This window comes from Pyrenophora tritici-repentis, chromosome 5, assembly GCF_003171515.1.
Source record: "Pyrenophora tritici-repentis strain M4 chromosome 5, whole genome shotgun sequence".
Classification (NCBI taxonomy): Eukaryota; Fungi; Ascomycota; class Dothideomycetes; order Pleosporales; family Pleosporaceae; genus Pyrenophora; species Pyrenophora tritici-repentis.
Window position 1 is genome coordinate 1309931 of NC_089394.1, and position 983583 is coordinate 2293513.

The 983583-nt window shown below is 50.4% G+C and overlaps 393 protein-coding genes across 393 annotated transcripts; 201 read left to right on the top strand and 192 right to left on the bottom strand.

Annotated features, from left to right (window-relative positions):
• Positions 1-2097: 2097 nt before the first annotated feature.
• PtrM4_104700 (TufB, GTPase) lies at positions 2098-3544 on the bottom strand (the record flags this gene model as incomplete). Its single annotated transcript, XM_001936161.2, has 3 exons — positions 2098-3231; positions 3291-3319; positions 3376-3544. 3 exons carry the CDS (start codon positions 3542-3544, stop codon positions 2098-2100), a joined length of 1332 nt encoding a protein of 443 aa, XP_001936196.1.
• Positions 3545-3946: 402 nt separating this feature from the next.
• On the top strand, positions 3947-5465 carry PtrM4_104710 (mitochondrial 37S ribosomal protein mS47; the record flags this gene model as incomplete). The annotated part of the gene is made up of 2 exons (XM_001936160.2): positions 3947-4066; positions 4122-5465. The coding sequence occupies 2 exons, from the start codon at positions 3947-3949 to the stop codon at positions 5463-5465; spliced, it is 1464 nt and encodes a 487-aa protein (XP_001936195.1).
• A 3789-nt stretch (positions 5466-9254) lies between these two features.
• On the top strand, positions 9255-10136 carry PtrM4_104720 (uncharacterized protein; the record flags this gene model as incomplete). Its single annotated transcript, XM_066107578.1, has 1 exon — positions 9255-10136. One exon carries the CDS (start codon positions 9255-9257, stop codon positions 10134-10136), a length of 882 nt encoding a protein of 293 aa, XP_065962027.1.
• Positions 10137-10165: 29 nt separating this feature from the next.
• Positions 10166-14383, top strand: PtrM4_104730 (uncharacterized protein; the record flags this gene model as incomplete). Its single annotated transcript, XM_066107579.1, has 1 exon — positions 10166-14383. The coding sequence occupies one exon, from the start codon at positions 10166-10168 to the stop codon at positions 14381-14383; it is 4218 nt and encodes a 1405-aa protein (XP_065962028.1).
• A 1819-nt stretch (positions 14384-16202) lies between these two features.
• PtrM4_104740 (Trichoplein multi-domain protein) lies at positions 16203-18225 on the bottom strand (the record flags this gene model as incomplete). Its single annotated transcript, XM_066107580.1, has 4 exons — positions 16203-16208; positions 16370-16450; positions 16514-16837; positions 16885-18225. The coding sequence occupies 4 exons, from the start codon at positions 18223-18225 to the stop codon at positions 16203-16205; spliced, it is 1752 nt and encodes a 583-aa protein (XP_065962029.1).
• Positions 18226-19006: 781 nt separating this feature from the next.
• PtrM4_104750 (uncharacterized protein) lies at positions 19007-20038 on the bottom strand (the record flags this gene model as incomplete). Its single annotated transcript, XM_066107581.1, has 1 exon — positions 19007-20038. One exon carries the CDS (start codon positions 20036-20038, stop codon positions 19007-19009), a length of 1032 nt encoding a protein of 343 aa, XP_065962030.1.
• A 350-nt stretch (positions 20039-20388) lies between these two features.
• Positions 20389-22686, top strand: PtrM4_104760 (uncharacterized protein; the record flags this gene model as incomplete). Its single annotated transcript, XM_066107582.1, has 1 exon — positions 20389-22686. One exon carries the CDS (start codon positions 20389-20391, stop codon positions 22684-22686), a length of 2298 nt encoding a protein of 765 aa, XP_065962031.1.
• A 136-nt stretch (positions 22687-22822) lies between these two features.
• PtrM4_104770 (uncharacterized protein) lies at positions 22823-23183 on the bottom strand (the record flags this gene model as incomplete). Its single annotated transcript, XM_066107583.1, has 2 exons — positions 22823-22957; positions 23013-23183. 2 exons carry the CDS (start codon positions 23181-23183, stop codon positions 22823-22825), a joined length of 306 nt encoding a protein of 101 aa, XP_065962032.1.
• A 56-nt stretch (positions 23184-23239) lies between these two features.
• On the bottom strand, positions 23240-26342 carry PtrM4_104780 (uncharacterized protein; the record flags this gene model as incomplete). Its single annotated transcript, XM_066107584.1, has 3 exons — positions 23240-25793; positions 25982-26185; positions 26236-26342. 3 exons carry the CDS (start codon positions 26340-26342, stop codon positions 23240-23242), a joined length of 2865 nt encoding a protein of 954 aa, XP_065962033.1.
• A 2369-nt stretch (positions 26343-28711) lies between these two features.
• On the bottom strand, positions 28712-29281 carry PtrM4_104790 (Dimer-Tnp-hAT domain containing protein; the record flags this gene model as incomplete). The annotated part of the gene is made up of 1 exon (XM_066107585.1): positions 28712-29281. One exon carries the CDS (start codon positions 29279-29281, stop codon positions 28712-28714), a length of 570 nt encoding a protein of 189 aa, XP_065962034.1.
• Positions 29282-29351: 70 nt separating this feature from the next.
• Positions 29352-31208, bottom strand: PtrM4_104800 (uncharacterized protein; the record flags this gene model as incomplete). The annotated part of the gene is made up of 5 exons (XM_066107586.1): positions 29352-29576; positions 29630-29887; positions 29947-30300; positions 30372-31029; positions 31066-31208. The coding sequence occupies 5 exons, from the start codon at positions 31206-31208 to the stop codon at positions 29352-29354; spliced, it is 1638 nt and encodes a 545-aa protein (XP_065962035.1).
• A 387-nt stretch (positions 31209-31595) lies between these two features.
• PtrM4_104810 (uncharacterized protein) lies at positions 31596-32369 on the top strand (the record flags this gene model as incomplete). Its single annotated transcript, XM_066107587.1, has 1 exon — positions 31596-32369. One exon carries the CDS (start codon positions 31596-31598, stop codon positions 32367-32369), a length of 774 nt encoding a protein of 257 aa, XP_065962036.1.
• Positions 32370-33337: 968 nt separating this feature from the next.
• On the top strand, positions 33338-35335 carry PtrM4_104820 (ProP, Permease major facilitator superfamily; the record flags this gene model as incomplete). Its single annotated transcript, XM_066107588.1, has 8 exons — positions 33338-33505; positions 33582-33596; positions 33650-33845; positions 33913-34132; positions 34188-34535; positions 34588-34606; positions 34649-34961; positions 35019-35335. 8 exons carry the CDS (start codon positions 33338-33340, stop codon positions 35333-35335), a joined length of 1596 nt encoding a protein of 531 aa, XP_065962037.1.
• Positions 35336-35726: 391 nt separating this feature from the next.
• On the bottom strand, positions 35727-36650 carry PtrM4_104830 (uncharacterized protein; the record flags this gene model as incomplete). The annotated part of the gene is made up of 2 exons (XM_066107589.1): positions 35727-36103; positions 36410-36650. 2 exons carry the CDS (start codon positions 36648-36650, stop codon positions 35727-35729), a joined length of 618 nt encoding a protein of 205 aa, XP_065962038.1.
• Positions 36651-37086: 436 nt separating this feature from the next.
• Positions 37087-37770, bottom strand: PtrM4_104840 (uncharacterized protein; the record flags this gene model as incomplete). The annotated part of the gene is made up of 2 exons (XM_066107590.1): positions 37087-37452; positions 37681-37770. The coding sequence occupies 2 exons, from the start codon at positions 37768-37770 to the stop codon at positions 37087-37089; spliced, it is 456 nt and encodes a 151-aa protein (XP_065962039.1).
• Positions 37771-38310: 540 nt separating this feature from the next.
• Positions 38311-40428, top strand: PtrM4_104850 (putative fungal specific transcription factor; the record flags this gene model as incomplete). The annotated part of the gene is made up of 4 exons (XM_001936151.1): positions 38311-39109; positions 39164-39492; positions 39539-39627; positions 39681-40428. The coding sequence occupies 4 exons, from the start codon at positions 38311-38313 to the stop codon at positions 40426-40428; spliced, it is 1965 nt and encodes a 654-aa protein (XP_001936186.1).
• Positions 40429-40742: 314 nt separating this feature from the next.
• PtrM4_104860 (uncharacterized protein) lies at positions 40743-41483 on the bottom strand (the record flags this gene model as incomplete). Its single annotated transcript, XM_001936152.2, has 1 exon — positions 40743-41483. The coding sequence occupies one exon, from the start codon at positions 41481-41483 to the stop codon at positions 40743-40745; it is 741 nt and encodes a 246-aa protein (XP_001936187.2).
• A 984-nt stretch (positions 41484-42467) lies between these two features.
• Positions 42468-44486, bottom strand: PtrM4_104870 (GlcD, FAD/FMN-containing dehydrogenase; the record flags this gene model as incomplete). Its single annotated transcript, XM_066107591.1, has 2 exons — positions 42468-42516; positions 42565-44486. The coding sequence occupies 2 exons, from the start codon at positions 44484-44486 to the stop codon at positions 42468-42470; spliced, it is 1971 nt and encodes a 656-aa protein (XP_065962040.1).
• Positions 44487-46095: 1609 nt separating this feature from the next.
• Positions 46096-46884, top strand: PtrM4_104880 (uncharacterized protein; the record flags this gene model as incomplete). Its single annotated transcript, XM_001936154.1, has 2 exons — positions 46096-46734; positions 46795-46884. 2 exons carry the CDS (start codon positions 46096-46098, stop codon positions 46882-46884), a joined length of 729 nt encoding a protein of 242 aa, XP_001936189.1.
• Positions 46885-47193: 309 nt separating this feature from the next.
• On the bottom strand, positions 47194-48001 carry PtrM4_104890 (putative zinc finger c2h2-type protein; the record flags this gene model as incomplete). The annotated part of the gene is made up of 4 exons (XM_066107592.1): positions 47194-47484; positions 47532-47606; positions 47655-47946; positions 47994-48001. The coding sequence occupies 4 exons, from the start codon at positions 47999-48001 to the stop codon at positions 47194-47196; spliced, it is 666 nt and encodes a 221-aa protein (XP_065962041.1).
• Positions 48002-51780: 3779 nt separating this feature from the next.
• Positions 51781-53176, top strand: PtrM4_104900 (uncharacterized protein; the record flags this gene model as incomplete). The annotated part of the gene is made up of 2 exons (XM_066107593.1): positions 51781-51792; positions 51839-53176. The coding sequence occupies 2 exons, from the start codon at positions 51781-51783 to the stop codon at positions 53174-53176; spliced, it is 1350 nt and encodes a 449-aa protein (XP_065962042.1).
• Positions 53177-54218: 1042 nt separating this feature from the next.
• On the top strand, positions 54219-55619 carry PtrM4_104910 (uncharacterized protein; the record flags this gene model as incomplete). Its single annotated transcript, XM_066107594.1, has 1 exon — positions 54219-55619. The coding sequence occupies one exon, from the start codon at positions 54219-54221 to the stop codon at positions 55617-55619; it is 1401 nt and encodes a 466-aa protein (XP_065962043.1).
• Positions 55620-55954: 335 nt separating this feature from the next.
• On the top strand, positions 55955-57151 carry PtrM4_104920 (uncharacterized protein; the record flags this gene model as incomplete). Its single annotated transcript, XM_066107595.1, has 1 exon — positions 55955-57151. The coding sequence occupies one exon, from the start codon at positions 55955-55957 to the stop codon at positions 57149-57151; it is 1197 nt and encodes a 398-aa protein (XP_065962044.1).
• An 879-nt stretch (positions 57152-58030) lies between these two features.
• PtrM4_104930 (uncharacterized protein) lies at positions 58031-61606 on the bottom strand (the record flags this gene model as incomplete). The annotated part of the gene is made up of 1 exon (XM_066107596.1): positions 58031-61606. One exon carries the CDS (start codon positions 61604-61606, stop codon positions 58031-58033), a length of 3576 nt encoding a protein of 1191 aa, XP_065962045.1.
• A 385-nt stretch (positions 61607-61991) lies between these two features.
• Positions 61992-63278, top strand: PtrM4_104940 (uncharacterized protein; the record flags this gene model as incomplete). Its single annotated transcript, XM_066107597.1, has 1 exon — positions 61992-63278. One exon carries the CDS (start codon positions 61992-61994, stop codon positions 63276-63278), a length of 1287 nt encoding a protein of 428 aa, XP_065962046.1.
• Positions 63279-63799: 521 nt separating this feature from the next.
• On the top strand, positions 63800-64342 carry PtrM4_104950 (uncharacterized protein; the record flags this gene model as incomplete). Its single annotated transcript, XM_066107598.1, has 1 exon — positions 63800-64342. The coding sequence occupies one exon, from the start codon at positions 63800-63802 to the stop codon at positions 64340-64342; it is 543 nt and encodes a 180-aa protein (XP_065962047.1).
• Positions 64343-64544: 202 nt separating this feature from the next.
• On the top strand, positions 64545-66782 carry PtrM4_104960 (uncharacterized protein; the record flags this gene model as incomplete). The annotated part of the gene is made up of 1 exon (XM_066107599.1): positions 64545-66782. The coding sequence occupies one exon, from the start codon at positions 64545-64547 to the stop codon at positions 66780-66782; it is 2238 nt and encodes a 745-aa protein (XP_065962048.1).
• Positions 66783-67786: 1004 nt separating this feature from the next.
• Positions 67787-68663, bottom strand: PtrM4_104970 (uncharacterized protein; the record flags this gene model as incomplete). Its single annotated transcript, XM_066107600.1, has 2 exons — positions 67787-67798; positions 67854-68663. 2 exons carry the CDS (start codon positions 68661-68663, stop codon positions 67787-67789), a joined length of 822 nt encoding a protein of 273 aa, XP_065962049.1.
• Positions 68664-70082: 1419 nt separating this feature from the next.
• PtrM4_104980 (uncharacterized protein) lies at positions 70083-71435 on the top strand (the record flags this gene model as incomplete). The annotated part of the gene is made up of 1 exon (XM_066107601.1): positions 70083-71435. The coding sequence occupies one exon, from the start codon at positions 70083-70085 to the stop codon at positions 71433-71435; it is 1353 nt and encodes a 450-aa protein (XP_065962050.1).
• Positions 71436-71474: 39 nt separating this feature from the next.
• Positions 71475-73517, top strand: PtrM4_104990 (uncharacterized protein; the record flags this gene model as incomplete). The annotated part of the gene is made up of 1 exon (XM_066107602.1): positions 71475-73517. One exon carries the CDS (start codon positions 71475-71477, stop codon positions 73515-73517), a length of 2043 nt encoding a protein of 680 aa, XP_065962051.1.
• A 259-nt stretch (positions 73518-73776) lies between these two features.
• PtrM4_105000 (uncharacterized protein) lies at positions 73777-75084 on the top strand (the record flags this gene model as incomplete). The annotated part of the gene is made up of 1 exon (XM_066107603.1): positions 73777-75084. One exon carries the CDS (start codon positions 73777-73779, stop codon positions 75082-75084), a length of 1308 nt encoding a protein of 435 aa, XP_065962052.1.
• A 640-nt stretch (positions 75085-75724) lies between these two features.
• On the bottom strand, positions 75725-79405 carry PtrM4_105010 (uncharacterized protein; the record flags this gene model as incomplete). Its single annotated transcript, XM_066107604.1, has 3 exons — positions 75725-76787; positions 76846-77784; positions 77892-79405. The coding sequence occupies 3 exons, from the start codon at positions 79403-79405 to the stop codon at positions 75725-75727; spliced, it is 3516 nt and encodes a 1171-aa protein (XP_065962053.1).
• Positions 79406-79501: 96 nt separating this feature from the next.
• Positions 79502-80701, bottom strand: PtrM4_105020 (uncharacterized protein; the record flags this gene model as incomplete). The annotated part of the gene is made up of 1 exon (XM_066107605.1): positions 79502-80701. The coding sequence occupies one exon, from the start codon at positions 80699-80701 to the stop codon at positions 79502-79504; it is 1200 nt and encodes a 399-aa protein (XP_065962054.1).
• A 656-nt stretch (positions 80702-81357) lies between these two features.
• PtrM4_105030 (uncharacterized protein) lies at positions 81358-81906 on the bottom strand (the record flags this gene model as incomplete). Its single annotated transcript, XM_066107606.1, has 1 exon — positions 81358-81906. One exon carries the CDS (start codon positions 81904-81906, stop codon positions 81358-81360), a length of 549 nt encoding a protein of 182 aa, XP_065962055.1.
• Positions 81907-82772: 866 nt separating this feature from the next.
• On the top strand, positions 82773-83864 carry PtrM4_105040 (CAMK family protein kinase; the record flags this gene model as incomplete). The annotated part of the gene is made up of 4 exons (XM_066107607.1): positions 82773-83336; positions 83384-83483; positions 83534-83733; positions 83781-83864. The coding sequence occupies 4 exons, from the start codon at positions 82773-82775 to the stop codon at positions 83862-83864; spliced, it is 948 nt and encodes a 315-aa protein (XP_065962056.1).
• Positions 83865-84267: 403 nt separating this feature from the next.
• PtrM4_105050 (rve domain containing protein) lies at positions 84268-88836 on the bottom strand (the record flags this gene model as incomplete). The annotated part of the gene is made up of 1 exon (XM_066107608.1): positions 84268-88836. One exon carries the CDS (start codon positions 88834-88836, stop codon positions 84268-84270), a length of 4569 nt encoding a protein of 1522 aa, XP_065962057.1.
• A 2743-nt stretch (positions 88837-91579) lies between these two features.
• On the top strand, positions 91580-93115 carry PtrM4_105060 (uncharacterized protein; the record flags this gene model as incomplete). The annotated part of the gene is made up of 1 exon (XM_066107609.1): positions 91580-93115. The coding sequence occupies one exon, from the start codon at positions 91580-91582 to the stop codon at positions 93113-93115; it is 1536 nt and encodes a 511-aa protein (XP_065962058.1).
• Positions 93116-95017: 1902 nt separating this feature from the next.
• Positions 95018-100072, top strand: PtrM4_105070 (uncharacterized protein; the record flags this gene model as incomplete). Its single annotated transcript, XM_066107610.1, has 1 exon — positions 95018-100072. The coding sequence occupies one exon, from the start codon at positions 95018-95020 to the stop codon at positions 100070-100072; it is 5055 nt and encodes a 1684-aa protein (XP_065962059.1).
• A 621-nt stretch (positions 100073-100693) lies between these two features.
• Positions 100694-102006, bottom strand: PtrM4_105080 (uncharacterized protein; the record flags this gene model as incomplete). The annotated part of the gene is made up of 5 exons (XM_066107611.1): positions 100694-100716; positions 100820-100982; positions 101039-101486; positions 101534-101931; positions 101977-102006. 5 exons carry the CDS (start codon positions 102004-102006, stop codon positions 100694-100696), a joined length of 1062 nt encoding a protein of 353 aa, XP_065962060.1.
• A 1309-nt stretch (positions 102007-103315) lies between these two features.
• On the top strand, positions 103316-104564 carry PtrM4_105090 (uncharacterized protein; the record flags this gene model as incomplete). Its single annotated transcript, XM_066107612.1, has 2 exons — positions 103316-103680; positions 103727-104564. 2 exons carry the CDS (start codon positions 103316-103318, stop codon positions 104562-104564), a joined length of 1203 nt encoding a protein of 400 aa, XP_065962061.1.
• Positions 104565-104624: 60 nt separating this feature from the next.
• On the bottom strand, positions 104625-105303 carry PtrM4_105100 (uncharacterized protein; the record flags this gene model as incomplete). Its single annotated transcript, XM_066107613.1, has 2 exons — positions 104625-105029; positions 105079-105303. 2 exons carry the CDS (start codon positions 105301-105303, stop codon positions 104625-104627), a joined length of 630 nt encoding a protein of 209 aa, XP_065962062.1.
• Positions 105304-108404: 3101 nt separating this feature from the next.
• Positions 108405-109111, bottom strand: PtrM4_105110 (uncharacterized protein; the record flags this gene model as incomplete). The annotated part of the gene is made up of 2 exons (XM_066107614.1): positions 108405-108604; positions 108658-109111. 2 exons carry the CDS (start codon positions 109109-109111, stop codon positions 108405-108407), a joined length of 654 nt encoding a protein of 217 aa, XP_065962063.1.
• Positions 109112-109890: 779 nt separating this feature from the next.
• Positions 109891-110462, top strand: PtrM4_105120 (uncharacterized protein; the record flags this gene model as incomplete). The annotated part of the gene is made up of 2 exons (XM_066107615.1): positions 109891-109973; positions 110024-110462. 2 exons carry the CDS (start codon positions 109891-109893, stop codon positions 110460-110462), a joined length of 522 nt encoding a protein of 173 aa, XP_065962064.1.
• A 177-nt stretch (positions 110463-110639) lies between these two features.
• On the bottom strand, positions 110640-112223 carry PtrM4_105130 (uncharacterized protein; the record flags this gene model as incomplete). Its single annotated transcript, XM_066107616.1, has 3 exons — positions 110640-110783; positions 110832-111203; positions 111249-112223. 3 exons carry the CDS (start codon positions 112221-112223, stop codon positions 110640-110642), a joined length of 1491 nt encoding a protein of 496 aa, XP_065962065.1.
• A 660-nt stretch (positions 112224-112883) lies between these two features.
• On the top strand, positions 112884-114578 carry PtrM4_105140 (uncharacterized protein; the record flags this gene model as incomplete). Its single annotated transcript, XM_066107617.1, has 1 exon — positions 112884-114578. One exon carries the CDS (start codon positions 112884-112886, stop codon positions 114576-114578), a length of 1695 nt encoding a protein of 564 aa, XP_065962066.1.
• Positions 114579-114882: 304 nt separating this feature from the next.
• On the bottom strand, positions 114883-115857 carry PtrM4_105150 (DDE-3 multi-domain protein; the record flags this gene model as incomplete). The annotated part of the gene is made up of 1 exon (XM_066107618.1): positions 114883-115857. The coding sequence occupies one exon, from the start codon at positions 115855-115857 to the stop codon at positions 114883-114885; it is 975 nt and encodes a 324-aa protein (XP_065962067.1).
• Positions 115858-118181: 2324 nt separating this feature from the next.
• On the bottom strand, positions 118182-119315 carry PtrM4_105160 (uncharacterized protein; the record flags this gene model as incomplete). The annotated part of the gene is made up of 3 exons (XM_066107619.1): positions 118182-118441; positions 118495-119096; positions 119149-119315. The coding sequence occupies 3 exons, from the start codon at positions 119313-119315 to the stop codon at positions 118182-118184; spliced, it is 1029 nt and encodes a 342-aa protein (XP_065962068.1).
• Positions 119316-122642: 3327 nt separating this feature from the next.
• Positions 122643-122998, top strand: PtrM4_105170 (uncharacterized protein; the record flags this gene model as incomplete). The annotated part of the gene is made up of 2 exons (XM_066107620.1): positions 122643-122885; positions 122942-122998. The coding sequence occupies 2 exons, from the start codon at positions 122643-122645 to the stop codon at positions 122996-122998; spliced, it is 300 nt and encodes a 99-aa protein (XP_065962069.1).
• A 122-nt stretch (positions 122999-123120) lies between these two features.
• On the bottom strand, positions 123121-125775 carry PtrM4_105180 (Cwf-Cwc-15 multi-domain protein; the record flags this gene model as incomplete). The annotated part of the gene is made up of 1 exon (XM_001942347.2): positions 123121-125775. One exon carries the CDS (start codon positions 125773-125775, stop codon positions 123121-123123), a length of 2655 nt encoding a protein of 884 aa, XP_001942382.2.
• Positions 125776-126864: 1089 nt separating this feature from the next.
• PtrM4_105190 (uncharacterized protein) lies at positions 126865-127993 on the bottom strand (the record flags this gene model as incomplete). The annotated part of the gene is made up of 3 exons (XM_066107621.1): positions 126865-127481; positions 127529-127678; positions 127789-127993. The coding sequence occupies 3 exons, from the start codon at positions 127991-127993 to the stop codon at positions 126865-126867; spliced, it is 972 nt and encodes a 323-aa protein (XP_065962070.1).
• Positions 127994-129046: 1053 nt separating this feature from the next.
• Positions 129047-129879, bottom strand: PtrM4_105200 (uncharacterized protein; the record flags this gene model as incomplete). Its single annotated transcript, XM_066107622.1, has 3 exons — positions 129047-129355; positions 129407-129568; positions 129724-129879. 3 exons carry the CDS (start codon positions 129877-129879, stop codon positions 129047-129049), a joined length of 627 nt encoding a protein of 208 aa, XP_065962071.1.
• A 1416-nt stretch (positions 129880-131295) lies between these two features.
• Positions 131296-131671, bottom strand: PtrM4_105210 (uncharacterized protein; the record flags this gene model as incomplete). The annotated part of the gene is made up of 3 exons (XM_066107623.1): positions 131296-131346; positions 131404-131595; positions 131642-131671. The coding sequence occupies 3 exons, from the start codon at positions 131669-131671 to the stop codon at positions 131296-131298; spliced, it is 273 nt and encodes a 90-aa protein (XP_065962072.1).
• Positions 131672-133162: 1491 nt separating this feature from the next.
• On the top strand, positions 133163-133426 carry PtrM4_105220 (uncharacterized protein; the record flags this gene model as incomplete). Its single annotated transcript, XM_066107624.1, has 1 exon — positions 133163-133426. One exon carries the CDS (start codon positions 133163-133165, stop codon positions 133424-133426), a length of 264 nt encoding a protein of 87 aa, XP_065962073.1.
• Positions 133427-134523: 1097 nt separating this feature from the next.
• Positions 134524-138264, top strand: PtrM4_105230 (WD40 repeat protein; the record flags this gene model as incomplete). The annotated part of the gene is made up of 4 exons (XM_066107625.1): positions 134524-134942; positions 135001-136582; positions 136634-138196; positions 138256-138264. The coding sequence occupies 4 exons, from the start codon at positions 134524-134526 to the stop codon at positions 138262-138264; spliced, it is 3573 nt and encodes a 1190-aa protein (XP_065962074.1).
• Positions 138265-141295: 3031 nt separating this feature from the next.
• On the bottom strand, positions 141296-142972 carry PtrM4_105240 (EST1-DNA-bind domain containing protein; the record flags this gene model as incomplete). The annotated part of the gene is made up of 2 exons (XM_066107626.1): positions 141296-141299; positions 141495-142972. 2 exons carry the CDS (start codon positions 142970-142972, stop codon positions 141296-141298), a joined length of 1482 nt encoding a protein of 493 aa, XP_065962075.1.
• A 2720-nt stretch (positions 142973-145692) lies between these two features.
• Positions 145693-146632, bottom strand: PtrM4_105250 (uncharacterized protein; the record flags this gene model as incomplete). The annotated part of the gene is made up of 2 exons (XM_066107627.1): positions 145693-146220; positions 146429-146632. 2 exons carry the CDS (start codon positions 146630-146632, stop codon positions 145693-145695), a joined length of 732 nt encoding a protein of 243 aa, XP_065962076.1.
• A 572-nt stretch (positions 146633-147204) lies between these two features.
• Positions 147205-148013, bottom strand: PtrM4_105260 (uncharacterized protein; the record flags this gene model as incomplete). The annotated part of the gene is made up of 3 exons (XM_066107628.1): positions 147205-147211; positions 147584-147904; positions 147952-148013. The coding sequence occupies 3 exons, from the start codon at positions 148011-148013 to the stop codon at positions 147205-147207; spliced, it is 390 nt and encodes a 129-aa protein (XP_065962077.1).
• A 1613-nt stretch (positions 148014-149626) lies between these two features.
• On the bottom strand, positions 149627-151022 carry PtrM4_105270 (uncharacterized protein; the record flags this gene model as incomplete). Its single annotated transcript, XM_066107629.1, has 3 exons — positions 149627-150810; positions 150873-150927; positions 150993-151022. The coding sequence occupies 3 exons, from the start codon at positions 151020-151022 to the stop codon at positions 149627-149629; spliced, it is 1269 nt and encodes a 422-aa protein (XP_065962078.1).
• Positions 151023-152316: 1294 nt separating this feature from the next.
• Positions 152317-153614, bottom strand: PtrM4_105280 (uncharacterized protein; the record flags this gene model as incomplete). The annotated part of the gene is made up of 4 exons (XM_001942212.2): positions 152317-152985; positions 153042-153087; positions 153135-153532; positions 153579-153614. 4 exons carry the CDS (start codon positions 153612-153614, stop codon positions 152317-152319), a joined length of 1149 nt encoding a protein of 382 aa, XP_001942247.2.
• A 1518-nt stretch (positions 153615-155132) lies between these two features.
• On the top strand, positions 155133-157430 carry PtrM4_105290 (uncharacterized protein; the record flags this gene model as incomplete). The annotated part of the gene is made up of 1 exon (XM_066107630.1): positions 155133-157430. One exon carries the CDS (start codon positions 155133-155135, stop codon positions 157428-157430), a length of 2298 nt encoding a protein of 765 aa, XP_065962079.1.
• A 738-nt stretch (positions 157431-158168) lies between these two features.
• On the top strand, positions 158169-159038 carry PtrM4_105300 (uncharacterized protein; the record flags this gene model as incomplete). The annotated part of the gene is made up of 2 exons (XM_066107631.1): positions 158169-158184; positions 158236-159038. The coding sequence occupies 2 exons, from the start codon at positions 158169-158171 to the stop codon at positions 159036-159038; spliced, it is 819 nt and encodes a 272-aa protein (XP_065962080.1).
• Positions 159039-159094: 56 nt separating this feature from the next.
• Positions 159095-159602, bottom strand: PtrM4_105310 (uncharacterized protein; the record flags this gene model as incomplete). The annotated part of the gene is made up of 2 exons (XM_001942355.2): positions 159095-159391; positions 159438-159602. The coding sequence occupies 2 exons, from the start codon at positions 159600-159602 to the stop codon at positions 159095-159097; spliced, it is 462 nt and encodes a 153-aa protein (XP_001942390.2).
• Positions 159603-159794: 192 nt separating this feature from the next.
• Positions 159795-160049, bottom strand: PtrM4_105320 (uncharacterized protein; the record flags this gene model as incomplete). The annotated part of the gene is made up of 1 exon (XM_066107632.1): positions 159795-160049. One exon carries the CDS (start codon positions 160047-160049, stop codon positions 159795-159797), a length of 255 nt encoding a protein of 84 aa, XP_065962081.1.
• A 2705-nt stretch (positions 160050-162754) lies between these two features.
• On the bottom strand, positions 162755-162979 carry PtrM4_105330 (uncharacterized protein; the record flags this gene model as incomplete). The annotated part of the gene is made up of 1 exon (XM_066107633.1): positions 162755-162979. The coding sequence occupies one exon, from the start codon at positions 162977-162979 to the stop codon at positions 162755-162757; it is 225 nt and encodes a 74-aa protein (XP_065962082.1).
• Positions 162980-164244: 1265 nt separating this feature from the next.
• Positions 164245-164847, top strand: PtrM4_105340 (uncharacterized protein; the record flags this gene model as incomplete). The annotated part of the gene is made up of 1 exon (XM_066107634.1): positions 164245-164847. The coding sequence occupies one exon, from the start codon at positions 164245-164247 to the stop codon at positions 164845-164847; it is 603 nt and encodes a 200-aa protein (XP_065962083.1).
• A 1123-nt stretch (positions 164848-165970) lies between these two features.
• PtrM4_105350 (uncharacterized protein) lies at positions 165971-166870 on the bottom strand (the record flags this gene model as incomplete). Its single annotated transcript, XM_066107635.1, has 2 exons — positions 165971-166348; positions 166397-166870. The coding sequence occupies 2 exons, from the start codon at positions 166868-166870 to the stop codon at positions 165971-165973; spliced, it is 852 nt and encodes a 283-aa protein (XP_065962084.1).
• A 1025-nt stretch (positions 166871-167895) lies between these two features.
• On the top strand, positions 167896-169401 carry PtrM4_105360 (uncharacterized protein; the record flags this gene model as incomplete). The annotated part of the gene is made up of 3 exons (XM_066107636.1): positions 167896-168402; positions 168455-168702; positions 168759-169401. 3 exons carry the CDS (start codon positions 167896-167898, stop codon positions 169399-169401), a joined length of 1398 nt encoding a protein of 465 aa, XP_065962085.1.
• A 1858-nt stretch (positions 169402-171259) lies between these two features.
• On the top strand, positions 171260-171445 carry PtrM4_105370 (Protamine-P1 domain containing protein; the record flags this gene model as incomplete). The annotated part of the gene is made up of 1 exon (XM_066107637.1): positions 171260-171445. One exon carries the CDS (start codon positions 171260-171262, stop codon positions 171443-171445), a length of 186 nt encoding a protein of 61 aa, XP_065962086.1.
• A 195-nt stretch (positions 171446-171640) lies between these two features.
• PtrM4_105380 (uncharacterized protein) lies at positions 171641-172087 on the top strand (the record flags this gene model as incomplete). Its single annotated transcript, XM_066107638.1, has 1 exon — positions 171641-172087. The coding sequence occupies one exon, from the start codon at positions 171641-171643 to the stop codon at positions 172085-172087; it is 447 nt and encodes a 148-aa protein (XP_065962087.1).
• Positions 172088-173043: 956 nt separating this feature from the next.
• PtrM4_105390 (CorA, Mg2+ and Co2+ transporter) lies at positions 173044-174814 on the bottom strand (the record flags this gene model as incomplete). The annotated part of the gene is made up of 5 exons (XM_066107639.1): positions 173044-173352; positions 173421-173552; positions 173607-174274; positions 174329-174655; positions 174715-174814. 5 exons carry the CDS (start codon positions 174812-174814, stop codon positions 173044-173046), a joined length of 1536 nt encoding a protein of 511 aa, XP_065962088.1.
• A 1357-nt stretch (positions 174815-176171) lies between these two features.
• On the bottom strand, positions 176172-177302 carry PtrM4_105400 (Methyltransf-18 multi-domain protein; the record flags this gene model as incomplete). The annotated part of the gene is made up of 1 exon (XM_001942349.2): positions 176172-177302. The coding sequence occupies one exon, from the start codon at positions 177300-177302 to the stop codon at positions 176172-176174; it is 1131 nt and encodes a 376-aa protein (XP_001942384.2).
• A 956-nt stretch (positions 177303-178258) lies between these two features.
• On the bottom strand, positions 178259-180476 carry PtrM4_105410 (uncharacterized protein; the record flags this gene model as incomplete). The annotated part of the gene is made up of 6 exons (XM_066107640.1): positions 178259-178266; positions 178326-179065; positions 179112-179166; positions 179213-179539; positions 179585-180145; positions 180191-180476. The coding sequence occupies 6 exons, from the start codon at positions 180474-180476 to the stop codon at positions 178259-178261; spliced, it is 1977 nt and encodes a 658-aa protein (XP_065962089.1).
• A 214-nt stretch (positions 180477-180690) lies between these two features.
• Positions 180691-180891, top strand: PtrM4_105420 (uncharacterized protein; the record flags this gene model as incomplete). The annotated part of the gene is made up of 1 exon (XM_066107641.1): positions 180691-180891. One exon carries the CDS (start codon positions 180691-180693, stop codon positions 180889-180891), a length of 201 nt encoding a protein of 66 aa, XP_065962090.1.
• Positions 180892-182609: 1718 nt separating this feature from the next.
• Positions 182610-184535, top strand: PtrM4_105430 (DUF3723 multi-domain protein; the record flags this gene model as incomplete). Its single annotated transcript, XM_001942203.2, has 2 exons — positions 182610-183224; positions 183270-184535. 2 exons carry the CDS (start codon positions 182610-182612, stop codon positions 184533-184535), a joined length of 1881 nt encoding a protein of 626 aa, XP_001942238.2.
• Positions 184536-184631: 96 nt separating this feature from the next.
• Positions 184632-185198, bottom strand: PtrM4_105440 (uncharacterized protein; the record flags this gene model as incomplete). The annotated part of the gene is made up of 2 exons (XM_001942202.2): positions 184632-184952; positions 185001-185198. The coding sequence occupies 2 exons, from the start codon at positions 185196-185198 to the stop codon at positions 184632-184634; spliced, it is 519 nt and encodes a 172-aa protein (XP_001942237.2).
• A 3303-nt stretch (positions 185199-188501) lies between these two features.
• On the top strand, positions 188502-189992 carry PtrM4_105450 (uncharacterized protein; the record flags this gene model as incomplete). The annotated part of the gene is made up of 1 exon (XM_066107642.1): positions 188502-189992. The coding sequence occupies one exon, from the start codon at positions 188502-188504 to the stop codon at positions 189990-189992; it is 1491 nt and encodes a 496-aa protein (XP_065962091.1).
• A 3610-nt stretch (positions 189993-193602) lies between these two features.
• Positions 193603-194484, top strand: PtrM4_105460 (uncharacterized protein; the record flags this gene model as incomplete). Its single annotated transcript, XM_066107643.1, has 1 exon — positions 193603-194484. The coding sequence occupies one exon, from the start codon at positions 193603-193605 to the stop codon at positions 194482-194484; it is 882 nt and encodes a 293-aa protein (XP_065962092.1).
• Positions 194485-195060: 576 nt separating this feature from the next.
• On the top strand, positions 195061-196738 carry PtrM4_105470 (uncharacterized protein; the record flags this gene model as incomplete). Its single annotated transcript, XM_066107644.1, has 3 exons — positions 195061-196116; positions 196188-196301; positions 196352-196738. 3 exons carry the CDS (start codon positions 195061-195063, stop codon positions 196736-196738), a joined length of 1557 nt encoding a protein of 518 aa, XP_065962093.1.
• A 2260-nt stretch (positions 196739-198998) lies between these two features.
• PtrM4_105480 (uncharacterized protein) lies at positions 198999-199649 on the top strand (the record flags this gene model as incomplete). The annotated part of the gene is made up of 2 exons (XM_066107645.1): positions 198999-199035; positions 199108-199649. The coding sequence occupies 2 exons, from the start codon at positions 198999-199001 to the stop codon at positions 199647-199649; spliced, it is 579 nt and encodes a 192-aa protein (XP_065962094.1).
• Positions 199650-201036: 1387 nt separating this feature from the next.
• PtrM4_105490 (uncharacterized protein) lies at positions 201037-201653 on the bottom strand (the record flags this gene model as incomplete). Its single annotated transcript, XM_066107646.1, has 2 exons — positions 201037-201220; positions 201268-201653. The coding sequence occupies 2 exons, from the start codon at positions 201651-201653 to the stop codon at positions 201037-201039; spliced, it is 570 nt and encodes a 189-aa protein (XP_065962095.1).
• A 198-nt stretch (positions 201654-201851) lies between these two features.
• On the bottom strand, positions 201852-202909 carry PtrM4_105500 (SPS1, Serine/threonine protein kinase; the record flags this gene model as incomplete). Its single annotated transcript, XM_066107647.1, has 4 exons — positions 201852-201959; positions 202007-202272; positions 202327-202426; positions 202478-202909. 4 exons carry the CDS (start codon positions 202907-202909, stop codon positions 201852-201854), a joined length of 906 nt encoding a protein of 301 aa, XP_065962096.1.
• A 479-nt stretch (positions 202910-203388) lies between these two features.
• Positions 203389-204078, top strand: PtrM4_105510 (uncharacterized protein; the record flags this gene model as incomplete). Its single annotated transcript, XM_066107648.1, has 2 exons — positions 203389-203850; positions 203902-204078. The coding sequence occupies 2 exons, from the start codon at positions 203389-203391 to the stop codon at positions 204076-204078; spliced, it is 639 nt and encodes a 212-aa protein (XP_065962097.1).
• A 204-nt stretch (positions 204079-204282) lies between these two features.
• On the bottom strand, positions 204283-204546 carry PtrM4_105520 (uncharacterized protein; the record flags this gene model as incomplete). The annotated part of the gene is made up of 1 exon (XM_066107649.1): positions 204283-204546. The coding sequence occupies one exon, from the start codon at positions 204544-204546 to the stop codon at positions 204283-204285; it is 264 nt and encodes an 87-aa protein (XP_065962098.1).
• A 465-nt stretch (positions 204547-205011) lies between these two features.
• PtrM4_105530 (uncharacterized protein) lies at positions 205012-205725 on the bottom strand (the record flags this gene model as incomplete). Its single annotated transcript, XM_066107650.1, has 1 exon — positions 205012-205725. One exon carries the CDS (start codon positions 205723-205725, stop codon positions 205012-205014), a length of 714 nt encoding a protein of 237 aa, XP_065962099.1.
• Positions 205726-206018: 293 nt separating this feature from the next.
• Positions 206019-206775, bottom strand: PtrM4_105540 (uncharacterized protein; the record flags this gene model as incomplete). Its single annotated transcript, XM_066107651.1, has 3 exons — positions 206019-206486; positions 206545-206667; positions 206752-206775. The coding sequence occupies 3 exons, from the start codon at positions 206773-206775 to the stop codon at positions 206019-206021; spliced, it is 615 nt and encodes a 204-aa protein (XP_065962100.1).
• Positions 206776-210280: 3505 nt separating this feature from the next.
• PtrM4_105550 (uncharacterized protein) lies at positions 210281-215083 on the top strand (the record flags this gene model as incomplete). Its single annotated transcript, XM_066107652.1, has 1 exon — positions 210281-215083. The coding sequence occupies one exon, from the start codon at positions 210281-210283 to the stop codon at positions 215081-215083; it is 4803 nt and encodes a 1600-aa protein (XP_065962101.1).
• A 1148-nt stretch (positions 215084-216231) lies between these two features.
• Positions 216232-217194, bottom strand: PtrM4_105560 (uncharacterized protein; the record flags this gene model as incomplete). The annotated part of the gene is made up of 1 exon (XM_001942415.2): positions 216232-217194. The coding sequence occupies one exon, from the start codon at positions 217192-217194 to the stop codon at positions 216232-216234; it is 963 nt and encodes a 320-aa protein (XP_001942450.2).
• Positions 217195-217492: 298 nt separating this feature from the next.
• PtrM4_105570 (uncharacterized protein) lies at positions 217493-218658 on the top strand (the record flags this gene model as incomplete). The annotated part of the gene is made up of 6 exons (XM_066107653.1): positions 217493-217495; positions 217543-217619; positions 217671-217914; positions 217962-218024; positions 218075-218401; positions 218452-218658. 6 exons carry the CDS (start codon positions 217493-217495, stop codon positions 218656-218658), a joined length of 921 nt encoding a protein of 306 aa, XP_065962102.1.
• A 115-nt stretch (positions 218659-218773) lies between these two features.
• Positions 218774-221629, top strand: PtrM4_105580 (TadD, Flp pilus assembly protein TadD; the record flags this gene model as incomplete). The annotated part of the gene is made up of 4 exons (XM_066107654.1): positions 218774-219326; positions 219382-220040; positions 220125-221178; positions 221604-221629. The coding sequence occupies 4 exons, from the start codon at positions 218774-218776 to the stop codon at positions 221627-221629; spliced, it is 2292 nt and encodes a 763-aa protein (XP_065962103.1).
• A 1251-nt stretch (positions 221630-222880) lies between these two features.
• PtrM4_105590 (CDC6, Cdc6-related protein, AAA superfamily ATPase) lies at positions 222881-226645 on the bottom strand (the record flags this gene model as incomplete). Its single annotated transcript, XM_066107655.1, has 1 exon — positions 222881-226645. One exon carries the CDS (start codon positions 226643-226645, stop codon positions 222881-222883), a length of 3765 nt encoding a protein of 1254 aa, XP_065962104.1.
• Positions 226646-227500: 855 nt separating this feature from the next.
• Positions 227501-228498, bottom strand: PtrM4_105600 (uncharacterized protein; the record flags this gene model as incomplete). Its single annotated transcript, XM_066107656.1, has 3 exons — positions 227501-227677; positions 227723-228166; positions 228220-228498. The coding sequence occupies 3 exons, from the start codon at positions 228496-228498 to the stop codon at positions 227501-227503; spliced, it is 900 nt and encodes a 299-aa protein (XP_065962105.1).
• Positions 228499-229593: 1095 nt separating this feature from the next.
• Positions 229594-230361, bottom strand: PtrM4_105610 (uncharacterized protein; the record flags this gene model as incomplete). Its single annotated transcript, XM_066107657.1, has 4 exons — positions 229594-229599; positions 229656-229817; positions 229866-230216; positions 230269-230361. 4 exons carry the CDS (start codon positions 230359-230361, stop codon positions 229594-229596), a joined length of 612 nt encoding a protein of 203 aa, XP_065962106.1.
• Positions 230362-230598: 237 nt separating this feature from the next.
• On the bottom strand, positions 230599-231066 carry PtrM4_105620 (uncharacterized protein; the record flags this gene model as incomplete). Its single annotated transcript, XM_066107658.1, has 1 exon — positions 230599-231066. One exon carries the CDS (start codon positions 231064-231066, stop codon positions 230599-230601), a length of 468 nt encoding a protein of 155 aa, XP_065962107.1.
• A 1162-nt stretch (positions 231067-232228) lies between these two features.
• Positions 232229-233138, bottom strand: PtrM4_105630 (uncharacterized protein; the record flags this gene model as incomplete). The annotated part of the gene is made up of 3 exons (XM_066107659.1): positions 232229-232280; positions 232335-232931; positions 232978-233138. The coding sequence occupies 3 exons, from the start codon at positions 233136-233138 to the stop codon at positions 232229-232231; spliced, it is 810 nt and encodes a 269-aa protein (XP_065962108.1).
• A 686-nt stretch (positions 233139-233824) lies between these two features.
• PtrM4_105640 (Atrophin-1 multi-domain protein) lies at positions 233825-236395 on the top strand (the record flags this gene model as incomplete). The annotated part of the gene is made up of 7 exons (XM_066107660.1): positions 233825-234029; positions 234101-234360; positions 234407-234418; positions 234615-234908; positions 234976-235311; positions 235413-236242; positions 236293-236395. 7 exons carry the CDS (start codon positions 233825-233827, stop codon positions 236393-236395), a joined length of 2040 nt encoding a protein of 679 aa, XP_065962109.1.
• Positions 236396-237301: 906 nt separating this feature from the next.
• PtrM4_105650 (WD40 repeat protein) lies at positions 237302-238829 on the bottom strand (the record flags this gene model as incomplete). The annotated part of the gene is made up of 2 exons (XM_001936145.1): positions 237302-238584; positions 238634-238829. The coding sequence occupies 2 exons, from the start codon at positions 238827-238829 to the stop codon at positions 237302-237304; spliced, it is 1479 nt and encodes a 492-aa protein (XP_001936180.1).
• Positions 238830-239038: 209 nt separating this feature from the next.
• PtrM4_105660 (GTPase SAR1 and related small G protein) lies at positions 239039-240261 on the top strand (the record flags this gene model as incomplete). The annotated part of the gene is made up of 4 exons (XM_001936144.2): positions 239039-239645; positions 239695-239987; positions 240039-240113; positions 240163-240261. The coding sequence occupies 4 exons, from the start codon at positions 239039-239041 to the stop codon at positions 240259-240261; spliced, it is 1074 nt and encodes a 357-aa protein (XP_001936179.1).
• A 508-nt stretch (positions 240262-240769) lies between these two features.
• Positions 240770-241457, top strand: PtrM4_105670 (exosome component 1; the record flags this gene model as incomplete). Its single annotated transcript, XM_001936143.1, has 2 exons — positions 240770-240797; positions 240850-241457. 2 exons carry the CDS (start codon positions 240770-240772, stop codon positions 241455-241457), a joined length of 636 nt encoding a protein of 211 aa, XP_001936178.1.
• A 1736-nt stretch (positions 241458-243193) lies between these two features.
• PtrM4_105680 (uncharacterized protein) lies at positions 243194-243768 on the top strand (the record flags this gene model as incomplete). The annotated part of the gene is made up of 3 exons (XM_001936142.2): positions 243194-243536; positions 243589-243674; positions 243727-243768. The coding sequence occupies 3 exons, from the start codon at positions 243194-243196 to the stop codon at positions 243766-243768; spliced, it is 471 nt and encodes a 156-aa protein (XP_001936177.2).
• A 775-nt stretch (positions 243769-244543) lies between these two features.
• PtrM4_105690 (uncharacterized protein) lies at positions 244544-244900 on the top strand (the record flags this gene model as incomplete). Its single annotated transcript, XM_066107661.1, has 1 exon — positions 244544-244900. The coding sequence occupies one exon, from the start codon at positions 244544-244546 to the stop codon at positions 244898-244900; it is 357 nt and encodes a 118-aa protein (XP_065962110.1).
• Positions 244901-245325: 425 nt separating this feature from the next.
• On the bottom strand, positions 245326-245599 carry PtrM4_105700 (uncharacterized protein; the record flags this gene model as incomplete). The annotated part of the gene is made up of 2 exons (XM_066107662.1): positions 245326-245329; positions 245385-245599. The coding sequence occupies 2 exons, from the start codon at positions 245597-245599 to the stop codon at positions 245326-245328; spliced, it is 219 nt and encodes a 72-aa protein (XP_065962111.1).
• A 2130-nt stretch (positions 245600-247729) lies between these two features.
• On the top strand, positions 247730-252549 carry PtrM4_105710 (uncharacterized protein; the record flags this gene model as incomplete). The annotated part of the gene is made up of 2 exons (XM_066107663.1): positions 247730-249381; positions 249450-252549. The coding sequence occupies 2 exons, from the start codon at positions 247730-247732 to the stop codon at positions 252547-252549; spliced, it is 4752 nt and encodes a 1583-aa protein (XP_065962112.1).
• Positions 252550-254413: 1864 nt separating this feature from the next.
• Positions 254414-254875, top strand: PtrM4_105720 (uncharacterized protein; the record flags this gene model as incomplete). The annotated part of the gene is made up of 2 exons (XM_001936140.2): positions 254414-254446; positions 254501-254875. 2 exons carry the CDS (start codon positions 254414-254416, stop codon positions 254873-254875), a joined length of 408 nt encoding a protein of 135 aa, XP_001936175.1.
• Positions 254876-256117: 1242 nt separating this feature from the next.
• PtrM4_105730 (uncharacterized protein) lies at positions 256118-256628 on the top strand (the record flags this gene model as incomplete). Its single annotated transcript, XM_001936139.1, has 2 exons — positions 256118-256137; positions 256208-256628. 2 exons carry the CDS (start codon positions 256118-256120, stop codon positions 256626-256628), a joined length of 441 nt encoding a protein of 146 aa, XP_001936174.1.
• A 219-nt stretch (positions 256629-256847) lies between these two features.
• PtrM4_105740 (aminoglycoside phosphotransferase) lies at positions 256848-257741 on the bottom strand (the record flags this gene model as incomplete). The annotated part of the gene is made up of 1 exon (XM_001936138.2): positions 256848-257741. The coding sequence occupies one exon, from the start codon at positions 257739-257741 to the stop codon at positions 256848-256850; it is 894 nt and encodes a 297-aa protein (XP_001936173.2).
• A 3641-nt stretch (positions 257742-261382) lies between these two features.
• PtrM4_105750 (RA multi-domain protein) lies at positions 261383-263087 on the bottom strand (the record flags this gene model as incomplete). Its single annotated transcript, XM_001936137.1, has 3 exons — positions 261383-262524; positions 262602-262763; positions 262820-263087. The coding sequence occupies 3 exons, from the start codon at positions 263085-263087 to the stop codon at positions 261383-261385; spliced, it is 1572 nt and encodes a 523-aa protein (XP_001936172.1).
• A 1432-nt stretch (positions 263088-264519) lies between these two features.
• On the top strand, positions 264520-264942 carry PtrM4_105760 (uncharacterized protein; the record flags this gene model as incomplete). Its single annotated transcript, XM_001936136.1, has 1 exon — positions 264520-264942. One exon carries the CDS (start codon positions 264520-264522, stop codon positions 264940-264942), a length of 423 nt encoding a protein of 140 aa, XP_001936171.1.
• Positions 264943-265665: 723 nt separating this feature from the next.
• On the bottom strand, positions 265666-268333 carry PtrM4_105770 (SpoVK, ATPase AAA+ class; the record flags this gene model as incomplete). The annotated part of the gene is made up of 5 exons (XM_066107664.1): positions 265666-267744; positions 267800-268049; positions 268100-268155; positions 268207-268234; positions 268287-268333. 5 exons carry the CDS (start codon positions 268331-268333, stop codon positions 265666-265668), a joined length of 2460 nt encoding a protein of 819 aa, XP_065962113.1.
• Positions 268334-269940: 1607 nt separating this feature from the next.
• On the bottom strand, positions 269941-272392 carry PtrM4_105780 (Protein involved in propagation M2 dsRNA satellite of L-A virus; the record flags this gene model as incomplete). Its single annotated transcript, XM_066107665.1, has 6 exons — positions 269941-270238; positions 270287-270515; positions 270564-270900; positions 270951-271826; positions 271873-271970; positions 272017-272392. 6 exons carry the CDS (start codon positions 272390-272392, stop codon positions 269941-269943), a joined length of 2214 nt encoding a protein of 737 aa, XP_065962114.1.
• A 420-nt stretch (positions 272393-272812) lies between these two features.
• Positions 272813-274039, top strand: PtrM4_105790 (DIOX-N multi-domain protein; the record flags this gene model as incomplete). Its single annotated transcript, XM_066107666.1, has 3 exons — positions 272813-272983; positions 273077-273205; positions 273278-274039. The coding sequence occupies 3 exons, from the start codon at positions 272813-272815 to the stop codon at positions 274037-274039; spliced, it is 1062 nt and encodes a 353-aa protein (XP_065962115.1).
• A 189-nt stretch (positions 274040-274228) lies between these two features.
• PtrM4_105800 (Lig, NAD-dependent DNA ligase (contains BRCT domain type II)) lies at positions 274229-277051 on the bottom strand (the record flags this gene model as incomplete). Its single annotated transcript, XM_066107667.1, has 7 exons — positions 274229-275349; positions 275399-275479; positions 275526-275796; positions 275847-276520; positions 276567-276846; positions 276901-276965; positions 277027-277051. 7 exons carry the CDS (start codon positions 277049-277051, stop codon positions 274229-274231), a joined length of 2517 nt encoding a protein of 838 aa, XP_065962116.1.
• A 1907-nt stretch (positions 277052-278958) lies between these two features.
• Positions 278959-281460, top strand: PtrM4_105810 (arrestin domain containing protein; the record flags this gene model as incomplete). Its single annotated transcript, XM_001936131.2, has 3 exons — positions 278959-279718; positions 279765-280777; positions 280828-281460. The coding sequence occupies 3 exons, from the start codon at positions 278959-278961 to the stop codon at positions 281458-281460; spliced, it is 2406 nt and encodes an 801-aa protein (XP_001936166.2).
• Positions 281461-284229: 2769 nt separating this feature from the next.
• Positions 284230-287454, top strand: PtrM4_105820 (NhaP, NhaP-type Na+/H+ and K+/H+ antiporter; the record flags this gene model as incomplete). Its single annotated transcript, XM_001936130.1, has 1 exon — positions 284230-287454. The coding sequence occupies one exon, from the start codon at positions 284230-284232 to the stop codon at positions 287452-287454; it is 3225 nt and encodes a 1074-aa protein (XP_001936165.1).
• Positions 287455-288772: 1318 nt separating this feature from the next.
• Positions 288773-290169, top strand: PtrM4_105830 (O-methyltransferase; the record flags this gene model as incomplete). The annotated part of the gene is made up of 2 exons (XM_001936129.2): positions 288773-289597; positions 289651-290169. 2 exons carry the CDS (start codon positions 288773-288775, stop codon positions 290167-290169), a joined length of 1344 nt encoding a protein of 447 aa, XP_001936164.1.
• Positions 290170-290965: 796 nt separating this feature from the next.
• PtrM4_105840 (TehA, Tellurite resistance protein and related permease) lies at positions 290966-291870 on the top strand (the record flags this gene model as incomplete). The annotated part of the gene is made up of 2 exons (XM_001936128.2): positions 290966-291330; positions 291384-291870. 2 exons carry the CDS (start codon positions 290966-290968, stop codon positions 291868-291870), a joined length of 852 nt encoding a protein of 283 aa, XP_001936163.2.
• Positions 291871-293735: 1865 nt separating this feature from the next.
• PtrM4_105850 (putative thioesterase superfamily protein) lies at positions 293736-294365 on the top strand (the record flags this gene model as incomplete). Its single annotated transcript, XM_001936127.1, has 1 exon — positions 293736-294365. One exon carries the CDS (start codon positions 293736-293738, stop codon positions 294363-294365), a length of 630 nt encoding a protein of 209 aa, XP_001936162.1.
• A 501-nt stretch (positions 294366-294866) lies between these two features.
• PtrM4_105860 (Jacalin domain containing protein) lies at positions 294867-296249 on the top strand (the record flags this gene model as incomplete). The annotated part of the gene is made up of 2 exons (XM_001936126.1): positions 294867-295240; positions 295298-296249. 2 exons carry the CDS (start codon positions 294867-294869, stop codon positions 296247-296249), a joined length of 1326 nt encoding a protein of 441 aa, XP_001936161.1.
• A 246-nt stretch (positions 296250-296495) lies between these two features.
• Positions 296496-300572, bottom strand: PtrM4_105870 (Arp, Ankyrin repeat protein; the record flags this gene model as incomplete). Its single annotated transcript, XM_001936125.2, has 1 exon — positions 296496-300572. The coding sequence occupies one exon, from the start codon at positions 300570-300572 to the stop codon at positions 296496-296498; it is 4077 nt and encodes a 1358-aa protein (XP_001936160.2).
• Positions 300573-302109: 1537 nt separating this feature from the next.
• Positions 302110-302973, top strand: PtrM4_105880 (Periplasmic protein TonB; the record flags this gene model as incomplete). Its single annotated transcript, XM_001936124.1, has 1 exon — positions 302110-302973. The coding sequence occupies one exon, from the start codon at positions 302110-302112 to the stop codon at positions 302971-302973; it is 864 nt and encodes a 287-aa protein (XP_001936159.1).
• Positions 302974-303803: 830 nt separating this feature from the next.
• PtrM4_105890 (dynactin) lies at positions 303804-307325 on the bottom strand (the record flags this gene model as incomplete). The annotated part of the gene is made up of 1 exon (XM_001936123.2): positions 303804-307325. One exon carries the CDS (start codon positions 307323-307325, stop codon positions 303804-303806), a length of 3522 nt encoding a protein of 1173 aa, XP_001936158.2.
• A 685-nt stretch (positions 307326-308010) lies between these two features.
• PtrM4_105900 (ABC-type uncharacterized transport system, permease and ATPase component) lies at positions 308011-310373 on the bottom strand (the record flags this gene model as incomplete). Its single annotated transcript, XM_001936122.1, has 4 exons — positions 308011-308092; positions 308152-309049; positions 309132-309768; positions 309858-310373. The coding sequence occupies 4 exons, from the start codon at positions 310371-310373 to the stop codon at positions 308011-308013; spliced, it is 2133 nt and encodes a 710-aa protein (XP_001936157.1).
• A 597-nt stretch (positions 310374-310970) lies between these two features.
• PtrM4_105910 (uncharacterized protein) lies at positions 310971-311646 on the bottom strand (the record flags this gene model as incomplete). Its single annotated transcript, XM_001936121.2, has 4 exons — positions 310971-310975; positions 311021-311154; positions 311228-311373; positions 311461-311646. 4 exons carry the CDS (start codon positions 311644-311646, stop codon positions 310971-310973), a joined length of 471 nt encoding a protein of 156 aa, XP_001936156.2.
• An 813-nt stretch (positions 311647-312459) lies between these two features.
• Positions 312460-313613, bottom strand: PtrM4_105920 (GlpG, membrane protein; the record flags this gene model as incomplete). The annotated part of the gene is made up of 2 exons (XM_001936120.1): positions 312460-313165; positions 313213-313613. 2 exons carry the CDS (start codon positions 313611-313613, stop codon positions 312460-312462), a joined length of 1107 nt encoding a protein of 368 aa, XP_001936155.1.
• A 287-nt stretch (positions 313614-313900) lies between these two features.
• On the top strand, positions 313901-315827 carry PtrM4_105930 (WD40 repeat protein; the record flags this gene model as incomplete). Its single annotated transcript, XM_066107668.1, has 4 exons — positions 313901-313940; positions 313999-314171; positions 314219-315751; positions 315801-315827. The coding sequence occupies 4 exons, from the start codon at positions 313901-313903 to the stop codon at positions 315825-315827; spliced, it is 1773 nt and encodes a 590-aa protein (XP_065962117.1).
• A 572-nt stretch (positions 315828-316399) lies between these two features.
• On the top strand, positions 316400-316737 carry PtrM4_105940 (putative flavin-binding monooxygenase protein; the record flags this gene model as incomplete). The annotated part of the gene is made up of 2 exons (XM_001936118.2): positions 316400-316641; positions 316704-316737. The coding sequence occupies 2 exons, from the start codon at positions 316400-316402 to the stop codon at positions 316735-316737; spliced, it is 276 nt and encodes a 91-aa protein (XP_001936153.2).
• Positions 316738-316882: 145 nt separating this feature from the next.
• Positions 316883-318387, top strand: PtrM4_105950 (Pyr-redox-3 multi-domain protein; the record flags this gene model as incomplete). Its single annotated transcript, XM_066107669.1, has 2 exons — positions 316883-317121; positions 317172-318387. The coding sequence occupies 2 exons, from the start codon at positions 316883-316885 to the stop codon at positions 318385-318387; spliced, it is 1455 nt and encodes a 484-aa protein (XP_065962118.1).
• A 741-nt stretch (positions 318388-319128) lies between these two features.
• On the top strand, positions 319129-320045 carry PtrM4_105960 (endoglucanase E precursor; the record flags this gene model as incomplete). Its single annotated transcript, XM_066107670.1, has 2 exons — positions 319129-319915; positions 319993-320045. The coding sequence occupies 2 exons, from the start codon at positions 319129-319131 to the stop codon at positions 320043-320045; spliced, it is 840 nt and encodes a 279-aa protein (XP_065962119.1).
• Positions 320046-325882: 5837 nt separating this feature from the next.
• Positions 325883-327342, bottom strand: PtrM4_105970 (ribose-phosphate pyrophosphokinase 4; the record flags this gene model as incomplete). Its single annotated transcript, XM_001936116.2, has 5 exons — positions 325883-325957; positions 326004-326358; positions 326513-326885; positions 326951-327042; positions 327272-327342. 5 exons carry the CDS (start codon positions 327340-327342, stop codon positions 325883-325885), a joined length of 966 nt encoding a protein of 321 aa, XP_001936151.1.
• Positions 327343-328757: 1415 nt separating this feature from the next.
• On the bottom strand, positions 328758-330631 carry PtrM4_105980 (Atrophin-1 multi-domain protein; the record flags this gene model as incomplete). Its single annotated transcript, XM_001936115.1, has 3 exons — positions 328758-329219; positions 329270-330102; positions 330160-330631. The coding sequence occupies 3 exons, from the start codon at positions 330629-330631 to the stop codon at positions 328758-328760; spliced, it is 1767 nt and encodes a 588-aa protein (XP_001936150.1).
• Positions 330632-336904: 6273 nt separating this feature from the next.
• On the bottom strand, positions 336905-339761 carry PtrM4_105990 (PheS, Phenylalanyl-tRNA synthetase alpha subunit; the record flags this gene model as incomplete). Its single annotated transcript, XM_066107671.1, has 4 exons — positions 336905-338304; positions 338500-338612; positions 338849-339695; positions 339758-339761. The coding sequence occupies 4 exons, from the start codon at positions 339759-339761 to the stop codon at positions 336905-336907; spliced, it is 2364 nt and encodes a 787-aa protein (XP_065962120.1).
• Positions 339762-340187: 426 nt separating this feature from the next.
• PtrM4_106000 (Dimer-Tnp-hAT domain containing protein) lies at positions 340188-342719 on the top strand (the record flags this gene model as incomplete). Its single annotated transcript, XM_066107672.1, has 1 exon — positions 340188-342719. One exon carries the CDS (start codon positions 340188-340190, stop codon positions 342717-342719), a length of 2532 nt encoding a protein of 843 aa, XP_065962121.1.
• A 165-nt stretch (positions 342720-342884) lies between these two features.
• PtrM4_106010 (uncharacterized protein) lies at positions 342885-343853 on the bottom strand (the record flags this gene model as incomplete). The annotated part of the gene is made up of 1 exon (XM_066107673.1): positions 342885-343853. One exon carries the CDS (start codon positions 343851-343853, stop codon positions 342885-342887), a length of 969 nt encoding a protein of 322 aa, XP_065962122.1.
• Positions 343854-344113: 260 nt separating this feature from the next.
• On the top strand, positions 344114-344385 carry PtrM4_106020 (mitochondrial dicarboxylate transporter; the record flags this gene model as incomplete). The annotated part of the gene is made up of 2 exons (XM_066107674.1): positions 344114-344264; positions 344333-344385. 2 exons carry the CDS (start codon positions 344114-344116, stop codon positions 344383-344385), a joined length of 204 nt encoding a protein of 67 aa, XP_065962123.1.
• Positions 344386-344433: 48 nt separating this feature from the next.
• Positions 344434-345219, top strand: PtrM4_106030 (mitochondrial dicarboxylate transporter; the record flags this gene model as incomplete). Its single annotated transcript, XM_066107675.1, has 2 exons — positions 344434-344493; positions 344545-345219. The coding sequence occupies 2 exons, from the start codon at positions 344434-344436 to the stop codon at positions 345217-345219; spliced, it is 735 nt and encodes a 244-aa protein (XP_065962124.1).
• A 602-nt stretch (positions 345220-345821) lies between these two features.
• PtrM4_106040 (PrpF multi-domain protein) lies at positions 345822-347849 on the bottom strand (the record flags this gene model as incomplete). The annotated part of the gene is made up of 1 exon (XM_066107676.1): positions 345822-347849. The coding sequence occupies one exon, from the start codon at positions 347847-347849 to the stop codon at positions 345822-345824; it is 2028 nt and encodes a 675-aa protein (XP_065962125.1).
• Positions 347850-348108: 259 nt separating this feature from the next.
• Positions 348109-348850, top strand: PtrM4_106050 (GrpE, Molecular chaperone GrpE (heat shock protein); the record flags this gene model as incomplete). The annotated part of the gene is made up of 2 exons (XM_001936110.2): positions 348109-348348; positions 348416-348850. The coding sequence occupies 2 exons, from the start codon at positions 348109-348111 to the stop codon at positions 348848-348850; spliced, it is 675 nt and encodes a 224-aa protein (XP_001936145.2).
• Positions 348851-349558: 708 nt separating this feature from the next.
• On the top strand, positions 349559-351402 carry PtrM4_106060 (uncharacterized protein; the record flags this gene model as incomplete). The annotated part of the gene is made up of 4 exons (XM_066107677.1): positions 349559-350263; positions 350294-350695; positions 350821-350878; positions 350936-351402. 4 exons carry the CDS (start codon positions 349559-349561, stop codon positions 351400-351402), a joined length of 1632 nt encoding a protein of 543 aa, XP_065962126.1.
• A 935-nt stretch (positions 351403-352337) lies between these two features.
• On the top strand, positions 352338-354340 carry PtrM4_106070 (PurF, Glutamine phosphoribosylpyrophosphate amidotransferase; the record flags this gene model as incomplete). The annotated part of the gene is made up of 4 exons (XM_001936109.1): positions 352338-352878; positions 352968-353661; positions 353756-354101; positions 354164-354340. The coding sequence occupies 4 exons, from the start codon at positions 352338-352340 to the stop codon at positions 354338-354340; spliced, it is 1758 nt and encodes a 585-aa protein (XP_001936144.1).
• A 1589-nt stretch (positions 354341-355929) lies between these two features.
• Positions 355930-356420, top strand: PtrM4_106080 (uncharacterized protein; the record flags this gene model as incomplete). Its single annotated transcript, XM_066107678.1, has 3 exons — positions 355930-356017; positions 356101-356230; positions 356324-356420. 3 exons carry the CDS (start codon positions 355930-355932, stop codon positions 356418-356420), a joined length of 315 nt encoding a protein of 104 aa, XP_065962127.1.
• Positions 356421-357217: 797 nt separating this feature from the next.
• Positions 357218-357988, bottom strand: PtrM4_106090 (60S ribosomal protein eL24; the record flags this gene model as incomplete). Its single annotated transcript, XM_001936107.2, has 3 exons — positions 357218-357502; positions 357654-357797; positions 357938-357988. The coding sequence occupies 3 exons, from the start codon at positions 357986-357988 to the stop codon at positions 357218-357220; spliced, it is 480 nt and encodes a 159-aa protein (XP_001936142.1).
• A 452-nt stretch (positions 357989-358440) lies between these two features.
• On the bottom strand, positions 358441-359331 carry PtrM4_106100 (uncharacterized protein; the record flags this gene model as incomplete). The annotated part of the gene is made up of 1 exon (XM_001936106.1): positions 358441-359331. The coding sequence occupies one exon, from the start codon at positions 359329-359331 to the stop codon at positions 358441-358443; it is 891 nt and encodes a 296-aa protein (XP_001936141.1).
• A 790-nt stretch (positions 359332-360121) lies between these two features.
• PtrM4_106110 (uncharacterized protein) lies at positions 360122-361303 on the top strand (the record flags this gene model as incomplete). Its single annotated transcript, XM_066107679.1, has 1 exon — positions 360122-361303. The coding sequence occupies one exon, from the start codon at positions 360122-360124 to the stop codon at positions 361301-361303; it is 1182 nt and encodes a 393-aa protein (XP_065962128.1).
• A 469-nt stretch (positions 361304-361772) lies between these two features.
• On the bottom strand, positions 361773-362878 carry PtrM4_106120 (glycosyl hydrolase; the record flags this gene model as incomplete). The annotated part of the gene is made up of 2 exons (XM_001936104.1): positions 361773-362697; positions 362748-362878. The coding sequence occupies 2 exons, from the start codon at positions 362876-362878 to the stop codon at positions 361773-361775; spliced, it is 1056 nt and encodes a 351-aa protein (XP_001936139.1).
• A 2457-nt stretch (positions 362879-365335) lies between these two features.
• Positions 365336-365723, top strand: PtrM4_106130 (chaperone/heat shock protein Hsp12; the record flags this gene model as incomplete). The annotated part of the gene is made up of 3 exons (XM_001936103.2): positions 365336-365372; positions 365426-365515; positions 365569-365723. 3 exons carry the CDS (start codon positions 365336-365338, stop codon positions 365721-365723), a joined length of 282 nt encoding a protein of 93 aa, XP_001936138.2.
• A 309-nt stretch (positions 365724-366032) lies between these two features.
• Positions 366033-366971, bottom strand: PtrM4_106140 (Wbp11 multi-domain protein; the record flags this gene model as incomplete). The annotated part of the gene is made up of 1 exon (XM_001936102.2): positions 366033-366971. One exon carries the CDS (start codon positions 366969-366971, stop codon positions 366033-366035), a length of 939 nt encoding a protein of 312 aa, XP_001936137.2.
• A 213-nt stretch (positions 366972-367184) lies between these two features.
• Positions 367185-368321, top strand: PtrM4_106150 (uncharacterized protein; the record flags this gene model as incomplete). The annotated part of the gene is made up of 2 exons (XM_001936101.1): positions 367185-367536; positions 367585-368321. The coding sequence occupies 2 exons, from the start codon at positions 367185-367187 to the stop codon at positions 368319-368321; spliced, it is 1089 nt and encodes a 362-aa protein (XP_001936136.1).
• Positions 368322-369361: 1040 nt separating this feature from the next.
• On the top strand, positions 369362-370337 carry PtrM4_106160 (FabG, Dehydrogenase with different specificities (related to short-chain alcohol dehydrogenase); the record flags this gene model as incomplete). The annotated part of the gene is made up of 3 exons (XM_001936100.1): positions 369362-369615; positions 369667-369716; positions 369766-370337. 3 exons carry the CDS (start codon positions 369362-369364, stop codon positions 370335-370337), a joined length of 876 nt encoding a protein of 291 aa, XP_001936135.1.
• A 432-nt stretch (positions 370338-370769) lies between these two features.
• On the top strand, positions 370770-372302 carry PtrM4_106170 (uncharacterized protein; the record flags this gene model as incomplete). The annotated part of the gene is made up of 3 exons (XM_066107680.1): positions 370770-371089; positions 371465-371964; positions 372019-372302. The coding sequence occupies 3 exons, from the start codon at positions 370770-370772 to the stop codon at positions 372300-372302; spliced, it is 1104 nt and encodes a 367-aa protein (XP_065962129.1).
• Positions 372303-373062: 760 nt separating this feature from the next.
• On the top strand, positions 373063-373533 carry PtrM4_106180 (FAP multi-domain protein; the record flags this gene model as incomplete). The annotated part of the gene is made up of 1 exon (XM_001936098.1): positions 373063-373533. One exon carries the CDS (start codon positions 373063-373065, stop codon positions 373531-373533), a length of 471 nt encoding a protein of 156 aa, XP_001936133.1.
• Positions 373534-373814: 281 nt separating this feature from the next.
• On the bottom strand, positions 373815-375273 carry PtrM4_106190 (ArgH, Argininosuccinate lyase; the record flags this gene model as incomplete). The annotated part of the gene is made up of 2 exons (XM_001936097.2): positions 373815-375154; positions 375219-375273. 2 exons carry the CDS (start codon positions 375271-375273, stop codon positions 373815-373817), a joined length of 1395 nt encoding a protein of 464 aa, XP_001936132.1.
• A 1123-nt stretch (positions 375274-376396) lies between these two features.
• On the bottom strand, positions 376397-379382 carry PtrM4_106200 (GTPase SAR1 and related small G protein; the record flags this gene model as incomplete). The annotated part of the gene is made up of 5 exons (XM_066107681.1): positions 376397-376480; positions 376529-378288; positions 378384-378596; positions 378647-378983; positions 379047-379382. 5 exons carry the CDS (start codon positions 379380-379382, stop codon positions 376397-376399), a joined length of 2730 nt encoding a protein of 909 aa, XP_065962130.1.
• A 1605-nt stretch (positions 379383-380987) lies between these two features.
• Positions 380988-382202, top strand: PtrM4_106210 (metal-dependent hydrolase TIM-barrel protein; the record flags this gene model as incomplete). The annotated part of the gene is made up of 2 exons (XM_001936095.2): positions 380988-381182; positions 381234-382202. 2 exons carry the CDS (start codon positions 380988-380990, stop codon positions 382200-382202), a joined length of 1164 nt encoding a protein of 387 aa, XP_001936130.1.
• Positions 382203-385543: 3341 nt separating this feature from the next.
• On the bottom strand, positions 385544-387015 carry PtrM4_106220 (uncharacterized protein; the record flags this gene model as incomplete). Its single annotated transcript, XM_066107682.1, has 3 exons — positions 385544-385551; positions 385604-386944; positions 386997-387015. The coding sequence occupies 3 exons, from the start codon at positions 387013-387015 to the stop codon at positions 385544-385546; spliced, it is 1368 nt and encodes a 455-aa protein (XP_065962131.1).
• Positions 387016-387818: 803 nt separating this feature from the next.
• On the bottom strand, positions 387819-388587 carry PtrM4_106230 (uncharacterized protein; the record flags this gene model as incomplete). The annotated part of the gene is made up of 2 exons (XM_066107683.1): positions 387819-387825; positions 388088-388587. The coding sequence occupies 2 exons, from the start codon at positions 388585-388587 to the stop codon at positions 387819-387821; spliced, it is 507 nt and encodes a 168-aa protein (XP_065962132.1).
• Positions 388588-389655: 1068 nt separating this feature from the next.
• Positions 389656-390422, bottom strand: PtrM4_106240 (Atrophin-1 multi-domain protein; the record flags this gene model as incomplete). The annotated part of the gene is made up of 2 exons (XM_001936092.2): positions 389656-389662; positions 389716-390422. The coding sequence occupies 2 exons, from the start codon at positions 390420-390422 to the stop codon at positions 389656-389658; spliced, it is 714 nt and encodes a 237-aa protein (XP_001936127.1).
• A 929-nt stretch (positions 390423-391351) lies between these two features.
• PtrM4_106250 (HugZ, putative heme iron utilization protein) lies at positions 391352-392095 on the top strand (the record flags this gene model as incomplete). Its single annotated transcript, XM_001936091.2, has 2 exons — positions 391352-391429; positions 391496-392095. The coding sequence occupies 2 exons, from the start codon at positions 391352-391354 to the stop codon at positions 392093-392095; spliced, it is 678 nt and encodes a 225-aa protein (XP_001936126.2).
• A 1785-nt stretch (positions 392096-393880) lies between these two features.
• On the bottom strand, positions 393881-395290 carry PtrM4_106260 (uncharacterized protein; the record flags this gene model as incomplete). The annotated part of the gene is made up of 4 exons (XM_066107684.1): positions 393881-394770; positions 394822-395003; positions 395050-395083; positions 395137-395290. 4 exons carry the CDS (start codon positions 395288-395290, stop codon positions 393881-393883), a joined length of 1260 nt encoding a protein of 419 aa, XP_065962133.1.
• A 2236-nt stretch (positions 395291-397526) lies between these two features.
• Positions 397527-402095, top strand: PtrM4_106270 (rve domain containing protein; the record flags this gene model as incomplete). The annotated part of the gene is made up of 1 exon (XM_066107685.1): positions 397527-402095. The coding sequence occupies one exon, from the start codon at positions 397527-397529 to the stop codon at positions 402093-402095; it is 4569 nt and encodes a 1522-aa protein (XP_065962134.1).
• Positions 402096-403260: 1165 nt separating this feature from the next.
• On the top strand, positions 403261-405838 carry PtrM4_106280 (uncharacterized protein; the record flags this gene model as incomplete). The annotated part of the gene is made up of 5 exons (XM_066107686.1): positions 403261-403441; positions 403489-404070; positions 404117-404237; positions 404625-405649; positions 405702-405838. The coding sequence occupies 5 exons, from the start codon at positions 403261-403263 to the stop codon at positions 405836-405838; spliced, it is 2046 nt and encodes a 681-aa protein (XP_065962135.1).
• Positions 405839-406712: 874 nt separating this feature from the next.
• On the bottom strand, positions 406713-406958 carry PtrM4_106290 (uncharacterized protein; the record flags this gene model as incomplete). The annotated part of the gene is made up of 2 exons (XM_066107687.1): positions 406713-406716; positions 406777-406958. 2 exons carry the CDS (start codon positions 406956-406958, stop codon positions 406713-406715), a joined length of 186 nt encoding a protein of 61 aa, XP_065962136.1.
• A 1112-nt stretch (positions 406959-408070) lies between these two features.
• PtrM4_106300 (uncharacterized protein) lies at positions 408071-410017 on the top strand (the record flags this gene model as incomplete). The annotated part of the gene is made up of 1 exon (XM_066107688.1): positions 408071-410017. The coding sequence occupies one exon, from the start codon at positions 408071-408073 to the stop codon at positions 410015-410017; it is 1947 nt and encodes a 648-aa protein (XP_065962137.1).
• Positions 410018-410236: 219 nt separating this feature from the next.
• PtrM4_106310 (uncharacterized protein) lies at positions 410237-410627 on the bottom strand (the record flags this gene model as incomplete). The annotated part of the gene is made up of 2 exons (XM_066107689.1): positions 410237-410240; positions 410287-410627. 2 exons carry the CDS (start codon positions 410625-410627, stop codon positions 410237-410239), a joined length of 345 nt encoding a protein of 114 aa, XP_065962138.1.
• An 848-nt stretch (positions 410628-411475) lies between these two features.
• On the bottom strand, positions 411476-412401 carry PtrM4_106320 (Herpes-BLLF1 domain containing protein; the record flags this gene model as incomplete). Its single annotated transcript, XM_066107690.1, has 2 exons — positions 411476-412046; positions 412097-412401. The coding sequence occupies 2 exons, from the start codon at positions 412399-412401 to the stop codon at positions 411476-411478; spliced, it is 876 nt and encodes a 291-aa protein (XP_065962139.1).
• A 2754-nt stretch (positions 412402-415155) lies between these two features.
• Positions 415156-416678, bottom strand: PtrM4_106330 (Med15 multi-domain protein; the record flags this gene model as incomplete). The annotated part of the gene is made up of 2 exons (XM_066107691.1): positions 415156-416524; positions 416572-416678. 2 exons carry the CDS (start codon positions 416676-416678, stop codon positions 415156-415158), a joined length of 1476 nt encoding a protein of 491 aa, XP_065962140.1.
• An 802-nt stretch (positions 416679-417480) lies between these two features.
• PtrM4_106340 (uncharacterized protein) lies at positions 417481-418097 on the top strand (the record flags this gene model as incomplete). The annotated part of the gene is made up of 3 exons (XM_001936088.2): positions 417481-417790; positions 417845-417914; positions 417965-418097. 3 exons carry the CDS (start codon positions 417481-417483, stop codon positions 418095-418097), a joined length of 513 nt encoding a protein of 170 aa, XP_001936123.2.
• Positions 418098-418343: 246 nt separating this feature from the next.
• On the top strand, positions 418344-418634 carry PtrM4_106350 (uncharacterized protein; the record flags this gene model as incomplete). Its single annotated transcript, XM_066107692.1, has 1 exon — positions 418344-418634. One exon carries the CDS (start codon positions 418344-418346, stop codon positions 418632-418634), a length of 291 nt encoding a protein of 96 aa, XP_065962141.1.
• A 188-nt stretch (positions 418635-418822) lies between these two features.
• Positions 418823-418977, top strand: PtrM4_106360 (uncharacterized protein; the record flags this gene model as incomplete). Its single annotated transcript, XM_001936087.2, has 2 exons — positions 418823-418843; positions 418897-418977. The coding sequence occupies 2 exons, from the start codon at positions 418823-418825 to the stop codon at positions 418975-418977; spliced, it is 102 nt and encodes a 33-aa protein (XP_001936122.2).
• A 641-nt stretch (positions 418978-419618) lies between these two features.
• PtrM4_106370 (Herpes-BLLF1 multi-domain protein) lies at positions 419619-420860 on the top strand (the record flags this gene model as incomplete). The annotated part of the gene is made up of 2 exons (XM_066107693.1): positions 419619-419709; positions 419758-420860. The coding sequence occupies 2 exons, from the start codon at positions 419619-419621 to the stop codon at positions 420858-420860; spliced, it is 1194 nt and encodes a 397-aa protein (XP_065962142.1).
• Positions 420861-421758: 898 nt separating this feature from the next.
• PtrM4_106380 (BglX, Beta-glucosidase-related glycosidase) lies at positions 421759-424125 on the top strand (the record flags this gene model as incomplete). Its single annotated transcript, XM_001936085.2, has 1 exon — positions 421759-424125. One exon carries the CDS (start codon positions 421759-421761, stop codon positions 424123-424125), a length of 2367 nt encoding a protein of 788 aa, XP_001936120.2.
• A 166-nt stretch (positions 424126-424291) lies between these two features.
• Positions 424292-425043, bottom strand: PtrM4_106390 (uncharacterized protein; the record flags this gene model as incomplete). The annotated part of the gene is made up of 2 exons (XM_066107694.1): positions 424292-424459; positions 424513-425043. The coding sequence occupies 2 exons, from the start codon at positions 425041-425043 to the stop codon at positions 424292-424294; spliced, it is 699 nt and encodes a 232-aa protein (XP_065962143.1).
• A 258-nt stretch (positions 425044-425301) lies between these two features.
• PtrM4_106400 (uncharacterized protein) lies at positions 425302-425892 on the top strand (the record flags this gene model as incomplete). The annotated part of the gene is made up of 1 exon (XM_066107695.1): positions 425302-425892. The coding sequence occupies one exon, from the start codon at positions 425302-425304 to the stop codon at positions 425890-425892; it is 591 nt and encodes a 196-aa protein (XP_065962144.1).
• Positions 425893-425903: 11 nt separating this feature from the next.
• On the top strand, positions 425904-426323 carry PtrM4_106410 (uncharacterized protein; the record flags this gene model as incomplete). The annotated part of the gene is made up of 1 exon (XM_066107696.1): positions 425904-426323. One exon carries the CDS (start codon positions 425904-425906, stop codon positions 426321-426323), a length of 420 nt encoding a protein of 139 aa, XP_065962145.1.
• A 288-nt stretch (positions 426324-426611) lies between these two features.
• Positions 426612-427413, top strand: PtrM4_106420 (Herpes-capsid multi-domain protein; the record flags this gene model as incomplete). The annotated part of the gene is made up of 3 exons (XM_066107697.1): positions 426612-426718; positions 426803-427081; positions 427194-427413. The coding sequence occupies 3 exons, from the start codon at positions 426612-426614 to the stop codon at positions 427411-427413; spliced, it is 606 nt and encodes a 201-aa protein (XP_065962146.1).
• A 680-nt stretch (positions 427414-428093) lies between these two features.
• Positions 428094-428732, top strand: PtrM4_106430 (uncharacterized protein; the record flags this gene model as incomplete). The annotated part of the gene is made up of 1 exon (XM_001936082.2): positions 428094-428732. One exon carries the CDS (start codon positions 428094-428096, stop codon positions 428730-428732), a length of 639 nt encoding a protein of 212 aa, XP_001936117.2.
• Positions 428733-430228: 1496 nt separating this feature from the next.
• PtrM4_106440 (AAA-11 multi-domain protein) lies at positions 430229-431886 on the top strand (the record flags this gene model as incomplete). Its single annotated transcript, XM_066107698.1, has 3 exons — positions 430229-430743; positions 430777-431188; positions 431278-431886. The coding sequence occupies 3 exons, from the start codon at positions 430229-430231 to the stop codon at positions 431884-431886; spliced, it is 1536 nt and encodes a 511-aa protein (XP_065962147.1).
• Positions 431887-431986: 100 nt separating this feature from the next.
• PtrM4_106450 (uncharacterized protein) lies at positions 431987-432106 on the bottom strand (the record flags this gene model as incomplete). Its single annotated transcript, XM_066107699.1, has 1 exon — positions 431987-432106. One exon carries the CDS (start codon positions 432104-432106, stop codon positions 431987-431989), a length of 120 nt encoding a protein of 39 aa, XP_065962148.1.
• A 1052-nt stretch (positions 432107-433158) lies between these two features.
• Positions 433159-435145, top strand: PtrM4_106460 (KAP multi-domain protein; the record flags this gene model as incomplete). Its single annotated transcript, XM_066107700.1, has 7 exons — positions 433159-433201; positions 433255-433340; positions 433393-433513; positions 433566-433679; positions 433727-433972; positions 434022-434771; positions 434817-435145. 7 exons carry the CDS (start codon positions 433159-433161, stop codon positions 435143-435145), a joined length of 1689 nt encoding a protein of 562 aa, XP_065962149.1.
• Positions 435146-435694: 549 nt separating this feature from the next.
• On the top strand, positions 435695-436338 carry PtrM4_106470 (DUF2756 domain containing protein; the record flags this gene model as incomplete). The annotated part of the gene is made up of 2 exons (XM_001936079.2): positions 435695-435906; positions 435960-436338. The coding sequence occupies 2 exons, from the start codon at positions 435695-435697 to the stop codon at positions 436336-436338; spliced, it is 591 nt and encodes a 196-aa protein (XP_001936114.2).
• Positions 436339-436581: 243 nt separating this feature from the next.
• PtrM4_106480 (RNA-pol-Rpc4 domain containing protein) lies at positions 436582-437478 on the top strand (the record flags this gene model as incomplete). Its single annotated transcript, XM_066107701.1, has 1 exon — positions 436582-437478. The coding sequence occupies one exon, from the start codon at positions 436582-436584 to the stop codon at positions 437476-437478; it is 897 nt and encodes a 298-aa protein (XP_065962150.1).
• A 337-nt stretch (positions 437479-437815) lies between these two features.
• PtrM4_106490 (uncharacterized protein) lies at positions 437816-438493 on the top strand (the record flags this gene model as incomplete). Its single annotated transcript, XM_066107702.1, has 1 exon — positions 437816-438493. One exon carries the CDS (start codon positions 437816-437818, stop codon positions 438491-438493), a length of 678 nt encoding a protein of 225 aa, XP_065962151.1.
• Positions 438494-438534: 41 nt separating this feature from the next.
• On the top strand, positions 438535-441078 carry PtrM4_106500 (uncharacterized protein; the record flags this gene model as incomplete). Its single annotated transcript, XM_066107703.1, has 4 exons — positions 438535-438704; positions 438751-439516; positions 439564-440343; positions 440395-441078. 4 exons carry the CDS (start codon positions 438535-438537, stop codon positions 441076-441078), a joined length of 2400 nt encoding a protein of 799 aa, XP_065962152.1.
• A 1983-nt stretch (positions 441079-443061) lies between these two features.
• PtrM4_106510 (uncharacterized protein) lies at positions 443062-445384 on the bottom strand (the record flags this gene model as incomplete). The annotated part of the gene is made up of 5 exons (XM_066107704.1): positions 443062-443111; positions 443132-444116; positions 444165-444729; positions 444857-445023; positions 445082-445384. The coding sequence occupies 5 exons, from the start codon at positions 445382-445384 to the stop codon at positions 443062-443064; spliced, it is 2070 nt and encodes a 689-aa protein (XP_065962153.1).
• A 690-nt stretch (positions 445385-446074) lies between these two features.
• On the bottom strand, positions 446075-447451 carry PtrM4_106520 (NrdF, Ribonucleotide reductase, beta subunit; the record flags this gene model as incomplete). The annotated part of the gene is made up of 3 exons (XM_001936076.2): positions 446075-447034; positions 447120-447359; positions 447419-447451. The coding sequence occupies 3 exons, from the start codon at positions 447449-447451 to the stop codon at positions 446075-446077; spliced, it is 1233 nt and encodes a 410-aa protein (XP_001936111.1).
• Positions 447452-449305: 1854 nt separating this feature from the next.
• On the bottom strand, positions 449306-449720 carry PtrM4_106530 (uncharacterized protein; the record flags this gene model as incomplete). Its single annotated transcript, XM_066107705.1, has 3 exons — positions 449306-449440; positions 449499-449585; positions 449649-449720. The coding sequence occupies 3 exons, from the start codon at positions 449718-449720 to the stop codon at positions 449306-449308; spliced, it is 294 nt and encodes a 97-aa protein (XP_065962154.1).
• Positions 449721-451564: 1844 nt separating this feature from the next.
• On the top strand, positions 451565-452484 carry PtrM4_106540 (GTPase SAR1 and related small G protein; the record flags this gene model as incomplete). The annotated part of the gene is made up of 7 exons (XM_001936074.2): positions 451565-451594; positions 451643-451696; positions 451759-451854; positions 451900-452079; positions 452128-452172; positions 452221-452323; positions 452375-452484. The coding sequence occupies 7 exons, from the start codon at positions 451565-451567 to the stop codon at positions 452482-452484; spliced, it is 618 nt and encodes a 205-aa protein (XP_001936109.1).
• A 568-nt stretch (positions 452485-453052) lies between these two features.
• PtrM4_106550 (RhaT, Permease drug/metabolite transporter (DMT) superfamily) lies at positions 453053-454594 on the top strand (the record flags this gene model as incomplete). Its single annotated transcript, XM_001936073.2, has 2 exons — positions 453053-453301; positions 453380-454594. 2 exons carry the CDS (start codon positions 453053-453055, stop codon positions 454592-454594), a joined length of 1464 nt encoding a protein of 487 aa, XP_001936108.1.
• A 261-nt stretch (positions 454595-454855) lies between these two features.
• Positions 454856-456243, bottom strand: PtrM4_106560 (TruB, Pseudouridine synthase; the record flags this gene model as incomplete). The annotated part of the gene is made up of 2 exons (XM_001936072.2): positions 454856-454858; positions 455080-456243. 2 exons carry the CDS (start codon positions 456241-456243, stop codon positions 454856-454858), a joined length of 1167 nt encoding a protein of 388 aa, XP_001936107.2.
• Positions 456244-457563: 1320 nt separating this feature from the next.
• On the bottom strand, positions 457564-458052 carry PtrM4_106570 (uncharacterized protein; the record flags this gene model as incomplete). The annotated part of the gene is made up of 1 exon (XM_066107706.1): positions 457564-458052. The coding sequence occupies one exon, from the start codon at positions 458050-458052 to the stop codon at positions 457564-457566; it is 489 nt and encodes a 162-aa protein (XP_065962155.1).
• Positions 458053-458414: 362 nt separating this feature from the next.
• PtrM4_106580 (sugar kinase) lies at positions 458415-460095 on the bottom strand (the record flags this gene model as incomplete). The annotated part of the gene is made up of 5 exons (XM_066107707.1): positions 458415-458421; positions 458454-459232; positions 459288-459866; positions 459916-459984; positions 460042-460095. 5 exons carry the CDS (start codon positions 460093-460095, stop codon positions 458415-458417), a joined length of 1488 nt encoding a protein of 495 aa, XP_065962156.1.
• Positions 460096-460349: 254 nt separating this feature from the next.
• PtrM4_106590 (uncharacterized protein) lies at positions 460350-461731 on the bottom strand (the record flags this gene model as incomplete). Its single annotated transcript, XM_066107708.1, has 7 exons — positions 460350-460569; positions 460614-460768; positions 460817-460993; positions 461040-461150; positions 461197-461343; positions 461392-461535; positions 461582-461731. 7 exons carry the CDS (start codon positions 461729-461731, stop codon positions 460350-460352), a joined length of 1104 nt encoding a protein of 367 aa, XP_065962157.1.
• A 278-nt stretch (positions 461732-462009) lies between these two features.
• Positions 462010-465934, bottom strand: PtrM4_106600 (GAS multi-domain protein; the record flags this gene model as incomplete). Its single annotated transcript, XM_066107709.1, has 3 exons — positions 462010-462013; positions 462078-462243; positions 463966-465934. The coding sequence occupies 3 exons, from the start codon at positions 465932-465934 to the stop codon at positions 462010-462012; spliced, it is 2139 nt and encodes a 712-aa protein (XP_065962158.1).
• Positions 465935-466407: 473 nt separating this feature from the next.
• On the top strand, positions 466408-466911 carry PtrM4_106610 (DegS domain containing protein; the record flags this gene model as incomplete). The annotated part of the gene is made up of 1 exon (XM_001936068.2): positions 466408-466911. One exon carries the CDS (start codon positions 466408-466410, stop codon positions 466909-466911), a length of 504 nt encoding a protein of 167 aa, XP_001936103.2.
• Positions 466912-467665: 754 nt separating this feature from the next.
• Positions 467666-469951, bottom strand: PtrM4_106620 (Med15 multi-domain protein; the record flags this gene model as incomplete). Its single annotated transcript, XM_066107710.1, has 2 exons — positions 467666-468954; positions 469216-469951. 2 exons carry the CDS (start codon positions 469949-469951, stop codon positions 467666-467668), a joined length of 2025 nt encoding a protein of 674 aa, XP_065962159.1.
• A 2601-nt stretch (positions 469952-472552) lies between these two features.
• Positions 472553-473462, bottom strand: PtrM4_106630 (Peroxidase-2 domain containing protein; the record flags this gene model as incomplete). Its single annotated transcript, XM_001936066.1, has 3 exons — positions 472553-472728; positions 472786-473298; positions 473348-473462. The coding sequence occupies 3 exons, from the start codon at positions 473460-473462 to the stop codon at positions 472553-472555; spliced, it is 804 nt and encodes a 267-aa protein (XP_001936101.1).
• Positions 473463-475588: 2126 nt separating this feature from the next.
• Positions 475589-476020, top strand: PtrM4_106640 (uncharacterized protein; the record flags this gene model as incomplete). Its single annotated transcript, XM_001936065.1, has 1 exon — positions 475589-476020. The coding sequence occupies one exon, from the start codon at positions 475589-475591 to the stop codon at positions 476018-476020; it is 432 nt and encodes a 143-aa protein (XP_001936100.1).
• Positions 476021-476407: 387 nt separating this feature from the next.
• PtrM4_106650 (uncharacterized protein) lies at positions 476408-476998 on the bottom strand (the record flags this gene model as incomplete). The annotated part of the gene is made up of 1 exon (XM_066107711.1): positions 476408-476998. The coding sequence occupies one exon, from the start codon at positions 476996-476998 to the stop codon at positions 476408-476410; it is 591 nt and encodes a 196-aa protein (XP_065962160.1).
• A 179-nt stretch (positions 476999-477177) lies between these two features.
• Positions 477178-477532, bottom strand: PtrM4_106660 (uncharacterized protein; the record flags this gene model as incomplete). The annotated part of the gene is made up of 2 exons (XM_066107712.1): positions 477178-477184; positions 477261-477532. 2 exons carry the CDS (start codon positions 477530-477532, stop codon positions 477178-477180), a joined length of 279 nt encoding a protein of 92 aa, XP_065962161.1.
• Positions 477533-477874: 342 nt separating this feature from the next.
• PtrM4_106670 (uncharacterized protein) lies at positions 477875-478027 on the top strand (the record flags this gene model as incomplete). Its single annotated transcript, XM_001936063.2, has 1 exon — positions 477875-478027. One exon carries the CDS (start codon positions 477875-477877, stop codon positions 478025-478027), a length of 153 nt encoding a protein of 50 aa, XP_001936098.2.
• Positions 478028-478954: 927 nt separating this feature from the next.
• Positions 478955-479649, bottom strand: PtrM4_106680 (Ptpl, Protein tyrosine phosphatase protein (contains Pro instead catalytic Arg); the record flags this gene model as incomplete). The annotated part of the gene is made up of 3 exons (XM_066107713.1): positions 478955-478962; positions 479007-479270; positions 479325-479649. The coding sequence occupies 3 exons, from the start codon at positions 479647-479649 to the stop codon at positions 478955-478957; spliced, it is 597 nt and encodes a 198-aa protein (XP_065962162.1).
• A 614-nt stretch (positions 479650-480263) lies between these two features.
• PtrM4_106690 (uncharacterized protein) lies at positions 480264-481874 on the bottom strand (the record flags this gene model as incomplete). The annotated part of the gene is made up of 3 exons (XM_066107714.1): positions 480264-480419; positions 480471-481504; positions 481649-481874. 3 exons carry the CDS (start codon positions 481872-481874, stop codon positions 480264-480266), a joined length of 1416 nt encoding a protein of 471 aa, XP_065962163.1.
• A 638-nt stretch (positions 481875-482512) lies between these two features.
• PtrM4_106700 (Prp19 multi-domain protein) lies at positions 482513-484020 on the bottom strand (the record flags this gene model as incomplete). Its single annotated transcript, XM_001936060.2, has 2 exons — positions 482513-483437; positions 483530-484020. 2 exons carry the CDS (start codon positions 484018-484020, stop codon positions 482513-482515), a joined length of 1416 nt encoding a protein of 471 aa, XP_001936095.1.
• Positions 484021-485066: 1046 nt separating this feature from the next.
• PtrM4_106710 (Alpha-glucosidase, family 31 glycosyl hydrolase) lies at positions 485067-488060 on the top strand (the record flags this gene model as incomplete). The annotated part of the gene is made up of 5 exons (XM_066107715.1): positions 485067-485292; positions 485348-485670; positions 485722-486096; positions 486147-486555; positions 486607-488060. 5 exons carry the CDS (start codon positions 485067-485069, stop codon positions 488058-488060), a joined length of 2787 nt encoding a protein of 928 aa, XP_065962164.1.
• Positions 488061-489332: 1272 nt separating this feature from the next.
• Positions 489333-489941, bottom strand: PtrM4_106720 (uncharacterized protein; the record flags this gene model as incomplete). Its single annotated transcript, XM_001936058.2, has 1 exon — positions 489333-489941. The coding sequence occupies one exon, from the start codon at positions 489939-489941 to the stop codon at positions 489333-489335; it is 609 nt and encodes a 202-aa protein (XP_001936093.2).
• A 2022-nt stretch (positions 489942-491963) lies between these two features.
• On the top strand, positions 491964-492293 carry PtrM4_106730 (DUF641 domain containing protein; the record flags this gene model as incomplete). Its single annotated transcript, XM_001936057.1, has 1 exon — positions 491964-492293. One exon carries the CDS (start codon positions 491964-491966, stop codon positions 492291-492293), a length of 330 nt encoding a protein of 109 aa, XP_001936092.1.
• An 861-nt stretch (positions 492294-493154) lies between these two features.
• Positions 493155-493766, top strand: PtrM4_106740 (uncharacterized protein; the record flags this gene model as incomplete). The annotated part of the gene is made up of 1 exon (XM_001936056.1): positions 493155-493766. One exon carries the CDS (start codon positions 493155-493157, stop codon positions 493764-493766), a length of 612 nt encoding a protein of 203 aa, XP_001936091.1.
• A 508-nt stretch (positions 493767-494274) lies between these two features.
• On the bottom strand, positions 494275-494832 carry PtrM4_106750 (SRP9-21 domain containing protein; the record flags this gene model as incomplete). The annotated part of the gene is made up of 2 exons (XM_001936055.2): positions 494275-494706; positions 494761-494832. The coding sequence occupies 2 exons, from the start codon at positions 494830-494832 to the stop codon at positions 494275-494277; spliced, it is 504 nt and encodes a 167-aa protein (XP_001936090.2).
• A 572-nt stretch (positions 494833-495404) lies between these two features.
• On the top strand, positions 495405-497072 carry PtrM4_106760 (DUF1308 domain containing protein; the record flags this gene model as incomplete). Its single annotated transcript, XM_001936054.1, has 3 exons — positions 495405-496628; positions 496703-496839; positions 496892-497072. 3 exons carry the CDS (start codon positions 495405-495407, stop codon positions 497070-497072), a joined length of 1542 nt encoding a protein of 513 aa, XP_001936089.1.
• A 324-nt stretch (positions 497073-497396) lies between these two features.
• Positions 497397-497786, bottom strand: PtrM4_106770 (uncharacterized protein; the record flags this gene model as incomplete). The annotated part of the gene is made up of 1 exon (XM_066107716.1): positions 497397-497786. One exon carries the CDS (start codon positions 497784-497786, stop codon positions 497397-497399), a length of 390 nt encoding a protein of 129 aa, XP_065962165.1.
• Positions 497787-498382: 596 nt separating this feature from the next.
• On the top strand, positions 498383-499319 carry PtrM4_106780 (TpiA, Triosephosphate isomerase; the record flags this gene model as incomplete). Its single annotated transcript, XM_001936053.2, has 4 exons — positions 498383-498420; positions 498477-498547; positions 498634-499024; positions 499073-499319. 4 exons carry the CDS (start codon positions 498383-498385, stop codon positions 499317-499319), a joined length of 747 nt encoding a protein of 248 aa, XP_001936088.1.
• Positions 499320-499656: 337 nt separating this feature from the next.
• PtrM4_106790 (mitochondrial 54S ribosomal protein mL43) lies at positions 499657-500132 on the bottom strand (the record flags this gene model as incomplete). Its single annotated transcript, XM_001936052.2, has 2 exons — positions 499657-500034; positions 500094-500132. 2 exons carry the CDS (start codon positions 500130-500132, stop codon positions 499657-499659), a joined length of 417 nt encoding a protein of 138 aa, XP_001936087.1.
• Positions 500133-500379: 247 nt separating this feature from the next.
• On the top strand, positions 500380-501886 carry PtrM4_106800 (uncharacterized protein; the record flags this gene model as incomplete). Its single annotated transcript, XM_066107717.1, has 4 exons — positions 500380-500641; positions 500695-501219; positions 501281-501393; positions 501827-501886. The coding sequence occupies 4 exons, from the start codon at positions 500380-500382 to the stop codon at positions 501884-501886; spliced, it is 960 nt and encodes a 319-aa protein (XP_065962166.1).
• A 965-nt stretch (positions 501887-502851) lies between these two features.
• PtrM4_106810 (CrcB, Integral membrane protein involved in chromosome condensation) lies at positions 502852-504612 on the bottom strand (the record flags this gene model as incomplete). The annotated part of the gene is made up of 1 exon (XM_001936050.2): positions 502852-504612. The coding sequence occupies one exon, from the start codon at positions 504610-504612 to the stop codon at positions 502852-502854; it is 1761 nt and encodes a 586-aa protein (XP_001936085.2).
• A 596-nt stretch (positions 504613-505208) lies between these two features.
• PtrM4_106820 (Upp, Uracil phosphoribosyltransferase) lies at positions 505209-506044 on the top strand (the record flags this gene model as incomplete). The annotated part of the gene is made up of 2 exons (XM_001936049.1): positions 505209-505385; positions 505529-506044. The coding sequence occupies 2 exons, from the start codon at positions 505209-505211 to the stop codon at positions 506042-506044; spliced, it is 693 nt and encodes a 230-aa protein (XP_001936084.1).
• A 1201-nt stretch (positions 506045-507245) lies between these two features.
• Positions 507246-507635, bottom strand: PtrM4_106830 (uncharacterized protein; the record flags this gene model as incomplete). The annotated part of the gene is made up of 1 exon (XM_066107718.1): positions 507246-507635. The coding sequence occupies one exon, from the start codon at positions 507633-507635 to the stop codon at positions 507246-507248; it is 390 nt and encodes a 129-aa protein (XP_065962167.1).
• A 1192-nt stretch (positions 507636-508827) lies between these two features.
• PtrM4_106840 (uncharacterized protein) lies at positions 508828-509331 on the bottom strand (the record flags this gene model as incomplete). The annotated part of the gene is made up of 1 exon (XM_001936048.2): positions 508828-509331. The coding sequence occupies one exon, from the start codon at positions 509329-509331 to the stop codon at positions 508828-508830; it is 504 nt and encodes a 167-aa protein (XP_001936083.2).
• A 623-nt stretch (positions 509332-509954) lies between these two features.
• On the bottom strand, positions 509955-510665 carry PtrM4_106850 (uncharacterized protein; the record flags this gene model as incomplete). Its single annotated transcript, XM_066107719.1, has 3 exons — positions 509955-509959; positions 510022-510523; positions 510576-510665. 3 exons carry the CDS (start codon positions 510663-510665, stop codon positions 509955-509957), a joined length of 597 nt encoding a protein of 198 aa, XP_065962168.1.
• A 1375-nt stretch (positions 510666-512040) lies between these two features.
• On the bottom strand, positions 512041-512410 carry PtrM4_106860 (zf-Tim10-DDP domain containing protein; the record flags this gene model as incomplete). The annotated part of the gene is made up of 3 exons (XM_001936046.2): positions 512041-512235; positions 512284-512353; positions 512403-512410. The coding sequence occupies 3 exons, from the start codon at positions 512408-512410 to the stop codon at positions 512041-512043; spliced, it is 273 nt and encodes a 90-aa protein (XP_001936081.1).
• A 1077-nt stretch (positions 512411-513487) lies between these two features.
• PtrM4_106870 (DUF566 domain containing protein) lies at positions 513488-513957 on the top strand (the record flags this gene model as incomplete). Its single annotated transcript, XM_066107720.1, has 2 exons — positions 513488-513650; positions 513764-513957. The coding sequence occupies 2 exons, from the start codon at positions 513488-513490 to the stop codon at positions 513955-513957; spliced, it is 357 nt and encodes a 118-aa protein (XP_065962169.1).
• A 414-nt stretch (positions 513958-514371) lies between these two features.
• Positions 514372-516702, top strand: PtrM4_106880 (Rho-GTPase-activating protein 5; the record flags this gene model as incomplete). Its single annotated transcript, XM_066107721.1, has 1 exon — positions 514372-516702. The coding sequence occupies one exon, from the start codon at positions 514372-514374 to the stop codon at positions 516700-516702; it is 2331 nt and encodes a 776-aa protein (XP_065962170.1).
• Positions 516703-518355: 1653 nt separating this feature from the next.
• Positions 518356-519456, top strand: PtrM4_106890 (Tymo-45kd-70kd multi-domain protein; the record flags this gene model as incomplete). Its single annotated transcript, XM_001936043.2, has 1 exon — positions 518356-519456. The coding sequence occupies one exon, from the start codon at positions 518356-518358 to the stop codon at positions 519454-519456; it is 1101 nt and encodes a 366-aa protein (XP_001936078.1).
• A 1078-nt stretch (positions 519457-520534) lies between these two features.
• Positions 520535-520818, bottom strand: PtrM4_106900 (uncharacterized protein; the record flags this gene model as incomplete). Its single annotated transcript, XM_066107722.1, has 2 exons — positions 520535-520688; positions 520739-520818. The coding sequence occupies 2 exons, from the start codon at positions 520816-520818 to the stop codon at positions 520535-520537; spliced, it is 234 nt and encodes a 77-aa protein (XP_065962171.1).
• Positions 520819-521809: 991 nt separating this feature from the next.
• Positions 521810-523417, bottom strand: PtrM4_106910 (histone-lysine N-methyltransferase; the record flags this gene model as incomplete). Its single annotated transcript, XM_001936042.2, has 1 exon — positions 521810-523417. The coding sequence occupies one exon, from the start codon at positions 523415-523417 to the stop codon at positions 521810-521812; it is 1608 nt and encodes a 535-aa protein (XP_001936077.1).
• A 685-nt stretch (positions 523418-524102) lies between these two features.
• On the top strand, positions 524103-525117 carry PtrM4_106920 (uncharacterized protein; the record flags this gene model as incomplete). The annotated part of the gene is made up of 3 exons (XM_066107723.1): positions 524103-524279; positions 524327-524808; positions 524865-525117. 3 exons carry the CDS (start codon positions 524103-524105, stop codon positions 525115-525117), a joined length of 912 nt encoding a protein of 303 aa, XP_065962172.1.
• A 405-nt stretch (positions 525118-525522) lies between these two features.
• Positions 525523-527513, bottom strand: PtrM4_106930 (COMPASS-Shg1 multi-domain protein; the record flags this gene model as incomplete). The annotated part of the gene is made up of 5 exons (XM_066107724.1): positions 525523-525833; positions 526066-526449; positions 526552-526800; positions 526939-527269; positions 527322-527513. 5 exons carry the CDS (start codon positions 527511-527513, stop codon positions 525523-525525), a joined length of 1467 nt encoding a protein of 488 aa, XP_065962173.1.
• A 432-nt stretch (positions 527514-527945) lies between these two features.
• PtrM4_106940 (uncharacterized protein) lies at positions 527946-528261 on the top strand (the record flags this gene model as incomplete). The annotated part of the gene is made up of 2 exons (XM_001936039.1): positions 527946-527979; positions 528038-528261. The coding sequence occupies 2 exons, from the start codon at positions 527946-527948 to the stop codon at positions 528259-528261; spliced, it is 258 nt and encodes an 85-aa protein (XP_001936074.1).
• Positions 528262-528801: 540 nt separating this feature from the next.
• Positions 528802-530421, top strand: PtrM4_106950 (UPF0052 domain containing protein; the record flags this gene model as incomplete). Its single annotated transcript, XM_066107725.1, has 4 exons — positions 528802-529024; positions 529074-529091; positions 529144-529432; positions 529515-530421. 4 exons carry the CDS (start codon positions 528802-528804, stop codon positions 530419-530421), a joined length of 1437 nt encoding a protein of 478 aa, XP_065962174.1.
• Positions 530422-530930: 509 nt separating this feature from the next.
• PtrM4_106960 (uncharacterized protein) lies at positions 530931-531272 on the bottom strand (the record flags this gene model as incomplete). Its single annotated transcript, XM_001936037.1, has 1 exon — positions 530931-531272. The coding sequence occupies one exon, from the start codon at positions 531270-531272 to the stop codon at positions 530931-530933; it is 342 nt and encodes a 113-aa protein (XP_001936072.1).
• Positions 531273-533642: 2370 nt separating this feature from the next.
• On the top strand, positions 533643-535931 carry PtrM4_106970 (IspA, Geranylgeranyl pyrophosphate synthase; the record flags this gene model as incomplete). The annotated part of the gene is made up of 3 exons (XM_066107726.1): positions 533643-533916; positions 533997-534243; positions 534299-535931. The coding sequence occupies 3 exons, from the start codon at positions 533643-533645 to the stop codon at positions 535929-535931; spliced, it is 2154 nt and encodes a 717-aa protein (XP_065962175.1).
• Positions 535932-537449: 1518 nt separating this feature from the next.
• On the top strand, positions 537450-539144 carry PtrM4_106980 (uncharacterized protein; the record flags this gene model as incomplete). The annotated part of the gene is made up of 1 exon (XM_066107727.1): positions 537450-539144. The coding sequence occupies one exon, from the start codon at positions 537450-537452 to the stop codon at positions 539142-539144; it is 1695 nt and encodes a 564-aa protein (XP_065962176.1).
• Positions 539145-539573: 429 nt separating this feature from the next.
• On the bottom strand, positions 539574-540422 carry PtrM4_106990 (DDE-3 multi-domain protein; the record flags this gene model as incomplete). The annotated part of the gene is made up of 1 exon (XM_066107728.1): positions 539574-540422. One exon carries the CDS (start codon positions 540420-540422, stop codon positions 539574-539576), a length of 849 nt encoding a protein of 282 aa, XP_065962177.1.
• A 439-nt stretch (positions 540423-540861) lies between these two features.
• Positions 540862-545697, bottom strand: PtrM4_107000 (uncharacterized protein; the record flags this gene model as incomplete). The annotated part of the gene is made up of 2 exons (XM_066107729.1): positions 540862-544340; positions 544569-545697. 2 exons carry the CDS (start codon positions 545695-545697, stop codon positions 540862-540864), a joined length of 4608 nt encoding a protein of 1535 aa, XP_065962178.1.
• A 537-nt stretch (positions 545698-546234) lies between these two features.
• On the top strand, positions 546235-546420 carry PtrM4_107010 (uncharacterized protein; the record flags this gene model as incomplete). Its single annotated transcript, XM_066107730.1, has 1 exon — positions 546235-546420. One exon carries the CDS (start codon positions 546235-546237, stop codon positions 546418-546420), a length of 186 nt encoding a protein of 61 aa, XP_065962179.1.
• Positions 546421-546668: 248 nt separating this feature from the next.
• PtrM4_107020 (DUF3425 domain containing protein) lies at positions 546669-548478 on the bottom strand (the record flags this gene model as incomplete). The annotated part of the gene is made up of 4 exons (XM_001936035.2): positions 546669-547295; positions 547365-547852; positions 548061-548108; positions 548175-548478. 4 exons carry the CDS (start codon positions 548476-548478, stop codon positions 546669-546671), a joined length of 1467 nt encoding a protein of 488 aa, XP_001936070.2.
• A 1662-nt stretch (positions 548479-550140) lies between these two features.
• On the top strand, positions 550141-550704 carry PtrM4_107030 (Pyr-redox-3 multi-domain protein; the record flags this gene model as incomplete). Its single annotated transcript, XM_066107731.1, has 1 exon — positions 550141-550704. One exon carries the CDS (start codon positions 550141-550143, stop codon positions 550702-550704), a length of 564 nt encoding a protein of 187 aa, XP_065962180.1.
• A 45-nt stretch (positions 550705-550749) lies between these two features.
• Positions 550750-551726, top strand: PtrM4_107040 (uncharacterized protein; the record flags this gene model as incomplete). Its single annotated transcript, XM_001936034.2, has 2 exons — positions 550750-551110; positions 551203-551726. The coding sequence occupies 2 exons, from the start codon at positions 550750-550752 to the stop codon at positions 551724-551726; spliced, it is 885 nt and encodes a 294-aa protein (XP_001936069.2).
• A 534-nt stretch (positions 551727-552260) lies between these two features.
• On the bottom strand, positions 552261-553402 carry PtrM4_107050 (DltE, Short-chain dehydrogenase; the record flags this gene model as incomplete). Its single annotated transcript, XM_001936033.1, has 3 exons — positions 552261-552756; positions 552836-553001; positions 553078-553402. 3 exons carry the CDS (start codon positions 553400-553402, stop codon positions 552261-552263), a joined length of 987 nt encoding a protein of 328 aa, XP_001936068.1.
• Positions 553403-553777: 375 nt separating this feature from the next.
• On the top strand, positions 553778-555317 carry PtrM4_107060 (PutA, NAD-dependent aldehyde dehydrogenase; the record flags this gene model as incomplete). The annotated part of the gene is made up of 2 exons (XM_066107732.1): positions 553778-554173; positions 554301-555317. 2 exons carry the CDS (start codon positions 553778-553780, stop codon positions 555315-555317), a joined length of 1413 nt encoding a protein of 470 aa, XP_065962181.1.
• Positions 555318-555627: 310 nt separating this feature from the next.
• Positions 555628-556839, bottom strand: PtrM4_107070 (CaiB, acyl-CoA transferase/carnitine dehydratase; the record flags this gene model as incomplete). Its single annotated transcript, XM_066107733.1, has 1 exon — positions 555628-556839. One exon carries the CDS (start codon positions 556837-556839, stop codon positions 555628-555630), a length of 1212 nt encoding a protein of 403 aa, XP_065962182.1.
• A 15-nt stretch (positions 556840-556854) lies between these two features.
• On the bottom strand, positions 556855-557079 carry PtrM4_107080 (uncharacterized protein; the record flags this gene model as incomplete). The annotated part of the gene is made up of 1 exon (XM_066107734.1): positions 556855-557079. The coding sequence occupies one exon, from the start codon at positions 557077-557079 to the stop codon at positions 556855-556857; it is 225 nt and encodes a 74-aa protein (XP_065962183.1).
• A 277-nt stretch (positions 557080-557356) lies between these two features.
• PtrM4_107090 (DUF1446 domain containing protein) lies at positions 557357-557856 on the top strand (the record flags this gene model as incomplete). The annotated part of the gene is made up of 2 exons (XM_066107735.1): positions 557357-557495; positions 557546-557856. The coding sequence occupies 2 exons, from the start codon at positions 557357-557359 to the stop codon at positions 557854-557856; spliced, it is 450 nt and encodes a 149-aa protein (XP_065962184.1).
• Positions 557857-557886: 30 nt separating this feature from the next.
• On the top strand, positions 557887-559467 carry PtrM4_107100 (uncharacterized protein; the record flags this gene model as incomplete). The annotated part of the gene is made up of 5 exons (XM_066107736.1): positions 557887-557968; positions 558031-558102; positions 558182-558816; positions 558878-559355; positions 559415-559467. 5 exons carry the CDS (start codon positions 557887-557889, stop codon positions 559465-559467), a joined length of 1320 nt encoding a protein of 439 aa, XP_065962185.1.
• A 4091-nt stretch (positions 559468-563558) lies between these two features.
• On the top strand, positions 563559-564865 carry PtrM4_107110 (uncharacterized protein; the record flags this gene model as incomplete). Its single annotated transcript, XM_066107737.1, has 2 exons — positions 563559-563716; positions 564718-564865. The coding sequence occupies 2 exons, from the start codon at positions 563559-563561 to the stop codon at positions 564863-564865; spliced, it is 306 nt and encodes a 101-aa protein (XP_065962186.1).
• A 1796-nt stretch (positions 564866-566661) lies between these two features.
• Positions 566662-568314, bottom strand: PtrM4_107120 (uncharacterized protein; the record flags this gene model as incomplete). The annotated part of the gene is made up of 1 exon (XM_066107738.1): positions 566662-568314. The coding sequence occupies one exon, from the start codon at positions 568312-568314 to the stop codon at positions 566662-566664; it is 1653 nt and encodes a 550-aa protein (XP_065962187.1).
• A 15510-nt stretch (positions 568315-583824) lies between these two features.
• Positions 583825-585660, top strand: PtrM4_107130 (KfrA-N domain containing protein; the record flags this gene model as incomplete). The annotated part of the gene is made up of 2 exons (XM_066107739.1): positions 583825-585331; positions 585488-585660. 2 exons carry the CDS (start codon positions 583825-583827, stop codon positions 585658-585660), a joined length of 1680 nt encoding a protein of 559 aa, XP_065962188.1.
• Positions 585661-585916: 256 nt separating this feature from the next.
• PtrM4_107140 (uncharacterized protein) lies at positions 585917-590197 on the top strand (the record flags this gene model as incomplete). The annotated part of the gene is made up of 1 exon (XM_066107740.1): positions 585917-590197. One exon carries the CDS (start codon positions 585917-585919, stop codon positions 590195-590197), a length of 4281 nt encoding a protein of 1426 aa, XP_065962189.1.
• Positions 590198-592558: 2361 nt separating this feature from the next.
• On the top strand, positions 592559-592795 carry PtrM4_107150 (uncharacterized protein; the record flags this gene model as incomplete). Its single annotated transcript, XM_066107741.1, has 2 exons — positions 592559-592669; positions 592742-592795. 2 exons carry the CDS (start codon positions 592559-592561, stop codon positions 592793-592795), a joined length of 165 nt encoding a protein of 54 aa, XP_065962190.1.
• Positions 592796-614253: 21458 nt separating this feature from the next.
• Positions 614254-615831, top strand: PtrM4_107160 (Myosin-tail-1 multi-domain protein; the record flags this gene model as incomplete). The annotated part of the gene is made up of 1 exon (XM_066107742.1): positions 614254-615831. The coding sequence occupies one exon, from the start codon at positions 614254-614256 to the stop codon at positions 615829-615831; it is 1578 nt and encodes a 525-aa protein (XP_065962191.1).
• A 320-nt stretch (positions 615832-616151) lies between these two features.
• On the top strand, positions 616152-616412 carry PtrM4_107170 (uncharacterized protein; the record flags this gene model as incomplete). The annotated part of the gene is made up of 1 exon (XM_066107743.1): positions 616152-616412. One exon carries the CDS (start codon positions 616152-616154, stop codon positions 616410-616412), a length of 261 nt encoding a protein of 86 aa, XP_065962192.1.
• Positions 616413-617263: 851 nt separating this feature from the next.
• On the top strand, positions 617264-620406 carry PtrM4_107180 (uncharacterized protein; the record flags this gene model as incomplete). The annotated part of the gene is made up of 2 exons (XM_066107744.1): positions 617264-618254; positions 618320-620406. The coding sequence occupies 2 exons, from the start codon at positions 617264-617266 to the stop codon at positions 620404-620406; spliced, it is 3078 nt and encodes a 1025-aa protein (XP_065962193.1).
• A 62-nt stretch (positions 620407-620468) lies between these two features.
• On the top strand, positions 620469-620723 carry PtrM4_107190 (CHROMO domain containing protein; the record flags this gene model as incomplete). The annotated part of the gene is made up of 1 exon (XM_066107745.1): positions 620469-620723. One exon carries the CDS (start codon positions 620469-620471, stop codon positions 620721-620723), a length of 255 nt encoding a protein of 84 aa, XP_065962194.1.
• Positions 620724-621901: 1178 nt separating this feature from the next.
• PtrM4_107200 (transporter component) lies at positions 621902-622974 on the top strand (the record flags this gene model as incomplete). The annotated part of the gene is made up of 2 exons (XM_001936028.1): positions 621902-622189; positions 622240-622974. 2 exons carry the CDS (start codon positions 621902-621904, stop codon positions 622972-622974), a joined length of 1023 nt encoding a protein of 340 aa, XP_001936063.1.
• Positions 622975-623316: 342 nt separating this feature from the next.
• PtrM4_107210 (uncharacterized protein) lies at positions 623317-623587 on the top strand (the record flags this gene model as incomplete). The annotated part of the gene is made up of 2 exons (XM_066107746.1): positions 623317-623499; positions 623555-623587. 2 exons carry the CDS (start codon positions 623317-623319, stop codon positions 623585-623587), a joined length of 216 nt encoding a protein of 71 aa, XP_065962195.1.
• Positions 623588-623805: 218 nt separating this feature from the next.
• PtrM4_107220 (DPH2, Diphthamide synthase subunit DPH2) lies at positions 623806-624801 on the top strand (the record flags this gene model as incomplete). Its single annotated transcript, XM_066107747.1, has 1 exon — positions 623806-624801. The coding sequence occupies one exon, from the start codon at positions 623806-623808 to the stop codon at positions 624799-624801; it is 996 nt and encodes a 331-aa protein (XP_065962196.1).
• A 514-nt stretch (positions 624802-625315) lies between these two features.
• Positions 625316-626353, top strand: PtrM4_107230 (TNG2, Chromatin remodeling protein, contains PhD zinc finger; the record flags this gene model as incomplete). The annotated part of the gene is made up of 1 exon (XM_001936026.2): positions 625316-626353. One exon carries the CDS (start codon positions 625316-625318, stop codon positions 626351-626353), a length of 1038 nt encoding a protein of 345 aa, XP_001936061.2.
• A 556-nt stretch (positions 626354-626909) lies between these two features.
• On the bottom strand, positions 626910-628514 carry PtrM4_107240 (MGS1, ATPase related to the helicase subunit Holliday junction resolvase; the record flags this gene model as incomplete). The annotated part of the gene is made up of 1 exon (XM_001936025.1): positions 626910-628514. One exon carries the CDS (start codon positions 628512-628514, stop codon positions 626910-626912), a length of 1605 nt encoding a protein of 534 aa, XP_001936060.1.
• Positions 628515-628699: 185 nt separating this feature from the next.
• On the top strand, positions 628700-630201 carry PtrM4_107250 (Aspartate/tyrosine/aromatic aminotransferase; the record flags this gene model as incomplete). Its single annotated transcript, XM_001936024.2, has 2 exons — positions 628700-628911; positions 628986-630201. The coding sequence occupies 2 exons, from the start codon at positions 628700-628702 to the stop codon at positions 630199-630201; spliced, it is 1428 nt and encodes a 475-aa protein (XP_001936059.2).
• Positions 630202-630821: 620 nt separating this feature from the next.
• Positions 630822-631394, top strand: PtrM4_107260 (uncharacterized protein; the record flags this gene model as incomplete). Its single annotated transcript, XM_001936023.2, has 1 exon — positions 630822-631394. One exon carries the CDS (start codon positions 630822-630824, stop codon positions 631392-631394), a length of 573 nt encoding a protein of 190 aa, XP_001936058.1.
• Positions 631395-631578: 184 nt separating this feature from the next.
• PtrM4_107270 (MRS6, RAB proteingeranylgeranyltransferase component A (RAB escort protein)) lies at positions 631579-633391 on the bottom strand (the record flags this gene model as incomplete). Its single annotated transcript, XM_001936022.1, has 4 exons — positions 631579-631904; positions 632082-633089; positions 633139-633257; positions 633318-633391. The coding sequence occupies 4 exons, from the start codon at positions 633389-633391 to the stop codon at positions 631579-631581; spliced, it is 1527 nt and encodes a 508-aa protein (XP_001936057.1).
• Positions 633392-633897: 506 nt separating this feature from the next.
• Positions 633898-635242, bottom strand: PtrM4_107280 (NagA, N-acetylglucosamine-6-phosphate deacetylase; the record flags this gene model as incomplete). The annotated part of the gene is made up of 2 exons (XM_001936021.2): positions 633898-634806; positions 634910-635242. The coding sequence occupies 2 exons, from the start codon at positions 635240-635242 to the stop codon at positions 633898-633900; spliced, it is 1242 nt and encodes a 413-aa protein (XP_001936056.1).
• Positions 635243-636091: 849 nt separating this feature from the next.
• Positions 636092-639765, top strand: PtrM4_107290 (Ca2+-dependent lipid-binding protein, contains C2 domain protein; the record flags this gene model as incomplete). Its single annotated transcript, XM_066107748.1, has 5 exons — positions 636092-636154; positions 636202-636576; positions 636629-637289; positions 637356-639698; positions 639755-639765. 5 exons carry the CDS (start codon positions 636092-636094, stop codon positions 639763-639765), a joined length of 3453 nt encoding a protein of 1150 aa, XP_065962197.1.
• An 8906-nt stretch (positions 639766-648671) lies between these two features.
• Positions 648672-650586, bottom strand: PtrM4_107300 (uncharacterized protein; the record flags this gene model as incomplete). Its single annotated transcript, XM_001936018.2, has 5 exons — positions 648672-649770; positions 649815-649965; positions 650015-650279; positions 650330-650378; positions 650429-650586. The coding sequence occupies 5 exons, from the start codon at positions 650584-650586 to the stop codon at positions 648672-648674; spliced, it is 1722 nt and encodes a 573-aa protein (XP_001936053.2).
• Positions 650587-651187: 601 nt separating this feature from the next.
• Positions 651188-652213, bottom strand: PtrM4_107310 (PRE1, 20S proteasome; the record flags this gene model as incomplete). The annotated part of the gene is made up of 4 exons (XM_001936017.2): positions 651188-651912; positions 651969-652019; positions 652091-652110; positions 652170-652213. The coding sequence occupies 4 exons, from the start codon at positions 652211-652213 to the stop codon at positions 651188-651190; spliced, it is 840 nt and encodes a 279-aa protein (XP_001936052.1).
• Positions 652214-652698: 485 nt separating this feature from the next.
• On the top strand, positions 652699-653721 carry PtrM4_107320 (RING finger domain containing protein; the record flags this gene model as incomplete). The annotated part of the gene is made up of 3 exons (XM_066107749.1): positions 652699-653014; positions 653215-653570; positions 653620-653721. The coding sequence occupies 3 exons, from the start codon at positions 652699-652701 to the stop codon at positions 653719-653721; spliced, it is 774 nt and encodes a 257-aa protein (XP_065962198.1).
• Positions 653722-654344: 623 nt separating this feature from the next.
• PtrM4_107330 (GAS2 domain containing protein) lies at positions 654345-657173 on the bottom strand (the record flags this gene model as incomplete). Its single annotated transcript, XM_001936015.1, has 1 exon — positions 654345-657173. The coding sequence occupies one exon, from the start codon at positions 657171-657173 to the stop codon at positions 654345-654347; it is 2829 nt and encodes a 942-aa protein (XP_001936050.1).
• A 1846-nt stretch (positions 657174-659019) lies between these two features.
• On the top strand, positions 659020-660700 carry PtrM4_107340 (uncharacterized protein; the record flags this gene model as incomplete). The annotated part of the gene is made up of 4 exons (XM_001936014.2): positions 659020-659072; positions 659122-659709; positions 659759-659843; positions 659906-660700. The coding sequence occupies 4 exons, from the start codon at positions 659020-659022 to the stop codon at positions 660698-660700; spliced, it is 1521 nt and encodes a 506-aa protein (XP_001936049.2).
• A 614-nt stretch (positions 660701-661314) lies between these two features.
• PtrM4_107350 (HET domain containing protein) lies at positions 661315-662548 on the top strand (the record flags this gene model as incomplete). Its single annotated transcript, XM_001936013.2, has 2 exons — positions 661315-662474; positions 662539-662548. The coding sequence occupies 2 exons, from the start codon at positions 661315-661317 to the stop codon at positions 662546-662548; spliced, it is 1170 nt and encodes a 389-aa protein (XP_001936048.2).
• A 782-nt stretch (positions 662549-663330) lies between these two features.
• PtrM4_107360 (UBN2 multi-domain protein) lies at positions 663331-667883 on the top strand (the record flags this gene model as incomplete). The annotated part of the gene is made up of 2 exons (XM_066107750.1): positions 663331-667376; positions 667421-667883. The coding sequence occupies 2 exons, from the start codon at positions 663331-663333 to the stop codon at positions 667881-667883; spliced, it is 4509 nt and encodes a 1502-aa protein (XP_065962199.1).
• A 779-nt stretch (positions 667884-668662) lies between these two features.
• PtrM4_107370 (TPR repeat, SEL1 subfamily) lies at positions 668663-671806 on the bottom strand (the record flags this gene model as incomplete). The annotated part of the gene is made up of 3 exons (XM_066107751.1): positions 668663-668793; positions 668849-671461; positions 671521-671806. The coding sequence occupies 3 exons, from the start codon at positions 671804-671806 to the stop codon at positions 668663-668665; spliced, it is 3030 nt and encodes a 1009-aa protein (XP_065962200.1).
• Positions 671807-673148: 1342 nt separating this feature from the next.
• PtrM4_107380 (putative cbp4 domain-containing protein) lies at positions 673149-673664 on the top strand (the record flags this gene model as incomplete). Its single annotated transcript, XM_001936011.2, has 4 exons — positions 673149-673186; positions 673244-673316; positions 673371-673482; positions 673534-673664. 4 exons carry the CDS (start codon positions 673149-673151, stop codon positions 673662-673664), a joined length of 354 nt encoding a protein of 117 aa, XP_001936046.1.
• Positions 673665-674012: 348 nt separating this feature from the next.
• PtrM4_107390 (MUS81, ERCC4-type nuclease) lies at positions 674013-676908 on the top strand (the record flags this gene model as incomplete). The annotated part of the gene is made up of 2 exons (XM_001936010.1): positions 674013-674057; positions 674107-676908. 2 exons carry the CDS (start codon positions 674013-674015, stop codon positions 676906-676908), a joined length of 2847 nt encoding a protein of 948 aa, XP_001936045.1.
• A 218-nt stretch (positions 676909-677126) lies between these two features.
• Positions 677127-677850, bottom strand: PtrM4_107400 (InfA, Translation initiation factor 1 (IF-1); the record flags this gene model as incomplete). Its single annotated transcript, XM_001936009.2, has 3 exons — positions 677127-677314; positions 677387-677654; positions 677830-677850. The coding sequence occupies 3 exons, from the start codon at positions 677848-677850 to the stop codon at positions 677127-677129; spliced, it is 477 nt and encodes a 158-aa protein (XP_001936044.1).
• A 291-nt stretch (positions 677851-678141) lies between these two features.
• On the top strand, positions 678142-678765 carry PtrM4_107410 (uncharacterized protein; the record flags this gene model as incomplete). Its single annotated transcript, XM_066107752.1, has 1 exon — positions 678142-678765. One exon carries the CDS (start codon positions 678142-678144, stop codon positions 678763-678765), a length of 624 nt encoding a protein of 207 aa, XP_065962201.1.
• Positions 678766-680545: 1780 nt separating this feature from the next.
• On the bottom strand, positions 680546-683718 carry PtrM4_107420 (uncharacterized protein; the record flags this gene model as incomplete). The annotated part of the gene is made up of 4 exons (XM_066107753.1): positions 680546-681208; positions 681262-682322; positions 682371-682541; positions 682590-683718. The coding sequence occupies 4 exons, from the start codon at positions 683716-683718 to the stop codon at positions 680546-680548; spliced, it is 3024 nt and encodes a 1007-aa protein (XP_065962202.1).
• A 940-nt stretch (positions 683719-684658) lies between these two features.
• Positions 684659-685279, bottom strand: PtrM4_107430 (Endo-beta-mannanase; the record flags this gene model as incomplete). Its single annotated transcript, XM_066107754.1, has 1 exon — positions 684659-685279. The coding sequence occupies one exon, from the start codon at positions 685277-685279 to the stop codon at positions 684659-684661; it is 621 nt and encodes a 206-aa protein (XP_065962203.1).
• Positions 685280-685389: 110 nt separating this feature from the next.
• PtrM4_107440 (Endo-beta-mannanase) lies at positions 685390-685883 on the bottom strand (the record flags this gene model as incomplete). Its single annotated transcript, XM_001936006.2, has 2 exons — positions 685390-685703; positions 685754-685883. The coding sequence occupies 2 exons, from the start codon at positions 685881-685883 to the stop codon at positions 685390-685392; spliced, it is 444 nt and encodes a 147-aa protein (XP_001936041.2).
• A 3032-nt stretch (positions 685884-688915) lies between these two features.
• On the top strand, positions 688916-689522 carry PtrM4_107450 (uncharacterized protein; the record flags this gene model as incomplete). The annotated part of the gene is made up of 3 exons (XM_066107755.1): positions 688916-688996; positions 689043-689244; positions 689344-689522. 3 exons carry the CDS (start codon positions 688916-688918, stop codon positions 689520-689522), a joined length of 462 nt encoding a protein of 153 aa, XP_065962204.1.
• Positions 689523-692757: 3235 nt separating this feature from the next.
• Positions 692758-692964, bottom strand: PtrM4_107460 (uncharacterized protein; the record flags this gene model as incomplete). The annotated part of the gene is made up of 1 exon (XM_066107756.1): positions 692758-692964. The coding sequence occupies one exon, from the start codon at positions 692962-692964 to the stop codon at positions 692758-692760; it is 207 nt and encodes a 68-aa protein (XP_065962205.1).
• Positions 692965-693213: 249 nt separating this feature from the next.
• Positions 693214-693623, bottom strand: PtrM4_107470 (PAT1 multi-domain protein; the record flags this gene model as incomplete). The annotated part of the gene is made up of 2 exons (XM_001936003.2): positions 693214-693407; positions 693464-693623. 2 exons carry the CDS (start codon positions 693621-693623, stop codon positions 693214-693216), a joined length of 354 nt encoding a protein of 117 aa, XP_001936038.2.
• A 623-nt stretch (positions 693624-694246) lies between these two features.
• On the top strand, positions 694247-695275 carry PtrM4_107480 (FabG, Dehydrogenase with different specificities (related to short-chain alcohol dehydrogenase); the record flags this gene model as incomplete). Its single annotated transcript, XM_066107757.1, has 1 exon — positions 694247-695275. One exon carries the CDS (start codon positions 694247-694249, stop codon positions 695273-695275), a length of 1029 nt encoding a protein of 342 aa, XP_065962206.1.
• Positions 695276-695567: 292 nt separating this feature from the next.
• PtrM4_107490 (DUF2183 multi-domain protein) lies at positions 695568-700436 on the top strand (the record flags this gene model as incomplete). The annotated part of the gene is made up of 6 exons (XM_066107758.1): positions 695568-698762; positions 699239-699306; positions 699390-699504; positions 699574-699634; positions 699785-700035; positions 700434-700436. 6 exons carry the CDS (start codon positions 695568-695570, stop codon positions 700434-700436), a joined length of 3693 nt encoding a protein of 1230 aa, XP_065962207.1.
• Positions 700437-700750: 314 nt separating this feature from the next.
• On the bottom strand, positions 700751-701523 carry PtrM4_107500 (uncharacterized protein; the record flags this gene model as incomplete). Its single annotated transcript, XM_066107759.1, has 4 exons — positions 700751-700781; positions 700840-700979; positions 701035-701158; positions 701210-701523. The coding sequence occupies 4 exons, from the start codon at positions 701521-701523 to the stop codon at positions 700751-700753; spliced, it is 609 nt and encodes a 202-aa protein (XP_065962208.1).
• A 1551-nt stretch (positions 701524-703074) lies between these two features.
• On the top strand, positions 703075-703746 carry PtrM4_107510 (uncharacterized protein; the record flags this gene model as incomplete). Its single annotated transcript, XM_066107760.1, has 2 exons — positions 703075-703083; positions 703150-703746. 2 exons carry the CDS (start codon positions 703075-703077, stop codon positions 703744-703746), a joined length of 606 nt encoding a protein of 201 aa, XP_065962209.1.
• A 268-nt stretch (positions 703747-704014) lies between these two features.
• On the top strand, positions 704015-705148 carry PtrM4_107520 (uncharacterized protein; the record flags this gene model as incomplete). The annotated part of the gene is made up of 3 exons (XM_001935999.2): positions 704015-704713; positions 704778-705000; positions 705054-705148. The coding sequence occupies 3 exons, from the start codon at positions 704015-704017 to the stop codon at positions 705146-705148; spliced, it is 1017 nt and encodes a 338-aa protein (XP_001936034.2).
• A 435-nt stretch (positions 705149-705583) lies between these two features.
• PtrM4_107530 (taurine catabolism dioxygenase TauD) lies at positions 705584-706903 on the bottom strand (the record flags this gene model as incomplete). Its single annotated transcript, XM_001935998.2, has 3 exons — positions 705584-706040; positions 706113-706623; positions 706696-706903. The coding sequence occupies 3 exons, from the start codon at positions 706901-706903 to the stop codon at positions 705584-705586; spliced, it is 1176 nt and encodes a 391-aa protein (XP_001936033.1).
• Positions 706904-711523: 4620 nt separating this feature from the next.
• PtrM4_107540 (uncharacterized protein) lies at positions 711524-712397 on the top strand (the record flags this gene model as incomplete). The annotated part of the gene is made up of 2 exons (XM_066107761.1): positions 711524-712036; positions 712092-712397. 2 exons carry the CDS (start codon positions 711524-711526, stop codon positions 712395-712397), a joined length of 819 nt encoding a protein of 272 aa, XP_065962210.1.
• Positions 712398-712888: 491 nt separating this feature from the next.
• On the bottom strand, positions 712889-713638 carry PtrM4_107550 (uncharacterized protein; the record flags this gene model as incomplete). Its single annotated transcript, XM_066107762.1, has 5 exons — positions 712889-713057; positions 713107-713208; positions 713270-713339; positions 713399-713528; positions 713612-713638. The coding sequence occupies 5 exons, from the start codon at positions 713636-713638 to the stop codon at positions 712889-712891; spliced, it is 498 nt and encodes a 165-aa protein (XP_065962211.1).
• A 2203-nt stretch (positions 713639-715841) lies between these two features.
• On the bottom strand, positions 715842-716635 carry PtrM4_107560 (nascent polypeptide-associated complex subunit alpha; the record flags this gene model as incomplete). Its single annotated transcript, XM_066107763.1, has 4 exons — positions 715842-715958; positions 716028-716175; positions 716230-716288; positions 716399-716635. 4 exons carry the CDS (start codon positions 716633-716635, stop codon positions 715842-715844), a joined length of 561 nt encoding a protein of 186 aa, XP_065962212.1.
• A 498-nt stretch (positions 716636-717133) lies between these two features.
• Positions 717134-717690, bottom strand: PtrM4_107570 (60S ribosomal protein eL14; the record flags this gene model as incomplete). Its single annotated transcript, XM_001935994.2, has 3 exons — positions 717134-717190; positions 717256-717513; positions 717565-717690. The coding sequence occupies 3 exons, from the start codon at positions 717688-717690 to the stop codon at positions 717134-717136; spliced, it is 441 nt and encodes a 146-aa protein (XP_001936029.1).
• A 1199-nt stretch (positions 717691-718889) lies between these two features.
• PtrM4_107580 (uncharacterized protein) lies at positions 718890-719933 on the bottom strand (the record flags this gene model as incomplete). Its single annotated transcript, XM_001935993.2, has 1 exon — positions 718890-719933. The coding sequence occupies one exon, from the start codon at positions 719931-719933 to the stop codon at positions 718890-718892; it is 1044 nt and encodes a 347-aa protein (XP_001936028.2).
• A 504-nt stretch (positions 719934-720437) lies between these two features.
• On the top strand, positions 720438-721947 carry PtrM4_107590 (uncharacterized protein; the record flags this gene model as incomplete). The annotated part of the gene is made up of 2 exons (XM_001935992.2): positions 720438-720520; positions 720696-721947. 2 exons carry the CDS (start codon positions 720438-720440, stop codon positions 721945-721947), a joined length of 1335 nt encoding a protein of 444 aa, XP_001936027.2.
• A 418-nt stretch (positions 721948-722365) lies between these two features.
• On the bottom strand, positions 722366-723076 carry PtrM4_107600 (ATP synthase D chain, mitochondrial; the record flags this gene model as incomplete). Its single annotated transcript, XM_066107764.1, has 3 exons — positions 722366-722395; positions 722418-722933; positions 723065-723076. The coding sequence occupies 3 exons, from the start codon at positions 723074-723076 to the stop codon at positions 722366-722368; spliced, it is 558 nt and encodes a 185-aa protein (XP_065962213.1).
• A 440-nt stretch (positions 723077-723516) lies between these two features.
• Positions 723517-724302, top strand: PtrM4_107610 (GTPase SAR1 and related small G protein; the record flags this gene model as incomplete). The annotated part of the gene is made up of 6 exons (XM_066107765.1): positions 723517-723525; positions 723582-723607; positions 723663-723683; positions 723731-723769; positions 723821-723930; positions 723986-724302. The coding sequence occupies 6 exons, from the start codon at positions 723517-723519 to the stop codon at positions 724300-724302; spliced, it is 522 nt and encodes a 173-aa protein (XP_065962214.1).
• Positions 724303-726606: 2304 nt separating this feature from the next.
• On the bottom strand, positions 726607-726855 carry PtrM4_107620 (uncharacterized protein; the record flags this gene model as incomplete). The annotated part of the gene is made up of 1 exon (XM_001935989.2): positions 726607-726855. One exon carries the CDS (start codon positions 726853-726855, stop codon positions 726607-726609), a length of 249 nt encoding a protein of 82 aa, XP_001936024.2.
• Positions 726856-729104: 2249 nt separating this feature from the next.
• PtrM4_107630 (Herpes-BLLF1 multi-domain protein) lies at positions 729105-729428 on the bottom strand (the record flags this gene model as incomplete). Its single annotated transcript, XM_001935988.2, has 2 exons — positions 729105-729230; positions 729291-729428. 2 exons carry the CDS (start codon positions 729426-729428, stop codon positions 729105-729107), a joined length of 264 nt encoding a protein of 87 aa, XP_001936023.2.
• Positions 729429-730321: 893 nt separating this feature from the next.
• PtrM4_107640 (uncharacterized protein) lies at positions 730322-730426 on the top strand (the record flags this gene model as incomplete). Its single annotated transcript, XM_066107766.1, has 1 exon — positions 730322-730426. One exon carries the CDS (start codon positions 730322-730324, stop codon positions 730424-730426), a length of 105 nt encoding a protein of 34 aa, XP_065962215.1.
• Positions 730427-733390: 2964 nt separating this feature from the next.
• Positions 733391-734901, top strand: PtrM4_107650 (uncharacterized protein; the record flags this gene model as incomplete). The annotated part of the gene is made up of 6 exons (XM_001935987.2): positions 733391-733472; positions 733525-733587; positions 733644-733726; positions 733775-734172; positions 734224-734719; positions 734770-734901. The coding sequence occupies 6 exons, from the start codon at positions 733391-733393 to the stop codon at positions 734899-734901; spliced, it is 1254 nt and encodes a 417-aa protein (XP_001936022.2).
• Positions 734902-737784: 2883 nt separating this feature from the next.
• PtrM4_107660 (Glyco-hydro-45 domain containing protein) lies at positions 737785-738729 on the bottom strand (the record flags this gene model as incomplete). The annotated part of the gene is made up of 3 exons (XM_001935986.2): positions 737785-737968; positions 738022-738203; positions 738262-738729. The coding sequence occupies 3 exons, from the start codon at positions 738727-738729 to the stop codon at positions 737785-737787; spliced, it is 834 nt and encodes a 277-aa protein (XP_001936021.2).
• A 1838-nt stretch (positions 738730-740567) lies between these two features.
• PtrM4_107670 (uncharacterized protein) lies at positions 740568-741845 on the bottom strand (the record flags this gene model as incomplete). The annotated part of the gene is made up of 4 exons (XM_001935985.2): positions 740568-740946; positions 740989-741082; positions 741136-741299; positions 741823-741845. The coding sequence occupies 4 exons, from the start codon at positions 741843-741845 to the stop codon at positions 740568-740570; spliced, it is 660 nt and encodes a 219-aa protein (XP_001936020.1).
• Positions 741846-742398: 553 nt separating this feature from the next.
• Positions 742399-745542, bottom strand: PtrM4_107680 (Glyco-hydro-63 domain containing protein; the record flags this gene model as incomplete). Its single annotated transcript, XM_001935984.2, has 4 exons — positions 742399-742858; positions 742909-745238; positions 745289-745388; positions 745439-745542. The coding sequence occupies 4 exons, from the start codon at positions 745540-745542 to the stop codon at positions 742399-742401; spliced, it is 2994 nt and encodes a 997-aa protein (XP_001936019.2).
• Positions 745543-745677: 135 nt separating this feature from the next.
• On the bottom strand, positions 745678-745875 carry PtrM4_107690 (uncharacterized protein; the record flags this gene model as incomplete). The annotated part of the gene is made up of 2 exons (XM_066107767.1): positions 745678-745697; positions 745752-745875. The coding sequence occupies 2 exons, from the start codon at positions 745873-745875 to the stop codon at positions 745678-745680; spliced, it is 144 nt and encodes a 47-aa protein (XP_065962216.1).
• Positions 745876-746936: 1061 nt separating this feature from the next.
• PtrM4_107700 (FBOX domain containing protein) lies at positions 746937-748446 on the bottom strand (the record flags this gene model as incomplete). The annotated part of the gene is made up of 2 exons (XM_066107768.1): positions 746937-748295; positions 748348-748446. 2 exons carry the CDS (start codon positions 748444-748446, stop codon positions 746937-746939), a joined length of 1458 nt encoding a protein of 485 aa, XP_065962217.1.
• A 1175-nt stretch (positions 748447-749621) lies between these two features.
• Positions 749622-749963, top strand: PtrM4_107710 (uncharacterized protein; the record flags this gene model as incomplete). Its single annotated transcript, XM_066107769.1, has 1 exon — positions 749622-749963. One exon carries the CDS (start codon positions 749622-749624, stop codon positions 749961-749963), a length of 342 nt encoding a protein of 113 aa, XP_065962218.1.
• Positions 749964-750660: 697 nt separating this feature from the next.
• Positions 750661-751125, bottom strand: PtrM4_107720 (uncharacterized protein; the record flags this gene model as incomplete). Its single annotated transcript, XM_001935981.2, has 1 exon — positions 750661-751125. The coding sequence occupies one exon, from the start codon at positions 751123-751125 to the stop codon at positions 750661-750663; it is 465 nt and encodes a 154-aa protein (XP_001936016.2).
• Positions 751126-752207: 1082 nt separating this feature from the next.
• PtrM4_107730 (ProP, Permease major facilitator superfamily) lies at positions 752208-754541 on the top strand (the record flags this gene model as incomplete). The annotated part of the gene is made up of 3 exons (XM_001935980.2): positions 752208-753620; positions 753676-753814; positions 754519-754541. The coding sequence occupies 3 exons, from the start codon at positions 752208-752210 to the stop codon at positions 754539-754541; spliced, it is 1575 nt and encodes a 524-aa protein (XP_001936015.2).
• Positions 754542-755526: 985 nt separating this feature from the next.
• On the top strand, positions 755527-757715 carry PtrM4_107740 (putative low temperature requirement a protein; the record flags this gene model as incomplete). The annotated part of the gene is made up of 3 exons (XM_066107770.1): positions 755527-755952; positions 756002-756474; positions 756530-757715. 3 exons carry the CDS (start codon positions 755527-755529, stop codon positions 757713-757715), a joined length of 2085 nt encoding a protein of 694 aa, XP_065962219.1.
• Positions 757716-758257: 542 nt separating this feature from the next.
• Positions 758258-760252, top strand: PtrM4_107750 (DUF936 multi-domain protein; the record flags this gene model as incomplete). Its single annotated transcript, XM_066107771.1, has 1 exon — positions 758258-760252. One exon carries the CDS (start codon positions 758258-758260, stop codon positions 760250-760252), a length of 1995 nt encoding a protein of 664 aa, XP_065962220.1.
• A 132-nt stretch (positions 760253-760384) lies between these two features.
• On the bottom strand, positions 760385-763569 carry PtrM4_107760 (LacA, Beta-galactosidase; the record flags this gene model as incomplete). The annotated part of the gene is made up of 4 exons (XM_001935977.1): positions 760385-761598; positions 761648-762600; positions 762655-763252; positions 763305-763569. 4 exons carry the CDS (start codon positions 763567-763569, stop codon positions 760385-760387), a joined length of 3030 nt encoding a protein of 1009 aa, XP_001936012.1.
• Positions 763570-764438: 869 nt separating this feature from the next.
• On the bottom strand, positions 764439-766262 carry PtrM4_107770 (AraJ, Arabinose efflux permease; the record flags this gene model as incomplete). The annotated part of the gene is made up of 5 exons (XM_066107772.1): positions 764439-765019; positions 765068-765380; positions 765429-765677; positions 765727-765987; positions 766044-766262. 5 exons carry the CDS (start codon positions 766260-766262, stop codon positions 764439-764441), a joined length of 1623 nt encoding a protein of 540 aa, XP_065962221.1.
• A 4022-nt stretch (positions 766263-770284) lies between these two features.
• Positions 770285-771664, bottom strand: PtrM4_107780 (Dimer-Tnp-hAT domain containing protein; the record flags this gene model as incomplete). Its single annotated transcript, XM_066107773.1, has 1 exon — positions 770285-771664. The coding sequence occupies one exon, from the start codon at positions 771662-771664 to the stop codon at positions 770285-770287; it is 1380 nt and encodes a 459-aa protein (XP_065962222.1).
• A 40-nt stretch (positions 771665-771704) lies between these two features.
• PtrM4_107790 (Atrophin-1 domain containing protein) lies at positions 771705-772964 on the bottom strand (the record flags this gene model as incomplete). Its single annotated transcript, XM_066107774.1, has 1 exon — positions 771705-772964. One exon carries the CDS (start codon positions 772962-772964, stop codon positions 771705-771707), a length of 1260 nt encoding a protein of 419 aa, XP_065962223.1.
• Positions 772965-774624: 1660 nt separating this feature from the next.
• On the top strand, positions 774625-776307 carry PtrM4_107800 (uncharacterized protein; the record flags this gene model as incomplete). The annotated part of the gene is made up of 2 exons (XM_066107775.1): positions 774625-776016; positions 776074-776307. The coding sequence occupies 2 exons, from the start codon at positions 774625-774627 to the stop codon at positions 776305-776307; spliced, it is 1626 nt and encodes a 541-aa protein (XP_065962224.1).
• A 463-nt stretch (positions 776308-776770) lies between these two features.
• PtrM4_107810 (Lyase-1 multi-domain protein) lies at positions 776771-778464 on the bottom strand (the record flags this gene model as incomplete). The annotated part of the gene is made up of 3 exons (XM_001935974.2): positions 776771-776966; positions 777017-778034; positions 778083-778464. 3 exons carry the CDS (start codon positions 778462-778464, stop codon positions 776771-776773), a joined length of 1596 nt encoding a protein of 531 aa, XP_001936009.1.
• Positions 778465-780514: 2050 nt separating this feature from the next.
• PtrM4_107820 (uncharacterized protein) lies at positions 780515-781282 on the top strand (the record flags this gene model as incomplete). The annotated part of the gene is made up of 3 exons (XM_066107776.1): positions 780515-780662; positions 780707-781008; positions 781061-781282. 3 exons carry the CDS (start codon positions 780515-780517, stop codon positions 781280-781282), a joined length of 672 nt encoding a protein of 223 aa, XP_065962225.1.
• Positions 781283-781879: 597 nt separating this feature from the next.
• Positions 781880-784003, top strand: PtrM4_107830 (SPS1, Serine/threonine protein kinase; the record flags this gene model as incomplete). The annotated part of the gene is made up of 4 exons (XM_001935972.1): positions 781880-782441; positions 782491-782915; positions 782976-783855; positions 783903-784003. 4 exons carry the CDS (start codon positions 781880-781882, stop codon positions 784001-784003), a joined length of 1968 nt encoding a protein of 655 aa, XP_001936007.1.
• A 717-nt stretch (positions 784004-784720) lies between these two features.
• Positions 784721-787447, top strand: PtrM4_107840 (Smc, Chromosome segregation ATPase; the record flags this gene model as incomplete). The annotated part of the gene is made up of 1 exon (XM_001935971.2): positions 784721-787447. The coding sequence occupies one exon, from the start codon at positions 784721-784723 to the stop codon at positions 787445-787447; it is 2727 nt and encodes a 908-aa protein (XP_001936006.2).
• A 126-nt stretch (positions 787448-787573) lies between these two features.
• On the top strand, positions 787574-787876 carry PtrM4_107850 (uncharacterized protein; the record flags this gene model as incomplete). Its single annotated transcript, XM_066107777.1, has 1 exon — positions 787574-787876. The coding sequence occupies one exon, from the start codon at positions 787574-787576 to the stop codon at positions 787874-787876; it is 303 nt and encodes a 100-aa protein (XP_065962226.1).
• A 929-nt stretch (positions 787877-788805) lies between these two features.
• Positions 788806-789483, top strand: PtrM4_107860 (Tymo-45kd-70kd multi-domain protein; the record flags this gene model as incomplete). The annotated part of the gene is made up of 2 exons (XM_001935970.2): positions 788806-789248; positions 789321-789483. 2 exons carry the CDS (start codon positions 788806-788808, stop codon positions 789481-789483), a joined length of 606 nt encoding a protein of 201 aa, XP_001936005.1.
• Positions 789484-790208: 725 nt separating this feature from the next.
• PtrM4_107870 (uncharacterized protein) lies at positions 790209-790926 on the top strand (the record flags this gene model as incomplete). The annotated part of the gene is made up of 2 exons (XM_001935969.1): positions 790209-790289; positions 790342-790926. 2 exons carry the CDS (start codon positions 790209-790211, stop codon positions 790924-790926), a joined length of 666 nt encoding a protein of 221 aa, XP_001936004.1.
• A 1122-nt stretch (positions 790927-792048) lies between these two features.
• PtrM4_107880 (putative transient receptor potential ion channel protein) lies at positions 792049-794862 on the top strand (the record flags this gene model as incomplete). Its single annotated transcript, XM_066107778.1, has 2 exons — positions 792049-792431; positions 792477-794862. 2 exons carry the CDS (start codon positions 792049-792051, stop codon positions 794860-794862), a joined length of 2769 nt encoding a protein of 922 aa, XP_065962227.1.
• Positions 794863-796547: 1685 nt separating this feature from the next.
• PtrM4_107890 (Herpes-capsid multi-domain protein) lies at positions 796548-796797 on the top strand (the record flags this gene model as incomplete). The annotated part of the gene is made up of 2 exons (XM_001935967.2): positions 796548-796580; positions 796636-796797. 2 exons carry the CDS (start codon positions 796548-796550, stop codon positions 796795-796797), a joined length of 195 nt encoding a protein of 64 aa, XP_001936002.1.
• A 1017-nt stretch (positions 796798-797814) lies between these two features.
• Positions 797815-798840, bottom strand: PtrM4_107900 (uncharacterized protein; the record flags this gene model as incomplete). Its single annotated transcript, XM_001935966.1, has 2 exons — positions 797815-798116; positions 798177-798840. 2 exons carry the CDS (start codon positions 798838-798840, stop codon positions 797815-797817), a joined length of 966 nt encoding a protein of 321 aa, XP_001936001.1.
• Positions 798841-808181: 9341 nt separating this feature from the next.
• PtrM4_107910 (uncharacterized protein) lies at positions 808182-808358 on the top strand (the record flags this gene model as incomplete). The annotated part of the gene is made up of 1 exon (XM_066107779.1): positions 808182-808358. One exon carries the CDS (start codon positions 808182-808184, stop codon positions 808356-808358), a length of 177 nt encoding a protein of 58 aa, XP_065962228.1.
• A 3090-nt stretch (positions 808359-811448) lies between these two features.
• Positions 811449-811788, top strand: PtrM4_107920 (uncharacterized protein; the record flags this gene model as incomplete). Its single annotated transcript, XM_066107780.1, has 2 exons — positions 811449-811640; positions 811696-811788. 2 exons carry the CDS (start codon positions 811449-811451, stop codon positions 811786-811788), a joined length of 285 nt encoding a protein of 94 aa, XP_065962229.1.
• Positions 811789-813811: 2023 nt separating this feature from the next.
• Positions 813812-817895, top strand: PtrM4_107930 (SPS1, Serine/threonine protein kinase; the record flags this gene model as incomplete). The annotated part of the gene is made up of 5 exons (XM_066107781.1): positions 813812-814443; positions 814493-815239; positions 815294-817281; positions 817330-817611; positions 817678-817895. 5 exons carry the CDS (start codon positions 813812-813814, stop codon positions 817893-817895), a joined length of 3867 nt encoding a protein of 1288 aa, XP_065962230.1.
• Positions 817896-818032: 137 nt separating this feature from the next.
• PtrM4_107940 (uncharacterized protein) lies at positions 818033-818275 on the top strand (the record flags this gene model as incomplete). Its single annotated transcript, XM_066107782.1, has 1 exon — positions 818033-818275. One exon carries the CDS (start codon positions 818033-818035, stop codon positions 818273-818275), a length of 243 nt encoding a protein of 80 aa, XP_065962231.1.
• A 496-nt stretch (positions 818276-818771) lies between these two features.
• On the bottom strand, positions 818772-819939 carry PtrM4_107950 (Tdh, Threonine dehydrogenase and related Zn-dependent dehydrogenase; the record flags this gene model as incomplete). Its single annotated transcript, XM_001935960.1, has 3 exons — positions 818772-819703; positions 819753-819807; positions 819856-819939. The coding sequence occupies 3 exons, from the start codon at positions 819937-819939 to the stop codon at positions 818772-818774; spliced, it is 1071 nt and encodes a 356-aa protein (XP_001935995.1).
• A 1221-nt stretch (positions 819940-821160) lies between these two features.
• Positions 821161-822368, top strand: PtrM4_107960 (AdhP, Zn-dependent alcohol dehydrogenase; the record flags this gene model as incomplete). The annotated part of the gene is made up of 3 exons (XM_001935959.2): positions 821161-821235; positions 821289-821776; positions 821840-822368. 3 exons carry the CDS (start codon positions 821161-821163, stop codon positions 822366-822368), a joined length of 1092 nt encoding a protein of 363 aa, XP_001935994.2.
• Positions 822369-822617: 249 nt separating this feature from the next.
• Positions 822618-823103, top strand: PtrM4_107970 (uncharacterized protein; the record flags this gene model as incomplete). The annotated part of the gene is made up of 1 exon (XM_001935958.2): positions 822618-823103. The coding sequence occupies one exon, from the start codon at positions 822618-822620 to the stop codon at positions 823101-823103; it is 486 nt and encodes a 161-aa protein (XP_001935993.1).
• Positions 823104-823687: 584 nt separating this feature from the next.
• On the top strand, positions 823688-824540 carry PtrM4_107980 (uncharacterized protein; the record flags this gene model as incomplete). Its single annotated transcript, XM_066107783.1, has 3 exons — positions 823688-823763; positions 823813-823876; positions 824090-824540. The coding sequence occupies 3 exons, from the start codon at positions 823688-823690 to the stop codon at positions 824538-824540; spliced, it is 591 nt and encodes a 196-aa protein (XP_065962232.1).
• A 1373-nt stretch (positions 824541-825913) lies between these two features.
• Positions 825914-826320, bottom strand: PtrM4_107990 (uncharacterized protein; the record flags this gene model as incomplete). The annotated part of the gene is made up of 2 exons (XM_001935956.1): positions 825914-826017; positions 826095-826320. The coding sequence occupies 2 exons, from the start codon at positions 826318-826320 to the stop codon at positions 825914-825916; spliced, it is 330 nt and encodes a 109-aa protein (XP_001935991.1).
• Positions 826321-826416: 96 nt separating this feature from the next.
• PtrM4_108000 (uncharacterized protein) lies at positions 826417-827910 on the bottom strand (the record flags this gene model as incomplete). The annotated part of the gene is made up of 4 exons (XM_066107784.1): positions 826417-826424; positions 827234-827419; positions 827471-827830; positions 827883-827910. The coding sequence occupies 4 exons, from the start codon at positions 827908-827910 to the stop codon at positions 826417-826419; spliced, it is 582 nt and encodes a 193-aa protein (XP_065962233.1).
• Positions 827911-828493: 583 nt separating this feature from the next.
• PtrM4_108010 (NUDIX domain containing protein) lies at positions 828494-829099 on the bottom strand (the record flags this gene model as incomplete). Its single annotated transcript, XM_001935954.1, has 1 exon — positions 828494-829099. The coding sequence occupies one exon, from the start codon at positions 829097-829099 to the stop codon at positions 828494-828496; it is 606 nt and encodes a 201-aa protein (XP_001935989.1).
• Positions 829100-829485: 386 nt separating this feature from the next.
• On the bottom strand, positions 829486-831142 carry PtrM4_108020 (CypX, Cytochrome P450; the record flags this gene model as incomplete). Its single annotated transcript, XM_001935953.1, has 3 exons — positions 829486-830426; positions 830480-831035; positions 831086-831142. 3 exons carry the CDS (start codon positions 831140-831142, stop codon positions 829486-829488), a joined length of 1554 nt encoding a protein of 517 aa, XP_001935988.1.
• Positions 831143-831918: 776 nt separating this feature from the next.
• Positions 831919-832952, bottom strand: PtrM4_108030 (Lipase-GDSL multi-domain protein; the record flags this gene model as incomplete). The annotated part of the gene is made up of 3 exons (XM_001935952.2): positions 831919-832030; positions 832086-832692; positions 832877-832952. 3 exons carry the CDS (start codon positions 832950-832952, stop codon positions 831919-831921), a joined length of 795 nt encoding a protein of 264 aa, XP_001935987.1.
• A 317-nt stretch (positions 832953-833269) lies between these two features.
• On the bottom strand, positions 833270-834527 carry PtrM4_108040 (uncharacterized protein; the record flags this gene model as incomplete). Its single annotated transcript, XM_066107785.1, has 3 exons — positions 833270-833413; positions 833467-834219; positions 834273-834527. The coding sequence occupies 3 exons, from the start codon at positions 834525-834527 to the stop codon at positions 833270-833272; spliced, it is 1152 nt and encodes a 383-aa protein (XP_065962234.1).
• Positions 834528-835059: 532 nt separating this feature from the next.
• Positions 835060-837788, bottom strand: PtrM4_108050 (ArgC, Acetylglutamate semialdehyde dehydrogenase; the record flags this gene model as incomplete). Its single annotated transcript, XM_066107786.1, has 2 exons — positions 835060-835353; positions 835425-837788. 2 exons carry the CDS (start codon positions 837786-837788, stop codon positions 835060-835062), a joined length of 2658 nt encoding a protein of 885 aa, XP_065962235.1.
• Positions 837789-838981: 1193 nt separating this feature from the next.
• PtrM4_108060 (SNC1, Synaptobrevin/VAMP protein) lies at positions 838982-839689 on the bottom strand (the record flags this gene model as incomplete). Its single annotated transcript, XM_001935949.2, has 3 exons — positions 838982-839004; positions 839057-839288; positions 839576-839689. The coding sequence occupies 3 exons, from the start codon at positions 839687-839689 to the stop codon at positions 838982-838984; spliced, it is 369 nt and encodes a 122-aa protein (XP_001935984.1).
• Positions 839690-841044: 1355 nt separating this feature from the next.
• Positions 841045-842492, top strand: PtrM4_108070 (glycosyl hydrolase; the record flags this gene model as incomplete). The annotated part of the gene is made up of 3 exons (XM_001935948.2): positions 841045-841135; positions 841182-841885; positions 841938-842492. The coding sequence occupies 3 exons, from the start codon at positions 841045-841047 to the stop codon at positions 842490-842492; spliced, it is 1350 nt and encodes a 449-aa protein (XP_001935983.1).
• Positions 842493-842995: 503 nt separating this feature from the next.
• On the top strand, positions 842996-844258 carry PtrM4_108080 (Ank-2 domain containing protein; the record flags this gene model as incomplete). The annotated part of the gene is made up of 2 exons (XM_001935947.2): positions 842996-844042; positions 844100-844258. 2 exons carry the CDS (start codon positions 842996-842998, stop codon positions 844256-844258), a joined length of 1206 nt encoding a protein of 401 aa, XP_001935982.1.
• Positions 844259-844334: 76 nt separating this feature from the next.
• Positions 844335-845488, bottom strand: PtrM4_108090 (RING finger domain containing protein; the record flags this gene model as incomplete). Its single annotated transcript, XM_066107787.1, has 2 exons — positions 844335-844426; positions 844483-845488. 2 exons carry the CDS (start codon positions 845486-845488, stop codon positions 844335-844337), a joined length of 1098 nt encoding a protein of 365 aa, XP_065962236.1.
• Positions 845489-846860: 1372 nt separating this feature from the next.
• Positions 846861-847813, bottom strand: PtrM4_108100 (HypB, Ni2+-binding GTPase involved in regulation expression and maturation of urease and hydrogenase; the record flags this gene model as incomplete). The annotated part of the gene is made up of 3 exons (XM_001935945.2): positions 846861-847338; positions 847389-847529; positions 847641-847813. The coding sequence occupies 3 exons, from the start codon at positions 847811-847813 to the stop codon at positions 846861-846863; spliced, it is 792 nt and encodes a 263-aa protein (XP_001935980.1).
• Positions 847814-848646: 833 nt separating this feature from the next.
• On the top strand, positions 848647-849708 carry PtrM4_108110 (uncharacterized protein; the record flags this gene model as incomplete). The annotated part of the gene is made up of 2 exons (XM_001935944.2): positions 848647-848908; positions 848957-849708. 2 exons carry the CDS (start codon positions 848647-848649, stop codon positions 849706-849708), a joined length of 1014 nt encoding a protein of 337 aa, XP_001935979.1.
• A 2530-nt stretch (positions 849709-852238) lies between these two features.
• Positions 852239-853229, bottom strand: PtrM4_108120 (uncharacterized protein; the record flags this gene model as incomplete). The annotated part of the gene is made up of 2 exons (XM_001935942.1): positions 852239-852661; positions 852717-853229. The coding sequence occupies 2 exons, from the start codon at positions 853227-853229 to the stop codon at positions 852239-852241; spliced, it is 936 nt and encodes a 311-aa protein (XP_001935977.1).
• A 1540-nt stretch (positions 853230-854769) lies between these two features.
• On the bottom strand, positions 854770-858404 carry PtrM4_108130 (putative dehydrogenase domain multifunctional non-ribosomal peptide synthetase; the record flags this gene model as incomplete). Its single annotated transcript, XM_001935941.2, has 3 exons — positions 854770-856703; positions 856751-858021; positions 858070-858404. The coding sequence occupies 3 exons, from the start codon at positions 858402-858404 to the stop codon at positions 854770-854772; spliced, it is 3540 nt and encodes a 1179-aa protein (XP_001935976.1).
• A 629-nt stretch (positions 858405-859033) lies between these two features.
• On the top strand, positions 859034-860965 carry PtrM4_108140 (uncharacterized protein; the record flags this gene model as incomplete). Its single annotated transcript, XM_001935940.1, has 1 exon — positions 859034-860965. One exon carries the CDS (start codon positions 859034-859036, stop codon positions 860963-860965), a length of 1932 nt encoding a protein of 643 aa, XP_001935975.1.
• A 570-nt stretch (positions 860966-861535) lies between these two features.
• PtrM4_108150 (CaiC, Acyl-CoA synthetase (AMP-forming)/AMP-acid ligase II) lies at positions 861536-863705 on the top strand (the record flags this gene model as incomplete). The annotated part of the gene is made up of 4 exons (XM_066107788.1): positions 861536-861554; positions 861662-861793; positions 861845-862364; positions 862415-863705. The coding sequence occupies 4 exons, from the start codon at positions 861536-861538 to the stop codon at positions 863703-863705; spliced, it is 1962 nt and encodes a 653-aa protein (XP_065962237.1).
• Positions 863706-864323: 618 nt separating this feature from the next.
• PtrM4_108160 (GTP-binding protein) lies at positions 864324-866746 on the top strand (the record flags this gene model as incomplete). Its single annotated transcript, XM_001935938.1, has 3 exons — positions 864324-864671; positions 864721-864968; positions 865018-866746. The coding sequence occupies 3 exons, from the start codon at positions 864324-864326 to the stop codon at positions 866744-866746; spliced, it is 2325 nt and encodes a 774-aa protein (XP_001935973.1).
• A 1806-nt stretch (positions 866747-868552) lies between these two features.
• PtrM4_108170 (cyclin) lies at positions 868553-870124 on the bottom strand (the record flags this gene model as incomplete). The annotated part of the gene is made up of 1 exon (XM_066107789.1): positions 868553-870124. One exon carries the CDS (start codon positions 870122-870124, stop codon positions 868553-868555), a length of 1572 nt encoding a protein of 523 aa, XP_065962238.1.
• A 1047-nt stretch (positions 870125-871171) lies between these two features.
• On the bottom strand, positions 871172-871267 carry PtrM4_108180 (uncharacterized protein; the record flags this gene model as incomplete). The annotated part of the gene is made up of 1 exon (XM_066107790.1): positions 871172-871267. The coding sequence occupies one exon, from the start codon at positions 871265-871267 to the stop codon at positions 871172-871174; it is 96 nt and encodes a 31-aa protein (XP_065962239.1).
• A 3055-nt stretch (positions 871268-874322) lies between these two features.
• On the bottom strand, positions 874323-875348 carry PtrM4_108190 (TT-ORF1 domain containing protein; the record flags this gene model as incomplete). The annotated part of the gene is made up of 2 exons (XM_001935935.1): positions 874323-875137; positions 875189-875348. 2 exons carry the CDS (start codon positions 875346-875348, stop codon positions 874323-874325), a joined length of 975 nt encoding a protein of 324 aa, XP_001935970.1.
• A 1543-nt stretch (positions 875349-876891) lies between these two features.
• PtrM4_108200 (MSS4, Phosphatidylinositol-4-phosphate 5-kinase) lies at positions 876892-878079 on the top strand (the record flags this gene model as incomplete). Its single annotated transcript, XM_001935934.2, has 2 exons — positions 876892-877179; positions 877228-878079. The coding sequence occupies 2 exons, from the start codon at positions 876892-876894 to the stop codon at positions 878077-878079; spliced, it is 1140 nt and encodes a 379-aa protein (XP_001935969.2).
• A 1100-nt stretch (positions 878080-879179) lies between these two features.
• On the top strand, positions 879180-880952 carry PtrM4_108210 (PRP38-assoc multi-domain protein; the record flags this gene model as incomplete). The annotated part of the gene is made up of 4 exons (XM_066107791.1): positions 879180-879312; positions 879961-880476; positions 880540-880588; positions 880643-880952. 4 exons carry the CDS (start codon positions 879180-879182, stop codon positions 880950-880952), a joined length of 1008 nt encoding a protein of 335 aa, XP_065962240.1.
• A 3574-nt stretch (positions 880953-884526) lies between these two features.
• On the top strand, positions 884527-885390 carry PtrM4_108220 (uncharacterized protein; the record flags this gene model as incomplete). Its single annotated transcript, XM_001935932.1, has 1 exon — positions 884527-885390. One exon carries the CDS (start codon positions 884527-884529, stop codon positions 885388-885390), a length of 864 nt encoding a protein of 287 aa, XP_001935967.1.
• A 482-nt stretch (positions 885391-885872) lies between these two features.
• Positions 885873-888392, bottom strand: PtrM4_108230 (Dcm, Site-specific DNA methylase; the record flags this gene model as incomplete). Its single annotated transcript, XM_001935931.1, has 6 exons — positions 885873-886189; positions 886254-886729; positions 886779-887036; positions 887104-887866; positions 887916-888230; positions 888287-888392. The coding sequence occupies 6 exons, from the start codon at positions 888390-888392 to the stop codon at positions 885873-885875; spliced, it is 2235 nt and encodes a 744-aa protein (XP_001935966.1).
• Positions 888393-889005: 613 nt separating this feature from the next.
• PtrM4_108240 (DUF1690 domain-containing protein) lies at positions 889006-889705 on the bottom strand (the record flags this gene model as incomplete). The annotated part of the gene is made up of 3 exons (XM_001935930.2): positions 889006-889452; positions 889502-889559; positions 889650-889705. The coding sequence occupies 3 exons, from the start codon at positions 889703-889705 to the stop codon at positions 889006-889008; spliced, it is 561 nt and encodes a 186-aa protein (XP_001935965.1).
• Positions 889706-890010: 305 nt separating this feature from the next.
• PtrM4_108250 (Acetyltransf-1 multi-domain protein) lies at positions 890011-890913 on the top strand (the record flags this gene model as incomplete). Its single annotated transcript, XM_001935929.1, has 1 exon — positions 890011-890913. The coding sequence occupies one exon, from the start codon at positions 890011-890013 to the stop codon at positions 890911-890913; it is 903 nt and encodes a 300-aa protein (XP_001935964.1).
• A 929-nt stretch (positions 890914-891842) lies between these two features.
• On the top strand, positions 891843-892539 carry PtrM4_108260 (solute binding protein; the record flags this gene model as incomplete). Its single annotated transcript, XM_066107792.1, has 4 exons — positions 891843-891899; positions 891954-892187; positions 892244-892427; positions 892484-892539. The coding sequence occupies 4 exons, from the start codon at positions 891843-891845 to the stop codon at positions 892537-892539; spliced, it is 531 nt and encodes a 176-aa protein (XP_065962241.1).
• A 534-nt stretch (positions 892540-893073) lies between these two features.
• Positions 893074-893979, top strand: PtrM4_108270 (phosphoglycerate mutase family protein; the record flags this gene model as incomplete). Its single annotated transcript, XM_001935927.2, has 3 exons — positions 893074-893252; positions 893327-893821; positions 893880-893979. The coding sequence occupies 3 exons, from the start codon at positions 893074-893076 to the stop codon at positions 893977-893979; spliced, it is 774 nt and encodes a 257-aa protein (XP_001935962.1).
• A 174-nt stretch (positions 893980-894153) lies between these two features.
• PtrM4_108280 (RNA exonuclease) lies at positions 894154-896445 on the bottom strand (the record flags this gene model as incomplete). The annotated part of the gene is made up of 1 exon (XM_066107793.1): positions 894154-896445. The coding sequence occupies one exon, from the start codon at positions 896443-896445 to the stop codon at positions 894154-894156; it is 2292 nt and encodes a 763-aa protein (XP_065962242.1).
• Positions 896446-896923: 478 nt separating this feature from the next.
• PtrM4_108290 (uncharacterized protein) lies at positions 896924-897885 on the bottom strand (the record flags this gene model as incomplete). Its single annotated transcript, XM_066107794.1, has 2 exons — positions 896924-897795; positions 897852-897885. The coding sequence occupies 2 exons, from the start codon at positions 897883-897885 to the stop codon at positions 896924-896926; spliced, it is 906 nt and encodes a 301-aa protein (XP_065962243.1).
• A 406-nt stretch (positions 897886-898291) lies between these two features.
• On the bottom strand, positions 898292-899588 carry PtrM4_108300 (uncharacterized protein; the record flags this gene model as incomplete). Its single annotated transcript, XM_001935925.2, has 2 exons — positions 898292-899096; positions 899152-899588. The coding sequence occupies 2 exons, from the start codon at positions 899586-899588 to the stop codon at positions 898292-898294; spliced, it is 1242 nt and encodes a 413-aa protein (XP_001935960.2).
• A 3154-nt stretch (positions 899589-902742) lies between these two features.
• Positions 902743-904189, top strand: PtrM4_108310 (Rgp1 domain containing protein; the record flags this gene model as incomplete). Its single annotated transcript, XM_001935924.2, has 2 exons — positions 902743-903244; positions 903294-904189. 2 exons carry the CDS (start codon positions 902743-902745, stop codon positions 904187-904189), a joined length of 1398 nt encoding a protein of 465 aa, XP_001935959.2.
• A 546-nt stretch (positions 904190-904735) lies between these two features.
• Positions 904736-905354, top strand: PtrM4_108320 (uncharacterized protein; the record flags this gene model as incomplete). Its single annotated transcript, XM_066107795.1, has 2 exons — positions 904736-904818; positions 904886-905354. 2 exons carry the CDS (start codon positions 904736-904738, stop codon positions 905352-905354), a joined length of 552 nt encoding a protein of 183 aa, XP_065962244.1.
• A 558-nt stretch (positions 905355-905912) lies between these two features.
• Positions 905913-906426, bottom strand: PtrM4_108330 (uncharacterized protein; the record flags this gene model as incomplete). Its single annotated transcript, XM_001935923.2, has 2 exons — positions 905913-906196; positions 906336-906426. 2 exons carry the CDS (start codon positions 906424-906426, stop codon positions 905913-905915), a joined length of 375 nt encoding a protein of 124 aa, XP_001935958.1.
• A 1044-nt stretch (positions 906427-907470) lies between these two features.
• On the bottom strand, positions 907471-909314 carry PtrM4_108340 (Asp domain containing protein; the record flags this gene model as incomplete). The annotated part of the gene is made up of 3 exons (XM_066107796.1): positions 907471-907473; positions 907581-907894; positions 907943-909314. The coding sequence occupies 3 exons, from the start codon at positions 909312-909314 to the stop codon at positions 907471-907473; spliced, it is 1689 nt and encodes a 562-aa protein (XP_065962245.1).
• Positions 909315-910546: 1232 nt separating this feature from the next.
• On the top strand, positions 910547-913238 carry PtrM4_108350 (DUF605 domain containing protein; the record flags this gene model as incomplete). The annotated part of the gene is made up of 3 exons (XM_001935921.2): positions 910547-910570; positions 910625-910649; positions 910681-913238. 3 exons carry the CDS (start codon positions 910547-910549, stop codon positions 913236-913238), a joined length of 2607 nt encoding a protein of 868 aa, XP_001935956.1.
• A 448-nt stretch (positions 913239-913686) lies between these two features.
• Positions 913687-914895, bottom strand: PtrM4_108360 (APC-basic domain containing protein; the record flags this gene model as incomplete). The annotated part of the gene is made up of 2 exons (XM_066107797.1): positions 913687-914455; positions 914594-914895. The coding sequence occupies 2 exons, from the start codon at positions 914893-914895 to the stop codon at positions 913687-913689; spliced, it is 1071 nt and encodes a 356-aa protein (XP_065962246.1).
• An 813-nt stretch (positions 914896-915708) lies between these two features.
• Positions 915709-916604, top strand: PtrM4_108370 (AtpH, F0F1-type ATP synthase, delta subunit (mitochondrial oligomycin sensitivity protein); the record flags this gene model as incomplete). The annotated part of the gene is made up of 3 exons (XM_001935919.1): positions 915709-915882; positions 915985-916302; positions 916398-916604. The coding sequence occupies 3 exons, from the start codon at positions 915709-915711 to the stop codon at positions 916602-916604; spliced, it is 699 nt and encodes a 232-aa protein (XP_001935954.1).
• Positions 916605-917501: 897 nt separating this feature from the next.
• PtrM4_108380 (Golgi integral membrane protein (Cln3)) lies at positions 917502-918976 on the bottom strand (the record flags this gene model as incomplete). The annotated part of the gene is made up of 3 exons (XM_066107798.1): positions 917502-918009; positions 918058-918799; positions 918874-918976. The coding sequence occupies 3 exons, from the start codon at positions 918974-918976 to the stop codon at positions 917502-917504; spliced, it is 1353 nt and encodes a 450-aa protein (XP_065962247.1).
• A 1676-nt stretch (positions 918977-920652) lies between these two features.
• Positions 920653-922413, top strand: PtrM4_108390 (uncharacterized protein; the record flags this gene model as incomplete). Its single annotated transcript, XM_001935917.2, has 1 exon — positions 920653-922413. One exon carries the CDS (start codon positions 920653-920655, stop codon positions 922411-922413), a length of 1761 nt encoding a protein of 586 aa, XP_001935952.2.
• Positions 922414-923032: 619 nt separating this feature from the next.
• Positions 923033-923410, top strand: PtrM4_108400 (uncharacterized protein; the record flags this gene model as incomplete). The annotated part of the gene is made up of 1 exon (XM_066107799.1): positions 923033-923410. One exon carries the CDS (start codon positions 923033-923035, stop codon positions 923408-923410), a length of 378 nt encoding a protein of 125 aa, XP_065962248.1.
• A 1400-nt stretch (positions 923411-924810) lies between these two features.
• Positions 924811-926305, top strand: PtrM4_108410 (Fructose-2,6-bisphosphatase; the record flags this gene model as incomplete). The annotated part of the gene is made up of 3 exons (XM_001935915.2): positions 924811-924982; positions 925036-925622; positions 925670-926305. 3 exons carry the CDS (start codon positions 924811-924813, stop codon positions 926303-926305), a joined length of 1395 nt encoding a protein of 464 aa, XP_001935950.1.
• A 555-nt stretch (positions 926306-926860) lies between these two features.
• PtrM4_108420 (uncharacterized protein) lies at positions 926861-927647 on the top strand (the record flags this gene model as incomplete). Its single annotated transcript, XM_001935914.1, has 2 exons — positions 926861-927307; positions 927408-927647. 2 exons carry the CDS (start codon positions 926861-926863, stop codon positions 927645-927647), a joined length of 687 nt encoding a protein of 228 aa, XP_001935949.1.
• Positions 927648-928100: 453 nt separating this feature from the next.
• On the bottom strand, positions 928101-928352 carry PtrM4_108430 (uncharacterized protein; the record flags this gene model as incomplete). The annotated part of the gene is made up of 1 exon (XM_066107800.1): positions 928101-928352. The coding sequence occupies one exon, from the start codon at positions 928350-928352 to the stop codon at positions 928101-928103; it is 252 nt and encodes an 83-aa protein (XP_065962249.1).
• Positions 928353-928364: 12 nt separating this feature from the next.
• On the bottom strand, positions 928365-929894 carry PtrM4_108440 (BaeS, Signal transduction histidine kinase; the record flags this gene model as incomplete). The annotated part of the gene is made up of 5 exons (XM_066107801.1): positions 928365-928428; positions 928479-929476; positions 929526-929722; positions 929774-929798; positions 929853-929894. The coding sequence occupies 5 exons, from the start codon at positions 929892-929894 to the stop codon at positions 928365-928367; spliced, it is 1326 nt and encodes a 441-aa protein (XP_065962250.1).
• Positions 929895-930868: 974 nt separating this feature from the next.
• Positions 930869-931589, bottom strand: PtrM4_108450 (Cytochrome c2; the record flags this gene model as incomplete). The annotated part of the gene is made up of 4 exons (XM_001935912.2): positions 930869-930988; positions 931039-931197; positions 931278-931309; positions 931574-931589. 4 exons carry the CDS (start codon positions 931587-931589, stop codon positions 930869-930871), a joined length of 327 nt encoding a protein of 108 aa, XP_001935947.1.
• Positions 931590-932492: 903 nt separating this feature from the next.
• On the top strand, positions 932493-933537 carry PtrM4_108460 (FabG, Dehydrogenase with different specificities (related to short-chain alcohol dehydrogenase); the record flags this gene model as incomplete). The annotated part of the gene is made up of 5 exons (XM_066107802.1): positions 932493-932735; positions 932792-932875; positions 932924-932937; positions 933047-933461; positions 933523-933537. The coding sequence occupies 5 exons, from the start codon at positions 932493-932495 to the stop codon at positions 933535-933537; spliced, it is 771 nt and encodes a 256-aa protein (XP_065962251.1).
• Positions 933538-933797: 260 nt separating this feature from the next.
• Positions 933798-934232, bottom strand: PtrM4_108470 (MFS-2 domain containing protein; the record flags this gene model as incomplete). Its single annotated transcript, XM_001935910.1, has 1 exon — positions 933798-934232. The coding sequence occupies one exon, from the start codon at positions 934230-934232 to the stop codon at positions 933798-933800; it is 435 nt and encodes a 144-aa protein (XP_001935945.1).
• Positions 934233-934684: 452 nt separating this feature from the next.
• PtrM4_108480 (DUF2236 domain containing protein) lies at positions 934685-936180 on the bottom strand (the record flags this gene model as incomplete). Its single annotated transcript, XM_001935909.1, has 2 exons — positions 934685-936083; positions 936134-936180. The coding sequence occupies 2 exons, from the start codon at positions 936178-936180 to the stop codon at positions 934685-934687; spliced, it is 1446 nt and encodes a 481-aa protein (XP_001935944.1).
• Positions 936181-936603: 423 nt separating this feature from the next.
• Positions 936604-937356, top strand: PtrM4_108490 (Neugrin domain containing protein; the record flags this gene model as incomplete). Its single annotated transcript, XM_001935908.1, has 1 exon — positions 936604-937356. The coding sequence occupies one exon, from the start codon at positions 936604-936606 to the stop codon at positions 937354-937356; it is 753 nt and encodes a 250-aa protein (XP_001935943.1).
• A 306-nt stretch (positions 937357-937662) lies between these two features.
• PtrM4_108500 (AdhP, Zn-dependent alcohol dehydrogenase) lies at positions 937663-938865 on the bottom strand (the record flags this gene model as incomplete). The annotated part of the gene is made up of 2 exons (XM_066107803.1): positions 937663-938376; positions 938572-938865. The coding sequence occupies 2 exons, from the start codon at positions 938863-938865 to the stop codon at positions 937663-937665; spliced, it is 1008 nt and encodes a 335-aa protein (XP_065962252.1).
• A 1943-nt stretch (positions 938866-940808) lies between these two features.
• PtrM4_108510 (SPS1, Serine/threonine protein kinase) lies at positions 940809-943788 on the bottom strand (the record flags this gene model as incomplete). The annotated part of the gene is made up of 3 exons (XM_001935906.1): positions 940809-943417; positions 943469-943542; positions 943592-943788. 3 exons carry the CDS (start codon positions 943786-943788, stop codon positions 940809-940811), a joined length of 2880 nt encoding a protein of 959 aa, XP_001935941.1.
• Positions 943789-945890: 2102 nt separating this feature from the next.
• On the top strand, positions 945891-947807 carry PtrM4_108520 (uncharacterized protein; the record flags this gene model as incomplete). The annotated part of the gene is made up of 3 exons (XM_001935905.1): positions 945891-946619; positions 946670-946772; positions 946822-947807. 3 exons carry the CDS (start codon positions 945891-945893, stop codon positions 947805-947807), a joined length of 1818 nt encoding a protein of 605 aa, XP_001935940.1.
• A 482-nt stretch (positions 947808-948289) lies between these two features.
• PtrM4_108530 (uncharacterized protein) lies at positions 948290-948433 on the bottom strand (the record flags this gene model as incomplete). The annotated part of the gene is made up of 1 exon (XM_001935904.2): positions 948290-948433. The coding sequence occupies one exon, from the start codon at positions 948431-948433 to the stop codon at positions 948290-948292; it is 144 nt and encodes a 47-aa protein (XP_001935939.2).
• A 3873-nt stretch (positions 948434-952306) lies between these two features.
• On the top strand, positions 952307-955843 carry PtrM4_108540 (UBA domain containing protein; the record flags this gene model as incomplete). The annotated part of the gene is made up of 1 exon (XM_001935903.2): positions 952307-955843. One exon carries the CDS (start codon positions 952307-952309, stop codon positions 955841-955843), a length of 3537 nt encoding a protein of 1178 aa, XP_001935938.2.
• A 417-nt stretch (positions 955844-956260) lies between these two features.
• Positions 956261-956413, bottom strand: PtrM4_108550 (uncharacterized protein; the record flags this gene model as incomplete). Its single annotated transcript, XM_066107804.1, has 1 exon — positions 956261-956413. One exon carries the CDS (start codon positions 956411-956413, stop codon positions 956261-956263), a length of 153 nt encoding a protein of 50 aa, XP_065962253.1.
• A 195-nt stretch (positions 956414-956608) lies between these two features.
• PtrM4_108560 (uncharacterized protein) lies at positions 956609-957079 on the bottom strand (the record flags this gene model as incomplete). Its single annotated transcript, XM_001935902.2, has 1 exon — positions 956609-957079. The coding sequence occupies one exon, from the start codon at positions 957077-957079 to the stop codon at positions 956609-956611; it is 471 nt and encodes a 156-aa protein (XP_001935937.2).
• A 1166-nt stretch (positions 957080-958245) lies between these two features.
• On the top strand, positions 958246-961304 carry PtrM4_108570 (Tymo-45kd-70kd domain containing protein; the record flags this gene model as incomplete). Its single annotated transcript, XM_001935901.1, has 2 exons — positions 958246-958374; positions 958461-961304. 2 exons carry the CDS (start codon positions 958246-958248, stop codon positions 961302-961304), a joined length of 2973 nt encoding a protein of 990 aa, XP_001935936.1.
• A 2271-nt stretch (positions 961305-963575) lies between these two features.
• On the bottom strand, positions 963576-964201 carry PtrM4_108580 (UPF0041 domain containing protein; the record flags this gene model as incomplete). The annotated part of the gene is made up of 2 exons (XM_001935900.2): positions 963576-963900; positions 964041-964201. 2 exons carry the CDS (start codon positions 964199-964201, stop codon positions 963576-963578), a joined length of 486 nt encoding a protein of 161 aa, XP_001935935.1.
• A 294-nt stretch (positions 964202-964495) lies between these two features.
• PtrM4_108590 (L51-S25-CI-B8 domain containing protein) lies at positions 964496-964936 on the top strand (the record flags this gene model as incomplete). Its single annotated transcript, XM_001935899.2, has 3 exons — positions 964496-964578; positions 964682-964788; positions 964845-964936. The coding sequence occupies 3 exons, from the start codon at positions 964496-964498 to the stop codon at positions 964934-964936; spliced, it is 282 nt and encodes a 93-aa protein (XP_001935934.1).
• A 3239-nt stretch (positions 964937-968175) lies between these two features.
• Positions 968176-970627, bottom strand: PtrM4_108600 (putative c6 finger domain-containing protein; the record flags this gene model as incomplete). The annotated part of the gene is made up of 3 exons (XM_001935897.1): positions 968176-970142; positions 970194-970364; positions 970456-970627. The coding sequence occupies 3 exons, from the start codon at positions 970625-970627 to the stop codon at positions 968176-968178; spliced, it is 2310 nt and encodes a 769-aa protein (XP_001935932.1).
• Positions 970628-971720: 1093 nt separating this feature from the next.
• PtrM4_108610 (WD40 repeat protein) lies at positions 971721-976565 on the bottom strand (the record flags this gene model as incomplete). The annotated part of the gene is made up of 2 exons (XM_001935896.2): positions 971721-971723; positions 971826-976565. 2 exons carry the CDS (start codon positions 976563-976565, stop codon positions 971721-971723), a joined length of 4743 nt encoding a protein of 1580 aa, XP_001935931.2.
• A 384-nt stretch (positions 976566-976949) lies between these two features.
• On the top strand, positions 976950-977570 carry PtrM4_108620 (Ubiquitin-protein ligase; the record flags this gene model as incomplete). Its single annotated transcript, XM_001935895.2, has 4 exons — positions 976950-977002; positions 977068-977156; positions 977212-977343; positions 977395-977570. The coding sequence occupies 4 exons, from the start codon at positions 976950-976952 to the stop codon at positions 977568-977570; spliced, it is 450 nt and encodes a 149-aa protein (XP_001935930.1).
• Positions 977571-983583: the final 6013 nt, after the last annotated feature.

Below are 983583 nucleotides of genomic sequence, written 5' to 3' on the forward strand. Positions count from 1 at the left end.
CTTAATATCTTCCAACCCGACGGCCACACGTCGGTATGTCAAGGTGTACATCACGACTGCAGCTATCGTAGCTGCACCTGTCTTGTACTGTTATAATTGTGGGGCGTCAGTCAAGTTCAGCAGCAGAGCCCTTTCCGGCCAAATGTATATCATCGTGTTGAATCTTATCCTCGTGCCGAACAACCTAGTGCGGCTTCTGATATGTCCAAGCATTTCCTCAGCCCGTCCCTTGAGATTCTCGTTCGTCTATGTATGGGGAAATGGAAACATGCCGATAATTCATTGTTGTATGCGAGTGTATGCCGGCATATACTGTTTGATCTCAACGCGCAGACTTGGCTTTGCTCTAGAATATTTTTCTTCGTGCGTTTCTTAGCCTTGCTTCCCAGTCAAGCAATTTGTGGGGCAGATCAATTCCCATGAGCATGTTCTAGCGGGTCTTGATTTTTCTCCGGCTGCTTGACCGATATCCCTTCGGGGAGCTGGGGTAGATGGACGCGGATAATATCTCATTGAAACCCTGATGATATAGAAGACGGCTCCAGACCCGCACTCGGTTTGAGTCAGCCGAAATACGCGTACGTAAGCACGAAGTGCTCGATTGTTGCAGGTTTGGAAAGTATCGCGCAACATGTGCAGCAACTCGGCCCGTACAAGTTGTCGGCGGCAACCCCTCAATTTGCATCTATTGCCTCGGCGCCTTTTGACGCGCCTTTTGAGCATACCGTGTAGGCATGACTTTTGCGCACACCATAAAGGAGCATGATGAGATTGATGGTCGAGACCTAATGCAATGCCTTGGCAACCTCCGGGCAGGAGGATCAGGACCGAGGGTGCTAGAACATGTCGGGTTACGAAAGAAGCCTTCGATTCGTTACCGATGTCTTCCCACTGCGCATAGTAGGCTGATGCTCGCACCTTCGGCGATCCTAAACTTTTTAAGAGGGCCGAGTTTCGGCAACGCTCTTGCACCGATGCATTCGAAACGAGTAGACCATCTGATGGCTTATTATTGCGTAACTTTGTCCAAGTCGAATCAACGTAATGCCGGGTACAGGCCGATATAGATACATTTGTGGACGCCGAGTTGACGGAGGACGTTCAAACGGGCTATCGGATGGTGAACATGGATAACACAGCCGCCAGGGCCGCACCCGTCTGCACGGCTGCAGAAGCAAAGGCCTCAGGACCCTGAGGGGCTGCACGTTCCACGTTACCACATTCCGTCGCTGCCTCCCGTCGCTATTTGTTGAGACCTACGGCGGACACAGATTGTGGCTTTCATGATACGAGTTGGAGCCGGCGCCAAGGTTCGTTCTGAAGCGGGGCCCCAGGTGGCGGGAGTGGGGGCAGCGATGGGTCGGGTTTCCAGAAAGTACGTGATTCTGCGCAGAAGGTCCGGGACGGCAACAGGCATGCGTAGCGCGACATATCGTCCTTGTATTCGTGTTGTTGCAGTTGTGGAAGCCATAGCGGGGATGAGAAGGAGACTTACTGCGCTGTCTGCCTTAGTAATGGGCGTTGACATTGTACACGGCATGTGCAGCGACTGATGATGAGTAATAACCGACTCAGCAGGAAACCCCAAATTTTGCAGATTGCACAAGAGAAAGTAAGCCGCCTGTGTATCATGTAATCATTCCCTACATGATTGGCCATATTCTTTCGGCGCAAGCTATCCGGAATGAATGTCAAACAGATATCTCGTTTGTTGGACCACCGAATGGGACAAGGTGCAGCCACGAAGCATCAGTCTACATCCTATACCGCCGACCAGTTGCAACACGAGACCATGACAACTAACAAACTTTGATGCGTTTCGCCTATCACAGATGCGTATCAAGACAAGTCCCTTTGTGGATGATACAGTATCTCTTGGTAATTGCCATTATATCGTTCCGGCTTCATCATAGAACTCAACGCCTCACATCTAGATCCGGTTTGTTCGTGCTACTAAAGTACATGAGGAAGATCAAACGAGAAGCGGGGAGTGGGGGGTATGTCCAAAACAATATTGTACAAAGCCTTGCCTAGTTCGCACATCAGGTTATGCCGCTGTCATGTTACCAGGTCGTGTTTGCTGGCGGGAATTCTGCTCTACTCCAAAATACGGGTCACCAGGCCAGTGGCGACTGTCCTGCCACCCTCACGCATGTTGAACCGCTGGCCAGTCTCCATGACGTGTGGCTGATGGAGTTCGCAAACCATCTCAACGTTGTCACCGGGCATTACGAGCTTGTCGTGCGCATCCTCTGTACCCTCCGGGAAGTGTAGCGCACACGACTCGTCGGCAGTTCGGATGAACATTTGCGGCCTGTAGTTTTCACCAAAGCCAGTGTGGCGTCCACCTTCCTCCTTGCTCAATACGTACATGGAGACGAGGAATTTCTTGTGTGCCTTGACTTGTCCAGGGACCGAGACGACCATACCACGGCGAACATCCTCGCGCTTGACACCGCGGAGGAGAAGACCTGAGTTGTCACCTGCACGCGACTCCTCACATGACTTCTTGAAGGTCTCAATGTCAGTGACTTTTGTCTTGATGGGCGCAGTACCCTTGCCGACAAGCTCTACTTCAGAGTCACGCTTGAGGATACCACGCTCGACACGGCCAGAGACGACGGTACCACGACCAGCGATGGAGAAGACATCCTCGACGGCCATGAGGAAGGGCTTATCCGTCTCACGTTGGGGTGTAGGGATCCATGAATCGACCGCCTCGAGCAGCTCGTCAACCTTGGTCACACCAATCTCTGGTTGGCGGCCTTCGATGGCGCACAGAGCAGAGCCCATGATGATGGGTGTCTCATCACCCTCGAATCCGTAGCTGCTAAGCAATTCGCGCATCTCCATCTCGACCAGTTCCAACATCTCCTTGTCATCAACAGCGTCGACTTTGTTCACGAAGACGACAATCTTCTGGACACCGACCTGACGGGCAAGCAGCAGGTGCTCACGGGTCTGGGGCATTTGACCGTCTGATGCAGCGACGACGATGATGGCACCATCCATGTTGGCGGCTCCGGTAATCATGTTCTTGATATAATCGGCGTGACCGGGGCAGTCGACGTGGGCGTAGTGGCGGTTATCAGTTTGGTATTCGATATGGGCAGTCGAGATGGTGATACCGCGCTTGCGCTCTTCGGGGGCCTTGTCGATGGAGCCATACTCGAGATACTTTGCGTAGCCCTTCTCTGCTTGTCGCTTGGTGATGGCTGCTGTGAGAGTTGTCTAGGTGGGGTCAGTGATTTTGGCCTTGGAAGTTGATGTCAAGTCATGTGGCGCTGTACCTTTCCGTGGTCGACGTGGCCAATGGTGCCTACATGGATTCTATTAGCACATATATCGACACATTGCAGTTACGAGAAAGCATACCGATGTTGACGTGCGGCTTGTCTCGTGTGAAGGCGGCGTAGTTCCGTACCCCGTTCATCCACCTGCTCGTGCCCTGGGCACCCAGCGCATTTTGCACTGGCGAGACGCCACGCTGGTACTGCAACGCAGAGCGCGAAGTGCGCAGGAGTACTCTTGAAAAGCTCGACATGATTGACCCGATCACAGAACACAAAGGCAGCAGAGGCAGGCAATTGGCCGAGATGGCGATGTCGTCGTGAGGGTGGAGGCTCAAATCATTTTCTTAGCGCGCCGTGATTACGTTGGGTGCCGGCCAATCAGATGAGGGGGAGATCCGAGCTCCACCACGCAGAGAAGGCGCGGACGGGGCATGGGAAAGCGCCACCAGCTTTTAGGTTTGTTAAAGCCATTGAGTGTCGAATTGAACATCAAGCATTGAGCCTTGACGCCCTTGTAATTCTGCCTCTCACATCAGCTGAGGCGTGCCGGTGCTGACTTTTTTTTTCTGAGTCGCGAATACCCGAGGTCCCCTCCTCAACCGAGCTCTGCAAGTTGCATCATCGTCGCGCGTGCTGATCAGATTCACCACATCATGTCGCTCCGTACACTTACAAGGACATCGCTCAATTGCGTCCCACGGATACCAGCAGCCAGAAGTATGCCATTGCGCGCAAACATCACAAACCCTGCCTGGATGAGCGGGTCAAGAAAAGTAAAGCCCCTCCATAAGAAACGTACTTGTCTCCCAAGGCTAATCATATATGCAGTACGCCACACCGACCGCTGACCTATTAAAAGCTCAAGAGGACGATGACCCCGACGACGTCATTTTCACTAACAACTACGGCGTCCGCAGCATCGAGCTCAACCGGCCCAAGAAACTTAACTCGCTCAATGGCTCCATGGCCCGCAAGATCATCCCGCGATTGCAAGAGTGGGCCAAATCAGAACTAGCAGGCGTCGTAATAATCAAAGGCAATGGCCGCGCTTTCTGCGCAGGTGGTGATGTCGCGGCGCTGGCCAAATGGAATCAACAAGGTCCAAAGGGACAGCAAAGGAGTTCAGACTACTTTGGGCTGGAATACAAGCTGGATCATATGATTGCAACATACAAGAAGCCATACGTTGCCTTCATGGACGGCATCACCATGGGTGGAGGTGTTGGTCTGTCAATACACGCCCCTTTTCGAATCGCAACCGAAAACACCCTCTTCGCCATGCCCGAGACCACGATTGGCTTCTTTCCAGACGTCGGCGCATCCTTTTTTCTCCCACGTATGGAAGGCGCTCTCGGAACATACCTGGCACTCACATCGGAGCAACTCAAAGGCGTAGATGCTTTCTACCACGGCGTCGCTACTCACTATATTCATTCGTCCACTCTTCAACAACTGGAGGCCCGCCTCGCTGAACTTCAATTCCCAGACTACATGTCTCTCAATGAGCGCTTCAAAATCATCAACGCCACAATTGAAGAATTCAGCACCGGCCTCCCCGCAGAACGGCCCCAAATTTCTGGCGAGTTACGCCGCACGATTGATAGCGTCTTTCATGTTGATCAGCCAAACATAAAAACCATTATGGAATCTCTAAACCAAGTCCAGTGTGAGGCCACTAACCCCGAGATTCAAAAATGGGCGGATAAGACCTTCCAAACTATCAATAGCCGTTCGCCCATCTCTGTTGCAGTAACCCTTTTGCAGATGCGTGTTGGCCGTCAATGGTCCATCGCTCAAGCCTTCCAAAAAGAATACGCAATTGCCTCGCAGTTCATGGCACACCCCGATTTCGTCGAGGGCGTGACAGCACGACTCATCGAGCGAAAGAAGGAGCGCCCAAACTGGAAACCAAACACTATAGAAGAGGTCAAGCAGAAGGATGTTGATGCTTTCTTCGCTAACAGCCATAATGCACCACTGCCATTGATCACTCAGGACGATTACCAAGAATATCCACACGCGTGGATTGGACTGCCAAGAGAAGAGGAGATCCTTAGGGAGGCTGGAAGTAACAAAAGTGAAGAGGTTGTGGCCAGGTTGTTGGAAAAGTACGAGGGAAAACAGGGGGTTAGGGAGAAGATCGCCGAGGTATTGGAAAGACATCAGCGTTAGATGGACCAAGCGGGGTAATGGGCCTTGAGAAACCCACGCCCCTGGTATGCATGTAAGATACAAAAAGTCGGCCTTCGTTTACAAAACGTTGAGTCAGTATATCAAGTCTCCTCTGGCTTCCCGATTGTTACGCAAGACTCGCAATTTTTCGTTTTCTTTTCCATTATACGACCTTTCCACTCTCAGGTACAGCTCGACGTTGGCGATTCAAGTATTAATGGCCTCCGCCACGATGTAAAGATCACGCCGGGGATCAGATTTAATACAAAAGTACTTAGTTCCTCATCGAAGCGTCGTTACGACGAATCGAGACTGTGGCCACCTTTCACCCTTGTCGACTACACAAAAGGCTTCACCGTTTTACCGGAACGATATTCGGCAGGTTCCTTGTTCATGTTATGCACGGGGTCGTTTCTTTCTTGCTGCTCGATTTGCCGCAAATTAGTGCGGCCTTCTAGTCCCTCACAGAACGAGGATCCTGGACGGCCTTGTTGGTAGCTTGCATCATGCGCCCTACCTCTAGACACCACAAAGACGGCAGATAACAATATTGTCTAATAAAATCACAAAGTACGACAGGTCAGAGTTTAGTTCAATGTGGTCTTTGATCATCCCGAGCCCAAACATGCCTTCAAGGTCACCAACGTTGCAATTATCCACCGTGCCCGGATCCGAATGCGAATCGAAACACGGCACAAATGTAACATCCAGTTTCATTTCCAAGATTCAGAGCCGCTCCCCCATCCTTGAACAATTGGAAGAGCTATTGTGGTATAGTACAGAATTTAGGAGGCCGTGATGGCTACGGTCGCCTCCGCTAGCCAGCGAAGTAGCTTGGCAGATCCCATAACCAGGAAAGATAAAGTGGATTGTAGTTTTGGACTACTGCACGTATCATTGGTCAGCTGTTATGTTCTCCAAAACCCTGCCTCTTCACGTCGGATCTATCCATCCCGGTGCTCCAAGCCAGACCACGACATCTCGCCATCTTGCCATGCTTACATGACGTTCTCGATAGCGTCTAGCAGGTCTTGTCCATGCATATACATGTAAGACAACCCATCTCTCACTAACGCGTGTATCCGCCCGTTTCCTCCATGTCGGTACCTGGATCATCGGCATTCATAACCGCCCCTACCATAGACCTAGCAACTTACCCCATTTTTCGAAACAAGCCTTGTACTGGGGGCCCAAACACATGGCTTCGAGCAGTTCGCTTGCAATTTGAAAATCGGTCCGATATCTCCACATGGTACCTTTTCCCCATTCGCTGCTTGCGAAAATGGCATGTGCACGAAGCACGTGGGCTATTTGTCACCAAGGACGCTCTACCGCTACCTCCCCCACAAGAAGATCAAAAGCCACGGACGGTCGTCTCCACTAGAATATTTGGGGGTGTCGTAGACAGTGCACTGGAAAGCGGCCCGTTTCTACTATCGGGGACCATTTAACGGTATGTGCTGTCGTCCTGGAATGCAGGCTGCTGTAGCGGAGCCCGCCGTCTACGTATGTCAGCAAGCCGACATCCATGTACTCGTAGCCGTTTGGGGAGATGTTTAACAGGACAATTACGGAAACTACAGCGAAGACGCGCAAAGCATTGTAGCCCTCTCTGGCTGTCGCTTGTCCTTGATATGGCAGGTCGATAACCAACAAACGCGGCACGAGGCCAATACTCTCTATTTCTCTCATCCGACAAGCTTATCTTTGGCATAGTCATTTTACAAGTGTCCCACCCACACCACTCATTGCGCCCACGCTCCGCCAGCAAGCGAGGAGCAGGTAATCTGACATGTGGATGCTGTCCCGGGCGATCAAACCCCCGAACGGACGTGAAAAGGTCCGAAGACGCCTTGGAACTAAACACTTGTATGACCCACAAGTATTTACTCGTTCCAAGAAACCAGTTGCAAGGCCTCCAGCGGTTGCTGCGTAGCGAGGATTGGTCGGCGCTTTTAATTCCATCTCCTCGTCACGTCCCGTCCGTTGCTCCATCGCTTGCGCAATTGGGGGCCACCATGACACAAACGGTACATTTTAGCGAGTCAGGAGGGAGTGAAGCAAAACCGAGGCAGAACAGCGGATAGTTGACGTACCAATGTTGCGAATTGCATGGCTTGGATCACATGCCAAGTGTGTCAGCTGGAGCTTGTCTACTCGGGGCACGGGTAAGGGTCTGGTCGATGGCCTCCACAGTGGAAAGCTCGCGACTATCAGACGCGTGTCTCGGCTGTCCCACTGTAAGACGAAATCATGGTCGGCTTCCCCGGCTTGGTCCTGGGCGCTCTCCAGCCATTCCTTCGAATGCAAGGCTAGGGTCACGATTTCTTGAATCGCCATCGGGGATTATCCTGGGATCTAGATGGGACCCTTCTTTCAAATCGTATCACTTGGCAGGCAACCATAGTATAGTCGCTGGACCTGTACTTCCACCGCGTTCCGATGCTTGGTTTACCCGGGGCCTGGATGTCGGATGTTGTCGGAAGGTTCGTATCGGGTGTGTATCGGGCAATCCCCCGAAATACTCGGGACAAATGCTGGTACCCAAGTAGTCGTGTACAACCACCATGGTTATCGCATACGAGCTGTGACGTCTAGTAAAAGAGCAAACGGACAGAAGCTCGGAACCGGCGCGTTGACAAATCTTCTGGGCATGGGGTTTGATTCATTGCCATCATTTCCTCTATTAGAAAGCGCGCTTCGCCATCTATGACGAAGTTGCCAAGTCTTTTATACGCGTCGTAACGACATTTGTTGGGAAATGCTAGGGGGCAGTGGTTGAATTTCGGATGAACGTCATTTGAGCAACTAAAATTTTTAGCACTGGTGTTCATATGGTCTTTTACACAAATATTTTATGCATCAGACTGTCTCTTCTAAGCTTTACGTGGGTCATAATTACAATGTAGGTTACATTCGGACCCATAGTCTTCTACAACAGTGCAGTGACCACTATTCAACAAAGACTATCATCACTTGCAGCACCCACTACTTCACAACTCATTATTGCATGCATAATCAACTGTGAAATCAGATGTGCAAGTCGACAATTGTTTGCAGGCTGGCCACTATACCCTATGCCATAATGATCGTTACGCCCTTTATTTATGTCCTTTCCACCGACCATTATATTAGATATCTTCGTAATCTACCTATCGAGAGCTATATACCTTATAGTTAACTATTACTAGTATCTTCTAGACGTTAATGCGAGGGCAAGATTATTGACAATGCATTAAGCATATTGTCGGATCGTGAGTATCGGTAGAGACGTCGGCTGCTTGACACTTCGGCCCGACTTCGGCCCACCTTGCGCAGAGCTTAGGTGTACCTTCGTAGCAGCTATGTTCGTAGAAGATAAATACCAATACCAGTCACCAGAAGAACCTCGTTGTTGTTATTCACCCGTACGATCGTACAAGGCCTACCAACACTGATCAGTGATTGCATGGCAGTCACAGACAGTTAGGTTAGAAGAGACAGATCCTATAACCCCGCGCGTTCCCTAGATCGCCTATATCAGCGGCGGAGTTATCTGTGCTAAGTTCACTGTTAGCTGTATCAGGCGTCTCATCCGGCTTGAGACCGACCGTTCCAGCCGTATCAGAGCGTTCCCAGACGCAGTCCATACACGCACCGACCCCCACTTGGTCGCGCCATTGACCCGTGTACAACCCACGACTACCGACGAGTCCCTGGCGAACGCAGCCAGCAAGGCACACGTCAACAATCTACGACAACCGACGTATCCCTGGCGAACGCAGCCAGCACGGCACGCGTCAACAACAAATGGCGAGCGAAACAGCAAGCAGTAATGGAGGCTGTACACTCACACGAGAGGAGTTGCTAGGGACCACAAACCTAAAGGCAAGAGAGTGGCGTCACATTGATCCAAAGATCTGGGACGATGAGATCGAAGCCCCAGACGACGAGGTAGACGGAACTGCAGCAACAACGTACATTGCGCGTGCGATCGCAGACTACACAGACCGGCCAACAGCAGACGCAGAGCTCTTTGGTGAGTTCTGTCAGGACTTTGAAGGCTGGACTGAAGCTATGTTTATGCGCGCGCATGCAACGTATACTAAGGAACTAAAGCGGATCCTCCGCTTTAAGGGCGTGTACACTGGCCGTGTTAACATGCCGCCAAGCGAAGCTGTGGCCAAGCTACTGCACAAGGAGGATTGTCCGAAGTGGCCGGACGATCAGTTCCAATCTACTGCCTTCGACGAGCGGTCAGCGGCGTATATGCTGCAACAGCGGAGGCTACTAGGACGACAAACTACGGGATCGGTACAACCTACAAACGTAGGGACAGCGAGTCGAGCGCAGAGCCAAACCTCTGCAAGGGCAAGAGACCAAGACGCAGAGGATCAACAAACCGATGTCCAAGACGAGACCCGCACCCGTACCCAGGTCAGCCAACAACTAGCAGATCCGCTTGTAGAGACAATTGAACGGACACCACAGGCAGACGGGCGACACCAGGCGGACCAGCGACAGCAAAGTCATCAACCTCGCTTAACGTACAACAACTTTGACAGATTCCGCGAATACACGCCAGCATACCCACAACGCCCAAAGGGACCGAGCGTCCCTCCAATTATACCTTCAGGGGATACAGACCCATACAAGGCAGTTCCCCAATCGAGTTTAATAATGGGAAACTAGATCCGAAGACAATCAATGTCTTTACAAAGATGTGGGATCGTGAGAAGAAATACACAGGGAAGCCGTACGACCTCCTAGACGACAAATTGAAGATCTTCTACAGCATCTGCTATCACGCAGACATCCAGCCAGACCAATTCCATGCAGTCTTTCCACGGATCCTGGAAGGCCGTGCGCAAGACTACTACCTCCACTTCGTTGATCAGCGGACAGATACATTCTTGACTGTATACACGAAGCTCAAGAACCACTTCGACACGGACGTCAACCACAGTCACTACTATGCAGACTGGACGACGACATCCTTTGCTAAAGTCCATAGGGAGAATCCTGACAAGACACTCCATGAGGTCCTTGACATTATGCTAGATAAACTCCAGTTATGCCAGAGGGCGCTTGGGCAGCAGTATATGGGAGAATATGCGCTCCGGACCACAGTAATCACAGCATGTCGAGGCGTTAAAGAGTTCGCAATGGCGCTCTACAGGCCGTCTCTAGAATGTGAGGTCCTATTTGGAGATCTACGATCTTCGATTGAAAACTCACTCGCTATGACTACCTCTGTCAACTTCACAGAGGTAGACCAAGATAACCAGTACTACTTAGACCGCCGGTACAACAGCAATAGAAGAAACCGAGGTGGGTCCCGAGGCGGAACTAGAGGCGCATTTCAAAAAGGCGAACAAAGCTTTGACAGTAGCCGTGGATTTAAGCCACGCTGGAAGAAGAAGTGCTTTGTCTGCCAGAAGGAAGGATGCTGGTCCACAAACCACACAGACGAAGAGCGCAAGACTGCCCGTGCGCAATTCTTCTCTATGCTGTATTTTACAGGTGCGCCACCACCCAAGGACTTCTCAGTACACCTTGCAGAGTACGAAGGAATTGAGCACACCAGCCAGTATAACCAGAGAGGCTGGAAAGAGGAGGAAGACTGCGAGGATGACGACAATGACGACGGCACTGGCGACCAACAATACTTTGAGCAGCAGTTCTTCAAGGAGCAATGCCTTGCAGACCAGGCGTTCTTGCATCACATTTCTGGCGACGACATATACAGTCGAGGCGCGCCGTCAGCACCAGCGTCGCAGTTTCTGCTCGAGGACCGCTATACACGATCTCTGTACCAAGGTATCCTCCCGGATACAGGCGCTGCCAACGTATCTACAGTTGGCAAAGAGCAGTATCTTGCACTCACACGAGAAGATCCAACAGTCAAGATAGACACATCTACAGCTGGGAAAGCATCTATCAAATTCGGAAAAGGCGAGGCTACAGCGTCTATTGGAACAGTGCAGGTCTCTACAGAGATTGGGAAGATCAACTTCGAAGTGCTCGAGGCGCCTACACCGTTCTTGCTGTGCCTTGCAGATATGGACCGCTTAAAAGTCTACTTCAATAACACTACAGATGAGCTTGTTCAGGACAAGATACGCATCCCTGTTCTACGCAAATGGGGACACCCATGGTTCCATCTCAACAAGAGAGAGAGAGCAACGGTGTTTCTCACTGAGACAGAGCTGAGACGGCTCCATCGCCGGTTTGGACACCCAGCTGTCACGCGACTAGTTAAACTCTTAAAGGACGCTGGCCATAACGACTTTGAAGAGAGAACCCTAGAGGAGGTCACTAAATTCTGCCACCACTGCCAGCTCCACAGCTCCGCGCCGCGCCGATTCAAATTCACTCTGAAGGATGATCACCACTTCAACTATGAGATCCTAGTGGATGTGATGTATCTCAGCGGCAAGCCAGTATTACATGTGGTTGATTCTTCAACTGCTTTCCAAGGCGCAAAATTCCTCAGCGCTATCTCAGCTAAGGAGACATGGCAGGCACTGCGGATGCTATGGATCGACACGTATCAAGGACCACCAGACATTATCACACATGATGCAGGCACCAACTTTGCAAGCGCAGAGTTCCGTGCTGAGGCAAAGATCATGGGAGTTACATGCAAGCAGGTGCCTACAGAGGCTCACTGGTCGGTGGGCAAGACTGAGAGATACCACGCACCACTTCGCCGAGCATGGGATATACTCCATGACGAGCTCCAAGACGATATGTCCGATGAAGCGATCCTTCAAATGGCCGTGAAAGCTGTCAATGACACCGCTGGACCCGATGGTCTAGTCCCGACTCTACTAGTCTTTGGAGCATACCCACGAATGACTACAGAGTCGCCGCCGGCACCTTCAATGGTTAGGCGCAGCGAGGCTATTCAAAAGGCGACGAAAGCCCTGCGCAAGCTTACTGCAGAGCGCCAAGTTGCAGACGCATTGAACGCCCGCAATGGACCAGCCACTGCAGACATGCTAGCACTCCCACTCCAGAGTGAAGTCTTAGTATGGAGAGAGAGTGATGGCTGGAATGGCCCGTACAAGATCGCCAGTATAGACGGCCACAACGTTACTGTCGATATGGTCAATGGTCCAACAACATTCAGATCTACTGTCGTCAAGCCATACTACAGACCGGACCACCTTTGGAGCGACCCCGATGCGCCACACGCGCCGAATGAGCCGCATGAGCCGGTAGCAGTACCACCGGCAGTGCAACCACGCAAGAGAGGCCGCCCTCCAGGATCAAAGAACAAGCGGAAGGGGCACGCGTACATCACCAAGAAGGAGCAGGACGATCTTGAGCTAGCTATCAAGCTACGTAACGATGGAGTTATCACAACATCAGGCGCACCCTTTGAAGCATCTGATGACCAAGAGATCAGCGACCTCGTAGGTCGTGGAGTCTTCAAGTTTGAGCAATACGACGAGAGGCTACACAGCAAGATCCGGATCTTCAAGTCACGCCTGGTACGTGAGGTCAAGGGAAAGACAACCAAGCCCTATGAGAAATCCCGCCTGGTTATCCAAGGCTACCAGGACCACGGCAAAGAGGCTATCCTGACGCAATCTCCAACCATCCAGCGATGCAGCCAGCGCCTGATCATGTCGCTGGCGCCCGAGATGGTACAACGCGGAATGAACATAGAGCTCCGTGATATCACGCAGGCGTATCCCCAGGCGCAGACAACCCTGAAGAGGACGATACTCGCACATCTTCCTACTGAGCTGGTACCACGATATCCGAGGGGCACGCTACTCCATGTGATCAAGCCACTGTATGGAATCGCAGAGGCAGGAGTCCACTGGTGGACAACCTATCATGGGCACCATTGCAAGGAACTGGACATGGCAACATCTACGTACGACCCATGCCTGTTAATCACAAACAGCGACACCAGCATCTTCGGCATCGTTGGCATGCAAACAGATGACACTCTCATGCTTGGGACACCCGCGTTCTCGTTACTTGAAGAGAAAAAGATCCAGAAGGCAGAGTTTAGATCGAAACCAAAGTCTGTCCTTACACCAGAAATTCAATTGGATTTTAATGGATGTACACTCACGATCGACGCTAGCAAACCAATTCTGAACCTTAGGCAGAAAGGACAAGGAGGAAAGATCAAACTTGTGGACGTTAGGGCACCCGACCGCGCGCAACAGTACACAGAGCAGCGCGCCCGCGGAGCGTACATCGCATCAACATGCCAACCAGAGGCGTCATTCGATCTGTCCGTCGCCGCTCAGGCGCAGCAACCATCAGATGAGGACATCAAGGCACTCAACAAGCGCCTGAAGTGGCAGATAGAGAACCTCGATCGTGGCCTCCGTTACATCACTGTCAATCTCACGGAGGCTAAGTTGATGGTCTTCGTAGACGGCTCCTTTGCCAACAACAAGGACCTCAGCTCACAGCTCGGCTTTGTCCTCATGCTCGTCAACGAGTCTATTGACGCCAACACCTTCACAATCCAAGGCAACATAATCCACTACAGCTCTACAAAATGTAAGCGCGTCACAAGGAGCGTACTAGCCTCTGAGATTTATGGCATGGTCAACGGCTTTGACATAGGCATCGCTATTGCCACTACCTTAAGAATAGTCACAGAACGACTTAGAATACCTGAGGTTCCCTTGGTTGTCTGTACAGACTCGTACTCCTTGTACGAGTGCCTCGTTAAGCTTGGAACAACGAAGGAGAAGCGCCTTATGATCGACATCATGGCGCTGCGTCAATCATATGAGCGTCGCGAGATCACTGAGATCCGCTGGATCAATGGTGACGATAATCCTGCTGACGCCTTCACGAAGGCATCGCCAAACCGCGCTCTTGAACGCTTTATTGACGGCAACAAGCTGACAGTCCGAGTAGATGGATGGGTGCAGAGGCCGACAAGCTTTGATGTTTAATGCTACACACACTGTCACTACCGATACAAGCAGAGTTACTAGCTATCCAGAAAGAAAAGACTTCCAGTGTCGGATCGTGAGTATCGGTAGAGACGTCGGCTGCTTGACACTTCGGCCCGACTTCGGCCCACCTTGCGCAGAGCTTTGTCAGATAATAGCACTGTTGAAGATGAGAGCGTACAGACGCTGGGTTAGACTAGCGCGACCCGGCATCTGAGAGAGCCAATCGGATCACAGGAAGGCTTGGCACCCCCCAGGTGTGCCCACAACCGTAGACAGAACCAACAAACAATCAACAATCAATATCATCACCATTATTACCTATTTCATCAGTATTCCAGATGAGAGTGAATATCTGACAAGCTTAGGTGTACCTTCGTAGCAGCTATGTTCGTAGAAGATAAATACCAATACCAGTCACCAGAAGAACCTCGTTGTTGTTATTCACCCGTACGATCGTACAAGGCCTACCAACACATATGTTTATAAAAGATACTTGACTTTTCACTACCCCAGGAGCATTGAAACTCCACCTAGATAGATAATATTGCTTCCATCGGATGAAAATAATTGGATTAGGGAGTTTGAGTTCGTTATAGGATTCATAGTGAATGTGATTGCTATTGCGGTGGAAATCCCGCAGTGATATTGATAGAGGTGTCGTTTCTAAGGTTATTGCGAATACGGCAATGCCGAGCCCGAGGAGTGAGTATTAGTGAGAGACTCAAGGAATTCAATCAATATATATTGTGATCTTGATTAGCATTTTGTTCCGGAGTTTGGCGAGGCGGAGAGAATGGGGAAATAAGAGGACGGTGTTCAAAGGGTAGTCTTACGATACACATGATTGCAAGATCTAGCAACTTAATGGACTAAATGTTGAGTTGACGGTTAGACGCTTTATAATTGCAAATGCTAATACTAAGTATGTGAATTAGTTGGTTTACATTAAAAGAATCAGTGAGCACGCTGTAGGAAACTATCACTACATATTATTAACACTCCTATCTCTTGACATGGCAGTAATCCCAAAATCAACCATTTAGAACAAGATTAGTTGTAAATGTTTAACTTACACTCTTATAGTTTTTGGGGGAGTATTAATGCTCACTCTTCACAGCTCGTACCTCTAAATGGAAGCAGGACCGCAGCTCGTAGAGAGCCCTTAGCCGGCACATTATAAAGGTTCAAAGCAGAGATGAATAATTATCTATATTGTCTAGTGACACTCGATATTGGAGAAAATAAAGTGATCCAAATTGCCTATTAGGGTTAAAAACAGCATTGAAGGTGCCTTTATCATAGACTATTATGGAATCTCAGAATCAGTACTTCAAGAACATTAAAATCGGAGTTCTTAGGCTTTCTAAAGTATTTCTGGGCATGCCGTTACGTGATCTAGTAATGGAGAAGAGTACATATAAGTAAGACTAGAGCCATATGCCACATACGACCATAGGACACTGAAAGCTAGGCTTCCCGTCCGCTCAGCCATATATAAGCAGTGTACCGGCGGATTAGTAGTTAGGTGGGTGACCACTAGCGAATCCCCGCTGTTGTATGTTTTTGACTTTTCTTTTTGCTCCACCTTTTTACACACTACGAAGCCTTCTTGTAGCATCACACCTTATTATTATTGTAACTAACTCTAACATGTTTTATAAGCGAGTCGGTCATAACGTGTCTGTGCGCGTGATGCCCATAATCGCGTGCCGCACACCCCACCAATATCGCGACGACGGCAAAGTTGAGGCTGTGCAGCCACGTACAATAACTATTATCGCGAGATTTTCCGGTGTATTGATCTATAGACGTAGCTCTACAACTTTGTCTATCTATATTTTGCCGGAGTATTGACGGCCCGGCCGCGTCGGGTGGTTGTTGGTGGGGGAGCCGGTGCAGCCACCTCAGCCAGAGTGCCACCGCCAGCACCACCCACGCGTCGTTTTTTTGGCTGTTGCTTTGCAGCGGGCTTTGAAGCCTTACGCTTGCCCGATTGGGTTGTTGTATAGCCTTTGCAGCGTCGCGATCGCGTCGTTTGGCGTCAAGTTCGGCAGCCTTTACAGCCTTGCAGAGATGTCAACAAGCAAGTCAAGCTGGCTTGATTCTTATCGATTGCAGATCACAGACCATTCTCTGGGACGTGCACTGTGCACGAGCCTCTATATTGTCTGTGATCTGCAATCGATAAGAATCAAGCCAGCTTGACTTGCTTGTTGACATCTCTGCAGCCTTGGCTTCATCCCGCACCTTCTTTGCCTCCTCACGCGCCGCCCGCGCTGCCTCTTTGATCTTAAGTTGATAGATCCTGTTGTTCTCCTTTGCCTCTTTCAACTCTATCTTATCAAGTAGCTCTTTCTCCTTCTCCTTCTCCTTCACTAGCTGCCTGAAGCGGGCCTCTCGAAGCTTGCACGGCGACCACCAAACTGCCCCTGAATGGAACGCTTTTCGCTGCTGTAGATCTAGGGAGGTTCGTGCCGATTGCGGGGCTTCTGGTGAACGTGTAGCGCCGCGCGCAGTGCGTCCTTCTCGTACTCGGCGATCTCTTTGGCAGCCTGGAGGCGGAGGAGTATTTCTGAGAGGTTGTTGGCCGCAATAGAGCTCGGATCGTAGGCCTGATTAATGAGGTTCGTGATAGTAGCTCTACTCACGTTCACTAGTGGCGGCGGTGCTGTTAGTGTTGACTTTCGGAACTTTTTAAGTACTACTTCGGGATCTATAGGAGCTATCCCAGTGGCTTTAAATGCCTTCAACGCGTGCTTCTTAATGAAAGAGGAGTCCCAGGCAGGCTTGAAAAGACGGTAGAAGTCATCCTTCCTCACAGCTAAGAGACCGTGGCTCGCCTGGAGGTAGTGCTGCAAGCTGAGTGAGTACGCGGCTGCCAGAGGTTTGAACATTACCACATCGAGTGGCTGCAGCGTATGGGTACTATGGGGGGGTAGTATGAGTAACATAATATTGTGGGCGATCGCATAGTCAATAAACTCCATAGTAACGTGACTCCCATGGCCGTCAAGGATGAGTAAGCGTGTGTGATTGCCGGCCTTCTCCTTCGTATGGCGATCAAACACCTGTTCGAGCCATGCCAGGCCTACCTGATCATTGGTCCACCCTGAGGGACTTGAGGTAACGTAGACTGGATCGTCAATTGCGATATCATCAACCCATCTGGCGTACATGTTGCCCGAAGTAGCTTCGTATATAATCGCGGGCGGTAACGTACTCCCATCAGCACATATAGCAGCGATAACAGTGATCCAATCTCTGTTGCCGTCCTGTATCACTTTCTTAAAGCCCCCAGTCTCATATTTCTGCTTACTAAACACTCTCTTACTCCTCCCCGTCACTCCAATAAGGAATCCCTTCTCATCCATATTATATACATCCTGCGCCCGAATATGGTGCTGAGCCATTTTAGTAGATAGTAGATCAAAGTACGACTCGTACTTGTATACAGAATCAGCCCGGTGGCGATTGCGGTCCAAACCAGTTGACCAACGTGATATAATCGCGTCGGGATGACGGTGAAAGAAGCGCGTCACCCAGCTTTGGGAGGTAGCCCTTCCGGCTATAGCACTAGCAAAGTTCTGGATCATAGTCCTCGTCGGTGGTAAGCCAGCCTCAGTAAGCTCGTCAATGTGCTCTAGAAGCTGTAGCTCCTGGTGTGGGTGAAGGAGTTGCTGATTACGTGATTTGGCTTCATTTGAGCCCCGGATCTGTTGATGGCGTCGCGACAACGTAGAGCGATCAACACCAAAGCGGCGCGCAACCTCAGAGTATGTAAATTTATCTCCGGGATCACGCGATTCAATAGCTTCAATCGCAGCGTTGATACAACTCATGGTTGTGGAGTTATGGGTGGTTGAAGTGGTAAGGGTGGATTGGTGTTGATGTTGCGGGGTGTGCGGCACGCGATTATGGGCATCACGCGCACAGACACGTTAAAACACGTTACCTATATTTGTCTACTAGTAACTAATGACAATATTGAATTAGACTGCGTGCGGTGGTTGCTCATAATGAGAAGTTTCGCAGGTCCCGGATGTTGCCATCTAGGGTCATTGCCTATGTGTGTGTCGCTCAATACGGATGTCTGGTTGGAATTGTGGGATTCCCTCTCTTTTTGGTCTTTTCAGACTTGTATGTAAGTGATATCAATGCTTAGCAGCAGGTTTCTACAACGCAGTATTGTTGTAGTTAACAGCAATATAAAAAAGCAGTTAAAGCGTTATCCCAATACCTTATACTCAGTAAGTTACAGTTTTCACTCAGTGAATGTGCGTGGACAGGGCAGCTTTCAGACTTGTATATGATTTGCGCGCCCTGTTACCTTAGACCGCGAAAATTTAGACTAGTGAGACGCTAAATAATAGCCGATTGTATTGGAACAAGGTCTCCTCTGGTGGTATGACTACCATAGGGAACCGAGTAGAGGTATGTTAGGTCACCACGTATTGGATTGAACTACACTAAGAGCTGTTGTTCTGTCTTCTTATTATCATGATGATCTGGGGATTTACATGACAGATCATCATTCCGCGTCGGTCCTTCTGCTCGGGCTTACTTCCACGAGCCTCATCCCCGCCGACCTGGACTGAACCTTACATCTTCTCAACACTCCCCTCAGGGCAGGTCCGGTCTAAGGACAACTCCTAATTGGTTCTTGAATTTCTCGAATGCGACTCGCTGCAACGGCTTTGTCATTCCATCAGCCACCATATCTACAGTTGGCACGTAGGCCACGTCGAGTTTACCTTGTTCTGCTAGGTCTCTGATAAAATGATAACAGACGTCGATGTGCTTTGATCTTTCGTGAAGGTGAGGGTTCTTTGTAAGTGCAATGGCACCCTGGTTATCTCCTAGCATCTGGACCTTGTTGGTGTCTTTTCCAATGTACTTTGGGAACCCAAGATCTCTGAACATTTGAGCAATCCACTGGCCTTGCTTACAGCATGTTGATAGTGCGATGTATTCAGATTCGCAGCTTGACGTTGCAACAGACCGTTGCTTCTTGCTAGACCATGATATTGGACCTCCGTAGAACATTGCAGTGCTCCCTGAAACGCTCTTTCGGTCTACCATGTCGCTTGCCCAGTCAGCATCAGAGTAGATGACAAATTGCGAGTGTACTCCCCCTGGTCCGTAGCGTAGCTTCATTGTTACTGTCGACCTTAGATATCGTAGCAGGTTCTTCAACGCATGGCCATGATGTTCTGCTGGATCGCTCATGTATTGGCTTAGCTTTCCGAGGGTGAATGCAATGTCTGGGCGTGTAAGAACCATAGCAAACATAAGGCTCCCTATCACTTGCTGGTATTCAGTGATGTCGATTCGGGTGTCGTTGTTAGTGGCTGGCCTAAATGACGTGTAATCTGCGGATGGAATCTTCTTGTCTCTGTGTTGTTTGCTAGACATTCCAAACTTGTCAAGTACTGCGTGTATGTACTGTTCTTGATCGAGGTAGATTGTGCGGCGCTTTCTGTCTCGCGTAACTCGTACTCCAAGGATCTTATGAATCTCCCCTAGGTTCTTGGTGTTGAATCTTCCAGAAAGCTTCTTGTAGAACCAATCAATTTGAGCTCGATCTTTTGCGGCAACAGCAATGTCGTCAACGTAGACGAGGATACGGAGTTGTTTTTCTTCGTGGATAAACATGCACGGGTCGGCAAGGCTTTGCACGAATCCCCATGCCAGAAGTTCTTTCTTTATTAACAAGTTCCAGTCACGAGCAGCTTGTTTGAGTCAGTGATCGGAATGGTCTGGTCTGACTTGGTCTTGGTCTGGTCTAGACCGCCAAGACTTGGTCTGGTCTGGCGATTTTTTGAGACCGTGGTCGGACCGGTCTAGATGATCGGACCGGTCCGGCTATAAATAGGTCCACGTGACTAGATCTTAGACTAATCTAGCCAGAAAATTTAGCACAATATGAGTCATTAAGATCAAGGTAAGTCTTCTACTTACATAGAACAATCAAGTCCTTAACAACCTACTTATATACTATTGTTATGGAGCCTTCAACACCAACCTCACCGTCCCCATCGAATATTATAAGACTAGATTTAACGTCTCTTACTCCATCTCCTATCCCCACGTCATCACCCACCCCTATACTATCACCCACTCCTATTCAATATCACGAATCTCCAGATGAGTTCGTGCAGGGCGGTATCACGTACGTGAAACGTGCAATAATTGCAAGGAAGGATTTCCGTCAAGGTACATCACACATCTGGAAGTACGGACTCCAATACATTCGAGATAGCGATAAGAAAGAGGTGTATTACTGCCATGAGTGCAGGGTTGGGAAGAGCAAGCAAGAGTTGTTTGTCATCAATGGCACTTCTAGGATCCGGAATCACCTGGAACAGAAGCACCAGATTGATCCCCAGAGTGGCATCAAGCGAAAGGGTTCTGTACGGAAGTCTATAATCGACCAGCAAAAGGATGGGGCTGCTTCCAGCATCTTTTTCTGGAAGGAGTCAGTAGAGAAGTTTAAAGAGCTTCTAATTCGTTGGATTGTGTACTGCCATATCGCCTTCTTTCAATTAGAGAACCAGTACTTTCGTGAACTACTCCTCTTTTTAAATCCGGCACTACTCAACCACCTCCCGAAGGCTGCGAAGACTATCCGAAGCTGGGTAATGAATGCATTCATATCGAAGAAGCAACAGCTTAGGGAGGACCTACACCATTCACGGAGTAGGATCTCTATCTCCTTTGATCTCTGGACTTCACCAAACCCTTACGCTATCCTAGGCGTCGTCGCTATGTGGATTGATACTACCGGCATGCGACGTGTTACCGCTTTAGGTATGCGACGTATATACGGCGAACATACTGGAGAGAATCTTGGATCGGTGGTCCTTGAATTGCTGGAAGAATACGACATTAGCGGAGATCAGATTGGATACTTTATGCTGGATAATGCCTCGGCAAATGATACCGCTGTTGAGTTTATACTCAAGGATCTCTGCCCATGGATGAAGTCAAAACAACGTCGTCATCGCCGGCTGCGTTGCTTGGGCCATGTCATCAACCTCTGTTGCCAGGCGTTCCTTATGGGGCGAAACTGTGAGAAGTATCTTGCGAAGCTGGAGAAGCATCATCAACGTGGCGACTATACGAAGGTGGAAGAGCTCTGGAAGAAGTTCGGATGTTTGGGTCGTCTTCACAACCTGGTGCGATACATCAGGCTTACTCCACAACGGCGTGAGGAGTTTGCTACAATTATTATCGGCGGAGATCTTTCGCAATTCGACGGGCTTGAGCTTATCCAGAACAACTCGACCCGCTGGAACTCATGGTTTTATTCGATTACACGTGCATTAAATGTTCGAGAACGTTTAGAGCTCTTCTCGGCTCGTCATGTACCTGGAAAGGGCTCCGTAGGGATCGCGAACTTTAAGCTTGATGGACAGCACTGGTTTGAGCTTGAAAAGATTGAACTCGCTCTCAAAGACTTCTATGCTGCAACTTTGCTTTCTGAAGGTAAGAAGACGTCACTTGCGGACTGGTTTTCAACTTTGGACTGCCTTCTCCGGGAGATAAGCGAGACGAAGGATCACTACCACGACATCCACACTGAGGACGATAACAACTTTACATGGAAGTACCTTCAAGGCTGCGCTGATGCTGCTTGGTTAAAGTGCGTTGAGTACTATAACAATCAGCAGCTGAATTGGCAAAATCGATTCCCTGAAGATACTGACCTTCCACCGGCATATTATGCGGCTCAAATCCTTGATCCATATCGCAAGTGGGGATGGTTCAGGCAAGAGTGGGTTCTTCATGGCGACGAAGAGAAGAAGAGGTGGTTTGAAAACGCACAATTAGCGGTGAAGCATCTCTGGGAGACAGAGTATAAGGGAAGGTACCCTGTCGAGATGCTGCCACCACCAGCCAGGAAGGAGAGAGATCCTGACCCAGCATTTGATCGCCAGCGGGAACATAAGCGCATTCGAATAGACGCTCCAGTTTCTACAACTGATTTGTATGAACAATACATCTCTACTGACCGGCTTCATAACGAAGAGGCAGGTTGCAATGAGGCTATTGCGTACTGGCTATCTCGCTACGACTCCCAACGAGATCTCGCTCGCTTCGCTCTAGACATGTTTGCGATCTCGCCTATGTCGGATGAATGCGAACGTCTTTTTAGTAGCGCGAAGCTTACTATCGTCGATCGCCGTGGTAGGCTGAAGGCAGATATTATAGAAGCGTGCGAGTGTCTCCGGGCCTGGTATGGAAAGCCCCAAGCTGAGGGGAACAGCGATATCGAGGATAGTGAGAACGAAGACGACTAGATTGACAGTCAGTAGTAAAACACATTTCCTCGGCTTCCTTCTTTGCTTCAGCCTCATTCTTGGCGGTCTTGTTGGTCGGACCGGTCTGGTCGGACCGGTCCTTATGTAAGCACCTGGTCTGGTCTGGTCTGTACCCTCAGACCAGACCAGACCAGACCATTCCGATCACTGGTTTGAGTCCATATAGGCTGCGGAGAACTTTAAGGACGTATCCTTTCTTAACTTCTACTCCCTGGGGTTGCTTAAGAAAGATCTCTTCCTTCAAATGCGACTGTGAAAGCATTCTTGATGTCAAAGTGAAAACATTCTAGGTTTTCCGCTGCGACAGTGGCCATAAACAGACGTAAGGTGTCCATGCGAACTGTCGGGGCGAAAGTCTCGTTGTAGTCTGTTCCGTGTACTTGCGTAAAACCTCTTGCCACAAGGCGTGCCTTAAACCTCTCAACAGTCCCGTCGAGATTTGTTTTGACTGTAAAAACCCACTTTGAATCAACCATGTTCGCGTCTTTTGGCTTTGGAACTTCCTCCCAGGTTCGATTCTCCATTAACGCGATTATCTCTTCAAGTATTGCTGCTTTCCATTGCTTTCCATACTTTGGGTCGTTGATAGCTTGCTCGTGTGTCTGGGGATCTGGATTCCTGCGATCTCGGTTGCTGCAAAAGCCTTCTCAGATAGTCGTGTTTGCTCTTCTATAAGGCCAGCTTGGGCTAGCATAGCTTTAACGATCTTGCTAAATCTCTCGTCCTCAACAACCTCTTCGTTAGACCTCTTTCGTTTGGCTTGTCTGGTGAAGTATCGTGGAGCCTCCTCTTCTCGTACAGACTGGGTATACGGTTCTTCGGGTCCCTCTTCGTCCACAAGATTAGGAACCCGCTCATCAGATGGTGCAGTAGGGGGAATAGTCGTTAGCTTCCCTGGTCTTCCTCTGTGACGCTTAACTGGTTCGGGAGTTAGCTCTGCCGACGACAGTTCTATTGGGTTCTCGGGAACTGGCTCCACTATTTCTGCAGGAGATGGTTCCATTGATTCGACAGGAGATGGTTCCATTAGTTCGACAGGAGATGGTTCCATTAGTTCGACAGGAGATGGTTCTATTGGTTCTGCAGGAGATAGTTCCATTGATTTGGCAGGAGGTGGTTCCATTGGTTCTGCAGGAGATGATTCCAGATCCTTCCTAGGTCTTCCTCTTGGTTTTCGGTCTGGCATCGTATTCTGCGTCCCTTGTGGTCCAGCTGGTATGTTTCGCAGTCGTAGTTCAACTTTTCCTCCAGGGGTGTATTCGTCCACTGATAATCGGCTTGTCCTTGAGGTGTATCCAAGCTCTGGCGAATAGAACTTGAACTGCTTGTTTGTTGTCTCAGAATATCCCATGAATACTCCAACTCTGCCACGGTCCACGAGCTTGTCATGTCGTTGGTCTGCTGGAATCGTTTTGGGGTTGATGTAAGAATAGCATTTGCTCCCCCATACACGGATGTGGTCAATGGATGGTTTCGTTCCTGTGAATGCCTCTTCAGGACTGACTTGCTTTCCATTGATCGTGGGTCCTGTGTTTGTGCGGTTTCGCAGGTATGCGTCTGCTTCGACAGCTTCATCCCAAAACTCAATTGGTAAACCAGCGTCTTTCAGCATTGCTCTCATATCAGCTTCAGCGATTTGGATGTTTCGCTCAGCTGGTCCATTCTGGTGTGAGGAAGCAATTGTTGTAGGCTGAATTTCCACGCCCTGTGTAACTCTCCATTCCTCGGCTTGCTGTAGAAGTTCTGGTGCGTTGTCAGTTCCAGCAGCTTTAACCTTTTCGCCAGTTTGATGTTCTACAAAGGTCTTCCAGATTTGGAGTTCCCTTTGTGCGTCTCCCTTTTTCTTCAGCGGGATAACCCAGTTTTTTCGCGTGTAACTGTCAATAATAAGGAGGAACCACCTGTTTCCTCGCAGAGATGTTGGAAAGGGTCCTGCAATGTCAAACTGTACTAAGGCTAGCTTCGTGGCCTTATGCTCTCTCAGCTGCTTAGGGATGCTGTTCTTCATTTTCGTCAGAGAACACACTTCGCAGATTTCTATCTTCTCTGGAACTTGAATCTTCTTCTGGAGAGTTGTAACTTCGTGGAGTTTAGCAATCTTTGCAGGTCCTAGGTGTGCGAAGCGTCTGTGATACAGCAAGTATCTCTCCTTTTCATTAACCTTAAGCTCGCTCTTAACTGGTGCATGGAGTTCCGTGCCTAGAAATGCTGTTTCTTGGTATCCATCGGCAATGTGTGACACTACGTAGAGGCCGTCGTCCATAGTTGCTTCAATAATAACCTTCTTTCCTAGTTTGAAGTATAGTGCGTGTGAATTGAAACGACCCTTCAGGCTTGCTGCGCAAATTCTTCTTCCTGATAACAAATTGACTCCAAGGTTAGGTACAAGCAGTACTTCTGACAGCCATGTCGACGATCCATCCTTACACACCACTTGAGCTTCTCCTTTCCAGTCCGCATATAATTCTCCCCCTCCAACCCGAACGACTCTTCGTTTGATCTTAATCATTCGTCTAAATAATGAGGGTTGGTCAGACATGTGAGAGGATGCGCCAGTGTCGGCAGCCCAGGTAGATGGAGAGGCCTTACCGACGATGTCTTTTGAGAGACGGCATGTCTCAATTTCCTCGGGTTCGGAGTCTGAGGTCTCAGATAATTCATCTGACTCTGAATTGACTTCTTCGGCTCCATATGCTTTGCCAGTCCTTTTGTGGGAATTCCTTTGCTTAGGTGTCTTAACGAGCAGCTTAGATGATTTCTTAGCGTCGTATTCCTTAAGGAGCTTTCGAGCTCTCTCACGTCTTGGGCAGTCTCGTACGCCATGGGCTCCATCACAAAGGAAGCATTGGACCGTGAATTTGGCACCAGATTCGGAGTCAGACGATAGTGGCGAGTTCTTATGATTTCGACGCCTGTAAGGCGGAACATACTTCTCCGTCTTTCGGAATGCTGGAAGAGCTTTTTCGTTGGCGTCTTGCTGGTCTCGAACCTCCTTCTCTTCCAGAAACTTAAGTTTCTGTTCAACCGTGAGGTTAAGTTGGGCGTTTAAGGTGTCAATCGTAGTCTTGAATTCTTTCGGAAGTGATCTGATAAGAACGAGTAGTAGTGCAGAGTCCTTGTAAGCTCCGTTGGTGTCGGCGTCTGCTGCTACAAGTTTACGTCGGTAGTCCTTTAGCTTCTCCCATGATCCAACAATCGTGTTCCCGGATTAAATGTGAACGTTTGAATTCTAGTCATGTATATGTTGGCAGTTGTGGCGTCAGTTTGGGTGTACTTCTTTTGTAGGTAGGCCCAGAATTGGAAGGCAGTATCGTATTCGTCAATGAGGGCTTGGTCATCCTCGCTAAGCGACCGAAACAAGAGATCGATTGCAGTGGCTTCATCTTCTAGGTACTTGTCTCTTTTTTCAATGTTGACGCGGATCTTGGTATGCTTGTCTGTTTCAGCAATTTCCAACTCTTCCATAGCCTCCGTTAGTCTACTAGCTGTTGCTATTTGACAGTGCTGTACCAGATTTTTCTCGCAGACATAGAAGACTTTCTTCCCTTAAGCTTGACCTTGTTTCGGCGAAACCAAGTATCGTGGTTTTCGGCTGTGAGCTGGGGGATCTTCCATTCTTCCTTCTCTGCAGCCATCTTGTGCGGGTGATGCGGTTGATTCGGGCGATGCGGGCGATGCGGGCGATGCGGGCGATGCGGGCGATGCGGGCGATGTTCTGCGGGTGGTGCAGTCGTTATCGGTTCTCGAGCGTGGAGACGGTGTGTGTAAGTATGGTTGCGTGTCAACCGCGTTGTACACGACTTTTTCTCTTTTCCGATTCCTGCTTGAATCTAAGTCCTTCGTGACTTGGGTGAGTGTTTTTGATTCCTTCTCGAATCTAAGTCCTTCGTGACTTGGTTAGGTGTTTAAAACCAATAACGTTGGGTTAGGCAACCGGGCTCATAACCTATTGGAACAAGGTCTCCTCTGGTGGTATGACTACCATAGGGAACCGAGTAGAGGTATGTTAGGTCACCACGTATTGGATTGAACTACACTAAGAGCTGTTGTTCTGTCTTCTTATTATCATGATGATCTGGGGATTTACATGACAGATCATCATTCCGCGTCGGTCCTTCTGCTCGGGCTTACTTCCACGAGCCTCATCCCCGCCGACCTGGACTGAACCTTACATCTTCTCAACAGATTGCTTGTTTTATGTTCAGTTGCGGTGCGGTCGAGGATTTCGTATCATGCCACCACAGCCAGCCGCATCGGAACATCACAGTGAGTGATTTTGACATCCTCAGCCTCCACACCAGTCCAATCCTTTCCATGTGTGCATAAAATTCGCAAGTAGCTTACCCTGCTGGTTATATGATACGATCACACGTTTCAGCACATTCAGCTTAGTCCTTTTACATGTCGGTTGTCACTTCATACCGAGACTTCCAAAGTACCTAGGTATAGCTGGTGAGACTCTTGGAGATGGAGCTCACGGAGAGCGAAGCAGTGGCAGGAACGTACCGATGAGCCATACTGTTGGATCGCTATGTTAACGAAACGCAAGAGAATCGACATATTGTACATTGCATCCTCGGAATAGATTGCGATACCTCGAAGATGCCAACTCTACACAACTTGGGATTAATGGTACATTCTAGTCGGATCGACTTAATACCGGGCCAACGGGGTCCACGGGACCCTCGATAATGCACAGTATAACCTTGGTCTATATCCAGAATCACATATGTCTGCTTCTTTCATTTGGTTCAGCCTGAAATTGATACAACTATCAAACACCGTATATCTTGCAGCCTTGCCCATCCCCAATGATTCAGTTGTATCAGATATCGTCTCCGTTCTTGATAATATGTAGGGATGGTGCTGACTACAACAATTGCGCTTATGTGACTATGTTAAGCCGTGTAACCCTTGTCTTCACCCCTGTAGAGTTTGAGGTTCCCCCGCACTCCCGCCTTGGTCGTTGTTCTGCCGATCCAGGTGAGTCGGTTGGAAAGATTCCCCATAATGACTATATGCATGTATCTCGCCATTTGAGTTTTGAGATTGACTCCATGCGGTCAGATATGCCATCTCATACGATCAAGGTGGGACCGGCTCTCCTTCAGCATTCCCGTCGCCAGCGCATTCATGCGCAACATCGAGCTTGGGCGGACGTTGTGTGCCGTTATCCGATCTGCTATATTTCTCGATCGCTATTTGTATGAGGCCGAAACTTACAAGAGATATACATGTGAAATGACTGAGTTATGGAATTTCAGCTATACCGGGCCGGCGTTAATAGAAGTTGGGGCCTTCAATATATGCCGTGCTGACTTATTAATTTTTGGTGACCGCATCATGAAGACTTTGGGCCTGTGGTCTTTTCGTAGCAGGGACTTGATGACCAAATCCGATGTTGTTTGCATGTGAACGGCGTAAGCTCTGGCAGTTGTTCCGATTCGTCTGATGTATACGGACATCCGCAGTGGGACCGGAAAGTCACGCAGAGCCCATACATGGGCAAATCGTTTTTAAATCGTTTTGGCAAACCTTAAAACGTTAACGCGTTTAAGCAAAAATCCTTATAACGTTAAAGCGTTTAACGATATAAACTGTTGAGACAAAAAGTGAACACTCTTTGCCACTGCGTTGATTGGTATAGATACCTTTCTAACACACCCCCGCAATCAAGGCAGGGGGACAAAGTAATGCGAGCGGTTTGCGACTCTGGCTCTGGCGCTGGCCCTACTCGGCGCTGGCCCTCTTGCTCTGGCCCTCTTGCTCTAGCTCTGGCGCTGGCCCTGCTTGGCGCTGGCCCTCTTGCTCTGGCAAATCGGCTGTGGTCACTCACCCAACAAGCAGTCCATCACGAACCTGCTGATGCGCTGAAAGCGGCCCCGGGCTCATAACCTGTTGAGACAAAAAGTGAACACTCTTTGCCACTGCGTTGATTGGTATAGATACCTTTCTAACATAAACGATATAAAAACGATATAAGATACATCATGCCAAGACCGGGTTATGTCCATTCTAGAATCTCCTCTACCTCATCCCCTATCATCTCTGCTTCGTCATCTTGCTCTGGTTCCATTGGTAGACCCATTCCGTTGAGAGAACACGGTTTTATGTGGCCTTCCCTAAGCCAACTGCCAATGCACTCGATCTTCTCAATGTTGGCGCAAGTGAGCCTCGACCGATCCCATGAACAGGTTCTTCTTGCACCTGAGAATGTTCTCTCTGGCTCGGACGACTCTGCAGCGATAGAAAGAATAGAGATAGCCATGTTGCTTAGCCTAGGGTAGCGCTGCCGTTGCTCCGATCGGCACCACCATTCAAGAGGGCTACAGTCGATTTGTATTACTGGACTTTCTGCGAAAATTTTAAGATCGTCGCTGTTTGATTGATCTGCCGCCGCAACTGACATCTGTTGTAGAATCTGATCGAGAACGGCACCGCGTTGCTTTAAAGGAGGAGCCATTTGTTGAGAAGCTGTAGGGCTAGCTAAAGGCAAAGCGTCCTTAAACTCATTCACCCAAAAGTTTTGAGCAGCGTTAATAGCAGACTCCGCAACAATCAATCGGATCGGCATGATTGCTTCCTATCTAGGTTAAAGGCTGCCTAATGAAGTAATTCTTTAACCTATATAGGAATCAATCATGTCAATCGATTGATTGTTGCGGAGTCTGGTTAATAGCTGGTTCGTACCATTCGGCTGGCCAGTTCTTCTTGAGATATGCTGCTCTACTTGCGGGATTTAGAAGAATAGCGGAAGCGTACACCGGAACCTGATCAGTCATGTTGTAGTACTTCTCAAGTACGAACCAGCCCATCTCGATCGATCGAACCATGCGAAGGTCCTCATTTTCATCTTTAGAGTAATGTATCTATAAAGCTGTTAACCGAAGACTTAAAGTTCGGATAACACGTTAATGCTTACCTTTTGCTGCTCATAGTGGACTAAAAGAGAGTCCATAATCAAAAGAGATTGAGAGATAGACGATTTATCTCCCTCCGCGTATAGCGTTGCTGATGCAAATGGTTGTAAAAATGTATGTGCTTTTTGTAGTATATCCCAGTCGTCAGAAGTAAGACGGATCTCGTTAAGGTGTTTCTCGTTATCGTGCATAAAGACCTTAATTGCAGCCATCTTCTTAATAGCCCGATCCATAACTGAGTACCATGAAGACCACCGAGTCTGATTGTCAATCCCTAAGCGGAGGCCTACCTTGCGATCCCACTCTGCTGCATGTATACTTGAGTTGCGCAGCCAGACACATAGTTGATGTAATTTGCGTAGTGTAGAGATGTTCTCAATACCACAAAAGTCCTCATCAACAGACCCATGGCTATCAACGCTGCGTCTTCGGCGAGACAACCTTTGTCTCTGTGAGGTTTGTGGAACAGCTTGGGCTTGGGCTCTAGGGTTTCTCTGTCGAGAAGTAAGAACGCTTGAAAACTCTGCGAGAAGCTCTTCCCCATAACATCCGTTACGGCGTCGAGAGCAGCGGTAAGAGCCTCCTTAGAGGATGCAAGCAGGAATGCCTGCAAGGATAAATTGATAATATGACCGATACATCGGATACGGCGCTCTTTAGCAGTAAATTTAACCTTGTTAATATTAGCACCATCGCGTAACTTAAGCAGCGAAGGCCGATTTTTATATTAAAAGCCATGCTTACGTTGTGCTTAGTTCGAAGGAGGGTTTCAAGATGCTCCAAACAGGTATCGTTAGATGTTGCGTTATCACCCGTATGCCAGCCAACTCTAGACTGTATCCCATATTCCTCGAGGGTTTGAAGAAGTAAGTGCGCTTGCTGTTCTCCAGAGTGGCTGTAACGACATTCTGGCAGTCCTAAAAGAGCCTTCTGAAGCTTATATTCGTGATCGACCCACTGTGCGCATACAGCAAGGAGAGATGAACGGAACGGTGATGTCCAGAGATCGGTTGATATGTGGATAGGACTCACAGCCGTCGATAAGCTGCCTTTAATTACATGGCCTTTATAAAGCTGATAATTCGAGGCGATAAGACGTACGGCTGTACGTCGACTTGTGATAAGCTGGTCTTCAATAAATGGATTGCAAGCAAGCGCTAGATCCCTCATTTCAGACCATTCGATTGATGAAAAGGCTATTCGACGTCGAGTCAGAAGACCGACAAGCGCATCGCGATACCCTTGTTCATTGAAGGCGTTGCGGATAATTGTCTGATCAGAGACAGTCCTAAACACTGAAGTGATAGCTGGTTGCGACGACGAAGAAGAAGTTTGCGAGGGCTGAGAAGACTCTGACGTTGTATGATATGCTAGAACATGGTGGATAGAGTTTACTCGGTGACTGCTAAACCATGAGCGACAGCGTTTGCACACATACTGCTTTTTCAAACGCTGGCGCTTTGCATTGCTGGTGTTACAGACAGTTTCGGTTCGTATAACAGCGTCAAAGTGTGGCGGCGTTGCGGGTCTTCGCGACGGTGGCGTTGATATCGCACTTGCTGACAAGGTATTCGATGACATAACGATAATAGATGCTATAGATAATGGATTTGTTGAGATTTCAGGTTAGTGGGGAGTGGTTGCAGAGTTTTTGAGATGCAAAGGTGGGGTGCTTGGCGCCAAGCCTCTTATAGCGTTTTTAAATCGTTCACGCGTTTAAGGATTTTCTTAAACGCGTGAACAGTTTAAGCTGTTAAAGCGTTTTAAAACGTTTTAAGCTAAAACGTTTTACGCAAACGCGTTAAGCTGCCCATGTATGGCAGAGCCTCACCCACAGCGCGCGCCGTCGTGGCAAACGTTTCGATTCTCGGTGCATTGTTTTGCCGGTGTAGAATGCGTGTGTTCGTGCCGCGGATTCTAAGGAAGCCGCGACCATGAAGATATAGTTGCGACATAAGAGAAGCTGCGATGCCGTCGGCACAGGTGGCGCTGGAGGAGGCTAAGCTCCGCTTTGCGGTTCACCTACGCACGATAGACGACAAGCACCCACTTACTAATAGAACTACACTGCCACTAGTCATACGAGGACGCGCAGCGGGCAACCGACGGATACCAAGATCGAAGGTTCAGCGCGTAGCACAACTGCTACCCGCCACACCCCGAAACGTCCTAGCCAGCCCTCACTTTTCAGACGGGTCGAGGCAGGATCCAACGCAAGGGCAAGGAAAGGACATTGCTGCCCAGAATTTCACCATCTGGTGGGAGTCTCTTGGACAGGAGACAATCACTGTCTTCTCAGACGGGTCTGAACAACAAATCAACGGTACAAGGGTGGTCACTTACGGGTACGCTATATACCAGGGCCAGGCCGCCGTGGCGACTGGACAAGGTTCACTAAATGCCCTTAGCCACGTCTTCGATGCGGAGGCTATAGGCGCGTGCAGAGGACTCAAACACGCACTACAACTCTCACTGCCTAGCCAGAGGGAGATCGTACTTTGCATAGACAGCACTTCGGTAATATGGGGCATACGCGGAACCGCCCCTACCTCCTCCCAATGGGCGTTCCTCCAAATCCATGGAGCTATGGAGGCCTACAACGTGAAAACGCGGTGGGCGCCGGGACACATGAAGATTGTTGGAAACGAACTCGCCGACCAGCTGGCTGACAACGAGGCCAAAGACCCGCACCAGCCATACGGCATGGCCGCCTCCCCACAAGATCCGGTATACGAACAGTAGGCCGCCGCCTCCTCGAACATACAAGGGACACTTGGTGGAAGGATAAGAGCAGTAGGCTATCAGCATGGTACACGCAATGGCAGCTGCCATACGATACTAGGCGCACGCCCGCAGCGCTATGGCTACCCGAAGGATACTCGCGAAAGTCCTTATGATACGCTCAACGCATGGCGACTTTGAATGGTACCACCGAAAATTCAACCACGAGGATACCTCGAATTGCCTATGCGGCAGGCCCAAGACGCCAGAACACCTAGTGTTCTGCAAGAGAGCCACAACACACTTCAAGAAGTGGCCTCTACGCCCCATCGTGCCCCCTCGCACAAGACAGGAAGGCCTAGCGTACCTCGCGCAATTAATAGACCAGCCACAAGAGTTCGAGACCTTCGTGAAGGTAACGAACTCCTTCTATGACGAGTGATTTCTATTTTTGAATTTCACAAAGACCCGCTGAATTCCTTGGCATTATTCAGTGTAGGATTCGCGGCAAAACGCCGCATAGATGCCACAACCCACACGCTCTCTCTCAAACCTTTTATTATATCTCTAATTGCCTCTTGTTACTTTTTCGTTTCTCTCTCTAAAAAGCAGTTACTGTACTGCATCGATCAAAGGCGCAAGCCACGAAATACTAGAATATTGTAGGAAAACGGCTTCAAATGGCGGGAGTCCTTTTCACGAACATGTATATAGGCAGGACATCACTCCCCTTAGATACAAAACACCTAGGAATAGGTTCCACGAGGCAAGTGCGACAACACTATAAGACCACGGCGGGACCCGCCCGAATACCCTATGGGAGGTTACAGATAGGGCGTTAAACCACAATCAACATCAACATCAACAATATAGTTGCGACATGGAAACCACCATCCATAAGTCAGTGAGTTCTAACCTGAGATCAGGATCTTCGTCTTACTGCCAGTCCCACTTCTGTACTGCTCGGACTTGCAGATCACTTCCCCAATATGGAGAATTGGACCCCTACCCCGTCAGATTCGGTGAAGGAAAGCATTGCTACCGCAGTGGACTCGGAAAGAGACCTGCGACCCGCTGCAGAGGTGTTTGAGGTCCAGGAAGAGTCCTCTGCTATTAAATTAACAAAGGCCCGATTCCTGCTTGTACTAATGGGACTGGTGATGGCAATATTCCTTATAAGATGTGACGTCATCCCGAAACGGGGGTTCCGTATACTGACAGTGTTTCTTACAGGCTTCTCTGGACAATGTATGCATCTTACCGATCAAAACTTCTGATAAGCTTACTTACCGAACCACTAGACAATCATAACCACGGCTATTCCTGCCATCACTGATGAGTTCCACTCTCTGCAAGACATCGGATGGTATGGCTCTTCTTTTTTCGTCACTACCGCTGCGACTCAAGCTCTCTGGGGTCGACTTTACACGTTCTTCCCGTTGAAATGGACCTATTTGTTGTCAATTTTTCTCTTCGAGGTGGGTAGCACAATATGTGGTATGTTACCTTCACCCCCGGCGTTCGCACCACTGTTTAGGGAACGACATTAACGCATATCCCCTAGGTGCTGCTCCAACATCTAAAGCCCTGATTATTGGGCATGCAATTTGCGGCGTTGGAGCTGCAGGCCTTTTCGCAGGCTCATACACTATCATCGCTGCCTTGGTTACGCCTTCCGAACGTCCAAAGTACAGCGGCTTAATTGGCGGTGCATATGGCTTGGCAAGTGTCGTCGGACCGCTGATAGGTGGTGCTTTCACTAGCAACGTAACCTGGCGATGGTGGTGAGTATCCTCGGTTCTTATATCCGCCCATCGTGCACTTGCTAACAAAGCCAAGTTTCTACATTAACCTACCCGTCGGAGGTGTCGCCGCCGCATTTATTCTGTTTTTCTTTGGAAATGAACCACCTAAGACTCGTCCTAACTGGCGTGGCATGCTTCGTCGAATGGACCTTCTTGGTATGACTCTGATTGTCGGCGCTTGTGTCTGCTTTGTTCTCGCTATGCAATGGGGTGGTATCTCAAAAGCCTGGAACAGTGGCGCTGTAATCGGCACCCTGGTGGCTTTTGTTGTATGCCTGGCTTTGTTTATAGCCGTGCAGGTGTGGCAGAGAGAAAATGCCATGATAAACACTATCATCATCAAGAGAAGGACTATGTACGCTGGTTGTATCTTCGGGCTGCTGTAGGTCTCGAGTTCGTGTGATTGATGAAAGCCATTGCTAACCACCCGTCAGTATCAACGCTTCATTCTTAGTAGCGTTCTACTATGTTCCTATCTACTTCTAATCTGTCCAGGGCATCTCGGTTTCCCAGAGTGGCATTCGTACTGTGCCATTCATCATCGCCGTCACAGCCTGTGTAGTCCTAGTCGGGCAAGCCCTGGCTAAGACTGGCCTTGCATATCCATGGATGATCGCAGGTGGAGCGATGACGTGTGCAGGATGTGGCCTGCTCTATACTCTCGACGTTGACTCGTCCACTGGCATCTGGATCGGCTATCAGATTTTTACAGGTCTTGGGGTCGGTATAAGCTTCCAGGTTCCCACCATGCTCCTCCAATCTACGACTAAGGAAAGTGACGTAGCACTAGCGACCGCCACGCTCTTGTGTAAGTTTTGAATTTCTATGGCCATTACTATGTCCAGTTTACTGATGTTTGCGACAGTCTTTCAAACCACCGCTAGCGCATTCGGCATAGCTGGCGCACAAACGGCCTTCCAGAACATCCTTGCCAAGCAACTCCGTATCAACGCCCCTGATCTTAATCCTGAGATCGTTTTGAGGGCAGGAGCATCAGAGCTTAGAAGAGTCGTACCTGCGAGATTCCTACCAGTTGTGCTCAAGTCGTACATCGAGGGTTTCAGAGGCACCATGGTTGTGGCTATTGCGTTGGCTGGCGCAGCTTTCATTGTGTCCTTTGGCATTCGGATGGCCGATATGAAAAGGACTGCCGCTCTGGAAGGCCAAGATAAGCGAGCCTGATTTGTTATATTTCCACTAACTATATTAAGCGTTTGAATTAGGGGGATGGTAATTTTGGGTATCCTTTGACCGTTCCGCACTGGAGCTAGCCAGTAAGACACATGTTCAATTTGTATCGCTCATAGAAGATTGTATCATCAAATAGAATTGAGCGCCCAATACAAGTGGATGGCATGGTGATGAGAGTATGATGCGTCTGATGAAGTGACTGCATACCGAGGTAGATTTGTGGCAGGCTCCTTGTGGTTAGCGCATCCGCCTAACGTGTCTCACCACCACGCGCACGGCTCCGCCACGCGCACGTTCGGCAGCCATTTTTCAGCACAAAATTGAGGCTGTAGAGCCCCACATAAAAGCCCTCTACACGTAATTTCTTGGTAGATGCATTGCGCTACTTAAATTTGGCCGGAAGTTTGACGTTGCGGCCGCGGCGGGTGGTCACTATTGAAGTAGCAGATGCTATTGTAGAGGCTCTATTATCAACACCAACGACAGTATTAATCTTAGCTTTAGTTTGCGCTTTAATACTTTGCCGTTTCCATCGTCGCGATAGTTGTACGTCATTTTGGATTTGTTTCTGGGCTTGCTTAGCTATCTTTTGCTCCTCTCGTGCTGCAGCTTCTGCCGCCTTAAGCCTATCGCGCTGCTGCTTCGCCGTAAGCCGGAGATGGCGCCTCTCTTCGAGTGCAATTTGCTTAAGAAGCTTCTGCTCCTTGCGGAGCTTTACTGCCTCGCTTTTCTGGTGTTGTACTGCCGCTTTGTTAAGCTCTTTCTAGTGTTAGCGGTCGCGAGCTTGCTGTACTTTCTACGGCGAGTAGAAGACAGCGCCGTCGTGATACTCCTTAGGCGGCTCGAGTAGTAGTGCCTTGCCGCGCTGCCGGCGCTTCTTCTTATGCGAGAGCGCTTCTCTAAGCTGCTCGTTCTCGTGCTAGAGGAGCGATTTTTGTACAGCGAGCGTGTGTATCGTTTGGCTAAGCTTCTTCTTCTCCTTAGAGCATGTATCGGCCACTACCTCGCGCAGAAGGCGCTCAATCTTTCGTCAGTCCGACGCGCTGAGCACTGAGCTCGCGCTACCGCTTGAGCTTGGCCGTGAGTCCTTCTTGCTGGCAAAGCGCTGTAGTATAACTTGTGGATCGAGCGGCGCGATACCGGTGGCTTTGAAGGCAGCGAGTACGTTTTTCGCCGTGAACGAGGTGCTCCAGGCGGTAGAGAAGAGCGAGAAAAAGTCGCGCTTTGTGATAGACCAAATGCCTTGCGATCTAGTGAGGTGATCAGTGAGCGCAGCGGAGTAAGCTGCTGCTAGAGGGCTGAACATCCCTACATCGAGTAGCTGAAGCGTATAGGTCGCATGCGGCGGAAAGATCGCGAGTAGTATCTTGTTGGCGTCGCAAAATTCGATAAACTTTATTGTAATATGAGAGCCATGCCTATCTAGAATGTTGGATCGGAGGAGAGATGAGAGAGAAGGTTGTTTTATTGAGAGAGTTGCAGAGAGCGACTATATACATGAAGTAGAGTATCTGGAGCATTCCAGATCAGCAGTGTGTTACGTAGCTGTGACGATAGTAGAACATTCTAGTTGACACACCCCCTGAGGGCTGACATAGAATAAGTAGCCGGCGCGCAGAGCGAGCTTTCGCTTTTGTCTCCCGACTGAACACCTGTTCAAGCCACGCGAGGCCGATCTCGTTGCTCGTCCAGCCATTTAGCGATGAGGTGAAGAAGGCGCGATGCTTCTCGGGGTCGAAATCCTATAGCCAGGTGTCCTGGATGTTTCCAGAGGCGGCCTGGTAGATAAGCGATGGAGTAAGTGCAGTACCGTCGGCGCAAATGCAAGGTAGTACAGTAATCCACTCACGATTGCCATCCTGGAGTAGTGTACGACTCTCTTTTGACTGCCATCTTGGCTGTGTAAACACCCGCTTGCTCTTAGAAAGGATACCGATTAAGAAGCCCTTCTTATCTATATTAAAGATCTGCTGCGTGTCAATACTGTACTCCTCAATTTTTTTGCGTAGAAGCTTAAAGTATAAGGTGTAATTGAGGGCAGAGTCGGCTTGCTTACGACTGCGATTGAGATTGGTGGTGTAGTGGATAAGAAGCTCGCGCTGATGGCGCTGTAGAAATCAGTCAACCTAGTTCTTTCTAATGCTCTTTCTAGCGATTTCCGATGCAAAATTCCGTATTATTTGCCTTGTAGGAGGTAGTCCTCGCTTACAAAGCCCATTAATATAGCGTATAAGCTCGTCTTCTTGTGTTGTGTTGAGATTTCTGCATCTTTCCTTATACTCCGCACGCGTGCCTTGCAACCCTCGGTGTCTTCTACTCAACACAGAGCGATTAACACTAAACTTTTTAGCAGTCTCAGTATAGCCAGTTGTTTTTCTAAGTCGCAGCGACTCTAAAGCTGCAGAAATTTCATCAATAGCTGCCATAATGGTGGAGTTATAGCATTTGGAAAGATGGCAGTATTTGGGATACGTGTGCGCGTGGTGGGGTCGTGCGCATGGCGGTGAGACACGTTAACTTATCGATAACGCACTTAGTAAGGCCGCCCGCATCGCGTCCCTCCAGAGCATACTGTACAAGGCAAGATGCCAATCACACTGTTGCGGGCGCATGATGGTATGCATGCTAGATGTAGTCCGCCAAAAGTTCTCACATATATGAGTCACGTGTCTCCAAAATGTATATTTGACACCGAAGCCACGCATGAGCTGCGCTGACAACCAACCAGGGACGCGAACAGTAGTAGACGCAACGGCAAGCCAGCCTCTTGCGAGCCATGCAGACTGAACAAGACAAAGTGCGATCATGGCCACCCAAAATGCGACAGGTGTCGCCAACGTGGAATCGAAGAGCGTTGTTTCTACCATCCCGCGCCTTTGACTAGACCGCGTCCAACTACCGATGAGTCAGGTGCAGGTGAATCCCGTGCCCCTAAGAGAAAGTATGTGACATCTCGAACGCTGTTGATGGAAGAGAACCCTGATCTCTTTAGACGGCCATCGAGGCAAAATCGAGATCCAGGAGCTGTATTCCCACCTCCCTCCACGGAAGGCGAAAAGCTTGCAGATGCTGTCGCAGCCGATGTATACCATCCAGGCTTCCTCGGGCCTGGATCTTATGCCGTTCTGCTTCCTCAAGATGAAGAACCGGGCCAAATTCGCGAAAGAGAAGGGTCTGTTGCATCAGAGAGATCAGATCGCGAACTCACCCATCAGCATACCATATCCAAGTCAATGAGATATCAAATGGCGTACGATGTATTAAGCACCTTCCGTCATTACAATGCAATACGGGAACTCATACTCTGGTATAACGCATCCAACGAAGCAGGCGTAATACCTGCACAGATCCAAGTTGACACCGTCAACGCCCTAGAGGCTATTGTTGACAAGCATGATCTTCGACGCAAAGCACCAAGCCCGGAACTCATAGAGCAGGTCTTGGAGTCAACAGCGCGACCCTTCGTGATATCACAGTCATTGGAAGCTCGCGACTTTCACATACTCTGCTCGGGTGAGAACCTACGCTTTGAAGTTATTGGCTTCCTCCTTGCAACAGCTGGCCGATCGCTCACATTTGGTTTTGCTCCAGACCTCTTCAATGACCCCTCCAAGAAGGACATGAAGCTACGCTTTACCGACGAGTTACTTCGCGCAAGCACAACATGTCTTTTCCTTACGACGATGCTTGCTACAGTCAATGATATCACGGTATGGATGTACTACGAGAATTACGTGTTCACAATCATGATGTGCGGATATACTGGTAAGTAGGTCTGTGGGATGTCAAAGACATTAGAACTGATTGCTATATATGTAGGCCCGCCATCATGGAGGCGTGTCAACGAGTTGTCAACACAGGTTTACGCTCTTGGTCTTCACCAAGAAAAGAAATGCGCTCATGCCCCGACTTGGCTGGCAGATACTCGCAGAAGAGTCTTTTGCGCCGCATACAATCAAGACAAATCCATATCTACATTCCTAGGACGGCCAATACGGATCAGCAAACGATACACAGATATCAGTCTTCCATTTGACCTGGCAGATAATGTGGTTACTGGCGACAAAGACGCCCTTGAGACTGCTATCCAGGCCTTGGACTCTGATGGATGGAACACACAAAGGCAGTGGCTGCGCGCCTCATGGATTGTATGATCCTCGCTCGACTTCGCTTACACAAACTAATGCACTGCAGCGTCTCCGTCACATATCACTTCGATTCCGGGAAGAGATACTTGAATTTTCGCTCATCAAGATAGATGCAAATGCCGAAGCTCAACTAATGTATGCACTGATCCTTGTTTCTGTCCTTGGAACTTCTATTGACAAATTCACAGGGACATCTCCCAGCGCATACGCACATCTTGGGAGGCGCTACCAAAACACATGCGCTACTGGAAAACCTGCTGGGAAGATAACATCCCCACATCAATCTGCCTCATGTTATGCATCGTCCATCTAACACACTGGTACAATGAGTTCATGATCCAGAGGCTGCTAGACTACAGTCCCCTAACGCTCAACACAGCTCTGCTGCGCGTTTCTATTGATCTACTCTCCAACACCCTTACCTTGGGCACAATCCGTGATCGTTTGTATGACGTTCATCGTGACATGTTGAATGGAATGCTGCTCTTTGGGGTACCCGCTGCATCTGTCCTGGCTACTGCACTCCGCGAACAGCATCTTACTGGCCAACAGTTCCCTGCTGAGGTTTCGCGCGCAGAAATCATTCGCATGCTCAGCGTACTCATCTCGCATCTTGACGCTGCTGCGCATATGGAAAATTCCGGGGCGAGGCACGGCGAGGCAAACTACAATCTTTGCCGGAAGGCTAGTAAGATCTTCACGAAGGTTATCGATGCTGTATTGGACTCGAGACCTGCGGAGGAAGTTACGCCGGCGAGGGATACAATGGGACTGGATCTTGGCCTCGATCTCTTCTCAGGTGCTGGCTTAGATGGGTTCGAGGGTCTTGACTTTCCAGGTCTTGGGATGGGACTTGGTCCTAGTGGGAACGGGAATGACATCGGTGCGGATTGGGGGACAATGGGGCAGTGGAACACTTGGGGTGGGCCGGTTTGAAAGTCTGCAATGCCATTTTCAGTGTAGTACGCACGTAATTCAGACTACCTGGTTAACACCTAGCTATCTACATCGATGGTCTCAACCCCTTGAGCATATGCACTCCATGATGTTTGTAGCACACAGCCAGCTACCCATCCACCTGGTAACCAGCAACAACTATCATGTCGCTTTCAGAACAGACATAGGAAAGAAGAAAAGACGTCCGGAAGCCCAGCATCCTCCACAATCCGTATCCTCCAGAGCCTGGTAGTAGGTTGTTAGAAAAACATTGAACCAAACACATGCATGGAGAACAATACATACCTATTTCTCTAAGCCCTGTTCTCAGCACACAGCTCGAAAGCGACACCGCTGTTGACGTTGCAAGCGCCGACGGGAGCACCAGCTTGGTAACTAAACTCAGCGACGACATAGGCGTCCTTGGCGCACACCACGTTTCCGACGCACTTGTAGGTAGGGCAGTCGTCACCGGATTTGGCTTGGATACCAGTCTCGTAACCGACGCAACCAGTCATGTCCTTCTGTCCGTCTTTCTCGACCATGCAGTCCAGGTACGAGATGTCGTAGGACACAGTCTTCTTGTCATCCCACACGGTGTACTCGAACTGCATGGGCTTGGTCATGTCCTCAGTCTTCGAAACCTTGAGTGAGATGCCGCTCTTGTCGCAAACGCGGATAGCCTCTCGGTAAGTAGTGTTGGACGGGACGAGCTGGCAGTTGGTGCTCGGTCCACAGCTCCTGTCGCCGATGGAAGAAACGTAGATGTCATGGACACATGAGTTGACAATGATGGCCGAGTTAGCCTCAGGGAAGAGGGCGGGGTAGGTTGAGGCTTTGGTGCCGGATGATTCCGGCGAGACGGTAGACGAAGAGGTTGGGGTCGACACTGCAGTTGAAGCGCCCTTGTCCGGGAGCTCGACTGTCATGGAACCTTCCAACGAAGCGGAAGCAGACGACGTGCTAGAAGACTGGCCAACCGGGTCGACAGTGACAGTAGTGTATACAGTCTCAGTGACCTCGACGACGGTGGTCACAAGAGCGCGACGATGCATCTCTGCGTGAACATGGCCGTGTCCGTGATCGTGTCCGACGCGTGCGCCGACAGTGAGCAATGGAAGCGCAATGCTGATGGTTGCGACGTAATGCATGACTGTTATCCTATGTCATACGATGTAGATGATTACAAAAGCTAGCAGGAGCTGTTGCTGCAGAGAGTGTGCAGTTGGCTGGAAGCTGTTCAGTGTCGCAGGGGGACACAAAAGGAGTGTAGATGAAAAAGCCGCTGTTCAACTTGCTGTTGTTGTTACTAGAAAGCTCTAAACAGAGGTGAGCGCAAGCTACATACGGCTGCGGGGGATTGTTGTGCCGTCTCCACTTTAAATGTCAGTGGATGATGAATGAGCGGTCACCGGACAACGGAATGACCGCGAATGACAACCGCACAAATGAGTACAAAAAGCGATAATGCCACACACAGGAGGCGCAAAAGTCTTGAAACGACAGGTGAAGCACTTACCGACAGCCTCGCCAGTTGTGATGTGGTGCTAAGCTTGGGAAATTGCGCGCGTGCACTTCACTTCTGTAAGAGTGACACATGAACTCGTCAGAAGATTGGAATGCCCAGTGATCGGACGAAGATAGCGTACAAACAACATGGAGGATCTGAAGTACAAGTGGCAGGACTTGAGACAAGGAGAAGCGAAATACTAAGATTTATTGGAACAAGGTCCCTCTAGTAGTATGACTACTATGGATAACCGAGTGGGAGGAGGGACAAGGCGGGGTGGCTACAGCGTATTGTATTGACTATCGTGTTATATGTCAAGGTCTCACTCTATTGTGGTGGGTGCTATTGCCCACCGGGCAGTGCCTGCCACACCAGCACATCATGTGATCCCCAAGCACCTTCTACCTGGACTGAACCCAGATATTCTCAACAAGATTTGATATTGAAATCTACCTAGTAAATAGCAAAACTGCCATGACCAACGCTGCGGTGCAATCTGAGGTATTTATCGAACAAGACCGACTGACGCTCAAGGTTGCAAATCCTCGAGTGTCTGAGCATAGCAAGAATACTTCGGGCTATAGCTAGTTAGTTGTCATTCACGAAGACACAGTCTGATAACTTACTCATCATATCCCGTCCACCCTACACACTTCCAGCAGTTGAACAGACCCGTGGGGTCATATCGCTGCTTTATAGCCAGCAACTTGTTATATTGTGTCCCAAAGAAAGTTTCCTTCCAATTCTCCTCAGTCCAATCACCTTCGTTCAAATAGCATCCTCCACCTGGTGTCAAGGCCTTGAAAGGTTCGATTGTAGCGGAGACCGTCTTTTGGATCTGTGCTCGCATCTCCAGCGATGTTGCTGTCGTCCAGAACTGGCCCATGACCACTTCCCAGAGGGATTCCCTCCAGATAGGGTTGACGCTAGTTTTGCCGTTGTCGGGATTGTTATCTGGGCCAGTAGCGTAGAGCTGGGCACCACCTCCTCCGTGATTGCTATAGGAAAATTGCATTGCGGTGACGACGGCAGTGACGAGTTGCTCGATCTTGTTTGGTGTAGTGAAGAGATCTTTGGGGATGAATCGCCCCGCGCCGTTGAAACCCAGGCCGACTGGCCCGTTACGGGATACCGATGGCCTTTCCGTGAACTCGTGCCATTGTGAGAACTTCTTGAATGAATGGTATTCATTTTCGGTGATTTCGAGACCAGGTAGATGGGTGAGTAGGTCGTGAAATTTTGCAGTGACGTTCTTAATCGCGTCGGGGTCGGTAGAAGGCATGACCTGTAGGAACACTACATGATCTGGTAGTACGAAGTTGAACCCGGCAACGCCGTTCTCACCAAAGTGAGACTGGTTCGAAGCAAGTCCAGTAAGAATGGCGCGGTGTATGCTCGACTCAGTGATGTTTTCCGGCGCTTCGAAATGAGCCTGAAAGCTGTAGACGTTGATGGGTACGGCCGGGTGAAGTTGGAACTTGTAGGATGTAAGCACAGCGTAGCTGCCGCCACCTCCTCCACGCATCGCCCAGAAAAGGTCTGGATCACTGCATTCGTTGATAGTGCGTTGTTCACCATCAGCGGTGACGACATCAAACTCGACAGCCTGATCGACCATCAAGCCGTACTTTGGTCCCAGCGGTCCATGGCCGCCTGCTTGGCCGAAGCCTCCGGCGATACCGACCGAAGCCACAGCTCCTACAGTGACAAGCATATCATGTGGCTCGAAAGCTTCCCAGGCTTCTTGAGCTTGTATCCCGGCACCGATCTCGCCAATATTCTTATAACGGGTGTCGCATCCCTTCGGCTGAAACTTCTTATGGAACTTGGTGTCTTTCAGGTTGTGGGTCCAAATTGCCAGGGAGTTTGGAGCCGTCGATCGTCCAAAGTAGTCGTGTCCTGTATTTTTGATGGAAATTCCAATGCCATGCTTGCGAACAAAATCCAAAATTTTGCTGATGTCGTTGCTTGATCTGGCATCGACGTAATATGCGGAGAGTCTTCCCAGCGAACAGGCACCGGAGACAGGCTCTGGGGTGTTGGCCGAGTTCAAAGCGCACTGCGAGCGACCGCATCTCTCCCAGTCGAGAAACTCCATGGATCCGTATTGCTTAGTTCGCGAGACGCCGTCTCCGTAGTTCTTCGCGACCTCCTGACATTGCTTGCTGGACGGATCAGAGTAGCATGGCGCGGCCCAAGGGACTGTCAGCTTGAGATGGCCGTCAACGCTTTGGTTGAAAGCATTCCATTCGTATGTCGATGGCCAGCAAGACTGTCCGGGTGTGCATGTGTAGTTCAACGACGGTGAAATCTTGTGTAACATCATGGGCCATGCCGTCCGACCAGAGATAAATTGCTTACACAGAGTGTATGAGCTGTACAGAGCAATTGCGCCCAGCAGGGGCAACAATACAGCGTTGCAGAGGGGACCGCCCGAGTTTCGTGCTCTAGTCGTATCTGTGTGTCGTAACTCTCCGTCAGTCACCTCCAACCTGTCGACACTTGCTGCCTTTTCGTTCAACAGCGGCTGCCGCTCCACGGACGTCATTTTGCCGATTAATCAAAATCGTGCTTCGTTCAACGCAACACAAGACAATCGGTGAATGCCTTTACGGTTAATCTTTCCGGTTCAATATCGAGAGAATATGCTGTGTCGTCCAAAATGGAAATGAAGGCAAAAGTAGTAAGCAACGGAAAGCAACCCATTATAAGCAAAGGACCTTCTAGCCACAAGGCTATTGTAGGCATACCATACTTCACGTGAATCCGAACATGATGTGCGGCAGCCTGCATCCGGAAAAGGGCTGACTGGATCTCAGCCTCAGTGTACAATTCCTTCGGTACAAAGTAGCCAACCATATTATCGGACCAAATGGTGAACTACGTGTTCTAGCCAGTGTTGGAACAGGCACTGAACACTGCCCCTGGTTCGTAGCAGGCAGACGGGATGGGGCGCTCAAGGCTGACACGGGACGACCGGGCGTTGCGCATACGCGATGTGTGTATGGAGAGATGTTGCCCGTGTGGCCCCCACGCGTTGCCGAAATGGGTATCGAGCACAGTAGACGGACCACAGCTGATGCACAAGTAATCAGCCAGTCCAGCCGCCGAGATGTGTGGCTGAAAGCACGGGCTCCGTGTGAGTTTCCCTTGACTATTACCTGGGTAGCGATGTTGGGTGAGGGCGGCAAGAGGAGTCATATCGATGACGTCATCGCCAGAAAAGAAACTACTCCAAATCCGGGTCTCCACCACACAGGCATCTATCGCAGGCTAGGTACGATTATGTTGTAGCGTACCGGAAAAAGCTACGCGTTTGGACTTTCACAAGAATTCAAGTCCTACAGTCAGCTCGACCAGATCAACAGCATGGATGCTACCAGATCAAGCACGCATGTCGCATCCGGCTTGGAAATCCGTATCATCGCCCTTGAAGATTGTGCACATACCTATATCAGTGTCTGGTGCTGTGACTAGACTCCATCCGAGGTGTCGAAAAAGGGAGGACGGCATAGGTCATTTAAAGCTACCTTTCCCCGAACAAAATAAACGCCTCATGCCAGAGTAAGTATTAGTAACACATGATAATAAAGGTCTGCACCATGGACGTTTAAGAGAGAAATCGATAACTGACAGTCGTATCTGGAAGACCACTAACCTCTGTACTTCGGTACTGTCACTCATTATTGTTACTCTGTTTCGGTTACTCAATCTCCAGTCACCGGTCAGTCATCAGCACCTCAGTCGCAGTCTTGTTACCCTTCTTTTCATCTCAAAGTATCATCTACAAGTCATCGCCTCGAAATCATGCGTTAAAGCCCTCAGAGTCACATTCGCCGCCGTGACGCATAGCCAGACTCCGCAACAATCAATCGATTGACATGATTGATTCCTATATAGGTTAAAGAATTACTTCATTAGGCAGCCTTTAACCTAGATAGGAATCAATCATGCCGATCCGATTGATTGTTGCGGAGTCTGCGCATAGCACTCGTTACTTTTAAAATCACGCAACGGAACATTGTACCACAAACCCCAACACATTTTTGAGTTTCAGCACCATAGTACTGCCCATACAGGTTTCTGAAATGTTATTCTTGTTGTCTTTAGTTCTCTCGTCGACTTTGGTCGCCGCAGTGCCCCATCTCAATCGTATCATGCATCGACATGGCTTGTCGACTCGCAGCCTCATTACGCTGGACGCCAAGCCACTGGCCCAACGGGATACGCAACTCATCGTCTCCAATGTCGAGCGCATGACCGACGAACAAGTTGCGGCAGCAGTCACCGCTTCCAAAAGCTGCACTGTTGGGCGAGCCCAACTACCCCTTTACCCTGGCGTACCCAACCCGAGCTACGACACCGGATCCCAACAGCTCAATATCTTCCCAATACCAGAGAGCATTCCGAACAAATTGACACTCAGGAACTATTGCTCCTATGAGGTATTCTATGTCTACGAGATTCCCGGTGCATCTGCCGAGACAGGCTGTCTGTCTGCTGGGGGAACCGTCCCCGTAGATCTCGTCAGCACCGTAGATCCTATAGGTCCCGTATTCAAGATGAGCAAGGAGAGCAATCTTTCAAAGTCCGTCAACGTTGAATATAGCTCAGGCAGTTTCGGCATGTACAATCTCAGCCTAATATCTTGTCTGGGCGTGGTGGACGGCAAACCTGATGCGGATACCAGCGCTTGCGTAGGGTTTGAGGCAGGACTGCAGCTCAGCCAGCCTGGTGGAATGGCGTTTCAGTGTGCGGCCAATACTTGGTGTGACGATCAGGCATACTTCTATGGGGTGAGTTATCCTGAAATTTTGTGAATGGTTGAGTGGGGCTGACTAGAAACGTGCGTTCAGGAAAATCTTTGCAAAGGGCAAAATCCGTTGCACATGCTCGACCAGAGCAAGGGACTTACGATGGAATTATGTGTTGGCAACAAGACATGATGCAGACCTACCTTGTTCATCATGCTTCTTTAGTTGGCTTCGATAATTCTATTACACTCGTGTACGCTTATGTATTGTATACTATTGGTGTCGCAAGGCCAGCAAACACGTTCGCACGATGCTTCCTGTTCAACCTGCATCTACCTGACAATATATCTGAATCATTCTAGCTCGGAACCCTTTGCAATTGTCCATACATTACTAAGGTTCTTCAAAGCTACGACCTAGCCAGATCCCAAATTCACAGCCACTACTCCCTTCTATCACTGTGGAATATGTCGAGATCATCATCGCCATGCCTCCCTAGCCCTATAGTCCTTTGGCCAGAAGGTTGCGCAGATGCTTCATAGTAGGGCTGTCCAATGTCTCCTCGCACTTGGATGACTCGACGTGTTGGAACAGGCTAGACAACTTCGGTAACGGAGTATCGCAAGTCGGGCAATAGAATGGATCTTCATCATACAACGTGTCTCCCTCATACAGCAGTTCCTCGCGGCAGTCTTCGTAGATGAAGTGGCTCCACTTAAGGCATTGGGCAGCCAGCTTGTTGAGGTCGATATAGTCAGTGTTGTCGCAGGTGCCGCATTCGAGATGGATAATCTGGAAAGATAAGCAGCAGATTCGCGATACTTAACGACAACACATACCATGCCACCGTAGGTCTTGAACTTTTTTTCGCAGCACAGACACCTGTATGTCCGGTTGCGATGCGACAGTCGGTGCTAAATATCTTCAGAACATGCGCTCTCCAGGTAATCAAAGCGACATACCTGATATAGATGAGACAGAGAACTGAAGTGCCTCTCGCAATCAGTGCACACATTGAACTCGTCAACATGCTTCTGGTATCCACCATCTTCATTGTCCCAATGCATTCCTCTGCCATCGTCGCAATCTTGGCAAACAGTACGGCATCCATCGGCGCGACAGTGGTCGAGCAACTCATCCCAAGAATGGCCGTCGAACTCGCATTCATCGCACTCCCAATGGCTGGAGGAATCTTGGAGATGCTGCTGGATCGCGTTGTAGGTGTTGAAAGACCTGTCGCACCGATCGCAGTACCTATTGCATGTGAGTTACGAAATGACGTCTTCCCGGTTTCTACTTACTCGGCCATTTTTGCAAGAGAGCAGCTTTGGAGGCCGTACTGATACTGATGTAAATTGTTATTGTGGGATGTGAAGGAAAGACTTGGACCTTGTCGCGCAATCTACGGTTGGCTAGGCTGTAACGGGCTGAGCCCGAGGTCACATGACTAGGCTGGCAGCCTAGTCGCTTCCTTCCTTCTATTACTCCTGCCGCCAAGAGCATGTGGGACGTGCGCTAAGCCAAACAAAGCTAAATAGCTGCTACTACTCTCTCTTTCTCTTTATCTTGACTATAAATAGCATCTAGACTAGGTAGCTAGAATATAGTACCTATAAACTGTTTATATAATGTGGTGGAGCAAGTGGGAATGAACGGACCCGAAGGGCGCTCGGACAGTGGAAACCATATGGGATCGCGAAGGATCCCATCGGACATCACTCAGACACCGACACACACACACACACAACAATCTAATCTCTAATACTTGCATCGAGCACACGTTCCTGTGGGAAAATCCTCTACTACACTAGATTCCTCTCTGCCGTAGCAGTTAGAAGGACACTAGATTGCATACGATCTCTAGGCAGATTACTATATCTCGCAGCACTAGCTTTATTATCCTATACTAATGTTACAGCGTGATGTCTATAGTCCTGTATCCCCGTATCTAAATCTTTATACTACTAGCCTATATGTAGTCTCCCAATAATAACGGGTAGTAGTTGTATATCCGATCTAGATTATTTGTGATGTAGCACGTCGCTCCTAAATTAAGAATAAATGATCGTGCGAGAGGGTACGTGTGCTTAGCTGTCCCACTCCGTGCGATAGTAGTAAACCACAGTCCGCAACAATCAATTAAGTGGGTCCTAGAAGGTTCAGATTGGATTGATTGATTACCGCTTTAAGCCTAGTAGTTACCTATAGGAGTTTAAGCCCTACCTAGATAGGTAAGTGGGTCTAGGAGAGTGACCGGATTGAATTGATTGTTGCGGAGTCTATAGTAAACGCGGCGTGTCACGAGAGACTACGTCGCAGTCGAACACAGACAGAAGATAGTCTTTACAGTTCTTTATTGATCGTAGTGTCACGAGAGGCAACGAGCAGTAATCTCAGAACTTATGAAGAAGTTTGATTTGTGTGCTACGTACAGTACTCAAGTGTAAATACAAGACGTTGCGTGAAGAAAAGAAGTGGAGAGTTCCACCAGAGAAAGATATATAGCGGAAGGAAGCTTGTGTGACGTCATACAGATGTCGGGGCAGTAGCATACTGTCGAGGATAGTACATTACGCTGTTGCGATAGGAGCGTACGGGTTAAGAGCAGGAGCGCATAGGTTAGAGGCAGGAGTGTCAAAGGGACCACGGTGGTTACCGTGACAGTACCCCCCTCTTACTCTCGAGCTCTCAAGAGAGTGAGTAATAGCAGTATTATTCCTAATATTAGGTTAAGTTAATATTAATAGTTTTGGTTTTTCTAGGAACTTTTCGTAGAAGCGAACGACGGCGTCGTTCTCTTCTAGCTCTTTAGCAGGTTCCTAAGAAAGTTCTTTATAGCTAACCTATTTCACGAGGTACTCGTGTCGCTTTCGTCGTTTATTGTAGCGGAGGTTCTCGACGCTCTTAACAAAGTAATATAGCTCACCGTCTACGAATGCTAGCTTAGGTGGCAGTACGTGCTAGCTAGGCAGGAAATCTAATTTTGCTGCCGCAAGTCGGAGGAGGGATACATAAAAGACTAGATAAATCTTCATTATAGCGGGTAGGTCGAGTCATTATACGTAAGAGGAGATTTTCTTAACTACACGGTAAGGACCAAGGTTCTTCTAGTCGAGCTTTTTCAAGGCGCGTTGTGTTCTAATGTTGCGGGCGTCGAGCCAGACTTCGTCGCCGACCTCGTACGCTAGTGCTGGCAACCGTTTTTGGTTGGTATATTCTTGTTGCATAGCTTGTGCCTATGTTATTTCTTCGCGGATGAACTTAGTCACATCGCGCATCTTCTCGATTATCTAATTTACTTCTCGAGCCTGTAAGGCTTAGTACGCAGGTCTCTTTATGCTAGAGGGTAGTTTAAACTTTATTCGGGGGTTCTGGCTATAACAGGCCATTATTAGGGACACCCTAGTAGATTCGGATACGGTATTGTTGGCTTCAAACTGGGCGGTAGGTAACTAGCTTACCTAGTTATCCTGTCTGTAGTTCGTGTACGCGCGTAGGACTTGTTCTATAACGGCGTTTGCATTCTCGGTTTAACTATTAGTTTTAGGATAAAATCCTATTAAGAAGCGCGGGTCGATCTTTAGTTATTTGCACAATTCCTCGTAAAAGGCGGAGACGAACTGGCTGCCTCGGTTAGAAATAATCGTGTCTAGGAGGCCGTGGTTGCACCACACGTAGCGGAGGAACATTCGCGCGACGTCTACGGCTTCTATCTTAGTACAGGGGATTATATAACGGTATTTTGTTAATTAGTTAATAACTACTATAATGTTTTTGTATCCTTTAGATTTAGGGAGATTAACAACAAAGTTAATAGAGATGTCTTGCTATCTCCGTTCAGGTACAGGCAGCGGTTTCAGAAGGCCGTGGTACTTCTCGCGAGAAGCCTTCGAACGGCGACAGATATAGCAGCAGCTAATATATCGACGAATTGTGTCGAACATGCGGGGCTAGTAGTACTCGCGTTAGACGAGTTCGAGTGTTTTGCCACGGCCAGGATAGCCACCACACGCGGAGTCATGTGCTGCGCGGAGGATCTTAATCTTAAGCTCATCGTTGTCAGGTATAACGAGCCGGTCGCGATAGTATAAGCGTCCTCCTCTAGCTTCGCATTCGCTTAAGGTTAGGATCTTCGACTGTCGAGCACCATCTTTAAGCAGTTGCAAGGTTTCTTTAACTAGCGGGTCGAGTGGGTCGGCTTAGTACTTATCCTTAATAATTTAATAGATAGAGCGATCTGTTTCTGTAAGGCAGATTTCCACTAGCGCCTTAAACAGTTTAGGTCTTAGTAGCGTCTGCTTTTAGGCTTCTTAGGCTTCGTCTTAGGCGAGCTGGTCTTAAGAACGTTGGGTAAGGGCATTAGGCTTTTCGCCTTGCTTTCTAGGGCGGTATGTGATCGTAAAGTTGAATCGCGACAAGTATTTAGCCTAGCGTGCTTATTAGTGGCTAAGCTGCTTCGTCGTTGCAAAGTACTGCAGATTCTTGTAATCGCTCAACATAGTGATAGGAAACGTGGCTCCTTCTAGTTTAGGTCTCCACTGTTCGAAGTATTATACGATAGCGAGCAGCTCCTTGTCGTAAATTTCGTAATTATTCTTAGCTAGGTTTATCCTTTTTAAGTAATAAGCGACAGGCCTAAGTGTCCTATTAGTGTTACGCTGCGACAGCACTCCTGCGGTGACACCGAACACCAACTTTTAAGGAATTTGGGACCCTTATAAAATTATACGATTTTTACATCATTTTAACGGCACGGCGGCCTGTAACTACCTCAGCTAAATAACCGCTTTCTGCTCTCGCGGAGGTGGTTAGAATGGCTAATGTAGAAACTCCAGAGAGGGCGCCACGGAGTGCCCAACCCCCCCATACACGATCAGAGGAGCCTGAGAGCCCTATTAATACTGACCTGCGCGGCAACAAGAGGAGGCAGCGAGCACATACTCGTGCTGAACCTTCTATCGGTAGCACTGCGCCCACCTCCTACAATCAAGCTGTCTCTGAAGCGGTCCGCCAGCGGATTCAGGCAGCCCAAAAAGCTACAAACCTCCACCACTCCATCATAACGGATCTAGCGACAGCTGTCGACAGATGCCTTGGGAAGTACACCGACCCAGACGGAGCCCGTGTGGCTAAGGACCTTCAACAGAAGGTGCTAAGGGCTATTAACACCTCCCTAATCACGCCCCTAATCACGCCCCCAAACTCAGGGAGCGACTCTGACACTACGCACCGCTCCTGGGCGGACGTAGCTAGGACCCTGAAAAATCCAACCCCCCCAGCAAGGGGGGCCGCTACGACGAAAGCGGCCACGGCTGCCCCAAAGCAGCTAGCTCAAACTCCTAGGCGACCTCTAAACACTGACAACCGTATCCTTATAGCGGTTGGAGCGGAGGCTCGGCTCCAACGGGCATCACCATTTGCGGCCCGCATGGCTATTGTAAAGGCGATTAAGGAAATTACCCCCTCCGACATACCTACGGCAAAACATATCAAGACTGGCTGGGCGATTACGCCCCGCAACGACAAAATCAAGGCCCTGCTTATGGGGCAGGAGAATCGCGAACTCATGATCCGAGCGGTAGAGGGCGAGAGCGCAAGACTACCTGAACGATGGGTGAACTATGCAGTCCAGGGCGTAGAAAGCTCATACCGCACTATCACAGGGGAAAGTATACCCACCACAATAGACGATATAGTCAGCGAAGCTCTGTCCCAGACAGGGATCGAACCGGCGAGCTGCCGGCCCTTCAGACATGGACCCACGGAGGGAAGGACAACCTGGATTATATCTTTCACCAGACCCGTACGATCGTTTCGCCTATTTGGGACGGGCGACTACGCGCACGAGATAAAGAAGAACTCACCTGCAATGCTGCACGACCCAGGCTGCCTAGGGTACTGCAAAACCAGCCGCTGCACAAGGCCAGCCCGCTGCACGACATGCAGCAAAACAACGGCAACTCACCAGGGACCACACGGAGAACAATGCAAAGACACACCAAAGTGCGCCAACTGCCACGGCCCATTTCCAGCAACCCACGACAAGTGCCCAGCAGCCCCAACGAGGGCGAACGGCCGACTCATCCAACCCACAAAGGGGGAACTAAAAGTCATTAGGGAGGCGGGTGACCGTGCTTCTGAGGTAATGCAGCCAGCTAGAGGAAGACAGACAGGCAGCACGGTCGAAACCTCCATTGAAATCACGGACGGCGACATAGCTAATACTACTGAGCCTGTGGGAACACCTACGGACGCAAGTAAAAGAAGCCGACAAGACGTAAACAACCTAAACACAGCCACTGTTAGAGAGCCCGCAACCACCCTAGGGACTAGGAGGTCTAAGAGAACAGCTGCAACTACGCAAGACCTCAACCTAGCGCGAATGTCTGCTAGAAGCGTGCAGCCTAGCACCGCTGACCAAGACCCTAATACGTCATCGTCTGAGCACGCTGACACTGAAATGAGCCTCGGATCTAGTGCGTAATGAGGGCACAACCCGCAAATTCACCCGGCGAAACCACGCCACACCGACACAGACAAATGCAGGTATGCTGGGTGAATGTGGCCAGAAGCTCGCCTTGCCACATTACAGCCTTAGAACGTGCATGGGAAGCAGACATAGACATAGTATGCATCCAAGAACCCTTTACTCTCACTGGAACCCGGACCTCTACACACCCAGGATTCCATATGATATCGCCAGTGATAAGCTGGAACAACCCCACAACGTGGGGAACTGACCGACCACGGGTGCTCACCTATACCCGTAAGAGCCCAAATATAAGGGCTACTCTTATACACCCACGCATCAGCCGGGATGTGCTATGGATCGAGGCCAACGGCTACCGCATATTGAATGTTTATAGGCAGCCACAGAATGACTCGACATTTCAATACCTCACAGCTTTAACGCCACCCCGTAACTGCCTTATAGGGGGTGACTTAAACGCCCGCCATGAACTTTTTGAGCCCGGCTCCACGTCGGCCAATAGGGGGGCAGAGATCGCCCGCTGGGCCACTCAGAACGACATACCCTACATCGGCGAGGCAGGTAACCCAACACATCGGGCGGGACACGTGCTAGACGTATCCTTCTCAAATATACCCTTCGCTAGAACGACAGTCCGCGAAGATATGTATACAGGGTCAGACCATTTCACCCTAGTGACTAGACTCCGCAACAATCAATTCAATCCGGTCACTCTCCTAGACCCACTTACCTATCTAGGTAGGGCTTAAACTCCTATAGGTAACTACTAGGCTTAAAGCGGTAATCAATCAATCCAATCTGAACCTTCTAGGACCCACTTAATTGATTGTTGCGGACTGTGCTAGTGACTGTCCTTCCAAGCCGAGGGAGAGCGGTGCTAGAACAGCATCACTACCGGGTCCACGAGAGAAACATAGATAGGTTTGCCGGGCTAGTTCAACTCTACACAGTAGGCGTACAGCCAATTAGCAATAGCGCCCCAGCGGACGTAATCGACGCAAGCATAGCTAGAATCACCCAAGCTATAGGAGATGCAATGCACGCGGCGGGAACACCAAATAGAGAAAAAGGCCACTCCGCCCCATGGTGGACAGAGGACTGTAGAGTGGCGTATAAGCGGCATATCCAGGAAAAGTCGGACTATGGCCAATCCCCCTCAGAAGCCACCCGTGCGTTCCTAGCTACGGTACGAAAAGCCAAGAGAACGTACTGGCAGCAGCGCATAGACGGCTGTAATAACGACAAAGATCTATACAAGCTAGTAGGCTGGCATAAACTATCATTCGACCAACGGGACACCCCACTTGTAATCGAAGGTAGGACAATCACAGCACCACTCGAGAAAGCTGAGGCACTTAGAGAGGCAATCCTCGACCGTTTTTCGGCGGAGGACGACCTCCTAGAACCACCGCCTCTTGACAACGACCCGCAAACCACGCCACTACCATGGGACACATACATATCGATGGAGGAGACTGAACGCTACGTGATTGGAGTATCTAGCACCTCCCCAGGACCCGATCAGGTGACCGTCCGACTCCTAAAGGCATGCTGGGAACACATTAGACACCTAGTGCTAGGCATCTACCGGGCGTGCATGGAACAAGGCCACTACCCAGCCGCCTGGAAGACGGTAGAAGTGGCCATGATACCCAAAGTCGGGAAGAAGGATAAGTCCTCACCCAGATCAATGAGACCAATTGCCCTATCGTCCTGTCTAGGGAAGGGACTCGAGCGTATCATAGCAAGGCGCATAGCACACACAGCTATGGCTTTTGACATCCTAAGCCCACAGCACGGTGGAGCGCTGCCAAAACGCTCTGCGATGGACCTGGCGACCGCATTCACACACGACGTGGAGATGGCTTGGTCAAGACACGAGCATGTCTCTATGCTCACGTTAGACGTCCAAGGGGCGTTTGACGCGCTACTGAAAAACAGGCTACTACACCGAATGCGGCAACAAGGGTGGCCACCCCTACTCCGGAAATTTATCCAGAACTTCCTGTCGGAAAGGAGGGTGCGAGTACGCCTAGGCAATGTCACTACACCTGTACATCGAGTGGCCTGCGGCACCCCGCAGGGATCGCCGCTATCACCGGTCCTATACACCCTATACCTAGCTGAACTACTCAACCAGGACCGAAAACTCCGGTTCGGGTATGCCGACGACATCAACCTATACCGGGTCTCCCACTCTTTAGACGAGAACGTCGCACTGCTAGCAGAGGACCTCAAATCTATCAATGAATGGGGAGCTGCGAACAAGATCACGTTTGCACCAGAGAAACGGGAGCTGATCCACCTCACGCGCCAGAAAGGACTACATGCGCCGCCAATCCAATTGGAAGATCAAACAATTCACCCTATAGCCCCTGCGCAGGGGGAAGCCAGACAGCGCTGCGCTGGCTTGGGGTGTGGTTTGATAGGGGACTAACTTTCAAGAAGCACGTCGCAGAAAGGGCGGCGCAAGCTAGGAAAGTAGCGAACCATCTCCGGAGCCTCGCCAACACAGCCCACGGCCCTCCAGCAGGATCGCTACGCAAGGCAGCCATAACATGTATCCTGCCCATACTACTATACGGAGCCGAAACATGGTACGAGGGCAGGACGAAGAACCCACGAATTGCAAGGGTTTCCCGTAAACCCACGGTCAGCACTAGGGTAGGCTGGCACCTAACCACGATAGATCAGGCACTAATAGCAGCCACGAAGGCAATCCTCCCTGCGTGGAGGACAACACCAAACGCAGTACTGCTAAGAGAAGCTGCGATGCCGTCGGCACAGGTGGCGCTAGAGGAGGCCAAGCTCCGCTTTGCAGTTCACCTACGCACGATAGACGACAAGCACCCACTTACTAATAGAACTACACTGCCACTAGTCATACGAGGACGCGCAGCGGGCAACCGACGGATACCAAGATCGAAGGTTCAGCGCGTAGCACAACTGCTACCCGCCACACCCCGAAACGTCCTAGCCAGCCCTCACTTTTCAGACGGGTCGAGGCAGGATCCAACGCAAGGGCAAGGAAAGGACATTGCTGCCCAGAATTTCACCATCTGGTGGGAGTCTCTTGGACAAGAGACAATCACTGTCTTCTCAGACGGGTCTGAACAACAAATCAACGGTACAAGGGTGGTCACTTACGGGTACGCTATATACCAGGGCCAGGCCGCCGTGGCGACTGGACAAGGCTCACTAAATGCCCTTAGCCACGTCTTCGATGCGGAGGCTATAGGCGCGTGCAGAGGACTCAAACACGCACTACAACTCTCACTGCCTAGCCAGAGGGAGATCGTACTTTGCATAGACAGCACTGCGGTAATATGGGGCATACGCGGAACCGCCCCTACCTCCTCCCAATGGGCGTTCCTCCAAATCCATGGAGCTATGGAGGCCTACAACGTGAAAACGCGGTGGGCGCCGGGACACATGAAGATTGTTGGAAACGAGCTCGCCGACCAGCTGGCTGACAACGAGGCCAAAGACCCGCACCAGCCATACGGCATGGCCGCCTCCCCCACAAGATCCGGTATACGAACAGTAGGCCGCCGCCTCCTCGAACATACAAGGGACACTTGGTGGAAGGATAAGAGCAGTAGGCTATCAGCATGGTACACGCAATGGCAGCTGCCATACGATACTAGGCGCACGCCCGCAGCGCTATGGCTACCCCGAAGGATACTCGCGAAAGTCCTTATGATACGCTCAACGCACGGCGACTTTGAATGGTACCACCGAAAATTCAACCACGAGGATACCTCGAAATGCCTATGCGGCAGGCCCAAGATGCCAGAACACCTAGTGTTCTGCAAGAGAGCCACAACACACTTCAAGAAGTGGCCTCTACGCCCCATCGTGCCCCCTCGCACAAGACAGGAAGGCCTAGCGTACCTCGCGCAATTAATAGACCAGCCACAAGAGTTCGAGACCTTCGTGAAGGTAACGAACTCCTTCTATGACGAGTGATTTCTATTTTTGAATTTCACAAAGACCCGCTGAATTCCTTGGCATTATTCAGTGTAGGATTCGCGGCAAAACGCCGCATAGATGCCACAACCCACACGCTCTCTTTTAAAACTTTCATTGTATCTTAAATTGCCTCTTGTTACTTTTTCGTTTCTCTCTCTAAAAAGCAGTTATTGTACTGCATCGATCAAAGGCGCAAGCCACGAAATACTAGAATATTGTAGGAAAACGGCTTCAAATGGCGGGAGTCCTTTTCACGAACATGTATATAGGCAGGACATCACTCCCCTTAGATACAAAACACCTAGGAATAGGTTCCACGAGGCAAGTGCGACAGCACTATAAGACCACGGCGGGACCCGCCCGAATACCCTATGGGAGGTTACAGATAGGGCGTTAAACCATAATCAACATCAACATCAACTCCTGCGGTGACGTAGTTAGAGGCGTCAGCCTCTACGATAATTGGCAGATCAGGATCAAAATGTTGGAGGATTGGAGCTGTGGTAAAAGCGTGCTTAAGATCGTTAAAGGCCTTTTAGCAGGCGTCGTTAAAGGCGAATTTTACATCCTTCTTTGTTAGAGCTATAAGCGGAGTTGTTAGGCGGGAGAAGTCATCGATATTATTATTATTATTATTATTATATTTCCATTAGAGTCCTGTATCAGTCGGTGACTATGTAGGACTTTGGCTAAGCCGTTCTATGTATGATGGTCGTTGTGGAGTTTCTATGGGTCTTGTACAATTTGGGTGGTGTTTTGCGTACTCCAATTTCAGAGCTAGTCTTCCATTGGCGCGGGTGCTAAAGAGCAGTGTGGTGAATAGAAAGAGATGTAGCAGCGGGCTCTTTTAGATAAGGAAATATTGTTTTTGTAGTTTTATACAGTGTCTGTCTGTTCGGTGGTTTGCCCAAGGTGCCATTTTCTCGTGCCAATCCTAGTACTTGCAATAAAGGCTAGAGTAGCTTTGATGCCTGTCTTTGTTTGGAGGAGGAGTGGGAGGGTGATGGGTCTGTGTGGTATTGCTTCTTTGAGTGTATTTCGATGTGTTTTGTACTGTTTGCAATCTAGAAGTAGATGCTGTGGTGTTTGTGGTTTGTAGCATATACATAGATTGCAGTCTCTCTTGTTGAATCTCTTAAGGTAGGAGTTGAAGTATCCATGTCCTAGCTTGAGTGAGTAGAACGCGCTCGAGATTTCTCTTGGTGTTCCCTTCGGGACTTTGATTGTTGTATGTGTGTTGAGCTTGAAGATCCTTGAGTAGGAGCTTCTGTTTTTGGTGGGCCTGTCGGTATACCTCTTGTACTCCATCAGTTGTTCTGTTTTTTGTATTTTGTTGATTTCTGTGCCTAAGTAGGCTAGGCTCGCTGTGGTCGATGTTGTTGGTCTCTCTTTAGCTGCTTCCTTTGCTAGCGTGTCGGCTTTTTCGTTGCCCTTGACGTCGTTATGTCCTGGGGCCCACTGCAGGTGGATCGATGCTTTCTTTGTCGTTATTCTCTTTGCAGCTCTGATGCATCTTAGTAGCCACTGTTGTCCCGGGTTGTCCGATAGGTTGTTAAGCCTATGGATTGCTGCTTGGTTGTCTGCGTATACGTAGATCTCTTGGCCTTCTTGTGCCACTGTAGCCGCGTGTTCAAATGCCTGTGCTATCCCCTCTAGTTCACCGTTGTAGACTAGTTGGGAGCATCCAATGTTTGTCTTTTGAGAAAAGGTTTCTTCGTGGGTGGAGCTGTACGCTACTACACCTACGCCGATCCCTATTCCCTTGTCGTGTTGTGAGGCATCTGAGTAGATTGCGGTGAAGTTATCTCCGCTCCTTGATAGGATATAATCCGTGTGTGCAATTGCCTCTTCCTCTTTGCTCTTTTTTGATACAGTAACCTTGTAGTTAAGACTTTCCCATGGTCTGAACCTATATGGGATTATCTTTTCTACGCTATTGTTGTCTCTCTCTGGGATTGACTTAACAATAGTGTATAGTTGTCTATGCTGGTTTGGCTTTTTGTAGCTAGCTTTGTCTGTATTTGTGATCCTTGTAATTGCTTTCTGGATTGGGTGGTTGCTGGATAGCTGGTGTGCTCTAGACGCATACTTTCGGTTGTTGGTGTTGAGTCTAATTGCAGGTGACGTAAGTCCGGATTCAATGCTTGTTGGTAGGGATGGTGACGTTCTAAACACTCCAATTATCTTTCTACACGCCAGGTTGTGCAGTGATTGTAGGAGGCTAGTGGCGTAGCTTTGGTTCTTCCAGTATATTTGTGATCCGTAGTCTGCAACGCTTGTGACGCATGCTAGGTATAGTTGTCGTACTGCTTTTGGGGAGAGTCCTCTTTCGATGTTGGCTAGTCTCCCTAGTCTATAGAATGCTTTCCTTGCTTGGCTTACGCGTGTAGCAATATGTTCCTTGAAGGACAGTCTATTGTCTATGTGGATACCTAGCCATTTGATTGTGTCTTTCGGTTCTACAATGGTGTTGTCTGGAAGCTGTAGGCTTCTCTCTTTTCTCTCTTTCTTGGCGGTAAAGTGGATGAGCTCTGTCTTAGCTATATCGAACATAATCGCTAAGTTTTTCCCTCGGTGAGATAGTAGGCGGACTTGCTGTTCTAGTATTTTGACATTTTTCTTTAGCGATGTTGAGGATGTCGATAGAGATAGGTCGTCAATATAGGATAGGTTGAAGCTTTGTAGTCCTGGGAAGAGGTCTCTGGTGTAGATAAGAAAGAAGATTGGAGACACTGGGCTGCCTTGAGGTATCCCAGCTATTATCTCGGAGAATTCTTGTGTCTTATTGTCGAAGGAGAGTCTTAGCGATCTGTTTGAGAAGAAGGATTTTGTCCAAGCGATAAGACTAATTGGAAGGCCTAGCTTCTTAAGCGTTCGCAGGAATTGATTGTGTGAGACGTGGTCAAATGCTCCCTTTACGTCTAGGAAGATAGTTGATGTTATTTGGCCTTTCTGTTTCTGGTGCTGAATTTGGTCGATGAGTAGCATAGCTGCATCTATTGCAGATTTCTTGAGTCTACCCCCAATTTGGGTTGGGTGTAGTAGCTCTGTGATTTCTGCTAGATTGCTCAGCCTACTTGCGGTGATCCTCTCGTTAATCTTTCCTAAACAGCTTAATAGAGTGATAACTCTGTAGGCTTTTGGGATTGAATAGTCTGGTTTTGATGCCTTTTTAAGAACAGCTCCTGTAGCTTGTTTCCAGCATTTTGGGTGGTATCTATAGTTGAATAGGAGTGAGAAAGCTCTAAACATTGTTTGCGGTTGAGCTTTGTACGCGGCTGTGATTATGTCTTGTGTTATTGCATCTGGTCCTGGGGTGCTACTTTTGACTTGACTTGAGCATGCTCGTTCTAGTTCAGTCGTGGATAGTGCTGGCCAATCCCATCTCTTTTCCTGGTAGTTGGTGAATGTGGGCGCTTCGGTTATGGGCGGTGGTGGGAATAGCGTGTTGCGGAACGCTTGGCATTTCTTGTCGAATGATGTTTCTCCTTGTATAGGTGGAATTCTTTCGACTTTGTTATCCTTTGTATATGCCATGGCTTTGTAGATTGACTGCGGGTCTTCCTTCTCTAGGAATTCATTCCAGTGTTTCCTTTTAGCGTCTTTGATTGCCTTGTTGTAGGTGTTTCGTGCACGTAGGAAGTCTCTTTTCTCTAGGTAGGCGTCGTGTATCGCAGTAGTTTCGAGCTTTTCTTTAAAAATCCTTCTATAGTGGGAAGTGTCTTGTCGTAGCTTTGTCAGCTCTTTGTTCCACCAAGCTTTTGGTTTTGGACCAAGTCTAGTGATAGGGATAGCTTTGTTTGCTGCAGTTTGGATTGCTTGAGTTATTGCTTTACCAATCTCTTCTAGCTGTTGCTCTAGCTCTGTATTGTTGCCGAGGAGGAGGTCCATTAAGTCTGCCTTTCTTGGATCACTGATCTGGTCCATATCTTGCAAGGTTTGACTGTTTTGGATTGCCGTTTCTAGTTCTTTGTTGAAGGTGTCCCAGTTAGCCTTTGCAGTATTAAATCTGGGTTGGTTTGTCGGGTTTTCTACAAGGTCTGCGTTTGTTTGGATGGAGAATAGGAGGCCGTAGTGATCTGATCCAGTTTCAGGTATAGTCTGCCAGTCCGTAGCTTTGCTAGCCAAGTCTGGAGTGACAAGTGAGAGGTCTAGGACTGTTTCTCTAGATAGGTGTGGTCTGAAGAATGTGCCTACTCCTGGTGTGTTTAGGAGCTCTAGATCTTGTTCTTCAATCCAGTCAATAAATGGCTGTGCTCCTTGGCTCGTCGTTGGGCATAGCGGGTCCCACAATGGATGGTGCTCGTTGCTATCTAGTACTAAAATAGAACTTGGCGGAAGCTTAGTGTTAAGTATAGCTCTGGGCAGTGTTTTTTCCCCTTCGGCGTTTGTTTGGTTGTATACGTTAAATAGGTTAAATTGGAAATTAGAACCTTTTATTGTAATAGCCATTGCGTCTGGGTCTATTTTGAAGTCGTTTTGGGTGAATGTCTCTGCTTCTAGTGTTCTAGATATATAAAATAGAACCCTAGGGCGGACGGGTAGGTTTGTTACTGGTAAGATCTGGATAAACGCAGTGTGATTTTGTCAGATAATAGCACTGTTGAAGATGAGAGCGTACAGACGCTGGGTTAGACTAGCGCGACCCGGCATCTGAGAGAGCCAATCGGATCACAGGAAGGCTTGGCACCCCCCAGGTGTGCCCACAACCGTAGACAGAACCAAAAACACAATCAATAATCAATATCATCACGATCATTACCCATTTCATCAGTATTCCAGATAAGAGTGAATATCTGACAATTAAGAGTCTCACTACCTTTACCTACTTACCAAAATGACCACATTTACCACCCGCGACGCGACCGTGACTTTACGCGACCAGTCAGACTACACCGGATGGATGCTGCAACTACAAGCGCGTTGCGTAGCGCACAATATTTGGGATAAGATTAACCCAAAATCTACCACTCAGCCCCTACGGGAGCCAAAAGACATTAGAATCCCAGTATTCGCTAACTACCAAGCAGCTGCTGGCATTGGAGAACCAGAGCGCCTAAGCGAGCTGTCTAGCAGCGGGCAAAAGGCATTCAAAGAAGATCTTGAGTACTATCGTATGTCGATGGAGCAGTACAAGAGCGACCGACACCGGTACGAAAAGGAGCAATCGAGCTTCCAACATATCATGACCTTGATTCAATCAAGCGTGTCACCACACCTACTACGCACATGCTGTCTCCCAGACAAGACATTACGCGAGTGGATTGCCAACCTACAACTGACCGTTGGGGTTGATGACGAGACTGAGAAAGACCGAGCACGCGAGCGCTATCTTGCGGCCCTACGGCCCATGAGAAGCGCGGCGCAATGGGACACGTGGCTGGCTGAGTATGACCAAGCCGCAACCCACGCGGAGACGTACAATGTCCCCGAGCTATCCCAGCTTAGCACAACAACAAAAGACTTCCTGGCAGCCGTCAATAAAACTGCACCCATATGGGCCACCAATTTTCAGGATAATGGTCGTGGGGCAGTAGGCATGAGCCGGAAGGAGATGATGAAACGGTTCCGAGAGCATATGATGATAAACCATCCCCTTAGATCAGGGAAGCACAAAGCAGCTATGGCAGCTTACGATGGACCATATGGATCAACTCTTGCTGGCGGTGAATACGACCAGGAGCTATCAGGGACGCCTCATAGTTCGAAATCCGCGCCATCGACAAAAATGAAACCGGGGCAGACCCCGCTAACAACGTACCGGGGACGTCCTCGTAAACAACGCCGAACTGGGGCAGACCCCAATACCAACGTACAAGCTGGAAGCACAAAGTCCACGCTTAAGAGATCTTCAGAACAAGACTCTTTCACCACTGCTGGAGTACAATGCCAAGCATGTGGACAACATCATAGCATCAGAACATGCTTTTATCTCTACCCAGAGACTGCCCCAGAATGGTGGCAACCTAATGAGACAATAAGCGAGCTCATTAAGTTCAGACGCATACATGATTCATCGTTTCAAGGGCTAATCCGCGGACAAAGCAGACCCCGTACTCGCACACCAGTGCTGAAGCAATCACATACACCGACCCCAGATCTCTCTCAGTCACCAATCGAATGACTAGAAGGCCGAAAGATTACGGACGTAGACGCCGCGCTCACTACCATCGCACGGAGTGGGACAGCCGAGCACACGTACCCTCTCGCACGATCATTCATTCTCGATTCAGGAGCGACGTGCCACATCACAAACAATCCAGATCGGATATACAACTACCGCCCGTCATCATTAGGAGACTACATATGGGCTGGTAGTATAAAGATTTGGATACGGGGATACGGGACCACAGACATCACGCTGCAACATCAGCATGGGACAACAAAGCTAGTGCTGCGAGATGTGGCAATCTGCCCAGAGATCGTATGCAATCTAGTGTCCTTCCGACTGCTACGGCAGAGAGGAATCTGGTGGGATACCAAATCAAACCCAACTAACCTACGAGGACCAGACGATCAAGTTATTGGCAACCTCTCAGAAACCTTTGGCCAGTGGGTATTAGAGTACAGTCCTCTACCCAGGCATTTGTCCATACAAGAGCCATCACAACACGCACGCAGAGAGGACCAAAGAAGGCTTCAGCGATGCTATGGCACAAGAGACTCGGCCACCCAGGACCAGCAGCAATCGAGCATCTCGTGCAGCAGTCTGAGGGGGTGCGAGTTCAAGGGGTGACGACAGTACAATGCGACTCCTGCGGAAGAGCCAAGTCCAAGAGACAGATACGACGCCTACCACGAACAAACGACGAAGGCCCAGGAGAGCGACTTGCTATCGACTTCCATACATACGAAGTCCAGGCGATCACAAAAGAGAAGAGCCAAATGCTCATTACCGATCGTTTCTCAGGCCTCCAATGGGACCTATACTTTACCGACAACCGGACAGCCAAGTCCATTATCCGGCTGCTCACAACTTTCTTCTTATTTATGAAGAACCATTACAACATATCCGTTAAGACCATAGAGTCTGACAACGAGATCACAACTGTTAAGCCAGATGTCGAGCGATGGCTGGCAACACAGGGCATCAGAGTCGAGCCCTCAGCCCCAGACACACAGGCACAAAACGGTGGAGCCGAGCGCTCAGGGGGTAAACAAGGAGAAGGCACGCGCAATGCGACTTGACGCCAATCTCTCTTGGGAACTGTGGCCAGAAATCACTCGAGCCGCAGTCTATCTCTACAACAGAACCCCAAACTACAACAATCACTGGAAGACACCATACGAAGTCTTCTTCACACGAGTAGCTTTCAGCAACGGAATAGTCACATCTCTCCGAAAACCAAACCTCACTCACCTTAAGGCATATGGCTGCAAAGCTTTCGCCATGACAGACGACACCCACAGAGGGAAGTCGCGCCTACAACGCCTCGACCCAAAGGCATGGATCGGATACCTAGTCGGATACCGGTCATCAAACATCTACCGAATCTGGATACCGTCACTCGCCAAAGTGATGAGCACTAGAGACGTCGTCTTCGACGAACAGTCAATTTTCGATGGCAAAACCGAAGACCTAATGGACAACCTCATGCACAATACGCTAGAAGAAATCGCGACACACGTGAGGACCATTGAGCTGCCAACACCAGCGCAGCAACCAGAGACGGAGTCCTTCTATGAGGACAGTCCACCGGAGGAGTCACTCGCTCAGGACAGCGAGGGCGACCAGCCAGGATACTATCAAGGGAGAAAAATCCGGGACAGCTACCCGACACCTCCGGCGACACCGCCACCCGCAGCGTTGCTCGCGCGGCTAATGGCAGGAGCATCGCTAGATGAGAAGGATCGACAAGGAACCCCTAAGACTGCCCCATGGGCAGCAGCGTTCATGGCGGGTACCCAGGCCGGAAAGGTTGGAGAATACAGAGGAGTAGCTATGGACAAGGCTGCGATTGTGAGAATGCTCGCCAAAGGCTTGAAGCCCCATCGCAGCCAGCTACCACCTCTGCCAACATGCCGAACTAAGCTTGAGGACCACCCAATGGGAGAACTATTCAAAGAAGCAGAACAGTCCCATCTAGCAAGCCACTATCAAATGAACTCATGGACAGAGTTCCCCATAAAGAAAATCAAGCAAACAGGACAACAAATCCTGGGCTGCATGTGGGTATACACCTACAAACTTGACAAGCATCACCGACTACTCAAGTGCAAGGCACGACTAGTCGTCCGCGGTGATCAGCAGCGAAACATCACATCGCAAGACACCTACGCGGCAACACTCGCAAGCCGGTCGTTCCGAATGCTAACCGCAATTGCGGCAAAGTACGACCTAGAGCTCAAACAGTACGACGTGGCAAACGCCTTCGTGCATGCGACAATAGACCGAGAAGTATTCATGAGAATGCCACGCGGCCATCAGAAGCCAGGCACTATACTTAAGCTCAACAAGGCATTGTATGGACTGCGCATATCCCCGCTCCTCTGGCAGAAAGAGTTCACAGGCACTCTCAAAGAACTCGGGTTCCAGGAAGTACCGCACGAACCCTGCTGTCTCATCAAAGACGGCATCATTATCTTCTTCTACGTGGACGACATCATACTCGCATACCACAAAGACATGGAGCAATCCGCCCAGCAGGCAATTGCCCGCCTCCAGGACAGATACCTCTTTACTGGGGGAAACGACTTACAATGGTTCCTCGGCGTCGAGATTATCCGAGACCGAAAGGCGCGGACGATCCAGCTATCGCAGGCGGCCTACGCAGACAAGATCAGCAGACTGGCCGACCGTACCGACATTAGACACGACACGCCGATGGCGACTGCCGAACTACTACCAAGAGACGGCCTCGCCTCCCCATCAGAGATCAACAAATACCAGCGCAAGATAGGCTCGCTCCTCTTCGCAGCCGTGACCACTAGACCAGACATCGCCTTTGCGACGTCGCGGCTCGCCCGCTTTCTCTCCAACCCAGGACCGGAGCACCATGACGCTGCCGACCGAGTCCTCCAATATCTACTAGCGACAAAGCACCTCGCGCTACAACTCGGAGGAGGCGCTGGACTACAGATAGCCAGCGATGCTTCCTTTGCCGACAATACCCTAGACAGGAAGAGCTCACAGGGCTACGCGATCAAGCTCTTCAATGGACTCATCGCATGGAAAGCTAACAAACAAGACACTGTCACAACATCAACGACAGAAGCCGAGCTCCTCGCTCTATCTCAAGTAGCCAAGGAAGCTCTATTCCTGTCCCGTCTCCTCAAGGAGCTGAATATCCAGCTTGACACCCCTAGTATCACTATTCAATGCGACAACAAACAGACTATTCGCCTAGTCACCGAGGAGGTCTCAAAGCTTCAAACCAAACTCAGACATGTCGACATACACAATCACTGGATCAGACAGGAGGTGTCGACAGGCCGGATCTCCGTAGAGTACATACCTACCGCGGATATGATCGCCGACGGTCTCACCAAATCATTGCCACCAAACAAATGGCCAGAATTCCTAGAACAACTAGGACTAGTCCCCGCTAAGGAAATCCTGGCGAGAAACTCGGCACCGCTCGAAGAAATTCAAGAGAAACTTGAAAATCTCGTGGTAAGCCTTGAGTAGGACTAAGTGCCCAGCTTGCAAGCGTGAAGAGCGTCCAAGCTGAAGGGGTGTGTCAGATAATAGCACTGTTGAAGATGAGAGCGTACAGACGCTGGGTTAGACTAGCGCGACCCGGCATCTGAGAGAGCCAATCGGATCACAGGAAGGCTTGGCACCCCCCAGGTGTGCCCACAACCGTAGACAGAACCAAAAACACAATCAATAATCAATATCATCACGATCATTACCCATTTCATCAGTATTCCAGATAAGAGTGAATATCTGACAGATTTATGGATCTTGCTGTTGCGTAGTTGTCGTTGGTAGTTAGCCATGGCTCTTGAATTGCAATTATATCAGCTTTAAGTTCAACTGCAAGTTGCAGTGTAGACTCAGTCGCTGTAATGCTCTTGTTGAGATTGACTTGGAGGATCCTAATGTTGTTCAACATTAAAATCCTGCGGGGATGCTCTTTGTTACTGCTTGGTAGAGTTCGCACTCTTTGCTGTTTGCAAAGTGGGGCTCTTTGCAGTTACTACAGTGGGGGAGTGTATGGTTGCAGGGTTTTCCTTTTGTATTACACACTGAGCATTTGTGTGTTGTAGTTGCATGTTCTTCTCCGCACAAATTGCATGCTGGTTGGTTTCGGCATCTAGTGGCTGGGTGGCCAAATTGTTGGCAGTTTAGGCATTGGGTAGATGCTGCTATAGGCTTAAACTTTTCGGTGAAGAGAGTTTGTCCAAGGATTGTAATTCTACCACCAAGTCTGGCTGCGTCTTCGGCTGTTTTGAATGCTATTACAATAGAGCTGTTCTTCTTGTTTTGCCATTCTCTTGATATCCAGTATGGGTTGCCAGTAATTTGTAGTCCGTTGTTGTATGCTGGGATTTCTGTGTGGAGTATCTCTAGTGTCTCTGCTCCCTCCCATTCTGTTGGCACATTATGTACTACTACTTTCGTCCATGATTCTAGTAGTTGTACATTCTTTAGCTCAAACTTTTGATGCCATATATGCTTGTGTTGGACTAGGTATTCTCCTGAGTAGGTTGGAGTGGTTGTTAGAATAATATTGTTCTTTCTACTTGTTGTTACTTCCTTCACTACTGGGTCTTTGATGCCGCCCTTTGTGAACTCTTCGTTGATTAGGTCTCTAATCTGGAGTGGTGTGTGAGACGTAGGCTGGGTAAGCGTAAGGACTGCTTGGTAGTAGCTTGCTGGCTTTTTGTTTGTCTTCTTTTTTGTAGACACTGTAGTCCATGTGTTTCCGTTGTTCTGGGCGGCTACGCTAGCGTATGATGTCTTGTTTTGTTGGGTGTTTTGGGTGTTTTGGGTGTTTTGGATGTTCTGGGTGTTCTGGTTGTTTGGTTTTTCTTGGTTGTTTGGGTTTTGTGGTCCAGTTGCGGCATTAACAGCTTTCTTTAGTGTCTTTGTAGCTTGTTGGGAGGCGCTTGTAAGCGTTGCAGTCTGGTACGCAAGCTGTGCTGTAAACTTCTCAGTCATTTGCTGCGTAACCCTGCCTAGTTCCGTAAAGTCTCTAAAGACGTCCAGTAGTTGTAGTAGTTTGTTTTGGGATAGATGGGATTCGGCCATAGTAGATGCTTGTAGAATTAGGTCCCTTGCCCAGAAGATTGCTTGGGTTGAGTCCTTTGCTCTTGGTTTCTTTTCTTGGCTGTTCTGGAATGGGTTTCTCTCTCTTGTAGTTATCTCTGGGGAGAATGCCGCTGGTCTTTTATTTAGTGGTGGCTGAATAATTAACCTTGGTGTTTCTTGGGTGGTCTGCTCGATGGGTGTTGTTGGGTTGTCTTGGTGCCTTTCGTCGGTCTCCATTTCGTCGTCCAGTGTGCTTGAGGTCCGGAGGTCTTCTGGTAGCTGGACTACGATAGTGTCGCTATCTGGGGCCATTTTAGCCTCTCTGTTGTCTTGTTGTTGTTGTTTCTTGGCTTGGTCTGTGCGTTTGCTTCTGAAAGTTCGGACGCGTCGCGTTTGGGGTACTAGACTCCTTGTATCTCCACAACCACGCGGCTGCACGGCTTGGGAGTAGTCGGAATCTATTTCTTTCGATGGATATAGTTGGTTTCTGATGGAGTTTCACGTGTTCGGAAAAAACTCGAAGTTGTGTGTGGGATGAGAAGTCATCGATAAATCTTCGGTAGAAGTTCGCAAAGCCAAGGAAGGCTCGTACATCCTTAACGTTGTTTAGGTATTCCTAGTCCGTTATAGCTTGTACCTTCTTGAGATCCATTCGTACCCTGTTGGTGCTAATCACGTAGTAGTAGTAGTAGTAGTAGTATCCATTAACGTCCTTTTTCAGTCAGAGACTATGTAGGACGGTGGCCTAGGGCCGTTTGACTAGTTTTTTCCCTCTATACCCGTAGGATTTCGTTTCTTTGGTCGAGTTTGACTATGGGGGTTTGGGTTTTTTGCTTCTATACAGGAAAGAGAGAGAGACCTTGTAATAGACACCCGTTTATCTCCACCTTTGTGACCAATCCCTTTGCTATAATAACCCCGTGCTCCTAAGACTGAAAAAAACCTCGTAGGGGAAAAAGTCATGGGACCTTGAACGTTTGTTGTATATAGCGGCAGTTGCGGCATATTTTCGTCTCGGCGGTACTTTGTGGCTCGGTTGTACGGCGGCGGCTAGCGTTAAGCGTGCGGGGTATTGGTGAAAAACTTTCCAGGTTTCGAAAGGAGCCGTTCGATGTTTTTTGGTAAAGCTAGAATAATAGAATTATTATAGCGGTGAGGGGAGAAGGATTCGAACCTTCAACCTCTGCGAGCAAGCTAGCAGAAGCAACCAGGCGCACTACCACTGCGCCATCCCCCCTGCTAATCACGTAGCTAAGGTAGACGACTTCGTTCTTGTAAAACTCGCATTTGTCGATATTAAGCTGTAGTCTAGCCTCCTTTAAAGCGTTAAGGACTGATCGGACGTGTTCTTGGTGTTCGTGTAGGTTCTCGCTGTAGATTAGAATATCATCGAGATACGCTGTACAGAAGATGTCTAGGTACGGGCGCAGTACATCGTTCACAAAGTGCTAGAACGTGCTTAGGGCATTGGCTAGCCTAAATGGCATCACTAAGTATTCGAACAGGCCGTATCGGGTTTAGAAGTGTCAGATAGCAGGCGTGTCGAGCCGAAAGTGCCGACACCGCTAGCTAATAACGGGTTAGCGTCTTAACAGAACAAAACTCTCAGCGCGCACCTTAGAACAGACACGAAGAATCAATCATGAACATCCATCACTTTTGTGCAATATCTTATCTAATCTGACAATTAAGAGTCTCACTGCCTCTATAAAGAGCAACGAACACGCAATAATGACGATAAACCAGAACCAGAGGGACGCGACAGTTATCCTAACCGACTCGAGCAAATGGATCCCCTGGTACCGCCAAATCAAGATGCAATGCGAAGCCCTAGAGATCTGGGACATTGTAGATCCAGCGGGCAACACACAGCCTCGTACAAAGCCGACCGAACCTCTCCCTCCACTCGTATCCGACTATGAACCAGCCGCTGCTCTGAGAAATACATCATCAGCTCCATCCTCCTCTACACGAACCGCGAGAGCCAATGCCCGAGCGCCTACACAAGATACAGTTGACATAGTCAACCCTGCTGTTCAAACTCCAGCCATACCAGCTCGATACTCAGAACTCTCAGCGGAGGGGAAGGAGGCATACGATGGGGACTCAAGGGAATTCAAGATGGTTTTTGAATCATACAAAATACGCGAACGAAACTATCGAGACGAACGCACAAACATTGCGGCAATGATCAGACACCTGAATGCAACAGTTAGCCCACACCTCCAAGTGAGCTGCTTTGAGGAACATGGAACTCTCCGCACCTGGATCACAAACCTCCAGGTAGCAGTTGGAGTAGACCTCGACGATGAGATCAGAAGGGTACGAGAGAGGTACCACGATTCCTTGAGACCTATGAGAAGCCCGCAAAATTGGGAATCATGGCTCAGCGAATACGACCAAGCTGCAACTCGCGCCGAAGCCCTAAAGATAGGGGACGTGATACAAAGCAAGCTGGTTGTGGACGACTTCCTAAAAGCAGTCTCTAAGATTGCCCCAGCATGGATGGCAACATTCACTGGAGCGGGAAGCGACCGGAACAATATAGAAAGAAGGCAGATGATGAAACTCTTCCGCGAACATATGAGCCTAGCTCACCCAACACGAGGCAAATCAAGAAGTGCCTTTATGACGGGTGAAGCAGCCTACGCGGCGAGCGGTGAATCCGACTCGAACACACAGGGGGACGCCTCAAGTGTGCAAATTAGAGCGCCATCTACCAACCCTAGCCAGGGAAACCAAAGGCAAACAAACAAACGCAAAATGAATGCACCTGGCAACAAGTCCAAGCAATTCCAGAAAAGGAATACAGCAGAAGCTGGCGATATATGTCCTGCTTGTGAACAACGCCATGACATCAGTAGCTGCTACTATGTCAACCCAACTTTGGAGACCCCAGATTGGTTCAAACCGAACAAACACATCACAAAGCTGGTACAGTACAAACTTCAGCATGATGCAGACTTACAAAGAATAATACAGGAAACAAACCTGGAAACGAAGCGACCACGCCTAACTACGGCATCACGATCGATTACACCCTACATCAAGACATCACAAACACCGGACTCAGTCACTGATTGACTAGATGGACGCGAGATCTCGAGGCTGGACGAGGGCATGATGAAAGCGGCATTCAATGCGAGCAATCAAGGATACCCATTAAAGGATGCATTCATCCTGGATTCTGGCTCGACGACGCACATCTGCAACAACCTCTCAAGGCTCGAAGACGTACGCCCGCCTGCGATGGGAGATTACATTTGGGCTGGCAACTCAAGGGTTTGGATACAAGGATACGGAGCAGTCAAGGTGACGGCAGAGGGGGCTCAGGGCAAACAAATTCTACACCTAAGCAATGTTGCCTGGTGCCCAGACTTCCTCTGCAGCCTCGTATCATTCAGGCTGCTCCGAAGACAAGGTATATGGTGGGACAATCGAGGAGACCCGACAAGCCTACGACGATGGGATGGTTCAACCATTGCCACCTTATCGGAACACTATGGGCAATGGGTTATCGAGCCACCTACTACATCAACTTCAGCCTTTCATGTGCGTATGAATCGAGCCAAACGATCACCACAAAAGGCTACTGCCATACTATGGCACAAACGACTCGGACATCCCGGGCCATCCGCGATCGAGCACCTCGTGCAGCAATCTGAGGGGGTGAGGATCAAGGGCATCACCACCGTGGAGTGTGACGCCTGCGGCAGGTCAAAATCGAAACGACAAATACGCAGGACGCCTAGACTGAACGACGAAGGGCCAGGTGAAAGGGTAGCCATCGACTTCCATGAGTATGAGGACGGCAGTTTCACCAAGGAGAAGAGCCAAATGCTGATCACTTGCCGACGGTCCCGATACACATGGGACTTCTACTTCAAGGACAACAGACCGGCTCGCTCAATCATTCGCCTCCTAGGCCTCTTCGTCCAGTTCATGAAGAAACAATTCAACATCACAGTCAAAGTCATCGAGACTGACAACGAGATCGTTACCGTCAAACAAGAGGTCGAAAAATGGTGCACGTCCCTATCAATCAAACTCGAGCCCTCCGCTCCAGATACTCAAGCTCAAAACGGAGGAGCTGAGCGCTCAGGGGGTGTTATAAAAGAAAAGGCACGCGCAATTCGACTGGATGCAAACCTTCCATGGGAACTCTGGCCAGAAACTACCAGAGCGGCGGTATACCTATACAATCGAACGCCAAATTACCCAAACAATTGGAAGACACCATACGAAATATTCTATACACACGCAGCTGCCATGAACGGCATAGTCACCGGACCTCGAAAACCAAATCAAGCTCACCTAAAAGCATATGGGTGTAAGGCTTTCGCAATGACAGACGACACCCACAGAGGAAAGTCCAGGCTACAGAGACTAGATCCGAAGGCCTGGATTGGATACCTAGTGGGATACCAGTCGACGAACATTTACCGCATATGGATCCCATCTATGGCAAAGGTAATCAGCACTCGCGACGTAGTGTTTGACGAAGAAACAATCTTCAATGGCAAGACTGAGGACCTGATGGACAATCTCATGCACAACACCCTAGAGGAAATCGCAACGTGGGTGAGAACAGTCGAACTCCCAGGTACTCAGAGCCAACAAGCAGAAACCGAGACGTTCTACGAGGACGATACGACGCAGGAAGAGAGCCCGCGCACTCAGAAAACCAGATACCACCAAGGAAGGAAGGTGGTAGAGGCATATCTAACCCCGCCACCAACTCCTCCACCTGTGGCCTTGCTAGTTCAAGGAGAGGTGAACAACGAGGATATGACGAACATGTCCAACCAATCAACATCAATGACCAGTCCATGGGCAGCCGCATTCATGGCCGGCACCGAATCAGGACACATTGGTCAACACGAAGGAAAGTCAATCGACAAGGCTCAGGTGAAGAGACTACTATCCAAGGGAATCAAGCCCCATCGCAACCAGCTACCGCCACTCCCAACAGCATACTCAAAGCTAGAAGACCATCCACTATACGAAATGTTCAAGGAAGCAGAAAAGACACACCTTCAGAGTCACCAACAAATGAAGTCATGGACTGAGGTCCAAGCATCACCAGTCAAACGAGCAGGGCACCAGATTCTAGACTGTATGTGGGTATACACCAGAGATGTCAACAAGCAAGTCAAGCTGGCTTGATTCTTATCGATTGCAGATCACAGACAATATAGAGGCTCGTGCACAGTGGCACGTCCCAGAGAATGGTCTGTGATCTGCAATCGATAAGAATCAAGCCAGCTTGACTTGCTTGTTGACATCTCTGGTATACACCTACAAACTCGACAAGCATCACCGCCTCATCAAATGCAAGGCAAGATTGGTGGTAAGGGGAGATCAACAACGCAACATAACCTCCCAAGACACATATGCAGCAACATTGGCAGGACGCTCATTCAGAATGCTCATGGCAATCGCCGCCAAATACGATCTTGAGCTGAAGCAATACGACGTCACTAATGCTTTTGTGCATGCTGCAATCGACAGAGAAATATACATGAGGATGCCAAAAGGATATCAGAAGCCTGGCACTCTACTCAAAGTGCAAAAGGCACTCTACGGGCTCCGGATCTCACCATTACTGTGGCAGAAAGAATTCACCGCAACTCTTGCTTCGATAGGGTTTCAACAAATACCACAGGAGCCATGCTGCATGATCAAAGACGGAGTTATCATCTTCTTCTATGTGGACGACATCATCGTTGCGTACCGTTCAAAGCAAGAATCAGAGGCCATGAAGGCCATCAACTGGATCCAAGAAAAATACGCTTGTACGGGAGGAGACAACTTACAGTGGTTTCTCGGTGTAGAGGTTATGCGCAATCGCAAGCAGAAGACCATACAGCTATCTCAAGCTGCATACGTCGACAAAATCAGTCAACTCATCAACCACCAAAATGTAAGGCATGATACGCCAATGTCAGGCATCGAACTCCGACCACGAGAAGGACTCGCAGCACCAGCTGAAGTCAACAAGTACCAACGCAAGATTGGATCGCTTCTATTCGCTGCAGTCACAACAAGACCCGACATAGCCTTTGCAACATCACGACTTGCTCGCTTCCTAATCAATCCAAGTACAGAACACCAAGACGCTGCAGACCGTGTGCTCCTGTATCTCAAGAAAACAGAATCCCTAGCCCTCGAACTCGGTAGAGGCGATGGCCTCGAGGTAGCAAGTGACGCGTCGTTTGCAGACAACACACTGGACAGGAAAAGCTCGCAGGGATACGCAATCAAGCTGTTCGGAGGACTCATCGCCTGGAGAGCAAGCAAGCAAGATACTGTGACAACATCAACAACAGAAGCAGAGCTGCTTGCCCTATCACAAGTTGCTAAGGAGGCAATCTTAACGTCGCGGTTGTTAAAAGAGCTTCAGGTAAAGCTAAGCAATCCAATTATCACAATCAAGTGCGACAATACTCAGACGATCCGTCTAGTAAATGAAGACGTTGCCAAATTGCAAACAAAGCTTCGGCACGTTGACATACACAATCACTGGCTACGACAGGAGGTTACCCGAAAGGTGATCAAGGTAGAGTATGTGCCGTCTGACAACATGATCGCAGACGGGTTCACAAAGCCACTGCCAGCCAATAAATGGGCCAGGTTCCTTGATCAACTGGGACTCGTCGAGCGCGAAGAAGCCCCGCTCAGAGAGATTGAGCTCAAGGAGGTGCAAGAGCAACTGGAAGGCCTCATTATGTAGGATCGATCAACCAGTTTATGCAGCTTGCAATATGCCTTCCAAGCTGAGGGGGTGTGTCAGATAGCAGGCGTGTCGAGCCGAAAGTGCCGACACCGCTAGCTAATAACGGGTTAGCGTCTTAGCAGAACAAAACTCTCAGCGTGCACCTTAGAACAGACACAAGAACAAAGAAATCATAAACATCCATCACTTTTGTGCAATATCTTATCTGATCTGACAGATAGAAGGAAGGAAGCGACTAGGCCAGCGGCCTAGTCATGTGACCTAGGGCTCAGCCCGTTACAAAGTTAACTTGTCAGATTTTTATGGATCGGATCAAGTGTGTATTCTCTGTGTCTGTCTACGGCTCTGTCTGTGGGAGGTGGCCTCGCCTCGGGCTTGGCAGTGCTAAGTCCCGGCGCTAGCCCTGGTTTGGGGGTCTCATGTCCTTCCCCAACCACCATCGGCTCGATCATGGAGCAAAACCTCGCCTCAATCTGACACACCCCCTCAGCTCGGCGCTCCTCGGCAGCCTGAGGTGGAGTGGTCTTTGCGACATTCATACCGGACTATATAACAAGACTTTCCATCTTCTCCAGAATTTCCTCTGGATCTGCTTCCTCTACGTCTCGTTCCTTCACTTCAACCAGTCCGACCTGCGTCAAGAACTGGGCCAGTTGTTGGCAGGCAGGGTCTTCGTGAAACCATCGGCGAGCATTTCGCCAGACGGTACATACACGACTCTGATAGACTTTCGCTTTGCCTCTTGCCTCAGCCAGTGATTGTGGATGTCCACGTGACGGAGTTTCGTCGTCAGCTGAGAGATCTCCTCGTTGATCAGCCGGATCGTCTGCGTATTATCGCACTGTATCGTAATTGTCTTCTCCGTCAACTCTACCCGAAGCTCCTCTAGCAGCATCCGCACAAACATGGACTCCTTAGCCACTTGCGATAGCGCGAGGAGTTCTGCTTCGGTCGTAGATGTCGTGATGGTATCTTGTTTGTTCGCCCTCCATGCGATCAGTCCTCCAAATAGCTTGATAACGTACCCTTGGGAGCTCTTGCGATCCGCGGTGTTGTCCGCAAAGGATGCATCGCTAGCTACTACCAATTGGTCGTCTCCTCCGAATGATAAGGATAGAAGCTTGGTTGACTCCAGGTACAACAGCACTCGGTCAGCGGCTTCTTGATGTAGTGGACCAGGGTTTGTGAGGAACCGGGCGAGTCGTGATACTGGGAATGCGACATCGGGTCGGGTGTTGACGGCGGCGAAGAGTAACGATCCAATCTTGCGTTGATACAAGTTAATCTCTCCAGGAGTCGCCAAACCCTCACGTGCAACTAGTTCGACTCTAGCCATTGGTGTGTTGTGTCGTTGGTCCTTGTTCGTTGCCAGCCGTGCAATCTTCTCAACATAAGCTTTCTGTGACAGCCAGATCTTTCGCTTCTCTCGGTCCCGTATAACTTCTACTCCTAAAAACCACTGCAAATCCTTTCCTCCGGTCAGGTTGTATCGCTGTTTCAGTTCCTCTTCCACTTTCCGAGCTACTTCCGCGTGCCGTTTCGAAGAGGCAAGGATAATGTCATCAACATAAAAGAAGGTGAACACTCCGTCTCGGATCATGCAGCAAGGTTCGTGGGAACTGGCGAGAACCCGATTTCTAGAAGGAAGGCAGTGAAGTGTCTTTGCCAGAGCAATGGCGAGATCCGTAGGCCGTACAGCGCTTTGTTTAGTTGCAGTATTGTTCCCTGCTTCCTGTATCCTGGGGCATCCGCATGTACACTGTTCGATCAATATCTGCGTTGACGAAGGCGTTCGATACGTCGTATTGCTTCAGCTCTAGGTCAAACCGGGCCGCAATCGACACTAGCATCCGAAACGATCTTCCGGCCAGTGTAGCAGCGTAGGTTTCTTGTGCGGTGACATTTCGTTGCTGGTCTCCACGCACTACCAATCGCGCCTTACACTTCTGGAATCGATGGTGCTTGTCAAATTTGTAGGTGTATACCCACATTGAGTCCAGTACCTGCTGGTCGGTCTTCCGAGCCGTCTTCGCCGGGACCTCTGACCAGGATCTGGTTTCCTTGTGGCTATGGAGATGTGTAATCTCAGCCTCTTTGAAAAAATAGAACAACTCGTGATCCTCTCGCAGGCCGTTCGCTTGGGGAGGCGGTGGCAGCTGGCTGCGATGAGGCTTCTTGCCGTTTCGCATCATACGCTCAAGCTTTGCCTTGTCCAGTCGCTCTCCTGCCAAGTTTTGAACGTTTCCTGCCTTGGTGCCTGCCATAAAGGCGGCTGCCCATGGCTCCTTCAACATCCTGTGTTCCGGATGGAGGATACCACTCGCGAGACCTTGTTTGCCGTAGCTAGTGTCAAGACCTTGTTTCCCGTAGGCAGTCTCTTCGGATTGTAGGCCGTAGCCTCCGGCATCGCATTGTTCGCGTGGAACGCCTGCGGATAGACCATGTTCGCGCTGTGCGCCAGTCTGTACACCATGTTCGCCGTAGCTAGTGTCAAGACCTTGTTTCCCGTAGGCAGTCTCTTCGGATTGTAGGCCGTAGCCTCCGGCATCGCATTGTTCGCGTGGAACGCCTGCGGATAGACCATGTTCGCGCTGTGCGCCAGTCTGTACACCATGTTCGCCGTAGCTAGTGTCAAGACCTTGTTTCCCGTAGGCAGTCTCTTCGGATTGTAGGCCGTAGCCTCCGGTATCATCGTCCCTGAAGGGGTGTTCCACATTAGTTAGCATTTGAGCAAGCAGTGCTGCCGGTGGGGCGTATGTGGTGGCGTCGGATAAGGTACTACCTTCCTTCCCGCCTCATCATACTCGAGCCGCCCATTTTCCGGCGCTCTAGCAATGGTCTCATCTTCGTAGAAAGTTCCAAGTTCTTCCCGTGTGGGATTTGGTCCAGGGGGCAGTTCAATAGTTCGAATCCATGCTGCTATCTCCTCTGTAGTGCTATGCATAAGATTGTCCATAACCTCTTTATGCTCTCCACTATATACGACTTCCTCGTCGAATACAACGTCGCGAGTGCTAATGACCTTGCCTATAGATGGTACCCAAATTCGGAATATGTTCGTCGAACGGTAACCAACTAAGTACCCTATCCAGGCTTTCGGGTCAAATCTCTGTAGACGTCCTTTTCCTCGCTTCGTGTCATCCGTCATCGCAAATGCCTTACAGCCGTACGCTCGTAAATGCGACAGGTTGGGCTTGCGTGGTGATGTAACAACTCCATTCTGGAAAGCGATTGCCGTGAAGAACATCTCGTATGGAGATCTCCAGCGGTTCTGATATTTCGGCGTCCTGTTGTGTAGGTAGACGGCGGTCCGGGCGATTTCCGGCCATTGGTCCCACGGCAGATGTGCATCGAGTCGCATTGCTCGACCCTTTTCTTTTACCACACCCCCTGAGCGTTCGGCTCCTCCGTTTTGCGCTTGCGTATCGGGGGCGGAAGGCTCGAGTACTATACCTCTTGTTCTGCACCATCTGGCGACCTCTGGCTTCACGGAAAATATCTCGTTGTCCGTCTCAATAACCTTTACCGTTATACCAAATTGATTCATCATAAAGGTGACGAACATCTTAAGGCTTTTAAGGATGACTCTTGCCGTTCGGTTGTCACTAAGATAGAAATCCCATATGTATCCCGTAACGCGGCAGTTAATAAGCATCTGACTCTTCTCCTTGGTCGTACTTTCTGCTTCGTAGTCGTGAAAGTCGATCGCAACTCGCTCTCCCGGACCTTCTAAAATAGTCCGGGGCGTCCGTCGTATCATTCGCTTCGACTTTGATATCCCACAGGCATCGCATTTCACTGTGGGGACCCCGACGATCTTCACCCCCTCAGATTGGTTCACTAGGTGTTCTAGGGCGTCGGATCCAGGGTGGCCAAGTCTCTTGTGCCAGACTATAGCCTCAGCTCGTTTTCGTACGGCTGTCCTGCGCGTTGGCTGCTGCGTTGAAAACGCTGCTCGCGCCTCAGCGTCATTGAGTTCCAGTATCCATTGTCCGTACTTCTCGTGTAGTACTGCCAGTTCGCTATCGTCGGACCGTCGGAGGATTGTTGGGTCGGATTTGGTGTCCCACCAAAGACCTTGCCGGCGGAGTATCCGGAAGGAGACAAGACTGCAGTGTAGGTCAGGGCAGTAGGCGACGTTCTCGAGGTAGAGGAGACGGTGACCGTCTGCGCTATCTACTCTCAGAGTAACTGAACCGTATGCCTTAATCCACACCCTTGTATTGCCTGCCCAGAGGAAGTCTCCTGTCATAGGCGGTCGAATATTCGTGAATCGTCCGAGGTCGTTGCCGACGTGTATAGTGGTTCCGGAGTCCATTATGTAAGAGCGTTGAAGTGGGTACTTAGATTCCTTTGCCATAAATGATGAGGCACAGATTATAAGGTTGATCTGGCCTATGTTCCGGCCTTCTGGTCACTCGACAGTATCCTCTACCGGAGTGCTCTGTGACTTCTTAATCTGGGGTGTCCCTAATTTAGCTCTCTTGGCTCCCCTTATCTCTTGTTCGAGATCAGTGTCGCTATCAATTCGGTGCTGAGCCATCGTCTTCAGTGTTTCACGTGGCTTCCACCAAACAGGGGCGTTGTGCGGAAACGCGTACCAACAATCCTTTAGTTCGTGCTGTTGGTCGCATACCTTGCATTGTTTCCTATCCTTGCCCGGTCCGGGAGTCTTTCGGCTTTTGCCGCGACCTCGCTTTCCTGGGGCCTTCTCGGCGGCGTCATCTGCGTCTTCGCCGTTCAGTTGAGGTCCACTTGCTACAAAGGCGGCCTTCGGGACCTTGTGTTTGATCGGATGCAACAGTGAGGCGTACTCTCGGAACTGTTTAATCATCATCCGTACAGTGACACGTGGGTCTTTATTTCCACCGGCCATGAACGCGGTAGTCCATTCTGGTGATGGTTTGAGAACTGCTTTGACGAAATCCTCCTTGATAAACTCTTCGTCTTGGCATTCAGGTATGCCAAGGGCCTTGCCTTCCGTGATTGCATGGTCCATCTCAGTTAGCCAGGTCTCCCACTGTGCTAACAACCTCATCGGTTTTTGGGCCGCGAGGTAACGTTCTCTCGCACGTTTGAGTTCCTCCTTCGTGTCAATCCCAACATTTGCGGCTAAGTTTTCAATCCACTGCCGATGGGAAAGACCTGCCTTGCAGCAGTTGTAGAAGAGGTGTTGTGACACAGTCTTCCTTATGTGCTCGGTGAGCTTTCCAAGTCCGGTCCGCTCTTGTTGATATCTCTGGTTAAGTATTTTAAACTCTTCTAGTTGTATTCGGTAATAATCGATATCTTCTTTATAGGACGTCTTCGCGTTCGTCGCGAGGTCCGAGGGTCGTACCGGTACGTAGGCTGGCGCTTCGGCGCTATCGTCGCCGATCGCTTGGCGATATTGGGTAACGTGCAGATTCGTCGCTGCAGTTGATGGCTGATAGCTTCCGATAAGTGGAGCTAGTGGTGGTTGTGGTTCTATTAGAGGGATCCCACGTTGCTTTGGATCTACCTTTTCCCACACTTGGTATGCGGCGCATTCCGCTTGTAGTTGTTGGTACCATTTAGCCCAATTGGTATAATCCGTTAGGATCACTGTTGGATCTCTGTTTGATAGTACAGACATCTTGTCGATGAGTTTTGATGACTCTTCGGTTCGGCGCTTACGTGTTGTAGCGTGGGGATCGTCGTATTGACGGTATTTGTAGTATAAAGTAACTTTGATTGACTCTTCTGTACTCGGTACAGGCAGTGAGACTCTTAATTGTCAGATTTTTATGGATCGGATCAAGTGTGTATTCTCTGTGTCTGTCTACGGCTCTGTCTGTGGGAGGTGGCCTCGCCTCGGGCTTGGCAGTGCTAAGTCCCGGCGCTAGCCCTGGTTTGGGGGTCTCATGTCCTTCCCCAACCACCATCGGCTCGATCATGGAGCAAAACCTCGCCTCAATCTGACATAACTAATTAACTTAGTTAGTTATGTCACGATGGTTAAATTAAATTTAGTTTACTGCCAAGTAGATATACCGGCATGAAATGGAACGAATGGAAGCAGCAGTAATTACTAGCTTAAAGTTAAGTTATCCAAGAGACTTTAGTGAAAAACAGACCCAAGCGCCGAGTCTCAGGCGGCCTAGTCCCCATCATTGAAATGCAAAGAAAACAGAAGGTTTCACTCATGGTCGTGTATCGTATGATGACAGAAATAGATTGAGAACGAATGATCCTAAAATCATAGAACATATCGAAAAATGCGGACCTTGGTCACCTGCTAACTGATGACCTCTATGTCTTCCCGTGGTGCCTTGGACTTCTTCGCAGCCCAACAGGCTGCTTCTCTAAGCTTTTCTTGGGCAATCCTTCTCTTTTGGCCGGACCCATGAGCTCCGCAGACTGCAATCGCTGGATTTGTGCTACAGAACCGGCTATTCTACACGCCCTGGTATCTGCATAAGGATCATTCGTGTCACTAACTGTAGAATGCTGAGGCTCTGTGACATGTGCCGTGATCTCGTTGAGGTTGTTCGTGGAGGCTTTGTCCAGCTCGCTGGTGACGCCGTTGGTATCAGAGCTTTCAGCAAAGACTAGACTTTGCGCATGAGAACGGTCACAATTCAGCGTGTTGTCTGTATGAGCATGAAGGGTCTGATCGTTGCTTCGGTGCAAGTAAGCTCCAACATCAGCAGGGAGTGCGATTCGCATCTGATGCACAGCTTCACGTAAGGTCGCTAGATCATTCTGATACATCCACAGACGGCGATCGATTTCGTAAAGCCCGGATTCGAAAAATTCGAACCATTTGGCTTTCTGTATTTTGTCCTCGGACTGATCCATCTAATTGTATAAGTCGATGACACAGCTGGCACAACGACTGGCTTACCTTAATTTGCGTGATTTGCGCTGGTGTTATCGACTTCGACTAGGTTGTGCACTGTGACTAGCGGTCTGGAGCGTGTGCAGCTATCAGTTCCGGAAAGCAAAGGGTACCGAGAAGGATGAAGAGGCGGTTGTTTTCCCTCGAGGTTCCTATTTGTATCGCTTGATGGTGATTATAGACGACATGGTGTGCTCTTCTTAAAAGCCCATTCGGTCACTCCCTCTCGAGATTTTCAAGGCGGGTCTGATTGGTACTGTTGTGGAGCCTGGATAGGCCCAAGACTATTTATAGCCGATATTAATAGGTTTCTTAGTTTACTATAATGACACACTATGTTAGTAAGACGGGGGGGTTAGGTTAGCTTGGATGCTCCGCCATGCTAGAGTCATGCCACGCCCAAATTGAACCTGTTAACATAAGCTAGATGTTTCGAGCTTGTGGTATAGTGACTTTATACTTACTATTCAAGTCAGGCCTAATGTGGATGCTGACACAGTACTCTCTGTCCGTGTCTGCCGACGTTAGATGAGTCAGGTAGGACACGACTCAGAGTCCTGCATTCTGCATCAGCGATATAAGCCTTCCTAGGCGCAGACAGACCTTTGGCCAGCAGTACATGCCTCCGGCTCACCTCTGGTTTCTCAAGGGACGCTGAACATTGGCAGTTGCTTAAATTGCAGTTTTAGCACTGTTACTGAAACATTGACCTGGAAGTAACGAACGTGAGGGACCAACGCAATCGGACACTTTTGCGCCGAGCAGGATATTCAACAAAGTTGTTGGCAGTGAAACCCCAAGTCCTTCTAGTGCACCGTCCGCCCTAATGGCTTCCAGTAAGGCGAGACTGGACCGTTATACCCTCTTCGTCGACGACAATGACAACGACAGAAACCTTAAGCCACTACCGCTGGCCAACAACCACGAAAATTCTTGGTTTCCGCAGCCTGACGATACCACCGCAGATACCGAGCTAGTTAGGAGCCGCACAGTACAGGCAGGCCAAAAGACTGTTCAGACCCTTTCGCTTCTCGGGAGTTCGACCGTCGAGCCACAGGTGTGGCTTGACATTCCAATCACATCTGGATCACTGTGGAACAAGTACAAACGCATACACAAGCGTAATCTTGGTGGATTAGTCATCGCTGTCCTTGAGCTGCCCGCCGAAAAGGATGACTACCTGATCAGAAAACTGTCAGTCGCAGAAGACGAGGTCTTGTCGTTCCGCAAGCGTTGGCTATTCCACGAGAATCTCTGCAAGACGCACGAAGTCTTTGAAGACAGCGGAAAGTTCTACTGTGTGATGGAGCCCGCGGTCGTTACTCTTCGGCATGTTTGTCGCTGTCCCAAATACCCGAACGAAGAACAACTAGTTGCCATCACGAAGCAGGTGAGACTGCTCTACATGCAGCTCTCATTAGCCGCTGACTTGACTAGATGCTTACTGGGATCTCTTACCTGAGCTCACAGAACCTTTTCCACAGTCTCTTGAACATCGACAACGTCGTCATTAACTCTGATGCCATAGTCAAGATTAGTAAGCCAGACACCAGCACAAGGTCATGGGTGCCGTGCTGACGCCAACAGCAAAGCTTGAATACTGCAAATTCGATGAAAGCTGCTCGCCAAAGAATATGGAAGCTTTCGGATGTACTACCATGATGCTCATGAACAAATTCGCCCACGAGAAAGGAGAGATCGCTGTGCGACAGCCACACGAGTGGTCGGAAAAAGCAGTAGATTTCCTTTCTTCAACGACAACGTGGATGCCAGACGCACTTATGAGGGTATGAGCTCTGGGCTACCATATTGATACAAGCTGACATGCTTGTAGCACGACTTTATGCGGCAGGAGTGGAAGCTTGAGGAGCTGAGGCTACACGTGTTGTACGTTCAGGGAAGCGCGGACATGAATTGATGGCAATCGCTAGATGCACCTACTGCACAGACAAAGAAGCAGAAAGAGGGCGCTTGTTCAGCTGCTGTTGATTCCTAGCCCAGCTCGTGTGTTGAGGCTATGTGTCACGGTTTGGGGTCTTTCCTGCTCTGCTACTGCAGTCTGTCAAGCGTCAAGGTTGGGGAGAATCATCATGTCGTATTAGAGCTATCGGGAAGAGGTCTATATACGCAGTGGGAGGAGAGAAGGAGCTAGGCCGTAAAGGTACTAGCGGGTAAATAGGTGGCTGCCTGGTTGCCCAAAGAGGAGCCAAGGGATAAGCCCTATGGCCGACACACCCCCCGGAACCAGGTGGCAAGCCATCTGAGTGAATGAAATGTATAGGAAATCGTAAAGAGACGTTCGCTGGAGGTGCCTTGAGAGACTACATGCGGGGAACGTTCACCATATCGATGAGGCCAATGAACTTAGCGTGCTCTTGTTTGTCGAGAGGCTTCGTAAGGCCGTCGGCGGGCATCTCTACGCCGGGGAGATAGTCGAGCTTGAGGTTGCCGTCTTTGTACTGCTGCTTTGTATACTTGAAGTACGCGTCGATGTGCTTTGTACGCTCGTGATGGCCGTCCTTGCGGATCATATTAAGCGCTGGCTGATTATCGGTGTACAGCTTGAAGGGCTTGAGGTCGTTACCGACGTATCCAACCTGAGAGAGTAGGCGTTGAAGCCAATTGATCTCTTTGGCAGCATACGTCATGGCAATATATTCTGATTCTGTGGAGGAGAGAGTAACGAGGCGCTGGCGGTACGATTTGTATGAGACGACGCCTCCAGCCATCTTGATGACGTAGCCGGAGGACGACTTGCGCTCGTTGTTGTCGCCATGGGCGGAGTCACTGTAGGCCTTAAGGCCTATCATGTGATCTGGGTCGTCCATATTAGCGTCTTTAAGGTCACCTTGGTACTTGATGCCGAGAGTTGCCGTGCCGTTGTAGTAGCGGAGCATGTGCTTTAGCAGTGACAGTTGCTCTAACGTAGGGTTGTTTGCAAAGCGTGCCATGAAGTTCACGTGCCAAGCTAGGTCACAGCGAATAATGGAGGTAGGATAGAGTAGCTTCGCGACGAGCGATTGGTACTGCTGTATAAGGTTGTTGTCGGCGATGTCATCACGCTTGATGAGGGTGAGGGCCGACTTTGGGAGGGGGTTGTCTGCCTTTGGAGCGTTGGCGAGGTGATACTCATCGACAATGCGATCAACGTAGCTATCCATCGTCATAGAGAGAGAGCGGTTGGGACGATCGCGGAGGATTCGAATTCCCAAGTAGAAACCAATTGGGCCAAGGTCACGAGCCTTGTATCGATTGAGGAGTTGTGACTTAAGTGCCTTCATAGAGGTCACGTCACGTGTAATAAGGATAAGGTCGTCAACGTACACGACTATGATGGCCTTTGTTGTTGGGTTGACGAAGACGCAGGGATCTGCTTCGATGGGCTCGAAGCCGAGATCTTTGAGAGAGTCCTTGAGGTCGTTGTACCACAATAGGGCTGACTGACGGAGGCCGTACATGCCGCGGCGAAGGCGAACAATATTCCCAAAGCCAGTACAGCCTGCGGGCAGGCGAAGGAGGACAACGTCATCGTCGTCGAGGTGAGCGTTGAGGTAAGCAGTAATCATGTCGATCTGCTCACACTCTAGATCGAAGTAAGCCACAAGGGCGAGGAGGATGCGGAGCGTAGAAGTTCGGACGAGGTAGGAGTAAACCTCGCGGTACCAAATTGATTCTTGTTGCTTGTTGCCGCAAGCCACCATGCGAGCCTTGTCTTTCACGTGATAGCCTTGAGCGTTGCCTTTATACGTCCACACCCATTGACCTGGGATGATCTCATACTTGGCAATCTCCTCTGCCGTAGCAGGGCGCCAAGTACCGTTGGCGATAAGAGCGTTGTACTCATCGTCCATTGCGAGTTGTAGATCATCGCGGCGAGGATGTTTGAGAAACTGACGATAGTTGCGAGGCTCCGGTGGAAGTTCTGAAAGCTTTGAGCCGAGAGTGGGCTTGACGAGAGCCATGGCGAAGCAGCGATCAAAAGTAGATGAAGTGAAGAAAGCACGTGCCCGGCGATTGCGAGGGCCGTGTATGATATGAGCTGGGTTGAGGTCCGCGTTAATCTCATGTCGACGCGCTGCCTTGTTGTTACCACGGGTTGGAGGAGCTGGTGGAGCTTCATCATCATCCTCGAAACCATCAAAGCCATCTCCGCCATCAGCACGAGGTAGCTGATGATTGTCCAAATCGCCGCCATCACCATCTTGCGGAGGAGCGGGTGGAGTTGTAGCGGCGTCGGCGAGGCGGTTGATGAGAGGTTTAAATGGGAGCACCTTCGGTGATGGTGAAGGGCCGATGATGGGAGACAATGGAGGAGTGGAGGGTGAGTCGTAGCTATCAAACCGCACGGAGGCGGTGGTAACGATCTCATCAGTCTCTGGGATCCACATCTGGTAGATGTTCTCGCCGATCATACCGACGAGGTGGCCCTTGTGAGCACGAGGTGCAAATTTGTCACCTTTAACGCGCTTCTGGGCGGGTATATGGGCGTATCCAACATGGCCGAAAGCGTGCATCTTGGCGACGTTTGGGACTGGGTTTGGGTAGCCTATAGAGCGATTCCAGGCCTCTAAAGGAGTGATCTTTCCTGGGAGGTTGCTGTTGGAGACGAGGTTGTGAATGCGGGCCATATATTTGGCTGCGTAGGGCCACAGCTTTATAGGAAGCTTGGCTGCAATAAGAGCTCCGCGAGTTCGATCCTCTGTGATACCGTTGGCGCGCTCTGCAATACCATTGCGAGTGGCATCATAAGGTGGTGACGTAACTACCTCGATGCCCACGCTATCGAAGTACTGCTTGTTGCTGGCGTTAATAAACTCGCGAGCGTTGTCGGTATGGATAGTGATGGTAAAGCCTTTGGCCTTCATAGCTTTGCACCAATTAATAAGCTGTTGGCCTAGTACAGCGCGGCTGTCTGATGTGAATAGCCACTGTCGGCGTGACTTGCCATCCGTGATAGGCATGAAGTAACGCTCTCCATCTTTTCCAGGTATAGTGATGGGGCCGACGACATCGACATGGACCTTGCCAAGCGCTGTATTGGGTGGAGTTTGTTGAATTCGAGAGATATTTCGCTTTGATTTGGAGAGGCCGCAGGGCTCGCAGTTGGTGACGGTAGAAGTAGTGAGCTTCATCCCATGTACAACTTTTGCAGTGTCCTTAATAGCGTCTATTCCAGCGTGTCCCATGATATGATGCCAGTCGGTGGCTGGCCGTGAGGATGAGGGCTCATCGGCAGAGCTTCGATAGCAAACAAGAGAGGCGTATGAGAGAGCGGCCGGCGCCTTGGAGGATTCTGTAACTACGAGAAAGTTGGGTATACCGTCGATCTCTGGTAAGTAAGCTAGCTCCTCATCTGAGGCAGTGTACAATTTGTCCTTGCCCGAGTGATACCACACTCCCGCGCGCTTGAATGGAGCTTGGGAGATGACGTTGGTGGCGAAATCGGGGCAGTAGAGGACGTTTTGGAGTGAGATCTTCTCTGTTGTTCCGTCGGCTTTGACGACTTCAAGGCGTACAGTGCCAACGCCGGCGGCGGTGGTTGATCCGGTAGAGCCGTGTACGTCATTGTCGATTGGAGCGTATTCGTAAAATTTCGAGCGGTTATTGAAGACGTGCCGGTTAGCGGCAGTGTCGTAGCAGTACCGCTGTTGATAGTCGTGATTGGAGACTGCCTTCTTGAGGAGAGTCGGAGAGACGAAGGTGGCGACTGTCACGTATGAGTGAGCATCGTACTGATCAGCATCGTCGTCGTTGCTGTTCTTGGCCACTGTAACGTTTGTACGAGCTGCTGCAGCTGCGGCCTTCTTAGCGGCATTGTCTGCGGTGCGCTTCTTAACATTATCTGGGGTGAGAGAAGGGTGAAGTTTCCAGCAAAGCTCATTAGGTCCTGGGTGCTCTCGCTTGCAGTGATCGCACATTCCAACAGGCTGAGGAGTACGCTTCTGTTGGTTGTTATTGCGCGTCGGCAGAGACGAAGGAGTAGGAGTAGAGTTCTGGTTGCTGTTGTTGCCATTGCCGCGGCCATTTAGGCGTGTGAGAACGCGCTTCTCCTCCGCTTGTTTAGAGACGGAGAGGAAAGTCTTCACGGGCTCATCTGGGGCATGGCGTAGGTGATCCTCGAGTGACGCGACGAGCGTGTCGATAGACCATGTATGGCCTTGGCGGAGGTCGTTATTGCGAGCTTCTACCCACTGTGGGAGTACACGAGCTAAGCCGTGAAGGAAGTGGATGATGAGCAGGTCTTCGATGTCGCGGTCGGCGGATGTACCAGGTACTGCTGAAGGCTTCTTCCATCCAAGTGTGATGCCTTGTACCGTGATGTCATTAATTGTCTCGCGAAACTTTCCAATATAGCTGCGGACTGTGGGTTGGGTCTCAGCGCGGAGGTCGATGAAGGCAGTCCACGCGAGAGCAGCATTGGCGTAGTCACCGTTGCTGTTTAGGTCCTTGAGAGCCTTGTACATATCGTGGGCGGTGGGGCAAGTGCGCACCTGAGCTACGAGAGGCTTGTCAATGGATGAGAGTATGGTGTTTTGGAGTCGGGCATCTCGGGCGACCCATGAGTCAAGCGCAAGCTTGTCCTCTTTAAGTAGCTGTCGAGCCTCATTGTTGAACGGTCCTATAGTCTTGTTGAGTTTGCCGACACGGTCAAGCTCGGCTTGGATAACGTCTGTTGAGGTGCCTAATGGATGAGTGATCGGGCGCTGCATGGCGGTAATGCGATATTTGTCGTCTGTAGCGTCAAATTCTGGGCGCGGAGCGCCATCTAGGACGGCTACAGCGCCATCGGCGGCTGCGTAATTGATGAGTTGTTTAATCCAGTCCTTCCAGTTTTTGCCGTCGGCTGCAAGGCGCGCTGTGACAGCTGTGGAGGAGGTGTAAGTTGCCATCGCGGCGGACGTCGAAGACCGTTCGGCTAGCGATTTTTGGCGGTGAGCAGCGAGGAGCTCGTCGTCGTCCAAGCGATCGATGAGCTGCAAGTTGCGGGGTCGCGATTGCTAAAGTGGCGCGCGATTGCGACGTCACCGAGCTGTTTTGCGGGGAGGGTGATGATCGTGATGAGGCGCGCGGGTCGTCAAAATATCTAATAGAATTATCGTGAGCGACTACGGGAGCGGGTGAGGGCTCATAACCTGTCAAGCGTCAAGGTTGGGGAGAATCATCATGTCGTATTAGAGCTATCGGGAAGAGGTCTATATACGCAGTGGGAGGAGAGAAGGAGCTAGGCCGTAAAGGTACTAGCGGGTAAATAGGTGGCTGCCTGGTTGCCCAAAGAGGAGCCAAGGGATAAGCCCTATGGCCGACATCCTCCAGCAATCGCATCTTGTGGGGAAACGCAAGGATTTAGTGGGCGTCAAAAGTATCTCCAGTCAGCAGACAGATAAATAACTATACTGCTTGCGAGTCCACCATAGCGTACAGGCCTGCTGAATTCGAGGTGTCCGTGGTTGGTCTGCTTCCTCGCCAGGTGAATGTAGGCGGTCATATTGCGCGTTGGGATCAATTGTATGGTACATCTGTCAATGGATAGGTGATTATGATTGTGTCAAAGGATAAAGGCCCTAAAGGATAACCTTGTTAAGAACTTCAAGGAAAATTCTAAACAGTAGGCTGTTTAAGTGTACAGCAAAGGCTTAAGATACCAATGGCTCTGTCTAAAGAGTAGGTTGCAGCAGGGAGCGGAGGTTTGTCAGGATGACTGGAATCCTAAATTAGAGTAGACAAGGCTAATCGAGGTGTATGGGAACGCGGGCAGGAAGGTAGTACCGCATCACTAGCCAAGCCATTCACTAAAGCCCGCAGTTGGCGTGCAGTCACACAACCAGGAGTAATCCTCGTTATGCAGCAACCCTGTGTACGAATCACACAATGACGGTCACCTACCAAATGTAAATGTGGCTGATTTTGAATTTTTTGCTGTATATGCTAATGACTGTATGGCATCGCATGGCTGTTATTTCCACACACGTTCAGGGGTACCTTCAACTAATGTAGGCAAGACTCTAGGGAGGAAATATAGCGATGGGTAGGTGTAAAGAACATTGAATTCATATAACGATGGGAAAACAATAATGATGCCCAGTTAGACCATGTTGTCAGCTATTCGATAAGCCCCACCGAACCGTCTTGAGCCACATAGAACTTAACGTCTTTTCGCTCCTCCGCAAACACCTGAGACCCCTCGTTACCAATGATGAAATGAGTTGTCTCTATGATGTCATTGACCTATGTTTGTTAGCCTCGGCATTAGAAACGTGTAGGGACATTACTTGGTCGCATTTCGTCTGGCCCAATCCACAACTTGTTGTCAAGTTGGGAAAGTTCTTCAGCTCTTTGCATTAAATGTTTTGTCCCCTTCAGAAGTGTCCTCAGGGTATCGCAAATCAATCCTTTTCCGTCGAGCTAACTCTTCATATTCGTCCCATAATTTGGCCGTTGTTGCTGCTAATGATAGTCCCGGGGAAATCTCTGGCAGTGATCGGAATGGTCTGGTCTGACTTGGTCTTGGTCTGGTCTAGACCGCCAAGACTTGGTCTGGTCTGGCGATTTTTTGAGACCGTGGTCGGACCGGTCTAGATGATCGGACCGGTCCGGCTATAAATAGGTCCACGTGACTAGATCTTAGACTAATCTAGCCAGAAAATTTAGCACAATATGAGTCATTAAGATCAAGGTAAGTCTTCTACTTACATAGAACAATCAAGTCCTTAACAACCTACTTATATACTATTGTTATGGAGCCTTCAACACCAACCTCACCGTCCCCATCGAATATTATAAGACTAGATTTAACGTCTCTTACTCCATCTCCTATCCCCACGTCCAGACTCCGCAACAATCAATCGGATCGGCATGATTGATTCCTATCTAGGTTAAAGGCTGCCTAATGAAGTAATTCTTTAACCTATATAGGAATCAATCATGTCAATCGATTGATTGTTGCGGAGTCTGCCCACGTCATCACCCACCCCTATACTATCACCCACTCCTATTCAATATCACGAATCTCCAGATGAGTTCGTGCAGGGCGGTATCACGTACGTGAAACGTGCAATAATTGCAAGGAAGGATTTCCGTCAAGGTACATCACACATCTGGAAGTACGGACTCCAATACATTCGAGATAGCGATAAGAAAGAGGTGTATTACTGCCATGAGTGCAGGGTTGGGAAGAGCAAGCAAGAGTTGTTTGTCATCAATGGCACTTCTAGGATCCGGAATCACCTGGAACAGAAGCACCAGATTGATCCCCAGAGTGGCATCAAGCGAAAGGGTTCTGTACGGAAGTCTATAATCGACCAGCAAAAGGATGGGGCTGCTTCCAGCATCTTTTTCTGGAAGGAGTCAGTAGAGAAGTTTAAAGAGCTTCTAATTCGTTGGATTGTGTACTGCCATATCGCCTTCTTTCAATTAGAGAACCAGTACTTTCGTGAACTACTCCTCTTTTTAAATCCGGCACTACTCAACCACCTCCCGAAGGCTGCGAAGACTATCCGAAGCTGGGTAATGAATGCATTCATATCGAAGAAGCAACAGCTTAGGGAGGACCTACACCATTCACGGAGTAGGATCTCTATCTCCTTTGATCTCTGGACTTCACCAAACCCTTACGCTATCCTAGGCGTCGTCGCTATGTGGATTGATACTACCGGCATGCGACGTGTTACCGCTTTAGGTATGCGACGTATATACGGCGAACATACTGGAGAGAATCTTGGATCGGTGGTCCTTGAATTGCTGGAAGAATACGACATTAGCGGAGATCAGATTGGATACTTTATGCTGGATAATGCCTCGGCAAATGATACCGCTGTTGAGTTTATACTCAAGGATCTCTGCCCATGGATGAAGTCAAAACAACGTCGTCATCGCCGGCTGCGTTGCTTGGGCCATGTCATCAACCTCTGTTGCCAGGCGTTCCTTATGGGGCGAAACTGTGAGAAGTATCTTGCGAAGCTGGAGAAGCATCATCAACGTGGCGACTATACGAAGGTGGAAGAGCTCTGGAAGAAGTTCGGATGTTTGGGTCGTCTTCACAACCTGGTGCGATACATCAGGCTTACTCCACAACGGCGTGAGGAGTTTGCTACAATTATTATCGGCGGAGATCTTTCGCAATTCGACGGGCTTGAGCTTATCCAGAACAACTCGACCCGCTGGAACTCATGGTTTTATTCGATTACACGTGCATTAAATGTTCGAGAACGTTTAGAGCTCTTCTCGGCTCGTCATGTACCTGGAAAGGGCTCCGTAGGGATCGCGAACTTTAAGCTTGATGGACAGCACTGGTTTGAGCTTGAAAAGATTGAACTCGCTCTCAAAGACTTCTATGCTGCAACTTTGCTTTCTGAAGGTAAGAAGACGTCACTTGCGGACTGGTTTTCAACTTTGGACTGCCTTCTCCGGGAGATAAGCGAGACGAAGGATCACTACCACGACATCCACACTGAGGACGATAACAACTTTACATGGAAGTACCTTCAAGGCTGCGCTGATGCTGCTTGGTTAAAGTGCGTTGAGTACTATAACAATCAGCAGCTGAATTGGCAAAATCGATTCCCTGAAGATACTGACCTTCCACCGGCATATTATGCGGCTCAAATCCTTGATCCATATCGCAAGTGGGGATGGTTCAGGCAAGAGTGGGTTCTTCATGGCGACGAAGAGAAGAAGAGGTGGTTTGAAAACGCACAATTAGCGGTGAAGCATCTCTGGGAGACAGAGTATAAGGGAAGGTACCCTGTCGAGATGCTGCCACCACCAGCCAGGAAGGAGAGAGATCCTGACCCAGCATTTGATCGCCAGCGGGAACATAAGCGCATTCGAATAGACGCTCCAGTTTCTACAACTGATTTGTATGAACAATACATCTCTACTGACCGGCTTCATAACGAAGAGGCAGGTTGCAATGAGGCTATTGCGTACTGGCTATCTCGCTACGACTCCCAACGAGATCTCGCTCGCTTCGCTCTAGACATGTTTGCGATCTCGCCTATGTCGGATGAATGCGAACGTCTTTTTAGTAGCGCGAAGCTTACTATCGTCGATCGCCGTGGTAGGCTGAAGGCAGATATTATAGAAGCGTGCGAGTGTCTCCGGGCCTGGTATGGAAAGCCCCAAGCTGAGGGGAACAGCGATATCGAGGATAGTGAGAACGAAGACGACTAGATTGACAGTCAGTAGTAAAACACATTTCCTCGGCTTCCTTCTTTGCTTCAGCCTCATTCTTGGCGGTCTTGTTGGTCGGACCGGTCTGGTCGGACCGGTCCTTATGTAAGCACCTGGTCTGGTCTGGTCTGTACCCTCAGACCAGACCAGACCAGACCATTCCGATCACTGATCTCTGGTGTGGTTGAAATGCTAGAGCAGTCGTCTTTGATTTCTAGTTGGAGCGATGCAGGAGGTATTCGAGGTACTGTATCATCCAAGCTAGGGGAGCCAGCACATTCGAAGTCAAGATCTTCGGGGCTTGCCTCGGGTCTGATGATCATTTTTATGTACTCCCAGAGCAGTGTCCAACAATTACGCTTGTGTCTCCGTGGCTCAGCAGTCATGAAGGTAGAGGGCGGAGGTTGGGCCATTTGGAATAAGATGTCGTGCAGGAAGGCAACCGGTGAAGGACGTAAGAGCGGTGAGACGATGGACGCAGGACGTCTCAGCCTTGCAGGAAGGTGCATGATATATAAGTATCTTTCAACTGGTGCCAGGCCATCCTGTTAGTAAAGCGTTAGACACAAAGACGACCCTAGTGTCTAGGAGGTGGCCCGAGTCGGCAGACGACATGCACGCGAACGTAGGCACGAGGCAACCCTCACGGCATGCCTCCGTTATTCCGGATGGGCTTCGAGCGCCATCAGTCTAAGCCAGAGCGATCATACCCATGCACAAGTGAATCGCATTATGCGGACGTCCCGAGATTGGCACGGTATACCTAGTGAGAGTGGGCCTCCTGCCGTGAATGGGCCTGGATTTATTGGACACTACGTCAATCAAATCCACGTTGGGTGGTACCGCAGATCGGGTATAGTGACGAAGCGATCAGCACATGCGGGAAGGTCGTTCGGTTAGGCAGTTGATGCAGCAGAAGGGAGGTTACACGGCCCGAGCCTCCAGGAACAATGTTGTGAACACTCATGGGGTGGGTAGAGACCCTATGCATTTCATAAGGTCAAAGTCAAGTGCAAGTAGCAGCAGTCTATTGGACACCGCATAGACAGCAGACTCCGCAACAATCAATCGATTGACATGATTGATTCCTATATAGGTTAAAGAATTACTTCATTAGGCAGCCTTTAACCTAGATAGGAATCAATCATGCCGATCCGATTGATTGTTGCGGAGTCTGATAGACAGGACGCTACGTGAACTTGTCGCATAAAATAGAAGCAACGGGAACAGCATGTATTATCTTATGTGTCGGCATACACACGGTGTGTCGCCTAATAAGGCCCAATGTACCGCCTCGATCCTACTTCGGCCCAACTCGGACCCAACGCTATGTATACCTTCGTAGCCCCCACATTCGTAGAATCATCATACACCAGAATACCAATACACAAGATTACCTTAGCTACTGTTATTCACCGTACGATCGTACAAGGCCTTCCAACACTGATCAGTGATTGCACGGCAGTCACAGACAGTTAGGTTAAGAAGAGATAGATTCTTTACCCCGCGCGTTCCCTAGATTGCCTATATCAGCAAGGCGGAGTTATCTATGCTAAGCTCACTGTTAGCTATATCAGGCGTCGTTCGTGGCTAGCGACCGACCGTTACAGCCGTATCAGAAGCGTTCCAAGACGCCGTCTATACACGCGCCAACCGACCGGTTGAGATTTGACCCGTGTACAACCCACGACCACCGACGCATCTCTAGCGAACGCAGCTAGCGCAACAAGCGTCAACAAGAACACAATGGCAGGAGAGAGAACATCATCGGAAAGAGCACCGGTAGCCAGGACACCGGCAGTAGGAATGGCGAGCAGTAGTAGAAGAGTGGTACCCACACTAGAGGCGCTACTAGGGACCACAAACATAAAACCAAGAGAATGGCATCACATCGATCCAGAGATGTGGGAGGACAACGTTGAAGCTCCAGACGATGAGGTAGGGATTACTACAGCAACAACGTACATTGCGCGTGCGATTGCGGACTATACAGATCGACCAACAGCAGATGAAGAACTCTTTTGGGAGTTCCGTCAGGACTTTGAAGGATGGACAGAGGCAATGTTCCTACGTGCCCAGCCAATATACACAAAGGAACTAAAGCGGATCCTCCGCTTTAAGGGAGTGTATACTGGCCGTATTAATATGGCACCTAGTGAGTCTCTAGCTAGGTTATTACGCATGGAGGAGTACCTAGAATGGCCTCAGGACGTATTCCAGTCGGCTGTGTTTGACACACGATCAGCTGCGCACATGTTGCAAGAGCGGGCACTACGGCAACAACGCAGTGAAGGATCAGTACAGTCCACAGACAGGAGATTATCAAGCCAGGCCCAGAGCCGAACCCAAACGCCTGTAAGGACAAGAGGCCGAGACGTAGACAGTCGGCAAACCCGCGATCAAGACCAGACCCACGCCCGTGTGCAAGGACGACAGGAGACCGTTGAGGAAGAACAACAGATTCAGGACCAGCTAGCAAAAACGATTGAGAAAGCCCAAAACCAACCAATCCGAAGCCAGCCTGTAGAGACAACTGAATCCGCACCGCAGCCAGCCTATCAGCGCGTCCAAAGTCAGCAACCTCCCCTCACCTACAACAACTTCGACCGATTCCGCGAGTATACACCAGCATACCCGCAACGTCCGAAGGGACTGAGCGTTCCCCCAATTGTGCCCTCTGGTGAAACAGACCCGTACAAGGCAGTTCCACCAATCGAGTTTGGCAATGAGAAACTGGATCCTAAGACGATCAATGTCTTCGTGAAAATGTGGGACCGAGACAAAAAGTATACGGGAAAGCCGTACGACCTCCTAGACGATAAATTGAAGATCTTCTACAGCATCTGTTATCACGCAGACATCGAGCCAGGGCAGTTCCATGCAGTCTTTCCACGGATTCTCGACGGCCGCGCAGAGGAGTATTACCTCCACTTCGTCGATCAGCGGATGGATACGTTCTTGACTGCCTACACAAAGCTCAAGAACCACTTCGACACAGACGTCAACCACGGCCATTACTACGCGGACTGGACGACGACATCGTTTGTCAAAGTCCGCAGGGAGAACCCCGAAAAGAACCTCCACGAGGTCCTTGACATCATGCTGGACAAGCTCCAATTGTGTCAAAGAGCACTTGGACAGCAGTACATGGGAGAATACGCGCTCCGAACGACTGTAATCACAGCATGCCGAGGCGTGAAGGAGCTCGAGATGGCACTCTACAAGCCGTCTCTAGAATGCGAGGTTCTGTTTGGAGATCTGCGATCGTCAATCGAAAACTCACTCGCCATGACCGTCTCCGTCAACTTCACTGAGGCGGATACGGATAGCCAGTACTACTTGGATCGTCGGTACAACAACAACAGCTCTGGAAGATTGCGAGGGAATTACAACCCTCGCGGTGGACGCAGCGGATTCACCCGCGGACGCGGTGGGCTTCAGCACCGCTCTGGAGTCAACACACAAATCGACAAGAAATGTTACGTCTGCGGCAAGACAGGCTGTTGGTCCACAAACCACACGCTTGAAGAAAGAAAACGCTCAAAAGCGCAGTACATCACACACTGCGCGATTACGGGAGAGCAAATGGAGTTTAGCACATTTCTCGTCGCGTACGAGGGGGAAGAAGTCGACCAGTTCTTCCTAGAGGAGCAAGACGAAGATGATGAGGACCAAAGATTGGCAGTTAAGTACCTCACAGATCAGGCCTTTTTGCACCACGTGACTGGAGAAGACGTCTACAGGTGCAAGGAGCCTATTACGCCCGCAACGCAGTTCCTTATCGAGGATCGATACTCGCGAATCACGTACCAAGGCATTCTTCCTGACACTGGTGCCTCAAATGTATCGACAGCCGGAAAGGAGCAGTTCTGGGCGCTCCAAACTGAGGACCCCACCGTAACTCTAGATACGTCTACTGCTGGAAACGCATCTGTGCAATTTGGCAAAGGAAGCGTCACTACTTCGATTGGAACCGCACATGTATCGACACAGATTGGAAAGATCAAATTTGAGGTCTTGAACGCACCCACCCCGTTTCTCCTCTGTCTGAAAGACATGGACCGGCTCCACGTGTACTTCAACAATACTACGGACCAGCTGGTACAAGGAAAAGCTACCTTTCCAGTGATTCGCAAATGGGGACACCCGTGGTTCCACCTAAGCAAGGCAGAGCGCGCGCGCGTATTCCTTACGGAGACTGAGCTCCGACGCTTACACCGGAGGTTCGGGCATCCAGCCGTCGAACGGCTGATACGATTGCTCAAACGCGCAGGACACGAGGACGTGGATGAACGGCTGCTCCGAGAGATCCAAACGTTCTGCCATCACTGCCAAGCGCATGATCCAGCGCCGCGCCGATTCAAGTTTAGGCTGAAAGATGATCGGGAATTCAACTTCGAGATCCTCGTAGATGTGATGTATCTGAGTGGGAAACCAGTGCTTCACGTGATCGATTCGGCTACAACATTCAACGGCGCGCGATTTCTACCGTCTATGAGCGCGAAAGACACCTGGGAAGCACTCCGCCTGCTCTGGATTGATACATACCAAGGGCCGCCAGATATCGTCACCCACGACGCCGGCACCAACTTCGCGTCAGTCGAATTCAGATCAGAGGCGAAGATCATGGGAATCACATGTAAACAAGTGCCAACCGAGGCCCATTGGTCTATCGGCAAGGTAGAAAGATACCACGCACCGCTCAGACGCGCGTACGAGATCCTGAGGACAGAGCTTGACACTGGCACCAGCGACGCCGCAGTGTTGCAGATGGCAGTCAAGGCCGTCAACGACACCGCAGGCCCAGACGGGCTCGTACCCACGCTGCTCGTCTTCGGTGCATACCCCCGGATATCCATGGATTCACCACCATCTCCCTCGATAACCCATCGCGCGGAGGCAATCCAGAAAGCGATGAGGGCGCTGCGGAAGGCCTCAGCGGAACATGCGGTGAGCAACGCACTTGGTACCAGGAATGGGCCTACTACAGACGGGGTACTGTCACTGCCTCTTCAGAGTGAGGTGATGGTATGGCGCGAGAAGAATGGATGGCAAGGGCCGTATAGAGTCATCGATATGAAGGACCACGATGTTACTGTAGACATGATCAACGGCCCAACGACGTTCCGATCCACTGTCGTAAAACCGTACTATCGCGATCTGACTACAGCGATAGACGGCGCAGATCAAGGCACAGGTGGATCTCCGACCACAGACGAAGCGATTGCTGATGAACCGCCACTACCGGTACCACCGGCGGAAGCCACCCAAGCGGCTCAGCCGCGCAAGCGGGGCCGCCCACCTGGATCAAAGAACAAGCCCAAGGTGCAGTACCTGTCGAAGAAGGAGGAGGACGATTACGCCCTGGCCGTCAAGCTACGCAATGACGGCGTGATTAACGTCCCGGGCGCTCCATTCGAAGCATCCGATCAGAAGGAGATCGACGACCTCGTCGGCCGTGGAGTATTCAGTTTTGAGCTGTTTGATCCAACTCTACACGGCGGGTATCGTATCTTCAAATCGCGCATGGTCCGCGAAGTCAAAGGCAAGACCATGGTCCCGTACGAGAAATCACGCCTCGTTGTTCAAGGTTACAATGACGAGGGCAAACACGAGATCCTGACGCAGTCGCCAACCATCCAACGAGCCAGCCAGCGCCTGATTCTAGCCCTAGCGCCTGCATTACTCGATGAGGGCATGGTTGTGGAACTACGAGATATCACGCAAGCGTACCCACAGGCACAAACAGAGCTATTCCGCACGGTTTTAGCGCACCTCCCAAAGGAGCTTATAACAAAGTATCCCAAGGGAACAATTATTCGCGTAATCAAGCCACTCTATGGAATCGCGGAAGCAGGAGTCCACTGGTTTGCTACGTACCAAGGACACCACTGCAAGGAGCTCGACATGGCTACATCAACGTATGACCCGTGCCTCCTGATCACGAACGGGAGACGGGAAGCGTTTGGAATAGTGGGCCTGCAGACAGACGATACTCTCGCGATTGGGACGCCTGCATTCTCTGGTGCAGAAGACGCTGCGCTCCAGAAAGCCAATTTTCGAGCTAAGCCCAAGGAGAGACTGTCCAAAGAAGTATCACTCGAGTTCAACGGATGTACTCTAACGTTGCGCGGAGACACGATTCTACTTACGCAGAAGGGACAAGGTGCCAAGATCGAAATCATTGATCCGAAGGCAGCAAACCGAGCACAGAAGTACATGGAGCAGCGCGCGCGTGGCGCGTACATTGCGTCGATATGCCAACCTGAAGCATCGTTCGATCTTTCCGCGGCTGCGCAAATACAACAACCTAAGGACACAGAATACGTGAAGCTTAACCGCCGGCTGCAGTGGCAATCTGAGAGCATACAACGAGGCCTGCGATACGTCCCTCTCGACCTCGCTACAGCAAAGCTGGTAGTGTTCACAGACGGATCCTTCGCGAACAACCAAGACCTTAGCTCACAGCTAGGGTACCTACTTATCCTTGCGAATGAGTCGAGTCGACAAGACAGCACGTTTGATATTCGTGGTAACGTAATCCATTGGAGTTCGACCAAATGCAAACGCGTTACCCGGAGCGTTCTTGCCTCAGAAACGTACGGCATGGTTAGCGGTGTCGACATCGCTATCGCTATCCTAACAACCCTCAAGATAATTACAGGACGCCTAGGTCTACCACCGATCCCACTTATTGTGTGTACGGATTCATACTCCTTGTATGAATGCCTCGTCAAACTCGGAACAACTGCTGAGAAGCGACTGATGATCGACATCATGGCGCTTCGGCAGTCATACGAGCGTCGCGAGATCACTGAGATCCGCTGGATCAACGGAGAGGACAACCCCGCGGACGCATTCACGAAAGCAACACCAAATCGCGCGTTAGAACGTTTCATCGAAAGCAACAAGCTGTCAATCCGAGTAGAGGGATCTGTGCAGCGACCTACGGAGTAGGCACATATGCCTATTTGGAATCCCTCTCATTGTGCCCTTTTTAGAAGACCCGTTTTTCCTTACATCAGTCGTTACAATAAGAAAAGATTGCCAGTGTCGGCATACACACGGTGTGTCGCCTAATAAGGCCCAATGTACCGCCTCGATCCTACTTCGGCCCAACTCGGACCCAACGCTATGTATACCTTCGTAGCCCCCACATTCGTAGAATCATCATACACCAGAATACCAATACACAAGATTACCTTAGCTACTGTTATTCACCGTACGATCGTACAAGGCCTTCCAACATTATGCTCTAATAAGGATATCCAGAAAGACAATCATATTCCAAAACTCTATTCCAAAGCTCTAGTGACATAGGGTCAATCGAGTTCTGTTGAAACTCTGGAAATATGCTATTCCCGCACTGCATATCCACCGAAGACTCGAAACTCAAGCCGGGATTCATCCCTAGATCAGGTACAGAGGTTGGTATCGAGGAAGAGGTGATTGTCGGTCTGGACGGCGTTTGTATGTCCCGCCACTCCAAATTTCCTTTCCCCCTACCTTGAATGTCTTCGATTGAGGGTTTATAACCGCCTCTCACAGCGTCTTGAGTTAGAGTAGCTCTGGCTTTGTTTAATCTTGCTTGCCTGTTACTTCTATATATCATGTTAGCTCTATACAATAATCTTGTTAGTTGTACTCACTTGTATCGAAAGCACGAATAAAGGTACCACCACGCAACCCAATTTTCTTCTATACCGTTGTTACACCACCTGCCCTTTTCGTAGTAAGGTTTCGTCTCCTTGGATGCGTTCTTAACCATCTCTAAGGTTGCTTTTTGCCTAACTTCCACCGGAACATCTTTCCAAGATAGATGGCCTAGGGATTGATATATAAAGTCTCGCGCTTGGTAGGCCTCTTTCTATAATCGTATTATACGTCAGTAAACGACTGCTGAACGGCGATTCAGTCCCTTACAAGGAGTAGGCCATGTATTTTGTTGTCCAGCCCGAGGCAAACCATCATATCTGCTTTGGATGTGCTTGCAGGAAGCGGAGTGAGGTTTCCTATCTCGGCCGTTGGCGCATGAATGATGTCTCGGTCAGGCACAGTGGATGTGGACGAGGATGTCGGTTTTCTAAAAACGGACTCAGAGCTGAGTCTGAAGGTCGGCGCAGTGTACGCGCGCTTCGGCTCAGGAGCTTCAGCAGCACAATCATTACTATTCCGTCGCCGACGTCGCGTTATCACCCCGAGGTTGTCTTTCCTCGCTTCCGTTGTAGTTGTCAACGTCGATTGCGAACAGATGGCTGATGTAGTGCTGGGTGAGGGGTTTGAGGTGTCCTCGAGGCTCTCGAAGCACATATTGATGGCACGCACTTGACGATCATCGTGAACGAGATTGGTGTTCCGTCCCGGCCAGAGCCTACATCGATCAGTAAGAGTTTTCGAACGTATGCCGCCTTTACATACCTTTCCAAGAGCAATCCCAGGTTATTATCTAGATCTAAAGAGAGGTGCTTTGAGCGTTGGGCTAACTGCCGGCACTGGCCCAGGGACACCACACACACGCCTGCCACAATACGACCGCATTTCTCTACCAGAGATAAGGGACAAAATGCTGGGTAATTAAAGTCATCTCTTGAGACGGGGCAAAAGTTGATGTGTACACAGGGCTGGCCTTCAGTAGTCCACGCTGCGGTGTTGACTATCGTGTCTCTTTCCACTCCAGATACAGCATGCGCATCGATGGCTGAGACCTGGAGTTTCATAAGCAACTTTGAGTCTTTGGTCGAGAACTGCTTTGGCACAATGATCCTGTATCCTTTGCACCCCGAGTATTCAGTAAACGCTACAACAGCGTTCGCGGCCTGTCTTTGGGATCAGCGATGATAACAACGGGCTTGGTCACATACAGTCGCAGCAGGTGCTTCAGCTTGAGCCATCTGAAAGTGAGTGTCGTGCAGGAAGGCAACCGGTGAAAGACACAGAAACGGTGAGGCAAATAGGGGACGTCTCAGCCTTGTGGAAAGTAAATTATAACACGAACGTTGGCCGACCGGCCTGAGCTCAGCAGTAAACGCGTGAATACTTTAAAAAGGATATGCCTGTCGGGATGGCTGGTCTCTCGCGAAAGACACTATCCATGCCCATATTCGTCCATCTCAACTGTAACAGTGGTCTGTCTGACGCAGGGATTGGCCCGCGGTTTGCCATGTTGAGGCTTGTCACAAGCGGGGCGGCTGTTGAAGCAAAGGCCCGTGGGAATGTGGTACAAAGCCTTCATGGCGTTTAAGTCTAGGGGCCGATCCATTATGAATTAAGCGACAAGTGCGGAGGTGATGTGCTTAAACCAGGCCTAACCTCAATCGCTGCATGATGGGCGAGTCCCAAAGTAGTTTAGATCTGAACACCCGCGACGGGTATTCAAACCCAAACTACCAGACTCCGCAACAATCAATCGATTGACATGATTGATTCCTATATAGGTTAAAGAATTACTTCATTAGGCAGCCTTTAACCTAGATAGGAATCAATCATGCCGATCCGATTGATTGTTGCGGAGTCTGCAAACTACTCTCCGGATTCTCCTTGCCATTGAATTCGCGAACACCAACGCCCCCCTTCCGAGAGAATGACATCTCCTAGATATCAGAAGGACTTGATAAAAGCATTGAGCCAGTGCAAGCCATCCTATGTCATCGAAAACAAAGTGAGCCGGCCCTTTCGAGTCAGTAGACTCCGCAACAATCAATTCAATCCGGTCACTCTCCTAGACCCACTTACCTATCTAGGTAGGGCTTAAACTCCTATAGGTAACTACTAGGCTTAAAGCGGTAATCAATCAATCCAATCTGAACCTTCTAGGACCCACTTAATTGATTGTTGCGGACTGTGCGAGTCAGTGCTGGTGTATGACTTAACAGTATCTAGGCCTTGCTTGATTGTTTCCGTGACTTCATACAAAAAGGGACTATACTCGAGTGGTGTACGATTCTTCCAGAGAATTTTGGGGCTCGCGATGTATTTACATCCATCGAACGTCTTCGGATGCCGGTCCGAGCCGCCGATGTAGCCACACACCAGTCACACCAGCCACACCAGTCACACCAGCCACACCAGCCACATCAGCCACACCAGCCACACCAGCCACACCAACCACATGATGCTCTCAAACTACCACACGAAAAGTACTTTGAAAGCCTTTTTTCAGACAAAAAAAGGTTGAAAAGATTAAATCAAATCACTCAACGTATGACTGATGCTCAAATAACAACACAGTCACGTAAAGTCCATGAAAATCTCATCCAGGCGGATCCGATTGCACAGGCAAAGGCGATGTACCTGAGAATAGAGCAGCCCATGGATCAAAGTAACATACTGTATCGGCAACAAATTATTCTTTTTGGGGATGCAGTAGACCGATATGCAGCATTGCCGTTAGTGAAGCTCTCAAAGGGGCGAGACAGCAAAACCGCCGCTTTCGAAGAGATCGCTAGAGAATTTGATATAAAGAAGACGATTGTGGCCAAGAGATACACTCACTCTCGTCAATACCTGAAATTCGCGGAAATCGGAGGCCCCGGTTCTCTGCGTTCAATGGATGGCGCCAAGTGGGAGTAAGCACAAAAACAACCAAAGTTGGCATTCTCTGACGCGCCGCAGTATGGAAAACACCAATGAAGAGGATATACAGTTGCTCTGCAGCTACCGGAAACGAATGCTTTCGACATTGGAAGAGCAATCCCACGCTCTCGATTTCGTAGTGATGGAAGACCTTGTCCACAGTCTCCTAGCCCAAGGGTTAAAGGCAGCCGAGATTGCAAAAGGACGCACCCGTTTATCGAAGTTAATCTGCTGTCACGTGGAAATCGAAAGATTTATACAGGATGGCACGATTCTTCCAAAAGGCGTGAGCATAGGCAGCAACGAACAGTCCCGGCGTACATTTTCGCGATCTCTAGCAGGACCTGAATCTGGAATGGATGTCAGACCACCTTCCCACACTATGTCTCCTAATCCGCAAGGACCTATACCCTTCTATCATGCTCTACAAAGCCAGCAACCGTATGGTGCTGCGGAGACATACACGAACACCGCCAAACGACGGAGAGTCTCCGGAAATGAAGGCGTGCAGCCTCGGACGGTATGCCCAATCCTAATGTCAGAAGACAATGGGAGTACAACTCAAGCAGAGGGCCAGCACTTCTCAACGGACATGTCCATTCTTCCGGAGCAGCAGTACAACTCTGCACTACCTTTCGAAGAGGCAGGGAATATAGAGCACGGGAGAGTTAGCCGAACTTCTCATGTGGCGGTCCACGGAGGCCTCGTACCAATTTCAAAAGACATGGAGGTAAGTCAATGGCCCCCAACACAACGACCCACAACATCATCCGCTGATCGAGCTGACTACGACAAGGACACGAGTTTGCCTTCTTATGGGTTGTTGTCAGATCTGTTGAGATATGATCAAACAAGCTATTGTTTCAGTGAAATTTGAATTGAATTCAGCTATAGGTTCAAAAGTCTTCAGGCACGAGCTGTCTTTTACCACGCCCGGTTATGCTACTTCGACTTTGGATGTGAGACGGGGAACGAGGAGAAAAGGAACTAGTTGCGGTACTATCTCCAAACGGACGCTCTGTAGTACCAGGCAAAGCGAGTCTGACTGCAATGGTGCCTCGCCTTTCATCTTGGGAACTGCAAGACTCTGTGTAAAGAGCTTCGTATTCATGTCTGTAACGCTGGCAGTTTTCAACGTAGGATCCATCTCCAGAATGCGACGAATGATTGCTTCGTGTGTTTCCGTGTCTATAGGGAAGCGTTGAAGGAGAAATATTTCATTATCACTTGTGTGAAGTCTGGCTTTGTGAAGGAGTAGCACCGCGGCCCGGGGATATGCGTTTTCATTCGGCTTCGGCTCTCGAACCACTGCGCCTGTTTCCGCTACAGTGTCTCTATAGTCCTAAAACGTTGTCATTGTTTGCAGCAATATAACGTGACTGTCTGCTTACGCTGTTGAGAATATCGGTGCGAAGACACTCAAATTCTGGGATCCACCTATACGCAAAAACTCCATCTTTCAGCTTTGTTATGCCCTGTAGATGTAGTTGAGTTCCCAAAAGTGGTACGAATTCGTGAAGATGTTTTTGTAAAGCTGATGTTGTTGCAAGATTTGCAAGTAATGGTACTCTGACGTCCGCTTGAGTCGATTGTTCGCCGGTTTCATAAGAAGACATTTTTTCAGTACATCAAAGTGTAACTGGCGACATTTATGTTAAAGTGCAGCTGGCGATGTCTTGTACCAAGAAACATGACTGTATGTTAGGTGCAGTGCTATGTGGGAAATGACCGTGCACGTCGGGAGCCGACCTCGCTCCGGACACTTGGCACCAATGACCCCAGATAGTAGCGCAAACATCGTAGCGGGGAACCCTCAAGCCGCTATCACATGCATTTTTGATCCGCCACTCTTTCAGTTTTTCACCATCATGTGCACAGCCTATATTTGCTCAATTGACTAAGTAACCTTAAGATCCATTATTTCTATCACGGCTGCATAACCACTTAATACGCCTCAGTTGACGAGAGATAGCACTGTAAGCCTCGATAACACTATCCTGAACACAATGAATTGTGTACTTATACTATACGCCATTTGTTGCACGCTTGTCGCTACCTGTCGGGCGCGTCGGAGTGCCGTTGCTTCGTAATCCTAAATCTGCCGTTGTATAGGAAGGACGAATGCTGGGAGCTCCTTTTGCGGGTTGGTCGCGGCTGTTAAGAGCGGTGGATTGCTGTGAGGTTGCAGGCTGTCTTGCCGAAGGATTGGTGTTCTGTCGACCTGGCTCTTGAGGGTTGGACATAGTGGCTCAACCGAGACTGCTGTGGAAGTCAGTGTATGCTCAAAAAAAGTAATCACTGCCCCAACTCTACTGAATGTGCCTATCAAGGAAAAGTTGAGCTTGAGATCACCTTAGAAGCTATCTCGGTCCTAAAAGAAGTTTTACAGCATACAATGAAGGCCGCGGAAGTAATAAGTGGGGAGCGTAACAACGAGCCCTGTGCAGAAGAGAGACAAGAATGAACCGAGGGTTTCGAAGGTGTCGAAGGTGTCAAGAGTATTGAAGTATATAAGGTTTTCAAAGAGAAGGACTGAGCAAAGGGGATGTGCTAAGCAAGATGAAGGGTAATGGCTTTGAGAAATGGAAGAATTGAAGATTGACTGTGGTCCTTTGTACCAACACCTACAATCCTAGTCGCACTCTGTGCCGCTCTCATAACTCACAACCATGCCTCCTTTCCATGCTGCAAAAGATCGACCAATCTGCAGAAGTGGAAAGCTCTTAGGTCACATGAAGATGCACGCTCCATGCCGCCAGGTCTTCAATTGTACATATGCTTGCAGATATAGAGGGGCTTGTAGGCCACTTTGCTCTCGGTGTGGTTAGAGGCAGGGTCTAAAACATACGGTCTATTTGTACGCTAGCCCATGTTCCAACAGGCACAGCATCAATCGCTTCTGGTAAGCTATGTCGGGCATTGCCAAGATAAAAGCGCAATGTATAGCATCATGGAAAGCATGTAGGATAAGATCGGCAGGCGAGACGCTGTATAAGCTTCCGCTCTTCGATTCCAAATTGCATACCTCAAGGATGCAACAAAAGGATAAACAAAGGTGTCTTGCAATAATGTCTTCAAAATGTTCCAAAAAGTCGGCCACTTAATTCGGATGGCTTGCAGAACCTCTAGATCGTTTTAGTTCTTCAGGCTATAACCAATCGATATCGGTACCAATTAAGGCCACTTTGTAGGATGCGAGTTTTGAGATGCGGATCAATGTGAATCTAAGCGATGCGAATCAATGCAATGGGAATCAATGCGATGCGAATCGATGCGACACGAATCTTGATAACACAGATCTATGCGATAAGAGCTCAATACAGTTTTGCACGCGTTCAAGAAGGATATCATCCACACTGTCGTGTTTTGAAGGTATATAGCACAATATAGTCCTGACATTGTGGCATCGTGTGAAGGGGTGTCACGTCATTTGCTTGCTGCCTAGCGGGGCAGAGTCCTCTGCGCCCCGCCTTCTTCGCACCTGAACCTCCAGTTGGGCACCAACACAAACAGCAACTCTGCGCACTTCTAATAGCGCGATACGTATCTTCTACCTTCAACGTCTAAATTTTTCATATTATTTCGCCCGCATTAGCAAACTCTTAAGACGCTCGCAGCTGTCGCTCCACACTATCGACTCGTCTGTATTACTAATAAACGTCGCCAAAAGTACGTCATCCTCCGGCACCTTCAACCCAACTGAGAGCTTTTGGAGTTAGTGGAGTTTCTACGCACGAGACAAAATACGTGACTAAGAATCATGCTTTAGCGCGGCGCGCACGTGATGTCTATTTTCTGTCTATTAGAGTCACACGGAGTACGGCCCCTCATCTCCTCTCGGGCACCAACGCCTACAACAAACATGCCCAACTATCGGCGAAGCTACACATGTTTATTGCTCTGCTGTCTTTAAGGTAGACGCCTTGTCTTTTTAGATCGCTCGTAGCGCAGTTCTGTGAAACACCTCTTGCGCTCTTCCTACTCCATTTACGACACCCTTACAACGTATAATCGACACCTTTTATCCTAGGTGAATGCCGCCGAAGCCACACTATCCCTGGCTGGTATCTAACTGACCAGCTCTATAGATACCTCGAGAGCGTTCGAGCTCCATCTACCTCTACCTCCTAGAACTACGCGCAACATCGTCGACCATACGAACGGCCACAAACCTTTGCACGGTTCCTTCCATGCCTCAGTAGCGCCACCCCCCGGTGACGTATTCAATTCCTGCATAATATCTTACATCTACCGCGGCTTCCCAAGCGGTACCGGCACAAAGACCCCGTCAGATTTGTGTTTCTATTGTATGCCAAAGAAAGCCACAAGTAGTCGGAGATGGTAAGGGGCACATCAGAGAAAGAGGCTTTACGGGATGAAGCTAAAAAGCTGGTACAAATCTGGTTCCCTTTAATCTCTGAGTAGATGTTGACTCGGCTCTAGGTTTTGGGAAGGATAGGTGTCCAGCTCGCGACTGAGGAGACGACGGGACAGAATGACTTCAAGTACGAAAAATATCCAAGTGTGTGTGGGGTCGTAATTGACACGGGTAGTGAACGTGGGCTCGTTCAAGTATCAGGCGGAGACAAAAAAACAACGGTAGTTAGTACTGGTTTGGGAGAAACAGGTTTCATTTTTGTAGAGATATTGGAGGGTCAGACATGTATGCTCTACGGAGAGCCTACGGTACTATTCTGTTGTCAAACTTAAGAAAAGTTTATAGTCCATTTCTCTTTTGAGTACTCTCTATTACATGCTTAATAAGATCTTGACACATCTCGCGCGGTATCTCAATAGATGGGCGTTCATGCGCATCTGCTGGGATCAATATGTAATAGAGTCCATTTGCCCCGGGGTGATTTTGAAGGAAATCAAGCAGATCATCCCGTTCCAACGTCGAGCGAAACGGAGACGTGTCTGTATAGCCATTAGTAAGGCTCAAAGACTCAACTGTATGCTGCTGCACTGACTTAGGCGAGAGCTTTCCTTCCTAGGACTTTCCTTCCGAGAACTTTCCTTCCGAAGTCGTTCCTTCCGAGGGGGCAGAATATCCGAGAGATCGCTAACGATCTCTTTAAGTCCCTTCGGATGATCCACGCTGTTCCACCACCTAAGCAGCACTTGAAGGTACTTATCTGATTTCAAGGTTCCTAGCTTTGTTATATTAACAGACAAGGCAACCAAAATGAAGAGCTCAGGTCTGTGTGTCCAGAGTTCAGTCAGAATCGCCTTTGCCCGTCTCTTACTTGTGTTCCGTTGCGACGAGGCGGGGTTCTCTACGACAAGATCTGAGCATTTTTTAATGGCGGCAATTTGAATTTCTGTTAGAGGGATTTCATCCTCTTCGTCCTCCCCGAAGCATTTTCTCGCTGCATCGGCGAGATCGCATAGGCTTTCGTCCGTCAGATTCTGCTCGCGTGGCATCAGTTCGAAGAGGCAAAGCAGTTCAAGACAAAGTAGTTGAAGGTAAAGCGGTGCTAGGCAACGCGGTTCGAGGCAAAGCAGTGCGAGGTAAAGCAATTCGAGGCAAAACGGTGCGAGGCAAAGTAGTTGAAGGTAAAGTGGTGCTTGGCCAACGCGGTTCGAGGTAACGCGGTTTGAGGCAATACTGTTTGAGGCAATGCGATTCGAAGCAAAACGAGGCGAGGCAAAGCAAGTTAAAGCAAGATTAAAATGAATTGATGAAGAAGAGGTTAGTGTGTACCCCACTTTCGGGGCTTATAATTAGCGCCATCACCCATTTAGGTGCGCTTGGCTAGCTGCCATCGTGAGCTGCAAGATATCCATACCACATCCCAGCCTCCTTATAACCCTACCGAACAGAAGCGTACTGCAGGGTGAAAATCTTGTTGGATTAATCAATTATTCTTACCGTTCAGCGGCCTGCGAGTTTATCACACCAATTGATTCCTAGCCCTTCTCCGACGCATAACATCGCTAGGAAGAACTGCACATTAGCGCTACGCATAAGTGTTCACAGATTCCAACGAAAGACAGCTAAGGTATAGGTCTGTTGCCTAACCAATATCTACACCCCTGTTCACAAGCAATACATTCGCTGAAAATAACGCCAATGCACGGCCCGGACGAGGATTCGCTATGACTGCATCGAGTACGTAGCTCATGCATAGTGTGGTTACAGTTGTTCTGTACAGGCCAAATATGATGTATAAAGATGAGAGAATCGTACCTTGAGCTGAGGCATGCTTCTCGACAGCAGCCAGTCAATCCACTACAAAACCATCAACATCCTGTTTCTGACGGTTACGATGACGACCACTAGCCTGTATGTAATCCCAGTCGCTACCACTTGATATTTTACTCACTATTTTCCAGAACGACCTGGATGCCCTACATCTCTCGAGTGATCACAAATGCGAACGCCAGGTGTGTCGTCAATACCGAAACAAAAGAGGGATCCTCGAGAACCTGTCTCCTGCATGTCTGGAACTACCCCACGTCCGGCCAGCCCGCGAAAGTTGTCCTCCTTATCGGGTTCATCCGACAAACTGAACCACTGGACACTGCAGCCGATGTTACCGCCCAAGCTCTCGTCTCCGATTTCAACCCACCAAACGGTTGGAATGGGCGGATCATCTGGATTGTCGTTTTGGATCCGTTCAGCAACCAATGGGTTATATCTCAATGTTGGGAGCCCGTTGCGGGGCCGGACCCAGAAGTGAAGGAGTATGGTCGATATCCTACGGCACAGGAACCCTTTATTGTTGCAGCTTTGCAGACTGCTTTGTCACAAAACATTGACACATATGGTTAGGGCTACAAGGCTGGATCTTCACTTGACGCGAAAGGAATAACATACGCGTAACACTCTTTTGATGTTAGTTTCAGTAACAACACTCTTTGCATTAGCTATCATACCTACAAACTCACCCATATATTCACTCACTTTAATGCCAAAAGTAGCATTACTGATGGATCTCTTCCTCAAATTCTAAGAAATAACATTGAAGTAGAAATCGTTACTTGATGCTCCCCACCAAATCCCTTTAACCCCCGCATATTCCTGCTTATCCAGTATCTTATAGTCATTCATGTTTGGCAACAAAGGCAAGAAAGACCCATCGTCAGTTTGAATCTAGAATCTCGTTAACATGTAACTAGATCGGCTTTTATGTGTACTTACCTGAAGAAAAGCACCGTTACCACCCAGGGAAGAGAGTCTCTCAAGTCCAAACAATCTTAATGCTCTTAACTCTTTCATACTTCCTAGCGACACCTCCTCACGTCCCTCTCCGCTCTTGTCGAAGACACCGCCAATGCCCACAAATAAAGTACTCGGATCGACATTATGCTTCTGGGAAAGAAACACCGAATTGCAAGTAGAGAACTGAATATACGATGGTTTAAAGTACCCTTCGAATAGCAGGTATGGTGCACAAACGGTATAAACGGAATAGGGAACTCCTGTGCCAAGACAACGTGGTAACAGCGCTCGAGGGTGGGGGTTGTTAATGCGATCGGGAGTGGCTATGTCTACCATCCGGATTTTGATAGGCTTTTAACGTTAGCGTTGAAAATCAGGTAACGTAATTTCACTTACATCGGAGATGATACGCAAGCAGGAAAAGGTTCCAGCAGTAAGTCTGTCGACAAACATGTTCGCTAGCCGATTTTCATCTCTCAGCCACTTTGGTTGGTTGTCTCCACCTAACTCGAAGGCAATGTTGCGAATTCCAAGGTGGTCAACCTGAAGTGCAAGGACTTGGGGTCCTCCATTAAACGAGAAATCCACACAGTGTACTGATGGCTTTCGGTGTGAGTCCGTTGCCTCGATGTTTTGCAGATATGTTTCCCCGCCAAGTGACACGAAAATGGCCGTCATTCTAGACGAGAGCTTTATGTATCTCTCCGTATAGACCTCATTATGTGCTTGGTCTTGTAAGAGCCTTGCTGCCTGTATTCCAACTGCGATTCGTTGCCTAGCAAGATCATACCGGATGACTTTATTGAAATAAGTGTCCGCAAGGCCAACTGTGACCGCAAGAGCATACTGCGCTGGACATTTTGACAGAATAAGTAAAAGAATCTCAGCTGGAGTGCTGTAGAGCAAGTCTCTGAAGGCCGACGATAGTGAGGATAGACTGCCCTCTGGTTGAGTGTTGGGATTGAAGGTTGTAGCGAGGGTATCTCCATCCAGGTTCGAGAGCGGTTCGGATCTGGCATCCTCGAATGGGGTTGTTGGTGCCAGGATAGAAACAATAGTAAGGAGAGACACACTCGGTTCTCCGCAGCTAGCCGCGTGGCGTATGATTGCGTAGCAGCGGCGATGGAATAGGTAGAGTCCTGGGAAGGTTCTATACCGACGAACAAATGACGAGGTGAGTGTACCAACGCGAATGCGTCTTACGCGAATGTCTTCGAGAATAGGAGTCTCTTCTTCAAGGCAGTCCTGTTTTGGGAGCGTTCGAATAGCCCCATAGGATTCAACCTTGTCTTCTGCCACCTTCCCGCCGCAAAGCTTGCAGTCAGCAGCATGCCAGCTGCCTTGTTGTATTCGCGATACTTGCCGAGTCATGAATGAATAGGAAAACTGGTGTTAAGGCTCTAAAACGGCACCTGTGTCTTGCTTTTAAGAGTTCGTACACGAGGAGGAAGCAAACATTCTGTATTAGTAAACTTAAACAGTTATCGTTGTACGTCCAAGTTCGCCCAACCACAACGAATCCTAAGTCGCACTGCACTGATGTGGGTCTTGCATTCCGATGCGAGCACTAATGTGGGTCTAGCATTCTAATGCGAGCATCCACGAGAACGTTGTACCTATCGCTAAGCGGGTCGTAATGTCGATTATCCTTGTCGTGGCTGCGTCCGCCCCGCGATTCAGGTGATAACATAACATCTCGCGGCGAGCGTGATGCAAAATGAGATTAATCGCTCAAACAATCTTGATGGTCAGTGATGAATGCGGAGTTTCGACTGCAGATGGATCAGAGCAATGGAGCTGCGCAATGGCACGGGACACTTATTGTGGTTTTCGAAATACCTTGAGCCGCCTGGATCTGGTTAGCTTGGTGCCCAAGAACATCAACTCCCATAGTAATTTGTTAGTAAATTAATGCAGCAGCCGTTTCCCACCTCCAGAAGCCCATGAAGCTAGTCCTGTACTCTAAATCGTTCGTGTATAGCGTTTTGTTTGTGTGGAGCTTGTTGCGAGCTCAATCTAGCTGCTGTTGGGATGCCGCCCAAGCGCCAGCGTAAGCCGAAGCAGCCATTCGATCAAGGCGTTAACCCGTCCTCCCAGAAGCGTAGAGCGCCAGCAACTAGACAAAATCCTACCCATTTAACGCCTAAACGTGTCCGCCGTGAGGCGCTGCCGTCGCCTCCAGCGACTGCCCCGCCGCGCCGTCAAAGCCCGTTGTCCGAGCCTGAGCTGCAAGCCACCCAAACAGCTGCCTCCGCGCAAGCTGAAGATATCGTTGGCGAGGATGAGGATACTTTCGAGGATGGAGATGGCGATCCGCTGCCTGAGGATGAGGATGAGATCGCTGCTAAGGGCGCTGCCGGTAGTGTTGAGGATGAGGGAGAGCCAGCGTACCGACGTCAAGAAGGCACTCCATGGCTGCCTCGCTCATCGCAAGCGCTAGAGGATGAGGTTAATCCTGTACTGCGCGTTAGGTGGAGGGCTTGCCTTGGTGGTGATATGGAGAAACACTTTATTCCTGAAGCTGCCGATAGCGAGCACGGCGTACGGCTGTACTCGCTGCATTTCGACGACCTATGGCAGTGGGTAGATGACGTTGTTGCAGAATTACGGCCAAAAAGAGCGAAGATCTCATCTGTTTGCACTGTTGTTTACCCAGCTAAGCAGGCCAAACGCGAGCGCGCGATAAAGCGATTGCGGCGAGGTGTTGATGCAACGTGGAATAGCTTTCAGCGCCTTGTTGTAGAGGTTGATAACTATGTCAGCGAGCCAGTAAACGTCGATTTCGAGCTCATCTTGGCTGAAATTCCAGGGGAGCAGCAGCCGTTGCCAACGGTTGTCGACGGTCCTCGTCGACGCACCGCAACGGTGATTCAAGAGGAGGGGCTTGCTGGTGTAATAGCAGCTGAACAAGCAGGTAGCGGGCATGCTATTGCTATCCGGGATAGATGGCGCTGTACAGATACCCATTGCGAGAACTATCCTTATTGCTGCTGGATGGCGCCAACAGCGAGGCAGCCAGCGCGCTTCGAAGATCACCTCTTTGTCAACGGCAACATTATCTCCATGTGGGCAAGAGCAATTACAGCGAGAAGGGCAACGTACGATGAGCCATCTGATGATGTACGGCTTGCAATTTTGAGAGCAAAGGACCTGCGGGTGCATGAGAAAACGCGCAAGTTGCGGGCGGCTGGAGATGGCGACGATGATATCAAAAGCTTAACAAAACTGCTCATCGTTGGACAGCTTGAGCGGATGAACAGGCAACCTCAACAGGAGTCTAACTTGCAGGCAGCTGCACCAACGATAACAAGAGCTGAGGTATCTAGTGCATCTCAGTGGGCGCCTATCCGATATGATCATGAGCAGGAGATTAACGAGCATACTAGTAATTTCTTTAACTACCTTAAGTTAAAATTTCCTACAGTTGGAGAGGACATTAACGAGCTTTATAAGACTCTTGTTATTGACGGAGCTATGGATATCAACCTCTTGATGCAGCCATCTGGTGATATCTTGAAGTTGTGGACGCAGCATTTCAAGCAGCCTCCTGGCTGGTTTTTCACGCTACAAAACACTGCAAAAGAATGGCAAGCTGGGTACCAGGGTCTCACAGATCGTAACTGGAGACGAGTCGAACGTTGTAAGAAAAGAGAAGAGATTGCGCGCAAGAAATTGGTGGTTGAACCGTCTAGCAGTGTTGTGGAGGATGATGGCGAGAATGCTTGAAGCTTAGTGGCCTGAGCGTTTTTGGTGACAGCGGCCCGTGCCCGCTATAGTGTTGAGGTTTTTCAGGCGTTTCAAATGCGCTGCAACAATAGTCTATTTGGATAGCCCTATGTACAACACTACAACGTTATGCGATTATAACAGGTTAACTTCCTAAGATAGTTCTATATGTATAGAAATAGCTCTTATTTTTTTAGAATTATTAAATCGCTTTTGTGGGTTGCGCATTAAGGTGTAATCGTTCGCATTTGTATGGTATCATCTACCTATAGAAACGTACTGTGGCATCCATTTAAAAGCACAATTAATAGGGATAGCCACACCTATGGAACCAGCTTCTGCAGTTAATATTACAGCACACCAGCTGCGCTGCATACTCAAGAAAGACCCCAAAGTCAATGAAGTTCTCCGCTTGCGCTGAATTCCTTTTCATCCACCCCTTGAGCTGCTTAAAGCTCTTCTCGATGGGGTTGAAATCTGGTGAGTATGGCGGCAGATACTCAAGGAGTACTCCAGCACTTTGGCAAAGCACCCGTACACGCTCTGATCGATGGATGGAGGCGTTATCAAGCACGATTACTGAGGCTGGCCCTGGGTGAGGATTGCAGAACGGCAGCACTTGAAACTCTAAGAAGTCTTCTAGGATCTCAGATGTAATCGCGCCTTGAAAGATCTTATAGCTTATGTAGCCATCTATCGTCATGGCTGGCAGCAGCGACCACCGTTCTGATCGCCTGAAGCTGTGTGATAGCTCCACCGGCTCCCCGATTGGAGACCAGCCATACTTGCGGTCGCCCGTACGCTCATTGCAGGCGCTCTCGTCCAACGCAACGATCTGCTCCGCCTTATAGTGTTGCGCCATCCTGGCAAGATAGAGGCGGCGGAGTGGCTCACTCTGCTCCTTTGCCCGCTTTGTTGCAAGCTTGCGAGACCATCTCATCTTCTCTAGCTCTCGGTAAACGCTCGCAAGGCTTATCCTAACGTCGTACTCGTCGTACAAGAAGTCCCTCATCTCATCCATGTATGCGCCCGGTGAGCCATTGAGGTATGCCTGAAGGCCTTCGCGCTGAGCTTGCCGGAGTATAGATGGCCGCCCAAGTCGAACGCAGCGCGGCGGATAAGGCACGCCCCAAAACTCTAAGCTCAACCTCAGCTTTGCTACTGTGTTACGGCTCGCACCTGTAGCTCTAGAGATGGCTCGATCACTTTCGCAGGCAGCAATTCGGTCGAGGATAGCCTGGAGAACAGCGGGCTGCAAGCGGTGGCCGGTGCCTGGCATCGCGATGAGATGGGCTCGAGAAAATTGCAACACCAAAAACGCGAGTCAGTAGAGGCGATCGCAGCAAACAATGAACTTCAAATACGTTGTGGGTGTTAGAAAGCGTGGCTGCATCGATTTACTAACAAATTACTATAGGAGTTGATGTTCTTGGCCACCAAGCCAACCAGATCCAGGTGGCTCAAGGTATTTCGAGAAACACCCATAAGGTGTTTAAACGCTAGGTCGCTAGACGTGTTAGCTGGTAGCTCTCGCTTACGACTCGTCGCCTGTCTCGTCGCCTGTCTCGTCGCCTATCTCGTCATCATGCTTGCTTCACGCACAAGAACAAAACAAAGCAGAAAACCGAAAAGCACGGCGTTTAAAACCATAGCTGAGTATCCTTGTTCAAGTCGGCTTACTGAACCGAGTCGTTGAGCCCGCGGATCAATTGCTAAGACCCAAAGGTCGTGCTACGGGAGCGTGCTACAAGACCGCTGTCCATGGGCATCGCCCCATGGGCGACCCTCCTGTCGCAGACGTGACGCGCCAGGCCCACGCGCTACCCTCCTGTAGCAGAAGGAACGCAGGTCGACGGGTTAGCCTGTCTCCTCATAGGCTACCCTCTGTCGCAGACGGTCGACGTGCTGACCCACCGAATCCATGTCCCCTCCCCTCCCCTCCCCCCCCCTTCCCCTCCCTCATCTCCTATGGCAGCCGACACGCCATTATGCGGGTGCGAGGCTCAGCTGCGTTGGAGCATCACGCATTGCATGGTTCTCGATGTCGCGACTTGTACCAGGAAACCGTTCTTCGTCCCCAGTTTTAATCATCATGAACTATTTCCGCCCATGTGTCTCTACAATATACACAAGAGCTATGATGTGTTCATGTCGAGGTCCCGCTGTACAAGTCAGACCTGCACGAGCTGTTCACTTTTATCTGGGTCAGGGACCCACGTGACTCTTTATCTATATGCTTGATCATCCACCTTAGGTCACATCCGAAAGCCGCCCTGGATGAAGGGGTGTACTACGGAAACGCTAAGCTCCTGTCAACTAAATAAGACTATAAGCTTCGCATGTTACTCATGATATGATACAAAAGCTAGGATTATGTAGGACATTCGATCTCGTAGACGATCCTCATTTTCCCTTGCGCTTGTAATTGCTGGATGAAGCCGATAAGATGATACACGCGCAAGTGAGTAGCGCTGGATATAACGAGATGTATCGTTCATGACAATAGAAAAGCCGCTACTTCTACTTCTGAGGGAAGTCGCAATCCAATTGAGATACGACAAGATATCGTCTTTAGCTTTTCCTCCGGCGCAAGCGAACGCCAATATTCGGCGCATTCCCTGTGAACCATCATAAGAGCGTCTGCCGTTGAAACCTATGAGCCTTTCTATGCGGATAATTCTTCTAATATAACCGCAGAACGCCTTTTTCAACGGAAGGCCCTGCAATGCTAATAATGTAGTGACGTATATGGCAGACTTACATATACGTCTTGCGAAGAAATCCCAGCTGTAGACCGATGCTGCATGCTGAGAGCCATCTGCCAAGGAGCTATTTGGTACGGTAGGTTACAGCGCCTACATCCACAATGTGAGCGATGCGTGCATGATAAGAGAAGGCTGCAAATTCACTTGCCTATTCACCGCGGTAATCCTTTTGCGACGATAATAGCGGTGAAATACACGATCCTTTGTACACACACCGTTCACCGGTCTGTTGGAGGACCTCACTAACCCCTGCTCTACATGCACGTACCACACAAGAACGGACGTTCCCTAAGGTAACGCAGTTTCAAAAAGGAGGCTCTAATCAGCCAATCACCATCATGCCAAGCTACGTCACACGCGCTCCTCCGATCCGCACAGCTAACCTTGCCACGTCATTCTCGACATGCTATAATACCACCAACTTCAACACCCCATCGCATCCTGTCTGCAAGATGAAATCAAGTACTCGAATAGAATATTCCGATGAATTAGAGGCCCTAATTTCAAAATTGAGACAAGATGCGCCGCAGCAATCCTTCGGCAGTGTCGACATTCCTTCCGGCCGATCTCATGTAACCTTCAATATCCAGCAACACACGGACATTATAAATTTCATGAAGGAAACCCAAACAAAGGTAAATTCTACATAGCATATTATAATACAAAGCTTACGATGTTTGAAGTCGTACTCTCACGCCTTCGGCGCCGTCTTCGGTCCGGGTGCTACCATCCTCAGTGGTCCATTCTCCTACGCCATCGTCATCCTCGAATCAAGCGACGACCTTGAGTGCACAATTGGCGGCAAGGCTCCGGCTCGATGCAATCTGATACATGGCTATCAGGGTTGTCTTACAATCCAGGTCGAAGTAGGGCAACTTATAGGAATGGTGTTCGCCTGGAAAGCATCGAGTGAACCGTAGTCATACTGGTGTGGAACGTCTGTAATTATATCCGTCTGCCAAGTCGGGTTGATCATTCCGTTGCTCGATTCGCCGGTGATGTTGAGGGATGTATCGCATTGTAGGCTAGGGTTATACATGGATGTTTCGACGGACGTGTAAAAGGACTCAGGCGTTGATCGTGCTTTTTTCGATGTAGCTAACCAACGTGAGTTTCTCTTATACATTGGCGCGCATTTGTTTTGTACGTACGGCAGCTGTCATTACCGAGCTCCTCTAAACCTCGTTTCTTTGGGGACTTTTCCAAAGAAAGACGAGCCAAGCGGGGATCTTTGCGCAGATATCGGTCTATCGTCGCTCTGATCTTAGCGCCAGTGCCACGACCTTCGGAGCACTTGCTGTATAACACTGTGAAACGCTCAATGCTCATTGGCTCTATGCCGACATAGGACAACAGGAACAGAAAGTCCAGCTGATCTGTAGGCAAACTCAAAATGTCGAATGAAGTCGCTACGTGTTGCAATGCGCTTCTTGACTTCCTTGGAATCCGAACCTTTGTGGAGTCATTAGATCCCTCACGAGCTTGGAATGCCAACTCCCAGGTCACCAGCGTCCTTCGCACTGTCATCCAGACAGTGTAAGGCTGTATCTTATCGTATTGTATTGCGGTTGCATCTTTGACTCGTATCACTTCTTCCTCTGATTGGCGTGTAGCGACCACTAAGTCAACTTTTCTTTCCAGGGCGGAGCAATAATCGGCGGGGATATCGGTTGCAGCAAGCACAATTTGGATGGCCAAGGAGAGTATCGTCTCGTTACTCTTGGACAGGTCGAACGCCATCTCTGCTAGGGTACTGGGAAGCCACGTTAGCGGGAAGAATGAGTGAACACTGAGCTCGAATGTACCGGGCAGCGCAGTCGGGAGTTGGGATGCTGGTTGTAGTGAAGATGGCAGGAGTGTTGTGTGTATTCCAGAGGTAACAGACAGGTACAGCGCATCCCCAGGTATAGTGAACAGGAAGTGGAACTGTGCCGAACAGACTGTGTGAGAGATGTGCAAGTGTGGGCAACATGGTGCCTGACACATGGTTAGGGTGTGGCAGACAGTATGTCCCCACTCAGTGGGCTCAAGGCGAAAGCCAAGTTTTGATTCGCAGCATGATAGCAGCTAAGCCTAGTACGTTTGCGGGCTCATGCCTGTCGTCGCACCCCCTTGTGTAGGTGTTGTACTGCTATTCCTGGTCTATGCCAGACAAGTATCAAAGCGCTTCGTGTTGGGAGGCAGACACTCTGCGAAAGGTGAGCCATAGGGCAGCCACAAGCAACTCTGCGGCGACCTTCCACACACAGACACGTAAAGAAGACGGTCCCAACCCTATGCGAAGCTAGTTAAACCCGGAGGTTCGCCTGTGCCGCCTCAATGCAACACACTATGAATAGGCATATCTCAGACACTCTAATCAATAAAGTTGCGTGTCTCCCTCTTCGATGAGTGTCTAGTACATCATTCAATATGAATTTTGCTGCCGCTATTATTGTTTGCTCTACCATTGTTGGTGTTGTTCGAATTCCTCAAGCAACACAGCTAGCTTTCAAAATTTCTCAGCTAGCCTTTCTGCCTCCATCCCTGCCAATCTGCCTCGTATTAGTGGCGTACCTCCTGCCACTCATACCCTGTACACTCTCAGTCATACTGGCCGCGCGTGGTTTCACTGGATACGCGCTACAAGTGCATATATCCACTTTTGGCAGCCTTGTGTACCTCGACTGGGTAAGACTCCCTAGAAAGGCTGCGATTGCGATTGACTAACATAATTAGATGTTCATGCATGAATGGTTCACTCTTCAGAGCGGCAGTCATCGTGTTTCAGCTCAACGGTGGCTTTGCCGCGCTGTTATTGCTGTCATATGCACATGCAGTAGTTGTGTGGGGATAGCTATGCAAAGGTGCAGCAATCAATGAGGCTCAGCTGGGTGATGTCTATGAGCTAACCCTATCGCAGTCCCTACACCAACCCCGTATTTCTGCTCTTCTTTTCAGGAGTCTACATATACTTTTGTCTAGGATCTAGCATTCGGCCTGACGTATCACGCGTCAGGTCAGACCTCTCACGACGAGCGTACCTATATTACGTCGCTTTCACTGCACTACTTATCGCATCTCTTATCTTTGATGTCGTTGAAGCGGTTCTCAATGAATCCGAATTCTCACAGTATCTTTTACTTGTAAGTAATTTATCCTCTACCATTACATTATTGACGAATTTAAGATACTCTCTCTGCTACATCCACGTACCAAACAAAGCATCAGATGTATATACAATTTGCTTGATACACTTTTTGTGCACATCATTCGCACATGTCAGCGTAATTTTTTTCGCAGGTTTAGTTTTGGAGATAGGTGCTTCCGCAACCAGTACGGAGTCGAAGAGATAAAAGTGACGGTATGATGTGGACGGACCTTCTCAAGGCAGGGGGGTTCATAGATATCAAGCGAGATAACATGGTTAATTGGCTGAGGCTGTCAAGGGCTTCCGGTGTCAATATTTCGCTAAGGAGCTATGAGATCCTGGGACATGATCAGTGTTGGGAACAAGTACACCAGGCGGAAATGTAACATGTATCGCCGATCATTACGGTCTCTCATGCCGCTCATATCGGTGTGGCGCTAACTGCGTCCCCGAGACGAAGGTGGGCAGCCGGAAGGTGTGAATGAGTGACAATGGGAATGCTTGTTGCATTAGTTACGGGTAACTACAACAAGACCCGATTGGTTCCTAACTTCCTTCCTTCCGCCATATAGGGCTTTCAGTATGCTTCCTTTCTCTACAATGCACAATCGGCTTGCTCTGAGGTCCTTCTTACGTGTAACGGTTTAGGCCCTGCCAAAACCTATTCTGGTACAAGTTGGGTACTGCTCTCGCTACCACACTTGATCATCCCACATTCATATATATAGCTGCCCTCCTTCATAGTTATCCAGAAAATGCAGTTCCTCTTCTCCTCAAATACCGTTACAACATGCAAGCACCTTCTCCGGCACGTCCGATGGCTCTTGCGGTCCGCTAAGTGGGGGCGGTTTCCGCAATTCTACAATAGCTTTTCTTCTCCCCATCCTACTAGTTGCGGTGATGCTAGTAGGTACTTTCGATAGAGCGGAATTACAGGAAAGACATCATCAAGAAAAGTAGGAAGTGATCCGATAATTAGGTACGTGACGTTTGAACACGCGTAATACTTCCTGTGCATAAAACCGAGGCCACCTAAACGGAGGCCCACGATCTAACTAGGGGCTAGCGATGTTAGCCAAGACCACTACGAGGCGCTCAGGATATATTAAGAAGCCTTTTCTCCTCTGTCTTCTAAGTTACTTTTACTTGTCAGCCTCCTCCATTGTCATGATGAGCGCTTCCAACACTGTCTCTATATTAGGCCTCTCGCTTGTACTCTTTTTTCGACTCGTCAATCTAATAATTTACTTTTATCTCCGAGCAAGAGATCTATGCGAGCCTTTAGATCGAGCTGTTGTGACGCTGCAAGCCGTTGTGCCCGCTCTATGTGGAGTGGGTATACTCGAATGCTTGCTTCAGTCTACACTCAATTACACACTCGCTACGTTGCTCTTAGTACTATATCTCCTGGCATATATGGACTGGGTAAGTGGCCACGATTATTCCAGATGACATATGTTAATGAAAACAGATCGGGGTCTTTGACTGGCCAGCCCGCCGGTGGCAGAAGATTCTCCATATACTCACATATGGTATAGCTGTTTTTCTTGTGGTCGTAACTATCTGGAATACCAAGTATATATCTGCAATCCGTTATATGGACCTAGGACTGATGGCTATCCAGCTTGTTGCTTTCCCGATACCTTCAGATCGTCTCGATAACTATTATTTTTCTCGTCTATATATGTATAGCCATTGTCCGTGGTATCTGGAGCTATTGGGCTACAAGTTTTGGTTACTTCTTGGCTGTTTTAGCGATTTGCATTTACTTCTCGAAAGAGACAACCCCTTATCAGCTTCTTCTTGCGGTATGTATAACTGGACTACATAGATGTAAGCACTGCTAACTTTTACAAGGTATTATGCATCGTACACTCCCTCATCTCGTTAGAAGGGCTTCATCTGGCGTATGTATGGGCGCGAAGGACAGATGATAGCCCACGCGCTAGCCTACATGCTGGAACTCATATCGATCCGGTGCCCCGAGATATTGAGCATGGGACGACAACAAATGGTACAGAAAGCCCCATGCCCCTGGAAGGGCTTCGGACGGATAATAGCCCGCGCGCTAGCCTACATGCTGGAACTCATATCGATCTGGCGCCCCAAAATATTGAGCGTGGGACGACAACAAACGATACGGAAAGTGGATACAAAGCACTGTACACGATGTTTGTGTACAAAGATCACATACCTGATGCAATTAGTATGCAAAAGCTCGTTGAGGTCTTTTCCCGCAATGTCGATGAGTGGCAGGCTCTTTGCATACTGCAAGCTGTTACAACAGACAACGAACTCGTCAAGTTCATATTCGAAAACAATGCGCTAGAGATATCGAGGAGAGAAGCCATTACGGCGGAAATTGCTAGGCGAGGTGTCATATGGAATGCTGAGTTGCGATTCTCTCTTACGGTAAGTTTGACAATATCACAAAACTGTCGGCTTTTGCTAATCTTACTTAATTTTAGTTAAATTTCAACTGGGCTCTATATAGAAATGAAAGTCACTTCCTCGCAGTCAACTAAGAGGTAGCTTAGCCTTAACTAAGTACTTTAGATATTTGATTGTCCTACGAAATATATACTACCAATGTCACCTATAACTAACTCTTCTTGTCACTTTAAGGCCCTATACTTTCCGCCCATGACTACAACTCTTCATCAGTTTCCTTGTCCAAGTCATTTTTATGTGTATTATAACCGGGTAAGGGCTTTCTAGCCTTGCTAAATGCTTCAGAGATTGAAGCATTTCCAAAATTCGTAGCGAGAGGGCTGCTTACTGTTTCCTCTTCTTCGTCGACTTCTTCGTCGACTTCCCCGTAACTGTACGAAAGTCTGTCTTCTTCTGGGAATAGCCATGGAGAATTCTCCAGATCCTCGGCTGTCAGAGGCATCTTCGTCTTGGGATGCCGCTTCTGAGCTTTGCAGGCTGCAAAGTATTTCTCCCTTTGGTAGTAAGCTGGAACTAAACTGGCTAGCTTCCGCTCCGCATATCTTTTCCCAGCAAGCTGGATAAATTCAGTCTTGCTCAACCAATCTGCAGTATCAAGCCCCGTATAGGTCACTCTGATGTATGTGTCCGGTTGGTGTGGCTTGGTACGAGCACGGCAGACATATCCCTCCGCACGGGACATAACTACACAAGGGCCGACCTCACATAGAGGGTGAGCTTTGAGGTTTTTCTTCCTGTCTCTCAAATCAAACTTCATCTCTTTGTCTTCGGGCATGCTTTCAGCGCCTCCTGGGCCCAAATCGCTTCCCCTAATAACCTGGAAGAATTCCCATTTCTCTTCTCCTACGCCAGCGTTGACAATGAACCGATGGAAGCGTGGATTTTCTGATAGAGAAGCGCGAGTTGCTACCAGCGTACCAAACTCAGTCTCTCCATTATCGTAAGTAAAGGATTTAATACGGTCGTTATCTAGCGACATTGAATCGATATCCATATCAAGTAGGTCTTTCTCCATTAAATTCCTGCTAGGGGTAGGTGGTGTTGATACTGAGCGCGTAGAGTTACCCGATCCGACCATATCTGGTATTTTAGGAACACCAGAAGCGGTGGGAGTTTTAGGTAAAATAGCTTCAAGGCCCTTAGGATTGGCAGGAGCTTCAAGGCCCTTAGGATTGGCAGGAGCTTCAAGGCCCTTAGGATTGGCGGGAGCTTCGAGACGCGCAGAATTGGTGGGAGCGATACGAGTTTCTAAAGACTTCAAAACATCCTTAGCAGGCTCTTCAGTACGGAGTTGGTCCAGTAGCTTTTCCAGGTTGGCATCCACGGTATCCGAATTACCAGCTTGCCACTGATCCATCATGTCATTCAGTATGGAAACAGGCACCGAGTTCATGTCCGCATGGAATCCGCTCGCCTCGTTCATAAGCCGCAACTTATAATTGTGTGTCTTGACCAACCTCATCTGACCCTTCGCAGTCTTTATCTGCTCGTCCGTAATCATGCCATCCCGATTGCGCATTGTCTCCACGAGTTTGTATATTGGGTTAGCTACTAGTTCCCATGACTCCACTTGCTCAAGAGTCGGCTTTTCAAGCTCTTGAGATAGCTTCTGATAAAGCTCCTGATGTTGGTCTGAGGACTGAAGGAAGAGGTTGAATTCCCTCGTTGCTGTGCTCGATATAACTGATGTTGGGGTAATGCCTAGATCAGACAAGCTCTCCATGAACAACAGTACCCCGCGGAGGAATGCAGTGGTCTTCTTGTCGTTCTCTTCCCTTAATTTTCTCGTAGTCGCTAACTTCTTTTCGAGTCTCTGCACTTGCTTCGTAGAAGACGTGTTTCGTAACGCTTCCTCGAGGTCCTCTATCTTAGTCTTCAAGAATTTGTCCTTTGTGAGTTCTTTAACAGTTGTGAGTTCTTTACCCATAGCATGAATCTGACCATGGAGTAGTTCATATGGAAACCCGTATTTACGTTGAAGATCGGCCAAAGTGTCCTCGCCATCCTTGCTATAGTCCTTCATGCCGATTGTTCGCCGAAAATTCCTTTCTGCTTCCGTCAAGATAGGCTCAAGCTGCTCATCTGAAACTCCAACATTGGCAGACCGAATCTTCTTTGATTCAAGCGGCCACTCGCGGTGGTAACGGTGGGTAGCCTCAACTTGCTCAGGGGTATTGATCAGCGTTTCGCAGTACTTCTTAATCTTGGACTGCGCGGCGACGATGGAACGTATATGCGATTCGGGTATTTCCTTCCCGCCCTCCTTCCACCAAGTCTTCAATATCGGATACAGGCTGCGCCATATCTTTTCGACTTCTTGTGGACGTTCAGATGGTGGCTTTCTCTCCTTACGTGCTTCCATGTAGCCAACTATTCCTGCATTGGCGGTCTCCGCAACTTGGCGCTCATCCTGTAATTCCCGGCGTGCCTTGGTCGCCTGTCTTCGCGCATTTCGTTGTTCATCCGTCTCAGTCTTCTTCCGATCACGCTTTGCCTGTTTGCGAGCTGCAACAATTGCTTCATCTTCATCGGGAGGAGCTTCGGAATCAGAAGATCCAGAGGAAGCGAAGGGATCATCATCTTCTTCTTCCGTCTCTGTATCAAGTTCCTCGTCACTGCGCTGCACTTCCTCAATCTCGCCACCGCCGTCTTCTCCATTGGCGATGAGTTCCTTTTTGTTGCTACTGCTGCTCAATCCAGGGCCATTCTGCCCGTCGGAATCGTCTTCTGCTGTTGCATGTAGCTGTTTAGCCTTAGCCTTTTCTTTTCCTTTCCAAGCTGGCTGAGTGTTTTTCTGGAACCCAGCGTCTTGGCCGATAGGGAGAGAGGGTTGGGCAATTTGGGCGGCCATGATGGTGGTTATAGAATGGTGGTGTCTAAGTTTGTATGAGTGTAATGTACTGAGTTTAAAGATATTAAGTCCTGCTTAATTGTGTGGATGGATGATGCTTCTGCGAAAAAGATGACTGACAAGTAGATGCCTTTATAGAGCGCTACCAGAGTCTGTATCCCGTACCCAGTGGTACAACTATCGTTGTCTGAAATACGGCAGACCAGAACCCGGATTAGGCGCCTTGGCAATGCCATTACAGGAGCAGGAAACCGAATATCGTGTTCAAGTCCTAAGTGACCTACAGTATTCCGACATCTGCAGAGCTAATGCACTACTTAACAGTAAACCTAGACTGTGATTGCTGGGTGTAGAGACAATGGCTACCTTTCAACTCATTTGGTGGTACTGTGTCAGCACCGTTGTGCTGGCTTCTACTCCAGCATACCAAAGACCACAGATTTACCAAAGACCCCACAAGATATCCATGCGGGCATGGAGCAACAGTTCATCTTTGCATACATCCTTCAGCGCTTCGTTAACACACGCATCGCATACAACTGCCGAGATCGCCAATCCTACATCACATCTGCTATGGAATTCAACCTCACTATGGGGTTGGAATACCACACATACCTTACAGCCTACAGGAACCACAGCCATGTCTTATCCTACAGGAACCGCATCGGTGTCCTATCCTACGACCACTGTCACTGTTGGCGAAGCAGGAAAGCTTGTCTTTTCACCATCGTCCCTGAATGCTACCATTGGCTCTGTCATTGCTTTCAACTTCCTTGGGCTTAACCATACCTTAACCCAGAGTTCACTCTGGGATCCATGCCGAAGTAACCAATTATTTGACTCTGGGTTTCACCAGTTTAATCCAACAAACACGAGCGGGAAGTTTGTGGTGGAGTTCAAGGTTGTCGATCAAGATCCTAAGTGGTTCTTCTGCGCTCAGACGGTCAAGCGGTCTCATTGTCAAGCGGGCATGGTCTTTAGTCTGAACCCCCATGGATCGCATGCTCAATTTCTTCACAATGCTTTGGCAGGTATTGAAGCCCAGCCATCTAACGCATGCGAACTACCGAGTGTAGACCTCACCCCCAGTCACACAATTACACATGTCGCTACTGGTACGTTGTCCGCAAATTCCAGTACCAGTTCCGTAGCAGTCTCCCCGCCAATAGTCAATTCAGCGAGTGTAAAGGCAATGTGGCAGGTAGGATACTTGATAGCCCTTGCCCTTCTGTAGATAGCCATATAGTAGTCAAATAGCCAATGATATACCCTGCCAACACGTTTCACTGTGTCCATTTGTATAGCCTCTTGTAACGAGAATATCAAGGATAGTAGGGCATAGTGCACAAATATCGTGTTAATAATGTACGGGTGCGTCACATCGTAGTCGTTGGGGAAGGTGTGCTTGCGATGGACGAGCGTAGTCAGGAGGACATGCGCACTTACGGAAGACCGGCGCTGTAAACCGTTGTAGGTAGAGTCAGTGTGCTTGCTACAAGCGGGCGAATCTGCGGTAGACGGGCACTGTAAACGGTAGACAGGTACTGTAAACGGTAGACGGGCACTGTAAACGGTAGACGGGCACTGTAAACGGTAGACGGGCACTGTAAACGGTAGACGGGCACTGTAAACGGTAGACGGGCACTGTAAACGGTAGCAGAGGGCAGATGTGTGCGCGCGCACTTGAGGAGGACCGGCGTTGTAAACTGTCGTGAATGGTAAGTTAGCAGAGGGTGGAAGTGCACTCGCGCACTTGCGGTAGATAGGCGCCGTGGCAACCAGGGTGGGTGCGCGTGTGAGGCACAGACACAGATGTCAATGAGCAAGCTGAGCGAGCTCAGCCAATTGGCTTGCTCAGCCAATTGAGCGGAGGCCAGCAGCTCGCTCGGCTCGCTCGGATTGGCTGAAACAGGGCTGTCAGCTCGCTCGGCTTGATGGGCTCAGTCCCAATTAGGAAAGTTATATAGAAACCTTGGTGTTGAGTTTCTCAGCTAATATCCCACTTATGTACACCGTATTTCGCGTCCATCTCCTCATCGCTGATAGCCTCCTTTACAGGCACCTCACCAGTGCCAAATCCAGCTCTTATCCATCGTCGATCGCACTGTATTGCTGCTAGAAGTTGCGGAGAAATGCTGTGCCGACGGGGCTCGAGGAGGTCACCCAGCTCGCTGAATAAGCGCTCACACTCACAGCTTGAGCCTGGGATTGATAGCATGTCGATAGCAAATTTGCTAAGGCTGGGGTAGCGATCGCGGAGTCCTACCTAGTATTTTATAGGGTCAACGCCCTCGCTAGCGATCGGTTCGCTGCGTTTCCAAGCCTTATATTTATCCTCCTCGTTCTCCGTAAGCCCTACCAGCTTAATAAAGCTGTTAATAGCGTCGTCTATATTATTGTGCCGAACTTTAGGGCGTAAGCGCGGCTTCGGTAAGCTTTTGTACTCCGCCCACAAATGTTGAAACTTGCGGTTGCTGCTCTCTAGCTAATTAGGCTTATCCGCCCACGCTGCGTTAAGGTAGCTTTTGTAGCGAGGATAAAGGATTGTAGCAGCATAGTAAGCTAGCGAGAGGTCGAGCTTATTGTAGTACTCGCGGGCTTTAACTAGGGCAGCGCGAAGGTTGATAGCAAGGTGGTCTTTAGGTGACTCTGTATGCTCATTATGAATGACGTCTTTATAGCTTTACAAGCGGTCCTTATAGGCTCTAAGTAAGTATTTAAATACTAGAATAACCTCAGCGATTGCTCTAAAAGCACCGCTTTTGCCGCGGCCTTTAAGCCGTTTTGTAGCTTGTTTCAGTGGCCTAAGCACATCAATATACTCAGCAATCACCTACCAGTTATGGGCATTGATCCTATCAGACCTCATCCAATCCGGCGCTGCAGGTAGCTTGTTGTTACGACTTCGGGCGTACGCGTCTTCAGTTTCAATCTTCTAAATATAGTAGTTGGCGTACCTATTAACCGCTAATTGCAACTTAACAGCGCGCTTAAAACACGAAACGTAAGAGTTCTAGCGAGTAACAACTAGCTTAACAGGCTCCTTGATTTTGTGCTGTTCTGTTGGCGCGTTAACAGGCTAGTCCCTAATAGCGAGCTTCTAATACTTCTTAAAAAGAGCGTACTGTTGTGGTGTTTTAATGTAGTTAATAACCGCGAGAAGCACTCCTAATGGTCCATCGCCTCGCCAAGTAGCTATGTTCTCAGCTTCGTTCACGCGCTTAGTCTCCTCATTATCGTAGGACTCTTTCTCCTCACCCCAGAGTAGCATCTAGCTAATAAGATTAAGCGTATAAGGACCGCAGCGAAGGCGACGCTTAGTAGCGCTAAAGCCTATCTGCAAGGCGAGAGTGTTAATCGTAGTGTTGTTGTTATGTGCGTTATTGAGGACGAAGTAACCGAGCTTGCCCACAGTAATTTCGAACTGCTTAAATATTGCTATTACGACCTTAGCCATAGCCTCGCTAGTGTGGGCACCTGTTAGTTGTAGGAGCGCAATAGGCAAGTCCCTGAGCTCGCCAGAGCTATCAACGTAGTAGGCGACGATACCTAAGTAACCACGCTTGCCACCTTTTGTCGTCTATCCGTCAAAGCTTATATAGACTTTGCTCATTAATTCTAAAAGGCTTACGATAACCTTTGGTAACAGGTAGTTGTACAAGCGTATAACGTATCGTAAGACGCTGTTATAAGATGCCCACAAGGCTCGTTCTGCCTCTACGCTAGCTAATTGTATTATATTGCGAAAAGACGATAATTCGAATTGTGAGAGTGGGAGGTTATTTTCGACGAGCTAGGTGACGGCCGCAAGCCTAAACTCTTGTATATTAAAGTTAGTAAGCTCGTTGGTAACAGCCTAAGAGCAGCCCTTCTAAAGGGCGCGTTCGAGGAGAGTTTCTTTCTAAGGAGCGACGGTAGTGCGCTTACTTAGAGGCTTCAAGCTATAACCTTTCTTGTCTTCTCCGAGATAACGTGCTGGCGCTGATAGAGACTGCGAGACGTCATGTATGCCACGGCCAACAGTAGTGAACTTGTGCTTATAGCAATAGTGGCAGATCCACGTAACTTTTGCGACGTTGCTGCGCAAGGCGATGCGATAGCCATGGCTGTATACCTAGCTTGCTCGGTTCGAAAGTAATGTAGGCGGCTTGCAGTGCTTTAGGTAGCGACTCCAATTAAAGCCGTCGTATTTGTCCTCTACCTATACGAAACCCTCGTCGACAGCCTCGCTAGCTGCTCCTAAAGCTGCAACAGTGGCATGCTCGCTGCCCTTAGGTGGTGGGATAATCGTCTCTTCGGCGCGCGACTCTCGGAGGGTCGCTTCAAAATTTGGTGCTTGTGGCGCGGCGACGAGAGCTTGACGCGGCGACAGCGGTGGAGGAGGTGGAGATAGTGAGAATGGCTAAGTATCGACTAGCACAGGTTAGCTGGCAGTCCCGCGATAACGCGCTGCGACTCTAGGGCGCTTCGAAGTTGTCGCGATTTCTAGAGCATTAACGCGTGTTCTTTTTGCTAGCATTATAGCAACGGCGAGGTAGATAATAGCTGCAAATAGAGACGCGTTGGTGGAGTATAGGTGAGTGTGGTGGGTGATAAGTAGTAAGTGAAGTGTCGCAGAAGGAGAATATTGTTGCTAGGCCGTTAGCCGGAAATTTAGTAGCTTATTTGCTAGAAATATAGCAAAAAAGAGTGTATTTTAGGTTATAACTAGGTTTCGAACTTACGCACTACACCTAAAAATCATCGTGAGATTGCCTCTCCACCAAGTCCTTCAGCCCCAAGTTTCTAACCGCTCCATCCAACCAAGCTAAGCAAGCTGACTGAGCGAGCGCCTATCCCTAAGCTCGCTCGGCTTGCAAGCGCGCACTGCGCGCTCAGCTCATTCGGCTTGGTCAAAACGTCCAAGCCGAGCGAGCTGAGCGAGCCGGCTCGCTCGTTGACAAGTATGGGCACAGAGGCTGTAATTAAGCGCAGTAATTTAGCAGTGCGAGTGCGTGCTCGCCAGTAGAAATCAGCTTTCTGTCACGATCGATAGTGATAGTGTTCATGAAGATTATCATAGCTACAGTAGAGGCCTTACGGCGTTCGGCTATATGAAGGCTTGGCAAGATGGTTAAGCCCGCTGGAACTTTTTTTCGCGGTGATCTGGGGTATGTGTGCTCCATTTCCATCCCTGCCCTAACCACCAAACTTCGGAACGTTTGCTAGTATTGTAAGCAGTTGGGAGCAGGAGACAAAGTGTGATGTAATGTGTATTGTGAAGTGTTGTGTCCCGATGACCAAGGGGTCTGTGACGTAGGTTTATATACATGAAGTGGTGGGCTGATTGGCTAGTGGATAGTCCACGTGACCATGCAAGGTGCCCTAGGCTTACAAGTATCTATACACGGAGGGCAGCTAAAGATCACGGAGACCAGCAAGCAATCCAGATAAATGGAAAAGAGATCAAAATCAACAATGGCAGTTCAAGCTAGGTGCAGCAGCGAATACATGAAGGAACCTAGCAAGTCTTTGTCACCCTTAACTGCTGGCCGTGGTTTGATCCTCCTCTTGGTCTCTACCGTATCCACTCTATTATCATCGTTAGCAGATACAACCCAGAGTGCATGCGGATGAGATCTAGCTGACTTCATTATGGCTTGTACGAGTACGGCGGTTTAGGAGTGTCTCCATACGCCAATGGATGACCCCGTTTGGGACCTTAGGAATCTTCTCATACGCCAATGCCGCGTTCACACGTTCAATAATCTCACTCTGTATATTGTCTGGGGCTTGCATCCATTGCTGCGATACATGTACCGTTTGTTGTCGGGTGAACAGCTTCGATCGTTAAGTTAGTCTATGCCTTAAGAGCGATGAAACCTACGAACCAGAAATCGCTGCCATTGCCAACCATAATAGCGAGATGCTGTTTGAGCCTCAATCTCAGTTTTCATTCTCGCAGAGTAAGATAATGGATTGAATTTAATAACTATCTCAAGAAGAGCGCATGTACCTACTTATCTAGATGATGGAATTAATGTGGAACTTAGCCCTAGGACATGCGGTACGCGTGTGCTGCGCTTCCAGGCTCCAATTAAAGATTTGCCCTGCGCTAAATTGAGTACCAGGATGCTACGGGCAGCTGTCCCGCACCAATGTGTGAGACGCGCTTATTCGCAGGCGCTGGGGTTTTTACGCGATTGGTTGTTAGTGTGCGTCACATTGGCCCGACACTGCATTGCTACGCGCACAGCCTCGCTCTCCTCCACAAACCGGTCCCAGTCACTCGAACCCCCCGAAATAACTATGATGTCCGCTGCTATACCGTTTACCCCAGAACATTCCCTACGCGCATTAGTGGATATTCATCTAGTAACTTTACTCTACATACCACCCAAGCGCAGCTGGGCCATTCGGCACACTTGCGGGTATCCGGAGTACCGCCACCTGGTCGCCAGCACAGTTCTTCGGAATCGCGAATACAGATAACGGTAGGAAGGTGTCATTTTGGAAGCTCAATGTTGCCTGACAAGTTGAATTGCGAAAGTTGCTTAACCTTACATTTTGATAAGACTGTGTATGAACATTGTTACTAAAAGGCTTACTGATAGTGAAGTTCTTCTCCAGCTCTCGCTTGGACTACTGGACTCGTGAGAACAGGTAGCAATTGATCAAATGGGATAATCTGCGCTGAACACAGGCTCAAAAGCGGCCATGTATATTTGAGCATCCTAGGCATAACACAGCTTGGTAGTAGATGTTGATGCAAAAGGCGAGAGTGCACTGTGTTGACATTGCGATGCAGTGCTCCAAGCGCATTTTATATTACTTTCAGTCTTTATCGTTCAGGTTACCCGGAACCCGCTTCCCTCTTTACTTGCTTTGGTCACAACCTCACGAAACCGCAGAGATGTCAACAAGCAAGTCAAGCTGGCTTGATTCTTATCGATTGCAGATCACAGACAATATAGAGGCTCGTGCACAGTGGCACGTCCCAGAGAATGGTCTGTGATCTGCAATCGATAAGAATCAAGCCAGCTTGACTTGCTTGTTGACATCTCTGCGAAACCGGCTCCCGGTTTCTCGACTGTGGGACAGTAACCTGCTCAAGACCTGTTTCATGTACTCTGACAGGATACTCGCACTCACAACGACTCATAATGCGGACAATGGGTGACAATTCCCCTCACACGCTCCTATCATGATTCCAAGCTATCCCAATTACACGCGACATACCAAGCAATCCATTCAATTTGCAGTACCGAACAAAGCCGTTGTGAAGAAAATCCTCCAACACTCTGAAGATGACGAGAATCCGCGTCTTAGAGCAGCAGGTAACACTCTTTATCCGCGGGTCCGGAGTCTGGCGCGATTGATGTCTCAACATCGAATCCAGCTTGAGACAATGGGGACCAACGAACTAGGAATTACTCTCTTCTTGCCCCCGTCTCTGTATCCACCCCCTAGGTCAACTTTCGCGAAGCTATTCCCGAGCTTCAGAAGAGCTAAGGCATATAAGCCTAAGTTGTGGACCATCAGTGAGACACTAGAGGGTACTTTCAGCGACGGATGGGGTACCATGTATGCGGACCTTTGTGCGGGCTCGAAACGGCGAGCAATTTATGTAGCCTATGAGGATAACCATCGGTCAATGACATCACACGCGTGATTTGGGATGCGGGTAGTATTGATGTAGGGATTTGGGAAGGGTAAATGGTTCATAGCTTGAAGGGTATTGGACCATATAGAGTGGATTAATCTATATGCAGCGAGGGTCGAAGCTGGCCAGATGATCAGAGGTAGCAGCGCCCTCCCGTCAGCACTTATACACTGAACCGAGTTGGATCCCAAGTCATATGATATGGTCAAACATTGGTGTGACGGTATTGTACTTATACAGTGGTGCGACGGCACACATATATATAAATCTTCATCTCATAGATAGAAATGAGCATCACACTTGTATCCTTAGTCCAGAGCTTCAACTAACTGCAGTCACTATCGTCCGCTTAATCCCGGCACCTCTATAGTCTCGTCTATCGTCCTTACCTACTAACGTCCCTCCCTGGGTGCTGGGACACCCTCCGTGCTGGGACAAATGCGGGGTACTTTGACTTTGAATAGATCGCTTTCTTCGCACACGTTGATAGGGGCTATAAGTCTGTATCAGTTATATATTAGGGCTACTTATAAACACCTTGCATTCACTCTATCTAAAAATTACGCTGCTATTGCCGCTGCTTTGCGAAAGTTACAAGCAGTCTTCAATTTGTGCATAAAAGTGTTCCTTCGCTGCATTTCTGTTCAAGGAGTCTTGCTGCCTACTACAGTCATAGAGGGGTTGTATCTAGTATTAGTAGCACTACTGTCACGCAGTAAGCTATAACCAGCATTGTGTTGGCTGTAATACCCAGTTTCACGCAAGATTGCCACCCCACTCGAGACTTCGGCTAGCGAGAAGCGGCCCTGCATGTCTCACGTAATCATTTCTAGTGTAATTTACTGTGGCTCGCAGACCTGTAGCTAAGCGACGCTTTGCTAGCCCTGGGCACCCTGAGCTGCATAGCGCGACGACAGCGGATCGAAGCCTTAGCTTTACCGGTATCCACGGCCGTGATGCCGCAGCGCTTAGCTATGCCTGCCTTCTCAGCCTTGTGCAGCTGATGATAGATCGCAGCACTCCTACCAGCCTGAGCGGCCGCCGACCTGCGACGTTACGCTTTCCCGTCTGCCAGCATATGTTCTCCCTACCCCAGGTATCGCACCATGGACGGCCTTTCGGGTGCAGCAAGCGTCGTTGCAGTAATCGACATATCCGCCAAGATCACCTTGATCTGCTACCAGTATTCTATAGCTGTCAAGGACGCGAAGGATGACATCGAGCGCGTGCAGAGAAAATTTGATGACATCACGCACATTCTGGAGAAGCTCAAGCAACTCGTCGACAGCCAGGACAAGAAGCGCCTCTCTACCACTCATGGCCTGTCCGACTCGCTCAAACGATGCCTCCGGGAGCTGGAGGACATGAAGGTGAAGCTGGACCCAGGGAAGACTCGCAAGACTATAAGTCGGATCGGCTTGCGTGCGCTCAAATGGCCGTTCACAAGCAAGCAGGTGGACAAGATTGTTTCGACCTTAGAAGGATACGAGCACACATTCACTTTGGCGCTCCAAGTTGATCAAACGTAAGCCTCTTCAGCTAAGCCTGTCGTGCGCAGACGCAGCGTCTAACTGACCATATAGGTTTCTTGTGCTCAATATGGACCAGAAGCTGGATCTTGCTAAACTCCCTGTTGCAACAGGCGCAGCCTTCAACTCCCACAACGAAGAACATAACGCACGATGCCTGCCGAACACCCGCACCGAGCTGCTAGAGCAGATTACGCGATGGGCGAACGATGAGGGTGGCAAACCTATATTCTGGCTGAGTGGCATGGCTGGCACGGGAAAGTCTACTATTGCGCGGACTGTCGCTCAATCGTTTGCCAGCCGCGGTCAGCTAGGAGCAAGCTTCTTCTTCAAGAAAGGCGAAGGTGAGCGCGGCAATGCTTCACGGTTCTTTACTACCATGGCTACAGACTTAGTAGCGCATGAGCCCAGCATGCTACCTAGCATTAGGAAGGCGCTTAACAAGGACTCGGCTATCTCCCAAAGAGCTCTAAAAGACCAGTTTGAGAAGCTGGTCTTGCAGCCGCTCTTGGAGATAAAGCAGGCGCGCTCGCCAGTTTTGGCACGTGTTGTTATAATCGACGCGCTAGACGAATGTGAGCGGGAGCAAGACATTCGAACAGTCCTTCAGCTGCTTGCCCAGACAAAGGACGTCCGGCCAGTGCCGTTACGGATCGTTGTAACTAGCCGGCCCGAGCTCCACATCCGCCTTGGCTTCGAAGAGATGTCGAACGGCACATACCAAGACCTGATCCTCCACGAAGTCGCAAGGAGCACGATTGAACATGACATACGTCTCTTTCTAGAGCATGAGCTTAGTGCGATACGAAAAGAGCGTAGGTTGGCCTCAGACTGGCCGGCAACACAACAGATTCTAGCGCTGGTCGAGCTTGCTGTGCCGCTATTCATCTATGCTGCTACTGTATGTCGATATGTTGGCACAAAAGGAGGCGACCCTGAAGAGTATCTGAATAAGGTATTGCAGTATCCAAAAGCGGCTTTCTCACAACTCGATCGAACCTACCTTCCCGTCTTAAACCAATTGCTTGGCGAGCAGGAAGAGAGGGATAAAGAAGATTGGCTGCAGGTCTTCCGTGGACTCGTAGGTAGCATAGTCGTATTGGAGAGCCCACTCTCTATCGGCCCCCTTGCGCGTCTCCTTCAAGTCTCACAGAAGCAAGTCGAACGTCGGCTAGACGCCTTGCACTCTGTTCTTAGTATTCCCAACGACGAACTTGTTCCTATCAGGCTACTGCACTTGTCTTTTCGCGAGTTCCTTGTCGATCCACAGAAACAGGGGAAGAGCCCGTTCTGGGTGGACGAGAAAAGTACACACAACAAGCTCGCATCTCGCTGCCTTGAGCTCATGTCTGGACCAAGCGGCCTTCGTCAGGACATGTGCGGTCTTTCAGGCCCTGGGGTGCTTAGGAGCGAGATCGACGAGGGGACGGTGGCTAGCAGCCTGTTACCTGATCTGCAGTATGCGTGTCGCTACTGGATTGCTCATCTCGAGCAGAGTAAGCAAGCTATCGTCGACGGAGACACAACGCACCTCTTTCTCCAGAAGCATCTTCTCCATTGGCTCGAAGCCATGAGTCTGATGAGAGAGTCGAGCCGGTGCGCTCACTTACTTGACAGCCTTCAGGCACTTGCAGCGGTAGGATCTTCATAAAATACATTCTTAGTGCTTTGCTGACGTGTAACGCAGCCATCTGCAAGCTTTGTTTCAGCCTTCCTTCACGACGCTCAGCGATTCGTGCTGCGGTTCCAGTTTATACTAGTAGATGCTCCACTACAAGTCTATTACTCCGCACTTGTCTTCGCACCAGAGAGGAGTCTAGTATGGCGGACTTTCGCAGATCAAGTGCCACAAGAGGCTGAAATGCTGTCAATAAAGGAAGCAAATTGGGACGCATGTCGCAGCACGCTGGAGGGCCATTCCTCCTACGTCACGGCGGTGACCTTCTCGCCAGACGGGCATCTGGTCGCGTCGGCATCCTGGGACAAGACAGTACGGCTATGGGAGGCGGCGACAGGGACGTGTCGCATCACACTGGAGGGCCATTCTGACTATGTCAGAGCGGTGGCCTTCTCGCCAGACGGGGAGCTGGTCGCGTCGGCATCTAGGGACAAGACAGTAAGGCTGTGGGAGGTGGCGACAGGGACGTGTCGCAGCACACTGGAGGGCCATTTCGACGATGTCAGCGCGGTGGCCTTCTCGCTAGACGGGCAGCTGGTCGCGTCGGCATCTGACGACAACACAATACGGCTGTGGGAGGCGGTGACAGGGACGTGTCGCAGCACGCTGGAGGGCCATTCTAGGGAAGTTAGGGCGGTGGCCTTCTCGCCAGATGGGCAGCTAGTCGCGTCGGCATCTAGCGACAACACAGTACGGCTATGGGAGGCGGTGACAGGGACGTGTCGCAGCACGCTGGAAGGCCATTCCTCCTCGGTCACAGCCGTGGCCTTCTCGCCAGATGAGCAACTGGTTGCGTCGGCGTCTAGCGACAGCACAGTACGGCTATGGGAGGTGGCGACAGGGACGTGTCGCAGCACGCTAGAGGGCCATTCCAGGGTAGTTCGGGCGGTGGCCTTCTCGCCAGATGGGCAGCTAGTCGCGTCGGCATCTAGCGACAACACAGTACGGCTGTGGGAGGCGGCGACAGGGACGTGTTGCAGCACGCTGGAGGGCCATTCTAGGGAAGTTAGGGCGGTGGCCTTCTCGCCAGACGGGCAACTGGTCGCGTCGGTATCCTGGGACAAGACAGTACGGCTTTGGGAGGCGGCCGCAGGGACGTGTCGTAGCATTCTAGAGGGCCATTCTTACTATGTCAGAGCGGTAGCCTTCTCGCCAGATGGGCAGTTGGTCGCGTCGGCATCTGAAGACACGACAGTACGGCTGTGGGAGGCGGCGACAGGGACGCGTTGCAGCACGCTTAGGGGCCATTCCAAGTTTGTCACGGCGGTGGCTTTTTCGCCAGACGGGGAGCTGGTTGCGTCGGCATCTGGCGACAACACAGTACGGCTGTGGGAGGTGGCGACAGGGGCGTGTCGCAGCATGCTGGAGGGCCATTCCTCCCCAGTCGCAATGGTGGCCTTCTCGCCAGACGGGCATCTGGTCGCGTCGGCATCCGGCGACAACACAGTACGGCTGTGGGAGGCGGCGACAGGGACGTGTTGCAGCACACTGGAGGGCCACTCCTCCCCAGTCATGGCGGTAGCCTTCTCGCCAGACGGGCATCTGGTTGCGTCGGCATCCGGCGACGACACAGTACGTCTGTGGGAGGCGGCGACAGGGACGTGTCGCAGTACACTGAAGGGCCATTCCAGGGTAGTTAGGGCGGTGGCCTTCTCGCCAGACGGGCAGCTGGTCGCGTCGGCATCTAGCGACAGGACAGTACGGCTATGGGAGGCGGTGACAGGGACGTGTCGCAGCACGCTGGAGGGCCATTCTAGGGAAGTTAGGGCGGTGGCCTTCTCGTCAGATGGGCAGCTAGTCGCGTCGGCATCTAGCGACAACACAGTACGGCTATGGGAGGCGATGACAGGGACGTGTCGCAGCACGCTGGAAGGCCATTCCTCCTCGGTCACAGCCGTGGCCTTCTCGCCAGATGAGCAACTGGTTGCGTCGGCGTCTAGCGACAGCACAGTACGGCTATGGGAGGTGGCGACAGGGACGTGTCGCAGCACGCTAGAGGGCCATTCCAGGGTAGTTCGGGCGGTGGCCTTCTCGCCAGACGGGCAGGTCCTCCACACTAATATAGGCGAAATCCCTTTGTCGTCCCCCTTAATTGTACCGTTGCCTTCTTGGCAGCAAAAGCAGTCTTCCAACATCCTAGTGCAGGATCAGTGGATATTACGCAACCAGCAACGCTTCCTATGGCTTCCGCATGAGTATCGAATATTAGGGCCGACAGCAGTGCACGAGGATATAGCTTGTCTAGGGCTTATTTCTGGTCGTGTGGTTCTGATTAGAATTCTCTAGCAACGTACACTAATATTGTGGTTTAACGGTAAGCGTTAGGTAGACTTTACAGCATAACGTAGATAACTCACCGCGACACAGGACCTACTAAGGGTAATCTTTTTTGATAACATCCCTACCGTCAGAGTTCACATGTGTAGGCGGCCTGCTAGAGCTAAGCCACAGTCCTGGTTGCCGCTAGTAATAGATTACGCGGCGATGATTACATCAGACGTGCGAGGCCGCCAAGCGCAAGCCGAGGTACTAATTACCAGAGCAGTCTTGAATGAACATAGGCGTTGCGGCGGCGACAAGGCTTAATATAACTTACTGCGCCGTAATAAGGCTCCTAGAACATAATAGTACTATTTCGTAAGTATTATCGGCGCGAGGAGCTTCTAAGAAGCGCTGTAGCAAAGCGACACTGTTATACACAAAAAGAAGACTGCTTGTAACTTTTGCACGGAGGCGGTAATAGCAACGTAATTTTCAGATAGAAGGAGCAGGTGACGTCTGCGATTAGCCCTAGTACATAGTTAATACGCAATTATAGCCACTATTAACGTGTGCGGGGAAAGCGATCTGTTGAAAGTCAAAGTACCCCTCATTTGTCCCAGCACGGAGGGTGTCCCAGCACGGAGGGTGTGCCAGCACTCAGGGAGGGACGTTAATTAGGACTTTAATAGAGCCAAGCTTACTCAGCATAACCCCCGTCTCTTCCTCTAGGGTAAGGTATTGCTGGTGCTGGTACTCAAACAGTGATGCAGGCAAACAAACCCTGTTGCGGAGCAAAATATCAACCTTCTTCTCTCTTGAATAGAAGCTATTTTTGTCGAAGCCCGGCAAGGGCCTAGCGCCTTCACAGGTATCCAACAGATGACTCAGCCTCTCCCGTGCTCTGATTGGCCAGGCACTGATTAGTCAGCTGCTCTGTGCGCTCACATGTAGATATTGTCACTCCACAATGTAGCTACAATACAACAGCTTACACACATTTTCTCCACCTCCATCAATTTTAACCGTCCCAAGCCAAGTAGTGTGGTCTCGCGATGTGCTCCCTACTTTAAGCGCAACAAGATGAGCGGATCTCGGCAGAAGGTTCTTCCGAAGCCTTCTGGGCCCCGTGCCCGCGATGCTGCAGCGCTTAGCTGTGCCTGCCTTGTGCAGCTGAGGATGGATTGCAGCGCCTCTCCTAGCCTGAGAGCGGCCTCGTTGCTCGGTCAACCTACAACAGTACGAACCCCAATCTACCCGCATACTTAGATATCGAACATCCCTGCCGCCTCCAATGATACTCGAGACTCATGTGCACGAAGCGGCCCATTCCCGTCGCTACTGCAGCATCTTGAGAGGCTTACTGCCAGAGTCTGCAACAATCAACCGATGGGCAGATTGATTACCGGATTAGGCATCAAAAGATCACTTTCTGGTTCGTGACAGTCCTAATCTGGTAATCAATCTGCCTATCCATTGATTGTTGCAGACTCTGCTTACTGCCCTCACGCAAGCTTCATTGGCCCAGGAGAATGCTGGCAATTGATTAGTCCTGCTAATTTAACTTTTCGAGTTGCCGGAGAAGACGTTTGGCAGCCTCTATTAGCGCATCGATGGATTCGTCTTTGAAAGGACGTTGCGCTGCCATTGCAAAACAGGACACGTGAAGCTCAGTATCGGGTACTGCAGCATACGAAGACGTAAACGCGAACGCGACTTCAACGCACAGGCCCTAAGGGTTGACAAAGCCTTTGTGATCTGTGCGCGAGCTCGGCATTTGTTCTTGCCGATTTGCTCACGTGCCAAATTGAAAGATCAACGTCTACGGATGATATATCAAGTGCGCTGCGATAAGGCAGAAGGCATTTTTCTCTGGGTACTGCTTGTGTGAAAAGAGCTGCGGAGCGTTCTGCTACACCGCATGCGAGAGGTGATGCAGACACTGCCGCCTAGGCTACGGTAGACTCGGCTATGGAATATCTAGAGAGCCCATAGGAATCACCACGTGCAATCAGCTAGGTATACATAGCATCTCTGCTATTGTCAAAGTTTAAGTGGTTAATAGGGTAGGCTAGTGAGCTCAATATCACGCATCATAAGCTAACGAAAGCTAAGATACCTTTTATAACGTCTTGAAGACATATTTTCCTATTAATAGACTAGATAAATCTATAAATGTTCTCTATTGACAAAATTCGCAGTCGTAACCTACATTAGCAGGTTACAAGCGGGTTGCTTCAAAGCTTACTGCTGCCAAGCAAAAACGTAAGAACTCAAGCATCGAGTAAAGTATAGCGCAATGTCCCTCCGATGCTGCAATGCTACCACCTTCTACAAGACAGCTTCGCTCTTAGGCAGGCAGATGTTGCATGTTCCCCGAAAAAACGAAACAGTATAATTAGTGTGAGACTCCTATCTCCATAGAGACTGGGGTTAAGGTATTAAAACGGTGCTTAGCTTCGTCGTAGCTTATCCACCGATCGAACTAGACATATGTTAGACGAGCCAGCGTAGAAGAAATAAATAGGAAGGACTTGCCTTTGCAATTCGATATCCTAGTCTCAAAACCCTCTCGACGCGATTCGTTGCTGTACTTGCAAGTTCTAGATACCGCTCCTCTTCATCGTGCTTCCTCTCGAACCACTTCTCCGGGAAATGTTGTGCCCAGATCTGGCCTCGGATGTGGTAGTCCTCTGGCAGCGGCAACTTGTCGTCCCTCTTGCCCTCGCGGGAGAATAAGTCAGTAGCCAGCAACGTATTAATGTCTTGTTTTTCGTTTTTTGACTGACTAAGTCGTATCGTAGTCTTGATGAGCGCATTCAGGAAAGCAACGAGTTCGGTCCAGGGAGCGTCGGCAATGAGAGAAGAAATGTGTTTACTGGAAGCAACGTTGAAAAGGAATGCGAGCATGACATGTACGTGAGGAAGGACGTTCTCGCCGCGACGGCGGAAAACGAGGGCGGATGTCTCGTTGGTGAGGAGTTTGGCGTTCTTGTAATGGCAATTATCACTTTTCATCTTATCAATCTCTTTTTTCCAAGCTTCAGCCGTTTCTGGAATTTTGACTTCTTCTTTTTCCTTTGACTTTTCCTGTTCGTCCGAGGGAGCTTCCGCAATTACAGCGTTCTCACACGTAGGTTGCGGAGTTGGTGGGTACAGCTGTTGGAGAAAGGCGTGTCGAATGAGGTTTTTGTCCTCTCCATAATAGAACCATCCCGCTATGTTGGCCACGGCGACGTGGACCCCTAGGTCCTTCCACTCTGAAGTTATGTGACCGGAGTATATGTCCAACTTCTCAAAGAATTTTTCCTTAGGTGCTGAAAACTTGGCAGTGGGCTTGTTGATGCCAAATGAGTCTTCCTTGATGGAACTATGGTTAAACTGGGAGGCATGCGCCAAGACAAAGACCTCCTCTTTTGAAAGATCGTCTAGGGGAGTGTGCTGCGCCTTCTTAACGATTGGATCTAGTAGTTCCTTCATCGATTCACGGGCTCTCTGGAACGGCTTGACAGAAGCCAAAGACCGGGAGTGGTAGTACATCTGGAGTAACACACGTGGTCGTGCGAGAATAGCCAGATGATGGTACAACCGCCCTACAGTGGGGTTCTTGTCGGCAGCCTTGACGTACCAGGAGCGTGCTACTCCGATCCACATGTCGCGATCGGAGACATCTTTCTCGATAGTTATGCGGTAATACCCAATGTTCCCAAGGCATTCCATCCACATATCCTCAAATGCGGGAACCGTCTCGTATAAAAGCGCTACCATCTGGTACGCTAGATGGATGAAAGCCAGCATATAATCCATGCTCTCAGGCAGACGTCTTCGAAGTAGCTGTAAGAAAGTGTATATGCCATGGCACCACATACGCGCCGGCATCGAGTACTCACCCGCAAGACGACGTAACGCAGGCGACGAGGAAGGGTGCTGACTGGCTAAAAAGAAATCGTGGTGCTCGTGTAATAGAGTACGGTGAAGAGCAATCAAAGCGTTCCAATGATCGGAAGCAAGATTAGTCCTAGCTTCAACCTCCTGCGCGGCGGCAGCAGCTTGAGCATGGTCGACATTCCTACACTTTTCCTCAACCATCGTTAAGCCCCAGTAAATCGATTTTACCTCGGAATAAAGCTCTTCGTTTGAGATAGGTTTGCTGTCAGGCTGTAAAATCAAGTTGGGATACCGAGGATCACTATGTGGAGGAGGAATGACACCTGATTGGCGTTGGGACTGTTGAGGCTCAGAAGACTGAGGCTGCGGAGATGAAGGTTTCTTTTGCGAATCGAAAGTGGGACCTCCGATGTCAGACCCGGATCGATCTCCTGCCGTTGCAACGGACGAATGATTAGATATTCTAACGTCGTTAGAAACTGGACTAGCATGCACATGCATGCTGAAGTAGGTCTATCTCACCTAAACCTTTTCGACACTTCCCGAAGTTTAGCACGTGATTGCCGTGTGTTCAGACCTCCAAAGTCCGAGCGATGCTTGGTTTTTGCATGATTAAGTAACTGTTCTAATTTTTGAAATATCCATCCGCTATGGTCCGGGTACGGGCAGGAGTGTAGCTTTTGGTCTTTCTGCTTCTCCAGAGCCTTACCGAATGGCGATTGAAGCGGATTTCCAGTGGCCATGACTGAACACCTGAACGTAGCCTTCTGTTCCGTCTCTAGGTGCTTTTATATGTGTGACGTTCAAGAGATCTAAGAGAGAGGCGCATTAGCCGCCTGAATTACGTATGGTAGTCGTCTCATAGTAGGGCTTCTGGATGTTACGTGACGGCGACCTTTCAAACTGGCAACACTTACCGAAAATCGTTAATCCGCACTGTCTTAGAAAACGACACGTCTTTGTATCTAGAAATTATTTCTAGATTGTAGTTGGGTGATGTAGGTTCGGGATTCGCTCGACGTTGGCGTAGACTGAACTTTAGAGGCCACAAAAACAGCAGTGTACGATTGTATAGGCAAAGGATTCGAAATTAACAACACGGTCTGGAAAGATACATATCGGCCTAGCCTAGCTTTTATAAGCCCCCGTTGTTCGCAATCGTGCGGCAACGAAATTAGGCAACAAGGCAATCGTTGAGCGAAGTGCAAGGGCCGGCCCCACAGCGTATGCTTAAGCGCCGTGAAGGACTCTTGTGGAGCAACGATAATTTAGACAGGAGGTCCGGAATTCATGTTACTGTTTCCTGCTTACGATTGGCCATCCTAGCCGCACCTCTGCGTTTGTTCGCGAAACCTATCGGCTTTAGGTTCTATTACTTCCCATCTGTGACTAACAGTCACTGTCTTTGCTCTATCTATCGCATATCTTTACCCGTGCTTTCGTCATATTAATCACCACATGACTTGTAAAAAACCTTTGAACCATGTTGTATTGGCGTTTGCTTCTACGCGCTCAGTTTTGCACGGGCAGTCCTCCATCACCCTTGCAGGGTTCCAGCCTCGCTGAATCCTGGTGCCGTTTGGCCCGAGCACAGTGTAGGGGTAGGTGTTGTTACAGGCTCAGCTGAAGATGACATAACAGCACGGTTGCTGTTAAGCCTAGCCTCAGTATATCGATTCTTGCGCGTGGCACCGGCTCCATGCCGTCCCACAGAGGTGTCACTTCGCATTGTTAAGCCATGAGAGCCCATTGACTCCTTATCGACAGATACAGGTAGAAGACCCTGAAGCGAGCAGAGGCTACATGCTACCTTAACCTGTTCTGCGTTGGCATAGAGTATGCGCACTGTTTTACAGTAGTAGATTCACGTTCGCTACTACTACTCGGTGATAATCGAGCCTTTCCTCAAACGGAGTGTGCAGCATCCGTATTTGCACGCGTCATCATGCCAGAAGCTGAGACTCCTAATAAGCTATTGGCTGCGCCAGGCATCAGAAGTGGACAGTAAGACGAGCAGGCAAACAGGCAAGCGAACCTTTCGACGTAACGCTGATCCACATAACTTGCCTCTTCGTCGAATCTCAATAGGCGTTGCTGATACCTTCCCCGTTCTTTGATACGCGTGTCCAACACCCAGAAGTCAGTCCAGTTCGTGATCCCCCTTGCCCATGGCACACGGGCTGAAAGCGCCACAAGGCAGAATGTTGAGGAGGAATTCATAACATGCCTTGAGCTCCTGGACCAGAACGTCGTAGACGATGCACCAGCGTAGAACTCACCAGCAATGTGCACACCCCAATTATCAACTTGCTCTAGGCTAGCCAGGAACTAAATGAGGCCCTTCTTACTCATGGACTGAAATAGGACGAAGATGCGAAGAGGGCGGTCACAGAGGACGTCGTCGCCATAGCTGAGGTGAATGTGGGCACATCATCGCCATTCTCCGCCGTACTAATAAGCATCACGCTCTTGGTGTTGTAGGTAATAGGGAGAGTGCACGCTGGATTAGCGAAGAAGAATCTGCCGGTGATGTGCCTTTAATCGTCGTCGACGTCTACGTCGGGCAAGGCACCATATAGATGGCGCTGCATTATTTTAAGCCTACCTATGCTCAGCCTCGATTATTTCCTATAAACTCTTTGCAACTCCCCTCACCTGTCTTGTATTTCTTATCCATTCCTCACGCCAACGTAAAAGCTCAACGTGGTACAGTAGGAGAAATTCAGCGTGTATAGAAAGCGTCGCAATAGCGAGGTAATGCCACTCCATGTTTATAAACAACATAATGCTAACAAGACGTAGCTCTAAGGTCGAGTTGAAAAAGTAAAGCGCATCTATTTGACCACCTTCCCTGATCCTCTATCGCCCTCCGACGAGGGTTACACAGATGCGTGTGGTTACACACTTTCCAGTTCTACATGCTATTCCACAATGTACTTCCTGCCCTCTGTATCTTGTACCACGAACTCGTCTCCGCTCATGCCAATTAGCCTCATGTAGGCGCCTGAATTTAGCTTTACCTGCTTTCCAATTAAGCTGACCAAGAAAATCTGTCGTTGTGTGTTGCCAGCATCGAGGTGACCATGTATATTTGCAGCCCATTCTGAGATCTCGTGCAACGCAGCCTCCTCTTCAGTAGCGCCGTGGCCATTGTGACCGTCGATACGATCAGTCAACCAGCTAATAAGAGCCCACAATGTCATGGAAGACTCAGGTAGTTGAATCTTGCTCGACAACGGGACCCTGAGATATACCACAGCCGCCAATCCACCCCATTTAATCTCAGTAGCAAAGGAACGACCTGGTATTTGCCTCCTCGGCGTTACTTCTGGTGCACATTTCTGAGGTTTCGGGGCCCTTACTTTTGCGTGAAACACTGGGATGTCGTAGGGCCAGCATGTTGTCCCAGTGGATATGGTATCTGTCACGGTTTGGTGATGGGACGATGCCTATCTGAGACTAGCGCTGTTTATGGTCACTCACCTACATAAACTTTCCATAGCTTCTACAATAGAACCTGAGTCAATCCTCAACTTCTTCCCTATGCGTACGGTTCACTCACTCCAACAGTATCTTATCGTTGTTTCTCTAATTTCTAGTCAGGATCGCTAATAGAACTCACACGCGCTCTCTCTTCCCAACGCTGTCTTTACTGACTTGAGGTAGAATCTTCGGAACAGGCCCGCCACTTTTCATCGCTTGATAGCTTGTCGTTCCTGAGTTGTTCGATACTGAGGACTGGCTTGCTTGCATATCACTAAGATATTGACTGGCAATCTTATCCAGCTCAGAATTGTTGCGGAGATCTCGAACCTGTTTCCGGAGCTTTGCAAATAAGAAATTGGAATTATTGGGTAACATTGTAAGGAGGGTTGTGAGGACGGAGTATTGAGATTGTAGGCTGATCGATGCGTAGACCACGAGCGGAGTTTATGCCATCTATCAAGAAGCCGCTACAGAGATGGGTTATCGAATCGGGGAGTTGCAAGAGGCGAGGTCTAGCTCAGTATAGAAGGATAGCACAAGGATTAACAGAACTGCACACAACGTGCACGCATGTGGAGATGTTGAGGCGGCCTACATGTCTGCAGCATCGAACAAGGTATACCCTGACGCCACAAGCAGTAAGCAGGGATTTCAAGCCGTCATGATTAATGAATCGCTACTGAGTACTTGTTCGGTGACTGCAGTACAGGCCACTTGGAGCAGGGCGAAGAATTTGGGGTAACCCCGCTGCTCAAAAGTGCCTCGTGCCGACGGCATGCGCGTTGGTCCCACGGGAGAGGCCTACATACGCGATTTCTTGGATATGGACGAAGCGATCGAGTCTGTATGCTGGGCCAGCTTAGAGCCGGGTGCCTCAATGCATAAAACAGGTGCCCCTTGGCGGATTATACTGTTGTCTCTATCGATGATCCCGAGCTACTAGACCCCTAATCTCTTCATTAGAGCTGGACACGACTCACCACTCGAGAAGCAGCACATTGAGAGATAATTTCTCATGAAGATGTAATATAAACTAACATATGCACGAAAAAAATGTAGAGCCATAGTTTAAGTAACCATCTCTGGTGTTCGAAGGCTCTAATCCTACCCAAAAGCCATTCCAGGATGATGCCCTTCAGCAATCCCTCACCCTAGAGTGGGGAGAGGCTGTGTGGAAATTCACAGGGTAAGTTACATTGCCTTGAACGGTACCACTCTTCATAAGAGGCCAAATAGGACGACAGGATGGTAGGAGAATACAACGCGCTGTCAATAAGAGCTCGCTGATTTCTAGCAGTTTCTGACGCCTGCAGCAACTCGACATACACCATCATGTTGTCCAACACCATCTCTTCATCTCGGATAATTTCTTCTGGATCGTAAGACAGCTGTTTAAACCCATAAGCCTTGTTAAGGGCATCCACTTCTTCGAAAAGCTCTCGAGTGCCAAGATTCCGTGACACGTTCGTCTTCATGTCGATTGTAGCGAGCTGTTCGACCACCGCCTTCCAGGTATTGGGCATAAAATAGTGGAAGACGAAAAGCAGATTGTGATCTGCCTGTGTCCATTCCTCCGAAAGCTTAGAAGGGGGCTGAGAAGTGGGTTCGAGAGGGTTCTGTTGGTCTTCACGGCGAGCAGCAGCCTTGCTGTGATCTTGTTAGCACGGTTTATAACACTGTATAATTGTAGATACCTAGTTGTAGCTTTCTCATTCGGTCCATACATTCGCTGATAAATTTCAGGGGGATCGAACATGGCTTAAAGAATTTGTTTTCTTTGTAAGGGCTGGCGATTGTATTAGGAGCTTGAAGTTAAAGTATTAGGTATAAAGAGGGGTATGAAGGGACCGTTCCCGAAAGATACCTTACGGCACGAATACCCGCATTTGTGCGCATTTGAACCTTGCAAAGCTCACGGATTCCTGCATATGCATGCCATAATCGATCTTTATGGAGGGAGCGGAGGTTAGTCGGGATGACTGGAATCCTAAATCAGAGCAGACAAGGCTAATCAAGGCGTATGGGAACGCGGCCACAAAGGCAGTACCGCATCACTAGCCAAGCCATTCACTAAAGCCCGCAGTTGGCGTGCAGTCACATAACCAGGGGTAACCCTCCTTATGCAGCAACCTTGTACAACAATCACATAACGATAATCACCTGACAAATGCAAGCGCGGCTGAATTTGAGTTTATTACCGCTACTAGCAAGTCTACGTCATTGCTACTAGATACAGAGAGCTTATGGTCACGATGTGTTCTTGAAGAAAGAAGCTACTCGTTACATTAAAATTCGAGCCATTAGCTCAGGATGATCATACACCAGGAGAACTTGTGCTAGAGAGGAAGCTGCGACCATGTCTGTTCATAGGTCGTCACATTTTCATCTTCTTTCCTCGGATGCTGAAACTAGAACTTCTTCATCCCGACAACTATAAGCCCTATGGTGAAGAAACAAACAGCAAGGTACAATAGCCATCTTCCGTCAGGATATGAAAAAATTCCCCAAACCATCAAGATCGTACTGATAAGCAAAGCAAATCGGCAGGTGTTGTTCTTTGGGTTGCGGAAGTAGCAGAAAACCGTAGTGCTGAAGTAAAGACTTGATATCGCAGCGATTGAATCAGGGTCTATTACGGACGCTTGTTAGAAACATACTTGACATTCCAAGAGAGCTTACCCATCATGAATATCTTCATATCGTTGACTACCATGAGGTGTATGGTTCAGGCACAGGTGCGGTTGGAGGTTAAGAGAGAGGAGGGAGTTGGCGGAGACTCAGAAAGTGTCGAAACCTGTGATATGAGATAATTGGTGAAGATGGTTTGGCAGACATCAAGACATGCCATTCCTAACAGCGCTTTATAGTCTTGTTCCACCAATATCTACCTAGGAAGGAGCTGAAGTCCCGTAACCGATCACCAGTGCGAAAACCCAACAACGCAGTGATCGGCTACCTAGAATGAGCTCTTTCGAAGGATGGGCCAGCGTCTAAACAGGGATTGTACAGAGGGATCAGCTCGTCTGGTTGGTGTGAGATATCACTTGAACTAGTCTCTTCGTAAGCAATCATGTGTTTGGCAGCTTGAAAGAAAGAAGTAATGCCTTAGGCACTGAATGCATGCGTCATCGCAAAGTCTAGCCTCTGGATTGGCGGTGGTGTGAACCCACCAATCGCTGCTAGAGAGCATATTGTGCCCTTAGTCGGCTGGCATAGTGTGTTCACATAGTCAGGCCATGCTGTGGAAATCGGATGAATGCATCAGCAACTTTACGTGTGAACCATACTTGCATACGATAACATGGGCAGAACGCTGAAAAAAGGACACGCCGTGTTGAAGAGAATAGCTTGATGATATTGAAGTACAATCTAGAAGTTCAAAATCGAACGGACTTCCGCCTGAAGTATCGGAGGGCATTGGTTGAGCGGAAGCTCTTTGCCAACTCTGATTTGCAACGAGTCAGGCAGGATGCCATTGTAAACGGGGCCTCGAATAAGAGCGCGCTTCTCTTCAAAACGTAGCAGTCTATTGTAAGCAGGCTTACCGAGAATGTCTTGTAGTTGCCCCGCAATGCGCTCGTGATTGATAAGCGCGCTAAGACTTACTCTCTTCAGCAGAGTAATAGTATCTGAATGGGTCAGGACAAGCACTCCACAGCCGTGAACACCTTCGCAAGTCGAGTAAAAGCAGTTGACAGCTACAACTCCAGTAACACTTTCAAGAAGAAACGTGTCCGTAGCCTCTGCTGAGTTCAAAGATGGTCCGTATATTGCGGAGTGGTCTTGCGTGAACGTCTGAACGGAACCAATATACATGTGTGTAGGCATATCTGCTGTAGGTTTTCGATATCCCATGTCTCTGTTCGAGTCGCTCTTTTCGACCTTCAATCGATGGCCGTTATCTGCAATGATAGCCTCCGTCGATGGACACGAAGAATTTGGTCGCAAGTCTGGCGTGCTAGGACAGGTCGAAGTAGTCCAGCGATTAGACTTTCTATGTGTCGGAATACACGAGGAGAAATATGATTGCAGCCATTTCAGTACAATCTTGTAGCTGGACAGTATCGAATCGGTTCCTGCATTTGGCGATCGATGCTCCGGGGCCTTCGCTATGATAATATCCTGAACCGGTCTACAACATCTCTCATCGAACTTCTTAATCTTCTTAACTGTATCTTCGTATTCTTCTGTACGACTGAATTCCATTTGGAAAAAATCATCCACAGTAAAGGTCTTGACCTCATCCACTTGTCGTATCGTAGAGTCAAGCCCCATGGGTTGCGACACATCGACCTGTACATAGTGTGTACCGTTCCCGCACCAAACACCACGACAGTTCCTGACGTATGGTTTTGGGACAGCCTCATGCTTCAAGTCGTTATGAGTATTTTCCTTGGTGTCGCCTGACGCACAATTTTGATTTCCACTCGGTTCTTCGTGCAGAGTTGGAACAGCAGACGACGCATCGACATTACATCCTTGTTCGTGGAACATGCACGGTTCCGGGCAGAGGTGAGACCTGTTGCATTTTTTACATCGATAAAATCCATCCGCTTTGATACGTCAGTTTCCAGAACCGCTAGCACCGCGAAGCTAGGTTGAAAGAATGACTTACGGTCAGGGCTAAGGATCAATCTTTCTTTGTGTAGCTTCGTATGTGCAGGATCGGGCTGGAAGGTTAGTCTCTTTCTTGCTCTACAAAGCTTGGGTCGGAAAATCACGATAAGCCACATACCTGAGACCCAGCTGCAGAATTTTGGACCATTTTGCCAGCAGATCGGGTTCGAAAGAAGGCAACCGGTGAAGGACGCAAGGGCGGTGAGGCAACGAACTGAAGGACGTCCTAGCCTCGCAAGAAAGATGCATGATATATGAGTATCTCAGCCACCAGATCCTCTGCCTCTTTTCAAGCTATCCTTTTTGGAAATGCACGGTCATTTCAGAGACAGAAAGGGCCTTACTCCCGAGAAGTGGCTCCAGCTAGGGCCGCTCATGACGGACCATGTGAAGGCGAGTGGGGATACGACGCAACTTTCGCGGCAGAGTTCCCCTAGTATGGTAGGGCGTAGGACGCAACAAGTTCCATAGGTGCTACCCATGCACGAGTCTATCGTATCATAGAGGCACTGTCGGCGTGACTGCATCCCAGCATCTGCGAGACAAACTCAGTGGAAGTGGGGTATCACAGTGGATCCGAGGCGTTCAGATCGCACAATCAAGTTTTGTTGCCCACGCGGCTTCCAATGCGGATGGGTAGGAGAGGCCAGACGGTGGCTGCCCAAGGCCTTCGGGTGGATACTGCCATCCTTGTATCATGCAATCAATATGCTTTCACTGCACAAGCGACAAGCGAGAGGACACTGCGCTGTGCCAAGATGAATACGCGTGCAGTTAATGGGCCTGGATTCATTGGACACTACGTCGATCAAATCCACGTTGGGTAATACCGCAGATCGGGTATGGTGACGGAGCGATCAGCACATGCGGGAAGGTTGTTCAGTCTGGCAGTTGATGCAGCAGAAGGGAGGTTACGCGGCCCGAGCCTCTAGGAACAACGTTGTGAACACTCGTGGGGTGGGTAGAGGAGACTCTGTGCATTTCATATGATCGAAGTTTAGTGCAAGTAGGAGCAATATATTGAATTAGACTCCGCAACAATCAATTCAATCCGGTCACTCTCCTACACAGTCCGCAACAATCAATTAAGTGGGTCCTAGAAGGTTCAGATTGGATTGATTGATTACCGCTTTAAGCCTAGTAGTTACCTATAGGAGTTTAAGCCCTACCTAGATAGGTAAGTGGGTCTAGGAGAGTAGACTCCGCAACAATCAATTCAATCCGGTCACTCTCCTAGACCCACTTACCTATCTAGGTAGGGCTTAAACTCCTATAGGTAACTACTAGGCTTAAAGCGGTAATCAATCAATCCAATCTGAACCTTCTAGGACCCACTTAATTGATTGTTGCGGACTGTGTATTGAATACTGCACAGACAGGATGCTACGTGAACTTGTCGCATAAGATAGAAGCGACGGCAACAGCATATATTATCTTATGCTCTAATAAGGATATCCAGAAGGATACGCTTGTTCCAAAACTCCAATGCAAAACTCCACTGACATAGGGTTAATCCAGTCTTGTGGCACCTCTGAAAACATGCTATTCCCGCACTGCGCATCCGCCGAAGATTCGACCCCTAAGCCGAGATCCATCCATAGATTTGGTAGAGCGGTTGGTATCGAGGAAGAGGTGATTGTCGGTCTGAACGGTGATTGTGCGTCCTGCCACTTCAACTTTTCTTCCCACCCATTACACTCGAGATCCAATTCTCTACACGTCTGATGTGGGAAGCGGGTCTCGCACTTGATTTTGTTGTCCAGCTCGAGGTAATTCATCATATCTGCTTTGGATGTGCTTGCAGAAAGCGGAGTGAGGTTTGTTATCTCTGCCGTTGGCGCATGAATGATGTCTCCTCGGTCAGGCACAGTGGACGTGGACAAGAATGTCGGTTCTTTAAGGGTGGACTCAGAGCTGGGTCTGGAGGTCTGTGCAGTGTGTGCACGCTTCGGCTTAGGAGCTTCAGCTGCGTAATCATCCCACTCATTACTATTTCGTCGCCGACGTCGCGTTATCGCCTCGAGGCTCTCTTTCCTCGCTTCCGTTATAGTTGTCGACGTGTGAGGCAAATAAGTGGCTGATGTAGTGCTGGGTGAGCGATTTGAGGTGTCCTGGAAGGGTCAGTCAATATCTTGAGGCTCTTGACGCGCATATTGATGGCACGCACTTGACGATCATTGTGAACGAGATTGGTGTTCCGTATCGGCCAGAGCCTACATCGATCAGTAAGAGTTTTCGAACGTATGCCGCCTTTACATACCTTTCCAAGAGCAATTCCAGGCTATTATCTAGACCTAAAGGGAGGGACTTTGGGCGTTGGGCTAACTGGCAGCACTGGCCCAGGGACGTCACACACACGCCTGCCACAATACGACCGCATTTCTCTACCAGAGATAAGGGACGAAATGCTGAGTAATTAAAGGCATCTCTTGAGACGGGGCAAAAGTTGATGTGTACACAGGGCTGGCCTTCAGTAGTCCATGCTGCGGTGTTGACTATCGTATCTCTTTTCACTCCAGATACGGCATGTTCATCGATGGCTAAGACCTGCAGTCGCATAAGCAACTTTGAGTCGTCGGACGAGAACTTCTTTGGTACAATGATCTTGTATCCTTCGTACTCCGAGTATTCAATAAACGCTACAACAGCGTTCGCGGCCTGTCTTTGGGATCAGCGGTGATAACAACAGGGCTTGGTCACATACAATCGCGTTGGCCGCAGGCACCGCAGCTTGAGCCATCTGAAAGTGAATGTCGTGCAGGAAGGCAACCGGTGAAGGACGCAGAGACGATGAGGCAAGAATTGAAGGATGTCACAGCCTTGTTGGCTGTGTAGATATATTGGGATCCTCAAACCTCGGACCTTGCTCTCTCCTGGACTTTCAATCTTGGTGACACCAAACCCAGCATGGAATAGCTTTAACCATACCCCCCCTGGTGGAGGACGAGGAGAGGCGAACGTGGGTACGCGTCTAGAGTACCCGAGGCTGCAACACCAGGCACCTTCGGATAGCAATCAATAGCAAGGGCAAACGCACGGCACCCATCTCCCTTACCGATAGCGACGTTAGAGCCACTGTGATCTGAATCATGCAGGTGGCAGCGGCCTGAATATCTAACATCCGAGCGTGCTTTGTGATATACCATGACAAGGATCTGTGAGGACTGGGTGGTGGGCGCGCTAACACTAGCGTGTTGGTGGACGGCCAAGACAATCACGGACACGATGTCCACATTTTCCTTGGCACCAGCAGCGTGTGACAACTATACTACGACAAGTCCGATCCGTCTTCTTCGCATTGCTAACTCGAGATGAAGATTTCTAGCATACCAGCTGTTGTGGAAATTGAGTGTACGGTCAACGCTGGTCCGGGAATTCAGTGCACCGCATCTCGAAATGGTTTCATCACAATACAGACGAAGACCGAATCAATCACTATCTTGTTGCAACGAATCATCAACAAGAAGAGGGTTACGGTCAATCCTGTCGGCCAACAGCCTGTTCAATCAGTGGCATCTTCTTCTGGAAGTAGTACAAGTCAAGCAAAATTTTGGTTTGCAGGAAACAACGACCCAGAGGATACGCGACACGACAAGGGCAATGACGGACCAGAAGATCTTCTCAGCAGCAACGACAGGAGAGCACCAGAATTGACAGGTGAAATTGCAAGAAAAGCAGACAATTGCACAGAGAATGAATTCGGGGAGAAAAGTTATGCCTGTCTTGGTGAGGATGACAGCGATGGTTTCAACAACAGAAGATCCGTGCAAAAGAAGCCAGAAACCCCGATTCCAGACGAAGAATTGACGGCAATTTGTCATAAACTTGCGTCGAAGACCTCAAAGAAATGGAAGTTAAAGCAACAACAAGAGAAGAAGAGTTTAGAAGCATTGCTTTCCGATTGGACTACTTTTTTCGGCTACACCAGTCATGCATCCCTTGAACAATGGTCATACCGAGCTCTCGACACTTCAGAGAAATTTGGGGGCCTCCAGCCAGTGATCGGAATGGTCTGGTCTGACTTGGTCTTGGTCTGGTCTAGACCGCCAAGACTTGGTCTGGTCTGGCGATTTTTTGAGACCGTGGTCGGACCGGTCTAGATGATCGGACCGGTCCGGCTATAAATAGGTCCACGTGACTAGATCTTAGACTAATCTAGCCAGAAAATTTAGCACAATATGAGTCATTAAGATCAAGGTAAGTCTTCTACTTACATAGAACAATCAAGTCCTTAACAACCTACTTATATACTATTGTTATGGAGCCTTCAACACCAACCTCACCGTCCCCATCGAATATTATAAGACTAGATTTAACGTCTCTTACTCCATCTCCTATCCCCACGTCATCACCCACCCCTATACTATCACCCACTCCTATTCAATATCACGAATCTCCAGATGAGTTCGTGCAGGGCGGTATCACGTACGTGAAACGTGCAATAATTGCAAGGAAGGATTTCCGTCAAGGTACATCACACATCTGGAAGTACGGACTCCAATACATTCGAGATAGCGATAAGAAAGAGGTGTATTACTGCCATGAGTGCAGGGTTGGGAAGAGCAAGCAAGAGTTGTTTGTCATCAATGGCACTTCTAGGATCCGGAATCACCTGGAACAGAAGCACCAGATTGATCCCCAGAGTGGCATCAAGCGAAAGGGTTCTGTACGGAAGTCTATAATCGACCAGCAAAAGGATGGGGCTGCTTCCAGCATCTTTTTCTGGAAGGAGTCAGTAGAGAAGTTTAAAGAGCTTCTAATTCGTTGGATTGTGTACTGCCATATCGCCTTCTTTCAATTAGAGAACCAGTACTTTCGTGAACTACTCCTCTTTTTAAATCCGGCACTACTCAACCACCTCCCGAAGGCTGCGAAGACTATCCGAAGCTGGGTAATGAATGCATTCATATCGAAGAAGCAACAGCTTAGGGAGGACCTACACCATTCACGGAGTAGGATCTCTATCTCCTTTGATCTCTGGACTTCACCAAACCCTTACGCTATCCTAGGCGTCGTCGCTATGTGGATTGATACTACCGGCATGCGACGTGTTACCGCTTTAGGTATGCGACGTATATACGGCGAACATACTGGAGAGAATCTTGGATCGGTGGTCCTTGAATTGCTGGAAGAATACGACATTAGCGGAGATCAGATTGGATACTTTATGCTGGATAATGCCTCGGCAAATGATACCGCTGTTGAGTTTATACTCAAGGATCTCTGCCCATGGATGAAGTCAAAACAACGTCGTCATCGCCGGCTGCGTTGCTTGGGCCATGTCATCAACCTCTGTTGCCAGGCGTTCCTTATGGGGCGAAACTGTGAGAAGTATCTTGCGAAGCTGGAGAAGCATCATCAACGTGGCGACTATACGAAGGTGGAAGAGCTCTGGAAGAAGTTCGGATGTTTGGGTCGTCTTCACAACCTGGTGCGATACATCAGGCTTACTCCACAACGGCGTGAGGAGTTTGCTACAATTATTATCGGCGGAGATCTTTCGCAATTCGACGGGCTTGAGCTTATCCAGAACAACTCGACCCGCTGGAACTCATGGTTTTATTCGATTACACGTGCATTAAATGTTCGAGAACGTTTAGAGCTCTTCTCGGCTCGTCATGTACCTGGAAAGGGCTCCGTAGGGATCGCGAACTTTAAGCTTGATGGACAGCACTGGTTTGAGCTTGAAAAGATTGAACTCGCTCTCAAAGACTTCTATGCTGCAACTTTGCTTTCTGAAGGTAAGAAGACGTCACTTGCGGACTGGTTTTCAACTTTGGACTGCCTTCTCCGGGAGATAAGCGAGACGAAGGATCACTACCACGACATCCACACTGAGGACGATAACAACTTTACATGGAAGTACCTTCAAGGCTGCGCTGATGCTGCTTGGTTAAAGTGCGTTGAGTACTATAACAATCAGCAGCTGAATTGGCAAAATCGATTCCCTGAAGATACTGACCTTCCACCGGCATATTATGCGGCTCAAATCCTTGATCCATATCGCAAGTGGGGATGGTTCAGGCAAGAGTGGGTTCTTCATGGCGACGAAGAGAAGAAGAGGTGGTTTGAAAACGCACAATTAGCGGTGAAGCATCTCTGGGAGACAGAGTATAAGGGAAGGTACCCTGTCGAGATGCTGCCACCACCAGCCAGGAAGGAGAGAGATCCTGACCCAGCATTTGATCGCCAGCGGGAACATAAGCGCATTCGAATAGACGCTCCAGTTTCTACAACTGATTTGTATGAACAATACATCTCTACTGACCGGCTTCATAACGAAGAGGCAGGTTGCAATGAGGCTATTGCGTACTGGCTATCTCGCTACGACTCCCAACGAGATCTCGCTCGCTTCGCTCTAGACATGTTTGCAATCTCGCCTATGTCGGATGAATGCGAACGTCTTTTTAGTAGCGCGAAGCTTACTATCGTCGATCGCCGTGGTAGGCTGAAGGCAGATATTATAGAAGCGTGCGAGTGTCTCCGGGCCTGGTATGGAAAGCCCCAAGCTGAGGGGAACAGCGATATCGAGGATAGTGAGAACGAAGACGACTAGATTGACAGTCAGTAGTAAAACACATTTCCTCGGCTTCCTTCTTTGCTTCAGCCTCATTCTTGGCGGTCTTGTTGGTCGGACCGGTCTGGTCGGACCGGTCCTTATGTAAGCACCTGGTCTGGTCTGGTCTGTACCCTCAGACCAGACCAGACCAGACCATTCCGATCACTGCCTCCAGCAACCTTTCCACAAAGTGAACCTTGCTAACTGGTGGAATGGATGCTTAAAACGGAGAACTTCGGAAAACACCACCCGTGTTAAGGCACTGATGGTTTCAGCCTTAGAGCCAGGCTTTGAAAAGCTCGAATCGAAGGAGAAGAATACAAAGCGAAAACAGATCGACAGATATGTACTCCAGGGCGAGGTTATCTCCCTGATGTTCGCCCGAGCCCCTGGTTTAGTTATCACGGTCTCTGATCTTATTACAACATCCGAGTATGCGTCCTAGTCTTTAATTGTTCTTTAATACTAACGCTATCAGGTACTACACTTTGTGGAGGAATAGACACCGGTCCCCTATTTCTGGGCTCAATTGGATAAATGAGAAATTAATCCAAGATTCAGAGCTGTACTCAGAAACAGACTCCGCAACAATCAATCGATTGACATGATTGATTCCTATATAGGTTAAAGAATTACTTCATTAGGCAGCCTTTAACCTAGATAGGAATCAATCATGCCGATCCGATTGATTGTTGCGGAGTCTGCTCAGAAACAGTACAGAGCATCTTCAGCCTCATGCATGAGCATTTCAGTAAGTCAATCCTTGGCCTTTTAATGCTCGGGCTATCGCTTAGTTTTGTAGCATTCATCCAACAGCCGACCCGGAATCAAAAGGCTAGTTGTACTCTTTCACGGTCGCCAATAGAACCCGAATCTGGAACGAATATCGCATCATCCCACCATCAAGTGACGCCCGGCTCAAAAAAAATCGTATCCTCCTACCGAATCTCTCTATGCGATCAACGGTCGTTCATCAACTCTATCGAAGCAAGTGCAAACGCCACCAAACGAAGGAAGACAACACATGTCACATCCCAGGATCAAGCGCGACTACATAGGATTCAAGACAATAATCACCATACCTCTGCACCCAGTTTGAAGGGTTCCCTTACCAACGTTCATGGAGAAAACCAAGCCCTCGATGTTACAATTGCCGCAAACGTTCTACAGTCATTCCAATATGACAACCAAGGCAACACGGGGGTTGCTGCAGTCGAGTTGCCACTTGGGGATCAACCGCAACCCTCACCGCCCGTCTCAGGTATCTTAGAGCAATACAGTGTGGCAGAACACGGTGGCGCCCTTAGGCAAGCGAGCAATGCGTCGACAGAAGACCGCCAGGTTTCGTGTGATGGCAGCGCAGGATCTGTTATACGATCACACCACCTCTCAACGAGTGATATTGGTCACTCGGAGCCTGGTCAGCAGTACTTTTCTGGTCGTCTAGATGTGTTGCTAGATGGACAGCCAGACGGCTTTACTTCAGATGGGCTAGCTCTGGTCAACCGAATTTCGAGTCTTGATGAACTCGAATCTCAGCAATTGGCTGTCGCGGATGGATTATTTTTAAGCAACTTCATGCAAGAATATCAAGATATCATGTAATTAAAGACATCGATAATTATCAAATTTATGAGCTATATACACCGTGACTTCTTATCTTAATGCTCATACTTGAATGGTAGCACATAAAAATCAACAAATTCTGACACTGAGAAGGAGACGTTCGCAAGCACTAGGTGTATTCCCTTCTCTAGCTGCCTCTCTATCTTTTTCGTCTTGTTCTCCCAAATATAGATGGTGGGCTGCTGGAGGGCCTTGGGATCGGAAATAACAGGCACAATAGCGAATATCTCGTCCGGTTTGGTGGTGATGCAACCAGATATGTTACGCATGATCTCTGGTTGCATAGACGGACGGCTAAATTGCTTTCCTACGGCATTGCTGATGTCGTTCAACTATGTATCATTAGCAATGCCATTGAAGGTTTCCACTGATGCATACCCTTGACTGAAGAATCTCCTTAGTTACAGCTCCATGGGTTTCGTGTTCTTTGTAACGAAGGACAGCAAAGTTTGTAGTATTGAGCGCCGTGTGGTCCCCAAGAATCACCTCCGCAACCCGTTCGTCGAGTTTTGGGTGGGAAGGCAGGTAAATGTGTGATGGCATAAAGAGAAACAGGTGGTCTTAGATTTATTGATGCAAAGTTGATGTATTTATATGATACGTTGAAGCCTTGTTAACATTGGGCCGAGCACGCTGGCGGAGCGGACTGGACTTGATTCACTAGCGTCATGCCACGTGCCGACGCCACCGAATGCCAAGACTCAAGCCGAAAACTCCGTAAGACCGACGCGCCACCTAAGACTGTCGGCCGCTTCCGCCTGATCCTGAAGTGACACCGTTTGTGCTCCTCTGCTGCTCATCGTCGGTATTAGGTGACATGTAGTCGGTCAAGTAAGTTGAGCTGTTTGCGGCACGAGCACCATTGCTCTCAGTACGACCATCGCAGCCACGACTAGGCTCATTACCAGCCATACCACTCGCGGTCTGTTCGGCGTTGTGATTGGGAGGATTAGGAGCTGATGACTCCGTGTTGCTGTCAGAGTGAGGCATGGTGATTTAAGCGGTAACTCCTATCACCCAAAATAAGCAATGCTTTCCTGGCACGTCTGGGTAGTTCGGTGGGTCAGAGATCCTTTGGAGTGAAGGTAAGAACTAGTTATGTCAGCGGAGAAGGAAGTGTGAGTGAATCGGCCTACCTCCAGCAACGACGATTATCTTTGCACACTTGCAGATAGACTCCGCAACAATCAATTCAATCCGGTCACTCTCCTAGACCCACTTACCTATCTAGGTAGGGCTTAAACTCCTATAGGTAACTACTAGGCTTAAAGCGGTAATCAATCAATCCAATCTGAACCTTCTAGGACCCACTTAATTGATTGTTGCGGACTGTGCTTGCAGATGGCTATAGAATGAGCGGGCCGATCTTGGACTGCCAGGCTGGACAGAGTGGATGAGGATCAAAGATTGCTGCACTTGGATATCTCCTCCTTGGTAACGTGGGATGTCAGAGACGCTCCTAAGGATGAGAGGCTCGTTAGCACACACTTTTATTGACCCTTCCGAAATCGAGAATGTGCTTAGAGAAGGAGCCTGACCTATGACAGATACCACGAGAATACGAGGTACAGAAGGTATCAGCGGACGTTGTAGTACTGCCAAAAGAGACGGCAAAGCAGGGGACTTCGGAGGTATTGAGGGTTCTGAAGGAGAAACACGCTGAGCAAACGGAACGGGCTAAGCAAGATGAGGGATGATAGCTCTGAGACATTGAAGAAATAGAGAGTGAATGAGGTACTTTATACTAACATTTACAACTCCATACCCCTCTCATCGCCTGCAACTATGTCTCCCTCTATGCTGCTACGAATCAGCCAGCCTGCAGAAGCGGCAACCAAGCGCCGTAGATCGAGGCGGCAGATGTTCTAGCGTGCATATTGCACTAGTCCGTCCATTGATATGCATGTCCAGGAACTGTTCTTTACCTTGCTCTGTATGTTTTGATATGGCTGCGCAGCTTGAGCACAAACGGTACAGGAACAAGGATTGAAATTTACGCTCGATACTTCGCACCTACCATGATCCGAGAAGGGAGGAGAATGGTAGTCTTCCAATACTGAAGAGAACTCATCTTGTCTTACGTCCGTTTAATTCGGCGTCCTCGTATATCAACCCGTAACAAGGCGAGATGAGGATTATGCACACGAAAAGCGGTTCCTTGAAACTTGCGAAGTTCCTAGCACACATCTGAGAAACACACGAGACGGCATAACGATAAACAAATCCTACTGAGGCATCACATGAGTGCATCCTAGCTATGATAGCATGCCTGCCAAGGCTCAAAAACGAAAATTTCGATTCCAAAATTATTGTGCCAAGATGGCAATATGAGAATTAACGGTCTATATGCCCCTGCCACACGAACCGGTGCGTAAAGTAAATCGAGAATAGTATTTTCTTTGTAAAACAATCTGATATTTGAACGCGTCGCTCTATATGCCGTGCGCCCTCCAGATGGCACAAGTTGTTGGCAGATTCTTTAGAGATTTGTGTACGCATCGCTTTTGACAGAGACACGTGACTTCGATGCGGGGCTAAAGGCGGGGCACAAAATCTATTTGCGAAGCCGCCGCCTGACATGTCTAGATATCGGGCAGCAATGCTTGATGGTTATACTCTCCTTATTCCACCCAAAGAAATATACGTCGCATCGCTCCTCACGGTCTTCCTCGCATCGCTCCTAATACCGTCTCTTCACCTTCACGACTGAACGAACGCTGCAACCACCTCGATTTCCACGACGTCCCGCTTTAGTTATAACCGGCCAAACGCCTACACATTTACGATCTTCAAACAACTCCTTACCTGGTCCAATCATGGCAGTACGTTCTGTCAATTCTTTTGTCTGCATTCATTGCTGACTGGACTAGAGGGGCGACAAGGCTCTTGCAGGCGAAGAAGAAACGGATATCCCTGGACACCTGTTCCCTCCAGATTCTTCGAAAGATCGAACGATATATTTTCGAGGATTATATTTATTGATCGTCAATAAAGATACGAACGACAAAAAAACCCATATAGACAACAGCACCGCTACAACTCAGTATGAAGCCTATGAAGTTCCGGCTGGATACACATGTTATATCAGGGGTGCTAGCGTATATTTCAAGACTTAAGAGGAGAAGGCCAGTTGTAGGGAGAACATGTCTATCAGCCGGTAGCCATCATCATGACTACACCATATGGTAAGAGATACGTCTTGCGTATGATCTTTTGGGAACAACAAAGCGAAAGTTCCTGTACACTGTAATCCTTGGTTTCTTTCCCACTTCCATAGACGACTGTTCCGAATGATTGAGCTGAATAATTCAGGCAATGCTGAAATGTCGCTTGCCAATGCATCTGTGTACATATATTTCATTGCTAATGTAGGACTATCAGCGGTGTTTCGTACGTGTGCCAATCTGACTTACCCCTCTCTTCATGCAATAGCGCATTCGCTGGTACTACTGTGTCTCTCTCGCCTTCGTTCTGCTGCCCCACACCACTCCTTGTGTCCTGATTTGATTCTGGATCACAGCAACGTTAGCTGGCGACCAAATTCTGCAAGCTCGACGTACCAGTGCAAGAGCGTTTCGAAGGTCTAGCATGCTCTGAGTTCTGATACTCTAGGTCCTGATACTCTAGGTCCTGATACTCTAGGTCCTGATACTCTAGCACAGATATGAGTCGAGTTGGTACTCAGTAGAGTAGTATCACATACTTCTCTTGAAGGCACTTCCCGGTTTCGCATAACCTGCCACTGCAGTCTGCAATTCCGTACGATGCATCCAGCCGGAAGGTAGTGTAATCGTGTCTACGTATTTGGGAGCCACTTCAAGGAGGCAGTCAAACACGTCCTGAGCCATTTTTTTGATTTCCAAGACCGTGTAGGAAGCGCTGACAAACATGAATGCCTCCATTCCAAGAGACCGCAACATCGCGAACCTGGTACCGGGCCTTTCCTCAGTACCATGAACCATCGTAACCATTTTCTCGACCTTAGTTTTGTAACGATTATTAGAGCGATTCGTTCCATACAACCATTCCTTAGTGTCTGCAAGCGCTTCATGCACCTGGAGCTCACAATCCAACCGGTGTATTTTTTCTCTGATCGTCTTGAAGTCCATCTTTGGAACACTGACAGTCCATATGCGGCTTTGGATGGTATCCAGGTCCGCCAATAGCTGGGTGATATCCATGGCGTGAAATTTGAGAGCTAACAGCTACGATACAGAGGTGCCAGAAAAATAATTGATGATTTAGAAAAGGAAGATACAAACAGGTTGTGACTAGATATTTCACCGGTAAAGACGCTATGCATGTAGACTGAGAATGGAAATTTCGACGGAGTAGGTCGATGCGCCAAGATCCTGAAACTGAAAATTTCGATAGCGCAGGTTGACGGGCCAAGATTTTAGGTCGTACTGCAAAGTTCAGCTCATGACCGACAAGCTGTACAGTGGTTAAATGCAGTCTTGGGTGGCTTTTCGGATGAAATTTAGGGCGCTCCGCAGTCTTAGCTGAGCCAATGAAGTCAGGCTGTGTTATCAATTTACCGCCCTTCTTCGCGCATTACTTATCGACCAGTTGAAGTTTGCACATGGCACTTTCAGGGGTCCATCGTCGTGGCGGCATTGCGAAACCGCAATCTAAAGGATGCGGCACGGATAATAAGCGAAGCACAACATCATCATATCTCTAGCAACTTTTTGAAAGCTCCTTCTAGCTCGGTGATGGATGTTTTTGTTTTTGGGCATTGCGCCAAGCTAACTTCTCATGCACACAGAATACCTGTCGACCAGTCCTTTTCGCCTCGGTTGAAGATTCGCACATAGCGCTTTAAAGGTCCATGGTGGCATCGCGGAACGGCAATTTACGCCTTATGGATGCGGCACGGGAAATAAGCGAAGCGCAACATGATCGTATCACTATGTGGCGCTTTGAATCAGTCGCAGCACTCGTGCTGAATATCTGCCGTGTAGGATTGACGCTGTTTATTGCATGGGTGCGCTGGTGAAGGGATCGCCATACGTCCACAGGCCTGGACGGCTCGTAGGCGAACTGGATACTATCTTGTGACGCCTTTGACGTCCCTCGGTGCAAATTCGTGTTAGTAGAAGAAATATAAATATTCTGTGCCTCCTGTTTTAACTGCATTGTTCTCGTTGCAACTCTATTTTTGCAAGATAAGCAAAAAGACGCAATGACTCTTCTTACTACGCCTACTCTTATACAGTTGTATAACAATATACTACAACTAAACGCCCACGAACATCACTCCAAGACGTTCTGGACACACCTTTTGCGAACGCAATTTTTCCCGGAAGAGGACTTTGTTATTGCAACAGAGAGCCCACCCACTCCACTCCCCGACGATTCTCTCCGACGAGTCGATTTCCATATCTCCATCTTCAATCGAACTCAAAAGCTACAGATTATCGCCATCTGCGAGATCAAAAAGGCCACAGGCTCCATCGACGAGGTTGAAGCCCAGCTCCAACAAGCTTGTCAGGCGTGCGTCACATACACCAAAGCAGATGTTTGGGGGATTGCTGTTGTAGGGACGAAGGCCCAAATCCTCCATTACACCATGCAGAACAGTTTCTATCCGCTCACGAATGGCTATGTCGATGCCAACTCATCGGAAGCTAATACGCTACGCAATACACTCTTGTCAATTAAGACGGTAATCAAGAACCAAACCGCCAGCTCATCAGCCACCCCTGATGGCTGGTATGATGCGAACGATGGAACTGGGAGGAAGAGATACTATCAAAAGGGTGCTTGGACGAACAGTTATACATAGTTGTGAGGAAAGGAGGACTGCATTGCCTTTTATAGCTATGAAGGAGAGCAGCTATATATATTGTGGTGTAGCAGATAGTCACGTGCGTTCGGCATTAGGTAATTGGGACTAAGGACAGAGTACTTAGGGGGGGCAGGACAAGAAGGCTTGGACATCCACTCGTTCACTAGACAATTCATTTATTGTTCTCTACTCTACCGATTGCGGGTCGGCGGACTCTCTTCTAACTATTGAGCCATCCCTCTACCACAATATGTGTGACACACATTGTGTGCGGGATGATAAAGTATGGTAGCGATAGCCGTACCCAACTCTTACCAGAGTAGGTCTTGGCAAGGCCCAAACCGTTACAAACTACAACTGAAGACACCTGTGCCATTCGAATTCAAGATTTTACTTAGTGATGGTACCAAAATTCACCGCGTTTTTGTCATCAAACGTAGCACGTGCAACATCTATGATTTGTGTATTGCTTCGCTACGAACAACTCCGCGTGCTCTTAATTAGGAGGAAGAATATTAACGAAGGAAATATCCTTGCCATACCACCACACTATAATGCCGTGCATTAACCGCAAACTCGGGTCCCTGGTTTCACTCTGAGGTGATTCTTCATCGAGCAACCGGAGACAGATTCGAGGGTTTGATACATGTCTCTCCTGTATCAGTCCAATACAATGAGGTTCGTAAGCACTAGATATTTCCCTGTCGTATCTGTATTGGCCTACTGTTCTGCTGTGACTGCCATAGTCGAGTAAAATGCCCAGACAGTAAGTGCCATCCATGCACACTTGGACCTTAGCCAGTCCTTCTAGAGGTGCTTCTGAGTAATACATATTGTAATTATATGTAACAAAGCCAGGGAATGGTGTTCGATAAGTTGGGAATTTGGGGGGGACCAGAGGGTTCGGGGACGCAGGATAATATTGTGGCTGGGCGCCCACAATAGAACATGGAAACCGAGGGTCACTGCAGTAAAGTGCATTTACAGACTCATCTGCAATCTGCTCTAACTGTAATTCGGATTGCATTTCGGGTGAAATGTAGTGACCCATCGATATAGTCTTCATTTGGGTCTTCACCTGCTTTCTTCATGAATCTGATATTTCACCACAAAACATAGTCTAACTTACAATTAGTGATTGTACTCCCATATTAATCATCTTGTCCTTATGGCGGATGATCCAGATTGCTTCGATCTTCTCGTCATTTGACAACGGAAAATACATGCAAGGAGTATTGCTGTCGACTTCATCGTAGAAGCAAGTTTTATCTTCACTTTGATGGGACGTAATGGCAATGAGTCTTCCAGAAGCGAATGCGAGTGAAATGGCGGTCACGTTTTTCACAGTAACGTATCGAAGAAAGAGACCTCCGTATGGTGTTGCAAAAGGAGCTTTCTCCTGATAGTCTCGAGGAAGCTGCATTGATGATTTTGAGCAGTCCCAAAAGATTTGACACTTGCTAAGGAGTGAGGACCAAATCCTTTCGATGAAAATGCCCTACGATATAGTTAGAAGCGTGTACTATCTTGTGAAAGGGATAGGTACCTTAGATCTCAGATTCACACGAGCCTCGCTGATAGCCACAGTATATACCCACTCGCGTTTCGATCGTATAGTGAGAGGATGCTTTGCGTCCAAAAACGAACAGTTTCGGCATTTGATAGGTCTATGACAGATTGATGGCCGATTGTCGTTGACTTTCATGTGTTTGACTTCGTGCCCAGAAGTGGAGGCTTTGGAGTGCAAGAATTCAGCTTGAGTGACACCAATCTTGTCCGTCCATATGGCCAGATAATCGCATAATGTATCTCTTGACTTGATCTTTTCGGAATGAGGGACCTCGTGATCATAGAGCCCAGTAACATATGATTTGCCGCCGTACTTGATTGAAGTTTGGAAGACATCGCCTTGGCATGATATAGTGATATCGCGAGCCTGTCTGTTCTTGAGCTCTGAAAGGAGTTTCGATGTCTCGCCAAAGATCGTGAGCAACTTTGAAATGTTGCTTGGCTCGGCCATAAAAATGATCTCGGTAAACACTTCTGGCGGCAACTTAGATAGATGCCTGAACATGCATTTCAAGCATTCGCAGTTTTGTTGCCTATTGCAATGATTTTCAACTTTCGATGATAAGATTTGCGGCCAACAAGAATACTTGAGAATCTGAAGAGCATGTTCCGGGCCAGGGGGGTCATCTATTGGGAGGGCGGGCCTCAGACTTTGGCCGAGCTTAACTAGCGATCCATGTTTCAGAAAGGGTAAACAAATCTGCACGCAAAACTGATGATACTGGAATGATTGGGATCTTCCTGTACCAAGCGAGCGGGATTGTGATAGCACACCGTCGGTTGGTTCGTCTTCTAGAGACTTAGCAGGATGAATGACTAGACGCTACAAGTTAGAAATGTCCGACTTCGCAAAATAGTATGAGTACCTATTGGAATCTTTTCACCAGCCTGAATAGGAAAATGGCAAAGATTGCAGAATCGTGGGGTGCCGAGAAGAGACATTTTGGAATCGAAAGTGGAGTAGCGGATTGAGAATCAACCGAGGGGTGCTCGCCTTGTCAACTATTAATCGCGAAAACGTAACACAAGCAAGGGAGCCAATGATGTAATTATAGCTTTTGTGCAAGCGTGCATCAGCGCTAAGTCCCAGGCGCTGACTGGCGCAGCGCGTATGACCGCATTGAAGCTGTGCCATACTTCTGCTATCGTGTCTCTTATGTCTGCCTCAGATCGCTGTGGCGCTCTCAACTAAGGTTTGTCTCTAGGTGAAGAGACGCACGCCGTTATGAGACAGGTTCACGGTTTGGAGCTCCGGAGTGACGCTTTTGCAAGCTTGTCAAGCCGTACTTAACACAGAACGGTTCTCCAGCTGTTGTCCATCAAGTCAACTGGTCTCCGACAAGGATCGCTGTGGTGCGGCTCTCCAACCATTACCCCTGCGCTGTGGCTCAGATCGCGGCCCTACCAAGGCTCCCTGCCAAACGAGCCACCCACCAAAACAACACTACCACTTCAACATGCGATAACTCCACCACAATGGTCTCAGAAAGTTGTTGTATACCTCAGTACGATCTCATCAACGCGTGGGTTGCTTCTGCGTCTAAATCCTGCATCCCTCCCACTCCTCCACCCGACGACGACTCGAAGCCGCGTCCCGCTCCCTTGAAGCGGAAGCGCGCCATGTCCCTCCCCACCAACACGCCCGCCTCCAACTCATATCGTAGCAATAGCCCGAAGCGGCGAAGAGCTGATGATACTGATAATGTCCAGCCTGACCAAAGCGCGTCGCAGCTCGGAAGCGAAACTCCACTCACTTTGAACGAAATAAATACATTCAGCCCTCCTGCTAGTCGTGTTTCCTCGAGTCAGAAACGTTCATCAAGCCCGACACGAGAGACGCCGATTATACTGAGAAGTGCATATCCCCCGGTGTTAGTAGAGAGTCTTAATGGCCTAAAGGAGGCGCCCCCGGAGCACATTGAACGACTTGGTAATCGGCTTGCCGAGGGCATTGACTTTGGCTTCATTCCTCAGGGCTTGCTGGTACGTTCATACACTTAACGGAATGTTCCTAGATCTGATTCCATGTGTCTAGCATGTCATCAAGACCGATTCGGAGGTGGGCCACCAGACCACCAAACCAGCCGACTTCGACCGCAGTGATTCACGCTCTGCCGAGGAGCTGTCGACCATATGGAAGGAAGCCAAGAAGATCTTTCTTAATGCGCGCGATTGCAAGGATGGCGGCCGAGATGAGAATGCGTGGTGCGACGATGTGGTGCGACCTTTGGTTCATTTGGCAATGGAACTGGATGGTAGTGATAGATGGTGGTTCCAGAGTGTGTATGTGCACCTTTCTCTAATCCCTTCGAGACATAGCTAACTGACTATACATCTAGTCAAACGCAATCGATTAATCCTCGCTACCTCCCCACACTTCCTGCCTACTCTCTAGTCGACTCCGGCCGCCGCAAACACATGGACCGCAAAACCGACTACGTCCTCTCCTACTCGCATCGCCATCCCGATATCTCAGCCCTTTACAAAAGACTGGACGCTGTAAACAATAGGGAAATTGGACACACTCTTGATGCATTCACAAAGCGGACTGCCTTGTTTTCTGGCTTTGAGGTTAAACCCGCATCCGGAGACCATACAGAGGCGGAGCTTCAGATGAGTATATGGATCGCCGCATCCTTGCGCAAAAAGCAGGAGCTCGCACAAATTACGCAAACTCCATTCGAACCAATGAAAATGGTCGAGCCTGCGCTTACTATCGTCGGACATGAGCATTCCATCTACTATGCGTATCCGCGTGAAGATCTGGTATCTAGGAGAAGTGGTGTACATATTCTAGGCCCGGATCTGGATCGATTTGAGAGGCTAAGTACAGATTCCATACGTGGCGTTTTTCGGTTGCTTAAGTTATATGGGAATTTGCTCAAATATGGGACGGACGAGAGAGAAGACGGATATTGGGGAGGGTTCTTTAGACCTGTTCTAGATAAGCTAGCTGGCGGCTCGAAAGATCAGCACAAATGAATGTCCTTAGCAATCATCTACGCTAATATCCATCCACATGTAACGGAACAACACCCTCTTTGTCCGAGAGCAGTGGTTGGTCCACTGAGATCACCACGTGATCGCTCTAGCGCCTTGGCGCTCGCACATGAGTTTCCTGTCGATGGCTCCGTAGATACTATCCCTCCACGTGTGGCGGAAAACCCTGCGTGCCGGCATGCCGGCCATACTCTTCACCACAACAAACGCAGCCACAGTTGAGGAGCGTACAGAATCTCGGGATAGAGACCTGTATCCTCAAGTATCCCCTACGCTTCATCTCTTTGCAAGGAAGTTCTTGTGCGACTAGCAATACCACCGTTCGATGCTAGCATGTATGGCAGTCCTGGCTCGGTCAGCCTCGGATACGCTAGAGATCTAGTGCATATATCTAAGAGTCTCTCGAACTACACAAGTATATATGAAGAGTCTATCCCGAGCAGTACGCTACTATATACCATGTTAGGGCGTTGGAGCGTAGGTTTAAAGAGCAGTGCAACACCGAAGCGCGCTACCTGCGAGTCGTATGTAAATACTAGAAGCAGACTAGCGGTGTTCTATGAGCCTAACGCCAGTTTGTACCGTCCGCTAGGGCCAAGCATGACTCGCGACAGGCGGAATCTTGTGCTGTCGAGCTTAAGCTGACTTGTCTGGAAGTCTTTTTCAAATGTGCAGCCAAGCTGGACGAACTTGGAGCACTCGACTGTTGTTAAAGAGGCCAGCAAGGGCGACGACACGAACAACAAGACCAGCTGCCTCTGCCACGTGGGGCCGCTAGAGTAAGGGCGGTGATGATCGAGGAGACAGGGAAAAGAAGACGTGATAATGGAGTGATGGATTTCTTCGCGCTTGCTCACAGCTTTTGAGTAAAGAAGAAGCAGCAGCAGCGGGGACGATAGGTTGAGGTTCTCTTCTAGATATGCGCAGAACGAGCCAGCCGCTCAGCTGAAGCGCCAGCTCAGCCTCAACAGGCCAGCCCAGCCAGCCTTGACAAGCTATTCGTTACGCACCAGCCTCGCGCGTCAGAACCACTGTCTGCCTACACAAGACTTTCCCTCCTACACAAACTAGGTCACTGTTCTCTACGATGGCCTTCCCTAGCACTAGCATAACGTTTCCAGGTCACGGCTCATGGCAACCAGGGAGCGCAGGTGGGACACAACTCTGGCGCTATCGCGAACCACTTCTACGTTCCTGCTGGTAGGTACCCGCTCCCGCCTTGACAGCGCTGCGCTAACCATGCACTGTCTCTTCAGAGCGTCCCGAGACTCCCCCACAGCCTTCGTGCTCCATGCCCTTCCGCCGCGATCCTGACTTTGTCGACCGCGGCACGCTGCTCGACCAGATCCGCCAACGATGTGCTACGCCAGCATCTCGCGTCGCGCTGGTGGGCCTCGGCGGGGTGGGATAGGTTCGGTGGAAGAGCATCACCCTAGTGCTCGCATGTCGCATGTTGCATGTCGCATCTAACGTAGACACAGAAAGTCGCAGCTAGCTATCGAGCACTGCTACCGCACCGCCGAGCAGTCACCAGACACGTGGGTGTTCTGGGCGCACGCGAGCAACACGGCGCGACTCGAGCAGAGCTTCCGCGAGATCGCTGATCAGGTCAAGGTTCGCGGGCAGAAGGACCCGCAAGCGGATGTATTCAAGCTAGTGCACGACTGGCTGCGCGATGCGAAGAACGGACGGTGGCTGTTGGTGCTAGACAATGCGGACGATGCTGCTGTGCTCTCTCCGACAGATGGCGGCAGCGGTCTTTCGGCAGCATCTATCGAGGTATCTGCCTTCGAGCAGGCATGGCGCTGTCCTTGTAACGAGTCGGACAAAGCGCGCAGCGATGCAGGTTGCAGAGGATAGTGACGTTATACTCATTAAGCCAATGTACGATGCAGCTGCACACGCTCTGCTCCGCAAGAAGCTAGGAGACGTAGACGAAGAAGACGGCAGCATCGCTACACTAGCTATAACGCTCGATCACATGCCGCTTGCTCTCGTACAGGCGGCAGCATACATTCGAGAGTGAGCGCCGCGGTGCTCTGTGCGGCAGTACCTAGAGGAGTACCGGCAGAGCGATCGCAGAAAGACAAGTCTGCTAAACCAGAAGGCGGGTCACCTTCGTCGAGACGCAGCAGCCAGTAACTCAGTCCTGTTAACCTGGCAAATCTCGTTCGACCACATACGGAAGACTAGACAGTCAGCAGCAGGCCTGCTTTCGCTGATGAGCTTCTTTGACCGACAGGGGATCCAGGAAGCTCTACTCCACCGACAGAGCAGCGCAGCAGACGACGGGTTTGAAGAGGATGTGCTAGCCCTGCGAGACTACTCGTTCATCACGGTAACTAGAGATGCAGACACGTTTGAGATGCATAGCCTAGTGCAGCTAGCGACACGCACGTGGCTAGAAAACGAAGGGCAGCTAGACAAGTGGAGGGAGCAGTTTATCTCGAACCTGTGCGCAGAGCTGCCGACAGGAGAGCACGAAAACTGGAAAAAGTGCGAAGCGCTATTTCCACACGCACAGGCGGCATTAGCACAGCAGCCTAAAAGTAGAGTCACGAAAGAAGCGGGCGCTATTACTGTACAGGGCGGCATGGTACGCGTGGCAACGGGGAAGAGCAGGCGAGGCAGAGCAGATGGCAATGATATCGATGGAGGTCAGGATTGAAGAGCTTGGGGAAGACGATGCGGAGACGTTGAACAGTATGGACGCGGTAGGACTAGTTAGAAGGCTTGGGGGCAAGTACGAAGAGGCCGAGGCGATGCACCGCCAGACGCTGGCGCGAAAGGAGAAGGTGCTTGGGTATGAGCATCCACACACGCTGACGAGCGTATACTGTCTTGCCTATCTTCTTGCACATCAAGATCACTACAATGAAGCCCTTGCTCTATACAAGAGAGCATGCGCTGGGTACGAAGCTGTGCTTGGGAAGGATCATCCGACCACGCGTGCGTGTCACCAGCATTACGCTGACGCGCTTGCATCACACGAGCAGCACCAGCTTACTATCCTTCCTATAAGTACAGATAGCAGCGCACGTACACATGCAAGTAAACGATCGAGGCTAGTGTGAGGGCTAGCAAAGATAGGCATCAGAAGATTAAAGTCGTCTGCGAAGTAGAGATAACAAACAGATCCCGTAACAACATCTAACTATATTAATTACCCTAAGCTAATTCCAATACTACTGCGGGGCTATATATAGCTAAGCCTTGACCTCTATTAATTATTATTTGCACTAGAAACAGGCGCCCGTGAATGCTATAGTCGCGAGCAGAATCGGTTTCTGGTTTTGCGCTTCGACTTGTTCTCACCGCACGGTCTTTTTAACAAGGGTCATTCCTATGTTGTGTTAGCGTGCTAGAAGGGGGTATGTGGAGCCTCTATTAATGTGTGCCTGTCGAAATGCAATCGCTATGGCCCTCTACCTATGTATGACTACTTGCGGTACATTGCATCTGAAACGACTGATCTAGACATAGGTGCCCGTTAACTGTGGCTTCTGGGCCCGATATCGCTAAGAACTTTATGAAAATTACTAGAAAGCAGAAATTCTTTGGCAACTTATATATCGTGTCGAATCATCTTCGTGATGGAGAAATTGCAGGGACTAGTGCAATGTTCTAGTTTATTTCGATATCCTCCAGTTTTTCTCGTCGTCCCCAAATCATTTTGGTCAATCCATTGGAAAAATTCGAACCTGTATCTTGTACCATGCTATCCAGCTTGATATGAGGGTACTTGTTTTGATAACGATTCTTTTCCCGATGCCACCATGTACGCCAAACCAAAAGCACTGCAACGGTCAGAGGCACACTAACTACCCAATATATCCAAAAATGTTTTGAGAGAATTTCAGTTTCTTCATCTGGATTTGATGATTTTGCCTTGGTTTCAGCCTGCCAATCGAACATTGACGCACTGAACAGTGTCTTTTTGGTAAACAATCTGGTTAGTTACAGCTGTTCTTGTTGTTTTGACTAAGACGATTTATACGTACAGCTATGAAGGTTGGAGGCAAAAAGATAGTGGTAACAAAAGCAAGAGCTTTCATTGCAACACTATCAAGCCCTGTGGTCGCCGCGATTGTTGAATTGACGTTGCTGTCCATTTGGGCGACCATATTGTACAGCTAAAGCAGCTGGTCAAAACTTAAATTAATTGTTGAAAATATTGAATCTCTTACCACATTGAATTGTATATCCAGTCTGGCCTTTATCGCCTCCGTGTGTTCTAAAATTGAGGTAGCAAGAGTGGACAAGGTCTCAATAGTGTTCTCCAGCTTTGGCTCGCTATCTTGCGTCGAATCGGTGAACTCTTGGATATCTTTAGAGATATCTCGCAGGAATTGGCAGTATCTTTTACTCCATCTTAAGTTTCCAACCAAAGTGGCCGCATCAGTAGCAATAGTGTTGATCTCAGTGATGGTCCTGAGTCGTTTCTCAGGCGCCATGTTTAGACTCAAGGCTCCAAAATCCAATGGTATTAAAGCGTTGCCGTTTCTTCCGGCCACCGTAACTCCTTGTTGTTTTTCCATTTTTCCTGTTCTAGGAGAAAGATCCCATCCTTTGTACATATCCGCATGGTAGACGTAGTCTTCAAGTAGAATTACCGGTAACAGCAATGGATGTCTCCAATCAGAAATTGCTGATTCGATGAGCTTACTAACCCGGGGACCATGAGGTTCTAGATAGCTGGGACGCTCCATAGTACCCATGGACTCTTTCCATTGCTTGTCATTAAACATATTCCAGCCGAACATGAAGCCGAATGTGACGTGTGTTTTGAAAGAGTGTGTCAAGCAGAGGCCGTAATTTGCAACCTGGTACATCTGTGGAACCTTGATTGTGATAACTAACTTTTATGTCAGATTTCCCGAGTTTGTAAGTCGTGGTAATTTGGCCTTACCGAGCTTTTCGGGGTTTTGACCACGAGCCGAAGGACAAAAGTAGTAGGAGTGGCCACCTCCATTGAACTTGAATATTGGAAGCATTTCAATCGGAAGACCAAACTTATCTTCGATAGCCAACAAGGAAGCCTTGCTTAAGCCAAAGTGGAGAGGTTGAAACTTAACTCGCTCACAAATGAGTAGTCTTATGCTGCCTTCTTCCTTTCCAAGACGAGAATCAGTGGGTTGGAAGAAGCGGCCCCTTTGGTGTAGCCAATCATCTACATCCAGGTCGCTTAGATCTCCATCCCGATAAGTTTTGCTTGGAGGTGCATCTGCTGCAGTTTCTAAGGTTAATGTACTGATCGAAACAAAGTAATTCTGAGGCTATTTTCGTTTAGCCTACCTGTATTTGCAAAAGTCCGGGCTTCGATATACCGAAGCTGCCCTTCTCCAGGCTTCCACTTAGACTCATCCAGCACTTTCTGCCGTTGCAGATTGAACATTGCTTCTTCTGGGCTTCAATGGAAATGAACTGAAGAAGCTTAGTGATGAGCAGCGGACTTTGAGTCTGTCAGACAGTGCACAAGCCTTTTAACTTATCCGTCTGCGTGCGTTAATTTGCCGAGCGAGGGTTTAGGTCGAAAGCAGTTGACCGGTCAGCCTGCAAATGAGTGGCACAGACGACTCACCGGTTGGCCATGCAAGATAGCATTACCCTTGCAAGCCGCTGAGTTAGTCCTAGGCAACCATGTGCTGATCTGTCCATGCGGCAAGACCAAATCGAATTGCGAAATGGGAAATCAATTCTGCCCATGACTGTAACACTAAGTTGCTAAGAGCCCATTTTTTTTATATCTAAATGGTATTTGCGGATGAAGCACAGGGGCCAAGCCTGTTTTGCGGTAACGTTGATTGATTACCCCGCGGTCCTTTCAGAGAGCTGTGCGCTGAGGATAAATCGTGTGCAGGAACCGGAAGCCGATTTCGATCAGCACCGTAGTACGATGTCTGAGCATATATTTGAGCACGTTAGACCGCGCCAGATAACGAGCGAGTCATGCTCAGCCTTAGCCGCTAGCCGGGTGGCGTGCTAATAGAATACCACTAAGCCTCTTACAGAATTTCTGTACGGGTTGTAAGTAATGCGCCTTAGCGGTCAATCCTGCTCTGCATATCAACATACCTACACAACAGCGCCACGACTAAAGATGCCGTAGCACTTCGCTCGGGATATACTATTTGCATATTTTAAAATAGAACTATAGACTCTCAGCTATATGCATACAACCTCTAGCGCATCCGAGGCTGACCGAGCCAGGGCTGGCATACATACCCGTAGCGAATTATAGTATTGCTAGCCACACAAGAGCTTCGTTGCAAAGAGATGATATATAAGAGATACTTGAGAGTAAAGGTCTCTATCCCGGGATTCTGCACGTTTCTTATCGGTGGCTGCGTTTGTTGTGGTGAAGAGTATGGCTGGCATGCCGCCACGCAGGGTTTTCCGCCACACGTGGAGGGATAGTAGTAAGTATACAATCCATCAGATCACCACATTCCATTACTCTTCTTTAGTACCTAGAGTAAGCCAACGCGATTGCACAGGAGCATATACACAGTGCATTAATAGATTAGCTAGTCTTGTACATCCTATCGCATTCAAAGTCAAAAATTGCAGCGGTCTTCACCTTGTTGTCCAAGATTCTGTTCGCGACGATTATTTGAGCGAAGCACGCATCACAGTTTAGAAGACTAGCATTATCAGTACAGTATCTTGAAGTATAGCTAGTAGAGCTGCTGAAGCCATAGTATACAAGAACAGCAGAGTCAATGCCTAGTCTCACCTGCGGCCATGTGTCATCAGCCCTTGCGCAGGACCACCATAGTGCCAAGCTGCTCATGCTCTGCCAACTCCGCCAGCACGCCGTCTGGCAAATCCCTGTTGCCTTCCACAACCCTCGCTGCGAAGTGAGCAGCTCTCGCCTGCATATTCATTACCATGGAGTAGTCCTGCTGATGCGAAGACATGGACGACCAGTTAGGGATGATGCGCCTAAGCGCGGTCTCGTTGGCGCGGCCAATGCATGCGTACCCATGCTGCACGGCGTCCTGCAGTTGTGCGTAAATCTCCTCATTAGACATACGGTCAAGCGCAGCCTGCGGAAGCGACCGGCCGAGAACAGGTAGGCCAAAGCAATCGCCTTTGCCTATAGGGCGGGAAGTGTCGACCAGAAAGCCTGCAGCTATCGCGGCGTCGCGCGCTTGTTGAGCGGCCGTCACCCAGAATCGATTGGGAGCCATCTGCATAGCGAAGTGTACCTGCCTGAGCGGAAGAGAAGGATCTTGGGGGACAGGGACGCGAGGCGTATCGGTGATCTGTATGAGAAGGATGGAGCCGGGAGCTTCGGTGTGACCGGTGGACCTGAATTGCACAGGAACGGTTGTCTCAGCAGGCGTGGGCGCGATGTCCGTGAAGCGGGCGGACATGGTGATGATAAGGCGTCCAGTAGGCTTGAGCAGTTTGCGTAAGTTGCGAAGCAGTTGAAGACGTTGGTCGGCTGGAATCGTCTTGAGTAGGTGAAGGGCGAAGATACAATCGAACGTCTCGGGCGCCCCAGGCAGCGCGGCGATACGATTTTTTAGAGCACCATCAGTGACGTTTGCGCACAGAAGATGGACTTGCTGTTGGGGAGTTCCTTGAGGAGGCACAGTGAGGCCCGCGTGGTTGAGCTGCCAAGGGATATCGATGGTAAGAAAGCCCTGCACAGCATCCACGGCGACGCAGAACCCAGCGCCAACCGCCCGCTTCGCATCGGCGATCAATCGGCCACTACCGGCACCAATTTCGAGGACGCTCTGTCCAGGCTGTAGGGAGGCTAGCTCCAGAGCGCGCTGTCCGTCTGGGCGATGGGAAGGATCCAAGTAGTCGTGAAGGCCAACCATGCACTGGAAGGCGTTGTCAATCTCGGGAATTGTGCGATAGTACACCATGGCGACGGGGGGAATCGGGCCAAGTGTGGATGGTGAGGTTGAGCTGAGATAGGATCGGGAGGCTCGAATGTTGGGAGTATAAGAAGTTAGTGTCGCAGAAGTAGAGAGTATATATTGGTGAAACAATGTTAAGGTGGATGGTGAGAGAGTTGACGTTGAAGGGAGCAGGGACATAGATCCCGTCTTGATATTGAAGAGTGCGGTGACATGTGAGGTGATAGTTGACTTCACATTGGCTTGTGGTAGATGAAATCGTGTATGAGTGGTAAAGGTAAGATTAATCCTGAAGAACTTTCGGCAGCTAATTGAGCTTGAAGGTGATGTTGGAGTGGCAAAATTCTGAAGCTCCAATCTAACTACAACTGACTACAGTAAGTTACAGTATATTCCTTAGTTGCGCCTGTGCAACTGTTACGCAACCACCAAAGCGCGATTAGAATAACTAGCAAAACATGTCGCTGGGCTTGTGCTCTGCTCAATTGTCTCTACGATCTAAAAAGCTCTAGGCAAAAGATATAGTTAGATGTGTCACGAAATCCGAGCCTACCCGAGGCGAAGCTGGTATAGACTTACAGCGATTGTTAGAGTGTAACTTAGGAAGAAAGCGAAGTGTTAAAGGTCAAAGTACTCATTTGTCTCAGCACAGTGGGTGTCCCAGCACTTAGGGACGGACGTTAGTTTTGTCTCACTTGTAACTAATGTATCTCGACATAATTAGGCTAGAAACAGGAATATATACATTATTACTAATCTATCCATGCAGTATGAAATTCGATAGTACATCGCAAGCAGGATTTGACTAGTCATGAGAAGCTATTCAAATGAATTCTTGTTTCACCCGCATTCGCTTTGAGCTGTACTTACGCTCATAGGGCTCAGAAACGCTTGGACGTTTCAAAGGGATTGCAGGTAGTGGCTTTTCGCACGTCATGTGGTCTATAGTACCGAAGGGTCGCTCAAGATTCTGACCATTGATTAATTTCGCCAAGGTAGTTGGGAAACCACTTATTAGTCTTGGAGTACTCGTAATGCCTCGAATGGAGAACGCGATAACCTCGTCCATTGTCTCGGCACGGAATGTGATCCGTCTTTTGAATGGAGGGAGTCCTTTGGGAATAGTCTGAATACAGCGAACGGGGTTTCCCTGGACGAGAAACCATGAAGAGGTTTCGAGCAGTTGCTCATACAAATAGCGTAGACCTTCTCGAGGCAGGTCAAGGCGACAATATATGTACCCTAAGCACAGGTAACTACCTCCCTCTAGTTTAGGTAGTGCATCTAGTTCAAAGTAGAACATTGAAGCTAGCATCAAGTCAATTACCGCTGTTATAGTACCTCCATCGTTTTGGATCTTCCGTGTGGTAATAGCCTTAAGATTCGGTATCTGAAGTGCATCATCCAAGCTCGGCTCTGGGCCAGTAAACTGTACATTAAGTCGATGGTATTTATGCCGTATGTTGAGATCTAGGGAGTTGTAAAACCGTTTCCATGCATCTTCGCCGTTCAAGTTACGCATAAAGCTATTGAACAAGCGCACGTAAAATCGGGATCTCGTGATCCCGAGATCTACGGCATCCGCTGACGTTCCGGTCCCAAGCGATAAAGCAAAATCGGGGTATGGTTTCGCCGGCCATATGAAACGAGCTTCCCATTGAGCGATGCTCGCTGGATTATTGTGTTGAAGCCCTCCATCCTGAAACATCCCCAAGCTGCGGACCGCCTGAGGTTTGAAAAACCAAGGTGCGGCTGATGTACAGCATGCCCTGAAATCGTCAGACTATGCAAACCTTGCGATTGAAGGACACTTACGCATCACTGACAGAGATATCATCCTGCGCTTTTTCAGCGCGAACAACATCATATCCTAATAGTCGTAAGCTAAAGCTGTCACAGTGAAGATATCTACTGACCGATGTTATCAGGACGCTTCCCCCCGTTGTAGTTAGTGAACAACCACGGTAGCGAGTCATTAACAGCTGTTGTAGTGACAGCTACTTTAGTGTCGTTTCTCAACGGATTGAACATCTGCAGTGGGGAGTCGAATGTTTTCCTGAAAGCTTCTTGTACTGCTGCGAGACTATACTGGCCATCTTCGACATATGCCACGAGAAGTTGAAGCGCTCTTGAAATCAGTGCTTTTCGCTTGCCAAACGTTTTGGCTGCTACTTGCTCGAATCTTTGTATAGACTCAGCAGCGCTCCATTGCAGCAAGAACATACCAATGACAACAAGACCGCCTATCATTATTAGTTTGAGACTGAGTAATTTTTTAATATTCTTACCAGCCGATGTTCCACATACAAAGTCGAAGTTATCCTTCGCAGCGCATCCAAACGGGGCAAGTAAGCTGTCGAGATGTTGAAGGAAGGTCAGAGGTATCACTCCTCTGACACCACCCCCGTCGACACTCAGAATCCGTATACCCGCTGTCGGGGGGACGAATCGAAAAATTGAGTTTTTGTAATTCACGCCACATAGGACGCATTCTGGAAGCTCATATGTGTTTCTCTCGGAGTGGGAGCGACGTCCGAATATCCGAATACACGGGTCACATAGAGCGTGACTACATGGAAGAACCTTTTCTGGCATACGCGAGAAGCAACAGAAACACGATCGATGGCTTTTGAGGTCCGCTAAGTGGGTGTGATTCGCGTTCAATACCTCACGGTGCACATCGCTAGCAGATTGTGCGCCATCCTCGTACTTCGCAAAGATGACTCGAAACTCATGTAGTACAGCAGAGACGAACTTGCGCTGTATCTCCCTGTGCATCGTATACGAAGCAATAGCAGCTTTGCATGGATCAGCATAAAGTGAGCTAAATAGATACTCCGGTGAGAAACCTAAATATGTGAGCAGGACATCAACGAAAATGACATATAACGTACTATGCGCGTCTGGTGGATAGCTAGATAGAAGCAGGGCTGAAGCTATCAAAGGTGCAGCGAAATGCCAGAGCCAGGCTTGTGAAGGCATCTGGTTTAAGAAGTCCGTGAGGCAAGCTTCAAGGAGATTGGTCGTGAAACCTCGCGGGCGAGAAGCACTGGCGAAATGGAATCCTGTCGTGCTATCGCTACTCATGTGGCTAAGTGCTTGCTTTGTCAAAGCTTGAAAGTGAGTATAACTAAACTGCGTAAATTTGCTTGCGCGCTCATCCATGGATGCGTCAGACATGGCTAAAAGGCGTCTCTTCAAAGCCCGTGCTCGGGCTGTGGTTGATTTACATGATTGCAGGCCCAGAACTTCAATATCGCCTATTCCTAGGCGTTTAGGCTGTTTATCCTGCGACTCGCTATTATTTTGCATAGCTTCGACAAGTAGCAGGGTGGCTTTGTTGGCCGCGACTCTCTCGTCAAATGTGTCCGATGTGGTTTCCACGACTAACAAAATGCGGGGCACCGTCGGTAAATCAGGCGCAGCCGCCGCCGTCGCAAAATCAGCTAGCCACTTTGCAGCAGCCCTTGGCCCCCCAAGATCGCTAACAAAGCAGCAGATGACACTTGAGAAGGGCGAAAAGATTCGCCCACATAGCGTCGCATTGATGTTCTGGACTTTTGGCAAAGGCCATGAAGTTGCGGGTATTGAGTAGGTGAGAGCAGGATTTCGAGGTTGCAGGTGAGAGTTTTGCATACCACAATCGATGACGATAAGCGGCGCACACCCGCTGTATCTAGACAGCGACCACAAAAACACCTCCTTGTGTACAGGTACTGCGATATCGTCTCCTAAGAGTCCATTCAAGAGGATGGTCTTGGATCTTCGCCCTACAAAGGTTACAAAAGATGGCCGGCAGCTATTCCTAACAACACTAGAGCCTGTACCGGAGAGTGAGGTCAACCCAAGCTCATGGTACGTCAGCGTGTTCCCACTAGGAGCTGCGTCGAAAGTAATCCACGGTGAAGGTTTCATTTTTGGCGATGGTACATTTGCGCTGGGCAGTCAAAGGATTTTATGCCGTTGGGCATACAGCATTCAGTTTGCCGTTACCAGAATATGCGCAACATCCGGGTCATGAATCATGTAAACCGACCCAGTTGACGGTTACAGCCATCATGTCAGCCCTAATGCAGCTTTCTGGCTTCCCATAGCTCGGTATAGAGTCTATTTAATCCCAAGTTCGTCGGAGCGGGATGTTGACCAGATACCGCTATGGAGCTACCCGATATAGACTTTGCTGCGACAAGGTCGACGTGTTTCAGAGGAGTTGCACGAGTACCACTGCATGCCTTGAACTTTCGAAACAGGCTTGTCTTGGACAAACATCGGGAACTTTCTGAAGAAAATGTTAGACGGCTACAGAATATCTATAAGCAAGTTGGCTGCAACCGGCTAGAAGAAGAAAATGTTATCAACGCAGTCATTGCAGATGAAGATCTAGTTGTAGAGTTGTCCTCACAAGGCAAGTCAATAGAAGATTTTCGCAATCTTCAGTGGCCACAGGATGCGCTGGATCTACCTCTCGAGTATGTAGACTGTCTTTCGGGAATGCACCGTATCGAGGCGGCGCGACGATTCTTAGATGAGAACGACAAATGGTGGGTCGTGAGACTCTTCTCTCATAGTGAGTTGCTTACCCGTGTTGAAATTGTACCTAACATTAGACAAGACACGCCCAAACCAATATTAGTACAAATCATTGAGTCGTTTGCCAACGAACAGAAGCCTTCAGACGGAGAAGTTTTCCGAAAGATACGACTATATCATAGGGAAAATGACGAAGAAGCCCAAAAACGTTGGTGGTCTCGTCTAGAGAAATCCAAACCAAAAGATCTACGGCAGCTCCTGAGGAGACCAATGCTCATTGCTGGTTTTGACGCTCTAGTTGACATGCCAGGGCTATGGGCCAAGGTGCAACTTGGGGCGCTTCACAGACTCTTGGTACTAAAGTGTGACGAAGTATAACATGAAATCCCTTATCCGATATTACATCCTAACTGAGAATAGGAGATGGCGCTATATCTAGACCATATTGCCAAAGCCTGGACTAAGATTTTGCGTTGCGGTGAAAAGACGTTACCGTTCTCTATTGTAGACGCGGTCACTGTACAAAATCTCCAGCTTCTCGCCCCTGCATACTCGGACATGGACAAAAACTTGGTAATTGAGTTGATGGAACGTGGGGATATATTCTCTTCCCTGAAGAGCGGTACTATACGGAGGACGCTTACCGAGAACATATGCGCTTTCCCGGGGGTCATCCCATCGTTATGGGGTTTTTTTGAGATGCTCAAATACCTAGAGCCTCTTGCGGAAGCGCTTAGACATCTATTGGGCAAGCACATGAAACGTACAATACGGTCAAGCCTTATGGGGCTGTATTTCGCCCCTAGTAAGATCATGGTTCAGACTACCGAGACTCAGGACGTCGAGATAAAAGTCGCACTCAGTCGGAAGCAAGCAGGGATGGTTGCATATACCGAGCTTTGGGCATTCTGCGGTCGCTACTTCGATGGTTTAACTGCATTCACACCGAGGAAAGAGACTGGAGAGCCAAAACCTACTGTGAATGGCCCTAATCCGGTAGTCTGGCAGCATCTCGCTAGGTTCGCGGTCTCTCGAGGGTTCCAGATACCACATGCTCAAGCTCTGGTAGCGGATGAAGGGCGTTTACATTCACAACTCGCACTAGAGTACCTTCGTAAGGCAAGGCCAACGTGTCCTAGGTTTTCTGACAACGACATCCGAAAGGTACTTGATGCTGTCCCAGTAAACATGGATATTTCGCAACACCAATCCCCTCTACCGTTACCGCATCTTAGTATTGATAGGCGAATTGGTCGTCCGTTTGCACGTGACTTTGCCGAAGAGAAGAGATTACTCTTCTTTCCACACTTGTATGGGCCTGTGGTATTTGAAAATGCAAGTATCAGCCTAATGCGAAGGGATCTATTCTCGTGCATATTTGGTTCATTTACATTCGAGGTATGTGTGGCTCTAAAGTAGAAATTTAATACTAACGCGAGCCAGACCAGTGATTTTGAATTGGCCACGAATTCCGGTGAACCAGCGCAGGATATAATGGATATGGATACCCCCTCTGAAGTACTCGGATCAGACACCCGGCTTACTGATTTGGAGTCACGTTGCTCAAGGCTCCAACAAGAGTACCAGAGCCTTTTGTCACAGCATGACACTCTAGTAAGGAAATACGAAATCGAGCAGAGCAAGACCGAGGGGTTAGAGATCGAGAACTTGGAGCTCCAAGCCAAATGCAGGGATCTCACCCAGAAATATTCAGCGCAATGTGAAGCAAACGAACTTGAAACGAACATGGCTAGCGACGAAATTCGGAAAGATCTTGACAATCTACAAAATAGACACCATCACCTCGAGGATGCCTACAACCGTGTTGTACTAGAACATAAAGACTGCGACGCGACTAAGAAACAGCTCTCCTCTTTAGCGCGACAATGGAAGGCGCAGGGGGATAAGAACCTTGAGCTCAACTCTACTTGCGCAAGACTGAAAAGAGAGCTTGAAGAAGCGCTGGCAAACCGAAATTTCGAAGCAGCAACAGTCGACAAAGGCAAATTATCAATAGTAGTGCCCGAACCTATTGAAGCAACGACCATGTCAGCACTAGAGGACAGTGATACTACACCAACGACTGATCAACCACTATACTCTTGGGTACCGAGGACCGATCAAAGCTCCTACGAGATGTTCTTTGCCTATTGCACTGCCAACGGTGGTAGTGCGCTTCAAGGCTGGGGATCTTTGATCAGTATGCAAGCGGAGTCGGCGTTACCCAGGATCGAACAACTTCTACACCAGGCTGAAATGGAATTCGGCAGTGATCAGTATGGAGCAATGACAATCTTAGGCAAGATCATCATACCAACATCAGCCGAATATGTATTCCAATGCTTCGGGCCAACGCACCAAACCATCTTCATTGGACCAAACTCTGTATTATCAGCCTACGTCCCTGTCATTGAAAGACGAGCTTCTTCATCTCAAACAGGCTCATCAGTCATGACAATCATAGATGCTGCTGCACAAGCAACCAGCAAAGCGCTTGTGAAACGGCAGCGACAGGAAGACGATTCCGAAGACGACGAGATTATAAATGACCGAGGATTTGGGAAAGAGTTGACCAGGTATACCACAAAAAAGAGCATCCCAAAGCGAAGGATATTAAGATTGCAAGGGCCCGAGGTACCCAATATGAGCACTGAGAGTAGAGGGCATATAGATAGTGAACATGCTAGCGAGCAGCAAAAGCTAACGTAAGATTATCCAAGAAGGATTGAATTATCTATGGCAACTACTCTAAATACAGTGCAGCTAACAGTAAATTGGATATATCTATCCTGTTCCAGCTGTGACTCACGCCCCGTTGACCATCTTTGACGGGAGGACGACGTTGATTGGCAACGGACTAGAAGTTGAGATTCGATTTGGGGTAGGGCGAGGCGGGGTCGCGGGAAGATACCAAGACTCCCCAACATAGCTAGGTGGGCTTTCCTGGACAGCAGCCGCATTGGGCAGCTCTTGAGTCTGTTCCCTGCTATGTCTATTGCCAGGCATGTACGGCGGAGACGGTGATGGCGAAGACGTGCGAACGATTCTGACGTGACCTCTCGAGATGCCATCACTAACACTCTGATAGTGAGCTGGTCGCTTGATGTGGGGATTATTGCTCTTGACCTAATAAGTTCAATATAACGAGTTTACCGTGAACTAGTCCCCACCTACATAGTCTTGTACGAAAGGAGGCCAGTTATGTCCTCTCTCCTCCGTGCTAAAAACGAGAGGAGTAACGCCAGGTTTCTCGACAATAATGGAGATGCGGACTCTATCGTCGATTTGATGAAGCTCCGCAGCTTTCCGGAAGATACCAGTGTAGCGGGTGTTGAAGGATCGGGAAAGGTTCTGGGGTGGCGCTCGAGGCATCTTGAACGATGATAGGAGAAATCGAGTATGCACGGTGATGGTGTTGGTACGAACGTTTGGTGAGAGGGTTTTCTGGTTGCCGGTTACTGCTGCGCGTGTTCTGATGGCTGATAAGGCGATGCCGTATTATAGCACAATCCAGGAAACGGTTGTTCGCAGGGAGGCGCAGGCTGCACCTCGGCAGCGCGGAACACGCTAACAGCACTCCGGCGGCTAAGCATGTTGGAACCAACCGGAAATCTTGCCTCGCTTGTGCTACTAAATCAGTGCTTACATGGCGGCTAAAAGATAGCCTGTGCGCGATTGATGTGGGGTGTCAGAAACAGGGACCCGTATCGCATCAGTCATCCGCAGTTGCCGGACTCATGAGACAGGCCCCCAAGATGGTATCCAGAACGCCGCTTCCTGTCACCTGGTACGATAACTGACGCCATATATCTACCGTGGAGTGGCTATCTTCGCGAATTCCGGTCACCCGTGATACCTAGTTAAATAATTATGCAGATTATCGTTGTCTACGCCATTGCGTACAGCTCAGCGATAGGCCTTCTAGTTGGTTGGAGGCTCTCACAATGTCTCACCGCGCAGGCCCGTAAGCATATCTTCACCACTTTCACGAAATGGTTCATATATACCCTTGTAGCACCAAGGTTCAACGGAAGCTCAGATGTTACGATTATGACGGGGACCATCATCGTCCTTCTTATCATTGCTAATATCATTGGATGCTCTCTTTCCGTCCAAAGTCGACTTGAGTTGTCGCTTCGTCTAGCGAGGCTTAGCGTCACTAATCTCGTGATTCTCTATCTCGGTGGCAGGTCCAACATTGTCTTGGATAAAGTTTTTCGTCTTTCTCATCCAGAGCATCAACTATTGCACCGATGGATTGGGCGTGTCACAGTTACGGAAGGCTTAATCCACGGGACTCTTGGAATCCTTCAATTATCATCTACTGTCCAGCCGATTGAACTTTCGGTATGCTCTCACTGTTTTGCATCAACACCACGGATCTAACATGACATGCAGCTATTGATCGTTGTAGGGGTTATTGCATTAACTTCAGTTCTTTACGTGCGTCGCAGACTATATGAGATATTTCTCAAGACACACTCTCTCCTCTCGGTCGCTACATTAGTCCTACTGTGGCTTCACGTTGGAGTCCCGAACACCTACGTACTCACGTGTTTTGCCACTGCAGGTGCTATCTATCTGCTGCAAAAGCTGCTTTGGCTTATCCAGTTTCTATATCGAAATCTTGGTTCTGGTCCGTCGTCTCGAGTATCTATCTCGCGCTTCTTGCACGAGGGGGTAGGACAAGAGGTTTTACAGCTTCAAATCGACACAAAACGGCCATGGAATGCCAAGCCTGGCCAATTCGTCTACCTTTCTTTGCCTCATATTCGAAGCCTTGGGCTTGGACTATTAGAATCACATCCCTTCATGGTCGCGTGGGCTTCAAATAACCAAAAAGGAAAAACAGCCAGTGTTATTCTCCTTGTACAGTGCTGTACAGGTTTTACCCGTAGGCTGCAGAGTGCTGGCACCCTGAAATCTGCATTCATCGATGGGCCTTACGGTGGTGTCAAAGCAGACTCGTACAGAGGATACGATAAAGTCTTGCTTATGTCAAGCGGTATAGGGATCGCGGCACACTTGTATACCGCTCGATATCTACTTATATCACACAATCAACAAACTGCGCGTGTCAGAAGATTGACACTAATTTGGTTATTAGAGACGCAAGGTATTCTCAGATGCCAGTCAGATACTTCAAAAGGTCCCCGCTAAAGTACAACAGACCAGATGCGTTGGGCAGAAGAGTTCCTTTGTGCTTTGAACGATATGGATCAAAGACAGATTCTTACAATCTTCTGCTTTTATCCTAGTCACACTGAGGGTTCTTCCGAGGGCAGAGTAACCAGTTTCCAATCACCTAGATCTCGGATCCTACCTCTTTCTACCGCACTTGACATGTCTTGGTTTATCGAAAGCGAGTGGGGTGCTGAAGCAGGTAACATGCTAGTTGCAGGTAGGTTACTTCTGCCTTTCTCTTTGCATAACTGACCTTGAAAGTTTGTGGAAGCCCTCAGTTCGAGTCTCGAGCGAGAAAGGCTGTCAGGTCAAGTTCGCATGAAATAGATTTCCAGAATAGCGTTTTCCAGCCCAGCGAAACACAAGCAAGTAAACTGTCAGGATTTAGGTACTACCAAGGGAAAGAAGCTTAATATGTAGTAAGAGTTCACAAGCACATATGTAGAGGTACCTAGGTAGTCTATAAATCAGTGATCGGAATGGTCTGGTCTGACTTGGTCTTGGTCTGGTCTAGACCGCCAAGACTTGGTCTGGTCTGGCGATTTTTTGAGACCGTGGTCGGACCGGTCTAGATGATCGGACCGGTCCGGCTATAAATAGGTCCACGTGACTAGATCTTAGACTAATCTAGCCAGAAAATTTAGCACAATATGAGTCATTAAGATCAAGGTAAGTCTTCTACTTACATAGAACAATCAAGTCCTTAACAACCTACTTATATACTATTGTTATGGAGCCTTCAACACCAACCTCACCGTCCCCATCGAATATTATAAGACTAGATTTAACGTCTCTTACTCCATCTCCTATCCCCACGTCATCACCCACCCTATACTATCACCCACTCCTATTCAATATCACGAATCTCCAGATGAGTTCGTGCAGGGCGGTATCACGTACGTGAAACGTGCAATAATTGCAAGGAAGGATTTCCGTCAAGGTACATCACACATCTGGAAGTACGGACTCCAATACATTCGAGATAGCGATAAGAAAGAGGTGTATTACTGCCATGAGTGCAGGGTTGGGAAGAGCAAGCAAGAGTTGTTTGTCATCAATGGCACTTCTAGGATCCGGAATCACCTGGAACAGAAGCACCAGATTGATCCCCAGAGTGGCATCAAGCGAAAGGGTTCTGTACGGAAGTCTATAATCGACCAGCAAAAGGATGGGGCTGCTTCCAGCATCTTTTTCTGGAAGGAGTCAGTAGAGAAGTTTAAAGAGCTTCTAATTCGTTGGATTGTGTACTGCCATATCGCCTTCTTTCAATTAGAGAACCAGTACTTTCGTGAACTACTCCTCTTTTTAAATCCGGCACTACTCAACCACCTCCCGAAGGCTGCGAAGACTATCCGAAGCTGGGTAATGAATGCATTCATATCGAAGAAGCAACAGCTTAGGGAGGACCTACACCATTCACGGAGTAGGATCTCTATCTCCTTTGATCTCTGGACTTCACCAAACCCTTACGCTATCCTAGGCGTCGTCGCTATGTGGATTGATACTACCGGCATGCGACGTGTTACCGCTTTAGGTATGCGACGTATATACGGCGAACATACTGGAGAGAATCTTGGATCGGTGGTCCTTGAATTGCTGGAAGAATACGACATTAGCGGAGATCAGATTGGATACTTTATGCTGGATAATGCCTCGGCAAATGATACCGCTGTTGAGTTTATACTCAAGGATCTCTGCCCATGGATGAAGTCAAAACAACGTCGTCATCGCCGGCTGCGTTGCTTGGGCCATGTCATCAACCTCTGTTGCCAGGCGTTCCTTATGGGGCGAAACTGTGAGAAGTATCTTGCGAAGCTGGAGAAGCATCATCAACGTGGCGACTATACGAAGGTGGAAGAGCTCTGGAAGAAGTTCGGATGTTTGGGTCGTCTTCACAACCTGGTGCGATACATCAGGCTTACTCCACAACGGCGTGAGGAGTTTGCTACAATTATTATCGGCGGAGATCTTTCGCAATTCGACGGGCTTGAGCTTATCCAGAACAACTCGACCCGCTGGAACTCATGGTTTTATTCGATTACACGTGCATTAAATGTTCGAGAACGTTTAGAGCTCTTCTCGGCTCGTCATGTACCTGGAAAGGGCTCCGTAGGGATCGCGAACTTTAAGCTTGATGGACAGCACTGGTTTGAGCTTGAAAAGATTGAACTCGCTCTCAAAGACTTCTATGCTGCAACTTTGCTTTCTGAAGGTAAGAAGACGTCACTTGCGGACTGGTTTTCAACTTTGGACTGCCTTCTCCGGGAGATAAGCGAGACGAAGGATCACTACCACGACATCCACACTGAGGACGATAACAACTTTACATGGAAGTACCTTCAAGGCTGCGCTGATGCTGCTTGGTTAAAGTGCGTTGAGTACTATAACAATCAGCAGCTGAATTGGCAAAATCGATTCCCTGAAGATACTGACCTTCCACCGGCATATTATGCGGCTCAAATCCTTGATCCATATCGCAAGTGGGGATGGTTCAGGCAAGAGTGGGTTCTTCATGGCGACGAAGAGAAGAAGAGGTGGTTTGAAAACGCACAATTAGCGGTGAAGCATCTCTGGGAGACAGAGTATAAGGGAAGGTACCCTGTCGAGATGCTGCCACCACCAGCCAGGAAGGAGAGAGATCCTGACCCAGCATTTGATCGCCAGCGGGAACATAAGCGCATTCGAATAGACGCTCCAGTTTCTACAACTGATTTGTATGAACAATACATCTCTACTGACCGGCTTCATAACGAAGAGGCAGGTTGCAATGAGGCTATTGCGTACTGGCTATCTCGCTACGACTCCCAACGAGATCTCGCTCGCTTCGCTCTAGACATGTTTGCGATCTCGCCTATGTCGGATGAATGCGAACGTCTTTTTAGTAGCGCGAAGCTTACTATCGTCGATCGCCGTGGTAGGCTGAAGCACAGTCCGCAACAATCAATTAAGTGGGTCCTAGAAGGTTCAGATTGGATTGATTGATTACCGCTTTAAGCCTAGTAGTTACCTATAGGAGTTTAAGCCCTACCTAGATAGGTAAGTGGGTCTAGGAGAGTGACCGGATTGAATTGATTGTTGCGGAGTCTAGGCTGAAGGCAGATATTATAGAAGCGTGCGAGTGTCTCCGGGCCTGGTATGGAAAGCCCCAAGCTGAGGGGAACAGCGATATCGAGGATAGTGAGAACGAAGACGACTAGATTGACAGTCAGTAGTAAAACACATTTCCTCGGCTTCCTTCTTTGCTTCAGCCTCATTCTTGGCGGTCTTGTTGGTCGGACCGGTCTGGTCGGACCGGTCCTTATGTAAGCACCTGGTCTGGTCTGGTCTGTACCCTCAGACCAGACCAGACCAGACCATTCCGATCACTGCTATAAATAGATGATGAATCCATACCTAACTAGTCAGACCATCGAGCGCATAGATATAGTAAGTTAAGAGAGAACTAAACTTTTGAAAGACCCAAGACAGCAGCGTCTCTGCCAGCAGCTGTAGCCATGGAACTGCACCAGTGTTGTGATTCTGCGAGATCTCTTGAGCCTGGTCTGTGCATCAAGCATGGCGCTACGAGCTTATCCCCGAGTGGCCAGCTTGACGACAAGGCTATACAGAAATAGTAGACGTAACATAAGTGATCACTTTCAAACCCAGAGGTAGCTCTTACGCCGGTGAATTGGAGGTCAATCGCGGTACTCGGAGTGTTCACCGTAGACTCCGCAACAATCAATTCAATCCGGTCACTCTCCTAGACCCACTTACCTATCTAGGTAGGGCTTAAACTCCTATAGGTAACTACTAGGCTTAAAGCGGTAATCAATCAATCCAATCTGAACCTTCTAGGACCCACTTAATTGATTGTTGCGGACTGTGGTTCACCGACGACATTCGATAGCGGGATTCACTCACGTACCGGGACCTAGATCCAGAGGATGCTTCGCCACTCGTTAACTCCACCTCAGCGTGTTTACCGTACGTGACCCCAAATCCTGTCTCCGGACTCCCGTCTAAGCAAGCATCCCGTACGTGCTCCCAGATCCAGGAAACGCATCGCCCTCTAGCTTCTCCCGCATAAGCGCTTCTACCGTACGGGACCCCAAATCCTGTCTTTCAACCTCCATCTAAGCAAGCATCCCGCCTAAGCAAGAATCCCGTACGGGACCCCAAATCCTGTCTTTCAACCTCCGTCTAAGCAAGCATCCCGCCTAAGCAAGAATCCCGTACGGGACCCCAAATCCTGTCTTTCAACCACCGTCTAAGCAAGCATCCCGCCTAAGCAAGCATCCCGCCTAAGCAAGCATCCCGCCTAAGCAAGCATCCCGCCTAAGCAAGCATCCCGCCTAAGCAAGCATCCCGCCTAAGCAAGCATCCCGTACGGGACCCCCAAATCCTGTCTCCTAACCTCCGTCTAAGCAAGCATCCCGCCTAAGCAAGCATCCCGTACGGGACCCCAAATCCTGTCTTTCAACCTCCGTCTAAGCAAGCATCCCGCATAAATGCTTCTCCCACATAAGCGTTTCTACCGTACGGGACCCCAAATCCTGTCTCCTAACCTCCGTCTAAGCAGGCATCCCCCATAAGTGATTCTCCCATACGGGACCCCAAATTATGTCTCCCGGCCTCCGTCTAAGCAAGCATCCCACACACAACTTCGAGTTTTTTCCGAACACGTGAAACTCCATCAGAAACCAACTATATCCATCGAAAGAAATAGATTCCGACTACTCCCAAGCCGTGCAGCCGCGTGGTTGTGGAGATACAAGGAGTCTAGTACCCCAAACGCGACGCGTCCGAACTTTCAGAAGCAAACGCACAGACCAAGCCAAGAAACAACAACAACAAGACAACAGAGAGGCTAAAATGGCCCCAGATAGCGACACTATCGTAGTCCAGCTACCAGAAGACCTCCGGACCTCAAGCACACTGGACGACGAAATGGAGACCGACGAAAGGCACCAAGACAACCCAACAACACCCATCGAGCAGACCACCCAAGAAACACCAAGGTTAATTATTCAGCCACCACTAAATAAAAGACCAGCGGCATTCTCCCAGAGATAACTACAAGAGAGAGAAACCCATTCCAGAACAGCCAAGAAAAGAAACCAAGAGCAAAGGACTCAACCCAAGCAATCTTCTGGGCAAGGGACCTAATTCTACAAGCATCTACTATGGCCGAATCCCATCTATCCCAAAACAAACTACTACAACTACTGGACGTCTTTAGAGACTTTACGGAACTAGGCAGGGTTACGCAGCAAATGACTGAGAAGTTTACAGCACAGCTTGCGTACCAGACTGCAACGCTTACAAGCGCCTCCCAACAAGCTACAAAGACACTAAAGAAAGCTGTTAATGCCGCAACTGGACCACAAAACCCAACAACCAAGAAAACCAAACAACCAGAACACCCAGAACATCCAAAACACCCAAAACACCCAAAACACCCAACAAAACAAGACATCATACGCTAGCGTAGCCGCCCAGAACAACGGAAACACATGGACTACAGTGTCTACAAAAAAGAAGACAAACAAAAAGCCAGCAAGCTACTACCAAGCAGTCCTTACGCTTACCCAGCCTACGTCTCACACACCACTCCAGATTAGAGACCTAATCAACGAAGAGTTCACAAAGGGCGGCATCAAAGACCCAGTAGTGAAGGAAGTAACAACAAGTAGAAAGAACAATATTATTCTAACAACCACTCCAACCTACTCAGGAGAATACCTAGTCCAACACAAGCATATATGGCATCAAAAGTTTGAGCTAAAGAATGTACAACTACTAGAATCATGGACGAAAGTAGTAGTACATAATGTGCCAACAGAATGGGAGGGAGCAGAGACACTAGAGATACTCCACACAGAAATCCCAGCATACAACAACGGACTACAAATTACTGGCAACCCATACTGGATATCAAGAGAATGGCAAAACAAGAAGAACAGCTCTATTGTAATAGCATTCAAAACAGCCGAAGACGCAGCCAGACTTGGTGGTAGAATTACAATCCTTGGACAAACTCTCTTCACCGAAAAGTTTAAGCCTATAGCAGCATCTACCCAATGCCTAAACTGCCAACAATTTGGCCACCCAGCCACTAGATGCCGAAACCAACCAGCATGCAATTTGTGCGGAGAAGAACATGCAACTACAACACACAAATGCTCAGTGTGTAATACAAAAGGAAAACCCTGCAACCATACACTCCCCCACTGTAGTAACTGCAAAGAGCCCCACTTTGCAAACAGCAAAGAGTGCGAACTCTACCAAGCAGTAACAAAGAGCATCCCGCAGGATTTTAATGTTGAACAACATTAGGATCCTCCAAGTCAATCTCAACAAGAGCATTACAGCGACTGAGTCTACACTGCAACTTGCAGTTGAACTTAAAGCTGATATAATTGCAATTCAAGAGCCATGGCTAACTACCAACGACAACTACGCAACAGCAAGATCCATAAATCACACTGCGTTTATCCAGATCTTACCAGTAACAAACCTACCCGTCCGCCCTAGGGTTCTATTTTATATATCTAGAACACTAGAAGCAGAGACATTCACCCAAAACGACTTCAAAATAGACCCAGACGCAATGGCTATTACAATAAAAGGTTCTAATTTCCAATTTAACCTATTTAACGTATACAACCAAACAAACGCCGAAGGGGAAAAAACACTGCCCAGAGCTATACTTAACACTAAGCTTCCGCCAAGTTCTATTTTAGTACTAGATAGCAACGAGCACCATCCATTGTGGGACCCGCTATGCCCAACGACGAGCCAAGGAGCACAGCCATTTATTGACTGGATTGAAGAACAAGATCTAGAGCTCCTAAACACACCAGGAGTAGGCACATTCTTCAGACCACACCTATCTAGAGAAACAGTCCTAGACCTCTCACTTGTCACTCCAGACTTGGCTAGCAAAGCTACGGACTGGCAGACTATACCTGAAACTGGATCAGATCACTACGGCCTCCTATTCTCCATCCAAACAAACGCAGACCTTGTAGAAAACCCGACAAACCAACCCAGATTTAATACTGCAAAGGCTAACTGGGACACCTTCAACAAAGAACTAGAAACGGCAATCCAAAACAGTCAAACCTTGCAAGATATGGACCAGATCAGTGATCCAAGAAAGGCAGACTTAATGGACCTCCTCCTCGGCAACAATACAGAGCTAGAGCAACAGCTAGAAGAGATTGGTAAAGCAATAACTCAAGCAATCCAAACTGCAGCAAACAAAGCTATCCCTATCACTAGACTTGGTCCAAAACCAAAAGCTTGGTGGAACAAAGAGCTGACAAAGCTACGACAAGACACTTCCCACTATAGAAGGATTTTTAAAGAAAAGCTCGAAACTACTGCGATACACGACGCCTACCTAGAGAAAGAGACTTCCTACGTGCACGAAACACCTACAACAAGGCAATCAAAGACGCTAAAAGGAAACACTGGAATGAATTCCTAGAGAAGGAAGACCCGCAGTCAATCTACAAAGCCATGGCATATACAAAGGATAACAAAGTCGAAAGAATTCCACCTATACAAGGAGAAACATCATTCGACAAGAAATGCCAAGCGTTCCGCAACACGCTATTCCCACCACCGCCATAACCGAAGCGCCCACATTCACCAACTACCAGGAAAAGAGATGGGATTGGCCAGCACTATCCGACTGAACTAGAACGAGCATGCTCAAGTCAAGTCAAAAGTAGCACCCCAGGACCAGATGCAATAACACAAGACATAATCACAGCCGCGTACAAAGCTCAACCGCAAACAATGTTTAGAGCTTTCTCACTCCTATTCAACTATGGATACCACCAAAATGCTGGAAACAAGCTACAGGAGCTGTTCTTAAAAAGGCATCAAAACCAGACTATTCAATCCAAAAGCCTACAGAGTTATCACTCTATTAAGCTGTTTAGGAAAGATTAACGAGAGGATCACCGCAAGTAGGCTGAGCAATCTAGCAGAAATCACAGAGCTACTACACCCAACCCAAATTGGGGGTAGACTCAAGAAATCTGCAATAGATGCAGCTATGCTACTCATCGACCAAATTCAGCACCAGAAACAGAAAGGCCAAATAACATCAACTATCTTCCTAGACGTAAAGGGAGCATTTGACCACGTCTCACACAATCAATTCCTGCGAACGCTTAAGAAGCTAGGCCTTCCAATTAGTCTTATCGCTTGGACAAAATCCTTCTTCTCAAACAGATCGCTAAGACTCTCCTTCGACAATAAGACACAAGAATTCTCCGAGATAATAGCTGGGATACCTCAAGGCAGCCCAGTGTCTCCAATCTTCTTTCTTATCTACACCAGAGACCTCTTCCCAGGACTACAAAGCTTCAACCTATCCTATATTGACGACCTATCTCTATCGACATCCTCAACATCGCTAAAGAAAAATGTCAAAATACTAGAACAGCAAGTCCGCCTACTATCTCACCGAGGGAAAAACTTAGCGATTATGTTCGATATAGCTAAGACAGAGCTCATCCACTTTACCGCCAAGAAAGAGAGAAAAGAGAGAAGCCTACAGCTTCCAGACAACACCATTGTAGAACCGAAAGACACAATCAAATGGCTAGGTATCCACATAGACAATAGACTGTCCTTCAAGGAACATATTGCTACACGCGTAAGCCAAGCAAGGAAAGCATTCTATAGACTAGGGAGACTAGCCAACATCGAAAGAGGACTCTCCCCAAAAGCAGTACGACAACTATACCTAGCATGCGTCACAAGCGTTGCAGACTACGGATCACAAATATACTGGAAGAACCAAAGCTACGCCACTAGCCTCCTACAATCACTGCACAACCTGGCGTGTAGAAAGATAATTGGAGTGTTTAGAACGTCACCATCCCTACCAACAAGCATTGAATCCGGACTTACGTCACCTGCAATTAGACTCAACACCAACAACCGAAAGTATGCGTCTAGAGCACACCAGCTATCCAGCAACCACCCAATCCAGAAAGCAATTACAAGGATCACAAATACAGACAAAGCTAGCTACAAAAAGCCAAACCAGCATAGACAACTATACACTATTGTTAAGTCAATCCCAGAGAGAGACAACAATAGCGTAGAAAAGATAATCCCATATAGGTTCAGACCATGGGAAAGTCTTAACTACAAGGTTACTGTATCAAAAAGAGCAAAGAGGAAGAGGCAATTGCACACACGGATTATATCCTATCAAGGAGCGGAGATAACTTCACCGCAATCTACTCAGATGCCTCACAACACGACAAGGGAATAGGGATCGGCGTAGGTGTAGTAGCGTACAGCTCCACCACGAAGAAACCTTTTCTCAAAAGACAAACATTGGATGCTCCCAACTAGTCTACAACGGTGAACTAGAGGGGATAGCACAGGCATTTGAACACGCGGCTACAGTGGCACAAGAAGGCCAAGAGATCTACGTATACGCAGACAACCAAGCAGCAATCCATAGGCTTAACAACCTATCGGACAACCCGGGACAACAGTGGCTACTAAGATGCATCAGAGCTGCAAAGAGAATAACGACAAAGAAAGCATCGATCCACCTGCAGTGGGCCCCAGGACATAACGACGTCAAGGGCAACGAAAAAGCCGACACGCTAGCAAAGGAAGCAGCTAAAGAGAGACCAACAACATCGACCACAGCGAGCCTAGCCTACTTAGGCACAGAAATCAACAAATACAAAAAACAGAACAACTGATGGAGTACAAGAGGTATACCGACAGGCCACCAAAAACAGAAGCTCCTACTCAAGGATCTTCAAGCTCAACACACATACAACAATCAAAGTCCCGAAGGGAACACCAAGAGAAATCTCGAGCGCGTTCTACTCACTCAAGCTAGGACATGGATACTTCAACTCCTACCTTAAGAGATTCAACAAGAGAGACTGCAATCTATGTATATGCTACAAACCACAAACACCAAAGCATCTACTTCTAGATTGCAAACAGTACAAAATCGAAATACACTCAAGAAGCAATACCACAACTCAAGGATCTTCAAGCTCAACACACATACAACAATCAAAGTCCCGAAGGGAACACCAAGAGAAATCTCGAGCGCGTTCTACTCACTCAAGCTAGGACATGGATACTTCAACTCCTACCTTAAGAGATTCAACAAGAGAGACTGCAATCTATGTATATGCTACAAACCACAAACACCACAGCATCTACTTCTAGATTGCAAACAGTACAAAACACATCGAAATACACTCAAAGAAGCAATACCACACAGACCCATCACCCTCCCACTCTCCTCCAAACAAAGACAGGCATCAAAGCTACTCTAGCCTTTATTGCAAGTACTAGGATTGGCACGAGAAAATGGCACCTTGGGCAAACCACCGAACAGACAGACACTGTATAAAACTACAAAAACAATATTTCCTTATCTAAAAGAGCCCGCTGCTACATCTCTTTCTATTCACCACACTGCTCTTTAGCACCCGCGCCAATGGAAGACTAGCTCTGAAATTGGAGTACGCAAAACACCACCCAAATTGTACAAGACCCATAGAAACTCCACAACGACCATCATACATAGAACGGCTTAGCCAAAGTCCTACATAGTCACCGACTGATACAGGACTCTAATGGAAATATAATAATAATAATAATAATAATAAGCAAGCATCCCGTACGTGCTCCCAGATCCAGGAAATGCATCGCCCTCCTCTAGCTTCTCCCGTACGGGACCCCAAATACTGTCTTCCAACCTCCATCTAAACATCATCTGCGGTCTTGTATGCGATGAGCAACTACAGGCGGCGTTGAGCGAAGCGAATCAAGCCAAATGCACTCTTGAAACACTTAGGTAATGGACACTTCCTGGAACTTAAATATTTCGACTATCAGGATTTAGGTACTACTAAGGGAAAGAAGCTTTGATGTGTAGTACGACGTCACAAGCACATATGTTGAGATACCTAGGTAGTCTATAAATAGATGATGAATCCATACCTAACTAGTCAGACCAAACGACCGCTAAGTTTTGTCCTGGCGCTAAGGGCGGTAGATAAAGCCTGACCATGACCATACACTCGTCCATTGTCTGCTTGCCCGTCATCCTAAAATTCCCTTATTTCTTTCCCCTTCGCCGCAGGCCTCCGAGCTCTTACAATAGAGAGAATGAACCAGGTAAATTTTTATTCTGTTCTCACACGTGTATGAATCTAAAGCTATGCATAGAAAAACGACTGCGATACCTGCGACGCACTCGCAGTTTGCCTGCGAGACCTTTCAACTCAAGTTACGTACGAGAAACGTACAGCGATGGCAATAGAAACGAAACACACCCGGAGCCACATCAATTTTAATATCTATCGAGCAACTATGCATCGGGAGAGAAGGCAGTTGCTCCAAGCGCTCAGGAGATTGGAACGCCGCACTATTGAGATGAGCGAGATGATCAGTCTGCTGAGGTTGGAGAATCATCAGAAAGAGAAACAAATTGTGCATCTGTCAGCTGTCATCAAGGATAAAGAACAAATAGCCGATCATGTTCAATGTGCTTCTGTACTGGTTCAATGTGCTTCTGTACTGGTTCAACTGCATAGCTGTGTGCTGTAAATAATGATTTGTCAATAATAGTCACACGTTAGCTGGTTGTTATGTTATTGGCTCCATCCCGTTCGGTCTCCAGAGCTCTTTGCCGCATACCTAGCCCCCCTACGCGGCACGACCATCAACCGCTAAAAAATATCCTTGCACCATAAGCGCCGAGGCCATCCGCAATACAGAGCCGTTACCGGCTGAAGAGCCCTCCTGATTGCCTAGACAGTTAGGTGCTAGTTTAGTGGCTTACCGGTATCATGGATACGTAGGCGATACCGCAATTAACGCCGCGGGATGTTTCGGAGACATAAGCGCTTATTTGTGGTGAATTGCCCCTAGATAAGGGTAGAATTAACATAAATACAGTTAACACTGCCGAATATCCGATTATATGTGGCAGCCATGAGTCCACGACGTTCCGAAAGGAACGATACACCCGGTGAGAACCTTTGAATTCTGCCTACCCAGGTGGATAGCCTAATGATAGACAGGAGCTGATGAGCGAAATTAGCATTTACTGTACAGACAACACCCGAGCAATCAGAGAGCGAATCAGTCATCAAATTTGCTAGCGAGCGGGATGACGATACGCCGAAGGCCGCGGTTCCCTCACGATCGCTGTTTGGAGTCGTGATCTCGCCAGGCTCCGAGCCACTCCCATCACCATGGCTTAACTCTTCCGCTCGGGTCGATGCACTACAAAGTGCCTCAAATGTCCCCAAAGAAACCGATCGACAATCCCTCCCAAGCACCTTCGTGCTTCAGCCTGCACCCGCTAGTATGCATCGGTATCTCAATACCATGCAATCTGAGCTACACCGGCTTAGCGCACCGCCATCATCGTCCCATCGCCAAACGCTACGTAACCGCCGAGAGGTCTTATTCAAAGAAGCCCTAAAAGAAAGCATTGTTTCGACAAAGGCTAGCATAGCTTTACGTGCTACTATAGCCGAAGAAGTCAAAGCAAGCGTCGAAGGTCTCCTCACGAGCCAAGAGAAAGACTCAACTGGTATACTGCCTTCGTGGATCATGCGTTACGTAGAACATGTCTAGCTAAACTTAGATTATTTTATACAGCCTTAATGTATAAGTAGGTAATCTCTTGAGTTTCTTCTCTATACGTGCGTTGAATAGCTGCTCCAAGATGTTCGATGTTGTTGAGGAAGAAGCGCGCTTGGAGCGAAGGTTCCACAATAGTGTGCTGAGAAATATTGCCGACATTAGTTTGCCAAGACTACACTACTGACCAGCTACTACAAGGTTCTTGTCCGTGCCGCGAAAACGGAACCAACTCGTCACCCGAGGACAGCCGACATACCCACCTACACTACTACGCTTCTTACGAAATTATAACTATCTAAATTAGTATTATACAACATCGACCGCGCCGTAAAAGTCTCCTAACATCTTCGAGGAAGGTACTAACCCTTCTAGTATGTATTTCGTCTCGTTACGAGGTACTCTCGTTCATGCATGCAGTCTACCGGTATTAGACGCCCGTCGAACCCTGCAGCAGCTCGCAGTTCGCCTCGCTTCGCTTACTCTACCCCACCATAACACAGCCGATGCAGGTAGTTCTTTAGACGCCCGCCCAATCTACGGGATAGTTCCCAGTTCGCCTCGCTACTCTTACCTAGCTAAGCACGTTAAGCTTGCGCCGTACACGCGTTGCATATTGAGTTCCTTGGCTGCGCCGTACGCGCGTTGCAGATCGACGGCCTGAGCTCATGTTCCCTGCGGGATGCATCAACATGGCCTAACCCGCATTGTGAGGTACATGCGTTGCAGACCAAGACGCCAACTGGAAGGCGGAAAGCATGTTAGCCTCCAAGATGCACAATTTCACCGCGGCATTAGTTTCTTGAGGTGGTTCTGACGAATAATATTGATTTCCGTGGGAAAACAAATGCTACCGTCGCAATCTGCTCCCTAATGTTGCTTAGCGCGAGTTGACACGAATCCTCCGACCATCCACTTCCTCAAGCAGCGCCAGGACGGCCCAATATTTGTCAGATATCTCAACGCAAATGCGATGACCATGTTCCCTGTCTGTACTGTAAACCCGCCCATCTCCCCCTACCACAAAGTCGCGAATGACGAGGTCCTCTAGAAGGCAGCCGCGACGACAAAACGTCGGCTTACGCTTGAACAGCAGTGGCTCACATGCCGCGCATCCATCGACATGGCTTTCCAATATGTTCATACGCAAGTATTCTAGCCTCGTAGGCTTTCTTGACACTGATCTGACTACGGGCTTTGCCCATCGGATGTGTGGAGAGTAGGGAGGAGGCATCTCAAAGCGGGTGGAGAGCGGATGAGTACTCTAAACTGCTGCGCTTTTTATATGCATATATAGTCCTATGAAACTACAGAAGACAGAAATGCGAACTCAACCAAATACAAGATACAGAAACCCCTACACAGCTCCCAGTATCCTGGGTTACTCCATCTGGTCCTGATTTTCGACTTTGGGCTGTTTTGGGACTTCCCCCTCTTCTGGGCAAGCCAACTCGGACGGGGCGCTCGTATCGTTCAAAAAGCTGATCACTTGTTGTAACCAACCGCTGATAGCATCCACATCTTTACGTAGGCTCTGGGCTGCGTTCGCTGCTTGTACGACCTCTCTGATCTATGTTAGCATCCACATAGCAAAGCTCCCTAGATAACTAACTGGTCGAGCTTTTCGATTCTCATCTGATAATAATTCTGCAGCTGCCAGATAGAAATAAAGACCTTGTCAAGATCTTTGCGAATTGCATCAAAAGTAGCCTCTTGTGCAACACCGTTCAGATTATGGTAGATAGGAGTTTGTTCGTAGGGTAGCGCATCATGGAGCTGATCTTGCGGTATTGTTTGTTCGGGATAGTAATTTGGCTGTGGGAGATAGTTTGTAGGAAATAATAGAGGTTGTTCAGAGAAGATATCCAAGTTGAAATTGAAATCATTATGTTCGGTCGTGAGATGAGGTAAGAACGGGCTTGTCGTTGGGTCAAAGTTGAAAATTTCATACCAAGCCTGATCTTGAGCAATTGGTTCGGAGGATTGTGTGTTTTCCATGATATGATGCGTAATCTGGTGTTGAATTCGATTGAGTTTACTGTGAGCTAGGAACGATATTTGGTGCATGCACTCTTAGATATAGATTTTCATTAGAAGGCGGAGCAAGGATTTAAGCGCTGAAAGAGATTTAATTAGAACAAGGGTTAGCGAACTAGTGTTGCATATTTCCGAGCAGATACGAGGTACTGTGCCACCTTACGACTTAACCGCCGCGGCGTGCCAGAGGGCGAAGCACTCAAGCGACACTAACTCTAGAAACGGCAATAGGATGCCATAATTCGGCTCGCTCTCAATGAATCGATGCTATGATCATAAGCATGATAGACAAAGTATCAGAAGCAGATACTTACAGGCTTCTCAAGTTTAGCACTTGCGGGTACATTCGCGTTAAACATATTATCGAGAAAGTCGACAAGCAATTTATAGCCACTCCACTTCCCTCCGTTGTCTAGACCAAATGTCTTATTAGATTCTCGCAGACGACGTATCTCTACCACATCCCGTAGTTCTTTCTTTGGTGTACCATTCATACATTGGAGCACTACTATCCCTAGACACTCTAGGTCACGGTTAGGCGTGCTCTCAGTTGTCACCTGTATGCACTCTTCAAAGTTGGCTAATAAAGTCAGACGAGATGCTCTTGAGGGCAATAATAATTTAGCTTTCTCACATAGCAGTGGTCTTCCCGTAGAACAAAACCTTATCGTAGCTGTTGAGATGAGATTGTGTACGATTCCGACTTTAGCTATGTGCTTTATAGCAAGGAAGATCTATTCAACTTAGCTAAATGTTGCATAGCACATATATTTGGTCGTGTTTACCGAGCTTGCGATGACACGAATATGCGGCTCTTCGAGGCGTGTGTGAACGTTGAGAACTTCTTCAAGTGTGTATCGAGAATACTCTAACTGGAGGAACCACGAGGACTCGGTTTCGAAAGCCTGTCTGATAGTTGAAACATGGGGATGGTCTGACAGTTTCTTCATCTTCTCGAGCTCGTCTCGACCGGCCTGAAGGGTCATCTCCTTCACCAGAACCAACTGGCTCTTGTAAACGCAGATAGACCACACGTCCTTCCCTTGCACTAAGTTTCCTTGTCGTACTAACGTTTTCCATGGGCTGTCGCGAATTTCTCGGTGAGTTGTAGAGATTTGCTGACTCTTTTCGAGAGCTTTTTGCAGTAGTGCTGCTTTTGTTGGTACTTGGGGCCTTGGGTGCCGTTGAAACGCTTCTTCAATAGCCTTCGTTGCCATGCTTGTTGCTTCGTCCTTCAGCATCCATAGGCACTGTTATGCTACGGTGTGGCTCTGCTATACAAGAAAGCAGTTCCCCGTTAAACTGCAATATGTTCCGGAAAACGGGGACTGGGGACGGACTACCGAAAGTGCGTCTCCCGTCGTGGCTGTGTTCCCTAGTAACAGTTTTCGAGCAATACCTGCACTGGATTTTAGTAAAGCATGCAACAGATGCACATAAAAGCACTTGCCTGGCACCATCAATTGTCCATCAAACCTTTCATTCTAACCCCTACTACCACAGTCCGCAACAATCAATTAAGTGGGTCCTAGAAGGTTCAGATTGGATTGATTGATTACCGCTTTAAGCCTAGTAGTTACCTATAGGAGTTTAAGCCCTACCTAGATAGGTAAGTGGGTCTAGGAGAGTGACCGGATTGAATTGATTGTTGCGGAGTCTACCTACTACTATCGGTTCCACCAACCGAGCATACAACATGGACGCGGTAGAAGTTACTTGGCCTACACTACTTGCGGCTCGTCAGCAAAGTGATGCAGCTAATCAGCTTTCCAACAACGTGCACACACCTGCGCCACTTGAAGCACCAGTCGATTATGCCGCGCCACAGGATGCGGCGATCAATCAGGCCACGCCACTAGAAGCACCGGTCAATTACAACATGCCATTTGGACAGCCAAACCTCTATCTACAGCTATCGCAAATCTTGGAATGGGAGATATGGAATCACAATCAAACGCGTGCTGTGCTCTGCACAGAGCTTGCTCGTCGCGCAGAGATCGAAACTGAGATGCACGAGAAAAGGCACGAACTCGAAAAATGGAAAGAGTCTTGTCACATAGTATATGCTGCGCTGGATGAGCACAGAGCAGAAAATGCGAGCCTTAAGCTTGACGTTGAGGCTCTAACAGCTGAGTTGCGTCATCGTCGGGAATTACAGGTGCGACGCCCATTATATTAATTTCCGTTAGCTCAGCTGACTTGACTACAGGCTCAGCCGAAGGTGGAATGCTCAACGCCGCACCTTGCACCAGACTATGACGGCGGAAGAGATCTTGAAAAGCTACATGAGCCCCAATTGTCAGAAGACGAACACACAAGCTCCTGGCGACTCGGGTTCATTCGAGACATTGATGATCACTTCAATGGGTCTGCAGTGAGTAGCTAGACTTGCTAGTATGCTCGCTACATCTCATGTATCCAAGTAAACCTGGTCCTTTTTGTATATATAAGAATAAAAACGCGTGCCATATGTTTCATACTATTGATAAAAAAAATTGTAAATGAGTGCTTTGGCATACCCTTCCACATAGTACATCAAGGGGTCCAGTCCATGTCTCCTTCGTCATCGTCAGAGATGTCAACAAGCAAGTCAAGCTGGCTTGATTCTTATCGATTGCAGATCACAGACAATATAGAGGCTCGTGCACAGTGGCACGTCCCAGAGAATGGTCTGTGATCTGCAATCGATAAGAATCAAGCCAGCTTGACTTGCTTGTTGACATCTCTGGTCATCGTCCCCAACGTTGCTCATCATCATAGGGTCCTGGTCTCGCAGCCCTCGTGACCAGTTGTAAAGAAGATCTAGGCGCTTGCCAAATTTCTTTGCACGCTTTCCTACATCCTTCTTGTCCATTTGGCAACGGGCCATACGAAACACAAGTTGCCATGCACGGCGCAAATGGCGGACTTTTTCGCGAGAAATGCCATGTCCTTGGAAATGTGTTTCAGCGGTGCACATCTTCTTTTGGAAACTGCACATGCTCTTTGATGCCCTTATCTCTGGAACACTGTACAGCTCTATCCATAGAGCTTGCACGGTGCTCCACGTCTTCTCAACCTTTGGCAACGGCCATACGAAACACAAGTTGCCATGCACGGCGCAAATGGCGGACTTTTTCGCGAGAAATGCATGTCCTTGAAATGTGTTTCAGCGGTGCACATCTTCTTTTGGAAACTGCACATGCTCTTTGATGCCCTTATCTCTGGAACACTGTACAGCTCTATCCATAGAGCTTGCACGGTGCTCCACGTCTTCTCAACCTGGTCTATCCTCTTCTCAACAGCTTCTCGCCAATCAATCATGCCAAGACGTTGCGCTTTAGGAGGAGAGCGACGAAGTGAGAGAGCGACGAAGTGAGAGTCGACCGCCTCTCTCGGGTCCCGGAGAGTAACTTGCGCCTTCTGAATAGCTTCCTTCAGCACTCGTGTCTGTCGCGCGCGTTTGCTCTTGGCCATCTTCTTCTTCATCCTCTTCTTTCTCCTCTTTCTCCTCTTCCTCCTCTTCCGCTTCTTCCTCATCTTCTTCATCGTCCTCATCGTCCTCATCTTCCTCATCGTCCTCATCTTCTTCATCTTCTTCATCTTTCTCCTCTTCCTCATCGTCCTCATCGTCCTCATCGTCCTCATCGTCCTCACCGTCCTCATCGTCCTCATCTTCCTCATCGTCCTCATCTTCTTCATCTCCTTCATCTTTCTCCTTTTCCTCATCTTCTTCATCTTCCTCATCGTCCTCATCTTCCTCATCTTCATCCTGCTCAGTGTCACCGCCAAATGCATAGATCAACAAGTCAAATTCTCCATCTGCGTCATGTTGGTCTATATCTTCATCCATGACATCGTCGATCAGGATCGGTGCTTCGCGGGTGCCGACTTGAGCGAGAGACACTGCAGGAACACTCATACGGCTACCCTGATGTGTCGTCTGCTTGATCCTGATCTCTGAAAGATTTTCTTTCTCTCTATTGTTGGTAGCATTCTTTGTTGGCAGGGGACTGCCCGTAAAGTCATTCGTATGCGGTTGAGGGTGTTCCATATCTAGAACAGCTGACTGAATTGACTGAATCTTCTTTTCTTCTAAATATACAGCACCTGCTTGTTCGCTTAGGGGTTCGCTCAGCGGAACTTCCTCATCTGGTAAGGCAGTGTCGCATAGATCTTTGCTCAGCTCTGAAACCGATGCTCTGCCGGTAAGAGCATTGTCTGTTGCTACCGATAGTTGCCCGAGTGCACATTTGGGTGATTCAGAGGCATCTTGTCGTCCTATGGTGGTTTCAACATCGCTAGCTGTGACGTCCGCTGAAGCATGTCCACCAGAGTTGCCAACAATCAAATCAAGCCCTTATCGATAGTGGCAAAAGACTGCAGAAGCATCCGTGCCCGAGGACACGTGCCAGAAAATGGTCCGAAATCTTTATCGATAAGGGCTTGATTTGATTGTTGGCAACTCTGATGTCCACCTGGGGCCGAAGTAGCTGTAAGCTCAGAGGTGACCCGTGTCGTTGCTGAACAAGGAATACTGTCACTGATGGACTCTCCAATCATTGCAGAAGATGGTGCAATAACAGCTCCAGGGGCAGCTTGAAATGTCGTGAAAATATTGGACATGGCTAGTGTTGGTGGAGCAGATGCGGCTGAGATATCCAATAATTTTTGAGCTGCCTCTATGCCGCTTGAAGGATTTGTGGCCGGAGTGTATGGTGGGATGTCAAGGACTATAGATATCGTCGATAGGGCGATTACAGACTCGTTCGTCGAGTTCTCAACCTGCAAATTTCCATCGTGAGAATAAATCATCTACTTATTATTAGCACAGGCAAAATTTATTACAGGATACCCCAGAGTGCTTTCTCACCTCTACGTAGTTGTCGATGTCGGCAGTTACAGACGCGAGCCATGTCGGATCGCAGATATCGTCAGTATCAAAGCTTTGGAGTGCCTGGTCAATGAATCCGGTGTAGTCCTCCATAGTGTAGAACTATTTCAAGTAAGTGATGTTGGCAACTAAGTAAGACGGGTGTGCAGTATTTATACATATGATAAGTTCTTTTTATAGTCGTACATAGGCCGCAGCGTAAAATTTCATCTTACCATATCTGGAGAAAGGCCGAGTACCAAGTGGACTCCCTGGCATGTATTGGCTCTAAGAGGGTCTTGTGAGACAGAATTACTGCCACGTAAAAGACTTTTAGCCGCTATGGGGTTCGTGGGACTGCCAAGGAGGTGTGCTCTGGAGCTCAACGCTCCGATCCAATCTTCTCATCCATCACATGTCTCAGTCATCTCAAGGCATACATGTGTCTCCGCATGAATATCTTGCCGTTATGGTAGCTGTCAGAGTTGTCACTAGACTCCGCAACAATCAATTCAATCCGGTCACTCTCCTAGACCCACTTACCTATCTAGGTAGGGCTTAAACTCCTATAGGTAACTACTAGGCTTAAAGCGGTAATCAATCAATCCAATCTGAACCTTCTAGGACCCACTTAATTGATTGTTGCGGACTGTGGTTGTCACTCTGCATAAGCTCAAGGCTCTGCACGATGCCGCCGGCCTTCCTGGCCCACGTAGCACTATCTGACGATTCACAAGGCAGACACAGCACGTCTCTGCATGAATATCTTGCCGCTGTGGTAGCTGTCAGACTTTTCACTCTGCATAAGCTCAAGGCTCTGCACGATACCGCCGGCCTTCCTGGCCCACGTAGCACTATCTGAAGATTCACAAGGCGGACACAGCACTTATTCGCATGAACATCTTGCCGCTGTGATAACTCCCTAGGTATTAGAGTTGTCACTCTGCATATGCTCAAGGCTCTGCTCAATCTCACTGGCATGATTGGACGATGTAGCACGAAGTAAAGGTACCCAGGTAGCATCCTAGGAGCTATGAGACTGAAGTGGATCTCTGCATGATGGCTCTGCCGTAATGATGTCCCCATTATGTCGATCCGCCTTCCAACATGGATACTCTAGCCATAAATTTGTGCCTCAAGTGCCTTATCACGACCTTGGGACATCATCAAGGCGGACTCACACCTTGGTATGATCTATGATTGGCTCTGCTGCTGCAGTGTGACATCGTGATACCCATTTATGGGATGAATTTCAGGCAGTTCTAGAGGGCTAGTAATTTTGGGAACTCCGATGAGACTCTTCATACTATTGGATACCTAGATAAAGTGTCGAACATGGGGCAACCTCAGAGAGGGCGCTACATGCTGAGCTATGACGGTCTAAAGATAGATGAATCCACTCAAGAAGCTAATATTCGATCTTGCTCATCTATATAAAGTCGTGGCACCTACTTACATTACTGAGTCACCAAACGCAACGAAAGCAAAATTGAATGATGAGCATCGCCCCCTACGACAGGAATTCTAGTCCTGAGAGAGCTATGTAAGTGACAATCTTCCAAGATTAGCTTGCGTTGACAACGACTAGCTTGCGACTAGCGAGTGTGTTCCTGTGGACATATTCTTTAAGCCCAAATGGGATGCTCAAGAACGATCAGCTATTTTTGTTCCCGGTTTCCCTGTAGTAGCAAAGACCAAAAATCTTCAAGAACAAAAAGAAGGCCTTCCGGCACCAAGCTTATGTGGCAAGCTCGAGCGTTCGCACACTTCTCATAAGACGACCAGCCCTGTATCGGATCTTCGGAAAACACTGCTGTCAGCATCATCACCTGGCAGAGCACGATCGTTAATCCCAGCTGTTGAGGAATTGCTTTCTAAAGTTTCCGAACCACTTCCCCAAATTTCGCCAACTTCGTCGCCGGAGCATGTCACATATACAAACAACCAAAATGGCCAAGCGACAGAGACCGCCTTACGGTTAAGATTAGCACCACGTTCACTTGTATGGATGCAAGGCATTCATGATCCCAGTATCCGATCTATAACGACTGCATCCGTGGTTGCTGTAGCGCTTAGCCGGAAGCAGATATTCTGTCGTGTTCAATTTCAGCAACAGACTATACCAGCCCATAAGATACTATCTCTTGCAACCGAACTCGCTCAGCCTCTGGAATTCATCATCTTTTCTCTGGATACCACCACAGAAGACCTTCCTTATAAGGTCCATGGAAACTTCGAAGCAATACTGCGCCAAGCAAATGAGAGACAAGCTCTGATTTTGGTGCGTTGGAAAGATCAACGTTTAAGCTTAGATCAAATGCGAGCTCTAGGGGGGATTTCCCTTGTTTATTCATTTCTGTGGTCTCGTCTATATTCATCCACGCGGTTTCTCGCGTATACATGGTTCCAAAACACAGTAGTGTTGTTGAGGCAGCCAATCATGTCCGTTGTATCGTTTACTTTGTTTCTCATTCTTTCCACACTATACTACGCTTGACTTGGTAGCATATGATGGGCCTCCATAGCGCCATCACGAATCTGATTCGATTTTCGTACACCCTGACGTCTTTTCCACATGATGTAAATAATCAAGATTACACAAGCTAAAAGTATAGCTATAACTACACCAATAATAATTGCAGAGTTGAATCTTGGGCTTGAGTTTCTACTAGGTGTAGTCCCGGTCTTGGCTGGGGGAGTCATCTTGCTACCAATCCTTGACCGTTAGGTGATGTTAGCGCGATCTCCGCATTACGTCATTTCTACTCACCATGTGTCTTCAGTATTCTTAAATAAGCTGAGATAGCCCCCCTAAGGATCGTTTTTGTTTCGTGTGATTGTACTGAGGGAGCTGAATATTTTCACTATCTAAACAAATACTGCTTCTTACTGCTTCTTTATAGTTGCTCGTCAATGCTATTTTAAACTATTGTGTCTTTTTCACGTTAACGGGGTTATAGATACGGTGTTTCTGGATACAGTGTTCTGACCTACCTTGGATACCGGTAACTGCTTTCCCGCCTCTAATGTCCATCCTGTTGAGAATACAGTCCATAAGTGACTTGGTGGTATCAAGCGGAGGAGTAGTCACATGATTGGTGACACGTGCAGGTGGGTCCTAGCGGGGAGCTTGGACGCAGCTGCACGCAACACGGATCTACGAACGTGTGAATAGCTCCTTAGTCAATAATACGAATCTGTACCACCACTACCGTTGTGCCTTAGAGAGCGCTCTATTAGGTAGTCATACTACTACTAATAGTGCCAGCTTCTCAATAGGTTATGAGCCCGGTTGCTCGGTGCTCTACGATTCGGCGACCCACCAGATCAAGGTGATCTGAAGCCACGAAAGTCGAGACGAGCTTCTCGCACACGGAAGACGAGACGAGCTTCTCGCACGAGACGAGACGAGCTTCTCGCACACGGAAGACGAGACGAGCTTCTCGCATACGAAAGACGAGACGGGCTTCTCGCACACGGAAGACGAGACGAGCTTCTCGCACACGGAAGACGAGACGAGCTTCTCGCATACGAAAGACGAGACGGGCTTCTCGCATACGAAAGACGAGACGAGCTTCTCGCACACCGAAAACGAGCATACGGTTCCAGCTAGAGAAAGCTGAAGGGCGCAGACGCCAAAACGTTTACAAACCCACTAAGCACCCCCTACACCTCGAAACCACACACAACTACGGCATTTGACGCGTCACAGACAGTCAAAAGCACAACCGCGAAGATGGGCAGCGACGACAGATACGATAAGGAGCCTAAGATCCCAAAGCTGACGAAGGAGAATCACGAGAAATGGTTCCGCAATAACAAACTGAAGCTGAAGGGAAAGGGAATCTTCTACACTATCGAAGTCACGAAGCACGCGTACGCCTGGATTGCACGACATGGAGCTGGCACCTCCACATCAACTGCCAACACCTCTCAAGACCCGGCCGGCACTGTCAACCCTACAGAACAAGCAAGCGTCCTAGGCCTGACAAGCGACTTCGAACGACTGGGAGGTACATGGAACGCTGAAAAGGCAAAGGAATACGACAAGGATGAGGCTAAGGCACTGTTCTACATCACAAACAGTCTCCTTGATGATGACGACGCTCTCGCAGACGAGTACGAGACTGCATCTGCCCTCTGGACCGCACTGAAGGTCAAGTACTCAAAGACTGATCAGTTGACAGCCAACAACATCATGACCAAGCTTCAGAACTTCACCTGGAAAGACGAGAAGGATGTCGACTACACGTGGGCAAAGCTAAAAGAATACCGCCGCAAGATTATTGCAGCTAAGCCTGCTGCCAAGGGACTCTACAATGATGAGGCACTTCTCCAGATCATGCTACGCGCTCTTCCAGAAAGCTACGGATCAGTAATCGACTATCTCGATGTCCAGACCTCTCTCACGGTTGACGAAAAGATTGCTGCACTCCGCACGAAGGAGCTGCGACTGAACGACACGGCTGAGCATGCAAATGTAGCATTCCCGAAGTACCGTCACCCGAATGACCATAGAAGCTCGGACTCCTCGATGCGCGACCGCCCCCGTTCTACATCGCCTGAATTAGGCCCATCCACAGGATGCCTCCATTGTAAGGGAGAACACTGGGCCCGAGACTGCAAATACAAGGGTGAAATTCAGGAATTCGGAAGAAAACTTCGAGAGAAAGACGAAAGAGCTGAGAGACGCGCAGCCAAGTCGAAGAGACCTTCTAGAAATGAGAACAAGAAGCGATCTGACAAACCTGTCAAGCCTACAGTTAAGACAACCTCGAGGCGCAAGCATGGGTACGCAGCCAAGAATCAGGATTCTGACTCTGGAACGGACAATGGCTCCTCAGGCACGGACAGCGAGACCAGCCACGAGTCTACATCCGTGGAAACAGAATGTACGCAACACTGCCATATCTCTGCGGAACAAGCTAGTAAAAGCACACCGGCGAACTGGATTGCTGATACTGGTGCTTCATCACACATGACTGACAAGAGAAACCTGTTTAGAGGACCGCTAAAGCGCACGCCGCTCACCACTATCCAGGTTGGGGGAGGATTTCTTCATTCTACCCAACGTGGTACTGTTATGATGAAGGCACTGGATGGGACAACAGGATTACTCCGAAAGGTTCTCTACGTACCTAAGCTCGGCGTGAATCTAATCGCAGCAAGACGGTTGTGTAGGGAGGGACTTCAAGGCATTTTTGATGACAAGAACATGTATTTTAAGGACAAATCAAGAATCGCAGTACAAGCAGCACAGAAGGACGGTCTGTACATCGTAAGCCACATTGCAAGCAAGTACTCAGGAAAGGCGTTTATTGCAGGCAAGACTCGGACCGACAGCAACGATCAAAGCACTGCGGAGGAAAGTCAGGAGACACAACCCGAGACACAATCCGACCAGGACCCAGACGAATCCGAAGAAGACAAGTCCACGAAGAAAGATCGCCGGAACTACAGGCTAATGCACAGACGGTTTGCTCACTACGGCCCAGCAATGCTACGAAACCTGTATAAGGTAACGACAATTGAAAAGATTAAAGTACCCCCAGCCCACAGGCGCTTCTGTGACCCATGCCTTAAAGGCAAGATGAGGAATAAGATGAACAAAATCCTAGCAGAACACAAAAAGGAGGTACTAGCACTAGTATCTCTTGACTTAGCTGGACCGTTCCCTACATCACTCCGCGGAAATAACTACCTTATGCAAATAATCTGCAACCACTCCCGAAAGAACTGGTCGATACCACTGAAAACCAAGGACCAGGCTATCCTAGAGCTACGCAGATGGAAGGCAAAGGTAGAGCTCCAGACTGGGAAGAAGGTGAAGGCCTGCAGATCAGACAATGCGCCAGAACTAAAGCTTGTGATAAACCAGTGGGAAACTGAAGACGGGGTTCAGGCCGACTACACCGTAATTGCGAGCTCGAATCAAAATGGACCAGTGGAGCGAAGCATCCAGACTGCCGAACACGCAATGAGGGCAATGCTCGATGATGCACAACTTCCTATTGAGTTCTGGGACGAGGCCGCTGAGGCTGACGCCTACATCCGCAATAGACTGCCAACAGGACCGCTGGTCGAGGGAAAACCCACGTCTCCAGAGCAGGTATTCTCAGGGAAACGCCCAGGCGTAGACCACGTACGAGTCTGGGGGAGCAAGTGTTACACCTATCTCAATCCAAAGACGCTGCCAGCGAAAGGGAGATTAGACAAGTTAGTGCACCGTGGTCGAGCAGGCGTCTTTATGGGATATTCTGAAACTACAGACAAGCAGTTCAAAGTCTACTCTCCTGACCTTGGATATACGCATAGAGTTAGCGTCATCCAAACTAATGAGAAGGTGCCAGGGGGAAAGATAGACCTGAACTTGAGAGTCAAATCAGGTCCAATGGGCACATCTAATGAGCTCATCCCACGGAAAGCCAGAGGAAGACCAAAGAAGAACCTAAATCAACTAACTAAACCCGACGCCCTGGATGTTGATATTGAACTGCCGCCATCATCGCCGCCACCATCGCCGCCATCACCGCCGCCACCATCGCCGCCTACGCCAGCACCTGCGCACCCATCACCTACCATCACTCCACCCGCGCCAACAGTAGAGGATGAGAGCGAAGAAATGGAGGTAGACGAAGTTACCAACCCAGTAGCAGCCGAACCATCAGCTAGGTATCACTTCAGGACTCGGACCCAAAAGAGAAAGCGAGATACATTTGACGACATGGAGGATGAACATCGCCAAGCCAAAATTGTCAAAGCTATGCTAGCTGTCCTACGAGAGAGCCGAGCTGACGAAGACCCCACAACTGAAATACCGACATCTACGCACCACCATGAAGAGTCTGCACACGAGACGATTGTTAAAGCCTTCTATACGGTGATTGTAAGTGGAAACCTCGATGTCACGGGACGAGCAGAACTTAGCGGCAAAGCTTTCGCAGCAACAGAAGTTAAAGGCATTAGAATCCCTCAGACCTATAAACAAGCTATAAGCGACCCAGAGAACGCACTGAAGTGGAAAGAGGCAATTGAGGAAGAGATCAGGACTCTTGTGGGGAACGGAACTTGGGAAGAGCTTATTCCACCCCAGGGTGCAAACCTCGTCACCACAAAATGGGTGTTTACTGTCAAGCTTAAAGTTGATGGTACGATTGAGAGGTTCAAGGCCAGACTTGTTGCTCGAGGGTTCAGTCAACAACACGGGATTGACTACACCGAGACTTTCGCCCCGACAGTACGAATGGACACCTTAAGGTTATTCCTTGCTACTGTTGCCAAACAGGGCATGGAATGCTGGCAGTGGGACATCAAGAACGCATTCACTGAGTCATACTTAAAAGAAGACATCTACCTCACAACACCAGCTGGGGTAAAAGTTAAGAAAGGCAACGTTCTGAAGGTTTTGAGGAGTCTTTACGGACTTAAGCAAGCTGGACGAGATTGGAACCTGCTACTTAAGGGGTTCTTAACTGAGATCGGTTTTACACAGAGCCTTGCAGACCCCTGCCTATTCACGCATAAAGGCAGAGGTATTTCACTACTGGTTTATGTTGACGACATTGCTGCTGCCGCGAAACTCACTTCAGACCTAGCCTGGTTCGACGAAATGCTCCTTACGAGATTCAACTCCAAGAACCTGGGGGAGATTCGAAAGATCCTTGGAGTTAGAGTCACCCGCGATAGAGCTAACAAAGCTATTTACCTCGATCAACAGCAGTACCTAGAGACAGTCCTAGATAAGTACGGTATCACCTCAGCAAAGTACAAGTCAAAGAAGATCCCTGCTGCAGACTACGAACACCTAAAGCCTGCTACTCCTGAAGACGCCAGAATCGACTCCACACAATATTCACAGATTATTGGAAGCTTAATGTACGCAATGGTATTCACGAGACCAGACATTGCCTTTGTACTTGGACGACTAGCCCAGTACATGAGAGACCCTGTAGAGATGCACGGGACTGCGTTAAAGAATCTAATGAGATATCTACGGTCAACAGTAAAGCAGAAGATTCGCTTCGGTCCAGGAGGAGATCACCAAAACGAGTTTGGGATCTACACCGACGCTGACTGGGCAAGCGATAAGACAGACCGGAAGAGCATGTCTGGGGGAGTCGGAATGTTCTATGGAGGACCATTCTCTTGGGCAGCAAAGAAGCAGAAGTCAGTGGCAACCTCAAGTGCTGAGTCTGAGTACATCTCACAAGCCATGTACGCCAAGCAGGGACAGTGGGCAGCTCAAGTACTCAGAGATCTCGGCCTGCACCAATACGTCAATGAGAACGGTATCACAGTCCAGATGTACGGTGACAATCAGGGAGCGATTGCACTGGTGAAGAATCCGCATCTGCACGAACGTTCTAAGCACATTGACATCTGCTACCACTTCATTAGAGACCTAGCTGAGCAGAAGAAGCTCCAGATTTCTTATATTCCGACTGACGAGATGGTTGCCGACGGAATGACTAAGCCACTGCAGAGAGTTGCTTTCGAAAGGTTTAAGAAGATGCTGGGAGTTATTGATGAAGGGCACTAGAACAAGTCACGTAAGGCCTGTGGGGGAGTGTTGAGAATACAGTCCATAAGTGACTTGGTGGTATCAAGCGGAGGAGTAGTCACATGATTGGTGACACGTGCAGGTGGGTCCTAGCGGGGAGCTTGGACGCAGCTGCACGCAACACGGATCTACGAACGTGTGAATAGCTCCTTAGTCAATAATACGAATCTGTACCACCACTACCGTTGTGCCTTAGAGAGCGCTCTATTAGGTAGTCATACTACTACTAATAGTGCCAGCTTCTCAATACATCCCGCATTAACGAGAAACCCTCCTGACCGAGATGAGATTCAAACTTCAGCATTTCTTTTACTTCTACGCAGCCTTGTATAGATATAGAACGTGTGCTATCATGTATTAGAGCTTTCTCTACGAGCCACCAGCTTGCTACGGCAAAATTACACAACTTTGGTCGTGCTGTCGATTATTTTACGTGCGGCGTCTAAGGGCATTTTCGCTTCTCACCCCTGCTTTGCTACAGCGGCCTACACGTATGCTACTTTCGGTGCGCCTAGACAGTAGATTAATTAATTAAGCACACTCTTCTAAGCTTGCAAGGTAATACGACTTGTGTACATGCATTCCGGCAGTTACTCCGGATTGGCGTATTTCGCCAAGCGCATTGAGCTGTACCGGAGAACTTAGCGAGCTTACGTGGCGCTAAGGTAATCTAAGGTGGGGGTGTATCGTATGCTACGCTATGCCCAGTCGGCTGGGCGTGTGGCGCTCGCTGGGAACGCTCACCGCCACAACGCTGATGGCTACTTTAAGCCGCTAGCGCGCACGTGGGCCGGTGCCATAGAGGGCCCCAGTAGCGCAGATGATCCCAAAGAATTACAGGGGAGGAGCATGAGCAAACCAGTGAGGACTCACTTTACTACTATGACTATAAATGCTATTTAGACTGCAATCACATACCCGTGAGACAACATACGTGTCATCGTGTGCCTAAACCTCATCTAATACTAGCCTCCGCACAAGTGCCATTTCGCGTTGCTATGCAGTCCTAGCAGCGCCTGACTCAACTAAACTCTTCCAACATGCTGCCTCGATTGCCGTGTAGGCAAAAGACACTCACGTCAGTACCCTTTGCCGTAAGGTAGCCTTTTGACCACGATCGAGGTCTTTCAACATTTCGACATATCCAACAGAGCACTCCGCGCCTTCCATTTCTGTCTTAGGGTGTACACCCACTCGTCTAAGAACATCCACAGCCAAAGAACCGCAAAGCAAAGGGCGATAACAGCGGTCCCTACGATGCTAATCGCGCTGAACCAGCGAGATGCATGCCAAACAGAAACCCAGTGTACAGCCAGCGACTGATCAGCTGCAAGTGCGACCTGCATGGAGTTGAGGATGGTAGACACCACAGCAAACACGAACAGCACAGGCCCGTATAGTCGCGCAAAATAGTCGCCATACTGTCCATGCACCTGCTCAAAGTGAAACTTGCGCAGGAGGAACGGGGCGTAGAAGTTAAGTCGCGTCAGCCTCAGCTCTCCGAAGCAGTACCGCCTTGATACAGCTGAGTCCTGAATGCCGTTCAGGTCCGAGGTGAAATGGCAGAAGGATGCCCAGTCCACATCCTTAGGAATAAGGCGAAGGCTATCCTGCTGAGCAAGGTAAAAGTCTGATTCGTGCCTGATCAAGTAGCGGTACGTCCGCAAGAAGCCAGCCGCGGCCGCGTGAAGGTTCCTGCTACCATCGTCCGGCGATCCTAGCTTTTGATTAAGATACACCTCCCAGAAATCGTGCGACAGAAGATATCGTGGAATAGGTTTGATAAATATGCGGTCGTGTATCCACACAAGATGCAGACGGGCCTCTTCTGTTACGATGATCTCGCGACCTTTAACGCGCTGGCGGTGTAGAGGGTTGATATTCGCGCTCGACAAGGTCGTCATGATCCACAGACGCGGTGCCATTCTGTCGAGATCTTCTGACCACAGGTCGTCATAAAGGAACTTTTTCGTACGATCGAGGTCTTTGAGTAGAAGAGAAGGCTGGCCAGGCAAGGTTTCGCTCTGCGCTGCGCCGGGTCCCGGCACTAGATCGTGAACAAGCTGATTTGCTTTAGAAAAGGGTGGCATGACTGTTCGATGAAGATATGGAAAAGTCTGGTCTGTAGCTGTGAACTCTTTTAGGCGATGTCTAGATGGCAGCATTGGCCCATAGAGGACAGCCAGATGAACTCAGCCGCACCGCGCGCCAGCAAACGCAGGTGGCAGTCAGCCTGGCGCCGCAGCCTGGTCTCTCAGCCTTGTCACTTTAGCCTGAATACTACTTGCACCACTTCTCGTCTATTTCGCTCTTACTCTCCTATAATCTTCTGTTGCAACAATCTTATCTATTAACAGCTTAAGCAGACGCTGCTTCCTGACAGGCGTAATGGTGAGTAGGCCGCAGAACGAAGCGTGCCAAGGCTGACGCGGAACTAGGTCCGGCCCGTTACTAACGATGACATCGGCCTGAAGATACTCCGCGAGGCACCGGTAGAAGCAGAACAAAGCATCGAGTACGTTCACTTCCAACATTTGTCTAGTCAAACTTCTACTAACTTATCTAGCATCATCGCAGTCCACGGCCTCGGCGCCCATCCCGATGACAGCTGGTGCACGAATGCGGGCACTAAGGAAAGCCCCCAGTGGGTTAACTGGCTCGAGGAGGAAAGCATGCTGCCGGCGGTGGCGCCGAACGCGCGCATCATGCGATACGGATACCAGTCGCAGTGGTTCGGCAAGGAGATGATGCAGCAGAGCATTTCTACAGTGGCAGAGCGGTTACTGAGAGCCTTAAAGCGAACGAGAAAGGTACAAATTGTCTTTAGCAGGTGTTGAATGTCTGCTAAGTCGATCAGGATGTTCCGTTTCGCCCACTAATGTTTGTAGCGCACTGCTTTGGCGGACTAGTTGTGCTTAAGGTAAGGAAGTAAACTCGATAGTAAAGCGCTAGCAGCTGATGTCTTCCTAGACACTGTTGGAAGCCGAACAATACCAGAAGGACTGGCCTGGCGTGTTCTTATCGACGACCGGCCTGATCTTCTTCGGTACTCCGTTTCGAGGCGCGGAAGGGATGAACCAGATGGAGATGCTGGAGGCGGCGCGCCGCGAGTACCACGAGGATCAGGTACAGCCCACCGCTCTCGAGGTGCTGCAGCCGGGGAATATGTACCTGAGAGAGGTGGTCGACAGCTACTTGAAGAAGACGCGGGGCCAGACAAACAAGATACAGATTGCATGCTTCTTTGAGCTCAAGTCGAGCAACGTGGGAAGGATCGTGGGAAAGGAGGATCGGACGGTAGGTGCTCAAGAGTGGTGCATAACGTATCGAGCTAACTGCATGCACAGCGGTTTGTGGTCAGCGAGAGCTCTGGTTGCCTTGATCTATCGGACGCAACGAGCAAATACTCGCTCTCGCGCACCCACTTTGACATGAATAAGTTCGCAAAGGCTTCAGAGAAAGACTTTGAGACGGTAGCCGACGTAGTTAAGGATATGGCTGAAGGATCTCCCACACTTTTGTGGGCTCGCTCTCAATGTAATCACACGTCCTAGAGTAGATGAAAATAGACGAAGATTGACTGTTATGGCAGACCACGGCAAGCACAAGATCGAGTTCAGTCTCCGAGGCGTGCCCATTGTGAGCCAGTTCGTCGCCCGAGATGTCGAGATGCAAGCGCTCGAGAAGGTCCTTCTCGATGCCTTGCCCGCAACAAGGCGTCGGCGGAAGGTCGTCGTCGTCCACGGCCTTGGCGGCATCGGCAAGACGCAGCTGGCGGTGGAGTTTGCACGGAAGCACCACCACCAGTTTAGTGCCGTGTTCTGGCTCGATGGGTCGTCCGCGGCTAGTCTGAAGCAGTCGTTTGTCGACATAGTGCAAAAAATCCCGCGCGGCGAGCTGACGGCGGACGGTGCAGCGCAACTCAGCGATGCGACTGTAGAGGCTGATGTGGCGGTCCGCGAGTGTCAGCGGTGGCTGTCCATCCCGTCGAACCCACACTGGCTTTTGCTTATCGACAACGTAGATCGCGATCACCACGATCAAGAGGACCCACAGGCGTACCACGTGCAGGCGTTCTTCCCGCATGGCGATCATGGCTCGATTCTAATCACGAGCCGGCTGGCTAATCTTCAAAGACTGGGCTCGGGAGTCAATGTGGGAATAGTAGCGGCAGAGCAAGCACGTGCTATATTGGAGAACAACGCTGGCAGGGTAGTCGAGAGTAAGTGGGAGACTTTAGTGAAGAAGTGGAGAGGTTGCTGATGTAGGCTGAATAGACGCCGACATGGTGCTTGAGCTCCTCCGTGGACTCCCTCTCGCCCTCACGCAAGCTGGGTCGTACATGCGCGAGACTAACATGTCAGCATTAACGTACGCGAAGCACTACAGCCGAACATGGGAGCGGCTAATGAAGAGCGAAGAGAGCTTTCCGCTAGAGGAGTATAGCGACCGAAGCGTGTTAACGACGTGGACTATGTCGTATAAGCAGGTGCAGCGGAAGAGCGAAGAAGCTGCTTGCCTGCTGAAGCTGTGGGGGTTCCTCGACAGCGGGGAGGTGTGGTATGAGCTAATCGCGGCAGGCTCAGACCTAGCAGCAGAGGTGGACGCTCCGGCGTGGCTGCTTGCGGTCACAGAGGACGAGCTGGCGTTCGGCGAGGCCATGGGGCTGTTGTCGCGCTACTCACTCGCAGAGGGGAGAGAAGGCACAGATAGTCACTCGATGCACTCGGTGCTGCACAGATGGTGCGGATACGTGGCGGGAAAGCATGAGCGGCAGGAGCTAGGTTGCTTGGCGGCAGGGCTGGTGGCGTGGAGTGTGCCTCTAGAGTCAGACGCAGAATTCTTGAAGAAGCGAAAGCGGGTCATGGCGCATGGTCTGCGTGTTAGTGGATGGATTGAGGAGGACAGCGGATTAGGTAAGGAGAAGGTGGTTGAGGTATTGATAAGACCAGACCATTTTCACAACCTTGGGTACTTGCTCAATGACGAAGACAGGCAGTGAGCACTGCAGATGTACCAGCGGGCACTGAAAGGCAAAGAGAAGGCATGGGGACTAGAGCACACATCAACACTCTCCACAGTCAACAACTTAGGCCTTCTCTATGTAGACCTAGGCCGGCTTGACGAGGCGGAGAAGATGTACCAGCGGGCGCTGCAAGGCTACGAGAAGGCATGGGGACCAGAGCATACATCAACACTCAACACACTCAACATACTCAACAACTTGGGCAACCTCTATGCGGGCCTAGGCCGGCTTGATGAGGCAGAGAAGATGCTACAGCGGGCGCTGCAAGGCAAAGAGAAGGCATGGGGACTAGAGCACACATCAACACTCGACACAGTCAACGACTTGGGCAACCTCTATGCGGACCTAGGCCGGCTTGAAGAGGCGGAGAAGATGTACCAGCGGGCGCTGCAAGGCTTCGAGAAGGCATGGGGACCAGAGCACACATCAACACTCTCTACAGTCAACAACTTGGGCATCCTCTATGCGGACCTAGGCCGGCTTGATGAGGCGGAGAAGATGCTACAGCGGGCGCTGCAAGGCTACGAGAAGGCATGGGGACCAGAGCACACATCAACACTCGACACAGTCAACAACTTGGGCATCCTCTATGCGGACCTAGGCCGGCTTGACGAGGCGGAGAAGATGTACCAGCGGGCGCTGCAAGGCTTCGAGAAGGCATGGGGACTAGAGCACACATCAACACTCAACACAGTCAACAACTTGGGCATCCTCTATAAGAACCTAGGCCGGCTTGACGAGGCGGAGAAGATGTACCAGCGGGCGCTGCAAGGCTTCGAGAAGGCATGGGGACTAGAGCACACATCAACACTCTCTACAGTCAACAACTTGGGCAACCTCTATGCGGGCCTAGGCTGGCTTGACGAGGCGGAGAAGATGTACCAGCGGGCGCTGCAAGGCTACGAGAAGGCATGGGGACCAGAGCATACATCAACACTCAACACAGTCAACAACTTGGGCATCCTCTATAAGAACCTAGGCCGGCTTGACCAGGCGGAGAAGATGTACCAGCGGGCGCTAGCTGGATACGAGAAAACGTTTGGAGAGTGTAACGAAAAGTGTCAGGCCTTGCGTGACAATCTAGCAGCTCTAGCAAGCGAGAAAGAAGAAAGAAGAAGGAGAAGGAGAAGAAGAGGAAGAAAGAGAAGAACAGATTGACGCCTCTACTAAAATATCGTCGGTGCAGTGCCACACCTCTACGTATAGCGAAGTCGACGTTAGGTTGCCGGTCACTAGGCCACCTTCGAGACGCAACAGACTACTTAAGAAGCTAGGGTAGAAACAGAGGCAGGGTAAAGCATAGTACCGTAGTAGTAAACGTAGCATAAACACAGACCTAGCTACTGTGTATAAGCGATAATCAGATGCGCAGAGTGGGCACTACGTGCCGCCTGCTAGCCGCCTAGAACAGCTAGCCTGTTCTATTTCGGGACGCTCTAAAGCAGCGCTACAGCGTAGGCTAACTAGGCATAGCGCAGTGTACAATACACGCAGCTTAAGCTTTGCCTTTCTGTACGTAAGCGTACTAGATAACCACGCTACCTAACATTATCCTTGGCATTGTGTGTGCCTAACGCGGAGAAACTGCCGGAAGAGTGTTCCTGTAACTGCATGTACTTAACACATAGGAGGACGTGCCTGAGCTATCGATCTACCGTCTTATCGCTCCGAGATGAGAAAATGTTAAGGTAGCCGTAGCAATGCAGGGGTGCGAGGTAGGAGAGGCTGTAGATGCCGCGCAAGAAACAGTTGATAGCACAGCGAAGACGATCGTATTTTTTGTGCAAGACGTGGCCTAGCGGAAGAGAGACGTGTGAAGGGTAATCCTACGTTGAGTGCAGCTCGACAAGCTTATGGGCCTTGGAGATAGAAGCCTAGGTAGCAAAGGCATCTCGGTGAGCCGGGTTTCTCGGTCATACGGGATGGACGTTAAGTTATCAAGACACCCCTTTAGGGGGTTTGGCCACATGGACCGTTCGTGGCTGGCGTGCTACAGTAGACATGGTCAACTTTCATGATCGTCCACAGATGGTTGTGGCTCCACTACAAAGATTTGCACCGGTGCCTACCTGCCGGGACGCACGGTGTAACGGGACACATTTTCATCCGGACCCTCGGATTGTCTCTAGTGTTCTTGAATACAAACAAGTACGATGCGCATCTATTCTACAGCTCTCCTTCTCCTAGCACATCAGCCTCCGACGCCAAAATGCGTGTCGTTAGTCACGCTGTCGCCCGTTCTGTTAATGCTGTTAATTGACTCTCCTATAACGCCCTTTGTTCATTCGCGACAGTACATGTCTTCGAAAGGCTCTGTAGGCTAGAAAGAAAGCTAAGATAGCAAGGATTAAGACTAAAGGTTCAAAAGGTCAATTCAAAGCGGAGCATGTGCATCCCAACGTTTTCTCCGCACAAACAGCAAGATCGAAACGTTTCTACAGACGCGCTGTTGCGAAGAACTACAGCTTTGAGCACTCCGCCCTAGGCAGCTCTTATTTCCGACTTTGTAGGATGCTGTTGTTCTAGTAGTGCACGCGCGCGTTGCATATAGCCACACTTCATACCCGCGCCTAGCATAGATCCATTGTCGCTTTGCGTGGATTCGCTCTAGTGATTGAATTTAAGGTTCTTCGCGAAAATCCTCGTAATACACGCTATTGCTACATAGCTAGATACGTTTAGAAGACACACTTACCTTATAAGATCTAAAACATCTAGCTCTAAGATCTACATTACATTGAGTGGTAACATCACGGATTTCCGTCACTACATTCCGCTCGCCAGCTATTCAGCATGTAAAAAGACGACTGTGTGTAGGGATGTTGCTCGCCAAGGACCTGCTGGCGCGATTGGAAGCATTTTTCTATTAGTGCAAGAGCCTCCACGTGACGAGCTTGTGACTGTAGCATGAAGGCGAGATTGTGCATGCTGGTCAGCGTAGAGGGATGGCCCGCTCCCAGCTTCATCTTGCGAGTCTCCATCACTTGCACATTCAGCTTCTCGGCGTCATCCCATCGGCCTTGGTTCCAGTATGTCAACGCCAGATTGGCCATGCTGGTCAGCGTAGAGGGATGGCTCGCTCCCAGCTTCGTCTTGCGAGTCTCCATCACTTGCACATTCAGCTTCTCGGCGTCGTTCCATCGGCCTTGGTTCCAGTATGTCGATGCTAAGTTGGCCATGCTGTTCAGCGTGTCGGGATGGTCTGCTCTTAGCTTCGTCTTGCTCGTCTTCATCACTTGCACCTCCAGCTTCTCAGCGTCGTTCCATCGGCCTTGGCTCCCATATGTCGACGCCAGATTGGCCATGCTGGTCAGCGTAGAGGGATGGCTCGCTCCCAGCTTCGTCTTGCGAGTCTCCATCACTTGTACCTCCAGCTTCTCAGCGTCGTCCCATCGGCCTTGGTTCCTGTATGTCGACGCTAGGTTGGCCATGCTGGTCAGGGTGTCGGGGTGGTCCGCTCCTAGCTTCGTCTTGCGAGTTTCCATCACTTGCACATTCAGCTTCTCGGCGTCGTTCCATCGGCCTTGGTTCCAGTATGTCGATGCTAAGTTGGCCATGCTGTTCAGCGTGTCGGGATGGTCTGCTCCTAGCTTCGTCTTACTCGTCTTCATCACTTGCACCTCCAGCTTCTCGGCGTCGTTCCATCGGCCTTGGTTCCTGTATGTCGATGCTAGGTTGGCCATGCTGTTCAGCGTGTCGGGATGGCCGGCTCCTAGCTTCGTCTTGCTAGTCTTCATCACTTGCACCTCCAGCTTCTCGGCGTCGTCCCATCGGCCTTGGTTCCTGTATGTCGACGCTAGGTTGGCCATGCTGGTCAGGGTGTCGGGATGGTCCGCTCCTAGCTTCGTCTTGTTCGTCTTCATCACTTGCACCTCCAGCTTCTCGGCGTCGTTCCATCGGCCTTGGTTCCTGTATGTCGACGCTAGGTTGGCCATGCTGGTCAGCGTAGAGCGATGGTCCGCTCCCAGCTCCGTCTTTCGAGTTTCCATCACTTGCACAAACAGCTTCTCGGCGTCATCCCATCGGCCTTGGTTCCTGTATGTCGACGCTAGGTTGGCTATGCTGGTCAGGGTGTCGAGATGGTCCGCTCCTAGCTTCGTCTTGCGAGTCTCCATCACTTGCAAATTCAGCTTCTCGGCGTCGTTCCATCGGCCTTGGTTCCAGTATGTCGATGCTAGGTTGGCTATGCTGGTCAGCGTAGAGGGATGGTCCGCTCCCAGCTTCGTCTTGCGAGTCTCCATCACTTGCACATTCAGCTTCTCGGCGTCATCCCATCGGCCTTGGTTCCAGTATGTCAACGCCAGATTGGCCATGCTGTTCAGCGTGTCGGGATGGCTCGCTCCCAGCTTCGTCTTGCGAATCTCCATCACTTGCACCTCCAGCTTCTCGGCGTCGTTCCATCGGCCTTGGTTCCAGTATGTCGATGCTAAGTTGGCTATGCTGGTCAGCGTAGAGGGATGGTCCGCTCCTAGCTTCGTCTTGCGCGTCTCCATCACTTGCACGAATAGCTCTTCCGCCTCCTCATAACGTCCGTCACTATGTAGAGTCATAGCACATTTCCATGCGAGATGTAATCTTTCATTATCGTCTTCGTTCATCTGGCTGTGCGAGAGAGCGTATTGGGCATGTGGGAGGAGTCGTCTCCACTTGCTTCTGTTACTATGATTATCGTTCGGGAACACACGAAGTAGCTGTGTGATAGTGCGCTGAGTCCATTGTCTAAGTCCCTGCGCTTGTAGCTGCTTGCGTAGAGCTCGATGGACTAGTCGATGAACATCGAGTGCAGACTCAGCAGGTCGCCTGGTGACGAGCGCATACTTGTCTAGTACTCTAATAGCATCTTCTCTTGCTTGCGGCGAGGCTGCCTCTAGAAGATCGAGCGAGATATCCTTTCGTTCTACGCATGCAGCAAGAAACAGATAGTCTGCAGCAAGCGCATTATCATGCCTGATCTCATATATAGAGAGAAACAGCGTAGCTGCTACAGGGTCTTTCACGCCAACACCTTGTAGCTTACCCTCAGACAGGTCGCCGCTGTGTTCGATAGCAAGTTTTTTATGATTGTCCATTCGTGATCGATACTCCTGCACCGTCATACCGCTAGCCTTTATACAGGCCGCTGCTTGTATGACTGCTAGAGGAAGATACGATAGCGCTCTTAGCAAGTGCTCGGCTTCCTGCTGCTCAGTGTTCGCGAGTGGCCTCGCTAAGCGGACTTGCAGCATCTTCAGCGCCGCATCTAGTGTCAGCTCTCGCAGCGATATGATGTTCTGTGGATCGAGCGCTTGAGCTGTGTCGGTGTTGGTTGTTGTGAAAATGACAGAACATAGCTTAGACTGCGGGAGACAATTGGCTAAGTCTGCGGCTTCTGTCGTGGACGAGCCGCTAGATCGCCAATTGATGTGCTCTGTGTTGTCGAAGATTAGCAAGCAGTGCCGCGCACCAATCTCTACTACACAGCGTTTTACAAGCTGCTTTATGTCGGCCTGATCATCGTCCCAGCCTGCAATATTGAGCTTCTGCGCAACACTTGCATACGACTGGTAGAGACTGACTTTATCGCTCGCATCCATCCAGAGGACCGAACAGTTCTTGTTCTTCTGCCTTGTTCTGTGTGCAACCTCGAGCGCGAGCTGCGTCTTGCCAGTTCCGCCCGGCCCAACTATGGCTAGTGTAGTAGTGGTGTGTTCGTTGCTGAAGAGCTTAGCTTCTAGCTCGGCAAGCTGCGACTCTCGGCCTACGAAGCGGGGATTTTGTGAGAACTGGATGATCGATGGTGCGTTATTAGTTTCCTCTAGTTCAGCCTGCAGTCTGCTTCGTGCACTCTCCTGTCCTTCGCCATACGCGGTGGGCATAGAGACGCAAAGAATTCCAAGCAGACAGTACACAATGTCTTCTTCTTCTTTTGTTCTGCGATTTTCGACCCATCGCCTTCGCTCAGATGTATTAAACTCGTGCAAAGGACGGTTACGTAGTGCTGCGAGCGGAATGTTCGTGATGTCGTGTATAAGCTGGTCGAGCGATTTTTTGTCGCCTATGCGCCTTCTTTCACGCGAGAAGAACTCGACTGACACTGGCGCAATCAGCTCTTGGAGCGTCCACCCCCGAGTAAACCATGCACTTGCACGGAACGACGCCTCCCAGTCGCTGGGTTGGACTGGCTCTGTAGCAGTCGAGACCGAAACGTCTGACAAGAAGACGTAGCACCGTGCCGCGTTCTTGTACCACTGGAACATCGAGTTGATCGCCTTGGAGCGCTCGTTGTTATTCCACCTGTCGATGCAGCATGTGTCAATCCAGAAGTAATGCAGCCCATCCTGCACCGCTTGATTGGCACAGAACCTAAGCTTTCGATAGCCTTCTTCCTTCTCCTTGTAAGTTCCACTTGATATGTCTTCGATAAGGACCTCCGAGTCGCTCCATCTGTGCGACAGAATGGCGTAGCGCGGGGTTGTTTTGCCGCGGAAATCTGTCAAGACAAGCCTTCCTAGCGCGTTATAGTGGAGAAGCCGCATGGCGTTTGCAGTTTTAGCTTATTAATGGTGTTGAGAGTAGAAAGGCAAGGGAGCGACAGAGCGAAGTAGGCAGAGGAAGCTTACGCTGGGTTACTGTGAAGGCTGCCTGTTGAGGCAGTACATGCGACCAGGCTGAGCGGATGCTGGGAACATGGAGCATCCTGCGCCGCCACGCCTCACAACTTGCGCTGGACAGTGTTCGCTACGTGAACGCACGTCAGACTACTGCGCACGCAGGCAGAGTGCCAGCGGATAGAGCAGTCCTACTTAGATTGCCGTCGTAGCATCTCGCGAGACTCATGTTATCGAGGAAGGGTGCGCACCGATGTAGGTTGTGTAGGCGTAGGGATACTGTCTCGTGGTACACACTTTACGCACTATTTCGCAGACGTTCGACGAAAAGTCGATTACTCTCTTATAGCGAAAGTAGTACAGGCCTAAGCTAAGTGCCCTTAATACCAATTTCTACGAAAAATAAGCTGCTTTGCGAGGAAATTAGTGGAAGGAGTATGAAGCGCGGCTGTCTGCAACGCACGCGTGCACGTCTGGATCAACAGATGCCTGCAAAATCGGTAATAAGAGTTGTGTAGGGCGGACACAGATATCTTAGCACGCTACTGCAAGCTGCCGCGTACTAAGAGCTGCTAAAGACGCACAGCCGGTTGGACACGAACAGGCAGCAAGGAAATGTTAAGAACGAGGCGGACACCAAAGAGATGCCGTAGATTAATCTAAAATAGTTCTATAACAACTACATTCTATGTATCTCTAGCAACCAGAACAGTCTTCGTGATTATCGTGGGCGGCCGCCCATACCTATTGAGCTTGTTACGAGACATTTTTATAGGGGAAGAATTAACCTACTTCTTCGTGACTAAAGCAGCTATACGCAAGCGAATGTCCTTGCCGCTCAACAAGTATGTAAACCATAGTTTTAGACGGTAATATCTGGCATTCGAACGCTTGGAGTCCTTCGATATGGGGTCTAGAGTGAAATGCCTGATTATGGACGAAAAGGCCAGTATAGTAGAACTTGTAGATGTTAGATATTAGACTAACACTTTAGGTATGACTTACGTTTGGAGGTAGGATATCTAGGTGATGAACCACTTCTGGGAAACCAAAAGGCAACTCGAATGCCTCATCCTCACTATCATGTTCGACTCCATCATGATGACAACGATGCACACAGAAGCTCGGTGGTTGGAGCTTTTCCGGTAATTGGGCCCAGTCATGGATAGTGACTTCATGGTCATGTGGTTCACTACCACTATAGGCGGGAGGGTCCTCAGAGACCACTACTGCGTCGTCATTCTGAATACTCGATAGAAGAAGCATTTCGGGGAAGTTTATAATGACCGAGCATTCGGAAAATACAGTAGAGGGAGTTTGTGGTATAGGAACGTACAGGAACGGTTCTAGCTCTTGGGCTAGGGACGTGTCTTGTGGGGATAGTAAATTGAACTCTGCGTTAGTTATGCCAGATGCATGAGCAATATGCTCCCCTACTATCAGTACGTTCTTTCTAATTTTTAGCAATGATATAGGTAGTTATTCTATGATGCGCAGCTTACGGGTGGCTCAGTGATACTTGAGTCGTAAATTTGGACTTCTCCCGGCCTCTTGATTTCTATATATACGCTAGAACCAGAAGATTGAGAGTATCGCTTAAGAAGAAGGAAGAGGATATCTTCTTCATCAAGTGGTGGGGTACTCTGTAAGAACTCTTCGTACTCGCATATAAGCCGTTCAATGTTGCTGAAAGCTTGCTTGAATTGTATATCGACGACACCTGTATAGTCGAAGTTCGCTGTAGGCGAACCAGCTCTGCCACCACGAAATGATTCTTTCATTATATCGAAGTGTGCTCGGTAGTCTTGTGTATTGGGTGCACCATTCGTTGAAAAGGTAGACTGGTATCTAGCGTTTCGAATTTTCCAACGGAGGGCGTCTCGCTCGCTTTCTGTTGTACATGACTCAGTGTGGGATAGCACTTTGGACGTAACGTTAGCCAGGACAAGGAACATATGGTTGCCGAACAGCCGTCTATAATACAGCTTCTTGCAACAGCGTGCTATAATCATATAGATACATTCTCAAACCAACGCTGCTACAAAATTTTACATTCAAACTATCATGACTATTGTACTAGCCTATCGTCGAATCATTCGCGTGACCGCGTCGACTCAACGGAAGCTTTGCGATAAGCTTTTTCGGAGGAGTACAATGCGAAGATACAACACGCTGTCAAGCACTGATTCTTGGGATTATCGAGGTACAATGCCCGTGGATATTAAGGGATAAAACAGGCTAACAGAGATATAGATATAGGCATCTAGAGATGTACAATGTAGAAGACAAATGAAACCATCTACCATCATATATGCTCGCTTCAATACATCATGTCCTTCTTTCACTTTCCTGAAACATCTGAACCATTATATGCCGGCTCGCCGCTGGTAATTGCCACGTTTATGACTTTCTCGTGAGCCTAGGCCGGTCAGCTATGATCTTGCAGCGGTGCTAGAAGCATACACTAGGCTCGAATGCTAATCGAGAAGCCGGGTCGACCGAGTTGTACACATAGAATCGACCATCAATCCGAATCTTCATATACACTTCGGCTTCTGCTTTCTGGCAGAGTTGACTTGCTTTGCTCGACTCAACGGAAGCTTTGCGATAAGCTTTTTCGGAGGAGTACAATGCGAAGATACAACACGCTGTCAAGCACTGATTCTTGGGATTATCGAGGTACAATGCCCGTGGATATTAAGGGATAAAACAGGCTAACAGAGATATAGATATAGGCATCTAGAGATGTACAATGTAGAAGACAAATGAAACCATCTACCATCATATATGCTCGCTTCAATACATCATGTCCTTCTTTCACTTTCCTGAAACATCTGAACCATTATATGCCGGCTCGCCGCTGGTAATTGCCACGTTTATGACTTTCTCGTGAGCCTAGGGGTCAGCTATGATCTTGCAGCGTGTGCTAGAAGCATACACTAGGCTCGAATGCTAATCGAGAAGCCGGGTCGACCGAGTTGTACACATAGAATCGACCATCAATCCGAATCTTCATATACACTTCGGCTTCTGCTTTCTGGCAGAGTTGACTTGCTTTGCGGAGTAGTGGCAGGTATGCTTTGGGTACTTTCACGGGGATCTGTAAAAAAAATCAGCTTTGTCAAGAACTAGAGGAAGGTTCTAGTACAAAGTGCATGTCCTTGCTTTTATCCGCTCTGGCCTCGCCTAGGTCTTTGGCCGTATCTGGGTGTTGTGGACAAGTACATGGTTCAGGCGGAAGACCGTTTAGCAATCTAAGGATGTCGTGCGCTTGCGACTCAAGTCGTTGGCGAAGAGACAATGTTGTAGACGGAGTTTTGTCGAGCTCTGCGAGGATATCGTGGAGTTGTGATTCGAGGAAGCCTCGGTGGGCTTGTTTGTCTGGCTCGGGGAGTTGCTGGCTTAGGTCGGAAAATCGGGGGGGACTTAGAGGGGTCGTATTTAAGACGAGGTTGCGGATGCAATAGCTCGGGATGGGCGTCAGACTGTGCTTGTTGCTCTGTATGAAGCGGAGGTGGCAAGGCTAGTGGAGAAGGAGACCGCGATAGCACGGGTAAGGGGAATGGTGTTGGGGAACGGTTCATGCGCCTCCTAAGCTTGGCGAGGCGACGCTCAGACCACTCGGATTCCTTAGGCGAACCCATGCTACGAGTGTGTAGATGTTTTTAATTAACAAACTTAGGATATTCATGTTCGCGATACGATGCTATTTATGCATTGACTATAGCTACTGGATTGTGTTGCACGATCCTGTATTCTGTAAACCGTTGCCAGTATACATACCTACCGAAGTAGTGGTACCGCCAATCCCGCTCTAAGCGCCGAAGTCACACAAGCCCTACATTCCACGGTTACCGCGCCCCAGCGTCCCACATGGATCTTTATCCCTGCAACTCATTATCGCAGTCCTGCAACCCGCTGTTCATGTCACTCGTGCTATCCTCCATGTCATCTAGGTCCTCCGGCATTTTCCGCTTTCCCGTGGCTCTGCGAGGTCCGAAAGGTGGCATGCCGTGGACTTCTTCGGCATGGCTCCAAAACTCCGCTTCAGAGTCCAGGCTGCTCTGGCAGTGTGGATGTGGGCATTCAGATAAAGGTGGTAGTTGTGCCAGATGCTTCTTCATGTGTTTGTGCAGATCAAAAGCACTATCGAACTGCATGAAGCGGTCTGGCAATGGTGCGTTAATGTCGCCTAGGCACAGCAGGCAATGTGCAGCTACCACTACTACACTACCAAGGCGTATAAGCCCGCAGAAGTTTGTAAGCTCTGGGAAGTGCTCGAGTCTGATATGCTGTTCCCATTGCTGGTTGGAGGGGCACCACCTATCGTGCTCGAAGCAATAGTGCATCTTTGTACGTGTCGTCCATTCGTTCGGAACTCGATGTTTTTCTGAAACATGGTAGGCAAGCTCTTCGTGGCTCTTGAAGGTCTGACAGCAAGCGTTCCAGAGGCACTGGTGGGACCGCATATCCTTGAGGTGCCTTGTCATATGGAGAGAGTTCGAGCCGCAATGTTTGTTACGGAAGCTGTAGTTGCAGTCGTGCCAAGCACAACGGTTGACAGAGATGTCAACAAGCAAGTCAAGCTGGCTTGATTCTTATCGATTGCAGATCACAGACCATTCTCTGGGACGTGCCACTGTGCACGAGCCTCTATATTGTCTGTGATCTGCAATCGATAAGAATCAAGCCAGCTTGACTTGCTTGTTGACATCTCTGACGGTTGATGAAATTGAATTGTCTGGTCATATGTTCACGTGCGTCTTTAATGTGCTGCCTACGAGCACAATTAAGCAAATGTTCGTTCATACGGTCCGGTCTCGATCTACTGGAGTTAGTCCTGTTCCCTTCCCTCAAGGTAATGGTACGTACTTCTTAGTGAATTGATGTCCACACACACTGCAGCAATTATCCTCTGTCGGCTCAGCGGATTGGTATACGTATCGCTCTTTTTTTGGGTGAGCTAGTTTTATCATAGGCTGGAGAATATCGCTAAGTGGAATTTCTCTCCTGCTAATCGCTGTGCTGTTGTCTGGTGCAACGCTATTCCTGGAGTAGGAGTATATCAAATTTGCGATTCTCTCCCGTTCTGGCTCAAATTTCCACAGCGCCTTAAGATAACGCGATGGATAGCGTAGAGGATTCGAGCTTGTACTTTCAGAATCCGAAGCCGTTTGGTGAGATGCTGTGACTGCGTACTCAGGAGCCAATAGCTTCCCATCAAAGAAGTCTCCGCGCTGCTTACGGTATGCAGCCGTTCTTGATTGGCGGCGTAATGCATACTCTTGGCTTGGAGTACGTTCTGGAAGAGTAACGACCGGGCTATCAGTTAAATCCGCGTTCCTACTTGGGCGATCCGTAAGTTGAGATCCAGGTGGCATAGGTGCTAGTAGGTTTCGTTTTGACATCATAGAGGTGTTTTCGTCGATAAGTTCTGATTTTTGCTCTCTCCCATGGACCATGGATTGACTGTCCACCCCAACGATACCAGATATATAGTACATTACTGTATCATCGTTGGTATGGCCCATTAATAGTCTCCTCTGGGCAGGTGTAGCTGTCTCTGCAAAATAGTCAGCTAAGCTCAAGGCACCGTATTGTATAGGTTGCTTCTTACTTTCTACTGCTTTGCGAATGCTTTTTGTTGTTTCGATGGCCCTTGCGATTGCGTAACCGTAGGTGGAGAAGGTACCCTGTGTATGTGCCATTTTGGTATCGCACTAGATCGATATCCCCGTAAAGGAGTCCTTCGTTGCTGTGCTTCCATGCTCCTGACTCAATGAACTCACCAGGGCGGCTGCCTAATAGAGTCATAAGTACGACTGAGAACGCCAGCTGTAGGCGTGCTCGTGGATGTGGGTGTTGATATTCATCGCACATCCACATAAACTGGATCAGGTCTTCTGCTACGGGCAAAGGAGCAATTGGTTTTGTGTAAGCGCCAGTTGCAAGCTCATCTTTCTGCACGAGATCCTTTTGAATGAATATTTCGAGCTCCTTGTTCTGTAATGGACTATACTGGTAGCCAGTATAAAGCTTGATGGCTCGTTTGAGCGACGATAACCGATTTCGAATTGTTGTATCCGTGATGTTCTCTTCCAGCTGCCCTGTTCTTGTTGCTGCAAGCCAACGAAGGAAAAGCTGGATTCGAAACACTGTTGGCGCTGATTCAATTGTAGAACTTTTGGGCTCTTGTAAAACTGATTCAGTGAATCTATATTATGAGCGAAGGTAACTATATCACAGGTAAAAACACTTACTCTGCCCATAGAGACATTGTATACTCATGCGCCTTAAAGCTTGACGGGATCATCATGTTTTTGATATCATCAGCTGTAAGCGGAGCAGGTGCTTTTTCCTGATGAACAAGAGAGCGTAGATGCGAAAGATCGACCTTGGACTTTTTCTTAGGAGGAGCCATATTGATGCTAGGAGGGAAAGAAACTCGACGGTATGAGAGAGTGAAGATTGTGGAAAGGAGGCGGGTCATCGTCAGAAACTTAATCGCCGCCAGTATCAGAACAGCACACACTAAGATCCATGGCGCATACATTTCCTAGTGCTCAATGTCCGTTAATAGTCTGAAGTGGGCTGTGGTGGGCGCTGTGCCGTAAACTGACAACAGGATCGCGATGACCGAAAACGGTTACTATACCAGTCAATTGACCTGGAAACGGTACAACGAGAAGTGACGGATCGCGAGGGAGAACTAGTTCTCAGTGTCCTATGGTCGTATGGGGAAGATATGGTGCGCTTGGATATTATATTCATGACGAAGGTGATGTAAGGGGAAAGGATGTATTTGATCTCGGATTTTAACTGTAAATTTTCGTGCGTTTAGGAGTGGAAGTTTAGGGAGGACAATGAGAAGTAAGTTCTTGAATTGAAGTAAAAATGTAGTGGTAGTAGCGGGTTCCATGACGCAAGTGGGATCGGCTAGCTATCGATAACACACGTGCCGAGACGCGCATTGCAGACCAAACAGCCTCGTGCCCGCGTTGTGCATTCGCGACAGATCGCCCTTTACCTTTATCTTTGGATGTCGCCCCGCGAGAGACGTCTACTCTGGATTCCAGAAACTTGGATTACCTAGTATCACTCACCAATATGACTGTTCCAGAAGCCGAGATACTACGGCCGCTTGACGCCTCGAATACGAATTCTGATGATTGGGAGATCTTTGTACTGAGCGATGCGCGAGTCGTATATGAGAGCAATGGCAAGCCTGCGAGTCTGTTGGCTGCCTATGCAGATACACCACTCAAGGTTGAGGGTCGGCTGGAGACACCTGGGCGCAACCAGCTAAAATACCGTACGTGGAGGCGCGCGCATGTCTCTGAGGCGCGTTGTTTGATTAAACACAGTCGACTGACGCGATTGCAGTCCTCAAGAAGCCGTACAAGCCCACAGAAATCGAGATACGCAATGTGACACGCTTTTCCTATGGCGAAATGACCGACGGCGCATACGTGATGTGGGCACAAGGCAAAGCGGGTTGGTTTGAGATACGGCCGACGGCTGCATACAAGCCGATATATGATGATATGGTTCAGGCCGTGCAATTGCTATATTTTGTCACCGACGTCTATAGCGAATCGCGCAAGAAAGGCGGCGGACCTAGTGCTGAGCTTATCTTTCAAGAGGTATGATGCAGGCAACAGTCAATCATGAGAGGCTGACATGTCACAGTACGCAGAAGACGTACGGTTCCCTTGTAACGATGTAGCCATGGTAGAGCGACTCTTTGACCACCATCATTTATTCCTTATGATGTGCTTCCTGAACAAAGCACAGGGCTTGAGCTGGAGTAGCACCTCACTATATCAACGCTTTAGGCGAAGATTTCCTGCAAGTGACAATTAAGTTAAACTACCGTCACAATCTAACATACGGCTAGCAAGACTTTGACGATTGCAAAGCACGGATCGAGGGGCGTTATTCCCAGGTACATCCCGGAAGATCCGCGAAATCAGCGCCCGTGCTGGTCCCTGCCTCGACTCCAACACCAGCTCCTACACTGCAAAAAGCTCGATCCAAGACCCCTTTGTCGAAACCGACGGAAGCGCCAAAGAAGGACGATAACTGGTGGGAGGCTGCGGTACTCTTCGAATTTATACAAAAGGCCGTGAACCAAAAAGTGCTACGAGCAGGACGAAACCAGATAACGTTGGATCGTGTAGCTGAGCTCGTGGTCAGGCGAAGATTTCCTGCAAGTGACAATTAAGTTAAACTACCGTCACAATCTAACATACGGCTAGCAAGACTTTGACGATTGCAAAGCACGGATCGAGGGGCGTTATTCCCAGGTACATCCCGGAAGATCCGCGAAATCAGCGCCCGTGCTGGTCCCTGCCTCGACTCCAACACCAGCTCCTACACTGCAAAAAGCTCGATCCAAGACCCCTTTGTCGAAACCGACGGAAGCGCCAAAGAAGGACGATAACTGGTGGGAGGCTGCGGTACTCTTCGAATTTATACAAAAGGCCGTGAACCAAAAAGTGCTACGAGCAGGACGAAACCAGATAACGTTGGATCGTGTAGCTGAGCTCGTGGTCAGACGCTACGAGATTGAGGAATTGGAGACTGCTAAGAACGTACTATTAGTGCACGCTCAAAATCTATGCTACATGATGGATCATCCGCGGGCGGAAGACCATACAGTTCTTCTCTGCTGAGCCCATCTACCAAGAGCTAGCCGGGTGGACACAACTTGCCTGCAGCCGAGCAAAGAAGAGCAGAGGGTGTAGAGCTGAAACCACGAAAAGACCACGCAAGGCTCAGAGATGGCGAAAGTGACTCATCAGATACAACGGATGAAGATGAAGACGAAGAGGAGGAAGACACGATAACGACACCCATACGCAGGCCACCAGGCCGACGGAAGAAAGGCCGCCTATCCGTCCTCCGACCCAAGAGTAACAGGTTATCAGGCAAAAGCAAGGGAGTAAAAATCGCGCCCGGAAAGCAAAAAGGCGGCAAAGGCAAAGCACCCATAGCCACCAGCGACGACTCAGGCGCCGACCAAACCGAAGAGGCAACAAGCAGCGACGCAGACTCGAGCATACAAACCCCCACGCAAGCTCTCTCCCCCGCCCGCGAAAAGCGTAAACTAGACGAAACCGACGTCTCGCAAGACGACGAAAGCCGCTCAAAACGTGCAGCCAGCGCCTCTCTCGCCCCAGAGTCCCCGCCCACTACCTCTTCCTCCCCCGAAGACGACGAAGAAGCAAGCGCCGTACCCCCTCTCCCACTCCGCTACCGCCCCGAATCATCCTCAACCACCAGCGCTACCAAACCAACAGTCGCACCACGCCTCGTGTCCACGCCCTTGCCCACGTACGAAGCCAACGGTCCGCGTGACTCGTGGATCTGCAGTTTCGACGGGTGCACGCAGAAGATATATGGGTGTAGCAAGGATCTGGGTCGTCAGCTTATTACCGAACATTTGGAAGATCATAGTCGGGGCAGGGAGAAGGTTGTAGGAATCTTGTGGAGGGAACAGGATCGGTTACATTTGCCTGTTAGGTATGTATCTTGCCATCATGGGATGAGCATCAAGACTAACACGTGTACAGCAATTTGATCAAGAAGATCCGGGAAATGAGTGAAGCAGGAACACCATTATTTCTCGCTGAGGCAACGGCAACAGGGCCAAGGCCTATAAAGAGGCCTGTGTAGATGGCATATTCATGCACAGATATCTCCATTCCCATCATTAGCTTGCAGTCTTGGGTAAGATATGAAAAACACATAAGATTTAGAACATCCATCTCTCACATAACCAAATCAATCAATCTACATCATCATCATCATCATCATCGCAGTCCAATCAAACGGATCAACACATAAACTACACGGCCCCATATCCACGTCCACCCCCTCCTTCTCCCTCTGCTCCAGAATACGGTTGATCAACGCGTATTGCACACGATGGTCGCTTACGTCCTGCAGTATGTATTGGATGACTGGGTCGCTTCTTCTACCCTCCTTTGCGAACTGCGAGTGTATGGTCGCTTGGGAGAGCATCACTAGGTAGTGGTAGTGGTCGATGTGGTAAGATGGTTTGCTTGGGTCTATGAACATTTGGTATACTTGTTGTCAAAGGTGAGATGGGGTTTTGGTGGCTGCGGTGTGGGTTGTGTTGGGGGTGGACGGTTTAGGCGGCCTTTTGGCTGTAGAATCTTTCGGGGTGGTGGTTGAGAGGTGTTTTGTGTAGGTGTTGCGTCATCCATGATGTCGTCCATGGTGTATAGTTTTCGCGGTGAAACTTGGTATTTAGTTCAGAGAGAGGTTTAGTTTGGATAAGAGTTGATTGGAATAACACGAGTGAACATGAGAGAGAATTTGGTAGTCGTTTGGCAAGGGGACAATTCGGGTACATTTAACATGAGCACAATTACTTAGTGTCGATCTTTCCAGAGATGTTTTTGTTGTCTTTGTCTCTGTCAAGTTCCGGATCCGGCATGCATGCCTTTGAAGGGTGCGGGGAAATAGTACGGTAACGTGATCGCGCGTGCTATACAACCAGCCAAACAGTGCCTTGTCTTTTTTTTTTCTCATTTCTCATCATGTATGAATCTAAATCTATACACTAATCGTCTTGAAAACATTGAAACCTGAGCCACCTGTAGCCATGATGGTACCCGGAATCTGGGGGTGCCAGTGCGCCTCCTTGATTTGATCCATGTAGTGAACAAACAACAATTGCGGTGGCACATCTTGTACACCGGCTGTGTACTTGCTCTCTTCGTCGTCGAGCTCGACAGCCAAGTCCCATAGTGTGAGGGTGTTATCGCCGGCGCAAACAAGAACGATACTGTCATCTGTGGGATGCCACTCAACCGAAGTGATTTGCTCCTTGTGGAAGGTGTAGGATGCGACTGGTGAGGGCTTCTTGTCGTTGGACATGTCGGTGGAAGGCTTCCACTGTCGCAGGTCCCAGACTGCCCATTCACCGTCATCGGCACCGCTAGCGAGGAGATGTGCGGTCTGGTGCGACCAGCTGAGTACGTTGACGTCTGTTTTTGATGCTTGTACACTAAGTACTGGTTTCCGTGACTTTGAGCGCGCATCCCAGATCTTGACGGTACCGTCACTCGACGCTGACGAAAAGACATGTTTTTCGGTTGGCGACCACTGTAGCTCCTCGACTGAGCCTTTGTGGCCGGTATATGGAGTAGTGTCTGTTACAAAACCGCCTCCCTGTGTCCGTGTTGTCGCAAAGATGCTTCCAACACTGTCACCTGTCAAAAGCTTTCCCTCTGGTATCAGAGGCGACCAGTCTAGCGCGTAGCCCTCATTCGATCCGTGTGCGCGGATTGTGCAGACGGGCTTATTTTGCGAGGGTGAGATTGTGGTGCCGGGCGTGTCGAAGGCTGTGAGGTGTGGAGTGACGTCGTGGATGAGAACTTGGCCGGACTCGGTCATGGCAGCAGTGAGGGTAGTTGGAGGCTGGGCAGATGTGGCTTGTGGTGTTTGATGTGCTCGTATGCGGTTGGTGCAACTTGTCAAGGGTATTGACTTTGTTTCTAGTATGGGATCTGAGGCCTCGTCGTCGGAATCGTCCTCGTCATCTTCCTCGTCTTCCTTCTCCATACGCGACAGACTGCTCATCTTCATGACCATGATCTGATTCTCTTTGTCCCTCCCCCGCGCTGCCTGGGTACCGGCGACAGAGTATACGGTAGCGGGGTACGTTTTGCGATCTGAACCGAGACGGTCCGGTATGATATCGCAGGAGAGACAGGGCCACGGCGCTTCTAGTGCGTGCAACATCTCGTATGTGGACAGATCGGGGTTGAGGGTTTCGCCTGGTGATAGTTTGTGTCGGCCCGGTATGAAAGTATCTTGGTCGACATCCATGCCGTCTTGAACTGTCAGTACCTCTAGCGCACGCCTAGAACATGGACAACATACGTTCGCGCTCTTCAGCCTCACGCTCCTCATCCGGCCGTCCATCTACACCCGCCTCCAATATCTCGTCCTCGCTCTCAAACTCATCCTCAAATTCATCTTCGAATTCTCCCGCCTCGTTCTGGTCAATTTCCATGGGACGCTCGCCATTCTTAATAGCCTCCTGCTCCTGCTCCGAGTCTGCTGATCGCTTCGACATGATGGGTGGACAATCGGGGAGTGTGAGGATTTTTGTCTTTTTTTGCGAAGATGGGAAATCTCCAAAAGTTTTTGGCTGTGAAGGATTAGCGGGGCTTTCTGGGCGCTAGCGCCCGCGGGCATGATTGCAGGCCAACGCCCGACGCGTCGATGCTCAGCTCGCGGGGGCCGTTCGCTCACGTCCGACTAGATCCAAAACACATCCCGGATATGGCAGAATACTCGAGTCAAGACGCACAACCAGAACACGCTCCGCCCATGGACATTGCGCCCGAACACGTGCCCGCAGACTCTCAGGAGCCGCCCCAGAAGCACATGGACCAAACTATGGACGCCGTTGCCGTCGCCGAAGACAGCATGAACACAACAATCACCGCCTCGACCGTTGGCCCACCGCCCGACTTCAGTCATAACAACAGCCCAAATCCCCCCGCCCATGAGCTGCGACCGTCGACGTCGTACTCGGACACCGCCTATCAATATACTACACATAATGGTTCGCGCTTCAACACATCTTCAGATGCCGACACACCGCCGCGACATGGCTACTATGACGGCAGCAAAGAGACACACATGGGCCAGTCGCACTCACGGCCGAGCTCGCAGATGGGACGCTATCCAACCTCAGAGGGCGGCGCGCGCTCAAATTCATACCAGGAGCAACGGAGCGCGCAGCAACAACAGCAGCAAGAGGCCGCCAAGAATGCCAGTGTGGTCATCAAGGTCGGCATGGTGGGCGACGCACAGATTGGCAAGACCAGCCTGATGGTCAAGTACGTCGAGGGCAGCTGGGACGAGGACTACATCCAAACATTGGGTACGTTGCACAAACGCCCTTTACACGTTGCAGGCACTGACCCGCGCAGGTGTCAACTTTATGGAAAAAACAATCTCAATCCGCAACACGGAAATCACCTTCTCCATCTGGGACCTGGGCGGTCAACGTGAATTCGTAAACATGCTGCCGCTCGTCTGCAACGACGCCGTCGCTATACTCTTCATGTTCGATCTGACGCGAAAGAGCACACTCAACTCCATCAAGGAATGGTACCGCCAAGGGAGGGGGTTCAACAAGACTGCCATCCCGTTCTTGGTAGGCACAAAGTACGATCACTTTGTCAACTTCCCCCGGGAGGAGCAGGAAGAGATCTCCAACCAGGTGCGCGATATCGCTTATGATTGGCAAGGGTCCCAAGCTAACCATGGCCAGGCTAAGCGCTTTGCCAGGGCGATGAAGGCTAGTCTCATCTTCAGCTCAACCAGTCACAGCATCAATGTGCAAAAGGTAAACAACGCGTCCCGTATTGGCTTTAGTTTTGTTAACACCCGTCCAGATCTTCAAGATCGTGCTGTCCAAAGCCTTTGATCTAAAGTGCACCATTCCCGAGATAGAAAACATTGGTGAGCCACTGCTCCTCTACCAAGCCGTCTAGTCGCCGGACCGTAGAGTCAGACCCAGGACAGAAGGAACCAAGGCGAACCTATCTGAAGGGCAGATGGGACGCGTCTTTTATCGGAACGTTACCATGAGCGAATGACTTGAATGATTTATTTGCGTGGGATTGCATGGCTCGGCGATTGGAGCAAGGTCATCTATACATGGCGGGTTAAAACCGGCGTTCTTCTGCTTTGTATTTGCGGAAGGGCTTGTACGATTCAGAGCGATGAGAGCTCGGCTGGGTCGGAGGTTTCGCGCTTCCAAAAGCGCAAGAATTGCGGCTTCGCAGCAACTACCAATATCAACTATCCTAGTGTAATACATGTCTCCGGACTGCACACGTCTTTGTATGAGTGTTTGCTTTTTTGACTTTTGACAGGTGAGATGGCACGTCTTAACTAGCGGGCGCGGCATGACGCAACGAGCTAGTTAGCAACAACCAAAAAGTTCCACTTGGGTCCACAACATCAACACTCTCGCGTCTGTTTCAAACCACACCCACCATGACGCTCCCCCAAATAGCGCTACCAGGTATGCGATTAGAGTAGGTTCGTTTCCAGCGTCTTTAACTAACACAAACCAGGGCAATTCCTCGCCAAAACCAGCGACTACCTGCCTGGCCCAGGAACACATATTCACGAGTCGCAAATCTACGCTTCAATCGCCGGACTCGTCATATCTACACCTTCTTCTTCCACCGCAAATACAACCTCCAAATCCAGCAACCTCACACCCCTCCTTTCAATAACGCGCCCCCCAAGCTCGACCGACCCCGGCATCCTAGGCCCCAACTCAGGTGCCGGCATCCCACTCCTCCCCACCGTCTCCAGCACCGTCCTCGTGCGCATAACACGCCTCGGCTCGCGTTTTGCCTCCTGCGAGATCCTCGTCATCGACAACCTCGTATGCCGCGAAGCCTTCGTAGCGCAGATCCGGCGCGAAGACATCCGCGCCACGGAAAAAGACAAGATCAAGATTGAAGAGAGCTTCCGCGTGGGCGATCTCGTGCGCGGGACGGTGATTAGTTTGGGAGATAGTGGCAATTACTATGTCGCGACGGACTCAAATGAGTATGGTGTTGTGCTGGCGAGGAGCGAGGAGGGCAGGATCATGCATCCGGTTAGTTGGAAGGAGTTTAGGGATCCGGTTAGTGGGAAGGCTGAGTTGAGGAAGGCTGCGAAGCCGTTTTGAAGGTAGAGAGAGAAAGGGGCGGCATGAGATACCCAAACAGGTCCTGTGTAGGGCTATTTGCACAATTGCACAACGTACAGCGTCTTCAACGTTGCAAGCTGTGGCATTTCATTCTGTTCAGCATATTGAAGGTTCTAGACGTTGAAAAAAACATTAGATCCAATTGATCGTGCTGGATACTAGCTTCTTTGCCAAACTCGGGTATAAGTTTCGCCATTGTAACTACATACAGCCCATAGCTGTGCTACTCGAGGGTTTTTTTATAGGGTAATGCCTTTTAGCTCCATCCTCTTCGCGTGGGCTCCTCTGTACGAGGATATGTGTTCTTATAATTCTGGTTTTACGTTATTGGTCGATACCGGTTGAGGATCGTACCAGCTTTGTTTTGTCTTTTTTTGACACCCCACAGGTTCTTGGGTAGTTCTGTACGTTACAGTAAGTAGATCTATTCTCTTCATATGCTGATACTGCAGCCCGTTGCGTGCACATGCTCACGCTCATGTTCGCAGCTCGTGCCATGGACCGGAAATGTGCTCCGTGCGTCTAATCACCACTTACTAATATGACATCATAGATAAGTACACGGATGAGACCTCGATACCAGCTGCTAGTAGGATATGACAGAGCTTGGGAGGGAACTTTGTGGCGCTGACATTGGTTCCACGGGTATGGTCACTAGTGCGAAAATCAGCGAAGTCGGAGAGGCAAAAGTACGGGTAGCGGCGGGGGTGTGTCGGGCGGACGTGGTCTGAAGGTGTACCTGCGTAGGGCTAGGTAGACAGCGGCTGATGGGGCGATTGCATTGCATGTTGATCCTTTGGTAGGTATTCAGATGCTCAGCTTTGTACGTCCCAAACGGTCCTGACTGCTGGTACAAGAACCTCATTGAGTGGAGCTTCCTAGGGTCAGCGATTGGCCACATGCAGCTTGGCTCGTCAGGAACCTTTTGTGGTTTGCAACTCACAGCGGCTCCGCCTACCTGATTTCGTGGGCTACCCGTCCATTGTGTTGTTTTCCTCCGACACACCTTCTATCGAAACCTCGACAAAGCTCCCAGTGCACATGTGCAGTTTGCGCATTCACTGACTACATTGCCCCTGCTTATACATACGCAAATCATATAACATACACATATACGTACACGTCCAGTATCTACAATGCTGTAGTTTCTGGATACGCGTTCGAGCAGGCCGTTCCCGGTACCGCATCCCCAGCAGCGGCCATCCACGACACGACTGCTACATACCAGTATAACCGCCATACCAGCGAGCGCCTAAGGACTAAGTGAAGCTCCTTTACCACTCATCGCTATCTTTTTGAGGTGGCGCGGTGGTCGTACAACGCCTGCCCAACTCCAAGACAAGAACGCCCTACTGCAGCCTCCATAGTCATCCGCGCGCGTTTCGCATAGGCCAACCAGTAAGTTTTCTTGCTTATCCCGCTGCGCTGCAAATGCTCATGAATTTGGTTCTCTAGCTGCCGATGAAGCGATGACTACACATCCCGAGACCGTTGCGTGCGGTGCGACACCCGACGCTGCACAGCCCGTTACTTCACACCATATCCCTTCCGACTCTACTCCGGCCTCGATTGGTCCCTCGCTATTGAAAAAACTTTGGTCTTCCGTGATACAGAGTTTGAAGCCTTTACAGCCCGTTAGAGCTAAGGAAGGAGATATATGGATCCAGGAGGGGACAGTTGCCTTCGCAAAAGATGAAAATCAAAGTGATAGGACAATGTCGGCTATAATTCAACTCGATTCAGGATGCGAAAACGTCAACCTTATTTCCGCCGATTTCATGCGTACGCTTGGCTGGACTCAGGATCCTTCTTGTGAAGCTCAAGATGTTGGTGAGCTCCTCAACGGAGAGACGGTTCAGAGCCTGGGGACGGTAAAAGTACGCTGGTTTGCACCCGAGTTCCGTATGCGCCGCTATGCAGATGCCACTTGCCACATAATGGAAACGGAAAAATTCGACTTACTCATGGGCAAAGCCGACTTGGTCAGATTACGTCTGTACAAAATCAATCGGCCGCCTCGGATTTTTGCTTTGTACCCTAGATCCCCTACAGTAAGAGGTATGTTGAGAATCATAATCATCATCTATGGTCACTGATAGCTTGGACGTAGGTGAAAGTCGCCAGCAAAAGAACGATGAGGCCAAAGCTGCACGCGAAAAGGAAAAACAAGACAAGGCGGAACGTGAAAAACAAAAGGTATGCTACATCTTGCGTAACGCTTCTGATGCAACGCGCTAAGATCAACAAGGCCCAAGGAAACTCCACGTCAAATGCGCCGTCGACATCATGAGAATCGCACGGCCTTGCTCCTCACAACGACTCTGCAATGCTACATACATACATCGATACAGGGGTTTCCATTATTACGACTAATGATGCGTCTCTGACCTTTGCTGGTATACATAGAGACAGGCATATTCCTTTTTCTCTTCATCGAAGCCACAGTGATGGCGTAATGACCTTGATAATCTGGGTGGACGATTTTGAACAAAGAGGGCGGCGTCCCTTCATTACTCCCACAGGGATGGCGCAATGACCTTGATAAACTGGGTGGATGGTTTTAAATAAAGAAGGCGATGTTTCTTCATCTCCAATCCCCTTTTCACTTCTCAGTCATCTCTCCCGTCGTCACTGGGGACGAGTTATGAAGTTTGTTAAGATTTAAAATCTTTCTTCATCTTCATGTTTTTTCTTCACGCGCCAAAGTCTTCAAGGACTTCGGTCAGCTATTCATTCATACTTAGATGCCAACATTATAACTTCTTATAGAATAGTTATCACTTATTCATTTATACCTAGATGCTATAATTATTACTTCTCATAGCATATCAGGTAAATCTTTCTGCTTGGGATTGTAGTTCACGCAATGTTGGTAATTATCATGGTTGCTAATTTACCAAATGAAATTACTGTTACGGTGACCTGAATATCATCATATCGCCATCATGCGTCTTTGTGAGGGATCGATTGAGTAAGGAGAAAGATTGGATTTGACACTCAGTAAGCCCAAACTTAATGTTGTGGATGCCAAGGCGCTAGTGCCGATAAGATAAAGGGTTATCGATATGGGTCCACGGATCTGGATATCTGGATCCGTAACAGTCATCAACCTTTATCAAGTGCTCGAGGATGAGCTTTGGTCTGTTCCAACAAACACTACTTGCACAGCAGCGAAACTAATGACGTCAGCTCAAGGAGAAATAGCCATGGAGAGGCAGCTCTATACATACGCAGCCGAGATAGCAAACACTTCAGCGCGTTTTGCCCCCGCAAATGCCATGAGACAGATAGAGACCAAGACATTGAATCCGGCGATAGTCCCAAGCCTTGCAGGCATTGAACTCACAAAACAGAGTACAACTATTGAGGCTATCGGTATCAACGATGCCAGAATACTGTTCATGCAATATGTGATGGAATAGATGGTGGTATCCTCGTATCCCACAACTCCGTGCACGGGAGATGGTCTGAGAAAGCGGTCCAACCCGCATCTTTCAAGGCCAACTATGGTATTCCTTGCTGCCCAGGCGGAGAAGGGGTCTTCATTGACTCGTGGCTTCAGTGCCACAAGGTCAGGCTTGTACCCGTGTGGTTCTTCCATGGAGCCCCACACTTCTGCGTCTTCTCCGAGCAATGCAAGCTCCCCCATCTCCTTGGATTGTAGGTATTTTTGGAGCCAATGCAGATCCCACCTTGCTGGTTTGGGAAGATTGAGAATGATGGATTGTTGGATCAGAGCGTCATCTGCGTGTTTCAATATGAGTAAACTGTATATGCTTATTGAGGGGTACATGGGTGTGAAACTTGCTGTATTCTTTCAATTTCTCTCTCATCTTCATGACAAGATTCAGCTGCGTTTTGTCACCGTCCTCAGAGTCCTCGAGTCGAAACCAAGTTTTCGCATACTTGGTCTTCTGTCCTTTTCGGTCTTTGTCATCTCGTACTTGTTGCGCCCGCAGTTTTACTTCCAAGTCCACAAGCTCGGCTTGGTAGTATAGCAGATTCTGGGCGTTCATCGCTCCGAATCGACGGTAAATGGCGAGCTCAGGCTGTACTTCTGTTCGAGCTGCCAGCTTTGGATAGCCTATGGTGATGTCGTGGAAAGGATCGTATGGGGCCATGATCTTGCTTTGAATCTGTTTAGATAAGAATAGTGTGTTAGGCTCACTTGAGCGGTAAAATTGTGGAATGGGTTCTAACTGTCGAGGGGAGCTCATGAGTTATAACATACATACGAAAGGCTGAGCTTGCCTTGCTATCTGCAGATACGCTTAGCCCTTTCGACATCACTGCCACTATGTCTGTAGACGTCGATTCGCTGATCATTGATGTTGGCCTTCGCATGCAGTTTTGGCAAGCCACATGCACGAACACGTCGTCTTGGTCATTCTTATCTCCATCTGTCTGCACAGCCATGGTTCCAAATTTCCAGCCTAATCTCACACCAGCGAGGGAAATGGGTTCCTCGCACGCTACAATGTGTTGTGGACTAGGGAAAAGAACAGAACAAGAAGAAGCGGATTCCTATAGGTATTTGCGCATCGCAAAGTTAGATCAGGTATTCTGCATAACAACAATTTCTCTGGCTGATCTAGAGTTACGTAGAGCCTAGCTAGTGCGTAGGAGGACCAGCAGATCTAAACGGTGAGCGGTCCAGAATTTGCCTTCTCTTGCATCTCTGGGCGGGTACTGAACCTATGTCAGGTAGAACAAGAAGCCTCCAAACACTTAGCATTGATTCTAGGACTGGGGGGGAGCGGAATAATAACTGCAGTCAATGAATATGCTACAGGCTACGATGTGAAGCGTTGCCGACGTGCTGGCCATGCTCGCTGCGCGCGATGGATTGCGACCATAAGCCTATTGGAGTTAACGTGTTCCACCACCGAGTGCACGGCCCCACCGAATGCATCCAACACCGCTTTTCCCACATTTTTCAATCAATTATATCTCAACCACCATGACAGGTATTGAAGCTGCGCTTGCAGCAATTAAATCGCTAAGCCTTAGAGATAATTTTATATATGCAGATATTGCTGCGAAGTACGATTGTGACCGATCTACATTATCACGACGACACCGAGGGCTTACACGAGCGCGTGCAACAGCACTTGCAAATAGCCGATTGCTTAACACTACGCAGGAATCCGAGCTTATAAAATATATACACACACTTGTGAGCCGCGGGCTACCTCTATCTGAGCTAATAATACGCAATTTTGCGAGCTAGATAGCTTAAAAAGATATAGGAAAAAACTAGGCTAGTCGCTTCGTGCGCCGCCACTAGATCGATCTTATCTTACACTAGGCATCCGGCCTCGATCGCAACCGCTTTAAAGCTGACTCCGCCTTTAAGTATAGGCTATACTTTAAGCTTCTTAAGTGAAAAATTAAGTAATATAATATAGATTACTAGCATATATATAATATAGATAAGAAGGGCTTCCTAATTAGCGTGCTGTTAAAGATAAAGCGGGTATTCTCTAAGAGCGCTTTTAAGAAAGGAAAGCTACGGCACATTATATAGGATAGCAACTATAAGTAGATTGTGATGGATCAAACCTACGATCCCTCACGCGATCACGTGCCATACAATCACGTGCCACGCTGGCAGTTGGCCCGTGCGAGGAATAATAAAGTTCCCCTCGTACTTGTATATAGATCTGTACACACAATCTCACTTATTAGAGGCATCCTAACTATTGCAGTGTACTAGTGCCTTTACACTATTGTGTGTCAACCCCTACATACCTAGGATACTTCGCATCAGGCTCAGTTATCAGAAACACCGTCCGCGCCGAGCGCCGCCGCCGATTGAGCAACTGCGACTTGCTACATCGGGCAGAACAAGACGTTCTGCGACGGGTTAGGTCTTGACGACGAGGATCGCAAAGTATTGCGCTAGAAGCCCACGGGTGGAGACACCAGGCTCAACAAGCAAGTATTGCTCGTGAGGGTTGTCACCAACGCTGGTAGAGGACAGGTCCACCTACATCAACGGACAAGTAGGCAGAGGGCAAGGCATCGAGCTTCGAGAAGCGCGACCCTACGGTAAGCCCTGCGCAACACACGAAAAGACCAGAGACACCAGGCTCAACAGGCAAGTATTGCTCGTGGGGGTTGTCACCAACGCTGGTAAAGGACAGGTCCACCTACATCAACGGACAAGTAGGCAGAAGGCAAGGCATCGAGCTTCGAGAAGCGCGACCCTACGGTCAGCCCTGCGCAACACACACGAAAAGATCATCGCGATGGCAAACCCGGCCAATACCCAGAATACCCAAGGTACCTCAGCCACCGGTGCCACCTTCGGGCAAGCTTCCCAGGATCCTACTCAATCACAGATGGGCCCGCCTCTCGTACCAGTACGAGCTTGCCTCTCCAACCGCCGAGAGAGCATGCTTCTGGCAGCCCATCCGTCATCCCAGCCATCAGTATCAGCTAGCGGCGACCTAGAGCCCATGACTGCTACACGCGAGATTGTCGGCATCGAAATCAACGACGTCCTGCTCGAATACCTCAAAGATTCTAACTACGTTTACCTCCGTTATACCGTTGACACCGAGTGGTTCGAATTACAAGAGGATCCCGAACCTGACGAGCACAGCAATGCCTTTTACTCCCTTAGCACAGGCCGAATCCGCACTGATGGCAACATCACCCACAACATCAACGACTTCACTGTCACTAACTCTAGTAACCTCCAGAAGAACGTGAAGGATCGTCCCGACTTCTGGTGGCGATTTATTGTCTCTACGCTAGTCTCCCTACGCAACTGCACTGACGCCATCAATAGGCATCTGCAGACTGTGGACCGCAATGAAGGAGAGACTCAAGCTCTACGAGACCGACTAGCGAATGTTGAAGCAGCCCTTGATGAAACTTCGAACAGTAAACAACTACAAGTTGGCATGGTTAGCAGCAACCTGTACAAGGAGAAGCTGACAGAGATCCGACGCCTCACCTCGGACATCGGAAAGCTCAAAGCTGCGTCAGAACAACTCCCCAACGTTCGCGATGACCCCGCCTTCAAAGCCCTCGCCGCTGAGCGCGACCTTGCCGCCACCGAACGCAATGAACTCAAGCAGAAGGTTGAGGACCTATCCCGCCGAGCCGATGAACCGGAGAGCGGTCCTAACTACGCAGAGTTGGCACAGAAGCTCAAGGAGGAGTCTGACAGCGCCGACTGGTGGGCAGACCAAGCTAAGGCCAACGCTGAGCTCTGCGACAAGTTCAAAGGACAAGCTGATCGCTATTCTATCGAGCTTAACCAGTATGATGTCAAGTACTCTAACATGGAGGCGAACAAGAACGAAGCTCTCGCCCTTAAGGATAAGGCTTACGATGAGCTCAACCTCCAGCTCACCGAGGCTAGACGTGAGACAAAAACGGTCACCGACCGACTGCTGCAACATGAACCCAACTATCAGCCGTACACCCTCTGGCGGCGCGAGCGATCTTACGACCCAGTACGGCCTGTACAATCAAGCGTTTTGCTACAGCGACCTGTAGATGGTACCGCTGACCAACTCTCACAAGATCCTCGCCGAGCTGGGTACACCCCATGGGATAACCGTACTCCCGTGCGCGACGCCTCGCTACCTCCTCCATCATCGAACCCATACGCCCCCGCTCCTACAGTACCGCGACCGCCGCCCGTCGCGCCCTCTACCGCCGGTGGAGGATTCTCTTACAAACTCCCAGAACTTGAGACGTTCAAGGGCAAGGTCGACGACGACTACGAGCGGTGGCGCGAGATGGCAGTGGCCAAGTGTCGCACATACCCAGAGGACTGGCAAGCGGTTGACTACCTCAAGTTCCGCATTCAAGGCGAAGCTTACGAGCACATCCGAGATGTCAAAGCTCGCCATTTCCTAGATTTCCTAGAGACTCTCGACAGCCAGTATCTCACCTATGATCGGGAAGCTGACGCCGCAACCCTCATCTGGCTCATCAACTCCCCGAACGAAGACCAGGAGTCGACCACCCCATCGACCTGCTTCCTGACACTACGCCCCCTAAGCCTCATGTCTACGGACTCACTCGTACCGAGACTGAGGCTGTTAAGAAGTATATCGATGACATGCTGCAAAAGGGCTTAATCAAGGCCAGTAACTCCCCGTTTGCGTCACCTGTCTTGATCGTCAAGAAACCTGGAGGAGGTCTCCGCATATGTGTCGACTACCGAGCACTCAACAACGTCACTAAGAAGAATCGAAATGCGCCACCAGCCATCAAAGAAACTCTAGCGCGCATGGCCAAAGTTCAGATTATGTCTCTCGTCGATGTTGTAGCCGCTTTCAACACCGTTCGGATTAAAGAAGGTGACGAAGAGAAAACCGCCTTCCTCACCCGGTACGGACTCTATGAGTATATGGTCATGCCCTTTGGACTGTGCAATGCACCAGGGACGTTCCAAAACTTCATCAACGAAACGCTGCGCGAATACTTGGACGTTATATGTACCGCCTACCTAGACGACATACTTATATATAGCGACAACGAGAAAGACCACCGTTCGCATGTCCTAAAGGTTCTCCGCAAGATTCAAGGCGCAGGACTATCGTTGGATCCCACGAAGTGCAAGTTCGAAACCAAGCGAGTCAAGTACTTAGGCTTGATCCTCACCACCGACGGCATCGAAATGGATCCGGAGAAGGTCTCCACTGTCCTCGATTGGCAACTGCCGAGATCAGTGAAGGACATGCAGTCTTTCCTCGGCTTCTGCAACTTCTATCGCCGGTTTATTAAAGGGTTCTCATATATCGCTAAGCCACTCACGGAACTCACCAAGGAGGGTAGTCAACGACATTTCCCTCTCCAAGCTAATGGACAAGCTGCGAAAGCCTTTGAACAGCTAAAGCTTGCGTTTAAAACAGCGGGCGTACTGTCCCACTTTGACCCAGATTTGGAAACGTGGCTCGAGACTGACGCGTCGGACTTCGTTACCGCAGCTATCCTCTCGCAGATGCACAAAGGTGTTCTACGACCTGTAGCGTTCTTATCACATAAGATGACACCTGCCGAGTGCAACTACGAGATCTATGACAAGGAGCTCCTCGCGATTGTTCGAGCATTCGAGGAGTGGAGGTTTGAACTGTCAGGTACTGATGATCCCATCTTGGTATTGTCAGACCACCAGGCCCTCCAGACGTTCATGACAACCAAACGCCTCAACCGACGGCAAGCTCGATGGGCTGAGTTCCTAGCTGAGTTCAATTTTAGAGTCAAATACCGTCCTGGTAAACAAGGAACTAAGCCCGACGCACTCACTCGCCGACCGGGCGATCTTCCAGCTAACGCCGAGGATGAGCGACGTCAACACCAGGTACAAGTGATCCTCAAGCCTGACCAGGTGGATCCTGAGTGTCGAGTTGCCACCTTTAGCTTCCACTTCGACGGTGGCTCCCGACACGCTGTATATCTGGCCAACGCCCTCGGTGACGAGCTCCGGACGTCCCCAGTCTCCTTGGCCATGATGATGTACCAAGACAGTGAAACGGACGACTTTAGCGACGAATACCTCTTCGCTCTCGGAGACACAGCGGAGGTCGATGACACGTCCGCTGCACCGCTTACGGAGCCGGACACGTCGCTGGACGAAGCCAATATCCTCCAGACCGTTCGACAAGCTTACCCGGATGACGACATCGTTCAAGTTATCCTCAAAGCCAAAGCTGATGGCCAGCGCCGCATCCCGTACCACCTAATTCACGGTCCAAACAGGATACGCTTAGAGCTTGGTGATTGCTCAATACACGACGGAGTCTTCTATGTCAAGAAGAAGGTCTACATCCCCGAATCAGGCACCCTGCGCACCCGGATCATCGAACGCGTACACCGATCCTATTGCGGTGGCCATAGCGGCAAACACGGTAGCTACGACATGTTAAACCGCTGGTACTACTGGCCGAAGATGATAAATGATGTAGCACAGTACGTCAAGAACTGTTTGGCCTGTCGGAGATCGAAATCTTACCGCGATGGGAAACACGGGCTCCTACATCCACTCCCGATACCTGAGCGATATTGGAGTAGCATCAGCATGGACTATATCACGCACCTGCCTCCTTGCACCGATAACGGCCGCACATATACCAACGTCTTAGTGATTGTTGATCGGCTTAGCAAGAAGAAGAAGTTTATACCTGTGGTGGACCTAAAGGTTGATACCCTTGTGAAAGCCTTCGTCGATACTGGGACTACCGCTTTCCGCCTCACTAAGGGCTATGACCCGAAGTCTGGTCTTGAACCACCTAAGGTGAACACTGGTCTCACTGCCCCAGCTCGCAGAGATCAAGACAACGCCAACAAGTTTGCAGAAAAGCTAGACGCGCTACGCAAAGCCCTTCGGCTCGAACTACAATGGTCACAAGCTAAACAGGCGGAATACGCAAACGACGCCCGGCTCCCAGCGCCTGAGTTTAAGGTCGGCGATCAAGTTATGTTGGACGCCCGTAACTTCCGTACTACACGTCCTAGTCTATCACTTGACTTCAAGAACCGCGGTCCCTTCACTGTCACACGCGTCATTGACAATATGGCTTACGAACTACTCCTGCCTCCAGAGATGGGCAAGCTCCACAACGTCTTCCACCCGTGGTTACTACACTTACACGAGGAGGCTCCGCTGCCTGGTCAACTGCGCGATTCCGCACCAGCTGAGTTCGCCGATCCCGACGAGGAAGATGGTACAAGCTATGAAGTGGAAGCCGTCCTAGACTCCCGCGTCAACAAGAGACTTAAAGACCCCTACTCTCGCAGCGGTCTTCTCCAATACTTAGTGCGATGGACCAACTACCCCGCCGGCACCGACAACCCATCTTGGGAACCATACATGAACCTGGTGGACTCCGCAGACATTGTCCAACAGTACCATGAGTCCCGCCCTAAAGCTCCAGGACCACATCGAAAGTTTGCGACGCTCGCAGGCAAACAGGATTTACTTATGATTACAGTGATCGCATCCTCTAACAATCCTAAGCCTCCACCAGGAGCCCCGACGATACAGCAGACGGAGGAGACTATTGGCCCGCGTAGCTTTCGCAATACCGGCAACATTGCTGTTTAGGCTTACAGAAGCTTTTGCAAAGCAAGCTAGACAACTCTTTTTAATTACTTTAAGCGACGGAACCTGCTTTTTTTTGAAGGGGGGGTAGTGTGATGCACAGTCCGCAACAATCAATTAAGTGGGTCCTAGAAGGTTCAGATTGGATTGATTGATTACCGCTTTAAGCCTAGTAGTTACCTATAGGAGTTTAAGCCCTACCTAGATAGGTAAGTGGGTCTAGGAGAGTGACCGGATTGAATTGATTGTTGCGGAGTCTAGTGTGATGGATCAAACCTACGATCCCTCACGCGATCACGTGCCATACAATCACGTGCCACGCTGGCAGTTGGCCCGTGCGAGGAATAATAAAGTTCCCCTCGTACTTGTATATAGATCTGTACACACAATCTCACTTATTAGAGGCATCCTAACTATTGCAGTGTACTAGTGCCTTTACAAGATCACTACTATAGCTTGCATCTACGCTAATAGTACGTCGCTAACGCCCACCCTTATCTATTAGGTTTAATCTAGAGCTATTTAAGTGAAAGGGGCTGACCCTAAAGGCAATTGCCAGAAAGAATCAGATGAATTCGTTAACCTAAGATCTATGGAGGGCTATCCGGCTATATAGTTTCTTCGGATAGACATCCGGCTTCCGGATATCTTTACCGGTAACCGATGTGTCGGGCGGGTCCTTTGTCCGGTATCGGCAGGTTCTGATGTTCTGGTCTCCGAGGCTTCCAGCCGAGTCTCATCCGACTGGGCCTAGCCCATTACATAAGAATAGGAGTTGCAGCGGTAAAAAAGTAAGGCAATTTAGCTTCGTAAGTAGTAGAAGCTTACTAAAGCTTAAGTACTTAAAGAGCGTCGTTTAAAGCGAGTTGCAGCGAAGGAGGAGTGGAAGCGCTTAGCTGCTAAGAAAGCCCTTTAGCGCGAGGAAGATAAGATAGCGAAGTAGCTTTAGAAATAACTTTAAAATAATATTAAATTATACTAAAAGGGTAAGAGTTAAAGCCTTAAGCCTACTAACGCTGCTGCGACTGTTATAGCTAATAGGATTCCTCTTGTTATTAATAAAGCTGCATCGGCTGCTCCGCAGCTCACCCAACGCAGCCGGCCAATAAGACCACCTACAAAGCTGCTCATGTAATAAAAAACTCCTAATATACTCTGTAATGTGATAAAAACCTAACACTAAAAATTCCTGTGAAATTATCTATTGTGGGTGGCTGTATAGGCTGAAGTTTAAGGTGGGCAATTTGTGGTGTTCGTGCATTCGGTGGGGCCGTGCATTCGGTGGGGCCGTGCATTCGGTGGGGCCGTGCATTCGGTGGTGGAACACGTTAGAGCACCGGTCAACTTCGCTCCGCGCAAGCTGCTTGGCCACAAGTAGAATAGCCTACTTTTTGGCCAGATCGGGCTTGGCGTGTTGAGTTTTACTCGTCCCCCGGATGTGCTTGCAGGGCGGGATCGCGACAAAACCGGCTTAGTCGAATGCGCCACACTTACGGGGTCCTGGACTGGACTCATCCTGCAGCACGGACCCTTGGAGGACCAAACGATGGTCAGGCGTATAGCTAACTTTCTAGCAACTCAACGATTCTGTCAACGGCAAGAGGATATACATTATTCTTGTACTCGGTGTAATGATCAGTGTTATGTTTCCATGATAGTTTATGTGTAAGCAGTATGTATCGCACTCTATGTCTCCTCATGACAATGGAGACAGTAGAAGGGGTTTTTCCGCTCGTTTTAGTCAGGCTCCCAGGTGGAAGGGCTCGCGAAAGCGCGGCAAGCTGTTCTTGTTTTACAACCATAACCACACACCCCCATCCGCAATCCGAAAGCGACATCACTGGCGCTCATATGCGTCATACACACTATGGGCTGTAATCTCTTCACCTTTGCTAAACCTGTGCGTGCATTTCAGACCACTAATGGGATTGTTGACGTTACTTACGCGCAACAGCACAGCCTCCGCTCACCAACACAGATAAGGGTGTGCTGCGGAAAGCTTCAGGGCGAAAGAATATCGCGCGCTGCGATTCTTTCATACGACAAATCATCCAACGAGAACTACATATCTCATCGGCTCGTTTCAAACGTCCTTCGCGAGGACACCCAGCCATTCGATAAAGACGCAACGATACGTATACGGACACAGATGCATAGCGAAGAAGCGGAAGGGTATGTTGATCTCTACTGGTACTTGGAGCACGACCCAGAGCATCAGCATAACACACGGTTCCTCGTAACCAAGACAGACGACCCACCATATGATGCTGTGTTGGGCAAGGCAGACGCGAGACGATACGGTCTGGCGACCCGACAGGGCAGACGATGACGATAGAACAGACAGACTCTTGACTGTTTTATCTAATATTTTACAAGGGATTTTTTTCGGACACTGTGTCTTCAAAGAAGACTTATTCCAGTCATTACAGCCTTTTCTAGTGAGGTCGCAAATTTCCTACCCATAATGTACCATAATGTCACTCATTTTCGATAGTAGGTATCTAGAGTTATGTTCAGTTATTTAGTCTTGGTAATCTATCGCAAATTCGGTACAGGCATCTTTTCTACGTTATCACTTATACACTAGTGCCCGCATAGGACACGATCATCCAATATATAACGACCCTGGCAGCTGGTCTTCTCGGATTGGCACACTCGAGTTTGATGCATCGAACAATTCCGCCCCAGTAGGTTGTGTTGAATCACGAGAATACAGGCAAAGGTGCTGACGAGCTACCTGTAAATCTGGACTATACCTTTCGGGTTTCTTCTATCGCTCGACCCCTGACGCTAATCTGATCTGGGAATAGTGGGTGACACAGGTCCGGACAACGGTAACGTTCCCTGGGTAGGCAGCGTTGAACTCCGTCTAGTTTTTTTTACAGTGCCATCTCGAGGATTATATGCCTGGTTTATAAAATAAATGCTTTCTCAGCAACAACGAGGGAATGACATAGCGCCATGGTTGGTAGCTACTACTACGTAGGTATCTAGGTAGACTTGGATGCTTGACCACAATTGAAGTACGAACTAGCTTGACATGATTCCCCTGCATGTTCAAGCTTAAGATCAGTATGGTCTCGAACAGTAGGCAGGGAGCTTACTATGTGTGTGACGCAGCCAGAAAGCCAACACGGATTGGCAAGTGTTAGTACATCTGAAAAGACCATACAACTGAGCTCGCATTGAGATTGGGTTCGACAATAATGAGGCGTAGCTGTCGCAGGCAAAAATGCTCGGTGCTTATCCGGATCAAACCGGGGTGCACAAAGTTGGATAGGGACGGTTCCATTGGCACAGAGAAGGCGCCTAGATGTCAACGCGTCCTGAGACGATCTACTGCGCCGCGACTAGTCAACCGCGAACCGCGAACCGAGAATCGATAACCAACGGTTAACTTACATACACCATGATGTGTCGATAATCTATCGCAGATCCCTTTGAGGTTTATCAGATATCATAACCAGTTAATTTTGCGCACTCTCTGACCACAGGTCTTGACCTCCGCACGATACCATCCAACAAAGATCGTCTTTATGTTGCACTCTACGCTCGGGGCGGATCACCCACTATGCCCGGCAAAGAAGACACGTAAGTAACTACATAGAGTATAATGCATATTTTGCAGAGGAGTTCATTGATAAATCTAATAATAACACAGTTACCACTGGGCGCTTGTGGTTGGCCCTAAAAACGAGAAAGAGGAGAAACAGGGCGATCAAGGCAAAGGCACGCGTTATCATGCAAAACACGGCATTACAGCGGAAGGACAAATGGAATGGCTCTTCGAAGAGAAGAAAACTTCCATGTTACCCACATCGGCGTTGCTCGTGCGAGTATTGATAGCCAAGGTGGAGAACAAAGATCGACTTCAATCCATTCTTCGAAACACACCATTCAAACAAGGCGTAGTGGGATGGAATTGTGTTGCCTGGGTACAAGAAGCATTGCAGAGTTTAGAAGCAGACGGAAAAGCTCTGGGGACAGGTGTGACGGAATGGACGAAGGTCAAAACAAGTGCAATGGAATACTGTCAGCGAAAGAGGGAAGAGCATCGCTTTGATAGTTGGATCAAACTTTGATATGAAAAAGGTGCCTACATACGACTTGATCGAGGGGAAGGAGACAATAATATAACGGTTGAGACTGGGCAATTGTGCATATATCCAGACTCCGCAACAATCAATCGGATCGGCATGATTGATTCCTATCTAGGTTAAAGGCTGCCTAATGAAGTAATTCTTTAACCTATATAGGAATCAATCATGTCAATCGATTGATTGTTGCGGAGTCTGCATATATTAGTCAGTCACATCTCCAAAGTATTTGAGCCGTATCCTTTCCATCTTCAGTTCTTCCGGCAGAGGCTGCAGGAATTTGTCGACGGCTTCTCGCCAGATTAAATTTCGCGGGTTTACATTCCAGGCAGTAGTGTACTCCCAGTAAGCAGGGTACCATCCAGCCGTTTCCCAATCAACAATACCAACGACTTTATCCCCAGAAGCGAGAATATTCGCGCTGTGCAAGTCTCCATGAGTGAATACCGGTGGAGGGGACCCATATTTGTCTTGCTGAGAGATGAGTTCACTGATCTCCGGATAATGGTTTGGCTGTGCTTCCAGACCTCCTCGCAGGTACCTGTGAAAGTCGTGGATCGTCCTAAAAGGCCCGAAATGACCCGATGAACTAGGTAGCTTCATATCATACAAGGAGCCGCCATCTACGTTAGCGACACCGATGCCATCCGGAGGCGTGATGCGACACATCTCCTCAACCATGTTCTTGAGCTGGGCTAGTATTCTCGCCCTACTTTCCTCTGAACGTATACGCCAGCTGTCACAAACTGGTTCTCCGTGTATCCGCTCCATCACAATATATGTTCGGTTTTTGTGCGTGAAAGCGCAGTGAACGCGAGGGACTGGAATCGAGGTATGCTTTGCGACGAATTGCATAGTTGAAGCCTCGCTAAGATCAACTTGAGTACCGCACTTTACGCATAGCTTCTTGAAAAGAAATAGTATGGGGATATCAGGTTGTTTTCGGAAGCGCCTAGCAAGCTTAATGGCGATGAGCGTTAGGTAGCGATTGAACGCAGTGGCGTTGATTGGCTGTGATTGCGCTATGCTGACGTGGCTCTCTTTCTCTGGGGCTACAGTATTGGACATTCTGTATTTGAAGTCGTTGGAGCCGGACATACAAATAGTGACCTGGAACAGCTGAGGCTACCAAGAGAGTGTAGGTTTCAGCCAACTCCTGATCATGTTGTTCCGGAGCGCACGGCCTCCGCCGGGTCGGATGTACTTTCTACCGCGGACGCGATGCCAACTTAATCACCCCATCTTCAGGCGGACAAAAGACCAGGTGCAAGCAGCCATTGATATATCAAGTCCGCGACCTTGCTCCAATCCTCCACATTAGGTAGCCAGTGGTGCATGAAGAAGTACTCCACAATTTCCCGCCGTGATTGTACTATCGTCACATCCATGGAAGGTATAGAAACACCCTCTAGGTAAATCCCAGTGATGCTCGAATCAATGCGAAAAATACCGGCTTGAAGGCTTACTCGTGAGAAACTTCGGGTACCATCATCACTACCGCACTCGCGTAGAGGTACGAAAGCTGTCCCAAGTTGCCAAAGTCAAAGTCACAGATTGCAAGTTGGACGTCAAAGAAAACATATCAAGAACCTCACATTCAAAGCACCCTTACTCACACGGCCGAGCTGCAGAATGAAGGATCTAGCGGTTGTTGCGATACGCTTGAGCATACACAGATCGCCATCGCTTGACACTCCTTTCACAGCATCAAACCCGACAATGGGCGCCGTAAAGTTACTGCGACATCTTGTTTACAGCTCCTTCATAACTGCATCACCTGAAAGAGTTCCCTAGACATTGACTCAGAACTGCTATGATCAACACAAGGTATAATATGAATGATTTGTGAATATGCTGACACTGACGTTGAACAGAAACAGTTGTCTAATCAAGGAATGCACCGGCCGGTGATACAATCCAGCAATATATTCACTCAGAAACGACAGCTTCACACCAATGCGAAATATGGAAAGAGTGGCGATAAGACGTACACGAACAAAGCGGGAGAGCAGATCATATTCGATCTAGGCCACGCACCACCGAAAATCAAGTTTCTGCCTACTGGAAATACCTTCATCACTTGGAGAAGCCGCGAACTCGCGCAGAAGCTATACATCGTCTATAGTAACCCTAAAAGTCGGAAAAAGCGTGCAAGGCAAATTGGCATCTGTGTTCCATCAGATGTTCTCCCAAAGGCACGTTCTTAGTTTGCAGCAAAAAGAGCAGAACTCTTTGAAGATTTACGGCGGAGAATTAAGAAAAAGTATCCCGACATTCCGCCTACTGATTTGGAGAAGCTACGCAAGGATATTCTTTCTGGACATCCTACTGTTGTTGGACTAGAGGCCCTCACAAGTGTTGAAACCTCGGCTTATGAATATTTCCGTAGTCGATACACTAATTTCCGCGAGCAGGAGCGCTGTTTTAAGGGAAAAGATCCGAGCTCCAGAGAGATTGCTAGGGCACTTCAAAAGTCTCGGAGTATCCTAGCCTCCTGGCGTAAGAAACCTGATCCACATACTAGATTCTACGACCTTGAGCTCTGTTTTGACGAAAAGGATCCGAACTCCCACAAGATAATTGGGGCGCTTGAAACGACTCGGGGATTCTAGCCTCCTGGTGTGGCGAACCGTCTGTGGAGAAGTCGCTGAGCCAAATCATCAAAGATGAGGCGTTGGATGGAAAGGCACAAAAGTTACTAACGTGACTATCTGTACAGAGAGTTTTAACACGAGGCGAGGACGAACGGAGGCAGTGAACGAATGGTGTAGACTAGTTGATTTTGAGTATTCGTTGGAAAAACTCTGGTACCCTTGTACGATATTAAGGCGGAATATGTTTCATCGGTTGTCGTTCTTATCTCTAGAGAGAAGTACAATACGGATCAAGCACTACCTTTTCTAGCAACCAAAGTTTAAAAAACTCACAAACTATCGAAGTCTGTGCCAATATTCTGTACATCAGGAGTTTGATATTGCAGGATTTCAATGAGCTTGATCTTGCATGAAAAGAGAAATGACATGGTGAAAAAATACGCTGATATAAATATAGACACATCAACAAGACCACGCATAACGCACTCCCATCTACACCGCCCTCGCTCCCAACCACGCATGTTTTCGCTCCCTCATTCTCCCCTTCCATTTCAGACTCATTTCCCTCTCCCCTCCAAGCCCTACACCTCGTTTCTATCCTCCCCTCCTCCCTCATCTCCCAAAAATAGCCCAAACAGCCACATCCTTCCATACCCAGCACAACAAATCCACACCCCTCCCCACAAGCCCGCCATGTTCACAAGCCTGCCAAAAAAAGAACAACATCTAAAATAAAAACTTCTATATCAAGATCACAACACGCTAACGATGTAACACGTAACATGCATGTAACGCGTAACAAGTCCCCCATCTCCCATGACTCGCGCACACACCGCACTAAGCATCAGACAAAAGGCCGCGCTCAAAGCACAAAACACTCCATGTAACCCAGACGGCGGGAAATCAGGGACAAGAACCCTTGTCCAGTTCACTAAGTACACATTCGTCGCATACATGATGCGGAGATATGATACATCAAGGCGCTAGAATCTACTATAATCCACGGCAATCTGCGAGAAGAAGGCGTGGACAGGGAAGGCCTGGTTGGCGTTTTTGCCCTTTTTGTGACATGGGGAATGGAATTGGATAGAGAATATTTTTAAGAATAAAAACACATGTTGTTGAGAATATCTGGGTTCAGTCCAGGTAGAAGGTGCTTGGGGGTCACATGATGTGCTGGTGTGGCAGGCACTGCCCGGTGGGCAATGGCATCCACCATAACAGCCTGTGAGCTTGAAATATGACACGATAGTCAATACAATACGTTGCAGCCACCCCGCCTTGTCCCTCCTCCCACTCGGTTATCCATAGTAGTCATACTAATAGAGGGACCTTGTTCCAATACATGTCTTGATAATGATGATAATGATACTTTACGGACGAAACCGACTATATTCGCCATTCTTCGTTCTTTCTCTCTCCTGCCCTGTTCTGCTCGTTTGGCTTCCCGTCTCCCCCATTCTCCAGGACCTCTTCAGGCTCTTTTCAGTATCAGGACCAGGTTATGGGGGTCTCCTGAAAAACGTACCCTTCTACACAGAGCAAACACGACAGGGAAACGAATAGAACATCCCATCTTATAAAATTGCCTTCTCGCCTTCTCTCTTTTGAATTCTTCGTTTAAACCCCACTTAACCCAGCCAGTTATGCTCCACTCTGCTCCCACCCAGTATACATGTGAACCCCTTTCCCCGGCCCCTTTCTAAGCAAGTAAAATACACAGTTGTGCTGGTGATGATTCCCCCAAGTTCCCCGTTGCATTGCTGTTTGAAGAGAAAAAAAAAGTCACAAATGGAAGTAAAATGACAAAGGAGAGCCGTAACGATGCCAGCCAAAATGGAGAAAAGGTGTGGCGCCCGTCAAGTGAAAAAGGAAAAAGATTGCGCCCAAAACTCCAGCCATGCAGTGCTTTGTTGCATGTGATGACGCCACACACGTTGTTGTCGCCCATTTGCTCTTCAGAGATGTAGACTGTTTCTCTCTTCTCTCCCCCCTGGTGTCTTCATATGTCCACCGTATTGCACAACGTGCATAGCCATCAGGCAGCCGAGGCTTTTTCTCATGTATTCCCATGCTCTTACAATGTCGTCCTACCCCAGGACGACAAAATTGATCTCTTCTAGCACTGGCAGCGTGGTTGTTCCTTTACAACACACCACCGGGCAGTGGTGTGCCTCTGTTTTGATTCCCCCACCCAAAGCTCTCTGTCTGTGGGTTGACGGGCCGTACATCATTTCCACCCACGGTGCTCACATGGCCTTCTTGTGGTGCCGCATGCTTTCTAAGCATGAACATGGGTTTCCGGCCCTCCTTGTCAAGTTGCTTGAATAATATCAAGGGCCTCTCGTTCAATCCCAGACACCGCTCTTGATCACCGTGTACAATGTACAATGCATATTGCCGCCAGTCTGCCGTAATATTATACTTTTTGAGCGCAACGGGAAGCACCTTGTGGCACGGGTCGTCGATGGATACGCGGAAGGATTTGAATATCTCGACTTGTGGGTTCGTCGACGGAGTAGAAGCGGGATTGGAAGAAGCGGGGGTGTTGATTGCACTCGATCCACCAGAAAGAGGTGGGTCTCGATCGTCGGGGGTCGGCGTTGGTGCGGCATTGTTTCGCATCGGACGAGACGATAATGGTGCGGGAGTAGCGCGGGGATCGCGATTGCGGTCAGATACAGCTGTTGTATCCGAGTTCCATGTGTTGGTTTGGCTCCAGCTGTTGCTATCGTGGTCGTGTGCACTTCGCAAGTCGCGGGTGTACTGGCGGCTGCTTTGTGTGTAGGCGGGTGATGTGGGGGAGGGCTGGGCGATGGAGTTTGGCGACATTTGTGGGCGGCCATCATTGAGAGATGCTGTAAGGTGTGAGGAGGCTGCAATGGCTGCTGCTGAAGGATCCAAAGAAGAATGATCGACAAGAGCGCGATGTTCTTGAATGGTGGGAGAGGGGTTCTTTGGCGCAGATCCAAGGAAAAGCTTCTTGGTGGAGAACTTACGCGACAAACTACTTCCCACGGATCTCGACTCCTGCGTAGCTGGCGGTGATGTGAGGTTGTGCTCGTGGGGCGTGGGCAATGGCTGGCTGTCTTTGAGCATGCGCATCAGCGGCAGGATCTCTTCGCGCAGCCGCTTGTTCTCGTCTATTACTCTGCTCAGGTCTTCTCTGAGGTGGCGGAGCTCGGATTCGGCCGTGTGTATGCGCTCGTCACGCGCTTGGACGACGCGAATGACTTTGGCAAAGTCGTCTTGGGTGGGCGGGGCTTCCTGTGCAGCTGTGTCTGCGGCTATAGGGTGGGTTAGCATGGAGGTTGTAGAGGGGGGCCTAGAGGTGGGGGCTGGGTGGGAAGTGCTGTAAACTCACAAAGCGGCACATAGTCTTCGGGGTCAAGAGGCACATTCTGCCGTATCTTGATCTCGTAGACAGCCTTGAGGATAGTGAGGCGGTGGCCCACACTGCCTACACCTAGCTCTTTCAGCTCGGCGTGCTGCAGTGCGGCGAGCACGTCGCCTGTGATGCCCTCATCTGCAAAGACGTCATTAGCAAGACGGGCGGTTAAGTTGCATGATATAGCGACCTACTGGCAAAGTTGTCCGAGTACTGCTCTAGGCCTAGGTCGGCAATGAAGTCGGCCGTCTGGTCCTCATTCCAGTCCATGATGAGGCCCGTGGGGCTGCTCTTGCTGTCTCTGGAGTGGGTGAAGGTGGTGGGCGTGTGCTCGGTGCTCAGCGGGCCGGAGCTGGTGGGAGAGCTCTCGTACTCTGCGGGCAGTGTCGGGCTGGAGATGGCCTGGCGCTCGAACTCGTCATCGGCGTCCGAGTCGTCGTGGTACTTTGTCGTATAGGCCATGGTCGGGATCAGATGTGTTCAGGTGCCAAGCCCACGTCTCTTGTTGATGGAGGGGACGACGTCGGTGTTATCGATGGACGTGGGTTGCGCTAAGCGTCGAGGCTGGTCCTGGAGGCAGCTTGAGGCCGGTGTCGTCGACAGGCACCCTGTCTGAGACGAAGCGAGATGAAGACGGCGTGTTTCGTGCTTTGCGGGAGTAGGTCGGAATGCAGGCGCAGTCTCAGATACAGAGGCTAGTCGGCGGAGCAGGCCTCACACAAGGCGGGGGAGGGTGTCGATGCTGCCAGGCCGGGGGCGTTGTGGCGGTTAAGCGCTTTGTCGACGCCTGACGCTGGGGAGAGAGCGCGTATCGTCGTGGCTGCGATGGTCCTTGCAGGGGAGTCGAGTGCATTCACTGCATTCGACCCAAGCTCCAAGATTCAGGCAGCACGACGCAACAATGCACAAGCTGTAACAGGCGCCGTGGCGGAGAGGAAGACGAGGCAAGTCGAGGCAAGTCGAGGGTGGCGTAGACGAATCGATGCTTGACGGTGAATGGTGAATACTCCAGACGATAGACGATAGACGATAGACTCAATACTGCACTACACACTGCACCACGCTCGAGACTGACATCTGCTTCTGCTTCTGGATGGATTGCCAATACTCCCCAATACCCGATCACGGGCGCCTAGCAGGGCATCTGGGCGACCGGAGCCAGAGCGGGTAGCCGGGCCCGTGCCCATCTGCTATGAAGCGTGCAACCAATATTTGCGATAAAGAAGATGCAGGTACCGGCCGACGACGACCGTCCAGCCTGGCACCGCCCCGAACACCCCATTCGGCCCTCCCAGCACCCTACTAACGTCCGCCCGTCGACAATAGCCTCTCTTTCACTCGCACCAAACCACAGTCCACCATAGTTAATGACACCACACACTCCATGACACCTTCCCCGCCTCAAGACTAAACTGGCAGCTGCCGCCGTCGCTGCGTAACCACCAGCCCTCCCACAGCACCAGCCTGCACACGACCTGCACATCACCGGTAAACCACGCACATCGTTCCAGCGATCTTCACCGCCAACGCTGCCACAGCCAGCCCTGCAACCAGCCCTAAGGCCCGTATATCCCGCGCATCCGTGCGAATACGGCTTGCTGCACAAAGAGAAAAGCTGGCTAAAGCTGACTGCAGTCCTGTACCCGACATTACCCTCAAAGCCGCACACTCCCACGTGCGCCCACATCCCGCCGCCTACGCGAACAGGATCAGCAGCTACCGCGCCCATACGGCATCTGCCCCGATATTGATTCTTTTCTTTCCGACCCAAATCACGCTTAATCACCTGTGTTATTATCCAACCTCATACACATCACCTCCTTTTCTCTCCGCGAATCCACCCTCTTGGTCTCCACTCCATCGACTCCTAATACCCACCTTGCGCCAAACAAACATGGTCGACTCCATTTCCATCACTACGACTCAGGCCCAATCCGGCATCTCCCAGGAACTGCGCAACAACATCTACTCGGCCCTGCTTTCGGGCGACGGCATCCGCAACATTGAATCGACGCTCGACGAGTCGTTGCGCGCTTCCGGTTTCAAGGACCAGCTCCGCGCCTACATCACCCATCTGTTCCGCTCCGGCCAGGCCACTACATGCGAGGAGGCGCGCAACCTAGCCATGCAAAAGATCCGGGAGCAGACGCGCGGACTGGGCGGTCAGGCGGCGGCGGCGAGCGAAAACGGCACGAATGGCCATGCCGAGATGGCCGAGCAAATCGATCTGAAGATTCCCAGGGTGGCTATTGAGGCCGGTGCCAAGACGGTCATGAAGGAGTTGGAGAAGGTTTGCGAAATCACGTACGAGGAGTGATAGGCGCGCCCCGTGTTTCTTTCTCTCAAACCACCCCTGGATTTGCTTCACCCATAGTCGTATGATAAACATATCTCTCCCAAAGCGAACGAACCCCACACGGGAAACTGGACAAGAAGAGAATCGCAAAACAATACCAGCTCCGCGAGACCCGCACCTCAGCCGATTTAGCCCTGCAACCCGCTAATACCCGCATGCCCGAAATAGGTACAAGCGGGGCTAAGGTTCTCATCATCACCGTTTCAAATCATGTCTGATCGACCCTCAGTATCAAAGACGTGCTGCAGCAGAGGCTCGCCTGCATGCTCTAGACTAAGACGCATCGTTCTTTCTGAATAACATGGAGAACAAGAGCAATGGGGGCGACCAAAATAAAATCACCATCTTTACGGAAGACATGATGAGATCGGATCACCGTATGCAACATGACGATGACTCTGAAATGATCATGTCTTCCATAAAGATGGTCGTGGGTGTTTTGATCGCCCCCATCATGTTTGTTGTGTACATCACATCTTATATAGCAAACCACATCAAAAAATTATTAACATGCTTTCTCATTGAGGATCTGGCTCGTAGATATGCTACTACCGATCATCTCCATCAGCACCAACCAATAACTGCCTCCTTCTATCTAGAGGATTAGGCCTCTCATGCCATAAGGAAATTTCATCCATCATGAATCCATATCATCTTCTTGCGTGCACAATCCAAAACTGGCCCTTAGTTGTATAGATCCTCGTCTTCACCGCCTGCACCGAAGGTGTTCTGGTCCGCCCCAGCCGCCGCGTTCTCTGCATCGGGGAAGCGGAAGAAGCTTGACCCACCAGAGTTCTTCATCGATTGCGCAAACGCCTCGTATCGGCGAATCTCAACATCAGTCACCGAGCGACGAGCAGAGCGCATCGCCTCCTCAAAGTGAGCCTTGGTGAGCACAGGTACCGGGTCCTCCTCGTCAACCTCCATGTCGACATCCTCGCCAGCAGCTTCGCGAGCCTTGCGGCGCTCAATGTCAATCGCGATCGACTGCTTGATGGCGAGCTTGACAGCACGCTGTGTGACGAAACCAAGATCAGCACCGGAGAAGCCGTGTGTGTTCTGGGCGATGAAGTCAATGTCGACATCGTCAGCGACCGGAGTCTTGCGCAACTGCGCCTTGATGATGCTGGCACGTGACGCCAAATCGGGCAGAGGAACGTAGACAAGTGTGTCGAGACGACCAGGACGGCACAGTGCATTGTCCAGCTGCTCCGGTCGGTTGGTAGCACCAATAACGAAGACGTTCTTCTTTGATGTCATACCGTCCATTTCAGTCAGAAGCTGGTTGACGACACGGTCCGACGCGCCACCAGCGTCGCCTTGCGATCCACCACGAGACTTGGCGATGGAATCCAACTCATCCAAGAAAACGACACAGGGTGCAGCAGCACGAGCCTTGTCGAAAATGTCACGAATGTTGCTCTCAGACTCACCGAACCACATGGAGAGCAGCTCGGGACCCTTGATGGAGATGAAGTTGGCAGCGCACTCGTTGGCAACGGCCTTGGCAAGCAGCGTCTTACCAGTACCGGGAGGACCGTAGAATAGCACACCTCGCGATGGAGACATGCCAAACTTGAGGAACTTGTCGGGGTGATCGACGGGGTACTGTACGGACTCGATGAGCTCGCGCTTGACCTCCTCCAGACCACCAATGTCCTCCCATCGGACGTTGGGAACCTCGACAACGGCAACCTCGCGAAGTGCGGATGGGTTGGAGACACCAAGGGCGAAACGGAAGTTCTCCATTGTTACACCGAGCGAATCCAGCACTTCTGCGTCAATAGTATCCTCGTCCAGATCGATGAGGTCCATCTTCTCACGAATCTGCTGCATGGCAGCCTCTGAGCAAAGCGACGCCAAATCGGAACCGACGTAACCGTGAGTCTCCGCGGCGATGGTCTGTAGGTCGACATCGTCGCCGAGCTTCATGTTCTTTGTATGGATCTGCATAATCTCCAGACGGCCGGTAGGGTCGGGGATACCAATGTCGACCTCACGATCGAAACGGCCGAAACGACGAAGAGCGGGATCAATCGAGTTGGGGCGGTTGGTGGCGGCCATGACGACGACATTGGATCGAGCCTTCATACCGTCCATGAGGGTAAGCAGTTGCGAGACGACACGGCGTTCGACTTCACCGTTGGTCTTGTCACGCTTAGGCGCTATCGAATCGATCTCATCAATGAAGATGATGGCCGGAGAGTTCTTCTCGGCCTCCTCAAATGCCTTTCGCAGATTCGACTCGGACTCACCGGCCATTTTGGACATGATCTCGGGGCCGTTGATTAGGAAGAAGAACGCGCCAGTCTCGTTGGCGACAGCGCGAGCCATCAACGTCTTACCAGTACCGGGCGGTCCGTACATGAGAATACCACGCGGGGGCTTGATACCGATCGACTTGAAGAGTTGGGGATGTCTCAGTGGCAGCTCGACCAGCTCTCGGATTTGAGCCATCTGCTTCCGGCAGCCACCAATGTCATCGTATCCGACTTCGTTGAGGTTGCCCTCTTCGTCCTCACGCTGAATGGGCTCGCCCTCGCAGTGGATGACCGTATCTTGTGCCACAATACCGAACTCAGGCGGGTCAACCTCCACGACCTTGAACTCAACCTGTCGCATACCACCGCGTGCTGTGAAGGTGTCACCTTGACGAACTGGTCGGTAGGCTTCGCGGAAGTATGGGGCAAGGAAAACGTCAAATAGCGAGCCGGTGATACCCTCGACGGTATCGGCAATGGGAAGGACCGCAATGCGCTTGGCCTAGAAAATTAGTTAGCATGGTGCTCAAGATTCAGAAAAAATGTGTGATGCATACATATTTGATGTCCGGGCATGGATGGATGGTGATAACGTCGCCGTGCTTGACCCGCAAGTTGTGGCGAACAACACGGTTTATCCGCGCGGACCCATCATCGAGATCGTCATCAGCAAGAACGATGAGAACAGTGTCCTTCCGCTTCTTGCCCTTGACGAGAACTGTGTCGCCACGGAAGAGCTGGAGAGTCTCCATGGTGTTGTTTGAGAGCGCGATGATCGAGTTGTCATCGTTTACGGCATCGGTAACACTGGGATAGTCAGCATTGCACTTTTTGGTTGGTTTGTTCAATGCACTTACATGAGCGAGTTTGGCTTCTTCTTCTTCTTGAGGATAGCAGTTGCGGTCTCATCGTTCTGTGGCGGGTCAGTAAGGGCAATCCTGGACAGGTGTTTGGTAATGCCTACGTCTTTGGGCTCAGCGCCATCCGGGTTTCTGAAGACTTGTTAGCAATGTGGCAAAATAATAGCGATGAAAATGCACGTACTTTGAAAGGTCCACCTTCGGCTTCGAGTGATCTGGTTCAGCCGACATCTTGCTGATGTGTTTTTATGTGTCGCTGCGGGGTTTTGCGTCTCTGATGCAAAGAACGGAAATGGGGGTTGCAGCGCGGTGGAGTGGGTTGTGAGTGAGTGGGGGGCAAGATGGAGGTGGATGGTCTTGCGATGTTCGGGGTGTGGTGGTTTAAGTAAGTTGGAGCTTGAACAGCGGTGATCTCACTGCTGCTGGAGCTAGCTCAATGTTACCCTGGGTCCGTGCTCCTTCCGCCGCAGTGGAAGTGGAAGTTGCTGGAACCACTTAGACAAGCGACCCTCTTAAGCAACACTGTGTCCCCTTCACTGGTGCATTACTCCGCGACGCCTTCAGAAGGCGCCAATGTGGCCAATTGCCTTCACTTGTACCACAGTATGTGCTTTCCTAGGTGAGACTGGTGCTGCAACGCGTCCACCTGCTGCCTGCTGCAGCCTCATTTACGCCACCACAGACATTGCCAAGAAGCACTTCCAGATTTCGCCCGAGGGCTTTTGAATGGTGAATGATAAGCTTGGTAAGCATAGAGTGACAACACTGCAAGGTCTGTCTTATTATCAGAATTTCACCGACTAGTATGGAGGCGGAGCTATCGCGGTTCACCGCAAGACGTATGAATTCACCGCAAGCCCACTGGTTTCTATGAAAGAAGCAAATATGTTGGTTTCATACAAGTAGTCTGCATTAAAGCTACTGCAGAGTCTAATTTCATCTGTTCATTCACACAACAACTACAACACCTGGCCTTATCAAGGTGGTCACCCTTGCCCCCGCCTGTATCGATAAGGAATACGGTCCGTGATGCACCTGGGCCAGGGCCCTTGAACAAGAAAAGATGACCTAGACATGTGGATCAAAATCTACGCTGTCGTACTCTTGCAAATATTCCTGTGGAATGTCAAATTGTCACTTGGACTATTGTTTCATTCAATTTGATAAATTTGCGGTATGTAGAATGTGCTTTGATATATGCGGGTGTCATGAAACATATGCCATTAAACCATACTGTCATAAGAATCAGTCCCCGTGAAAATTATACTCTACTTCTGAAGACAGAAGCGAGCATATTCCACACGACCACAATATCCCGATGATTGAGTGAAGAAATGTCGCCACTACGCCACCGCTTTGTGTCAAAAGTTGGCAAAATATTGCCTAAGCCTCCTCCAAGACATCATTACTTGATGTTCACGCATTCTAGCCATAGATGCTCACTCAAGCCATAGATTCGAGCTCGACTTCATAATTTCTCATATGGAACTACTCAAAGACTGCATAAGCCGGGGCTGTACACTCCCCTCCCTGTAACCATCATCATCATTCAGCAGTCTTGGCCACCACCTTTTGAAGCCTCACTCGCTATCCAGAGTACTTTCGTCATGATCCCTTCCATGTAGCCAGCTAATTCAGACGCATGACATGACGAATTGCGTTTATCTTTTTCTGCCTTGTCTTCTTCTTACCATCTGTCAGTACGACAAACTCCACAACTCTGTCCTCTCAAGTTGCTCCTCGACTGCCCTCCCACAGGTCCGGCCAGTCGTCAATTTCTCTAGGACAGACCATAGCTTAGCCTTCACGACACTGTTCATATCCGGAGCTTCACGACTCTAGCGCCGCTCAGAGAGCCACTTGTCTGTTTCTGTCCATATCTGCTTGGTAGCCTCAGGGATTGTGGTATTATTTGCACTGTTGACTCCAGCATAAATGGCATCCCAGAGAGAGAAAGCCATTTTAAGATCAGTTTCGAACTGGAGAGATTGTGGGAAGTAGCGCATCGACGCAGTGTCCACCACTCTAGCTTTGGTCTCTGGAGAAGTGGGGTCGGCATCGTTGCTCAATAACTCGTCAAGGTACGATTTGACGGCGATACTGAGCGCACAGTTGTTGGGCAGGAGAAATGGTAGTCTGGGGTTGTTAATAGGATGCTTGGATGCGCCATCACGAGCAACTTACTGCATAGCAATCGCACTGATGTCTGCATGTCTATTACAGCATCCAGTTGCGAACATGTGTGTAGCTGCCACTTCTACGAGATCGCGTAGTGTCTGACGTACAACATTGATGATGGAGTTGTATCCGAGAAGATGCTGGCTAAGAGGACCTGTGAAGCCAATGGGTCGATGATGCAAAATGCCGAGACCAGCGACGCGAGACACAAGCATGTTGGCGTTTTTATCTTTTGCTGTCGAGTTGTCAGTCATGCGAGCCTGGGTTTGGCCGATATACTCACTGCTGCCACGCATCGGCGCGCCGTTGTATGTCGGGAACATGTTGATATCGGAAATGAGGAGACCCATACGGATCAGCTCTACAGCGAGCACTGCTGCTTCATGCTCTGCCTTTCCCTTGAGACCACTGATAACGGCAGCGAGTACCTTGCCCCACTGGGTTAAGCTATGGGTTTTGACGTCCACATACTCACGCAGAGCTAGGAAGCGCCATATCGAGTTGTAAAGGATTTCCGGGGCGGTCGAAAGAGGGTTCTTAGGATTCTTCTTCGCGATAGTCTTGGAGACGAAGTCGGCGTCCTGTAGTGATAAGATAGCTGCGCCGAGGCTTCCACAATCCTTCCAGTCGCGTTAGTATATCATGACACTGAAACTACGTCGCTACTAACCTTGTATTGTCCAATGGCGTCCTTGAAGACGGCTTCTTTCACATTCCATGTATCGACTATGGAAGGGGATTGGGCTTCTGATGGCCTCTCAACGTGAATAGTCGTGGACGCCGATTTCCTGGTCGGCTCAGTGATTGAGAACCAGTTGGTCTGCTCCAGAGGCTTATGCCGGTACCAGTTGTGTAACGAGCTACTGAGCAAGTTGATGGCTGCGGTACGTAGGGGAATGAGCTTGACGCTGACAAGATTCCTGTATTCTGGCGACTCTCCACCATCCATAGGAGGGACTTCGAACACTTCGCAAGTAGTACGCCACTGAAGAATGCGTGCATTGATCAGACCCCTGGACATGTAGTGGAGGATCTCGTCTGGTAAGCGTTGACCCAAGTATTGACCTGCGTCATTTGGCATAGAGGCCGAGTTTTGGGGCTCAACTTTGCCTTCTTCGGTATAGACAGGGTGATTCTTGACTGCCAGGCGTGCTTTTTGGTACCGGGTGACATATTCCTTGCCTGAGGGCGGGACATCGTTGTTGCTAACCACGACAGAGAATCCCGACTGCCCAGTTGTGTTCATGATCATCTTTATCGCACTATGTGGCTTCAGAAGATCTGCCCTGTTCGGCGCATCCAGTATGGGAAGTGTAGGGAGGAATGGGGTGCCGGCGAGGAGGCAGGTATCCAGAAAGATGTCATCCGTGACTGTGGACGCGCCAACAAACTTGGATAAATCGGCTACGCATTTCTCCCGCCGTATGAAGCTGAATTGTCGCGCCTCGAAATCCCACGATGTTATGACTTTGGCACACTCGAAGATGAGAAGGTCCGATGATCCGGCGACAGCGTGTACGTATTCGTTCTTCTCGCAGTATGCCAACTATGTCTTGTCAGCCAATGCCAGCGCAAGGTTATCGTTTCCTTACCTGAGCCCAGGCACTGTAGGGCGCAACCTGCCAGCGAACGTTTTGCTTGGTGAGGATTGACTGCAGCGCGCGAAAAAGGTCTTCTGGCGTGACATATGCTGCGAGTCATCAGTATAATTCTCAAGAGCTACTCGTCGGTCGTACTTGATTCCCCGAACTTGGCGACTGAAGCTTCGGCCTGGTGGCTGTCGTACAAATTCCATGCATCAGCATTTACCGTGGCCTCTGCTGTCTTTTGTCCGAAAGGGTTTCCTTGCTTTGTGAGGTCCAACCCGCTAAAGATAAAATACGGCTCAATCTCGTGGCTGCGAAATGTTGCCAGGTCTTCTTCAATGTGCTGTGTTAGGGCAAGTGGGAGGCCTCCGAGTGCGGGCACGAGTGGTTCCTTTGCGCGGGGGTGATTCAAGATGCGCTGGTTAAGATAGTCGGCGGCTTCAATGCCTACGCGACTGCTGCGCAGCTCGGTGAGATCGCCTTGCTCGACAATGGCGGCCGTCCATTGCACGAAGTCGCGAATCATGATGCCAGTCGCGTGTCGATTATGCTGGAGAGCCTAAAAATGTATTGCGGGCGAATAGCCAGTAATGCAGTTAATATGATATCGCAATGACCTCCGACGTCACTGTAAACACGGCTAGGTGCGATCTGGCGGTACCGGTTGCGGGGGTTTGTTGTCGTGAAATTGGAAGCTCAGACGCAGCTCCACACGCCGGAATATCCCTGATCATCAACCGCGCGCTAGCTCAGGTACGGTATCTGGCCAAATAACGGCCCATAGTAAAGTCGACCGACGGGTAGGGCTTAAGTGAGATTAACTGAAATAGTTCCCGTCCAGGTTATACACGAGATTGGAATCACCTTGCAAATCTTATCTACCTGCGCATGCCACCAGATCTTATCTGTACCCCTCACTTGTTTTCTACATCAACTCTCATCCAACATGTCTGATATGACGAAAATTCAAAATTCGATTCCAGTAATTGAAATTTCCAACCCATCCAAAGAGGTCGCCCAGCAAGTACTCGATGCAGCCTCAAAACATGGCTTCCTTTACATCAAGAACGACGGTGTAACCATCCCACCACAAGATATTGATGCCATGTTTGAACTCGTAAGGATCACCCATGAACATGCCTCAACACGCTTATGACCTTTTCCACCACCATGTTTGCCATTTTAGTGTCAAGATTTAACAATTCCCCAGTCCAAGTTCTTCTTCGCCACTCCTATAGACCAAAAATCCGCCTACGCGATCCACTCCCCCAAAGCTGGTGGTATAAACCGGGGCTGGGTATCAATGCAAGGCGAATCGCTCGACCCCTCAGGCCAAAAGGTTCGAACAAAAACACGCCTCCACCTCCTTTAATATCACCAAATCGCATGACTAACCCATCACCCCCGACAGCAAGGCGACCCAAAAGAAGCCTTCAACATCGCCCCACCAAACCCAACCCTCCAACCCCTCCCCTCCTCCCTCCAAGAATCCTCCTCTCTAATCTCCCGTTTCCAAAAAGACTGCCACACCCTCTGCACCACCATCCTCTCCCTGCTAGGAACCGCTCTCCAAATCTCAGACCCAGAGTACTTTTCCACCCGCCACGACCAGTCTCGCGGGCCCTCAGGCACCATATTCCGGATGCTGTATTATCCCAAGACACTCGCCTCAAAAGGTGAGGAAAATGGCGACGACGCCAGCAGTGAACCCAATACAATCACGAGTATCCGCGCAGGCGCACATTCAGATTACGGTAGTATAACCCTCCTATTCCGACTCCCAGGGCAGCCCGGACTGGAGCTATTAACAGAATCCGGCTGGGTCCCCGTACCTGTAAACCCCGACGAAGAAAACCTAGCACACCCCCCGATACTCGTCAATATTGGCGATTTGCTATGTTACTGGACAAACGGCATGCTGAAAAGTACGGTTCATCGGGTTGCGTTTGAGGGCGGGGAGGAGAGGTATAGTATGGCGTATTTCTGCCACCCGCTGGACGAGGCGAGGTTGGATGCTGTGCCGAGTAAGGTTATTGAGGCGTTTGGGACAAAGGGGGATGCGGAGTTGAGGAGTCAGAGGAAGAGGTTGGGGTTGAAGGAGGATGGTGGGGATGGTGTGATTACTGCAAAGGGGCATTTGGAGAGGAGGTTGAAGGTTACGTATGGGATATAATTCTTCTTCTTCTTTCGATGAAAGAAGAGGTTTGTGTATTATGGCGATGTGGTGTCTAAGAGGATAAATGTAACAGTAACGCCTAGCTATGCGTGTACCCAAAACACCTCGCTATGCAATCAGGCGTCCAATTTCTTTCGCCGTGGTAAACACAAAAACGAGACATAGTACAAAAACAAACCACTTCCATCATCCCCTCCTTTTCCTTCCTGTCCTAGTCGTCGTCACCTCACCCCCAGCGTCCTTGACAACTCCAATCCCTTCGACAGCTACACTGGTCTCCTTCACAGTTCCTCCCAGCTTCCTGATCATCTGCTCCCTCGCTTTGGCCGCACCAGGCGACTCCCAGGCTAATGTCTGACTAGCCTGATACTCCTCTACTAGCACAGTATTCTCCTCTTCGTCATCAACAAGCAGATTACCAGAACTATCACCCGCCGAAGCGTTTGACCTCGTCGATGCTGCGCGGCCTAGTTGACGCCGCTTACGCGTCTTCGAGGTGGCTGGGTCGGCGGGAGCGGGCGCGGCTTTGCGGTTCGCGCGCATTTGGGCTAGTATAGATGAATAATCTTTCTCGTCTACTGGTCCTTTTTCTTTAGGCGCTTCATGCGGGAGCATCGGATCTGCTGCCTCGGCATCTTCCGGGATGACGGAATCCGGGTCCACGTCTGGGATGACAGAATCTGGGGTAGGTACTCGGCTGGATTTGGATTTACGTGCAGGGGCAATTAATGATTCTGCGGATGAACTTCTAGCCCGGGAGACAGGCTTTGAGGTGTTGGATGATGTTGACAGTCGGCGCGGGGTGTTGGCGTTAGTTTCTCGGAGGGGCAACGATGCACTACCATCAATCCCGGGGACAATAAATCCGTCTTCATTGTAGCTAAGGTTGCTATCATCGGCCCCATGACGACTGACCGATGCCTTTGTTGATGTAGGCGTAGAGTCCGTGGGTAGTGCAAGATCAAGGGTACCAGGCCGTTGCTGTCGCGGTGGCTTCGTCACGGCCTTGGCAGAGTGCTGGTTTCCTTGACGAACCTTTGTGCTCTGCTCTTCTGAAATCGATAGTGTAGATGCCTTGTCTTGGGGTCGGGGTGCCTGCTTTAGCTTTTGCGGCGGCGGCGGCTTATTCAATTGATACTCCGCATACGACTGCAGCCGACCAGTACGTAGACATGCCCATAGCCATTTCGCATGCACAGCGGGGATCCGCTTGTCCGTAGCAAATTTGAGTTTCGGCGTGTTGATGGTCGGAGGGTTGCACACAACAACCGAGGTCTTCGCGGATAGTTGTTCATCGTACGTAGCGCCTGTCAAGATTGTCAGACCATTTCAGTGCAAGTGGAGCTATCACCGTACCCATCAATGTGACCACTTTGGTCACATGCAGTAATTCAATTCCGGAAAATCCGGTCGAGTTGATGGTTAGTCCAGAGAACCCTAACGACGTCAGTCACGAAAGAAGCAATGTGGGGCGCAAACCTACCACTGATGGTGCGACTTTCAAACGGCCGACTCAAAACATCCTCTGCGGGGTCTACTAGACGTTTGCCATAGAGACAGCGCTCAACCCACCAGTTTGTGACTAAGGGTATGTGCGATCCGGCACGATCCGGAAGTGTTGTCAAATCGACCTCCACGTCATGCGGTACAATGAAATAGCCTCGCTCTAGGTCTTCTATCGAGGAGCTGTCGAGGTCACTTGCGCTGAGGACGCGTGCACCATTGCTCTCCAGATGTTGGCGCAAAATCCTTGTCTGATGGGATGTCAGCAGGGTCTAGAACGTGGGGGTGGAGAAGACTGTACCTTTTCTGTATCGAAGCCATGGGGGCAGACAATCCGGCCTTGAAAGATGCCGTCATGTTGGGAAGGTGAATCAGCCTGTGGCGGTATGGACGCGTTAGGATCTTCGACAGGGTCCGCATTGTTGAAATCAGCAAGCACGTCATCTTGATGAACAGACGAAGGCCTCGGCGATGACGGTGTATGCGTGCCAGTGCTCGGTCGTGTGGTGTCTTGCTTGGCGAGTGTGTCCTCTGTCCAACCGTCCTCGTCTACCTGTTTTTCGAAACTTGGGGCTGTAATCCCCGCCCATAGAGCCTCACTTTGACTGCCCAATCTAGTACTAGCAGAACGGCGCAGTTTCCTCCGAAAGGGGTTCAGGGCTTGGCTTCCTTCCGTGTCTCGTGGACGCTTGCTTGGGGCAGGGGACGCGGGTTGCCTGCGTTCCCAGGCACCTTTGCCTCGCTCTTCGACTGGAAGCGTGGGGTTGTAGTAGGTCTCCTCGAGCACCATGCCCCTCTCTAGACTTTGTTCGAGCCATTCCAGCGCCACAATCTTCATCCCCCAGTTCAAGGCATGCTCGTACTTCTTGCCCGAGGGCGTCGCGGCGATGAGGTGGGTCACAGATTTGGTAAGGTCACCATGATACTCTCCCCCATTGGCGTCTACCTTGTCTTGTATGCTCTTTCGTTGGTCAGCTGTATCAGTCAGCATCGTGTCATGCATTGTGGGGTGGTGGCGTACGATTGTCGAAACCGGTGAGGCAGATCTTTAGTCCGGAGAAGGTGGGCATACGATAGTCCTTCTCGAGTGCAAGTACGTCTAGGTTGTCATCTCCTGTCATCCAGACCTCGCGCAACGCTTCTAGCCATTCCGGTGAAAGAACCTTGACATCGTCGCGGGACTTTGCGACATAGCGGTATTTGGGGCTGTCCGTGCTGCCGACAATGAGGTGGGTTACATCCGAAGTAAGGTCGAGTTTGATGGTCGCGCCCATCTGCGCGCCGATGGCGGCGAGCTGCGCCTGTCAAGCGGGTTAGAGGCATGGAGCGGTGTACTCGGACGGCATTGGACATACCCGTTGCTCGGGGGCAATTGAAGTGCAGCAGAGGATAGCCCCAGCCAGGGGCAGTTGGCTCGTTCCTGGAAGTGTGTAAGTGCATCTTCATCTTCATCTGCATACGAGAGCGGGTGCGGCGCATACCGTATCCTGCATGGTTCACGTCCATGACAGTGGTGATCAAAAGTCGCAGTCAAACGCCGAGAGAAGGCGCGTCTGAGCTAAGCCCTGCACTAAACACACGCACACATTCGCCTCGGACGCGTTGCGGGGAAGCCAAGCGATATCACGTGCAAAGTGCTGAGGACCAGTGGTTCACGTGGGAACGGGTCACGTGCCATCGCCTTGTTTTTGGCGGTGAATCGCCTCGTCGTTCGCCTCAGACCAGACCTCACACCTCACGTCTTGACCCCAGAGATGGCGACCCCCGCGCTAGTACCTAGGTAGTCTTCGCAGCGAGATCGACCTGGGGATGATGACGCCCGCCTCACTTGGGCATTGCAGATTGGGTTGATGACAACAATCGCGTGAACCAGAAATCAAGGCGCCGCCGATAGCGCACCATGTGCTTCCTGCAGATCTATTTCCTCCCGTCACCTGTATGCCCACATCGAGTGTCCCCGACCGACGATCACTACGCGATCGCGACTTTGAAATTCTTTTTTGTCGCACCTGGCATCTTGGGCGCATGCAAGCAAGCAGCTTACGTCCTGGACGCGCATTATTATCGCAGAACCGCAGGATTCTCGGGCATTTCTCTGCTGTCTACGTCACGTGGCTATGAACATTAGTGTTCAATCCATCAATACCTGCATTGGGCGTCAACCTCACTGTTGCAGCAACACCATGCATGAAGAACAGCATGTAGTCGATACGATGACATCATCCCGATAGTTTGCTGAAATGATCCTCATGCCCTGAGGAGATCATGTCTCAAGATTGCGCGTTGGCTGGAAACAGCCGTATGCCGGTTAGTGTGTGGCATTCATGGATAGGAATCCTGACAGCCACTTGCTTGCATACCTGCTATTCCCAGGCTTGTCATCAGCCGTCCCTGTCTGTGCAAGCCTGGCCTCGCAGGAAAGTGTGCCGTCGATCACGGTGCCTTGCCGGGCAAGCCGTGTCGGTCGCTAGACGCCAACCGGTCTAGAAGCAGATGTCTTTGAGATTTGCTTCCGGCATCGAGTGGGCAGAACTCTTCGAGGTAAAGATGATGTAATGCATCCGAGCCTCCGCCGCCCGACGTGCGCCTCTTTGCCTGACTGAGCATCTAGCACATCCTCCGTAGGCATATCCCCAAAGAGTTTTCACATGGTTGACGCACTCTTTACGGCTCTTTGACGAGTCCAGATCCGGGTATCCACCCCAGCATCGAGCTAATCTTGATGCCAAATACTCTACGACGTGCCAGTCGCTGCGAACCCCGCCGAACAGCACCACAGCACTACAGCGCCATCCGCCGCGTCATCCGTCTGTTCCCTGCTCTCGACACACCGGCACACTTTGGCCGTCCATGCCCTGCCTTAGTCTGACATTGACGCTCGTGAAGTGATTGCTTGCTAGTTCGGGCGCGCCTCAAAACACGGCTGCACCCTGCTATTCGCCCTTGTCGTCCTGGCAAAACACTCCTCGACGTCGCCAACGCAGACCATCACCTCCAGGGTAATCCCGCACGCTTCCGACGCACCGGCTACTTCACCGCTCCACATCGCTGTAGTGGCCTGTCTTGCTGATCGCATTTACACATCACTTTGCACACCGAAGCTTTTGATACCCTGTCGCTGCTGTGAGTCCCTGTTTCATTTCCCTTCAACACTCTCGGGCCCTTTGTCTTGCTAGTGCCCAATCTTGGAACTCGACAAGTCCCTTCCCAAACCATCGACATGGAATCTGGTTAGGTTACCTTGACCGAAAGGCCCTTTGTACCCCTCTCATGACTCTGTAGAGTTGCACAAGCCGTGCTATACTTGATCCTTAGATAGCCTCTTGTATAAGACGCTGTGCCTCGCGTGCTTTTGCAACACTCCACTACCGCCTCGACCACCTACTACCTAACCTTACTGACGCATCATCGACATGCCAGAGTACCACACTGTATATACCGAGCGTGGTCGTTTGCGATATATCCCCGACCATCTAGACACACCCTTGCGCTCCTACCGCGGCATCTTCGCAGGCCGCAATAGACGACCGCACCGCATTCACATCGCACACGTCGCTCCCGACCCATTGCTACGTATCAAAAGAAAGAGCACGACTAGCACTAGCAAGTCGTACGTTACCGAAAAGCTGGCGGTCCCACGTGCCAACGCAAAACGTTATCTACGTTCCTTTATCGACTCCCATTTCAACAGTAAACCCGAAACCTCAGACCCACCCGCAGATCAACCCTCGTCATCGTCGTCGAGCACCAACAGCAATCGCAACTCTATTGCTTCTTCCCGAGGCTCACAGACTGCCCAAATGAGGTCGCTCACCAGGAACTCGGGCGTAGGTGCTGTGGGCGCCATTGGAAGCACGTTAGCTGCCCCAGCTGTTCCCAGGCCGTCATTATCAGAGTCAACTTGGTCTTCAGGCCGCACCTCTGCCAAAAGCATCATCAGCAGTGTAAAGAGCATGCCAGAGGAGAAGCCAGTAGCTTCGGGCGGAGGCGTCAGCGTCAACGTACAACTCACAGAGCCTGTCTTATTCTTACGTGGTTTCGAACAATCCGAACATGCTGAGCGAAGCACGGCGATGCTCCGTGGCACACTGTGTTTAAAGGTCACAAAGCCTTCAAAGTTGAAGGCCATCACGCTAAAGTTTCGGGGCCGTGCAACGACAAAATGGCCAGAGGGTTTGTTGTTTCCTAACGTTGTTTCTCCAAAGCTAATTTGAATCAGGTATCCCCCCAAAGAAGACTGAGTTCGAAGAGGTGGATACTCTGATGAGCCACACATGGCCCTTCTTCAACTCCCAATTTCCGAACGCGGAAAATGGCACCGGTGCAGATCACGTGGAACTCTACAAAAGTTCAGGTGGTTTGAGTGGGTCGCCAAACAATTCTTCCCTGAACCTGACAACGAAAGAAGCAAGACGCCTGTCACTGCAAGTCAACCAATCGCGGAGTTTCGGGAAGGGTGACACGCCTGGAGGGGGTCCTTCAGTAGCACAAAAGGGCTACAGGATGTTCAACCCTGGCGAGTACATGTACAACTTCGAGCTACCACTGGACAGTCACCTTCCCGAAACCATCGACGTTGATCTTGGCTCCGTCAAGTACGAGTTGGAGGCGACGGTCGAGCGTGCTGGAGCCTTCCGCACAAATCTTGTTGGATCAAAAGAAGTTCAGCTTATCCGCGCACCGTCAGAGGGTTCATTGGAACAAGTGGAGCCTATCGCCATCAGCCGCAGCTGGGAAGATCAACTCCATTACGACATTGTCATTTCGGGAAAATCCTTCCCGCTCGGAGCGCAGGTCCCCATCGCCTTCAAGCTAACCCCATTGGCAAAAGTACAATGTCATCGCATCAAGGTGTTTGTTACTGAGAATGTTGAGTACTTCTGCAACAACAAGCGGGTACATCGCATGGAGCCCGTCCGCAAGGTCCAACTTTTCGAGAAACGTGCGGATGGTCCTGCTACAAGCACTTTTCCCGGTAGTACAATGAGGATAGTGTCCGGAGGTGGTGTTCCATACGACCAACGGGTGGCTGCTTCCCGGGGTGAGGACGTACAAGTAGAAGACCCCACCAATCTTTTGGGTGATCTTGGTGGAGATACAAACGTTGGCCCCACGGAGATGGAGTTCAACGTACAATTGCCAAGCTGTCATCACCTCAAAGAGAAGGACAAGGCTTCCAAGTTACATTTTGACACCACGTACCAGAACATACAGGTGCATCATTGGATCAAGGTACGCTAGCTTTCCAGGTTTCACTGTCATACACACTAACAATAGACTAGCTCGTCATGCGCCTTTCGAAACCGGACCTGGTCGACCCGTCGAAGAGACGACACTTTGAAATCTCGATTGATTCACCCTTCCACATTCTTTCGTGCCAGGCCACTCAAGCCAATACCGCACTGCCAGCGTACTCTTCGCCAGAGCCTGCGCTCAGCGGAGCGGGAATACCTGAATGCGGATGCCCCAACGCACCGCCTCGACGAAACTCCCCAACCAGCTTCGTGCCAACTCTGAGTTCGATAGGCCGCTCAAGAGGCAACTCGGATGCACCGATGCCAACACCGGCCCCACCCCTCACACGACCACAAGCTGCACACATTGGTGGACCCAACGACTCTACTGTACAAAGGCCAATCCACCTAATGCGCGTGCCCTCGTTCAACCCGCCAGCATTCTCTGAAATAGAACCGCCACCTCCCCCGCCTTCAGAAACACCGCCTCCTCTGTATGAGACCATCGCATCGCCCACGAATGGACTGGCGGACTACTTCTCTCGCCTTTCAGATGCATACGACTCTGACAGCGACCCTGAGCGCAACGACCGAATGCGCGTCGAGATACCTCTGACGCCAGGAGGTCGTGCGAATCGGAGTATGGACGAGAGGCGAACATGGCTGCCCGTAGGCCACTAAGCTACGAGGATTCCAATGATATCACGCATTACGGTTTCATATTCTTGCATATACATTTCTATTTCGACAACATCCATCGACATTCTACGTCGTGTTCGACGCGCTTCTCGTTTTAGAGCCTGGGTTCCTTTGATGGGTTATGGTGCACTAGGAAAATCAGCGTATTCCAGTTATCAACTTGCATAGCTCACCGGTTGGGTCTCTTTTGTTTAATCGGCGAGGTTGGGCGTCGAGGGCCTGGGATGTGCCCTCGTTACAAGGCGCATGGGTGTTTCATAGAGTAACGGTCGTATCCGAATGCTTGGTCCTTGATAAATTTAACTGTCTAGTTGACCACATATAGCTGTAAATAGCGCAAAATACAAATTTGCATAAATCATGTATCATCTTTCTCTCCAATCCATTGTGAAGCATCGTGAAGTGTCACGCTTCTGACGTGTTGCAAACAATGGCCATGGTCCACCTGGGTGACATGAAATACTTGACATATTAGTGTAAAAGGCCATCGTAGGCGCCAGACACGCCTATTAGGTGCTTATCCACACTTTCAATTAATTCATGTCGCCCAGTTGGTCAAGGGTATATGTCCCAAGTATTATGATTTCTCCTCCAACCCAAGGCTATATCCACCAATCCAGTTGACCGCGGAGTACAATTAAGTTGGCGCGTAATCATGAGTCGTCCATCACCAACAGATAGCAAAATCGAAAATTTATGCCTAGGATATCCCTACACCCACGTACAGGGCTCGCCTTGTCCATCTACCGTCTTGTCCGATGCGTGTACCGGCACGATGAAGGGGATTACCTTGGAAGATGGATGATTCTGAGAGGGTTCTAGCTGCCTCGCTGAAACGTCGGGATGTGGACGTGACGTATGTGGAGACGGAAGACGGGTGGAACATGTCGACAAGAAGGACAACATAGTAGGATAGGAAAACAAAGCTATATATAGAATACGTGGACTTGGGCAGCTTGTGATGACAAATGCCGAGAGACACAGGTTGTATGTCAGAATTAATATTTCATTGGAGAAATCAAAAGGAAGTATGAATGCGATAAGGCACGAAAGCGTGTTGTTGTGATAGTGACAGGTTCGTTGTGGTGGTGAATTTGGGCCGCGGAGGCGGTTTGGGTACCGTGACACGGTGACTCTAGGGGAGTACTACAGCCCACCCGCTGCCGATCACCAAACATCAACACCCTCTTGGTACCCAAGACAGCTCGCAGCGGGCTTCAGTTAATTTCGTATTACGAACCCTAAGCATCCAACACGGGACCAAGGCGCCGTCAGGGTGTGATTGTGGCGGCCAAATTTAGTATTTCTTATCGACCGTGCCTTTTGACATGGGTGCGTTGTGAGGGTAACGGAGTATTAAGAGGATAGTGTTCACATTTCGTTTTTCTAGAAATACGAGAGAAAGAAGAAAAACATTCCGACGATTGGATGTTGTTTGCATAGTTCGCGTCGCCACAGATGGGTGTGAAACAGTTCCCAAGCCAGAGGCGCAGGTGTGGCTTGGCTTGCTTCCTACGATGCACAGAGGATCGCCAAGCATCTTGACCCTCATTTCATAGCATGCTTGACGTGGCTTGGGTTTGCAGCCCGATGGCTCAGCAAAGGCTTGCATCAACCATTGCATTACCCGCGCTACTCGCACCCTGAGCTAAGTTAGCGAATGCACACCGGTGCTGTTTACTATTGCTGGGTAGCGTTGTGGGCTTCCTGCAGAGACAAAGCAGAGCACATGGCGTCAGGTCATCATGTGATGAACAGCGTGCAGATGGTTTATCGTCAGGTGTGCAGCACTGACGAGGATGTTCACTCTTGGAAACAAGTTCACACAACCGTTGGGACGGCTCGGAGTAGGACCTATCGGAGCGACTTGAGCTCCGCCCCCGGTCGTTTGCTGCAAACACGACGAGGTGTGGAAGACTGGAGCATCAGATTGCCATATCGCACCCGTTTTCCAGCAGCGGCACTTCTCTCGGCCTCACATCGGCATCTTGGATGGTAAAGACGTTGAGGCGTGCGTCCATGTGGCGTGGGTTTAGGCGATATGCCCTTCACCCCCGGGGCCTCCCAACGTCACCGCCAAGTACCAAGCGCTTTAGTTTTGCAGTTCGATAATCGTTGTACTAATCTCACCTTCCGCCGCTTCCTTTTGCAGGAGAACACTGCAGGACTTGACAAGCCTTCTGCAGCGTGCAATTGCAAGAGCTTGACCGGAAAAGCAACGCACCATTGTCTTGTCAAAGTTTGGTTGCTACCCGGCCCCAACGCGCACTAACTACCACCCAAGCTCTCGGAAGCAGCTGCCGAGCGCAACTTTGTTCTTGTAAGCATTTGGCTTAGGACTTTTCATTCACCCGTCCAGTACAACCTTGGAACTAACCAGCCATCTCTAGAGCTTTCTCTCGTCGTATAGAAGCGGAGCCGCTTTCAACACGGCCCCACAGGAGCAGATCCAACGTCATTTCGCCATCTAGGGCAGTGTAGGACTGGCGGCTGGGCGGACCTCTCATACATGCCTCCGGTGTCGCTACCATCTTTCTCTTCCTTTGGCCGACAACCTCGACATCGCGGCCCCGGTGCCTCAATCCTCCCTACCTAGCACTCGCTTGCTCACTCGCTCACTCGCCATTGTTCGCGTCGGACCACGGCCGCGCTGATTCGCCTTTGCGCCGTTCCATACTCGCCTTCGTTGAAGCACGAAGTCGCATCGCATCTAGAAAGACACGTACAGAACAATACCGTACGCGCATCGCCATGGCGTGGGACCACCTCTCCATCACCAAGCCGCATCTGGTCTACCTGATCCTCGGAGGCTTCACCAGCCTGTTCATGCTGTGCTCTTCAGTAATCAAAGAGCGCCTGTACATTGGTGAAGCTACCGTCGCGACCATATGTGGTATCATATTCGGCCCGCACGCGGCGAACCTCATAGACCCGTCGACATGGGGCAACGTTGACTTGATCACGCTAGAGTTTTCGCGCATCGTTCTGGTCGTGCAATGCTTCGCCGTCGGCGTCGAATTGCCGCGCGCATACATGGAGAAGCACTGGAGGTCGGTCGTCCTCCTCCTCTTACCAGTCATGACATTCGGCTGGTTGATAACCAGCCTGTTCATCTGGGGCTTGTTCCATGCCCATCTTAATTGGCTGGATAGTCTGTGCATCGCCGCTTGCGTTACCGCCACGGACCCTGTCCTAGCTTCGTCGGTTGTCGGTAAAGGAAAGTTCGCCAAGCGAGTGCCAAAGCATTTGCGAGATCTGCTATCCTGCGAATCCGGCTGCAACGATGGCATGGCCTTTCCCTTCGTTTACTTGGCCATCTACCTCATCGAGTACCGTCCCGACGCTAATCAGGTTGCTTATCACTGGTTCTGCTACACAGTCCTCTATGAATGCATCTTTGGCGCTTTCTATGGATTCGTCGTAGGATATATTGCACGTCGCGCAATTAGATGGGCTCACGAAAAGGACCTCATTGATCGTGAGAGTTTCCTCGTCTTCTACTTTGTGCTGGCGCTCTTTTGTGCCGGCTCAGGTTCCTTGCTTGGAATGGATGACTTGCTCGTAGGTTTCGCTTGCGGAGTCGGCTTCTCCAACGACGGATGGTTTCTCGAGAAAACCGAGGAGTCACACGTCTCCAACGTTATCGATTTGCTCATCAACTTGGCTTTCTTCGTTTACTTTGGCTCCATCATTCCCTGGGAGCAGTTCAATTCGGACATTATCGGTCTATCGCCATGGCGTCTAGTTGTCCTTGGTATTCTGGTGCTTTTCTTCCGCCGGATTCCCATCATGCTGATGCTCAAACCCGTCATACCCGACATCAAGACATGGCGCGAGGCTTCTTTTGCTGGTCACTTTGGGCCTATTGGTGTTGGTGGCTTGTTTGTCGCTATCCTTGCAAGAGCTGAACTCGAGACCGAAACGACAACCCCTCTAGCCGTACTACCGGAGCCAGGATTTGAACATCTGAACATTATTGAGATGATCTGGCCGATTACCTGTTTCTTGGTCATTGTCAGCATCATCGTCCATGGCAGTTCCATTGCAGTCTTTACCCTGGGCAAGCGCATCAACACGCTTACAATCTCCATGTCTTACACACAAGCGAACGAAAATGGGCCTGGCTGGATGGATCGTCTTCCTCGCATTCAGTCACGTTCCAGGTCTTCCATGGCTCGACGCCCCTCTGAATCTTCGTATGACGAAAAAGCGGAATTGGCAGCGGCAGGTTTCGGTGGCACGTTCCTCCGCCGCCAAAAGGAAGACAAAACCCAAAGCCGGAACCACAGCCGATCCAACTCAGCAGAGCCGCGAGGACGACGCTGGGATGCGGGTCGTGGACCAGGTGGGCCCATCTCGCAATCTGCCATCGCTCCAAACAGGCGCGACGATGCCCAGACAGCGACAGTGTCACCAGAGGAAGATACCGATACTTTTGCTGATGCGATGGCCATCTCTAGTGAGAGTTCGTCGAGTGGAGAGAAGATGAAGATGCGGGAGCCTGAAGAAGAAATCTACCAGGAAGGCCACAACACAGTCTTTGAAGATAAAGAAGGCAATGTTCTTGGAGTCAGGGACAGCCATGGGGAGCATGGCGCGGAACGACGGAGACATGATAGTGAGAGGGCAGAGGAACTACTGAAGAAAAAGGACGTCCAACATGGGGTGTCGCAAAAGGAGCACAATGGTACATTTGAAGAAGCATCTGGTAAGATTGGGGATGCGGTTGAGCATCCTCACAAGACATGGCGCAACCGAATGCAAAGTTACACAGGTCGCGCTCCCAAGGATGGAAAGGCAGCAGAGCCCTTGAAGGCTGAGAAGCCAGCACACAAGTCAGGCAAGCATGGTCCCGCCCTCGCATATCAATATGGTAATACCATTATTGTTGAAGATGAGGATGGTGAGGTCCTGAAGAAGTACGATATTCCAAAGGGGCCGAAGGAAGGTCGGCCTGCGAACACTCGTGGCCAGTCTATGGCGGAGACGTCGACGAGTCGTGCTGTGCAAAGTCTGAAGCGCATGGGAACCCACATGGGCGTGGCAGCTACTCAGCAGGCAGGCCCATCCGGCACTCAACCCACCAGTAACAAGAAGAAGAAAGCAGCAGAGTTAGCAGCGAAGGAGCAAGAGGACGACGACCTGCTTCGTTTCACCGTTACAGCTGGAGGGCGTCGGATGAGCAAGTTGGAATTCATCCAACAGATGTCGCAGATGAACCCGAAAGACCGGGCCAAGTTTGTGCAGAGCAGCGATGCTCCCGAGGCTGTCAAGGATGCCGCACATCAGGACGCAAAGGACCATACCGCCGAACAACGACGCCGCGCAGCCTCTGTGCAAGCGAACGTTCCTCCTGTCGTTGGTGAAGCGGGCGAGGCCGAGTTGCAAAAGATTCCATCGCCAGCAGCGGATGCGGAAGGGAAACCTCGTGGTCCGGAGGGGTTGACGCTTGTCGACAGCAACAACGAACATGTGCCATTCCACTCCGTACGCCAGGATCTCGAGGGTTACTCGAATGATCAGGGTCCCGAGACCGCTGCGCAGCGCCGACGTCGTCGAGCTGCCGAGCAATCTGCCGAGCAATCCCCAAGCCAAGGACCCCGAGCCCCTAACACCAGCGCTGAACCGCAACCCCAAGAAGACGAAGGCTTCGAAGGCGAAACCGCAGCAGAACGCAAGCGTCGTTTAGGCGCCCTTGGTGTAGGCAACGACGATACCCCCGAATCCGACTCTGAAAATGAGCTGGAGACTGGCGATCCGCTCGAAACTGGTCGCGGTACTCACTCCAATGCCGAGCACAGCGGCAAGGTGCTCTCACCTGCACGTCGCACCCCCGGCATTCGCTTCGCTGATCAGCCCCGCGTACCGACCAAAGATGAGCGTGCAGCCGAAGACGCACGGGAGAAGGAGGATTTGGATCGTGAAAAGGAGCAAAAGAGGAAGAGTGGGCTTGGTAGACTTGTTAGTCGCAAGTAGAGAGGCTGTGAGACTGATTTCATGTCAAGAATGACTCTGCTCTGTTATTTTCTTACGGATTTCACATCTATTTTCTAATGTTCGGAGGTTGGCTTTATGTCTGTCGTTGATGCCAATGTGTGTAGCTGCATAGCGTCGCGGCGTTCTTTTCTTGGCGGTTGGTGGTCGATGATCTAAAAAACCAGGACCTGAGACCTGGGTGTTGTTTTGGGTAATACGGTACTGGTAGTGTGTTTTACGATTATTCTCTCTCCCTCCCTGCTCTTAGGGTTGGGTAGACATGCATTGTGGTATGAAGAAAAAAAGAGAGAGGTATAGGAAAAGACTTTCTAGACCTATGATACTGCTTGTTAACAAAATGGTGTATGTGTGTTGTACATGTGTGATAGAGAGTTGAATGAGATTGTACTCGGGTCTTTGCATAAAGCCTATACACTTTACTGTGCCTTTGAAGGCGTAGGCGTAGGCGAATTTCACAGAAACTTGTATCATAACCATCTGGCTTACAACTTCCTGTTAAAGGATACCTTGGTTAGCATAGGTAGTGCCACAGTCCGCAACAATCAATTAAGTGGGTCCTAGAAGGTTCAGATTGGATTGATTGATTACCGCTTTAAGCCTAGTAGTTACCTATAGGAGTTTAAGCCCTACCTAGATAGGTAAGTGGGTCTAGGAGAGTGACCGGATTGAATTGATTGTTGCGGAGTCTAGGTAGTGCCACACACGTACCTAGGCTAACAAGCCCATACTCTTGAACAGCTCGTACGGAACTTGTTCTAAGACCTTCCACATCTCGTAAGTTTGGCCCACCTTACGTCACGCGCCATCAGGATAAATGCCCCAACGTGGCCGTGGCCGCATCTGGGCATGCACCATGATTTAGGCGCCCAGCATCCGGCATGGAAAAATCTTATCAGATTGATAAGATGATCTGATTAGCATCCACCATCTTCCAGTGGCGACGACATCATGCGTCGTTGGTAATTGTGTGTGGGTCTATCCGGAGGACGCTTACTCTTTAGGTCCGGTTTTGACGACGAGCTCTGATTCCCCACCAATTACAGACTCTTTCACATGCAGTACGTCCCTGGGCTAGTTGTAGGTCCCTTGCGGTCATCAGTGCACATGTCTGGTTGAAAAAGATGAACGTATGGTTTGGGAATGGTAATAAGCGTATGGCAATGACGCAAAGGGCTGATTTGAAGTTTTGTTGGGATGGGGACACATGAGCTGTATATATTCATAAATTTGGCTGCGTCTCTCTGGTTGATCCAAATCCCCAATTTCAATCTCTCTGCCCCAGCCAGATTTCTTCAAGATGGGTTCCATTCAAGAGAAGGAGATAGCCACGCTCAACAGCCTAGCGGCTCAAATCAGCGAACTCGCTGCAAAGATGACGAAACAGCTCGAAACAGAAAAGGTACCACCCGTCACTCTCGAGGCGGACAGCCCTGTCAAATACAAGAACGTCTCTGGGGAGGTCTTCATGTTAAGACAGAGTCTGGAAGATGCGTTGAAGGACATGTGGATATTGAGTCAGGGGCCGAGTGATAGCGTATTCAACTACGTACACATGGCCATTCCAGATGCGGCTTGCCTGAACATCCTGAACAGGTTCAACTTCTGGAACACAGTTCCTATATACGGCGAGGCGACGTTCGAAAATGTAGCGAAGCAAACTAAGCTTCCGTTGGAGGTGGTCAGTCGTGTTCTCGAACACGCTGTCACCATGCGCTTCTTCGTCAAGCCATCGCCTACAGCAACTTCAGTCAGGCATACCTCCCGATCTGCTGCCCTTGCAAAAGATGCCGGGTTGTCTGCTCTTGTGCATATGGTGTTGGATGAGGCTGGCCCACCCATGTTCATGCTTCCGGAAGCTCTACGTCGCTTCTCACAAGGGAAACCGGACATCTCCAAGGACGTAAAAGAGACCGCATTCAAGCTCTGTCGCTCCGGTGGTGCATGGGGCGATTATGAAAATAGCTGGGACTTTATCGAGAATGATGGCGAAGGCGAAGAGAAGGGATGGCGGCAAAGAAATTTCATCAAGTTCATGGCCTACATCAAGGACTTGTTCCAAACAGAAAGCCACGTACTCAGTGCAATCGACTGGAAGGCCGCTGGTAATGCCACCGTCGTCGACGTAAGTATATGAAAGCCTTGACCACATCATGCATCCAGCTAACACATACCCAGATCGCAGGCTCAGCCGGCCACGACGACGCCGTCCTCGCAAAAGCCTTCCCCAACCTCAAAATCGTCGTCGAAGACCTCGCAGAAGTCGCCGCCGTCTTTGAAAAGGAATTCCCCACCGACCTCAAATCCCGCGTCTCCTTCCGCACACATAACATGTTCGACCCGCAGCCCGTCCAAGCAGACATCTACATGCTCAAGTGGGTACTGCACGATTGGCCAGACGCCGAATCCATCAAGGTCTTGCAAGCTCTTCGTCCTGCGCTTAGACCCGGTGCGCGCGTTGTCTTTGTCGATTATGTTGGTAAGCAAGAGCCGAGCGAGGAAGACTTGCCGAGGAGTATCCATGGCTTTGGCACGGCAATGGATTTACGTATGATGGCGCTGTTCAATGCAAAGGAGAGGCCGGTGGAGGCTTGGAGGGAGATTTTTAGACAGGCGGATGAGAGGTTCGATATTGTGAAGGTTGAGGCTGATCCGTTGACTTTTATGTGTGTGTTGGAAGCTGTTTGGAGGGGATAGATAGGGAAGAGGTAGGGGGAAGCGGAATCAGGGAATTATTGAGGCAGTTTCCAGACAAAAAATTCTCAGGTTTTGAGAGGAAGATTGTGTCCGTGTCTTTGTCTGTGATTGTGCAGATTTTCTTGTTGCTGGTGACTCGATTCGGTTCGTCGCCGATAGCCCGATGATCTCAGCCACCCTAACCGTTTGACCTTGGGATACTTATATATTATGCGATTTGCTATTCTCTATGAAAGACACACATATAACTTCTGGTGATGTGATGACTACAACTGGAAGAAACCGCGCCTTAGTTCAGAAAACGGGTGAGCCCCTCGATCTAAGATACAGCCACAGAGTATACAGGAGTATCCATTGCACCAAGCCCAAGCTTACGAATCCACTAACACTACCTGAATCAATGCTCGTACGAAGAATCAGCTTTGATCATGGAATCGCACCGAACTTGATCACGCTAGGGTATTAATTGAAGTATAAGATCCCACCCAACTCCGGCATATGATACCACCATACCATTTCACCAAACCATTACCAACATGTCAAATCCTTGCCCTACTTCACAGAATATCTCCTTTTTACCCACAGGAACCATGATATCGACTTCTTGTTATACAGAAACCCCTCGCGTAATCAACCACCCTCTCCCAAAATGGTTGATTCCCGCAAACCAGCGAAACTGGCGCCGCGCCGTCCAAAACTTCACGCCATCATGGGTACGCAAACCTCGCCTCCACAAAAGCGGTGTCAAACGAAGTTTTGCTAACCAAACCATTTCGTTCCGCAGTTTGCAGTAACAATGGGCACAGGCATTGTCGCAATCCTTCTACACACGCTATCCTCACTGTACCCAAGTTATCACCGCCCACTACACATCCTTAGCATAATCATCTTTCTCTTAAACACCGTCATCTTCAGCGTCATACTTGTCATCTCTATCCTCAGATACACCTTGTATCCGGCAACCTGGACGCTAATGCTACGACACCGGATGCAATCGCTTTTCGTGGGCACATCACCAATGGGCTTCGCTACGCTCATCAACATGTTCGTCGCAACATGTGTGCCAGTATGGGGTGGCTCAACGCCATATGTGGCGTGGGGAATGTGGTGGATTGATGTTGGTGTGAGTGTAGCGTGTTGTCTATATCTGCCGTTCCAAATGTAAGTGTCACTACCCCAGCCACGTATCCTCGCAACACTGACACAGCTGGCAGGATGACCAAGCACCAAAACCAGCACGAGACAATGACTGCAGTATGGCTTCTGCCCATCGTTTCTTGTATCGTTGCCGCTGCATCTGGCGGCGTGGTGGCGTCCGTGCTACCAGATCCCAACCACGCCCTCATCACTATTGTGACTAGCTATGTGCTCTGGGGCATGGGCATTCCTCTTGCACTCGTGGTTCTAACGATATACTTCCACCGTCTTGCGATTCATAAACTTCCGCCGCAGGAAGTTATCGTCAGCGTGTTTCTTCCTCTGGGTCCTCTGGGTCAAGGCGGGTATGCGGCTATGCAGCTTGGGACCCAGGCTTTGAAGATCTTCCCACAGACGAAGACGCTGCATCCGGTGGCAGGGGAGGTACTATATGTACTGGGTCTCGTGACTGCCATGGTGCTGTGGGGCTTCGGGCTGGTGTGGTTGTTCTTCGCTGTTGCGTCGATTAGTCAGAGGAAGTTTCCTTTCAATATGGGGTGGTGAGGATTTACCTTTCCGATTGGCGTGTTTGCCATGTCCACGATTACTATGGGTCAGGAGCTTCCGTCGGCATTTTTTAGGATCCTGGGGATTGTGCTAGCAAGCGGTGTTATGGTGCTTTGGGCTGTGGTCGCTATGGGTACAGTGAGGAATATTCTCTACGGTAATCTGTTCGAGGCGCCCTGTTTGAGGGAGATGGAGAAGAGGGCGAGCGAGGAGGCGGCTGCGCGGCCGTATCGAGACGCATAATGTATGGATGGTAGTGAGGTCAAGGTGTATTGCGAGTATAGAATCTAATGGCCTAAGTAACCAGCTCTTTCGTCTGGCAATCCACTATCCGTGTCCTACTCTGTTTTGGCAAAGACAACGATAAAGAAGTTGGAAGAGAGTTGCGAAATGTCGCGAAGTATACAATACGACTGCGAGAAGCCGCGGTGTTCCTCTATCGCAATGTATGGTTGCTGCACCTTGACAACTTCGCCGCACGCTGGAAGCCGTCGAATATGCATGATAAGGTAAGGGCAGACAACAATGAGCAAGCATGCTTAGCCTCGAGGCCCAAGCTCTTCTTGGCTCTGGCATGCTCTGGCATTCATAACTTCTCGCCTTCCTTAAGACTGCAATCAACGGCCAACTTGTACTTGCCTAAAAGGGCATTCGCGATCTTTCGCTTTACGACAGGCTGATTAAGCTCACTTCTAGTTCGCAACTTTTCGCTTTACTCTCTGTAGCAATCAACGGCCAACCAGTACTTACACAAAAGGGTATTCGCGATTTTTCGTTTTTGCTTCACAAAAGTGAAAGGCTAAGTAAGCTGTACTTAGATAGGTCCAAGCTCACCGAGCAACGCGAAAAGTTGCGAATAGAAAGTGCCCAGGTGAGCTTAGACCACCTATCCAGACCTTACTCAGCTTGTCTTAGTGCTTTTGCACGTGTGCCGTGAGCGAATCGAATGAAACGTTCCTTTCCCTTTTTGATCGTCTTTGCTACCAATCAAATACTTTGCACGTGACTTTGAAAGATGGTGCAGCTCTCTACCGCAATCAACGGCCAATGTGAACCTGCCTAAAAGGGTGTTTTAAGAATCACGTGCGAACCCTCTCGGCGAAGTCTAAGCTTCGCTCTTGGCATTCGCGATTCTTCGCTTTCCTTGAGCTACTGCAATCAATGGCTGGGTGAAACTTGCCTCTTCTGGCATTCGCGATTTTTCGCTTTGCGCATGGATGAGTAAGACCTAAGCTGGTCTTGGGGTCTATGCTTCCCTCAGTTCGCGATTTTTCGCTCTCCTCTCTAACTGCGATCAACGGTCAGGTATTTGCATAATGTCATAGGCTGGTGGTATCAATCACTAATCTTTATTTTTATATCCAGATGATTAGTACAAGACATCAATGTGGAAAGGAGGTGACGTCGTGGTTTCAAGACCCACATGAATGATGGCTTCCATAGTGTGGCTGTAAAGCGCCCCGCTTAAACGTGTTAGGCAGGAGCTGGCCCCCTTCCTGCCAACCGAGATTTGTCGATGCTCACGACCATCTACTTTTGCATGGCACGCTGCTGATCATCATTTGCGCTCTTTGCGACATCTAAGTACACCACCATGCGCTGTACAGATGCCGATGCATGACTAAGAACGCCATGTCTCGGTTGTGTGCAACCTCTATCTGGAACGGGCAATACCAGGGAAACCGAAAGCCTCGCCAAGGCTTTATCACTCATCCAAAGCTGGCAACTTTCCGTCACCGACACATACTCTATAGGGAAAGAGTCTTTTCAGCCTCGTTCATTCTCTGCTGCGAACATGCATAAGTTGACTTCACAGGTACCATGTAGCTGCTGCTGCACAGAAACAAATCCCTTCATTCATCATGGCAACACCCGAACATCTTGAAGCATTTGCACCATTATCATGGGCAACACCATACCTGAAATCTTCAAACTGGATTGCTTGCGACCGCGAACGGGGTAGTGAACCTGGCGAAGATACGGACCGATTCTGTCGCGAAACCATGCGCGCGAACCACGGCGTTCGGCACTGGCTCGAACTGTACGAGAAGCCTGCTCCAGGTGAAAAGGTCACCAAGTCCATCTCTCTCATCAAATACGGGACTGGCCTGAATGGCTTCCCGGGCATCTGTCATGGCGGCGCCCTCTTCACGCTCATGGACGAAGCCATGCTGCATATCATGGTCGCCAACACAGTGCTTGAGCATGGTCTTGGCTTCATCAAAGTGGGGGAGGAATACTGGAGACTACAGCTCCACGAAGGACGGTCGGCACAAGAGGTGCTCAAGGGTCGGTTGGCTACCGCAGGCATGAACATGAAGTTCCTGGCACCAGTGCTATGCCCAGGCGTTGTCGGCATTGAAACGGATGTGCTAGAGGATAAAGCAAACAAGATGAGGATGAGAGCCATCATGAGGGATCGACAGGGCAGACCGGTAGTTCAGGCTGAGGCATTATGGGTCAGGGTAGGAGGAGATGCAGCCAAACTATAACCTCAGGTACATGATATGCACCAAGAATACCACAAGAATCGCACACACTTTCACGTTCAATCTTCCGTGTGCCTGAACAAACCTCAGGCATGAAGGTGTCGTCCACCATCAAGGCAGGTTTCCCACCACACGTGCGCAAGGATCCTGGTTAGTGTCGCATCGACTTCGGACACACTAACCCACATAAGACGGCGGACTATTGGTCCTTCCCGCAACGGTGTTCCTCCGCTCCCAACTCGAGAAGTCGAATGCCTGCATCAATTTGTATCGGCATAACATCGCAGACAGGCAATGGCACATGCCGCCCCTTCCACGTACTATTCGCGTACTATTCGCGTACTATTCGCTATGGTGCTTAGAACAGCTTGGCTTATCTAGGAATATATCCGCGAGTGACAACACAGGACGTCATGAGCTTTGTATAAGAAGAAGGGTGTTGCTTGCAAGGAAACCGCATCAGACTGCGAGGCAAAAAACGACAAGTCTTTACTATCGTTCACCATGCGTTCCACTCTTGCCTCTGCCTGTGTTCTCTCTTCGTTGCTTCCTCTGTCAATTGCCCAAACTACGGGAGCGTTCAACACCTTGACATTCAACGTTGCTGGTCTACCTGCGATTCTTAATGGCAACGACGTCCCTGGCGACAAGACGGCCAACACTGCTCGCATCGGGGAGTTGTTCACCAAGTACAACATCTCGTTGATCCACGTCCAAGAGGACTTCAACTATCATGCTACACTCTACGCCAACGACAAACACCCATTCAGGACGTCCACTAGCGGCGGAGTGCCTTTCGGTAGCGGCTTGAACTCTCTGAGCAACTTCGAATATACAGGTTTCCAGAGGATCAAATGGAACACATGCAGTAACACCGAGTAAGTTACCCTCTGAGTAGTCTTTATATTTAACCACACATACTAAAAGCCTCATAGCAGCGCCGACTGTCTTACACCCAAAGGCTTCACCTTCATGCGCGTCAAGTTTGCCGAAGGCGTCGTAATCGATGCCTACAACCTGCATGCCGATGCCGGCACAACTGCCGCCGACAATACAGCGCGCGCAGCGAACCTACGCCAAGTATCCGACTACATCAAAGCAAACTCCATCGGCAATGCCGTCATCGTCTTCGGCGACTCAAACTCGCGCTACACACGCACCGATGACATCCCCGCCATCTTCAGCGAGCAACACGGCATGAAGGACACCTGGCTGCAACTCGTCCGTAACGGTGTTGCTCCTGCAAAGGGCGCTGATGCTCTATTGTGCTCGAACCCGGCGACGACCAACACCTGCGAGATTGTGGACAAGACGTGGTACAGGGGCTCCCCTGCTGTGTCGCTAGAGGCAAAGAAGTTCGACTACGCTGGACATATGTTCTTGCAGGAGAACGGCGATTTGCTGTCTGATCACAACGGCGTGCTTGTTGACTTTACGTGGTCGCTTGTTGATCGCTTCCGCGTATCGGATGTTTTTGGCGGAGAGGAGGGCACTTGGTACAATGACCTCGATACCATTTCGGGCCTGACCGCTTCAAAGGTGGCTTCCATTACGCTGAGGGGCTCTGAACGCGTGGATAATATTGCTATTACTCTTGCGTCTGGTCAGAAGTTTGCGCATGGTGGTACCGGTGGCTCCGCTACGACCCTCACGCTCGCTAGCGGGGAGACGCTGACATCTGCTACGCTATGCCGGGGCCAAAAGAACAACAAGACAAGAATCTTTTACGCGCAGTTCACGACTAGCACGGGTAAGACGGTGCAGACGGGTGCTAAGACGAGCGACTGCGTGACCAGGAGTGCGGGTACTGGACGTGGTATCGTTGGGTTTTTGGGTCGCTCGGGTGATGAGGTGGATCAGTTGGGATTCATCTACTCCAAGGTTTGAGGACTTGTCTGAACCAATGAGGAGCTTGGTGAACCTCATCTTCTTGAACGTTATATATTGAATGATCTTTTTACGATACGAATTTGATGTATAGGCCGTGACATCGTGACATCCTGTGATTTTCCAACAACGCCGATCCAACTCCATCAACCATAACACCATAATACCACATAACCTCTAAATCATTCGCTAATCGGCATCATGAGAAACAAACTAACCGTCACTAACATGCCCCGCTATCTTCACCTAATCCACTGTCCCCCACTGCGGTACCCCCCCTTCAATCTGCCTAACCTCCTTCTGCCTCTTCACATTCCTCTCATAATGCTCCTCCTTCTCCTTGAGCAACTTCCTCTCTACATTAGCCCTGTGCTCCATCTCTTCCTTCCTCTGCTCAATCAAATGTTTCTCAGCTGCCATCGTAGCACTCAACTTGCGATCTTCCACACTCTGTCTACGTGCCGCAGCATCCTGCTCCTGCTGCATGATAAGATCGTGCCAAGCCTTCTTTTCACTGCGCTTCATACGCTCCGCCTCCATCATACGGTGGACTTCAAACTCATGTTTCTGCTGCTCGAGCGCAGTGTAGTGCTTTGTCGCTTGCGTCTGGAGTGCGAGGTCCGTCTCCAGTGACTCACGCTTGCGGCGTAGAACATCTTTGTGGTTTGTTTCTTCCATGGTACGCGACTGTTCGAACCTTTCCTTTTCGTGCCGAATGGTGAGTTCGTGGTGTTTTTGCTGGTCGACCAGTTTGGCTATGCGGGCAGGGATTCCGACAGCGCCAACGGGTTGAAGCGGCGATTGCGAATAGTATACTGGAAGACATGCCTTGTCGCGCAAGAGTTCGAGCAATGCGGATTTGACGGGTACTCGAGCAGGAGTGGCAATCAAATCAACATATGAATAAGGTGAATAGTGCAGGCCTGAGGCTGCATCGCAGTAGATGTGTGCCTCGTCATTGAGTTCTTGCCATACTTCCGTCTCAAGAAGGGCCTCTGTAATAGGTAATGCGCTATATGTGTTGTCCAGGGCAAGAATGACGGCCGATTTTTCGTTCCGAGCACGGAACTTGGGTTTTGCGCCATTGGCAAGGAGTAGATATAGGAGTTGGCGCAGCTTGGTGCGCGCAATCGGTGCCGTGACGATTGCATTAAGGCATAGCTCTCCTAGGGCATTTCTACCGCCATGCAGGCGAGACGGGTAGTTCGGATCATGACCATGATTGATCAAGGCCTTTACAGTCTCGACATTCAGTTCTCTTGCCGCCTCGTGCAAACTTCCATCATTCTTTAGCGCACGTGGGGCCAACGCTTTCACCATGGTTTCCCCAGATGCGCTACCACTAGCGTAGAATAAAGCGGATTTATTCCACTCATCTCGGGCATCCGCATCCGAACCCCGCTCCAGTAGTGCTGACACTAGATCACGACGGCCCTCGCGCGCGGCGAGCATAAGTGCCGTCATTTGCGAAGCTGTGGAGACGCGGGTTACGCATGCACCGGCATCGAGGAGCGCGGTGATAACGGCGTCCGAGATGCGCTTTTGGGGCTGGGCTAGTGCCCACAAAAGTGCGGGGATGGCCTCAGGGCCCTTCGATGGATAGAGTACCGTAGTTGTCGATACATCCGGGTCTAGCCCATTGTTGAGAAGTAGCTTGATGAGGTCGGTATTCCGCGGATACACGGCCATGGCGGTGATGAGAATCGGTGCCTTGGTATACCCGACGCCAAATTGGTCAGACGTGCATCCATGGTCGAAGCATGATTGTATAGCGGCAACGACTACTTCTTCTTGAAGCTTAGATCTGAGCAAAGCGGGAACGACAGTGCTGAACTTGGGATTGTGAAGCATGAGCCTCTTGAAGATGGTGTGACTGTGCTTTTGTGCTGCGAAAACGAAACAAGCCCCATCCACTGTGTTGACATCGGCGTTAAATCGAAGTAAAAGATCGACCAGCTTCTCCGTGTCATTCACATCATGGTCGTGGCAGAGAACCACTCGTAACGCAGCATCGATCGCAAGCTGCTCAACGCCACGAGCCAGCAGCTCTTGAGCGAGATTATGAACGTTTCCCATGTTTTCGTTCATGCCCAGAGTCTCATCCGTAAAAAGCGTGCGGAACGCTCTCGTGATGCTAGATCGCGATGCTTGGTGCTTCCCACTGAGTAACATTGCTGTTAGCGTGCTGTTTCCTGAAGCTACTGCAACGCTCAACGCCTCGCCATCGTTGTGACTCACAGAAGCTCCTCGTCGCAACAACAGCTTAGTACTCGTCGTATCGTTGGTAGAGACCGCGTGTCGTGTTTCGTCAGCAAGGGCTTGGTCCAAAGACTCTTGGGGAATTCCAAGTTTAAGTAAGGCATCGAGAATCGGTGCTTTCTTTTGTGGGTCCGAAAGCGTCGTAGTGTGTTTAAAGGCAGTACTCAGCAGTCTGGGACAAGCAGTGAGAAGGCGTTGAATGATATCGCAGTTATCCGGGCCCCCGTTGATAGCGATCTCCAAGGCTTTGCTAGCAGAGTCTTCTTCGACCCCGTAGCTAAGCAGCAAGTCGATGATCTCAAGTGTTTTCGAGTGTCTGCCACCTTGTGAGTCAAATGCTAGAGGTAGAGCTGCCGAAGTAGAAGAGGGGTTGGGTCTCGCGTTGCAAAGTAAACGCAAAAGGGACATGTCGACTTGCGTGGCTGCCAACGATAACACTCTCCCGATCTGATAATTCACGTCTGCTCCTTTCCTGACCAAGTCTGTTATCAAAGCTCCATCTCGCGTAGATGACACATCCTCAACAGCATCGATAAGAGCTTGGTCAACACCAGGACCACGGGCTCCATGCTCGAGGAGAAGTCGTGAAGCCTCACGTCGCTCAGATGGCGAATAGTCTTTACGAAGAAGTGGAAAAAGCTTCGCTAGGCCTTCTGGTGCGGGACGTGTGTTCAGCAGTGCTCGGAGACTTTGCATATCCCTGTTCACTACAGCTGCATAAAGGGCACCTCTGTCGCTCGAATCGACAGGTGTGCCCGCGCCCAGAAGAAGATCTAGCATTGCCGTATCTCTCTCCTTAGTAGCTTGGGTTAGCAATCGGCTCAGCGGCGGCCCCGTTGCACCCTTCTGTAGCAGAGCGCCGACGACGCGAAGTCTATCTGGCTGTGGAGCATTGAATGGCAAAACAGCTAGCGCGGCTGCTGCATGCTGTGGAGCCACCGGCGTCTCCAAGATAGCATCAACCAACGGCCAGTTCTTGTTCGCCAAAGCCTCTCTCAGACATTCCGCATCGTTTGTTGCAGTAGACACGCCGTAGCTAATCATCATCTTAGCACCAGCTGTGTTGTTGTTCCCAGCAACGCAGATGAGAAAGTCGGGAAGGCCACGACTGTCAGGACGCAGTCCACAGCAGAATAGAAGCTGCAAGAATTGAAGTGTTGCCTGACGTGTGGGCAGTCTCATTGTGGTGTCCAGTAAGCGCTCCAATGTCGCCTCAGTGAGGGTAATTGGACCTGCAACCATGGCGACTGCAAGTTTGTACTCTTGCCTTCCAATGGCCATGTTAAGAGCGCTTGCTGAGTCGAAGTTCGGATCCGCACCATGTGCTACCAATAGCGAAACGATGGCATCGGATGCCTGTTGGACTGCCGCGGGTAAGGCAGAGGATATGATATCGGGCCGAAGAGACTTTGGTGCTCGCAACAGCAGCCGAACAAAGTTCATGTCATTCGATCTGACGGCACTGGCCAAGGAATTTGGGAAGTTATTTGGATCTGCCCCGAACCGGAGGAGTTCCTGAATGCATGCTTGGTCGTTCGCAGTGAGGGCAGCCTTCAGACCCTCATCCAAAGTCTGCTGGTCGGCGCCAGAGCTGGCCAGCACACTGACACCATCCGCTTTTCTCAAACTCGCTGCTTGCTGCAGGACAGTGCTTCGACGCCGCAATGCGGTATTAGCCTGAACTCCCGACTTCCTCTTCTTCTCAGGGGTTTCGATGACATTCACTTTGGCACCGAGACCGAGAAAGGCCTGAATTAGGCCAGGGCCAGTAGTTGGACTGCGAATAACTGCGGACAAGGCCTGGTCGAGTTCATCCTGCGAAAACTGTCCAGAATCTTGCCCCTTCTCCTTCTCTTTTGAGCTCTTGAAGATACTCTTCAACACATTCTTGCTTTCGGGGTTCTTGGCTCTTCGCTCCAGTAAGATGCTACGGGCCTGGGCGTGGTCGTCTTCACTGGCAACAATGACAGGTTGCGTAGGCGCGGGGAGAACGGCTTGACGTTGATCGACTGGGGTGACACCCGCACTGTGAATGAGCTCCTTGAGGCTGACTCTTCGCTCCATGGCGACAACTAATTCATTGGAGATACCGTGACTATCGAATCGAACTGAGGAAATAGAAATCCAAAACTAGCCGCGGCCTGAGGACGTTGCGTAGTGCATACGCGTGTAGGTTGAGGCGGAGCTACGGAAGCAGCAAGACGCTAGCTTGATGCGACATGAAGAACAGCGGTCTAGGCCGACGGACAGCGTTGTCGAGTCGTCCTCGGATCCTTCACAACAAAACCTTCCGTAAGACTTACCATCACCGCCAGCTGTATGCAAATCTCTGAGCTCTTCGCATATGAAAATCATTGTGCACACGTAAGTCATGCGTGCGGAGCGGAGCGGAGATGAAGCACACGATATCGGCTACAGCAGCGGCCGTGCACAGACACGGAAGCATCACCACGCTGCCCAAATAGTCAGGAGCTAACATCCTGCTTACACTAATGCAAGCCGACTCCTCACACCCAAGGCTTCTTACATTCCATGTTTGGAATTACGGGTCGCGCATCCTTCTGTGGGCGGCGTGCAGGAAGTTGTGGCGACCAACACTGCGGCGAGAGAATTGACGTCTCCATCTACCACAGGCGGCGTGGTTGAGCGACCGACGCAACTGTTTCAGGAGATATACTGGCATAGTTACCGTACAATGTTTTCCCGCTATTTCGGCCCGCGGTCATCCCCCACGTTTCAGCACTTGTGGCAGGTTCTGCAAGGTACCCAGGTACCGTTTCAGCATTCCCATGTGCATCTGGAAAGTCTCGTTCAGCCATCAAATCTCCCTACAGAACACCGTCTGAATAAGGCTGTAATACGGCCGTATTGACTGCATGCCCGATCTATATTCGGCGTTTCCAAGCCGTGTTATTGCCGTACGCTCCTTTACTGAACATGTCCACACACAACATGCACCTGTCAACACCACTTCTCAAACCGCGACTCGTTCATCGCACGTAGGCTGCACTGGCAGATCACTGACATCTTGTCAACAACAAAAACATCTTCAGCGGCCCCACCAGTTGCCCCTCCGAAAACGTCTGTGAGCGCTGTTTATCCGCGACACAGGGATTTTTGTTTCAATCGTTCACATCCTCCTGACTCGGCCCTTAGCCTTTCCGAGAGATCTCGTATCCATCAGCTATCCCAGTAAGCAACCCGTTCACAACGGAGCCAGACGGAGCCAGAGTTTTCACAAACCTGTCGAAACACCAACATCTGCGCAAGGGGTTTTGAGACGTCTCGACATATACCCCCTCGTTCGTTAATACCCTTGTGAGAGGAAAAGACCAGAGTAGGACCGTTGGAGGCTGACCGAAGACCAGTATATATAGGACCACACATCTTCACCAATATCTAACCAGCACACTCAAGCATTCCAGCTAATAACCGCCTCTCTCTCTCTCTCTCTCATTCTTCATTCGTTTCTTTGAGCTCTGGTAGCTTTACCTTCGTTTCTATACACGGTCTTTGACAACCCACATATTCTCTCCTACCTGAAAGAGTAGATACCGCAAAGCCTCTCGTTTTTCAAACGCATTCTTTACCAATCGCCAAAATGCACGCCTCAATTATCCTCTCAGCGCTCGCGCTCTTCCCACTCGCAATGACCGCGCCTTCTCGACGTCTCCCACGCCAAGATGCTACCGATCCTACTCTCTTCGACGCCGACCAGAATTTCGATTCTCCAGCCACGCCTGCCGATTTTGGAAGCCTCTTCGGTGCTCCCGACTCACCTAATGGTGCTCCCCAATCCGAGCCCCGTCAAGAAGACTGTGAGAAGAAGCCCAAACAGCCCATCACCACCCCTCAAGCACCCAGTATACCTAGTGTACCCAGTGGTCCCAAACCACCCGCTGCCCCGAAACCACTTGCTGATCCCAAACCAGCAGCAGGAACTTGCGATCTCTCCAAGCTCCAACAGCCCGCCTCTGCGCTTCAACAGCCAACCCCCGACATGAAGCTCGCCCTCGTCGCCATCGGTCACGGAACCCAAAACTACACCTGTGCCAACGCATCCGCCGTTCCTGCCCCCATCGGCGCCGTCGCCCAGCTCTTCAACACCACCTGCGACACATCTTCCATCGCCAAACGCGACGCCGCCGAAGCCCTCGGCTCCATCCAAGAATCCACTTCTGACGCCGTTGGTGCCCACTTCTTCCTCGACAACACAACACCCGACTTTGACATCAAGGGCCTGGGCAACACCGAGGCGGCTAAGCTTCAGGATACCCCGGCCCCCAACCCAGCCAAGAATGTAAAGTGGCTCAGGCTTGGACCCAAGGCCGGTAGCACAAGCGCTGTCAAGGCTATTTACCGCTTGAACACTCAAGATGGTGTGGCCCCTGCGACTTGCGAGGGCAAGACGGCGGGTGAGGTGCTGGCTATCGAGTACACGGCTCAGTACTGGATTTACACCTAGGGCTTTCGCTATGCGCACACTGTGCTGTATATGCGGGCTCTAGGGTGAGTAATGAGTCCTCGATACCATGCATGGTCTTGAGATGAGCGACGACGGAGGCCAAGGAGTGCAGAGAGAGGGTGGTTTTCTTTTCATCATGTGTATCAAACTTCCTGTGTATCATTTTCCTTTTGGGGGCGGAGGCGGTGTCTAATAGTCGGCTTTTGTATACCTCATGTCTCATATATATATAACCAGCAGTTGGTCCAAAAAGAAACAAGCTTTGCTTGTACAGAAATACATATTACTACGGACCATCTCAAATCCCCCTCGTTCTTGTGCCTGACATACAGCAGAGTTTCTTTCTACTTGTTGCTTTCCTTTCCTTTACCATCAGGCGTAGTATCAGCGGTATGCACACAAATGTGAATTGAGCACTCCCCATATATATGTCCGGTCTTGTCCTTTGGTCATGATATCGGGACTGAAGTCGAATAAGCCATGATACTACAAATGACAACTACGACACGGCGTCAAGCAAGCATCAACGACACGCATAAGTTAACCTTCTCACACACATGTACAAGCTCAAGATGAACATCAACATAAAATCCAATTTAAATGCCTCGCCACGCTATGCATCGACTAAAACAGTTCAATCCAGAACTCTCTCCGCAGAAAAAAACCAGCGAATGCAAATGGGTATCGTGCGCGCGAGAACAACAAAAAACAACAACGACGAAGCAAAGATCCCCTCCTTTGCTGTCCGGTGAGCGAAAAAAAGTAACAACAAAATGCGCTCGCTACGATGCTAATGCAGCAACAACAAACCCCGCTTTCCTCTAAATCATCTACAAGTACCCATACAACGCCTCATCATCCTCTTCGGTGATAGTCGCCAAGTATAGAAATTCTTCCTCGGCTTGTTCGAGAGCCACTCTACGACTCATGGCGCGCTCCTCCCAGCCGAGACTGATACCCGAAAGTTGCACTGCTGACATCTTAGGTAGGCGGCCAGCACCAGAAGAAGCCTGCATATGGGGCGGAATGTGGTAGGTAAGGTCTGAGGGATCTTGTGTGATGGGACTGGACAGTCCTAGTGGTGTATCGGCGCCTCCATCGAAGGATTCTGTGTCGTCTGAGAGCCAAGCGAGTTCCAGAAGGTCGAGCCTGGCCATTGATTCGTGATGTGCGGCTTCGTAGCGGACGTGTTCCATCTTGTTGAACATGTCGCGTAAGTTGCGGTCGAATGACTCTTTGTTTTCGCGCGAGCGTAGCCAGTGGTTCTCGTTTTGTAGGGCATCGATGAATGTCTTGAGTCCACCAGGAACTGTACGCGGGTCTGCCGCTTGCTGAGGCTGCTCGACTGTGGCTGTGGTGTTGTCCGCGGGCATGTCGGAATCGTTGCGACCATGCTCATCGGCATTGGCCAGACGCTCCCTCAATGCCTCCATTTCTAGCATCTGAGCTCGGTTGGTTGCTTGAAGTTCCATGATCTTATCGTGGCGTTTGGTGAGCTCCTCCTGCAAGGCTTCGACGCCTTCCGTCTTGGTCGCAGCATCCCGGATCTTAGCCAGCAGATGCTCAATTTCAAGCTCCTTGGTAGCAATGACCTGCTCTCGTTCATGGATCTTGAGAACAGTGGCACGATGCTCAGCTGTGAGGACTTGTAGTTGGCGTACAGCCTCATCGTCCTTCTTCCGTGCCGACTCGACCTCCTTTGCTTTCTGTGCCCAGGGTGTAGGACCATGCTCAATCTCAACATTGTTTGAGAGTACGGAGGCATGATCGGTCCAGTGGCGTAGGCTGAATGTCAGGCCGTTCAGACCCGCAGTGAGGAAAATGGTACGTTGCTTTGTGTCAAGATCGTCAATATTGGCTTTGATAGAGGCAATCTCGCTCGCTGAGATGGCTTCGGGATCTGACAGGCTCGAGCACTTCGAAACCTCTTCGATCAGTGCACGAGTGAAGTTGGCGATTCCTTCAGCGGCAACCGCTAGCCCCTCATCGTATTGGACTGCGTCATCCATGCCGTCTAGGAAACGAGGATACATGTTGTCCTCAGCCAAGGCTTGTATAGTTCGTAGCAACTTGGTAGAGGCTGCAAGCGCACCTTGCGTAGTCTCTAGTGGCGTTTTGAAGTGTTCCAGGGTGTACTGGCACTCCTCAAGTATGCTTGTAGGGACCTTTTGCAGAGCGAAGGTGGCCAAGTCATACATGTAGGTGATGTAGTCGAGTCGAGCATGGATAGAGGTCATCCTGGACAACAGTTCGCCTTCTGGGCGTGCGGCCAAAGCATCTTGGTGACTTGATAGAATGGCGTCATGTGTCTTGGTAGAACGATGGAGAGATCCGGCAAATTCCTCAAAGTTGACCGTGTCTGCCTTCAAAGCATTGAGACCTTGGTCAAGCACTTGCTCAACCGAAAGTAACTCTTGATAGGTGGGCCCGATGTTGGCGAAGTCAGGGAGAGACAAGCCGCGAATGGCAGACCAGAGTCGGTTGTTGCCCTCTTTGAGGACCTCTAGGTAGCTGATTGACTTGACACAAATGAGTCGAGAGATTGCATCGTCCAAGCGGCCACCGTTGCTCATCTGGCGGTTGGTGCTTCGTAACACGTTGATAAGCAGATCGGACTTTCCAGCAATCCTTTCTGCAGCAAGGTAGGCCTGAAGCGATTCGCTGCGGGTGAATTCCTTAGACTCAGTCTCGTTCCAAATCTCCAGCTTCTCAGCGAGCTGGTCGGCCTTTAGCGATATAAGAGCAGCCTCAATCTCCCGCGTGGTGGACAGGACAGTGGCTGCACGGAGTTGTCTGTTGAGATCCATGACTTCGTTGAAACGTCCAGTAGTGTCCTTTACTTGGGCTTCTGTCATGTTCTTCGAAGACTCGGCATCAGCCATTCTAGTTTGTAGATCCATGACGAGGTCTCGGAACTTGGAGATGAGGGATTCGTTGTCGGTGATGATGGCAGTTTGATCGGCAATGAGTTTTGCCTGCTCTGCAAGTTCGTTGTTCTTAGCGTCAAGCTCCGCGAGCATGTCCTCTTCTTGCTCGAGGTGCTGAACCTCCAGCTCATCGTTGAGTTCTCGCAGGTTTTCGAGATCTTGCACGACCATTTCTTGTTCCGCGAGCCTATCTTGGAGATTTTGGTTTTGGTGTGTCAACTCTCCCACCATGTCTTCGTATTCATTGGCGGCATCTAATTGCTGTTTGAGATGTTCGACGAGGGATTCAGATTCAGCGAGACGTTCGTGAAGAGTGGCATTCTCCGATTCGTAGTGCTCAAGCTGTTGAAGGTCGGCTTCTAGGCTAAGGATTCGTGCCTTCTGGTCTTGTTCCCGTTCTTCGGTCATCTCCTTTAGCGTTATCAACGCGTGCCGTAGCCGGTCGTTCTCATGTTGAAGTCTGTAATAGCCGGCTTCTTGTTTTTGCTCCTCCGACATTTCTGTGGTGAACAATTCGGCCTCGTCTCGAAGGATGTCCAGTTCCAGGCTCTGCTCCTCCACTCGCTTGCGCAACGACTCCAGCTCAGCCTCCGCCTGATCAGCCCTCTCCTCTGCCATTTCTTTGTCAACCAAGGCATCCTCAAGGTCGACTTCGTGATCCTGCTGCGTCTTCTCAAGAGCCTCGTGTCCCTGTTGAAGGATTTTGACCTTTTCCCTCAACTCCTGTGCCTCGCTGTATTGATTTTGGCATTTAGCTTGTAGCTTCTGGATGATGCCGTTGAATCTATCCCGCTCGTCTCGTACTTGTGTCAACTCCCTGAGCCGATCTTGATCCTCCGAGTGTTGCTTTTCCAAATGACGTATTTTGGTTTGTAGAGTTTCTATGTTGTTATTGTCTCGGGATGTTTTGGCGGCATTACTGGTTTGTGACGAAGCAAGGCTGGGTCTTGAGGGTGGTGGTGCGGGCCGGGCGAATTCCGTGGCAGGATTGGAAGAGATGCTAGCGACGCTGGCTTTGCGGACAGGCTGGCGAGGGGGTGGCTGCGAAGGAGAAGCTACGACTGATTGCCGTTTTGTGGTCAATGTAGCAGATCTGGGTTTTGGAGCGATGACGCTGGCGGGCCGGGGTCTTGGTGTGGTTGCTGGAGGCTTAGCCTTTGGTGTTGGCGCTCGTTGTGGTGTAGAAGGTGGTGCTGGCTGTGAGATGATTTTGGTAATGCTTGAATCTCGTATGAACAAGCCGTGGCCCGGTGGGCAATTGAAGTAGCGCTCCCCACGTACGGAGCCATCGTTCTTTCCCGTGGGCGTGGGAAGCTCTATGCCAACAAAGGTGCCTTCCGAGACATGAATTGGCCCAACATACCGGACTACACCGTACTGTTCGCTCGTAGTTTCGACCGTCTGGCCGACCCTGATAGTAGTCATGATAGCGGGGTGCTAGCAAACTGAGGTGCGGGGAAGATTGAGAGGAAGGTGTAGACAGCGTTGGGTGTGACAGCTGTCCTTACACGTCGCGTCGCGAAATCGCTGCAGGTACTGGAAAGTGCAAACGCGGGCAGTTGAACCTGGAAAATGTTGGGAAAGTCCCAAGGAGAAGAAGCAGATACGCAAAATTGCACGGGTATCAGCTCAACGGTGGTGCATTGGCGGTATGGCTCATGGGCTGTTGCACATGTCTATGTTGTAGAAGAGAAGAGGATAGAAGACGAGACGACAGTACGTAGTACTGAGCCCGCCGGCATTTTCCGTCGCTCACGTGATCCCCTTTCGCCCTAACCCCGGCGCATAACAGCCGGCGCTAACCAGAATTAGCGCGTCTCGCCCTTTCCAAACTTTTGTCGCGTTAGTAATATACAAACGTCCTGAGGCACATCTGATACAAGCCTTCTTTTCGCATTGTGGGTGCCGCCTTACAAGGAGGCAAATACCTCCCATACGTCGCATTAAAAGTTCAGCACGTCAAAACGCCAAGGTGCACAAATGTTTCATTCAAACATCCATTCACCTTGTTTCTTAGTCGGGCATTATCAGGAATGATACATGTACAGTTCCAACCCCACATGCCCGCCTAAGCCGTGCTCTACAGAAGTCAAGCCATTCCTGTTCTCCCTCACATTGAAGCCTCCAATTCCTTGATCCTCTGCTCGATATCCGGAACTGCACGGAGCTGTAGGTCAATATCTTCCTTCTCACTAAACACATACCAAGTTAGCATCTGTTTCGTAAGAGCAAGGACAAGGAAATGACTTACTCTTCAAGCACCGCCCTCCTCTCTGCATCTAGGCCTCCAAAATAGAACCCTCCTTGTCCATCAAACTGCAGAATGCGACTGTGGTACTTCCATAGGCTGCGTCGATGACTCACGGTCATGAGTGTGATACCTAGTCTCTTCGCTTCTTCGTACATGACTCTCTCCACTTCCAATGTAACGCTACTCGTACATTCGTCAAGGATCGCATATCTGGGTTTGTGGTAGAAGAGTCTGGCCATAGCAACGCGCTGTTGAAGACCACCAGAGAGCACATCTTCCCACTGTGCTTCAGCATCAAAGTCACCAGGGCGGTCAATGAGCGTCTCTAGGTTCAACGTACTCAGAACAGAGAGAAGGTCGTTGTCAGTAATACCCTTCGAATGCATGTCGTGCAACGAGTCTGGATAGATGATTTGCTGACGCAGCGTACCGCGGGAAAGGTAAGGTCGCTGGGGAATATAGAAGATGTCTTCAAACGGCGGCTTGCGTACTTTGCCTCCGTAGACGGGCCATAAGCCGCCAAGAATGCGGAACAAACTACTCTTGCCACAACCATTCGGTCCTACGATAAGTAGGTGGTCACCTGGCTTTACGGCGAAAGATAGCTTACGAACTAGCACGTCGCCGTTTGGTGATACGATTGGTACGTCGATGAACTCAATGTCTGAACCCTCGGTCACAGTGCCGCGGCCCCGTAGGACTGACGCGTTTTCTTCGGTGTCGGCTGATGAAACAAGTTTCTTCTCAAAGTGGCCTGCTTGGATGTCGTCGATCACATCGAGCAGGGTGGCAACGCGGGATGTGTAGCCGGCAAGTTCGGTGATTTCCTTGTAGGAGAACATGACGCGGCCGAAGGCGTCGCTGGACATTAGCAGCATGCGGCGGTTCGTTACGAAACCTGCGATTTTTTGATTAGTAGGAGTTCCGATGGCCAAGAAAATTTGAGAAGCCCGAGGAGAGGTGGAGAAGGGAAAACTTACTCTCCGTCCGATCACCTGTACTCATGCCTCCGGTCCCTGGTAGCTTGAAGAATACTGGTACACTGCAAAGCATCAATCCCAACGCTCCCCAGAAGTACTTGATAACAAAATCCTCCATGATGCCGTGGTAGAACCTCCTCCTCAAAATGCGGTTGACATGCTTGATCAAGGTAAAATACCCTTTATCAAGCGTATCCTTTTCAGCTTCATGTCCGGCATAGAGCGCCACTTCCTCACTCCAATCAATCAACCTGCTATGCTGAAACCTAAACTCGCCCTCTAATCTCGCTTCATCCGCCACATATTTGCCGAATGGGGGCGTAAGTGCCCTCATGACGTTTGCGGAGATTTGTACGAGGAGGGACATGAAGAAGAGACCCTCGCCACCGACACTGCGCGAGAGAGAGTAGTTGTAGATTATGATGTCGAGAACAGGTTTGGCGAGATTGGAGTAGAGTTCTGCGAGGGAGTTTGAGAACTTGGCTACATCGACGGTGATGAGTTGATCGGCGTTTGCGATGCGGTCGTCGAGCGCAGAGAGGGTGTAGAAGGTCATTTGAGATAGATATTTCGAGTGAATGTGATTCGTGAGGCGGGTTCGGTATTGGAGGGAGAGTTTGCACTGGTGGTATGAGAGCTGTTGTTGTTAGCATATTGCCAGGTCTCGTAGTTCATCATTGAAGTCCAGTCTCCATCCCCGACCGTAGACGAAATGTTTCGACATACCATACTATTCGTGAACGTCGCCGGCACAGCAACAGACATCCACCATACCAATCCCGTAAGAAACTCTCTTCCCTTCCCCCTCACAAGCGCACTGACCAGCCTTCCATCCAACTCCGCCACATACAAACTAATCATCGTCCTCAACACCAAGAAAACACTATGCCCAATCAACAACCTAAACTCCTTGCTCTTCCAGCCCGGTATACATATCCTCAACAACCTCAGTAGGTTCTTGAAAAACTCCCTATTCAGCTCAACCTTCTTCCTGCCCGTCGCTTCACCCTCTCCCGCCGATGTCTTTTCAGCGCTCTTGTTGGCCCGTCGCAGGGAAGCAGCTTTTTGCTCGGCGATGGCATTGCGGATGCGATTTATGAGGGCGACAAAGAGGGTCAGGTACACAGCGCGCGATATGCGGGTTCGGTTTGAGAGGTACAGCCGCGTGAGGTCGTTTACTATGGCTTTTGCAGAGGCGCTGGTGAGGCGATGGGAAGAGAGAGGTTTGGAGAAGACGGCCATGGCTACCGTATGAGAGGCATTTGTGGTACGCAAGGGTCAGTCGCCGTTTGCGCAGGGCGACCGTTACGCGTTGGTGGACAGTCGGTGCTGAGGTCTTGGTGGTTGCAGTGATGGCTTTTTGGGAGATGTGTGAGATGCGGTTGCTTCGGTCGACCGGTAGCTTTGGGTACGACAGCGCGTTCGGCCCCGCGAGATTTGTAGCGTTGCTTTGCTGTGCAGAGGCGATGGTGTTGCTTGACGACATGTGAACCAATACCTCGGCTTCCCCACAAATCGTCTAGCCGCTTCGGGCGATAAGCTGGGGAAAGCTTTCACATGAACGACGAACGGATCCCCGTGCGGCTCTCCATGCACATCCTGTGTCCGTGTTCAAAGAAGCTATATGCCGACGTTTTCGCTTTTCGGTTCAAGTCTGCGGTCTTGTCAAATGCCAGTCACAAAAAATGAAGACACGATAGAAAACGACTACCGGAACATATTTATCGGTAGGCACCTGGAGTAGAACAGCAACTCCGTTGCATTACAACCTCGTACGTGTCCTCAAATTCTTCCACTAAGTAAATACACGCAGGACTATCATCTCTTTTTGAACCTTGTTTATTCTTTCCACTTCACCTCTCTCCTACCTCACCCATGCCTCTGCGTACCCTTGAAGCACGCATAACTAAACACCCTATCGTTGAAATCCCCCTTCGCCGTATACCTCAAATCCGCAATCCCAGGCCACGTCAACCCCAAAAAGTCGGATTCATCGCTAAGAAACTTGCGACAGTATGCGTTGCTACCAGGTTGATCAGTACCACGAGGGGTGAAGCGTAGAGAGAGATGGGAGAAGAAGAGAGGGAAGACCATACGTGTAGAACTCGCAGAAAAAACCTTTATCGGGTCCAATAGAAGAGTCCCGACCGGTGAGGACGGTGCAGTCGGAGTCGGAGCTGCCGAGGGGAGTGAATTTGTGCTCGCAAATACCACCCCAGTGGATGTCTGAGCAGACGTAAATCTGGCGTGAGATTAGTATTTCCAATTTTTTCTCGTTACGCTGTTCAGCGGGCATGAACGAGATGATGTAGACAGAGACATGACTTACACCAGCAGGTGTGTCACTTGGATCCGCAGCAGTCGTGCTTGATGGTGAAGCAGAGGAAACCAGGGTGATGAGGGTAGTCGCAGATGTTGCCGTCGAGGCAGCGTATTTTATGACAGTGTTGTTTGTGGATGCTGTGACGAGAGTAGTGCTAGCGAAAAGCATAGTGGCGAGGATGAAAAAGTACATGATGAGAGGCATAAAGAGTGTACTCTTCAAGCTGATGGAGATAGAGACACTGATTTCTAGCGTTCCAAACGCCCGCCTCTTTATACACGCCTCAGCCAGCAACACAGGCCCTACCGACACAAGGTGGACATCGTCATAGGCACTCTGGTGTATTGACTATGACGATAGTTGCGCAACGGTTGGGATATTCGGCTGTCGGCGTTGTGTGACGGAACCACAGGTTACACCTATGACCTGCAGCACACGACTTTCCTGCACGTAGGCTACGCGCTTCCCAGCAAATTTCATGTGTGATAACAAGGTCTTGGACCATGAGGGTAGTGTAAGTGTGATGACTGGGCGTTGCACCGTCATGTATGTCCGGCGAATACATTAATCAAATGGCATGCTGTATCAGGAATGCTCTGTTGTTTCTCGAGAAGGCGCCTGTGACGAAGCTACTGTTGTTGTTGTAGCACCAGTCAGTCGCGTGAGGGACGTTGTGGACAAAGGTACAACATGTTTGATGAGAAGGACAAAATGCGAGCGTTCCCTTACTTTGGGAAGCTAGGACTTGTTCTATTGAAAACAGTAATGGGTATAAACAATACACACGGCCGCAGCCCCCAGCGCGATGGTATCTTTCGCGCTTCCTACCAAACAAAGACTGTAGAATCAACAACACCAACCCAAGGGATTAACTAAGCGTTGTCCAAGCGCAGGTTGGTAATTTTTGTAAAGAAGCTCAAAGGAGCATTATGGCAAAGTGTTTCTCTACAATCAGAGGCGTATTGGGTGGTCCAAATGAGGATACGGCAAAACGGAGCGAGCGTACTAAGGTCTGGCTGGCGGCTCGGAACGTTCCGGCTCGTAATTCGTTTCCCCTAACGACTCGGAAGGTCCGGAGACGGAAGCCGTAGCTGGAGCAGATGCAGGTGCGCTTCGGGAAGCGGCTGCGTTCAAGCGCGCGTTCAGTGCTTCAAGGGCTAAAGCTCGTCGCCTCTCTGCCTCAGCGCGTGTTGCTCCGCCTCGACCGCCCCTGCTGTTGGGATTCATGATGCTTGGTAGGCCCCCCTCGGCACGAGCGGTGGCCTGCTCGTTACCCGCGTCTATGTCTCTGTCTGAAAATGGGGTACAAACGTTGAGTGATATCATGGCATTGTAGATGCCGTCAGCCAGCGCTCCCACAGGGGTCTGGATGGGCTCAGGGAAGAAGTGAGCAAAGCTGAAGGTGTCTGAAGCGTCTCCCCGAATATAAGAAGCGTCTCCAGTAGACGAAGATGATAGTGAGGGGCTAATGCGGTAGAATCGAAGGTAGATCCACGCAGTCATGAAGCCAAAGTATGCCAGGAACATGGCCGTCTCAGTGCCCAGGACTATGCCAGAAATTGTGTTTGTGAGTAAGAATATGGCGGGAAAGTGCTTGACGCGCATGCGGATGAGACCCTTCGCAATGGCCACAGTGTGTTCGGGAACGAGTTGCTTAAACGAGACGAGGAAGCCTGCCTGGATAGCAATGCCGCCAGAGATAGTGGTTTGCCTAGACTGGTCAGCACAGCGGTCTCACCGTGTCAGAGGGGTAATCACATCATGGAGCCTTTGCTCATGATTAAGTAGCCAGCCAGGTAGAGAATATATGTGAGGATGTTTGGTATCATGGCCACGAACAGCATGAACTTGGTGAACTCATGAGACCCCCACGCGCGTTCCAGGTAGCGTCCGCCATAGAAGACGGTTAGGCCGGTGGTGATGAGGCCGAGCAGGTTCTGCTCCACTACAGTCGCGAGAGCAAATACCCAGGGATACCACGGCACCGAGTGGCGAGGGACTATGGTGAGCCATGGAACACCGTTGCCGACGCCGATGATGGGCTTCTCGACCTTTTCCACCCAGTCAGCATGCGGTCGCAGGGCGAAGTTGATGAGGGTGAAGAAGACGACAGCGGCCAGAATGCCCCTGGTGAGCGGCGGGAGGTTTATCCGAGGCATGGCGAGTGAATGGTGGGTGGGTCTGTCGTGGTGGTGGTGAAAGCATCCGGCATTGTTGGCATTGGTGTTGGGTGGGCAGGGATGTGACAAAGGAACGGACGCTCGCGCTCGGACTGTGGGGACGGTGGACTAGCTGCCGCGAGTCTCTGTCAACTGCAGGTGCGATGTGTGTAAGGCACCTTCACCCTCCATGCCCCAGTCTGGACGAATCGCGTAGACACTCCCGCACACGAACCTCGGTATTCTCGCATCCTTTACGAGCGCATGCAGCGCGTCCATAATGCGCCATGGCGGAGACTCTGAGCAGCAACGCGATGAACTATCTCGGTACCTTTGCCCATAGCACCGCCGCTCCATTGGTCTGCAGATCTGACGTGTAGTGTAGTATGGCGATACCTACAGGAAGCCGGATTCGGCAATGCAGCGCTGCAACTCTCACGATGCTGGATTCGCGACCCCGACACGCTGCCCTTTGCTAGCAAGATTGAGCCGCACACGCTCATTAGGCTGGTCCAGGATGGCATGTGTTTCGACCGCCTCCAGGCCGAGGCCTGCAATGTGCGTCGCTGAAAGATATCAATGAGGCTTGCGCTGACTGCCTGCAGACGGAACCGCGCTACAAATTCGGCAGCGACCACGGTCGCCCTTACTCCCAGCGCAATGGCAACCTCTTGACACTCGACAAGGGCATTCCCGCCCACGAGCTGGCCGCCGAGGCCAACGGCGCCGTCCAGGAGCCGCCGCCCAAGAAGACGCTGAAGCGCAAGAAGACGAAGCCGCCAAATGGCATCGAAGCGCGCCCCGAGCCCCACGTCAACGGCGATGCCATGGATATTGAGCACAACGGCGCGACCACGCACCTTACCAACAGCGTCAGGGCCGAGTCGGAGCCCATGGTCTCAGAGGCCGAGTCGCTCACCGTCGCTGAGATTCCCATATCCACGCTTAGCATAGGGCACGACGAGGGCATACAGACTGACGTGATAGCTGTGGCTGACCTCACCCCAGAGACCGTCTTTGTGCCATGCGACCCGAATCCCGCAAAGGTCGTTGAGCACACGCTCTGGGGGCCCATCGAGTCGCCAGTACTACTCGCAGCAGGAAAATCGCTGCTCCAGGTCCACGTGGTCCGCAAAGCCTCTAGTTCGGACCAAACGCCATCTTTCCACACCCTCGACATGCCTCTGCCTGTCGCCAACTTTGATGTCACCGCGCTATGCTGGCACTCTGACGACGAGCTCACCGTCTCCGTACGAGAGCAGTGCTTCAACGAGGTCGGCGAGAAGATGATGATGGACAAGCTCATCAAGCTCACCGACGGCGGCCAGACGTCGCACATCATCTCCTCCACGGCCGGCCTCATCAACACTTTGCGCTGGAATTCGGACCGAAATCTACTACTGTCCATATCGACCGACGGCCAAAAGGGCTCAATCAAGGTCTGGAACAACGACAGCGACTCCATCCCCGCCTGGACCGAGTTTACAGACACTGCCATCTTCGACGCGCACTGGATCAGCGAGTCGGCCTTTGTCGTTTGCGGCATCAAGCTATTCAAGATCTACCAAGTCAATGAGTCTTTGACTACTCAGCGGATATTGGACACTCATATAACTTGGGAAGCAGTAAAATATGACGCTTCTTCCGGAATCATCGCCGTCCTGGGCATCGAAGACAAAAAGAACTACCTAGGTCTTTTCCATCCCAATGAATCAGCACAACTACAGACGCACGAGTACCCCGACGAATACTTTACCGACCTTGCTTTCCGCCCGAAGCCAACCACAAGTCATCTCACCAACGGCTCTTCTCTACCATCTGTACTCCTCGCAACAAGTTCCTTGTCTGGTCCGGCTCGGATATGGGATGCCAATGATCCATTCAACTGCATAAAGGATTTACCCACCACCGACAGTACACAGGCCTTTAAGATTGCCTTCTCGCCAGATGGAATGCTCTTAGCGGCAGCGGGTCCCGATGCCGTCACGGTATGGCATGTCGAAAAAAGGGATATTCCGCTAGCCTCGTGGCGCGCCAGTGCCTGGCCGGGAGAAAAATGGAACCCGGGTATAGACGGCGAGTTCAGTCTCGGTTGGGACCCAGACAGCACGAGACTGTCAATTGCTCTCGGAAACCAGGTTTGTCAAAAACAACCAACAGTCTCTGCGTTCACTAATTCTTCTGCAGATCGCAATCATCACGGTTCCACGGTAGCAAGGAGCATCTGCCCTCCGATGCAAAATGCGTTCTCATGACCATACAGAGATCGCGAAAAAAGCAGGACAAAGTCTCTTAAGATGCTATGATGCGTCCAGATAAGCAAGTGCCGAGCCGATTGCGCATCGGAGTCAATCGTCCGCGAACCCCAATGTCATGAGGAGCGCAAGGCGGGGCGCGGGTGGAGTCTGGGGCGGCGCCTCTTTCGGGTGCGGAGTTCAGTCCATGCTGATAGGCTGAAGGCACTAGTTAAGCCTGTCAACCGTGTGTCTGTACCGGTTGTGATGCAGGCCATGCGATCCACCTACCTAGCTCGCGGTGGATCCGTTGTTTCGGCAATTACACGATGCGATCTATTTTGACCTTGATGGGGCGTACTCGGCGAAGCGATGCTTATAACAGTTCGCTGTCGCCTCCCTTGCGACTGATATCCTAGGTCTCACTTCCGTTTCCATCATTGTACATCATACACGTCTTGAGCGTAAACCTTGAATAGTGCTTGAAATTCTAGAGTCAAGTCGCGCATCGCCTCTCGTTGCGCATAACACATTTCTACTTTCCAATCTACAATGTCAGCCATACCGAATCTCCCTACCGACGTATCGCGTTTGCATGCAAACGGTGCAGCCAAGCCGTCTTTCAAGCTCAACAATGCGCCGGTAGAGAACCTAAGACGTTTGAAAGTGATTGTTATTGGCGCAGGATATTCGGGTATCTACTGTGGCATCCGGATACCTGAGAGGTTGAGGAATGTGGACCTCGTCATCTACGAGAAGAATGCTGGTGTTGGGGGCACGTGGTATGAAAACAGGTACGCAGAATGCCTATTGGACGTGCCATCTTCGAATATGCCGACCACTGACACTGACGTAGATATCTCGGTTGTGCATGTGACGTGCCTTGTTAGTAAGCTCTAAACAACACCGTGGTGATCGTTGCTAAGACGAAAGCTAGCACACTCGTATCAGTATACCTTCCAGCCGAATCCCAACTGGTCTTCCCTATACGCCCCTGCTGCCGAAATCCAATCGTACCTCCAAGATGTATGCCAAATGTACTCTGCAGACAGGTTCATCAAACTACGCCATCAAGTCGAAGCGTGTCACTGGGATGACAAGACTGCCAAATGGAACATTACCGTTAAGAATCTGGCGACTGGTGAGACGATCCACGACCAGGCAGACGTCTTGATTCAAGGACGTGGCAACCTCAACAACCCTTCTTGGCCCGACATAGATGGGCTTGACACGTTCAAGGGCGAGGTGATGCATTCAGCAACCTGGAATCAGAGGTAGTAGACCCTTCTTACCATTCAGCCAAATCAACTAAACCTAAATACAGCTACGACTTCGAGAACAAGCGGGTAGGCGTTATCGGTTCCGGTTCCTCTTCTATTCAAATTGTACCTTCACTGCAGCGACTACCGGGAACGCATGTCAGCACATTTGTGCGTAGCAAGACATGGATCTCGCCTCCGTTTGGACAACAGCTCTGGGACAAGTACGGCTTCCAAGGATCGACAATCCCAAAGGAGATGCGCGATCGTTTCGCCAATGATCCAGAGTACTACCAAAAGTTCCGACTCTCGGTCGAAGAAGACGGAAACGGTATTCATGCGGTCACAATGAAGGGAACGGAGATGCAACTTGGGGCAAAAGAGATGTTTAACAAACACATGAAGGAGAGGTTGAAGAGCAAGCCAGAAATCTTCGAGGCCCTTTTACCTTCTTTCTCGCCTGGATGTCGTCGGTTGACACCCGGTCCTGGATATCTCGAGGCATTGACACAACCCAACGTCGCGTTTGTAACATCGCCCATAACACATATCTCGGAATCTGCCATCCACACGGCCGACGGCAAAGCGCATGAAATCGATGCCTTGGTATGCGCAACAGGCTTCAAATCATCGGCTCCTCCTCCATTTCCCTTGACTGGCAGCAACGGCCTCACCATTACAAAAAAATGGGAGAAGCGCGCTGTAAACTACCTCTCGCATTCCTTCGCCGGTTTCCCTAATCTCTTCACTATGCTTGGCCCCAATGCAGCAATCGGCTCCGGCAGCCTAACGACCATGATCGAAACGGTCGGAGACTACATCATCAAAGCGATCCGCAAGATCCAAAAAGAAAACATCGCTTCCATAGTCGTCAAAGAGGCGCGCGAAAGAGACTTTACAGAATACATCGACGCATACTTTGAGGGCACTGTCTTTGCTGAAGAGTGCAGCAGTTGGTACAAGAATAAGGTTACAGGCGAAGTCGTGGGTCTCTGGCCTGGAAGTACACTGCACTGCGTCGAGGCAATGCGGAGCCCGAGGTGGGAGGATTTCGACTATGTGTATGTGGATGAGCTGGAAGGCGCACAGGACTCTGATAACGAACTCAATGGAGTGGGCAAGACGGCGAATAGATTGTCTTGGCTAGGCAACGGATGGAGCACTTTGCAGCACGAAGATAGGGATTTGGCGTGGTATCTGTATCCAGAGTTTTTAGATGTGCCTGTCGCGCCGCTGCCGGAGAAGAAGGAGGTCTATCGCATACGGCCTTTCTCGCACTAGGTATGTGCGGGATGGTGAATTATCAATTATTTTCTTTCAATTATGGTGCAAGGTACGTAATATCCTCTTCTTGCAATATAGATAAACTTAGCTTCAGAGAGTCATATTGCGTATATTGGGTACTTTGTACTAAAACGTCTCTTTTGTGACTAGCCTCTCCACGGTCCTTTGACAGTTCCGGACATGTACGAATCTAATTGGCAAGATCTGCTGCCGAACTCAAGTCAGATCCGCGGACAAAAGGTTAAAGAGCAGCATTCTGTTCGTGGAAATTTGGCGTATTCTACCCCGCGCCAGCCCTAGCGCTCCACCACTTCATCCGAGATCGTCATCATCTTTGATTTTCCACGTCCTCTACAGCTGACCACAACACTCTTTCCATGCCTCCCTGCAAAGCTCATGAAATAAACTATCCATTGCGTGTTCCAATCTGCGGAAATCAAAATGAGATTAGATATTAACGTCAGGTTTGTTCGACTGTCACTGCAATAGAACACAGATCTTCCGGAAAGGCTACCCTAGCTTCCTCGATATACACATGCAATATATGCCGAATCCACCATCCAGGTCGCTCCGCGCATCCGCCGTATAACAGTGCGTGAGACTAGAAGTTGGTCTAGCTGTTCTAGACTGATATGTCAAGCCTCAAGCAAATGTCAGCCATATAAAAAGGTACTCCGAAGCAGCCGTTCTGGCACTGTTGTGTGCAATCCCCTTCATTCCACAGCATCACCACTCATCATGAAGTTCTCCGCCACCCCTATTTTCGTTTTAATCGCAAGTATCGAGCATGCCACCGCCGTTCGTTTCCTCGGCCGCGTGAACCCAGCCACCCGTGAACTCACGTGGCCCGGAACAGGAGTATCATTTTCCTTCAGCGGCACCACCGCTAGCATCGGGCTCGAAGGAATATCCGGCTCCAACAGTGCTGAGCTCGTCGTCGACGGCGTCTCAACCGTCATCCTAAACGTAAACGGAACCTCCATCAACACACCCTCTTCACTCCCCCGTAGCCAACACACTGTCACCCTCCGCAAACGCTCCGAAGCCCTCTTCGGCACCATAACCATCGGCAACATCACCACCCCCGGTGGCACCCTAACCGCCGACACATTACCCAAACGTAAAATTCAATTCATCGGTGACTCCATCACCGTCGGCTACGGCCTCGACGGCACCTTCCCCTGCACCAACGACGCCGCCGTAGAAAACAACCCACGCACCTACGCCGCCCTGGCCGCCACGGCCGTCAACGCAGACTACGACATCATCGCCTGGAGCGGCATCGGACTAACCAGAAACTACATCTCTTCCACCCCCGACCCCAGCGACACCATGCCCCAACGCTGGACCCGGTACGGCGCCCTCGACCCCCGCGGCAGCTACACCTTCCCCCCGTCTGCCACCCCCAACGCCGTCGTCATCAACCTCGGCACCAACGACTTTGGTTACCAAGCCGGAATCCGCGATCCCATTGTGCCGTCCAACTTCACAGCTGCAATGGTGAGCTTTGTGAAGACGATCCAAGGTCGTTATCCCAAGGCGACGTTTTTTCTGCTGACGAGTCCAATGCTGGGGGATGGGTATCCCGCTGATCAGATGCAGAAGACGGTGCAGAAGGGGGCGCTGGAGGAGGCGAAGAAGGTACTGAGTGGTAAGGCGAAGGTTGTTGTGGTAGATATTCCGACACAGGGGAGTGTGGTGGGATGTGATTACCACCCTAATGCGCAGACGCATAAGGAGGAGGCGGCAATTTTGGAGGCGGCGTTGAAGAAGGGGATGGGGTGGTAGGGTTGAGGTTGGAGGGTTGATGGGTGGATTGGAGATAGATAGGAGATAAAAAAAATGTAAAGTCATATGCTCTCTCTTCACCTTTTTCTGTATCTCGCCTGAATATATGGTCTTCACTTTTTCTCAGTCGGGAGATTAGAACTAGATTATAAATAATATCAAGACATGACATAACTATATTGAATACAGATGGTTTTTTCACCTTGTTTACCAATAGTATCTTGCTCCTTTCTTCTAAACTTCAGATATCAAAACAGTGCCGTACAGCTATAGGACATTGCTATCTTTTCACTAAATATGACACTTTTGTCGTATGCTCCGATGTTATCTTTATTCCCGCCTCTTTGATTTCACTGAGCGAAAAAATACACTGCAACGGTGCTCAGAGCTTTTCCAAAGGGTTGGAAGGGTTGATTTTGAAAGAAGGTTAGATGGTATTATCTCTTAATGGGCGGTGTGGGCGAGTAGTCCATGTAAAAGGGGTGGGTAGAAGAACAAGTCATATATTTAATAAGTGAGCAACGAATGAGAGTTTATTATTTTATGTTTCATCTTTCTCTCAGTGTCTGGTCTTGGGATATAGAACTGCTGGTACTAGCTCTATTTAATTCAACTGCAATACATGTACATAGAATGCTATTATCTGTGAGTTCTAGGTGACGCAAGCGCATAATGAGAATAGTGAAATACTAGAGAAGGTAAGAACGTAATACAAACTATGTTTTTGTGAGCATGAGAGATCAGTATGTTAGGGGTATAGGTCTTGATGTAAGCTTGCGCTAGGAGATATGAATTATCTACGATTTTTGTCACTGTGTAGTGGATCTAGATTTCATTGCGTGTACTATGCGAAGGCTAGGGATTCTTTCTAATTGCAAATCTGCTGCGTCATTTTCATCTTTTAAAAACCTTTAGATGATGTAGTTTTGGGTGCCTTGGGTCAACTGTACTATAGTACTAGAGTTGCTACTATATTTGGAGCGCACAGTGTAAGTCACCGGTACTATGGGAAGAAATTGGAGAACCTACACCTTGTTGAAAGTAACATTCAAACATATACTGTATTCCAATAATAAAAAGGCAATCATTTACTCCTTACGCGGTACATGAGTGAAAATCCCATAGAAAAAGAAATTGGTCTACCCATAATCTCTAGCTTAAAAGCAGTGAAAGCACACTCTTGGTATGTCCGGACAAATCTGTAACTTCTCCAAAGTAAAGGTGTTTTTAAGTTGAATATGGTACTCACTCTCCATACTTTTGAAGGTTTCAAAAGCTCACTCCTGGATAATAACTCACGGTCATCGGACGGAATTCAGACGTTCTTCTACAAACCCTGCTACCACTTCTCCCATATTATAGATACCTGATCATATTTGAGAACATCCCGGTGATTCTGAATGTCACTCATGACGTACAACGACAGCACCCTGGTGGTTTCGATTCTCAAGGCCACGAATATTTGCTTTTTGCCGTCTTGTCGTCATCATGACCCCTCTCTATAACTCCCCAATAGATACGCCTGTCATACCCCAAACACTGCACTATACACGATACACAACGCACACCAGCCGTGTGATACTCGCATTCACAATCTACGACCAGTCCTTATCACGCCACTGAGGTACAATACGTCTTAAGACACACCATACATACCATGGCTTACCACTTCCATCAGGCCATCTATACAGAAGCGCGGTAACCTGTAACTATGCCATCATACTGATACTACTTCAATGGTGCCCAATCTATTAGAAACCCACATACTATATCTAAAATCCACATCCTTACCACATCACAGAGCGCACACAACGAAGAGCGACCCCCACGCCCTATCCAACCTTGTCACATCGGCTGTCCGCTTCCCACGATGCTCGCCACCTCCGATCCCCATAACCTCCAACCCCTACCGCCGCTCGCACCTCTTACCACAAATTTGACCACCCCATCGCGACGACCCATGCCCACCAGCATCACGACATCCACATAAAAGGCCCCACCAAACCATCGGGCCGAATCCTGCGGCGCGCCAAAATACGGCTTCTTCCCGAACACCCCGTCTCAAAGTCTCCATCTTACAATACGAGAAGATTAGCCCTCCCCGGCTGCTTACTGAAGATGCTGTAAGCAAAAAGAAGCGCGGTATTTTTGTCTCGTCAGCAAAACGGCTGACGCGCCTGGATTATTGCAAGCGAAGATGACGCACTTTGTGTACCACGTGCGTCCGTACGTGCGTGCGTAAGACCAGAGAAGAAGAAAAGAAGCACAAGGGATCAAAACATGATCGCCCCGTTGGATACGAAGGGGAAGGTATATACGACGCACAGGTTGGTAGTACCGAGCTATTGCCGGATCGACCGCTCCGACCCTCATACGGGAAGCCGTTGGGTGGAAATCCTTGAGCCATTCATGGAGGTACAAAAAAGGAATGCTGGTTGTGACGATGCTTATGGTGATTATGATGAGGGGGGTAGAGGAGAGCGACAGCCCGAATACTACATACATGCCCTGTCAACGGCCCGAGTCGCGTGCGCGTCTTGGTCTGGATGCTTCTTTCCTTCTACCGCTCTTCGGGCTTCCCGGGCTTTCCGAAGTTCCTGCCGAACTGGGGACTAACATGTCGAATCTGCATGAATGTTTCTGAGCCTCATGTTTTGTGCTCGTCATGTGGTGACGTACCGGTACCTGTGCTTGTTGCAAATGTCACCTGGGCGCTTGTTGGACTCGTAGAGGGAGAGAGCATCGGAGGTACTTGATCTCGTGTGGAGTCCGAGATTTGATTAATCGCCGGGAAAATGGGTAGGCGATGGCTCTAGATCGATCGAGCCTTGCGGTCGCTGCACTGCACCACTGTACAACGCACTGCTCACTGCCCAAGGCCAAGGATCGTGAATAAGGTACCTGGTACCTTACCTATGTATCTGACCCACTGTTGGTAGACGGAGCGGGCCAGGGTCCAAGCCGGCTCTTTGCTTACTGCCCGTGTACAAGACTACGGTCGAGTACCGGCCACACGTGCATCCTTACATGGCGATCTTGCGCAGCAGGCATTTTGCATTTCGGTGAGACCGCCAAATTGACAACGGAAAACGGGGACATGGAACCTTCCAGCTCTTTTTCTTTCTTGGATACTCATCATCGCTTACCCTGGACCATTTTGCGTACTTCTGAATCTGGGTAAATCTCCGATGGGGTACAGAGTCGTGTTTTTGGTGGTGGTGTTGTTGTTGTTGGTTGCTTCTGTGCATTCGTACCGGGACTAACTTAGCATGGCGGTTTTGGTACCACGTACACTCGTCTTATCCAAAATCCAACTGTTTAACATTAACAATTAATGCAAAGAGCACAAACATTAATGTATCGAGATAAAAAAATAACTCACACCCAACTTCACACACTACTCCAACTAAAATTCAGGCTCCATTGGCCCCCTCCCCTCGTTCCACCTGGACCCCATGGGGCTAACTCCCCAATGCCCCAACTCTCCAAACTAGATATCAACACCCAACGACTCACCTCCCCTGCCTTGCCCCGCATCCAGCATCTCCGAAAACTCAACCTACAAGCCTCTCACACCTCACATGCTAGGTGTCGTGTAATAAAGCCGGTAGCGAGCTCGAAAAAGCCCAGGGTACTTACAAGGTAAACTATCTTTGCAGGATCAAACTAGAGCTGTTGCGGATACATGCGGAAGAAAGGGAGCTTAGCCTTAGCTTACTTTCCTCGCTTGGGTTTTTAACATTTCGACTCTGAGGCGCGGTCTTTCCAGCCGGGATGGACCCATGTTTGCAGCTAAAGTAGCACAGTGGGGTAGTTCTTTTGCTAGGAGAACAAGGGTGGAATTGCGAAACGGCGTAACAGAAACTCTACTTTGATGAGGAGCATGGATGGATGCGTGATTTCTTGACATTGGTGTCCGGTTGATGCGTTGCGCTGAGATGAGTCAAGATCGGTTCCGCGGCTGTGTACGTTTGGACTGGGGACAGGGGAGGGTTGGGGGAAAGATGTGGATCTAGTTCGGTAATAAGTGGTCATGTGAGGGATATGGCGCGGGGGAAGGAGAGCGATTGACTTTTGCCAGGATGGCTCGGTTCACGGTTGTATTATGTGATGGGTATGTTTTTTGAGGTTTGACGACCAGCATGGCGGCAAGATGATGGCATGTCACGACCAGCACATCACACGACGGTGTGAAATGTCACTCTGGCCAGAATTTCGGAAAGGAGGTGCGACAATCTGGACCAGTTTGGTCTTCTGCATACCTACCCAACCGGACAAAGGACCAGAATTGGACACTTCCCCATACTTGTGCTGATGCGACTTTTTGGTTTCCTCGACAGCATGAATCAGTGTCTGGGTCTCCTCAAACATGCCAACGCGGTAGCGAGTGACCTGTACAATCGTACTCGGCATGGCTTCCCGCACACAGGTGAATCACGCTCTGGAGGCCTAACACGTCTTTCATCACCGCATTCCTCATGCCCCACTATGCAGACCCCTCTTTCGCAAACTGGACCCTTCATCTCCTTCAAAGTTAACAGCACAAGCTCGCTGGACCCCTTCTCCCTGTCCAAGATGGACCTGCATTTGCGCATCTCCCGCCGCGCAGCTGCAGGGCGTCTTGACCCCTAAAGTTACACACGCCTCGTCGCGAGACTCATGCGAAGGCTTACCTAGTGTTCGCCTATTCACCAACCTAAGGTCACACTAATCTAGCCAAAAGCCATAGTGTGCATCGGGTATTGCTTAGACTTGGTGATGTACGCACATCGGATGATTATGCTCTAGCTTTCGCACTTGGACCTGCAATGCCGACACGGGAAGATCATTACGTATCACGGAGTCGATACCGAGACTACAAGCATGGACAATTGTGATTTCCCACCATGATGTAGCACGGCTCTGAAACCTACCGTGTTGAGTTGGACAACCACAGGAAATATTAATAGCGAATGGACCAAAGTTGACTCGGCATGATCGGTCGATCTGATCACTTGGCTCACCATGAGACTGGGAAGTGGATGGTGAGTGAGATGAATACATGGAGTTTACCGTGAACGGTTTGGGGATGCGGCACTAATACAGAGCACACCGATCTCAATTTGGCGGTTGCGCGGCTGCACTCACAGGCTGTATTCGTGTACGGCTGTACTGCGATATTACAAGGCTGATCCGGTCGAGTCCGCTCGGTGATCACATGGCGTTTCCCCATGACTTTCGTAAATGTCGACGCGTCGAAAACGATGCGCAAGCATGAGCGATCACATCAGTAAGATGCTGCAGTTGATCAAACTTTGTTTGGGCGGGTTTGACGATGATATAAAGTTCGCACCGCCCCGAACCAAGAGCTGACTAGCCTAATTAGCTCGCATTATGCAGCCATGAATGGCGTGGCTTGCCGCGAACATGTCAAAAGCGGTTTGACAGCGGATTTAGTTTAGACGCACCTGCCACATGTTTTGGCGGGACGAGGTGCGATTTAGCAATTGTAATCTCACTAATGCACAAGCAGTGCGACGTCACGTGCAATGGCTTCTCTACCACATGCACCATCGCGCAATGCGATCTACAGATCATCGTTAAGCTTGTGATATGCTTGTGATATGCTTGCTGTTGTTTGAAGAGCAACCAGCCCGTGATGCTGACCCCTACGCCTGTACCGCCTGTAACGCCTCATGCTCATGATCCAATGAAAGTTCCTATTTTAGTCCACAGGTGCGTGTTTGAAGAGGAAACTAACACTTTCGCCGTTGTGAGTACGTCTGCAGGCTTCGGCAAGCTGTCCAAGATTAGAACGCATCCCCGCATCCGGAGTGTGTACTTACAGTTGGGCTGATATCAATCGTCTCAATTCGATCGCAGAGCTCCTTCTTGTCCTCATGGGGTACTGTGTTGGTCACAACAATCTTCTTGAGCTTGCTGCCATTGAGCGCTTCGATAGCATTGCCGCTCAGAATTCCGTGGGTGACGATGGCTAGTGCATCCTTTGCACCTTCGGAGATGAGGACGTCAGCTGCTTTGACAAGGGTACCACAAGTGTCAGCCATGTCGTCGACCAAGATGGCTGTTTTGCCTCGAACGTCTCCGACTAGCACCATTCGAGAGACCTCGTTGGGGCGTGTTCGCTCCTTGTGAATAAGGGCAAAGCCCAGATTGAGGCCATCGGCGATCGAGGTTGCTCTGAGATGAGTTAGTTCAAGGATGTTTTCGAAGATAGGACGGAGAGCAGTCCGACGCTCCGTTATGCGGACGTCTTAAGAGGGCACTGTTGTTCGATGTGCCGCTCAGCGCTACAAGCGTAGTATGACAAGCGGACGTAATAGACATGTCTTACCTCTTTGCACCGCCCGCATCCGGACTAACGATAACACAATCCTTGACATCGAGGTTCTCGCGGATCCACCTCAGCGTGCTAGGTTCGGCGTAAAGATTGTCCACGGGCACATTGAAGAAACCTTGAATCTGGCTTGCGTGCAGATCCATGGTGATCACGTGGTTGCAGCCTGCTGTCTGCAACATGTTTGCCATGAGCTTAGCAGTGATGGGTGCTCGGGACTTGTCCTTCTTGTCCTGGCGAGCATAAGGGAAGTTTGGAATCACAGCAGTAATGCGGCGAGCTGATGCCGTCTTGCACGCGTTGATCATGATGAGTAATTCCATGAGCGCGTCGTTGATGTCGCCTGGTGGTGTAGATTGCAGGATGAATACTACGATACGGTCAGCTTGGAGCCAGCGTACGCAAAGCCACGCTCCTGCAGACGGGAGAGCATACCATCTTCATCTCTGACAGACTCTCCAATAGTTACTGAAGTCTCTTGGTTTGAGTATTGGAGCACGAGGATCTTCGTAAGTTCTATGCCGAGTCTGCCGCAGCATTAGTAATGCTGTGCAAAACATGTGCTTGACGGTATGCAGCGCTCGTCACTCCACATGACGAGGAGTAGCCACATGCAAAGACGCTACACATCAGCGCGAAGTGCATCGTATGGGCAAAGATGCCCCGATAGCAGGTGAGGTTTGTTACCCGCGGGCATGTGCATGCCAAGTCATAGCCATAGACAAAGGCAGCATAAGGCGTGCCGAAGTTACTTACCGATCCGCAACAAGCCGGGCAAGCTCAGGGTAGCTGTTGCCAGTTAGCAACTTGATGCTGTTTGTAGCCATGTCGATGAGGTTGAAGGAAGATTATGTCCCCCTCTGAAAATCATCAAGTAGTCGCCCAAAGACTGAACTTTTTGACGGGCACGGACCATGCGGAGAAAGGTGGCGCCGACGGAAAGAGCAGTCTAGCCGCGGTAGGGACCGGCGACGAACCCCCACCACTTTCACTTATCCTGTGCAATCTTAACGCAATCTCAGTCAAAGTCCAGATGCCTACTTTTGCTAAATCTTCGTTTTACTAACTATCATATACATGTGTAAGGAATATCTGGTTGCCCTTGTCCCATCTGTGCGAGGCGAGGCCCGGCGAGGCCCTAGTTCTCCTCTGAAACTTGACTGCGGCCGGGAACCGTAATCGGGCTTGTTGGCTTGCTACATCTCCGAAAAACTTATCGACATCGAGTGCTGTGGCCTCACTAGAGTCACGGCCATACATCATCCCCACTTCACTTGAACAAGGGTCGGCGCAAAGGAATGAACGTGGCCACTGCAAGAACGGGCAATCCTGAATCCTGCATGCGCGCGTGGCGTTCATAGACCCCCCGGTAATTTGTAGTAACGACTACTTGGGCTTCCCCTCTCATGTTCGTGCCCCACCAAATCCCGTTTCATCCGGTACATTTTAAGACGTCACGGTGCCGTTGAAACATGCTATCACGGCTGTACTACGGCCGACTCTTCAGCCTCACCGCGTATCTCGTTGAAACAACCTTGGGCCTCATTTCGTGCCGCCGGTGAAGGCGGCTGGGTAGATAGGATCTGAAGGTAGATCGTTCACTATTGTCGTTACAGTTGCCGTCGCAGGCGTACTTATACTGAACGTAATACCGGCCCGGGGTTAGTGCTGGTGGGACCAACGTGCTCGAGGCACCACAATGTTTCCAAGTTCGGCAGGGAGGATGCGGAGCGCCACAAGTGCGTATTGGAGATAATTCAAGTGGGTCAGAGAGTACTTGGCTCAAGATGGATGGTATTCTCTATTGTATCTACCCCTGCGCCTGCAGGTCGTATCTTAACACAAACTCGGTGCGCCACAATGCAATTCGTCAATGCTCCAGTCGTGAAACATCCCCTAGCTAAGTTGTCACCGATTTTGAACTGGTGATGTAAGAGAAAATATTGATGTGCAAAGAAGCTACCTAAATATACAAAGGGAACGCGGAAATAATCGGGTATAGATGCCAGTATAGACAGTGCAGCAGAAGTTGGTAAGGGATTCTATCCCGTGCTGTGACAAATGAACCAAACTCCAAGGAAATAAACAGGTATTGGTAGAAAGAGCATATGCAAAGGCCGTAAGGGTACAGAGATAGCAATCGTGATGAGCTGGGTGCCGTATTAAAGGTGTACCAAAGAAGGTAAGATGATGGGTATCGTCTAAATGGGAGTGTAGTCGAAGGAACGTTTGCCCGATGGTTCTAGCACGTCTGCTCGCACATCTTACCGATGGCTCTCTCAATGTCAGAGAAGAGGTTCAACACGTGGCCATCGGCGTAGATCTTGATAGACTCTGTCTCTTTACGTTCAGTACGGGCAGGGCTGTCGAGCTTGACAGGACTCCGCGGAGGCGTGGTCTCGGCAACGTGGTCGCGACTGCTAGGGTCTAGTACAATGGCAGCGGCAACGTGCTCGAGCAATTTTTGCCGGAGGCGTAAGCGGCGATTCTCGGCCTGCTCTAGTTTGAGGATAAATTCATCAATGGAAATGTCCAGTTCGGCAAGAGCTTCTTCCTGTTTGAGGAGTGATTCACGGGAGAAGATGACCGTCTCTCCACGCCTCAGGTAGGCGATCATACGGCCATGAAGCTTCTGGCGGCCCGCGCGCAGAGACTTGTAGGTCTTCCGGAGGTAGTCGCAGCGTTCGTCAAGTGCTCTGAGTTCCTGAAAAGAGATTAGTGATGATAGTTGAAGTAGGACTGTGAACAACTTACTCTTGACAATGATGCTACGTCCCGCTTGTTGAGAACTTCGAAGTTGCCGGCCTGATCATATGCTTGCTTGTGCAATAGCTTCTTGTCGCCGTCGCTCATGCGTCTTGAAGCTTCAGGCACTCGCATACCTTGAGGCAGCTTCCATGGATCCGGAGTAGGTTCGGGTCCGTCGGCTTCGGACACAGTCCGGCTTCGCTCCCTCTTACTGTTGCGTCGCTTGGGTCGGCCTCTTTCCATGATGGACGACTCCGACATGTTCCGGTTGTGAGATGACGATTGTGTAGCCATGGGGTCCTTCCTTTCCGTTCGCGGCGAGTTTCGGGTGGAGGCTGGTGATGTGGCATAGAAGGGGTTGGTAAAGGCTGAGGGTGGTGTAGGAAGAGGAACACTGCCATTTGGTGATCGTCGCAGGTCCGATGTATTGAAGGGAGTGGTCGATGCGGGAGTGGTGAACTGTGGCTTCATTGCTCTTGAGTGGAGAACGAGTGGAGCGGGCGATGCTTTGCGCTCAATGGCAGGTGACTTTGGAGGTACTTGGGGTGGTAGTTCAGGTTCTTCCTCGATGTTTTCAGTTTCAAGCTTCAGTAACGGTCTAGGCGTTGCACCAGGACTGAGGATCGGGGACAGCGGCCTTCCGGTTCCACTGATCATTTCTGATGAGGGAGGACCGTTGTTTGCATACGATGAGTTGGCAGAAGGGCCAGTAACACAAACCATCATAGCATCACCAAAAGGACCAGTCCTCCAGTTTGAGCCTGGAGCACTGGTCGACCGTTCATGGCCAAAAGCCTCATATGATTGCTTGCGTAGAGGGGGTCTTCCCGGAATAGTGGCTAAAGAGTGGTTAGGCATTGGTGGGAAACAGCAGCAGCTGGAAAGGTCAAACTTACGAGAATCGATTGACATCTCTTGAACTGTCGTCATGGTGTTTCCAAGTTCGGGGACACTGACTTTCCTTCTTCTTGACAGAGAGCCAGTACGTTGCCAGAAAGGTAGGCTGCTTTCGGGTAAGACGGCAGTGTCGCTGAGAGAAGTAGAAGAACGGCCAACTGCGAGAGCAGCGAGCTTGTCGGAAGAGTGGCTTGGCTTTGATAGTCCGACTGGGCTCTTTGCTGAAGGCCAAAGTTGATATTTTGAAGTAGTGGGTGGTTGAGTGAGGGCTGAGGGAGCAGCACCGGGCGAGTTTGAATCTCTGGAAGGCTGGAGGTCCTTGAGTGAGCACGAGCGTCGGGGTGGGTGGTGATTCATCGGGTCGAGGGGTCGAGCTGGGCGGCTTACCATGATCCTGGAGGAAGTTTCCAGACTTATATAAATGGTCGACTTGTCGGTGTCGGAACGCATGCAATTGGCAATGTGTGTCATGGCGGACGTTTGAGGTTGCCGTGGCTCACTGTCTGAAGTACAAGGTTGATGAGACTCGGGAGGCGGGTATGTCAAACATGAGGGCTTTCCCTGCATGTATGTGGTAAAAAAGACACGGCTGTGGGTCAAGTGTGGCTCGCAGGCACTAGTAGTGATAGCTGCAGCAACGAGGAGGGCCCCTGCTACCAATAGCAGAAAAAGTGTCTAGGCTGTCGGCGGCGCAGCCAGGAGCAGACTGGCGGGCGTTGGATGAAACACGGGCCTAACCTCGCATGTCTGGCGATTCGTGGGGTAGGCTATACGGTCGCGCAATTAAGGTCCAGGGTGATCTGCACGATGTGCTTCGCGGCACCACCCTTCCATGGAGCACAACGGATGGTGCCTCTTCGGTGCAAAAATGCTGATCTGCAGGACGGTGCGGAGGCGAGTATGTGCAAAGCAAAGTAGTGAAGCAGGATGCGAGCTGGTATCTACAGTACCTAGTGCGCCGACGATGGCGCACCTGACGCAGCTGAAATCAAGGCACCACTCCGACGACCATCAAACCACGACGCATGCAAGGCGGCCGTCGAAAGGGCATAGGGCATGCGGTTTACCATGCCGGTCGGTCACGCCCGAAAGGGTATGAAAGCCGATGCTGAAGGCTGCGAGCATGGCTCTGGGGGATGCATCCGTCAGGCAGAGCCATGTGGTGTTAATTAAGAAGGAAACATGTGCCCCGTGCAGGACTTGGGCCAGTGCAGAGACGTGTGCAGGCAATGTGCAGGTGAAGGTGAAGCGGAGCGGACAAGAGCATACGGTATACAGTACATACATGTACACGGTAGTACGAGGTGTAAGATTGTTACTCTGTACAGTACCCGGTGCATGGGGCGTATACGACAGCTGAGGTTGTGCCCGGTGCACCTGCCAGTGTCTGGTTGGCTGGAGCGTACGCGGAGGGAGGGAGGAAGGTGCGCGTCAGGAACGGGGGCAGGTGCGAAGCGAACGTTTAGGTGCAGCCGGGGCACCCATTGGCTGCGGAAGCGGCCTCGTGGCAGCCCTGGCTACTGGAAGCAGCTGGCAGGGTCATGACGGCACAGTAATAAGCAGGCACGACTCGCAAACACCAGGAATTTTCTAGACGATGCCGCTCAAAGCTTATCGTCGCCTGGTGAGACTTTGTGAGGATTGCTAGCGAACGGCAGCATGGCTAGCAGCGCTGAGCGCCTCAACCCTTATACGACGGCCAAATATCGACAAAATCCCACGGCATCTTCCACGCTGCAGGACCATGAGAGTTCCCCTGTCGCGTTTGGGCACCGTCGCACAAACTCCACACTGGACTGGATAGCTGCGCGAACCATGCCTTGACGTCGGCTAGGTAGGCTGGTGTGCAGCTTTCATCATCTAGCAGCCCTGATTTCACCTGTTTGAACTCACCGAACCCTCATCTCGTTCTCATTTCCGCGCCGTGACCATGATGAATCCATCCAATGTTGTCGACGAGCAACATGACTAGAGCTTTCATCTCCCGACTGCAGCACATATAGGCGAGGCCCCAGCCTTATAGAGTAGCCAGGCCTGAGCCGTCGCGGCCTGTCGCTTAGATGTAGGCGAAAGCGGTTCCGTGCCCAGAAAAGAGACGATCACTTGCTCTACACAGCACTCCAATGTAAGACGTACTATCAGCAAACTAGCACTGCTTCGTCACCAGCCTCAACAGCGCCCTGGCCGTCACTTGCCGATTCCGCTCAACGGTAGTGGTAGCGTGCTGCTCCAGAGGCAGCCAAGTGACCGGTGGGTCCCAGACACCGTCTTTCCCATCTCTTGCTCAGTAAACTTTGCGCCATAGCATTAGTGCCTGTGCCTAGCTAATCTCTGTCACACACCAGCAGACGACTGACTTGCTTCTCACCCACGCCAAAAGCCGGCACGCCAGCCGTCAGCGGCCAGCGGCTAGTTCCCAGGCGAGGGCAGATGCATCTCAGAAGAGACCCGCCCATCGGCCACAAGCCATGGCTGTCCGCCGTCGAGACAAGCCCGTCGCAGACGTCCACTGATCCTGCCACGCCTCGGTGCTGGGCGACGGGGAAACGGCCTCGTTTGCCGAGAGTTGCTTGCAACCCCCACGAAACATTACTACTTTCCATCATCGACTTCTGCGCTTCTGGCAATGCAAACTATTGGAAACCGTCGACGACGCTCTAGCATCGTCACCTTCATCCATATGCGCCCAACTATACATCTGCGCTTTGCGCTTTGCGCTTTGCAGCTTCCCGCTCCGCTCCCCTGCAAGGTTTTCCGACATCACGCCAAGCGAATGCCGTCATGACCAAGTCTTTGCAAGGGACTGCTGCACGCCATGTGCCAGCTGCGAGCGCAGAGTCAATATCATCCGATTCGCACCGCATACGGTTACTACCTTGCCTGTTCCTCATCAAAAATACATTGTTATGCGGGTCGACGTGCTGCACCTCATTCTCACTCGGGCCAGCTTCCCAGAAAAAGGACTTTGTGGCTTTACCCAGCTCCTCGCTGCCTCGTGACTGTCCTAGGTGGACCTGCGTCCCATCACTCCAACGTAGCTTCGGTAGGTTCGCAGGCGACGAACACTACCCAACGCGTAGCAACGTGCAGCAACCATTGCTCCACAACAGATGATCTCGCCCTGCTTCTCCACTGCAAGTGGCTGATTGCGGTATTTCTCTGCGAGCTCAACCATCAACTCCCTCACGCGCCACTCACCCAGCGCACTTCATCACACAGTTGCATGCTGCGAACCTTGGTTCTGCTTGTTTCAAACCATGTTATCTTCCTGCGGGTGTCGGCACGCTTCCCTTTGATCACCCGGAAACTACTCGTCGCCCATCTCCATACGAAGATCCTATTGAAACGGCAAAAGGGAATAATTTCAATTGTCGCGGCGAGTACGTGTGCTGGTCTATCAGTGTGATATCGCGACCTGCCCACTTCCATGTTACACCCAACCAAAGATCAGGCTTCCTGTGAATACATACAAGGGCCGCTATATGCCTGATTCCTGATGTTGCATTGCTGTCGTCGTCACAATCACCTCATCTCCGATGTCTGGATTGATGGATGCCGCAAGTTGATGTCAAAGGAACAGCCGTTGTATTGCATTGGCCATGTCTATCAATGCGCATACGGATACGCTGAGTCGTACGCGGTACATTGACAGCCGTGCCGCTGCGAGCAGACACGACTCGTGGAGATACCACTTTGGGTATGGGGTACGATATTCCGCTTATCACCACAAACGTCTCCAAGGCTGTCCCTTGTGATATATCCGGAATCCTGCGTTGCTTTGGTGATGAAAAACAATACTGACAAAATGACGTAAGCACGATTCCCTAGCTTGGTCTCAGTCTCCTTCCTTCCTTCTTCATCGCATTATTGTCGCGGCAAAGACACGGCTATTGCTACAAGAACTCCTCTTGTAGGGTATATCCTTACTCTTCCTTTTACTCTTTTGTCAATTTCAACTCCCGTGTTCAGGTACCGTACTCATTCTATGGCTAGATACAGCTTTGCCTCATAAATGCGGCTAGCTCGGCGTGTTCGATTTTGGCCCTGACACAGAAACCATGTGGCAAACTTGAATGCACCAGTCCTGCGGCATTTTCATCTTCTGACTCTTTCTGTAGGATCCAAGAGTAGGAAGGTCAAGCGGCCACAAGGGTGTTCCTTTGCACATGTCACGTTCTCATTATGATGCATCAGCGCTCCATCTGCAGCTGTTCGCACTCCAATCTCTCTACCTGCAGTTAGGTAAAGATAATTGTCACGTTTGCATTCCAACACAGGATGATCGAAAATGGACCTTCGATCCGAGGGTCATGCACAAGTTGCCGTTTCGATGTCACTACTCGTGGGTCCATTAGCCCACTACAGGTTTTACCCCAGATATGAGACGCAAGTTGAAATCTTAGGCCCTGTAAGAATACATGAGAACACACCTATACGGCACTCGGGAGGTCTGGACGCCGACTGGAGTCTTGTCGCCATCAGTCAGCAGACGAGAACTATCCAGCGATTTGAAATACTCCGAAGTGGCGGAAGCAACCATTAGAAAGCAGTCGAGTACCCACATGTAATCGGTTCGACCAGCAATTGACGTCGAGCCCCAAATTACTAAGCAGTCGTTCATGCGCAATATTTATTTAAACGCGGTCGATGTCTCCTGATAAGATCTCCTCATTATGCGCAACTCCTTGCGTTAGGCTGCTTTGGTGGTGGTGGGCTGATCCTTGTCGGTATGGATTCTCATCTATGCTACGATCATTAATGCGCATAATGTAAGAGACGAGTACCCCAGCGCTGTATGCGTGAACATGATCTACGGAGTGTCCGAAGTCGCCGTTCAGCCAGTTCACATATTGGAGCAATCAGGCACCTGGTTCAAGTGAGATAAGTTGACAATTGGTCAGGTCAACGATCGTGGTGTATTGTCATATGAGATCAGGTCATAGTATAACTTAGCAGAGTATACCTGCCCTACTATAAGCGAGGAACACATAGGGTTCTGACAGAAAATCTGCGAACGGTACTGCAGCCCTATCGGCCCTTGAAAAAGCATACCAGAAAAGCAACCATGAAGCTACGCGAAGATAAGAAAAGCCACCCTCTTAAGATCAGATCTACCAGCCCTATCAGAGATGTCGGCGAAACTGGCATCTATTTCCGCCCCCAACCAACCCTCTCGAAACCACGAACCTGGCTGCCCGCAGAAAAACCACACAAAAGTCCCGTAGCCTCAACTTCCTAGACGACTTTTGCGAAAAGCCTCATCATCGCCGAACGTGAGATTTGCAAGTATGACGACAATGACGAAGAATTTTCTCTTCGTTAGCGATGATTTCAAAATCCTATCTTGCTCTTACTTGTCGTATTATCACAAGGACCATCGATACGACCACACGCATCGCCCCTCGATCCGACACCGAAGCGAAAATTGAAGCTAGATCCAAAGTCTGGGTCAAATGCAGAGTCAAAGACAAGCTACACTCGTAGCGCCGAACAAACGAAAGCTCTTAGAATGGGCCCTACTTCCATACTACCGCATGCACGACCGTTGGGTCCTCACACCCTCATTCCCCCAAGCGCATCCTTTCATACGCAATCCCCCCCATTCCCTTTCCCCCGCAAATAAACTTCGCACCTGTAACGTAAACGTTCAAACTTACCAAATTTGGCGAGTAAGATGGGCTGTCTATTTTTGGGCGCGACTAAATCTCCCTTTTTCTTGCTTCGAGAAGGAAAGTAGAGCTCGTCGGTATGCGACTAGGACTAGGTGCAGTCGATGGGCGCACGATTGCGTGGTGTCCGTATCGCATCGTGGGGCGCGTGGCGGACGACGGTGCGCGCGTGAGTCGGAGCGCGATGCGAAGGGGGGTATATCAGAGCACATATAGGGGCGATAAATCATCATTGTCGTCGGGGCACGTGACGTGAGCGACGAGATTGGCTGTCGGAGGCTGTAGATCTTAGAGATCGTTGGGGTCTAGGAATGATCGTTCCGCATCTTGAACATAAGGATTTTGGGTAGGGGCGGGGGTGGGAGGGGAAAGAGGAGGGATAGTGAAGGAAGAAGTAGTGTGTGGGGGGTGCTTTTTGGTTTCTGACTAGGAGAATTGAGCGCGGGATGGCGTTTTGCTTGACGTACATGCGCAAAATGGAATGAGTAGACCGACATAGAGTATGAGATTTCTTGAATACTGTAAAACTCTTTGCACTCGGTGTTGAGTGGAGAAGCTTGGTATGCTCACATCAAATCATGGTTACAGATATTGGTACATAACATGGAGAAGGGATATCTGAGGAAAGAGAGGAAAACTAAACAGAACAGTGATACAACTATCCTACTTCAACATGCTCTTTGACCGTTTCGACCCCACAAGCAAATGCAATATGGCTGTTTGACCATACTCATATGCTTTTTTCCTTCCAGAAACCCGCAACAATTTCGAAACAACGTTTTGTCCCTTGGTTACAAACCCATCCATGTCTTCTCCCGTTCTTCTCGAAGCCCACCCAGCTCAACACTTTTCATGGGGCGCACCCAAAAAGCACCCAGCTAGATGGGTTTCCCCAGCCTCCACACCGCCATCAAACCACCCTGACCAGTACAGGCTTGCGCCACCCTCCCAGGCAAACCACCCGGCAGATCTCTCCTCCTCCTTCTGTCTGCTCACTCCCCTCAGAAAAAAAACACGGACATAGCCACACCCGCTCTTCCGATCAAGCCTCTCCCTTCCCAACCCGCACACTAACTTACCTTAGCTCAACGCCCAATCTCTCGACCAGCATGTTTCTCAGTCGCTCGTGCAGCTCATTAGTCTCCTCATTCGTCAGCGTGCGTTCCAAACTGCGGTAGTTGATGCGATAGCACATGCTTCTACGGCCAGTCTTGGGGTGCACGAATTGATCTGTTAGCCGCACGTCTTCGATGAGGTCGCCGCCGATTTCGCGGGCGATTTCCATGACGTCGTTCTCGTGGAAGGAAGAGGATTGTGGTGGTGGTATGGGACTGGCTGGTGGGATGGGGTTGTCGCCGTCTGGCGGGTTGCTTGATACAATGCCCGGTGCCTGGGCAGCAGCGCCTCCACCGCCGGCAGCACTTGAGGAGCTCTTGAGCCAGAAACTCACGTCTTTGAAACATGCGGGATATTTGCTAAAGGGGATGAAACGGCGGATGGGCTTCTGTTCGCTGAATTGCGATAGGAAGCGCTCGTCGCTTGACCAGAACAGACGGATATCAGGGATGGAATAGAGCAGCATGGCGATGCGCTCGAGACCAATACCAAAGGCCCAGCCTACGCGGTTGGAGACTGACGCATTGTCCAGGATGGGTTGGGAGACGATGCCACAGCCGAGGACTTCGAGCCAGTCGCCTTGCCAGAAGACTTCTAGTTCCCACGAGGGTGAGGTGAAGGGGAAGTAGGCTTCTACCCAGCGTACTTTGAGGGGTTCGTTGGGAGTATCTGAAGTAGTGTCCGAGGCGCTTTTTGCAGCGTTGAAAATTGTGACGACCATGTCTTCGAGACTGCGTTTTAGATGGGCGGCTATGGCTTCAACTTCTTCTGGTAAGTGGCCTGTTTGTAGAGGATTACGCTCAGAGTGGAAAGACGGGTTTGGGTCTTCGACGGCGATGTCGTGCTTGGGTATATCCTCTACGTCTTCCCAGATGATTTGGGCGAGGTCCTTGCCATCTTTTTTTGCTTGCTCCCGGTTCCATGTTCGTGCTCCTTCCATCTGGTGAAAAACAGGGTAATGGCTCCGGTCAATGGCGTCACGGCGGTAGACATCAGCACTGATGAGATAGCCTTCGCTTTCGTTGCTGCGGAAGGTATCGGCTTGGTGGGCGGAAGTGTGGGTTCGTAGTACGGTGTCCTTGTTCAGGTAGTACGTGTCTGTTCGACTGCGTCCGACGTGGTCCAAGGGAAAGCCTAGTGAGTCGAAGTTTTGCCCTGTGGTGACGATGGGGAAGAGCTCGTTATGCGTTTTGTAGCCTGGGAAGCGGGATTCGATGAGTTTCCGTGTTATAGTGAGAGGATGGTCTGGTTGTAGATGAAGACGTCGAGGGATGGCAGCAAGAATTGTGGAAGGTGTGTTCATCCACTCATCAGTTTGATAGCTCCTTCCTTCAATCTTGACATCTCTCGGAACTGATGCTAGATAGACTTAGATGTTGTCCTCGTGAAAATTGATTGCAACGGCTTTTGGATATGGAGATGACCAAGAAAGCCAGCGCATAAATCCAGCAAGATAGCTAGATGTAACGAACGCTATTTTCATAGTCATACAGCCTAGGCATACCGCGAATGAACATCACATGATAGCAACTTACTAGAAGAGTTGCATCTCACAGTATGTGGCCACAACCTCGACAATACCACCGGAATCCGTACCCTTGATGACGCATTCAAACTCAATTGACGGCAAATTGCTGTCGAGCACATCGGTATCCGCATCTTTGTAGCTACTGTTCCCGTAATGGCCGTTGTCGCTTCCACACAAAATCGCAACTCGCGGCGCCAAGCCCAGCCAGAAGCTCCGAGCTTAACGTGTCCGTGCACCTTGTGCCCGGATTCATCTCATGCCCCGCGAACACCATCTTAGCGATCTCAAATTTGAAGCTGTACAACACCACACAATAGCTTAATATTAATAAAAACATAGCATTGCAGTAATTAGATACTTGCGATTAACTTGTACTATCTGAATTTTTGTGGGAGGTTGACGTTGCGGCCACGTGATGTGGTCTTTGGTGGTGGAGGCGATGGAGGAGATGCAACTCTATCGCGAGCTCTATCCTCCATCGCTCGTTTTTGACGCTTGTTCTTAGAAGAGGGCGCTCTTGAGGCTTTACGCTTGCGTTGTTGAGCTTGTTGGGTGGCTTTTTTCTGGTGTTGAGCTTCAACTTTGCGCGCGCGTTCAGCTGCTTTCTCAGCTCGCTCAAGCTCCCTTATCTCCTTGAGCCTCTGCCTCTCTACACGCTTCTCCTCGAGCTTAACTTGACGCTGCAGTTGAACCTCCTCACGCTGCTTCTTGGCCTGTGCTTTTTGGAGTTTCTCCTCTATCTTATCTCGCTCCCGTACTACTTCTCTAGCTCGAGCCTCGCGTATCTTGCGAGGAGACCAGAAGACAGAGCCACCGTGATACTCCTGGCGCTGTTGAAGGTCAAGAGCTTTGCCCTTCTTCTTATGCTTCTTTTTATGTTGAAGAGCCTCCTTTAAGCCCTCGTTCTCATGCTGTAAAAGCTTATACTGCACAGAGAGATGGTGAACGCTTGAGCGCAGCTTTCTTGCCTCATACTGATGGCTATCATTGACAGCAGCTCGTACTAACCGATCGAGCTTTCTCCAGTCATGATCAGAGAGCCCTGAAGATGAGCTTCTCTCAGCTTCTGGCGTGCTGGCAAATCTACGAAGGATAACGTTGGGATCTATTGGCCATATACCAGTAGCTTCAAACGCTTTTAATATAGTTGATTGCTTAAACGAGGCCTGCCAAGCTCTCCAGAAGAGTGGGAAGAAGTCTCCTTTCTTAATTGGAATGAGGCCTTGAGCCTTGTAGAGATGGTTAGTGAGCTCGTTGGAGTAGGCTTGAGAGAGTGGCTTGAACACATACTTGTCAACGAGCGAGCCGGCTCGCTCAGCTCGCTCGGCTTGGACGTTTTGACCAAGCCGAATGAGCTGAGCGCGCAGTGCGCGCTTGCAAGCCGAGCGAGCTTAGGGATAGGCGCTCGCTCAGTCAGCTTGCTTAGCTTGGTTGGATGGGGCGGTTGGAAACTTGGGGCTGAAGGACTTGGTGGAGGGGCAATCTCACGATGATTTTTAGGTGTAGTGCGTAAGTTCGAAACCTAGTTATAACCTAAAATACACTCTTTTTTGCTATATTTCTAGCAAATAAGCTACTAAATTTCCGGCTAACGGCCTGGCAACAATATTCTCCTTCTGCGACACTTCACTTACTACTTATCACCCACCACACTCACCTATACTCCATCAACGCGTCTCTATTTGCAGCTATTATCTACCTCGCCGTTGCTATAATGCCAGCAAAAAGAACACGCGTTAATGCTCTAGAAATCGCGACAACTTCGAAGCGCCCTAGAGTCGCAGCGCGTCATCGCGGGACTGCCAGCCAACCTGTGCTAGTCGATACTCGGCCATTCTCACCATCTCCACCTCCTCCACCGCTGTCGCCGCGTCAAGCTCTCGTCGCCGCGCCACAAGCACCAAATTTTGAAGCGACCCTCCGAGAGTCGCGCGCCGAAGAGACAATCATCCCACCACCTGAGGGCAGCGAGCATGCCACTGTTGCAGCTTCAGGAGCAGCTAGCGAGGCTGTCGACGAGGGTTTCGTATGGGTAGAGGACAAATACGACGGCTTTAATTGGAGTCGCTACCCAAAGCACTGCAAGCCGCCCACATCACTTTCGAACCGAGCAAGCTGGGTATACAGCCATAGCTATCGCATCGCCTTGCGCAGCAACGTCGCAAAAGTCACGTGGATCTGCCACTATTGCTATAAGCACAAGTTCACTACTGTTGGCCGTGGCATACATGACGTCTCGCAGTCTCCATCAGCGCCAGCACGTCATCTCGGAGAAGACAAGAAAGGTCATGGCTTGAAGCCTCCAAGTAAGCGCACTACCGTCGCTCCTCGGAAAGAAACTCTCCTCGAACGCGCCCTTCAGAAGGGCTGCTCTCAGGCTGTTGCCAACGAGCTTACCAACTTCAATATACAAGAGTTTAGGCTTGCGGCCGTCACCTGGCTCGTCGAAAACAACCTCCCACTCTCACAATTCGAATCATCGTCTTTTCGCAATATGATACAATTAGCTAGCGTAGAGGCAGAACGAGCCCTGTGGGCATCTCATAACAGCGTCTCACGATACGTTATACGCCTGTACAACTACCTGTTACCAAAGGTTGTCGCAAGCCTTTCAGAATCAATGAGCAAAGTCCATATAAGCTTTGACGGATGGACGACAAAAGGTGGCAAGCGCGGTTACTTAGGTATCGTCGCCCACTACGTTGATAGCTCTGGCGAGCTCAGGGACTTGCCTATTGCGCTCCCACAACTGACAGGTGCCCACACCGGCGAGGCCATGGCTGAGGTCGTGATGGCAATATTCAAGCAGTTCGAAATCACTGTGGGCAAGCTCGGTTACTTCGTCCTCGACAACGCACATAACAACAACACCACGATCAACACTCTCGCCTTGCAGATGGGCTTCAGCGCTACCGAGCGTCGCCTTCGCTGCGGTCCTCATACGCTTAATCTCATTGGCCAGATGCTACTCTGGGGTGAGGAGAAAGAGTCCTACGACAACGAGGAGACTGAGCGCGTGAACGAAGCTGAGAACATGGCTACTTGGCGAGGCGATGGACCATTAGGAGTGCTTCTCGCGGTTATCAACTACATCAAAACACCACAACAGTACGCTCTTTTTGAGAAGTATCAGAAGCTCGCTATTAGGGACCAGCCTGTCAACGCGCCAACAGAACAGCACAAAATCAAGGAGCCCGTCAAGCCAGTTGTTACTCGCTGGAACTCTTACGTTTCGTGTTTTGAGCGCGCTGTTGAGTTGCAATTAGCGGTTAATGGGTACGCCAACTACCATATTCAGAAGATTGAAACTGAAGACGCGTACGCCCGAAGTCGTAACAACAAGCTGCCTGCAGCGCCGGATTGGATGAGGTCTGATGGGATCAATGCCCATGACTGGCAGGTGATTGCTGAGTATATTGATGTGCTCAGGCCACTGAAACAAGCTACAAAACGGCTTGAAGGCCGCGGCAAAAGCGGTGCTTTTGGAGCAATCGCTGAGGTTATTCCAGTATTTGAATACTTACTTGGAGTCTATGAGGACCGCTTGCAAAGCTATGAAGACGTCATTCACGATGAGCATACAGAGTCACCCGAAGACCACCTTGCTATCAACCTCCGCGCTGCCCTAGTTAAAGCCCGCGAGTACTACAACAAGCTCGACCTCTCGCCAGCTTACTATGCTGCTACAATCCTTCATCCTCGCTACAAAAGCTACCTTGACGCAGCGTGGGCGGATAAGCCTGATTGGCTAGAGAGCAGCAACCGCAAGTTTCAACATTTGTGGGCGGAGTACAAAAGCTTACCGAAGCCGCGCTTACGCCCCAAAGTCAGGCACAATGATATAGACGACGCTATCAACAGCTTTATTGAGCCTGCAGGGCTTACGGAGAACGAGGAGGATGAATATGAGGCTTGGAAACGCAGCGAACCGATCGCTAGCGAGGGCGTCGACCCTATAAAATACTGGGTAGGACTCCGCGATCGCTACCCCAGCCTTAGCAAATTTGCTATCGACATGCTATCAATCCCAGGCTCAAGCTGTGAGTGTGAGCGCTTATTCAGCGAGCTGGGTGACCTCCTCGAGCCCCGTCGGCGCAGCATTTCTCCGCAACTTCTAGCAGCAATACAGTGCGATCGACGATGGATAAGAGCTGGATTTGGCAGTGGTGAGGTGCCTGTAAAGGAGGCTATCAGCGATGAGGAGATGGACGCGAAATACGGTGTACATAAGTGGGATATTAGCTGAGAAACTCAACACCAAGGTTTCTATATAACTTTCCTAATCGGGACTGAGCCTATCAAGCCGAGCGAGCTGACAGCCCTGTTTCAGCCAATCCGAGCGAGCCGAGCGAGCTGCTGGCCTCCGCTCAATTGGCTGAGCAAGCCAATTGGCTGAGCTCGCTCAGCTTGCTCATTGACATCTGTGCTTGAACAGCACTACATCGAGCGGCTGGAGCGTATGAGTCGAATGGGGAGGAAGGATCATGAGGAGGATCCTATGGCGATCGCAGTACTTGATAAACTCCATCGTGAGGTGAGATCCATGGCCATCAAGGATGAGCAATCGCCATCTCCCTGATCGCTGCTTTGTATAGCGATCAAACACCTGCTCTAGCCAAGCTAGGCCTACGTCATTGTTTGACCAGCCTGTTAGAGATGATGAGACAAAGACCTCATGTTCTCCTGCCTTAATATCCTCCACCCAACTCGATCGTATGGCTCCATTTTTAGCTGCGTAGATAAGGGCTGGAGGCAGCGAGCTCCCATCGGCGCAGCAGCAGGCCAGGAGTGTCAGAAACTCGCGTGATCCATCCTGGAGAGATGCTCGAACCTCTTTCTTATCCCATTGACGCCTGCTAAATATCCTCTTACTCCTGCCTATCATACCAATAAGGAAGCCCTTTTCATCCATATTGTATATATCTCGAGCCTCTAGGTGGTATTCGGTGATCTTCTGGTGCAGCAGCTCGAAGTAGAGTCTATACTTTGACTCAGAATCAGCCAGGTGGCGCGTACGATCCATGGCGGTGGTCCACTTTGAGATAAGATAGATCTCGTGTCGGTTAATGAAGCGAGTAACCCAGCTCTCGCTGAGCTGCTGATGGGCTACTTCTGATGAGAAATTCCTGATCATCTCTCTTGTAGGAGGTAGGCCTTGCTTAGTGAGCTTAGTGATATATCGTACAAGCTCTAACTCTTGTTGTGGGCCGATAGCTTGCTGCTGAGCGTATCCATCGCTCCTAGGCCCTGTCACGCGCCTCCATCTTCGCCCTAGCGTTGAGCGGTTAACCCCCCATTTTTCAGCAACTTCTTTTAATGTGAATTTCTCTCCTGGATCGCGCGATTCTAAATCTGCAATCGCTTCATCAATCGGAGCCATAGTTGTGGAGTTATTGCGCGTCAAAGTTGTAGTATTGAGACACGCGTCGGTGTTCGGCGGGGCATGAGATGAATCCGGGCATGAGGTGCACGGACACGTTAAATCCGAACGTGGAATCGCAACTTTCGCCGATGACGTCCGCGTCGAATTCTCGGTCTCTCAACTACCACCGAATCCTTTACCCAGCTTGACCCCATTTTTAAGGCTGCGAATCCCCGTCTGCTGCCCATGCTGTCGCTGTGCAGCACTTTTCACCCATCATGGCGGACTTGAAGAAAAAAGTGAGCTTGGCAGAGTTGCGCAAGAGCGAGGATGTGAAGCCCATGATGAAGACACCGATACATTATCCGTTTTGGTTTGGTGGCAGTGCAGCCTGTTTTGCGACACTCTTTACACATCCGCTGGATCTTGGTGAGATCTCTTCACCGTTGCTATGGAAGCAGAACTTAGGGACATTGCATGGCTAATAAATTGAGTAGTAAAGGTAGCCTACAGATTTGTCGCGTGTCCTCGATTTCGTGTATACTCATAACGTCAGGTCCGGTTACAAACCCAAGCGCTAAATGGCGTAAAACTAAACATGGTGCAAATGTTTACACATGTCATAAAAACTGATGGTGCATTGGGGCTATACAAGGGCGTACGCATTACATGGTTTCTATTTACGTGTTTACCCTAACGCGAATGTTAGATCTCTGCTGCCCAGCTACGCCAATTGACATATAGTATGACGCGATTTGGTGTCTACGAAACTCTCAAAGACCGCATGACGACAGCCAACTCGAAACCTTCGTTCTTCACACTTGTGGGCATGGCTTCAGTATCTGGTTTACTCGGAGGTATCGCGGGCAACCCAGGCGACATCCTCAACGTACGGATGCAACACGACGCCGCGCTACCCAAGGATAAGCGAAGAGGCTATAAGAACGCAGTAGACGGCATAATACGCATGTCGCGGGAGGAAGGTGTAGCCAGCTTGTGGAAAGGCGTCTGGCCCAATTCCTCAAGAGCAGTGCTCATGACCGTAGGACAATTAGCCACATACGACGGCTTCAAGCGTGTGCTACTAAACTACACACCCTTGAAAGATAATCTCTCTACCCACTTTACCGCATCCTTCCTCGCGGGCTTCGTAGCCACGACAATCTGCTCGCCCGTCGACGTGATCAAGACCAAAGTCATGAGCTCTAGCGAGAGTGTCGGCCTAATGAAGATCATCACGGATACCACGCGGGCCGAAGGTTTACGCTGGATGTTCAAGGGCTGGGTCCCGAGTTTCATCCGCGTCGGACCACACACTGTCCTTACGTTTTTGTTTTTGGAGCAGCATAAGAAGGTGTACCGGAAGTTCAAGAGGTTAGACTAGAACGGGGGTTTTCCATTGAGATTTCAGGACCTTGAGATTTGAGATTGTGGGGCTGCCATTTCTGTCCGCATGAGTCGGGTAGCCCTTATCTGGGGTATTATATGGTGCGAGGTTGAAAATGATATCCATCTGGGGTCGGGCGTTTTGAGCAAAGGCATCAATCCGGGTGTACACACGAGGAAGGTTGGTCGATATTAGAGGTATAGACAAGAAATTTTTGATAATCACTTTAGCCGCTGTGATATTGCAAGGTACTCCACGATTGCGAAAAGGCGGTCTGCCAGAGATGAGTCAAGTTTATTAGAGCCCAACTTGCTCGTTTGATCATCCGTACATGTGTGTGTGTGTGATGCGGATGCATGCTTCCGGGATTGCAGCTCCGTATCTTTGTAGTCCACCGGAGAAGTCCGTTTAACTGCGCTACAAGACAGGGACTATGACTACCCTTGATTCTGACTCATCGCTTACCTAGCAAATCCCCGAAAGCATCAAGTTCTATCCCTCTTCTGTCGTCCACATACACTTGCCCCCCTTTCTTAGCGATGTACACTGCTTTCTCTCCCGGACCATCTGTCCCGACCATCGTCCCACTCGGCTTCTCCTCATCTTCTCCCCTGTTTGCCCTTGTTACCCTTCCCCGCCTTGGCTTTCTTTGCGTTATCTTCCATCTGCTTCTTCTTATCCTTCGCTTTTAGCGTCGTCTTCCTCTGTTTACTTTTAACCATCCTCACCATCTCCTCCAAACTCTTCAGCTTCTTTTCCTTCTCCTTCTTTTCGTTCTCAAACGCCCTCTTCTGAGAGTAGTAATTGACCATGACTTTGCGGCCCGCTTGGTTCACAATATCTGCGAGGTGTTCGGTGGCGTGGGTCGGAAGTTGCGCAACAGCTTCCGCCCGGTCAGTGAGAAGTTCCGTGACGTCCGTCAGTAATTTCTTCAGCGCAACATTTAGAGATGTTCTAGGAATAGTGGAGAAATCTGGGAGGGCAGATGATTCTGGGGTTAGATGGCGTTTGCGATGCGGGTCGGGAAGGGGACGGTATTGTAGTTTGATCTCTTTGGGTTCTTGTTCGGCTTTTTCGACTTGTTCGAGAGTTTGTTGATGTTCTGGCTCCGGTTCAGGTTCTAGGGACGGTGCAGCGGTTTTTGTCTCGGGCTGGGAGTCTCCTTCGAAGAGATGTGAAGAGTCTTTGCCCCTGTGCTCTAAAACAAAGGCCATACCGAGGGAGTGACGGCCATTGCTGCTATAGTTGACGTTGTCGACAGATGTAGATGTGGCAGCAGAAGTAGACTCCATCACGTTTGTGTAGAAGATGTCTCCCTCAAAAAGCCTCTTTGCGGTCCTGAATACGGTGCCACTGACTGGGATAAGCTTGTTCTTTTCGTGCATTGTAGCATCGACTTGTAATTGACCGCTTGCATGACCAATCGTGATTGCGGATGGTACCAACGGCTCGGGGGCAAGCATCTGCTCAACAATGGTACCGGGTATGCGCGCAGCGACGGCCGTGGTCAACGCAGCGGTCAGTGGTATCGCGCGATGGGGCTGGGTGTCTGACAGGAATCGGACCACAATATCCATCTGAGAGGAATTGAGTGTTTTTCCTGACAATACCGGGTGGGACGAGGACTGCGAGACGAGACCAATTTTTGGAATGGTGCGCGGAACAAGGTCTTCGGTCTCCGCGATGCCCATGGCCACCGCTGCAGCCTTCCGTATATCTTCGAGCAATGCAAGCTTATCGAAGAGTTTGTTGAAGTCATTTGGGAGGATAGTGCCATCAACGCCAACGTCGTCAGCTCGAATGAATACGGCAGGATTTGCGCCATCGATACAAGTTACTCTGTAACCCGCAATATTGTCTATCCTTCTCCCGGTCGGTAATACCTTGCCAGTCTTGCTGCCATATGGATTTTTAAAGTCCAGTTTGATTTGTGAGCCCTTTCCTGTTACACCGTCAATCGTGTAGTCACCCGTGACGACTGCTTCTCCACCAACGACGTTGAACGTGGAGTCGATGAGTTTTCCTGTGTTTGTATTCCGTATCTTGACCGTGACCTCCCCGTCCGCTTTTGCATAGACGGAAGCTGGAAGAAGACCGGCATTGTATGCATACGGCCCAATGGCACTACTCATGTTTCCACAATTGCCTGCGACGTCCACTTCATCGTTCTCAATTCCAAGCCCCACAAAGGTGTAATCAATGTCCAGCTTTTCCTCGTCTTCGTTCCTCTCTGCCTCTTTCTGATCGAGCACCTCTGCGACCTGCATAGTCTCTTTGATGGCATCAAGGCCACGGCTTCCTGTTCGATAACGTGCCCCTTTTCCAAGCAAAGGAACCCTCTTTCCATATGGTTCAACCAGGCATATCTTGCTCAGACTCGATATCCCTGCGCCCAAGCCATCAAGTTGGCGCCCATAAGGGTCACCACTCCCCATGATCTGGCGGAAGATTGCTGGCCATCTCGCGCGCTCTTTAGGTAGTGCTTGTGGTTGTAGTATTACTGCGCGCGATGTTCCTCCCCGGTAGTAGGCCGCCTCGACGGACTCTTGGACACTTCCAGCCGGCCTGGCATCAACTCGCGAGATATACGAGCGTATACGTAGAGCATATAAAGGCGAAGGACGCATTACGCATCATGTCACGAAGGCCGGAAGAAGCACGTCAAGAGTGGATGGTTTCGAAGACGGAACGTCACATTTTCGGAAAAGATCCGACCTCGGGACGGAAAGATTGGACCCTGTTTTTGCAAGCAGCGTCACATCCGAAATTTTCTCGAATCGCTCCGACATCATCGCTGCACACGCCTTGATTGAGCTTCGCCTTTGATTAAGCGGCATATTACTTGTCTCTTCTCGCATCTCATACAACACAATGCTGCAAAGAACCATGCTCCGCGCCTCAAGACAACAGGCTGCCCGCTCAGTACGGGCCTTTGCGCCACTACGTCAACAACCATCCTTCACACGGGCAGCAGCCACACCCGCCATCCGATGGTATTCCGATGCGCCGGCAGCAAAGGAGGGAGAGGCGGCTGAGAAGAAGGAGGAGGCGCCCGCAGCGAACAGCGAGGTCACACAATTGAAGGAGGCGCTAGAAAAGAAAGACAAGGAAGTCATCGATCTAAAGGTAGGCTTACCACACTATCAACACCGGATGTCTCCCCAAACCACAATGCTGATATGTTCTACTCCAGGACAAATACCTACGCTCCGTCGCCGAGTTCCGTAACCTCCAAGAGCGCACCCAGCGTGAAATCAAGGCTGCAAAAGACTTTGCCATCCAGCGCTTCGCCCGCGATCTCGTTGAATCAGTCGACAACCTCGACCGCGCCCTCGGCACCGTCTCAGAGGATAAGCTGAAATCGGACAATACCGATCTCATCGCCCTGCACGACGGCATCAAGATGACGGATTCCATTCTCATCAACACCCTGAAGAAGCATGGTCTCGAGCGATTTGACCCCTCGGAACAGGCGGAGAAGTTTGACCCGAACGTCCATGAGGCCGTCTTCCAGGCACCACAGCCCGACAAGGAGGACGGCACTTGCTTCCACACGCAACAGAAGGGCTTCAGGCTCAACGGGCGCGTGTTGAGGCCGGCCAAGGTGGGTGTTGTCAAGAACGCGTAGATTCCAGGTTTATAGGACATGAACACCTCGGCCCGCGACGAGAGGAAAAAGACAGCAATCTCCTTCGCATGTGTATGACTACTTCGGTTTCGCCTCCATTGGCTGGTGGCTACAACGTCTGGCACGGTACATTGGAGGTAAATGGCGTTTATTCTTTCAGTGCATGACCAATAGGTTGACGCTTGCGATATTGTGTACATACATTCCCCTCTCATGCCCATGTGGAAAGAAAAGTCGAGCAAATGACGTGGTGTCTGCGATTATTACTGTAACATTAGATATGATGAATATGATGAGAAGAGCATAAGCAAGAGTTTTGGAGAGACTGTCCTGTTTACGAGTAATCGCGACAGACGATTGTGCTGCATTGCATGGCGCACTTACAGGCTCTTTGGACCCCTGGGTGCTGATGCCGTAATACCGTAGCAAAAACCTTGAAAAGCCGCAAGTATCGGAACCATACGGGTAGCTTTTGTTCAACACTAGGATGCCTTGATTATGATAGTGTCACTGTTTTCCCTTCGCAGCCAGAGACGTATGTTGGGAGTTGGAGTCATCGCTATGTCGCATACGACGATCCAATAGTTAGATCAGGTGTTCGCATGATACCACTCGGCATTAACTAGACCGAACTCTACTGTGCTGCCCGGCGTAACGCGCACCCCATCAGAATGCTACCCCACCTTCAACACGTATAACTCACCCAACATGGAGCCGATTGAGGCTGCGCCTGCAGCTATAGAGTCTCTAGAACCTGGAGAAAAGCCTAATTATACGCAAATTGCTCAAACTTATGGTGTTGTACGATCTACACTCACGCGGAGGCACCAACGCGTTTCAGCCTCACGCGATACTAAGACTCAAAACCAGCAAGCGCTCCACCCCCAGCAGGAGCTGGAGCTCCTACGCTATATTAAGCGCCTTACAAAGCAAGGCCTACCTCCAACACGGCCTATGATACGACGCTTTGCTTCAGATATCGCGAAAAAGGAGCTTGGAAAAGGCTGGGTTGATCGATATATTGAGCGACACCAGGTTGATCTAGTCTCACGCTGGGCGACTGGAATCGATCGAGAGCGCCACCAGGCTGACTCTCAGTTAAAGTATAGCCTCTACTTCGAGCTTCTACGCAGTAAGCTCAGCCAATACGATATAGAGCCTTGCAATATGTACAACATGGATGAGAAGGGCTGCATGTTAGGGATACTTACTCGCTCAAAGCGGGTGTTCAGCAGGAGGCTATATGAGGAGGGGAAGATCAAGGCTCACATTCAGGATAGCAATCGGGAGTGGATAACGCTGCTAGCCTACATATGCGCTGATGGATCAGCCCTCAAGCCTGCTCTAATATATCAATCAGCGTCAGGCTCGATACAGGACACCTGGCTGCAGGCTCTGATGCCTGAGGATCGAGTATATATATCCTCCTCACCTTCTGGCTAGACAAACAACGATATAGGACTATCCTGGCTTAAACAAGTGTTTGATCGATCTACGAAGGAGGAGAAGGCAGGGCGGAACTATCGATTACTCATCCTTGATGGCCATGGATCTCATCTCACGATGGATTTTATCGAGTACTGCAATCGGAATAGAATCCTCCTTGCAGTATACCCCCCTCATTCAACTCACACCCTCCAGCCGCTTGACGTCGTTATGTTTAAGCCATTCTCATCAGCCTACTCAAACCAGGTAGCTGCGTTTATAGAGAGGTGCCAAGGGCTTACATCTATAAGTAAAAGAAACTTCTATCCTATGTTTATGGCCGCCTGGGAGGCCTCGTTTAAGAAGGATACTATACTTAAGGCCTTTAAGGCAACTGGCCTCTCACCTCTCCAGCTAGAGGTGATACTCAAACGATTCAATCAGCCAGCTCAATCAGGCCGATTAAGCGATAGCGACTCCTTAGCCTTAAGCGACTCTAATTAGAGGAAGATTAGGCAGCTGATCAATCACGCTGTAGCTGATAGAGACCAGAGAAAGATCTCAAAGCTCAACCAAACGATCCACCGACTCTCGATCAGATTAGTACTAGCTAAGCATGAGAATGTGAGACTCAAGGAAGCTCTCATTAATGAGAGGCAGCTGAGGAGTATCACGGTGAGGCTGTATTCTGGTCCCCAAGGAAGGTGAAGGAGGCGCGTGATCGCCAGCACCAACAAGAGCTCGAGGAGGAGCAACTACAACACCAGAAAGCTGAGGCAGCTCGCGTACGTGGGGAGCAGAGGCAGGGGAAGCTCCAGGCAGTTGAGGCAAGGCGTGCAGCAAGGGTAGCAGCTCGATTAATAAGGCAGGAGGAGAAGGCTCGTGAGGCTGCTGATCGAGCCTCACGACAGGCAGCTCGTAGGACTCAACAACGACTCCAACAAACTCAAAAAACTGCCCAAAGAGGCAAGAGGAGACGTCTTAAGGTAGCTACTAAGGCAAGCTCAAAAAAGAGAGTAGCTGCGCAGCCTCAAGGTAGTAGTGAGGCCTCAGGTGCTGCAGCAGGCCCACCACCATCTCAATCACGACACGGCCGAGCGATCAAGCTCCCGGCCAAATATAGATAGCTATATATGTCAATTAAGGCCTATAGAGCTTAACAATAAAAAATATCGCGATAATAGCGATCGTACGTAGCTCAATAGCTTCATGTTGTGGTGTTGATTTTGGTGTTCGGAGCGCGCGTTAAGCCGGGCCGCGCGTTAAACCGGGCCGCGCGTTACGCCGGGCAGCACGGTAGGGGATGACTGTTACGATTCCAATGGTTATCTCGGAGTCATTAAACCCTTGGATTACAGCTTGAAAAGAACGTCGGAAGGTATATCGAGAAATATAGAGCTCCAGCAATACAACAACTACCCCCGTGACTTGGTGCATTTGTGATATTCCAAGACTGCATGTGTGGCGTGCAGGTCGCAGCAACGGGTGGGGTTGCACCCGAGGTCGGCTTTGTCGCGCCAAGCTTGGAACGGCGGCAGAACTGCAAGTGCGGCCGCGCGAGAAAAAAATTGTTTATCATGCTGCCCCTTCCCCACTACACCGCTCTTACTTTCCAATAACCATGAGCTCATACGCCCTTGCCAGTACCCCACGGGACAGAAAGTCCCTTACGACCATACGGAAACGACGAAGGCACCAGCCGGCTTCTTGAGCGCCTACATACTTAACCTTCAACTCGTTCGTCGCAGACTTCTTGCATCCACTTCCTTGTAACCCATCCGAGAGGAGAATTGAGCATAAAGCGTACGAAGATACTTGAGTATGTCCTACACTACATCCCGTATTCCCCATCCGTCCCTATGATGAATTTGTCATATTATAAAGATGTTAGACTTGCGATTCTTCATGAGCGCACAACGACTTCCTGAGAGACCCCTCACTTGCAAAGATCCCGCGTCTTCCGATTACCTACCACAACTGACGCGTCCCCTCAGAATACAAGCCACGGGACACCCCCCAAAACCTCGACGCGCCTCACAAACACAATCAAAACCACGTCAACATGTGCGGTATCATTGCGGTGATCCACGGCGATCCAAAGTCGCAATCGGCTTCAGTCGAGGTGCACGATGCCCTCTACCTCCTCCAACATCGCGGCCAGGACGCCGCCGGTATCGTCAGCTGCAGCGCTGGTGGACGCTTTCACCAGTGCAAGGGCAATGGCATGGCCTCCAAGGTCTTCCAAGACGGCGCGCGCGTCTCCGACCTACCTGGCTTCATGGGTCTCGGACATCTGAGGTACCCCACAGCCGGCAGCAGCGCGAACGCTGAAGCTCAGCCATTCTACGTCAACAGCCCGTATGGTATTTGCATGACACATAACGGAAATCTCATCAACGCGCCGGCATTGCGCCAACGACTCGACCATGAGGCTCACAGGCATATCAACACCGAGAGCGACAGTGAGCTTATGCTCAACATCTTCGCGGATGAGCTTAATGAGACTGGTAAGGCGCGTATTAACGCAGACGACTGCTTTGCCGCGCTGGAGAGGATGTACAAGTTGTGTACTGGTGGATGGGCATGCACTGCCATGCTAGCTGGTACGTTCAGCCACTTGATGGATCTGAAGCATACATTGCTCCAAGACCATCCAGTCTGCATCACTTTCAAATACTGACTATCTTCACAGGGTTCGGTCTGATCGGTTTCCGCGACCCGTACGGTATTCGACCTATGGTTCTGGGTTCGCGAAAGTCGCAGGATGGCAAGAGTATGGACTACATGATGGCTTCCGAGAGTGTCGCTTTGGTCCAGTGCGGTTACAAGGACTTCACCGATATCCTTCCCGGTCAAGCTGTCATCATCGAGAAGGGCAAGGAGCCGGTCTTCCGACAGGTCGCCAAGCAAGAAGCGTACACCCCAGATATCTTCGAGTACGTTTACTTCGCTCGACCTGATTCAGTCATCGACGGTATCGACGTAGATGAGAGTCGACGCAACATGGGTTTCACCCTTGCAGAGACTATCAAGAAGCAGCTCGGTCCAGAGAAGATGGCGGAGATCGACGTGGTCATGCCAATTCCGGAAACCTCCATCACTTCAGCCTTGTGTGTCGCAGAAGCCCTCGAGAAGCCATATGTACAAGGCTTTGTCAAGAACCGATACATCTTCCGTACATTCATCATGCCGTCGCAAAAACTCCGACAGAAGGGTGTTCGTGCGAAGCTGAACCCTATGAAGAAGAAGTTCGAGGGCAAGAACGTACTGCTAGTAGATGACTCCATCGTGAGAGGTACCACCTCTCGCGAGATCGTGCTTATGGCGCGTGAGGCCGGCGCCAAGAAGGTCTACTTCACATCTTGTGCACCGCCCATCACCAACGCGTGAGTACCTCCCGGTGACATGAAATACTTGGCATACCAGTGTATAGAGGTCACTGTATGCGCCAGACGTATTCAAACTTACTGACATACACAGGCACATTTACGGCATTGACTTGGCATCATCATCGGAACTGATTGCCCATCATCGCGACTCAAGAGCGATTGCCGACCACATTGGTGCAGATGACGTCGTATACCAAAATCTTGAGGACCTTGAGAAGGCCTGTGCGAGCCTCTCTCCTCGCGATCCCGCGACTCAAAAGTTCGAGGTAGGCGTCTTCTGCGGCAAATATGTCACACCAGTGGATGCTGGATACTTTGAACATCTTGAGAGGATTCGTGGAGAAAGCCGCAAACAAAAGGTCATGGAGAAAGCGAGGGAAGCCGTCGTCCATGGCACTGCCAACCCACAACAGATTCGCATGGCCGCCAAAGGTGTTGTAAGTTGCAGCTCCGAATGATAGACTTGGATAATTTGCATGACTAATGTATATGACCACAGGAGGTCGACCAACATGGTAACGTCATGCCGTCAGACGGGAATGGATCACCTGATTGGCAACCGGTCAACGGTGTCAGCAAACCTTCAACAAGCGACGCTTCGACCAACGATGGAGAAGAACGCCGCGTTACCAGCAGCCAGGATATCAGCCTGCACAACCTCAACGACTTCAACTGAAGGGCATCCGGGTGTCACAAAATACTTGACATACCAAGGTAAAAAGGCCTCTGTAGTCGCCAGGCATGCCTGTTAGGCGCTTACCCACTCTGTCAGGTATTTATGACACCCAGTGGGGGCTTTCTCTTTTACGTGATATGAAACTTTACAATAGACGGTGGGAACGCAGGTTACGGTCATGGAAAGGTTACGACAAGCATGGTTAGGTTATGGCATGGGATTGTCAGGGGAGGCTTTCCGTCCTTAGTCGCAGGACTACCCAGTGTAGACTCTGGGCTTTAGTTGCCCCAGAATTGAGTCCTTGGCGATATGGCCATTGCTCATATTTGCTCGCTTCCGAGAAGAATCCAATCGTTCGCACAAGCCTCTCAGCCAGATTCGTCAGCCGGGCCTTTCCGTTCAATGGTGCATTGATTATGTCAGCTGCCAACAAAGCCGGGGATATCCACAGATGTGTCGTGTAGGGCTGTATCGCATTGCAGTTCGTGGGTGCAAGTGCATGTGCAGACTCTGTACGACAGTGTGTTCTGGAACTTTATGCTTAGGCTCTTTGACTGTACCTTCAACACTCAACTACTTGCACAATCACCTGAAGAATGTGCGGTTCACGAGATCATCATCACTCCCCACGCTTAGGCAACAATTGCTCATTGCCCGACAACTATAGCAGGTTACTTGTTATTGACTCCTCAAGTCACAGGTGGAACATGGACTTGAAAAGGCAACAGTCCACACACAGTCATCACACGCTTTCGAACAGTGCTTACACACCAAACGCCCCTCAAGGCCACAACAACCAGTACACCGACTACGTTTCCCCATAGAAGCGCAGAGAACCGGCTTCCAAGCCGACTTCTTGCCACTGCGGGTCGTCGGGTGTCCGATTTTTTCTTCTCGACATAAGCCATTATCACACGTCCCACCTTCTTGCTATAGCGAATGACCCGCGTGCTATAGGCAAGTGAGTGCCCTACATCTCGCAAGTTCATGCTCATACTGGTGTTGGTGAAGACGGCTGCTTACGGACATCACAGCCACAGTGTCAGATGGTGGGCTTGGGGTTGTTGAAGTGTCACGTAATAGTTTGCACTTGGTTGTAGTGAAGTTTTGAGTGATTGAGCACACCGAAGGGAAAGGATTGGTGTGATAGAGAGGTCGTTGACAGTCCACTGGCGAACTGATGTGTTGGTGGGTGTATCTGATGTTGGTAAGGAGGCGGCCTGGAGCCTTGGACACACTGGCCATTGGTATGACATGGGCGCCACGTTCGACTGTTACTGTGACGGAGGTCCAGGTGTAAGCAAATCAGATGGGTATGATGATGGTAAGGCAGATCGACCACCTCGTATTATGCACACCGCTCGACAAGCCACGAGCGAGCGCGCGATCGGAAAGGGCGAAGTCGATGTCTGAGAGGCGGTTCTAGATGACCGATGTGAACCGAAGGGGAATGGGGGTGCGAGGAGGAAATTGGGGTATAAAGAGCAGTGGTTTGGACGGTGGAAAGAAGATATCATCAACCAACACAACCATCTTCTACAGTATCAATTCAGTCTACCGAACAAACTATACATCCCCCAAACGCAAACATGCAGTTCTCCACCGTCATCGCCGCTATCGCCATTATGGCTTCCACTGCCACCGCGCAGGGTGTTGACCTCGAAAACATCGCAGCTTGTACGCATGCCCAACCTCCACTCTTCCCTCTCCTCTCATGACAACCATATTCATCTACTAACCCACCTACCCATGTGGTCGAGTCCTTCGCCAACGCGAACTGCGAACCCCAAGCGAGGCAGAACCAGAACATCCATACCAACAACTGCACCTTCCTGCCCGACTAGAGCGCCAGGGTGACTTTCCTGGAGAAGAACAGGGCGAACTGCTGCCGTGAGTTTCCCCGACCTAATCCAGCTCAATTTGTCATCACCTGGAATCCTACTGACCACATGTATCAACCACAGTTGAGTTCTACACCTCCAGCGACTGCACTGGTACTCCTGCCAATGTCATCACGTCTGCGCCTAGCGACTGCCTCAACGTCTCGAATAAGTTCTCGTACGAGGCTTTCTGCACTTAAGCGCCCTCTTCTTGGCTTAACCCTTCTGTCCGGCCCTACATAGTAACTTGACAAAGCGGGATGGGTGGATTGGGAGTCATTGAAGATGGAGAGCTAGGTCGATCTAGGAGGTTGGAGCTGGCAACGGCATGTGGATGGTAGGGATATGAACACTCCTTAGGCTAGTACTGGTTAATTTGAAAATCTTTCTCTGTCCGGGACGGTGAGACTTGGTGGCTTGCCATGTTCAACACATGGGTCACCGGGCTGAGCTGTTTGGGACGCGAATATATGGGTTGATTGTTTTATACAACGTGCTCTGCTATGGTGATAGTGGTGATGATCGTCAGAAGCTGACAGGTGCAACACGTGAGTCGATATGTTAGGGAGGCTGATCAGAGGTTACAAGTGTACACAATATATGATACTGAGCATCAAGCCGTACGATCTGGGTACTGGAAACTATCGTAGCTACCCTACGTTTAGAGGTAGGTCTTGACCGAGTTGCTGGGATTGACCTGGCTATGCCGATTTGTATATTGTCGAGCGCAGTTATCGACCTGGTCCGAGACAGACATGCACCCGATATGGAAGCCCAAATTCGCGAGGACATGGTATTGCATTCGCCCTATGGCGCCAGACGCTAAGATGAACAGTGTCCGTTACACCGGTCAGCAGAAAGATGTGAGCCATGATGCCATTCCATTTCATTCCATTTTCCGTAGTTTATCGGAAGAGAGATTCAGAGAGTAAAGGAACACCGAGTCATCCCGAAAAACCAGCCATAACCCAGACTATGCACGCCAGACCGATTCCGCTTAACGAGTCCTTGCCTGCACCTTTGGTGCGGCACCCTTGGCACCCTGCTTGCTGACCTTGGCGGCGTTGCCTCGTGCGGATGCGGCAGCGTTCTTGGCCTTCTCAGCCTTCTTCTGCGACTCGGCGGCGGCCTTCTTCTCCTTGCCCTCCTTGACGGCGGCGCTGCGGGCAGCGGCACGGGCCTCAGGGCGTTGGCTACGGCGCTCCTTGATTACATCGAGCGAGGCACCGACGATGGCACGCTGGTGCTTGACTGTGCGGCGGGTACGCTTCTTGGCGACTTCCTGTTGAGGGAGCGTGGTTAGCGTAGTTCGTGATGAAACTGTACTGCCGCTGGGAGTGCAATGGTGTCTTGTTGTTCCAGTACAGACTGATGTCATAGTTGACTGCCAAAACAACTCCCAGCGACATGTATGCAATTTGACGGCGACTAACCTCAGAGATACCCTTCTTGTGCGCCCTTCGGTAGAGAGTGGTCCAGTGAATCTTGCGAGGGTTCTTGCGCTGGAGGAAAAGGGACTCGGTCTTGCCATTCTGGAAACGGAAGATCTTGCTGTCACCGCGGATGTAGAGCTTGCCCTGTTTATACCATCAGCCAATGTCCGACTGAGTAGTGGTGTTCCATCATTCTCCGCCAGGTCTTCGCTTTGTCATGTCGCGATAGCCAAATGCCGACCGGTGGCGGAGACGTCGTAACGAGGAGGGGCAATTAAACGCACCTTGCCCGGGTAGATCTTTTGACCGCTGAAGGAATCGTCGTAGGTACGCATGTTGGCGGTGTTGGCGTGAAACCTGTGTGTTAGTCGTGGGGTTGTCGTCGGTCGCGAAATCAGTGCAATATTGGAGTTGAGACCTGTGGGAGCGAGCGAGCCGACTAGACCTTGTTGGGTTAGATCCTTGGCGCACCGCTCCTGTGGCTAGCACCCTCACCAAACGTCCCTACACATCAAACATTCATGCGAGTTTGTTATTGCATTGCAAAGCGATTCCGCGTATTCCTTGACTACGAATCGCTTATGTGTCTATTCAGTCGCCTTGAGGAGAGCTACCTGTTGCTGCGTCGGACTTGCCACAATGCATTCGGCTATCCATCGAGATCTTGCTTTTACTTCTCAACAAGCTTGCCATCCGGGTGTCATAAAATACTGGACATACTAGTGTAAAAAAGCCACTGTAGTCGTCAGACACGTCTATTGAGTGCTTGCCTACACTGTCCAGTATTTTATGTCACCCAGGTGTTGCCGTCTTTCTGGCCTTTCTCCAAGACGGCTATGGCTCCATCCCAGTCGACATTCTTGCGCTCCTTGCATTCGTTGATGAGACGGAACACTTCATGGAGCAATGCCTGCTGATGCTTTTCCTCGTCTGTGATAGTGTTCGCATCATTCTTGGCTGCACCTGCTTTCTCTATGAGCTCCCAGCCGTCCCGCGAAAGCTTACTGGAGTCTTTGGAGTCTTTTTCCATGGTCGACAGCTTTGAACTTGCTCCTTGTGCCGCACCGCGTCCTCTCGGCATCTCAGGCCCTTTACCATCGCTCTTATCGCCCACTTTAGTGATACCCTGCACATCATTTAGTAAACATTTTGCTGGATCCCGGACCGGATAAAGCGACCATTTGGATACGAGAGCTGCGGTGAGAGACTGGAAAGCCTGTAGGATTGCGTCCAAGAGTGATGTGTAGGATCCGGCTCCGAAGAGGTACTGTAGATTCGCGGCTAGAGTGATTAATAGACCAGTAAATGCCGGTTGGACGACCCGGGGGCGGAGGAGTGCCTCCCTGTATATGGCGCGAAGTAGAATGACCGAAACGTCTGCTCTCGAGTTAGATACGTCCCAGGGCGCTGACAACGCCATATTACCGAATGCGGTACTCAAGACGACGCAGGCCAGTAAAGCTGACAGCTGGGAGTTGTAGGTAGCAAGACCACCAGCTTCCAGAAATGCAACCGCTCCGATAGGGACCTTCACCTTCAGCTGGCTGCTTAGGAACGAGGCGACGATGATGGAAAAGACCGGAGTCCAACCACCCAGTAAGACAGTCGTGTCGTGCGCAAAAGTTTTGAAAGCTTTAATGGGATTCTCAATCAACGATTGGCGCACTAACGTGAGCATTAGGTTGTATTTACTGAGAGTTGGCTTGTTCGAGTCGTCGTTTCGCTGCGTTGTTTGCTTGACCGTTTGCACGTTGATTGGCAAGCTAGAACTCTTGAGCTTAAATACCTATTGCTTCATCGTGCCCATCTCTGCGAGGCGGTGAAAGAGGAAAGACCGAAGAGAATTCACCATTCACCGTGAATACGTAAACTTGGTCAGACATGCGTGCAAAGAACACGACCGAAACTAAACATCACGCCGCTGAGTCATCCATCTCCCATGGCAACTAGTTCGAATAATTCTTGAGATCGCAAGTTTCCAACTGCTGACTATATCCCTATGACGCAAGTGAAAGGTGGAAATTGAAGTTAAGGCCTTCTCGCGCCTGCCTGACCGCTATTTGGCGATTGCGGCTGCTTCCCGACATTCTATAAAGATTAGTTGAGAAATTCTCCCACCTTTCACGCACACCCTCACCCACGTCTGTTCCTTATTTCACGGTGTGTATATATGTTCAAGTACAGTCTTACTGCACTCTCTTTTCATCTACGACATCATGATTTCTTCGGCGCAAAGAGTACCGGTCACTTCAACGGCTTTACGAATGCACCTTCGAGGGCGCAGCGATATTACTCCCGATGATGAGACCAATCATCTTACACACCTTGGCGTTAGTTCATCTACACAGGAGCACGTACCAGAGACTCTGATAGCATCCTCACTGGCTCTCCATAACCAAGACCTAGTAGATGTCATGTTCGAACTCGAGCCCTTCCAGGCCGATAATCTAGCAAGTCTCGCTTTCAACATGGCCTTGGGTGGTCTAGTTCATCCTCTACACGAAAACGAACTGAAGCATCTTCGAAAGAAAAAAGTTGGTATATATGGCCCAAGACAATGGGATACACCGTTTCTTTCCGAGAAACTCCCATTCACCTTCTCTTCGCTTCTCAGTCCAGTGGCCATCCAAAAAGTGATCCGAAACGACATTGGCGGAGAAAATTACTTCCGCTTCACTTCGTCCTATGGCAGCTCTTTAGACGATACAGCGGCCATTATCGAACTACTGGATAACATCACTAACCCCCGATTCACATCCCCAGGAGCCGTAGTCCAAATGACGTCGCCCTCAATCAACTGCACCAAGAATTGGAATCCCAGCTGGGAAAACGACTGCATGCTAAGCCAATCCAACGTCCAAGTAACCGTAGCACCCAGAGGCCAAGCCTTCGAACTAGAATACCACGAGCATTACTTCTCAACCACACTCTTCACAGGCAGCAAAGTATTCCTCGCCTTCCCACCCCACATCACCAATCTAGACCACATGCGTCGCACATTTCAAGGCAAACGCACTAGACTTCCAACCCTGGGCATCCTACGCGAAATGCAGCAAGGCATAGCCATCATCCAGAAACGCGGGCAAGTACTCCTAATCCCGCCTTTCTGGTCGATCATGACATTCTGCACCGAGACAAGCGTGTCTGCTGGTTTCTTCGTCGCTACTGCATCGGCGTTCATGTCACGCATACACAACATGGATCTCTGGCTCAGCGAGTGTCTCTTCTGGCCTACACTTGCGCAGCGCCAAGCACAGCTCGTTCCGTATGTGGAAGAACTTGCGGGCCACTTTTCTGATATTATGTCGGATGATGTGAAGCAATCCAAGCCGGCAAAGTCAGTGCAACGAGCTATTTGTCTGGAGTGGGTCAAGTTTTCCACAGACAAGGATGGAGAGAAGTATGAGAGTATGCAAGAGAAGGTCGGGGAATTGTTGGGATGTATTCTGGATGACGGAACGAGGATGAGACTCGCAAGTGTTTTTGTGGAGGTGTGGGTGAGGTTTTGTGAAATGAAGCGGGAGAAGAACAGTACGTGTCGGATTTGCGGTGTTAGGGTCGACAAATTGCCCCAGGACAATGGGGAGGCCCCGGATACGAAGTTGAAGATGCATGTAAAGAGTGTGCATTGTCACTTTGATCTATCATGAGGGATTGTTGTGTAAATTGGGGGCGATGGTTGTATGCACACTTTCCTGGGTATTTCTGCCCTACCTAGTGCCGCTTTATTGACAGTGTAACTGTAATCTTGGAGGATAGTTGAATAAGCAATAGTTACTAGAGGTTAGAACTTCATGAATCTGAAGAAAAGACTGATCAAAGTTCATAAAAGTCGTGATTCTCATTATATCCAGAAAACGCCATAGCCAAGTTCCCGAAACCATAACAGGGTATCAAAACGCTACGATAGCGCAAGGCATGTAGTCCACACTAGGTAAGGGAAAAAGAAGCTTTCCCCAGGAAAAAAAAGAGAGAATCGAAAATACCACCAATCTAGGTGACGCAGCAACAATCTCCGGACTCAGCGCACGCGCCAAGAAAAACCAGCGGGAGATGAACCAGTGCCGGTATAAAAATAGAAAAAGCGCACAAAGAACGAACCCAACCCCCCAATCTACCTTACTCACCCGCAATAACCGCAGCGACTAAAATATCAATCCCACTAGCCTGCGTACTGGGATTGCTATTCGTGCTACCCCCCTGCCATAGATCAATGATGATCCCCCCGTCCACCTTGTTCTGACTCCTCGCCGCATTCGCATTGCGCAGGAGGAAATCCTGGACACTCTGCAATGGCCGCGTTTGGTACAGCGTCGAGAGCCCGCGTACGTACGCGCCTTTGAACTGTGAGCTGACGGGGTCCAAGATGCCTTTGACTGGCTCGGTGAGGATACCGCTGGGATCACTGAGCTGCATTGTCGAGGCTTGGACGAGCTTGTATGCTTCATCTAGGAACGTGCCGTCGCCTTTTGCACGGGAGAGTTCTGAGAGGCCTGCTAGGACGACTCCTTGGTTGTAGGTGAAGGTTGTTTTGCCATCGTTTTTGCAGGTAGCGGGGTCAATGCCGTCGTTTACAAGATTGTTTGAGCCGATGACACCGGAGGCTTTGAACCAGTCCCATTCCATCTGCGCCCAGTTTGCGTAGTCGTCTTTTTCCTTGCCGTGGTGTCGGTTTGCGAGGTGTGCGGCCACGGAGAGGAAAAGCTCGTTTGAGATGGAGGCGATGGCGTCGCGATCTTTGGACCACCAGATTCCGCCTTTGCATGGCGTGTTCCAGCCGCCTGTCATGTCTTGGAAGAGGTCCTTGGCGGTGTTGAGGTACTTGACGTCGTTGGTGAGGTCGTACGAGGCTATCCAAGCCATTGCCCACCAACCTTCGTCGTCGTAAAATTTATTTTTCCAGTTATTGGCGCCGAGTTGATTTGCGGATTTGGCGTATGTGTTTTGGATGATTTGAATGGCTGTAGGTTTGAAGTCCTCATCTTCCCGGCCGAATCGAGCTATTGTTTCAATCATATTGCCGGACTGCCACCATAGGTCATTCCTGTTTAGGGGTTAGAGACGACTATTATTGAGGTTTCTGTTATAGCTCACCATAGACCAGTGTCGAAGTTGTACCATTTTGTCTGCAGTGTCTGAATGGCACTAAAGGCGTCGCTCGCAAAGTCGGCTTGGACAGGATTAGAATAGAGAAGGGGTATTAATATCGCAGCGAGAAACTTCATTGTGGCAACGAATGAATGTTGATGAAGGAACGTGTATCGTAATATAGATTACTGGGGGAAGATGAGGGAAACTTTTGAAGGATAGGTAGCTGCCTTAATGCAGGAGAATCACTAAGCGGAGAGGGCCTTGTGTGTTTTATGATTTCCCGCAGACGCCATGACAGTGACAGAAAGCAACCCCAGCTTCAAAGACCCGGCCGGCATACGAAGAAACTTGTCTGTGTGTTGGCTGAGATATGGATCCTAGTAGTGGGCAGTGCTCAATGCCCAGAGGGCTAAGAGGTATAGTACTCTGTGCAGACAAACCTGCATACAGTACTCACGTCACTTGTCGCCCTTCTCATTGCCTTGGTATGCCGTTTGCAGGAGTCCACGGCTATTGTTAGAACTACTGGCACAGCAAACTTTGCGGCCTTACGGAACGTGAGGCATGGATGGTTATGCCGGTGACAGGTGGGCGAGTCAATAACTGTGACTGGCATTGTGTTCACATATTGAACATGAAAGTACAGCGGCAAGTAAGATTAGTTCTGTCGGAGCTTGAACGACGTGGATCCTATCGCGACTGTATGAAGCGCCTACTGTCTAAGAAACGACCGGGGTTTGGACATGAAACACGGCGGATAGATGCTAAAAACATTCATTGGCTGTGATATAACGGTTGTCAAGCAGTGATTGGGCAGATTTCTAAGATATTCTCATACTCGGTTAGTGTAGATGTGGCACCGGCGGTCTGCACGTGCGAATTGTGGCTTATGAGGGACTTGCCTATCTGCGTAGCGCCTAGACTGCGGCAAGCATCGCGGGTGGACGGCACCTGTGCAGCCCGGATACGACATGGTGCGACTACAACAGAACACCGATAGCAACGACAGTGCGTGGTGCCAGGTGCCAAATAGCATCGGAGCTGACAAAGACCGAATTCGCGTTCCAAGGCGTTTCCCAGGCGTTCGCTGACTGTTTTGCTCAGCTGAGAAACTGCCATCGTCATGTTCAACGGCGGTTCGTTTCATCCACTGCATGAGCTTGCTGGGAACCTGTGTCTGGCCATGGTGTGGGCTTTGGAGCATTGCGGCTCTTCGGCTCTACGGCTCTACTCGTGAGTAGGTGTAAAGCGGGCGTATGCTGCCGCCTTTCTGAGACGGCAGCGTTGGTAAGGGCGAACTCCTGATCATCAATCACATGAAGCTGGACCTGCTACCGGGAATAGATCAAACCTTCTCTTATCGCGCTTTGTGTTGTACCTGTTGGGGAGGGAGTTGGCAGGGTTGAAAGTTACCCCTTGAAATTGATTAACCCAACAGCGGCACAACAGGCCAAGGTCGCTGTAGCCGACCTCGATCAAAGACGTCTCGCGAGCAAGGCTGCTGAATGGCAAATGTGACCTTGTGCAGGATTTGCATATCTCCAATCGCCAAAGCATCGGTTGTCACATCGACGATATTGACGAGATGAAAAGTGGACTAGCTGCAACAAACGTCAAACTTGCTTTTGGCTGAGCCCAGGGGCGAGAGAATGACAAAATGTGCAAAAAGCCCACACGACATGTGCCGTACGTGGGAGCAGAGTTTGCGATTTTGGTGGAGGCATTATCTTGTAAGGCGGTTTCACTGCATCTGTGACGTGGTGCGAGGATGACTGACAGCGATGACGTCTACATACAGGCCACATGCAGTCACGTGTCGCGCGACCTCTTCGTGATATAGCGTTACGTCAGCGGGGTACCGCCCCACCAGGCGTTCCTACCGTTCGTGTACAGTACCAAGTCTTGATATTGGACTGCGGCGCGTACTCCGGAACATGGCTTGAAGCTATTGCGAGGAGACGAGGCTAGTATCGCAGAGCTGTTCCAGACTACTACCTCAGTGGCACTCAATCAGCTCTTGAGCACTCAACAGAGTATATCCTGCCGAGGATTCACTGCAGCACTTGCCCCTCTAACCAACATCAACATGTCCAACGCATCCCACGAAAGCGGGGCTTTCTATGTTCCGCGGCAAGGAATCTGGATCCTGTATCCACACTCTGCCGTGGGCAGATGACGCGAATGCCATGGCAAGCCGCAAGACTACCATCAATCATACATTGCGAGATTTGTGAACTGCCAATCGTGGCGACTAGTGGCGCCTGCAAATTGGTAGGCATCCCAGCAGGGAAGGCATCAGTGCATGCAGATCTTCTCTACCAGACATGTGAAGGCGCGAATAACCGGGCCCGCTGTATACAGCAGGAGCTTCTCTCACCCACGCCTAGCAGCTGATTGTACGTGACGAATGACGTATACGTTCGTCACTGTAGCCTTGGGTGACCATCACCTACTATATAACACCGTCTCTGCCTCCTCTTCTTCGAACTCTCCTCACACATCAAACTCAAACTCCAATCAATCACCACTTCTACACCAAACCAAACAACCAAACAACCAAACAATCACCAACAATCAACATGTCTGACTCCATGCGCAAGGGACTCGGCGAGCAGGCCCAGGAGAAGAGTAGGTTCACCTTGTTAGGTCAACGGAAGTACAGAGATGCTAACAATCTGCAGTCACCCCCGACTCCCAGAAGTCCACCATGGACAAGGCCTCCGAGAGCCTCACTGGAGCCGGTGACCGCGTTGCTGGTGCCGTTCAGCCTGGTATGTCTCATTCCTTTCATGTCTCTCCAAATACCTACTAATACCCACCACAGAGGGCCAGAAGTCTGCCGGTCAAAAGGTCGGCGATGCCACCCGCTCCGGCGGCGACAACGCCTCCAGCGAGGGCAAGGGCATGATGGAGTCCGCTCAGGAAACCGTCGGAAACGCAGCCCAGAGCGTCCAGGACACCCTCTCCGGCAAGAAGTAAAGCAGTCTTCTGCTTGCCCAGCAATGACAACAAACTTTTCACGACATGATACCTGATAATGGCGGCACACAAGGCCCAAGAGGTGGAACATACCTTTGGCATGGGTGCCGTATATCTATATACCCTACCACCTCATGAAGTACCATTTTGAACATGATTTGTGCCTTTGTCGTTTATGCGTATAAGTCGTGATATGTGCAAGGTCGACTATGACTTCATCTTTATCGTCGCGGACGGTTGCGCCTGGCTTCGTTGTTGCCCAGTCAAAAATGTTGATCGAATGTTAACCTTGATTGCATACTGGCTGATCTACAAATCCTCATCCTCTACTTCTTCAATCTCCACATGCTTGAGCGTGTTCTCCGCCACTGCAGCTTCCTTCGATATGCCCCTCATCTGTCCTTTGGCCTCAGCCGCCATCATATCGTACTCTGCCTCTTGCACTGCAGCCTCTGCCGCTTTCTCTGCCATCTCACCACCCGAGGTACTCTTCAAGAAAGCCTCGAGTTCATCATCCTCTTCTGCACCCTTGCTTTCTGCACGCGCCTTGTTCTCATCCATGTACCCCTCTTCCCTCAACTTGTCGAATTCCTCGGGCTCCAACAAACGACCCTCGCCCTTTGCCAACTTCACCTTCTGCGCCACTGACGCAGGCATAAACCTGGTAGCTTCCTTGAGCAGATTGCGGACCTGGGGCGCGGCCTCGTATACAATCGTGGGTTTCTTGGGTTCTTGGGGCGCTTCTTCGGTTTGTGGGTCGCGGGCTTGGTAGTGTCGGGGTATAGGCGGTGGTGTATCACGGGGCATGGGAATGTGTTTTACGTCGTCGTCCGTGTCGCTGCTGTCGTCGGCCTTTCGGTGTCCGTCTCTTGTTCGCTTGCCCAAGACACCACCATCTCTACTGCCGCCTCTGCCTCCCCGGTCGCCTCGTTCCCCTCTGTCGTCATTGTCGAACCGTCGTTCTGGCTTGAAGACAGGCGCTTTGTCTCCTAATGCTGCGCGCGCCTTGTTCACCGCCGCGAGATCCTTCTCCAGCTCCTGTAACCGTTGTCGCTCATGTGGCCGTATCGAGCCGTTCTGATCGAGTTCCTTGAGGTTTTCGATATCGCGCTGTAGGCGATTCGGGTTTCGGCGCGCGAGTTTCTCATTGCGCTGCGTCTGGAGATTGGCTTTTTGCTTGCGGAGTTGCTTTTGCTTTTCGGCCTTTTTGGCTTCTTGCACGGGATTGTAGTTCTTTTCTTTTGGCATTTTTGACGGCTTTGAAAGTGAAGCTGCGTGTGTGGTTTAGGTCGCGGCGTTAGGGCACGGAAATTGAGATTCTGGGGACTGACGTAAGGTCCGTGCTTTGAGGCCGCGGCGCGTCGCGAACGCTGCTGCTTCTGCTATTTGCAACAGTGCGACGTAGTACCATGTACAAGGTTGTGGATTTACTCTCTTCGCAAGAGGACTGGATTTGAAACTATGTTTGTCCCGCGAGCGCTCAGGCTCAAAGGCGTACACGAAAAGTCGCGGCCCAAGACCATCAAATCGCCCTCCAAAGATCCAGCGGACATTGCTGAAGCTGACCACGATGATGCGCTGGTAAAGGCTATGCAGAAGACAAGTACCAGTTCACCACCTCCTCAAGTAGATTCCATTGACCCTAAACAACCCAAAGCTGGCCCCAGGTATACTACCAAACAAGTCACGCCAGAATATCTTGCTCAGCTTGCTGCTGGCATTGAGCTGATCTTCACCGACTATGCGCATCAAGAGGAGCAGCGTGCAAAATGGCTTCATGATCACTACAGAACGGTGGATGGAGAGGATAAGTGTACATTGTCCAGCTCAACCACTTATTCCGCGACTAATTCATGTTTAGACATCCACCTGACCGCGATTCTTAAGAATCCCAATATATCCTCGCTAAAGCCCGAAGCCTCTCACGCCCTCCTCCAGCAATCCATGCAAGACCATCCATCTGAGATGCTCGAAATCTCAGCCAATCGCTACTACGTCCGTCGCAAACCTTCTTCGTACCCTCCCAAATACCTACCTCACAACTCTTTCCAAGTCGTCGATGATGACGGCTTGTCATTCTGGGATCAACGGACTATATATGTCGAACCTCATGTGCGCAATATGTGTCAGTCACCGGCGAGGGTGGCTCAGTGGCTCACGGAGCATGGACAGCTGCGACCTAAGTGGGCGCCTATCCAAGCTGTACACATGCTATGGAACAGCTGCGCATTCGTTGTCCTCAGTGGACACGTAATGCATGAAGACATGTGGCAGAAGTGGCGAGACTTAGACAAGCCAGAGGATTGGAAGATCATGACCAAGGTTGAGCATACAAGGCGAACCGCCGAGTATGTTGCCCTGCTTGAGAAAGAGAACCCGGGAGGTATGCGAAAGAAGAAGGTTGATGATAGCGAGCTGCCACCCATCGCGCGACCTGCAGTGCTTCCTGTGGCAGCCGATGAGCAGCAGGATCAGGTCAAGAAGAAACGCAAGAGGCGCAAGCCAAACAAGTCAGGCAAGTCGGTCGCCGACACCGAAGCTGACACAAACACTGTTGAAGACGCAGACGACGAGCCAAGCAACAAGCGCAGAGGTTGAAACTATGCGGTCGCGACCATGTCAACGTTATCCATAATAGACTGGGATCAAGGCAGCGTCCGCAAGCGGGTCGTGTGGCTGGAGCCATGGAATATATGAACATCCTCTGATGCGAGTGGCCGCTCTAATCATCTCTATCTCTACCAAACGACCCCAAATGAGTACGGCGACCCCCAAACTTCGCCATCGCAAGCCACTCACACCAGGATCATCTCTGTAAACCTCACCGCTTTCCTGCTAGTATGTACGAAGAGTGCCTAGTAAACTCCCATGCGGTGGATAGCCACTCACTTTATGTGAAGCGTGCGAGATGGCAAAGCGCGGTAACGTAAAAGGCAAATCTGCTGCCATGTTGTAGGTCGGTATGCAACATGAATATGGAAAAACTCAACACCATCATCCAGCAATTGATCCTATCTTCTTACAGATCCCCTAATTTTACTTCAGGTTGGACAAGTTCTACTGAGGTGGATAGTCCTTCGAGCGACACGTTTTGGCCAGAACTTCTGACAGAATTAGGAACAAGTGTTAAACTTTTCTCATATCACACTTTGTTACACTAAATCGGATGTGAGGTGTTGATTACTTGTTGCGCCTGGGCGACATGACATACTTGACATACTAGTGTACCGAGGCCATTGTAGGCGCCAGACACACCTACTGGGTGCATACCCACACTGTCAAGTATCTTATGTCACCCAGGTGCGTGCAACTTATGGATCTCCACATTGCTTCTCAACAACTACATCATCGCGACTCTTCAAAAATAGCCACCCTATTAATTTCCTTTAACCCACACTCTTTTCAAAAAATTCGACACAATTTCTTTTCTTTTTGCAATGTCGCCGCACGTCACATTGACGCGTTTTGTTACGTGGTGCATTTCTCGTGACGTCAGATGTCGGACCCGCTATATCACAACTTCTGCACCACGATCTTCCCCCTCTTTACTTACTACATTCAAAACTCGAATACCAGCAGTTGAACGTACACAACAGGTCAGCAATCAACTACAGACTCAACAACGAAACTACGCAAACATGGCTCCTTCCAACAACCCCGAACTCCAGATGGGTCAGGTCTTCGATGTCAAGGACAAGGTCGCCCTAGTGACTGGTGGTGGCTCTGGCATTGGTCTGATGATCACTCAAACTCTCGCTGTCAACGGAGCCAAAGTGTACATTGTAGGCAGGACAGAAGAGAAGCTAGAGAAGGTTGTGGAGGTACATGGACAGAACATCGCGGGTCAGATCATTCCGATCGTTGGAGACGTCAGCACAAAGGAGGGTGTGTCGTAAGTTTGATCGGAAGGTTAGCGAGTAAAAGATACTGACGTCACAATCAGAAAGATCAAGAAGGAGATTGAATCAAAAGAGAAGTGTCTATGCGTACTGGGTAAGCAGCCCACACAATTTTTTACAAGAATTATTACTAAATCAATTAGTCAACAACGCGGGTATCGCTCCAGGAAAGACAGAGGTCAAAGGTAGCGCTGATGAGCTAGTCGAAAAGCTCTTCGACGGCACAACTGAGCAAGAATGGCTCGACGTCTACCAAACCAACGTGGTCGGCCCTTTCCTCATGTCCACTGCCTTCCTCCCCTTGCTCCAAAAAGCCACAGAGACTCACAAGGGTTACTCCGGCACTATCATCAACATCAGCTCCATTTCTGGTCATATTCGCATCTCACAGGGTCACTTTGCCTACAACAGCAGCAAGGGCGCTGCAATTCACCTGAACAAAATGCTCGCAAGTGAGATTGCGAAGAACGGTATCAAGGTCCGCGTCAACTCCATTGCTCCCGGTGTTTTCCCCTCCGAGATGACCACCCAGGAGAGCCGAGACGACAACCAGAAGAGTGAGATGCCCAAGGAACACAAGGAAGGTCTTCCAGCTCAGCGTCCTGGTAAGGACCAGGATATGGCTGCTGCTATCTTGTTCGCTGTCGGATGCCAGTACCTTAATGGCCAGACTGTCACAGTCGATGGCGGTTACGCGATCCAGGTCGGTAACTAGAGTCTCGAGAATGAGATGTCTCTATGTATTATAGCTTAATATGCAAAAAGCGGCACTGTTTCCAGTCGCAGCCTTAGGTACCCGCCACGAATGGTGGAAAAGCATTTCATGGTGTAGCACGGGCGACCATAAGCCCACGTGTATGAATATATGACCACTTCATAATCTCAATTTATCCTTCTCATGATTAAGTGTAGTTATCCTCTTTCATTGGAAATTCAGAAGCCTCACTACTAAGCCAGTGTCTAACCCTCTAAGCCTAAACTAGACATAGTGGCTGACTAAGCATGCGCAGGTGGTCTCCGTCGTCATCGCTCCCGAAGAAGCACTGTCACTTCTCAACTCCCGATAACAACAAATTCCACTATATCCTATTTGCATCATAGATCCGAGCGAGGGATAGGATATATCTCTCGATATATGTCTGCCAGCATGAGCCTTCTCGCTACAGAGAACGAGCCGTTGCTGCCAAAAGCACCAGCCAACGTCATAACGTTCGAGCCCAACGACCCAGAAGACCCGCGCAACTGGTCAAGGACACGAAAATGGCTCATGATCGCTTCAATCGTGCCTATAGACCTTAGCGTTTCTTGGGGCGCAAGTGGCTTCAGTCCCGTTGCAGGCGACTTTGGCAAAGACATGGACGTATCAGCAAGCGTCGCGGTCCTGGGGTTGAGTATGTACGTGCTTGGGTTGGCCTTTGGACCTATGACTCTAGCACCGTTATCTGAGTACTTTGGCCGGCGGCCTGTGTATGTGGTGTCCTATGGAATCTTTCTTGTGTTGCTCTTGGGGACGACGTATGTGGAGAGCCTCGGCCTGTTCTTCGTTCTGAGGCTTTTCTCCGGCTACTTTTCGTCGGTCACGATATCCAACTTTGGGGGAACTATTGCGGATCTTTTTCATCATCATGATACCGGGCCAGCCATGTCTTGGTTTCTTTGGGCTGCTACGGGAGGTAGTCCGACGGGCTTTGTGCTTTTCTCGTTTATCGCAAAGGGCAGGTCGTGGCATGCTGTTTTCCGCGTCATGTTCTTCATTTGCCTTGTGTTTTGGGTTGTTATGGTTATTGCTCTGTATTCGCTTGGAGAAACGAGACACAGCGTGATTTTGCTGCGAAGAGCTAGAGCGTTGCGTAACGCGACGGGAGACGAAGAGCTGGAGGTACCGGATGAGATGAAACAACGAGGACCGAAGCAACTTTTTGGCACAGCATTGGCACGCCCATTCCGCTTCCTGGGTACCGAGGCCATTGTTCAATTTGGAGCCTTATACAACGGCTTTCTGTATGGCCTCTCATTCCTATTCAACGGCGCATTTCACATGATTTTCGGCCCAGACGGGTACGGCTTTGATACCATTGGTGTTGGTATTTCTTTCCTTGGGATCGTAGCAGGCATCACGATAGGGTTGGGAACGAACATCTTCCAAGAACGATACTACCAACGCCGGGTTATTCAAGCCGGGAATCGCGACGTTCCGGAAGCAAGAGTGCATCATGCAAAGCTAGCAGCTATCGTGTTGCCGGTGTCACTCTTGGCTTTTGCACTCACAGCCACGCCAAACATACACCCATTCTTTGCAGTACTGGCTAGCGCTTTCTGGGGCTGGTCTTTTTATACCCTAAGTGAGTCTTTTATCAATCTTTCGTTGGGGCATGTCGCTAACGGTTTGGCTGTAGTCCTAATGACCCTCACATACACGGAAGACGCATACAAGACATACTCCGCATCCGCACTCGCGGGCATCGGGCTAATCCGAAATCTCGCTGGCGCTGGGTTCCCACTTGTCGGACGACATCTCTTCCTCAGCGTAGGGACAAGAAATGCAAGCTTGGTGCTAATGGCTATCGCCATCTGCTTGGCACCAATCCCCTTCGTCCTCGAGAAACGGGGCGTATCGCTACGCAAAAGAAGTCCCTGGGCTGCTGCGCATGAAGAAGAGGACGAGAGTAGTCAAGAATAGAACATGGCAATTGATTCGAAAGCCCGAACGCATCTGGCGCTTGTTTCGGAACATCGGAAAGGCCCCCCAAAAGTTCCGTACTAGCGGCTCCACGAAAAACACGTGACGCTTCCCTCACGGAGCCAGCTCGTCATCCCATTGGACTCAACAAACCATGGCAATTTCGCCAAATGCATATAGAAAAAGGTACAAACAAGAGAACATGTTGTTTCGGATCTGTCCGCACAGGCTAGCGCGCAATCCCATGGGGCATTGCCGACCAACCAAGGCCTGTAGCACAGCCCAGAGGGTCGGCGCGTAACGCTGGAGTGGGATCTCGCGCCTAAACCTTTCTACCCGCATACCCGCATACCCGCATCTCCACCCCAGGGATATTCTTAGAAGGCCGTTTTTTGTACATATGAGGCTCTGCGGGAGATGGTAGTAGAGTATTCATCAGCTTTCAAACGTCTTCTTCAGTCATCTTTCCTTTGGTCCTTTACCAGTGTGTTCTGTGAACCACATCGTATCGTCTCTTTTTTCCATCATCGTTTCGAATCTACTTTCCTTGAGCTCAATTCTTCTCTGCATAGCGAGGCCGTTGTCATATCGCCATCTCTTCGAACGATTTATACGATTTCCTTGGAACCAAGACGAGCAAACAGTGTTTGATACACGACCACTACAACATCGAGCGCATCAAAACACCACGGGAACAACTCCTACTACAATAAACTTTTCAAATCCAAAACACAAACAAACGTCTTAACTACCACCGAAAATGTCCTGCGCACCTTCAACCTCGATCCCCCACCCACCCACCACCCTCTCCTCCTGTGCTGTCCCCATCGGCGGCCAAAACAGCTCTATCCTCCACGCCTGCTGCAACGGCCACATCAACGCCCTCGCCACATACTCCGCACCCGACACCACATCTACGTCCTCCTCGTCATCAACACCCCCCGTCATTGTAAACTCGGAAGACAACGACGGATGTTTCTTGTACTGCATCACTGATTCCCCGAGCTTGGTGCAGACGTGTTTAAAGCAGAAGATGGATGAGGCCGAGATTGCGAGAGAGGGAGAAAGTTTTGCTTGTTTTGAGGCGGAGAAGGTGGTTAGGAGAGAGAAGGGGAGGGTTGTGAAGAGGGAGAGTGGGTATGCGAATGCGGGTGTGAAGGTTAGTGCGGGCTGGGGGCTGAGAATATTGCTGAGTGTGGGTGTTATTGCGGCTATCGTGGGTGGATTGTGACGATGGATGATATCCCTTTTTTCTTCTCTTTTCTCTTTTTGCAATGCGCTGGCGTTTGGATAGTGGGCGAGTTCGCCTCGGAGAACCTGGGAAGGCTCCACATAGATTGTGAAGGTTTAGTCTCATCAATTGACCAAGAGGTCATGAATCCAAAACTGTCTTTTTTGTATTGTTGTCTTTTGATACAACAAATCCTGGTCATGATCATGATAGCGTCATACTACGTAACTCCTCATCCGTCAACTCAACACCCTACCTCCAGACCTTGTATAGATTCCTCCCTACAAGATCTTCTTTAAGATATCAATCTGCTCCATGACCGCACTCTTACTCGTGCCGCCCGTCGCGTTCTTCAGCTCAACCGCACGCTCATAATCCAAGCACTCAACAACATCATCTCCGAGCCTAGAGTCAATACCCTTGAGCTGTTCGAGACTAAGTTTATCCATAGGCACGCCCTCATTCTCCGCAAGCGCAACAACACGACCTGAGATATGGTGACCCTCACGGAACGGAACGCCCTTCCTAACAAGGTAATCTGCGAATTCAGTAGCGAGCATCTCAGGGGCAAGCGCAGCGTGCATCTTGTCCGCGTTGATGCTGAGGGTAGACAAGACACCTGTAGCAATCTGGATCGAGTCGCTGACAGTCTTGATGTGATCGATGAGGGGCTCGACAGACTCCTGGAGATCCTTGTTGTACGTCGTTGGCAGACCCTTGATGGTAACGTACAAACCCGCCATGTGGCCAAACGCACGGCCGCTCTTACCACGGATGAGTTCCAGACTATCCGCGTTCTTCTTCTGCGGCATGAGCGAGCTACCCGTCGAGTACGCATCTGCGAGCCTGACGAAGCCGAATTCCAAACTCGAGTAGATGATCAGGTCCTCTGCCCAGCGAGACATCTTGAGCATGAAGCTGGAGCCCCACTGCAGAGTTTCAAAGACAAAGTCGCGGTCGCCGACGGCGTTGAGCGAGTTTGTGAGGAGGGATTCAAAACCGAGTTCTGCGGCCATGGCGGCCCGGTCGATGTTGAACGGGTTTCCGGCAAGGGCGCCGCAGCCGAGCGGGGAGCGGTTCACGCGCTTGATGACTTCGCGGAGGCGCTCGAGTTCAGAGGCAAAAGCCGTGGCGTGCGAGAGGATCCAGTGCGACCAGCGGACTGGCTGGGCTTTCTGGAGATGTGTGTAGCCGGGCATGAGCACGTCGATTTCAGCTTCGGCTCGCTGCACAGACGTCTTGATAAGCAGCTTTAGGTAGCCCTCAAGTGTACGGAGTTGTTCTCGCAGCCATAACCGCATGTCGGTTGCGACTTGCTCATTTCGACTCCGCCCTGTGTGTAGTTTTCCGCCAATGTCTTTGCCGATGATTTCGCTCAGCCTCCGCTCGTTTGCAGTGTGAATGTCTTCGTCGTTTGCTTTGACTTGGAACGAATTCGATGCCCACTCTTCCTTGATCTGGGCCATGCCCTTTTCAATGGCAGCGAACTCGTCCTCTGTGAGGATGCCATTGTTCTTGTTGGCGCGAGCAAAGGCAATGGAGCCGGCAATGTCTTCAGCGTAGAATAGTCGGTCATAGGGTAGCGAAGCGTTGTACTGCTCCATGACTGGGTCAAGCCCCTCTGTGCACACACACATGTTAGTCTTCAGTCCTCTTAGCCCGATTGAGCGATTGAACATGCATACCCGTGAAACGGCCTCCCCAGAGCATGTTTTCCGCTACCTTCTTCTCAGATGCCATCTTGTGCGTGTACAAAGGTAAGATTAGCGAAATTGTGATGTGACTGTTTGCGCGTGAGAAAAAGTTATGACGCCGCATCGGCGGCAAGGGTCTGCGACTGCGCTACCGACTGCGGGGAGCATTCCGCCCTTCCCCACCTCCGATACGGACTAAAGATATCTCAGCCACCAAGCAGTGCGCGTCTCCTTCTCCAAATTGCCAATTAATGCAAAGTCATAACTAGTGCTTGCGTCGGTTATCTCATCTGATAATCACGAATACGATCGATTGTCCTGTGACGATCCCCCGTATCGGTGCATATGCACGGCATCACTCCAAGTACTCCAATCTTAGCGTGTAACGGGCCTCTGTGGTGTTTTATGTGGACATTTATGCAAACTGTTGAATTTGAAGCCTAAAGAGGCTGGATTGGTGATACCGTATAAGATGGAGTTATCCAACCTTGTATGGACATGATGCCATGTCTACTAAATACGCTATACGCCAACTCGTTTACGCCGAGACCAGAATGCGTACAGTTCCGTTCCGATGTATAAATGCTAAGAATACAAACTCAATAAATGATTGCTTAGCTAGAGTCTAGATCTGCAGCTAAAACGCTTGCTTATTCAACAAAGGGAACAAGCAAATGCTCTAGCTGTAAAGCCAGACTCTAGCTATAAAGTAACAGAGTGTCCAACAAGCTCCGTAGCTTGGAACAGCAAACATCTTGCCAGATGTTCTTGACTGTGTGGTACCGCTTGTATAAAACGCCAGTGGGCAGAGGTATCGTGCAGTAAAGCAGAATAGCAATATCGACAGTATTAGATGGTGGTATAAATGCGAAAACGTCCGTCGTTACGAATGCAGTACTCTCCTGGACAGATGGGTATATATGGCGAAGATGGGTATGAATAGCGATATGGTGATGCGGTCGTGCTCAGGTGTGTAAATGGCTTCTGATGCTCGTCGCCGTGTGACTTGGTGGCGAGGGTAGAGCCAAGGACGACATGGATGTAAGGGATGGTATCGAGGCCAAGGACAGGCGTCCAGCTGTGAAGACGCGAACTTAGCTTATCTGATCTGACGAATAGATGGCGACAAGAAGGCCGAGTCGGGAATAGGTGTGTAAAAAGGGCAAGCACTAACGCTCTCGGAACCATCGCACAAGCCGGCCACGCTCATTGGCATTCTGCGCTTCAAGATGAGCACTGCGCTCAAAGAGATCCTATCAACGTTAGCATGCTAGAACTACCAGCACCATCAACCAACTCACATCTTCGTCTTTGGTGATTTTCACGTCCAGGATGAGATTTCGGATCTCTTCGCACTTTTGCCAGTTGGGATATGGCGTACCCTGTGCACGTTGTACTCCAACAATGACTTCGCCCATGATCTCAAACTTGCGCCAGTTTATTCTCTCTTTTCCAGTTACCCCGCCAGGCGGTGCTTCCTTGCTATCTCGCTTTCCTGCAATGCCTTCGAAGACACTGACTCCTGGGTGGGGTGAGAATGCCGAATCAGTCTTCTTCTTGTCATTGACGAAGGTCGAATTCCCTTCCGAGGCTGATACTAGGTCGCGGCGGTGCAAGGGAATATACGGTATGCGCTCTCCTGAACTGTTTTCCCATGCCAGTCGATATGCGCCGTGTGACTTTGAGTGGTTCATCAGGATGTCGAGCTTCCAAAAGTCCTGAGTTGTAGGTTGGGGAACTAGGTCCCTTGTTGCGATCAAACGAGAAACCGCTGTGCCTTTGATACCTGCCAGAACAGCACCCAACATGTTGTAGTCGTTCAGCTTTCGGAGCTGTCGCGCAATCTTCATCCACTTCTCCATCATAAGCGCCCTATGCTTTGGTTTGTCGCGTAGAAGAATGTAATTCGATACCAGAAAAGCGACATGGTTGAAATGGTCGGTCATCCGTGTCACATTCTCCAGGTTCTTGCATCTCTTCTTCTCTTCGGCATTCAGGCTGACGTGCCGGACAAGATCACGTGGTCGCACTGAAGAAAACATGATCCAGTCTATCCGAGTCATTTCTCTTGCAATGGCCTCTTCCGATTCACCCATCAGTTGGTGCCATTGGATCTTGGACAAGGGTTTGATAGGGTTGGGCTCCAACTGTCGGGCGAGTCGTTCATTCTTCTCCACTTGGGTTAGTAGGATCTGCGATGAGCCCATAGATCCGTCCAAGGATGGTGTGCCGCCTGTCACGCTGCTCCGTGCAACTGAATTTCTTGCAGAGGGGCCGGTCATGTGGCCTAACGCTCTTGAAAATTCATCCTCGTCCGAATCTTCATCCAGTACGTTGTTGTGGAAGGTGGGTATATTCTCATTTTGTGCGCGTTGGCGATCGCTGCATGCCCAATCGGTATCATCGTCTTCAACCACCATTTCAAGATCTCTGATAATCTCAGTCGCAGCTACTGAAAATTCGCGGTTCGAGGCCAGAGAGGTTGCAAATCTGCGGATGAGTCGGCGTGTGGTCGGATAGGCAAAGTCACCGGGATAGTATGCAACCCATTGCTGCAGTATGGCCAGGTAGCGAAGCTGTGAGATGATGCGAATCATTGGTAAGTCTTTCTCCTTGTTGATGGCCTCAAAACGCTTAATGATGGCTTCCAGCAACTGACCTGGAGTTGCGAACCTCCGGTACAAGGCCAGGAAAACAGAGACGAATTTGGAGTCATTCTTGGACATTGGCTGGGCGAGTAGGCGGTCGACCAGCTGTTCAAAAGTATATCCGTTCTCATCGGAAGGCTTCACGGACATGATGCTTTGGCCGGCGTCGGAATCCTGGTCATCGGAGTCCTGCGAGTCATAGCCGGGAGATTCCTCGGCATTGAAGAAAGTTTTGTTGGTATCGCTGGGCTTATAACGGTCACTCTTAACTTCGCTGGACTGGCGTTGAAACCTCATGGAGATTTCTGAGCTAGCACGCTCGTGTTTGCGAGCCCAAAGGTCCTTTTGGGTGATTGATTTGACTGCAGAAGAATTGGCACGCCGTCGTGCCATGGACGAGGCTTGGGAACGGGCTGTAGTGGGTCAATAAAGTGCATGCTTGGCGCACAAGTATGGATGTTGCGTGTTCGCAGGGTCAGGCTGTTCCAAAAGGAAATGAGAGACTTACGTCGCTTAGCCGCTATGGCTGCTCGAGCGATAACTGACAGGCATGCTCGGTGCGTCTCCGGAGCAGATTCCGATGTCTGAAACGCGCACAAGCCGTCAATGAAGGTTTTGGCTCTTTGCTCAATCACGGCTGTGTCGACATGGCGATGTGCGGGGTGTTGATCGCATTTGCAGGCGACCAATACAATGGGCAACTGGGCCTTGTTAAGTATGCCTGTGGGTTTGGTCAGCATGCCAAACCAAGGCATCCTCACGGATACTAACTGAGCATATCCGGGACCTTGCCCAGACTGTCTGAATTTGTGACATCATACAGTATGACGGCGGCATCTATGCGTGGAGTGACACTGTCGTGCACCGTTTCTGGCCACTTGATGATGCAGCGCTCGGTCAGGTGCACGTCGTCGGCCATCATTTCGAGGAAGCGCACAAGGTAGGGCGAGCCATCAATGGCAATGGTGCGCGAGCAGTTGCTCGTCGTGGCCGCGTCGGGCAGGCCGAGGGCTCTTCGTATGAAGGTGGATCTTCCAGAGCCCCGCGCGCCGATGACGGCCATGTTCAGTTCTTGCATAGCCGGCGCGCCCGAGTCGCTGTTGGCAGACTGGAGGGAGACATGCGTCAGCGTTTCGCCATACGAGCGCTGAGGCGCAGAGACAGCACTTACACCCGTCGAGGGCTCCGATGCCGCGTCGCCGGCAGGCTGGCGGTCCTTGGCGTGCGTGGGAGACAGAGGGCCTTCAGTGTCGGACGACGACGCGGCGCTGCTGTCACCTTGGTCCTCTTCCTCTGGGTATGGGACCTGGTGGGGGAAGTGGTAGCGCTGGAAGAAGGCGTCGTCGGTGATCTCTTCGCCCTCGCAGCCCTCGTCGGTACTACTGAGCTGCGTCGATGCGGCTGCTTCATCCGTCCGGGGCACATTGGGAGCCGAATATGCGCGCGTCTTCAGGCCAGGGCGCTGGGGGGCGATGCCGGCACTGCTTTCTCTGCGCGGCGCCTGCATCTTGGGCGCGGGGGAAGCGTGCACTGCACGGCTGCCTCCTGTCGCGGGCACTTTGGCGCCTCTGCGGGCACTTTGGCTGGGGCGCTCAGTCGCGGCGCGTGGGCGCAGACAATGGCCTGTACGTGTACGACGTGATGGCGGGCGTGAAGACAGGCCCCAGGCGCACTTGGGACATTGGAAAATGCCGAGCCGGAGGGAGGGAAGAGGGAGGGAAGCAGAATCCAGAAGAGAGACAGCAGGAGACACAGCAGTTAAGTCAAGGCCAGGCGGTGGTGAAAACAAGGGGAGTCCTGGCGAAGACGTGGATAGTGCAGTATAGACGTCCAGCTGTTGAGACGAGCTCGTGTGTTCTTGCAGTTGCAGGCGGGGATCAATCGAGTCCAAAGTCCAAGGTTGGTGTGAACGCCAGGGTCTAGCAGGCCTTAGCTCGCAAATGCAAAAGGATGCGCGTAACGAGCTCTAGTCTTCCCGCGCCGACATGGCACTTGACTCTGTCCAAAGGCTGTAATGTGCATAGCCAGCTCAAACGTTCCCCCGCCCCTGACGCTCTGACGGCCGGCTTCATGCAATGCTATCCAAACTCTCCTCTCTCTCTCTCTCTCTCTCTCTCCCTCTACTCTCACTCTTGTCGCTGCACCAAGTCCGTCTGACTCCCGACTGAACCATGTGACAAGCTTCAACCTTCTCTCCTTGGACCTGCACGCCCGTGTCGACATGTGGGCGTGGGCACGTGTGTCCCGTAGTGCACCACCATCCGGCATAGAAACCTTGGCTTCCCCTAGCGTCCCTCTGTCTGAATCTGTCATGCCCAGATGTGCCCAGAAGATTGCTCGCAACATGAACAGCTTCCCCGAGCCACTCAAATCACTACTGTAGATGGTTGTCATCGCCAACCCATGTTTGTTTGCACACCTCGCACCACTTGTCATCCGCGAACACATAAGCCGGCCTCTCCACAGGCGGGGTTGAAGCTGGTTAGATACTACACGCTATAGCTGGCCGCACATATCGCTCGACGCTGCAACTTGACCGGCTGTTAGTTGCCCTGCCGCCGTTGGGTTTGCGTAGTGCGTACCAGGTGCCCTGCCCAAACCATGATATGCGGATAGGGGCTCTTCTTGCACCCTCTGCCCGGCACCTATCTTCGGGAATGCCCCTGCCATGGCCTCGCATCCTACCCACTGAAGTGACATTTGTTTCATTTCGACACGACTTGGCTACCATCTATATTGATCTGCGCCACATTTCCGACCGATCGACGCTCTCTCCACACGCAATCGCCCTAGCCTACCAATGGCTCCAACTTACTCCAAACTTGGTGTACCACCGAAAATGGCCGACATGCGGCATATGCACTTCAGCATTGCTATCACGTCTACTGCAACCTCAGCCCATGCTTATCATGCCAAAACTGTGACTGCGCTGGCGAGATTCGACCGTCGCCCATCTCCGCATTGTGGCTGCCTACGAAAACCAATATCCCTATCGTACCACCCCACGATGCCTCACTCCTCAGCCACTGGTATGTGAGCCATTTAGCCTCTTTTCTATAAAACTACTCGCCTCATTCCAACATGGCGGGCACCCTACATCACTTGGCTCAACATGGCCACAATCGACCGCGTACTTTACCTTGGAAACGCGACCCAGCGTCGATATACGAGTGCAACCGTGTCAGTGCCTCGTATCTTTGGAAAGGTAGCCCTTGAGGAACATGTAGGCACGAGTATCTGGGCCAAGTATAATCTTACCCCACCCGCCAATGCTGTCGTAGGCGTACTCAACCGTCCGCCTACACTGGTAAGGCAACAAACTTCCGTGATCCTGTAAACTCAACTCAATACTCACTAGCCCAATACACTCGATACGATAGCACGCCTTGACGACATCAACGGACGCCTGTCGTCCATGAACCACAGCGGCATAGGCTATGTCATCGTCTCGCTCAGTTCCCCTGGCATCCAAGGCGTACACGACACCGCATTAGCAATAAAGTTCTCAACGGACATCAACGATGAACTCTACCTCAAATACGCCAATGCCTACCCCGACAAGTTTGCCTTCTTTGCTACCGTCCCCATGCAAGACCCCGTAGCTGCCGCCTCTGAGCTCGAGCGCGCCGTTAGTCTCCTCGGAGCAAAAGGCGCCGCTATAAACGGATACACGGATATTGGCCCGCCCGGTAACTCGACTACACGCTACCTAGACGACCCCATCAATGCCCCCTTCTGGAGCAAAGTCGCTGCCTTGAATGTGCCCATATACCTGCACCCCCGCGCCCCTCCACCATCCCAACAACTCGTATACAACTATCCCAACAACTCCCTTAGCGCCTACCCCGGCCTTGTGACAGGCGGATTTGCCTATGGCGCAGAAACTGCAGTCCACGCTTTGCGTCTCATGCTATCCGGCCTCTTCGACACACATCCAAACATCCAAATTATCCTCGGTCATGCAGCAGAAGGTCTACCTTTTCTGATACACCGCTCAGATACGCAACTCGCTGCAGAGGTTCCCGGTACTAATGGCCCATATAAGCGCCCACTGAGGTACTATCTCCGCAACAACTTCTACGCCACGTTATCAGGTGTGCGTCGCTTGTCGACGACGCAGTGTACGCTAGCGGAAATGGGTGAAGAGAGAGTCTTGTTTAGTGTGGATTACCCGTTTCAGAGTAATGAGGATGCGGCGGATTGGTTCGATGGGGTTGAGGGGATGAGCGTGGAGACGAAGAGGAAGGTTGCGAGGGGAAATGCGAGAAGGTTGTTTAATTTGACTGTGGACTTGGATGAGCGGCAGATTGATGGGGATTTCATGTGAAATACACGTGAACTACGCATTGTGATTCTTCATCTCGCACCACATAACTCATGTCATTACATTAAAAATTACTCGTAATACATATATCGAATTCACATGGAAAACACACCACACACACAATCGTCCTATCTCCCCATCCGGAACATGCCTAGAATCCCACCAAAACACCCCGCCCCTCCCTCACCATCATCATCACAGTCTCCCTTCTCCCCTGTCCCTTTACCCATCCTAACTAATTCCTCCTCCCTCTCCTGCTCCAGCTCATTCGCCCGTCGAACCCTCTCCTTCATACTCGCCCGTCGTATACCATAAAACTCCATCTTAGCCTCGTCGCGCTCAGCCTTCCACTGCGCCAGCGTCTCTCGCCTAGGTACCGTACGCTTCTCCAGTGTGTTAGGGCTGGTAGACTTGGGATAGTACCGATTGTTGGTTGGGGACGGGGTGGATAGTGGCTGCGGTGGAGACTTGTGGTACGAGTGTGGTCGTGGCCGGGATGACACGCTTGGGCGGTGTGGACTTCTCATCGGGTATGGATATGTCTTGTGTCTGTGGGTAAGAGACAGGGGACGCTCAGCCGTTAGTGCGACAAGCGACTCTAGTCGTGCTCGTTGTATGTCGCTGTGTTGGTGATGTTGGGATGATGTGCTGTGTCGTTTGTTTGAGCCGGGCGACTCGACATGTAGGCTGGGTAATGAGGAAGTTCTTGTACCGGTACCAGGTCGACATGGGAAGGTATATGACGGTACTGTGGTGAGCTCCTTGTGTATGTATCGAGTGGGCATGGAATGGTGCCGTAGTTTCGGAGGAGGCGAGGCGATGGGCAGCGGCGGAGAGGCACAGGATGCATCCGACGAGGAACCAGATCGCGATCTTCTTACTACGCTGTCGCGGGTGGACTGATAGGAGCTGGAATCTGTGCTTTCTCTCTCGGGCGCTCCAATGTCAAAGGTGGAAGCATCGGAGTGGCCAGCCATTGTCCCGAGACTGGATCGATGATCGAGTGTGTTGGAAGAGGATGATGAGATGCCGCTGATTGAGCGGCTATTTGCGAGCATTTGATGGCTAGAGTATGACCGGAGGCTGGTGCTGGAAGGGGATGGTATTGGCTTCCTCGGTATCGTGGAGTAGCCTCCGTTTGGAGGTATGTGACTTAGAGGCTGCTGACGATATGTTGATGCTGCTACAGCTCGTTCACTTTGTATCCTTGCTCTCTCTCTTCTTGCGTTCCAACCTTCTTTTTCCATGGCTGCTTCGTTGCTAGAGGGATCTTGCGACGACTGTACATGGTATGGTGAGGACGGATGCATAGGTGGAGAGACGGCAAGAGCCTGGAGACATTGTTGGCTTGAAGAATACTGGGGTAAGCTTCGCCTTTTGCTGAGGTCTTGAGAGCTCCTTTTGGTAGCAGGACGGTGGGTTTGACTTCGTTGTTTGGGCTTTCCCGCAATAAAGGAACTGAAGTCGGGCGCTGCATCATCTGTGACGCACAATTCACTGATAGTATGTAGACTTCTCCTTCTTCCCTGTATCTGTCGGGAATTCGAGGGGAGCTGATCGGTGGGGGCCATTCCCCGTGGAAGAGGTTTTTGGAGAGGCATATTCTGGGTTGACTTTGTTGAATAGGTAGCAGTTTGCTCGAGGCTGTGATAAGCTATGACGACATGTACGAGTCGCTCAAACGATGGAATAGACAGGCGTCTCGGGAGTATCGTCAAGCGAACGCTGGGTGTGAAGTGCAAGACCACAGGTAATTACGGTTAAGCAAGCTCCTTCGGCAATGCCTGCGGAAGGTAGCATCTCCAGTACCATGGCTTGCTTAAAAGAACCAGCAAGCGCGATTTCCCGGTGTACACTGACTCGGAGCACAGATGAACGAGCTTTTCTCCTCACCAACGACGCGTCTCGATGCACATGATCGGTGGATCTCGGAACAGAGCTGGAGTCTGTGTCACAACCCTTGCATACATCGTCGCTCTTGCGCCAACTTGCGGCTTTTCAAAGGTCTGAACGTTTCGTTGGCGTTGCACAACAGTTCAAGAACTGAACTTGTAGATACCTTGTACGGACAGTGCTCCTTGGAAACAGCGGTCAGTGTGGTTGAGGAGTAACCTTGGTAAGCAGCGGGACTCTGATAACTAGAGAATACACGGGTGCAGTGACCAGGAGCACTGCGACCTCAACCGACGGCGACTTCAGAAGGAGGGGTTTGAGGGGCGAAGTGCTGAATGAAGCATACATTCTCATCTCTCGGCATTTTCCTGAATGTTCAACATCCCCGAGATCTGGCCAACACTAGTGCTAAATCTCATCAGAAGAAGTAACAGGCGGAGCTATTTACTGTTGAGGATCAAGGTTGATCACATCGGGAAGGCCATTCCGTCGGCGACCCGAGCATTGGTGTAGAAGCGCGTGGCCGACAGGGGAGCCAGTCTTATCCCGTGACAAAGCCTAGCTCAGATCCAGCTCGAGGGGAAATCGGACCCCGCGAGTACGACAGCGTGGCAACACGACGAGATTACAGGTCTATGCGGGCGCACCGCCACGTTGCGTTCTGTGGGACCTCGTGTAACAATGGAGCGGCCCGCGTAGTGAACCATCGTAGGCTCGGAGGAAGTGGATATCCAATGGTCTGATGTACATCTAATATTGATAGGGATAATAATAACTCCAAAGCTGTGGTCGGCGACAAGTCCGCTACTAACAAGGAGCGATACACTGCTCCTGTCAAGCAAAGGTCATTGTGTCTCCTGTAGGCAGCGTGGCAAGTCCGAGACACGACACCATTTCGCCTTTTGCGACCATGTCCGCGTTGAAAACGAAAGAAGACTGCATGGCGCGTGCGAACAATCGATGCCAAGAGCTGTGGGTTGTGGGGATGTCGGTGCTCCATCGGTGAGCTGTTGGCGAAAGCGGACAGGCGCAGTGGGGTTTGCGTATTGATATTCGTCATCGTCATGAGAACATGGATTTCTTCTTTCCCATTGTATTCGCCATGACTCCTCTTCTTCTATCGTAGTACACAGCGTCATTTGCCGCGCCAAACACCACCCTAGTCACAGCTATCGACTCTCCATCCGGGACGAACGATTCGTTTTCGCGTGTTCGGATGGCGAGCCGAAGCTAGAACAGCCATGCCGTCAGTGCGTGTGGCCTTTTCCTCCGATCATGGGTTAGGTGCAGTAGTATCGCTCCGATACCGACTCTGGGGTGAGCCCAAAGGTATCCGAGCAGGTCTTGAATCACCAATTCTTGAGAAAAGAATGGTTCCATCTCGAATAGGCGACTGGCATATCACATTGTCTTGGTGGCGCCGTTGCGGGCAAGGTTCACCGAGAGTCTACTTATAGAGCTTGAGCGACGCACATGAAGAATAGGGCGATGCGATTCCGTGGATTTCCTACCAACAGACCGTTCAATCTTGCTAGGCACGCACGGGAAGGCTCGAAGAAGGAGTGGTCGTGGCTCTCTTCCATGGTAGCTAGCGGCTCTGACGAGAGAGGGGGCCGGGCGCTCTCCACTCTTTTTCTCAGGCTCTGTCGTGGTCGGGGCTGGGTTCGACTGAGGATCTTCAATCACGTGGGTTTGCGGTTGTGTATCAGGAGGCGAACCAGATTCCATCTCGGGTTGCGTGGTGTTCTGAGGCGACTGCCTTGCCATCGAAGTCGGCTTGGTGGGCCGGGAGAAGTTCGGAATATCCTGGACAGCATGTTTGGTGATGATTACAGGCTGCGCAACAACATGCGCTGATGAAGATTGTACGGGTCGTGGAATTCTTGAAGTGGCAGGGAGTGACCATCGCGGGATATTGGATCCAGTACTTGACCTGCGTGTCAAATGCGAGGTCGCTATAGAATGTCGCGTCTTCTCCAAAGGTTCCATTTCGGTAGTTTCGGCAACTGATGGGAGAACGGGGTTCCTGAGGCGCGTAGCACTGGATGATCGTGTGGAAAGACCGCGCTTCAGGCTTCTCCGGCGGGTAGGTGCGGTCGGGGTCACTACTTCCTCTTTCATATCGAGATGCACTTCCATGACGACCGCCACCTGGCCAGCAACATCTCGCGGATCCAGCATAGCCAACTCTCTATATCTTTCGTCAAACGTCCTCCACCATCTCTGGCTCATCAGGTTCAGAGTCATGGCTAGCGTGCGAGTGCAAGCCATGTTTTCGGTCCAGGTTTTGTGTATAGCAAGAGCACGCTCCATTTTTTGGCAAGCTTTCGCAACACGCTCTTTGCTCAGACGACTCCATGGTTTAAGGATTCCCACGACATCATCACTTGGAGCATCTGCAGTGATCTCGCTCCAAATCATGTACAGGCGGTGAAGGTCCCATCCGGCGTTCAGCAGGTTGTTGCTGGTCATGACCACGATGGTGCGCAGATCTGATATCTTATTGAGAGTGATAGTAGTTACCATTGTGGTAAACCGGAAGTTCTCGATACTATCCACAAGGTCCTCCAAATGGTCATTGGATACGTCAGAGCCATGCGCACCTTCGACGACTGTAGAGCGCCGGGAGAACCGGGCATTGTTAGACGGGCGTCTCCGAGAGATCCAGGAAGGCGCGTAATTCGAGGCAACAACTGCACTGCGACGCGTGTGTGTGTTTGGTACACGCGTTTCCTGTCCCAACTTGGTCGAATGTCCTGTGGGGATAGGGTCTAAGATGGCTGAGAAATATGCACACAATTCATTTGCGCCATTCATACGGATTGCGTCGCATCCTTCCATGCCAACATTGTCTTTGATACGTTAGCACGAAGGCAATGAGGGTCCAGCAAGTAAGATACTAACCGGGCACGACGGTGTACATGCGAGTGTGGATGCCCATCGGATGACGTTCTTGGCTACTTTGGCATTAATTTGACGCAATATAAACACTGGGGAAACAGGTCGCTTACGATTAATTTAGCACTATAAGTGTACGGAAAAGGAAAGAGGCGGCTATGGCTGACAGTTTTTAGATAAACGATTGAAGACCAGCTTCGGAGAATTCTTTTGTCGCAGCAAGTGAAAAGGGGTCCATCTGTCAAAGAGAGGTACCGTATTGTAGCAGACACGGTTGCTTCTGCTTACGTGATCGCTACCGGCTGAGTATGCTCAAAGACTTTGGAAGGTTTACAGTATTTGAATCAGTAACTGGGGACCGTTCCAACTTTCAAATGTTGAGGGTTGACTAGATGGGTCTGGCCGTTACGCTTAGGCCAGTCGAAGTTCTGTCGGATGTACTGCAATTTCTATGCTACAGCCGTCAGACGCGGGATGTCAACAGAATAACTTGTGTTGACCCTGCGTCGGTCAAACCAAACGGTATGTTAGTCCGGTCACGTCCGCGCGACCGTGTTTTGAGCTCCCGCCGCATTGCGCGAATCGCGGCCTCGGTACCATGACTGCGGCCGAGATTGCATGCAGGGTGTTAACGGTCCGAAGGCTTGTCATAATATCATTATTGATTCTTTTATCTTTGTGATGCTACTATTCAAGCCCAAAATCCAGCAACCAAATGAACTCCTAAACGCTCAGACAGAGTCTCCACATACGCTTCCCGGTGTTGTGGTCGGTGGTATCGATCGGGCCGAGTCGTTAACGTCGTGGGAACAGAACATGCGATATCGATCAAGCACTATTCACTGTTAAGTTCAGTTACATGTACATGCCAGAGGGCTGGCGAGGGAAGAATAGAAAGGAGGGGTCGTGTTGCGGACAAAGTGCACGATGAAAGCGATGGGAGTCTTTTCGATTTGGATGACAACAATGTGTTATTGGCTGTGCAATGCCAATTAGCATTCGTCTGTCCTCATCTACTCGGTACCTTCGTCGCTTTCGCTCGTGCAGTCTTGTATGGCGCAGTGTAAGCGAAAGGGCGAAGGTGGGGGTGAACTTACTACAAGCTTAGCGTCAGGTCACCGCGAATGCTCGCTTTGAGTTCAATCTCGATTTCCAAATTCGCCTCCAACGTCAACTTTAGACCGTCCTGGTCCTTCAGCTCGCTGCCCTTTTGTTGCGGCTCCATGCGGTAGGGTTCGTTTGGGTTTGTGCCGCGCATGGGGATCTCTCCTCTCATTGCGCGCGCATGTGTGACGGGGCCGTCCATTGATGTGCTGTCGGGACCGATGCGCTCGAACATGCCCATCTTTTGGAGGTCGCCATTTGCATCGGCTTCCTCGAGGACTTCTAACGATGTAGTGTGCATGTACTTTCCGTTCTTCTTGTCTTCTTCGAGACGTTGACGGCGGGCACGGCGCGATGATGAGCGGGACCGTGCAGACTGTAAGCCCGCCTCCCGTTTGTCTTGTTTCTTCTTGTTGATGGCCTTTTGCTGTGCCATGGTCGACCTCTCCTGCACCTCCGAGTCGGAGCCGTTGTCTTGGTTTTTGTCCGCCATGTCGTCGGGAATCCTTGCGATCATTCAATGTCTCAGGCGGGTGATGGGACGAAAACTGCGGTAAACAGTATCTCAAGTGTATAGTAAATGAGGTTGAAAGGGAAACTTCAGACAGGGTAAACTGCCAAACAACAAGTTCCAAGGTCAAAGTCCAGGTCAAGGTTCAAGCAAGAGCCGGAGGTTCCACACAAGGACGCATGCCGCGACTAGCATCATGGCAGCTCCACGCCAAAAACAAGATTACTCGCAACGCCTGAGATGACCAGCACCAGCGCTGCAGAACAAGGCTACAGGCCACAGCAGAAAGTCTAGCCCGTTCCCACTTCATCCGCCGCTGCTGCACCCACTATCCGTTTCACCGTTCTAGCATAGGGCCGGTGACGTCAAACATTTATCCCCAAGCGACCTCGTCTCCACATACTTGACGGCTGTCGGTTGCATGATATGAGACTGACGTAAAATCCTTGTTTTGGCTGATGTGGCTCTGCAAAGATCACTACTCTTTTTTCTCCTTAGCTGACGACGCGCGAGGCAGGCGAAGCGGACCAGTCTGCTCCGCCAAGCCTCTTCCGTTCCACGTCCCTGGCTAGACCAACTTCCCGTTCCAAACTTCCCATCAATCGCCTAACGCGGTCCGCTGACCGCGCTGTCAATAACCGTTTCGCTATTGCACTTCCTGCTGCTCCCAAGCCGTGGCGAGGCAAAATCCTGTCTCGTCGCATAGCGAGGAAACGAACGTGGTTGGAGCCTGCCTGATTGCGAAGACGCTTGTTTCTATATCTAGTTTATGATATCATATTGCGTTCAAGTAACTATACAGTTTGAGTTCACCATTTATCGAATATCACGTGTCAATTGTAAACCTCGGCTCCATCATCACCCAAATCAAGGCCAGAGATTACTATTTGATTTCAGGTAAAAGTACGATTGGTTTTGTTGTATTCTGAATACATTGCGCACAGGCACTGTGGCACTACCTGCGAAAACTCCAGGCCAAAACGCCATCCAAATGTTCAATTAAAACCGTGCGATACATGTCGTGCATTAGCATTAATCGTCGAGTACAGTTTAGTTCCTGAGCAATGTTAGCAATGCGAATCATCAATGTCTGACATAATTGTCACTTACAGTAATCCAAGTGTGAGGTCACCGTGGATCTTGGCCTTGAGCTGAATCTCAATGTCGAGATTGAGCTCCAATCGCAGTCGCAGTTGCTCGCCTCCATCCTTTCCACCTTCTTCTTCACCACCGCCGCCGCCGCCAGTCAGACCTCCAAGGGCCTTGCCAGCAGTGTCGCCAACTTGGTTGACGGCGTTACCAGCGGTGTTTTGGACCATGTCTCCAGCACCACCGAGCGCGTCTCCTCCAGGGACGTTCTCGGTGATGTCGTCGAGTGGACCGCCGCCCTTTCCGCCCTTCTTCTGGCGCTGGCGGTTGCGACGGCCGCCTGATTGCGAGACATCCGACCGCGCATCCGATTCGGCACCAGACTCTGCGCCTCGACGGCCGCGGCCACGCGACTGGCGGCGTCTCGATTGCGACTTGGACTTTTCTTGCTGGGGTTCATCGGAGTCGTCGGCGTCGGCGCCGTTGGATTGCTTTTTGGATTCTGCGTCCTCTTGCTCAGCTTTCCCTTCGCCATCGCTATCGGGGGCAGGAGTGGCTTCAGGAGTGGGCTGCTGTTGAGGCTTCTTTCCGCCCAGCTTCTTCGGCGTCTTCCTTTCGGTTTTCTTACTCGATGATTCCGCGCTGCCCTTGCCGCCTACCGAGGCGTTGGCGTCTGCCTGTCCCTCTCCCGACACGGATTGCTTGTTCTCCTCGACTGTATCCGCCATGGTGTTGATGCGGTTTTAGGAGTGATTTGTGGAAGTAGTAGTATGAGTGATGCTTTGCGCACAAGACGTAAGTAAACTCAATGCTGCTTCGGAAGTTCGACAAGAATCTAGGGGCCACGGGAGCAATTTGTTGGTAAGATAATACCCGACAAGAGCACAGGAACCGGTTTGATGCTTGGACGCTTCTTGTTACCCATGCCGCTACACGACCCACCCGTCATGCGGCCTGACGCACAATGTGGCACCCACATTCACCCCACTCACGAGGCGAGATCCCTCGTCTCAAAACCTGACGTCATATCTGGATCCCTCAGCCCCGGGACACCAGCCACACCTTTGACACCTGGCAACATCCCGGAAGATCAATGCAAATTTCGCTTCGGCAACTGTGCCCACTCCAATGCGTTCCAGGCTTTTTCTCGTTCCCTGATACCATGTCTGATTAGAGCGCGGATAGTCGTCCGTTAGTCCGGTGTCAATGGATCGAATCGATCGAGCAACGCGTCAGCCAGACGCGTTCATGTCGATCGCGTTGCCATCGTATGACTTCCAAGGTTGTGTTGTGAAGTTGATATTACTGGATTCCATGCAATGGCTAGCGAAGAACTACATCATGTGATATAAGCCTCGCAGTCAGCCTCCCTAGCCTGCTTACCATACGACGGAAGCTTGCCGTATTATGAAACTAACCGAAATTGTGGACTTCCTGTCTTGGTCGAAGGCTGAAGTTTATCAAGGATGTTGGAATTTTGCTAGCAGCTAGCGGGCGTTGAGAAAGGACTAGACGATCGCGGGGTATGGCTCGTTCATCTTCCGATCATCGCCGGGCCGACGGCCTCCGGGCAAGCGCGATACATCGTCCACACACCGCGCCTAGTCCAGCTCCCATAGGAGAACAGCCACCAGGAAAAGATCGCGATCAACTACCAATGGGTTCCCCAAACACCCAGGATGAAGCCACCAGGCAGCGCATCATTAAGCACATGAACACTGACCACCACGACTCTGTACGCGCGCTAGAACAACGTAACGCTGATGTCAAGCACGAGTCTCGTTTCTGATTCTGACCGCAGATACGCCGATATGTCGAGGCCTTCGCTTCCAAGTCCGTGTTCCAGAGCCGCAAGGCGCAGATGATCGATATCGATCTCAACCAGATGGTGATTAGCTCCGGGGACGGCCAACGATCCGTCATCACTTTCGATCCACCGATGCAAAATCTCCGCGAAGCCCGTGAGCGCGTTGTGCAGCTGGACAAAGATGCGCAGCAAATCCTAGGCCGAAGTGATATTCCAGTCACAACCTTCATCCCCACGTACAGGCACCCGACCCATTTGGCTCTGTTCACAACGTCCTTACTGTGCTTCCTTTTGCTTCCTCGACAGGCCAACTGGCAACCTGGTTCGCTACTTTACGATAGCGTGCTACATCTCGTACCAGGTACCGCCAGCTTTGTTGCTAAATTCGGTTGGACCGTCGTTTTTCTCATGCTAGCTCATGTTATTGAGGCTTTCATCATGGTGAGAAAGCTGGCAAGGCACGGATGCACCTTTCTTGATGCGGTGTGGTGGAAATGGGTAGGTACCTGCCTCGTAGAGGGCTTTACTTCGTTCAGGAGATTGGACGCTTTGGTCGAAGAGAAGAAGAGGGAGAAAGAGGCTAAGAAGCATTGAATGGTGTCATTGTTCACTGGTATCTCAGGTTTCGCAGTTCATGTTGAGCCTCGTCGGGGCACGTGATTGCGCATTGTCTCGTAAACCTAGCGTGTGCATGTTTGAGTCGGGGGCAGCAGCATGTGGAGAAAGAAAGCATTGTTGTATCTTGTGTTGAGCGATATAAAGCAATCCAGTGTATCCTAAGGCTCTGGCTTGTTAGTACCTACAGAGATGCGTGTGCTAGGGCAGCAAAGAGTCATAATTATCATCATTTTTGACCCTGCACAGCCTTGCTCAAGGCTACCGAGTGAGGCGGGTGTGGCTTTTTCGCAGTCTGCCTTGCCTCCGCCGCGCACCTGGGTGACATGAAATACTTGACATAATAGTATACAAAGGCCACTGTAGGCGCCATGCACGCCTGTTAGGTGCGATGCTGCTTAAAGTGCAGAGTCTATTCAAGATTATGAGTGCGTGCTGAGAACATTGTTGTGGTTGCGCCTACGTGAGGGGTATGGACCTCAACCCCCCTCTTCCTAGCAGAGCCGCATGACGGAGTTGCCGGAAATTACGGCGGTGAAAAGTCTAGAGAATTACCGAAAATTACGGTGATGCAAAGCCTGGGGAATTGAGTTGGTCAGGCCATTTTGCACTAAGCCTATTTAGCACGCTACCAATCGTAACATGTTTGTTCGCGTCGAGTGTATCTGTGCTAGGTGTGAAAGAGGTGCCAAATCAAAACGGTGCCTAGGTAGTTCAAGAATATGGATGACATCATTCACTCCGAGTGCTAGCGCTGACCTTTGCTGCAATGTAAGATAGCCAATCGTAACTCGTTCAAGGGCGGCCCAGGCAAGTGATTGCGGCGATGCATAACTGAGAGAGCTGCGATGTGGACGCAATTTTGCACTAAGCCTATTTGTATCGAACGTTGTAACGAGCGTCACGTGTTGTCGATTCTTGCGACTAAAGTATGAGAAGTGCTTAAAATATATGAAGATACGGCATGTATCACACACTTCGCAGAAGACTTGCGCAAATGAACTGGATATCAAACTTTACGTGTTGATGACTATATCTATCCCACCGGCGAGCATACTCACATCATCTTTCTCCAAGGGGTACATATACCACTAGCGCACTTTATGTAGACGATGGAGGTGCCGCATTGGCACCGCTCTTATCGTTTAAGATCGAAGGGCACATCAAGCTCTAAGAGCGCTATTAGTATTCAACCATGCGAGAAAACAGTTGACATTGACATACCATGATCGCGGAAACTCGATCTGAGCCCTGCACTTCTTTGGAAAGTCCAAATCCACCGCGCGCAAGTTGTAATTTGCGCAACTGGCGGGATTGAACTGCCTGAGAGCTGTTAGAACCAGAAGACTCCAAAATGAGTCATCTCTTACCTCCTCAATTGTATCCTTCATAATGTACCGAATAATCGTAACTGCTCTCTCTTGTCCAAGTCGTATAACACGCCCAATTGCTTGATTCTCCACTGAAGGATTCCATTGTGGCTCGACGATATGGATGATATTGGCTGCCTTGAGCTTGTTCGAGCCGACTGCGCCAGTGCCCAGAGTTATCAACAAAACCCTCGTAGTCGATGACTCCTCAAAATCAGTGAGAATACGGCTTCGTTTGCTGGCAGATAAAGTGCCATGTATGCGGAAGCACGAGATGGAGTACTTGTCGAATAGGCTAGCAGTAATGTCGAGAGTCGTTTTCCAGAAAGAAAAGATGATGCTAGTATATCTTTAGCGCATGAAAGTAGGTGATAAGAAGCCAACTATCAAGGTTTTACCAATTTGTTGAGAAAGAGACTTGCCATTTATCTCTGATGCTTTGATTGCGGACGTTGTCAAGGAGCGAGAGTAGTTTGGTAGGGTACTCCGTAACCTTTATCTTATCGCTGTCATTCTCAGCCGAAGAAGGGTTAACCAAAAAGGAGTGTATATCTGCTCTCAATCCACAGATAGGGCATCGGCTGCGACCGTCTTCTAGATTTTCGTCCAAATCTGTTTCAAACTCGACAAGACATACCCCACACAGCAAATGCTGGCAGACAATGAGTGTGCCAGAGCTTTGATCGTCCCTTTGATACATGGCCACAATGTCGCAGTCACAATTGATGCATTTGGCATCTGAGGAGGTTTGCAAAAAGCTCAAAGCTTCTTCAGGCTCGATGGGGAGTCCACGGGCATGTTTCCTATTAATCAAAGCCTTTTCTCCGTCGTTGCAGAATAGTCGCATGCCTAATATGGCTTGTATGACATGCTGATTTGCTTTTTGAATACTATGGCCCGACACTGCCAAGTCGATCGCATGTCTACAGCCTTCTGCATAGTCGTGGTATTGTATATGCTCCTTAGGGGAAAGCTGGAGAAGCGTTGTCATCGTGATTGGCTCAGGCTGATTCAACAGCGCTTTTGTTCGGCGCAAACATATCGCCTGAAGTAGCGTACTCATATTCGCGAAGCGTCCGTTTGTGTTGGTAAGAATGGGAGTGCTGATGCTTCTGCGAAAGACGACTAGATCTTCGAGCACTGGTACTCTCAGAAACTTGACGAGCGCACCAAGATCTTCTAGAGAGTTCTGGATAGGTGTTCCTGTAAGGCACCAACGTATATGTGCGGGTATAGATTGTATGGCTCTGTATTGTTTCCGTGACGGATTCCGAATGTAGTGAGCTACAAAAATGAGCATATATCGTAATAGAGAGCTTGGGGAGATGTAATTACCCTCGTCCAGTACGAGGCGGTACCAGGCAACATGGCTCAATATAGCTTGTCCGCGGCAGAAGTCTGTAGCAATGGTTGCGTATGTCTTGAGGACTATATCTTTGCGAAGTAAATCAGAAAGATCGATAGCCTTGTCTGAACCATGATAACGATGCACAACAACGGTTTCAGGAAGGAGATGTCTATTCGATGTCAGAAAGTTCAAACCATATGTATTGTATCACAGACTTCCTGATCTCCTCTTCCCAGCTGTCCAACAACACTGACAACATTAGCCTTATGTCTGATTAAGTGTGGGAATCTATCAAAGCTCACATGACGAAGGTACAACGACGAGGGTTGTCTTGGAGGGAGTAATGTCTTGCCATGATGTTGTCGAACCTCTTGTATGGGTTACAGCGTAATCGAGAGCTCTTCCTAGTGAATTCACTATGACGGCCAACATCGAAAGTGTTTTCCCCAGACCCATATCATCCGCAATAATGCCACCCGGGATATCCTCTCTTTCGCTTATTTTGGCACCGGTTATGGAGTGTTTATAACTAGGAATTTCAGTGTGAATACGATAGGCTGCACAGGAGAAGCCAGACTCCGCAACAATCAATCGATCGACATGATTGATTCCTATATAGGTTAAAGAGTTACTTTATTAGGCAGCCTTTAACCTAGATAGGAATCAATCATGCCGATCCGATTGATTGTTGCGGAGTCTGGGAGAAGCTCACTAGAACGAACCCCCGGGCGGATAGTGGGGTCTCCAAAGGCTTAATGGAGGAGGCAGATCTCCCGTCTCTCTTGCGATCATGTAATCAACGGCTTCTTTCTGGTATCTTTTCGGCATCAGCAAATGTCAACGTGTTGTACAAAAACTTACTTCATCAGGACGGTGCGTATCTGCGTGCTCGTTACCACTTCTCTCAGAAACCTAGTTTGAGGTATATGGTCCAATATAGAGTCCAGCTCCAGTCTCGAAACTTCTTTGTCGGCATCTTGAATTGTTACCTCTGAATTTTCTTTTGGTGTGTTTAACACGTGGATGTGTGAGACATTAGGTAGTTTAAGGTACTGAGGGTTGTCATAGGGTAGTGATACCGTAGTAAACCTCGGGCATTGAAGGAAACATTTCGCATCGCCGAGTAATTTACCCGCCGATTTAGCGACTGTCGTGACCCCGGGTCCGTTGATGATCATGTCTAATGAGAGAGTAGCAGATGTTCCAGACTTTCTCCACTCTCCTCTGGCGTTTTGGAGGCTTGCCCACAAGGTAACACCTTCTAGCCGGACGCCTGGGAGGTTCTTTAAACGTTTTAAAACTCGTGAAAGTCTTCCGTTCAAGCATCCGAAATTGACGCCATCGTATGATCTCATCCAGCAGTAGCTATCGACGAAGCTGGGCTCAAACGTGATGATACTGTCCTTCTCATCTTTTGGTGGATTCTCACAGAAAGCTAGCGGATCCCCCCTGATTTGCAGGGACAGATCAAGTAACTATTGAAGTAAGCCTCTGAGTTGAAATAGATATCGTTGGTTTTGGTCATTACTGAGCCATAACAGACAATCTCCCCTTTATCCAGTCCTTCAGAATACTGCAATGGACTTCTGCTTGAGCTTCGTGAATTATCGTGTGAACCATGCGTGTCGTTGATGCTACTAGATATGCCAGACTCAAGGCTTGATTCGTGCTCAGTATGACCTGAATCAGCGATCAGCAGACTCCGCAACAATCAATCGGATCGGCATGATTGATTCCTATCTAGGTTAAAGGCTGCCTAATAAAGTAACTCTTTAACCTATATAGGAATCAATCATGTCGATCGATTGATTGTTGCGGAGTCTGGCGATCAGTACAATGCCAATTTCTCAGCCTTTTACGCAGCAGTACCGGAACTTGAGGTAGAAGATACAGATCGCCTCTTTGATACCGTTGGATGATCGCTCGGATGCAAGAATCTTTTCATCGTGAATTGTACCAGGTGGGTACCTAATACATCGTGTGGTTGCGACGGGTACCTAGATGTTAGCTCCAGGAAGCGACCTGGGCAAAATATAACGCCAATTGTCCAAAATTCGCCACGTCAGCGGCACATTGTGTGACTTGCATGTCGTCGCACAGTCTGGGCGGGCTGAGTGATGGGGGCGGATATTGACCGGTGGGCTCAGAACGGCAATGCCATGGGCCGACAGGCCACCCTCGCACAGCACCACGGCTGCCCTTCACTTCCAACTTAACACTTACATGATCATTACCGTCAAGACTACCAGATTATGGCTGCCCAAGCTACTGCGTTCTGTCGGCCATAGGGCTTATCCCTTGGCTCCTCTTTGGGCAACCAGGCAGCCACCTATTTACCCGCTAGTACCTTTACGGCCTAGCTCCTTCTCTCCTCCCACTGCGTATATAGACCTCTTCCCGATAGCTCTAATACGACATGATGATTCTCCCCAACCTTGACGCTTGACAGGTTATGAGCCCTCACCCGCTCCCGTAGTCGCTCACGATAATTCTATTAGATATTTTGACGACCCGCGCGCCTCATCACGATCATCACCCTCCCCGCAAAACAGCTCGGTGACGTCGCAATCGCGCGCCACTTTAGCAATCGCGACCCCGCAACTTGCAGCTCATCGATCGCTTGGACGACGACGAGCTCCTCGCTGCTCACCGCCAAAAATCGCTAGCCGAACGGTCTTCGACGTCCGCCGCGATGGCAACTTACACCTCCTCCACAGCTGTCACAGCGCGCCTTGCAGCCGACGGCAAAAACTGGAAGGACTGGATTAAACAACTCATCAATTACGCAGCCGCCGATGGCGCTGTAGCCGTCCTAGATGGCGCTCCGCGCCCAGAATTTGACGCTACAGACGACAAATATCGCATTACCGCCATGCAGCGCCCGATCACTCATCCATTAGGCACCTCAACAGACGTTATCCAAGCCGAGCTTGACCGTGTCGGCAAACTCAACAAGACTATAGGACCGTTCAACAATGAGGCTCGACAGCTACTTAAAGAGGACAAGCTTGCGCTTGACTCATGGGTCGCCCGAGATGCCCGACTCCAAAACACCATACTCTCATCCATTGACAAGCCTCTCGTAGCTCAGGTGCGCACTTGCCCCACCGCCCACGATATGTACAAGGCTCTCAAGGACCTAAACAGCAACGGTGACTACGCCAATGCTGCTCTCGCGTGGACTGCCTTCATCGACCTCCGCGCTGAGACCCAACCCACAGTCCGCAGCTATATTGGAAAGTTTCGCGAGACAATTAATGACATCACGGTACAAGGCATCACACTTGGATGGAAGAAGCCTTCAGCAGTACCTGGTACATCCGCCGACCGCGACATCGAAGACCTGCTCATCATCCACTTCCTTCACGGCTTAGCTCGTGTACTCCCACAGTGGGTAGAAGCTCGCAATAACGACCTCCGCCAAGGCCATACATGGTCTATCGACACGCTCGTCGCGTCACTCGAGGATCACCTACGCCATGCCCCAGATGAGCCCGTGAAGACTTTCCTCTCCGTCTCTAAACAAGCGGAGGAGAAGCGCGTTCTCACACGCCTAAATGGCCGCGGCAATGGCAACAACAGCAACCAGAACTCTACTCCTACTCCTTCGTCTCTGCCGACGCGCAATAACAACCAACAGAAGCGTACTCCTCAGCCTGTTGGAATGTGCGATCACTGCAAGCGAGAGCACCCAGGACCTAATGAGCTTTGCTGGAAACTTCACCCTTCTCTCACCCCAGATAATGTTAAGAAGCGCACCGCAGACAATGCCGCTAAGAAGGCCGCAGCTGCAGCAGCTCGTACAAACGTTACAGTGGCCAAGAACAGCAACGACGACGATGCTGATCAGTACGATGCTCACTCATACGTGACAGTCGCCACCTTCGTCTCTCCGACTCTCCTCAAGAAGGCAGTCTCCAATCACGACTATCAACAGCGGTACTGCTACGACACTGCCGCTAACCGGCACGTCTTCAATAACCGCTCGAAATTTTACGAATACGCTCCAATCGACAATGACGTACACGGCTCTACCGGATCAACCACCGCCGCCGGCGTTGGCACTGTACGCCTTGAAGTCGTCAAAGCCGACGGAACAACAGAGAAGATCTCACTCCAAAACGTCCTCTACTGCCCCGATTTCGCCACCAACGTCATCTCCCAAGCTCCATTCAAGCGCGCGGGAGTGTGGTATCACTCGGGCAAGGACAAATTGTACACTGCCTCAGATGAGGAGCTAGCTTACTTACCAGAGATCGACGGTATACCCAACTTTCTCGTAGTTACAGAATCCTCCAAGGCGCCGGCCGCTCTCTCATACGCCTCTCTTGTTTGCTATCGAAGCTCTGCCGATGAGCCCTCATCCTCACGGCCAGCCACCGACTGGCATCATATCATGGGACACGCTGGAATAGACGCTATTAAGGACACTGCAAAAGTTGTACATGGGATGAAGCTCACTACTTCTACCGTCACCAACTGCGAGCCCTGCGGCCTCTCCAAATCAAAGCGAAATATCTCTCGAATTCAACAAACTCCACCCAATACAGCGCTTGGCAAGGTCCATGTCGATGTCGTCGGCCCCATCACTATACCTGGAAAAGATGGAGAGCGTTACTTCATGCCTATCACGGATGGCAAGTCACGCCGACAGTGGCTATTCACATCAGACAGCCGCGCTGTACTAGGCCAACAGCTTATTAATTGGTGCAAAGCTATGAAGGCCAAAGGCTTTACCATCACTATCCATACCGACAACGCTCGCGAGTTTATTAACGCCAGCAACAAGCAGTACTTCGATAGCGTGGGCATCGAGGTAGTTACGTCACCACCTTATGATGCCACTCGCAATGGTATTGCAGAGCGCGCCAACGGTATCACAGAGGATCGAACTCGCGGAGCTCTTATTGCAGCCAAGCTTCCTATAAAGCTGTGGCCCTACGCAGCCAAATATATGGCCCGCATTCACAACCTCGTCTCCAACAGCAACCTCCCAGGAAAGATCACTCCTTTAGAGGCCTGGAATCGCTCTATAGGCTACCCAAACCCAGTCCCAAACGTCGCCAAGATGCACGCTTTCGGCCATGTTGGATACGCCCATATACCCGCCCAGAAGCGCGTTAAAGGTGACAAATTTGCACCTCGTGCTCACAAGGGCCACCTCGTCGGTATGATCGGCGAGAACATCTACCAGATGTGGATCCCAGAGACTGATGAGATCGTTACCACCGCCTCCGTGCGGTTTGATAGCTACGACTCACCCTCCACTCCTCCATTGTCTCCCATCATCGGCCCTTCACCATCACCGAAGGTGCTCCCATTTAAACCTCTCATCAACCGCCTCGCCGACGCCGCTACAACTCCACCCGCTCCTCCGCAAGATGGTGATGGCGGCGATTTGGACAATCATCAGCTACCTCGTGCTGATGGCGGAGATGGCTTTGATGGTTTCGAGGATGATGATGAAGCTCCACCAGCTCCTCCAACCCGTGGTAACAACAAGGCAGCGCGTCGACATGAGATTAACGCGGACCTCAACCCAGCTCATATCATACACGGCCCTCGCAATCGCCGGGCACGTGCTTTCTTCACTTCATCTACTTTTGATCGCTGCTTCGCCATGGCTCTCGTCAAGCCCACTCTCGGCTCAAAGCTTTCAGAACTTCCACCGGAGCCTCGCAACTATCGTCAGTTTCTCAAACATCCTCGCCGCGATGATCTACAACTCGCAATGGACGATGAGTACAACGCTCTTATCGCCAACGGTACTTGGCGCCCTGCTACGGCAGAGGAGATTGCCAAGTATGAGATCATCCCAGGTCAATGGGTGTGGACGTATAAAGGCAACGCTCAAGGCTATCACGTGAAAGACAAGGCTCGCATGGTGGCTTGCGGCAACAAGCAACAAGAATCAATTTGGTACCGCGAGGTTTACTCCTACGTCGTCCGAACTTCTACGCTCCGCATCCTCCTCGCCCTTGTGGCTTACTTCGATCTAGAGTGTGAGCAGATCGACATGATTACTGCTTACCTCAACGCTCACCTCGACGACGATGACGTTGTCCTCCTTCGCCTGCCCGCAGGCTGTACTGGCTTTGGGAATATTGTTCGCCTTCGCCGCGGCATGTACGGCCTCCGTCAGTCAGCCCTATTGTGGTACAACGACCTCAAGGACTCTCTCAAAGATCTCGGCTTCGAGCCCATCGAAGCAGATCCCTGCGTCTTCGTCAACCCAACAACAAAGGCCATCATAGTCGTGTACGTTGACGACCTTATCCTTATTACACGTGACGTGACCTCTATGAAGGCACTTAAGTCACAACTCCTCAATCGATACAAGGCTCGTGACCTTGGCCCAATTGGTTTCTACTTGGGAATTCGAATCCTCCGCGATCGTCCCAACCGCTCTCTCTCTATGACGATGGATAGCTACGTTGATCGCATTGTCGATGAGTATCACCTCGCCAACGCTCCAAAGGCAGACAACCCCCTCCCAAAGTCGGCCCTCACCCTCATCAAGCGTGATGACATCGCCGACAACAACCTTATACAGCAGTACCAATCGCTCGTCGCGAAGCTACTCTATCCTACCTCCATTATTCGCTGTGACCTAGCTTGGCACGTGAACTTCATGGCACGCTTTGCAAACAACCCTACGTTAGAGCAACTGTCACTGCTAAAGCACATGCTCCGCTACTACAACGGCACGGCAACTCTCGGCATCAAGTACCAAGGTGACCTTAAAGACGCTAATATGGACGACCCAGATCACATGATAGGCCTTAAGGCCTACAGTGACTCCGCCCATGGCGACAACAACGAGCGCAAGTCGTCCTCCGGCTACGTCATCAAGATGGCTGGAGGCGTCGTCTCATACAAATCGTACCGCCAGCGCCTCGTTACTCTCTCCTCCACAGAATCAGAATATATTGCCATGACGTATGCTGCCAAAGAGATCAATTGGCTTCAACGCCTACTCTCTCAGGTTGGATACGTCGGTAACGACCTCAAGCCCTTCAAGCTGTACACCGATAATCAGCCAGCGCTTAATATGATCCGCAAGGACGGCCATCACGAGCGTACAAAGCACATCGACGCGTACTTCAAGTATACAAAGCAGCAGTACAAAGACGGCAACCTCAAGCTCGACTATCTCCCCGGCGTAGAGATGCCCGCCGACGGCCTTACGAAGCCTCTCGACAAACAAGAGCACGCTAAGTTCATTGGCCTCATCGATATGGTGAACGTTCCCCGCATGTAGTCTCTCAAGGCACCTCCAGCGAACGTCTCTTTACGATTTCCTATACATTTCATTCACTCAGATGGCTTGCCACCTGGTTCCGGGGGGTGTGTCGGCCATAGGGCTTATCCCTTGGCTCCTCTTTGGGCAACCAGGCAGCCACCTATTTACCCGCTAGTACCTTTACGGCCTAGCTCCTTCTCTCCTCCCACTGCGTATATAGACCTCTTCCCGATAGCTCTAATACGACATGATGATTCTCCCCAACCTTGACGCTTGACACGTTCCATCTTGTGCTGGAGAAGTTCAAAGCGAGTTTAAGCGACAAAGAAAAGAAGCAATTTGCAGCAACCACAATCGATGATCTGAGTGCCGCCATAGAAACGATTCAGCAGAAGCAACAGTCCGAAAAGAAACTGAGAGCCATGAGCCAACTTGAGCGGTTTCTCGAAGGCATGAAAGAATATGACAAAGTCCTGTCCGTATTCCTTAACACCAGCACAATCCTTGCGTTTGTTTGGGTACGAGTGATACTGAGATAATGCGTCGCCTAAGACTAAATTGAATGCAAACAGGGTCCTATGAAGCTCCTCTTACAGGTAGATACGTCTTCCACGGCTACTCAGCACCGCGCACTCCACAGCCCGCTGTATAGCTTGCATGTCTCTTAACAACACCAATATGTCGAGCCTGTAGGAGACGGTGCTTGTAGGGACAAATTGCTGACTATTTATAAGGTAGCATGCACATTCCATGAAGCATTTGATGCTTTAATGAATGCTTACCAGCGCATTGGAGAACACATGCCTTTACTCGCCCAATACGAAGACTACTTTCGCAACCACCCAAGAATGTTTCAGCTGCTAAGACTCATATATGAGGACATCCTTAACTTTCATTGGAAAGCAATGAAGTACTTCAAGAAACGCAGTGGGTGGTTGAAGATCATGGATTAATTCAGCAGACATCTGACTGACAGACTACAGTGTGGCAACAATTCTTTCAAGCTCTTTGGAAGAGTTTCGACGCCGAGTTTTCAAACATACTTCGCAATTTACGTGAACATATGGCGTTGATCGAATCACAGGCGACTGTAGCACAGTTTGCTGAGATTATCGTTACCCGAGCAAGGGTCGAACTGGAATTCGACAGGCAAAGAGACGAAGAAATACACAGACGCCGCATCATGTGTCATCAGTGGCTTGTAGCTGCTAATTGTGGTGCCGATCAAGAAACATATGCCCGGGTGCGGCAGGAGTATCCGGGCACTGGACAGTGGTTCTTGCAAAAGAACCGCTTTCGCTCCTGGTTTGACCCGAACTTCTGCTCAACACCTTTACTGTGGATGAATGGTATTCCGGGAGCAGGTAAGAAGCTATTGGAACAATTACAGACCCGGCTTACGTTGAAACAGGCAAAACCATTCTAGCATCTTTGGTGATTGAGGAAGCTCAGAAGCTTCAGGATGTACACATTGCATTTTTTTATTGTCGATATCAAGACAATGACAAGAGCACATTCCTCAGAGTTGCACGTGGTATTCTCTCCCAGTTACTGCTACAGGACGATGGTCTGCTTTCTTATCTCTACAACAAGATGTCGACAAGCGGGCAAGTTACACTTTCAAAGGAAACCGTCGCCAAAGAGTTGCTGGAAATAGCGCTGAAGGCCTTTGAGAAGCTTTACATTGTTATCGACGGAATCGACGAGTGTGAAAAAGACGAGAGACACAAAATCGTGTCGCTCTTCGAAAAGACGTGGGAATCACTGCCCCAAGGTGACGCTGATCAGCTTCGTTGCCTGTTTGTTAGCCAAGACGACAACATTGCTAGGAAGGACTTTGAGAAAATGCCATCACTCAAAGTCACAGAGAGCGATACACAAAGAGACATAGTCACGTATGTGACAGCAAAAAGCTTGCGTATCAAGACCAAGTTCGATTTGACAGCAGACCGGCAGCTTTTAATCCAAGACCAAATAATCAAGAGCGCAGATGGTAAGAAAGAGATCGTTTTGAGATTCGCGCATTCTGATGTACATAGGTATGTTTCTGTTTGCGCACTTGATGACATCTTACCTCCTCGATCAAACCTCTGTGGCGGAACTTGAAAATGAGTTATCACCGGAGAAAATCCCGCAAGGCTCCACAAGGCTGGAAGACATGTTAGTCGCATTTCTAAAATTCACTAAGACACACGATAACACAAGACAGTTATTCTCGAATTTGGGACCGTCTGTCTCACAGAGCAGACTCTGCAAATACCAGGTCTCTTCAGTTGCTGACTTGGCTCATATGTGCAAAACGACCGCTATTATGACGAGAGAATCAGTGCGCAGTTTCCATCAATCTTAATGACCAGAGTATGGACTGGGAGCGCAACCGGTTTCGTGTCGATTCCAAGGAATTGTGCGGGTCGCTGGTCGAGATACACGCTGACGGCACTGTCGTCCTTGTCCACCATACTGCCAAGAGGTAAGAAAGATCTAAGCCTTATATCTACCAAAGGAACTTGTCACTTGTATCTCGATGAGTCTTGCTGAGTAATTCAGGTACTTAATTGACAAGCATTGTGTCGATCTAGGGTCGGGCGAGGCTGCGTTGGCCCTACTATGCCTCGGTTATCTTGTCTTTGAAGGCTTCGACGTTGAATATGACGAGCTTGACATATCAGAACGTGTGCCTTCGGGTTATTATGGCTTTTTGGATTACGCTTATGCATACTGGTCCCGCCATGTGGATGCATACTTGCGTGTGCACGACACCAACGAGTCCACCCTACGCGAAGTGTCTGAGTCTGCAGAGGTTTTCATGGATATGTATTGGACACAACCTCAGACCAAGACAGTGGTTCCAAAATCATTCTTCGCACGTTGGGAGTTGTTGAAAGATAACCGCAATTTCGACGAGCTGGTCGTAGCAGGCTACCTCGCCCAGAGGCAACTTGTCGCATTAAAGACGCATGCCACAGATGCGCAAGCACCCAAACTCTGCAACATGCTGACCAAAGTACGCGAATGCCTTGAGAACGTAGTTTCTCCAGCAAATGCAACGGAAAAACTTCGACTGATGTATGGTAAGGATATCTTCAGATGTCCCAAAGTACATTGTGTAAGATTCTACAGCGGCTTTTCAACTGCACAAGAGCGAGAGGATCATGTCCTCAAGCACGAAAGGTCCTTTTTCTGCTCTTTTCCAGGCTGCGCCATGGCTATACTAGGTTGCGCCACGCTGAAAGAGCTGCACAAGCATGAAACCGATTTTCACGGCACATTTGATTTTGACGATGACGAGGCTGAATACCCAGATCTTCCTCCCCGGACCGTGTCGTATGATTGCACGCAGTGCGACGCCAAATTCACGCGCAATTTCAACCTCAAAAACCATATGCGAAGTCGCCACCAGGCTGCTGAAAGTAGACCTACCTATGTCTGTACAACATGTGGTAAAAGCTTTGGGAAGAAAGGCGATTGTGACCGTCACGAGACCACCACACACTCTAGAGCCAAATCTTTTGTCTGTGGAGGTGAGCTCAAAGATGGTACTCCATGGGGTTGTCGCCGCGAATTCAATAGAGGTAAGGGAACCGCTCGTGCGATTGGAACTTTGTCTGACCACGCTCTTCCTAGGGGATATACTCAAGAGGCATTGGACAAGTGCTATAGGCAAGGTGTGTATGCTGCCCAAACAGCAAGAGGAGGAAGCAGAGGCGGCTAGCTCGAACGCTTCAGCACGGACCTCCACTGTATCCACACCAAATACTTGAACAAAAAGAGATTAGCGTAATATTAGTCGTTTACAACAGCTTTCTACACTTTGCATCGCCGCAATCATGTGACTCAAGTGGCAATATTTTGGCCCTCTATACTGAAAATGGCAGTTGAACTGCATAGTGCATTGCCAAGCTAAGAGATACAACCAATAAAAAAGGCTCCCACACCTCCACTATTACGCCACTACCTGGAAAAGGTTAATGCAAGTCAGAATACGGAGGTGCCTTTCAAAAGTTCTGTCCTGCCAAGAATAATTCAGCCGAAGTCTGGCCGCCTCACCTGAGGCCGATCCCTCCTCTATATACTCATTACCATCTTGCAGCTCAATTATTTTTGGAATATGTACAAGAATTCGCTTAATCCAAGCTTGGATTCTCTGCTGAGAGAGATCTCTCCAGCATTTCTGCCAGATCTTGACCGCGTCAGCTCTTGACTGAGGAGCTCCCTTCTTTGTTGTCTCCTTTTTCATGTAGAACTAGCATGGCTTAATGCAGTTACAGTCTGGCGAGTTACCACACCAGAGTAGTCTCTGGACATCGTAGAGACGATATACGACGCTCTGGTAGTAGTGAGCGTGGGCATGTGCTTTATCCTCTATTACGACTGTCTGAGGCCTATCTTGGAGACACTCTTTGGCGAAGGGAATTAGCTTTAGAATAAGAACGCAGGTCTGATATCTCCACCAGTCTACACCACCTCCAGACGTACGCACCAGCTTGCCTGTATTCTCTGTCCATCTCCACTGAGGTTTTCTGCCAGACTTATTGCCACAGTCCGCAACAATCAATTAAGTGGGTCCTAGAAGGTTCAGATTGGATTGATTGATTACCGCTTTAAGCCTAGTAGTTACCTATAGGAGTTTAAGCCCTACCTAGATAGGTAAGTGGGTCTAGGAGAGTGACCGGATTGAATTGATTGTTGCGGAGTCTACTTATTGCGTAGCCCTGTCCTTCTCATAGACTCTGACAGCTCCCACTCCTCTCTCTGTATAGGCTTAAGCTCTGCGTTCAGCTGCTCAATCTTCTGAGCAGCGTCTTCTTTCTCCGTCTTCGTCTCTGGCTGATAGACATGGCATAGACCTTTCTTGTCGTACGAGAAGCAGCCCCAGAACATGAACTCAGAGTATCCCTTCTAACTTTCACGGATATAGCTCTTAACTACTCTCTCATCTGCTCTTCTCTAGACTCTATAACCCCCACGTCGGTGGTTAATTACTACAGACGTCTCATCTGTCTAGATGACATTCTTCTAGTCCTCTAACGTCTAATCCAGACTTGCTATCAGTCAGGTAACTCAGTTCGAACTGACTGAACTGACTGCCAAGACTCAGTTCAGTCAGTCAGTTCTTGAGGCAGCTGGACGTCAGTCCAGTCAGTTCAGAAGCCTCCAGACTGACTGAACTGACTGACGTTAGACTGACGTTAGCTGTTTTTAAAGCAGTATTTTAGAGTTGTGAAAGCCACATTTAGTGCGGCTTCGAAGCCGCGCTAGTCCTAGATATAAAGACACTAATCCTATATAAGTTAAAGCATCTAGCTTTAAGCTAATTAGAGTTTGCGGAAATGCGCTACCCGGTGCGCACCTAGTAAGCCTTTCGCGTCGCGTCGCGTCGCGTCTGCTATACACACGACGCTAGACTACTGTTGCCATAATACTTCTTGGTGTACTTCATGTCTACTCCCTCTAATTCAGGCCTTCGCCGCCTTGTAGAATGCGACAAGCGCAATTCTCCTCTACCATCGCTATCAAACGCGCCTACTGTTGGCGATACTGCGAGCGAGGCCCAGGCTGATGAGCCCTTGGCAGTACAGGCGGACTTCCCCAACGACGGCGACGACGACGACGACGACGACAATTACGACGGGCTTGATTTTAAGCGTGTGCCGTATCTTGAGCGGCGCCAGGTTGAGCGTAATAGTCGCGGTGGGCCAAAAAGCTGGATCTACCGCCACGGCTGGGCCGTCTGGCACCGCAAGTACAAGAAAAACTACTGGCTTTGCCGGTACTGCCATCAACGACGGAAGCAGGAGGCTTGCTACGAGGCTGACAGCACTACAAACGCCGGCCGACACCTCTCAAGCAACAAGCCTGGACACTCACACGGACCTAACGGACCTGTACCAATTGCTAGCCGGGAGGGCAATATTATGGGCGCGCTCGCAAAGTCCCAAGTACATATTATGAGGTCTAAAGGGATAGAAGTATCGCAAGAGGTAGCAAACGAGATGGCAGCAAGCTTTTCAACCTCTCGATTTCAGGACGCGCTGAAGGACTGGGTAGTCGCGGACAACCAGAGCCTTCGCGTAATAGAAACGCCGCAGTTTCGAGCCATGATTGCGGCCGTGAGCCCGCTAGCCGAAGCTCTCCTTTGGCGTAGCCACCAAACGCTCCACGATCATATTATTACTGAGTACAATACATACATACCAGCTGTTGCCAACTACCTTCGCGAAGCCCGGTCGCTTATACACGTGTCATTCGACAACTGGACTTCAACTGGTGGGCAGTATGCTTTTACTGGCCTCTGCGTACATTACCTTAACAGCGAGGGCAAGCTAGTTGACCACCTGCTTGGGTTGCCTGAGCTACACGGGGCGCACACTGGCAATAATATTGCCGCTGCAGCAACAACAATACTTCGGCTATTTGGCGTTGACAACGCGAGGGTTGGGTACTTTGTGCTTGACAACGCAAGTAACAATGATACTGCAGTTGAGTCCTTAGCAGAGGAGTTTGGCTTTATCGCAAGCGAGCGGCGGCTGCGGTGCTGCTGCCATATACTCAACCTAAGCGCACAATTAGTAATTTGGGGCAAAGACCGTAGCGCGTACGAGAATGAAGCCGCACACCTTGAGGAAGAGGAGAAGTACATGGATGAGTGGCGCAAATACGGTCCTGTTGGCGTCCTCTTTGACGTGATTGCGTCTATCTGTACGCCTCAAACTCGACAACTACTAGAGCGCCTACAGTGCGAGGAGGCAGAGTCTCTAGGTGTTACACCCCACATCCGGCAGCTTGTGAAGCCTGTTAAGACACGCTGGAATAGCTATTTCAACACGTTTGTCCGTGCAGCTGAGCTACACGGCCCTATCGATGGCTATATTGAGTGTAAACTTGAGGAGCATAGTGCTGCAACAGCAACCTCACGACGCCGGAAGAATCGTGAGCAGCTCCCTGCTGCCCAGCCACGGTTATATATACGCGAAGGGGGTCTAAACGGCAAGGACTGGGCGACAATAACAGAATACATTCGACTCCTTGAGCCATTTGCCGAAGCTACACGGCTACTTGAAGGTCGCGGCCGACACGGCCGACACGGCGCTATATGGGAAGTTCTAGTAACGTTTGAGTGGCTTCTTGACCAGCTTGAGGCTCTCAAAGACCGCCTTAAGGATGTAAATTACGAAGATCTAGATGCGCCTGAAGATCATCTTATTACAAACGTTAACCTTGCGCATTGTAAGCTTGCTGAGTACTACGCAAAATTCGATAACGCGCCTGTCTACTACACTGCTACAATACTACACCCGCACTACAAACACCACCTCTCAGCGCTCTGGAAGGTGCCTGACACCCATGTCACTGCCCGTGACGGTGTCCACTATCGCGACGGCTGGCTTGACAATAACCACCGGGCATTCCTGCGTATGTGGCAGGGGCGGAAGGACTCTGCAGCCACTTCAGCTCACACTGTAACGCCGCCGCGTAAGAAGCCCCGGCTAGGGATTTCAACGTCGCGATCAGCTTTTCTACAGTCGTCAATTGAGCAAAGCACACGGCAGTTAGAGGCAAGCCTTGCTGAGGATGAGTATGAGATATGGAAGCGGCAACCAGCGTTAGCTGAGGAGGATTGGCTGTCTCTTAATCCGCTTCTATACTGGGAGTCAGTTGCTGGGCAGTTCCCTATACTCTCAAAGTTCGCTATTGACGTCCTAACAATACCAGCAGCAGCGGCAGACTGTGAGCGGACTTTCAGCGAGCTTGGCGACATGTTAGGCACCCGGAGACTCCATATGAAGCCAGAGCTTATTTCAGCTTTGCAGAGCTTGAAGAGCTGGAAGAGGCTTGGTATACAGCCAACAACTACCTCAGCTTCTGGGCTAGCGCGCACACTATCAGAGGAAGAAATCTCAAAAGTACAGGAGCATTTATCTCAGTTCGACGTCAGGTAACTCAGTTCAGTCAGTCCAGTCAGTCCGCAGGCCGCGGCGACGTCAGTTCAGTCAGTCAGTTTTAGTTTAATTGAAAAGTCTTGGCAGTCAGTCCAGTCCAGTTCAGTGACCTCAGGACGTCAGTTCAGTCAGTCCAGAGAGCTCCGGACTGACTGAACTGACTGATAGCAACTCTGGTCTAATCCTTGTGATCTATTGCCCACCTTAGACGACCATTCCCTATCTGCTGTGTTAACCTAGGCTTCCTCGTTGGCTTGGTCTTCTTGTACCCCGCCTCTCCTAATACCCTCCAGACTGTAGTGTCTGAGATATTGACTCCTTTGAGACTGAGAGCACCAGCAACGTCAGCGCAGCTCTTCTCTCGTCCATATTTATCACGCCGTACATGTTGGATTATCTCCTCCTTCACCTCCTCCGTCTGCCTCGTGGGTCGGCCAGAGCGAGGAGCGTCCTGTACGTGGTGCGGGAGAATCTTGAGAGGAAGGACGTTCGGCTCGAATCCAGCAGCGATAGCTCTGCTATAGATACGGTTGACCGTACGAGGATGAACACCAGTCAGCTCTGAGATCTGTGACGTAGACTTGCCTACAGGAGGTGACTTTAACGTCATAATTAAGGCACAGGTGTAAGAATTATTATTAGGAGACATAGTAACGATACAGAGTAATCGTATAGCTATTTAGCTTGTTGGAGGTAAGATTTATGCCAAGAAGAGTTGCGCCGAAGCACCGAGATTAGCGTGGGACAAAACTTTTGAAAGGTACCTCTGTTACAGTGCAAGCAGTGAGAGAAAGATGCTGTGCATTTGTTGATGTATTGTTGTATGTACTGCTGTGGTGATGGCCTTTTATATGGCCATCACAATAGTCTGTTTACATGACGTATCTATGACACGGATAGGTGTAGAAGGTGCTTCTCAAGAAGAGGAGGAACCATCTCATCACCACATGGCACCTGGAATGTCCTTACCCCATAAAGCGTCACAACCTCCGTACATGCAAGTCAGAATGACAAAGCCGCGTATGCCTCGCGCAGGCCCTACATGGCCACAATAACAACACTGATTATAACTCTACACACTTGATGAAGGTGGAGAAAACGTGTGTGAACTTGTTATATTAGAGCTACGGGAGGAGGGAGAATATCTATGGTGTGCGCACGGAGCAGCTGACTAATCAGTGCCTGGCAAATCAGAGCACGGGAAGCCTGATTCACCGTGAATACTAGTGAAGGCTCTCACCGCGTCTTGACAACACTGAGCGAACAACAGGCCCTCTCGCCTGTACTACTCTTCAGCTGCAATAACACCGCAAGATTCCGTAATTCTCATGTATTTACGCTTCGGCTGCGACATTTCAGATCTTCAGACCTCCTGGTTCTAAGTTACTCCTCACTTCAGCGAGTAACGATGCGCCTGCCCATCTTTCAACATCAAATACATATTCATGAAGCACTATGTTACCCCCAAAAGCACACAATTCTCGCTTCAATACTCTCCCTAGGCGGCTCCTCCTGACTACCCTGTAGCCTAAAAGCAGTATGAGGACATCTCCAACCCGGACTATCCCTCTTCGTATCAAACCCCTTGAAAACCACCATCTCCCAAGGCTGCATCTCAGACATATAGTACCACTGATGCTTCTGCTCCTCGTCCCTATGACTCATTACATAATTCTCCGACTTAATACCCGTCCTACTGAACTCGCGCAAACGGACCTGATAATCATAGTCGGGAACGGTAGTAGCATCGCATACAGCCAGTGGATCTTTTCGCACCGTCTTCAGGGGACGCCAGGCGCCGAGGAAGGCGAAGCGCGTGCTTGTGTCGAAGAGTTTGGAGATGTGGGGTGGGAAGTTGAGTTCGAGTTTTGTGCCTTCGATGGCGGCTGAGGAGCCGGCGTAGTCGACGTGAGGGTGGCCGGCGGGGATGTCTTGCCAGCGGCCTTTTGAGTCTTGGATGCCTTTCTCAGATGGGGAGGAGTGCGCGCGCATCACGTGATTGAATACGTGGGCTGTTGATGCGTCGGTTCTGGTGGCTGGAGGTCAGTTGTTGTAACCTAATATGATAGTGGTTTTTACATCTTTTTGGCGATATCTTCAAGCTCGGGGTAGTATTTGCGCTTCACCGTTTCTTCGTCGTCGTCACGGGTTACGCGGGTTTTCTTCTCTGGCAGTTGCACGAATTGGAAGCCATGTACGTCAAGATTGAAGGGTTTAACACTTGTTCGGACATCGCGTATGAGCATGGGACGTGTGTAGGCGTCGTTGGAGTCTAGGTATCGCGGCTTCCATTCTGACTTGGGAATTGGAGTACCAAGGGCTGGGAAGTAGTTAATGTCTGCAATGACGTCAGTACTGTGTGTTTCTCGACGCATGTTTAGCATGATGAAATATCGTTCAAATTGATATCACTCTCTCGAAAGTTCAGTGGGCTGAAGTCTGGGTGCTTGAGGTCTTAGTCTGTACATTGTTGAGCGTCGCGGATCCGCTCGGTGAATGGGAAGTGGGGTAGATCCGGCGTTACATTTCAGCGGATAATACTCAACTGGTAACCAACACTACCTAGGATAAGCATTTTGTATTCTCGCAAAGATGAATTAGGTAATAAAACTGCCGTGAGTTATTATAATGCATGGACATCTTGCAACGTATGAACAAAATACGTATCTTACCCGATTGCTACTAAGTATCACAGTCTTCCTTGAATCTGTCCGTTGTCAACACTTCCTCCAAAATCTTTCAAATCAACAGACGCATCGTCGTTACTCCTAGTTCCTGATTATCCAGGGGTATGCTGGATACAGCGGACTTGCTTGGACGAAGTTAGCCACCAAGGCTCCCAGACCTACTATTCTTATACCTATCAATCTTCCTGTCCGCAGTATGGTGAGCTGTATTTTGAACCCCTTCTTTGTTGTGTTATATGTGTATGGAGCAGTATGTGAATACCAATTCTCTATTTCTCGTAGCCACCCACGTATTTTGTTGCTGCTAACGAACTGATGCCTTAATGTGTACTTTGCATCCCTAGGAAGGCATTTCTATTTTGGTTTATGATTACAATTTCAGGTACACCCGGGTGTCATAAAATACTGGGCATACTAGTGTAAAAAGGCCAATGTAGTCGCCAGACACGTCTATTGGGTGCTTACCCACACTGTCCAGTATTTTATGTCACCCAGGTGGGTACGACCCAAGACATGCGAAGCAGAGGCGCCATCACTACAACCGGTAGACGATGACCATGCATGAGCCAATAGACCCTTGACCTGACTTGCCCAGCCGGCACTTACCCCCGGTGTCTTCTTGGCTTCAGTTGCTAAAGGGTTTGGATTGTGACGTCGATGTTTTCTGAGCTTGAATCCAGATACATATACTGTCTAGATTTGAGACAACCAAAGAGCTGTAATCACGTTGACTGGAGCCCTCTCCAGGATACCTGGATATGATGTTGGCGATTCTTCATGAACATCCATTACTGGAAATCTGTCAATTACGTATTCCGGGGCCAATTATCCCTCTCGTCATCCTCTCTTACCCTTTCGTGGTACGATTGCGCACCGGCCGCCGTACTCTATCCCATCTATCTGCCCAAGAACACCTCAGACACTTCCTGACCCTATTCTAACTCCTATTCTACATCACCAGCATTCACGACTTCCTCACCAAGAAAGAAAACGAGCAAACAATCAACCTCCCGTTGCTAGAATATCTCTCCCTAGTCTATGGCGAAGTAGCGCTAGCAGAGTCCAGTGTATGGCTTTACACTTCCATAGCTACAGGATGGCTCCTATCTACCTTCCCGAGTATCATCCCCACCCGACTAAAAGTACCACTGTCTACGAGAAGATGGATCCCACTCCTCTTCTCCATATCCGGCGTTCTGGGCACGAGTAAGCTACTGAGCGCCGAACCCACGATGAGCGCATTATCGTTGTTCACGCGGATGGTGTTCTGGCTCTCGAGTTAAACAAACAGTTCTACACTGGTTCTCGGCATCCACACCTTCTCGTCTCCTGCTCCCCGTTTTCGCGAGACCATGCTATATCCTCTTTATCCGAGCAATACGCAGCCACTCCTGGTCAAACAAACTGTACTTCGCTATTCGAGCCTGGCTTTGCCGCGTCCAGCAACGCGTCGTACCGTGCCCAGATGTTTCTAAGTTCACTGTTGCCCTGCATACATTGCATATCGCAACGTGGATGATGACTAGTTTAGTCTTCACCTGCTTCCCCTGGCGACGGCTAGTATTTGGTGAACCATCGACGGCACCGGCTTGGACTGTATACTCGATGATGGGGGGATGCAACTCTTCAATTGTTCCTGTCTCGTGATCTGGTGGCAAGAGTGGCGTCTTGTGGGTGAGGGCTCGTCTGCACAGAGATACTTGAGGCACTGTCTGCTGGAAATGTGGTGGACAAATGCGTCCTATGTAGTGTTGTGGTTAGTATTGGAGGGGATTGTTTGGGCGATGAACTAGGGTTTGGTGATGAATAGGGATTTATAAGTTTGCGTTCTAGATTCTGTGAGGCTCTGCTAGATGGTCAACACCGTACATGTCGACTCTACCTGCATCGACTGAAGACACATCTCAGACAGCTTCATCCAATCGACTATTCCAACACGAATCCCTACACTCCGCCAGACCCCGTTATGCATTCCCCGTCTCGGGATCCATCAGTTACCCGGACATTTCTGACGACTGATTCGAAACCCTGGTGCCGTTAGAAGATATATTGGTGCGGAAGACGGGATGTAGGCGGCCCGTGAATTTCGTTTTGGTGCAATCTCTCAACTCTTTTCGCGGGGACATCAAAGGGTAAAAAAAATTCAAAAGGACAGTTCTCTACGATAAAAATAAAGTTGCTCCAAAGTAGAATACAAATGAAATACTAAAACAGCCGCTTGATAAGATGGTAACGCCTTGCACCCCTCTTCCTTGTGCGTCGATAGCAAAATAGAAAAGCACCTTGTCAACGCCTATCCAGGTGTAAAGACAAGTTTAACTGCATCACCAGTCAACGTGCAAATTTTGCTTGGGTATCTCTTGGTGTTGAATTGCGAAGAAAAGAAAACTACCTATATATCCCTAAATGTGCCCTTTGGAGGAAAGTCCCTCACTAGATCGAAAATTGCAGCTATTGCGCTCCTGGTGAAAATGCTCGGTATGGCTGTTGTTGCCCTATGGACCCAGACACGGGTGTGTATGCCCGCTGACCTGGGTATGCTGGCACAGGCGGGGATGTAGGCTTGGCCGGCTCAGTGGCCACATAGCCTGGCGCAAGTGACTGTGGTACTGACTGTTGTGCAGGTGCTGGCGCGAAGTTGTCGTAAGACGGGGCTGGACTGTTGTTGCTGTCGTTGTAGCCGTATGGGTTCGACGGTGGTGGCGCTGGGGATTGGTATCGATCCGGCGAGTCATAGTAGTCACGTTGATTGTATGAGCCTGCCTGCTGGTACGATCCTTGTTGATTGTACTGAGATGTCTGCTGATTATACTGAGACGCCTGCTGATTGTACTGCTGGGAGTTTTGTTGGTTGTACTGCTGGGAGTTTTGTTGGTTGTACTGCTGAGGGCTCTGTTGGTTGTACTGCTGAGGGCTCTGTTGATTGTACTGCTGAGAGCTCGGTTGGTTGTATTGATTTAGCTGGTCTCGGGAATCGTATGCTTGTGGCTGGCGACCGTATGGTTGCTGTCGTTGCTGCTGTGCGTAACCCCCAGCATATCCCCCTCCATCCTGCACTGGTGATGTATTCTGGGGAGGCGAACGTCTGCCATAGCCGTCTTGCTGGGCGTAAGACTGGTTGTACTGGCCTTGGCTAGTGAGGGGTGCCGTTTCACCGCCGAACGAGTCATTGTCACGGCCTGAAGGGTAGCCGTAGTTGTCTACTGCTGAAACCGGGGACCTGCCCGGGCCGGGCGACCGTCGCGTTCCAGGTATTGCGGCTGCGGCTGTGGCTGTGGCTGCCACGGATCCGCTGGCTACGCTGCCGTTGCGATCCAGCCTGTCCATTTCCAGATCACCGCGCTTTTCAGGCACAGGCTGTTCCTCGACCTCGATATGTACATCCCGCCCGTCCTTCCATGTCGGCATAGCTGGGAGGGCATCTTCGTTGACTACCGCTTTGGTCGAGTCAAATGTGGCGAATTGTGGTCGTTCTGGCTTCGCGGCGGGGGCAAAGGTCGGCATGGCATTGGAGCGATATTGCTGGTTTACGGGCCGTGTATCAATTGGCGGTGCGGGTGGTGCAGCGGCATGCGCTTGTGCGTAGGGGTTTTGCGCATAGGGATTTGGTGGAGGGGCTCCATATGGTTGAGGATATGGAGCTGCCGGGTCACTCTTGACGCGCTTATGGCCTCTCGAGCCACCGCTGGGACAGCAGCAGGTACAGCATTTAAAGCAGCAGCATGCCAACTCGGCGCCGCAGCATATACAGCGCGCTATGCAGGCAATGACGGAGAACAGAATGAGGCCTCCGATGATAATTCCGACAATGACTGGCCATCTGAGGTATGTGAGCAAGGGAAATCAAGGCCTCTCGTATCTACGCACTTGCAGTAGGTTTTGGACATGCAACTGTCCCATGATGAAAAGGTCGTCTTTACATCATCCAAGGGGTTCTGGCGCGCCAACAGCAGAGGCGCAAGTCGGGAAGGCATTGCGACGCCTAAAGACAACACAACGTCGAAAAATTCAAGGAGACGATGTGTCTGTAGCTATGGAGATGCCGGCCAGCGGATATGTCGTCAAGTCGTGAAATGCGGTACGGGGCTGGGTATAAATGCCGCTATATGGCGCTATATCACTGTCGATGAGGAGAAGGATATAACGATCGTCGGTGGAGGGCGTGCCGCATGTCGCTACTAAGGCAGCGGCATCAGGAAGGAAGGATGCAAGAAACAAGCGACAGACTCATGAGTGCATCTCTTACACTCCCCTTGTTATGACGCCCGTTGCTTAAGGCGAAACGTCTGTGAAGCTTGGAAGGGGCGGGAGAAGGCCAAGGACCCTTGCAACGCGTTCGGTGGCTGAGCTTCCGCGTCGATCCTAGGCCACCCATTCCCCGCGCTGACCAAACCGCGATCCTCAATTCACTGCACAAAAGACGCGCGTGAATTGATGATCATGTGGACAATGCCGCGTATTGGCTTTGCAAGTTGACGTCTGGCGAGTACCGAGTTGTGCTAATGAAGAAAAACCCCCATAGGAAGCAACATCATCAACCAACACCTGGGACGTGCAGAACTATATCTGACTGGAGGCCTATTCGACGGCAAGAACGGCACACAATGGCAAACAAGCTCCAGATTCAACTATATTAAGCATTCACTTGTTCAAACAACTTGGCGACCTTGTCTAACCATCATCATGCGTGTCACTCTTTTACACAAACCATGCCGCTCGATCGTGGCATGGTCTTTTATAACAGTTATCATCACAGCATGGGACACTGCTTTCATTATGCTTCGCCCTCATAGCTTACCAGGTGGTAAACTCGCAGTCTTCTTCAAACCCATGGCACAATGGGCTAAGATCGACTACTTGTATGGCGAGCAAGCATGGTTAGACAAAAATCCTTTGCCCACAGGAAAGGTTCTCGTTGGGTGCGTGGTGCAAAACTTGTACACGTTCTATCTGTTGGCTCTGCTCTCAGGAGACTCAATGGGTTGGCCGTTGAAGTCGAAGGGCATTAGAGGAGCCTCAGCCATCGCCGCGACTATGACTGGCCTAATCGCGGCCGTCATGCAGCTTACCACAGCATCATTCTACAGTATGTTTGTCTTTGCTCCATGCGTTGGAGGAAATACACTGAGAGAAGCCGTAGTCTCGGCAGAACTGGGATCCCCCGTGTTTTATGAGCAGACTTACTCAATCACCATCTGGCTCGTCGTAACGTAAGTCCTCAAAACATGACCGATCTAGCTTGGCTAATGCTAGAGTACAGCGTTTCGTATCTCATTGCCTCCTATTTCGTTGCGGGGCATTTCGTAAAGTACGCATTCGGTGTATGGAGATTCGACAGTGAGACGGAACAGTCTGACACTTTGATAATGCACGATAGACGACACATACTGTAGGATGGTAATAGAACTATTATATCCATCAATCCTCCTGACATGTGATACATCGCTGTATGGCTCCACCGTGTCCTAGATACTGCGCGTGCCCAGCATCGGGTGCCCCGCACTAACCCGATTAGTCACCTGGGCAACACTCCAGCTTCTACATGCAGACCTAGCTGCCCCGCCGTACCGCCATCTTCACACCTACGTCACTGATCACAACGCAACCACTACCCTACCCCAGCTGCCTACATAAACAGAATGTCTTCCTCTTCCTCCAGTAACGCCCCCAAGGACGACGACATACCCTACTACAAACTTTTCCCAGACTTTTCCCAGCCTCCTGCTGAACCAAGCAAGACCGAAACAGCTTCACTCGAGGACGACGTCAAGAAGCTTGACGTAAAGGAGACCGACACACTAGAAGACCAGGTAGACGCTTACTGTCGCGAATTCCTGTATCTCGGTGGCCCAGAAGACTTTATCGGAAGCGAAACCAAGGAAGACAACGAGTCACTCCTCCTCAAGAAATATGCCGGTTCATCCAGCTGAAGAGACCGCCACTGGCAGTATGTACCATCTTCGCCCTGTCTGTCTTTACCTGGAGCAAGAAGCATGCTAACACACCATGCCAAGGCATCACCGACCAGGTTGCCAAGGACTCGTCTGATTCAACCGCATCTACGCACCCGAACCACGATGTAGACACAGGCGCTACCTCTGGCGGCGGTGCAAGTGCCATGGCTCACAAAGCCCACCCGGTATACCTCGCTTGATCACATTCATACATGAGAAAATACTAAGGAACATGTAGGGCCCTGTCATGGCAGACAAGATGCCTGCCCCGGAGACCAAGGAAGACCTCAAGAAGAGGGCTGAGGAACTGAACAAATAGCGTATTTGCCAACGCTCGGTGTGCGCTGCGTAGCGTATGGCGATCGGATCACTGCACAGGATGCAGCGAATGAGCACCTCATAGTAACATGACCTAATGCACACATCTCTCTCATCTTGATTTTTTCTTGTGCAGTTTTTCAATACCAGGATTACACTTGCTATTGATAAGGCCGACTATCTCTCTTTCGAAGCACAAGCGTGTGGTCCTACTGAGGCCCGCGCGAGGCCAGCCCCCTGTCAAAGCTATCCTTCGCACCACTCACCGCAACCACAGCCTCTCCACCGCCATTGCTTCCGTCATCCAGTAAACCGGAAAGTTTCAGGTCAGGTCCGCTGGCATTGCGCATGCAGCATGCATGTGACGTGCTGCAGTCGACGTTGGCGTGCGACAAACATGATTTTTCGCAGGGTTTAACTGGCGGTGGCTAGAGCCCAACCACCCCGGTTCTGGGTAGAAAGTCGATATCAGCCCCCTCGTACCAACAAGTTCGTACGGATGGCTGGTACCCAGGCTTGTTTTCTGCTTCTCGTAGTCCATCTGCATTCCTTTGTTACTTTCGAGTTCGTATCTAACGTCTGCGTCTGGCCAGTAGTAGTGTGTGCCTTGTTTGAGCGAAAAGATCCCTACAGCTGTTCATCATGCGGAGTAGTTCCTCAGTATGGATTCTGAGCACAGTGCCGATGGGTGTACTGGGTAGTGTACTATCGAGGTCTCATGATCTCAATAAAAGTGGGTTCATAGCATAGCAGCAATCATTCAATGTACTAACTTTACTAGCTACCACAGCTGATGTATCACGACTATATGGCACCAGGCTCCCCACACCTATACAAGCGTCGCCTTGCCTATCCTCCAAGGGATATGAAACAGCAGCGAATTCTTCGACACCAACTGCTTTTCCGTCATCAAATCCTTCGTCGCCGTATGCTGTAAATACCTCGTCACAATTACCGTCCTTCGCCTACTCGCCGCTGTCGCGCCCAACAATCTTGACATACTCATCGCCTACTTTGGCGTTTACCCCTGACCATACATTGGTTGTAACAGTAGTTGTCTCAAAGACAGTGTTCAACGCGCCAACATCGATCTCATCGGCCAATTTGTATCCTGTATCTCAACTATCGACTCCAGGACCCTCATCACCTCAGCCTGAGATTAGCGCATTTGCTGCACCTAGTAGCTCCATCGGCACATCATCAGCTATTCAATCTTCAGTATCCTCTATTGTCACAGACACCGAGGTTGCAGTGGCTCTACAAGTTAGCCCGACCATCAATCTTCCACTATTGTCCTCCATATTTTACGGGTCAGAGATCCTTCAGAGGTCCATTTCAGTCAGGACAACCACGGTGACCACGGTCGTAGTAATCAACATCACTATACCGGGTCCACTCCCTACATCGTCGTTCGGCGCCATGCCAACAGCACCGACAACAGTCATCACTACTTCTGTAGCTGTACCCCCGTCACCATCTCTATCCGCGACAACAGCTTTTCCAGTGGCAACATCGGCCAATATTCCAGGGGTATCATTATCTGCCTCTGGTTCCATCTCACCCACAGATATCGCGCCTACTTCTGCAAATCCATCAGAAGGTGCATCTACCGGTTTCCCAACTGTTCCACCATTCTCGTACAATCCCTCCGCATCCCGTGGCTCGGCTTCACCCATCACAAGGCCCACCCCTGAACCCTCCAGCGCAAACGTTGCAGGATCCACGCTAGGTACCGCTACAGTATCCACTTCTACATTCATATCACAATATAGTGGTATTCCGCCTGCGCCGAGTGCAGCTGGAGCTTCCGGGGGTCTCAATGGGAAGGCCAAAGAAACGGTGTGGTGGGTAGTTTTCTGCGTTCCCTTCATGCTCCTGGCCTAGGGTTTCCCCTTAGTCGGCTGAGCGACATTTACATATTTCTTACGATCTTCATGTTCTTCATGGTTACGATAATATCTTCATGTTTCGACGTATAGCGAGTGGGCGTTTTTTGTAGTTGAGCCATGCATATACCAGGGTTGCAGTTGTCAAGGGCGTTCATAGCAGGGTTAGATTTTGGGATGATTTTGAGTTGGAGAAGGAAGGACAAGGTGTATAGTCCTGCAAAATATTGCTAGATGAGATATAATGTATTAGCATCGTCTTACACTTGGGAACAGAATGTCCTTCGTCTTAATCTCCTTAGGTAGCTGTGAAGATGGATCAATCAAGCGGGAATGCTCCCTAGCTTCCGTAAGAGTCGTCGGAACTACGTCAGATTATCTTCGGTGGATTTAGTAGTCGAGAAGATCTGGGGTCTAGTATGCGGGGACTTTTGTTCTGCGAAGATCGGAAGTGGGGAAAAGGCCGGCTAACTTAGCACAGCCGCCAGTTCTTCCATCAATCAAATTTCAAGCACCACACGCCCAACCACACAAGATACCCTAATACAATGCGGAAATCATTGATATCAGCACAGCTACTATCCACCAGGATAACAAATGGCCTACGGATATATATATATTACCAGGGAGTCCGCGGCGCTGGCCTGAGCTGTGTTCACATTTTTGTCAATGCGACCCTTGCTTGGGATGGCTAATATGCTGCAAAATCGCCGTTTATTGGGCCGGTACCTTAATATATAAGAGCAGACTCGGGAGGTATTTGTCCGCTGTCCAGCATGGATTCTGCATCTATCCTTTTTGACGGTCCGTAGAGCCTAGCGGGAAAGTATAAGAGCAACAGTACCCTGTCTACAGCCCGATTCTTTGTCAAGAAAGCGCTTGTAATCCATCTCAACATGCGGCATTTCTTCTCTAATTCGGCCTCCTTCCTTGCTGGATGTGCTTTGCTCAACATCAGCAACGCATACGACCTTGTTCGAAGACAGCAAGCAGTGAATGCAACTTACAAAGATGCATCTGCCCCAGTCGAGGCCAGGGTAGCGGACTTGCTTTCGCGGATGACCATTGAAGAGAAAACTGCTCAGCTTATCCAAGGCGACATCTCCAACTGGATCAATACAACCACGAATGCTTTCAATCAGACAGGTCTGGAATGGAACTTCAATGTCCGCGCGGGCCAATTCTATGTCGGCTATGCCATACCGCCAGACTGGATCAGTAATGGGATTAAGATCGGTCAAGACCATGTCATGCACAACACGACACTAGGAATACCAGCAATGGTTCAGACGGAGGCTATTCATGGTCTGTTAGTGGGCAACGCGACAATATATAACAGCCCAATTGGACAAGCGTGCTCATGGGATCCACAGCTGATCCACGACATGGCCGTGGCTATCGCGACCGAATCGCGGTCTCTTGGAATCAATCAGCTTTTCGCACCACTCGCTGATCTAGCGCGTGAGCTGCGCTTTGGCAGAGTAGAAGAAACCTATGGTGAGGACGGATTCTTGGCCGGTGAAATGGCCTACAACTACGTCAAGGGAGTGCAGAGCCTCAACGTCAGTGCTACTGTAAAGCATTTCGCGGGTTTCAGCGCCCCAGAGCAAGGCTTGAACACCGGACCAGTTCACGGCGGAGAAAGAGAGCTACGGACGACTTGGCTCCCACCCTTCAAACGTGCTATCATGGATGCAGGTGCATGGAACATTATGGGCGCCTATCACTCGTACGATGGTATACCCTCCATTGCTGATGGCCATCTTCAAGAGACGATTCTTCGTGAAGAGTGGGGTTACAAGTACTGGCTCACTTCAGACGCCGGGGCAACAGATCGACTGTGCTGCGCCTTCAAGCTTTGCCGATGCAAGTCACAAGATGCACCAATTGATAGCGAAGCTGTAACGCTCATGGCTCTACCAAATGGCAACGACGTAGAAATGGGTGGAGGATCTTACAACTACGCTAACATTCCTCGCTTGATGAAAGAGGGTAAACTGGATATTGAAATTGTTAATAGGGCTGTGAGTCGTCAGCTTCGAGCCAAGTTTGAGATGGGTCTATTCGAAAACCCATACCCGGGTCTCGTTGCGAATCTGTCTCAATCCACCATACACCCTGAAGAGCATGTTAAGCTCGCACGGACACTTGAAGCCGATTCGGTTGTTCTGCTCGAGAACAAAAACGCTACTTTGCCGCTGTCAAAGTCCGCCAATATCGCCGTCATCGGACCCATGGGTAACATCACCAACCTCGGGGATTACGTGGTATACCGCTCCCAGTATAACCCCACGAATGTGTCGCCCCTTCAAGGTATTATGAGCGCTTCCAAGGGCAAGGTAACATTTGCCCAAGGCTGTGAGCGCTGGTCAAACGACAAATCCGGATTCCTTGCCGCAGTCGCTGCTGCAGAAGCAGCTGACGTCGCAGTGGTTGTTGTGGGCACATGGTCTCGCGACCAGAACGAACTCTGGCAAGGTTTAAACGCCACGACCGGTGAACATGTCGATGTTGCATCGCTCAACCTCGTCGGTGCAATGGGCGAGCTCGTACAAACAATCATCGAGACCGGCAAACCAACCATCGTCGTATACTCATCCGGCAAGCCCGTCACCGAGCCCTGGATCTCGGAAAACGCCGCCGCGCTCCTCCAACAATTCTACCCCGGCGAACAAGGCGGCAACGGTCTAGCCGATGTGCTCTTCGGCGACGTCACTCCCTCTGGCAAGCTCTCCGTCTCCTTCCCCTACGACGTCGGCACACTACCCGTCTACTATGACTACCTAAACTCCGGCCGCTCCACCGACCCCGGAGCCACCCTGGCAAACGGCACACTGAAATTCGGCCATCAATATGTCCTCAATACCCCCCAGCCCCTCTACGAATTCGGCTACGGGCTCTCGTACGCAAACTTCACTTACTCAAACGTCACGTTGTCGAAGACAACGGCCAGCGCGAGCGATATAGTGACTGCGATGGTGAGCGTGAAGAATACATCGCCCGTGGACGGCAAGGAGGTTGTCCAGGTTTACGTGCAAGACGTATACGCCAGTGTTGTCGTTCCCAACATGGAGCTCAAAGGGTTCAAGAAGGTGATGATCAAGGCGGGCAAGACAGTGGATGTTAGCATTGACCTTGATGTGAGTAAATGGGGCTTGTGGGATCGCAAGATGCAGTATGTGGTTGAAAAGGGAGATTTTGTCGTACATGTTGGGTCGAGTTCGAAGAATTTGAGAGGGAATGGCACGGTTACTGTTGTTTGAGGGGTTGAGATGTCGAAGTGGGCTGTAACATCTCCTCAGTAGCCTTGTAAAGATACTAAATCCATTGGTACCCATCGATCCCATTAATCCCATCCCGTTAATTCCATCAACCCTATTAAGCCCATCGGCAACCATAGTCCACACTAATATCTCCACTATACTACTTTCAATCATCATCGGCAACAGCGTTTGAGAGGATAGCCAATGTAGCATTACGTTCCCTAACCACCTCTAACGAAGCTAATAGAACCTCAACGTTCTCAGCCAACTTCCGATCTAGCCGTCTTGACAGCACCACGGTCTTCGACTGTTCAAGCTCACTAGAAACGGCATTCTTTGATTTCTCGCATAGACGAGCGAATGTCGCCTCACGTTATGTTTTCTTACTTCAGCTAACTCTGCTTCCTTCGACAGCACCAGTTTTTCGAGCGCATCGAGCTCCAGTTGCAAATTTGCTTGAAAAGCCGAGTAGTCAACCAGATACTCCTTTGCCCCGTTCCACTCTCTTGCCGATGTTCTGTTCGCCGAGTGTTTACTCAGGCCCGCGGTAAAGTGACTGAAGCCACCGGCATTGTGGATGTAACCTTCTGCCAGCTTCGTGAGCCCAATCTCAGAAATCTCCGCATGCTCCGGTAGCCAGATGAGATAGATGCCGGCTTTTTGGATCTTATAGACCTTACTGACAGCGTTGCGAGTGGCGTGGAAGATGGCAGCCGTCAGGTTCATGATATAAGTGGAGCTGTTGTGGCGAGCATGGTCCTTGAGACGGTCCAGGCATCGCTTTGAGTACCCAATCTCCACCAGCGGATGCTGCATCGGCTTATCCCGATCCTCCAGTGGTACCGATGCGATGCGTGCACGCAGTTGGTCGATGAAATGCACCGTCTCCTTGACATGTGCCGGGCTGTACCCCTCCATGTAGACTTTGTCATCAATCTGGGTGCCCGTCCTCCGGGCCCGCTGGGCCGTGAATGGATTCTTGTAGTCCCCAGGGTAGACTTGTAGCGTCCTGTTGAGATATCGGCGGAACCCTGACTGAGACTTGACCAGCTTTATAGCCTTCTTCTTCGACCGATGTAGGCTATCGAACACATTGGCGTCCTCGAGGCACACGTGAAGGAACTTGAAGACCAACTCAAGACACGCCTTACCGATCACAAAGCCCAGATCCAATCTATGACGGCCACCGCTACAAAGCAGTCGGCAGAGATTGTGGACCTCAAAAAGAACGTTGCCGACGCCAACGCACTCGCCATAAAGCGACTAAGCGACGCCGACCGCGTTATATCGCGGGCCAGAGGGATGACGCAGCGTTTCGAGGCGCCTGAAGACACTCGTACCAACCTTCAGATGGTGCTCGCAATCAGTCCGGACAATCCCAAGGCGGTCGATGATCGCTGGTATCGTCACCTAGCAAAAGGCATGTCGTCACTTGGTCCGTTAGAGACGATCCGCGCCGAGCTTCGTCGAGTCGGCAAGGATATCCCCTTGAAAGAGCTTGGTAACACTATCAAAGAACTCGTCGACACCGTCGAAGCCACCAAGCAACCCAGCGACGACGGACGAGAGTTCGCGATTACCATGGCCATGCAAGGACGCCTGGACTTCTGGAGCACACACCACATGCTGTTACCAGTATTTACACTGATCGCTCAGTATTGCCACGGCGTGATCAGTCCCATGAACTTCGGCCAGGACTTGGACGACGCGCGACAAAAACTCTACAACAAACTAGCCGCCGGCACATGCCATTGGTCACTGGTATAAGAAGCCGAAGTATGGCAGAACTACAACGCATCGATAAGAACGGTGACTACCGTTACATCGATACGCTGTTTGACAACATTGGACGAAGCGGAAAGATCAAAGACATCGCCAAGATTCCTGCCGACCTAGTTGACCGCCACCGCAACGAGCCTGGTAAGTTTACCCTAGGACCCACACAGAGACTGTGGAAAGCTCTACGAGCCGTGTTAGACGCCGATCAACGAGTATACACGTTCAGCGACGATACCCAAGAGCTTCAAGTACAACGCCCGGGGCAGTACCAATCCACCCAGTCCCCCACCGAAAGCTCCACCAAGTCCTCTACCCACACACCGCCCTACACAATCCTTTACCGAACAAGCAGTCATTTCCTCTCCCTTCACAGGATCCGTTACCGATCGTCAGATACAATCACCTATAAGGCACCCTAACAAGTCGTCAGTCCCGTCTCTGAAACGACAATCTCCTTTTTGTAATGGCCCCACAACCGACAATATGCCACTCTCCTTTCAACGGACTGCAGAACCGACAACAACATATTCGCCAAGCGATCACTGGTCGACGACGGAGGTAGCGACAACCAGTCGGGAAACTGATGGGCACTCCTTTGGGAGATAAGCCCCAGTCGTACAAAGCCGACATCGAGAGCGAGGCTAAAAACCTTGACTATATAAACATGGACTTTGGCCTCCCAGGCCTTACCGAAAGGTCCATTCAACATGCCGCCGGCATCACAGTGCATCGAACGAGAGGTCCAGCGCTACCTCAAACCCCCGCACATACCTAAGGTGTCCAAAACGGCATCCAGCAAAACTGACGACGACACGTATGCAAGGTCCGGCGGGAATGTATGCTGGGATAGCATTGAGTCGCCCTTGGACACAGGAAAGGTGGGAATCTAAGAGCCAAGTACTGCACAAAAGTCTATCGCGAAAAGTCTCGGATCCGCACCCAAGAAGTGGATGGTGGACGCCAATGGGAACCGTGAACACCTCCACGACACTCCCTCTCGCACCCGCTCAAGAACTCTCTTGGAGTTCATGACTCCCACACCATTGTTATCAGATCCTACACGCCAAGGAAAACCCGCGTTCGAGTTCGGTCAGGCCAGGCCGTTGGTCGGTGCGGACCAGCGTGGTCCTCCCTATCCCTCTCAACCGCACACAAGCAGCGAAGTCATGCCCCCTGTGTAAGAATGGGCGGTCGAGAGGCCATACCATCATTCACGATTTCACGCTTGGACCGAATGCCATCGAGCCATACATGTTCTCGTGGGCGGGCATATGGACTGAGCAGTCAAGAAACCGAGGCTCTTCGAATGCTACACCCAGGCAGCGAAAGACAAAGAAGGTCGAGGAAGATGGCAAGAAGGTCGACGGTGAGGTTGAAGATAGTGTTGATGAAGAGGAGGAAGGTGGCCGCGAAGAGGGGACCGTTGGCGAGGGTGGGACTGCTGATCGGTTTGGAGAAGACGACGAGGATGTGTTTCCTCTTGAAGGCGGCGGAGATGATGACGAGTAGCCTCGATTTTTGGATCCTGCCGACGGTCTAGGGCGAGATTACCAGAGATAATAGACTGGAGAAGTGTTCTATCCATCAAGCGCAAGATGTTGTGCATGACATATTGTCGAGACGCGGTGAGAGCCTTCACTAGTATTCACGGTGAATCAGGCTTCCCGTGCTCTGATTGGCCAGGCACTGATTAGTCAGCTGCTCCGTGCGCGCACCATAGATATTCTCCCTTCTCCCGTAGCTCCAATACAACAAGTTCACGCACGTTTCTCCACCTTCATCACATATGCCGCCCATTCCATGTCGTCAACGTACAGTGCCTTCCTCTCTGCTAGCCGTTGCTGTATCTCCTCCTCCATGACGGCCGCTGCCAGTCGCTTGGTGCCACCAAACAGAGCAAGCAGATCGCTACCTTACAGACAGATGCCGACGACTACAAGGCTAGGCTCAAGACTGAACACGCCGCACATGTCAGATGCCGAAGCTGGTACAGCAAGACGGCCAAAGAGCTTTCCGATGCGAAACAGCAGTATCGGTAGCTCGTACATACCGAAGACGTAATCCGGGAGTCGGAGACGGAGCTTCGCGACATCAACACGAGCCTGCGACAGAGTTTAGACGAGGCGCTTAATGCCAAAGAAATCGCTCTTACCGAAGTTTCGGCGGCTCAAGATACTGCAAAAGAGCATATGAACCGCGTCAAGGCCGACTCCGTGCTGGAGATGGGCAAGATGGAAGCTCGAATGAACCGCGTCAAGGCTGAGTGCATGCTGGAGATGGACAAGATGAAGGCTCGGGTAGGAGATCTCGCCAAACACAATGACGAGACTGTCAGAAACTACGACGCCCGCGCCGTAGAGATGGGCTCGGTCTGGCAGACCAACCTCGCACTTCACGCCGAACAAAACAAGATAATCGTCGACCTAATGACACAAATGCTAAAGCTACAACTTCAACAGCAAACCGATACCGCGGACCGACTTAGTGAGGCGTTGGAAGATGAGAAGATGAAGTCTATACGACAGGACTCGTACTACCGAGATGTAATGCAGACGCTGCAAGATATGACTAAGGTACTCTCGGCCGACAAGCTTGCGTATGCGACACAGTTGAAAAACAAACTCCGGGACAACCAGGATAAGACTTTAGCTATGACCGAAGCGAAGAAGAAGATGATACAAGTTCCGTGGAGGCTAGCTGCTGCGTTTGTGAGGGTAGAGATACAGGATAGACTGGTTGCGAAAGCTATCGTGAAAGTCATGGTGACGAAGAGTAGGCTTGAAAAAGTGAGGGGTCGCCTCCGTAATAAGGATACAATGATGACATAGATAGCCTATGCAATGGGCAATATGTAATAATACGGTATAATAAGGTGTCACAAGGATGTATTTAGTAAAGACGTTTAGTAATAGGGCAGCGGTGATGTAGGTGTCTAAGACAGACATATGATTTGCAGCGTATTAGAGAAGGGACAGTATTTAAACACTTCAGGGTACAACTTACATGTCTCCAAATCTTCTTCAAATTATATCGCAGTAGGCTAATCGAGGAGATAATATATAATCACATGCGTAATGCAATGTCAAGGTCCGACGATACACTATTTTGTTCTTCATGCCGTGAGCGATTTCGTATCTCTTCGTGCTACTGAGATAGCAGAGGCGCGTAGTAAATTAGAGAGCGCCTTGATCCATCACTCGTACTCACCATCGCCATGATGTTTGTCGTGGAGAGTAGAATGTCAGGTATCTTCCCTGGTGCTTAAAATACGGTACCGACACTGTCATGGCACAACCGACCTTACAGCGAGGCACTCCCAAAATTACCGCATCTAAAAGTCCTCAACTGATCACACCGACGCAGCAAATTTGCGATCGAAAAGAACTTTCGGCCGTACTTATCGTCGTACGGCCGGTGGGTGTTCAGACCGACAAAGAAGTATCCCAAGATGGTGTCGTCGTAAGTCTGTATCGGTACGACAAAGAATACTCTTATCGGACCCCCAAAGGCACGCTTTCCAATGCCACGGGTCCAAACTCTCGTCATATGATGCGATGATAGTCATACCAATGATTTCTAGTGGGCTGAGCGACGACATACCTCTGGTAACGAGATGATACCAGCACCCATCTACCTCCTTGGTATTGTCCAGACTGATCGCCAGCACCATCTGAAGATCGGTACGCGTATCGACAGGTGCTATCCCTCTGGTCCGTAACTTGACGCCTTGCTGTAACGCGCCCCATTGGGAGGTTAGTTGGGCCTACACAGTGTGTGGCTGCATCCTACGCCCATGAAGCCGCCTAGATTGTATGAGGAGTCGGCCTTGGCCATGCCCAAGATTGTCGACAGCATGGCTGACTGACAACTGCTTTCATCATGCACCGGCTCTTTCATTTACGCCTCTACTGGCGTCCTTCCCTCGTCGATCACGAACGTTGGTGCATAGTTGACAGTGAGAATTAATTCTACCCAGATAACCCGAAAATCGATAAGGAAGAGATCATCGACATTGTTGTATCTACGACGAGCAGATTCTCTTGGAATATGGTCAAGGGTCCTCGAGGTAGAAGGTCAGATTTTCATGAGCTTGGCTCTACGCGTCCGTGATCTTTATGCTGTCGCTTGACTTGAGCATGCTTCGTATGTACCTAGTTATCGCGTGGAATACAAAGGCCTATATGTATGTGAGATTAGTGTGGATAGACCAGGTTTGTTGACGTTGTGTATTGGCCATGCGTTCATTTCCTGAAGCTAACTAGTACCCGCAAGTACATTGCATGGTGCATGCTTCTGTCAAGAGCTGCAGGGAAAAGACAAAGTAATGGGTCCAGATGCTGCTCAGATGATCTTCAACTGCAGAAAGTTTGCTGAAGGTACCGACATACTCAAGCAATCAACGTCTCCGGAGGAGCTCCTCCGCTTCAAAACCCTTGGCAAGGAATTCGAGCATGTTCCAAACGAAGAGCAGCAGTTGATTGCTCTAGATACAACTTCGTCTGAAATTGGTGTGACCACAATCATTGGCCCGCCAGGTTGTGGCAAGACGATGGTGGACATCCGAATCCTCTGGGCACATACAAGGCTGGGACGTCGCGTCATGGGAGCTGCTCCTACAAATTCGGCTCGCGACTCACTCGTACAAGGCTTCATCAAGCAGAACAGTAGCCGACCGGTCAGCGAGCAGGTCCCAGATCACAAGTGGGTCGTCTTCACTGGTGGACAAGTGAGCATCGAAGGTGCATTGCGACTTGGGTTTGACCAGATGAAGGAGCTCAACCCAGAGAAGGAGCTTATGGAGCGGAACAGCGCATACTGGGCCCACCTCTGCGATGTTTAGTCGCGCAACCGAGCCCCCCTTGCCGCGTATAGTGTCGGCCTCAAGCTGCTTCACCGTATTGCTGTCTGGAAGAGCGATGTATCATACGACAGTCCGCACCAAGGTGGCGATCAGCTCTATACGTGGGCCAATGACTTCGATAACACCAAGGCCAACCTCAAGTACATCCAGGACCCAGAACAGCACGGCCGCTCCGAGAAGCATATTGAAGCCCTCGAACTGACGCTGCAGAGGTGCTTCTTGAAGGAAGTGTCTGTCTGTTTTTGCACAATCTCAACGTCGGCCCACCCTCTCTTGCTCGAGAGTGGTATCTGGGATGGAGTCATCATCGACGAGGCCGCCCGTGAGACGCGTGCTGGAATGGCGACTATCATGGGTGCATTTAGTGGCCGAATTCGCCACTTCACTCTGTCGGGAGATCACTGGCAAGGCGAGGGCATTGTGGTTGGCAGAAACTCCAATATTGGCTTGAAAATCCTTTCCCGCAACGTCTTCGAGCAGTTGCCGATGTTCAGCGACTCTACGGCCGACAGGTCTCAGTTGAGCTGCCGCACATCAACGCACAGCATGTGTTCGGAGAGTGGCTGCGGAGCGCATGTGTTGAATCTCTCTGGCTCCAGTATAACTCCACCCCTACTCCAACCTTTCTCAAGATCAAGTTTGCGGGTCCATTGGAAGCTTTTGCTGGTCCTCAACCCCCTCAGCTTCCTATGCCTTCTGGTCCGTCTGGTCCATCTGGTCCGTTTGCCCCGCCTGTCCCTTCTGGTCTTGCTGGTCTTTCTGATGAGGAGGATTATGGTCTTTTGTCGCCTTCTGGTCCCCTGGATCATGATGATACAAATATGCTTTCCCCAACAATATCGAACCCCGAAGCAACAGACGAAGGGCTTTCGTGGCAACTACCACAAGGTCTAACATCTGGAACAGCCCGCTATCTTGAGCGATCAACGAAAGTGGGTCCACTCTTGCGTTTGGAATTTGGCAGACCAGGCAATGACGTTCTTTCGATCATACTCAGCAACCGTTTCTCCGGCGAAGCGATGTGGTTCAGGAAAATGAAGGATAAATCATTTCTTCCCAAGAAAGCCATGTATGGCCAAGGAACGGGTCGCTGCTTACCTGCAGTCAATACGCAGCACTGATAAACACATACACATTATTGTGTATTTTGCAATGCGATTGCAAACATGTTACATCCCCTCACCTCTTACTGGCGCCGGAATCCGTCTTGCACCTGTCTCATTAGAGCATCAGTCCGGAGAGCATCAGTCCGGAATGGAAGTGGGAAATGCTGCCAACGACTAAACCAGATGCGCATGTGTCGATCGTCGATGTCTGTCCAATGATGCCTTGCGGACCCATGTTTGGAACACGCATATTCCGAGAACTCCGCTTGTATCCATATCATATGAAAAAGCGAATCCTGTAATCTCCTTCACTGGAATGTCCATGGGCAGTTCCGACAGGCGGGTGCAATGATGACATCCCTGGCTCCTGGGAGAGCCCGGATCGGTACCAAAATTTATTGGATCACTGCAACACCAATCACGCAGACGAGCCTTTACTGTGGTCCATCACCACAGAAACTCAATGCGGCCTGGGTTTCGACTCGCGGGCTGATCTGGAGAAGCATCAGGTTATATACCACCCTGGGGCAGATTCGACACCATCTGATGTACCGGAAAGCGCCCAGGATGGTCAACGCGCAACGTCAATACCATCTGGTGTACCGGATATCGTTCCAATGAGTCAATAAAGAAGGTCGAGAGCACAACGGACGCAGGCAAGAGCCGAGTGCTGGACCCGGGAAATTGATGCAGATTTGGACCAATGCGTACGAGCAGACGGGTTTGCATGCAAGAGTACACTTATTCGACAGTGGCTCGAACGGCGTACCCTGAATTTCTCATTTGTTGTCAGTATCACTAGCAAGACCACTCTAGGTTTACAATTGTCTACAACGGTGTATACATGTAGAGGCAAGATGTCTTTTTTACTTACCATCCTCAAACTCTTCTAGATCACCTATAGGATCATGGGCAGCTACACGAACGCAAATAGACTGATCCTTTAAATCACTATAATAAGCTGCAAACTTTCAAGGACGCAGTTTCAAGGTTTTCCAGGCGGAGAAATTGGGTGTGAAAGTAAGGCTTGCTGGTTTGGGGAGAGTGCAGGTCGCGAGCTGTCGTTGCAGCAAGTACTACCTAATGTGGCTAGGCGGCAGGCCCCGGCCTAACACTACGCCAACACACATGCTTCTGGGCGGCTCATTCATAACCATCGACAGCCTCCTCTTTCACCGCTCCATCGCCAGCTGCAGCATTCTTCACCTCTGCGCCAAACGAAAAGCGAGACACGAAAGAAACACGATAAGCCGACAAGCACGATAGCCGCCGGCTGCGCTCCCAAGTATGGGTCTCTCCGACGTCTGCTACAGATTCCTCTGCTGCGGCAGTAAGTTGCAAAGCTTGTATCGCATGGCATATTTACTAATATGGAATGTGCAGCACGCTCGAGAGACAGTATATACGACCCGGTGCTGGCAGACAGTGAGCGGGAAGCTGTTGCCGACCTGTTGGGCTTCCTGGAAAACGTACGGCTACCGCCCGCCTCATAAACACACCGACACATACTGATTCCAGCAGCGAGCCGAAACCGACTTCTTCTCGGGCGAGCCCCTCCGCGCATTAAGCACCCTCGTCTACTCGGACAACATCGATTTGCAGCGCTCGGCAAGCTTGACGTTTGCCGAGATAACAGAGCGAGGTACTTGACCCGATAGCTGCGCATGGCCCACAACTGATAAACGTCGGCGTAGATGTCAGAGAAGTCGACCGCGACACGCTGGAGCCTATCCTGTTCCTCCTCCAGAACCCCGACATAGAAGTGCAGCGTGCCGCGAGTGCCGCGCTCGGCAACCTCGCCGTAAACAGTACGTGCACCCAACAGCTCCCGGCCGGAGCGTGCTAACCCTCGCAGCCGAGAACAAAGTGGCCATTGTCGCACTGGGCGGGCTCGCGCCTCTGATTAAGCAGATGAACTCGCCTAATGTCGAGGTACAATGTAACGCCGTCGGCTGCATCACCAACCTAGCCACGCACGAGGACAACAAGGCCAAGATTGCACGGTCGGGCGCACTGCAACCCCTCACCCGGTTGGCCAAGTCCAAAGACATGCGCGTGCAAAGAAATGCGACGGGCGCGCTGCTGAACATGACGCATTCAGGTAGGCTGCGCGCATTTTTCTGCAAGGTTTTGTGCTAACACGCAATCAGACGACAACCGACAACAGCTCGTAAACGCCGGCGCCATCCCCGTCCTCGTCCAGCTGCTCTCGTCGTCCGATGTCGACGTTCAGTACTACTGCACCACGGCGCTCAGCAACATCGCTGTCGATTCCAGCAATCGCGCCAAGTTGGCACAGACCGAGGGCAGGCTGGTCGGCTCCCTCGTACACCTCATGGAGTCATCCTCGCCAAAGGTACAGTGCCAGGCTGCACTTGCTCTACGTAACCTTGCCTCGGACGAGCGCTACCAGCTGGAAATTGTACGCGCTCGCGGCCTGCCATCTCTCCTTCGTCTCCTACAGTCATCATACTTGCCACTTATTCTATCCGCTGTTGCATGCATACGAAACATTTCAATCCACCCCGCAAACGAGTCGCCTATCATCGAAGCCGGTTTCCTCAGGCCGCTGGTAGACCTGCTCGGCTCCACCGATAACGACGAGATCCAGTGTCACGCAATATCCACCCTCCGCAACCTCGCCGCAAGCTCAGACAAGAACAAGCAACTGGTTCTCGAGGCCGGCGCTGTGCAAAAGTGCAAGTCGCTTGTGCTCAACGTGCGGCTTCCAGTCCAGTCCGAGATGACGGCAGCTATTGCAGTCCTCGCTCTCAGCGAAGAGCTGAAGCCTCATCTGCTCAACCTTGGAGTTTTCGATGTCCTTATCCCACTCACAGAGTCGGAGAGCATCGAGGTACAAGGCAACAGTGCTGCTGCACTCGGCAACCTATCGTCCAAGGGTAAGTTCAACTCAAATCCCATCCGTTCGTCGCTAACAAGTGCAGTCGGTGATTATTCCATCTTTATCCAAAATTGGACCGAGCCCGCCGGCGGAATCCACGGCTACCTACGCCGCTTCTTGGCCAGTGGAGACCCGACCTTCCAGCACATCGCCATCTGGACGCTGCTACAATTACTCGAATCAGAAGACGCAAAACTGATGGAGCACATCGGCAAGTCGAACGAAATCATCGAAATGGTTACGGAGATTGCCGAACGCAACATCGAGTCGGACGATGAAGACAACGAGGACGGCGAGGGCGAGGTTGTCACCCTTGCACGCAGGTGTCTTGAGCTTTTGGGCAAGAGCCCCAAGACCCTGGTTGAAGGGTAAAAAAGAACATCGGATGGCATTTTATACCCTGTTCATCAGATTTTGATTGCTCTGTTTCCCCTGCTCGTCCCCACCCCGTTTATTTTCCTGTTGATGCGTTCATGGTAAATACTGCTACAGGCAGTTTGGAGATTGGCGTTCATGGAGTAGCTGTGTCTTTGGTATCTCTAGCGAGCATTGGCGGAGCAGTATCCTTTACACATCGGCATGCACATATCTTACCACCACTCTCAGCCGAGTATTCGACGCAGAATTTGTAATTGATAGAATTGGATGCAAGATTCCGTCATCGTAGCAATGAATCAAACGATGTTCGGAACGACTAGTGAGCTTTTGACCATGTACTGTTACGCGTGTTGGGTTTCTCTTCTCCATTGGCTCTTTATATAGGACCTTAGGTACCAAACCCCCGCTCCGCCCCGCCCCTCATCTGGCCATGTGACATCGCGTTCTACGAATTCTAGCGCGGTTTTTCTCGCCGATTCTCCGAAATATTTCTCGACCACAACCAACTCTCCACCCCGCAAACCCCACCTCATTGCAACAGTAATGGCACCAAGAGGGCAGTCAAGTACCCGCGCCCGCGGTAGCGCAAGAGGAGGTGCAAATGCAGCGCGACCATCTGCAAGCGATGCGACTCCGCAAACCACTGCAACAGACCAGACTGCAGAACAAGTTGAAAGCGACTCAAAGCCAGCTGTCACAGGAGAGGGTATCACAACGACTACCGAGTCGCAAGCCTCTGTTCAGGCGGGTACCTCGTACGTTTGACATGAATCCGTCCGTACAAACCGCAATGCTGACGTCTACACAGTACAGAGACTTCCGTCCGTCCTCCCGCACAACGACTCGGTAGTCTTCAAGGCTCGGTTCCGCCTTCACGATCAGCCTCACCGGCGGTACGCGGCCGCGGTGGCACAAGTCGAGGGAAACGGGGCGTCAAACTACCTAGCTTTACAGGACGCAGGAGTAAAGAAGAGCGAGATGCCATGGTGCAAGAGCAGGCAGCCCGAGATCGCGAAAGGACCAAAGAGCAGATAGCAGCTGATGAGAAAAAGAGGAGAGACATGGAGTATGCTCGAAAACGGGAAGATAAAAGAAAGAACTTCAGAGGTGGTTACAGTGGCGTAGCAACAGGCCCTTTCTCACTTGGAAGTTCTAAAGAAGGCATGTCAAATCTCTTCACATGCTAGACTGCATTAACAATTACCATAGATAGGAAAAACAACTCCAGGCCTGGATACTCAGGGTTCGGCTCAGGATTCGGCTCAGGTTCGGGTTCTCGAGCAGAGCGTGTCAAGAATGAGGATGGTAGTTATGGAGGTTCAGGTCACCAATCAACGCGAGGCGGAGGCGGCTCATCTACCAAGAGAGAGGATGGTGGCCTTGTGTCGTCAGAGGAAGAGGAAGAGGATACTGAAGTACACCAACCCCGCATGAACATCGACGAACTTAAAATATCCTCAGACGATTTCGCCGGCAAAGCACCAGAGCCCACGAGCATGGCGCAACTGCCAGTTCGCGCTGGCAGGAAGGAACATCAGGAACGAAAGCCCGGTTACAACACAGAGGCCAGCACGGCGAAGGTACTCGAGCAGGCAGAGGGAAAAACACCAAAGCTGAAGAGCGAGTCCAAGGAAGTAAAGGTTGAAGGAGGCAGCGACGACGAAACCATGTCTGATGCAGGCAAAACAGGTCTGCCAGATGCTCCAGCTCTAAAACAAGACCCAAGTGTTGAACATAGGCCCAAGCCAAAGACCACAGATCCAGCACAGCCTGCCTTTCAAACTGATGACGACCGTGCAGAATGGGAGCGTATCCAACTGCACAGACGTCTCATAATCGCGGAATTTGGCCCGACAGAGACGCCAGAAGTGGATAGTTCAGGGGATGCAGTCATGGCAGGCACAGCCGAGAAGCCCACGGTACGGACTAACAACGTCTATCTCTTCCAGATACCACCTCTCATGCCCGAAGTGGAAGCATCCATCAAGAAAGAAGCACCAGATCCCAAACCAGAAGCAAAGATCAAGCTCGAAGAAGGGGGTTTCTCCGATCCGACCGCCAAGCCCACGAGCGTTCGTTTTGGAAGCGGACTAGTGGGCAAACTGCGCGTACACAAATCGGGTCGTACCACGCTGGATTGGGGCGGCACAAGCTTTGAGGTCACCGATGTTCGCGCCGGCTCGGGGTCGCGCCAGGAGGTAGTTAGTATGGAGTTTACGCCGGAGAACCAACGGTCAGCGCCCGAAGATGCTGGGGATGCCTACAGTCTAGGCCCGGTCAAGGGCAAGTTTGTAGTGACGCCGGATCTTGAGACCATGTTCAAGTAGGGCTGTGATGGTATACGATGCATTCTTAGTATCGGAGTAGTATAATGATGATACCCTATAGCCATCGGCCTGCTTTATCGGCTGTCTGGCTGGGAATATTAAGCCCAAGTATACATTTCGCACCTGCATTAGTCCCGGCCTGGTGCCGGACAGCGTCAAAAGCAAAGTATGAGTAGCGCCATGCGTGGCCAGCTGGTGCGATTACGTCCTGTGACGACTCTCATCTCAAGTAACTTGTGCAGACGTATCTACTACATGTACCACGGTAGTAACGGCCCTTGCAGCGTGTCAAGCGCGCGTTCAGACGAGCAGACGCACAGACCAATCGGGATCTACCATGGAAGTCGACATACAAAACATCTACGAAAACGACCCCAGACCAACGTTCCTTGTGGATTTTCAGACGGAAACTCCCGCCATCAGCCATGTCAATCCTGCACTACTTGCCATACCACATATAGCCCAATCGCTCCACGCACACGATGCGCTGCGGGACTGGTGGGATCCAGAGAGTAGAGTAGCCTCTCAACACCAAACCGGGTTCCTGCATGGACGGTGCCGATGGATCAAGTTCCGTGTTGATCACCGATGGCTTGTCGTTACCATTGTGGAGCAGTCGATTCCTACGGATGATCACCAGGAGGATCTGCAAGAGCCTGTGAAGCCGAAGTTAGCCCGAATAGCCTCACCCTTGTTGGAATCACGTCAAGATACCATCTTCACCGTCAAGATACAGTCGCCAGAACTCCGTGAGCATATTGATCACGTTCAAAAGGTCAATTGGTCGAAGACCTCTCTGGGCGCAATTAGTAGTTGGAGCTATGAGCTCAATGTCTTGGTCACTACCCTGATGCTGGAGACTCGTCCAACCGCTCTCTTTCTGGGACCTGAACACACGATCCTTTATAACCTTGCCTATGGCGCTTTCAGTGGCTCGAGGCATCCTGCGATACTTGGCCAGAATATTATTGATGCTTGGTATGTGAGATACTATGTACATGAAAGGACAGTCTGACAAAAGTCAGGCCCGAACTAGTCGCCCCGATTTCAGCTACCATGGCCCGCACGGAGAAAACAGATTTTGCAGATGCCCCAGAAGAAGAATATCAACTCATGGTTGAAAGGGATGGCTTCGTCGAAGAAGCTTTCTTCATGTGGAGTCTTGTACCGCTCGTGGGTAATATACGCGGCATGTACTCCATGGTGACCGAGGTGACCAAGCAGAGGTAAGCGCATTCCGTGATCGCAACATAACCCCTGACTTTCTCACAGACTACTTGAACGCCGCGTTGATACATTACTTAAAGTTGGTCAATCAATCAGCAAGGCGAAAAATATGAAAGACTTTTGGGCCAACATAGCGCAAGCTATCGAACCTTATCAGTACGACTTTCCGGCAGCCGTTTTATACTCTCAATGCGAGTTACTTGACCCCCTAGATTCCAAAGGCGCTCTGAGAGAGCCACGGGATCGATGCACTCTGGAATGGACCATTGGTTATAAACCTGATCATCCAGATCTGCCTCAGCATTTGAACCTAGACAAAGATTTTGGTCTAGGACGCGCCATGAGTGATAGTGCAAAAGGGGGGCCAGCGCTGGTTTTCAGAGAAGAAGACGGCGTACTACCCGAGGCTCTCTATAGAGACCTCGAAAAACGAGCCTTTGGAGATCCAATAGGAGTATTTCTTGTCATACCAATACGGAGTTACGACGCTACCATTGTGGGATACCTCCTTGTTGGTCTGAATACCCGCCGGCCGTACGACGATGAGTACGAGGATTGGATCAAAACGCTTTCTAACCTTTTAGGCGCCTCTGCTACATCGGTAGCCCTTCAAGAAGAAGAAGTACGAAAACGTACACGGCAAGAGGAACAAGCCGCGAGGGACCTTGAGGCTCTTAATGCTGAAGTTGCGACTCTTACAAAGGAAGCTAGCGATGTCGCGGAGAAACTGCGCAACTTTCACGACATTGCAGACCAAGTTGGTCTCGGCTACTTTGAAATTTCTGTTGACGGGATGATGGTAGATGCAAATGTATGGAACTAACCCCTGAGAACTTTTGGTGTCTAACAAGATGACAGGAGACATACTTTGCTCAGACAGGCCAACGAAGAGACTTTGGCGATGGCCCACCATTCGCATACAAGGAATGTGTATACGAAGGAGACCTGGAAATGGTCGAGAAGAAGTGGGAGGTTTTGATAAGTGGTGAGCCAGCCACATTCGAAATTCGCTGGAAGAAAGCCGCCAACCAAATACACGAAAATGGCAAAATCGGCCATGACTATCTATGGACTTTGGCAGCCTGTGTTCCTATCAAATCTCCAGACGGAACTGTGACTGGTGTCTTTGGATGCAACACCGACATTTCCGCGCAAAAGGAGGCTACTCAAGCTCTGATGATGCGATCGGAGGCAGAACGGCGTCTGGCTAGCTTCACTGAACTTGCACCAGTGGGCTTGTTTCATCTGAACGCAGATCTTTCGATGAAATACTGCAATGATCAATGGTTTCGTATAACTGACCATCCGAAGATACCCATGGATCAGGTAGAGTGGCGGTCGGTTGTCTACCCGGACCAGATAGAGCGCGCCTACCGTGAGATAAGGGCTACAAGACAAAAACAAGGGGCGCATACTTTTACATGTCACCTGAAGAAACACTGGAAGGGACCCGATGATATCTCAACACCAACTTGGATCCTCGTGGCCGCCACAGCGTATACCGACGACTCCATCATGGGAACAATGACAGACATCTCGCAGCTAAAATGGGCCGAAGCCATCCAAAAGAGCAGAGTAGAAGAAGCGCTAGAATCAAAAAGACAACAGGAGAACTTCATCGACATGACAAGCCACGAAGTGCGTCTCCACCCCCTGATTCCACGTACCCAACTAACCACTTACCCACAGATGCGTAACCCTCTAAGCGCCATGGTCCAATGCGCCGACTCCATCTCATCCTCGCTCACTGAAATAAACGACCTAACCCGCGGCTCCGTCCTCGCCGCCCAACCGGTCCTAAAAACCCAACTCAACGACCTCACAAGCACCAGCCTCGACGCCGTCGACACCATCCAAGCATGTGCCACGCACCAGAAACGCATCGTAGACGACATCCTCACTTTATCGAAACTAGACTCTAAACTCCTCGTCATCAGCCCCATTGTCCTGCAGCCTGCAGCCCTCCTAAACGACACGTACAAGATGTTCAAGGAAGAAGCAAATAAAGCACACGTCGACCTACGCGTTAGATGCGATGAGTCGATCGAGGCTTTGCGGATTGATTGGGCGGTGCTGGATCCAAGTCGCGTGTTACAAGTTCTTATCAATTTGTTAACCAATGCTATAAAATTCACCCAAGACCAGGATGACGAACGCAGGGTCGAAGTCATAATGGGGGCGTCGCTCAACGCAGAAAAGATGTCGGAGATTGAGTACGTGCCACAGGAAGCCGTGCAGAAAGATTTCCTGCTAGAGCCCGAGTGGGATGGTGCGGATGAAGTGTTTTATCTCAGCTTCACTGTTAGGGACACTGGGTGTGGGCTTTCTCCTGAACACAAGGCAAAGGTAGGATATGGAGCAGTTTTCGGATAACAGATGTATGCTGACTTGTTCCTCCCTTCGGTTTTGTAGCTCTTCAACCGCTTCTCACAAGCATCCCCGAAAACTCACGTTCAGGTATATCTACCACCCCTCTCCCCATCTGCTTGCAATACATAGACCTAACGAACATGTTTCAGTACGGCGGATCAGGTCTTGGCCTCTTCATCTCCCGCGAACTCACCGAAATGCAAGGTGGTGCCATTGGCGTTTCGTCTTGTCAAAACGTCGGTTCTACGTTTTCTTTTTACATAAAATCGCGACGGGCGAGCTCCCCTTCTTCCCCCCCAGCTCGGCACCACCACCACCACTACCAGCAACAGCACTCGCACATACACGCCCACCCCACCCCACCCCAAGCCCAACAAAAACAACGCGGAAGAAGCAGCTTCTCCAGCTGAACCCCAAGAAAACGACGACGAACAGAAAACCGAGGAACAACCAATCTACCACATCCTCATCGTAGAAGACAACCTAATAAACCAACGCGTCCTCTCCGCCTCATTGCGTAAACTGGGTCATACCATCCACGTTGCAAACCACGGTGTTGAAGCGTTGGAGCATCTTTCCCGTACTATTTTCTCCCCATCCCCATCCCCATCCCCACCTCTACCCTCACCCCCCTTATTCAACCCATCCCTTTCTCCACCACCACCACCACCACAACAACAACAACAACAACCCCTCCCCCCTAACAGCCGTACTGATGGACATGGAAATGCCCATAATGGACGGTCTAACAACTACGCGTCGAATCCGCGAAATGGAAGCAAATGGTGAATTGCGCGGTCACGTACCCATTATAGCGGTTAGTGCGAATGCGAGGAGGGAACAGGTGGAGGAGGCGAGGGAGGCGGGGGTTGATGGTGTGGTTTGTAAACCTTGTAGGGTTGGGGAAGTGCTGGGGATGGTTGGGCGTGTTGGGAGTGAAGGTGTGGGGGCTGATTAGATCTAATTGATGTTTTTTCTAGAGGATTTGGAGTGGAGTGGCGGATTGTGGTGGGGTGATGAGTTAGTTGGAAAGAGAGGGAGAGGTGTTTATTCAGTGGAAGCGGGCGAATGAGATGAACGGCACTTGATCCATTTCTAGTAGCAAGAAAACGAAACTTTGATTCTACTACTAGACGAGCGCTTTGTTTGCTATAACGTCAGTACAGTAGTTTCCAACAGCCCCATTAAAACGCCCCGATGTCGAAGTTATCACAAGCTAAGAAAACACAGCCCTTCCCCTCCTCTCCCAGAATAAACCCAAACCTTAAAACTACCCAAATACCACCCCTTTCATCCCCTGAATCCCATTACCCGTAATTTCATGTTCACCTGGTTCAATACTCCAAGCTATTCATACACCAAAACTCCAAATCTCAACATTACAACTCAAAACCCTCGCCCACGTTTCAAAAACGTCCATCTCAAACCACACCCTTCCCCGATCCATCACTCCGCTCATCCGTCAGTCTACTAATCTGACTCAGCGTACTCAAGCGCCTCGTCGGATCCGGTCTTTTATCAACACTTTTCCGCGCCGTCGCCATCTTATTGCGATTAGTCCAGAAAAGCCAGCTCTGACCGTTGTACAAAGCAAGCGGGTTAGAGGTTGTGGATAGACGATTAGTGTCACGTTCCGAGGGAGGTTCTTTCAGAGGAGACGAAGCTTCGGATAGAGAGATGCTTCGGGATGTTGTCGTGGTGGTGATGCGGTCCATTGAGATTGATGTTTTTGGCGTTCCTGGTCTCATGTCTGGGGTGCCGGGTGCTTGTACGGGGCGGAGGATGGGCGAATCGGATTGAGACGGGGGGGCGGAATGGAGACTTAGTGTTGGTAGTGATTTTCTGGGGGAAGCGCTACGGCGAGGGACGGAATTGCTCGAGTCGAAACTAGCATGTGAGATGCTTTGTCGCCATGTCATGATGCGGTCGTTGGGTGGTTGGGTGGACAAGCTGTCTCTTCGCGACCTGCTGGTTCGAGATATTATGCTACTTGGTCGTCCGATACCAGAGGTCCTTTTCATGGACACTGTGTCCCACTGCTCTGTTAGTCGCATACGCTTTTGGAAGGCACAGTCCTGTCTGAACACCTTCAGAGCCCCGGTGTAGTCTGCTGTGACAATAATGTTACCTCCAGAATGAGCGCAGCGGGCTGTATACGCTGGGCTCTCGGCAGCTTTCCTGGGATTGGCATCTACTGGAGCAAAATTCGGATTCGGCGCTAATCCTTCAGTGGGTGCCCGGGAGGAAACTACAGATTCCGCTTTCGAGACCAGCGTGACTGGTGGAGGGTTACAGAGGTCGAATATAGGGTCCTCCGAAGCGCTGAGGAGTCGTCTAGTCTGGACAGGAGCAAACACTGTACAGGTAGTGATAGACTTGTGCGCTTCGAACATCTCAAGTGGCCGGTTATCCCTCTTATCACCCTCAGGTGTAGTCGTTGACCAGATATACGCCTTCCGATCTTCGCTCCCGCATATGATGTGTCCACTACTATCCGCAAACGATGCTCTTATCTGACTGCAGTTGTTTTCATGGCCACGGAATTTCATCTCCAAAGTCTTGTCCTTCATGTTGTATATTCGCAACCTCGAGTCGTTGCTCGATACCAGCAGCTTGACTTCTGCATCTTCCTTCCCTGGCGGCCAGTATGTCGCTTGAATGCCTGTGATTTTGCTACCCTTGGCATTCTGCCCGCGTGTCGACTTGACGTGAAGTTGCGCTTGCCATTTCAGACCTTCCGTATCATAAAATATGCAGAGACCTCCCAATGTCCCGGCTATACAAGTCTTTCCATCTGGAGTAAACGCAACAGAGGTAATCATGTCTGGGACTGAAACGGAAAATGCAACGCTTTTATCCGGAATACTCCAGAGCCGTAACTTTGTGTCTAAAGAGCCCGCAAGGAAAAAGCGGTCGTCTGTAGGATGGAACTGTATCGAAGGAACAAAATCCGAGTGCTTGAAAGTACACAGGTTATCGTCCCGACCTATATGCCACAGGCGCACAGTCTTATCCATGGACGAGGATAGGAGGAAATTGTTCTGATGATTGTTAGCCGGTTCATAGGCAATATCTCCATGCATACACACCTTGCTCCAACTCAAGTCCAAGATGGTTGCTGTATGCCCCTGATACTCCCGAATGGGTTTTTGCTGGAAAACTGGCGCACTAAGATGTTTAGCCTCCCCATCCAAGGCATGTGGGTCGCGCTCGGTGTTCTCGTGTGTTCTCCGTCCTTCAGGGCTATCTATCACCGCCCACACCCGGATGACTCTATCCTGTCCGGCAACAGCGAGATACCTCCCATCCTTACTAAACTCGATAGCCCATATAGGATTGTGTTTGGCCGCTGATCCGGACTGTGGGGCAGGGTTGGACCCAGCAGCAGGCGGGCTCTTCTTGTCCGATCCCGTCCGTAACTCCTGGGCCAGGAATACGCGGTCGAATTCCTTCTCTTTCTTGAATTTTGACCTCACTTTGATGTAGGAGGGTGGTTGGGGTATCTTCGGACTGAAGCTCAAGTTGTTGACATAGAGCTGGGCGTCCATACCCTCGTGCCGTGAATCGTCTGCTTCGGAGCCATTGTCGCTTGCGCCGTCGGGGGTGACCTTCTTTTTGTTGCTGCCGATGAAGCGACTAAGAAACGATACCTTCCTGTGCTTGTCGTCAGATCAGACTAACATTGACATGTCTGGCCAACTGCAGATCAAAGTACGAATACGACAGTGCGTATCTCTTCTTCTAGATACGAAGTATGCACTGTCGGGAAAAAGCAACTCACTTCTTGTCTGCCCTACTCCCAACAGCATCGCGTGCTATCTCACCACTCAGCTTGTTATCCGCATTTGCTTCTTTGGGCAACCCGGAGGATAGATTCGGCGTGGACTCTGTATTCTGCGACCGTAATTTCTGTATCGCGGGCGATGTGTTCGTTCTCTGGAGGATTTGCTGTGCACAATGCGCTGTTAGCGTCTATTCTCCAACATTGACTTTCCTGTTGACCTACTTGCGACAACGGATCTATAGGTGGAGTATCCGATGGCTGTCTCTCGTCGCCAATAGCTCCATTTTGTGCGTCGCTCGAAAGTTGCGTTGAGGTCGGACTTCGAAGTTTTGCGGCCAGTTTCTTGTTGGACAGTGGGCCTATGGACCTTGGGGCAAGCATTTGCAGATCTCCCTTGTTGAGAATGGTAGCAGATCTCATAGGCGTCGATTGCGCACTCTCTTGTGTTGAGGATCCATACTCCTGTTTTTGCAAGTGCAACGAGCTTCGACCATTCACCTTAACTTTGGGGATCGTGTCTGCCATATTGACGTGTCACCGAAGTAATAACAAGGGTGTTCCCAGTTAGCTGGATAGCAGCTCAAGTTGGTTGCACTTCTTTGTGATGCGATTCATTAGACTGAATTTCCTAGGCAGTGTAGTCAGACAAGCGCAGGCTGTGTCGCAACGGAAAGAGAGGTTTCGGAGGCCACAGAAAGAGAGGTTTCGGAATCGGCGGATGTTTACGGGCGAGATGTTGAGTCCGTAGCACCAGCTCTGTAGGCAAGCAGATATAAGCGCTGCAGCCGTCGCACAATCCGCTTGGAGAGAAAACGTTACGATTGAAGATAGAGATGGTGCTCCATTCGTGCACATGTATGCACTCAGCTCGCTCGAACGCCCTAACGACATCTCAATGACGTCAGAGGTACCTCGGCATAAGAGCCCGACTACGAACTCAATTTGCATATAAAACGTCTCGTAGTTATTAAGTGTTCGTATTCAAGCTAGTCAAGGTCGTTGATCCATCCATGCTCAGCATCACTCATCTAAGAGGCCTATATAAATCAAATGCGCCGTGGCGCCAAAGTGAAAGGTGTATCAATGGCCCGAGAATGCAAAAAGGGACAAATATGCCGACGCAAGGTGCCCGGCACCTAGCCAACCCCAAATGTCCGACGTGGTATACAATAAGAAAGATCGAAAATACATGCAAGGACAGAATGCGCGAGGCATTTAAAAGTCCTCGTCGAAGCAAAAGTCACCAGACTGGCCTTGAGGCTCTGGTGCAGGGCCTGATGTGCCGTCCTTTTGCTCATGCTTCTTTGTGCTGGCCATGACACCGGCCTTTTGGTAGTCACCAACACGCTTCTCGAAGAAGTTGGTCTTGCCAGCAAGCGAAATGTTCTCCATAAAGTCGAATGGGTTGGTGGCGTTGTACACCTTGGTGTTGCCGAGAGCCAACAGCAGACGATCGGCGACGAACTCAATGTACTGGCACATGAGGGTAGCGTTCATGCCGAGCAGAGCGCAAGGCAGCGCGTCGCTCAGGAATTCTTGCTCAATCTCGACGGCTTCGGTGATGATGGCACGGACTTCCTCATTGCTGGGGCGGTTGTTGAGGAGGGAGAAGAGCAGGCAGGCAAAGTCGGTGTGCATGCCCTCGTCACGGGAGATAAGCTCGTTCGAAAAGGTGAGGCCGGGCATGAGACCACGCTTCTTGAGCCAGAAGATGGACGCAAAAGAACCACTGAAGAAGATGCCCTCGACAGCGGCAAAGGCAACGAGACGGTTGGCGAAAGTGGAGTTTTTGTCGGAGATCCATCGCAGAGCCCAGTCGGCCTTCTTGCGGATGCATGGGATGTTTTCGATGGCATTGAAGAGGTACTTGCGCTGCCTGGTATCGCTGATGTATGTGTCGATAAGAAGAGAGTATGTTTCGGAGTGGACGTTCTCCATCATGATCTGGAAGCCGTAGAAGCATCGCGCCTCGGGGATTTGTACTTCGCTCGAGAATCGCTCGACAAGGTTCTCGTTAACGATACCATCAGAGGCGGCGAAGAAGGCGAGTACGTGTGAGATAAAGAAACGCTCGTCGTCGTTGAGACGCTTGTTCCAGTCGTGCAGATCCTTGGAAAGATCAATCTCTTCGGCGGTCCAGAAGGAAGCTTCGGCTTTCTTATACATCTGCCAGACCTGTAGGGATGTCATTAGCATGTGTCAAGGTGAACAGGGTCTGACGCGTAGACACGCGTCTAGCGCGTTCGGAAGTAAAACTTACATCGTGGTACTTGATTGGGAAGAGGACAAAGCGTCCAGGGTTTTCTTGAAGGAGGGGCTCGTCTGCTTCCTCGGGCTTGATTGTAGGAGCAACGGTTGGCTTCACCTCCTCATCGTCCGCATCAAAGTCATCTGGAATGCCGACGATGGGCTTGAATGTGTTCTCCTTGTCTGTTGACGAGAAGTCAAGCTTCTTTGCAGGAGAGTCGGTCATCTTGAGGTTATCAGTTGCAGTTGCAGCCTATTTACGCGTTAGTATGGACGCGTCGAGTACGAATTATATTGGGTAACGCGACATACCTGCTTGGAGGGCGTGGACTGAAGAGCAGACATTGTTGTGGACGAAGGGTGATTGATGCGCTGAATTGATTGTAAAAGGCGACAGAGTAGTCAAAAATACAAGTAGTGGCGCCGATGAGGGTGGATGATGCTGTGGTGTAGAGAGACAAAGAGAACGCGACTCCAACTATAAATCTACGTAGACCCACCGACACGTGACTTGGTGATCGCGCTAGACGCAGCCACTAGCGCGCCTCTTCCACGAAAAGGCGCTATGAGCTCATCCATCTACAAAGCTCATCGAAGCCGCTCTGCTGCCCCATCAAGCCCTAGAAAATGATTTCGCTCTTTGGTCAGATACAATTGAGTACGCTCATTTCAATGACACCCATATCATCATTTTTTCTCTCTGTCACGCCTCCAAATAACGCATCAAGGTCGCTCATCGCGTCGCCCAGCCACGGTCTTTCACACGGGCAAACGCGTCGCAACGCGCTATGATTCGACTCCCCTTCCCCACCACAACACGCAAGGGCCGCTACCATGACAAACTAGCTCTGCATCCGGCGGCGGAATCAGGGCTTAGAAATGCATTTGAAACTAATATTGGCCCGCCTCTATGCTCGCACTGGCTGCAATGTGGTATTGCTCGTGCCGGCCTCGGATCAGATAAGATTTTCTCTGGTAAATCGGCTGATGCTGATGGCTGGCCAGCTCCACCGAGCTTGTCACGGTGCACGCTCGAGACAATTTGGCTTCGGAAACGCGTCTTTGAGACAGAGACGCGTAAAGTATGTACATCACCTCCCACAGACTTTTGACTTGCGGCCACTTTGCTACAGTTGACTGGACGACGCGTGCTCGGACGTGTCAGGGCGTACGCTAGGTGTTGAGGAACCCGCAATATCGCTCATACTGGCGATCTTATCGTTCTGCTCCTGCCTAGGCTTGTGGAAGAGCTGCATCCCTGAAACGGTCGAGTGTTCTTTGAGTGTAGAGGGGTGTTACCGTGCTTGGCTGATGAATGACGGTGAAGCCTAGGGCGAATATTTTGAATCCTTTCCAGACCGCTTCTAGCAGTCCAGGAAAGTTTCTGAAACCAGTGGCTGCTCAATTCGCTCCTCTCCATCTTCAACAAGACATGGTTCATGATATCATGATGGATTACGCCATAGTGATGGAGTCATGGACCCTCACACGTTAGGCCAGCCTTATCAAACGCCAAGAGCACCAGACGGTTTCCCGGGAGATCAAAATTTCTTTTTCTCGTCAAACGAACTGTCAAAGTGTGTTCTGGCTACTCACCGTCTCTATAGTCCTCGTACCTGTCTGAATACGGGCAAAGACACTTGTGCTTCTGCGTGTCGATGCTGTCATTCGAGTTGATCTACGTACCCCACCCTGGCCGCTCATGCATAACCCAAACTTTTCCAGATGTAAACGCGTCGGCTGGAAAATCGCCCTTTCTCGTCGTGGTACCTCACAACCCGATCCTTCTTCTTCTCCCTCCCTTCTCAAAGAAGCACTACTTCATGCGCTGGGATGCGGATCGAACGTCAGATACAAGCGGCGCTTGCATGTGTGGATGTTAGTCGGTGAATCCCGTCAACTCGCGATGGCAATATCACTTGACAAGAGCGTGCTGAGGCCAACGACAATCTGCTTTCCATTGATACGAAAACACACTGCATGGTATATTATACACCAAAGCTTCCTTCCATTCATTACTGCATCCGCCAACTTTCTGCTCCCGAGTCGGGCCAGTAGCCATCCTCCCCCATGTACGATAACTTGGACGATAGCGGCAGGCCGAGAGGCCAAGATGTCGAACATAGACCTTCGATCCCAAAATCGTAGAGAGAACAGCTATTGTCGAATGCCCGATGACTCTGACCGAATATCCGATTTCTAGTCTAGATTGCAGTCTGACCAGTAGATTGGAGGAGTACCATCCCTATAATCTGTAAACCAAGCGTCTTTCCTGCAGGGATTTCCGCTCTTGTGGCAGGAGCGCGCGCCGCCTCCGCCTGGTAGTTTACCCGCCTGTTTAGAGTGGATTAGATTTATCATAGTGATAGCCAATAGGGTCAGGGTGATGTACCGCACTACACCACTGGCAGTCTGTAGCGTCGACAAGGCTGCAGCACTTCCCGTAATTGTCGCCTTTGATTTGTCGGCATCTCGCAGTCTACAAGGCAATTCGTTAGTAACGTGAGGGCGGAGACAAGAGGAGAGACGAGCTAATTCATACAACGCCCGAGTTCTTAGCGGAGACACCTAGGCTCAAGCCAAGTAGTAGAATAAAGGTTTGTATCTTCACCATTTTGGTTTCGTTTGGTCAAGTTGAAGTATATGTTTTGGCCAAGGTGGATAGGTAAAGAATGACTTGAGTTTCCACGCGCGACTCTAGAATATATACACACCGTCTTCTCAGTCTCGTGAAAGGGGCGGCGGTTGTCAGCATCGTATTCGGGCTGCTTACTGTATCTCTCGTGTATGTACAGATCTGACAACACGAAAACTGACGTACTCAGAGTCTTTGTTAAAGCAAATTACCTCGGCTGAGGACACCGCCGAGTACGGTAAGCTCTGCAATTTCACAGGCGATCGAATGATTTTAGTACACGAGGGTTCTACATACGTCACGGAGAGGGCGGATGTCTGTGTACGTTTACAAATTACGATACGAAAAAGTGAGTTCTGACACAGGTGTTGGTTGATGAAGGAGGCCACGAGCACTGGGACTAGACTTGCTTGTACTAGAAGACGTGTTCGCACGAGCAGCCGTGGGGTTGGGCGAGAGAGATGTTGAGATTATAATCACGATTACGAATTGTACATTGATATTGTCGCGAACAGCACATATGAGCGGTCTTGAAGTCCGGGTTCTTCGTAATCGTGGTCTGATGAGACTGACTGCGTATCTTCATGTTTGGATGGTATTGCACTGCTGAGCAGGAGATTTATGACGGTCGTTGAGGAAGGTAACGCAAGTTTTCGCTTATTGTAGTAAAACTATTCTTGCGTTCGATTGAGCTGTCAGCGTTGATGGGCATGTCAAGCTAATCTTGTAGTTGGCGCTTGGATCTGATGTGGGTATTGCGGTTGCCGTTCGGGATCTCCATGCCCAACAAGGGATACCATGCGATATGCTTCTTTAGGCTTTACCGTTCTTTTTCGATGGGTGTATTTTCCTCATGCGACGTAGACTTTTCCAGTTGCCGTTCTAGTGGTATTGTTTGCTGCAAAACCCAGTAGCTCAAGCATATTCTTGAGCCCTATAAGGTATCTACAATGATACTACACATGTTAAATCTGGAGTATACCTAAGCGCATACATCTACGATATGGGAAATAAGCCATGTTGGTTCGCAGACTGGTGACACTCTTACGCATACATGCGCTGGTTACCATGGCATCTCGTTCTGCAATATCGCAACATCGAGCGGCCTTCCAGATCCAATCCGGTCAGTTTGGTCGTGCTCATCCACTTGGCTCAGACAGAGAGATGTAACCTTTTCTTGGATCTCACGGCGAAAATAGCTTCTCTGCCAACGAGGAGAGTGCGAAGGCTGAATGGGGGAACATGAAGAGCTAGCATTGGTATCATACCGTAGAAGATAGACATGCTCCAACTCTATGAGATTCACTTGTGCCGACGGTGTACTTGCTGATCATAGGACATGTGTTTATTTACACATGGAGTTCTAGTCGTGCTAATTGGAAGAAACGCGTTGTTTTGGACTCTGGGTTGATTTTAGATTTTGGAATGAAGGGAATTCATGATATAGCGGGGTATCTTTCACGTCGATACCTACGTACTTCAAGGACGAAGTTGCTAGAATTTGCTATCCCCGTTTTGGCCTAGATCGCCATGTCCGTGCCATAGTCAGTGCCGGTACCCCAGTAGGTTTGACATCAACCATCATCGATCTCCAGTAACAGGCCGCACCTATTCTCTTCGTCTCTGCGCCATTTACGCAGCGCACTTTCTGCTTCCTACTCCAGCGAATCCCCTCACAGACCTTGTATATCAGTGTGGTACAACTATTGCCTCGGCCTATCACCCGTGCGACCCACTCCGCACGCCAACGAAGCAACGGAGCTTCGCGCCTCGAGTCAACACCGCCGTACCTAGCCTTTACACTCCACACAACACATTACACCATGGCGTCAAGGAAGAAGGTCCTCCTCAAGGTACTGCAGCTCTGCGTTAGATATGAGGAGCCACACTAATGCGCTCAGGTCATTATCCTCGGAGACAGCGGGGTCGGCAAGACCAGCTTGATGAACCAATATGTACGAATCACACCGCCATACGTCTGGGCTATACTGAGTACAAATACTTACACACTGGATAGGTCAACAAGAAGTTCAGCGCAAGCTACAAGGCAACCATCGGGGCCGATTTCCTCACAAAGGAAGTGCTAGTCGACGATAGACTGGTCACGATGCAGGTCGGTGTAGTCAACTCTTGTTGAAGCGATAAGCTAACAGCTCAGCTCTGGGACACGGCTGGTCAGGAACGTTTCCAATCGCTAGGTGTCGCCTTCTACCGTGGCGCCGACTGCTGCGTGCTTGTGTACGACGTGAATAACTCGAAGAGTTTCGATACCCTGGACAGCTGGAGGGACGAGTTTCTGGTTCAGGCCAGTCCTATGGATCCCGAGAGCTTCCCATTCGTATGTATATGCGTATCGATGGTCGGGGTATAATTACTGACTTGACAGGTCGTCATTGGAAACAAGATCGATGTGGAAGAGAGCAAACGAATGGTAGATGCTTGATGCGCATATTTGATGCAACACAGCTAACGCTGGCAGATATCATCTAAACGTGCCATGACCTTTTGCCAATCCAAAGGCGGCATCCCCTACTTCGAGACGAGTGCAAAGGAAGCTATCAACGTGGAGCAAGCGTTTGAAGGTATATCAGAACCAACAACCCAACCCGATCATCGTCGGCTGACATGCACAGTGATTGCACGACAAGCCTTGGCACAAGAAGACGTTGGTGACTTTAGCAACGACTTCCCCGAGACAATCCCGATCGATCTGAAGGGCAGCGAAGGCGGCTGCGCATGCTAGTAAGCCATGGCCTCACGAGCGTCGGCCATGAGAGCCGGCAGTGTAGCTCTACCTGCCGCGATGCCATGTTGCATTTGGAGTTGGTATGGAGTCTGGTGTTTGACATGCTTCTACGTAGGAGCGTTCGGTATTCCTGTAATTCATCATCATCGGCTTTGATCTCTGATTGCCTCATCTATATAACTGCCAGAAACGATACGAATACATTTTAGCATATCCACTGTTTCTTCTTGGTGAAAACATGGCTTGGATTCGCGGCAGATGGAGATGGACGCATCGGCAGTGATGACGTGGGGCTGTGGCTAAGCCGCCAAAGCCACGCATGGGTCTTCCTGAGACACTGAAACCCCCGACCAGTTCAGACACTTTCTGCGTGTCTCGCCAAACTGCTGGTCACCACACCTAGTGAAGCTCTGCTTCATCTTTCGACACGACTAATTACATGGGCACCCGCACCCCGTCACATGCCTCGACACGATTTCCAACGGTGAACCTGCTTGTTGCCGAAGACCCTCCTTGATCTAGGTCGCGACACCCTGTGCATTCATTATAGTGGCTTGCGCCCAACATGATACCGAGGCGAGAAGAGCTCGTCGAGACGACACCGCTCAGTCCGCGTGTTAGCAATGAGTCGGACGTGAGCGAATACCTACACGGAGAGGACTTTCTGGACAGCCCGGCGAGCGAAGTCAGTCAGTGGACCGAAGGGGGGAAGGGGCCCGCGAGTGCTTGGACAGCAAAACTGAGGCATGCCGTGGGCATAGCGCTCCTACTCGCGACAGTGCTGTTATGGACAGCGAGTAATTTCCTCGCCAGTGTACGTTTATCTCAAGTTGGCGCGCGACCATGGTCGCACATGTCTATGTGAGGAACGGCCGGACTAATGCACGCGCAGACGATATTCGCAGACAACTCGTATTCAAAGCCGTACCTAGTAACCTACGTAAACACGACCTTCTTCGTCATACCCCTAATCCCCATGTTCGTCCACCACCTATGGGTCGACCGTCACCGGCCCAGCGCGCGCCAACCCGGACAGCCCCTCACAGCGCATGTACGCGATCTCCTGCAGCGACGAGCAGGCAAATGGAAACTCCTCCGTGAACACGAATCCCGCTCTTCGTCGCGGGCCTCCAACAAAAGCCGCAACGACGAAGCCGCAGAAGTCCTCTTATCATCCTCGCTACATACATCGCAGGACTCGCGCGAGGCGCCACACAAGGAGCACGAAGCAGACGAAGGACTAACATTACAAGACACAGCCAAACTAGCCCTAGAATTCTGCCTCCTCTGGTTCCTTGCAAACTACTTCGCCGCCGCCTGTCTCGAATACACGACCGTCGCCAGCTCCACGATCCTAGCGTCTACCTCGAGTATCTGGACGCTGCTCCTCGGCTCCCTTATGCGCGTCGAGCGCTTCACCCTGCTAAAGCTCATCGGCGTCTTGGCATCGCTCGGCGGCGTGGCACTCATTTCCATGGTCGATGTGTCTGGCGAAACGGACGAAAACCGGGGTAGCTTCCCGCACAAGACGCCCCGCGAACTGGCTATTGGCGATGTCATGGCGTTTGTGTCGGCCGCGCTGTATGGCTTCTACACTGTGTTTATGAAGGCAAAGATTGGCGATGAGACAAAGGTTAACATGCCTCTTTTCTTCGGTCTCGTTGGGTTGAGTAATGTTATGCTACTCTGGCCTGGTTTCATCATCCTCCATCTTACGGGTATCGAGACGTTTGAACTTCCGCCTACATCTCGCATCCTCAATATCGTCCTCATCAATAGCGCCTCCTCGCTGGTATCCGACTTTTGCTGGGCCTACGCTATGCTTCTCACCTCGCCGCTCATCGTCACCGTAGGTCTCAGTTTGACTATTCCGTGCAGTTTGGTCGGGCAAATGGTGCTGGATGCGCAGTATGCGTCTGCGTTGTATTGGGTTGGTGCGGCCATTATGGTGCTTTCGTTTTTGTTTATCAATCATGAGGATCGCAAGGATGAGGCGCAAGGACTGCAGAGTCAGGGCGCTGATGGCGTGGTGACGGATGCTAGGGGCAGCTTTCAGGGATTACGGCAGAGTTTGGGTAGTCGACGGAATTCCAGATCGGATGTTTGAAGGGCTGTGGGTGTGGGTATCTTTAAGATGGCGTTTAGAGGCGTGAGAAGGGTCTGGGCATTTACCTCGAGGGGGCATTACTCGGTAGAGTCAGTCACACTGTTCTGGAGCATTTGGTGGCATTGCATATGGTCTATTTCTTTCCCAAGTCTGTTCTTTAAGCGAATCCAACCTGATTTCATTTCATGTTAGACTTTCCATAGGGTATCATGAGTGGCCTATCTCCATCCACCTAACACATTTTCCACATCCCTTCAACCTCTACTCCCTTAATCCCTCCTTCCACCACCACCACCTCGACTATACTTCCCCTTCCCCTTATTCCACTTGTTCCTGCCCCCACCCCTGTAACCCCTCTCGCGATCCTCCTCCCTCTCCTCCGCCAACCTCTCCTTCTTCTTCGCCTCCCATTTCTCCTCATCTTCTAATTCTTCCGCCTCCCAGCCCTCTTCTTGCATGAAATCTTCCAGCTGCTTCTGCAGCACAGGCTCCCATTTCGCGGGGTCTTCCAGGTCAGAGTACTCCAGCACATTTTTGTTGAGCGTGTAGGCGCCTTGGCGGGAGCGGATAAGCGAGGACATGAGGCCGAGTGAGGAACAGGCGAGGCCCAGGTCGTGGCAGAGGGAGCGCACGTAGAAACCGGATGTTACTGTCATGCGGAGGCGGGCGGCGGGGGGTTGGGGATGTGGTTCGGATTCAGCTGGGGGAGGGGCAGGGTCGGTGGGTTCGGTTGAAGTAGGAACGGGGTCTACGGGTTCGGTTGTCGAGTCGTTGGGAGGTTCCGAAGTTTCTTCCTCTGCTGTTTCGACGGGGATTTCTTCTGATGGCAAGGCGCCAGACATGGCAGGCTCAGTGTCTGATTTTGGCATCTTGGGCTGTTTCCCAGCACCTTCGACGCTGTCGCTCTCTGGTGACCGCTCTCGCTTCCGTCCTTTTCTCGCCGTGGTATCAGCGTATTTCTTGGCGTCTTCTGCTCTTATACCCATGAGTTTCTTCGCGCCCTCCATCTCCTCGCCTCCCACCTCTTCCTTGGGCCACGCAAACTCGTGACTTCCAGGCTCCAACCACTCCACCAGCTCCAGCTCTTCCACCTCGACTGGCCGCGCAGCTACCTCTGGGATATCGCCACCTGCTCTCGCGTACTCGTACATTTTCTTCCCGTCCACCTTGAGTGCGGAAAAGACGCTTGGTTTCTGTAGGATCTTGCCGCGGAACTGCGCCAGTCTCTCCTCTACCAACTCTTTCGTGACATGCTCGTAGGGTGCTTTGCTGACTACTTTGCCCACGGCGTCGTAGCTGTCTGTCGCCGCGCCGAATAGGACAACGCATTCGTATGTTTTTGTGCATTCGAGGAAGCGTTGTAAGCACTTTGTACCCTTGCCCATTCCGACTATCAGGACACCAGTAGCCATTGGATCGAGAGTGCCGCCATGGCCGAGCTTCACTTTCAGATTGTTGATGTGCTTTTGCTTTGCTTGACTAAGTATTAGACTGCGTTTTTGCGACTCCAGCCATGGTGCAAAGAGCGAGGAGCGGGAGAAGTGTTCTTGAAGGTCGCGCAGGACGCCGGCAGATGAGGCCCATTGCGGCTTGTTGATGGCGAAGATTCCCTCGAGCACCTTTGGATTCGACTTTGTGGAAGTAGCCATCGTTGCGCGTTTAATTGTAGTCAGCGCAAAGGACATTAGTGGGCGTTCGACATGTGGAAAGCACAAGTGAAGGCAGACAATTCGGAGCTTGCGCAAGCTTTACTTCATTTCCGAAGCTCCACTGACAGTGTGGGTATGTAAGCACCTATAGGCGTGTTTGGCGACTACAGTGGCCGTCATACAGTGGTATGTCAAGTATTTCATGACACCCTGGTGGCTCTGTTCCGAAAATCTGCGCCAAGCCGGAAGCTGTGCTAGCTAGCGGGCGATCATCTCACATGTTTCCACGGCTCAAGTGGATCTCAACCTTGGTTGTCAACTTAATAATAATAATAATCTCTGTACCAGAGTTCACCTTTATGAGTGCTGGTCAACTTTGCATGGTACTTTTGCCTGGAGATTGGAGAGGATAAATTTCGTGCAGTGCGCTCCTTCTCTGTTTCTCCCCTGCGCTCCCTCTCCCTCTCTGTTTTCTCCCCAGTCAGTCTAAACCTTCTACAACTGCTCGCCCATACGCCTCTGCAAAACCGACTTGCACCCTACCGACGCCATGGCAGAGGTCAACAAGGACCTCCAGAATCTGGCGAAGTCCTCCACAGAGGATTTTTACGAGCTCCTCGGCGTACCCTTTGACGCCAATGAAGCCACCATCAAGAAAGCATATCGCAAAGTTTCCATACGCTATCACCCCGACAAGAACCCCGACAACAAAGATGCCGCCGACCGCTTCATCTACCTGGGCTGGGCCCGCGACATCCTCATCGACGAAACCCTAAAAGGCGAATACGATCGCGCGCGCGCACGGCGGCGAGAAAAGGCGTTGAAAGATGACCTCCTCGACAGCCGACGCCGCGCAATGAAGGAAGACCTAGAACGCCGCGAACACGAAGCAGAACGCGCGCGTCAAAACCTCAAGCGTAAGGGCGGCGTAGAAGTCTACACCGAAGCCGAGCGCCGCGAACTAGAAAAGCTAGGCGAAGCCGAGTGCGAACGCATGGCTGAGAACAACAAGCGCCGCCGCCGCGAACTCACGGAGCGCAGGGAAAAACAGCGCAAAGAATATGAAGAAGCATCTTTCGTCGCCGCACCCCCGAAACCAGGCCAAACCTCTGAAATCTCCCGCTCAGTAAAACTCGTCTTCACTCGCTCCCCCACCTCCCCGCCCACCCTCGCATGGGACGCATCTACCATCGAAACCATGTTCTCCAAATACGGAAAAGTCCAACACGTTATCGCGGGCAAAGACAAGAAGGTGCGGATTCCGGGCGAGAAACACAGGATACATGTTGTTAGTTTCTTCGTCGTTTATACGAGGTTGGATCATGCGTATGAGGCTGTGTTGGAGGCGAAGACGGATTTCCCCGGCCTGGATGGTGTTAGCTGGGCGGCTGGTGAGCCGGATTGCTTGAAAGCGCCACGCGACATGGGCGGTAACAAGGGCTTCGGCGGTGGTGCAACGCCATTGGACACGCCTAGTCCTGAGGAGGTTACGATAATGAGGCTGAAGCAGGCGGAGAAGAAGAGGTTAGAGGAGCAGATACGGAGGCCGGAGGCTGCTAAGGAATCCTCCAGGGCGCCAGCCGGTGTTGGCAGCAATGACTCCGGTGGAACACCATTGCGACCATTAGGAAAGCCCCAGTATACCTTTGAGGGTACGATGGCGAGGGTGAGGCAGGCGGCGTTGGAGCAGGAGAGGGCGAAGAGGTTGAAGGAGCAGATACGGAGGCAGGAGGCGGGTGAGGAACCGGCGGATGAGGAACAGGCGCCTAGCCTCGAGGCAAGACCGCCATCTCGATCTGGACTGCCCATCTGTCCCTCCTTTAAGCCAAAGAAGCCCGTGGAGAAGAAGAGGTTGGAGGAGCAGATACGGAAGCAGGACGCGGCTGAGGATGAGGATGCGGTATGATGATGATAGTGATGATTTGTATTCTTCAGCGCTGGGTTTAGCATGATACTCACGCATTGTTTTGGTATCGTACATAGGTATTATGAAATACTTGACAGTGTGCGTAAACACCTAATATGCGTGTCTGGTGAGTACAGTGACCTTTTTCTACTGGTATGTCTAGTATTTCATGACCAGGGTGATAACATAATTCAATTGCTATCACTCCACACACTACAAGACACGTAAGATGTATTCTCACAAACGTCCACGTCTAAACCCATGGCTACAACCTTTGTTTAACCCCCCACTCCCCGCCTACTACGAACTCCACTCCTTAAACGCCTTCTGCTTCTGTCTACTGTTCCAATTCAGCGTGCGACTAATACTATCAATCCAATCCGTCCTCGTCTTATTCAGTGGGAGCACACTCGGAAACGGGAATCGACTAGCACTAATCGTCACATAGTCACCTGGTTTAAGCTCGACGCGTTCTCTGCCGTCGAAACTAGCCCACGAGCTCGTTCGCGCATCATACGGCACACCGCAGCGGAGGACAATAGTGTCGGGGAGGATGATGGGGCGGAACGAGAGCGTGTGTGCGCAGATTGCTGTGACGAGGACGACGGGGTTGTCTGGGTGGCAGAGGGAGCCACCGGCTGCGAGGTTGTATGCTGTGGAGCCTGTGGGGGTGGAGACGCATATTCCGTCTGCTTGGACCGTGGTGAAGTGTTCGTCGTCGCCGAAGAGTTCAATCGACGACATTGTGGGGTTTGGCCCGCGGTCGACGACTACTTCGTTTAGGATGTTGTGGGTTCCGTCGGATATGTGGGTATGGTGGTCGTCGCATTCCTCGCCGATGAGCTCTTCTACTAGATCACGGCCTTTGCCGTCGCGTTTCTGCGTTCGCATGATGGTGGCTTCGAAGCGGAGACGGAGGCTCACGGTGATGCCGTCTGCGAAGGCGGTCGAGAGGGATTGGGGGTAGAGCTCGAAATCGAACTTTGTGAGGAAGCCGAGAGAGCCTAGGGAGAATGCAATTGTTGGTGGAACAATGCGCTGGAAGAGCCATGAGGCGTAAAGGACCGTGCCGTCGCCTCCAAGCTACGCTCATGTTAGTAACTGTATGTGTATGTTTCCTAAAGCGTGTGTATCTTACCGCCAGAATGATATCGAAGGTTTGCGGCCTTTTGGCGCACATCTCATTCGTCCAGAACTTGAGACGACCCTTGAAATCCTCCTTTTCCAACAGTCCTGCCGCATCGAAAATGTCATTATCCTGTAGTGTCTGTTCCACATACACTGTATAATCCTTGCTCTTCGTCAGAAGCCAATCCGTGACTTCGCGCGAGTTCTTAACCAAAGCCTCGTCATGCGCCTTGCCCAAGATGAAGATGTTCTTCACATGTAATTTGAGCCGAATCTGCGACAGTTTCTTGGAAAGCTCTCGTATCCCAAATGCCATGTCTGATAGCTCCTTCTTTGTCAACAACCGTGAGTGTTCCGTCTGCTCGGCGCGCGTCGTCTGTGAGTCCTTGTCCACGCGCCTCTCTTGCGCTAATCCCTCATACGACTGCGAGTGGTCCTTGACTGGAACCCCATCCTGTTTCTCTAGTAATGAGTGAACGATACAGGCGGTTGTACGGCGGCCGTTTTCGGGACGAGATGTCATTTTGCCTGGGATTGGCGCGAGGGAAGCTTTGCGGCGCCGACTGTGGTATCCGCCTTCGAAGACTACCTGAGTTTTCCTCTCAGTATAAGAATACAGGCTCTAGTGGGGTACGTACCTCTAGCGCATCGTCATGGCTGTTTACGCTGGCAATACTCTTGGAGTCTTGGTCACCTGCAAGCTCACTCTCAATAAGGAAGTTAGTCTCAACGCATCGTTATGACGTCTGAGAGGCCTTAGCTACCTCGATCGCTTCTTGCACGCCAGGACTGAGCTGGTCGAAATAACTTGCCGCCATAATTAAGATATGCAAGCAGGAAAGCAATTGAGGGTTCAAAAGCTGTCGCTAGTGTTTTACACTCTTTGTAGCGTGTGGTGCGCAATGTTGTGAGTACAAGAAGTGGCCCACTTTCCGAGGGGCAGGCATTGTCCCGCCTAGTGCCAATCACGTCCGCCAGACTGATGACATCAGCAATGAGCATTCTTACTCAAGCCCTAGTCTATCAATCACGACAGACTTTGCCTTGATAATCTGGCTGACTGGGAAATGACTTAGAGCGGGACTTCGACCGACTCTAGCACTTCTTCGATAACATCTTCAACCGTCACGCCTTCCAGAACGGCTTTCACAGCTTCTAGTGAGCTACCCCATTGCATGCTGCGTTCATTCTCCGGTGCGGCGATAATAATGCGATGGGGGTATATCTTGCGAGCAGCTAGAGCGACCATAGACGGTGAGATGTAACTGAGACCGTGGAGTGGGGCGAGGGCACTGCGAGAGTCAGTGTGGTTCATCCCAAATAGCGCAATACCCACTGTGCCAATGTGTTGAAGTGCCTCGTCGCTAGCGCAGAGATGCCTCCAGCGACTGCTCGATGCAGCCTCATGAAGACGACAATGTTGTGTAGATATGCCCGTACTTCGGAGCTGATCTTGACTTCGGATGTAAGATTGGTCAGGTTCATAAGATCCTATACTGGTCAACTCGTGCAGGCTTTTATTTTACCGGACTTGCATACTTCAGATGAAAACAGCGCTATCTGCGGCTTCTGCTTCCCGGGTACAAACGGCCGGGTGCGTACCACAGAAGACATAGACGCGCCATCGTCCAAAGCCCGCTCCTTCTCTTGCAATTCTTCCATATTAGGTAGTCCATCTTCTGCCTGATGTTTATGCGAGATGAAAAACTGGTCATTCTGTAGCCATGTTAGTATACGAAACTGATATGTTCCTGTTACCTACCAGATGCATTGTCAAGCGCGGGGTATCAGAAGTGTTCAAGGCGATGAAAAGAAAAGGCTTTGGTGCGGCATGTACTGCAGTTCTTGTAAAGTTTCGTTTTCCGCGTATAAGCTAATCGCCGTTAGCCAAGTACAAGGTCTGGTGATAGCGGTCAGACCTCCAAAGCTTGAATCTGGACCTGGGAACTCGCTTGGTTGAGATTTCTTGCAATGACAACATTTGCGATGCGCTCACTATCGAGCGGGCTAAAGCCACTGGATGACTTAGTTCCCAACCGGTCAGGCGACCTAGATATTGACGAGAACTGTATAATCTCAGTTGCATGCAGGTGGCATTTACGATTTGATCATACCTCGCCCCTCTTTTTGCCATCATTGGTATATGGAACTTCAACTTCATCTTCCCGAACTAGAATGCCACTTCCGAAATCGTCAAGCGTGGTATTCTCGTCGGATTCCAGCACCGCCCATGTTAGCCCGAAAACGCTGCCTGCGACCTGCGACCTTAGTATTATCACTCAAACATAGCACTGTAATACTTACGAGCTTTAGTTCTTCCTGCACGTCACGGATATGTTCCTTCTCGGTCTCAATGATGCAATGTTGATCCGCGACCAAGCAAATAAGGACGGCGAGCTCTAGGTCACTTAGAGATTGCACCTTCTCTGTTATCCTGACATCTGCTTCCTCCATGATGAAGAAAGTAGAAGGCGTCCTTGTACTGTCAGACGGGTTCTTGCGCTGCGTCTAGAACAGGGGTTCGGAGTGTTGGACCGTGGTGGTCGTCCCTAAGATAAGCAGGGATCAGCTAGCGCCACTGTGAAAGTGGACTAGCGTCGCTCGCATCCTCACGTCGATGGGCGCAACACGCAACGACGACAAATACGACTTAAATACTTCATTCACACAACGATATGAGATCTGAACTGCTGAGGGTCTATCAATAATCTGACCGGTCACCGCCTTCAAGCCTATCTCATGCTACCCGAACTCGGTGCCGGTACTCTCCGGTCGAGTAAGACTTGCTATCAAAACTCACTCATTCCCAGTATCACCAAGCGACGAGGCTTGATAGTACCCCACAGGTGATATGTTTGGACCAACGCCGTCTTCACTGCCGTCTGTAGCCTTTGGAATGGAAGATTGTGCATCGTCTTTTGTGGCGCGTTGTGATTCGGGACGAAAGCCACGAGAATTTGCAATCTCTGTGAAGAAGGAATGAGTAGTGTTTCTACGGCCGCCCGTAGTAGCTGGTCAATCTTCAGGCACTCCTAAACGGGTGTTTTAGTATTCGCGGATGCTGTTCATTCTCATTTCGTTCTCTCTGTCGACAAATTCCTGGAAAAGCTTCTTTCGCGGCAAAAAGGAAGTTTCCGTCGAACATGCGGCTACTGCGAGTGTTCCATCCCGCGTGAGTGGTGGCTCTAGAGTATAAACTAGCGTAAAAGCTGCGCTGGCAAATGAGTTGCATATACCCAGTCTTGGGCTGGGGTTGGGTTAGAACCGCACGGACCCTAGGTTGGGGTTTGGTTAGGGTTGGGTTGGGATTGACCAGTAATGGGTAGATTTAGGGTTGGGTTATAAAAATCTCGTATAGTTACTTTTCAGATTTCGAGGCGCCACGAGGAGCTAGAAGAGCTGCGCGGTAGGCTAAAAGACCTGGAGGGGACACCAGAAGAGAAATACAACAGGCTATGCGCAGAGAAGAATGCAGAGATCGACGATTTAAAGATTCGGGTGGAAAAGGCGAATTAGAAAGATGACGTGCTCAACAAAGCGATTTCAGAACAAGAGAACACTCTAAGGAAGATGAAGGCGAAGATCAAGAGGAAGGAACCTGTCATGGACTTCACCTACAATCAAGGCAAGAAAGGAAAGAAGAAATATGACATTGTTCGCATTACAGAGTCTGCCTGAGTGCGGAATAACTGGTTGTTCGCATTGGTTATGGGGTTCTTTAGGCCCTACGCCATTGCGATATCGAGGCGCGATGACGGATTATAGTCGTAGGTAGGAGCTAGGTGAGAGAAATGCTGTCGGAAATGGAAAATGACGAAAGATGTGGGCGACGACACGCGTCTTGGAGACTCCACCCAGACAGGAACAACAAAGTTAGATTAAGGTACATGCAAAGTCTTGGATTGCGATGAAGACACGTCTACTTCCAACCTCGCCTACACTTGTTCTGACACTGGAGGTCAACTTCCGCGGCTGGAAAGCCCCAAGCTCCATCGTCATACTTGACGCGACAATCTAAACAATCTTTACCCTGTACATTGTATATGTATCCAAAACATGTCGAAAAAATTGGAATCACTGGAAACGAAAGCTCTTGCTATGCTGGCGTAGGTCCAAGTGGACATGATACCAACAGTTAATCTGGTCAAAGATAGGCGGCTTGATCGTGCGCCAGCCTATCTCCCCGTGAAGAGGAGCATCTTATTCATTTCCCAGGCCTCTCTTCACTACACCCGCCCAACTGCGATCTGGGTTAGGTACGACCCTAGTTGCCGGTGAATCTCTTATTCTAGGGAAAGGCTCCATACCGGTCTCGAGAAGTCCTCTTTTATAAAAAATTGGCGTTGGCGGTACATCAAGCGCCGTCGGTGCAATAGATGTCGCCAGTGCAGGTGCCGTCGGTGCAGGTGTTGTCGGTGCAAGACGAAGACTCAAAGCCTGTTGAGCTTTCTCGATTTCGGCGTCAAGAGCTGAAATCTGTGTCTTGGTCTTGTCATTCGATGCAAGCTTTTCTTTGAGGGCCTTTCCCCAGAAATTTACCACAAGGTCGAGACGATCCGTGTCAGCCGTGTGATTTTGGTTATCCCGACGCGGTGCAGCAGACGTCGACGTAGAAGAGCTGGGCTTCGGCTCAGGCTTTGGCTCAGGCCTCGGCTCGTCCGTTCCGGCAGTTTCCACGTCATTTAAACGTTGTTGTAGATCGTCGTGCTCGGCGACAACATCGTTATACGATGTCTGAAGCTCCTCCAGTTGCTGCTTGATTTGTATATAACCTTGCTCGTAGCTTTTCAGACTCTCCACTTCCACCTTGAGATCTTCGCACTTCTTGCCCAGGGTAAGCTTGGTTAAGCTGAGATCTTGATTTTCCTGTTCAAGGCTCTTCAGCTGCCTCTGGACGTGTTCAACTTCTTTCGTTGCCTTCGCCAGCTCAAGTGACTTTGAGTTCACGTCTTGGAAGGTCTGTGCACAAACCTCCTTCAACGAAGCTGCGTGCTCTTCCATAATCCGGTCTATGTCTTTCTCCCTTTTCTTCAATTCGATATTTTCTTCTTCCAATTCCTTGAGTAGCTTTTCGGCTTTTTTGAGCTGCTCTCCGATAGTGGAGAGCTTTATTGAATAATTCTTTAGGCTCTCCTCGGTAGATACAAGCTTCGCTTTCATTGCTTGCATACCCCCTTTTATCTCATCCATACGAGTTTGCTGTTTGGCGATGTTTTGTTCATCGACGGCGAGAAGCTTCCGTAGCGTGACACACATTGATCCAACTAATGTGCTTCGCGATTGCTCTTTGTTGCGCTGATGTTTATCAAGTGACTTTCCATCTTTGCTTCCGTTGCTGTAAAGCTCATTGATGACTGACGTAACCTCTTTCCATAGACGACCCAGGTCATCTCGCCAGAGCGGTATGTCCCGCTCGTCCAGTTCAATGGAAGTGTTGAGGTATTCGACAAGGTCCTCGTATGTGTTGATATCGGCTTTTGCCCACACGTCTAGGGGAGTTTTTGTATCCGAAGGCTTCGAGACATCAGACGCTGTCTTTCCAAACAGACCAGATGTGGCATCCTTGTCGGGGATCGTGCTCTTCACAGAGGATCTTTGTTCCATGGCTTTTGGAGCAAGTACGCTGCCTGGAGATGGGATAAATGAACCAAACAAGCCTTGCTGTTTCCTTGCATCATTTTCATGTCCGAAGAGAAACCCGTTGGACGTTGATTGATCATTCCGATGTCCGAATAGAAATCCGGGAGACGTTAATTGTGAAGCAGATTGCTCAGTTTGACGTTCAAGACGAAAAGAAGGAAACAAGTCTTTATCCGTAGCCCCATATCTTGATCCAAATAGGCAAACCTTCTCTGTGTTTGTAGAAGGAAATAAAGAACTGCAAGCTGGCGATTGCGATGTCGTCTGGGCGAATGCGTCTAACTTCGGGAGTGCGTTTGTCGAACGCACAGGCAGCTTCTCACTAGTTCCCGCAAACCCTGAGAAAAGACTTGGGGATTTCGTCCTCGCCAATGTATCTGGCATTCCCGATGACGGAGGAACAGGCGGTATATGTGGGAGTTGGGCCGAGGTTACTGCGCTCACAGCATGGCCTAACGCACCGCCGCGAAACAGCGTAGGCGTATCGAATATATTCTGTGATGTAGAAATACTCGGACCCGAATGTCGAATCATTTTCTCCCAAAAACCCTCGTTGGAAGTGGGCTCAGGCTGAGGATCTTGTTTTGGTGAGATGATGGATTCTAGTCGCGGGAGTACCACAGAGGCCTTTGCAGCAATTTTTTCATTGGGATGGATCTGAAGATCACGTACTTGGTCCATAATGGGACACGACAGTATTGCTTCCTTGGAAATATGGGCGTGTTCCAACAAGCTAAGGTCCGACATGATTTGCAATGCGTCGAAACCTTGCAGACGAGTCTTCTTCACTTCAATCTCTTCCCATGTCTTCTTGATGTCGACGGCCGTGGCGAATCTGAAGGAGAAGGGATGTGGTTTCTCAGCGGAGAGTTTGGTGTCGTCGTCCATGTTAAGCGGCGCGATTGACCTGTTGAAACGGGTAGCAACTTGCGCGACGAAGGAGCCGGTATTCGAACTTTCAGAACCACATGATTCGCCCGGGGGCCTCTCTGCATCTTCTTGGAAGGTACCTGGCATGGCGCCTTCTTTTAACTCGTTAGTACCTATCTGCGCGTTGTGTGAGGTGTTCTTACGTGTTGCCGAATTTCTAAGCTTTGCCAATACCCGGTGTCGAATCGGCTTGTTTACTGCCACAATGCAATGAGATTGCGATGTGGCAAGCAGAAGGTTGAGAGAGTTGAGTGTGTGGCAAATTTGAGTAGCGATGGTGGTGGGGAGAGCTTGCAGTGTCGAGTGATTTCTATCCAATTCCGTGTTTATGTACTGGTAGACGGGGCGCACTGACCATGTGTGAGTGAGCCACAACTGTGACATAACCTTGACTAGTGGTTTCCTGGGGCTTCCAGCGCGCATAGTAATATGTATTGCGCCTCTAGCAACCAAGAGCTGACCTTAATCTGCCCCCCAAATCAACTGGGCTTCTTCTGTACAAGCAACTGCGCGCGACGACTGCAGTGCTAACATACTCTCCAGCCAACATCGCAGCACCGATGGAGCCTGAAGGCGATCAAAACCGACCAACCCTTCCCTCAAACGAAGGTAGCAGCAGCGGCCACATCGAGTGTGACGTTTGCGCAAAACTTGGTCGCACCCTAGACTGCTGCAAGGGCCTGCGCGGTGGTCTCTGCCTCGACTGCGCAGAGATAAGTCGGCTACTCAACCGTGAAATCGAACAGCAAGCATATGAACAGGCCAACCTCCAAATTGGAAAAAATGACGGAGCCTGGCGCGTGCGCTGCGATGATCTCGAGGCAAGACTCAAGAGTGTCCAGGATACGTTATCGAAAAATCTCGTACAACAAAAGAACGACCATATTGAGAGCCTGAAGAAACGGAATGACGAGGCAGACGCAGAAGACGAGAGGCTCAAGAAGATACTTGAAGAGCGAGATGCGAAATTCAAAGACCTGCAGAAGCAGTTAAGCGACGGGGAGCCACCACGGGGGTATAGTTACAAGGAATCAAAGAAGGGAGAGGATGGAAACAAGAAGTGAGGCACATTACCGCTGCCTAGCGAACAGTTTAGCGCAACAATGAATGATGAGAGTTATTGTCTTAGATGTTGATGCATAGTAGAAAGTAACGTGAAGGCCTGAAAGCTATGAGAATATAAGTGGTTATTTATTGTGAGTTTTTTTAGGTAACGTAATGTACTGCGGAAAAGATCGTTAGTGATTTCGAGTTTTAAGGCTCCGCACGATACTTAACAGTACATCTGTACCCCACGGCATCTCCATCCTACATAATAGCGAGCCCGGACCCTCTTCGCGCCTACCTCACGTCACCCACCACCAATCGCGTATACGACTTCTCCGAGTGGGAACGTGTCCTTCATGTCCGTATAATTCCATCGCGCAATAGTTGTATGTATTCGGCCAACTCCCATACGCAGACACACTCGGCTGCCTTATCCTCTACCACCACCCCTCCCACACCCACATCCACGATCACTGCAGTGGGTTATCGTGCATATTTATTTCTTATATCTGTTTCAGATCTGTTCTGCCAAAAGACCATTATGGGTCCCTAATCGTGTGGATGATCGTACTTGTATCCCATATATTGAATAAATCTACCAAAGCCGACAACCGAAAATGTAGAAACTCCGATGACGTGATGAAGTACCGTAATCGAAAGTTGCAACGAGTGTTGCTATACCAAAAAGGAATGGCCCAAATGTTTAGATGAAGCCGAAAGTTTTCTATACATCCCACAAGATTGATGAAAAGAGTAGAGCAGAAACGAGTACTAAGCAAACCTATCATACGCCTCCCGTCGCGTTCCGGCAGGAGGAGCCTTGGCATACCACTCATCATGTTCATAATACGCAGCAGAATTCCTTCTTGCCATGGGGTTCAGAAGACTCCTGTAGCGCCAATCTGCCTTCTTCTGCTCCTGTATATGCTCAAGCGCATCCCGGATTTCGCGTAGATTAACCAGCTCAGCAGGTTCTGCTTCGATTTGTGGCTGCTGAGGTACTTTGTACTTCCTGTCATGTATCTCTGGCGCATATGTAGACGAGCGCATCGGTTTGGGTGGGAAGTTGGATTGCAAGTATGGGTTGTGGGGAGGAACGGCCATGCTGTTGCGACGAAAGGGGGCTTCCGGACGGGGGTTGTAGATTGGTTGCTCGTCAAAGTACGAGTCATGCTCACGCTCTTGCATGCGCGAGTGTATATGTGGAGTATATTGATAGTCTCCCACTGGACCCCTTGGGTACCTAGCTTTCTGTGCCAGACGGGGCTCGACGTCATCGTAAATGGGACCAGGATGCGGTTCACCGAACATTGCTTGAGGCTTTGCTCCGAAAATTGACCTGCGGCGAGTGTGACTTTGGGTCTGATTCGACGGGCGGCGCATGTTCTTATCGAAGATACTATCCTCTGCTGTATGAACTGAGGATGTGTTTAAAGAATCAGTGCCGCTTGCACGATCCCACGACGAACCTGAAGACTCACGAGACATATCGTGTGCTGCATGAAGCTTTTTAGCTTTCATCTTCTCATTGTAAAGATCAGTAGGAGATACGTTGCCACTGCGTGTCCGATCTTCCGTGGCATTGGCTGCGTTCATATGGATATGAATGTTTGGTGGAATCTGACTCGAGAGTTTGGCATGCGCAAATTGTGGCGAGTTTCCATTAGATGGATTCTTGCTGTGACTTCTCATGTGTCGCTCGTCCATGGTGATGGATTCTCGGCGTTTTCGCCCCGAATTCTCGGTGTACATAGTTTTACGAGCTTGACCACGGCTCCGGCTGCGGCTATGGCTCCGGCCTCTCTTACTCTGTGTTCGATGTTTCTTACTCTTCGAACTTTGGGGATGCTGTGAACGATCACGTGTGTGTTGACGGACCTCAATGTTAATAAGACCTGAGTCCTCAGAGTCATCCTCAAAGGATTCATCACTCTCGGATGACCAGTCAGAGATATTGCGAGGATCCCTGGCCTTTGCTTTCTCACCCCTGCGGTATTCAGGGTTGATGACCTCGACCGCCGGACCGGGACCTCCTCTTGAAGGATGTTGCGGCATGTTTCCTGCCATGGGATGCATTGACATTGATCCTGCCGCAGGACCAGGCATACCTCGTCCAGCTTGTGGTGGATTCTGCATATGATGCCCGGGCATAGCGGGACCTCCTTGCTGAGGATGATGTGGAGGCGGGGGTGGAGGTGGAGGGTTTGCCATTCCAGGTGGTCCAGCCACGCCAGCCCCTAGAGGTGGAGGTGGAGGTGGAGGTGGCGGCGGCGAAGGTGGTGGAGGGCCGTTGGATTGTCCCGGATTGGGATGGGGCTGACCACGCGGCTGCTCGGACTGCTGGCCAGGCGCCATGTTATATGGAGCCTGGAGTTGTGGTTGCGGTTGGTACTGCGAATGCATCTTCTGTTGCTGTGGCATAGTCTGACCCTGGTTGGTGGGATAACCTGGTAATTGTTGCGGCGGCTTGACTTTAGCAAAGTCTTGGGAACCACCAACGACAGTACTTCCAGCCCCAGCCTTCATGGCAAAGGGCCCTTGAAATGCGGAGGGTTCAGCTTCCAGGATGATATCTACACGCAATAGCTGTCGAAGCGGACGGCCCAAGGAGCGACGGAGCTCTTGAAACTTATTTACCACACTTGCTATCCTGTACTGGATGGCTGGATTGTACTTTGCAAGCTCCATATTCTGATCTACAACAAGCTCGTTGATGATCCTGCGACAATTCTGCGAAGAGATGTCGTTCAGCAATTTTTTGACGTTGCCATGGTTTCTTCGGAACTTGTGCAAGTCATTTTGCAGCTCATGAAGAGAGATGTGTTGTTGCTCAGGTACGGCGTCCTCCCACGAATTGGCGTTCCTGGGCTTCTCAATAGTGAAGGAGGCCAAGTGTGTATGATGATTGATACTTTGGGTTTGGGTTTTTTGTTGCCCTGGAATCCCCATGGAAGGCATCTGCCCACTCATGGCTTGCCGTTGTTGGCCAACGTTTTGATGTTGAGGCATTTGTCCTTGGTATTGACCCTGTGATGGCTGCCCCATTTGGTGGTTCATTGTTGCCTGTGAGGTTGATGAAATAATATAGTATGTGCTGATGAAGAATAGTAGATCTGGACGAGGTCCCACGTCGATAAGATAGTGGGGAATGAATGACGAGGCGAGGTTCAAAATGAAGGAATATGAGAAGTATTTGAACAAAACCAGAGAATGAAAAAATTATTTCTGTCTCATCGCGGCTCTGCTATCATCACCTTGATCATCCAGCATTGGTGGTGCCAAGTTGACGCAACCGAATAGGTCCTCCGCTTGGCGTGCAACCCTCACATCTACCCTCTTGCGCGAGGTAAATTTAAGCCGGGTTTCTATTGGCTCAAGTGGAGGACACACTCGGGCCCGGTCTCAAGTGTCAGTATCAGGACGCTCACCGGTCTAAGCCGCTAGGCTGAGGCAAAAGCAGGCAAACAATCCGTTCGCTTGGGCCATGGCGTGTTATCGATAGGAAATCGAGCCTCACAGATTTGACCGGAGGACTGAGGGGTTGCGTGAACATGCATACGCGACCCGCATGCATATGGAGGACTCACAGCGTTCAGGAGGTGACCAGCCTAGGTGTGTTGAACGTAGCCTGATGATGACGATCGAGCTGATGTCGCTTAACTTGGCCACATCTGGCAGCTTTTCTTTACCATACGCATTACTGTGGGCAACAATGCAGTCTCGGGTATCATTTCGCTCGTGTTGCTCGAGTAAAGGAATGAGTTGGTCCAGGAAATTGGAGAACTGCTCATGAACGTTCAACCAGAGTCTGGCGCTATCAAGGACGCTAATTGGACGCCATGGTCTCGGGATGGTCAGTGCTTCCGCTCTCCACTTCCCATGGAAAGAAGGCAACCGACTACCATAAGCGACCGTCGTATCCTGCAGACTGCACTGTTGCTCGTTCGAAGTACGGCCGCCTAACACCATCACTCACCCGTTGCCCTTTGTCATGTTGAGCATTTCATCCAACGATGAAATGAGGGACTTCGAAATACGGTCCGATAGTCGCACAAGGCCCTTTGCGCTGGTATTTGTCCTTCGTAAGACAGACTTGTCTCCTCGTGGAGCAATCCAATCATACATTTCTGTACTCAACTGAGCTCCTTCTAGAGCATTACCTTCTTACAGATGCTGACACGTAGACGTGTAGATTCCAGGCGCGCGTATAGCCAATAGCACGGCAATGGACTAGATGCACTGACTAACATCTTGCGTTCAGTCGCGATAGGTCCCGTCTAGAAGCAGCTGAGAAACACGAGTTCGCAGTTTGCAACGTCGACGCACCTTATCGCCTTCGGCCGTTGCCCTCCATGCACCTCGTCACGAGCTGAACTCCCAGACTTTTGATTCAACCAACGATCATTTAGCGAAAGATTTGCATGCAGTATCGAATCCTGAACTGCAAGCCCCTTCTTGCACACCGGATGCACGATGCATGGCGTCTGCAGTGTACGGAGTGAAACATTCGACGTTCAGCCTCATGCACTTTGTTCATTGCAGCACACAAATATGTGTTCGAGAATGATTTGCCAAAGGCCAGAGCGACTGCGGCTTCTGCAAGAGGGTGCGATAACTATACAGTTCCTTTCCACTGGATAGGAGTTTAGATTGGATGAGATTTGTTCAAGTGCATGCATTGCTCAGGGTTACCATTAACGGTAGCAGTCGGGACAGGCTCTGTCTCCTGGCTTCCTCTACGCTCAGATTTTGAAAACAAACCGGGTTACTTGCTGGAAGTCTGTCTATTGCCTCTCGCCACTACAAGAAGTGGCGGGTTTGACACTCACCAAGGCCTTTGCTGTAACCGGACTACTGCGCACAACATTTTGTAATCGGCAAATAGCAGTCGAAAGCCGGACGAAACAGCACTTCGCAAGCTTGGCGCGTCGTTGGTACGATGCTCGGGAACAAACATATCTGAGACACGGAGCGGTGATAAGTTTATGCTTGCTCACCCCGCAGCCTGCAACCCACAGTACTAGTACCCTCACCGCCCGAGAGATCCTCCAGCGGCAGATAATATCTACGCATTTAGCAAGCTCCTCATGACGGTACCAAGCCAGCCGATCGCATTCACACTTGTGGCGATATGATTCCGATTGATTGCAGGCTCTTGGTAATAGAATCGACGATGAAGCTCCGTCATGACGTCGAAAAACCTGCCTGTCAAGTTCATCGACAAGTTGACGTGTGCGTGGCAGTGTATCGGAGTTTCCGTCCGTTTCGCCAACCAACGGTGAAACACGGTCTCTGTTTTCATGGGGTTTGAGAACCATAGCACGGTGACGTATTCCATACACGAGAAATGAGAGGGGAAGAATTCTGACATGCTGTCATGCCGTGTGTGGCACAGTAACTTCATGGATATCCTGTTCCGCAACCGTGACAAGAACGTTGCGCCACTTCTCACGTGCCCCCCCCCAACTTCACTCCACTTTACGGACGTGATCAGTTGGGGACTTCGGCGCTTTCCCCGCTTCAGCCACAAAGGTTACGACGTTGGATATGGAGCATGATATCGCCAATATAATTGCTTCTACAGTAAGAGTGAATTATGATTATTGTCGTTAACAGGCCGTTACTAATGATACAAGGAATACTCTACATGTCCAAACTTTAAAACAAACCACCATGCAAATCTCGCGTCCCACTGCGACGTTTCTTATTCGCATCACCAGCCTGTAAACGGTCCGCTGCATTTTGAACCAGACCAGCGATGCGCTGGACTTTTGAGAGAGTAATCTGATCCGTCTTCTTGAACCAGCCAAGCTCCGTCGGAAACTTTTCATTCCCTGCATCTCTGTTAGTTTTATGATACTTGACTAGGTAGTCGTGGATCATAGACTTACTAAACCAAAACTCGATAACTGAGCGCCTAACCGTAGCCTGTTCAATACTTCCAAACACAGTAATCGGTATACCGGCCTGTCCAATACAGGAATTTACCCTCGCAGCCGATAAATCGCAGTTCCCATTCGTTAAATGACTATCCTTCTGACGTGTAATCGTGGTGTCCGCCATCATATCAACCGTAACCGTCTCAGCCGTCCAGTGTCGTCTTGAGCTCTGAAAGACAGTTTCGTTGAAGACATGGTTGTTTCCCAAAGCCGCATCTGCGCGCGACATACTGGCATCGTGCTCGAGCACGTTGTGCGCATTAAGTTGATCCAAAGTGAAGGATACAGCATTTGGGTCGGGGTTTACGACGAGGCCTTCTTGCCAGAGGATGCCGGCTAGTACAGGCTCGAAGTTTATGCCGTTTACCAGGCCGGAGACGACGTTATATTTTGTCATGTTGCGGCCGTCGCGGGGGATGTAGCCGTGGTTTGCTAGGGTGTTGAGCATGGGACACGGACCACGGACTGGATGTGTTAGTGCGGGTGACGATGTAGTGGAAGGGGGTTTGCTTACCTTGGCCTGGTATGGCAGGCGCCCAAATATGTGAATTGGAGGAATCGGAACTGAGGTATGGTCTAGCTGAGGCGAGTGTCGCCATCGACACTGTGAGAAAGGTAGTGAGCTTCATGGTGATGTTGTTGTTATTGTGTAGGATGGTTGTGTATGGATGCGACTGCAATGTACGCTTTTGTGGATAGATATTCAGAAAGCGGTATGACTTTGCTTTATATCAATTTAACTATTCAAAAGAAAAGTCTAGACCTCAAATTCCAAGCGCCAACTCTCTACCCAAACCTGATGATGTAGAATCTTCCGCCACAAAAGTAACTTGATCCTTCTTTTCCCGTAAACAAATACCCGTGCAGAGCCCGTCTTGCACTTTGCGATTCTAGCCTCGTGACTAGACTGAAAGCGACGCAATCCCGAGTACCGGGCTCATCGGGGAAGCCCACAGACATGCGCAAGTAGCCACATAGTCGGGAGGAATTGCATGTCGATCTCCTCTAGGTTACCAAACTTTTGTGGCTTCAAGTGATGTGTTTTTCTGACATTTTGTGAGCCAATGAGTCGCCGCATGAACCTGCGTACTGACAGCTTGTCAGACGCGTCGAAACGTGACGAAACCTGAGGCTGCGAATGTAATGATGCTGTAACCCCTGAGAAATATATGCAAATCTGCGTCTTCGTGGTTACACACTCACCTTGTCATTGAATCAAACCATATCGTGCCGGACCTGACGGAGTTCCTGCCTAGGGCCCTGTGAATCTTCCTAGTCGCAAGGGAACAATCTCCTTCGATCAAAGATCAAGGAGATTTCGTGCCCTGGATGGATATAGAAGCTTCCGGGCCCGGAACGCACAAGATTGTGGAGTGATGGTTTGCTCTTATCCACGCTTATATAGCCTGGAGACTGCGTATGTTCTCCTTTGTGACAAATAACCTAGCACGTAGCCTCGCTGGGGCTATCGGCAAGATCTAGGTGGCGTCGTCGATGCCGGGGATAGAACCGTGAATCGGAGACTGGTTGGAATGACATCACGTGGCGGCGCTTGCCTCCCGGTGCTCCGTGATAGCGTAGAGAGACTGGAACTCTGAAATGAAAAGAACACAGTCTTAAGATGACATGTAAGCTGGGAGTCCCCGAATAAAGACGGAACACCGTTCCCGTTGTAATGACTGTACTGTACAATTATCCGTCGGATGCTGTAGACCGTACCGAAGTACCTTCCTTTCTTGGTGGTTGAGATTTGTAAGAATACCTTGGTTTCCGCCATGTGCTTACAGATGACAGGCTGTAGCTGCAAACACTATGCATACAGAGCTGAACGCGCGCTTACCGGTACTTGCTAGCATCGTGAACCGATGTCCAGGTGTCGAGTAAGAATGGGTGAGGGGCAACAGCCGACCACCAAGATCGCTAGCGAAGCTGGATAAGCCACAACCCTAACCACCAACAACTGGTCTACTTCAGTAAATTTGTCACTTGCGCCAATCCATGGTTCGCACAAAAAGACGCCTCGCCTCCTCACCGCTTGCTTCACATCGCTCACATCCGGATCCAACGAACAGCCCTCTCCCACTCTGCTACGCAGACCGGCCGACAGCCCTATATTATCTACTATCGACGCACGCCCACGATTGGCCGCGCACCACGGACGCGAAGGAATCTTCTTCTCTCCGCATAAGTCACCTGGCGTGCGGCTCTTCTCACAAGTTTGCCTCCTTGCGCCATGGACACGCCATGATTGGCTGCACAGAAACGCCACTAACTTTGCCCGAGAACCAATATCTCTGCTACAATGCCGGGTCACTGACGACGCTAGCAAGCCGTCACACATCTATGGCCAGCAGAAGCTGAGCAGGTGTCGGGATACGCATGCAAAGGGCGTGTAAGGGTTCTTGTTCTAGAAAGACTGTTAATGCGAATCAAATACCCCTCGTGTTCTCACTACCCATAATCTGGCAACAACCCAGCATATCCCTTCACACCTTTTCTGTCGCTATCCGACCTTGCTTTTGATACCCTGGCCCTTTGACAGACTTTCTTATTCGAAACAAGTCTGCTTGTTTTGCCCCGGCATATCTCTCTCGTTACACCCGCGCCCACACTCTGGGTCTTTTGTTCTACTCTCCATACTTTTTTGTTCCATTTGCCTTCCATCACCACACCCTCCCAACCAGTCTACGATCGAGATTCCGAAACATTTCTGTTTACACTTTTTTGCTCTTGCAATCAAATACGCTTCGAGAACATGCCGCCTGTATATACAGATTCCGTCATCCCCGAAGCTCCTCCGGCCACCATTCCAAATGCGGGCTCGCGCAGCGACGGCTTCAGTCCTGCCGCCATCATCGGCATCGTAGTTGCCATCCTTTTCCTGCTGCTTTTGGTTCCCTTGATCGCCATCCTATTACGTCGATATGAAAGCACTCGACTACGCGAAACGCCAAAAAGTTCTGGAAGCAGCCTTGCCAGTCTCCGCAGCCACAGCCACAGCCACAGCCAAGAAGAACAACCAAATCTCGGAAGCATCCTCGTCACAAAAGAACTACTACGCTCCAGTGTGAGGATGGAACGGGTCGACTCTGGGATAAACCGACCGGATCAGATATATGGCAACGGGCGGGATCGGACAAGAGGATGGAGTGTCACTGAAGTTCGAGGTGGAGAGTTAAACAAGTGAAATGGAAAAGATTATCTCGATCGTTTGACTACAAATTCCGGCTTGGGGCCACCAAACCTCGGCCATAATGAAGCTTCTCAATGCTTCTCGGATTAGACTTCCGTAATCATGTCCATCAGCGGCGTTAGTCGACTGACTCCAGCGACGAGGCAGGTACTCGTCTGATGAGTCGAACCATGACGCCGCACCTAATATCCACCATTACGACTCAACTGCCGGCGCCTATAACAGACGACGAATGGCTCCCTTTGGTAGGGATGGGTGGTGTTCTTGCATGAGCCTTTGTTCGGCCTGAGTAATGATGTTGTAGAAGCTGCGAGTTGCGGTGAGGGCAGCCTGAGACATCCACAATGTCGCACCATATCCGCCGCGTGGACTGGAGGTTATTTATAGTTTTCGATACAGGTGCATTTGCATGCGCATGTTTTCCAACTCGATTGGATACTGCAGTCTGTCGTCCAATCTGAACCACCTGCTGTCATCCTCTGTGATTTTCTCCCAGCTTGCAATCTCCTCTTTGCCCCGTTCATTCTTGTTGCTGCTCGCCTGATTCAACAGCGTATGGTCCAGTAGCCACTGCATAGGGTACTTCTTCTCTGCGCCGTTGAGAGTAACTGACGAGTAGCTTCCGGGGCTGTCCACTACCAACAACAAGGCTCCAGACTGAAGGACAGAGGTAACGTGTAGCAGGAACTTCTGCGTCAGAGGCAGTGATGTCGTGTAAAGTTCGTTGAGTGTGAAGAGCAGGGTTACAAGGCTAGCCTCTGCAAGCTGCGAGTTTATAGCAGGTGTAGAAGCTTGAAGCACATCGTGCTGGTGGAACGTAATAGAAATATCCTCCGGATTGGCGAACGGGACGTTTGCAGCTTTTGCAGCGGCCGAAGCGTACTTTGACAGTACCGGTGTGGTCGTGAGATGCTGTGCCAAGTTCTCCACCACGACATTCCAGTCTGCAATATCAACGGCCGAGATCTCCATCCTCCTTGGCTTCTTCTTCTTCTTCTCATCATCTCCCTCCTCTTGTGGGTCTAAAGTCGAAAGCAACTTCTGCAATCCCCCCAATGCCACGACTTCCGCGCCAGCACCTCCACCTAAACACACAACCTTGTAACTCTTCCTCCCATTCTCTTCCTCTCCATCCGCACCCGAATTTTCACTCACAAACTCCAAATGATCCCTTAATTCCCATAACAAATCCAAATACCCCAACGCTCGACTTGGGCTCCACCTCGCCGCGTACACCTCAAGATACTCATTCTTCCCAAAAGCAGTCGCAAAGTCGCGATTGTACAAATGACCTTTGACTTCCTGCAGCAACGGCGCAAAATCCGAACTCAAATGTTCAGCAAACGAGTTCCGGAAGATATTGAGCAGGAGTTGTTGAAGTTCAATGGGAATGTACTGCGCCTTTGAATCTTCGTTTGGGCGGCGCTCGGCTCGCGGTTTTCCAGGTTGTTTGGTCGACTCTCTCTGCGCCTTGCGCTTTGCATTGAGTTTGGAATTTGGCGCCATGACTATCCGCGAGGTAGACCAGTAGATCCGGCAATTCCGAGCTATTGAAAATTAGAACTTGTTTGGCAGACACAGAAAGTCGAGGGTGAAAGTCTCGTTCTCTTTCTAAGCGAGAAGGTGTGATTCGCGCTTCCGCCGCTTTCCCCCTCCGTTACTCCCCTCTCTCGGAACGCGTTCCGATGTCTAATCCCGACCACCTCGGGATACCTGACGTTCGCTATTCCTTGAGTCATCTATCCCACGTATCTCCCTATAAAAACGGCGTGATTCCGCACAAGCACAGCAAACGTGAACAAGAATCTGAAACCATAATCACGCATTCCAAGTGTCAATTCTCACATCATGCGTCTCCCATACGTCCCCGACCCTCCCAACTTCACAAACGAAGACGATAAGGCCGTCGAGCAGCGGGTTAGGAAAAGACGGGGCGAGAAAGGCCTTATTGCTTTGGATAGGACGTTGCTTCATGCTCCTCCTGTTGCTGATGGATGGTGAGTACAAGAATTTCTGTCGTGAGATTATGATGTTTAGGGCGCATAACTAAGGGATGTACTTGAACTACATGAAGAGCAGAGCCTCAGTAGACGTCACCGATATCAAAACAGCAAACCATTGTAACACCACACACCACAGGAACTCCTTCCTCGGCGCTATCCGCACAGGCACCAGCCTCCCCACGTCGGTCCGCGAAACAGCAATCTGCCGCGTCGCCGTGTTAAACAAAGCTTGGTATGAATGGGATTCCCACTCTCCCCTCCTAAACTCCTCACCTGGTAAATATTTCCTCCATCCCATTCCCCCCTCCTATCCTTCCTCTCTCCCCCACTAACACCCCACCCCCCAGAAATAACACCAACGCACACCTCAACAATCCTGACCCATGTCCCCCATACCCCACCCCCAGCGCAGACCCTCGGCCCCAAACTCTCCGCCGTACTCGCCTACACAGACGCTATGACGCTCGACGTAACTGTTCCAGAAGAAGTTTTTACAGCATTGAAAGAGCAGTTTAGTGAGAAGGAGGTTGTGGAGATTACGGCGACGGTGGCGGCCTACAATTGCGTGAGTCGGTTTTTGGTGGCTTTGGATGTTGGGGAGAGGAATGCACAGGAGGGGCCGGGGGAGGGGGGGGAAGGAGTGAGTAGGAAGGTAGAGGGATGGAGAGCGGGTTGGATTAGATGTTTGTGTTTATATGATGCTAAGACCCTATTAACTTTCCCTACTCTGAAATTCCCACAGTCAGGGAATTTCCCATCTTCTCTCCCTTTTCATGTATATAACCCACCCAACACCTATCCTACTCCTCAAGCCTTCCTACTCTGTCTCGCAATCTTCCTCCTCTGACTCAACATATGCGAAAAAAGTACATAACTACCAGGCACATAAACCGCCAACACGGTCCAAAACGCATACGCAAACAACTCATTCCGCTCCTTTGCTAGCGGAATAGCCTTGTACACAAGCCAGCACTCACTCGCGATACCAAGCGGGTACAGCACAAGAAACGTATTATATCTCAACCAAGTCCAAATTTTCGGTACCCCAAGACCAGAGAGCGAGAAAACGAAATAGGAGTACCGGATCACTTCTGTTACGCTCCAGGCGAGCAGCATGGTGCTATAGGCGGGGGAGTGCCGGGTCGATGTGGGAAAGGCGGGGGGCGAGGCGACGAGGTGGACGAGGAGGTAGCGCGATGCTACTTGCATTAATGTTGTGAGGAGGGGTGCGCGTACGATACCTTTTTGTATTTGTTAGCCACACTGCTCCTCCAGTACATCCCAGAAATACATACCAAACAGACTATGCAACACCTCCATACCCGCAAGCGTCTGCACCATCCTAGTATAAACCTCCAACTCGTCATAAACCCTCCCACTCGCCAACCCCTTCTTCGTCGCAGTTAACCAGTCGTCACTGCCGAAGAAAGCGCCGGCTTTTTGTGCGGTTATAATTTCCCGGCTGCCGACAGTAAGGGTTTGAACGAGCACGCCCGTCCAGAGTGCTGCGGAAACAGCGTTGTAAGCAACGAGGTAGGCATTCTTTACGCCTCCGGATTGCTTTGCTGGTCGCTGGTCGTTTGGGGCGGCTGCCTGGGCGGGTTTTGATTTGGATGACATTGTTGCACCGACAGTCCCTGCCTTTACTCTCTCTGAAGATGGGTGGAAAGGAGTGTAGGAGTATCAATTGCGGGAACCTGGACCCTGGGTTTTGTTGGTCGTGGTTGATGTGTGTCCGAGGCCACTTTGTACCAAGTTCAGATTATTGACGAGGCCTCGGCTCGCGTACCTGAAGACCCTTGCTCGCTTGGCGCGGCCGATGCCGGGGGCCCACGTGCGATGAGATCATGATACGTCCATCACATTTGAGGCTCTGCGTCCTCTTGCGTCCGAACATGACGGGAACATGGTGTTGGAACAGCTATTCAACGACACATCATGAATCACATTTAGTCATATTGTTTACTATATTGTGATAGATGAACGTGTAAATGACAAGTGCCACACTATCCGGAACAGCAACTCCGTGTTATGCAAATACAACAACCCCAGCGCCTAGTAACTTAAGACATGGGATACTGTGGGAGGAAATCCTGCAGAAAGAGACATAACGATGGAAGCTTGGGTATCGTGAAAAAGTCCCAACCATCCCCTAGCCGAAAACTGACCCTGATAAGAAATAGAGTTGGGAAAACTTGCAACTGTCCACCTCTTGACTTCGTAAGCCTTGAAGCTTATAAGAATACCTGGATCATGGCCTTTTTCGACGACACATTCTTGTCACAGCCGTCGACTACACAAACCTTGAAAGGCTCCGTGTTGGTTGGCTTTTCCTTGCCCTTTGCACTCCGCTTAGCACTTCGATTCGCAGTGCATTCGCCACAGTAAACCTGTCTTGATGTTAGTCCATGGCTAGGAATTGTATATAGAAGTATGCTTACGTGACCGCATCCCTTGACAATCCATACCTGTCGTTTGATATCATCGCTACCCACACAAAGCTCCTCCTCGCAGTTCGGACATATCAGCGCATCCTCCTCTTCTGGGCTCCTCGTGAAGCCTTCTGGCGCTTTTGGAGGTGCCTCGTACGTTGGTGGGGGAGGTACTGAATCGCGCCCCCGCGGGCCGAGATCAAACGCTACAGCGTCAAAGTCCAATGCAGGTGCTACAAAAGCACCTACTCGAATATGCGCATGACGCGAGCGGTGAGGAGCGATGGGTTCGTTTAAGCGGGTTGCTGTACGATGGACGGAAGCGTGAAAACGGTCAACTTGTGCTCGAAGATGAGTGAAGCGGCCATTCAAAGTACCAAAAAGATCCAAGACATTGTCTAGTTCTTGCGCCCGACGCCTTGCTACCTCTGCTTCAGGGAGGGGGACCTCTCGCAGAAATTCCACTTCATCGTCGGAATTGTTGCCACCCATTGTTGGCGGCGGGAGACGTCTACCTTCTATAGCTCGTGATGATATGAATTGTATGTCGGGCGAGCTCGGTTCGGGTACTTCGGGTGCTGGTGGTGTCGCCATTCGCCACTCCTCCTCGCCATTATCCAGGTCGATGATAATGTCCATGCCTCGCGGTAGTCGGGGTGCGCCATTCCCACGGCGAGCCCGACTCGACTCTTGCTGCTCTTGTACCCTCTCAGCCGGTCGCTGTTGACCATTATTACCGTCCTGGCTAGCACCATATCCGGAATCGTCGGCAGTGAGGTCAATAACATCGTCTCTTCTCATATCAACCATGATGTCGTCATCATCATCCCCAGTCAAGTCGACGGAGCCTGCTTCTTGCTCTTGTGCTGCGCTAGCTGGCCGTCTAAAGTCGAATCCATCGCCGACATAACGCCGTGGTATCATTCGCCGCACTCCTTCCAGGCGCATCATCCTGCCGGGGCGGGAGCTTGTCGCTGCAGGCGGAGCACGGTCGATGTGTCTGGGAGCAACTTCCTCCCAGCCGCGAGAACGCAATGCCGAGTCTAAGTTAGGTGTTGGTCGTTGTTCAAAGGCCTGGTAGTGGGTTGGGGGATCGTCGTCGTCGTCGTCGTCGAATGTTGGGGTCCGTCGCTGTTGGTCGAGGGGTGCAGGCGCGTAATCGTCGTTCAGCGTGAGGCCCGTGTGACTGGCGTCGTAGTGGTGAGGAGCTTCGCGTTGTTCGGCAAAGGCTTGATATCTCCAGGCTGGTGAGGTGGAACCTGCCTCCTCGTCCATTTGTGCATGTGAGCGCTGCTCAGGGTCAGCCAGCGTCCAACTCCCATTGTACCCTGTTCCGCTCGGGTTCTTGGTATGACCGGCACTCACCTTGTGCTGTCCGTGCGTGTACCCAAATGGCAGTCCTTCTTCTTCCATGCCGGATGTACGAGACAGGAGCGATGCGGGGTATGCCGTGAGGATGACTGCCGTTATCGACAATGTCGATGTGAGGGCCGTGAAAGTGTCGTAGCGCTGGCGTGGCAGGCGTGTTCAGGTCGGCGAAACTCGTTGCTGGTGGCAAGGATGGCACCTCGGAAACGATCCGACAACCAGCACAAAGATTACCGCAGATTGTCATTCACCAATACCCCTACGCTGAACAATGGGGATCCATTTTGTTCTTCACATTTCTGTTTTTTCTATATGAGCTCTCGCACCGTTTACAGCCTATTCACAGTGCCTCGCACATACATGAACAATAACGTGATGTAGTGCGACATGAATAATTTCTTCTTTGATTGTCCTGAGGACGTTTCATATACCTACAGCAACGCTATATCCAACTTTGAGCCTGTGTATTTGCAACAGAAAACATCGCCTACCATGGCTGTTTTCATCTTCTGACGTATGCACCGACTTGGCTCTGGCCAGTCTGGTCCAAGGCCTTCTCAACACACTGTCCTGTGCCCCTCCTCCGTGATTCCAGTCGTGTGCGACATGGCTCAAACTTCACCTTTTTTGTTTCGGTAGCCCTTATAGAATGATAAGACTCGCATATTGCAGCCTATCACTGCTTAGGGCGCTGCGAGTACCGCTAGACCACCCTCTGGTGTCAAAGCTACTAGGCTTGCAGCTTTGCCACCCCAGGCAATATCCTTCGCTGGCGCTGCCTTCCTAACGAGCTCGGCCCAGCTCTTCGTGGCCTTGGTAAATTGCTGCACCGACACGCTGCCTGTCCCGCCGATGGCCAAGTACATGCTGCTGTGGTCCCACCTGCAGCTAGTGGCAGGGCTACCTGATTCGAGCGTATGAACCACCGACTGCTTCCGGATATCCCAAATGGTAACACTGGAAGAGTTTTGTTGCACGAGAGCGAACCAAGTTCCATTCTCAGAGAACTTGAGATCCACGATAGGAGCGCCAATCTCGAGAGATGTCATCTGGGTGCCGGTCTTGATGTCGTAGACACGAACGTTGCCATCTGAGCTGCCGACGAAAAAGAGCATGCCGTCGACGTGGAATGATATGCATGTGATTTCCGCCTCGACATAGACTTGCGAGACAGTCTTGAACGTCGTAAGTTCGTGGACGGCATAGTGCTTATCGGTACCAGCTGTTGCGAGCATCTTTCCACTGGGGTGCAGGGACATGGATGTGATAGCTCCGGCATGTGATCCCACCTGTGCAATCTCCTTGCCTTGTTCGAATATCTTGACCGTACCAGCCGAAGTTCCAACAATTGCACGATCTCCGCACCAAGCTGTTGCTGTAACTGCGCTACCTGCGTTGAATGTCTGTACAACCTTCTGTTCTGCCAAGTCATAGACGCCCGCATTGCCGTCTGATCCGCCAAACAATACCATATTGGATTCGCTTGTAGCGACACTGCTGGCGCCAGGGTAAATGGCATCGGTCGTCTGGGCCAAGTCGAATCTGGACACATCTTCTGCAGATGTCCAATCGGCCGGTACAGCTCGCTTTCGACGTGATGCAAATAATCTATTTCTCGTTAGCCTTATCCTTCCAGGTTCTTATGAGCTAGACACCCAGCGGCCCAAAATAAAGGCCAATCAACGCGGGAAAAAACTCACTCTTGCTGTGTGTTATCGACAACTGCCACGAGCTCTTCAGGCAGACCCTGACCATCAACTTGCATCGCATCACCCTGGCCGCCTCCGCTGATGGTAACATTCGACAGAGCCTCACGGGCCTCATCGCGCTCTTTTGTAATCCGTGCAATCACTCTTGTTGCAGCATCGTTTTGGTATAGCGCAGTGCTCAGCTCCTGCCTTGTTTGCGCAAGGTGTTGCTTGAGCGTGTGTGTCTCCAATACAATGGCATCCCATTCATTCTGGAAGGCGCTGAGCATGGCAGGTATCGACGTGAAGTTTGGCGCGCGTGGGGTAACAACATTGGGCGATTTGAGCTCGATGAGGTCCTCAGTCGCGAGGTCCTCACCTGTAACGGGATCGGTGTGGTGTTCCGCGATGTGTGCTTCGATGAGACGCTTTTCAAAGACATTGCCGCTCTTGCGCGAGGCAACGGGTTCGCGGGGAGCTTCGCCAGAGATTGCGCAAAGCATTTTGTCGTGTTGTTTGTTATTGGTGATGTTAAAGGACAGCTGCCTGTCGCGTTTGAACTTTTCGGAGAAGGGAACGCGCTAGTTCTGTGGTCCGTGCACAGGGCTTCAGTCTCCAGGTTCTTGAACTGGGACATAACCTTGGAAATGGGTTCATTGTATGTATTGTATTTGGTCTCTATATTCCATGTCAACTACTTGATTTTGCTTATCATGTACATTGTAATAACGCCTAGGTCTTGGATCGTTTGTAGCCAACTTCGCTCTACACCTTGATCCATATTGATATAGCAATGGCGTGCACTCGGCAATATGTACAATGTCATTGAATTCTTGTAGCCTCCATTTCCTCACAGTACGAAATACAGCTGCTCAGCTTGGCATATGTTGTGTCGAGTATGCATGTGATGTGCTCGTTGATGGACGTCTGGACTCGCCTGTTCCACCTTAGAAATTCCTAATTATTTCTGCGTTGGCTCTAATCTGCCGCCGTCTTCTTGGTAACCACATCTCCATACCTCGGAAGATGGTACTTCGGCCGGTCCGACAGCGGGCCAATCGATCTGTCGATGGTCCGACATGTAGCCAATCGGAACGTCTCATCTACGCCCACGCTATGTTTCCCGCTTCACGTTCGAGTGAACAAGCTGAGCTCCGTTGCTTCTACCCCATAACCCCAGGCTTCGGGCAATTCGCGCCTAACCCCAGCTCCAAAATGGCAGCGTTTCCGGGCTGCCAAGTACTCGTAGTGTGCCTCTCCGGATCCAATAGCCTTGTCAAGTTGCTTCTTTGGTCCTCAAGGCTTTGCCAAGCCATGCACGACGAACAGTCCTTGGTGACGGCATTGCGGGGAGCGGGTCTTGGGTGCATTTGGAGCTACTGTAGTATGCAAACGGAAAGCCTGAACCGAGATCACAGTGCATTTCTTGTTGTGATGGTGCATGACCTAAAGTGTTTTGTGGCGCAGACTCAGGTATAAGAGGACGTTGAGATCCTCCAGAGATCAGCATCGATACAGGTCTCTGGTACTCTCAACACCAGCAGAAACCATGATCACCAAGGGGCTTCTCGTCCTTGGGTCTGCGATTCCCGCTCTTGCGGGTTCGCTTGTCGAACGCCAAAGCTCATCACTCGAAAACTGCCCTGGATACACCGCCAGCAATGTACAGAATGACGGCTCCAAGGTCACTGCGGATCTCTCTCTCGCAAGCACTGCTTGCAACGTCTATGGTGATGATCTGGCCGATCTCAAATTGGAAGTCGAATACCAAACGGGTGCGTTTGGAGGATCATTGCAATTTGATGGACCGCGACTAACCATAGGAAATAGAGGACCGACTTCATGTCAAGATCTACGACGCCGCTGAGAAGGTCTTCCAAATCCAAGAATCTGTCTGGCCACGTCCTTCTGCCGATGAGGGTGTTCAACCTGACAAGTCTGCCCTGACTTTCTCTTGGACCGACAGTCCTTTCTCCTTTGCCATCACACGCAAGGAGACCAACGAGACGCTCTTCGATACTTCGGCTGCGTCACTCGTCTTTGAGACACAGTACTTGCGCATGAGGACTGCTCTCCCAAATGCACCGAACCTGTACGGACTTGGTGAATCTACCGACTCGTTCCATCTCAACACCACCAACTACACGCGCACTGTAAGTATTTCAAAAACCTGAAGATTGCTCTCATGATGCTAATATACCTAGCTCTGGAACCGAGATGCCTACGGAACAGCCCCTGGAAGCAACCTGTACGGATCCCACCCAATCTATTTCGACCACCGCGGCGAGAACGGAACCCATGGTGTCTTCTTTGCCAGTTCTCAGGGCATGGATATCAAGATTGATGACTCTGAAGGCCAGTTCCTCGAATACAACACTTTGGGTGGTATCTTTGACTTTTACTTCCTTGCCGGTCCCAGCCCCAAGGAAGTTGCGATCCAATACTCTGCTCTTTCTGGTCTCCCAGCCATGATGCCATACTGGGGTTTCGGTTCCCACCAGTGCAAGTATGGTTACAGGGATGTTTGGGAAGTTGCTGAAGTTGTGGCAAACTACTCAATCGCTGACATTCCACTCGAGGTTAGTCCTGAGGATCTGTAATTCCTGAGTTCAACCACTAACACGCGTAGACTATGTGGACAGATATCGATTACATGGATCTCCGTCGCTTGTTCACTCTTGATCCCGAGCGTTACCCGCTTGAGCTGGTCCGCCAACTAGTAGACTACTTGCACTCCCATCAACAGCACTACATCCTGATGGTCAACTCTGCTGTATGGAGTGGCGACTATGATGGTTTCAACGACGGCGCCAAGCTTGAGGTCTTCCAGAAGCGTGCCAATGGCTCGTTCTTTGAAGGCGCTGTCTGGCCTGGCCCAACCGTCTTCCCCGATTGGTTCCACCCTAACACACAGCAATACTGGGATGAAAAGTTTGCCGAGTTCTTTGACCCTGCCACCGGCGTTGATATTGATGGCTTGTGGAACGATATGAACGAGCCCGCCAACTTCTGCCCATACCCTTGCGAGGATCCCGAAGGTAAGCCTTCTCATTTTGCATCGTAAACTCTAGATTACTAATATCTGGCAGCATACTCCACCGAGTCCAAGAACCCTCCTGAGCCACCACCAGTTCGCGCCTCGGCAGGACGTCAAATCCCGGGATTCCCAGCAGGTTTCCAACCGCAATCCAACTCCAGCACTTCCAGGCGCTCACTATACCCTCGAGAGTCCAACACCCGTGATACTAAACTTTCCATCTCTAAACGTCAAGCTTCCAACAACACCAACGATCTCGCCAAGTACCCTGGTCTTCCCGGGCGCGATCTCATCAACCCCAAGTATGAGATTCAGAACGCTGCCGGATCCATCAGCAACAAGACTCTTGATACCAATATCCAGAACTACGATAGTACTTATCACTATGATACACACAACTTTTGGGGATCGATGATGTCAATTGCAAGCCGCAAGTCTATGGTCAAGCGCCGTCCCGAACGTCGTCCATTGATCATTACACGATCTACTTTTGTTGGACTTGGTGCCCACCTAGGCAAATGGCTCGGCGACAACGTCTCCGAATGGGCCCAATATCGCTTCTCCATTGCGGGTATCCTCAGTTTCAATGCCATCTACCAAATCCCCATGGTCGGCCCCGATATCTGCGGTTTCGCAGGCAACACCACGGAAACCTTGTGCGCACGTTGGGCCACTCTGGGCGCATTCTACCCCTTCATGAGGAACCATGCCGGAGACACATCCATTAGCCAGGAATACTACCGCTGGCCCCTGACTACGGCAGCAGCCAAGAACGCCATCGCCGTAAGGTACAGGCTTTTGGATTACTTCTACACGGCCTTCCATCGCCAGGCCACCACCGGAGTACCCAGTCTAAACCCCCTTTGGTTCCACTACCCCTCAGACCCCGAGACGTTTGCCATTGACCACCAGTTCTTTTACGGCAACAGCATCCTCGTATCGCCTGTGCTGGAAGAAAACAGCACCTCGGTATCCATCTACCTGCCGAACGAGACCTTCTACGACTACTGGACTGGCGCGCGTGTCCAAGGAAAGGGCGAATACATCAACTTGACCGACGTGGGTTTTGATTCAATCCCCCTACATATCCGCGGTGGATCCATCTTGCCCCTCCGCGCAGAGTCCGCAAACACGACAACTGAGCTCAGGAAGAACGATTTCGTCCTCTGGATCGCACCGAACTCTACCAACCAAGCCACTGGCTCTTTGTACCTTGATGACGGTGATTCCATGGAACAACCGGCTACCTCACTCATCACCTTTTCATACGATAACGGCAAGTTCAGCATGGCTGGTGAATTTGGTTACAAGACCGATCTCGTAATCAAGAACATGACTGTCCTGGGTGGTGAAAAGACCGTCCAAGGACCCGTCGCTCTGAACGCAAGCTGGGAGCACAACTTCGGAGGCCCCGAGTTTGAGGGAATGGCACCCCGAAGACATGTAGGCGTTGGTTTCTTTTGGGGTGCAGCAGTGGGTCTCGCGAGTGTGATGTTCAACTTGTAGATGATGTCCATTTTTGTAGTATACAAAATTTTATAAAAAGGAAGGGAAAGGAAAGGAGATATCTATTCCCGTAGTATACAAATGTTCATGAAAAGGAAAGGAAAGGAAAGGTAGTCCGCCAGCAGACCACCCTCCCAAATCCCGAACCTCAAAGTCCCTAATCCCTTCTGCTCACTCCTCCTCCTCATCCTCCTCCTCCTCCTCATCCAAAACCAATCCCCCCCAGCCTACTCCTCCCCACCCTCCTCGCCACCTTCTCCCTCTCAAGCCGCTCCACTGTCTTCCACACACCCCTCCTCGCCCTCGGAATCCCACCCAACTATCTCCCGGGAAGAAGCTCCGACAGCTGCTTCACCTGCTGTCTTTGTTTGAATGACACAACGCCGTCCCTGCCCTTTTCGAGCTTCTTCTTCAGCGCCAGACGCTTCCTGCAGAGCAGGCGCTCCGCGTGCTTTGTCTTGGTCTTTGTGATCTTCTTTTTGGTGAGGACACCGGTTTGCTGGGGGTGCGGGGGCGGGCTTGGTGGTTGTGGTTGTGGTTGTGGAGGTTTTTGACCGTGTGCGTCCGGCCACGGGGCCCTTTTGTTGGGTGATAATACGGAGATTGGCGTTGCATTGGTGGATCCAATGGCGAACGATGGTTGGGGGATAGGTGTCCATTGTGTGGTATGTAGGCGCCTGGGGGCTGGTTTGAAGGTGGTAGATGGTGTGTTTTTGGGGATGTGGGAAGGTGCTCAGTGTATGATTTTGGTAGTATGTAGAGGTTTGGAAGTCTTGTGGGAAGTCTGGATATGGTAAGAAGATGGGGAGGGAGAGGGTATAGGTAGTTGTCGGATACCTAGGTTCACTCACAATAGTAGAGTTACAATAGATCTACTAAATGCTAAAATGTAAGAGAACAGCGGTGGAATCGAGGGGAAATGGTCGTGTGTAGTATAGGATTGTAAACTTACACTATTGTGAAGAGTGAAAGTGAAAGTGGCTCCGCTTTCACCACTTTCGATACTCCTTCCTACTCCTTCTCACTCTATTGTGCAGCTCTTCACGCTCACTTATACCAGCGTTAAACCAATCGAAAGAAACCCGCTTCTCGAAACAGAATTCCAGGTTCGCCATGTCCGCTGCCACTTTCCGGCTCACATCCGTCCACACAATAGCGTTGCGCTTGCGGAGCGGGTAGCTTCTATTGTGCGCGTCAAGAGTGAAGACATCGAATGTACAACCAGCCCATGGACCATTTTCGAAGAGTACGTGTTTTGTAGTGGGTCTGCCTTTATAGAGAAGAAGTCGCACTGCACGTCAACACGAGAAACACGTTGGCGAGAGTGAAAGGCTTGGGGTCATCCGGTACTTGCTCGCCATATAGCAATCGGTCAAAAGAGCATTGCAGACTTCTCCAAAATCTTCCCACTCTTTTACGATACGTGACAGGCTCCGGTGACGGTACAGATAGCTCCCAGCCCTTGTCCATATCGGCTGGTCTTTGCAGCTGATCTGAGCGTATATACTCCTTTGTGGTATTATTGCGCAAGATCCAGACTCTATTTTGGGGATACATGTACATCTGCGACAGATCCTTGTAAACCAGCACCCTTTTTGCAAGATCCAAATCGTCGAGGAACCTCGTTGGATACCAGGATGCACCTCCATCTACTGCTGCACCCCACCTATCTTCAGGCGGGTTCGGATAGCGATCCCACTCCCATTCCTTCAAAACCTCCCGGGAGAATCTGTATTCGCTACGATGTTGGGTTCTGACGTCGTAATGGTGCCGGAACTCGTCCGTGAGTTCTGAGTGACCACCGTAGAAGACAACCTTCTTTCCGGCCCAATTCGGTGATTGTGGACTCGCATAACTCCGGTGAATGTAGCTTAGGACCATTGGCCGCATTCGAGTAGAGGTAAGGCCTAGGGAGAGGACATCTTGTAGTTGATTCCTCAGAGGTGTTCAATACGTATCTCTGTTTGCAATGAAAAGCTGTTTGATTACGAGGTCGAAAATTCAGTTGGGAGGCGCTCTAATAGGAATGTATGCTTAGAACCGATGGCCCCTGCTGGCGGATGGTAATTTTGGTAACGCTGCGCTCCAACAATCGGTCTCGCAAAGGTATGGAAGAACCATGTCTTGTTCTTTGGTTGGAGGAAGTGATCAAAGGACCAACACTCATACTCTCTATCGTCCCGGATATTGATCTGCTTAACTTCTGGACAAACAAGCATGTATGTGTGGAGAAAATCGTCACGCCTATATAAGACCAAGCCATGGTGAGCGTGACTGCAAACTGCGCGGGGGAGATTTCGGTGCAAACACGACACCGTGTAATGAGATGATGTTTTGCAATCTACGTACGAGCTGAGAAGATGAGCTCGTAAGAACAAGAGATGTGGGTCAGTCAACCTGTCGCTGTCCCTCAGAAGAGGGGGAACTGTGCCGCTGCCAAGACGTCATCATGATTGTAAGGAGCACCCTTCACATCCGGAAGGAAGTACCGGTGACTACAGCCGGACGACCTTCGCAGCCTAGTTCCGTTACGGGACTTGGATTACCACAAAAAGCCCAGTGCTTCGCATACACGAGTACCCGTAATTCACGGCTTACAGTTACATGAATGTAGAATCAATCAGCGATCGACGTATTTTCGATTGATTGGTGGGACTTAGTCATCTCTTCACATGAATGTTGCGCACCAACCGGAAAAGGCTTACAAGGGGGGTAAAGGAGGCGGTGATATGTAGCCTGCTCACTGCAGGAACGCGGCGGATCTCTGCTGATCGTAATGGAATCACCTCAGTACCGTCGAATAGACTGTAACGGACTACCAACCAGTTGAGGCAAAGCTACCGGGATACACCTGGACAGACCTACTAATTATAGTTATATAAAAGTTGGATTGTGTTAGAAAGGTATCTATACCAATCAACGCAGTGGCAAAGAGTGTTCACTTTTTGTCTCAACAGGTTATGAGCCCGGGGCCGCTTTCAGCGCATCAGCAGGTTCGTGATGGACTGCTTGTTGGGTGAGTGACCACAGCCGATTTGCCAGAGCAAGAGGGCCAGCGCCAAGCAGGGCCAGCGCCAGAGCTAGAGCAAGAGGGCCAGAGCAAGAGGGCCAGCGCCGAGTAGGGCCAGCGCCAGAGCCAGAGTCGCAAACCGCTCGCATTACTTTGTCCCCCTGCCTTGATTGCGGGGGTGTGTTAGAAAGGTATCTATACCAATCAACGCAGTGGCAAAGAGTGTTCACTTTTTGTCTCAACAGATTGTATAATTCCAACAGAGCTTCTTGTCAGTGCTGATAGCACGGCAGATCCGGCTACATGCAAGTTGTGAAGAGGCAAGCAAGTGTAAAAATTACGGAATCGACGAAAGCTGTTAAGCATAGCCCACTTCTCAATCCAATGGTGTTGATACAAATTCGTCGTTCTTTGCAGTATGTGAAATGATGCGAATCGTCGAATTGGGCTTTCGAACAACCCACAAGCACCTTGGAATATGTACCCACACAAGTCTCAGTTTGGTTGTTGTATAGATTCGAACTCAGAGAGGTTCGTGACTCTTCCTGGCAGTTATTCGCAAAATCGCCATCCAGTGCACATTTGTCAATGCAATCCGCTACATCGTATGGGGTGATTCGCGCACCATTCACTGTTGCAATCACAGAGTGGCAACCAGGCAAGCTATCGATAAAGGCGTACTTGAATTCACTCACTGCTGTCGCAGCCAGTCGTGAACAGCGGTTGCCACCGAGGCGCCCTGGCAAGTTCAAATAACTGTTGCCTTTGGTCAGTCCATACACAGACGTCGCACTCTCCACCACTTAGTCGCTACACATACCATATATCCATGCCTGTTATATACCGGTCGCTCATACTACCTACCACAACTTACCCCACAATCAAAGCGAAAAATGCCCTCGACAAACACCGCCACTGAAAACACATCAAAGTCGCAGCTCGACGACTTCCTGCGCCGAACCAACAACGCGGATCTTCATACAGCCAAGCCAGGCGCAAAGGATCAGGAAGATTGGGAACTCGTCGACGAGCAGGCCGTTCTAGACGACCAAGACAAGACTGAGTGGATTCTTGTGGGCAAGACCGAGGCGGAGATTCGTGCGCAGGATCAGAGCAAGGTGGTGGACATGGACAAGACAGCAAAGCGCAAACACGAGAAACACCAATTAGCCAAGCGACGCATGGCAAAGCGTGCAAGGCGCATGTATTCGATGTCCAAGTAGCATGTTATCCAGCACGGTGCGGTGGTTTCCTTGTCCGATCGACAGGAGTAATCTTGCTCTGTCGATCAGTGTGGTGTACTCACATATGGCATGAGGGTCAGCCCAGACTTTTTTTATATTTTGCCGCTTATGGGGCATGTTAGCGGCGATCTTGCGATGACATCGACCGAAGTTCATAGGACGGAAAATTTGAAAGATGCAGACATCTAGTGCCTTTGTATCGCACCTTAACTGCGGGTGGTTCTACAGTTGTGGTTCACTCATGTTGGACATGGAACCAGACTTAGTAGCTTTTTCACAATGCACGACATGCGCTTGGTAAACACGTCCCCAACCACGGTAATTGGTGATGTACCTCACGGCCAGCACATGAACTTTTGTAGTGCCAAGCGCGATCATACCTCCGAGATAACAAAGTAAGAAGGATCTGCGAGAGCCAACATCGACGTCGTAACTCGGTGCTTACTTCGGCGATGGAACTCTTGTCAATCACATTCCCCAACCCCCGAGTCTGAGTAAAGAGCATCGATCGCGAGATGCAAAATGACCGTCATACGCGTCCCAAGGCGGTGCTTACTTCGGCACTGAACCTTATCACTCTCGTTCTCTCGTGGCCATCGGGTGCGCTAAGTAAGACCAGCAGGAGAGACCATGTTCACCCGTGGTGATTCGGTGCTTACGCTAATATCCACCTGATGAAGTATCGGTGTAACTTTGGTGGTTGCAGTGACAACCGCTGATCTCTGGTGGTATAAATAGGCGTGTTACTGCCCACGTTCATATCTGCAAGCACAACATCTCTGTACTCTTGACTACACAACCAACACAACAGTTGTACCAAAGTCTTTGACCACCATCACCATGCTTCTCAACCTCGCTACCCTCGCTACCTTGAGCACCCTCGGCTCCGTGGTTTCTGCCGCAAACATCTACACCTACTTCCAGCCTGGCTGCGGTGGATGCGGTACTTTCTTCAAGGACATTGGCCCGCAGACCTGTGCCCTGTCCTACCGCGGAACGAACAACGCTACCGAAGCCGTCGAGAAGCAGTGGACCGGGATCCAATCCGCCAAGCTCCAGGTCTGGTCACCCGCAAACAAGGTCTTCCAGCTCTGGAGGGCCGGCCCAGGCCTCGATAATGCCACCAAGCTACCGCTTCAATGCGGAACCGAGACAGTCGCAAAGGACGTCACTTACTTTGAAACTTGCATCGACGTACCGGGTACCGGCGCCAGCTGGTACAAGCCTAACCCTAACCAACTTAAGAGGGCGGATCGAGGTGACCATAAATGCACCTCCTCACAGGAATTCGCCGGCTGGTGGGACAGCAAGAAACAACAACACTACACCAAAGAGGGCATGACCCAGGACGAAAAGGATGAAATGGACGCTATCATGAAATCCGGAGGGGGCGCTCCGGACAAGTTTAACAATTTCAAGGTTGACGCTCCAGAGGTGAAGCCGGCGAACTAGATTGTTCAAGGAGGATTCTAGCAAACTGTTTGGAGGGATAATCTTCGGAAATGTGTCTGGTTTGAGCAGGAGAGTTGGTCTGTTGTTGCTGTTTGCTCATAACCTTGATCAATCAACATGGTGCGAGAACTTTGTTGTTATGATATATCAAAGTGAATCTTGTCATGTTACAATACTCATGACAGCGGACTCGTGAATTGTACTCACCATTCTCTGGTAGCGATATGGGCTCGCAGACCTACTCGAAGGCCAAAAGGACACGTGATACGATGCTCATGTCAGCGCGGACCTCACCGGAAGACATGGTAGATGCAGGACTGGGTATCTCCATTCGGTAGTCATAATGAGTATTTTTAGCCCTCATCTGCATGCAAATGCTGAGATAGTAGTGGCCATGATAATTTCCCCCTTTTCCTCGCCTTTCCCTGCCGTCAATCTCTGGATGCGCTGAACACGCTGACAGCATGCGAATGCCCGTGAATCGTGATCGTAACCATGTGCCGACCAATCATTTCTTACCCTTCTTTTTCTTCTTGCCACCCGTACCTGTGCCGGCCTTGGGATCCGCAGGGACCCCACCCATTTTGACATCTCCGCTCTCATCAGCCTGTGGTGCTGATGCGCCCTCACCGGCAGCTGACTCTTCTGCAAGCTCCGGGAGCGCGGCCATGTGTCGACCTAGTCTCCCCAAGTTCCCGATTAGCCTTCCAACCTCTGCACCCTTGGTTGTCTCATATTTCAATGACGTTCCCGATGCCGGGTCGTATGTCTTCAATGTAAAGGTAACCGTGACTTCCTCGACGTCTTGCGATTGCGGCGGCGGCGACGACGTCCGCGTTGTGTCAGCGGGTCTTGATGCCCTCTTGGCCTCGTAGGCTTTTCGCTTTGCGATTTTGGATGGCGTGGGCTTCAACACGGTGTATTTGGACGTGATTCGTGTCTAATAGCTCCATTAGATGGCGGATCGCATGCGCAGGAAGAAGCTGGCTCGTACGGAAGTTGGGCGTGCTTTAAGCAGTAGCGACGACTGCTCTAACCACTCGGCGCTGGTGGTGAAGTAGGGCATTGTGTAGGCCGGGGGTGACGTCTGGGGTAATCGGAAGGTGAAGGATGGTTGGTGCGTTCGCGTTCAAGATGCGGGCAACTTTTGGCCGGGTCACGCTTACCGGAGGAACGTCGGTCCAGAACTGCAACCCTCCAGTTTCCTCGCGCACGCGACTGTGGAGACGGTGACATGAAATATCAAGCACCGATCAAGAAATGATAAAAAGTTCAAGAGCGGCAAAAATGCACATGCATTGAATCAGGCAACTTCGTGACTCACTGACGCCGTGGCTTAAGGGAAGGGCTGAAGCTGTGGACTTTTCTGCCCCACCGTTCATGAGAAAAATGCATCTCTATACAAGAACATGTCTTCTTTCTGGGCATCAATTTTGAACGAATACTCAGAGTGATAAGTGGATTTGTTTCTTGGTACGATCTAGTGGCCCATTCCAAATTCCTCTCCACCTCACTTGACTACACCACGAAAACACAACTAGCGCATCAACTAATCAACCACAACGGCTAGATGTCCTCACAGAACTAAAACTTAACCCTAGTGTCTCAATATCCACCTACAACTTCGTCCTTTCCAACATGCCAGACTCCCTGAGCGAAGACCTAGGAAATCTCAAATTGGAAGCCGCCGCTGCAAATGACAAAACTGCCACTTCGCGGGCCGAGCTCGAAGCCACCATACAGAGCTTAGTTCAACGCGGTCAGAATCTTCACTCTGAAGTAGAAACCTACGTCTCCGCCGTTCTCGAAAAGCAAAAAGTGGGAAAAGTCCAGCACCCCGTCGAATACCGGAATCTCCGCAATGACATGCGCAACGAGCTGGCCTTCCTCACAAAGCTAGCAGGATCCAATATGGACGAGGAAAAGGCTAGACACTATATTGTTTCATCTAACCTTCTCTATTACGAAGCATTATGGAGTGCAGCAAAACGTTCGTCGGGACTACAGGGCTTTCGAAAGTACTTCTTTTGGGCCCGACATACCGTGCCAGCTGGCAAAAGCACTTCCAAAGGACTCAGTCTGGCAAAGGGCAGTCAAGCCAAATCCAAGGCTAAGACTGCCGCCCTAGTCGACATTGTTGCTGAAGAAGGCATGGAATGGATCCGCATCTCTACGGTGTCTGAAAAGCGACTTCTCTTCGATCTGGCAAAGTTGGGCTGGATGAACGATTCTGACTCTGACGAAGATGAGGATATACCCACTGTACAGCCAGATGACGACGAAGATGACGAAGACCAAGTAGATGTTGTACGAAACGCGCGTGAACTCGCACGGGCAGCTTGTGCAAATCCTATACGAGGCCGCCGACCCAAAGTGCGCTTCGTACTAACGCGTATCGAATCTGGAAAAACACCGGCAATCGACATGATTATCAACAAAATCCGTGCAACGGGTGCTATCGTACAGTGTGGTGGTGACATCCCTCCAGCACTTCCCATCAACGAAGTCCTCCCGCAATTACTCATCGATCGGTCACGCGCTCTGTCTGAAACGCTGAACATCGATTGTACGATTTTGCTGGCACTCATCTCTGATATCTCGCATAACCCATGTCCGATACTGGACTGGTATCCTGGGGAGGTACGGGCACAGATCAACGAGGAGGCTGAAGAACATTTACTTCCAACACATCTGTATCCTGCTATTGGAGCTCATCCAATGGTATGCACACGCGAAGCGGCTGATCAGATGAATCTCATAGTAGAGACTCTGGCTACTGATACGGAGAAGTCGAGAGCGAATCTCCTACTTGGACAAGGCGACTGTGAGTCAAAGACTTCGGAAGAGCTGGTCGCAGAATGGGTATGTTGTTTCTCCTGAATACTCCAAGCTAAGAGCCTCTGAATTCACGTATGCATTACTAAGCCTACCTCCAGACAAGTATCTCCGATTATCCACCTCCCCCAGGCTTCGTACTACCCATAAAAGTCGAGTCCGTCAACCTAGACACCATCACCGACGGCCTTCCAGAAGTAGCAAAAGAAATCGCCAACCAACTAGGTCTCCTGAACAAGTACGTCATCCTCACAACCAGCACTTCCCGTGCCCAACTAACGCGTCTAAAGATCCATATTTCTCCACGGCTGGGCACGCACTCTTACTACTTTGAGCGCAAACCGCGGTCGTATCCGGCAAATTGAAACACTCATCAATGAGCACGGCTTGAAAGATGGAGAAGCTGGGCCGCATATCTGGCTGTGCGGTGAGTCGCGGAGTCTGATTGCGAAGCATGGGCGGCGGAAGTAGAGCAATTGAGCAGAGCTGAGCTGAGCTGAGACGGCATGGATAGGGGCAACACGTGCATTTCGGAAACCGCGGCCGGGGATGGGGACGGAGGAAGAACTGGCAGTGTGGAAGCAGGGGATGGGTAGGGGAGGGTAGGAAGGGGATGCGGAGTAGCAGAAATTGCTCGCAATTCCAACGAGATTTTCCTCGTAAGATTTTTGATAGTGGCATGCTATGCTTTTCTTGAAAGAGCGTGGCGTGGTAATGAGACTCTCATGCGTACAAACTCCATCCATATTCATACCGGAATCCATCGGCGTGAAGTGCCAGTCTGTGATGACTACATCAATCCAGATGAGAATTTCTAGAACATGCAGCTTGCACAGTATCCTTAGCATCAATCTCAAAGTACAAGTCCCAATGGTTCTTGCAACCTGGGTTAAACCCGCTGCCACAGACCGTGCACTTGCTTCCGCTCTTCATGTACTCGTCGATAGTCAGCACATGCTTGCACTGTCCACACAACACCGCCATTTCGTCCCGCCGAGTCTGTGGCCAGACGCTGGGGCAGTGTGTCTCGCATACGTTGTGGCAAGTAATGCATGCGTAGAACTTGTTGCAGCAAAAGTGCTTGATGGCGATGATGTCGAGCGAAGAGTGCCAGTGCGTGCATTGCGTGAGTGGCGTGACGGATAAGCCATGTACTACTGGTGCTGGAGTGGTGGGAGTTTTCATGGTATCAGACATGGCGTGGTGTGGTCAATGATGCGTGCCGGGTTCTGAAGAGGTCGGCATGGTGAGGCTGAGCCAAGGAGGATTGCGGGACGATCGGTGGGTCGGTCTTTCATCATTGTGCTTTTCTCTGAAAACATTGTGCAATTGATGAATCTTGGATAGCATCAGATATTGCTAGCTATATTCGAAAAGAGATAGTTGACCGGATACTATCATGGGCTAATGGGTCCGCGCATGGCTCTTCACCGGCCGGAAGATATGCCGCAACGCCTCCGGAGAGTATCGAAATCGCGACAGTTGCCAATGGAAGGAAGAGATTTCAACATGGGGTCCGCATCTCCAGTGTTTTGCAATCCCTTCGCCCAAGCCGTGGCAGAGGCAAGCCCGAGTTCCGGCGAAATGCTCCTAGACTGTCAGACGTCACTCGAGCTGCCCCGCGTACCCCCGCCAAACTCTATTAACTAGAGTAGCTCAGCTCAACAACGCATTGCAGTTCCAACTCACTTCACACTTCAAGCTCAATTCAACTTTTGAACCTCAACACTACACTTCTTTATACACACCTTTGTAGTCAGTCTCATACAACAATCGCCAAAATGGGTCGCCAGTTTTTCGTCGGTGGAAACTTCAAGATGTATGTTAGACGCACTGTGCTTGCACAACAACGGGAAGAAGCTGACAGTTGTAAAGGAACGGTACGATGAAATCGATCACCGACATCGTAGAGAATCTCAACAAGGCCCAGCTTGACCCCAACACAGGTATGCTAGAGACTTCCTTTCCCGGCATAAGAGCTTCAAAACGTAGATCAGACCACTGCAAAAGCAACATGCTAACACTCCGACAGAGGTCGTCATCGCACCCCCATCCCTGTACCTCCTCCCCACACGCCAGCAGCTCCGCAAGGAAATCGAAGTCGCCTCGCAAAACATCTTCGACAAGCCCAACGGTGCCTTTACTGGTGAGATCTCCGTCGAGCAACTCAAGGACAGCGGTGTCACCTGGACTCTTATCGGTCACTCCGAGCGCCGCCAAATCCTACAAGAGACCGACGACTTTGTTGCGAGCAAGACTAAGGCAGCTATCGACGGTGGTCTCGGTGTGATTCTGTGCTGCGGTGAGAGCCTCGAGCAGCGTGAGGCAGGTGAGACGGTCAACGTTGTCACCAAGCAGCTCAAGGCCGTTGCAGACAAGGTCAAGGACTGGAGCAAGATTGTCGTCGCCTACGAGCCTATCTGGTAAGTCTTGAATTAGGAAGATTTTGAATATGTACTAACGAACAACAGGGCCATCGGTACCGGCAAGGTCGCCACCACTGAACAAGCACAAGAAGTACACGCCGCTCTCCGTGAGTGGCTCAAGAAGGAAATCTCTGCTGAGGCGGCCGAGAAGACGCGCATCCTGTACGGAGGCAGTGTCTCGGAGAAGAACTGCAAGGAGCTGGCCAAGCAGGCCGACATTGATGGATTCCTTGTCGGTGGTGCTAGCTTGAAGCCTGCGTTTGTCGACATTATCAACAGCAAGCAGGCATGAATTTATGGCGGCGAGGCTCGTCTGTAGATGACTGATCACGACGAATATGTTAGGAATGTTGGCTAGAGTTATATAAACTCAGCACAGCACAATAGACACATATGACAGACCATATGAGGATTTGATATGATGCATGATGTTTTGTATTTGATACATTGTTTGTACAGACGCTATGCATGGTCAATTCAATGTGCGCCACCGATGCTTCTCTTACACCTGGTGGGACGTTATTTGGCGTATCCACGTGATTCTCAGCCTGTATTCCTGCTTCTTCCAATTCAACCATCGTAATCTTCCAGGCTCTTCATGTTCAGCAATCAGGTATCCCTCATGCCCCTCATATCTTAATTTTGCTTCCGTGGAACGGACTCCAGATACCCCTAACACTCTCGTTGAGACTCTTCACCGGCCGTCCATCCAGCTTCCTATTCTTCTCTCCCGTGCTATTCCTCAACATTTCCGCCTTTTCCCTTACACCCTCGTTTTGCAGGTTCCTGACACAAATGGCCCGTTGTGCACCGTTGATGTAGTTTGCAATAATTACGGGGTGGTGCCTTGGCCGCGGGCTGACAGAGATTTCGATCTGAGGATTGCGCTTTGCGAATGTAGGCAACGAGGTCTTGAGGAAGGCATTCATGCCCCGGGAGGAGCCCCACCAGTTGCAGTAGTGGAAGGTTATGGATTTGCAGGGCAGGATAAAGGCGCCCACGCCATTCTGCGAATTTATGAGCACCGAGCAAGGTGGATAGAGGCAGAGTTTCACCAGGGACGTACTTGAGGCTTTGCGACCGTCTTGATAGCCGAGAGAGGCATGTTGACGTTCAATGGCGGTAGTGACGGTGCTTCTCTCTCACCTACCCTATGTAATCAGCCAAACTTTGGCCAGCTTCCCTCACGTGCCGTGGTTGCAGCCTAAGATTGCGCTAGTGCGAACTGCGCGTCGCAGCTTCCTCGTCGAAAGCGATCCCCCAACACCAACCTTCATCGCCATTCCCTCCACTCGGAGTATTCCAACTATCTCACATCGCCATCTGGAGCGCATTCCAGAAGTTAATTCATCATGACGCATTTACTCCCGCCCATGCTGTTGAACCTGTTCGCCCCGCGTCCGCCGCTGCGATGGGTTGAACCAGCCGACCACGCGCCCGAGAAGCGGTGCACGCCCAAGATTGGCGGCATCGGACAGTACATGGACGCTCTGCGCGAGTACAAGGACAACGATGGCTATGTGCCGACCGACAGTTGGCTGCAGAAGCGCGATCGCAAGAAGCTGGAGAAGAAGGAGAAACAGGAGAAGTTGATTACCGAAGGTGTCAAAGACTGTACGACATCACCCCGCGCACTGTTATTTTCTTCATTTACTAACATTATACAGATAAACCGTCTGAGGATCCAAAGGTTCAGGGCGACGCCTTCAAGACTCTATTCGTATCGCGCCTTGCTTATGGTGTCACTTCCGACGACCTCGAGCGCGAATTCGGTCGCTACGGTCCAATTGAGCGCATTCGCATCGTCGAGGACGTTACCCAACCCGCCGACGCACCACTGAAGAAGCGAAAGCGCGGTTATGCTTTCATCGTCTTCGAGCGCGAAAAGGACATGAAAGCCGCGTACAAGGAAACCGACGGAATCAAGATCAAAGACCGACGCGTCCTCGTCGACGTCGAGCGCGGCCGCACCGTATCTGGATGGCGTCCTCGTCGCTTTGGTGGCGGGCTCGGTGGTCGAGGCTACACCAAGGGCCCGTCTGCTCGTGGTCCCGCTGCTCCCGGCGGCTTTGGAGCTGCCCCAGCAGGTCCTGGTGGCTTTGGTGGACGCGGTGGCTTCCAGAGCGGCGGTTTCGGCGGACGTGGCGGAGGCGGAGGCGGCGGCGGAGGCGGCTTCAGGGGTGGATTTGGGGGTGACCGAGGAGGCTTCCGAGGAGGATATGGCGGAGGAGGTCGAGGAGGTGGTGGCTTTAGCGGTGGCCGTGGAGGTATCGGCTACCAACCAGGCGGCTACGGTGGACCCCCAGATGGTGCACCTGCCGGACCTCGAGGCCCGCGAGGCGGAGGTTTCGGTGGCGATCGTGGAGGTAGGGGTGGCTTTGGCGGCGACCGCAGTGGAGGTGATCGATTCGACGATCGACGCGGTGGTGGTGGTGGTGGCGGCTATGATCGAGGATCCAGCGGCGCTAATAACGAACCACTCGGCAGCAGGGACCGATACCGCGACCGCGACGGTGGGTATGGTGGAGGCAGCCGAGACGGGCGCGACAGTCGCGATGATGGCTCCCGAAAGCGACCATACGAGGGTGACAGCTACGACGACTCACGAACCCGACGACGATACTAGGCTGGCCCAAGGCCTGAGGTATTTTCTTGCAAGGGTTTGTCAAAAAGGTTACCTCCCCTTTCTTCGCCTTGACCCTTTTTTCCGTCTGTGAGGGTAAGATCGACTTCTTGTCTAGCTCTTCACACGTACGACACAGCAACACACAAACATACAAAACACAAAACACGGTATAGGAGGGTAAGAAGCGTACATTCAACCCACTCCTAGGCTTGCTTCATTCGGGATCCGTCTAATGACTCGCGTTGCGCGCTCTACAACACTATTGTCATGTCCAATTCGCCAAACAGAAGAGAAAAGTAAAAAGGTACAGCCAACATCACCTTTACGCAACAGCAGTTTTATACCCTTTCCATCAACAAAGTTTTATGAGATACGCCACAAACACGGACTGGTAGGATGGAGCTGGACTTGACTGGACTTTTCTGTTTTATCGCGAACGGGTGTGGCATGGCAACAGGTGAATCCTTTTCTTCTGCATGTCTTATCACATTTTTTTTCGTTGCTCTTTATTCGCTTTCCTGTTTTTCGGTCTCTGTAGAGAGGCTGCATAGGTAGGTAGTTTTTATTCCCGTGGTTTGTAAGTTTATTAGGAAGTGTTATCGTTACCGGTGCCGTACCGTGTGTCATTATGCTGGTGCGTGTGAAAGGTAAGGCTAACGGGTAAGGAGTTTATGATGCTCCGAACTTTGTGGGCTTTTATCTAGCGTATATGGGTAGGGTAGGGCAGAGTGTGTTAGGTAGATTTATCAAAAGCTTTTCTTATATGTGCTGGTAATGTACGTGTGTGTATATGTTTACTCGGGTGGAGCGGTTTGTCTACGAAGATGGTGTGGATAGTGTGGTAATACTACCAACTATACCATGAAGCGGACTGTCTTCTAGACATGAATGTGAAGATAAGTAATTCGAATTTAAACGAAAAACATAAATAATAGGAATTGTGGGTATCGTAATCTACATGCACGCGTCTCTCTCTCTCTCTCTCTCTAAAGGTCTATTCTACTCTCTACGTCACTCTAACCAACCAGCATACATAATCGTATATGGCAGTTAGTTAGTGTTGAAAATGCGTCCGACCGGTACTTTAGATCATGCCAACCCATTAAGATGCTCTCATCATCTCAAACACATTAGATCATGCCAATCCGGCCAAACCCATGACCGTTCATTAGTAATGTTCGCAAAAAAACAACATCATTCAAACAAGACAAACCAAATCCTGCCACCCAAGCGTCCATCTCACACTCCCCATAACCACCAGCAACAAGCCCAATCCAGCGACCACACTGCCGCCCCCATAAACATAGGCTTTGCCCCTGGCCAGGGCATCTAGTTCAACAATCCACGTCGACACGGTAGTAAGACAGCCACAAAAGCCATCCATGATACCCTGTAGAATCTGGCAACCTACCAGACCCCCACCCACAAGTCCCGTGCTACTAAGCTGCACGTGCTGGAGGTCAAACGCCATGCCGAGGACAGCAGTACCGAAGACATTCACGGTAAAGGTTCCGAGGGGGAAAGCTGGCGACATGGGGTTCATGTGCAGGCTGATGTAGTAGCGTAGTATAGCGCCTGGAGGAGCGAAAACACAGGCGAAGAGGGCCTGGCTGCGCCACGTGTCGTGTGGAGGTACTGTGGCCATGACGACGGCTCCGAGCCAGATGCCAGCGCCCAGAAAAACGAAGATAGGGTCGAGGATGCGGCGGGTGAGGCGGAAGCGGAGGGTAGGTGTCCATGGGTCTAGGGCGAGTGCGAGGTGCGATCCTACTTTAAGTGCGGCGAAGCATGTAGCGATTGTTAAGATGATGGTAGCGCAGATGGCGAGGAAGGAGTATCCACCGTTTCGGGGAAGTGTGGTGGCGATGGAGGGCGGGGGCAGGTTGGCTGGGTAAGCGTGGTTGAGGGGGGTATGGAGGTCGTTTGATAGGGCGAGGAAGATGTCGCGCATGAAGCTTGAGAAGGAGGTGAAGGAGCCGCAAAACCCGGTTGCGAGACCAATGTATAGCGGAATCGTCTTTTTGGTCTTGCCATGTCGCGCTTTGGCCTGACGTGTGGCTGGTTCGTCGGTTGGCTGCTCGGGGGTGGCCTCGTTGTTACCCCATTCCGCGGCGAAGAGTCGGCGGTCTTCGGAGAGGAAACCCATTACAAATGTGCCGGCGACGTTTGCCCAGAGCTCTGAGAAGACGACTGGCGCGCCTGGGTAAAAAGTTAGGGCTTGTAGGCCCAGTCGAGCTAGTGTTCCCCAGATAGAGAAGAAGATTAGGTATGATATGGTATAGAGTTCTGTCGCCAGTCGAGAAGCTTTCTGCGCCTCTGGTGTGCGATGGGAGCGCACATAATGTTCTTTGTAGTCGTCTTCCTTGACGGGCTTCATGCTGGGTAGCGCGGTAATGTCGAGTTGCGATACCGACGATGACGGAAATATGCGGTCTGAAAGGCGCGAGCGCCGTACCTGCGAAGCGTCTCTAAGTGTTGGGTCTGACAGCCCTCTCTGTCCTCTGGGTCGCGGTGAGCGCAGCGGTGTGGGGAGGTTTGGCGGTAAAGCAGTTTCGTTGTATAAATTAAGCCACGTCTCCGACGCCAGTGGTTCTTCTCCTTCTCTTAGTCCAGCAATGCGAGAATCTGTTGTGCTCCGCGATATCCGGCGGCCTATGCTGCTCTTGTCGCGCCGCTTGGCCGTGTCTGGTCGATCGCGTTGTTGTCGTGTGTAGGGGACATTGGGGGCGGGTGACGAAGCTGAATTAATGCTCTCTGCACGGTCGTATTCCGTCTTGTCGTCCAGGTCAAAATGGCTGCTAAGGGTGCGCAGCTCGCTATGTGTTCGTGAGCGCGTCGTCTGCGGCTCAGCCGGGGCATCCTCGAGGCAGCGCGAAGAGCGGTGCGAGGAGCGCTGGCTGTTGAAGTGGGACTCGCGCTGCTGTGTACGGCCATCGTCGCCCAAAGCCATATCAACCATGTCTGCCGTGTGTGGTGGCTGCATATGGCAAAATATGCAATGACGTGCACAACAGATTATGTCGACAAGTCAAATAACGTCCCGTCGCTCGATTCTCTCTTCAGCGCGATCCATGGGTACCCAAGGCAAACATGTCGGACTTGTACTTTTTTCTATATTAAAAAAAAATCGTAATAGGTAATTGTAGCAAAAGAGCAAGATGCAGCCGCGTTGGGGTATATGTAGCCCACGCCTCAGTGGGTTGCTCTGAAGCAAATAACAAAGTATATCGAACCCCAGTTAAGGGCCCAAGAGCGAACACGCGACGACTATGACTCTGTTGCAGCCGTTTTGTCCGATTGGCGCAGGGAGGGCCCGGTCAGCCGCCATGCACGCCAGCAGGGGTCGACGACAGTAGGCCAACGGAGCTGCCCGACAGCATTGGCAACATGTGCTGTCATGGCACTGCTTGTTATCCGTCTCATTCACCTGTCTCAAGCACTGTAGTATTGCAATATCACAATAGCATATGACTGTTTGTATCCAAACAAGTTGAATTGCTTCATTATCATTTGATTACCCTCATCTCAACCTCATCAACCCTCATCTCCTTCACAATGGCCATCCCAAAGAACGCCCACGTCTCGACACACCCTTGTCTCCAGGCGAAGCTGTCACAGCTCCGATCCGCGAGCACAGGGTCCAAGGATGCGCAGATGCTGGTGCACGAACTCGCCCTCATGGTCGGCTACGAGGCCTTGGGTGCAGCACTCAAGACACAGCAGAACGGCACGGTAAGTAACTTTGGTCACTATCACATACATTGCACATGATTTATCACACTCCCTGCGTTACTATAACAATGCAAAACAAAACATGCGTGTGATTACCAGCAATGCTATGACCGACTCGTAGTAACCAGACCTCGCACGCACAGGACAAGTCCCCCCTCGGCTACGAGTACGACACGGCCACGACCTCCCCCTCCCCCTCGTCCATCTCGCTCGTCCCCATCCTCCGCTCCGGCCTCTCCATGGTCCCGGCCCTCTCCTCGCTACTGCCCACGCCCGTCCCCATCCACCATCTAGGCCTATACCGCGAAAAGTCGACCCTACAACCCGTAGAGTACTACAACAACCTGCCCTACCATACGCCACACACATCCGGCGCTAGCAAGCCGCAACCCGAGCTGGCCATCATCGTCGACCCCATCATCGCCACGGGTGCGACGGCCTGCGCAGCCATTGACACGCTCAAGGACTGGGGCGTCAAGCGCATCATCGTGTGCAGCATCCTCGCCACCGAGGAGGGGCTGCAAAAGGCGTGTAGTGAGTGGGAGGAAGGCGTCGAGGTGTGGGTTGGTGGCTGTGACAAGGACGTGGATGACAAGGGTATGATCAAGCCCGGTCTTGGTGACATTGGAGACAGGCTCTTCTTGACGCTTGGGAAATGAGGCCGTTAAGCATCACGAGATATGATGAAATGATTCTACATGCATTTAGATCAATATAGAACAACGACAATGACTTTCATGACCAACACAACATCGAAGCCAAAGAAGCTTTTTCCCGTTACTATACTTGTACCTGACATAATCGCCCTTGTTTCGCGTTCCGTGATACTTACACCCAAGCTCCCCACGTCCGTCCCACCTGGGCAACGCACAGATGATACCCATCCCAAACTAGCGCTAGCCCAGGTATCGAAAAACGAACCCCAACCCGATACAGCCTAGCGTGCCCACCTGTCTACTTTTCCCCTTCCAGCTTCCCTTGCCTTCTCTTGCCTTCCCGGGCTAAAACACAAGTCCCAAACCAAGCTCACACCAGCATCCCATGCCAAACATGTTGCCATGAAACCAGTTCGCTGCCTTGGACGTTCCCCGGCAGTTCGTCTCGGAGCCCAAATGAAACAAAACGCCGGCCTTGTTTTGTGTTGTGTCGTTTCCCCTTGCTTGGTGCCGACATCGGTTGGGCTGGGTTGGGTTGGGTTGGTTGGATTGGTTGGACTGGGTTGGTTGGCTTAGTAGACGTCACGCTGGAAAAAGCCCTGGAGAGTGAGAGCAAAAAACATGTCCGGTCCGTCGAGATCGAAAGAGAGAAATAACGCCGCACGCCGCACGTATTGGTATTGGTATTGACTGTCAGCAAAGCACGCACACACACGCAGGGTGACCCCCAAGACGGCAGCATACGCTTTCTCAGCGGAAAGCACCTGCGTCCGTTGTGTGGTTGCCTGGGACGGAGAGCCCTGCGCCCTGCGTCGTGCGAGCGGAGATGATGGGGAAAGCTGGTGTGCGTGCGATCCGTGCCTGTAAGTCCGGTAAAGATATGTTTCTTGTTTTTTTTCTCTCCTTCTCTGTCTTTCTCGCGTTGGTTGAGAGAGGTTTGACTCCTTATCCTTGTTCTTAGCTATGGTTGTGGCCTTGGTCGTGGCTCGGGTTAATCTGCCTTCGACTCGCCTCGCCTCGTCGTGTGTGTGTGTACGATGGCGTGTTTGTTATTGCAGAACTTCCTTTTTTGGTCTTTCGCGATTCCTCCTTCCCTTTCCGTCCCGTATCGGCGTTTCCAAATTCCCGTGTCATGACGCCTTTCTTTCTCGTATTTGTAACACGCGGGCGTATGTCTGGTTGTTCCATTCTCCGCTCTCTCGTGTCAGCAACAGCACCCAACCGTCGCCGCCGCCGCTGGTGCGGCCTCGTATTGCGTGACGATGCGTAGTTTGGGAATTGGCTGTGGCTGCGATGGTGATGATGATGGTACTCCAGCATCGAGAATACGCCCATGCATGTCGTTGGCTAGGTTTCGCAGGCTCGTGTGGTCAATCTCCGCGGCCGGTGGTGCTGGTGCTATGGAGAGACAGGTACGATGTGCGCCGATGCGATCTTGGGCTTCTAGAATGGCGCGGCGCCCGCGTGTTCGGCGGCGTCGGGTGGTGGATTTAGCTGGGCCGATGTGGTCATGATCGTGGTGGTCATGTCGGCGTTGGAATAGGTAGACGAGGAGGGCTAAGATCAATGTTGTTACCAAGGTGAGTTCCAACATGGCGTTTGTATGTGGCTTGTTTTGTAGGTATGATTGGAGTTGTCTATTCAGAGAAGATCTGAGGTTTTCCACTAGAGAACAGCAGATGGATGAGATGTTTATGTGTGCGGGTTTATTTCATGGTCACGTCATCCCAGGGGCTGAGGTTCGGATTCTGTGACACGGGCGCGATGTGCTATATTCACACTATGCGTGGGTTGCTGTCCGACGCTGGATATTGTTCCCCCTGGCCGAGTACAAAAATCGGTGTTTGCACATCCAGCACATATCACCTCTACACTACACCCACCGCCCCTATCCTTCAAAAAACGCATCCATTCACATCCTACCACAACACCCATCTCCTCTCCATCACACCTCCCAATTTTCATAAAAACGCCCTCTCATAACCCTACCCACAACGCCCAACACCCTGGATCGACCCTGTACATCTCCCGTCAATCAAGCAAAGCAGCGTCAGCGTGGCTGTGCATTCCCGCACTATCCACCCTGTGGCTCAAGAGTGGCGTGACATAACTCGTAACTCTGTGAATCCGCCTTACCCAACCTATTTCGGAACACATTCCTCTGAGGCAGCAAGTTCGAAAAAAGGGCGCAAACAACGGACGGGACAGGGGGCGGGATGAAGCAAGTGCAGTGCGCATAAGCGAATAGGAAATATGCCGGTTCGAGGGGTAGATGGACTAGTGTGGCTGAGCGGGTTGATATACGGGCCGATTGTTTCTTTCTGTATGTAGATATGGGAGCCCGCAGGGTGGATAGATGCAAAAACTAGTGGATGTAGTTATGTATCGTGTCGACCTCGGCATCTACGTTTGTAGGATAAGGAGAGGGAGATAAGAGAAATTTACACTGGACTGGACTAAATGGGAAGGTACACGCTGATGATGGGGCAAGATGTGGGTTTTGTATGAGTGAAACAAGTTTTCATCACGGGTTCGTGCTGGTAGGTACGTTGATATCGTGGTGTTTGGTTTCTACGATGTGGTTGTTGTTCCGTTTACCCAGGGTGTGTCTGTCCACTCGTTTCCGAGCTAAAACATGTGTTAGCAATCATGAAGTAAAGAAACAGAGATAACAGAGGAAAACTTACATTCCAAACATCAATCTGCAACCAATACCCGCCCTCATAATCCAGTGCCGTTTGCAACACCGCAACAGCTAAAAAAACATACAAGTTAGTAAATCTCCCCTATCGACCTAATTGTCGCAAACCAGACTTACCAACAACACTATTCAACCAATAATATCGCCTATCCCCCGTCTCAAAAACCACCCTCAAATGACTCTCTCCCCCGGGCTGCGTCGCCCCACCCGTCCTAACATAAATCCACGCGCCATCATAAGTCTGCAGCTGATACCTAGTATCCGCACTAAAAATGCCCGTCTTTGGGTCTGTGAGGCCCCAATCGGCGCCTAGGTCGATGACGCGACCGTTGAGGCGGGGACCCAGGAATTCTCCTTCTACGATGGGAATGGCGGTGCGGATGCCCTGTGGGGACGCCATTTCGTAGAGCCCGGCTTTGCAGTTTACTTGCATTGTATAGAGGAAGTTGAAGCCGGGGGTGACGACGGGGAGTTTGGTTATGTTTTTGGGTATGTCCAGCGGGGGGAAGGTGGGATTTGGTGGTGTGGCCGTCGCCGTGGCCGTGGTGAAGAGAGAGAGGGCGAGGGGGAGGGTGGAGAGGAGGTGCATGATGGCGGATTGTTGTTGTAGTAGACGGATGAACCGGAGGTGTTCTGAGAATAGTCAAAGCCAATCGAGATTATAACAATGAATGTCGAGATTGTTCCGTGGGACCAATGTATTCAACACGATACCATCGTATTTATACACAAACATTAACTGACGCTGATAAACTGCCGGCATGTTTTACCGAAGGTACCGAAGGTTATCTGGGTTCCATGCAAAGATGCGATCGGTAGATGGAGAACCCCGCAACAAGATAGATCCATGACTAGATCTAGTTTAGCGTGACGGGTAAGTGCTGTCGACCCCGGACTCTTGGACATGTTCAAAGTGCGATCAGCAGGGCGGTTGTCGTGGCCCTTCGTATCGCTATCGCCGTCGTGACGAGTAAGCTCGGTTGTGTGCGATGTCCGGAGGGGTACAACGGGTCGGATGTACATACTAGATGTTTTCGATCACGTGGAGCTTTGATTCCCCCTCACTAGCACCCGTATGTTCCCTTTTAACGCAACAGTCATGAATCTGCTCTTCTTCAATATCACATCTTGAATCCCTGCTAAAACCCAGCGCGAATCGCACCTTCCAACCACGCCACACCAGCCATAACTCCATCCACAACTCTCACCCTACTACCCTCCACATCCCCCAACTCCTCCACACAAGCCTCCCTAACCATCTCATCCATCCCAGACATACCGGCACAACCCAAACAGATAGCGCCAACCTTTCCCTTGTTCAAAAGCCTCTTAACAGCATCCTTCATCCGCCTCCGCACCTCGTCAGCAGGCGCATCATGCAAATCCGTAGCATTCAACCCCGTCGTTTCGACCCCCGCAAACCTTTTACTAGCTTCGAAGCCCATGCCTAGAAAAGCAGTCGTCGCGTCGGTGAGAATCGTTTCCCACACTTTTCCAGTGCTTACGATGCCGAACTTTTCGTCCGGGTGCATGATTTGCAGTGCAGTGCTGACGCTAGCTTCGAAGATGCCCGTGACGGGTTTGCGTGACTTTTGCACGGCGGCTTCGTCCTTGAGGAGCGGGACTAGCGGATGTTGCGAGTAACATGCTACGAGGAAGCCGTGGTAGCGGTCGAGGTCTTTGCGTAGGGCTGGGAGGCAGTGTTGTACGGATTCGGCGGCATCGTCTTCATTGTTGATGCTTTTGGGGCCAGAGGGCGCGGTAAAGTATTCGTGGGCCGTCTGCTTGATGTGGTTAGTTGCTGGGTAGTGGTTGTGAGCGGTGCTTATTAACGTCTTTGAACTGCAGCGCATCGACAAGAGGCTTTAGGCCGTTTGTCATTTGCTCGGTCGAGTTTGGGTTGATGATGAGGATGGACCGCATCTTGCTATATCTTGGATTGTGACCGTGACGGTATTCACCCATTAGTTTTGTTCGCAGCGCTGGACCAGCTTTATGAGGGCGGGTGCGGGCGGCGTGTGAGCGGAGGTGGAGTAGCGAGCAAGGGTTCGCGCTACGTCATTGCCTCGGGCTGTTTACATGTTGTTATGGGCACACAAAAGGACGCAACAAAGCATCACGGCAAGTTTGATAAGTTCAAATTGTCATAGTATTCTACTGTGAATGCAGCCGTGCATAGGACAAGTTATCGAAACCGCAGAATTCCCAGTATTAACCGCCATGCATCTTCAACCCATGCCAACGCCATCGCAAGACAAGATCAATGTAGGAAGCTGGGCATGTCAGGAGCTATTCATAGCTACACATCAAAAGCAACTTACAGGTCGTGAATCGTGAGCCAGAGCCCTCAAGCCGCAGAATCATCTGAAGCAGGAAAAGCGTCCACAGGAAATGCGGAAGGGAGCGCGACGGACGCCGTGTCGGTCAGCAACAACACCACCGCCTAGAAGCTATTAGTAGATGCCTGTGGGACAAAAAGCCTCTGACCGGAACAGACGGCTTCAAGGACGAGCTAACGTACCGGCATGGCGGCCTCCCCATTGTTTAGTCCACAGAAGACCCATGGTTATACGGTATTGATTGGTGTTTCGAGGTTGTAGTCGGCAAGGGGTAGTTTTGCGCGTCAGAAGTGGGTAAATCGGAGAGTTTGTGATTGTCTTGCTGTATTTGGCTTGTGGTGGTGGATCAAAGGGTACTCGCAGCGCACGGCGGAATATATAGCAGCTACCCCAGCTCAAATGGCGGAGGCTGGACTTGTGAAGCAGGGACGATGGACATGTGGGCACCACGTCATAGGCTGGAAGCCAAGGGCTTGGAACATGCAGCACAGCCACGCTAGGACTACGATATTTTGGTACGTGAATATTGAGATGGTTTAGTATGGGCTAGCATGTTAGTGCTTGGGGTTGTTATTGGTTACGTCAAACCCCGCGAAGTGGTGCGCCACAGTATCTGGGCTCTAGTGATGGGACCGCGCGGTAAAAGCTCCTCATGACGAGTACGTGTGGCTCAGTCTGATCCCAGTGTTTCATGTCAATAGATGGGTATCGTGGCGTGAAACGATTTGGCCATGAAGATTTATTCGTCACATAGCGGGTTATGTACTTGCATAGGGTGTTTCTGATTGAACGTACACTTCTCAAGCAAAGACCATGACTTGCTTGAACCAGATGGAATTTTCTAGTGTATCCGTTTGTATCCGTTTTCGATCCAATACCGTATGCTGACCAGCTTTCGTTCCTATAGTACAATGTCGTGTCTACAGACGTAGACTAGACCCAGATATGGCTGTAGGTTATTATCTTCCACCCATACCGCCTCCTTGTGCCATTGCAGCGTTCTGCTCCTGGAAGCGGTCGCCTAATCGCTGCGAGCCCTTCATGTGCTTGTCTACGCAGCGCATAACGCAGCTCTCTTCGCGCGAGGTGAGCGACTTGCTCTCGAAGCCATTGACGCAGTGGTCGAAGCATTGTTGGACGAGGTTGGAGTACATCTGGCTGTGTCAACATGGGCAATATTGGCTTGCCTGTTACTATCATACGTTCATGAATTCCTTCATCTGCTTCTTCTCCATGCGCGACTGCAGCTCGCGCTGCTCAGAGGCTGTGAGTCTAGCAGACGATTAGTTTTTCACACATATAAACTGACAACAATACGTACGACTCCATGGTGTGTATGTGTGTGTGTGTGTGTGTGTGTGTATGGACGGACGACGGAAATTTGGCTGTGTAATGTGTCCGAGAGGGAATTATTGGTATGACGTCGGGTGGTAGTCTCGTTGCTGTATTGACGAGCTTTCGCCCATGAGCGTGGGAGAGAGCTTTGGCCGCCGGGCGGTCCGTTCTTGACCCTTCACCCTCCAAACGCGGGAAGAAGCGCCCATGACAGCTCTGCCTGCCTTGAAGAGGATGAAAAACCGGCCATATCCAGGAAGCTTGCTGTCCTTGTCACGTCTCTCCTTTTGCACTGCACCCCGTATACGCTCTCACTCTCGTAGACGCGCAATCAATCACTATCGTCGCCACTTGTACCTGTTACCTTTTCCCGCCAAGGCCGTCTTTATTATTGGAATCCTACTCCAGCGATATAGCAGAACAATAGCGATAGCACAATAACACGCCCCTCTTAAGCCCACGTCCACATCTATCCCGCCCCCCGTCTGCCGTCTGCCGTCTGCCGTCGCCGTTCTGATCGCCGCTGTATTCTGCCAACGACGACAGAGGCAGAGCAGGACGTCAGACAACGCTGTGCCGTCTCCGTCTTTTTACTGCATAGTCGCAATTGGTCGGCAGCCACACATCACAGCCGCCAAGTCAGTCGAAGGTTGGCTTTTGACCAGCTATCCACGGCGCGCCTCGATACAGTATTGCGCAGCCCTGCCCTGCACGCCTAGGGTCCTAACGTTAACCGTTGCCGGCCACAAGTCGCGTACCAAACCAAACTCGACGTGTACCGGTAAAGTCTCACGTCTGTCTGCTCGTGCGTCTGCGCCCGCGCCCTCAGCGTCTTCTACTGCCCGCCCTGCGCATCAAACCTCGGGCAGAATACGAGCAGAGCCCCGCCGCTGACAGCGCGCGCTTCATCGCCATACGCCGACGTCACGTAGCGGCCGCCCAGACAGCTGCCGCCTGCCCACTTTGGGCCCACCTGTGCCTGGACAAGACCACTCCACACGACGCTGCGATCGCCCCAACGCTTGCGATACAGTCGTCTGAAGAGCTGCGCCGCTCTTCAGCACGCCTGCCATGCCCGCCCAAACGCAAACAAACCCAAATACTCCGCGCGTGCGCAATGGAGACCCCCAGCCCGCCCCCGTCGCAACTCCAGAACCTGCCTCGTCGCGCCGCGACTTGACCTCGTGGTGGAGGCAGTTTAGCAAGCGCCCCGCGAAAAAGGACGACGACAAAGGTACCGCCCATTGCTCTTTTTCGCTAGAGACTCTCCCCCCCAACGCCTGCGCGTGCCTGTCCTCCCCATTTCCGCTTGTCGCGAGCCCTCACTGACTGCATCTCCCTACATAGATCAAGCGCAGCCCGGCATCTTCGGCGTGCCCCTCATACAAAGCATCCCCTATGCCAATGTCGCCATCTCGCTCTTCAACGAGCACGGCGAGAGCTACATCTACGGCTACGTCCCCATTGTCGTCGCCAAATGCGGTGTATTCTTGAAGGAAAAGGGTCAGTCATGTCAGACTTTACCTAACATCAGCTGTTAACAGCGCACAGCGACCGACGTAGAGGGGATTTTTCGCTTGGCCGGCTCGGAAAAGCGCATCAAGGAGCTCAAGGCTGCGTTCGACACCCCGCCACGATATGGAAAAGGCCTGGATTGGTCCGGCTATACTGTACATGACGCCGCCAATATTTTGCGCCGCTACTTTAACAATCTCCCGGAGCCCATAATACCACTGCAGCATTATGACCCCTTCCGGAATCCACTCAAAGGCCACCAAGCCGAAGCTGTAGGCCCCAGCGAAGGACAGCAACCCTCGGTTGGAGGCTTCGACCCAGATGCCGCCGTTCGCATATATCAGCATCAGATCAAAGCTCTACCATCGTTGAACCGACAATTGCTACTATACATCTTGGACTTGCTCGCCGTCTTCGCCGCCAAGGCCGATGTCAATAAGATGACGACCTCGAATCTCGCTGCTATTTTCCAACCAGGCCTTCTGTCACATCCCCAGCACGACATGTCTCCCCAGGACTACCGTCTCAGTCAAGATGTTTTGATTTTTCTCATTGATAACCAGGACCACTTCTTGATCGGTATGGAGGGCACAGCTGTCGACGAGGGGACCGTGAAGCATATTGAAAGCGGACCCTCTACTCCGCAAGCCAGAACACCCACCACCCCGGGCCGCAATAATTCCGGCATTGGCCGTTCTGCGTCGACTACTTCCAGCGCTGGAGCAGAAAGCCTCCGCATGCATGGTGGTATTCGTCGCAATGTCTCCACGTCTTCAAAGCGATCACGTCATTCCGGCGCCGTACCTAGTCCCATCACACCTGCCTTTTCCTCGCCCACTGCATCTGGAGTACATCGGAGCAACACACTACCCTCGAAGCGCGGACCGACGCTCGGCAGTCCTCGCTTTCCCCCGCCAAAGCAATCTGGCCACTCCCCTACTGCCGCGGATGAGGTCAAGAGCCCGATTGCCGAGTTAATCCCTACAGATGCGGAAACTAGTATTGCTGAAATGAAGCAAGAACCTGAGCAGTCACGCTCAGAGCAAGTTCCAGAGCCTGTAGCTCCCGCAGCGGAGCCGGTCCCAGCGACGCAGCCAGTCGAGCCGGAACCCGCACTACCACAACGATCCCAGACGATGCCTCCGAATAAAATAGAGATGCCGAGACCCTACGAACCCGGTCATACGCGAGAGGCATCTCTCCCCTTTGCTTTTTCTCAACAGCAGAGGGCCTCGGTTACGCCTCTAGTCAATGACATGCCCGGTGCATTCCCTCTTCCCTCTCCTGGAATAATCCCCCCAAGCCAGCCTACCACACCAAATGTTACCGCACAGAACGTCCAAGCTTTGTTACCTCCTCCACGATCGACCACGCCGGGTCAACGTAGCCCCCAGCGCAGCCCCCTTAATACACCTACGCGCGAAAGATTGGAATTTCTAGAAGGACCTATCGACTCTGGTCCGTCAATTGAGCCAACTCCGGCTGTGCGTACCTTTACCCAAATTCTTGCCAAAGTATCGGCTTCGCCAGGCGAAATCAAGGACAACAAGGATTCACGCAAGCCGAACAAACTCCAAAAAAAGCGGTTGCCAAACAGCATTAGCCAGAGCACCCACAGCTCCACACATTCTCTCGGTGGCAGTGACAATGGATTTGGTGCGGGTCACTTTTTCCAAGGGCCACCTTCACCTTTGCAGCCCCCTCATCTTCCGTTTGCGCATGGCCAGTCTCAGGCAAGTACATCAAGAGAAGCGGTACACGATGCAAGTTCTTCGCGCACTTCAGGTAATACTCTGAAACCTAGCATGTCGCCCTCTGCCTCTTTTAGGTCGCATTCGACTGCAACGGAATACTCTGAGACTGAGCTGGCGGAAGAGCAACCAAAAGAGGAGAAGCGCAGCTTTTGGAAAGGCCACAAGCGTGGGGAGAGTAAAGCAACACCGACAGCAAGTCAGACGGACTTGCATGGCTCTGTACCCGGCGCTGATAGGAGTATGAGCTCATTCGCTAGCAGTTCTGGGCTAACAGGTGGCGGTCGAAGAAGCATGCAGTTTGATCAAAGCTCAGAAACGCCCATGATTTTTGGCAGCCCACCTGACCCCGACAGACTGGAGAAGAAGGGCACATTCGACTGGTTTCATAAGCGCCGGCATGAACACAGGGATCGCGCAGACAAGAAAGAGAGAGCAAAGAGTCCGCCTGGCAGTTCTGGCTTTCTGCCTCCTCCACAAAATATGACACAACCCACGGAAACGCTCACTGTCCGTGGATGGCCATCTGACACTCAGCACATATCGGATGATGCGCAGGCGAAAGGGGACAAATCCAATAACGTCACACCTACTGGTACAAGTCCAACTCCGCCGCCGGCAGTCTCCACGTCTAGTCCAAAACCACATAGTCCACAGCCTCGAATGGCAGTACGGACGGATCTTCCAGCTGCTTTGACCGAACCAAGATCAATCGCCCGATCTCCAGATAGGAGCCAAATGTCATCCCCTGTGGCACCGAAATCCTACTCCCAGGGCTTTCTTACCGCTGGGAATGGCGACAATGCACCTCAGGCTAACAACGAAGCAACGGCTCAGCGGAACGCTTCAGCTTCTCCTCCACAGCCCGTGGAGTCCAACTCGACGCCGTCTGGACCTCATCACGCTTCATCTAATTCTACCATTACTGTCACTCCCGAGACGATGAAGACAGAGGCAGCCTCGAGCGCACCTCTAGCTGACGAAAATCGCTCCCAGCTAACAGACCAACCCGCTCCGTAGGTTAGAGCGGTGGAGGATACATGTGTTCATGTAGAAGATACCAATGGGAATCATGTGTTTGGCAGGGATTGATGATTTGTACAGCAATGCAATGGACAGTTGCAGTCCACAATATGTAAGCGTTGAGCGTGTTTTGCATATAAAGGACATTGCAGTGGACGATAAAGCTGCATACAGGCATGGGGTAGTGTTGTATAGCTACGGAGCGCGCAGAAGTAGGAACAATACGTTTTGTTTCTTTCTACACTATCATCATGGCCAAGAATGTGTGCGGGGATGTACCCCTGGCTAGCACACGTGATGTTGAGCGTTGGGTGGTGTTGAGTAACGCGGATCCAAAGGCCGCTCTGCCGTGTCAGCCGTGTTCCCGCGCCAACAAAATAGGTGGGCCGGTGGCGAAGAAGCGTAGCTCGGTGTCGGCGGTCCGAGAAGCTAGCCAGTGAAAGCAGAGTGCTGGGCTCCTGACACGATCTGAGTGGTGGCTTTGCGGCAGTTCTGGATGGTGAGAAAGGCTATTTTTACCCATTGTTTTTCAGGGGTTCCTGATTGGCAAAGGCTTCTGGACCGCAGCTCTGAACACGTCGTTAAACACGAGCAACAAAACAAGCAAATCCAGATAGATTGGCGATGATGATATTAGGGTTTATGCGGTCTAGATGTCATTTGCGGAGCAAAAGTGTCAAATGGTCCACAAGCGCACTCGGTGGATGCCCTAAGCAGCCTCAGCACGGCTCCAACCTTGAACGAAGCAGTCGCGGCGCCGGTAGCGTTGGCACAGACATGACGTTGTTTAGAAAGAAACCCATGCGCAGTTTCTACCAGAGAACGTAACAAGGGCGTCGCATATAGCGACCCTGAACTGTATGTGCCAACTCCATGGCTGTCCTGTTTCATGACACCGATTGCGTCACGCTGTCGTAAATGCTTCGCTTCAGGATGAATCGCCGCTGTGCGGAGAATGTAGAAGGGCATGAATAGGTAATGATGATTGGTGATGGGTACATGCAGTATCGGAATGCTTGAATGCGGACAAGCATGAGGTGCGCGGAAGGGTCGGGGCACATGTGAAGGTGGCTTAGCTATTTTAGGCGTGGTGAGAGGCGAAGGATGCGGGTCTACACTTCGTGTTTCTGTCATGTAGTGCATGTATCAGCAGCCTTCTTAGTTTGGACCACCTTCTGCCTTAAGGGCTGATCTTCCCTTTGCCGACCTGGACCTTTTTTACTCCGCCCAAAACCCTGGTTCCTGTGACTTCTCCGACTTGCACTCCCTTCCCGACTAATTGTTCCGAACCCGACCTTGCTTTGACGTACCCTACATTCGCTTTCTTCTGTTTGAAAAGAAACGACCATCTGTAGTCCCGGATAAGAACCGAAAAACAAGCAACGAGGCTATTGATTGTTTGGCAAGTGGCGTCTGACCTGCAACCCAGCCACTCGGAAGCGACAGAATGTGAGTAACCCAGTTTCGCGTACACACGACACTCGTATAAGCTTCAGCAGCGGGTTTGCTGCAACGGCCGCCGTGTTCTTGATTACAACATGGCCTGCTAACAGGATCTGCGCAGTTTCTGTTTCCGTTTGTTGACATCAGCCCACATTCGCTTTCCCTCCACCTTCTTCCCACTTCGGTTATCCACGACACAATCTCGCCATGCGTTCGTTCTGCCAATTGGCTGTTTTGGCCCTTCCCCTGTTCAGCACTGCAGTTGTTGCCTCAGCGGATGATCAAGCCGAGAAACCTTCGACGCTATACGCAAGTGCACAGGATGTATTTCAAGACCTTCTCAACGCGCTACCCGAGGAGTCTCTGCAAGCGGCATTGAGTGGACTGAAGGACTTTAAGAACGGTGTCTTCGAGTCACACCACCGCGGCGTCGAACATGTTCACAGCAGCAACCCAGCGCTTGCCACGAAGCTTATCGTCGACGCCGTCATGGACTTGAGGAAGCGACAGGCGCCCCAGGCCAACAACGGCACCACCACTGTTACCGAAGCTGCTGCATCCTCACCCCAGTCAAATTCACCTCCGCCGCAGACGGAGCAAGCCTCGACACCTGCTGCGACTAGCAATGCACCACCTGCCCAAAGCAGCAACGCACCCCCAACTCAGAGCAGCCAGGCACCAGCAGAGAGCTCTGCCGAGCCTTCGAAGCCTCAATCCAATCCTGGTAGCACAGCCAATGCGCCAACAGCCACTGTGACAACTACAGCCGAGAAGACGACTACAGCTCAACGTCCGGCCCTCATCCCCGTTGTAGCCACTGTCACCCAAGATGGCACCACTGTTGTGAAAACAACCGAGGTACTCAGCGCCGTCACAGCCTCTGTCGCCGTGACCGTCGTCCGCACAAACCAACAAGGCAGCACCGTAACACAGACTGAAAACCGCCCTGCTGTCATCAAGACAGTAACCGACAGCGCCGGCCGTACAACCGTCACCACCTCTGCCGCAAACTACGCCCCAACTGCCGGAGAAGTAAAGACCCAAACCAACGAACAGGGCTCGACCTTCTTGACCACTTACACCCCTGGCGGCGGCCTCGTCAGCAGCATCCAGCTCATCACCACCACAGATTCAGAGGGTCGTCCTAGTACCATGACCAGCTACACATTCGTGGACCCCATCCAAGCAACGCAAACCGATGACAAGACAACTGCCACCGGCAAGCCATCCCTCCAAACCGGTGCTGCCATCAAGAACGCAGCGCAGTACGCCGCCGTCGGCGTGGGCGCGTTTGCCTTTTTTTTATAGAAATTATGCGCTAGGAACATTGTACATATAACGAGCAACACGACAATTTTCCTCATCTTTCTGTCTCTCTAATTCTTTGGCATTTCCAGCGACAAAAAAACTCCTTTTTTTGATACCCCGGATACACACTCCTTTGAGAAACAAAACTTTGGCATGGTTTGTTTACCTTTTAATCGGTTTGGGCTGGGCATGATAGGTATATATGGGATGGATGGGATGGATGGGTATTTAAGTTGGGCACAAAACGGCGTGGCATTGTAGTATACATGACGGAAACCTACTATTTCACAGAAGGGCGCTCGGTCTCTTGGTTTGCGTTTAGGGTCTACATACTGGGACTTTACATACGCATTAATCAAGTAGAAGTAAAGAAATACACGAGGAAAATGTTCAAATTGAAATTGCCGTTGTACTACTTACATGTGATGTCTTCTTCACATTGATTGTCGAAGCAAACACAACTAAAGCCTGTCCGTCGTCCCGGCTCCACTCGACCCACTGAGTAATATAGTTCCCCCACCCGTCGACCGTCAGAACCCGTTCCTCATGCACCTTCTCGGGTGTGATGCGGAAAGAAAACCACGAGCTCAGATCCGTCGTTCGTTCGTGGTGGACTAACACCCTGGGTGTAAAGACTAGGAAGAAAGAAAGATGGGTGATGGTGATGGAGGGGAAGGTAGGTGACCGTAGATGTAAGCGTAGGCCTCAGCAAAAAGGGCAGAGTATGAGAGGGGTAGCGGCGTTCTTAGACGCGAAAGAAGGTGTAGGTGATAAAGATGGTTGAGAAGGATATAGATAATATTGTGGGTGTTTGGATAAGGGGTTTGTGTCGACGCAAGGAGTGAACAATGGAGTAGCAAAGAAACCGGGAAAAATAGACGTGTGTAGTGCTAGGGGTGTGTGTACGTGATTGGAAGAGTATGTACGGTAAGGCCGATGCCAGGATGGATGATGTGATGGGATGATTGTATAGAGAAGATTGTAAGTTTTCGCTTCTTCTTAAGAGAGAGGGGGGAAGGAGAAGGTAATAGAGGGTTACTTACATGATCAATGAGATAGCCTGAGCCAACTAGAGAGCTTACTTTCGAGACACAAGCTTGAGCCAGAGTGGCTTGTCTTTCCACGTCACGTAGAGCTCCTGGTCTGCCCGGCTCTCCTTGGGATTTGCCAAAGAAAAGTCAAAGTTCAGAATAGGCAAGGTCAGAATCAGCCTCATTTTCATGAATGCGACCCTGCGAGTCGCTGATTAGTAAGGTATGTAACGGCGCGAACAGATTCATACGTACTTTCATCGGAGACAGCTTCTTGGACCCAGTGCAAAAGGCTGTGATGCTCGGTGTCGATCGTTGATGTGGGCTTCATTGTTTTCAACAGGATGCGGTGGCAGCCAGCGCTCAGGAACCAAGTCTTCGGGATGGTGGAAGTATCGAGGCAAATGAGCTGCTGTGTGGAAACCCGGGTCTATGAGATTGGTTGCCTTGCCAGCAAATTTGGAAGAGGAGAGGGTGCCAGAGTCAGAGAAACATAGAGGCTCAAGTTAACAGTCATCATGCCAGCTTCAAATGCACCGTATGCAACTTTAGGCCATGGATGCCACTCGCGGTCTCGTAGGCAGTTGAAGGACTCCAAGAACAACGTAGGGGAGTATGTAAGTTCGGTAAAGCCATGGCCCAGGAAACATTCGCAGAGGGTGAAAGTATGTGTTGTACGATCCAAGTGCTAACATGTATAATATAATCTAACCATAACCATCTTAGTTTGCGTGGAGTAAGTGAGTAGTTGTACTTGTGCTTACACAAAATAACAGCATCGTTGTAAAGCTTTGCCCGGGTCATGTTGGCGATCCACTGGCCTATAATCCCCCTATGATGGCTGTCAAAAAGTATTGGTGCCCGGTCTGACGTTCGATACATTCTGGTAATTTCCCAGCGATCAAAAACCCCGGAGCAGCTTTCATCAATCTAGTTCAAACACAACTAGACAACCCGCACAAAAGAGATAAGTAGAAAGAATGGGTATTGAAGATTTTGTATAAAAATGACAACGCCACTATGCTATGCGCAGTCAGGTCAGAGAAAGAATAGAGTGAGTGTGACACCTGTATCCATCCAGTAGCCGAATACCGCCTGCCCGTCCGCCCACGCGCGCAAAATGCAAGCCCCAAAAGCATGTTTGCCCTACTTGAGCCCATCCAACCATGACTCAGAAGACAGACGGAGAGAGGGGGAGATGCTAAGCAAAAGTGGATCACCGTCCTCCCTACAGATATAATACAAGAACCAAACCCGAAGTTAAACAAGTCCTAGCGAAGGAGGAAAAGACTAAATGATCAACAGGTATATGCCATGCCGCCTCAACGCGCCTTTGTCGCAATAAAATACTCGACGCTCTCTCCTGCCCAACTCACGCTGTTAGTACCGGACTCATAGCGTTCCTCATCAAAGAGGCCGGCAATGCTTTGTTCGTTGCGCACGCCCTGCTTTGCGCCGCCGCCAAAGCTCTCCAAGCTAACAACCTTACAGCCCTGCTTCAAGTCTAGAAACTTTTGCAGCAACAGGTTGTTCAGCGTTTCGCCAAACACCTTGTTGTTGACAAGCACGACGTCTGCTCTACGTAGCACGTCGTCTATCTCGGGGCTTTCAAGGAAGTCGCCTTCGATGAGTTCGATGCGGCCAAGGGCAATGTTCCAGAGTTTTGAGCGCGCTTTGAGCTCAGAGGCTTGTTGGGAGCCGAGCGAGGCGGCGAGCTTCATTTTTTCTATGCCCCAGCTTTCCGCGCCAGTCTGCAGGGCCGACTGCAGGACGACGTTGCCGACGCCGGAGCCGAGATCAACAAATGTGTGCGTGGAGTTTAGGCCGGTTTGGGCGAAGATCTTATGGACAAAGGGGGTGAGGAGTTCGCCGTACGTCGTCTCCTTTCCTTCGACCTTACGTAAGCGGTGGGCATGGGGTGATACGATGCGGTTGTAGCTTTGGGCGGTGATGCGCTTGACGAGGCTGAGGGGGATGGCATGCATATCGTCGAGAATGCGGGGTATTGTGCCGTCGCTATATCGGTCCTTGATCAGCTTGTTGAACTTGGCTAGCTCCTGCTTAAAAAGGTCGGGGTCATCCTTGGTTACGGCGCGCTTGAGCAGGCGGACGGTGCCGAGCGCATCAGACGATAGCTCTGCGGAGAGATCTGGCGGGAGATAGTGCTGGATAATCTCCTCGATGCTGAAGTAGATGTCTTCTAGCGGACTGTATTCCTCATCCACCTCTTTGCGCGCGACCGCCTCGAACTTTTCTGGCCGGGATGGGCTTGGATACTGTAGCTCCATGACAAACTTGTTGTCGCTACTCGGAAATGCTGGCTTATAGGCCTTTGCTCCATCGTCTTTTGTCATCTCATAACCGTGTTTCAAGGTACTCTTGCCGGCTATAGCCTTCTTCTTCCGGAACGCGGCGTTCTCTTGGGCCAGCTTGATCATCTGGTCTGGTGTGCCATTCGAGGTGCCGTTGGTGTCCCCGTTTGCTGTCCCGTTGACAGCATCTTTCTTTTCTGGGTCTTGTATCCGTATACGCCGCTTTAGATCTGGTTCGAGGGCGCGGTTCAAACTCATAGGCTCAGTACTACTGCTGGCAGGCCGTGTCTTGCGGCGCTTGACGCCCAGGTGGTCGCTATCCTCCTCATCGCTGGACTCGTCACTGCTCGCCCACTGGGGGGTATCGGTTCCCTTGCGCTTACGGGTGTCGACACGCGACACGGTTACTGACGTGCGTGTGGGTTCTCGCGAGCCTGTTTGCGAACGAGGGGTCGACTGAAAGCGATTTGATGGAGGCCCTGATGAACTATGACTGCGGGCGCCGTTGGCTGGTCTTGACTGTGTGCGCGGCTGCGGCGATGGTCTTTGAGCGGGGACGGGCGCCTTCTTGACGAGGACGGTTCTCGTCTTGATCTTCGGTTTTCCAGGAACGAACATAACGGCGGCGCTAACTAAAGTTTGTCGTAAAGGGTGTGAGTGGGTGAATGCAGGCAAAAGGCGGGGTACGCAGCGGGCCGGTGCAGATAAGAAGGAGTGTATCGGTGAGGGCAGCCGGCAGCGAGAGAGAAGACAAAGAAAGGCAACAGCCAGCCAGCCAATACCGAAGACGTCGCACGCGCAATCCAGAAGATACCTGACCGGCCACGCTTGCAAGCCTGACAGGGATCGTCTCGCGTAGCCCGCCTTGGCACACGGAACAAGCCCCTTGACATCACCAGCCTGACCTTCTTGCCATCTACGCCAGCCTGGACTATACAACACCATGTTGCGCATTGATGAGCGTTGCTATGTCCACATCATGCATAGTCTTTCATGCCCGAGGCAGCAGCTTATCTTGACTCTGCATACCATCACTGCCTGCCAGCGCAGGCAACATCGTGCAGCATGCGCACTTCACAAGCACTGCAGCATAAGTACATGTCCTTTGTGCTCCTACATTTCTCCGAACATCTTGCCCCTTGATTCCTTGACTCTTGGTAAGCTCTCAGTGTCAACCTCACATTGACCTGAAATACCGCGGTAGACCGGTCTTGGCATACCACACATAGAGGTACCGCCAAACTAAGCTTTGAGTGACACGTTTCGAAAATACTATCAGAAGAATTTAGAGCGGATAAACAAAATGCGCATCTTTAGCGAGGACCACATCGTGTGCGGTACTAGAAGCGGTCAGGGGAGTCCATTTATGACCCGCTTCGATCAGACCGCTTCTGATACAGACCACTCAGGGCCATGTGATCAAAGGGAGGATTGTGGCTTGGGTGTGGAAGAGACTCTTATCATACAACCCCACACACCCGTACATATCCCCCCCACCCACGTCCACCCCCATAGATTCCCCCCCAGAAACCCAAACCCCCCCATGGCCCAGCCAACCAGCCAGCCACCGATAAACTTGTCAAAACCTTCCCATCTTCAATCCGCAGCCGCGTTCGCTCCTTCACAGACGCCGAACCGCTCGCTTTCCGATGGAAGTTCCCTGTCAACAAGCGGTACCGCGTCAAGGACGAAGAGGCCTTTGCAGCACTGCGAGAGAAGAACATTGAATGGTATGTCACCACCGGCCTGCTCAAAGAAGACCATCTCGGCTTGCAGTGGGCTGCCGGTGACTACACGTATTTGTTGTACTGGCACCATGACTGGATGCCGACTCCAGCTGGTGTGGATAGCACGTGTAGGGGGCTGCACATAGCACCAGAATTCATTAGAGAGTGGCAGGTAGGGAACTGGGAGAAGCATTTCGCAGATGTAGTCTTGGAAGATCGACCCGCGACGCCGTTTGTTGATCAGTCTGATTCGAGCATTGCACCGCTGTTTCTTTGGAAGGGGTAGGAGGTCTCGTAAACACTCCCAACATTGCCGAGACTTTGCCTTTGTGTCGTAGAAGTGCACTAAGTAAATGTCGAGTTCCGCCCCCTCTATCATCCGACTCCGATGCAGGCTCCCCCGTTAGAGGGAAGAGGGTGCGTCTGCATCGGGAGAAGAGTTACAGGATCTTGGAGCTTGCCATGGACGACTCGGGTGTCCCGGTGGAGGAGGAAGGTAAGGTGGTTGAGACCAAGATCGACGAGACTGCTATTTTGACGGACAACGAGGGCAAGACAGTGAAGAGTTGGTTGCGTATGTTATTAGAGTGAGCATCCACGTTACATTGCTATAATACCTCACTAGTCTTTAATTCAACCACAAGCCATTAGCATTCGTAATTGTCCAGTACAAATACCGTGAGCGTTTACAAGCAAGGTTCATAGAAGAAGCCACATGGGCTGATTAGAGTTAAAAGACATAGTCTCTTCCGCACGCAAGCTCGAAGTCGAGTGCAGGTGGCTAGGTACTAATACAATTGGGAATGTGAAGTTTACGCTCCCATCAGCGTCTTCGATCCCGACTACGGCTTCGGGTGCGGCTCCTTGCACGCCTCCGCCTGTCTCTATCATCTCGTCCTCTGTCACGACTTCGCTCACGACTCCTGTCCCTAGGCTTGCGATCGCGATCTTTGTCATCGACATCGCCACCACCGCCTGGTTGGTAGCAGTCGGACTCTAGACGTCTACTTCCTCGTTCTCTACCGCCATCCCAACGGTCGTAGTCTCGTGCACGGTAGCCTCGTGGACGGTCACGGCTGTTGTCACGTTTCCGAGGCGGCCGACTGTCCTCACGCTTACGATCTCGACTGTCCTCGCGTTTACGGGAGGCACCAGTGGCTGCAACGCCACCACCTGGTACATAGCGATCAATGTTGTCGGGACTCCTAGAGCGAGAATGGCGGCGGCGGCGTTCGCGCTCGCGCCGTCCCCCTCGTGACCTCGAGCGCGAACGATCGCGACGCCGTTCTTCTCGAGGTGGCGAAGGACTGCGAGACCCGTAGCGCGACTTGCGGCGGCTAGTATGCGTCTCGCGTGAGCGACTGCGACTGCCACGGCGCGAGTGTTTGTCATCCCGGTCATCTCGATCCCGCCGTGAAGGTCTGTATGAATGTCTATCGTCATCCCGTCGAGACCGGCGGTCGTCTGCATAACGAGACGATTGCCTATCGTAACGACTTCCACGAGATGGTGAGCGGGTTTTGCTACGTTTTCTAGTACTGCGAGCGACACTACGTGATCGTGAACGACCCCGCGACTTGTCAAGCTTGGATGGCAGCTCAGGCGGATAATCCCATCTCGACTTTTCGATTGATGGAGCGTCCGTCATAGCCGTGTCGTCGTCCTTTGCGAGCGCAGTTGGTGTCTTTGGGGCGGGGGTCTTGCTATCCTTGCTTGGCGAACCATGTGCGGGTGAAGTAGACTTGCTTTCGAGCTTCGCCAGTCGGGTGGTTGCCGGGTCTCTGGGAACAAGGGACTTGGGAGGTTGCGCTTTACGCATAGGAGGTTCAAGTGATTCCGATCGTTCTAGAACAGGCCGTTGTCGAGACTTCTTCATCTGCTCGCTTTCCTGCAGCAGTAACTGAAGCGCTAGGTCATCATCCACTTTGATATCTCCAGGTTTGAGGGACGGGCGACGTTCGGGTGACCGGGTCCTTGTCCTACTCCTCCGCCTGCTCCTGTCTCGTCCGCGACGGTCCCTATCACGTTCGGGAGTCCTGCTACGTCCACGACCACCCCGACGACGGCCGCCCCGATCTCGGTCGAGCTCCTCCTGTATGCGTCGCTCCCTTTCGGCATCTTCCTCGCGAATCTTCTTGAGGCGTGCCTCACGGCTCTTTTCGTGTTCCTCGCGTTCCTTCTTGAGGCGTAGGCGCTCCTCCTCTCTCTCCTTATCGATCCTCTCGCGGTCCTTGCGCCGCCGCTCCTCGTCTTCCTTTTCTCGTTCCTCGCGCTCTTTGCGCCTCCGCTCCTTCTCTTCCTGGCGCGCCTTTTCACGAGCCTCATCCTCTTCCCTCTCGCGACGCTTGCGCTCCTCCTTCTTCGCTCTTTCCTCGCGCTCCCTCTCACGCTCTTCCTCAAGTTCTTTCTCACGCCTGGCCTCACGTCTCTCACGTCGCGCCTCTGCTTCTTGCGCCCATTCTTCCTCGGTTTTGCTGCCCCGCTTCTCTTCCTCGGCGGCTGCTTCAGCGCCAATTTCTTGGATGCGGTACTCGCGCATCTTTGGCAGACCTTGCTCTTGGATCAATCGGTCCAGCAAAGTGTTCACAGTGTTCATGATGTTCCCGTAAATATCGCTGCGTTCGCCTGCGCCTTCAATAAGTGTCGTCGCCATTCGGGGGTCTTTGGACAGCAATGAGGGATTGCGATCAGTCTCGCGCTCGACGAGATCCTTGAGAGCGGCTTGGAGCTCATCCTTGGCTGGCTAGAGTATGAAAGTCAGAACTGCGTGCATGCGAAAAATATGTAGCACTTACTCCTGATACGTATTGCTTCATCAGGTCTCGGCGGATATCGTCGTACGTTCCCTTTTTCTGGAACATATGCACCAAGCCGTCGATGGCTGCTCGTTTGGCCTGCGACAACGGGAGCTCCGAGGGCCTCAGTTTCTTGCGCACAGTCGCAGGCCCATCGCCGTCAAGCGCGCGCTTGCGGCCAACGTCGGCCATGGTTGTTTGATTGCTGTTGCGCTCACTCGTGCAGTCGTTGTTGCTGTACTATGGGTGCAGTCGTTCGCATCCAGGTACGGGCTGATTGCCAGCAATCAAGTGACGTAAGACGACGAGAAAGCGCTACAAGACCATGCGTCCCAAAAAGGAACGTGGTGCAGCACTAGGACTAGCAGGATGGTTGCGATATTAGGAGCGTGGTGCAAACGACAATGTCGCGGAAGTTGGGCGTTGGCGGACATTACTACCGTATCCGCGAGGGTGCTTCTGTCTTGGCACTACCGAGCTTCACTTGCACCATCGCTTTCACCATCGCCTGCCGAATCCCTTAGCAGCGCTGACGACGCGTCCTCACTCGACTGGACCCAATTGCAGTAGCAACACGTGGCGCACACAATACCCTCTGAACACCGATAAATCTCCCAATTCACCATGGTTCACAAGGTTCTCCTCTGGAGCGGGCTCGGTACGTCTCCCACCACGCACGCCTGCCCACCCAGGCCACTACTGACGACATTGACCAGGCGTCGTGGCGCGATTATGGCAGCTGGGCATTGAAAGACGACCGCTCTTCAATAAGGAATCCGTCTGGGTCTACCCCGTTTTTGCTTCTATCGGTGGCAGCTTTGGCTACTGGCTCACCGGCGTCGAGCAGCGACAATTCCGACTATTAGCCGACCGTCGGGATGCCCTACTCGAAAAGCGAGCACGAAGGAAGGAGCGCGAGGCCGCCGCAGGCGACGAGTAGGGCACGACCTGGCACCAGGTCAGGATGAGCGAGAGTGAGGGGTAACCGGAAGACAAAGATTGGGCAGATCAAGGCATGCCCGGGGCGTCACCACAGTCGCAACTAATCTGCATATGTCGTACGGTGCATGTAGTGCTCATCATGAAGGAGACTTGGACATGGCATCTTGGTGGAATATGACGCGAATTGGAGGCAAGCCTCTGTCACGTCTAAGTTGGAGGCCTGTTCTTCTCAAATATTCAATACAAACTCAATTACATATACAATCACAATCTCAAAGATATCCTTCAAGGACCTCCATGACTTTGCTCCAAAACTGCGAGATATTGCCTAGTCGGGTAAAGCGTGGAATGCTGCTGACCTAAGGGTTAGTGCATGACTCCTGCCTACGCTATCTTGAGCCCATGGAGCGACCATATAATCAGGCCACTCTGTTCAATCCAACATGACCTGATATAGCGCTTTCAAGGCCGTCGTGGTCAAATCGTCGACCTTGGTTTGATACGCCTCACAAATCCCTCCATGTCTGATAACTTCCTAATGCCGCCAAATGGCGACAACTCAGTACCAGCCTCGCCCACAACCAACACCATCTTCAAGGCCAAAGGGATTGTCGTATTCTCCGGCGGCAGTGCAGCCAACAGCCTGGTCGATGTATTCAAGACTGTGCGGGAGGGCAAGAAGTGTCCGCTGAGCTACGTCATCCCTATCAGTGACAATGGCGGGAGCTCGTCTGAGCTCATCCGTGTCTTTGGCGGACCAGGTGCGTACCAGACAGCATGCTAAGGTGCAAACTTGCTAATGAGAAAAAGGTATTGGTGATGTGCGAAGTATGCCAACCAACCTGTGCGAAAGTACAGAGTATTCATTGATCCATTTCAGGTCGACTCGTTCGCCTCATTCCAGATGACCCAGATCACGACGACAGCGAAAAAGCGGCCATCAAAACTTTCTTTAACCACAGGCTACCCAAAGAGCGCGCTTCTGCTCGCGAAGAATGGCAGCAAATTATAGAAGCTGAACATGCGCTCTGGAGTAACATTTCTACAGCGAAGAAAGAGCTGGTGCGATCGATACTCAACGTCGTCGCATACGAGATAGTCAAGCGTCGCCGGCCCTCCTCCAGCTTTGACTTTTCGGGTGCTAGCATTGGCAACCTTTTTCTCACTGGGTAAGTGATACATTGCATGGCCACTGAAAATCCCGTGCACTGGCGTAATGAGTGTGTCTATTCACAACGCTGACATCCACAGCGCTCGACTCTTTACCGGCTCATTCGAATCGGCCATCTACCTTCTCTCCAGTGTTTGTTCAGTTCCCAGTCATACTTCAGTTCTCCCTGCAATCAATACCAATTTCACCCATCACATCTCTGTTGGTCTTGCCAATGGCGACGTCATCACCGGTCAAAACTCCATATCGCATCCATCCGTATCAACGGCTTTGGTATTCGCCGGTGCACCGACCGAGATTGATGAGACCGAACAGCACGATCGCATTGAAGATGCCAATCTACCAGGTTCTTTGCCTACACTTCGCAAGCAGTACATCACCTTCTCAAAGGCCGACGAGGAAGAGTTGCCTGCAAGGATCGAGAGGCTGTGGTACATCAATCCCTACGGCCAAGAGATTCGTCTATCCGCAAATCCAATGGTGTTAAATGCTCTCAAGGATGCACAGGCAGTGGTGTATAGCATCGGTTCATTATACACGTCGATAATCCCTTCGCTGGTACTAAAAGGCATTGGACAAGCCATCAGCAACCCCTTGATCCGCTATAAGATTCTCATTCTCAATTCCACAATCGACCGCGAAACAGGGCCGTCCTCCAATCCGTACTCCGCGCTAGACTTTGTCGCATCCATTGCGAAGGCGGGTGAGGACTCGAAGGGTATCTTTGGGCCTGTTGACATGAGCAAATACAAAGAATACGTGACACATGTCATTCATCTGCAGGGACCAGGCACGCCAGCCGTGAACCGTGAAGAGCTGAAGACTATTGGCATTGAGGCGATTAGATTGTATGGAAGGACAAACAAGGGAGAAAACTTTGTTCGGTACGACAAGCGGGGGTTGATTCAGGCGCTGGAGGTTACCATGGGTAAGAGAGACCCACGGGTACCCAGCCGACGTAACACTTTAGAGGGGCCGACGAGGTAGCAAACAACCGTGAGCTACAAATTGGGGGGAAGGCTCACATTCTTGGCCGTTCTTGGCTATATCCTTAACTTGAGATAGCTTCGCTACCATACTTAGCTGATGCAACACGGCGTATTTCCTTACATATTTGTCCGACCCCAAGACTATGCACCTAACGACCTTGCAGCAACGATCATCACGAAGACACTGAGTGAAATCCAGAGAAGCCAATGTAGATATCCTCCGCTCTGCACCAGATCCAACAGGCTATTCGAGGCGACCTTTAGGCAAGCTCTTGCCCTACCCCACGGAATCCGGCTGTGCAGCTCCAACCCCTGCAGAACCTGCTCGGAAAACAGTTTGGCGCTTGAAAGGACCATGGGAACGCCTCCACCTGGGTGGGTGTTTGAACCGACAAAGTATAAGCGCTCAATAGAGGCATGCTTAGTCTTCGGTCTGAAGCCAAGCAGGTTGAAGAGTGAATGGCTCAGGCCCAGAATAGCACCGCGGTCGACGTTCAACATGGTTTTCTAGGTCAGTGGTGTGTTGAAGCTTTCCTCGATTATATGAGGAATCAAGTCGATATCCAATCGTGCCTTGACAGTTTCGAGAATTGTGTCGCGCGTCGTCACTACAATATCGTCCCAATATTTTGTAGACTCATCCGTTTGCTTGAAGCCTCTGTAAGATTTTCTTGACGCGGCTTGCAAGTTACTGATAGGGAGACAGACTGACACAGCATCGCAGCCCTCGGGAGCTGCAGACGGATCTATGCGCGATGGCACATGCATGTAGAAACTAGTCTGCTCAGGCACCAGATATTTCTTGTCGAAATTATCTAAGCTTTCGTTGTAGTCTTTGACAATAAACATGTTGTGAGACCTAAGTTCAGGGAATTGCCGGTTTAGTCCCTAATAGAAGGATATACTAGAACAGGATGCTTTGCGTTGAAGCAGGGAGGTTGCGTATGAGGATTTTGGCAGGAGGTTGTTGTAAGCGTAGACCAAGTCGGCGTTGCAGACAACCACGCCTGCCATCAGTTGTGCTTTGCCATCTTCGAACACAACACCTGTTGCGGGCTTGCCGTCTTCTGACAACGAGATCTTGCGAATATAACTATTGAACATGTATTCAACGCCTAGGCGCTCGCTCACACCGACCAGACCCTCTATAATCTAGAAAAGTTAACATACAACTCTCTTTTCTTCGTTTAGTGACGTAGGAACCTTGTAATAACCGCAGATAGGGTACCAAACACCTTCCGTTAGATCCGTAATACTGCAACAAGCTGAAAGTTCCTGGGGACTCGTGTGGACTTATCCCCATGTACAAGTCCGCAAAGGTAAACGCCTTCCTCAAAGCATCTGTTGAAAAATACTTCGTCATTCTGCTCTACGAGCTTTGAAATGTATGCAGCTCAAAGATATGCGATAATAAACTAGGACGGAATATGCTCTACAGCGAATGGAAGTTCTTTTTGAAGATATGAATAGTCGAGGCTCTAAGGTGGCGATGGCTCTCTCGCAAGAAAGAGAGATAAAGTTTGAACCCGGCCGTGCTTTTAAACAGCTTAATCTCCTCCTTCATCACAGACAGGTCGGTCGATAACTTCAATGAGTTGTCATGGAGGTGGATATGATAGTTACAGTCGCACTTGACCAGCTCAACTTTCTCCGCACTGAGCGAGGTACCTAAGTCCTCGATCGTTTCATGGTCAAAGCGATTGAGCAAAACTATGCTTGCGCCCTAGTCAAATCTCTGTGTTTTGTATTAGCAAAAAGCGTTCCTCTAAAAGGTATTGGAGTTGGTTCCGTAAATATCCTTGGCGACGGATTAAATTACAATGTTCACCTGGAGAATCACCCTTCCCTACGATGGTCACTTTGCAGCCTGCAGCCGCCAAAATTGCGGCGATAGTGACACCGCCAGCACCTGCACCGATGACAATGACACTCGGAACCGTCGCACTTGCACTCCTGAAGTCTCCCATTTCCTTGCTTCTACCTCTCCTGGTAGATAAGCCAGTGGTCCCCAAGGTAACCAGCTGCTAATAAGATCAAATATGCGGTGAATGTATCAGAGAAAAGTGGATGTAATACCTAGGTATGTATCGCAATCGTATCGTGAAGTGATAATGAAATAGCGCACGAAGCCTTAACGTAACTCAACATGGGACTGTTCCAGGGTACACCTGCATTCGAGACAACACACGCATATATGCATACATTATCACATGTGCATCGTGTACGTGGAATACTTTTGCTTTTGTTCAATAATTGCTGGCAATGCGCGCATGCCCTGCGTGACACAAATGCCAAGGTTATCACAGTTTATCACACCATAACAACCATAACGACAAGAGGAACCAAAAATTGTATCGAGTGATTCTAATTGGGTTTATTACTATCTTATGCTCTCATACGTGTACCTTATTTCCTACTTCGCCGTAGCGTTCACAGCCTATAGCAAAAGGTTTACCCACTCCAGCACGTACCTTCTTCTTTGCATCTTGTTACTATGTGGCTATATTCTGTGAAAGTTGCTAAGCGCTCCCCGTCTCTGAGAATGTGGGTACCGTAACCGTAACATTACTTTCTTATGCGCACTTTGGGTCACGTGGCGGCCTTCAGCTGCTTCAAGCTTGGGCAGCGACGCACTTATCACTAGCGCAATACAATACACACCCGTCGCACGCGCTAGCTAGACTTGTTGAAAGACATACTGCAGGCTGTTTTGCTACGTTGCGTTGTGTAGGTTTACTTATTTTGAACATCCATGACTGTACGTAGGTATGATGTAACATGCTACGCAGGGCCGATACAAGGATCCAGATAATTCCCTTGGCGCGATTACTGACTGCAACTACACCCAACAATGTCTCTATTGTATCGGCAGCACGCATGGCCTATTCTTCAGGATCAAACACGATGAAACGAGCCATGCAGACCATGTCTTTTTCTATGCAAAAGCAAAACACTTACACCGCCATCTATCGACCGCTGCCTCGACCACTGTCTTTACGGGGTTGCAAAACCGTGAAAAAAGAGGTGTGAAGCAAGGGAATAGTGTGCTGTTCTCCGGGAGGGTGTCATGCTTTGTTCGTCAGGAGGGTGTAGTGCACTGTTCTTTCGGAGTCCCGTAGAGAGATGTAGGGCGAAAGGGACTCTATAAGTACCTTCGGATTCTTCTGCTACTATCACTAACGACTTTCATCCTTCTCTACTCACGACATCTCAAAAAACATGTCGAGCCAAGCACTAGACGATGCAACCTCTTACATCATTCCCCTCTCGACTTACGACACCCATGGCCTTTGCACCAACTACCCCCTGAGAAGACACAAGTGGGAAGCGGAAGCCAATGCAGGATCTCAGCAGGCAAGATCGGATTGGATCAAGTATATCGGGCCTATCGAGGAGTTTGGGACATGTAATCCCATCAACGGAAACTACCCAGCTGTTGCGCTACCGTTTACCAAGCCGGAGCGATTGAGTTTGATAGCTTACTTGATGGAATGTATGTAGCCTAGCTAGTCATTCGTTTTGTTACAGGACTGTGACAATAAGTTTTTTATCAGCTCACTGATTACATACCAGATTTATTCCTGTACGACACCGTCGTCGAGCATGAGCAACAAGAGTGGAACGACACGGATCCCGCGCTAGGAAGGGTCCAACTTCAGGCCAAGATCCTATTACAGCTCGCTTCAACCGACAGTGACTGCACCGAAAGAGTCAAAAGCAGACTGAAAGAAGCGCTCGCCATGACCTTGCGCGAGAAGGATACGCATTTTGACTCTCTGGAACAGTATCTAGAGTGTCGGATGGTTGATTGTGGAGCGCCGTGAGTATCTTCAACCAGGAACTACTATTAGAACAGATGCTAAAGTGTTGAATAGTTTGTTGGAGGCATTGTCACTCTTTGGTATGGGTGTGACACTTACTGAAGAAGAAGACGCCAAACTCGAACCCATCCGCAGACCATGCTTCATTGCGATAGGCCTGGCCAACGACTACCTCTCTTTCGACCGTGAATATCTCGAGTTTTCGGAGTCAGTAGAACCTAAAACCCTCAAGAACGCTGTTTGGCTGCACATGCAATGGTATCACGTGGACGTCAGTGCCGCGAAGAAGATGGTGCTGGACAAGACGCGACAACAGGAAGACGAGTTCCTAGAGAACTGTGCACGATTTCGGAGGGAGAATAATGACATGCCAGAGAAGCTGAACAGGCATCTAGAAGCGTTGGCATATCAGGTCAGCGGGAACGTGGTTTGGAGTTTGAACTGTCCCAGGTATTGTCCTGACTATAGATACGATCCAAATGCTGGTATCGAAGACGTGCTGACAAAGAAGTCGATGCCGGAGATGTTGGGAATCAATTATGATGCTCTGTTCGTACACAAAGCCGACGAGGATTCCGATAAACAAGTTGATACGGGGTCTGATTCCAACACTGGATACTCCCGGACGTCTTCTACCGATAGCTTTACAACCAATACGAGTACGGAACCGGAAACGCATCGCGACGCCTCTACTTCATCATGCACATCGGCTCAGTCTAGTATTGGAATTGAGAAGTCGATGGCTCATCATCTCCCAAAGGGCGAGCTTTTGGATTGCGAACATATCAAAGCACCCTTCGATTACATCAGCTCACTTCCCTCGAAAGGTGCACGAGATGTTTTCATTGATGCCCTGAACATCTGGCTCAACGTCCCCGCACCCGCCGTATCGCACATCAAGTCGATAAGCAATCGCCTTCACTCTGCCTCCTTGATGCTCGACGACATTGAGGACGGATCCAGCCTTCGAAGAGGCCAGCCGGCTACGCACACTGTCTTTGGTACTGCCCAGACGATCAACTCAGGATGCTGGGAGATTCTGAACGCAGTGCAAGAGACCCAGCAGCTGGGTCTAAAGGCTGTCAAGATCGTCCTCGAGGAGTTGAGTGAATTGCACATTGGGCAGTCGTACGACCTCTACTGGACGGAACACAGCCGTTGCCCGTCGGAAGATGAGTACTTGGAGATGGTGTCGAAGAAAACAGGGGGCTTGTTCCGACTCATTGTGCGACTACTTCTGGATAGTTCAGAGTCCAAAGCGCCAAAGGGCAACCTACATACCGATATGGGGCATCTCGCAGGCCTCATCGGGATACAGTACCAGATCCGCGACGACTATCAGAACCTGTATTGTCGAGATTACGGTGTGCAGAAGGGATTCTGTCAGGACCTGGACGAAGGGAAGTTTTCTTTTCCGTTGTTACACGCTTTGAGCGTGCAGCCAGGCAGTAAGAAGCTACTGTACGAGCTCATCCAGCGAAGAAGGGATGCAGGATGCCTATCCTACGAGCAAAAGTTGCTCGTACTGGAGCAGCTTGATTGCGCGGGCAGTATGACATATACCCGCGAGACGTTGAAGCGGTTACAAGGTGAGGTCCACAAGGACGTGAAGAAGATTGAGGATATGACAGGGAAGGAGAACTGGATATTGAGGGCTTTGTTGCAGAAGTTGAAGATACACAGTTAGAGTTAGAGTCCCTTTGTCGCAATGTTCAGTTTTGTCAGAATGCAGATCTTTCGTGAATCTATATTTGCGTTGAGAGAAGGAATATTTTGTTGGTTTCTTGAAAACAATTTGAGTAATAACTTCGAACTGGTGGCAGCGGTTCAATAAACATGGGCAACATCAGTCCGAGATTTGTACCTATCCTGAAATAATACTCTTCGCAGACGCTTTCGACTGTGCGCATATGTGAATGACGAAACAAGTTTCTTAAAGCTCCGTTTATTTGGTGTATACCTATTTCATGCTTTGGATGCTTATCACAGCAAGCGAGATGGAATATGAAGTATTTACCTGATTAGTATACCGATGTAGCCCATATACACCCATCTCTCGTCCTATGCCACTGCTTCTGATGCAGGTTCTTTGTTAGCTAAATGCGCTGTGAGTATAATAAAGACAATTAAACAAATCACTTCAACCCGCCCATGGGTTTTCTGAGCTTCTGTAGGTGGGAATGCGTTTGGGGTAAACTTTCCTTGGATTGGGGTCCTGTCATCGAGGACAACATCATGGTCAGTGGATGGTTGCTACAGGCTCTGGCGTTCTACACAAGATTTTGTGTGACATGAGATACAATAAGCCAGGTTCATTGCGATTCAAGGCTGACAGGGACCATATCTACAATTACGACATGCAATCCATATCCGAGGCTCTTGTGCGACAGTGGGAAGCAAATCCGTACACCCGTTTCCTATGAGAGCCGAATTGGATCTACCCGCCATGCGATTTTATGGGTTGGATTGGCCAGACAATCTGTGATCGTATCTTTGATACCGATCATACGAAGCGGTTGGAACCCAGGTTGGACAAGCTTGAGCTAAGGAGTTTGGCGAGGCAGATGGTTTTATTTACCCATGCGCTCAGAACTAAGTAATTCCACTATAATTAGTCTTTATAGTGCTCTAGACAATGTTTCTAACATACTGTATTATTAGAGCTTATTTAAGTACGTTTGTTACGGATCCATAGACTCGCTCGGCCCATGGCCCCCATATCGATAAGATCCTTATCTTATCGGACTAGCGCCTTGGCGCCCACAGCATAAGTTCGGGCTCACAACGTAGATAGCTCGATAGCTTGTATCTTGTCAAATCCAATCTTTCTTGATCGATCCCTCACACGTTATATATAGGATATAGGCTATCTTTTACTATAAAACTAGAACTTAAGAACCTTGAAGGGGTAGACAAAATTAATACTAGAATTTATTTACCTAGGTACTTTCTACGCTATATGCCGTTATAGCAAATGCCGCTACTAAGTCTAGTATTGTGGTTTTCGAAATACCTTGAGCCGCCTGGATCTGGTTAGCTTGGTGCCCAAGAACATCAACTCCCATAGTAATTTGTTAGTAAATTAATGCAGCAGCCGTTTCCCACCTCCAGAAGCCCATGAAGCTAGTCCTGTACTCTAAATCGTTCGTGTATAGCGTTTTGTTTGTGTGGAGCTTGTTGCGAGCTCAATCTAGCTGCTGTTGGGATGCCGCCCAAGCGCCAGCGTAAGCCGAAGCAGCCATTCGATCAAGGCGTTAACCCGTCCTCCCAGAAGCGTAGAGCGCCAGCAACTAGACAAAATCCTACCCATTTAACGCCTAAACGTGTCCGCCGTGAGGCGCTGCCGTCGCCTCCAGCGACTGCCCCGCCGCGCCGTCAAAGCCCGTTGTCCGAGCCTGAGCTGCAAGCCACCCAAACAGCTGCCTCCGCGCAAGCTGAAGATATCGTTGGCGATGATGAGGATACTTTCGAGGATGGAGATGGCGATCCGCTGCCTGAGGATGAGGATGAGATCGCTGCTAAGGGCGCTGCCGGTAGTGTTGAGGATGAGGGAGAGCCAGCGTACCGACGTCAAGAAGGCACTCCATGGCTGCCTCGCTCATCGCAAGCGCTAGAGGATGAGGTTAATCCTGTACTGCGCGTTAGGTGGAGGGCTTGCCTTGGTGGTGATATGGAGAAACACTTTATTCCTGAAGCTGCCGATAGCGAGCACGGCGTACGGCTGTACTCGCTGCATTTCGACGACCTATGGCAGTGGGTAGATGACGTTGTTGCAGAATTACGGCCAAAAAGAGCGAAGATCTCATCTGTTTGCACTGTTGTTTACCCAGCTAAGCAGGCCAAACGCGAGCGCGCGATAAAGCGATTGCGGCGAGGTGTTGATGCAACGTGGAATAGCTTTCAGCGCCTTGTTGTAGAGGTTGATAACTATGTCAGCGAGCCAGTAAACGTCGATTTCGAGCTCATCTTGGCTGAAATTCCAGGGGAGCAGCAGCCGTTGCCAACGGTTGTCGACGGTCCTCGTCGACGCACCGCAACGGTGATTCAAGAGGAGGGGCTTGCTGGTGTAACAGCAGCTGAACAAGCAGGTAGCGGGCATGCTATTGCTATCCGGGATAGATGGCGCTGTACAGATACCCATTGCGAGAACTATCCTTATTGCTGCTGGATGGCGCCAACAGCGAGGCAGCCAGCGCGCTTCGAAGATCACCTCTTTGTCAACGGCAACATTATCTCCATGTGGGCAAGAGCAATTACAGCGAGAAGGGCAACGTACGATGAGCCATCTGATGATGTACGGCTTGCAATTTTGAGAGCAAAGGACCTGCGGGTGCATGAGAAAACGCGCAAGTTGCGGGCGGCTGGAGATGGCGACGATGATATCAAAAGCTTAACAAAACTGCTCATCGTTGGACAGCTTGAGCGGATGAACAGGCAACCTCAACAGGAGTCTAACTTGCAGGCAGCTGCACCAACGATAACAAGAGCTGAGGTATCTAGTGCATCTCAGTGGGCGCCTATCCGATATGATCATGAGCAGGAGATTAACGAGCATACTAGTAATTTCTTTAACTACCTTAAGTTAAAATTTCCTACAGTTGGAGAGGACATTAACGAGCTTTATAAGACTCTTGTTATTGACGGAGCTATGGATATCAACCTCTTGATGCAGCCATCTGGTGATATCTTGAAGTTGTGGACGCAGCATTTCAAGCAGCCTCCTGGCTGGTTTTTCACGCTACAAAACACTGCAAAAGAATGGCAAGCTGGGTACCAGGGTCTCACAGATCGTAACTGGAGACGAGTCGAACGTTGTAAGAAAAGAGAAGAGATTGCGCGCAAGAAATTGGTGGTTGAACCGTCTAGCAGTGTTGTGGAGGATGATGGCGAGAATGCTTGAAGCTTAGTGGCCTGAGCGTTTTTGGTGACAGCGGCCCGTGCCCGCTATAGTGTTGAGGTTTTTCAGGCGTTTCAAATGCGCTGCAACAATAGTCTATTTGGATAGCCCTATGTACAACACTACAACGTTATGCGATTATAACAGGTTAACTTCCTAAGATAGTTCTATATGTATAGAAATAGCTCTTATTTTTTTAGAATTATTAAATCGCTTTTGTGGGTTGCGCATTAAGGTGTAATCGTTCGCATTTGTATGGTATCATCTACCTATAGAAACGTACTGTGGCATCCATTTAAAAGCACAATTAATAGGGATAGCCACACCTATGGAACCAGCTTCTGCAGTTAATATTACAGCACACCAGCTGCGCTGCATACTCAAGAAAGACCCCAAAGTCAATGAAGTTCTCCGCTTGCGCTGAATTCCTTTTCATCCACCGCTTGAGCTGCTTAAAGCTCTTCTCGATGGGTTGAAATCTGGTGAGTATGGCGGCAGATACTCAAGGAGTACTCCAGCACTTTGGCAAAGCACCCGTACACGCTCTGATCGATGGATGGAGGCGTTATCAAGCACGATTACTGAGGCTGGCCCTGGGTGAGGATTGCAGAACGGCAGCACTTGAAACTCTAAGAAGTCTTCTAGGATCTCAGATGTAATCGCGCCTTGAAAGATCTTATAGCTTATGTAGCCATCTATCGTCATGGCTGGCAGCAGCGACCACCGTTCTGATCGCCTGAAGCTGTGTGATAGCTCCACCGGCTCCCCGATTGGAGACCAGCCATACTTGCGGTCGCCCGTACGCTCATTGCAGGCGCTCTCGTCCAACGCAACGATCTGCTCCGCCTTATAGTGTTGCGCCATCCTGGCAAGATAGAGGCGGCGGAGTGGCTCACTCTGCTCCTTTGCCCGCTTTGTTGCAAGCTTGCGAGACCATCTCATCTTCTCTAGCTCTCGGTAAACGCTCGCAAGGCTTATCCTAACGTCGTACTCGTCGTACAAGAAGTCCCTCATCTCATCCATGTATGCGCCCGGTGAGCCATTGAGGTATGCCTGAAGGCCTTCGCGCTGAGCTTGCCGGAGTATAGATGGCCGCCCAAGTCGAACGCAGCGCGGCGGATAAGGCACGCCCCAAAACTCTAAGCTCAACCTCAGCTTTGCTACTGTGTTACGGCTCGCACCTGTAGCTCTAGAGATGGCTCGATCACTTTCGCAGGCAGCAATTCGGTCGAGGATAGCCTGGAGAACAGCGGGCTGCAAGCGGTGGCCGGTGCCTGGCATCGCGATGAGATGGGCTCGAGAAAATTGCAACACCAAAAACGCGAGTCAGTAGAGGCGATCGCAGCAAACAATGAACTTCAAATACGTTGTGGGTGTTAGAAAGCGTGGCTGCATCGATTTACTAACAAATTACTATAGGAGTTGATGTTCTTGGCCACCAAGCCAACCAGATCCAGGTGGCTCAAGGTATTTCGAGAAACACCCATAATAAGAAGATTTGTGTCAGATTAGATAAGATATTGCACAAAAGTGATGGATGTTTATGATTTATTTGTTCTTGTCTCTGTTCTAAGGTGCGCGCTGAGAGTTTTGTTCTGCTAAGACGCTAACCCGTTATTAGCTAGCGGTGTCGGCACTTTCGGCTCGACACGCCTGCTATCTGACACACCCCCTCAGCTTGGAAGGCATATTGCAAGCTGCATAAACTGGTTGATCGATCCTACATAATGAGGCCTTCCAGTTGCTCTTGCACCTCCTTGAGCTCAATCTCTCTGAGCGGGGCTTCTTCGCGCTCGACGAGTCCCAGTTGATCAAGGAACCTGGCCCATTTATTGGCTGGCAGTGGCTTTGTGAACCCGTCTGCGATCATGTTGTCAGACGGCACATACTCTACCTTGATCACCTTTCGGGTAACCTCCTGTCGTAGCCAGTGATTGTGTATGTCAACGTGCCGAAGCTTTGTTTGCAATTTGGCAACGTCTTCATTTACTAGACGGATCGTCTGAGTATTGTCGCACTTGATTGTGATAATTGGATTGCTTAGCTTTACCTGAAGCTCTTTTAACAACCGCGACGTTAAGATTGCCTCCTTAGCAACTTGTGATAGGGCAAGCAGCTCTGCTTCTGTTGTTGATGTTGTCACAGTATCTTGCTTGCTTGCTCTCCAGGCGATGAGTCCTCCGAACAGCTTGATTGCGTATCCCTGCGAGCTTTTCCTGTCCAGTGTGTTGTCTGCAAACGACGCGTCACTTGCTACCTCGAGGCCATCGCCTCTACCGAGTTCGAGGGCTAGGGATTCTGTTTTCTTGAGATACAGGAGCACACGGTCTGCAGCGTCTTGGTGTTCTGTACTTGGATTGATTAGGAAGCGAGCAAGTCGTGATGTTGCAAAGGCTATGTCGGGTCTTGTTGTGACTGCAGCGAATAGAAGCGATCCAATCTTGCGTTGGTACTTGTTGACTTCAGCTGGTGCTGCGAGTCCTTCTCGTGGTCGGAGTTCGATGCCTGACATTGGCGTATCATGCCTTACATTTTGGTGGTTGATGAGTTGACTGATTTTGTCGACGTATGCAGCTTGAGATAGCTGTATGGTCTTCTGCTTGCGATTGCGCATAACCTCTACACCGAGAAACCACTGTAAGTTGTCTCCTCCCGTACAAGCGTATTTTTCTTGGATCCAGTTGATGGCCTTCATGGCCTCTGATTCTTGCTTTGAACGGTACGCAACGATGATGTCGTCCACATAGAAGAAGATGATAACTCCGTCTTTGATCATGCAGCATGGCTCCTGTGGTATTTGTTGAAACCCTATCGAAGCAAGAGTTGCGGTGAATTCTTTCTGCCACAGTAATGGTGAGATCCGGAGCCCGTAGAGTGCCTTTTGCACTTTGAGTAGAGTGCCAGGCTTCTGATATCCTTTTGGCATCCTCATGTATATTTCTCTGTCGATTGCAGCATGCACAAAAGCATTAGTGACGTCGTATTGTTTCAGCTCAAGATCGTATTTGGCGGCGATTGCCATAAGCATTCTGAATGAGCGTCCTGCCAATGTTGCTGCGTATGTGTCTTGGGAGGTGATGTTGCGTTGTTGGTCTCCCCTTACTACCAATCTTGCCTTGCATTTGATGAGGCGGTGATGCTTGTCGAGTTTGTAGGTGTATACCCACATACAGTCTAGGATCTGGTGCCCTGCTCGTTTGACTGGTGATGCTTGGACCTCAGTCCATGACTTCATTTGTTGGTGACTCCGAAGGTGTGTCTTTTCTGCTTCCTTGAACATTTCGTATAGTGGATGGTCTTCCAGCTTTGAGTATGCTGTTGGGAGTGGCGGTAGCTGGTTACGATGGGGCTTGATTCCCTTGGATAGTAGTCTCTTCACCTGAGCCTTGTCGATTGACTTTCCTTCGTGTTGACCAATGTGTCCTGATTCGGTGCCGGCCATGAATGCGGCTGCCCATGGACTGGTCATTGATGTTGATTGGTTGGACATGTTCGTCATATCCTCGTTGTTCACCTCTCCTTGAACTAGCAAGGCCACAGGTGGAGGAGTTGGTGGCGGGGTTAGATATGCCTCTACCACCTTCCTTCCTTGGTGGTATCTGGTTTTCTGAGTGCGCGGGCTCTCTTCCTGCGTCGTATCGTCCTCGTAGAACGTCTCGGTTTCTGCTTGTTGGCTCTGAGTACCTGGGAGTTCGACTGTTCTCACCCACGTTGCGATTTCCTCTAGGGTGTTGTGCATGAGATTGTCCATCAGGTCCTCAGTCTTGCCATTGAAGATTGTTTCTTCGTCAAACACTACGTCGCGAGTGCTGATTACCTTTGCCATAGATGGGATCCATATGCGGTAAATGTTCGTCGACTGGTATCCCACTAGGTATCCAATCCAGGCCTTCGGATCTAGTCTCTGTAGCCTGGACTTTCCTCTGTGGGTGTCGTCTGTCATTGCGAAAGCCTTACACCCATATGCTTTTAGGTGAGCTTGATTTGGTTTTCGAGGTCCGGTGACTATGCCGTTCATGGCAGCTGCGTGTGTATAGAATATTTCGTATGGTGTCTTCCAATTGTTTGGGTAATTTGGCGTTCGATTGTATAGGTATACCGCCGCTCTGGTAGTTTCTGGCCAGAGTTCCCATGGAAGGTTTGCATCCAGTCGAATTGCGCGTGCCTTTTCTTTTATAACACCCCCTGAGCGCTCAGCTCCTCCGTTTTGAGCTTGAGTATCTAGAGCGGAGGGCTCGAGTTTGATTGATAGGGACGTGCACCATTTTTCGACCTCTTGTTTGACGGTAACGATCTCGTTGTCAGTCTCGATGACTTTGACTGTGATGTTGAATTGTTTCTTCATGAACTGGACGAAGAGGCCTAGGAGGCGAATGATTGAGCGAGCCGGTCTGTTGTCCTTGAAGTAGAAGTCCCATGTGTATCGGGACCGTCGGCAAGTGATCAGCATTTGGCTCTTCTCCTTGGTGAAACTGCCGTCCTCATACTCATGGAAGTCGATGGCTACCCTTTCACCTGGCCCTTCGTCGTTCAGTCTAGGCGTCCTGCGTATTTGTCGTTTCGATTTTGACCTGCCGCAGGCGTCACACTCCACGGTGGTGATGCCCTTGATCCTCACCCCCTCAGATTGCTGCACGAGGTGCTCGATCGCGGATGGCCCGGGATGTCCGAGTCGTTTGTGCCATAGTATGGCAGTAGCCTTTTGTGGTGATCGTTTGGCTCGATTCATACGCACATGAAAGGCTGAAGTTGATGTAGTAGGTGGCTCGATAACCCATTGCCCATAGTGTTCCGATAAGGTGGCAATGGTTGAACCATCCCATCGCCGTAGGCTTGTCGGGTCTCCTCGATTGTCCCACCATATACCTTGTCTTCGGAGCAGCCTGAATGATACGAGGCTGCAGAGGAAGTCTGGGCACCAGGCAACATTGCTTAGGTGTAGAATTTGTTTGCCCTGAGCCCCCTCTGCCGTCACCTTGACTGCTCCGTATCCTTGTATCCAAACCCTTGAGTTGCCAGCCCAAATGTAATCTCCCATCGCAGGCGGGCGTACGTCTTCGAGCCTTGAGAGGTTGTTGCAGATGTGCGTCGTCGAGCCAGAATCCAGGATGAATGCATCCTTTAATGGGTATCCTTGATTGCTCGCATTGAATGCCGCTTTCATCATGCCCTCGTCCAGCCTCGAGATCTCGCGTCCATCTAGTCAATCAGTGACTGAGTCCGGTGTTTGTGATGTCTTGATGTAGGGTGTAATCGATCGTGATGCCGTAGTTAGGCGTGGTCGCTTCGTTTCCAGGTTTGTTTCCTGTATTATTCTTTGTAAGTCTGCATCATGCTGAAGTTTGTACTGTACCAGCTTTGTGATGTGTTTGTTCGGTTTGAACCAATCTGGGGTCTCCAAAGTTGGGTTGACATAGTAGCAGCTACTGATGTCATGGCGTTGTTCACAAGCAGGACATATATCGCCAGCTTCTGCTGTATTCCTTTTCTGGAATTGCTTGGACTTGTTGCCAGGTGCATTCATTTTGCGTTTGTTTGTTTGCCTTTGGTTTCCCTGGCTAGGGTTGGTAGATGGCGCTCTAATTTGCACACTTGAGGCGTCCCCCTGTGTGTTCGAGTCGGATTCACCGCTCGCCGCGTAGGCTGCTTCACCCGTCATAAAGGCACTTCTTGATTTGCCTCGTGTTGGGTGAGCTAGGCTCATATGTTCGCGGAAGAGTTTCATCATCTGCCTTCTTTCTATATTGTTCCGGTCGCTTCCCGCTCCAGTGAATGTTGCCATCCATGCTGGGGCAATCTTAGAGACTGCTTTTAGGAAGTCGTCCACAACCAGCTTGCTTTGTATCACGTCCCCTATCTTTAGGGCTTCGGCGCGAGTTGCAGCTTGGTCGTATTCGCTGAGCCATGATTCCCAATTTTGCGGGCTTCTCATAGGTCTCAAGGAATCGTGGTACCTCTCTCGTACCCTTCTGATCTCATCGTCGAGGTCTACTCCAACTGCTACCTGGAGGTTTGTGATCCAGGTGCGGAGAGTTCCATGTTCCTCAAAGCAGCTCACTTGGAGGTGTGGGCTAACTGTTGCATTCAGGTGTCTGATCATTGCCGCAATGTTTGTGCGTTCGTCTCGATAGTTTCGTTCGCGTATTTTGTATGATTCAAAAACCATCTTGAATTCCCTTGAGTCCCCATCGTATGCCTCCTTCCCCTCCGCTGAGAGTTCTGAGTATCGAGCTGGTATGGCTGGAGTTTGAACAGCAGGGTTGACTATGTCAACTGTATCTTGTGTAGGCGCTCGGGCATTGGCTCTCGCGGTTCGTGTAGAGGAGGATGGAGCTGATGATGTATTTCTCAGAGCAGCGGCTGGTTCATAGTCGGATACGAGTGGAGGGAGAGGTTCGGTCGGCTTTGTACGAGGCTGTGTGTTGCCCGCTGGATCTACAATGTCCCAGATCTCTAGGGCTTCGCATTGCATCTTGATTTGGCGGTACCAGGGGATCCATTTGCTCGAGTCGGTTAGGATAACTGTCGCGTCCCTCTGGTTCTGGTTTATCGTCATTATTGCGTGTTCGTTGCTCTTTATAGAGGCAGTGAGACTCTTAATTGTCAGATTAGATAAGATATTGCACAAAAGTGATGGATGTTTATGATTTATTTGTTCTTGTCTCTGTTCTAAGGTGCGCGCTGAGAGTTTTGTTCTGCTAAGACGCTAACCCGTTATTAGCTAGCGGTGTCGGCACTTTCGGCTCGACACGCCTGCTATCTGACAATTTGACAGAAGGCTATTAAGAAACTTAAAAACAGCTTCTACTCTATCGTAATCAAGAAGGGTGTAGTTCAAGTTAGTGAGAAAGAGACATTATTCTTTATAAACACGTCTACTATTAAAGCGTAGCTACTACAGAATGGATATTGGCGAAAGATTATCACTAAGGTCAGTTATGTAAAGATACCCGTGAGAGAAGATCTTTGTAATCAAGTGTCATTTTAGGGCCCCTCAAAGAACAAAAAGAAGGGTCCTATCCTATACAGCATTTCGTACCCCGGAGTGTTGGTAGCGAGAGCTAGGAGCACCATTATAAAAGACTTGAATCTCATGCTATATCCTTCAGGTGAGCCTGGCGACTTTAACGTCGGACTCAAAGACCTTCAGCCAGGACAGACATATGTCATTATGGCATACGGTGCTACCGTTGTTGCGGACGAAAGTGGGAATGCTCAGTTCAAAGCGCATTCAAATGGTCGCACAGTGATACCCATTAGGAAGCAGGCCAAACATTAGTCGCCGTTTGTTTATCCTACAGAAGGGTCCTTGATTTACCAGCAGAATGAACCTTAGCCTATAACTCACAGTCTTTCGATCGCACTCTCGCTCACAGCATAATTCAATACAGACAATAATGGACGACCAGGAAACGTTTCTAATTTAGCGACTTTCATTGAGTACCAATTTACAAGGCAAAGATTGCATAGTGACTATACGTCACTCGCTGCAGCTGTAGGATACTTTGTGCTGAGTTCTGTACGCAATTAGTCAAGGTCACTGGTCGGTTTTGGATCGGCATCATACTGACCCTGTTGTGTAACGAGATATGAATGGTCTTCCCACCACTTCCGACTCAACTTCCATCCAGAGAGTCGCGTGACTCCCAATCTATGTGCGAAATGATTCTCAGCAGGCTGTGGTTTTGGCGTATTTTGCATATTCGAGCCATGCATTCTTTTAGACATTTCGCGCACAATTTCGAACCAATATTGCGCTGTATAGTTGCAACCCATCTGGGAAATTATAGGGGACTCTCCTTCGAATTTTCGCCGGATCTCGTGTTGTGAAAGAGGCGGGAAGCCCTGCTTATGGCCTATGGTGTTATAGTAAGCATCCAGAGTGCTAAAGGACAGGTTGAGATGGGGAACTTCGAAGACAGTGTGAAACAAAATATCACGAACAGCTTGGTCGATGTTGAGAGTTCGGTCTTTTTTCGCGAGCATAATAAAACGATCCCGTAAATGAGGCCAGTTCAGCATGTCAATGACGGCGGAGTGAGTAGGATTCCGTTGTAGTGGAGTTGGTCGAAACGGCTCCGGTATCTGTGCGATATTGTCTTCAGTGGGTGCCAGGCGCCACTGTATAATGGCTTCTAGTGTAGAAATAGCACCCTAATATAACAATTGTCAATTAGTAAAATCAACTCAGGCGAGTATCGGTAAGACAATAAATCTACTTACTACTCCCTGAAGATAATCGCCGACTCCGCTGTACCTCACCGCAACACCTACGGCCACAGCAGCTAGATCATGTACCATCTTGCTGCTCGCAATGTTCATGCACCTAAGCTTCAGGTCTAACAATGTCGCTGGTTCATGTAGCTTGGTAGAATCGTGTTGGACATCTAACTCTTCGCACAAATAGATCATGCAGGCCTTCTCGAGTGCATCCATCATTCGTACGTACGATAGTCTCCCAAAAGAACCAATGAGTGAATTAGGAGCTGCGAAGGTTGGTGGGCTCGGACTGAGAGTCCTGAAAAATGACACATTTCGAGCTGGACCATCCGGAAAATCACAAGGGGTAGGCATCACGAAGTGATCCAGGAAATCGTAATCGATCTCCCGCGAGAATGCGCCGAAAGGATCTCCTACCCTGTTCTCCCTCTCTATATCATCGCCCTCTAGTAACGAATCATGGCCGGCGTAGTTTGATAAACCCAAATCATCTGGTAAAGGGTCAGTTTCAATGGAGCCGCTGAGGTCAATGACGGGTACCAAGGTAGGGCTGCATGAGGGGTATGTATCCAGATCAAGATCTTGGCCCGTCAATGAGGATGGATAAATCGATTGGAGCTTTTTTTGCATCCTGCAGCAGCACAGTCGTTGTCGACGTTCGCCCATGCCGCGGCTGGTCGGAATGGTTGATGGACTGACGGCGCTGGTTGCCTTTAGGCTCTAGGAGTTTTTCGAAGATAGGGTCATCTTGAGTAACATCAGTTACAAACTGGCCTCGCCATTTGTTCGCATGCGACGGAAAAAACCACATACTCGCTGCCGCCTCTGAACTGTTGCTAATGCTCAGAAGCTTCTTGCGCATACGAAGGAGCGCCTCGTTCAATTGGTCATTCTCTTGCATTAATTCTGCATAAGCATTTACAAGAACCTTATTGTTCTCATGACTGCCTGTTTGGGCTTTTTTGACCAGCTCTATAAAGTTGGCTATATTGCGATTCTGGGTCAGCTTCTTCTCGCGGGAGCACCGTTGCGAAATGCGGTTCTGGACGCGTTTGCGTTGGCTCTTCTCATCCTCATTGGTGATGTTGGCTGCGCTACTAGATCTCTTTTTGGGCATTACTGAGTTGAGTGTAGGTATGCCGCTTGAATGTTGATGGCTACATTGACGCGATGTAGTAGCAGACCAAAAGCGAGATAACTAGCACAGCCCGACTTCCGTGCGGGGTGCAACTTAGGCGATAGCGCTACATACTCTATTTTCGAGCCTTGCAGTTATGCAGCGAATACGAGACGACCATGGCTGTGAAACAAGGTGGGCGTAGAGACGGCCCTTCCACCTGCAGTGCCAAGTGCCAAACGTGCGGGGTGCTCTTTGCCTTGGTTCCGCCCGGCTATTCGCAGTTTCCGTTCCGGTTGTGAGATTATCTCAGCAAGCTTAGACTTACGTGAAGGTGACTAAGACGCAAGTATGTAGCTACGCTACTTGCATCGCGCCAGTCAGGGCAAGAGCCCTATGTACTAGCAGCCCGTGCCACCACTCTGGCAGTGCATTGAAAGGTGTAGTATAGCTGTCCCCTATCGAACGTCCGAGAAAGGCATCAGATCATGTTTTCAACAAGCTAGGAGTCAATACGTCTCTTTTCGCGTTTTTGCTGAAGGCACGAGAGCTTTGATCAAAAGTCACCCAAGGAGAGACGACTACCATAGCCCCGAATCTGCAGCCAGCATAGGCAAGAGCTAGAACACTCTTGTTAGGATAGCGGCGTATAATATATCAAAGAAGTGTCAAAGCAAGATTATCACCAGCAGAGTCGCTACCAATGACAATCTTCGACTCATGAGCAACGATGCTTCTCCAGGAAGATTGTGGGCAGCGAACATGTGCGCTTAATAGTCCTGTATCACCTTCTAGGTATTCATCATCATCAGGTGTTCGCAATTCATAGCAGAGTTTGGCAGATGTGGGCTTACCTGTTTTTAGAACAGCGACACTGACGGACAAATAACCAAGGATCGAAAGAGTTGGCCGTTGATGCATGTTTGCAATGATGAATATGGTGCAGAAATTAGTGCTAGTATTTCTTGTGAGGATTGTTACCGAAAAGTTTACTACTATAATGATACCTAGGTATGTTACAATCGCATGTAAAAGGTTACTCCCGCTGTAGTAGGCATAATGGCAGAACATCAATTACCTCTATGCCAATGGTATTATATTTTTTCCCATGCGCAAATTCAATTGCGCTGCGCAGGAAAAAGGTAAAGGTGTGTCAGAAAAGTCTGACTGGCGCCAGAGTGGGGTAAGATGGCGACCGCTAGCTATGCTAACACTTGACGATTCGAGGAGTTGTGTCGATGAGGTATCCTTGTGAAGCGTGTAATTCCCACAGATTTATCTTGGGGACGTTATCATGGAAGCCTTCTTTACAACCGAATAAGTCTCTACACACAACTTCACAGTAAGACATCAAGACCATAGCGTATAGTCGATATCATGGGATTGTTAGCAGCACTGGATCGTGAAACCGCTGCGGTTTTGAGGGCCATACAGAGTTGGGCTCAATCTTTGCACCGAAGCGCACACTGTCTGTAATAGTCATTGGAGGAGGTGCATCTGGCCTTTTGTTGGCGTACAAAATACAGCGACACTTCGGCAATTTCACGTTGGATGTATTTGAAAAAAACCCGGCCGTTTCTGGCACATGGTATGAGAATAGGTACCCAGAGTATGTTCATTTCTCTTCTTCATGTAGTGTTAGGGGAGCTTGCGCTGATTACAATGAACAGGTGCGCGTGCGACGTCCCAAGCCACAATTACACATGGAGTTTTGAACCGAAGACAGACTGGAGCGCAAACTATGCCACTTCGGAGGAAATTTATGACTACTTCAAGAGCTTCAGTGACAAGTATGGGTTAGAAAAATTTATCAAATTCCGTCACCAAGTCATTGGGGCGCGATGGGATGAACAAGAGGCCTTGTGGCATGTAACAGTCCAAGATCTTGCTACAGGCAACACCATTGAACGGACAGCGCAAATACTCATCAACGCTGGCGGCATCCTCAACTCTTGGCGCTTTCCACCAATCCCTGGAATCAATTCGTTCAAAGGACCGCTGGTCCACTCAGCTGCATGGCCCAAATTCGGTCTTGAGCTTACCGGGAAGACGGTGGGCTTGATAGGTAACGGCTCGTCTGGGATCCAAATCCTCCCTGCGATTAAAGATAGAGTTGGGAAACTTGTAACATTCATTCGTGAGGGAACCTGGGTCGCACCTCCGCTAGGCGGCGAGTACAAGGCATATTCGAAAGAAGACAAGGAAAATTTCGCCGCGGACAAGTAGGTCCACTTAGTTCTGCGCAGGGAGACAGAAGCCCAGTCCAACAGCATGTTTGGAATTTTTCATCAGGGATCGCAGCAGCAGAAGAGCCTCCAACAGTACATGAATGGTTTGATGAAGCAGAAGCTCGGTAACCCACAGCTGGAGAAGGTGCTGATTCCCAAATGGGCAGTTGGATGTCGCAGATTGACGCCGGGCACCAACTATCTTGAATCGCTCAATGACCCCAAGGTACAGACAGTGTATGGCGAGATCACCAATATCACGCCTACCGGCGTCATTTGCGACGATGGGAAGGGCGAATACCCTGTCGATGTGCTCATCTGCGCTACAGGGTTCGACACGACTTTCAAGCCGCGATTTTCAGTTGACGGCGCCAGGGGCGCCAAGCTTCAGGACATGTGGAAAGGTGCGTAGCGCTGCTGGAGAAGGTCTCGTTGAGAGGAGGTCTTGTTCCACATGTCGAATAATATCAGTGAAGATATTGACAACGCTACACAGATGAACCTCAAGCATATCTAGGCATCGCAGTCGACCATTGCCCAAACTATATGTTCACTCTAGGTCCCAATTGTCCTATTGGCAACGGCCCGGTACTCATCAGCATCGAGGCAGAAGTTGAATACATGATCAAAATACTTTCGAAATTCCAAAAAGAGAACATCAGCGCTTTCGAGGTGCGCAGCGACGCAGTGGAGGATTTCAACCAGTGGACGGCTACATGGATGAAAGACACCATCTGGGCTGAACCGTGTCGATCGTGGTACAAGGCCGGGTCAGCGTCGGGCAAGATCCTCGCTTTGTGGCCTGGATCCACTCTTCATTATCTCGAAGCGCTGCGTGAACCACGCTGGGAGGATTGGATCTTCACTCGCCCGAGCGGCAGCAATCGGTTTCAGTATCTTGGTAATGGTCACAGCACGGCTGAAGCAAATGGAGGCGATTTGGCGTATTATATCCGCAATCACGATGACTCATATATTGATCCGTCGTTGAAGAGGGTGCATTGCCCTTCCTTAGGATGACAGGAAGGCTGCTAGACCTGAAATTTATTTCCTATCTATCCTAGTGTCGAAATAGATGGTGCTCGGCAACAAAACTGCGTTGTGAAAATCTGCTGCTAAGCATCGACATCACTTACATATACCATCATAGATGGTGCTCGGCTCTAGAGATTAGATAATGGAAGATGAGACTGCTCACTGTGGTCGCTTACCCAATGTGGTCTGGAATGTGTGCATGTGATAAGAAGGTGAGGTAACCAGAGCTGGAGTTCACATTCCTTTTCCTTCTGTCATGAAGAAGGCATCCTCATGCGAAACTAGCTAAGCAAGATACTACGTGTGAGTTCCCCAGGTATAGAGCAAGTCAGTGCACAATGTCATATTTCCTGGCACGGTGGTGTGAGACTAGGGTTGGGCTAGACGTATAAACCCTTAGGAGCGGGGTCTGTCATGTGCATGTGTTCTCTCCACCCTCGACTTCCCTCTAGCTCGTTGGATAGCAATTGCGTGCATTGGCATGCTAGAATTGAACATTACATCAAATCCCCGTTCCACTCACTTGCCCTCCATCGGATTATGCGGCTTTAGCTGCGAGAAAATCCCCGTACTAAAACCCTGCATACCCACCCTCACCCAATCCGGCATCGCCCGCATCCAAACCGTCAGCCCAGCCCATGCAGGAATGAAAATGTTCTTCGCCCTGCCACCACACACGATATCCGCAATCTTCTTACCTAGCGTCTCAGGATTCAAAGACGCTATGCCAGGCCCGAGCTTAATGCCATTGAACATTTTCGTGTCGACGGGTCCAGGAGACACGCAAGATACGCGCACCGAGTCTGCCTTGTGGATGCGTCGTATTTCGCCGTGTAGGCCCTCGTATATGGCTATCGCGGCGGACTTTGTTGCTGAGTAGTCTGTCAAACCGGGTGAGCAGGTGTATCCTGTTTGTGAGGCTACGATTAAGAAATGGCCGTGGTTCTTGTTCACCATGCTGGGAATGAAGGTTTTTGCTGTCCAAAGAAGTGCGAGATTGTTTACGCCAAAGGTCCTGGAGACCGGTGTTAGTAGGCCAATCATGAGAGCATGGCATATGGACTAGGGCATCCCAGTCGCGATTGCCAACTTACAGGTCAATGTCCTCCTTGGATGCTGCGAGAATAGGTTTGCCCCTGCAGATGCCGGCATTGGCGATGGTGATGGTGGGCTCGCCAACATCCTTTCTAATGCGCGCTGCGATAGACTGTAACTCATCGAAGTTTGTCAGATCACATTTGTAGTAGTGCATCTTTGCGCCTATATTATACGTTGATCCTTCAGTATGCGTGTCGACAAAAGATTTGGAATAGGCCGGGTGTATGAAATGGCTAACCTTTAGTATACGTCAACGGGAGCACGTCGAGAACAATGACATTAATGCCCCTGGCTGCTAGTGACTTTACAATCTCAGCTCCAATACCACCAGAACCTCCAGTAACCACGACGATTTCTTTATTCCAATCGAACACCGCGGGTGCATTGTTGCTATTGAGAGCCCTGTCGTTTGCCCAACGATTTAAATACCAGCCGAGCACAATACTACCCAAGGCAAAACTTCCTTTGGAGAGTGACTGCATGGTTTTAAGGGCCACTACAGTATGTCTTGTGGTCGCTTCGAATGCAGGATGGGAAGTGATGATTGCGGTCAAGTTTTCCATGTTGGCGTTTTTGGTGTGATGAGCGGTCTATCGATAATGGCAAGGCGAAAAACATGTTCATATATGAGTTCAAGGGTTAGAAAATAGCTCACCAATAAGCTAGCGAACCTTCCTGACCAAAAAGACCCCGTGCGGAGCGCTATAGAAGCTTGAATTTTAGATCCTCTAGCCGTAGTCAGATTTTGGTGACAAGATTTCATGCTTTGGTTAGTCGATCCTTTCGTCGAAGGATGCGAGAGCTAATTTTCGCGCTCAAGTTCCTACATGTTTGTGTTTCAAGGTTTCTAGTGCAGGTATCAAGGAACGAAAGCTTTGTAGCGTCCCAGCCCACGACTCCAACATCTTCTCTTTGGCCGAACAGTCGCAAACACGATCATGGCAACATCAGCCATCTCTACGGTCCTCGGAAAGACGAGCGTCAAGAACTCACCTTCCGATTTTTCAACTACCTGCCGGGAGTTGAATGAAACATTTGCTTCGGGCAGAACGAAGTCGATCCAGTGGCGCAAATGGCAGCTGAAACAGCAATGGTGGATGATAGACGAGAACGAGAACGAGATCCTGGCCGCACTAACAAGTGATTTAGGTCGACACGAAATGGAATGTCGTAGCCCTGATATCCTTGGATTAAAGACGGACATACTCGAACACATTGAGAAGATCGAAGAGTGGGCGGTGACGAAGCCCATACACGATGCAGGCCTGCTTTTTGGGCGTCTGGGCAAGGCTCGCTTACTTATGGAGCCTCTGGGAGTCGTTCTGATCATCGGCGTTTGGAACTTTCCCTTTCTTCTAACTATTCAGCCGGTTTTGGCTGCTGTTGCTGCTGTTGCTGCAGGATGCTGTAGTCATCAAGCCTTCAGAGATGGCTAAGCTAATTTCATCCTACCTTGACCAGTCCACTATCCGGGTGGTGACGGGCGGACCTCAGGAGACTAGCAAGCTCTTGGAGAACAAGTTCAATCATATTTTCTTCACTGGGTCTGCAAAGATCGCTCGCTTCATCACAGCTGCAGCCGCCAAGCACCTCACTCCCACGACTCTTGAGCTGGGCGGCCAGTGCCCGGCTATCGTGACGAAAAGCGCCAACATTGAGCTTGCAGCGAAGCGCATCGCGGCCGTCAAGTTCCTCAACGCGGGTCAAATCTGCCTAGCAGTCAACCATGTCTTTGTTGACCCACGTGTTCACGATGAATTTCTAAGCAAACTCGAGCATTATATGCGCCAGTCCGCAGACACAGGCCATATGTGCCGCATCATCAATCGCCGAAACTACGGCCGTCTGCAAGACATGGTGAACAAATCTGAAGGCAAGGTGATTCATTGCGGGCTCGGACCAAAAGGCAAGAACAGCATGGGCCCCATCATCGTAGCCAACGTGTCTCTCATAGACTCTGTCATGAGCGATGAATTGTTTGGACCTATCTGCCCAGTGCTGAAGGACGCAGTCAGCGAGGCCATTACAGCCATCAACAGCCTTCCTCGGCCGCTGGCACTCTACATCTTCAGCTCGGACAATGCTGAGACGGAACGCATACAGTCGGGCACGATTTCTGGAGGTGTTACTCTCAATGACGCGACGATGCATGCCGGGGTGCCCAATGCGCCCTTTGGCGGCGTGGGGGACTCGGGTATGGGCTATTACCACGGCAAGTATGGTTTCCTTGGGTTCACGCATCAACGCACCGTTGTCGAGCCGCCTACATGGCTAGACTACGTGATGGGCTTTCGATACCCACCTTATGACATGGGGAACTTGAGTAAGCTTGCCGTGCCGAATAGATTGGGTTTCCGCAAGGGGGAGACGATGGAGGATCAGATCCTGGGCTCCTCGAGGAGCGTGCGAGTTCCGTGGCGGTCCTTGATGTTGGTCGGGGTGTTGGGGTCTTTTGTGTACTGGATTGACAGTCATTGAGAGAGATAATATGATGTCGACTATGGCGAGACGACGAACAAAAACACAAAGAGAGGATTTGAAACTGATTAGATTCGCTAACTATCTAGGCCACTCGGGTGGATAGGCACCGGGAAAGCAGCTGCCCACGTCGTAGCCCAGTCGGGTAACGTCAAAGGTGGCGGGCGAGGACAAGAAGGTCAGCGTCTCCAGCCGTCCGTCGGGGGCATGGAAGTCGCTCTCTATTGTATCAAAGTAAGCATGCTTGAACAGCTGGGCAGTGGTCTCGCGGGCGGAGCGCATGTACTTCCCGACGAGCGTGCCCATGTGGTCAAAGTGGCGCGGCGCAAAGTTGGGATGCAGCTGGCGCAGGCTCAGCTGAAGGGCGGGAGAGAGCTGGCCCAGACGCAGCAGCCGTTGATTGTACTGGTTCAGCGAGACGTCGACACGGTAGCTGCCGCCACGGGTCGCGCGCTTGTCGACGGCGGCGAGGATGCCAGCGAGGCCGATTTTGATAGTCGGAATTGGGCAGCGGCGGCACCACGGGCTCCGACAAGCCCATGAAGTCGCCCATGGCCCAGGCGACGCCCGTGACGCAGTCGGAGATCTGCTGCCAGCCCGCACGTGATGCCAGGGGCCCGTGCCATCCGTAGCAGTTCTCGCGCACCACGACGATGCCCCGACCACGGCGACGAGCCACAGCGCGGACATAGGCGTCGCCAAAGCCCAGCCGCTCCAGGGCGCCGGGGCGATAGCCGTCGAGGATCATGTCGGCGTCGTCCAACAGGCGTCGCAGTGTCGCGCGGCCGTGGGCTGTCTTGAGGTCCAGCGAGACGTCGAGCTTGCCCAGATTGCCGTCAATCAGCAGCGGGCCCATGTCTGGTTGTGTTGGGCAAGAGACGCGGATGACGGTGGCGCCAAAGAGGGCGGCCAGCTTCGCGATCGTGGGCGTCGCGATGACACGTGACAGGTCCAGCAACCGCAGGCCCTCAAGCGGGCGGCGTCTGCCTGTGTCTACGCTGGGATAGGGCACCGCGGGCAGCTCGTCCGTGTCAAATGTGTGCAGCGTGTAGAGACCGTCGTCGCGGATGGCCTTGGCCTGCGCACTCGCCGCATATTCATCTGCCCGCACACACACGCCGCCGGCCTGGCGCCAGTGCTCGTTGGCCTCGACGTCTAACCACTCGGCGTCGAAGCGTGCGACTTTGTGCGCATACGCCTCCATCATGTCCTCAGACGTCGTGAATGCGCTCTCACGTGCCATGCCCACCATGGCCAGCGACGCGTCGGGATTCATGCTGCCGTGTAGGTGGAAGAAGCGCCCATCCCTGGTGCGGTACATGTTGGTGCACAGCTGCCGGTACGGGTCGAACGTGCGGCCTAGGTCGTACTTGAGATATCGCCCCGCGAGCTTCGCGTCGCTGAGCGGCTTGTCGTCGACTGTAGCCAGCGCCGACGACATCAGGAACAAGCTCGCCATGTCCATGTTGATGCTCACCCCCTGCAACACGTCGAACCGCTCCTGCACAATCGCGTTGCCCATGGTTGCCACCAGCGCTCACAGCGCTGCGCTCGACTCGCTGAACTTCAGCGGCACCGGCAGGTAGGGCGTGTCCATGGTGCCAGCAGCATCGAACCGAGTCTTATCCGACAGCCCAACTACTTTGGCCGAGAGCTGTAGCCGTTCATCGGGAAGGAGCACTTGGCGAAAGATGCGCTGCGCTTCTTTGCGCAGCGAGTAGAGCTCGGCTTGGGCTTGTTGAGACTGATCGTGAGATGCCATCGTGTCTATTGCAATCATTTCGCCGCTTCGCTTTACATAGCCATGCACGTACTTATCCCAAGTCCTACTATGCACGTGCACGCGCTTCGTCATCGACAACGACTCCCAGACGCCGAGATACGTATGTCAGAAAAGCCTGACACACTGATACGTAAGACCTCAGCTGCGCACCGGAACCTCTGGAAAACAGCAACAACCATGAAAGCACCGCAATAACGAACCTTGCTTGCACGATCTACACTGCTTCCCACTGCTTCACTCATACTCAGCTTCAATCATGGTCCACGCTAAGCGGCCAGTCCTCGTCGCCAATGTCAGCGGTGCAACAGGCGACGGTCCACTAGCCCTCTATCGCGTCGTCAGGGAGGGACCGGTCGACGTTGTCACAGCAGACTACCTCGCTAAGGTGAATATTGGTATACAACCTCAAGTGTCATTCTACAACAATACTGACTCTGCAGCACAGCATGGCTAGCTCTAGAGATGAAACAAGACCCCACCAAAGGCTATGAGCCTAGCTTCCTGCGACAGCTTGACCATGACACTGCACACACAGTGGCTAAAAGGGGCATCAAGATTGTCCACGACGGCGGCGCCCTCAACCCCAAAGGCCTGGCACAGAAATGCGTGGAACTGCTTCAATCATACGGCATCAACCAGTTGAAAGTCGCCTATGTCGAGGGCGATGATGTCAAGGGCTTGCTCCAAACCATAGCTGCTCCTGGCTATGCTCCTCATCTCGATATCCCAGACCGCGACCTCTCACACATCACATAGCCCATCCTAAGTGCAAATGGCTATGTGGGTATGTCTGGAATTATTGCCGCCCTTGAGATTGGTGCAGATATCGTCATTTCTGGACGATGCTGTGACGCTAGTCCCGTCATGGGTGCGTACATGTCCCATTTTGCTGTTTCGACGTGCATTTCTGGCTGACGCATGTGGTTGTAGGCGCAGCGGCCTGGTGGCATGGGTGGAAAGAAGACGAATATGACAAGCTCGCCGGAGCCCTTGTAGCAGGCCGTACTTATACCTTCCGTCGGAATATCTTACGCCCCCATCTCCACATGACCGCAATCTAACCTCACTGTGACCCATACAGACTGCATTGAATGTGGCTGTTATGCTACGGGTGGCAACTTCTCTGGTTTCAAATCAACTTCCCAAAATTGGAACCAAGGATTCCTGGTAGCTGAAATTGCCGCTGATGGCACCTTCGACATTGCCATGCAGGATGGAGCGCGAGGCCTCGTGAGCAAGGACACCATCACCGCCCAGCTCGTATATGAGATCCAGGGCCCATTCTACCTCAACCCAGATGTGGTCGCAGACCTGCGCAAGGTTCGGGTTGTGCCCAATGGCAAGAACAGAGTCTCAGTATCTGGACTTACTGGTTCACCCCCTCCCCCCACGCTCAAACTGGCCATCTGCAGCCAAGGCGGCTACCAGACAGAGTTCTACCTTTTCGCGACCGGTTTGGACGTCAAAGATAAACTTGCGGAGCTGCAGGATTGCCTCGATGAAATGACCACGAATCGTTCAGACTACAGGGTTCTCCGGGTTGACCAATACGGCACCCCTGGTGTGAATGCCTCTTCTCAAGCCCTCGCCACCTGCATGTTCCGTGTGTTCGCCCAAGCAGACAAGCAAGAGGTACTCGCCACTCTCCCAAGGACTATTGGCGGGTACGGTCTGGGCGGGTACTGTGGCCAACATGCCTGCATGGACTTTCGCATGGTTAGTCCCTCGCCGTACTGCCAGCCGCACCAAATGCATTGCAACCTAACTGACCGTGTAGTTGGTGCCTCGGCCTTTTGTAAGCTACGAGCTATTCCGCCTACCATATGCCGACATCAAACTTCGCGTTACAATGGGCGACCAAACAAAGGCAGTCGCGATTCCGCGTCAATCAAGCCCCTTCACAGGACAGATCAGCCATGAATCGAGCGAGGAGTACGTACCCAGTGCTTCCGGCAATACGACTCGCGCACCGTTGGGCGCTCGTGTTCATGCCAGGTCTGGTGACAAAGGCTCGAATGCCAACGTGGGCTTCTGGGTAGTCGACGACGATGAATACCAATGGCTTCGCGCTTTTCTCTCCATCGAAAGAATGAAGCAATTGCTTGGCGACGACTACTGCGAGCGCTATGCGCTCGAACGATTCGAGATCCCTGGTCTGAACTGCGTGCATTTCCTGGTCAAGGGCATGCTGGAAGGGGGTGTAAGCTCGTCGTATAAGCTTGACGACCTGGCAAAGAGTTTTGGCGAATTCTTGCGTAAGTGTGCCTTGTTGATCCAACGTGCAAATGTCGTTGACTAATATTCATGTGCCCAGGTGCAAGGGAAGTCGACATGCCAAATGAGTTTTTAGAACGAGGCAGAATCTAATACACTAGTGCGCTGTTAGAGAGTTATATGTCACGATGTTCCACAGCCACAGGGTTTAGCCACAGGTAGGCCAGCCACCGGGGACCTATCAGAGCACTGTCGGTCCACACTAGCTACGATTACGTGCCTTAGGAGTATATCATCCCTTACGGAGCCTTAATTAATCCTTAAGAATTCGTCTTAATACTGAAAAGGGCCGGCCCTGAGGGCAATTGCCAGAAAGAATTAGATGAATTCGTTAACCTAAGATCTATAGAAGGCTATCCGGCTATATAGTTTCTTCGGATAAATATCCAGCTTCCGGATATCTTTACTGGTAACTAATTTGTCGGGTGGGTCCTTCGTCCGGTATCGGCAGGTTCTAATGTTCTGGTCTCTAAGGCTTCTAGCCAAGTCTTATCTAACTAGGCCTAGCCTATTATATTACCCCCCCGCTGCCCCTCTATATTTTGTTCGAGCTCTCGGTCCCTCTATCACTATCCCCGCCACAACACGCGATCCTATACCTTACCGTAATTGTTGTTTCTCCGCCTGCGCCTTCTTCGCTTTGTTGTCGCTGCTTCTATTACGTAACTTTACTATAGCTAGCCCTCTAAACTTTGTTAAGAAGCGTAAGAACGCCTACATCGTTAACGACGATAATAATTTTAACTTCGCGTCTCTGCCGTCCTCTAAGCGATAGCAGCGGACGTCTATAGCGCTGCTTTCGTCTACTCCTATTATAAGTACAGCTTTACTTATCTTATCTTAGTATCCTTATTAACTGCTAAAAAAGCCTGCTTTTAAGCTGTCGTCGTTAAAGTCGGACGTATCTGCCGCTAAAGCTATCCTCTTAAGTAATAAGTATGGCGTTACTACTACTAAGGAGCCTATAGATCCCCCGTTGCATGCCTATTACTATCTTAATAGGGTTAATTACGCTAGCTTAAGCCTAGAAGATAGGACTTACTATACCTATAAGGTAAATAAGGTCGCTTATATTACTATAAGTTCTATAATCTTTACTTCCTCTACCTCTACTAACTCCTAGAGTAGCTACTAGTCTTTATAAAGCGGGCGATTCTAATAGTCTACCTTTTAAAGGACTTTAAGGTCGCCTCTAAGCGCATAGTCGTTACTTTACTAGGCTCTACTACTTAGGTCTATCTCTACGCTTACCTTATGGCCCGCGTAAAGCTTCTAGCTAAGAAGCGCAGCTATAGTAGATATTAAGACTTCCCTAGTAGCGTTGACTTAGACAAGGCTAGTATAATAACAGCTATTATAAGTAATACTATCATAATAGTTAAGGCCTTAGGGACTCTTAACGAGCAGGTTAATAAGGCTGTTATCTAGATTAGGTGTCTTATAGGTTATTCCCTTATCTCCTTTAGTTACTCTTTTAAGCTAACTAGTATATAGAACTACGCTATCGTTTAGGCTTATATTACTATTATCGACGAGATCCGCGCGCTCTAGTACACTATTAAGAACTTCGCGGCTACTTAAGAAGTTCTAGTAGCTAATAAGGTACTTACATCTTCTTTTAATAGCACTAAGCAACGTGCGTAGGCTACTAAGTATTATAAGGAGGTCCTACGTAATCTAGGTTGTGCCGTTAATAAGGATAGTAAAACGGAGTAATTATCTATTAGCTCCCTACTTATCCTCTAGCGTTCTCTTAATAGTCTAGCTTATATTCTAGCGTCTTTAGGTAGTCTTGTAAAATACCCCTATAGCTCTTTATTACTTCTTTAATAACTTATTCCTTTCTAATATTTTATTTATTTTATAAGTGTCTTATAGTAATGTGTAGTATGCTCTATTATCTCCTAAGGGATAGTACTCTATTCCTTATAATCTCCTCTCTTTTTTTTAATTCTTCTTATTATCTCCTCTACTATTACTACCTCTTCCTTTACTCTTCTCTCTCTTCTTTACTACTTCCTTATAATCCCCTAGGGAATCTGCGCCTTTTTCCCTTCTTTATTTAGCTCTCCGCTAAGCACTTAAGCGTAGTTTATTAGGTTCGCCCCTCTAAAAGTTACTAAGTAGGTAGCCTTACTTATCTCTATAGGGTTTAGAGAACTTAAGCTAGCTATCTAGAGCCTAGGCATCTTCTATATATTCTTTTAGTTCCTAAGAGTAGACTATATACCTTTCCTACTCAACTAGGTACTAGATCTTTTTCCCTTAGCTATATCTTCTTTCTCTAATAATGTCTTCTACTGTCGGATCGTGAGTATCGGTAGAGACGTCGGCTGCTGGACACTTCGGCCCGACTTCGGCCCACCTTGCGCAAGAGCTTAGGTATACCTTCGTAGCACCTATGTTCGTAGATATCAATTAGAACCACCGAACAGAATGCATTCCTAGTTATCGTTATTTCCCTTTACGCACTTAGTGCAAAGCCAACCAACATCTACTATCTATCTCTCCTCTAGTCGTCTATCTACTAATTTAATAATAACAAAAGGTCTCTCTTTATCTAGGGCTTATCCTAGGAGGGGGTTACCTAGGTAGAGTTGTCGCGGAAATGGACTTGATGTTGGACGTCGGATGATCACGTGATCGGATCGCGTCTTTGAGACTCCGGATCCGTGCCAAGGGACTGACCCATCATGTACAAATACCGGACCAGCCGTCTGATCTTTCTGATCCTTAGAGCAATCAATGATCCCACTCTTGAACGAATCTGATCGGTGTCATCCCAACTATCATAAGAGTTAAATATAGTCTGCGTAGAAAACATCGTAAATACCTAATAGCGTGTTTAACAAGACTACGTAAGGGGAGATTACTTCTCGTACCTTAAATAAGGCACTCTTCTAGTCTAGCTTCTTACTTAGGCGCCTATTTAATAGGCTATAGCTATATTATAGCTATATCTTATCTCTTACTTTTCGGGCTAGAGACTCTTATTAGTAATAGTTAGCCTGCTATTCCTATTCTTACTAGGCCTCTACTATCCTCGCTTATACGTAGGCAAAGATATCCTTAAACTTCTTAACTATAGCTATAGTAGACGCGTCTAGTTAGTAGAGATAATATTCTAGTTATTTAGCTATATAGTTCGCTTCTTCTTAGATAGGGTCTACGTCGTACCTATACTATAGGAAGAAGAGGCTTACGCCTATAGAGGTTGCGTTCTATCCCTTAATTACTATCTAGGCTATTAGGTAAAGCTTAGCCTAGTCCTTCCAGTCCTAGTAGATATACGCTCTTAAGTAGGTTTCTATAGTACTATTTATCCTCTTTATAGATCTATTAGTCTAAGAGTAGTAGGCCGTTAAAACTATCTACTTAATCCCTAGCTAGTTATACATTATAACCTAGAGATTACTTGTTGATACGGCTAAGGTATCGGAATCACCTTCGTTGCAACGAGTTGAAATGATTGTGATTGTTCTTGTTTTTCTATGGAGGTGGAGGGAGGTCGGCAGTAAGGCAGCAGCTAGAGCTCGGACCACACGGCTTAGTCAGCCGTGTAATCCAAGCTCGTGCATGCAGCAACCCGCTGCCTTATCTACCGCAGGTTCGATTCCCAACATTACTCGTAAACTAGCTTCCGCAGTTAGACACTATTACGTCTAGGAACTAGTAGTACGCTATAACCTTATTAATATAGGATTAGGCTATAACGTGGATGGCAAGCGAGTGGGCCACCCCACCAACTTTTTGCATCTACCTAACTTCAATCAATTATGGCTCCACCAAAACAATCCCAAAACCCTTCTTATGAAGCTGATATACAGCTAGCTATCTCAGCTACTACCCAAAACTAGCTCCAGTCTAATAGAGACGCTGCGCGGACATTTGAAGTCGCCCGAATGACACTCACGCGCCGACGCGCTGGTATACCTGCACGACGCGATTGCTAGCCTAACTCAAGGAAGCTTACCCTGAGAGAAGAGGAGGTGATTATTAGCTATATACTTCACCTAGATCAGCGCGGGTTTGCGCCTACCTACGCAGCTGCACGCGATATGGCTGATAAGCTGCTAGCTGCGCGCGGCGCTGGCTAGGTTAGGCAGAAGTGGCCAGCCAACTTTGTTAAGCGTACAGACAGTCTTCGGACGTGTTTTAACCGAGCGTACGATAGGCAGAGAGCTATGTGTGAGGATGCGACATTAATAAAGAGGTGGTTTAAGCTTGTAGAAGAGATAAAGGCTGAGCAGGGTATCTGCGATGAGGACGTCTACAACTTTGATAAAGCTGGCTTTATAATGGGCAAGATTACAACGCAGCTGGTTATAACTGTCGAGACGCGGTAAGAGCCTTCACTAGTATTCACGGTGAATCAGGCTTCCCGTGCTCTGATTGGCCAGGCACTGATTAGTCAGCTGCTCCGTGCGCGCACCATAGATATTCTCACTCCTCCCGTAGCTCCAATACAACAAGTTCGCACACGTTTTCTCCACCTTCATCAATAACAGGATTAGAGAGAAGAGGCCGGCGGAAGAGTATTCAGCTAGGCGATCGCGAGTGGGTAACGCTGATTGCTGCCATCAGCGCTGGTGGCTAGTTAGTGCCACCGTTCCTCCTCTTCGCTAGTCAGTACCACCTATCAGCGTGGTATAAGGAGGATATCCTACGCGACTAGGCGATCGCAGTCAGCGATAATAGCTGGACGAATAATAAGCTTGGAGTTAAGTAGCTAAAGCACTTCAACGCTCACACGCAGGCTCGTACTATAGGCGCGCGTCGCCTGCTTATTATTGATGGCCATAGGAGCCACTAATCTCTAGAGTTCTAGGAGCTCTGTAAGGAGAATAATATCTATACGCTCTATATGCCTCCTCACTTATCTTACCTACTCTAGCCACTTGATGTTGGCTGCTTCTCGCTATTAAAGCGCGCGTATAGCCGTGAGGTGGAGAGCCTTATACGCAACCACATCAACTATATCACCAAGCTAGAGTTTCTGCCTGCGTTTAAGGCTGCGTTTGATCGAGCGTTCACGCCAGCTAATATCTACTTAGCCTTCTGCGGCGCAGGCCTTGTTCCTCTATAACTAGAGGCTGTTCTATCAAAGCTAGATGTACAGCTGCGTACACCTACTCCTCTAGCAGCTCTACCAGATGCTCCCTAGGTAGCTTAAACGCCGAGCAACGCGCGTGAGCTTAAGGCTCAGTTAAGCCTTATACGTAAGCGCGTGCGCTAGCATAAGAGCTTATCACCAGCTTCGATTATTAAGGCGATTAACTAGCTGAAGAAGGGCGCTAAGGTGATGATGCTGTCTGCTAAGCTAATGCGCGATTAGATCTCTAGTCTTAAGAAGGCTAACAGCGCAGCCTCAGCGCGTAGGCAGCGCTCTAAAAGGCGTATACAGAAGCATGGAGTACTCACAAAGGGAGCTAGAGAGGATATACTAGCTCAAAATGAGGCTGACCAGCAGATTGCTCATAAAGAGCGTTAAGGAGGAGCGCGATTAGGCCTTAGCCAGCGGGCTCAAAGGCGCTGCACCAGGTGCAAGGAGACTGGGCACAACTCGCGCACATGCAACACTAATACTCTTAATATAGAGTAATCTACTGTATCAATATCTAGCAATAATATTATCGCGTTGTTGAGATAAGTCGCTTTGAAATTACAAAAGTTGGTGGGGTGGCCCACTCGCTTGCCTGGCCCACTCGCTTGCCATCCACGTTAGTATAAGTAGTAATATTAGTAAAGGGAATTAAGATAAGGTCCTTACTTAGCCTATCTATTACTACTATTAGGTTAGTATACCTATTACTTTCTAAGAGGTTAGTAATAAAGATTATAAGGACTTTCTTCTAGATCTAGTCTAGTAGTAAGAGGGGTTAGAGGAGCTTTCTCTTTATCTTTCTTTAGGGTTTCAATCGTCTATATACGCTATAGTTCTATATAAATATCTAAATATTAGGGAATTTTCCCAGCTAAAAGTAGTTACGCATTAGAATAGCGTATATATTCTCCTTGCCTAGGTAACCTACGCTAGGTGAATTATAGGTTTCCGCGATAAGACGTATATAGAGGATTAGGTTATTAGGGACCTATTTGCGGTTTTAGTAGCAAAGTCTACCTTAATTATCTAATAAGTATTCCGCTAGTAAGACCTTTGAGTTTAAGTCTAGGAGAAATTTCCGCTATTAGAGCTGTAGTGCCGTCTAGGCCTTTTAGTATACTAGGTCCTCCGTAGCTGCCGAGTCTTAGAGTTCCTCTATAGGTGTCTCCTCTTCTCCTTCTTTAGCGGGTGTAGCTAACACCTATATTTATTACTTATCTAGGTCTAAGGCTTTTTACTATAGAGATATCTTTAACATCTCTGTATTATTATAGCTAACTAAGAGTAGCTAAGCCTTAAGTCCTTATAAGGCTTTTACATTTACTTCCTCCTTATATTTGTCCTCGTCTAATAGCTAGCTTACTAGTTTAAGTAGCTAGAACTTTTAAGATGTCTTATAGTTATTATCTACATCTACTAGTATATCCTCCTCTTTCTATAATAGGGTATTAGCCTTACTATTAACGTTCCTTAGCCTATACTAGAACGTTAGGTTAAAATAGCTAAGCAGTCTAGCCTACCTTACGTAGCGTTCTAAAAGTAGTCTAGTAGTGTAGAATTACTCTAGATTCTTATAATCTATGCTCTAATAACCTAGAAGCTCTAAACTCTTTTAAGTTTAGTGTTCTATTTAGTCAGCCAGTTAATTATTATAAGTAACTCTTTATTATAGATTATGTAGTTACTCTTCGCCTTAGTGTTTTTAGCTAAGAAGTAGGCTACTATTTAGAGGAGTCTATCCTCTCTATACTAGGATAGAACTCCTCCCGTTGCCTATCTAGAGGCATCGCACTCTAGTACCGTCTTAGGTTCTAGGTTAAAGTTCGCGAGCGATAGAAATACTATAAAAGCTGCTTTTAGCTTCTTAAAGGCCTCCTTCTACTTAGGTCCTTATAAGAACGTAGTTCCTTTACCTATAAGGCTCGTGTCGCGGAAAAGGACTTGATGTTGGACGTCGGATAATCACATGATCGGATTGGGTCGTTGAGACTCCGGATCTATGCCAAGGGACTAGTCTATTATGTATAAATACCGGACTAGCCGTCTAATCTTTCTGATCCTTAACATGATCCATGGGCGAGCGGCGCACACGGGCGAGCGGCGCACCCCACCAACTTTTGCAACTTTAAAGCGATGCATCTCAACAACGCGATAATATTATTGCTAGATATTGATACAGTAGATTACTCTATATTAATAGTATCAGTCTTGCATGTGCGCGAGTTGTGCCCAGTCTCCTTGCACCTAGTGCAGCGCCTTTGAGCCCGCTGGCTGAGGCCTGATCGCGCTCCTCCTTGACGCTCTTCATGAGCAATCTGCTGGTCAGCCTCATTTTGAGCCAGTATATCCTCTCCAGCTCCCTTTGTGAGTACTCCATGCTTCTGTATACGCCTTTTAGAGCGCCGCCTACGCTCTGAGGCTGCGCTATTGGCCTTCTCAAGACTAGAGATCCGATCGCGCATCAGCTCAGCAGAGAGCATCATCACCTCGGCGCCCTTCTTTAGCTGGTCAATCGCCATAATAATTGAAGCTGGTGATGAGCTCTTGTGCTGGCGCACGCGCTCACGTATTAGGCTTGACTGAGCCTCAAGCTCACGCGCGTTGCTCGGCGTTTGAGCTACCCAGGGAGCCTCTGGCAGAGCTGCTGGAGGAGTAGGTGTACGCAGTTGTACATCTACCTTTGATAGAACAGCCTCTGGTTGTAGAGGAACAAGGCCTGCGCCGCGGAAGGCTGAGCAGATATTGGCTGGCGTGAACGCTTGATCAAATGCTGCCTTGAACGCTGGCAGAAACTCTAGCTTGGTGATGTGGTTGATGTGGTTGCGCATAAGGCTCTCCACCTCACGGCTGTACGCGCGCTTCAATGGCGAGAAGCAGCCAACATCAAGTGGCTGGAGTAGGTGAGATGAGTGAGGAGGCATACAGAGCGTATGGATATTGTTCTCCTTGCAGAGCTCCTGGAACTCTAGAGATTGGTGGCTCTTATGGCCATCAATAATAAGCAGGCGACGCGCGCCTACACTACGAGCCTGCGTGTGAGCGTTGAAGTGCTTTAGCCACTCAACTCCAAGCTCATTATTCGTCCAGCCATTATCGCTGACTGCGATCGCCCAGTCGCGTGGGATCTCAGCTTCCTTATACCAGGCTGATAGGTGGTACTGGCCAGCGAAGATGAGGAACGGTGGGACTGACCAGCCAGCAGCGCTGATAGCAGCGATCAGCGTTACCCACTCGCGATTGCCTGGCTGAATACTCTTCGGCCTGCCTCTCCTCTCTGCTCCTGTTATAACTAGCTGCGTTGTAATCTTGCCCATCATAAAGCCAGCTTCATCAAAGTTGTAGACGTCCTCATCGCAGATACCTAGCTCAGCCTTTGTCTCTTCTACAAGCTTAAACCACCTCTTTATTAATGTTGCATCCTCACAAAGAGCTCTCTGCCTATCGTACGCTTGGTTGAAACACGTCCGAAGACTGTCTGTACGCTTAACAAAGGTAGATGGCCAGTTGACTCCAACCTGCTCTCCACCACGCGCAGCCAGCAGCTTATCAGCCATATCACGTACAGCTGTGTAGGTAGGCGCAAATCCACGCAGATCTAGCTGAAGTATATAGCTAATAATCACCTCCTCTTCTCTCTGGGTAAGCTTCCTTGAGTTGGGCGGGCAATCGCGTCGGGCAGGTATACCAGCGCGTCGGCGGCGGAGCGTTGTTTCGGCTACGTTGTAGACTACTGCAGCAGTACGGGTACCTTGGATCTGGTGCGCATTAATAGATGAGATAGCAAGCTGAATATCTGCTTCATTTGATAGTAATTGAGTAGCGCTGCGTTGAGCCATTGTAGATTAAGATCAGTAAGGTGAGTAAAGTTGGTGGGGTGCGCCGCTCGCCCGTGTGCGCCGCTCGCCCATGGATCATGTTAGAGCAATTAATGATCCCACTCTTAAACGAATCTAATTAGTGTTATCCTAACTATTATAGTTATAAGCCCGGCGTTTAAAGATTACAGTATTAATTCTCCCTGCGCACCTTTTACGTTGGTTACACGATTAGGTTATTGCTCCGTTTATCTCTCTCTATTTATTACTTCTGTTCTCGTTAAGTCTATTAATTAATCCTAAGATAAGAAGGACTATTATAGATTATAACCCTAAAATTCTAGCACCTAATATTATCCTACATACCCACAAGGACTAGCACCTATAGTTCCCGCTACTTAAGAAATACTCGCGCGATCGCGGAGTCTAGGAATATATTAACCTTGTCAGATAATAGCACTGTTGAAGATGAGAGCGTACAGACGCTGGGTTAGACTAGTGCGACCCGGCATCTGTGAGAGCCAATCGGATCACAGGAAGGCTTGGCACCCCCTAGGTGTGCCCACAACCGTAGACAGAACCAAGACACAATTAATCATCAATATTATCACGATTATTACCTATTTCATCAGTATTCTAGATAAGAGTGAATATCTAACAATTAAGAGTCTCACTACCTTTACCTACTTACCAAAATGACCACATTTACCACCCGCGACGCGACCGTGACTTTACGCGACTAATCAGACTACACTAGATAGATGCTGTAACTATAAGCGCGTTGCGTAGCGCACAATATTTAGGATAAGATTAACCTAAAATCTACTACTCAGCCCCTTCGGGAGCTAAAAGACATTAGAATCCTAGTATTCGCTAACTACTAAGCAGCTGCTGGCATCGGAGAACTAGAGCGCCTAAGCGAGCTGTCTAGCAGCGGGCAAAAGGCATTTAAAGAAAATCTTGAGTACTATCGTATGTCGATAGAGTAGTACAAGAGCGACCGACACCGGTACGAAAAGAAGCAATTAAGCTTCTAATATATTATAACCTTAATTTAATTAAGCGTGTCACTACACCTACTACGCACATGCTGTCTCCTAGATAAGACATTACGCGAGTAGATTGCTAACCTACAACTAACTATTGGGGTTAATAACGAGACTAAGAAAGACCGAGCACGCGAGCGCTATCTTGCGGCCCTACAGCCTATAAGAAGCGCGGCGCAATAGGACACGTGGCTGGCTGAGTATAACTAAGCCGCAACCTACGCGGAGACGTATAATGTCCCTAAGCTATCCTAGCTTAGCACAACAACAAAAGACTTCCTAGCAGCTATTAATAAAACTGCGCCTATATAGGCTACTAATTTTTAGGATAATAGTCGTGGGGCAGTAGACATAAGCTAGAAAGAGATAATAAAACGGTTCTAAGAGCATATAATAGTAAACTATCCCCTTAGGTTAAGAAAGTATAAAGCAGCTATAGCAGCTTACGATAGACTATATAGATTAACTCTTGCTAGCAGTGAATCTAACTAGGAGCTATTAAGGACGCCTTATAGTTCGAAATCCGCGCTATTAATAAGAATAAAACTAGGGCAGACCTCGCTAACAACGTACTAGGGACGTCCTCGTAAACAACGCCGAACTAGGGTAGACCCTAATACTAACGTACAAGCTAGAAACACAAAGTCTACGCTTAAGAGATTTTTAAAACAAGACTCTTTCACTACTACTAGAGTACAATACTAAGCATGTAGATAACATTATAGCATTAGAATATACTTTTATCTCTACCTAGAAACTGCCCTAAAATAGTAGCAACCTAATAAGATAATAAGCGAGCTTATTAAGTTCAAACGCATATATAATTTATTATTTTAAGGGCTAATCCGCGGACAAAGTAGACCCCGTACTCGCACACTAGTGCTAAAGCAATTATATACACAAACCCTAGATCTCTCTTAGTTACTAATTAAATAACTAGAAGGCTAAAAGGTTACGGACGTAGACGCCGCGCTTACTACTATCGCACGGAGTAGGACAGCTAAGCACACGTACCCTCTCGCACGATTATTTATTCTCGATTTAGGAGCGACATACTACATCACAAACGATCCCGACCGTGTATATAACTACCGCCCGTTATTATTAGGAGACTATATATAGGCTAGTAGCATAAGGATTTAGATACAAGGATACGAGTCTATAGATATAACTCTATAACACTAGCAAGGGATAATAAAGCTAGCACTGCGCGACGTAGTAATCTGCCTAGAGATCGTATATAACCTAGTATCCTTCCGCCTGCTATAGCAGAGAGGAATCTAGTAGGATACTAAGTTAAACCTAACTAACCTATAAAGACTAAGCAACTAAGTTATTAGTAACCTCTTAGAAAATTTTAGCTAGTAGATATTAGAGTATAGTCCTCTAGCCTAGGTATTTGTCTACACAAAAGCCATCACAACACGCACGCAGCGAGGACTAAAGAAGGCCTTAGCGATGCTATAGCACAAGAGACTTAGCCACCTAGGACTAGTAGCAATCGAGCATCTCGTGCAGTAGTCTAAGGGGGTGCGAGTTTAAGAGGTAACGATAGTACAATGCGACTCCTGCGGAAGAGCTAAGTTTAAGAGACAGATACGACGCCTACCGCGAACAAACGACGAAGGCCTAGAAGAGTAACTTGCTATCGAGTTCTATACATACAAAGTCTAGGCGATTATAAAAGAGAAGAGCTAAATGCTTATTACTAATCGTTTCTTAGGCCTCTAATAATACCTATACTTTACTAATAGCTAGATAGCTAAGTCTATTATCTAGCTGCTTATAACTTTCTTCTTATTTATAAAGAACTATTACAATATATCCGTTAAGACTATAGAGTCTAACAACAAGATCACAGCTATTAAGCTAGATATTAAGCGATAGCTAGCAATATAAGGCATTAGAGTCGAGCCCTTAGCCTTAGACACATAGGCACAAAACAGTAGAGCCGAGCGCTTAGGGGGTGTAAATAAGGAGAAGGCACGCGTAATACCACTTGACGCTAATCTCTCTTAGGAACTATAGCTAGAAATTACTTAAGCCGCAGTCTATCTCTATAATAGAACCCTAAACTATAACAATTACTAGAAGACACTATACGAAGTCTTCTTCACACGAGTAGCTTTTAGCAATAGAATAGTTATATCTCGCTAAAAACTAAACCTTACTTATCTTAAGGTATATAGCTATAAAGCTTTCGCTATAATAAACGACACCTACAAAGGAAAGTCTCGTCTACAACGCCTCGACCTAAAGGCATAGATTAGATACCTAGTTAGATACTAATTACTAAATATCTATTATATCTAGATACCCTTACTTACTAAAGTGATTAGCACTAGAGACGTTATATTTAATAAAAACTTAGTATTCGACGGCAAGACTAAAGACTTAATAGATAGCCTTATATACAGTACGCTAGAAGAAATTGCGATATATATAAGGACTATCGAGCAGCCAACACTATCGCAGCAACTAGAGACGGAGTCCTTCTACGAAGATAGTCTACTAGAGGAGTCACTCGCTTAGGACAGCGAGGGCGACCAGCTAGGATACTACTAAGGGAGGAAAATCTAGGACAGCTACCCGACACCTCTGGCGACACCGCCACCTGCAGCGTTGCTTGCGCGGCTAATGGCAGGAGCATCGCTAGATAAGAAGGATTAACAAGGAACCCCTAAGACTGCCTTATAGGCAGCGGCGTTTATAGCAGGTACCTAAGCTAGAAAGGTTAGAAAATATAGAGGAGTAGCTATAGACAAGGCTACAATTATAAGAATACTCGCTAAAGGCTTAAAGCCCTATTGTAGTTAGCTACTACCTCTACTAATATGCTAAACTAAGCTTAAGGACCACCTAATATGAGAACTATTTAAGGAAGTAAAACAGTCCTATCTAGCAAGCTACTATTAAATAAACTTATAGATAGAGATCCCTATAAAGAAAATTAAGCAAACAGGACAGCAAATCCTAGATTATATATAGGTATACACCTACAAACTTAATAAGCATCACCAACTACTTAAGTGCAAGGCACGACTAGTCGTCCGCGGTGATTAGCAGCGAAACATTATATCGCAAGACACCTACGCAGTAACACTCGCAAGCCGGTCGTTCTAAATGCTAACTACAATTACGGCAAAGTACAACTTAGAGCTTAAATAGTACGACGTAGTAAACGCCTTCGTGTATACAATAATAGACTAAGAAGTATTTATAAGAATACTACGCAGCTATTAGAAGCTAGGTACTATACTTAAGCTTAACAAGGCATTGTATAGACTGCGCATATCCCCGCTCCTCTAGTAGAAAAAGTTTACAAGCACTCTTAAAGAACTTAGGTTGTAGGAAGTACCGTATAAACCCTGCTGTCTTATTAAAGACAGCATTATTATCTTCTTCTACGTGGACGATATTATACTCGCATACTACAAAGACATAGAGCAATCCGCCTAGCAGGCAATTGCTCGCCTCTAGGACAGATACCTCTTTACTAGAGGAAACGACTTATAATAGTTCCTCGGCGTCGAGATTATCTAAGACTAAAAGGCGCGGACAATCTAGCTGTCGCAGGCGGCCTACGCAGACAAGATTAGCAGACTAGCCGACCGTACCAATATTAGACACGACACGCTAATAGCGACTGCTAAGCTAATCCCTAGAGATAGGCTCGCCTGCCTATTAGAGATTAACAAATACTAGCGCAAGATAGGCTCACTCCTCTTCGTAGCTATAACTACTAGACTAGACATCGCCTTTGCGACGTCGCAGCTCGCCTGCTTTCTCTCTAATCTAGGACTAGAGCACTACAACGCTGCCAACCGTGTTCTTCTATATCTACTAGCGACAAAACACCTCGCGCTACAACTTAGAGGAGGCACTAGACTGTAGATAGCTAGCGACGCCTCCTTTGCTAATAATACCCTAGATAGGAAGAGCTCACAAGGCTACGCGATTAAGCTCTTTGATAGACTTATCGTATAGAAAGCTAATAAACAAGACACTATCACAACATTAACAACAGAAGCTAAGCTCCTCGCTCTATCTTAAGTAGCTAAGGAAGCTCTATTCCTATACCGTCTCCTTAAGGAGCTAAACATCTAGCTTAAGACCCCCTATATTACTATTTAATGCAATAATAAATAGACTATTCGCCTAGTCACCGAGGAGGTCTTAAAGCTTTAAGCTAAACTGAGACATATCGACATACACAACCACTAGATTAGACAGGAGGTGTCGATAGGCCAGATCTCTGTAGAGTACACGCCTACCGCGGATATGATCGCTGACGGTCTCACTAAATTATTGCCACTAAACAAATAGCTAGAATTCCTAGAACAACTAGGACTAGTCCCCGCTAAGGAAATTCTGGCGAGAAACTCAGCACCGCTCGAAGAAATTCAAGAGAAACTTGAAAATCTCGTAGTAAGCCTTAAGTAGGACTAAGTGCCTAGCTTATAAGCGTAAAGAGCGTCTAAGCTAAAGGGGTGTGTTAGATAATAGCACTATTGAAGATGAGAGCGTACAGACGCTAGGTTAGACTAGCGCGACCCGGCATCTGTGAGAGCCAATCGGATCACAGGAAGGCTTAGCACCCCCTAGGTGTGCCCACAACCGTAGACAGAACCAAGACACAATCAATCATCAATATTATCACGATCATTACCCGTTTCATCAGTATTCCAGATAAGAGTGAATATCTGACAAACCTAGATATTAACACTCTTATGCTAGCGATCGAATCCCTTAAGCTAGTCTATCTAGCTATTCTACCTAAGCTAGTTAAGCCTACTTCGCCTACCTTAGAGCAGACGCCTAAACACTAGGCTGCTCTTAAGGAGTATAATTATAAGAAGGCAACCTATTAGCTCGCTGTTAAAAATTATAAATAGGATATTCGCGTTTACAAAGTCCTATATAACTGGTAGGTTAGGAAGGCTTTAAAGATTATAAATATTAATAAGCGGATTAATCGTATAGTTTCCTAGGACTTGCTCTTACTAATTACTATATAACTCCTACGTAGAATATCTACCCTATAGGCTATAGTTCCGGAGCTTAAGAAGCGTCTCTCGATATTAGATTCAAATACTAAGAACCGCCTACGTATGTAATATAGGTGTTACTTAGAGAAGGCTAAAACTAGTCAATCTAATATAGATAAGTAGTTTAACGTTTAGTAGGCTCTCTATATAATAGCTTAAGCGTTTAAACTTTACAAAGTTAAGAGTAATCTCGCTATTACTAACTTTCCAGATACGTTAGCGGCAAAGATCGCTCCTAACTAGGCACGCAATTTGCGATAAATAATTACAACTGCGTTAGCTATAGGTTAGCTAACTATAAGCTTTAACGACGTAGCTAGAGTGTTTAACTTAACTATATAGGAGTACGAAGTATCTAGCAGAAAAGGCAGATTAACAAGAGTGTTCTTTACGTTTAGTAGTAAATTCGCTCTAAGTAAAGGAGACTCTAGAGGATTAACTAGAGGACTATAGAAGTATTATCCATGTAAGCCGAGTAAGCTATCCTATTATTAGGAGTCTATTAAATGCTATAGGCTTTAATAGGTAATTACTAGAAAATCTAATCTACGACCTACTCTAATCTTTTTATCTAACACGGATACTAGGATAATTAACTAAAGGCTTTATAATTCTAAGTTTTAATTACTACTTACACAGCTAAAATAAGCTAGATAAAAGATTAATTCTACTCAGTAAACGTCTAGAAAGTATGAGACTACGAATACTATCGTACCTTATATTATTAATCCTCGCACTTTAATAGATCTTAGTAATAATATCTTTAACCTTAATTATAGTAGTTACCTATTTTCCTATAGTATAATCTTTGACGGCGATAGCGCGCTCTAACTTACTAATAATTAGGACCTATTAGTCTTAGGAACGTATAAGAAGTGCTTAGACTACCTAATAGATAAGGCTAGTACTTAATCTTTATTAGTCTTAGGGGTAGGTAATTAACTATTTAAAGATTTTTTTAATAGACTAGATAGTCTATAGGACCTATTACATAAGAACATTATAGTTCTTGAAGGATTTTATATTAATATTATTTCTAAAGCTTTGCTTAGGACGGTTAGATTCTAGTACACTAGTTATAATTAGACTATCCGTTCTAGAGATATAGAGTATAGTATTATCCTTAGAAAGCTCTACGTCGCCTATAACCTAGTCTTTATTAAGTATAAGCTATTCTATCGTTCTTCTATACTACCATTAGTAAATAGTGTAAAACGATTAGCTTATCTAAAACTTTAATTAGTTAATAAGTTTTTATAGAATTAAAGATTAGGCTACCTAGGTTAGAAAACTTTATAGGCACTTACCTAAGTTACCTAGAATAATAAGATTAAAGGCACACAACAGCGAAAGTATAGGTATTATACTACTACCTATACTATAAAGGTAATCTCTCGAAAACTAAGAGAGCGATCCCCCTAACTAATCTATTAAGTCTCTCAGGATCTATTTAATTCTCTATAGGACAATTAAATAAGTAGTTTACTCTTATTATCAAAGAAAGAATTTTTAGGTAATATCCTTAATTATAATATATAAAAGAAGACTCTATCAGAGATTATATACGTAATTATAGCTTTTAAAGCTTAGGTATAATAGAAGTATAAGTTACAGATTATAGAAATCTATTAGAATAATGATACTACTACTTTACCTTAGAGGGCGATTAAGATATAAGAATTAGGCTAAAGAGATAAGAAATATAATTCTTAGTTTTTCACTATATACATATAAGCTAGATAGCTTAGTAGAGTAGGTATGTTATAAGCTAGTTACGAAGTTAATTAAGATGCGTCTTAGCATAAACTTCCTTAAAAGGCTCTAGCCTAAGATTATAGATGCGGTGGCTTACCTATACGCGAGGAGCCCTGCCGTAGTCTATTAGTACTAATCCACTAATAAAATCCTTAAGAGCTAGTTTAGGCAGTACTTTACATAGTATAAGCCTACGCAGATTAGACACCGCACCGCGGATCTGCGACTAGATTAGAGTAAGATCTACGCCTATAGCTATCGCGCAAATCCCTTAGATAGGGACCCCGTAGTAGGGCGAGATTATTATAGATTTAAAGTTAATCTAAGGGGTAATAGTAGATATTTAGTTAGCTATTAAGCGTCTAATCTTTATAAGATAGAGATCTCCATTACTAATTAAATAATTACTTCTTACGATGTATCTTTTGACAAGACTTATTTCTATATAAGGAAGAACGAGGATAAGATACTAAAGAAATAAGTAATTAAACTTATAACATGTTTTATAATCGAGTGCACATTACAAGCGAGTGAGCACCCCACCAACTTTCTACAGCTTTAAAGCCACGTTTCTTAACAACGCAATAATATTATTACTAAATATTGATACAGCAGATTACTTTATATCAATAGTATTAGCGTTGCATGTGCGCGAGTTGTGCCCAGTCTCCTTGCACCTAGTGCAGCGCCTTTGAGCGCGCTGGCTGAGGCCTAATCGCGCTCCTCCTTAACGCTCTTTATAAGCAATCTGCTAGTCAGCCTTATTTTGAGCCAGTATATCCTCTCTAGCTCCCTTTGTAAGTACTCCATGCTTCTATATACGCCTTTTAGAGCGCTGCCTACGCGCTAAGGCTGCGCTGTTAGCCTTCTTAAGACTAGAGATCTAATCGCGCATCAACTCAGCAGCGCTAATAGCAGCGATTAGCGTTACCTACTCGCGATTGCCTAGCTAAATACTCTTCGGCCTGCCTTTCCTCTCTGCTCCTATTATAACTAGCTGCGTTGTAATCTTACCCATTATAAAGTCAGCTTTATTAAAATCATAGACGTCCTCATCGCAGATACTAAGCTTAGCCTTTATCTCTTCAATAAGCTTAACCTACCTCTTATTAATGTCACATCCCTACATAGAGCTCTCTGCCTATCGTACGCTTAGTTAAAACACGTCTGAAGACTGTCTGTACGCTTAACAAAGTTGCGTAGCTAGTAGATGCTAATAGGGCTAGCGCCGCGCGCAGCTATTAGCTTATTAGCTATATCTCGTACATTAGCGTAGGTAGGCTCATATCCGTTCTTATCTAGCTAAAGTATATAGTCAAAAATCACCTCCTCTTCTCTCTAGGTAAGCCTTCTTAAATTAGGCTAGTAATCACGTCGTACAGGCTTGCCAGCGCGTCGGCGGTAGAGTGTATGGCGAGAGACATTAAACATCTGCGCAGCACGAGATTCAGTCTAAATTTGTTTCTGCTAGATAGCTAAGATAGTAAGGCCTATATTAGCCTCACAAGAAGCTTTCTAGGCTTGAGTTAGGGGTGCTATAATTATTTAAAGTTTGCGCGTTGAAGAAAGTTGGTGGGGTGCTCACTCGCTTGTAATGTGCACTCTCTTATAAAACATGTTAGATATACTATGATAGTTGGGATGACACCGATCAGATTCGTTCAAGAGTGGGATCATGGATTGCTCTAAGGATCAGAAAGATCAGACGGCTGGTCCGGTATTTGTACATGATGGAACAGTCCCTTGGCACGGATCCGGAGTCTCAAAGACGCGATCCGATCACGTGATCATCCGACGTCCAACATCAAGTTCATTTCCGCGACATATACTTAATATTAAAGAATTATATAATCTGAAGGTAGATATCAATATGTTATCTCTTAGAGATGAAGTAATTTAGATAATAGATCTAACTACTAAGAGTAATCTTAGGGGTAAGCTACCTAAAGGACCTAAACTATAGGCTAGCTAGCTAGATAATTAGGAATAAGGGTAAGTAGAGACTAAGCGAAGTAATCTACTAACATGATCCATGGGCGAGCGGCGCACATGGGCGAGCGGCGCACCCCACCAACTTTACTCACCTTACTGATCTTAATCTACAATGGCTCAACGCAGCGCTACTTAATTACTATTAAATAAAGCAGATATTCAGCTTGCTATCTCATCTGTTAATACGCACTAGATCTAAGGTACCCGTACTGCTGCAGCAGTCTACAACGTAGCCGAAACAACGCTCCGCCGCCAACGCGCTGGTATACCTGCCCGACGCGATTGCCCGCCTAACTTAAGGAAGCTTACCTAGAGAGAAGAGGAGGTGATTATCAGCTATATACTTTAGCTAGATCTGCGTGGATTTGCGCCTACCTACACAGCTGTACGTGACATAGCTGATAAGCTGCTAGCTACGCGTAGTAGAGAGCAGGTTAGAGTTAACTAGCTATCTACCTTTGTTACGCGTATAGACAGTCTTCGGACGTATTTCAACTAAGCGTATAATAGGCAGAGAGCTCTTTATAAGGATGCAACATTAATAAAGAGGTGGGTCAAGCTTATAGAAGAGACAAAGGCTAAGCTAGGTATCTACGATAAGGACGTCTACAACTTTAATAAAGCTAGCTTTATAATAAGTAAGATTCTAACGCAGCTAGTTATAACAGGAGCAGAGAGGAGAGGCAGCCCAAAGAGTATTTAGCTAGGTAATCGCGAGTAGGTAACGCTAATCGCTGCTATTAGCGCTGCTGGCTAGTTAGTCCTACTGTTCCTTATCTTCGCTGGCTAGTACTACCTATTAGCCTAGTAAAAGGAAGCTAAGATCCCACGCGACTAGGCAATCGTAGTTAGCAATAATAGCTAGACGAATAATAAGCTTGGAGTTAAGTAGCTAAAGCAGTTCAACGCTTACACACAGGCTCGTAGTTTAGGCGCGCGTCGCCTGCTTCTTATTAATAGCTATAAGAGCCACTAATCTCTAGAGTTCTAGGAGCTCTATAAGGAGAATAATATCTATACGCTTTGTATGCCTCCTTACTTATCTTACCTACTCTAGCTACTTAATATTAGCTACTTCTCGCTATTAAAGCGCGCGTACAGCCGTGAGGTAGAGAGCCTTATACGCAACTACATTAACTACATCACTTAGCTAGAGTTTCTGCTAGCGTTTAAGGCAGCGTTTAATTAAGCGTTCACGCTAGCTAATATCTGCTTAGCCTTCTGCGGCGCAGGCCTTATTCCTCTACAACTAGAGGCTGTTCTATTAAAGGTAGATGTACAACTGCGTACACCTACTCCTCTAGCAGCTCTGCCAGAGGCTCCCTAGGTAGCTTAAACGCCGAGCAACGCGCGTGAGCTTAAGGCTTAGTCAAGCCTAATACGCGAGCGCGTGCGCCAGCACAAGAGCTTATCACTAGCTTTAATTATTATAGCGATTAACTAGCTAAAGAAGGGCGCTAAGGTGATAATGCTCTCTGCTAAGCTAATGCGCGATTAGATCTCTAGTCTTAAGAAGGCTAACAGCGCAGCCTTAGCGCGTAGGCAGCGCTCTAAAAGGCGTATATAGAAGCATAGAGTACTTACAAAGGGAGCTAGAGAGGATATACTAGCTCAAAATAAGGCTGACTAGCAGATTGCTTATAAAGAGCGTTAAGGAGGAGCGCGATTAGGCCTTAGCCAGCGGGCTTAAAGGCGCTGCACTAGGTGCAAGGAAACTAGGCACAACTTGCGCATATGCAAGACTGATACTATTAATATACAGTAATCTACTATATTAATATCTAGCAATAATATTATCGCGTTGTTAAGATGCATCGCTTTAAAGTTGCAAAAGTTGGTGGGGTGCGCCGCTCGCCCGTGTGCGCTGCTCGCCCATGGATAATGTTAGCTAGTAATTATTTAAGAATTTATATAGGTTAGAATCTAGGATATAGACTTATAACCTTAAAGTAGACGCCTAAGGTATATAGCTCTAGAATAGACGCTAATACGCGTTTCCTATCCAGTATTTAATAAGGAATATATCAACCTAGTAGAATTAGAGGTCTAGATATAAGTAATCTAGTTATTACTTAACTACGTAGCGAAGGGCTAGAGCGCCTAATGTAACTTAAAAAATCTCCTACGTAACTAGTATCTACTAACGTAGATAATTAAGAGGGAATAACTACTTATGAATAAACAATTACTTAAGGTATAAGACGTCGTAGACGTCTACGCGTATTAGTAGGATCTTCCTTAAGGGCGACTACGCTAATAGGGGATCTAGATGTTAGATTAAGTGCGCCTATATAAAGAACTAGTAGGAGACTTTAGAGAGATTAGCTAGAGCCTAATATAGTCTAACCTGTTTTATCAGTGAGCGCCCCACCTCAGTGAGCGCCCCACGAACACCAGCGAGGCGTACGCGCAGCGACGTAACTCAGCACCACAACACAAATTTTGTACTCTTGCAACAGTATAATATTATTCAGAAGCGTCGCTATTATTTATATCCTTAATTTCTACCTTGCAGGTGCGAGAGTTGTGCCTGTCATGGTTTGGAACCTTGGTGTTCTGAGCACGGACCACGCCGGCGCCTCGGGTGCCGAGACCCCGCTGCCCCACACATGTATTTAATTCTACCGAAGTTTCTTAGAAACTCGGTACTGCAAAAACTTTGTAATTCAACATAGTTTTAAATACCTGATCCTGTAAGACCCTAACACGTTTTTGCAGTCTGTTAAACGCCTATAACAGTAACCTAGTGTCCTTAGCTAGTTGCTCCTAGCCTAACAGCGCATTAACTATGCTCTAACAGCGCTCTAATAGCAACCTAGCGCGTGCGGCTAGTTGCAGATCCCTACAGTTCCCGCGACACGGTAGACCAACGCTATGTCCACCTAGTTCCTAGACGGCAATGCCGCCGACGCGCCCCATGTGGGAGACGCCTCGGGCAGCGACGCTAACCCTACCGCCGGTGCAACGATCAGCCCTAGTAAGAGCACGAGGTCTTTCGCTAGACCTACTATAGCTTCCACCGCCTACAGCAGCGCCTTACTACGCGCTACTAGGTCCGCTAACTTACGCTAAATTAGTAACTTAGCTGTACCTAGCGCCTTTAGAAACGAAAGGCTAGAGTAGTAAGGCTATAACGCCGACTTAGATAACGACGAGGCTGACATTACCTAAATCCACTATCTAGTACTATCGCGCCCGTTATCACCTGTCGCAGACGCTTAAGACTCTAGCAACTCCTTTTAACCGTCCCTGCCTAACGTCACTACAACCCGCAGCCACGTAGGCTTTTAGTACCCCGCTCTCTGATAGCGGTCGGACGCCTAGCGCACTAATAACCCCTTTACGTACTAAACAGAAGACGGCTACTATACTAGCTACGCCGTCTCTCCGCCTACATAGGACCTACTACCCTCGCCTACGCTACGCATAGAGGGCACTACCTTAAAGCCCGTCCGCAAAGTTATTAGCTACGTAATCCCTAAAACTAACTTGCCTTAAGGTAGTTAGCTAACTCTAGCCGCCTACGAGTACGACGCTAACAGCGAGCCTAGGCTAGTAGGAGAACTTAACGAGGCTTTTATTAAAGGCTTAACTACGAAACCTAGAGAGAAACTCCACTAGTTCTGCTTTAACACCGTCTACACCCTATATAACAACCTCGCCAATTTTTAAGAGCGCCTAATTGACGCTTAGGAAGACCTTATTAACGAGCGCTTCGCTCAACTTAACTCTAAAAAGTAGGTAAAGTTCCTTATAAACTAGCTTTAAGAGGTGAGAGGCAGCCTCTACGTAGCTAACTAAGACCTCTAGTTAAAACTTAACACCGCTAAGCGACGAGCTGAATACTACCTCTAGCGCAAGGAGGAGTACAAGACTACCCTTAACTAAGAGTCTACTGCGCACGACGAAACTAAAGAAAAGCTTAAAGCCTATGCTAGCACCGCGCGCCTATCTCTATACAGTAAACCGCATAACTCTATCTCTAACGAATTAGATAGACCCGTTATTGTACGCTGCCACCGCTTAGCTACTAAACTTAGCTCTAACGCTCTGCTGCCCGCTATAACGCAGCGACGATCTAAACAACCTAAACTCGCGGTCTTTAAGGGCCCTATAGGCACAAAGACCTCTACCTACTAGAGATAGAAGCTTGACATGTAGAGCTAGTTCCGTGCCTATCTATACCCTTTCGCTAATAACGAGGAGAAGCAACTAGACTACATCCGCATGAAAACCACTGGCGTAGCCTAGGATAATATCTCGAGCGGATAGTTTGTCGAAGGAGACGAGTGCTATACTACATAAGAAGCGTGGGATATCCTCAACGCCTACTACGGCCGTTTAAATACCCGCCTAGATGCCTATAACTTCTACGAAAAGGAAGGCTTTATAAAGCCTAATAAGACTATTACCTTCTACCTAGCCCGCTTTAAAGCCGGCGTCGCTCCCTTAAAATAGGACGACGAGGAAAAGACTCTATAAGCCTACAAGAGGTTACTAGACTAGTGGCGCAGCCGAGCGGAGCACCTTATGAGCGACGACACCTTCACTAAGGACTTTGCTAAGTTCAGCTATAAGCTCCAACACCTCGAATAACTTTACTTTGCCCTCTAGCCCTCTCACAACCCTAGTAAAAGTAATAGTAGAGGTAGCAGTCGTGGCGGCGGCGGCAATAACCGCAACCGCAATCGTAACGCCAACAACGCGTAGCTTAAAGGCAGCGGAGCTAACTAATTTATTATTAACAAACCCTATAGGGAGCGCACTATTATAGAGACCTAGGTCCTAGCTAACTTAGAACGCTGCTTTAAGTACACCCGTGTAGGCTATAAGCCTAACTCCGACGACGCGCCCTGCAAGGATATAGATAAGCTCACTTTAATAGGCCGCTACCCTAAAGTCCCCACCGCCTTAAACAAAGCTCGTAAGGCCGCTAGCGTCCCTATCTCTAAGGCCGCTGTACGCATTAACGCCGTCTAAGCCTCTACTCCTCTAGCGGCCGCCTCTAACGCCCGCTTAGAAAACGAGTAGTCCCTAGCAAAAGTCGCCCCTAGGGACCCTAAGAGCCTAAGAAACTTAATAAAGAACCCTTAAATACACCTAAACCTATAACGCCCCCTTCTCCTACTGCCGAAGACTGCGACGACAACGACACTAAACCTGACCCCACACTGTAAGCAATCCTAGACCGGATTAAGAACCTAGAACGCCCTACTTGTTACGGATCCATAGACTCGCTCGGCCCATGGCCCCCATATCGATAAGATCCTTATCTTATCGGACTAGCGCCTTGGCGCCCACAGCATAAGTTCGGGCTCACAACGTAGATAGCTCGATAGCTTGTATCTTGTCAAATCCAATCTTTCTTGATCGATCCCTCACATTATACAAGCTCCCTTTCAAGACGGGCCCTGGAAGCTCGTTCGCGAATTGTATTTTCTTGTCGCTGCGAGCGACACGCCAACGACAGAAACACTTACGCGACGAGGATCGCATTGACTATACGTACCGCCGCAGAAGAGCCGCCGTAGTAAAGACACCTGATTGCCCAGCTGCATAGCTGTACCCACCTGCCAGAAAAGACCCGCCGCCGCAGAGTGCCGCCGCGGAAGACACTGGATTGCCCAGCTGCATAGCTGTACCCACCTGCCAGAAAAGATCCGCCGCCGCTTCTAGCGCTGCCGCCGATGATGGCCCGACTAAACGAGACGAGCAAGGATGCCCACGACCAGGGTGCTCAGAACGACACACAAACCATTCCAGCAGAGTCGCACCTTGAGTACGGCGACTTTGAGAATGACGACGACCTCACCGAAGCGGAGAAGGCGACTATTAGACAGAAGCTCGCCACCCGCAAGAGACAGGTCACTTTTGGCCGTGGAGACGGCCAAGGCAACAGCGAGGACGAGGGCAATGACGTCAACGCCGCTGAACGCCGACGACAGTCTTGTAGACAGTCTCTTAAGAAAGCCGTTAAGCCAGCGGATAAGACTTCTATAGAACTAGGCTACGACGACGACACGGATGACATGTATCTACGTTTTTATGGCATCCACGACAACGATGAGCGCGAGATCCTCGCGGACATGAGGAACGTTGACGACTTCACCGCTTGCATCGCTGAACATGCTGAGAGTGTCTTTGGACACCTAGCAGATTTGCTTAGTCAGATAGCTGAACAAGCCGAACAGCTAGACCAAGCACATAATGAAGCCCGTGTACAACAAGAAGCAGCTGACGCCCGCGTGGAGCGCGCCCAGACGCAAGCTCGCGCTGCCGCCGCAGACGAGCTTGCCCAAGTCACCCAGAAATGCAACCGCATGATCACTACTAAGAACAGCTACGCTTCACGGCTAGCAGTGCTCGAAGACGAGCTTGCAGCCTCGCGCGAGTCAAACGTGAAGCTCTACTCCCAGATTAGCGACCTCTACAACGAGAGGAGTGTCCTGCAACAGCACGCGGGCGTCCCGACGAATGGAAATTTATATGACACGCGCCCAGCTCAGTTCCAGTCGTCCCCTCCTCCAATGACTGCGAACCCGTTCATTGGCACTGGCACTCACGACTTGATGCTGCCTCCCCCTATGGCACATCATCAGAAAAACCGACCCCTAGCTCGGTCTGCTGTATCGGACAACCTCACTGCAACGGGTGCAAAGCTGAAGGATATTGACATCTTTCGCGGAGACAGCACCGACAAAGAGGACTACAAGTATTGGCGCCGCAGCGCCAGGAACTTCTTAAACAAAACTACTATCCACACAACTGTTCAAGATCAGCTCGACTACCTGATTGACCACTTGCGAGGACCAGCCGCTGCACAGGTGGAATATAGAGCAGCACCCGGAGCTCGTAACGCCTACGTGACAGCGGAAGAAGTCCTCACGGAACTTGATCGCATCTTTGACACGGTCGACAAGGTCACCGAAGCCAGCGCAGCGCTACACGACAGCGGCTCTGGAGGATTAAAGCAACGCGACAATGAATCGTTTAACACCTGGGTAGCCCGCTTTACCTCTACAGTCGCACCATTGAACCTGGGCGACAACGAAATGATCCAGCACGCGATCCGACTCATGAAGTTTGGTCGTAACGCAGGTTTACAATTCCGCCATGGTGATACTTGGGAAGCGTTTGCCCAGAATTGCCGCACTCAGCAACAGCTCTCACGTCTCACCCAGAGCAGCGGAAATAATGGTACCCGAACCGGCCGCAACACGTCTAACGCTGGTGGTGGAGGTAATGGCAACGGCAACAGCAATAGCAGCGGCTCCACAACGCGTAACAACTACGGTCGCACGCGCGCGCAACTCAACGCGTTGAGTAAGCAAGGCGAGTGCTTTAAATGCGGAGGCACGGCAAATGTCAGCGGCAAGAAACATCGTCCGACCGACGCAGACGTCCCAGCAGCCTGCAAGTCTGGCTCTATCGTGCCAGCTAGCCGCGTCCCTGCCCTCAAAGCTACATTCACCAACGCCGCCCTCCAGGCCACAGTCGTCGATGCCACCGACGAGTCGGAAAACTAGCCGTCCCCGGCGAAAGACGCCCCCGGGGACCGCACCAAAATGGTCCACAGATACAGTTACAGTCACAGTCAAAGCCACAACTACCAGTCCAACCCTTGTTAGCGATACCCCTATTGTTTCACCGACCCTTGATACCCAAACTACCCCGCTCACCGGAGCTACACCTAGCACTTTACGCGTTTGTTTACAAGAATTGGAGGACTGGACGCCTCCCCAGGCTATAGAGGACAGACACGTTGTCTTGAGCGCGAACACTATGGTCAAAGGCAAGCAGCTTGTCCAAGGCCAGCAGTTCGTTTTCAAGTGCAAGGTCGCCACTTCGAATAGCTATATTGATACGGAAGCTTTGACTGACTCTGGTGCTACTGGAAACTGTATCTCCACACTATTTGCGCAACGACATAACCTGCCGACGTTTCGGCTTAAACAACCTTTGCAACTACGACTTGGCGACGGCAATTTCGCCATGGCGCCTATCACACACGGCGTCCTAGCCCCCATCTCCCACGCTGAACACGTTAGCGAGGAACTCTTCTACAGTGTACCTATGACGACTTACGACTTTATTTTCGGCACTTCATGGCTAGAAGAGCATAATCCACACATCGACTGGAGGGAAAAAACTATGCGTTTCAACAGCGAGCATTGCTACGCCAACTGCCTACACAAAGGCGAGCAAGTCACTGTTCGCAGCAGTCGACACCGACGGGCCGCAGCAAAAGCCAAAGAACGGAACCCGACCTACGCGAACATGGACATACACCATGTGTCAGGTGAGGCCGCTGCCGCACTGGCATCACGACCAGAGAACGGTACTATCTGGCTGTACCCACATGATTTTGAACAACTCGACAAAGATGACAGCGATGACGCCGACGAGAGAGCCCAGGCTAGCCGCGTCTTCGCCTCACTATTTGCCATGGACATGAACGCCCTATCTCAGGAAGACATTGATAAGTTCCACCAGAAGCTGAACTCGCCCGCTAAAACTCGCGACGAGGTCCTAGACAAGTTGCCCGAATGGCTCCACGATCTCGCCCACCGATTTAATCCTGATCCCGCCACGACAGACTTGCCCGCTCGACGAGGCGCGGTCGACCACAGCATTGACATTATCCCCGGATCAAAACACCCAAACGCTAAGATGTACGGCATAAGTAAGGACGAAGGCCTTGCCGTTAAAGCTTATGTTGAGGACATGAGAGGACGCGGTGAGATCCGTGAAAGCAAGTCAGACTTCGCTTCGCCTGTGCTCGTCGTCCGCAAATCTGGAGGTGGACTCCGCATTTGCGTGGACTATAGAGCGCTCAATGCCGTCACTATCAAGAACAGGAACGCTCCTCCGATGATTAAAGAAACGCTCGCGCGGCTAGCTAACGTCGCCTACTTCACCGTGGTCGACGTCATCGCCGCCTTTAACAAAATCCGCATCAAGGAAGGCGACGAACATAAGACTGCCTTCCTAACACGGTATGGCCTATTCGAATACTTAGTGATGCCTTTCGGACTCTGCAACGCACCAGGTACCTTTCAGGCCTACATTAACGAGGTTTTACGCGATTACCTTGACGAGTTCTGCTCTGCATACCTCGACGACGTCCTAATCTACAGCGCGTCTTTGGCAGAGCATAAGGTTCATGTCCGCAAGGTTATCGAGAGTCTAGGTGAGGCCGGACTTCATCTAGACATTGACAAGTCCGAGTTTGCCGTCCAAGAGGTGAGATACCTGGGCCTCATTCTTACAACTGAAGGCATCAAAATGGACCCCGCCAAGGTTAAGTCAGTGCTCGACTGGGGCACCCCAACAACATTGAAAGAGTTGCAAGCATTCCTAGGTTTCGCAAATTTCTACCGAAGGTTTATTGTTGCCTTCTCTTATATCGCGCGGCCGCTCACGGATCTTACCCGCGGGACAAACGGCGACGTCAAGCTGAACTTTCCTATCGCCCAAGGATCTGCTGCCCACGACGCATTCGAAAAGCTTAAGAAAGCATTTACCATCGCCCCGGTCCTCGCGCACTTCAACCCCGCGCTTGAGACCTGGGTCGAAACAGACTCCTCCGACACCGTCACAGCAGCCGTGCTGTCCCAAGTCCAGACTGACGGAGTGCTAAAACCAGTCGCTTTTATCTCCACAAAGATGTCACCAGCTGAGTGCAACTATGCCATCTACGACAAGGAGCTTATGGCCATCGTCCGCGCCTTTGAGGAATGGAGACCAGAGCTGGCCGGCACCTCGGACCCGGTGAAGGTCATCTCAGACCATGCCACCTTACAGACCTTTATGGTCAACAAAGCACTCAACAGGCGTCAAGCAAGATGGGCTGAGTTTCTGAGCGAATTCAACTTTAAGATCACTTACCGACCAGGCAGACTAGGCAGCAAACCCGACGCCTTGACGAGACGCCCCGGCGACACACCCACGAACCCAAACGATCCACGGATCATACATCAGACCCAGACGATCCTCGGCCCCGACCGCGTCGACGACGTCATCAAACGAGACACGCACACACACAACGACGCCCGACAAGCAATTCAACTCGCGGCGCTGTTATTCGAATACGCGGAGGAGGTACAAACGCTAGCAGGCATGCTATATCTAATGAGCGAGGAGGCGTATGGCGTCGATGATTTGGTGGATGACGACTCAACCCCAGACGTAGCCTTGGACAGCCAGCCTAAGGGGGAGACAATTGAGATCCCTCACGCTGCTGCGCCAGCTTCCCTGGCACGGGTGCCGGGGGAGAACGCGCCTGACGATGGACTTATGACAGCGATCGTAAATGCCTACCGCGTCGATCCCACACTACAAGAAATAATACGAGCAAAGGCAGACGGCGCCCGTCACCTTCCCCACACTGTCGCCATACAAATGAAGCTGAAGCTAGAGCTACAGGACTGCGAAATCCGCAACAGTCTGGTTTACTTCCGCGGCAGACTCTTCATCCCCTACGACGACGATCTTCGCAAAGACATCGTCCGTCGGTTCCACGACACCGCCACGGCGGGCCACGGCGGCAAGCGCTCTACCTACTACCTAGTTAGCCAACAGTACTACTGGCCGCTCATGACAGACACAGTCGCTCAGTATACCCGGAGTTGTGTAGTTTGCCGACGCGCAAAGCCATACAGAGACCGCAAGCAGGGACTGCTGCACCCGCTCCCCGTACCGAAACGATTCTGGACTGACATTTCAGTCGACTTCATCACACCCCTGCCAGACTGTACTAGATTCGGACGCACCTACTCTCATGTCATGGTCGTGATTGACCGGCTAAGCAAGTCGCAACGGTTTATCGCCCTAGACAGCCTTGAAGTTGATGCTGTTGTCCGAGCATTTGTCGATTACGTTTGGAGAGAGGAAGGTTTCCCTACTACAATTGTGTCTGACCGAGGGTCACAGTTCGTCTCTCATTTCTGGAAGGAGCTGTGTCATCGACTGGGTGTTACACCAAAGCTCTCTACAGCTTACCACCCAGAAACAGACGGCCAGACTGAAGTCGCCAACGCCGGACTAAAGTGTTACCTGCGTGCTTACACGAACTATATGCAAAACGACTGGGTAGACTGGCTGCCACTAGCCCAGCTCGCCATCAATAACAGAGAAAACGTGTCCTCTGGCGTCGCACCCGCGCTTGCCACCAAGGGCTACCTACCTCGCATGGGATCGGAACTAGTCACCGAAGACTCGCCCATTACCGACGCCCGTTCACGCGCAGAACAGTTGCTCCGCGAAGACGCCCGAGGCACGGTGAAAAGGATGACCGACGTTATCCGTTTCATGCAAGAAAATCTTCGCTGGTCCCAAAACAAGATGGAACACTACGCCAACCAGCACAGACAGCCCGCTCCAGACTACCGCGTCGGTGACAAAGTCTATATTGATGCCCGCAATATCCCTACGATGCGCCCGAGCCGCGGTCTCAGCGCAAAGAACCTTGGCCCATACAAAGTGCGAGCTTTGCCCAACCGATATGCAGTCGAGCTCGCACTACCAGACTGCTACAAACAAGTCCATCCAGTGTTCCACCCATGGTTACTACACCTGGACGCCGATCAAACAGCTCGCCCAAGTGAGGGCGTCATCGCTGAGAAACACCCTGACGGAGAGCACGACTACTACGTAGACATGGTCGTCGACTGTCGCATAGATAAACGACGCAAGGACACCCTCACAAACAAGAAAGGCATGCTCCAGTATAAGGTTAAGTACACCAACTCCCCAGACTGGAATGCCTCGCCCGCATGGCAAGACTATACAGACCTGTGGGGCGCAGAGGAAGCGGTTGAAGACTTTCACCGTCTCTATCCCGACAAGCCCCCACCTCACGAACTGTATCGAGACCTAGCGTTGTATCTCAACCTAGTCGCCGCATATTCACTTGGTCGCGATGATGTTGAAGTTGTTAGCGTACTAGACAGTTGTGAGCTTGCCCTATCACCTTCGCATTCACTGATGGCACAGCTTGGACCTGGGAAGGTGGCACAACTCAGGACGTCTGTCTCCAAGCAGAAGCAAGGACCCGAAGGATGAGACACAACATAACTGCTCGGCATCAAGCACAGCGTCATAAAATAAAAGACATTCACGGCTTGCAGGTGCAACCGTCTTCTGAAAGGGGGGGTAATGTTACGGATCCATAGACTCGCTCGGCCCATGGCCCCCATATCGATAAGATCCTTATCTTATCGGACTAGCGCCTTGGCGCCCACAGCATAAGTTCGGGCTCACAACGTAGATAGCTCGATAGCTTGTATCTTGTCAAATCCAATCTTTCTTGATCGATCCCTCACACTACTGCCCTACGGGTTCGCGTCTCTGCTATCGCAGCCGCTGCTATTCGTAGCGATACTTATCTCCCTATAGTAGGTTAGTAATTAGTATTTAAAGGGATAATATCTCCCCCTTAACAACTATCCTTACACGTGGAACTTATAGGTAACTCTAGTTGTGCCTCTCTCTTTATTAATGAATCTTATTGTGAGGGATCGATCAAGAAAGATTGGATTTGACAAGATACAAGCTATCGAGCTATCTACGTTGTGAGCCCGAACTTATGCTGTGGGCGCCAAGGCGCTAGTCCGATAAGATAAGGATCTTATCGATATGGGAGCCATGGGCCGAGCGAGTCTATGGATCCGTAACACTTATGCTCGCGCATATAAATACAAATTAATTCCGCTCTAAGACCTAGCTGTCCTAGAGCTCGCAGACGGCACCTAAGTTGCTAACGTTACCTATATAACACGGGTACACGTAACTTTTAGTACCTACTATAAATAAGTCCTTGCCTATATGAGTAAAGTCAGCGGAGTGCAAATAATCCTTAGCACTCCCTATTTTTAAATCTATAACCCCTAGGTAAACTAGGCCACTATATTAATAGTATTTAACTTAGACTGTTACATTCGCAACTACCTAGAAAACCACAAGCTATGCATAGCTGCTAGTAGCCAACACCGTAAACACCTAGCGCCCCTAGCCTATAAGCTTAAAGAAGCTCGCTATCCTAAGGCTCCTTAACATCCCCCGCCTATTAACATCGCTTTTATCTTAAGCCGGGTGGCCGCTATTTTAGTGACAAGAGGAGAACAGGTGTGACTAGCCTCTATAGAATAAGTTGAAAGACTTTGCAATATAATTAACTAAGAATAGACGGATACCTAACTACTACGAGCGGTAGGAGCTAAAGTCCTCCCTAAAGACTTTAAAACGTTTTGCGATTAAATAGAGCGCCCCTACATAAGTAAAGAGGAAATCCTAGCTAAGCTGCTAGAGGTCCTTTATCCCCTCTACTATGGCTTCGACCCACAAGAGGCTGATAGGATCCCTCCGCAGCGAGATAAGCTAGACTACGCTATTAAAATCTATTTAGACCCCAAAACTAGAAAACCGCCTCGCCCTTTATTATAGCGGCTAAGGCCGCTATCCCATAACAAAGCCTAAGCTGTAAAGCTCTATATGAATAATATAATCTAGAAAGGCTACATTAAACGTAGCACCTCTAAATAGGCTGCCCCCCTCCTAGTAGTTAAGAAACCTAGAGGAGGTATTTAAATTTGCGTGGACTATCGAGGACTTAATGCCTATACTATTAAGAACTATAACACCCCTCCGTTAATACGCGATATACTTAATAAGCTATCTAAGGCTAAATTCTTCTCTAAGATAGACGTTACTGCCGCCTTTAATAAAATCTAGATTCAAGAAGAGCATAAACACCTCTTAGTGTTTATTACGCTATACGGCCTATACTAGTATACTATAATACCCTTTAGAATGTGTAACAGCCCTAGAAGATTTTAAGCCTATATTAACGACGTCCTTTATAAGTACCTAGACGAATTTTGCATAGCCTATCTAGACAACGTTGTTATATTTAGCGAAATAAGGGAAGAGCATAATGAATATCTACTCCAAGTAGTCACACGCCTATCTAACGCTAGGCTCCCTATAGACATCCTAAAATCTAAATTCTTCTAAGAAGAAGTTAAGTTTCTTAGGCTTATTATTACACCGAACAGTATAAAGATAGACCTAGAAAAGGTTAGTGCTATATAGGACTAGCTTCTACCTAAGTCCCTTAAGGATATCTAAACCTTCCTTAGCTTTGCTAATTTCTATCGCCGTTTTATATATAGCTTCTCTAATATCGCTAAACCTCTTACCTATCTTACCCGCGGAGATCTAAAGCTGTTTCAAATAACCCCTGAAGCTTCGCGAGCCTTTAACCTACTTAAGTAGGCATTCTATAGTAAGGTGGTCCTCGCCTATTTTAACCTAGACCTTAAATGCATCCTAGAAACTAACGCCTCTGACTACGTCTACGCTGCAGTGCTCTCCTAAATTTAAAGCGACGACACTATACGCCCTATAGTGTACCTCTCTCAAAAGATGACTCCTATAGAGTACAATTATAAGATCTATAACAAGGAACTACTAGCGATAGTCCGCGCCTTTGAGGAATGGCGCCTAGAGCTCGCAGGCGTCGCCGACACAGTAGAAGTACTTACTAACTATTAAGGCCTCGAATACTTCCGCTCTAAACGCCACCTTAACCGCTAATAAGCCCGCTAGGCTAAGTTCCTAGAGGAATTTGACTTTAAAGTTAAGTATCGGCCTAGAAAATAAGGCACGAAGCTAGATAGCCTTACTAAAAGGATAGGTGACCTGCCTAAGAGTGTCACCAACAACCGCGTCTAGCACTAGTATTAGACTATCCTCAGCAACCACTAGTGGGATAGAGGCAGCTATCAAGCTATCCGCCTTGCTAGCCTCTGCTTAGGAGAAGCTAAGTGCGACCTGCCCTCTATCTTATCCCTTATGCATAAATCTAGAGAAGGCATGTTACGCGTAGGCACCGCTATAGTTAGGCTAGCCCGCCTTACTCTCTAAGGACAACATAACCTTTACGACAACCTTATAGCAGCTAATAAAATAACTACCTAAGAAATAGTCGATGCCCTCTATCCTATAGACGCCCGCCTTACCGCTATCTGCGACGCACTTAACAACGGCTATTAACGTATCCCTTACCACCTTATTACTAAAGGCGTGCAGTTAGAACTAGGCGATCTTAAAACTAACGCTAAGGGAAAGCTTTTTATGCGCTATAACCGCCTTCTTGTCCTATTTAGCAAGAAGCTAAGGACCCGCATTATAAAAGATATCTATAACTCCCTACTAAGAGGACACGAGGGTCGCACCATAATATACTAGTAGGTGAGCTAATAGTACTATTAGCAAGGCATAACTAACACTATTGTAAGGTTCACTAATAACTGCACCACCTGCGGGCGCTCTAAAGTTAACCGCTACGCTAAGTATAGCCTCCTGCACCTATTGCCTGTACTAGAGAAATACTAGATGGACATCTCTATCGATTTTATTACGCCGCTGCCACCCTTAAAGTGGTGCGGCCACTTATACTATCACATTATAGGGGTCGTGGATAGGCTGTTAAGAAGAAGAAGTTTATCGCTATTAAGAACATAGAGGTACTAACTATCGTTAACAAGTTTCTCGAATACATCTAGAGAGAAGAGGGCTACCTAAAGACCCTAGTTTTAGACTAAGGCCGCTAATTTATATCCTACTTTTAGCGCCGCCTTTGCGACCGCGTCGGCACAGCACTAAAGCTCTTAACTACCTATTATCCTAAGACAGATAGCTAAACAGAAAACGCCAACGCGGACTTAAAGCAGTACCTGCGCTTTTACGTGAACTACCTACAGGATAACTAGGCCTAGCTCTTACCTTTAGCTAAATTCGAAGATAACTCCGCTATAAGCTCCGCTACTAGAGTTTCCCTATTTTAAGCAACAAAGGGCTACTAACCTCGCTTTGGCCTAGAACTAGCCTACGCTATTACTAACGCCACCCTAGCTGCAGCACAGCGGCGCGCTGCTGACTCCCTTATAAACCGCATTAACGCAACCCGTCGGTACCTCCGCGATAAGATCGCCTAGACCTAGGAACGCATAAAAGACTTCGCTAATATCCACTGCTATCTAGCCCCCCGCTTCGCTGTTGGCGACTAGGTGCTCCTTAACGCTAAATATATTAAGACTAAAAGGCTAGTTAAGTTGCTAGACTATAAGAATATAGGTCCCTACTAGATTACCTGTGTTATTAATAATATAGCCTATAAGCTAGACCTGCTAGATAGCCTTAAGAACATCTTTCCCGTTTTTCATCCGTGGCTGCTCTAACTATATAAAGATAACGCTCTACCTAGACAGCCTAGAGCTAACGACAACGCTCTCCCTAAAGTCTATTTAAACGATAAGGGCGACATAGAGTATGTTATCGCTTAAGTCTTAGACTCCCGCATACGAAATACAATGAACGACCCTTATACTAGCCGCCGTGGTTGCCTCTAGTACAAAGTTAAATAGGTTGGTAACGACTAATCTAAAGGCTGGCAACCCTACTTTAACCTGCGCGGCAGCAAGGAGTCAGTCTAGGACTTTCACGACCGCAACCCTGGGCGCCCTAGGCCTCACGCCACCTTTCATAATTCTGACGACAACGGGCAGCTTGCCGTTGCCCTGCTTTGTGTTTTTAATAGAAGTTTAAACGCTTAGTTAGGACTTTGAGCATTTTGGAGGGGGGACATGTTATAGTTTAGAACCTTAGTGTTCTAAGCACGGACCACGCCGGCGCCTCGGGTGCCGAGGCCCCGCTGCCCCACACATATTTAATTCTACCGAAGTTTCTTAGAAACTCGGTACTGCAAAAACTTTGTAATTCAACATAGTTTCAAATACCTGATCCTGTGAGACCCTAACAGTGCCTAATCTCACCGCAACGGCCGCAGCGTCGCCCTGCGCGCACCCTCTTCGCCGGCTCCTCACCCTCCTCACGTCTGCCACCCTCCCTTTCAGCAATTAAGTCTAATACCTTGCTAACTGTTAATGTCTCCTCTGCCCGTACGTAGCGTCTCTTGCGACTTTTACGCTCTGTTGCTGCTTTAGCAGTAGTATTAAGGCGCACTATCTCTGCGCGTATTAACACTATCTTATAAGCTATCTACTGCGCGCCTTTTATTAGCTGCTATACCTGCTTATTAAGTGAACTTGCTAGAGACCCTTAATGGATTTTCATCCTGTTTTGAACCAGCGTTAATTGCGCCTCCATTTTTTTAGCGTTACGTAGTGTTTTCGCCTCTTAAGCGGCGTTAACTTGCTGTGGTGGAGTTTGCGTACGCAGCTGCACATCTAGCTTTAATAACACAGCCTATAGATTATATAGAGATAATCTAGCGCCTTAGAACTCTGCGTAAGCATTCTCTCTTGTAAACGCCTCTTAAAAGCTACTTTAAAGGCTAGTAAGAAGGTCTGTTTGCTAATATAGTTAATACGATCGCGTGCTAAGGCTAAGATCTAATTACCGTACGCGCGCTTTAATAGCGAGAAATAGGCGACGTTAAGCGGCTGTAGGAGGTGCGACCAGTGTAGAAGCATATAAAGGGCAATAATCTTCTTCTCCTTACAGTAATCCTAGGAATCTATTAAGCAATAGCTCTTATAGCCGTTAATAATTAGTAGCCTATACGCTCCTATAGGCCTCGTATGCGTATTAAAGTAATTAAGCTAGGTAAGCGCTAGATTATTATTCGTCTAGCCTGTTAGGCTTACTTAAATAACCTAGTTGCGTAGGAGGTCCTTAGTAAACTAGTTAGAGATAAGAACCTTGCTGGCAAAGATAAGGAAGGGTAGGATAACACGCCCTATTGCGCTAACGCCCTATATTAACGTAGTCTACTTGCGATTACTAGGCTAAAGCTTCTTCGCTTTCCTAGGTTTTTCTATGCCTGTTATAATAAGTTATAAAGATATCTTGCCTATTAGGAAGCTAGACTCGTTAAAGCTGTACATGTCGTTGTCTATAATACCGTACTTCGCCTTTATGTTCTAAACCAGCGTGAACTAGGGCTTAATAATCACTAGGTCTTCGTAGAGAGATCGCTGGTGATCGTATAGACGAGTCCAGCGCGTGCGCAGCTTAGGTGTACGCTTAATAAACCTGTTGACCTAGCATTTACTAATAGGCTTACCGCCGTAGTCGCGCAGCAGTCTATCAGCTATATCTTGTACGTATAGCTTCGAGGGCGGTACTCTACGTAAGTTCTCGTCAAGTATACGCTGCAGAATCACTTCCTCTTCTAGCTTCGTTAGGCGCTTTAATCTAGGCTCGTAGTCGTGTCTAGAGAGCTTCCCGTCGCGTCGTCGTTGTATTGTCCTACGAGGAACGCTGTAGACTACCTTAGCACGTCGTAGGCTCGTAATCTAGTCGCATTTAATGTTAGAGAGGGCAAGCTGTACGTCAGCTTTAGTATAGGGCTTGTGAGGTTATGGTTGTTAAGACATTACGTGTTGAGTGTCGCGCATGCGCTTCGCTGGTGTTCGTGGGGCGCTCACTGAGGTGGGGCGCTCACTGATAAAACAGGTTATAGCTATACACCTATTAGGCGTAGATAAGGTAGAAGTAAGGATCTAGACAATTAACTAGGGGATAGAGCTATACCTAGAGGTATATACGCATTAATTGCGGATCTCTAAGATATAGATAGTTTATAGACCGATCTTAAGTATACGTATATACTAGAGATAAATAATACCTAAAAGGATTAAGTAAGTTATAAGACGCTAAATACTATAGTTATATTAGCGACGCTCAATCTATCTATACTATAGGCACTTAATTTAGGGGATCGTCTGTATAGGGACGTCCTACCTAAACTACTACTAATATAGCGCAAGCTATAGAGCTATTTGATACGCTCTCTATTTATAGATGCCTTTGATAATGAGATTAATTTACTTAGGAAGGAAGGTATATAGACTAAGATCTTAATAGATTAAGTCTCTAATAAGCTACTCCCGCTTAAATAGATCTAGACATATAAGTATAATTAAGATAGTTACCTTAACTAAGGTAAAGCTTAGATTATTATAAGAGGCGATTTCTAAAAAAAAGACTTGCTAGATTTTACTTATATAGCTACGTTAGTAGCTAAATCCTCTAGGACCGCTATAGCGATCGCAGCTAAGTTTAATATAAAGATCATATAATTTGATATTATAGAAGCATTTTTAAGTGCTAAGATTACGGCAGAAAATCCGAGATTCTTTTAGCTACCCAACAGATTTAACAAACCTAGAATATATATATATTTAGCTTAATCGCGCGTTGTATAGATTAAGAGACTCGCTACTCCTCTAGTATAAGAAGCTCTCTAGATCGCTTAGGAAAGCAGGACTAGAGTACTTAAACGAAGAGTCCTACCTATTCCTAGGTAAGGATTATAAGTTCTTATTATTATTCTATAAAGACAATATCCTACTTATAGTTTATAAAGAGTTTAAGGATTAAGCTATAGAACTATAAAAAGTAATTAGTTCGAAGTATAAGATCAAGGTATAAGGAATAGTTGAGTAGTTCCTTGGAGTTAAGGTTATTTAGGACTAGGACTCTTAGATAATTACCCTACTCTATAATATAGATATTAATAAGATTTCTGAGAAGTTTAGCTTAGAGGATAGAATATTCCCTTTTACTCTACTATTATTAGAAGAACTAATCAAGTCTAATAGAGAGGTAACTAAGTAGTAGATTGAGGTATACTAGGAAAGAGTTAGATTAGTCTTATACACAGCTATTATACTTAGACTTAACGTAGCCTTTACTATCTCTAGACTATCCTATTTCTTTACTAATCTAAGTAATTAGCATATAAAGGCGGTAAAACGAGTAATTATATATCTATATAAGACTTAATAGGATACTATCTAGTATAGGCACTTTAATAGACTAGACCTAGTTATCCATAGCAACGCGTCTTTTATAGATAATCTAGAAACGCGTTGCTTCTCGTACAGCTACATTGCAATACTCTTTAGCGGCGCGATCTTCTAGAAAGTAACGCGCTAGAGTATAGTAACTACTGTTACAGATCCATAGACTCGCTCGGTCCATGGCCCCCATATCGATAAGATCCTTATCTTATCGGACTAGCGCCTTGGCGCCCACAGCATAAGTTTGGGCTCACAGCGTAGATAGCTCGATAGCTTGTATCTTGTCAAATCCAATCTTTCTTAATCGATCCCTTACATTATATAAGCTCCCTTTTAAGACAGGCCCTAGAAGCTTAGTTATAAATTGTATTTTCTTGTCGCTGCGAGCGACACGCTAACGACAGAAACACTTACGCGACAAGGATCGTATTAACTATACGTACCGCCGCAGAAGAGCCGCCGTAGTAAAGACACCTAATTGCCTAGCTATATAGCTGTACTTACCTGCTAGAAAAGATCCGCCGCCGCTTCTAGCGCTACCGCTAATAGTAGCCTAACTAAACAAGACGAGTAAGGATGCCTATAACTAGGGTGCTTAGAACGACACATAAACTATTCTAGCAGAGTCGCACTTTAAGTACAGCGACTTTAAGATCAACGATAATCTTACTAAAGCAAAGAAGGCGACTATCAGATAGAAGCTTACTATCTATAAAAGATAGGTTACTTTTAGCCGTAGAGATAGCTAAGGTAATAGTAAGGACAAGGGTAATAACGTTAACGCCGCTAAACGCTAACAACAGTCTTATAGACAGTCTCTTAAGTAAGCTATTAAGCTAGCGGGTAAGACTTCTATAGAACTAGGCTACGACGACAATATAGATAATATATATCTACGTTTTTATAGCATCCATAACAACGATAAGCGCGAGATCCTCGCGGACATAAGGAACGTTAACGACTTTACTACTTGCATCGCTATATATACTAAGAGTGTCTTTAGACACCTAGTAGATCTACTTAGTTAAATAGCTAAATAAGCTAAACAGCTAGACTAAGCACATGATAAAGCCTATATATAATAAGAAGCAGCTAACGCCTGCGTAGAGCGCGCCTAGACGCAAGCTTACGCTGCCGCCGTAGACGAGCTTACCTAAGTTACCTAGAAATACAACCGTATAATTACTACTAAGAATAGCTACGCTTTACGGCTAGCAGTGCTTAAAGACGAGCTTGCAGCCTTGCGCAAGTTAAACGTGAAGCTTTACTCCTAGATTAGCAACCTCTACAACGAGAGGAGTGTCGTGCAATAGTACACGGGCGTCCCGACGAATAGAAATTTATATAACACGCGCCTAGCTTAGTTCTAGTTATCCCCTCCTCTAATAACTGCGAACCCGTTTACTAGTACTAGCACTTACGACTTAATAGTGCCTCCCCATATAGCATATTATTAGAAAAACTAACCCCTAGCTTAGTCTACTATATTAGATAACCCTACTATAATAGGTGCAAAGCTAAAGGATATTAATTTCTTTTGCGGAGATAGCACTAATAAAGAAGACTATAAGTATTAGCGCCGTAGCGCTAGGAACTTCTTAAATAAAACTAATATCTACGCAACTATTTAAGATTAGCTTAACTACCTAATTAAATACTTGCGAGGACTAGCCGCCGTATAGGTAGAATATAGTGTAGCCCCTAGAGCTTATAACGCCTACGTAATAGCGGAAGAAGTCTTTACAAAACTTACTTGCATCTTTAATATAGTTAATAAGGTTACTAAAGCTAGCGCAGCGCTACACGATAGCAGCTCTAGAGGATTCAAGTAACGCGATAATAAATTATTTAATATCTAGGTAGCCCGCTTTACCTCTATAGTCGCACTGTTAAACCTAGGCGATAACAAAATAATCAAGTGTGTAATCTAACTTATAAAGTTTAGTTATAACGCAGGTTTACAATTCTGCTATAGTAATACTTAGGAAGCGTTTACCTAGAATTACTATCACGGAGCTGGTGCGCAGTGGGACTGAGGTAGAATATGTGTTGTACTGTGAGGAGCGTAAGGCTCCGCGAGGTGAGAGCTATCTAAGTGCTGGACCATGGGGCTAGCGACAGGTCACGTGCCTCACGTGATGTCCTTCCCAGGCAGGGTCAGTACCGTGACAATTACTGCACTTAGCAATAGCTCTTACGTCTCACCTATAGTAGTAGAAATAATAGTACCTAAATTAGCTGTAATACGTCTAACGCTAGTAGTAGAGGTAATAGTAATAGTAATAGTAATAGTAATAGTAATAGTAATAGTAATAGTAATAGTAATAGTAATAGTAGTAGTAATAGTAATAGTAATAGTAATAGCAGCGGCTCTACAACGCGTGAACTAAGTAGGGCGAGTGCTTTGAATGCGGAGGCACGGCAAATATTAGTAGTAAGTAATATTATCTAACTAACGTAGACGTCCTAGCAGCCTATAAGTCTAGCTCTATTATACTAGCTGGCCGCGTCCCTGCCCTTAAATCTACATTCACTAACGCCGCCCTCTAGGCCACAGTCGTCGATGCTACCGACGAGTCGGAAAACTAGCTATCTCTAGCGAAAGACGCCCTTAGGGACCGCACTAAAATAGTTGATAGATATAGTTATAGTTATAGTTAAAGCTACACCTACTAGTCTAACACTTATTAGCGATACCCCCTATTATTTTACTAACCCTTAATACCTAAACTACCCCGCTTACTAGAGTTACACCTAGCACTTTACGCGTTTATTTATAAGAATTAGAGGACTAGACGCCCTTAGCTACCTTATTGCATATTACCTAAAACGCTAGAGGTAACACGCGAGGATTAGTATAAGACACTATAGAAATGTCGACAACAACCTTATAAATCCCTACTATACTAACGCGAGTGTTAGAACTCTTAGAGAAAGGATAAGAAGCGTATAAGGAGGATCGCGACGACTATAAGCTGCGCCTTAAGTTATACAAAATACGGGAGAGGGACTATTAAGAAGAAAGTAATAAAATCTTAAAGATAGTCGAACACATCCTTACAACTATAACACCCTATTTACAACTTAGCTACTGCACCGAGAACGGCACGCCGCGCGACTAGATAACCACCCTCCAAGACACAGTAGGAGTGGATGAGGACGAGGAGAGAGCGCAAGCACGAGAGAGATACGAAGCCGCACTCAAGCTAATGCGTTCAACCACGAACTAGGAGACGTGGCTAAATAAATACGATTAGGCTGCAACTCGAGCTAAAACCCTTAAGGTGGCTAAGGTTATATAAACATAAGCTATAATAGACGACTTCCTAGGCTCTATATCTAAAATAGTATTAACCTAGACTATAGGGTTCTAAGGGCTAGGGTATAATAAGAAAGCTATAAATAGGAAAACGATAATAAAACTCTTCCGTGAATATATAAGTCTTTATTATCTATTAAGAGGGAAGCTAAAGAGCGCCTTCGCGGTAGGAGACTTATACGCGGAGAGCGGTAAACCCAACTTAGACACACTAAGGGACGCCTCTAGTGCGGAATTAAGAGCGCCATCTAAGGCTAGGGAAACCCTAGGCAATTAAACAAACGTAAGATAGATAGTTAAAGTACTAGAACTAAGCAGATCCTAGAGAGGAATTTAGCGAAAGCTAGAGATATATGTCCTGCTTATAAACAGCGTTATAAGATATCTAACTACTACTATGTAAATAAAGCTAAAACACCTAAATAGTTTTAGCTAAATTAAGGCATTATAAGATTAGTATAGTATAAACTCAAAAATAACACTAACTTATAGAGAACGATGCAGGAAATGTCCCGAGAGACTAAATAACCTCGATTCTTAACACGTTACGATTAATTACACCTTATATTAAGACATCACAAACACTAGACGCAGTTATTAAATATCTAGATAGACGCGAAATCTTAAGAATTAATAAGAGCATGATAAGATCGGCATTTAGCGCAAGCGAACAAGGATATCTATTAAAGGATACCTTTATCCTAGATTCTGGCTCGACTACGCACATCTGTAACGACCTCTTAAGAATTAAAGACGTACGCCCGTCGACGCCAGGGGACTACATCTAGGCTAGCAGTTCTAAAGTCTAAATATGAGAATACGGAGCTGTCACATTAATAATAGAGGGATCTTAGGACAAACAAACCCTATATATAGTTAACGTTGCGTAGTATCTAGACTTCCTCTGCAGCCTAGTATTATTTAGGCTACTCTAACGATAAGGAATATAGTGGGATAATTAGGAAGATCTAACAAGCCTACAACGATGGGATAGAATAATTATTACTATCTTATTAGAACGCTATAGGTAATAGATTATCGAAGATACTACTCTATTTAACTTAGCCTTCTATGTGCGTATAAATCGAACTAAGCGATTACTATAAAGGGCGACAGCTATGCTATAGCAAAAACGACTAGGATATCTAGGGCTATCTACTATTAAAGACCTTATACTGCAATCCAAGGGGGTAAGGATTAAAGGAATTACTATAGTATAATATAACGCCTAACGTGGTTCACAAGTGAGCGCCCCACCCAAGTGAGCGCCCCACCAAACACCAGCGCAGCGCACCCGCAGCGACAACACGCAATGTTACAACAACACCAAGCTCTAAGACTCTTTACTAAAGGCGACGTACAGATTGCTATCTCTAATATTTAAAGCAACTAAGTAAAAAGCCTACAACGCGCTAAGGCAATCTACAGCGTTCCCTAAAGGACGATACAGCGACGCCGTAACGGGAAGCGCCCTTAACGCGACTACGAGCTAAAATCGAAGCGCCTTATAAAGCTAGAGGAGGAGACGATTGTACAGCGTATACTTAAAGAGAGTCTACGTAGTTTGCCGCTCTCGAAGGCACACGTACGAGATATAGCTAATAGACTACTAAGAGAGCGTAGTAGAAACCCTGTAGGCAAGAACTAGGTTAATAACTTTATTAAGCGTACACCTAAAATGCGAACACGATAGAGCCGTCCGTATAATCGCTAGCAAGCTACCTGCGAAGACCTAGCAGTTATCTAGCCCTAGTTTAACCTAATTTAATCGATAAAGGCGAAATATAGTATCGCGGATAAGGACACCTAGAACTTTAATGAGTCTAGCTTCATAATAGGGAAGATATCCTCTTAGATTATTATTATAGGCTTAGAGAAACCTAGGAAATAGAAAAAACTACAGCCTAGCGATCGCGAGTGGGTGACTCTAGTACAAGGCGTCTCTGCGATAGGGCGCGTTATCTCGCCCTTCCTTATCTTTGCAGGGAAGGTCCTTATCACCTCCTAGTTCGCTAATCTACCTCGCGATTAGATTATTACTATCTCTCCTACTAGCTGGATTAACAACGACTGCGCGCTTGCGTAGCTTAAGCACTTTAATGCTTATATAAAGGCGTCTTCTGCTAGGGCGTATAGGCTACTTATTATTAACGGCTATAAGAGCCACTGCTTAATAGAATTCTAGAATTACTATAAGGGGAATAATATTATTACTCTCTATATACTACCTTACTTATCGCACCTCTTGCAGCCTCTTAACGTGGTCCCCTACTCGCTGTTAAAGCGCCACTATAGCGATAGAATCTCGCTCTTAGCACGCAGCCGCATCTACTATATTAACAAGGAAACCTTCCTACTAGCCTTTCAAAGCAGCTTATAAGAAGACGTTCACACTAGAGAATATTCGCGCAGGGTTTCGAGGTGCTAGGCTAGTCCTATACAACCTAGAGGCTGTGCTATTAAAGCTAGATGTGCAGCTGCGTACGCCAACACTACCTGCACTAGGCACTGTCGCCTAGGAGGCGCAAACACCGCGTAACGCCTGCGAGATAGAGGCGCAATCTACGCTAATTCAAAATCGCATTTAAAATCACTAAGGGTCACTAGCAAGCTTATTAGATAAGCAGGTTAAGCAGCTAAGTAAAGGCGCTTAGCAAATAGCTTATAATATAGTGTTAATGCGAGAGGAAGTGAGCAGCCTTCGAATCGCTGTTAACACGCTTACAAAGCGCAAGACTCGCAAAAGGCGGTACGTACGCGTAGAGGAGACTCTAATAGTTAGTAAGGTATCTAACCTAATTGCTAAAAAGGAGGGTAGTAGGCATAAGGACGGCGAGACGCCTACGAAGAGGGTGCGCGCAGAAAGGCGCTGCGGCCGTTGCAGCGAGACTGGGCACAACTCCCGCACCTGTAAGGCAGAAATAGAGGATGTAGATAATAGCGACGCTTCTGAATAATCCTATAGTATTGCGTATAGTATAGTAATTTGTTGTGGTGTCGTGCTGTGTCGCTGCGGGTGCGCTGCGCAGGTGTTTGGTGGGGCGCTCACTTGGGTGGGGCGTTCACTTGTGAACCACGTTATAGCAGATCAAAGTTAAAGCGCTAAATAAGAAGAGCGCTAAGACTAAATAACAAAGGTCCTAGAGAAAGAATTGTAAGTAACTTCTATAAGTACGAGGTAGATAGCTTTACTAAGGAAAAAAGTTAGATGCTAATAACTTGCTAAAACTCTTAATACGTTTAGGATTTCTACTTGAAAGATAATAAGCTAGCACGCTCTATTGTTCACCTATTAGGCCTCTTTATCTAATTTATAAAGAAATAGATTAACATTATAGTTAAGGTTATTAAAATAGACAACGAGATTATCACAGTTAAGCAAGAAGTCGAGGAATAGTGCACGTCCCTATTAATTAGACTTAAGCCTTCCGCTCTAGACACACAAGCGTAGAACAGAGGAGCTAAACGCTTAGGGGGTGTAATAAAAGAAAAGGCACGCGCAATTCGACTAGATGCAAATCTTCTATAGGAACTCTAGCTAGAGATAGCTAGGGCGGTAGTACACCTATATAATCGAACGCTAAATTATCTAAATAAGTAGAAATCGCCTTACAAAATATTCTTTACGCGCGCAGCAGCTATAAATAGTATAGTTACTAGACCCTAAAAACTAAACTAAGCTTATCTAAGAGTATATAGGTGCAAAGCCTTTACAATAATAGACGATACCTACTAAGGAAAGTTAAGGCTGCAACAGCTAGATCTAAAAGCCTAGATTAGGTATCTTATAGGATATTAGTTAATAAATATCTACCGCATCTAGATCCTATCTATAGTAAAGGTAATTAGCACTCGCAACGTAGTGTTTAACGAAGACATAATCTTTAACGGCAAGACTAAGGACCTAATAGATAATCTTATGCATAATACCCTAGAGGAAATCGCAACTTAGGTAAGAATAGTTTAACTCCTAGGTACTTAGAGCTAATAACTAGAAACTAAGACGTTCTACGAGGACGATATAACGCAGGAAGAGAGCCTGCGTACTTAGAAAACTAGATACTACTAAGGAAGGAAGGTAGTAGAGGCATATCTAACCCCGCCACTAACTCCTTTACCTATAGCCTTACTAGTTTAAGGAGAGGTAAACAACGAGGATATGACAAAAATGTCTAACTAATTAACACTACAGTAGGGTGACAAAAAGAAAACAACATTAAAAAAGCTACTTTTTTTAAAGCTATATATCTAGACAACTAGACTAGCTAGAACTATAATTTTTGGTGTTTTGGAAAGCTAAGAACTTCCTCTTGAGGTGAGCGTCCTAATATACCTGCTTAGTAAGCACTTAGGAGAAGATAAGTAGCAGTAAATATAGAGATAAAAAATATCCTAGTTTAATGCAGCTACAACTTTTTAGTGAGCGTATAAAAAGTTCTAAAAACTGTTTATGTGATACTAGCTTATATAAGCATTACGTAAGTAAAATTAGAACTAGGGTATTCTACATACTTTTTTTTTAAATCAAAGTTTAAAAAAAAGGAGGCTAAGAAAAGACGCTAAAATTACGTAAGCTTCTTTTAGTCTTATTCTATATATTTTTCTTTTTCTAATCTCAATCTTTCTCTTCTATATTACCTCTCTATGTCTATTAAACTTTCGATATTTGAAAAAGATGTTTATACTCTATCTTTACAACAGCTATCTACTAGTGCTATTAGTACTATCCTAGAGAAGTCTTCTAGATCTATTACAGACGCTTTACAACGTATTAAGAAGAAAAAAAGTACTTCTTTACTTCTTTCTACGCCTAAACTAGGTCGCCCTTCTAAGATCTCTAAAAGAGCTACTAGAGTAGTTAATAGAGACCTAGAACGATGTCCTAAAAAGACAAATCAACGCATTTTAGAAGAGAACAATCTCGATTTCTCTACTAGAAGCCTATAACGCCAATTAAAAGTAGAGAAATACTCTGTTTCTACTGCTAAGAAAAAACAGCTTTTAAACGCAAAAAAAGCTGCTTTACGGAATAAATACGCTAAGAAGACACTTAAAATTCTAAAATATATACACTTTAACAAAGTTATATTTTCAGACGAGTCTTCTATACAGCGTAGACACGGTGCTAGGCAAGAATACGTTGGAAAGAGAAGAAACAAGAGAACTGGCAAAGAACAAGTCTGTACAACTAATTTAAGTGAGTTTAAAAAAAATCCGAATAACTTGTTTTATTCTCCTATAAATCTAGTATTTTTCTAGTTTTTTGGATTATTTTTATCTAGCTTACTAACTAAGTTATAGCCCGAGACATTACTATCTCTGTTTGGGGAGCTATTTGGTTAGGTGGAAGATCTAAGTTATATATAACTAGAACGCCACAAGAACCGAGAAGCTTTACAAATACAAGATATATACGAGAGGTTTTAAATCCAATTGTTAAACCTCTCTTTAAAAGAGGTAAGAAAGTATTACTTTATTTACAACTTTAAAAGACTCTAACTAAGTTATTTTTTATTCTTTTTCAAAACTTCTTTTAGATATGGAAAGCTGACATTCTTTTCTATCTAGGGTGGAAATTTGAGCAAGACAACGCCAAGATTCATAAAACGCCAGCAGTTGTTTCTTGGTTTTCAAGAAATAGGATTCCTCTTTTTGAGCATCCTCCCTATAGCCCAGATCTAAATCCTATCGAAAACGTTTGGAGTCTACTTAAAAATAGACTAGTTAGAAGATCTACTGCCTCTTTAGGCGTAGGTCAAAGTATAAAGGCAGTAGAATTGTTTAAAAAAGCAATTTTGGAAGAGTGGGAGCAAATACCGCAAGAGGCAATAGATAACTGTATTTTGTCTTTACCTAGACGTTATACTGCGGTAAAACAAGCTAAAGGTTGGTATACTAAGTACTAGTTACTAGATCTAGCTAGTTTAATATACTAAAAGCTTAAAAATTAACTTTCTTATCTAACTATTGCAATAGCTGATAGAATAGCTCTAAACTACAGTATACTATTCATTGATATGTATGTAATAACATATGAAATTTCTAGCCAAAAAGATACTCTAAATAAAAAGTTGTAGCTAGAAAAGAGCAGAGCTTTTTAGTATACTTAAGCACTGCCAAAGTTACACGAATCTAAGCTTACTAATCAGCCTTTTAAATAAGCTAGCCTAAAGAAAAAGATCTTCGCTTTCCAGAACACTAAAAGCTAAAGTTCTAGCTAGTCTAGTTGTCTAGATATATAGCTTTAGAAAAGGTAGCTTTTTTAATGTTGTTTTCTTTTTGTCACCCTACTGTACCTCTTGCGGTAATTGCTCCCACTCTTCTAGAATTGCTTGTTTAAACAATTCTACTGCCTTAGTCCTCTTACCTACGCGTAAAGAGGCACTAGGCCTTTTTGCTAGCTTATTCTTAAGTAAGCTCCAAACGTTTTCTATAGGACTTAGATCTGGGCTATAGGCAGGATGCTCGAAAAGAGGAACTTTATTCCTAGAGAACTAAGAGATAACTGCTGGCGTTTTATGGATCTTGGCGTTATCTTGCTGAAATTTCCAACCTAAATAGAATTAATTATTAAATTTAAGAATAAAAAGAAAAATATAAAAAGTATCAAGAAATTAAAAAGATATAGTCTTTTAAAGTAAGAAAGAAAGACTTCTTACTTACCTCTTTTAAATAGAGGTTTAATAATAGGTACAAGTACTTCTCGTATATAACGTGTATTTGTAAATGTTCTAGAGTCCTGTAAAGATCTAGTTATGTGTAACTTAGATCTTCCACCTATCCAGATAGCTCCCCAAACACCTATCGAGATATTGCGGGCTATATCTCTGTTAGTAAGCTAGATAAAAATGTACTAAACTCCTAGAAAAATACTAGATTTTTCAAAGAATATTTTAGCTAATTTAGATTTTGTTTAAACTCACTTGAGTTGGTTGTTTGGACCTGTTCCTTTCCAAGTCGCTTATTTCTTCTCTTTCTAACGTATTCTTGCCTAGCACCATACCCACGCTGTATAGAAGACTCGTCAGAAAATATAACTTTGCTAAAGTTTATATTTTTAAGAATTTTAAGTGTCTTCTTAGCGTAATTCTTGCGGTTAGTAGCTTTTTCTGCGTTTAAAAGCTGCTTCTTTCTAGCTAGAGATTTTGAGTATTTCTCTGCTTTCAATAAGCGTTGTAGGCTTCTAGTAGAGAAATCTAGATTATTCTCTACTAGAATACGCCTATTTGTCTTCTTAGGACTTCTTTCTAGGTCTCTATTAACTACTCGAGTAGTTCGTTTAGAGACCTTAGTAGGGCGGCCTAGTTTAGGCGTAGAAAGAGGTAGAATAGGACTTTTCTTCCTCTTAATACGTTGTAAAGTATTATAAATAGACTTATAAGGCTTTTCTAGTATAGTACTAATAGTACTAGTAGATTTTTTTTGCAAAGATAGAGTATAAACTTCTTTTTCGAATTTAGAAAGCTCTCGAGACATAGAGAGATAATAGAGATGAGAAAATTTGGAAGTAGAAAGAGAAAGATATATAGAATAACACTAGTAGATTATTACGTAATTCTAGCGTACTTTTTTAGCGTACTTTTCTTTATTCTTCGTTTTTAAAATTAACTAGATAAGAAAGTTTAGAAAGAGATTTGCTTATGTAATGCTTATATAAGCTAGTATCTTAGGAACTTTTATTAGAAATTTTCATACGCTCAGTAAAAAGTTATACCTAACTCTCTTCTAGCTCTTTTTGAACTCTACTTTTACTGCCTTAGATTAGCTTTATTTTGCCTACTAAGTATATCTTATAGTAACCTTACCTAACGAGAAGGTTCTTAACTTTCTAAAAAATCAAGATGTATTAGTCTAGGTAGTCTAGTTCTTTAGATATAGAGCTTAGAAAAAGTTAACTTTTAAAAAGTCTCTTTCTTTTTGTCACCCGACTGTAGTTACTATAGTTTAGCGTTCGATTGTAGAGGTGTACAGCAGCCTAAGTGATCTCTAGCTAGAGTTCCTATAGTAGATTAGCGTTAAGTCTTATTGTGCGTGCCTTCTCCTTATTCACACCACCCAAGCGTTTAGCTCCACCGTTTTAAGCTTAAGTATCTAGTGCTAAAGGCTCGACAGCAATGCCTTAGCCTCTTATCTATCGCTCGACGTCTAGTTTAACTATAGTGATCTCGTTGTTAGTTTCAATTACTTTTAGGGTGATGTTGTATTAGTTTTAGAGGAAAGTGAGGAAATTAGATAGTACTTAGATAATCGATTTCGCCGTTTAGTTATCTGTGAGATAGAAATCCCACTAAAATCGCGAGTACCTATTAGTAATTAGTAATTAGCTTTTCTCTTTGTTGTAGGATTAATTCTTATAGGAGTGGAAATTAATGGCGAGCCTCTCTGCGGGTCCCTGATTATTGATCCGTGGAGCGCGGCTGATCTGTCGTCGGATTTTCGCTCGGCCACACGCATCGCACTGCACTGTCGTTACCCCTTTAACTCGCACCCCCTTAGCTTGCTAGACTAGGTGCTCGATCGCTGCTAGCCTTAGGTATCCTAGTCTTTTGTGCTAGAGGAGAGCAGGCGCCTGTTAGGGTCGCCGGCGCGTTCGGGACGTTTGTGAGTAGGCGTGTAAGGCTACTCTGTCCTCTAATCTATTTAGCTAATACTCTAGTACCTATTAACTATATAGCTCTGCTAGCTCGCAGACGGTTAATCTATTTAATCGCCTAACCGCTGTAGGATCTAATTAGGTATCCCACTAGAGTCCTTGCTTTCTTAGTACTCTAAATAAGACGATATTGCAGAGGATGTCTAGGCAGATTGCTACGTCGTGGAGCACGAGTTTCTCCACTCTCTGGTTATGTTTAAGCTGTAGGACAATTAATCTATATCCCTTAATCTAAATCTAGCTATTGCCTACCTATATAAAATCTCTATAGATTAGTGGCCAATAGTTGTAGATCCGATCGGGGTTGTTCGTGATATAGCACGTCGATCCTAAGTTAAAGATAAAGGAGTTGCTTAGTAGGTAATCGTGCCGATTTAATAGGGAGGATACAGCGGCGAACATAGCGTCGATCTTTAATATCTGTTGTCTATTTAGTTAATTATTAATAAGATTAGGTGTAGGAGTTTAGGATTGCTTAAGTCTTAGAGTATAAGTTCTTAGGCGACCTTAGGCTCTTAGGAGACTCTAGAACTTAGCGTTATGTTCTTGTCTAAGCTCTACGAATTAGGCTGTTCTTAGATTAGGTTCCCACCACTCTAGAGCTTTCTTAGTATACACGTAGAAGTAATCACGGAGGGCATGCCTTATGTCACATGCTAGACATTTAGGGCCTCTAGCGTCTACGATCACAGTTTTACTAGGCACAGCGTCCGCTTTAGCGGAGTTACCGTAGGCGTACGATCTTACGCTTTTACCTCTTCCTCTTAGAGGGATTAAAGAGCTTAGAGGTTCGCGATCGCCTTCCTCTATAGCTGTACGTTAATATTAGGGTCTGCCCCGTTTTCTAACTTAAGAGTTTCCCGTTTCTACATAGTGGGTGTCCCTATCTACGCGCTGGTCAGCGTTACTGTTCGCAGCAAGAAATACAGATAGATTATCTACTGCAAAAGCTGCCTTTTGGCTTCTGTTTCGCGTAATCGGATAATTCAGCATTATATACTCTCGGAACCGTCTTATTACGTTCTTCTAGGTTACCCTAGGTTAATCTATCCTATTAGATTAGAAGGCTGCTGCCTATATTAAGGCTATTTTATTTACTGCCGACATAAAGTCTACAGCTACTAATCTAAACTAAGTAGTATTAGGCACTTTAAGTGTCTCCGCTTTAGTTACAGCTTAATTGTACTCGGCGAGCTAGGTATCCTAGTTATTCGCGGATCGAGGTGGTTTAAGAGCACTGTAGTATCGCTGTCGCGCTTGCTCTCGTTTAGTTTCGATAGTGATGCCTATATAGGCTCGAAGGTTCTTAATCTAGTCTCTAATCGATCTATCTGGCGGACAGCAGGTGCGCTGTAGGTGAACCGCGACGGTAGATTAGACGAGGATTATAATGTGCTAGAGATTAGTTATCTTAGTCTTGTATCTAGCGTACTTTGTTTTATATTGCTCTATTTTAAGTTTGTAGATCTTAAGATCGTCCTTGTAGGCTCGTTGTCCCGCTAAGGATAGATCTAATAGTCTAGTTAGATTAGCTCCTGCAGGGAGTCCAGTCGATGGCGCGTAGTCGGCGCACTCCGGGAGCTCCGGAGGGAACGGCTCCATCAGTGGCAGCTTTGTCCTATCAGGATTAACCTGTTCCTATATATTGTAGGTGACACAGCGCGCTTGGAGTTGGCTGTACTAAGCGCGATAGTCGTGCTCGTCGCGTAGGAGCACTGTCGCGTTCTGTTGGTTGGCTTGAGCGGTTATAGCGATTTGGTTGTTGGATTATTAGTAAGGCGGATGAGACTCTTAATTGTCAGATTATGATGGGTTATTAAAGACGGGGATAATAGTATAACAATATGATGGGGATTGATTGTATTGTTCTGGTCTGATGTCGTGTTGTTCTGTTGTCCAACGCTGTTCGATCAGTTAGGTCGCGGTGGATTGTGCGCGCTGACTAATTTAACTGATCCACAGAATCCACAGCTCCGAACACCCGAATTTTGTCCACCACCCAAAATATGCCCATATTCTGATAAGTTGTTAGAATAGCATCAATTAGATTCGCTCAAAAGTGAGCTTATTAATTGATCTAAGGATTAGAAAGATTAGAGGGCTAGTCCGGTATTTGTACATGATAGATCAGTCCCTTGGCACGGATCCGGAGTCTCAAAGACCCGATCCGATCACGTGATCATCCGACGTCTAACATCAAGTCCATTTCCGCGACAAAGATATATAGCGATTGTTACAAGTAACAAGAAGGATTCTCTCCTTAATAGTGGGCGCAGGGTTGAAGGTCAACAAGCCTACGTTAGAAGGTAACGATCGGCGTAGGGCGCGCAGATTCCGTAACTAACATCCCGCTAAGACTAACTATCTAAGGGATAGCAGGGCGCCTAGGGATAGTAGCTATTACGAATATTATTAATATCCTAAGGATGTAAGGGATAACGTGGTTCACAAGTGAGCGCCCCACCCAAGTGAGCGCCCCAGCCGATTTTACACCAAAAAACCAGTAATCTAAGGCTTAATATCTCTATAACTACAGGGTAGAACCTTCTGAAAATTTTACTATTAAGCTACACCTCTATATTCTTTCTGTTTCTAAGATAAATAAACTCTCACTTAAGTTATAAAGAAGTTATTAAAAGAAAACTAAATTACAGGGATTATTTTGCTCCACTTTTCTATATCTCGTGAATTAGATAAGCTAGAGCTTCGAAATTATAGGCATAGAAAGCTTATATATAGAAAAATATTGTATTAAAGTTTCAATTTTTTTTATTAAGCCGTTACAGAGTTATTAAGCTATAGATTAATGATTTTTTGGTGTAAAATTAGCTGGGGCGCTCACTTGGGTGGGGCGCTCACTTATGAACCACGTTAGTTAGGATAGCACTTAACAAAGTAATAAGTATATAGTTATAAAGGATTCCCTTAATACGCTCGTTATAGTTAACTTTAAATAGTTTATCTCTTACCTAGATTAAGACTAGTTATTCTATCGTTTATATAGAATTAGGTTGTTCTTCTAAATACCTACTATCCCACCTAGTCGCTAGACAATGTAAAGGGCTAGAGCCCTTCTCTCTCTTGTTCCTCGTTGACAACCTTGGTTATCTCTTCCCCGGCCCGATTGCGGATCAGACGACCGCAATATCGTTTCTCCGCCCACAATCCCTTAGGTGTATATAGATAGCTACGTAGCCTAGAGCTTAGCTCTTGTTACGGATCCATAGACTCGCTCGGCCCATGGCCCCCATATCGATAAGATCCTTATCTTATCGGACTAGCGCCTTGGCGCCCACAGCATAAGTTCGGGCTCACAACGTAGATAGCTCGATAGCTTGTATCTTGTCAAATCCAATCTTTCTTGATCGATCCCCCACAGCTCTCTGTCAATACAACTGCAGTATACCTGTGCGATTGCTCCTTGAGCGTAGCCCCTTACAGACAACCCACGCGGAACCAACAACATAAGACTCACCTGCCTTAGTGCGGACCAGGAAAGAGCAGTATAACCCCTCCGTGTAACAGCGATCTCTTTATAGTAGACGTTAGACTTAATAAAACTAACTTTATTACTAGACTTATTAACTTAGAATGTGTCGTGGAAATGGACTTGATGTTGGACGTCGGATGATCACGTGATCGGATCGGGTCTTTGAGACTCCGGATCCGTGCCAAGGGACTGATCTATCATGTACAAATACCGGACTAGCCCTCTGATCTTTTAGATCCTTAGAGCAATCAATAATCCCACTCTTGAACGAATCTGATCGGTGCTATCCCAACAACCACATCATGTTATATTATACTATATAGGGCTAAAGTAGGCTGTTATGCGCCAGAATAGGGTGGAGTTTAGTGGAGGCTTGGCAAAAAGTGGCGGCTCACCCGTAGTGGCGACTCGCCCGTGAGGTTGTCAGATTGTGATGGGTTATCAAAGACGGGGATAATAGTATAATATTATGATTGTCATGGTTTGGAACCTTGGTGTTCTGAGCACGGACCACGCCGGCGCCTCGGGTGCCGAGGCCCCGCTGCCCCACACATGTATTTAATTCTACCGAAGTTTCTTAGAAACTCGGTACTGCAAAAACTTTGTAATTCAACACAGTTTTAAATATCTGATCCTGTGAGACCCTAACACGTTTTTGCAGTCCATTAAACGCCTCTGACAGCAACCTGGCGTCCTTGGCCAGTTGCTCCTAACCTGACAGCGCCTTAACTGCGCTCTGACAGCGCTCTAACAGCGCTCTAATAGCAACCCAGCGCGTGCGGCTAGTTGCAGATCCCCACAGTTCCCGCGACACGGTAGACCAACGCCATGTCCACCCAGTTCCCAGACGGCAATGCCGCCGACGCGCCCCATGTGGGAGACGCCTCGGGCAGCGACGCCAACCCTACCGCCGGTGCAACGATCAGCCCCGGTAAGAGCGCGAGGTCTTTCGCTAGACCTACCGTGGCTTCCACCGCCCGCAGCAGCGCCTTGCCACGCGCTACCGGGTCCGCCAACTTACGCCAAATCAGCAACCCAGCTGTACCTGGCGCCTTCGGAAACGAGCAGCTAGAGCAGCAGGGCTATGACGCCGACTCAGATAACGACGAGGCCGACATTACCCAAATCCACCATCTAGTACCATCGCGCCCGTTATCACCTGTCGTAGACGCTCAAGACTCTAGCGACTCCTTTCAACCGTCCCCGCCTAACGTCACTACAACCCGCGGCCGCGCAGGCTTTCAGTACCCCGCTCTCCGACAGCGGTCGGACGCCCAGCGCACTGATAACCCCTTTACGTACCAAACAGAAGACGGCAACCATACTAGCTACGCCCTCTCTCCGCCTACATGGGACCCGCTACCCTCGCCTACGCCACGCACAGAGGGGACTACCTCAAAGCCCGTCCGCAAAGTCATTGGCTACGTAATCCCCAAAACTGACTTGCCTCAAGGCAGTCAGCCAACTCTAGCCGCCTATGAGTACGACGCCAACGGCGAGCCCAGGCTAGTAGGAGAACTTGACGAAGCTTTTGTTAAAGGCTCAACCACGGAAGCTGGAGAGAAACTCTACCAGTTCTGCTTTGACACCGTCCACACCCTACATAACGACCTCGCCAATCTTCAAGAGCGCCTGACGGACGCTCAGGAAGACCTCATCGACGAGCGCGTCGCCAAACTCAACTCCGAAAAGCAGGTAAAGTTCCTTACAAACCAGCTTCAAGAGGTGAGAGGCAGCCTCCACGTAGCCAACCAAGACCTCCAGTCGAAACTCGACACCGCTGAGCGACGAGCCGAACGCTACCTCCAGCGCAAGGAGGAGTACAAGACCGCCCTTAACCAAGAGTCTACCGCGCACGGCGAAACCAAAGAAAAGCTTAAAGCCTATGCTAGCACCGCGCGCCCATCTCTACGCGGCAAACCGCATGACTCCATCTCTGACGAATCAGATGGACCCGTTAGCGTACGCCGCCACCGCTCAGCTACCAAACTTAGCCCTGACGCTCCGCTGCCCGCCACAACGCAGCGACGATCTAAACAACCTGAACCCGCGGTCTTTGAGGGCCCTACAGGCACAAAGGCCTCTACCTACCAGAAATGGAAACTCGACATGCAGAGCTGGTTCCGTGCCCATCCGTACCCTTTCGCCAACAACGAGGAGGAGCAACTAGACTACATCCGCATGAAAACCACCGGCGTAGCCTGGGATAATATCTCGAGCGGATGGTTTGTCGAAGGAGACGAGTTCCATACTGCACAAGAAGCGTGGGATATCCTCGACGCCTGCTACGGCCGTTTGAATACCCGCCTAGATGCCCACAACTTCTACGAAAAGGAAGGCTTCATGAAGCCTGGTGAGACTATCACCTCCTACCTGGCCCGCTTCAAAGCCGGCGTCGCTCCTTGAAATGGGACGACGAGGAAAAGACTCTGCAAGCCTACAAGAAGTTGCCAGACCAGTGGCGCAGCCGAGCGGAGCACCTCATGAGCGACGACACCTTCACCAAGGACTTTGCCAAGTTCAGCCACAAGCTCCGACACCTCGAACAACTTCACTCCGCCCTCCAGCCCTCTCACAACCCTAGCAAGGGTAATAGTGGAGGTAGCGGTCGTGGCGGCGGCGGCGGCAATAACCGCAACCGCAATCGCAACGCCGACAACGCGCAGCCCAAAGGCAGCGGAGCCAACCAATTTATTATCAACAAACCCTACAGGGAGCGCACTGTCATGGAGACCCAGGTCCTAGCTGAATTGGAACGCTGCTTCAAGTGCACCCGTGCAGGCCACAAGTCTAACTCCGACGACGCGCCCTGCAAGGACATGGACAAGCTCACTTCAATGGGCCGCTACCCCGAAGTCCTCACCGCCTTGAACGAAGCCCGCAAGGCCGCCGGCGTCCCTATCCCTAAGGCCGCCGTACGCATTAACGCCGTCCGAGCCCCTACTCCTCCAGCGGCCGCCTCTGACGCCCGCTCGGAAAACGAGTAGTCCCTGGCGAAAGTCGCCCCCAGGGACCCCAAGAGCCTGAGAAACTCAATAAAGAACCCTTGAATACACCTGAACCTACAACGCCCCCTTCTCCTACTGCCGAAGACTGCGACGACAACGACACTGAACCTGACCCCACACTGCAAGCAATCCTGGACCGGATCAAGAACCTGGAACGCCCTGCTGCCCCACGGGTTCGCGTCTCCGCCATCGCAGCCGCCGCTATTCGTGGCAATACTTATCTCCCTATGGTAGGTCAGCAATTAGTATTCAAAGGGATGATATCTCCCTCTCAACAACCATCCTCACACGTAGAACTCATGGGTGACTCTGGTTGTGCTTCTCTCTTCATTGATGAATCTCATGCTCGCGCACACAAATACGAATTAATTCCGCTCCAAGACCCAGCTGTCCTGGAGCTCGCAGACGGCACCCAAGTTGCCAACGTTACCCATATGACACGGGTACACGTAACTTTCGACACCCACCATGAACAAGTCCTTGCCTATGTGACCAAAGTTAGCGGAGTGCAAATGATCCTTGGCACTCCCTGGTTTCAAATCCACAACCCCCAGGTAAACTGGGACACTATGTCAATAGTATTCAACTCAGACCATTGCATTCGCAACTGCCTAGAAAACCACAAGCCATGCATGGCTGCTAGTAGCCGACACCGCAAACACCCAGCGCCCCCAGCCTATGAGCTTAAAAAAGCTCGCCATCCTAAGGCTCCTCAACATCCCCCGCCTATCGACATCGCTTTTATCTCAAGCCGGGTGGCCGCCATTTCAGTGACAAGAGGAGAACAGGTCTGCCTAACCTCTATGGAAGAGGTTGAAAGACTTTGCAATATGACCGACCAAGAATGGACGGATACCCAACTGCTGCGTGCGGCAGGAGCCAAAGTCCTCCCTGAAGACTTTGAAAAGTTTCGCGATCGAATGGAGCGCCCCCACATGAGTAAAGAGGAAATCCTGGCTAAGCTGCCAGAGGTCCTCCATCCCCTCTACCATGGCTTCGACCCACGAGAGGCCGATGAGATCCCTCCGCAGCGAGACAAGCTGGACCACGCTATTGAAATCCAGTTAGACCCCGAAACCGGAAAACCGCCTCGCCCTTCATCACAGCGGCTAAGGCCGCTATCCCGCGACGAAGCCCGAGCTGTGAAGCTCTACATTGACGATATGATCCGGAAAGGCCACATTGAACGTAGCACCTCTGAATGGGCTGCCCCCCTCCTAGTAGTCAAGAAACCTGGAGGAGGTATCCGAATTTGCGTGGACTATCGAGGACTTAATGCCCATACCATCAAGAACCGTAACACCCCTCCGTTGATACGCGACATGCTCACCAAGCTATCCAAGGCCAAATTCTTCTCTAAGGTAGACGTTATCGCCGCCTTCAATAAAATCCGGATTAAAGAAGAGCATAAACACCTCTCAGCGTTCATTACGCCATACGGCCTGTACCAGTACACCGTAATGCCCTTTGGAATGTGCAACAGCCCTGGAACATTTCAAGCCTACATCAACGACGTCCTCCATGAGTACCTGGACGAATTTTGCATGGCCTACCTAGACGACGTCATCATATTCAGCGAAACAAGGGAAGAGCATGATGACCATCTACTCCGAGTGGTCACACGCCTGTCCAACGCTGGGCTCCCCATGGACATCCTGAAATCTGAATTCTTCCAAGAAGAAGTCAAGTTTCTTGGGCTTATTATCACACCGAACGGTATAAAGATGGACCCAGAAAAGGTCAGTGCTATACAGGACTGGCTTCTACCCAAGTCCCTCAAGGATGTCCAAGCCTTCCTTGGCTTTGCCAATTTCTATCGCCGTTTTATATATGGCTTCTCTGATATCGCCAAACCTCTCACCCATCTCACCCGCGGAGATCCAAAGCTGTTTCAAATGACCCCGAAGCTTCGCGAGCCTTTGACCTGCTCAAGCAGGCATTCTGTAGCGAGGTGGTCCTCGCCCATTTTAACCCAGACCTCAAATGCATCCTGGAAACCGACGCCTCTGACTACGTCTACGCTGCAGTGCTCTCCCAAATTCAAAGCGACGACACTATACGCCCTGTCGCGTACCTCTCCAAAAAGATGACTCCTACGGAGTGCAACTATGAGATCTACGACAAGGAACTGCTGGCAATAGTCCGCGCCTTCGAGGAATGGCGCCCGGAGCTCGCAGGCGCCGCCGACACAGTAGAAGTACTTACTGACCATCGAGGCCTCGAATACTTCCGCTCTAAACGCCACCTTAACCGCCGACAAGCCCGCTGGGCCGAGTTCTTAGAGGAATTCGACTTTAAAGTCAAGTATCGGCCTGGAAAACAAGGCACGAAGCCAGACAGCCTCACCAGAAGGACAGGTGACCTGCCTGAGAGTGTCACCGACGACCGCGTCCAGCACCAGTGTCAGACCATCCTTGGCGACCACCGGTGGGATGGAGGCAGCCATGAAGCTATCCGCCTTGCTGGCCTCTGCTTAGGAGAAGCCGAGTGCGACCTGCCCTCTATCTTATCCCTCATGCATGAATCCGGAGAAGGCATGTCACGCGTGGGCACCGCCATGGTTAGGCTAGCCCGCCTCACTCTCCAAGGACAACATGACCCTTACGACGACCTTGTAGCAGCCGATGAAATGACTACCCAAGAAATTGTCGATGCCCTCTACCCTACAGACGCCCGCCTTACCGCTATCCGCGACGCACTCAACAACGGCCATCGACGTATCCCTCACCACCTTATTGCTGAAGGTGTGCGGTTGGAACTGGGCGATCTTGAAACCAACGCTGAGAGAAAGCTTTTTATGCGCTATAACCGCCTTCTTGTCCCATTCAGCGAGAAACTGAGGACCCGCATTATAAAAGATATCCATGACTCCCTGCCAGGAGGGCACGGGGGTCGCACCACAACATACCAGCAGGTGAGCCAATGGTACTATTGGCAAGGCATGACCGACACTATCGCAAGGTTCACTAACAACTGCACCACCTGCCGGCGCTCCAAAGTCAACCGCCACGCTAAGCATGGCCTCCTGCACCCATTGCCTGTGCCAGAGAAATACTGGACGGACATCTCTATCGATTTCATTACGCCGCTGCCACCCTCAAAGTGGTGCGGCCACTCATACCGACACATCATGGTGGTCGTGGATAGGCTGTCGAAGAAGAAGAAGTTTATCGCCATTGAGAACATGGAGGTACTAACTATCGTCGACAAGTTTCTCGAATACATCTGGAGAGAAGAGGGCTACCCAAAGACCCTAGTTTCAGACCGAGGCCGCCAATTCACATCCCACTTTTGGCGCCGCCTTTGCGACCGCGTCGGCACAGCACCAAAGCTCTCAACTGCCTATCATCCTGAGACAGATGGCCAAACAGAAAACGCCAACGCGGACTTGAAGCAGTACCTGCGCTCGTACGTGAACTACCTGCAGGATGACTGGGCCCAGCTCCTACCTTTAGCTGAATTCGAAGCCAACTCCGCTATAAGCTCCGCTACTGGAGTTTCCCCATTTCAAGCAACAAAGGGCTACCAACCTCGCTCCGGCCTAGAACCAGCCCACGCCATCACTAACGCCACCCCAGCTGCAGCACAGCGGCGCGCTGCTGACTCCCTCACAAACCGCATTGACGCAACCCGTCGGTACCTCCGCGATGAGATCGCCTGGACCCAGGAACGCATGAAAGACTTCGCTGATGTCCACCGCCATCCAGCCCCCCGCTTCGCTGTTGGCGACTGGGTGCTCCTCAACGCTAAACATATTAAGACCGAAAGGCCAGTCAAGTCGCTAGACCACAAGAATATGGGTCCCTACCAGATTACCCGTGTTATTGACAACATGGCCTATGAGCTAGACCTGCCAGATAGCCTTAAGAACATTTTTCCCGCTTTTCATCCGTGGCTGCTCCAACCATATGAGGATGACGCTCTACCTGGACAGCCCAGAGCTAACGACAACGCTCCCCCGAAGTCCATTTGAACGATGAGGGCGACACAGAGTATGTTATCGCTCAAGTCTTAGACTCCCGCATACGAAATACAATGAACGACCCCTATACTGGCCGCCGTGGTTGCCTCCAGTACAAAGTTGAATGGGTCGGCAACGACCAGTCTGAAGGCTGGCAACCCTACTTCAACCTGCGCGGCAGCAAGGAGTCAGTCCAGGACTTTCACGACCGCAACCCTGGGCGCCCTGGGCCTCACGCCACCTTTCATGATTATGACGACAACGGGCAGCTTGCCGTTGCCCTGCTTTGTGTTTTCAATGGAAGTTTGAACGCTCAGTCGGGACTTTGAGCATTTTGGAGGGGGGACGTGTCATGGTTTGGAACCTTGGTGTTCTGAGCACGGACCACGCCGGCGCCTCGGGTGCCGAGGCCCCGCTGCCCCACACATGTATTTAATTCTACCGAAGTTTCTTAGAAACTCGGTACTGCAAAAACTTTGTAATTCAACACAGTTTTAAATATCTGATCCTGTGAGACCCTAACATGATGGGGATCGATTGTATTGTTATGGTCTGATGTGTTGTTGTGTTGTTGTTCCAACGCCGTTCGATCAGTTCGGTCCCGGTGGATTGTGCGCGCTGACTAATTTAACTGATCCACAGAATCCACAGCTCCGAACACCCGGATTTTCTCCACCACCCAAAATATGCCCATATTCTGACATAGGTACGTTACTACAATTCTATTTACTATGCTATACGGTGTTGTACCGTTTTAAGTAGTGGTGGTTTTAGTGGATTCTTAGCAAAAGTGCGCCGCATGCTTGTAGAGTACGTTAATACGTTGTTACGTTGAGGCATCGCGAGGTAGGTAGAGTTTTGGTGGGGTCTTGGCAAAAGCCGGCCACTCGCTATGCACCTACGTTATTGAAGTTCTTCAAATATTGCGCGGATAAGTCGGCGTCTAAGGGACTTCGCCGACCTCCAAGGTCCTTCCGCGATCCACCGACGCAAACATTATACGAGTGATTCACAATTATGAAACGGTCCGTCAGGTACACCACAGAACCGCCACCAGCCATTAGTCTTACTACACATGTCGCATGTCAAGTTCCGGGTATTCCGCCCTCCATCCTGTCGCCGAAGACCCACAACCTGCCATGCGCCGACGACGCTCAAAGCTTAGACTCGCCGAATTGTAGGCTTACGCATCTCTCCCGTCCGTGCGCGCCATCGTTTTGCCCCTTCGACATGTCCTTTATCGAGGTAGCCACAGTTCGGTTAATGCCACGTTTGGGCCATCTGGTCGCCGACTACTGAATGCTTCTGCTGCGATTGGTGCATTGGCCGTTAGCGACGTAGATCATCTTGCGCGTGACGATCCTCGGGGACTAAATATGCGTACACAAAGGGCGTATATGCATAATAGTGGCGTTCTCCTTTCTCTCGTCAGTTAAATTCATGTGCTTGGAACTCACAAGAGGAACGAAATTTGGGAGGAGGAACATCGAAGGAGAAAGGAGAGGTCATGTTTACACCCATCGAAACCACCATTGGTGCCTTGTTATTACATCAAGCGTCTAGCAATCTGCTCTACCAGAATGGTAACATATTGGGAGCCAGCGGATTCCTACGCCAACTTCTCTCGACTCCCACGAGAGAACATTTTGCCTTTTTTGCTGGCATGGCCGCCAGCTACATTCCGCTGAAAGCGATAGCACCGCAGCTAATCACTAGCTACCCTGCTGTGCAGATTGCTTCTCCAGCGTCTCTTGCCACTGTAGCCATTGCTGCTCTGATAGGATGGGGAACGAAGGTAAGGGAACTGTTATGTCAACATGCATGATTCTAATACACATATAACAGATGTCCAACGGTTGTACTTCTGGACACATGCTGTGTGGTCTCTCGAGGCTGAGTGGCCGCTCTGTGGTTGCCGTCGCTTCGTTCTTTCCCACAGCCATTATCACGCATCACCTCGCTCATCCGGACCTCTTTACTTCTGCATGCCTCGGCAATGTGCCATGCTACACTCCCGTATACCCGACACCAGAAGCAATTGTGTCTCTCTGTTTGCTCGCAGCTTCTAGCATATTCGCAGCTCAGACAGTACCCAACATAATCGCTCAGATGACGGATTCAAACATGACAAAGTACATGAAGGAGCCTCCAGATGAGCCTTACGCAGCTGCCCGTATCACCACACAATTCTTCTCGGGGTTCCTTTTTGCGCTTGGACTGCATATCTCACAAATGTCGCACCCCGCCAAAGTTGCATCTTTCCTGTCTTTTCCTGTCTTGGAACGCTGGGATCCATCGCTCGCGCTAGTGATAGTATTCGGTGTGCTACCCAACCTTATTGAGAACCGGATCAAGGGCTTCGATCACCCGCCTTTGTTTGCAGACAAGTTTGCGTTGCCAACCAAGACCATCCGAGACATAGATGTGAGGTTTCTGATGGGAGCCATGGCCTTTGGTGTAGGCTGGGGCCTAACAGGGACATGTCCAGGGCCAGCTGTACTTCGAGCCTTCGCGCAGCCAATGTGGGGACTTTCATGGATAGGCGGGTTCTGGCTTGGCGGAAGATTGGGTTCCCTATAATCTTGGGCACATGAAGTGCCATGCGGATGCTGTGCCTTGTTCATCTGCCACCCAGCATTGATATGGATATAAACATGGATATTAGGTAGCTTGCGTTAGCGTGTTCAGAACTTGAGTCATACTCTTGTATGATATAACCCCAGGCCTCGAATCCAGATGTAGGAAGCATCAAACATCCTAGTGAGGTGATCACATTTTATTCACTTTGCGTTAAGATTTGGTTTGAATCCTGGTATGTGAACGAATGCAACCTAACGCAAAAGAAAGTGGAACCCTGAAGTTTAGGAGCCCCGCCAAAAAGTCGCGCCCCGCCACCACAGTGCAGCGACACACACACACATCATGGAGGACGACCGAGCAGCGACCAACTTGGGGCCCGAGGCCGCCTTTGACATGGCGGAAGAAGCAGAGCTGTTGCCTAAACAACCGAAAAAACGCTTCGTGGGCAGGAAGATGGCCGCAAAAGCGAGCGGGCAGCAAGCTGATGCAAATGCCAGTATTGAAGATTCCAGCGCGATACAAGGTGTGAGGCGCTCATGCATATGAAATACGTCCGATAAGTAAACTAATGTTTCTCAAGTGGCCCAGCCTCGACGTTCTGCTCGTGCACTGAACGCGCTACCTGACGACATTCTCCACGACGCCGACATCAACGAAGCCATTGCCCTCTTACCCCCAAACTACAACTTCGAGATTCACAAATGCATTCATCGCATACGAACTTCGGGCGCCAAGTCGATAGCTCTGCAGTTCCCAGAGGGCCTGCTATTGTTTGCGACAACCATATCTGACATTCTGACGCGCTTCTGTCCGGGCACCTCAACCCTAATCATGGGTGATGTTACATACGGGGCATGTTGTATAGATGACTACACTGCGCGAGCGTTGGGCTGCGATCTTTTGATTCACTATGCCCATAGCTGTTTGATACCTGTAGCCGTGACCAAGATTGCGACACTATACATCTTTGTCTCTATCAGCATCGACACACAGCACTTGATCAATACTATCACACAGAACTTCCCCGTTGGCAAAACTATAGCACTTGTCGGGACTATACAGTTCAATGCCACCATACATGGTATCGTGCCGATACTACGAAAGGAAGGATACAACCCATTTGTGCCGCAGATTGCGCCTCTATCAAAGGGCGAAATCCTCGGCTGTACATCGCCCTCGATGGCCATCAAGCCAGGCCAGCTCAATTCCAGGGGCAAAGAAGAGGAGGTGCCTGACCTGATACTCTATCTTGGCGACGGTCGGTTCCATCTCGAAAGCGCCATGATCGCTAATCCCCATTTACCCGCATATCGCTACGACCCGTATTCGCGTCGGTTGACACATGAGACGTACGAGCATGACTCACTTTACGAATTGCGCCGCAGTGCTATCTTTACAGCCCGGAAGGCACGAACATGGGGCATCATCCTTGGCTCGCTCGGCCGACAAGGTAATCCACATACGTTGACTCTGATCGAAAACGAACTTGCGAAACAGGGTATTAAATGCGTCAACCTACTCATGTCGGAGATCTTCCCCGGAAAACTGGCCATGATGTCCGATGTGGAGGCATGGGTTCAGATCGCATGTCCCAGATTAAGTATCGATTGGGGCTATGCTTTTCCCAGGCCTTTGCTGAGCCCATATGAGGCGCTTGTTACACTCGGAGTGAGGAATGCACCATGGTTGGAGGAAGACGATAGTCTGAGCAAAGTGGAAGAAAAGGGGCGAAAAAATCTCTACCCCATGGACTTTTACGCAAAGGAAGGCCTGGGACGTACAACTGTGGACCATATCAAAGCTTCAGAGTTAGCAGCTAATGCTTAGAGATATGAAAAGCTTGCATGGAATTGGCGTTGGAAATGCGTTTGGCAACATTGCACCTTGCTGGTAAAGTTTGCGCTCACTCCGGGCTAGAAACTTGTCGTCCAGTTTGTGGGCAACTTTTATGAGCTAGATCGAGAGCATGCTTTGTATGTATATGGGCTGCGTAGACTATATTAAGTAATCGTCTCTCGCTTGCTCGTGGACATTCACTGTGACATCAGCAGAGCAAAACGCGTGGTACGTGCAACTAAAAAGCATTACTCCTTGCTACAGCGCAATTAGGCTACCAGTTCAGCCTAGCGCGGCCTTAAAGAGCGGTTATAGCGCCCTCTGGTATAAAGTATTCCCCCGCTTCTGTCTCATTCTCACAAGCGCGATTGTGTCACCGAGAGTACCTTCCAGAATATGCCGCAAATCGACGATCAAATTACTCCCCGGGGGCTCCGTGAACTCTAGCACGCAGTATAGGATCCATGTGTGCGATTTATTGCAAGACAATAGTGGCGCAGAGAAGATGCTTGTTGAAACAGCCCCCGACTTCTACAGTGCTCGTCAAGCTTTACGCGCCCAAACTGCCAAACTAGTCAGCGCAAGGCCCACGTGGGGTGCCACGAGCGAGTTGATCATTCGCAACACATACAACGTCTTCAACAGTGACCGACAGCCCGTGTTGCGCTACGAGATTGATGCAATATTTCCTGAGGACGGAGATGTAAATAATATGGGGAATCACGCTAGTGCAATGCCTGCTCCGCCTGTACACTACGGCATATATGCTCACTTCAAGTGTGATACCGTAGACGGAGTAGAGCATTTCTACATTGGTGGTATCCAGAGCCTAGGTGAAGCCGTTTCGGCGATGAAGCAGGCAGTAAAAGCAGCTTTACCTCATCATCATGGAGTCAACATGTTTGATAAGAGAATTGAGCTATCAGGTCAGAAGGGTCAGGTGCAACAACGCTACACCATCGAAGAGGGTACGAGGGACGAGAATGGTAATTTCCTTCGAAAAGCGGGTTCGGACACAGAGCAAGCTTTTGTCGCATCAGCCAGGCCTGGAGAAAGCGGCTCTAGAAACCCTGTCCTCCGACTGTCTAGTCCTGAGGAGCTCGAAAAGCCAATCCAACAGCATTTCCAATCATTTTTGTCCGAAGTCAAACTTCAAGTTCAAGCTCCATATACATCTTCGACTCCAGTCCCCCAGACAATGCACCAACAGGCTCAGGCGCTACAGCCAGAAGCTGACCAAGACCAACAAGAAGAAAATTATTGCATCTGTCGTCTCCCGGACGATAGGAGTTTCATGGTCGCGTGTGGGAATGAGCAGTGCCCGATAGAATGGTACCATGGTAGATGCGTAAACATCCAACCGTTGGACGTGATTGACAAGGAATGGTATCGCGAAAGTTGTAGATATGGGCAGCAGAACAACATGGGAAGGGGAAAGGGCAGGACTCCGGCAAAGAATCCTCCGAAGAGGAGTGGTGGCGGAGGGCGTACCAAGACAAAGAGCAAAAAGTGTGAATCTGGCTCGGGGATGGTTCCGGGTTGATGGGAATAAGATATCTGTGGCAGTGTAGACAGCATTGGTAAATACATAACGTAGCGAGTCTTGAATCCGCGAAGTTTCTCGCATCTTCTGGAATGATACTCTTGTTTTTCTTTGATAGTCTGCCCAAGAAGGGCCTACATACCGATAAGCCTCGTTTGGGCCAGATGTCGGTAGACGCAAATCATCGGACAGAAGAGTGATAATAATGTGCGTAGACTACGGTAGTTCGCGATCCGCCACCCTAGGCCGAGATTCAAGCGTTATGCAGAGTGATTAGCTTGAGTGACTGACTAGTGAGCAGGAAAGCTCGTTGAGATATAAGCAGAAGAAGCAGACAATGCAGGGGATGACTTTAAGACGTTCCATGATTGTGTACCGTCGCGTCTACATGATCAATCCACTCTTACTTTGGCCCGCCCGTTTCCGCAATCAAACCTCTAAAAAAGATGCTGCGTGCTAAGTGAAGTTCCCAGTGGGTATCGTGTCTCGCCAATACAAGAAATGGAAGCTTATATGATGCCATGTCTGCATATAGACCATGAGCAAGCTAAAAGTATTAGTCTATTTCCGGGATCAACTCGTCGTCATCAATGAGGTCCGGATCGATCTTGTCGCCCAGATCAGTCTCTTCCAAAAACGATCGGCCTCGAAGGGCTTCGGGAAGGTATTCCTGCTTTACTTTGCCGTCCAAATAATTGGGGTTGTATTTGTAGCCGTCGCCGTAGCCCATATCCTTCATAAGCTTGGTTGGGGCATTGCGAATGTGATGTGGTATGGGCAAGGCAGCCATGCCTGGTTCCTTGACGGCGTCGATTGCGTTCTTAAGCCCTCGATAGACTCGTGTCGATTTTGGTGCCAAAGTCAAGGCGGTAACGGCATGGGCGAGATTGATGCGACACTCGGGCATGCCGATGTTTTCACAGGCAGCATACGTGGCTGTGGCAAGGGATAGCATGGAGTTGTCTGCTAGTCCAACATCTTCCGATGCAACGACGATGAGACGGCGTGCAATATATCGCGGGTCCTCGCCAGATTCCAACATGCGGGCCAGGTAGTATAGGGAGGCATGAGGATCAGAGCCTCGTATTGACTTGTGCAGTGCGGATATGCTATCGTAGTGCTGGTCACCGGCACGGTCGTAGACGAGAGTTTTAGTGAGGCTTTGCTGGATCTTTTCCTTGGTCATGTCGGGCTGATTGGCAAGGCTCATAGCCAGTTCCAAGAGATTGAGAGCTGTCCTAGCGTCACCGTCAGAGAAGCGGGCAAAGTAAGCCAGCATGGGTTTATCGAGGATTGGTGAAGTGCAGCTCTCTGCAGTCATTGCACGTTCCAGTATCTTAACCAAGTCGTCCTCTTTGAGGTCGTCGAGAGTGAAGGTCCGACATCTTGATAGCAGTGCAGAGATGATCTTGAAGGATGGATTTTCGGTGGTGGCGGCTATCAGCGTGATAGTTCCCGACTCTACGGGCCCGAGGAAGGCGTCTTGTTGTGTTTTGGAGAAGCGGTGCAGCTCGTCGCAGAAGACGATTGTTTTCCGGCCGGTCAAGCGCAGATCTTGGGAAGCTTCGGTGAAGATGGCGCGTACCTGCTCGAGCCTTGTGCTTGTACTGTTGATTTCGACGAATCGCGAACCGGACGTGTTCGCTATCAGTCTTGCAATGGTCGTCTTACCCGTGCCCGGACGACCCCATAGCACCATTGACGGCAGTCTGCCCTCATCGACCATGGCTCGCAAGATGCCCTTTGGCCCCACCAGCTCCTGTCCATAGACGTGTTCCAGCGACATGGGCCGCATGCGCTCGGCCAGGGGCATGGCATCTTGGACTGCCTTGAGCGTGCGCGCCCGTTTCGAGGCAGACGGCGATTGAGGCTCGCTGGCTCGCTGGGCATCTGTAACCTGGTCAAACGACCGCTTTGTGCGCGCGTGCGGTGGGGTTACGGCAGATACTGGCGGTGACGAGGTTGACTGTCCATTCTTCGGCGTCGAAGTGGGAAGTTTGCGTGAGGTTGTGAAGAAGCTGTAGGCCTTGGCCAGGCCAGGCCCGGGTTGGGCATCCTGCTCCAGCAAGAAATCCTTGCAGCCGCTATCGATGTGCTCGTTGATTCGGGCATCTTTGACTTGTTTGGTGCAGATGGGGCAATCGACCATGTCGGCGGTCATGACGTCTCTCGATGGCTACATAACCCGCTCGGCGCACGCGACGCGACCGAAGCCACCGCTAACTACAGTAGTTACCTGGTTAAGTTACAAGGGTGACGCGACAACCGACATCGGCCGGGCTCGGGACAAATCGCTTGATGACGGCAGACGACCTCGCCTTGTAGCTGACAGCTTTTGCAATTGCCATGAGAGCCATTGTGCATGCCACTCTACAAAGTGTCCGTCTCCGTCTCCGTCGACAAACAAACACTAAGAGAGCAGTTGCAACCGCTTTCAAGTACACCTACCCCGCCGGCTGCAACAACCACCCCTCTTCACGCGCCATGTCGGCAACCACACGGAGAGAAGACCCCTTCAAGCCGGCGAAGAGAGTAGCAGGCCAGAAGCAGGATGTCTGGTATGTCAGCCCTGATACACGTGCATGTGCATGTGCATGTGCATACATGAGACCTCCCAGTCTCACACAAGCAGGTCTATTGTCAATGAAGCTGCAGCTGCATCGCCGGTCCAGCCCATTGTCAACATGGGTCAGGGCTTCTTTGGCTACAACCCGCCCCAATTCGTCCTCGACGCCGCCAAAGCCGCGCTTGACCAAGTAGATTGCAACCAGTATTCGCCTACCAAGGGCCGCCCTCGGCTAAAAAAGGCCATTGCAGATGCCTACTCTCCCTTCTTCGGTCGCACCCTAGACCCTGAGAAGGAGGTCACCATTACGACTGGCGCAAACGAGGGCATGCTCAGTGCCTTCATGGCCTTCCTTGAACAAGGCGACGAAGTCATCGTCTTTGAGCCCTTCTTCGACCAGTACATCAGCAACATCGAGATGCCAGGCGGCAAAGTCGTCTATGTGCCCATGCACCCACCCAAGCATGGCGCAACAAAAACCACCTCCGCAGCAGAATGGTCCTTGGACATCAAAGAGCTTGAGGCTGCCATAACGCCCAAGACGCGCATGATTGTCCTCAACTCTCCTCACAACCCTATTGGCAAGGTCTTCTCAAAGGAAGAGCTGCAAAACATTGCTGATATCTGCGTCAAACACAACATCATCATTCTCTCAGATGAAGTCTACGACCGCTTGTACTACGTTCCCTTCACCCGCGTAGCCACTCTCTCTCCAGACGTAGCCAAACTCACTTTGACAGTAGGCTCTGGCGGAAAGAACTTCTACGCTACCGGGTGGAGAGTAGGTTGGCTGATTGGTCCCGAGCATCTCATCAAGTATGTCAGTGCAGCACATACCCGCATCTGCTACAGTAGTGTCTCCCCTCTCCAAGAAGCAACCGCCATCGGTTTTGAGCAAGCCGATGTACACAACTTCTGGGATGAATCCAAGAAAGAGATGAAGGCCAAGATGGACAAGTTCACTGCTGTCTTTGACGAGCTCAAGTTGCCTTATTCTGATCCTGAAGGGGGCTACTTCGTTCTTGTCAACATGTCAAAGGTTAGACTGCCGGATGATTACGAATTTCCACCTCATGTTGCCGAGAGGCCACGGGATTTCAAGCTCAGCTGGTTCTTGATCAAAGAAGTGGGTGTCGCCGCAATTCCCCCAACCGAGTTTTTCACCCCCGGCAATGCGCACATTGTGGAAGATTGGTTGCGCTTCGCAGTTTGCAAGAACGATGATGTACTAGAGAGGGCTATGGATAGGCTGAGAAGTCTGAAGAAGTACATAAAGGATTGAGTCAATGAGCAAGATATGATGCAAGCTTGGCAGCCCTTGTGGCTCATACACCGTGTCTGGCACTTTATTGACAGAAGGACTTGTCGCATGTAAAGTACTACTTCAAGAACCAGACAAGGATGATAAAGAACTCCTTGCTTCCACAACTCCTACATATCCTGTCCATACCATTCACCTCGTTGTCCGGCCTGAAACACATTCGTGCATGCGTACCAATTTCGAGAGTTGAGCGCTTTATTCTCTGTTACACATGGATAATATGATAATAGCTTTGCTTATTATATATTGGGCCCCGATGGTTTCAGGTCCAACTCACTGCCACATTCGTTGAACGATCATTCACTTACAGACAAACGGCTTTCTTTCCCGACTCAAGTTTAACAGCAAAACAAGCATGAAGCTACACAGCGCCATCCTTGTAAGCATCCTCTCGCTGGCCTCTCTTACACAAGCACTACCGCAAGGCCCAAGCAAGAGGATTGCACCGATTCGGCGTACACCCACGTTGCCAAAGCCTACACCAGCCCCTCCCTACGCCGATTGAGAATCTCTTGCATATCATCTCCGCCGCGCTTCGCTTCCCTCCCTTTCCGACCGCCCATCCACCAGTTTTGTTTATCATGGTGACACCTGGGGGAGGAGTAGTCACCAGCATCAAAACGATAACAAGTGTTACCTATTTGTCACCCCCAGCATCGACCACGGTGGTCTACGTGACAGCAAAGGCGCGGCGCGATGAAGCTTCGGCAGTTACAAATAGTTCGACCCCGACCGCTACAGCCATGGCGACAGCAGCTCCCCTCAACCGGCGTAAAAACGGCATGCCAAAGCTCAAAACCCTCCCACCCCCCGGCGACCTCTATCTCTGCCCTGACGCCTTTTTTGCAGGTGATTGCCAATACATTCACAGCACCACATTCAAGTGCCACAACATGCCCCCTGAGCTGGTAAGAAAGACATCCTCGATACAGCCAGACGCAAATCAATCCTGCAACTTGTATAGCGATTGGAATTGCCAGGAAACCAATAAGCCCGTCATTTACAATCAAAGGTCGGAAAGTATTAGCAACCTGGCTTTCTACGGGTTGGACAAAGCCATCCTGAGTTGGAAATGTTGGGATGATGATGGTACTGGTGTGCAGACCGAGGGAGGCTGTCATGAAAATGCAAATGGGACACCCAAGAACACTTGAGGCTAGTCACTTGTGCTGATGGAATATCTTTCGCATGTTCTTCATTCTATTCTTCTTGTCTTTCATAAGGGCTTCTAATGGCCAACTAATTCTTCCTACTTTGTCTTTCCATCACAGGGGGGCTCAAAGGAAATTGGATTCGTGAGGTCAGCATTTCGTTTCATTCAAAGCATTAATCTAAGCGTTATTCGTCCTCTGTGTAATCTTCCCTATCTTGGAAGACCAGGAATTCGCCTGCATCTTCCCCTGCAATCTTTTGCCACACATCTTTAACGCTATCAAGTACCTGATCGTCAAAGGTGAGATCCATGGAGGAAGGTGGGAAGCGAACAAAGTTGTCAAGACCAGATGGCAGCATCTCGGTCCCAGAACAAGGTCGTTGTTTGTATCTGGTTGACCAGAGCACCGTTGACCGCGGTGTGGTTTCAACAACAGAAAGCAGAGACTCAACGGCCTTTTGTAGCAATTCGAAGCCATCATCATGCGCCAATGTGGAAGCGTATAATACACCTATAATCTCGTCAGCCATGTGGACATCTAAGAAAATATGTTGACAGGACAGATGTAGTGCCGTTGTATCAGGTTGTCAGAGTTATTGTCTTCAATGAAGTTCAGACAATGTAGATAAGTATTCAAATTTCTCTTCATCATAACAGCAGGAAACGAAGGAAGAATGACCAGACTTACATTGACCTGGAGGACATTCGCCTGTATCGCTCGAGTGCACTAGAACATGGACTGGAGGCTGCTGGACTGGCGATGCCGACGGCAACGAGCCAGATGGATATACCACGATAGCAGAGGCCGGTGCTGGCGCTTCTTCGCCTATGGGCGGAAACAAATGCGACAGAGATGATGATACGATAGTCATCGATCTGCAGTACATGTCCTCAGGGGCTGTCGACGAGCTTCCACCTACAATCCACTTTGAGGTGATTACTTCGCCGTCTTTCAGGCAGAGTTTTGTACCTCTTTCAGTTGTCTCTGGTACTGCGTCATCTGGGAAAGCTATGCCTTTGCCAAGGACATAGACACCGCCCCCTACAGCACAGGCTCGGCAAGACACCTGGCTAATCTCAGACAAGCCACCCCACTTTGGTATGACGGCCCCAAAACCAGCACCAAAGACACCGATCGATCGCAGGTGCCTTGCGATCCTGGGTAGCGCGTACTCGGTCGTCGTCTGAGCAGAGCCGTTGGGTGACAGTGTAAGAGCCACAAGTGCTTCTTGTAGGGGTGCAGGAACCTTGAACTGTTCGGACAGGAAAGTCGAGAACGGAAGTCGTCGGTCCCTTTCCCAGACCTCGGCCTGCTCTTCATATCCGCCAATGAAGCGTAAGAACTTCATCAGAGAACGCTTTGCCTTGAAGTCCAGGTCGTGATCCTGGAAGACATCCTCTCGGCCATTCGGTACTTTGACCAATCTCCCATGCTGTGATGAGTCCTTAGGAGAGCCAGACGCCCGGGTCTGTGCATCTGCCGAGTACACCCACCAACTACCGACAGCGAGAAACTCAAGCTGGCGATACACCCTGGACGAGACGAGGTGACCAAGCAGGGATGAGCGCGCGTAGATGAGCTGGGGGCTCAATGAGAGGCTGTATGATCTCGAGAAGGATAGTGCGCTGGCTGATGATCCCGCGCCAGTCTCGGCTTTCGTGATAGCGACGTCGGAGAAGGCAGCATTCGATGAATCTTTGACGGGTTAGCGACAGCCATCATAACCTGCAGTTGCCTTCTATACCTTGATTTACGCGCTGAACCCATTCTTCAGCTTCCTGCAAGCTAAATGCAGCCTCGGTACCACCGTAGTAGTCATTCTCGTCGACATGGAGAATCTTCTTATCCGAGCGCGACAGAGCTCTTCAAGTGCTGCGTCAGTCAGACCGCGGCCACTACCTGGCCAACAAACAAGTCACATACAGGGCTAGGAGAGACTGTTGTAGACCAGTGCCTACAATGACCACGTCCCATTCGGTGTTGTCGAGAGTTTCCATGATGGAGCTGCAGGAAAAGTTGACCTGTCGGAAGAACTTGGCGGCGCTGTCCTAGCGCGAGTGACTAAGCGACGGCCTGCACAAATTTTGTCAAGCACTGCTCGACAAGTTTCCTTCAACATCGCGCACGCAGAGGGCATCCCGGCTTTAAGTATGGCATGTCCGTAAGCAACCTGATCTTCACTGATCCGGAAATGCGCGTGAGAGGAATATCTCGTCCGGTATCTACTGCTTTGGATTTCACCTGAATCAGCGGCTCGAATGTGGCGATACATCACTATTACGCACGCACTCACAGGCTTTAGCCTTGTGGGTGGGTGCACGTATAACTCACAGCTCGATCTAGTATGAGAAGACAGGTGCGCACGCCACGTGCAGCGAATCTGTTCCTAATAGACGAGGCGCGTTACTTGCAGCGGAATGCACTTCACTTATCACGGCACTTGGATTTGCTTGCGGGTTCATGTCGTGGCCTGTTGTCGTACGGGGGGCTTGGTTTTCAAACCTCAGCCTCTCGCCTCACCGTCAGCTTCGCGTACTGCCACCTCTTCCTCCCTGTCCCACACTTTGTGCCCTGACACCCATGTTTGGAGCACTTCGCCCTGCTCGTTCAGCACAGTCAAATCCGCTCGCCTTCCCTCCTTCAACACGCCTCTTCCGCCTTCTCCGTCAATCCCCATGAAAGCTGCTATATTTTCCGTAACAGTGCCAACTGCCTCCGCAATGCCACATCCAGACCAGTCCATCAGATTCCTGACACTTTCCTGGAGTGGGATACACCCCCCGATCAGAGTGTCTGTATCTGCAATCGTGGCGCGTGTGCCATTCTTGACCTGATTAAACGGAATCTGCGAATGACCAGGATGGGTACCATCCTTTAGAGATGCCAGTTCAATGCTGTCGGTGATGATAATCGAACGTTTGGGGCTTGCCCGATGGAGTAGGCATACAGTGTTGGGGTGGAGGTGTTCTCCATCTGCAATGATGGTATACCACGGTGGTTTAACCTTGCCTGTCTCGGATAGCGATACCAAACCTGCCAGCCCCGGCGCCCGTGAGGACCAGCTCGGCATGGCATTCAAAGTATGAGTCAAAGCACTGGCTCCAGCACCCAGTCCAGTCAGCCCCTCGTCGTATGTCGCAGTAGAATGGCCCATGGCGACCTTGATTCCTTGCGACGTGAATGATTTGATAAGTGCCGTAGAGTTGGGTAGTTCTGGAGCAAGAGTAACTAGCTTGACAACAGACTGCAAATTCGAGGATCCGAATACAGTTGAAGGTGAAGTCGAGCACGAGTGGAACAAGGAGCTATTGTGAGCTCCCTTCTTAGCAGGGTGGAGGTAAGGACCTTCAGTGTGAGCACCTAGGAGCGAGGCTGAGGAAAGCACTTCACGAGGAGCCAAAGAGGGGAGAATCTGGCGGTGCATTAGCGGGATTGCTTATTGAATGCGCATTCAAGATCGACACGTGTATTCTATAGATGGGATTTCACATTGGATGCTCAGGCTACTATCTCACCTTTTGGAACTCTTCACTCTTGACAGTAGGTATAGTCGCCCAGAAACCGGTCACCCCCTGGGTCGCATAGTACCTTGCGATGTCATCTATTTTGGCCGCATAGCTCTTCTCGTCGTCAAAATGTGTAAAGTGAAACCCATTGGCACCGTTTGTGTGGAGCTCCAAGAAGCCAGGGGCTATGATTGTGTCTTCCAAATCAATAGCCTCACCCCCAATGTACCCATCTCTTTTGAGGATGAGTCCAGTCTCGTCAGAAATGACAAGATGGTCCTCGACAAGCTCGCCATCGAGGACATAGCGGCAGTTGGTGAAGAGGGTGAACCAGCCGGACATGTTGCAAACTCTGGGCAGTAGAGTAGAGTGTTACGTACACTAGAGTACTAGAGAGCAAATATCTTGGGAACTGGTGGCGGGGATGCTCGTGTGCCAGATGCCAAGACTTGAGCCACAAAGAGAGACGAATGCCCCACCCAGTGCTAATTGGCCAATTCCAGTCAGGACTACGTCATAGGGTGATCATGGCGGCATCTCACCATGTATCGGCCAGGATGTTTGTCAAGATTCAGCCACAGTGGAGAGTTTTTGACAGCTTTTGGCGACTGACCATGGACGTACGTTGTTACGCGGGCCGCTACATGTGTAGTACGCGTCGTGCGCAAGAGGCATCGCGGCTTCCTTGTGCCAGGAACAGTTGTACTTCAGCTTGCTTTACGTCATTGACTACCACCGGCAACATCCAGCCCCGCGCGCGCAGCCTGTCCTTCGAGATCAAATTCCCTGATTTTGCCTTCCCTACCACCTGATTCCATGGTTCTTTGCCGCTACTGTCCTGTAGTTACTGTGTGAAACCCGTTGCTTGTCCATGCGATCCATCTGAGCGGCTATACAGAGAGGAAGGTCAGCAACAACATGGAGCCGCAACAGCAGCAGCAGCATGCTCCGGGCGGGCACTACTCGGGCCATAATCCCATCCCTACCGTCCGCCAGTTTGTTGACAACTTGGACAAGGACAAGAGGGCGCGCGACAAGAAGTTGGACGAGCAAGCTGCCAATAATCAACAGCCAGCCACACAGGATGCAAAACCACATCAACAGGCAGAGCGACAAGTAAAGGGTACGGAAAAGACAGTCACGGATCCAACAACGGGCAGAGAAGTCGTCATTGCCGATGTCAACAAGGATATGATCAACGAAGTCGAGAATCCCTATGTCGTCGTGCCCAACGCGAACCTAGACAAGGACACTGTTTGTACCCCGTTTCCTGCCTTATTACCGGTACTGATATCTTCTAGCCCATAAAGACAGACGCCTCACAGTCGCTCGGAGATTACAAGTACAATCAGGATGTTACGGCACCGCCAGACCCGGTTGCCGAAGGCACTACAACTGATGTGCCTATTCACGGCGAGAAGACCAATGTGCTTTTCCACCCAACACCTTCGGTCAGCTTTGAGCCCATGTTTGCGGCTTTGGAGACACGCGCCAACATGCTTTGTGTCGGCATACTCGTTACCACTGTGGTTGTCGGCAAGATTTTTGGCGGCGCTCTCAAGGGCCTCATCCCATTAGGTATGTGCCTGGCTTCTGGCGTTTATCTCTGGATGAAGGAAGTCATTCGCAGTGGAAGAGAAGTCGAGTGGGACAGCGAGAAAGTGCGGGGCCAGATGGTATGCACCCTAGCCAGCCTCCTGGGACCGAAACATACTAATCTTTGCACAGGCCTCTCTGAACTTACTACCCGAATCAGTGGAATGGATGAACACGCTGCTTGGTATCGTCTGGGGTCTCATCAATCCTGAGATGTTCTCCGGTGTCGCTGACACCCTCGAGGATGTCATGCAAGCATCTGTACCTGGAGTCATCGAGAACGTCCGTGTCGCCGAGATCAACCAGGGAAGCAACCCGTTACGCATTCTCAGCTTGCGAGCACTTCCGGACTCGCACATGGGTGATATGAAGCAATCGATCCACGAAGAGAACAAAAGAACAAAGGACCCCCAAGAAGCAGCCGCAGACGAAGAGGGTGGTGACTACTACAACTTGGAGATTTCTTTCGCCTACCATGCTAGCCCTAGCGGCAAGCGGGTATCCGAAAGGGCTCGCAACATGCACATGCAGCTGGTATTCTACTTGGGCATCAAGGGTCTCTTCGGTGTACCGCTGCCCATCTTTGTCGAACTGCAAGGCCTAGTCGGCACTGTACGCCTCCGCTTAAACATGACTCCCGAGCCACCCTTCCTCAAAACCTTGACCTTCACCCTGATGGGTGCTCCGCAAGTGACCGCCGGATGCACGCCCATGGTTGAGAAGGGGGTCAACATTCTGAATCTGCCACTTATCAGCAACTTTGTCAACTACGCCATCAAAGCAGCAGCAAGCAGTATGTATACTTTGTTTCTCCATCTCCCTCTCAAAGCATCTTTGGCCTTGCTAACAGTCATTTTAGTGTATGTTGCGCCCAAGTCCATGTCCATCGATATGCGAGCTATTCTTCAAGGTGACTCCGTTCAGAAGGACACTGAAGCTCTTGGTGTTCTCTGGATCCGTATTCATCGCGCCGTCGGTTTGAGCAAGCAAGATCGGCGTGGATCAAAACATGGTGGTAGCGACCCCTACATCACAATTGCCTTTTCGAAATACGGAAAACCCATGTACTGCACCCGAGTCATCACAGACGATCTCAACCCCATATGGGAGGAAACTACAGCTGTTCTAGTCGGCCCGGAACTAATCAAAGCAAACGAAAATCTCAGTGTTGAGCTTTGGGACAGCGACAGGCATTCGGCTGATGACATTGTTGGCAAAGTCGAAATATCAATGCAAAAGATGATTCAGCATCCGGGCAAGATGTATCCTCAGACCTCTAAGCTAGCCGGTATGGAAGCTGATAGCGAAATGCCCGGGGAGCTTCACTGGGAAGTGGGCTATTTCAGTAAACCCAAGTTCAGGAAAGAGATGAGAACTGATGGCAAGAACAAGGCCCTTCCGGATGAGCTGAAAGACCACCCCGCACTGCAAGATGAAAAAGGCGTGATAAACTCCGAAGAAGACGACGCAGTCATGCACACCCCGCCTGATCCTCTTTGGCCTAGCGGAATCTGCAGTGTCATTGTACATCAGATTGTGAACTTGGAGCTCGAGAATATCAAGGGTAGTGAAGATCCCAAAGGCCGCGAGTATGAACCTGCCAAACCTTATGGTGAGGGTAAAGAGGAGGTTGGTGGAAACCTCCCTACCAGCTATTGCACCATTCTGTTCAATGACGAGCTCGTTTACCGGACACGTGCCAAAGCGGTCTCTTCGCAGCCAATTTTCAATGCGGGAACCGAACGATTCATTCGTGATTGGCGATCAGCTATCGTCACTATCACTGCGCGAGATCAGCGAAACCGGGAACATGATCCCATTTTGGGTGTAGTACCTTTGAAGCTTTCTGACATCCTTGAGACATCCTCTCAAGTTACACGCTGGTATCCGCTCGATGGCGGTATCGGTTTCGGCCGCATACGCATTTCTCTTCTGTTTCGCAGTATCGAGACCCGCTTGCCTCCTCAGATGCTTGGCTGGGATGTTGGTACTTTCGAGTTCCGATCTCAACGCATTCTGGCCGTGGAATATGGACATCATCCCAAGCTTCGCATGCGAACTGGTGGCAGTACTGGCAAAATCAGTCGCAATGCTGCCCGCAAGCTCTCTGAAGGCGATGGGTACTACTGGGACCTGGAGGAAAACAATGGGAAAAACAATGTTCGCTTACCGGTCAAGCACCGTTACAGGTCCCCGATCGTCTTCGAGTTCCACATTGCCAACCATCGAAAGGCAGACGCCTATGCTGTGATCTGGCTGCAACATTTCATCGATAATGAAGATGCCGATATCAATATTCCAATTTGGAAGACGGCTGCTCCTGCCCGAATCACTCAGAACTACATCACCGAGGAAAACTGTCACAAAGAGCCCGGCCTTGAAGATCTGCAGGAAGTTGGTCGTCTCCAATTCCGTGCTCGATTCAAGGCTGGTACCGACGACTCCCACGCCGCTTTCGTAACCGATAATGATACACGCGAAACCTATGAAACTTGGGAAGCTTGTGTCACAGAAGGTGTACGGAACCACAAAGTTGAGAAAGAGCTACCGGACCGTGTGCAAGAGTTACACGAAAAGTCATTGGTTGCAGGTCGTGATATTCTCAAGAATGCGACCGAAGAGGAGAAGCGGAGGTGGCTTGCAAAAGACGGACAGGATTGGTCAGGCGCTTTTGGTGATAACCCCAAGGCATACATGAACACCAGACGCCAGAAGAGACGCGAGCCCGGTGTTGAGGAACCACTCCACGACCGCCATCATCCGTCCGACAATGAAGATAATGATGACTCCGACGACGATTATGGCGAAGGGGACTCCTCGTCTGATATCGGCGTTGAAGACGCTGAGACAGCAGGCAACGCAAAAGCTATGAGCGGTGGTTCTGGTGGAGGTAACCAAAGCAAATCCAACGGCCAACTCAAAACACAGAAGACGGACTTGTCGCCCACTGATGATCATCTGCCTCGCCAGTCGGAGTCTACAGCGCGTACTAGCACCACCAGCGGGACAGACGATACATCGTCGAGCAGGGATATTAACAAACAGAACAAGAGAGCCGAAGAGAGGAAGCATCGAGGACTGATGCAATGGAAACCGGCGCGAAATGTCAAGTTTGCGAAGGATGAAGCCAAGATTGGGCTGTCTAAGCTCAAGAAGAGAGTTACTGGAGGCTTGGATGGAAGGCAGCCTGGTGTTGAGACTGGTAAGTTGGCCGCGAGATAATTCTGAGACCTGAAACCTATGCTAAAGAATTGACAGAAACTGGCTAATGGCGTTCTGCTATGCGGGATACGTGGCGTTATCCAACCACGATTCAATCCCACATGGATATGAATATTCTTCTTTTCTCTGCCTGGCACTATTTATTACATTGGTTTAAATATTTCTTCGTAGGGTGATTCTGGGAAATTGGCGAAAATGGGCTCGTCAAATGTCATTGCATGTTGTTCATCACGGCTTGCAACGTTAGGCATAGTCAAAGGCGTTTATGACAAACATGGAGATCAAATAGTTTGGATGAATTGAAATCTCCAGAACATGTTGATCAAAACACAGATTGAATATTATGTTTGTTCTTCCGCCAAGGCCCAAGGCTAGAACGTGTTGTGCACGCGTTCCACAAAAAGCTAGCAGCACTAGATACGATGAGCACAGACGATGGGCCAGAGTTGTCGTCACGATTGGCGATGCTCTATGTGTGAATCGTATCGGCCAACAGAATGATGACACTTGTCTGCCTTGCTCCGCTCGCAGCTGGCCTGAAAAGCGCATGTCAGTCTATTAAAGTATGTAGCTTGTTGGCCGTGTTGTGTCGGCTGGATTTGGCCCTCAATGCAGCATAGTGGTCGTCCAAGGCAAACATTAATCATGTCAGTTCTTAACTTGGGCTGTCAGAAATGTGGCTTATGAGCCAACTGTACCGCGCCGCAGCAGGCGCCGGCGCGTAGCTCTTGAAGACGATTTGGGGGAGATGACGTTGATCCAAGGAGTCAGGGCCAGTTTTTACCGTGCCACATGGGACGGGCGCTTAGGGGAGGATGACGGGACGTTTTTACGCCTTGCACACCTGCCTGATTGTACGAGAGGCTTGTGCTTTGTTGCAACTGAGACATACGAGTTCGACTTTGACGTTGTAAATTTGACCACGGGCGATCTCGACGCTTGGAGCGCATGGGTTCGAGGTTGGGGGCCGGGGGCGGGCGGACGTGTGTTCGTCTGTCTGCTAATGACGGACATGTGCACAGTACGCGGCAAGGTTTAAATCGGAATAGGGCCGAGATTTAAGCGCCTGGGATCCGTATGGCTGCGTCCACACGATCTTAGTGCGGCGAGAGATTCGATTTGCAACATTCCATGGGTCCATTTTGGATGACAACGAGCCGTGAGCGAGCCATCTAGATTGGGACTGTGAGCAAAATTCGATAGTTTTTTCTTTGCAAAAATTATGTAGAAGTGCTCTCGTACAGGGCAAGTTTGTTGTCGTGTTGGTCGCGACGGAAGCATGTTTATTCGGCTAACCTGCATATGCAAGCCCAGCTGTTGGGTGGGCAGTGACCGAATTTCTTGCGCCTGCATGCATTAACGTGCGGTCACATGCTCTCCACACACACATCGTCGGTTGAGAGAGGCAGTCCCATTAGTTTGGCTGTTGGAAGGCCGCAACGTCAGAGAGCAGCACCCAATGGTTTTTCTTCTTCTGGCGCCCTCGAAAGAGTTCTAGAGACCCACAACGCGAAATTATATGCCTTTAGAAGTTGGCATCGCATTCCAACCCCAAAGCTTGCCTGAGTTCATCATGTGTGTGGCCGCTCTGGCAGCCATGGACAACGCAAGCAGCCGGCGGCACGGTCGGATGACATGTCTGAGCGGTGTGTGACGTGAGTGTATTTTCTTATTCGCTGACCTGGGATGGATGGCTTGAGCAGTAAGCAGCACATCTCTTGGTGTGTGTAAGGCCCTGCGTGGTCGCAGATGTGGTTGAAAACATTTCAGAAGAGATGCAAATACTAGGGCGAAATGCTGATAATCGACACCCCATCAGCCGGGGCCACGACCTCGTGTTATTCCTCGGCGTGCGCATCTCGGCGTCCGTGAGGGCTCATTTCGTTTCGTCTACATGGGGAGTGCCATGTTACTCAGTGTAAGACGATGGTTGAGCAGGGGATATGCTTTGTGCCTTCTTCTGTGAGTTTGATAGTGCAGAATCTCTTGTTTCTCTTTGGACATGTCCGACTGCGGGCCAATGCTACCAGGGCAGATTTCTGCTTTGCTCGGCAGGGTTGGGGCTAGAAAGAAAGTCATGTTGAGCTAACACTGACCTGGTGGGTGGGCAGATGCAAGCCCTACGGAGCGAAGGTCTATTGGTGACTAAATAGGAGAAGGTCGAAAAGCTTAGTGTGCCATGGATCTCATGCCCAAGTGAGAGCGGCAGGCAAGACAGCGGGGACGTGGATCCCACGCATCTGTCGCAAGCTAGAAGGTGGATCTGTTCTACCAACGGAAGACGACGCCCCCCCCCCATGCGTCCAACGATCAATGCCGATCTTGACATGTTGTTTTCCAGGTCAACGTTTTCGGCTTGCTGCCGACCGATTCAGCGCATTGAATGCCGGCTTCTGGTAGTGGTTGAGTGGCGCCGGTAAAGGTACGGTGACGGTTCGCCTATATTGACCTGGTTGTCCCCAGTGAACGGGGGCTAGGTGTGTATGGTGGCTTCTGTATTTGGCATGCGTTGCGGAATATGGCAAGCCCTTCCGGTCACGGCTGCAACCATTCGTCCAACTGACGGGATTCCAACCCAAAGATAACGAATCACACCTATCGAGCTTGTGGGAAAAGACTTGGCCTGTGGTTGTGTGGGTAGTCGGGCGTGGCAAAGGTACATTGCATATAGTACGTAGCTGTTGGCAGTTGCGCCTGGCCTTCTGCTTCCTAAGCACAATCGACATGCAAATGTAGTATAGGTAGCAAGCAACAGCAACAGGGGAATGACTTTTGTTGCCTCGGGTTAGAGGTATGGAGTCTTGTTGCACATTGTTGGCTGTCGACACCATATTGGCGGCGCGCATCTTGAAACGACTACCGGACAACGAAAACGCCCCGTGCTGCTCATGTGGCCGCTGCTGGAGCAAATCATAGTCAATCATGACAAGTGCCTCAGCAGAGTAGGGGAAATATCGCAGTCATGGTCGTCGGCCCATGCGCAAGTGGTGTGAGACGGACGGAAGTGCAGCATAGGTCAGGGAGGCACCATGGCCGCTGAAGTCGCGTATCAAACAATGGACAGGATTGTGTCCGGCTATTGCCCCGCTTGATCATCTACCGTGCATCAACGGATTGACGGCTGATTAGGTCCGGCTGGGGCGCTGATTGACGAGAGAGAATGTTGGTTGCAAGGTTAATACCTCGCCGCTGCTTTGCCGGTTGCGAGGATGAAGAAGCTCCTTCCGTTGTAGCGACGTGTGAGGTGGAGCGGAAGACGAAGGAAGGCAGTCGCGGTACCAAGAGCCCCTGCCAATCTGACGTCAGGCTCCCTTACCTTGAGACTATTGCTTCATGCTAGTCAGCTCTGCTCTCACCGTGAGCCGCAACGTTGGCATAGTGTCACTCCCATGGCTGCATCTGCACATGGCGAGTGTGGCTGCTAACCGTCGGGGCTGTCATTGGCACCCAAGGTAGGGTAAGGTAGATATTTGCAATCAGTTTCTTCTTTCATTATGCTTTGCCTCAAAGACATGCAGTGCGTTGCAGTACAATCCGGGCTTTGTATTCGGCATTAAGTGTTACAGTACATATTCGCCTGCGCCATAAACATGAACTCCAATCTTCCACCCCAGAGAAAACGGGCGTACAAGGCATATCCTCCAAATCTTCCCACAGATTGATGCCGCTGACTAGTTGCCTTTCAGCGCCGGCGGGGTGCGCACTGATACCGCAGTTAGCGTGATACCGGTCCGTGGAACTGGTAGACTGACCAAGCAATGAGCGCACAGCTGACCATTTTGATCAATGAAGTTGTAGTCTTTTGGGTGGCCTGGCTGTTGCCAATTCCTGCACGGATATTTGCTATAGCCTCCGCCCGTTGCGCCCGTGGGTCTGCCACCGCCACCAGAAGATGACTGCTGATTTTGGTGCTGAGAGGAAGACATGGTAGTCGCAAGAATGCAAGATGACTTTTGATTTGGCTTGCTAGAGGCTTATATATGCGTATATATGTGTGAATGAGTGGGCGCTGCTTGGTAGATAACCTCCTCGCATCGACGATACTGTGCACTTTATAGTCCCACCACATATCTACCTACCTCCAATCTTGCCATGTGGTCTCCGCGCCTCAATCAAAGGTCATTAGACGGAGCAACGGTAGCTAGGCAAAGTTCGCCCCTACCGAGAGCTGTCACATTGCATCCATGGTCGGGCCCGGAAAGAGGCCGTCAGGCAGTCTTGCGGAAACTGCGAATACGCCACACGGCACAACGAACGCCTCACGACAACGGTGCCTCGGAGGAAAATCCCCCAACCGTGCCTCCGCCACACTAGTTGCAACTCCCGGAGCTGCTCCAACAGCTTGCACCATCTTCCCAAAACTATCGTGCGATACCCTATTCATCCTCGGGTCCAATTCGGCAGTACCGATCCCATCTTGTCGGCTAGCGCCGCACCGCCCAATTGCACATCCGCTATCATAGTGAACCACCTGAGGCATAAAAACTTCCTGCCTCCGTAAGTAAAGTCTTGCGAGTCAACCCCATCGTTCCTGCTTCTACTATGCCCAGAACCTGTACCATGGACCACTCATACCACCCTCCATTTGAGAAACATCAACCACTTGTCGAGTCCTTGCCATGCCAACATGGCGCTAAGCAAGAGTGTTTGCATTCCCATAGAACCGGAAGTCTCTGTATGGGCTGCTGATCACTACCGTTGCACCTCAGGCCGCCCCAATCGAAGCCAGGCATCAGCACAACAAATTTTTCCTAGCGAAACTCTACCGCTTTCGATCCACCATGTCATACAACGCTTTTGCCAGCTCATGTCTAGCTAGTAAGGACTATGCATACGGCCCGTTCACCATCAGGACACGGCAGGTATCGCGCCGAGACTGATTGCCAAGGCCATTGTCATTGGACCAAAGCATGGCAAGTGAACAGCCACCCGCTACTAGTCTTCCGTTTCTTCACAAGGCAGCAAAGAGCTTTAATTGCACGTCTGGACTTCACAGGGACATAGTCGACATGATCGTGCCTGATGACACTCCTCCAAGACAGCTGCCTGCGATCCGAATAGGCGGCCTCTTCATGATTTCCTGCACAGCCGCTGGCCGTTGTAGAGGCCCATAAGAGTCGGGTGAGAAGTCTACAACTTCCATGACGAGCTTCCAATCCAGATTGCTGCCTTCAAGCCTGTATGATAAATGCGCTATACTGGAATGTAGAGCGGCCAAGCAGCATTGACACATATATTTGACATGGCCAACGCCGCCGAAGCTACCACTAGCAATCTTGAACTCAGGACATCTCAGGGTTGAACGCTAACCACTACGTATCGGCGAGGCAGAATTACCCCTCAGGAGTTCTGTCGGGTAATTACAACGTGACTGAACAAACACTCGGGTCAGGAAACCGCAGGTACCGGCAAAACGACTTACTCGTAGCAGGTACATCTGAGTTCTAGGTGCCAACATCAATACGATCGACAGCCATGTCGATTCAACCATGGACAGGGGTCTACAGTACGAAGCGGTCTGATGCAAGCGATCAGTTTCATAACCCGCATCCAACGCATGATAAACGCGCTTCGTAGTTCAAATTTTGTGACCACGCCGCATCGCTCGCCGACCACGAGCATCATAGATGCCAACCGCTTCCTTCACTCATCCTGACAAGATTATCACGGAGATCGCCGACATACCTACATGACAGTGGAAGAATACGGCCTTCGAGGTGACAGGTGTAGAAACCTAGGCAGTCCTCTTGCGGCCGGAGACATCGGTTACACTTTGTATTGGAGCAGACAAGGAGCCTCTTCAAACGCAAAGGAATCTTTCTTACCATCACGTTAGGCGGCTGCATATTGCTTTGTAATATTGTGGCCTCGGTCACCGCATCCACATGATTCACCGAAGCTTTCTTGAGCCTTAGGACCCTTCTCTTGCTGCTATATCACTACCCTACAACCATTCACATGCAAATGGTGGTTACTTGTCACTGCGCGCATGAGAGAATGAAGGATTTCTGACGGCTGCACGCGTAGTACTGCCCTCTAAGTCGGGGTTGAACACAGCCCCATGTGACCAATAGTGCAGCTGGTCACATTCACCAACATGATCGGTGTGCAGCATGCCAGTCAGAAAAGGTGTTGCAGACAGGAGAAAGTCGCAAGCTGATTGACAGTACAAGCCCTACGAAGTACGCGTCATTCTAACCCAGGGCAATAGTCTCCTGCTGAAAAGGTCGGGTATGGTACTTGTAGATTATCTAGTATTTGCCAATCTGCTGTAAACTCAAAAGCCCTCTAGCATAACTCCGCCACCCTCATCAGTATCAAAGAATTCCTCATCGCTCTCCTCCTCTTCATCTTCAACCATTTTCACATCCTCGGTATCTCGGCCTTCAAGTACGCCAATGGCCTTCCAGGCGGCAATATTCTCAGCTTGCAACCTTTTCACCCCCTCTACTACACCACCGACGTCTTTTCCCCCAATCTTGACCTGAACCTTGTATCCTTTCTCCGGCACACCAGAATCTCTCGCTCCTTCGCTCTTTAGGTTGCTCGTGACTCGAGCATACTTGACACTCTTGTCGACAGCAAGAATGCCCAACCGTTCCTTAGGATGTAGGCAATCTACACCATCACGTAGGATACGTTCCAGGCACGATATAATTCCCAAACGGCGAACAAACTCTTCGCAGATGGCAATAGAGCCGTGGCTATCAATGTATAGGGCGCCAATAACGCTCTCTACTATGTCTGAAAGATACTTTGGTGGGTCAGTCAACGAGAGTGCATGCCAAGGAAAACGAGAATCATGCTTTAGGCCGGTGGCAATTATCTCACGAGCTTCGGCATGCTGCTGTGTAGCAACTATTCGCGAAGCGACAAGTGCGTTGCTCGTGGATCGAAGGAACTGCCATAGAGCTCGGTGATGTACTTCCGGCTCCAATGTATCTTTGTTAGTCAACTCGTCTGTGACTGTCGTCTCGAACATGCTGTAAGCGAGGAAAGAGGCGTTGACCATTGCTGTTCGTATGCCGTGCATCTTTCGATGCGAAAGCTCGGGCTTGTGTGCAAATAGTCTCCTTGAAACAATGTAGTCCAGTACAGCGTCCCCAAGAAACTCATGACGCTCATAAGAGCAGTTGGTGTTTAGCCCGCGAAATGTGACATGAGTCAGTGCTTCCAGGAGTAATGCTTTGTTGGTGAACTTGTAACCGAGCAACTTCTCGACCAGACCAAGGCTCATAACAGTGTCTTGGTGAGGGGCTGCGTCATACAGTATGTCTTTGGCCTCTGATAATGGCGTCCATCTCTCTAGAGGCAGGAGAGTTTGCACACAGGCGAAAGCTTTCGGGAAACCGCCAATGATATACGAGGCGCCAATGAGCGACTCAATAACATCGGCTATTAACTTCGACGACTTCTCTTGCTTCTCAGGTAGTGTTGATTCGGCGAGTACCTGACTAATATATCTAGGTCTCCATTTTGCACCCGTGAAGCGCTTGTGGAAGATGTATTGATCCAAGCCAGCAGCTAGTGTAGCGCGAGCTAGGTACCCGTTGCTAACAAGTTTACCCTTCTTGCCCGTCAACATACCCTCAGGCATTTGGAGATTCGCTGCCATTAGGTGGAGAGATGCTATAAACTTTAGTATACAATCTCCAAGGAACTCGAGCCTCTGGTAGTCATTGCCCTCGTTTAGGGCGGATGATGTGAGTGCGGTGACAAGTATTGGGAGGTGTAAGTTGTCGACTTCAACTGGGTTCAAAAGCGTTGTTCTCAGAGTATCTGCAACGATATATATTTCCAACTTGTGTACGATCGATGGAAACAGTAGTCCGAAGATGGCGTATGATACGGGTAGATTTTCGACAGTGCATGCTGAAGCCACCAGATTTTCGATCCTGGTGTAGGCCTCGTTCTTGTTATCATGCTCCGAGACCGGGTGAAGAAAGTCCCGGCGTTTCGGCAAGCGCACAGCCTGTATCGTAGTCTCCTCTATGTTCAGAGGTCCCTGTAATTGCGACGGGACAATAGCCTTTCCCATGAACTTTCGCATGTCTCCTTGTAGCGTGACTAGACCCCAGGTAGCGGGATCAACGTACCCTCCAAACAGAAGTTCCGATACCGATCGATGCCCCTCTGTCGCTGTGTGAAAATTGCGGAGCTCAGACTCGGACATCATGCAGTCTGATGGGCCGCAAGGGGCAATTAGATAAAGAAAATCATTCGCATCGTCTTTGATATACCCTCCAAATACGGAGCGCAGTACCCTCCACGTTATGGTGCGCAGCAATTGTATTTCTCCATCGTCCAACGTGGTACCAGGTAGCTGTGAGCTCGTCACTGTGTATTGCTTCGTCTCATTCCAGTGTAGCAAAAAAACTTGGGTAGGTGGCATCAAACCTGGTGTTAACAGAATCATACGCATTGGCTCTTCTCCCGACGTCTTCACCTCAAGCAGAGTACGGTACCATGTATGGGGGTTGAGCTCGTGATATTTAGCCATCATGCAACAAGGGTCCATTGTCAGCGAAACTGGTATCATGGAAGGCCTGTCCTCGCGAACCTGGTATTGCGCCATCTGATCTTCTTCGTCATCTCGCACAGGAAGTAGGTTGTCGTTCACGAGTTTCGTATGATACAGCGCTTTATAGGCCTCAAAAGCAACATCCTTTTGCGCCATTCTTTCTGTTACCCAAGTCTTCAAGCTTCTAGCAGTTCTCACCTTAGGATCAACGGAGATTGGAAGGGTCACTTTGGCCGTAATTTGTCCACGGTCGTGGGTGAAGTCAAATTCGGGTGTGATATTGGCATAAGTACCCGAGCCCAGGCGAGCACAGAAGTGGTGAAGATGCTGTGAAGCGTTTTCTAGAGTCAAAAGGGCACTAGATCTGCGATCAGCAAGTGAAGAAGACAATGGAGACTGTATCCAGCAAAGCTCTTGTTGTTAAAAATCCACTTACCCGGTACTCTCAATTCTGAGATGACGCTCACCGTACTCGTCAACCTGTTCTTGCTCTTGGGCCAGCCGGACTTTCCGTTTGTCGTCTTCATAAGCTCTCCTCATCTCAGCTTCAAGCGACTGCCACGACTTGACCGACTGTACGTTACTGTTGTCTGGAACGAAAACGAGATAACGTGAGCGCTGCTGTCGTGCTCTTCCACGACGTTGTACAAAGCTTTTGAGGTTTTTCGGCTGCTCAAAGCATATTACGAGATGACAGCTGGATACGTCAATGCCTTCCTCTAGCACACTCGTAGCCAAGACAAGGTTGATGATACCAGCCCGGAAGTCATCTAGTGTAGTTTGTTGGTTTTTGGGTTCGGCGAACACGGATATGTTGGATTTACGCTTCGACGACTGGGATGTGCCCACGAACGTACCCACTCGTAGTAGATGTTTAGTTCGTGGGTGGCATGTGAGGATCTCGGCGAGAGACGCTACCCATACTCGTTGTTCGACAAATACGAGTCCTGTGAAGTCTGGGTTGCCTTCAGCTTCGGCGACTAACGTATCAACCAGTATGTTAACCTTCTGAGACAAGTTATCCAAGATCCCATCAGATACCGATGAAGGGTTGTGGAGAGGAAACCTCTTGAACACATTCAGAAGATGTTGCCTCTCGTTGGTAGACAAATCGAGCAGCTGCTGGTCGAAGATACCGGCCATTTTTTCAAATGTGGCTATGCATTGGCGTAGGTAACCTTCCATAACAGATGTTCCCAGTTCATCTGCCATGGCCTCAGCTTTGTTCTTCAGTTGTTTGAGCTGGTCGTAGCAATATGTCTTTCGACTGCTCCAAAGCTTGTTCAGTTGCCGAGAAACATCGTAACCTTTGCTGTGCTGATCTAACAAAGCAATTACGTATGGATCTCTCTGCAAGTTATAAGTTTCATACGCTTCCTGCAACGCAAGGAGCAGCTGAGAGTAATGTGTACCCGCAGGCGATGATGGGTACGCAATCTGCACTAGTTCTGGCTGGTGGACGTATCGCATTAGCTCAGACCTGTGTAGTTTCGGGGTTTTCGCGGTAGCATGCAGGTTTTGCTCAATTAGCCTATGACTGTTAGCTGATTGCAGCCTCACAAGGGCTGAACTTACTCAAGACCTTGCCTGGTAGCTACTGCTTTCATGACCGGGCTGGCAGTCAAGCCTAGAACTTTGGGTAATGAGTTGCGGTTGTCGTGCAATTGAGGCATGTAGAAATTAGTCATTAGCTGATTCGCCGGATGGTTCAAGGTACAATGATGCGCTAAAGAGCGTTAACCAAAGATGGGCTTCTCAGTTTAAATTAAACAAACCTTCGTCAAATATAAGCAAAGCCAGCTTGGTGAGCTTGACAAATCCATGTGTGAGTGCCTCGAGGAGCACCTGATGAGTTGACACAACAATGCGGACGTTGGTCAAGATACTATCCCAGTGCCTCTGAGTGGTCCAAAACTCGATGTCGTCTCTTCCGCAAAGGATTTGGTGACCAAACCCGGGCAAGTTGGACAAAAAGACTTCATGTTGCTGTTCGCACAGCGAAACCGTTGGGGCTAGAAACCACACGATCTTCCAAGTTGGCTACATTAGATTATAGTCTAGCGCAAGGGCCTAGCGGCAGGTATCCGCACCTTGTCGGGTTGGCACGTCTCCAACTCGGCTCGTGTTCGTTCGATGGCGCTACGGACTGGTCAGTATACTGTTCTCAAGGCGATTCAGGGAACATGTACATGTGTGTCTTCCCGGAGCCAGTGTCCATGACAACGATGATGTTGGCTTTCATACTCTCTTCAACCATTTCAGCCTGGTAGGCTCGCAGCTGGAACGTCTCACACGGGGACGCACCGCTGGCCGTAGCGGTACTATCAACATGCATTGGAGAATCCATGCTAGAATGCGAATGATGAAATGCGATGAAGATGTAGGCATGAGGGTGGCAACTCTCGTAGCCGTCGCTGTTCGTTGTTGGAGACAGCCCACCAGGTTGCGCTAACCACGTTCGCTAGGCTGTCGTAGGCGGGTTGACGAGACCACCGCGGCATGCAGGTATAGCCTGCTTGATTTGCGCACCAGCTGGTGGTCTATAGACCAAATTGGTTAACCGAAGGAGTTCTATGACTATGAACTGCTGTTGGTTTGTGTCTGATGGTACGGTTCAACTCCATTTGAGTACCACGGTTGTTTAATGACTCTTGGAGGTCTTGTTGTAATACGATGGACTAATCTCATGCGAGCAATTGAAGGTAGATGTACCTCATCCCACGATATATAATTGTGATACAGAAAAGTGCATCGTGAATCGGTTGTTGCATCACCTCACGATATTGAACAGTGGCCAAACAATTGGGCATTTCAGGACATCATTTTCGTAAATGCTACGTACGTGATTGGCTTCATGCAGTTGCTCATAACTTCGCACTTGCCTCCCGACGCTCTTAGCCGCTCTGTACTGACTCGTAACAGGAGAGTGCTACATGACTCATAGTCTCCTACAAGTTTGTAAGGTAATCCTCTACCTCGGACGGGCTCAACTTCCTGAACCGAGGTCCCACGGCACCTTCAACGCCCTCGACTCCAAGGAGCCGCTCCTCTGGTGGCCCCACGATGCCGATCTCGACAGTCTCGCCGTTCATCTCTCCTTCTATGGTTTCCTTGAGAGTGAGAAGAGCAATGTGGATTGCGTCCTCGAGCTCTAGACCATCCGTGTATCGCTTCTCCAGAAAGGTTTTGGCGCTCGTCGCACTCTTTCCTATCGCCGTCGCTTTCCATGGGAAGTAGCTACCGCTGGGGTCGACCTGGTAGAGGCTAGGCCCACCCTTGAGAATGCCACCAGTCTTGTCGCTGACCTTCTTCTTCTCCTCGCTTGTCTGCTCTTCGCTCTTGCCTTCAGCTTCGGGCTCGATACCATCGTCCCATCCTGCAATCAGTAGACTAACGCCGTACGGCCGCACACCACCTGACTGTGTAGCCTCCTGCATCACTCGCGCCACGTCTTGGACTAATATCCTCGTGGGCGGGTATTCGTTGTAGACGCGCTTGTAGCCGGTATGTGAGACCTTGCGGGCCTTGTCGACGAGTACACGGTAGTCGGGGCCCATGCCCGAGTAGACCATGCCGATGTTGGGGGTTATGAGACTGATCTTGGATGACGATTGCGAGTCAATGAGCGGCGATGATGATTTCTTCTCGGTCGCGAGCACAATGCCATTGGTGGCTGCCGCATTGGGTCAGCGCGTTGACGCTACGTGAACATGGCCTTGCATTACGTACCCTTGATACCCAATGAAGTCACACCCTGGTTGACGGCATTCAAGGCATACTCTGTTTGCAACAACGTTAGACACTGCTGGGATTGAAGCCGACGGGATGGTGAGCATCCCCACAGCGCATACCTATCTGCACCAACTTTCCGCTATACGAGTGTTAGCAAACAGGTCAGATGCAGCTGCTGGTTGTAGTTGCTATGTTTACCTGGGGGAGAAGGTGGTGAGGGAGAAGGAATATCTGTCCGCCATGACGACTGTTTTGCGTGGTAGAGAACAGAACAAGTATAGAGAAGCTCGTCGTCGTCGTAGGCGGTTGCAAAGGGGTCGGTGGGGTGGATAAACGACGCAACGACGCAAAGTAACTGGGGGCGATTGATCTGCTAGAGCTCCAGGCTACCTAGAGCTTCGTTGTTAGAGCGCCAAGGCCGGCCATCGGCTTAACCACTGCTCCGGCCCTGCTCAAAGGAAGCTGCAACCTCGATTTCTTCCACTTTCCAGAACCGTTTCTTCAAGCTTGACACGACAGCTTCCGGCCACCGTGTCCCCCCTGTATCAGCCAGCAAAGGCGGCTGTGTCGGAATATGACCCGCACTACCGAGACCCTTAAGTTGGCCATCTTCCCCGCGGCTTCTTGATTGATTACCTCGTCATCTTCATGTACACACCCACATGCTTCCTCCTTGGTAAGAACGCATTAACCTCCAACTCGCATTTTGACCGTTTGCCACCGCGCCATGTCTTCTTCGTCAGGCCATCAGCCTATGCCAGGATGGTACTGGCCAGATGATGTGCCAAAGAATGAACCTTCGCATGCGACGTCTTCGTCTACGGCATCGGCATCGCAGCCAAACCCGTCAAGTGCATCAGGCGCAGGCGAGAAGCAATCGCGAAAGCGCACCCATTGGCCACCGAGACAGTGTAGGATCTGTCTCGAGACGGTCCAGCCTACCTTCAACGCCCCCTCGCAAAACCTTCCTGGCTTCTTGCAGTCATCTAATGTGGTTTACGAAGACGAAAGTGGCCGTTTGATCCGACCTTGCATGTGCAAAGGTTCGTCCAAGTATGTACATGAGGCCTGCTTACAAGCTTGGCGACATGCCGACCCAAGCTATGGACGCAGAAATTATTGGCAGTGCCCTACCTGTGGTTTCAAGTACCGTCTAGCGCGCCTGGGTGCTGGGCGCTTCATAGGCAGTGCTGGTAGGAGACACTACCCACAGTCCACCAAGACAAGCTGACATGGTATACAGCTGCTCAAATTGGCTTAACAGCCCTAATATTGATTTCCGTCATCTTCGTACTCGGATTTGTTGCCGATCCCATCATCAACTTATACCTTGACCCGTGGAGTTTTCTCTCCCCCTGGTCTGGCGTGTCGGGTTCCGACTACGCTTACTACTACGAGGACGAGTCGTCTACTTGGTATGAGCATTTTGCAAAAGGCTTCGCTAGTATGGGCGTGCTTGGTTTCCTGAAAGTGCTTTTAGCAAGTCCATTATCGTATTTTAGGATTGGAAGTGGTGGCCGAGGTCGAACCACGGGTCGAGATCGGTACGAACAGGTCAGCTGGATCATCATCCTAATTGGAGTGGGCACGTTTCTAGCGGTACGTTTTTTCGTCTCTCTTTCTAGAGGCCATGACTAAGATCACACAGGCAATCTACAAAGGTGTCCGTGTCTGGAGTCGTCGAACGCTTGAGAGGGCGGGCGAGCGCGTCATGGATGTACAAGGCGACAATGATGACGAAGACGAATAGCTGCGACTCAAATGTATGTGCATGTTGCATGAACCATTGGCACCTCATTTGTCCAGTTGCTCTGTGAGGCCAAGTCCGCACTTTCTTAAATTGCCACAAGTTATTCCTCAATACTGTGTCGATTAGTCTACGTGCGAAGAACAAGCCAGCCCTCGTTACCCATATCGGCAATGCGCGTTTTGTGCTAGCCGGCTTCTTGGAACTTGGAGCTACCGCCTTTGGCACTCATTTTGTTCAATCTTGCCTGCTCCTGGAGCAACCATGAATGGCTTGAACGACATCAGGCCTTTGGCACATTTTTAAACCCCCAAAATACGTTCTGATAGATTGTGATCGATGGAGCGAGAAAGTAATCGTGATGCTTGTAGTAAAATGGTTGGTCGAATTGTAAGCCATTGTCATGGCCCAAGAGCTATTGTGCCCTGCTACAAAAGAAACAAAGAAACCCTGGGTATATACAGCCTCCGCTTAGCTATGCCATGAGGCCTGCCTGTCTATATATGCCCTGGCTTACCCGAAACGCCGTATTGCCCAAACCGAACTCTGAACAAAGGGAAAACCATGCCAACAATATGTACATGCCCGGGGTATCAAATATTAGAATGTAAAATGCCTCTCCACACTCAGCAGTCGCCAAAAGAATGGTTACTACCCTTCATGAAGACTCTCTTCGTTCCACCGACCTTGCCCAGGTCTCCAAACTCAGCCTTCTTGGCTACTCCAGGGCCTGTACGGCTCCCAGGACGGCTAGCCGGACGACTATCGCTCCTGCTGTCTATGCGCTCGTCGCGCAGAAAGGCCGGATGGGTTGTGTGAATAACGTTGCTGCTCACGGTGCGAGCCTGCTTCATCATGCCTTCAATCCACTCCAGCTTCTCGCCACTGAGGTCCAACTTCTTTGCCTTTGGCCCCGCAAGTCCGACTTCTCTGCCCTGCCATGAGTTGTGTGATGAGGCAGTTGAAGGTTGATTTGGATCTTCGGGCCCACCAGGTGAATATGTGGCAAAATTCGGCATTGGTGGGGGCGCTTCGTCGCCCAGAATGCCGCGGCCCACGGCCGACTTGACAGGCGTGGTGACTGGACTATTCAATGGATAACCACTGCTGATGCGTCTTTCCCGCTTGCCCATGCCACTTTCAGATCGGCTCGGTGAACCGTCGGGGTTCTTGACTTCAAGGCCAACAACTTCGAATTTGCCTTCGCTTGCCGTTCGGCGCCCATGGTGCTCAGCATATTGACGCAGATACTCGCCCAAGTCGGACCAACCACCACCCACACGCACCATAACGCGCTCGCCATTCTCCCCAACGCGGCGGATGAACAGCTTGATGGGTAGCTCTTTTCCGGGTTGTGTGAGGTGATATAGCTTAATGTCGTTATCGCCCCTCGCAGCTGCAGCAGATCTTCGCCCGGAGGGACCGTTCATGGTCTCGAACTCGTTCCTTGCAGGCGATAGTGTAAGCTCAGGAGACTTGAGACCGCTCACTGAGCGAGCAGCACGCAAAAAGCCTGGTCTTCCTTTAGCCATGAAATTGCGCGTTGATTTCACCTCGGGAGCATCGGGACCAGGGCCTGAAGTGAGCCTGATGTGGGCGGGGATCGTAGTGAGGATATCGGAGATTTTTCGTTCAAGCTCTTCTGCGCTACTGATAGCCTTTTGCGCAAAACGCGACGGGGGCCATGGTGCACTTGAGGTATCATCGGGAATGGCGCTGCTCGTCATGGGCCGACGTTTCGCCATGGCAGCATTGAGCTCTGGACGGGGCGCCCTCATCGTACGGTTAGTAGCATTGCGAACTGACGGAGACTCCTCAACAGCACTACGAGGACTGGAGTCTGGTGAGATATCTGTTGATAATGAACCAAGGCTGCCTCTCCAAGAGCGTGGTGTTTGAGGTGGCTCCATCGAAGCTCCATGGTGACAGTCGTCTGCAGTGATGGTTGGGTTATCAGAAAGTGACAATGTTTTGGGTCGGATAGGCGAAGGGTTTTCTGTTTCATCCGACAAGAAGGATTCGGAGGCTGACTGGATAGCGGTGCGTTGTGGGCTCTGGTCGAGGTCGTGGTGAACAATGGTATCGCCCTCGTCGAACTCGGAATCGTCCTCGGATAGCAGTTCAGATTCGCGACTGATCTGCTCTGGGGCCACATACGTGATGGGTTCTGGGTGATGGCTTAGAATAGTGGCAGAAGCAGCTGATAAGCCTGTGCCATGTGGTAGCTCAACTTCAGTGGTGCTAGTGTCGTTGATAAGTGGGAGTGTGTCTTGTCCGGCGTCGGGGAAATCTAAGCTTTCTGGGCCAGTTTCCGGTAACGAAGCGTTATCTGTAGAACCAGCAGAGTCAATACGAGTCTTGAGCATGTCTGGCCTGTTGGAGCTCTCTGCCCGCCTTCGAAGGTCGAAATCAATGACTCTCCTCCTTGACTCATGTGTCCAGCGTCCGTAGTCAGCCTCGGTAGTCTCAAAGGTGTCGATCCAGGTGTCGGGCAAGCAGTCCTCTCGTCCCTCTAGTGTGTCCAACATCCTGTCCAGACGCCTGCCCAGATCACTGACTCTTTGGTGCAGCACAACAGAGATGGTATCCACTGCCTCTTTCCACTGGGCAAACGCTTCGTCAGAGGTATCTGATGGCGGCTCGATGGCGTCCCAGCCTGACTGCATAGCCCTTTGGGCGGTGTCGAGTTCGGCTATGTATTTGGGGGCTTCGCGGAGGATGGAGACGCGGGCAGTCCAGGTGCTTAGGCGGTCCTTGAGCAGGGCGTGATGGGGCAAGGCACATAGCAGAGTTTGTGTGATGAGGAAAGAGAAGTCGTCCATGATCCTGTAGTGCTGACGGGTGGCTTCGTAGCCGGCAGAGGTTGGTCTCGATCTGGCGGTAGGGTGCATGTCCAGCACATGCTCCTTCAGTTCCTCGACGTCCAGCTTGAGCATCTCATCTTCAATGTCGTCCAACCGTGCCTCGTGTTGCTCCACCTCGACTGACAGGAGCGAGCCCCAGTAATCTAGGGGTGGCAGGACATTGTCCGGGTTCGGGTCGGCGACGTGTTCCCGGATGTGCAGCTCAATGCTCTTCCTCCTCTTCTCCCTTGAAACCTCGCTCGGCTGCTCAAAGGTGCCCGACCATCCCCACTGCTCGATTTCGGCGCACCACGTCTTCAGCCGTTGGGCGGCCTTTGCGACGCGCGCGCCCAGATCCCGCTCGGCGACGGTGAGGGTCTCAATGCAGGCAAGGATCTTGTACTGGTCGCGTGTGGTATCGAACGGCATGGGCGTCTCGGTGAAGGCACGGAGCGTTGTTTCGGGCGACAGATCGCGCGGGCGGCTGTCTTCGAGGTTGCCGTATGCTCGTCCTCTCCGGCCTCCGGGCGACATGACGGGCGATGGGACGCGACGGGGGGTTAATGAAGGTATCATGCGCATAGGCGACGTGAAAGTGTCCATGACGTCCATGGTGGTGATGGTGATGTGATGCCTGGCCGTATTTGCGCACGGCGCGGGAAGGAGCGATTGCGACCGATGTCTTTGGCCCGTTTGGTGGTGGTTGCACTGAAAAGGAAAAAAAGGTACAAAGGAGAGTCGACGAATGGAGAGGTCAGAAAGGCAAGAGGGCGGTGTACCGCTGTTTTTGTTTGCTGCGCGACAAAACTCAGCACTTCCATGTACCCAGTCTTATCCTCAGTCCTGATCCCGCTCCCGGTGCTGGAGCGTTTGCGCTGCCGGCAGCTGGCATGTGTTTATTGACTGACGCATCTCTCGCCGCACATGTTGGTGCCGGCTGGACATTGCGTTCCATCGTCCCAGCTTTCACCCTCAGCCTTAGCCCCAAACGCGTTAGTCTCACCGGCTGCCCCATGTCCATCAATACTTTGCCCATTTCGCTCGCGCCTCGACATGGCCACGGCCCGCCATGACGCCCAGGCTGTGCCTGTGTGTACGTGTGCGCCAGCTGCTACGCCGTCATCACCTCTTGTCCGGTTCGGGAAAGGGTGAATCTCTCCGCACTCCCCCGCTAATGGCACATGGGGCCGGACATGTCCTGCCCTGTGCCGTTGTCCCATGTTGGTCCAGATCGTTGTTTCTGTTCCCCATGTTTCTGAATCTTTGGCATTGCCGCCATCGCCCGGCCTCCGGACGAGGAGGAGCCTGCCCGCTTCTACCCAACCCTGTTCTACCGCAAAAAGATACGCCCACGCCCATTTCTTCCAGACGCGACCCCCACCAGATATCCAAGTATATCGTCATTTGTTCACTGCCAAGTCTTCCAAATCCCCCGCCCCACCTAAATCTCTCGACGACCTTCCAGAGCGAGTTAGCGAATTGCCCGTCTACAGTACAGTTACTCGTATCTGCCTTCCTATGATACCCATGCATGCAAAGAATCGGCAAGACGTCACTGCGAATCGCCCTCGGATCAGCAGATCATGCTCCGAACAGCCAATTCACGTCTGCTTTGCATGCAAGGCAAACCGTCATCGGTCCAAAGCTCATCGGAGCTGCCACAACCTACTTAACTTCACCATGTGCTCGACGTCTGCTTTGTACCCTAAAATCTACCCTGCTGCCTGTCCAAGGTCCGCATTAGTCAGTCAATATGAAAGCTATTCTTGTCCTGTTTGCCGCAATTGGCGCTCGAGCCTGTCAACGTGAACGTGCACTACAACACCACCCCCACAAGCATATCAAGCGACAGTCTACCTTTCCCCCAGCCTTGACCCCAGACGAGGAGCTTCTGCTGAACTCTTTTGACACAGCCTCGATATCTGACTGGTCATACTACTACAGTACATCTCTCATCATAACGTCGAGTGAACATGACGCTAATTCACCGCAGCTCATGGCGCTCATTTGGCTGGTCGTAACAAAACCATGGCAGAATGGACTGTCATGAAGTGGTCCGAGTATGGCTTCACATCGAGACTTGACGAATACTGTGTGTTAGGCTGGGAAATATACATCAGAGAATCTGCATTGACAGTTATCAGATGTCTTCTTAAACTATCCCGTCTCTCACTCCTTGGAACTCACGTACAACAATGGCAGCACATATACTCCGACTCTGCGAGAAGCTGTACTTGATGAAGATCCAACGACCAGCTACGCCGACAGTATCCCTACCTTTCATGGCTACTCCTTCACAGGCAATGCATCTGCCGAATACGTCTACGTTGGGCGAGGCCAGCAAGTCGACTTCGACCGCTTGGAAGCACTTGGTGTCCAACTTGAGGGCAAGATCGCACTCGCCAAATACGGCGGGCCTTTCCGAGGACTCAAAGTCAAAAACGCCCAAGAACACGGTATGATAGGCACTGTCATCTTTAGCGACCCTGGCGATGATGGCAATATGACTGAGTGAGTAATGGCCTGTCATACCTATATCCCATGCCGCTAACCTATACAGAGCGAAAGGAGTCGCCGCTTACCCTCACGGTCCAGCGAGGAACCCCACAACTGTTCAACGCGGATCAGTTCAATTTTTGAGCACATACCCGGGAGATCCGACTACCCCTGGCTATGTCTCCAAGCCAGACTCTCCAAGAGCAGATCGCAGCAGTATTACCCCACAGATACCTAGTCTGCCAATCTCCTGGATTGAGGCACAGCCGCTTCTGATGGCTTTGAATGGCTTTGGAACTAACGGTACTGAGGTCAATAGAACGGGCTGGGTCGGCGCTATTCCCGGCGTCAACTATTTCACGGGAGAAGGATCTGGCTCGACACTCTCCATGTCTAATATAATGAACGATACTTACGGTAGTATCTGGAACGCTGTAGGTGTCATCAATGGCACAAACGAAGACGAAGTCGTCATTGTCGGAAACCACAGAGACGCGTGGATCGTTGGCGGAGCTGCTGACCCCAACTCTGGTTCTGCCGTGCTTATCGAGCTCGCAAAGGCATTCAGCGCTCTCTCTAAGACGGGATGGAAACCACTGCGTACAATCGTCCTCTGCAGTTGGGATGCCGAAGAATATGGTCTCGTTGGAAGGTAAGGCCTGTCAGGTGTCATGACAAAGTATCTACTAATGTTCCTTTAGCACCGAGTGGGTAGAAGAATACATTCCGTGGCTGAAGAATGCCGCTGTTTCCTACCTGAACATCGATGTTGCTGTCGCAGGCCCAGTAAGCAATTTCACTGTACACGATAGGCATTACATCTACTAACCTGGTGGATCAATATCTAGATCCCAGATGTTTCAGCAACTCCTGATCTCCACGCCATCGCCACCAACGTGATGAAGAAGATTGTATACCCCTACCGTAACAACACCGGCCTCACCATGTACGATGTGTGGTCCCATGAGAGTGGCGAAATAGGCGTCCTCGGCAGCGGAAGTGACTACACGGCCTTCTTGCACCGTGGTATCGCATCCATCGATATGGGAGCTGGTGGTGGACCTGAAGATCCCGTGTATCACTATCACTCTAACTATGACTCTTACCACTGGATGACCGCGTTCGGCGATCCTGGCTTCCATACGCACAAGGCCATTGGACAGTACCTCACGCTCTTGTTGTACCACATGGTTTCTGACCCTGTTCTGCCTCTAGAACCCGCCGACTACGTTTCCGAACTCAACACCTACCTGGCCGATTTGGAAGCCGACATTAATGCCAGCCACTATACACTTGATCTGTCGAATCTCACAGCCGCCATCTTGCAACTTGAGGATTCCGCAAAGGAGTTCGTCGACCTGAGGAATGAGGCGATCGCTGCAAACAATACTGCCCTCATTGCGGTGCAGAACCACAAGGCTCGTGATTTCTCGAGAGGCTTCACAAGCCAAGGCGGACTACCTACCAGAGAGTTCTTCCAAAATACCATTTTCGCCCCTGGGAGAGATACGGGATATGCCCCGGTAACATTCCCGGGTATCACGGAAAGCATCACTTTTGATAAAGATGTAACACTCGCGGAGAAGTGGGTGCAGAAGACTAGCGATGCCATTTTGGTCGCTGCGAGCATTCTCAAGACATAGAATACGTCTCTGAGATGACCTACAAAGGATATATGGCAGGGATGGTTTTGATGGAGGATAAGGTGAAGTCTGCTTTGGACGATGTGATGACGATGACGATGATATGAGCCTGTTACACTGCGAAGAGTAACGATAATATAATATATTGCATGAGTAATGAAGTGTTAGGGCTTTGTGCTCGGAAAATCATAGCTGGTAGGGTTGGAGACGACACCCAGGTATCACTGCAAATACTGTTCCCAAGACATTGCGACCAATTTTTACTGTGTAAGTTCTGCTAGAATAATGAGAAGTATCAAGAGTAAAATAACGAATGTAGGCGACTCCTACATGTCGCGATTGATTTGCGTAGTACGAGTTTTTTTATTACAACCAAATCGAGCTTAGTTGTATCATCTTACTTCGCCTTGTAGAAATATACAGCATGTATTACGTAACATAGCTATGAAACTGAACAGGGAATATCATCTTACGAAAGGCTGAGTGCCTGTAGTTTCCGCCTGGCAAGGTTAGTTCGATCTATGACTGCCTGCGGCTGAACCTCGTAGGATACAAATACCCCCATTTTCCCCCAACAAGACCTTTCCCCAACACTATCTAGTTAAGCCCGCATAATGTGGCTCATCTGCACTTCGACTCTCAAACTTCGTCTATTTATTACCAATATACCCGATTATGTTATGTTATCTCACACTTGGGGTGACGGAGAAGTCACTTTTGATGACATCGACAAGCCCCACGCAAAAGGCATGGCTGGTTATTCCAAGATCGTGGAATGTTGTGCTAAAGCACTGAGTACTGGGTTTGAGTGGGCCTGGATCTACACGTGCTGTATCGACAACAGGAGTAGCGCTGAACTATCCGAGGCTATCAATTCCATGCACAAGTGGTACTGGGATGCTGCAATCTGTTATGCATACATGTCCGATTGTACGCCGGAAACGTTAAATGCTGAGCTGTTCAGGCTTGGAATTGTAGCGAGAACTGAAGCAATGTACGAAGCCAATGCATCTCGACGGCGGGAATTCCAAGCATCGCGATGGTTCAAACGAGGCTGGACATTACAGGAACTTCTCGCACCCGAGGTCATTAAGTTCTACGACGCGGATTGGATACAAATCGGAACCAAGTCGAGCCTTCTGGAGCCGATATTTACAGCAACCGAGATCGAAGAGCAACATATTAGCGATCGCGATACGATACAGCATGCTAGTATTTCAACAAAATTCAGCTGGGCATCTAGTAGGACAACGACGCGTGTGGAGGATGTGGCGTACTGCCTCCTCGGCCTCGTCAATGTGAACATGCCTATGCTTTACGGCGAGGGGGAAAGAGCTTTTTACAGGCTACAGCTCGAAGTTATCAAGCATAGTAATGATCACACGATATTTGCATGGGAGTCCAGTAACGAAGCATGGCTGCCCACAAGCATGTTTGCATCGTCCCCTACACAGTTTGCGAGTGCTTCTCAGCTGCTACGTACGCCACCTCAAGTTCAGGGCCAGCTTGAACCATACGAATTGACAAATCACGGGTTATGGATGACGTTACCGTGTATCCCCGTAGGCGATAATCGGATCGTGACTGTCCTGGACTGCGCAAACACCAGCAGTGACCATGTTGGAGTTTGGCTACGGCTTATGAAAGTTGGTCGGTACGAAAGACTGCCAAACCTGAGAGTCTTCATATCCAAGGCTGAGCTGATTGATGCCTCTCAAAAGACAATATACATCCAAGCAGACAAGCAGATATCCCTAAAGCGCAGGAATAAAGGGTCAGTAATGAGGCTATGTGCGTTTCCAAGCGAACACTGGAAAATAAGCTTACTCGACTTGGAGACCAGACTAAGAGTTGAAAGGGGCCCAACATGGAAGCTGTATATACCTGAAGATATTATTATACAGGAGGGAGAATTTGCAAGTGGCGTTTTCTCTCTCCTGTTTCTACATCGGAGCCAGATTTACATTACTTTTGGACTTGCACTGTATGAGGGCCGACCTTGGCTTCATCTTCGTCATTATTTATACTTGGAATCTGTTAAGAATATGTTAGGTTCAGTCCAGGTCGGCGAGGTGAGGTTCGTGGAGTAAGCCCGAGCAGAAGGACCGACGCGGAATGATGATCTGTCATGTACGTCCTAAGATCATCATAACAACAAGTAGATAGAACAATAGCTCTTAGTGAAGTTCAATCCAATACAGGGTTACCTTTCGTACCTCTACTCGGTCGCCTATGGTAGTCATACCACCAGAGGAGACCTTGTTCTAACAGGTTATGAGCCCGGTTGCCTAACCCAACGTTATTGTTTTCAAACACCTACCCGAGTCACGAAGGACTCAGATTCAAGAAGGAATCAAAACATCCACCCAAGTCACGAAGGACTTAGATTCAAGAAGGAATCAGAAAAGAAAAGAAGTCGTGTACAACGCGGTTAACACGCAATCACACTTAAATACACCGTCTCTACACCCGAGAACCGATAACGACTGCACCGCCCGCAGAATATCACCCGGATCGCCCGCATCGCCCGCATCGCCTGTATCGCCCGCATCGCCCGCATCACCTACACTCTTAGCATCATACCACGTACCTTGCTCGCATAATAGTCTCACCAACTCAAAACACACAAGATGGCTGTAGAGAAGGAAGAATGGAAGATTCCCCAACTTACAGCTGAAAACCACGATACTTGGTTCCGCCGAAACAAGGTCAAGCTTAAGGGGAAGAAAGTCTTCTATGTCTGCGAGAAAAACCTGGTACAGCACTGCCAAATAGCAATAGCCGGTGAACTAACGGAGGCTATGGAAGAGTTGGAAATTGCTGAAGCAGACAAGCATACTAAGATCCGCGTCAACATTGAAAAAAGAGACAAGTACCTAGAAGATGAAGCCACTGCAATCGATCTCTTGTTTCGGTCGCTTACTGAAGATGACCAAGCCCTTATTGACGAATACGACACTGCCTTCCAGTTCTGGGCCTACCTACAAAAGAAGTACACCCAAACTGACGCCACAACCGCCAACATTTACATGACCAGAATTCAAACGTTCACATTCAATCCTGGGAACACAATTGTTGGATCATGGGAAAAGCTAAAGGAATACCGACGCAAACTCGTAGCAGCAGACGCTGACACCAACGGAGCTTACAAGGACTCTGCACTACTACTCGTTCTTATTAGATCACTCCCGAAAGAATTTAAGACTACGATTGACACCTTAAACGCCCAACTTAACCTTACGGTTGAACAGAAACTTAAGTTTCTGGAAGAGAAGGAGGTTCGAGACCAGCAAGACGCCGACGAAAAAGCTCTCCCAGCATTCCGGAAGACGGAGAAGTATGTTCCGCCTTACAAGCGCCGAAATCACAAGAGCTCACCACTATCGTCTGACTCCGAATCTGGTACTAAGTTTATGGTCCAATGCTTCCTTTGTGACGGAGCCCATGGCGTACGAGACTGTCCAAGACGTGAGAGAGCTCGAAAGCTCCTTAAGGAATACGACGCTAAGAAATCATCTAAGCCGCCTATTAAGACACTCAAGCAAAGGAATTCTCACAAAAAGACTGGCAAAGCATATGGAGCCGAAGAAGTCAATTCAGAGTCAGATGAATTATCCGAGACCTCAGACTCTGAACCCGAGGAAATTGAGACATGCCGTCTCTCAAAAGACATTGTCGGTAAGGCCTCTCCATCTACTTGGGCTGCCGACACTGGCGCCTCCTCCCACATGTCTGACCAACCCTCATTGTTTAGACGAATGATCAAGATCAAGCGAAGACTAGTTCGGGTTGGAGGGGGAGAATTATATGCAGACTGGAAAGGAGAAGCTCAAGTGGTGTGTAAAGACGGATCGTCGACATGGTTGTCAGAAGTACTGCTTGTACCTAACCTTGGAGTCAATTTGTTATCAGGGAGAAGAATTTGCGCAGCAGGCCTGAAGGGTCGTTTCAATTCACACGTACTATGCTTCAAACTAGGAAAGGAGATCATTATTAAAGCAACTATGGACGACGGCCTCTACGTAGTGTCACACATTGCCGATGGATACCACGAGACAGCATTCCTAGGCACGGAACCCCATACACCAGTTAAGAGCGAGCTTAAGGTTGATGAAAAGGAGAGATACCTGCTGTATCACAGACGTTTCGCACACCTAGGACCTACAAAGATTGCCAAACTCCACGAAGTTACAACTCTCCAGAAGAAGATTCAAGTTCCAGAGAAGATTGAAATCTGCGAAGTGTGTTCCCTGACAAAGATGAAGAACAGCATCCCTAAGCAGCTAAGAGAGCACAAGGCCACGAAGCTAGCCTTAGTACAGTTTGACATTGCTGGACCCTTTCCAACATCTCTACGAGGAAACAGGTGGTTCCTCCAAATTATTGATAGCTACACGCGGAAAAACTGGGTTATCCCGCTGAAGAAAAAGGGAGACGCACAACGGGAACTCCGAATCTGGAAGACCTTTGTAGAACATCAAACTGGCGAGAAAGTCAAAGCTGCTGGAACCGACAATGCACCAGAACTTCTACAGCAAGCTGAGGAATGGAGAGTTACACAAGGCGTGGAAATTCAGCCTACAACAATTGCTTCCTCACACCAGAATGGACCAGCCGAGCGAAACATCCAAACTGCTGAAGCTGATATGAGAGCAATGTTGAAAGACGCTGGTTTACCAATTGAGTTTTGGGATGAAGCTGTCGAAGCAGACGCATACCTACGCAACCGTACAAACACAGGACCTATGATCAATGGAAAGCAAGTCAGTCCTGAAGAGGCATTCACAGGAACGAAACCATCCATTGACCACATCCGTGTATGGGGGAGCAAATGCTATTCGTACATCAACCCTAAAACGATTCCAGCAGACCAACGACATGACAAGCTCGTGGACCGTGGCAGAATTGGAGTATTTATGGGATATTCTGAGACAACAAATAAGCAGTTCAAGTTCTATTCGCCAGAGCTTGGATACACCTCAAGGACAAGCCGATTGTCAGTGGACGAATACACCCCTGGAGGGAAAGTTGAACTACGACTGCGAAACATACCAGCTGGACCACAAGGAACGCAGAATACGATGCCAGACCGAAAACCAAGAGGAAGACCTAGGAAGGATCTAGAATTATCTCCTGCCGAACGAATGGAACCAACTCCTACCGAACGAATGGAACCATCTCCTGCAGAACCAATGGAACCATCTCCTACCGAACCAATGGAACCATCTCCTGCAGAACCAATAGAACCAGTTTCCGAGAACCCAATGGAACCATCTTCGGCAGAGCTAACTCATGAACCAGTGAAGCGTCACAGAGGAAGACCAAGGAGGCTAACTACTATTCCTCCTACTGCACCATCTGATGAGCGGGTTCCTAATCTTGTGAACGAAGAGGGGCCCGAAGAACCGTGTACCCAGTCTGTACGAGAAAAGGAGATTCCACGATACTTCACTAGACAAGCCAAACGGAAGAGGTCTAACGAAGAGATTGTTGAGGACGAGAGATTTAGCAAGATCGTTAAAGCTATGCTAGCCCAAGTTGGCCTTACAGAAGAGCAAACACGACTATCTGAGAAGGCTTTCGCAGCAACCGAGATCGCAGGAATCCAGATCCCCCAGACACACGAGCAAGCTATCAACGACCCAAAGTATGGAAAGCAATGGAAAGCAGCAATACTTGAAGAGATAATCGCGTTAATAGAGAATCGAACCTGGGAGGAAGTTCCAAAGCCAAAAGACGCGAACATGGTTGATTCAAAGTGGGTTTTTACAGTCAAAACGAATCTCGACGGGACTGTTGAGAGGTTTAAGGCACGCCTTGTGGCAAGAGGTTTTACGCAAGCACACGGAACAGACTACAACGAGACTTTTGCCCCGACAGTCCGCATGGACACCTTACGTCTGTTTATGGCCACTGTCGCAGCGGAAAACCTGGAATGTTTCCACTTTGACATTAAGAATGCATTCACAGAGTCGCACTTGAAGGAAGAGATCTTTCTTAAGCAACCCCAAGGAGTAGAAGTCAAAAAAGGATACGTCCTTAGAGTTCTCCGCAGCTTATACGGACTCAAACAGGCTGCTCGCGACTGGAACTTGTTGATAAAGAAAGAACTTCTGGCATGGGGATTCGTACAAAGCCTCGCAGACCCGTGCATGTTTATCCACAAAGAAAAACAACTCCGTATCCTCGTCTACGTTGATGACATTGCTGCTGCTGCAAAAGATCGAGCTCAAATTGATTGGTTCTACGAGAAGCTTTCTGGAAGATTCAACACCAAGAACCTGGGGGAGATTCATAAGATCCTTGGAGTACGAGTTACGCGAGACAGAAAGCGCCGCACAATCTACCTCGATCAAGAACAGTACCTACACGCAGTACTTGACAAGTTTGGAATGTCTAGCAAACAACACAGAGACAAGAAGATTCCATCTGCAGATTACACTTCATTTAGGCCAGCCACTGACAACGACACCCGAATCGACATCACTGAATACCAGCAAGTGATAGGGAGCCTTATGTTTGCTATGGTTCTTACACGTCCAGACATTGCATTCACCCTCGGAAAGCTAAGCCAATACATGAGCGATCCAGCAGAACACCATGGCCATGCGTTGAAGAACCTGCTACGATATCTAAGGTCGACAGTGACATTGAAGCTACGCTACGGACCAGGGGAGTACACTCGCAATTTGTCATCTACTCTGATGCTGACTGGGCAAGCGACATGGTAGACCGAAAGAGCGTTTCAGGGAGCACTGCAATGTTCTACGGAGGTCCAATATCATGGTCTAGCAAGAAGCAACGGTCTGTTGCAACGTCAAGCTGCGAATCTGAATACATCGCACTATCAACATGCTGCAAGCAAGGCCAGTGGATTGCTCAAATGTTTAGAGATCTTGGGTTCCCAAAGTACATTGGAAAAGACACCAACAAGGTCCAGATGCTAGGAGACAACCAGGGTGCCATTGCACTTACAAAGAACCCTCACCTTCACGAAAGATCAAAGCACATCGACGTCTGTTATCATTTTATCCGAGACCTAGCAGAACAAGGCAAACTCGATGTGGCCTACGTTCCAACTGCAGACATGGTGGCTGATGGAATGACAAAGCCATTGCAGCGAGTCGCATTCGAGAGATTCAAGAACCAATTAGGAGTTGTCCTTGGACCGGACCTGCCCTGAGGGGGAGTGTTAAGAATATGTTAGGTTCAGTCCAGGTCGGCGAGGTGAGGTTCGTGGAGTAAGCCCGAGCAGAAGGACCGACGCGGAATGATGATCTGTCATGTACGTCCTAAGATCATCATAACAACAAGTAGATAGAACAATAGCTCTTAGTGAAGTTCAATCCAATACAGGGTTACCTTTCGTACCTCTACTCGGTCGCCTATGGTAGTCATACCACCAGAGGAGACCTTGTTCTAACAGAATCTGTTTTTATAGAGGATGTACGCAAAGAATTCTGGTTAGATACCCAACGTCATGACGGTGCGACAGGCGCGTCAAGCAATTTCAGAGATCATTTAGAGAGGACAGTTCGATGGGACCTTACACCCAGAACTGGAGTGGACATTGGCACGTTAGTAGTACATGCTAGTAGGCGTCGTGGAAAAGAGGGCATTCAATGGAGCATTGGCTTATCTTTCGCGTGGTCTATTTAAGCATTAATCATATAAAAGATCCACGACTTAGTTCGCAATCACATGCATTTAACTCTATCAATTTTGCACCTTCATAACATCGAATCCAATCGTTTTGTATCACATTCTGCCCCACGACATACATGATAAAGTATAGCCATGTTAGGACATGCTATAGATGTCCATGTTCAACAGTGATATACCCAAAAATAGAAGCGTGAACCGACTCCAAAGCCAGGCCCATCATTACAAGTTTATACAAGTTATGCAAGTGACCACTAAAAACCCAGTTGATTATTCGCCAGATGGTTGATACGCCAGCCTCTACATGACAACACAATTCTCTTCCTGTTGCTTCTGGTTTGTCCTGCTAAGGCGTTCACGCTTCATCTGTACTTTGCTACCACCACGCTTGAGCTCTTCAAGGCGCTCTTGTGCTTTGGGGAATTTGTACGCTACAATCATGTTAGTCATACTCTGTTTCTTTGTTCAATACGTGTTCAAACTTACCAGCAGCTCTTCCATACCACCGTTTCGCCTCGTCAAGACTCCGTGGACACCCTATACCCACTTCTGTGAAATAACCCATGGCGAAAAGCGCCTTTGGTAACGGTGGCTCTGCACAGGCCGCCTTACGCGCCCAGAGAAAGGCTTCGGTGTCACTTTGTTCAAGAATACCGGAGGTACCTGTCAAGTACCAACCTGACAGTGCGAGCTCACTCTGGTGTTCTTCCTGGGCAGCAGCTTTGGTATACCAAGCGATACTTGTGCGCGCGTCAATTGGACAGCCAAGCAGCCCGTATTCGTAAGCTTGTCCGAGACGGAATTGAGAGAATTTGTACCCAAGGTCAGCTGCTTGACGGAATAGCCGTAGTGAGTATGCTTCGTCTCGGATTGCGCGTTCGCTGCCAGTTTGCGCCTCGTAGATGAGTGCTAGCTCGTGAAGCGCATGTGGATTATCTCGATCGGCGCGCTCAGCAGCTCGCTTGAGCATAGTGATGGCTTCACCAACATTCTTCTGTTGGCCCAAGAGTCCTTTGAGAAGAATCATACCCATCTTGTACATCGCAGGTGTGTCGCCCAGTGTGGCTGCACGACGATACCACTGCACGGCCTTGACTGGATCCTTCTTTGTTCCACCACCCTCTTCATGACCCATCTCACAGCAGACAGCTGTACGATACGCACTTGCTGCATGGCCACCTTTAGCGGCCGATTGATAAAGCGTGAATGCCTCTTTGGTGTCAACCTGGAGACCGAGGAGTCCTTGGCCGTAGCAGTCTGCAAGGTAGAACATGGCATCCGGAGAACCGGCGCTGACGAGCTTCTTAATAATCTTGTAGGCTTCCTGGGTGAACTTTTCCCGATTTTTGTTCTTCGTTCGTGCGTCAGCTGTGCCTCCTTCGTCAGCAAGTACATTGGACGCTTCCACGAGCTTCTTCGATAATATCATTCCTGTAGCAATGTCGGCTTGATTCGATTTCTTCCATGTGTTACGGAGTCTGTTCAGTTCATCGTAAGTGACTGGGTGTGATACGGCACTTTGTGCGCTGTTGCGCTGTGTGGACGAGGGTTGAACTTCGTGGCTAGTGCGTCCTGGCTCGCTATTGTACTGTCTGACTGGTGGTGGTCTTGCAGTTTGTGGAGCTGGAGTATGTGATGACTGTTGCTGGCCCTGTTGCATAAGCCCAGGCCGTACAGGCGTTGGATGCGCAGGTAGTGCGTCTGGGTTTGACAGTGCCTGAGCGTTGACAGGCGCCCTACCCATTGGATCACCAGGCATACGTCCAGACCCAGGCCCTGCTGTTCCAGGTCGTTGCATTGGGTTTCCAGGCCCCATCGGCGGCGCAAAGTTCCTCGTGTTGGGTGGTGGCTCTGAATAGGCAGAGTCGTCAGAATGGCCTCTTTGAACACCCGGTGGATGACGTCCATATCTCGGGTCAAAGGCTTGGGGTTGTCCAGGCATGGACCCTTGGTTAGGAGGTCCACGCGACATACCGTCTGTTGTCATACCTCTTTGGGGTGGCCCACGCGCTCGAGAGGCATTTGGTAAGCCATTCGGACCAGCGAATCCAGTATTTGCCCTGGGCAAACCTGGCATTGGAGGAGCATCTGGAGCTACCTGGTGTGCGGCATTTGCGTACTGGCCATTAAGATCGGGCTGGGATCGACTTCTCAGCATTTGACCCTGGGATGCGCCATTAGGCCCGGCGGAGGCGGCAGGTGCATAAGCGGGTTTGTTGTAGTTGGGAGATAGGTGTTTATCAATTGAATCACCTCTACGATGCTTGTTGTCCGTTTCTGGTATGGCGTCAAAGTCGGGCATATCTATTGCGGAATTTAAGCTCTTGCGATCGGGTTCACCGTAGTAGTCGTCGTAGAAGGTGTTGAGCCCCTCCTGTTCGTCGGCTTGTGCCTGTTGATACTGGTTTGGAGCTTGTTGTTGATTTTGCGGGGGGTATTGCTGCTGTGGTCGTGAATGCTGTTGCTGGGATGGCATTTGCGGCATCGGGGGCCTTTGTCCATGCTGGATCGGTGGCCCATTCTGTCTCACTCCACCGGCAGTCGAAGGCCTGGGCGGGACATAGGTTGGCGAACCAGGACCATAGTAGCCAGGCGCAGCACCAGGATTAGCAAAGTCCTGGTAGCCGTCGTAACCGCCTGCTTGACCTCCGTTTGGCAGAGACTGGGGCATCGTCACTGAACGTTGTGTGTTGGGACCAAAGGCTCGCCGTGAAGGAGACATGGGATCGGAAACGCGGTGCGGAAGCTGTCCTCGGCTAGTATCAACGTTTGCCGGAGATGGCCGCTGACCTGGTGGCATCCGGTTCGAGGCCTGGCGCTGATTCTGGCTCTCAAAGTTGCCTGAATCCTGGCGGGCATTGACACCTGGCCTTGGCTGCGGCATAGCCCGATTCTGTTGTGCTATGGGTTGCCCACGCCCTGGCGGACCCCTAGTTGCCGCCTGCGGCCCGTTGTCGCTGATGTTCATCTGTGCCATGCCCTGGTCGATGGCGGTTTGGTGGGCTCCTTGGTTGGGTTTTTGCGTGGGGAAAGTCGGGAAAGGGTTGTCTTGAGGAAGGCTTTTGGGGGCTGGCATGTTCAGTAACGAACGGTCCAGGCCTGTGTAGCAGATGGTTAGCATTTCGTTGTCTTGTCTCCACATGCTCGTTGAGACATACCTGGAGCTCTCATTCCCCCTCGTCCTTGGTGTGGAGGCCCATCTCCTCGACCTGCTCCTCTGCCCCGTGGGTCTTGTCGCTGCTGTGGTGGCTCATTGTAGGCCTGCTGCTGAGCGCGTGGGTTCTGAGGAGGCGGACGTCTTGCTTGATTCTGCGGCGGTGGTGATTGTTCGTAGTATGGGTTGTTGTATGCGTCTTCCTGGTAATATTGCTGTTGCTGTGAAAGTTGCTGCGGTGGCGGCGCACGACGCTGATTCGGTGGGGCTTGTCTGTAACCGGCGTTCATGTCTTGGTACCCGTCATGTTGCTGTCCATTTCCCCAATTTCCTTGTTGGTCATAATGGCCGTTGCCCCATTGCTCCTGGCCCTGCTGGTCATAACCATGATCATAATATTGCTGGTCATAGTGGTCGTCGTAGCCCTGATACTGCTGCTGCTGCTGTCGCTGACTTGGTCGACCGGCGGCCTGGTACTGCTGTTGCGGGTGCGCGTAGTTGCTGGCTTGCTGTTGCTGTTGATACGCCATACCGGCGGCTCTATCGGGGAACACGTGGGTCCGCTGCCCGGGCAGGTGCGTCGTCTATGGAGAGACTAGTGAGCGACTGTCGACTGTCGTTGGCGTCCGAGGGCGGCCGCCTGGGCATGTACGCTCTCTATATGTACGATGGGACCGGTGCTCGTTCGGCGTGTCTGTCGCGTCTTATGCTGGCCGTTGCGGTGGGTAATTTGGTAGTGATTGACTGGGAACAAGGCTGAGTGGTCCTGGGCCAGGGGCGTACAAAATTAAAGAATCGTCATACGTTCATCGAGAACAGGGAACTCGCTGCCACGCCTATACGCGGTTCTGGTGAAGAAATGAAGACGATAGGTACACCTGCAATTGTACATGGTCGCGTACCGACGCCGATTGGAGACGGCCGCTGCCGTCCTCAAACACGGGGTGAAGTCCAATCGCACACCAGTTCAATCTCGTGTTTCAACTTAGAACTACCAAAAGCGTCGTATCAAGCAGAAAGGCGTCCCTTTTGAGCTTTCCGAGGCCCTGAAACACCGCCACAAGCAACGTGTTCTCGGCAAAAGACGCGTCGGTGTCTCTAATTCGCAAGTACAGACACGCAAGTAAATTACTTGAGGCTGTGCGCATTACTGCAGCATCAAGTCTTGTCAAATTGATGACAGATGGCCATTGGTTTCAGCCTTGCACAGTGCAAGACAATTAACATCGAGTCGCGCAATCCCTATACAGACAAGGTCGCAGAGCCGCTGAAGATCATACAGATCATGCAGTTCCAACATAGTCTACCAATCAACGCAAAGTCGTCAAAGCTTCCTTGGGCTCGGGAAACCTGTCCGCCGTGGAGTCGGTCGCATTTCTGGAGCACCGAGCCAAGTCCTTTGCCGCACTTAGCTAATCATGGGCGGTGCAACTACATCACGTGCTGCCAGTTGTGGCGCAAGACCTGCGACTAGCTTCTTTTGCTATTGGCACACTGCATCGTCGACTTCACCACTTTGGCACGTCTCCACCATAACCACCATACCCGCACATCGTCCTGTTTCTGCCGACCTGTAATCATCATATTACAGTCCAGTTACCGAGAAACGGAAGCAAGTGCGATAGACAGAAAATGCCGTCAGCACGCACATATCTCAAAGCTATCTCAGGGTACGATGGTTTTAGCACGTACTGCATTGCATTGGCCGATATCTGACATTATCACAGAGGCGCCATCCTCTGCATAGGTGGTCCAGCGCTCGTCATGTGGGTGACACCAACAGAAGAGGAAATCTTCAAGGTAATTTTGCTTTCCCATGTGGATGCACCCTACAGATGCTCATATTTCATGCAGCGATATAGCCCAGAATTGCAGAAGAAGGCTCTGGCGGGGAGGGAGCAACGCCAGAAGGACTTTGATGCCTTTGTTGGCCAGTTGAAGGAGGCTGCACGGTCTGATAAACCCAGTAAGCTCTTTCTCGGCACCAATCCCCCACCAGTCCGCTAATGGAAAACAGTCTGGACTGCACAAAAGGAAATCGATGCAAAGAGGTCAGAGGAAGAACAGCAGACCCGCAGAGATGAGCGGGACGCATATGCTGCTGAGGGCCGGAGAAGACAGGCCGAGATCAGGGCCAGCACTCAATAGCCGTACCTGGCTGAAAATGGCATCTCCTTCGTCACTGTACATATATATCTGTATTACGAATCTACACTTCCATGCCAGGCTTCGGGGCCGTCGAGTACTCAGTCTATTCCAACATCAAATCTAGTATGGAAAATCACCGCCATGTCACCTAGACCATTATTTCAGGGCTTATATAAAGAAATTGCTTATATGTACTTAAAGTACTCATGCGTGTGTGCATGTGCTGTAACAAGGGCGCTGGTCTCGTGACATGGAGTGGGTTTCGCGCAACCCCAGAATAGAGCGCGCCGCACAGCAAGCCCCAACATCCTCCATCCGCCCCCACCACGACTGACGGGGCTGTATCCAATGCCCGGCGATGCGCAAGCCCCTGTGAAGCTCTCATTGCCCCTCGTTTGTTACCCCGTCTTCAATCAACCACAGTGTGCTGATGACATCATAGGAATTCCAGCAGGACATCTTCAACCAGCTGCGCGAGGAAGATGAGCTGGTCATCCTCGCTCGGGGCCTCGGCCTTTTGCGACTAGTCACAAATCTTCTCCATTCGTACGATGCCGCTGGAAACAACCTCATACTACTTGTCGGGGCCGACGACCGCGAAAATGTGTGGGTTGGCGAGGCATTGGCAGAGCATGCGGCTGTCAGTAATGCGCCCAAGTGTCGCGGCCTAAGCCTGGTCAACACGGATCTGATGAGCGTCGGCACACGAGAGAAGCTTTACGCGCAAGGAGGAATATTCAGCATAACTTCGCGCATTCTGATTGTCGACTTTCTGTCTGGCCTCTTGAATCCGGAGACGGTGACGGGCATTGTAGTGCTGCATGCTGAAAGAGTCGTTGCCACGTCGCTAGAAGCCTTCATCCTGAGGATCTACCGGCAGAAGAACAAGACTGGCTTCCTAAAGGCTTTCTCTGACACACCGGAGCCCTTTACAACTGGCTTCTCTCCCCTCACGAACATGATGAAGAATTTATTCCTGACAAAACCGGCGCTTTACCCGAGATTCCACGTCGCAGTCGCCAATTCGCTCGAGGGACGCAAGAAAGCAGAGGTAATCGAGCTAGAAGTGCCTATGACAGACGCTATGCAGGATATACAGAATGCAGTCTTATCTTGTGTCGAAGCCAGTATTGGCGAGCTCAAGAAGGCCAACCCAGGCTTGGAAGTCGAGGACTGGACCGTGGACAGTGCCCTACACAAGAACTTTGATCAAATCATCCGACGACAGTTGGATCCTGTCTGGCACCGAACCACGTTCAAAACACGACAGGTTGTTCGGGACTTGTCACTGCTTCGGACTATTCTGCATGCGCTCCTCACATATGATGCCGTAAACTTCAACAAGTACCTTGACACCGTTTTGGCAGCCTCGCAACCACCGCCAGGGTCGACAAAGCAGAACCAGTCGCCGTGGCTGTTCCTAGATGCAGCGGACACAATTTTTACCACAGCCAAGCGGAGAGTATACACGGGCAAGGTGTCCAATGCCGAATTAGCCAATGCTTCCAACGCTGTACCGGAGTCCCTACAGCCTGTTCTTGAAGAATTCCCCAAATGGGCTCAGTTGGCAGAGATATTACAGGAGATTGAGCAGGACGCATATTTCAATCCAACGCCACAAGACTCTTCCAATGGCTCCATACTGATCATGTGTGGTGATCAGGGCACAGCGTCGCAATTGAGAGAGTATCTGCAGACCATGTACGTCAAGCCAGAGGGAATTGCCGATGAGGATGAAGAAGAGTACGAGCCATCGGGGAAATTTATGATGCGACGCAAGCTGCGTAACTATTTGACTTGGAAACGGGATTTCAGCAAAGTCAGCGCTGCCCTATTCTCGGAAAACCAAAAAGCCATCAATACGAGCACGGACAAGAATGCTCAGAGTGGCATGCGTCAAACCTCTGGTAGACCTCCACCCAACAAGCGGCGTCGAGTAAGAGGAGGCGGTAACGCAGCCGCGGGTCCTGCTCGCTCAGATACAGGAGCTGTCCGTACAGCAGGAGATCGAGACGCCCATATCGCAAGCCTCATGGCCGAACTAGAGCCCACTGAGATCGAAGCAGCACAAAAGCCTGGCGAAGTAGGTTTCGATCCTCTTGACAACATGGAGAGCTACTACGAGCTCTTCGACATGAATTCTTTGATCGTCGTGCATCCCTACTCCGGTGACCTAGACGAGCACATTCTCGACGAAACGAAGCCCCGATATGTCGTCATGTATGAACCGGACGCCGCGTTCATTCGGCGCATAGAAGTCTATCGATCCTCACATACAGACCGGACAGTTAAAGTCTTCTTCATGTACTACGGTGGCAGTGTCGAAGAGCAGCGCTATCTCTCCGCTGTGCGCCGTGAAAAAGATGCCTTTACTCGCTTGATTAAAGAGCGTGCAAACATGGCCTTGACCATGAATTCTGCTGCTAACCTCGCCCCCGAGGAATCTTTCCTTCGGACCATCAATACCAGGATAGCGGGAGGAGGTCGTCTTGCGGCAACTGCGGAACCACCTCGTGTAGTAGTTGACGTACGAGAATTTCGATCCTCGTTACCATCTCTACTGCATGGAAGATCAATGGTCATCGTACCTTGTATGTTAACCGTGGGCGACTACGTAGTAACACCTCATATTTGCATTGAGCGAAAGTCGATCCGCGATCTCATCCAATCCTTTGCCAACGGGCGGTTGTTCAATCAAGTAGAATCGATGATGGAACACTACAAGCACCCTATGCTGCTCATTGAGTTTGACCAGAACAAATCCTTCACGCTGGAACCGTTCACCGATTTTTCTGCCCCGAGCGGTGGTGGTGCGAGTGCGAGTGGGTTGGCTTCTTCACCAGATCTCCAGGCGAAGCTGGTCATGCTTACTTTGGCGTTTCCTCGCTTGAGAATAATTTGGAGCAGCAGCCCATATCAGACGGCAGAGATCTTCTCTGAGCTCAAGAAACAGCAGGACGAACCGGACCCACTCAAGGCAGTGCAGATTGGTCTCGATCCGAATCAAAGTGGAGATGAGATGCGGAGTTTTAATCAGACGAGCCAAGATATGTTGTGTGCGCTGCCTGGAATAAATGAGAAAGCTGTCACGACGCTAATGCTCAAGAGCGAGTCAATCCAGGAGGTTGCAAACATGGAAGAAAGGGAAGTTTGTTGGTTGGTCGGAACTGATATAGGGAGAAGAGTGCATCGCTTCTTCAACAGGAGTGTGTATGAAGAGGTGCCGTTGCAGAAATTCTCCTAGAGAAAAGATGGATGAAGATTTTGCATGCATGCATTGTTTCTCTATCCCACAATGCTCTGAAATATACGGTGACTAAAGAAACTTGACCACCTCAGCCGTCAAACCATCCGCCCGCTCGCAAGAAGCAGCATTTGAGCAGCCCGACCCCTGCCACAGCAGAGCAGCAGCCGCAAAGCAAGAGCCGAGACAGCATGGCGGACCTCTTTATCCCCACCCTCTCAAATGTCGTCGATGTCAATTTCCTTCTTGCCCGTACCATCAGCCTCATCTGAATCGCTGTCGTCGCGATCCTCATCGAACTCGAAACCGATACCCTCGTCGCCTTGGTCGCCGTATGTGTCGGTCTCGTTGATCTTTGCGTTTTCGGGGAGTTCACCGTAGGCTTTTAATGAACGGGCTTCGTCGGCTACAAAAAGAATACACGTCAGCGGCTTGCACAATGGGGGGGTTTTCGCTGTATCTATAATGTAGCACTTACCAGAGTACTTCATGATGACGTCGCCCTTCTCGTCCTGGTAGTCTCGGAGCGACAGGAGGATGATATCACCCTGGTTGATCCAGACCTTCTTCCTCAGCTTGCCGCGGATATGCGCAAGACGGCGAGCGCCATCGAAACACTGGGCCTCTAGACGTCCGTTTCCAAGCATCTTGACGACTTGGGCGTATTCTTGGCCTTCCTCTTTGAAGACGAGTTCGCGCTTTTCATTGTCGTTCTCGTTCTTACCCCTACGTCGGTTCTTGCCTCCCTGTGCTATGTGTTAGCAAGTATTGTAGCTTAGATTTAAAATACAAATATCAAGAAGCGCCACTTTTTGCACGCCAAAGCAGCGGTCGAGGACTTCTGCCGCCTGGATATTGGGTTGGGCGGCATAGCATCGTGACATGTGGCGGGGCTGCCCCTCTAAGAGATGGTTGACGTACTTTTCCCTTGTTCTTAGGCATATTGAGTGGTGGTTGAAGACTTTGTTTTGGGGTGAGAGGTTGTAGAGCAAGGAGTCGTAAAAAGCGCAGCAGGCGCGAGTTTCTTATGTGGAGTGGCGGTCCGGTGTTTAACCTGTGATTCCAAACTCACTGTGGGAGCCTTGTCAGGACAGAGCGCTAAAGCCCGCACCAGCCTTAGTTCGGTCTAGCTTTACCCTCACCCGAATATCAACCCATGGTTTCTCTTGGAAATTTCACCCCACCCGCTTCACTGCGCAACGTCACCGTGCATAGCCGCTCGAGGCAAGGAGAATGAAGGGGTTATTTTCTTTCATCGCGAAGAACCGGCCAAAGACCTTCACCGTCAGCTACTCGCCCGACTACAAGAACTTGATCCTCAACCACGTCGCAAGCGACCCATCGCACCCTCTCCACGAAACCCAGGTACGGAGACAGCGGGAACGGAAGAAAGAGGGGCTTTGGTGGCATGCAACCACGAGTGTTGATCTGAACAAATCGAGTTGTGTAAGAGCATGGGCCAGACGGCGACTACGAAACGCGATAAGAGAGGAGTTAAAGCTGCGCGGATACAATGAGAATGGCATCTTAGTCCAACCGAAGGCAACATCAGATAGGGCATTGTCCACGAACTCGCTACATGCGGGCAGACAGCTGAATCTAACGGGTAGCTTGAGGTTACATGTTCAGTCACCGTTGCTTCCTGCAAAGTATGCAGACATTCGCGCCGAGACGAGGGACATCATTGGGGCTTTGATACATGCGGTGAGGAGTGGCACTACGAGGAGCAGAATTGAAGAACAGAAACACCCCTCGTTGAAGCCAATGCAAAATCGTCCGCCATGGAATCCTCGTGTTGAGGCACAACGGTCACAAGTTCGCAGAATGGGTCGCTCGCCAAACCCACGCGCAGGGTAACAACTATCTCTCAAGTCACATAGAAGCTGTCAAGGTTGGTTCCAACTCATGGCTGCTCAAAGCCTTGTATGCATGATACAGATGTTGCGACGGTTCGTGACAATCAGGTATGTAATGGCAGTGTGCCCGAGTCCGACCCGAACGAATACCCATAGCTCACAGTCCGCTTCTTCTGTAGGTAACAGTTTCATTAGACGTCTCCGGTCTAAGCAGAAGAGTGTTTACCTTAATTTGCGCATTGGCTATTTTCCCAAATCACATCTAGGCTTTTCATTCTCCGATTCTCTTGCAGGATTTACAACTAGATAAGCCGCGCATCTAAAGTTCAGTCGCAGCCGAACAAGCGCCAGCTCTTAGCCGTATCGCAAAACTCGATGTGCACTCGCCACGCCAGTATTTGTCCAATGAACCATAGCGCAAAGACTACTATTGTCAGTAGTACACAAATACATGCACTGCGAAAAGAGAATGCCTCAGTCCACCGGTCTTCTTCTCTGTATTACATAGGCACCTTATAAACAAGTGTAGCATTTTCTTTCCACCGCTCCCTGTTCTGTCGTGTCATATGACGCTCTGAAAGCCCCACTTGTTCGACACGGAAATATCATACGATGTTATTTCCCACGTGGCATGGGCCTGCATCGGCATAAAACTCCGACCACACGCCCAAACCCGTCCCTCCCTTGCAACACTATTCCCACCAACGTCGCAGTTGTCTCCTTACTCGCGATGAATCACCGTCTACAAAACATGCCATTTTAAGTGGCTGGAGTAAAACGCCGCCCTGTTCCACTGCAATCGATGGCTCCTTGACCCTCTTATCGCTTTCTACCCTTTAAGGCAATGATGCAGTGTTGCTGCCCGGGGCCATTGGTTGGAGCACCGGACCGAGACATGCTACTTGCATGGGGAGTGACTCGGGGGGTCTATGGTAGTGGGAAGACGGTTGGTCTGAGAGAGGTATGCCATGGCCATGGTGACCCTAGGGGTTTATCCAAGTCGAGTATGAGGGCATAGGGTGTTGATTGTTGTCGGTCGTTAGACCGGACCAATGATGAAGGCTCTCCTTTTCTTTCGCATGTTGCAGAGGCTAAGTTACTGGTTTTGGTAGCATGGCTTGTTACGGAAAGTTTGTATTATCCGGGGAAAGAGATGGCTGTATCAACTGTCAAGATGCTCTTATGCCTTCTTCGATATGCCTTCTTCCAAAATATCAATATCACTGAATGATATCTAACATATCCGAGAAAATATTGATAATCAATAGATGCTCCTATTGGGGCATATGCATTGACATTTGCCCACCAAGAGTATGTACCACGAAGCAGACATGTGTCATATCTTTCGCAAAGCATACCACATGTCTACTTCACATCAGAGGTCACTTCTCACGCATGTCAAGTTGTGGTACAAGTTCAAAGATAGCTCGACGAACTAGTCCAATGTAGGCAACGTTAAGAATTCCAAGGCACTCCAGCCATGCATGTGGAAAATGTGGGTATGAATAACTTTTCGTTTTTTTATATGATAACAAAATCCTGTACCAGCCACCTTCGCCGCCTGACTAATGGCGCGCTGCCAAATAGGCATAGGAGGTTTTTTCTAGCTTGGGCGTCAATGTGGTATTGATATCGTCGTCAGTCGGCAGTTAAGTATATGCTATTCGAGCAGCTGGAGCAGGAAGTCAATCACTTTGATTGAAATTCAAGGTATCGAAGAAGCCTGTTACGTACAAAACACCCTATGAATGCATCAAGGACATGACCGTCCAAGCAAATCATTACAAAACACTCCTCCTCTTCGCCAAAGTCCGGAAATTCCGTTGTAACCTCGTGTGGCCTTCTTGCATTTCATAATCCGAGGCCATAGTACCCGTTCTTGGTGTTGCAGAAGACCGGAAGTTTTCCACAGCACTTGCTGATCGAAGTCTCGTTGGCGCATAGCGTTCTTTCATTCCCAAGCCTCTCCTGATCGTTTCCGTTATCGAAGCGAAAAAGCCACCACTATTGTTCGAGTTTTGTAGTGAATTTTCCTGAGACTTATCGTGGGGATGGGCATGTGTATGAGGTTGGCCGTGGCCGCTTAGAAGATGTGACTTCTCACCAGGTTCCATGTACAAGTGGTCACCCTCGTGGTTGACGAACCAATTAACCATGTACTGTTTGCCCTCTGGTCCACCTCCACATGATCCAGCAAGGACATGAGAGGGGGGTGAATTGACGGCAAGCGCGAAAAGATTGGGTGGTTCGGTGAAGTCTGTTACTAAGCCGCGGTGAAAGATGAAGTATACGAGGACGAAGATATTCATGAAGAACACAAGTGCTAATATGATGATCCAAGCTTTTCCAGCGCCAGACATGCCTCCGGAAGCGTATTGTTGGGCTTTTAGAGATGCGTTGAAGTATTGTGTCTGGTATTCGTCGAGCGCAGGATGTGTATAATTCTACAGCGAACGTCAGCACATTGGCTATAAATATAACAGCCACGATTACATACCCAGAATGTCACGAATGGCGCATCTAACATGCTCAAGAGTAGCGTACAAGCGGACAAGACAGCCAGTGCTTCTGCTAGACTGGGTATAGCTTTACTCAGGTCCACCTGAAAGCTGGTCGGATCCGTATTGGAGGGCTTCAAAATCAGTTGCGTTAATAACCTAGAAGTACTCGCATTTGCGTCCATAAGGCCCGTTCCTAAGGAAAGACTGTTCGCCCAGTCAGTGCCTATGTCGCGCCAATTGGCGACGCCTTGGGCGTTGGTGCTAGGTTCCGTTCCCGTCTCAACAAAGGCCATCTTGTCGTGAGGATCGTCGCAAATTGCTTCCATAGTACCACCGGACCCACTAACATCGTGCCGCGTACTGCATCCTGCTTTTATAGATACATGTATCTTGCACAACGAATATATGCCGGTACCGTCAATGCCCATGTCGTCAGGTCCACCTTGTCCAAGTATATATATTGCAGGTCGTCCCCATCTGTTGCTTGTATGGTTCAAGACGGTGTTGAAAGGCGTAGGATATCTGCCAAATACGGGCGGCCAGTTCAGTGTAGTGGTATCGTTCACATCCCATCCGAATATGTCATCTACTACAGTTCTGTTAGTTGTGGTAGCCTTGTCTCGGATACTCGGAGATTCCCCCCACGTGGTGACGTTGATGGTATCGTTGTTAGGCCACGCATTGTAAATAATTGGCGCTAGCTCTGTCTTATTCATGTTGGCGCATAACACGTTTACGACTGGCGATGGCACCGAGGCACGCAGCGAGTATGTTCCTTCGGAATTCAGCTCCTCAGGTTGTAAAATCCCATTGCGCTGGTCGCGAGCAGCAGCGAAAACACCTGCGTGAGGCATTGCCATGGTTATATTGTTGATTGCTCTGCCATGCTTCTTCGATACTTCGGTCGTGTTGATCATGTTTATCCATTGTCCTGTGACTGTGGTATTTTGGTAAAGTAGTCCAAAGCCTTTAGGCCGCAAGTTAAGGTCGGATGTACCGTTTCCATTCCTTGCAGATACATCCCAGTCTGAAAGATACCGCTGGAAGTTATGGTAACCTGTGAATCAGGGTCAGTTCGAATCGACGACTTGTTAGTCGGACCAACCTTGGCCAGCATGCTCCATTTGTAAGCATGTCTCTCCCTGATGTTCACGGTCGGTACGGATAGGTGTTGGGCACGCGGCTTTGAGGTAATTGATGTTGGCAAAATCACTCTTAACACGACCTGCCAGTACTAAGCCCTTGTCCCAATTGCCGTCTCTTAGCATGGGTTGGACTGCCTCGCGTCAGTTCATGATGACACGCATTGCACAAGAGTACATACCAGTAGCAGCAGCAGCAGATGTGTACAACGTCGCCAAGACAGCGCTTAATAGACTCATAACGCCCAAAAAAGACAAACCAGCATACTTTGCCATGTCTGGATGCGTCACGAGTGTGCCCGGCTGAACAATCCATCTCCACATACTTAGTTCAGAAAGAGTGACACCGCGCCCTTGGTCTTTCATGAACGCTCTTCGACTGAGCACCTGCCCAAGAAAGGCAACGAAGGCGGTAACAAAGGACAATTCTATTAGCTTGGCCAAGACTGTTGTGAGCAGAATTGCATCAGCTGGAGTAATTGGGCCGTGACTGGTGATGAGTCTACCATAATGAGGTGCGCGGATGGCGAGGGCCAAGAAAATGCCCGAGAATACGCAGGAGAACAAACAAACGAAGATCAGGGACATATTGAGCCAAGTGATACTTGGCTGATAGAAGTCCCTCGTAGTTGCGCATTCATGCGTCGGGCGGAAGTCATTTTCGTAAGCAGATTTTATCGAAGGAGCAGCACCACCTCCTTGTAGTCTGTCGGTATCGGAGGTATGTATGTAGTTTTCGTATTCATTTATGCTCGTGTTGCTACGTTTTGCGTTCTTTAGTATTCCATGGCGGAATTCTTCATACGTGCCGATATCTGGACTTCCCCTGCCGACGTCGGGGCTGAATCTCTCTCGTCTTAGATCTGGAGTAGACTCGACGGAACTTCTGGGGAAGCTACCAAAATATGGATCAGTCGAGCCTGGGGAAGAGATAGCACCGGGACTTTTCGTAGGCGGGCTTTTGGGACCAGGACCGGAGACTCTGCGAGCAAAAGGTTGTATGCTGACACGCCTGGCAGTCTGCGGGATGGCACCAGAAGCCGCTATGCCCAAGCCGCTATCCTTGCCAGATCGGAAGCTGTCTGCAATGTGCTCCTCTTCCTCTTCTTCTGGCACGATGCTCGGAGTGTTTCGGCCGACAGCGGTTATGTCGCTCTGGTACTTTGTAAAGCTGGCTCGCCCAGATGACGGGCTACTGACATGTGGAGAGTGCGAGTTGTTCGAGTAGCCAAGCGACGGCAATGCGGGGGGATTTCCTGAGTTCTCTGAGACGTCTGGTGATTCCGGGATGAGTGGTCGTCGATCAGCCATGCTGCCTGGTGCGAAAGGGGTATTTTTTTGCTGTTGCCTAAGTTTCAGCCTTCTCTACTTATTGCAAATCCAGGAATTGCATTGGTGAAATGTTGCGGATGGTCGCGTTGGGGCGGTTCTGTACAACCGTGGGGCTGCAGATGTGCGGCTCAGCAACAAGGCGGCAAGGAGGATACAGAACAAGACTTGGGGAAAAGGACAGGCACGGAAAGAACAATCAATGTTGCGAGACCGACAGAGGAGAGACCTGAAAACTAATGCTAGTCACTAATGCTAGTCGTATTACTGCGGCCTACTGTACACCACGGTCTTGGGCACGTTCAGCTGTCGCCGGGCGTCGCAAGCTATTCGGTTGTGGCGTAGGGAAAACGGCCCCCAACATTCATCCAGACCATTCTGATGTGCCTCGCATGATCAATATAACCTTCTTTCGCCGGTTGTGGAAGCGCAGATGCAAATCACTGCTTCTTGCGCTTTGTGAGAATATCTATATCCGCCTGGTGGTCAGGCAGGCTAGCAAATGTCTGTCCCTCCTTCCAGTTTGCAGCCCGCCAAGGAACAAAGCAAACAACTAGCATCACGCTGTTGAGATAGGCGGCATAGTGGTATGACGGTAGCCTTTTGCATGCCGACTTGGGGCTGACAGACCATCAGGTGCCGCAAAGTTGTATGGATGAGGGATGTGATGTTCGGCCCCCCGAACATCCCCCACAAACTGCCTACCGTAGTTTCTAATACAAGCCCAAGCGCTACGCGCAAGAGAGAACGCAGACAATGCACGGAGTTTACTGCCATCATATATTCAATGGCTAAAATTACAATATTCGAACCTACGTAGAGAGTTACGAGGCGCTCGATGTAAGCCTGGTCTAGAACGATCTTGTCTCGTGCCAATGCACTGGTGCGCCTACGTACTTAGCTGTCATACCAATCGGCCCCCCTATCCGATAGCCTTGACATGTTCGTCAACCAAACATTTCCAATCCTCACTTCCATAATAAATCGTGAACCCATCGTCATGCGTCAACCGCCCCTCGCTCACGATTGTGTCCCCTAACTGCCAAAATAGGTCCACAGCCATACCCTGGTCCTTCAAGCCCAAGCTTGTCTTCTGCCAGTTACCTTCAACAGGGCAATGGTCCGCCTTATTCTTGACACCGTATTCTTCAAACAGACAAGGCTTGTTAAGCCGCTGACAGATCCTGGCATGCGCTTCGATCCAACCATCACCAGCAGCATTGCCAACGAGAAAACTATCGGGGTAGAAGTGAAATGTGCCAAAGGAGATGTTGGGGAGGGCAAGGTTAGTCTCCCAATCTAAGCCTTGGAGGAATAGGTAAGGGAAGGAAATGCCGCCCGTGAGGCCAAAGCCTTCATCGCCAATGGCGATCATGTGGTCCGAGTCGAGCGAGCGGATGTAATCGCTCGTTTTGCGGACCCAATCTGTCAGCACTGACGTTGGACACAGGGTGCAGCGCGGCTCGTTGGCTAGTTCCCATGCAAACACGGCATTCGAGGTGCGGTAGCGAGATATGACGGCTTCGATGTAGGCTTGGTACATAGCCTGACATTTGGCCGACGTGTACCATTGCACATGCAAGATGACGCCGCAGGCGGAAAAGTACGCTGCAGGTTATACTTAGTAAAAGTATTATTTCAGGTTGTCGTGTCTTACCTGCCTTTCATGCCCCCATAGTCATCCCAGTTATTCACAAAGTTAATGATGAGCTTGATGCCGTGCTTTTCAGCCGAGTTGACTACAGCGTCAAGTCGTTGAAGTCCATCAGCGCCTGTATTGATGGTGGCCGAAGAACCAGAGAAGGACTGGAAGTATATGGTGCCTGCGCTAGGAATAGTTTCCACGTCGTTAAATCCCCATATACGCAGTATGCGCTGACCAGAATTTGCAAGGTGGCCCATGATACTGTCTACATCGCTGTCGTTGGTCAAGAAAGGCATCCAGTAAGCGTTGGTTCCGCTGAAGTCTTGCGTTTGTGAGCAATGCAAGGGTACATTGGGACCAATACAGACTCACACTTTGTCACCCCGTCAATATTGAACTTGAGCCCATCAACCTTCGATACCGTGGCCCGTGACGCGACATCAACTGCAGCACGCAGTGCTGCCACAATTGCAGCCAGTGCAAGAAATAATGCTATCTTCATTGCGCTGTAAGTTACCCGAGTGACACTGTTGAACAACGCATACCAACAAACTTTGCAACAGCAGACTATTATAAGATGGCATCCCAACCACCTCGAACATCAGGACCTGCTCAAAGCAGAGCGGTACCATATACTCCGCTCCTCATTACATCATTGATGATTGCACGTTCAAGAAACTCTACAGATGTGGGGTTGTACATTAGCCGAGGTCTGGAAGTTGTTATGATTGGTCGCTGAATGCAGATAGGGGTGTCTTCGCAATCACATGTTTAGTACCACCACATCGGGACAAATCACTCCGAGGTACGCCGGGTGTTAACGATGATGCTTTTGCGGCAGCAGAAAACGGGAAGCGAAATGAAGGCCATTTTGCGACGCTTGTAAAAGTTCAGGCAATAAAGGCGGAGGAATGCTGATGCGATGCTCCGGGGCTAAGGTTTATTGATATTTATCCCGAACAGAAATTCCGGGAACCCGGGTCAGTATGGTGCACTGAACAATGTGGATATTGAACAGTTTTAGGATCCAATGATTCGTGGCAGCATGGTCAAGTAGGTTCGATACTGAAAGTCAATCCGGGATTGAGATGATCAGTGTCAGAGGTGGTGCTGATCGGGCCTCATCTGTCTCCAAAAGAGATTACACCAATTTAATCTCAAGTCTATAGCAGCCCCTATACGCTCACTTCCTGACAGCCTTGATCGCCCTTGACGCCCTTGTAAGCTTCGGGGTATCACTTGTTACCACGCCAAAGTGCACATATGATGTTAGTGACGAATAACAGAAGTAAAGTTTTTAGATTGTCAATGAGGATATAGAGCAGCTGCTGAGTGGTCCAAAGGACGAGAACAATAACATCGGAAAATTGGAGCAACGTACGGCAAGGGAGTGCGATAATAAGAAACTGGGAACACAAGAGAAGCGAGAGACTCGGTGGAGAGAACAAGCAAGGTGTGGCGTTCATGTCAAGCACAACGTTGCGGGGGCGTATGTGTTCGCTTTCAACGTCCGCACAGACGTCGGGGAACGAACGCATCAATGCTGAACATTTCTTTTCATATGCCGACAAACAGCACTCAGAGGTCAGTCTTCAATGTAGCACCAACCATTGTTTTGATAGGGTAATGTGTAACTGGAGTGTTCCGACATGTCGTATCAATATACCAAAGTATGGGGATAGACCCACGGCGTGATCCTGCCATCTCCGCCTTGACTTTGTTGCGTAAGATGTTCAGGAAGCCGCGCACCCGCTCCCTTGCAAACATTTGTTGCTTTCTTACACAAAAAACTCCCCAAATCGTCTCGTGTGACATGAAGAAAAAGATTTTGAATATGCCATTCGTGGGATTGCTACGATCGACGCCGCTACTGTAGTTGCGTGCTGTCACAGTCAGGTCCAACAAATGTGACATGGCAAGGCCTATCTCCAAGGAGGAATGCCGCGTCATGCTAGCGTGGGGGTTTCCTTGAGCTGCAACAGTGTGGTGGAGTATAGCAAAGGCGTATGAGGGTCAGCACGTCAGATGTCGATAGTGTGAGCAGCCACGGGCGAGTCGACCTAACGAGGGCGGTGAAGGACTGATATATTTGCGTCGATCCAATTGTCGGACAAAGAGTCGTGGTTCAAGGTGGTTTGGGCAGGCACAGGGCGGGGGCTTGGCACAATCGGAGTGCACACCCAGACAGTCGCGTGTTCGATGATGCAGTTGGGCTCGATCTGTCGCAAATCGCGCGTGGCTTCCCAGGCCGTACAAGGTGTATCTTGCTTATGGGTTGCAGCGCTGACATTGTGTAGCGAGGCACACACCTACAGTAAGATGTGGGCTAGCGTCGTCGCGTGGCGTACGGGCTGTAGTGGGCTTTCAAGGCCGATGAGGGCGGGTCTGGTGTTGACTGTGTCAGTACCACACGAGGCGTGGCGCAAATGGTCTACTAGATAGTAACTAGTAGGGTGAAAAGCAGCCAAATACGCACGGCGTCAAGTGCCGTGCCTGCCAATGCCCCGCAGTGTCGCCTTTTCGGGGCCCGGAACGGGGGCTACAGACGCAGGGAGGTTGTACTAAATTAAGCCAGGAAATTGTTCGCCTGAGAGAGGGGTTTCAGACCTGAATCTTCCAGTACGGCCGAAGGCGAAGGTTTGTGAGACAAGAGGGCAAAACAAAAGGCCATGGTGTACGACGACGGGCGCCCCAAGGCCCTCTCCAGGGTGCTCCTGGGACGTGCTGCACGTTGAGGCTCGGGCCGGTAAGGGCCGGAATTGTGACGTGGGCTGTCAAGCCTGACCCCGGGTCCGCGCACACGGTTGATCGACCAGGTAGCGGCCGAACGCATACAGTATCGAATTTTCCGCGCTCGGCTGCGGCAGGGCACGCTCGCTGACAAGGATGCTGCACCTCCTGGATGACCTCCGTGTTGGGTAGCCAAAGACCGTGCGTGGCCGGCTGCTGGGACGGTATCATGGTGTGCTCCAAGGCCATGTTCGCCCTTTGTATCTGGTGCTACGCGCGTGTGTGTCCGAGTCGGCGTGCTGCTACTTGACCCTGAGGAGGAAGACAACCGCCCTCCCTCATGAGACGATTGAGCGTCGTGTTGCCGAATACTACCGAATGTCCGTGCTTGGGCTTTCGAGTAGGTGTACGGCATGAAATTCGACAAGAAGAAGCTGACCTGGTACTGTCCGCACGCTCACCACCAGGGCGATATGACACGAGAAGCACCATCTCGCATGACAAAGTAGAAAAACAACAGGCATGGGGAATTGCCCTTCTTACCTGAAGTGCTCCCTACCAATGATATTCCTTCCAACATGACGCACAAGCATTTCAGCCACCGCCGGTTCCGATTCTCCAAGGCCCGAGCCCTGCGAGCACTGTCACAGTTCCTCACCTCAGCCTCTCCGAAAACAAAATCCCGCCAAGACTAGGCGGAAGCGGGTAGACCGCGGTGCCCTAAATTCTCTTGCTCCTCTTGCTTTCAGTGATTCCAGATCCTGGCTTTCTTCAATTGTCGCTGTCACAGTTCGTCCGGTCACTATGAGCATTCGGATAAATGCGACGGTCCAAGAGGCCCGAACAGCTGCAAACCACAGCCAGGAACAATGGGACCGATTCTACGTAAGTGCCCTCTGTTCGCAAGGGTATGCGTGGCTAAGGTGATTAGTTTATAACCAAAGACGAGGCCAGACAACTGGCAGAAGCGCATCCAGACTGGAAGAGATGGATCCTCATCCCCGCCAACGAGAAAGAACAGATGCTCGAAAGAATCAATGCTCGTCTGCGAGCTGAAGGTATCCCGCCCGTCGAGATGATCATCCTGAAGTGGCGCGTGTCGCAGCTCCTGCGGGACATCCAGCGGAAATACGGTATGTGCAGACGTACCTTTTGCTGAGCAGCGTGGCCTGGTGGAATAGGCATGCGGACGCTCTACAAACGTACATTAGCTGATTTATCCGATTGCGCAGAAGCAGGCACCATGCTACAAGGAATGCCCGGTACGAGCTCAGGGTCAGGGTCGGGGTCGCCAATACAAGTTCAGACAACCCAGCCACCTTCGGATAGCAGCCTTCAGTCATCGAGCCCACAACGGTCGGAATATTCACCCAGCGAAATTCGCCCATACGACCCAATACGAGATGTGTAGACGCCTAAGAAACCCGGGGGGATTTTTGTGTTTTTAACAGCGCGCGCTCCAAGATCGAGAGAGGAACTCGCGACTAATAACGGTATTCGATCCTGATACCTGAGTGTACATGACATAGTGTGGTCAAAGAGACGGAGCAAGCATGCAACCTATCTTACGGCAGGAGAGACTGTCATAAGGCTTGCCGAGCTGTTCTTCGTGCTACCATAACAGAAGGCTTCGGGAAATCCAGCGGTCATAAATGTCAAGCCGAGAGAGGCCACTCATGCAGCTGCAGAGTTCGAAGCGGTGACACCGAGCGGGGCCGGCGTTATGTTGTGTATAAAAGCTTGGTACGTAGCCGAGGCAGTGCTTCGTATGTGCGCTTCCTAACCCAGCTCTTGCATATTTTCGATTTCTTTCGCTGTTATCATGTACCTAGGATTTCCTCAAACGTCTCAATTACCCGATGAAGGCTGCCTATTGGTGGATAGTACGCAGCGTGCATCTGTTGCTTGGCATGGTTGCTTTTCACTCCCGGTGCATTGTGCATTTGGTCCATTCTCGAAAGAGCCGGAAATACCTGTGGCTAGACGCTATGTCGCATATTCTCCGATGCCATTTCACACGTGTCTCTTAATCCAGTCTTCTCACTTCTCTCATAAACTAAGAGGGTGTTTCCAAGTCATAGAAAGCTTTCACACAATGTGTTGTATACTGAACTGCTCCGCGGATACGGGTTGCATACGATGCTAATAACTCAGCATGCTAGTTGTGTACGTGTGTGGGTCGCGACAGCATGGCAAGGTAAGCGTCGTTGGCCACACAGACGCGGTACGTGGACTCGGCGCGAGCTTATATGACGCAACATGGAGCTGGATACGGGGCGGCGTCATCGATGGGGAACTCGACCGGTCGGGAGTGTTTCGAGATTCCTGCTGTCTACTGAGCCATTCATGGTGTTGGGAGACGAAATTTCTCTCGGGAAACAGACAGCCAACGCTCGCTTGGCAAGGAGTAGGAGTGGATGAGTTGTTGCCACACGGGCATCAAGCCATGTTCGTGAGAGCACCCTGTGCATTTGCATCGTGGACGGCCATGCTAGGTGACTGTTGTCGTCCTGTGGGCGCAGAGAATTGGGCAGGAACCTCCGGACATGCGGTATACTGCCCTGTGTGCGTCCACGGGGACGGCGCCAAGGCTATGGGCCTTCAGGAAGCTCACTATGTCGAACGTCGATGCCGTAGAGGACGAGGGAATGACGACGAGCGTGAAGTTGCGAGCAGCTTGAGGACGGACGTGACTGCCTCCTCCAGAGTATGGTACCCTAGCAACTAGTACTCCCCTCATCCATGTCATAGCTTAAGGGCAGCCACAACCGCACCCTCTACCTAATCTTCCAACTCTTTGTACACAGCAACGTCCCCTGGCGTCTACTACTACTACTACTACTACTACGCGTCGCCCTACAGAACTGGTTGCGATATCTTTTCAGCATTCTCGTGTAGTGTGGCAGCACGCAGGGTAAGCCGCGCCACAGTTGCCGCCAGTGTATCCAATCTGCCGCACTGGGTCTATCAGCAGCCTCTTCCCTGTAGCTGTTCCACCTGCTCGACTTGTTGTCGCTTCGCTAAGAAGACAAGCCTCGAATTGGCCGCCGAAAATTCTCTCTCAAAGAGTGCATCCATTCGAAAAGTATCTTCAGCAGCGGCATAAAGACGACTCTACTGCTTACAAGGAGACTTTGCAGACAGCCGTTCCTTAGCATCATGCCGGAGAGCCGTGACGCTCTATAGTGATGCGCGGCTGGTGCAGAAAGTCCTGTTCCTTGACGTTCACTCTGGTGAGCTGTTCACGCACGAGGCCCCACAGGGAACGAGCACTAGCCGCTGGCGGACAGCTGCTCGTCGCGGATAACACAACAGCAACTGCCCGACTGCAGGAGCAATACGCGGCATAGTCTTGCGAGCATGTCCTGGACTGCGTGTCCGTTGCTTTGGAGCGAACGTCCGGACTCGTCAAGGCCCAAGGAGGCGTCGCTGCCCAGGAGGCGATGCTGACTGTCTTCACACAAGGCATTTGCGCACATTGGCAGTAAGTAAGGCTCGCCAACTCATCATTCACATCTTGTGGGCCTCCCCACAGAGGCACAGTCAATCGGCATGACAGACTCGCGCCGAACGCGCCCTTTACCTCCATGGTAACTTCGAGCCGGACCGTCCAGTAACCGAGCCACGAAGCGGACCTATGTTCGCCACACAAAAGCCATACACGATCGACGAGTATCCACTGTCCACGTCTTCCGATACCGCTACATGCCTCTTCGAACGGCGATACCCGTCCTGCATCGCAACCGCGCGAAGCTCCCCGGCCGCCCGGCTTCGACCCGCAATACGGTTGATATACATGTCCTAAATTCACGGTCTGTCGGTGCCCTTAACAGAGGGCTGTAGCCTGACTATCGAACATGAGCATGTGTCTGATTGCTGCCATCCGTCTGGAGCTCCAGGTGTCTCTTGACCCATAACCTGCTGGCGAATCTGAAAACGCACTCACCCGTGAGGCGCGACATTACACAACAGGGGTTGCGAGCTTTCACAACCATAATAGCTTTGTAGTTACTTGATAGCACATTAGGGCAAAGGGTAGTATGAATTGACGTCCGCTTGTCGTCTGCTTGCGGCACAGGAATGACGCATAGAAGCTACTGTCATTCCTTGTACATACCGGTCCATCGTACCAAAAATTCCTTTTACCATTTCTGACATTCAACAGGGCGTTTACGCGGCTCCTGACGTCTCCTTAGGCCTTGGTAGGGTCTCTGGCCCGACCTTTAGCGTGAATTATACTAAGCGGTGGTCACCATCGCTATGTATGCATGCTTCGCTTATTCCTACACTCACACAATAACATGTTATGACTTCAGCGATGTATCGATTGAAGCTTGGCACCAAACTACGTTCGTTGGGTTGAGAAGATTCGCATTCAAGCACTTGTATATGGGGAAAAGAAGGAATTGGACGCTGAAGAGCCTTCACAATATTGATTTGAGAATGCTCTAATCTTTTTTTTACATGTTGAATCATCCAGGTCCAAGTTTGAACATGGTTTCGGTGAGGGTGGACAAAGCGTCCTGGTATCTTTGATATCATTACCAGCCAATGTAGCCATCCTGAGACCCCAACGATTTCTCCCATGCCGATCATACATGTTTATCATAATTCGTGTCTCTCTTGAATCTCCCGTCAATACCGAATCAGCCCTGCATACCGAAACCAGGTTCAATTCCGGCCTGCTTCAGCGCCTTGGCTTTCCGTGAATCTACCTCCTTCTTCTCCGCTTTTTGTGATGCGGCCAAGGATCTGACTTGGTCTTCTTCTGCGAACTTTGCGCCCTTGGGGTACTCTTCGCGGTCGAGATCAACTGTGGCGCATATGGTGACATTCTCGCCTCGTATGGTCATGACGCCAGGGAGCTTGACATCGTTTATCAGCCAGCGTGGAATAGAGGGGTCAGACGAGGGTTGGGCGTCGGGGTTGCGGGCTGCTATTCGCTCGTAGCACTCTGTGAGGACAAGGTTGGCTAGAGCATGTCAGTGGAAATATATGATGCAGGTGGGGGGATGGCAAATACCAAATTGGTCGTATGAGCGCAGTATGCCGATGTACTCTTTCTCGTCGCGAAGTAATACATCAACCTTTTCTACACCATGTCAACTCATACTCCCCGAGCATACCAAGGGGGAGTCCATACTGTCCACCATATCCAAGAGCATTGCCGATGTCAGGAAGGCTTGCGGTGGGAGATCGACGGGTAGTATAGGCTGCGGTGCCATCCCTCTGGCTCCACCGAGCACATTGGGACCATGTTGTGGTGGTGGTGTGGCACTGTATACACCTTCATACCCTAAATGCAATGTCAGCATTGCGCCACGATGCATCCTACATGGTGGTTGACCCTACCCATAGACGGCGACGGGCCTCGGGGAGGTTCTTGGACCTGGGCTTGTAGTTGGCCGGGTGCTTGCATGGAGCGCTGGAGCATGGCATTGAAGTCCGGGGCCATATTCGGGGCACCTCCAGCCGTCGCGGGGCCTCTGGGCGGGTGTTGATTGAAGGCCATTGTGTGTGACTCGTCGATCTGGCGGGTGCGGACTGTGAAGTTTGTTTAGCGATTGCGAGAGGGCGCCGAGTAGAGAGCTATCATGGCGAGGCAACAGGGCGGCGCATGTAGATTTGGTGCCTTCACTTGGCTCTCACGGCGTTGAAGCAACCCGAAATCGCCAATCGCTCGCGTATGCCAAGACCGCGCTAGTCATGATCCTGCTATCTTGAGTCTGCCTGCCAGCTTCGAGTGAACTTGTACTTTTGAATTTGAAATCCGACAGTTCTACAAGTCTGCAATGATCCAACAAGAAAGACCTGTGACATGTCTGGGAACTTGAACTCAATTTGCGGCCGAATCCGTGCAGAACATATCGACGTACACAAGGTGGTGCGCAACCCAAAGCTTGAGCACATACGGGCAGCCTATATCCTCCACCACTACAAGACTGGAAGATATGCGTTCCAAGGGTAGCGCATGGGTATTCTACTGTTAGTACACTCCTGTCTTGCAATTGAAGGCTGGGTTGTGAGAGCGGACGAATCGGAGTCGAGTTACGCCGCAAGATAGGTACAACATTGAGCTCCACCCACGTTACCCATCGCCTTCGGTTTTGACACGGTATCTTCATTGGGGCTACTATGGCTGGTCTATTCAAGGTGTTCAAAAACAAGTGGATCACTCCGCCAAAGGAAGTCCACGAGGACTATAGTGGGAGAAACATCATCGTTACAGGAGCAACATCCGGCGTTGGCAAAGAAGCAGTCTTCAAATTTGCGAAACTGGGTGCTGCAAAAGTCATCATTGCGGCGCGAGATGTAAAGAAAGGAGAGCTGACCAAGGCTTCTGTTGAAGCCAGGCTGGGCCGGAAGGGTCAGCTGCAGGTGTGGGAGCTGGATATGATGTCCTACGACAGCGTTGAAGCATTCGCCAGGCGTGCGACCGATCTCGACCACATCGACATCGCTATTCTCAATGCTGGCGCTCGTCGAGCCCGATACAACCAGTCGGTACATGGCTGGGAAGAAGATTTACAGGTCAACACCCTGTCTACAACGCTGCTGGCCATTCTGCTTTTACCGAAGTTGAAACAGTCCAAACAACATACTGGTATCATTCCAGTGCTTGAGTTTGTCAACTCTGGTCTTCATCAAAATGCTATTGTCGCCCCAGAAGTCCGCCAAGAGCCTAATCTGCTCAATTACTTCAACCAGGAAGAGAAACACAAAGAGGGCAGCCAGTACAAGTTCTCCAAACTCTTCCTCATGTATGCAGCGAACAAGCTTGCTGAGGAGACATGGTCTGGCGACGTCATCATAACCAGCATATGTCCAGGAATGGTCAACAGCGACTTGGGACGGGATCATTTCTTCCCTGGCGTACATATTCTAGCCTTCTTTCTTATTTTCCTGTTTATGCGGTCGGTGTCGCAGGGGGCGAATATGGTATTGAGTGGAACGACACAGGGGGAGAGAGCGCACGGGAGGTTTTGGCAACACGACAGAATCCAACCCACTCCACCGAGTCTTGCAGGGCCGGACATGAGAGAGGTTGGCATGAGGATATGGCAGGAGATTATTGATGCGTTGGAGAAGGATGTTCCGGGTATCAGGACAGCGGTGGACATGGCATTGTCGAAGCCACGTACACCCACCACAGGTTCTGTGTGAGGTGGCACACAAATGTAAACTTGCTTATGGTCTGGGCAATACCCATCACACTATCTAAAAGTACTATTGCCATGGGTGCCCGTGGTGAATTGGCAGCAGTGACGCTGGGTGTGGCTGCGTGGCTCAGCACGCGACTGGTGCATGGAAGCTCCGTGCACTGATGGCAGATGACGTAGGCTAGGCTAGGCTTACCTACGCATCAGCCGTGGCTAGAACATCGGCCTCGTGTTTGCAGCCTTACACGCATTAACCTTGGATCAATTGAGACAGCTGCGGCCGCTTCGTCGGCTGGATGCCCAAATTGCCTTTTCGCCGCAAGCCGTCCGCCCACGGCCCTGGAGCGCTTCTCCGCTTCCTTTTTCCCCGGACGCGAGCACGCGCGCGCTTTCACATCGACAAACTTCGCCACGACACGCTCCCCTTGCTCAAGCACCGGGCCCAGTCACGTATATACACATATATCCTTCATCGACAGGCCCTTAAGCTAAAGGGAAAGCAAAGCATTGCCCAGCGCCTGCGGGGCTACACTCGGAAACTAGGTGGTACCAGTTACCTTGAAGATGCGGCAAGAGCACGGCGGCAGCAGATAGCCAAGCGTACGGGAAAGAAAGAATTGGACGAGACAGCCATGACATACCAAGAGAGCTATGAGACACGGGAGCCGGGGTCCCGCAGGAGGAAGCTGGCCGGCTATCTCAAGGCTGCGAACGAGATCCGTCAGACGTATACGTCGCAATACACATCCAACTGGAGCAGCAAGGAAGCACAGTATGACTGCGACGACGACACCCCGGGTGCCTTTCCCGACGCGGCAATCGTTAGGAGCGGCCGTGAGGAGATGATCTTGTTCCCCAGCTATGCCCGGAGACATGTCAAGAGGAAACCCGAAGCACAGCCGGGGACCGTACAGGACGTCGGAGGCCAAGGACGCGATTCGCGGGACTCGACCGGTGCAGGCGACGCCGAATTCTGGAAGCAACAGTGGAACAATTATGAGGATGACAATGCAGTTGTGGACGTCGACGTCCGTGGGTGGATATACTCGCCGCACAAGGGGCAGATGTCGAGGAAACAGAGGTTATTCATCGGTCTCGCACGCCAACTTGTCGGCGTACAAGCACCACCTTCATCTTTGAGCTCATCTGCCAATAGCAGCCGTAACACCAGCCCCCAACGTCATGGTATCCGCGAGCGAACCCACATGCGTGACGCCCAACACGACGAAGCCATCGCGGCTAGAGAAGCCGAAGAGATCCTACGCAAGGGCGAGAGGGAGGCGAGAGCGGCTGCACGTGGCGCCTACAGCGAGAGACCTGCGCAAGACAACGATGATACCCAACTATACCGAACAGAGAGCGGGAACAATATGCGGCCCAATAACGTCAGGGCCCATCAACTAGCTCACAGGACGTCGAAAGACTCCATGCAGAGCGATGATGACATCAAGCCACTTCAGAAGCGCGCATCCTGGAATCAACCGTCTGACATGAGTCCAGCGGAACTTGCAGAAGCCAACGCTCGGCTGATGGCTAGGTTGCGACACTTCCTGGCAATACCCATGGCCAATACACCCATCAGTGTCTTTCTCTATAACGAGGACATCTCGAAACAAAGGACCGTGTATACTGATGCCGCCGGTCACTTCAGCGTGAGCGTGGCTTTGGACTTTGTTCCCACCCATGTTCGCATTTTGGCATCAGACAAGCTCTCGGCAACAGAGGAAGTCATTATTACAGCATCACAAGGCATCAGCGTCATCAGTGATATCGACGACACAATAAAACACTCGGCCATTGGTAGCGGTGCCCGCGAAATCTTCCGCAACGTCTTCATTCGTGATCTCGTCGACCTCACCATTGACGGTGTCCGAGAATGGTACAACAGGATGGCGGAGATGGGTGTCAAGTTTCACTACGTCTCGAATTCACCCTGGCAGTTGTATCCAGTCATCTCCAAATACTTTTCGCTAGCTGGGTTGCCACTAGGCTCGTTTCATCTGAAGCAGTACAGTGGTATGCTTCAAGGCATCTTCGAGCCTGTTGCAGAGAGAAAAAAGGTCACTCTTGACAAGATTGCACGAGACTTCCCGGAGCGTAATTTCATCTTGATTGGAGATAGTGGAGAGGCCGATTTGGAGGTTTACACAGACTTTGTCCTCGAGAACCCTGGGCGAGTTGTTGCTGTTTTCATTCGCGACGTTACCACGCCAAAAAGTCCCAGCTTTTTCGATCCCTCGACCGGCTTTACACCAAACAAGCGCTTCTCAACGTCGTCTTCACCACAACGCACCGGAGGTGAAAACTCAAATCCGTCAAGTAAGGCCCGACCGCCGTCTGAAGAGACGGACCCTGAGCTCAAAGCTGCAATTGCGGCTTCGTTACGTGATATGAATTCGGATAACACTACGCGCTCGGATTCAATGTTTCCCCAATTCGACCGAGAGCAAAGACCAAGACTTTCGGAAAGGAAAATCTCCCCCAAAAGTGGTTCTCAGCATGGTTCTTCCAAACTCATAGATTTATCATCTGAAGACGAGTTCGATGAATCGCCTATGCTGAGGCGATTCAATACCGATACCCAGGCTGATAACGAGAGGCATCGTGCCTCGGTCGCATCCGCTGCCAGTACGAAGTCTGTTCCTCCACCTCCCAAAAAACCCGTCGCCTTACGGAGCCCGTCAAGCGACGCTACATCTCTCAATACGCTATCCTCTACCAAGCCGCAGCCACCTAAACCTCGAAAACCTTCAAATATTGTCAATCAACCAAGTCCGCTTGCACAACAAGAAAGCGCTCCAAGAAACCCAGGTTCATCTACATGGCCAAGGCCTCCCGTTGGTCCCAAACCAGCCATGAGCTACCAGAGTCAGGCACCAGAAGACCAACAGTCATACGCTGGCATGGCCCGCGATAAGCTGTGGTCTGTCTACAATAATATGCCTGCATTGAGGTCAACAGAGGAACCTAGCTTTAATGCATCTACCTTGGAAGTCTCGGGCGTCCGAAAAGCCCCACCTCCGCCCCCACCCCGCCGTGGAAACCGCGACACGGCTGCGAGTGCAGCTTCCTACATGGGGTCCAAAGCATCATCAGCATGGCAGCACGCACCCTCAATGCCCTATACCAGCCGTCCACAGATTGCTTCTGCGCAAACATCACAGCCATTCTCTACTGCAACACCGCGCCAAGGCATCAATCGTAGCAGTACAGGCAGCACATTGGGCGGTTCTACAAATGAGCCCACCGGAACCAAGAAGGAACAACTTTGGCGTCAGAGATGGGCGCATGCCGAACGTGTTCTTCAGGAGCAAGGTGTGGTGTTGCGGTCGTGGAGGGTTGGAGAAGATATCATGGACGAGGCAGAACACATCATCAAGGAGGCGGAGAAGAAGTTCAAGAAGGATGAGCAGCAGAGCAATGACCGGAGAAGAAGTGAGAATGTCAGCAATGACGTGAAGAGGAGCGGGAATGAATGGACTATTAGACGGGTGAGCGATTAGAGCTGAGTGGCGCGAAGTTTGCTATAGCACAGTTATTCTTATATATTAGCGGGTGTTCTGATGGTATCATGCACACGTCCGAACTTCTGTTTGTATGTTATGTCCACATAGCCACATAATCTTCTCATAGATGGATTTGATGAGTGTTGTATGTGGTGCAACAGCCAAGATTAGAGTTCCCTTCGCCAAGCCGCTGCTCAATCACTCGTCAGGGAACAGGGGATGAGAAAGAGGGGGGGTGCTGTTGAGGTAACGCAGCGCACGTTCCATAGTTAGCCCGCCCTCGTGCCGCGCCGTCCGTCCTTGGGGAGAACCCCCAAGTCAGAAGCAGGAGTCGTGATGTCATTCCACAAAACAAAGTCTCAGATTACGACGCGCTAGGTACCTTAGCTAAAGACGCGACCGCGATACCGCGACGTGTTATTTCTTCCAAACGCATCTTCTCGACATTGCAACATTGCTAGCATTTGGAAGAGACCAATTATCAAGATCACAAACAATCATCTAGCAGACGTAACGCGAAACCAAATATGTACGTTACTTTTCGCTTTTCGCACGCGACTTGCTCAATGGCAAAGATTATCAGGATAATCGCTGACTTTTGGACTTGTACAGGCCATCAAGCAAAGGCAAACCTACGGATCCCAAGCTCAGGGAGAAAGTCAAGGAAGAGGTGAAGAACGAGACGAACAAGGACGGTGGTGGAAAGGGACAATGGAGTGCTTGGAAGGTATGTGATCAATTTCAAGCACCTACAGACATGTGTTCTAGACGCGTAGGAGTTGACAAAACTCAACAGGCGAGCAAATTATCCAAAGAGTACGAGAAGAAGGGTGGCGGGTATGAAAATGAGGCTGGAAGTAAGAATGAACCCAAGAAGGGAGCGCCGAAGAAGAAGGCCGAGGGAAAGAAGAAGGCTGAGGAGAAGGAGGTAGAAGAGGGAAAGGCTGGGGAGAAAGAAGAAGACAAGAATGAGGCGAAGGACGATAAAAATAATGAGGACAAGGTAGACGCGAAGGAGCTTCAAACTGCGGATGCGAATAAAAAGGACGAAGCAAAGGAGGAGAAAGCAGATGCAAAGGAATCTTCGACCAAGGAAAAGCCGAAGAAAGATACAGCAAAGAAAGAGGCGCCAAAGAAGAAAGGACAGGGGAAGAAGACTGCGAAGGATGACAAAGAGGAAAGTAACGCAGACACTAAGGAGGCATCTGCCAAAGCGGACAAGATCGATGCTGAAGACGAGAAAGACAACAAAGAGGACGTTTCTAATGAAAAGGAGGAGGAGAAGGAGGAAGCGCCGCCGAGTGCGCAGAAACCGAAAGCCGATGCTGCGACGAAGAAAAGCGAGTCTAAAGCCGGTGCAAAGAGTAAAGCAAAGAAGGGCGAGACAAAGGCAAAGGAGAGGGCCGAGGGAACGAGGAAATCGTCAAGGGTTGCTGGAAAGAGAAAGACGTATGACGATGATGAAGATGACGACGAGGAAGACAAGCCGGCGAAGAAGACGAAGAAGACCAAGGCATGAGGGTGAAGAAAGTGTTACACGTTATTGTTCAACTGTTTTGGTCTAATTGGGTGATTTTGGAGTGCAACATGTTTGGAATTGATATGGAGCTGGAGCTGGAGCTCGTTCACTAGGTGTATTCTCACATTCTCACATAGTAGGTATACAAGGACGAAAGGGAGGTTTGTAGTTTAGTGTCTGGGTTTGTAGCTTTTCGCAGTAATTCTTTCCACGCTTTCCTCTTTTGCACCAAGGCTATCCATTCATCCCTGCTTTACTTGGAAGAAAGTTGCCAGGCCGAGAAAACAATGCGTACCGATGAGCTTGCCGTGAAGATCATCTCGCATTACGCCCTGGCTTTGTTGGTTGTTGGTTGTTCAGGATGACTGCAGATGATACACCGATGGTTGTGCTTAGTGCGAGATTGTCGGATTTTCCGAGAAGCTCATGGCCCCAGGGTGCCTGCATACTATACCTAGGTACTGTGGGGCAAGCGTATACCAATCCTGTAGTTGGTGTCTTAGGTCAGCTTCGTTTGCAGATATATTGGACCAGTCATCATACCAGAGCTCAAAGCCGGCGGCGCTTACAGCACCCTGTTGCAGCTGCTGCCCTATGGTCAAGTGCGCGTATCGGACGATATCCTGTTCCTGGAATCCGGCTTTGGACGCCACCTTGGCGCCGTGAGGTGTAGCGGATACTCCCTGGATGTTGTTAGCCGACCAGCGCTCTTCTCCGACATCAGTTGTGCGTGCGTACCAGAACGGCGTTATCCAAGTCTGCCAGCTGAGTGCAGAAGCTTACAAGTCTCCGCGCATGACCACGTCGCCAGTAAGCCGGAGCGACTGCCAAAGTACTGAGGCGCATATTGCCGTCGAGGTGCCTATGGTTTGTTGTCAATATGTCATTGGGAAAACGTGTCGGGCTGATATACTTGAGTTTTGCTGGACGCGTGACTTCATTGTAGATGGCGACAGCTTCAGCACTCTGGTCTCTTCGCAAGTCATTAACACCATGTTGATTAGCAGCAGGGCTGGTAAGTGTGGGTCTTTGTTGTAAGTGGTCAATATAGGAAGAATTAGGCTTGAGTTGGATACTGCATACGCCGACGATACCCTGGTCCGAAGGCTGGGAACTGAAGGCCCCCCGCAGCGCTTCGTAGACGTGCTTGGCCTCGTCTGCAACGAGGGTATCCTCTGCTACAAGAACTAGGCACAGCGGATCTCTGATAGCTGCTTCGTATTGCATAAAGTAAGAAGCTATGGTATCGGATGGAAATTTTTGATGAAAGGGACGTTGAAATTGGAAAGTTGGCGAAAAAAAGAAAGCGGCGGCGGCAACAGTCGAGATACGATGCAGATCGTCTGGGGTAGCTACGCGCACGCCGTGAACAGACGGGAGAGAAGCCATGAGAATTGAATGGAAATGGGACAGTGCGGCATCAGAGATGGAAATACATGTTGAAATGAAAGACGCATTCGCGTCTCTTATAAAGCCTGCGCATATGGCAAGAAAACATGCATACTCCTGGGAAGGTGGGAAAGAAAGAAGTCTCTTTTCAACAGCATAAGCTGGCAATGTCATAGGCAGTGCAGCGCATAAAGCTAACTGATATAAAGAAGATGATTGGCATTTTGCAGAGGTGTTTTGGTGGCAGCGATTGGGTGGGATAGAGATCCGGTGGCTAAGGCTTTGGTTTGCCATGTAGTGGGCCATTATCGGCCTGTTTTGAGAAGCTGATACATGGCGATTGCGAATCAAGTCGCCACCACGATATGGACGAGTTTGGAGTTGAGGATAGAAGAGAGTCGGGCGAAAAGAAAGGACGGTTGGGAGCGGAGAGTAAAATAAAACGAAAGTGGTGCGTCCGGTGCAGCGGCGAGTATGAGCAGGTTTGCGGGGAGATGCTGCCCTAACGGAAACTAAAACATGCATGGCACCGACAGGCTGAAGCAGAGTGGTTCTCGGCCAGGCCTTGGTGCCTCCTCGAGCCTTCTCTTCCCACTGATAGTGATAGCAGAAAAACGAGCGATCTACCGTTAGGCTTCGCTTTATGGCCCTGGCCGCCCTCGCACCCTGCTCCACGGAATCCCACTCAGCAACCATAGGCGAATGAGCGACTTGTCGTCTCGCGACCGCCCGTTTGAAGTCGTACGCAGTCAGCCGCAGCCCTCCATGTCTACCACGAGTTCGCAGTACAGGAATCCGGCCCAAACTCCCTCGCACTACCAGGACTTCCCCACCAGCAACCACGACAGTTTGTATGGGCTGGCGACGTGGCAGCAAGATGCGACTCACACCCACGACTCGTACGCAGTCGGCCCATCGACGGCGCCATTTCTCCACTACCCCCAACCCGGAGTCGACTCCGCTAGTCTACACGCTCCGTCGACGACGACGTGGACGAGTGGCTATGCCAGACAGGCAGGACCTCACGAGTGGCAGCAACAGGGCCAAAACTACACGTCGCGCCCTCAAGTCCCCTATTGCGATGCCGAAGAGGGGACGACGGCGCATGTGCCACACCAACTGCCCGCGGCCTCGCGCCACTACCAGCACCAGCACGCGCACCAGCACGCGCACCAGCACCACCAGCAACAGCACGCGCATCAACACCCGCATCCGCACCCGCGCCCGCAGCTCCACCACCACCACCAGCACGAGCACCAACACCAGCACCAGCACCAGCACCAGCACCAGCACCATCAGCCCGCCCTCCTCAACCCAGCCCATGCACTGCCCCTAGCCTCACAGGACCACCATGCCTTTCGCAGTACAGACCGCTTCCACCAATTGCGCATGTCGCCGGTAAGTGCACACTACCAATGCTGTGCGAGACACTACATGTCAAGTTCGCCGACTGAAGTTTCCCAGGACTCCCCCGCCAACTCTGTAGACCCACCATACCCGAATCATGCTCAGAAGCTGCCTCCAGTCTCACAGCTGCCGCATTCCCAAGCCCAGACGGTATTGCTGCACGTCAACCCTGGTCCACCACAGCCGCCTTTGCACCATGCCGTCGCCTGGGACCCCCACCACCAGCCAGTCGCAAGACAACACAGCACCTCTCAAGCCCCTTGGTCCATGGTCGAGCCCGTTGAAACTCCAAATGCTGCCTCTGCCGTTTACCCTCCGCCCCAGGACATGGGCCAAGACTGGGCCGTCGTTGCCCGCGGCCCACCCGAACATGAACTCTATGTCCAACACCAGGTCCCGGCCGAGCATATGGACCGAACAACGGCCCAGCTCCTGGCCCAATCCCGGCCCCAGACTAAGAAGAAAGCAGCAAAGGTCCCGTCCTCGTTTGTCGAAAGGCAGGAGAAGCTGAAGGTATCCAAGCGAAAAGGCCCCCTGCAGGAGAGGCAGAGGGAGAAGACGCACACCATGCGCAAGACGAAGCGAATATGCGTCCGTTGCAGGTTTTACAAATCCGGCGTGAGTTTTCTATTCGTCGGCTCGACTGACTACTGATTGTACGCTGGCTGACCCAGGCAGTGTGATGAAGGAGACCCATGCGAGAAGTGCGAGAAGATCACCGGGCATGCCCGCTCCTTCCGCGAGCCATGTTTCCGAGAACACCTCGAAGACACTAGTCTCATCCGTCGCTGTATGTTCTCTTCACTACATGCTCTCTACCGTCGGCACTACGCTAACAATCACAACAGGCAATGGCCGTGAGCATCAGGAAGAGGCTGAATTCCTTGCCTACGACTGGATACAAAACAGCCAGCTCTACGAAATGGAAATCATTTGGAACCTCCCCGGCTACGGCCCCATACCAAATGCGCAACCCCTGCGTATTGCTTTTCGTCCCTACAGTCCCAAACGGGGCTCGCTCGATGTGGCGACGTCTGTTTGGTCAAACAGAGACGGTCAGGTTCCGTCGGTGGAGCAACCGGCATATGCCATCTATGATACTGCTAACCTCGTACTCGCCTTTGAACGCTACTTCTCCAGCCTTCAGCCTGCAATCGAGGAGTGGATCTTTGCTCGTATTCGCCAGGATGAGGTCGCTTATCATACCTACCAAGAGGTAGTGCGTATGCGTAGGGTAACTGGAAGTAGGGCTCTCGACCTCGCCATGCGGCTCCAATGCCTCTCGGTCGTATCCCAGGGTTATGGCTCCGTCTTCTCAAACAACATCCCTGGCATACGCGAATACGACTATCGAAGGCTGGGTCGTAGCGATTACGAGGCATACGATCGCAAGTCGTGCGATCGGCCCCTTCCCGGCGCTATAAACCACCAAATGGACGTCGCCGCTGTCAAGTACCTGAGAAAACTGGAAAAGCTCTTTGTCAAGGAATTGGCCGCCCTCATTTTCAAGCCCAAGATCAAGCCGTGGTACGAGCTGTTCTTGGCTTTCTACGTCATCTTCTGGAACCTCGAGTACATCCACCATGGCGCCCAAGATTACATCAAGTCCAAGAATGGTACCGTAAGTCCACACCGTTTTCCCTCCCACGTCGGGCGTGCTTTTTGCTGACACCGCCCCACTATAGTTGATTGAAAATCAGGTCAGCAATGTTGTCACAACGCAGATCAAAAAGTGGGAGTTTGCCTTCCCCGTCCTTCTCTATCACTGGCGCTGTATCCTCAGGGGTTATTCGCCCTTTAAGCTAGCGCGTGACAACCCCGACGAGTTGCGCGAGCGCGGCCACATTGACACTGAGGGGTTCCAATATGTCACGAGAATTGCCACATTGTTTGACCGAAATAATCCCGGTAAGTCGTCATCATCCGCCCGCTACTGCAAGTCATGGTGTTAATTAGTGTAGATCGCTTCCAGCCGCCGCTTACTGGGTTCGTCGCAACTCACTGGTCCACTTCAAGCGAATGGATCGTAAAGCTCTTCAAGGAAGCTGGAGCGTGAGGCGCACATTGAGTCACGATTCAAGTCACGCTCTAATTCGCTTTGAGTCATGTTGTTCCACTTGTGTTCTGATACCCAGCCATGACGAGAGTCATGGGCTAAACTCGTTCTCCACGGTTCTGGCGTTTGATGTGGACTGTTTGATAGGCAAAAATTGTGATTACTACTAGAGTATGTTCCCTTTTTTTTCGTCGCTCCAGTCTCACGAGGGAGAGAAGAGAGAGATGCTGAAACACGAATTTATGGGTACAGAAACGCCAGCCAGTCCTTCATCACATGCTTCAGCCGCACAAACCCCTCACTGAAAGCTACTTGTCAGTCTGCCAAGGTCCTTCTTACTATTCCCGTAGAGCGCTAATGCAGTCTTTCCTCTATCTCGCTCCCTAAACAGATTTTGTGCAGGTTTGGCTGTAAAACAAAACACAAAGAAGGCGTCTAGCCGTGGCTCTCGCGACCGCTAATGGTGCGCCATGGGTCCAGGTCAACGACAGGAATGTGCTGGCGCCTACCGGGCGTGAACGGGTCGTCGAAGTTGTTGCGGCAGCTAGCCGGTTTCTCCCAAGCATTTGTGGAGTCGCGCAGGAACATGCGCAACAGATGGCGGGTGCTAGCCTCGCCATGGATACCGCGGTACTCGGCGCGGGCGTGCATCATGTTCAAGTTGTGGAGAAACTGAATGTCGCCCTGCTGACGGTCGACCTTTGTGCAGAAGCGCTTGGCTAGCTCTTCAACTGCATGCATTGCGTGCAGCTGCTTAGCCGTCACCTTGGGCATGTCGGCATTGCGCGGGATGGTATCGGTACCAAGTAGTGGCGCTTTGACTAGCTGGCATATCGGCCTACCCTTGGAGAAGAAGAGCGTAGGTCCCAGCTCCAGGTAAGGCGTCCCGCCCCTAGAGCCATATTAGCACAAGACTCTAGCACCCGTATCAAACTTTGTGGTCAAATCTTAGTTTGCTACTCACTTCTGCTTCAGCTCAAATGGCCAGTCTGGTTCTGCCATGGTCTCCAGCACCTCTGGATCCTTTTCGAGGAGCTCATTGTAGATTTTGGAGAAGCTGACCACATACTGCTCTCCGCCCGCCCCGGGTCCGCCGTCATTGCGGACATAGAGAGCAATTACATCGCCAGAGAAGCGGTCACTGTGAAAGTCCATGGCCGCTGTAATCTTAGAGCCGGCAAGGCCAATGCCTTTGCATTCTTCGGGAACAGGCTTCTTGGTCGCGTCGCAGACATGGGTCAACGTCTGATTGGCATACGAATCTGTTGCTCGGTCTGGGCAAATGTACGAGCATACACCAGCAAAAGCGATGACGGCCTCTTCATCGTTGAGGTAAGCAGCATCTAGGCCTCGTAGGACGACGACACCTTTGCCATGGTGAAGCTCTGTGCTAATATTGAAGAGCTTGTTTGCCAGTTTTGCATTGCCGATGCGGAATGTGCTGGCATTGATATCTTCCCTTGCAAGTCCAGTGACTAAAGTGGCAAGTTAGTATTTTCTTTCGTCCTTGGATGATTATGATACGATCAAGGTGGCTGGCTACCTACGCTTAAACTTGATGATGGCTGCTCTAATATCCAGAACTTCTCGGTCATCGAGTTCAATCACGTACTCGGCTGGGTTGAGCTCGTCTCCTTGCCATACACTGGGGCCCACTACCGCCGGGGCAAGCTTATCCGGTGCACTGAAAATGCTGGAAGAGTTGCTCTGCAGACTCTCCATGGAGCTTCTCGAACTGAGTGTCGGGGCTGACATATTTGATGATTTTGCAGGATTTATGCTGGCTGTTGTTGATGTTTTTCTTGTGTTGTCGAGGTTTGGAATGCTCGGGTTTAAATAAGCTACTGTTTAGTTTGGGGTTGGTGGCCTTTTGTAGTTGTAAAAAGATGTTGGTGATTGTATTGTCTAGGAGTAAGCCTGCGGATGGGCGCTCTTATACCTCATGCTTATTCCATAGCCGACTCATTCAAAGGTGTGAGTCGAGCGGTCGCTGGCCGTTGTCGTCACAGCGTGTGAAATTTAGAGCTGACCGACCCGCACTTGTCAACGCAACACTTACATTAGATTGAGCCGCCAAAATAATGGAATCAGCGCCAACAGCCATTTCCACTAACCTCGTGCGGCAGGGAAGGGCCTATGTGTATCCGCCCGCCGTTAACTCGTGACCTGGCGCCCTCCCCGCTAATGCCTGTCAGTCAGCCGCGGCAAAGACCAAGCCATGACAGATTTCCTCCCTACAATTCGGGTCCAGAAGGAAAACTAGGCGCTGCGGAACGCATCGAAGCTTCGCCACACGGGCGGATTTGGCTCCCCCGTGCTCCACCACCAACCTGGTCACCCGTATTCCAGTCACCGCAGCTTGTCCAAGGCAAACGCCATGTGCTTCCAAGCCCTTTGACACTTTTTTTTCTTCTGTTCTGTTTTATTTTGGCATTGTTCATTTTTACTTTTACTTTGACTGCACATGTAGATCTTACCTTGGTAGTCACTCCGCCTGTGGATTCTTAGTGTGACTGTAATGCAACGACGTCGGCACAGACATGTGCGCAAGGCATGGAAGGTTCGATCTGTGCATGCGAAGCCTTCACGAGCACAAACCGATCATCACACCTGGCGCTGCTCATCGGCATCAGCCCTACGCCCGCCGTGTTTGCCGCCGATGGATTTCTCCAGGCAGTTACAATTTGCCCGAAAGCTGCGTCTGCACGTCGATGAATACAGAAATTCTCTTAGCTTCAGTTCTTGGGACTAGAATCTCATATTCCTTGACGACTTGGGAGAGGTCAGCGTGTGACCAGGGGGGTCAAGGGGGGGAAAGGCCGTCAGGACCGATCTGAGACCTATTCCGCGACTTGCAGACAGGTGGTTACAGGGGGAAGAGTCTACACCATCATCTACACTAGGCAATTTTTCTTATGTTGGAAGTGGCCTGTTAATGGGCCGCCCTGAATACCGGCCATAACACATGCTGTGGCTTACCGGATGTTCACTGCAACAAGGCGACGTGATAGTGTGCGTCTGGCCACCATGGTCGGCATGGACAACTGTGGTCCGAGCCAAGAATCCTCCTGCGAGAAACGTCGGATCCGGACTCTGCAACCACGTTCAGCTGCACAAGCTATCAAGGGTCTACTTCTACTCGCTACACTCTCTATTGGAGGACCGGGCAAACATGGACTCCCGAATTTCCAACTTACAAGTATCATTACCATGTTATTGGCTGCACTACTGTGTATACCAGCCTACCCCCCCTCCCATGCCAACACGTACCAGTATCGGATCGACTAGGGGGTCGCAGTAGTCCAAATTCGCGTGTAAAAGCGTCAATCGCCTCATCAACCGACGGCGATCACGGGTACGGGTAGCACTAGAGGTTGCTGCATCGTGCTCGTGCATCAAAATTTAGCTCACCGCCAGATGGCATTCACTTTCCCCCAATGGAGACTGACATGTTCACTACCGGCCCGCTCGCTCTCTCGCTCTCTCGCTCGTCACAAGCCTATGTTCGAGAGCTAAGGCACTTGCAGAAGGGCACACTCCACTATGCAGGGCTAAGGCGGCAACCTCGCCGTAGCCTCATGACATGCCTTAGTGAAGTCAACTTGACTGCATCTCGGCTCAACACTGTGCGTATGATCAGCTGGACCCCTATAAAAGCCGTTGTAAGGGTGTGGCGGGTATGCAGCTATGTACGGTGCGCGGCCCATGATGAGTTGGGATATGGCACAAGAGATACTCGATGGTCTGTAGCGCCTGTCTCGCCTCTAAGCAATCATGTCCCTCTTACTAACCCAGCCTTGGGGCGTCTGGTCTATCACATTCCTCGCATAAACGGTAATTTCCTGCTATCTCTTGGCTATGACAGTTCATGGAGCGTGATTGACGAAGACTTTGTCGTCGTACAGTTATACGGCCCGTATTTACACGAAGACATTTTCGGGGCGGATCAGTGACCAAATCGGGTTGCGGATACGTAGCCGTGTGGTAGGTCCTCGCGAGTGGCTTACGTGCCGGACAGGGTAGAGAGAGCATTTCATTACAGCCTTGTTCCCGATTCAGACCGGCTCTGGTTGGAGCAACTCAACCATTCTCATCGCGTGGCATGATGCGTGCATGAACATGTCCGTGTGTGTTGGTCAGAAAAGCTGCTCGCAGTATCATCTCAGCTGAGTGTGTGTTCGAAGTCATATGTAGCCGAACATGCCTAAGCACTCCTACAAAGTGGTCCCGAACATGTGTATACATGGGTTAGATTAGTCCGAATCCCGGGTGCGACACTGTAGACTGCGATGCTGCGGCACAAGCTTGGGGAAAGTTTCGCACCCCTTTCTTCACTAGTCTGTAGTCGGCGATGTGTAGGGCAATTCAGCGCTTAGGATGTGGCGCATACGCCGGGCAAGATCGCCCAGTGATCATGGCTCATCTCGTCAATCCTGCCATGGTTGGGGTGGATCATACAGTCAAAACCATTCTGGGTTTGCGCATTACCCTCTTACGCTGTTATCATGACAAGTCGAACACTGTATAATGAATCGTGGGCAAGATTGTTCAGAAGTGTTGGAAGGTTTCTGGTGGAGGAATTTTTTGACTGTAGGCTGCGATGTCCGGGATAAGTGGCGTGCGGTCTACCAGGGCCCGAATCTTGGGGCGGAAACGTCACATGCACTGTGTGTTGGATCCATCTTCTTCCCATTCTGCCAGCACTGATAGCTTGAGGATGGATACTTGTGGGTTTCTGTATACCTGGACATGGTATCAGGACTGCTGCAAGATGTTATTGCTAGTTATCGCAGCGACGGCAGGTGTGTCCGAGTCGAACGGAGGCAGCTCCGCCGGCTTACAGTACATTGGACGTCTGAAACTGTCCCTCGTCGGCCTGCTCGGCGATACTACACGGACGAAGGCGCAGATAGCGAGTGTGGCGACAGGAGGTTCCAACAAGGAAGTGTCGGTCTCGAAAGATAGCAACCAGCAACGTTGGTTCGCACAACGCCACAGCGCGGCGTGATCGGTGAGCGGGCCCTTGAGCAAGACATGAGGCCGGGCAGGGATGACGCAAAGCTCCTTTGGGATTCGTTGTTGCACGGCGCCCTCTGCGAAAAACCCCATCGTCGATCAGATGAATGAGGAGTAGTTAGGTAAGAGGTTGGATTTCCTTACAGTCGTAGCGAGGGCGTCTAGTCCGAATTGGCCGTAGCCGGAAGCCGGCATCCAATTGGCAATTTGAGGATTTCAGGTGGCGACTCCACATATGCACGTCACATACATTGCAGGGTTAGCCCGGCGTGTACCCATAATTATCAGGGGAACTGTCTCAAAGCTTCGTTGCGGGAACATATCAAAAGAGCAAGGCGCCAACGCCAGCTCTCCTGGTTGTGACACTCTTCGCGTTGCTCGCGCCAAGATTTCAGTACCGCTGCGCCGGGATGATACTGAAGTAGTCCAGGGCGATACCTTTCTTGGCTTCAGCATGACTTGTTGTCAGCTTCCGGTCAGTGTCTTCACGAGGTCTTGTGAATGGAAAAAGAGTCGGTGACCAGCAAACTCACATGCTTGGCATCACAATTATCACTCCAACTGTGACAATATAGCCTGACGGTACGCCCCGAAACGATGCACTATGCAGGTGCTGAACAGACCCTAGGCTACTACGAACCGGGGCACGACCATTATACTTTCTTCATCGTGCATGTCACAGTACCTGAATCCTGGGTTTCTCGGTATTTCTCCAGTCTATCCTCGGCACCTTGCCCGTCTCGAGACGTCAGATTGTGGCGGTGTGTGGATCGACCGAGCACTAGGAAACCTTGGGTGGGACATGCGAAAGTCTAGACCGCTGTGAAAAGCCCCCAAAAGGAACCCTCACCTTCAAAAAGTACTAAAAGAGCGCAACGTGTGCTAGAGCCTACATGTACAGCGAGTATCATCCTAGTTGGCATTGCCTGGCCCTGGACATACAATTGTCGGCGAGAATTACTAACAGGGACTCTGTTGATATCTTACGTGTGACAGCCAAATAGCGAGTAAGTGAGCCCGCTGCCCGGGTAGCGAAACCGACGTCATGTATCCACATGTCCAATGTGACTGCCTCGTTGAATACCGTCTTCTCAACAAATCGCAAATTGCTTCGGCCTTATGGACAACTGGCGGAAGTTGTCTTTGCGAGCAAATTAAACGACGGTCGCATCTGACGTCATTTAATAAATACTCATCATAAGCCCACCGAGGTTAACTCCGTGTACAACCCAATGGCTCGTAGTAGATTTGCGAAGCAGATGTTATGGGTCAAGTATCCAATATACCGAAATGTCTGTATTACACCAAAGTCGCTATCCAAGACCAATTGTACATAGTAGAGCTAAACATAGCCTTACAATGCCGCCATCAGGTCTTGCCATCCTAATCGGCGCTGGCCCCGCAACTGTGAGCCCGCAACCCCTAAATCTCACCACGCACAAGCCCTCTGACATCGCATGTGTAGGAAACAGGTATCGCGCGTGTTCTCTCCTCGCCTACCCAGGGCAACTTTGCCGTCGCCCTCCTGTCCCGCCGCCCCGAGAACCTCCAAGCCGTCATCTCCAAAGTTCGCTCCGCTTCCCCAAACGCCGTGCTCGAGGCCTTTCCAGCCAATACTTCCAAATCTTCTCTAGAAAAAGCTTTGCGGATATCAAGGCCCACGATAGCTTCAAGGGTCTCAAATTGAAGCTAGCCATATACAGTATCAAGCATTCGAGCAAGAAGTCTTTCTTAGAGGAGACAAGGGTGGATTTTGAGAAGAGTCTGGAGACGTACGTTGGCGGTGCATTTACATTTGCGCAGGAGAGTTTGAAGAGATTCTTTGAGGATCATGGGGAGCAGGGATTGGTAGATGGAGCGGGAAAGAAAGGCGTGAGTGAAGACTGTGATACTGTCTTCATGGGATCAGAGTCTAACCATGATCTAGACGCTCATTTTTACGGGTACCCTTGGCGCTCTCCGATGCAGTGCGCAATTCGCCGCCTATGGTGCTAGTCGCGCATCTGTCCGTCAACTAGCGCAAACTTTGGCTCGCGAGATGAGCGAAAAAGGTGTATATGTCGCTCATACAATTGCTAACGGTGCGATTGTTGACCAAGATGGGGAAGATCAGAAGCTGGGCAAGAAGATGAGTGCTGATGCTGTTGGCGAAACATATCTTTGGCTGCATCAGCAGAAGCCTTGCTTGTGGACACATGAGTTGGATATGAGGCCTGCTTGTGAGAAGTTCTAGTTGTCTTCATGGTCTCAGGTATGACCAATGGCTGCATTGTCTGAGTGCATAAAGCCTTCGTCTCGATACACTCGGAAGAGGTGGCATTTTCACGGCACGCTCCGTCTTAGTATAGCTATATAAAACAACAAAGACATACTAGAACCCCAAAAGATTGGAGACCAAGAACGAAAAGAAGTGGAAAAAACGGAGGTCGACACCTGAGAACACTCGATATCTAATGAACCTAAGTGGTACAATTTATCGCATGAGAGCATAGACTGTTACAGCCACAGTCGGCGAAAGCCTAGACTGTCATAGCTACAGTGAACGGTGAGAAGAGCCGAAGACGAAGAGAACTGTAGTATAGATTGTCTAACGCGAAAAACCATGAGAATGAGTGTATCAACATAAAGCAAAGAAAAGTCCACAAAAAGACAAAACTCCAAGAGATCACCCCACTGTCCATACGCTAGGGGTCAACGCCAGCTTTCTAGCCGATACCCGTATGCTTATCTTGCCGGTGGTTGCGCCCAATGGCTCAGCATCTGGCCAAGAGCCCAGTTCCATTCTGCAGCAAAAGCATTTGTGAGCTGGGTGATCTGCTCAGCAGAAGGAGTATGGCCCGCCCACATTGTCGGTTGCGAAGCTTGATATCGTGCATAGTAAGGGATGAGTTGGCTATGTCCATTAGAAAAGCTCTTGTGCTAAACATGTGGCAGCAACCTACTCGGTCTGTATCTTGCTCAGAACCAGCCAACACAAGTTCCATGAGCGATTGCTCGCGGGATCAGAGTAAACACGTCTCTTTGCTTCATCTAGGCAATCTGAACTATAGCGCAATGACGATCAGATGGTTGATGCTTTTAGAAAAGACCCTTCCAGTAGCTTACCTGAACGGATAGTTTCGGGTCAGTCCGCGAAGCTCAGTTAGCAGACCATGTGAGTCGACGTAGTAAGACCCTGCGCATCGTCAGTTGATCGGGTTCGTATTAGTCGGTTCATCGGTAGAAACTACATACAAGACGACGTCATCGGTTCGCTGCAGTCTGGCGTACCGAGAACAGCGAATGCCTTTTCAATACGGCGGAGTTCTCCTATGGTGTTGACTTGATGGGTTCTCAACGCGTGAATATATTGGGTCTTCTCGACCTGTTAATTATCAGACATTACTGGACTTGATATCATGAAACCGGGAAATGCGTTCATGGGTTAAGGTGCAGTTTAGTACGTACAGAAGTGATCTTTCCGGAAGAAGACATGCTTGGAAATTGGGGCGCACGGTGTTTGCGTGCTGGTGGATAGTGATAATCGTAACTTTCTGTGTTAATCGATGTATTCCTGTCCGTTGGAATGCACAATCGGGTCGTTGGAGAGCTCAGATAAGCAGATTTCTGTTCGCTGCAGGTTATACTGAGTGAAGAAGAATAGAAGAATGACTGTTGGTCACGATATGATAAGATTGCTTTGCTGTGATATGCTACCATTACTGAGTGGGAGGCTATTTAGAAGTTATATAGACAGTCATTTGTAAACCACTATTCTAAAAAGGGTGAAACCTGGAACTGTACAACTCCTGTATACGGCGAAGGTATACTGAACTCTAGCTCAATCCTGTTGGAGATGGAAACATACGCAGTCAAAGACCAGTGAACCGTCAGCATTCCCGAAGCCACACTGTCATGAATCCATTTTGGAGTGTTATATGTCGGTGCTCAGACAGAATCCAGCTGGGTGATGTCAAATGTGGAGAGTGAAGTAAGAACTTTAGCCCTGTATAGACAGACATCATCAGCCACCTTGTTCAAACAGCCCTTGTGGATCGGAAAAGAATCCCATGACTATTTTAGTTACTGTTTGATAGGATAGCTAGCACATAGAAACGGATATTTCGTATGTCGAATAGAAGTGCTTTGGTCAGATTATGGGATATAGACAAGGGCCATCTGACTCGATCTTAGGTCCAGCGGCCCGGTCGATCTAGTTTCGAGCTCCAGCATGAGAATTACCTCGAACCGTTAGTCGTAGAGATTCCGAGAGGGCGGGACAGTTGCTCATTTGCCAGGTTTCCGATGTGCCCCAAGCATGCGTGAGCAAGAGTGGGTCACTTGATCTTACACGACATCATCGCTGTTACAAATCAAAAACCAAGTGCCTGTATAGAATTAATAGCATAGTGCACGTTTACACAGCCGTGAATTGCGTTGTGGATCGAAGACCTGAGGCGATAGTAAGTGCAATCCCAACGGAAAGAGCGAAACACTTCCGGAACGTTGACTTCCCGTAGTATATATGGAATTGAAAATGCTGGGAGTAGGAAACTAAGCACAAGAAGTGGATTTGAGGCTTAGCCCGAGGCTGATGTTGAACGCTGATGTTGAACGCTGATGTTGAACGCTGATGTTAGAGAGTGGAGCAGATCGGGATAGCCGTGGTGTGGCTTCTCTAGCGTGTGGCTCAGCGACTTCGACCTTGACTTCACCACTGAACTGTAACAGACTGTGGTAGAATATGACCATATCGGGGAACACAACTCGAATAAACCTTGTTATCTCATGGGAAGCTGTGTAAAAAATATGGTGGTAGGTAAACTAGTAAGTTCCGGTCCACGGTGGGTAATGTACCTTACACCTCACAAACATCGTCGATTAGGTGTATCAGCCACAGACATCATTTCAATGAGATCCTGCCGGTCAGGTACATGTCTCAACTGGGAATGTTGCATGTAACATCATTGGTCTGCAGCTGCCAAATGCCATGAGGCTGAAAATGGGCTCGTCAGCAGTCCCACGTAAGAAAAGAGCCTCATTAGTCGTAAGCTTTGTACCCACGACCCGGCGATGCAATTCCGAATTTTTGCCTGAAGTGTATCGATTGGAAACAAAAACACTAAGCTTTAGACGATCTTCCGCAAGAAAGTATGCTTATTGGATCCTATCTCATCGGGTGTTGTCGGAAAGTAGTCACCAGTGCGTGATGTTTGGCAAAAATGCCGTTCAGTGAGGATCGGAAGTGGAGCAAAGATGACGATGTGAAGCCCCGTGTTCGTTTTAGGCGCGTTATTGTTAAGGTCCAGGACGTCATGCTCGCTATCGGAATAAGTGTTGTGGAGTTCATCGGCCCCCAAAACAAGTATCGGGGATCTGGATCCTGCTCAGCTGGCATGTCGCTCACTCACACTTTTTGCTGCTTGATAATAGCCTCTATTTATCTTACATTACATACCACATTGTGAGTATTTGAGGACTTTGGCCCAATCCAGCACCTGAGCGCTTACTTTAATTCGAAAGGGTTAGCGCATCGAGAGAGGATTCGGCAATACACAAGGACGGCCACAGCGATTTGAGTCGTGAAGATTCATGTTGGTAGATTCTTTTACATGAGCAGGCAGGTAGTCTTTCGACTCCGCAATGCCTTGGAAGTCATCATCCACCTTTTACACTCGGGCACCTGGACCGAAACAGCCTATATGCTCAGGGCCATGATGGAGTTTACGATATCGTTGTCGTTCTCCTTGAGAGCTTTGACAGCCTTCTTCCGCGAGACGCTGGCCTGCTGCATGACGAGCTCGATGTCTTTGGCCTCAAGACCAGAGTCGTCAACCTCCTCACCGTCATCCTCTTCCTCCTCGTCCTCCTTCTTGTCCTCGACAGCTTTGGCCTTGCCCTTGGTGGACTCGTCGCCGTGGTCGTGACCGGCGTGGTCACCGTGGGTTGCGGCCTCTGCTTGGGCGAGCTGCTGGGCGGCGGAGGCCTGGGCCTGGGAGTTCAAGTCCTCGATCTTGGCCTCACCGAAGATGCTGGTGCGGGGTCAGCAAGTGCCATGTGTCGCAATAGAGGGGCAGTCAACTCACATCCAGGTGTTGCTGGAAGGGGACTTGTATACGTCGGGCTGGCTGATGACGAAGAGGATCTAGCATCTGTGTTAGTCTAAATTTCTACAGGGTTGCTCCTGCCCCTCCCGCCTCTGCGTGTGTTTGTTGACTGCGGCGGGCCTCGACCAATTGCTCCAGGTGCACTCACGTTCTTGGGTCGGCGAAGAGTAACGCGGGTGATGCCGTCAATGTGCTTCAATCCGAGCTTGGCAATGGCCTTGCGAGCCTTCTTTTCGTTGCGCGAGTGGACAGCGACAGAGGTGCCGGCGGGGGCGTTGACCTCGCCCTCGTCGGCCTCAGACTCGTCGCTCGACTCATCCTCCTCAATCTGGACGTTCTTCTTCTCGGGCTCGTCGGGCAGCTCTTCAATGCGGGGGTTGGCCATTTTGTCGGGTTGTGGTGGTCGCAGGTGTGTGTGGTGCTGCAATTATCACAGTAGGGCGGAATTGGTGTCGGAGCTTCCAAAAATGATTTGTGGGCGGTTTAGCGCGGGCTGCTCTGCTCGCTGCTCACAACTCCCAATGACGAATTACCTAGGTACGACAAAGGACCATGGACTTGCAATATCATGTCACCGTTCACAGATTTGGTCATTTCAAAGGGGTATCAAATTGGCAGTTCTAGTTGCAGTCTTCGTGTTGTCATGAATTTGTGGATTGGACCCTCTTGCTACATGAAGAAAGCATGCGAGAGCCGAGTAAACCTTCCCATACCGAATTGCACCGTGCCAAACATTGGACTTATTCACCCGAAACCAGGTCTTGAATTTTTGAATGCCTTTGAGGTCGCCTTCGGAATGCTCATGAAAATGCACGTCATGCTTCTTCATCTCCTGCATGCAACCTCCTCCACAACGCCTGTCTCCCGACAGCATCTAGACTACCTATGCCTTTGCGCTGGCGCGGATCTTGGCGAAGGTCTTCTGAACCTCGAAACGAGCCTGTACACCTTGTTAGCCATCATGTCCGGGTGTAGCCTCTTGTCTACCGTGCATCATCGACATACCTGCTTCCTCATCTTCATGACCTTGAATCGCTCAAAGTCGTTGAGTCCTCGCCTCTTCTGAATAGCCGCACGCTTCTTCGCCCATGAGCTCTCGTCGAACTTCTGCTGGACCTTGTGCTCTTCCCACTTCTTCGCGACGTGGCCGACACCGCTGGCGCGGGGAAGCTTGGGGATGACGATAGGTGTGAGAGAGAGTTTCGCAAGCGCAATTTCCTGGCGAGGGACGGGGGCCTTCTCGGAAGGACCATCGAGGAGAACCTAAGTCTCTGTGAGCTGCTGAACAGCAACCAAATCGCGGGATATGCATACACGCTTGTGGTCAATGATCTCGACAATGACAGCCAGCCGACCCTCAAATGGGCCCTCGTTGAAGAGGACTACACGGCCGACCTCGACCAGCCTCCAGGCACTCGTTGTAATATCGGCGTCACCCATTTCGTCGGTATGTGCTGCGATTAAACGTTAGATCGAGAGAAGCGTGCACGATTGCTGCGACAAGAGCGTACCGGTCGGAAATAGGAGTCGGTGTTGATGTTCTGGTCGGGAGTAAGTAATATCGATGTTGCAGTTGCCGCGAAATTCAAGTGCGCAGCCGGGGCCGTGCACAAGCGAGGCGGCTTGGCGCTGGCCCATAAAGTTTTCGCGACCGCACGACTTCCATCATTACCCTCGCAGACTGCTACCAACACCCCCAGTTCTCCCTTGGACACCCGCCTTTACTTCTCATTTGCATCGCATCTTTGGATGCAGCTATTACATTCGCTATGTAATCAGTATCCTTGCTCGCGATGCGCAACTGCTCGCCATATTCGTAGACTAACAGCTACGGCTCAACAGCCATGCCTCCTGGTACGTTTTCTTCTGAAAAACCTCTCCTTTGCTAGGATGACATAATTTGCGATTGAGCTCGTCGTCGGAGACCCTCGCCGGGGTCTCTTAACGGCGTCGAGTTTATGATATTCAATTCTTACATATTCTGAGCTTGCTTCACACACCGACCTGTTTGACTTTTCACTGGGGTTGCGACACAAGCTAACTCCCAACAGACACTCCAGAGACACACCTTGAACCTTCCATCAGCTCACCCACTTCGATGAGCATCCTTTTGTGATGCGCATTATGTTGCGAAAGCATGTGACAAGCTGGTACATACTGGACAGTGTGGGCAAGTACCCAATAGACGTGTCTGGCGACTACAGTGGCTTTTTTACACTAGTATGTCCAGTATTTCATGACACCCGGGTGTTAGCAAACAGCTACACACCGGATCCACCAAGGTCAGTCTACTCTTTAGTCCACCCTTCCCCCTTCCAATGATTACAACATGCAATAGATAGTATATGATTTCCATGATTACTATTTTATCACCAAGATCACTGAGGAAGATCCAACACGCACCTGCTTTACTCAATTTTGTCTTTGTACAAGTCGCTAACATGCTTGCAGGTTCACGAGTGGTACATGTACACATTTCCATGAAATCACTCTGATGTTTTGGCTTGTCACCGAAACCTGGTCTTTGGCAGATTTGGCTTTGGATATCCATGAGGCAGCGAGCACGGCAGAAAATTGTACATTAACTAAGCGCAGATTCTATACTCCACGGGCAAACTATGTAGAAAAGAGAATCCTGATCAATCATCATCCGCATCATCTCCTGCAACCCTCTGTCCGTTCGTTGCTACCCTTCTACGTGTGATCTTTCTACCATAGTTTCGGTAAAGATTCATCAAGAGCTCCCTGACGACATCACTGAAAGCTGTTCTTGCATCGAACTTGCTTCCACCGTATGGGAAAGAAACAATCTTGGACCAGTCAGCATTGTCGTCGAAGTAGAACTCCAGATCGAAGGCCTCTGCGCGCTTCAACATGTCTTTGAGCGTCTCTCCCTTGTGGCCGTTGAGGTCGGCCCATGCCCACAGCGCAGGGTCGTAGAAGTCTAGCGTGCTAGTTGCCTCTCCAGCAAGAATTTGCGCATTGAATAGGAGGTGTCGAAGAATGTTAATATTGCAGCCGCAGTGAATGACAGCATGACGTAGAGTTTCGGTGGTGATGGCCTTTGTGATGCCCAACAATACTGCCAAGGCTGCAACCGCATGCTCATTCTCCTCCACAATCGCTTGTTGCATACCCGTCTTCGCCACCTCGCCCGCCATGCTACCCTCCCAGTCAATCTCCCCGTTGAAGCTCACCAAGACATATAGTAGCGATGCTTTATCTTTTGTCCACGGTCCGTGTAGCAGTTTCTCCGGGATATAGAAGCCTGGTGCGAAAGCCAGGTACGGGATTTTGGTAAACTTGAACGGCCATAGTCCGTCGAAATGTGACACGCCTGGGATAGAGACTCCAGTAGCTTCCCACGCTTTTCCGCGCAACTTGATCATTGCATCGTGCGCGCGCTGCACATATGCCAAGAAGAAATCGTAGGTGAAGAAACGACAGGATAGGATGTCAGATTGGAGAGAGGCGTCGCTGGTGACTAGGCGATCGCGGTAGTTTGTCCGGTGATCCACGGTGTGAAAGAAGGCCTGCATGGTAAAGTCCATTGTTACTGTTCGGGCGGACAACTTCCTGCCTAAAGCATGGGAGCATCGCGGCAGCGCCATGTTCATGCTGTACAAGAAGATGATTTCAAGCAACTCCTGAGGAAGGCTGCCTAATGCTGGTATTGCTGACATGACGGGTTTTGTGCGTTTGCTTTTGGATTTTGACTTTGCTTTCCGCTGTCGCTTTGGCTCAGGTGTTGAACTTGAAGAAATTTCTACCGGTCGTGGTGACGTTTTGGTCCTCGCGGCAGCAAGCTGTAGTACTGGGTGTAGGTGTTTCCGTTTCTTGCCGCGTACGAAGATGGGAGTGAGCTTCATTGGACTTTAAGTGGTAGTCATCAGCAGGCAGCAGCAATACGCGTCTGCATGCTGCCTGCCTGAAAGTAGAAGTAGAGTGGGTGGATTGGTCCGGGTCAGCGTCACCTAGTCGGAGGTGGTGTGGTGCGCCACACAGAGCGCATGGGCCGGTGTGGCTTTGCCGCGGCGTTGGCCCCGGGATGCTGGTCTAGTTTCGCTGTTTCCGCTCACCTTCTGTCGCATAAACAAAAGTGGACGCCAAAGCACTCACACGACGCGCCATTTCCACGATTCTGAGCGTGAAGACGCAAACATAGGCCAATCGAGTGCCACGTAGAGATGCAGGTCCACGCTGTGCCAGACTCTGAGCGCGCGTTCGATTCAACAGGGAAGAAGCTGCCGTGGGGGTACGAATCTGCCGAGTAAGTCACTTTTCACTGCTCTCGGTTCTCTGAGAACTTTCTCTGGAATCTATACATGGGAAGGCTGCACTGCAGAACTCAGTTGGCCTTGTTTTCCCCCCTGCAACACTATGGAGCATTTCAACTGGAGTCATCTCCTACCGCAGCGCGCACAACTAACAAGTGACCCGGATAGCTCAGATCAAAACCAGCGGCGCATCCCGGAAGAGAAGGGCCCATTCGGTAAAGCGAGAAAACGCGGAACGTCAAGAGCAAAGACGCCGTTAGGCGCCAACAGTGCAGCAGACGAAGCAAAGTTAATCAATGAACGCACAATTGACGACATCTTTACCCGCATCAAGAAAGACGAGGATAACAAACGATCGGTATCTTCGCGCCAGATTGCCACAATCCCGTCATCAGCTTCCGCACCGAACCTCATAGACGTAAGCAATGGGCTCAACAACTCGTTCGCACCAGGCGCATCCACAAACGCAACTTTCGCATCCGAGCCCAAGGAAGTTATACTGTACGGCTATGCGTCTGACGTACAATGGGCGGCAATAGCGTACTATGAGAAGGTGTCGGGCGGATTCATCTACGAGGAATACGACCGTGAGCCACACAACTCCAAATACGGCAAAGGCTTCACTTCACAACGCGTCTCGTGCTGGTCCCTGAACAAGTCAACACTAAGAAAGGTCAACGAGTACGTGGGTGGAGATCACTGGATCAAGGTCACGTTTGACAGTGCAGAGGCGGCGGAGCGCGCATGCCATTACACTGGGAAGAATATCCAAGGCTACAAGGTGCATGCAGAGATGTACAGGGGAACAGGACCACAAGGCGGTGACCGAGTGATACGTGCAGAAGGAGGAGGAATGTCGCAGACCACATCACCCAACACCTTGTCCTCAGGCACCGCAGGACCGCGCGGCGTCTTCGGAACCTCCACCACGGCCTCGTCAGCTACAGTTACGGCTTCTCAACCAACACGAACTGTCACCGAAACACCAGCATTCTTACGTACGACCGGCGCCTTCCCAAGCCATGTCGACGATATGCCTGTCCAGCCCCAACGCGAACAACACCAAGCCCTTGATCCCAACACGGTTCCCGCACGTATGACGACGACAGCGCTAAATCCCCGGTCCCAACGCGCGACGCTCCGTCTCAAAGGTGCAAATGTGAAGCCCGTTGTCTTCCTCCCACAAGAAAAAGCTTTCCTACCTGCAAAGCCTCTTTGGCAACAGACGTTTGGCTCGTTGCCCATCATCGGCTGGGTAATTGGGTCCGGACAGGGTATCATTGGTGATCATGTACCGAGGAAAGATGACGGAAGCTTTGATGCGAATAGTGCAAGTCTGTATTGGCGAGTATGGTACATGGTGGACAACTGCTTTGGAAGCGACTTTTGTGGAGTCCGGGATGCAGAGTATGATGAGTAATTGTTCACGCTTGGGGACACGGAAGCAGGGGAAGGATGTAAGATGGGGCGTGATGGACGAGCATTGGGCGGCGTTTAATCTGTATCATAACCATGTGGCTGAAGCATGTTTTGGAAAGTGGGTCTTCTGAATCCATGTTTGAGGGAATATGGCCGATTACCTTTCTACAGTACATTCATTCTCTAGACATTTTTTGTTGGCGCTGTGATTTTTCAAGTAGATTAGTCAGACATAATATTCCAACCCGGTCACCTGGATATCGTGAGTGACAATGGTTCACGTAGATAATGTGGAAGATGACAAAGAAAAGGGTCAAGTTTGATGTCTAGGATGCATTTCCACTCTCCGGAGCTATTCACAAATACGTAGGTAATACAGCCCAGATTGGGTACATTTTGGCCACATGGAAAGAAGATGCTTAGAGGACGGATAGATCGCCAAACTTCTCCTATGGGGGTGTTAGTCACCACTGTTCCTGCGCTCATGTCGTTCAAGTCACTTGCCTTGTAGCCGGGAACGGCCCAGCGACCCTTGGATACGAGTTGCTCGGTGCGCTTGTCAATCTCAGGCTGGGCAGCAGCGACTTCGTCAACGGTGAGGTCGTCAAATGGCCTGGCGTCCTCGATGTTCTTCAGTGTCTTCTGGAGGTCGCTCAATTCCTTGTCGACAACAGACTTGGTCTGCTCTGCGCTCTGGACGGCCTGAGCCTCGAAAGCCTCAATGGCCTTGATCTGCCTTCCTACATCGTATGTCTGGGGCTTGAAAGCGTTGAACTGCTTCTCGATGTCGTCGACGACTGCCTGGTTCTTGAGGATGCTGCGGTAGTGGCTGAAATCAACAGTCTGAGGCTGCTCCGAGAGGACGGTGACTTTGCGGCGCGCATCGTCATTGCGCTTCTTGAACGACTGGAGGGCGGCGGCGGTTTGACCCTTGAGGCCAAGCTGAGTGGCCAGCTTGGTCCAGTCGAGCTTGAGGGCTGCGCTGCGCTGTAGGAGGGCACTTGTTAGTTTTCAATATCCTCATTTCGGGGGTGCCATTGCGGGTGGGGGGCCGCTGCGAGCGCGGCAATTGGGCTGTCCAGCGCTTCGACAGGGCAATTGAGAGGGCTCTGACGTACTCCGACGGCCATTGTGATGGATTTAGACGGGGATGCGGTGGTTTCGGTATCGGAGGGTCAATGTCCAAGTTCTTCGCGAGAGCTCGGAACTGCCCGCCAAGGATATTGGCGCTCGGACCACGGGCTCACCTCGACCATTCCATCGTGCACCAAGTCCCAACTTGACCTGTCTCCTATACATAGCCCACCCTGCCGTATACATCCTACTCCAAACCTGCAATCACCCACTCCTCGCAATCATGTGGATTATTGACTGGTAAGTACTCCTGCCATGATTCTAGTCGAAGTCTCACTGACCCTTCCTCCGCCAGGTGTAAGTTACTACCCTGACTCTCAAACGCCATAACAACGAATGCGCCCCGGGATTTTGCGGATACATGGCTTGTTTGCAGTCGAGGAGACTATGCTGATGTAGATCAATAGTTTGGGATGTTCTGTCCTCGCTTGGACTCATGAACAAGGTAGGCTGCATCACCATACAAACATCATCGACCAAAGACTAATCTAACACCAACAGCATGCCAAACTGCTCTTCCTCGGACTGTATGCATCTTCCCCTCCAAGATTGTCAAAGTACACATAGCTAACTAGGCTCCAGTGACAATGCCGGAAAGACCACGTATGACAATCAGCACCCGCCACGCGAGCTACAACTAATGCATACAGGCTACTGCACATGCTCAAGAACGACAGAGTTGCCGTTCTGTAAGCACTATGCTGTTCTCTTCTCTAGACTTCCGCTGACCGCTCCTCCAGCCAGCCAACCCTGCACCCAACTTCTGAGGAGCTCTCGATAGGAAACGTCAAGTTCACAACCTTTGATCTCGGAGGCCACGCACAAGCCCGCCGACTATGGCGCGACTACTGTACGCCAAATCCACTTTCCCTCAGTATCCCTACTCCAAATTGACTTTGTTGCAGTCCCCGAAGTTTCCGGCATCGTCTTCCTCGTTGACGCCAAAGACCACGAGCGTCTCTCCGAATCCAAAGCCGAACTCGATGCGCTCCTAGCCATGGAGGAGCTCAAGAACACTCCCTTCGTCATTCTTGGTAACAAGATTGACCACCCAGATGCCATCTCCGAGGACCAGCTCCGCTCCGCTCTCGGCCTATATCAGACAACTGGCAAGGGCAAGGTGCCGCTTGAGGGAATTCGACCAGTCGAGGTCTTCATGTGCAGTGTGGTCATGAGGCAGGGATATGGAGAGGGTATTAGGTGGTTGAGCCAGTACGTCTAGGCGTCATACCATGACAACTACGATGTTGCAGCGAGGAGGGTGAGCGAGGCGTGGTATCTTCGACTGGTTAAGCTGGCACGCAAGCATGATTGTCACACGTGTCTTCAATGTACTCACACGGGCGTTGGCGTTAGCACTTGAAATAATATTACCTCACACATGCCAATACATACACATACTACTGGCACTAGGCTGAAGTGAACCCTGATAGTAAGCGGAACACAAATCCTGTCCTCTAATCAAAGAGCATGCGCATTTCAAATACCAATGTAGTTCGGGGACACGACTGTGCTTACTTGAAGATTCAACTTTTCTCAACGTTGTGGAGTTAATATACTAACAACATGTCGAGCGAATGGTGCTTCGGATATCAGCAACTGCCCGCCACGTAACCGCCCACTCTTGCATGAGCTAAGAAAGTAACAAAGAGAGTTCGCATCCACGCACTGCCACAACTAATTGTGAAGCTATTGTGTAGCCTAGCCAGCCCGCTAGGAGTCCTACGCGGCGTTTCCGCTTTCCGGTAGCTTGGCGGCAGGGTTGGCTAATCGATGACGGTTGGTTGAAAGCTAAACACAGTCAATCAGTCAGCTAAGAGTAAGCTAGAATGCCTTTGATATGTTTCTCCGTCTGCTTGGGATGTGAGATGCTTGCTAGGTTGATGATATGCAGGGCAGAGGTTTGGGCTGGGTTGGGGTTACAAGTGTACATGATAGTCCAGAAAGATGGGAGAGCATAGCAGAAGGATCATGATAAGACTGATGGGATTGTGGATATATGCAGTCTTCTTATCTTCACACGAAGAATCTCGCATGCGCAGGAATGACATTCACACATGAATATCGATAAATCGTGCATTCTCCATCTCTACACCCCAATTGCCGTATGTGCAGGAATCAATTGACCTCAGAACAGCTCATCGGTACAGTATTCCTTCTTAAGCTCGCTTCCCTATCAAGTTTGACATATGCGCGACACTGCATACGCACCTGCATGCGGGGAACAAACCGGACAAAGTACAAGATCGTCGGTGTATTCAGCATCACTTGTCACACAATAAAGGATGTAAGATCAGCATGTGAAGGCAGGGAAATGCGGTGTCGGCTGACATGTTTTTATGCGGGGTGTTGCTGCAGTAGCTTAGATGCATGCGATCGGGATCGTTTGTTGTGTACCCTGAGTGGAAGAAGAAAAAAAGTAAGGGCTCGTGGAGAAGAAGCTGGAATTTTGGGCAAGTATTTGGGAGGAGTAAGGAAAAAGCTGTGCAGAAAAGTCGAAACGACCAATGAAGTCAAGCTGGTGTATATTTTCATTTTCCATTAAATTGTCTTCGCACTGGAGATGCGGAACTAACTACTTATGAGAACTAGCTAGTGGAGTAAAAGCCGAAGCCTATTTACCCAAAGAAACCAAACACCATGCCGCCGCCTATGCACTAGGTATCTACATGGTAGTGTATGTCGTATATGCGTTTCAGTCGTTAAGGAACGTTGAAAGGAAAACATGTTATCCTCCATTAGGTGCTAACCATCATTACTTGGTCGTCAAAGCAAACCATGTATCCAAGGTGATATATGCGCTGGAGAAAGAAAGTGTGTGCTCTTACAAGAGGGCAAAGAGAGCGAAGAAACCAGCGGCGAGAGCACCGAAGCTGGCAGCGCCAGTGGCGGCGGCACCAGTGTACTCGGGCATCGACGGCATGGTAGCGTTGCCGGTGAGGTTGCCAGCAGGCGCAGAAGCTTGGGGTTGACCGTCAGAGATCTGGGTGACCAGAGGCGCGGAGGCCTGAGGTTGACCATCAGAAATCTGGGTGACAACAGGAGCGGAGGCTTGGGGCTGGCCGTCGGAGATTTGGGTGACGACGGGAGCAGAAGCCTGAGGCTGGCCGTCGGAGATCTGGGTAACAACAGGCTTAGAAGCTTGGGGCTGGCCATCAGAGATCTGGGTAACAACAGGCTTGGTGGCCTGCGGTTGACCATCAGAAATCTGAGAGACGGCTGGGCCGGCGGAGGTAGCCTGAGGTTGGCCGTCAGAGATCTGAGAGACTCCGCTAGAGCTGGCGCCGGCCATGGTAGCTTGGATGTGGATCGGTATGCACTGAGCACCGGTCGACTGGCTGTACAGGTTGTAGAAGTCACCAGACAGACACTGGTAGAAGACGGTGGAGCCCATAAGGGACATGGAGCCGTTGCTGCAGAGACCAAAGCCCTCAGTCTCCTTGGCATTCGCCTGGACAGGAGAGTCAAACTGGAATCTATTAAGGTGTTAACATCCACTCGCTAAACGATTCGATGTAGTGATAACTTACTGGTAGTTGCCAGCGATGTAACCAGTGCGGCCAGCCTGGTCGGTCAACTTGCCGTCCTTGAGTGAGATCTTGAGTGTGCCATCAAGCTGACGCCTCTCCAAGCTACGCTTGGTAGCAGTTTTGGTGGCATTGACAGTAGTGATGGCGAAGGTACTGGGCGCAGAAGAGGCGCACTGAGACCCGGAGGAGGCCTGTGGGATGGCAGTAACAGCGGCAGCAAGGCCGAGGACGACGAAGGACTTCATTTTAAGAAGCTTGGTCGAGGTGATCCGGACGGTATTAATGTATAGAGCGTACTTGACAGCGAGAGTGAAGTAACGACGCGGAGTAGACTGATGAACGAGGTATCAGCCACTTGATATATGATCGAAGAGTGTTGACGATGCGAGTAACCACGACAACGAAAGTGTGAGATAATGATGGCAGAATTGACGGGAGAATGAGACAGCTATATACCAACGCCCTGAGTCCTATGTCTAGTTCGTTCAAGCTACCTCATCGAGCACTGACACTGCAGATCGGACATGGAGAAAAGCCTCAACGCTCGAGCCAAGCCCATGGATCTACTCCGCGTGTTAAAGCAGCTCTACAACCGTTTAGCGTTGACGCTTCTGACTGCAGGAAAAGATGGCTGGAGAGTGCTCACTCGTGCCGCAACATGAACGCGGCCGAGCCATGCGGCTTGTAATTGGGCAACCGGTTCATCCGACCCCTCCTTTAGTTCCCCACATGCTTGGGAATTCGCGTGAACAAAGACCTTCCCGCCTCTTGTCTAAAATTGTCTCGTTCCCAGCCCTCTGTTCCGCACGCAGCTGTTGCAATTGCGTAAACAGTGGGAAAGTAGTGTCTCCAACCTCTTCAATTGGTATCCTAGTCGCCGTCATCATAGCCATCATTAGCCTCGATGGATGCTTTCTAATGGCAAATGCGGCATGTTGAGCTCTTTCCGCTGCATGCAACATCCAAGACAGAGTTGCTGAACCGAAACTCGGTATCAGCGGGAAGAGAAGATCGCTCCCGGCTTATCCTAGCGTCTCACTTGGGGCAATATGTGTGCGTTCCTTCAACCATTCTCGGCGAGTGTGGCGTGGTCCTTCTTGAAGACTTCTGTGGGCCTCATTCGTCGACACGCAATTCGACTGCAGGGTGGTCTATGGTGAGGAAGTAGCTCGCTGAATTTGACTATTGAGAGGCAAAGCGCTAGGATGTGGGTTGATGGGATTGGTCTTGAGGCCACAAATGCGCGAGTGATGTCAAAGATCCGATCCCAATTCGGCACGACGCTTACGTGCACTAGTGTAAAACTTGTGGGGTACATGTGGCTTTCGCCTTCTACAGTCGACTTCAGCCGCCCGACTCAGCGTCCCTCAGTGGAACCATTGCTTGGGAACGCTTAGGACGGCTTGGGGCCGCTGGCATGCTGGCTATGTGGTTGCATATCGATATTGTGCCGCTTGCAGCACAGCACATTTGCCCCGCGGCAGACCCTAGCACTCCCTGGCCGCATTGTTGAGTAAGACGTGTCGAATTTGTATGAAAACGGTGTCATAGAAACATGGTAATTTGAAACATCAGAGAATGCCTGGCCCAGAAGGTTGTGTGTATGCAAACGTGTTGTTGATGGCTTTTACGACGTGCGATGCGCATGCCAGAGATATGACTGACGTCATTATAGATTCACTCTTCGAGACGGGTATTTTATGCCGCGACATCTTTGGCGCTAGACTGCTGCATTGACTGGACAACGAATCGTCAATAGTCATTCCTATTGTAGCCGTTCGAGCGGTCAGTGTGACTGGGAGGCTCCGAAGATGTGACGAAATCCGATCATCATCTGACCCCGCAAAGCTCATGCCCTTTACCGGCACGCATATGTAGGATGAGCATGGCAACAGGCGCATCAGTGAACCGTGCCAGTGTTGGTGAGGTTATTCGGCCTAGGCGATCACGATGCCGCGATAGACCCTTTGGTTGATCCGCGGAATAGTGACACGCCAGCCGATGATTTAGTCGGTCCAGGGACTCTGTTATCATCTTCGCTCTACATTAGGCTGGTACCAAAACAAAGCAGAGCCGCCCGGTCAACATCGGACGACGTTTGCTCCGCGCACCCTGTGTGGAATGTCAGGAAACTGCGCTACGCAATGCGTACCTCGGTTTGAGACATCCGAGATGAGCGACGTATTCTGGAGATGCATCCAAGTTGAACGACGTAGAAAGCCACTGCGCATCGCTCAGGCAACGCGCAGACTCCAATGCTGCTCATGTCAGGCCTGTACACTGGTCAGAGGTATTCAGTGACAGACACGGGTATGCGGCAAGAAATGCACCGCCCGATTGAGCGCCAATGCTACACCAGATGAAAACATTTGTGTCTATTAAAATATTCTTTTCATCTTTCAGATATAGCAAGCAATCATGGTGGATCAATATGGTAGAATCCTTGACTTCTGCAGTACCACTCCTCCCCCTTCTTCACAAGTCAGCCTTCCATTTACTTTCCCTCGCCAGCTCGTTTGACCCCTCCCGCTACATCGTTTGCGCCTTTCTCAATGCTCGTGGCCACATCAGAAACGCCCCTAGCGACTGGCCGGCCAGCACTGCCCGTAGCGCCTTCGACCTAAGCAAACGGGTCTAAAGTCAGTAATGCCTCATATCCAGTCAGTGCAGCCTAAATTACCGCCTCACCAACGCCTCTTCCAAGTGCGCCAACAACACCTCCAAGGGTGTTGGTGACTCCTCCGACTGTATTTCCTACAGTGGATGTGACAAACTTCACGCCAGACGTGACGCCGCTTTCTTGCTGGCCAATAGGCATAATGTAGGTTGGTTTCTGGACCGTATTTCGAGTTGTTTGTATGCTTCGCGATGACAGGTGATGCTGGCCAGTACCATGAAAGCTTAATCTGTGATGGCTAACGTAATGTGAGCTCGGGGTACAGTCCGTCGCTCCTGGTGCATTTATGGCTCGGTGGTTGGGGTGACGTCATGGGGCTTTGCACGAGACGCGCGGTATGTCCGCAAAATCCTGTAAGAATTCACCTACGGCCCTGAATCCTGCACTGAGATTCCGAACTAGACTAGGATCCTGTCTGCTTATGAATGAGGCTGTTGCCCTGGAGGACATGTCGACACCGGCACCGCTAATACGGCAAGGTACCCCAAGTCCGCCGGAGCATCCATCGGAGGAGCATCCACAAGAACCTCATTGGAAATCACTGCATCCTCACGGGATTTGCCCAACCATCAAAAGGTCCCTACCTCTTTGTTACGGAGGTCTTTCGCCCGATTCCATGCCAACCGCCGGAAGTCTCCTGTACTACCCAGCCTCTCTACCTATGCTTGGCTAATTAAGTGCACACCGATATCCTGGCTTCATGGCCTATGAGATTTTAATCCTCTTTCGCATGTCTCGAGTGTCGTTGTTACACAGCCTCATTCCGTGGTAAGTGCTTATGGGCGAAACAACGTCGTCGGGTTAGCTTCTTTTTGCCGAGCCTTTGTGGTCTCAAGAACCTAGGTACATGCCGCGAAATGCCAGCTCACTCGCTCGATTTTATGTAATTGGTTGAAGATCGCAGGGAATTTCAACGCGCGCTCGGAGTAAGGCGAACCCTTTAATGAAGATGTGGGATATGTCTGATCCCAAGGCAAAACATTTACGGCCGTACTAGAACACTACTCAGACATACCATCTTCAATTATACGCCTATGATCAACTCTACACGCACTATCACAACCCTAGCGGCACGCACCATCAACACCAAATATACAGGGCAACAGGAGCTCAGCAATCGCGGTCAATGTTTGGACTAAAATGATAGATGTGGGCCAGCTTTGATGCTTGTGGTCGGTACTCTTTCATGTGTAGTTGAAACTGGGTGCGTATACCTAGGTAATATAGTATCATAATATGCAGCTAAAGCTGCAATAAGGCAGTCAAATCGTGTTTTGGTACTGATACGAGTGTAAGTGTTTTGCCTATCTTAAAGCAAGACAATCACGAGCGATCTTCTCATCTCTGCCTCGGGCAATGTGTTCTCTTTTCGCAAACTCCCATAACCTATTCCAAACTTGTCTATCTCTTCGACCACACTACGGTTGCCGAAGCATACACTTGCTTAGCAAACTACCCCAGAGCGCAGAAGATCTGCCTGTAGCTTGTTTCAACTTCTTGAATTTTGAGTCCTCCGAGACGTCCTGGAAAGGAGAGACAATAGCTTCTCTCTTCTCACACTCAACGCATACCGAAGGCCAACCATGTGCGCGGACGATCCTTTACCTCCACGTTACCTGCGCTTCGACCATGTCCTCTCTTCTTTCAACCCTTCAATTCTCACATACGATTGTTGCAGCGCGCTACCGCAACAGGCCAGTTGACTATGAGACGTTGGTCGCAAGTACACTCAAGATATCTGGTCACGGTGTTCTACTGGAACGGCAGCTGGTATCGCGATGACAACGGCGCATATGCACGATCGGGAAGAGATGGAGTGGAAGGACAGGTCATGGGGGTTACTGGAGAACAAGGGCGAGCTTAAGACAGACTGGGTGACCACGTCGCCTCGGGCACATGTGCGGTCGCAACTCTACATTATCGCAACCCAGAAAGGCAAAATACCCTTGAGGGTCGGTAATGCTGTTTTGGGCGGAGCAGGCATGGGTTCGGCTGCTGGTGTACATGTTTGCGTCATATGCGACGGGAAGGCTCCCTCGAGTAAGAACATAAGAAAGGGATGTATATCCGATGGCACCACGAGTGTGGTCGAGCCGTTGATGTTTTCAGGGGCTCAATGCTGGCCTATACTTTCTGTCTGTATTACGGGAAACATCTTTGACCCATGAAACCACCAGACTTTGACTGCTTACTGGGCAAGCAGCAATACATTGGAAGTTTGTTAGAGCAGCAGCGAGTTATGGCAATACCTGAGAATTACGACAGACGTGCTTCGTCATCTCCACGTACCTCCCTCCACGTAAGCTCGCAGCTCCTGATTTCCGGCAAGTGTCAATGAAGTCCTTGACGGGAATTGCATCCTGATTAGGCCTGAGGAGCCTCAGCTCGATGCAACATTCATCCTTGTTTCGACACGGGCATCGCGATGGGGTAAAGAAACAAAACAGGTCCGTGTTGTGGAGATGATATCATAGCTTCTTCGAGTTCCTCGCGATCGATTCTAGCTCCTGTGTCCTGCGTAAGATGAGACATGACATGAGGGTTGAAAAAGAAAGAAGATTAAAGGCACATGTCAAATTGGGACACCGTTACGCTAGCAGGTACGGGTTCCAGACTCGTGCGAACCATTCTTTTCGAACCAATCGAGACTCTCATCCGATGGAGAATGATATGCTGCTTTTTTGAGTGTACCTTGACGGATCGGGATACGTATTGAATGCGCAATGCGTGGTGAAAGCGGTGATAGCTGCGTGCCTAGGCTTCCGGACAACCACCTGGACTTGTGCGGGTGCTACAAAAAGTATACTATGTCCACCACTCAAATTTCTAGACTTTAGATGAACAGCATAATGTGACAACGGATTACCCCACCATCCGATGACCTCACGAGGACTCACGAGGACAAGCTGAGCTGTCTGGCCAGCGGCCTTGGTGCGGACGATTTAATATACAAACGCACAGACCGTCGGCATTTGGTCTGATCTGGTTCGTTGCAGAACGACAGCCGAAGAACTAGTGAATGATCAGATCAATAGACAAAGACGGTCTCGACTGACTCTTACAAAGACGGCCAGTGCGACTCTCTGAAACGGCGTTTGTCCGAGTCTCGCGCTCCGTTACATTGGAGCACGCGTTACTCAGGGTGTTCTTCTCGAAACGTCACCGGAACGGATCGTGATACCTGTTGAACATGGTCTAAGCTCCTGAAATTTCCACGCATCCACATGAACCAACGCGGGCTGTGGAGGTGCGCCTCTGCCGGCGGCCAGGTTGCGAAATGTACAAAGCATATCGTCAGCTGCTTCGCGAATTGTCAAACTATTGGACTACAGCTTTTAAGCGGCGGCCCCAGATTTGCAGACAGCCGGGAACAGTTACTGGACAGACTCGAGACGAACGCGCTGTGATCGGTCCAGGATCCGGGAAAAGACTGTGACACCAAGCCCTCCGTACTAGTTAGCGCTGGCGTTGCGCTCACGCAGCCCTGCACAACACCGAGGAAACCCACTTCTCGCGTTTCTGACACTCGCAGATCCCAACCACGAAAAAAAGCCCACACATGTACCGTCAGGCTACAGATTCTCGAAGCCGTCGGGTTCCGGCCTTCCGTGGCGTGCATGTCGTGTAAGACAAACGTCAACCATGGTGGGTGGGAGATACGCTGTCGTGTCCGTCGCACCATGCGTTTACGAGCCGATCTTCACCGTGAAGGCCAACACTCGAAGAGGTGGGTGTATGTATAGTAGATTGAAGCGTATTAGAGCGTATAGCACGTCCGAGTTTGCAATAGAAGCACGTGTGTACCTACGGAAGAAGACGCCCGCGGGGCAAATAGAAGGACCGTGTGTTTAATTCGGGCTGGAAGTTTTAATATGCAGGAAGTGCCAATTGCGGGGGACGCGTGAAAGCCCGGAGGTGCCTGCAACTGGGCGTGCAAGGATAGGCAAGGGTGGATGCACTTGGCCTGGCCTGGGGTTTATATGACAATTGCCCACCCTTAAGCGTCGCGAGATGTGGTTTTCGCGATTTACTTCCTGTATTGACAGTAGGTCGTCGTCGATATGCCTACCTATCCACTTCAACTCACGTGCCTGGGCGTCATCATGGGCACACCTCTTCTGGCTTCCATCTTCGTCATTCTCAGGGTATACACACGGCGGAAGCTGAACTTGCGCTTGAGCTGGGGTATGTTGCCCATACTACTGTTGGAGAATGTACAACTGACAGACTCTGATAGATGACTGGCTCATTATCCTTCCGTTACTTTTATCCATAGCTCTCATAGGGCCTTCATACAAACGTGAGTCTTCTTTCGAGTATCACACCCACCATGATCACTCTACTAACGCCACATAGATGTCAAAATGTGGCATGTCGGTGTACATATCTGGGAGGTGCCACCTAATGAGATTGAACCCAACTATGACGAATACTATGCAGTATGTATAGTCTCTGAGTAGTCCAGTTGAGATGCTAACAGTGCCCAGGTTGTCATGGCATTCAATCTCCTGAACATTCCTATATTACCTCTTGTCAAAGCTTCCATCATCCTTCTCCTCCTCCGAGCTGGTTCAGTCATTGAGTGGCTGAAGCGATTACTCTACGCCATTCTCATCTTTACTGTCGGGAGCGCCTTGATCCCATGGTGCCTCTACATCTTCATCTGCCCACCACTGACCGGTAACACCTGGAAACCGAGGACGTTTGGTGGACTGCACTGCATGGGTCGACACAAGATGGGCGAAATGTTGATTTGGGTTACCTGCGCAAACTTGTTCACCGACCTCTTGATCCTTCCCATTCCCTTCATCATCGTCCGGAGAATGATGAGCGCTCGTCTGCGATCTCGATTGGTGGTACTGGCAGTCTTCACTTGCAGTCTCGCGTAAGTAGCTTCAAGGAATCGCGGCATTTGAACCGGCTAACTCTTATACAGTGTTACTGCCATTGGTGGTGCCAAAATCTACCTATCATACCGGGACCGCCTCTTCACTCTCTTCAAGCCCGACTGGACCTACCCAATCGACTACTGCATCAATCACATCGAGAACAACGTGGCCATCATCGTGGCCAATATTCCCATCCTGCGCGGCCTCGTCACCCGGTGGATCTTCGACTTTCGAACCAAATCAACGCCCCTGGAGCGTGAGTCCCCTGAGGCTCAGGAAAACTGGAAAGAGTGGGATGCAAAGAGTGCCTCGGAAGCTAGCCGATATAAGAAGAGGGCGCGCGTGGTCCAGAAGCTATTCCCTTGCATACAAGATGACTTCTCGAGTAGCCTGGCCTCGCATGGAAAGGTCGACATCAAGCATGAATACCCTGCCCGGATTGCTACCCCGCAGAAACGATCGTACTTTCCCCGGTCGCGGAAAAACAGCTTGGACCGGTATGAGCAGGCCAATTCATGCGAGAAGGGCGACATGTTGGAGACGGTGCGCAGCGTGGGCAGTCTGGGATCTGCGCCGACGCTGGTGGAGGACAGGAACGCGGAAGTAAAGTGGAAGAGTATGGACTTGGAAAGTCCGCCGCTGAGCCCGAGGCGGTATTCAGGGACAACACTGAGCCCGATCACACCGTTGACGCCGCTCAGGTTACGGGGGATCGAGGATCTTGAAGATGAGGCGATATATCCATACCCACGGTTAAGATGATGCCGAAATAAAGTAGATAATGCTAAATGAAATTCTTATGACCCTTCAGAACTCTGTGCTTCTCTGGCTGCGACGGATGACTTGATCGTCTTCGTCATGTGCTACAGACTGATGTTGATCACTTCTATACTAATTCACGGGTTCCGCAAAGGGTATACCATAACGTGCCGTATCTAACACGACGTACTTTGATGACCTCGTATCCAGACGCGACCTCCATCGCCTTGTTGTCTACCCAACTACCGGTGTCAATCCCCATTGTCGGACCTGAACCAGCCAAGACGAACGCACTCGGACCAAGCAAAGGCACGCACGCAACGGGCACGCGCAGAAGGCATATGTCGGCAGTCCGTAATCTGGTACTTGGGCCATTTGTAAGCCCCTTCTGCTCCCCAGGCATCCGACCTGCAACTCATCGTAACTTCATACAGCCGCAGCAGCAACAACCCAAGTCCACAGACGTGGTATCCACCCGTCGCGGGGCCTCTTCCCAACCTCCAAGTTATCCTACATCCTACCGTCTCAACCAACTCAATCTCTTACATCCGCAGCAACAAAAGCCACTTTCCGTCGTCCTCCCCGCCCAACCACACCCACGCGGCGCTCAGGCCCGGCGGTCCCGCAGGGGTGCGGCCATGGATAGCGCGACTGGAGCAGGTATCCCCCCCGCTTGCAAGTATGCGAAACGATCTGGGGTGCAGTTTGCCCGCTTGGGCGCTACGCTGCCCACTGCACTTTAACCACGCGCAGCACCTGTTCCGACCCGTTCGCTGTCGCTGCTTTTCTTTGGCCGCCTGTTCGCGCAATGCAGGGGTGGTTACTGGTATTGGTGATCACGCTTCCTTTGCTTCAACTCGTGTGCTAGGTTTCGGCGCCAGAGGTTGCGAAAAGGAAGGTGAGTAGAGACAGACAAAAGTAGGCTTTTATGTGTAATAAAACGCGCGCGCAAGTCAGATCAGGTGTTCAATGCCATGACTTGTGGTGTTTTCCTCACTTGTACCACATACATAGCCTACTTGCTTTCTTTCAGTAGTTTGCGTCACCATCATCAAGCTGAAGCCGTACTTTCTCCACGTAACGCTCCAGTTCCAAGGATGGCGCTCGCACGATGCCATCGCTAGGCACCATAGCCCCAGGAGGTGTCCTTGTTCGCATGAACCTGTCTACGTAAGGTACGACCGAGAGGCTGCTATGGCAATCCCAGACAATGTGTGCTTAGCAAAATGACATAACGGAGGTTATGTGGATCGAGTGTTTCTGTTCCTCGTGTTCGCACGGCCGGCCGAGCTGCGCCATGAACTCGGTGCTGCGAATGGTGTAACGATAATAAGGCCGCAAGGAAGAAAAAGGAACTGGGAAGAGGCCAGCAGTGGAATCAATGTCTCGCCGTGCTTGTCTCGTGTCCGCCTTGCATTGTATCTCTCTGCCTTGACATGTGAAATGCAAGAAAGATTTACTTTTTTTTGGCCTTTGCCTGATAACCAAGGCCGAAACCTTCGATGCTCCAAGGAATTGCGAATTTCTTTGGCGACAGAGCTGGGAGTAAAGCAATACCAACCTACATGATCGGTAATGCCCGCTCTCTATCGGGCGAAGGATCACGGTAACATGGTCGAACGGCAACTTGTGCATGCAGAGAGATCTAAGCGAGGAGGGCCAGATAGAGACAGACAGGCAGGCCACGCGTGGATGCGCAACCGCCAATCTCCACGGTCCGCTCCATCAACGCACACGCCCACAAAGCCACCACACACGCATGCCGCCTTGACACACGCGATTATCTGGCCCAAGGGAGAGAAGCGGGGTGGCACAGGCGGCCATATCATTCGCTCATTGCAGTAATTCGTTCCGTGGAAACTCCGTTAGGCATACCTAAAAGAGGCTTAACACAGCCCAATTTTTCCAATTTATTATACGCAACGCTAGTCGTCCTCGGCTCATATGGATAATCTCTCAACAGAGCGAAGTGGCAAAGAGCCTGCCCAGCAGGTTTTTTTTCTCACGCCGGTACTTGGGAAGGATGTGAGTGGATTCCGAGCACGTCGTGTGATGTCAGTCGAGTGCTTGTGCATGTGTGCCTATATCGTGATAGGGGATGGGGAATTGCCGGGCATTGATCAAAGGAGCTTGATGAGCTTCCACCCCTTGCACCCAAGTGAGAATGGTCATGGGGCCTGTACACGTAGTTGTGATGTTTTTGTCTCTTTGACAGCTTCTCACAAAGACTGTCCAATGTTTCAACATGCTAAGGTCTCTATTACTGGTCTATACGACCGACCGACATGGTATGCGTCGGTCTTACCACAATTATCTGATTATCCTCCAATTATCATCTACTATCCCTCTCACGTCATCCATAGGTACACAAAGCCAAGCGATTGTCGTAAGTTTGTTCATTATTCAACCAAAGTCAAAGGTGGATATTCGCATAACAGACGCCACATCAGCGAAAAGAGAAACAAAAAACGCCATCAAGTTCCATATGCAAAATCCGATGGTGACAAGATACATAACTAGTAGTGCCCCACTCCAGTGGCGACAAGACTATCGTGGTGGGAAATAGGGGGTGTAGCAGTCATAACAGCCATGGCCGGCGACTCCGGTTCTAAATCTGTCGCGGAGATATTACCGCGCGTGCCTCTGGGATCGCGACATGCTGTATTTCTTCAAATGCCCATGTTTTATTGGTAAGGTATCCATGCATGAAAAATGGCTGGTGTGCTTCGTCATCTGACGAGGGGCGCAATCCCAGCTCCGAGGTGTGGAGAAACGACCAGAAAATAGAAAGAACGTGACGTATCTTGAGCGGTGTTCGGAAAACATGACGCGCAGCGCCGTCAGTGATGCTATATCGATATTAGGCCTAGTATTATGGCGGCGAACAAAGCCATAGTAGAAGTGCTGGATGGGGATGTGAGGCTCTGGGCGGCCGAGACTTGACCGCCACGGGCAAGCACTTGATCGTCATTACGGATGCAGCCTGTTTTGGCTGTAATTTCTGCAGGACAGACGACGCGTTTGAAGTTTGCGCTGTGTGACATTAGTCCATATGTCTATATAACTGGCATCGGAATATAGGGTACCTTGGGTATGATGCATCTTTGAACCAATCAAATCGGAACTGGCATCCAGCTCTCAGGTTCTCGGGTAGGTTTTCACAGTCGTCAAGGGAGCGGATACCTTCCATGTTTTGTCCGAAGACGGATTGGTCTACGCCATACTGCTTGGCGCATGCATTTGTTGATGTTGTGTTGCCACCAGGAATCTGAGAGACTCAGCTTTTGCAACCACATGGGCTTTGTGTTTTTAAGGGGGGAACTTACTGCAAGTGAGAAGCGGTTGGTAGCCGTCACATCGTAGGCGGTATTGGAGGCTTGGACAATCATGCTTTTCCCAATCAAAGGCTCACTCGTAAATGTCAACTGATAGCACGCGCAACACCAGGCATCCTCAATGCCGCCATGTGTGAGAGATGGTTCGATAAAGGCGCCAGCAAAGCCATAAGCCACGGTGTCGTTGATAGCCCATGGCTGTTGACCAGAGCATGAAAATGCAGTGCCTCCGTTACATCCGGTACCAGAAGCAGCATCGGTGGGCTTGTCATCGGCCGTACATGACTCGACAGGACTTGAAAAATCGGCCTTTCCGTTCCACCCGCACGAGGGCTTACAGCAATCCCAATACCGTGTTGTGATTGCTTCTCCAGTGTAGTTGAGAAACGCGGCTTGGGTGAGAAGGGCGAAGAGTTCCAGGGAAAGGGCGATGTTGCGAAGATGTTGCGACATCATCATAGTGTGGGGGGAGGGGGAGTTCTGGAGGTGGTATGTGTGGACAGGATTATAGCATGTTTCAATCACCGGAGAAAGTGATGTCGAGGTGCTACAAGTAGTATTTGAAGGATAGCAAGAAAGAGGGGTCCTCTTAGTCCGGCCACAAGGAGAAATTAAACTGCTTTTGATGCCACCAGGCCGAGAACATGAACCATAACGCTGTGCACCGTGCAGGGATCGGCGGAGCTTGGATACTGAAACGGGGTCCCCGAGTAGTGGCAGCTTAGAGGCCAGAGTGCCGCTGTCACACTTGCACGCGTCTTCGGAGCTAACGAGCAACCCGCCTCAACTTGCACCGTCTGACCGTTACCTGATAATTGAGCCCCCTGTACTCGGCGCGTGGTGGTGGTCAACTTCCCCCCCCCCCCCACAATTCCCAGCACAGCGTTGTCATCCCCGCAATTCGGCAATCGCGGAGCCTGCGCGCCCGGTATGCCTAAATGAAAACCGATAATACCGAGAATTACCGTGTCTGGGAGCGCACCGTTTTGCGAAACCCGAGCGGACGCGGAAAACTGGGGTTGCATGCACCACGTTGCTGTTGGTGACAGACGGTACGGTTTTGGCCTATGTCTCACCCTCCGCCTGACTTCCTGACTAATCTCGGCTATTGTCACTCCGCTAAACCAGCTACCTAAGCTCCGACTGCTGCGGCCATCTACTACCCTTCAAAGCAATAGTTGCGAAAGAGCCCCGAAGTTTACGAGCTTGGAGCACGTCGAGGCTAGAAAAAGGTTGATGCGGTCGAAACCCGATGCGCAAGCACCTACAACCCCAGCAGGTTCAGCTGCGTCGCGCCATTGCTTCTGCTGGACAGACGCCTAAAAATACATCCGATTGGCTGTGTTTCCAATTTACGTTTCCAATATTTTCCATCCGTGCCAGCTACGAGCACATCAAACGTAGCCCGGCTGAGTTAGTCGTCAGCTTCATACTGAGAATGATGCATAATAGCGCGTTTATCCTATACAACCTCTCGCTAATGCCGCTTACATGCGAAAGCGATTTCCTAGGTGCGATCGGACAAGGCCCGAAATGCTTGCTTGTGTGGAGTGCAGCCGTTCTATAAACAACGCCCATCATTCTGCCAAGCCTCTAGACAGCTCGACCGGCTGAATCATCACCCATCGCAAACACACACACACACACAACGGCTTCCCTCCTGCCCTGATCTTCAACTAATCCATAGCTTACTTGCCTCTATTGACCAGCCATATTATCCATCTCCCCCTCATTCTCCTCCCTTCATCACATCACATGCATACAACACACCGTACTTCACCGACATGCCTTTGTCTGCTCTGTCCAAGCTATATTGCCCAAACCATGGCCATAGTATCCCATCTAGTGGCCATTCTGCGCCTATACCACCCTTGTTTCTACTAATAGTCTACGGCCGACAAGCTCAAAATGCACAAACACATGACCACTTGTTCTTACTGTTTTGCTGCATCCATACTAGCAGAAGACATTGGGGTGGTTGTGGGTAAATCTTATTTCTTGGTAGAGTGGGGAGAGGAATGCATCCTGCAAGTATTGCCGTATGACAGCGGCTGGGATAAACAACAGGATAAAGTGTCATGCTAGTTCTGTCATTACTATTGATACATCGTTAACAAACGCAAATGTTCTTACTATGCCCCAGGATATGGTAGACCCCTATTCCCCTCAACGCCTTCAAATGGATGCAGAGTGTGTGTAATACCCCACACGTTACGACTTGGATTCATCCGCTACCAGTGCTTCGAGTCATTTTCTGACATCAGGCACTCATCTCATCAACTCACGCTCCGGGGTGTTCAGTCACTCCGCAGCATGCTCTCCACCAAATCTCCCAATGGCCCCCAGAAATCCTTGCTTCCACTGGCAAGACCGTGCTCATCAATAAACAGCACGTAATGCTTGAAGCTAGTATTGAGATGTGGTTCTAGGCCCAGCTCGATAATGACGGGGTAGTGGTGGCAATAGATGTGCGCGTAAACACGGTATAGTCGCTTGAACATGTTCCTGATGAGGGCCGCGAACGTCTTCGGAAAGGGAACGCCGATGCGCGAAGGAAACATGGCCTCATTGTCAACGTTAGACTGGACCCATGCCATCAGATGTTCGATGTATTCCGGTGCCGGCATCTTTGTGGGCTTCTTGTAGTTTTCCGAGTCTTGCCAGAGGTACTCAAACCTGAACCGTTAGAAACAGTCTGAAAGGAGTGAGCGTACATACTCATCCGTTGCCTTCATCTCTGGACAGCTCTGTGGCGAGCAGAACTCAGTAATGGAGCCGTAAAGCAGGTTAATCTGGTTGTAGAAGTCGACGACTGCCGTCGCGCGTCAGTCCCGCCTCTCTCCACACCCATCGGCGCTTTCATACCGTTTACAGCAAGCCATTCATCCTTATCCTCACCCTCGGGCAACTTGACGGCTTTCCTCAGGCTACCGCTACCAAGCGTGGCCTCGGCATACTGCTTGAGCTGCCAGCTGCTTGTGCCTCGGTTCCCTTTCGATGGTTTGAAGGGTGCGCGAGTCCGCGGGTTACTAAAAAAACGACAGTAAGCTTGTGCCCGTAAAGTACCCCTTGTTGCGGGGGATCTGTATATGTGCTCTTGTATCAGGACTGATGACGCTGCCCGTGTCTATTGACTTGCGACAATCCGGACCCGAGCCCAAAGCTGCATGATTATCCGTTTCTGCCAACCCAAGAGAAACGCCGCCACCAGGAAGGAGTTTGTATGAGTAGTTCGGTGTTGCTCGCGTCGGACTGTCTGGTGGGTCTGGTTGAGAGGAAGAGGCGAGGGTCATAGCCGGTGAGTCCAAGCCCGATCGTGGCATTCGCAAAGCCTCCCCAATTCTTTGCAGGGGACTCCGATATGCCTCGCCTGGCCTCACCAACCCCGGTTCCATGTCATTGCCCGCTATACCCCGCTCTTGAAAGTCTAGTTTGTCCATGTCCATCTTCAAGTTCATGCAGCTTTGGCTCTGGGCGAAAGTAAAAATGGGCCGGAGAGGCTCCGGTTTGGCAGGATACGAAGGATACAAACTAGTAGGCGAGGAGACGAACATTGTTGTGATGAAGTTGGACATGATTGCGACCGCGCTGGGTATATACAATCTGCCGCGTCGTGTACTATCTGGTGCGCATTCCAATGGTTAGCAGGGCAATAGTGAGGGGGGGTATGGAATGCGCGAACCTGCCGCCGAAAAGGCCAGAAAGCGACTGTTTGAGACGAGCGACAACAAATAAGAGGCCAAGAAGCAACACTGAAGAGTGCAGGAGTGTAGTCCACTGCTGTGTGTTGATGACGTTGATAGGTGCGGAAAGGACCGTGTTTAGACCCCGCAACAAAATAATCGGGCCACCGCTGCCCGCCGACTTCAACCACGCTAACACGTGATACTGCTAGCCTGATGGGCAACACATCCTGTCCGTATTGTTTTAGAGCCGACTTGACTTGATCATCTAACCAGAGAAAACTGGTTCAAACTTAATCTTGGCAATTATATCAAGCAAAATTTCGCATCAAAGGCACGAAATGGATGATATAGTCTTGTTTTGCATAGGTCTACTCTAGGTCTAAGGGTAATACTTCTTAGGGCTGCTACTTACCAGTAATAGCAGAGAGGCTTCCATCCATAATCACTTGCTGAAATAAGGGTCCTGCTCAAAGTAGTCGCCATGGTCCCGATCACGACCACGACCATTTCTACGACCATTCTGAGGCCTCGAATCCGACGCGCCATCTGCCATGGTCTCAAACTCATCCGGCTCATAGTCTTGCATGCCGGTCTTGATACGTTGAAGCTGGCCGCTTACGTAGTGATTGAGGCGGTCTTCCATCGCTGACTTTTGGTCAAGGGCCTCTTGATCCAGTATGCCGACCGAGTTCTTACGCCTCATTGGGCTTCCACTCTCCTCTTCTTCGCCGTTGGTCGAATTGTCGCCATAGTCACTTCGGAAGCCGATACTACGGCTAGTAGATGACCGGCGGAGAGTATGGCGCTTGGCTGCCTTACCTTTGACCGTGAATACATCGTCGAAGTAATGGTCTGCAGCACCTGTTGGCGTGCGAGGCGTTTGTGGGAGGCGGCAAGTCATGCTACAAATTGTCAGTCGAGGGTTCCCTTGCATCATTGTCTTCAAGCTTACCCAGTGTCGTGAATCATCTTTGCAATCAGACCGGTCCAGCCGCACTGATGCGTTGCTCCCAAACCACGGCCGGTATCACCGTCGAAGAATTCGTGATACCACATGTAGTCTTTCCAGTTTGGATCAAAGTCCAGCATCTCGTTGCCGTCGTTGATGGCTCTTCTACCGTCATCACCGCGAGCAAACAAATGCTGGAGACGATGTTGGATTTCCTCTGCAACGTGACCGAGATGCATGTAGTCGCCCGAGCCTGTTGGGCATTCCACCTTGAGGGTGTTACCGTAGTAGAGGTGGAAGCGCTGACAAGATTCGATGAGCAAGAAGTTCACGGCAAGCCAGATGGGGCCTCGCCAATTGCTGTTGCCACCGAAGAGGCCACTGTCTGAGTCACCGGGGAGGTAGGCGACTTCGTACTTCTGACCATTAACATCCATGGAATAAGGATGATCCTTGTGGTATTTCGATAGCGATCGGATACCGTGGTCAGCGAAGAACTCATCCTCATCCAACATTCTCTTCATAATCCGCTTCAGCCGGTCTTCGTTGACGAGTGACAGGAGCATGCGGTTTCCTTGACCGCGTTTCGATAGTGTATGGATGTTGCGCTTCGACTTCTCCGGACGGTTGGCAATGAACCATTCCACCCGCTTCTTGAAGCTGGGCAGTCGGTTCATGATTTCCGGCTCCAGCGTCATGGTCGAATATAGAGGAATGAGGCCTACCAGAGAACGAACGGGCATCTGGTGACTCCATGGTCCACCCCAAGAGATGGCATCATAGTAGAAGCCGTCCTCCTCATTCCACAGCGGCTTCGACTCGCCCTCGCTGCGAAATTGCATGGCGTCGCTGATCATGAGAAAGTGTTCGAAGAACTTGGAAGCCATGTCTTCGTAGATGCGACGTCTCTTGGCAAGCTCAAGGCAAATGTTCAGCATGTTCAAGCAATAGAACCCCATCCAACCGGTGCTGTCAGCTTGCTCAAGGACACCACCAGTTGGCAAAGGATCCGAACGGTTGAAGACACCAATGTTGTCGAGACCTAGGAAACCGCCCTCGAAGATGTTCTTTCCATCGGCATCTTTTCGGTTGACCCACCAAGTAAAGTTCAACAACAGCTTTTGGAAAACACGCTCGAGGCAATCGAAGTCCTCGCGCCCGTACATCTTGCGCTCAATCTTGAACACCCTGAACAGCGACCAGGCATGTACCGGAGGATTGACATCGCCAAAGTTCCATTCGTACGCTGGCAGCTGGCCGTTGGGGTGCATGTACCACTCGCGCGTGAAGAGGTCAAGCTGCTTCTTGGCGAAGTCGGGGTCGATCATGGCAAGGGTAATGCAGTGGAAAGCGCTATCCCAAGCAGCAAAGAAGGGGTATTCCCAGGAGTCAGGCATGGAGAGGATGTCATCCAAATACATGTGCTTCCACTCTTTGTTTCGTATAGCCTTCCGGCCAGGTGGAGGTGGCGGCATACCAGGGTCACCGTTCGCCCACTGGTCCCAAACAAAGTGGTAGTATTGTTTACACCACATCATACCAGAGAAGGCTTGACGCTGGATGTTGCGCAAATCGTCGGCAATTGGGAGGGGGCTTATTCGGTAGTAGAATTCGTCAGCCTCGGCACGGCGTTGCTCAATGATGTCGTCGAAGAGCTCTTCGTCAAGGTATCCCTCATTCTTGCGTGAGAAGCGGAAGCGGACTACAGCGCACTCGCCGGGTTGGACACCCTCGCCCTCGTCGAAAGCGTACCAGGCTGCACATTTGGTGCCAGTGTTGTCGGGGTTGACAGCATCCATCTCCTCATCTACGATGCGGCGATGGAAAGCGTCCTTGACATATGGAGTCTTGTTCTCAACCTTCCACAGTGCCTTGTAGTTTGTGTCATTGTCGGTAAAAAGCAGTTCTGGCTGGATATCGTCGCCACTTGGGCCTGTGCCAGGAGACGGCGAAAGCTGGAAGTAGCGTTCTCCGAGCTTGTGGTGTTTTGATTGAGCAGTCGTTGGGCCAACTTTTGTGATGGAAGGCTTTAAACTGGCATCTTCATGGCCCCATGCCCATGTATTCCTGAACCAACAGTGAGGCACTATGTGGAGTGGAGCCGGTTCTGGTCCGCGATTGTAGGCTGTGACTCGAAAGCACAGCTCTTCTGGGTCATCGGCCTCTTTAGCAGTCTCAATGAAGATATCCCAGTACCGATCGTCGTCGAAGACGCCAGTATCGACGAGGTTGTACTCCTTCTCGAGCCGTGTTCGCTTTCCGTTGGTCTTGATGAGGTCTTCGTAGGGGAACTTGCGCTGGGGCAGCTTGTAGAGGAATTTCATGTACGAGTGCTACAGCTAGAGTTAGCGGTGAAGCTTAGCAGAAGCCGACGATGACATACAGTTGGTGTATTGTCCAGATGGAAATGGCATTCCTTGAGTGACTCGCCGTGGTTGCCCTGTGGATTCGACAGACCGAACAAGCGCTCCTTCAAGAAGTCACTGCGTACAAGTCAGCATGTCTCAGTGTGGCCATTGAGGGGCAAGCCTACTCCTTCTCATTCCAGAAAGCAAAGGCGATGTTCTGGAAACCGTGTGAGTCGGACACGCCAGCAATGCCGTCCTCGCCCCAGCGGAAGGCGCGTGACCGTGCCATGTCGTGCGTGAAATCTAAAGGCCATTAGCAGAGTCAATGGCAATGATGAAGACCACTTACGGCTCCAGGCATCTCCATCGTGGCTGCACAGGTTTGTTAGCAAGGCACAATGTCAATATCAGACAGGAAGAACGCTCACGAGTAATCTTCACGAACTGTATGTGTGTTAGCCTGAGCCATGTGAAGTAAGCTTGGAGAGGGAGACTGACCTGTTGCCCACTGTCGTTCGGCAACGTAGGGCCCCCATCGCTTCCAGTAAGCGGTGCGTTCGCGGTCTTGCTTGAGACGCTTTTCCTCTTCGCAGAGGTATTCCTGATTCTCAATGAGAACCATTGTGATTGTGTGAGCCGATGTGGTGTCGGAGGCGTGCTACAAGACAAGGAGGGAGTGAGTGTTGGCTGACGGCGCGAGGAGCGGTGTCGAGATAAAGGTTCCCTGCAGGCAGTATGGAGCAAAGAATGGGGTAGTTGGGGCAGCCAAGATGTTAGAGAATAGTCAGGCGGGGTAGTGTATGTGTATGCACAGATGGAAGAAGGACGATCAGTGAGGATGTTTTATAATGAAAGAAGAGATGGGACGTCCAGTTTTTTTTGGTCGTGTGGGTGCCGTGGGTTGTAGCTACCTGTCGGCTCCCGCGAACTATGGCTGCAGGAACTCGCGATGCATCATGGCAACCGTGCATGGCGGGACTTATCAAGAGCGATTGACTTAAACCAAGACGAGTATAACGGCTCGGGCTTCCCAGTTTCAGTCCCATGTCGGACGAGCCGCAGTAAATTGGCCAGAAGCTTGAACTGGCAGCGTCACGCGTTTGTCGCGCTGCGGGCGAGAGCATTTTCTCAGCGGTGCGCGAAAGTGTTGAGCGCGCTTGCTGCCCCGCGACGCCAACCTTGGGAACAAGCAACAGCGTCACCGACGTTAGTGTCGGCCCTTCTCCACTGCCCTATCGTCGATCGTACTGGCCAGCCTCCAAACTGGGTCCGAGGCTCTGCCTGGGGTGTGGAGTCGTGACAACGGTCCCCGGCCACTAGCCAAAGTAGCATATGCACATGTATCTATTCGGCCCATGGCATTTGTTACTATGGCCTATCTTGCTTGCCCGCCCACCCTGGTGCACGACAGTTGACAGGTGATGCTGCATATCGCATCTCGCGTTTTGGCCAACGCCAGTTCACGTGACATGACCATCACTTATGCAACAATACCTGTACATGGTCACAGAGAGAAGTCATCGCAAATCATGAGCTGTGCATTGGGTATGAAGCCGTTGGTCAACCTTGGTTGCCGTTGGCTTGCTAAATGCCTCCTTGACGAAACGTCTCAACCGACATCTGCAGTACCTATGTAGGTATATACATCAATCTATGGAAAGAAACGTTTCCAAAAGTACACGGCTATTCCTCTGCCTTAGATCCTGTCTCCTCCTCTGCCTCAGACCATGTCTCCTCCTCACATCGAATGTGATTATGGCCCTCCAGGCCGCACTCGTAGCACTGAAGTCCAGCTTTGATGTACTTGACAGGCACAGGCTGACGACCATCCAAGATGCGTGCCGGCGCCGTTTCTTCCTGCAAGAATTCCTCCAACGAGCTTTGCACACTGCTACGGGTCCACCTGATGATCTGGCAAGTCTCTCTCCTCTTGTTATACCCAGCAAGGTGCTCTGGGGGTTGCGGGCTACTGTATACCGGCATCAGGCGGTTCAAGTCGGCAAGATTGGCAGACGCCAGGCCGTCGCCCAATTCAACAACTGCTTTGAAGTCGTCCACATCAATAATGTTCCATGACGCCAACCGACTCTCGTCCCAGAGCATCAGGCCCAAATACCAGGACAGATCCCTGTAGCGACGCCGATTCGGTATGGAGTCTCCGTCAGTCGATGCGTACAGTGTCCAACCAGGACTGAGAAGCTGTGGAGTGTACGACAAGACGTCTAATGAGGGCAATTCGTTGTTCGTCACCGCACTCCAGGGCCACAGGGTACTGGTGGAATAGCCGTTGTAATGAGTTCTAGCAGCTAAAGTAAAGCTTGGGCCACTCCCATGAAACCAATCCAACCGGTGGTTTTGATAGTACTTCGAATTATGGAAACAATCCAACTTGTCCAACGGAGCGTTAATGGCTGTGTAGAACGTGAGTGACCGAGAGCCGACTGCATGACTTGCGGGCAAGTACTCGTCGATGCTAGCGGCCTGTTCAACTTGCCATGGCTCAATGTTTCTCATGAAGCTGGCTACAAATTCGGGGTCGTCTGTCCAACCAAAATGTGGGAACTTTTTTCGGATCCAGTAGTAGATCTTGTTCAGGAGAAGGGCGCATAGCATACGTGTGTGCTCGGTCGTGGACATGACAATGGGTTTGGTCACCACATGCGGATGCACAATAGCTTCCGTTGCATCGGCCATATCTTGGGCCACACACTCAGCGGCTTGAGTCACTTCCTCATAGACGGCTGTCAGAGTTCGGATGCTTTCCAATGGTTTGTCCATGGACGACGTATTCTGCGGGAGTGTGGCTGCCCATTCGTGTAGGCTATTAGAGTGCAGAACACGGAGAGTCAAATCGGCATCGAGCTTGTAGTCTTCATTACTGTGGAACTTCCAGACAGTGCGTAGAAGATGGCCAAGTGGCGAAGGCATGTCTGCAAACATGTCCCGGATGGTCGTCTTTGGGTACCGGAGGAACATGCTTCTGAGGCTCGAGCTGACCTCCAAAAGCCTTCTGATTGAGGTCAAGTCGCACTTGCTGAGGACCTGGTACATATTAGTTGTCTGTACCTGCCCTGCAGGATGCAGTGAGTCAGACGAGAAGCTGCAATTCCGGAGGCAGTCGTGCGAGATGGAAACTGGGGTTAGTCTGTCGTTGCAGGCGACGCTTTGCCGTCTGCGCAGCGCTGCGCGTCATGGTGTTGTTGATGGCCAAGGACGGTTCAGGTGGAGGAGAATGGTAGCCAGGTACCTAGTTACCGTAGCTACTACTAGGTACCCGTCTAGAGGTACCACAGCCGCTAGCGCCTTCTCCGGCAGATCTTCGGGCCGTCCCCCTCCCCCAATGATGCTCGCTCAGGTACGCGGAAGCTCAGCCAAGCCGAACGCAACACGTCGCTACAGTTGAACACGCTCACGCTTCCTCACGCAAAATGCTCGTCTCTCTCACAGTCGGCAAGGTTGATGCCGGAGTGGCCGTGCTGCTGACGGAAGACAAGCGTCTGGTCAGTCTTCCAATGCCCACCAGCGCTCAACACACCCCAGGCGCATGCTTGTGATTCACTTTGGCTGACATGAAATCAGATTGAGTTCCCCTCGATATTGCTTCCACCAGATATATCTTCCGGGTCTATGGTAGACATTGATGTCGCACGCAACTACAAAGCCGAAGCCGACGCACAGAAAGCCTTCCATGAGCTCCAGTCTGAGATCTTCCGCACCTTTGGCCAGCGTACGCCTTCAGCACCCATTCTCAAATGTCGCAATGCCACACAAACCTCAGTAGTGCTCGAGTGGGAGCCCATAGATATCGCGACTGCCGAACTCCGCAGCCTGACGCTATATCGCAATGGTAACAAGGCGGGCACAATACCCAAGCCTAGCGACCAACACAGCACAAAGCTGAGCGGCCTGGCAGTGGACACTGAATACGAGTTCCACTTGGTCCTTAAAACCAGTGCTGGCACATTCAGCAGCGAGAAACTGAAGGTACATACGCACAAGATGACGGATCTGTCTGGTATCACAATCACACCCGGCCACATGCCCGCCTCACTTCGAGAATCGCTGCAGCGATCTGTAGAACGAATCGGCGCTAAGATTTCGGATAACGTACGCATCGATACAACACACTTTGTGTGCACTGAAGGCAGAGGGCCGTCTTGGGAGAAGGCAGTGGAGAACAACATTCCTGTCGTGGTACCCGACTGGGTCATAGGATGCGAGAGAGAGGGCAGAATCGTCGGTGTAAGGAGCTACTACTTGAATGCAGATCCCAGATTACGGAACGTTGGTCCCGGAGCGTCCCAGCAACCGCCTCAGCAGTCCCAGCAGCAGCCACCACAGCAGCAGCAGCAACCCAGAAGTCCACTGATGAGCCCAAGGACCGAAGTCACACCCCCCACACCTGAACGCCTGACGCATGACCGCAATGCAAACGGCGGAGCGCCTCCCCCACCACCAAAGGACGATGTGAGCTCGAGGAGTAGCTCAGTAGAGCCGAAGAAGCAGACAGACGAGCAGAAAGCGAGGAGTGAGGATGACAGGCCATATTCTGAAAAGGAAAAACGAGGGGATAGCGAGGACGAAGATTCGGAACCTGAGCCAAGCGATGGGAAGGCCATGGAGGCAGGTCTACCACAAAGATCCAAACCAGGGCAGGCATCAGCTGAGGATGATGAAGACGGAGCGAGTTTCCAAGAAGTTCAGCTCTAAAGAATAGGGAGGAAGATGCGATGGCTTTGGCAGCATTGCCACGGAGGGTTAAGTGGAACAGAGATACTCGGACCTTGTTCTCAGTTAATCGAGTATCACTCTCTGCGTCTTCCGCTCAAGCTGAATACAGCCATGCGATCAGCCTGAACCTTGGTTCCAGCCAAGCTTATAGCTATATGTTGTAATGATACCGTTTTTACGGGAAGAAGTAGTAGTATTCAACCGAGATCCTTGATAGTCCGTTCGCGTCTTGTGAAGATACTACGTACCCCGAGCTAGGCCCGTTCTTAGCTACTACACATCTCCATCAACTCACATCAAGTAGCACCAGGTACATTCCATACCCTCGCAAAATCGTCATGCTGCCAATCCACGACTCTCTCATACTCCAGACTCAAACTCATATACTCTGCAACCGCCTCTCCATAGACGCGGCTCACAAAGGCATACATTGCATCTGTACCCGCGGAAACCCCGCTACTAGTAAACACATTACCATGTTCAACCCAGCGGGCTGTCGGTACCCATGTCACATTCGGCCCTGTAGATGTTGCCCACGCCCAACTGCGCTTGTTCGTGGTGGCGCGTTTATCATCGATGACGCCCGCGCGCGAAAGAATAGTAGCGCCAGTGCAGATGGAGATTATGTATTTGAGCTTGAGGCGATTTTAGTGGGTGTGGAGACATGAGATTGGGGTTAGAGTTTCCTTCCTACCTTTGGATACGTCAGTTTGACAAAGTCAATTTCTGCACTCATATCTCTGCGGGTTCCGCCTCCGCCCGGTACGACAAGGACATCGATGTCGCCTTTGCTTGTTGAATCTCCCTCTTGGTCTTTTTCACGGCCTGTTAGGTAGTCTGCAAAGGTAGTCGTTGGTACAATTTCCTGTCCAAAGCCACCGGTCATCATTGCGCTTGTCACTGGTGCCATGGTCTTGCTGAGGACAGAAAGGTGCGGTGTCTGGGTCATATTGCTGTAGAGCATGAAGAGTGAGTTTAGGAGGTCCATTGGACCGAAGATGTCAAGGGCTTGGTAGTGAGGGAAGATGAGAAGGCCATAGTGGGTGGGCAGGGTGGAGGTGTTGGTTATCGGTGGTTGGGATGGCGCGCATAGAGATGGTTGGAAGGCCAGGAGGGTTGGGAAGAGAGATGAGTATCGCATGTTGAAGATCACTCACTCTGAGTTGTTGGAGTGAGGTGTTTCAATGATAGGGAAGAATGTCCTTATTGTTGGAGGGTTGGATACTAGTTTTATACTCAAGAAATTGGCCCAACACTACCTTCACTTCAAGCTGACAGATCTGTACTCCGAAGTCAGAGTAATATATTCTGCTCGCTTGTGCTCGACTTGACACGCCCACCAGCTTTACCAAGAGTAATCGAATTGTGGAACGGCCGAAACAACAAGTCACGTTCAACATGTGGATTAACAGTACAGCAAGGCGTCCATCGGATTTGAGAAGGTTTGAGCAGCTTATATATAGCCGACCCGCCTACCGATGACTGCATATGCTCAATAACATATCGATGTTCTTGTGCAGTACACATCGGCTGGGCGTTGGGGCATAATAGATTGCGATGGAGGGGTAAATGCAGGATACATGTCCAAAATATGGGATTTAGCCTTCAAGTCTCGAATCAGATCTTCGGTGCATTTATATGTTCCCCGATTAATGTGTATGGATGCGGTTCTGTTGTGCTTTTTCTTGGATCCCATTGCACCTTCCCGGCGTACAGGCATCGGCAACAAGGAGCTCTTGCCGACATGAGTAGTGCCGCGCTAGGCGACACAACTATGGATACTTTACTTTCCTTATGCTATTACTATGCCTCTATTGGCAATGAAACTCGACTGCTGACTTGAAATCACGTGCTTATCGCCGGTTGAGGCTGGCAATGACGTGTCCATGAAGCTGCAGCGTGGATTAAAACCAAGGTGTGAATGCGAAATATGCAAGATTGAGACCAGACTGGGAAAGAGACGGTCTGTGATGAAGGGCTTTCCATGTACAAAGTGCGGTTAGACGCGTCGAGAGACGGCCATGTCACGCCAAGCGAACGGGTTCCTGCGATTATGACGTACTCTAGCTGCGCGTGATGCCAGCCGCAGCCTGAAATCTTCATTCCGAGCTGCATCCCATCGCACGCCACAGCTCAGAGTCGATTACTCTATTAAGCTGAGCGTCGATGTATTTGAAGCCCCACTGACTCACACTGCCTCGACGAGGTAGCAACAAAGCTACAATGCCCTCAAGACGACCCGCCATCGAGACGCGCCGGTCAACACTCCACTACGAGACCTTCCCAACCATCCCCCCTAGAAGTCGCGGTCATCCTCCATCCAACTCACCAGCTCGCAATGATGGCACTCGTTCAGAAGACAGTCGCACCCATCGCGAGTCGCCCCTGCCGACGCGCCAGCTTATTGTGCTGGCCGTCATAGCGCTAGCAGAACAGACGGCACTCAACTCGATAAGCCCATACCTCCCGGAGATGACCAAGTCTTTCCCCGAGGTAAAAGACGGCCAGACAGGACTATATGTTGGGCTGATTGCCTCGTCGTTCGCGTTGGCGCAATTCACCACAAACTTCTTCTGGGGCTGGTTGTCAGACAAGATCGGACGGAAACCAGTCATCATAATGGGAACCTTCCTGACCATGTGCTGCTTCCTGGCATTTGGCTTCTGCAGAGAACTATGGCAGGCCATACTTGTGCAGGCGCTCATGGGCTTTGTCAACGGCAACTCGGGCGTTGTGTCGACATGCTTGGGCGAGATCACGGATCGAAGCAACCAGTCGCGCGCCTTCACCTACCTCCCCGTCGTCTATGGCATCGGTGGCATCACTGGGCCTATCGTGGGCGGACTCTTGGTCATGTACAAGAATCCTTTCGCTAACAGTGAAGCGAACCCATACCCGTACCTCCTCCCCAACCTCTTTTCGGCCCTCGTCCTCGCGATAGACCTGGTAGTGTGCATGCTCTTCTTGGAAGAGAGTTTGGAAGAGGCAAAGAATCTGCCGCCATTAGGCAAGAGGCTAGGAAATCTGTTTTCGTGGATGTGGCAGTTTACAAGCTCGTCACGACCGACCTACGTGCGCCGCCTGTTTGGCAAAAAGAGCGATGATGCACAAAACATGGATGGTGCAGAGGACGATCTGGATGATGATGCGTCAGATAGCTCAGGCGAGTCTGCGCCTACGCTCTTCCCGCATACCAGCGGCGAAGAGCTCTCACGCAAGGAAATCCTGAACCGGGATACTATCCTGCTTTTAGTGACTTACTTCATATTCCAGTTGGCGAATATCTCGTACAACTCTCTATACCCTATATTTGCTGAAGAGCAGCCACCTACCGGACGTGGCTTAAAACCCGAGGCTGTCGGGTTGTCCTTGTCCTTCGCAGGTGCTATCACAATACTGTTCCAAGTAGGCATATTTGGCAGGCTCAGAGGCAAGCTTGGCAACAAGATGGCTTACAGAGTCAGCCTAGGCTTGTTCATTGCAGCCTTCGGACTCATGCCTTGGGTAGGTTACAAGGAGAGCCAGCCATACAAGGGCATTGGCTCAGGTGCTGGCTGGTTGTGGTTTGAGCTTGGCGTAGTGCTGGTGATCAAAACGATTGCAGGTGTCGGCGGCCTGACAGCTGCACTTCTTATGGTGAGTTATCGCCCTTCAAGGCTGTTGTAACTCTACAGATGCTAACTATGTATAGATCACGAACTCGGCACCGAACCACAACGTCCTCGGAACTCTCAATGGACTTGCCCAGACTCTCTCCGCCGCCGGTCGCGCAGCTGGTCCCTTCGTTTCGGGCTCACTTTTCACAGCAGCCACCAAGATCAAGCCCAAAGGTGAAGCTTTACCATTCGGCATCTTCGCTGGCATCGCGCTTATAGGCTTCCTTTTGAGCTTCGGCATTCGTGGAGAAGGCCTTGAAGCAGAGGGATGGAGCGACGAAGAAGAAGAAGAGGACGAAGAGGAGGAGGTTGGCGACGACCTGAACGAACGTACGGGTCTCATACGGAAATAGACCAAGAAGAACGTGTACATAGCATAGTACGGCTGCATGGCATAAGCATCCTCTGGACCTGGACGGCCAGCATGGCGTTTGTGAGGCGTTTCTGTACAGGCTGAGTCTACAGCTGATACCCGTTTATCAAGGAAAAAAAGAAAAACATATGCATGACAGTCCACATTTGAGATGCTGTGATAGTCTAGGCCTCCTCCGAACGCAGACCAGTGGTGGGGTGTTAGGGCTCTAAGTTAAGCCCCCGCACCGAGTGTCACTACGCCACTTTACGGAAACATTCCAGCGGTCGAAGAACACTCCGTTACCCGTGGATGCTTAGCGCGCTCCGGATGTTGCGACTGATGGAAACCCCGTATCATTATCGCCAACAAATATGACGCCGTCCAAGGCCGCAAGGCGAAGCGACAGACCCGAGTGGTTCCGCGCAAACCAGATTCAAGCTTGGCATCATGATCCTCACCAAGAAAGTCGTAAGCTGGCTGCTGACAGCACATGCCTCCCGTACACGGTTGCTCCCGCCCACAGTAGCGGATATTAAGTTCTGGTGATCTGTCCGGCTTGTGTTCACGGCTTAGCATGCGCTCCTATAACCAGGTAATACATTTTAATTGGGAAGGGTGAGAAGAGCCGTCGAGGAAATGATGCGGGTATTAGAAGAACGTGATATTGGTAAAACGCCGGCTGAATGAAGGCTTGACGGACGTTGGACGTTTGGTCGTGACAATGGATGAAAGAGAAGTGTAGGACTAGGTGATAGAATTTGCTGAGTTGGCCGCTGCAGTCAGGAGATTGATGTTTAGATGAGTACCACTGTAGCAACTTTCCTCCCCCATATCAGATACAACCTCATGGTCCATGCCACACTACGTTGTTTATTTTTACGATACGGCTAGCGTGATAGGCCCTCCGCCACGAATGCCACGCTTGCTCCGCCGGCGGCCTACCTCCGGAGCTTCTCTCCTGGCTGAGCTGATTCTCAACCAGGCCTACACCGTCTAATTTCGCACGGCAGGTCGCCAAGCACGACGTGTCGGAACGACTGGACGAAAAAACGTCCAGACGTCGTATTCTCTGTACCCCATCGACTGTGCTTTCCGCATGCACATTGGCGTGGTCAGCAATTACACTGCTGGCGGTGCTCCTCAAACGGACCCGCAGAAACCTTGGCGATGAAAGCTTCCTTAGCCTTAGCATCTCTCAGCCTCACACAAAGGCTACGTTTTAGGTCGGCACGGACAGGTGCGACAAGCCACTACGCCGTGGAAATGGTACCGTTGCTAGCTACCTGGAGTAGGGTCCGTGTTGCTGGACTCAGAGCTCCGCCCCAACTAAGATGGAACATGCACCATAGCCCTCGTCGGGTAACTTGGCTTCGTGTGGGGACATACGAGCTGATCTGCATAAGAATCTCGGTAGGGCCGCCCGACGGTTGATGGCGCCTTGGTGTGCTCTTTCCAATCTTGGGCTTCGTGCTTTCCATTTATTCCCTTATTTCCCTGCTTCTCCGTCATCGTTGTCATTAGGATTGCAACTATGGGTTTCAGTTTCCATGGCCACAGACGCGATGTCGACGCTGAGAAGCATCTCAGACGGCTGCACAAGACAACACCATTCATCGAATCCCCGCTAGTCGGTGCCGATCACCACAACCTGGTCTTCTCTCAACGACACGAGGCTAATAGCGTTGAACTCTTTTTCGACTTGTTCTTCGTTGCAAACTTGGCAACGTTCACGTCATACCACTCTATTACCGATGGCGACTACCTGCTTGGATACATTGGCTTCTTTGGCATCTTATGGTCCTGCTGGTTCCAGATTACGCTCCACGATGTACGATTTGCTCGAGACTCGTTGTATGAGCGTGCATGCAAGACGATTCAGTTTATCGTCTTTGTTGGCCTGGCACTAGTCGGGAGTCAATTCAACCCAGCAAGTAAGAAGGGAAAGATGAATAGCACCGTGAGTTTTTCTAGAGTAAACAAGACTACTAATGTACTAACCTGCACAGAACTTTCGTATCTTATGCTACACGTTGGTCATAAGCCGCGGCCTTCTCGCCATTCAGTACCTCGTTGTTCTCTTCTTCACTTGGAGAGCAAAATACTCAAAGCTATTCCTGCCTTTGCTCCTCATGTTTGTCATCTACGCAGTCAGCATGGCTGCCTTTGCTGGTATGACACCGGCCTTCAGCGTCAACCTCGAAGTCAACAACAAACGACGACTTGTTTACCTTGTCTGGTATGTTGTCATGGTACTGGAGGCTATCGCGGTTATTACGATCTCTTGCTTCTGGCGGATGCTCAGCTTCAAGAAGACGCACTTGATGGAGCGCATGAGCTTGCTTACGATTATCGTCATTGGTGAAGGTGCGATTGGCGTTACCAAAACTGTCAGCAGAATCATGGGGAAGCACGGACTGGAAGTCGAAGGCTGCTTCTTGATCATGTGCATCATCGTTATCCTGGTGCTGATCTGGGCTTTGTGAGTTACCTGGAGAAATACTGACAAACATTCTTTAAACTAACGGCGTTGCAAGATACTTTGACAATTTCCCTCATGGCCACTACGGAACCATCCGCCAACAGATTTGGAGTCTTCTACACTTCCCATTCCAACTCGGAATTGTGGGCATCGTGGAAGGTTCGCAGCAAATTGCTCTAGCCCGCTTCATAACCAAGAATGCTCGAAAAATCACCAATACCATTGTGAAGCACTGCCAGAAAGAGAACCTTGACGGAGAGAAGTTGCAGGACAGTCTGATGGACCTGCTAGAATACTTTCAGCTCAATCAGAAGGCTGAGACCCGAGACTATTTCGTCAATGCGCGGTCGGCTATCTGGGCCATTGGAAATTCCACCGGTATATGCTCCCCTGAGAAAGCTGCTTCCTATACTGCGGGTGACGATGCGGAGAATAGTACCTGGCCTAAGGCTCTCCAGCAAGTAAGCTCCAGCATAAGTAACGGCATGTACACCGGTCTTGGCATAAAACTCCCCGTGGACAAGCTCGAGAAGTACAGTCCACTCGAAGTTGGACTAGGGGCCTGGAGGCTTGTGTATCTGTACTCATGGTCTTCGTTTTGTCTCATCATGATCTGCCTGATCTTATTCCTATTTCTCATCCGCAGGCACAAGGCTGACCTCTTCGACTACACGTCCATTATCTCGCGGTCCCTTGCTCTTGGGGTCGGAGGGGCCATGTTGGCGATCATGGCCGACAATGCCAGACTCTACGCTGCCATCGAATCGCCGGCCCTCCTACCTATCATCGTAGTCCTCCTGTTTTCGATACTAGTCGTCGACAAGATAAGCGTTCTCTATTGCAACAAACAACTCCAAAAGAGCAATGTGCAATACGCGTTGGAGTATGAAGAGCATGGACATCACAACCACGGACACCATGGGGACCCCGAACATGACAGCCCGAAAATGCTTGGGTCTGGACATCACAAGGGTCCGTTGCATAGCCATGCGTCGCATAGCTCAATCGCGGGGTCAGAAGAGATGCTCAAAGCGACACGGTGGAGCGCGCAACCGGAGGATATGAGGCCGCTCACAGCTCATAGCACAGGCTACCACCCGCCACATCAGGAATACGCCTTGGAGCCACTAGCAAGTCCCGCACTCACTGTACCAAGCCCTGATCTGGAGGTCCACACTGCATATGTGGGTAACGCACCTGGTGGATATGCTCCTGTGAGCACGGGGCACACAGGGGTATAGTCGTTTCCTTGATTCTCTAACAATGTTGGTGTTTGACCAACCTATACTTTCTTTCAGTCATGGTCATTTAGCAAGCGCGGCGTTTGTTATTGTTTAGAGGGCGAATAATTTTTTAGGATATCTGCAGCCGGACACGCAACAAAGATTGAGCATCATAGCATGGCGTATACTTTTCTACAATTCTTCTTTAGGTTAGCGACAGTAAGATCTCTTTCTCTCAATGATAAAGCTTCTACCCCTTACTTAACCCTACCCATACCACTATCATTGCTTGACTTAGGATGCACGACACAGGCATGCGGCATAAACGACCAAACATCAAAGCCAGATGATGTCACACTATCTTCGGGCCCGAAAAATCGTCTGCGAGTCAAAGGTTATCGCGGCACAACGAAGATATGTTGTGTCGGGGCCGGTTGTAGAGGCCGTGTGGCCAACAACCAACACCAACACGACCAGTCATAGTTTCCAACAGAATCTGTCACGCTGAGCATCTTCCGTTCGCGGCGCAGAGCATACCCTGCGTACATTGGAATTCAGTCATGGCAGATAAGTGCGCTGTGGCTCATGTTGCAAGTTCAAGCAGAGTAGCAATACCCGTCTACCCTTACATTTTTCGCCGCATCTATCTCTGTGGCCACGACGACGAGTTTGTTCAGGTCATCAAGCCAATTGGTCAGAACAAAGTTGTGCATATATTCATTTCACCCGATCGACTCAAAGAGGCAGAGGGCAGGCTTGGATACATGCTCGCACAGTATCGAGAGTGCGCGAGCGAGTTACGTCAAGAGCATCAGAACATGCAACAAGGTGGGAGAAAAACACGGTACCAACCGATTGATGCCTATCAAGAGGAGATGATACGCGTTGATCGCGGATTTCTAAGGGAGGCTCGGACTGGTCTCGAGGCTGCACTGAAGCAGTTGGATCAAGTCAGCTGCTGTGGCGCAGAATACGAGGAGAGCATGTCGATACCCAAGGAGGTGGCTGGTGATGATGATTCCGTCAAGGTGGTAAGGTTTCTCGATGGTCGTCGCGTGGTTGACTCGCCCTTGCCCTCACCAGCACTACCATCAAGGCCGACCACCGAGGGCTTTGACAGAATCGACTCCCTCAACAACGGCGAGGCCGAAAGTGAGAGTGGCTGGTCAGATTACGATGTACATTGGGACGAGCGCCGGCGGAAAGACAGCGCTTTCGAAGTCAGCGCACAGCCCGACCCGGCCAAGGATGATGCATCGACAGCTGTGCCGGTAAATGAGGCTGCTGAGCAACAAGAACCCAACGGTGATGGTTATAGCCGGGACCCGTGTACCCCAGTCGTCATTACCTTCGGTCCGAAAAAGGACCTAGATTGGCTCCGCTTCTCGTATCTGATCCGCAATGACCAGCTGAGCTTTGACGACATTGTCGCACTTGTAACCCGGTCTTTCCCAGACGACAACACTTCTAAATTTAAAGAAGATGTGCGGCAAAGATCTTCGGTAGTGGAGACACCAGATTCGGGCGACATAGCGTTGAGCGTGCCTATATGTGAGCCGGGAAGCATTCAGAAGATTGCTACATGCAACGTGTCACCTCTGGAGGAACAGCCACCTGCGTTTACATTTGGGCATGTCGATGGCGTAACAATTAGAAGGGTGACATGCTCTGAAATAAGAGACGATGGCAGCGTGCATTACTGCAAGCCAGCTCCTCTGCAGGCCCAAACAGAGGTTGGTCAAACAAGAAGTAGGGAAGTACTGGGTAAGCCCGTAAGGGATACCTATGGAAACGAGAGGGAAGCAGTTTACTCTTGCTTCTCATCGGACTCATCTATTTTCACAATCGACCATACCTCGAAATTCTCGAGTCCAGTGAACAAGACAAGATCGCCAACAGCAAGCTGGTGGAAGACGAAGCGGAAGAGGGAAGGCACATCCCAAGATCTATCTACCCTTCCATCTTCCCCTACAGTCCCACCAAAAGACCACGCCGCCCGCCTCTGGCAGCGCATGAGCAAAAGCACACTGAAACTTCACCATACCACCCACAAGCTCGAGCGCAAATCACATTCCACACTCTCCTGTTCGTCCGAGAGGAAAAGTCCAAGGCATTCTAGTGTCAGCAGCCACGTACCTGCACACCACAGTAGCGACTGCCACCCCACCTACAGAAAGGAAAGTGCCAGTCTACCTGTAAAGTCAGACCACCAACAACATGCGTCTCCCCATATTCTCAGCTCCATGAGACACCCCTCCCGCCCTCGCTTTAGTGATAGCCTCAAAAGCAGCGGTAATCGCAAGACGCACAGAGGCAATCGTAGTTCTACTAGATCAGCACCTCCACGCCCCAGAAGCAGTCACGCTACAAAGGTATCTTCACGCAGTCTTCACCAGCCGTACAAGCCTAGTCCGTTGAAGAAAGTGACACGAGTAACGTCACTGGATCTCAACAAGGGTCTGCCGCCACTGCCGCCGGAAAGTCTACGGATCACGCATAAGGCGGCCACGGTGACGCTTAGGGAAATTGCGGGTGCGAGGAAGGTTGCTATTTGAAACGTAGTCAATGAGTATGTAGGCGAGATGGCGAGGGCGTATTAATGATTGGCACAGTATGAGATATATGCACATCATTGCTATCGAAGCTGCATTTGATTGTGTTGATTGCATTATCATGTCTTTAGACAATTAGGCATAAGCCAACCTCTCCTCTGTCCACTCAGGCCGTAGATATTCAGAATCAAACCTTGAGCTCCAACTGCTCTCAACCGCATATTCTTGCACGAACTCCACGTCAACCTTCGCACCGTCATTTCCCTGTGCCCACACACTCAGTCCAATCACGTTGTCCCCCGCATAGTTGAGGATACCCGGCGGAATCGGGAACTTGACCTCGTTGCCGACGTAAGGGTTGAAGCGCGCATACTGGTAGCCGTTGACGAAGAGCTGAACACGAACAGTTTTGGGACCTGTGGCGTTGAGAATAAAAGCAAAGGAAGCGTCAACATCTTCGGGGATGTCGAGAGGGAATGTTGTACGATAGAACTTGATGTCCGCGCCAGAGAAGCCGGTGGATGGCGAAGCAGAGGCCCAGTCGCAGTCGGAGAAGCCGGATAGGTGCCACCCAAGACGTTCGGCTGTGAGACCGCCTTCCGCAAGAGGTCCGCGTACAGGATCTAGCTGGATGTTCTCGCCACCAGCTTCACCTGCAATTTTCCAAGACGTGAAGTCTGCGCCGTCGAGAGTAGCGCGGAGAATACCGCGGGGGTCGGTAGCACCACCCCGCAGATCGTGACCAGTGTTATCTTGGGCGATAAGCAAAACGTTTGTGCCGTTTGCGTGTACAGTTGCGTTCGCAAACGATAACGTCATGTTACCGACGCCTAGAGTTGTGTTGCCTAACCACGATCCAACTAGATCGCCGTTCAGCCATGCGCTCCAACCAAAGGCGAGACCCCCTTGCACAGAGAGCTGGGCACCCGTAGCTGATCCTTCAAAGTAACCTCGGAAGAGGTGGAAGCTGTTGTGAAAGCCATATTCGTCAACATATAGAACGGGTAGTGTATCGGGCTTGGTGGGGTTGGGTGTTGTAGTATGATTTGCGACGACCCAGGCTGCACCGTTGTCGTCGTACTCTGGCATTTTCTCCGGAAGTCCCTCGTTGACTTTCCAGTCGTTCAGGGAGGGCAAAGGGATGGTGCCGTTGAATGCAGAGATTTGGGCCTTCAAGCTGCCATATGGTGTTCGCGAAGTCTCCAGCTTCTTTCCGTTCCAGGAGAGTGTAAGAGCAGTTTCATGTGCAAAAACTTCTATCGTGGTGCTATTCTTGACGTCACCCTTCAAGGCGACTACATCTCCGTCCAGTGCCGCACCACGAACGAGGTAAGGTCCTTGAATCAAGACTAGACGCATGTTAAATCCAACTATCTTCGCGCAAATATGGGAACTTACCAGACTGGTCGACAGGCGCGAAGGGATCGTTTGATAGGTTAGGAGCCCAGAACAAGTACGCAGTAGGCTTATCAGCAAGAACGACCTTGACGCCGTTGTTGAATTGATACACGCCCATACCGGTTACTCTCTCAATGTTGGTCGTAACTCCACCTGCTTCGGCACGGAAAGTGGCGTTCGAAGTGAACCCACTGCTGGCTAAAGAACCCTTCGTAGCGCCCTTGACGTGGAACTCGACTGATCCTCCCACGTCCGTTGATAAGACTACTACCGGGCTAGAATCAATGAGAGCATATGTGAGTATTTCGGCCGTGGAGTAGGTAAGAGTCTTGTTTCCCATAGCAAAGTCAGTCGAGATAATCTTAGACTGATGGCCATTGAGAACAATCGAACCCGAATGCTGGGGGATGGTCAGGTTGCCGACAGATGTACTAATGTGTAGCTTGAATGACTCCGTGGTGGAAGAGGATGATACAGAATGGATGGTAACGTAAAAGGCAGCTTTGGTGATGGGGTTGCGGAGCTCGCTTGCTGTAACAGCGGGATTGGTGGTGTATGAGCTCGAGCTTCCGAGGCGGTCGGTAACGGTCAAGTCGTCGGCAACACGGGTGAACATGGCCAAGTTCTTGGTTTCATAAAATTTGGCGCCGATTTCGCGATTCTCGCTGATCGGACTGCTGTAATCGTACGATGTAGCTGTGACTGGGGCAGCAATAGCGCCCCAGTTGGTACCACCAAACATCATGTAGAGCGATACAGCAGTGACTCGCTGGGAGATGAGGTTCCTGTAAAAGAGATTTGCGAAGTCTGCGCCGATATCACCTGGGCAGCCGCCCTCTGGGCCTCCCCACGGATTGTATGAGCCGCCTTGGAACTCAGGGAAGAAACTTGGCTGAGTGGGAGACACCTCCTTGAAATGGTCATAATAGTTCACAACTTGGTATGCCACATATCTGGTTGAACAAGTCAGTCAGGAGTGAACGAATATGTCGAACCAAGTAACGTACTTTCCGTTTGTACCCGTGCATTCTGCAAGGTTGCATGACCAACAAGACGGATAACTGTCTAATCCGGCAACATCGACGTTTCCCACAGCACCAGGCGCATAATCTTTACTCCAGCTCTTGGTGTTCATGTTCGGATCGTTGTGAATCAGGGGAATCTCGATGCCATTGGCTCGCGCAGAATCCTCCAGTGCCTGCATGTACCTCCCGGCAGCATCGTTGGGAATTTTCTTCGTTCTGTCCTTCCATTGCTCACCGTACTCATTCTCAATCTGGTAAACAAGCGCGTTTCCGCCATTTGTTACAAGATGCTTGGACGTGAGCTCGGAAAACTTGGAAAAGTAGGGATCCAGAGCCTGGAGGTATCTCGGATCATCATCTCTGAGCTTTCCATAAGCCCCCGTTGTGAGCCATAGCGGGAAGCCTCCAGCATTTGCTTCAGCGTTGACATAGGGCCCAGGCCTAGTGATGACGTAAAGGCCAACACGATGCGCAATCTCAAAGAGCTTGCTAAAGTCATGTGCGCCACTCTCGAAGTCCAGGGTCTTGTTGTTCGCGCTGTGGTAGGCCCAGTTGCCATAGAAAGCAAAAGCCGTGAAGCCTTGTAGTCTTTAGTCAATACCAATATTGCTTGCACTAACGGGGAGACTAACCTGCAGCCTTGATTTTCTCTAGCAAGTCTTCCCAAACCTCATAGACCGGAATACGCCAGTAATGGATTTCTCCAGAGAAGACGAAGAGTCGTTTCCCATTCACCTTGAAGGAATAGTGGTCCCATTGCACAACATCGCTCAGACCATTGTCGTGGAGTGGCCACGTACTCGGCGTGTTGTTCTGAGCGCTGACACCGAGTCCGTTGGGCAGGGAAGCCAATGATGATAAGGCCGATATCCAGGAGAGCCCCGCGATAGTCTTCATGGTCGTTGAAGTCGGAAAACTTCAAAGCCAATAAGCGCTGCCGCCATTGTGTCGGACTTGTTAAGAGTTTATGAGTACTACGGGAGTACCGAACCCCTGGTTGGGACGAGTCAAACAAGACGCTAGTTTCTTGTCGCGATGGCATACTGTGAGTTGCGGGGATGCAAGACGATTCCTAATGGTGGAATTGAGATCTCATATGTGCACGCTCCACCGGTTGTGCCGAGGCACGGGTAAATAAACACTGAGAAACGAAGCATCGGACACGGAAGGGTTCCTACATTACGTTAGGTTCTTGAAGATCTCAAAGAATTGAGGTACAGAAAACGGGAGAAGGATTAATAGAGTTGAAAGAATCATGATATTCTGTGGGGCGCTTGGGGAATTGTGTCCCGGAAGGGTCCCAACGAAGACTACATCGCTCGTCCGTACCGGGGCGTCAATTTTTTGCCTCTTCATTATTAGAGTAAAAAGGCAGAAAATTCAAACTAAAAGTAGCTAGAGTTGGCGAGAGTCCAAGCTGTTCCACAGTATACTCAGGCTGGCCGGTGAACCGCCCCTTATAGGTAAGTAGGTACCCGTCATGATGTGCTCTCAATCAATGTCACAAAAGATCCAGGTATTAGACTTATGCAGCTCACCATGGCGAGAATCATCCGAGAGAAAATTAGATATAAACATGTAGTCATCGTATACTGCAAGTTAGATAGCGGGGACTTGAAGAGCGCTTCCCGCGTTTCCCCGCACCAAGGCAAAGCACGAGCCACCTCTCTGACCCGTCATTCCCAATGCGACTCTTCGTCATCCACCGCAGCCGTTGCACCCAAATTCTGCTATGATTACGTTGCCAATTTTTGCGAAAAAATGATTTACTCGTTCTCTCTGACGTCGATGATGGTCGACTTGAACTTCCGGGCGGAAATCTTGCGGCTGAACAAGATGTCGAGCTCACGGTAAGAGCGGTCCTTGAATTCAGGAAGACCAAAGTAGGCCGAGACGAAACAGACGCAAGCAGTACCTCCCCAGACGTATCCACACTTGCCGGCCATGTTCCAACCGGTCGGGTTGAGCATGCGCGAGGCGAGGTAGATCATGGGAATTTCCGCCACGTAGTAGGCCGCTCGACCAACACCCGTGCTCAGGGCACGGAGACGGATTGACGAAGTTTCCGCAATGATGGAGTATGAGATGGGACCCATGGCTCCGGCAAAAACGAAAGAGATGACCACACCTAGGCAGGCCTGGGCATAGTTGGTAGCTTTGTTCTGCTCGATCGAGGCGCAAATGCCGAGGAGGAAGAGGAGGGCGACGTTGATGGCCGTTCCTGTCAGGTAGATGGTTCGACGGCCAAACCAGCCGCTCAACGGCCAGGAGCACATGTTGGCAATCAGCTGCAGGCACGAGTTGATCAGGTTCAGCTTGAAGGAGAAGTCTGTGGACATTCCAGCCTCTGCTGAAAGTTAGCTGTACTCTTGAAGCTCAATCGTGTAATACTCACGTTCGAAGAAAAATGTGGCCTGGTTGGCGATCAAGTTACCAGCAAAGTTTTGCGATGCATAGATCAAACAAGTGATCATCGTTCGGCGGAGATCAGTGCCCTTAAAGAGGTCGATCAAGCGAGGTTCACCACCCATATGCGCTTCAATCTGAACAGTACGTTCCATCATGGCGAGTGTATCTTCGGCAGCCGCCTGAGTTCCATTACGACGACCGAGGCGCTTGATGGAATTTAGAGCTTCCTCTTTGCGCCCACGTCGTACCAGCCACCAGGGGCTTTCAGGTGCGAAAAAAATAAGCACCATGATCGGTGTCTGAAGCTATTAGCTTTGGCGTAGCCATATAAGAAGATAGATGCTTACAGGAAAAACCCATTGTAGGGCAAGAGGTCCACGCCAGGCCCACTGGTCGTTTCGTTTATTGTAGCCAAGGGTAGCGGCGGCAACGATGATTCCACCGATTGACCATGACATCTGGAGAGTGGCTGTGCAGGCACCACGAAGGACGAGAGGAACGACCTCACTGGCGTAAGCAGGGGAATTGGCAATGAACATGCCCCAGGGAACACCTTCAAAAGCTTGACCAATGACAAGAACAGCGAGTGAATCAGCCTATCGACGTAGTTAGTTATCGTATCCACAATTCGAACGAGTTACTTACGAAGAAAGAGATGAAAATTGTTGCGTTCATAAGCATCAGAGCCAAGATGGTGGTCCATCGATAACCGAGACGGTTGGTAATGGGTCCAGCGAGGAAGACACCGACAAAAGCTCCACATTGACCAGCTTGGAAGAGCGAACTCTGCCATTTCGTCGGAATGGACTTGGTGGCTTCTCCTGCGACGTGAACGCCGTACCTTTCCTTGAACGCGGTAAGAGCAACAAAGTTACCGTTCAAGAACATATCGAATGACTCCATCACCTAGACAGTGTCAATAAAGCTCTTAAGCCTGACTCATGTATACCGCCATAACATACAATTGTAAAACAGAAAATGAAGGCCCAGAAACAAGCCATAGGATGGTCCTTGACGGCCTCCCAAAGGGTCATCTCGTGCTCACGGTTCTCCGCATTTTGCGCATCGGTCATGAGTTCCTTGTCGACTAGAATGTCGGCATGTTGGCTCATGCTCTTCTCTCGGTTCCCATCCTCGACCGCGAGGGTCTCATCCCGCTTGGCTTCGGCGAAGCCCGACATGTTCGGTCAGCGTGTGAAAAGCGAAGCACGAACAAGCAAATGCCGGATGCAAAGCCAAGCTGGCGAGGTCAGCTAGCAGAGCTTATATACTCCACACATCTTGGAATCGGTCTCGACAGAGGCTCGTACAATCCCAAGCCAACCCATGGGGCCCCGCATAAGCTTTCGAGGGGGCTTGCCAACGCTGGGCATCCTTATTGGTGGGTCTTTGGGATGGTATACAACTGCGGTCCGAGTAATGCCCTCGTGGCATTGTATGGCCCGAATTGAACGCACGGCTAGCATTACCATTGACGCAAAATCTGGAAGCTAGGGCGAGCCATATCCTACTTTGGTGATCCTGCCGTCCTCCTGCAGAGATATACTGTAGACGCGACCCGTCTTGCGGAAGTACTCCTCGTTGGGTATTAGCAAAATACGACCGGGCGTTTGAAGGGTTGCAAGGCGTCGTGTACAGGTGGAGACTGTGGTATCTGGAATACGACGTCGGGTCACTGCTCTTCGGAAGCCATACAACTCGTGCCTGGAATCAGCTACACAGACAGCGAGTCTTGCTCAAGTTGCTCAAGAGCTGGTAAACAACCCGGCTCCTAGGTTGGTGAATTGTGAGTTGGAGAGATCTCCTGATGACGACCAGGGGTCCAACTGAGATGGCACTTGCATCATGCCGCCCATACGTTGTGTTAACCCGCTGTTCGCTTATTCTAGGATTCCCTGTCGGAGTCTCATCGCGGCTAAAATCAGCCACTACGGCAAATGCAAGCCCGGTGGAGTCAGAACGCCATAGTGATCGCCCTACTACGCATAACGAGAATCCTGTAGTGTTTCATCTGATAAACATCGTACACCTTAGTTAGAAGGAAGCAGTTGAAAGTAGGACAAACGATATGCGGCATGTTCAACCCCGGGTGTTGAACATGTCGATTTTGCGACGACTCCGCTTTCCGGCCTCTACTCGGTGAGACTGTCTGACCCAACCGGCGCCATCCGTCTTACCGTTTAGAAGTGGATCTGGCAAAGATCAGAACACTCCTCAGCAAATGGAAGGGACGTGTGTTCAGAAGAGTCCTACCGGCTTACTCAAAGGGTGTACGGGCTATCTTGCTCCGAAGCATGGTTGATTGCTTGAAGACATGCAGTTCATTAGAGGAACAACGACTCATCAAGCGAGATATTTACTTCACGGAGTGACGGACGAGATACATATCTACACACTTCATTATTCTTTGCTGTGAAGTTAGAATATAGTGGCTCCACCGCATATTAAGTATACATCCTTAGGCGGTCATCAGCAAGTTTAAGGCTAGTACCGTCTTTAAATAGAAAGGTCTCCGCACCACTAGTAAACACTATCGACATCATGTTTCTAGATCTACATCTAGGTTTGACAAAGCCGACAAAGCTCAGGGGACAAAAGCTGCTTCATACTGTTCCGCTGTGTGCTGATCAAATGTAAGCACCGGATCCTGACGCGTGCCTCTCATCGCCAAGTTGCAAGAGCTCATGTGACATATGTCAGAGTCAACCCAACTGGTTTAGGAAATACATCCTGCTTGTTGTAAGCAAGACAAATGTTAGTTTTGCGTTGGTCATGAAATTGTACGTTTTTTACTGCTTTATCCGCGGCACAAACACTAAATGAGAAGTTAGCCAACTAGTATACCACTTTTGCATTCCATTGACACCTCCCAGTCTTGAATAACCTACTCTTTAGACAGACGCGCTTATGAAACACGCCGATGATGTGCAGAATCCACTGGGAATAGATTCCATGGCCCGTCATCGCTTCTACATCCTAGGTGCTCCTGTATCACTCTATCAACCCGAACGCATACCGTACGGTACCGCTTGTAAGACTGATATTATATCTATACAGGCTAGAAGTTCTCTGCGATCGCGAACTTTCTGTGTCTTTGTAATCTTTTGGAGTCTTTTGGGTATGGTAGTTTTGGGTGGCTCATTAGGTCGACTGCACCATGGTTCAGAGCCATACATACAGGCTATGGGCTCTCTTCGATCACGGATTTGCCGCGTCGATGTAATCTTTTGAAGACTTTTGGATGCGGTAGTTTGGGGTGCCTCAAGTCGACTGTACCATGGTACTAGTGTCGCTACCATGCCATACATACATAATTCAGGACCACACAACCGCATCATCCATTTGGCCACAAAGCCCAACCACATAATTTATCGACTCATCTTTGACTCAATTGTTGCGCCTTGAACACACGGAACTCTCCACTGTCACCACCACACGCACATCTCATTGTCGCCGCAGGGTCTCCCACCTTCTCTAGGAGCTATACAAACAGACTAGCGACGTTCCAACGTTGTGAAACAAGTACTGTTGCTGGGATTGAAAACACATGTATACCAGTGGAACAAAAGACGCGCGTTCTTTGCTCGAGACAAGGGCCGGTGAAGGTTCTGGTTGCCAGAGGGAAGTGGGATCCCGCCAGCGACACTATTACCTCAGCCTAGAAGATGCGGGTGGTCTATGTTCATGTACCTTTATGCAATCAACACGTTGAATTTTCCTATAATGTATAGCTCCATCATTTTCCAAAGTACCATGGAGCCACCAATAACTTATTTAAGAATTGCAGGCCTACGGTGAAGGTGCTTTGGGGAGGCGCTTAGACATGGCTTTGCAAATTAGACATTGTCCGTGTGGCGCCGAGACTACTGCTAAGCAAATAATACCCACGGCTGTGGTGTTGATCAGCGCGTCGTTAGAATGCATTAGTATGCTTGTAGGAGTCACCCAGTCAGCAATTCCAGACTTCTACGCGTTCAGTACCGGGTGTCTAGCTTGAACTCTTTTTAGTCGTCAACTCTTTGTTAGTGTGAAACACCTTAAACGGTTTCTAACTACACATATTAATCTCTAAGACGTGCTTGTACTGAGCACTGGCGATACCGTATTTGCCTATCAAAACTTCTCCCTTTCGGCTCGCTGCATACCTAGGTGCATACACTAGAATAGCGGTTGAACCATAACTTTGGAGTCCCAGACGCCCACTCGGGAGCAAGCGAGGTGCAATCATTCGCACGGGTGCGCTGGAGCTGATGATCTATCGCTTCCTGTTGAAGAAGTAAGGTTAAGATCTACATACACATATGTAACTGAGCCAAGCCGTTCGACACGTGATAATACCTGTTGCAATGCGTCACTCTTACAGCATAGCCTTAACTTAGGGGTAGCGCCATCGAGATCTTGGCTACATATCTCTGACGTCAATTGGTATATGTAAATGTATGGTGAAACGGAAAGGGGCTTTTGACTCTATGTTGCTTCCTCAAAATCTAAGGCGGTGTACGGGCGGAAAGTCGCAGGAGGTTTGCACTGCTCTAAGGGCATAATACACAATCGCCAGTTAGAACTGTACAAACAAACAGTGAGACGCGCCTACGTGCGCAAAAAAAAAAGCATTCCCTGGAACCTGGTAACTAATGGGCAATCCCCATGCTGATCCCCGTTAGCGCCCGCTAGCTCGCTTGACAGGGACTCATCTCGTTCGACCTTTAGGTACTATCGCACAAACGCTGCATTCCCTAGATATGCAACCAGAAACTCGGCGCCGCATCCGGTGTTGCTTTCGCCACTGCTGCAAACCGAGCATTCGTATTTGCCTTCGTTGCCGGCGAACCTGTACTGTCTGCTACGTACGTAGCCGCTATCGTGCAAAGAAGTTATCAAACACCACAGTTCTCTCTGTCGCTTTTCCAAAATATTGGCTTTTTTTCTCTATTCTACATAGGGCAGAATTATGCGATGATCATCCCCGAGCGTTCTGCGGTAAGCCTTATTTCTGTATCGATGATGGAATAGTACCTAGTTCTTGGGCATGGGCAGAGAAGTCAACAAACAAAACAACCAACATTTGAGGCGTAGATGTTGATTGATTAGCTCATTTCTTAGGGTTACAGTTTGTTTGTTTGAGTTGATGAGACTGAAGAGCCAATTTTTGGTTGCTTGATTGATTGAATATTGATAGACTTAAGGTTCTGAAGGGACGTTTCTATGACAATTCTGCAGGCGGCTCTTCCCACGTTCCTATCGCAAACTCTTCCGTGAGCTCCTCATCAGTATGCTTTGCTGCTGTTGTCGTGCTTGGTGTTGTAAAACCTGCACGAGTCCACCGTTGCAAGCACACCAAAGCAGCCAGTAACTGCGCGCCAATTTTCCGCCTTTGTGGCTCAATTATATCGCCAGTTCCCGCAAAAACGCGCTCACAATCAGAGCTGGAGGCGGGTATAGTCAACACGTCGATCGCCAATCGTGAAAGATGTGGATACTTCGGCTTCAACGATAACCAGTACTGTACAGCTGTTGGACCCTCCTTGTGTTGATCAGACGTCCATATAGGCTCTTTTAACCAGCTATCGTACTCATCCTCCACCTCCATTGTATGCTCGCCGTCCTCATCTAGTATAGCGTCGATAGCGTCGTCAAAGCTGCTCATGGTAGGTTTTGGCGCAGGGGTTGGTGTTGTGGCAGCAGCGGCAGGCTTGTAGGCAGCCCAAACCCGCAGAAACTTCGCGTGCGCGGTGCTCAATTGTGTAGGTTTGTTGCGCCAGAAGCGCTTAGAGTATGTTTTATATCGTGGATATAGTGCCGTAGCTGCGTAGTAAATGGGACTTTGGAGGATCTTAGTAAAGTAATTGCTCGCTTTTCGCCTCGCGGCTCGCAGGTTGATCGGGATGTGATTTTCGGGCGCCTCAGATGGCTCGTGGTTGACCGATTCGTATGGCCGAAGGCGTGCATCCAGCTCAGTTATCACACTCTCAAATACTGGGATGACCTCGTAGAGTGCGCCAAAACGGCCACACTTGCCGCGGCCTTGGAGGCGATCTGTAGCAAACTTGAGCGGCTGCAGTATCGCCATGTACTCAGTAATCACCGCCCAGTCAGCCGCCGTAAGGCCGTCTGACCTCATCCACCGCGGCACATCAGGCAGCTTGTTTCCTCTAATAGCTGCCTGTTCGTCAGCCTGTTCAGTCTCGCGAATGTGGTACGTGGCGTATGCGTTGATAGCTTGTTGGAGCTGAACTCCGCGCTTAAAGCAGTCGTAATAGCTGTTCCAACGTGTAACACACGGCTTAATTGGCTCGCGAGTGCCGCCGCTGGCGCCTGTGGGCATGCTGTTAACTGCCTCGCGTTGGCAATCTTCAAAAATGCTCCACTGCTTCGGCGGGTTGATGTAGTTGATAATATCAAGATACACGCCAAGCGGTCCTTCTTTCCGCCACTCCTTCATGTAAAAATCCTCCATCTTTGTGTTCTCCAGGGCGTTGTTATACGCGTCAGCATCCCTCCCGAACATAATCGTTTGGCCAACAAGGTTAAGTATGTGGCAAGCGCAGCGGAGGCGGCGATCGGAGGCAGAAAAGTGGTACATCGCGGCGAGTTTGTTAACAGCGGTGTCGTTATTGTAAGCGTTATCGAGCACAAAGTAGCCGAGTTTGCTGCGATTGATGCTGAAGGATTGCAGGGATTTTGGTTACAGCGTCAGCTATCGCCTCACCAGTGTGGGCACCCACCAGCTGCGGCAGCGCGATGGGTAGGTCAACTATCGCGCCCTTACTGTTGGCGTAGTGAGCAACTACAGAAAAGAAGCCACGTTTGCCGCCTTTTGTCGTCCACCCATCGAAGCTTATATGTACCTTGCTCTCGGCTTCAGCCAACGCGCGCACCACCTGAGGTCGTAGCCAACTGTACAACCTCATCACGAACGCTGACACGCTGTTATGAGACCTCCATAACGCCGCCTCTGCCTCAGGATTAGCAAGCCTGATCATCTTGCGAAAAGCCGGCGTCTCAAACTCGCGGAGTGGTCTGTTGTTGTCGACCAGCCAGAGCGCAGCTGCTTGCCGAAATTCTTGTACGTCGAAGTTTCCTATAGTCTTGTACGCCTCTAGACTAAATTTGACACCGCTTAGAGCTGCCTGACGAAGTGATTGTTGTCCATGTTTGCGGAGAGGTTTGCTTAGGATTGGACCGTCTTTGCTGAGCCGATGACCAGGTTTATCAAGCTGGAGGTGCCCGTTGGCGGCAGTGGTTGACTTCGTTACTCGGTGTACACCATTAGGTAGCTTATGAATATGACAGTACTTGCACACAAAGTACAACTCATCTGGGTGGTGAGTACCCTCCTTCCAGACACGCCAGCCGTGTTGAAAAATCCAGCTTGCCTTGCCTCGTGGAGTGCTCAGCGGCGCGACAAACCCCTTTAATCGCGACCAATCGACGCCCTCAAAGTCGCGAAAATCGACGCTCACAGCGCTATCCTCCTCCACCGAAGCCTCAGTGGCAGCGCTAGAGAAAGCTAAAGGCTGTACAATAGAGTCCTCTGGCTTATCAAACATTAACTGCGACTCCCAGGCTGGCTCATCAGTGAGCCGAGAGGCTTGTGAGGCAGCCAAAATAGGCAGTGGTGATGCCCGCCGAGGGCGCTCCTCGGGTTGTTGTACAGGCTTACATGGCGGTTCAATAGCCCGTGTGGGCGGCTCGATAACTTCTGTAGGCGGCTCTGTAGGCGGATCCGGCGTACTTTCTGGCAGCTCTATCGGCTGGGTTGGCTGGCTGCCGTCACCCAACAGCGCCTTGAGCGTAGGTTTGCGCGTACGTTGTGCTCGCTTGAAGGGAGTATCAGCTTCTTCGGCAGCCTCGGGCTTGCGTTTTGCTGGTATAGAGGGCATGGATAAGGCTAAAAGTAAGCCGGAGCCGCGAGAAAGTAAGGTGTTGTTAAATGTTATAAGCCTGATGTCAGTAGCACTAGGAATGGAACATGTGTGAATCGTGTTGTGTATTGTGCTACAGGAATTGAGATCTATGCAGACTTGTCAACAATCAATCGATCGACATGATTGATTCCTATATGGGTTAAAGAATTACTTCATTAGGCAGCCTTTAACCTAGATAGGAATCAATCATGCCGATCTGATTGATTGTTGACAAGTCTGGATCTATGTCTCTGCCAGCTAGCGTTGTGGGCGCTAAGCCTCGTACGTACTAGCCTGGAGTGAGTGAGAGATGGGATGGAACCTAGGTCATATAACTTTGTCAGATTTTTATGGATGGGATCAAGTGTATTGTCTGTCTCTGTCTACGGCTCTGTCTGTGGGAGGTGGCCTCGCCTCGGGCTTGGCAGTGCTAAGTCCCGGCGCTAGCCCTGGTTTGGGGGTCTCATGTCCTTCCCCAACCACCATCGGCTCGATCATGGAGCAAAACCTCGCCTCAATCTGACAAACTTACACGCGAGTAGGCTTAGTAAGCAAGATCCAACACTAAGAATTCGTCGTTGAGCAGCTATCCCAGAGGCCTCACCTAGGTATCCCCCTCCCTCGCTTACTATCAAACAACACCAATCCTATCAACATTTTGTTCTCAAGATTGGTTGATTGATTGACAGAAATACAGTGGCTAACTGTTGGTTAGTTGGTTGGCTCCGAATCAAACAAATCAAACAACAATATTGATGAGATATTGATTACTGACAACCTTGGGCATGGGTCTTACGAGCATATCCCAAACTTGAGAAAACCCTGCAGCTCCAGCAAAATCTGCGGCCCGCTGCATAAGAACGCTCTTATCTCCGTACCTATCGAATGAAATCGCATGGATAAGCGTGCGATGAATGCGGTTTCTTTGTTTAGTGGTGATCAAAGCTTGGCATGACACTGTCTTAGTGACTTCTTACCTTGCAGTTCGGTTGCCTGTTACCAAACCAACTTTCCAGATATTACATTTTCTTGTTAAATAGGCCCCAAACACCTGCCTCGGCAACTTTATGCGTTTTCACACGCTCTTATCATTACATCACTCCGGAATGGCCACTGCGATGAAAACTATGCAGCCTAAAGGGCTCCAAAAGACCGCACCCACGGGGCGAGTGTCGTCAAATCTCAAAGGTAGTTCTTCCATATCACTTTCGGATACTCCCCGAGTTAGCTAACGAAAACAGCTAACAAGACGGACGTGAAGAGTATAAGCACGATCAATCGTGACTCAAAGCTCGACTCTTTAACCTTGAAGCGAAAAAGACCCGGTAACGACACATACGACAACAAACTGCAATTCAAAGCGAGGCGTGATTCCAGCCTCGGCAGTTTTGACTGTGTTTCTGACGAAAAGATTCGGGCGGTACAACTCCAGAACCGAGTCATCGAACAAAGTAAGATACTACAAGCTCATAAGGAAAGGTTGGAAAAGCAATCTGGAAACAATTGCAAATTGAAAGCACTTCTACATGACTGCACAAAAACCGTAGAAGGGCTGGAAGAAACCGTAGAAGGACTGGACCAAATCATAAAGGAATGGGAAAAGCATTTCCACCAGCGAGATGAGCCTAAACGTACAATGGCGAAGATTACCGGAGTGGAGCATTGTTTGAACAAACATGATGCACGCTTACAGGGACTCGAAGAAGAACAAAAGAGATACGCCTCTCGACTAGATACGCTGCAGACAGAAGGAGACGCTTATCACAGTGACTTAAGCGATCTAAAAGAGAATATGGAGGCGAACAAAGTGGGAATCGAGATGCGCAACGAGGATATGATTGAGGTAAAGAAAGATGTTGAGGTCAACGTAAGAAGGATAGAGTTGCAAAACGAGACGACACACGCCCTGGAAGCTCGACTGCTATCGTATGAACTAGTCCTTGCTGGTATCGAAAAAGAGTTTGATAGCCTCAGGCGCGAGCAAGATGAAAAGATAGCGCAATTGGCGAGAGAAAACAAACGACAAGATCAAAGGATAGAGCAATTAGACAGAGAGAGCAAGTGGCAAGATGAAAGGATCAGATCTCAAGAAAGGACAATAGCACAACAGGGCGGCATGATCAAGAAACAAGACGTGAAAATCAACGGACATGAAAATCGTATGATTGGGCAAAGCAAGTGTTTGATAGAGCATAATAGTAAGGCAAAGAAACAAGACGAGAAGATGATGCAACAAGTCAAAGAGATGGAAAACCAAGCCAAGCAGATTGAAGAAAAGAACAGGACGATAGAAGAGCAGGCCAAGAAACTGGCACACTTTGAGTGCAGTAATAGGGAACATCTCTTACAACAAGATATCGCAATGGCCAAACAAGCTAAAGAGGTGGGAAACCAAGCCGGGCAGATTGAAGAACAGAACAAGGCTATGGAAGAGCAGGCCATGAGACTGGAACAACTCGATTGCACCAGCAGACAACGTATCCTGGAACTTCAAGCTGACCTGGAAGGACAAACCAAGGCGGCTGTCAGTGAAGCTGAAATAAAGCTTGAGGCAGATCTAGAAAGTGTGAAGAAACTTGTGACAGTGTCTGAAAACGCATCAAGCATCCCAAAAACAAGCGCAGCGGAACTCAGGACCCTCAGATTCCAGATGGAACTCATCAAGGCACGCTTAGACCGGCACGAGGTTACAAACCGCAACCTGATTTCGAAGGCCACGACGCAAGAGCTATCTCTGACAGCGGTGAGCGAAAAGCTCAAGGCAATGGGTAAACAACTATCGAGCATCCAAGCTGCCCAATCGGAAGTTTCCAGTCGACTAGACGACCACATCACCAGCGAGCGGCTGAAAGCAGAGATTGAAAATCTCCAGAACCACATCAGGGAGTGTTGGGATCGCCTCAAAGAGAGGATCGAGCTGCATAGACAAGGTTTAGTCAGTGGCGTAAACCAGCGCGTCGTTACCATCCACGAGCACCTTGCCGTTCTGACATCGGGCCTCAACGCTATAAATGGTGAGCATGAACGGGTAAGTCGAAGATTTCAACTCTACCATGTCCATATTTAACTAACTTTGACAAAATAGGTCGTCGGTCACCTCGCAAACATCGCAGCGCCTTTTCGACCAGCACCCCCCGCACAGCATATTCAACACCACATGGTTGATCGGAATGCGATATCCCCTCAGCCCATACCGGTAGATGATGGCGGAGCGTTAGTTCCCATCTCACATACTGCGCCGCCGGCTCCAAGTCACCCCTCAGGATTACAGCGCTCGGGGCCTCAGCCTGTGAGAAGGTCTTCTACGGGGGACATGTAGTGTGGTTCAAACACAAGGGACGGCATCGTCTTCGCACGTGATGGAAGAAGTGGGGTTCTAATCGTCGACATGAGTCAGTCGCTGACACCACTGTGTATGTTTTGTGCTGGGTACACCCTTCACTTCATCTCTCTTCCTTAGCTTAACACAGTGATACCCACTGCTTTATAGATGGCGCAGTTCGAGGCGAAGGATTATTTATATATGCATTAATCCATATTTTTGATGTCCTGCATTGAAACCCACTATCTCTACCCCCCTAAGAGCTTTTTACGAACAAGTCAAGCGTGAATTCCTATTACGTTGTTGTTCCATCATGGCCATCACTGTATTCACACACACGCCGCGTCATTGCAAAACTAGCATACCGTGAAGAAAAGGGAGCGCTCGCTTCATAGAACGCCCATAAAAGTATAACTTGCATTCTTTTTTCTATCATCCATGTACACTACCCCGAGAGTCTCTATTTCTTGGGCTTGTATTCTGAAGGGTTGACCATCAGCTCCGGTCGGACGTACTTGTCAAAGTCTGCTTCGCTGATGACCTCGAGCTTGAGCGCTGCTTCCTTGAGCGTAAGGCCGTTCTTGTGTGCGTGCTTCGCGGTCTTGCTGGCAGCGTCGTAACCGATGATGGGGTTTAGGCAGGTGACAAGCATGAGACTAGGTCAAGTTAGCAATAGTTATAGCCAAACATGAATTGGGTGACTGACCTTTCGCTCATGATGGAGCTGATACGCTTCTCATCCGCCTCTAGACCGGCAACCAGGTTCTTCTCGAAGCTCCTCATGCCGTCCGCGAGCAGACGAGAGCTGTGGAGCAGGTTGCGGATCATGACGGGCTTGAACACGTTCAGCTCAAAGTTACCCTGCGATCCGGCAAAGGTGGTGGCTACGTGGTTACCAAAAACCTGAGCGCAAACCATGGTCAGAGACTCGCATTGGGTGGGGTTAACCTTTCCAGGCATGATAGAGGAACCCGGCTCGTTCTCAGGTAGCTTGAGCTCTCCGAGACCGCATCGTGGGCCGGAGCCGAGGAAACGTATATCTTGGGCAATCTTGAAAAGAGAGGTAGCGAGGGTGTTGAGCTGGCCGTGAGCCTCCACAATGGCGTCGTGGGCAGCGAGCGCTTCGAACTTGTTTGGTGCGGTAACAAAGTCCTTGCCAGTCATCTTGCTGACTTCAGAAGCGATATCCTCGGCAAAGCCCTTGAATGTGTTGATGCCGGTTCCGACAGCAGTTCCTCCCTGTGCCAACATCTTCAGGCGTGGCAGGCATGTCTTTATGCGCTCAATGCCAAAGTCCAGCTGCGCCACATAGCCAGAGAACTCCTGACCCAGGGTCAGAGGTGTGGCATCCTGCAAATGTGTCCTGCCAATCTTGATCAAGCTCTCCCATTGCTCAGACTTCTTCTTCAGAGCATCCCGTAAGCTGGTGAGGGCGGGGAGGAGCGACTCCTCAAAGTCGAGGACGGCGGCAATGTGCATGACGGTGGGGAAGGTGTCGTTGGAGGAGGCGGACATGTTGACGTGGTCGTTGGGATGAACAGGCTTCTTGGTGCCCATGGTGCCACCGAGGATCTCAATGGCGCGGTTGGAGATGACTTCGTTCGCGTTCATGTTGGACTGGGTGCCAGAGCCAGTCTGCCAGACAACGAGCGGGAAGTGATCGATGAGCTTGAGCGAGGCAACCTCGTCGGCCGCCTGCTGGATAGCCTTTCCAAGCTTTGGGTCTGCATGGCATTAGCAGTGTGGCTTCGTACTGATTGAACATGGCATACCCAGCCCAAACTTCATGTTGACAGTCGCAGCGGCGCCCTTGAGGATACCAAAGGCACGCACGATTGGCGGCGGCATGCGGTCCTGGGGCTGATTTATCTTGAAGTTCTCCAGCGAGCGCTCCGTCTGGGCGCCCCAGTACTTGTCAGAGGCCACCTGGATTTCGCCAAAGGCATCGCTCTCGGTTCGTGTGTTGGCCATGCTGCTGGTGAAGCTGAATTGGCGGCGCTGGAACGCGGCCTGTGTCTTCAATGGCGTGTACCGGGCGTTGGAAAGCGGACGGGCACTGCGGGCACAGCAGAATGAGGGGTTGGCCTTTGCATATGCGAGTGATCGCAATGCTCCAGCCTCGGCAGCCCGCAGCTTGGTTGCGCTTCGGAACATGGTAGCAGCCAGTGGTGGGGGGCAGAATAAGTTGAGGGTGAATGACTAGATGCCGGATTGGCTGATGGATGGCTTCAATCGAGGCTGAATGTAGACTAGAGGAACAATTGCCCACTACGTTTGAAGCTCCAGGTAAATCTGTCGCAGACACACAGACACACAGACACACGGAGCTCTCAGACTTCGCGGGCGACGGCCGGACTCAGTTCCGATCTTTCCCGCGTCATTCGGGCTGCACGTGACGTGCACAGCGCCAAGACTTGATCCGGAACATGGAATGTGCGCCGCATGCCATCAAGCGAGTGCGAGCAGATTGTGTTCTTGTTACTACCAGTAGATTGCTACAAGGCCATCCCTTCATCCTCGCCACCAAAAGCAGTCTTGTCCGTTCATGTTCCTCGTTTCTACATGATGTGTCTCTCAAGACTCCTCATCTCGGCGCCAACCCCTCAGCATTAGCCCTAGAATGACTCCCGCATGCAACGTCAAGCGTTGGATTCTTTGTCTGCGTGCATGCGGCGGTTCGCAAAGTTCCACCGCCCTGGCCAGCCACTGTTCCCATCTTCCCAGTTCCCAGTTCTCGCCGATTTGCACCTTTGTGAGCATCACCCTGCTTACAGACTTGTCGTCGGCATGTCCCAGCCAGCCTAGCGGAACGTCTGCATAGTCAATAGTTACCGATCAAACTTCGGCATTATCGGGCACACCCTGCTGAGTGAAACACACCTCGTGCCCAAGGTCTCTTTTCCGCTATATGTCCCGTCTGCATCGCCGCCCTCGGCTCGGGTGAGGGCCGGGTTTATTGGACAATGCTGAGGCACGCTGCAGAGCCTACGGATGTACTGATGTATTAGTAGAGCCGCGGGGGCGAGCAAACAAGCAACTTTAGTAATGCGTCGCAGCGTGACGCCTCGAGCCGTGTGCCCTGCGCCTTCCGTCTCCCATGTTTAGATTAACGTAGCGAGTCAAGTCGGAGAGCACCTGATCTGTCTCCACCGTTCTTTCCATCCATGCTGCGCTCTCGCCCTTGAGCGTGCCAACGTAACATCGAGCTAACGACCCCTCATCTTCACTTACTGCTCTGTTCCCAGCCTCAACAATCACTCTTACTCGGCTCTGTTGCCTATTGTTCTTTTGCAACCGCTGACTGTGTCTCGACGCCTTCACTCGACCAAGCTGCTCCACTTGCGAAGCACCGACACCAACTGGACCGCACGTACTTGCTAAGCTGTAGATAAGGCTTCCATGACGCTCATCGAGCCTTCTGCTCTGAAGCTCTCTACCCAACCACTACGACTACCTCAATCCAAGACGGCCGTCCATTTACACCAGTGTCTACTCTGTTCCTCATAACCTCCACTGCCACGTCCACCCTCGACCCAGGTATTCCACACAAGCCACACAAGCCTCCCAGATTGGCTTGCCACAGAACGCCGCATCTCGTCCACAAACAAAGCTCGCATGGCTGAGCCCGACTATGGCGCGGCTTCATGGGCTCATTACTTGCACTCGACAGGTCCGGGGACTCAAGGTGCAGAGCTGACTGCCCCGCTTCTCTCCGCACATGCACCCTTCCAACAGCAACTCCCCCCTCTATATGGTGCCCCATACATGCCCACCAGCAACCCGGCAATGTCTCAGATGCACAATGTACAGAATTACTCAAGTAGCGACCGGCCACATGGGCTTTCTCCTTATCCTCCCGTGGGGAGCCACCATCTGTTCTATCACCACCAATTTTACCCATATCAGGCCGCAGGCCCTCCAAGACCGCCGCCAGCCTGGAACGGATCCGATCAGTTGCAACCTGATCACAGCCTCTTCAACCACGCCAACATGATGCAAGGCCATCAGCTATCATCTCCACCAGGGACTTCATTTCACAGCCACCAAATGTCTGGATCCTCCAACGCTGGGAATCCACCCTATCCCCGACGCCGTCATGAGCACAGGCCGAGTGGGGGTTCGCTCGCACGCAGTCCTAACGCAGAAAATATGCGAGGCTCTTATGAAGCGTTCCAGATGTCAGCACCGGGTGCCCGAAGCCAACATGCTAGACCCCTTCAAGAGCATGGCCAAGCGAGTGAGCAAACATACCCCAGGTCAGGACCCCGTCCTTGGATGTCAGGTGAAGTCCAAGGACGCCGCTCAGACCGTAGCATCTCCCCACGGACTTCGCATCGTCGGAATTTCGAGGGGTATTCACGCGACCTCTCACATTCGAGCACGTCGTCTGACGCAGAAGAGGCGGCCGCGCGCGCACCACCATTGAATCGTGTGAGGCACCGGCAAAGAGAGGTGCGACCACGAATCGCAGACCGCCCGTATGTGGATCCCAACATTGCCACGCCGCGGCAGCTGCAGGAGCTCAAAGATGGACTCGCGCGGCGTCTGCCAAGCGAGCTCCCAGAGGAGGCGTCCAAAGCCTGTGACATTTGCCAGAAGGATTACTCGGCTACACATGTAGCGCCAACAGAAGAAGAAGAAATAGCCATTGTGCTGTCGTGCGGGCACTCGTTTGGAGAGTTCTGCATGTTTGAGTGGGTGAGTGACAGTGCGGTGACAGTATGTCGATTGCTTGCTAAAGCCAACCTAGTTTGATACATGCAGAAGACACAAAAACAAAGTCACTTGCCCCATGTGTAGGAAGCAGCTCATTGAGGCGCCGCGACACATGTACAGCATGATGCATGACTTTCCTCGCCACGGTCAAGCATTTGCGGACCTCGTGGCTCGCGAGACGTTGCTTACGCGCCAACAGCTATTGGTTGGTGGCATTCGAGGCAACATGGGCGACATGGTCGATATGGATGTGTAGGTGCTATTTTGGTTTTGGGGCTGACGAGGCTGGAAGGGCGCTTGTGAGGAGCTATGATATCATTGTTTAGCATGGGGGCATGGCGTCTTTGGGAACATGTGCACCAAGGGTGCTTGGATACACACTTGTCTTTTTGTAGACAGGACTTTTCGAGCATGAAGATGATAATAATATACCTGGTAGACACAGCAGTATCCAAGTCGGTCGGATGTCAGGTGGCGTAGGCATGGTATGGCAGATGGCATTCTTAGACCTTGATGTCGATCAATGATGGGGCCCACTTGCAGGGTATACGGAATCCAGATGGTTGCCCGGAGCACACTTGACCCAAAACACGCACCCCACCATCAACACCACCCTGAGACATCTGCAATCTACAATCTACACGTTACAGTGCTTGTTGCGCGCCGCCTGCAAGCCAATCTACCTTGGTAGACACAATTCCGTGTGCTCGTGCTTATACATCCCTTCTGCGACACTTGCATCGCTCCTTCCCTCGCTCGCGGCGACAGCTGCCCGCCCGCCCATCTGCCGTATACCTGATTGTCTGCCCGCAGTCGCCCTTTCTGCGTCACCATCGAGACCCGTCACGACACCATGGCCAGCACCGGCCGAGACAGCTTCAAGCTCCCTGATCCACCACCACGACTCCACACTCGCGACAACAGCATGGATCGGCCAGGAACGCCCGCCGAGGCCTTCATGAGCCCGCAGCAGACACCCCAGGGCAGCCCCAGCAAACACCACCAGCCACCGGGCGCATTCGATCTGCCGCATGTGTTTGAAAATGCCATGAGACTGCTGCCCACGGTTGGTTCGCCTTCCAAGCCCAAGCCAGGGTCACCAACATCGCCCAACAAGCTGAAGTTGGGCGGTGGTGATGACGCAGACCACAATCCACACGATTCCACCAGCATCACACCGGGCAGCCCTACGCGCAAGTCGAACCAGGAAAACACGCCGCCCAGCGGACGCCCGGGCGTGCAAAAGGAGCCGAGCTATCTCACACAAGCAGCACAGTCGCGGCAGGAGCCATACCGCACGCGCGGGGCAGACCAGTCGACACGCTACCTGAACGGCCCTCAGCGGCTCTCGCCCGAAGATCTGGAGAAGGCGCGCAAGCCGGCAGTAAAGCGACTTGCGAATGTCACGCAGCTGTGTATGACGCGCGCATCCTAATGTCGAGCCCGGGCTAACACGTCTTACAGACTTCCTCGATTACTACTACGACCTCCTTACCTACGTGCACACCCGCCAGTCTCGCCTCACTCAATTCAAGGCCCAGAACCCTCTACCGCCCGAGACACCCGAGCAAGAGTACAGCGATGCGCTCACACAGTACCTCGGCCGCGAGCGCGCAAACCTACGCAAGCGTCGCACCCGATTAAGGCAGGGTGACTTCCAGATCCTCACACAAGTCGGCCAGGGAGGTTATGGACAAGTGTACCTGGCCCAGAAGAAGGACACACGCGAGGTCTGCGCCTTGAAAGTCATGAGCAAGAAGCTGCTCTTCAAGCTGGACGAGGTCCGACACGTCTTGACGGAGCGCGACATCCTGACCAGTGCTAAGAGCGAGTGGTTGGTGCGACTGCTCTACGCCTTCCAAGACGACAAGAGTATCTATCTTGCCATGGTGAGTCGTTGCGTAGAGAAGACATTGCAGGGCGTGGACAGATGGACTAACACTTGCTAGGAATACGTCCCAGGAGGTGACTTCCGAACCTTGCTCAACAACACGGGTGTCCTGCACAACCGACATGCGCGCTTCTACATTGCCGAGATGTTCTCATGCATCGATTCACTACATCAGCTGGGCTACATTCATCGCGATCTGAAGCCCGAGAACTTCTTGATCGACAGCACTGGCCACGTCAAGTTGACAGATTTTGGTCTTGCAGCCGGTATTCTCGCACCCTCCAAGATCGAATCGATGCGCATCAAGCTTGAGTCAGTGAGCGATGTTATTGCTCCGTTCGGTCGACCTATCGAGGAGCGATCAGCAGCACAGCGAAGGGACAACTACCGCTCTCTTCGTGAACGAGATGTCAACTACGCCAAAAGCATCGTTGGAAGCCCGGACTACATGGCTCCAGAAGTGCTAAAGGGCGACGAGTACGACTTCACCGTGGATTACTGGAGCTTAGGGTGCATGCTCTTCGAGGCCTTGGCTGGCTACCCACCCTTTGCCGGTGCCACAGTTGATGAGACGTGGCAGAACCTGAAGCAATGGAAGAAGGTGCTGCGCAAACCCGTCTACGAAGACCCGTCATATTTTCTCTCCAAACGCACTTGGGACCTCATCATACGACTAGTTGCCTCCAAATCGACCCGCTTCCGCAACATCTCTGAGATCCATGCCCACCAGTACTTTGCCGAAGTTGACTGGGCGAAGCTGAGAGAGCAGAAAGCGCCGTTTGTACCAGAGCTGGACAGCGAGACGGACGCTGGGTACTTTGATGATTTTGGTAACGAAGCCGACATGGCGAAATACAAGGAGGTGCATGAGAAGCAGGCAGCCTTGGAGGCTATGCAAGATCGCAACGTCCAGATGGGCAAGGGCCTCTTTGTCGGGTGTAAGTATTGTCCCGTGTCATGCTGCCTCATGCTAACAAAATCGCAGTTACATTCCGGCACAAGAAGACAACGGAAGAGAATGGCAAGCCAGCAAGCCCCAGAAAGCCGCTTCCCATGGTGGATGAGAATTTTGGCACTATATTCTAGGACGACAACTAAAGGGTCGACAGTTTCGTTGTGTGGGTCAGCACTGGTTGCATTGGCGCTTTTATCTCCTTCGTACTCCCTTGAGTGGGCCATATTTGAAGCAAATGACCGATGTGCATCTGCGGCACGTCATGAAGGATGGCATCTTTTGGCAGAGTTGAAGTTCATTTTGGACCAAGCATAGTTTGTTTGGCGGCAGGGTGCGTTGCATGCATTCGAGAAGTCGTGTATTAGTAGACAATGAATACACGAGAATATGATATCATAGCTTGGACCGAGCTTGGACCTTTTCGATGAGAACACGCTCTCACCTGACCGCGTTGCAAAGTGGTGTGCACGGACGCGCTGCGTGGCCGCTAGTCGCTAGTTCCCGTCCACGGATCCCATTCATCCCCTCCGTCTGTCGAATGCTCAACTACAACAAGAACAACAACAATGCCCGGTATTGTCCACAGAGGGCGAAAGCGGACATCTCTAGCAGTCAGCGACGATGACGAGAGCGAGCAGTCAGATCACTCGTCTGCATCCTCGGCCAGTAAACGCGCCCGCCATGATGGGGACGCGTCCGCGACCCCCGCGCACACGCAAAACGGCGGCACCAACAACTCAATCGCACACGGCCAAGACGCCTTCCAGCCCGGGTCGCTTGTGAGAGTGAAGCTCACCAATTTTGTCACATACACGGCTGCCGAGTTCCACCTAGGACCCAGCCTGAACATGGTCATCGGCCCGAACGGAACAGGCAAGAGCACGCTTGTCTGCGCAATCTGTCTGGGGCTCGGATGGGGCAGCGAGCATCTGGGGAGGGCCAAGCAAGTGGGAGAGTATGTGAAGCATGGTGCTGCAATGGCTACCATCGAAATCGAGCTCGCCGCGGGTCCGGGCAAGGACCAGAACCATATCATCACACGTACCATTCGCAAGGAAGACAACCAATCACGTTGGTTTCTCAACGGCGCGCGCTCCACCCAAAAGGAAGTCATCGAGCTGGCGAAAACATACTCGATTCAGATCGACAACTTGTGCCAGTTCTTGCCCCAAGATCGTGTAGTAGAATTTGCAAGAATGACCGATGTCGAACGCTTGCGAGAAACACAACGTGCTGCAGCGCCACCGTACATGGTAGAGTGGCACGACAAACTCAAAGCCCTGCGGAAAGACGAACGGAACTTGGAGACGAAGCGGCAGAATGAGGAGAAACATCTTGAGGCACTGATGAGGGTGCAAACTGCAGCACAGGGTGATGTGGACCGCATCAGGGAGCGCCAAGAAATCCAAACAAAGCTCAACTGCTTGCGCAAAGCTCAACCTGTCATCGAGCTCAGGTTGTGCAGGAAAGAGATCGAGCAGCTCAAGGAAAACCTCCGAGTGGCCAGGCTAGAGCTTGATGAGATCAAGGTCGACGTCGAGCCAGCACGTCAAGCCCAGGCAGAGATGCAATCATACCAGAGCGATATTGAAAGAGTGGTGAGGCTTCGCAAGAACCGAGTCGACGAGATCAAAAGGAAAGCCGACAATCTCATGGCAGCCATTGAAGCAGACAAGGAGAAGGCTATTGACTTTGAAAGCAACATCACAGCTGAGGTAAACGCAATGAAGAATCGCAAAAAGGAAATTGCCCGTATAACTGCCGAAATCAACAAGCTAGAAAGGGAGCGCCATAAAGATGCCCCCCAATATAACGCCGATTCCTACGAGCGACGCAAGGCGGATATCCGGGCTCATATATCGGCCAGAAACAACGAAATCACGGACAAGGACGCAGCAAGAAAATCATTAGTGTCTCGCAATACAGGTCTCAACGAGGTGCAAAACAGCATCACGAAACGGCAAACAGAGCTGAGCACTCAGAGCGGAAAACAAACCAATCTTCTAAAGAAGATTTCTTATGATACAGCAACGGCCTGGGCATGGATTCAGGAGAACAGAGATACCCTGGGACTCAAAGGCGAAGTGTATGGGCCGCCGATATTAACATGCTCGATTCCAGACAATAGATACGCCCAGGCTGTGGAAAGCCAGTTAAGGAAAGGCGATGTCGTTGCAATAACTTGTACCAACAACGACGATCAGCGGCTCCTATCGACTTGCCTGCTGAACAAGCGAGATAATCGACAAAAACAGGGCCTAGGACTCCACGACATCCATCTTCGAACCTCCCCAAAGTCTCTCGACGCATACAAATCGCCAGTCGCAGAATCAGACCTGTCCAGTTACGGATTTGAAGGTTATATTCGACAATATATCCAAGGGCCTGACGCTGTTCTAGCCATGCTTTGCGACAATAGGAACCTCCATCAGATAGCGTATGCTGCGACGCCAATCTCTGATGAGCAACACGATGCTGTGTCGAACAGCTTGATCCGTACCTGGGTCAGTGGCGCGCATACCTATCGCGTTACCACACGTAGAGAATACAATCAGTCTTCAACGTCCGTCACGAAACTGGGGGTTGCGCAATGGTTTATTGACCTACCAGCCAATACGGATGAAATGCGGCAGCTCAATGAACAGCTCAATGAACTCAAGAAGGAGAAGGATGAATTGCGTAAGCAGCATACCGACCTCGGTCAGGAAATCAAGACACTCAGGGAAGAAATTGAAGCGCTCAACAGAGAGAAGGAACAAATACAGAAGGAGCAGGATGAGATGAAACAAGAACTGGCCAAATGGGCAGCTCTCCCCGAAAAGATTGCCACAGAACAAACTCGGTTAGACAATAACATGGCACAAGATGCGCAAATTACCAATCGCGTCCGAGCGATAAAGGCGAAAATCCGTGCTACATCACTGCGCATCGCCACTCAGACTCTCGAATATGCCAGAACTGTAACGCACATGCGTATGTTCAACGAGTCGCTCATTGAGGCTGAAATACGGTTCGTCGAAGCCAAGTCGGAGATTCGTGCTTTGGAGCGTGAGAACAGCGAAATCTTACAGAAACTGAGGACCAAAGAACACGAGATCAAAACACTTGAAATTCAGAATGAACAGCTCCGTAGGGATTTTCGCAGCCGCCGAGACCAAGCACAGCAGGACATCAATGGCTGGCCCGAGCATGAAAAGGAAATCATACAACAGTATAGTACCGACCTGCAGTCAATTGCGGAATTGGAACAGGAGATCGACTCTGTCCAGATCCAGCTAAACATGATGACCGAAGGCAATCATGGTGTGATTGAGACTTACGAGAAGCGCAAAGAGGAAATTACTAGGACCGAAGCGAAACTGCACGACTTAACTGGCGATCTCGAAGACATCAAGGAGAAGGTCATCGATATCCGCCAGAAGTGGGAGCCTGAACTCGATGCTCTCATACGTAAGATTAGCTGTGCTTTCGCACATAACTTCAAGCAGATCGGATGTGCTGGTGAAGTCGAGGTATACAAGGACCAAGAGGAGTTTGAGCTCTGGTCAGTCCAGATCTCTGTCCGCTTCCGGTAAGTTCCTTGACTCCATTGACATACGAACCCGATTAACAAACCCAACAGCGAGAATGAACCCCTGAGTATCCTAAACTCACACCGCCAGTCCGGTGGCGAGCGCGCCGTTTCAACAATCTTCTACTTGATGGCGCTACAAGACCTTGCTCAATCCCCCTTCCGCGTCGTCGACGAGATCAACCAGGGCATGGACCCGCGCAATGAACGCATGGTGCATGAGCGCATGGTGGACATTGCCTGCCAAGAGCGCACAAGTCAATACTTTCTCGTTACACCCAAGCTCCTGACGGGCCTCAAGTTCCACCCTAAGATGAAAGTTCATGTCATCAACTCTGGCGAGCATGTCCCAGACTCGAGTACGCTACAGGGCGATTGGAACTTGAGTGAAATGGCCAAGGTTGCGCTGACGACCAGGATAAGGGTTTCTTAAGTTGAGAAAAAGTGAGTATGACGAGGGACAGCGGCGCTGGAAATCTATATTACGATGCGGTTACGTACAGGTTGTGGACAGGCGATTTTTACGGTTTTTGGGTTACACATCAGCGAACGTTTTCTTTTTCTTTGTCTGGCGTGGTACGACCCTCACGCAACTTTCTACTATCGATAGCGCTCGCTCGCGCGAGGAATAAATTGAGGTACCCGTATTTCCCGCCCGCGAACCTATTTCTCTAGTTTGCTAGCACGCCATGTAACGGTCGCCTCTGGCGTATCGTGTTGTGTGCGACGGAAGATTGTCGTATAGTTCTGTTTGTGCTACGGGTGGGCGATAACGGCCATGCCGGCTGTGTGTGTCGTGCATATGTGGGGGTGGTTTCAATTGATGACAAACAAACACGCGATGTCGTTAATTCGGGTATTACGACAAACTCGGGGCTCAATTACACACGCGCATGGGTAAGTAAGAGTAAGCAAATCAGCAAATCAGCAAATATTTCGCTGACGGAGGAACACGATCATAGTGTGACATGGGTACGGCTTCACCGGCTCGGGGTTGGGTTGTCTGAGCTAATTTGTTTTACCCGCCGCCATGCTGGGGGGTACCATGAGGTGAGATGTATGGGAAAGACATGGGTAACCCTATTATACAAGCCCATTATTTTTCTGTTTCCTTTGCAAGGTAGCATTGATAGGCATCCTTGTGTCGTAAATTCTTGATTTGGGATGAGGGAGATGACGGATGTGGTAAGGTTGATGTTGTGGTGTGAGGGATTTGAGGGACATATATAGAAAGGAAGGAAGGAGCATACATGGCACCTTACTTCACTTTTACTTTATTGCTTCATTAACACCACCTCCGTCAAGGAAAGTCCACAACTTCGCTCCCTATAATCTCAAACCGACCATACGAACAAACAAACAATGCCATCTCTTGCCCCTGCCCTCCTCCTTCCTATCCTCTCCCTCTTCACCCTCTCCGCAGATGCCCGTCCAACAACAGCCTCCCCCGCTGCTGCCACCGTCGAAATATGGAGCATCCCCCGCCTCACCATGCACATGATGACGCCTACCACCGGTCTTCCTGGCGGCGCCTGGCCCCCATCCCTCCGGTTCAATTCCACCATCGATTTTGACATCATGGTTCCCGACCACTCTACCGCAGCATCCGAGACAGTGGCGCCGCTGAAGGTAAACTGCATGGCGAGTTGGGAGAACGGGACGTTGCCTGAGGGACGAATGGGATGTACGTCGTTGTCTACAGATGCGAAAGAGGAGGCAAATGAGGTGGAGTTTGGCATGGATTTGTATACAGCTTTGGGTGAGAGGAGGCCGGAGTTGAGTTTTGTGTTGAGTGTTTGGAGAGGGTAAGTTTGTGCTTGTTTTCTTTTTCTTGTTATACGCTACGATTCCTTGCATGGCTAACTTTGATGTACCAGTCAAACACCTACACTTACTGGCTCCATACCTATCACCGCAAATGACCCCTCGGAGCCCAGTAGCTACCTCACCTGTCTCGGTGGCGCACCACTCGATGGGCTGAGATGCAACATTGGCAGTTATCTGAGTGTGAGGAAGGAGTTGGTCATCCAGGGCAGTTAGAATGACGCGGTCGTGATATTTTAGGCGGAGACAGGGCACAGACTAGTTGTGTTTTTCCACGACGAAAATGATCATCATGCTAATAAGGGAGACTGTAATAAAGGGTATTCGATAATTAATCGGCTCCTGCTTTCTTTTATAATAGAAGTTTAGACATATCCACAATGAAACAAATGGCTTCCTCTCCTCACTTGCCTTACCCCGCTGAGGAAAGGTGGCTGGTGACACGGCATATGCGGTGCACACTTCTGAAGCGGCAGAGGCGTGTTGATGTCTCCACTATTCTCCGGTATTTAGCCTTCTACAGCATCATCGTCACAGGTTTAGAAGCGTTCAATAGCACGCAGACACATCACGAAAGCATATTTCCACGCTGTTCGGACACCACATAGCTTATCTCGACCACCAGCTCCCACAATCTGCAGTGTGCGGTGCAGCACAGCGCAGTATATGTCGTGTCGTGTAAATGAGGCGGACAGCGAAAATGACATGTTCTTTGAGACAGTTGGCGTCTTCGAGTGCTACGGCAGGGGTACAGAGACTGTCGTGTTCGTGAATTTTTGTTTACAAGATGATCAGAGGGCTTAAGTCGACTAGTTTCCCCTCGCCTTTTTGTTTCTTGCTGTTGCTTTCTTGTCTCTCATTCTTCGACTTCAACTTTCTTATTCCATCGCTTTGGTTGAAGATAAGATATGAAGGTGGCTTTCCTGATGTTGATAAGAGTCATGGCATTGCTGAGTAGTGTGTGGGCTGTGTACGGTATTGGGGTTGGGAATGCTGAGAGAGATTTTATAACGAGTCTGGACGTACGTACTTCAAATTTGAGAAGGGTGGTTTGGATACTTATCGCAGTGGTAGACTTCCGCTGCCCATACCCCATACAACGCATCATCAGTCGTCGCGGACCTACCGGCGTCGCCGAACACTACACCCGAGCGATCTAACTCGACTTCCAACTCCGGAGACTTATCTATCCATCACCCGACCGACAAGATCACATATGCTCCGTCAGCCCCTGTACCACAGCCACCACCTGCTTCAGGCGATCTGAGCACCCCAGCAAAAGCAGGCATAATCACCGCCTCAGTCGTCATCTTTCTCTTGGTCTTTGTCCTGCTCATCGAATACACGTACCTCCGCCATAAACGCCACGAACGTGCGCTTCAGCGAGCGATTGAAGAGGTGGAACGAGGTACGGAGCTCAAAGACTCCAACATCAGCGAGAGCAAGGAGAACATGGTGTTAGAAAGTAGGGTTGAGATTGTGGTCGAAGAAGGAGAAGCAAGTGAGCGGAGTAGTGTGGATGGAGGTGATGAGTGGGATGCTGGTACCGACGGAGAGTTTGACGAAGGCGATGGAGATCTGGGCGATTGGGGGAGGGGGAGGACCTGGGAGAGAGGCAGGAATGGAATGAGTTTGCCGAGACGCGATACCTCTGAATGAACGGTGAAGATGGCGTGTATAGTTCCTGGTGAAATTGGCTTTCGGGTCGGGCTGTGGATGACTCCTTGGCAGGACCTCAGGAGAATCGGTTGACTTTGTCTAGGAGGAGAAGAGGGTAAGAAAACTTGTTAGAAATGTAAGCAGCTGTCAATACCAAGTTCTGTATTGCCAGTTTTCGCTTCCAACCTCCCCGAAAATTCTGGTCTTGATATCAATTGAGGTTAGCTTTAGTCGCATGCCGCATTTCCATACTCATTCTGGCGTCTGATCTCACGCATAGTTATGTTGGCGTTTAGCAACTGGTTTTGCTTGTATCTCGCAATAGTTGCCGGGCTTACTCAGCATGCTCTCGATAGGTCGCGGGGCTGAGTGACGTAACTATCAGTCCTATTCCGCTGTTTGCTGTAGAGTTTTAAATGAGGCGGAAAAAGGTGAAGAGTCGTTCTATGTGGGTACATTCACTGTGCAGAGATGGGATCGGCGCTAATGTGACGCTAATGCAGCCGTTGCAGATACCCGTTCCTGCAGAAAGCTTATCATCTTCTACTATGTGCATATCAAAATACTCGATTTCATTACCTGGTTAATCCTAGGCTATCAGTTGTGATGGAATAAGGTGTCGTGAGAATCGAACAATTTCCTTTAATGATGCAATTGCTATCTAGGTACAATGGCGTCAGTTGTGTTCAGCTAGGGCTGCGCTTGCCCAAGTCCTGTACGTACCCAGGCTCTTGCTCCACCACCCTTGACAACTGCCAGCGCAGACTAACTTGACGTTTTCCTTGGTGTTCCAACTTTGCATCAACCTCTCACTCACTCGTTCACCTCTTCTCGCGCTGCTGTTGCCTGTGGTCGCGCAATGCTGCATCCGCTTGCAACCCTACGTCTCTAATCTTGCGCACTACGTTCTGGATACTTAACACAACTCTTGGTTCCTGTGCCACCAATAGGCAACGGCTCTGTCGCTCCCATCGAATCCACCTCCATCTCCACGCGATCATCATCGGAATCCAACTCCACAAAGAATACGGTTTGCTGTAACTGAAGCCTAGAAGCGGCTGGAAAGCCCTGAGCTGTGGCAACCGAGGTGCACAAACCCGGCAACTACATCTCCAGGCCAGCATGCGCATGCTATGGCGCGCCCCCTCACTCTTGGCATTGTACCCAGTGCTACTGCTACTCGTCAGCACCACCATCGCAGACTCAATTGAGGAAGATGGGGTCGAATATGTAGTAGGAACCATCGACGGCGTACGCGGGCTAGTCAGAGATGACCGACAGCCATCTCTATACACTGCCGACTACGGAGACTGCCTTGGCGAAAGTGCTATCAATGTCACGCGGTTCGATGCAGCATACTACAAGGACAATATGACTATTATCTTTCACTTGGAAGGTGAGACAGCACTTAGAAAGGAGGATATAATGATGAATATCGGTGTCTTTGCGTACGGAGAGAGCCGATTCGACCTTACCTTTGACCCCTGCAATGCCAACATAGAGAGGTAAGAACCACCTTCTATACATTAGTGTAGATCTAACGTTACTAGTGCCTGTCCTGTGAAAGCTGGCGTTACGATTGAGGCTGCAGGGATCATACCGATTAATCAGCAAGACGTCGCTGGTATCCCACCAATTGCGTTGAGCATTCCCGATTTTGAAGGGCAAGCTGTGTTACGGCTATTTTCAAATTCTACGCAGAAAGAGATCGGCTGTTTTGCTGCGCAGATCACCAACGGCTTTACCTTCCAGCAGAAGGTGGCTGTAAGCTCTACCCTGGGGGCCTTTACGGCCATAGCCGTCGTCTCATCCTTTGTTACGGCCATCTACGGAACCGAAGTTGCGGAGATGCGCAAGCATTACGCCCATTCATTATCAGTATCCGTCGTCTTTGCCGTTTGGCATCACATCTTCTACAGTGGGGCGGTCTCGATGAACTGGCCCAGCGTTCTCGTAGCCTTCTGGGGTAATTACGCCTGGGCAGGGGGTATGATCTATTCCGAGCCGATGCAAAACACGATCAACGACTTTATTGGGTCAAACAAAGGGAACACGTCTCAAGTCGGTGCTGCAGGGACGGGCCAGAGTAATCCCAATGTCGGAGGTGGCATCGATAGCCATCAGATTTACAAGCGAGATGCTCGACCAGAAGACCTAAATCTGCAAGCTGCTCTGTCAAAGCGTCGTCTCGTCGATGCATTCAGTGGCTTCAAGTACTATGGGCAGCCGGTCAAGCCTGGTTTACCGCTTCCAGGCAACTACTCGGGATTCGCTGGTACACTTGCGACCCAGCGCATACCAGCGAGCAACGCTTTCATGACTGGACTACTATGGCTTTTGATCTTGATTGGGAGCATCGCCTTCTGTGTAGTTTCCCTCAAAGCCACCCTCGAAGTTTTGAGCGCTATGCGCGTTGTCAAACGCGATCGACTCGGTTTGTTCCGATGTCATTACCTGGGCTATCTTGCATCGACCATACTACGCACAGTCTTCATTGGGTTTTTCATGGTGACATTTCTGGCCATGTTCCAATTTTCCTACCTAGCTCTATCTGGGCCTGTCGCAGTGGCCTGTATAGTCTTCCTCGCTGTTGTATTTGGCGTAGGGAGTGTTGCTGCCTACGCATGCTTCTCTAGGCTTCGTATTGGCAAGTACGTCTCCGAGCCAGACCGAATCAATATGGCGAGGAGAAGGCTTCTAAAGGTTATTCCATGGTTCAGTATGTCAAAGAACAGCAAGACTCCACGTTCAGAAGATCTGGAATATATCGGTTCAGTCCCTTGGTGGACAATACATGCCATGGCGGACGTTGAGTCCATCCACGAAGACGAGCACTATATCATACGATTTGGGTGGCTTGCATCACGTTATAGAAGGACTCGCTGGTGGTTCTTCGTCGCCTGGCTATTTTACGAGTTTGTCCGCGCCTGTTTTCTCGCGGGCGCATCCAGTCGGCCCTTGGTGCAGGTTTTCGGTTTACTGGCAGTCGAGGTTGTTGCCTTTCTCAGCTTTATCATCCTCCGACCTTTTGAAGGACAACGTCTCAACGTACTGGCCATGTATCTTCTTGGTTTCAGTAAAGTGGCAACTGTGGGACTTTCTGCAACTTTTGACTCGCACTTTGGCATCGCTCGTATTCCAACGACGGTGGTTGGAATCGTTATCATCGTCATCCAAGGCCTTTTGACCTTGGCGCTTATAGTATTGATTGTCGTTGGTGCTGTCTCCAGCTATATGTCCATCTTGCGTAACCGCGCAGAGATCAAACCGAGGAGTTGGAACGCAAACCGCGAGAAATACTTTGAGCGAATGGGTCTTGCCGCACAAGATGTTCCACTACGGCAACCGTGCCCGGTTCCAGCACATTCGATGCCGGAATCACCGAAGCGTCCACATTTTGAAGTGAAGCGGGTAAAGCGGGTGGCCAAAGTCGAAGATGAAGACGATGAGTTCATGGAAGAGATCAATACTGATCCCTCAGCCTCGCAGCTGTTACTGCCTGATCAAGGTACCATTGAGACTCCACACGGACCGATTCAACGCAACAGAAAAGGAAGTCTTCAATCACAAGCATCTTATTCCAGTCTACCTAGGGCGGCACGCGTACACCGCCCAAGTTGGAGCACGCAGGATTACGCTGAATCAGTGGAGCGTGGACGTCAATGGGCCTTGAGTGAGACCCATGTCAACATTGGTTGTGAAGTTCAGGAGAACGGCGAAAGATATGCAAGCCCTTTTCGTATCTACAACAGCCGATGCATCACGCCAGGTCTTTCCTCTTTGGCACCCTCAGACGAAGGCTACATCGGTAGTCCAGAGAGAAGAGCACCAAGTAGGCTGACTTCAATCTCAAGATCGAGCTCGACACAACAGCTACAACCAAGAATTAGCGAAGAAGAAATAGCTTTGGTGCCAGAGGCGCGCAAAATGAAGTAAAACAGCTAGTGTCAAGGCAGCGCTATGACAAAAAGAGACAGCTATACAGCAGCAGAGACGTAATTCCCGAGTACATTCTCATGCAACAGCCTTCGACCAGCTTAACGCAACAAAGATACTAGGCCAACGGATGATGAGATGACATGTTCATCGAATGTCCACAGCCCATCTGTATCTGTACTTTGCCGCGGTATCGTCTTCTCCAACAAGTGGTCAGGCCGAGAGCGATAAGAAAGTAGCAATTTCTCCTCCATCTTCTTCAGCGACATGGGATTAGTCACATTTGCATTGGACTTGGCAACGGGAGACATCTCGGGGCTTGATTTAGGGAAGTTGGATATGGTATGGTTACGAAACATGAGTAAAAAGCATATTGTAGATAAGAGGCCATCAACAAAGGCATGCTGGTCAGAGTTTTCTTCCTTGGACGCTTTGTGAGGTTGGTGCATACGTGATGGTATGGTTCGGTTGGTTGTTACGTGGACTGACCCACTCCTGCGCAAAACTCCGCGGCAGGGCACGGAAAGAAAATTGGTACAGGGGCGGCCCTTCCTGAACAGCAACGGCGTCACCAGCCACACCAGACAAGGAAGTCCCTTCACTTGATCTAAACGATCAAACCGGGATTGGTCAACAGGCTTGAGAGGCGTAATCTTAGGTGAAATGAGCAGGTTTACGGGACGTTGGCCAAGGGAGGCAAATGAAAAGATGGACATTTCCAAATACCATGTCAAGTGACAGGCGGTTTGTGGTTTTGCACAATGCGGCAGGAGGGACAGCGCTGGGGAGTGGTGAGACGTTGGATACGAAAAGCTGTATGCATGCCGTGCCTTGTTTGAGGAGATTTCGTGATGTTCGATTGCTGTGGCGTCACATCATCAGCGTCAGCAAAAACGACGACGAGGATGCCGGAGCCGCGCTGCAAGGATTCGATAAAGCCACAGGACTACGTCACGGTGACTGGCTCCTTGGATTGTGCGGAGACATGATGGCTACAGTGAGGAGAAGGAGGGGCGCAGGCGGCGGTGGTTGGCACGATAACGAGGATGCAGACGCAGACGCATAGGATTGAGTAGGCTGCCACCCCAATATGGCTTATCAAGGGACCGGACTGGAAAGCCGCGATGGTGAGAGATGATTTGCATAGGCCCAGCCACGGCACACTACGATCGCTACTCTATTCGGGACTAGGAATGACGTCGCCATGTTTAAGGTTGTGGCGCGAGGCCCACTTGGCACATGCAGTGACAGGGGGCGTGCCTGTCTTGCGTCACCGCTTTGAGCGCGTCGACTGTCCATCTTTGCTAGAACAGGTGGGCTGTCGAGCGAAACCTGCCTTGCCCACTGACGTTTTGGCGACTTGGCTGTTTGTAGACCCATGGCAAGTCAGCTGCAGGATGAGTTTGACGGAAATTTGCGACGACAGGGCGCGTGCTTGCAGCGCGTTGAGATGAGGTGAGGGAGCAACGGCAGGCACGGACGTTGTGACGTAGCTGTCGTGCAAGGGAAAGGCCCTATGTTTGCTTTGCTTATAAGTGCTGCCAATATCGTTTGTTATTGTGCTACATTCTACACTCGAAGCATCCCAACCTACAGACCACTTTTCCTTCACCCCCAGCATCCAGCAAAGCCCAGAGCTTGCTTCCCATCATCCACACCACCCACACTCAAACAACACCGCTATCATGGGTGCTGTAGTATCTTGCATCAAGTCGGTCGTATGTATTCACCTTTGCCTCTACACAAACAAACTGATACTAACACGCTCCTCAGTTCCGCACCATCGGCAACTGCATCATGGCCATTGTCAACGCCATCGCTGCTGGCCTCAAGGCAATCATCAACGCCATCGTCTCCCTCTTCGGCATCATCATCAGCTGCCTCACCTGCGGACGCGGCGGCGGCAGGAGGAAGACGCATACTAGTAGAGTCTAGTGCGCGCCCGTTTCTCTCACGCCAAACTGACATGCCATGTGTGTCAGAATGGCGCATGAGGAGATTCGGGCATCGCGTTTGAGCGACTACTTTCGGATTGAAGATTAAACAACCCAAACCGCAACATCTTCGTATCCGACTGTAAGCGCCAAAGCGGAGGAAGTCGACGAGCAGAATTATACCCAGTGGTGCATGTGGTAGTAATGGCACGACATGGAGTTTGAGCGTTTGGGCAACCGATGCCCTTGTTTGCTTTGTATGTCGGATAGAGATGGATGCAAAGGGCGTGGTCAAGGACTTGAGTATGGTGCACACGTCGATGTGGTGCTTTCTTGATCACGACCTGCGCATAGATACCCCCAGCTTTTGAATGGACCTACTTTAATACTCATGCATATCGTATTCTCTACTGGTGACGTTGGCGCATTATCAGACATTGTCTCTGACAACAAACGTGGTTTGGTCAAGTAACTTCTGCCACACCATGTTCTACCCCACTGCCTTGTCTCCTTGCATGTAGTTGCAAACCGGATATTCTGCCCCATGCACTCACTCATTGATTATTCATGCGCATGCATGCCGCTTACTCGATTCTGTCTACATGTCCAGAAAAACATGGGTACACTACGCGAGCGCTGTATCGGGGCTAGAACATTCTGCTTCCATCATGTATGTATTGCCAATGTGCACACGTCGACGCGCATAGCCTTGCATGACAAAGTCCGAATCTTGGCCACCAATTATCATGTACCCCATATCAGGACATCACTATTGAACTATCTTCATTCTAGGCTATCTCAAAGTTCAATTTTATGCATGTCCACGCTGGCTTCCTTTCTCAGTCATATCTTCTTCAGCCAATACCAGGCTATACCCTGCGATACAGGCTACCTAGTGGCAACGTTGCCAACGGCCCGTAGGTCGGTTGAGCCTCTGCGCTAATGTAGTCCGTTCCTCGCCATCAGACTATATTCCTACCTCCATGCCTTGTCCTCCTGCGAAGTACAGAGTACCTGTTCAAACAGCGATACTACTCGTGTTGAATTCGCCCTTGGCCTTTACACATAGATCTCCAGACACACTCTCTAGTGTCGCAACCACCTCCTCTTTGCTACCAACACTGCTAGCCTTTTTAGTAAGGTCTTTTTGTGGGGACAACCAACCCAACCAAGACTTTGTCGGTTGCGCTTCTGGCTCAGGCGGGGGTTCAGACTGGGACAATCTAGGTTTCGAGAAACGGGCGCGGAGGATGTAGAAGTCGAGGCTGTATGTGGGTTTTGCGTAGGTTAGGCTGAGCGAGCATGGACGGTGGACTGGCTCTATAGGATTTTGTTAGTAAAACAGCAATGATGGCACCAATCTGAGCTTGCTGTACATACCGACAGTCCCCTCAGGGCCCGCAACCATCCTCGCCATGATCTCTTCAAAGACTGTTGCTATAGCGCCTCCGTGTGCAACACCGGGCCATCCGCTCATGCCCCCTCCCATCCACACCACAGCCACCATCTCCCTCGTCTGCGCATTCCAAAACGCCCTTTGCACCCCAAACCCTCGCGTTCCACTCATTACCCCCATAATACTATTCTTCCCATCTCCTTCCTGATCAAAATTTACATCCACCTCCATCCAATCCTTGTATGCGGATATCTTTCTGCTACTTGACCCCGGACCAGAAGTCAATCCGGGCCCTGAGCGAAGTGAAGCATCTGTATTTTGATTGTAGGACTGCGAGCGCAGAGATTTGACAATATCCAGATTGTCAATGTCCTGGCCGAGAGATTCGAGAATTATCGTGTCTTCTCGCGATCCGGGCCCGGGGAGGCCAAGCGGTGCGGCAAAGTGTCGCGCACCGAGGCCGGTTGCTATTCCCAGAGCGAAGATACTGGCGTACCAAAGGTAGGACCAGCGCATGCGGGATTGGAGGGGGAGGGGCAGCTCGGTGTGTTGCGCATGGTGGTGAGTAGATCGGAACGATTGGCGAGCGGGACGGTGGATGTGGGTTGCGAAGCGTGTGCGATTAACGATTATGCGCGCTCGAGACATGGCGGTGTTGTGGCCTGTGGGCGACGCAATTGGAAAAACTCGAGGCTTGGTGGCATGGGGATTTGCGGAGAGCTTTGGAGCTGGCAGGGATCACTTCACCGAGGTTGTCTGTTAGCGTCTTGGCGTTGGGAGGTTCTTTTGAGAGCATCTGGACGACTTCGTGTTGTCGCTACAGACATGGATATCACGAGATAATGATCCCACGCATCTTTCACTCTTATTCCCAATCAAAGAACACTATTTTTCACATTACCGGAAATCTTTGAAATACCTAGTCTGGCTGTCATGACACTCGAATTTGCTACATATTGGAGGCCAACGCATATCTAGAGTCATATATCGACATGGAATTCGCTATATATTCTGTGAATCATGTAGGGAACATAATTATTAAGCACCATTCCTCCCATATCTTCGGGCTTCTTCGTATCTAAAATATCAAAAAGTGCAATGTACAGTCATCTGCATTGCCAGCACTAGTTGATCGAACATACACTTATTAGCAGCATCATTTTTCAGGCTATCTCTACTATCTAGCAAGTCCCGTAACACTACACCGAATTCCATAACCCTGGTTTACATCACAGTCCACGTCAATGTTCCTTAGCATCAGACAGTGCACTTCTTCACCGCTCTTTATGTGTAGCTACGACTACTCTAACAAACTAGCAATTTGCTGTTGCGAGTGCAGAAGTATCTGTTGCACGATACGACCTTGCACCAAGAAAACGACGGAGGCAATAACCGAATCGTACAATGCCATAGCGGCGACTGTTCGAGCAAGTCTGGCGGTACTGTGGGTCGACTGGTAGGTAGAAAGAGTTTGATGAGTAGTGATTCAATCATAGTCGAGCATGCTGGTGGTGCAAAAGTGGGGTTGAAATAATAAGCTATGGGTGGGATAGGTAAGCTTTTCCTGCGTTCAAAAGTACATGCTACGTATACAGTCCTTGATATAGGCACAAGATCGCATTGGATGCCGGTTAAAAGTTGCTAGAAACGAGCTATATCGACCATCGATTTGTCATGATCGATGAGAGCCGGTAGGTAGCTTCGTCAGTGAAGTGTCCCAGCTTTCGATTCCTAGCGAACATGTTTCTTAGACATCGTTGAGTACTGGAGGTATTGAATAAGTCTACAAGGCTATTCTTGTGGTACGCTCGGTTCTAGAGCCGCGTCAATCTTAAACGACTTGTTTTCGATATGGTGGTATGCTTACTTCCAAGGTTTGTACGGGAGATTGTATGACTACTTCTCACCGCATTGTTCTCTTCTGACATCCGACTCGAATAGTCTTGTCGTACTCAGATTTACTGCTTATGCGTCTTAGATGAGAGGCGAGTAAGTACCACTGAGACATATCTGAATGAATCAAAAAGCAGTAGCAGATGACCTTCATACCATGACGAGACCAATCACCGAGTTGATTAAGAAAAAAGACGAGATCGCTACTTCGCTGACGATATTAACCCACTCAACCCAATCGAACCATCGTAAATATCTGACTCAAAATCCCTCCATTCAGTTCGTCTGATCTCAAACCCATGACCCGCATCTCGTCCCACCCGACCTCAATATCTCGTGTCGCCCCCAAAACCACTACACTGACTCAACCCTTTGTACTCCCACCCCCCTTCCCAGTCTCTCCTTCACTCAGAAACCAAACAACGCATGTTCCACCGCTTCGGGCAATTCCACCTCGGCACACTGCAACACCCTCAAGTTCCAGCGATCCCCACCACCCCGTCACACCGACGATCCTGTATCACTTGCCTCAGCCGCCGCCGCCGACGCCCCCCCTCGTGCCACACGCTGCTTGGATTCAGGAAAGCGGTGACGCAAGTTATTTCCGCTATATACTTTGGCCTTGTACGCCCCCTTCGGAGCAAAAAAGGGAATGGGCTTGTGTGAGGCGAGCACCTTGGCCTCCGATTGGTGTCTTGGACCAATGTGACGTTGGAGGTGTGATGCACGAGCGGCTTTCTTGCGTGGTTCCGCGGGTCTGCGTGCGTGTGGTTGCATGGGGAGGGCGAGGTGGGTGCGGTGTGTGGTGTGTGGTGTGGAATTTTGGTATCTTGGTCATTTGAGGCTCGTACGGGTACGAGGGTGTGCTTGGAGGACATTTTATATGATGGACATTGTTTTAAGAGTACCTAGGTAGGTGGTGTATATTCGGCATGAGTAGTCATATTCACACAAAGCATGGTTCACGCTATGTCCTGACTATGTTTTGGGCATCAAGACGTCTCCATCGCGATTCCTAGTATCCCGAGCACATTACATACTGCAGTTTGCTTCACAGCTCTCCCTAGTCTTTTCACAAGTGGCGCATAGGTTCTCGATCTAAAGATGGTCATGTTGAAACGAGATATCTCATCACTAGCACTTCCTAATAGCATTCACAACAGGCAAGAGACTTATAATTAGTGTAGCTATGGATAATAAGAAGCCGTGTCATTAGGATAATCATGCGTAATCCCGCTCTATTTTCCAAATATCCTACTCCTCTCACTATAGTTTTCACATGTCTAATTGCCTAATTAGTAATATTGATGTCTATTTACTACTTAGAACTATACTGAAAGCTGTAATTACTATATATTATTTACATTATAACCTCGTACCTAACATTAGACGAAAAATAGTAAAAAGGGCAAAACAAGCAAGAGATGGAAATAGACTACAGGAACCGAACCTGCGAACCAAATAACCCATTGTCAGCGGTGATTTACAGGGTAAACCCCAACACCCTTCCAATACGCTAGTGAAGCTATTAACCCTGATAACTCCGATAGGATAATCTTGAACTTGTAGCAATATACACATGCGTAACACAAGAGTTAGACGTTAGGTTGCAAATTTGCAGTGCCGCTGTTGCATGGATGCGTTTGCACGTCTCAGTTGAGCGTTTTCGTTTGCGAAGTAAAATGAGCAAACGCGTTAGCGCAGTGCGTTTGCTACTTTGCTTGCGTCTCAGCACTGCACAGCATACACACTGAAATTTGGGACAGAGGTGTTACGCAAGCTTTTCTCAAAAAGGATGGATGTGACGAAAGGCGCGATTGCGAATTAAGAGACATGCTTTATCGGATTGTAGTAGCAAGATGATAGCTACATTATGGCGAAACTCCATTCCTAGGGCTTTGCATGGAGCGAGACGTGTTCAACAAACTTTAAGTGCAGCCACCTCGCCTCGTAATGACTCAGTCGAGTGGGGTGGTATACGAGAATAGCAAGGAATCGAGTGGCAGAAAGGTTAATGGGGAGAGTTTTTTGTGGCATTTACGAGCCTGGAACTACGGACAGAGGGAAATTGATTGAGAATATATGCGTCTTTCTGGGATAGGGAGTGAATGTCTGGGTTTGCGATGGGAACGTGAACAATCGAAAACGACGGGGTCTATGGCACAGAATGAAACCGGATATGCGTAGGGAGCGGTTCAAAATCAGGCTCCTAATCCATAACAATGAGATACAAGGTTAGATATCCAGCGGATACTTTCAAATCCCGTGCATAGTGTAAATGCGAGACGGCGAAGTGAACATTGCTCGCAATATGCTAAAAGAAAACATCGCGAAGAAATTTGCACGTGGTAAGACAGTCGATGACACTCTAAGGAATTTCTAGTTATATGAAGGACCCTACATTTTCGTTTTCCTCGTCTCCATGATGCCGGAATAAGCCACAAAAATGCCTGATCAATGAGTTCTACGCTCAGTGACTTTGGCATATACAGGACATCTTTAAAGGATATGAGGTCTGCCACCCCAAGCGAAAAAAAGCAACGTGAAATGACGCGCCTTGAATGTGAGCTCGATCTTCAAGCCATGTCGCGAATGCAGCAATCGACTCCTTGCCCCTGCGTCGGCACCAACGGCAGGGTAGAGAACCGAGTCGTCGTCATCCTATTCGCTGCAGGGACTGCTATTGGGTTTGCAAACTTTGCAAAGCGAATTTTGCTTCTTATAGAAAGAAAAAAACATGGGAAAAGCTCGTATGGGGAGATAGCGATGGAAGTGCCGATAGAAGAAAAACTCAGGGTTAGTGTAGAGTGCGTGCCACCTCGTGTGGGGCAAGAAAAGACGCACCGTTGCCAAGATGAGACGAAGCATGAGTTGATGAACGATACCATTTGCAGCTTCCGCAGAAAGAACGTGTGTGTTGGCATCAACACGAACGTGACCCGCATCGTCTTGATGACCTACATTTGCAACTTACGCCAAGATCGGAGGACTGCTATATGGGTCTAAGACACGTCCTCATGGTGGATACGGCTAATCGTCAGCTGTGAGACTAGGCATGGCTATGAGACACGCAACATGCAGAGTCCGTCTGATCAGCAAGCTTGGCATCCGACATGATTACCTTACTGGGCAAGAGAAAGAATATGCATGCTCGCTTAAAGTCGGTACTACACATGTAAGCTGAGTATCGACCCATGTTTTCAGGCCAGGAAAAAAGCACGCCGGGCGAGTAAGGCGTACAACCTGTATGGTAGGCAGTCAGATTGGAAGAGACATGCGTAACCAATCTGCAAGGAGACAGAGCCGCATCGGTGTGCTTTTGCCTGACCAAGGGCGACTTCGCGCCCCAAGAGGCCTTTCGACTTGTCAGATCACCCTTGGACGCTTAGGTACTGCGGTCTCCGTCAACTACCCATGCATGAGTAGCCGCTCGCGTAGTTGGTTGGGTTGGTGGCCCAAGAAACTTGCTGATGACTCCAAAAATGGCATATCCTACAGCAGCAACAATGGGTCAAGCGAAGACCTTGCATTGGAGCCACAGCCGAAGCACCCTCTCAGCCATCTACGCCCCGCAGCAAGCCTTTCCCATCGTGTGCCGTCTCTTGACAAGCTCTTCCCTCGACGCCCAACTACGAATGCGTTACTGCAAGCTACGCACCCTCACGATTAGCCGCACGAAGCTAAGTAGAGAGGGTCTAAAATGGCTTCACGATAGCAACAAACAACGCCATATCACGGGTTCACGTCAGACCGGAAATGCTAGCCATAACGACAGTGCTTATTTCGCGGGTTGGGCGCACGTGGATGGTAATCTGCGGTAAGCATGGGTAGCCGTCTTTGGATACTGGTACTCGGGATTATGATTATGCAACAGAAGGTCATTTCAAGTTGTTGTGTGACTAAGGTCCCATGCGAAAGATCTCGGTAATCTCGTTGAAGGTGGTGTAGTTGCACTGGCGGTGATTCTCTTGCCGCCTCTTGGTAAGGCCTAGTAGGTCTTACCTCGCAGCTGGTGCGTATTCTGCTAAGATGAGCCGAGCGAATAAAGAACTGCGAGACTACGGCACATGCTGCTGGGGACGCCTTGAAAGATTGCAGGACAAAAGAGGGTACCGAAAAAACAAAACAGACACGGCGAACATGCAAGTTGGGAAAATTCTGCATACGCAAGTGGCGCAGGAGCACACGCATATGATAGTTTGACGTTGTTTTTGTATTGTGTAAAGAAATGTTAAGTCCTCTTTATGGCGTTGAATGGTTCGCGCGATACGACGAGTTAGCCTTGTGGGCTTTGCTAGATGGTGAATGGTCAACAGATGTCTTCCTGCAGCGAGAGAGTAGAAGGATGAAACAGGCGAAGCAGAAATGTTCAGTAGTTGGTTGGATGTAGATGATCAAGAGTGAGAGGTAGTGTAATGGATGCAGCTACAAGCAAGTCCAATTCCGGATTTGCATAGACCAGCCCACTTGATTGGTGGAGCCTTGGCAGAAGAGAGCATGTCGACCAATACAGGCGCGCACACAAGCGAGAAGGAAGTAATGGTGCCCTCCATGACGACGGGCCAAGCGACAGCCGCGTCGAATAATGTTCTAGGCGCGCACTTGTGTTGGCAGAGATGGTGTGTCAGCATATTGTAAAGTCCTATCAAGCTCAGCTCGTGGAGCCCTTCTGTGGTGATTGAAGCGCGCGGTCAAGCACGAGTCATGGATGGGCTTTTTGCTCTGGCTGGACCGTCCGTAACCGGCAACAAACTCCCCAACGGCAGCAACTGAGGACGAAAGCGGATCAAGTTCCGGCGACCGGAAAGGCTGGACAACGGTCTACCCTGCGTACATCATCGATCCGTGGCGCGCGTGCTAGACGGGGTGGCTTTGCGGGTGTTTATCCTACTGCACACGCACACGATAAGTGGTGCAGACCATGGATGAGGCGCCTGGGGACGATCAACGAGATGCTCGAGGTTGAAAATTAGATTTGGAAAAAAGGCGTCCGCCACAGGCACTTGTGTTTCCTTGCACATATCTGACGCAGGTACAGTAAAGCTGAAAGTGGTGCTCGTACATGCGCTTGGGCACCAGTCTGCAGCATTTCAAATGCTGCGGTACTTAGCTCGGTGAATCAGCACGATGCGCTGACTGACGGCGAGTTTTGGCCGCCAGAAACAAGGAGAGCTAGGACGGGAAGCGGGTTAGCGGGCCCGGGATCTTTACGAGTGGACAAATCAGGTTTGACGAGCTTTTGGGTTGCGGAGCGGTTAGAAGCGACAGAGGATGAGCCGATGAGCAGAGGCCAAACGTGCTTTGACGCAAGTTGCGTTCAGCACACCGGGCCAGGCAGGGGCTGGCGAGTCAGGGCTAGTGGTTCTGGGATTTGAGGGCGAAACTTTGGCCTTGTTACGGCTGCATCACGCAGGAGATGGAGCTACCGAGCCTAGAACTGGCCACTAGTACCATGGGGTGCATACAATGTCATTCCATACCACTTACTCGCGCGGCGCGCAGCTCGCAATCATCTACGCAGCTTGCTCGTCGCAGCATACTTCCCTGCTTGGTGCGACCCATGACGAGATGACGAAGCGGGTACCTAGTGGTCCTGGTGTCGTTCGGTCTCGGATTGCGGAGTATGTTGGATGTGAAGGCCAAGGGCCGTGCTGGGCAGATGTATCAATAGATTTGAGTGATGCCTGGCTTGGCTTGATGCTGGAATCATGAGGCTGCAAATCAAATGTCGTGCATGGTGCAGCCGATGCTGGGGGGTCATGGGGGATGGGGGCGCTGGCGCTGGGTACTGTGGGTGCGGCTCATCACAACGTGGCCGCCGGCTGCGGTTGCTGACAGCAGCAGGCATGAGTCACGTGGTGGATACGAAAGAGGTGCACTGAGGTTCGGACATGCCGTCACGTGTGCAGATCGTATCGGTAGCTACTAAGCGTAAGCGAAAGCGAGCGACATGATGCGTAGCTCGGATGCCCTGTGCGGTAGACAGTACGACTAGCAGCGCGTAAACGGAATCCCAGGAGCGCGGTTAGACTGTTGTGGGCGTCACCGGCTAGAGGACCAAGACTTCCGTCCCAGGGTGAGTGGGCTGAGGCGTGACGGGGAAGAGGGGCTGCTCGAAACGCCACTAGCAGAGTGTGTTGGTGTCATGATTTAGGTTTCCAGGCCGGGTGCAACACGGACTAAGGCCTGTGGGGCCACGGGCACTCCGAACGCTTGAGACGCTTGCGCAGAGATCTGTACGCTTGAACGGGCGAGATCTTAGCGTAGCCAACACGGCGGACGAGGCCGTTGCTTTGGCTTGACGCTTGGAGGAGGGGAGAGTTGTCGACGACGCAACGCAGGTGCAGATGCGAACTGTTGGGGGGGGGGGGGCAAGTCACGAGGGATGAGGGAAGAGAACCATGGACGACACAGCGACGGCGCCGTCTTAGCAGACAGTTGGAGTGCATTAGGCAGTAACAAGACTGGTTCTGATATGGAGCCGGCCATGACGATATGGCGGGGTCGCAGGAGAATGCAGAATGAAAGAGTGTGCGCACGTATCAGTAGGTTCAGGCCAGCCCCCAAGACACGAATAGACACGTCTAGTCTAGTGGACATGGGGATGCGCGCCGGAGATGGCAGCTGCAGCAGGTCAGGCAGGTCAGCGCAACTCTGCTGCAATAGTGTAAACCGTGTGTAATGTGCAATGTGCTATGTCCTATCTGCAATGTGCATGGTCGACCATGTCCATGTGTGAGCCAAAGAGGAAAGCACCGCCGGCCAAACCATCACATCGCAACTGCCCTTCGCGGAGCCTCGCTTAGCTCATGGTCCCATTGGGCAGCCGCGTCTGGGATAGCTCAAAGCACCCGCATCCGAACACTTGCGACAAAACATGGTGAGATGAAAGGGAGCGTGCCGTGTCGTCTGCGATGCCATGTTGTGTCTTTTTTCTTCTTCGTCCCGCCCCGCCACCCAAGGTTGCGCAGCAGCTGTCAATATACCGCATCCCAGCCGGCCAGGGTTAGCCCACGTTGCGACGACGCCCAGCCGACCCGAGACGGGCAGAGGCAGCAAGCCATCAGCCATCAGCCATTGCCCATCAGCCTCTTACCGGTCGCTGAGGGCGCTGAAGGAGCCGGCCATCGGCTGTGGCTACGAGATCTGTCTGCTGCTTGGCCCTGCAGGGCGCCTTAACGAGCCTGGCGTCGCAGCGGCTGCCCCAAAACAATGGTCTGTGGCATCAGCCCTCAACTATGGGGCCTGCGTGCAGCGAACCGAGTGTCCGATCGACCGCGGAGTCGTCCCTAGTACCTTGTCGCTCTGTCATTCCGTCAGCTGGCGAAACCAGGCCGCTGGGAAGCGGCCGCGAGGCCACCACCGCACACCACTCTGGATGCCAGCCAGATACCAGCCAGATGCCAGCCAGATGCCGTCCACCACCGCCCACAAACCGCTGCCTCCGACATGGTTGTGTAGTTGTGATTGTGGACGTGGTCAGGATAGTGCAGCGCCTGTCAGGCCCGAGTCCGCCACCGCCCTGTGTGGATGCCGCCCGTTGGCTGCCGTAGTCCAGAAAGCCCAAAGACGACAGCCGACGGCACCCAGACGCGCGCAAAAGAAGTCGGAAAGCACACCTCCACGTGGAGATCCACCCATCTAGGTAGAATGTACGACGGCGGTGCGCCGGGACAGGCGTCAGGGAGATTGACTTGGGCAGGCCCAAAAAACCTCTTGCTCTGCTTATTCCACCATGCCTGTTGTGAGGGACACGTGCCGCAGGCAATATAACAGCCCGTCTAATAATAGTCGGACCTTTCACCCTCGCCCCGAGGCCTATGATTACACACCAGGGGCCATCAGCAGCCTCCCGAAGTTATACCTGGACCGTCATGATACAGTCCTGCTCCCCAAGCGATGCACGCCGTCATAGCATCCTACACGGAACGGGTATCACGTCGATCACATACTGAGCAGACCTCCCGCCGCCGTCTGGTCCCGCCGTCGCAACAGGCGTGCCTAAGCGCACGGTAGTCATAGTCAATAACCCCCATCATGTGCAGCTCGCAGTCATGCTCCATCTCGGCTAGCGCTAGCCCGTCGTTCAGAGCGCCATGTCGTCAGCTAACCTGCGAAGTGCTAGGGGCACGGTCGCAGACTTGGTCGCCGAACAGCAATGCCCGCAGGGATGCGCAGTCCTCCATCTGCACTCTGTTTCTCGCGAGCCTGTGATTGACGCTGGGGGCTCGAGGGGGCTCGCGACAATGCAGCGTGATGAGCTCTACAACTGAAGCGCTCGTCTGAAAACCTCATAGCGCTTCCATGCGTCGTACCAAACAATCGATTTGATCAGCGCTGCTAGTAACGGCGATTGGCCTTCACAAACGGCGAGCTTGGGCAAAGGGGGAAAGGGTTGTCTTTGATTTTTGGCTTTGTCTTTTGCTCCGGCCCTCCTTGGGCCAGACCGCGCCCGTGCGCTAACAGGCTCTCCCAGGTCTTGTTGGCGCCAGTCCCGACGCACGTTAGAGTGCCCGTGGGCTCCTGACCCAGACTTGCGGCACGACAAGAGACGGACAAGTTGAGAAATGCTTTTGTCTTTCCCAAGTACCAAGGGTCAGGAGAGCCGCATGGCTGGCCACCCAACTTGAACATTTGCGCCACGCCGCGTCATATCAAAGAGGGTTATCAAAGAGGCGAACGGCGAGCTTGCCTGTCCATGTCGCCCGTCATCACCATGCTTAATCATGATGGCTGTACTTTTTTATTCCACGGGCCGGCGCAAGCGACAGCTCCTCCACTGTCCTGGTCCAAGCCGTCCCGCACGCCAGCAGACTCCGACAAATGGCCTGCGGCCAGGGTCTGGCTACGCTGCCCTTCACACCCCCTGTAAAGTGCATTGAAAGCTTGCGGCCCCATGCTTGTCTAGCTCTCTAAACTGGACCTGAACGGTGTGGGTTTATTATTCATTCGTCGCGTTACTTCTGCCGTGCCTCGTTTGCGTTGCCTTATTGTGACAAAGCGCGTCTGTGGATAGCGCTCCCGTCCGCTCACCTGAGGCTGGCTCGCGTGCTAATTCTTCATCTCCCATCCCGATCCAGATCCCCCCAAAACGCTTGGACGGACCCTATCGCCTGGTTGAGCCCTTGGATATTCCAGATGCCCCAGTGCGCCAGTCAGCCACGCGAGCCCAACAACCCTGGCAACCGTAGTCCGTCATACATATACGTGAGGGCCACCACTCTCCACACGCTCGCGGTGACAAAGCCTTTAGCTCACTCAAGGATCCAGCCTTCTCCGCCATCGCCTCTTCTAGGGCGCCCAGGTCCTGAGCTTAACAAGGAGTGATCGCCGCTCCGCACGCCTCAAACTCCACCATCGACACCTCACAAGGCTCTCTCTCCCCCGCCCAAGCATCAGTGGGTCGTATTGTCAACGTACAACACCAGATCTTGCAACGCCGCCGTGGTTGAACGCTAGCTGTAACGACATCATCTGTCTCTATCCTGATCTGGAAATCGACGCCGCTACCCAGCCCAGTGGATTGAGTACCAGCAAGCTACGTCTAGCCAATCCCGAGCATTGCTATCATTGTCGGACCGCAACACCAGCACGGTCATCGCAAAAGGGCCACTGTCGTTAGACCTAAAGCCATCATACACACATCCTGTGTGACCGCCTCAGTAGCACCACGTCTGCGCAACCAGGAAACCGGGCTCTACCGAACACTCTGTGTCGAAGGTCACCACAGTTGCACCAATTCCTGCTTTTGATCTCTTGTACGCCCTCCTTCTTCGACCTGCGACGTCCAGCACCACTGACATTGCCTAGTGACTGAGACTTTCTAGAATACTTACGGTCAGACGTGCGTCTGTCGGTATTACTGCCCACCTGAGCCAGCGCAGGTACCATTACCGGAGCCGTTCGTTCGATTCCAGCATCTCGAAGGACTCGGAGCAGCTTTTTGCCGCCTGACGCGACGAGAGACTAGAACGGCCGCACCATCGCCAATCCATAGACCGAGCGGGTATTTGTGTACTTGGGGGACCTTTTACAAGATCCCTTTCCCTCCATTGCCTGCATATCATCATCACCTTGTCCCTCTCGACTAGAGCCCCTACCTCTCACATTACGCCTTTGAGCTACGAGCCACCCCGTTGCCCTCCGTGGATTCCCAGTCTACACGTGGGTTGTATTGGTCTGGTGCCCACTACACCACTCCGCCATTTGCAGCGTCACAGCTGCATTCACTCCCAAGTCCCCCTTCATCCGAAGCAGGTAGGTCATTAGGACCTACCCGGGACACAACCGCCAACGTGGCTGCTGCCGTGGCTCATCCGTCTTCCATGCATCCTGGGTCCGACCCAATGGGTGCACCCCCAAGCTTTGCAACGCGAAGACCTCACGCCCAGCAACTCGGCAGCTTTGAGCTACCCCCGCCAACCATGCACAAATATCCCTTTACCAACACTGTCACCGCATCACATTCGCCACAGGCTCCGACAACCATTGCCAGTGTCGGCAATCTCTTGACACCACCAAACACAAATCACGGCGATTTGTTAAGCTCATCTGGTGTATCGACTACCAACGCGCAATACTCTACAACAATGGCCTACTCCAACGGACAGTACATGTACTCTCCACCAACACAAGCTTCGACGGCACATTATGGCTACCCAACTGCGCATCATCAGCAGAACCAATATAGTCAAGCCCGAGGAGGTATGTTCGCTCCACCTCGAAGTGATGGCCAGATTGGACGACAAGACTCACTTGGCAAAGGGCTGAATCCGCCACCCTACGAAATGAACCAACAACTGCCACCTTTTACGCCTTCGTCCAACGGGTCGAGTATGCCTTCGATATCCACACAACATCAACATCAACATCAACATCAACATCAACATCAACATCAACATCAACAACAACAGCAGCAACAGCATCACCATCAACAAATGATGAGTGCGCAGACACCTGTCTCCTCTTCAGCACCTCAGCAGTCGCCTGCCCTCAGCCAGGATTCCTTCAGGCCACCTCAACCACCAACACCAACATACAACTACCATGCTTCAGGCACGCCACAACACTCAAACTTTCCCTACTCCACTGGACCCTCACCCACATTGAGCCAGCAACAAAGTCCCATTAGCGCTGGTGGCTCGATGCCTAGGATGTCACCAGCCGTTTCGCAAGGCTCAATCCCATCGATACCATCCAACAACCCAGCCCACTCACCATATCAATATCAGCAAAGACCCTCTCTTCAGTATTCTGGTGGACAACCACCTGTTTTCTCAAATGTCCAGAACACAAACGGAGGGCTTGCACTCGTTGGAGGACATCCGATGATGCCTGGCTTCAACAGTGGGCATGCTGCAGCAATGCCACACTTCATGGGCCACCCTCAGCACCAACAGCCGGCCCCCAACGACCGACCTTTCAAGTGCGACCAGTGCCCACAAAGCTTTAACCGTAATCACGACTTGAAGCGACACAAGAGGATACATCTTGCAGTCAAGCCTTTTCCTTGTAATCACTGCGACAAGAGCTTCTCAAGGAAAGATGCGCTCAAGGTACATTTGACCTGTTCCGCTATGCGACCATACGGATTACTAACATTTACAACAGCGACACATACTTGTCAAGGGCTGTGGCAAGGCCAACGCGAACGATGACACAAAACGCGAAAGCCATTCACCTAAGGCCGAAGACTCGAAATAGAGATACAGAGCTCAGTCGCTGGGCATACCCTGACAGAAGCTTCCTGTCTTCACTTCTCTTCTCATGTATTACTTACCTTCTTACGCATGTTACTGGTTTCGGCGCATACATTTTACGGGACCATACTACCTTCGCTGCAAGTATTCTGGCTACGACACTTTACGTTCTCAATTTTTGATTGGATTACCCTGGTACATGTATGGGAGTCACAGGGGTTCACGCGCGCCCCTACTGTTGACGTGGGGCTGCCGGTTATGTTTCGTTTTTCTTGGGCTCGCGGATACCTATTATTTGTTTCGTCATCTTCTGTGGATCCGGGCTTTTGTATCAGGTACACTATGCGCATGGGGTCTGCGTTGGTCATCGCTTTTGGTCGTGCTTCATGCGAGTCGTTTTTTTAGCCTCGTCGGAACGGGAGGTTTCAGGTCTAGGCTCGGGATTGGGAATCGGAGACTCACTGCCAGGTGAGAGCTTGCTGCGGGTGTAATGTTTCAGAGGCGACTGGTACACCCGCTCGGAGCAGCGAATCTATTCACAGCGCATCAGCAATGCCGTTGGCATTGCTCGAGGAGACAAAGGAAACAACTATCGTGCGGGGGTTTTCAAAAAGGTGGTACTGCAATATTGCTCTGAACGAAAATACCATATGATTTATCGATTTCAAACCCTCACCACTCATTTGTCTATTTCCTTGATTCGTCGACGAACGCATGAAGTGCGCTGTGATTTGAGCCCCTGGGGACTGATGATGTATATGTAAATGCAATATGTTCCTGAAGGAGCGGTCGCGGCGTTAAGGTTATTGTGCCAGGTCGGTTGGGTGCAGAGGGAACCATGTACTCGGGAAGAGGGCTTCGGCAGGTTCCGTTGGAAAGGCACCTGCGGGCGCTTTGACGCGGGAGGTGGTCAACCATGCGGACGAACCTCACCCTTCACTTCGCCTCACCACCATGCGCTTTCATCCCATCTTATCCTAGATAATATCGCATAATTAAGTGCCTAGAGCAACTAGTAAGTTGTTCTAAAGTAGGTAGCTTAATTTAACTATATAGTATTATATTAAATTCTCTTTGTAATCTTATTCTCTATAGCTGCTCTTACTATCTATACGTTTCTCTCTAGTCGTAATATCTTTCCATCTCAGTCGAGACCGCTCAAATCATACTTAATTCTAAGTTCCTTTTAGTTTTAGTGTTTAGGAGATTCCAGACAGGTGGAATGATAACGGCGAGTAGTGGCACGCTGATTGCCTTTTGCATGCGCGGAAAGGAGCAAGAACAAGTGTTGGTCATCTAGAACCTTAAGGTAGTCGTGTAGGTAAGGAAGACAGAATGGTCTCGACTCCTTTGTCATTGGCTGGGCAACCCCATTCTTCTCACGTTGTTTGGGATGACAAACAGTCGTTCTCGCCCACGATGCTTGGCACATTCCACCTCCGCTGCAACCCCAAAAACTTTTGTCCACACCTAGACAAAAGAGAAGGCACACTTTCTTTCTCACAAGGGTTGTTGCTGCCCATAATTACCAAAGTCGAGCCTGCTCCTGCCGCTGTTGTGTTTGCCGTGGATCGCGCTTCCATCAGGGTCCGTCTGTGCACAAATCTGCCCTCGCAGCGCCCGTCACCTCCCCAACATCGACACTCGCATAACCGGTTCATTGTATGCATCCAACTACTTGTTAGCTTTTTGGAGCGAGAGCAGACTCAATTGGCATTGCAAAAATAGCCGCCTTTCGTTTACCGGCCGTCTACGGACTCGCAGGCGGTTGACTGTCGAGCGCCTTCAGTGTCAACAGCGATAAACAACAACAACACAAACAAAGCCCGGTCATGGCATTTGCCTGACACCGCCCACTACAACCGCCTCAACTACCACGACACTGCACTATCAGTCTCCTTAACCTGGGCCCTCACCCTACTTATCTTGTACATTCTGGTCATCACCCTACCTACTTGATATAATCAACACAATTGCACTACTCAAAGAGCTCCACTTTGAAAATTGCTCGCATCAAAACATACGGCATGGAATCGGCCTACCACGGCCGCCCACCAACGCGTCGACGCGCACTGGGTGACGGCACCAACCGCGCCAACGAGATTCCACGCACTCAGCGGCGGGACGAGAAACACAACAACGACCATGCGCCGTCTTCTGCGACACAACAACTTCCTCACAACGAGTCGATAGTCCCCAATGGCACGCTTGCCGTTCGCCATGAACAAGCATCACCCGAGAACAAGCGTCTTTCCGCCGTACAAGCTCACGAAGGTCGCCCCCACAACTCGAAGCGCGACTCTGAGATTTCCAACGCCAGCACCAATGCCTCCATCTCAAACCGACGCCGGAAGACTCATATTGGTCCATGGCAGCTGGGCAGGACTATTGGACGAGGCGGCTGCTCGCGTGTACGGCTTGTCAGACACAGCGGGACAGGACAGTATGGCGCAGCAAAGATCATCTCCAAAGCCACGGCAGAGAAGGTGCGTGCTCTCAGCCTGGCCAATCTTATCCAAAGTGCCGAGCAAGACGGATCGTTATACTCTGACGGCAAGGCCATTCCCTTTGGCTTGGAGCGCGAGATCTGCATCATGAAGTTGCTGGATCATCCTAACATTGTCCGTCTATACGATATCTGGGAAAATCGAGATGAGCTGTAAGTAGCCCCAAATAACATTCTGAAAACAATGACTGATCTTCTCTAGCTATCTTATCATGGAGTTTGTCGAAGGCGGCGAGCTGTTCAGCTACATCCACGAGCAGGGTGGTTTAATCGAGATCCACACCGTGCACATCTTCCGACAGATCATCGCAGCCCTAAAATACTGCCATCGAATCAACATCCATCATCGAGACCTCAAGCCCGAGAACATCCTGCTGGACAGAGATACCATGACTGTCAAGTTGGTCGATTTCGGCATGGCTGCGTTACAGCCTGAGGGCAAGAAGCTTACCACACCTTGTGGAAGCCCTCACTATGCTGCACCAGAAGTTATCAAGACTATTTCCTACGATGGCGCAAAGGCAGATGTATGGAGCTGTGGCGTTATCTTGTTTGTCCTTCTCACCGGCACACCACCTTTCAACTACTCCGGCGACGATCGACATCTCAAGCACCTATTCCGCGATATTGCAGAGGCGAAGTATACCATGCCCGACAATATCTCTAGAGAGGCACAAGATCTCATCAAGAGGATCCTGGTCGCCGATCCAAAGCGCCGAATAAGTCTTGAGGAAATCTGGGATCATCCCTTCCTACGCAAATATCAGCAGGAGCTGAATTTCTTAGGGGAGAATACTAAGCTCGACCATTGGACCGGGCCATTTCCTGGAGTCGAGGATTGGACAAATCTGGAACGCACTGCCATTGATCGTGAGATTTTGCGATATCTGCGCACGTTGTGGCATAGCGAGAAGGAAGAAGCATTGATCCAGAAGTTGATGAGCAACGAGTAAGCAAAACCTATGTCATAGATGCAAAGTATAAACACTAACAAGCACCACAGAGCAAACTACGAGAAGTACTTTTACTCTGCATTGCGAAAGTACCACACCGACCAGCTAGAGAACTATCAGCCTAGCGCACACCACGCCGTAGCTCATTCCAACAGCGACTATCATCATAACACCCGTCATCCCCCCACACAACTTGATGTCGAAGAGCTCCCATCGAAGTTGCACTCGCGCTCTCAGTCCGCCTATTCAATTCTGAACAACGAACATCTATATTCGAAGCACAGCCTCTATGAGTCGCCTGTCTCTGAAGCTAGCTACGATCCATACCGAGCCTCGAGACAGCCCATCATCCCCATTCCAGAGGACACAGAGCTGCACCAGAATGTTACTGTTCACCGTGGATACAGCAGCCGAAGCGATAAGCTGCGTCCTACTACAGCATTAGGGCACCGGACTGGGAGCTCTTTACGAATTCAGGCTCTGCGTAACAACTCTAAGCGTAGTTCCGCACTTTCACGTGGCTCTTCAAACCGGAGTTCTCCCTCTCGTCGTAATATTTCCGTCCAGCGGCGTTCAGTGTCGCGATCGTCTCTGGCGAGCTCCCATTGGCCTAGTAGTCCACCCGTTATCGCTCGCTCTAGTGGCATGGGTAAACGGGGCGTCAGCTTCTCTCATCTTCGTGATCGACGTTCATCTGCAGCGACTACTAGTAGTTGGCAAACCGAAGTTGGGTCATGTGCCGACTACATGTCTCATAGGCCTCATACTTCCATCGGTTCGTACGGGCCATCTATGAAGACTGGCACTGTTCGTTCAAACCCCAAGTCAAGGATTCCTCTTATTTCGGAAGCAACCCGATTGAAGATACGAAAACATGAGAGTCCAACCAAGTACATCCAGTGTGAGGCTCGTAAAGTGAGTGTGGAGCTTGGTAAGGTCATGGAGGAAGCCTTCAATCGCTCGTCGGTGGGCTCCAGCATTCGCTCGGGTACAGATGCCTACCACGACACTTCCCAATATGATAGTCCTCCAACTTCTTTCTCGAACACCCGAGACTCAGGTGGTAGTACAATGGGTGCTACACCGGGCACTAAAATGATGTTTGGGGAACGACCACTACCTCCGATCCCCTCAGAGACCCCAAACACTTTTTTGCAGCGAAAGCTAGCAGAGACGCGTGAAGAGATTGCCCGAAGACTCAACGAGAATGACGACAACACTGAACAATTCAACGAAGTCCTTGAGCATCTCGATCGCTTGATGGTGCCTACAGTCAATGGCGGTAAGCGAGCTGTCTCGGCTCCTGCAAAGTCCCCGGAGCATGGACCGCTTCATGTGATCCCTGAGGAGGTGAAGAATGACCATGGAGATGGGTTTGAGCTCCATGTCCCCCATCGTCGAGTTGTCACTGACCCCGTAAGGCCTCAAGGTCGTCGCGTGGCCATAGAACATCAACAGACGATTCGCCTCGTTGATGAGTCACCCACTCGTATCGCGCCTTTGAATATCCGCAAACGAAGTGGAGCAAGCTCAAAGTCTACGAAGACTACGGATGAAGCGTCTGCTGTAACTTGGCCAGGTCCAATCAGTAATTCTACTGTTCGGCCGTACCAAAATGTACAGAGCGATCTGCTTGCCGCTCGTACATATGACGCTCCTCCAGCACCCGAAAAGCAAATCGCCGTCATCAAGAAAAAGAAGTCGTTGTGGTTCCGTCGCAATACTGAAGAGAAAGAGCGCGATCAAGACAACAAAGAGAATCAGATCAAGAAAAAGCTATCAAATGGACTACTTCGAATCCCCGATGCATGGCAAGGTCTCGATGACCGTATCAAGAACGAGCCTGAGCCGTTCGAAGATGTTGATAACACCAAACACAACGAGAAGCAGTCGGAAGGTAGCAGTGGGAGCGAGTTCCCTCTACGCAACACTAACTCAGTTGGTGCCAAGGGCGATGGAATGGCTCGGAAGGCATTCTTTGCCTTCTTTGGCAAGAAATCCAAGGAAGAAAAGGCCAAGAGATCGATGGAGCTAGGAGGTAAGCATGCTGGAATCCATTTGCGAACACATACTGACAGCTTTAAAGCGATGAACCACAGCTCCTCGTCCATCCTCTCCAACTTCGATCTTGGAGCTGAAAGCAGCACTGATATAGTCCGTACTGGACCACCTGAGATGCAGATGAACTGGCTATCGCGCTTCCTGCACATCAAACCGGCCAACAAAACGTTGTGCTTCCAGATCGGCCGTGGCAAAGTCCGTCAAGACCTAGTTCGCTTGCTGCGGGACTGGCAGCGATTCGGCGTCCACGATGTCTCGTTAGATCGTGAGGCAAACTCCATCAGTGCGCGGATCGACAAGAGCAACCGTAAGTACATTCTTCTATCCCGTTCCGCTATTTGAAACGATATATGCTAACAGTGAGGTTTCATAGACTTGAAGATTAAGCCCGTCTCCTTCGTCATCGAACTCTTCGTCGTACTCGAACATGGACGTCGCGCCAACCTCTGCCTCGCACGATTCACCCAGACTCGCGGCGCGGCTTCCAGCTTCCACAAGGTCGTCGATATTGTCGAGGACGTCTGCCGGGCTCGCTGCATGCTGGTAGAAGACGAACAGAAGAAGGCATCGATGATGGAGGTCTTGGACTAGGACGCCAAGATGAAGAAAGAAGACCATGGAGGTTGTTTGGATACCGTATGGCATACTTCTTCTCCATAAGCCCAGAGGTTGTATGTTGAGCCTGGTTATCTTATTTGGCCTTGTTATGAATATGACAGGACTGCAGGATGATCTGCGGCGGATACGACGCACAGCACTGGATATCGAAGGATGATGTTGGCTACTTGAACACGATACCCACAAACATCGCTCAATACGATATCGACATTGAGAACATCGCGAAGCAGTCGACATCCAGACCCGGATTTACAACTGTACCATCACGAACCTGCTTTCAACTCGCCCCTTCCAGCTTTCCCGAAAAGCAATTCGTTCGCAAACGCATCACCTGGTATACTCTGGGTACATAATACATCGGCGATGCTTCATGTAACTACTTCACTTGTTTTGATAGAGTCTTTCATATGGCGTTGTTCACTAGAGGCGTCAGTATGGAAGTTTTCGTGGCGGTTTGTATGAGGTCTTCACGTATGAGCACAGGCATAAGCATTGTGGGAGTTAACAGCGTCTTGGTCTTTAGACAAACATTACGGGGCTGTAAGATTATAATACGAGATACGATATTGGATAACTCTTATTTGCTCGCTGTGCCGTGATGAGGAATTAAAGGACGTGAATGAGTGCCTGGGAATGAAATTGGATTTGGCAAGATATGGACTTGGTACTTTGTTTTGACTACAGCGTAGACATTGGAAGAACTGTAACTACAAGGGACGTAAAAATTGCAGCTTCTGCCTGATCAGTCCACACTATCACATTTAAGAGTCCTATTAGCTTCCTTGCCCTATGCTGCTCCATGACTTCTCTCACGATCCCTGTCGACCTAGTTCTGCGTTGCTAAACTCATCAAGCCCCTCCGCCAACCTCGACCAGAATCTTGACTTGATTATCTTTGTCGTTTATCAAACTCTTGAACCCCTTCTCTTCTACTTCAGTCAATTGAATCCTCTGCGTAATCATGTCTTTTGGGTCCATGTCTCCTCTGCTGAGCGCGTCAATGACCTCTTGGAAGTCGCCCACTTCATACGTCGCAATGCCCATATAAGACCTCTCCTTGAAGTTGAAGTCGTTGGTGAAAATCGTGCAAGGCTTTTCCCAGATAGCAATGTTGACGATGCAGCCCCGGGCACGTGTTGCATGCACAGCTTGATTGAGAGCGGCTTGGACGCCAGCGCAGTCGTAGACTACGTGTACGCCTTTTCCCCCGGTGAGTTCGCGGCATCGTGTCGCGAGATCTTCCTTGGTTGGGTCGATGATGTAATGGGCCCCGAATTTGCTTGCAAACAGCTGTCGCTTCTTGCTGACTTCGGATACAATGATCCTGTCGCATCCATTCGCCTTCAATGCTAGAATGGTAGAGATACCAATGGGCCCACCACCCAGCACCAGTGCAACGTCGCCTTTCTTGTAGGGGCTGACTTTAACGGCGTGCCACCCAACTGCAAGAGGTTCCACAAGAGCGCCGATCTCGAGGGGTACATTGTCGGGAAGATGATAGAGAGTTGAAGTCGGGACAACGATGTGGTCTGCTAGTCCACCACCCCATCCTGAAAGGCCTATGAATCCATTTGACCAGCAACAGTTTTGTAGGCCTTCCTCACACGCACCGCATGTGTCATCGTAGATGATGGGCTGGATTACCACTCGATCGCCGGGTTTGTAGTCTGTTACACCGTCGCTTACTTCTTCTACTGTTCCGCTGAACTCATGTCCAAAGGTAAGTGGGACTGTTTCGCCGGTGATTGGATGAGGCGTAGTCGGGCAAAGATTGGGGCCACCTAGGTACTTAGCACGTGACCGCTTTAACCCCAAAATACATATACTCACCCAGGTACTCGTGGAGGTATATATCAATGTCAGTCTCGCGGTATTGTTGTTCAGTCTACTTGTACTCACCAGACCCGCAAATTCCAACCCAGGCCGGTTTTACCTTGACTTGGCCCGCTTTTACTTCTGGTACTGGGATCTTCTCAAACCGCAAGTCATGCTGGCCATGGAACCGAAGAGCGTTCATTGTTTCTTTGCTTGATGGAGCTGGAATTCCCATTTTTCTGGTTCTTGATCGCGATCTCCACGAGATGTTAGGTGAAAGATGAACTTGGCTGAAGAGGAGGATAAAGTACTGTGGAAATACATGCGCCAACAAATCAGCTACGTCTATACTGGCTGATTCCAGCCTCGAGTTCTCGCGAACATCCTTCCGGTCTCCCGCCAGTCTATCGTCTTGGGTTTCTTGACTGGTTAGGTGCGCGTCCGCCGTACAAGCAGCATCACGGCATGCCTAACTTGGTAAGCCCGCGGTCAATCACCCCGCAATGGCAATGCGGGGTACCTAGGTCCTGTCTGTCACGATAGCTGGGAGAGGCCGAGAGCGCACTCAATTGTCCCGTGAAAGATACGATCCTGAAGATGCCGACACACAGGGCATCAATTTGATTACAGGGTGGTGTTGCTTGAGGATCAGTGAGCCAGCCATTGCCCAGAACTACCTCGGACGACGTGGCTGTGCCAACAAAGCCATCGACGAAGAAATGGCAGCAAAATCTTGAAGGACTTCGCAGTGATTGTCAAGGGAGATGATGTTGAGCATAAAGGGTCAAAGATGGTGTTGAGGCTTGCCACTCGGCAATCGGAAGAGGAGTCGGCACTTTCACCGATCCGATCCGATCGGAACGAGCTCGGAAAGACAGCACACAGTATGTCATCATGTCATTAGTTCGCCCAAGCTGGCGCAAGGAATCTTCAAGTGACAACGCCTCCAACACCAAGGATGCGTCTGGAAGTTCTAAAGCGACAGAACCAACCTACTACGACCGGCACAGTCGGTACGCCCCATCAGGTAGTCTGAGCTAGCCACGGCGACGTGGGATGGTTTGGGGTCTAGCCCCTAACGCCGTTGGCAGAAGCCCGATGAAACGGTTAAAGTCGCGATCATTGACGCGTCAGTGACGGTCAAGAAAAAGGTACCATGCGCAACCAGCAGACAGTGTTCTCGTGTCCGTCATGTCGTCCAATCAGGCCTTCATAGGTGTCTCAATGGCGGGGACCTTTCGGACGTCTGTCCACTGTTATGACCTCACTGGCGGAAATTCATGGACCGACTTTTATCAGGTCGCGGAAGATTGACCGATGCTTCAAATACGTGCGATTGCCCCTCAACAACTTGCCCCTCCATTGATTTGCAACTTCGCAACTTTTTCTCCCTACACGCTTTACACGTCAATTTCATAGCAAGATGCCTTACCCAGAGACGACTGACGCGTTTGCCGTCACTGACATCAAGAACTGGAGCACCTTCAAGCGCCAGGAGGTAAGTCGAGTGCACAATCACCCCACTATTGATCCTTGCTAACAATCCTCCAGCTACCCCTCAAGAAGTTTGAGGAATACGATGTCGACATCGCCATTGACGCCTGCGGTGTTTGCGCTTCAGATGTTCACACCATCACTGGTGGATGGGGAGACTCAATCCCTCTTCCCCTCTGTGTAGGACACGAGGTCATTGGCAAGGTCGTCAAGGTTGGCGACAAGGTTACTCGGGTCAAGGTTGGCGACCGTGCTGGTATTGGTGCCCAGATTGGCGCCGACCTGACTTGCGAGCAATGCAAGAACGACAACGAGAACTACTGCCCCAACCAGGTCGACACATACGGTGCTAAGCACAGCTGTGGCACCGTTGCTCAGGGTGGATATTCTAGTCATATTCGAGGACATGAATACTTTGTCTTCAAGATCCCAGACAACCTGGATACTGCGCTTGCGGCGCCTATGCTGTGCGCTGGGCTTACCACATACTCTCCATTGAAGAGGTTAGGAGCTGGCCCAGGAAAGAAGGTCGGCATTATCGGACTGTAAGTACCTTATCCCGTAAAGGTATTCACGGTTGTTGGGTGCAAGAACTGACAAAACTGCAGTGGAGGTCTTGGCCACTTCGGTGTCCTTTGGTCAGTTGCCATGGGTGCCGACACATACGTCATCTCGCACTCTCCTAACAAGAAGGAGGATGCCCTCAAGATGGGTGCCAAAGACTTCATCGTTACCAAGGAGAAGGGTTGGGCGGAGCCATGGAAGTTCCAGTTTGACTTTGTCATCAACACGGCCGATGCTACGGACAAGTTCGACTTGGCAGAGTACTTCTCTATCCTAAAGGTCAACGGAACCTTCCACATGGTCGGCTTCCCCGACAACCCGCTCCCCGCCATGCCCGCTCAAATCTTTGCGCCCAACGGTTGCTCCATGGGTGCGTCGCACATTGGCAACAGGCCAGAGATGGAGGAGATGTTTGAGCTTGCATCAAAACAGAACATCAAGAGCTGGGTACAGGAGATCCAGCTCGGCGAAGAGGGCTGCAAGGAGGCGGTTGAGCGCGTGTACAAGAACGACAACGTCAAGTACAGGCTGACACTCACCGGCTACGACAAGGTCTTTGGAAAGAGGGCTTAGATAGCTACAATTGCAAGGATTATGCCTCTTTTAGATACCACTAGATAATCTCAAATATAATGAACTTTTGAATGAATATTTGTCCAAGTTGAATGCCGTCATTTTCGCTTCCCCACGACGCGCCTACCCCACCAAATTTGGGCGCGTCGCGCACCTGCCGATTCGATTCCTTGCGCTTCACACTTGTTTTTCCCACAACAGACTTCAGCCATCATCTTTTCAACTTTTCAATATACACAAAGACACACAATGCCATCCATACCAATTCATTTGCCCTCCCGTGCCATGGCACCCTCGCGCGCTGAAAACCCTCTCCCCGAGCTTCTTCACACACCCTCCGGTCTCGCCCTACTAGAAATTCAAGGCACAATCCACTTCCCAACCCCCGCACCCTCTACTACTTCGACACAAATCGGAAAGCTGGTTTTCCCGTACTACAATCCCGACATCAACGATCCCAGCGACACAAAATGGATGAAGCGTGTGTACATGTACGTTGGCAAGGGACAGAGGATGACTGGCGAGTGCAAGAAGCTGGTCAATCCAATTGGCGTTATGCGAAAGAGGGAAAGGAAAGATGGTGGAGACGTTGAGATGGGCGGTTTGGAGGACGATGATAAGGAAAAGAGAAACAATGGTGGCGAGGAAGAGCTGGAGATTGTGGAGGTTGTGAGGTACAAGATTATATTTTCTTCGAGACCAGAACCTATTAGTGGGGTTGCTGGGGCCGAATGAGGCGGGAAAATGTCGCTCAATCCACCATACTAGGTGGCAATGGCCATGGAACAGACGGCGTAAGGACATTATCCCGCACACCAAATGTCCCACCCACCGAGATCAGCAAGCAGCCATTGTGCCTCCTGCAAACCATACAACATATAAAAAGGATGGCGGTATCAGGGAAAGAAGCCCCTGGCAAGCTGTAGCATGATACGATACGCGCTGTACCCGGGCTTTTTTGAGGCTCGGTGGCAATGAGTCTCATCCTTGGCTACTACGACAAACTATTACTTGGCCAGTCAAGCCTCAGAACTAGCGATCAAGCAATATATTGTTGCCAAATGGAGATCGCTGTCTCGGCCCCGGTCCCGGGTTATGGCGCTCGCTTGCAGGCATAGGGTACTTTATCCACTTTACACGGCCAACGGTCCGACAATCATGGATATGAACACTATATCCAGAATCACATGGTTCATGTTCTGGAAGCTAGATCGAAAAGTATATCATGTCGCTTTTGTATGCTTGCACATTGTCCACTTCACGCGAGAAACTTGCTAGAACTTCCTCCATCTGAAGCACAAGCAAATCTTGACCGCAAGATGCGTCCCTCAACGACTGGTCTACTAGCATTGCTAGCCGGTACCACTTCAGCTGTTGTAGGAAATTGGCAACAATGTATGCACGTCACAGATTTTTATATAAGCATTTTCTAACGGGGGTCAAGGCGGCGGCATGAGCTGGTCTGGCGACACAGTATGTGGCTCAGGTGCTGGCTGCGTCAAGATCAAGTAAGGAAAACGAACTCCAAGGCCATTATCTGAAGCACTGCTGACAGTATTCAGTGACTATTACTCGCAGTGCCAGCCCGGCGCTGCTCCTGCACCTGTTCCCTCGTCTTCTGCTGCTCCTTCTCCAACACCGGAGCCATCCCAAGTGACTCCTGGAACGCCAACTGCAAGTAACGCTCCATCAGGAACGGGACCAGGCAAGACACTTCAAAGCGGCTACTACTGGGTGCGCGCTGTTGCGGCTCCCAATTTCCACAAATACATCCAAACCAACCCACTCTACTCGACCGGCCCAGCCCTCCTAGGAGACTACACAACAGCCGGCCAATTTCAAGTCGTAGATGGTCAGCTCGTTGAATTAGTATCTGCCCCAGGCGCTCCAGTCAAACTTCTCTACGCCAATGTTTCAGAGGAACGATCTATCAACGGCATGTCTCTCGCGGTCAGCTTTTCAGAGAGTAAGAACACATACGGAACGTTTGCTTGGGGTGGTGACGATCTCCAATGGTCGGTTGCGGGCGTGAATCGGCCAAACAAAAGCGCATGGTATGTGTGTACAGGCCAGAAGATGTACATCAACTTGGGCAACTATCTGTACCAAACGCCGAGTGGATGTGCCGATCAAACGATACATTACTACAACGACAAGACGGCCAACGATTAGATGAGAATAGATGGTTTGAAGGCTCTTGACGTCATGAAGATTAATAGACGGTGTATATATCATTCTTCTTAATTCTGTCTCAATTCGACCATATTTTATGGTGCTGCGGGCAGGTGAGCCTCGTAGGCAGACATCTATCCTTCACCCTCACTAGGACTAGCTTCTGTTAGTGTCGCGCTAGTTCGTCATTGATCGATGCCGTCGCTCTTTCCCAGATTTAAACAGAGACACCACATAATTGGTAGGTGCATTGCCTGCTGTTGCCTGTCCAGCCTTGTCACTCGAAAGAAAGCTGTGTGACGCGCGGGGGTGGCGTAGCTTAACTTACCATATATATCAACCACCATCTCTCAACTATCGTCTTTTCCAACTACAGTCTTCTCCACAAATCTTGAAACCGACACCGTCAGTGAAATTTACCACACGCTCTACCTACCGCGCGCCGAGCTTCATGCTATGCAGTCCTCAGCCTTGCCTGGCGAGTCCACTCCACCCATACTCCGCCTAGCAACAGAATTGCACCTGAACATAGCAGCCCAGCTCATGGACCCAGAAGAAGGAGGCAATTTCGCTGCACGGTACCTGCGCCTCACAAATCGGCACTTCCACAATATCGTTGAGAAAGCTACCCACGACGAGCTCCTTGTTGTCGAGAAAACTGCATGGGCAAAAGATCGCTATTTATATGCTTGCAAGTTCTGCACCAGATTGCGACATGCATCCAATTTTGCCGATACGATGCTCAAAGGCAAGACTGGACGGAATGGCTCCCAGACCTACAGACGCTTCTGTGCTGACTGTGGCTTCGCAACACCACGAGGGCAACCGGGATATATACCTGGAACGGAAGCAATGGTTGAAGCCGAAAGATGATTATGGTGCAAATTCTGTAAAATTGTGAAGAAAGGAAGCGAGGCTCGCAAGGGTATGCGCCATGATACGTGCGAGGTATGCTACACGAGATGGTATAGGGAATCCTTGCGTGCGTTCGGTCTCGACACTTCTACTACTCCATACCAAACTTGGAGTTCCGAGGATAAACTCTCGAACGGCGGTGAGAGCTATAGCTCTTTGGATTAACATACAGAACTGTTACGAAGAAGACGGTTTTTGGGCATAATTGATACAGAAAGGCCGTAGGAAAGTGAGCGCAAATGTACATGAAGTTTCAGGACGCCATTTTTTAATATCAAAAACACTTCTTCTACTTTCTAAACTGCAAATTGGACAGGACTCACAAGGCTTTTGTCATGTGTTGAACTAACAGCCAGCATTGCGATCGCCTAGAGAAAGAAGGAGCAGTAGTGACTGTACTTTGATAAGGTTCCCGCTGCCCGCTCCGTCTACGCACCTCTTACGTCCAGCTACCCAACCTAACAGGTAATCTTGAACGAGTTCTTAGGCGAGAAGTTCTCACACTGCGCATTCTGATGCACTTCTGGCGTCCCCGTGCAATCGAGAGACTCGTACAGGTTCACTGCACACACGCGTCCCATTAGCCTCTCCTCAACGCCTCTGCTAGTGATTCAACTAAATGAATACTCATAAATATACCTTTGCAAGAAGGATTCGTGGCACCATAGACAGTCAGGCTGGCGTCACCGTTCCACATGCGGACGCACTGGTTTGGTGGTAGCCCGGTGCGCGCCTCGATAGAGCAGCCTACAGCTTGGCTGCAGTCAGGGCAAGAGGATGTAGTGAAGCTGACGGTGTCGTAGGTGTATGCTGTTGCAGCGAAAGCGAGAAGGGAGAGGAAGGTGGCGGTGGTTGGAAACTGCATTTTGGAAGGCTGGGCTGGGGGTTATGTGTAAGTGAGGTGGGTTATATGAGGGATGAAGGGGTGAAGTTGGTGTCAATGCTGGCCATCCTGCAGCCTTTATACATCTTTTGTGTTAGAAGTGGTAAGTTTCTCCCACAGCTCGAACGCTGATGATGATGTAAACAATTGTGTTGGAGGCGTGATGGCTTCGGGGCATTGCTGACATGGCAAATTGCCTTTGTCCAATGAAGCTCAAACGCCCAACTTCATGGCTGGTGGAATTTTGCGCATAATACAGCTAGATTAGGAGTGTGTGGTATAGGAGAGAAGATTCTGCTGAAAAATGTGATATTGAAAGGTTTCACAGGCGTTGGAATTACCGCGGAGTAATCGTGTCAGCGTAAGCCGTGGTCGCGTTTACTAAACTGGTATTAGGCCACTCGGGGATATGATTGGAAGAAGTCAACGCCTAAGGACTTGGAGAAGAAGGGACCGAATACAGAGATGATGAGAATGAGTTTGATGACGTAAACAAACGCCTTACTTTGGTAGATGGGCCTATCATTACTCTTCCACTTGACACCGCGCCGTGTAGCCGAGGAGGTAAGTCATCGAAAATTGTTGACTGTGAGATGTGAGGTCATGAGGGAAATAATTGAATTGGTATGATGAGGTGGTTGTTGAAAGACACAGATGAGGTTGTATTGATTCGTGAGGTTCCAGTGATCCGCGATTGCCATGTCATGTGTTCTCAAACCCCCAAGCCCTGTAGTCATCTATCATGTAATCCCCAATCTAATAAAACACCTAATCGCACAAAGCATCTCTGCGTCCGTGATCACTCAGACCCTGCCACACAACACTCCAACAACAGTACTGGGAGTGTTGCAAACCGGCTGAAGAGGCCAGTCACACCCATACACTGGGTGCTTACCCCATTGACCAGGCTTACAGTCCACAAATGGGCAGCTACGGCCGGAAGTTCCCAGATAACGCTCGACTTTCTGGAAGGGCGCACCGTTTTCCGCACTGAGATCGTACCACAGGCGACCATCATGGCCGTCCATAGAGTACTCGAATTGGTAGACCTTAAGATCGCCGGCATTGTGAGCGACCTTGACTGTGAGTTGTATGTTAGTATGATTCCCAGAGGATGGGTGGGCATACGTACGGACGTGACCACATTGGTCGCACTTGGCAGGAAAGGGAGATAGGTAGGTACCTCCCGGCTGAACTTCGACCATGTGGGTTTCTCCGGCGTGGTCGCACTTGGCGCCAGGACGATCTGGGTTGGAGGTAGTTGCCGCGATTGCTAAGCGAACCCAGACGGGGAATGAGCACTTGTTCACGATTTGACCGTGAACTTCTGTGGCATCGGCTACGCTGGGGATTGAAACAGATGCCATTGGTGAGCCAGGATTGACAGTAGAGAGGTTGATATTGTCCTGTGTAAAGACGTGGGTCCAGTCTTTGGACAGACCATCATCATTGGGGGACGTTGGAGCGGCATTAGCGAGGAAGCCGCAGAGGCCTGTGATCAGAATCAGGAAATTTTTATCGATGACAGTGATAACTAAACTTACCGAGGAAGAGGATGTTGAGGAACTGCATCTTCGTGGTGTTCTCAAAGCCTAAGTGCGTCTAAGAGAATGTAAAAAGTGATTGATGTAGAAAATAAGTAGCAGGGAAGGAGCAGTAGCTTATTCATCAACGAGTCTGCGCTAACAAGAGCAGCCTACCATTTTAATTCCGAAGTAATGAGCACAATGTCACGCAATTGCTGAGAAGAACGAAGTGAGAGATAAATGGAAAGGGACAAAGTGCACGGCGGGCCGTCAGGGCTCGGTCAGGGGACCGCAAAATGTTTGCATGACAACAGAATAAGATGAAATAACAGCAGTTCGTGAGTACCTACCGATTACGGTAACATCAAGGGCCTACTTTCCGGATATCGGGAATGTCATCGCCGTATGTGAGGAAATGGGAATTGATTGTGGTGTAAGCTGAGTACTCATTGAAGCAAGTAATTGCTCAGCCCCATCAATCAGGCTAGGTCATTTTCCGTGAAGGCGAGGGATATCAAATTGTGTATGCGCCTAGCGAACAGAGGGTCCTATAAGATTCTGTTCCGAGAGGCCAACGTGATCTCCTTCATACCGATAAGGGCAGTGCTCAACTGCCTATACGCACTCCCTTACAACATGGTTTTGGCCGCATGCCATCCTGCAGCCCAATGCCAGAGCCTCGCATCAACGCTCTTCCCCTCTTGATCGTACTTGATAAGGCGTTCATACAACTCATCGATCGGCACCACAACCTTTTCGATGAACTCGCCATCATCCAACGCTTGCTCCGGCTCTTTGTCCCCCTCCTTTAGGTTCACCTCCACCATCGCCAACTGCATGTTTGCCGTGCTCATACCAGGATCAGACACGATAGTCGGGCTAATGAAGGCTAGCTTGCCCTTGTACCCGGTCTCTTCGTGCAACTCTCGTAGGCTGGCCTCGCTGGGTGACTCCTTCTCATCGACTAGACCGGCGGGGAGCTCTACACAGACGGCGTTCACCGGTGGGCGATACTGTAGTATGACGATAGTCGAGGCTGGACGTGAAGGATGGCGGATGATGGTGCTGATAGCTACCGCGTCCACACCTGCCTTGCCTCGAGTTTTGCGCGCGGCAGCTTCCCATACACGGTCCTTGCCCGTCTGATCTTGCCACGAGATCTTCTGGAACTCGATCCACTTTGCCTCGGTAGCTGGGAGGTCTTCAACCTTGACAATTTTTGGTTCTTGCGGCATGTTGTAGGCTGCACGGAGCTGATTGCGAGCGTGGAAGCTGCGCAGTTGAAAGCTATCGCGAGAAAACAAGCTTCGTATTCGAATCGGGCTACGAGCACTATGCTTTTTTGCGCTCGGAAGTTTTGTGAGGAGGTTGACTGGGCGTCTGTACATTGACGAAATGGTTGGAAGTTGTAAACAGTCCAGACACAAGCAGGTGCTGACGTAGTTGACTCGGAGCTAACGCGTGGTAACCCCGCCTCGCGCTTTCACGAGTTCACGTGAAGGTCTCCCACCAACATGATAATATGGATGACATTATTTCTGGTCTTATATTTCTTAGATACTTAGTGTACAGAAATGTATCGCCTCGATATCATTGCCATCATTCATATCCCACCCCTCTCTCAACCCTTCGTCCTTATATCCGTCAACTTCACCAACAACGGACTCTTCTCCCAAGTATTAAACGCCTTGAGCCCCTCAAAATCATTTCTCGGGTCCCAAAGCTTCCCACCCTCCTCCGTAAATTCAACATCAAAATTCCACAGAAAAGCTCCCAAGATAAGCCTTAGCTCCACATATGTCAGATTCTTTCCGATACAGCCCCTCGGCCCCGTAGAAAACGGCCGAGCAGCGTTCTTAACGTCAGTTCCGAATTCTACTTTGGACTCAGGCGTATCAAGGAAGCGCTCGGGGATGAAGGAATCCGGCTGGACGAAATTGGAGGGTGAATGCGAGGCGCCCCAGGAACTGACGCACACACTTGTGTACTCCGGTACAGCATGACCATCGATCAAAGAGCCGCCCTTCGGAACGGTACGCAAGAGGCCGACGGGTACCGGGGGGAAGACGCGAAGGCCTTCTTCGATGCAAGCGTTCATATAAGGTAGATTTCCTAAAACATCCATGTTGATGTCCGCTTCTGTTTTGCACGCACTTCGCAGTTCATCCTTTAGCTTCCTGAATCTCTCAGAATCCCGGAGAAGATAGTTTGTTAGGCCGCAGAGCTGTGTAGCTGTCGTCTCGCTGCCTGCTACGATGAATAAGGCGGCATTCATGATTACTTCGTCGTCCGAGACTTCGTTCTTCTTCTCGCGTTGCCGGAGGATGTACCAGATAAAGTCTCTATGCTCGGTCTTCATGGCTAGGCGTTTTACCGTTTTCTCAGTTGAGTTTCGCAGGTGGCGGAAGCGGCGTTCGCGCACGACTGTGGGTATGCACCACATGAGGAACTTCTGAGTCAGGGAGCCTGGTTTGGCGAAGCGGCGGGTGGCTTGTTCGATGGCGCCGGATTTGATGGCTTTGTAGATTAGAACAACCCAGTTTGCTGATTCAGAACCTTCGCCTGGGGTGGAACGTCAGTGTTTGGGTTGTACCCCCATGATCGCATGCACTTACCCTCTCTCAAACAACCAAAAGGCTCACCAAAGCTCAAATCCCCGATGATATCAAAAGTGCAAAAGTTGAACCACGACACCATATTCGCCGGTTCCCCCCTCTGCGCCTTCTCCCTCAATCTCTTTACAAACAAATCTACGTAATCCCTCAAAATAGGCTCCTGCTCCAACAACGCCTGCTTGCTAAACGCATGAGCAAGCGCCCTCCTCTGTCTCGCATGATGAATATCCGGCGCCATGGTTAAATTCGTAGCCCCGGGTATTGCTTCTACTGCCCCAACGTGAATTGGATCCTTATCCATGTTGGCTAAACCAACCCGGTGGCCGTAAATATCCTCCCATGCTCGGGCTGTGTTGAATGAAAGTTCATTGGGCATGACACGGACAACGGGGCCATATTTGTCGTGATGGACCTTGTAATCAAAGGCGATACGTCCACGGAGAAGAGAGATGATTGAAGGTATGGGCGAGATGCGCCATAGTAGCGGTCCGGGGAATTTCGCCAGAGGATGGAGTGTGAGATTGTAGATTGCCGTGAGGATTATATAGGCTATGAACTGAGTATGGTTAGGTTTGTGTCTCAAAAGGGAAAGAGAGTAGGACATACAGCGACTGGTGCCCATATCGCGGCCTGGTGAAGACGCTCTGCGTCTACAAGACCCATAGTTAATGGCACCTGCTCAACTCCCGGGTGATATAGAGGACGGTGAAACACCAATCAATTGCTGTGAAGTGTGGGAGATGAAGCCGGACAAGACTACAAAATGCAAAGCCATTCAGATATACTAATCCTGAATTAGTCCCTGTGACCTCAACGCTACCGGACCAGAGACGCAGAAAACGGCGTTATTCGTTGCACTTCCAAAGGCGTAGCCTCGCAAAAGCATTTCCGACACCAAGTATGCAAGCCAGCGAGACAGACTTGCCTAACTAGTACACCAACGAGCGCTATCAGATACATGATCTCTTTTCAACAGGCTTTCAATGTTACACTGTATGACAGATGTTTTTCCGGATACATCGTGATTTGCAGATTGCTATACAGACCATCACTCTTCCAACATCGGAGCTTGGGAAATGCTTTAGCGCAATGTCGCGTAGAGGCGGGACCCCGCATGTTAACCCCACCGAGGAAAGAGGAAGGCATCGGGTACGTCTGACAAATGAACACAGCGCGGATGTATGCGAGTCGTGCATCAATCTAATATGAGGTTTCCTGATTCGTGGAAGACGCGTCTGGCAGCACTTGTCTTCTGCACAGGTAGCTGCAGCAACACCTAGCTATGCTTGAGCGATAGAGTTTGGGGCTTCGCGTCTTCCATGTAAGACTGGCAGTAGGCACGTTAGTTACTGTCTATCAGCCTGTGGAAATTGGCGTGCAATATGCATGGTATAAGAATTGAAAACCATGTATCTTGAAACTCAACAAACATGCATCATCTATCCATTCAATCGCTCTACCGCAACAGGCGGCGTAATCAATCCCTTCCTACTAACAGCCTTGATGGCATCGCACCAGATATCGCCCATATGAGAATATCCAGCATAGGACCTAGATCAGCATTAGTACCATCCGCCCTCACACCACTTCCGACCGAATGACTTACGGATGCAAACCATCAACCAATTCATTCGTGCCCACGATACTCAGGTCCGCAACACCAAGTTTGAAACCTTTCTCCACCCACATCTTCACCACCCCAGGTATCGCATCATTGAAGGCCTGAATGTTCGCCCTCGTCTGTGTATCCTGTGCTTGTATGATTTTCGCAACGAGAACCACGGTATCCGGACATGTGTTGAATATCTCATCAAGAAGCCTTCCTAATCGCTCCGGCGCATCGATCCACTTCTCCTCTGCTGTTTCCTGGCGAGCGAGATCATTCGTGCCGATGTGGAGTAGTATGACATTCGGTCGCATTTCTAGCCCTGCTTTCATTACGCCCTGTAGTTGACTAATTGTGCTTCCCGAATGCCCCTCATTCTCGTTGTTGTACATGTATCCAGAGTGCTGCGTGCCTACAAACTTGACAGAGCCATAGCGCGCCCAGGTGAGCTCGTGGATAAGCACAGCGCGATAGCCGTCTGTGCCATTCTCCTTGGCTGTGGGTTGCCAGCCCCATGTTATCGAGTCGCCGAGAGGGAGTATTCGTAGTGGGATGTTGACGTCTGCGCGGGGTGATCTGTGGGGGAGGCCGAAGGCGAGAGGGATGACTGGGAGGTTGGTGGTTAGCGGTATGTAAGGGAGGTGATGGTCAAGCACGCGCGACAACGAAGATTAGGGAGTTTCTATGCAAATTATAGGTCCTGCAAATGTAGGCCAAGGTCAACTCGCAACGCGATTGTGGACCCTAGATCAGCTCCACATGAGAGTAGGTAAGTAGGAAAGGGGACCTACAGAAGCACACAACAGCCACCAGGCCAACCACCTTCAGCGCGAGTTTGGTTCGTGGGCTCCCCAAATTCGGAAGCATAATGATGTGTATCGAATTATCATCTATTGCGAAAACAATATACTCTGCAAGCTCACGGTTGCGTAGCCATCGCGGTCTGTGTTGCTGATCGCCGAACCTAGCTCTCGTAAAACAGGGGGGTCTGCGCTATTAGGCAGGCACGACGGGTACATAGGCGAGTATTCACCATGGCGCACATCGTTGGCGTCGGTCATTACACAGGCAAGAGGAAACGCATTGAGGCATGGAATGGAAATGGTATATGCGACTAGATGCAAGATCGACTACCTGTCACGCTAATCGCGGTGCTTGCTGCATACGGAAAGCACGAGGGGCTATCACGGTATGACCTTGGCCTTCCTCATGCGATCGAATGCCGTCGTCCACGCTTCCTTCGTCCCAATCTCCTCTGTATATCCAACCTTGTGCGAAGCCTCCATGCTCATCTGGCGGTCAAAATCAAACAAGGTCATGATGACGTACTGTGGCATGTTAGCTTGAGCTGTTCGCTTTGTGCAGCTTTGAACCGACTTACCTGGAAGCCTGGATGTGTGATGTCGCTATCCACGCTTCCCTTTTTGAGATTGTGCTTCTTCTCCAGTTCATACCATTCCTTCTTGTGTGCATCAATGTACGCACCAGGCTGTGGCGAGTTTTCTTCTGGCCCAGTACCATCAAGACCGAAGTAATCACAAATGACCGGCCATTTACCGCTCCAACTGTCTTCCTGCCCACCGACGTTGAAACTCTGCGATGCAGTCTTTTCGGGGTGCAAAGATGCATGGATGGAGAAGTGTGCGACCATGTCCTGTGGAGACTCGTTGTACTTATTCACCCACGACTTCTCCGTTCCAGGGAATGGGCACTTGGCACCTTCACCTTGGACAGATCGATAGAGCGAAAGATATAACGCTAGGGTTTGTGCGAGACAATAAGCGTTGTTGTTTGGAACGAAACCGATGATGTTGTCAGGTCGTACCTCACACCAGTTCCATCTCTTGCCCTTGGAGATGCGCTTCAAACAGTCGATCTGGTTGTAGTAGAAGAGCTGGGAGAGGTGTGGTTCCGGGATAGGTGGTAATGTTTCTTTCAGTGGCAGGTCTTTTGCAAATGGGAATTCATCCACCATTTGGCACCCGTAGATCTTGGTACCTGTTGGAAGAAGCACATAGGAGAGCTTGGAAGACAGATGGTCAATCGCAGTGACAGCGCGCTCCAACATTGCTTCGTTGATCTTGCACTCAGATCCGGGATCATCTATTTGTTTGTAGGCTGGAAAGTGTGAGTCCTGGTCAATCATTTGCGCGTGTTGGACTTGCAGTAAAAGTACACCTGAGTTACTGTCTCCACATCTTTGACCTTTTCTTTGATCTGCTTCTCCAACTCTTCCTGAGTTCCCTTGACTAGATCCACACCGGATACAATTTGTAGTCTTGGGTCATCGGGCCAAAGAGCCATCTCTCTTGTCAATGGCCTATTTACCATTGCTGTGACTCTGGAGAATGCATCCTTGGAAGGGTAGCCGTTGAGGATGGAATTGACGATAGCCCACCCAGAGATACCAGAAGCGCCATAGATCAGCGCATGATTGCCCATGTTTGGAGGAGATGAAGAAGCTTGAAGGAACAACTTGCAGTTCGTGTAGAATGGATACTTTCCAGAGTAAACAACCACCAAATGCGGAGTGGACCCACCACTAACATATGTACCTCGACTCACATCATACCCTTGCGTTGATCAGCCATTGCTCAACAGAAGAAGAGCTAGCGGTAAAGCGTCTGCTTCTCGACCTGGCTCAGTAATGCTGACGCGGAAAACAATATCCAATCTAGGCCTGATGCATGTTCCCCTCATCGTCACGCTGACATGACTCGCACCGCGATACATTGTCGCTTAGAGGTTACACGCCAAACTCATAGTCAGCCACCGTCTTCAAAACTAGAACACTCCTGTACGAATGTGAACATGCTTGCAATTGGATATATCTACAAGTTCAAAGAAGAAGACTGCCTTGGACGTCCGACAAGAGCCTAACCCCGGCTCATTGCTTTTTCCTACGTGCCATGTAGCCATCATCGACCCATTTTGGTAAGTGTTGAAAAGAACGACAACCACATGTAGATTCCATCTAGTATGGGATGCCATCGTATTCTCCGTATCCAAGTGCCAGATTCATATTCTGCAGGCATTGAGTCGCCGCGCCCTTGAGCAGGTTGTCGATGGTCGCATTGACGACAACGCGCTTGCCTGAGCTATGGACGGCAAAACCACCAATCTCGACGCCGTGTTTGCCAGAGATGTTCTTCACGAGTGGTGACTCTCCGACAATCTTGACGAGCTTCTCCCCAGCGTAGCGATCTTGGTAGAGATTGCGGATGTCGCGAGAAGTCATTGTGCGGTTAAGCGGGATAGAGATGGTGTGCTATTGCAACAAGTCAGCTGTCGAAACTACCAAAACCACTGTATTTGTAATCAGACAGGAACCTGACTTACGTGAATACCCTGGAACCAGACAGCAACATGGGGAATGAAGGCAACCTCGGTGCCCAGTTGTCGCGAGATTTCCTTCTCGTGAATATGGTCTGTCAAGCTGTACGGGATGAGGTTGTTCTCGAGATTCTTCACATCGTTCTTGGGGCTCGGCTTGGTACCTGCTCCAGAATAACCGGAAACACCAAACACAGTTGGCTGGCCGCCTATGAACTCAAGCAGAGGCGCGATGCCAAGCTGAGCAGCAGTAGCATAGCAACCAGGGTTGGCTATCCGTCTAGCTTCGGAGATTTGTGAACGGTTGATAGTTTCTGGCAATCCGTACGTCCATGTTTCGTCGAATCGGTAGTCGGCACTGAGGTCCACGATGAGGGTATCTTTGCCGCTCTCGTTGATGGCGTCAACAAAAGGCTTGCATACACCGTTAGGGAGGGCCATGACCCAGCAGTCAACTTCGCCGTTTTCGGCCATCTTCTTGACGTCTTCAGGCGACAGGTTCTCATATGTAATTTGTCGCTTAGCATAGCCCTCTAGCTTCTTGCCAGCAAGCTCACGTGACGATACATGGCGCAAGTCCATGTTGGGGTGCTTGTTGAGCAGTTCGATCAAAGCCTGGCCGGTGTATCCTCGCGCACCGATCAGGGCGACTTTAGCGGGGTAGTCCCTGCTCTTGTGCTTGATGCCATACGGTGGGTTGGGGTTGGTAGTCTCCATAGAGCGTGTTGCAGTGGTCGCGAAGCCTCGGGAAGATGCAGCCTTGTTGCGTCGAGGGCTCAGCATAGGTCGTGAAGACCGACTAGCCATTGTTGCGTAACCGCGAGTTTGCTGTCCCTGCTTCAGGCTGGCTACAAAGTCAGCTGCCCGACGGAACTGCGCATCCAAACTGTCCTGAAGGATGCCACGGCCCTGTTTTGTATACTCCTCAAGCAGTTTGAAGATCTCAGAAGACTGTGCGGATCCCCACCAACAGAAGACCTCATTCTCCCTACGCAGAAAGCCGTCTGTCTTTTCCAAGTGCCATTTCACGTAGTTTTGTGATTGGTCGTCAACCACCCAGTAGAGCTTCGGGTACTTCTGCTTCATGCGTTGGAACACGAGATCGTTGAGGTTGTTGAGGAAAGCGTCTTTTGTCATGCTGAAATGAGACAGCTGGGCAAACTCTCCCTCGGACGTGGGTGGGTAGACGACGGCAACAACACCCATTGAGTCATCGTGGAAGACTTCAAAGGGCCGGTTTTTCAGGTTTTGGATGTACCTGTTCACGGCATCGCTCGCATCGGCGCCTCGGGTTTTGGTGATGGCCTCTTGCAGAGCGGTAACGTCCAAGTCTTCAAATTTGCTAATTTCCTTGACGCTTCCGCCATTGCGGATAAGTGTACCGCTTCCAGTGTGGGTGAAGAGCTCCTTTCCGAGGTTGGACGGGTGTGTAATTGCTACACTCGATGTGCGCGGGAGGCCATCAAGCAGCTTCTTCGCCTCCACAATCTTCAGCTTGGTGCCGTACTTAACCCACGACTGTTTCATGTACGTGTCGTACTCGCCCTCCAGGTTGATGTGGGGAATAAGCTTGGACTCGGCGTTGAACAAGCCTCCCTTCTCAGAGAGATAGATGACCTTGAGAGGTTGGAATTCGCGGGCCAAGGCTGCAGCAGCTACATCGGCGTTGATGTTGAGGATCTGACCGTCGAGCGTCTCGCCCATGGAGCACAGAATTGGTAGCTCCTTGTTCTCCAGAGCATCCATGATCTGTCTCGTGTTGACGTTGGTGATGTTGCCGACGTACTTCCACTTGTCCTTGTCCAGGTAGTCGGCTTGCAGAGCACCAGCGGTGATGGGCCGCGAGGGCACACCCCAGTCCTTCTTCAGTGTCATGACCAGATCCATGTTTGCCTCGAGGAACAGCTTGCGCGCGATGCCCAGCGTCTTCTTGTCCGTGACCCGTATGCCATCGATAAAGTCGGGCTCGACGCCTGACTCAAGGAGCAGCTGGTTCATCTGAGGGCCGGCACCATGGACAATAATGGGGTACAGTCCTATTGCGTGGAGCTGCTGGAGAGCGAAACATAGCTCCTCCAGGTGGTCGGTCAGAATGGCTCCTCCCACTTTTACGACGGCAAATTGGTGCGGTGAGACGGAGCGGAATTGGCCCAGGTACTGGTCGACTTCGCGGCGGGAACTGGAGCTGGCCAACAGATTAAGAAAGGCAGCGTATATGGACGAATTGCGGCCATCCTTGGACGAGGACGTATATAGGCGGCTCGGCGTCGTGGTCGCGACAAGTGCTCGGGGGAGGCTACGTGGGGTTTGCGCGAGGATACGGTGGGATGATCGGGCAGCCACACGGCTGGCTCGGATGAAGCTCTGCATGGTGAGTGAAGTAAGTGTCGCTCCCAGCTACCCAGGCCCAGGGCGACTTTAAGCAAACCGAATTGGCACCGTGACTGTTCGGTGGAGACTGGAGTCAATCTGAAGTCTGAGCGGATGCAAAAGATATGACGCGCGGAAGCAACAAAAATTCGCTACTTCCGTTATCGCTGCGCGGTTTCCCCAGACGGACAGGGCATCGGCCATCTAGCGCCAACTCCGACATAAGCTGCCATGGCTTGCCATTGGCGCGTGCATGCCTCGGAGCGTGTTGGCTCATTGTGTGAGCCCGAGAAGGGCAGACTTTAGGGCGATTATTCCATCCTGGTGCATGCAGTCATGCACCGCCAGCTGGTCTACCGCAAAACCGCGCGAACCATATACCAGATGAACCCTAAAAGAAATACGGGGTAGTATGATTCGCTACATGCTTTTGGATTGATACCATGTATACAACAGACATGAATTGTTATCAGCCCTTTGCGTAGTTACTGTCCGTGTGCTGTATTGGGGCAAGAGGCTGATTTTTCCCATCTAAGCACTTGCATGCTAGCGCGGATATCATGTTCCTGGGTCGATAGGAAATGTGTGCTCTGCATGCAGTAGGATATGACGTTGTCCATGCGTATCTGAGAGTAGCGGGCATGCAACGTTGGAAGGGTTAGGGTGCAATAGACGAGTCAAACTTGAGTTGAATGGTGAACCAGGACCATCTGGAAGAACTTAGTCATGTAAAGGGCAGAGGGTATCCAAAGAGCTAATATTAGTACTGCTATGCGCCTCTCAATTGCTTTTGTGTATCAACATCAGCAGTCACTCGGAAAAAGCAAAATCCCATTAGGAGTAGCAAAGGCCCAGTGATGAAGACAAGTGCGAATAAACATAAGCGCAGGTGGTCTACAAACAAGCATAAAACTCCATTTGGTCGTCTGACAATCATGCTAGGAACTGGGCTCTCGAGGTATCATAAGGGGGCGCATCGTTCCGAGCAGCATGATTGTCAAATCGCAAACAAAGACAAGAAGACATCTGACCGTCGCTCCCTATTCGCCGTGAAGACATATGCTACAGTGACCCATGTCATTCGTCATAGCGCAACTCGTAGCCATTCCTCCCCTTCCTCCATGGCTCCTCTCGCGTTCGTCCGTGCCATTATTAATTTCTGTATGATTCGTGGTATCTCATGTGTGGTGGGTTTAGTTCTTTTGCGTCGCAACGACTACGAATATGTTAGCCAGGAGTAGCGGCGTCGCAGGCTACGGAAAACCTACCGGAGGGTACAATAATGACAACGAGTAGGATGATGATGCCGACAATAAGGCACATGCGCATCTTCATATCCTTCCACCACATCTGCTTGCGCACGCGGTTGGCGCCCCTTCGGAAGCCCTGGGCGGACACGGCAAGGTTGTCAGTCTTGTCCTGTAGCGAGTCCAGGCGTGCTCCTCGCTCCGAGACCTTGTTGATGTTGTCGCGCATGATGCCGACAGTGCTGTCGATTTCCTGGTACATGGTCAGCATATGAGGTCACACATGTAGTGGTACGAGCTCCATAGCACACTTCCTGTACATCTGTGCTGGTTTGCATGAGTGCGCAAAGCAACGGAGATGCACGGGTACGAGCGTATGCCCTGTGCAGTTGTCGTCGCATCACATTGCATCATGTTACTGGTACAAGCTTCCCGCGAACGTCGGGTTTAGGTACCATAGCTCGGCCGCACCTGCGCTGCGATGGATGCGACGACGAGTGCAAGACGTTGCGATGGCGGGGGGAAGTGAGGACAACGTACGGCTTGGAGAGCTGCTGTGCGGTGGTTGCCATTCTGGCCCTGACCGGCGCCCTGCTGGCCGGCGCCGCCGCTGGGGATGTAGGGATCATACGGGGGCTCCTCGCGGCTCGACATGGTTGAAGATACGGTGTAAAGGTAGGGTGGTGATAAGTGCGACTGTCGTGGAGTTCAGAGGTGGTGGTGGGTGTGGAGGGTGCGGGTGATGGAGGGTGTGGTGTTTGAAAGATGGAGACAGTTGGTGTGGTTGGGTTGCGGAAGACCAAGGCACTCCGCTCAGCCCGCTCGGATGGCGAACGAAGGCAATGTGTCAGCTCGGTTTGAGCAGTGAGGCTGGTGTTTGCGTGAAACCTGGCGCAACAAGACGGAAATTGCATATGAACACGACAGTTGTAAATGTACGTGATTTGATTGACTTTGATATGGCGTCAATGGATTTGCGTTGTGAAGGCTGTCTATTTGGCTCTTGCGACAGTGCAACCGTTGCTCCGTCAATCCCCAGCGCTGTGCGCCACACTGACACGTGATCTGCACCAAGCACCAGCCTCACCATGACGAGGCCACTTTCCCTGACATGATTCGCCACGGGCTGTCGTCTTGATGTGCCTGGGGAGGGTGCAGTTAAATTGCCCATGGTGGTTTTTGTTGCGCACACGTGCTAGAGTTTCGAGTCGGCCAGGATTTGGTTGTCCCCCGGACAAAAAGACGACGTACCCTTGCATCAGCAGCTCAGCCACGCAAATACGACGTTGTGTTGGTCAAAGAGAGCTCGGCAGGCGTGGCGACCAGGTAATACGGGCGACAACAACGGTCCGGTTTTTAGAATAGCTGCTAAGCGGGAGTTGGCGTCTTCACCTTTGCCGTCTGCCGCCGTCTCGTCTGGCTGTCATGGCTGTCGTGCCGGTCCGGCTGTTCGCAGGACGTCTCCACGGGCTCGCGACGTATTGTGCAGCAGGATGGATGCATTATCGACGGCGGAACATTCTCCTCGCCGTCTGGGCCTATCAGCTGCTGAAGGAGCCCTCACGCAGGCACCGCAAGCCCGCAGCCCGTAGCCCGTTTGCGGTGGGCCCTGATCGCCAAGCCGCGTGTGCTAGAAGCCATGTCTTGAATCTTGGGGACTGGGACCGCTAACAACCCAGTCGCCTGCTCAGGAGTTCCCGCAACAACCGCTCAGCACCCAGCTCCCCATTTCCCTCTGTCCTTTCTCTACTATACACCGCTCGCTGAAGTAATACGCTGCTTGCCCAGACGTCTGTTTCCCATAAACCTCCACTTCCAGCCCTTGTCCCTCAAGCCTTCCCTCCTTTCCCCGTCGCTCGTTCCATACATAGCCAAGTCAATCAATCGACCCTCTGTCTATCCTACCCCACATCCACACAAAGACCCTCGCTGGCCAGTGTACGCTAATCCACCGCCATTGTCATATTCGCACAGCACTGCGCATCGTCTGATAGCTTGCCGGTCACAGCATGAGGTTCACATCGGCCCTAGGCGCCATCGGCGCCTCGAGTCTACTGCTCTCCGGCGTGGGCGCAGTTGAACTAGACATTAACTCGCCAGGTAATGCCACCTCAAGTGCCAGTACGGCCACTGCTAACGCCTGTAGAATCAATTAAAAAGGCCGCCAAGGACATCTCTATAAACCTCCGACAGTACTATACCGGAGACCGACCAGGCGACACTCCTGGTAACCTTCCGGACCCATACTACTGGTGGGAATGCGGTGCCATGTTCAATGCCTTTATCGATTACTGGTACTACACCGGCGACGACACCTACAACGGCATCACCACGCAAGCCCTAGAGGCCCAAATCGGAGACTACAATGCTTTCATGCCTGCGAATCAGACCAAGACGCTCGGAAACGATGACCAAGCCTTCTGGGGAATGGCCGCCATGACAGCTGCCGAGAACAAGCTGCCCGATCTTCCGGATGGAAAACCTTCATGGCTCTCACTCGCCCAGGCCGTCTTCAACACGCAACAAAACCGCTGGGACATGTCTACGTGCGGTGGGGGCTTGAGGTGGCAAATCTTCTCTTTCAACAACGGTTATAACTACAAGAACGCCATTTCCAACGGCTGCTTCTTCAACATTGCCGCGCGACTCTACAAGTATCTCGGAAACGAGACATACGCCGACTGGGCTGAGAAGGCTTGGAAGTGGGAGCTTTCCGTCGGACTCATGAGTGCCGACTACCACTTCTACGACGGAACCGACGATCTCCAGAACTGCACCACCATCAACCACATTCAGTGGACCTACAACGCCGGTGTGCACATGGCCGGTGCTGCTGCCCTGTGGAATGCCGTACGTACAAGAAGACACACATAAAAGACAACCACATGCTAACAAATGACAGACTGGAAAAGACTACTGGAAGACCAGAGTTCAGGGTCTCATCGATGGATCCAAGGTTTTCTTCAAGGACAATGTCATGCAAGAGGTTGCCTGCGAGAACAATGGCAAGTGTGACGTAGATCAGCGCTCCTTCAAGGCCTATCTCGCCCGTTGGATGGCCTACACTGCCATCGTCGCCCCCTGGACCCGTCCTCAGATCGACCCTCTGCTCCAGACATCCGCCAAAGCCGCTGCCAAGCAGTGCAATGCAGGTGTGAACCAGACTTCATGCGGGCTGCGATGGGTCGACAACGGTGTCAACGACGGTAGCTTTGGTGTGGGTGAACAGATGGCTGCCATGGAAGTTATACAAGGACTGCTCTACCCAACAGTCCCCGGTCCCGCAACCCAACAGTCGGGTGGTATTTCTAAGAGCAACCCCGACGCTGGTTCTGATGCCACCGACAAGCCCATCACATTCAATGTTGTCACAACTGGTGACAAAGCCGGTGCTAGTATTCTGACCTTTTTGGTCTTGGTCTCCATTCTTGTCGGCGCCTGGTGGATGGTGTCGTAAATCCTTCTATACGCATCTGAACTTTTTGTATATCAGGAATTTCGCATACCACCATGTTCCAGTATCCGTGCCTCTCTCGGTACTGTACGCTATTTTTTCATTTATTCTAGTTTTCCATACTTGTGCATTTTGGTGTTGGGGCGTGCTTAATCCGGCTGTGTAGCTCTTGGACATAATCAGGACCAGAACTAGACAAACAACTGCATGTCATTTGCGCTTCCTATGCTAAGGGTTGCCCTGTTCAAATACCCCAAGACGACTAAGAGTAGATCCATAGCCCTTCAATATATCCTCATTGTATAGTCTTTTGGGGTTAGGATGTTGTACTCTTAAGATTATGTTAAGATCAGAAGATATGCTGTCCACGAGCAGACTGTTCCCGAACAGGCAACCGCAGTGAAGCACTAACACTCGCTTATCTTATCGTAAACCCTGCACAAAAGTTACCCAACCCCACACAGTTCTTTCTATTCAGATCAATCACATATCAACTGCAATTGACCATGGCCGAACAAGCAACTGAAGAAGATATCCTCCTTGCTAAGCGTATCATCTCGGCGGCAGAGCGTCATGATGTACCGGCATTGAACATCTTGCTCAAAGACGGCTCAGCCAACGTCCAGGACCCCACCGCGACAGTCGCAACATCGCCACTCCACGCAGCAATTGCAGCATGCGGGAAAGCCGAGGAGGGAAAAGAGGCGAGTGATGCGGCAGTCCAAACGGTGGAAATTTTGCTCCAAAATGGCGCTATCTGGAACGACTTGAACAAGGAGGACGAAACACCAGGTTGCATTGCGCTCCGCCTAGGCCAAAAGAAAATCTACGACATGATGGTCGAAGCCGGTGTACGTGCCGAGATTCTCTTTGCGCGACTGGAAGCCCTGGGTATGGGTGAGGCTGCCTCAGACGCCGAGGAAGACGCGGAAATTCGTGAAGAACAGCCAGCAGCCAAAAAGCAAAAGGTTTCCACTGAGGAAGCCAAGCCCGTCGAGCAGCCAGAGCCCGAGGCCCATGATCCAGCTGGCATGGACGATGTTTCTCTAGACAACAAAGCATACCTCAAGAGTCAGCTGCGGTACAAACCAGGCATCCTGCTTGACGAATCCGACAATGCCGTCATGATGGACTGGGAAACGCAAATCATGCAGCGCCACGCCGAGACGCTGATTCCCAAAAAGGGACTTCGTACTATGAACGTAGGGCACGGGATGGGTATTGTGGACACGGCAATTCTTACACATGATCCCGCTGAGCACCACATCGTTGAGGCGCATCCTCAGGTGCACCAGCGCCTCCGCGAACAGGGCTGGTACGACAAGCCCAATGTCAAGATCCACGAGGGGAGGTGGCAGGATGTGCTTCCTAAGCTGGTGGAGCAGGGCGTTGTGCTAGATGCTATTTACTATGACACTTTTGCCGAGGACTACAAGGCGCTCAAGGAGTTCTTTGCAGAGTACGTGGTTGAGCTTTTGGCTAAAGATGGCAAGTTCGGGTGGTATAACGGGTTGGGCGCTGATAGACAGATTTGCTATGATGTTTACACAATGGTACGTGGTATTTGGAGATCATTCACGAGGAAAAATGGAACACTGACTTGCATATAGGTTGCTGAGATGGATCTGTTCGAGGCGGGTTTCGATACAGCATGGGAGGATATCAATGTTCCGTCTGGGTTACATGGCAGTGACCAGTGGACGGGCACAAGGAGGCCGTACTGGACTATTGATGTCTACCGGTTACCGGTGAATACGTTTATCAAGTAGAAAAGACTCTCTCACCCGAAGAGATTGGAATGAAATTTCAATTGAAGTATGAAATATAGATCTCAATATATATCGTCTAAATTACAAAGACTGGGTACATATGCAACCATTTCTTGTAAAACTCTGTTGTATTCTTCATGACCCAGTTTTCCTCACCTAGGGAGCAGCCTCCAACTCCATAGCTTCTTCTTCTTCTTCGTCCGTTTGATCCTCGAGGATTGAACCGATGTCAGATTCTCCGCCTTCGCTGTCCTCGTCATTCTCGTGCTCTGCTTCGTCGTCCTCCACTTCGGCATCCTCGTCATTCTCGCCTTGGAACTGATCAAAGAGGATACCTTGGGTTTCGAACAACTCGATGCGGAATTGGTCCAAGACCTCTTCGCGGACGTGAGGAGGAAGCAATTCGAGCATGTGGCGTGTCTCCTCATTAAGGTGCTGAAGCACTTCCCACTCCGCTTGCTCGTCGTTGGTCTCGTCATCGCCACCATCGCCCCAATGTTCTGCACGAGCACGGGTGATGTCTTGACGGCGATTCAGACCAGCTCGGTTGAGGCCTGTATCGCGATGAAAGCCGTCTTGGTTGTATCCCTCTTCGTCGAAGATAGGAGGACCGTATATGGGGCAAGCGTGGTAGTCTTCCCAGTCTCTGCCGCAGACGTAGCAGAAGGACTGGCCGCATCCGCATGTGATGTGGTTGCAGGCCTCACTCAACTCGACAGTCGCACCGCAGCCAGTGCACTCTTGGTATCCGTTCTCCGCCGCCGCTTGCTTGAACCTTTTGGCTTCTTCGTCTTTTTGGCACTCGTGGTTCTCGATGCCGTCCTGGATTAGGGCCCGACACTTTGTGCAGGTCAACTTCCCACAGCCTTCTGCCTCACAAATGGCGTACGCGGTTTTCGTCTCTGGGTCTTGGAGGTGGGAAGTTGGGTGGAGAAACGTGGCGCATGGCGGATGACCGCAGTATACTCGAAACTTGGCCAGTATGGCGTACTCGCCCTGCTCCTTCTTCTGGTACGCCCATGCTACGTCGAATGGGACATGATCCTCGTAGTCTTCCAGCAACAAGATCTGGCCGCAGCATTTTGGCGGGAACAAGCTCTCGTTATTTGTTGCGTGCTCGAAAAAGCTGGCGACGTCGTCCGAGCAGATCCAGTGGCGGCCACAAGGCACGCTGAGTAGGAGATCGACTTCGCTCTCCTCTGAGCCACAAAGCATACACGACTTTAACATACTGAAGAATTTTGTGCAGACGCTTTCGAAAGCTCTTTGGGAAATTAGTGCTGTGTGTAGAGTCGATTGGCAAGCGGGGTCGAAAATTGAGGGGAGGGTTCGGCGGTGGCGGTCACGGATCGTGGAGATCAAGTAGATAAATGCGGTGGATGGGTGCGCTAGCGCGGTCATGGGATCGTAATTCACTAATAGTAATTCATCATAGTGATGATTGACGATGTGATTCCAAAGTGATTGGCCCTGTCCGTTTGCCCCGTGTGTAGTGTCTCATAGGGTCTAAGAGGGTCCAAAAGGCCCCAATCATGAGGCCGGCATCCCTGGGATCTGCTGTTGAGAGTAGCGTAGATCGATTCCAATTAATTGATGCTCAAACAGAGAGCTCCCGGTAGATCAAGTGAATGGTGGTTCGTCACTTCGGCACGCCAGGATGATGACATGGAGTAGTAACGCGTTACCTGAGAAAGAACCCAATGTAATGCATAATTGAATTCATTTGCAGTCGTGTGAAAACCTTTCCAAAAACAAAACACGGGGTGCGTTAAGATGCGGCCCAGAGTATACATTCCACTCGTTGACATCAGAGTCCAAGATGCTTCTGGCAGGCTAGCTGTAGATAACCATTCATATTGGGTTGCTTCCAGGTATCCTTGAGACAAATATAGAAGGGTAAAGAATGCTGAGTATATCATGTATGCTTTTCTGGTTGAAGATTGTACGAAATTGAGGAAAGAGTAGAGTGAGTGCGAGAGCCACGACGCGATGATAGAATAACTTGCCAAAGGATCTACGCATCCTTACAAGAACACTGCGCAGGTATGGTTTCATGATCCGGATTTGCGCAGCCAGTGCAATGTGTAGCAAGGAGGCAATGTTAGACATTTCACACTTGGTACTTCTCAATAGAGGACATCGTCGAGCGAGTATAGCGGATACTTGGGGGTATGTTGTGAAATAGTAGAAGGACTAGTCCAATATCACTAGTGCAATGGAACTTCACAACGGAGGGCCCGGCAGACAGTAGAGCAGTGCAAAATGTTGCACATCCGTCTTGTCCGTTATTTTATGAGCTTATAATGATATGCGAGAGCTATGAAAGCGATTGCGCATGGCTTTTCGCACAAATACAAGCAGCTGCAGCAAGCATGAACCTCCCTTGGACCACAATCACCGGCGGCACTATTTGAGGTTCTCGAATCGTCATATGTAAGAGTCGGAAAGAATCACATGTCTCTTCCTGGTGCTGATTTTACTTGGATAACCAATTGTGGAGTTTCTGTACTGTCTGACTAAACGAGGCACATTTCTTGTATAAAATAGTACAGTCCATGTGATAGTCATACGCCCGTAGATCAAAACTTACTGTCTCGACACTTTACTCCATCAATGTGGGTTCAAACTTCTCCTTGCGCGCCTGGCCAGCACCCGAAGCCTTCCATGCAGACAGAATTAAATCCACAATCGCATCAACACCCTGGTCTCTCTTGACCACTGCGAATATGGTCGGACCACCTTCGCGCATTCTTCTGCTATCTCTTTCCATAACACTTAGATCAGCACCTACTGCCTCGGCCAAATCAATTTTGTTTACGACCAACAGGTCTGACTGTGTGATACCAGGCCCGCCCTTCCTAGGAATCTTGTCACCGCCCGCGACATCGATGACGTAGATGATGAAGTCGGCAAGTTCACGCGAGTAGTTCGCTGCGAGATTGTCGCCGCCAGACTCGATGAGGAGGAGATCGGTGTTGAACTTGTGGTGGAGGTTCGTGAGCGTCATGAGATTGACGGAGATGTCTTCGCGGACGGCGGCGTGAGGGCAGCCTCCCGTCTCGACAGCGACGATACGCTCGCTACAGAGGTCATTATACTGGTGGTATAGTCGGAGTACGAGTCTTCTTACGCGGGTAGAGCATTGTTCTTGGTCAGGAACTCACAGTCTTCCCGTGTGAAGATATCGTTTGTAACGGCAGCTATGGAGAAGCGTGTTCGCAAATGCTTGCAGAGAGCCAGCATGAGCGCTGTTTTCCCTGATCCTACAGGCCTGGCCTAGTCAGTGTCGTGTACATATATATCTTGCCGTGTCAACCCTGCTCAGCCAAATCTGTTCCAAACAGGACAGCGGCATCTTCGGATGAAATGGATTCCGTCATACCCTCCAATCCCAATAGTGAAGGACCGATCTTCCCAATCTCTGCCTTCTATAATGGGCATTTCGCGGCCCACGTAGCTCCCAGGCCCATCGAGGATCTCATGGGTGTGGCCGTGATCTGCGGCGGCGTTCGAATGCGAATGGGGAGCGCCGTCATGCGAGTGACTGTGTGACATGGCTACAGCGAGTCGAGCTTGACTTGACAGGACCAGTTAGTGGAGGGGAGACAACAGCACTGGAGCTTGAGGTTGTACATGGTGGGGCAGCATGCAGCGAGCGTGGGGTTTCGTCAACCCCGGTAGCGAAGCTATCATCAACAACAGCTTCATAGGCTCACAATCGACGACCTGTTTTACGCATAAACATGGCGTGCCCGTGTGCAAAGTCAATTCAATGCGATATCGACTATCATTACCGCAGCGGGCTGCGATTCGGCGAGGCAGCCTTAATCGGAACATAGCTGCGTTTTCCGAAGGGATCAATGCTGCTTCCAGCTCGTCTTCCCCTGCACCCTAATCACAATCCGCGACGCTCTTCACCAGGCTCTTATGATTGACAACTATAGATTGTTACCCGGAATTCACGGACCAGTTTATCCACATGGACCTGTCGTTCTTCATGAGCATCGATTCAGCGTGGAGATGAGCTTGCGTATCGAAAAGGAAAGCCACGCCTGAAAGGATGCCCCAATTCCGCCGAGCTCCGCCACAACCACGAGAAGTGTCATGCATGCAATTTCCGTGGCTCGCGTCCCTGGTACCTGCAGAAGCATGACACAGTCTTGACGGTGTATGTAAAGCCAACGCAGCACCCGCAAACCGAGACCCTTTTTTTTGACGTCTCCAGCTCTTGCGTCTCAATCGAGATCAGGCTTTCGCGTCGTCGTCCAGAAAGGGAAGGATCGTCTCGATCAAGCATAGTCATTTACCTCGCAAGCCTCATTCTTGTTACTCGCTGCATCCGTTTGTTTGTTTGTTTTTTCTAATCTAAGATACGCGCATTCATCATAATGTCTAACATGGCCGTTTCCTGGGAAAAGTCTCAACACACTTCTCTCACCTTATGGGATATCGATCGCGAGCTCCAAGACGCGTACGAGACGTATGAGCAATGGCAAGCGCGTCATCGTCGCACACGCTCTCGCTGGGCATGCATCCCCGGAAAGAACCGAGATGATGCTGTTGGGAAAGCTCTGAGTCTTGGTCGCCAGGTTCATAGAGTTCTGGAATCGGGAAAACAGGCGTTTGGCACGCGCTTTGAAGAAGGAGATTGTGAGTCTTACTCTATACACATGTCCTGCAACGACTGACCGTCTGCAGTAAAATGCAACACCATCCTGTCGGCACAACTACTTCGGGTCCAATATGAAATCAGACAACCACTTTATGACAGTGTTTTTTCGTCAACTCCAACTATTCCCATTGATGAAATCATCATGACCGCGAAAAGCATTCGTCGTGCTTGCCTGACCGCTTTGCGCGATCAATATGCGCGTCTCGAATCACCGCTTCTCTCGCCAATCCTTCCACCACCACGATTCAAAGTCGAGTTCTGCCCGTTCGCAAACCAGCTCCGCAAAGACCTCAAGGAATCTAAGCAAAGTAATTTAAGGCCGAAAAAAGCGAACCCTCATGACAAGTACGATGACCAAGAGATCTGTCCTCACTGCGATGCATGCATCTCCGTAGCCGCTCACTCTGGACTACCAGCTTACCGATGTATTCTCTTCACGTCGCACATTGCACTGGACCCGGTGTCGAAAGATGACAAAGCGACGTTTGCATGCAACAGCTGCTACAAGACTTTCGACGACTCATACGCCTTCCTTGATCACTTCTTCCAAAAGCAGATTGGAAGCGAGCGAAGTTGCTTGAGAGTTTCGATTAGCAAATCAAGCTCAACCTGGTTGCTTAGTGAGGACTACATCGACAGTGATCCTTCACTCGTCGAACAGTGTCTCAAGAACTGCCTAGAGAGAGAATCTATGCGGGACAGGAGACACAGGAGAATGAAGAGCCAGATCACCATACGGCAGGTCCATTCGAAAGAGAGCTTCAAAAACAAGAGCTGAAAACGACCCACCTGCGCAACAATAACAACGACGACCATTTATGACAATTACGCGAATACATCATCACGCAACACTGCAAGCTTTAGTCATCTCAGCTGGTTCTGCTATGCCCGTCCTGGCTATCCAGGAGCGCGTTCTCCCGACGACTATCAGCTTCACAACACCCTACGCCATTTATCCTTCTTGTCCTATACCCAGATTCTTGTACACATACCTATCATCTACTTCATGTCTAATGCAGTAATGTCTCTCTCAGTTCAACTCTGCACCAAGGACAGCGTTGCATCTGTAAATACACATATATACACGCGATGAAACACTTGCGCACATTTTTCCTCATGGGTACTTTCAATGGCCATATTAGGTGTATCCTTTTTTCGAGCTTTTCGTAACGTGTTGTTTCGGAAATTTCACTCAGTCGTCGCATAAACCGTGGGGCCGCTCTTTCCGCGCCCAGACTTGAGTCAAATCTATCAAGTTTCACATTCCCGTCATGCCGTTATAATGTCGCACAGCGCCACAATTCATGGCCAGATCTTGGAGAAGAAAAAAACGAAAATCAAATATTGACCGCAATCCTTCGCGATAGCTGTGGCCAAGAAATGTGTGGGGATGACAATTAAAACTCGGCACGGCTCGCGGGATACGCGCGTGTGGTACGCATGTCCTTTGCAGAAGACGTACGCTTCGCCGCCTTTCGACTGTTCAAGCTGCCGAGAAACTTATTCTTTGTCACCTCATCACGAGGTGTATGTATGTACTTGGCTGGAACAGCCCCTTTCGCTTCCAAGCCGCCCGAGCTGGTGTCTATGAGTGGTTTTTACTAGGCAAAGCCCGACCTATCCGTCTTCGCCTTCTTAGACCGTCGCAAACGGCCCCTTGCAAAACGCACATCACGTGCAAACTCGGCATCCAACAGTCTTGGCCTTGTGCCTTTCTTTTCTTGTCGTCCTTCTCTTTCCTAATTAGGACGTTAATAAATTCTATCTCAGAACCGCGTAGAATTCTTTTCTCTAGCCTGTTCAACGTCCCTCTACGTCAGCCCTGGCTTCGAGTAAGAAAGATAAGAAAGGGACGTGGTTTGAGTTGAATGGATTGAGTAGGTCCGATGGGCTGCTAAACACATCACTCTGTTTTACCGCGGGCGAAGAGATGAAGTCAGAGAAGGAGCTTGGGACAGCAACAGCAGGGGTGGGATGATGACAACGCCGTCCAGTCAGCAAAGCATCTGAGGCGTTCGTATCCGTGTCATCAATCATCTTGACTATCATCATCACCGGCGAGTATTCAGGTCAACTCTCATAGTTGTACAAATAATAAACATCGTACATAATCCGGCAACAAAACAAAACAAAAACCCAACCCAAACCGGGAAAATTATTCCATAGAAAAAGAAAAGTACAGCGAAAGACGCCGACCCAATGGCAATCTCCGCCTTCTTCACCGGTGTACCTACAGTACCAAGCACCAAGACTTAGCCTCACCTTCCCTTTGCTTTTCCCCGCTCCAGCCAAGTGCCCGTCCTGAATATCACCACGCCACAAATGATGTTTCCCCAGGATGGCTGTTTGTTGTCATGCTTCTGCTCCCACCGCTTAGCGTCGGCGGAACCGCGCGGAAAACCATGCCTCTCATCATCTTGGTCGCGTGTCTGTGCCTGCGTGCATACAAGCCCTCGTACCTTGTCCATTGCAACAATCCACCAACCAAACCCCACGAGGTTGACATTGTAAGGGCAGGATTGATCGGGTATATATGTATGAGAAGAGGGAAGGGAAAAAAAGAGGGTCTGGATCTACGTGCTCATGGCTACAGTTAGTATTGCTTGCTTTGCAGGAATGACTGCAGGACATGTCCAGGTCGAGGTTTCCAGAACAGAGCCTGGGTTCTGGGTTTCGATCGTGGACGAGGATTGATGGCACGTCTGCATCGGTAGTTCGGTTGGCTCGGCGGGTTATGGGGGAGATTATTCGTCTTCGGGCTTATGTTGGGGAGATGGAGAGGCGTTGGAGGGCTGTGCTGGGTGAATTTGCGGGGGCAATTAGAGGCTGTGTCGTGAGCTGACGTGACTGTAATTGCGGTTGATTGTTCGCCTTGGCGGGTTGGAGAGTTTGGGAGTTCGCTTGAAATTGTTGTCGTATGGGGAGAGTGGTACGAGGGGTGAAAGAAGTGGGTGCATGTACACGGCTCTGTGTTGATTGTGGAAATGTTCAAAGTCTAATATACACATGGAGAAAATGGAGAGAATTGGCCGTGATTAAAAATAAGTAAGATAATGTTAAACATTGATGGTAATCGATAAAAATGGGGTATATCATGTCAGGATCCTGTCCATCTCCTATTCATCAACTCGAGGAGAATCCAGTAAACGCCGTGCTGTCATGCCAGAGCAGCAGTTGCCGTCATATCCGTTCGCCGGTCAAAAATAAATGTACGCCATGCCATGGTATATGCCGTTTGAACGCCGCCCCTGCCGTAGCTAAAGGGCATAAAAAAAAAGTAGAAAATCCATCGTTGCGTTGCCTCCTCTTCATGCGTTCGTCTCCCTCAATCCTCTTGATAGCCATCGTTCCCACCAGTTCCGTACACCAACAATGCTCTCTTTGCCGTCGTTGTGTCCATCGTTACCGCCAGGGTCACCCAGAATCAACGAGAAGAACCAGAAGCCGGCGGCTGTCCATGCGGCCATTGCGACACCGAATGCGACGATGGGGGAAAATAAGCTGATAATAACGAGCATGGGCGCACTGTATCCGGTTGTTGCGTCGTGGGAATAGACCATGTGCAGTTGCAGATTTAGCGCCGGTGCGAGAAACTTGATAATTTGTTCTGATAGTGGCTGTCGCGTGGTGCACAAGCGAAGCGGTGCTAATAGAAGCACGATGAGGATAGCGAAAAAGGTCCATAGAGCGATGGCGCCGGAGAGAAAGGCACATGGGCCGCAGAGCCAAAACTGAAATGAAAGTTAGTTATCGTGCTCAACGAAGTCGAGAACCATGGTAACATACCAATAACTGCCATGCTTTTTCCTCTGGTCCTTTCTCGTGGTACGCGCCCTTGTCGTAGACGATGGCATCATCTTCCGGTCCTGCCGATGCGCGGTTTGGCGACGGGTGGCTGTGCGAATAACGATGGGCTTGTTTCTCGGGGTCGATGTAGGCGCGTGGTGGAAATTGAATTTGGTGTTGTTGTTGTTCTATGTCTGATGCCGAGTAATGAAACTCTGGTTTTGAGTTTCTGTGTGGCCCTCTGGTCGAGTTGATGCTGCTGCAGGGGCTTGGCAGAGAGGATCCCTTTGGTGACAAGGGGTGGGAGGAGATGACGGAATCATGAGCGCGGTAACTCGACCTGCTGTGGCGATCTGTCCAGGCGTGTTGCTGGCGCTGGTATGCGTCTTTCTCGTTGTATGCGTAGCTGTAGTCGTCGTGGGCAGCACTGGGAGGTGTGGGGTGCTGCGATGGGGACTGCTGTGTCCATGTCGATGTGGCCGAACGTGGCACCGGCGGGGGCTGGGATTCCATGGCCGGCAATCGGGTAGTCAATGTTACTGCTGGACGGGCATCCGATAACCCTGGGAAACTGGCGAAGTCGACGAGGTCCCGGGCATGTTATAGCAAAGGCGAAGACTTCCTCAGGAGAGGCAAGACTCTTGTTACATAGAATTACGCTCTCAAGACCTTGGGAGAAGGTCTTGGGCTTGGCTTTCATCCCCAAGGCTGGGCATTTTGGCTGGGCATACCGTCTGAGGACAGCAACGGCCAATCACGGCCTTTGTGCTTGGACCCAGTGCATCTCTCGTCCAGGCGCCGATGAGGCCGCTGACGGACTGACGGATTTGGCGGCAGAGACGTGTACTGGAGCAGTACGAGCCCGGCCTTGATCTTTTCACCCTGCCCTTGGCCGGCGCCGATGATGGTGAGCGACGCTGAGCAAACATGGCCATCTTGCTCGACCTGCTCATCATCTCGTGTTGGAGAAACACGCCAAGTCGCAACCAGAGCGCTACTACGGTCCGTCCAAGGCAGTTGGGGACTTGGGTGTTGGGTGATGCGGTGCCTAGCAAATATTGATACAGCGCACATTAGTACACATGTACCACGGATGCAGCCGTCGCACGACTCCAATGCCCTCCGCCCTCTTCTTCTGCCTAGGCACTAGCCGGCGCGGTTGGCCGTGGTGCAGCTGTGCAACGTCGCGAGCGCCTCTTGCGTGCCATGCAGATGCAGCAAACCAAGTCGGAGGGGCGGAGTGCCGTCAGACCCGCCTGTTGGTGGGAATAGATCATGTTGGCGTTGGTGAAGTCTCAATTTGGAGTCCAAGCGTGGCTGAAACGAACTCCGTCTTGTTGATCTTGGTCTTGGCGTTGGCACATGGGCGAGCTCAGATGCGCTGAAGACGCCGCACATGCTTGGTCAATGTCCATCGTTAGCAGTCTTTCTTTTGTGCCTTACACATGGCTTCCTTGGCTCTCCGTAGACATGTTGGTACCGTACATGTTGCTGCAACCATACCGCCCAGTACGTAACGTGACCGTACCCTTGGGGCCTCTGATCGACGCTCCGCGACGTGGTTAGTAAGACGCACTACCTGGCTCGTCCCTTGGCCCCCAAGTCTTCCATCTTTGACTTCACGCTTGGTACACTCCATAACTCACATCAATACGACACTGCGGTACAGATCACGCGACCACCATCTTGTTGGCATGCCCCTCAATCAATTACCGACTGCCGTCCGCCGTCCGCTGCCCCCCGGAGCTTCGGATATCGCGTCAAGAGTGTCCCGCTACGACACAGGGTAAATGCTAAAAGGCTTGGGTAGTAGGCGAGCTAACCAAAGAGCGCGCTGGGGTTGTAATTGTAAAGGTGAACCAGGTCTGATGTCACGCAGCCAAGACGAATGCAACAGCAAGGGACCACTCTATGAGTAGCTCCATGCCTTCGTCTTATCAGTAAACGTCGACTAGACATGCTTGGCTCTTTTGTATACCCTGTATAGAATGTAGAAAAATATCGAACCCGACCATGCTCTAAACATGCAGTGCTTGTGCTCGACAAGACTTTGCTACACACCCCTCCGGCCACCTACCAGCTTCATGCCCTCACGCATCGTATCTGTCAGCCGACTCATTACTAGCTCCTTGATTCCCTTCTTCTCTGGCTTGGGCATGAAGCCCAGCTCAATTAGATAGCTGACGTACACACCGACAGTTTCCTCCGTCACCGCTCCTCCTTGACTCCAGTCTTGTCCGGTCCATACCTCGTCCTTCTTCAACGCCTCAGCCGCATTCTTGTCATCAAGCTCAGGCGCTTTCGTATCGGCTGGCAGGTCCCCAGTCACGAAATGGTAGAGCGGCAGAAGCGCATTCTCCTCCTTCGTGCCTGAGCGGTCCGCCACATAGCTCTCCATATTCTGCTTCCACTCTGGGTATGAGACCAATGGGACGTTGTATCCAAACTTCTCAAGAGCCCCTAGGAACTCGTTGAAAGTGATACGGGGATGTGAGGTGATCTGAGCAACACCGAGTGGCGCGATAGGTGGGTTGAAAGACGACGCCACAACGACACGCGCAACATGTGTCACAGGCACCATGTTGATGGTATTAGTAATGTCGGGTCGAGACTTGAGTTGGATACAACCTTTGAGGATTCGGACGAGGAAATCATCAGTGTTGGTAGTGCCATACTCTGGGTCTCCGAGGACATAGCCAGGGCGGATGACGCAGCCGCTCAGTCCCTTCTTCCCAGCTTGCCGTGCAAGATATTCAGCAGCCCACTTGGACTGACCGTAGCCGGTTCCTAGGCCCTTACGAGCACCTTCTAGGTCGTCTTCTTCAGAGACACCTGTGCCGCCCTCAGCAAGGCTCTTATCGGAGAGCTTAACGAAGTAATCTGTGTCAAGTACTGATGTAGAGCTGACAAGACCAAAGTTCTTGGCCTTGCCTGCTGCGCACATGGAGAGTGCCGTCATGGTTGAAATGACATTGGGTCCTCGCAACCGAGAGTATGGGAGAACCCAATGCACTAATGCACCGTTGTGAACGACCACGTCGACCGAGTCCACGAGCTTGTTCCAGGTGTTCGGCTCAAGACCGAAGTTTTCTTTTTCGAGATCACCGACTAGTGGCTCCAGTCGAGACACCCAATTCTCCTCCCAGATGCCGTATGCTGTGCATGTCTGTCTCACGCGTCCGAATGCTGCGTCGATATCTTGGGCACGGACAAGTACCGTGACTTTTCCGGGCCTAGATAGGATGTCTCGTAGGATGTAGGCGCCCAAGAAACCTGTTGCACCAGTGAGGAAGGTATGTACTTCTTCCTTTGGATCCAAAGGTTCCCTGGTCTTGAACTCGATCAACTGGTTGGCAAGCTCCCTGGCGTCCGCAGAGTAAGCTTCATCCTCTGGATCATCTTCGATGGCCTCTGCCGTGTCCAAGCGCAAACCAATAGGATCCATAGCCTGGTCGATGTTCGACGAGAAGCCGCGCAATGTAGGGTACTGGAAAATGGTCGTCATGGGCACATCGATGTCTTTCCATTCTTGCCGAATCTTGAAGAACAACTGTTGTGCAATGATACTGTGGCCACCCAAGTCGAAGAAGGAGTCGCTTCCGCCGATGCTATCGGCTGTGACACCGCGGTCGCCCAGAAGCTCTGCCCATATGCCAGCCATGGTCTTCTCAGTTGGTGTCAAAGCTGCACCCAACTGTGAAGGACGTCTCGCGCCTGCAGCTGCCAAATGTGCTGGCTCGGGGAAAGGCAGCGCTGGTCGATCGATCTTGCCGTTCGGATTTAATGGGAACCGGATGAGTGGAACGATGATGGATGGTACAGCATAAGCAGGGAGCTTCTTCTTCAAGTGTTCTCGTACGTCATCGCGTAGGTACTTGAAGCGTTTCAGCATCGTGACCATGCTGGTATCCTCGACAGAATTGCTATCCTTGGCACCACGCTCTTCTAGCCAGTCGTACCATCGCTTCATCTCAGGAACGATGTAGCCTGATGTGTCAGTAATAGATAAATATATGGAGGGGAGCATAACTTACTGACAAGTGTTGGCTCTTCGTAAGCATCACGCTTGAGCAAAGTGACGTTCTCGCGCACCAGTGGATGAGCAGATAGATGCGAGTCAATCTCACCCAGTTCAATACGGAAGCCACGGATCTTGACCTGCGAGTCTACTCTTCCTGTGCAGTGAACGTTGCCGTCTTCCGAGTAGTGACCCAAGTCACCAGAGCGGTATAACCTGTCCCGGGGACCTTTGTAGAATTCCCGCCACGGCTCAGCAGCACCTAGACTCTCTACCTTCTTCTTGTCCTCATCTACCCACTTTTGTTGATCCACAAACCAATTGTCGACGAATTTGGCAGCTGTCAGATCTGGTAGTCCAAGGTATTCTTCGGCCAAACCACCGGCGCGTACGTATATTTCACCGCTCTCGCCAGGTTTGCAAATCTGGTTCCGATCTTCGCGATTGACCACTAAAAGCTGGACATTCTTCATTCCACGGCCAGCCGGAATCACATCTCCAATGCTGTCCAGGAATTCGGGTGCTTCTGTGCAGCTCGGCAGCTCATAGTAGCTGACGGCTCGTTGGGTTTCTGTCGTTCCGTACATGTTCACGATGCGCACATTGGGTGCTAGGTTTTGTAATCTTCTGCAGTCTCGCTTGATCAATAGGTCGCCTACGAAGAATGAGTGATGCAGGGTGGGAAACACTGCCGATGCACCTCCTACGAGGATTTGGCCCATGGCAGGTGTAAGGTGTGTGACTGTGGCGCCGTACTTGCGCATCCATTCAGCGAGCTTCTCGTGCTGTATGTCCTCTTTGCTGGGTACGAGTAGTTGCGCGCCGAGAAAGAGGGGTGTAAAGATGTCTCGCTGAATAGGATCATGGGCGATGCCAGAAAGCATAGTGAACTTGTCATTCTCAGACAGTCCAAATGTCTCAGCCATCCATGGAAAGTAATGTGTGAGCGAGAAGTGACGCCCTTTGACACCCTTGGGCTTTCCTTCTGAGCCCGAGGTAAAGGATAGTGTTGGAGTTGAGTCTGGCCCGACCAGCACTCCTGGAAGCTCGGCCCTAAGTTGCTGCTGGTCGTCCAGTACATCCTTTCCATCTTTGGTACCTCCTATCAGTGTCCCATCATTCTTGAGCTCGAGTGCAGGAATTTCGGTCCTGAGTTGTAGATTCTCTTTGATGTAGGTACGGACCTGGTCCGAGAGAGGGCCTGCTTCCCGAATGGCTTTATCGATGACAACGAGGGCGCGCGGCTGGGAGACTTCGAGGTAGATGCATTGGCGGTCCGGGGGATATCTTGAGTAATTCAGCCTCATGGACGTCTTCTTGATGCGGCATACTTACAGTGGATCCAGCACAGAGAAGGTCGCTCCTGCCGCAAGTACAGCCATGATAGCGACGACCAGATCTACACCACGATGGGCGAAGATCATGACCACCTCGCCTCTCTGCACGCCATTCTGCACAAGATGGTGCGCTAATACGGCTGTGGCCTCGAATATGTCTTTATATGTGAATTGGCGCTCTGGAGTTTTGCTAGTAGCAGTTTCCACCACGCATGGCCGCTCCGGGTGTTTGCGGGCATTTCCTGCGAAAATCTCATGAATAGGCCCCTTGAAGTCAGACCAGTGAAGGTCTGCAGTGGGATCTGGAATGCTCCCCTTGGTAAGAGACGCCATTATCGCGTGCAATTGGACTTTTGTGTTTTAGGGAATTGTATGGCGGGGCCGCGTATTGACTTGTGGGCATAGGCGGAATCGGTGCGAAACGAAACAGGCCAATTGGAGTAAGACGCAATAGAAGGAGATTGGCAAACTCGGAAGCGATCTACTTGTGCTCCCGTCGTCTACTTGGGGGATATATTGTAGGAGACGAAGAGAAAAGTAGACGTCGAAGAGGAATATAGAGGTATGACGCATCCAGACAAAATGCTCGACTCAGGCGACATCGGCGAGGGCGCGACCCCCACCAGCGAGCGTCTTTGCGTGGGAGTCCGGGGAGCATTGCATCAGCCCTACGCTAGCCGCGTACCTCGACGACCAAAGTGATGACCCACGTCGAATTGCTTACGCCCCCTGTCCTTCCTTGCTGTTCTTTCTTGTCGCTCCTTCACACGCTGCAAATACTGACGCCATTACCTTTTGGGAGCAGAGCTGGCTTTGCTGCGCCACGGCGCTCTCTCTAGGCCCACGATACGGTAGACGCGGCGGCTATCGGCTCGTAATTGGTGCAAGAGCTCACGTCACGACCAAAGTTGTCGTCGTTTGCATTCTATACCTCCTGCCTACCAGCACATGTATATTGCACCATGCCGGCCCAACATACCTTCATGGGTCGGCCCATTACCCTCCAGATGCCGCCTAGGAGGTTCCAGATTCTCTTGATTGTCATTCTGTTCTTCATATTCAATCTGACCTTCTACGGCCCGCCCTCGCCCAATCGCCTACCCACCTACGACCAAGTAGCCGACGCGGTCAAGCACCCGCAAGCACACGTACCCAACCTTGGCGAGCTCCCGGCTGTGCCAAATCCCTTTGGTCCCTCCGCACACAAGCCGCCTGTTCAGGCCAACAGCACCACTGCAAGTGCCTATGGTGCCATAGAATGGCTGAGTGACTTCAAGTGGCGCAACCCTTTCTCCTCCTCGGTGACGCTGGACGAAAACAAGGCCCTCCTTCCGCCACTCCGCGAGCGAACGCCCATCTATACGTACTACGATGTGCCCAAGAAGCAAGACAAGGACGTGTCTGCCGCAGAACATAGGCTCATACTGGCATGGCGACGCGCATGGTGGGCCCAAGGTTTCAAGCCCGTGGTGCTCTCTCGCGCTGAGGCTATGCACCACCCACAGTACCAGCTCTTCCAGCGCATGAAGCTGAGCTCAAAAATCGAATTTGAAGTTATGCGCTGGCTGGCTTGGGGACAGATGGGTGGGGGAATTCTCGTCAATTGGCTTGCGCTGCCCATGGCCGAATATGATAACCCCATGCTGAGCTTTCTGCGGCGGAATGAGTACCCCAAGCTGTCGCGAGTACAATCCCTCGATAACGCCGTCTTCTTTGGAGAGAGAGTAGCTGTCAACGATGCGCTCAAGAAAGTCATGGGCAATGCGCTATTGAAGAACACCACCGCGAACAAGGACAAGCTCACCAAGCTGGCCAACAAGGAGGGTGGCCCGGTTGTCAACCTTCTGGCTTCAGAGCATGTCAAAGTCGACTCCAAGGCCAACGGCATTGCGTCCTACAACAGAGCTATCATTTCCAGCAAATACAAGACTGTCGCCGACAAGCTCACCAACACGACCCAGGCAGAAGGCCTTGACCTGCTTGCGAACCTCATAAACTCCCATCTCCACCTGACTTGGCAAGAACAACATCCTGAGGGTGTAGCCATTGTGAAACCTGTGCCAGAACACACGACGGCACTCATGTATGAAGCGACCGACATCGCCCGCAATCTGACCCAGTGTCCGACTTCGCCAATGCCTAAGACGTGTCCGCCCAATCGGCCAAAGTGCAAGCCATGCGACGCCAACAAAGCGATGAAGTTGCACGTGTTTCCGGAGTTTGTCAACTCGACAAAGTTCTTCAGTATCGGAACTGTTCCGCATCCTTACACTCTTACTTCGCTGCACTATACACGTGACATGCTGGACAGCACCTTTCTTCGCCGGAACACCAAGCGCGATCTCTGGATCATGCAATTGACCGACAAGTCGATTCCAACTGACCATACCGAAGAATATCGCGTGCTCAAGTTCAAGGAACTTGTAGCAGCAGCCCCTGCGCACACGTTATGGTTGACAGCGGAGCGCATAACTCAAGAAGATTTGGACTGGATCTTCGGGTTTGGGCTACCTCAAACTGCCTCATCCACCAAAGAACCCAGCTCACCGAGCAAGGAGTCTGAACTTATCATTTTCCCACGCCCAGCGCCCCCGAAGCCCATCCAAGGTATCGATGTACCAGACGAAAAATGGATCGAAAAGGAAGAGGAGCGTCTGAAGAAGGCTCGCGATGCGATCAAGAGCAAGGACAGGAATATGAAGAAGGTTGTCGAAGCAGTAGAACAGTGGAATCTGGCAGATACGGAAGCTTGGAGGTTTTCCAGGGCGTACTCAGCAAGAAGAAGGCAAGAGCGGTTGAAGTGGGAGGAGGAAGAAGCCAAGTATGCGGGCAGTGAGAAGAAGGCTGGTGTTAGACCTGGTGAGGGCAGGGGGAGATGGGCGGACAAGAGGTAGTCGATGCGCCTGACTTTGTATATTGCAGGGTGTTTTGGAGTTGGCTAGACATTCAGTGGCGCTCTTGGTTAAGCTAGCACAGCTTTGTATATGATCATTTCACAACAACGTAAAAGTTCAAAGTGGCTTGCCCTAGGCTATGTACACTATGTTGCATGCAAGGACCCCCTATAGCGATATCGGCTATCAGGGTACCTGGCTGTGGCACGATCCCGTCTCCACCAAAATCTTAGTCTTTCCCCATCTGATATGAAGAATGACTACAATCGACCAAGAATCTTTCAGCGACAGGTACAAAAAGAAAGTCAACGGCATGTAAAAGGCCCGACGAGGTTGGACGGTCGGTTCGCATTGTTAGGGACAGGCTGTTGTGGGGCCGGGTGCATGGGCATGAACCGACGGCCCAGAGACCGAGGGCATGCCGGCAATTCATCACGTTGCAGACGGCTGTCGCGGATTATCTAGAAGCACAAGGAGTACTTCATCTTACCTCGGTCGCACATTTCTGTTGTTGTTACTCCGTTCTCATTACGTTCATATACCCGGTTTGGAAAGAAAGAAGCTCTCATCATGGATCTAGGTGATTTAGGTACGTGTTTCTGGGAGGTCGACATCAGCCATGGCGCGCTTATGTGCTGGCAACCTCACTATTTCCCTACACGCCCGACATCGATCATCTGAGCTAACGAGGTGTAGCTGTGCCTGTAGCAGGCGCAATCGCAGGTGTTAGTGCCGCAGCCGCTTATATCGACGCCAAATACCACATCTCCAAAGACATACGAGGCATTCGCGGCGCCAAAGCAGCGCAACGCGCCATCGAGAAGAATGGTCCGTATAAGTCATCTACACCGCAACTTTCATTCGCTGACAATATGACAGCACAAGGCAAAGGCCTTTCCCTATGGTATCAGTTCGAAGCCCAAGTCCAACGTCTGCCCTCGACCGAAGAGTGCATCTGGTCCCGCACCGGCTGCTACACCTGGGCCGAAACCTACGCCAACGCCTGTCGATATGGCCAATATCTCCACCAGAACGGCGTTGAGCCCGGCCAGCTTTTTGCCATGTACATGATGAACCGACCCGAGTTCATGTTCACACATCTGGGCAGCTGGAGTATAGGAAGCGCGCCGGCATGGATCAACTACAACTTGGCAGGCGATGCGCTGGTACATTGCTTGAAAGTGAGCGGTGCCAAGGTTCTGGTGGTAGATGAGGACACAGACTGCAGGGCCAGGATTGAGGCGGTGAGGGAGAGACTGGAGAATGATCTGGGTATCAAGATTCTGGTGCTCGACGACCAGCTAAAGGGAGAGATCTCAAGGACAGAACCCAAGCGGCCTGAGAATGAATTGAGGGCAGGTGTAAAGCCAAACTTCCCCCTCTTCCTATTCTACACAAGGTCAGTTATATCCAATTCAGATATTGAGAGCCTTGGACTAACTTTGGCAGTGGCACAACCGGGCACCCGAAAGCCTGTCCGTTCCCGACGATAAGAGCTGCTGGCTTAACAGGCCGCGTGGGTGGTATGGGACTAAAGGTTGGGCCTAATGGGGATAGATGGTATGTTTGCATGCCTTTGTACCACGGCACCGGAGGTACGACAGCGCTCGTTTGCATGATCGCCGGTATCACCCTCTGCATCGGCACCAAGTTTTCCACATCAAAATTCTGGATCGACGTATGCGACTCAAGATCTACCGCCATGGTGTACGTTGGAGAGACTGCTCGATATCTCCTCAACGCCCCACCCAGCGACCTCGACCGCAAGCACAACGTCCGATGCATGTTTGGAAACGGCCTCCGTCCCGATGTGTGGCAGCGCTTTGTTGATCGTTTCGGCATCAAGTTAGTCGGCGAGTTTTTCAACAGTACTGAGGGTGTCATGGCTCTCTTCAACCCCTCTAGCGGACCCTTCACAGCGACCTCGGTAGGGCACCAAGGTCTCATTGACCGTTGGCGTTTTCGCAACACCTATGTTCCGGTCGAAGTCGACATGGTAACAGGTGATCTCCTCCGCGACCCCAAGACCGGCTTCTGCAAACGCAAGTCGTACGAGGAAGGCAGTGAGATCCTTGTCCAGATGCCAAGTGAGGATGCTTTCGTCGGCTACTGGAACAACCCAGAAGCTACTCAGAGTCGTTTCGAGCGCAATGTCTTCCAGAAGGGTGATCTCTGGTACCGTACTGGTGACGCTCTCCGTCGTGACGCCGATGGCAGATGGTTCTTCATGGACCGATTGGGCGACACTTTCCGCTGGAAGTCTGAGAACGTAAGCACAGCAGAAGTCAGCGAAGCCCTCGGCTCCTTCCCCGGCATCCAAGAAGCAAACGTTTATGGCGTAGAAGTGCCAGGTCACGACGGTCGAGCGGGATGTGCAGCCATCTACATCGACCCTGCACACCGAGACTCTTTCAACTTCAACGCCTTGCTCGCACACGCAAAGCAGAAGCTGCCCAAGTATGCAGTGCCTGTGTTTTTGAGGGTACAAAAGGCAGTGACTACCATGCACAACAACAAACAGAACAAGGTCCCGCTCAGGAACGATGGCATCGATCTCAGGAAGCTTATGGAGCGCGCAGACAAAGAGGCAGCTGAGAAGGGCGTAGAGGCAGAATATGATACCATGTACTGGCATCCCGCTGGGCTTGGTGTTGGCAAGGGAAGGGCGGATGGAGACAGCTATGTTTTGTACACAATGGAGGATTGGGATACGCTCAAGGGCAGTGCTGCTAAGCTATAAGCTTTGTTTCCTTCTTTTTTTTCCTTTGATGAGCTTGGAGTTCTAGCTAGCAGCGTTTCTTACTTTGCAATCAACTACTTATATGCATCCCCCTCCTGGACCTGGCCGTGACGACTCTGGATAACCCTGGACCATACGAATGACTAAAAGAGTTGGGACGCTGTCTGTTATCACTTTTCTTGCATGGATCCGGCACTTGTACCATCCTAGGAGCCATCGAGTACATGTGTCTCCAGATCTTGTGTTATGAGTACTAGCATTGTGGGACAATACATCACTCTATGGAGGCTCCGTATGTTGTTGACCGCAATTTGCCAAATGCCATTGTGGCGACTAACGTACTTGAAGTACTCGAACGTAGTCCAGGTGACTAGCGTACTTGAACGTAGTCCAGGCAACAGGAAGAAAAATCCATGTACGAATGCGGCCATAGGACGCTAGCAGTTGCGCGTTTGCTCTCCAGCTCCACGCTGACTCCGACTCCGCGTGCACCTGCCTCGACCTTGTACTCGCCACACTATAAAATAGGTGTACTGCTACAAGTTCACATCAAATTCCTTGCAACTACGACACCTTCTCTTCAAGTGTAGCGCAACACCATCGACGACATCCGCAGTCATGTCGGACTCCTCTGACTCTACGTCCTCGTCCTCTGGTGACTCTTCTGACTACGACTCCTCTGACTACGACTCCTCTGACTGCGATGGTGCAGACGGTATCGTACCCATGAGTATCGATCCCGATGCTGTCACCACAGGCTCCCTCCAGGCGCTTCAGTCGGCGGATGAGCGCAAGGTGATGGACATCGTCGACAAGCTCCGGCGCACTGGCTTGAGTGGTGTCGTGGAGCTACCACAGCTCATTGTATGCGGCGATCAGTCCTCTGGCAAGAGTTCCGTTCTGGAGGCAATCACTGAGATCCCATTTCCTCGCAAAGAGAATCTGTGCACGAGATTCGCTACTGAGGTAATACCGAACAGATATACAGCTTGGATGTAAGCCTAACAAGGTATAGATCATTCTGCGTCGCTCCACTGAATCTACGAGTACTGTCACCATCACCCCCGACAAGTTGCGTCCACAGTCTGAACATGTGAAGCTCAAGGGTTTCACAAAATCGATAACCGACTTTAGTCAGCTTCCAGATGTTATTGAAGAGGCGACCCTAGCAATGGGCTTAGGGGCTGTAGGTGGCACAAACTCAAGGGCATTTAGTCGTGATGTCTTATCGATTGAGATCACTGGTCCGAATCGACCGCAGCTGTTAGTATAGCAATCAGACCCGTAGTTAACAGCATGCTGACTTGTCTAGTACCCTTGTTGATCTGCCTGGTCTCATCCACGCAACCAACAAGGCCCAAACCGGAGCCGACAAGAAACTTATCCTCAAACTCGTCAACCAGTACATGAAGAACCCTCGCACTATCATCCTGGCTGTAGTCAGCGCAAAGAACGACTATGCCAACCAGATCATTCTCGATCACTGTCGCAAGATCGATAAACAGGGCCGCCGTACTATGGGAATCATTACCAAGCCTGACTTCCTTCGCGAAGGTACCGACAACGAGTTGAGTTGGATTGAGCTTGCGCAAAACAAGGATATCTATCTGGAGAGTGGCTGGCACATGCTGAAGAACCGTGCCGATTGCCAGATGGACTTCTCGTTCGAGCAGCGCAACCAAGATGAGGACCTGTTCTTCAGTCAAGGACGTTATGCCGATCTACCTCGCGAGTGTGTCGGTATCAGCTCCTTGCGCGAGCGCCTCAGCAAGGTGTTGCTTACCCACTTAATCAAGGAATTGCCCTCGCTCAAAGCTGAGATGGTGGACAAGCTACAAGCTACAGTCGTTGAGATCGAGAAGCTAGGCGAGAAGCGCAACACAATTCCAGAGCAGCGCATGGCCCTCATGAGGATCAGCATGAAAATGAACGACATCCTAAAGTCTGCTGCAAAGGGCCACTACGAGTCTGAATTCTTTGGACCCATCAGCACGGACGCCAATGTAGATTCTACCGAAAACATTCGTCGCTTTCGAGCTGTGATTCAACATCTCAACATGGCCTTTGCAAACGACATGCGCTTAAGAGGTCACAAGTTCGCCATTGGAGCTGGTCCAAGCGATGACAAGAAAGATATTGAAGAAGATGCGAAAGCTGCGAAGGAGCTCGCGGGACAGAAAGGGGGTGACACGTCGTCTTTTCTTCCTGTACCCAAGCATCTGACGCGTAATGAGGCTGTCGGCTGGGTGAAGAAGACACTTGAGCGATCTCGCGGATTCGAATTGCCTGGAACATTCCAGCCAATGCTGATCTCCCAGCTATTCTGGGAGCAGTCTGGACCGTGGGAACAGATTGCCTATCAGCATATTGCCAAAGTCGCCCAGGCATGCAAAGATTTTGTCGCTGCTGTTCTCGGTGCCACAGCCCCTGCTGAATTTCAAGAGCCTCTTAACAACATCAACATCGACAAAGCTCTCAGCAACTCATTGGCCGACGCAAAGACAGAACTGAACAAGCTTCTTCAGGACAAGGCCCGTCATCCCAGCACATACAACCACTACTTCACGACCACGATCCAGCAGACCAGACAGCGCAAGTACCAGAGCATGAACAAGGCTGCTAGCACGGCTTCACAGGGAACTTACATCAATCGATTCAGCGAGCACGTTGCATATGTTGATCCTGGATTACTCGTTGAACAAATGAACAAAGCTCTTGAGGCTGACATGGACGTCTTCTCCAGCCAGGAAGCACTCGACACAGAGCGTGCATACTACAAAGACGAGCTGAAGTACTTCGTCAACGCCGTCGCCAAGGCCGTCATTGAGCGTCACCTCGTTGCGCCTCTCCCTGATATTATCGTCTCGCCGTTGGCTGTCACAAAGATGACTGACAAGCAGATTGAGTCCGTTGCTGCTGAGCCGCCTCAGGTTACGCAGCAGAGGGCTCATCTCGAGTGGAAGAGGGCCATGTTGGAGAAGGGTATGGATACCTTCAGGGTGGCCACTGGTGGGCTCAAGCGTAAGCGCGAGAGTGTCTAACTTTCGCTGCTCAAGGTTGTCTGTCACAGTACTGAATACCGCGAAACGCCGTTGGTACAACGCTGTGCATAGCCTATAGAGACGCCGGATGAGCGATGTCAACATTGACCATTGAGAGAGACTCGAAGAGACTCGTAAAGACTTAAGGCACTAAAATTTACTTGCCTTTACATATCCTGCCCATCACTGTGAATCTTGCATCGTGACCTCCAATCCATTGAACCTACACTAGAAATAACGCTAACAGCCTTGCAAATGCCGAAAACCCTCTTACCCCGATTTTATGCATCATGCATTATTGATAACAAGCAGCTTGCATAAAATTATATCATGCACACTATCATATATCTACTATACGCAAACTACCAGGAAAAAATCAGGCGCCACCAAGATAAGCGAACATACCAAATCCTGTCCTATACGCGGCATCCTACCGTACTATAGTATGGTATCAGTATGTATGTACTCTGCTGGTACGTACGCACACCGCTTCTTCCAGCCTCGGCCGAAGTTTCCCCTCACTCCCAATAATCAATCCTATCTAAACGATTTTTTTTTCAATTACCCCACTTGTGTTCCCCACCCCGCCGCCTGACCTTTGATAACGCTGGATTACTATGCCGCTGGACTAATCGCTAAATGATTGTGGATATATTTTATAGAGACAAACTATCTTCCATCAAAACAGGGCTCGGTGGTGTAGTTGGTTATCACGTCAGTCTAACAACCTGTTAGGCACACTGAAGGTCCCGAGTTCAAACCTCGGCTGAGTCATAAGCCGGAGCTCGACATGAGTTCCATTTCTTTTTTGCTGTTTTATTAAAATAACACATATGCATACAACAAGGGAAGGAAGACATTATGGCACATCTCCGCTTTTTTTTTGTCAAACAGGTGGGTTAAGGCCTAAGCTGTGATGGTAAGCAAGCTGTAACAATTTAATATTGCAATCATCAGCTGTACCGGCTTAGTCGCAAATCAATCTAATTTGTTCATAAGCAGATGAGGCGTACGACAAGCCCCCCAAGCAAGCACGCCCGTCAGCACAGTATCTGTCAGGAGGATTGATTTCCAAGCAGTGGTGAAACCAACAAGTGATTATCATCATCATCATCATCATACGATCGATCGATCGGAGATGAATGTAACATGCACTATAAATCACGATCAACACATAAGCAAATCAAAACAAGACACAGCCATTATGTATCATCAACATCTACTTACTACCTACTACCAGACCTCACTAGCTAACCTACACCATACCGCGTTGTACACAGCTATGAGCACCGTAGCATAAATGTACATTTTCACACGCGCGCACACTCCCTCTCCAAATCAAGGACGCGGACGTGTTGCGCGCGTGTGCGCGAGCAAGCTAACTAGCTGAAACTCCTTCTTAATTCCAGTTAAGAACCATGCCAAATGCCAAAAAGGTATATTTGCCAACACACCTTTCCGCTCAAAACCGAGAGCTTTCGCCTTAGGTAGCAGTAGAATTATAAAACGCCAGTTGGTAGTAGTACTAGTAGTGGATAAACGCCAAAAGTAAACCCAAATAGGTATACCAGAGCTTGAAGCAGCAGCAGCAGCAGCAAAATGACATGGGAAATAGACGCCCCGTGCGTTCAAAGACACTAGGAAAATACACAGGTGGCGTTGTTCGGAGTTGATGTAGGAAATATACACAGGCGTGTAGAAGTGTGGTTGGGTGGATATTTGAAAAGGTAAAAACCGAAGCGATAGTATTCCTCCTCTTTCTTTATTCTTTAGCCTTCTTTTGGACTTTTTTGGTGGGCTTCGTCATTATAAGATACCGGCCCACATGCCAGGTCCATGTGGACGATAGGCCTGCGCAGCTTCGGTGCTACAGCAGGACCTCTTCTTGCCAAAGTCTTTCTGGATGGGAAGACGCGAGCAAGTAGGAGCAGTGTTCTTCGGGGACTGCAGCCCTTTGGGTTCACTGCCTGAGAGGATGAATGACTGTGCAACCGACCGATCAGGGAGCACAGCTGTTTGACCACGAAGGTCAAACGCAGAGCGGGTGGTATGCAGTAGGTGGCGCACGTTCTGATGGAGTTCGACCGATGACCTTCCACGCTTGCGACTTGCAGGAGCGACGAACGCAGGGCTCTTGACCTTGGCTGGTGAGGTATCCGAATCACTGATGTGAAAGCTATCCAGATCAGGCGAAGACATGGGCTCGCTCGGGGCATACTCGTACTGCTCTTTGCACTTTGACAATGCAGGATACGGCAGTCTTGCGTTGCGGCAGGTCGCCAATCGAGCCAACTTGGCCTGACTTTGGTTTGGCGCCCAACCCGCAGACGAAACTGACGAGATCGACGAGGCACGCGAAGAGCGAGAGTTGTCTGAGATCATTGACTCTGGAGAGGATGACAATGATGAGTTGGAAGGAGCTAGCGAAGGTCGTCGGCTCGGGAAGTGGTAAGCCTCCAGGCCGGTCCTCATGCTTGGGTTGAACTGGTCTACACAGGTGCGCGCCAATGACGAGCACTGTGCCTGTTGCATTGCTGAAGTCATCGACGTGCGTCGCGACGATCCAAAGGCCATAGCACTCGCTGCAGGAGTGTTGCTAGCCATGGATTGAGGCGTCAAGGATGGCGTAGGCAAGGCACCCAAGCGAGCGAGAGACGGCAAAGACGGAGTGCGGATAAGATCTGGTTTAGGCTCCAAAAAACGAGGCACTTGATAAAGAGCTGGGGTTGGCGTGCTCTCTTTCGATCCATAGCTGATAGGCGATGGGTAGCAGTAAGGCGACGCGTTTAGTTGTGGACGCGGTGGCGCACGGATAGGAGTAGCAGGGCCTTTGGGAGCCAACTCGACGATATCCAAATCAGGTGTCAACATCGGGATAACGTCTTTCCAAGTGTTAGGAATGGAAGCGCCGGGGGATGGAGGTGGAAGTGTAGGTGTGTGTTGAAGGACAACCTCCTGCCACTTCTCCCAAATGGAGTCTACAATGTGTAGCTTCCAGTTCACAGCTTCGAGGAAGGCCATCTCGTTGGTGTTGATCTCGCAAACCTTGAGGCCAGAGATCTTGCTCCATGCGCGAGCCGAGTAATTGCGGTCCTGCAGATACTTTGACGCGAGGATAAGCGCGGCTAGGAACATACGGCGACCACATTGCAGGGCGCGAAGAGACATGTCCTCGGGCTGTGACATGGTGAAGTCATGCTTTGGTAGGTGAGGCTTGATCAGGATCAAGTAGTACAGCGCAACTTGCAGTGTCGAGTAGCTGGTGCGAGATCGTCGGAGAGTCTCTTGAATGAACATGCGGAGAGGAAGTACCCCACGGCCAGAAGCATTCTCACAACGGCTCTTGGGCTCAGACAACTGCCAGATGACTTCGACCATTTGAGTAGCGGAATCTTGAAGAGAAAATTGATCAGCGGGGAACCTTGGTCCTGTGCAAAGTGTGTACTAACCGACGAGGCAATCGACGAAGTTGACCTTTCGATCGGACTGCCGTACCAGCTGGGGTGGTGCGCGTTGATTGATGGTCGATGTCGATCGCCTGGGATTCTGTCGCTGCTCGATTGGCGCCAAAAACTCTGTGCGTAGGGAAGGTAACCTTTCCTGTGCAAGTTCTCGGCATGCTGCTGGTCGATATTGAGGGTAAGTGCTAACTCGGCTGATGGGTTGGAAAGCAGACAGGTTTGCTGGGTCGACGGTAGATGTCGGTGCAACCTGATTGCGACTCCATTCTTCAGAGTCCCAGTTAGAGTGAGATGATGTGGAGCTTGCGCTGGACGCTTGTGAGGCGGCGTCGGAGAATACAGATGAAGTGGAAGAAGAGGCGGAAGATGAAAGGGGGGCGGCGTATGGATGAGTTTCCGGCAAGTAGCCGTTCTTGGGAAGAGGGATATCAAGGCTCATGATGAAGGAGGGTTGTACAGGACGGAACCCGTGAAGAAAGGTAGATAGTAAGGATTGGGCGGATTGATGAGGGTGCTATGCCGTTACGTCTCGAAGTGCTGACCGTTAGGTAGACCAGGAGATGTGACGTAGAGCGTGGTGTGGTCGTGGGGTGACCGAGAACTTAACCGATGGGACAAACCGTAGAGGGCAACCCTGTGACACTCTGACGTATGGTTCGAGATGCTATTCTCTTGTAAAGGTTCTTCTTCGGATCTTATGATCGCGTCAATCTAGTGGTCTGATCGTGTAGAGGATCGTGGTGTGATGGGAGCGATGAGAGTCGGAGAAGCGGTAAGAGTGTAGATTTCGAGCGAGTACGCTGGATGCTGAGGGAGTTTGGCGAGAAGACTCCAGTCACTGTCGACTGCAGAATCACCGAAACAAGACCGCTGTTCGAGACGTCCGCAAAGCACTCGGATATTGCAGCTACTGCACAGCGGGCGCTGTCGCAAAAGCCGAAAGTCTGAGAGGATGCGGGGGGTTCTAGCAAGCGAAGCCTCCAACGAAGGCCTTGTTTCCGGAAGTAATGGTGATTTCTGAGCGACGAGTGACTGAAGCAGTGTAGACCGAAGGGTACATTGTGATACTGAACGCGATGTGGGAAGTTGTTCGAGGATGGTGGTTACCTTGTGACGGTGTCCACCAAGCTGAGCGGCTTCTTGTGTTCGCGGCGGGTGTGCGGAACGGTGTGTGTTTGTTGGACAGGTGTTTGGTGTATTACTATTGGGTGTTGGTGTACATAAGAGCTGTTTGCAGACGGGAGGTGTGAGGTCTGACGTGGGAGGAAGTGGCGGTCGGCGGGTCGGCAAAGGTGGGAAGGCGCGAACAGAGGGGGATCTGGTCGCGACAAGGCAGGCACGAGAGAAGGTGATATAAAAAGGACAGGCTCTCGTCTGGAGTATGACTGGAGGCGAGCGATGGATCTATAGGGTAGGCGGTAGGCGGCAGGGTGGCGGCGACTGAGGTCGTGCGGCGACTGCTACCTGGACAAAGACTGAACGGGAGCGGGTAGTGGTTTAGGCGATGATGATTTGCGACAGAGACCAGACAACACTATTGCGGGTTGTAGTCCTAGATCAGGCCCCAGGGCGCGCTGTAGGGAGTCGTGAAGTCCATTGCTGCTGTCTTGATGGGCATGTCCGGGCTGGGCGGCGCTGGCGATACTAATAGGAACCCCGTCCCCTACAGCCCCCCCCAGTCCAGTCATCGCAACCCGGACGCACTGGCCAGCTTGCCTCTTGCCACACAGTAACCTTGGAAAACAATGGCACCGCCAGCGAATGCACTTTTCCTTCACTGCCCAAGAACCACGGTGAGGCAAAAAAATAACCCCCCCCCCCTTCTCGGGCCCATGTCACGCCCTGCCCCCATCACTATTGCTCGCTGTTGAGCATGTCGCTGGGGTCATGGAGCGCGCGCTTGCTCTCCCATCTGCAAACCATTGATGCTGAGTGAGACGAAAGGCTCGTTCCCTATCATCACGCAATCACACACGGCAGCGCTGCAGCAGTGTCCCAGGCCACACACAGCCCGCACGCTGCATTCATCCCAACCACGTTGAACCAACACCGCCTGCCGCCATGGCTGGCGCAGCGGGTTGCAGACGTGCAGTTTGCAGCCCAGTCCCTGCTAAGCCCGTCCATCGCTGCTGGATTGCGACGCGACAAGCTGCTGCGACACACGGCGTCTCCTTTTGATGCCACCCCTAGGCGCGGTTGCGCTCGAACGCTCCGTGCCAGGCTGATTGACACCACCACCCCCTCACTCCCTTTCAGCTGCGCTTCGTTGAGATGAGGGGACCGGCTGCCTGGGAAGGCCAGGGATGGCGTCTCGATTCACAGTCATTCTGCCACATTGCCTGCGCTGTCATTGGGCACCAAAAGCCCCCGCCGCCCAAAGTAGTCAATTTGCGCCTCTGTCTATGCTTCGAGTGGTCATTTTTGCTGACTTTTCGGGACCGACCCCCTCGATCGTTGCTGCGACACTCGTAATCTCACATATGCAACCCATCTCCCTATGCATCTCCGCGCTGCCGTCGTGATGCAAACGCGCGCTCAGCACCGCGCAAATGCCGGTAGCTGGTAAATGCCTCATTCCCATCTCTGAGCATTGCCATGCGTGCTGAACAGAGAGCAATGCGACCTGACGATGACGCAAACGGCCGAGGCTGCAATGAACTGCTGCCAACACATCGCGCCTTGCTCTGCCATAGTTCTTCTCCACTCTGCACACCACAGTGGCTGATCGTACCGGACATGTTCCCAAAACCGACTCCAGAAGCGTCGTCGTGTCTCGGCTCCGTGCACCCGACCTGCGACCAGCTCCCGTAAACAATTCTGTCACCCTCCCACGTTCTCGACATGCTGAGCACCCCTTCCATCTGATCTTTTTGCAAACTCTGCGCTTCGTCGCCGCTTCCAGAAGCGCCAAGCGCATTACCGCCGACGACTCATCGGCAGGGGCCGCCCTCCACTACACGATGCGCCCCCGGAGCCGACTTGTTCCGGCTGCCCTACTGGAGGCGGCCTTGGTATGAGGGCTGAGTCACTTCGACACCACCGAGGCCCAGTGCGGCAGTTGGGCCCTAGCCACCATTCTGGCCTCTCTACCCCAGCCAAGCATCTCCGTCGCAGGCAGAAGAGACATGATCGTTAGCGTGCCACAAGACTCGAAATGTCGCCTCACACCAAGGCCCGAAAATTTGCGCAGTCAGGTGTGACGCAAGCTTAGTATCGGCACACGAGCATCATAGGCACATGATACCGTGTGAGCCACAATCGCGTGAATACCGCCCGGCGCGTACCCATGCGCTAGCATAAAACCAGGCTAGATGCGGTAGTCATGATGAAAGGAAGGTATGACTCACCTGCTGCCTAACTGATATTACCAAGTTCCTGGCGTCGCAAACATGGTTGGGCAGGCAACCAAGTGGTGTGGGCCATGCTATCAACTCCAGTATTTCCTAACCACACCTTAACATTGGCTGTATTTGCATTTTTCAGGGTCCGCGCGGAGATTGCTTTCTTTTGACGAACGCCTCCAACCTCCAGTCAAAAGGGGGTCCACACACCGTGGATCACTAGTCAGTGTCGTATTCCTCACGAGTACGCAAATCTCAACAGTCACAAAGCTCCACCTGTGTATCGCTGCATCGTTACGTCGATATCGCCACATGGCATTAACAAAAGCCACATGTTGCAAAGATTCATAAAAGACTCAATGCAAAGCCGCCGAACGAGTCAGATACAAGGCAGCAGTGTGCTAGCGTGGTGGTCGTTTAGTAGTTCAAACCCTGATGATAATAAAGAACCTGCTTTTTGTCTTGCCGGTGGAGACTACCGGTGTGGGAATTTCACTCGCCATGGGGAGCTGATCTTCATAATTACATCTCGTGGTATACCAACATTTCTTCTGGATATTAGTGAAGCATCCATCGGTTTGATGATACTAGGGTAAACGAATGTCCTGACGAAGGCTAATTATCAAGAAACTACAGTGTATTACTCCAAGTTGGAAACTACCTTGAAAGAAGCATGACAAGTCTTCACTCGTATATCCATCGACATCATGCCACATGTGTTCATGATTGCACAGCAGATATCTCACTACCTCCATGCAGGTTATGCTCCATCACTCATTCTGTGCGGAATCCTCCAGGCATGAATGGACATCCGCCCTCCGAGTTCGACGACGTCGAAACCGCAGGATGATCAGCAGGCAGTTCCTGTGATTTCGGCTCCTTTGCTTGTTCAGCCTCCTTCTTATCAATACCAGCAATCGTCTGTGCAACCTCCTCATCCGTCTGGATCGTACGGTCGGGCAACTCCTGCTCCTCGGGGACCTTCACACCAGCCTGTGCTTCATCGAGTGCCTCGGCCGGCGACATGTTCTTGGCCGCTTCCTCCTTCTTGACCACACCATCGGGTGCAATCTGACGGAACATATCCATGGGATCAAACCATGTCCGTACGGATTGCAACTGTACCTTGTCGTTCACTGTCGCGACAGTGACGCCCTGGATGTCTATCGAGCCTCCATGGGCCTTGGCTGTAACCTTCTCGCCCTTGTTATTGAAGCCGACGTAGTCGTTCTTCATTTGACCCCAGTGGCGCCACCGGAAACTGACGGTTGGTGGGCCACTGTAGACCTCGAGCACCTCCCATGCAAATGTCGGCATCATACGCTTGAATGTCTTGTGCGACGAGGCAAAGTCGGAGTACTCGGGCGAGTAGTATTCGTTCGGTGGGATGATGGCGTTGTATGTGCCGACCTTCAGCATGGCCTCTGCACCCTCAGCCTTGGAGCCATTGATGGCAAAAGAGTACTTCTCATGGTCGATTGTACGCCAGTCGTCTATCTTGGGTTTGAAAGAAGCTTCGACCTCCCAGTTCTTCACGAGGTTTTGTACGAGTTCGGGGAGAGATCCGGCTTCGTGGGTCATTTGCTTCGCTGTATCGGGTTAGGAACGATGCAGCTTGACTGTCACAACAAGAAACTCACTCTCAGAGAACACCTTTCTTGTCTTTGAGTAATCAGGGGCCCTGCCGTATCGCCAACGGGCGTTCTTGTCCCCCAGAACAGCATCCGGATTGGTAAGGTAGTCTGGTAGTGCGGCAGCAGCATCCTGTGCCGGTGCTTGTTGTACGTCTGCACTCGCCATTATGTGGACAGCGGTACTATGTTGTGAATAAAGAGCTGGATGGAGGAGTGTACAAAGTTTGAAAGGATTGGTACCGTACACGCGCAGTGACACTGGCCGTGGGTCAAGTGTAACGGAGTTTATCGATTTGAAGTGGCACGGGTCGCTGTCAAGCAAGCCACGTAAAGTGCTATCGGCTTTATATGTGTACTCCTTGCTAACAAACAGGTAAAGCGACTGTGATACGAAGCCAGTCAGCACGGTCTTGATGACCCTGCAGCTGTTGTATCTGGGCTCCCCCTAGTAAACTGCCCAACGGGGGCAAAAGATTGCCAATTGGCCATGGTGAAGCGTCTGGGCGAGTCTTACAATCACTCATCACTGCTAGACCGCACGGCTCAGGGAAGCTAACATGGGCCCCAGCCTAGATGGGTGAGCATAGGCATGGGGGCTCTAGTCAACTCGAAAAAATATGGCTGTTGGATGCATACATATCCACTGCCTCACGCTGGTGTGTGTGGTCATAGCATCCGTACTGGGTTACACAGCGCGAAGCCACCGTTACACATCGATCAAGAAACGGTATCGAGCCTCAAATGCTATCGTCGATTACTTTTATCGATTCAGCCGCCGCTTTGTGGCTACGGTATTGCATATTCCGCTGCCGCCCTTCGGTTGGAGCGGGACACTTAGTGCAATCGCATACGAAACCGGGAGGCGGCAGGGCGAGATCTACTAGAGCGGAGCCAAAGAATCCCCGCCTGTTCCAAGACCTCAGGACTCTGTTGTCGAGACCCCAGTGGAGACGCATACGTGCAGCTAAAGTGGCGTGGCGTGGCTGCATTAGTTATATATACTTTCCAATAATCCCGCTCCCTTTGCCAGGTATAGATAGTACAGCATAACGAATAGAAGGAACTAGTTCACTCAACGATGGTAAGTAGGCAGTGACGGATTGCTGCAGCGGCGGTAGCTACTGTACTGTACGTACCAATCCTTGATCACTGCGTATGGCCATCAATGCAACTCACAGTAGCCTGGGCGTATTTTAGTTGTCATTTATTATAAAGTTTCGCCAGGGTTACCCTATGCTTCTCTTGCACTTGGATTTTCACGACTTCAGATAATTATAGTATATAGTCTTCGTGCAGTTGCTTCCCGAGGGATGCTCGAGGCTGCAGAGCGGGAAGAACTCATGTATCGGATGAGATGTATTTGACCAATTGAGCCTACATGTAAAAGCTGCGTGCCAGAAGTTTTCCCAGCAAAGGCACGTCGCGCCGTTGTGACGGCTTGCCCTATGCCTATGCTAAATGTTAGCTGCAGATAACAAGAGACTTACCAGCTGTCTCTAAGACCCATCAAGTTTCTCATATTGTAGGCTTAGATTCTACGCTCCAGAAAAGCAATGATTAAGCTTAGTGCGTTGTTGAAGACGTGCGCACCGCGCATTGAGTTCATCATTAGTGTAATGACGTCACGCGACGCAGTTTACATGTCTACCACCTGCTCGCTCTGACGTCCACCTGGGCAGTCTTGAATCACAACCAAACGAAAACTTACGATGGGACGTCGAGATCGCCTCATTAGCACATCTATCCTGGGCGCAATCTTCAAATCCGATTCACCCAGGAAAGATGAGAGTGAACGCCCAGGCCTGTTCGCGCGCATTTGGGCCTTCTTTGCTCTCTTCAGCCTTACCCTAGCCCGATATCGCGCATCACTGTTTAAGAAGCTGAGGAATGAAACATGGGAGATCGAAGAGGAAGAATATACAGAGAGCTTCCGCAGTCCCAGCAAGAGCAAGCGGACAGATCTCGTCGCCATCGGAGACTTGGGCTACTCTGGATCGGTACGCAAACACCAGCAAGTTTCCAGGTTATCAGCTCATATATTATAGACTTTCTTTACGACACCAAACTCCAAGTTCCTTATCAAATCGCTGCCCCGGAAATTCGAACAGTCGTTCTTTCGCGACCGTCTTCTCGCACCCTATGTCGAACACATGGAGCTCAACGAGGACTCCTTGCTAGTCCGAATAACAGACCTCCTATACTGCCCTACCGCCACCATTGGAGCTGCACTGGGCACCGCACCAAGCCATCATATCATAATGGAGAACATTCTCTATGGAAAGTCGAGCTGCGGCAAGGACCAACAGAAGCGATGGGAGACGTATGATTTGAAGCCAAACGACTACTTCTACCCTGAACGTGACGTAGCAAACGGAAAACTAGCTCCAGAGAGTGTCAAGAAGCGACTTATCGATGAATTCGAGGATAAGATTAGAGTAACGATTGATCAAAAGGAGGAGCTCATTGCGCAGCTATCTCGCGATTCCAAGATCCTGCAAGCCAACAATGCGGTCGACTACTCACTATTCCTCGTCCGGTACCCAGCCGACCTTGGATCGTCCGAGAACGACAAAGTCCCACCACCCCCAGGTCGCGGATCCCCATGGCGTAGTGGTATTGTGTCGCGTGATGGCAAGTGGGTCTATCGGGCCATTATCCTCGACTTCTTTTGGGCGAAGGATGCCCTCCAGGCGAAGACACTAACTAGCTTGGTCAAACTATTCAACGCTGTCAAGCCCGGGAGGGACCATGGTCCAATGAGCATAACTACTACAAGCGATGAGTACAGGCAGAGGTTCCTCGGTATGGTAGAGGACATGGTTGAGGTTCCAGATAGTGCCGGCAGACCTGCGGGTGAGATACGGAGTCCTGCAACAAGAGCCATCGAACAAGTCTAGTCAACAGACTACCGAGGCTCAGGAAAGTCACAGGATGATTAAAAGCATGGCTACAATTTCAGGGATGGTGCTGTAATGATTCTAGTATACAAGATACCCATTTCGCGGATACTCTTCTAAAGTTCAATGCTCAAATCTTAAATTCAGGGCGCCGAGCTATCAAAATCCATCTATGACGATAATGTAGATCCCACGTGGAAAGCCATCTTGTCATCTGGGCGGTGAAGCATGAAGACCTGAGCATGTCGTCATCGCACATGCCTCGGATAATCCGAGTGGCTGGGGGCTGAACCTGCCAACGCATAGCAAACTCACGATAGGCTGCTAGTAACGAGGGTTTCGATCCAGCTCTAGGCAAGGGAGACATGAATCCCATATGGTAGCACTGGAGGCAAAGAATAGACGTAGTGGTGAGTGATACCTATATCGTGTATGACTGTAGGATCCAGCACGAGCGCAGACGAGTTCAGACAAAACCCTTAAGCGCAAGTGGCTAAGATGTCTCTACGACTTGTATGATCAGTGAGTATATGGACATTAACTGGTATGTTATATCTTATTTGCCCATGTCGGATCTGTCTTCTCCATGCAAAAGATCTGCGGATCTACGGCGAGGCGGAATTGCGGCTCCAATGATGGAAGCTGGAAGCGCACGAGCCGCGGCTATGACGTATGACGTCGTTTGAGGATTCTGTCAACGCGCCTGCCACGGAATCCCACTGTGCCTCGGATTAGCTATATTGTCTTATTTAGACGCAGCGCGACTGGCAGATCAACTTTACCCCTGTGCCTGCCTATTACGCCTTAAACCTCAATTGCCACTTGTACTCTATACCTCGCTTCATCCCCAGCACACGTACTTGAAAAGACGTCCACCACCAACCCAACTCTTACATCTTCAAGTACCATCTATATTGCTTACACCCACCTCCGCTCTGCGATTCGCCACCATATTCTTCAGCCTTACTGCACGCCAACCCCGCATCAAGGCGTCCTCGTCCTCTCACTGGAACCGGTCGATTGCGCTCCAATCACGTTCCTGTTTGCTATCCAACCCTACGTCACCCCTTTGACATCCGGATTTACTAGCCTCATCGAAGATGGCAGCCCTGGCCTTCAAGGCGATCAGCTACGGCGCAGAACAGATCCCCGACAAGTTCTTTGAGAAGATCCCTGGCGGGTTTTTTACTCCAGCAGAACAAAAGGAAATCGACAAGAACCGCAAGACTAAAGGTAAATCTCGCAAAGAGCGGCGCCAGAGTGAAGAGCCATCCGCCAGGCGCAGTTCGCGACGAGAGCGTAGTCCACCCACCGAGTACTCAGACTATTACACAGACGACAGCGAATACGAGCGCGAGAGAGAGCAAAGAAAGAGAGAGCGACGACGTGCGAAGAGTGCTGCAAAAGCTCCTAGCCGGAGTCTAAGCCGAGGAAGACATAGTCGACACGACAGCGACTTGGACGGACAATACAGTGATACTAGGGATATGGCGCAACCCGGGCAGGGACAACCCTACTTTCCCCCTCCGCCCGCATCCGAGTATAGGCCCTACAACCCACAGGAATATGCCCCTAGTCCAGTGCAAGACCACCGACCATCTGCTACGCCCGCGTACGGATATCCGTCTCAGGTAAATAACATTTCTTCTCTTCGACGTGCGACGCTTGCGACAATGCCCGAGCATCCGACACCAGCGCACAGTTGTCCGCCGATGTTGGGGGGCCGGTCCATGTCGAGCTCGACGAGTCCCTTTTCTTTTCGACCCCATCTTCGCGAAACCCTTTCTCGCGGTTCACCAGTTCATGCTGCTTTTATCCCATCTTACGAACCGCCTCTAGCGGCTCTGCTCCAGCGACCAGTCACTAACACTCCGAAGCCAGCAGCTCCTCAGCCATATGGCAGGACACAGGATTATGGCCAGCACGAAACTTCGCGAGCCGCCGCTCGATACACGCCCGATGCTGGATATGCCCCATCTCCCGTAGCTGACGCTCCAATTCCTCCCCCGCCAGTCGGGTCCAACTCTCCTATGAACCCATATCATCATACCGATTTCCCTGCCAATGGCGCCGGCTATCAGCCTTCTCCTCCGCCATTCAGCCGCCAGCGGTCCAACTCTCAGCCACCTTTCGCCCCAATGCCAGAACCAGCCTATCCGACTTACCCTACTGCCAACCGCGAGCAAGTCGTGCCATATGCTGAATCCTCCCCCCGGCGTGACAGTACCAGGCATCGTCGTGACACTCGTCATAGAGCCAGGTCTGTCGACTCCCACTCGCACCACTCCCGTTCTAGCAAAGACCACCGTCGAGACGATGATTCGCGCATGGCTAAAATGCGTGATAGATTCGATAGCATGGATTTGCGAGAGAAGAGTCTGGCTGCGTCGCTGGGAGGTGCGTTGGCGGGAGGATTTGCAGGCAGGTCACTAGGTAAAAGTAGGCTGACCACACTGGCAGGAGCAGCAGCGGGTGCACTTGGTGCTAGACAGGTGGCGACCAGGTCTCGGTGAGAATCCCGACACTCAGGTTCTGCTCTCCAGTTTGCTGATGCCAAATTTAGAAGCCGAAGCGATCGCCGCTCCACGTCCCGTTCCCGCTCCCGTTCGCGCACTCGCACACATGATCGCGAGCGCAGCAAAGGTCCCGGTCTTCGCGCTAGAAGCCGCAGTATCATCGACCGGTTCCGCTCAAAGTCTCGCGGACCCGAGGATCGAGATGCAGGAAGGGATGACCGCAGGGATGATAGGCGCGATCGTCGTCCCGACCGTGGATATGACTATAGTCGTGACGAATATGACTATTTCAGCAGCTCTTCCGAGGGTACCGGTTCGCCTGTCAAAACGCGGAGGCACAGGAAGAGGGAATACTGAAGTCATGCGTGGGAAAATGGGCAATTATAGTCGAGTATGCCAGTGTACTATTACATCTCCTTGCTTTTCTTACTTTTTGCTGTCTTGCACGCGTCTGGCATCTTTTTGATGACTGTTTGGATACGAAATGACGGAAACGGAATGACTTTACGATTTTACGAAGATTGAACTTTTGGAAATATAGTACAATACTCACAAAGTTTACATGCGTTATCGCATTAATCTGGGCCCACAAGTTTGCACTCCTTGAATGATAGTCATATCAATAGACGGCATTTTACAGTTGCACAATCTCCACATTTGTGTCAAACATGAAATACCCAGCACTACGGAAGCGTGTTTCATAGCAGTGGAATCAAGTAAGTAAAACACAATCGTGAGGAGAGGCCCTATTTATATCGCATGACAACCCAATTTCCCACCCCACGACACCCCATCAACCCCTTTTTCACGACTACGTACACACCCAGCCTGACTCACACGCGCCATCTCGCACTTTCAGTCATAAATAGCACAGACATGCTTCCCCTCCTTTTTTTCTCGCCTGCCCCAGAAACGATGAGGGCACGCTTGGAAGGAGGACCGTGCCCAAAAGGCACGAAAGCACGGGTCAAGCTTATAATGGCCTGATATGACGTATGCCGCTGATACTAATCGAGAAAGAGGGGGGCGGCGGCGGAAGTATAGTTCCAGCTGCACGCCCCACTTTCCCAGGCCAAACGGAGATAAGAAAGGAATAGCGATTCAGCAACTTTGGTGAATTTGGAAAGTGAGGCTTGATTTGATGTGATTTAGCGGTGTGGGATAGAGGGTGATGTGCTGTAGTGTGGGTGTGGGTGTTAGATGAGATGGGTGAGGGGGGAAAGAGGAAAGAAAGGAAGGTCACGCTTTGTGTAGATCCTCGGGGTTAGTCTGATTTCCTGGGTTGTGTTGCGTTGGCGTTGAGAGCCCGTGGCAGTGGAAATACGATGCGTGTCTTTCAATGTGTGCTTGGGAGCTGATGTGATGGTTGGTGATAGGGAGGAAGTATTGCGGTTCCGATGTCCGCATCATCTTTTTTTTCTGTCTCGTGTCCTCGGCCTGTTAGCCGCTTGGTAGACAAGAACACACGCTGTTCCCAGCTGGACGGAGGGAAAGGACCGGCGTCCGACCGGTAGTTCGATTTGAACGTGATGCAGCGTGGTTGGGAAAGAGTTAGCTTTTTGGCTGGCCAATGCTATTGTTGCTGCTGCTTCACCGATCGGATATGTTCATCGTGTGCTGTAGCGAAGCCCAAGGCCGTAGGATACTACTGTATACGTCGTCTCTTTCATAAGCTGGGTTCATGCCTGCCTGTCTGATTGCAAATCGCCAGATACGGAAGGAATGGCTAAAGATGGTGTGAAACCATGTGAGAAGGACAACTGCCTCATTATCTTTTCTTGATGATGTAACTTTGCTGCCTCTTCCGATTCCCCCTCTATCGATCCCCCCACGCCGAATCCACCTGCGAAATTGCACGTGGTCAAATCATGATAATGTTTTACGGCCAGTTAATAGTCGGCATGCCTTCCCAACGTTCGGAATTAATCGATCTTTTTTTCAGGGTTGCGTTTCGGCGCGAAAACGTGGAAAAATACACGCACACACATGCTGGAGCGCTGATTTTCCGCATGCCCGAAGGTTTGCGGACATGCCTAGGTACGGTATCGGACCGTTTTGGGTCGTCGATTCAATTAAAAAAAAGTGTGCCTTGTCACATGGGGTAGCGCTGGCTCTGGAGTGGGCGCTGTAGTATGTAACAGTAACAGTAGGTGACGACCTCGTCTCGGTGGATAATCTTGATCGTTTGGTGATGGATAGATGGGTAGCGGAGTTTGATCCGAGAAGCACACCGCATTTGCTGGACCCTGCGCCTGGCAGGTGGGTATCGATCATGCCATGCTGACTACGTTCCAAGGCGGGGTGGCTGGTTTTGTCATGTTTATTCGGAGTATTGATGTGTTTTTCTCGCAATATTGGGCCCGAGACGTTGACAGGATCCGCCTTTGTCTGGCTGGATTGAGCAGGGATTAATTTCAGAATGGGGGTTTCGGTTTAATAAGCACATGTGCGGTTCCGCTCACCCACTTGCGGTATTTGCTAGAAGAATCAGACGGTAGCTCGGTGATGGCATGTGTGGGATATGCGATGTGAGCTTCTAGTGCCTCACTCGTTCATTCGCGTGGAAGTCTGCACCCGACCCTTTAGTGCTGATCTTTCTAGTGCTGATCATCCTAGCGCGCCATGTGCGTTCCCGTTCTCTCGTTCTCTCGCTGTCTGGTGCGGCTCGTGGAGCGTTGAAGTTTGTCGGACAGGGCATGGTCGTCACGTCCCAGCGACTGCGCTATGTGTCGGCACATCGCAAATTCTGCTTGTTAGGGAGTAGTTGCAACTAGGGGAAGTGGCTACATGATTAGGTTCCCTGTAAAGAGAGAGTGTGCATTGATCGTCTGAGCTTGTGGGTGCCGGAGCTCTGGGCTCCAGGGCCGTTGGATGTAAAGGTCACGTTTTTGGACGACGGCAGCACCCGCCTTTTCTTCGGACGCACTTTCGGGCTAAAGCCTTTGCGAGCAGACAAGGCGAGGCGAGGCTGTGAGTCTGGCCGATTCTTCTAGGCAGAGGTGCCCGAATGTCTGAGCAGGTAGGTGTGGAGGATGCCGATTTGCAAAAGATGCTGTAACCGCCATGTGCAAGATGGCTTGTAAGACTCTATGCCGAATCCTCGCGAGGTGGAGAAGTGGGGATGCTTAGGCTGTATGTGCCTTGTCGCACAATCTTTTGATTTGGAACGAACCGTCCATCTCATACAGCTGGGCAACTCGCCCGTGCTCGCCCGCCATACTCAACCGTAGAAGCAGCCTAGAAGCAGTCTAGTGCCCCCGGCTGACGAGACAAGAGGCCCAAAAGCTTCCATCCACGCTTCCAGAAACGAACCGGAAACACGCTACGGATAATTCTCCGCCAGGTCATGTGTGCCACGCCTGCCACCTGCCGCTCGACATGCCCTCTCGGAGCGATAGCAAACCGTACCGCCAGGGTTTCATATCCCTCCACCAATGGCTGTCTGCAGCCGAAAAAGCGCGGTCTCAGGCCGCATCCTTGTGAATATCCATGATCTGCACATCAATCGCCTCTTAAGCGGGAAAGCTAGGAGCTTTTTCGTCAAGTCTATCGTAGGCGCATGGACGGCTGTGGGTTGGGATCTTAAGCGCGCCCAGCGAAGGGTTCCTAGCTATACTATGGGTTCCAAGAATGCTAGGTGGAGCGAGTCAAATCTAACAAACTAGAATGGCCTTGACAATCCATGACGATGTGCATTGGACTGCATAATGGCGCTTGGTTCGGACGTGCAAGAAGATAAAGACCAGGGGCGCGCGCTGCTGTGGCTGTTCCTGTTGATGGTGACTTTACATTAGGGTTGATCATTTTGGAGTAGTTGAACACTCATCCCACACAGAAACAACACAACAGTCCATATACCTCCAGCCTTTACAAGCATTCAGTAACTCAAAGAGGCGTTGACAGTCTATCAACGGCTCAAAAGAGACCAACCATGGCTTCCCCCACACGCTCACCTTTCCTCGATATCCTCCCAGCCGAACTCCGACTACATATCTACACCCTCCTCCTTGTTACGCCCTCTCCACTCAAAGGCCCCGTCGCACGAGAAAGCAAAAAATACGACCTTCACACAGCCATCCTCCGCACCAACAAGCAAATCTACGCTGAAGCCCGCTCCATCTTCTTCGGCAAGAATTCATTCTACATTACCTCGATCCCGCCGCCAGCTTCCGCCGATGATGGAGACGACACCGAGGGCTCAGGCGCCTTCGAACCCCCTCTGCAACTCAGAGACTTACCACTAGTCCGCCACCTCCAAGTCGATGTACTATATTACCCTCGGTGTATGCGGAGGATAATGGATCCCCGCACCGGGGTTTGGAGACCGGTATCCGCTGGAGCCGAACGGTACATCACCAGCCTATCGTATCTTCTCGGCGCTGTGGAGTCGACTCTCCTAAGCCTGAAATTATGCGCGGATACGCGGCGCTACCTCGACGACACGGCATCAGATCGCGGCAATGACGACAGCAACAGCAAAGGAACCACTGATAGACTCGCGTTTCAAAAAATGCTAACCGGGTTCTACATGGCTGATGCTGACGCCCTGTTTCGCAAGACGCTGGCCCAATTGAATGTCCGCGATATTACGTTGCGTTTTGACTTTTCGGAGATTTACTTTGATTTTACCGTTATGAGACAGGTGCTTTGTCAGCAAAGCTTGGTCGAATTGGCAGGCCAGGTGCTGTTGATGCGGAATGAGATCAGGACGAAGGCTGCTATGTTGGATTTAGGAGAGGTGGTGGAAGAGATGCCCAAGGAGGGCGTTGTCAATCTGATTCCGCATTCGTGGTAGATGTTGTGTGGTGGAGAAAATAGAGGACCGGAGGAGAAGACGGATGGCGCGGGATGCGTGGATTCCAGGAAGAGATGAAGCGATTCAACTGTTTTGTATACTTAGATGGGCTGTGTTGTTAACATAGGTTTAGGTGTAGTAGTGCATAATTTTCACTTTTTACATATTTAACTAGGAAGACTTGAAACACGTTCGAAAGTACGTTTAGACGCAGATGGCATCTAATAACCAGAAAAAATTCGTACATATGTGCCTCCTTGCATCTCGTATGGCTGAGTTCGTTCTGAAGACGGATGTGCCTGCTGAACTACACATCCCACACAGATTCGATAACCTTCTTCCTGGTGTTGGGAGAACGAGAATCGATCTATGTTGCAGTAACAAAGAAGGCAACGAGTAAGACCGCATTAGTCGACCCGTAAAAATTTTCTTTCAGAACTTGGATATGCAAGTTTGTGCTTTTTTAAAGGGTAGTAACCACTTCAGAAATAACCGTTTGACTCTCGTGTACCCAAGTACACAATTTCGTCGTCATCTTCGTCTTGGTTTCGGCCTTCATCATCGTCATCATCCAGTAGGCCAATCGACTCGTCCTCATCATCGGCGTCCAGCAGGTCAATGAATCCGTCCTCATCATCAGCGCCCAACAGTTCAACGTACTCCTCATCATGTTCGTCGTCAAGTAGATCGATGACCTCGTCTGTGTCGCTCGGTGTTGTGCGCAGGCGAGGGTTCTCCAAGTCGAAACCTTCGTTAAATTCGTTCCTCATGTGCCTCGGGTCATTCCTGATAGATAGATCTACAAATTTATTAGATTGGCGCCTTGAACGAAAGCTTGTTGTTTTGGAAGGAGTTTGGCTTACCATTGGCTCTGAGCAGCGCATCCAAATTCAGATTAGAGAGGTCATCTTCGGCATCGATGAGACCGCCATCAAAAGCATCTAATGTCATGGCAATCTCCCGGTATATAGCTTCACTAGTGATTGGTGGATAGGCATTCCCTGCTTGTTTCTTGACTTGGCCCGTAGAGCCAGCAAACCGATATCGCACGGGAAAGCTTTGCAACAGAGCTAACTCGCGTGCTGTAAAGTTGCGCAATCCAGAGGGATGATAAGACGTCGTTCCACCAGTTGTTATGCAACCTTTGAGTTGTGAATAGGAGCTATACCTAGGTTTTGGCATTGTGAACAATTTTGGTTGGTGATGGAGGTCGTTCATCGAGCGGTTTGGGTGACGGGCGATGTCCCTTAGAGCTTCTTCAATGTTAACAAAGGGCTTGAGACCACTGCCCTCAGGACCATGAGTTGGCTTGGGGAAGGGAGGGAGGGGTGTCCCTCGCCTGTTGTTTGTTAGATAAACCTCCAGATCGTGAATGTTTAATTACGTACCTTGCAGCAATGATAAGTAAACGCATACGCTTCTGAACCAGACCTAACTGTGAAAGATCTTGGATCCTGTACCGGACGTCGTAGCCAGCTTCACAGATGTCATGCAATAGCATGAAGAAGTTGCGTTTATGCTCTTGGCTTGTAGCCAGACCGGACGTCTGCTCCAGCGTCGCAATACGCGGCCTCACCTTCTTCAAAATAGGCCCCACAGTATAGATCGATTCATAGTTTGCTTGATCGTTTGGGCCAGCTTGGGTGCTATAGACTGTTAGTATGTTGATCACAAAGCTGCGATAACACTATTATAGACATTGGAGAATCTTACTGTGCAGGGCTCCAATAGCAACAAGGGGGCGAGAGATGAAGGACATCAACTTTCCAGCATTTTGGGCAGACGTTCTTGGGTGGGAAATCGTGGGCATCCAGTTCGAAAGTATGTGCGGTGGGATGGTTGAGACGATACGTCTCGAGGGCAGTGTGGTCGAAGTCGAGACCCCAGCATATGCTATAGCCGGCCTGCAAAGCACCTTGGGATGCTCCCCCAGCCCCACAAAATACATCCCCGAATGCAAACTTACCATGTCGGACAGAACGCGAAGCTCTCCGCTTGAGTGGGCTGTCGAGGAGCTCAACTTCAGGAGACTCTGATCTTGCTGACCGCTTTCGTGTAGGAGGCACTTTCTTATGGACCGTATTGTTGATAGAGTTGTTAACAGTGATGCTACCGTATGCTTCGTCGTTAGATGTATCGCGCTGGTTGGTATCCGCCTCGTGCACATAAAGTTGTCGAGCCACCCCACCGTATGACTTTCCTGTTTTCGGCTTGATGTAGAAGACTTTGACGACTCGGCATGCCAGTTGTCCGCCATAGAAGATCTGGCGCTTGATTTCTTCCTCGCTCATGCCGACAGGGTACGCGACTCTTTCATATGACCGAAAGCTCAGCAAGGGGAATGGTTTGTTGGTAAGCGTGCATTCTCGCATGCGGATGACCTCTTTCATGTCCACGTCTTCCATTCCTGCAATAAGCGGGGAGCGATGATCGCCTTCATCCACGTTCAAAACCATGCCAAGCTCATTTAACTTCCCTTGTTGGGCATTAGTACAAGCCATTAAGTCTATCTTAGCATTACTCACAGTTGAAAATCTGGCCAAGATACTTTGTACGGCGAAGTCGATGCCCTCGAAGACGGATTTGATCGGTCTCCAAGTTCATTATGATAGCCTTGACTCTGAGAAAGTCGCCGCTATGCATAGCATCGGCAGGTTGATTCGTATGGTCACGGAGCTCGACTGTATCGCCAGGCTTGATGATGTTGCCTTTGCTAAGCTTGAAACTCTGTATTGAGATGTCTGGTAATTCAACGTCTTCGCTGCTGATTGTCTTACGCGACGCACTAGATGATTCCATGCACGAACGGAACGCAGTTATCTCAACATCGTTATCGCAATCTGACGGTTCGGAGTCAGTACATTGAATCAATGTATATCTGCACGCAGCCACATACCAATGTTGAACATGTCGTACAAGTCGCCGTCGTCAATGTTCGAAGGCCCGTCGTCGTCATCATCATCGTCAGGTACGGGGTACGGCTTCGTTGCTGTTGCCGACATGCTTGCCAGTGCTGCGATTCGAGACTTGTAATGGGAGGTGTGTAAAGACAGTCAGAAGCTGTCTCGCTGCTCCAAGCAACTCTCTTGACGGTGCGCAATCGAGAAACGTGGACTTCTCGTGCTTTCTAAGTGGCTCTGGCTGACTGTTAGACGCGATGGCGATAGATTTGCGACGGGATTTCAGGTTATGAGCGCGGCTGCCGTACGTGTCGAAGCTGAAGACGGATAGAAAGCGAAAGCAGTCTTTGGCAAGCGATATAGCTCCAGGTAAGTGAGTCTAACGAAAGCCTCGCATATGATATGCCAAGCGCCACTAGCAAACGCGCAGTGACGGTGAAGGTGAGGGTGAGGACAGTTCACCATAGCGCAACGGGGAAATTATCACCGTATGCGGGAAGGTGGGGGTGCTACTTTGTCCAAGATTGGAATTCATGAGTCTAGAGGTTGGGAAGAAGAGCTGTAGAAGGGAGAGAGGGAGAGAGAGAAATATGCGCAGTTATTGGGATGAAGAGGTTTGATATGAAGAAAGTCCTGCTTGGTCACACTGAATCATATCCACCGTATTCGTACATAAGCCCCGCCAAACCTTGTAGACTTGACTCTGTAATATAGCTCATCGAATCGTCTTCTGCACAAATTCTTTCTCTAGCCGTCCGACCTCCTGCTTGAAAGTCTCGACCTCTTTCCAGCAGTCCAGTGGTCGTCGGTCGTGAGTGCGCAGACACGCGACAACGGCTTCCTTTGCCTTTGTGACGTTTGCATCGGCCTGCTCCAGCTTCTTCCTCTGTTCCAGCTTTGCCTTGAGGTTCTCAATTTCTTTGGTGACGCTGTCTCTGCTCATGTCCTTTTGCCTTTGCTTCTCCGCGAGGGTTGAGCTGCTGGATGTGGCATCTTGAATCTTCTCGACAAGGGAGGGCTGTTCCGGTTGTGCGGTCTCGTCGGAGAGGGTCTCTGTGAATTTTGTGAAGTTTTGGGTCTCTTGTTCGCGGAGTTTCTCCAGCTCAGCCGTCAGGCGTTCCTGGAATTGGAGTTCTTGCTGTCGTGATCGTGCCGAGTCTGTCTACTGCCTGTTAATCCCAATTTCGGTCCTGTTGGTCTGGGAAACGTACAAAAGTGTTCTTCTGCAGCGAGCCTACCAATTCATTGGAGAAGCTGACAGGGTGATCGCTGCGCAAACTTATCAGCCTCGAACGTCACTTTCTTATTGTGTCTTCACAGTCATGGGCGGCGCCATTGGCTTGGCAAAGGGCTACGTACGCTGAGAAGACATGCTGCTTGATCTCGGACGACGGTTTCGAGTTCTCAGCGCCCATTGTTGCGTTGTGGGGGAAATGCGGGATTCTGGCACGATGATGCGGTTCCTGCAAGAAGTCGAAGCTCACGGCTTGGCCTACGAAGGCACGCTAGCACGAATCCCTGCAAGGGATCGTCAGGCGCGTTGGGGAGGCAGCAGGAGAAAGCAATTGCGACGTTTGCATTTGCACATGTGTCCTTGTGTTCGACATACATATCAGCGTGCAAGCTACTCTGTGCAAGCTTAGGCCTGACAGCCTGTCCTGAAGACATTAAGACATTCACTCTGCGGGAACATATCACCACCACTGACGACCCCACCGCGATGCAATCCTCGCTGAATAGTTGGCTGAAGAAGCCCAGCTCAGATGCACAGTCTCTGCCCCTAAACGCACCTCCTCCGGTGTCATCAAAGCCTTCTCGACCACCACCTCCCCCAAAGTCGGCCTCCGCTCCCACCCGCGTACCCCCTAACACGACGCCTACGGCCTCGGCAATGGAGAACTGGAACGACATACCCGACGACTTTCTACAGGCGCCGTCGAGGCCGAAATCGAAAAAGAGCCCTCGGTCGTCTCGAGCCGTCACACCCGCCACTTCCAGAATGCCTTCACCCCCGAACCTGGCAGTCCAGCAACCTGCTATACCTCAGCTGTTCGCCTTGCGCCCTCTTCCACCAAACGTCCAGCTCGTGCCGCTCACCGAAGACCTCCTGCCCGCCTTCAAGCGCCTGCTCAACCTTACTCTACCTATATCATATCCCGACGCTTTCTTCAAGGAGACCATGACGGAACCACATCACAGCATCACATTGGCAGCATTATGGCACTCATCACCGGGCAACGATAGTTCCGCATCGTCATCGGAGAAGCCACACCTGGTTGGTGCTGTCAGGTGCCGCCTTCTTCCCTCCTCGCAACTATACATTTCCACCATCGGCGTCCTCGCACCATACCGTTCCCATGGTATTGCTATGCACCTCCTACAAGCTATAGTCAAGAAAGCGGTCGATTTACACAATGTACGATCGGTCACAGCACATGTGTGGGAGGCAAACGAGGAGGGTATGGAGTGGTACAAAAAGCGCAAGTTTGAAATACTAGAGAAAGATGAAGGGTACTACAGGAAGCTAAGGCCACAGGGTGCTTTCCTTGTAAGAAAATGGATTGGTGTGGGAGACCTTTTAGCCAACGATACTGTGCCGGGAAGTGGGATAAATGGCGTGTGAATATCATGCGCATCCACTGTCCACCGAACAGCAGTTCCTGTGCATCGTAACCGATCGGTCCACGGATACATCGCTAGTGTCTTTCGCCAAGGCCAGTGCTGAACAACCTGCACCCGACAAGTTGGAGTGGTCTATAGTGCATGTCATCTTTCGCCTCTCCCTCCATCCGGTCCCGGATTCCGGTACATTTAGATGCGATTATTCTCTCGCGCAGCTCTCCCGCCTTGCATTCCGAATACCAGTCTCACTGCCCCTATCGAGCAATCTATTATTTCGCAACATGGCAAGTGAAAGATATCGTGGTCATCATAAGTGGCATATGAGCTGGTATTAAGACATGGATGAACTAGGCGCCATATTGCGGCTAAAACACACCCCACCCAACAGCTTTGCCGTCGACAAGAATAGTACCAAGGTTAATCACAGTGGATCTTGGAAGACATACCGCTTGGAATCGTGGCAACCGGTCTGGATGTCGAGCAATCGTAGCCGCATTATGAGTGAGGTTTGAGAGCCAGGTTGCTGTAGACAGCATCGCTTTGGACGTTTACACTCCTCTCGTAGAGTTACTTCTTTTCTCATTCGCCTGCTACTGCAGAAGCTTGACTACAACAGTATTAGGCCATGTTCTGGTCCGTTTAGACGGCATACTCAGTCGCTAACCGTGATATGCATGGTCACAGCAGCATATTAAGCCGGCCTCGTATTTGAGCTGAGCCGTAGACAGACTACCGACCACAATGAACCGCGCATGTATAGAGCTCGTTGTCAAGACGCCTACCATCTTACCCGTGAATCCTTGGACTCTTATGGATTAGTAGTTGGAGCCAGCAGGTATAAGACGCTGCCCATATTCTCTGAAATGGATCTCATTGTGATCAAGTCAAGACCAGCCTCCGTCCTCAACATCCACGATTTCATTACGCATCATGCAGCTTGTTACGCTCACTGTCCTGCTCTCAAGCCTCTCAGCTATCTGTGTTGCAGTAAGCTTATGCCATCATGTGTCCCACCTACATCTCACTGACTTGTGTATATAGATACCAGCTGATAATCAACCTAACCTGGTCCCGCGCCAGACGACATACCTCATAACATGTATTGGAGGACGTTGCACGGATAACATCAGTCGCCCTACACCAGTTGTTCCGCAGCCGACGACGAAGACTAAGACTGTTACAACGACAACGAAGAAACCCGATCCAACCAAGTCAAGTGCGAAACCAGAGCCCATCACCTCAGAGAAGCCGGAACCGGTGCCTTACCCGACAAAGGTCAGCATTTTCTCGACAGACATTCTTTGGCACTATCGCTAATATTCTTGCAAAAGACAACCATCAAAACGAGCACAAAGTCCATACCGAAACCCACCAAGACAACCAGCGAAGAGACTGGACCAATCAGTACTGCATGCCCTGTGCCTGTATACTACAAGTGTGGTGGCACTAACGGCAACGACCCTTGGACCGGCTGCACCAAGTGCGTTAAGGGCGCAAAGTGTGTCATACAGAACCGTACGTAATCGGTCTTACATTCAAACTCAGGCGCATTAATGCTGATGTTCACGCAGAGTGGTACCACCAATGTGTATACGACGACGACCCCAATACTAGCATTGCCATGTGATAGCAAGACAAACGTTGCTTTCGCATCTAGTCGACTCAGCTACTAGACACCTATCTCAATCCCATTCGTAATCTTTTCACTCATGCACTCGACTATACCAGCACGCATCTACACGTGTTTTTCTTCCAACTGTCGAACCAAGTATTATGCAATCAGCGCTCACTTTCTGATCAATCCCTCCACTCACATCTTCTGCCAGCCTTCATGCCGAGTAAGACGATGACCAAGGCTTACTGTGCGACGAGGTCTGATATCAGTGGACATGGCGGGGTAACTCCAGGTTGGTTCCTGACACGCCGCCGCCCCACCATGCTAAACAAATCCCCATGTAGAACGCACGTCATACATGCGGCAAGAGCCTCCGACGGCTGCCGCATACAAGTTTACTATAAACCTCATTCTGCCTTGCCTGTATCTTCGATCGCGCCCAAAGTTTGTTTATTGCAGTCGCGTACATTGCCAGCTTTCAATTGACACTTTTTTTTGTTTGATTTACAGTTGCGCGAGTCTAACCTCAGCTCCCAACTTGACAATATGTCGGAGCCGCGTGTTTTCATCATCAGACATGGCGAAACAGAATGGTCGCTCAATGGTCGACATACAGGCACTTCTGACATACCGCTTACGGCAAACGGCGAAAAGCGTATCCTAGCCACTGGCAAAGCACTCGTAGGCGACGACCGATTGATCGTCCCCAGTAATCTGGCGCATATGTACGTATTCAACCCCCCATTTTACTCCAACGCTCAATGTCAAATGAGGGCTAATCCGAAGAGCAACTCCACAGCTACGTCTCCCCCCGTACCCGCGCCCAACGTACCCTCGAACTCCTAAACTTAGGCTGCAAACAACGCTACCCCTGGCACGACAACGACTCTGCAAAACAAACCCACGACACAACACCCGATATCCGCACCCACGCTACCATCGAGGTCACAGAAGCCGTCCGCGAATGGGACTACGGCGACTACGAGGGCCGCGTCACACGCGAAATCAAGGAAGACAGGAAGAAACGGGGGTTAGGCGGCGACTGGGATATCTGGCGTGACGGGTGTGAAGGAGGAGAGTCTCCAGAAGATGTGACAAAGAGATTGGACGAGCTAATCAAGGAGTTGAGAGAAAAGTACCACAAGGGCAAGTTTGGCAAAGATGGGAAACCGAATGATGTGCTTATTGTGGCGCATGGCCATATACTGAGAAGTTTTGCTGCTAGGTGGGTGGGCAAGAGGTTGGAGGAAAATCCGAGTTTGATACTCGAGGCGGGTGGTGTGGGTACTTTGAGGTCAGTGTGTTACTTTTCTTTCGGTTTAGGACCGAGACAAGGCTAATTCGCGCTCTAGTTATGAACATCATAGCATCGACGAGCCGGCAATTCTACTGGGTGGTGCCTTTGTGGTCGATGTCGTCGAGAAGGAACAGGTGGAGAATACGAAATGCTAGTATACATTCGACTCGATAGCCATTTTAGTTATTTGCATTCATGTCGTAAGCCTTTCGTTCTGGTATCATCTCATGAACATGTTCACTCTCCTCCCTCCCATTACGATCCATATCATCTCAGAACAAGCGCAAATTCATCCATGTTTGCTTCGTCGGCCAGTTGCTTCAATACTCTCAAGTTACTGCAACAGCACTTGGCATGACACGTTGGTAGTCCAGACTCTTCTGCTTTGCATTTTTCTGGAACTTTTGATCGTTTTTGACGACCCACAAGCCAAACTCGCGGATGGAAAATGCATTCAAGAGCACATCGCGACCATATTCGGGATCGCTCTTGAGGGTGATGGCAGGGTAGTCGCGACACAAGCTGTCCAAACTCAGCTGCGCTTTGTTGAGTGGACCGTTGGCTGCCTTTTCAACAACTTTGGCAATATCAACGGCGCGTCCGTGAATCATGCGCAATGCGTCGAGATCGGAGCGTAGATTGTGGCCGACCACAATGGTATCCTTGTCGATGAACTTCCACAACGCGGCGCGAGCTGCCGGCCATCCCTTGAAGACCCTGTAGCCAAACCTTCGTGCCGCTTCAAAGTCTGCCCAGCCGAAAAGCCCGGTGACTGTTGAGCACCAGTTCCTGACCTCCGCGTCTGGATCTGTGCAGACGAGGTGGTTCATGAGAATACGACAAGTGAGGACGTCGACCGCCGCAATCTTGACTACTTCTTGAAGGCCATCTGCAAGAACGATTCTGCTACATGAGAGGGCAACGACACGGAGGGCAGGTTTCTTTGTGTCGTGCGCAGGTGCAGACTCAAATTCGGTAGAGGGATACTGGATAGTGTAATCGTCTTTGAAGGCCTTTGGGACGGGCAAGTATTCGCTTTGCAGTATCTTGGGCAGATGACACATGCGATCAAATGCTGCCAGGACCTCGGGCTGCCTGTAAACTTGGACCCTAGTCCACTTAAGGTCACAGACGGTAACATTGCCTTCATGGCCGATGAAGATGTTTGCCTGAATAAGAAGCCGCAAAATCTTGGCTTGAACGTTCTTTGCTTCTTCCAGTTCAGCAGCGCCGCTGGTATCCGCGCCAGCTGGTATGATAGCTAACGGTACATGACTCGGCACAGGCTGCTGATGCTGAGGATGGTGAAGGGGACCGGAAGATCTACCGTTGATGGGTGATTGACTAGCAGCAGCAGGCGGACGAGTAGTGGCGGGAGATGGATGAGTAGTGGCAGGAGATGGACGAATAGTGGCAGGAGGTGGACGAGCCGCAGCATGAGATGGACGAGCCGCAGAAGGAGGCGGGCGAGCAGTCGCAAGGGGCCTCCGAGGCGAGTGGCCACCACCGCGACCGCGAGACGACCCCGAAGGCTGACGTAGAAGACCCTCTTGTCGTAGTCGATCTCGCTCTCGAGCGTTGAGCATCCAAGATTCTCTACCGGTTAGATCCAACCTCTGGCCGCCAATACCATGAGCATCAACCCCGTGTTGCCTAAGACCTGGCTCGGACCTGCAGACCCTACCACAACCGTTGATATCACAGACGAAGACGGCACCATTAGCGGCTTGCTCATCAGCGACGGGTGGGTAGTGAGCAGGGGGCGCTCGTGAAGACGTCGCCTCGGAGACCTGTTGTGCTTGTCGGACCGGCGGACGTGTGTTCAGCGTTACTGTCTGCATCGGGGAGGCCACTACCAAATTCGGGCCTTGGGGGTTGGTGTAGTTGACAACCAATGGATGTGTGTTCTTACGTGCTGGTTTACTAGCCTTGACCTTCGCATGAAGCTCTGTAGCGACCGTCTGAGTCTTTGGACTAGAAGCAACAAGAGTGCAACCTAGCCAATGGCTGTTGTAGTGGCCATAAGAATGAAAGGTCTTCTTGCATTGAGGGCATTGTATGACATTCTCATTAGTCTTCGTCTGCAGGATTGACGGTTGCGTCACCCCCTCCTCGCCGTAGTCGGTTATAGTAGGGTGGTCGTCTTTGGGTATGTCCAGATCAACGTATTTGTTGGTAGTAGGCGAAGGCGACTTCTTGGGTGCGGCATGCCTAAAGTCTGCACACTGGTTGTTCAAATTGCTCCGGTGTCTGTTGAACCCCTTCTGGGTGGTGAATGTCTCTTGGCAACGATCGCAGTAGATAGGCATCTCGACCTCTTCGCCTTCAACAGCCGCTTCACACTCACTAAGTGACTTGGAGTGATCGAGGAAGTCCCTCTGTGAGCAGAAGGTCCGGTTGCACTTGTCGCATGTGAAGGCTGGCCGAGCGTGGTTTTCCTGAATGCAGTGGATCTCCAGGGCGTGTGTGCTGTTCAAGGTACGACCGCAATCATTGCAAGTATGATTTGAAGAAGCGTCTTTGTGATTGGCAGCATGGTCACTCAGCTCACCTTTACTGCCGAACGACTCACCGCATATGGCGCAATGGCATGCGAGCCTGGGGGAATGATCGCCGGCCATGGCTGGTGAAGGGCGTCGTAAAGTTGCCGTCTGCAAGGTAAGTGCGACGTGTCTAGGCAACCATGCTATGCTTGCGGGGTCATGCTGAGAGGCAGGCGCGATAGTGAGCACGGACAGGCGCCATGTCACGTGCAAACGGATGGAAGCTTCTGCGGCTCACCATTCGTGTACCCTGGCACTTTAAGATTGCAAAATTGCTCATAACGTTGAGGAAGAATTCAAAAAAGTACAAGAGGTGTTCGCTGTGGGGACTGGGCATGATTGGGTAGTCAGTGTGCTGAGTGTCTCACTGCAGAACGAGAAAAGCCACAGGCGCAAGATTTGTTGCATTTGTGATAGAATTCGAGGTGCAGTCAACAAAGAATCTAGCGACTACAAATAGACATATCTGTGTATGATTACAGAGAGTGTACCTTGCGTTATGCTAAGGTGACAGATTGTGCTTGTAAAGCCGAAGGGTCACCTTTACTTCCCTCTGCTAGAATCTCCTCGTATCATTGACGTGTTGTTCTCCTTCATCCTTCTCCATTGCTCTTGCTATTGTAACACTCTCTCTTAAGGCCTTTCCTAACGCTCCTCTAACACCCATCTCCTCCAATACCATGATGCCCCCAATTGTACACCCCTCCGGACTAGTGCCCATGTCTCTCAGTTCACCTGGTTGGATCCCACTTTGCAGCATTTCTGCTGTGCCGCGCATACTCTGGTAGATCTGCGCCTGGGCTATAGGACGTGGTAGACCAACTGCCACAGCAGCGTCGATGAAAGCGTCGCACATTATGGACCAAAAAGCGGGGGTCGAGCCTCCTACAGCTGTTGTTGCAGCCATCAGGCGAGGAGCTATATGTACAGGTTTTCCAATGTGGGAGAAAATCTCGTTTGCGATGTCCATAAACGCTGGTGGGAAGCCCGAAGCAGGCTCTTCGATGGCGGTCAATGATTGCGAGACCTGCGCTGCGACGTTGGGGAGAGTGCGGAGAACCCAAATCTTTCTTGCTTCTTCCTCCGATAGGTCGGCACGAATTAGACTTTCCAACCTCTCTCTGGACCATCCTGCCACTACACTGATTAGAGGTTTGCCCACTAGTGCCTGACTCATGCCTTCCTCTCTGAGAGTTACTTCTACTTGTGATGGATCGACGCCCAATATCACAACATTGGCACCTTTCACTGCCCAAACATTGTAACCCATAAAAGTAGTAAAGCTTCCGTACTTTTCGGACTTAAAGAGAGCATCTAGTCGTTCCCTGCTGGTATGGCTCTGAACACATGCGGTGAATCTTTCAAATCTGGCTGGGGAGCCATCTGGGACTCTGATAAGGCTTTTCAGAATTGAAGTTCCAAGATTGCCTATGGAGAGGGTTAGAAAGGACTTCCGTATTCATTGTAATGGCTTGTCTCAATACCACATCCTAGCATGCAAAGCGTTCCGGCTGACATGATGCTGTTTAAGATTTTGATTTGAATCAAAGAAATACGATGAAATAAACTTGTCGTGCTGCTCTTATGTTTAGTAAATCCAGGGTATCGTACCTCGAGACGTTGCGTTGCAGACATGCCACTATCGGAAGACCACCTGGCCCCCACATACCCTGATCTGATTGGGCCCTGGTCAATCGTGGGGGACCACGTCGACCCGCATTCGCGCCTGCACTCTTCCGCATATACGTACCGTCATCATAGAACCCAGCTTGACAGTAGCCGCAGGCCTGCATGTAGAGATTGGTCTAGGATCAAGTGTTCTAAGCACTTGAGACAGAGCTGTGGATAATGAGCGCCTTACCGCAGCGACGGAATTTATGTAAATTAGATTGGTATGAACTATGTAAAAAATCGCGTTGTCCTATCAAGCCCAGAAGAATCTCCTCTTGACTTCTCTCTTAAGCGCAGAAAACTCATCCTTGGTCCTCAAAACTGCATCCCTATTCTCCACAGCTCGCCGTAGTAGATACCCGAAGCACTCACTCATGCTGCCCCAGGTGGTACACTTCAATACCTCTGGTGCCTTTCCACCTTCGCCCTTCTCTGCCAGCAATGAGAAACTAACTTCATCCGACATACCGTGCAGTTGCCCATATGCAACGGGCACAGTGGGCAAGCCAGCCTGCAGGCGTTGACGATGGAGTTTGTTGGTTGAGAGTACGGATTCGCGGTTGTGCGAAGCGATGAAGAGATTTACTGAGGGAAAAGGTCTCGCATGAGGTCCAATTGCGCCAAAGGGACCGATTTGCTGGCATAGAGCCCCTTGGGCTAGGCTATTGTATGCGTTGTCGGTATCTTCTTTTGTATCGTGGATTAGAGATCGATCGTCTGAAAGCATATATGCGCCTCGCACAAGCTTTAGTCCAAGTGTAAACCCGTCCTTTTCTGCTTCAGCCAAGTGTTGTTCAACCACTGCGGGCGTCTCCTTGAGATAGCATTGGTAAGTGTTGTAAATGACGGCTTTCCCATCTCGATTGAACTTGCGCATTAATTCGAGAGCCATACGAGCGATACCTTTCTGCCATCTTTGAGACTCTGCGTCAACGATGATCTGTACACCACGCTCTTTGCACTTGGTGGCTATTCCCTCGAGTGCATCGAGCATCTGTTGTGGTGGAAGTTCACCTTTGCTGAACGCGGTCGCAACGGCTGGGCCAGCTCCTGTGGTTCTGTGAAAACAGTCAGTGTCCGATCTCCCAAGCATTACCAGAGAGTTTGACTCACTTTATAGCAAGAATATCACCCTCTGAAATTAGATTCAGTGTCCCCAATGTCCCCTGTCTCCAAGCCTCAATATCTGCGTCCTGCGTTACAATAGATTTATCGTCTACGAATTTCTCTGAGGCATGATGATCAGCCGACTCAGTGTTGTGGTCGAACACCATCTCTTTTGCGTACGTCAGGATCACGCCCTTGAACCCGAGGTCCTTCAGCTGCTTCACACATGCCTTGGTCTCTTGTTCTGTCTCTCCAGCACAGAATTGGTTGTATAGGCTTCGCTTTAAGATGGCTTTGAGGACGGGATTGCGTTCTATATTGAACAGGTAGCTTCGGCCCGGTTTGGAGAAGAATGATAGAAGGTGTAGTGCTGGTGTCAGAAGGAACTTGTTGGACGAGACTGTAGCTATGAGAAGGGAGCGGAGCAGCATGTTCGTTGGCATTATTGATAGGGGATATTGCGAGCGTAGCTGTGCTTGTGTTTGTGTTGTTGTGCCCTTCTCTCGTGGAACCACGGATGTAGCGATATGCCGTATTCCATAGGGATTGAAATTATTGAGAACGCTCTTCTTGCCACATATGTATCTTAATGACATTGGCGAAAGTCGTCGTTGAAGCATAATTGATGAAACTTTGAATAATCGCTGATTGACGGTTATGAAGAGTAGGAGAAGAAATAAGTCCACAATGGGAGCAAGGAAATTGATCCAAGATAGTGTACCGGTTGCCATTGCTCAGCATCGCAGGTAGATACCGTTATCTCATCCTACCCCATATCATCTAATGCTAATGCAGGACCCCGCTCCATGTCTAGAACGTGGGGCGTGGCCATGCTCGTGACACTATCGCGTCACGGCCCGTACTTAGGGCATCCAACCGAAGCGTGTGGAAATACCGGATGCGGCTGGATTTAGTGCTAGCATGATGCAAGAGACGAGATGATAAGCATCTTAAGGCCAATGGTAATAATGAGAGAATGCCAGAGTGTTCTAGTGCGGGGTTGACGTCGAGCGGCTTTGATCGGGTTATGCAAATGACGATGTCGGGCTTACTACGGAAGGGTTCCAATGGAAACTGTAGAAGCTTCGCGTATTCACTTCACGACACCTGCAAAAGTCCTAATTCAAGTCAACGTTTTTTGTGATTCCATGGGTCCTTTGTAGACTAGACAGTATTTTTTTTCCTTTTGCCTTTATTGACCAACATTGTATTGGCTGCGCCCATCGTATCAATTTATTGAAAACCTTCACTAACACCGTCTCATGGCTGTCACACCTCAGCTTGGGCTTTGCGACTATCCAGATATCGAAAGCCGAAATTATGCGAGAAGCCCCCACATCCGTTGTACGTAACGAATATGGTGTTATTCCAGGGATTAGTCGGACTCGCATTGTTGACAAGGTGATGTGCTTTGTCCTGATCACACTACAAGCAGGCGATTCCAAGGTGACTAGCAGGATGCAGATGTGATTGCTCAATGCGTCATTCTCTCGACAACAAGTCTATGAATGAAATAGAACTTGGAAAGAACAATAGCTGATGGCTCAGCTTGCCACATAGATTTTCCGTTTCAATGGCTGGGGAGAGATGACGTCTCTGTTTTGGGAGGTTGTGCTAGAAGCAAGTGGCGGTAACCCTCGATGATAGTCGTGTCAGCTAACATCTATCTCTACTCACGATGGAAGCAAACATTATCTGAGAAATGCTATTGCATAGCATAATCGGAAGATGTAATCGATCATGCACGAGTTCAGGAGAGAAGTGGGAAAGAGCAAGCCAGTCGGCTGTGCATATGTCTTATCGATAACGCGCTAGTATTCACTATGAGCCACGTAGCAGGGTGCGCTGACATTATAACGACATATGAATTGAACGCGGGGTCTACCCAACATGTGCGACGGCGGGTAGCGAGTCGTCATGAAGGAAATAGGATGAGCTTCCGATGAATAGCAGTGCTGTCTACACCTAACTAGCTCTCGGAAGCGTCACATGACAGCATGACTATCGAGAACTTATGAGTACATAGTACTTGCGTGGCCTTGGCTGGTAGATTGTTATAACCAATCGATGTGATAGTTTCTGAAATGGATATGAAGCAATCGTCTCCTTCAGGGTGTGGTAGAATATAGTGTAATGGTATGTACCGTAGAAACGTGGTTTTGCTGTTCTGTTGAGCGAGTGCAGACAAGCACGGGCCTAGACCCTGCAAGGAACATGGATGGATGGCCGGTGCATGACGGAGCACGTTCACGTCAGTACAGAGCCACCATCTTCACCAGCCCTCAACCCCAGCTTTGCTCTTTGCTGCTGTCGCTGCCGTTCTTAGGGTCCATGCCTGGCAGTCGTCATGCCGCTTGATCGCCGCGCCCGATGAGCTGCTCCCAAGACCGCAGCCCGCGTCGCCCTTCCCTACCATGTCCGCATCGAACATCCGGGTATTTGTACAATGGAAGGATTCTACAGTGTTCGCTGGCGAAGACATAGAATGCACTATTACCTTTAAAAATGTAGCCCCTCTCCAAGGACACGACCGCTCCCCCACACGCAGGCCGAATGGCTTTGCCATGGGAGGAGAGCGCCAGCGCAAGCTTAATGTCCCACCCGTTCACTCGTCAACGCGGCCCTCCGTCTCTCGCAATTCATCCTTCGCCTCGCAATTACCGCCGTCAAATGTTCGTGGACATGGCCCTGCACTATCCCTATACACGCCATCAACAACTGGAGGACGCGCATCGGCCGTGCCACCGAGCTCAGCACATGGCAACGGCAATAGTAATAGCAATGGTAATGGCAATGGCAATGGCAATAGTAATCATGCGAGCGCGCAGAAGCATGGGAGGTCCGTGTCAATTGTCTCCTTGGGGACTGATGCCGGTACCGAATTGAGTCATGATAGAGGCATACCGATCAGACGACCAGCCAGGGGGCACGGAAGATCAGCAAGTCTGCAGGTCGTGCCCGGCAGACCAAACTCCTATCCCAGTACGGCCAACACAAGTGCTTGATATTCCTTTGGCTGACACGGCAGTAGTTTCTTCACCGGGCCATCGCTCAGCCACACACCCCTCTCCACTCTCTGGTGAAGCCTCCTCTCCGAGAATCCATGAGCCCGCCGACTTTGCCTTTCCTGCGCGTCGGAATGGAAGACGACCAGGCGTCACGACAACCCCAAGTACCCCAGCTCTACCAGTCACAGGACGAAAACCTTCAAATTCCTTCTCACACAGCTTCAAATTCCCCGCCGCACCTCCACCTGAAGATGTGTCGCAACCACAACCACAAACCAACAACAGCCCTCCCAAGCTCCCGATACATGTACGACGTAACTCTCCACAGCCACCTCCTGACAGCCAAAAACCGCTTGGGCACTCCAATGCTGAATCACTTTCGCCGGTTGCCCGGATTATATCTGGTTCAAGCTTGAATGACACTCCGCGTAGCAGTGGAGAGTTCTACTCCATGAGCAACAACTCCAACGAGACAATGGCTTCAGAATATGCGGCCCATCCTTCAGCACGCCTATTACCCCGACCCTTACATCAACGACGACTATCGCATTTGGTCCCGCCAAGCAGACAGGCCCAGCCAGAGTCAATCATGATGGGGTACGCGCAGATAATGGGTTCATTTACCCTGGATGGATCTCTCATCAACCAGGCACCTTTTGAAGAAGTAAAGAGAAAGGGTGTACTTGGTGGCCAGGGCTCAGGTGGTGTCGTGGGCGTTGAAAAGACGAAGCGCGAAAGCGGACTGTTTGGTGCATTGGGCTGGGGCAATATCGGAGAGTCTTTGGGTGGACTGTTGGGCCCTTCAGAACCATCCAGTATCCGGGAAATGAGAGGTATCGCCAGCTCCAAGACCGTCCCTCTCATCACGACACCGCAGTCCATCCTGTTCGTCGATTTGAAGCTCGCGCCTGGGGAAAGCCGCAGCTACAAGTACAGCTTCACGATACCACGGGGTCTGCCACCTTCGCACAAAGGACGATCCATGAAGGTGGCATACAATCTCACCATTGGTACACAACGCGCAGGTTCGACCAAAGAACAACAAGTAAAGCATGTGGATATTCCGTTCCGAGTCTTTGGCAGCGTAAACAGTATGTTTGGTCCCATCAAGAATAGTGAGTACATGTTAACGTTGTCTAGGTCGTGGCGAAATCCTTGGGCACGATCTTATGTCCCCATACATCATGCTACGGGATCAAGCACGAACATCAAGCATTGATCCCTCGACAAGCGCAAAGTCCTCTCCGACCAAGAAGAGTGCTCCATCCGGCAAGCCAGATGAAAACACATTTGGCGAATTCCTTGAATACGTCGACAATCTTCTTGACCGCCCGCAACAAAACTCTAGTATGGGCTTGCTGTCGCCCACGGGCACCATGCCTGGTCGGTCATCTTTCGGTGAAGAGCCCCAGACCATGAAAGAGGTTATCGATACAGCGATTTTGCGCAGTAATTTGACCGGTGCAGCCAATCAAAGCGCCAATCGATTTGAGATAGCTCGCAGTGGTCGTCGTGTAGCAGTCATCATGCTAGCTCGACCCTCATATCGTCTGGGGGAGACAATGACCGCGGTAATAGACTTTACAGACTCACACATCCCGTGTTACTCGATCCAGATGTCGCTCGAGACGTCTGAAAAGGTTGATCCAGCCATAGCACTTCGATCTAACGCCTCAATTTACCGAGTTACGAAGAAGGTGCACGCATCGTTTTCTGAAAATGCGCTTTTTGCCCAGAAACTTGCATTCTCGCCCACGATACCCCCAAATGCGACGCCGGAGTTCATCACCAGTGGAGTGAGTCTCGAGTGGAAACTAAGGATTGAATTCATCACGCCGCGCTTGACGCATGAGGATGGCGGACAAGCGACATGGGATGATCTCCTCGAAGAGATATCTAGCGACGATCGGGGTACCATACTGGCCGCTGCGCAACGGTTACCGGCAGAGAGCTTTGAGGTTCAAGTTCCGATCCGTGTTTACGGGGCAGTGAGCGGGGCGCCGGAGGCCCTTGAACCAGATGGTCTCCCAGTGTAAGGTAATTTTACCCACGCACTCGTATCATACCGGGACACCCACCCAACACCCGGGCGTAGTTCCATCGTACTTCGGCAAATTACTGGTTTTAAGTTGTTCTTTGAGCGAACTGGGTCTGGTGGTTTCTGTTCAATGTACAAATGACTTTCGGGGAAACGGGTATAACGTCTTGGGGACATAAACCTGGAAAACACTTTGAACATAGCAGTTTTTGTAGTATACCAGCTTCACATTGGGGCAAAGCCCGGAAATGGAAAAGAATTTCATCTGTTCTGAAAATGGTTGCTTTGCTTCATGAATATGAGTGGTACAGCTGACGATGTTTCATGAGGACCCTACGATAGGGATCATCGTCAAGCGCTACCAAAATCTCTTCTCGAAATACACATGCACATTAAGAGAGACGGCAACTTCCTCCACCACTCTCAGTCCATCGCCAACGGGAACCATTATCGACAACCTCATCGTGAACTACCTCATATTGTGCACATCTTCCCTCTCGAGCAGAGCCCCTACCAGGAACATGAGCGGTCCCTCGATATCAAAATGAGGGTAAAGACAGATGAATTTGAGGATCTTATCAACCGTCTAGAGGAGAGTACTCTTAAAATAGCCGAGGCGATTGAGGTGTATGTATTCTACTGTCTAATTCCCCTTCTATGATTCAAACGTTTGCTAACATCCCACTCCTTTTAGTATCGAGAACCGTGAGTTCACCTTTTTTGACATTGAAGCCCCTCAACCCAACCCACCTAGCACCGAGGCCCCTCAGCCCACCTCCACTACAACCAGTTTCTTCGATTTCAACAAGATCACATGGATGACAGTCGCATCGGCCGACTTCCTAGCCTTCCGCTACCGCCACGAAATCCGCATCATCGGCCGCGCAGTCGTAGCAGGAGCGCACCTCGTCATCGAGCACTGGGAACAGCGACAGTGTCAGATTCAAATCGAGAAAGAAGAGGAAGCTAGGTTCAAGAAGGAGGAGGAAGAAGCTGAGCTGTTTTTGGAAATGTTGGTGGAGACGGAAAGGGATAGGCAGATCCGGAATGCGGCAATGGCGCGCCTTTGGCATGAGACACGTTCGCAGGATATGCTGGACTTGGAGTCAGGGTCTTCGTCTTGGGGGACGACGATGTCTGAATCTTCGCGGGATCATGAGTAGGGCTGGCTATATCGTGTTTTTTTATCGAGGGATGTTTGATCTGTATGGTGCTTTTGTAGCAAAGTCCTGGCTATGTCTTTGCAGTCTCATATGAAGAGCTGCAAAGATATTAAGGCAGGTTCTTGATGTCTCCTCTCATTATTCTTGTTTATTCATTATCAAAGGACATTGATGCAGGTGTCGTTATTTCAGTCTATGAACAGACATGATGCGATTCTTAGAGTTGTCGAATTACAACAGGATATGCGGACCATTTCTTTCTCTATCACCAGAAAAACATTAATATCACAGGACGTGATATGTCCAAAATGACACAAAACATCCTATCTGACACTTGAACAAGTAGATAAATGGTTACCAATCATTCCTTAGTCGCAGAAGCATTTACTCATATTCAAAGTTAGAAAGTTCAAATTGATGTCATTGGCCGTCATGTGGAAAGAAATACACATAGCCCTAATCACAGTCCATCACTGAGAAAGAAGCCTCGCTCAGAGTCGATGCCTAGAGAACCCACTTCCTGAATCTTGAAAAGCTCGCCACTCCTCCATCCACGGCCTACAAACCACCAGGTCCTGCAGCTGAGTGTGCACTAGCACCAGCACCAGGGCCTACCGCCGCGTGTGTTGCGTCACGGTGAGCTGCTTCGCGCGCCTCACGCTCCTTGGTCTCTGCTGCAATCTGGTCTTCGGTCTTCTTGTTGCCTCGGGCTATGAGCTTCTCGAGGAGACCGCCCTTCTTCGGTTGGTCGTGCTTGTCTGAGTCTTCGAATTCCTTTAGGTAGGCGACACGCTCATGGGGAGGCATCGCTGCGAGCTCGGAGTCGATGGAGTCGCGATTCTCTGTGGTTGTGTGTTAGTGGTGAGGTTTGGAAGCAAAGGAAATCGCGAATGGTGAAAACATATATGGGGTCTGTAGGAAACCCAACAGGCTTTGAGAGATAGATGCTATGCTGCGTATATGTCTGAAGTTAAAACATACCTTCGATGGTGCCGACATTGCCAACATCGTTCTCAGGCTGAGACTTGCGACGGCTGCTGCCGATGTGGAGTTTTTCCTTGAGTTTGTCCATTTTTGATTCGTGGGTTCAGGTCGTACTTTGGAGTTTTTGTTTGTAGATTTGTATTATCGACGCAAGCAGGTAGCAGAAAACGGTTTTAGGTAACAGGTGTGTTGTTTGGATAGGAGAAAGCGCGGGGAGGAGGGGTGATAGCTCGCAGCGTGTCACCTACGTCATAGCCTGGAGGTACGCGACTTCAGCCTGCTGCTGGAAGTGGACCCATTGAAGCGCGGCCCACGGGTTTAGTTCCGACTTATCCAAGTGATGCTTTCATGTGGCTGCAAGTTTCAGTGTTCCATGGCCACTGGTCATAGTTCCTGGCCGCGTCTGCGGTGCTCGTAGCCTCACGCGCGTGAAGCTACATCCGTGCCTAGCGTCGGAACGGGCCTAGGAAACCTTGAAAAGCGCTTTTAGGTATGAATGTTTTGCCGTCATACATGACACTTGGCTGTTTCCATACATCTATCGGCGTCTTTGACTCTCAGCTTGTGGGTAAAGACAAGATTGAAGTATGAATGATACTCTTGCAGTTTTCGAGTATCACATCTTGGCAGTGGTGAAGACGACCGACTATGTGCACTACAAGCAGTTAGAACACAAAGCATGAAGATGGTCGTCCAGGTGAAGTCTGAATCGCTGACTGAAATGGATGGGCACCACGTCAGCCCTATGAGCGGGCCATCCGGATTCAGTTGAAAAGAAAATATCTCCGCGTCTCCACCATCACGAGCTTATTGACACAATCCGGTAAGGGCTGGTCAACAACTTATGATGCTCCGCCATCATCTGATACCTTGACGGAAATACCCAGATCTTGGCTCGGGAGCGGCGGGTATGCGCTCAGCTTCAAAGGTGTTGGGGAAGAATGATGGAGGCCTCGGTTCGCAAGCGACAGTATTGATACTTTAGCGTTGACCTTTGAGGCGACAAATGAGATTTTATTCTGAGTGCATTCGTGATGCACATGCATAAATCCTAAGCATACTTATGTACAAGTAGTATCTCAAAAACTCCATCGCGTTCCGACACTGAAAGGAAATAACAACTCAAGGAACATTACTTAATTTTGAATGAAAGGGGTCCTGACACCGCGGTGTTAGTGGTGATACGCCCGACTGTCCTCCATCACTGTTTCCAAAGCCGTCGTCGCTGGGCATGAAGCTTACTCTGCGGCTTGGGCTGCTTTCTCTGTCCATCTCGTATAACGTAGGTGAGCGCGGCAGATGCACCTCTCTCCACCTGGGCGTTATCGGTGTCATTGATTCACCGTGAAGCTCTTGCGGTTCATTTGCCACATTAACGGCTGCTTTGTAATCTGGCGGATAGTCATGGTTGGTGTATTCCTGGTTGACAGGAGTTGCGAGCTCATTCAAGGGTGTGCCGTTGAGTTCTTGCGGACTAACGACTTTGAGTGGCGTACTGACCACCGTACTGACCACGGGAAGGTGGCTTCTTGAGTCAGCCTCTGGAATGTTCTTGCCTGCCAGTTCATGTTGTGGTTGCTGTTGCTGCCGCTGCTTGTTGCGACGTCTGCGGAAGAAGAACAAAAATACGAAGACGGCGAGGACGAGAGCCATGATTACTCCGATTGCTAATCCGACAATTGCGCCCCTGGCGAGATCTGAGGAAGACGATGAAGGTGATGAAGTTGATGAAGGTCTTGTAGATGAAGAGTTGCTCGTTGGGGTGATGGTGACCACGTTCGCTGCGGGCATAGGATTGGGAAACACTGCCTGCGCGACTGTGAAATTTGCTCGTTCATAATCCACTATGAGATATGCCTCTTGCAACAGCGTACGCCCAAGTACGTATTGAGATTCATTCGCAGCTCGGCGGATCGGGAAGTAATTTGTTGCGTTGGGGTAGTAAGGATACGAAGCCTGTAGATCGAAAGCGGCGTACGGCAGTTCTATGTTGGTGTAGTTTATCGTTGTATCTTGGAGCGAGTTGACGAGTTTGATAGTGATGGTCGGGTTGTTGGAGATGAGTTGGCGGTGCATAGTGTCGTTGACCAGGTAAAGATCTGTTTTGGGATCATAGGTCAAGCCAAAGGCTGTCTCGAATTCAGCGCAGACGTCTTTGGGCAACCACAAGTGCGGAACGGTCGAGTCGATGACGGATAAGTGGGCGCCGGAGGTTAGCGAAAAAGTGCCTTTGAGGGTGTTGGTGGCCATGATGGAGTCAACGCCCACTGTCAACAGCCGGGAGGGGTCCTGTGAGAAAGTGAATGAAAAGTCGTTGGCGTTTGCTTTGAATCGGGTCGAATCGTAGCCGCCTAACACCAGACTGCCAAAGACTGATTTTAATCGGTACTTTGCGCCTGCCGTGTAGGCATATGCGAAACTAGGTATCTTTGTGCTCTCGCGCAGCGCAGCGAGAAATGAATTGATAGGTTTGCCACCACTATTAAAACTCGACTTGGCCTGCCCTAGAGCCAGCATCCCCAGGTAGTAGTCTGGATCGGCTACAGCAGCAACGATCTGGTTCGTCAGCGTTGCTGATGAGGTACTGTCGGCAGCAGCGCCCAGCGAAACAGTGTCAACGCCGTATAGTGCTCGGCCGGTATAGTTGAGCGCAGCCTCCAGATCCACATCGTACTGTCCTATTGCCGACCATGTTGTCGACTTGTCAACCTGGAAGCCAGTGTTTTGCGTGCTGCGAAACACGTTTATTCCGCGCAGGTCCGGGCAATTTGACGGGTCCACGCCTGCCAGACAGCCTTCTGGTGCGACGACAAAAGTGACGCCCGATTTTGTGCTTGGCAAAACGCGGAATTCTTGTTCTGGTGTTCCCACGCTTATCTTAAAGGTGCTCCAGCTTCCGTCAGGGCCATCGAACTTGGTTGAGGGGGGTACGACATAGGGCTGGGGAGCGTCGGCGCCTTGGGCTGCGAGAGACATGATGAAGAGAGCGTGTAGCAGTGAATGGAATGGAGGCGTCCCCACACGCAAAGGGCGGACGACGGGTCTAGGGCGCAGGTGCAATTACTACGAAAACGTATAGGATAGACAAGACATGATGAAGAGGCGTCGGTCGGAGAATTAGCGATCATGGGTTTCCGCCGGTAGTCGAACCTTGAGTCGGCGGGATGGTACGGGAGACAGAGGGGAGAGAGCCCATGTCGATGTCAATGTCACTCGCTGCCACTCTGCGATCTGATGGCAATAAGCCCACTGCGGCGCATCGTACGGTGCCCACAGTGCCCAAGGCCACGCGGTTCAAGCATGACGGCGATCCAAGATGCGAATCCCAGGCTAGACACGGCATGATTCGGTGAGGGCGAGGGCACGGTCGGCTAGGAAGGTGAATACGGGTGGCGTGTTGGACTCTTCATGGTTTCAGGGCGCTAGGGCCAATGACGGGGCTTGCGCATCAATCTTCCGCTCCACAACCTGTCAGCCTCCATACTGCGTTGCATCCCCCTCTGCCACCGCTCGACTACATCGGTACTTCATCTCTCATCTCATCGGATACATTGCAGCCCTCAACGGTCCAAATTCTTGGCCATTCGGGTCACTTTCCCCTGGCCTTAGTGTATGTACTGCACCCACAATCTCCCCACCTTGCTCCAGGAAAAAGCCGTTCGCTTCCCCAGTCATCCTGCTGCGCATTGTCCTCTTCTCTAGGATTACAGCGCAGAGTTTGGTTGACGTGATATCGGGTGTACGAACTGCCGGCCCCCTTGTCATTGCCGTAAAGGGGCGCCGTCTGCATCCTCGTATTATGGTACAGCTGTCATTAGGTTTGCAAGAGATGATTTCAATGTCAGCAGTAGCCCTGGCATGCGAGAAAAAATGGCTACCAGTACTAGGCAGCCTGATGTACTCCGCTGATCGTCATTGCCGGGGTTCGTCCATGCCCTTTGACGCGTCCGCTGGTATGTGCTCTGTCTCTCTCCGCTAAGCGTGGCTACAGCTAGGGTATGTTAGGGGAACTGATAGCCGCCACTTCCCCAGGTCGACTTCGTCCAATCCCATCTGTCTAGAGCTGATACTCAGTCTTCTCTTTTTCTCCGTCGTTGCACTGGCTGGGCTTGTTTAGCCTTGACACTATCACTCGCTCTGTGTGAAGGATTCTCACATCATGTGGAAGTACATCAGTCTGTTTGGGGTTCTACTCGCGACCGGCTCACATGCCAACGCTTACCACAAGAGAGGTACGTTTTCTATATTCGGGTATACTCATATATAAACTAACTAACATTTCACAGATCGTACGTTGCCGCCGTTCATCAGGTCCGTGTCTGCTATTAACTTGCCTACATAGCCAACAAGCTTGCACCTGCGATATCCTGGGATGCTACTACACACAACAACCATACTCCCCAATCGCCGTCAGATCCAGAAAAACCAGATTTGCCCGACATCCCGCATTTACCTTCGTCGCCCTTCTTCCATGCTAATCCTGCGGAACCTCCTAAATCGCCCCAACTCCCGGGTTCATCGCACCATGTCGAGGCCGAGCCGGCGTCACCCCCAAATGCACTTTCGCTTCCTACGCCCTTCAGTACCTCTCCACCAGCGTCACCTACTGATATAGTCTACCATGTTCCGCATGTATCAAGGCCAGTACCACCCTCCTGGAATTCTACATCAACTCCGACCAACTCCACAGTAAGAGGCCCCGAAAATTGCACTGGTTGTGTCATCGCAGCGCGGCGCCCTGTAACCACTTCATTCAACCCTAAAGATAAAAAAATTGTATGGGAAAGCTACGTGGTGACTGCGACTGTCATTTCAGAGTACGTTACATATATGGACAACAACACCATCGAAACGGTCGTCACTGAGCGGAAGACTGTCAACCAAACAAAGACAGTTACCATTTCAGACGCGGTGATCATGCATCATACACCAACGTTTGAAGTATTGGTAACAAAGGATGTTTATGTAACACTGCTTGCTGGGCCTACTTACGTTATATACAACGACATTATCGGTGGCTTGGACCACTACAACGAGCAACGCTGGCCAGAGTACGACTGGACACAAAAAGGATGTGATCCTGCCACCACACAGCTCAGAAACTGGCAGCCACCAAAGAACGCGACAATAGACTGGAGTTCCTTCATAGCCACATTCACAGGAAACCCTCCTCCCCAGGAGACAGCGATGAATCAGGCCTTCGCATTACCCTCCAAGGCGATTGAATATTTGAAGAAAGAGCCGGCTATCATGTCTCAATATCACGGTGCAGATATCGCCACGTGTAGTGTTAGCAGGGCGACCCAGAGCAGACCATTCCAAATACTACCAACTGGGGGGTTGCCTATGGCGCCACAGCCTCCATTGAACATTGGACTGGAAACTCCAACATCGATGATACCGATACTACCATCACCACTTACAAATACTTACCTTGCAACAACCTACGATACAACGTCCGTTCACGTCACAGTGCGGGGCTGTTTACGATGTCAAGAGACATCAGTAAACGAGCTTAACGTCCCAACGAACAGAGTTAATGTACCTTCTCAAACTCGCATTAATGCACCGCAGGATTCCGTTAATACACCGACTCCAGTTGCGCCCGGCCAAAACGCTGGGACTGCGACCAGACCTACACCTGTGCCGGGCATTCCGACTGCAAGTATGATGATAGGGGGCGTCCTGTTCCCGATCAATGTCCCCAGACCGACGTGGAACAACAATGGCCAGAGTCCACCTCCTCCCGGCATTGTCATTGGACAAGAGACATTCACGCCTGGAGAGACCAAGACCATAAACGGAGTTCCCGTCAATGCTCTTCCGGATGGCAATGGGGCGGCGATCGTTGTAGGTGGTAGCACACTTTCTCTGAACCCGGTAGTGACTCCCAGTTCACCTGTAATTGCGATCGGCGGGGGCAGAGTTGAGGCGAATCCTAATGGAGACTTCGTATTCGGGCCAGTGACGCTGAAAGCAGGAGGTTCCCCGATCGTTGTCAATGGGAATACAGTTAGCCTAGGCTCAAACGGCATTGCCATTGTCAACGGGGTCACGCAGACCATCTCTAATGCCCCTGTTGCCACCCCAATTCCTGCTTTCATAGCAGGCGGCCAAATTGTATCTGCGACAGTGGTGGGAGGCTCACCAGTTTTTGTAATAGCCCCAGGACAAACTCTTGGAGCAGGCGGCACGCTTGTTGTCAATGGCACCACATACGCCGTACCCGCTGATGCACAAGGGCCAGTTATTGTCATAAATGGAAAAACCTCAACTCTTGGTGCCGGGCAGCCTGTTATAACAAATGGCGAGGGGCAGCCCATCACTGCGCAAGTTACAGGTGGCGTACCGGCCTATGTACTCGCACCTGGACAGACTCTCACACCGGGTGGCGTTGTCACCGTTTCTGGGACCACATACGCGTTACCTGCAGATGGATCCGGCAATGTCGTGGTTATCAACGCCGTTACTTCCACGATAGCAAACGGCGCAGGTATGACAGCTGCACCAGCGCTAATAATCAACGGAGTGACATACACGAACAAGGTAAGAGACGGCACAACCGAGTACATTTTGGGCAATGGAACAACCCTGGCACAAGGCGGCGCAGTGGTGATTGATGGCACGACGTACTCGTTGGACAAAGCCGGAACGGCATTGGTAATTAATGGGCAAACAAGCACCATTTCAAATCTCCCCAAGAGCACCAGCGCAACTACTACGGGCTCAAGCTCAAGCTCAAACTCTCCTACCACTACTCATAATGCGGGGGATCTGATCGCGAGCGGCATTGGTGAGACCAGCAAGCAGCGTGGTGCAGCAAGTTATGGCACAGGCATCGACAAATGGGTCGAGAATATGGTTATATGCGCAGCTGGATGGCTTTTCATGCTATTGTAGGAAGAGAAATGTACTGGGTTTGGTTTTGTTTTTTGAATTGATGCATATAGCGTGGCGTTGGGGGATTGAGAACTCTTTATGTGCTGGAAATTGGAAATGTTGTCTCCAGATGATGGGGCTTATATAGTAGTGGTAATGGTCAATGGAATGCAATTTTTACGTCCTGCTATGCTCCATAGATCATGAGTCTATGATTTTCTGAAAGCTGGTTCGTGCTGCAATGTTCTGACTTTCACCACATCTTGGTCATGTCTACTTTAACAAACCTGTGCGAGTGCTGCTCCCTCGATAGCAGGGCACTCCAATGATATTGCTCATGCTTTCCTTCGCCACCGTTCCGGGCTGCTCTTCTTTCCGATATTCATCTCGATGACCAAGTGGTTCGTACAATATACCCAACCTAAATCTTTCCAAACCAAGGTTCGCATATCCCAGCAACTTTCCAAGTTTACTTCCCACCTTTCCTGAACAGCTCCCAAGACTCCATCATCCCCTGCGTCAGCTCCTCTCGCTTTACCTGCTCCGCCGCTTTGACCTCGTGACCAACCACCCGTGCAGTATAGCTCTCACCGTCAAACAGTATCCTCAGATTCATCCAAGCCGGCACAATCTTGGTATCCTTGGCCTTGTCCTTTACCTTCCGAAAAAGTTCTTTGGCAATCTCATCCTGCAGACGCTGCACATAGCCCGCCGACTTCTCGCCCGACTTCCAGGCCCAATTCTTCCCGAAGCCCTTACCTACATCCTCTAGTTCAAGAAGTAGCGTCAGACAAACAAGACCGCGGTAGAACCTCCTGATGTCAATGCACCCGCCACCAAGCAGCAACCACTCCAGATCGTAGAAGGATCGAATCTTGATACTCAGCCGTGTAACCAAGCGCTGACATCCCTGCGGGAACAATCTAACACTATAGTCGGGCGGGGGCGTGAGTTCATTTGTCGGTCTCACAATCTCCCAGTCGTTTTTACCGTACAGAACTGCTTTAGCTTCGGCAAAGATTTCCTTGTTCACGCGCAGTATGGCAATGTTGGTGTGGCGGAAGCGCGAGAAGTGAGTTTTGGGACCTGAGACGACGAGTTGGGGGAGAGCGTAGGCGATGCCAGGGAGGCAGGCACGGCCTTCGGTATATAGAAAGGCCTTTCTCTCGTCGGAGAAGGAGGTGTGGTTTTGGCGGACGCATATCAGGGCGGGGATGACAAGGAGGTGGGTGTAGACTCTGTTGCGGATGGAGACGGGGAGGTCGAGGAAACGGAAGGGTTCGGTGATGGTAGGGGTGGGAGTGGAGCTGGGGGCGTCGATGGCGAGTGCGAGGGAGGAGAAGGGGTCGTGCTTTGAGAGGATGGAGACGGGAGACGGGGTAGATGCTGGAGACAATGTTGTAGCGATGTTGTCTGTGAAGGAGCTACTCTCTTTGTAGTCGTTGATGTCGAAGAGCTCGGTATCGGAACCTTCCTTGGGGTCCTCGAAGAAGCCACTCGGTGACTCGCCTTCCTTGGAGATAGTGGAATGCCGCAGGTCCCTGAAGCCGTTGGTATCGATGAGCTCTGCCGTGCCGAAACGGACGCGTTTGTGTGGACCGCAGGTAGAAGGCGGAGTGATAGGATACGATGAGGGAGGCGTCGCTGATCGCTTCTTTAGATTGACCATCTTGACCATCTTTGATTGCAGTTGCGGAACTGGGAGAGTAGATTGAGAGTGTTGATGGGTAGAGAGCGTGGTAGAAGGTATATATAAGTAGAGGCTGGAACAAGTAAAGGTAAAGTTGGTTCGCTAACTCATTCAAATTGGTGGTGATTGTGTAGTGCGGCAAGGCACGGATCAAGAGCCATTGCGGCTATTGTCATGAGGTGAAGGTGTATGGCAGCTTGGAACAGTGACGAAGAGTGGCAATGAAGGTTCGACCATCACACCAAGCGTGAAAGAGACTAAGCAAATGAGATAATAGAAACAATGCAATCACTATTGTTGCTGGGTTTTGACGGAGAACTTGCGTTGGACGTGGGGTCGTTACTTTGCTAATATTATCGACATTCGGCTTGTCCATGTCTTCCACGGCGGGGTGCGCTCATTTGCATGGCTGTAAAGCTAGCACGTGCACTACGAACATTCAAATTCACCTTAGTGTAATTCAAGACTCCCCTACGGTGTCCTCCAAATTCTGAATTGCCATTAGTGATGTTGGTGCTACTGAAACTTCTTCAACTCTGCAGAGAGTACACGTCATGTTTGGGCGGGGTACAGATAACATACAGTCCCCTTCTAGGTGGACAACTCAAATTTTGCAGAGGGCTACCCCAGTAAAAGTGTGTGGTCAAGTTGTGATGGAAATGATGGAGGAGCTCGCGACCCAATCGGTGCTAGCCCGTTGACGGTGCCGAGCCGGGCTCAGAAACCTCATCGCAGTATCCTCATCTGCACCCGCGCTACTCCAGCTGCCCCATCCCGCAATCCATCTCCCCTCTTCCGACCATGTCTGCAGCTCGAGCCTTCAGCACCGCTTTCCGGGCTGGTGCGCCCTGCGCCCCAATTGCTGCCCGCTACGCTGCCACCCGAAGCTACGCAGCCGCCGCCGCCCCGACTGGCTCTGCGACCAAGCCCCCGGTTGCCCTCTTTGGCGTTGACGGAACATACGCGAGTGCTCTGGTACGATTCCTACGACTTCAATTGGCATCATGACGATGATGGGAGGACAAAGGAGACGCAATTGGTTGCGAGGAAAAGAAGCTTGGCTAACGATTGTGTTAGTACACCGCGGCCGCAAAGACCAATGCCCTCGACCCCACTGCGAAGTCGCTCCAGAACCTCCAGAGCGTTTTCCAGAGGGACCCCAAGCTCAACGACATCCTTCACGCCCCCTCGCTCTCCGTCTCGGACAAGCAGCAGATTGTCCAGGAACTCCAGAAGCACATTGGCGGCGCAGACAAGGAGGGCATCGTCAAGAACCTGCTCACCACCCTTGCGGAGAACAACCGATTGGGCGTACTACAGGGTATTGTAGAGAAGTTCAGTGTGCTCATGGGTGCGCACCGAGGTGAGGTTGAGCTTGTGGTTACCAGCGCTGCGGTACGTTGAATTCTGGGTTTATCTCTCTCTGAAAGTGAACGGAGGAGGGAGGAATCAGTCAATTTGGGGGTAACAAAATTACTGACAAACTACAGCCTCTCGACAACAGGACGATCAGCCGTCTCGAGGCCGCCATCAAGAACTCGCAATACGTCACAAGTGGCCAAACCCTCAAGGTCGTCCCCAAGGTTAACCCAGAGATCCGCGGTGGACTTATTGTCGAGATTGCCGACCGCACCATCGACTTGTCTGTGTCGTCAAAGATGGCCAAGATGAACAAGCTGCTCAAGGACACTTTGTAGATATAGACCAAGTGCGCATGGTGATTGTGTAAGGGGTAGGCACGTGTATTCTAGATGAGCCTTGGAAACGAGCAATTTATTACCGTCTACCCGCTTCAATGCGATATGGTCAAATGACGTGTTCATATTAACGTTAGTAGAAGTTAATTTGGTTTCATCCATGAGTGGAAGACACAGCTGAAAGAAGATTGAGCATGTATTGTGCTTAAATGTCTATCAGCGGATTCTGCCTGGATTCATGGGCTACTCACGGTATGAACCGTTGCCAATTCATGTACATCTACTCAACCCCGTTCTCGACATGCAGCTAGATGACAAACCATCCAACATTGTCATCACTACACCCATCACTTATTATCAAAGGGTTCATGTCATCCATTGCAACCCTCATTTCTTTTTCCCTTTACAAAAGAAAACGCGAATACTTGTCATGCGCACGTTCCCCATCTTCGCTGTCCATGTCGCACTACCTCGGACCGAAAGAAAAAGAAACCTCAGACATATCTCCTAATCTCAGCCCAAGCGTTCAGACCCGGTTGTGAACGACGAGTAAGCCACGGTGGGGAAGGGGGGAAATGGGGAACGGGTTGGCAAGAAAGCGAAGAAAAAAGCAGTAGTTGATGTAGTATTGTAGAAGCAAAAAGCAGCAAGCCACACAAGCGAGAAGCTTTGTGGCACTTGGTTTGTCCGTGGATTGATTGGTAAGAGAGTAACATGGGCTTTTCGCACATCGTTGTGGATGCTTGTAAGGTTGTGTACCCCCCCTCTCGTGAGTTGGACTTTGGGAACCGAGGGCAGCCATGGGAAAAAGTAATATCTTTTGAACCAAAACATCTGAACGGGGAATTACAAGCGAAGAGTTGCGGATTGAGTGAATTGGATGTATGATATGAATCTTCACTGTAGCTTACAATAGTTCCTGCCATGATCTACTTGCCAGCGACAAAGGCTCACCTCGACGACCATGCCCAAGAAACCAGCTATACAGATACCAGCCGAGTCACTCACACTTGTCGCGCCCAAACTGAACTCTCTATCCTCCTTGGGTACGTTATCTGTAATTTCTGCAAACGTGCTGACATATACCAATCCGCCCAGTAAACCTTCCCAGAAGATGACGACGCAGACAATGTAGTAGCTTGGTATAAAGTCGAACATGGCGTGGAGTGCGAGTAGGATGAGATTAGCGACTTGGAGAAAGGACGGGACGTAGAGATGGTGTATGCGTATAAAGGGTGTGGAGGAGCGCGAGATGAAGACACCGACTTGGTAGATTGCGTTGTAGGTGCTGTAAAAAGAACGGTATTCGTCGAAAGGGGAGGACTCGAGGGGGAAGAGCAGGGTGGGTGCAACGCCTTGGTTGATTGTGTATTCGGCAATGTAGACGAGGAGGAGGGGTAGCATACTGTGGTGGGTTAGTATCAAGATGGGCATGTTCGACCGTGTTGCTTACTAGGGAAAGAACAAGCCCCTTGCACGGTTCAAGTTTGCTCTAAAGCTACTGAGCGCGCCGTTAGCAGGCTTTGTACTGGCAGGAGTGAAGCTGCGGCCTGAGGTCGAATGCATGGAAGTAGCAAGTAGGTCATCATGCTCTCTAGCCTGTGTTTGCTCGTCTTCGTCTGCGTCTATTTCCACTTCCTCGTCATCTATAGCCTCATAGCCAGCTTCTTTGCTACCAGCTCGGAGGGGACCAAGTGGGAGGATGAAGAAGAAGCTCAAGACCATGATCAAAGGCAGGAAGGAAAACACCAGCAGACTTGTGCGAGGGGTTATGCCAAGCGTGTTGGTCGCAATCGCATATGCGCCAGCACCTACAAGCCCAGCGCCTCCAGTTCCCGAGCCCCACGAAGCAAGTGCAAAGTGCCCATAGTAATGTGTCAGGCCCAGGAAGCTGAGTTCCCCACCTCCGCTGCTGAGACTGGCTAGCATGACGCCGCACATCTTGATGGCAATGGTACCCGAGTCCTGCAGCGGCGGGGTCAGGGCGATGATGAACATGCCACATGCAGACAGGGCGACAAAGACGAGAATGCGGACATTATAGGGGATCTTGTGGATAAAGTAGGGGGCGCATAGTTTGGTCACGAAGGAGGGGATGACATCGGCCAGGAGCACGACGCCCTTGGGGACGTTGGGGCCTACGAGGTCGAGGGCGGCGGAGAGAATGATTACGTAGAGGACGTTGTTGATGAGGCCTAGCTGGTCGTCAGTCTCTACCCCTCTATGCAGCCCCCTCGGTGGCGCTGCTCTTGGAGGAATGGTGGCATACCGAATAACCAGAAGGCGGCGCACACGCGTGGATCGGCGCCATGAAAGACAGCCTTCAGCTGGGCTCGGTAGACGGCCCAGGAGGAAGCAGGAGCGCCGGGCATGGGGAGCAGAGGCATGGATTACAGGAGGTTGGGGGGGGGGGTGGCAGAATAGCAGAGAAGATGGCTACTTGACATATTGTCTACTACACCACACTTGAACACGGGACTCAGATGACGAGGTTCGGCGCAGTTTGGTGTCGAGGGCCATAGCGGCGGCTCGGACATGGATGCAAGCTGACGATGGAGCTTGGCACGGAAGCGGAAAGGCGGTGTCGATTCAGGAACGACATGCATGCATGTGGATGCGCCCGCTGTTCCGAGTCGCATGCGCTTTTCGTTCTTTTTGCGCGCCAAACGGGCGAGACTGGCAGGCGTCGCGACATGGCGTCTCTAGCACACACCCCCTGTACAGTACTCGCGGGCACTGGCACTGGTGAGAACATGGACCGGGTGGGCGTGGAATGTCGGGGCTGCAAATAGCAGCCCTATCACATGATGACGCCGCTCTGCTGCTGCTTTCTGATGGCCTGTAACTGTAAGTACTGTAGTCTTGCAGCTTGTATCAATGCACGCACATGCGGGGCTCTGCCTAGTCTACAGGGGTCTAGCGGCCGCGCTTGGTCCATTGCCATTGCATTGCGCCTTCTCTCGTTTCCTCGCATACGAGACCTTTCTTTCCTTCTTGTAATCCACCAGCTCGCCGTCGAGCCGCGGCGCCACTTGACCTGACCAGTCCAAAAGACGACATCGACATCATCCACGGCCTGTCGCCATATCAAGTCCCGCTGAGCGCCTCGCCTGCCTCTCCGATGAGCTCCAGTCCAACATGGACCGACCCAAGCCTGCCCAACGACCGCCAGACGCTCCTATGAATTACCACGCCCAGACGTCGCACGCCTACCCAGCCTATGCTCCCTCGTCGCAGTCGACATCACAGCCGCAGCCGCAGCCGCAGCAGCCAATCCACGCACCCTACGCCCAGCAAGAATCGTACTCGGTTCCGCGTCGCGACCCATTCTACCCTTCGGCACCACAACACGTTCGACATGGCAGTCAGGGTAACAAGGCGCCGCAAGGCCAGGCCGAGGGCCACCAAGGCCAGGGTGGCTGGCCCGCTACAGGTACGGAAACTCTCATCCCTCCCAAGAGCATATTCGCAGTCGCCCAGTACCGGGTACATGGTGTGAGGACCCATGGCCAGTGCACCCCGGATGCCCCTCGCGCTGTCTTTGGTCCTCTGTCCGCAACTACCAAAGGTTGCTGAGGCTCGTCCAGGCTCCATGCCCACCGCCAAAGTCTCACTGCCGTCGTGCACCCCGCATGGCTGTATGTAGGGCCGAGCAGCAGCAGAGAGTCGCAGATGCGGGAAGCCATTGCCTGCATGGACGTGCTGCATGACACGTCAATTGCAAAGAGCACCTCACCGCCTATTGCACGAGGGGTTGGTGCAGACGCAGACAACTGCAGGCAAATGCTTCTTCGCTAATGTCGTCTCGACTGGCTCCGCACCGCGCTGCTTCCCGAGCCACACCATTATTTGGCTTGCGCACTGCATGGGTCTGGCGAAATTCATGGCGCACTCCGCACATGTGGCTCCTGGCTAATGCAAGATCGGCGGGCCTCTAAACCTCTTTCGAAAAGTCGCGACTCGCCGTCCAAGCTTGTGCTGATCCTTGACTTTAGCGCGCCAGATACACTACGAAACTCACCACGCCCAGCCCGTCCCTCCACCGCAAATGTCAAACTCAAACAACCCGTCCGCCAGCGCGACATACGGCTTTGATGCCGCCCGCAGACGCTCCCTCAACGCCGCCAGTCCCCCGAATCCCTACGGTACAGCCCCGCTTTCCCCATGGCACCGACACGCTGAGTCGAGACCTAACTATGCGACAGGCCCCTCCCACGATCCTCCACCGCCGCCGTCCTTTGCGCGACCGCAGATGCCTCCCCCATCCTCCCCCACCCAGCAGCATCCCCATGCATCGCAACCGCCGCGCGCCCAGTACCCGTCCAACTTTGGCCCCAACAGAGAGCTGCCAGGACTAGGCCAGGCGCTGCGACCGGGCACGGGAAGCAGCATGTCCATCTCCTCCCTCATCGGCGGCGGAGGTGACACAGGTGCGCCCGTCCAAACAACACAATCACAGTCGTCACCTGCCACAAGCGCGCCTTCGTCCAACGGCCACAGCATGCAGCCGCCTTCGCCTCGCCGGGCCCTGCACTCTGGCCCGCGACAAGATTTTGCTCCATTCCGACGCCAGCCCACGCCGGAGCGCAGCATGTATGGGAGCAACACGTCGCGCCCATCCGAGGGACACGCCTTTTCGGCTGGCTCTCCGCGACAGTCCTACAGCACCCACGGCTCGCCTGATCTGGGTCGCCAATCGCTTCCGCCAACCACGCAGTCTTACAAGCCGATGAACTTTACCAGTCAACGACCATACGCGCAAGACCCAAATCGCCAGCCCCCGGGAGGTGTTCCACCGCGACCAAACAGCCAGCCTCTCGGCCCTCTAGGAGATGCTGAACAAGAGGGTAGACCGGTGTACGATGGCTTTGGAGGGCGGCGCAGCGCATATGGCCCTCATGAGGAGCGGCGAAGAACCCTAGGGGAATCGCACCGACCAAACCCTGCAGACCTCTTGGCTGATGGTGGCCACAACGCGTCTGAGAGAGACCGGCCTGTGACAGTGCACCCTGTGTCGCAGTCAGCCTTTAGTCCACCTCAAGAGCATCGCAACATCGCAGGCTCATCTGAACCCCCGCGTAGCCTTTGGCGTCATTCGGCGCCAACAAGCGCTGGTCGCGAACCCATTCCAGAGAGCCGGCAAGAAGAGCCTCCAGCAATGCATCGCGCTTATGGTCCATACCCACCCGTACAGGGCGGTACGCGCTACTCTGGCCAGGGTCTTGAGGACATGCTTCGACGCAATGTAGAACAGTTGGGTCACCGTGTGGTCGAGCAGTACCACGCCCCTCCCACATCGGATCCGAACTCATTGGATCGACATAGGACCGAGCCGCTGTCCCGTTCCTTATCCTCTGGGGGACGATCGTTATACGATCAGCCCCCTAAGATGGGCGAGGCCATGCAACACTCGAAATCACATATTGGCTTTGGACTAGAGGCCAGCCGTCGAACTGGCCGCGCGTCTCCACTTCCACAGGCTGTCCAAGGTGCACAAGCGCAGCCCTTGTCAGTTGGCAAAGATCCTGGCATCAAGAGTGAGTTCGGGCGAATGTTTTCCGGTCTCGGCAGCGGGCTGGGGACGTCAACTCCATCACGGGGAAGTCCGTTGCCTCAAGGATCGTTCGAATCGGACAACGGCGAGATGATGAAACGAATTGGTTCCCAGCAGGGCAGGAGACTAAAACGCGTCAAGGATGAAGAGGGTATTTTCGATCTAGAGAATGCAGACGGCAGAGGAACACCGTCTGGCACCCGTGGGGCTAAGAGGGGCAAGCACCACCATCATCATGCTCCACATCACCAGTAAGTAGATTGATGCTTTGCCATGCGATGCATGCTAACAATCTAGTCACCACCATCATCATCACCACCACAAGCCTGACGACGAGGTACCACTTCCATCGACCTCAGCTCCGATCAACGGACGACAATCGAGCGTACCTCAAGCTGTCCCCGGCCATTCCGTCCATCACCATCACCACATCCAAAGCAACCCACACCATCATCATCACCATCATGCTCCTAGAGCTAACCAGCAGGCGCCGCTTGTTCCGACCAAGATATCGACCAAAGTTCACGATGTACAGCCTATCCTTGACGAAGCGGCTAAACGTCCAAGGAAGCACCTTGGATCGCAGCTGTATCAGGCAAGGACAGAATTGCCAAAACCCAACTCATCACTGGATGACCAATTTGGTTATGCCTCGAAACCGCAACGACTGCCACGCTTTGATGTCAATCCTATCAATTGTACCTTCACCATCAGGGTGCCCCGTTACTACCTGAAGCCACGACAACGACAACACGTTGTATTGGAGAGGCACCTCTGGGGCGCGCGTGTGTACCGCGACGATTCAGACCCCATCGCTACTGCGATTCATTCCGGATGGATCCGTGGTGAGTGGGATGACACTGTCGATGTCGCCATGCTGGATCCACGCATTACGGCACCCAACGACCCATCGGACGCCGAAGACGTTCTCACCAAAATGCCAGCTGCTCCTGTGACGCCGCCTGCAGATATGGATCTACAGATTGAGATACTTATTCTACCACAATTACAAGAGTACACGGGCTCAGTCGAATACGGCATCTCGAGCAGAAAGAGCAAGGCTCATGAAGGCCTCAGCTTCATGATCAACAAAATCAGATGGGTCGAAGAAGGAATTGGCAGCCGAGGACAAGAAAGGACAGCAGCTGCGCTAAAGCGTCGTCTTGACGCCAGTGCTACTCTGCTCGCATTGCAGAGTGGAATCGACAACTCTCACCGCAGGGTCAACGGTATGGCGAAGCTGCATGCTTGAGATTTGGTCAGCTCATTGACGCATAACGGCCTATGATAATTGTATCGTGTCGCATTTTTAGCACTGGGATGATTGCAGTGCTGCTAGATACCCGCATCTTGGTAACTTGGATCTGGCGTAGGAATGCATATAGCGTGGACAGATGTCATGTTGGAGCACTTGATAATTACAGCGTAATGAATGAAGTCTTAGTCTTGATACGTCACAAGAAAAAGTCGGTGGTATCAATCGCGTGCATGCACGAGCACATATGTCGGTGTTATCATATTAGTATGCGTCAAGCTGGTTGCACGTGCAGAGGAGAGTGAGAGGGGAGGTAAGGCGGCGCGATTACAGCCTGCAGTGTCAAAGCGATATCGCTGGTTTTGCAGGTCACGATAAGACTATCTAGCAGATTGAAGCTCACGCCCGCAGCCCCCCCAAGTAAGAGCAGTCTACCTTCTTTGAGTCGCATCCTTCCACTCCCCCCACCACCTGAGCCGTATCCAGTGGGTACAAGAGACTTTGGGCAGCAGCAAGTACTACCTTGCCCCGCCCGACATCAACTCAAGATATTGCTTACGTGACGCCATTGTCGCAACGAGGCGAGGACTGATGTCAAAAATGGGTCATACCAGGACCTACTCTATATCTACGGTAAGCACGCCCTCTCTTCCTTTTCGCCGAGTTCCAACGACTGGCGGAAGACTGCCTGGACTGCAAAGAAATTTTACCCCATCGTTCGTGGCTTCCGGCAATCGGCGGTTTAAGGCATGATCTGGAATACCCTAGCAATACTGGAGCCCTTTCCCGTCATACCGCAGGCATCATGGCACAAGACCGGGAAAGGCAGCGCAATACGGCACGAATGTATGGGCTTTCCTGCTGGCGCGCTTGCGGAAGGCTCAACGCTGAGGCACACACGCAGCGGCAGGCGCGACGGCTGTCCGCCAGGTGGGCACTATGGACTGCACGCCAGCAGCTGGTCCTCGAATGAGATTGACTTTGTCTCGTCTGCTCCACCACTTCCCGCTAGCCTGGAGCCGCAATCCGAACGCTTGCTTGTGAAAAGAAGGACGGCGTACCGAATGCGGGGAATCGTCAATCGTCAATCCATCTCCTCTCGCTTCCTGTCTTGACCGCCGAGCCAAGCTCACGATTCTGCAACACGACACTTGACGCCCATACAGCCATTGCTTCAACCTAGCCGACGACTCCAGGCCTTGAATCACTGACAAGGCTTGTTTTCTTGACCGCCTCATATCTGGCATTGCTGCATCTTTGATTAAAAGCCGCGTTGCATTTCTGCACCTCGGAATACCTTCGGCTCCTAGTTTCCGACATTTCTTCTCTCAGCCCAATACAATTCACATCGCCTGTTTCTCGGAGCTGGATTCTCAGAGCTGGCCTCAACGCGCATCATGACCGAGTCCAATGGATACTATGCGCCCAATATGCGCGCCGTGCCTGCTGGCGAACTTGTGAGGCCAAGCAAAAAGACTAATGGAGTTGGTGTACAGGCTGAAGACACGCGGATATGCGTCGTCATGGTGGGCTTGCCCGCGCGGGGGAAGAGTTTGATCGCACAAAAAGGTAGGTTTTACCCCTATATGTACCTGACCTGCCTCTAATCAATTGCCATGTAGTGGTCCGCTATTTGCACTGGCTGTCCATCAAAAGCAAGACATTCAATGTTGGACAGTATCGCCGTACTGCGACCCCGAACCCCTCCGCCGAGTTCTTCGACACTTCGAACCCCGAAGGAGAGCGCCTCCGGAAAGCGGCCGCCCAAGCAGCTGTCGATGATATGTGCAAGTGGTTTTCCGAAGGCAGGGGCTTGATTGCGATATTGGATGCGACAAACTCGACAAAGGCTCGTCGCAGGTGGATTCAGGAGAGATGTACTGCCGAGAACATTGAGACTCTGTTCGTAGAGTCAAAATGCGACGACGAAGAGCTTATCATGAGCAATATTCTCGAAGTAAAGACGACGTCGCCAGACTATGTTGGCCAGGATCCTGAGGAGGCCGCAGCAGACTTCCGCAACCGCATCCGCAACTATGAGAAGGTCTACCAGACAATAGACGAAGACGAGCGTGATCTTACCTATGTCAAACTCATCGATGTCGGAAAGCAAGTCATTATCAACCAGATACAAGACTATCTTCAGAGTAGGGTCGTGTACTACCTGATGAACCTCCACATCAAGCCGCGATCGATCTGGTTATCACGAGTAAGTCAATTTTACAGGTGTGGAACTGTAAATGCTAACCGGAACAGCACGGAGAATCCGAGTACAACCTCACAGGGCAAATCGGAGGAGATGCGAATCTCTCTGCGCGAGGTGATGCCTATGCACATGCGCTTCCTGGGCTAGTTGCAAAGTCAGTTGGCGATGGTCGCAAGCTTACCGTGTGGACCTCGACGTTGAAACGAACGATCCAAACCGCACGATTCCTCACGTTTGAGAAACTCGAATGGAAAGCCCTCGACGAACTCGACTCTGGCGTTTGCGATGGTCTCACCTATGCTCAGATCGAGGAGAAGTACCCTGAAGACTTCAAGCAACGTGACGAAGACAAATACAACTACCGCTATCTTGGTGGAGAGTCCTACCGCGACGTCGTAATCCGGCTCGAGCCCATCATTATGGAATTGGAGCGCAGTGAAAACATCTTGATTGTCACGCATCAGGCAATCTTGAGGTGTATCTATGCATACTTCATGAACGTGCCCCAGGAGCAGAGTCCTTGGATGGAGGTACCGCTACACACGTTGATCAAATTGACACCAAAGGCGTACTCGACGCAAGAAGAGAGGTTGAAGGCCGATATACCAGCGGTCAGCACCTGGAGAGGCAAGGGTAGTAAAGCTGAGCATCAGCAGGCTCACGAACATGCCAACGGCGGTGCGTAGCCGAACTCGATGTAGGAGTAGTAGCGATTTGGACTTGTTAAATACCATAGAAGGGTCTGCTCACTTAAAGGGGTGTCTCAATCGACATCAGTTTGGCTGGTTTAGCACCTGTAAAGATAGCATAGATTGGGGTTTAAGCGTTTTCGGTCACGTCACTAGACAGGAATCTCCACAGCCAGTGGTCACAATGTGGAGGATAACAGATTCAATGCGTATATTGAAATCCCATGTACATTACATGTCTTGATTAGGATCTTGTGCAAAGTTCATGTTCAATTCCCATTCCTGTAGAAGAATCTCAACAAGACTACTGTGTATACTCAACCTAATTGCTTTGTGCATGTTTTACTGGGATGATACTGAGTACAAAAGTACTGGCAACATCCGTGGCACACTGTCACCTTCCCATCTGAGCTCTCTCCCGCGGACATGTCGACCCCACACCTAGTTACTTACCCCAAGCTTCCCCATCGCACTCCACCAACTGAAGCTCCCAATCCCAGACGCAGCGCGCGATAAACTTTCAGCGCATCTCCAGCTCAGAGGAATGCAAATATGGCGCCTCCCCCACAACCACAATCCAACCAAGGCGACCAACAACAGCAACAACACCCCCCAGCCTACCTCACTACCATCCTAAATAACGCCTATCCCACCACCACTATCCCCGAAACCATAGCCCCATGGCCCGAAGCACCAGCAGTAACCAGCGCAAGCGCCAGCACACCTCCACGAAGCACCCACCGCGTCTCCACGTGCTACGACACAGGCGGAGGTTCCAGCTCGCGGCCCTTTGACGAAACGCGCCGGGGTCTCCAAGCACGCGGCAAGAATTACAACATCGGAAGCGGGATGAGCGGTGCAGCAATAAAAGGAGGAATGGGGATTGGTGGTATTGTTGGTAGCGCAAAACAGTACGAGGAGCGGCAGCGGAGAGACGAGGCTGTTGCTGTGCTGGAGAGTGAGGAGATGGTTATGTGGATTGCTGCTAGTAGGAATGAGGTACTTGCTTCTTTTTTTTTTATCTATTTCTGGTCCCATGGGATATTTGGAAGGGGGTTTTGGTTGGAATGTGATTGATGGCTAACATGATTGTGTCCAGTCTATCCCTCAGACACGCGCTCACTACAGGAACATTGTCCTCGGCCTCACGCAATGGGAAGACGCGAATATAGCTTGGCATGATGAGTGGGATGCCCCGTCGGGTTTGCGAGAAGGCAGTGGAGGAGCAGGTGCAGAGGGACAGGGTGCGTCTGGGAGTCCGGCAAGGAATGCAAAGGGTAAAGAGAGGGAGATTACTAGGATGAAGAAGAGGGTTAGTTTGGGTCAAAGTCAGGCTTAAATGTAAAACGCCTAAGCGAATTATCACGAAGAGTCCTAGATCGGGAAGTTATATTCTGTTATACGGCGTTTTTGGATAATAAAAATCAGGCCGGGTGGGGGCAACAAGTAGTCATTAGCATTATACCCATTTGGAATATTATATCTGGTAATCACTCTCAAAAGACTTGGAACTTTTGATTGGCAAAAATAGTAACAGCATAGCATTCAGCGTTACTACAACATCTGCCTACTTGTTCTTTATCCCAGAAAACAAGACGCGTGCGGTCGTCCCATACGCCATAGGTGCGAGGCATTCCAAAGCCCATACCAACGAAGGAATACATCCCTCATTTTCAAGGCAGAAGGAAAACATGCGTTACGCGTTCGTAGTCTCCAAGGCCATCATCTCCATGACGACATATCCTCAAAAACCAATGATCCTACACTCCCACCTCTTTTCCCACAATACTCATCACACACCCTCCTCCATGCCCACGTTGCGCCACCACGGCTTATCCGCATCGCCCTTTGCTTGTGCGGCAAACATATTCGCCGCGTCACCAACCTGTCTCCGCTCACTAATTTCCATGCTAACCTGGCCACTTAGCTTCAACTTCATCGCTTTGCTAGCCAGAAAAGGATTGTATATACGCGAACCGTTTCTACCTTGCGCCATTCCTCGGGATGACCGGATGAGTTCGCTCGATGTCCATCCGCCCCTCATGACGGGTAATTGCTATTGCAGAGGCTCCGAGGACGACGAAAGCCGGTTAAGATGGAGGTATACGTCTGTGCCGTAGCTGTTTACTATGTTAGATTGAGTCAGAGGGTTCACGTCTTCGGTACATACCCTTCCATGGAAATCAGCTTCAGGTCGCCACCAAAGTACCGTGCATAAAGCCTCGAAATTGGCAGACCATAACCGAACCCAGCCATTGGTGCTTTGAAATCGCTCTTGTTAAAGTCCGGGTCCAGGCTTGGTGTTTGATCGACTGTCGTGTACATGTACGTCCATACTAGCGGAATCGATGACCTAGGAATGCCACCTCCTTCATCCGAAATCTTAATCGTGATATCCTCCTTGCCCTCTGCAACAATGACCTTTGTTACTGGGAAGGCTTCCCTCTCTTGTCCATGTCGTTCCACCACGGCACGTAGCGAGTTCTTGAGTGTTTCGAAGAGCATGTGCGATAGATGGCCAGGAACGTACATGAAGCTAATGTCCGGGTTGCACACTAGCTGCACTTTTGGCGCGTCGAATAGGCCGTAGTGGTCTTCACACACGAAGCGCGCGTTTTCGATAGCCTCTTGTGCAAGTTCCTGGACGTTCGTCTTTGTGCAGATTATTCCAACGTAGTTTGGGTCGGTCCGCGAGCGTTGGTCGGTAAGGGCGATGTGCTGGCCGATGAGCATGCGAATGCCAATACGAGACATGTAGAAACGATCGAGAAAAGCCTGTATGTTGTGGTCGATTTGTAACCGTTGCCGCTTGCGCTTCCATTCCAAGATGCCTTGCGCAACAGTGGTAACGACGCTGTCATGCCGCCTCTTAATCTTCTCCAATGTGTCTGCAAACTTTGTGTTGTAGGCGGCTAATTCTGGTGGCCAATCTTGTCCGTCGTCTGCAGCGGCGTAGTATCTCCGACTTGCGCCCTTGACTTCTTTTGTGATTGTGTTGCCATTTCCATTGCCGTTGCCATTTGTCGGCGCGGATCGGTACTGGCCTGTCTTGATACTTGGATTTTGTGTCGGCTTGCTCATCAAACTCTTGTCAGCCTTCTTCGCCGGCTTGAGTAGTCGTTCTTTGACGTCGCTCGAGAGATTCGGCCGGGGCAATTGCACGAGTTCCTGGGGTGGTGAGTCAAGACACTTGCAGCAAGATGTTACCATTACACACTTCAAACGACTGCGCATACCAATCGCGCACGCGGCATATGGATGGCATCTCATTAAGTCCATCAGGAAGGTCGTTGAGCTCTTGCACTCGGTGTGCTAACCGTATGGGCAGTTCTTCGGAAAGGAACTGCGACGCGCGGAAGAGGGTTCCGGTAGAGGGTTTCTCTCCAAACTGCACCATCTGCCGTAGGGAAACACCTGGAGATGCATCAGACGGATACTCGGCATGACTCTTCTACTGTTACGTACCTGTGGCTGGGAAGTTGCTGTAGTGCTGCAATGGCGTTAGCTATGGACGCATGCGCTTCATGCAGTCGCCGTAACCTACTTTGATCGTGTCCATCAGCTTCTCGCTCCGTCTCCACGACATGATGGCAGTTGTTCAAGGCCTTCACGGCCTTTGTTGTTGTGTCTTCGCCAAAGTGCGGTTGTCGGTGGTAGCAACACGCTCAAGCTCCGAAGGGTATCCCGCCCCACTATGACGCTAGTTGAAGGGGTGCGTGGGTAGGCCGAGGTAACGATAGGAAGGATATGCCCTGGAGCGATTCGAGATGCTTTGTTCTTGTTACTGTCCGGAGGGGAGAGAATCACAGGCCTTTGAGAGCTCGGTACGGGTCTACACGCCTAGGCAGTTCATGTACGCGGAGCCTTCCGCCGGCAACATCCCCCACACTTGCTACTCGTTTCACGTGGAGAAGGCGCCACTAAAGCTTACGCTTTTCATCCTCCCCCTTTGCAGTTGACCAAGGAGAATTGGGTAAGAGAGCAGCAACATGTTTTGCTTTTATAAATGGCGCAGACGGGCTTCCGCACACACGCTGCATCCATCAGTTCCAGCCTTGTGATCCTCGGCTAGCGCTCGGAGAAGGCTTGTTTCCCTGGTTGCGCTTCCTCAGGTCCGAGGGTGCTCGTGTGAGCCGTGTCCTAGACTAGTTATACACCAATGCTTCTAGTCCCTTTCGATTTGTCCAAATTCACGCAACGTGTCAGAAAATTTGCGGATCGTGTCATCGGTGCGGTTCGACGGAATCTGGCATCGAATGATCATCACACAAAGGAGCGGCCAAGGTCGTATGTTGAATTGAAGAGGAGAATTTGTATTCAAGCGTGCCACTAAATCCCCAACCGGCTCTATACTGCACCAGAAGTCGAAAAGCGCCCTGGAAATAATACAACAAACATATTCTACACGAAACAGTGATGCGCCCGATTGCGCCCACTGTTTCCATCATTCGTCTATCATCCATGTTGATACAATCCAAACGAATTTTGGGTCGAAAAGGTATTACAGAAGGTTCGTGGCAGGTCGGAGAGGGTATGATGAGCGTCTAGGGTGGATGACGCTTACTTGGTCTCCTCCTTGAGGAAGTGGATCAAGTCGTTACGGTCCTTGGGCTTCTTGAGACCACCAAAGGCCATCTTGGTACCGGGAATGTACTTCTTGGGGTTCTCGAGGTACTCGTACTGTGCTGTGTTAGCCCATGGCTCTCACATCTTGTATAAGGCGTGCATACCAGAGTGCTGTCGTCCCAGGTGATGCCCTTTTGCTTGTTGGCATCGGTGTATGAGTAGCCCTCGACCTGACCAGTCTTGCGGCCCCAGAGGCCGTGTAGGTTGGGGCCGATCTTGTTGCCCTCACCCTCCTTCAGGGTATGGCATTGAGCGCATCGGGTCTGGAGCGTCGTTAGGTAAGGTTCGTAGGACGGATGCAATAACGATGATGATGCTCAGCGTTATCTCGATATCTTCGTACCTTGAAAAGGTTGGCACCCTTCTTGTGGTCACCTGTAAAGGCACGTCAGCCATGTGCATGATGAATAATTTTGACCGTCGGCCAATTGGTCCGCCACCCATTCTTGCTTTGTCGCAAAGATGCTGCAGTGCGTACACCGCCCTTTCAGCCGCTAAAAATTCGCTATACAGCAACTCAAGGACAGCGGGCTGCACAGGAGTGCCGTCTTTGTGTATGCGCGAACTCAATGGGCTTCGGGACTTGGTGGGCAAGCGGGTGGTGACCGATGACGTCCGAAAAGTGTCAGGAAAACGTACCCTTGGCGATATCCATTATGAAGTTGGTGGTGTGTAGTTGGTAAGGGGAGGAGATGTGTAGTGTATAGTAGTACTAGATGTCAAGGAAACTTGTGTTCGGTGTTGAGAAGCAGCAAAGAAGACGGAGCAGCGAGGGAGAAAAAGTTGGCTGCAGGCTTTCAATCGAAAACGTCAAACACGTGACCCTACAAGTGTCAGGGCCCGTCTTCTCAGCGCGGCTAGCGCCATCGGGCGGCGAATCACAGGGCGATGATAGCTAAGCCGCAATTCTCTCGGGTGGAACCGGTTGAGGCTTGGTGGCAAGCAGGAAAATGCACCATCCATTGTCGTGTCCGTGTCCCGTGGACTGTAATCGCTGCGTTTGCTCTCTGCGAAACAGAAATGACCGCCCTCATGACAGCTGCTGGCTGCGTCATCGAGCCATTCTGTCTGGTGCTCGTTGCTCGGCAATCTTGCATGTCTTGCATGAAACTTGCCGGATAATGGCGTCACCAACCTCGACTCTGCCTGCTACATGCATTTCTGACTTCTGATCCATTTCTGGCACAGCGTGCCTTCTTCTTCACGTGTTCGTCCTGGTATTCGGTAACTCCAAGGGTCCGGATTTCCATTTACTTAGTCCTTTCTGCCGCCTCGTTCCTACTTCGGACCGGCATACATAGACGGCTACGATATGTGATGCTTCTCCGCACAAGCGTCTACAAATCGATGTGATCTATCCGCGCGACTCCACGCTTTTGCTGCTTAAATACCCCGGGCCTGATCTAAGATTATCGTTTATCATTGTCTGAACGACGGCACATTACCGTCTATATCCCGCTCCAGTACGAACGATCCTTTAGGCTTGGTCCGTCACATTTCAGCTCTAGTCCAACGGTTGCTATTATTGCCTTTGCCCCGCCACACCCCAACAGACCCAATGGATCAGATTCCGGGCGTTTTGTATGCCGATGAGAACTTCACCACATGGTTGATATTGGGCGCTAGTAGAGGCATCGGCCTGGAATTTGTCAAGCAGTTGCTAGCCAAGAATGAGCGCATCATCGCAACTGTACGGGAGCCTTGGGCCGGTCATGCCAGTGGGTTGTGGGGACAAGCGGGGAGTGACCATGGCCGATGCCAGATGTACACCTGCGACATCTTATCCGAACAGAGCATAGAAGTACGTACATGTGCTCTTAATGTGGATACAAGATAGCCTGAACTAATATAGTCCAGAAATTTGTCGCCCAATTGGCAATGCAGGAAGGCTTGAAAATCGACAATGTAGTCATCAACGCAGGAGTACTGAGATACCCAAACGTGAGTCCAGTAGTGTATTGCGCAACGGAGCCGCACTAATCATTGTAGAGGGCAACTGAGTTGTATGTTTCTCCTTTGCCGTAAACGCTTTTCTGTGTTTGGCTAAAGCGTGCATCTCGAACGAGACTTGATACACCCAGGAACTTGGAAGCATGCTGATCTTTAATGCAGATCCTTTGACGAATTCGCGTTCCATCTACACACCAATACTATTGGCCCAATCATCGTAGCACAGAAGCTACTCAAGACCAACATCCCCATCGGCAGGATTGTCTTCATGTCCAGCGATTCGGGTTCGCAGATCAATTTCCGTGAAATGGAGGATGGCTTTGCCGCGTATGCGGCTTCGAAGTCGGCATTGAACATGGCAGTGAGACACATGGCTGCCGAGCTGAAGAGGAAGGACGATGATACCATCATTCTCTGCATGCATCCTGGCGAAGTTTTAACTGACATGGCAAACAACCAGTTGTCATGGGAAGTGCAAGGCATGATAACACCAGAAGAGTCGGTCTCGAAAATGATTGAGGTGATTAAGAGCAAGGGTATACAGCACAGCGGCACCTTCTGGACGTGGGAGAACAAGGTCGGTAATCGCTATCATTTCATAGCCCGTTGGTTTTGTGCTAATACAGTTGCTCTGCTAGCCACACCCATGGTGATACTTCACAGCATGTTCCCACGTCCTGTCAGCTTCCTCCGACGATATCGACATTATGGTATGTGTGTGCTGAAAAACGGACCCGGACCGCCCGTGAAGCCAAGTCTGGGCGCTCTCCAGATGACCGCAACTCGAGTAAGGCAAAGACTATATAGAACGAGCCAATCCGATGTAGTCATGGTAGCTGTCTGAGCAAGATTTCCTTGAAAATATCATCGCTCCTGTGTCTCCAAAAACTTCAATCTCGAATTCACAGACCCTCTATGCAATCTCCCCCGCCATCCTCCGAACCTCATCTGTATCCCAATCCAAACGATCAGCTCCAGAAGGAAGTTCATAGTCGACCAAGACACGGACTTCTTTTTTGTGGACTTCTTTCTCATGGACTTCTTTCTTGTGCATCAGCCTGTTCGCTTCCTTCATTTTCTTTTTCATTTGAGTCCTTGACATCATCGCAGAACCTTTACCGGGAATCATAGATGGCATAGTCTTCTTCTTCTTGCCTTTTTGCGCCCTCAAGATCCTCTGTTTTGCACCTCCACCTTTATTAACAGTACGTGTAAACACCGAGTCTCCAATGACTGAAAGTTTTGTGCTCTTGATGAAGGGCTTTGATTCCTGTTTCTTCCAGAAGATTGGACAACCGCAGACACCGTCTTGGAAGGAGTACAACTTGCAGGAGTTTTTCTGGGCCATTTTTGCGTGCCGATATCGATTGGGGTGTGTGTAGGTTAGGTGTCAGTGAGTGTACGAGTGGGTGGCGAGGGAGCTACGAGCGAAAGTGGGGAGGAGTGGTTGAGCTTGGTAAGGTACGAGGACGAGTATGAGGACGAGTCCGACTGTAGTAACGGTTACTCGACAGAAGCAACAATGATGTGGGCTTCAATCGTTGTCACGATTTGTCGCGATGTGTCGACTACAGTTGAGTATGGTATCACTCTGGATCGCTGAAGTTATTTACATGGTGCACGTGCACCATAGTGCGCACACTAGTATCTAGAGAAAGGTGAGGTGAAGTTGGGTTCATTCTGAATATCTCACCGTGATGCACTTGCGCTAAGTTTCGACGCTTACTTCTTTGAGTATACAAGAATGCACCGAGTTTGAAGCAAGAATGAATACAAAGCAAACCCGGGCTTCACAGCATTCTACCAAATCCTCCCAATTACAACCGAAGCCACCTTCAGACTCAACAGAACCCCCACAGCCAGAGTCCCCACCGCAATGCCCAACGCCTTCAGATTCCGCATCTCGTTGCTTAGCGCAGTCCGCTTCCTCTCCCCAATATCGCCCAGGTGCGTCAACGTATCATACTGCGGCACATACTTGAAGTCAAAACTCGTCTCTGTGCCAGCAAGCCCCCACTTGGCCTTTACAATGAGGGTCCAGAAGATATCCTTTGCACGATCGATTCTTGTGCGATCAGCTTTGGGGAACAATCGATATGTGTAGCAGTAAAAGATGAAGAAGAGACACTGGCCTGCCATAAGGGACCAATAGTATGAGGATACGCGCTTTAAACCGAGGCGGTCACACAGCTCGTTGCCATTGAGCCAACGGGCGCTGGCAGTGAGCATGTCTGCTGATGCGAAGGTGGGGGGCTCCTCCTTAAGGGCGTAGATGATGTTGTTGGCCATTGTCTTGGACATTTCCGAGGGATCAACCTCGTGGTAGAGTATCGACTCCATGATGGCCTTTGCTTTGGCAGGCGTGGAGAGCCATTCATCAGGTGTACCCATGAGGTAGCCAATGTAGCGCCATAGCGCCAAGTAGTCATTGATCTCTTGCTGGCGGAGAAATATGCCTTGGCGTGGGAAGCTCAGGTAGATCAGTGTCGATGAAAATGTGCCGATAGTGGCGATTTGGTCCAAGTCGTTGATTGGTATACCCCATTTGTCTACGTCGAAGTAGCTGGGCCGTTCGTTTGCGAGTCTGATGATGCGTTGCCGGACGGCTGCGTGTAGAAAACGGACACGTATCGATGAGGCAAAGCCTTCTCCGCCTGGCTTGATACCTTCCAAGGTCCTTGTGCATTGCAGGATGTGCTGTGTAGTTTCAAACAGTCTGCCTCTTGCAACCTTGGTGCTGAAGCCTCCGGTTCTGGCCAGTGTTTCGACGACTCGTGCTGCACCCATACCGCCTAACAGTGACTGGAAAGTGAGACCAGTCAAGGCAGGTCCTCCGTACCGGTAGAACACATCCTGACCTCTTGCAATCTGGTCCCAGTCCACCCACTCCGGAACAGTATGAACCTCACGCCATAACTCTGCAAGCTTGGGATCGGACTCATGGTGCTCTTCGAGTAAAGCATAAAGGTCTCGCTTAGGTACCGGAAGTGGCTCTTTCTTCTCTTCTTCTGTACCCGGTACAGAGGATAAAGCAGCCCTGTTGCTATCATTTCTTGGCAAGACACCATTCTGCGATGGCGATATAGCATTCAATCGATCAAGACATTCTTCTGCCAATACGTCATATGAAAACTTCATCGGTTTCATTTGTTCGGGAGTAAGATGATCAGGCGTCCACTCGAATCGGTAACCCCAGCAGCTGGTAACGGTTAGTGCCTATCGGCAATAGAGTAACATCCTTGGACGTACTTCTTTGTATTGGCCGTACGCCTCTGAAACAGGTTAGGCAAAGCCATGATGGAAGACTGGAATGTGGAAAGGCCAACTAGCATAACGACTTCACAATTAGATAAGAAATGTTATAGAAGCAGCAGACCTCGTGAACAAGAGCAGACCGGGCATCCCGTCATATGATACCGAGGCACTAGTGCAAGAGGGAGTGGCAGTAGCAGGGGGTGTTAACCCCCATTTTGCCGCTTTCGCCCTGCAATCAGATACAGGACAGTCTTGGCGAATACATACTACGGCAACTGATGAGCCTAAGACATGTAGCGGTCAAGATTAGTGTCAAGGGCCGTTGATTGTCGTTGATGTCACGACTTGGGTAGGGGGTAGATGTGCAACGGGCGGGTGGCGTCGAAGGTTTAGTTTGCAGGGCCCGTGCGAGACATGGTAAACTGCGAAAGCGCCGACTTCGACAACTTCTCAATAGCACAACGATGAGTTGCCACAATTGCTCTCGGACGGCACTTGGCCTTTTCATACGGTCCCTCACAAACATCCAACCAGCTTTCGCTGCCTGTCGCCCTCTCATACACCCACAATCGTTGCGGTTTCTCTCCGATGCGCGCCGACCCCGTAGAGTAGATCAGTCCGCCTCGAGACCTGATGGTGTAAAGCCCGACACCGAAATAGAAGATGAACTCAGCGGAGAAGGGTTCCCAAGAAAGCGTGAACGTCCAGCATGGGCAATACAAAAGGAAGCCTTGAAAGAGAAGCTCGGAGGCGAAGCCTGGAACCCGCGCAAAAAGCTGTCGCCAGACACCATGGAAGGCATTCGGCATCTGAACAGCACACAGCCCGATAAGTTCACCACTCCAGTCCTGGCCGAGCATTTCAAAGTCTCACCAGAAGCGATTCGCCGCATATTGAAGAGCAACTGGAAACCGTCCGACAAAGAGTACGAAGAAAGGATGGAGAGGTGGAATAAGCGAGGCGAGAGGATATGGTCGAATCTAGTTGAGATGGGCGTTAAACCTCCGAAGCGGTGGAGAGACATGGGCGTAGGTCGCGCTCGAAATGGTGATGTACCAAGATGGAAGTCAAGAGAACGGAACTTGGTTGATGTCAAGGACAGTGCCAGTAGCGACTTTACCGAATATATCCCTGACGAGGACATCATACCGACTGTGGGTAAGGAGAGCAAGTCAAAGCCGACCACAAGTAGTATACCGCTGTCGGAACGGCTATGAATGCAAACCAGCATGTACAAGCCTAACGGTTGTCTGTTGCTATATCTTCATCGTGCAGTCTATGCGAGTCCAGCGATATGTTATGTATATGGTATGATCACCTCCAGTCGTCGGTCTGTTGCGACTATTCGACATACGACGTTTATATGGATCGTGTTGAACGCACGATGTAGGGGACATGTTTAAGACCAAGTTCCATGAACATTCCGGGTATCACGCGAGTGTCAAATTGCCCATCCTTCAGTCGTAAGATATTCGTTATTGGCATACTGGCTCTACAGACGCACTCTTACATACAACATTCCTCTAGTCCGACAAGTCGATGACGACCCTACCCTGTAGCTTGCCCGCATCCATCTCCTTAAACACATCCGTCAACTTATCCATCTTCTCGACCCTAAAATGCGTCTTGATAATGCCTCTAGCCGCAAAGTCCATCGTCTCGATTGCCTCATTCCTCGAACCAACCGCAGAACCTATAATCTGCAACGATTTGATGATCAGGGTATTAGGAGATGCAGACGAGACAGGCAGCGGGTCACCCTCGGGAATACCAACACAAACGAGACGTCCGCCAAAACGAAGCATATCCAGTCCCTGTCCGTATGCCTTGTTGTTCGCCGTGCAAACCACCACAGCGTGAGCGCCAAGGCCGTTGGTAAGAGCAGTCACGGCAGCAACCACGTCGTCTGTGCCGTCTACGGCGACGAAATGTTCAGCTCCGCTTTCCATGACAATGTCCTTTTTGGAGGAATGGTCGACGCCAATGACGCGGTGTCCGATGCCGCGGGCGCTGAACTGCACGGCCAGGTGGCCGAGACCGCCTCCTGCGCCGCTGATGACAACCCACTTCCCCGATTCGGCGTTTGCCTTTCGCAGGGCAGAGTAGACTGTCACACCGGCACAAAGGAGGGGTGCAGCAGCCGCTGAATCAATGCCGTCCGGAATGGGTGTGACGTAGTTTGCGGGTGAGAGGACGTATTGCTGGAAGGTACCCGGGGTATAGTATCCAGAGATTTTCTGTTGGGTTGAGTTAGTTCGATATACATGTAAGATGTTGGTATCGGGCTATTTGATGCTGCCCCTCATAGAATAGAAGATGGGCAAGAAACAACTTGAATGCAGAAAACTTACACCAGAAAAACAACTAGCATCTATACCCGCCCTACACGCCTCACAGCTCTCGCAAATCCCTGCCATCCACTTGACCCCTACACGATCTCCAACTTTGACGGCCGCATTCTCCATACCAGGTCCCATCTTGACGATCTTGCCCACACCCTCGTGACCACCTACCTGACCGGCCTGCGTGGGAAATGGCAGCGACTTCCACGCATTGGTCATGATACCGAGGTCAGAGTGGCAGACACCGGAGTGCGTAAGATTGATAAGAACCTCGCCCGGGCCAGGCTCAGGCATATCGAGGGTTTCAATCTTTGTCGAAATAGAACCGGGTGCATCGTACACCGCGGCCTTGTATTTCTTAGGGATCTCAGGAGAAGAAGCCATTGTATGTGATTTCGTATGCGTTCTTTAACTAGTCGTATTATTGGAGGATTGGGAAGTAGATAGATGGACAACTAAAGGTAACCTGACCTTTGAACCAAACTGATACTCTCGAGTAGTAGATATGTACGACCAACGAAGAAATCAAAATGCGAACAGAGTAAATTGGAGAGACAATAAAAAAACGCCTACTTCCAACCTGTTGGGAATCGAACCTGCGGTAGATAAGGCAGCTGGTTGCTGCATGCACGAGCTTGGATTACACGGCTGACTAAGCCGTGTGGTCCGAGCTCTAGCTGCTGCCTTACTGCCGACCTCCCTCCACCTCCATAGAACAACAAGAACAATCACAATCATTTCAACTCGTTGCAACGAAGGTGATTCCGATACCTTAGCCGTATCAACACAACCTCACCGTCATACTTATACCTCTTCCCCGCACCGATACCCACAAGCCACCACCCCATACTACCGCTACGCTACCCCACTAGGTACACAATCGCCGTCTTACGCGCCAAGCCAAAGAATGACAATAACCTACTTGCCCCCACGAAGTAAGCAAGCAGCAGCATCAGAAACACACACCCTTACCGCCCAGCTATCAATTGAAACACAACCCTCAGACCTCGCCCATCTACCGAACCCATGTATTCGGACCGTTGACGCCTGCCAGCCTGTCAGAGCAGCGGAGACGGAGACCAGAAAACCCCCGTGACATGACATGTGCGTCTTCGCAAACATGACCCGTGGACCGAGGCACAACAAGTCACGTGGGAGGCGTGAGAGTTTAGTCCTTAAAGGGCAGTAGGTTGACGGTGAGGGTAATGTTGATGGTAGGTTGGGCGAGGAGGTGGCTTTTGGTTACCCCGCAATGCGACTGCTCTGCATACGGTAGTTAGGTGTCTACCAGCCCGTGTTTTACACTAGGCGATGCATGCGAAGGAAAGGGATGTGGGGTCCTATGTGTGGCGTTACATGTGCATTTGCACTCCTGTTACTACCTCTTTCGATATCTGATCCTGGTACGAATATGTTGCTGACTGACGTCTTTCCTAGAACGTATATCAGATAGACAGACGGGCTGGGCAAATGGCTTAGTAGCTAAGCTCTGGGTAGTGTGTGCCTAAGCATCACATGTACATGTAGCTTCCTCGACTTTCGGATTTCGGATTAGCAACATGTCCGAGTGCGATAAACACACAAAAGCTTTCATTTTTGTGCACAAAAGACGAACTGCCGAGAAAAGCTTATCCTACGGACTAGGGTTGGTGTGGTGAGACAATCATGGTTTGTAGTCACGGGGAACCATGGGGGATACCCGCAGGCGCACGACCACGGACACGAGAAAAATTAAGGGTCCAGCAGCGTTATCTGTTATCGATGATGCGACCTCGGCAGCTTCAGGTCGCTCAAACCTTAAAGGCTAGTCGGTAAGCATACGTCATGTTTTTCTTTTGCCGTATGTGGTGGGGGCAACGCTACGCGACGCAGAGTGTAACAATAGCACAAAGTCAAAGGAGGCAAAAGGCTCGTGAAGGTTTGATCTCTTATTACAAAGTGAGTGTGTTAAGTCGTTTACAAGTTGTACTATGTTGAATATGGATAGGGCTATAAGAAAGATTGTAATGAATCAGCTATGACACGCTGCAAGCTGACCGAAGAACCCTTGGTCGTACCCATGAAGCACACACTCATGTGCCTTTTGCTGTCATTCTTTTTCCCCACCACAGGAGGAAAAGAATGGTATCTCAAAGTGGTATAGTACAGAATCATTCGCATCAGAGCGTAAAGGGGCGTTAAAAGAAGAAAGAAGATTCCAAAAATTGCAAGAAAAAACACCTTGTACACCACCAGATGCTTTAGCCGTAAACTCCATAAAGTAGATTCCCAAAGTGGATGTTTCTCCATTCCATGCTAGTTGTGCTGGCCGTTTCGTGTGTGGAGCTTTATGCGCCTTGATTTGTGATGAAGGAACTGGCCAGAAGCTCATCCGCACTAGGACGCGCCTCGTGATCAATGAGGAAAGTCTCGGCCAGGAATGTTCGGGCGTCGTCGCCGGCGTTCTCAGGGATGGTTGGGCTGGCATCGCCACTGCCACCAATCTTGAAGATGGCTTGCAGCTGGGTGCAGTTAGGATGAGGATGGCTTCCAGTAAACATCTCCACGACGAGACAGCCGAGGGACCAGATGTCGGCCTTGCGAGTATAAGCAGTCTGTCGGACGACTTCCGGAGCCATCCAGAAAACTGAGCCCTGAAGAGAAACACGCTGTGCACCCTTCTTACCGCCGCCTAGTGTGGAAGCTTCAATACGCTTCGAGATACCGAAATCGGAAATCTTGACGGAGCCCTTGTTGTCGACGAGAATGTTCGCACCCTTGATGTCTCGGTGGATAATGTCCCGCGAGTGAAGGTAGGAAAGACCGGTGAGGATCTGGCGCACAAAGTTCTGGATGAGGGATTCTCCAAGAGGACCGTAGTTGATCAGCATAGTCGCCACGGAGCCACCGGGAACGTATTCGAGGAAAATGTTGAGATGGCTCTCATCCGAGTTGGACCCGAGGTATTGCACAATGTTCTTGTGCTTGAGCTCTCGAAGTAGGCCAATCTCGTGCTTGAGAGCTTCGACCATGTTGGTCTTCTTGTGGTCCATCTGGGAAGCACCAGCTACGGATGGGAGCTCGACTTGCTTGACGGCCATGAGCTCCCCAGTCACTGCATGTAGCGCAAGGTACACGCTGCCAAAGGATCCCTGTCCGATGAGAGCTCCCTTCATGTACTTGACGTTATCCCAAGAATCCTGTTCAAGGTATTCGGCCAATTCATCGTCCGACTCTTCGCCATCCTCAGCAATAGCCTCGGAAAGGCGTTTGTTGAGCGAATCACCGTTTTCGGTGTTGCTGCTGCTGCTACCTGCAAGGCTGCTAACGCCATCGTCAAAGTAGGACTGCAGAGTAGTGTTGCCATCAGGGTCAGTGATAGCCAGAGTGTCCGAACCGCTGTCGCCGGCGAACGATACGTATGACTTTCGGTTCGGCTCAAGCGAGGACTCTTCTTCGAGTGGCTCCAGAACAGAAGACGCCATGGAATCGCGGTAGCCAGACTGGTTGGGCAGGCCAAGTCGCATGACAGACAATGGCCGCAGTGGCTTGGCTTGAGCCCCTCCCTGTAGCCAACTATCGGCGATGGATGGCAGAGGTGGCGCATCCTTCAGACTAGAAGCAACGCTGAAGTTGGATGCCATGGATAGACGGGAGGCGGCTCTGCTGAGCCTGTGGGACCGACGGATCGACATGCGGACAGTCTTGTCAATCTCATCCTTGCCAACGTCAGGGAAGTATGAGGTCAGGTCGGAGGTAATGAGTTCGCTGGGAGGTCGAGCACCGTAGAACTGCTTAAGTTTACGCGCACGTGCTTGGAAAATGGGCGATCTCGCAGCATCGGCAGGTCCTTCGAGGTTCTGAGCTGTCGAGTTGATGTGGCGCTCACGTTCTTGTGCAGACGTGGGTGACAGAGGGTAGCTGACGGCGGCAAGAGATTCGCCCATCAGCTTCTCGACCTTGGTCTGACTACGGCTGCTGGCTGGTACGTAGACAGTCTGTGTTTGCTGGAAGTTCTGCTGTTGGTAGATGCCAGCAGCAGCCTTCAGTTGATCCTCGTCGGGCTCACCAGCATGCACCTTGCGGAGAATCAATCGACCGCGTTCGTGTCGGTTCGCGTCCTTGACGAGCCTGTAGACCTCGATATCGCTCAAGCGCTCGGATAATGATGCATCTGGCTCCCCGCTGTTGAGGATGTAGAAGCAGTAATTCTTCACATGTGCAGTGTTGAGGTGTCCTTTTGTCAAGGTCTTGTGCATGACCTCGTCGGCAGTCTTGCAGCCTTCAATGTTCACTACCGACGTCCGTCCACCGTCGTATATGACGCGCACCAGAGCCTTGTCGTGAGGCAAGATGGCGCTGTTGGTGGCGCTGTCTACACTGGGACTGGCGCGAACGTGGTGGGCGAAGCGTGCTGTTTGAGGAGTTTCGGTGGGTGTGCTCCGTTGATTCCGTACGAATTGCGAGGTGATGTTGGCAGAGCTGCTGGAAGCGCTCAGGGGGTGAGCACTGTATGTCTTGGGGTCGAGGCCCTTGGGGCTGTTTAGGCCGCCTTGACGTTGTGATCGAAGGTTGCGCGTCTCTTGGTCAACAAGAGGTGAGCCGGGACGAGACGGTGACTTTGCGCCATAGGCATAGCTGCTGAGCTCGGCGTTTGTGATTTGGCGCGACATGCGCTTGTCAGACCGCGAGCTGATGGGGTTCGATGTGGCAGCGTTGGAGCGTGCAGAGTAGAGGGGGCGAGGAGAGCCCGAGGATGGTGGTGTGTATGCTGTGTTGTCGAGCGTGGCGAGCGACTGCCTGTTTGACGTCCGTCTTGAGGCCTTTTTGTATTCCTTGTTGCGAAGCTGCTTGGCTTGCGAGCCGATGCGGACGCGGTCGCCGACCTTCTTGATGCCCATGTCCTTGAGGTGGGTCTGGTCCATCTCCATGAGGTTCTCGCCATTGATGTGGTTGTCTGCAGCTGTCAGTAGTCGTCCATGTGGTGGGGGGGTGGGGGTGGACATACGCTTGAAAAGCTCGACATACTGGGCGCAGTTTATGCGCTTCAGCCAGTCGCCAACTTTGTCCTCGTCCCAGTGTCTAGACATGTTAGCGGGCGGTGGGGTGAGGTAAGGGGTGGGATGCTCACCGAATGGCGTCGGGTGCGTCATAGATCTCAGAGAACTCAGACTCTGTCGGTGAGGCAATCATGGACTGCTCGGCACGTGTGTTGGAGGCGTGGTTGCGGTAGCTGGAAAGGCCGCCGTTGTACTGGCCGGACGACTGCGAAGCCCCTCCACTGATGGAAGGAGCGGGATACGGAGACTTTGAGGCGAGCATGGCCATGTCGTGGTCGAGGTCGAGGTCGTGGATAGCTTCGAAGAGGAAGGTGGGCGGAGTGGGCAGGTTGTCGGTGTGGTGTGTCGCTCGGTCTACGCTAACTCATATATGCATTGTGGGGATGCTACGGGTCATGGGAGTCGGGCTACGGTGAAAGTGTGTATCGTAAACACGGCGTGGGCAGGTCGAATGGCCGGGATGTGGTGGTCGAGGTAGTACGGGACCAACTTGGTGCGGTGATACCAAGAGCGTGTCAAGCCGGGGGTCCCAACAGCATAGGATAGCTTAGGCAGGGCCGCTAGACAGTTGGCGGGAGCGTGTATCGGAGTTAGTGAGCAGGAGTGGCAGGCAGACGCTGGTGAGGATGAGTGAAGGTGAAGGTGTGCGTGTGTGGGCACAAGGCGTCGACAATTGGCCTGAGGCGAGAGTATGTCTTTGTGGGATGGGGGTTTGGCCTTTCTTTATTGCGGCCCTCGCTTGCCCCCCTGGGAATGACTGGCACAAGCAACTGGTTGATGGGCGGACGGGAGATGGGTAGCAGTGGCAGTGGGAAACAAGACACGGGCTCTAAAACAGAGGACAGTCCCGTCGCCAGCGCCTTGGGGGGGAGAGGTGGAGCGAGCGCGAGCGTGGAGACAGCTTTTGGCACCGCTCGTGGTCAACGTGAGACGTGAAACGCTAGTGAGACTCTCGGTCCTATCGGACCCTGCCAGCGACGGATGCGCAGGCCACGACATAGTGTTTTTATCACTGTAGCAGACGAAAACTTTGTTGGTAGCTGACTGTGCGGGCTGAGATACTACCGCGCCGGCATTTTCTTTGTCGAGAGAAGAAGCTTGAGATGTTGTTACCTGGGTTGACTACTTGGGTGTCGGTCCCACGTCCCACGTCCCAAAGCTCGGCGGGCGCTTGCATGGTTGCAGCAATGCCTCAGCATTTAATATATCTTGACCTAACGACAATGCAGGGCCACGGCCTCGTCTGCTGTAAATAGGCCAAGTCCCTGCTGTTTCCCATTCCCATTTATCTGGGGGATATGCAAACCCGGGTTTCCATCTATCTGGTGGGTGCCCAGCTGTGGACTTATCGGACCTCCGAATCTGCATGTATCCGTGTCTGCTGGGCTGCCACTATCACGCCAGGCGCCTGAAGCCTAAGCTCAATGCCTGTCTGTGTCTGCTGTTTCTACCCACGTCTGCGCCTGTTCGCACACATGCCGTCTCACTTCAGCCGCCTCGCCACATGCACTTGATTTGCCCCGGCCTGGTAACCGCCCCGCCTCACCATAGCCCGTCACTCCGTCGCTGATAGATATTGCGCAAATGATATCGTCCCGTCCGCTGCTACCCCTTTTGCGAACAATGGCGAGCTTGTTTCTCATTAGATATACGGGGGATGCGTGTCATGCCGCCTGCACCGCGCAGTGGCCAGCTGGTGGCTACCATAAGACGTTGAAACGAAGACAACAAATAAGCCAGAGTCCCGCCGCGTCACTGACAGCTCCTAAACAAACAAACAGATCGCGTCATCCCCTTAACTCTCCACATATATCGTGCCCAGTGTCCCAGGTCCATCTCCTGACGATCTACGGCACTGGCACCTGCACCTGCGACTTGCCTGGGGGGTGTACCTTTAATAGCCCATGATGACGTCTCTGGCCCGTATGACGCACCCAAAACACGCTGCCTACCAGTAACCTCGCACGCCTGTGTGCGGCACCTCCATGGCGAACAAGGCTGAGGATGAAGCTGCGCGCAACCAGTCAAACTTGACAGAAAACTCCCTTGTTCAACCCATTGCTTGCCACCTTCTCTTTCTCTCCCCCATGCCTACCCGGGGTATCGCTGCCTGATAGAAAACCGTAGAGGCCGCTGTGCCGTGTTTGTGCCCACAATCTGACTCCCAAGCTCCCCTCTCTCCACCCTCATCTCTCCATTTCTCCTGCATCAGTCTTCTCTAGCAATCTGTCGCCAGCGCACCTGCATGGCTTTTTTGCAGTAGTAGCAGCACCTAATCGCTGCGCTCCACAAACGGTCGCCCGCTCTACTACTCGCTCCTAGCAACGTCATACTGCAGCCCTACCCGACCGTTTGCCATTGGACTTCACCATGGCCTATCGCGACCAGTTCGACGCCAACCACCCTCCCTATCCCACTTCCTACGATACTAACTACTATCCTCGCGATAGAAGCCCGGAGTACGGCACAAGGCCCATATCGCGCACAAGCACCGACGCGTCCGAGCGTCAGCCTCGTGACAATAGCCCGGCATGGGACAGACGCAGTTTTGACTGTAACTCGCAGCCAATCCAGCAGCCACTCAAGTCTGCCATCGGCCATGCGTTTGAGAAGTCGGATGCTGCTAGTGGTGTTGATCCACAACTCATCGCTCAAATCGCTGCCGAAGTGAAGAGGTCGGTATTGGATGAGATCAAATCAAGTGGGATAACTGGTACGACAACCTCCCAACACGTGCCCGTCTCGTCGCATCAATGGATCCCGCCCTCGCCGACATCGACAAACAACTCTGTTCCACCTCGAGACGTTTACACGCCTCCATCGCCAAAGCGCACAGACTTCCCAAGCCAACCGTCCCCTGACCGCGACCCTTTGTATCGTGATCCACTGTTGGATGGCAGCAGTGACATACCTACTCCACGCTTCGAGAGAAGTGTACCTCAAGAACGAGAGCGGCCGCCTGTGCGACCAAACCCCCCGACCAGAATGGCGACCGAGGAATACACCCCGATTGAGAAAATGTGGCAGCGGCTGTTCGAGACAGATGGCCGGCCTTTGCCTCGTTTAGGCCAGCTCCTGAGAGGGCTGGCGCTGCACTTGGTATGTATTAATGACTGCGCGTAGCGGAATGCGAGCTGATTTGCGTGTAGATTGAGGACTACGAACCAAAGCACAGCCTGGTCATCTCGCCCGCGAAGATGCTCAAATTCTATGAAGACGTCAAGATTCAAGATGAGATCTATCCATGGAAGAGTAAGGCTTACATGCAACATTTCCTTGCTTCGCATACTAACAGCAATAGGGATATTTGGAGAAATCGACTACTTATCTTTGTCCAAGATATACCGAGACCTGCGATGCCAACATCACTTCATTCAAGAGCACCCTGCAGAGCAGCCGCGCATACCTGCACTTACGCCTGATGGTTTCCAGGAATGGATGGCCATCTTAATCCAGGCATATCCTGACGCAGAGTACGATCGCCTGGTGAAAGCCATCTTGGACATGCCCATCAGCAATGCCGATGATCGAAAGGAGCGCTTTCCCAAAGAGCTGCCTCGCAGGATGTTTCCGACTGTCGAAAACCTGCAAGCCCAACAAAGATTCGCCGCAGTCCTGTCTTCCGAGCGGGTCGGTCCACTTCGCAAGGCACCCTCATTCCCACCGCCCCCACCAAAGCCACAAGCCCCTTCACCAGGACCCAGTCTGGAGCGTGAGCGCAGCCCTTATGCCTCGAAACCAGAGACGCGGTCTTTTGACACAGATGACGAGCCCATGCCGACATCTGTGCCCATTGAACGCGAGCGTAAGCCCTATTCAGCAGCTCCAGGGGGCGGGAAATCGTATGATGACATGAACTCGAGCTCTCATTCTGACACTGCAGCGAACGAGAAGCGTCGACGTGCACAGTCTAATGCTGGCCAAGCACCGTGGGTACAATCACCCGGCAATTCCTACTGCCCACCGTCTCATCACCCTCGCGCCGGCTCAACCAACGCCCGACCACGAAGCCCAAGTTTCTCCAACTATGGCACCCAGTCTGATCCAAATGTGCGAGACATGCCTGGCAGCTACTATGGTTCCAGCATGCACAATACTGATGATGACACTCGTCGATACACCAAGGATACAGATAGCAGGCGACACAGTCGGCGTCGCAGCGGAGTAGGATTAGATGGACCGCTCGACTCTCAGTCGCGATCCATGTATGGCAGTGATGATGACTACAAAGGACGAAATGGAGGTGGTGGATATGAGAACAGAAGCTACGACTCCCGTCGCTATTAGTAAGATGTGTCTAAAACGACCTGGTAACGCACCCATCAAAATCATGAAGTTACGACATATACCCCGATTCTATCAATGGAGCTATTTCTCTTTCTTTCGGTGTCTCTGTTGGGCTGAATATTCCCTTGCTTGTTATAATTTGTCATGTTGGTCTTACTTTACTTACGAGGCTCGGTGTATCCATAGTAACGAACATGTCATGACGCACGCATAGCAGAACAAGGCACACAAATTTCACGGTCACGGTTGCAATCACAATTTCTGGTTATTTGAATTTGTAATTAATACTTTTTTGGCTTTTTATTTTCAAAATATACGACTCTTGAAACACATCAAGCGAATCGAAATGAGCTACGCAGTCGGCAAAGAGAAACATGTGACTATACAGCCTTGAATCATAAACCGGTGAAAGGAATTCCAATAACAAACACTTAAACAATGCTCATCTCATCCCAACCCCCATCTCTCATGATTGAAGCAAATCAAACACCCTTACCCTTCCCCAAAGAACTAACCTTCGCAACCATGCCCAGCAAGAGCTTACCCCCCATCTTCTTCGCCTTGACCGTCCCCGTCTTCTGCATATGCACCTCCTCCTCTTTGTCAATCTCAGCCATAGACCGCATCTGACTAGGGTTCAGAATGCTATCAAAGTCTGTCGCACCCTGCTGCTGTTTGCCAGTCTTGGAAGACTCTGCAGAATGAGACGAGTGGTCAGAGTGCGAAGAGGAGAAGGAGTCAGACTTGGTGGGGTGTGTGTAGGAGGAGGGGTAGCGGCGGACTGTGTCGCGGGTGGGCAGGGTGCCGAATCGGATGTGGGAACGGGCTGGGGGTGCGGTGGTGTTGGAGGAAGTGGTGGCAGCTGGCATGGTGGTAGTGGTTGATGACATGGTAGCTGTGTAGTTGTGTGCTGAGAAAGCTGATGAGAGAGTTAGGGGCAAGGTTAAGGTGGAATTATATGGAAGACGATATAGTGCTTTGTGAATTGGCAGGGGAGTATGGAGGGGCGTTGGTGAATGCATAAAGGATGAGGTGTACAGTGTAGAAGGTGGCGTTGTTATGGTCGGTCGTTGGGGTGAATGTGACGCAGATTCGGTATTGTAAAGTGAAGATGCACTAGCTATCACATTATTCACTCGGAGCATTAGATCTCAACTCTGTCAAAATGAGTTGCTTCTGTGTTTCCGTCACTAGAATATCGCCGCTTTTGTAAATCATATTCTGTGTACCTAGCATAGATCCTGTGTTTCCGTCACCACAATACTATCCCTTCTTAAAACTACATGTCTGTGTACCTATCATATAACACTAAGAGGCATATTCCCACCCTCAGAACACATGATAATATCATTCTGGTGAAGAATAAACAAACCGCATTGAGTTCCGCACTTTCCTTGCCAGCTCGATAGACCTAGCATCTTTTGGTAGGATCCTGAGAGCACCAACAGCGTCCTTGTAAACAACCACAGGTTCTGCGCATTGCAAAAAATTCGCAATGGCAACCAGAAAAAACCACGCCGTTAATAAGCCCATGTCTCCAGCTCCTATTTTTCGACGCGCGTGCAAAGAACTCTTCATCGTAGAGTGTGCTGGTATCATCGAGCATGTTGGGATATATTGTTACCTTGATCCGGTCTTCTTCGCGCAGCAGGAGATACTCGGTCCAATCTTCTCCATCACCATAGTCAAAGCACCCGGGTGTCATAAAATACTGGACATGGTAGTGCAAAAAGCCACTGTAATCACCAGACACATCTATTGGGTGCTTACCCACACTGTCCAGTATTTTATGTCACCCAGGTGAGAGTCTTTCCAACGTACTCTGACATCTGCACCTGCTTGCTTTGCGTCACGATATACAGAGTGACCGCACTCGAAGAGATTAAGCTTGACGTTATTGACACTTCCAACGTGTGCTGCTTGTAGAAGACGCAGATTTCAAGCACAATCTTGTGACTTGCATAGTTAAGCATCTGTAGGCCGTCCAGCCGAGAGCGGTACTGTCCGTACGTCTCAGACTCATCCATAGTCCGAAAGACACGGGAGGAGACTGTGGTCACCATCGGTGGTACTAACCATGTCTCGTAGATAACATCGCGCTCCAAGTCCTCGCAGCGAAGATAGACGCGCAAGTGTCTCACAAGATCGCATATATGCTTACCAAATTAGACTTTGAGATCCAGAAAGTCAGTGACATTTATCGAATCCCTGCAGCCACGGAAGAAAAAGGGATTCTTTCGCGAGGATAGATCCTGGATCTCTGTGCTGGTAGGCAAACCGATGATAGCAGCGGACAAGTAGTCGTCAAAGGCAAAAGGATCAATGCAGTCTTGGTCAGTTTCACTCTGTTCTCTTCTTACACTACAGTGAACACGGTTTATTGGGGTCACAGACTTCATGTTGTCAATTCTTGGAACGACGATGGGTTTAGTGGTGTCAAATATGTGTTCGTAGACATTTTCGGGGAGCTCCGAGGGTAACACCGCACGCATTCTTTCGAGAAGCGGTACGAGAAGCTGATTAGAGTATCGTTTGAGATCTGCGTGGATCTGCCCGATCACTCATCGGTAGTGTTCAGAGGATGTCTACATACTGCTCACTTCTCAAGCATGGCCGCGCGATCTTCGAGGATTTGGAGCTGTCTCTCGGCATGAGACCCACTCAGCACGCTACCAGTGACTTGAATGTCATGGATGATCCTGCAGTGGTAAGCTCGATACGCTACACATTAAGGACAGCTTGGCTGCATACTCCTTTTTAGTCTGCTTCAACACTGTGCTTTACCTAGACGCACATTAGCTCCTGACGCGAATCGCACCTGCCATTGCCTTACTGAAAGATGCTAGACTGTCATTGCTCTGTGTTTAGATTACTTTGCATCGGCTAGCAAGCCCTTCCGGTCTCGTGACGAGCTTTGTGAAGTTGACCGAGTAAAACTAAACACGACCAAGTCACGGCCAGTCGAAGATCATGTCTGTTGCCATGTTGTACAAAAAGAAGCTATTTTCGTCTCCAAGTAAACTCTATATTTTGTGTGAAATTCAAAGCCCGAACTAAGTGCTCACCCAATGATATAGCCATCTCATCTCCGTAAGCATGAAGAGAGATGTCACTTCGATACTAGATTGCTAGGCGGCTTGGTTGCGGACACATCAGTATCTACGGAGGCACATTCGTGGAGCTGAACAAGCCCGCATCCCGAGACAGTGGCTTTCTGTGATGCAGAAATTGGGTGGGCTGGATGGATCCAGCCTTCCTGATAGCCTTGCAGGACCGAAGACGTGGTGCAACGGCAAATCCGGCCAGTAGGTAATAACCACCGAGAGAACCCCAAGCCCGCTTGGACCTTCCTACGGTATATGTGGCCGTGCCACGGACTCACTCATGTTCGTATAGACCCGAGCCCCTCCGAAATACGGGATAAGTCTAAATGTGTCTACCCAGACATTCGTGAGTCGAAGTTATGCGACCATAAATCTGTAGTAATATAATTATTATGAGGTCTAACTGTTGGTATTAGCTGGTCCACTCGGAAGCTGTGGATGCATGTGTCTTGTAGCCACAGTAACGAATTGATCGTGGAGAACAGAGCAGCTGTCCGGACGCGTCAGCGGCATCGTTCGCGGCAAGACAAGCGATAAGGGCCCGAGAGATTGACACATGATGTAAAAGTGGAATGAATGATGGGGTTGGAGGATGAAACAACATGGACAAAGGTGCGATGCGTCATATAAGGCCAAACATCAGGATCCGTGGGGTTCAAAACAGAGCTGGGCCTAACAGTAGCGAACGGAGTGGAATGGCACAGTGTGGTATAGGCGGCGGGCGTAATATGATGCCAACACTGCGGCCCCCAAACTGGCGCACTGCATGGCTGAGCAAGTGCACTCACACTGATGCCGCAAATAGGCGCGGCCCCACCGGCGATCACTCGCGGTCCGATACCACAGCCAACACTAACCCCGGCACTTTCAATGCTCCCGCATCTGCGCCGTTGACCACAACTCATTTGCTTTGATCGCTCTGGTTTCCATGATAGAAAAGATCCTGGGGTGTGATGGGAAAGTTGCCATCTAGGAATGCGTGTCCCATCGGCACTTTCATTCGCAGAGTCATGCTGTGCCGCGATCCAGAGTCTGTCATCATCTCAGCTCAGCTTAGCTTCCGCCGAGGACTGGAGGAATATCGTCTTCGGCGCGCCATAGCCACGCTATTCGTTTACCCCGGCCAACAAAACGTCTTACGAGAGGTATTGCTATTTTGGCGTCGGTCAGTATAGAGTCCATGCTCACCCAGTGTGACTGACCTGTATTCCTGATTACGGCTCTAATAAAAAATCCCTTACAAGACTACACATTTGCAACCCTTTCCCACTACGATCACCTATGTCAACTTTTGCTGCAGCCCACCACGTCATCGAATGAAGCAGACAACTCCAGCCGCTTACGGAACATAGTAAGCCTCGGAACGGACCATCGCCCCACGCAATCAGGAAGAGGATGTCCAAGTTACTAGGAGACAGGAAATCGAAGCAGCTGGTCACAATCCTACGAGCTGTTCCAGAATATCCAGAATCCCCAGAATCCCCAGCGCATTGCCACTCCGATGAGCAAGATGTAGCAGCACAAGATTATCTGCGTATCAAAGCTGGCATGTCGCCGTCATCAGCAAAATCCCCCGCATCGTTACTCGCAGGATCCGTGTCTATCTGGGGGAGGAAACAGAAAAAAGCAACAAGCAATTCTAGCTCGAGCCCGAAATCGAAATCGAAATCGAAAGAGCACCACAAATCGCTGAATTACGCCATCGGAACCTACAAGCATGGGAAGATCCAGTGGCAGCGAAAGGATGGCAGCTCTTCAAGTAGCCGCACGAAAAAGACTCTCGGCCCCGACAGGCGTTCAAGACCCAAGATACAAATAGTAATCCCTAGTGGAAGGTGCGATCAGCCGCTCCCCGCTCTCCCAAACTTCAGCCCTGCCGGACACGGAAGCGATCACGATATATCGCCCCAATCTGCAAGCCACGTTTTTAGGCGAAATTCTATCGTTTCCCCGTGTGCGCAATCGCAACCGCAAGCTATCCCATTCGGGCAACTGGAGCGTACAATTCACAGCACTACAGGACTTCAGCCTTCGGCGCCGACACATTCGAGCAGCTCTTCTTATGCTTCAGAGGAGAGCGATAAATCGTCAGTGCTCAGCAACCGCTCGTCGGAGACAAGTTTGGAACATGACGTCTCACCAATACAAAGGGGCCCACCGCAATCATCCAAGTACCTTCCCAGTGGCCAGACTCTGGTTCCCGACGGGACCCTAGAATCTTCACCAAAGATAACCACAAACCTTGATGATGAGCAGCTTCGTCGTCATGCTCCGTCGTCTGCGTTACCTCGAAGGTATACCCACGCACCATTCGGTGAAGAAGAAGCTGTCTTTCAAATTACTTGTACAGATCACGATGCACAGCATGCTTCACACATCACGAAGATATCACGCAGTCCAACATTGAACCGCAAGTCCTCCAAACGGAGCGGTCCGCGGCAAAGGACTGCCGCAAGTCTGTGCACAGGCAACCAAGCGATTGGCCGATACATACCTGGAAGGTTCTCAGATTCACCAGTAGTACTTAGCCCTACTCTGAGCGAGGCCGAATGCGCACTTCAAAAGCAGTTGTCTGCATGTGAAAACCTTACCGATCTCCCCGCCGATGACCGAGAAAGGACAACCCTTGCCGAAGGCAGCCCTTTCCGGGGGGATGTACGTCAACCTCCGAGTGGGGGCGAAGCTGCAGGCCAACACCAATGGGATCTCGCTACCATCCCTCTACCAGATTCTCCACCCCCGGCTGTCCCTCGCAAATCCAGCAAGCGGAAGTCTGTACAGACTCGCGTACCTACGGATCATATTGCTTCGCAGCTGATGAGAGGCCGCTCTCGAGGGAGTAAGACATTGAAGTTAATGATTCCACAGTACAAAAGGACGAGCGTGGCTCAGGTGTTTACCCCGGAAACTATCTTGGATACCAAAAAACCGAACATCACACCCCAGGGCGCGGAAACCGTTATTCTTGGCATTCTGCGACACCTAGATCATTTCGAAGATCTGTTTTCTGCGGCTCTCGTCAACCAAGGCTTCTACCGAGTGTTCAAGCGCCATGAGCTCAGTCTCATCAAGTCTACCCTCCGGAAGATGTCGCCTCCAGCATGGGAATTCCGCGAGATTGCGTTCCCTGGTCATGATCGCTTACATGCCGAAGACTTGGAGGTGACAAGACCGGATGAGGAATACACGACTGATGGATATCTACAGCTCCAGAAGCGCGATGTACAGGTTATTCGCGCTATCAAATTGGAGATTATGGAGAAGTGTCAATCTTTTGTACGATCGGAAATTTCAGCTGCGCTCATGAGCGCATGCCCAGCGGAGTCGGCAAGAGTTGACGATGCGCTGTGGCGTATTTGGTCATTCTGCAAGATATTTGGCTCAGGCAAAGGGCGGGAGGACGACATTGTTGCTCAGATGGACTGGCTCAACGGAGGTGTGTTGGTTCATCAGAGCACGTGCACTTTTAGCATCATGAGTACCGATTTCATGAACGACACATTGGTCAGTGCACCTGAGAGTTTTGGAAAGGGTAACGAGGGGGGGTTGAGCGCTGAACAGCTCTTCGACATGATGGAGCTTTGGAACTGTTTGGGAGTGCTCCTACAAAACTTTGAGGGACGCACCGTGCAAGCACGTCAGGCCGGGATATACGACAACACGGACATTCGTGGCGGCGACATTGACGGCGAGGAAATGATGCTTGACGAATGGTGCTATCACCTCCTAACTTTTGGTCCGAGAGCTGTTCTCAAACTCACCGGCCCGTACCATCCATCAGACCCAACAGCCTTCAAGATTGCTGCCGAAAACGGGTGGCTTAACTGGAAGCCTCCGGTAGCTAGGAGCACCCGACGAACCTTTCTCAAGGAAGCAGCTTCCCGTGTGTACGAAGACAAGATTGCCAATACTTTTGCCAGGATCTCCACCCGTGATGTTCAGCGCCAGCAATCAAAGATTCGTCTTCAAAGGCACATCAAAGAGCTTCGGGAGCGTAAGAACAGTGGTGAACATCGGCGAATGATTCGAATGTCCCAAGAGCGGCCCATGTCAGAATGGGACACTGTGATTCGGAATTTGACACGGCCTCGCGTACCAGCACAAGGATCCGAGAATGACCTCGTGACCCATGTTCCGGCTCTACGATCAGGCACAACTTTTGAACAGGTATATCTGCCACCTATCTGTGAGCTTCCAGCTTCAGGAGTAAATTCCAGGCCATCATCTCCGCCGCGCCGCACAGTTGCTGAGCCACTGTTACCAACACCATCAGCATCTACAGTACCCAGTAACTACAACCGGTACAGCATAGCCTCGAGCGATCCATATACGGAAGAGCGGCCACCATCAACACCACGTCGGACTGCAGCTCAACCTCTTCTCCCTACCCCCTCAGCGTCGACAGTACAAAGTTACCGGGATCCCTACACAATGGGCAGCGTCTCAGACAGGAACTCGCCACCTCGGCGTATTGTTGCACAACCGCTCCTTCCAAGTCCATCTACCTCTGCAAGCCAAAGCAACCGAGACTGGCACCGCTACAGCACAGGCACATTCATGCCTTCCATCCTCGAAGACCCACCCCACCACCCCCTTTCCGTTAACCCGGATTCAGTTCACCCAGCCTTTAGACCCCAATCTGCTTCAACCCCCCACCACAACAACGGCCTCTACTACCGACACATCCGTCAGCGCAGCGAAGACCAGTCAAGTTCGGCCAGCGTCAGGAGCGCGGCGCACCTGCAACATGAACAACAACACAACATCTACGGGTCGCAGAGCCATGAGAACACGGCAGACAAAGCTATTTACCGCATTGTGGAGATGGGATTTACACCCGAGCAAGCGAGGGAAGCACTCAAATTGACGGATTTGGGTACGGGCCTGAGGGTTGATCGTGCAGTTGAATTGTTGCTTGCTCGACAGACCTGAAGAACACACGCCAGGTTTTTTTAATCGACATGGGTTAAAAATAGTAACTTTCGTTTTAGGAGGATTTCTCTTTGTTTTGTTTTTTTTGTTGTCGCCGTTTGTTTGGCGGCGGAGGGTTTGTCCTTCTTTTTTCTTTTTGAAACTTGGTGCAGCTCGCGTATATACCCGTCCTTTCGTTTGAGGATTCCCCTTTTCTTTGTTGTTTGTATTATTTCGATGAATATTTTTAGGTAGCATTTGCATGATATGTGCAATAATAAATGTCTTGGTGGGTTGGGAAATTGAGACAATGATTGATCTTGGTTTCATGTGATTTTGTATTATCTGGAGTGTTTACTCTGAATATACATCGGTTTTAGCAGTGCAGCATAGTTGCTCGCACGCCTGAAAGCACATCATGACGAGATGAGTGCGGAGTTACTCCTTCTCAGTTGCAGGAACTTTCTCCTCCTCAGATGTAGAACCGTCCTCTCCCTTTTCAGTTGCATGTCCCTCCTCTTCCTCGTCTTCATGCTTGCATGCGATGTTGTCAACGGTGGTTTCCTGCTGGTCTTCCTCGATAGCCTTCATGTCCTCCTTGATAGCCTTGATAAGTCCAGGAGCAGTAGCCGCAACGGCTGCCGCTGTGGCCGTACCAGCAGCAACACCATTGACAAGTAGAGCACCTGCACCCCCAGCACCAGCGCTCTGCAGGATAGCAAAAGCACTTCCAGCCGCGGCGTTGCCGATGCCAGCTTGCGCTGCGGCAGCGGCGGATCCTAGAGTTCATGTCAGTCCAAGACACCTAGGCATTGTATTCAAGAGGGGAGGTAGCATACCAGCAGCAACTCCTGTAGCAGTGAACCCAGCCATGCCTAACATTCCCCTCGCAACCGCAATCCCGACAGGTGCAGCAAGCACACACCCCACGACACCGACTGTCTCTTTGGGATGTTCTTCGACCCATTTCTTGCCACGTACTGCCGCGGTACCAACGTGCTTTCCCGCTTCGTGACCAAAGGCGTCGGCATTCTTCCAGGCCTCGTGCGCAGCGCCGCCAACGTGTTTACCGACTTCATGGCCAAAGGCATCCATATGCTTCCACGCTTCGCCTACGGCAGGGCCGACATGCTTTCCCGCTTCTTGACCGAAGGCATCCAAGTGTTTCCAAGTTTCTCCCAGTGCAGGTCCGACATGCTTTCCCGCTTCCTGACCAAAGCCGTCGAGAGCTTTCCACGCATTGTTGAAAAAGCCCATGGTGATGTTGATGTTGCAGGTGCTTTGCTGCGGAGTGGTTTCTTTGGTATTGTGCTGTTTGGGTGAGGAAAAAAAGGTAGTGCGCGGGTAGCAAACGGAAAAGTGCAGCGTGTGTAACCAGTGCATGATGCGGGGTCATAGTGCAAGTGAAAGCGAGAGGGTCGCGATTGGCGAGGGTGCGAACTGGCAACCATGATTTTAGTAATCAGACGAAGGCTGTGATATTAAGATGAAAGCAGGAAAATAAGAGAAGTGGAATTGGAAGAAGAGGTAGAGAAGGATGGCAATAACTTGCAGAGTATCGTCACGGTGAGTAGAGAAGAATAGACATGGCCTAAACTATTCTAAGAAAGCTTCACAACAGAAATAAACTAAGGAGAAATTGGCCAATTGACATGTATTCGCCCGAGCAAGGTCACGGCTGATGGAGTGAATCGGAGTCCGGGGAAGGAAATTGAGAAAGCGGCACGTGCTGAGCCATGTTTCAAGGTCCATCTGTGCCGTCATTTCTTATGTTGGCCAAGAAGGAAAATCCGGGCAGCCTTGAGTTTGATCAAGTTGTTTTGAACATGTTGGATGGAGTCTGACAGTACGTGGCTGGTGGGTAGGATCAAGGTTCGGCAGGCGGGAAGGAGCTTGAAGCGGAAATGGAGTGTCACGTTCTAGAAGCTTGGCATGGCACACAGTGTGGACTCTGGAGGCGAGCGGACCGAATTAGCGTGTCAATAGCAACGGCTTTTTGTGAAGACGGTGAACGCGAGGGTCGTCCTTGTTTGGGTTGATTGAGTTTGTTGGTTTCTTGGAGGGTTTGGATGTAGACGCGCTGTTTGGTGTGGATGCAGGCAGGTTGGTGGTCCAACTGCTGCAGCTACCGACTGGCATGTTCAGACTGGACCCTGCGCCGCGTCGCGATACGCTGGACGTCATCTTCTGATCGCCCACTGATGCGGGACAGGGACCAAGCACCTTTACCCACAAGTCGAGGCCAACTGCGCAGTGCGCCTGTCGCCTGTCAACCAAGCAGGGATTCCGCTATGCTTGACGTGCTTGTGCAGCCCTGTGTTGCGCCTAGGCTGGCGACTGGCGAGCTTTGTTGACGTTCCCCTTAAACCCTTATATGTCCGCCAGTATGCGCCGCTACTTGTGCCCAGCTGCAGGCCGCCAGCATGCTTCAAAGACTGCATAACGACATGGTTGACGAGAACGTGGGAAAGCTGGAGAGGAAGAGGAGCAAGAGGCAGCGTGTGCTGCGCTTCTTCACTGCATGGAAGCAGAAGCAGCCGCATGAGGTGTCTGTACGTTGGCCTGTCCCCTCGTTCCGTGGTTATACAATCACTACAGCCTCAACAGGCCAGCGCTAATGCCAAACTTCGGCACACAGACACTGTCCAAGGACTCGCAACCACTGTCACGCCAGGTCCCCGCCATATCTTCCATATCCGCTCCAGAGCCAGTGGCCAGTCCAGTCCAGCATGGCAGGATGCCTTCCGTCAAGGAGGGGAAGCAGGAGCGTGTAGTGACACCGCCGCCCCAAGAGACGGTAGAAGAAAAGGCCGAGCCCCTCAGTGAGAGTCAACTGCGCTCCCTCTTCGCTGGAGCCCCGCGCTTTGGCCTCACAAAGACCGACAGTCGCTCCACACCCACCGTTGCATATCCCTGGAACACTGAGCCCACCACCAAGCATGCCACCGACTCAGCACCACTGGCCGAGCCCGCCTTCTCAGCTGCGACCCTGCAGAAGCATCTGCCCAAGACCGAGCAGGTCCCGGGAGCCTCAAAACAATACAATGGCTACGGAGTGGACGTCGTGGAACTGCCCAACATGCTTGGCGCACAGGGTATCGAGGCAGGCACCATTGGCTTCTCGCATTTCCTAGAATTGCCCAATTCCGACGTCCTTGTCAACGCGTCAGAACAGTCTCAGTCAGGCAATGGTTATCTCAGCACGAGCACAAACAAAGACGTTATGCAGGCGAACCCCGAGCGCCTAGGCATACGTCCAGTCGAACTAGGCCTCATCTACGACCGCTTGCTCGAGTTCCAGGATCTTTACGAAACCTTCCACGACAGTCCCGAGCCAATGACTATCCTCAACAACCAAAGCTCTGGAGATCTCTATGCGAACTTGTTCACCAAATTTCTCACTCCTCCCGGCTATGACGATTCCACCGAAGACCCTACAGGACTACAAACACAAATCGCGGCACTGCTCAGGGTTCTGGCATTGGAAGGCGTCTGGTATGACTTCAGTCTTGTCGAATGGAGGATCAGACTGGGACAGATTCTGTGGAACGAGCCTGAGCCCACCTCCGACTTCGAGTCACGACCCCTGTGGGCCGAGCGGGAGATACTGCTGCTACAGATTACCCTCGCCTGTGAGCTCCTACTTCGACTCGATGCCTTCACAAACGCCGACGCGTCCAATGCCGGTCTGCGACAGCAAATCAATCCCAAGGACATGGAAGCAGTTCTCCAGATGAAGACCACCAAGATCGACTGGGATCTGATCCTGGCACGGAGGTTCTTGGACAACATTCTCATCATGAGAGGCAGCGATATACAAGAATCGCCGCAACCAAGGTCTCGCGGTTTCTTATCACTGTTGGCGCAGGGCATTCACCCTGGACTGCCACAATCGGACCTCATCCTGCTCCCACAGCATCAGGCACGGCAATTCTCAGGGCTGCTTCACTTCGCAAACACTATACAGTGGCCTAATATTGACGTCGTTTCGACCGATCTAGCCCGTAAACTGGGAGCACAAGACGACTCCACGGAAGGTAACACTCCGTCCTCGCCTAGTATAAGGCCGTTTGACTCAAACACTCCTTCTGGAATCAGTGTGTACGGAACGCCGCTGGAAACACCACTCCCGGCTGGACATCAGTTAGACAGCTACTTTGGACATGTCGGGAAGCCCTCTCTTCATCGCAACAACTCTCGTGCTCTGCGTATGCCCTTATCCCCGATGGCGACGCTTCCGGAAACAAAGTCAAAATCCAGTCTGAACAACGTTGGTGGATGGCTTAGTCGATCATACCTGGCCGGACTTGTGCTACCTGGAGAAGCCATCTCGCATTTTCTCATGTCCACGCTACTTGAGAACGATAGCACTGCAATTGCAAATCTTGGCGACTCTGCTAATCTGTACGGTGGCTTTACCTTCGGCGGCAGAACATTCTGGAGCAGGAACTCTGTCGTTGGCCGGACCCTGGCCTGTGTCAAGGGCTCTACAGAGTGCATGGGGTGGGTATCCTGTCCAAAGCTACCGGAAAACGGCGGCGAGCGATGGTATTCGATCCACAGCGAGGTTCTTTCAAACACCAACCGGTTGCGAGTAAGAGACGGCTCTGATCTGGTCACTCAGGACTCAGCTATTGTTCCTGGATATGCTTTGGACACCGTCAAGTCAGAGGACTTTGTGCTACCTCGAGACCTCGACCCGATACCAACCTCTTCTCTTGCCTTTTCCCAATGGGAGCTCGTTCCGATGAACGTGGACCTCATCGATGGAGACAACTGGTCTGGGCCACAGACCGAAAGCGACGTCCATGCTCCATCTATGACGTTTATCCTAGGCGATGCAGCGACTAATCACACCATCACGCTTACCTACGATGTCCAGTTCGTTACATCTTGGCCGTGTACTACACCTGCTTCTGCGCTTTCCCAACTCGGGCACCGACCTAAAGTCATGAGACGTTCAGTCACTGGGACACTGTCGAGATCTTCATCAAAACACACAATGTCACGCCGAAACAGCCATGGTTTCGAGCCACTGCTATCTCATCCCCCTGATGCTGAGGACCTTACCCCAAAGCGCATGTACGATCCGCCAGAGACGGAGGCCGACGCACTTGCGACAATAAGCAAGCCCATGAACATACATCCCCTACACAGTTCCTATTCGCATCAGGTTGTGCCAGTCACCGACGTCCTGGATCCTAAATTTGTACTTCCGTTTGCGCTACACACATCCAAGTCTTCGGAACGTTTGCTTAGGCTGTCCAATAGCAAGGATAGCGATGAGGAAACGATCAAGAACAACAAGAAGGCGGTGCTTGTGCTAGACGCTCGGTCTTCACCAGATCTTGAGTTGCTCGCACGAGCTTGGTGTGCTGAGAACGGACTTCATGCCATCATCAGTCGCGTTGAGCGCACATGCTTAGGCTGTTCTATCCGCGAGGCTCGAGGTCTAGGGATCAACATTGTCATCCGCGTATGAGTTCATGTCAGTCCGACATAGCTGTGATGATGCGCGCTGGCATAATCGCGTTTGCAGCTCCTTTACGAAAGGAATGATGTTACGAGGCTTAAGATTGCCAGCATCGAGGGAAAGGCGTCTGGGTATCCTTTTCTAGATTGACACGATGTTTTTTCTCATTTTCCATTACCAATGTTTATTTCGAGCGGCATCGAATGCCTTGATCCCCTTTTACTTTCTAATAATGTCAATGTCTGCACGGCGGGCGCGCATACAAGATACCCCACATCATGAATCAATTATATATGCTTCGTTCCAGGTTTTGGCCATTGCATTGCTGTTCCGTTTTCGCCACCCAGGATGTGACTAGTATTTATATCGTCCATGTTGATGTCAACTAGTCACTGACTTATGTTTCATTGTTCGTCGGTCCACTTAATGATCTTATTTAGCCACACTCGCCTAAACAACGCAATGTCCTTCAGCTCAACTCCCGAACGTCAAGCGAGTCACATGCCAAGCAAGCTGAATTTGGCGCGCCTGAAATCATCCTCAATTTCTCTCTTCCAGCAATACGATAGCCACATTGCGCTAGGCTGGTAGACTGACGGGCTGTGCAAATGGTGGTGGGCATGATGGGTGGCCTTGACGTTAAGCGAGTCACGCGTTGATGCTTTTATAGCGCGAAGACCCCTAAGTCACCTTTCTTGGTAAAAAAACGACATCAGTACGCGACATTAAGCGACAATAACGGTGACAAGTTTCCCACGTGTTATACCCTCGTATTCTCTCCAAGACAAAAACCCGGATACGAGGATCATACATACCCTACCTGGATATTGGATACCGACACACTACCCCCTACTTCAACACCAGCCACCCAACTACGAAATACCAACATCAACATCAACACCATCAAATAAACCCCATATCCACCACCCAAAATGGCATCAACAATGTCATACACACCCATGAACACCGGCGAAGAAGACCAACAAGAAAGCGACTACAAGCCCTCGGCCGCCACGGCCGAGCCCATAGGAAACTGCTCCCGCTGTCTCATGAACCTGAATTGCACACTCGCCATGCCGTTTTGCATCCAGGCTATCATGGAGTGTTGTTTTAGTATGTGGGAGGGCTGTGGCGAGTGTTGTAGTGGGTGTGATTGTGCTGAGTGTATCAATTCGTGTACGGCGTGTTGTACGTAATGTGGGTGTTGGTGGGGATAGGAGGGTGGAGTGGGATGGGTGGGGTTTGGGATTGGTGCTTTATGTCAGGTCTACGGGATTGGGGGTTTCGGAGGCGAAAAATCATGGCTTTAAGTTGGATACTGCTGGCTGGTTTATTACGAGATATTCGATAATGTTTCTGGCGCAATGGATGAGACTTCCTTTCTGTAAAAAAAAAGCGACGAAAAGTGCTCCTTCCGTTACCAAAGGACAACCCCATAACAGTTTCCTTATAAACCTCACAGTCGTTGTATTTTCCACATCTTCAACGTCTTCCATACCACCACCAAGCTCACTACCCACCGAGCTGCCATTACTACTTCAACAATCCCGTCACCCGTTACCCATACAAGTATCAAACGTCCAACAAAAAAAGACAGCACTTCCATCACTTCCCTCTCAACCCAAAACCAACCAACAATACAACACTCGAACGAACCCCTCCGTTCAACATCATTCAACCACCGAAACCAGACATACATATCAATCGCCATGGACTATTTTAGCTACGTCCCACGCCCCTCACACCCCGCGAATTACAATCTCCGCAACCAGCCAATGCAAGTGCCGCCGACTCGAAAGGGATCGCAGGAAGGAATAGCGGTGGGCCCACCAAAGACCGTCAATATCGATTTACGGTACCGTTCTAGAAGAATATGAAGCTGGCGATGAGAAAGGGGATGAAGTGGTTCAAGTCATGTGGGTGTGGAATGTCTAGACGCACTGAGCATTAGACGGATGCCTTGTGACGTATGTAGTGTGCACGTCAAGGGTATAAGGACAGAAAGAAAGGAGGAGGGGTTTTGCGGTTGGTTGTGAGGTTGAAACTTTAGTATATTGGTAATATCATCTTCACTGCGAGCCCGTCCCGTTTTGGTCCATCATGGTCCCATGTGATGAGTCAAAAGTGTACATGTAGGGTTCGTTATGGTATTTATGATTTCAATATTCTGACCATGAACAGGACTGCCCCGAAATACAGAACTAGGGTATCTGCTAGTACACATTCCAGCGTAGATATACATACCCCTTCCCTCCCCATCTCTTATCCAGCTCATCAAATTTATTTCAGAGCCTTCTCTGCCTTCTGCTCAGCCTTCTCAGCCGTGCGCTTCACGTCCTGCATTTCGCCCTTGGCCTGGCCCTCGGTTTCCTTCAAGCTCTGGTTGTACATGTAAATGCGACCGACTTGAGTGGCACCGACGCAGAAGACGAGCGAGTTGACAGCGGCCAGAGCAATGTTCTTAGGGCGGATGACGAAGCACCAGCGTGTCCAGATGGCGCCTGTGCACATGAGAGCAAAGTTTTGGGTGAAGGAGAGGGATTCGGCGGGACGGGTGAAGTCGGAGGCGCCGGCGAGGACCATGCCCCATTTCATTACTGGTGCCCTGTTGAGTTTGTTAGCATTTTTTCCTGACTATGTAGTTCTCCAGCTTCGTCCGAATGCCAAAATGTATGCGCTTCGGACATTGCGGGGAGATGCGCCGGCTTGGATTGAACGAGCACTTGAGAAGGGGAAATTGCGTACCAGAAATGCACCGTCTTGGGCCCAATGGGGCTGTTCCAGAACTTTGCAAAGCCAGCTGGTTCAGCAGCGCCTGCAGCCGTGTTGACGCCGCGGCGGGCATTTGCGCGCTGGAAGAAGGGTCGGAAGGTGCTGAAGATGCGGGATCCCGGGCGGAACGACATGATGGCTATGTATTTCTTGACAACGCTCGTGGCTTTGGCAATCCAGGGAAATTGGCGTCGAGAACCGGAATTGCTCGCGAGTCCTTGAGAATTGACGTTGTTGCGGTCGCGATGTCGGACACACGAGCTTGTTGATAAATCCGGGATTACGATGAATTGGCTCCGGTGGGGTTAGGCTGTTTGCGGTAAGGCGCGACTTTTGGGAGCTTGACGAACGCTCAAGGTCGTCGGCGGAAGGTGACGACAGAGACGACGAATTGACCCCCGAAACACGATTACTTCAGGCCCTCAACAATGGCGTCCAAAGCTTTCGGAAACGGATTGAAGGAGCTGCGCTTCTTGTTCTGCCAGACTAGCGAGCACAGCGCTGCGACACGGTATGCGACAACCAAGTGGGAGGATACACGATTGCGGATGCGATGCGCAACGCAAGAGCGGGGGGATGCATATTTGAGAATTCTGGGCTAATTTCATGCGCAGGAATTTCCTCACGCGAACCTACCCCACAATGAAGAAGGCCAACCCATCCCTTCCCATCATGATCCGAGAAGCCAGCGGCACCGAGCCCACGGTATATGCGCGATTCGGTGCGTTACAAGAGGATGATGAGACACAGGAGTTTAAATACTAATGGTTTGGACAGACTTTGGCAAGGAGCGGAAGCTAGCGCTCAAGGGACTGGACGACAAGGCCATTGAACAACAAGTCATAGACCTAGTGCAGAAGGGTTCATGAGCATGTTCTGCGGAACAAGACGAAAGAACAATGGTGTATAGATCAGGAGAGTACAGCAAGATAGCTGGCATACAATCGCATGAATACCCAAGATATTCTTCTTTCACCTCATTCTACGTCACATACCTAGACATTCTGCTTTTCACTCCACCAATCCACCCTGTTTCTCCAGATGAAGCAAACTTGATGTCTTGCACAGTTTTTCAGACTCCAACCCCACGCAAACTTCGCTTTACGCGTTGCCTCCTAGCCTCCAGCAATGTCTTAGCTCTTACCTCCATGTGAGGAAACCATGTTCCATGTTATTTGCTAAATGTTTAAGCTCATAGTATATCTATGTCATCTTTCCGCTGTATTGAACATCATTGCACAGATACCCAGGTACACAAAGTCCAAAAGCCGTGCAAATTCTCCATTTCAATCCCAACCCAATCTATTCACCCATGGAACCTCCCACATCCTCTCCCAGCTCCCAAGTCAACAAATTCTTCCGCAACCTGTTCCGCTTCCGTGCCCCCACTCAACTCCCAGAACGTAATGATAACGCCCTCGTACCCTCTTCCCCTTCACCAAAAGACACCACCACCTCTAAATTAGTCATCGGCACGCTCTTCGACATCAATAGCCAGCTTATGACCTCCTTAGTCTCCATTCGCTCCCAATATCGCGGCCAAAGAGAGCAAATGCGGCAACTCCGTCACCAACACGATAATCTATCCAGCAAGTACTATCACACCCGCTCACAGCATAAGCGCGACATCCAAGCCCGCGACTACAATCGCGAAAGGCAGCTCCACCAACTTAGAATGGAACACCGTATGTCCGTTTTAGATATAAAACTTGATTTTAACAGAGAGCGGGAGACGCATAGACAGGCACTTGTTGATGTGAGGAAAGAGGTGGAGGCTGAGTGTGCGGAAGCGATTAGGGCGAGAGACGAGCGGATTGAGGTGTTGGAGGGGGAGGTTGGGGTGTATGAGAGGATTATGCGGGCGTTGGAGGGGATTCAGGGGCTGGAGTGGGTGCGGAGTGTGGGGGTAGGGATAGTGAGGAGGGCGAAGAAGGAAGAGAGGAGGATGAGGTTGAGGGTTGAGGGGAGGGATGTGTGAGTCTTTTGGAAGTGTCTTTGAGGTTGTATTTTTAGATGGATTCGGTTGGTTCTCTAGTTGATCACGTCTGTAATTGATGCGATTTGGTGTGGTATGATAGCATTGTCATGTGTTTACAATATGCTTCTCTTCATAATCTAGTGTTCTTGTGCAACAAAATTAAACAACGTATTCTCGTGACAAATGACTTTCCTAGTGGCTCTTTAGTAAGACATGTATGCACGGAAGCCACGCTTAGGTACTCACATCTGAACCAGCCCTTCCTGCTCTCCTTTTCATATTCACCCTTTTCACCCCCCGCAAGCCCTACGTCACCACCTAGTCCCGGTAAGTAGATACCAATAAACTCTTGTGCACCACACACCTATATGCCAAGCAAGTCATCAAGTTTCAAGATCTGCCGTACATGTATCATCGCGCAATCCCCCAATCTGTGAAACCACATGAGTCAAGATCGTGGCAAACGGGGATGCATGCATGCTCCCTATCCGACATCAAGCAATACGCCAGGCGTCTGTCTATTCCCCATTTTGTGTAATAACGAAAAAGCCTCGATCCAGCACTACCCTCGTCTCAAAGCAAAAGTCCCTGCATACATCGGTAAACGGTCAAGGGAATGGGGGCCGTTTATGCAACTACCCGTTCTTTCTCCACTATTCGGACAACGTACCGAGAGTCATATACGTGTGTATGTGTGCCACTCCACCTGCTAGAATCATGCAGTTTCCCTCCAAAAAGGAAAGTGCTGATGCATTTGAACAAACGGATAGGTGCTGGGGATTTCCCGTTTTTATCTCGCCCCCACAAGAGTGACATGCAATAAAACTGGGGAAATTACCGGGGACCAACCAATGTTACTTGCCTTGGTAGCTTCGGGGAATGAACTGTTCCAGGTATATTCACTGGTCGTGCATGACAGTAGTGACAGTCCGTTGATTTGTCATACCTGTAGCCTGGCACTCGGTCCTCGCGCGGCAGTCAAGCGAGACCGCCGAAAAACGATAGGCGTATTACCTATACGAGCTACTCCGAACGTGCGTGACCAGTTCGTACGATAGGCTACGAGAACCGAGCCTTGTTGCATGCTCCAGTACAACAACGTAGCGGGACTATGGAAGATCGTTGCTTACGTATGCCCCCCTTCTATGACGGGTATCTGCAGATGACTAGCTGCTTTTGGATGCCATTGCGAGGCATATGATGACTTTTCATGCCAACGCAATGGCAAGACTGTACGGTAGGATGTGATAACGCACAAACTTGGCATCCTCGAGCAACCGTGGCTGCGATCTGCACTCTTTGTCATGCAGAAATCGGACGATCGATGCGTAAAGATCTGATCACGTGTTTTACAGATCCCAGTAACCCACGGGGGTTGGCTGCTTCTGACAGCTGGTACTGTACTCGGTGGCTGAGATCTGACAAGCACCGTAGGGGTTTAGACATCTAGGCCCTTTAGTGCTGCCACAGCAGCAATGACCATCGTGGTTTCAACTGATGTGTTCCGCAAGCTTTTACGCCATCTCGAGGGCCAGAATGCTGTGTACGTCGTGCGGGCACGTTGGAATCTAGCCGCTCAAGTGACGCATGTATTTCAACGGTGCAACAACATGAATCAGTCCAGCGAGGAACCGTCAATAGCAGATTTCCGATAGAGATGCTGTGAGAAAGAGGCTGCGAATTTGAGTTAGAATTGATTACAACATATTGGCTTTGTCTAAGTGAATGCCGATCGAGATAAGTCCAATCTGTATCGAGTAATATACTGGGTGGTGCCAGACAACATGGCGCAATGACCAGCTCGTAAGACCCAGCAGTCTGGATTTGGTCTGTTGCAAGGTATTTGGATGATTTCCATTGCCCGTCTCGGGCCCTTGTCGTTCCAGAAGCGAGTACGTCTTCCTATCACTCCCAACGCCGCTGCCCAAAACAGAATAATAGATGTTCGTATCGTGAATGATGAAAGAAGTTGCACCCAAGGTTGTGGTCGTGTTGTGGAATGCTGGGTAATGTGCGCAAATGTCGATGTAGGCGCTAACTGTGCCAGACAGAGACGGGAAGATGGCGCTGGAGCTTCGCGGTCAGGCTTCCAAGGGATATTTCAATATGGCTTAACAAAAATTTGCTAATTCATCCAAGAAGGATTTCCCAATTCCAGTCCTTCATGACGCCCAACCAGTGGAGCCGACTTTTGACTGTGACATCTGGGTCTGAAGAGACTGTTTTACTGATTGACGCCGGTTCCCATTTTGGAGATTCCTGCCAGTGAAACTCTCCGTCCATTCCGAAGTCTTCCGGATAGGTGCCAAAATCATGGTTGATGGATGCATCCGAAGAAAAGCTTTCGCTACGCATACTGTTCATCTGATTATTCATGCGCTCCGTTTCATGTGCGTCGCGTCGATTCCAGACTTCTTTTGTGACTTCCAAGCATCTTTCTATGATACCCAGTTTCATGCGCGCCGACATCAAGCTCCAACGCTCTTTCACCCACTCACGTTCGTCGTGATCTGTCGCCTCACAACCGGCTGCCATCAGAGGATAGATGTGTACGATGATTGCACGAGAGCTTGGAGCCACAGTGGCTAGATCGCATAGCACCTTCCTTGCCAACGCTCTGGATGATTGGGATCCAATCTCTGGAACGGCTTGGTACAGATACAGTAATGTGGCGTACTGATAAGCGACAGCAGTCTTGATCGTATCATGCGGGCTTGTCGTTTCATCTTCTGGGTCTTCGATGAAGGAAGGTGGCGTCCACCCTTCGAGTTGGGATTTCAGATGTACTGCTTGCGATATGATGATAGGACCGTTGCTGTCCGATCTCCGCACTTTTCTGACAAGATTTGCTACACGGCCGATGATGGGGAAAAGCGTATGCGCACAGCCCATCAAGGGATCAAGAGCACTATCAGTCTCGCCAGTAGCATATATCTTTTCTTGCACAGAATCGACATCATATGTCTCATCTTCATCAGCCGAGGTCAGACGGGCGAGGACATCCATGTAGATCCAGGTGTTACATAGGAACTTCAGGCGAGTCCACTCCTCACCCTGCATTGGCGTATGCTGGTGCTGTATCAACGCCTGGTTAATCAGTATCTTGGCGCCTTTGATATGATTAATACCAGTACTGATGTGCTGGTCCCATGATTCGGCAAAGGCCAGTACGAGTGTTGTTGAGATGGCGGCATCAACGCGCATATTCTGCAGGCCTGCGGCCAGGGCATGTACCGCGTTCCGCATGTGATCAATGCCTTGTATCCGTAAAGTCGGTGTGTCCTTGGACAGATGAAACGACGTCATCGAGGCAATTGCGTGGAAGAGGGCAGGACAATCTCTTGAGAGAGGCCAAACCAGAGTCCTCCATGGGTTCTCTGTAGGGCCATCCTTTACCGATAGTACACCACATGTTTCTCTATCGTAGCGTCGTGTGAGAGACTCGGCTGAGGTATAAGAAATCTGTATCTGGGCAGGGATCTTCAGCTGTGGGGAGTCGGACGAAGAGCTAGATGAGTTGGAAGACGCAGGAGATGGTAAGCGCATAACCCATGACTCCTGGTCCTTGGCAGAATCTCGTTGTAGCTCTTCGATGTCGTCCTCGTCATTTGCTTGGGCTGGTGGTGTCAAGCCAGTAGGCTGGTAGAAGGATTCGTGTTGAGTTATGAAAGAGTCGTACTCTTCGGGTGTCTTGCTAAGATCTGTGCCTGGATTGAGAAGGTCGACCAGTTTGGGTGACTGACCAGATGAGATGGTTGAATCTGTAGCATGTACGGCTCCCTTGGCACCTGTGCTCTCAGCAGCAAATCCACCGAGCGACTCGGACGGCGCGGGTGGGTAGGATCCAACTGATGATATGGATTGAGGAGTGATGATGTATGGTGATTCAGGAATGCTGAAGGCGTTTTCTGTAGATGGGAATGAAGACTGCGGATAACTCATTTGCACATATGAGGCAGATGAGAATTGATGAGAGTGATTCGGCGGTGGATAGTATGCACCGTGGGGTGTACTGACGAAGCCATGTGGCTTGTCATGGAGGCCGAAGTGGTCCTGTGGCTGTGAAGGCGATGGCGTCGGTACTTGTGAGAAAGAAACTGTATCCGTTAGATATGCATTTGTATGATTCCAAGTATACATGTACTCACGTTTTCTTGATTTCGCAGGCGGCTGCTTCCCGGATATATTGGGCTCTTCAAACGGTCTCCATTTGAAATCTTTCTTGTAGCCGCCACACACTACCGTTCGTCTGGCACATTGATCACAGGTGGGTTTCTTCTCGTCGCATTTCAGACGTTTTCCTTTGCAGGTGACACAGCCTGTGCGGAGATATCAGTATGGTGCATCGTCGGAGACGCCTAGCGCGCAACCCATTTTGCAGGTGACAAGCGTTTAGCGGAGGACGCATACCATTTCGACTTTTCGACTGCTTCCTTTTGGTGACGCCAGACGTCTCCGAGGCCTTGGGGGCAGTCTTGCTCGCTGAAAGTGGAGTAGCCGTTGTCTTGTTCGCGTGCTTGACGTCGACTGGGGCTGTTGGCGTACTTAGCAGCGCGGGCGATGGAACCGTGGCCGCTGCCATGTCAGCGAGTGATGGACACGCGGGTATCCCACGCCAACTCTTGCGGAGCCGTTGATACAACTGGCCAGCAGTGCAAAGACAAGGGCGAGACGAACAAGAGGTTTGTCAGATAAGCAATGAGGGACACGCTATCTAAAGTGGAGAAGAAGCTGGGGGAAATGCGCGGCTACTTCTTAGCGCAAAGGGTTGCCTCACACCCTCTGCCCTCGCTCGGCAAGCCGTGGGGTACTACGACAGCTGCTCAGGCTCGAAGCATCATGGTGCATCCCATGCTCAACGGGAAGACCCTGCATAGTCGCCGATTGCCTCATTCAACCTCTGTACTCGGTTACGTGCAGATGGCACTTCGAGTCCAGGAACATGTGCAACTGCAAGACCATCTGGAATTAGCCGTAGTTGCTTCCGACGTACGTGCCCAGTAGCGCGTCCGGAATCCGGATCTGCGCCATCCAACCCTGGCTTGTCACCCGTCGACCCGTGAACCGCTCCACCAACCGCTCAGCCTTGTTACGGGAGCGATACGGAGCCGTCAAACATTCCGCCGAAAAGATCGACAGCCCTTTGCTGCTCAATCCGCAATAAGTAGAGTCTGCATGCTTATCACATGCAAGTATAGCCCTCGCCGTAGGGCTGCATTTTCCACATTACCGTACACGTTTCATCCTCACAACAAGGCCTGCGCTCGCTTCTCTCAATCACTCGCTCGCTAGGCCACCTACCCGCCCCCATACATAAGTATACTTAGACATGGCCTGATGTGATCCTATCCAAGCATACCGGCATGGCCGGCCCAGATCCGCGCCATGCCGGCCCTTATTCTCAATGCTACAAGTCCCGCCATCGCTCCATATCTTGGGGCTTGGCGTTTTTGTGTCACCGAGTCGCCTACTACATTCTATGACTTGGTTCGCTGTCTATTGGGCACTATGATAGGTTATGCTAATCCAAGCTTTGCGGCTCGGTAGAAAATGCCACCCAACGAAATGTGTTGGCAGCGCATGTCGGAAAATAAGCTACATCACTAGCCTATCTTGGCCTTCTTCTTGCTGTAATCATACAAGCGTCTTCATCGTTTTAACTCATCGCTCAGCGTCTACTACCTGTTGCATTAGTAGTAGCTCAACCCCGAAGCTCTGACCTTCCTCTTCCCCTTCTTCTTGGTCTTCGTCGGCGTCGGGCTCACCATAGCACTGCGTACCCCCAACCTGTCCCTTCTCTTCTCGTCTCCACTACCAGCCACTTTGCTTCCACCACCCGTCACCAAATCACCATAGCCACTCTCTGAGTACATGGCTGGAGTACTCGCTCCGCTGTGCTGCCACTCAATGCCTTCTTCCCAAGCGAGGCCCGCAGCAGTAGCAGCACGCACTCCTTCAATGAACGCCTCCATTCGGCTGCGGTCGTCATCGTCTTCGAGGCCACAACCACAACCACAACCAACTACGCAGTCGCCATCATCCGCGCCAATTTCCTCGTCCATACAGCCAAAATGTGCAACGTGACCGCAGGCGGGACAGAGATAGAAGAGACCTGAGACGCGTATCCAACAGATACTGCAGCTGTAGATAGCTTCTGACTTGATAGGCTTAGGAGGTGCATTCGGCGTTGAACGCGGACGGCTGTCCCGCCATGACGAGGCACCGGAAACATTGGATGTTCCTCGTGACAAACTAGGTCTGCTTGTTCTACTCGGAGGAGGATGCAATTTATTCTGACCGGGTGATGTACCAAGTCCTGCGAGGCTCTCATCTAGCTCTATCGTAGGCGTTAGGGCGGGGATGGAAAGGCGCAAGTACTGTTCGGTGGGAAGAGCAATTTCTTGAGCAGGCGTCGACTCTTCCAGTAGGGCATTTGGCAAAGTGGAGGGTTGAAACTCTGTTGCTTCCGGGTTGAAGGAAAAATGACGTGGTGATGCAACCGGCGAGCGCTTCACCTGAGCTGCTACGGGTGTTGGCGGTACCAACGTGGATGAAGCCTGTGACAGATTTCTAGCTGCTCTCCCATCTCCCTCTTCGTCTCCAGATCGCTTGAGTGTGAGCGAAACCGAGCCAGGCTTCGAGCCAGTACGATGAGCTTCGGTTGGGAAGTAGGAAACAAGACCATTAAACTTGAGTACCTCTGCCCGAACACTGACCAATTCCCATCGGCTGAGCATTTCAGCATACTGCTCCCGCCATGCGCGATGCAACCAGTCTCTACTCATATCTAGTAGAGGCCGACTGAAACAAGCCTCATCATCGAATTGATCCTGATTCTTGAGCGTAACCTTGATGACGCTTTGCCCAACCTCGCCATCCCGAGGCGTGCCAGGCATGCTATTCTCTCTCGTGCCGGACATGGTGTAGCCACCATCCTCGTCAAGCTTTTCGTACTCGGAATCGGAATCGTCCACATAGTTGATGCTTGCATACTCAGACTGTGCAAAACTTGATCTCTTGCCATATTTCGAACGCGAAGGTGCCATGTTGTTCTGATCATGACTGTCACTGCCATAGAACGTCGTTGTTCCCCAAGTAACTCCGCTAGTTGGCGCAGAAGTCGAAAGATCATCCATTCGTGATCTGACTGGTGGTGACGAGGAAATGGCGTTTGCAAACGGGCGCGACAGTGCAGCAACAGCACTTGCAAAATTAGCAGTTGAACTTTTCTTGAGGGCTCCATGGCTGTGCTCTGGTGATGTTCCGTACGGGGTATGGTTTGCGGTCTGTGCAGTCCTCACTGTGGGTGCCCTGGACAAAACTGGGGGTGTGTTGCCAGTAGAATATGGAGTAAACGGATCAGAATTGACAGTGTCGCTACCCCATGGCCCGTTCGAACTACTGTGGCTGCCGTAAGTGTCATGATTCTTTGCCAGCCTCTGCCAGCCAAACTCCGTGACTGGTGCAGCAAATCGTGTTTGCGAAGGAGTAGATGGAATAGATATTGTAGGCTTGAACAAACTCCACGCAGCATCTGCCGAAGGAAAGTAATCCAGTGAGAAAGCTGGCGCCTCCATGGACATGGGTAGCTGAGACTGCCGCATTTTGGCCATGGCTGACGTCACACCCTCGCGAGCAGCAGGCTCCGCAAATATGCAAGACAGCATAGCAAGCATTTGGGTGTCCGCGAGTCGCTCGAAGTGTTCAAAGAGCGAGGGTATCAACCATGTGACAACGACGTGGTGGCCCCACTTGACCCGCGCCCTGAGTTTAGGATTGCTCACATTGTCCGACTCGTCGAACCGAAGATCTAGTCCGCTATCCTTGCGTTTGATCCTCACGAGAGCTCGACGTGCGAGGACAAGTACTTGATCCCGCCGATATTGTTGAGGCAGTATCTCCAGAGGTACCTCGTCGCTCAAAATCAGCTTGCAAAGCATCCAGATATCCGCAAGGTCCTCAAATCCATGTTTCCGGGCTACTTCTGCGTTGTGCTCACAAATCGTGGGCCCAGGACCAAAAATACGGTATTCTTCCGCGAGGACACGTTTGCTGGGGACCAGTCTATCTATTGCCGAATACAGGATAGATACCGTGGACCTGGTCTTGGGCGATTGCTTTCGTAAACCACTCGAAGAAGGTAACGAGTTGCGTGATTGGAATCGAGATGCAGCTTTCTGCCAGGCCAAAGGAGGTTGAAAATTCCCAATGTGTGCGTTTCGCGCATGGCCGGAGTCGGACGAAGACGATGGAGAGGAAGATGTTTCCCACGAACCGTCGGAAGAAGTTGGAGATGATCCGTCATCAGAGCCTTCAGAACGTTGGTAAGTGAAGCGCCCGAAAGAGTCGAATATATCATTCTTCAGACCACCCTGGCGAAGGCTTCTCGTAATCTGAAGTCTATAGGCCTCTGGGCCTGGCGCTGACTTGACTATGGGTATTCTTGCAACTACTAGAGTTCCATCTACCGAGAACCGAGCTGTACACTGGATAGGAAGGGGGATATTGGCGTTCGTATGAGAAGATTGCATCACGTCGTCAGTAAACTCGCCCTCATGGTCCTCATCCTCACTAGAGCTCTCTCCTGGTAGGGGGCCAAGGTCCTCTAACGGATCATCATCATCGGCCAGGTCCAGGCTGTCATCTAATGCGCGCTCTCCCAGAGCATAGGAAAGTACCGCTTCTAGTGCTTCCTTTTGCTGATTTGCACAAGTATCAGCAATGCGATGCATGTTGTTTATCAGCTCTTCTTGGTTTTCTCGGCTAATGGATGCAGTAGTCTTCTCGAACTCAATCTCCAACGGGGTCGGTATTCTGGCAACGACAGTTCCCGACTGCACACTTTCAATGGCTTTTGGATATCCCGTTGGAAACTTGATGGTAAAGCGAAGGAATGCAAGTCTTGCGTCCTCAGTGGTCGGGTCGTAGTCACCCCATGGACCGTTGAAACAGACTTTGATGCGGCGACCGGGTACATCAATCTGCTCGAATGTAATTTTCTTATATCTGTTTCCAACATGTGAAATCTCAGAGCCCAAGTCATTTTGCTCTTGATAAGGGTGCTTTTCTGTGCGATGGTGTTGTTTGGGATGGGTCTGGTCGTCGACGTTGGTATGACGCGAATCCCCAAACTTGACGCCGTTAATCCACGTGATGTGATTAACAACTCGTGGGTCTTTGCGACGAATTGGCTGGGCAGTCATGGTCTCGCGCGGAACGGTTTCAGAGTGTAAACGGGGATGCGTTGGGTCTTTATATCGCAAGGTGTGAAGTTCATCGTTGTGGAGGGAGTTTTGCAAGAGGGTCGACAGGTTCCCTTTGCGTTGCTGGCGAGGCGGACCAAATTCATCTCGGACGGTTGTGGTAGTAGTGGGTATTGGACCATTGCGGTAAGAGACATAAGCTGCACCTTTACGTGTCCCAGTGGACTCTTGAGCAAAGGACTCTCCTTTACGGTAGCCGACGGCTTCTTCGAGCTTCTCTGGTGCTAAGCTATGTAAGTGGAGACGCCGGTCAGTCCCCCACGAGACCAGCTGAAAGTCGCGATGGTCAATGCCATGGTCAGTAGAGCCGCGTGTGCGCCACAGAAATTCTCGTACTTGGGCGTTAGTGTCGTGGCCTGGAAAGGAAGCTACGCTGTTGTTGGTAAAGGTCGAAGGGTCACTGCCATCCTCGTGCTTGTAGAGCCAGAGCTCGGAACTGCCGCGCTGGGGCATGGCGAGAATGCCGTGAGGAAAGGGCGTGTGTCGGGCTCGCCATACTGGATAATGAGTGCGAATGACGCGACGAGGGGTGGTGATGTTGTCACGGACGCCCACATCTCTCCAAAGCTTGATGGTAGCATCGAGGGAACAGGTCATGATCTTGCTAGGGTCATTGCGGTTCCAGTCAATGCCGTAGATCTTGGTGCTATGCGCGGCGATGGTAGAAAGGGGGTTTGCTCCATGGCGAGTGTCCCAGATATGAAGATACTTGTCGTGGGCACTCGCGATAATCTTGTCATTTCTACGGTTCCACTTCACTTGAGTCGCCCCAGCGGTGTAGTCGGCAAGTTTCAAGGGTGCCTGTCTGCTGCGGAGGTCATGCACGAAGACAAAGCTGTCTACACCACATGTTGCGAGGAGATCTGGATGGTGGGCAGAGAAGTTGATGTCTGTAATAGCTCGATCATGAGCGCGTAGAGTATACTCGATAGGCGCTTTTTTGTTGTTATATGGCATGGAAAGGTTGTACACCAAGGCAAGCTGGTTCCGGGTCGACGCGATCCATTCTGCGCGTGCTGCAAAGGGAGACCATTGCACATCAGCCACATCCCACGACGATTGATTTGGAATAAAGAGAGGCAGCGACCACGGATCGTCCAGATCTATGATGCGAAGGCCACTCTTGCTCGCGAGCACGACGTCACGACCTGCTGGACTAATGCTCGCGGCGCCAATCTCATCGTCCACTATGATGGAGAGATCGCGGTGGAATGTTGGCGACTCGAATGCCGATGGTCCACCTACGGTGGCGGCCATTCTTGGCCCCAGCAGCTCTCAAGTTTTGGTGTGGTCGAATGGTGATGATATGCGATGAGATGAGGAGTCGTTTGTAGTTGGGGCGCGTGCCTGGCATGGCCCCGGGACCCCTTCAATGTTCGTTCGCGCCTGTCCGCCGATGTGCATGCCACCTGCCGATCCAAGTGCGCCCGCCCGGCATGGCCATTTCGAGTAAGCTTAAACATCCAAGGCTGGCGGCGTGGAACTTCCTTAGGCGACACCATCTTGTCGCTCCCAACGCCGAAAAAGAAGTACGTCTCATTCAACTTGGCCTTACGGACAACCGCAGGTACGCCCACGTTGACGACATCCTTCGCCATCCCACCTTCTCGACAAACAACGAATCCTGCCCCACTCTAAGCCATGTCGCTGCCCAAACGAATCATCAAGGAGACCGAACGCTTGGTCAACGAGCCGTAAGTATCCATCAAGTCCAAAAAGACGCGTCTTCCTGCAGTCGTACTGATACACGTGTGTGCAGAGTTCAGGGAATCTCGGCAACACCGCACGACGACAACCTGAGGTACTTCGACGTCACCATCGATGGGCCGAGCCAGTCGCCGTACGAGGGTAAGTTTGGCAAGTCTGTACTTTTCACCCCATGGCTAATCATGAATGACTGCAGGGGGAGTGTTCAAGCTGGAGCTGTTCCTTCCGGACGACTACCCCATGACGCCGCCCAAGGTTCGCTTCCTCACCAAGATCTACCACCCGAACATCGACCGTCTGGGGCGCATCTGCCTCGATGTGCTGAAGAGTAAGTCTGTAGACTCATCTTGCACACGCCCGAGTTTGCTAACATGTCCAGGCAACTGGTCGCCCGCGCTCCAGATCCGCACCATCCTGCTCTCGATCCAGGCACTCTTGGGTGCTCCCAACCCGGACGACCCTCTGGCCAACGACGTGGCTCAAGCCTGGAAGGAGGACGAGAAGCAAGCAGTCAAGACGGCGCAGGAGTGGACCCAGCAGTACGCGAAGCCCTGAATGTCCCCACTACCGTCTTTTCTCTTTGGGGTGGTACTCTGGGGCATGAGCTGCCAGAGCCGCTGTACTCGCATCCAAACAAACGCTTTGAGATTACAGCCGAGCTATTTCCTCACATGGTTCGTTGCGACTCATTCGTTGGCGACTCGGACTTGTCCTTCTGAACCTCACCATCTCGTTTGTATTATAGTACTGGCCATTCTACACCCTGCACAGCCATGGCGTTGGATGGATCATCTGGATAGCATGGCGGCGATATATCCCCATTGGCAGGACTGAGACACACATGGGGCTCTTTCCACTGGGTCCTTGCCAACACGATGAACATGGAAATGAATAACGATACCAATTTCTCAAACTGCTCGTGCATCAGCTTCTCCTTACCCATGATGACAATAGTCTTGGATGTATGTGATAGCGGGGTCTGTTGCTTCGCATGCGTTTGCCGCCAATTTCAAGTAGAAATGGTGGACCTTGCCTGCAAGTTGCCATGAATTTTGTCAATGTCAAAATGTACATGATCATTGTCCCCTGAGTTTGAGCATCGTTGATGTTGTGCATTCTTAGACGACCATCACTTTGTCGCGAGAAACGCCCTAATGGTGGGGGCGGGACACTTGCTGATCATATCTTGGTTCATGTCGTGCCCGGAGCTCGTCCGCCTCGCGGCTATTCAGAAGACACAGTATCAGCCCCCACATCATCAAGCCTACAGGACGGGTCAAGAGTGTTTCTCGCGCTGCTTTCTCTGGTCTTGGAGTCTTCATAGGCGTGCACGCTTCCCCTGTTGCGCCTTGCTAATGTAGTAGATCGCTATGAAACGGCAGAACGCGTTTTCATAACGATGCTACCAGCCACGCTCCCGTCACCCCACCCCCATTCTCGTCGAAAATTACAACCTCTACGAGATGTGTAGAGCTTCTTCAGCACTTCTCAGACATACATGACGCTGAGCGTTAGGTAGGCACGTTCAGGCCTGGGATGTTCTCCGCAGGAACTCATGGGCGTACATCGGCACATCCCCCGCGAACGACAGGCCTGGAGGCTGCAGAAGGGGCAAAGATGCCCTTGGTACACACTGTGTAATTTTTTTCCCGCTTCCACAGCATTCTCTTCGCCCTCGGTAGCTTCGTTAGCCTCATCGAAGTACGAATCTTTGCGTTGCCCGCACATTCTGCTTAGCGACCACGGGGCATCCGGTCTTGCGCTAGGACACACCCATCCACTGCGGCGGCAGCGACATCGAAGCCACGTTGAAAGGGTTCGTGATAGCTCTGCCGTAACAGCCTCAGCTATGCTATCGCTGTTTGGCAGCAATCCCAGATGTGTCCTCGAGGCTGAACATCATTTCGGAAGATGAACACCCTTTCACCACCAGTCTTACTGCGCGCATCTGGGATTCGGCTTTACCTCGTCCGCATCATGGACAACTGGATCAGCAGCGTATCACATTTCCGGTATTCCAAGTTGCAGAGACCCTGCAAGGCGACTCTCAGACTCCGCTATGGACACCATCTGGGTATGGGCGACTTGTACACCCTTTTATCCACGAACCGCGCATCCCCATGCACGAACACCGCGATATAAAGCAAGACGTCGGCGAAGTACAAATACGAGTTTCCAGAACATCGGCGAATCATACGAATAGGAACGTAGGATATACAAAGACGGCAACATGCCATATACCATGTCTACTGTCGGCACCTGGATGGATAGGCGGAAGGGATATCACCGGGCTGAACAGCGCACAATGGGCAACATGTTCGCTCACGGCAGCGATTGCAAAATTTCGCAGATGGGACAAGCCTCAATCGAACTTCACTTGAGCGTAAAGTGTCTTGCCGCTCCCCACGTTCTCAGCCAAAGCGACACCGATTCTTCGTTCAGCGCCATCGGTCCAACGACAACACCAAGCTCGCCCAAAGCTCACAGCGTATTACAATCATTGTCGATAAGCTCAAAGCTGGTCGCACCGATGATGTCTTGTTTGTGCACAAGAGCCCTTGCAAGCCACGTCCGGCTCAGCTCAGCATCGATGTACAGCAGTATGTATGAGTACCCATCATCTGGGCAGTGTCGACATCTCGGATTCAGAACAGTCGACATGTTTTGTTCAAGAATGTATACTGTTGCGGCATTCCAACAAAATCCTCAGCTCGACTGCGCACACGACCGATTTGACAAGGGCGAGCGAGCACAGCAATTGGGCTGTAGGAGTTGAAGAGTATAGTTCAACTGGCCACTGAATTTGCAAGCAGTAGTCCGGCATGCTGCAACATCAATCTGAGAAGGCAAGCTTCAATACGCCAACAACCTCAACTGGATAGAAGCTGTTGGCCGGCCTCTTTTCCTGGCGCTCCTCATTGCCGAGATCTCTAGATACTTCTTTTGATGCATTTTGCACGCATATCTGCAGACCGGGCAAACATCTAGCCTCTTTCTCAATCTGCTAGGATGAACAAGAAGACACAATAGCCATGATGGCTTTGTAAGATACTGACCCGCTGGATCAGCATATGGGTACCTCTCAGCTGTCAGCAGTGTTAATGCTACACTTGACGCACTTGCCAAGCTAGTTCAGGCCTGAGGATTGCTTCAATCGACAGGAAGTGGTGTAGCACACCGCTCAAGCGATCTGGTCAGCGGTCTCATGTCTTCTCAACAACGGTCGTATGTATCGTCTCAATGCAGTTCAAAAGTTGCGCACAAGAGGCGCCGAAGACTCAGTTCGCCGTCCGATGATCTGTGGAAAGGCTGGGCGACATATCCCACTACAACAATGAAGTTGCTCCAGGCTGAAGAGAACATAATTCATTGTTGTATGGGAAGATGCAGGAAGTGTCTCCGACAGTGATTCCATGGGTTCTCCTTGCCGTTTCAGGCGATGGTCATCCACCAAAGGTCACTTCCAACAGGGGATGGATGTTGACCTGCCTTGACTAGGATTGGCGATTATGGCATACGTCGCATGTCTTACCCTGTCGAAAGATGGTCTTCGATGGCTTAGGCAGGTGGGGCATCTTTTCCACCGATCGAGCATGCTGTACACAGCTTTCGAAGTGTCGAGTTACGACTGTGGTGTTCTCCTCGCATCTATGTAATCAGTATTTTGCCCACAATTCCACTGTCCTGTACCCTGTCATAGGGTTGATTGGTTCTTGGGTGGTGACTTCCTGCAAGGATGAAGCACAATGTAGGTCACAGCAAGCTTCCAAGGTATTCTAATATGCCGGTGTGGTGCTGCTGCTTGCCTGTGGAAGCTTGTTTGACATCTGCCTTTGTTGAGCGCAGGCTCTGCCGATTCGATCCGCTTGGTTGAAGGCACAATCCTGTTGAGACTTCGAATGCCTGAGATACACTCATACCTACTGGGATTTGCCGCCTATTCCGCATCTTGCTAGGGCCTAGCACGAATCGTGCTGGGGCCATAGCAAGGCATGGAAATGCATATGCCATGGAGACCAAGACTAGTTGTTACGGTCTTTGGTAGCAGGCCCTTGTACGATCCTCCTAAGGACGCTCGTATGCCTGGGCTTGTATCGTTGCCGTTGTCCCAAATGTTCAATCTGTCGAGTGTTCCGGTTAGAGGACGTGGCGTTGCTCCTATCGGTGACACTTCTCTAGTCATATGGATATCGCGGTACGTGAGTGTCGTCAGAGCTGTATCCGGGGCCATGCGATTCATTGGCGCTCAATACTCCCCATCCGATTTGATCGATCGCTTCAGGTGCATACTTGGACAGATTCAGGTGTTCTGTCTTGTTGATTGGTCGGTGATATTGACCCCAAACCGGTTCCTCGAGTACAGCGAGCTTACCTGCAGCCAATTCACTAGTTGTATCGAGGGTTCGGTGACAACGGTGCGCTTACCCTCGCTATCTGGCCTGTGCGCATGCTTTGTCGCCACTTAGGAGTGGGCATTCCTGGATCTTGGTAACATTCTGGGGTAGTCGCTTAAGTGGGCGCATCGCCTTCAAAGTGAGTGCTACATGAGAGTTCGCAGACGTTTCCTTACTTTGTGTCTCCTCAACTTGGGCGGGGTTGTTTGGGCGCATAGGCGAAGCATGCATCGGAAGGGAAAGGGCACCTGAGATTCGCCGAGTCCACGAGGAAGGAGCCGCGGATGAGCCATGGCATTGGCAAGTCGACCGGTCTTTACTATGAGATTACTGTCAGTCTCCGCATATATATGTACTCCTCGGATTCCTCTATTTGGCCTACATGAGTCACAGATCCGGTCACTTCGAAGAAGTTGCATCCGCTGTACCGAGTGCGCTTGTGATTCCTTCTCCTTCTCTCAAGTCTCTTTCATTGTCAATTCCGAATCTCTACAAGGGTGGTTTTGTTCTTCCTGGACACTTGGCTATTGTCGAGACTTCCGTGGCGGATGCTGCGGTGGATGCTGCCTTCTGCATAGAGGCTGTCCGATGTACACTATACGCAAACAATGACGTTGTTCACGCAATATTGGCACTCAGCCTGGTCAGACTTGGATCATGGCTGTTGTCACTCGAAGGGTGCTCGCTCGAAGGTGGGAGGCGTGCCTGCGCATCTGGTGGCGTCGAGCTCATTCGACGGACTTGGACTCGTACTGCGAAGAGACTATACAGGCTATGCGTACGGCTGCTTCTATGTTTCCTCAAAGTCGGTTAAGTTTTTCGGTAGAGCTTTCATCCGTGTGAGTGTCCTGTCGCATGGGTTAGAGTGCTTACTGTTGCGCCGACTGTCTACTAGGTGTGCACACTAGATGCCTCCAACGTTGGAAATACTTGCAGAGGGCCATGGATCACTATGCTGGTAATTCCAATGGTCAATGGCGTCTTGCAGAGGGGTCATCAGCCCTGTGGGTGTCTTTCCGGATGTTGCTGAAAGCTGTCTTCGCATCGGATACCCGCATACGCGCAACGTCTAGGATGCATAATACCGCATTTCTTTGCACAGGGTGTATCAGGCGATACTCATCAGGAAGAGTATTGTCTTTGTTCGTGCGGGGTTGGTGTTGTGATGGAGTTGTCGCTGTTGAGAGGGGAGGCGATATCAACTTCGTGCCAAGGCGCGCCATGAGACAAGCAGTTAAGATGCAGCACCACGAAGAGCTGCACTTAGAGGCAATGGCAGTAAGACATACTTGCTTATGGTTACCAAGTCCAACCGGCGTGTATGCACGACAATGAAGTAAAGGAGAGGGAGGGGGTTCAAGTCTGCAGCTGCAGAGAAGACTTAGATGGGCATAGCAGCCACCACAACCGAGTTGAAGATCAGACGAAGCACTATAATGCTGATAGGACCCCTCCTGTCGCCAGGAACCCTGCCACGTTGCTGCCTTAGCGAAAAGCCCACACAGTCACGCCGCCTATTTTGCAGAAGACTAAATTTCAACTACACCCGCCACAACATACTTTCAATGACCATATATCTTAATTAACAACACTTTCATCCATCGAAACTGGGTGGGACCACAGCCTGGAAATGTGGCAGGGGGGTAGAGTGGTGTAACGGGGAATCTGTTTTAGGTGAGTGGAATTTCTGTATCCGGATCCAGAGGTCAACGACAAGCGGCGAGGTACGACATTCGAATCCGGCAAAGGACGTAGGTGCAGGCAGGTATGTAATTAACACCTGCACTGAACCTTTTTTTGCCCATTCTAACTAAGATGTTTAACCCTTACTGCATTCAACTCCTGGCTGCTATTACACTTCTATTTACCTTTTAACCATAGAACACACCAGCCTCTTGAAGATTGTTGAGGTGATTTAAGGTACCTTAGATAACGAGTATGTCTCTTTTTGCTTATTCTTATCGCGGCTCCTTCCTATCATGCTGCAGTCAAACATCCGCAATCGAGCACTGCAATTGAGCACAGCAATTAAGCACTAAAACCCATATCATCTTCATACGCAATTATAGGTTTCGGAGCTTTTCACCTTCTGCTTCTTGTAGAGTTGTAGCACATGAAGCTTTACAAGCAAGTGCAGGAGGAGATTTACCGCTTTGATTCCTTCTAGGACTTGC